Genomic DNA, 1,117,696 nt, shown 5'->3' with positions numbered 1-1,117,696 from the left:
AAGAGGTAAGTGGGTTTCATATGATCCAGACTGCCCAGTGGGTGATCTGGTCCCAGTCCTGAAGAAAACAACATTCCAGTTAAAAAGAATACCTTGCTCACCCTGGGGTGGTAGACTGGGATGTGGTAAGCGAGGCCATTGAAGGGGTCATTGTGGTAGCTCGGGGCACAGATACTAATGCATGACCCTGCCCTCACGGAACTGTCTCAGAGACAGATTTTGGAAGATTCGTTGATCAGATGATGGTGGTGGTATAGCAAAGTGAGGGAGGAAATGGCAGTGTCAGTTGGCAAGACAGGAGCGATAGAGGGAAACAGCATCTTCCTAGAAAGATCAACATTTCTGGTTGATGGTTGCATTTGCAGTGGCAAGTGCTACGCTGAGTCATTGGGAAATGCTTGACATAGGAACTGGGACTCTAAGGATGACATGGGACCATTCTTCTATAGCCCCAACATTATCAGCTCAATGGATGTTTCAACAACTTCATGAGCAACCAGGCAGATGTGCTTTTCCAATCTTCCCTGTGGCACTGTGGGAAGATGGATAGTTGTTTACCAAAAGGTCTTGCTTGCTTCGTCCCCTAAACTGATGCCAACATCAGCAACTTACCAGGGCTCAATGATTAGCCTCCTAAATTTAGTTTTCTGAATCTTGCTGTTCTCTGTTTGGATGCTTAGATGTAGAAGATGATGAATGTCTTGGCCAGTGTTTCTCAATCTTGGTGTTACTGGGCAGAAAAATCTTTAATATGGGAGTCTGTCTTGTGTATTGTATGAGAATTACACAGCCTTGCCTCAACCTTCTAGATGCCAAGAGTGGAAACTCAGCTTCAGACAATATCCAATGGCCCCCAGGGGTACCAGAGCATTCCAAGCTGAGAGCAGCCATCCCAGGATGGTGAGACCACACTTAGACCCCCGAATCACTGCAAGGTGGGACAACCGTCGTCATTTCCTATCAAGAAAACCATGTTCTCTCAAGTGACCGATGAATAAATACTCCCTGGGTTAAGCTACTGACATTAAGGGACTTAATAGTCTATTACTCTAATCCACAGTTTCTTAGTTTCTTCAATCTCCCTGGATGCTTGCATAACCGAGTGTGGGGTAGCAAAATAATTTGGCACGGGTAAAAGGTTTCCAAATGACCGAAAACTAAAGGAACTAAAGGCATCCTAATGACTCCCAGAGGATCCTGACAGCCTTCACCTGGTTGTGTCCCATGGCGTCACTGCAGCCTTTGTTCTGCAGACCGTGTCACATAAAGCAGCCAGCACCTGCCCGAGCCACCGCAGTAGAGAGGGGAGACTCTGTGTGTAGGGCTTTGGTGTTTTAGCTCTTAGTTCAAAGTTTTCTGGTCTTACAGAAATATCATTGTTTACTCATGACAACGGACTCTTTTCTATTTTCTGACCATTCTTCTCCAGCCTGTGAGTTTCAGATTGGTGTAGTTTTGGATTGCACCATGTTAAAATGTTTGCTTTTTAAGAGCTATTTCAGCTGTTAGGGTTTCATAAAAACCACGAGATGAATTCCAGTTTGGAATTAGGACAGAGCGTTTCAATTTCTGAAATTGCCCTAATCATATCTCTGCTGTTTTATACTATGTATTTACATGAGGCTGCATTTTCAGTAGTGACGGCTAAAAAAAAAAAAAAAAAAAAAAATGAAAAGTTTCAAAGATCCTTGGTGTCCTGAACTCTTGAGTATCCGTATCCAGCCAAGAGTTAGTTTTCCCTGTGATTTATGCACCCACACATAAGCACACACATACATGTACATACATGCACGTGCACAAACATACACACACATACATATACACAATTAGAAGTCATGCATATTTTGTGTGTGTATACACACACACACAACAACATATATACATGTTATGTGTGAGTGTGTGTTCGTACCCATGCATATGCTTATAAAGATTAAAAGGCAACTGGCGGGAGTCAGTCAATCCCCTCTTTACTCAATGTGAATTCCAGATTATTGAACTCAGATTGTCAGGTTCGGTTGAAAGTGGCTTTTACCCACTGACGCTACCCCACCAGTTCTTAAACTGCATTCATACTAAACAAATGATAACATTACATACACATACATTGTGATGGTTTGAATATGCTCGAGCCCAGGGAATGGCACTATTAGGAAGCACAGCCTTGTTGTTAGGTGTGTCACTGTGGGTATGGGCTTTAAGACCCTCATCCCTAGCTGCCTGGAAGTTAGTATTCTCTTAGCATCCCTCAGATAGAGATGTACAATTCTCAGCTCCTCCTGTACCATCCCTGCCTGGATGCTGACATCCTGCCTTGATGATACTGGGCTGAACCTCTGAACCTGAAAGCCAGCCCCAATTAAATGTTGTCCTTATAAGAGTTGCCTTGGCCATGGTGTCTGTCCACCATAGGATCATAAGATCCTAAGAATCATAGGATTTTTATGATTTGTTAGCAGTTAATGTTTGATTTGTATTTCTGTCTTATCTATCTATACACCAAGGTAATGTGAAAACATTTTGGGTAGAAATGGGCAGCAGGCAGGAAAGGTGTGACCTCTGCAGGGTCACTGTTGTCGTGTGACGAGTAAAAATCCAGTAACCCTGGAGACTGCGGCCTTCCTTCCTTTTCAGCACCGCTAATCAGCAGCAGCGCCCTGGAGAAGCCGCTCCACAGCCCTGAGCCTTGGTGTTTTTCCTCCTGCGAAAATAAGACCATGTTGGCTTGCAGTGTCTAGGGTTGGAGCTTTCAGGAAGAAGTGTACTGGGACCAAGGACATGTGTGGACCTCGGAGGACAGTGCCTACTGTTACTTGCGGGCATGTTATTTGACTGTCCACAGGATATATAGTACCAACTGCAGTTATGGGTGGAAAAGGTGGGAAAAATAAGACCCAGCCCATGGGAGGCTGAGGCAGGACAATTTAGAGTTCAAGGCCAGTCTGGGGTCTATAGTCTCTCTCTCTCTGTCTGTCTCTCTTTCTCTCCCTCCCTCCCTTTCCCCCTCTCTGTCTCTTTCTCCCTCTCCCTCCCTCCCTCCCTCCCTCCCTCCCTCCCTCCCTCCCTCCCTCCCTCCCCCTTTCTTTCTCTCTCTCTCTGTCTCTCTCTCTCTCTCTCTCTCTCTCTCTCACACACACACACACACTTGCACCAAACACCAGAAAACAATGACAGTATGGGAAGAAAGTGGATAAATTATCTTCTTATGTTGAAAAGTTTACTCAGCATGGTGTACTGTGACTATAATCCCAACACTCAAGAGACCAAGGCAGGAAGTTCAAGGCCAGCCAGGGTTACATAGCAAGACTCTCAAAAAAAAAAAATCAAATAAAAAAAAGAAAGTAAAAATGTATAAGAAAGAAAGGGGAAATCAGAAAGTCTGAGCTGAATTCTTTCTCATGGCAGTTACCCTGGACAGTATGAATAACCCCCCATTTCATCTCAGAAATGTTTACCTAATAGAAAGGAAACCTAAGACTGAATTTTTGATCCAAAGCAAAGGCAGGTTCTGGACTCCGCTGGCTTCTGACAGGCTGTGCAACCATAAAAGCTGAGAGAGGAGGATCTGCTGTTTTCCCGGGGAGTTCTGGAGGGAGAGAGCCCGTCGATATTTCCAGCACTTTCCAAGGGCCAGTTCTATGTAAACAGGAGGTATTATTCTGCTTGCTGCCCACAATTAGAAAGAAAATACATTATGAAACTTTAAAATAATAGAACTCTGAATTCTGGGCAATCGCTGTCACAGACTTCGCCAGAGTACGGGGGATACCTGCTTCCCTGAGCCAAACTTTTCCTTGACAATAAGCCTGAATCTAAATGTACACAGGTATTGGTCGCTGGCAGTGGGGATGGCAGTGGAGAAACCGTTCTCTCTTAGAGCACCCCAGTTTCTAGAACCCTCCATGGAAAGTTTCACCCAAGGCACGATCTAACAAAGGAAGTGAGGTGAAACAGGGTCTCCAGGACGACGTGGGATTTCTCCACAGGCCTTCCCGGAAGCTTTGCTTGACAGGCCATCTGGTGGGGCTGCACATCACCTTGTCTGTGGGTCCAGGAGTCGGTAAGCTTTTTTGATGGCTCTCTGAGGAGTTGGGTTTTGTTGCTCACAATACAGGCACCGTCTGAGACTGTGATTGTGTGGTCCTCAAATACCTGTGAAATATCTTTTGCACAGTTAAAGCAAGTGTCAAGAAAACATTATCTTGCTTTTTTTTTTTCCTACATGAATGTTTCGTGCCTCCATGGACGTGAAGGAGAATTCTGGGAGGTGGGAGAAAGAACAGAAGAAGTTTGTAGAGAGAGAAGGCCCACAGTAGATGTGTGGGGACCTTCTTGGTCCCCAAAGATGATAGAATGGAGCCACACCATCTTTACCACCCTTCCTAGAAATTTCCAGCCTTGAAATTAGTGGGCAGGCTAGTTAATATTAATAACTGTGATCACACCAATGAAAATAATATGCACACTGAAGACATAATGATCTTTAAGCGTTTAACACTTTAGCAAGCACTCTGTGTGTGCTGCTTCATTATCATTAATCCACATGATAGCTTAAAAGAAAGATCATATTTATCATTCCCATGTTGTAAACACAAAGACTTAGGCTTAAAGTTCAAGTACGAATGATGCAGCCATTGCTAAGATGCGCGTGGTCTGGTAAGTAATCTCTCACTTACTCTCTTGTAAGCAACCCAGTGAAACTCATTGGATCACAGAATCACATGGAAGACATGGAAGTTTAATGACTGGCAGTGAAGGAGGAGGGGCCAGTGGGAGTGAGTGAGGCACGGAAAAGGGAAAGAGATGGGTTAAATATGATCAATATATATGTGTGGCAGTCTCATAGTGGAATCTATTATTTATAATTAATAAATGCTGTGGTGGTTTGACTATGCTTGGTCCAGGAAGTGGCACTATAGGAGGCGTGGCCTTGTTGGAAGAAGTGTGTCACCGTGGGGGTGGCAGTGAGACTCTCCTCCTAGCCAAATGGGAGTCAGTCTTCTCCTAGCGGCCTTCAAATAAAGATGGAGAACTCTCAGCTCCTCCTGCACCATGCCTGCCTGGATGCTGCCATGCTCCCACCTTGATGATAATGGCCTGAACCTCTGAACCTGTAAACCAGCCCCAATTAAATGTTGTCCTTTATCAGAGTTGCCTCTGCCATGGTATCTGTTCATAGCAGTAAAACCCTAACTAAGACAAATGCTAACAAAAATATTTTAAAATGACCAAACACCACGTTTACCACACGACACTGCTAGGATTTGAACTTGAATCAGTTAAAATAGATTTCAAGCTTTTAGTCGTTATGGTGAGCTACCTTCACGATGCCCTTGAGGTGTCTGCAAAAGATGACTTCTGCTTTTGTTGGTATATTAGCTTGAAGAAAGAATGCTTTCTGTAGAATCTATGGTGCTAAATCTAAAATACTCTGAAAGCTTCCCTTTGTTAGTTCATAGTGCTCCCGCCCTGGTCACCCCCAACTACTTCTTCTTTGGAAATAAATTCAGTTTGCCTAGCAACATGTCACATAATGTAACTACGGTCCAGGTGCAGTGGTTGGCTCAGAGGCCAGCAAGTGGTTTAGCTGAGCCAATCACAGCTCTCCACCTTTGCAGCTGAAGGTGGCAGGGAAGTTTACATAAGCAATAAATCACTCTTTCAGTTTTTTATGTGCATGTATTGGCTTCAGTTATTTCGGGCTGGGTTTTGAGAAGGATCCAGGCTGATGCAAACGCATTTCTCAATTCTCTGTTTTTGTACCGTTGTAGTCCCCCAACAACTTCAGCTAGGGGAGGACTTGATTTTCTTCTTATGAAGACCAAGAAGCTCATTTCCAAGCAAACAAAAGAGCGAAATGGAGACGGGAAGGGGACCCACAGGCAACACCCTCAGTCAGTATTTGGGAACAGTCAAAAAAAGCTATCGTCTTCTTGCTCCAAATATTTGTTTAAATATGGCAAGAGAATTTCCCAGGCAGGGTTGTTGCAGAAGACACTGCCCTGCCCTGATGGAGAAGAGGCCAGAGGATTAAGGAGTCTTACTTTAGGCTTTGCAAGTTGTTACCTCTTGGGCATTTCTGTTTGCATATATTTTCTATATTGGTGTACATATTTTTTGAGAGAAAAGTTTCTTCTTTGTCAATGCCCCACTACCACCCTAGGGACCTCTAATCAAAATATAAGCTTGTTTTTCTAAGTGGGGGCTTGTGTTCAACACAAAAAATTGAGCTGCAAATAAATCATGCTCTGATCTTGAAGGATAAAATAAACACCGGGCAAATGCAAAGCTATGTTTTGTCGGAGCCAAATAGAACATGACGTTCAGAAGTTTCCAATGTGTTCCAAAATTAGAAGAAATCTTAGCCAAATGCACACTCGAGTCCCATTAGGAGTCTTATCATTTGAACTCCCTTCTGTCTATTTCCCTGCCTTACTCGTCCTGGTAGCTCCCAGGAGGCCACAGGGCCTTTCTCCATGTGTTTTGGAGCTGCCCCAGGCCCGATTGGTTTTCTTTAGCTATTGGCAAACCATGCCCCAGTTAGGATGGAAATAGAGCATCAAAACTGAGTCAGTGATCTCAGACTTGAAGGCCCACTTCCAGCCACGTTTCTTCTAGGAAGCCCAGCTGTTGCCACTGTATTCGTGCCTCGGGTAGCCAGCCCACGCTTCACGCTTACCCTCCTGAAGAATTTGGTTAGGTAGGTACCAGGTCAAATACATTTTGGTTAACCTAAGAGGGTCACAGGAAAGGCTCTCTGAATTAGGCATTCTATAAAATGCTCTGTTTCTGATTTGGAAGCCGTCTTTGGCAGGTACTTTGGTTCAATTATGTGCAGGGGTTTCTATCAGGAAGCTGTTAAAGGCACCAACATTCATGGTGGTGGTCAGCCAATCAGTGTCAAGCAAGGATAGGCGTGTACTTGCTCAGTTACCTTCTTGGTTACGGGTACCAAACTCAAAAAAACATGGATGTGAATTTTCTCCCTCTCTCTCTCATTCATTTCCTTCCTCCCTCCCTTTCTCTGACCATTCCTCCTGCCCTCCTTCCGTCCCTGCCTCCTTCCCTCCTTCTTTCCCTCCCACCCTCTTTCCTTTCCCCTTTCCTCTCTTCCTCCCTCTTAGTTTCTTTCTTTTCTATGTGCCTTTAAGCATAAGCCTTCATCTTATCTCTCTCCACTCATAAGTTAGAATGTAGACGCTAAAGCCAGCCAGGGCGGTCTTTATAGACTGCACACATTCTGACCCCTCCTCTTTGGCTCATGCCAGGTCTTCCCCTTGGACAGCTCTCCCCACTCTCCAAACGCCATTCATTTCATTTCTCAAGCCCACCTCAAATCTCTGGATCCTCTGTTAAGCATCACCCTGTCAACGATTTCAGCCCATTTTGGTCGCTTATCTCTTATCTTGATCTCTACCATCCCAGAATGAATACTACATGAATATTAATTCTTTCATTCCTTTCATTTATAATCCATTGGTCCCACCAAAGCATCTTGTAGCCGTGAAACATAGTTCAGATTCTTTCTCTTATTTTTTGTCTCTCTTGAGATTTGAGTGACAGATACTTGACATTGACTCAAAGTTCACTATAATTTAATAAACGACATACAAAATTCATATACTAATAATTAGAGAATCTTATTGAGGGAACTTGAACAAAACTGGAATTGATCCTAAGGATTCTTATCATGTCCTTAAAAAGTAACGCGATGTAAGGCCATGGGTATTAATTAGCCTGATGATAGCAATGCTTTCAACTGTATGTATATATCAAAACATCACACTGTACCACTTGAGTGTCTGTTGCTTATTTCTTTTTCTTTTTGGTTTGTGTGTGTGTGTATGTTTATACAGATTCACATGCCTGTGGAGACCAAATGTTAAGGTCATTGAACACCTTCCTCTATTGTTCCTTACAAACTTGGTCTCTTACTGAACCTGGAACTCACTGATTGGCTAGACTGTCTGCCAGGATCCTGCTGTATCCACCTCCCAGTGCTGGGATTATAGATACTGGCACGCGCTGGCTTTTTATAAGGGTGCTTGAGGTTCAAACTTAAGTCCTCTCGCTTACACGGCATAATTTACACACTAAGTCACCTCCTCAGCAGCTAATGTTTACAATTTTTGTTGTTGTTTATACCTCAGTATATCTGGTATAGATGAAAGGGGAGCTCATGCTCACAGATTTGACAACCATGTGTCAGGATAACAAAGTGGGAAAGGCAAAGATTTCATAAGCAGAATGTGTAATTACTGGACATTATTGTAGCTGATATTTAGTGTCGATTTTGCTAGACTGAGAGGTGTCCGGGAGATCTGTGAAGAGCACTCCTGGGTGTGTCCTGGGCTTTCTAGGGAAGGCGAACCAAGGGGTCAGGACCTCTCTTGCATACGGTGGTGCCATGCAGTGCAGCCGAAGTAGAAGGCGGAGGTTTGCCGGAGCAGACATGTTGGCTGTTGGCTTCTTGGCCCTTGGAAAGTGGAACTATCACTCCATTACGCCTTCTACAGTTTGGGTCTGCCTCACCACAGGCCTAGAAATATCAACTAGCCAGCCATGAATTGGAAAGCAAAGAGAAATCCTTCCTGCATTCAGTTGATTGTCTCAAACTAACACAAACATAAAAAAAATGAAAAATTAGGCTATTAAAAATTGAGAATCACGGGGCTGGAGAAATGGTCCAGTAGTGAAGGTCACAATCTAAATGTCCAACCTTGATCTGTTCACTGCAAGTGAGTGAACAAAATGTTGTTTCACGCAATATCCTGGAGAAATGATTCAGATTTATCAAGTGAAGGAAGCTGGACCCACAGAGTGTACATTATCACTTTACAAATCAAATGAAAGCAAAATGACTCTGTGGTAGTCTGTGAGAGCCACAGAGGCTGGAGGGTCACCAGGGGACAGTTTGGGAGATGCAAAACCGTCCTTAACCTGAGTGGCAATTGTAGAAGTTTGTTGGTTTTGTGACAATGCATTGAATTTTACACAGTATGGTCAATACGCCTTTTATGTAATAGAAAGCTCTGTGCTTAAGAAATAAAGGCACCATCCCGGGAGTTGTGGTAACTGTCTTCTCCACTGCTGGACTGATCATTAGCTTAGGAATCTGATTGAAACTAGGGAAGTCTGGTGAACATGGAGAGTCATAAACCAGATGTGAAACCTCATCTTGACCTTGGAAGCGTAAAACCCTGGTTTGACCTACTCTGCATCGCCTGTTCAGCAGACGGACTCAGGAAACTGCTTCGTAGGTGCCAGTTATCTTTGGACAAAGAGCATACCTTCATCAACAACATCCTCCTCGTTATCTCTAAACCATAGCTGATCTCCCACCTTAGGTACATCTCGTAAGTCTCTGGGTGATGATAGTCTTACCAGAACTTGCATTTTAATCACTGTTCTCCTTCTATTTCCCAATTACCACCTTCTAAGCACCATAGGACAAGGCAGCCTGGGATGCTAATTGAGTACACAAGAGGAGCTCCAGGCTAATTAATTAATTAATATTTATCATATTGCATTAATTACAAGATTCAGGAAAATAGGAGTAGCTGGCTGCAGCTGGATAGGCCTTTGACTATCCCCTCTGTCAGTGGAGTAGAAGACCACCCTATTAACCCAAACCCACCATGCCACAGTTTCCACAAATGCATCTCAGTGCCTTGGTTCCCATCAAAATCCACCTTAATACCACCATTCCCATGAAATCCAGGTGCCACACCTCTTCTTCGGCCTGTGAGATCTCTGGCTTTGATTTGCCTGGGATTTGATTTGTTCTTAGATACTCAAATTGGCTTAGGACAGTCCAGCAAGAACATTCTAGAACACTAAATATGGGCCAGAAAGCATACCTTCTTGTTTGTGTGTAAATTCTTTCTATGATACCCAAAGAAGGTGAGACAGTATGGGACTTGGAGTCTGAGGGTCTGATTAGAATGTTTCTTTTTAAGAACTCATTAGACCCTGAGGCCTGCATGGTGTTGGAGGCAGGTGGACATTCAACCCCTGCCTGCTAACCCCAGAATTATTGAGAGAATTCATTCATGTCTACATTCATCCAGCTTCAACATGAAGCCATCTCCAGAAAGCGCTTTAGGTGTGGGGTCACTTTATTGATTCGGAGGATGAATAAAAGCCTCACCGTCATCAGCTGTGAGAAAGATGCTCACTAATCTACTGTGTTTCTTAGTCTCTCTCATCAGCTTCCAGGGAACCTTTTCAGGAAGTTTCTTCAAACACCTCTTTATTTAGGTGTTTGTTTGTTTGTTTTTGAGACAGGACTGTCTCAAAATCTAGACTGATGTAGAGGTGAAAGTGTTTGGTTTTTGTCTTTTTTATTTTCTTGCCCAGTTTGAACTGCATCGTTCCGCAAGTGCTCGTTACCCCAGTGCTCCTTGCAGTGTTTCCCTTTCAAGGCATCCGGAGCACCCCAATGGCAGCCTCAGTGACAGCAGGCACCACAAGCCGATGAGACTCAACTCTAGCTCATTCTTTGACCGCCCTTCTCCGTGGATTCCCCCCCTCCCCCAGCTTCCCAGCTGCTTGTCTTGCTAACCCAAGTGGGAGTGACAACTGGGTCCCAGACTGTTTGACCTTGGCCCTGATGTGAGATTTTAAAACACAGCTTTTGAAACTTCCTTTCATGGATTTGCAGTGATAGTCGGACACAGCATTCTGGCCCAAAGCCTGCCCAGGGTGTGGGAGTTGGATTCAGCCAGGCCCCTGGAACCTTCTGCCTCTCTCTTATTTGTTCCGAGGAGGTGGGAGTCACTGAGCTAAAAACTGAAGATCATTAGCCAGCTTGCAAAGGAGCCACCAGATGTTCCCATGAAGCCCGAGCTAGCAAGTGAGCAAGTGAGGGAGCTTCTGACCTGGGGTTGCTTAGCTACAGAGAGGTTAAGGGTGCTGACTCATGAATTTCGTATCTGGCAGGAGACCTTCAGTGCTGCACAGCAGCTCCGGACTTATCTGGTGTCTAAAAATTAACTGGCTGAAGGGCTCTGGGGTTGCATCAGAAGAATAGCAAAGAATGCAGCCTGCTGGGAGAGGCCAGTCCACTTGACACTTAGCGCTCGAGGGCATGGAACAACGGGTAGCTTTCAGAGAAGTGAGGCCAATAGGGAAGTGTGAAGTTTTGTTTTTCTTTGGTTTGTTTTGTGTAAGAAAGGGTTGCTGCAGCGAGCCTTCATGACCTGGGAGAGTTTTCCAGACTTCAGGTGATGGTGAGATCAGGTTCCTAAGTCTAAGAGCCAGCACCACATATTTACATACGCACCCTAGTCTTAAGATTTGCACACACACACACACACACACACACACACACACACACACACACACACCAATCCTAACTTCTCCTGATTAGAGTTATTAGTCTTTCAGGATTTTATATTGTATGGTCTGGCCACAATCTGGCCAACTCTTCGATGAATGTTTGGCACATGATTCATTCTCTCGCTGATATTTTCTGATCACGTAGAAAGTACCATCCACCATGGCATGATGCACAGTAGTAACAACCCCCAGAGCTCTTTATCCAGTTATCAGAACCGCCACGTTCTCCACATACTATTCCAAAGGATACTATTCAGGAGGTTGATGGTTGATGAAAGTATAGGGTTTTAGAAAACAGAGTAGAGGGACCAGGCCTGGTTTGGGGAGGAATGTGCCTTGAGACAGTGACTTTGGCATTCATGAAAGAATATTTGGCTATGCTCTTTAATAGGGGTAGCTACCCACTCACCTCAGCTGCGTCCCAGCCTCCTGCAAGTAGCCACCAAATAAGGAGGTGCCCATCATGGCAGGAGTTTCTCTTGGGCAGGACTGGATTTAATGAGCTGGAAGGAGTCACTGTGAGCAAAATCAAAACCAAATCAAAGATTGCTCGTTTTAGAGAGGTGTAATTACCGCTTAAGAGAAATGAAGTGGGCGGTCAGAACTGATGGGGGGCCACGGGGGATGACCTCATCCCATTCTAAACCAGGTTCTTGACAGTTACCACATGGCCCGTCCGCAGAACTTACTCCCAGGTGATCTTCAGGTACTGAGTCCTTGCTTTGGTTCCTAAGTGTATAAAATGATTAGAGACTATGCCAAAGGCAGAAGACTGTTCTTGAATTGCTCATTAAAATATAAAATGGGTGACAGAGCATATAATTGACAATGGTTTCTAGTTGTTTGGTAAAAAAAAGTTACACATAATTAAACAGAGTCAGCCATATTGGATAATACAGAATGGATAAACAGTATCCCTGGGCTTCAACCAACCACAAACCAAAAATATTCAGAAAAAGATTATGTTTGTCCTGAACATGTGCAGACTTTGTCTTTGCTATTATCCAAATAGCACGATGTAATAGCATTGACAGAGAATTTCCATTACATATTGTAAGTACTCTAGAGGTAACTTAAGGCTGTGTATGTAGATCCTGCGAACACACCGTGCCATTCTATACAAGGCACCCCGGAGTATGCAAAGTTGGTATCTGAGGTAATTGAGGAACAAACACAAGGTATGCTAATAGCAGTCAGAACCCTGTGCCACTTGCCTTAGACCTTGTCTGTGTTCCCCACCCACACCCTACATACACACCTCCAGACTCAGTCTCCTCTCTTCTGCTGCAGAGCTCTGAATTCAAATGTCTACCCCATTTCCACCTGGCTAGCCAGGGGATGCTAGAAACCTCTCCCTTGGTGCTCACCAAAACTATATCATTTTCTCTTTCTACCTCAACATGGTGCAAATTAGAATCCAGATGCTTGGGACTCCTCCTCTTCTGTTCTCCACACATACAGCCCATCAATTACCAGGATCCCTTTGATTCTGTCTTTAAATAATCTCTCGAGTTCATCAACTTTCCACTTTACCTTCTGTCTTATTGCTTTGATGAGGCACCATGACCGCCACACCTCTTTTTTTTCTTCTGATTTTATAAAATTTAATTCACATTCATTATTTAATAGAAAAATAACTCTAAACTTAGAAATTGAGGAAAGTCATCTTAATAAATAACATTTACACAAAACCTGCAGATAAGGTCATACTTAATGGCAAAAGATTGTCTATTATAAAAGGATAGTAGGTTAATGAATAACCAGGGTTTAGGGCAGATGGGGTGTGAATTTGTTCTATGTATTGATGTTCTGTGCTTAATTATAGCAGCAGACCATGAAATTCCATTTCTGAAAACTTCACATGTGAACAAACCACATGCAAACAAAAATGAATTCAATTAAAATTGAGAAATAAGAACAAATTTGATAGATTGTATCAATGCGAATTCTCTTAACAGTGATAATGTCCTTTTACAATAGCACACTAAGGGAACTGGACAGAAGATGCTTTGCTTTTCTTAAATACATATGATGTTTGCCTCCATAAAAAAGTATTCTTATATCAGAGATTCTAAGATTTGATTTTAAAGACATGAGACCAGATATATACTTTGTATTTGAAATATATTTTAAAGATAAATACATAAATACATTAATAATAGAAGGAAAATTTTATATAAATACATTTATTTTCTTTCTTTTTTTATATCCTGACCACCATTTCACCTCCCTCCTTTCCAGCCCCTATTCCTCCCACCCCACCTTCCCGCCCACCTCATCTCCTCCTCCTCTGTTTCTCTTCAGAAAAGGGCAGATTTCCCATGGATATCAATCAATTATAGCTTATAAAGTTGCAGTAAGACTAAGCACTTCATCTAATCATACTGAGGCTGGATCGACAACTCAATAGGAGGAGAGGGTCCCTAAAGCAGACAAAAGAATCAGAGACAGCTTCTGCTCCTGTTGTTAGGAGTCCTCTGTTGATGCTAAAGGCAAAGGGAGCAAAGGAATTGAGGAAACCTTACTTGTAGTTTTCAGAGTGCTCTGTTCCAGGCCTCCAAATGTGCCTAAAGGGTTCCAGTCATCACCATAGTGCCCCAACCACAAAAAAAGAGTCCGCCAAGAAGACCAAGCTACACAACTGTATCGTATATGCAGAGGGACCATGACAACTCTTATAAAGGAAAACATTCAATCAGGGCTAGCTTACAGTTCAGAGATTTAGTCCACTGTCATCATGGCGGGGAAACATGGTAGCACCCAGGGCAAACATGGCGCTGGAGAAGAACTGAGAGTTCTATATTCCGATCCATAGGCAGCAGGAAGAGAGAATAAGCCACCGGGCCTGGCTGGAGCACCTAAAACCTCAAAGCCCGCCCCAGTGACACACTTCCTCCAGCAAGTTCACACTCCCTAATAGTGCCACTCCCTATGAACAAATGGGGGCCATTTTCCTTCAGAGCACCAACCCTTCCACTTTGTCTTACCTTACGGTGTTTGTAGATGATGGAACTCCTCCTTCACCAGTCTCCTCGGATGCCATCATGGTTCACCCCCACTGTTCTTGGCATTCCATGCAAACACTCTTCCTGAATCTGACAGTACTCTTCCATTTCTAAAAGGCCCTCGATTCTTTTCCATCACACTGGTCCATGATACTGTTTCTAAGGCTCTTTTTGGCTTTTGCCTGATTACTTTCCAAACTATTTCTATTATATGCCATTTTCTCCAGGCACAATGGACTTCTGTGAGTTTCAATAAGCCACACCCTTATCTCTATACTGAGAATTTTACATACGCTATTTTCAGAAACATTTCTACCCACAGCATCCTCTTTGCTGCCTAGTTTAAATGTTGTCTTATCTAAGACGACTTCCCCCAATCCCTCATTGTAGGTAGGTTTAGTTGTCGCTGCCATAAGTGGATATCTAAGTGGGTGTCTTAGGGTTTCACTGCTGTGAACTGACACCACGACCAAGGCAACTCTTCTAAAGACAACATTTAATGGGGCTGGCTTATAGGTTCAGCGGTTCAGTCCATTATCATTAAGGCAGGAGCATGGCAGCATCCAGGCAGGCGTGGTGTGGTAGGAGCTGAGAGTTCTATATCTTGTTCTGAAGGTGAACGTGAAGACTGTCTCGCACTAGGCTAGATGGAGTCTCAAGGCCCACCCCACAGTGAACACTTCCCCCAACAAGGCCACACCTCTAGCACTCCCTGGGCCAGGCATATTCAAACCACCACATTCCTCTCTCTGGCCCCCATAGGCCTGTTCAAACACATGAGTCTGCTGGGGCCATACCTAGCCACAGAATAATAACAAATACAGTTAGTCCAACTTCCAAAGTCCCCACAGTCTATAACAGCCTCGACAATGTTAAAAAGTCAAAGTTCAAAGTCTCTTCTGAGATTCATGCAGTTTCTTAATCCTGTATAAAGTTATAAATACTGGACCAAAGCAAGACGGAAAACCAGCAGGGCAAACTCCATTCTCCACGTCTCCATGCCTGATATCAAAGCAGGCTTTCACATCTCCAATTCCTTTCATCCTTGTTGACTGCTGTTGGCATTCAGCAGCAGCAGACTCCATTCTTTTGGGCTGGTTCCACTCCCTGTTGGCAGCTTTCATCGGCAGGTATCCCACAGCTCTGACATCTCCTACCTCTCGGGGTCTCCAGGGCAACTTCAACTTCACAGCTTTTTGTTCCAATGTCTTGGATCCACATATGATCTTCTGGGCTCCTCCAAAGGGCTTGGGTCACATCTCCAGCTTTGCCTTCTGTAGTACTTTAAGCTCTGGTTGACTCCACTCCACTGCTGTTGCTGTTCTTGGTGATCATCCCATGGTACTGGTATCTTTAATATGCTGGGGTCTTCTACTGCAACTAGGCATCACCAATAACCTCTCACAGGCTCTCTTCATGGTGTCAAGCTTCACCTTCTTTGCATGGCTCCTTCAGTCCTGGGCTGGCAACTGAAACTGAGGTTTCACCTTCACCAGTGGCCTTTCCTAGCCTTTCACACTGTCAAGCCTCAGCTGTTCTTCATGATCCCTTCATGCCTTCAAAATCAGTACTACCTGTGTGGTTCTTACATTTTACCAAGTCCAGTAGCAGCATGAGGTACAGCCTTGTCTATCTCTGGAATATAGCTTTTTTTGTGCTCTCAGAAAACACTTTTAGAAGATTTCACCTCAGTGATGCTGGTCTCTTCTTAGCTAATTTCTTAGCTCCAGCTAACCAGCATCAATTGTCCCAGTAGTCCTTTCTATCCTTGACTCTAAAGCCAGAGCCACATGGCTGAAGGCACGGAGTTCTGCTGCTTGCTGGAGCTGGAGCATGGCCCCCTTGTTCTACTACATCATCACCAGCTTTCCGCTTTCCACCTTCTTCACTGCCTAAGCCTGGCTGTCCTGGAGCTTGCTCTGTAGATTGACCTTGAACTCAGAGATCTGCATGACTGTCTCCTGAATGCTGGGAGTCAAGGCATGCACCACCATACCTGGATCTAAACTTAGCTGGGTGGTATCTTGCCCCAAGGTTACCACTCCTTTCTAAGCTTGCTATGCTTGTTCAAAAACGCTCTTCATGAGACTTAACCAGAGAACAAAGTCTATGCTGGGCATTTCTGAGACTTCCTTTGTTAACACAATTAATCTGAGTCTCTTCACCTTTGCCTCAGACAGACTCTTCAGACAAGGGCAAAAAACAGCCAAAGTTCTTCACAAAAATATCACAAGATCAGTCTTTAGGCCACATACTAACATTCTTCACCTTTGAAACCCCTCGGGCCAGGTCTGCATAGTTCAAATTTCTCTCAGAAACAGTCTTTTCCATATTCCTACCAGGATAGCCCATTAGGCCCCACTTTAAGGATTCTACTGTTTTCCAAATCCAAAGCCCCCAAATCCACATTCTTTCAAACAAAAGCATGGTCAGGCCTGTCACAGAAATACCCTAGTCCCTGGTACCGACTTCTGTCTTAGTTAGGGTTTTATTGATGTGAAGAGACACCATGACCAAGGCAGCTTGTATAAGGATGACATGTAATTGGAGCTGGCTTATGGGTTCAGAGGTTTAGTCCATTATCATCAAGGCAGGGAGCATGGCAGTGTCCCAGTAGGCATGGTACAGGAGGAGCTGAGAGTTTTATATCTTCATCTAAAGGCAGCTAGAAGAATACTACTGGCTTCCAGGCAGCTAGAACGAGGGTCTCAAAGGCCACACCCACATAGGGTGACACATAGGGACACACAGTGACCCAACAAGGCCACACCTACTCCAACCAGGTCACACCTAATAGTGCTGCTCTCTAGGGCAAGCATATACAAACCATCACAGGAGGTAAAGATGAAGATTGTAGAACTACCACAAGCACCAGAAGCCAGCAGAGCAAGCACGGATCCTTCCCCAAACCCAGGAGTGTGGCCCAGTTAACATCACGGTTTTAGAATTCTGTTCCTCAAAATTGCTGGAGGATAAACTTCTGCTCTCATCTGTAACCAAGCTTTTGCTAATTTGTTATACTTAGTACTCTCCTTTAAGCTCAATGACACCTCTCTCGGGACACCTTTAAGGTCCTCATGTTTGCGCTGTGAACTTCAGCAAGTACCAGGAAGTTGCATGTTTCTTACAGTTTTGTGCCTACATTGGCTCCACACCTGGTACAGACTAAATAATAGTTACTTGGTGTAAGAATGACATACTTTTAGCTGAAATGGGGTTGGGGGGGGCAAGTTTTGTGGAAGAGCTGGACTTGAGCAGGCCTGATAAAGTAGGCAGGACAGGCTGGCATTAAGAGGGGAAGTAACTGTTCCCAGCTGCAGGAGACACCCAGTGAAGGACTGCTAATGAGAACAGGCATGATCTGGGAGGTCAGCTCGACTGCAGAAGGCTCTAGACTAGAACTGTGGCACAGACTTGTCATCTTATCTCCAGCAGGCCAGATCTCTCCACTTGGCTGCACTCAGCAACTGTGGGCTCTACTTTCTCACGAATCCATTTCCTGAGCGTGGATAGCCCAGACCTGAGGCTTTGGAGGAGCCTACCAGAGCACGTAAACAAAATCCTGCTGACGTTAGGAGCTATTAAAACTTCTTGAATTAGAACATGAGTAAGATCCATTACATACTTCCTGGCCCCACTGAAAAATAAAAAAGATAGGTTCTTGCTTCGAAAATAGAGATTTTGAAGATGCAGTATCAGTGCACCGACCCAAATGAAGGTCCCTTTGAAACGGGGGTCCTATGTGATTTCATAGATCTCGAACTGGAAGCTGCCATTGACTATGGAGAAAGGTTTAGTGAAGATGACTATGAAGCTGTGTAAAAAGTGTTGGGCAGTTGTGGCCACATTAGAGGGGTAAGGTGGGAGCTAACCTCAGTTATCCTTGGATGGGAAGCTGAGGTAAGGTAGGGTGCGGGGGACAGCTCCCTCATGGGAGCATAGCATGAGACAGGGCAAGCCTAACTGATGATAGAGTCTCTGATTCAGGGATGTTTCTGGGGCTTTCCAGAGTTCTCAGCACAGGGGAAGCATCAGAACCCTGGAGGAATCCCACAGCGTTGGTCTAGTCTGGTCTGTTATGAACTGCTGCTGAGAGTTGCCGCAGGCAGAAATTACTAGAATTCAAGAGATGTAGTGGTAAACAAGGGAGTTTACTCAACAAAGGCAACATATCTGGATATCAGGTCATTGCTCAACAAACTCAACAACTCGGTGAGGGAGACAGATGGAAAGGCAATGGGAGAGAGGGCAGCGTCCCCTGTGTCAGGCTTCCCATGGAGACAAGAATGCATGCCTAGGAGGATTGACAGGGACCGCGTCAAACTCCGATCTGTACAAAGGTGTCAGCCGTGGCTAGCTGCAGCCATCATGGCCTTGTGAGAACACAGAGGCGCCCAGAATATCAGACTTGTTTGTAGAACCTAAAAGTTCAGCGTTGTGAAATCTCTCTTATTTTTTAAATGGTGAACACTAGGTAGAAATGTTTAAAAATTCTACGAGCCAGTGAGAGTCGCTTGAAACTTCCATCCAGCACACAGAGGGCAGCACAGAAGCCAGGTTCAAATCCTGTCTCTGCTTCTACCAGCTGGATCCTCATGGTGAACCAGACAGGGTTCAAGCTTCCATACTAATGCGAATATAACTTCAGCCTTCCAGGGAGTGGTACAGACTCAGCAATGTTGTTTAGACAACAGACTGCAGCCACTGCCTGCTACAGAGAAGCTAAATGCTATTGGCTATGTCTGTCCTTAGACATCTAACACCTGCCAGACTCTTTCCAATGCTCTTTGTGTATTTTTGTTCTTTTGTACTCCCAATCATCTTGGGAAGTAGGCTCAACGATACTTACTAAGCCATTTCCCAAAGGTTGGGTGGGTAGGAGGGCTCAGCCTTGTAAAACCACTTGCTTCAAATGAGTCTCCAAGAATGTGCAGCCATTTAAAATCTCATTATTTCTGCCTTCAAAGGTGTTGCTTTTTATATAATTTCTGTTCTCTATTATGGGCTTGAGTGTTTTCTTTTGGAAGTTTCTAGGTAGAATGTTCAGAGAAAAAAAATAATGAAACAAATTCCAAAAAGGAAAAAAAAAGAGATTCCTCTGATGTCATCAAGCTCACATGCACACATACGTGTGTGTCTATGCACATCTATGTCTTGAGACATCAAGCTCACATGCACAGGTATGCATGTGTACACATCTACGGCTCAAGACAAATGGAGGAAAGGTACTGGTGCATTCTTTGTATCCTATGGATTGTTAGAGAATGCTGTTTACCCGCATTTCTCTGTCCATATGAATCCGTGTTTTTTCAGTTCCATATGACAGTTATCACATTCCTATTCTGCATCATAGTGAAGAAGCAAAAACATCATGGTTAGGACAGTAGGCACAGGCCCTAATGCAAGGGCTTCATGGGAAAGGCCAAATACATTCCCTGAGTAGACTCCCTCCCCTGGGTCCATGAAGGAGTGGTGACAGACATCAGAGCCAGGCATGGGACTCCAGGGCCTCTGGGCCCCAAGAAGCAATTAGAGGCTTGCTCAGTGGCTGAGTGTCATGAACGTATCTTCTCTAGTCTTGCAGACCGACTACCCCTCTCTTCTGCTTGAGGGTGTCGGATGAAGCTGCTTGCTTAAGAGCTTCCAACAATCAGACTTTTCTTTATTAAACACAGTGACAAGGAAGGCTGGAGAGCTGGGTTAGTGGGCAACACCTTTGCCATGCAAATATGAGGACTTGAGTTCAAATCTCCAGAACCCAACTATCTTATCTATAGTTCTAGTGCTCCTAATAGAGAGATGGGAGGCAGAAACAGGACAATCCCCAAAGTTCACAGGTCAGCTAATCCAGAGTGTCTCAAACGATGTGAGGACTGATATCAAGGTTTTCTCTGACCTCCATATTCTCTATGTGCATGCATCATGCGTGCATACACACACACACACACACACACACACACACAGAGAGAGAGAGAGAGAGAGAGAGAGAGAGAGAGATTTAATAAAAAGGAAATGTAAACATCTGTAGCACTGCTAAGTCTAAAATGAGCAGGAATCATAGTTTGTCCTGGAACAAATTCTACAGCATTCTAATAGTGAGTAGAACTGGGGGCAAGGGTGTGTGTGTGAGGGGCCCAGCTGGGCAGGCCAGAGGGTGGGATTCACGGTAGGCAGCTCTCTTAGACTCTTTTGACAGCAGCCAAGCCAGTTAGGCTGAGAGCACAATGTTCTCAGGCCCAGCGTTGACAACAGAGTGCTTTGTTTCTCTCCCAAAGCTGAAAATGGCTTCTTAGCCTGCATAGGGGAGCTTTCTTCTGAACCTGAGAGATGGGAGGGCGATTTTGTCCCCCAGCCTTCAGCAGAACAGACTCAAATGGAAATGCCACCTGGCAAGGACACTCGCCTAAATGATCCACATTCTATTTGGGAGGAATGTCTGTCTTCCTAGGGGTACGCTTTCAGGCTCAGACGCCCCTCCTTCCCAATCGCCATAAAGAAACTGAAGCTATCTTCTGTCCAAGGGCCATAGGACCAGAGGAATTTCTCAGAAACTAACTATAGCTCCACCCAAGCTAGCTGATATTTTTCAGCCTGGGGCTGATGCCCAGATGGTCTGTTTTCCTTATGATTTTCTGGATCCTCTCAGCTCAGTAACAGTAATGATTGCATGTGACTGAAAAAAAAAATCTCTTGCACAGAAATAAATGATTCAGACAACAAGGGTTCCCTGGGTCAGCTTCCGGGATTAGCATGAAGCTTTAGCAAGCTCAGCCTGCCCACGTCGAACGAACGAACGAACGTGCAGTCTCGAGCAAGACAGAAGGGCACAGAGCCAGCCTCACGAGCTTACGGATAAGCACAGTCTCCAACGTGTGAATCATGCGAGTCCATTTCCAAGCCAATGGGTTGAACTCAAATTACATCTGCCAATATAAATTGTATTCCAAGGCTGAGCAGGTTTCTCTGCTGGCAAAGGACCACTCCTTTGCCTCTTCAGACAATGAAGAGTTTATCTATCTTACAGCACAGCATGTTGTTTCTACGGACAAATGTATGGATCCTCACAGTTGTCAGCAAATCCCAGTGGCTCCCTGGCACCATCCTGCTGGAGAGACTGTCCCCACCTCTCTTTTGTATGATCCATTTTCTTAGAGTTCCTGTGGAGATGAGAAGATGATCATGGGTGGGAGGAGAGACTGGAAGAAGTCTTTGCTGAAGACAGTACAAGGCAGGGGGTGGGGTGGGGTGGGGGCTCCAAGGCATTCTGGGAATGGTTCATGTTTAGAAAGGAACTTCTTAACTGTCATTAGTTATGGGGTCTTGGCAATAGTCTTTGGTGAGTTTCTTAGTCAATGGAGAGTTCTTGAAGTTTAGTTTCCTCATCTGGGACATTGTTATTTTACAACAATAGTAAATGACATTTCCCTCAGGGGATTACTGTTGAAGATAAGGACACAGGGTCCCGAGTTACAGGTACTTAATAAATCAGAATCTGAATAAGTTGAGACAGGAGCACGTACAAGCACATCAAAAGCAAACTGTGTGTGTAAAGAGAGGATTGTAGAGTTGGTTGCAGTTGGTTATGTATGGAGAACTTTGGGGGCTACACATATGGTAATGCAGGTCAGCTCTGGGAAACTTCCTTGTGGATAAGCCATCTTCCCAGGGGATGCCCTAGGCACAGATGGGTTCCGTGGGGCTTCCTGATGGGTTGATTTTCATCAGAGCTTCCTTACAGGGCCTGTGGTTCTGCTTCTATTTCCATTGGTAAGGATATGATCAGTTCCTACTTGTCCAGGAGTCCAAGATGTAGCAAGGACAGATACAGGATGCTCAGTTATCTTCCCCGTCTCAAATGAGCAATGAGTCACTCGGTTGGGTGTACCTGAGGTTTTTTTTATATATTACAAAATTCACTGGTATATGTAATTAAGCCTAAATCTGTGCCCTGTGTTGTATGTGGCAAGCCTTCTCCTGCCATGCCAGCATCTATGGGGACTAAAGGGAGAACTCAGCAGGATGATTCCCACCGCCATCTTGGGAAAGAGGAGTTAGCTATCGTGATGATTTGTATATGCTCGGCCCAGGGAGTGGCACTATTAGGAGGTGTGGTCTTGTTGGGGTACATGTGTCACTGTGGGTGGGCGGGGGTTTAAGACCCTCACCCTAGCTGTCTAGAAGTCAGAACTCTGCTAGCAGCCTTCAGATGAAGGAACTCTCAGCTCCTCCTCTGCCATGCCTGCCTAGATGCTGCCATGTTCCTGCTTTGATAATAATGGACTGAATCTCCAAACCTGTAAACCAGCCCCAATTAAATGTTGTCCATGTGAGTTGCCTTGATGCTGGTGTCTGTTCACAGCAGTAAAACCCTAACTAAGACAGCTGTGTTCTGCACAGCTGGATCAACTCAGACAAGTCAACAAAGACCACACAAGGATCCTCTTGTCAAGACTTACTTTCAGGTCTACTCCTTAATGGCCTCTTGGGATCAGGGACATCAGGATTGTTACCCTGGACTGAACCTCAAGGAAAGGAAAAGAGAAACTTTAAGATATAAGAATAATGGTGACCCTGGGACAGTTTGGAAGGAGATGACACTGGGAGAAACTTAAATAACTTATTTCTTAATCATGTGTAGTAGAGAAAAAATCAATACTACCTAAAATAATGGAAACCCATCTAAATATACAAGTTAGCATTAGACACAGAGCCAATAAAAATACCTTAAAAAGACTTAAAGTTTCCAAACTCAAGAAATGGCCAGTAGTATAAGAAAGTGTAAGGGCTATGGGCTCTTCTTTACCCCTTAGAACAGAAAGGAAAGACAACAGGGCCAGCGAGATGGCTCAGAGGGTAAAGGAGCTTGCTGCCAACCCTGACAATCGGAGCTGGATCCTAGAACACAAACATATGCTAAGAAAACAAACCTTTTCAAAGATGGATGCTTTATGAATGGTTAGAAAAATAAATACTTACAAACCAAACAAAATGAGAACAAGCAAAATGACAAAAATCTTTGAAAACTTACAAAGATATCTACACATGTCAATTACATGTTTTTGACAGTTTATTTTGATAAACAAGGCTAAAAACCATTGAAGTAATATGTATGTATTTGTTGTTGTTTAGATCTAACGTCAGTAGCTGTGTTAGTCCTGGCCAGGAGGGCTTCACTAACCTTCAGCTCTTGACATGCACACGTTGTGCTGTGTTCTCCCATCTGATGTCAGAATTTTTCTGAGTGACCATTGTAGTCTTACAGAAATGAAATGATATGTCGCCTCTGAGATTTAGGTCACACACGAAACTGTGGGGCTCCAGGGGTGCTCCACAGTAACAAGTGCTTACTGTTCTTCCAGAGGACCCGGCTTTTGTTCCCAGTATCCATGTTGGGTGCCTCTCAGTTAACTGTAGCTCCAGCTTTAGAGATCCAATGTTCTCTCTTGTCTCTGTGGGCACTGCATTTACACACACAAACCCACAAAAGACACACACACACACACACACACACATACACACACACAAACCCACAAAAGACACACACACACACACACACACACACACACACACAGAGTTTTAAGATAAAAATAAAGTTAAAAAGAAGATAGCATGGCTTCCATTTTGGGCCCATGCTGTTGCTGTCTCTGTTGGGTTTCTCACTAAGAAGGAAATCTATTGTCACCTTGAACAGCTGATCCACAGGGCTGCCACATCAGATGCTCTCAATACCCATGTAGAGCCATCACCTGTGACACTAGAGGTACCACTGTGATTAGTTGCAAATGAAGAACTTCATTCTTTTTTAAAGACATTCTCAGGAGAAAGAGAAAACAAGTTACATAATGGGAGAAACCATTTTCAAAATGCACATCTGAAAAAGGACTGATACCTGGACCTTTGTCATTTCTCAGGGCAATACCCATGGGTGAGTTGGTAAGCAAATGAAGCTACACTCAGGACATGTAACTGTGCTCAGTCATAAACAGACAAAGCTAACGATTCAGGCGGCAGCCAGCATTAGTCTCCAGTACTACACTGAGTAGGGGGGGAATCAAACCCCCAAATTACATACCATGCAATTTCATTTCCACAACATTGTCTTGAAATGACAAATGTACAGGAATTGAGGCTAGTGGTTTCCATGGTAACAGATTTGGGGGAGAGACAAATGAGAGTGTGTGGCTAGAGAAGAGAAACACCAGGGATCCCATTAGCAGCTCTGCTGGGAGGGGCCGTGACACAGTTTCGCAGGATGTTGTCATCAGAGGAAACTGGGTAAAGGGTCTGCGTGAGTTCTTACAACTGCACGTAAACAGGACGGTGGCTCTTTAAAGTTTAATCAAGATAGCCTAAATGCAGCAGTTCATTACAATTTCTACATTTATGTGCGTGTTTTCTGTGGGGGTGGGAGGGGGTGGAGGTGTGCTCCTGTGTCACCCTGTGCTTGTGACTGTTGGAGGACAGCTTGGAGGAGTCATTTCTGTCCTTCCACCATGGGGATCCAGGGCATGGAAATCAGAGCAGATCCTCATACCTGTCGAGCCATCTTGCTGGCTCTGTCTTATTTATCTTTTTAATTAAATATAAAAGGTGGACCTGGTATATATGTGTGATCTTGGCCCTTGGATAGTTGAAGCAGGAGGATTGCTAGTTCTAGATCAGCCTGGACTATACAAGTAATAAACTCCTAACCTTGTAAAAAATCTATTTAATATGTACTACAAAGGATAAGCTATGATATAATCATTGAGAAAAGAACAGACAACTCAGTTGATGAGTAAAACCTACTTATAAATCGGACTTAAACTAAGAAATGCAAATACCAATGTGTGATGCTAATAGGCATGTGACTGTGCTCGTAGCCTCAGTTTAGCCTCTTACAAACTACAGACATGCAAAACGTGTTTGCTCATCAGTAGGATAAATATCATATCTTTCTCAAGGTGTCTTTTATGAGAAGTGATTGAGATGGAGGGGCAATGAAGAAAACTACGTTTATTAAGCATCTGCCATATTCCAGACATGAACTACATACTTTACATGATAGTAATTAAACAAATGGTGGGCTCTATTCTCCCCTGCGCCTTCCACCCCTCTTCCTTTCTTTCACACCTAGGAATTGAACCTCACGCATGATAAGCTAGTGTCTCACCTATGGTAGATCCTCAGGCCTCTTTGACTTTCTGAGACAGGGTCTCACTGGCCACTCAGAACGGGCTTGAACTCCTGCTGAGGCCAGGGCAGGTCTCCGGCTCATGGTTGTCCCTATTTCCACCTCTAAAGAAGCTGGGATGACGCATTTGCCCCGCCAGGTCTGGCTGAACAATGTTTCTTACATTCTGGGTTATTTTATTTCTTAAGAGCGAAGTAACAATTGTAGGTAAAGCACACTAGGCTGAAGTAATGAAGAGGGCTGACCCGGAACACAGAGGCTGTTCCATGGAATCCTCCAGAATCCTGAAAACAAAGAGTCAGCATCGTAGCATGGACAGCCAGCATGGAAGGTTCTCAGTTGGTCACCGGCTTTGCAGAGGGGCATCTAGCATCATCGTGTTGTCCATGAGATTGTTTTTCTTTTTTTTTAAAAAGATGAAATGTGGGGAATGCAGGAAGGCTAGGAACATCACACAGGCTTCACTCTCCTCTACGAGCAAAGCATAAGAAGGCTGTGGAGTGAAGCCCACTGCCAGCCCTCGGGAATCCTCTCTCCCTTCTCAGGAGCGTCCATCCTGGTGGCACTCTGAGTGTGATAACTGCCCCAGCTCAAGTCTTTCCTACAGGCTGCTCCAGGGACCACCAGGGCCAAGGTGTGTCCATCCGGAAGTGCCGGTCAAGTCCAATGCCTATTTTCAATGCTTCTGTGCTAATTCATGTTTATATGTTCGATGGCCAGTTTAATAGTTTTGTTAGCACAGGGGAAGGAGGTTACTAACTCCTCATTTGACTCCAGAGTCACCAGAAGAACCTAGTAGTCTGATAGTTTCTGGATGCCCATATGTGGTTAAGAAGGCACAGCTTTCTCTCTCCCTCAGACTAGAATATTCTTTAGAGAATTTTTTTGTTGTTGTTCCTGTTGGCCTCTGTTGGGAACCAGAGAGCTTGGCTCAACACCCCCAGCTGAGCTTTTTGCACAGGTTTCTTGAGAGCAAAATATCCCGTGGCTTAGCTTGATTCCTACCTTCCTGCCCGGTGTGGTACGGACTTCCCAGGTGCCTGACCTATGACTATAATTGATTTTTCCTGTTCCCTTCCCTGGCCTCTAGTATATATATTGCTGGTCTCTCAGTAAAGCTTTGGCATCCTCCTTGCAGAATGGCCTGTGTCTGTGTTTTTTGTTAATCCCCCCAGGCCTACGCCCGATACTTGGTACCGTGGCAGCGCGGGCGCTGTCAGCCTCTTTCAGTTGCCTAGGACAGCTCTGGTATAAAAGTAAACACAAGAACATATGTTGAGTGACTCCACACCGCTAAAACTTGTGATGTCTTGGTTCTCGCATTCCTGAGAGTCCAGAAAAACTATACCTCACATTTTCTCTCTGTAAAATGGGAACAGAAACAACACTGCCCACTGCGTGGGACTCTGGTTCAGAGTAAGCTGGTAGGCCCTGAGACCGGTGTTTGTCTTGTCACATTTACTAGCCGTGCCTTGACTTCCTGGTGAAGAGTTAGTACAACCTCACCTCTCTCGGTCAACACCATTTAGGAGACTGATAGAAAGTTGCTAGGAACGTTTTCTGGAAAGTTCTATTTATAGAGACACACCTATAAATGGCCAAAGACAGTAACTATAAATAGCCTCCTTTGCATGTGAGGGTGAGACTGTGCTGGTACCTCTGTGACCTTCCCCCTCCCAAAGGACTTCATACTCCTGTTTGTTCTGGGACAGTACAAGCCACAGCCCATGTAAAGCATTTGATACAAACTGAATCCGGGAGCTTCCTGCTCAGCCGGGCCACGCATCTCCTGTTGCTTCCCGCCACTGGATGTTATTTACTCCAGTTGAGTAGGCGTAAACTACGTGCTATGTAAATTAATAGCAGTAGGTACAACAGTCTGGGAGTTGCACAAGACCTCAGTTCGTGAGAGAGATTATTGTGCAATCATTTCCCATAAATCTTCCTCTCCCACTTCCAAGTGTATGTCTGTCAACAAATCATCCCGCTCACCACACTAAGCCAGATCTGGCAGGGCCAAGGCAGCCACACGGCCCCATCTCTATCTCTGGATTTGGCAGCTTGACACTATCTGGCTGAATCCTCTGTGGAGGCTGCCTGGGATGCAGTTCCAGTCCTTCCTGGCCCTGCTTCCCCCCAACTCTGAGATCTTGCCACCAGGAGAGTTTTGGCGATTGGTAGGAGGTCTTCCTTGTTCCATGACGCCTCTTCCTCACTGCCTCGGCCGCCTTGCTTTTACAAGCTCTGTTCAGTGAGTGAGTTCTGAGGGCTAAAGCTGGCAAGCAAACAGCCTACGTTTCAACTTGTGGAAAATAGCAGCCTTTCCTCCCAGACCCATGTTTGGCAGTTGTTCTGTGGTTAGGCTAAGATGGAGTGCTTCCGTGGTTTGCAATACTACATGGGTTTCCACACACACACACACACACGACAGGGGTCCTAGCTTGGTACACTTACATTCACAAGTGTCTTCTATGTCCCAGAGCTTCCAAACATCCTGAAAAGACCCAGCTCAGGGAGGGGGCACCTCTTTCTCCAATGTTTGTTTCTCATTTGTTTTGAAGAACTGGTGTTCCCACCTTGATATTTACTCCTGTGCCCTAATTTGGCTCCTGCTCCACCATCCTGCCCCTTAGAAAGGCTCTTCTAAAAAGGTACAGGCAGAGTGTGGAAGTGTGTATTCACTGTGATGAGTCGATTGCTCAAAAAGCAGCATTGCAGGCCACACTGGAGTCTTTCTACTCATCCAGCCTTGGGAGACAAAGATGATGAAAGTCATAGACAAAGAACATTCTAGACTGAGCTCTGAGGGTCTGTCATGTTCTCAGGATTGGATACTTCATTTGCTGCTTCTCTCTAGAGATAATACCTCTCAGATTCTTAAGTGGTTTTTGTTTGTTTGTTTTTTGTTTTTTTCCCCCCAGGCAGGGTTTCTCTGTATAGCCCCTGGCTGTCCTGGAACTCACTCTGTAGACCAGTCTGGCCTCGAACTCAGAAATCTGCCTGCCTCTGCCTCCCAAGTGCTGGGATTACAGGCGTTGTGCCACCACACCCAGTCCAGATTCTTAAGTGTTAGAGATCTGCTTCCAGTTATTCTTTTTTTTAAAAAAGATTTATTTATTTTATATATGTGAATACACTGTCACTGTCTTCAGGCACACCAGAAGAGAGGGCATCAGATCCCATTACAGATGGTTGTGAGTTACCATGTGGTTGCTGGGATTTGAACTCAGGACATCCGGAAGAGCAGTCAGTGCTCTTAAGTGCTGAGCCATCTCTCCAGTCCCACTTCCAGTTATTCTTAACCCCGTTCAGCTGATCAGCAGCTCCCTGGACATGATTTGTATCAAACACTTTGTACCTGGCATTGTTAGTATTCTGTCTAAGCTCCACCCCACACTTACCTGGCAACAGCCAGGTATGCCCCGCCCCATAGACCTGGCCCACTATAAAAGGGGCTACTTGCCCCTCCTCTCTCTCTCATCACTCTCGCCTCTTGGCATTCTTACCTCTTTGCCGCTCTTGGGCTCTCTTCCCCTTCCTCCTCTCTCCACATGGTCATGGCTGGCCTCCACTCCTCCACTTCTCTACTCTCTCTCTCTCTCTCTCTCTCTCTCTCTCTCTCTCTCTCTCTGCCTTTCTAACTCCTGTCCTCATTGTCACAGAACAAGCAGGAATGTGAAGCCCCTTGTGGGGATGGTGGAAGGGGGCCACAGTGGTGACTAGGCAGGTCTTATCTGCACATGCTGAGGAGGCAATTTATACTTACTGTCTTTAGCCATTTAATTGTGTCATTATAAATAGAACTTTCCAGAAAAACCTTGCAAAAAAATTTTTTTTAAATCAGTCTCCTAAATGTCATTGACTGGCAGAAAGGTGAGTTTGTATTAACCTTTTACCAGAAGTCAAGCCGTGGCTGACAAATGAGACACGTGAGGTGTTAATGAGGTTGGGAGGTGAACGCCCATCTGACAGAAGGATAAACTAAACACTATTATATGGACGCTTTCACCAAATACCTGTCTCCTCCCCCACTCCCAGTGAGTGGCTTTGGCAAAGAGACTGGATAATTCAGGTGAGACGTGTTTGTATTCCGGTTGCTAAGGAGATGGAGAACCTGTTTGCTTAGCTCAAAGCATAGGCGTAATAGGTAAGTGTGCTGCCTTTTAGATCTGGGACCATTACCAAATCTCTGCATTTTTCTTCTCGAGGCATGCTGAGTCTATTTGTGGCGCGTTCCATTCTCTCAGATTTTCCTTATCTCCATCAGTTTTTACACCTGCAAAAATGTTAGCATTAAAAAAATATGAAATCCCATGGAGACTTCCCTGTGTTCGCTAGTCAAAGAATATCAGACAGCACCAGGGAAGGAGGAATTCATAGCTCGCTCCACTCCTAGCACTGGAACTGTGAGATGGGCAGAGACTGCCTCACCCAGGGGATTAGTGACCCCAAAGGACAAGGGACCAAAGAAGAGGGAAGCGGCTGCAGAAGGGTTATGTGAGAGGAGATTGGGAGCCCACGAGGAATACGCTCGCTCTGAGAGGAAAGAAAAACTGAAGCATGGATGTTGGTTTCGTTGGATGGTGGCCACTTATGTCCAAGATTGACAAATGCGAAAGTCGGGCCTGGGTGGGAGAGTAGGCAAGATGTTAAACACATCACTAAGGTTTCTTTAAAGCCACTCTCTGGATGGAAGATGTGACTGGCAGGATGGAAGGAAGCGGGGGGAACTTCCTTCCATCCTGCTCTGCGACTGCTCTGCATTTCCTGGGAGTGTACTTTATGTATTGGCCCTGCCAACTAATAAATCATTATAGAAGCTGGGTGGTGGCGGCGCACACCTTTAATACCAACCAGCACTTGGGAGGCAGAGGCAGGTGGATTTCTGAGTTCGAGTCCAGCCTGGTCTACAGAGTGAGTTCCAGGACAGCCAGGGCTACACACACACACACACACACAAAAAAAAAAAACCCAAAATAAACAAACAAACAAATAAATAAAATAAATAGATCATTATAGAGCTACAACTAGGTATAGGCACTGGGTGTCCAAACCCCAGTCCTCATGCCTGCATGGGAAGCACTTTACCAACTATACATGACTGTTCTCTGGGCTTCCTTACTTCAGTCATCTGGGTCACTCTCCTCTATCTGAGAATTCCTAGCCTGCATTACCTCAAGTTCTGTGGCCAATTTACCTGTTCGACTGTGGGACACAGCACCAATGTCAGCCGTCTGTTCTCTTAGGGTCCCGCAGAGGTAATGGCCAGATGAAAATTTATTAACAAATCAAGTTGTAAGCAACAGAACATTTTCTCTTTAGATTCCACATCAACCACAAAAATGAATAGGGATGAGTCCATGAAGACTATGCCCTGTTCTGTTCTCACATCGTCTTTGGTTTTAGACTATCATCTCCTGGAGAAGACATACTATCTTCCTCTGTGTGTGTGTGTTCCTCTGAGTGTGTGCATGTGTGGATGTGTCCAGAGCTCAATGCTGGCTGTCTTCCTTGTGTTATTTTCACCTTATGTGTTGAGACAGCGTCTCTCACTGAACCTTAAGCTCACCAAGTGTCTAGAGTACCTGACCAGTAAGCCCCAGGTCTCTTCCTGTCTCCACTCTCCAGGGCTGGGCTTGCAAGCATATGCCACCACACCCAGTGTCTTACATGGATGCCATGGGATGCTTAGGTCCCCACCTTGACAGGGCAAACATTTCCTCCATGGAACCATTTTCTTTGCCTCTTTGTCTGCAGTCTTTAATCTTGTTGCCCCTTGCACTTCAGCAGAGGAGGAGAAAATGTTCAAGGAAATGATATTATGCAGATGAATGGATCAAGAAGAGATAAATGTAGAACATTCTGATTGCATAAATGAGGTGCTGCCTAAAAGATGCAGATGAAGGGGCAGGCATCTCAATTCTCCTGAGAGAGAGAAATCAGGCTAGAAAGGGAGGAAGCCCAGGGGTGAGGCTATTGATGCAGAGGTGGACATCCTACGTGGCTCCACGGCAACCGAGGCTCTCCTCTAAGCCACCTGCCACAGGTGCCGTGCCTAGGAATGGCTGCTTCAGTCTTCCACTTAATTCATGAGCTTCACAAATGAATGCTCTAAGCTCATGTTCCCAGAACCCAGCTCAGCTCTTGATAGACAGGAGGTGTTCAAGTCTTTCTTGAAGTCCTCTATCAGCATCATGAGATACGATTTTAAATCCAACTCTTGCTTTTCCGGTGTGTTGGGAGAACTGGGTTCTGATGTTGCCATGTGGCCTTGGTGTCTGTTGGTAGAGTTCTTGTGCTTGCCTTTCGCCATCTGGTTATCTCTGGTGCTAATTGGTATTGCTGTCTCAGGCTAGAGTTTGTTCCTCCTGTGGGCCTGTAAGCCTATGTCCTTACTCCTCTGAGTTCAAAAGTGAAAGCACTGCTGGGAGATCTCTCTCTCTCTCTCTCTCTCTCTCTCTCTCTCTCTCTCTTTCTCCCCCCCCCCTCTTCTGGCAGGCTATACACAGAAGGTTGTGGAGTTTCCTGGCTCCCTGGTGCAAATGGCGGCAGGAGGACTTCTGTCCCAGCTGCTCCACTGATGTTATGCCCTGTGTGCTCCTAGCAGGTCCCCTCCAGAGAGAAGGTGGAGATCTCACCTCTGACAGAAGGTGTTCAATCACACAGCAGCTCGCTTAAAATCTGAAGGCAACAGGGGCCACTTGTGAGGCAGAGACAGCAGATAAAATAGCTTGACTTAGGATGATGGCTGCTCGTAGGGACATAGAGTCTCATAAGGATGAATGACATCCTGTCAGGTTCGAGCACTTAACCGTTACTGAACAGTGTGAATCAGAAGCCCAGAGTAGCCCCGGTTGGCTTGAGATCTAATTTTGAGAGGCCTTTGACAAGGAGTGGGAGAGAAAGAAGGTGGTCATGGGCTGAAGGACCATGTTACGGGTAGTCAGCATGAGATTAGGGATAGAGGATCTGAGGGAGCATCTATGAGAAGAAAGGATATGAACATAAACTAAGAGTGGTCTCAGTGAGGGGAAAAACAATGTTGCTTATTTTCATTGTTGTTTTTCCATTCTTTCATTCATAAGTCTGGAGGTCTTTATCTAGCATTGGGATGTGCAAGTGTCCATGCTAAATTCCGTTCCCCCTTAGCTGTAGGGCAGCAGACAGTGACCACATAACATAAACCTGCATGTGTTCACATTCCAACACTCTCTGTGTGCTTCTTGGAAATGTATTTAGCTTCCTAACACCCCAGTCTTTTCATTGGCTATTAACTGGCCGATCTCTTAGAGTTATTTTGAGAACTGCAGTAAGCTGATAAAGGCTGGATTTTGTAGAATAGAGATTTGTTCAGCAACTGCTTATGCACTGAGTCACAGGAGAATAGGAAACCAAGACAGAAGACCTATTCTCATCCTCCAGCATGACAAAGACAACTTAGGGAAGGCTTAGGGGTTTGAAAATAGGTCGTGATGTATTGTGGACTGGTGGAAGGGTGGTGTGAAAGATATAGCATTCAGACTTTAAGGGCATTTGGGAAATTCAAGGGAGATGTCATAAAGGAAATGGTAATCGAACTGGATTCTACAAGAGGTCGAAATTCAGATGAAAGGGGAAGACGGTGTATAATGGCACACCTGCATGCAGGGCTCTTATGCAGATGAACTGAGAACCCTAGGTATAGCTCCAGGGGCCAGTGCATACACGGTGAGGCACTCATCAGTGGTCTCCCTCCTGACTCCAGCTGTCCCCTGTAGATCACACGTAGCCCGAACCAGGAAATGAGGGCATATTTCAAAAAACATAAGGAGAAAGAGAAAACGGGGTCCCCGAGGACCTGGCATTTCAGACATGGTTGATGAGTGAGGGCAGAGAGCAAAGTGTCCACCCAGAGGCTGGTGAGGGTCACATGGGGTTACGGGGCAGAGACAAGAGGGTTCATTCCCCACATACTGAGGAAGGAAAGACTCGAGAATGAGTTTGGTCAGTTCAATCAAATATAACCAAAGCCACCAAATGGGAGAAGAGCAACAACAAAGCATCCTCCTCAGAGGTGCCCAAGGTGGCAGTGGTGGCTGCTGGACAAGGCCCAGGTCCCCCATGTCTGCCAAACTTTGTTCTCATTACATCTCCGTGTGCCATCTACATTAGAACATGCATGGGGAAAGCAGATCCTAGCGAGGTGGGAGGGCACAAATGCTTCCAAGCTCAAACCACCATGCCTTCTAAATACTTTGTGCCCTATCTGATGGGTCCCAGATTCACTCAGGAGAACCCCACTGCTGCAAAGTCCAGCTGTCCACCCCCAGAGTCAACCCCAGGGAGGAGCTTGGCAAGACATAAGAGAAGGCAAAACTGTAGCTAGGACTGGTCCTCACATTACCTGGTGGTACAATTTTCTTTAAAGATGACCTTAAACAACTCTGAATTCAAATATTTATAGGATTTGGATATATACTGGATATTGTTGTATTATATCCAGACAAATAGGTTCCGGTTTTAGAGTAAAGACCTTTGAGACCAGGTCATTTACAATTTCATAGGCATAGATCAGGAACACAGGAAAGCCTGCATGACCCATCTATGCCATTGCCTGAAATATTACGAGGATGCAGTCTTATACATGTGGAGGTCCAGCCAGCCTTTGATTACTTCCACTGCTCACACCTGTGCATCCAGACACTGGGTCTCTATGCTTGGTAACCAAGAGGTGGGGAGAGGTGTTTCGCTTGAAAGATCAACAGTCTGGAGGAGACAGACACAGAAGGCATTTCCTGTTTTCTTTTTGTGCCTCTTCTGTGCTTCCTAACTTAATGAATTTTCCAAAATCAAAAATTGAAATGGCGAATGGAATCTGAAGAACTACCCTAGCCAACAAAATGAGCTGACATGCCAACACCCTGTACCCTTTTGGCTGACCAGCAGACTCTGGGGGGCTTTGCTTACAGATGCTAGATGATTTCAATGTAATTTTGGTGGGAACAATAAAGGCAAAAGCCAGTGTTTGAAGAAGGAAAAGGAAGAGAAGAGGAAGAAAGGTTGAAAGAGAAGACACATTTTAGTTAACACAGCAAAGAGGGAGGAAAAGTTTTAGTTTATGTGTTGAGAGATTTGCTTGTCTTTTTGTTCGTTTTAATCATGGCCTGGGCCACATTCTTCATTTCTTGCTATTTGAACCTTCTGGTTGATCATCACATACCAGATTGGCATCATCTAACTACAGAGCAAAACATTTCACCCTTTACAGTTAAACAAAAACATCCTACTGTAAAATCCCCTTCAAGGTCACCACCTTGGATATCCTTTTGGATACCCTTTTTGAACCCCCAAGCTAAGGGCAAGTATCATCCTGTGATTAAGCAGCATCTCATGTGTCTCTTTCCCTGTAGACACCATGTTCTGTTTGTTCGGTAAATATGTAAACCCCCAGCTCCACCCCTTCTTTCCCCTATCACTGGCTTCAAGAGATCAGAGGCTGTTGGAGAGCTCATTCCCTGCACCCAGAGCACATCATACAACTTCATCCCTGTCTCAGAGAGAAGTAGGTCTTTAGAACATGGTAAGTAAAGGAATGCACGCACGAGTCAAGGAACAAATGATAGGAGAAAGCAGATCCTTCCGAGCCACTGAGTTATGGACTAATCACAGGCCAGCAAAGGTAGGACATCGTGCAAATACCACTTCACACCTTACTCCTCCCTTGCTCTTCCTTTTTGCTCCTTTTTTGCCTCTCTACCCATTCCTTCTACCTCTCTCTTGGGTATTAAACTAATATCATCAACAGCAGCCTAACACACATTGGATGTCCTCAAACCATGGGCAGCGGCATCTCTGTGGGCTGCACTGGGACAGCTCATGGTCCCTGCAGCATGTGGTTTTCATGTAATGGGAACATGTCGATTGGCAGGGTCTCAACTTGGAAGGCAAAGCCGTGCCTTGTTGTGTCTTCATATTCAGACCAATTTTTCATATACATCGAAGATAACAAGGCCTGTAAGTGGAGCCAGTTCAAGGGAGACCAACACTTCAGGCTGCCCTGGAGGCAGGAAGAATGCCCGGGTGGTGGGACTGTTTAGGAAAGAGCCTCTGTAATTGCTCTCCTGGAGAGCCACATTTGCACATCCCAGTTGTGTGGTGTCCGACTGAGCAAGTTAGCAAAACAAAGACAGATGGCAGATTAACTCCAACCCGCCCACCAGATGATGGCAGCCAATATGGAGGACTGAGGAAGAGCTTCCTGCAGTGTCTTTGCTAGATGCCACCTAGTGACTTTCCCAAGCACTGCAGTCTGGTTGCAGCATTCACTGGGTGTAAGACTACCAAGGATGGCCTGTTCTTGTTTGGAAAAAAAAAGGAGAGATACCAGGTTGGAGAAGCAGAAATTTACTTAGAAATGAAAATTAAACCTGTCTCTGTGTTGTAGACTTAGAGAAAAAGGATTTCTGTGTGTGTGTGTGTGTGTATGTGTGTGTGTGTTTGTTATGCTAGAATTCAATCTAGGCCCTTACACAAGCTAAAAATAAGGGAGTGTGGGAGAAAGAAAGTTAATCCTAAGAGACACCTTTCTCTCGGGAATACATGACTCAGAAGACTTCAGACAGCTTACACAACCCTAGAATGGAAAATATTGTCCTCTTAAGCATCACCTCCATAAGACTGTCAGAGACTCTTTGGACAATGGGAGATTGTAAAGTAGGCTCCAAGGCTCAGACCTGGGATCCTGTGGTCACTGCACATTGTTGGCTATAGCGTGAAGGAAAGAGAGGTAGTATTTGGGTTGTTATGAACAACATACATTAGGCTGTGAAATCTGCTAGTTTGTTTAATATCAGATATATAGTAAATTAAATGAGCTTCCTGTACTCCTAACAGATCTAAGCTGAAATGCACATAAAGTATATAGAAGAAATGGTGTTTTCTACCCAAAGGAGAGTGTCAGAATTGATTGCTGCTTTGCTGGGTTATGGCTTCCTTGTGTTAGTATTTCTCTCATGGGAGACACTGTATGACTAGACATTCACAATGCTATCATAGTAATTTAGGGCTTTGGAGGTCTGGAATATGTTGGAAGAACTTGGTGATAAGACCGTGACTATCCCTAACTGCAGATTTGATTAAAGTATTTTTATTTTCCCCTTTCTTGTTTGGAAAGTATTTATTTTGAGTACTCAATAATATGTCTGAAGCTAATCCTGTTCAGTGAATGAGCCCCAATCTCCCTGGGCTCACAGTCTCACGGGGGAATGACACATAGTGAACAAGATAAACAGTACAGGGAATAACGTGTACCAGGCGAGAAGCACCACTAGAAGCCATTGGCAGAGGAAGGGGAGGGGAGGAAGCACCTGACCCAGTGGAGCACAGAGCTGTGGGAGGACTGGAAGGGAGCTCCAGCAGGGACAGCAGCATGGTGACTCTGAGGAGAGAGAGGGCTTAACATGCTTGAGAATGAACAGAAGCACTGCTTGGAAGTTCATCTATCACTGTGTGTGCCCAATAGATTTAAGAAGCCTGGAAAGTCCTAAGGAGATTGCATCTGGTGATGTCTCCTGGAAGCCAGGCCCTAGTCTAGGATCAATGGACACAGATTAGTGATTAATTTTGGTGTCAAGCTGATTGGGTTTAGATGAACCGGGGATGTTAGTTAAGTATACTTCAATGTGTCTATGGGGTGTTTACAAGGAGGATTAAGTAAGGGGGAAGGGGAAGACCCTCCCTGAACGAGTGACCATACCCAGACTGGGGACCTTAAAGGGCCAGTCCAGGGAGGGCATCCTCTTTCTGTGCTTCCTGACCACCATGCAGTGAACTACTCCGCTGGACCCAAGCTCTTTACTGGTGATGGACTGGCACCTCTGAACCACAAGCCCAAACCACTCTAGATTCTTGATGTTCAGAAGATTTCCAGGTCCTCCTATGGTGCTGTAAACCCCTTCAGCTCCCCAGGCCCTTTCGCTAGCTCCCCCATTAGGGACCCTGTGCTCAGTTCAATGGCTGGCTGAGAGTGTCCCCCTCTGTATTTGTTATGCACTAGCAGAGCCTCCCAGGTGGCAGCTATATCCGGCTCCAGTCAGCAAGTTCTTGTGAGCATGGATAATAGTGTTGCCCCTCCAGTTAGAACAGTGCTTTGGGCATTAAGAAACAGAGGACTGACAGGCTTGGGTCATTAACAAAAAGAGTCAGAGCACACAGCAGAGGATAGAATGGACCCTCTAACTGGTTCAGAGCAGAGGGAGTGGGGACTTGGGAATGTGCAGAGATGGAGCTGGGAATGGGTCCTATGGACAGTCGGGGGTTAAAATCTCTCAGGTCTGAAGTGTGAGGACCGAGGTGTCAGGGTTAGGTCTTTGGTCCTATGATGAGTCAGAGGCCCTGTGACAGCAGAGATGAGCTGGGGAGGGAGGCAGGGTCAGGCATGCGGAAACTTTTTATCCCCCGGGGCTGCAGACATAACCGTCTCCAGTCATCTATTCCTTTCTGATGTAATCACCTGCTCCACCTACTTCCTAACAAAGAAAGGAAGTCTAAGTCTAAGTCTAAGTCACAGATGTGAAAGACAGAGACTGCATGGTTAGGGCAGAGCCTGGGGGGGGGAGCTTTAGACCCTCACAACCACCTTGGCTCTACTGCCTGTGCCATAGTCAGTGCCTGGGTCAAAGGACACGCACTGAGCACTGTCCTTTGTACCATGGCTATCGATGGAGATTCCTTCTCTTAGACACACTTTCTCTCATCAGGTTCTTTGTTCCTTCTAGAGTCTTTCTAGTTGTCTTTACTGACCTTTCCAATTCCTACCAACCATGCCAACCACCTTAAGCATCCAAGTGGTATTGCAACCAAATGCGCCCCGCCCTGTCTGCCTATTACTTGTTCTGAAAGTCTCCCATTGGACAGGGACTCATCTGTAGGCAGATCACACATTCTTAGCTCCTGGAAAGTGGGAAGGAATAGATCTTATCTGACCTCCCTTAATGAAAGGAGTTGTACTCTTCAAAAAGAGCCACCCTGTGTGTTGTATAGTACCACCCTCTAAGCCAAACAGCCAGCACCTTGATAAGAACAGTTGTGTCTGCTTGTAGAAGATCATCACAATTAGTTTTGTTGATTGTTGAGGATCCCACATAGAAGGAGGGGTGGGGACCCTAACCTGAGTATCCAGTTACTCCTCCCAATCAGTTACAAGTAAGTCATCCCCTAATTGTACTGTCCTAGGGAACTCCAGGGGGCCTAGAACAGTGGTTCTCAATCGGTAGGTCTTGACCTCTTGTGTGTATGGGGGTGGGGTGGGGAAGGGTGTTAAACAACTTTCACAGGAGTCACATATCAGATATTCACACTACAATTTGTAACCATTGCAAAAAACAGTTATGAAGTAGCAACAAAATAATTTTATGTTGGGGGGGGGTCACCAGGATTTGAGGAATTGTATTAAGAGTCTTAGCATTAGGAAGGCTGATAGCCACTGGCCTAGAGTATATAGACTGGGTGAAACTAGGGAAACTTTGGTGTAATTGGACTATGGCTTGTCACTGGGATTGTAGAGAGAGAGAGGGCTTGACATGGCTTAGTCCTCCCCTAGGAGAACATTCTTGTGACATCCTGTGAGCATCAGAAACTTCAGTGTCAAGTCAATTATGTTCCCTACTTAGTGGGTTTCTGCCAGCAGGATCTGCATGATAGATTATCTTGGAACTTTGTATAGACAATTAAAAATAAATAATGTGAAAGGATTGAGATCACACTCAGAAATACACTGTGTTTAGTTTCCTCAAAGTCTATTTTACCTTCTCACCATGATCAATAACACCTGCTTATGCCTATAGCATGGGGCCATTACGATGAATCGCAGAAGAGAGCAGCCTTGAATGTCAGGGAAGATGTGACTCTTGGACTCTAACTGCCTTTCAGAGCATCTTACAGGCTTTACCATCCTCAACCATAAGCCACAGATTGTCAGAGGCAAATGGCGGGGCTATTATAAGATTAACCTATGACATGCCGAACATCTGGTGCAGGACCTGCAAGGAGAGACACTTGGTCCTAACATCCAGCACTTTGATTGGCACATGTCCTCTCTTTAGATGTGTGGTGCCATACCTGAAGTGTTCTATTGTCCTTGTCATGTTCATGTGTCACCATTCTGATTTTGTAGCCCTCAGCTGTGCCTCCCTAAGGGAGAAAAGGGCTCTGTGGTTTTACCCAGTGCCTTCCTTGCGTGCTGCGATCCTGACCTACCAGGCAGGATGTGCTCACAGGTGCAAGAGTACTCCAAGTGTTGTGGGCTAGCGATTAGCTTTCTGATTGAATGAATTTCTTGCTTGTACTCCTTCCTGGTCAAAAGCCCGTGGCTGAGGAGGTCACAGGCCCTAGGGTAGAACTTGCTAATGTTATTTTGCTAAATGTTCATGCAGTCAAATCACCTTCTATATCTTTATGTTTATACCGGTAAACCTGGAGTGGTCCCAACCTTTGGTCATAGAAGTTTGTTTTTGTAGGCGACAGTAGTCAACAGAGAGTTGCCTGATAGGTCAAAGTGTTTGAGAATCAGAGACTGAACACTCAGCCATGAACATCTATATCAACCTTTCCTGCTGTGGCCAAAGCTCAGGAAACATCACGGGGGGAGGGGGGCGGGGGGGTGCAGAGGCTGTAGGAGCTGGAGGGTGGGGGGAGTGCTTCAAAATGCTGCCTTCTGGCTGTCGGCCTTGCGTACTCAGTACTCACGACAGCTCTCCTCACCGACACAAGACCCACAGACGTTCAAGGCAGCCCAAACCAGACCTCTGGCTGAGATGGGAAGATGATGTGCAAGTCCCACCCCTCACTCAGGAGCAGTTGGTAGTTGTGGGAGGAGGGAGGGTCACCCTTTTCAGAGGATGTAAGAGAAATAACTGTGATCTTTTTTTTTTTTTAAATTGTTATATGTAAGTACACTGTAGCTATTTTCAGACACACCAGAAGAGGGTGTCAGATCTCATTACAGATGGTTGTGAGCCACCATGTGGTTGCCGGGATTTGAACTCAGGACCTTCAGAAGAACAGTCACTGCTCTTAACCGCTGAGCCATCTCTCCAGCCAGAGGATGTAAGAAAGGCATTGGTAAGATTCCCATGCTCCAATGGGTGGCCCCAAATCCATGCATGTTTGGGCAGCACTAACCAGAATTAGTAGGTTATTAAAAGAAGAGAGAAAGAGAAAGAGAGAGAGAGAGAGAGAGAGAGAGAGACAGAGGAAGAGGAAGAGGAAAAGGAAGGAAGGAAGGAAGGAAGGAAGGAAGGAAGGAAAGAAGGAAGGAAAGACACAAGGCTGCTGAGGAAGGAGTAGAGATGATCATATTTTATTGTAGACATGTATGAAATTCTCAAGAAAATGTAAAAGCAACATTGAAACCTTAAGTGCAGACTGCAACTGCTTTTGTGTACACAGTCAGAGTGGCTTATATGTCCATTTGCTGCTCTCTGAGACTGTGTAAACACTGGAGGAAAGAGGTGCTTGCAGTTTTCCCCCGGCTCCCTGGGACTATGATGTCACAAAGCGGCATCAGCTGATGTTCCTTCTGCCAACGTTCAGCGGGAGACACGTATTCAGTGTGAAAGCTTGGGCTGTTCACAGATAAACCGTCGTAAGGCCCCGACTTACCATCAACTGTTGATGCTTGCTGCAAACGCTGGTGCTAAATGTGAGCAGGAGGCCTTGCTACATGGCTGCTGTGCAACCGATCCTTTCCTGTTTATAGTCGTGGTGATGGTGAATACAGGACTGTGTGCTGCGGGCAGCACTTCCATTTCTAAGAACATATGTCATATGCTCATTGAAGCATTCAAAGGTGCTTTTCATAACCTTCCAAGGCAAGGATCTGTAAAACTATACTAAATCAGGCTAGAAGATGGAGTAGGTAGTAAAATACTTTCTTTGCAAGCACGAGGAACTGAGTTCTGACCCTCAGTACCCATGTACAAAAGCCAGGCATGACTCTATGTACCTTATAGGCCCTGGGAGTCAGGATCCTTGTGAGGGAGCCTCGCTGGCCAGCCAGCGTAGCCTATTTGTAAGCTCTAAATTTGGTGAGAGACCTTGCCTCAAAAAGTAAGGTGGAGATAGACAGTAACCCAATGTTAACCTCTGGCCTCTGTACTTATATGGGTACACACACACACTCACACACACACACACACTCACACATACACACACAAGCACACACACAAACACACACACTTACACACACACACACACAAGCACACATGCACACAGATATACCATAAATAAAAACAAAATAGAGAGAGATGTGTCTTAACACAAAGAAACAAAGAAAAACATCAAGCACCATGCTTTCTACTGTTCCTATATACAATAATGTTGCACCCTTAGGATCTCTTAGTGTATTGGTTTCTTTCTCCTTCTTACATGGATACAGTCAAGAAAGTTACCGAGATGATTCAGAGGTAACCATGGTGAAGAAGACACAGCAATACCCGTCATGGTAAAGGCAGTTTTCTTGGTGGGTAACTGCAATAGGAAAGGGCCTGTGTGGAGAAGGAGGGGGCAGGTGTGCTCGTGGTGTCTGAACTGTGCCCCTCTTTCCTATTTTGAATCCTAACCCAAAAATATCTCAGAATGTGACTGCCTTTGGTGACAAAGCTTTACAGAGGTAACTGGGCTAAAATGATCTCAGTAAGGTGGTTTCTAATCCAGGAAGACTGGCATTCTTACAGGAATCCATTAGGACGCAGACCCACAGTAGGAAGGTATGCAGGCGCCAGGCAGAAGGGAGGTCTACAGAAGACACAGGCCTTCTTCTAGCTCTTCTGCTATCTCGGTTGCAAAGTCAGTCTTCAGAACAGCGGGAGAGCGTGAGACTCACAGCCACCCTCCCCACGCTTTGCTCCCGAAGCACACGCCCATCAGTAGAGTCGTGAGTGAGCATTTCAGAACCGACATCTCTACATCACGGAGAAAATTGTTACCTATCTCTAAAGCACTGTGTGCATGTATGTCGGTACTTTATATCATTTTTAAGCGCTCTGTACTTCTCTCCTACTGATTCACATTGAAGTTACTCAGGCACTTGGTGCCTGCATCCCTCAGAATCATACTTCATCACCCTTCTCTCAAAGGGAGGAGGCTTAAGGCAGGTGAAACTTAAGTTTGCCTTCCCAGACATTCCTAACAGCAGGTTAACAAAACAAAACAAAACAAAACAAAACAACAAAACAGGAAGCCATATTAATTTGCCTGCGGAGGAAGTCAGCAAAAGCCCGACTTTCCTTAAAATATATGGAGACAGGATTATATGAAACAAAATTCATTCGTGTTGCTTCTTCCACAGTTGGCTGCATTTGTTCAAGTGTGCTCAGCCGTGTAGACACCATTGCAATCAGGGTACAGATTATTCCTTACTTTCTCATATCTTTCTGCAGTTAGTTCCCCTGCCCCATCCAACCCTTGGTGAGCGCGGATCTGATTTTAATCCCCACGGTCAGAACACAAATGGATTCAGACAACCGTTTATGTTTGGCGGCTTTCGATCTGCGTTTTGATTCTAAAACCTCTGAATTTTTATATTTGGTGCCGACATATATGCTATTCGCACCGATTGCTGGCCGGTATATCCATGCTGGCTTTAATGTTGGGGTACACTTAAAGCTTATGAGTGAGTGAATCAATCCAGTTAAATTACTTAAATGTAACATAATAACTGGATAAAATAATAAAGATGGACCATTTTTCAAACTCTAATACGTTGCTGTTTGTTATAAAGGTATTAGTTGGAAGACACATCAAAAAAAAAAAGTCATTTTTAGGAGGTGGCCCAGCTGTTAAAAGCTTAGGCCCTACAAAGGACCCCAGTTTGGTTCATAGCGTCCAGGTCAGACAGCTCACCACTGCTTGTAAATGCAGCTCAAGTGAGTGCAGAGCCCTTTGGGTACCTGCATATACATTTTCACATCCATGCCAAATAATTAAAAAGGAAGTCAAAGTCAAAGAGACATTTACTATTGTCTTTGTTAGCGTTTCTAGTGCTGTGAAGAGACACCATAACCACAGCAACGCTTATAAAAGGGAAACATTGAACTGGAGTTATCATGGCAGGAAGGCGGAAGCATGGTGACACGCAGGCAGACATGGTGCTGGAGAAGGAGCTGAGAGCTCTACATCTTCATCCTAAGGCCAGAGGGGGAGGATAACTGTGAGCCGCTGATCCTGGACCTAAGTAAGCATCTGAGATGTCAAAGCCCGCCTCCACAGTGACGCACTTCCTCCTGTAAAGCCACGCCCACTCCAACCAGGCCACACTCCCTAGTAGCGCTACTCCTTATATGGGCCAAGCACTCAAACACTTGTGTCCACGGGGGCGGCCTTATCTATTCATAGCACCACAGCTAAGAGATAAGGAACAGGAAAGGATGAGCAGTAGCTCTGTCACTCCAACAGAGATGGGGGATTGCTTTCTTGGTAACCAAGACACAGCAACATTAGGTGCAAAATCAGTAGAAAACATTTGCGTATGTGGGTGAGCATACACAGGAGTGTGTGCAAGTGAAGCCGGAGGACAACCTTGGCTTTTGTTCCTCAGGATCTGTCTACCTTGTTTTTTAAGCAGGGTCCCTCAGCCGGTCTTGGAGCTTGCCAGTTAAGACTGCGCTGGATGTGCAATGTGTCTTAGAGAGCCACATTTCTCTGCCTTCCCGGTGTTGGGAGGACAAACACGAGCTGCCATACTGGTTTGGTTTGGTTTTTATTACACCGAGTACTGAGCCCAGGTCTGCATGCTTGTGTGGAAGGCGCTTTACCAATAGCTCTCACCCCAGCCCCTAGAAAGCATTTTTAATAACAGGCGTATCTAAATAGATCCTGTGACAGGCTCACTGGTGATGGATCTTTGAAATGTGCTGACTCTAAGGTTTAGCACGTTAAGGAGCAGGGCACTCTGAATAAGGAATATTAGCAGTAGTGGCTGTGGCCACTGACACTCAGACCCTGTGCCCAACAGTCGTTTTCAAGTGGAGTTATTTCTAGTTGCTTCTTTCCCTGGGCCATGACTCATCTTGGAATAGGTTTGATATAGAATAGGCCTGGTGTTCTTCTGCTAACCTGAAAAAAAATGTTCTGCATTTTCCACTAAAACCAGATTATGGAGAGATGATTGGAAGAGGAAGAGACCCCCCCTGGCTCCTCCCTCCTTCCTTACTGGGTCTTTTAATTTTTTGTTTAACTTCTGGACCCTATCCTGACTCATCCTGTATCGCTTTGCCTGAGACAGATCCAGCCGTTCCTCTCACAGTCCTCGGCCCACCTCTAACACTGCCCATATAATTATCACTTTATGACAATGTTTTTTTTTTATATATATCTATATGACCTTTGCTACATTTTCTTCTACACGAAGGCAGTTTCTTATCTCGTTATCCCTACATCCTAGTGTAAAGTAAACAACCATCAAGAAAGATATGCTAAAGCTAGTTGCCTCCTGCAAGTTACATTATGCCACGTGTCACAGAGCTACCCAATCAGAAGAGCGGAGACCTGATCTGTGCGGGCGAGGCTGGTCTGTTCTTACTTGCGTTCCAGGGCCTCAGGTTCCTATCCGTCTGCCAAGTTTGCAACCCCGATTCCTTCAGAGCCTTTTTGCTTGGTTTGACTGTAAACACCATCCCTGCTCTGACCCAGATCCGCTGCCTCTCCTTGTTCCTGCTTAGCTGGCAACCCTGGTGAAGAGCCAGGCGGGGCAAGCCGGCACTGCCGAGTCCCAGGGTGACACCCAATTCTCCTGGCTCTTCCGCTAGGCTCCTGGGAGGGGCAAGAAGAATCAGCACTCAGATGAGGGCCGGCTTGGGTATCTAAAGCATGGCTCCCAGAGAGCCTCGCAGAGGAGGAGGTGCAGACGCGGGGCAGAAAGGAGCCCAGGACGGAGCAGGTACTCTGGTTATGATGGCCGGCTGCCCCTATAGCTGTGTCCTCCATCTTGGTGGGATGGACAAGACTGGAAGCTGTACTGGCTGGTTGTGTGTGTCAACTTGACACAGGCTGGAGTTATCACAGAGAAAGGAGCTTCAGTTGGGGAAGTGCCTCCATGAGATCCAACTGTGGGACATTTTCTCAATTAGTGATCAAGGGGGGAGGGCCCCTTGTGGGTGGTGCCATCCCTGGGCTGGTAGTCTTGGGTTCTACAAGAGAGCAGGCTGAGCAAGCCAGGGGAAGCAAGCCAACATCCCTCCATGGCCTCTGCATCAGCTCCAGCTTCCTGACCTGCTTGAGTTCCAGTCCTGACTTCCTTTAGTGATGAACTGCAGCGTGGAAGTATAAGCAGAATAAACCCTTTCCTCCCAACTTGCTTCTTGGTCATGATGTTTGTACAGGAATAGACACCCTGAATAAGACAATTAAGGAAAGAGAAAAATAGGAAAGGTACATATAGGTAGCCTCTAAAAAGGTAAGATGATTTATACATACTTATACATATACACATACGTATACAAATACACATACACATACATATATCTCCAGTGAAGATTCTATTGCCTCCTGAGAATGGATCAAATAGTTGATCCCTTGCCTTAATCCCTAGCACCTGTGCATGTGAACTTATTTGTAAACAGTGTCCTTGATGGATTAATTAAATCAAAGGTATTTAAAGTATTTAGAATTTGCAATGAATTTTAAATCCAGGGACAGGTGTTCTTGTAAGAAAAGGGAAGGAGGGATTTTGGACAGGCATGCAGAGGCCAGAAGTTGTGGGAAGAGAAAACTGGAGCAAGGCATGACGCTGGCAGTCACCTTGTTTGTGGTACTTTTGTCATGGTAATGCTTGAAAAGTAAAGTAACTGCCCCACAATGATTTTTCAGACAAGTGGGAATGTAATGGACTGTTGGCTCCTAAAGAAGGTCATCAGAACCCTAGGGAATGACAGTAATGTTACCAGGGTTGGTAGAGTCAGACCCCAGGTCCTGGCAGCCCTGATAAGCAAGGCTTGACCATCCATCATCATTAGGCTAATGTGAGAGACAGAAAATTGGAAAATCAGAGAAAGGGGCTTTGATATTTGATATAGCCACATTAGAAAGAGAAATAAATAAGTAAAGCCAGTAACCCCAAGTCTATCCTCAGGATCCTCACACAGTTTCAGGCTTAAATGGAGGCCTAGAGGGATGCATAACAAAGCAGTCTTGGTCAAGGTGTAGTCCTGCACTGTCTCAGCTCCTGTCTCTCCTAAGTGATCTGGTATGTAGTCATCACTTTGTAAAGTGTTTTTCTGGGAGACAGCCCCTCTACCCAACACACACACACACACACACACACACACACACACACACCCTGAGCCCAGTGAAGCTGGCACTAGGGCCTTTTCCTTTTCCAGTAAGAAACTCCTGGGAAACTCCAATTCCTTTGGGTCCATGGTTGCAGTAAATCTGATTGCTGAAGTGGAGGTGGACACAAGTGTCTCTCTTAAAATCTCTCCATCCTTGTCAGTGGGATTACAATGAAGACATAAGGGAAGTGGTTGGTCCAGAGTCATGTAGAAATAGCTTTTGTTCTAAATGTCTGTTATTCAAGTAACTTTACCCCAAGGACATATCCACCATTTCCTGGAGAAGAAAGCATACAAAAATGGACAGAGCATTTCATCTGCAATGAAATGTTCACATGTGTATCATACCAGGTTCTCCATCAATCCTATTTCTTCATACATGGAGGCTCAGGGTGATTCAGAAGACCTCTGTGTAGTGCTTACCGTTGGCGAGGCTCTGTGGTAAGAATTTTTACAACGGATTCATTAAACTAGTAGCTCAGGGATCATAGCACTGAGGCTGACTTAAAGTCACCTAGTCAGGAAAATATCTGACCTTAACTTCTCCGTGGTTTTAGACTAAAGAATGTGGGTTTGAGTGATGCCCAGATCCCACCCTCACTCCGTAAGCTATACTCAAACTGATGAATTGCATTATGAACAGCAGGGACCCTGTGGCAATCCTGGCCAGCCCTGGCTCTTCTGTTTCATGCTAGCATGACAACGCTCCCTCAGCAGGCTTGATTCCTCCATGTTGCCAATGCCCCTTTGACAAGGACAGTCAATAGTGGTGTAGGCTTAGCTCTACCTTATCAGTCTCACATCTGTATATTTCCAGGCAGCTCCATCCACCCTCCCCCCTTCCCCCCTTCCCCAGGGTGTCCCACCTATGCTTGCTTGGTTATATAACTGGTTTTATTGTGTCAATAAATATTTGCCAAGCAGTTGTAGTATGCTTTTCAGTGTGTCTAGTCAGACCACAGACGGTGTCTAATTGAGAACAAGAAGCATTCTTATCCAGTAATAACATGATAATAACCCTCTTTTTCAAGAATTATTTTTTGTATGTCATTCATGGTGTAATCTTCCCCACACCTGCTACTCTGTGAGAAGACAAAGGGTCACTGATGTGGTTTGTATATGGCATCGATTATGAAACATCAAGTTAAATTTGATTCTGAATGTAACAGTGTTGGAAGGTAATGGACTCTTAACAGAGGTAGTGAGGTCTTGGGAACTCCAGCCTCATGAATAGGCGTGTGTCTGTTTTGAGAAGCTGAGTCAGGTCGCTGGAAAGTAGAATCGGTCTCTTTAGAGTCGTTGCACAGGGCTTGAGCAAGTTGGTATAAAGCAAGGTTGCTTCTGGCTTTCCTACCTCGTGCCTGCTCGCTTCCCCCCTGCTGTATCAGTGGTACCCGAGGCTCACACCAGAAGCAGGCGTGGATGTTTGGCTCATCTACTGTATGGTCCAGAACTGTGAGCCAATGTACACACTAATCGACACTGGTTGTCTCTGTGCAGGGTTTTCTCAATAGTACAGTGGCAAAATAGAGGATTAGAAAACATGCATAGCTTGGTTTTTAACATAGGTTGTATTACTAAGAGTGACCTGTGATCTTGGGTCAGTTACTTAGCTCTCTTATGCCTCAGTTTGCCCCATGAAACTCTCTCTCTCTCTCTCTCTCTCTCTCTCTCTCTCTCTCTCTCTCTTTCCCTTCCCTCCCTCATAGGATGTCACTGGGAATTAGAAAATGTGTGTAAAGAATTAGACACACGGGCAGGCCTGAAGTAAGAGCACTGTACAAGGAAGAGCAGAGAAGATGCTGGGGAGAACACTCAACTCCCCTTTGGGTCTCAGGCATTCATTCCCATGGCTTCAGAGAAGCTCACAGTAAAGATGGTTTGCTTAGACAAGGCGCACAAAGTCCTGAATGAGCTTAGATGCTTGCAGCCACTATAGGAGGCCCAGCTTCCCAGAGACTGTCCTCCACAGTAAAGGCCAGGAAGCCCACAGCATGCCCCTCTCAGTGTTGCCACGACTCAAGCTGTAATGACAAGGAGGATGCTGGGTTATACCTCAGGCCAACCCCCTCCCCCCAGCGGAGGTTGACAGGTTCAACGAGTAACAATTAGATTAATAATGTCACATTTACTGTTTGTTTCCAAATACGATATCCTTCAGTTTTGGTGGCAGTTCTCAGAAAGTTGATGATTCTTAGCAAACCATGAGTCTGGGTCAAAAAGTGTTTTATTTTTAAATAGCATAGCTGCAAACGGAATGACATTTGTGAATTATAGAGACTATCATTGTTTTATCTCAAATTATGAATATAAATATTTCTCATCTATAATCACATATATTTTATTGTGGGACTTAGAATATAAGATTATTGATGCAAATACACATTGTGATAAATAGTTATAACATTTCTATATACTTTTTTAAATCAATTTTTAATGACTGAAATAAAAATCTTTTTAACATTGAACGGACTTGGCATGAATCTCAATGGTACAGCGTTTTCTTAATATGAGCAGATCCTTGAGCTCCGTCTGGCATTAACAAGAAGTCTAACACATAAACATTTACTTTCATTTTTGGTAACTCCAAGACACTTGGCATTTAAGTGGCTCTTCATGCATTACAAACGTGCAGAAATGACATTACCAGAGAGTGACATATGAAGACAGTTTTTAATCTGTATGTATCTGTGATTGTATGTATGATGAATGTGAATATGTCCATGTTTTCATTCATTAATCTTATTGAATCTAAATGAGAGAATTGATACAAAATATAATTGAGTAGAGCTGCTCATGGGCATATCCTGGGACTCATTGATTAGATCTGGATTGGAGAGAAAAATAATGAAATTCAGATAAGATTACATACATCACGTGGAGATATTATAGATATTGAAAACTGCATATATTCTGATGAATGAAAATATTAAACTGACTTATTATATTCATAGTGATGCATTTCTCAGTCACCTCCAGGGAAGTTTCTATTTACAGAAGATAGATGGTGATTGATACAGAGGCCCACTACTAGCCAAGGTTCAGAGAATAAAACCCTGTGGAACGGAACACCTACACTGCAGCTCCTCCTCCCAAGGCTCAGGGATCACTGTGGAAGAGAGTGTGCAGACTCTTAAGGACCAGAGGAGGCATAGGGATACGAGGAAACTGTATCTGATGGACACAGCAAGACAGCTGCACATATGAACTCATAGTGGTAATGACACCATGCGCAAACACCATACAAGATCCAGCCGGCCCAAATCTCAGCGTGGACACACTACGGACAAGGACACAAACTAGCCGAGGTGCTGTTGGCCGCTGATAGCTGCTGGAAGAGGGAGATCTGAGGTTCTTAACGAGTGTGGTCCCTGGTGGGTAGACTGCTCCGGTGGAAGGCAGCATCCACCAATAAATGAGCATCCCAAATTGGACTGGATGGGGGGGGGCACAAGAAGGCAGTCACAGTGTTGGGTGGGTGAGGGGGTGGGTCTGGGAGGAGTTTGGGGAAAAGGTAAATATGATCAAACTCATTGTACAAAACTCTCCGAGATATAGTTAAAAAAAAAGGAAACTGTACATAGCTGTGTGCCTAGCACACTGTTCACGGCATAGACCATTTACAAAGCAGAGATTACATGGGACAAGGTCTTTGCGTATGTTTGGCCTGTGGACGGTGCTCAGCCCCTGAGCTCGAGGCTGCTGGGTCTTAGGGCAGCGGCACGCTCTCCTCATGGCCCCGTTCTTCTTCCCTGGCCACCCATTGCGCCTTCCCTCGGCTGATCCCAATATATACAGCTTTCATCAGATTCCACTGCTTTTGATTTTCTTGTTTGTTTGAGGTGCTAGACAGGCAAGTCAGGGCCTTGCACGCACCGGGCAAGTACTGTACCACATGGCTACCTCAGAATGTCTGCGCCACGGAGTCTGGCAGGAGGAGATTTCATTCGTTGTCATGTCTTTTCATCTTTTCCTTCCCAGGAATTTTGTTGGCTTTCCAGTCAAGTAACCCTTCCTTGGGGAACATACGTGGTGCTCAGACTTCTCTGCTTTCACCAGAAGCCTTCTAGAAACCTCTGTCCATGTCTCTCAGTGTTTTCCTGGTCAGGAGCAGTGAGCAAGGCATGCACCAAATCACATTTCTGGATGGAAACCTTGAAGCAACTCCAAACGGTGGTTTCCTGGCCATCAATACAAACTTATATGACCCGGTTTGTGTTGTAAGTTTGTGGTATCTTCCTTCTGCTGGAAGATTACAGTAGATTGAGGGAGAGATTTGTGTTTTGAAGCTTCGCAGGTGTTCACCCCAGTTGTGAGGCTACTTTTTATGAAGGCCACACAATGGGAAGGGACTCTGGTAGATCTGTGTGACATGCCTCTGGGCTTGAAGATAACTTTAAGAGATTAGGAGTAAAGAACAGACTGTGGTTCACTCCTTTGCTTTTTAGTGAGGCAGGATCTTATTCCTGTAGCCCACCCAGGTTGGCCTTGAACTCGCAATCCTCTTGTCTCAGCCTCTGAATAATGAAGGATTTTGTTTCCTTGTGGTGTTAGAGATCCAACTCAGGACCTCATATGGTCAGTACACTCTCCATCGAGTTATGCTTCTAAACTTTGCATCAATTCACTGTCTGTCTGTTTCTGTCTCTCTGTCTCTGTCTGTCTGTTTCTCTCTCTCTCTCTCTCTCTCTCTCTCTCTCTCTCTCTCTCTCTCTCTCTGTGTGTCTGTGTGTGTGTGTGTGAATGTGTGAACATCAGAGGATAGCTTGGAAGAAACAGTTCTTTCTTTCCACCCTGTAAGCCACAGGGATAAAACTCAGGTCTTCAGGCTTCTGGCAACTGTTACCTGCTGAGCCATCTGGTTTGCTCTGTGTTGGTATTTTAATCTTTTTTTAGTATAAAAATATATATTGATGCAAAGACTATAAGGAAAATATTGAATATTATTGGAAATCCCCCTCCTCCCTCAAAATGTTGCTTTGTGAAAATACCACTTTTCTTTACTAGGGGAAATACATATTTTGAGATTTAGGAAGTTACACCAAAGGGTTTCCCATCCTTTCATCAATGGGAGGCATAGCTTAGTGTGTTACATCTGGTGAATGGGACTGTGGAGTTGGCTTCATCCCTACTCTGCCTGCCCAGCCAAGCAGGAGTCAAGGACCATTGGAAATGGCCTCACTCTGCAGCTCTTCCCATTGGTTGGCTCACAGTTCACCCCATCTCCTTAGCAGAATGACTGTACCATGGGATCTGGCAGTTGCAACATCTACTTTGCCTCAAAAGCTCTTTCTTCCTTCTGGGGAGTTCCATTCTTCCTCCCTTAGTTTGGTGTCCGATCTTACCACAACTTTAATTACTAGTCTTCTACGGTGAACTAGGGAGATGGTCTCTCACACCATGACTCCATCCATTCAGTGATGGATGAACAATCCAGCTCTTCATAGCCAACTCCCCAAACAAGCATCGAACCTCAAAGCACGAGTAAAACGTGGCATGTCTCCCCTGTTTTGCTCCGTACACAATATTGTCCCTTCACTTGAAGCCTGAGAAAACTCTCTGATGCCTTCTTCTGACTCACAAAGCATTTACTTAGTCACCTAAAGACAGATCATAATTGTGGAAGAGGCATCATCAGGGTTGCTTAGCAACAAATATGTTTTATTAGGAACAAGCTTGTGTGGGGATGGTACCCTTCCTTGTTCTCTAAGGGTCTGTGATTTTGGGTTGATAGACTTACTAGCTAAATTGCAACACAAGATTTTCTTTTTATGCTTGTTGGAAGATTGGGAAGTAAAGAGAAGGGAATAAAAGAAAGAAAAGGGAGGGGAAGGAAGGGGAGGGGAGGGGAGGAGAGGGGAGGGGAGAGGAAGGGAAGGGAAGGGAAGGGAAGGGAAGGGAAGGGAAGGGAAGGGAAGGGAAGGGAAGGGAAGGGAAGGGAAGGGAAGGGAAGGGAAGGGAAGGGAAGGGAAGGGAAGGGAAGGGAAGGGAAGGGAAGGGAAGGGAAGGGACTCAAGACTCTCTGACAAGTATAGATAAGGCACTTATATGCATCCAGGGGACCTTGCTTCTTCTGTCACAAATGTTCTAATTAGGAAACCCGAGTCTCATCTTGGCTATATATTCTTTGCCCTGCAAAGGTTTCGTGATGCTCTTAATCAGGACATAGGAAATGCCCAGAGAAAGAGGTGGGGAGAAGGCCCAGTCATGTGAAATGCTTGCTGCACAGCATGAGGACTGAGTTTCATTCCCAGTAGTCATGTAAAAAGCCAGGCATAGCAGCACACGCTTGTAATTACAGCACTGGAGAGGCAGAGACAGGTGAATCCCTGGGCCTACTGGTCAGCCAATCTCAGTGAACTGCTGAGTTCCAGGGTCAGAACATCTCAAACACTGAGATGGAGAAACAACTTAGAAAGACACCTGGAATTGACCTCTGTTCTCTACTTACAGGCACAAGTACTTCCACATGTGAACACAGACACACATATAATAAAGGATATAGATTTGATCTGTTAGCTAAGGACTTAACATCTCATAGCGGCTAATCAACTCAGGAAGATGGGTATCTGAATTACCACTTCATGACTCAAGGCATTGCAGATTCCAAGGTCATATAAAGCATCTAGATTAGTATTTACGCTCATAGAATTATGAAGACAAATAGTAACACTACCTGTGTAAGGGGGAAAGAGATATCCATTGACATTTATTAAATGGTTGCTATGTGGTAGTCACCATTTCAAAGCATTTTGCACACAAAAATAACTTTGATTGCTTTAACTATCCATAAAGATGAGAAGCAAAGACAGATTCGGAAATAATGCTATCTAAAAATAGTGGGGAGTGCATTTGGATCTTGGCATTCACCACACACAATCTGTTATACTATCTAGGTTCCCACATGACCATGACCATGAGGGAATTATGGCCCCCAAGAATACCCCTTAGCAAAAGGAGAAAGCTTAGCTAACATTTGTAATGAAAATTTCCTAGGTTTTAAGTTGGTGCCAATAAAAAAGCAGGGGTGGGGTGGTGTGGGGTGGTGGTGGTGGTGGTGGTTTTGTTTTTCAGTTTGTTGTTTTTCAAAGAATCCAATAATTGTACGTGGGCCGAGTGCAGTGGAGGATGGCTTTCTTTTAGACTCAAGTCCTTAAGTCATTGTTTCACATGTGACTTGGTTCACGTGGGCTAAACCTGGACATAGGAAGTGAAAAATGTAAATAGGAACCCACATCAGTTCCACTTTGGGAGATGCCATTTAAGGAAACTTTATGATATTGCGTTCTAGGCTTAACTAATTTTGTCAAAAGCCTAGGGGTGATATGTAAAAGCATCTAGATTGGCAAGCTCAGGCCGGAGTACCACAGTCATAGAGATTTTCAGCCAGCTATGCTGTGTGTGATATGTGGTCAGTAGGCCTCCCGTGAGCTGTAATGCTCAGCCTCTCAGTCCTCAGTGGAGCAAGTAGTGTCTTAGCCCAAAGATGCATTTTCCTTTGGATAAGCTCCACGTGGTTTATTTTTATGTAATGTGGGTGGTTGTGACCTAATCTTTCTTCTTCTTTTTCTTCAACAATAGTGGTTTTAACTACTTTGAATGTGTGTGTGTGTGTGTGTGTGTGCATGCTCTTGAGTATGGTGTGACACAAATGTGGCAGTCCGAGGATTAGTTGTGGAGTCAGTTTAATCCCTCCATCACATGGGTCCTAGAGATCAACCTCAGGCCGTCTGGTTGGGTGGCATGTCTTCACATGAGTCCTTTGATAGAAAGATTATCTTTCCTTGTTGATCACCCGGTTTTCCCATCTTATTAATGTATCTTTCCATTTAAGACAAATTGCTTAATTTCATTCATCCACTCTAGTTATTTTCCCGATCTGATCAATTTGATTCTATTTTTGTTTCAATTCATGTGCTCTATGATTTGTTATTTGTGTGTAAAGGTCCTTAGTAAAGGGGCATGAAACCCAGGTGACCAACTCACCTGACTGCCTAGGAAATTTCTAGTTATGGCATCTACAATCCTGTTTCTCTGTAACCCTGTGGGGCCTGGTCAAACTGGGGTGGTTGTCACCAAAGGTCTAGTATAGGCAGGATTAATCCTTACACACAAAATGAAAACACTTCCTCATATGGATAGGCTATGTAGAGAATAATGAACCAGGAGAGACCTTTGGCTTCCTGTGCATAGGTAGATATGAAAGCAAGGAAGGGCTGGGTTCCCACATAAAATTATGTGGATCTAACAAAATTCAAGAAAATCTACTGAAAAGAGGTGAGTGGCTGGGAGAAGACTTATAACCCAGAAAAAAAAATCCCAGGTCCCTTTTGAGCATATTCCTCTAACAAAAGAACATCAGCTTCTACTAGGTACATAGGTTTCACATAACTGAAATCTGCCATTTTGAGGAGAATAAAAATTAATACAAACAATACAAGTGTAATTATATATTTGTTTCTCAAGACTAAAGAGCAAATTCCAAATTTATAATTCACTAAGTTGTAATGCTGTGATCACATGAGAGAGACTCTTGTTCCTTAACTGCCCTTCCTTAACAATCACACTTTCTGCTACTGTCCACCTTTATTCAGTTTTCTACTCCCACATTCTAAATAGCACATCTAGCTTAAATAACAGTGAGAGGACGTGGCTATAACTGAGGGGGATTTGTATTAGTCAGGATTCTTCTGACAGAACCAATAGGATACTCTATTTATCTATCTATCTATCTATCTATCTATCTATCTATCTATCTATCTATCTATCATTTATCTATTATCTATTTGTAATTCATCTCCCCAATTATTTGTTCATTTTTCGTTTATCTGCCTGTCAATCAATTGGTTAATCAGCTGATTGGTATATACAAGGGATTCACTCCAGGACTTGGCTCATGTAATTGTAAAGATTTTAAAAATCCCACTCACACCATCTTCAAGTTAGAGGAGCAAGGGAGCTGCTGGTGTAATTCACTCTAAGGCCCAAGGATCTGGGTAGCTTCTGGTATATTTGCTGCAAGTAGAGAATCTAGGGAGCTCCTGGTATGTGCACTGGAGGCTGAGAATCTGGGCCGCTTCTGGTGTGTGCTGAACTCCAAAGACCTGAGAGGTATGCTGTCTAGAAGACAGTGGTTCTCCAAGTTCCAGAAGGGTGGAATTTGAACTGGTGCCATAGGAAAATCACTGTCAAAATACTTCGAGGCTGTAAGAAGTCAGGGCAGGGTGGATGAAACTAAGCAGGTGCCCTTGGACAAGTATCTGGCCCTTCCTCTCTCTGGGTCTCCATCTTCAAAGGGAAAGGTTGAGACGACATGAGCCTGAAGGTTCCTCATGAATTCTAGAACGCCAGACCTTTCTAGGGATTGGATAGGAAGAGAAATAGTTACAGAATCCAACACTGGAAGTCTTTGGCATATAAATCTATGGAACTGGTCAGAAGTCATGACACAATCTAGGCTTATGTTTCAGGTGTAATGTACCAAAGATTAAAGCACTGATAGAAATTATCCTCAAAGTTTTCATCAAAGAAGTCCTACTTCTCACACCAGAAGCCTTTATAACTACAAGACACTGTTACATAGAAAGAGCTCAGAGACGGGGAAGAACATCATAGTATTGGTTGGATCCTCAGACAGTACAGATGCAGAAGCAGTTTTGATCGCTCCTGTCTGGCTGATCAGTTCTGAGTTTGCAAGAAGGTAAGGTCACAGAGCTGAGTGTCTGGGGCTGACCAGTTAGGATCCTATAATCTACCAGGGGTATATCAACTGGTGTCAGCTTGCTGGTCTTCTTTAGGCAACCACATCCAACACAACTTCTCAGTGGAGTCCTGTCTCAGAGCAGCCATGTCAGACATGGGAGGCCTGGGTTGGGAGGATTAGCAACCCATCCTGGGCTCACCAGGTTGGAATGGAGCCTGCAGAGTTGCTGCTGTGGTTTGCCTGCTCTAGAGAGACATCCCTTTAGCACCATCAGAAAGCTGCCACTATAGATTAGGGGGAGCCTGGTCAGTTTGTTTGCTGATTCTCCTAGGGCTGAATCCAAATCATGTTTGTTTCCCAAAGGATTCTAACTCTGAACTTTGGTAGTCTGGGTGGCTGAGATGGGCACTGAAACAGAATCTATGAAAACTACCATACGTTGTGACATGAATCTGAGTGCCATTGTACTATCTTTTTTATTGCTGTTTAATGTCCCCACATGCATATTATTATTCCAAAAACAAATCTGTTAGATAATATATTATCTAATAATATTCTCACATATTTGGTTTTAGCATGAACTTTCTTATTACTGACATGGGTGTGATTTCATTGTTTCTGGATAAGCCAGTTTAGAAGACCAACTTCTGAAGAACATTCTAGGCCAATTCCTCTGATCTGTTTAGTATTGTAATTGAGGGACCCAACTCTGAACTCATTTTGACATACTCATTTGGGCATTCTCTGGTTACTAGGGAGCATACAGAATCTCCCAGAAGCAGACAAAGTGAAGCCCATCATTCTGATCCTAGCAACTCAGACTAGATGGTCAGAGCTCTTGGGTCACTCCGACTTCACATATCATTTCAAGGCTTGAGCGAGCTGACATCAGGAGCAAATCCTTCATACCACATTGCCACATTTCTCACTGAGTCTCCAAGGACCTTGTGGGCTCTACTTTGGGGTATCCCAGCAAGACTAAGATCAAAAGATCATCCACTATTTTCTCTCATTTCAAGCAGAACTCATCATTGGAGGTGCTGTTGACATAAGATGGAGAGAAGGTTGGGGACGATAACAGTTATTACTGATCATGTATCACGTTCACTCTTCCCTCCCCACTGTGACAGACATCACTGGCACCTGGGTTGGAAGAACCAGGTCCCAGTAATCTCCAGTAGGTGCTCCCTCTGACTGTGCGATGGTATGAAGATCCAGCACAGGAGCATTGCCTCTTTGGTGAAGGGGAACTTCATTCCCTTTTGCCTCTGGTATGTTAGCTGTTGCCAAGATCCTGAAGGTGCTGGGGTGGGGGGTCTCATTATATTTGGGAGGCTCTGGATCCCCTCTGCCCTTGGAACCTGGCCTTAGATTGGCCCTGAATGACGAGCAAGGCCCTCCAAGGGCCACTGTCAGCACTCCCCCGGATGACTACTACACATGGGAGGAGTCAGGGTGTGGGGTCCTGTTCTGACTCTGTCATCCTGGGCCCCAGCCTCAGTGGTTTCATAACAGAAGAAAGCTAAGCTTCAAGCACGTTGCTAGGCTGTGGCTATTTATTTTTATAAACGAACCCAGGCTTAATTTAGAAAGCTGCTTTTGCTTTTGCTTTCTTCTTCCCAGCCTCGGCTGGCTGTCTGGCACTGTCAGAGAATCTCATTTCTGACCCAACAAGAGCTCGTGGGTGGATAGGGGCAGCAAAGAGCTTGGCAGAAGGCCGATGCCAGCCAGGCTGCATCGCAGGGAGACAGAGACACGTGGCTGTGCCACTAGTGTCCTATTCTGCTTCCCTGTGAGCTTCATTTGTGACACCTACATAGTCCTCGCTTGGAATAGCAGGGTAAAAAGCAGCCCTGACGCGCACGGCTCCTTTGATGAGCTACACACCAGCATACAGCAGAACAGAAGGCTTTGGGAAAGAGGGTCCCATCAGGCGCCAGAACAGGTGACACCAACGATCACCATTCTTTGGAGGTGGCTATTTTAATAGAGCCTATTTACAGTGGCTATTTAGATGTGCAAGTATTTTGATTTGGGTCAAACGTTTAGCTGATAGATGCCATTTTTTAAAAAAGCCAGTGAATAAAATGGACATTTTATATTCCATTTGTGCTTCTCACTGAAGCTTGGTCTCCACTAATTGTCAATCCCTATGTTCAGGAGTCAAGGGTATATATAGCCCAGGAACAGGGGGAGGGAATGTGTGGTAGAACTCCAAAATCAATGAATATCAAGAACCAGGTAATGGTTAAAACGATGTAAGTTGGAACAGGGGTAACGTGCCTGTTGGATCAGAGCATATCCGGCCCACGGGAAGACGGGAGCCTAGAAAGTAAAAGGAACAGAGCCAATCAGATCAGCCAGTGAGGGAAGAGATAGATGAAATGGTGAGAAAATGGTTACAAAAGAGTCAGTGAGTATATGTTTTGGCTTCACCTGTTCTGAGTTTGTGACATCAAAATACCGCATCATAAAAGTTTTGTAAAAATAACCAAGCAAAGAGGCTGTTTAGGAGTCAGAACTTGTTTTGGCTCTTCTAGCATGCCTGAGTCAGAAATGTCTACACATTTCACTTCAGGGCTTCTTGGAGCCTCAGTTTCCCCATAAAAAGTGACCTTCCTGTTTTCCAGCCTTTTGTTCTCCTTCCAAGTGACGTGACGGGGGGTGGGGGGGGTGAGCGAGCAGCTTGAAAAGCGCCCCAGGCCACCCTGAGAAAGATGCTTGCGTGAATGATGGATCTTCGAATAGATGAGTCCTCTCTGACTCAAGGATCACAACACTGAGGCAGTGGCTATGACTGCCTTGTGATTCATCCCGTGTTGCCATTGGCTGGAGTGGTGGTATGCCCTCTGACTTTGCTCTAGCAAGTGTGGCGCCTAAGTCTCTTTACGCAAGTTCTGTGGATCAAGGAGCTTGAGGGAATTAGTTTTGAAGCGCTAGGATAACCAGCGTTTCAAACTTATCTGGAGTTTTACCCTACAAGGAACAGTGGTGGCCTGGTTGTGGACAATTATTGGTGTCCTTTGCCAGATTATTCTGCAGTTTGTCAAACTTGGTGCCACACTTGATGCCCTGGAGGCAGTTTCAGTGTGATTAAAGGCGGAGCTAAGAGAATATTTTCTTTAGCCAATTTCTGCACGTCTAGACTAGGCTGTTCAAAAGAAGAGCCTTGCAAAATGAAGCCCTGCTGACTAGGGCGAAATCTTTAAGATTCAAGCAAGATGGCAGAAAGCTGAGGCCACCCTGGCTCCCACGGGGCAGGGACGGTCTTCTCCGTCTTGGAATGCTGTCAAAGACCCAGCCCCACTGGGGACATCCACTCATCCCTATTTCTATGAACAAAGGTGCCACCTACCCTGGTACATTTAGTCTTTGTTCCTGGCCCTGTTCCCTTTCTTTATTGTTGCCCTGTCTTCGCCTTTTGAAGTTCTTCTGGCTTCTTGCCTCTGGCATCCTGTTTGGATCTCCCTGCCCCGTATTGACGTATAAGAGCCAAGAACAGCCTTGTTGAACCTAGCATTTGGCTCGGAAGAAAGAGAGGGAAATGGCGTCTCTCCTTGACTGCTCTTTAGGTTGATGTGGGGATTTATTCTGTGAGCAGTTTGGCATTTCCTTCAAGCCCCTCCCCTACCAACAATGGGTTTATATCTACTTTGCCTTTATTTTTATCTATAAGGTGATGAGAGATTTTCTTTCTGATTCTGTACAGACAGGGCTCAGCATCCCCAACCACCTCGCCTGGGCCCACGCTGCACACTACAATGGCTGTTGGTACCACTGTGACAGCTTTGAGGATCATCTCCTCTGTCTGATTATTCCATAAACCTCGAGCCCTCTCCAGATCAGACAGTGTTTGAAGGCTTGGGCACTGTCTTTGGTCCTCCCTCATCATGAGAGTATGCCTGGTTTAGCTGCAGACAGATGCTAACCACCTGTATCTCTGGAGACACCTGTGACACATGCTAACCACATGGCTGGTACCCTTCTGGTTTCCTAGTAATAGTTCAGGGAAGGTGTGCTGTTCTTGTCACCACTGTGTGTGGCAAGTCCAGAAGCTGTTGCTTGTCAGAGTCCAGAGGGACCAGCACACACTGGGAAGTGGGAAAGCCTGCTCTGGGGGCAAATGGATTTCTTGTGAGCTTCAGAGTGGTCTGGTCCCCCCACTCATTCTGACCCGACTTATTGTTAACAGATGTCTGGTGTCTCTTAGGCTAGAGGATGTTCTGTGGACAGAGTGATGTGACAGGGTAACCCGATGCCTCCAGATATCAGCAAGAGCCAGTGAGGGATAAAAAGTGAAACTTTGAAAAGTGACCAGAAAGATTCCTGTCGTAGGACCTGAAACTAATGCCTGAGTCCAGGGGTGGGCAGGAGAAGGCTCTGTGAGGAACACCCCCTTAGGGGTGCAAGTGCTTCTGGGTATACAAACTCAGTCTGAGAGGTAAAGTACATTTCTTAGCATCATCTAAACAAAATGCTCCAATTTGACACCAGACACTTCTAAATTCCTGGATTCTGCCGCATAGCTTGCGATTGTCCTTGGTCCTCGTTATTCTACCTTAAGCAGGAGCAGCCAATGGGCAGGGTCAGAAGCTGGCAAGGATTTACACCAGAGTGGTTAGACACCCAGAGGCTCTTTCCACTTGTTCCTGTGGCAAAGCAAAGTTGCCTTGCCCAGAATGGCTGAAATCACCTGGGGGCTCAAGGTTTAAGGCTGTTGCTGGGGGGTACAAATGAGAGAAGTGTCTGAATTGTGTACCTGCGCCTGTACACACATACGTGCTGGAACACACACACACACACACACACACACAGATACACAGACACACACACACACACACACACACACACACACACACACACACGAGATGAAGCTGTCTCAGCTGTAATGGCTGGGACAGACTGCTCTATTGGAGCAGATCTCTCTGGATCTCATGAGCAGCTTCTGCACCCAGTCAGTCAGGTAGCTCTCTCTGGCCTGTCCAGGTGTTTGCTTGAGCCCCTTTCATGCAGGATGAACCCTGAGTTAATGATGTACCACTGAGGGATGGTACAGGTGAAATGTATTCTGCTTTCCTGATGATCAATACCTTAGAGATGTGTTTGACCTCTCTAAGGGGGTTTCTTCTGGGAGTGCTTTCACAGACAGTTCTCACCTTCACTGTCTTCTGTCTTGCTTTCTTTCCTCTTCTCTTGCCGTGTTGAGATCATTGCCTAACCCCCTCCCTGCCAGAGTCACATTTTAGAATTGAAACTAAGAGAAAGGCCCACTTCCCGATTTCCCGAGCACTTCACAAGGTCGTTCAGCCTTTTAGCGGGGTCTCTGAGATCTCGCTTGCACTGAGTGTGCCCGATGTTCTAACTGGCTCTTGATGCGGCAGTGGGAGACTCCTCCAGAGCCCAGGAAGGTGGCGGCAGAGTTCAGTAGGGCTGGGCGGGATCCAGCTCCTGTGTCCCCTGGCTTCCGGCAGCCTGGTAACAGGCAGACACAAGAACGCGCGGAACTTGTGTTTCTAGCATTTTGTAACCTACCTCCCACAAACCAAAGGCACCCTCCCCCTCCCCTTTCCTCCCAGTCTTGTTCTTGACATTTTAAACATGGTGAGTATTCAGCTGATTTCGCACTTCCGACACCTCCCCTCCCCCAGATCTGAGAATCCCAGTCGTCTGTCCCCACCCCCCCACCCCCCAGAGCCCACTGGGGCTTCCTTCTGAAGGCCATACTTGCTGCCCCGACTTTGAGCGCGTCTACCTTTTTCTCTTGTGCTCCAGTCCTCCGTAGTCCTTCCCCACTGCTGGAGCAGGGCTGGGAGAGCCGGGCTGAGGTTTTCCTGCCAACCCTAGGCAAACAAAACCAAACCCCCAAAACAGTATTGTTCCCCCCCCACCCCCATTCTGTTCTCTCTGAGACAGCGTGTAAGCGGCCCAGCAGCCATTCCCAAGACCTTCTGTGGGATCTGGTCAAAGCTGAATGTCTTGTTCAGGTTTTCTGCTTACAGTAAAAAACAAGCAACAATAATCTCTCTCTGCTGGGTCTTGATTATGGGCCACAACTGAAGTGCTGGTGCGACTCCCTGACTTCAGAGAGTCTGGGGTGGACTGCAGCAGTCCACACTCAGAGAAACACAGAGTCTGGGCCAGTCCGTCCACACTGGTTCCAGCCAGCCAGGGAGCAGAGGGGAAGCCAAGCTTTCTAGAGCCAGAGTGGCAGATGCGAAGCAGGGCCTGGAACTGTTTGCAGGGAGAGAGAAAAAGTCAACAGGAGGGAGAGGAAGAGAGGGGAAGCAAAGGGAGGGTAGGGGGGGTGGGGTGGGAGAGGAGGAAAAGACATGCATAGAAGGTAATTACACAGAGGGGTGGCCATTGCCACCTATAAATCTTTGAGAGGCACCAAAGCCATTTGTCACCCAATCCTGTTTGAATTGGAGGCAGCTTTAGTGGATGGGATTTGCTGGCTGAAATCCTTACGTGCAAACTGGGGGAATGTGTGGGTGATGCCTCCTCTCCCTAAGGCTCCTGACTGGGGAGAGGGAAAAAGATCTTTTATCTTCAAGCACTTGCCTGGTTTCTCATCTTTGTTTTCTGCTCAGCGCTAGCTTAGGGCAAAGCCTTCTGTTTCTTTGAGCAGAGCCAGTACCAGAGAACTTTACTGGATGTGCAGGTCCACGGGTGTTCAAAGTCCTTACCTAAAGCCCTTAAGCCTCACAGTTCTTGCCCAAGAAGTGGGGATTCACTTTTACGATGAATTTTAATTTGTTTATGTCACTTTTAAGTCATACACTGGATGGAGAGCCTGGGGGGGTAGAAGAGATCATCACAGAATATAAAGTCAAGGTTAGAGTTCTGGAAACATTTAGGGACAATGCCAACCAGAGCTATATGGGGAGATCAGCTACCCTAGGTCCAGACCAAGAGGCTCAGAGAATATCCAAGCATTTGCCCCTCTATGCACCAGACCTTAAGGGGTTCTGGTCCCCCCCTTTTTTTAGTTCAAATCATTCCACAGCAAGATGCTCTCAGGGCCAAGAGGTTTGAGAAAGATTGAACCAGAGGAGATAAAAGGTAGCCATGTCCCTGGGTCCTCCCTGGGGGTGTGCTTGTGACATCTGTATGCTTCCCTCACAAAGGTCTGGAGACAGAAAGCAGGCACTTGGCATCTAATTGTCAGCTCCACTGCCACTTTTGCTGGCCTCCTCCTGACACTTCTCCATCCCGACTGGAGCAATAATTATCCTCTAATTGGACAGGCGTCTTGCTCAGGGAATTACAGCAGCAATGAAAAGCTGTCGCCTGTTGTTCGTTCTGAATGCTGATTTGAGATGAACTGTGCCCCAGTTGTACCCATGGGTCCTTTCTGAAGACGGAGCCCATCCAAGTCTAGTCCCCACCCCCTCAATGAAGCCGAGGTTTTGGGGGGCCCGGGATGGGGTACTATAGCACATTCTTTGCTTTTTCTCTTGGTCGGACAGCTGCCTCTGACTTTGAGATGGTCTAATCCGCCTTTCCCCAAACAGAGCCTTGCACTGGGCTCCCCACACACTTGCCAGCAGTGCATGGAAACCGAGTGCAGCGCGGAATGAGTGCATCTAAGATTCTAACCTCTGACTGGAGATGTCATCAGCTCCCGTTCAAAGCACAGGTGTGAATGGTGGATAAATATCCCAAACCACTGACACGAGTACATAGTACTCCCTGTGGATCCGGGGCTCCATACTAGACGTTAGGCCAGCTTTGAGCAGCTTAATTCCTGCAGGGTGAGGATGAATACCAGTTTTGAGTGCAAGGCACAGCACATGCTCGGAGCTGTGGGGTAAGGTGTAGGGTGTGCTCCTGAGGGTCCGTTCAGATGGTATTAAATGAGGAACTTGTGAGCACAACATTTCAGTGTGAGCTGGGGGGTCAGGTTTGAAGGCGCAGAACCAAACTAATTGCACAGAGACTTTAATTTGTATTGTGTTTTATTGATTTTATCCCTCCTGTGTGTGTGTGTGTGTGTGTGTGTGTGAGAGAGAGAGAGAGAGAGAGAGAGAGATTGAAAAGAGATCGAAAAGGCCATTGTGATTGTGTGTGGTTCTAAATAGTATGTTCTTATGAGAATTAAAGTGCTGATATACAAAGATATGAACATACATTGGTCTCTAGGAAATAGAGAATATTGGAAATCATTACCTAAGGTGAGGAAACTCTAGCCAGCCCCAGTTCTGGCACGCCTTGGCCTTCTCCCCTTTTCCTACTGCCTTTCCCATTAGATCACATTCCTAAAGCTAGCCCCCAAGGTCCATTCCCTTATTTGACCACTTCCTCCTCCTGAGGCTGACTCCCAAGGTTCAGCTATCAAAGAAATGAAGTTCAGCAATCAAAAGGTCCCCCCTTGGCTTGCCTAACTAACATGCCCAATTAAAATTAGACACCTCATCCTGACCTGGGGTTTCCCTTTTTACCTTTGTAAACCACCATTTGCTGATGCTTCACATCTGCCCCCTCTCTATCCAGAGGAAGTCTTTTGATCCTCTGTTGGGACAACTACCTCTGCCCCCTTTGTTCCTTTCCCCTTCTCCCTCATCCTCTATCTCCCATCTTTGTCTCTTACTCCCTGCCCTCTGTCCCTCTGGGGCAAATAAATCTCTGTGCTGAGAACTTGGTGTTGGGTCCTGAGTTTTGATCCTCCCTTTTTGGGAGGAGGTGGGTACAGACATGCTTTGTGTCTGGAAAGGCTGATGAGGTTTAGAAAGTTTGCTGAATGCGTTTCTGGTTCGAGGTTGGAAGGACAAGTGTAAAGTGGTTCTATCTGATTAAAAAACACACAGGGTGTTGTGGGGGAAGGGTTGTGGCTAGAGATAGGCGGGGCTATGGCTAGAGAGGGGCGGGGCTGGTACTGTGAGGTTCTGAATATCCTTTAAAGCACTTAGGATTTTATATCAAAGGGCTTAGGTGAAGAGAAGGTGAAGGAAGAGTGGTCAAGGGGAGCTTTAGTGAAACTGGAGAAGATTCCAGAGTTTTGTTTTGTTTTGGTTTTTTGGATTTGGTTTTTTTCAAGACAGGGTTGCTCTATGTAGCCCTGGCTGTCCTGGAACTCACTCTGTAGACCAGGCTGGCCTCGAACTCAGAAATCCACATGCCTCTGCCTCCCAGAGTGCTGGGATTACAGGTGTGCGCCACCACCGCCCGGCAAGATTCCAGAGTTTTGTTGCAGATTCTTGATTTCTCTCTCATTGGTGAGTTTCAGGTTCTACTAAGAAAGTTAATTCTTTGATCTTATTCCAAAGCCTTTTTGTGTATGTTTCTTGTCTCTTGGATTCTGAACTCCATCCTATCTGAGATGTCTGGCCACATAGCCTCTATGCCATCGGCTGGGGATGAGTGTCAACTGGCTAAATCCAGTTGGAAGTTTTGCATTATAGACCAGAGACAACCTGAAACTTACTTTTTTTCTTTTCTTTTTTTTTTGTGGTCTTAGCATCCATTAATGTTTTCCATTTTTGAGCTTCTTACCTGAAGCTGGAGTGGTTTGATGAGGACAAGAACTGCCTCCCAGTTTCTCCATCAAAGGAATTAAAACCCCAGGGGTTGAGGATTAGCCTACTTGTCAACTCATTTGTTAGATTCCTGCTGTTTCCAAATCTCATAACAATTCCAAGTTGTGTTCAAGAAAGTCTAGACTCTTGAGAGTCAGCAAACCTCCCTTTCAGTCCCTCCTACCCATAGCAATTCTTGCTGCATGAACAGACTGCCTGCATGCTACAGTGAGAATGGATGCCACCTGCAAGGCCTGATGCACATCAGTAGTCTGGACTCCCAGCAACCTACAGAGGGGCACAAACAAGAAAAGGGCTTGTCTCTGGAATGTTTTCCAGATAATAAATCTCTGGCCACCCTGAGGAAGCAGCCTCTCCCTTGGTGATGGTAAACACATTTGCTAAAACCAATCAAGCCTACATTTCTTGAGAATGCTTCTAATTTCTCAATGATGAAATATTCTAGCTTTAAAATAAATGAATAAATAAATAAATAGATCAATTATGTACCCTCTGCAGATGGGTTCTCTCAGATGCCAAATTGTGCAGCCTCTTGTGTCCTTGGGTGGGAATAGAAGGCAGCAGTCATCATACTGACTACTGCAGAGTCATGGAGACCAAGACTTGGCCTTTGTGCTGGTTAGTTTTCTTCAATTTGACACAAACTAGACTTATCTGGTGAGAGGGGATCTCAACTGAGGAATTGTCTCCATCAAATTGGCCTGTGAGCATGTCTGTGTCTTTCTTTCTTTCTTTCTTTCTTCCTTCCTTCCTTCCTTCCTTCCTTTCTTTCTTTCTTTCTTTCTTTCTTTCTTTCTTTCTTTCTTTCTTTCTTTCTTTCTTTCTTTCTTTTCTTTTCTTTTCTTTTCTTTTCTTTCTCTCTTTCCTTTTCCCTTCCTTCCTTCCTCTCTTCCTTCCTTTCTTCCTTCCTTCCTTCCTTCCTTCCTTTTCTTTGTTTTTTAATTGAGAAAGATCCTTACTATGCAATCCTCACCAGTCTGAAACTCACTATGTAATGTAGACTAGCCTCAAACTCAGAGAGATAGGCCCACTTCTGCCTCTCTCCAGAGAGCTGGAATAAAAGGTATGCATCACCATGTCCAGCTTATTTTCTTAGTTGCTAATTCATGTAGAAGGGTCCAGCCTACTTCGGGTGGTGTCATTCCCTAGGCACTTGGATCTGGGATGCATAAAAAAGGAATGCTGAGAAAGTCAGAGGAACCAAACCAGCAAACAGTATCCTCCATGGCCTCTGCTTCAGTTCCCACATCCGGGTTCCTGCCTTGAGTTCCTGCCCTGACTTCCCTGGATGATAGACTCGAATCTCTACAGCGAAATAAACCCTTTCCTCCTCAAGTTGTTCTTACTTGTGCTGTTTTATAACAATAGAAGGAAAAGCAGGACAGCCTCTGACCTTGTGATGCTTACACTCTACCGCAGGTTAATGAGAGTTAGATTAGCTCCCACAGAAATTAGAGATTGGGATTAGAGTCCTTCCCATCCACACACAGATAACAAAACAACAACAACAACAACTACTACTACTACTACAAAAAGCAAAGTTGAGCTTAAGTGAATAGAAAGTTATATATTTCCTGACTGCAAACTTCTGGATGAATTTGTTGAGGGGATGAACTTTTCTCTGGTTTTATTTGGTGCTGTTAGACCTGGCTTCATCTGCCTGCCTGCATTCTAGACAGGTCTACAAACACTGAGGACAGCACAAGAAGAAAAGTTCACAGTGAGTCCTTTTCTCTCAGGGTCTCCCAGATACCCAGAACCAAGAAGTGACAGACATAGCTGTAGCTGCATCTTTATCTATAGAGATATATGTGTGTACATATGTATATACATATATCTGTACATATATACATATATACAAACCAAGAGATAGACTTGTCTATCTCTCTCTATTGATATCTTTACATATGTGTGCATATCTATATCTATATATCTATCTTAAGAAAGATGAGAGGTTTATTTCAAGAACTAGCTTGACTGACTGCGGGGGTGGCTGGCAAGTCTGAAATGAGGCAGGCGGGCTGTAAAGTCTGGAGCTGGAGCTAGAGCCATGTGACGGGGTAGATGCTCTGCTTCCCTGTAGAAACTTCAGTGTTGCTCCTAAAGTTTTGTTTCTCTGATTGAGTGAAGTCTACCCAGATAATTGAGGATAATTTCACTTTAGGTGATAAAGATATATCCAAGGTGAAACCTAGATGACTAGCAGAAGCAATGGCCAGAGCTTAGCCAGGTTGACACCCAAAACTGACACCCACAGTTATGACAAGGACATGTCCGTGAGCCCTGTGGGTGCACTGTCTGGGCTAGGAATTCCAAGATGTGAGCGCTACAAAGGAGTTTAGTGATCGCTAAGATCAATCTTCTCTTTGAACAAAGAGGAACCTGAAGGGCTGGGTCTGTGGCCTCAGCCCTGTGGCATATTCTATATGAATGATTGAAGAAGGTTTTGATAGGGATATAGAGTCTAGATTCTTTATTGATCAGGGACTGGTGATCAGACATAAATGGTAGGTGCAATATATATGTGTATATGTATATGTGTAATGTATATGTATAAAATTTTGTTCTGTGAATATGAGATCTTGATATAATCATAGAATATACTCTTGTCATGGCAATACATGCTCAGAAACATCAGGAGACTTCACTGAACAAATGCATGGGGCTCTGGTCAAATAGATAGCGTCCTGATTGTGTCCTAGAGCTGTAGATATAGAAGAAATAAGATGTCCTCAGTGCAAAACGTAGTGATCTCTGAGGTTTTTTTTTTTCACCCACCCAAAGATAATATATTACTTCTCTAAGTATCCTAAGGTATAGATGGCAAATGTACTTGCACAGATAAGATTGAGCACAGCACTTGGCTTAGGTTGTGCATTTAACTAGCTAGAAACTCTTCTAATAAACATTCCGCAATCTCAAGCTCAGTATAAGTTAGAGTTGCCATGTTGGTATATGTATGTATGTGTGCATGTGTGTGCACACAAGTACACACCCACCTGCATGGGCCACAGTGTATGTGTGGAGGACATAGGATGACTTGCAGGCACAAGTTCTCTCCTTTCACTCTGTTATTCCTGAAGATCAAGCAATGGCAAAGTGCCTCTACCCACTGAGCCATCCCAGTGACCCCTATTCAGAGCCCTTTTGCCAGCCACACACCCATCCCTTGATTCTTGGGGCTGAGTGCAAGCACCTTGCTCCCTGACCTTCACAGAGATTCTCCATCACTGCAATTAGTACTATGTGCTCTAGGAAGGTACGTTTTTCTTTCTGCCTCCGGAGAGAGCTCACAGCTACACGCGGGGAGACAAAGGACCAGCTTCCCTCCCATAATTGAGAGACCACTACTGCAGTTCATGGTGGTGGGCCGTAGCTGGCTCTAACTGTGCTCCCACCTGGCCTCTCTGCATTGCTCTTTTCCCTAGGAACACACCTTCCATAAATCATTTAAGAGTCGTTGTCTCAGGGTCTGCCTTTGACAGAGCCTAAGTTAGACACGGTTACTCGGAGAGAATTCTTCTTCTTTGCTTGAACAATACTGAGTCCTTTTGTTCAGTGTGTTTCTGCTGTTCTGTCCCTGAGCATATCTGCCACATGCCATCTCCAGATCCAGGAAGAAAACAGGTTCGTATCTGTAGCTGGCACTACACACCTGGGTCATCCAAAGCAAACCTCTTCCATCTTGTCTAATTCTTCCTGGCCAGGTCCATGCCACCTGGCTGGCCTATTCTTCAAACCAAACAATCACACTTTTAACAATCACACTTTTAATAATCACACTTTTAACAATCACACTTTTAACAATCAAGTCTTGAATGGCAGGAAAGCAGTCTCTCATCAGTCATTCAACCTGCAGTTATAGATCCCTGAACTTATAGCCTATGCTAGATACACAGGCTATGGTTACACACAGACAAGGCACAGCACCTACTCTCCAGAAACAGTCTAGGGGGTCCAAGGAGCAAGAGAATGGGTGATTGAAGTGGAATTTGTATTCTATGCTGCAATATGATGCTATGGGAACACGGAAGAGAGGCCCTTGAATCATAATAGAGGTCAAAATGACTTGTTCTTCATTGTGGCTGACCTAAGGCAGGAATAAATAGACTAGACATCCCCCAGCACACTATCAAACAGAGCTGTTGATTCAAGCAACCGCGGGTTACAGTGCACAAAGACGTGTACGTTTGGGCACAAAGAATGGTTGCTTAGCGATGGGCAAAAGAAAGAGAGAAAGGGGGGCGAAGGACGGTGCCGGGCTGCAGCTTTCTCCCACACATGTGCTCGCTTCCTGGGGCCTAAAGAAGGAACAGCTGAATTCAATGGTGTTTGGCTCGAGACTGGCTAGCTCAGCGGTAATCAAAATTGAGTTCTCCCCTAGCCTTCTCACACAAAATACATGGCTGATAGCTCATAAACACGGCCAGGAGGCGTCAGGATCCCTGCACAGTTGTTGCTTATTCCTGCAGGGCCGTGCATCAATCTACTCCTGCAAGACGTGCAGAGGTTATATATCTAGGCGTGAGTTTAGGAATGCTAATTGTTCTGTGATGCTATTAGTGTAGTTGGTGCTAATGGGAAAATAATTATCACCCCGTGCCTCTCTGAGCATGCTCATTGCCCTCTTGTGGTTATGGAGTTGCTTGGCTATGGATCATAATGACTTAAGACAGGAGGGCTATTATCACTCTGGCTACATAGTGGGGGGTGGGGTCAGAAAGGAGGAGGTGTCTGAGGGAGGATAGGGACTGAGGAACACTTGATTTATTTTTCCATAGTAGAGGGAGTGCCTTGGGTATCAGACTGTGACAACCTAAAGCATTAGTGACTTGGAGATTCAAGGTGACTCTTAGGTATCGGTCAGTTCTGTTGGTGATTGTGCAGCGAGTGCCGAGAGCATGTGTTCTCTGATACAGCCCGCGTCCTTGAATTTGAATCCCTGGGGTCAGTCCAGATTTCTCCATCCCGCGTATTCTCCTGGGCCCTGCCTCCATCACTCAGCCCATCAGCTGTATCTCCGGGCATCTCTCTTATGTCGCCCCCTCTCTGGCCGTGACCGTGTTGTGTGCATGCATCTCGCTATGGACTACTGATCTGAATCACATCTTGACTCGCTTCCTCTACCCTATTCTCAGAGTATCCTGACCCACTGATCTTGCGGGTTCCCGATATAAACTTCTCCACATAGGTATCACTGGATATTTACAGTTCCTAAATACATACTTTGCCACATGGTTAGAAAGATTACAGTCATGTTATCTCTTTCCGTAGACATGCTTTCTGGTGTGAAATTAAACCTCATCCAGTGGACTAATGGTGTGAAGGAGGTAGGGGCCGTTAAGTGTGGAGTTCACTTCAGCTTAACTCCACATCTACTGAGCACCTACTCTGTTCTTGCTACTGTCGTCCATGTGTATTGGCTGAACAAACATTGCATGGTCTCTGACTTTGAGATCCTCAAAACCTTTGACAGATTGCTTTTGTCAAAGCTTTCTGCAGCCTTAATTCATATACGATCACACTAAATACACCTTGACTTGTTAGTTCTCCTCTTTCTAATTCTCTCTGCAGCTTTTCTTCCTGCAGTCACCTACCCTTTGGTAAATTGTTACCTACCTTTCCAACATCAAACCTTTTTACCAACTAAGACTGTATGTGCCCATTGTCATCCTCCTAACAGCCCTCCCACAGTGCCCTCTCTGTACCTCTGTTCTGTTCTCCCTTCCCATAGCCTCCCACAGCACCATCTTTTTCAGTCTTATCCTGTGACATAGGGAGGCATGGTTTCTTCCAGTCTCTACCTCTAGTAACTTGTGGACATGTGAGAGATGGTCTTTTGCTGTTATTTCAGTGAATGAATAATTAAAGTTTTTAATGGAGTCCTTGAAAGAATTTTTGGTTGTTTTTTAATCTATCTATCTATCTATCTATCTATCATTTATCATCTCCTGAACCAGCTCTTACTATATAGCCAAGGCTGGTTTTGAACTTGTGGCCCTCCTTGCCTTTGCTGCAATCCCTGTTTAGAAATGTGTTTCTCCATGCCTAGCAGCCCCCAGATCTTTCCTTGTTTGTTTCATGCGGTCTTTGCTATACCGCCATATCTCATGTCACTAACCCTTAGTCTCCTTTGAACATCCCATTCTATAGCCAGAGACCTTGCTGCATCTCCGAAGAAAGAAGTGGCCCTGACTTTGTGGCTTCTAGCCTTTTCTGTCTCAGCATGCTCTTCCAGCCAACAAATGATTCCTATAGGCCAGCCCTAGATACCTCTCTGTACCAGAGACTGTCTTTCCTTGGTCACTCATCTTAGGTGTTGACTGAGCACTTGGGTCCATTCTCCAGTATTAGTGGCACTTGGTTAATGCTTCTCTTTACTCCCTACCAGTTCCAGAGGCACAGCAGACATAGTGAGCTCTAGGAGTAAGGGATGAGAGTCCAGGACTGTTCTCATAGACCTTCGGCTACTGCCATCTAAATGCCATATATGGTTAGTCAAAACTCAGCCCCCATTCAACTCCCGGTGCACATTCTATAGTTCTCAAGGCTACATGGAAAGGCAGAAAAAAACAGAAGGCAGAGGGAGAGATGAGGAATCTTTCCTCCATCGGGCCACTGTGAGAACCATTCATTATGTGTAGAAGGTATGTATCAGGGCTGCTACAGAGACCAACACATGCTACCTTAGCAGGTGTTCTCACCGTCACCCAGGGAGAGCTGCTTACAGCTTCCCCTGTATCTATCATCTCTCTCCTTTGTAGGAAAGAAATCCCTGACCTTTGACCTTCAGTTAAAGTCCTTGCTCTCTTCCAGTAGATCAGCAGCCTCCTGTCTCTTCCTCTTTGTCTTAGTCAGGGTTTCTATTCCTGCACAAACATCATGACCAAGAAGCAAGTTGGGGAGGAAAGGGTTTATTCAGCTTACACTTCCACGTTGCCGTTCATCACTAAAGGAAGTCAGGACTGGAACTCAAGCAGGTCAGGAAGCAGGAGCTGATGCAGAGGCCATGGAGGGATGTTTCTTACTGGCTTGCTTCCCCTGGCTTGCTCAGCCTGCTCTCTTATAGAACCCAAGAGCACCAGCACAAAGGTGGTACCACCCATAAGAGGCCCTCCCCACTTGATCACTAATTGAGAAAATGCCCCACAGCTGGATCTCATGGAGGCACTTCCCCAAGTGAAGCTCCTTTCTCCGTGATAACTCCAGCCTGTGTCAAGTTGACACACGAAACTAGCCAGTACACTCTTATTCTGTGACACCTGTTGACTGAGGGCCACAAGGTCCACAATCCCCTCACTCTTGTGATTATGAGGTAATTGAATATTATCACTTTCTCAGAATGTCTTTACAGTCATCGTGGGGAGCTGAGCCTTGCTGCCTCCTGGGAGCTGTCTGCACGGTGAGGTAAGATGACTACCACATTCCATTCCAGGCCCATCACTCAACCACTCTTTCACAGAGGCCAGCTTCGTGAAGCCTCTGAAGGGAGTAACAGTCTAAAGTGCTCAGCTCAAACAGAATTCCATGCATAACACCATGACCCGTGTTTCCAATAATCTGTCTGGGTATGTGGTGTGTCTACAGTGTAGGACCTCACTTCTTCCCTCTGCTGTCATTAGCAGCCTCCTTTGGAACTTTAAAAAAGAGGCATAGGCCTCTTGCAGGTGATGTTCAAACCTCATTACTGGAGATTTTTCTTGCACACAGTACGCTTTTGTTATAGTAGAAAGCATGTTTTGACGTGCGCTGCTTTATATTAGCTAGATTGCCTGGTACAACATCTCCTTTCACACATCTTTATCTGTTTAAATCTTAGGTAGATTACTCAACCTTTCTGTGCCTGAGAAATGGGGGTAACATGCTAGGATGCACACAGGATTTGTGAAGATTAAATGACTATGTTTCACATAGAATAGTTTCTAACAAATTATCGACACTACTGTTTATAGGTCGCCATAGAGGGGTATTTTGGCCTTTATTATTGCCATTTCTGTAGTCTCCTTAGAGTTTCTCCTATGTAAGAATGCATGGAAATCCTTGAAAATGTTCTCTGGCTCCCCAAAGTATTTGGACCTTTGAGAATTACTTGTTTCATGGAGTCCCACACCAGAAGTGGAAAGATCCCGGGGAATCTGCAGTTGTGCATAGAGAGACTCCCCTGAGAAAGGGGTAACGACTGAGTGGGGCCAACGGTCCAACAGCTAGGGTGGGCAGCTCCTGCAAAAGCTCACGGGGGTGGGTGGTTGGCTGAGTGGCAGGTGCTTTGGCCAACAGGCAACGGGGCAGGCCATGACAGGGACACCAGACCCTGAGCTAGGGAAGGAGAGGAAAGGTTCCTGGGAGAAATCCAGAAGGTGGGGGACTGGGAAGAATGACAATGATTTTCAGGACCCCTGAGAGAATCCTGTCACCTTGTTTCCCCTGGCTTCTGTTGTCTTTCAAGACTTTTATTCCTGAGCTGTTCTGAGCCCAGTCCAGTGGATTGCTGCATAGGCTCATTACCACATTCTTCTTCTTAAAGTGCTTACAGAATTTCCCACCACCTTGGGATAATGACCATGTTAAAGTTAACCTTCAAGATGCAGTGAATAGGGGACTCTGGCCTTCTGATTGCTGGTTCAGCGCTACCTCTGGCCACTGGCCACCTTCTAAAATCTGATGTAGTGTGGGTGACATCAACATGTGAACTGGGTCAAGGTGAGTTATTTCTAGAATTATCAGCAATATTCTGGAATATAAGAAGTCCTTCCTATCTAAATGGCAATTTAAAAAACAAAACAAAACCTTTTTTCTTCTCTGATTAGTAATCTACCTCAGATGGAAAAGGCGAGCACGCACACCCTGGGGTCTGAGAAACCTTTGGTGACCTACCACACGTCGCCTCCGGTCTTTTCATTTATGAAGTGGGTCCTGTTGTCTAACATCTTTATCTTTTCCAGGTAGTTATATTATATGGAAAATCATTTACAAATCAAAAACATTATTAACATTCCTATGCTAACATGCACACTGTGAATTTGCTTTGAAATAATATCCTGGACTATGCAGAACCTCTATTTTATATGCAATGTGTAACATCTGAGGTTAATATTATCAGGCTTTAAAGAACTTCACACACACACACACACACACACACACACATTTCTTTAAATGTCTGGATCCATGGTAATCCTTGCAATCCTTCTCCATTTCTCACCAAGTTTCTTAACCAGGAGTTGTGGAAAAAGAGAATGTGAGAGGGTCACACCCTAGAAAAGGCAAAGATGGTTCTGTCTTGAAGGAAATCTTAAGAATGAATACCGGCAAGGACTAGAGATACCATGTAAAAATATCGGAACATGGAGGCACACACTGTAGGTGTGTGGTCACACTATGTGCTTCACTGTCTCCTTTTCTCTTTGATTTAGAGTTCTTTTCCTATTTGGAGTGCCTCTCTTCATTTCTGCACTCTCTCTCTCTCTCTCTCTCTCTGTGTGTGTATGTATGCATCCATGTGCTATGTATGTCTGTGTGTATGTTTGTGTGTGTCTCTGTGTCTATGTGTCTGTGTGCATGTGTATGCATGTATGTGTCCATGTGCTGTGGATGACTGTGTGCATATCTGTGTGTATCTCTGTGTGTGTGTGTATGTGTCTCTGTGTGTCTATTTGTGTATTGTGTGTCTCTGTGTATATCTGTGTCTGTATGTCTGTGTCTCTGTATATATCTCTGTGTCTGTATGTCTGTGTCTCTGTATATATCTCTGTGTCTGTATGTCTGTGTTTCTGTGTATATCTCTGTGTCTGTATGTCTGTGTCTCTGTGTACCTCTCTGTGTGTGTCTGTATGTGTCATTGATTTTGTGTTTGTATGTGTGTGTCTCTGTGTCTGTATGCCTGTGTCTCTGTGTATGTCTCTGTGTGTGTCTGTATGTGTCTTTGATTTTGTGTTTGTATGTGTGTGTATCTGTGTGTATCTCTCTTTCTGTGTATGTGTACACTTTTCACAGCTAACCCTTAGATGAAAGAATATAGATTGAATGAATTACTGAGTGAACCGTGGATTTACAGATGGCTACCAAGGATGTGAAACTAGAAGTACAGAGCAAAAATGTGCAAGCTGTCATATCAGTAGGGCAACAAGTAATGTCCCCATTCCACAAATGAAAGGAACAAGGTTCAGAAGGTTGTTATTTGAGTGGAAGGCAGTTACAGAGTGGCAAAGGCAGCCTTTAGTGTTGAGGGTGTCTCCCCTAATAACATAATTCTCGAAACAAGAAAGATGTAATTGCCGAGCTTTAGACTGAGAACAAGTCTTAAGAGAAAAGAACACTTGCACGATCTCTCCTTCGCCTCCTCCTCCTCCTCCCTCAGGCAGTGACGTACGCACAGGCTAATTTTACCAACAGCTCTGGAAAGCTGCACTTGTTAAGAACACGGTCAGAAAGCAGTAGACGTCGTGAGACTTCATGTTTGCAGGCATCTAATAGAACAGGAGCTCAGCATCTGCTTATGGAAGCGTCCTGTCTCCATGGCTGGGGAGGAACTGGGGAAAGGCATCCTGGACCGTGCCTCCTCTGAGCGTTTCTCCAGCCGCACCAGGCAGTTCAGAGGCAATTCGTTTGGTGATGAGCACACAGCCGTGGATGAGCTCTCGGGGCCAGGACACGTGAGAAACGTGCACGGGCAAATGCCCTTGCACCTGGAGCCTGGCCCCATGCCCATCTTCTGGCTTGCGTCTCTCTATGTAAGCAGTGCAGCCAGGCTTCCCAGGTTCCTTCTTCTGCCATCTGTGACTCGTTGTGTCATGGTTCTTAGTCTATGTGTCCCTCCGCATTTCATGAACGGGGAATAATAATTAACACACCCCTTGTAGGATGCTGTAAGAATGAAATTGTTTAGGTGAACTTGTTTAGGTGAATACCCTTGGGTCGGTGTTCTGGCTTGTTGTATGTGCTCTTGTTACTATTATCATTACCAATCCTTTCTTGGTAATAGAAGGAGGGCATATATTTTGATTTTTTTCACTTGGGTTCTTAAAAGAGAGGGAAGAGTGTCCAAATTATCTGAGGTGCTTAACAAAATGTGCTTTTTCCATTTCCTATCACCAGCTTTCTGGAAATCAATATTCTATAAGTCCAGGGTTATATACATACATACATACATACAGATATACAGACAGACAGACATATATACATACACACATACATGCATAGATACACATGCATGCAAACTCACATACATATATATACATACACACATGCATGCATAGATACACATGCATGCAAACTCACATACATATATATACATACACACATACATGCATTGATACACATGCATGCAAACTCACATACATACAGATACACACACACATTTGTATGCTACTGCTTATTCTGACTCTTGACCTTTTCCTTCCCATTCATTCTCTAACTCTCAGAGATTTTTCTGCAGACTTAAGGATATTTTTGTGCTGGGAGGATTCCCAGGGTAGTGGAAGGTTGGGCAGGGCAGGACACATGTTTATTAGTTAATTTTTTATTGCTGTGATAAGACACCATGGCCAAAGCAACTTATAAAAGGAAAAGTTCGTTTTGGACTTACAGTGTCAGAGGTTTAGAGTCCATGATGGTGGCAAGGAGGTGGCAGGCAGAGGAGGTGGTGGGAAGCAAGTGCCTTGAACAGCATGGAGATCTTATGCAGAGCTTATGTCTTAAACCAGGCAGAGAGGGCTAACTAGAAGTGGGGCAGGTCTTTTGAAACTTCCAAGTCCCTCCAGCCCCCTTGCAGTGGTGTGCTTTATCCATCAGGGTCATTCCTCGAATCCTTCCCAAACCCACTTAGAGGATCGTATCTCTACGTAAGGTCATCGAATCCTTCCCAAACCCAAACAGCAACCGATTGGAGACTATGTATTCTAATTCTCGAGACTTATGGGGAACATCCCGTGCAAACAACCACAATATGATGCAAACATCATTTCCTGTCTCCAAAGAGTTAGATCAAAACCAACCTGGTATACAGTCCTGATGTCCTTTTGCTTTATATTCTATATCTACAGATGAATCGTCTGAAAGTCCCCGACGATATCATAAGGTTGGAATGCATTTGGGGCCATAAGCCCTTGCAACTTAAATTTTAATTACATAGTGTTGCATGTATTACTCTACAGCTGCCTTTCAACAGTTGTGTGGTTGTGTTTCCAGGTCCATACACAGAAGTGTAAGTCATTTTTATAGCTGCATACTGTTCCATGCTCTTAAAGAATACTTTTTGTTCCTGGATATGCAGACAGTTTCCTGGAAGCTTTTGTTATTTCTGTGGCACTCTGTAACAATAAAGACCTCATACACATTCCCCTCTGCTTAGCATGGCTTTCTTAGGATACGCTCCTCTAAGTGTGACCGTTTGGTTACAAGCTGAACATCTTAGTAATTTCAAGAAGCATTCCTGAAGTTGTAGCAACAGTTCTTCTCTTCCTATTCTCCACTTTCCCCTGGGCATATTACATGTTGTGATCATAAAAAGAAAAAGACACTAAGGGAATATGTTCTACGGAGGTGTGGGGAAAGGGGGGGGGCTCAGCACCCTGAGGGACCAGACACACAATGGTATAGCATAGAATAGAGTTTATGGGCATAGGATGGGAGTTAAGGAGGTAGTAGAGGCAGAGAAAGACAGAGAGAAGGAGAGAGTAGAGAAACAGAGGCCGGCCATGACCATGTGGAGAGAGGGAAGAGGGGAGGAGAGCCCAAGAGGGGCAAGAGAGAAGCTGAGAGTGAGAGAATAAGAGAGGCAGGAGAGTAAGAGAGAGAGGAGGGCCAAGCAGCCCCCTTTATAGTAGGCCAGGCCTACCTGGCTGTTGCCAGGTAACTGTGGTGAGGGGCATACTTGGCTGTTGCCAGGTAACTGTGGGGTGGAGCTTAGACAGAATCCTAACATTAAGTCAACTCTTAGATGCAGAAAAGCTGACCTAGGCCATCTTTCCAAGTGGATGCAGCTCTGAGCACAAGACGATGATTCACGGTTGGTGAGGCAGTTTCGATTTTACGAGTGAGCTGAACTTTGCTAGACAACATGTGACCACCTCTTTCCTAACAACTGTGTCCTTCCTATTAAATTAAGGACTCAACACTGCGCATCCTCAACATCGACCCGCTTTCTCCACCTGCCCCCTCTGTATGATCCCTGCTTGAAGGATTGTAAATGAGTTTTCGAGCCTGCAAAGGTGGTAAATAAGTGTGGGTGTGGGAACTCATGGAATTGGAAGAGAAGACCGAGAGAGAGAGAGAGAGAGAGAGAGAGAGAGAGAGAGAGAGAGAGAGAGAGCGCTCAGGGAGCAGGACAGAACCTCTTCCCACATTTTTCTGCTCTTTGCTTACAGTCATAATGCTGTAAGCATTATGCTTAGCTGCATAATGTAAGAGCTCACTCCTCCTCTCATCCTCCTGTAATCTCCTGCAATTCCATCTATGCCTGTGTTTTCACACTGTGTTGTCACACTTCATCAGCTGTGTTATAATTCCAATAAGTGGCACACAATGGATGTCCCATTCCCCCCAAAGCTGGCCCCCAAGTAAATGTCCTCGGAGGGCTTAATAATAAATGCGAGGCATTCCAAATGGATTCTGTAAGCATTCCAAGTCCCCGGAACCCAGTGTGACTGTTCATCCCTAGATCTATCTCTCAGATGCAGGAGGAAGATAAACAGCATTGTGATGATGCAGATGAGTTGGCCTTTGTGACCCAGTGGTTCCCATGAAGAGAGGAATGCATGTTGTTAGAACAGGAGGCGCAGACCAACCAGCAGCAGCAGAATTATAGGCTTCGCCTTCTGCAGGCCTCACTTGCCAGTTCATTACCATGGAGACAAAACCCTGTCTGTCCTCTCCATTTTCAAGTGGTTTATTAACCTTTGACTGTGCACAGAGATTGGTACATCTTCTCCACCAACTAAAAGCCACTTAAAGGAAGAAAGGAAGAGAGAGAGAGAGAGAGAGAGAGAGAGAGAGAGAGAGAGAGAGAGAGAACCATCAGACTTTTCTTACTGATTGAGACCAAGCTATACAGCAGGAAGTGGTAAACTGTGGGTTCTAGTGGTAAAATATGGTCTGAAGGGTGAATCCCAACAAGCGATTTCACCACTCTGTCCCTCAGTCTCATCTTCTGTGAAATGACTTTGCGAGGCATATTTGAAAGTAGCTCTAAAAAGTAAGAGATAACCAAATGGGAGAGGCTGTATGGGCAGAAAGGGAAAGTTTCATAAATACAGCTGCTCTTAATAATAATTAAGAACTTTTTGGTAACATTAATCTAAATGGAGAGAAGCTCAAAGCATTCCCATTCAAGCCAAGAACAAGACAAGGTTGTCTGTCTCCACACCTACTCAGTATAGTACTGGATGTCTTAGAGTTATAAGACAACTAAAGGAGGTCAAGGGGATGTAGATAGGAAGGGACCAGAGTCTCCTTATCTGAAGATTATATAACAGTGTATATAAGTAATTCCAAAAATTCCCCAGGAAACTCCCACAGCTGATAAACACTTCCATCAATGTAGCAGTTCACAAAATTAATACAGAAAATCAGTAGCCTTCCCATATACAGATGGCAGACTGAAAAAGAAATCAGGGTAACAATATCTTTTAGAGTTGCCTCAAAAAATAACTTAGGGAAACTCTAACCAATCATGAGGAAAACCTGTATGATAAATATTTTAAGACACACACACACAAAAAGAGACTGAAGAAAACATCAGAAGATGGAAATATCTTCCATGCTCATGGATTGGGTAGTATTAATAGAGCAAAAATGTCCATCCTACCAAATGCAATCTACAGATTCAATGCAACCACTGTTAAAATTTTCATACAATTATTTACAGAATTAGAAAGGATTTTCACTTTCATATGGAAGCACAAACACCAAGAGTATGGAAAACAATCACAAATAATAATAAAAAAAGAGTCTAGCAACATCACCAGCCCCAATCACAACTCGTCTTTCCATGTTTTCAAAAATGAAATCATGAAATTTGCAGGTAAATGGATGGAACCAGAAAAATGTCATCCTGAGGTCACCCAGAATGACAAATGTGCTTATGTGTGATGTCAGCTGTTAAGTGTTTGATAAGCAAGTTGAACTCCATAGAACAACAGAAGTTAGGTACAGAGTAAGGGACTTGGGGGAAGGACAGATCTGTTGAACAAGGAGAAACTGAATAGTTATGGCCGGATGAAGGGAGACTAGAATGGGAGGATCAGATGGCTAGGAGAAGGAAGAGGGGGCAAAGGAGGAACCATAGGAAGGGACAGCTAGAATTAAGGGACATTTGAGGGACTGTATGGAAATCTAATACAGTATATACTTCCTATGACATAGTCATATATGAAGGTGAGCTAAATGGGACCACCAAACATCAGGGTGGCAGACCCTCAGCTGATTTTCTGTCATCACCAAATGAAGCTTCCAGTGCCAGGATTGGGTTATATCTAATCGGTCTGTTGGCTAAAGGGGCCCTATGAGAATTCTCAAATAACCCAGGCTATTGCCAAGGCTACTGGTTGTTCTCTACAAACTGATGGTAAGGTCCTATTGCTGAAGACAACACTTATACAACTCATTTGAGAGTGAAGGAGTTACGCTGGCTACTCAAAGCCTTCACAGTACTGGGAGGTACTCTGCATGCTACTAGAGGAGAAAGGTAAACATCAACCCAGGTACAAAGCCTTTAATCTATAATGGTGACCTGCCTATAAGATGCCCTAGTCCAATAGGGGCAGAAAATTGTGGTAGCAACCAAGCAGTATCTGACTGGATTTAAGGCTCACTTCCTGACATTGCTTGGATGGTCAAGACCCTGAGACTACATACACCAGGGACCTCGGTGAAAACCAAATACACGACTGTTCTGCTAAAGGGATATAGTCATATAATGACTCCTAATGACATTCTGTTGTACTTATAGATCATTGCCTTGCTCAGACATCATCAGAGCAGCTTCCTCCTAGAGCAGATGGAACAAATACGGAGACTCAAGGCTGGACAATGTGCAGAGAGTGAAAGACCTGGGAACATTCAGTTCTAAATGGGACGGGGCCATCTAATTCCCTCACCTCCACCTCCACCCCCACCCAGGGCTCCAGTGACCCCATGTCAGAAAGATTGTAAAAGCCAGTAGGGATGGAGGGCACCAAGGAATCACAGCAGCACCAATGCACTTATGAACTCACAGAGACTGTCAGCACAGAGAGGGCTTGTGTGGGCCTCGCCAGATGAGGTCCCAGTTCCGAGAGAAGTGGACACGCCCCCATCCATAACCTGAAAGCTGTCTCCAATTGATAACCACTCACAAACAAAAACTTAGTTCTCTCTAATGGAATCTCACTGGGGACACAAAGCACTCTTTAGACCAGGCCCCATGCACAGCAGTAGATGGCCAACACAAAAAAAGCTTAATGCACCCTTGAAAGGTCTTTGTCTCATAAGATTTTGTCTTTGTTCATTTTGACTACTCTGACTTGTTGTTTTTGGTTTATCTTTTTTTCAATTCCCTTTGGGTGTCTGTTTCTTTTCTGTGAAGAGACAAAGAAGTGTGAACTGCATGGGAGGAGATATAGGTAGGATCTAGATGAAATTTGGGGAGGGGAAACCTTAGAATATATGGGATAAAAATATATATATTTTCAGCAAAAGAAAAATAGAAGTAAAAGCTTCTGTGTGGTGAAACATATGGGCTGAAACCTTCCTCCTGTGGTTCAGGGATCCTTGAGGAAAAAGGGATAAAAAGAGTATCAGAACCAGAGGTGGTGGATGATTGCAAGGAAACAGTGTCTTCTGGACAGAGCAGGGCAGCTGAACATATGAACTCACAATGGTTGTGGAAATGTGCATGAAGCCTGTGGAAGCCAAAGCGGATCTGGATCCCAGAATGCAGAGAGATGGGGCATGACAGCCCACCCCTAGCAGGGGAGAGCTGGCAGGTGGCAGCTTCTGGAGAGGGAAGGTCAGTTTTCTGTAAGACTGTGTAGCCAGCCCCTGGTAAGCTGATCACACTTCAGGCCATGCAAGAATATTTGGGCACTACAAATTGGCCTAAATTGGGTGGCAGGAGAGATTGGCCTCTGATCCAAGCAACCACTGTCTTGAGTTCTTCTCTGTCCCTTCTAAAGGATCATCCCATCTGGGCTGGTTGAGCATTTACACCTGCATAAAGAGGGCGGAGAAGGTCATGAGATGTTAACTTGAGTGTCTAGCTGCTCCTTAGCACCTGGCAACTCTGTACACAGCCTGAGGGAGGGAATAGAGTATAAGGGGCTGGAGAATGCTAGAGCAGGAGCTTCATCTCTGTGTCTAAAGGGAAGCCCTCAGACCTGCTGCTATGGCTTTCCAGGAGCAGCTGGTTGAGGGAGGAGCACCCACAGCCCTGTAACCCCTCACCTATGCTCTGTAAACCCTCACCTATGCCCTGTAATCCCTCACCTATGCCCTGTAACCCCTCACCTATGACCTGTAACCCCTCACCTATACCCTGTAACCCCTCACCTATGCCCTGTAAGGCAGTCCTTGGTTCCCCAGAGGGAACTCTGGTGGAATCATGTGTTGGTGTGTCTTTAGGACCTTAGGAGAAGGGATGGATGCTGTTAATGTTTCCTCCTGAGAAGAGATTTTTAGCAACATAGGGTATAAGATGGTGAATAGGATCAAGACATACATAAAATTCTCTAAGAATATTTACCACTAGAAATATTTAAAGTGAACTGCTGGGTTGTCTGTCATTTTAGGTTAACACATCTTGATGTAGAACAGTGCTGTGAGTACCGTGTAGTAGTTCTTTGATCGGCTATGGTGTTAGCCAGTTCTGAGTTTACATCCTTTCCCCGCCTATTAGACCACAGTGTATTCCAGGTACATTGCAAGAGTACAATAGATGAAAGCTAGCAATACATATTCTATACCTAAACTATGGGCCTCGGAGCATTAACCAGTGGATTCGTTCTTGGCGAACTGCCACAATTTTGACATTTGAAAACAACAGAAATGTCACACATTTCCAGAGACCACAAGTCTGAAGATAATGTCAACAGACCACACTCCCTGCAGAGGCTCGGGAAGAATCAGCTCCCACCAATTCTGGAAGCTTCCGGAAGCTTCCAGATTCCTTGGTGTTCCTTGGCTTGTGTCTGCAACCCTTCCATGGTCTGCCTCTGTCCTCACAGTGATGCCTTCTCTGGGATGTCTCACGCTCTTTCACCATTCTTTTGAGGTGTTTAGGGCCCACTTAGGTAACTCCAAGGGATCGCTTTATCTCGAGATCCTTAATGCTGTTAAATGCTCAGAAATTCTACTACATAAACCAATAGTCACAGGTTCTAGAGCTTTCCAATTGATTCCTTTGAGGGCATCACTTTATAAGTGATCTGGCACCAGGTATTTTGGTACTGCAACTCAACACAGACTAACACACTACCTGGCCCCTATGAGGTGACAGACTACCCTGGATTCCCAGGAATACCTCTTTCTTTCCTAGTTAGAAAAGAGAAAGCAAAGGCAAATAACTATGATTTCATTTACTAGAGTGTGAGAGCCAGAGGGAGGGAGGATTTGGCAACTTTACTTGTTTCTTAGAGCATTTTGCAATAAACCTATCTGGTTACTCAAGAATTACATTGATGAGGACACTCATGAATTGAGATTTTCTACATAATTACATACCAAAACCCCTACATGAATCCCTCTGTGGAGGGTGAAACATGTACAATATAAGGCCCCCCTTGGTTAAGAGGAATATATATAAAAAAATCTCTATTTCAAAACAGGTAGTGTGTTAGTCTCTATTTAGTTGCAGTACCAAAATACCTGATGCGAGATGATTTGTAAAGAAGAACGGTTTCTTTTGCTCACGGTTCTGGAGTCTCAAGAGCCTGGCAGCAGCCTCTGCTTGACTATGGTGAGGTGCCCACCGTGTATGGCATCCCGATGGTGGGAATGCATGGCAGCTAGGGGTCAGACAGCAGGGAGGGGCTGGCCTGACTCTTACCACAACCACTCTCTGCAGAGCATTCAGTTCTAAATGGGATGGTGCCATCTGATTCCTGAACCCCGACCCAGTGTCCCCAGGAATCTAATCTCCACCCTTATGATTCACCTCTTAAAGGTTCCATTATTCTCCAATATCACTGCACTGAGGCCCAGGCTCCCAGTATATGAGCCGGCAAGGGACAAGCTATATCAAATAATAGCGGATAGGAAAGTGAATATTTCCTTAGAAAGAAAAGACAACACAGTAAATCATTTGTCCAAGGTAGCCATAAAAGGTAATGAAGACGAACATTCCTGGGACCCTCCTGTCCATGGGCTATGTAGTAGGAACAACAACACCCCAAGTGCTTTTAACAGGATGCACATGATTGACCGTGCTATCCTGGGCCAGGGTCAGTGAAGTTACCCACTAATTAATAAAGATTAAGACCATGTTAACTAAAGCAACATAATTTATTTCTCTTTTTTAAAAGACTTCATACAGAAATACACGCACGTATCTGAGTCTCCGTTCTAATTCAGGATCAAGAAAATATAGTCCTGTGTTACCTTTGAAGTTTTCAGCCTTTATCTTGAGAAACGGTTTTCCTCAGATCCTAGGTCCTTCCCAGACAGAGGATGCAGTGTGACTAAGGCCTGGTGACATCAAGCTGAGACACAGCACGTCCCCTGTCCAGCACTCTGTGCTGTGACCTAATTCTTCTGCATCTCTCGTGCTCATGTGTGGCTAGGTGAGAAAGTGTGCTCGAGGACTGAAGAGTGGAGTTGGAAGGGTGGCTCAGTAGTGACGAGAGAACCTCCTGCTCCTCTAGGGGGCAGGGTTCGGTTCCCAGCACCCATACCTGGCGGCTCACAACCCCCTGTAACTCTAGTTCCAGGGGATCTGACACCTTCCCTTGTCTCCTCTCACACCTGCATGTGTGTGGTGCACATAGTCTGATGGAGACATACACAAGGATCAAATTTGGCCAATCCTAATCCTTGGGCTCCCAGTGCTGCTCAAGCAGTTTGGAAGGGCTAAAGGAATTCATTCTAGAAAGTGCAATCCTGAATGAGGAAGTATAAAACATGACTGTGTTCTCTCCTATTTTCTTGTATCTCTGTCCTCCTCACCTAAAGTTGCTCCTATCTCACAAGCTTCTATAGATACCAAACTAAAAGTTATTCATTAACTGAGAGCCACAATTCAAGACTCTGTATGAATAACCGAATATGGTAGAATTTTGGATGCTGTGACAGGAAACAGGAAGCTCAATGCGGGGGCTGTGGGGTCTGTCCTCAAGCTTTGAGACACTTGCCCAGTGACTCAGAGACCACACCTGCCCACTCTGCCTACTCACAGGGCCACCGCTGGGTATGACCAGCTCTGCCAAGTCCATGCCAGCCCGCACATACTTTTTCCTCTCCTGGCAGCTACAAGCCAAGGAGGATCTCTCAGAACCAATGTTTCCTGGCTGAAGTCCAGTCTTGGTCGAACGCCTAGGAGGTACAGCAAAGCAGGGACAAATCAAAAAACAATCCAGCTGAGGGGCTGGAGGGATGGCTCAGCGCTTTGGCAGAGGATCTGGGTTCAGTCGCCAGCACCTATTCTAGCACTCACACACATTCACAGAATGCAAAAATAAAAATAATGGCTTACTTTAATCTGAGATAAGTCTACCACCAATATTCAGTTTCTAATACAAGCAGCATGATATAATGTCTCCCTACATGAGATTCTTTATTTTAGTCTGGTACTCCAATATCATGGAAAACTGAAAACGATGTATTTTTAGGAAAATATCCTAGTGATGGGTGTTTTTGCTAGGCTCCCCGAAGAACCTTTGAGGATGCTGTTTCAAGCTTATACTTGATGTTCATTGCATATTGAATCTGCAAATCCTCACAGATGTGAAAAGAACTTTGGTAACAAAGTGACCACATCTCAAACCCTGGAAGACAAGAGGAGATGACTACAGCCCTGTGGAATTTGTCATATTTATATAACATAAATAGGATGAGGAAGACTTTCTCCACTCCTCATACACCAAGTCACCTGCTCCAGTTTGCCCAGTCCTGCAACCAAGTTGTCCTGATGGTTATACTACTGACTGAACAATCTAGCCACAAAACACAAGACAATACACCAGGAAATCTGTCTGGCCTACAGAGAGTAATGTGCTTGCCTGAACATGGTTCCTAAAGCGTGTGACTTCCCTGAATTCTTAATGACCTAACCAGTGTGGCTAGCACTTGCATCCACCTCACACAAAGATACTGTCCTGAACAAGGGATGGCAGGAAAAACTCCATCCTGGTGGCATACTGGCAGAAAGAAGTTCACTATGACCTGTGGGTGAACAACTATTCTCTTCAATGCTTCTGACTTTGACCCTGTGCAGAAGTGAAACTAATCACAACACATTGATGTTTCCCTAACATCACATTGCACAAAATCCATTATTTTATTTATATAAGTGTATTTTTAAACAAATTCATAGTTTCTTTAAAATTCTATTTTAATTGTACAGTAAAATTTGAAAATTTAAAAATTTTTCTATATTCTTTGTTTACATTCTAAATGATTCTCCCTTTCCCAGTTCCCCCCTCCCCAAAATCCCATAAGCCCTCTTCCCTCTGCCCATTCTCTGATCAACCCCCTCCTACTTCTCTGTCCTGGTACTTCCCTACAATGCTGGATCAAGTCAATCCAAAAACAAGGAAGTTTCTATTGAGTGAGAAAATTCTCTTTAGTCTTTAAAAATCCATTTCTCTCAGGGAAACACTCTGAGTAGATGATACATGTGGGCCGATGTCTGGGACCTTTGAGGTGTTTCTCTTCTGCAGTTGGTTAGTGAGTCTTGGAATTACAATCTGTCCCACATCCACCCTGTGGCAGGTGAGGCAGACCAGTTTTGGGCGTACTAAACCCTTACATACAAACTGGTTCATGGCCAAAAATATAGTTTTGACCTTTTAATAAATACGTTTTATAACAACAAAAAAAATGGCTTACATGACCCAGCTTCAGCGAGCTCACTCTGCTGATTCAGACTCCATCCTGTCTCAGGTAAGTGAAGCATCCCTTTGCTCACATTCAAAAGTGAGTTACTGAGGGGCAAGGTGGCTCTGTAGGGAAGGGGCTTGCCACTGAGCCTGACAACATGAGTTCAATCCCCGGGACTCACATGTAGAAGCAGACTCCTTCTGTCTGGCCTCCACATGTGGTGATGGCGTGCGCGCGTGCGTGCGCGCGCGCGCGCACACACACACACAGCGCACATGCACAGCGCACATGCACACGCGCGCACATACACGCACACAGGACACTACACATACACTCATACACAACACTACACACAGATTCATATACACATACAATGAAGTATAAAATATAAAAACAATAAAAATAAAAAGTTTTTAATGCACATACTTTATACAAAAATACCAAGAAGAAGGTTACAAGCATAATTCTAATTATGTATATCAAAAATAACGACAGCATAAGGTGACCATGCTACAATAGAATATAGGAAGATGAAACTCCAGGTTCCTGGGATGATTACATGCGTGTGCACTAGGAGTCAGGTCTGAGGCATCCAAGGGGAAAGAGCATTCTGGGATCCTAAGAACTGAAATGGGGGAAGGGTGGCATATGTAAGTTTTTACTAACGTTGATGGAAAATTTCAAGTTTTTCCACTATGTATAAACACAGTAGGCCTCAGGACTATTAACAGTGTCCTTGACTGCCACCAACAGAGAGGAGAATATTTAAACACTATATTCTTGCAGGATTAAGCACACATGTTCCTACCATAGCATGAATCTGTTTAATGCTCACAGTCTAGAGAACGAATGTGGTTGTGCTTATTTTCTTTGTAACCCTATGCATTTTATCTGGCACATTTGAATGTAATATTCTGGAAAGAATGTACAGGCTTTAGCAGACAGCTCGGGAGGGAGGCTAAGGGCTCCTAGAGTGGACGCAGCCTGACTCTGGTGAGACCCAGATAGCTTTCCTCCTGAGTCGGTGTGTGACAGACAGAGGCAAAAAGTGCTCTCTGACGAACTTGTCTGCTTCTTGAACATCTGGTTGGAGCCCCGGAAACTGAACATCCGAAGGCCCGTCATCTGCAAAGTGACTTTTCTCTGCATGCCAGCATGAGTCAGAGAGGATGCATAAAGTACTCCAGCGACAGGGGACGTGGAACACAGAAGGTATTAATAGAATCCCTCCCACCTCAGGGCTTCAGTTCCTCCCACAGCCTTCCTGGTCACATGTTGGGCATCCCAAGAGGCTGAGCCTGACTGTGCGAGGAAGACTGTGGCTGAGCTGAGCCCACATATTCTGTAGCGGTGACAGGGTCACAGCCCTGAATCCGGCCTGGGGGAGTGGAAGGGATCTTCTGAATTCTTTCTGAGGGAAAAACAAAGCTCTGCTGTTTGCCACCTGTCCTGCAGTTTGAAGTCCCCCAGCACAGCTTACATTAATCCCGGGAGTATCGCTTTGTTGTTTCCCAAGAAAAGTTAGCAAGCATTGCAAACAGCACAGGGTCAAATCAGCCAAATGTTTTGGGAGTCTCATGAACCCATCTTCTCCTCTCTCAGATCCATGCATCCCATTTCTCCACTGACTAGTGAGTTAGCTTTCTACCACCGATTGCAAGTAGTTCCCCACTGCGATATATCACCGGATTACACGACATCTTCACGTTTTCAGAGCAGGGAAAGAATGCCACTTTTGTTTCTCACAGGCCATGAAAATTTATTAGCCCCCGAATTCCACGTTCATATTTGGTACGGCCTGCGGCAGGAGCATGTTGAGAGCGAGCCAGCAACCCGGCGGCTATTCACGTCACCCAAATGGAAATGACCCAAATGTCCAGCAACAGAAGACGAAATAGGATGATTTGTGGTTCTACAATCTACAAGGCTCTCCTGAACAGTAATGAGTCTGAACTATTGCTACCTGCAAGAACATGGACCGGTCTCACGAAAAGAAGACTGAGAAGAGAGTGTCCACTTAAAGATTCCATTCATGCAGCATTCAGCTGCAGGCAAAGCAGAGGCAAAACAGGCCTCATCATTAGAAAGCAGAGGTGGGGCTACTTGGGCACAGGAACAGGGGCTGGAACAAGTCAGGAGGAAAGTGTATAAGTGTGTGTGTATGTGGGTAGGTGTTTGTGTGTGTGTGTGTGAGAGAGAGAGACAGAGAGAGGAAGGAGAGAGAGAGAATTATACAACTGTATATTTTGAATTTGTGCATTTTTCTGTGTTTATGCCATATGTCAAACAAAAATCTGGAGTTAAGCCTTAAGCTGTGGACATGATAGGTATCTCAGTCAGCCAAGTATTTGCTTTTCAAGTGAGGGGACCTGAGTTTGGCTCCAAGAGCTGACATTTTTAAAAAAAAGTTAAGCACAATAGTTTGCATTTACAGTGCTTGCATTGAGGTCGGGCGGGGTGGGGGGGGGGGCAGAGTTACAGAGCAAGGAACCCTGGGTTCTCCAGCCAGCAAGCCCAGCCAAGGTGAAAGAGAGGCCAGTGAGAGACCCTGTGCCAGACGATGAAAGAAAAGGAAAAGGGAGAGAAAGTGGATGATGTCTGAGGAATGAAAACCAAGGTTGTCAGTTGACCCAGACAGACAGACAGACAGACACACGCATGCATGCACACACTCGTGCATACACAAACACCATGAGCATGAAACAAATATATGTGGCCTTTGTGTTTGATTTTTAATACAGCCTTCTCCAGAGTACACATGTTCCTTGAGGACTGGTAATATATGAACTGGTATCATGACATCAGAAATTCTTAATTGGGATTTTTTTTTTTCCCTAATAAGGGTCACCAGGAAATAACCTATCTTGCCTGCTTTCTGTGACTGGTTATAGCACTGCTTGATTGACATTTTTGTTCATTTAAATGGCAGCTATCTTCAAACTAACTAGAATCTGTTCTAATGACTTGTTTAAATGACCTTAACGGAGAACGAGGCTGAGGCCTGCCCTTCGGAGAGCTTCTCTCCAGCAGGCGCGGTGACCAAGGTTGTTCTACTTTGACAAGGGCACCCGCTAATCCTCTACCATGGCTGCTAAACTCGGTCCCACATTTGCGTGCAATGTGTGTTCAGCATGAGGTCGAGCCAGCAGACCCTCCTTTTAAGTGCTCAGCCCATGGAGAACCCTCTCCCCCTAATTGGTAGCTCCAAGGGGGAGCGGGTTTTCTAAGCAGGGCTAGACAGTGCTGTGCAGTCTCTTCCAGGGCCCTCCTTCTGTTCCCCGAATCCTCGACTGGGTCTGCTAAAGTGCTTGCCGTCTATCCTGCCTTCTCTCTCTCCCCATCTTTGCGTAGACAGCTTCTGGGATCCCTTTTGCTTGTACTTCTGCCTCCCTGCCCACCCACTGCACAGCACAGTGCAGCAGATTAGCTCGTTGTTGGCAGTGTGAAAGGCAGGAAGCTTGTTAAAGAGTCGCCGGAGCTCAGCTCCTATGGCAAGCCCCCCTCCCGCATCCAGAAGAACAATGAAGAGCTTTCCAGTCTCCAAAGCTCTTTTGGGCTTCCACGTTTTGGGGGCTTTCTCTGGTGTAGGATCTCCATTCTTCTTAGTGTGGAGCACTAGAGAGACAGCAGGTGCTGGTTTTAGACAGAGCCTACGCCCGAATCTGGCAGGCTGCCTTCTAAGCCCTTGGCAAGTTATTTCCCTCTGGTTTCAGTAAATTCTTAACCGTGAAACTGGACCGATACCATCTTCCTTGCAAGGGACAAGGGAGGGTTAGATAAACAGAACGTATGTTGCTCAGAGAACAGTGTTTGTAGGTAGATGGTGCTCCAAATGCATTTACTCATTCAGTAAGCATCCCAATAGCTCGGAATAGATACCAGGAACCTGGGTGGCTGCGGTGACGCACCAAAAGGGCCCCACTCTCAGTGCAGACTCCTGAGGGAGAGGTTCTTATGACCACTAAGTGCAAAGATGCTGTTATAGTTATTTAAAGAGAAAAACATGCAGGATTCTCCACATGCTTATCATTTGCCTATGTCAGCAACAATTTGTCCTCTGTATGTGTATGTAACTCTTTTACCAGTATCTATACATACTAACTACAGTGTGTGTTGCTGATAAACTTTATACTCTTATAATTCTCTGTGCGAAGAGAACTCTGCAATAAAATTACAACTATATATGTGCATGGAGATAACTGCTTCTGAAACATGGGGTTTGAGATAGCCCTTTTAAGTTCCTACTTTAAAGTTGTCTATGTTGTTTGGCGTCTCTAACACTTGGGACCGTCTAAGGAACATTAACATAGTCAGGTTTCCATGAATTAAAAATTGTGGAAGTATAAACAAAATGCCAAAAATTGAGAATGCCAGAACTAGTGTGAGAAGTAGGGAGACTGCAAAGTGCAGTAAATCTTAAAACATAACAACCCTCCCCTTCCTCTTGCAAAATAAGTACAGGCCCAAGTGGGCTCACGGGTGAGCGCTTGGAACTCTAGAGGAAGAACGGATTCCTGGCCCTGTTCTAAGTTATCCAAAGAAGACAAAGAGAAAAAGCGGTCACGCTCATTTTATAGTGTCGCTGCAATCAGAAGCATTCAGTGTTAAAAGAAAACAGAAATTATAAGCAGCTTCTCCTTGCTCAAGTAAATGTGCAAAAAAGCTTTTAAAGTATTAGCTAATTAAATCTAACTGTCTAATGACGGTTTAGACGTCTTTAGAGGTTCTGCCAACACAATTCAGAGCATTAGTAAGTTAACTTTTTAAACTCATGTTAATTTCAATTAATGTAGAAAACATATTTGATGTATTCTTTGCTCGTTTGTGACTGAAAAACAAAGCAAACTTAACAAGTGAGTTGAAAGCATTGCTTCCCTCAATTTCCTTCAATGGAAGATGTTCTTTTCCATCTCCCTCTGCAAACATCCTTGGTGGAGAGACCTGGAGTGGGTTCTTAGGATGGGGAACAAGCAGGATCTCACCATCAGACACCACTGACAAGTATCATAAGTTCTGAAGTGCTGGATGGACAGAGAGGAACGTAAGATGCCCAGGAAAGAAATAAGCTGTTGGGTTTTGCCCCAGTATGGCCAAGGACCCAGAATAAACATTTAACATAAAATAGATGTAAAACATGAAAAGGTAAGATACGGTCCTTGATGGCAATAACAAGTTAAAATGTCTGGCATTTAACTCAGACAAGAACACAGAGGAGCTGGGCATGTCTGCAATCTTGGCACTCCAGGGACAGAGGTAGGAGGCCCTGGAACTGAAGAACAGTTAGGCTGTGATAGCCAAACACTGTCGAACACAAACCCACAGGGATAATTCCTTAAATGGTGATCTCTAGTTTCATCCATTGTTCTTTTCCAATGATAAGTAATGATTGGAGTGGGGGAGGGCTGTGGCTCAGTGGGTGGACCTGCCTGCCTGCACTGTAGAGCTGATACCCTGAGTCTCATCCCAGGAACCCTCAGTGGAAGGAGGAAACTTACTCTTTTTGTCCTCCTGTCTACACACATGTGCTGTGGTAAGTGTGTGCCCACCCTAAAATACACACACACACACACACACATACACACACACACAGATACACATACGCACACACATGCGTATATGCACACACACATGCATGGACAGGATGTGTGTTTGTGTACACATGGACACATACATGCACTTGTGCACACACACACATGCCTGTACATACAGAGAGAAATAATTTAAAAAAAAGTTAATTTTAAGGAATAGGTTACATTGCTCTTTCTGCGCATCACAACTTTTAAGCTACAGTTAGAATCCCAGGGAGTTGATAACCCTTTGTTTTCCAGGTGACTCGGTGTCACCAACCTGGGGGCAGGTAAGTTCTGCTTTTAGCACGCACCAAATGCAATGCACTCTGGGGCAGAATGGGACTAGTAATAATTACCTCTCAGAAATGTTATCGACATTCATTAAAAGCAAACAGTTAAGTGTGAGACATAGTAGACGTGTGATGTACAGGACAAACTGCCTCAGAGTCAAACTGCCATGTCTCTTATGAGGTCAGCCAGGCCCACTTTCAATGGATCCTCCCAGCTGCGATTGTTGACTGTTAACATTCCCTCAAGGAAGGAGGAGGGGCCAAGGAAGGTTGTCAGACCCTCACCTGAGTATCAGCCATGCCTCCCAAACAGCAACACCCAACTCTGCCCTAATTACACGTGGTCTTGAGGGAGGGGCTGAGGTATAACCTAGGCTGGAATACCCAGGGAGGAAGCTACCGCCATGGAAGGGTTCTCATCCATGCTGGGTACAGACCCTTTAGCACAGCTGTTCTAGGCCACCCTTTGTTCTTTAAATTAACTCTATAAACTCACTGGTTCCCTTGAGTGACTTTTGGTGAAATTTTACTTTGGTTTGTACTCTGGCCCTCAGGAGGAACGGTGGACTGTTGATAACTCCTCAGGGAATGGATTTTAGCAATACTTGGCCTAGCTGGCAGGATATGACCAGACTGAGGTTGAGTTTGGGAAGAGAAATATTGTCACTGAGACAAGCACCTGAAACTATGCTCCTAACAGCGGAACATTTTGACACAGCTTTCCCTCCCCATGTGGCATGTTCTTGTTTGTGCTTTTTGGGGACAGTGGGAGAGCCATGGGTAGTGAGATGCATAACTATGAAGGGACCTGTTCCCAGAATGGTAGTTTTCTGTGACGGATGAAGTGGTACCTCCTTAATGATTCGGGTCCACTCTGAATACAAAGTATCCCCGAGAGCAGCTTGAAGGGCTGAAGCAGATATTACAGTCTCGGAGACAAGAGTATTGATCGACAATCATCTGCAGAGGTTGCCTGGCCGTTGCTAGGGGTAACAAGAAGTGCTTCTGGGGCTGAAATGGCTTCCCAGAGTGAGATGGTGTTTAAGGATGGAATGGTAACAGAAAGATGATGCACGGCTCGTACCCTTCGTGTTAGTCTCTGTACTGGCAGAAAAAAATGAGTAAAAGGGAGAATGAGATGGAGTTGTTGGCCTGCTGCTTCTCACAGCCTGGAGACTGAAGAATAAAAACACAAATTGGGCCTGTAATGACAAGCTGTTGCAGGAACCCCATAGCCTGGAACTCACAGGAGGAGCTAGGAAGCAGAGTGAGAGAGAGAGAGGGAGGGAGAGAGAGAGAGAGAGAGAGAGAGAGAGAGAGAGAGAGAGAGAGAGAGAGAGAGAGATGAGGTGACAGAAGACACTCAGGTATGACCTTGGATAAGGGGAAAACCCACTCTCCACAACCAGATGGATGCCCTGACAATGGCATCAGACCACATTCAGTACCAGAGTGCTAGAACTGGGGAAAGGTTTCAAACAGGCGATAGAAGAATCTCTGTTGGCTTGTGAGGCTGTGGGATGCAGGGATGTGTGGGAGCCAGCTGAATGCTTTAGAAGCAGGGAAACTGAGCAATTTAACCACACATCCATCCTAGGGACACAGAATTACAAAACTCGAGGCATTACAGGGAATCAGTCCCTGACAGACAGGCTCATATGAGCCGATAGAGGTACTTGTTCGTCAGCAGTGAAAGTACCAGTAGATATTTGGGACTGGAGGACCACGAGGAAGGACAAGCACTGCTGAGGAACTAGGTATGAGGAAGGCCACACAAGGTGCCCAGTTCACTGGGCTGGATGTGACTGTGCTCACCAGAGACTTAAAGGGAACTGGTCTCATCAAGGATCTCAAGACTGGCACGGTGCTTTAATGGATTTGCCAAGCCCTTGGGTGGGGCAGGATCTCTATGAAGAATCAAAGACTTTGGAGGATGTATGTGACACGGACCAGCATGTACAGTGTGTCTGTAGAATGAGAGAGCAGCCTAGAGGCAGGTGAAACAGAACAGGTCTATCTCAGTTACTCAAAGGCAAATTGGCAAGATCTGTTTGAACCTATGTTTAAAAAAATAATAATAAAATGACATAAAGCCAGATCCTGAGCTGAGGAGCTTTTGGGAGGCCTTAAAGCCAGAGTTTACAGAAGGCTCACATGACAAAACAGTAAAGGTGCAGACCATCAAGTCTGTACCAGGGGTGAACAATTAACTCCTAAACCAAGTGAAGTTTTAGTCTCTCCTGAAAGAGGTTATGCTATGCGGTGGAGATGGTTTGCTGAGCCAGAGCCTATCCCAGAGGCCAGGTATAGAGCCACAGCTGCCGCTATAGCCAGTGCACTAACCTAGAGTCTCTCCAGCACAAATATAAGGTCAAAGCAGCAGGTGCAGCTCAGGAGAGCAGAGCCTCAATCCCCTTGGGTCTGAGCAGCAGGAGCCAGCCCCACCAAGTTCCGCAGGGGTGGGGAATCTCAGGGAGGATCCCTGGGAGAGCTGTAGAAAATGGAAGTAGAGTGGCCCAGAGAAAATGACTGAGGGCTGTGGAGGGTCATTTTAAGTTAGTGCCTCTTACTGTCCCGACACTGATAAGAAAACAACTAAGGGTAATGGACAAAATCTGGCCATACTGTGCTAAACCTTGCTTATGCTGGAGTCTGGTATTTTCTTGGCTGTAGACGTCTATAGACCTGATGCTTGGAGTGATGACAGCTGACTGTCAGAGAGCCCGGCTGAGGTTATCAGGATGACCCTGCTGTTAGTTTATGGAAGGGTGGCTTAGGACTTTGTGCTATTGTTCTGCCCATCTTTTGCCAACTTTCTTATCTAGACAGCCTAATGCTAACCTTTGAGTGTTTGGTGGATTTGGAAGCACATAAGAGAGACACGTGAATGGGCCTGAAAGAATGAGCCTGGGAAATTAGTTCATCACGGGTCCAAAGGCCATGTGTCGGGTGTCTTATGGGTTGGTCGGACAAGGTACAGTGAGTGATACCTACTAAGGTGATTGGGGAAATCTGCAACAGCCTGGACCTGTAAGTGCTAACGAGAGAACAAGAGTAGTTTCTTGGAGTGGAAACAGACTCCCAGAAGTCATAAGGATAAGAACCCCAACACTAGGGGTGGGGTACCTCCCTAGGAGTCATTAACTAGAGAGGCCTTAGGGGTTCCTATTGTCACTGCTGTTGCATGCAACACTGAATTAGATGGGAAGAGCCTACTGCTGAAGATGCTGTATGTTTAAATGGATGTGGAGAAATAAAGTTAGGACCGAAATGGAAGTGTCCCCTCCTGAGGACACTTTTGTTTTTTTAAAGATTTATTTATTATTATAAATAAGTACACTGTATCTGTCTTCAGACACACCAGAAGAGGGTGTCAGATCTCACGACGGATGGTTGTGGGCCACCATGTGGGTGCTGGGACTGAGTACACTTCTATACTGTCTATAGACGTGTCATCAGAGAAGATGTGTTCAAGACGAAGTCCCTCTGCACCATCCTCAGATCAGATGGGCTTGTGAGGGAGACAATGTGACATTTCCCGGCGCCGCCCCCCCCCCCCCCCCCGGGGATCGGTTGTTAGAAGTAGATTTCATAGGCACATTCATGGGGGGGGGGGTTTGCTGCTATCTGACAAGCTGTCTTTGCAAATGCTTCTCCTTTCTATTCCTTAGGAACATTTGGATTAGGCCTGAGAGTACTCTTCAGTCAGGAGCCCACAGAACGGATTTGGCTGCACCTGGAGGGGGTCTGCTGGCTTCCTGCATCTTCCTCTTGGGGCTTGCAATGCTTATTCTGAAGGAAAGCGTAACCCTCTGAAGCACCCAGAGGATGCCAACCACACCAGCCACCAGCAGCCTGAGAGAGAGAATTAGTTTCTCCATGTGACTCTGCTCATGCACAGCACTGACAGCCAGCAGCTGCCTATCACACCGGTCTCGGTCTCTTTGGGATTAGCTGGGAAAGAGGTGGAGAGGAAAAAAAAACACCACCAACATTTTATAAGGTATGGCAACCATATAACAGGAAAGACAAGTATGAAGAAGGCTTGAAACAAATATAAATATGACTGTGTCACCTTCCCCTGACATACCTTGTTAAGGGAAATACTAAAAAAAGGAACCTGCCAACTCTCTGTGGGCCAGACCACCCTCCTGAGCTCCTGCTGCTGCCATCATCTCTCTTCAGCTAGTCCCTGCAGCATCTGGCTCGCCTGTCCTGGGAGCCGCTAGTACTTCCTCAGCCATAAACCCATGTAGTCAGTGATCCCACATTCCAGTAACTAATGGAGATGCGGTTGCATATCAGAATACCCAGAAATCCGGTAGAATCAAGATTTGTAAAGCTTAATTAACCAGTCAGATTTATGTATCAATGAAATCACAATTTATAGATGCCAATACAATAATTTCAGAGCCAACTGATAATGATAAAGCTTTATCCCAATTATTCTAACCTTATGGTTTAACAACCTGTGGCTGGTCATAGCCACGCAGATTCATGTCTCCCTCCATCTTCCTTTCTCCCTTCTCCTCTCAGACACTCCCTCTCTCTGCAACTCTTAGCTCTGCCTCTCTTTTCCCTGTCCAATCACATTAGGGCAGTGGGAGGCCTGTGATTGGACAGGGAAAAATCCTGCGATATTCCTAATGCCCGGGAGACAAAGGATGTCTACTTTGGGTGGGCCTGTAGTCACCTAACATTTTCTGGGTCTACTGGAAGTTTATAGATCTGTTTTGAAGTTATTATTTAGGGAATATTTTTACAAGATGTTCATTTTTCAATTCAGTCTCAGGGATAACCATTTTAAAAGTATTTTGTCAGATTTTTTTTTTTTAAAGTAGGCAACAACTACATGCAAAATGCTCCCTGTGGGGCTGCCTGTTTTTATGTTGAGTTGGGAACTGTAAACTTCACTGTGCCTTCGGTTTACTGGGGTTCACAGTTAAAGAAAAGCCCGTGAGTTCAGGGCACAGTGGTGACTCCCTCCAGGCTCTTGGGCCTCAGTATGAGGTGTTTTCTCACTCTGCTGGAGGATGATCCATGCCTTCAAATTGTAAGAAATGCAGAGGAAATGAAGGCGGAGGGTGTGGCTGTATCTCATTAGTTTCCTCTTACACACTCAGGGACATGAACAGCTAATGGGAGTGTTTATTCGTAAAGTCCTTCACCACTGGACTCTGCACCCCCTGTACCCCCTTTTCTGATGCTTTGGGCATCTCTAGAGCAGCAGGGACTTCAGTCATGCCGTGTATCTCTCAGGTCAGAGGAAAGCACAAAGCTCCAATGTGTGATTCTCAGCCTGAAAGGGACCGAGTGTCTACTGATAAACAACACTCAAGATTTTGTTTTTTAAATGAAGGCATTAAACTGACCTTCTTTTGAAATGAGCTTTACAGGGTAAACAAGGAGAGATCTTGTTTTCTCTTCATCCTGGAAAAATAACTTTTTCCCCCCTTTTCCAGCTTAGTACAGTTGACTGAATTGGAAAGGAATCTTATTTTCTCTGGAAAGATTTATTTGCCCAACAGTTGTGTTTTTGTATGTGTTGGCAAGAGCTGATAGATTTTCCAGAACAAGGGTCGTCTTGTTCACAGTTTGGAGGTGTCTAAGAACTGACGAGGGGATTTAATGTTAGGCAAGCCTCTTGCAGACTTACCATTCTGTATGAATTTTGAAGCATGTCAGGTTTTCCTGGACTTAGGGACCAAAAGGTGAGTTTTCTGGGACCTTAGCCGTGCCATGTGTGACCCAACACATCAGCAGGCATGTTGACAAACTTGCTTTCTTCATTCTCTCCGTGTGACCCTCATGACCTATTGAGAAGCATCTGTATTTCTGTACCTAAACAGGCGAGTTCATCTTTCTCAGAGCCAAGTGTAGAATTTTCTTCTTGGTCTTCTCTGGGATCATGGGTCCCAGGATTTAGAAAAGAACAATGTGTTAATTCCTTTCTGGTTGAATTAGAAAAAAAAAAAACATAAAGAAATCACTATACTTCCCAATTTCCTGCCTCTTTCTCTATTCATTCAGCTTCTCAATGGATTTGAGAGAGTTTGGAATAAATATTTCCCTTCTTGACATAAAACAGTTTTTACAGCTTTCCATCCCCCCCACCACCCTGTCTTCCAGACATTCTTTTAATAAAAACTAAAACTCTATGCATTGGCATATTCTCATGAAAATTTCTTTGAACTTAGGGAACCTATGTCTTGTCAATTCAACCTATCTGTTTTAACACAAGGAACCAAACACATCTCCGAGCTGAGTTTCTTTTCCTTCGTTTTCCTAGCTTCCAAGTCATTGCCGCTAGGCTAACCCAAGGATAGCTTGTCTGGCTTTTGTACAAGTGACTCGTCACTCAGCTGGCCAGGCTCTGCCAGGTGTGTCTAGCCAACTTAAAGGGAAGGTGTTTTTCCTTTTAGCTCGACCGTTAAAGCGTTTACCACATTTTCCAGTGCCTATTGTCTGTTTTAAGGAAGCACAGACCCACAGAAAACAGAGGAATCTGGGAATTCTCCTTTGTTCATATTGGCTGCCAGCTTCTTTGTGCATTTAATTTAGTTTGTCTAAAAAAAAAAAAAACACCCTACATAATTAAAGGAGGGGAAATATAATTTTTCTTTGGCAACCCGGTTTCCATGAGGGGAGCCTGGAAAATGGCATCTCCTCTAAACTGGTTCTAGAAGGCTTGACAGCCCCTCCCCCTCAGCCTCAGGACCCTGCTGAGGGCAGCCTCTGGTCTGGCAGCTCTGAGGCCTCAGCCAGCTACACCAGAACATCTTTCTAGTTTGTGTGTCTCTTCCTAAGGCATGCTGAGCTTTTCCAGATTCATCCCTAGTGTGCACCAAAGCCTGTGTAGTTCTTGGAATTGCAAACTACACTGATTTCTTTTGTGTTATGCATTCCTCCACTTAAAAGTTTTTTTGAGACTGAATCTGAGCTAAATGGATTCATAAGTCCTTTAAAGTTAGCAAGTCCAGGAGAATCTAGGAACCTCTGTGAAAGAACCCCAGTACAGAGAGAGTTTGAGCCTTTTCTTCTTTGCCTGTGTGAGAGCAAGTGTGTGTGCTACTTGAGACTGAATCCTGGGCCTCGTGTATACTGAATATTTAACCCTGAGTTACTTTCCCAGTACTTTCACCCTATATTCTTCAAATACCTCCTCCATCCTTATTTTGGACAGTTAGTAATTGGAAATGGTGATCAAAAAGTAAAAAGAAGAAGAGAAACAAAATGTTGTTTGCATACCAGCAAAGACAAAAACAAACAAACAAACAAAAAAAAATCAAGCCAAAACCAAAAGCATGCAAAGAACAACAGAAAGTTGCCATCTCGTAGACCTGGGCCCAATCTTCAATGTTCATCACATCTCTGTTATCCTGAAGGGCTCCCAGCCCACTCAAGCGCCATGTTTTCCCAGGCCATGATGTCCTCTGGGTGGTGCTAGCTATTCTATGTCATTTGTTTTCTCTACCAACAGCGTTCCCACCTATCCCCAAGGTGCTAAGACCTGCCCAGGTCATTGCTGCTACACAGTTCCTGTGTCCTCGCCTCTAGCAAATGGCCTCAAGAGTTGGAAAAAATTTAAAAAACAGATTCTCTTACGAGAAGCAGGCAGGATTTGGAATGGAGTGTCAGTGAAGGATTAATGAATCTCGTCTTCTGGGTTTCTGAATGAAAGACCAGATGTAAGAGGAAAAATTAATATGAAGAGAACTTCTTACCAAGTTGTCAAGGCTGGCTACTCTTAGAGAGTTGCTATTGATTCTGTTCTGAATAATGTCAGTGTAACACAGTGGGTTGAAAATGAACCATAGATCAAAATAATCCTGAGATTCCACCTCACACCAGTTAGAATGGCTAAGAGCAAAAACTCAGGTGACAGCATTTGCTGGTGAGGATGTGGAGAAAGAGGAACACTCCTTCATTGTTGGTGGGGTTGCAAGCTGGTACAACCACTCTGGAAATCAGTCTGGCAGCTCCTCAGAAAATTGGACATAGTACTACCTGAGGACCCAGCTATACCACTCCTGGGCATATACCTAAAAGATACTCCAAAATATAACAAGGATACATACCCCACAATGTTCATAACAGCCTTATTTATAATAGCCAGAAGCTAGAAAGAACCTAGGTGTCCTTCAACAGAGGAATGGATACAGAAAATGTGGTACATTTACACAATGAAGTACTACTACTCAGCTATTAAAAATAATGACTTCATGAAATTCTTAGACAAATGGAGGGAACTGGAAAATATCATCCTGAGTGATGTAACCCAGTTACGCATGGTATGCACTCACTGATAAGTGGATATTAGCCCAGAAGCTCAGAATACCCAAGATACAATTCACAGAGCACATGAAGCTCAAGAAGAAGGAAGACCAAGTGTGAAGTCCTTCTTAGAAGTGGGAATAAAATACTCACAGGAGGTAGAGGTGGGAGGGATTTGGGAGGAAGAGAGCACAGGGAGGGAGAAAAAAGGGAGGCAGGATCAGATATGGAAGGGGATAGGATGATATGCAGAGGGTCAGGAATTTGAACAGAGGTATGTAGCAATGGGGGATGGGAAACTGGGCGTAACCACCAGCAAGTCCCAGATGCCAGGAAAGCAAGAGGATTCCAGGATCCAACAGGGGTGAGATTAGCTGAAATGCCCAACAAAATGAGGGAGAACCTGTAGAGACCATATCCAGAGGGTAGGCAAAGTCCCTAATTGGGGAAGGGATCACCTACTCATCTCCAAATTTTTAACCCAGAATGGGTCCTGTCTAAAGGAAATACAGGGACAAAGTGTGGAGCAGAGACTGAAGGAAAGGCCATCCAGAGACTGCCCCACCTGGGGATCCATCCCACATACAGATATCAAACCCAGACACTATAGAGGATGGCAAGAAGGGCTTGCTGACAGGAGCCTGATATAGCTGTCTCTTGAGAGGCTCTGCCAGAGCCTGACAAATACAGATGCAGATGCTGACAACTAACCATTTGACCGAGCATGGGGACCCCAATGGAGGAATTAGAGAAAGAACTGAAGGAGCTGAAGGGGTTTGCAACTCCATAGGAAGAACAATATCAACCAACCAGACGCCTACCCCTGAACTCCCAGGAACTAAACCACCAACCAAAGAGTAGACATGGAGGGACCCGGGGCTCCAGCCACATTTGTAGCAGAGAATGGCATTGTCTGGCATCAATGGGAGGAGAGGCTCTTGGTCCTGTGAAGGAAGAAGGCTCAATGCCCCAGTGTAGGGGAATGAGGTGGGATGGGGAGGGGGATGGGGTTGGGGGATGGGATAGCGGGATTGTGGAGGGGAAACCAGGAAAGGGGTTAACATTTGCAATGTAGATACATAAAATATACAATTAAAAAAGACTTAAAAAACAATCATAAGAGAGAAAGAAAGAGAGAGAGAAAAAGAGAGAAAGAAAGAAAGAGATAAAAAAAAAAGAAAGAAAATAGGCCATAGAAACAGCTAGCCTCAGAGTGTCTGAGAAGGCAGATAACATTTCTCTAGCCTGACATGAGGAGCACAGCAAGAGGCCCCCAGGGAAATTATGGAAGGAAATCAAGGGCAGGCCTGAAGTGTTGTTCTTCAACAGAAAATCGCAGTGTTCTTTTTCCGTATTGAGGATCTGAGTAGCTGGGCACCGAAGTGTTAAATTGTATGGCATAGGACCCACTTGAGAATGAACATAATTGTATGGCATCATCTTAATTTGTTGATGTTGATGTGATAAATCTCCAGTAAAGGACACAAAATTCATGCAAGTTAAAATACATTACACAGGAGACTATGTGTGTCTGCAGATTAAGAGGAGTAGTTTTTTGACGTTCACGTATACATGTTATAGGAAGTCTGCACTAAGCCATGAAGCATGACCCAAGATACCGCATGAAGTCATTCTTTTAGTAGAAAGTAGAGCATAGGAAACACCTCAGAAGGTGTGACTGCCTCCTCCACATGGAGTCCACGAGGCCAAGGGAGACTGGGCACATCCATGCAGGAGTACAGTGCAATTCATCTTAGACTTAAATGTTCTGCAATTCTCTGAGAACCTTGGTTAAGAGAATTAGCAAGAGGATGCTTGGATTTTTTGTTTTTTAAGAAATGTTCTATTTGATTTTCTTTATTATTTTTTTCTGTTTTTTTTTTTTTTTTTTTTATCCGAGACAGGGTTTCTCTGTGTAGACCTGGCTGTCATGGAACTCATTCTGTAGACCAGGCTGGCCTCGAACTCAGAAATCTACCTGCCTCTGTCTCCCAAGAGCCAGGATTAAAGGTGTGTGCCACCACTGCCCAGCTTTGGAAAACCTTTTATCTGATTTGTTTCAAACTAGTGTTATTAGCTGAGTAAAGAGACGAAAACTAAACAAGTCAGAGATGTCTGTCCTGCACTCTGACTGCATCGACAGTCTTCCTACACAAACATTTATGTGCCACAGATATACAGAATCAACCTACTTCCTGGACTTGAACCTTATTTCCATGTGAGCCATATTTTGCAAAGTCCTTATTTCTCTCTGCCTCAGTTTCCTCATGTGAAAAATGGAGATGATCACAGCTTATGACTCAGCAGGTCCTCAAGAAGATGGGTTTGGCATGCAAAAAGTGTGTTAGGGTCTGAACTGTTAACTGCTACTTCTGTATAGGATCTGAGAAGGGAATTCTGTGCTAATGAATCTGCACACACCATCCAATAATTCACTTTAATTGGTTAATTTACATATATTCCCAACAATTAGTTTTCATAATATTGGAGACACTATTAAACCTACTTTCTCAACTGATGATCAAGGAAAATCATTAATTTGCACAACTGACCAGAGGAAGCCAACGCCTTTGAGGGTCATTGCCTTAGTAAGTTTGTATAACTACCTTGTAAGGACTGTTGAGAGTGCTCACAGGAAATAGTAAAATATCTTAGGTCACATTCAAATAGGAATGGAAAACCAAACAGGAAGCCATCCTGCAAAGTGCATTAGCTCACAGTCCCACACCCCATTTTAAACAGGAAAGTGTGACATGAAATAAAGCGGTTGCAGTTAATCTCTGAGCAGAAAGTCCCTGGGGTGACTGAGGGGCCTCAGCCAGCATGGCAGCAGAAGTCAGCACTTTGCAATTTCTGTGCCATTTCTGTCAGAGTTTTTCTACAACTGTTCTAGAAGCCATTTAGCCAACATATCAAGAATTGAATATATTCACATTTATTTAAGTGAGAAGTGATTTTTCTCCTTAAAGCTGTTTCCAAAGTCAGTGTTCCATTTTTTTCCCCCTGTGAGGCGGTTTGGCAAGCCTGGCCTGCTGAAACTTGGCTCCTACATCTCAGTTATTGATTGCAGTTCTTGGGGGGTGGGGTGGGAGGTAGGAGGTAATTCCTGTGTTGAATGCCTCCACTCTAGAATCTTGGCCTTCATATCACATTTATATTTTTAAAATGAAGAAAGAGGGTTTCAGACAGGTCAGTTAATGTACATCTGTTCTCCAGTCTGCTAACTGGGACACCAACCTTCAAACCTAGGACTGTTTGGCTCCAAAGTCCATTTGTCCCAGAGTTGATTGAAAACAGACCAGATAAAATCAGATTCAAGGCCAGGGTAATTTGCTACAAGACTCCAATTATTCATTTATACTTGTGTCAAGAAGAGGTTGAAGTTCAGGCCCATCCAAACAGTTGTCAGACTGATGAATTAAGGCCTGAGCAAGGCATAGGGCAGAAGAGACCCTGCAAGATGGACCATTTCTCTCGAGTTCACTAAACACTTTGATGCTATCCAAAGCAATTTGCAGCCCTTAATCTTTTAAAGCACTGATCCTCCTGATGTTCACTTATGCAATAAAGAGCATGCTTTGTTCTCACATGTGATAGCCTCCCCAGGGTGTGCTCTGGGCTGTGCCAGATCCACTCCATCAGTACTCCCGCGTAATCTCTCTCCCTCTTACGATGTCCTGCCAGAATGCACGAAGACCGAGGGAGGTCACTAGAGCTGTAACCTTAGGTTCTCACCCTTTTGTATGAAATAGTCGAGTATTTGCTGCTGTCACCATTACCTACAGTTTGGCACTGCCCACCAACATCTACACTAAGCCATCTGTATGACGCCAGGCGAGAGTTGAAAATCCAGAGGAAACAGGCATGGGGGCAGATTCTCATGCACAGCAACAAAGTACAATTGTATTTCCACTTTGCCGTTTTGTCCTGCATCTCATGATGCTGCTTTCTGAACTCCATGTTTCTCACTAGAACAAGCTCACCTTGTGTTATCCACACCACACCCCCTCCTCTGCCCCTCGCTGTTTCATCTTTGCTCCATCCTCATGGCTGTCTTCCCAGAGAATTACCTGTCCATGGGTCTCCCTGACTCTTGTCTCTTTATAATCTTTACATTTGGTTCCTTCTGCTTGCCTCTCCCCCAGATATAGTTTATGGCAACACAGTCTTAAGCGGCTACTCAGACCCGATGCTAGCTCCTTATCCATGCCTTTAAGTCGACTTTGCCACCTGATCTCTGAACGTTCCAGCATTCTTCTCTGTTTGTTTTATGCTCCAGACAAGATATAATAATGGCGTGTGCTTGCAACAGCCTCTGCATACCCACTTTCATTCTCTGAGAATTTTATACATTCATACAATATATTTCGATCATATTTATCCATTACTCTTCCTGCCTCCCCAACCCATCTCAACTTTGCCCCCCCCCTTATCCCATTGATTATGGTTCATGCTGTCTATATACTCATGGGTAGTGGAACCACTCACTGAAACATGGCTGATCTGCCAGGGGCCGCACCCTATAAGGAAACAGTCTTCCTCTCTATAATACTATCAACTGTCAGTAGTTCTTCAGTTACTAGTGGGGTTTTCAATACCCTTCACCCTCCAGGCTGGAATATTGACTGTCTTGATTTCATGCAGATCTGAGGTAACCATAGATGCTATGCATTCATGAGCACAGTGGTCTTCTCCTAATCAAAAACAACTGGTTTGGGCCAATCCTCTCTAATCTCTGGCTCTTATAATATTTCTGCCTCTACTTCTATAAGAATCCCTGAGCCTTGAGTTGTGCGATTTAGATGTCCCATGATGGTTGAGAATACCACAGATGCCTTTTCTGTGTGCTTTGACCAGTTGTGAGTTTTTGCATTTGTTATTGTCCACTCCACAAAGAAATGTCTCTGATAAGGTCTGAGAGGTGTTCTAATCTATAAATATAGAGACACCAATTTAAAGGATACTTTGATACTATGCCCATTTAGCAACTTAATGGTAGCTTACCCATTGAGACTTATGAGTTCCCCAACTGTGGTTTCTTATCCACATTTACACTACCAGACATGCATTTCTTCTCGTGGAACAGGCCTCGAATCCATCCAGAAAATGGTTGGTTACCTCCATATCATCTGTGCCATTATTGCACCGATGGGAGCATCTTGCCCTGTAAGTCACAATTGTACCTCAGAGCATTTATGGCTGGATAGACTATTGATGACTTCTCTCTCAGCACTCTGCACAGCACCTCTGGTTCTATGAAAACTTCCAGCAGGGAGGAAGAATCCTGGTCCATAGCATCATATTATAGAGTTTCCCACTTGTCAGGTTCCTAGGCATCTGTCTACAAAGTCCCCTCTTGATTTTTTTCAGTTGGAGCTTCCGTTCTGCTTGATTGCTCTTGTTTTTACTCTAGTTTGTTTTATTCTTGTTTTCTAGTTTCTTACCACATCCATTATACACTCTTTATCTCTTTCTCTCCTTCTGTCTCCCCTCTCTTTCATTTAGATCTTTTCAACTTACAGTAAAATTATAACTTAATTAAAAAACAATAGCCAGATGTTGCCATTACTCTACTAATAAGAGTAGATTGAATGGCATATCTCCCAGTCAAGGAAAAGATCAAATTCAAAACATTCAAGAGTGGTTTCAGTTGAATGTGTACTGCTTCCATATCATTGTGAAGTCAGAAAATCTTAAGGGTAAAAACATTATAAGCTAGAAGCTATCATTCCCTTAGCAACTGGAATCATGTAACCTCTGTAATTATCACTATTATAAACTGATCATCTTGATTATGGTGTTGTTGTTGTTGATGATGATGATAATAATGATATTATGGTGGTGGTGGTGGTGAAGGAGGAGAAAAAGGTAACTTGAAATATTTTTTGGCTTCTCTCATCATTGAAGTTAGACAACAACCCTTGATGTTATAAAAATTTCCTTTGTATTCAACTGAAATATGATTCCTTGAACCTCAGCTCCATATGCAACTATTAAATGACTGCTATCACAAATTATATGAATTGAGATGCAGATTATATTGGCTGATCCAGGTATGGCCCAGGTGCTTCCCTTTCCTCCTGTATCCCCAGGAGTCACCTTTGTCTCACATTCTCATGTCATCAAGGCTTATCTGAGTGCCCTCACTCTTAGCTGCTTCTCTGGGTTTTTTCCAGTTCATGCTGAGCATTGCTACTTGGGCTAATTCCTGAGGAACATCTTCCTGTGGGATAAACTCAACCCTGGGCTATAATGCATGTGGAGGAAGGGTGTGGGAGGGCCACTGAGACTCACTGGCTTTATGACGATATTGTAGCAACCCTCCTGGGGAGGCAGAGGCAGAAAAGCTTGTTCTTCCATCCACACAAGGAATTGTAACTAAGCCTTGGGATTAAATTTTCTAATATTTGACCATTACTACCTTGTCTCCCAGTAATCTCTGGAAAGTTTTAGGTGCTTTGGAAACAAAGAGTGTGGTGAGGGAACTGGTAAAGGATCTTGCTTAAAATACAAGAGATGGGCTTCAAAGAGCATGCTTAGAGGATTTGCTTATTTCTTTAAGATTGAGTGGATAATAGCTTATTAATAGAGAGATGGAGGAAGAAGTTGTAATCAGTATACCATCTGAAATACATAAGTAATTAGACTACTTCTGTATACCAGTAGAGACATCGCCTTACATTTGGTATCCTAAGCTGGTTCTCTGAGTAAGAAATAGTTGTAAGCACGTACAAAGTTTTGTACTCATTACTGTCTTTGCACATGGAACACCTGAATCCACGTGCTTCTTGCCTCCTAATCTTTCTTCCCAACCCTCTCATCTTTTTTTCTCTCCTGGACCTGCAATAGCCTCTTCATTGGGTTTCTTGACTCCCTTTGCTCCATTACCCCAAATCAAAGCACATGGTACAGTGAGGGGGCAATCACAAAACAACAAACAAACAATCACCCCTAATCATGTTTCAGGTCCCCAAATCCTATTTCCTTAGAGCTTCAGCTCTCCAATCCTCCTTGTGCTCTCTGAGTCACCACAGAGTTGACCACACACGCTCACATTTTACCTATTTCTAATATGTCTCTGTGGTAGTACTTGGGACACTTTAAACACCTTCCACCACCACCACCCCCGCCCCCACTGTAGTCTTAAAACTGCATTATCCCCAGTGGTGACTATGCTGCTTAGCACTTGGTGTCAGTCTAAAGGCTAGGTTTAGGAACGAGTACTGAATAGAGTCCAATAGTCTGGAAGGTTCTGTGGTCTAGGCTGCCCAGGGTCTCCTCCTGTGGTCTAGGCTGCCCCGGGTCTCCTCCTGTGGTCTAGGCTGACCCGAGTCTCCAGCAAGCCTGGCCTGTTTTGGACAAGGTTGTTTGGAACAGGCAGACCTTCCCTTTCTTTGGTAAGCCTTGCCTTTTCCCACCTCAATGGCAGTGCCTACCTGAGTAGCACGTCCTTTTTTTCTATTTGGTGAATCCTAGTTATTGTTTAGAGAAAAGCAAATATCCTTTCTCCCTGGACTCTGCCCACACTTTGATTGCAGCTGTTTGATCTTTTCTCTCTGACAATATTGAATGTATATTTTATTCAATTTCATATCCTCTTGGGATGGGGACTTGGCTAAAGACATGCTAAGATAATTTTGTACGGTGAAGATAATCTTATTATCACAGCCGTCTTGTTGAACATACAGCTGCATTCAAGGCACAAGCCTTGATGGCAGGGAGTAGATAGATGTCTCTGTGGTTAAGAAGTGGTTGCTCTGGCAGAGGATGGGTTCTCAGCACCCACATGGTGGCTCATAATCATCTGCAAACCTAGTTCTGAGTGACCCAACACCCTCTTCTGGCTTCCCATCAGGTACACACATGGCACACGCATGTGCAGGTAACACACACACACACACACACAAAGAGAGAGAGAGAGAGAGAGAGAGAGAGAGAGAGAGAGAGAGAGAGAGAGAGAGAGAGAATATAAAGACTCATCAGTCTTAGATCTGGATCCCAAGCAGTATTAGAAAGTAAAAAGTTTCAGAGTTTCATTAGAAGATGATCAGACCAAAGTCTTTTCTTTTACCTCTGGAGAAGAATAAAGCCTAGGGGTTCTAGCCCAGGCTCCCTACCAGGATTTCTTACAATATAAAAAGTTTCCTGTCACCCCTCATGAGGTCTGGACCAAGCATGGAGCTACCCGAGTCTCAGGGACCAGTTGGTCCCTGGCTGTTATCCAGTGCTCCTTCCAGATGTTGTACATGGGCCCAGTTGTGGAGGACGGAGGGAAGCAATGAGCTTAGCAGAACCTATGCAGAGGCGCACAAGCAAGGTGTGCACGGTAATGGACAGGAAATGGCTCCATGTAGAATTAGCTGCACATCCGAGTAGTTAGAAAAGCAGGAGCTCGGAGTCCGAGGAGCTCTTGCCAGACCATGTCTAACATCTGTGTGCTGAGGAGCAAAGTCACTCGAACTTTCTGGGACTGTTTCTTTGCATACCCAGGCTTTTTTCAAAAGTTGGGTTCTTTCGGAGGCAGGCAAAAGCAGCCTCTCCTGTTCAAGGATTGGGGGTGTGAGTGAGGGTTGGGGTAGGGATGGAGTCAGAGGGGTGGGAATGTGGGTGAGGACTGGGGTGGGGGTAGGGATGGGAGTGCAATAGAAGTGGAGGGTGGGGACAGGAGTGTGGGTGAGAATGAGAATAGGGGTGGTAATGCTGGGGTGGGGTGGGGATGAAGGTGGGGGTGGGGCAGCGGTGGGGCGAGGGTTGGGATGAAGGTGAAGGTGGTGCAGGGCGAGGGTGGGCATGAGGGTGGGAGTGGGGCGGGGGGGGGTAGGGGTGGGGGTGGGGATGAGTGGGATAGAAGTGGGATGCTTAGCAGTTGGGGTGGGGGTGGGGATGGGAGGAATGACTGGAGCTCCTGGGAGAGAATTCTGTCACTGTCAAGTGTCTGGAGAACATCAGAAGCCATGACTATGTGACGTCCACACTCCATTTCAGAGTACCCAATCTAGGACAAGCTGTTTCCCATCACTTTTTGAAAAGCAAGGGAATTAGTACATTTGAAGCTGCTGCTATTTTTAAAATAGACCATTTTTTTTTCTGGCATGGTAACTTGATCATTTGGTTTTCTGAGGACTTGTAGAGGTCTGGGCAGGATGGGGGAGTGGAAGCTTTAAGGGTGTGGGAGCAGTGACAAGTGACCACTATGGAGTCAAAGCGCAAGGAACTTGACCATCTCTGAGGAAATCACAGTGCTTAGGTTTCTTTTGAAGGTTTATTCCTTTATTTCCAAGTTAATGGTGTGACTATGGGCTCTTCATAGAAAATACAGCAAATAATTGCTTGTGGTACCTGTGATACAACTGTCTGGGATAGACTTCATATTTTATGAAATAATCTGTACTAATTTTATAGTATTACATTTTTTTTTTCTTTTTGATAAAGGGTATCACTGTGTAGCCTAGGCTGGCCTGTCACTCACTGCTGGCCTTAAACAGAGAATCCATCCTTCTGCCTCTGTCTCCAGGGTCCTGAGTCTGTTTCAACATTGTCTTTCTCTTTGCATTGTAACTCCGTTTCCCACCAACACCTTGCCAGACAATGGAGTCAAAACACATCCTGAAGTCTGTTTTGAAGAAACCCTGATCAATGGAAGGTTCACAGAATAAATGAATGAATGAATGAATAAATAAATAAATAAATAAATACATACATACATAAGAAAGCAGGTGCAGCCCAAATGAACTTCAGGTTTCAGACTCATATTCCACAGCACAGCTCTGGTTCTAACCTAGAGGTTAACTTTTAGAACACTCTGAATTCATAGTTTCTTTCGCTGATTTTTGTGGAACTGTCTTCCAGTAGTTGGGTGTGCTATGTGCGGATCTTTGTCATTAGCCTGGATCACCGCCACCACTGCCGTGCAAATAAGAGACGGATCCTGGAGACAAAACTGTCCCTGGTGAATGAAGACTCCTTGTGTGCCCAGCCCCACTCTTTTGTTGCTTGCACGTGTGATTTATTTATTCAGCTGAATGCACACGAGGCAGCTTTCTGCTTCCATCCATGGGGTTGGAAGGGCCTTGTTATGTAAGGTGGCTATAAATGAGTCTGCCTCTACAAGGTCTCCTCCTGGGCCACAGGAAGAAGTCCAGGTGCGCTCTGCAGCACACACTCTTTCATTAGTACCTGGCAAACTATCTGTCTCTCTGCATTTTTATAGCTCTGCATTCCCTTCCCTCACTCCCTCCTTCATGGAAAGCCTTGGGCTTCCAGAGTCTTCTTTCTGTTAGCTCCAGCTGGGGCATGATAAGGTACTGTTTATCTGCGGCCGTTTCCAGAGCCTTCATGGACCCTTGGCCCATGAAGGAGTGTCCTCTGGTTCCCTTTTGCACTGAGGGCAGTCATCCATGACCTCTCTTGAGTTTTCACTTTGTAATACAGTGATTTGCATAGAGGAGTTAGTGCTGCTATTGCAAGCTGAACATTCGCAAGACAGCAAAGCAAAACAAAACAAAACAAAACAAAACAAAACAAAACAAAACAAAACAAAACAAAGCAGGAGACCTCCGGAAACTTGACGTGTTTTGATATCTGAAAAGTTTTTGTGTGCTGATAGGTAAAAGAAAAAAAAAAAACCTGGAAGGAGTAGACCGTAACCTCCAGGATCTGCACGAGTCTCAAATTCAACACCTGTAGACTCTTGTTCCTTCCTCCTGAGGACTGGGATTAGCTCATATGTTTCTCCCTGCTGATGTACAGAAACAATTTTTTTTCTTCTGTGCATTGGGGAGTGTCACGATCTTGTTTTGTGAACAGACTGATTTGGGAACTTGTATAAAATTAACTTCAAGCTGTGTGACTTAAAGTCACTGTATTATAAATCAATTTATAATTGTCTGGACTTGGACCCAATCCTTATGTAATTCTACTATGTATAGGTAAATAGTTCAATATCCAGAAAGAGTCAGTTCTAAGCACTCAACAGGAATTACCATAAATTGTCAGCGGACAAGATGTCCATAACCTCATAATGCAATTTAATAAATAATACTTAATATGACATTGAAAATGAAAATATATCTAAATAAGAAAATATTAATGTCTCAAAAGACAGGTGGCGTTTCCCCTTTTGCTTTCATTTTTTTTTCTTTTATTCAGAATTAAACTGGCCATAATATCATTCCTAGTTCTGTTCTCACTGGAAAATTCAATACTTTTTTTCGTACTTTTTTTGCATTAGTTTATGGATATGCATGTGTGTTGCATGCATATATGTGGATACATGTTTGCCTGTGTGCATGCCTGAGTACATAGGGATACCACCATGACATTCCCCAATGCCACAGGAAAAAGCATTTGTTTCTGTGCACCAGCAGGGAGAAACCTATGAGCGACTTCCAGTCCTCTGGGAGAAAGAACAGGATTCCACAGGTATTGTGTTTAAGACTCATACAGGCCCTAAAGGTTACACTCAATTCCTCTCGATGTGCCTCAACATTTATTTTCAGAAGACAAGAATGACTGTCCATAGAATCTTCTTATAAAATCCTCTGTAGAGGACTGAGCCTACAGTAACAAAAATATTCCTTTGCCTTGGTAGAGAGCCCATGAAAATAATGTTTTTGACTCAGTTACAGGAATTCTATTCAGCAACAATACTGTGGCAATGTTTTCTCTGCCTTTTGTCCACATAATAGTCACTGTCCTGGGGGAACAGATTTTATTCCATTATCATTATTATAGTTATGTCCTGTCAGCAAATTTTTGTAGTCTTTGCTTTTCATTCCTTTTGATTTTAAATAGATTTATCTTTGAAAAATCTTGTTAATTAACGTTAGCATCTAACTCAGTTACTGCCCACATCCAGTTTCTACACAAAGGGCAGTTTTATTGACTTGTATTGACTGCTGCCTCCTTGTGCATCTCTGACTTCTTTAAATCCCTTCCCTCCCCAGGTTGATTGTTTTGATGCTTCACTGAAACATCACCGAGACGTCTGTTCTGCTATTTTAGAAATCTGGGCATCTGGGGTCCGACAGTGTGCCTGTGACAACAAATTCTCTCACAGTTGTTTAGACCTTTCCAGAGTGTCTTTAAATTAGGCTCCTCTGGTCAGGGCCAGGTTCTACCTTTGGTGATCACCTCTACCCACAGTGTGCTTGTCACATACAGCTTTCCCACGGTGTTTTATTTACCCGGAAGAAGAATCTAGTTGGAGCAGGTATTGTTGAGCTCATTTTGAATAATAATAAAAAGCCCAACACCCCAAAAAACAAAAAAACAAAAAACCCAAAACACCAAAAACCAAAAAAGCCAAAAAACCAAACCAAAACCAAAACAAATATAAGTCAAAACAACTGGAAGAGCTTCTAACGCTGTACTAGGGTCATAAGAATAACAAGGACTGAGGTTGTATTAGGCCCAAGTTCTCTTGCTTCAAAGGCTTATAGATTAAGGCATAGAAAATAACTGCCTGACCATGGCCACAGCTGCCGTCTTAGACAGGAAATTTTGCACTATTTTTCTTCTCCAAGAGATGTAGGAGATGTGTTAACCTGACTTAAGGTTCCATGTAGTTGATGTCTAAGACAGAATCAAACCTGTCCAAAAAGATTGCAAATGTGATTTTAATGCAAGAGAAGGGACAAATACCACGTGACCAGCTGTCCAGATGCCCTCCAAATGCTGTGTTTGTCTGGGACATTGTTTTTCTATAAGTCTCCCTGGTTTCCAAAGACGCTTACGAGTAAATTGAGTCTAGAGCCCCGTGGAAGACTCTATAAGGTCACCGCATAAGGGAACAATTTGATCTTTTGAAATGGAAAAGACAAAATGCACCAGAATCCTCACATTAGAATTCAGTGTGTGTGTGTGTGTGTGTGTGTGTGTGTGTCTGTGTGAGCGTGCGCTGGGGTTGGGGAACGTGTGCAATGGAAACTGAAAAATGTAGAAAACTATATTCTAATTAATCAGTTGTTAATTATAATTTTGAGAAACAAGAAAAACCACACACAACAAACAAACAGAAAAAAAGAAACCAGGCATGGTTAGAAACATATCAAATATAATTCAGAATTAAGACAGTGCTGGGAAGCAGCACAGACCAGGTGAGCACACTGGCTTGGCAGGACACTGTTAAACTTAGCATTAGGACCCTGAGTAGAGCCTGAGTTTAGCTCAGTTCTATCAGCTTATCTCTAGGAAGCATTTTATAGTCTGAACACTTAAAAATGAGCCACTCTGGTATGCTTAGTTTTACTCCTGTAATCTGTAAAGTGGGTACAATAATAGTAAGTATGCTTAGGGATATTTGTGTGCACAAGAAGGACCTGAAACATCCAAAAAGCATGGTATTTTCCAAGGGTAGGAAATGCCTGTAGCAAATCCACATATTAAATGAGGTCCAAAAAAATGGAGGAGTGGCCCCTGGTTCTGGAAAGACTCAGTGCAACAGTATAGGGGAATACCAGAACAGGGAAGTGGGAAGGGGTAGATGGAGGAACAGGGGGAGGAAAGAGGGCTTATGGGACTTGCGGGGAGTGGGGACCCAGAAAAGGGGAAATCATTTGAAATGTAAATAAAAAATATATCAATAAGGAAAAAAAAAACCCTTAAAACAGGACGATCTACTTCTTAAGTCAAAAGATTGGGAAAGACTTTACCGCAATAGAATTGTTGCCATGTCTAGAGATAGAATACTTTTATAGCTGTCCCTGGCCAGGAGGCTGGTGTGGAAGCAGGCAGGCACGGTTGGCATCCTGGATCCGCTTGCCAAGAGAGCACACAGCTGTGCAATTGATATCAACCTCGGCCACAGAGCTGTTCCGGAACAGTACAGTTCTGAGTCGGGGAGGATGGGAAGCCACAGAGCCAGGGTCGTTTTAGGGAAGCTGAACACTGCACCGTCTGTAAGGAGAGAGCTTCTGCTGCCAGCCACAATTAAGTTCATGACTTAATAATCTCTTCAGAAATAATTGGTGGAAGCGAGAGGCCGAGTTCCACCCTGCCGTGCTGAGGCCTTAGCGGTGGCCTCACCTCTCCGGAGGGCACAGTAAAGCCTCCTGTGCCTCTTCAGCATGTACTTTTGGAGCTTGGAATTCCTTCATTTCCTAAACCTCTAGGTTCCCTTTTCCACAAAACAGGGTTGGTAACAGTATGAACCCTGCAGGGTTGCTGTGGCTGGCACATGCCGAAAGTGGTGCTCTAGAATGATCAGCTATTGTTCTCCTTCTGAGTTATTTACCTTTTCAATAGACTAGCCATACACACACACACACACACACACACACACACACATATATACATATACACACACACACACACACACACACACATATATATATATATATATATATATATATATATATATATATATATATATATAAAGAATTACCAGTGAAATGTGCATTTCATATTGACAAAATATATAACAATACTCTTCATAGTGTCACGGGGACTTGACCCATTATGGTGGACTTTCCTACGGATAACTGGATCTCTATTATTGTATGAAGTGGTGCAAGACCTGCTTCTCCACAGCTGATGGCCTTCTCCTTGGATAGAAATGTTGCTTTTACCTTGGTTTTGATGCATAGTTCTGGGTTCTTTTTAAATGTATTAGCCACCTTCGTGCAACGAGTGCTGATTTGTGGGCGTGGGTGAGCTCCCTCCACAGTGGATCTTAAAGCCTGCTGAGTCACAGAGAGCAACACTGAAGGAGGAGCAGTAGGTTCAGAGACTCCCAGCTTGTGGGACTCAGGAATCTGGAGCTGGAGGGTAGAGAAAAGGAAGGCTTCCTGAAGGGAGAGACATGAAAGCTGACAACTAAAGGCTCCCGAGAGGCAGCTATGTCAGCTACACTACACTGGAGAATAGTACCTGAGGCTTGTGGGACAACACTATCCCCAGAAGCCTGGAGCTGAGGTGCATCCCACCTACCCGTGGGGAGCATCAAGATGAGTTGGTAGGATGGAAGCTGCTAGGTCCAACATAGGCTTGGAGGCCACATGAAAGGGTGAGGAGGCAGTTACTAAAGGCTTTTAAGTCAGGCAGTGAAGTGACCTGATGTGATGTTAGACAGATCATTCCAGTTCAGTTACCTTTGATGGATCTTGGTAGTAGGTGGTGGTCGCAGGACATATTGTCATCAAATGATTCCGGCCCTTCTTTGGGAGGTGTATAGATTTGAGTGATGTGTAAGTCCCTGCCTTGGCGTCTCCTACATCATGATACATAGAAGGGCTACCGTCTGTCCAGTGGCTCCTCCTGCTGTCAGCATTCAGAGCACAGTTGGGGAAAAAGAAGGGCATGGCCATTTGAAGTAGAGCTGCGGAGCTGCCTATTGCTCTAATTACCTCGTTGCCTGGGATACCGAAGGGCTCTTCAGTCTCCTCTGACCTTAATTAAACTCATTGCACAGCCCAACCCAGTCCCTGCTATCAAGACATAAGCAAACTAAGACAGCGATAAAGAGTAATTTGCTCAACTTTATGACTCTCCCATTGGCACCAAGGGCATTGTCTCCATGGCCTAAGCCACCAGACACAATTGCTCAGGACTGCCTGTTAGCTGACCTGCTGGGACCAGCTCTGACTCATCTATTTACTGTAGAGCAAAGGTAACTTGGGATGCAAGAGCTGACAGCTGCCTCCCAGGAGGCCCTCAGTACTGGAAATGAAGACACTGAGCTTCAACTGGAAGTGTTTCCATTGGCACAAACCCAGGTTGCATGAACTGTGCCCGTAGAAGGTCATGCCCCACAGATGTGAGGGAGTACAGACACGCATGTAAGGAACTGGAGACCACAGCAATGGCGGCTGCCAGTCATTCCCTACATCCTTCCACTGAGCAGCTTCAGGGCTGCTGCCATCACTTGCATGTTCTGTGATATGCAGTTTGGGTGTTTCAACCCAGTAGTGTCCTCTCGGAAGAAGATTAATGTCATATAATACCAACAAGAATAGCATCAGTATCATTCATTAGTCAGGTTTTAGAATTTGAAAGCAGAATGTCTTCCAGATTGTATTGATTATCTCCAGACATGTGGCAAATGCACGTTCTAGAGTAAGCCTGTAGTTACCTGGAGAGCTTTAAAATGTTGGTGCCTGGACTCACTCTTCAAGACTTTGAATTAAATGATTCCTGGGTGGGGCCCAGGGATAAGTATTTTCAAACTCCTTGGATAATGCTGGTACGCAGCTTAGGTGGCTAACCATAGCTTTTGTCCCTACAACAGCCTGCAAGGTCCACACCCTTGCTCAAGTGGGGACAATGGGCATAGAGACAAAGAACCCACATCCAAGCAGAAGCCAGGACCTCAGCCATTAGCCTGCGCAGCCAGCAGCCCCAGCTCCTTCACACACTGCATAGTGTGTTCTCCAGTGAAGGGTAAACAGGAAGATGTCACCGAAAGGGGAGCCCAGGGTAGCGCACTCCATGGGGACCTGGGAGTTGTGAGCAGGAAGTTTCATCGCCACCCCTAACAGCATTGCAGTGTGGAGGTGACCTGCACATGAGAGCTTCCAAAGGTAATAGGCCAAATGCGAGAATACCATGATGATGGTTACAGTAGCTCCTGACTTAGCCTAAGCCCAGGAGTGGCACAGACCAGAAAGCTCAGCAGGACATGGGGGGGGGGGAGGGACAGCTCCACACACATCCCGTGACCCTCTGCACCGTCATACTGCTGCAGGGAGACTTCTGTCTTCGGTGTTTCTCATCTCCTGTGCTGTGTCTGCTCAGAGCTGGCACAGGTTTCCAAGGCTACCTCTAAACTTCTGAAAGAACTCAAGATCACACAAGTGAGCACATCATGGAATGTGTGGAAATGTCCTGAGCCCCAGTTCACCAACTGCATACACCCTTAGACACGATCTTCCTCCCTGCTGCAACCCGCCAGCTTAGCCTGAAGCGTGGGCAAAGACCCAGGAGGCGACTGCCTCTAAAGCTTCCCCCTTCAAAGAAAAAGATGTCTTTCCCAAGGTGTTTCTGGGTATCATTGTTGCAATTAGCTATGAAGAGATTCATCTTGGAGGCCTGAGGGGTTGTGGGAACATTCTAGAAACTGGGATGGGAGGTGCTTGATCCTCTCTGTGCTCCAGATGGAAACTCTGCTATTTAAACTCCTCAACAAAACCTAGACTGGCCATATCCATCAATTTATATACTCAACCCTTATTAAAACTTTATAGCATTGTTGGGGCTGGAGAGGAGGCTTGGTGCTAAAAAGCACTGGCTGTTCTCGCAGGAGACCTGGGTTTGGCTCCCAGCAGTCCTGTGATGTGTTTTAACCATCTTAACTCCAGTTTCAGGGGTTCAGCATCCTCTTCTGACCTCAGTGGGCACCAGGCAGGAAGACGGTACACACGCATGCATGAAAAATGCTAATACACATCTGGAAGTTCACAAGTTAGCCTAAGGAAGTGGCTTAAAGGGTAAGCATGCTGAAGGAGAAAATGTGTGTGGTAGGGACCCAGGCATGCCCCTGAGGCCACCAGGACCTGGAGGGTAGCTGTCCTGGAGGGATTGTTTCTAACTTGAGATTTACCAAATATCTCATAGGAGTTGCAGGGGTGGAGAGTGGGGGAGGTTTTTTTTTGTTGTTGTTGTTGTTCTTGTTTTATTTTTTGTTTTTTTCTTTTAAAGCAATTGGGCAGCTTCAGCCAAGAAGCAGTGGGCAGTCTCTCTGTCCCTTACATTCATAAAGGGGTGTTTCCTGATGAAAGGTCACCCTGGCTGAACTCCAGTACCTCTTCAGAGACTTGCACTTCCTTCTGGACATTCAGGACAAAGGGCTCAATCTGCGTGAACTAAGTTCCTAACTCGGATATTTTCGCCCCAGCAGAAACATCCAATTCCAGAGGCCTGCCAAGTTTTCCCAAGAAGGCATGAGCCAGAAAGAGGCAGCTGCAGGGTGGGAGGCAAGTGGTGTCAGAACCAAAAAAATAAGAGGAGTCAGATGAGGCCAGCAGAGCACAAAGCTCCTCATAAAGGTGTCCTCCCCGTCCCCTACCCCCCCTTAAGCATTCCATGTCGCGGCATTAACTATCGTGATAGGGTCAACAGACAGGTTCTGGAGCAGGCGGCTGCATTTCCACCCTTGCACCACAACCACCACCAAGTAGCAGATCTTTGAGCCTCATCTCCCCCCACCCGCACCCCCACCCCGTATGTGTGTGTGTGTGTATGTGTGTGTGTAGAACTCTATAGACTTTCTCCAGAAGAGATGTCAGCCAAATCTGCAGAGCTTCTGCCCTCCTTGAAAACTGGCATTTGACTGAAAGACCTCCATGTCAAAACTGGTCGCCCACATAGGCCGGTCAGGAAATGAGGCCCTCCATCCCCCTTCTCAGAAGTGTCTGTGATGAGCCTCAGCGCTGGCTGGTCCCCCACAGGCCGAGCGATGTAAACTCACCCCTCGGAACTGCTCCATCTTCTTCCTGCTGCTGCAGCCGCTTGCCCACTAAATCAGTTCTCTATCGTGACACCAGCCAGGGAACCATGGTGACAGTCTCTCTTCTTTCACAGTTTCTGTGAAGTGTAGAAACACAGGGAACAAATGAATACGTGAATGAATGAATGAGTGGATGAATAAGTAAATAATCAGCATGACCCATTGTGCAAGCCTCCTAATTTGGGGGTTCTCCCCTTCTCCCCTATCTTTCCATATGTTCCCAGAACTGTGAAAATCCAGCTTATAGTCACCTAACAAGTAGCATTTCTTCTCTCCTTAATTCCATCATCACTCTAAGTAAATTTTTGCGAAGCTTTTGAGATGGGCTTTGCCAAGGGTTCAAGGACCGTGAGGACTGGTTGGTAGTGTTGAAGGTTGGTTCACTAGACACTCACGGAGATCACAGAGGGAAGCCATCTCCACCTAGGACATGGAAGGTACCTACTTCATCCCACTGGAGCTCCGCTCTGTTGGACGGCAGGAGCCATCAGAAGGTCCGGGGTCTCGTCCGGAGTTCTCCTCCCTTCATTCTGGTGGATCTGTGGGGTGGAGGCGGAGTCTCAGGATATTAGCTCTCTACCTGCTCACACTTCCATCAGTCCATGAATCCTGTCACTGACGAAGTCTGAACCTTCGTTACCCCTTCTCTTTCCCCACAGCTGCACCCCTAAGTGTGGTCACCCTGGGGACCAATGACCTTTTAATGTAAGGTCATCTAAACCACCAAAGGTCCTTTCCTCCATCTGAAACATCCCAGCACATCCCTCCCAAAGCCCCTCAGTCAGAAACATACGGGCATCTCGCTCTTTAGCTTATATTACATGTGGCTGGAGAGGCTCGAGTGGAGTTCAGCTCTGAGAACAAAGGTGACAGCCCAGGCCTTCCAGGGCTATCTCTGTCTCCGCCTTCCCTAGCAGAGCCCGTGTCCTTAACATGGAGCTCCGTGCCATGCCCTCACCCATGCCGTCCCTCACCTATGCAGTCCCCTAACCCATTTCTGGAAGAGCATTCTTTCTGCCCAGGCTGAGCACCCGTTCTGTACAAGACGTGTCACACCCACTGTCACAACCATGCTCTCTGTTGGCTGAGTGAAACATCTCCGGTTTTGGTGTTATCTTACATTCTTTGTAAAGATCCCTCTAGGATGGTGTAGGGTGGAGCAAGTGTTCCAGTTAAATGCCTTATAGCGGTTCTCAAAAAAAATCCTTCAGAATCAATATAAGTTTATTGTCTTCTGTCACTTTTAAGTGAGGTTTTAAAGCACTAATCATGTTTAAGAGAAAAAAAAACATTTAAACACCTATACCTGCCATGTGATAGTATTAGGAAAGAACTCAAGCGGAGAGGTCACAGATGCGTCTGATACAAATCCTTCTGCCCCGTTCTGCCGCTGCCGTTGGCCTATCTTGCTCCTGCCAGGGCAACTGTAACAATTCTGGCCTTACTCTTCACCCTCCAGCCTCTTCCCCTGTGGTCTGTGCTGCTCAAACAGCCCAGCCGTCAGGTGATAGGCCGGCTCAAAGTTCTCTATTAGGTCCTCTTAGGTCGTGATAAGATGCATTCCACACTCCCACCAGATAGTTGGTGCGCCTTACTATCAGCCTCCTCCTCGGTCTCCAGACAGGATTACGTAGCGTCTCATCCGCCACTCTCGACAGCCCTGGGAAGGTCTTGTGCTCAGAGTTACGGCTCCCTCTGCACCCACTCTCTCAAGATCCATTCTCTTACCCCTCCCTTGGTATCTGTCCTAATGTAGCCCACAGTCTTGTTCTACTGCGGCTAGAAGCTTAGATAGGCACCTGCCCGTTCATGTTGCTAAGCAATGGTTTTGTATTCTATTTTCCTATATCCACAGTGACAGAGATAGAAATAACCCCTGGAGAGGCAGCACCCCATCACTCCATTTTCTTTCAGCTGACCTACTCCAGCAACATTTTTGCTCCGTTTCTTCAGAAGCCCAAGAAGGACTTGCTACCCCTGAGATGATTTCCCCTGCAATAATCCATGCCCTTATAAAAATGGTTTAATCTCTTACGCTGTATGTAATCTATCTTCCAAACACCCTTTGAGAGTAGGCAAGAAGGGAGGGTCCATTGTGACTGAGTATAAATCTGCTGTGTCTCTCGTGGACATATTTACACATATCTACAAAGCCATTCTAGAAATGTTTGGGTTCTTACTTGCAAATGCGGGAACTGAAACTTAGTGAGGGTTAATGGCTTTCTCTGAGATGCCAGTCTGATGCCAGATATGGTGCCAAAGAGGAGAAAATGTTTCAGGATGGTACTTGTCAGGGCTGGCTTCACAGATGCGGTGGCTGCAGGCCAGGCCTTGGCTGGGTGAGCAGGAGGGAAGCACACTTCGTGTGAGCAGCATCCCAAAGATTTCAGATGCGACGTGACAATGTGAGCATTTACATGTCCAGAGACAGAGACGTGTCCTCATTTCGCTTTCCAATGCAGGACTAAAGTTAATTACCTAGACGCAAGCAGGCAAACACTGAAATGTGCCAGACTGGTCAAAGTTCAGAGGTTAGTGAACTACGGAAGCTGATTAAGACCAAAATTAGTGCTGGATGAGAAGCAGAATCTTTATGTCTGAACTGCAGGCCAAAAGAGACTCCTAAAACAAAGTAGTCAAAACCATGTGAACACACTTTCCAGATGGTTCCCCACAGGGGGACACAAATGACAGGGGCAATGTGGCTTCATCCATAGTGACAAACAAGGCCATGTGGGAACCCCCGTGCTTTCTACAGCTCTGCAGCTACAAATGTTCTGAAATGTAAAATGTGAGTGAAATAAATGGAAGTTATTTAATGAATGAGCCCAGGGGCTGAGGCAAAGCAGCCCCCGTGAGCAAGGGGAGAGGAAGGCTTTTCCCCACGCGGTGGGTTGGAGTCTAGACAGCCCTGCCTGGTTAGCATGCCCCACTCTCTTTGACTTTCCCGTTCACTCCTTAATGAAATACTATGACATCACAAGCCCCAAAGGAGGGAAGAAAGAAGTCTAGGTGGAGTTTTACAAAGCCCTGGGTATGTGGCATCCTTGGGAGTTACTTGGCTCTCTCCACTTTTCCTCTCTAAAATGGGATGACTCACACCTACCGCACATGGTTATGACAAGGGTGAGAGTGTGTAAAGATACAATGTGGGTTAAATGCAGAGGACTCACTGGTGATAAAAAGAGATCTCTGCAGCCTGGTGAGCTTGCAGTCTAAGAAAGGTGGATGCCAAACAAAGAAATAGTAACGTTTTAAGAACTGGCGATTTCTGTAAGGAGTGCTATGAAAAAAATAGCAACAGTGCTAAATAAATAATAGTGCCCAGTCAAAGAAACATTTCTTATCAGTTGATTTATATGACACTCTCCCACCAAGAACACTTAGGAAAAGTGGAAAACGTGTTTTAAATAAGTCTATTTGAAGTAACGTAAAAGCTACCAGGCCACAAGGGCACCAGGAGACAAAATTCTAGAGAGGGGGTCAATATAGAGGGTTAAGGTAAAAATGTGCCTCTATTTTTCTCTTGAAGCATTTATGTTGAAGCCCATCATGGAAGGAGGAAGTTTCCAACCCTCATGGGATCCAGTTGGAATCCATGATTGACAACAGGAAGGAACACTAAGAAATGATCCTTTGCTTCCAAATTGACTGCTGAGAGGGTAACACTACACAATGGCAGGTAGGGTGTGGGTCAGCACTCCAGAGAGTTTAGAAGGAAAGTCTCAGGCTCAGCTGGATTAGTTTAGCTGCCCAACATTGCCTTTCATGTGGATTACAACATTATTCAGAGCCACATACCATCTCTATCATTTCACAGAATAAGACCCAATATTTGATGAGAAAAAAGTACTTATCTATCAAGAGGTGGACGGTACCTAATCTGTCAAATGGCCAAGAATCATTTTAAGACCATAGAAACAATCCCATAGTAGATACAGATAACATGTGTGTCTTGGTCGGGGGTTTCTATTCCCGCACAAACATTATGCAAGGAACAAGTTGGGGAGGAAAGGGTTTACTGAGCTTACACTTCCACACTGTTGTTCATCACCAAAGCAAGCCAGGACTGGAACTCAAGCAGGTCAGGAAGCAGGAGCTGAAGCAGAGGCCATGGAGGGATGTTTCTTACTGGCTTGCTTCCCCTGGCTTGCTCAGTTTGCTTTCTTATAGAAGATCTCAAGACTACCAGCCCAGAGATGGTACTACCCACAAAGGGCCCTTGATCACTAATTGAGAAAATGCTCCACAGCTGGATCTCATGGAGACACTTCGCCAACTGAGGTTCCTTTCTCTGTGATAACTCCAGCCTGTATCAAGTTGACACACAAAACCAGCCAGTACAATGTGCATGGTGATTAGAATAAGAATGAGTCCCCAAGCTCATATATTTGAATGCTAGGTCATCAGGGAGTAGCACTAGTTGAGAGGAATTAGGAGGTGTGGCCTTGTTGGAGGAAGTGTGCCATTGGAGGTGGGCTTTGGGGTTTCAAAAGCCCAATCTAGTTCTAATCTCTCTCTCTCTCTCTCTCTCTCTCTCTCTCTCTCTCTTCCTTCTGCCTGCAGATCCAGATGTGGAACTCTCCGTTCCTTCTTCAGCACCATGTCTGCCTGCATGCTGCCATGTTCTCCACCATGATGACAATGGGTCAAACTGATGAATTGTACGTCAGCCCCAATTAAATGCTCTCCTTCATCAGAGTTGTTGTGGTGATGGTATCTCTTCATAGCAATAGAACGTTGACTAAAACAATGTGAATATTGGAGTTATCAGACACTAATTTTAAGTACTTGTTAAATATATCAGTATTGATAACAAGATAGAGGATTTCAGTGGAAAATTGAAATCTATAAAAATAATAAGAAAGGAATTCCAGAACTAATGCATAGAACAAATGAAAGTTAAAACTCAACAAATGAATTAGAAGTTGGAGGTTGCACAAAGATGAAAAGAAAACCAATAAACCAAAATAAAGGTCAACAGAAATACCCAGACTGAGTGACAGCAGAAAAAAAAATCAGATAAAAAGGAGAGGATGAGATGTTTGGAACATTTTGAACATATTCATTCAAACAAAGTATCTTTTTGTCATACAAGAATTATCTCTATGATACAATAAGCATTAATGTCATATACACAGTTAATACGGAAGAGGAAAAGTTAGTGGCCCGAAACCATATTGATGAAGAATTTTCTAAAACTGATAAAAGATACCAAGTTGCAGCTACAGATGTTCTGTAAGTCAATGACAAATAAGAAATTATTGAAAACTAAAGCAAGAGAGGGCGAAAGAAAGAGGAGGAGGGGGAGGGGAAGGGAGAGGAGGGGGAGGGGGAGAGGAAGGGGGAGGGTGGGGAGAGGGAGGAGGAAGGAGAGGGAGAGGGAGGGGGAAGGAGAGGGAGAGGGAGGGGGAAGGAGAGGGAGAGGGAGAGGGAGGAGAGGGAGAGGGAGAGGGAGGAGAGGGAGAGGGAGAGGGAGAAGGAGAGAGATATTGGGTATAGGCCTGCATTCCCACTGATGAGAAGGCTGAGAAGAAGAATAAAGAATTGGAGACCAGCACGGGCAGTTGTAGCAAGAGCTTGTACCCACGGAAGCATAGCACAAAGAAGTCATTATTAAGAGTGACTATGGGAGAAACACATTCCTCTGCAGAGACTCGTAGAGCCCACATCAGAGTTCTTAGAAAGATTATGGGCATCGAAGATGATGATATGACCTTCTAAGATAAAAATATCCCTGCCAAACTGGGACTGTAATTACTATTTTCCAATTTGTGAATGAAATAAAATACAGATACAGAAACTACCTGAAGCAAATATGCAGTTACATTGTTTTAAGATAGCTTTTCTCAACCTTCTTAATGCTGTGACCTTCTCATGTTGTGGTGACCCCTCAACCATAAAATTATTTTTGTTGCTACTTCATAACTGTAATTTTGCTACTGTTATGAATCCTAATGTACCTCTCTGATAAGCAGATGATCTCAGGCATCCCCCGTGAAAGGGTTCATCCACTTCCAAAGGGGCTGCTTTGTTGCGTTAAGAACTTCCATTTTAAGACACACACAATGAAACTACCAATGCAAAGTAGCGTTTTCGGCTGCTCAGAAACCTTTTCTTGCATGCTGTCGCGATCATATTGCATTTCCCTTCCTACAGGCAGCCTTCACCCTTTTGTGGTGCTTTGACTGTAATCTCTTTTTTTTGTATTTATAGTTTTGTTATTTAAAATAGTACAGGCTTTCTAGCTCAAGAAACAGGACCCCAAGGCTATTTTGGTACTGGCCAGTAGGCCTCTAATAGATTAGTATCTGAACTCTAGAGCACTCCAGGTGTCACAAGGTTGAGGTCTTTATACAGTTTTTGCCATCTTTTTCTCCTGTGTATGGCTACATACATTCTGATTGGGTGTTTTAATACATCTAGACAGTCATGGCTTCCGTGATAGGGAAAGGAAGGGCCTGGGAGAGAGCATCAGTCCCCAAGTTCACATAAGGCCTGCACACTCTGCATTCGTGGACACGCACTAGCCCACATGGCCATTTTCTGTTTTCCTTTCTCTTAGCCTCCATGACCCCCTTCCTTCCCCTACCACATACATAGTCTACATAGAGTGACTACTAGGCTCCATAGTCTAGCCTATTGAGAACATGTTGACATGCTTTGAACACATGATATGCTCTGGGACCCTTTCAATGTTCTGCAGCGCTCTACGTTCCTTTTCCTTAGACCTTATCTGTTGAAGATCCTTGGCTAATTGACCTGAAGCATTCTCACCATCTGGACCATCTTAGTCACATAGCCATGACACGGTTAGGCCAGCCCATTCTTCACTGTGCCTCTTAAATCACCACTTATCCAGAACTTTAGATGGCTGTGTTTTCTGGCAGAATCTGAAATCAGCATGTACTAAGTGAAACTCATCAGGAAGGTCTTCAGACAGAAGGAAAATGATGGCTCATAAGAGTAAATAAATGTGGAAATAATGGGCTTCAAAGGAGGGATAACTGTGCAAGTCCATCTAAATTACTATCGATGGTGAAATCAATAGGAATCTGGATTTTATAGACATAGAATTAAAATGTGTGGTAATGGTGGTGTGAAGTCAGGAAGAAGGTTAATCAAGTGAAGATGCCCAAGGGTCCTTTTATTATACCAGAATTGACAAAAGTTATAACGTATTATACTGTAAGAAGTCCAATATACTCAGTGACTCTCTATAGTACCAATAAATTATGAAATTGATTAACATAAAAGGTAAGAAAAATGTGTTAATACTTTTAGCAATTTTATTATGTGTAAAACACTTTTTAAAATTTAAGATTGTCGGGCTTAAGATCACAAGATACAGCAATGCTGCACAATGCCTTCAAGGAAAGCAATGCTTATAAGAGAAATACCTTGAAAACAAGAATACAGAAAGAGTGAAAGCGAAAGATCAGCGAAAGTCTCAACCAAAGGAAAGCTGCCATGCCTACATCAGCATGTGTAGGTCCAAAGTGCTGAAAGGTCCAAAAGGACAAGTTGTCTTAAATTTGTACTGTTTGATGTTGTAAACCTTCAAAAATGTATATTATATTATATATACAATCATATGTAATATGTATATATATACAATTATATATAATATATATGATATATGTTGTATATATTATATATGTTATATATGTAATATATGAATAAATTTGTATATATAATATATAAACACAAATATATGTCATTCTATATATTATGTATATAATATATACAAATATATAATTGTATATATATATGTATATATATGTATATATATATAAAATTGTAAGAGAAACAGACAGACCTTCAATCCAAGTGGAAATATTTGTCACAGAAATAGGTAAATAGCAAACAGTATTATGGTAGCAAAGTCAAGAAGCCTGTAGCTAGACTAAAATTTATTAAAAGGCACAGGTACTAATTAAGCACATGAAAAGATATAAGTGACAAGTTTATTGTTTCTAAAGGAAAGGAAAACAGCTTTGTGACAGTCAATATGACCTAGGCTTAGGAAGCCAGAAGAGACTTTCCTGAGAAAGTGTGTTCTCATCTATAAAGGATGCATGGCGTTCATGAGGAGAGGAGAAGGGGACGAAGGACACTGGGTCATTGAGAGTCACAAGACTGACACAGGTGCCGTGATGAAAGAACATATGATTGGAGTATTGGAAGGGGCCCAAGGGATGGATGTGCATTGTGGGATGGATGTGCATTGTGGGATGGATGTGCACTGTGGGATGGATGTGCATTGTGGGATGGATGTGCATTGTGGGATGGATGTGCATTGTGGGATGGATGTGCATTGTAGGATGGATGTGCATTGTGGGATGGATGTGCATTGTGGGGTGGATGTGCATTGTGGGATGGATGTGCATTGTGGGATGGATGTGCATTGTGGGATGGATGTGCATTGTGAGATGGATGTGCACTGTGGGATGGATGTGCATTGTGGGATGGATGTGCATTGTGGGATGGATGTGCATTGTGGGATGGATGTGCACTTTGGGATGGATTGCATTATGGGATGGATGTATATTGTTGGAAAGAAAGTAGTTCACAAAATCTGAAGAACTGAGCAAGTTTAGATTGTGTAAGCCATGTTTGAGATCTTGGACTTTGTTCAGAAAGCAATGGAAAACCAGCAGAAGGTAATAAAGCAGGTTTATATTCCTGGAATTATGCTAGAGATTTTTCTCACAGTAGTGTGGGAATGTATTATAGAATGTTAGAGTCAAACAGGGAGAAGGCTAAACAATCATCAGGAGTGGATCTGAAATGGCTTCTAAATGTTGCGCACTGAAGACCTGTCATGCACCAGGCTGATGGGAGGTGGGACCTAGTTGGAGGCTGCTAGGTCATTGGAGTGTGTCCTTAAAGGAGACATTGGGACCTTGTCTTCTCCTGTTTTCTGTCCATCATGACATAAGTGACTTTTTAAGGTCACACATTTTGTAGAGATCTACTGCCTTGATGCAGATGTAAAGCAACCAGGCTAGGCTACCGCACACTGACACAACGAGCCTGCAAGCAAGCCTTTCCTGCTTTCTCTGGTGTTTTATCACAGCACTAGGTAATACATACACTAGCTGCAGTGGTTAATCTTGATTGTCACTTTGGTGGGATTTAGAATCGCCATGGGAACAATTCTTGATTATGTATCAGGATTGCCTGAAATGAGCGGATCTGCTGGAAATGTGGATGATACCTTTCCATGTCCTGTGGTCCTCGGTTGAACTCAAGGAGGGAAACTGAGCTGAGCACAAGCATCCGTTGCTCTCTGTGTCCTGACCAGGGACACAAGGTGAACAGCCTCTCTTTCTGCTGCCACGCCTCCAACAAGTTGGTGGGCAGTACGCTCAAAACCATGAGCTGGACATGTACCCTTCTCAAAGTTACTTTTTGTAGTTACTTTGTCACAGCAACAAGGCAAGTAACTAATACAATAGGGCAGAAGTGTTCGCTGGTGTTTAGAGATGAAGGCCAATGTGGTGGTGTGGGACTGGATAAAGGTTACACTTAAGATGTATTCAAAGTATGAAGCTATGCAGCAGATGTTAAATCATTGGAACTCGGGAAGCCTACATGTGACTGAATGCTAGAGTCACCAAGGGCGCCCCTCCAGTTCCTTCTCTGTACATCTGGCTCTGAAACAGGAAACAGACCACACTTGGGAGGAAAACAAATGCTTCATTTGCAGGCACGCCAAGCTGCCATTTTTCTGTGAGAGATTAAGTCAGACATCTTCTCTTCCTGGCCTTTCTTTGGCTTGCTTCTTCCACCTCTTTTACCCTGTGTGCTCTGGCATCTCAGAATCACAACTGTAAGCGCAGACTGTGGATGGTCATCAGGTCATCACATCAAAATATTGATGCTTGCCTGAACCAAGTCCTCCCAGGGTGCAGTGCAAACAGGAGAGAAGATGGAAAAATGTGTTGACATCCCTGGAGTGTTTTCAGGAAGCTGGACGCTGATCCCAGCCAGAGTCCGAATGTGTCAGGAACTTTCCTGGCTCAGGTTTTCAGAGGCCATCTGAGGTGGCAGGATTACTTTTCTGGATCACGCAGCTGAGTCCAGGAAAACTGCCTCCAAATACACAGTGTGATTCAGAGGCACGCTAACGAAGGAACCTTCTTTTATTGAAAATTGAAGCAGCTAGGGATATGAATTGGGTGTCTCACAGAGAGAGACGCCAGGAAAAAAAATCCTGTTAGGACTTCAGGACCTGTGATGTCATTTGCCTGTCCCAGGGTGTTTGCAACTCTGTTGGCAGAGGACTTAAAACACAGTGACAGTGACAGTGACAGTGACAGTGACAGCCTGTGAAATGGCAATTCACACCTAGGGGCGGGGGGAGGGGGAGATAATAGTCATGGCTATTTCTCTATTTCTAGGGTTACAGACCAATAATCTTGAGGGCTCCGCCTCTGGACACAGTCTCCCCTTTCTGTCTGATATTCTTTTAAGATTTAACTGAAGAAACCGACTTACAGTTGCTGAGGTCCGATGAGAAATTTGGCTACAGTGTAAGATTTGGATGAGGTATGTAAGGTTATTTGTGTTAAAATTCGTGCCTTTTGAGGTAAATGATTTTATACATTATATCTTACGAAAGAGTTTACAAAAGAGTAAACTAAGACTGTGCCTCAAATGACTAATGCCAGCAGATCTACAGATTCGTCCCTTGAAGAATGGAATAAAAGAGGAACTGGAATAGAATCCTGAGTGGGGTTGTCTGATTTTTTTTGGTTGTTTTTAAGTGTACATTTTTACTTTGCCACAGGCATCTTCCTATAGATATGTCCTGATGTGTCTTTGTGCATTCCCCTCCCCCTCCCCATTCTTCCATTTCCCCTCCCCTCCCCCATCACCCTCCCCCATCATCCTCTCCACTGTCCTCTCCTTCCTCCCTGCCACTCTTGCTGGTCCTCTCCGTCCCTTTGAGTAGACCCCATTGTGCATTTGCTTCACATAGTTTCTGTCACTCTCTCTTTCCCCCTCCCACTACTTCCTTAATTATTCTCCTTCTCTTTTATGGTCTGTAATGTTCCCGTGCAGCCTTTGTCCAAGTATGGCTTATTTCACGTAACGTCATGACCACCAGTTCCATCCATTTCCCTGCAAATGTCATGATTTTATTTTTCTTTCTGGCTGTGGACAATTCCACTGTCTATGCACACACCACGATTTCTCTGCCCATTCATTTGTTTATGGACACAGTTAATATTAGTTCAATTTTCTTGTCATGGAAAATTGTCTGTTCAAGTTACTAGTGTATTTTCCTGACTTAGTTTTGGTAGGTGGACGTGTGTAGGAATCTAGGATCTTTTTAAAGTTTTTAAAGCATTCCCTAAAGGTGCTCCAAATGTCATTAGACTCTATTGTAGCATCTTAAGTCTGTATTCCAGATCCCCCTTTTATCTCACACCCTCAGCTTTGATCTCCTGATTTTATCTCTGAGTCCTTATAAACTATGGACATGCTTGATTATTTTTTCCTTATTGCTATTGAATGTAGTAGTTAACTAATGTAGTATTTGATCCTAATCCTCCCTCCACGACATCCTTTCTTCTGCTTGGTCTAGTCTGGTGACGATGTTTATTTGGTTCTTTGAGTGTTTTATTTCTAAACTTCTTATTTTGTCTTTCTTTCAAATCTCAATTTCCTTGCTGAACTTTCTTTTGTGTTACTGATTTTTAAATCCATGTTGCTTTTCTTTTTTCCATTGATTTTGCTGACATTTGATGTTGCCAAATTGTGTCTCCAAGTCTTTATTTGAGTTCATTCTCTTGCTTATGTCATCAGCGTAACTGGAGATTATTTTTATTTTGGAATCTTCATCCAGATTTTAACCTATTTCAACATAAGAGAATCTAGTAGTTGGGGAGTCTTTTGGTGGAGTTTGATTGCCTTGTTTTATTCACGCTATTTGTGTTTCTATGATGCAGTTTGTGAATGTGCTGCTTTGGTCATATTCCAGTTTTATTTGCAAATATTATCAGCAGTCTATTCTCAGGGCCCAGTCTTCAATGTGACCCTGAGATGAGACAACAGATGCTGTTGCAGTAATACTGCACCATACAAACTCCGTTTCAAATAAGCTAGTGCCCACTAATATATAACTAGTGACAATAAACTAGAAAAAGGCCATGCTTGTAGTGATAATGTTGGTTTCTTCAAAACAAACAAACAAACAAACCCAAGTCATGGTATGCAACTGTGTTTTTGTTTTGATCCCAGGTATGAGGTATGGGCTGCTTCAGTTTGTCTACAGCTGCTAACTATGATTGTCTTATGCTCTGGGAGGGCGTGACTTTTGTCAGATGCAGAGAGTTTAGTTCATGGGACTCTGGAGAGGTAATAAATGCCAGAGTCCTGAGAGGGGCAGGAGGTTCTCTGAAGAAGGAGGAGGAGGAGGAAGAGGAGAAAAAGGAGGATGGGGGAAGAGGAGGAGGAGGAAGAGGAGGAGGAGGAGGAGGAGGAGGAGGAGGAGGAGGAGGAGGAGGAGGCAGCAGCGGCTGATGCTCCTGGTTGCTGTTGTTGCAGTTTGACAACAGGAAGTTGGAGAGATCTTGTCTATGAAGATTGGACCAGACCCAAGGAACCCCACAGCCCTAATCAGCAGGAAGCAGTCTAAAGAGATCTATGTTCCTTTCCCCTTTAACCTCCTTTCTCTCCTACCTAATCTTGGGGGTTGGAAGGGATTAGGGTAGACTAAAGGAAGGGAGGTAGAGGTATAAAAACTCAATAAAATAATAAAGCAAATACTCCAACAATTGCCATCGGAGAATGTGCTATGAAGCCAGAATATCTATCCAGAGTAAATGCAGAAATGGCAACTGGGTAAGGTAAAGGGATAAAGGGGGGAGGGAAAGTGGAGGAGAAGGAAGAGTAAATGAATGAGGCACATAAGAGAGGAGGAATGGAGATGAGTGGGAGGATGCAGGGAAGGGCCAGGGGTTCTCCATAGTGAGAGAGTTTAGGAACAAAAGTAGGTGAATGTAAGGTGAGCAACAAATTGAAAATATAAGCTGTTTTGTTTTAATAGACTGAAAGCAATACAATAAAATGTAAAAGCATCTTGGGGCTGGAGAGATGGCTCAGTTGCTAAGACTGAGTACTGTAGAGGCTTAGTACAGCTGTTGAGGCCTCATAACTGCTCTATAACCTCAACACTGCGGACTCTGGGTATCTTCTTCAGGACTTCACAGGCATCTGCATTCACAGATACCTACACACACACACACACACACACACACACACACACACACACACACACATACAAGAGAAAGAGAGAGAATTACACATATACATACATTAAATCTTTTTTAAACTATAAAATTTTCTCAGAGTATAATAGACCAAAGGAGAAAGGAAAAGAAAGAATAGAAAGAAAAAAAGGAGAAACAAAGGAACAACAAGAAAATGGACAAAGATAATAAAGATTCCCCAGTAACTGAAAACTTCATCTCCAAAATTTGATGAAAGTACAAGAAAAGAAAAAAACATGGAAGATTTAAAAAATAGAGTAAAGTGAAAATATTACCAAAAGTGCAGTGGAAAGAAAAGGCGCAAGGTGTAAAATGGTGAGTGAGAGTCAGGAGCAGAGGAGCAAAAAGTGGTGGGCTGGGAGTGAGGGCAGGGAGAGGGAGGTCAGCGGGAGGGAGGGAGGCAGAGTGGGAGTGAGGGCAGGGAGAGGGAGGGCAGTGGGAGGGAGGGAGGCAGAGTGGGAGGGAGGGCAGGGAGGGGGGAGGGCAGCGGGAGTGGAGCAGGAGCAAGGAGAGCTGCAGAGGAGCAAGCACCCAGTTCAGTCTCTTTCTGGATTCTTGAGTGATCTATATATGGGCTCCAGGCTTTCTGCTGGTGTTGAACTCTATGGAGCAAGACTTCTCACAGGGTATAGGAGACAAACAACTTCTTCCTCCTGTGAATGTGATCAGGTTAGGAACTTGCTTTCTGTTGGGGGGGGGAGGGGGGCGTCTGTACTGTTTGGATTAGTCTGAAGGCTGCCTGCCACATTAGAAATTTGTAGGACGACATCAAAGCTATAAGTCAGTCTGAACCTAGTGCCTCAGTGACTCATGACTTTGCTCAGTACCAGTACCACTCAGTGTAAACACCCACCACATTCTGAAGTGGGGAGGCTCTTAAACCTCCTCATAGTCAGCCACAGCTCTCTGGAAGGCTAGTGACTGGAGCCTGGCCTACTTTAACCCCCTCCCCCCATTATCTATAAGAAAACCAAACCTGGAGGGAAGTGTTCTGTTAAACACCATGCAGCTTATATTTCAGATTCATTTCTATGGGTTTTCATTTCAGATTCATTTTCATTGGAGGTGAAGAAAATGGGCTGATGGAGACTGTATTTTAACAATGGAGCTCCCCTCTCTCATTCCCTCTCTCTCCCTCTCCCCCTCCCTCCCCTGGTCCATGCTTGAAGCCCTTGAACTTGAAGAAGTTTTGGAGGTTTAGGCTTGATTGTTGTTTCAGGTTTGTATTTGTTTTATTTGCTCTGAGAAAATCCCTCCTCCTCCTCCTCCTCCTCCTTCTCCTCCTTCTCCTCCTTTTCTTCTTCTTCTTCTTCTTCTTCTTCTTCTTCTTCTTCTTCTTCTTCTTCTTCTTCTTCTTCTTCTTCTTCTTCTTCTTCTTCTTCTTCTTCTTCTCCTTTTCTTCTTCTTCTCCCTCTTCCTCTTCCTCCTCTTCCTCCTCTTCCTCCTCTTCCTCCTCTTCCTCTTCCTCCTCCTCCTCCTCTTCCTTCTTCTTCCACAGGGCCCCAAATGACCCATTGAGACACGTGGCCTGAAACTTCCTTTTAACAACTTATTATGTTTTTGCTTTTTCCAGATGTTGATAGATGAGATAAAGTGAGCTAGAGTTCATGACTAATAGAACCCTATTTCCATTCTGATCCCAACTCATTAGCCAATCACTTCTACATGTACTCATAGTGACATATATGAGAGAGGTCTTAATGTAAAGCTGCAACTGAACCAGGGACCTCGATTTCAATGCCCAGATTCATTCAACACAATCACTCAGTGTAATAGCCTTCACTTTCCCATCTGTAAAATGAGCTCGATGTTGGGAACAGTGTTCTTCATGCAAAATGGATGTAAGTAGATTGCCAAAGGCTGTGATACATGACTTAGTGGGTTATCATTTTATAATGGAAAATTTGAGAAACCTATGAGCTGCCCAAAGCATTGCTGATAATGTATTATTAATGAGTTCTAAAATCTCCAGCCCTGCAGGAAGCTTCAGGCATCATTACTGCATTACATTTTGCTTTTGGTTAATGGACAGCCATATTTCATTGTCATTTTCATGGCTAGCAAGATAGCACAGATGAATAATTTTAACAAAATATAGGACAGGCAAATGACACATTCCAGATGCTGTCACTTTTATTAATTAGATGACCAACTTCAGCATTGCAAAAACCAAGTTTCCTGAACACATCTAATGTCCCTTGCATGTCCTTGGCATCAATGCTCTCTCTATACAACTCTCAGAAGCAAGGATCAGGAAACATTGGACTTAGCACTTTCATGCTTAAAAAAAACTAAGACCCAGAATCAACCAGTAACTGAGAAGAAAAAAACCTCATAATAGGTGTTCAAGTAAAGGCTGGTCTTGATGGGACATCCATTTAACACAGCACTTGGGAAGCAGAGGCAGTAGGATCTCTGTGAGTTCAAGGCCAGGCAGGGCTACATGATGGGATTCTGAAAACAAAACAAAACAAACAAAAACAATAACAAAAGCATGACGGAGCTGTAGAGGCCAAGCACTAAAGAGTGTGTATGTTCTTGTAGCAGACCCGAGTTCAACTCTAAGGGCTTGGATCTGACAGATCATGACTAAATGTAACTCCAGCTCCTGGCATCCATGGAAACCTGCATTCAAGTGTACACATGCCTCTCCAACTCACATATACATATAATTTTTTAAATAAAGAAATAAAAATAAATCATTGAAAAGCTTAAGTAATCTCAGGGGCTTCTGTTCATGTGAGAACAGTGTCGTTAAGGATTAGGATGAGGAAGCTGGTTTGATATCATCAAAGAAGGCTTTTCTTCCAGGTTTTCATAAGAAGAAAATATGCCTCAGGGATGTCGTTTCACAGCTCTCAGTAAGAACCACCTGTTAGCCCCTGATCTAGACAAATCAAGACCAAGGCCAGTTAGACATGTGAGTGCATCTTGGCTGGTGATTGGGCTAACCCTTGTCCTTCTTTGTGTGAGGCAGGGTTTCTCTGTGTAATAAAGGCCTGGGTGTCCTGAACTCACTTAAGCCAGGCTGGCCTCAAACTCACAGCCATCCACCTGTCTCTGCTCCTGAGAACTGGGATTAAAAGCATGGGCCACTCACTGTGCCTGGCTTAATTCACAGCTTTTAATTGGAAACACTCTAAGTTGAAACTCATCTACTCCACCTGGCCAAGCTTCATATAGCTTGGTGCAGAATCCAAGCTCAGTATCAGCAGTCCGCCTTCGCCATCAAATGCCTGGCCGCAAACTACAGCTTTCTACGTCCGCCAAGTAGCACAAGAGAATATCAATATTCTATTGATCGTTGCTAGTCCGGGGAAATACTGAAACTCAAAATCTACAGTATAGTTTTTTGCTGTATGCCTACAACTCTTGCACCAGCAGAGTGTAACAAACTCAGAAGTCAAATCTTGCTGTAAGGCCTGGACTGTCTGTACTACAGAGGCAAAGTCACTGTACCCTGCAGTGTTGCAGCTAGAAGCCATTTCCTCCATCTCAACCACAAGGGAGCATTCCGAATCTCTAGCTTGTAAGTCTTCCTATTCTACAGAGCAGACACACTTGTGCCCGGAGAATGATCGTATTTAAGATACTAACCACAAGAATCTGGGCACCTAGAGCCGGTCGCATTAAGCTCTTATGTCATTTCCGCACCTGCTCTGGCTCGCCTGAGGTGGACAGCAAAAACTGCATTTTCAAGACTGAAGAATAAACAGCAAGACAACAGTTCTTTATACACACGGTGCAGCGGTTAGATGCAGAAGGTAAAGGAAGGAGATCTTCAGCGCGATGCATGACTCGTTATTTCACAGTTTGCACCTAGTGAATCACACGCTTTGTTCTGAGGTCTTCTGGTCTCACTGAGTTTTCCTTTGTGCAGGCCAAGCACGCATAACAAATGGTTTTCCATCCAATTACAGAAGGCAGTGCATGTTGCCTGACCAGCAGGCTCCTTGCTTGTGTGGTAACAATCAGCAGGAGCACGGACTTCAAGGCCTTTATTTTCTCGTTTGCTCTCATTTTCCATGGCTGCTCCTTGTTTGGTCTTAGGTTATTCCATGCCAGGAACCAGCTCTAGATGTATCATATTTTCCATCCATTCATCAGTTTTGACCCAGAGAAGGATCCTGTGTGCAGACACAGACAGGGAAGGTCTCTTGCCTTCTCTTACAAGAGAAGCCAGGGTTTAGACTTGGAATCCACTCTGGACTAACAAAAGAACAAGAAAGAATGTGTTCTCCATTAGACACCACAAAGGCCTGGCTATAGACACAACTTAATCAGCCTCAATAAATGGGTATTGTGGTGTGTGCTGTGGGTAGTATGATCTAGAATGTATTTCTTAAAAAGTCTTTCTCAGAAGGGAAGTCCCTGGAGAGACCCAAGAGAAAAGATTCTGAAGTCTACCAAGTCTGCCAAGAATTCTGTTCCAGAACTTTCTGTTGCAGGGCCACAGTGCACTATGGTACTGTACTGCTCTGATGACCCCAGCTGCTGAGAGCCAAGTTGGGGAAACATTACCGTGGTTGTGTAACCCGGGATGTCAAATTTTATTTGATCATAGGCTCTTTGTTTTAATTACCCCATCAAGATCTGAAGCAGCAAGTTTAACTAGTAGTCAGTTACAGTTTGGGACTAGATCAGTCAGTGCCTCTGATCAAAAGACAAAGTTTCGATCTGACATTTGCTACCAATCCATTGGCATCGCAGACACTATCGTACTAGACTGTACTCTACCACTTCTCAGTGACCTTCAAACAGTAATAGCAGTAAATTGTAAATCAGCAAGACTAATAAGCCTTTATGCCAGGCACAGCTTTATATAGCCTGTCTAATTGATGCTCTTAAACTTGTGAATAGTTTTAAATGAATTCAAATAAAGTTGTAATATATTTGTATTTTTAAAATAGAAAGTCTATACAAATAAAATTATTTTAAATTGAATACATGATTATCAAGTTGGAGAGCTGCTGCTCTTCCAGAGGACCCAAACTCAGCATCCAGCATCCTGGGTAGCTTCCAACCACTGAGACTCTACTCCAGGGGATCTGATTCCTTCTTTTGGCCTTTGAGGGTCCTTTCTCTCCCCTCCCTATCCTCCCTCCCTCCCCTCCCCTCCCCTCTCCTCCTCTCCCCTCCCTCCCCTCTCTTCTCCCTCCCCTATCTTTCCCCTCCCCTCCCCTCTCCCCTCTCCTCTCCTCCTCTCCCCTCCCCTTCCCTCCTTTCCTCTCCTCTACCCTCCCCCTCCCCTCCCCCTCCCCTCCCCTCTCCTCTCCTCTCCTTTCTCTTTCTCTATATATCCCTAATACAGAACATAAAAGTATACTTTACTATATTCCTATTCCATTTCATATATATCTGCTACATGTCTTTCCATGTCATGTCATTTTATAATATATTTAGATATTGTTAGGATTTTACTGGTAGATACTCAGCTTATTTTTAAATTTTCATCAGTGGGCCAAAAGCTTTTGCTTTTAGGCAATAAAGTTTATAGATAACTTCCAATGATATGCTAATGGAAGCAATCAGAATCTTGGAGACAACTTTTATCTGGCACATAAGGAGTTCTCAGAGACCAAAGCCAAGGTGTAAGCAGAGATCTTGAAGAGCCAAGGGGTCACTTGATAGTTTCTTTGTGAGAGTCAATGTTGAATTCTGCATGTTTTGAGCTAATGTTTGGTGCAATACAGGCTTCAGCAATTAAGTGTTAAGTTTCATCCAAAGCTTTGGGTGATGCCCAGCATGAAGCGGACCCCAGCAGGCTGCACCGTCAATGTACCAGAAACAAAACCATCATTCAGGAGAGACAAGAACAAGATTTGTCTGGCTTAGCTTAGGACCTGGATATCAGATGAGGCTCAGTTCTGAGAATCCAAACCCGTGAGCTGCTTCTGCTAGGTACGTTAATAAGGCAGCAGCATGAAGAGTGAGAATGTTCTCGAAAAGGCATCTTGGGCCACCAGAAAGTTGGATTCTAGGATAAGTAGCCATTTCCAAGCAGAGTTGGGGGGGGTCATAGAAATTCCAGTCCCAAAAGATATCATGGGATAGCCTCAGGCATGAAATAAGGCTTGGTCTCATGTGCTCTGTCTGAGCTTCTATAAAGGAATACCACACACAGCATGCCTTTTGTACGGAGACAGTGTCCTATAAAAATCCCTCAGGGCCTCATCATCTTTCTACAGCACCACAGCAGAGGACCTCTAAGTGCTGTCACACTGTGGGTTAGGTTTCACTATGCAAACTTTAGAGGGATGCAAGCAGTCAATCTATAGCATAGAACATGGCCGGAGACAGCCCCAGAGCAAGGCACAGGTTTTGAGGTAGAACAGCATGAGAGAGGATCCTGAAGAGGCAGAATGCCAGGCTAAGGATCTTTGATGCCATAAAAAAGTATTTTTAAACATAATTATGTAATAGAAAGATCTTTGTAATAGTTTGCATTGGATTTGACTCTGTTTCTGATTTCTTTGTTGTCATTTAAATGAACATTCCAGTAACTCAGAAATTGAGGCTAAGATAAAATGTAACCCCTGCATTCCCTGGTTCCGCTCAGAACAGTCCCCATGATACTTTCAGGCTCACCTGTGCTGGACATATAGTTATTGATACATTTGTTGGGTTGTATACTCAGTGTCAAGTGAAACTATAGAACTTGACACAGTTTTCATGAACTTGAGATTGTATAAGATAACTTGAAATCACTTCATGTAGGAGGCTATATTTCCTGAGGATAGATTGACAGAGAACGGCTATAATGTATCTCTTGAAATGACTATGACACACATACATACACACACACACACACACACACCTTTCCAATATGAATTTCTGTCTTGGTTATAGAATTCACTATTTAATTCAGTTACATCAAGTGCATAGAGGGAGTAGCAGAGGAAAAAGCAAACACTGGTCTTCTTTTTTTTATTGTTATTTTTTTTTATTCGATATAATTTATTTACATTTCAAATGATTTCCCCTTTTCTAGCCCCCCCCACTCCCCGAAAGTCCCGTAAGCCCCCTTCTCTTCCCCTGTCCTCCCTCCCACCCCTTCCCAGTTCCCCGTTCTGGTTTTGCCAAATACTGTTTCACGGAGTCTTTCCAGAACCAGGGACCACTCCTGCTTTCTTCTTGTATCTCATTTGATGTGTGGATTATGTTTTGGGTATTCCAGTTTTCTAGGTTAATAACCACTTATTAGTGAGTGCATACCATGATTCACCTTTGAGTCTGGGTTACCTCACTTAGTATGATGTTCTCTAGCTCCAATCATTTGCCTAAGAATTTCATGAATTCATTGTTTCTAATGGCTGAATAGTACTCCATTGTGTAGATATACCACATTTTTTGCATCCACTCTTCTGTTGAGGGATACCTGGGTTCTTTCCAGCTTCTGGCAATTATAAATAGGGCTGCTATGAACATAGTAGAGCATGTATCCTTATTACATGGTGGGGAATCCTCTGGGTATATGCCCAGGAGTGGTATAGCAGGATCTTCTGGAAGTAAGGTGCCCAGTTTTCGGAGGAACCGCCAGACTGCTTTCCAGAGTGGTTGTACCAATTTGCAACCCCACCAGCAGTGGAGGAGTGTTCCTCTTTCTCCGCACCCTCTCCAACACCTGCTGTTTCCTAAAATTTTAATCTTAGCCATTCTGACTGGTGTAAGATGAAATCTTAGGGTTGTTTTGATTTGCATTTCCCTAATAACTAATGAAGTTGAGCATTTTTTAAGATGCTTCTCCGCCATCCGAAGTTCTTCAGGTGAGAATTCTTTGTTTAACTCTGTACCCCATTTTTTAATAGGGTTGTTCGGTTTTCTGGAGTCTAACTTCTTGAGTTCTTTATATATATTGGATATTAGCCCTCTATCTGATGTAGGATTGGTGAAGATCTTTTCCCAATTTGTTGGTTGCCGATCTGTCCTCTTGATGGTGTCCTTTGCCTTACAGAAACTCTGTAACCTTATGAGGTCCCATTTGTCAATTCTTGCTCTTAGAGCATACGCTATTGGTGTTCTGTTCAGAAACTTTCTCCCTGTACCGATGTCCTCAAGGGTCTTCCCCAGTTTCTTTTCTATTAGCTTCAGAGTGTCTGGCTTTATGTGGAGGTCCTTGATCCATTTGGATTTGAGCTTAGTACAAGGAGACAAGGATGGATCAATTCGCCTTCTTCTGCATGCTGACCTCCAGTTGAACCAGCACCATTTGTTGAAAAGGCTATCTTTTTTCCATTGGATGTTTTCAGCCTCTTTGTCGAGGATCAAGTGGCCATAGGTGTGTGGGTTCATTTCTGGATCTTCAATCCTGTTCCATTGATCCTCCTGCCTGTCACTGTACCAATACCATGCAGTTTTTAACACTATTGCTCTGTAGTATTGCTTGAGGTCAGGGATACTGATTCCCCCAGATTTTCTTTTGTTGCTGAGAATAGTTTTAGCTATCCTGGGTTTTTTGTTGTTCCAGATGAATTTGATAATTGCTCTTTCTAACTCTGTGAAGAATTGAGTTGGGATTTTGATGGGTATTGCATTGAATCTGTATAGTGCTTTAGGCAAAATGGCCATTTTAACTATATTGATTCTACCGATCCATGAGCATGGGAGGTTTTCCCATTTTTTGAGGTCTTCTTCCATTTCATTCTTCAGAGTCTTGAAGTTCTTGTCATACAGATCTTTCGCATGTTTGGTAAGAGTCACCCCAAGATACTTTATACTGTTTGTGGCTATTGTGAAGGGGGTCATTTCCCTAATTTCTTTCTCAGCCTGCTTATCCTTTGAGTATAGGAAGGCCACTGATTTGCTTGAGTTGATTTTATAACCTGCCACTTTGCTGAAGTTGTTTATCAGCTGTAGGAGCTCTCTAGTGGAGTTTTTTGGGTCACTTAGGTAGACTATCATGTCGTCTGCAAATAATGATAGTTTGACTTCCTCCTTTCCAATTTGTATCCCTTTGACTTCCTTATGTTGTCGAATTGCCCGAGCTAGTACCTCAAGTACAATATTGAAAAGATAAGGAGAAAGGGGGCAGCCTTGTCTGGTCCCTGATTTCAGTGGGATTGCTTCAAGTTTCTCTCCATTTAGTTTGATGCTGGCTACCGGTTTGCTGTATATTGCTTTTACTATGTTTAGGTATGGGCCTTGAATTCCTGTTCTCTCCAAGACTTTAAGCATGAAAAGATGCTGAATTTTGTCAAATGCTTTTTCAGCATCCAATGAAATGACCATGTGGTTTTGTTCTTTGAGTTTGTTTATGTAGTGGATTGTATTGATGGATTTCCGTATATTGAACCAACCCTGCATTCCCGGGATAAAGCCTACTTGATCATGGTGGATGATCGTTTTGATGTGTTCTTGGATTCGGTTGGCAAGAATTTTATTGAGTATTTTTGCATCGATGTTCATAAGGGAAATTGGTCTGAAGTTCTCTTTCTTTGTTGGATCTTTGTGTGGCTTTGGTATCAGCATAATTGTGGCTTCGTAGAAGGAATTGGGTAGTGTTCCTTCTGTTTCTATTTTGTGGAATAGTTTGAAGAGTATTGGTGTTAACTCTTCTTTGAAGGTCTGGTAGAATTCTGCACTGAAACCATCTGGTCCTGTGCTTTTTTTGGTTGGAAGACTTTCTATGACTCCTTCTATTTCTTTAGGCTTTATGGGACTGTTCAGATGGTCTAATTGGTCCTGATTTAATTTTGGTATTTGGTATCTGTCAAGGAAATTGTCCATTTCCTCCAGATTCTCCAGTTGTGTTGAGTACAGGCTCTTGTAGTAGGATCTGATGATTTTTTGGATTTCCTCAGTTTCCGTTGTTATGTCTCCCTTTTCATTTCTAAGTTTGTTAATTTGGATACTTTCTCTGTGCCCTTTGGTCAGTCTGGCTAAGGGTTTATCTATCTTGTTGATTTTCTCAAAGAACCAGCTCCTGGTTTTGTTGATTTTTTTGTATGGTTCTCTTTGTTTCTACTTGATTGATTTCAGCCCTGAGTTTGATGATTTCCTGCCTTCTACTCCTCCTGGGTGAAATAGCTTCTTTTTGTTCTAGGGCTTTCAGGTGTGTCATTAAGTTGGTAATGTATGCTCTCTCCATTTTCTTTTTGGAGGCACTCAGGGCTATGAGTTTTCCTCTTATCACTGCTTTCATTGTGTCCCATAGATTTGGGTATGTTGTGTTTTCATTTTCATTGTGTTCTAAAAAGTCTTTAATTTCTTTCTTTATTTCTTCCTTGACCAAGGTATCATTGAGTAGAGTATTGTTCAATTTCCACGTGTATGTGGGTTTTCTGTTGTTTCTGTTGCTATTGAAGACCACTTTTATTCCATAGTGATCAGATAGGAGGCATGGGATTAGTTCGATCTTCTTATATTTGTTGAGGTCTGTCTTGTGACCAATTATATGGTCGATTTTGGAGAAGGTACCATGAGGTGCTGAAAAAAAGGTATATTCTTTTGTTTTAGGATAGAATGTTCTATATATATCAGTTAAATCTAATTGGTCCAAAGCTTCAATTAGTTTCATTGTGTCCTTGTTTAGTTTCTGTTTTCCTGATCGGTCCATTGAGGAAAGTGCAGTGTTGAAGTCACCCACAATTATTGTGTTAGGTGCAATGTGTGCTTTGAGTTTTAATAAAGTTTCTTTTATGAAAGAGGGTGCCCTTGCATTTGGAGCATAGATGTTCAGGATTGAGAGTTCTTCTTGTTGTATTTTTCCTTTGACCAGCAAGAAGTGTCCCTCAGAGTCTCTTTTGATGACTTTGGGTTGAAAGTCAATTTTATCTGATATTAAAATGGCTACTCCAGCTTGTTTCCTGAGACCATTTGCTTGTAAAATTGTCTTCCAGCCTTTTACTCTAAGGTAGTGTTTGTCTTTGACCCTGAGGTGTGTTTCCTGTAAGCAGCAAAATGTAGGGTCCTGTTTACGTATCCAGTCAGTTAGTCTGTGTCTTTTTATTGGGGCATTGAGTCCATTGATGTTAAGAGATATTAAGGAATAGTGATTGTTACTTCCTATCATTTTTGACGTTATTTTTTAAATTTGGTTGCTTAACTTCTTTTGGGTTTGATGAAAGGTTACTATCTTGCTTTTTTCAGGGTGAAGTTTCCCTCCTTGTATTGGTGTTGTCCTCCTATTATCCTTTTTAGGGCTGGGTTTGTGGATAGATATTGGGTAAACTTGGTTTTGTCGTGAAATATCTTAGTTTCTCCATCTATGGTGATTGAGAGTTTTGCTGGATATAGTAGTTTTGGTTGGCATTTGTGTTCTCTTAGAGTCTGCGTGAGATCTGCCCAGGACCTTCTAGCCTTCATAGTCTCAGGTGAAAAGTCTGCTGTGATTCTGATAGGTCTTCCCTTATATGTTACTTGGCCTTTTTCTCTTACTGCCTTTAATATTCTTTCTTTGTTTAGAACATTTGGTGTTTTGATTATTATGTGACGGGAAGTATTTCTGTTCTGGTCCAGTCTGTTTGGAGTTCTGTAGGCTTCTTGTATATTCATGGGCATCTCTCTCTTTAGGTTAGGGAAGTTTTCTTCCATAATTTTATTGAAGTTATTTGCTGGCCCTTTAAGTTGTAAATCTTCACTCTCATCTATGCCTATAATCCTTAGGTTTGGTCTTCTCATTGTGTCCTGGATTTCCTGGATATTTTGGGTTACAAGCTTTTTGCATTTTGCATTTTCTTTAACTGTTGAGTCCATGGTTTCTATGGAATCTTCAGCATCTGAGATTCTTTCTTCTATTTCTTGTATTCTGTTGTTGATATTTGCATCTCTGTCCCCTGATTTCTTCCCAAGGCTTTCTATCTCCAAAGTTGTCTCCTTTTGAGTTTTCTTAGTTGTTTCTACTTCTGATTTTAGATTCTGGATGGTTTTGTTTAGCTCCTTCACTTGCTTGTTTGTGCTTTCCTGTAATTCTTTAAGAGATTTTTGAGTTTTTTCTTTCATGACCTCAGCCTGTTGACCAAAGTTCTCCTGTATTTCTTTAAGAGATTTTTGTGTTTCGTCGTTCATGACCTCAGCCTGTTGACCAAAGTTCTCCTGTATTTCTTTAAGTGTTTTTTGCATTTCCTCCTTGTTGGCTTTTGTATTCTCCTGGATTTCTTTCAATGATTTTTGTGTTTCCCTTGCAAGGGCTTCTAACTTTTGATCCATTTTCTCCTGAATGTCCTTCATGTGTTCCTGTACCAGCATCATGACCAGTGATTTTAAATCCAAATCTTGTTTTACTGGTGTGATGGGGTATCCAGGACTTGCTGGTAGAGGAGAATTGGGTTCAGATGTTGCCATATTGCCTTGATTTCTGTTAGTGACGTTCCTGCGTTTGCCTTTTGCCATCTAGCTCTCACTGGTGTTACTTGGTCTTGTCGGTGCTGGACTCACCAGTGCAAGCTGCCCCTTCCCCGTTGGCCTCTGGTGCACAGCTTACACTCTGCACTGCCTGTAGACAGGGTGCTGTTGTCCAGGCTGTTCAGATCCCGAAGCAGGCACCTGAAGGCTCCCGCTGGGGCCCGCAGGATTTATTGGAGCACACCGACTTCTCCCAGCTGGCCGCCCGGAAGCCCCCACTAGCCTCTTGAGGGACCTGGAGATGTGGTGCGGCCACCCAGGCTGATCTGAAGAGGAGAGAGTTGACCTGAGGGCTTCTGCCTGAGGCCTTGCCCCAGATTGTGTCTGTGGACCAGATGGAACCCGTGTGCACCCCCAGGGAGCTCTGAAGGTGTATGCTGCTGTGACCTCCCCTGTGTTCCGCTCACTCCGCTGGGCAGCCCATTTCCCCAACCGTGTTGGCGCACACTAGGTTAGCCTTGTCGCCCAGGCCCTGAGTCCAGACAAAAGCCTGGGAGGCCAAGGTCCGAGCAAAGTTCCCCTAGGGCTATGACTGCTATTTGGGTCCGCCAGGTGACCCGGATGGCGGGCGTGCGCGTCTGCGCTCCCCGAAAGCACCGGGAGAGTCTGTTGTGCTAATAACCTCCTGGGCGGGTTGACACACAGATGGCCCACCAAGCCGCCCAGTTCTTGGGGTCAGTCCTGTGCCTTTTGGGGCCTAGACCCCCGTTTTGTTAGCCTCAGGCTACGCTTGTTAGCAGTCTCTGCCCTCCCGAGCACTCTGGGTCCTGTAGGCAAAATGGCGGCGCGTGCGCCGGCCAGGGCAAAAAAAAACTCCTGGCTGGGTTGGCGCCCCGATGGCCACTCGAACAGCCCAGGGCCTGGGTGCAGGCCAACGCCCGTCAGGCTCAGACCCCTGCGGTGTTGGGCCTAGGATTATGTTTGTGTACCTCAGTCTGTCCGATCTCTGGAGCCCGGAATCAAGATGGAGGTGAGTCTCTCCTGACTGGCGGGAAGCCGCAACACTGGTCTTCTTGACCAAACCCAGAAAATGGGATGTCGGTGTGTCTCAAATAGAAAGTTTTTCAATTAAGCCAACTCCCCGCGGCTCACTAAAGTCTATCTCAATCAAATTTGATGACAGTACTTCAAAGCTGGACTAAATCACTCTAAATAAACAATCTAATTTGTGATGCCAGCAACATGAAATATGATTACCATAGTATAACTTTCACTATGATATTCTGTCCCATCTGGAGTCAGGGTTGTTAAAGTGGCTGTTATTTAGAAGACACAGAAGCTGCTTCCTTACTGACATTTATTCTGCTCACATTCTGAAACCATAGTCTACCTCCTGTACAGACATCAGTAGAAAACTCAGTTAAGCAAAGTAAGATGTTACAGTTCTTCCGTGCTGTGTTAAAGGCTCTGGGAGACATTATACACGAGGGGAATCGAAGGAGAAGATGGACCAAGGACCCATTCATAATATTTGCTTATTATCCTCTCAAGCATCCTATTTGCACAAATCCCTTTCCTCAGGGGATTTTTCTATTTCAAGCAGTAAATCATGAATAAGAGAAGTAGATTTCCACGTGTATAAATGAAACATATTGTCTTGCTGTGTTAGTTTCTGTTGCTGAGACAAAACACCACAACCACGGCAACTTATAGAAGAAAGAAATTATTTGGCTTAAGGTTCCAGATGGGTAAGAGCCCATCTCAGCAGGGAAAGCTTAGCAGTGAGTAGCAGTTGAGAGCTCACATCTTGAACTGCAAACTGGAAGCAGAGAGCAGAGAGAAACTGGCCTCTGGCATCTGGCCTGTGATCTCTGCTTTCTGCCCTCTGCCCTCAATGACATACTTTCTTCAGCAAGGCCATAACTCCTAAATCTAACCAAACAGTGTCAACACCTGGGACCAAGTATTTAGATGCTTAGGGCTAGAGGGAACATCTCACTCAAACCAGCACACTCACTTTGTAAGCTTTTTTTTCCTTAAAAGAATGAAATCTACATGTTATACTTTTACTAACAGTCCATGGGTTGTGTACTAGGTATTCTGTTCTTTTTGGCTAATATCCACTTATTAGTGAGTACATACCATTCATGTCCTTTTGGGTCTGGGTTACTTCACTCAGGATGATATTTTCTAGTTCTATCCATTTGCCTGCAAAATTCATGATGTCCTCATTGTTAATAGCCAAATAGTATCCCACTGTGTAAATGAAACACATTTTCTGTATCCATTCTTTTCTGTATCTATTCTTTGGTTGAGGGACATCTGGATTGTTTCCAGCTTCTGGCTATTACAAATAAGGCTCCAGTGAACATTGTGGAGCATGTGTCCTTGTGGTATGGTGGGACATCTTTTGGGTATATGGTAAGAGTGCTACAGCTGAGCCTTCAGGTAGAACCATTTCCAGTCTTCTGAGAAACTGCACGACTGATTTCCAGAGTGGTTGTACCAGTTCATAATCCTACCAACAAAGAAGTGAAGAGGCTTCAATCCCACTTAGAAAAGGGAAGAAAATGATCACGGAGGCAGAGGGAGGGAGGGACCTGGGTGTAAGATGGTCAGGGGAGGGGAAATGGGGGACAGGGTCAGGTATGGGGGGAGGTGGACAGGAGATAAGCCCAGAGGGCCAGGAGAATGAATGGAAATATATAGCCCCAAGGGGTGAGAGGTGAGGGGACCTTCTAGAAAATACCAGAGACCTGGGAGGTAAAAGATTCTCAAGACAATGGGAGTGACCTTAGCTAAAATGCTCAACAACGGGGAGAGGGAAGAGTCAACCTGTAGTAGATACACAGGGCTTTAAGTGGAAGAACAGGGTTACTAACCCCCAGTCAAAATTTCTGACCCAGAATTGTTCCTGTCTAAAAGAACTGCAGGGACAAAATTGGAGAAGAGACTGAAGGAAAGACAGTCTAATGACTGGCCCAACCTGGAATCCATCTCATGGCTGGGCACCAAGGCCTGACACTATCACTGATTCTATGATGTGCTTACAGACAGGAGTCTAGTATGAGTGTCCTCTGAGAGGCCCTACCAGCAGCTGACTGAGACAGACTCAGATACTTACACCCAACTATTGGACTGAAGTTGGGGACCTCTATGGTTGAATTAGGGAAGGATTGCAGAAGCTGAAGGGGAAGGGGACTCCACAGGAAGACCAGCAGTCTCGACTAACCAGGACCCCAGGGAGCTCCCAGTGACTGAGCCACCAAGCAGGCCACATACACTGGCTGGTCTGAGCCCTGCCTTCCCACTGCCCCCTCCCAACATGTATAGCTTGGTCTGGCCTCAGTGGGAGAAGATGCACCTAGTCCTGGAGAGATTTGAGGCCCCAGGGAAGGGGGAGGTCTGGTGGGAGGGCAATCCCTGGGGACAGGGGTATGGGATAAGGAACTGTGGAAGGGGAGACTGAAGTGGGAGTGGAGTGGGCAATGGCTGGAATGTAAATCTAAAAAATGAAATCGACAAATGGATATTAGAAGTTGATTTTGTGATTTATTTAAATGGTAGCACCAGCTTTGCTTGTGCAAAGATTGATTATTTTTAATTCAAGTTTTCTAATGGAGGGGAAAGTAATAGCCATTCTTTAGAATAGTGAATGTCAACTGGATGTGGAAACTGGGGTCAGTCACTGGACACCAAAGCCTCTCAATGCTCTAGGGACTGAGTTGAGGATGCCACACGAGTTCTCACAGGGGATTAAACCCACGAACTCATGACAACAGCACACCATCAAACTCAGTTTTGCTATTTGTTTGTTTGGCTTTTCAGTTTGTTTATTTTGGGTTTTGAGACAATAGTTTGACTGTGTTCCAGGCTGCCCTGGAACTCACTACCTAATCCAGCTTGAACTTGCAGCAATGCTCCTGTTTCAGCTTTTTACATGCTGGGGTTTATAGGAGCATGCCCAGCTCAGGTTTAGATTGGTTTTGTTGTTGTTGTTGCTGTTGTTGTTTGTTTGTTTTTTTGAGATAGGGTCTTACTATATAGGTCTGGATGTCCTAGAACTCACTATGTAGACCAGGCTGGCCTCAAACTCACAGAGATCCACTTGGTAAAGGCATGTGCCTTGGGTTTTTAAATACAAATTTAAAGAGACATTTTTAGATTATTTTAGTTGAAGTTATGTTTGACACAAATTAAGTTCAAGCCTCCTGAATTATCCTCAGCTGTCTTATGTTGCTATAGTCCTGAGATATGCACCTATCTTATGTTGCTATAGTAAAGAAATGACTGGACAGTCAGAATCTCCAGTGGAAGACGTGATCATAGAATGTTTAGAGTCTCTTCCCTTATCTATAACATAGGGTATTCATTCAAATATTTTGATTGTTCACATATGTAAATTTATATTATGTACTGTGAATGCATATAACATGAATGTATAATGTCCAAAATACAATAACCTTAGAAAGATGGAAGCTAGCTAAATAAATAACAAGTTTATAATAAATGTTATCTAAAGGGAAACGAATCTGCTTGTTTTCAGTATAATCATCATTACTGAATACAGTTTCATGCCAGCCCTTGCTGTTTAACAAAAACACCCAAGAGTTAGTAATTAAGACAACTGTCGCGTGCTACTTCAGGGTTCTTGGAGTGAGAATGCGGAGGGCTCTTCCGTCAGCTATGGTGTTCCTGTTGCTCCACTTCCCTGCCAGCATTTGACATTGTCAGCTGTGTCTCAGCCACCCTTGTAAATACTATGTAAATTGAGTGAACAACTTTCAATCAGATCTATAAGCTTTAGCGTGATAGTCACTTCAGACAGTGACAGGGATGTGCTGCTCCCATTCATTAATAACTAGAACTTGGAACTGTGTCATAAAGGACAAAGCCAAGGTAAAAGTAAAAAAGTTACAAAGAAACAAAGCTATGCACTAGCTTTGTTTACACTAGCTTTGTGTACACTAGCTTCTGATTGTTGCTTGGATTTACCTCAGCATAGTCTCAAAGCTGATTGTATAATAATACCTGGTACTGATTCCTCATCCAAAGCAAGAATTCAGCCAAGCCCCACAACTCCAGTCTGGGAGAAAATGTGAAAGGCCTGGGTAGTTAGAGAGATTTGCGTAATCATTGTGGAAACCATCTTCTGCAGCTTTGGTTTTGTCTTATTTTACTTTGTTTCTTTGTAACATTTTTGCTTTTACCTTGGCTTTATCCTTTGTGACACAATTCCAAGTTCTAGTTATTAATGAATGGGAGCAGCACATCCCTGTCACTGTCTTAAGTGACTATCAAGCTAAAACATATAGATCTGATTGAAAGTTGTTCACTCAATTTACATTTTTCTGATTTTTTAAAGTAGTGGTTAGAATTACACAGAGATATTAATTTCATTGAAATTTGGCTGCTAAATTTCCACCTTCTCTGGTATCAATCAATTTTTCCTCACAAATACTTTGGAAACTTTTGCACTTTCTAAATTTAAAAATAGATATAAAAATTCACTAGAACTCTGAAATACTGTTTTTGTATATTTAAAACTTGTCTCTAGTTTTCATAATTATGATGGCAAGAGAGTTCTAGCAGGTTGCTTATGTTATTTTCAGCATAGTGATCACATAACAAAGGAGTATTTCAAACATCTTTTAAAAACTCTATAGCATAGGTTCATTTCAAAAGTAACTGATTTCACTCAACATTTAAGAAGAGATTTGTCTGAATTTTAAATATCATCTTTTGTGTTGGTAAATATGGTAAGTGATCTTGTGCCATTTGGTGTTTAATTTTTAAAGAAAACAAATAGTTTTAAGATAGCAGCTGTTTTAAATGCCTTGACATAAGATAACCAGGGAATTTCTGCATACTGTGAGGGAGTTTCATGGTCACAAAGTACAGACATAATTATCTAGAAAATGCTAGAAAGTGTTGAGCATTTTCTGATGCCACAAGGAGGGTGGGGTACCACTTATATCTGCCCTTTGCAGGACCTGTTGTCTGTGGGTTACACAAACCTCTGACTCCTGAACCAAGTGTCCATCAGGGCGTTTCATTCCTGGTCTATTATTTAAGATAAATAAGCCCAAGTCTGCTGTACTCACCTTATGCAATAACAGCTTTGGAGACCTTTGTACCACAGAGCCATTGACTTTAAGTTGAGTGTGGAGTGGATTGTTGAAGGGGGACCTTTAGCTTCTAGGATACAGTGGTTTTCCTTGGTTTCGGAGAATTTAGGACTGCTGTCATATTTGGCTTGGGATATACTTCACCTGTGCAATAATGATCAAGGAGCTATTTCTCAGGTTTACTTATATTTTAGAGAATATATTTTATTACACATGTGGGCCTGGGTATGTGCACATGAGTGCAGCTGCCCACAGAAGCCAGAAGGCAACAGAACAGATACCCTGGAGGTGTCATTACAGACCATCGTGAGCAGGTTGTTGTGGGTACTGGAAATCAAACTAAAGTTCTACACAAGAGCAGTACATGCCCGTAACCTCTGAGCCATCTCTCCTGCCGATGCCCCTCACCCTCACCCCAGATGTACTTTACACTTATGCTGTGGCTATTATTTTATAATCTTCAGTAATTACAATACTTTGGCCACAGGATCTAGCTTTCAAAATAAGCCTATATCAGGATCATTTTGAATGTCACAAAAGTAGGAAATTATTATCTTTTACTTCTTTTGTGCTATCATGAGCCCTATGTAGACATCTCCTAGATCCTAGGCAGGCTGAGACACAGAATGAGGCAATCAAGAAACAAAATCTATCTTCCAACTACTTGTTCTGATAACTATGCAAATAGACCTTCCTTTCCTGAGAGCATTTATCTTCCTTCCTATGAAAATGAGAATCAGGAGATGTGGAGAGATGTTGTGGCAGCTTTTCACGCAAGGGTTCAGCTGATGGGAAACCCTTCTTGACCATAGCCCTGCCCTGTGTGTTGTAATATAGTTGACTGTTGCATCTCTGGCCTCAACCACACAGCATATGGCCTCTTCCAGCTGTAACTACCAAATGCCCTGCCCACTAGGACCCACTCTCTGGAGATGAGAGGCTCAAGGGCTGGCTTGGATGCATTGCTGCCTATCCTCTTTGTGTACATTTGAGGGTGGTCTGGACTTTTAGGGATTTTCCATGTGAAATTTTCTCTGTCCCTTCCAATCCTCCAGTTCCCTCTTCCTGCTGTCTGTATTCATTGCTCTCCACTCCCTGGACACAAATTATTAGATTTTGTCTTAGTTTTTTTTTTTTTTTTATTCACCAACGTATTCAGTGTCTAAAAATGTCACCTTGCACCAAAGAAGGATTCAAAAGGTAATTTTAAGTAGCTTGGTAGGTGAAGGCTGAATTGTGGTCCTGTTGAAAAGAATGGGAGGGATCTATCTCCTTCATAGACTCTGACGTAGCCTCTCCCTGTGGTACTCCAGTCACGGAACTATTGATAATTACGGCCAGATAAATCTTCCTTGCAAAGAACTTGCAGTATGGATTCTTCCTAGAAGTGCGTTTTAATCTCTGCACAGACACAAAAGCATTTCCCCTCCCCACTCCACTATGTAGGCAGATCCTTGGGACTCAAACCTTTCTGGAGACAAGAGAGTTGGAAATCCCACTCACCCCCTGGTCAGCACACCTGAAAACATCATTGTCTTCATCCTACATAAATTAGACCTTGACTAGGTTCCAGATGTCAATTTTAACACAAAACCAAGAGTTTGTGAGTTGTTTAGCCTTTCCTAATAATTTCCACTAGAAAAATTCTGGTTTTCTTTCTAGGTATTAAAGTAAGTGTGATATAAAATAAAGTAAGTGCAAAATACAGTATAATGTATTAATTTTGCCTAAGAAATATTTAGTATTTCATTGGCTAAACCTTACCCAATGATTACTCATGTAGAAATAATTTACTGATTAAAAATATAAGAACTCAAATAAATTGGCAAAATATTTGTACAAAAAGGCATTTTCAATTATATCTCACTCCCTTTGAATTACTGATTTCACTCTCTACCCGGGGCAAGGAAATAATTTAATATTCTTTGTACTTCTAGATCTAGCCTTCCATACAGAACAGCAATACATACTAGTTGACTTGCAGCAGTATTTTTATGGGGGAGTTCTGCTCAGTCTTTCTCGTTTAACTCTCCAGTAGACAACACAGAGACATCAGAATTTATTAACAAGCTGATAAGCTGAACTGGGCAGGTTCTAAGACTATTATAACCCAGCTAGGTTATTGATACCCAGATAAATGCCCCATTACTTGCCAAGTGAGTCTTGCTCTGTTCATGCGTGTCCTTAATGTGAACCTCTTTTGGCCATGTGCTCATGGTTCAGTCTGCCTCATGGTGATATTCTTCCTGTCCTGTCCCCTTCCTGAGACCCACTTGCATCTTGGAGCACAGAACTCAGCATCTGAATGCATAGCACACAAGACTAACCCCGATACTGACTGAAAAAAAAATTCATATCCTAAAAATCATTGATGTAATAAAGTCCTCAAAGAATGTTTTGCTTGACAAGTTTGATACTGGTTTTTATTATTGCGTTCATCTGAAAGAAATGCAAATGCTTACCTTACCATTAAAAATATTGCCTAAACTATATGACAGTGTACTAATAATTACACTTCTGGTATTCATCCCTGAAAATACAATAATAATTGCTCACTTTACGTTAAAGCAATAAGATGTTCTAGGCAATCTACAGTGGCCAAGTAGAAGACACCTGAGAAGTCCCTGCCATGACCGCCAAAGCAGTAGGCCGATAATTAAGATTATATGTCAAAGCTTTTTCTAACATGGAATATTCTAGAATACATTATAAATCGACATTATAAATGAGACCAGGTCAAAACATATAGGTAGACAATTACTCGAAAGAAATCCAACTTGATGCTGCCTGCAGCTGTGTGTAGATGATGCAACCTTGAGACTTTCTTTCGGTGTTCTTGTCCCTCTGTGTTCATTTATTTGTTTGTTTGTTTTTATCACAGTATATTTTTCCAAATTACCACCACCTCGTGCTTGGGACATGACAAGCTCTCTGACAATGTCTCCACTTTCACTATCACTACGACTTCCACTACCTTAATAGCCACCACTGTGATCTCAGGTACGCTAGTTTCGTCGTAAATTGACTTCTAGTAGCAAATGATGATAAGACTCTTATCTCTTTAATTGGTTGGCAATGTCCACCATAGCATATTTGATCTGGTTTCCAACATAGGTGCTATGTTTATTAGAAACATTCAAAGAAGCATTTCTCACTTCTTCTGAAATTCATTATCTCATTGAAAAACGAACACACAAACCTTACTTATGTTCAAATTAACTAGATTTTACTTCAATCCTAAACCGTGAGTTACATTTCATGTTCATTTCAACAACTTTTACTAATCAGTCATGTGTGCATTTTGCCTTCCTTTCATATAAATACAGTGCCAATAAAAACCCATGAAAATGTTGATAGACACATCCTCGGTAGCATTGGGATGTGAATGAGTGTTTGGCCAAATGAGTTCTCGGGAAGCAGCCCTTTCCTTGCTGACTAGGGTTGTGCTTTGATAGCAAGGCCCTTATTGGTGTGAAAGATGACATCAATTGCCCTAGGTGAGGAGAATTTCATTAATGTTTGTGAAGTTCCTAATTGTGCAGTAGATCATTAATACTTGTTAGCTAGAAGTGTTAATAGGCCTGTGACAAAAATAAAATGAGAAAGATTGCCAAAGAGCAGCCTGAAATAAAGGTAAACGTTGTCTTAATTTCAGCTCTGTAATTTTTTTTCTGGGTGAGAAAGTCAAGGTGCTGGATCAGTACTGTCTGTTGTCAAGTAATTCAAGCTTCCTTGGTGATCTCAAGTTTCTAATGGACACACATAAAAGTTTAAAGTATAAAAATAAGAAGTAAAATTCAAATTTAATAACCTCATTTATTTAAACCATATCTAAAACATCACAATTTGGAAATCTATTCAATAGGAAACTCATTAATGGCATGGTTTGCACTTCCTTGTACCATCTTTGAAATCTACATTTTCTATGTAGAGTGCATCTCATTTCAAATTAGTCCTGCTTCAAGCTCCCACTGCAAGCCACACACGTGGGCATGGTACCAAACAGCACAGGCCTTGATAACAAGAAGAGGAAATGGCCAAACACGGGTCCGAGTTTGCTTCTCTTGGCTCGTTGGGTGACTTGTAAATGCTTTGGGAGAGATCAGTTGCTTTTAGATTTTGCAAAGCTAGAGCTGAGAAGTCTGTCTTAGAGATTTGCCCAAGACTCCAGCTGGCCAAGGAAAACCAGGGGCCCGGCTTAGTGGCACATGGATGAACATTGGCAAGATGCATCTTTGACATCCAAATGACAGTCCACCACGAAGTTTTCTATTGCTTCATCAGCTCGGCTGATGTTTAATTAGGATGGTCATAAAATCTACTCTAAAAGTAGCCAGAACTTTTGAGAGAGAAAGATCTGTTCATAATGAACCCAGACCCACAGGCTTACATAGCATAGGCCTGTCTTCCACTGGCTAACTAGGTCATAAGACCACCTATCTTTTAGTAGTTTTACCTCTTAGGATAATTTGGGTTACTGCCAGGGATCTCAGGACTCTCCAGGATGTATGTAAGTCAATGAAGAGTTTCCACAAGGCCATTTGGACAAAGCCCACAATTCTAGATTCTAGACTCATTTTAAAAGGCTGTGTCAGAAAAGGCTCTTTCTCCCATATTTAAGAATGCTGGTTTTGATGCGATTCCCAAGCTTCCTGTTTTGTAATTTTCCACTCCACGGGTGCTGTTAATATGGAGGGTTTAATGATATGTGGCTGGTGTCAGTGAATGGAGCTGCTCCATTGCAGGGTCTGTCAAGGCACTTGGAGGACCAGTAAACAAAGCCATGTGGGGGGATGACCAACAGGTGACTCATCTCCACACCTTTTCTATTTTCTACACTCTTTCTGTCTTCTGTGAAAAGAGGAGAGCAAGGACTAGTGACAGCGTGGGAAATGTTTCACTGGAAGTCACAGGAGGCCAGGAGCCATCCTCAAGGAAGAACTGGAGGCCTGGAAAATTGGAGGATTGGTAACTAATTTATTTTATTTAGCTCTTTAATCTTTTGCATTGACACCCTCCCCCACCCCCAGTGGAAGATTGAAGGGTTTTACTTTTGCTGCTTTCCAGCTGAGAAACTAAAAGCAGAGGAGACCAGACCTTGCTAGCCTGAGGGTGCCCTGGAAGGTCTCAGCTCAGAGACTTTGTGTAAAAGCTGCTGAGTTTTACCAGACCGAAAGACAGCACGTGGGGCTATGTGTCACGTAGAAATTACATATGTTAACTGTTACCTTGTTTTTCTGCTATCATAATCATTTTTAATTGATCCACCATTGCTTTGTTTTCCATTTCTTGCATTTTTGAAGTAGTCAAGCATTCTTATTATTTTAAATCTCCTATTAATATATTAGTTATTATATGAGTGATTTAGGAATCTCTATACTAGATATATTACTATTCATATAGTATAGTATTAGTATCTATATACTAGATGTGTTAGTGTTCCACCCCATCCATTCACTAGAGCCTTCTATGCTAGTGTAGATGTATTTAAAATCCACATGTATTTTACATTCTGTGTTATTTTCACATTATGACTTTATTATTGTCAATATGTTTACATACATGCTTATCCAGAACTGTTTGCTTCCTCTGTTGGCATTTTGTCTAGGTTCCGGGCCACAGTTACCTGGCAACAGGCAGGTGTGCCTGACTCACTATAAAAGGGGCTGCTTGGCCCCTCCTCTCTCTCCTGCTCTTGCCTTCTTGGTCCCACTCTGTCCTCTTCCCCTTCTTCCCTTCCCCCTCTCCCCTTCCCCTCTCTCCTTTCTCTCCACATTCTCATGGCCAGCTTCTCCTCCTCTCCCCCCTCTCTCTGCCTTTCTCTGTCTCTACTACCCTCTTAACTCCTGATTTCATTTAAAACAACATTTTTGCCTATTGAATTATTTTAAATATATTATTGTGTAGTTTTGTGGGTAGTTAATATTTTTTTGTTTCTGTGAAAACATCTTTATAGTTCTTTGATATTTGAAGAATATTCTCAACCAATATAGAATTCTATGTTGGCACTGATTTTACCCCAGCACTTTACAGATGCTACCATGTTATTTTTATAATTAATTGGTTCTTTGATGATTTCACACATATACATATTTGTATACAGATGACTCCCATTCCCCCACTCTTTTTTTTTTTAAAAAAACACATTTATTTTATGAATATGAGTACACTGTATCTGTCTTCAGACTCATCAGATCCCATTACAGATGGTTGTGAGCCACCATGTGGTTGTTGGCAATTGAACTCAGGACCTCTGGAAGAGCAGTCGGTGCTCTTAACCACTGAACCGTCTCTCCAGCCCCTCCCCCGCTCTTTTAACTCTCTTCAAGCCATTTCTGTTTATTCTCCCACCCCCCACTTCCCCACCCCCATCTCTACAAACATCTTTCTCACATTCCTCTCCATCTGCATCATGATGTTTTATATAGGTTTAAATAGGACAATCTCTGGGACCCTAGGGTTGGAGCTAACCATGGTAGCCTGGTGGACTTGGCATTGGATGCAGAACTAAAGACAGTAAGTTTCCCCATCCCATAGTCTACCAGCAGTCAATAGGTCAGGAGGAAGAGAGGGTGACAGGAGCCCTTCCTCCATTGCGAACTGTTGATAAGTCAGTCTTGTGCAAGTAACCAAAGCTGCTGTGGCTTGGTGCTTAGGAAATGGTATTTTGTAACTCCTTTCCCATCTTCCAGTCTTCAATTCCTAAGGATCTCTCTTCCACAATGTTCCCTGAGCCCTGGTGGTAAAAAAAAAAAAAAAAATGTCTGGTCTGTCCCCAACCGTCTCACCATTTTGGGTAGCTGTAAGTCTCTACATTCACCCATTCATTGAAAAGAGGCTTTTCTGACTAAAGCTGTTGCTATGGCAACTATAAACAGACACACTTAGAAGGCAGATGATACTCTATCACTTTAGTTAAGCAACAGTTTTCCCCTTGGGCCTGCAACCTCTCCAGATGTGGATTGTTGAACAGACTGAGAAGACACACTGCTTTATGTCACTGTCATCCTAGAACAGGGGTCATGCTAATCTTCTAGTTATGTCTTCAAAGTAAGGGATGGTGCTCCTGGAGAAGGAGAATGCATCTATGTGTGTGTGTGTGTGTGTGTGTGTGTGTGGTGGGGCATTGATTGGCTTTGGTTTCTGTTTCTGTTCTTTTGTTTTTACTCTGATTATTTATGTTGAGAAGCAATAGATTTGTGGTAGTTACTTTGAGAGTAATAGAGATTTGTTTCTTCTAGTTGTTGTTCAGTTAGTGCTTTTATCTTTGAGCAACATACTGCTTATTTTTTATTTGTATCAACTCTTCACTGAGTTCTTAAAGTTTCTCCAATGTGTGAGTTGACCAGTTTCATTGAATTTTGGAACTCCTCAGTTCTTCCATCTTCTGCCCGTGTCCTCGTGGTCTTTCCTCACCGCCGTACATCTGCACGCCCCGCCACGACCATGGCTCACACTTCGGGCCGCATCCTTTATGCTCTTCCGCCCCGAATGCCCAAGTCTGAATCTTCTCTCACGCTGCTTCCGTTGGTGTTCACTAATCCTCACTGCCGCTGTTTGATCTTTTGTTGAACTCATCCCTTAGTAGTCTAATCTATTCTATTATTCCATTCTAAAGGTTTCATTACAGACACAGGAGAGTTGGCTCAGTGGTTCAGGGGACCACATACTGCTTTTGCAGGGGAACAGACTGTGGATCAAGCCAGTGACATCAGGTTGCTCAGTAGTGCCTGTAATTCCAACTCCAGAGGCATCTGACCTCTCCAGTCCCTGAGGGCACCTGGACTCACAGGTGCAGACATCCAGACAGACAGACACATACACAGCACTTTGTTTGCCTTTGTACAAATTACATTATGTTCTTTAAAGATTCTGGAGTCCTGGCTCAATACTTCAGCTTGCCCTCACTTGTATCACGCAGGCCTTGGTGGTAACCCCAATATAAAGTCGCTTGTTTTTATTAGTTCTTGATTTTCAATTACTTGTTCTTGTCTTTGGGCATGCCTAGTAGTTTCCAATAGAAAGAGGGGCTGCTATCTATGTAGAATTATAGTGGTCTTGATGATATATCTTCTCCATAAGGAATCTGTTTTTCTTTTGGTTGGTGATGGGGTAAGAGCCTGCAGGCCTCCTTCCCTGGGGAACTGGGAGAAGTCAAGCTCATTTCTCTGTGATGATTTGCCAGTTTTTAGTTTGCTTCTGCCTCACGTAGGTCTTTGAGGATCCTGACTTACTGAGTAAAGTGCTCACTGTATTCTCTCTTATCTGGCTTGGACTTTGAAGGATCATTTACTTCTTTGAGCATCTCGATGGCATCAAAGGTTGACTAACTTCTGTGTGTCCGTCCTTCTGTCTGTTGTCTCCTTTCCCATCTTGGGTAGTTCATCAATAACAAATGTGTCAGAGGGGTGAGTGCCACATAATGCCAGCTTCCCTCCCAGCACTTGCTTGCTTCAAGATATTCTCCACCCCTTTTCTTTTTTTATTATATTATTATTAGAGTTGTCTTGATGATATATCTTCTTAATAAGGAATCTATTTTTATTTTAGTTGGATTGGAGTAGCCTTTACATTGCTGAATTTTCATATTCATCTAGATTTCAGTGTTGTTATTAGATAAGGAGATGACTTGATGAAAAGCCACTCTTTTTCATGGAAAAGTAGGCAAACTATTCCTTTACATCAAGTTTAACTCTAAGCACAACTTTCATAAAAAGATATTTAAGACTCAAATCGTCATGGTACTAATACCAAGTTAGCTGAAAACCTGAAGTCACTATGCCTATGACTTAATAATCACATTTTAAATAGATGATGACAGTATATTCATGTAAGAAATCAAATAGCATGAACAAACCAAAGGATCTTATCACCAGCAAGGTGTTAGCTGAAACCGACAGGAAGGTCCTGGAGGGAAAGTGCTAGAATATCAGTGTGGGCAGGCATAGGAGAAACAGAACCATTGCAAGGTCATTTATTTTTAGAAAAAGTCTTTGTCATTCTAAAACTATGATCAGTTACTGGTAACACCCAATGGTCTCCTGGTTCGGTGAAATGAGACGCTGTTGAAAAGTTCATTGACGACAGTCATTCTGTACGTGCTGACATTCAGAGACTGCAGTGGGAGAAATGAGCAACTCTCTTTTAGAGTAAAAAAAAAAAAAACTCCAAGCAACATCCGCTGTGGTGAACAACATGTGAGGTGTATTACTTATTTTCCTCATATATATGTGTACATGTATATATACATACATACATATATATATATACATATACACAAATGTAGACACACACACATATGTGTATATATAGTTTGGATCCTGGTTTGAGTGCATTTATCCTATCCTTGTAAGGAAAGCATGGTGGAAGATGCTGCTTGCTGTGGCAGATGATGTGGGAGATGATTTGCTTACATCTCAGTGGATCAGGGAACAGAGAGGCCTGCACTGGAGGCGGGATAGCGCTATAATCCTCAAAGCCCCATGACCTACTACCTACAGCGAGGCCAGACTCCCCAACGGCTCCACAGCACTCCAAGGTGGTGGTGCCAGCTGGGAACCAAGTGTTTTGAACCCATGAGCCTGCAGGGTTTACATTTTACATCCAAATCATAACAGGAACACCAGAGGGAAGTGTCCTTCTGGGCCCAAAATATAAGGGCAGTTGTAGGGAATAAGTGGATGAGGCTTCCCTTACCCTAAACATGACCTCTGGGATATTCACTGGGTTGTCCGTTTAGAGAAAACCACTAACGCATTCTACCACAACAAACCCATTGGTGAGAAGCAAGGCAATTCACAGAGTAAGTGCTGGGAAGAAATCGAGAGGAAGATCAGGAGAAGAGTGGGTCATGTGAGTGGAACTCCGGCACTTGTAATGGTGTGTTCCTAGTGATGTAATGGTGTGTTCCTAGTGATGTAATGGTGTGCTCTTAATGATATAATGGTGTGTTCCTAGTGATGTAATGGTGTGTTCCTAGTGATGTAATGGTGTGTTCCTAGTGATGTAATGGTGTGTTCCTAGTGATGTAATGGTGTGCTCCTAGTGATGTAATGGTGTGCTCCTAGTGATGTAATGGTGTGTTCCTAGTGATGTAATGGTGTGCTCTTAATGATATAATGGTGTGTTCCTAGTGATGTAATGGTGTGCTCTTAATGATATAATGGTGTGTTCCTAGTGATGTAATGGTGTGCTCTTAATGATATAATGGTGTGTTCCTAGTGATGTAATGGTGTGCTCTTAATGATATAATGGTGTGTTCCTAGTGATGTAATGGTGTGCTCTTAATGATATAATGGTGTGTTCCTAGTGATGTAATGGTGTGTTCCTAGTGATGTAATGGTGTGTTCCTAGTGATGTAATGGTGTGCTCCTAGTGATGTAATGGTGTGTTTCTAGTGATGTAATGGTGTGTTTCTAGTGATGTAATAGTGTGTTCCTGGTGACATGGGGGAAAGTTTTGCCTCATTTATAAAGTGATGTAATGCTGTCCCACAGATGAGGAATTACCTCACAAGATGGCAGACATGGATGCAGAATGAACAGATAGCTGGTTATCTTTGTCACTGATTCCTCAAAACCTTCAGGATAGTAAGGCATTTCTAGTTATTGGGTATTACATAATAATCACAGGAGGAAGTTTGCCTCATTCTAAAAGAACTTTCGATTTCTATATTAGAAAATTCACGTGAAACCAATGAAGAGTGAGATGATGATTCCATTAAAAGAGTTCATAATAATCACAGCAGAGTCAGTAGTGATTTCTTGTGGGGGAATGAAACAATTAAAAGGTGTAAGGCTGAGGAAAACAATCAAATTAACACAGGGAAGTCTCTACCAAGAGATTTGCATTCCATTCTCCATTTGAACAGTGAGGCTTTCATGTAGACTTAGAACTTAGTCTTTGTGATTGGCAGAAACACATAAATTCCTCTATGGCACAGGGACCTTGTTTCTTAGACGACACCTTTAATGTTTATTTGGAAGAACACTTGCTCAGTAAACTTCCCATGGAAACGCCTGCTTCTTCCTCTATGTCCTCAACTTACTCCTCACTGTGTGTCTCCCAGCCTGCTCTGCCCCCTCACCTTCCATCATGAAGCCCAGAAAAGCACCTCATCCTCCCCATCCATCTCTCCTTGTGGGGAAGGCTGATCCCTAGCCTCTCCACTCCCCCCATAAGCTTACTCCCATCAGGATGTGTGCACATTGCTTCTCCTCTTGAGTTGTCCTTTTGAAGGGCATCAGATCCTGTCCTGGCCTTTAAATCCTTAGCATACTGAGCAGGATTTGATGAAGGTAGCAATCACCATTCACTGGAGATTCTTTTCTGACTGTAGGAGACTCGAGTTACCTACATTGCCTCAGATTTCACGGGCCAGCACTCTGCAGTCTCTTTCCCTGGGTCGTCTCCCTTCATGGTTTCTGAATGTAAAAGCACCCCACTCATCACATCTCTACTCACCATGTCATGGCCTCTTCCAAAGGCTTTACTTGGCATTTGCTTATTTCACTGTGTGCGATGTGACAGAGTAATGAATCCCAAAGAGGCCCAAAGAGCAAGTGTCACTATGGATATAGGACAAACAACTTTTGTCAGCTTATGTTTATGATCTTAAGATGCTTAAGATATTCAAGTGGACAGTAAACCAAATCAGGATGGTGCTGCTATGAAGAAGGTAAAGAGTTATTTCATTACAGGGACAGAGGTGACATGATGGCTCAGGTTAGGTGCTGTGCGCTACCGGCTTCGAAGGTAGAGGATGCATCCATAGGTCAGAGGTGTAAGACCTGAAGTGTTAAGAGCTGGAAAAAGCAAGAAACTAAAGCAAAACTAAAACCCCAAATCTCTTAACAGAGTATGGCTCCAATCACTGGGCTTATCTCCAAATCATAAGAGAACTGTATGTTGTTTGAACTACCAAGCACGTGGCAATTTATTGTGTAGAAAAAGAGTAAGTGTGCATTTTCCTTCACATTTTAACATCTCTGGGATTCGGATGAGTTCAACAATGACAACATATTAGAATTTCTGTCAGCCAGGAGCAAGGTGGGACCTGGTTGTTTATTACCCATGACTTCTTAAAACTGGGGGTTCTATCGAATGCAGTAACTGCACAGGGCAGCGTCTGACACATCAGCAAACACTGCATTTAAAGACTGAGGAAGGAGCGAGAGTTCTAGTTGTTCTTTTCAAAAACCTGCCATTGGCATTGTGTGCTGAGATCCTAAACTACAATCCTGTAGAATGGGTGTCAACAACTGGAAACAAATCCTGGAGAAAGCAGGGAAGCAGAGTGTACCATTGTTGTTGATGGCTGCTGACTGGAACAACATAATCAAAGTGACTTTCTTTTAGGGACAGATGACCTTAATTGTTCCCTTCTACCCATAGTCCTCTCTGATCATCATGCCTGAAAGAGCCCTCTTCATCCCCCTCTTCAGCCACTGCACTGTCCACATCTCTGGAGTCTCCGCCGCCTGGCATTATTTCCTTCATTAGCAGTGTGCGTTTATCCATTCCTAGCTAGAAGAAAAATTCAGGGGCAGGGAGTGGGTGCAGACTCTTGAATCCTACAAGCCACAACTAAGGAATAACTGAATGAAGGGTAAGACTGAGTTTGGTGGTTAACTTTAGACTTTTTTCTTAATTGACAGACTGCATCTCTTCCAGCAGTTTTTAGGTTGCCAGAGAAGTCAGGGTTAGGGCAGCAAAGTCCCACCTTCCCTGTCTCCCCCTCGATCCCTGCGTCATTAGCAGTTTGTATTAGAGGGGTGGAATTCTTACCCTGGATGAACTGTTGTCGATACGCTTATTACCTAGAGTTTAAGGTTTACACTGGCTTTCATTATTTGTGTTTTATGGATGCATAACACGTGATCACCATTGCAGAACCACACAGAACCCTTTTAAGGCTTTAAATCCTGTCTCCACTTATTCGTAGCCCTCCCTGCAGCACCATTTTGATTTCCTGTAAATAGAGGGTTGTGCCTTCCCTCAAGACAAGGAACAAAGTCCAGGCTCCAGGTTTCTAGTGTGCCCCCACACGGGCTGCAGGTCCGATGTCCTGGCTTTCCCAAACTGTTAAGGAGGAGCAGTCAGTACACGAGGGGGGGGGAGGAGAGAGAGCGAGCTAGAAACCATTTCACCAACTGTTCCATCTTGTGTTGCTTTCAGAAAGATTGCTTGGAGCCTAGTTATCACTCAGCTGTGGTCTCTGGCGCCAGTGTCTGAAGCTGTGCTGAGTACAGGACTCACGGGGAGACCCTGTTTCACGATAGGTTGATTTCTGCTTTCTAGACTACACCCTGCTCCACCTTCTCTCTTCTTCATTTTCTGTCAATTGGCACTATTGAGTTGGTTACTTTTGTTTGTGTTTGTTTTTGTTTTTGTTTGGTTTTGTCTGTTTTTATGCAATCACACTTTAAGAAACAACCAAAGATTTTTTCCAACAACCAACTTGATTTTTCCAATCAGTCCTGGGGGAAGGCTAAGCTTGAGGGGATCTAAATGGCAGAGGCTCCAGGACTGGAGAGGGTGTGGGGCCAGGGAATGCTAGAGTTGCTGAAGGGCCAGTGTTTTTCTCTAAGTGGTTTGCCTCTGTTCTTCCTGTGACGTTTACAGAAGCATGGCCACTGGAAGCAAAGTTCTGTGGCCTTAAACTTGACTCCTGGAGGCTCCTGTTCTTCTCTTGATAGAATCATTAGATCATTTACAACAGCCTTTGGCACTGGAGGATCTCTCTCAAGAAACCCAGTGGTTAAAAATATCACAGCTGTTACCAAAAGTGGGAGTCCTCTTGTAGCCATGAAAGACCATGGTCCCCAGAAAGGATGCTGTTGGAGTTTCATGAGTAAACTAGTTCGTAAGTTCCCCCTCCTCCAAATGCTTGTCATCTCCAGACATGTGTTATTCTATCTCTTTTCTGCCTTCATCCCTTGGGGTGTCTCTGTGGTCCAAGGCAAGGCTAGTACCTCCTTATTAATTCTTGCTATCTTTCATAATACACATTTTTTTTTTCTGTAAGATTCTTCAAGATTCTGCAAGTGACAGGTGAAAACTAAGAAGCCTATCTGGCTCTGTGGTCCCTAACAAGGAGCTCTGGGGCTGAAAGAATGACCTAAGAGCGTTTAGACTCAGTAGCAATAGCTCTGGCTGGACTGCGTGGGCTGGGTTTGCTGTTGGCTACTCTAGCATGTTCGGACAAGCACTGAAACCAGCCCAATAACAGGAATTCCACAAGAACTGGGCTCTCCTGGGGAAGAATTAGTCCTATGGAAGTGGTTCCTGGAAAGTTCTATCCTCTCCTGCCCCAGGGCACCACACATATTCCACACATGTTCTGCCTGTAGTTCTCTAGTTCTCCCCTCCCTTTCCACTAAGCTAATTGCATTTGTATTTCAGAACAGGATTTTAAACGTTCCTTCTTTAGCAAAGCTTCAGTCACCACCAAGACTGTCAGCCCTCCCTCGTGCCTGATCAATCTTTCCTGAGATCCTTAGTTTCTCCTCATTCTCCTAGTATCCTAGTTCTTTGCCCAGGGTTTGTCCTACCTGAATGGCTGTAAATGTCATGAGATTGAGGCCCAGCTCTCTACTGTATACGCCACATTAGCTTCAGTTCAAAAAGTATTTAAATTAGTTAAGGAGCATGCATAAATGCTGATGCTCTACTCCAGGGCCTCTCCGGCACATTGGCCTTAATATGTTGCAAATGTGAGAGTTCCTCACCAAAATTTCTGTTTTCCATTCTCTTGATTTCATATAGGTATAGGTATAGGTATAGGTATAGGTATAGGTATAGGTATAGGTATAGGTACAGGTACAGGTACAGGTACAGGTACAGGTACAGGTACAGGTACAGGTACAGGTATAGGTATAGGTATAGATATAGATATAGACATAACCATCCTCCATTCAGCTGTCCCACCAGAATCTTGGTGATTAGTCTTCTTTTCCTTTACAGACTCACATATTGAATTTATTAACAAATTCTTTCTATGCTCCAATACACCTTCAATTTATTTTTTCTTTTATTTTACTGAAAATTAATTTTCATACAATATATTCTGATTACAGTTTCTCCTTCCCATGACTCTTCCTGGTTTCTCCCCGCCTACCTCCCATCTGGATCTAAAACTGTTCTGTTTCTCCTTTGAAAACAAACAAGAATCACTAATAGTTTTCTCAAAGAGTCAACTCTTTGTTTCACTGATTCTTTGTACTATTTTTGTTTGTTTTTATTTTGCAAATTTCAGCCCTTAGTTTGATTAAGTCTTGCTGCTTACTCCTTTTGAGTATTATTTCTTCTTTTGTTCTGAAGTTTCCAAGTGAGCTGGTAAGGTACTAATATGAGAATCAATCTCTCTCTCTCTCTCTCTCTCTCTCTCTCTCTCTCTCTCTCTCTCCTAATGTAAGCAGTTCATGCTGTGAACTGGAATCTTAGACCCACCTTTATCCTCTGTTCCATATTTTGGGGTATGTTGTATCTTCATTCAGTTTTAAAACATTTTTTTTTATTTCTTTCTTAATTTCTGTCCTGACCTATTTTTCATTTAGTAGCGAGTTGTTCAGTTTCTGTGAGTTTGTAAGATTTCTGTTGTTACTAATATCTAGCTTTAATCCATAGGATATGATTTCAATTTTGTTTCTTATGCCTGTTCAGATTTGCTTGTGACCAAGTATGGTCAATTTTGAAGAAAGTTCTATGAGGTGCTGAAAAGAAGTTATCTTCTTTTGTATTTAGGTGAAAATTCTGTAAATTATCTGCTAAGTCCATTTGGTTTATGACACCAGTCAGCTCTAGCATTTCTCTATTTAGTTTTTTTCTGGATGACTTGTCTATTGGTGAAAATTGGGTACTAAAGTCTCCCACTATCAATGTGTTGGGGTTAATACGTGATTTAAGCTGTAGTAGTGCTTCTTTTTTTTTTTCATTTTTTTATTCGATATATTTTTATTTACATTTCAAATGATTTCCCATTTTCTAGACCCCCACTCCCCGAAAGTCCCATCAGCCCCCTTCCCTCCCCCTGTTTTCCCACCCAACCCTTCTCACCTCCCTGTTCTGGTTTTGCCCTATACTGCTTCACTGAGTCTTTCCAGAACAAGGGGCCACTCCTCCGTTCTTCTTGTACCTCATTTGATGTGTGGATTATGTTTTGGGAATTCCAGTTTTCTAGGTTAACACCCACTTATTAGTGAGTGCATACCATGATTCATCTTTTGAGTCTGGGTTACCTCACTTAGTATGATGTTCTCCAGCTCCATCCATTTGCCTAAGAATTTCATGAATTCATTGTTTCTAATGGCTGAATAGTACTCCATTGTGTATATATACATTTTTTTGCATCCACTCTTCTGTTGAGGGATATCTGGGTTCTTTCCAGCATCTGGCAATTATAAATAGGGCTGTTATGAACATAGTGAAACATGTATCCTTATTACATGCTGGGGAATCTTCTGGGTATATGCCCAGGAGTGGTATAGCAGGATCTTCTGGAAGTGAGGTGCCCAGTTTTCAAAGGAATCGCCAGACTGATTTCCAGAGTGGTTGTACCAATTTGCAGCCCCACCAGCAGTGGAGGAGTGTTCCTCTTTCTCCACACCCTCGCCAACACCTGCTGTCTCCTGAATTTTTAATCTTAGCCATTCTGACTGGTGTAAGGTGAAATCTCAGGGTTGTTTTGATTTGCATTTCCCTAATGACTAATGAAGTTGAGCATTTTTAAAGATGCTTCTCCGCCATCCGAAGTTCTTCATGTGAAAATTCTTTGTTTAACTCTGTACTCCATTTTTTAATAGGGTTATTTGATTTTCTGGAGTCTAACTTCTTGAGTTCTTTATATATATTGGATATTAGCCCTCTATCTGATGTAGGATTGGTGAAGATCTTTTCCCAATTTGTTGGTTGCCGATTTGTCCTTTTGATGGTGTCCTTTGCCTTACAGAAACTTTGTAATTTTATGAGGTCCCATTTGTCAATTCTTGATCTTAGAGCATACGCTATTGGTGTTCTGTTCAGGAACTTTCCCTCTGTACCGATGTCCTCAAGGGTCTTCCCCACTTTCTTTTCTATTAGCTTCAGAGTGTCTGGCTTTATGTGGAGATCCTTGATCCATTTGGATTTGAGCTTAGTACAAGGAGACAAGGATGGATCAATTCGCATTCTTCTGCATGCTGACCTCCAGTTGAACCAGCACCATTTGTTGAAAAGGCTATCTTTTTTCCATTGGATGTTTTCAGTCCCTTTGTCGAGGATCAAGTGGCCATAGGTGTGTGGGTTCATTTCTGGATCTTCAATCCTGTTCCATTGATCCGCCTGCCTGTCATTGTACCAATACCATGCAGTTTTTAACACTATTGCACTGTAGTATTGCTTGAGGTCAGGGATACTGATACCCCCAGAATTTCTTTTATTGTTGAGAATAGTTTTAGCTATCCTGGGTTTTTTGTTATTCCAGATGAATTTGAGGATTGCTCTTTCTAACTCTGTGAAGAATTGAGGTGGGATTTTGATGGGTATTGCGTTGAATCTGTATATTGCTTTTGGCAAAATGGCCTTTTTAACTATATTAATCCTGCCGATCCATGAGCATGGGAGGTTTTTCCATTTTTTGAGGTCTTCTTCCATTTCCTTCTTCAGAGTCTTGAAGTTCTTGTCATACAGATCTTTCACATGTTTGGTAAAAGTCACCCCAAGATACTTTATACTGTTTGTGGCTATTGTGAAGGGGGTCATTTTCCTAATTTCTTTCTCAGCCTGCTCATCCTTTGCGTATAGGAAGGCTACTGATTTACTTGAGTTGATTTTATAACCTGCCACTTTGCTGAAGTTGTTTATCAGCTGTAGGAGTTCTTTAGTGGAGTTTTTTTGGGTCACTTAGGTAGACTATCATATCATCTGCAAATAATGATAGTTTGACTTCTTCCTTTCCAATTTGTATCCCTTTGACCTCCTTATGTTGTCGAATTGCCCGAGCTAGTACCTCAAGTACAATTTTGAAAAGATAGGGAGAAAGGGGGCAGTCCTGTCTAGTCCCTGATTTTAGTGGGATTGCTTCAAGTTTCTCTCCATTTAGTTTGATGCTGGCTACCGGTTTGCTGTATATTGCTTTTACTGTGTTTAGGTATGGGCCTTGAATTCCTGTTCTTTCCAAGACTTTAAGCATGAAAGGATGCTGAATTTTGTCAAATGCTTTTTCAGCATCCAATGAAATGACCATGTGGTTTTTTTCTTTGAGTTTATTTATGTAGTGGATTGCATTGATGGATTTCCGTATATTGAACCAACCCTGCATCCCTGGGATAAAGCCTACTTGATCATGGTGGATGATCGTTTTGATGTGTTCTTGGATTCGGTTGGCAAGAATTTTATTGAGTATTTTTGCATCGATGTTCATAAGGAAAATTGGTCTGAAGTTCTCTTTCTTTGTTGGATCTTTGTGTGGTTTTGGTATCAGTGTAATTGTGGCTTCGTAGAAGGAATTGGGTAGTGTTCCTTCTGTTTCTATTTTGTGGAATAGTTTGAAGAGTATTGGTGTTAGGTCTTCTTTGAAGATCTGATAGAATTCTGCACTGAAACCATCTGGTCCTGTGCTTTTTTGGGTTGGAAGACTTTCTATGACCCCTTCTATTTCTTTAGGTGTTATGGGACTGTTTAGATGATCTATTTGGTCCTGATTTAATTTTGGTATTTGGTATTTGTCTAGGAAATTTTCCATTTCCTCCAGATTCTCCAGTTGTGTTGAGTATAGGCGTTCGTAGTAGGATCTGATGATTTTTTGGATTTCCTCAGTTTCTGTTGTAATATCTCCCTTTTCATTTCTTTTTATTTTATTTTATTTTATTTTTATTTACATTGCAAATGATTTCCCTTTTTCTGGGTCCCCACTCCCCCCAAGTCCCATAAGTCCTTTTTCATCCCCCTATTCTTCCATCTACCCCTTCCCACTTCCCTGTTCTGGAATTCCCCTATACTCTTGCACTGAGTCTTTCCAGAACCAGGGGCCACTCCTCCATTCTTTTTGGAAATCATTTAATTTGTGGATTATGTCCTGGATATTCAATGTTTCTAGGCTAATATCCACTTATCAGTGAGTGCATCCCATGATTGATCTTTTGAGACTGGGTTACCTCACTTAGTATGATGTTCTCCAGTTCCATCCATTTGTCTAAGAATTTCATGAATTCATTGTTTCTAATGGCTGAATAGTACTCCATTGTATAAATATACCACATTTTTTGTATCCATTCCTCCGTTGAAGGACACCTAGGTTCTTTCCAGCTTCTGACTACTACAAATAGGGCTTCTATGAACATAGTTGAGCATGTGTCCTTATTGCATGCTGAAGAATCCTCTGGATATATGCCCAGTAGTGGTATAACAGGGTCCTCAGGAAGTGACATGCCCAGTTTTCTGAGGAACCGCCAGACTCATTTCCAAAGTGGTTGCACCATCTTGCAATCCCACCAGCAGTGGAGGAGTGTTCCTCTTTCTCCACATCCTCGCCAACACCTGCTGTCTCCTGAGTTTTTGACCTTAGCCATTCTGACTGGTGTGAGGTGAAATCTCAGGGTTGTTTTGATTTGCATTTCCCTAATGATTAATGATGTTGAACATTTCTTAAGGTGTTTCTCAGCTCTCCAAAGTTCTTCATGTGAAAATTCTTTGTTTAGCTCCGTACCCCACTTTGTAATGGGGTTATTTGGTTCTCTGGGTTCTACTTTCTTGAGTTCTTTGTATATATTAGATATTAGCCCTCTGTCGGATTTAGGGCTGGTGACGATCCTTTCCCAGTCTGTTGGTTGACGTTTTGCCCTTTTGACGGTGTCCTTTGCCTTACAGAAACTTTGTAGTTTTATGAAGTCCCATTGGTCAATTCTTGATCTTAGAGCATAAGCTATTGGTGTTCTATTCAGGAACTTTTCCCCTGTGCCCATGTCCTCCAGGGTCTTCCCCAGTTTCTTTTCGATTAGTTTCAGTGTGTCAGGTTTTATGTCGAGGTCCTTGATCCATTTGGAGTTGAGCTTGGTACAAGGAGATAAGAATGGATCGATGCACATTCTTCTGCATGCTGACCTCCAATTAAACCAGCACCATTTGTTGAAAAGGCTATCTTTTTTCCACTGGATGCTTTCAGCTCTTTTGTCGAAGACCAAGTGACCATAGGTGTGTTGGTTCACTTCTGGGTCTTCAATCCTATTCCATTCATCCGCTTGCCTGATATTGTACCAATACCATGCAGTTTTTATCACTATTGCTCTGTAGTAGAGTTTAAAGTCTGGGTTGTTGAATCCCCCTGAAGTTCTTTTACTGTTGAGAATAGTTTTAGCTATCCTGGGTTTTTTGTTATTCCAGATGAATTTGAGAATTGCTCTTTCTAGCTCTATGAAGAACTGGGTTGGGATTTTTATGGGAATAGCATTGAATCTGTAGATTGCCTTTGGCAAGATGGCCATTTTAACTATATTAATCCTGCCAATCCACGAGCATGGAAGGTTTTTCCATTTTCTGAGATCTTCTTCGTTTTACTTCTTCAGAGATCTGAAGTTCTTGTCATATAGGTCTTTCACTTGTTTGGTTAGAGTCACCCCAAGATACTTTATGCTATTTGTAGCTATTGTGAAGGGGGTCATTCCCCTAATTTCTTTCTCAGTCTGTTATCCTTTGAATATATAAAGGCTACTGATTTGCTTGCGTTGATTTTGTAGCCAGCCACTTTGCTGAAGTTGTTTATCAGCTGTAGGAGTTCTCTAGTAGAGTTTTTAGGGTCACTTAAGTATACGATCATATCGTCTGCAAATAGTGATAGTTTGACTTCTTCCTTTCCAATTTGTATCCCTTTGACTTCCTTCTGTTGTCTAACTGCTCTAGCTAGGACTTCAAGAACTATATTGAAAATATATGGAGAGAGGGGGCAGCCTTGTCTAGTCCCTGATTTTAGTGGGATTGCTTCAAGTTTCTCTCTTCTAGTTTGATGTTGACTACCGGTTTGCTGTATATTGCTTTAACTATGTTTAGATATGGGCCTTGAATTCCTGTCCTTTCCAAGACTTTTAGCATGAAAGGATGCTGAATTTTGTCAAATGCTTTTTCAGCATCTAATGAAATGATCATGTGGTTTTTTTTTCTTTGAGTTTGTTTATGTAGTGGATAGCATTTATGGATTTCCTTATATTGAACCATCCCTGCATCCCTGGGATGAAGCCTCCTTGAGAGACCATTGGCTTGTAAAATTGTCTTCCAGCCTTTTACTCTAAGGTAGTTTTTGTCTTTGACATTTAGGTGTGTTTCCTATATGCAGCAAAATGTATGGTCCTGTTCCCTTATCCAGTCATTTAGTCTATGTCTTTTTATTGGGGAATTGATCCATTGATGTTAAGAGATATTAAGGAATAGTGATTATTACTTCTTGTCATTTTTGATGTTATTTTTATATTTGAGTGGTTATCTTCTTTTGGGTTTGATGAAGGGAGGTTACTATCTTGCTTTTTCCAGGGTGCAGTTTCCCTCCTTGTATTGGAGTTTTCCTCCTATTATTCTTTGCAGAGCTGGGTTTGTGGAAAGATATTGTGTAAATTTGGTTTTCTCATGGAATGTCTTGGTTTCTCTCTATTGTGATTGAGAGTTTTGCTGGGTATAGTAGTCTTGGCTGACATTTGTGTTCTCTTAGAGTCTGCATGAGATCTGCCCAGGATCTTCTAGCTTTCATGGTCTCTGGTGAGAAGTCTGGTGTGATTCTGATAGGTCTTCATCTATATGTTACTTGGCCTTTTTCTCTTACTGCCTTTAATATTCTTTCTTTGTTTAGTGCATTTGGGGTTTTAATTATTATGTGGCGAGAGGTATTTCTGCTCAGATCCAGTCTGTTTGGAGTTCTGTAGGCTTCTTGTATATTCATAGGCTTCTCTCTCTTTAAGTTGGGAAAGTTTTCTTCCATAATTTTGTTGAAGATATTTGTTGGCCCTTTCAGTTGTAAATCTTCACTCTCGTCTATACCTATAATCCTTAGGTTTGGTCTTCTCATTTTTTCCTGGATTTCCTGGATGTTCTGGGATACACGCTTTTTGCATTTTGCATTTTCTTTGACTGTTGAGTCAATGGTTTCTATGGTATCTTCTGCATCTGAGATTCTTTCTTCCATCTCTTGTATTCTGTTGTTTATATTTGCATCTATGGCCCCTGATTTCTTCTCAAGGTTTTCTATCTCCAAAGTTGTCTCCCTTTGTGATTTCTTAGTTGTTTCTACTTCTGTTTTTAGATCCAGGATGGTTTTGCTCAGTTCCATTATTTGTTTGTTTGTGGTTTCCTGTAATTCTTTAAGAGATTTTGTGTTTCCTCTTTCATGACTTCTGCCTCTTGACACAAGTTCTCCTGCAGTTCTTTAAGTTTTTTTTGCGTTTCTTCTTTATTGGCTTCTATCTCTTGAGCCTTATTCTCCTGCATTTCTTTAAGTGATTTTTGTGTTTCCATTATACGGGTTTCTAGCTTATTCATGTTCACCTGTATTTCTTTAAGAGATTCATTTATGTCCTTTTTGTGTTCTTCTAGCAGCATCATGACCAGTGATTTTAAATCCAAATCTTGTTTCTCTGGTGTGTTGGCAGAACCAAGACTTGCTGATGTTGGAAAGTTTGGTTCAGATGCTGCCATATTGCCTAGATTTCTGTTAGTAGAGTTCCTGCATTTGCCCTTAGCCATCTTGTTCTCTGGAGTTAGTTGGTCTTGTCTCTGGCTGGTGTTTGGGCCTTCTAAGGTGCTCTGGGGCTATTTCTGCAACATTATATGGCTGGGTTTCCCCTGTAGCAGATTGCTGATGTGCTGTCCTCCTCTTGGGTGCCCTTGTAGCCCTAGTGTGCTTTGTCCCAGATTGTGTCTGTGAACCAGATGGTGCCCGTTTGCACTTTCAGGGAGTGCTGAAGGGTGTATGCTGCTGGGACCTTTTCTGTGTGCTGATCACTCTGCTGGGCAGAGTGATCTCAGCCGGGTTGGTGCACACAAGGCTAGCCTAGCTGCTCAGGTCCTGAGTCTAGGCAAAAGCCTAGGAGGCCAAGGTCCGGGCAAAGTTCCCCTTGGGCTATGACTGCTAATTGGGTCTGTCAGGTGGCCAGGATGGCGGGTGTGCGCTCCCTGAAAGAGCCGGGAGAGTCTGCTGGGCTAACAACCTCCTGGGCGGGTTGACACACAGATGGCCCACGGGGCAGCCCAGTTCTTGGGGTCAGTCCAGGGCCTGTTGGGGTCTAGACCCCTGTTATGTTAGCCTCAGGCTATGCCTGTTAGCTTACTTTGCCTGCTAGAACTCTCTGGAGTCCTGTAGGCAAAATGGCGGCACATGCCCCGGGCCGGGCAAAAAAACTCCTGGCTGGGTTGGCACCCCGATGGCCCCCTGAACAGCCCAAGGCCTGGGTGCAGGCCAACGCCCGTCGGGCTTAGAGCCCCATGATGTTGGCCTCGGGTTATATTTGTGTACCTCAGTCTGTCTGATCTCTCTGGAGTCCGAGAACCAAGATGGAGGCGAGTCTCTCGTGACTGGCAGGAGGCAGAGTTCTGATGTGGCTTCTGTGTGGTGAAAGGCACCGTAAATCTGCCGCTGCTTGCAGCCTGGCTGGTCAGCGATGGCCAGTGGTCATGGGCGCAGGGCCTAACTGGACCCTGTCACCTTGATTCCACTGCTGATGGCCCTTCAGCTGGACCAGCCACTGCTGTGCTGCCGCAGCCACCACCGCCTGAGCTTGTAGTAGTGTTTCTTTTATGAACTTGGCTGCCCTTGTGTTTGGTGCATAGGTGTTAAGAATTGAAATATCCCTGTAGTAGATTTTTCCTTTGCTGAACATGTAGTGCCTTTCCCTATCTCTTCTGATTAGTTTTAGTTTGAATGGCCACACCAGCTTCTTTCTTAGGTTCAATTGCTTGGAATATCTTTTCCCATCTTTCTACCCTGAGGTTAGGCTTGTCTTATGTTAAGGTGTGCTTCTTGGATGTAGCAGCAGGATAGATCTCATTGTCATTCTGATGGATCCATTCTGTCAGTCTGTGTCATTTTGTTAGGGAATTGAATCCACTGACCTTGAGCGTTATCAATGAGCAGTTGCACTGGATTGTTTTATGTCAACTTGACACAAGCTAAAGTCATCTGAGTGGAGGGAACCTTGACTAAGATCAGGCAAGCCTATAGGACATTTTCTTAAGTAGTGTAATCGCAGAGGGCCCAGCCCATTTTGGATGGTGCCATCCCTGGGCTGGAGGTCCTGGGCTCTACAAAAAAGCAAGCTGAACAAGTCAAGGAGTAAGCCCATAAGCAGCATCCCTCTATGGCTTCTGTACCAGCTCCTGCCTCTAGGTTCCTGTCCTGACTTCCTTCACTGATGATCAGTCATATGGAAGTGGAAGCCAAATAAACTCTTTCCTCCTCAAGTTGCTTTTGGTCATGGTGTTTTATCATAGGAATAGTAATCCTAACTAAGACAAATTGTATTGGCATGACAGACCTGGGCATGTTGTTTTGGGGAGGATTGTAGACGGACTTTGGAACTTTGGGCTAGAAAAGCTAACAAATGTTCAAAGAATGGTGAGCTGTTGGGTGGAAGATCAGAAGATAATGCTGAAAGCTAAGCAAACTGTGGAGACCTGGATCCTGAAGTTCCAGAGGGAGATTTGAGAGTCACTTTAAGACTCTATCAGGGCTGTTTGCTATTTTGAGTTGAGAATCTGTGGTTCTTGTTAGCTGGGACAGGAGGATAGGCTGTGATTAACAAGAAACAACCATCGGAGTGAGACTTTTGCTTTCTCGGGACTATTGATGCTGGAGCTAAAAAAAAACAAAACAAAGAAAGAAAAAAAACCCACAAAAAACTCTAGTGGTAATTAAGAAGTGAAGAGCATCACTGAGGTGAAATCTTTGAGCAAATGTTTCCTCAGAGTCGGCACACGGAAGCTGTGTTCCAGAGGTGGCCAAGGTGGCAACTCATACTTGTGTCTGAACTTGGTAGTGTTAAGAATCACCTAGGTGCTGCTGGTTTTGAAGGCATGGAGAGGTCCTGGAAAGCAGCTGAGGCTTGTGTACCTGAAAAGAACATAGGAGAGGCTATTAGTGAAAGTGCAGCCCAGTTGCACAAGAGACCTCATAATTCTGGAGATGCCAGTATCGTGGGACAACAGTGGGACAACCGCCAGGAGCAGGAGCAGGAGCAGGAGCAGGAGCAGGAGCAGGAGCAGGAGCAGGAGCAGGAGCAGGAGCAGGAGCAGGAGCAGGAATAGCAATGGGGTGGAGCCTGTCACAGCATGGAAGACAAGCTGTGTATACTGCAGAGGGTGGAACCAGAGAAGTGACCAAAGCCCCTTGCCCAGAAGATCATAAGTGAATCCCAGATACTGGATGTTGAGTGATTTACACTGTTGGCATTTGATTTTGCTTTGATTTGAGTGTGACTGTGCCCAGATATCACTTCCTGAAGTAAGTATTTAGCTTATTTTTTATTGTACACGTGAGAGACTAAACTTTTAAAAAGATTTTTGTAAAGAGACTTTATATTTTTAAAGAGGTTGAATTTTAAAGTGCTTAGCCTCTTTGGGTTGAAGTTTCCTTCTAGCATCTTATATGGGGTTGGATTTATAGAAAGATATTGCTTGGATCTAGTTTTATCATGAACTTATTTATATTTTTCTAGGACACTCTAATATTCATAAAGGCTATTGTGTAGTCCTTGCTGTGTGTATTTCTCAGAGCCTTCTGTAGTAGGTTTGCCGGGCTCTAGTGGAGACATGCCGTCCTGACTGTTACTGTAGTAGGTTTGCCGGGCTCTAGTGGAGACATGCCATCCTGACTGTTACTGTGGTAGGTGTGCCGGGCTCTAGTGGAGACATGCTGTCCTGACTGTTACTGATGGTGTTTTATGCTGGCATCTAGGCATCTGGGTTTGGGATCACTGTGATTCTAGGTGCAGATATCTGGTCTTGTCTTTGTTGTCTCTCCATTCATTGATTTCTGTTGCTCTCTCTGGTTCTTAGAGTGTGGTTGGTGTCTGTGCATTGTCTCATAAGAAATGTTTCTGAGATCCTGCCAGGTGTGGGACGCTGGGACTTCTAAGTACAATGTGTGGATAGCTATTGGAAGCTGACTCTTGGTAATGGGGATGGGCTAGGATGGGAGGGTGCTGGGGACGGACAGGAGGGAGGAAGCACTGCTGTCCCCATCAGGATTCACAGGGTCCCCTATGAAGGGCAGCAGAGAGGGCGGAGCGGCCTCATCAGGTGTCTGCTACAGGGCTGGGGATGAGATAAGGGATGGATTTGGAAGAGAGGAGGAAGACTGAAGATCACCTACCTGCTTCCCTGGCTAGCATGGGCAGAGGGTTCCCAGGAGTGCCTGCGGGATGGTGGCTGTGATGAAGGGACAGTGGTGAGGAAGGCCAGAGGAGAAGATCTGCCTGCACTGCTGCAGATGGGGGCAGAGAGAAGGGGAGGCCACAGCAGGTGGCCTGGGACCAAGCTGGGGGTGAAGCTAGGAGTAGGGTTGGACTTGGAGGGGCGGAGAGAGAATGAAGACTGAATAGCTTCTTCCCTATCCAGTAAGCAGCTCCTTTTACATTTAAATTTAAAATATGATGATTACACACACACACACACACACACACACACACACACAGTATGTTGTGAACACATTCACTCTACCTTTTTATCCTCTCAACTCCCCCCTACCCCTTATTTTCAACTGCTTTCCTCCTACTCTTATGGCTGTGTGTTTGTGTGTGTGTGTGTGTGTGTGTGTGTGTGTGTGTGTGTGTGTGCAGGTCTTGTGCAGGTAGCCATGACTGCTGTGTAGTGATTGATGATTACCTCATCCATGTCATATCCAGAAGACGGGTCCCCCCACTCCCCCAGCTCTTACGATCTGTTGGCTCTTTTCTGTGGTCTTCTGCAGACCTTTGAGAAAATGAGTTAGACGTCCCGTTAGGGCCGAGCAGCCAGCAGTAGTTCACTCCCAGCGCTTTGACGTGTTGAGTTTCTGTCTAACTGTCACTCCCTGGAAAAAGAAGCCCCCTGGTCAGAGCATATGTGGCCAGGGTGGGTGTGGCCAGGGTGGGTGTGGCCAGGGCGATGGCTGTGCTGGGCTTTGTTCTAGCAGTCTGTCACTTGGGCTACTACAGCTAATTTACTAAATGTTCCATTTCCCTTCTTCGTTCTCTCTCTTTTGTTTTACACAAGCAGCCCAAAGGTCTTCACAAAATGGTGGCGGGGGCGGGGGAGGGCGGGGACAACCAATGCTTTTCTTCTGCTCTTGAGTGTCTTTTCTATCACAGCCCACAAAACTCAAGTCAGAGCATGACTCCTTCCTCCTCTCGGCTCTCATCCTGTCTCCTACCATTCTGCCTGTCCTCCAGTCAGCTCTGGCTGTGCACACTCCAGCTTGGGTCAGGTCATTGAAAATGCCATGCTTTTTCTATTCCAAGTCTATTCCCTTTGCTGTAAGACTCGTCATGTAGTCCTTAAAGGATTGCTTCCCTTTTCTCTTCCCATCTAATTTACTGGTTGACTGATTGAATGAGGGTAGTGCTGAAAATTGAGCCGAGGGCCTCTTGTGCTAGGAAGTGGTCTTTTATGGAGCTATAAATCTAGCCCACAATCTCAATTTGAAAACACTTCCTGAAGGAGCTACCTGCTAACCCACACCCTTGGCAGTTACAACTGATCACAGCACCTTGACCATTTCCTTATCGTTAATTTCTTCCTCTTCCTCTTCCTCTTCCTCTTCCTCTTCCTCTTCTTCCTCTTCCTCCTCCTCCTCCTCCACCTCCTCTTTTTCTTCTTCCTCTTCTCTCTCTCCCCCTTTCTCTCTCTCTCTCTCTCTCTCTCTCTCTCTCTCTCTCTCTCTCTCTCTTTGTGTGTGTGTGTGTGTGTGTGTGTGTGTGTGTGTGAGAGAGAGAGAGAGAGAGAGAGAGAGAATGAATCAGGTGTGAAAGTGTAGTGCATGTACATACATGGGTATGAGTAAATATGAACAGGTGAGTGGCCGCTCATACCTGTGAACATGCAGAGGCCAGAGGAAGGCGTCATACTTCCTACCTTATTAGCTCCACCTTATTTCCCTTGAACTCGGAGCTAGGCTTGTGGCCAACAAGCCCCTACAGATCCTCTTGTCTCCAATCACCACCATGCTGGGGTTAGAAGTGTGTGTGGCCAAATTAGCTTTTTAGGTAGGTGCTGAGCTCTGAACGCAGGGCCCCCTGCTTGCGTAGTAAGCATTGTTATCCACTGAAACATCTTTCCAGCTATCATGGTGCGCCTTAGCCACGGAACTGTGTACAATGAGCCTACTTTAGTATTAGCACATATCAAATGCTTAGTAAACATTGTTCGACCAGGAACAGGATTGAGGGAAGTTCAAGGGGCACGGAAATGCAGACGGAATGCAGGCTGTGCAGTCTCCACCACACCTGCCTCAGAGTTACTCGAATGCTAGTTCCCTCTGCCTTGGTTGGCACAGCTTGGTGCCTCCAACAGCCTGTCTGGTGGGCTTGGGGTCAAGCTCACCTCAGTCTCAGCAAAAGCAGATGTGCTTGGTGGCTCACACATGCTATGGTCCCATCATGGGAGCTGCCTGCAACTTTGGGTACAATGTGAGAGAAACCTGGGGTTTGTTCAAATTCATCTGGGGAGAATTAGAAGGTTCTAAAGATTCTATGAGATGAGGATAGAGCCAGGGCTTAAAAAAAAAGTCATCTTATGAGAGTTGTGGCCAGGGACGTGTGGGCTTTGTCTAAGTCTTTCTAGCCTTTTCTCTGCATTGGTGGTTTGTCTCAATTTGCTCTTTACCTCCAAGACATGGAGAACAGCAGTGGCAATCAGTCAACAGTGGCAGATGACACTGTGGGGGGTGGGAGAGTGTGGCATATAGCCTCAGTGGGCCTCAGCTCCACTGGTGGTAGTGGTTGCAATTTTATTAAGTTGCTTTGGAAGTACATTAAAAAGCAGATACAAAGAAGCCTTGAGCTCATTCCAGCTGCTACAGAAACTCTTCAGGTATTTATGTCAATGGCTACATCGACAGCCTTTAATATGGCACAGGTGGCTGCCTTCTAGTTTTTAAAGCAGTCTCTCAAGGTAATTCAATTTAAGGATACATTTGGGCCAAATTCTAATCCTTTGTGGCTCTATGGGGGACGGGAATTCATTAGTGAGAAAGCACAGGGTTTTTGAGTGGAGGAATCGTCTACTAGTTAACCTAAGCCTCGATGAGTCTTATATCCTGCTTCTGCTCCGTTTGTCCCCGGGTTGTTTCTTTGCATGGAAGCTGGTTTCCTTCAATCCTGATGCTTCTTGTCAACAAGAGCTCTGGGTGAGGAGGAGAACAGGCACACAGAAAGCCTCATACTTGAGTCTTGCCCAACACATAGCCTCAGTAGGCTCCCATGGCTGCAATCATGGAGGCAGCTCAAGCTGGCTTCCAGGTAAGATGTTTCCCCCATTTAAGCCATAGTAAGATGTTTCTGGCACCTCCCTTCCATGACTGTATAGACTCTCGTGAGCCTGTTAGCCTAGTGTTTGCCTTCATCTCCACATTATACCCAGCCTGCTCTGACATACACCCACGGTGTGGTGCCCATCTCTCCTGTGCTGTCCGAGGTCAGGCCTCTGCTTTGTCCCTGATGTCTGAGTTTGCTTTATAACCATGATGTCTTGGTTCTTCTCAAGCATCTATGTCTTATCTCTTTTTCCTTTTTAAATTGGTAAAGCTCACGCCATTCGCCACCTCCACACTGGAACCCTGTACCCACGAGTCGGGAGCCCGGTTCCAGAAAGGCTTTGTGCTACTTTGTGCCCATTGGCATTTTTCTCTTAAAGTGAGCGTTAGCTTGCCCTTCTGCCCAGTGTTGTGTTGTCTGGCCACAAGAGAACGTCATAGATGACAATCTTAGTTTTGAGCCTCGATCTAGGAGGTGAAACCCAACTACCTGCTTTGTAATTGCTTCTATTTTCTGCCTGTCTGCCTCAGTTTCTGAGCTTAAATCATCTTCAGTCTTCACTACAGCTTCTTTCTTTGTGTGTGTGTGTGTGTGTATACAAGTATGACATATGTATAGTGTATACATATGGGTGCACTTGATCCCTCCTATGTGTGTATGACTGGGGGCCAGAGGAAGATACTGGGTTTTCTCCTATACAACTCTCTGCCTTGTTCCCTTCAGACAGATTCAGGAGCTCACTGCTTTTCTGCTAGGCCGGAAGGCAGCCATCATTAGTGATGATCCTCTTGTTTCTTCTCTTTTCCATCTCCTGTGCTGTACCACAGGAACACACAGTTACACTTAATTTTTTTCACTTTGATGTCAAGGATCTAGCTCGGGTCCTCAGACCTGTTCAGCAAATGCTCTTTCCTACTGAGCCATCTCCCCGGCCCTTGCCTGCCTTTTCCTGGCTCCTCCTTTCCCCGGCCCAGAGCTTCACCCTCTATGGAAAGCCGGCTTCTGATTGCCAGCCCTCTTCTCCTTCTTTGTGCCTCCTTTCCATACCGCGAGGTAGTGTTCCATTTGCCAGACAGTACTCTTTGTTTGGCTCCTGTAGCTGGAGATTTGTCTTTGCCGTCTTTTCTGGCCTCATTTCTCCAAACTGGCCCCATTTCATAGCTCTTTTTGGACTTTCTGGATCTCCCTTCAGGCACCTGGTGCAGTTAGGTGACTCTGCGACCTCTGGAAACCTACAGATTGTATTACATTTTTGTTGCTGTGATGAATAGCCTGACCAAGGCAACTTCTAGAAGAAGGTCTCAGAGAGATGAGTCCATCATAAGGTAGTCAAAAGCGTCAGCCATGGTGGCAGGAAGCTGAGGGCTTCATCTTTAGCAGGAACCAGGTAGCAGATCAAGAAAGAAGTAGGAAGAGGGTGAGGCTGTACCCTCTCAAAGCCACTGCCCCCAGGGAGCACATACCCTCCAGACCTCCCCAGCAGTACCCCATCGGGGACCAAATATTCACATTTATAGGGGGAACATTTCTTATTTTAACCACCACACAGATCTCAATCTGTTGAGTTAATATAGACTCAAACTCAGAATTATTATCAGAAGTGCATCAGAATTAGCAAAGTCTAAGAAAAATAGTTGTGTTCTGGGCCACACTGAATGAGGCAGGTCTCACTGGCTGAGTGACCCCCAAATGTAATCTTTTATATATAGGCTTAAAAACTAATTTCAAGTTATCAGAGCCACTTCCCATCCTACTGTATGAAATAGGAATCTCTCTTCAGCAACATCCCCAACTAGGGCAACCTGTCCAGTCTTTGGAACTCCATTTACGAAGAACTTAGAACATCTTGGTGTCTCACTGTTCCTTGGCTGGTTAGACTTTTCGAGCCTGAGGCTCTCTTCTGAAGGGACAGTTGTCCTACTGACTGATTTTTTTCTTTGCTGCTATTTAAGTCCAAACTGTATTTAAGAATGTATTTCTGTCTCATGTTAATAAGAGACAAATTTAGAGGTCAATGAAATAGTACTGTGAAATTGAATATCATGACCCAATTCCTCATTCAGTAGAAGTCACACATATTAAAACTTCCCTCAGAAAGGACAGGTAATAGAATTAGATATTTATAAGAACTCTGAATCTTCAAATATTCTGTGTTCTGGGTGAAACTTTAGAAAGATTGAAGGCGGTTCTATTTCTTAAATAGTTGAAGTTGTTCTGTATGTTGGCAGAGCTGGGCAGGATCAGGAAGCAGGGTTTCAGGGCAGGCCAATTGAGAGGCAGATGAAAGCTGAATTGCAGGGTAGAGTAGAATCAAGTGAGGTCTTTGAACATGGGGCAAGTGTGCTATAGTAAAGTTAGACCTTCCTAAAAGAAGTCTTAGAAAAAGCCAAAAAGAAAACTGAGTGTTTTGTGCCTCCAAAGGCACCACTGCTGGAGGAAGGAAGGCAGGAGAGGCTGTGTTTCCCTATGCAGGTCTGTTCAGGGGTTTTGTGCCATGTTTTGTCAGCTGCTAATAGTGGGAGTTCCTGCCAAATATGGATTAATAAGAACTCTAGCTCTAAACGTTTCCTGGCTGCCCTTTCAGCAGTAAGCAGAGTCTAACGCCATGTGTTCTTCTATGGCTTACCTTGTGGTTCCCAGTTCCATCTAGCAAACTGATCTATAGGTTTAAGAGAGGCTTCCCCTAGGGCCTGGGCATGATGGCTCACGCCTGTAATCCCAGCACTTGGGAGGCAGAGGCAGGCAGATTTCTGAGTTCGAGGCCAGCCTGCTCTACAGAGTGAGTTCCAGGACAGCTAGGGCTACACAGAGAAACCCTGTCTTGAAAAACCAAAAAAGAGAGAGAGAGGCTTCCCCTGATCTGTCATACGTTACTACAGAAGAGAGATCCTTTTCTTTTTCTGAAAAATGAGATTTATTTTTAGAACATTTACATTTACAAAAAATAACCTTATAAAGGCAGTTCATTGAGTTCTGATAGGCAGGGACCCCACTCTGAGCCTACATAGCGCATTAGTATTGCTCAGTGAGCAAACCAAGATACATTATTAGCAGTAAAGTTCCTATTTTATTTTGATTTCTTAACTTCCACCTTAATTCCCTATCCTGTTCCAAAGTCACATCTAGGAGCACATGGCACCATCCCCATTAGTTACATCCTTGTAGGCTGCTCTTAGTTGTGACAGATTCTGACTGATATGGCTTGAATGTGGTGTGTTCCCACAAGCTCGCATTTGAGAGCTTGGACTCCAGCTGCTGATGGTGCTTGGGATGCTGTGGGATCTGTGGGATGTAGAACCTCACTGGCAGACAGCTTGTGGGGCACAGGCAAGCTTCACTCATGGTCCCTCCCATGCTCTACCTCCTCCCGGGATACAAGCGTCCACTGCAAGCTCTCACCGTCACCATCTGACTACCACCAGCCACCATGCTTTCCTGGCCTCAATAAATTAATTATATGTACCCTCTAAACCTGTGAGCCAACATAAAGTTCTTCTCTCCTAAGTTGATCTGGTCAGGGATTTTTGTCACGAATGCCCTGAATCTCCTCACCTTGGACGACCTAGACCATCCCGAGACATTTTGTACGAGGCATCTTCACCTAGGATCTAGCTGATGTTTTCCTCATGGTTGCTGGGGATGTGGATTTTGGAGGTGAGGACAGTGGTAAGGAGCCTTTTTCATTGTGTGCTCCCAAGGTTCATGCTGTCGATGTGGCTTGCCACTGTTGGTAACTCTGTCTGAGGCAGTGCTTTCACGGAAGTGGGGTTCCTTGTAGTAAAGGTGTTCTGAGCTCCCATGCTGTGCTTTTCTGAAGGAAACCATTTGTGTGCAGACAGCAATGCCGCCTGTAAGGGAAGAAGGTAATGTTATGTTCAGTGCAGCCAGCAGAAGAGAGCCCACCAATTATTTAGAACTCTTCTGTATGGTAGTTTTGTCCCTTCCTTTTACCCATCCATCCATCCATCCATCCATCTTTCCTTCCTTCCTTCTTTTTCTCATTAAGATCCATTTACAACTATTATATATCTTAGATTGCCATCCAATTCTACTCTAAATTTTTTTTTTCAAATTCTTCCATCCTTGGGCATTGGATTCTCTTTCAGCTGGCTCTCTGTCCCTTTGTCACACCTGGTCTTCATGCATCCACAAACATACATGCATGATAAATACATGCAAACTAAAAGTCTGTTTATGGCCATGTGTACCTGTAACACCATACTAGAGTGAGGGCCAGGGATCGAGACAGGCAGATCTCAGGGTGTTTCTGGCTAGTGAGCCTAGCCAAAAAGAGGAAGCTTCAAATTCAGTGAGAGACTCTGTCTCAAAATCATAATGACGATAATTAGTATCAGTCTCTTGCCTCTACATATGCGCACAGGTCCATGCAAACCTCTGTGTGTGTGTATATATGCATGCACACACATACACACTACTACACACATGCCATAAAAACCACACACATATACTACACACACACACACACACACACACACACACACACACACACGCACACACACACGCAAAGATATTGAAAGATCATTTGAGTAATTCCTGCCCTAGTCTTAGAAGCAGCCATTTCTCTAGGAGCCCATGTTCCTTCTGTAGAAGGACAGTAACAGATCCATGATCTGAGCATAGGGGTTGCTTGGTGCTAGTGCTTCTGGTCTTTCTTTAGCTGTCAGAGCAAGAAAATATGCATGGGTATGATCACCCATGTACTTACACATAGCTGTTACTTCTTTGATAAATACCCACATCGTTTATATTAAGCTAAGCAGGGAAGAACTCTGATGTTTCCAATCCTAATTTATTACGCTGTCAGTTATTTTAGACTCCTCTGCATACCTAGATTTTTGTTCCGACAATGATAAACCTGCCTTTTACCATCTGTCATCGACTTAACTCATTGCTCAAGTCTAATATGCAAGTGCAGTGACTTCAGAAACAGTTACCCTCCCTGGAAACAGGCTTACCCGGACGAGTGCTTTACAAGCAGTGCCTCTTGGTCTTCTCTTTTGTGCCCCATTCACTTCCTACATCTCCATGCTTTATATATCATCATCTCATAGTTTACATTCCTATGTTCCGTCTTCTCCTCCTGCGTAAGCTTTTTTTTCCTCTCCCAAATTTACAATAAAGCAAACTACATTCTTTGTGTTATTTGAATGGTTAGTCTCTTTCACCAAGAGACTAACTCTCTCTGTCCATGATTTCAGATGACTTTATGTCATTAACCTAACATACTCAATGCTTTCCATGCTCAGCCATCCCTTGCCACATACCATGGATGCAAATTTTAACAACTTCTGATCCTTTCCTGTCAGTACAGCTTCGTCTTTTCCAGGCGATACTGTAATTAGAATCATACAGCACGAGACTCCTTCAGCCTGCCTTACACTCAGTCTGTTTCTACAGTAAGTATGCGATTAAGAGTTCTCTATGTCTTTTCTTTTGACCTGAATAGCACATTTCTCATTGCAGCTAGATGATGCCCAGCTGTGTGGATGTGCCCCTGACGATCCATTCACTCACTGAAGGACATCTTGGCTCTCTTCTGTGTGAGGCTATCATGGAAAAGGAAACTCTAAACATTAATAAAAGAATCGGCGTAGCACTGTTCTATGGACTGGAGAAACCCACTTTAACTCCTTGTGCTCAGCCCTACTCCCCTGCCTCACCCTGGCCAATTTTGACATTTGTATAAATTTTATGTACATATAATCCTCACAGTCCAGTGTGTGTGGCTCTTCTTTTACTCAGCCTTTTATGACGACCATCCATGTTGTTTTTATACATAGTTCCTTTTTACTGCTGTGTGGCATTTATAAGAACTTGGCACCAATCGTGCATTTACCCGTCAGTGGGCAATTGGATTGTTGCTTCCTTGGACTGTTAGTTTCTTGTCTCATTGCTGTGACTAAACAACCGACAAGAACAACTTAACAGAGGGAGGGTTTAATGTCTCATGTTCAAGGGTGCAGCCCATCACGGTGGGGAAGGCATGACAGCAGTTACCTGGAGAAGCTGGCCACTTTGCGGCCAGAGAGCAGAGAGCAAGAAATGTTAGTACCACTTTTCTTAATTTTTTTTGTCTATCAGTTAGAGTGGGTCTTCCCATATCAGTGAATCTGTGTCTATGCAGTCCTCATAGACACTCACAGAGGCAAACTTCATCCTGATAATCCCTCACAGATGTGCTGAGATGCTCATCTCCTATGTGATTTTCTGGACCCTGTGAAGTTGACAGTCAACACAAACCATCATAACTATCGTGACCAACACTAGTACAACCACTCACATGTCAGCTTTGGTGTGGACACGTCCTCGCATTCTCCTGTAGGTACCTACAGAACTGGCCTTGCTGGCCCAGGATAAACTTGCTCACAGTGGTTGATAACTGACTATAGGCTGCCACATAAAGACACAGCTGTAAGTGGTATTCGTATTACTAATGAAGAATATCTTTTGCATTGTTGGAAAGATCAAATAGGAAACAGAACCGGAAGACTGAGAAGAGAATCAGATTGTTAGCTTTAATGTGTTTGAATGTGTGTGTGTGTGTGTGTGTGTGTGTGTGTGTGTGTGGTGGGGGGTTATTAACGATAGTAACAGAGGTTGCCTATTTGTCCCTAATTAGATCTTTTGAAATAATCTAAGGATTCTTGCCTGTTCAGGCCAAGAAGAAACATCCCCTTTGGGTATGGATTAGCACCATCATCCATCATTTTTCAACAGTTTTCAGGAAGGGAGTTCAAACTGATGATAAAATCTAGAAAGAACTGGAGTTGGATGGGAAAAAAGTCCTTGTGTATGTAGCTAAGGAATATCCATGGGAAAGAGGAAGAGGAATTGTCCAAATGTGGATTAGTCTACCTGTCTGTCCATCCACATATATTCACGGCTACTTCTATGTATGTCTTCATATGGGTGGAACTGCCTTGCTCTGGGCCAAATGACAATTCCTTCTTCAGACTAAAGCTCCCCACTCAGCATTGATCCCACCAAAGAAACCAGACTTTGTTGCATCAGTAAAGAGTTTAAGAGCTATGCTGGCCTGGGCAGGAGTGAAAGAAACACACAAAAAGAAAAGGAAAAACTGAACTTTAAACATCACACTCTTGAGGCACTGGGTAGTTTGTAAATGTCACAAGTGACACAGTGTTATTTCACTCTAATGCGTTCCCAGAGACGCCATCCTCCTTTGAGTCTTCAAAGGGATTTAATTTTGATCTTTTAGAAATGTTCTTTTCTTCTGAAAAGAAAAATTTGTCATGGAAACAGAAGCAAATGTAAAATTGTGTGGGCATTAACAGTTCCCCAGACGAGTTAGAATTCTCAAGCTTCGTTCTTGCTTTCTATGCTGGTGCCAAGGAGACCAGAGGGCAGGAGCAAGATTGGAGGACCATTTAGGAATGTCTAGAACACCCCCCCCATCAGTAATTTCAGCAGGTTTGTACCTCATGGAGAAAGACTAAGAGTAAGACACAGACATATACCTTGCATAACGCCTGAGGTCTACATACTTGTACATATACATTCACCTACATACATGTACATATACACTCATCTATCTACACATGTGTTGTATGTCTATACTCATACATACAATCTTTTTATTGGAGAAATCTTGGAACTTAGATTCGAATAATCTAAATGGAGGCTTATTCTCCCCTTCTACTATAGTTTAGATGTGGCTTGTTTCCATCGAAATTTTAATTTACCTGTAGATGTTTCAAGATTGGCGGCGGCGGCGGTGGTGGTGGTGGTGGTGGTGGTGGTGGGATAAACCAGTGCTGGCAAAGTGCACATGCATTGGGAATGATAAACCTTCTATTCATAGCAGTGTGTGATTACAATGTGAGCAGAATTGGGAAGAAAACTACCCAGGACTGCCCTCTGAGAATGTTCTAGACTTATTTTACGAGCCAAAACTAAGCATCTTTACTTCATGGTGTATGCAGTCTTAGTATCTCATCTTAACAACAGAAATTGGACTAATACTGAAGAAATCATATTTATTATGGACCCTCAATTTTTTCTCTTTATTTTCTCCTCTCCCAGTGGTCAGAGCTGCCTTCAAGGATAGTTCAGCAGCTAGCCATCTGACTGGTTCAACTGGCCTGGGCGTACAGGGACAGAGGTGACATTTCTCCAAAGTAGTTGCCTCCTCCCTTCCCCACTTCCGGTCCATGTTCATAGTCATGCAAAATATATTGGATTTTACTCTAATTTCCCAAACTCAGCTGGAAAATATGATTATAAATGTTTTTCCCTTTCTTGAGATTATCTACAGGGCTATCTGAGAAAGTCAGAAGTTAAAGAGACCTCCTCAGGGGAGCGAAGACCTCTGAATTCCCAGTAGGGCAACAAAATGTATTAAATGGGAGGTAGTCCAGGCCAGCATCTTAATTTTGCAGACTGAACCCCGGCACAGCTGGGAAGTTCTCAGTCTCACAGCTGGCCCGCGCCCAGCTGGGGCATGATTTTGTTTCTTTCTCTTCGGCTATACTTCCTCCTTGAAGAGGTGGTGAAAAGTATCTGATACTTTTATGCCTGTTGCTGGCATTTCTTTGGGAACCGTGCAGTTGTAGGCGTTAGATGAAGGACAGACGTAGCAGCACTTGTTATCTACTTACTGTCACAGCCATTTTAGACAGCAGAGAACAGAAGGATGGAGTAATAACACCATGACCGTAGGTAGCAGCACTGCTTGGATGGGCATCTCACAGGGCAGGCTCTCAGTACAGGCAGGTATCTGAGGGATGAAAGGGACTCGCAGGACAGGAGCATCAGTCCCTTCCCTCAGTTGGCATGGCCGCTCACAGCGAGCATAGGGCATAGCATTTGCCCCCTCCAAGTCCCCCTACTAAAAAAAATTGCATACACTCAAACCAAAGCAAAGCAAGGCTCCTGCATGCTGTCATTTTTGTTTGTTTTGTTATTGTTGTTTTGGTTTTCTGGGTTTTGTTTTGTTGTTGTTTTTTGCCTAGTCTCTTTAAACTTCTCTGTATTTCTTCTGTGGTTCTTCATTCCTGCCCAAGGAATCTGCTTTATTCGCAGGATTCTTGTTTTCCTCACATTCTTTTTAAAGTTCCTCCCAGTATTATTCAGTGCATAGGACTGGACGCGAGGAATGGATGCAAAATTCCTTCCACATTCAACGTCTCCCTTACTTTCTGAGGATGCTGCGGGTGGACAGCCTTGGCCAGGAATCAGGACATAGCCATATCAGAGCCTGGCATCTTCTCTGGAAATGCAGAGTGAGCACACAGGATTTTAGCAGAGCCCGTTACAGCCAGTGACTGGAAATAATCAAGTGTTTTCAAGACCAGCATCTCGGATCACTCGTTTATGGTTGGCCTAGAAATGAATCATTTCTTTTAGGCTTGGGTCTTAAGAAAAATACGAAGCAAAAGCAACGCTTGGGTGCTTTGTTTTCACGGTTCTCGTGGTTCTCTTTACATCAGAGAAAAGAGAGGAGGGAGGGCACGGCGGGCCTTAGTGGGAACGGCAAGCCAACTCTATTTTCCTTTCCTTGTTGGTAACATTTTCCTAGCTGCATCCACTTGCATTTTATGACTCAATTTACTGTGTTTAAAATTACACCACATTCTTCCTGCAACACTTAGGTCAACTATACGTACTGTGTATACAGTGGGAAATTCTTCCTCACAGATCTGGAGAATGCTATGGACTTTGTATTTGTGTCCTTGTTGCCATGGTGACCAGAAAAGGTTAGAGCCAGGGCCTCAGAGAGTGGAGTGGCTAGGCAAATAGATATGACTTGGTGTGTGCCTCGAAGTGTGGATGAAAACGTCCCACAGCCACTGTCATAAAATTCACTTTCCATTTCTCTCCTGTGGGTTATTGCCTGATATTCATATTCTCTAAACAATCTCACTTCACTTGGTCCTTTCTCTGGAAAGTACAGCCTCGTGGCCATTTCTCTCTGACAAAGCTAGCCTCTGCAAATCCAGGAGGAAGGCTTTATATCCACATATGAAGAAGACATACCCATGAGAATATCAGCAAGCAGAGCTATCTCCTTGAAGCCGAGCTATCTCCTTGAAGCCCTCCACTTTAAATCCATCTAGATGAGAATAATAAAGTGTTCTCCCTGTTTGTTTAAGAGGTTGCTAAATAAACTCTGGCAATGCTTAACAACACCGATGTGTTAAACATTTACCAGTGGCGAGCATACAGACTCTTCTTTATGTTGGCGATGGTCCCCAGCTCCCCAACTCAATATTTCCTTATATCCTTTAGCTGCCCCTTGAGTTGAACTGAAAGGGCTTGTCTTCAAAATAACTGTGGATGCAGGTAGAGAATGTCACACTTGCTGGGTCCAGGACTGTCACAGCAAGGAGAAAAGAGAGCATTTCCTACCCTCAGCTTTTCTATTTCTAGTTTCAGGTTGAAAAGTAGGCTGGGAGAAGAACCTTTCTTAAGTACCTCTCTGTCCTCTCTGACCATTGCTCAGGAGGCCCTTTAATTCATGGTTGAACTTTTAACTTCCAACCTAGTGCCTAAGGTTTCCACAATCTTGTGTTTTTTCCAATATATTTCCATGTAGCCAATATAATGGTCATTAAGTCACAGGACTATATTTAAGTGTTTATTTCCTGCTCTTAATATAATTTCATACTTAATACATTAGTGAAGCAAAAAATATTTGTGTTTCTATCCTGGCCCCTGTGCTGCCATCTGGTGGAGAAATGAGGAAGTGGTGGGATTAAATAATAGACTAAGTAGTTTTATCTTTATGGAAGCCATATCAGCAAGTGTTTAGGGGGCATTATTCATTAAATGGTGCCCACAACGGCACACAATCAAATGTTGTACTTTAGGGAATAACCAAATCCAGTCGTTTCCTAGGAAAACTGACTATTACCTGCTTTGGATTTGAAAGCCTCTTGGCTGGGTTAACAGAACAGTCAGTAAAATGCTTGCCTTGCAAGGAGAGCCCCGACTCTAGTACCTAGAACCCATTAAAAAATAAGCTGGGCATAGTGTCTTAGAAGCCTAGCAGTTTGGGGACAGAGACAAGTGGCTCTCTGAGGCTCGGTGGCCAGCCAGCCTGGCATACGTGGTGCGTTCCAGGCCAGAAAGATGCCCTATATCAAAACCAAAAAATAAAAACCCCTTGTATTTGGTAAAGGTGGATGGTGCCTGGGAAACAACTCCCCAGATTGTCCTCTGGTTTCCACATATAACCCCGCACACACTCTGTCTGCACACACCTTAACACTAACAGAAAGAGAGAGAGAAAGAGAGAGAGAGAGAGAGAGAGAGAGAGAGAGAGAGAGAGAGAGAGAGCTACAAAAGGGTGACTTTCACTCATTTTAGTAGAGGGTCTAAAGACATTGCTTCCCTGACTACAGATGCTTTTCTAAGCAATAAGAGAGAGGGGGGAGGGGAGAGGGGAGAGGACAAGAACAAGGGGAGATAATATTTTGCATTACAAAGAGAAAAAAGTGAGCACATTAGTATTTCTTAACCATTGCAAAGTCAATCTCTCTCCCTCCCTCCCTCCCTCCCTCCCTCCCTCCCTCCCTCCCTCCCTCCCTCCCTCCCTCCCTCTCTCCCTCTCCCTCTCTCCATCTCTTCCCTTCCCCCTTCCCCTCCCCTCTCTCTTAGACTTGCTCAATGAGCATTCTACAACTGAAAGACCTCTTTATGAGAAAATTATCCCTGAGTACACCCACATTTTATCAATTTTATTATTGTGTGATTATATAATATCCAAACTGTTACCAGTTTGGGGAAAGTGGTAGTCCTTCTCAAGTGAGCTTGAATAAGCTTGATGAATACATGGGCAACCAAATCTGAATTCCCATCTCCTTCCCAAACTCATAAAACAGAGACAGCCAGAAGTTCATCCAGGCAATGTCATGGTTGCTAGCTATCCCTTATCTTCTGTGAGTGCTCTGTATGCAGAGTGAGTTTGCCTGAAAACACTACAGGGCAAAGGACATGCTGTTTGTGTTGAGAAGAACTTGAAACTCTTGGTTTGGCCCACTGCCACATGCCCTTTGATTTTACACAGATAATGAAATCTGATGAAGATGCATCGTCAAATTCCAGAATCTTTACTCATGGATAGTAAAAAGGAAAGTGGTGATGTAGCTGGTACACTCTGATGGGGCCCTGGAAATCCCACCCCTGCTTCCTGACTCCTCCACCTGGCATCCTCTTGGCCATTGCTGGAGTGCACATTCGGTCAGAAATAACCGAGGCTTAAAGTGGGGGTGGGAACTCCATGTTTAACATTGCTGATTACAATAATCAATGGGATATTTTGACTACCTTGATATGGGATGCTTTTCTAAACAACATGAAAATTTCTGTTGGCCAAAAATAGACTTTAAAATTATAGCCTCTGGGCTTTGTAGTGGTTTCTCTGCACCATTTCCCTCATCCCCCATGCCCTCCCCCAGATTCTCAGCCACTGTGGCAATGTGAAAAGCCAATGTGTTTTCTTAGTTGACTCCATAAAAACTGTGTTGTTTTGCTTTTTGTTTTTTTCTTTGTTGTTGTTGTTGTTGTTGTTGTTGAGTGTCCACAAGGGATCTCAAGCAGTATTTTGCCCATAAGTGATATGCTTTGATCTTGCATCAAAGTAGCCTGAAGCTACTAGGCATTTCTTAATATGGGATAAACTCTTTTCTTTTATTGAACTTGATAAATTAAAATATTCCTAAATAATAACATAACACTTGAGAGATGAAGAATTACGAATGAGTGGAATTCAAACCCATTTGTAGCAGCACACACTGAGAGATAGGAACCAAAACAAGAACTTTTGTAAAGGAAACAAAGTATCCTGTCCCTGTTTCCAGTTTTAATAAATAAAACATCAAAATCATTCCTTAGAAATCTGCTCAACAGCAAAATGGGACTGTGGGTCACAGCTGGTGACATAGGGTGTTTAGTGCCGGGGCTCAGGGATTATCCTGATGATAGACACAGGGGTAACAAAAGGCTGGACAACATTAACACAAGCAAAAAATAATGTGAACATTTACTGGGCCAAATTTACCAGCTTTAAACTAAGAATGAATGTATGTATAGATATATAGATATAGAGATATATAGAGATAGAGATATATAGATACATAGAGAGAGAGATAGATACACACATATATACATACACATACACACATCCCCTGAGTAAGCAGTGATTTCATTTGAAAGATGTAGTAGTTTGAGGTAAACAACAGAGGGAGTTATAATGTGTTATAGTTAAAAATACCTCTGAAAATTGGGGTACATTATACAGAGTTATGAATGTGGGATGATTAATCTTGATTGCAAACATAAAGAATTTTAGAACGAGGATGAGACAAACCTCTGGGTGTGCTTATAAGGGCATTTCCTGGGAGGCTTAACTGAGCTAGAAAGACTCGGCTGGAATGGAGAAGCACCCTTTCAGTAGCACTGGACTTGACTGTTTATAAAGGAGAAAGCCAGTTGGGTACCAGTCTGCATCATTCTCAGCTTCCTAGCTGCAGATGCAGTGTTAACCAGCCACCTAAATCCCTTGTCCCTTGACCCTGGGTCTCCTTAGACCATAATCTAAAATAAAACCTTCCTTCTCTAAGGTTCCTCTGTCAGATATTTTGTCACAACAATGGGAAGAGTAAACTTTCTCATGAATCCAGAACTAATAAGCAAGTGACCTTATATCCTATGATGGCTTTATGAATTGAAGTATTGCTTCCTCTGTTGGATGCTTTGCATTATTCAAGCCACAGACATAGTAGCACATTTGTAAGTAACCACTGAGAAGAGTAGAGGCTAGGACTCAGACACTTTCACCAAAAAATGTCTAGTGAAGGCTTACTTCATTTCAGAAACTGATTTAGGGGACAAATGATGGGCAAACAGAGTTCTGGCACATGGATCTATCAGATCAAGGAGGGGACAAAAGACATAAAAATCATTGGTGATTTTTCACACTAAGTAGTAGAAAGCCCCACATTCATGAGTCACATTGCAAAGGACTATTATTGTCATCTTTAGACTGGGAATCAGGGAGATGAAAGGAATATACAAATGTCTTAGTTAGATACAGGGAAAGATGATAGAAAGGGGAGACTAAATATATTCTGAAAGGGTCTGATAGAAGTCAGACCAGTTTGGCGGGGCATGGGGGAGTAGGGGGAAATTTAATATGCCACAGGATAACTAATGCAAATAAAATTGAGACTACTTTACAATAAAAGCCTACCAATCAACTGAGCAAAGCAGAAATAGCTTGACTGAGGGCTACGTGATGGTTAATTGTTAACTTGACCCAATGTATAATCAATCACCTGAGAATAGACTCTCAAGGAGGGATTTGTCTGGATCAGGGTGTCCTGTGGGCTGTCTGTGGGAGAATTACCTTGATTACAATTTCAATGATGTAGTAAGACCCAGACCACTGTGGGCATCACCATTCCCTAGGAAGGATTTCTTTGAGCTATATAAGACTAGAAGAAGCTGAGTCCTACTAGGCTTTCATGCACTTGGCCCCCTCTGCTCTTGACTGAGGATGTGATGGGACTAGTCGCTTCAAGTTCCTGCCTCTTTGACTTCCCCACAAAAATGGGCTGGAACCCAGAATTACAAGTTAACATCAAATCTTCTCCCTAAATTGTTTTTTTTTTTTTTAAATATCAGGGCATTTTATCTCAGCAATAGAAATAAAGCTGATAAGTCCAATCTCTATGTCTCCAGATGGGTAAGTTATCTATTGGCTCTTCTTGCTCAACCAATGAATCTGGAGTTAGACCTTCAGGAACATTCCAACTCTGAATCCATATAATATTTTCATTCTAGACAGCACATCGTACCATCAGGCGTTTAATAAATGTTCAATAGAGGAATTACAGTACCAGATGAGTCAGAGAAGACACAGAGCATGATGATCTCTAAGATGCTTTCTGGATGTTGCATGCATTTCAGGAATGAATTACAGGAAATATTAATTGCTGCTTGAAAATTCCAACTGGATATTCCATTACTGACTAAAAGCCAATACTTTTTAAATAACATGTTGAACATGGTGGTACACACTTGTGAACCCAACATTCAAGGGCTGAGTCATAGAGATTGGGAGATAGAGTTGAGAGCCAGTCTGAATGGCTAGTCAGTTCTACATGAGGGAATTCTAGATCAGCCTTGACTACGGAGCAGACTCTGTCTCAAATCTCACCCTCCAAACATTTTTCTTTAAAGGTGTTGGGAGTGGGTGGGTGGTGGTGGGTGCTCTTCTGATGTGCACTATGTGCAAACAATGTCTACAGAGGCCAGAAGAAGCTGGTGGCTCCTCTAGAAGTGGAGTGAGTAGTGGGTTCTGCGAACTGAACCCAGATCCTCTATAAGAGTAGTAAGTGTGTTTAACCCTTGAGCTATCTCTTCAGCTCCCCACAAAATATTTTTTGAAACACTCTTCCTCCAAAAATATTCAACATCTTATCAAGTGGAATCATTGCTGTATTAAATCAGGTACCTAGGCATCAGTGAGGTTGAAATTTTCCACCCACTCCATTGCATCTTTCTTTCCGATTCCTGAGTAGTTTCGTGAACATTCCTAAAACCACTTTCTGCATCCTCTCCTGACTCAGCTCAGCTCACATCAATTTCTGGTTTCTGAGTCAGGAAGCAGACACAAGTCAGAAACTAACTCATCCTTGCCAAACAAAAGGAATGCAAAACCTTCTGGTACATGACTTCAAAAGCAGGTCTGTGCTTTACAATGCAATGGCTCAAGCAATATTAATACAGCTTTGTGTCCCAACTCTTATTTTCTGCTATGTATTGGCCTAGGAATCAGAGAGCCTTCTCTTCTTAGGAAGGAAGGTTGCCTTTGAAAACTAAAAAGCTACACCTTTCATTTTTTGAAAAAAAGAAAAGAAGAATCAGGATTTATCTGATTGTCTCTGAATTTCATCAGAGAAACATTGTGCTGCTTGCAAACATGCTCATCTGGACCAATCACATGTAAATCAGGAGTAGGGGACTATAGTGTTGGTTGAGGTTATATGTCCATTCTCATATGGATGGATGGGCCAGGCACTAGAAAACTGATTCTTTTTCAAGAAACACACACACATATACACACACAAATATACACATATGCACATTCATATACAAAAACACACATACATACACACAAACACACATACATATAAATACATACACACAGAGTCACACATATGAAGACACACACACACATATACACACACCCACACATACATATACACATAGACACACACACACTATACACACACCCACACACATAGAGACACACAGACACACACAGAGAAACACACAGGCACACACACATATACACACACCTGCACATACATACACATAGAGACACACACAAAGACGCACTTGCACAAGTGCACACACATGCTGGTCATAAACCGATAGGCATTGTCTATGGTCAGACTCTTTCAGTGATGGCCCCACATCTCCTGTTGTCTCAGTTCATATTCTTACCCATGAGAATAATTTTCTTAAATATCTATCACCATTTTATTTCCCCACTTAAGAGACTTAGGTATCTCGCATTGGCTCACAAAACAAAATAAAATTTCATTCAGTCTGGCCCCAGCCTTCATCTTTTGTATTATCACAAGATAGCTAGAGAAGACTCCAGGGAGTCTGGATTACAGCTTCCTAAACATACAAGATCATCTCATGCTTCCAAACTATACACATTGACCCTTTCTCCCTCTCTCCTTCCCTCCCTCCTACCACGCCACCAATTCCTTCAAAGTCTAGCCTCTCTCCTCTAGACAGCCTTGCTGGTATCTGTTAAGAAAGATGTATCAAGACCCGGCTTATGCACAGCTACCAGATCTCATCTGGAATCCCAGTGGCTCCCAGAGAGGAGGCATGAAGCCTTATTCAACCTTCCACTCTGTGTTCTAGTAATGGCCTGCAGACAGGGAGTGCCTCTCTGAGAGGCTGAAAAGAAGAAATGAGTATGAAAAAGATAATCCTCAGGGTTGTCCCAGATAGTGAATGCATTTTGAAAAGTATGTTCTAAGCGAATGTTCTAGTTCCTCCACCCCAAGTTTGCTCCGTGTCAATCAAGTTGTGATTCGTGGTGAGAATTCCAGGCTCCATCCCAGTAGAAAGGGTTATGTGAGGGACACAGGAAGAAGGGACCGAAAGGTCACCTTCTTTGGTATGATCTCCCAATGCCAGGAAGAGCTGGGTAGCAGGTGTGGTGGAAGCACTGGGCATAGTGCTGCACTGTGGCCGGCAGGCTCTGGCTTCTTTCCAACTGGGCAGTCATGTGGAGCAAGGCGAGTGAACTGGGACCTTGGAAAGGTGACCTGAGTCTCTGCCTGGGGCACTTGCAGTCTAGCTCTGAGTATGTTTTAATTAGACCTGGACACAGGAGCCCCCAGTCAGACACAACTGAAGTCCCCAGTGGACTGTTGCCGCTGTTAAGATTTGTCTGAGCCTCTGGTTTTATCTCAAGAGCCTGACATCACACTGATCATTAAGCAAAGAGCCAAGGAGCAGCTGGACGTTACCATGGCAACCTGCTTGGGTTGCTGTTGGAGCTCGGGAACAAGAGCATTTTATCATGGGTCATTAAGGGCGAAAGGCTTCATTTACATTATTTCCTGTAAAAATCCTATTATTTCAGGTGTCACACTCCATCTCCCCTACATGGCTTTACTAGAAAAAGAAAGAAGGGAAAGGAAAAGAAAACCAGAGATGTGCATTCTTTGATGAAACAACTGTGTAACAGGCTTTAGGTAAATGGAGACACACAGTGTTCTGTAGATGAGAAAAGTATTCTGCCACAGGGAGATTGGGTTAAAAGCTGCCCAGGGTTCTCTGAAGGCAGAGAATTCTTGCTCTATGAAGTGAAGCCTTTTTTTTTTCTCACTGTTCATTCCCCTTGGCTGAGTCATGCCTTTTGACTGCTACTGATAAGACCTGACAGGCTCTTCAATCTGTTGAATAAGTGTGACAAGTCTGGCCTTTCCTGCTGGTCTCCCCCAGCACTGTCTCAGTTTCTTTTCCCTGAGCAGCCAAATGCAAGACATGGCAGATTCTGTGAACATTTAGGCACCCAAGCTCTGAGATGCTGTGAGCATTTCTTTGGTAAATTCATCCTTATGGGTAAAGAAACCAGAAGATCAACCCCAGCTTGTGTCTTACCAATAACATGGACTTCTGGCCAGCATCCCATATCACATAGAATGGATAAATGTTCACTGCTAAGGATATTTAAGAAAGGGACCAAGAAGGTCATCTATTCACTCCTGGCTCCATCAATAAAGGGTATACATTCCACAAGAACAATACCACAAAGGCCAGACAATGTGCCCAAACCTTCAAGCCCATGTGACCTAAGAGGAGTTATTTTCATCCTTTCTGAATGTTCATAAGCCTCATCATGATTGACCTGTTTTCTTGGGTGTTCTGTTCCTCTCAGTGACAGCTAAGAACTAGAGATAATGATGCCATGGCCTAATCCTTCAACTTCTGGAGTTAATTTAGTATTATTTGGAGAATGTGAAATGTTTCCAGGTGGAGAAGACCAATTGCTGACCCACAGTGGGACAATGGCCATACCCTCAAGTCAGTTCACAATTTCATGGCATTGGTACTATCTGCAGGGACAGATGACCCAAAGCAGAGCAGTGGTCACCCAGTGACGATTGTCAGTGCTCTGTGTAGAATGAAAATACTACAGACTTGCAGGATTGGATTCTTGGTTAAGCAAACAAAAATTTGATTTGACCTGCCTGTCACCAGAACTGCTGGAATTCAATGTAGATTTTTGGGTCAAAATCTAGTCTTTCATTATGGCATCATGGATATGAAATGTGACCTTATTTGTTAGAATTGAGGAAGAGGCAATCCTAATAGGAGACAGGGGGATTAAGGCACTCTGGACAATGTTCTTGGTTTCATGCTGTGACAGAGGGACAGAATGCGAAGTACAGATGTTTATGAGCTAACATTAGAATCATGCACCCTTTGTAGCCCACAGGATACATGATGGGTCATGACAGGTACTTTTACAAATCTCTTGTCTGGCCTCAGCAAAAGAGATCAGGGTGGGTTTGACTCAGAAAATGAGGCTATGCCTGAATTGCAAACGACTGGATATGTAGACACACACACTGCAGAGGGGAGTGTGCCTTTAACTGGTAGGTTTGTGATGCAGTTGCCTCTAGCTAAAAGAGGTGCTGCAATGGTCTATGTGTCAAATGCCGCCCCTGCATAGTATATTCCAAGCTGGGACGTCCTCTAGTTTAGGAGGCAAAACTTCCAGATGCCTAATTGAATGTACATATATCTAATTAGAGTTGAGGAGGCAAAGCTCTAAGGACTGGATTTTCTGGGCAATTCCCAATGGCAGGATTAAAAGCCAGAACATAATCACAAATGATGGTCCTACATGTTTCCCTTCGGCTTTCATGTGTGGATATTTAACTCTCAGAAGGTCTCATAAATAAAGTGCTGTTTCAGTTAAAGACAGTTGAGTACAAATGATGGAGATGGAATTAATCCTTTGTGACCTACATTCTACAGTTTGCTATCTAAAGTATGCTGAGATCGTTGGTATTTTAGCAGAAAGTCTGTGATCAAATGTGCATGTTAGGTGTTATAAACAGAACATACACCAATCAGCCTAAAGAATGGTTCTATATTGGATACAGTGCAGCTAATAAGAAAAGAAAAAAAAAATGAAAACAGCAGGAGACCCAAGTGAATGAAATGAAAGTAAATGTGATTTCTAAACATGCCTTTCCATTGTAAATAGTGAAATTATTATAGTGAGATGCATTACCAAATATAACAATGGATTAATTTTACAGTGGCTTTTGCAAAATGGACCATTTTAATCAACTTCTCTATTGTATTCTAAAAGAACTAGGGATGTGCCTAGTCTTGAAGGAAATTACTCTCTTTCACATTATTTCTCTTTGTTAATTATGGAGAAAGTCATCTAAAACTTCCCCAGCTCGGCCTGACTCATCCAAAAGTTTGAAAATTGCAGTTCTCTTTTAGTGCTGAGCTTACAAAAAAATGCTATTTGAACGAGAGAAGTTCAGTTATTCAATCTTTTTTGGAACAGACCCTTGCTTCTCTCGTTTAAAAGAAGGGGAGATTCAATGGTCCAGAGTCTGAGTCCCTAGAGCCCAAGGGAAAAGCTTGATGCAGCATCCTCTGTAATCCCATTGTTCCTGTGCTGAGATGGAGGCAGAGATGGAGAATTCCTGGAATCTCGTGGGCCAGCAAGCCTGGCATATATAGCCAGGGGCAAGGGAGAACACATCTCAAATGAGGAGGAAGGTGAGGACTGAATTTGAGGTTATCCACAGACCTCCACATGCATGCTGTGTTACTTGTATAAGCCTTCACATACACATGCACACACATCCAAACTCTTATACACATACAATCAATACACAGTGCACAGAATAAATAATAATCATAAAAGAAACTCTGTCTACTTGTAAGAGTAAATTTAAATGACCACAGAAGTCTTGTTTGACATGTCTTTCCACACTGCCTTACCTCAAAACTTCTGATACTATATCTCTGCTTAATACACGTGACCAAATACTGTGTCCAGAGACAATCTGCTTCCGGAATGGAAAGACCTTTTATTATTAGCCTGGATTAAATGGTGAGAAGCATCCGAAGGGTCCTTTTTATGTGAAATCTTTATAGGATAATTAAGACTTGCTATAGTCGAGCCTGGGGAGATGTTAAGTACAACATTCTCCAGAGATGATTGACAGAAAGAGCTGTAGTTAAAATTTCAAAGGCCATCAATGCAGAGGAGCAATGCACATTGTTCTTAGAGAGCCTGAGTCTTGGGGATGTTAAAGGTCATAATCTAAGGACTTTCTCCTGCACCTTTGGCAGGGCACTATGAAGCTAACACACTATCTGCAGAACCCAAAGGGAAACACTAAGGCAATGTACTGGATGTGGTATTAATACAAACTGTCTATCCTCTCTCCCTCTCCTTTCCCCTTTTCTCATCTCCCTCCCCCTCCTCTTTATTTTCCTTCATTTATTTTCTTTATTTTTTATTTTCCCAATGCTCACAAAAGGTGACATGTGTCCCCTAAGAGCTCAGTACTGAAAAGTGACAGAACCAGCCTATAAATGTGGAAAGACTGGACAAGTTAGGAAATCTTCCATCTCTGGGGAATGCACTTATCTTTGGCTATCTCACTGGGAATGCTCTCTTAGCCCACTTTCTCCATCACCCTTCTAGTCAGCTCTCAGCTGTTAACATCGTTGCTTCCTGGGTGTCTAGAATTTGGGAAAGATTAACAGTAATGGATTCTTTCTGCGTCCCAGAAATGTGCTTTTTCCAGCTTGAACATTAAGTATTTCATTAATTTTGTTGGCATGGGTCAATCTCTAAGCAACCAATAAACCTAGATAAATTGTCAAGATTTTACTTGTGGAGATGAAACAGTGACAAAATGGTTATATGTGTGGTGACTTCTTCACTAGGCTATCACTGAAAACCCAATAGAAAACCCAGTCCATGGACTGTTCTCAATAGATCACTGAGATTCCAAGAGGATGTGTTGTAATTTTTTTTTATAGAAAGTACAGTATGATCTTCAAAGTACTAAACATACTAATTAGAAATAATAATCAATTAAAATTCCTTCCTGGAAATTTTATGAGATGTGCCAATTTAATAGAGAACAAATTAACACTCATAAAATGTTTTAGATATAAATAAAGATAATGATTCTTTTAAAGGAAGGGTTTATGGTGCCAGTTCACACTCCTGCCAGTGAGTTGGCTCTTTTTCTGTAATTGCTTAATGGAAATAATTTTTAAAAAGGATAAATTATTTTATTTTCTACTTATGTGTTTGCATACATATCCATGTTGGGGCTTGGCACATGGGGATCGGCTAGAAGAGGGTGTTGGATCACCTGAAGCTGGAGTTCCAGGCAGCTGTGAGTCTGGGTATGGGTACTGGAAACAAAGTCAAGTCCTCTGCAAGAACAGTCAGCACTCTCAACTGCTCAGACATCGCTTTATCCCTTTATTCCCTTTTAGAGAGTTCTAAAAGGGAAGGCACGAAGCTGCTAGACACAGGTAAGGAGACCGCTGAGTGGAGCCACCCTGTTGAAATCACTGGATAAGAAATCTAATTGATATCTTTTATTTTTCTATTAAATATGCTCAGTTTGTGACCTAGAGAGGAGAAAGAAGTATGGCTTTCAATCAGGAGCTGTGATAAGAGTGTTATCTACTGATAATAGTATGTGAATCTTTGGAAGCTGGGAAAGGGATCTCCAGTGGGATGAGAGATAAGATATAATTTGTCAGAAATAGAAAAGGACTTGAATTGTAAGGGAGGGGAAGGGCACTCTTAATATTTTCTTTCCCTTGGAAATTGACTAGTGCCTGCTATAAAATAAATCTCTAGTTCCACTAAAATGAAGCTAATTAAAGCATTCTGCATGGAATCCCTTTCAAAACTTCTTTATGTTTGTGGGCTATAAATATCTCTAAAAATATCATTAAAGTCATGGGTTAGTCTTTTTCAAACTGCAATGTTTTGAACAGAAGTCAGAGAGCTTATCCAACCAAAGACCAACAACCAGATAAGAAAGATCAAATTGGTAGGGCATACGCAGATTCCATCTGCATTGTCCCTATTTGTCTAACAAAGATTTTGACATTTTCCTCTTTTGAACTTCCATATTAGATAGCCACTAATCAAGGTTCAATTTTGATGTAATTTGGATTTATTTAATGAGTAAGAGCTGTCATTGAGTTCTGCATATTGCTGACAAAGATAGTAATAGCCTTCCCAGGAACCAAAGGACAGAGCCAAAGGTCATAAACATATATGGTCACAAGGAAGAAATAGTGCTGCCTCATGCCGTGGGATAGAGGCAATATTAATCAGCTAACACACTGAGTGGTAGAGGGAAACAGAGCTCACTGACACTCCTCAGGCTCCGAAGAGGGTAAATCTAAGGAACACCCCAGTACTACAGATGACACTCAACTATAATATTCTCATCCAACCCTGTGACAGGTACACCATTAAAGTTTAATGCAATCATGTCTTGGCAGCAAATAGGATTCTATTTCCCAGGTGAACCGAATCAAATTGAGAACATTTATTAAGTGATACGATCAGTCCCTTGTTTTCTTGGGATGGTCTAATGAGACGCATTTATCCATTACAAAAAGCATTATGACTTTAAAGCTATTCACCGGAAGGTTTCTCAGCATGCCACCCAGCCAAGGTTACGGTGGAGACCTGAGATCAGCCTGGGGCTTCATTTGTCTAGCTCAGTTGCACATAATGAAGGATATTATTCTTCTAGTGGGTAACTTTTAGGTACCATGTGCAGATGGTATTATTGAAAACGTTAAGCTGAAAGCTAGTGAGAAGTCGGAGCTTATTGTGAGGAGGCCTGAGATAGGAAATCAACCTGGATCTAACCTGTGGCTCTACCTCTTAAAACTGTATCATTGGCAGTATCTGGGCATCATCTTCCTCCCATGTAAAAAGAAGATGAAATATTTATCTCTTAGATATTGTCTGAGTTCTCTCATGAACTACTACAGAGAGTGTGTTTTTCAGCTTTACAAATACTTACATTTAATTTTTATATTTTGCACAGTTATTTTGTAGATAAGTTAAAAACTCGAATATTACTACAAAGTCTCCAATGAAAGTGGAAACACTTAGCTTACCCATTTTCCTTCCTCATAGGCAACCATTTTCTGTTTTGTTGTTGTTGATGATGCTTATTTTGTATTCTATCTTACTTTTCATATTATGCCTGTATGATTTTTTTTCGAGTTGACATTTTAATTGCTTTTTTATTTTAATTTCTGTGGCTCAACACCTGACTTGGGAAAGTAAAGATTTCCTGACTTGTTAGCTGCAGAGTGTTTAATCTACAGTTGCTGGGGTGTGTGCTTGATCTCAGCAACCCAGCAAGGGAGGGGTATGACCGAGACAATCCTTCATTTGGGGCCAAGCAAGGGACAAATATATACACAATTATACGATATATATCATAAATACCATGTGATTTCTGGATGTAATGAGCGTTTTTTGCCTTCTCAAATGCTGCTACGCCTTAGAAGGGGCCTTTCATTTGAATTCTTATTTCTTTTGCCCTGAGAAACCTTTCTTGTATTATCCCTGTGGCTGTTTCTTGCTTTCTATTCCATTTTCTAAAACCATGTCAACAGTTCTCCTGTTTTCATTCTGACTCCCACACTGACCACTTAGGAGAACATAGTTCTTACTAGGTAACTTACAGGCAGCCCCAAATGTTCTATGTGGCTACAAGGACCCAGCCACTGCCCATGCTTACTTAGCTGGGCAGAAGAAGTGTCCTTAACCCACCCTGTTTTCTTCCACTCTCCTTCTTTTCTGTCTCTTTTTGTCCAGCATCTTTTTATCCGTTTGTGTCTACTGACCGTCTGGCCACTTTCTAAGTCTTCTCACCTTTCCCTTGGAGGTTCACTTGTCGGGTTAGAGACAGCTAGAGACCTAGGATCCTGCAGAGGGGCTGGGCTGGTTTGTTAGTGACCAGCTCCCGGCTCCAGTTCAGCTCTGCCAAGTTTGGAGTCTTTGTTCTTCCCATGACACAGGAGCTAAGAAGCTCTGGACACTAGGGCCATCAACTCTGAGCATTTTATCTAAACATTATGCAATATAAATTCTATTGAGAGGACAGGCTCGATTTTCCATGGCATTTACAAATGACTTTACTTTGAGTATGTGTATATATCTCTGTGTGAGCTTGTGCCCGTGGAGGACAGAATCAGGTGTTGGGTCCCCTGGAGCTAAGTCATGGGCAGTTGTGAGATGCTTGCCATGGTTGGCTCTCTATGGATGCAATGACGTGGAGAGATTAAGCTCTTTACTCATGGAGACATAAGGACCATAAGGACTCCTAAGTCTGTCTGGTTCTTAGGTCTGTACCGGGAAACTGATCTCCCCTGGTGCTTCTTCAGACACTTACTGAACAAACTCAAATGGCCCTGAAACTTGTAAGCTTTTCAAACAGTCTTCATACTTTTGGGAACCACCTGCTTTAGCATTGCTTCACCTGCCTTTAAATCAAGACATTTTCAAGAGGGCAAAGTTCTCCTAGAATTCCCTATGTGCCTTGAGTCTTCACACCTGTATAAGAGGGAGAGGGAGAGAGAGAGGAGAAAGGGGAGAAGAAGGGCAAGAGGGAGAGAGACAGAGGGAGAGGGGGAGAGGGAGGGGGGAGATGGAGAGAGGGAGAGAGGGAGAGATGGAGAGATGGAGAGATGGAGAGAGGGAGAGAGGGAGAGAGGGAGAGAGGGAGAGAAAGAGAAGAGTGTGTCAGGTTTTCCAGACATTTCTAGTCTAGCCTACGTTTGGGGAGTGCAAAGGACTCATGCAGTGCTCTCTGGAAGGCTATCCTAATGACTGGATCCAGCAGGCATCTCAGGGGTCACATAAACAGAGGTACTTGCTTCAGTCCTCCCTGGCTGCTTCTCAGCTATCGTGACTGCTATTTTGAGCTTGAAAAATCTGTCTTGGCCAAGGAAGGGATACTAAAAGTATTCTTGCTTTCTCTCCAATTCAGCTCAGCCATTATATACCACAGTAAAAAAAATAAATCTTGATTCCAAGTTGAGAAATGTATTGTCCAGCTTGCCAGACTTTCTGCTGGCATTTTTGTACGAGGGTGGGCGGCTCCGTTATAGTTTAGCTGCAACTGCATTTTCAAAAACTCTTTCTTTTAAGTCATCTCAATTCTTTGATTCATTTCAATTTGAGGGGAAAAATCAGTTTTATGACAGATTACAAGAGCTGTGTTTTGGCCAGCACTATTTACAATTCATGATTATTTTTGTGAAGGCAGTTTTTAGAAAGCTGTTTCTATCATCTCTGAGGCTGACGTGTTATTCTTTGACTGCCATACCAATTTTATGCTTTATTTTCAACATCTTTGGGTTATTTTTTCTATTGCGCTAAAGTATAATGAACTATACATCAGATTTTATAAACTGTGTTCTGCCCTTCCCAGCAAGTTAAGTCAAATACCTGTTTCACAGCAAGCAGGAACCTTAGAAAATGCTCCTTTGTCATCCCCACAGCAAGGCGCACATTTTATATCTGTGACTTTCAGGGTTGGAGGCGGTTTGGAATCAAGACAAACAGGAGGTTGCTGCTTTCAGTTCTGCCACCAGGACTAAACAGTGTGTTTTGGAAGAAAGAAAGTCAATAAGGTGATTTTATTCCTGCCTCTGACTCAAATCTTCTCAAATACTCACAGTCTGGCCCTATTTCGGAAACACGGGTCTTTGTAGATGTAGTTAGGGGTCATACCTGGCTAGCATATGCCTGCCTCAGATGACTGGACTCCTACAGGAAGAAAGACCAGGATGCAGAGAGGAAGGCTTGTGAGAAGAGGAAGAGACTAAAGCAATGGAGACTCAAAGAAAGCCAGAGCCACCAAAACCAGGAAGAAAGGGACGGGGGTTGCATCTAGAATCTTCAGGAGGAGCAATTGACTTTAGACTTCTTGGTCACAGAGCTCCGAGAGCACAGATTTACACTGTTTTAAGTCCCTCAGTTCAAGGCAGCTTGTTACAGCATCTCTAGGAAGCTCACACATGCTTGAATGTGACTATAGGAAAGTGAGCCCATTTAAAACTGTCCAAGCACTCAGGACGTCTGATCAAAGGAGTTTTAACCACTGAGCTCTAGTGATAAGTGTTGGGTTGGAGGAACTAGAGCACAGCCATCAGAGATGGACCAACTTGCTTCACGTGAACTACGATTGCTTTGAGGAATTTACAAACTTGGTGCGCTTGGTATAAGATTTGCAGTGGACAGCAGAAGTTCCAACTAAAGACCAGTCTTCAGATGGAAGCTGAAATGGAACTATCCCAGTACACCATTAATATTTTCAACTATTCTAGAGCGTGGAAACACAAGACCCCTATACCTAGCCAACAATTTTGAAAATTCTACAACCGTGGTAATAGGAATATTTGTGAGTGGAAATGGAAAGACATTTGGTATGAATTACAGAAAAATGTCCATTTGGGAAACTTCGGCTCTAAAGATGAACCAAGACTCTACTCTGCCTTGAGGAACACCATATTATTCTGGGAAATACATGTGCCCAAGACTTATTCTGGCTCAATTACTTTCTGGTCTTTGACTGTTGTTTCCATAAAATGCTGTGGGCTGGGTTGGTTTCATTTTAAAATACAGATTGAAATATCCATCTTATAAAGTAATTTTAATATTTTAAATATCAGCGTAGGAGGCTGCAAAGATGGCTCAGCCATTAATACCCCACATCAGGAAACTCAACAGCTTCCTATAACTTCAGGTCTAGGGGATCAGGTGTTTCTTCTGGCCTCCGTGACGCCCTAAAGGACATGCACATACTAACCTGAAGATACACACATACACATACATTTAAAAAGTTAAATCTTCTTTTAGTAGAACAACTCAGAGAAAATATACAAAGTACTTAGTGTGTACTAAATGTTAGGAAGTATTCATGATATGTTAGTTCCATCTTTTTCTTCCATTATTTCCAGGGAGTTACACAGTAACAGCTCTCTGCCTCTTTGCCACATTTATAGCCCTAAAAACATCAGGCAGAGTATGATTTTCTGAAACCCTGGAAGACTGTCTTTACTCATTGGTTTGATCTGAATTTTGATTATGAAATGTCCCTCATGGATTCATGCCCTAGCTAGTGATGCTATTTGGGGGAATGAGGGAAACTTAGGATGAAGTGCCTAGCTGGAGGAAATACATCACTGGGGTGTTCCTCAGATGGTTTATAGCTTGTCTCTAGTTCCTTATTCTCTTTCTGCTTCCATAGATAAGCATCCATATCCTTCACCACCATGGACATCTACTTCACCAATAAGAACAGAGTCAGTGAGCTAAGAACTATGAGCAGAAATTTCTGAAATCCTGAGCTACAATAGATCTTTCTCCTTTTAAGTTGTTCATATTGGGTATTTTTAAATGGCCAACTTTAATATTTATAAGTGATTTTCCTAAACAGAAGATATTTACTAAGACAGAGACCCCACATTTTGCTACCGTGAGGAGTTGCTTTGCCGCATGATAGCAAGAAAATGGCGTCTAGTGTCATTTTCAGCTATGTGCCTAAAGCATTCTAGTGTGGGCCCATGAGATTATTATAAACGACTCCTCTTACACATAGCCTAGCTGGCCTGAGACAAAGGAAAATGAAACAGTAGCTGTTATAACTTTTCTCTAGTTCTGAAAAACCAAAAAATTATTTCCAAGTTAATATCTCCTCACATAGAATCTTCCGGATTAAATCCCTTGAGGCTTTCAGAAAGAAATGACTTATGGACAGGACTCAAACTGAAATCTAAAGATGGCGGTGTCTACTCATCATGATGTTCCCTGTGCCACCATTGTACAGTGAAGGCTCTTTTCCCTCCCCTTCCCTTTCATTCTTAAGACTGATAAAAGTGGCCCAGAGACTTGTTTCAGAATTTTTTTATTTGTTTTTCCCCCAGAGAAATGTTATCTGGTTTCCCCAGAGAAATAGTCCTTTTCTGATCATTCAAGAATTCCATCCTGTTAAAAGATCCCAACAAATTTGGTATAGAAAGACCATGCTAAATCTTTGTCTGACAACCCACAATCAGTATGACACTGCAGAGGGAAGGGCTGACCTCTGAGACAGGGAGCAAGTCCCAGATGTCCCTGCCACAGTGGACATCCAAGACTGAAGGGAAGGATTCAAATTACCCATGTCTGCAGACCAAATGACCTCTAGAAAAAAAAAACCAGGGACTGTAAAACTAATGAATTCACTGTAAAAACTAATGAATTCACTGAAGTTATAAGATAGAAAATAAACCTATAGATAATGGTAACATTTTTTATATAATAACGAATTAATGACAAAGAAATTGAAAAAGCAATCGCATTATCAACAGCTACCAAAAAAGGCCAAAATTATTTTTAAAATTTTTATTTTAAATTATTCATGTGTATGTGTGTATATGTATGTTTGTGTATGTGTGTATGTGTATGTATGTGTGTGTGTGTGTGTGTGTGTGTGTGTGTGTGTGTGTTGGGGAGTATGAATGTGGATGCAGATGCCCTTGGAGACCAGTGGTGTCAGATCCTAGAGAGCTAGCATCGTGGGCTATTGTGAGCTGCCTATATGGGTATTGGGAACGACAGTCTTGTCCTCTGGAAGAGTAGCATGCACTATGAAGCACTGGGCCATCTCTCCAGACCCAAATCTAAAATATTTAAAGACAAAGTTAACTAGGAAACTAGAAATTTTGTATAATAAAAATTTTAAAAGACATTGAAAGACATTATAGATGACAGGGATACATTCTCTCCCTCCCTCCCTCCCTCCCTCCCTCCCTCCTTCTCTCCCTCTCTCCCTCCCTCCCTGTTCCCCTCTCTCATTCCCTCTCTTCCTCCTGTGCATGCATCAGAAGAATCACTGTTGTTAACCATACTACTGAAGTGATCTTCAAGTTCAACACAACAATCACCAAAATATTAATGGTTTTCTTGTAAGAACTAGAAAAATCAATCCTAAAACCCATGTGGACTCACAAAACAAGCAAATCCAAAACCCAGAACAGCTAAACTGTCTTCTTCTCTTGCTGTACTAAACATTCTGATAAAAATAGCCTAATGGAGAAAGGGCTTCTGTGGCTCACACATCATTGTGTGAAATCAAGGCAGCAGGAACTTGAAGCATCAACTCACATCCATGTCAACCCAGAGAGAGCAGACTCATGCCTCCCGGCGCTCAGTTCCATGTCTCCTTTGCAACCGGTCCAGGGCCCCTGTTCCTGAACAGATGCTGCCAACATTCAAAGTAGGTCTCCCGACCATTTATGAAAATCTCTCACAAGCCTGCCTTCAGGGCAGCTTAACTTAGTTCCTCATTGAAACTCCCCTCTCAAGTGATGGTGGATGTGCCAGGTTGACAATTAAAACTACCCAGTCCACCGCCCTAAACAAAAACCAAGTGGATCCAATACCATAAGGAACGGAGACACTACAATAGCTGACTTTTCAATATATCACAAATGGATTGTAACTAAAACAGTATGCTTCTGAAATTAAAACTGGCATGTACTGAAGGGGAACACAAGAAAGAACCCACAAAATGGATCACATTCATACAGGCATGAATATGAATATGTGCACATACATGCATCATGATTTTTGACAAAAGAATCCAGATGGCCCAGTAAGGAACAGAGAGCCTCTACAAATGCTATTGGTAGTGGTATTCACCCAAGTCATGTGACAGCTCTAGTGTTAGGTATTTTGAGGGCTCTGTCCTCTACAACATAATAATGGTTGTAAGCATCCCAATGCCCAGCAGAAGTGTATCAAGTGTATCAGGGTTCTTTCTCTGCCCCTTACCAACATTGACTTTTTGGTTGTTGTGTATTTAATTTTGTGATAATACTTATTTTAACTGAGCTAAAAAGAATCAAATAAATGGTTTGATTTTTGGGGTGTGTTTTTTTTTTTTCTCAGTGGTAGGGATCAAACTGAATGGAAAGGCCTGGTGGGCCAGGCAGGTGGGCAAACAGGCACAAAAAATACGTAAAGAAATCATAAAAGAAAGAATCAGGGACTTTTACTTTTCTGAACTAGGTAAGTTGAGTTGTCAGTTGTCCACCACTTCTGGAATGATGCCCGCCGGGGAAGGCAAAGGATTACATAGGAAGGGGGCAAACTGGGGAAAAAGATGAAGAAGAGGAGGAGGAAGAAGAAGGAAGAAAGAAGAGAGAAGGGAGAAGGGAGAAGGGAGAAGGGAGAAAGAAGAAGGAAAATAGAAGAGAGAAATACAAAAGGGAAGAGGACACAGGAGCACTGTCTGGCAGTGGGCGTACTCCAGGCGTGCTCCAGGCGTGTTCCAGGCATACTCCAGTCATGTTCCTTTGGCCCTGCATGTTGGTTTGCTGAGGCCTCCAAATTAAAGTACTGCAGCAAAAAGTCATTTTCTTAAACATTTTCAAGAAGATGCGAGCAGGATGGGTTTCCTCTGAGGATTCCTTACTCACAGATGCCTGCCTTTTTAGAGTGACTTCCCATGATCCCTCTCTGCATTCACCTCCCTTAGAGTTTCTTCCTGGTTTTACAGACCTCTAATATGATGGAGTAGGGGACACTCTATGACTTTATTTCACTAAGCCATTTTTAAGGACCCTATTTCTCAACAGTGCCATGCATTTGGGATTAAGACTTCAATATGTAAATTTGGTGAATATAATTCAGGCCTAATCGGTTTCCTTGGCAAATACAAGTCAAAGTTCCCTGATTTAAACTCTGCCTCAGTTCTCCTTGTCTTCCAGGTGGTAGGGCAGTGTGACCAATGCCTTCTCAGAGGTTAAACTGACATTGTGACTCTTGCTATGGTCATCGTGCTGTGTCAAGGACAACAGCTAATCAGTGGATCAAACACTAGTATTTGTCAGACGCTGTCCTGGTGACCACTCTCTCTCATCTGTGACTGAGAAAAATGAGTTCTAGAAAAATTAAGAAACTTGCTTATGGCCTTACAGCTCGTAGAGCCAACACTCAACACCATTTCTGGGATTCAAAGCTCCCTGAGTTTTAAGGGCCAAGCTTGCCATACCTAGAAAGTGGAAGAAACACTGGACCATCCTCCCTCGCCCATGCAGTTCTGCAGCTGCAATAATTTGCAGGCCCTGGAGGGCATGGTGAGTGTTTGCTTGGAGAACAGTATTCTATTATTCCTTAAGCTTCCTTAGTTGGTTCCTAAGCAGGGTGTGAAGAGAGCAGCACTCCTGCCTCACATTGGTCCCTCCCTTTGTTCCTCCGTCAAGGAAAGCAGGAAAGGTCCTGATGCAGCCCCTTGGTAGATCTGAGGATGCTTGGCTTCCTTCCTCTATTCCTCCAGCTACAGCTTGTGCCCCGTGTGTGTGTTCATTTTATCTTGCCTCCTTTGGTCAGTCTTCCCATGCTGTCTCTGTCCCTGCCTGTGCCCTGCAGTGTCCTGAGAACCTCCAAAGGCTTGGATTTCTAATTCCCTGTGTAAGGTAAGTTTGAGAACTCACCTTGAGCTATATTTTATAGTTATTTTTATAAGAAAACTACTGCTCTGGTTTTTATCTCTCTGTCTTTTTTCTGTTATTTCTCAGTTGAGTTCAAACTCACAAAGGGATACAGGAGATATTTGTAATTAGCCTCCCTCATATCTAGAAAGAATAAGAACGGATTTTGGAAACATAAATCTGGGTTTAAATCCTGGTTTCTTAAATTATGAGCTATATGTCTCTGATTCTCTTTCTCAGATTCTCTGAGCTCTGGTTTTCGTGACTTCAAAGTGAGAATAATAATAACCATTTAACACAATTTCTTTAACAGTTAAATGTGATAAATTATATAAATCTCCTTGCACCCAGTAAGTGCTTAAAAACTGTTAGCTTCTTCTCCTCTTGTCTATTTCTTACAACCCAAAAGTATGAAATATTTTATTAGCAAAATATATCTTTCCTACTTGTAATCCCTTGTTAAAAAGTTTTGCCCACACAGCAAATATCTCATAGGTATTGGCAATAAAAGAAAACTAGATCTATGTAAATAAGAAGTCTCATAGGATTGGTGCTGAATTCTTCACATACTGATTTGTCTCAGAGGAACAATGAATGCACCTGATATGACTTTCTAGAAGCATACAGCCCTTTTAATGGTATTATTTTACTTATAGGAATGAGGAGTCTTTTTTTTAATTAGATATTTTCTTTATTTACATTTCAAATGTTATCCCTTTTCCTTATTTCCCCTCCAAAAATCCCCTATCTCATCCCCCCTCCACCTGCTCACTTAACCCACCCATTTCTGCTTCCCTGTCCTGCCATTCCCCCACACTGGGGCATCAAGCTTTCACAGGAACAAGGGACTCTCATCTCATTGATGTCTTACAAGGACATCATATATGGCTGGAATCATGTGTCCCTCCATGTGTACTCTTTGGTTGGTGATTTAGTCTCTGGAGCTCTGGTAGTAATGGTTGGTTCATATTGTTGTTCCTCCTATGGTGCTGCAAACACCTTCAGCTCCTTGAAGGTCCTTTCTCTAGCTCCTTCATTGGCGACCCTGTGCTCAGTCCAATGGTTGGCTGAGAGCATCCACCTCTGTATTTGTCAGGTACTGGCAGGGCCTTTCAGGAGACAGCTATATATCAGGCTCCTGTCAGCCTTGTTGGCATCCACAATTGTGTCTGAGTTTAGTAACTGTATATGGTATGGATCCCCAGGTAGGACAGTCTTTGACTGGCCTTTCCTTCAGTTTCTGTTCCACACTTTGTCTCTGTATCGATTCCCATGGGTATTTTGTTCCCCCTTTTAAGGACTGAAGTATCCACACTTTGGTCTTCCTTCTTGAGCTTCATGTGGTCTGTGAATTGTATCTTGAGTATTCCAAGATTCTGGGCTAATATCCACTTATCGGTGAGTGCATACCATGTGTGTTCTTTTGTGATTGGGTTACCTCACTCAGGATGATATTTTCTAGGTCCATCCATTTGCCTAAGAATTCCATGAATTCATGGTCTTTAATGGCTGAGTAGTACTCCATTATGTAAACAAGCCACAAAAGAAAATCTTGAATCTGTAGAATAATTTAAATTTTGTAGCATTCAAAGTCATTGTTCTGGATTCTGTTTGGGGTAGCATATTAAAGAAATGAGAGAAAGGAGAAAGTATCTTGAGAGCTCAGGCAACTCTTGTTCCTATGAGAAAGCTGAAAGCCCAGTCTTCAGAGGCCACGTGATGCCATCTCACCATGGGGTCCATGAAAAATGCCTTCTCAAGAGAAGGAAGGCAAAACCAAAAAGCTGACAGGTGAGAGCCCAACAGTACATGCTATTCTGTGGAGTGACACATTTTAGAACCCAAAGTGATAAATCTGTGTTTGACGTTGCAATTGCTCTATAGGGAACCCAGAAAACAAACACTCTAACTTTGGGCTCTGTGCTTAAATGGCATTCCAGAGCAAGAGAGAAGGCTTTTCTGACAGGGGACCATGAACATAGAGGCCACAAAGGCACTGTCTTGGGTTGTGACAAGGTGTCAAGTTGAGCTTCTTGAAGAAATGCCAAAAGCTGGATGCACAGAGGTTTTCATTGATTCCCAGCTCAAAGCTCACACAGCAGTGTCCACAATGGTAGGGAACTGTGATGGTCCTAGCTGACATTTTGGTCCCTTCTCTTCCATATAAATGATAGTGAGGCCTTCCCTCAGTAGAGTGGGCCTACTCAATGTTGAGTTTCCTGTGCCTTCTTCAAAAAGCTTGAGTTTTCTTCTTGCATAGGCCTCAACTTAAAGAGAAAATAAAGGAAAACCAGTCCAGGTATTCCCATGAATCCTTGGGTTTTCTATATCCTGAGTCAATAAAGAAGAGTTGGCTAGTAGGAAGGCTTCACAAGCAAGTGACTTCTGCGCTTTTGGTTTGTTCACAGTCTTAGAAGTTTGTGTTTGTTTCCTTTTTTTAAAAAAAAAGATTTATTTATTCTTAAATGTTAAGTACACTGTAGCTGTCTTCAGACACACCAGAAGAGGGTGTCGGATCTCATTACAGATGGTTGTGAGCCACCAAGTGGTTGCTGGGATTTGAACTCAGAACCTTCAGAAGAACAGTCAGTGCTCTTAACCACTGAGCCATCTCACCAGCCCCTTATGTTTGTTTTCTAAACTCAACTCTGTCCTTTAGCTCAGAGCTCAGAAAAGGTAGAACAGAACAGAAACAAGGAACAGACATGAAATCCTGAATTTCACTTGCCTGTAGTTACACTCTTAGCTTTGAAAGTCACTTAATTGAGTATCAACCTATGTTCTGATTTGATTATTTTCCAAAGATATGTGTATTAAAGACTTGGTATTGAGCCAAGTACATTGTTGGAAGGTAGCTGAGTGTTGAGAGGTAGACTCAAGGATGACAGATCATTGGTATATGTGTGTGTTTGTGTGTGTGTGTGTCGTCAAGGAGGATTATGGGAGGCCAAGTTATTCTTACTCTCTGGCTCCTCTGAGATGAATGGCTACTTTTCCATGGGTTTTCTCCTGGGCTGTATTGTGTTGCCAAGGCCCAAAGCAATGAGGACAGTTCATCATGAACTGAAATCTTAGAAACTAAGTCAATACAAACCTTTTTCCTTTTTAATTTTATTTAGGTCAAGTATCTGTTATAGTAACAAAAAGGTGACTGATTACCTCATTATGATGCCACAGAGGTTATTGATATATCTCATAACTTTTAGACTGCTAAGGATTAGGGATTTGAAATGAAAGCACCATTTCTATATTTTAATTTTTTTAAGGAGTGTAATAAGCTCTGGGAAATTTTACTCTAGTGTTTGATGTATAATTTACCTTATTCAGCCAAAGGAAGTTTAATATTCATAATGTAAAATAACACAATACTATAGGAAGGTTATTTTATACACAGTTAACAAATACCTTTAGGATTGTTGATTGAACCAACTGGCTAGAACAAGTAATATACACCATTTTAATACCACTTAATGTTATCTGCATTAGCTTTCCAGATTCAGACACAAACACATATAAGATGTGTATTAGCATAGTATTAAAAATGCTATCTTTTTCCTTGTGAAGCTAAGTCTATCCAAGATTTCAATAGTACAAAAGCATTTCAATAGCACTTCTAATATATTAGTCACACAATGGAAACTTATGTGTTTTCGGCTGCAGCAGAAGTCAGCTACTCTCTCAAGAGCATTGGGGTCTCTCTTGCTCAGACTTAACAAGAACATGACTTGACCACTAGCACTTTGAGATGAGACAAAAAAAAGAGAGACCTTAAGTGAAGAAGCTGAGTTGATCAGGAAAGCTCTTAAGGAGACCTCACATTGGGATTTTGGCAAATCTGATGATATATACTTGTTATATTTTTATATACAAAAATCAAAGTGATTGAAAAGCAGTCAAGTCATAGCACCTCGACCACTTGCTAATAGTCTCACAACTACCTAGAACAGGGGCAACAACTAGAGGTTAATAACTACTTGCTTGTTGTCAACCATTTACATTCATCAGTAAGGTATTGTCCAGGTACTTCTTTTGGCTTTTTCCATGTCTGACATAAATGATGCCCTTCACTGAGAAAAATCTTAGGAGGTGCCGAGAAGTTTGTAGGAACAAGGTTTTACCATTAATGGGATGAAATAAATGTTTGTACAAACAATCCAATGTCTTGGAAATTTGAATATTCAGTCTTACATAGTGGTTACGTGTTATGCAGTTTCCTGGCTTCCTTTGTTTGGTAGTCAGAGAGTCTGTGAGGAAGAGATTTTGAGATTGTTTGATGAGCTAGAAGGGCACTAACTTAGAAGCTCCTGGGAGCTTCCTGTCAGAGGAATTGCCAGCCTAGCCTTATACTTCCTGCCCTAGTTCCAGTCTGGACTATATACTGCCTGACTAACGTCTTGCCAAAGCAGAGGAGCTGCTAAGTTTTCATCAGCATCAGTTTGCGTGATTCCACCCTTCCCTTAAAACTTAAGGATGAGGCAACTTCCTTCTCAAGCCAAACTATCCAGTGACTGTCATACTTTCTTTCTCATCCCTCATTCCTTGCACTCAGATCCCCATGACACAGAACTTGTAAGTTTTAATGACAGGGACAGTCTGACTAGAAAAATGTCCTAAAGAAATTAAGGCTGCTTAGTTAATACATTGCACCCACCCCCACCCCCAATCCTTTGTAGTAAGTAAAAACAAGAATCGTATTGCTGACCAATATACCTCCACTTTATTATGCCCAGTGCATCAAAGTCATGTGAAGAATTCATTGGAATGCACTTCTTGGCTCAGTCCCTAGAGTGTGTGACTCAGTTTGGCTGGGTTCCAAGAAATTGCATCGCTAACGAGTTTCCAGATATTGCTGCTGCTGCTGTTGCTGCTGCTAGCCTGAAGACCCCACCCTGGGAATCCCAGCTGATGTTAAGGTCCAGATACCCGTGAGGTGGAGCTACAATTAGGAACAGCCTGGTTTACCTGGGACTTTCCTGGTTCTAGGGCAGAAAAAAAGATCCCGTATTTTAAGAACTCTCCTACTATGGGCAAAGCTGAATATTTGATCACTCTATGTGAGACTAATACTTTTACTTTAAGCAGAAATTTGGCCACCATAATATTTCTGAAAACCATTTTCAAGCTGTATTATGACTCTATGTGTAGATTATCCATGGGATTTTAAACCAGTAGGTTTTAATAGTGAATGAACTTGTGGTGTCCTGTGTTCACAGGGATTAAGTTTTTTCTGGTATCCTGAAGCCCTGTGTGGCACTGTTGACATTTTGTATATCTCCTACCTCACTCCATTTCATCAAGAATTATAGTTAGTACTTACAGGAAGAGTAAACCCCAGAGCCTATGGGTGGCACAGAAGGTACTCACTCATTAGCACCTGAGTCCCCATTACCCTTCTACTGAATTTGCATGCTTCCCAGAAGCTCTGAGTGAGTGAGTGCTACCCTGGGGCCTGAGTAAATACAGTCAAGGCTTGTTTATAAAGGATGACTATTTAAAGTCACTAATTCCAAAATGGTAATGAGTATCACCATGTAAACACAAGTATCTACTGTAAGTTATTAGGATAATTTGGAAGAACCAGGAAAAGGCTTAGTTATGTTCTTGAAAATAAAGTGAAGTTATCAAAAAACAATTTCACATTTACATTAGACTGTTTTGCATGAATAAAAATTTGATATGGAATAAAGCTTGGAGGAATTCATTTAGCTATAATGTGATCTCGTTACGATATTTCGATGATTATCAATCATTATTCACTGAAAGAAGAGTCTGCCTTCCTTCTCCTGCAGCTATTCTGATGTATCATCTGTTCTTTCTAATTACAGGCAAGGTCCTGATCTTTTAGATGGATCAGCTGGTTCCTGGGACTAATGTTGTCTCTGCTGCTTCTTCCTACTGGTAATCTGTTGTGTCACCTGTTGAGCACTGGGAATGCTGTTCATCTCTTCCTGAAGGAGACCTATTTACTCATCCCTTGGGAAGCCTTATAGTAATATGTCCCTGGCTTGTGATTTTTCCTGTGAAGGCCAAACCACAGAGAGGAGAAAAGTTCTAGCCAAAATTTGTCTTTTTCCTCTTACTTTCTTTGTGTGTGTGTGTGTGTGTGTGTGTGTGTGTGTTTATTAGATATATTCTTTATTTACATTTCAAATGTTGTCCCCATTCCTGGTTCCCCCCTCCCCCAAAAATCCCATAAGCCATATCCCCGTCCCCAATCAACCCTTCCCCGCTTCCCTGTCCTGGTATCCCTCTACACTAAGGCATCAAGTCTTTCCAGGACCAAGGGCCTCTGACCATTGACACTTTCTTACTAGTCAGGAAAAATTACCCTCCCAAATCACCCAACTTAATCCAGTGGCTTCCTTCCCGCTCCTTTAAGCAATGGCTCACAGCAAGCATAGAACTGTACCTTTGTACATTTTTAAATGTCAGTTTATGACTCAAAGGACACTGTTCTTATTTTCATGGCTTTGAATATATTTAGAAGCAGCAGAAACATTTGAGGAGGCTTGCTTCAGTCTTTCCTGCAGGGTTGTTTTAAGTTCTTACTATCCCCACGTTCAGGTGAAGGTCACAGTCTATAAAATCTCAACAATCACCTTTAGCCTTCTGGTTTCTTTTTGGTACAATTACTGAAATGGTTTAGTTTTGTTTATTTTTGTTTGTTTTAAAAATTCATTTATTTGTTAATTTACATTTCAGTTGTACCAGCCAACACCCCAGTCCCTCTTCTTTTCCCCAATTCCACCCTCACAAATACCTCCTTCTGTTACCCTTCTCCTCAGAGAATGGGAAGCCCCACCAACTTTGGGACATCAAGTCAAAGCAGGACGAAGCACATCCTCTCCCACTGAAACCCAACCTGGGCAGTTCTTTTAGGGGAAGAGGGTCCAAAGGCAGGCAACAGAGTCAGGTAGAGCCTATGCTCTGTTATGGGCCCACATGAAGACCAAGCTGGACATCTGATTCAAATGGGTAGGGGGCCTAGGTCCAGCCCATGCATGATCTTTGGTTGGTGGTTCAGTTTCTATGAGCCTGCGTGGGCCCAGATTAGTTGACTCTAAGTCTTCTTGTGGCGTCCTTGACTCCTGCACCTCACCCAATCCTCTCTCCTACTCTTCCACAAGACTCCCTGAGCTCTGCTTCATGTTTGGCTGTGGGTCTCTACATCTGTTTTCACCTGCTGCTGGATGAACTTCTTAGGAGACAGTTATGCTAGGCTCTTATCTGTAAACATAGCAGAGTATCATTAGTAGAGTCAGGGGTTGGCTTTATTTCCTCGGATGTATCTTAAGTTGGGCAGTCATTAATTGGTTGTTCCCTCAATCTCTGCTCCATCTTTAACACTGAACATCTTGTAGGCAGGACAAATTTTGGGTCAAAGGTTTTTTTTAAGAGGGTTGATGTCCCTTTCCCTCCACTGGAAGTCCCACTTGGGTATAGGAGATGACCACCTCAGTCTCTATAACCCCCTCAGCTAGGGTTACCCCCAAAGATTTTCCACCATCTCCCCCATCTCAGGTCTCCACACATCTGATCCCCACCCCTCTTTGCTCTCTCCTCCAATGTTCCCTCCATCCACCTCCAATGGATGTTAAACAAGGGGAACACTCTTCCATTGAGAGTAGGAGTATAAAGTGGTACAACCACTTTGGAAATCAATTTGGTAGTTTCTCAGAAAATTAGAAATAGTTCTACCTCAAGACCCAGTTATACCACTCCTAGGCATGTACCCAAAAGATGCTCCCATCCCACAGGGACACTTGTTCAACCATGTTTATGGAAGCTTTATTTGTAATAGCCAGAAACTGGAAACAATCCATATGTCTCTCAACTAAAGAATGGATACAGAAAATGTGGTACATCTACACAATGGATACTACTCAGCCATTAAAAACAAAGAGATCATGAAATTTGCAGGCAAATGGATGGAACTAGAAAGTATCATCCTGAGTGAGATAACCCAGACCCACAAAGATACATATGGTAAGTACTCATTGATAAGGGGAATTCATCATAAAGTACAAGATAACTATACTTAAGTCATAACCCCAAAGAAACTAAGTAATAAGAAGGGCTCAAGGGGAGGATGCTCAAATCTCACTTAGTTTTGTTTTCCAACCATTAAGTTTATAAAGGAGCATGTCTTGACGGTCCGGTCCCTAGCATCCTTACCTTCTCCAGTCAGCAATGGAGCATTCCTTCATAAGCACCACGATTGCTCACCTGAAGTGAACCAGGCACACCTGTGTGTATAGAAGATCCCAAAAGAGGTCCTAGACTAAAAACAAACAAACAAACAAACAAACAATAAAGCAAAATGGAAAAACCAATCAAACACAAAACAGACATGAAGGCACACTTGTCATTCTAATACTGGATAGGTAGACAAGAGAGTCCCTTGGGCTTGCTGGCTTGTTGTGCTAACTGGTTAGCAAGCCCTGAGGCAAGGAAAAACCTTGTCTCAAAAATAAACAAAACCCAAAACCAAAAAACAAGGTTGATGTCTTCTAAGAAACAGGGTAGGTTGTCTTTTAGCTTCCATATGCATACTTGTGTGTGTGTGTGTGTGTGTGTGTGTGAGAGAGAGAGAGAGAGAGAGAGAGAGAGAGAGAGAGACAGAGAGAGAGAGAGAGAGAGAGATGGAGGGAGAGAGGGAGACAAAAGAAGGGGCCTTATGCATACTCGTGTGTGTGTGTGTGTGTGTGTGTGTGTGTGTGTGTGTGTGTGTTTGAGAGAAAGAGAGAGAGGGAGAGAGAGAGGGAGGGAGAGAGGGAACAAAGTCCCCTTTGTCCAAGCATGACACCCCCAGGGTATTACAGATGATTCGTGTCACCCCAGAAGACTGTGACCTGCTGGGTTTGTGACTTTGGTGGGCAGTACCTTAGCTTGATACATGGTTTGTGTCCCTGGACGTGATTGGTTAACATTTCAAAACTTCAAGATCTGAACTAGTAACTGAATGACTTTCATTTCACCTCAAGTGTTGTACAAGGGAAAGATGAAGCTATGCCTTGGTCATAACCTGACATTCGTAAGGAAGGTCCACATTGGTGAAAGTTTTAAGAACGACAATGGGATTTGGCCAGACAGTTGCTGGCAGAGAAGGCAGATGTATCAATAAGTTAAACAGAAAAAGCTTAGTTCCAAGCGCACAAATAACAATCACGTTCTCTTAGGTCAACACTTAAAAGTGGAATAGCTTGAACTAAAAACAACAGGCAAAACGAATCTGTTTACTTTTTTCTTTTTTAATAATCAAATAAGAATTACTAATAGAAAACAGATGGAGCATAACTGTCTGATATCATTAAAAAAGAGTCCTACTTAATAGCAGAAGCTAGGGAAAACAGTAGATTTGTGCATGCACGCGTGCATTTGTGTGAGTATGTGCACATTTATTATGCTAATGTGAAATGCTTTTTGCTCTTTGTTTCTAAGATCAGTTCTGACAGGCTATGCTACTTAAACTCTGAGCTGAACCAGATAGAAGTAGCTGCTGGTTGCTTCCTCTTTAGGGCGTAGACCAGTCAAACCCCTGCCAGGCCTTTGGGTCTCCCAAGGTCACTTCCTAACCACACAGCAGGCACTGTGGAGGGACACAGACTACTTTGACATCTTTGTTCTCTAGAGCATCAAGGACACAGAGCTCCACTTGAGGTTCTGTTTGGCAAGTTTCAAGCAATATGATATTCTCTCCAATAACACATCCCAATGTCATTCAAATAAGATTCTAAGAAATGAATCCTCAGACTGGATTGTCAAGGTGTCTGGGATCTTCCCTGGCTCCTTTTCCTGAACCATGACTCTTTCCAGTAGGCAGAAATGACTGCTGTTTATGTTGCTCTGGCAAGAACAGTGGAAGGACAGTGGGTGGATAAAGATGCTAGTTTGCCTTAACCAACCATGAGCATACCCACATTATATTTCCCAGGTTGAACAGCTGAAGGTTACTCTGCAGCCCAGGGAAGGAGAATTTGAACCAAAACACAGATTAGAGAACTTGTCTAATAGATGTTTTGATTTTCCAATATCATTCATAAAGTTTAGGATTATTTGGCCTCAATTGAAATTTGTCTTTCACAATCTGGGCACGAATGTTCTGCTAAGCAAGTAAGAGTGAACTAATTGACATAGCACAATTTAAACTAGTAAAAAAGACTAAGGTATAGTGATTTTCTCTTGTTCTATAGATCTTCAAGAGGTGATAGAGCATATATAATTTTACTTAATGGTGGAGTACGATTTATTCTCTTTCATGTACACCTGATAAGTGAGGAAGCACCTTTCTATCATGGCAAGAACAGGAAAGAATCCATATAGTAAGACTCCCATTGACTGACTAAAGTCCTTAGTAGCCTCTGCCCTTTCAATTTTTTTGTTATATATTTTTAAATTAACCTTTGTTGTATTTAATCAGCATTGCTGTGATTATATTATGGGTGTAGATAATCCAATGAAAACAAAACTACCAATCTAAAGGGACTCAGAATGACTTGATTGTGGAATGACTTGACTGTGGCATCTTATGTCCTTGAATCACCAGAACTAAATTAATTAACATTTTTCTCTATATTAGATAAACTTTTTGCCTCATAGACTAGTTGATATCCCCCCTTCTCTCTCTCTCTCTCTCTCTCTCTCTCTCTCTCTCTCTCTCTCTCTCTGTCTCTCTCTCTCAAAAAAAAAAAGCAAGACAGAATTATTTCTCATTCTCTGACCCAAGGTCAGAATCAGGTTAGATGGACCAGAAACTTGGTAGCATCTAAGACCCCAAGTAGCTTGACAGTAGGAACAGACAGCCCTGGTGTCCTCAAGTGCCTCACTGGAGTCCAGCTGTTAGGACTAGAGCAGATATCAATTAAGCATATAATAACTACAATTATTGTCCAAACGGGCATGTTTTGGAGGACAAAAGAAGGTATTTTGCAAAGTAATGCCAAGAAAACAATGTAAGTGAAGCTCACTCCACAGCATCACTGCTCTGAGGTCACCCGGTCAGGAACCAGAGAGCCACAAAGTTGTCATGTCAGAAACTTGGAGTCAAGAGAATCATTTACCAACAGCAGCATTCCACAGGTCACAGACAACAAAGGTGGAGTGCTGGAAAAGAACTTTCTGGAAGGCCCACAGCAACTTACTGGCAGAATTAGGAACTGGACCAGAGGTTCCTGTTCCCAGACTAGTGGTTTTCTAATGTGCCATGTGTAGCATTTCTTTCTCTTCAAGGCATGATTACAGCCTCACGGAGCCTCGAGTCACCCCAGGCCACATCATCCGGGAATGTAAACTAAAGCCCGAACAGCAATAACAGTCAGCTTTTTCCCATTTAATCTCTACCTGTGATTTCAGAAATTGAAGTTGTTACTTGAGATTCCCATAGAAGAGTTCCTAGGTATCTCCCAGTGTTAGTGTTGCTTTCCTCTCTCACATTCACAGAACAGCAGCATAAACATCAATAGAGATGCAGAGTGGCTGGGGGGCGGGGCAGGGCCTCCCATCCCAGGCCAGTACCTTGACCTTGACCACACTGTTTAGTCTTTCTAGTCCTAAAACCCCTCTAGGACCATGTGTGTGAAGTGGTTTAGAGTTAGTTTGGAGGGGAAACCAGGAAAGGGGATAACATTTGAAATGTAAATAAAGAAACTAGAGGGGCCCTGACTGAGCCTTACAAATACAGAGGCAGAAGCTAGCAACCAACTATTGGACTGGGTGTGGGGTCCCTAATGGAGGGATCTGGAGGATGGTCCAGAGGAGCTGAAGGGGTTTATGCCCCTTCATGTTCTCAGCCCCATGAGAAGAACAGTGATTTCAGCCACCCAGACACCCCAAGACTCCCAGGGACTGAACCATCAACCAAGGGGTACACATAGTTCCAGCCAAAAATGCAGAGGAAGGCCTTGTTGGGCATCAGTGGGAGGAGTGGTCCTTGGTCAGATAAAGGCTCAATAGAGGCCCCAACAAAGGGAAACCGAGGGGGGGATGTGGGAGTGTGTCAGGTGGAGAGGCATATATGTGGAGGCAGGGGGTGGGAAGAGGGGTTTGGGGGGTCTTTGGGGAGGGGGGAAATTGGGAAAGGTTTTACCATTGGCTATGTAAATGAAGACGATATTCAATTAAAAAAATTTCAAAAAAAGAAATAGAGTTAGTTTATGAACTGTGACTAGTCAGTGAACTAATAGTTCTTGGTTTGGGGAGTAGTCATGTTCCATATTGTCAACAGAAATGCTAAATTACCCAGTCCTGAGCCATCACTCCTTGGGAAATATGGGATTAGCCTCTGTGACACTGAGGTCACAAATTTGCCAGTTATTAATATAGTACCATATTATATGTGTGCTGCTAGGTAAAATATCTTAATATATTCCTGATTCACTAATAAGAACTTGTGGCCAAGAGCTCAACACACATACTGAAGGAAGCTTCTCTTGAACATTGTTCTCTGTAAGCAGCTCATAGCCTTCTAATGCTAGGCAGTTATATATAGTAATATACAGTTATATATATTATATTCAAGGTTTCATATAGGGAAACCACCTATAAAAGGAAGACAATGCAAAGCATGTGCCCAAAGGATCCTTGTTACTGAGATCTGAAGTAAGACAGCAAAATATGTCATCTCGTTCTACCCTATCTGGGACCACCCTCGTGCACCATGGGACTCAACATTTCTCGCGGTCTGTTTTTAGCCATTAAGGACCACTAATGTGCCCCAGAGTACTGATCTGGAGTAATTAAAAATAAACTTTCTGAATCTGAAAATGTGAGGGTGAACTGTTATGGGAGCATCAAGCTTCTTCTTTGGTTACTTGTCTCATTAATAGAAGCATTTGAGCGGTGGAGACAGGCCACCCCAGGTACTGAGCTATCCCAAGTATAAGACCTCCAGGGACTCAGACAACCGAGCTGCGGGCTGCTGCCTGCATCTAAGATCTGGGAGAACAGCGGTACCACCATGGGCCAGCTAGACGAGGGTACTCTGCCCGGCAGCGAAGGCGGAGTCGCCATCTTTGTCCCCAACCAGACAAGACAGGCCATCTCAGGTACTGAGCTATCCCGAGTGTAAGATCTCAGGGGACACGGGCAACTGAGCTGCTGGCTGCCGCCTGCGCCCAGGAACTGGGAGAGCAGTAGTTCCTCTGTGTGCCAGCCAGGCGAGGGGCCAGTGCCCTGAGGGATCCTTGCTGCCATCCTTGCTCTCTGACAGAGCAGATGAGCAGTACCAGGTTCAGTCCAAAGAGACAACCCAAGCATAACATTGCTTGGAGCAGGACACACCAGGGTTCCAACGGTACCCAAGAGGAGGGCAGCACATCAGCAATCTCTGACAGGGGAAACCCAGTCATCCAGTGATTAGCCTTATAGCCTCAAAGGAGGTTGAAGCGCCAGCCAGTGACTAGACCAACTAACACCAGTGAGAACTAGATGGCAAAAGGCAAACGTAGGAACATTACTAACAGAAATCAAGGCAATATGGCAGCATCTGAACCCAATTCTCCATTAACAGCAAGTCCAGGATACCCTAAAACACCAGAGAAACAAGATTTGGATGTAAAAGCACTGGTCATGATGCTGTTACAGGAACACATGAGGGACACAAATAAATCTCTTAGAGAAATACAGGAGGAAATGGATCAAAAGTTGGAAGCCCTTACAAGGGAAACACAAAAATTATTAAAAGAAATTCAGAAGAATATGGGTCTAAAGATAGAAGCCAATATGGAGGAAACGCAAAAATCATTTAAAGAAATACAGGAGAACTTTGGTCAACAGGCTGAAATCATGAAAGAGGAAACACAAAAATCTCTTAAAGAATTACAGGAAAACACAAACAAGCAAGTGAAGGAGCTGAGCAAAGCTATCCAGGATCTAAAATCAGAAGTAGAAATAACTAAGAAATCACAAAGGGAGACAACTATGGAGATAGAAAACCTTGGGAAGAAATCAGGGGCCATAGATGTAAATATCAACAACAGAATACAAGAGATAGAAGAAAGAATCTCAGATGCTGAAGATACCATAGAAACCATGGACTCAACAGTCAAAGATAATGCAAAATGCAAAAAGCTTGTAACCCAAAACTTCTGGGAAATCCAGGACACAATGAGAAGACAAAACCTGAGGACCATAGGCATAGATGAGAGTGAAGATTTACAACTTAAAGGGCCAGCAAATATCTTCAATAAAATTATGGAAGAAAACTTCCCTAACCTAAAGAGAGAGATGCCCATGAATATACAAGAAGCCTACAGAGCTCCAAACAGACTGGACCGAAACAGAAATACCTCCTGTAACATAATAATCAAAACCCAAAATATACTAAACAAAGAAAGAATATTAAAGGCAGTAAGAGAAAAAGGCCAAGTAACATATAAATGAAGACCTATCAGAATCACACCAGACTTCTCATGAGAGTCTATGAAAGTTAGAAGATCCTAGGCAGAACTCATGCAGACTCTAAGAGAACACAAATGCCAGCCAAAACTACTATATCCAGCAAAACTCTCAATCACCATAGATGGAGAAACCAAGATATTCCATGACAAAACCAAGTTTAACCAGTATCTATCCACAAACCCAGCCCTACAAAGGATAGTAGAAGGAAAACACCAATACAAGGAGGGAAACTTCACCCTGGAAAAAGCAAGATACTAACCTTCTTTCATCAAACCCAAAAGAAGATAGCCAATCAAATATAAAAAATAACATCAAAAATGACAGGAAGTAATAATCACTATTCCTTAATATCTCTTAACATTAATGGACTCAATTCCCCAATAAAAAGACATAGACTAACAGACTGGATACATAAACAGGACCCTACATTTTGCTGCATACAGGAAACACACCTCAGTGTCAAAGACAAACACTGTCTTAGAGTAAAAGGCTGGAAGACGATTTTACAAGCAAATGGTCTCAGGAAACAAGCCAGAGTAACCACTCTAATATCAGATAAAATTGGCTTTCAACCTAAAGTCATCAAAAGAGACACTGAGGGGCACTTCTTGCTGGTCAAAGGAAAAATACACCAAGAACTCTCAATCCTGAACATCTATGCTCCAAATGCAAAAGCACCCTCATTCATAAAAGAAACTTTACTAAAGCTCAAAGAACACATTGTGTCTAACACAATAATTGTGGGTGACTTCAGCACTGCACTTTCCTCAATTAGGAAAACAGAAACTGAACAGGGACACAGTGAAACTAGTTGAAGCTTTGGACTATATATATATAGTTTTATATATATATATAAATATATAGTTTTATATATATATATAAATGTTTTATATATATATATAAAACATTTCATCCTAAAGCAAAAGAATATACCTTTTTCTCAGCACCTCATGGGACCTTCTCCAAAATCGATCATATAATTGGTCAACAAATATAAGAAGGTCGAAATAATCCCAAGCCTCCTATCAGATCACTATGGAGTAAAAGTGGTCTTCAATACCAACAAAATCAACAGAAATCCCATGTACACAGGGAAACTGAACAATACTCTACTCAATGATACCTTCGTCAAGGAAGAAATACAGAAAGAAATCAAAAACTTATTAGAATGTAATGAAAATGAAGATACAACATACCCAAATCTATGGGGCACAATGAAAGCAGTGCTAAGAGGAAAACTCATAGCCCTGAGTGCCTCCAAAAAGAAAATGGAGAGAGCATACATTACCAGCTTAATGACACATCTGAAAGCCCTGGAACAAGAAGAAGCTATTTCACCCAGGAGGAGTAGAAGACAGGAAATCATCAAACTCAGGGCTGAAATCAATCAAGTAGAAACAAAGAGAACCATACAAAGCATCAACAAAACCAGGAGCTGGTTGAGAAAATCAACAAGATAGATAATCCGTTAGCCATACTAACCAAGGGGCACAGAGACAGTATCCAGATTAACAAACTTAGAACTGAAAAGGGAGATATAACAACAGCAACTGAGGAAATTCAAAAAATCATCAGATCCTACTACAAAAGCCTATACTCAACACCACTGGAGAATCTGGAGCAAATGGATCGTTTTCTGGACAGATATCAAACACCAAAATTAAATCAGGATCAAATAGACCATCTAAACAGTCCCATAACCCCTAAAGAGATAAAGGGGGTCATAGAAAGTCTCCCAACCAAAAAAAGCACAGGACCAGATGTTTTTAGTGCAGAATTCTATGAGACCTTCAAAGAAGACCTAACACCAATACTCTTCAAACTATTCCACAAAATAGAAACAGAAGGAACACTACCTAACTGGTTCTATGAAGGCACAATTACGCTGATACCAAAACCACACAAAGATCCAAGAAAGAAAGAGAACTTCAGGCCAATTTCCCTTGTGAATATCGATGCAAAAATACTCAATAAACTTCTTGCCAACCGAAGCCAAGAACACATCAAAACAATCATCCACCATGATCAAGTAGGCTTCATCACAGGGTTGCAGGGGTGGTTCAATATAAGGAAATCCATCAATGCAATCCACTACATAAACAGACTCAAAGGAAAAATACCACATGATCATTTCATTAGATGCTGAAAAAGCATTTGACAAAATTCAGCATCCTTTCATGCTTAAAGTCTTGGAAAGAACAGGAATTCAAGGCCCATTCCTAAACATAGTTAAAGCAATATACAGCAAATCGGTAGCCAACATCAAACTAAATGGAGAGAAACTTGAAGCAATCCCACTAAAATGAGGGACAAGGCTGCCCTCTCTCTCCATATCTTTTCAATATAGTACTTGAAGTTCTACCTAGAGCAATTAGACAATATAAGGAGGTCAAAGGGATACAAATTGGAAAGGAAGAAATCAAATTATCACTATTTTCAGATGATATGATAGTATACTTAAGTGACCCAAAAAACTCCACCAGAGAACTCCTACAGCTGATAAAAAACTTCAGCAAAGTGGCTGGTTATAAAATCAACTCAAGCGAATCAGTAGCCTTCCTATACTCAAAGGAAAACAGGCTGAGAAAGAAGTTAGGGAAATGACACCCTTCACAATAGCCACAAACAATATAAAGTATCTTGGTGTGAATCTAACCAAACATATAAAAGATCTGTATGAGAAGAACTTCATATCTCTGAAGAAGGAAATCGAAGAAGACCTCAGAAAGTGGACAAATCTGCCATGCTCTTGGATTGGCAGGATTAATATAGTTAAAATGGCCATCTTGCCAAAAGCAATATACAGATTCAACGCAATCTCTATCAAAATCCCAACTCAGTTCTTAGAGTTAGAAAAAGCAATTCTCAAATTTATCTGGAATAACAAAAAACCTAGGATAGCTAAAACTATTATCAACAGTAAAAGAGCTTCTGGGGGAATCAATATCCCAGACCTCAAGCAATACTACAGAGCAATAGTGTTAAAAACTGCATGGTATTGACACAGCATCAGACAAGTGGACCAATGGAATAGAATTGAAGACCCAAAAATGAATCCACACACCTATGGCCACTTGATCTTCAACAAAGGAGCAGAAAACATCCAGTGGAAAAAAGATAGCCTTTTCAACAAATGGTGCTGGTTCAACTGGAGGTCAGCATGCAGAAGATTGCGAATTGATCCATTCTTATCTCCTTGTACTAAGCTCAACTCCAAGTGGATCAAGGACCTCCACATAAAACCAGGCACACTGAAACTAATAGAAAAGAAACTGGGGAAAACCCTTGAGGACATGGGCACAGGGGAAAAGTTCCTGAACAGAACACCAATAGCTTATGCTCTAAGATCAAGAATTGGCAAATGGGACCTCATAAAATTACAAAGTTTCTGTAAGGCAAAGGACACTGTCAAAAGGACAAAACAGCAACCAACAAACTGGGAAAAGATCTTCACCAACCCTACATCTGATAGAGGGCTAATATCCAATATATACAAGGAACTCAAGAAGTTAGACCCCAGGGAATCAAATAACCCTTTTAAAAATGGGGTGCAGATCTAAACAAAGAATTTTCACCTGAAGAGATTCAGATGGCTGAGAAGCACCTTAAGAAATGCTCATTATCATTAGTCATTAGGGAAATGCAAATCAAAACAACCCTAAGATTTCACCTCACACCAGTCAGAATGGCTAAAGTTAAAAACTCAGGAGACAACAGGTGTTGGCAAGGATGTGGAGAAAGAGGAACACTCCTCCACTGCTGGTGGGGCTGTAAGATGGTACAACCACTCTGGAAATCGGTCTGGAGTTTCCTCAGAAAACTGACCATGACATTACCTGTAGGACCCTGCTATACCTCTCCTGGGCACATACCCAGAGGATTCCCTGGCATGTAATAAGGACACATGTTCCACTATGTTCATAGCAGCCTTATTTATAAAAGCCAGAAGCTGCAAAGAACCAAGATGTCCCTCAATGGAGGAATGGATACAGAAAACGTGGTATATTTACACAATGGAATACTACTCAGCAATTAAAAACAATGAATTCATGAAATTTGTAGGCAAATGGTTGGAACTGGAAAATATCATCCTAAGTGAGGTAACCCAATCACAAAAGAATACACATGGAATGCAATCACTGATAAGTGGATATTAACTAGCCCAGAAGCTCTGAATACGCAAGACACAGTTAGCATATCAAATGAGTCCCATGAAGAAGTAAGGAGAGGGCCCTGATCCTGGAAAGGCCTGATCCAGCATTGTAGGGGAGTACCAGGACAGAGAAAAAGGAGGGAGGTGATTGGAGTATGGGTGTAGAGAAGGCTTATGGGACATATGGGGAGGGGGTAACGGGGAAAGGGGCAAGCGTTTTGGAATGTAAACAAATAATTTAGAAAATAAAAAAAAATAGAAGCATTCAGGCAGCTTGGTAATGCATGCCTTTAATCTCAGCACTTGGGAGGCTGAGATGGATAGACCTTCGTGAGTTCTATAGAGTGAGTTCCAGGCCTGCCAGGACCGCGCTATGAGACTCTCTTGGTAAGGGGCTGGGGATTCAGGGATAGGGGTGGAGGCAGTGGGAGGGGGGACTCTGAAGGATACTCTTAGGAAATTTTGTTAGAGTTTGAGAGAGAAACAACAGAGCAAGATCTAAATCTCAGCAGCTGCTGGGAGGATGGAAGCAGGAAGAGGAAGAGGAAGAGAAAAAGTCATGACTCTGCTATGGCTGTCAGCAAGCAGTTACAGGTGGAGGCGGAGGGGAATTTCAGAGAAAGGGTAGAAGGCTCCTAGTGCATATGCATTCGGACAGTGTCTTCCTCCCCCTCAAAAAACAGGGAGATAGGAAGGATTGTTCAGAACTTAGTAACCAGTCTAATTTAGAGTGTTACATGGTAGACGAGGAAGGGATGGGCCTCAGAGGCAGGGTGGCCATGTCCAGAGTCAGGTGGAGAAGCTATTTCCTAATTCAGGAAAAGCATTCCCAAGAAGAGGGTACTAGCAAACAGAGCGCAGAGGCCAGCCCCAAAATCACTTGGTCACAAGAGCAGCGGCAGCCTTTATAAGACACTGGTTTCTACAGCACCACCTCCCTGCCTTTTGTATAACAGGAGCCTCCCTCCCCCACCCCACTGAGCATGCTCAGTTCAGATGAAGACTGCGAGAGGAAGGGCTTTTAAGCCTTCCCCTGAAAACTAGCCTCTTTCCTATGTTCACCTTAATGCAACAGTCTCCAGCTCCTTCTCTCCTGGTGTAAGACTGTATGTAAAGAGTTTGTAATGGCTTGAGTTGGTTCATATGTATGCATGTGTGTATGTATATGTGCATGTATATATAAAATATGAAAAAAAGGCTCAGGATGATTTATATTATGGAACTTGCCACTACATTATTAGCCAATGTTCTTGGTTATAGTTAAGGCTCCTGCCAAGACCTGAGAGTTAAGCAGGCTACTTCTCAGTACTTTTGGAGACCCTTGTTCTGCCTCATGCTGATGTCAACACCAAAGGGCATTTTCTTCAAGACAAGTATGCTGGTCTAGTCTAATGATTCAGTCTCAGATCCTGGGCAGAACAAAACCCGGAATCTTTCAGTCCCTGGCTTCTACATGGTGAGCCCTTAAAATTCTTAGTGCTCTTTCTGCTTCAACTCTCAGTCTTGTCTCTGTGTCTCACCTCTCTTTCTGTCTTTGTGTCTGTCTCTCTCCCTCCTCTCCTTATTCTCCCTCTCCCCCTCTCTCTCACACACACAGATACACACACACACACACACACACACACACACACACACCTTAATCTTTGCATGGCTCTAATCCAGAGGCCTCTCCCTGTGTCTGGTTCCACCTCCCCACATTTTGCCACCATGAGGTATCTCATTTCACATGGCAGGGCATAGCACAGCACAATGAGTTAATGACCCATCATCAAAGGAATTCCACACACACTCGAACGCTTCAGTGCTGCTCCCCCAAAAGATCTACAATTATTGACTTTCATTTTCTGTTGTTTCTTGGGTTCCTCCTTGAACTCCCACAGCTGGCATGGTTTCCTTTTCTTGGAGTGTGTTCTAGAGATGAATTTAATCCCACTTTCGACTGACCTCAGGCTGACCTCTTCCTCTCTCCTCTCTGACTTCTTGCTTTCTGGCTTGTCTCAGGACCCAGCTGTCCCCTCCTCCAGCAAGTGTCCTGTCCTTCTGGCAGATCTTTCTATAACTGAGCTTGTTTCTGGTCTTTGGCTGTCTTAGCTTCCATACAGCCTCCTACCTTTGCCCTTTCCTCCCCCACTGGGACTGTGGTGTTTTCTCTGGGTCAGGCCCAACCTGTGGCCTCTCCAGGGCAAGGGCCTAGTTTCCTCCTGCTGTCCCCTTCCTGTGCTTTTGCTTTAACTCGGTTTCCCGCTTCCCCTTGTCTCTTATCTCCGTCTGACACCTGGCACCCTTAACTCTCACAACTTACAGATTTGGAGTTTGTAAAAGAAATAATATCCCCTTAAAACAGAATGTCGCAAACACTGTGCCTCTTCTTTCAGAGCAGTGTGTCATCGTGTGAATTTGGATTCACTGCGGGTCACATCCTGTTCTTTAAGTTGCAGCTCTGTGTAGCCCATGAGGGTCACCCAAACATTGTCTTCTTATAGCAGCATGGTAAACATATGGTGCCTTTACTTCTAGGTCTAGACATTTAGAGATGATGTGCAAACATGGGTTTGTTCTCTGATGTAGGCAGGACAGTTCATGCTATTTCTATGCTTCCTCTAAGATCTTTCCCCCACCATTGCCCTCCCTTCACTCTGTAACTGCCTCCAGAGGGTCTCCCGGAAGCAGAAGGCCAGCCATCTTTCCTGGGCCCTGATTTCCTACTTTCGTTGCCTTCTCAGGACTGACCAGCATTGCTCATTCTTTCCTTTGGCAAAGCCATTGATCATTGTCGTCTCTTCACTAAGGGCTGTTTTAGGCAGAGCAGGAAGGTTCATAAAACAAACATGGTTGGCCTCATAAAGGGCATTTGCTACTGAAACATGGAGGTAGACATCAAACCGTATCCATGACGCAGTATGCAAAGCATTAGCAAGTGGTTGCGAGCTAACTGGATGCAAATTAAGAAATTGCCTAGTGTTGATATGGGCGCTATCAATAAAGGTATGGGATAAAACTGAAAAAGAGTAGGAAAAAGGGGTCAGGGAGGTGTGATGTAGTGGGGTGCCGTGGTGTTGGAAGGGGACTCAGGAAGACTTCACTGAGAACATAACGACTCAGCGGAAGCTTGAAGGTCAGAGAGGAGGCCACGGCCCAGGACTGTACTGGGGTATGCTAGGTCAAGGGGGAGCTGGCTCTAAGACCCAAAGGGCAGCCTGTCTGTTTATGGCATAGGAGACCGGCACCTCAGAAACAGCTGAGTGGAGGATTGGAGGGATCAGGAAACTGTGGCCTAGGTTATCTATGGCCTCATAAATACCTGTTCCCCACACTGTCCTGTGACTTCTGTCAGTATGCTCTGAGCTGTATGTCCTCCCTTCCTTCCTTCGTGTCCTCTCCAGCAGGCTTAGCCTTGTCCAGTCTCTTCTGAGTTGTCTTCAGGCACTGCTTTCTCATCCTGCCCCGCCTCCTCACCACCACACACCAAGGAGCACACCCTTCCCCTTGGGTTCTGCTATACAACCAAGTCCCAAAAGGTTTTCCAAGCCTCCACTTTCTCATCACTCCTTGTTAGCTGGTGTCTTACTAATACCTCATATCTAGTAGGTAATGCATCAGGAGAGTTTTCTACTTACATCAGTGGAGGCTCATGTCTTGGCCACTGTTAGGTCACAGGTCTGACACTTTTAGATGCATCAACCCCCATGGTCCTGAATAAGACTCTCTTTCACTTAAATAAAGCTTATAGTGAAGAACAATTGACACAGGCTTCCTTCTGCAGGAACCAACCAGTCAAACCTGCCAGTCTCGTTATGTATTATAGTAGCTGCTGGTATTTAAAATCAGCTCTTCCCATCACCCTTCCCATCTCTCTAGGATCTCTGCTTTACCTCTATCACAAAACAGGACTATAAGTTTAACTACAGTTTGCTAAGCCAATCTTAGAGAACTTTATTCCATCTTCATAGTAGTATAACTAAACTATATTTTCAAAATGAATCTACCAAACACATGACCTATTTTGGCCTGATATTAAAACCCCCTTAGAAGCTTGTGGCAAAGAGCAATTCCAAAGTATAGAATACTAGAGAAGGTCAATATGGTTTTGTTAAGACAGATTCCAGCAAGCTAAGATTTGGGTGATAAGCCCTCTTTTGGTGCCAGGGAGTTCTAGTTCTGCCCTTTGCCAGGTCTTCTCCACTTTGATGAGTTTGCAGCTCTTGCTTGGTATTGTAACTCAGTCTCTTATCACAGATTCACCCAGAAAAGAAGTCAAGTAATAACTGAAACCCCTGAAAGCAATTTATTTGGTGCTACCCGCCTACACCCCTACGTGTGCAAATATCATGTAACTTCCTGATCCATGCAATTCTTACAAATTTCTGCTACTTCAGATTCTCTCTCTCTGTTTCTCTTTCTCTCTCACACACATACATCCACATATATGTGTGCCTGTATGCATGTGTATATGCATGCACACTCTCATTTACTGTGTTTTTTTTAGCAGTAACAAGACATAGGTTATCCCCTCTGTTTATCTGTCTCCCTCTATCCATCCTTTCTCCCCCCTCTCCCTTTCCCTCTCCCTCTATCCATCTAGGAAGCTGTCATGTAACCTGTAATATATGGTGTTCCTCTCACAGGCACCATCCGCCCTAGAGAATGTAAGGATTTTCCCATTCTTCTTTCCACACCTGTTGAGTCCTCTTCTTTTGGGGAGGAGAATGACCCCATGGAGAAGCTTTTCTCACTATTTCATGAAGTTCAGGGACTGATATTGGGTCAGATGCAAAACCAGAATCAGCACAGCATGGTGACACAGGGCACTCATATAAGAGCTGATGAGAGCAGATGGGGGAAGGGTATCTCCAGCCCTAGCATGTGAACGGACAGGCTTACTTGCATGGGTCAGTCACTGGGCAAGCATATCAAAGGAGACCGCAGGTCTTCATGAGTTTTAGGTAAAGGATGATGATAGTCCCGAGGTTCCAATATAGAGAGGAGAGAAGTGGGAAGGAAGGAGAGAAGAGGACATTTGAATGGAAAGAAGAAGGCTTGAGGGGTTCCTTCTCTGAGGCTGCTGGATCACACAAAGATCCTCACAAAGGCTTTTTACGGCTCAAGGGCTTTGGTGTATCTACAAGAAGAAGTGATGTTGCCATTGATGTAACTGAAGCATTTTTACAGTACTTGGGTTCATTGAAAAGGCCTGCATATATGTGTATAGCATGTGTATTGATCTGGGAATCTATGGGCTGATATTTCTTCACAAAATTTTGTTAGGTGCTCTGATGCTGAATTCTGGTGCCACCAACCTACCGTGTCTGCTCTGTGCTGGCTCCAAGTATTCCTCCCACATCTACATCCAAAGTCTAATACCCTGATTTTCATACACAAGCTACCTAGCTCCTTCTTAAAAGGCTTCCCAATTTGATACCCTCCTGTGTGGTCCACACAGGATTGGTGACTGACTCCCAAGCAGGTTTGTTGACCCAAGATCCCTCCATCTGGTGGATATAATTTCAGGTTTCATTTTCACCTTTTGTGAGTGGGAAGGGGCCCACCACACCATCAGGATAAAGAACACCTTGTTTGAGTGTAATGGATCTGTAGTTGGCTATATGGTAACAGGGATGCCCAAGAAGAAAAAGAGGCTTGCTTGTAGGTTTCTATGGTTTGCATCTGCAATGTTATAGGAAATGCTGTGTTGATGGCTGAGTTCCAGTTTGTGGATACTGGGAAGCAGAGAAGCCTTTAAGAAGTGGGCCTTGTGGGAGACTTGGGATGTACCAACAAAGAGGAGATTGGAAGAGCTGGCCATTCCCGTTCTGCTTCATACTGGCCATAAAGTGCATGTCATTTCCCCCTGTGTGCTATACACATGATGTGTTCCTTTGTCCTTGGTCCCAAAACAATGAATCTACCTAACCATACACCAAAACCTCAAAATCTATGAGCCAAAATAATGCTTCATCTGGACTTGTCTCAGATATCTAGCACAAAACAGAAAAGCAAGAGAAAACATCTAGCAACAGTTTATCTGGATCCAAGGGGTAAACTTTTAGTTGGGCCCATCCCTTGAGAATGCAGCCCAGTCATCCTCTATTGGCCTGAAACATGGGCAGTACTGATTAAAATAAGGAAACCCGCATAAACCCATTGATTAGAAAACACTGACCTGTAAATTAAATAGAAAGCAACAATCACAACAACAGGAATTCACATGAGCAACATAGTTGTTTGATACTATAGGGCTTATCTTAAAGATTATCCCATCAATTAAGCTCACTTTTAAAAATTCACTATGTACATTGACACATCTCAGAGGGACACATTTGGCTCTTCAGCTTGTCATCTCCGCCACTGGCTATCCTGGGATTAGTTTATGTAGAATTCGTCAAGTCTTTTGCTTTTTAATCATGTCCATCTTGTAAAGAAGGAGAATAATGCAATTAGTACAAAAGAAAAGTTTCAGGAAATAGTATGGTCTTTGACATTTTCAAAAACATATTTTGGTTTATGGGTAACGTAGACTAAAGGGTGAAGGTTAGGTGCACATATGTGTTAGGAAGCCAGTCATGCCATGTGTGTACTGGCCATGGAAATGGAACTGTGAGTGTGCTAAACTCTACAGAGTCTGCAACAAAGCCCCCTTTTTACATAAAAGAAAAAATTGAACAAAGCTCCTACTCCCCATATTATGCCAGACAAACATAAAAAATCAAGTCTGACTCCAAAGCTCTATTTTTAGTGGACAGGATCAGCTCTTATTTAGCCCTTGCCCTGATGTCTAGCCCTGCTGGCCAGAGTTCCAGCCATTTGCTGATCAGTAATAGAGCAGGTGAGACATGACTTATTAACAAGGTTCTGTCAGACACTACGGATTACTGGCAGAGTGTGGTCACCCTTTCCTGACTAACGATCAAAGTGCAGTCACTGAGGGTTGTGACCAGGCATGGCTCCCTCCCACGGCTCTCCCATCTTGACTCTTCTAGAGACAGCAGAATTGTGTAACAGAGCTTTCTTGTCTGGTGCCTCTGTGCCAATGTAATTTGGGAAAAGGTAGTGTTTTAAAGGAGCTTTTGTTCAAATATAGAGCAAGGCTTCTCCCAGCAATGTGCTTAGGCCTAAGGATCTTAACTTGGCTTTCTGAGGCCCAGCGTTTGGCCATGTTCCCGGAACCTGTTTCTGTGGTTTATACCACTCCATTTCCCCAGGGCTATAGGGCAAGATCCTAGAACTTGGGGACCACGGAGTGACCAGAAAGGGGCCAGGCAGAATCCCCCTAGGATGCTGGGCTGGGCTTAGCTCTGACAGCCCTTGTGCCTGAGGTTATGATTAATATACTGTGCTGTCTGTGTTTTCTGCACCCACTGAGGTTGTGTTATGTTTACTTGGTGAGTTAAGACATTCTCTTGTTGGCACTCAGTGTTTTAGATCCCAGCACAACATCATACCTGCTGACTGACTGCCAGGCAATGGTACTCACCCAAGGCTGACCATTCAGGGCCATAACCACAGTCTGAGAAAGCTAACCTAAGTCTGAAGCAACTCTATTTTTCTTTGTACATTTTCACAATCAGTGGAAAATCCAGAGGCCAACTCTGCATTGCTCAGGAAATTCAAACCAGAGACAAAAACAACCAAATCTGCTTCTCAGCCCTGTGTCAGGTGATTGCCTCAGATTTTCCATCTTCTTCTGTGTTTCAACCAAAGGCTGAGCCTTGTGCTTTCTCAGTGCATCATCGCTGTATAAATGGAGTTACCAGGAAAAGCCAGTGTGACAGTGGATACCACTGTCCAAACATGCTCATCTTTGTACAAATGATTCCATTTCTGACATTGTTAGAATTTGTCTTAAAACATTGTACAAAATGTTTAGATGCATAAACTGTTGCCTTTTAAATAGATCAAATGTTCAGTATGAAGACAGTAGGATAAGCCATGTTTAAGCTGCGGCACAGAAAACTATGCATTCATTTTAAAGCCGGGGCTTTGAAGCGGAGTTAATCACACAGCCACTACTCCATCATGCACAAAGGAAAGAGGCAGGGAAGGGAGAAGGGAAGAGGATGAACCCCTTTGGAAAATGGAAGAGGAGAATGTGAGAACAGCAGGATTTTCACTGTTAGTGTCATGACACATGCTAATTAAGGTTGAAGTCCACCAGATAGCCTCTGAGCTCATTGCAAAATGGGAGACTCCCTCCATTAGCAGAGTTTCTCCTTCTCTGACCTTGTCCGGGGTATTCTAAGCCCCCCCACTTACCTCTACCTGAGGAATGTCACGCAGCCTCAATTATTTTATAGCATCAATTTCCTTTCTCCCAACAAGACTTGTTCAGCCCAGCACCTGAAATTTCTGAAATGCTAATGCCAGATACCCTAAACCCCCAGCCAATGATGCTTGCCCATCCTGGATGTCCCTGCCCTCAATCTCCCAAAACTTTATAAGACTTCAGTCACCCTACGTAAAGGCGAGCTGCCTGTTGACAGCAGTCCCGGTGTGGCGGTGTGGCCACTCACAGAATGTGCTCCTATGGCTTGTGAACCCCTCCCCCCACTTCTCTGCTCCTTCTGCTCTCATGGTAAGGGTGTCATAGTCCTTGGTGGCATAGCCACTAGTAAGATGCCCTTGCTCGAGTAAATAACTCCCTGCCTACATTTACACAGGCACCTTACTTTAGTGCAGTGGGACATACAAGGAAAACCAAGCAAAGGATGTTTAAAAATCACATTTAAAAGTAGGAGAGAGACTTATTGGGAAGGAGTTGGACAAGAGGGAAGGGGAATAAGAGAGAATTACAGGGAGAGCAGAATATGATCAAGATACAGTGCACATGTGCGTGTACGTCATTTTTATATGAAAAGGCGCTCAGAGATACTCAGTCACTATACATGGTGGAAAATGTAATGGTTTGTAGAGAGTACTTCTGTTATTTCCGTCCTGTCTTGAAATTTGTAATGCTTGAAAGTTAGTTGTCGGGGCTGGTGAGATGGCTCAGCAGTTAAAAGCACTGACTGTTCTTCTGAAGTTCCTGAGTTCAAATCCCAGCAACCACATGGATCGGATGCCCTCTTCTGGTGTGTCTGAAGACAGCTACAGTGTGCTTAAATATAATAAATAAGTAAATCTTTAAAAAAAAAAGCTAGTTGTCAGGCTTTTAGAATTTGAAATCTGTTGTAATTATCTCATGACAAATTCCCTCTCTCATCTTTAAGTTGTTATTTGTACTCTTACAATGCTGGTCAGTGAGTCTCTTGACATGAGGCACTTGAATGTCGGGCTTGACAAGCATGGGTCCCCTCTCTCCCTGCCCCACCCCTGGCCCCTGCTAACCTCCACCTCAGCCCCATAGCGCACACTGAACAAACATCAGTTTATTTGGGCAAGATTATCATCTCCAACACCTTACAATGCCACAGAGTGGGGTTGCTTTATCTTGAAGCAGCCAGAGGGTGAGAACTGAAGACACCTTAGGATACCAGTCACAGTTTAGCTCTGCCCACAGTGTGTTGGTACATACAGCGTTTTACCTGAGGCACATGGTCTCTACCACTTTAAACAACTGGGAATCAAAGGACAAAACGAAAGTATTCCTGTGGTAAGTGCTCCAGAGCATGGGGCCCAGCAAACTGGAAATCAACCCTGTAAAGCAGGAGCCCTTGAAACAGTGGGCTCCCCAACCCCTTCATCTGTAGAGACTAACTAGCTTCGAGGATCAGATCAGGGACTTTGAACCTCACCCTCAACTCCTCCCATCACCCTGCAGGCCTTGTTGTTTCAGATGACCAATTCTGCAGCAAGGTGGGTTAATCTAGCCTCGAGATGAGCTGAAGAGAATGCACCCATGTGTGGCCTTTCCCATTTCAAACTCTCTTGCTCATTTTCTCAGGCTGGTTTCCGAGGCACTCAGGTATACCCTTCTTAATTGATTTCTATTTCCAGAGCTTTGTTAACAAATTTGCAGGCTCTGAGTTTTACGACCGGAACCTTGTGATCCCACACGGTCCTTGAGATCTACTCCCATCCAGGGTCTTTATGCCTTCAGCAGTTCATGTTCTTGACTCTTGATTTTTCTAATAGAGATGGAACCGCATTCTTTTATTCTTTGAAGGAGTTTGTCTGTTATCTTCATAGTGCTCTTGATTTAGAGGGTACCTCTACCCTCCATAGACATCGTGAGACTGTTTCCTGGAAATTGTTCACAGATCTCTGGCATGTAGTTCAGCCTGCTTGCTCCCAGACTCTCATTCTGTTGATTGACTCAAATATAAAATATAACAAAAATACATAACATTTTAAATGTCTGTCTATAGGTAACTAAAGCCTATACGTCCTTGCTCTGCTTGTGGGGGAGAAGGAGGAAGGGAGGAAAGGAGAGAGAAAGAGACAGAAAAACAGAGACATAGCAACAGAGAGGCAGAGATGTCAAGGAGAAGGTTTATATGACCCAACTTATGAATCAATGAAAGTCAACTAAAGATTGTCAGGATTAATGAAAAGGGATGGGGAAAAACAAACTAGAAGGAACGAAAAGTCTCAATGTTCTAGGTTAAAAAGAATAGAGAGAATAAGCTATAAATTAACTTCTAACAGGAATCAGGAAATCTAATGTTTTGAAGCAAAGAAATAATACTTGAAATAATAGTTAAAATAAAGACAATTTAAAAGTTTGTGTTCTGGTGGCAAAAGAAATGTATGAGAAGAAAGGGCAGTTGAGCTGAGGATGAGATTTCTGAACCTTAGAGGCCAGGGCTGGAGCCCAGGGAAGAAGAAATCCAGCTCATCAGAACAGCAAGGGTGGTAGGCCACCCCTTTCATGGTTTCTTATAAGAGTAGGAGAAAGGGATAAGGGAGAAAGGGATGGACGGATGGAGGGAGGGAGGGAGGGAGGGAGGGAGAGAGAGAGAGAGAGAGAGAGAGAGAGAGAGAGAGAGAGAGAGAGACTTGCTTGCTCTTCCTAAGTGCTACATTTTTGAGATCTGATATTTAAGGGACTAGTTAAAAATGAAATGCACCAGGATGAAATTGTATAAAGTTAAAAGAAACCATTTAAACTCATGTGAGATTTATGCCGACCAATGCAAATTCATGTGTGAAGATATGGAACAATACATTTCAGAAGTAGTAGTATTTTGTTCTTTTGTGAATACATACTCCTAAGTATGACTCTTCCAGAATTGTTAATTGACAACTAATTAATAATAGTTTCAATTTGGACTTATTTCCAGTCCCCTTGAAAGGCTCCTTGCGGGTGTTTTCTGAGAAAGAACTGTAACAGGGCTGGCTGGTTCGACCTTGTCATGGGTTCTGACATTCTGCCACCACTGTACACGGAAGCAAAAAGTTTTCTCTATTAATGTTGGCACCATTTATGCTCAGAGGATAGAATGTCACAGGGGGAGAGGCAACCCAATAGAAGAGAAAATTTAAAAATGAAACCTTGGGGGTGGCAAGTCATACATACCCAGTGGGCCTCCTTGTGACCTGGAGTCTAGGGCAACTGTCTATCTTTGAAAACATGTCCAGCTCCTTGGGAAAAATATAGGTCACCGGATGGTACCCCTTCTTGGCCATAGACATCTTGATGTCTTGAGTGTACTCCAAGGCCAGTGACAATATCCATGCTGTTCTTTATCCACCTTCCCACCCCCGCAAGGATTGCAGAATTACAGGGACCGGATGTCAGGTGTTAATCAATCATGCTGAGCAACCCTTCTTCCTGTCCACTCACAGGGCTCCCACAGATATAACCCTAGAGCAGAAGAACAGCGAAGAGATTGAGAGGAAAATGGCACTTTCTCTTCCATTCTATCCTAGATCACACTGGATACCAAAAAGACTTTCCCAAATCCACTGTACAGCATCACATGGCTGAGAAGTTAAACTTTTCCGGTTGTTGCAAAGAAATACAGCCCTGTTCTTCCTGACCATTGCTTTGTTCTTAGATCTGTGTAAGACTCCCAACATTGGCATACTTCCCTAGCAGAGGAGACACAAATTACACGGTTTCTAAAGCCTTGCCTTGGAATAGGATCCAAACTTACATAAAGGATAATGTTTCCTGGGAAGGCAATGAATAGCTCTACTGTGTTCTCTGGAAGACACTGAGGTATTCCCTTTGTGCTTAGTCAGCCATGCCCACGAATAACTCAAGCAAAGAGGTACACCATAAAGACTTCACAGCAGAATCGCTTTGGAGAAATTGTTTGGCAAGGATTAAAGTATTTCCAGCTAGGGCCCAATTTTCACACAGCGGGGGGAGTTGGAAGCATTTGGCCAAGAAGTTTTAAACAAATTCTGCCCATATTCCTTTAGCTGTGGTGATGGGTTACAGGGTCTATGACACAGATTGTAGACCAACCAACCAATGGTCAGAGCTACTGGTTCTGTGAAGGTATGTTGATGTAGTCCCTACAAGAATTTACATATCTTAAGAATAATTTCATTGTATAATTTTAGTCAGAGTACTTCAATTTGAAGGAGATTGATGATGATGATGATGATTATGATGATGATGATGATGATGATAGAGCTACTTTTATGGTTTAACAATGTTGATGCTATTTTAATTCAATGTTTTAGTAAACTTCCATTTATAGAGGCAGGATTTAAGATTGAATCTCTGGAATTTTTAAATTAAGTTCAAGTGAACAGACAAAGTAATGGGTTTCATTTTGGAGTTTTCAGGCATATTTTATTCTTTTTTCTTTCCTCCCTGCCTTCCCCATCCTCCTGTCCCCTTGGCAACTGCCTTTCTTCCTACCCAATAATCTCCCTTCTTCTTTCAAGTCACAAGTACTCCATTACTTTTCTTACTCCACTCCTGTCCCCTTTAAGACCTGCATTCGTGGTCTCCTTTCAATGGCCTACACACACTAATACACACACATTCACATTCATATACACACATACATATATACATTCACACACAGAGAGAGACACCCACACAAGCACACACACTCTCACACACATTCACATCCTTACAGATTTAAATCTAGATTTCACTTAGGAGAGAACATGTGTTATGTGTCTTTGAGTCTGGTTTTATTTGCCTAACAAAAGAAATTCCTGGCATTTTAAAACACGGCCCTGGAACTCTTTGAGAGTCTTAAGGAGAGGCAGGTCTGTGTTCTCTCCTAAGTGTAGACTTTATAACTCCTTGACTAATCAAATCAGAGAAATACCATGCTGAACATCTTAAAGATTCTAGACTTTGGCTTCCTCAGTTGGCATGCCAAGCCCATGTTATAAGGAAGCACGTGGAAAGGATGTCAAACCCTGAGACTGTACCTCCTTGACTCCCCAGTTGTTTCCACCAATTTTCCAGGCATGTCTGAAGACCCAATTATGAGCATGGATTTAGAAACCCAAATCACGTTGAGTAGATCAGTTGATCTTGGTGAATCTGCAAGATTGCAGATTTATAAGTAAAATAATTTGTTGTTTTAAGTTTTAGGCTTCTAATTGGAGAGGCTTCATGCATTATATGGTCAGTGCAATTTGCCATGAGACATCTTCAGGCTATCCGATGGTTAATCATGATTATTCCTTAATCCAGTACCAGCTTTGAAATCTAAGGAAATGGGCTGAGTTTAAAAGAGGCAGCAAATGTACATTAGAGTTTGGTATTTTGGAGCAGATTGAAACAAATATCCTGATAATCTTACATCTTAATTTGATTATTAATAAAAATCGAACACTGGATGTACTGGCTGATTTTGTGTGTCAACTTGACACAAGCTGGAGCTAACACAGAGAAAGGAGCCTCCCTTGAGGAAATACCTCCATGAGGTCCAGCTGTAAGGCATTTTCTCAATTAGTGATCAAGGGGGAGGGCCTAGCCCATTATGGGTGGCACCATCCCTGGGCTGGTAATCTTGGGTACTATAAGAAAGCAAGCTGAGCAAGCCATGGGAAGCAAGCCAGTAAGCAGCACTCCTCCATGACCTCTGCATCAGTTCCTGTCTCTAAGTTCCTACCCTGTGTGAGTTCCTTTCCTGACTTCCTTTGGTGATGAACAGCAATATGGAAGTGTAAGCTGAATAAACTCTTTACTCCCCAACTTGCTTCTTGGACATGATGTTTTGTGCAGGAATAAAAACCCTGACTAAGACACTGCTGGCCAACTCCAATGGCAATGATCTCACTTACAAAGACTTGTGTTGTTGTTACCTTTGTGTTGAAGGCATTTACCTTCAATTGCATTTCACTGTGAGCTGGTTTTGTGGTTTCATGTCTCTAGAACATTAGACTACATTATGTGAGCATTATGACAATATAATCAATAAGATGTTAAGTCTGGAATGGAATGCATGAACACAAAGCCATCTTGTGTGTAAGGGACATACTGCAGTGCTTTTCAAGCTCGTATGACAAAGCTAGATTCACAGATTTCCCTGGTCAGTAAACAAGTGATGACTTCAACATCACACCAAGTATCTGCAGGTGGCCAAACTAATACTAAACAAGAAATACGGTGGATGCCAGCAAATGCCCCTGAGCATCTAGGTGTGCTTGGTGCAGCCATAACAGGATGCCTGAGGCTGGGCAACTTATAAAAAAACTGAACTTTATCCCTCCCAGGTGTAGAGGCTGGGGCACCCTAGAAGTTGGAGCACCAGCAAGTGGAACTGAAGAGATCTTCAGTCATCACAGAACGGGAACACTACCCTTCATTGCAGAAGGGCATGATGAAACCTCTTTAATAAAGAGGCTTTTAACAACAAAGGAGCCCTCATGGCACAGCCTCCCCTTAAAGTCCCACCTCTTAACCTTGTCACCTTTGATGACTCCTGTATGTTGGAGGAAACACATTCAGAGGTTAGCAACCTCTGAAGTAAGACCTTTTTCCTTTCCATCTCAGATGGGCTCAAATACCTACTATTTCCATCCACAAAGCATTTCTACCTGTATACTTGGGGAAACAAGGTTCATGGAGCATAAGCCATTGCCACTGTCGGTGTCTCTGGATGGAAGCTGCCCATGCACTTGTGGAGACTGAGGGGGCTAAGCTCCCTGATAAAAGCAATATACCAGTATATTGTTGACTGCTGTGGTGGACTCTGTTGTTTTGAGACTGCTTGCTTGGACTTCATGCCATCTGACAGAACTCAGATTCTCCTCACAGGAGGTGCTACTGTATGGGCATCTTTGCTGATACCCAAGCATCCTGAGGCAGCACCTTCCTCTCTGTCCTCCTCGGCTATGGCAACAGGTTTAGAGTTACCTAGGAGACATGTTCTGGGGTAGTGCAGCCATTCTTGGTAACTCCTATGAGTAAAAACCTCTCTTTCACCAGCGACTGCAAGACTAGGTCAAAGCTGGAACTTCTGGGGCAATCATGAGGGGAATGTCTGACCCTGAGTGACTGTAACACAAAGCAAGGTAGAGCAGAGACACAGAGAGAGTCCCGAGGTAAGGTGGGAGAGGGCAGGTCACAGCAGTTAAGGTCAAAAGTGCCTCTCATGCCAAAGTTCATTTGAATGGCTTTTTTTGTCATTTGTAAAAAAAAGGTTTCTCAAGCAGTTGATCTACCAGATGACTCTCTGTTGGGCTGAGAGAGGATATGTGGGAGAGTTTGGGGGAGCCTAAGTTGGAGACCTCCCTTTAATTCAAGCACCTTAGAGGCAGAGGCAGGTACATCTCCGTGAGTTCAAGACCAGCTAGGCCTACCGATCAAGTTCTAAGTATCCAAAGCTACAAAGTGAAACTCTATCTTAAGGAAGGAAGGAAGGAAGGAAGGAAGGAAGGAAGGAAGGAAGGAAGGAAGGAAGGAAGGAAGGAATACAATAGGCCATAGCAAAGCTCTGGCATTGAGCTCTTCTGTGATTCTGTTCAGGACATAGGAAGATGGCAGACAGATGGAAGCACTCCCTTGCATCTCATTAAGGTAACCCAGCAGTATTTGAAAAACTATTATTAGTTTGTTTTGCCTTTTCCAGCATAGGAATTTCTTTCCTCTTGAGGTAAGGTGGCCTGGCAGGGAGACAGGGGCTGTCAGGGGAATTAGAGGGAAGCTTGTGAGTTCCCTCTTCCAGTCTAGTTAAGACTTCCTTAGTAAACTAAGTTTGAGAGGTTGCAGTTGTCAAGAGAAAGGATGTGCTATGCTACGTTAGCTTTGTTTGCTCTTTTAACCAGAAGCTAGCCAGGAGAAGGGGTGATGGTTTATATAGCAAATGCCTGGGAACGGAGATAGAAGTCAAAGGTGATCCATGTGATGAGGTCCCTTGGCATTAGTGCAGAGCTGAATGGCTCCCTGACAGGCTGAGAATGTTGTGTACAGTGCTCCTTGGCTGCTTGGGCCTGGCACCGTTAGAGGAGTGGAGAGCAGGGCCAAGTAGGGAAAAGAATTCCATGTCATTTCTGCGAGTCGGTAAGGTGAGGAGTATAGGTCCTGAAAAGATGAAGACAGCACACGTAATCCTTGAGGATTATGGCCAGGGATTGGGCCAGGGACATGTGGCAGATGTGAAAAGACCCAGAGCAACTTAAATGTCAGGGAACCCCAAGACCAAGGGATCTGGAAGAGAAAGGTCCTGGGGCCAGGACAAGTAGAGGAAGAAAACTCATGAAGTCATCAGCTTCTGGAACGGAAAGAAAGCAAGCTCAGGTACCTCCAGTCAACAGCTTGAAGCTCAGTGAAGGTCTGGACCAAGCTAAAGGTCTCATCTCCACACATCCTGAGGTTAGGAGTTATTCTTGCCTTACCCAAGTATGAGAGTTTAAAGAACAACTTAAAATTCCAAGTGATTATCCAAAAACAATGTTTTAACTTAAACAAAACTAGGTATGAAGCCATACTGGGCAGGAATTAGTCTTTGGGGGTCTCCTGCCCACTAATTGATACTATCTAAGGAATTTATGTGTCCTCATCAAGTGTCTATACGAAATCCCTGTGTGGGCTTTGGAGTTTCCCTTTTTCTCCCTGACATTGAATGGTTCTCTTGTTTTCTTTACACCCGTGTTCTCCAGGCCTTAATAATCATAATTATAGTTCAATCTGCAAAATAGATTGAATATGTAGGTCACTGAAGCTTATATAGAGAGCCACAGTCCCACAGAATTAGAAATCTGTAAGAAGGGTCCAGGAATCTACTTTGAATGACCCCTGTGACCCAGCTGGCGAGCAGCACTCCATCTCTAAGCTGGGCATCAGCAATCTGAGTCTAATCACACGAGACTTCTATGTTATGCTTTGGGCCTGGCAGGCCAGCACAGGCGGTATCTGCAGTTACCATAGCAACGTATTCTTGTGCTTTATCAGCTGCAGTACTGCCCAATTATATCTCTTCTTCCCTGATTGCTTAGGGCCTAGGTGCCATCACTTCCTGATCTTGATCACACTAGACCAAACTAAAACCTGTCAATTTGGCTGAAGTTGCTAAGAAAGCCCCATGTTCTATGTCAAGCAGACAAATCAATACAACTCCATTGGATGGCTATGGGATTGGGTGGAAGGGCTAGAGGTACTGGGAAGGAAAAGCTAATTGCCCCACTTCTGGTAAGCAAGAGTTGTCCTTTCTCTACCCAGCTGTGAATAGGGACCTGTGTATCCATGTCTTCCTGGCTATTAATATCAATCTTTTAGGGGAAGACACAGTTCACCCAGAAAATATGTCAATCACTATCCCAAACAGAGCAAACACATGTCCAATCTAGATCCTGGAGTAAATATCAGCACAGTATGTAGAACAATGGTAGTTTCCAGTAAAGACAGACTGCAGCAGCCCAAAGTACAAGTCACGGACTGAACAATCTGATGCACATTGGTTGCAGGGTAACCAAGGCAAGCCGCGAGGATGGTGCAGCACTGGCCTAGATATAGCAGGGCCTCCACACACAGTGGAAATGGAAAGGAGAGGATGCTATCCCTGTCCTCCCATGGCAACAGCTCCTAAGCTACACAAGGAAAGTCTGTGTTCAGTCTAGACCTGCAAGATACCAGGAATGAACCACCGCCCTGCCGCCTGAGGACCAGTGTTCTGGAAATGAAATGCTTGAGCTCAATCATTGAATCGTGTGTGTGTGTGTGGGGGGGGGGTTATTTAAAAAACTGTTTGCATTTTATTTTTTTAAATCACTTTTCAAGAAAGAGTTGAGGCAAATCTGAGATAGGAAATTCAAGGTGGGGGGTTGCTTTAAGGCCAGACAAGATGGCCAATGCATTCTAAAACTTAGAACAGAAATAGACATACACACTAGGAGCCTGAGGATAAGGGATTGGAGTGGGCTTGGGGCTACAGACACATAAACCATCAGAAGGGAATTCTACTGGGCCTGGGGGAAAGTGAACTGGACAAGGACAGCATGAGTGGACATGAAACATGGACTCCCCAACCCACCAGAGTTATTTTTAAAGAAAATCTTATAAAGTCTGGCCTGGGATAAACAAAGGAAAAATCCTTCTGTGGTACAATATGTTCTAATTTTGATGTAGACTAGTTGGGAACATTACCTACCAAGACAGAAAAATACTAGGTGATGCTGGCAAAATCTCGCTCAGAACCAGTATGCTCAGAGATAACACATAAAGGTCACAAAAGACTAACAGCTGCATGTCAGAGCTGGGAGCTTAAGCGTCAGCTCCAGGAAGGAGCAGAACAAGGGCCCATGACTTTGTTCCCGACGTTAAATTCTTCCATGTGTAATTAGCAAAGATGGTGAGGTAATTGTGCCCATGACCCACTTTTGAATTGGGTAAGAAGGCACTCACCCGGAGAAAGCCCCTTTCTTCCAGAACCAACTTTCCTCTGATGCTCTGCCTTGCTCCAGTGGCTTCATTCTTCCTCAGCCCCCTCTCTGCCAAACCTAGACTTGTGACATTCAAATAAATCCAAAGGTCCTGTTGGAGGTTATGATGGTTCCATCAGCAGGATGGAGACAGTGTGGTAGCTCCGTTCTTCACATAATTAGACATGCAGGCTGCCGCTCCACCACACCAGTGCGTTCTTTGATCCTATGCTTCTGGGATTCTAGTGTGGTAATCATTTTGTTTATGATTAGCAGGGAATCCTGTGAGAAACAGGACAATGGACCAGGATGGATGATGGCAATATCAATATGGCCTCTTCCCTCCAAAAGAAGGACAGGGGAGGAGGCCAAGGGATTGGAACATCATGCACAAAGCAGCTAATCACTGTGACACAGAGTCATGTGCAGGACTGTGGGAATGCATGCAGTCTTCCTAAGCCTTAGAGCATTAAGCAGTGAAGAGACATGCCATGCATCTAGGCCACTGCACACAGCATAGACAGAACTCTATCCCAAAGGAAGGGATGCAAACAAACTGGCCACACCTAGGCCATATTGGAGGGCTTTGAGAGAAACACAGAAGTGTGTTTTTTTTTTTTTATAAGAAGCTTGTAAGGCTGATGGTGTTAACAATGTGCAAGAATAAGGTCATGTTGAGCCTCCCCACGACCTAACCTATTTGAGTTTTCAGTTCTTCCAAAGCCTGAGAATATAGATTGCAAAGGCCCATGACATTTCACAACATCATTCCCCTTTGTCTTTCTATAAACAGAGTAAACCCAACATCTGGCATACCTGTAATTAATTCGTTTGAAGCCAAGGTAAACATTTGGGTAAACACTGGAAACTTATTACAGCAATCCTTAGGGACTTAAAACCCAGCTCCAGCACCCATAGACTTAGGTTTCATTTCAGACTCTGTCTCCAAATCTCAAACAGCTTATAGTAGTCTAACCTTCAAGCTCATCTGTAAAGTGGGCACAATATGAGGGAAGGATTTAACTAATGCAGTGCATGACAGCTGTCGCCGATAAGCCTGAGATGCAGAGATGAGACCCTGGTCTCCACCTCACATAGTTCTCTTGGGGCTGTTTGAACTCACTGGTAAAATCTCAGCAGACAACAGTAAGACTGAACAACAAAATCCTCCTCCTTTTAGTAGTTCCAGTGGGGACTCTGGATTTGTTTGGAGGTCACGAGCTTAGGCATGACAGAGGGGAGGCTGAGGGAGAACAGAGCCACTGGTGTGAGACATATTATCAGAGGAGAGTCTCTGTTTGGGAAGGAAGGGGCATCTCTGGGTCAGTGGCTGCCCTCATGCCCACGGAGAACAGAGCCATTGGTTGAATCTGTGGGACACAATTACATCACCACCTTTGCTACACAGCAAAGAATTTTAAGCCTGGAGCAAACTCATGGAAGGGCACACAAATAAGGAAGGTAGAAAAAGAACATTCAGCAGGTTACTGGAAGACGGCTTGTTTCAGGATGAGAAGGGCCTTAAGGGAAAGAGACAGCTATGCAGGCTTTCTTGAGAAAGCAGCTCCGTGCGGGAAGAGCTTGGGGAGGGTCTGATCAAACAAGATTCCCACTGCTCCCCACCATCTTTGTCAGTGTAAAACTTTCACTGTTTAATGAAACCGGCCAGAGGGACATTTAAAATATCTGACAAATAAAATGGCAATGTCTGACCAGCTTACGGGTAGCTGAGGTTGCCTTCTTAGATATTATGCAATTTCTCTACCTCTTAACCCATTCTGGGAGGTCATTGGTTCTAGCAAATGAGAACAGGAAGATCAAAAACTAGAGGGCAGGGGAGTAGTTGAGGAAAGTCAGCTTCAAGTCCCTGTTATCTCCCCTTGTTTTCTTGCTTCAGACACAGCTTGATCCAGAAAGCAATTGGAACTAGGTACCTGGCTCTGTGCTTGAAGCAGAAGTATTGTCTGTTATTTGCGTGGTATAATTTCTGGATGAAACAACACCAAGGCAAGGTCAAGGTCAACACTGCTGGTATAGAACACACACTGTGCCCTCCTATAGTGGTATAGGACACACACTGTGCCCTCCTATAGCGTGTATTAAGTACTGTGAGGTTAAGGCCTGTATTCATTGGAATGCTAGAGCCTGAACTCAGGTAGTTTGTGTGTCCAGAACTCATTATGCTTCAGCCCATTGTTTAAGCAAGTTAGTTTGTGTTTTTATGGCAAAACATCTTTCTATAGCCAACACTGATCTAACTATAAACAATTTTGGTAAATATTTTTAGTATAATATGTATCTATAACAGGTTATATAAAGTGAGGAAAGAAAGAGAAATAGAAAAAAAAACAAGTTGAATTAGAAAAGAGAGAGAAGACAATGTATGAATTAAACATATGAATATGATGAAAAGGTAGGCTTTATCCACTGATCAGTGAGTACATATCATGTTTGTCTTTCTTGGTCTGGGTTTCCTCACTCAGGATGATTTTTTTCTACTTCCATCCATTTGCCAACAAATTTAGGGATATCATTTTGAATTGCTGAGTAGTATCCCATTCTGTAAATGAACAACATTTTTAAAGAAAAAGGATAATGTCCATTGTTGAGGGACATCTAGGTTAGTTCCGGTTTCTAGCCATTACAAATAAAGCTGCCATGAGCATAGTGGAGCAAGTGTCCTTGTGGGATGGTGGAGCATCTTTTGGGTATATGTCCTGGAGTGCTATAGCTGGGTCTTGAGGTAAAACTATTCCCAATTTTCTGAGAAACTTCCAAATTGATTTCTAAGGAAGTTGTACAAGTTTGCATTCCCACCAGAACTGGGAGACCTCCTCTTTTGTGAGGAGAAAGGGATCAGGGATAGAAGGAGGTGAGGTGACAGGGAGGGCTTGGGAGGAGAAGAGGGAGGGGAAGCTGCAGTTGAGGTGTAAAATAAATAAATAAATAAATTAATTAATTAATTAATAATAGGCTTTCTTGCCTAATTCTCTTTCCTTCCAAGTTCATAACATATACTTTTTTCTTAATATATACCTAATATTTAAGTGTGTTTAGTCCAAAACAAATCATCTGCCAGTTTTTTCCCTCCCTTCTTCCTCTCCTACCACTTTCTCCTTCCCTTCTTTCCTTTTCTCCCCCTCCCTTCTTTTTGAGACAGTTTCCTACATCCTAGACTGGTCTCAAGCTGACTCTGTGGGCAAGAGTGACCGTGAAGTTCCGATCATACCACTTCCTGAGCAGTGGGATCATGAATATGCACCATTATTCTGGTTTACAGGCAACCTTTGAGACAAATCACTTCACACGTGCCCCCCTTGCCCCTGTCCCCCTGTCCCCTCCTGTAGTGATGGGATAAGAAAAAGAACAAATGTCCAAGGAGCTGTTGCTCACCTGTGATGGTCAATCTTGGTTTTCAACTTGGCATACACAGGAAAATGGTTCTCAAGTGAAGACTTGCGTCCATCAGACTACCCTGTGGGCAAGCCCTGGTGGGGTGGGGGGGGGGGATTTTCTACTAATTGATGTAGGAGGGAGTGGCCAACTGTGTAGTGTCTTACCCAGGTAGGTAGGCCTGAGAGGTATCAGGAAGACAATTGATTGTGAGCCTGGGCCCAAGCCAGCAAGCTGCATCCCTGCATGTTCTCTCCTTCAGTTCTTGTCCTGACTTCCGGCAGTGATGGGTTGTATATAACCTGTAAGCCAAATAAACTCTTCCTTCTCTGAGTTGCTAAGCAACAGAAACCAAATTAGGACATCACCTAGGCTTCCTTACCTGTCTTGTTCAGTGGCAATTACCATTGTCAGAATCTGGATTTTTGTTTGTTTTGTTTTTATTGAGGTTGGGGGTTTCAGAGGTAGGTTGGCCCTGTTCACTACTTGCTTATGTTGAAGCAAAATGGTAAGAGAAAAACACAGTAGAGAAACCTTCTTGCCTCAAGCTAGCCTAGTGAGCAGATAGAGTCAGAATATGGGTTGTAGGCAGCATTGAGGGACCAGCTCCAACCAGGACCTACCTCCCAACTAGCCCAGTCCCCTATAGCTCATCAATAAGTCAAATCACTGAAGAAGTTGACACCTTTGTGATTCAGTCACAACTTAGAAGCCTGTCACCTGGCACCCAAGCCTTTAACATGAGTCTTTTTAGAATTAAACTGTAGCGCAGCCCAATGTCCAACACCTCAGAGAAGAAAGGGGCAGAGATATATACGAACCAAGTGAAACAAAAAGCGATAGAAAGAATCCTTGGGTTAAGCCTTTCCCTACTATGGTGAGGTCCGACATGCTCTACTTGTCTAAGAGAGTATTCATTTTAGGGGGGGAATGGCTACGTGTTGGAGGGCAAGCACACTAGAGGTGTTGTCATTTACCTCACTTCACTTCTGGTGTTGTCATTTACCTCCTTTGTCCCCCTGAAAACTCTTGTCAGAGGGCAGAGTTGCTTCACAGATGAGAAATAAAGAAGGGCTTACATTGGGGAGGGGGTGAGATAATTAGGTAAGAACACATCCTTATACATTTTATTCTCAAAATATGGAGCATGAATAATTAAGGGATGGAATGTGAGTAAATACAGACATTACAGGCTCCTTTGAAAATTAGATTCCTACTGTTTGAAGTCATTTTAATAATCTTGTGGTTTATTCTATAATGTATTTTCCAATTGCTCTTGAAGGCCCCAAGGCACAAATACAATCCAATCATTCAGCAAGGTTCTCTAAACAATAGAGAATAGTAATAAAATTGAAATTGGCTGAATGTAACTGTAAGTCACATTGAGGTAATTCTTTTCCCTTCTGTGGCATTTGCTTGAAGAGACTGGCCTCTGGGTGAGGATTAATTAAATCCCACAAGTGCAAGGAGGGGGGAAATTCCAGATGAATATAATTAAACTCTGTTATAAGCACCTCTTTATTCACAGTTGGCTTATACCTGGGTCAAGTTATGCCTTTGTATGCATGAGAGTGTAGGACATGCCCTCTGTCACTCTGAATGCTTATAACACAAGGCTCTCCTCTGCCCATGAAGACTCACTATTTGACTCTCTCCCATGATGCCTCTTGGTTCTCCAGTGGCAGGTGAGGTCTACCGAATACTACATGTAAAGTGTTACCGAATTTGACAAAATGATACAGTAGCTAAGTTCCCAAACCCAACTGGGTTTCAGTCCTCGCATCCATCTTTGATCAAAGAATTGAACAAAATGTTCCCTGTGCTGTGGGAACAGCAAAGCATGAAGAGAGTGACTTTTCTGCCTTCAGTACGGGATTTTACTTCATTGCGTTTTTGAAGACTTTATTTGTTTATAGATGAAATACCTCTTTAAGTGTGTTTTGAGGTCTGCTTGACATATGTTCTGAAGGAACTGCACTGAGAGCTCAAAGCAGGAAATGGCCAAATATCTGTCACATGATATTATCAAGGCTTTGAGCCACAGTAATTTGCTTTTGCATTTGAACAGGCACTTTCTTTTTTCTTTTTTCTTTTTTTTATTGAATATATTCATCATTTACATTTCAAATGTTAGACCCTTTCCTGGTTTTCCCCACTCCCAGAAAACCTCCAACCCATCCTCCCTCCCCCTGCCTCCAAGAAGATGCCCCTCTGCCCAACCCACTGCCACCTACCCCCTCCCCTCGATTTCCCCACACTGGGGCATCTATGGAGCCTTCACAGGACCAAGGACCTCTCCTCCCACTGATGCCTGACAAAGCATTCCTCTGCCATACTTGCAGCTGGAACCATGTCTACCCCTTGGTTGATGGCTTAGTGCCTGGGAGCCCTGGGGGTTCTGGGTGACTGACATCATTGTTCTTCCCATGGGACTGCAAACCCCTTCAGCTCCTACAGTGCTCCCACCAACTCCTCCATTGGGGATGCTACACTCAGTCCAATGGTTGGCTGCTAGCATAAGCCTCTGTATGTGTAAGGCTCTGGCAGGGCCCTTCAGGAGACAACCATGACAGGTTCCTTTCAGCATACACTTCTAGTCATCCATAATAGTGTTGGGGTTTGGTGACTGTTTATAGGATGAATCCCCAGGCAGGACAGTCTCTAGATGGCCTTTACTTTAGTCTCTGCCCCGCACTTTGACTCCATAATAACTTCTGTGAGTATTTTGTTCCCTTTCTCAGAAAACCCGAAGTACCCACACTTTAGTCTTCCTTCTTCTTGAGCTTTGTGTGGTCTGTGAGTGGTATCTTGTTTATTCTGAGATTTTGGGATAATATCCACTTATCAGTGAGTGCATACTATGTGTGTTCTTTCTGTGATTGGGTTGTGTTACTCAGAATGACACTTTCAAGTCCCATCCATTTGCCTAAGAATTTAATGAATTCATTGTTTTTAATAGATGAGTAGTACTCCGTTGTGCATATATACCACATTTTCTGTATCCATTCCTCTGTTGAGGGACATCTGGGTTCTTTCCAGATTCTGACTATTATAAATAAGTCTGCTATAAACATAGTGGAGCATGTGTCCTTATTACATGTTGGAGCATCTTCTGGGCACTTTCAATGGAATACAGCTTGGGAATGGAGCCCTATGGCCTTCGGTTTGTCCAGCAATCATGTCTCCTGTCTTCTCAGCCAACTTAAATCTGACCACCTACCCCAGTTCACCCATCAGTCTGTTAATATCATGAACTGCATGCAAAACTTGTGCTTCTCAACTTGACGATGATATCCCTACACTCTCTACCCACCTGGAATGTGTACGATACTTAGCTTATATATATATATATATAAAAGTAATGTGCAAACAAAAATCAAATTGAATGTATCAATTGTTCTAACAGGGCTTTAAACAAGCTTAGACTGGGCCAACTGAGCATGAAGAGATTTAGATTTTCTTTCTCCATGTGAATGTATTTTGTGTGTGTGTGTGTGTGTGTGTGTGTGTGTTCACAGGCATGTTCACAGGCATGGAGTGTGGAGGTCAGAGGACCATGTACAAGCAGTGGCTCTCTCCTTTCACCATGTGGGTCCTGGGGATCAAACTCAAGTTGTCAGGCTTGGTAGCAAGCGCCTTTACTTGCTGAGTTATCTTCACACCACACACAGATTTAGAGAGGAGTGATCTGCAAAGGTTTTGGGGAAGCCAGAAACATCAGGGGATGTTTTCAATGTGAACATTTGAAGGAGTAGAGATTCTGGATACCCAGGGGACAGGAAAATCTCCTCAGAATGACATAAGCCCACAAAGAGGACCTGTGGACATGTGACTGTTTGCTTGACTGAAGAAGGCATAGTAAATCCGAAGGTTCTCCAGAAAGCCGAAGAGCAAATTTATCCTTGTGAGAACTGACTCTGTTGCCTTCAGAGTCATATACTACAGACCCTTAGTCAGCCCCTTTGATTTGATTGATAACAATCGATAGAATTTCTACATCACCAATCTCTAAAGACCAGTGTATTGATAGTTGCTATATTTCTCACAGGAAGAAGGAGCCATAAAAGTGACATTGTAGAAGTTGTTACTGAGCAAGAAGCCACTACAGATGTGAAAGATGCCTACAGGTAGCTCTATCAGCAACAACACAGCAGGTCAGAAAAAGTCCAGATGTGACGTTCAAAGGTTAGGATGACAGGGAGCTATGTCCAGCTGCAGTGCCTGCCTCTGAGGGTGCTAGCAGTTCCAAAACCAGGGCAAGCCCACGTCCTCAGGTAGATAAAAACAGTCTTCACCATTGTAGTCACAGAACCCAGCAGCTCTAAAGATCATGGTGGGGATGAGGTCAGCTAAGTCTAAATGGAACTAGAATTTCTTCAGCTTTGCTACCTATGACACCACTATTCTGCTGCTCAAGGAGTTCTGAGCCAGTGGAGCAGAAAGCAGCAATGATGTCCCAGGGAGCCTCCTTTCCCTGGATCTGGTCCACTGAGCATCCCTCTCTCAGGACAAGTTGCCTGTGTTGTTTCAAGGCTTTGCCAGAGAGCTTCATCTCATATCCTTGCTTATTTCTCAGACCATAACAATGCTGGTTTGAATCTACTAACAGTGAATTCATATGTGTGTTTTCCTGGGTCATTTTCACCCAGACAAAAACCAGAGCAACATCAATAAATTAATTAAATTTTTCATTAACCCCAAGAGTGCTTTCCAGTTTTACCCTTTGCAGGAAATTGTTAGTTTTATTGCAGCGTGTTGGCTTGCGGGTGCTGAGGCTGCCTTCTTAGATACTATGCAATTCCTCTACCTCTTACCGTGCTCTGGGAGGTCATTGATTCTAGCAAATGAGAACAGGAAAATCAAAAACTAGAGGGGAGCTGAGAAGTCAGCTTAAGTCCCTTTTAATTATCTCCCATCAGCTTCTTGCTTCAGACATAGCTGAGTTTCCTCTAGGAATATCTCCTCCTCCAACTATATCCATTCATCCACCCATCCATACATACATACATTTATACATACATATATCATGCACACATATGTGTATATATTATATATAATGATAATGTACTTTCCTTTTTTTCAAGTTAATATTTTATTTACTTTACATCTTGATTGCATTTTCCCCTCCCTTCCCAACCCCCATCCTCCAGTCCTCCCTTTCTCCTCAGAAAAGGAGAGGCCTCCCATGGGTATCACCTGGCCTTGGCATATCAAGTTGCAGTAGGACAAGGTGAATCTTCTCCTATTGTAGCTAGGCAAGGCAGCTCAGTTAGGAAAGGGAGTCAAAGGCAGGCAACAGAGTCAAATACAACGTCTACTCCTGCTGTTAGGAGTCCCGCATCAGGACTGAGCTGCTCAACTGTTACATGTGTGCGGAGGACCCAGGCCCATCCCATGAAGGCTCCTTGACTGACAGTCCAGTCTGTGAGCCCCTGGGGACCCAGGTTAGTTGTGTATAGGTTTTCTTATGATCTCTTTGACCTCTCTGGTCCCTTCAATCTTTCTTCCCCCTCTTCCACAGGATTCCCCAAGCTCCTCCTTATGTTTGGCTCTGAGTCTTTGTATCTGTTTCCATCAGTTGCTAGGGGAAGCCTCACAGATGACAGTTATACTAGGCTGCTGTCTGCAAGCACAGCCGAATATCATTAATAGTGTCAGTGGTGGGCTCTCTCTCTCTCTTTCATAGGATGTGTCTCAAGCTGGGCCAGCCATTGGTTGTCCATTCCTTTAAATTGCACTCCATCGTTATCCCTGCATACCTTGTAGACAGGATAAATTGTGGGTCTCAGGTTTTGTGGCTGGATCGGTGTCCACTCTCTCTCTTGGAAGTCTTTTCTTGTTACAGGAAATAGCCATTTCATGCTCCATGCCCTCCATTGCTGGGAGTCTTAGTTAGGGCCACCCTCATAGATTCCTGGGAGTTTCCACTGTTTGAGGTTTCTAGCTTGTGCCAGAGAGTCTCCCTCTCCCCTCCTGCACCAATTCCCATCATTTTTTTTTAAAGAAAGGGAGAATACACAACTCTCTCCATTTTCTAAGACAATTAAGTCAAACCCAAACAGATAAATGGTTCCCTTTAAAAGATAGTGCTAGGCGGCAGCGGTGGCAGCAGCAGCAGCAGCAGCAGCAGCTGGTCCAGAGGAAGGGCCATCAGCAGTAGAACCAAGTGGACAGGATCCAGGCAGACCCTGCGCCCATGACTACTGGCCATCGCTGGCCAGCCAGGCTGCAAGCAGCAGAGGATTTACGGTGCCTTTCACCACACAGAAGCCACATCAGAACTCTGCCTCCCGCCAGTCAGTTACGAGGCCTCCATATTGGTTCTCGGTCGCCAGAGAAATCAGACTGAGGTACGCAAATATACCCCGAGACCAACATCACGGGGGTCTAAGCCTGACGGGCGTTGGCCTGCACCCAGGCCCTGGACTGATGGGGGGGGGGCATCGGGGTGCAAACCCGGCCAGGAGGTTTTTTTCCCCTGGGCCAGCGCGCGCACCACCGCCATTTTGCCTAAGGGAAGCCAGAGAGACCTAGCAGGCAAAACCAAACCGGCTAACAGGCATAGCCCGAGGCGGACATATCAGGGGTCTCAGACGGTCAGGCCCTGGACTGCCCCCAGGTCCTGGGCTGCTTGGTGGGCCATCTTTGTGCTGACCCAGCCAGGAGCTTGTTTGCCCGGGCCGGCGCACTCCACCGCCATTTTGCCTATGGGAAGCCAGAGAGACTAGCAGACAAAACCAAACCAGCTAACAGGCATAGCCTGAGGCGGACATAGCCGGGGTCTCAGACGGTCAGGCCCTGGACTGCCCCCACGCCCTGGGCTGCTCGGTGGGCCATCTGTGTGCCGACCCGGCCAGGAGGTTGTTTATCCGGGCCGGTTTGCGCACCACCGCCATTTTGCCTACTGGAAGCCAGAGAGACCTAGCAGACAAAACCAAACCAACTAACAGGCATAGCCCGAGGCGGACATAGCAGGGGTCTCAGACGGTCAGGCCCTGGACTGCCCCCACGCCCTGGGCTGCTCGGTGGGCCATCTGTGTGCTGACCCGGCAAGGAGGTTGTTAGCCCAGCAGACTCTCCCAGCACTCTCAGGGAGCGAGTGCACACCACCATCCTAGCCACCTGACAGACCCAATTAACACTCACAGCTGAGGGGAACTTTGCTCCGACATTGGCCTGCCAGGCTTTTGCCTAGACTCAGGGCCTGAGCAGCTAGGCTAGCCTTGTATGCACCAACCCGGTTGAGAGTTCTGCTGCCCAGCAGAGAGATCAGCACGCAGAAAAGGTCCCTGCAGCATACAGCCTCAGCACTCCCTGAAGGAGCAAACGGGCACCTTCTGGCTCACAGACACAATCTGGGGCGAAGAACACTAGGGCTGCAAGGGCACCCAAGAGGAGGAAAGCACATCAGCAATCTGCAACAGGGGAAACCCTGCCATCCAGTGTTGCAGAAATAGCCCTAGAGCCTCTCAGGAGGCTGAAACACCAGCCGGAGACAAGACCAATTAGCTCCAGAGAGCAAGATGGCAAAGGGCAAACGCAGGAACACTACTAACAGAAATCTAGGCAATATGGCAGCATCTGAACCAAACTCTCCAACATCAGCAAGTCCTGGTTATGCCAACACACCAGAAAAACAGGATTTGGATTTAAAATCACTGGTCATGATGCTAGTACAGGAACACATGAAGGACATACTTAAAGAAATTCAGGAGAAAATGGATCAAAAATTAGAAGCCCTTACAAGGGAAACACAAAAATCATTGAAAGAAATTCAGGAGAATACAAAAGCCAATAAGGAGGAAACGCAAAAATCACTTAAAGAAATACGGGAGAACTTGAGTCAACAGGCAGAAGTCATGAAAGAGGAAACACAAAAATCTCTTAAAAGAATTACAGGAAAACACAGACAAACAAATGATGGAACTGAGCAAAACCATCCTGGACCTAAAAACAGAAGTAGAAACAACTAAGAAATCACAAAGGGAGACAACTTTGGAGATAGAAAACCTTGAGAAGAAATCAGGGGCCATAGATGCAAATATAAACAACAGAATACAAGAGATGGAAGAAAGAATCTCAGATGCTGAAGATACCATAGAAACCATTGACTCAACTGTCAAAGAAAATGCAAAATGCAAAAAGCTTGTATCCCAGAACATCCAGGAAATCCAGGATACAGTGAGAAGACCAAACCTAAGGATTATAGGCATAGATGAGAGTGAAGATTTGCAACAGAAAGGGCCAGCAAATATCTTCAACAAAATTATGGAAGAAAACTTTCCTAACTTAAAGAGAGAGATGCCTATGAATATACAAGAAGCCTACAGAACTCCAAACAGACTGGACCTGAGCAGAAATACCTCCCGTCACATAATAATCAAAACCCCAAATGCACTAAACAAAGAAAGAATATTAAAGGCAGTAAGAGAGAAAGGCCAAGTAACATATAAAGGAAGAACTATCAGAATCACACCAGACTTCTCACCAGAGACCATGAAAGCTAGAAGATCCTGGGCAGATCTCATGCAGACTCTAAGAGAACACAAATGTCAGCCAAGACTACTATACCCAGCAAAACTCTCATTCACCATAGATGGGGAAACCAAGATATTCCATGACAAAACCAAATTCACACAATATCTTTCCACAAACCCAGCTCTGCAAAGAATAATAGGAGGAAAATTCCAATACAAGGAGGGAAACAACACCCTGGAAAAAGCAAGATAGTTAGTTACCTTCCTTCATCAAACCCAAAAGAAGATAACCACTCAAATATAAAAAGAACATCAAAAATGACAGGAAGTAATAATCAATATTCCCTAATATCTCTTAACATCAATGGTCTCAATTCCCCAATAAAAAGACATAGACTAACAGACTGGATAAGAAAACAGGACCCTACAATTTGCTGTATACAGGAGACACACCTCAGTGTCAAAGATAAAAACTACCTTAGAGTAAAAGGCTAGAAGACAATCTTACAAGCCAATGGTCACAGGAAACGAGCAGGAGTAGCCATTCTAATATCAGATAAACTTGACTTTCAACCTAAAGTCATCAAAAGAGATACAGAAGGACATTTCTTGCTGGTCAAAGGAAAAATCCACCAAGAAGAACTTTCAATTCTGAACATCTATGCACCAAATGCAAGGGCACCCTCATTCGTAAAAGAAACCTTACTAAAGCTCAAAGCACACATTGCACCTAACACAATAATTGTGGGGGACTTCAACACTCCACTTTCCTCAATGGACCGATCAGGAAAACAGAAACTAAACAGGGACACAGTAAAACTAATTGAAGCTTTGGACCAATTGGATTTGACTGATATTTACAGAACATTTCACCCTAAAGCAAAAGAATATACCTTTTTCTCAGCACCTCATGGTACCTTCTCCAAAATTGACCATATAATTGGACACAAGGCAGACCTCAACAAATATAAGAAGATCGAACTAATCCCATGCCTCCTATCAGATCACTATGGAGTAAAAGTGATCTTCAATAGCAACAAAAACAACAGAAAACCCACATACACGTGGAAACTGAACAATATTCTACTCAATGATACCTTGGTCAAGGAAGAAATAAAGAAAGAAATTAAAGACTTTTTAGAACACAATGAAAATGAAAACACAACATACCCAAATCTATGGGACACAATGAAAGCAGTGCTAAGAGGAAAACTGAGTGCCTCCAAAAAGAAAATGGAGAGAGCATACATTACCAGCTTAATGACACACCTGAAAGCCCTGGAACAAAAAGAAGCTATTTCACCCAGGAGGAGTAGAAGGCAGGAAATCATCAAACTCAGGGCTGAAATCAATCAAGTAGAAACAAAGAGAACCATACAAAAAATCAACAAAACCAGGAGCTGGTACTTTGAGAAAATCAACAAGATAGATAAACCCTTAGCCAGACTGACCAAAGGGCACAGAGAAAGTACCCAAATTAACAAACTTAGAACTGAAAAGGGAGATATAACAACGGAAACTGAGGAAATCCAAAAAATCATCAGATCCTACTACAAGAGACTGTACTCAACACAACTGGAGAATCTGGAGGAAATGGACAATTTCCTTGACAGATACCAAATACCAAAATTAAATCAGGAACAACTAGACCATCTAAACAGTCCCATAATGTCTAAAGAAATAGAAGGAGTAATAGAAAGTCTTCCAACCAAAAAAAGCACAGGACCAGATGGTTTCAGTGCAGAATTCTATCAGACCTTCAAAGAAGAGTTAACACCAATACTCTTCAAACTATTCCACAAAATAGAAACAGAAGGAACACTACCCAATTCCTTCTACGAAGCCACAATTACACTGATACCAAAGCCACACAAAGATCCAACAAAGAGAACTTCAGACGAATTTCCCTTATGAACATCGATGCAAAAATACTCAATAAAATTCTTGCCAACCGAATCCAAGAACACATCAAAACGATCATCCACCATGATCAAGTAGGCTTTATCCCGGGAATGCAGGGTTGGTTCAATATACGGAAATCCATCAATGCAATCCACTACATAAACAAACTCAAAGAACAAAACCACATGGTCATTTCACTGGATGCTGAAAAAGCATTTGACAAAATTCAGCATCCTTTCATGCTTAAAGTCTTGGAGAGAACAGGAATTCAAGGCCCATACCTAAACATAGTAAAAGCAATATACAGCAAACCGGTAGCCAGCATCAAACTAAATGGAGAGAAATTTGAAGCAATCCCACTGAAATCAGGGACCAGACAAGGCTGCCCCCTTTCTCCTTATCTTTGCAATATTGTACTTGAGGTACTAGCTCGGGCAATTCGACAACATAAGGAGGTCAAAGGGATACAAATTGGAAAGGAAGAAGTCAAACTTTCATTATTTGCAGACGACATGATAGTCTACCTAAGTGACCCAAAAAACTCCACTAGAGAGCTCCTACAGCTGATAAAAAACTTCAGCAAAGTGGCAGGTTATAAAATCAACTCAAGCAAATCAGTGGCCTTCCTATACTCAAAGGATAAACAGGCTGAGAAAGAAATTAGGGAAATGACCCCCTTCACAATAGCCACAAACAGTATAAAGTATCTTGGGGTGACTCTTACCAAACATGTGAAAGATCTGTATGACAAGAACTTCAAGACTCTGAAGAAGGAAATGGAAGAAGACCTCAAAAAATGGGGAAACCTCCCATGCTCATGGATCGGTAGAATCAATACAGTTAAAATGGCCATTTTGCCAAAAGCAATATACAGATTCAATGCAATACCCATCAAAATCCCAACTCAATTCTTCACAGAGTTACAAAGAGCAATTATCAAATTCATCTGGAACAACAAAAAACCCAGGATAGCTAAAACTATTCTCAGCAACAAAAGAAATTCTGGGGGAATCAGTATCCCTGACCTCAAGCAATACTACAGAGCAATAGTGTTAAAAACTGCATGGTATTGGTACAGTGACAGGCAGGAGGATCAATGGAACAGGATTGAAGATCCAGAAATGAACCCACACACCTATGGCCACTTGATCCTCGACAAAGAGGCTGAAAACATCCAATGGAAAAAAGATAGCCTTTTCAACAAATGGTGCTGGTTCAACTGGAGGTCAGCATGCAGAAGAATGCGAATTGATCCATCCTTCTCTCCTTGTACTAAGCTCAAATCCAAATGGATCAAGGACCTCCACATAAAGCCAGACACTCTGAAGCTAATAGAAAAGAAACTGGGGAAGACCCTTGAGGACATCGGTACAGGGAGAAAGTTTCTGAACAGAACACCAATAGCATATGCTCTAAGAGCAAGAATTGACAAATGGGACTTCATAAAATTACAACGTTTCTGTAAGGCAAAGGACACCATCAAGAGGACAAATCGGCAACCAACAAATTTGGAAAAGATCTTCACCAATCCTACATCAGATAGAGGGCTAATATCCAATATATATAAAGAACTCAAGAAGTTAGATGCCAGAAAACCAAACAACCCTATTAACAAATGGGGTACAGAGTTAAACAAAGAATTCTCACCCGAAGAACTTCAGATGGCGGAGAAGCATCTTAAAAAATGCTCAACTTCATTAGTCATTAGGGAAATGCAAATCAAAACACCCCTGAGATTTCATCTTACACCAGTCAGAATGGCTAAGATTAAAAATTCAGGAGACAGCAGGTGTTGGAGAGGGTGTGGAGAAAGAGGAACACTCCTCCACTGCTGGTGGGGCTGCAAATTGGTACAACCACTCTGGAAATCAGTCTGGCGGTTCCTCTGAAAACTGGGCACCTCACTTCCAGAAGATCCTGCTATACCACTCCTGGGCATATATCCAGAGGATTCCCCACCATGTAATAAGGATACATGCTCTACTATGTTCATAGCAGCCCAATTTATAATTGCCAGATGCTGGAAAGAACCCAGGTATCCCTCAACAGAAGAGTGGATGCAAAAAATGTGGTATATCTACACAATGGAGTACTATTCAGCCATTAGAAACAATGAATTCATGAAATTCTTAGGCAAATGGATGGAGCTAGAGAATATCATACTAAGTGAGGTAACCCAGACTCAAAAGGTGAATCATGGTATGCACTCACTAATAAGTGGATATTAACCTAGAAAACTGGAATACCCAAAACATAATCCACACATCAAATGAGGTACAAGAAGAAAGGAGGAGTGGCCCCTGGTTCTGGAAAGACTCAGTGAAACAGTATTCGGCAAAACCAGAACGGGGAAGTGGGAAGGGGTGGGTGGGAGGACAGGGGAAGAGAAGGGGGCTTACGGGACTTTCGGGAGGTGGGGGGGCTAGAAAAGGGAAATCATTTGAAATGTAAATAAATTATATCGAATAAAAAAAATGGGAAAAAAAAAGATAGTGCTAAACGAAAAACACATGAGCAAACAAACAAACCAAACGCCACATGGATCTTCTTTGAAACTTGGTTTCAAAGGCACACTGCTGTATCTAAACTCCAGACCAACACAATGTGAAATGAGATTTCTACATAGTATGTAGTGCCACCCAAAGTAAAACAACTTACATTAATAGATGTAGAACTTACCTGATGTGCAGTGGAGGGAGAGAGGGAGGGAGGGAGGGAAAAGGGGTAGAGAGGAAGAGAGAGAGGGAACCAGTCCCCTTTTCTTGGGCAATGTTAGTTTATTTTTAAGGATAGAGAAATGAATAAAGCTAATGAATCATATTAATATGCTTTATGTGGGAGATGACCTTAGAACAAGGGAAAAAATGGAGCATGCAAGTTCATTGTTGCCTTTTACTTATTCTTTCATTTGCACAGAAAGAAATTATGATGACACCAAGAAAAACTGCTTCGTCTGCTCATCAATTAACATGCGATAAAGTTCTCCCCATGCAAAGCCACTGCTACCCATGTTCCCTGACGCTCCCTGTTGCTTAGCTCCCACCCCCACCCCGCAGCCATTCCACTGGGTGATGCTGAGCATGTCTGGTGAGTCAGCCTAGCAAAGTGTCTGAGAGGCACGCTTCTCACAGGCACAGACACTCGCAACTCATTCCCACCCATCAGTCTGACAGGCAGCATGGAGATAGATGTCAGTATCTGTAGGACTGCTTCTCTGGACCCAAGCACACCCGCCAGACCCATAGCAAGGAAAAAAGAACACATGTTGTTTTGCTCACATAGTTTAGCAGGATAACATGTGTATTATCCTGCACACATGTGCACACTCTTGCCAAATAAAAAAGAAGCACTACAGGGCTCCATTGTGTTCTAGAAGATCTGAAGCTTGACTTGGCTTATGTCCAACATCCTCCCTTTCCTCCTCCCTCTCCCTCTCCCCTCCCCCCTGTCTCTCTCTCTCTCTGTCTCTCTCTCTCTTTCCCCACCTGCCATATACACATACACACACATACACACACACACACACACACACACACACACACACACACACACACACCATGCACAGGCATGTGTACATGAAACAGACTTAAAAACAATTTATTTTATATATCTTTGTCAACTTTTTAACATTATTTATTGTCCTGTGTGTGCGCACACGTGTGTTGGAGGTGCATATGTGGAGGAAACTTAAGTCTATTCTTTCCTTCCACCATGTGGATCTGGGGGTCAGAAGTGGGGTGGAGTGACCAAACTCAGGTCATCACAATTAGTGACAACTGCATTTACCTCTGGAGCCATCTCACTGGCCTATATTTTTTCTTATTTAAAAAAAAAAAGGCCTCAGAAAACAGAGAGACTTCTGTCATCCTTACGTGGCACAGTGCCCTGACACCCCACATACCTTCTTCCTTTGGTTACCAACACAGAAATGAAATCTATCCTTTGGACTCAGACTCTGTAAGATAGTACATTCTATTCCCGAAAAAGGTATTAGGAGAAATATTTGAAAAAGCAATGTTTTTTCCCCTCTAGGTTTAAGTTCAGTGAGTAGGAGAAAACACTACCCATGGGAGCTAACTGGTAGACCCCAATTGCTGCCCATACAAGCTCATAGTTTTATTTTTGTAAAAATCTAGATCCTACAGTTTGGAAGAACTGAGTTAAGGTGCAATTACAAATTGTGGTACTGTGCTGGAAGAATTACTGTTTGATGAAGTTATTTTAGTGGATAACTTTAAATTGGTTTTACTCGAGTTCCAAGAGATAGAAAACAAACTGATTGTCAGGGGGCAAACATTATCACTTACTGAAGAGACTGTTGCAAGGGGAAAAAAAATACCATTTGCGTTGCCCAGATGTTAACCACTGGAAGCAAAGTCACAATGTGACCTCTCCACACCCTGTCACTTTAGGATCAAAGAGCCCTTAAGAAAGTGAGTGCAGTCTTTAGAAGAGTTCAGTTGTCACATCCAGGGGGGTCCTTTGATGATCACAATCAGTCCAGTGTTCGTTACATACACAGATCACGGGTGCTGTTCACTACCATCTATCCAAACAGACTCGAAGCCAAAATTAACAATTGCCAGTAATAATCTGGAGGCAAATGCTGAGGACACTAGTGTCACCAGGCAGGCAAATGGAGAGGTCCTATGGGAGTGAGCTGAGGTCTGCAGATGGACTTGGCTAGGAGATAAATTGCTAGGGAAGTGGATCACCACTTACAGAGTGTCTGCAGCATCTGGCTGGAAAGGGGTCTAGACTGAGGCCAGCCAGCATCATTTGAGAGGAAAGGCAGGGCCAGGCAAACACAGGGTACCCCAGTGTTGGTAGGGGATCATGCACTCTGAATCATGTACCCTTTAGGCAGCCAATGCAGTTTATAGAGGGCAGAATAATGCTTCCACAGGAGGCAGAGATAAGGGAATCTAGGGAAGTTGTTGGGACAGCAAACTAGAGTGCCCATGAGCAAAAGTCAGATCACTAAGGTAGGAGACAAGAGATGATTCCTGAGCCATGGCTTCTGCCTACCCATGTGTGCCTTGCCATGATTAATCCTCACGTGAGTATCTTTGTAAAGACATAAAAGAAGGAAGCAGGTTCTCCAGGGGTGCTTTTAGAAAGAGTACAGTCCAGTGGGCATCTTAGTCTTATCCCTATAAGAACTCTGATTTCTAACTCAACAAAAGAGTAAGTGGCCCACATCTTTAATCCCAGCACTTGGGAGGCAGAGGCAGATAGATTTTTGTGAGTTCAAGGCCAGCCTGATTTACATAGTGAGATCTAGGACAATCAGGGCTGTATGGTCAGATCCTCTCTAAGGGGACGGGGAACAGAAAAAAAAAAACAAGATACTACTTTGTTTTAAAGATTCAATGTAAAAAATTTTAAAACCCTTTGAGAATCTTATAATATGTGCATACAATGTATTTTTCTTATATTCATATCCTCCTACCTCAACATTCCCTGGCACCTCCAAACCCATTCCCAACCTCATCCTTTTATATACATAATTTTATATATTCGTTGTTTACATTCCAATTAATTTCCCCTTTCCCAGTTCCCCCCTCCCCATATGTCCCGTAAACCTTCTTCTCTCTACCCATTCTCCAATCACCTCCCTCCTTTTTATCTGTCCTGGTACGCCCCTACAATGCTAGATCAAGCCTTTCTAGGATCAGAACCCTCTCCTTACTTCTTCATGGGAGTCATTTGTTATGCTAATTGTGTCTTGGGTATTCAGAGCTTCTGGGCTAATTAATATCCACTTACCAGAGATTGCATTCCATGTGTATTCTTTTGTGATTGGATTACCTCACTGAGGATGATATTTTCCAGTTCCAACCATTTGCCTAAAATTTCATGAATTCATTGTTTTTAATTGCTGAGTAGTATTCCATTGTGTAAATATACCACATTTTCTGTATCCATTCCTCCTTTGAGGGACATCTGGGTTCTTTCCAGCTTCTGGCTATTATAAATAAGAATGCTATGAACATAGCATGTGTCCTTATTGCATGCTGGGGAATCTTTGGGTATATGCCCAGGAGAGGTATAGCAAGGTCCTCCGGAAGTGTCATGTCCAGTTTTCTGAGGAACCGCCAGACTGATTACCATAGTGGTTGTACCATCTTGCAATCCTACCAGCAGTGGAGGAGTGTTCCTCTTTGTCCACATCGTCTCCAACACCTGCTGTCTCCTGAGTTTTTTTTTCTTTTTTTTTATTCGATATATTTTTTATTTACATTTCAAATGATTTCCCCTTTTCTAGCCCCCCACTCCCCGAAAGTCCCATAAGCCCCCTTTTCTCCCCCTGTCCTCCCACCCACCCCTTCCCACTTCCCCGTTCTGGTTTTGCCCTATACTTCTTCACTGAGTCTTTCTAGAACAAGGGGCCACTCCTCCTTTCTTCTTGTACCTCATTTGATGTATGGATTATGTTTGGGGTATTCCAGTTTTCTAGGTTAATATCCACTTATTAGTGAGTGCATACCATGAGTCACCTTTTGAGTCTGGGTTACCTCACTTAGTATGATGTTTTCTAGCTCCATCCATTTGCCTAAGAATTTCATGAATTCATTGTTTCTAATGGCTGAATAGTACTCCATTGTGTAGATATACCACATTTTTTGCATCCACTCTTCTGTTGAGGGATACCTGGGTTCTTTCCAGCATCTGGCAATTATAAATAGGGCTGCTATGAACATAGTAGAGCATGTATCCTTATTACATGGTGGGGAATCCTCTGGGTATATGCCCAGGAGTGGTATAGCAGGATCTTCTGGAAGTGAGGTGCCCAGTTTTCGGAGGAACCGCCAGACTGATTTCCAGAGTGGTTGTACCAATTTGCAACCCCACCAGCAATGGAGGAGTGTTCCTCTTTCTCCACATCCTCTCCAACACCTGCTGTCTTCTGAATTTTTAATCTTAGCCATTCTGACTGGTGTAAGGTGAAATCTCAGGGTTGTTTTGATTTGCATTTCCCTAATGACTAATGAGGTTGAGCATTTTTTAAGATGCTTCTCCGCCACCCGAAGTTCTTCAGGTGAGAATTCCCTGTTTAACTCTGTACCCCATTTTTTAATAGGGTTGTTTGGTTTTCTGGAGTCTAACTTCTTAAGTTCTTTATATATATTGGATATTAGCCCTCTATCTGATGTAGGATTGGTGAAGATCTTTTCCCAATTTGTTGGTTGCCGATTTGTCCTATTGATGGTGTCCTTTGCCGTACAGAAACTTTGTAATTTTATGAGGTCCCATTTGTCAATTCTTGCTCTTAGAGCATACGCTATTGGTGTTCTGTTCAGAAACTTTCTCCCTGTACCGATGTCCTCAAGGGTCTTCCCCAGTTTCTTTTCTATTAGCTTCAGAGTGTCTGGCTTTATGTGGAGGTCCTTGATCCATTTGGATTTGAGCTTAGTACAAGGCGATAAAGATGGATCAATTCGCATTCTTCTGCATGCTGACCTCCAGTTGAACCAGCACCATTTGTTTAAAAGGCTATCTTTTTTCCATTGGATGTTTTCAGCCCCTTTGTCGAGGATCACGTGGCCATAGGTGTGTGGGTTCATTTCTGGATCTTCAATTCTGTTCCATTGATCTGCCTGCCTGTCACTGTACCAATACCATGCAGTTTTTAACACTATTGCTCTGTAGTATTGCTTGAGGTCAGGGATACTGATTCCCCCAGAATTTCTTTTGTTGCTGAGAATAGTTTTAGCTATCCTGGGTTTTTTGTTATTCCAGATGAATTTGTTAATTGCTTTTTCTAACTCTGTGAAGAATTGAGTTGGGATTTTGATGGGTATTGCATTGAATCTGTATATTGCTTTTGGCAAAATGGCCATTTTAACTATATTGATTCTGGCGATCCATGAGCATGGGAGGTTTCCCCATTTTTTGAGGTCTTCTTCCATTTCCTTCTTCAGAGTCTTGAAGTTCTTGTCGTAAAGATCTTTCACATGTTTGGTAAGAGTCACCCCAAGATACTTTATACTGTTTGTGGCTATTGTGAAGGGGGTCATTTCCCTAATTTCTTTCTCAGCCTGCTTATCCTTTGAGTATAGGAAGGCCACTGATTTGCTTGAGTTGATTTTATAACCTGCCACTTTGCTGAAGTTGTTTATCAGCTGTAGGAGTTCTCTAGTGGAGTTTATTGGGTCACTTAGGTAGACTATCATGTCATCTGCAAATAATGATAGTTTGACTTCTTCCTTTCCAATTTGTATCCCTTTGACCTCCTTATGTTGTCGAATTGCCCGAGCTAGTACCTCAAGTACAATATTGAAAAGATAAGGAGAGCGAGTTTTTAACCTTAGCCATTCTGATTGGTGTGAGGTGAAATCTCAGGGTTGTTTTGATTTGTATTTCCCTGATGACTAAGGATATTGAACATTTCTTTAGGTGCTTCTCCACCATTTGTTATTCCTCAGGTAAAAATTCTTTGTTTAGTTCTGTACTCTGTTTTTTAATGGGGTTATTTGTGTCTCTGGAGTCTACTTTCTTGAGTTCTTTGGATATTACCCTCTATCAGATGTAGGGTTGGTGAAGATCTTTTCCCAGTTGGTTGCCATTTTGCCCTTTTGACAGTGTCCTTTGCCTTACAGAAACTTTGTAATTTTATGAGGTCCCATTTGTCAATTGTTGATCTTACAGCATAAGCTATTGGTGTTCTGTTCAGGAACTTTTCCCCTGTGCCCATGTCCTCAAGGGTTTTTCCCAGTTACTTTTCTATGAGTTTCAGTGTGTCTGGTATTACATGGAGGTCCTTGATCCACTTGGAGTTGAGCTTAGTACAAAGAGATAGGAATGGATCAATTTGCAATCTTCTGCAGGCTGACCTCCCGGTGAACCAGCACCATTTGTTGAAAAGGCTATCTTTTTTCCACTGGATGTTTTTAGCTCCTTTGTAGAAAATCAAGTGACCATAGGTGTGTGAATTTATTTCTGGGTCTTCAATTCTATTCCATTGGTCCACTTGCCTGTCACTGAGCCAATACCATGCAGTTTTTAACACTATTGAGGTCTGGGATACTGATTCCCCCAGAAGTTCTTTTACTGGTGAGAATAGTTTTAGTTATCCTGGATTTTTTGTTATTCCAGATGAATTTGAGAACTGCTTTTTCTAACTCTGTGAAGAACTGAGTTGGGATTTTAATGGGGATTGCATTGAATCTGTAGATTGCTTTTGGCAAGATGGCCATTTTAACTATATTAATCCTGCCAACCCACGAGCATGGAAGATTAATCCATTTTCTGAGGTCTCCTTTGATTTCCTTCTTCAGAGACCTGAAGTTCTTGTCATATAGATCTTTCACTTGTTTGGTTAGAGTCACACCAAGATACTTTATATTGTTTGTGGCTATTGTGAAGGGTGTCATTTCCCTAACTTCTTTCTCACCTGCTTAGCCTTTGAGTATAGGAAGGCAACTGATTTGCTTGAGTTGATTTTATTTTTTATTTTATTTTTTTATTTTATTTTTTGGTTTTTTTTTTTGAGACAGGGTTTCTCTGTGTAGCCCTGGCTGTCCGAGAACTCACCCTGTAGACCAGGCTGACCTCGAACTCAGAAATCCGCCTGTCTCTGCCTCCCAGAGTGCTGGGATTACAGGCGTGTGCCACCACCACCCGGCTCTGAGTTGATTTTATAACCAGCCACTTTGCTGAAGTTGTTTATTAGCTGTAGTTCTCTGGTGGAGTTTTTCAGATCACTTAAGTATACTATCATATCATCTGCAAATAATGATAATTTGACTACTTCCTTTCCAATTTGTATCCCTTTGACCTCCTTATGTTGTCTAATTGCTCTAGCTAGAACTTCAAGTACTATATTGAAAAGATATGGAGAGGGGGCAGCCTTGTCTAGTCCCTGATTTTAGTGGCATTGCTTCAAATTTCTCTCCATTTAGTTTGATGTTGGCTACTGGTTTGCTGTATATTGCTTTAACTATGTTTAGGTATGGGCTTTGAATTCCTGTTCTTTCCAAGACTTTCAGCATGAAAGAATGCTGTATTTTGTCAAATGCTTTTTCAGCATCTAATGAAATGATCATATGGTTTTTTTTTTTGAGTTTGTTTATGTAGTGGATTGTATTGATGGATTTCCTTATATTGAACCATCCCTGCATCCCTGGTATGAAGGCTACTTGATCATGGTGGATGATCCTTTTGATGTGTTCTTGGATTTGGTTGGCAAGAATTTTATTAAGTATTTTTGCATCAATATTCATAAGATAAATTGGCCTGAAGTTCTCTTTCTTTGTTGGATCTTTGTCTGGTTTTGGTATCAGCGTAATTGTGGCTTCATAGAACGAGTTGGGTAGAGTTCCTTCTGTTTCTATTTTGTGTAATAGTTTGAAGAGTGTTGGTGTTAGGTCTTCTTTGAAGGTGTGATAGAATTCTGCACTGAAGCCATCTGGTCCTGTGGTTTTTTTTTTTTTGTTTGTTTGTTTGTTTTTGGTTGGGAGACTTTCTATGACCCCTTTTATTTCTTTAGGAATTATGGGACTGTTTATATGATGTATTTGATCCTGATTTAATTTTGGTATTTGATATCTGTCTAGGAAACTGTTCATTTCCTCCAGATTCTCCAGTGGTGTTGAGTATAGGCTTTTGTAGTAAGATCTGATGATTTTGTGAATTTCCTCAGTTGCTGTTGTTATATCTCCCTTTTCATTTCTAATTTTGTTAATCTGGATACTGTCTCTGTGCCCTTTGGTTAGTCTGGCTAAGGGTTTATCTATCTTGCTGATTTTCTCAAAGATCCAGCTCCTGGTTTTGTTGATTCTTTCTATGGTTCTCTTTGTTTCTATTTGATTGATTTCAGCCCTGAGTTTGATAATTTCCTGCCTTCTACTCCTCCTAGGTGAATTAGCTTCTTTTTGTTCCAGGGCTTTCAGGTGTGTCATTAAGCTGCTAGTGTATGCTCTCTCCATTTTCTTTTTGGAGGCACTCAGAGCTATGAGTTTTCCTCTTAGCACTGCTTTCATTGTGTCCCATAGATTTGGATTCATTAAATTCTAAAAAGTCTTTGATTTCTTTCTGTATTTCTTCCTTGACCAAGGTATCATTGAGTAGAGTATTGTTCAATTTCCATTTGTATGTGGGCTTTCTGTTGTTTTTGTTGCTCTTGAAGACCACTTTTACTCCATAGTGATCTGATAGGAAGCATGGGATTATTTTGATCTTCTTATATTTGTTGAGGTCTGTCTTGTGAGCAATTATATAATCAATTTTGGAGAAGGTCCCATGAGGTGCTGAGAAAACGGTATATTCTTTTGCTTTAGGATGAAATGTTCTATATATATCTGTTAAATCTAATTGGTCCAAAGCTACAACTAGTTTCACTGTGTCCTGTTCAGTTTCTGTTTTCCTGATCGGTCCATTGAGGAAAGTGCAGTGTTGAAGTCACCCACAATTATTGTGTTGGATGCAATGTGTGCTTTGAGCTTTAGTAAAGTTTCATTTATGAATGAGGGTGCCCTTGCATTTAGAGCATAGATGTTCAGGATTGAGAGTTCTTCTTGGTGTATTTTTCCTTTGACCAGCAAGAAGTGTCCCTCAGTGTCTCTTTTGATGAATTTGGATTGAAAGTCAATTTTATCTGATATTAAAATGGCTACTCTCAGCTTGTTTCCTGAGACCATTTGCTTGTAAAATTGTTTTCCAGCCTTTTACGCTAAGGTAGTGTTTGTATTTGACACTCAGGCGTGTTTCCTGTACGCAGCAAAATGTAGGGTCCTGTTTATGTATCCAGTCTGTTAGTCTTTGTCTTTTTACTGGGGAATTGAATCCATTGATGTTAAGAGATATTAAGGAATAGTGATTATTACTTCCTGTCATTTTTGATGTTATTTTTATATTTGATTGGTTATCTTCTTTTGGGTTTGATGAAAGCAGGTTACTATCTTGCTTTTTCCAGGGTGAAGCTTCCCTCCTTGTATTGGTGTTTTCCTCCTATTATCCTTTGTAGGGCTGGGTTTGTGGATAGATGTTGGGTAAACTTGGTTTTGTCATGGAATATCTTGGTTTCTCCATCTATGGTGACTGAGAGTTTTGCTGGGTATAGTAGTCTTGGCTGACATTTGTGTTGTCTTAGAGTCTGCATGAGATCTGCCCAGGATCTTCTAGCTTTCATAGTCTCAGGTGAGAAGTCTGGTGTGATTCTGATAGGTCTTCCTTTATATGTTACCTGGTCTTTTTCTCTTGCTGCCTTTAATATTCTTTCTTTGTTTAGTACATTTGGGGTTTTGATTATTATGTGGTGAGAGGTATTTCTGCTCAGGTCCAGTCTGTTTGGAGTTCTGTAGGCTTCTTGTATATTCATGGGCATCTCTCTCTTTAGGTTAGGAAAGTTTTCTTCCATAATTTTGTTGAAGATATTTGCTGGCCCTCTAAGTTGTAAATCTTCACTCTCATCTATGCCTATAATCCTTAGGTTTGGTCTTCTCATTGTGTCCTGGATTTCCTGGATGTTTTGGGTTACAAGCTTTTTGAATTTTGCATTTTCTTTAACTATTGAGTCCATGGTTTCTATGGTATCTTCAGCATCTGAGATTCTTTCTTCTATCTCTTGTATTCTGTTGTTGATATTTACATCTATGGCCCCTAATTTCTTCCCAAGGTTTTCTATCTCCAAAGTTATCTCCCTTTACGATTTCTTAGTTGTTTCTACTTCTGTTTGTAGATCCTGGATGGATTTGCTCAGGTCCTTCACTTGCTTGTTTGTGTTTTCCTATAATTCTTTAAGAGATTTTTGTGTTTCCTCTTTCATGATCTCAGCCTGTTGACCAAAGTCTTCCTGTATTTCTTTAAGTGATTTTGTTGTTTCCTCCTTATTGGCTTTTGTATTCTCCTGAATTTCTTTCAATGATTTTTGTGTTTCCCTTGTAAAGGCTTCTAACTTTTGATCTATTTTCTCCTGAATTTCTCTAAGAGATTTATTTATGTCCTTCATGTGTTCCTGTACCAGCATCATGACCAGTTATTTTAAATCCAAATCTTGTTTTTCTGGTGTGTTGGGGTATTCAGGACATGCTGTTAATGGAGAATTGCACTCAGATGCTGCCATATTGCCTTGATTTCTGTTAGTAACTTTCCTATGTTTGCTTTTTGCCATCTAGTTCTCACTGGTGTTAGTTGGTCTTATTGTCAATGCTGGACTCACCAGTGCAAGCTGCCTCTTCCTAGCTGGCCTCTGGGTACACAGCTGGCCTCCTGCACTGCCTGGAGACTGGTCACTGTGGCCCAGGCTGTTCCAGATCCAGAGGTGGAGACCGGAAGGCTCCTCATCCTTTTTTTAAATGAGCCAGTTGGCGCTTCCCATATCTTCATGGATGCCGGACCAATGACAAGCAGAATTATAATTTGTAGTCTTAAGCCACTAAAACTTTAGCAATTTTTTTTTAATAACAAGAAGAGAAAGCCAGGCCAGAGTTTTCCTCAGAAAGTGTGTGGCACGCACATGAAAGCAGACACTGCAATAAAAAACAGCAAATGGAAGCACAGTTACCTGATTTTCCCTCTTATTGAAAATAGTTTTTCTCACATGATACATTCTCATTACAGTTCCCCTACCTCTGCTCCTCTCAGTTCCTCCCTACCTCCTCCCCCATCCAGATCTACCCATTGTCTCTCATTAGAAAACAAACAAGCATCTAAGGGATAATATTAAAATAAAATGAAATAAAATAAAATACAGTAAGATAAAACAGAAAACAAACAGGAAAAGGACAAAACAATCTAACAGAAGGAAAGGAGCTCCAAAAAAAGGCACGGGAAACATAGATGCACTCATTCATACACTGATGAAACTGAAAGCTTCGGTAAGGCAAAAGACTCCTTCAATAGGTCAAATTGGCAACTTACAGATTGGGGAAAAAAAATCTTCCTTAACCCTACTTCTGATAGAGGGCTACTATCCAAAATATATAAAGGACTCAAGAAATTAACCTCCAAAAAAACCAAATAACCCAATTAAAAAATGGGGTACAGACCTAAACAAAGAATTCACAATAGAAGAAATGTTCAAGGTCCTCAGTCATCAGAGAAATGTAAATCAAAGTGACCCCGAGATTCCATCTCACGCCAAGCAGAATGAATAGCTAAGATCAAAAACTCGAGTGACAGTGCATGCTGGCGAGGATGTGGAGAAAGACAAACACTCCTCCATTGCTGGTGGGCTCAGGTTCTTGGTCACACAAGCAGTGTTGGGGATGGGTTCTATCTCAGGCTGTGGTCCTTAAGTCCAATCAGATATTGGTTGGTTACTCCCACAAGCTTTGTGCCACCACTGTCTTGTGCTTCAGCTATCCTTCAGCAGTCCTCCAGCCCACTGTAGTAAGATTGTTGGACTCTAGTGGGAATATATCGTCCTGACTGATGGTGACTGTGTTTTTATACTGGCATGTAGGCGTCTGGAGTTGGGATGACTGTAATTCTAGGTTCTGATATCTGGTCTTGTCTTTGTTGGGTGGGTGTTTTCTTTTTGGTTTCTGTAACCTGACTTTTGTCTACTTTGTGGGTTCTTCTTTCTTCTACACTTCTCCACCCCTTTACATCCTTCAACCTTCTAACACTAGATAGTAGAGAGAAAAGGATAGAGTGGAAAAGCACCAAAATTATCATTAGATTACTTCCTGCTGATTAGGAGAGTCAAATATTTTTTAGTTAAGTTTGATCTTTGCTATCAGGGTATCTAATTTCTTCTTGTTTCTTCTTTTCTCACAACTGTTTATGAAATCACAACCAACAGCAACCAACCAACAGCCCAACAGCAACAACCCAACAATACCAACGGTACCCCTTGGGGTCCTAGTGTTTATATACCTTCTGAAAAGTCTCCAGAATCCCAAACATCATACAATTGCACAAACTATCTGCTGCTGGCAAAAATCATGCCTCTGCTAGAATATAAGGCAAATCAGACAGCTGTTTTGGACAACCCTAAACAGCCCCATATCTCAAACCTGGTATCAAAATGAAAGCAAATTCTCACTATAGATTTCTGTTGCCTTCTCTGTTTCTTAGGAGGGTGTGGTGGCTGTGTGTTGCCTGGTAGGGAATGCTTCTGGAATCTTATTTTCAGCAACCATGCACAGAAATGCTAGGTCTTTTACATCCTTGCCTGCGCTTGGTGCTAGCATTTTCTTTTTTAATTTTGACCATTCTCGAGCCCATGGAATGGCATCTCAGTGTGATTTAAACTTGAATTTAATTTAATTTGAAATTGATGCTGAGTACCATCTAAATGTCATTGCCACTACCTTCTTGATTTTGTCAGTATTTGAGGGAAGAAAATTTGGTTTCCTGGCAGATATTTTTGGATCGACTCAGAGTCCTGGAATTGGATTTCTAAGAATAAGGTTGTTAGACTATTTCCTGTCTGGTTGCCATCCTCACTCTTGTCTCCTTAGCCAAAATTGAATTTGGAAGCGGGGAGGTGAAGTAAGTTTTTCAGGGCTTCAGGGAGTCCATTGCTTTTTGCTAGCTCTACAGAAAAGTATGACTTTCTTTTTGCTACCATAGGAATAAAGGGATTTTATATACCTTCTGAATTGTAGCTACAAGGGCAACTGTTTCCTTTCCTTCTTCCTACCCTTTGAATTAATTGAAACAATACAAACTATTAGGGGGAAAAAGTACTATGTTGACATCCAACTTTTCTTAAAAGTCAGTCAGTTATCTTGAATCCCTGGGGTTGTTTTGTGCATGGAGGATGTTACACAATCCTCCATAATCTTATGTACAGGGTTAGTGGGAGCTAAGCAGGACTGCTCCTTTATTCTGGGGATACTCCCATGCCTGCTACCCAGTTCAAGTCACATTGTCTAAGTTCTAGCTCTTCTGGAGACCTAACATGGGATTTATCCATGTGATATGAGAGTCCCAAAACAGCATTCAGGGGTGGGGGTTGTTGATAATTTTACTGAGATGCCACAAACCATACAATTTATACCTTTTAAGAGTAAAATGTAATGTATTTTTAGATATTTATAGATAAATGTGACTATTAAGAAATCAGTTTTGAAGCATTCTACTACTTTAAAAATAATCTCTTACCCTTGGATTAGCATATTTTATTCCTTATTCTTCTAGCCCTAAGCAGCCACATGACTACTTTCTATATATGACTTGACTTATTCTGGACATCTCCTATGCATAACATACACCATGTGTTCTGTTGTGTCTCGCTCCCTTCACTCAACCTGATGATTTCAAGGTTCATACTCTATCCTTATATAATAATTTACAACACTTGGTTATCCTTTTGTTACTGGGCTCTGTCTCTGGACTCCACTTGGCTGCTGGTCCTCAGTATCATTGTCCAGAAGATTCTAAGAGTCACATAGGACATAACAAGAGGTGAAGTTTCTCACAAACTAAAGAACATCACTGTCAAAGGTAAGATCTGGTGATGGCCAATGGGGCCATTGGGGAGGAAATGTTCTCAATGCGAGAGTAAACAATGGCCAGAAAGACAATTGAGCCCACCTACATTCCTAAGCAGGCCTTATACTATTTCTAATGTCCCTAGAACAGATGGCTTCCCTGAAGGTCTTGTTCTTTCCAGGTGATTGACGGCTTTATTCTTTTGAATGCTAATTATTTAACAGAACACACTAAAAAGAATCAAAGAATTAAAAAGAGCTTACAAAATAGCTACCACTATGCAGGAGGAAACAGGCTTTCTTTAGTGGGCCTAATGAAGCCACACTACTGGAACCTCTCACCTTCTGTCAGATGTGCAGCAGTCCTCTCTGTGGTGTCATCAAGTTTGAGTTGGGCGTTTGAGATGCTCTCTCCTCTTTACCCATCTCAGTTTTTACTTATAAAATTACATGGGCATGGGAGATAAGAAGGGGAGGATAAAGCAAGAAAATATCTGCATGCAAAGAATCCCTTGAGATCCTTTCCTTTTGAAAAGTGGGGAACACTCGATGATTTTGAGACAATTCTGGCTCCCTTTTCTCAAAACCAGACTTAAAGAAAACTTTCTCTTCCTCCTATCTTGGTCTCTTCTCCATTGCTTTTATTTGTTTGTTTTGTTTTGTTTTTTCTGTTGCAGTCATGGGCAGTGGAACCTCCAAGTAACAGACTCAATTCTTAGTTTTACAAACTGCTGGTTATGAGGAAGAGGTCTGTCCATTCTCAATGGCCCTCAAGCCTGTTGATATCTGACTTAGCTATCAAGCACCTTCAACCACTGGTAGATATTAAGATTGTTAAATTTTGTTTTTTGGCTTTTATAAATAATGCTGCTATCTATATTTATGTCTGGGTTTGTGTTGATATGTTATAATTTCTCTTAGGAATATGCCTTACAATAGAATGCATGGCTCATATAATAATTGTATGATTAATTGCTAAGACCATTGTATGTTCTACCACCTGTAGGAGAGAGTAACAGTTTTGCTGCATCCTTATGGGTATCTGGGACAATCTGAATTTTTATTCTAGCCATCTCAAAGGGCTAGAATTCTAAAACTTCCCTGAGGTTTTCATTTGCATGGTGACTAGTGACATCAGTCATTTTATTGTTTACATGTATCCCATGGTGTGGCTTTAATAATGATTATTTTTCTGTATTGGGAACCCACCACAGGGTCGTGTGTATGCATGTGAAGTAAGCATTCTGCCACCTAGCTACATCCTCTGCTCTAACTGTGTCTCTCTTTTGTGAAGGAATATCTATTTGAATTCCTAAATACATATAACATACTCACATAATATGTGCCATTTTAGCCATCTTTGAGGATACAGTGCGGTAGTATTAAATATGTTTATAATATAAGCAATGACACAGCATTCACCTCCATAAGTCTTTCATCCTTTAATCTGATTCTATACCAGCTTCAACCCAGTGTTCTACTGCTCCATGATCTCTAAATCCCCGAAAATCCCATAAGCCCTCTTCCCTCCCCTTGTTCCCCAATCCACCCCTCCTGCTTCCCGGACCTGGTATTCCCCTATACTGCTGCACTGAGCATTTCCAGGACTAGGAACCTCTCCTTCCTTCTTCTTGGGCTTTATTTGATATGTGACTTGTGTCTTGGGTATTCCAAGCTTCTAAGCTAATATCCACTTATCAGTGAGTGCATACCATGAGTGTTCTTTTGTGAACTTTTGGGTTGCCTCACTTAGGATGATATTCTCCAGTTCCACCCATTTGTCTAAGAATTTCATGAGTTCATTGTTTTTAATGGCTGAACAGTATTCTATTGTGTATATAAACCACATTTTCTGAATCCATTCCTCCGTTGAGGGACACCTGGGCTCTTTCCAGCTTCTGGCTATTATAAATAAGGCTGCTATGAACATAGTGGAGCATGTATCCTTATTACATGCTGGGGAATCCTCTTGGTATATGCCCAGGAGTGGTATAGCAGGGTCTTCCAGTAGTATCATGCCCAGTTTTCTGAGGAACCACCAGAATGATTTCCAGGCAAGTAGATCAATGGAATAGAATTGAAGACCCAGAAAAGAACCCATACACCTATGGTCACTCGATCTTTGACAAAGGAGCTACAACCATCCAGTAGAAAACAGATTGCCTTTTCAACAAATGGTGTTTGTTCAACTGGAGGTCAGCATGTAGAAGAATGCATATTGTTCCATTCTTATCTCCTTGTACTAAGCTTAAATCCAAGTGGATCAAGGACATTCACATAAAACTAGACACACTGAAACTAATAGAAAAGAAACTGGGGAATACCGTTGAGGACATGAGTGCAGAGGAAAATTTCCTGAACAAAACTCCAATAGTTTATGCTCTAAGATCAAAAATTGACAAATGGGACCTCATAAAATTACTGAGTTTCTGTAAGGCAAAGGACATTGTCAGAAGAACAAAATGGCAACCAACAAATATTGAGCTATTTTCTCTAACAAAGAGCTATTTTCTCTTTGGGAAAAGATCTTTACCAACCCTACATCCGACAGAGGGCTTATATCCAAGATATACAAAGAACTCAAGAAGGTAGACTCCAGAGAGCCAAATAACCTCATTAAAAATGGGGTACAGAGCTAAACAAAGAATTTTTACCTGAGAAATAACAAATGGTGGAGAAGCATCTAAAGAAATGTTCAACATCCTTAGTCATCAGGGAAATGCAAATCAAAACAACCCTGAGATTTCACCTCACACCAGTCAGAATGGCTAAGATCAAAAACTCCAGAGAAAACAGGTGTTGCCGAGGATGTGGAAAAAGAGGAACACTCCTCCACTATTGGTGGAGCTGCAAGCATCTGTGTTCTTGTAACTGGTTTGCTTCTCTTATCATAGTGTCCATCCATGATAATATGATGCCGAGTTTTCTTCCTTCCTAAGGCAAAACAATATTCTATCATATGTATATAGCATATTTTTATCCATTTTGTGATTGTTTCTGTGTTTTAGCTTTTGAAAAATAGTGTCATGATCATAGGATCAGAGGTGAGGCGTACGCAACGTTGGTCCCAACACTGGGAGTTACTGAGACCTGTGGAACCCAGGCATGCAGGAACTCTGCTAGAGCAGTGTCATGGTTTCTTTCAGGTCTGTCTGGGCTGGTGCCCTGAGCAGACCTTCTGCAGCCAATGCTACAACATCCAGAGGAAGCTCCACTCCCAGGTGCTTTTACAAACCCAGCATCCCAGGACCCCAGGAGCTTGGTCACACCAGGATCACAGGGTCCCAGAGGCAGCTTGACTCCCAGGAGCTCAGATACACCCAGGAGCTCAGGATCACAGGATCACAGAATCACAGGATCACAGAGACAGCTTGACTCTGAGGAGTTCTGACACAACCAAGATCACAGGAAGAACAGGCTCCAGTCAGATAGAGAGAGGGCAGATAGCACTAGAGATAACCAGATGGTGGGAGGCAAGTGTAAGAACATAAACAACAGAAACCAAGGTAACTTGGCATCATCAGAACCCAATTCTTCCACCATATCAAGTCCTGGATACACCATAACACTGGAAAAGCTAAATTCGGACATAAATAACTCCCTTAAAGAAATACAGAAGAAACAGGCAAACAGAAGACCTTAAAGAGGAAACACAAACATCCCTTAATGAATTAAAGGAAAACATAATCAGACAGCAAAGGAAATGAACAAAACCATCCAAAATCTAAAAATGGAACTAGAAACAATAAAGAAATCACAAAGTGAGACAACCCTGGAGCTAGAAAACCTAACAAAGAGATCAGGAGTCATAGATGCAAGCATTACCAACAGAATACAAGAGATGGAAGAAAGAATCTCAGGTGCAGAAAATACCATGAAAAACATGGACACAACAGTCAAAGAAAACACAAAAAGCAAAAAGCCACTAACCCAAAACATCCAGGTAATCCAGGCCACAATGAGAAGATGAAACCTAAGGATAATAGGTAGAGAAGAGAATGAAGATTCCCAACTTAAAGGGCCAGTAAATGTCTTCAACAAAATTATAGATGAAAACCTCCCTAACCTAAAGAAAGAGATGCCCATGAACATACAAGAAGCCTACAGAACTCCAAATAGACTGGACCAGAAAAGAAATTCCTCCTGTCACATAATAATCAAAACACCAAATGCACAAAACAAAGAAAGGATATTAAAAGCAGTAATGGGAAAAGGTCAAGTAACATATAAAGGCAGACCTATCAGAATTACACCAGATTTCTCACTAGAGACTATGAAAGCTAGAAGATCCTGGGCAGATGTCATACCAAGAACATAAATGCTAAACCAGGCTAATATATCCAGCAAAACTCTCAATTACCATAGATGGAGAAAACAAGACGTTCCATGACAAAACCAAATTTACACAATATCTTTCCATAAATCCAGTCCTATATAGAAAAATAGATGGAAAACACCAACGCAGGGGGGAAAACTACACCCTAGGAAAAACAAGAAAGTAATCTTTCAACAAACCAACATAAATATAATCTCACCTTTAACCACAAAAATAACAGGAAGTAATGATCACTTTTCCTTAATATCTCTTAATATGAAAATTAATATTAAAACATATCCTAATTGATTGGAATTAAAAAATATGAGGAATTAAAATTTTGTTCGCTCTCACCCAGTGGTCTCTCTAATTTGGTAATTGGAGAAATATGTCCAATACTGTACAATCCATATATACTTTCTGCTTGTTCATACCTGACAGTGTCTTGCTGTGTACCATGTAATGGTCTTGAAATCATGCTTCTCCTATCTATTAGTAGGATTCTTCTTCTTTCTATTAGTAGGATTATTTATTTGATGGTTTACACTATACAATGTTTTTTTCAGAACAGCTTACATATTTCAAAATTATTTATACAGGCAAAAGAATCAAAGAAATTAATTTGGGTGGTAGCTTGTAAGAGAACAACAAAGAGTAAGACTGAATGTTTTGCTTAATATTTATAATTATTGTATCAGTTTTGAAGATGACCTTATAAGTTACTCTTTTTCTGAGATGAATGCTTTTCAAAATAATCACAGCCAACGTACCAGAATCTAACCCTCACTTAATGTCTGTGCCACCCTCCAAGCAAAACCATTGTTCATTGAAACAGTTGATAAATGACTTCATGATAGACCATCTTAACACACACACTCCAATTCTTAAATGAATGTAACCTGTTACCAGTGGGCTGAGAATGATGACAATCACTCAAGTCAAATAGCTTTGACTTAGATTTCCATAGCAGGAAATCTGTATCCAAATAATTGTGCTTACAATTCATTCCTTGGCACAGGAGAGCTGTCAACTCTTCGCTTAGCTACTATGGAGGTAAAATCCTTTGATGAGAGGGGCACTGAAATATAGCTTTATTACAATGAACTCCAATGTCTAAAAATTGTTCTTATTTTGGGTTTGTACCACAGTAAGAGGCAAGATTTTAAGTTCTTCTAAAAACAACCAATCAAAAAAGACTATATTTTTATATTCATTTAATAATTTGTCCATCATTTTTATTATTGGTATAATATATATAATATATATATATAGTATTGAATATAATAAAAAAGAAAAAAAGAAATAATGTCATGATGAACATGTGCACATATAACTATATCTTCAATATACCACTTTTCAGTTCAGTTCTTTGGAAAAATAAATGAAAAAGTAGAATCATACATGAATGCTATTTCCAATTTTTAAAGTAAGTGCTATTGTTTTTTCCACAACAAACATACATGTACATTCCCACAAGCTGTGCACAGGGCTCTAATTTCTACCTTTCCTACTTTAGATTTATGTGTATGTGTTTGTCCTAGTAACTCACTGTAACTCTGATGTGTTTTTCTCTAATGATGATAATGCTGGCCATCCAGTACTTGGCCATTTGTGTGCATTCTTTAAAGAAATGTCTACTAAAGTCCTCTGCACACTGTAAAACTATTTTGTTGTTGAGCTTAACAAGTTGCCTATATATTTTGCATATTAATCTCTTCTCAGACATGATTTACAAATATATCTTCCTACTCTGTGGGTCAACTTTCCACTCTGTTGATGGCTTCTTCCAGTGCACAGATTTAAATTTTCTTTTAAGATCTAATGTTACCCATGGGTCTTTTGTTACATATGCCTTTCATGTCATACTTAGAAACACATTGTGAAGGGCAGTGTTGTGAAAGTTTCAGACTATGTGTTTTTTTCTAAGACTTGCATTGGGTTGAAAAAAGTCTTTGACCTACTTTGAGTGAATTCATGTTTGTAAAGTCCAACTATATTTTCCCCTTTCTTTAGTGTGTGTATGTGTTAAGTTTTCCTAGTATATTTTTTTGAAATATAATTTTCCCCCTCCATTAGATTATCTTAGACTCCTTGTCAAAATTTCTTGATCGGGGTTTCTTTTGCAAGCCACTGTGCTATTCATTAGTCTCCATCATTTAGCCAGCACCATACTGTTTTGATTACCCGAGCTTTGTGGGAAATTCTGAGTTAGAAAGTACAAGCCTTCTGGCTTTGTTCTTTTTCAAGTGTATTTTGTCTATTCAGTGTCTCCTGAAATTCCACATATGGCACGGCTTCTAACCACACTCCACTCCATTTAAAACTATGGGCAACAAAACTTAGGTCAAAGACATTGTGAAGGACTGATCATGGGTTCATGTACAAATCTCTGGTCACACTTGGTGGATAATGTGTTCCCTGACAACAAGTCAGGAATAATTAAAAGCAGACATTTGTTCATATGAGATACAAGTATCCTGTTCTAGGAAGAAATAGAAAGCAGATACTCTGCCAATAGCTTCCTCTGCTTTGAGCTGTCTGCCTTGAAGTATTGTCAGATGACAGGGATGCGGAAGTTGAATACATTCAACATTATCCTTGGCACTTCTTTTCAACATAACAGCAGTAAGGCTCATAGAATTTCCTCAAACTTAGTTCAGTGGTAACCACTGTAGGAACCCATGGCTATAGAATTACCACACAGTCTCTCATCAGCATCCCACTCATGCCAAAGGTATCAGCCTACTTCCTAACTGCCAACTCTTATCATCAGAACCTGGGATGCTCCCAAACTATCCACAAGTTTGGTACAACTAAACAAAGTCAAGCTGGGTGAACATTCAACAGACTCATGTCTAAAATAGCAGTAAGCCTCCTATTGGAAGGTCAACAGTAGAGACCTTCAAGAAAACAAAATTTAAAACGTGTACTTAGGACTTAAATGATATGCTTTCGATGGTACAAAAATTCATTCCTGAAACCAAACCATTATTTTCTGTGACTGTTTTGTAACCAATCACAAACTTCGGGTGGACAGAGATTATCTTATTTATCATGTATCCTCAGCACATTGCCCACTTGCAAACATATAGTGGAATTAAAAAAAAAGTTGTTCCTTAGATAGGTAAAAGGTTGTCTGCTCAGTCTGCTTTCTGACATGGCAACAGAACACCTGAGGCTAGATAATTTATAAGAAAAGAGGTTCATTTGGAAGCAGAGTTCTGGAGTCTGGACAGCCAAGAACATAGCATCAGCATCTATTTGGTCTTGTGCTGCTTTAAGTCATGGTGAAAAGAGGAAGGGCTGGTGGGCATGCGCCATGAAGGCAAAATACAAGGCCACTGGAGAAGGCTGTAATACATTTACAAAGGTTCTGCTTCTGCTCACTGAACCTCCCTTCCTCACACTGCACAAGCCTCAATGGAACTCGTGGTAAGGACAAATCACATGCAAACCATAGCCTAGGCTTTCCTGAGTCATGCTGGGTGTAGATGCAGAAAGATCCAAGGAGCTTAAAATCACACTGTTTCTGACCTATAAATAGAATGGAGGAAAAGCCACATGGCAGTGGGGATAGGGTGTTATGACTTTGGGTCCTTGCAAAAATGAGGAGAAACAGGATGCATCCGTAGAAGGCATCTTGTTCCTTGTTCTTTGCCAAGTGTAAAATTTATCCTTCCTTGGGAAGTAGCTCTCCTTTAGTGGAACTCCCTGTTGTGCTGGGTTCACTTGGAGGACAATCACAGCCCAACCCATGCTGGAAAAGCATGGCAAGGCAGAGCTGGGTCAGCACAGCTCTAAAGAATTGCAAGTTCTTGGAATAACAAAAAACTCAGGATAGTGAAAACTATTCTCAACAACAAAAGAACTTCTGGGGGAATCACCTCAAGCAGTACTACAGAGTGTTAACAACTGCATGGTATTGGTACAGTGATAGGCAGGTAGATCAATGGAATAGAATTGAAGACCCAGAAATGAACTCACACACCTATGGTCACTTGATCTTTGACAAAGGAGCTAAAACCATCCAGCAGGAAAAAAGGCATTTTCAACAAATGGTGCTGTTTCAACTGGAGGTCATCATGCAGAAGAATGCAAATTAATCCATTCTTATCTCCCTGTACAAAGCTCAGGTCCAAGTGGATCAAGGACCTACACATAAAATCAGATACACTGAAACTAATAGAAAAGAAAGTGAGGAAGAGCCTCGAGCACATGGGCACAGGGGAAAATTTCCTGAACAGAACACCAATGGCTATACTCTAAGATCAAGAATTGACAAACAGGATCTCATAAAATTGCAAAGCTTCTGTAAGACAAAGGACACTGTCAATGGGAAAAGATCTTTATTGATCCTGATAGAGGGCTAAATTCAATATATACAAAGAACTCAAGAAATTAGACTCCAGAGAACCAAATAACCCTATTAAAAAATGGGGAACAGAGCTAAACAGAATTTTCAACTGAGGAAACTCAAATGGCAAAGAAGCACCTAAAGGAATGTTCAAAATCCTTAGTCATCAGGGAAATGCAAATCAAAACAACCCTGAGATTTCACCTCACACCAGTCAAAATGGCCAAGATCAAAAACTCAGGAGACAGCAGGTACTGTCGAGGATGTAGAGAAAGAGGAATACTCCTCCATTGCTGGTAGGGTTGCAAGCTGGTACAATCTCTCTGGAAATAATTCTGGCAGTTCCTCAGAAAATTAGACATAGTACTATCTTAGGACCCAGGTATACCACTCCTAAGTATATACCCAGAAGATTCTCCAACATGTAATAAGAACACATGCTCCACTATGTTCATAGCAGCCATATTTATAATATCCAGAAGCTGGAAAGAACCCAAATGTCCCTCAACAGAGGAATAGAAAATGTGGTACATTTACACAATGAAATACTACTCAGCTGTTAAAGGCAATGACCTCATGAAATTCGCAGACAAATGGATGGAACTTAAAAATATCATCCTGAGTGAGGTAACTTAGTCACAAAAGAACACATATGGTATGTATTCACTGATAAATGAATATTAGCCCAAAAGTTCAGAATACCCACAATACAATTCACAGACCATATGAAGCCCAAGAAGAAGGAAGCCCAAAGTGTGGACGCTTCAGTGCTTCTTAGAAACGGGAACAAAAAATATTCACAGAAGGAAATATGGAGACAAAGTGTAAAGCAGAGACTGAAGGAAAGGCCATCCAGAGACTGCCCCACTCAGATATCCATCCCATATCCAGCCACCAAACACAGACACTATTGTGGATGCCAGGAAGTGTTTGCTGATGGGAGCCTGATATGGCTGTCTCCTGAGGCTCTACCAGAGCCTGACAAATACAGAAGTGATGCTTGCAGGCAACCATTGGACTTAGCACAGGGTCCGAGATGGAGGAGTTGGAGAAGGAACTGAAAGAGCTGAGGGGATTTGCAGCCCCATGAAGGGATCAACAGTGTCAACTGGCCAGACCTCCTGGATCTCACAGGGACTGGATCAGCAACCAAAGAGTACACATGGAGGGACCCATGGCTCTGGCCACATATGTGGCAGAGGATGGCCTTGTTGGACATCGGTGGGAGGAGAGGCCCTTGGGCCTGACGGTGTTCGATGCCCCAGTGTAGGGGAATGCCAGGAGTGGGGGCGGGGGGGGGGGGGAGGAATACCCTCAAAGATGCTTGGGGAGTGGGGATAGAATGGGTGGTTTTTGAAGGGGAGTCCTGTAAATGGGAAAGTATTTGAAATATAAATAAAGAAAATATCCAAAAAACCCCCCAAACAAATGGAAAAAGAAACAAACAAAAAAAGAACTGTAAGTCCTAATGGGCGGTTCTGTAGGTGGGTCTCTGATAGCTGACGCCCTGGAACGCTGCCCAGTTAACCTTAGTATACATTTCTGACATGTACCCAATTCATCTTTCTTAGTGACGTTATAAACTTGGTCTTGTTGCTTGATTTAGAGGAATGTCTGGCAGCCACTGACGTGACAAAGAAGCTTCTAGGCTTCCTGCTCTAAATGCTAAACGTCTTGTTAATGATACCATGATCTTCCTATTATTGTTTTATTATTATCATTTTAGTTAGCATTGAAAACAATGGGTTTTGTGTGACATTTTCTTACATATGTATATCATTGCGCTATGATTATTTTCATCCTATACCACAATCCTCATAGCTCCTCTGTCTCACTTTTCATCCCTTCCTATGGCCCACTAGTAACCCTTTAGTTTTCATATAGAACACATAGAACACACACAAGCACACACACATACACACACATAAACACACACATACACACCACACACACAAACACACACATACATACACATAGATACACACATACACATGTATACATACACACATCTACACACATACACACACACACACACACATACACACTTTCATATTCTTGGTATATAGGACAACATTGGGGCTCGTTGCCTTATTCCTCCTCTATCTATCTTTTCATTCATTCCCCCTCTCCCTTTAGACCTCTTCCTCTGTCTTTGAAATCTCCCCTCTACTTTTGGTTTTACACACACACACACACACACACACACACACACACACACACACACTATTTATCTTTCTGACTTGGCTTAATTTGCTTAACATGATCACCCATTTCATCTCTTTTCCTGCAGACGACATTTCATTCTTCTCTCTAGTGAGATGGAATTTCATTGTGTACTTATACCATATTTTCATTACCTGCTCATGTGCAAATGGTCATCTAAGCTGTTTCCATTCAATGGTGATGTGAACAGTCCCACAGTAATTGTGTCTCTAAGATAATATAGGTTCCTTAGGACCATCTCTAGGAACGACACGGTGGCTTATAGGGCAGCTCTCTTTTTAGTTTTCTGAGGAACCTCAATACAATTTTTCATACTGGTTGTACCAGCTTACATTCCTGACAGCAATAATAGTTTCTTCCTCTACATCTGAACAGAATTTATCTTCTTGATACAGCCATTCTAACAGGGGCACATTCTCCTGATTGCTAAGGATGTTGAGTGATTTTTCAGATACTTACTAGCCATTTATACTTTTGTCCTTGAGAACTCTCTGATCAGTGCAGTCGCCCATTTACTGATTGGATGGTTTGGGAGATTGTTTTAATGTTTGAGATTTTGATTTCTTTCTTTGTTCTATGTAAGTACTTTCCCTTCTTTAGAAGCATCTGCTGGCCACTCAGTTTTGCAGTCTGTGGGCTGGTAAGGTTTTTCTGTTCTCTGATTATTCCCTACTTATGGACACCCTGGAGTGACTAATGTTCTAGCTTGGGGGCAGGGAGATTCTCCAAAATGTGTTGAAAATGGTCAGAGTTAAAAACAGCGTTGAGACCTGAGCCTGTAGAATCCTCTTTGAGTTTTTAAAACCCAGCAAACAATAATCAGAGTGTCAGAATGACGCAGTGGGGGTGCCAAGTGCCTTCTCAGACTCTGCTACTGTGAGCCTCAAGGCATAAAAGTGGCCCTGGAGGTTGAGCTTCCTGTGGTGCCCAGGCTCAGGCTTCCTACACTCCCACACTCCTCTCTGCTGAGCTCTGCCTCTGAGGGTAAGGAGCCATATCAATGCATTCAGTGGCCTAAGTTGAGCCTCCTTGCTAACTTCAAGTTTTGGTGCCAGTTTCCAGGTCTCTGCTCTCCATAACTGTCTCCTGGGGCTGTCTCTCACCTTGAAGCTGGAATGGAATCCAAGCCCCCTGACTTACAAATGCTCCTGATTTTCAGGACCTCTGGATTCAGGTTGTTGTTTAATAGAGGACTGAACTTGGGGCTCCCTACACGTTAAGCAAGCATGTTATCACTGAGCTGTATCTACACCCGTCCTTGTGCCTTTTTACTGGTGGTCCTCAACCTTCCTACTGCTGCGACCCCTTAATATAGTCTCTTAGGTTGTGGTGACACTCCAACCATAAAATTATTTCATTGCTACTTCATAACTGTAGCTTTGCTACTGTTATGAATTGTAATGTAAATATCTGGGTGTCTGATATGGGGCCCCCAAAGGGGTCAATACCTACAGGTTGAGAACTGCCGTTTTTTTTTGTTTGTTTTTTGTTTTTGTTTTTTTTTTTTTAATTGAAGTAGAATCCTACAAAGTTTCCTAGGCTAACCTTGAACTTAACTCTGCTAGCCTAGCAGGCCTCCAATTGGTAATCCCCCTGCCTCATTCTTCTCCACCTGGTGGCTTAAATGATTTAAAGTCCTAGTTTCTCTCTCAAGATGGTACCCAGGTCTAGTTCTCCAAGATGGTACCCAGGTCTAGTTCTCCAAGATGGTACCCAGGTCTAGTTCTCCAAGATGGTACCCAGGTCTAGTTCTCCAAGATGGTACCCAGCTATAGTTCTCCAAGTCACAGAGATGGACAGCGCAGACCTCCTTTCACTGATAAACCATTCTGCAGGGCAGTCAGCATCTCACCAAACCTGCATCAGTATTTGAGGCTTGTCCTGTAGTTATGTTCTTTTTTATTTTGCCTGGCTTCAGGCTTCTGTTTCCCTTCCTGCTGTCCAACAGGAGCCCTATAGTGCCCCCCTTAGGCAAACCAAACAACCCTATAAAAATGGGGTACAGAGTTAAACAAAGATTTCTCACCTGAAGAACTTCCGATGGCAGAGAAACACCTTAAAAAATGCTCAACTTCATTAGTCATTAGGGAAATGCAAATCAAAACAACCCTGAGATTTCATCTTACACCAGTCAGAATGGCTAAGATTAAAAAGTCAGGAGATAGCAGGTGTTGGCGAGGATGTGGAGAAAGAGGAACACTCCTCCACTGCTGGTGGGGTTGCAAATTGGTACAACCACTCTGGAAATCAATCTGGCGGTTCCTCCGAAAACTGGGCACCTCACTTCCAGAAGATCCTGCTATACCACTCCTGGGCATATACCCAGAGTATTCCCCACCATGTAATAAGGATACATGCTCTACTATGTTCATAGCAGCCCTATTTATAATTGCCAGATGTTGGAAAGAACGCAGGTATCCCTCAACAGAAGAGTGGATGCAAAAAATGTGGTATATCTACACAATGGAGTACTATTCAGCCATTAGAAACAATGAATTCATGAAATTCTTAGGCAAATGGATGGAGCTAGAGAACATCATACTAAGTGAGGTAACCCAGACTCAAAAGGTGAATCATTGTATGCACTCACTAATAAATGGATATTAACCTAGAAAACTGGAATACCCAAAACATAATCCACACATCAAATGAGATACAAGAAGAAAGGAGGAGTGGCCCCTGGTTCTGGAAAGACTCAGTGAAGCAGTATAGAGCAAAATCAGAACAGGGAAGTGGGAAGGGTTCGGTGGGAAAACAGGGGGAGGGAAGGGGACTGATGGGACTTTCGGGGAGTGGGGGTCCAGAAAAGGGGAAATCATTTGAAATGTAAATAAATATATCAATAAATTAAAAAAAAACTTAGCAAGACAAGTTAAAAAAAGACTTCTTTCAAAACCACAAGGCCCTTTTGTTTTGCAGCTTTTACAGGAAGTCTTTGTAGATAGACAGTTATGACCAGAATCACTGGACAGTCCCAAAGTTTAGAGCTATGTAAAAGTCATCATGGGGTCTCAGATGGAGAGAATCCCACCTAGCAGAAATAACTGCTCATCACCACCCTGTGCTGACTTCTTTTCCCACCTAGGCTTCTTGTCTTGTAAGCTACCCCTAACCTACCAGGGGAATTACAGGCAGCATGAGTTTTGCCTGTTTGCTTCGTGTGCATCTAAATATCCTGATAACCTACTCCCTGGAGAGGACCTTGTAACCAGGCAACGGAAGTCATGCTCCAATTGTGAAGCCCTCTATCCACTTTGACTGTGGTGAGCTTTTTCAAAACGAGAACACTAAAAGCAGAGCCGTAGCAATCTTGTCCAGCTCTGTCCTCTATGAGGAGCTAACATCCTGTCTTATGAGTGTTTAAAAATGATGATACAAATACCTTTTGTAAAAAAGTCTAAAGCAACGCATTTCACCTAAGAAGAAGACTTAAAACAAAACAGCAAACCCCTGTTTTAAACAGAAAAGAGGGAGATGGAAGGGAGCTATCTCCTGTCTGGTGACAGTTTATTTTAGGCCTGATGCTTTCTCCATTTATAATTTAGTGCCACTTGTGTTTTGAGAAACACTGCCAAGTCAGATGGGTCTCTTAGGCAGGGACTTAATCTACACTGTTAAACACAGCTGTTCTGGTGCCTGAAGTCCTTAAGAGTCCAGCAGGACCTGAGCTAGTAAAATAAACTCAGAAAGGGCCGTCTGGATTTGTGCTTTTACACACAAACCAAGCACATATGAGCTTGGAGCCAGCAGTCCTCCTGGGCCAAGGTCAGAGGCAGTCCAGGGACACGGACTTGGAAAGAGCGCTCCTCACAGCACATCTGCTGTGTGCAAACAGTTCAGAGTTGGGCATGCTGGCCTTTAATCTTCAGGGTTTTTTTTTTTTAATGAGGGAAAGGGATCCTGATTAGTAGTGCCCATGTCAGCACTTTTTGTAATAAATACTGCATTTATGAGGAATTCGGCCTTCCAGCTCTGCATGATTAAATGGCTCTCAAGCACGGGGTCTACCCTCCCCTGCCTCCACCCACACTTCTGTTGCTTAAAACACAGAGCCTAATTATCCAGGTGAAAGGAGGGTCTTCCTCTCTAGGGCCGACTGTTTCTATTCGGGTCATGGCATGGCAGTGGCCTGCAGGCCAGCACTGCACAGATGGATTCCACTGGAACTAGCTTCTTGGGCCAGCATGAAGCATCTTCCCCAGTGGGCTGCATTGGTTTGTGTGTAACTTCATAGACATGCTGTCATCTGACTTTTCAGCCCCACAGTTCCTCTAGAGCAGCCAGGATTCTTAGTTCTCACACCCTAGGCCAGAGTCTTTTCATCTTGCTGGATTTCACCTTCTTCAGATGCATGTTCTAGGTATGTTGTCAAAATTATGGGAATTACACCAACCAATGAGACACTGAGAATCTGGTTGTGTGGGGGTGGGGTTTCCGTCTACAATGCTAGTAATAGAAGAGCGTGGTTTAAAATTTAGAATGTATGTATTCAGTGAGCTCATCACAAATATTCAAAGAAAGGCAAAGATATTCAGGACAATTAGAAACAAAATACCTACCAGTGGGGGATTCATTTTCACAAAGGAGGTATTCATACAGGAGATTCAATGTGTCTACAGAAGCAGGCCTTGTGCCTTTGTATTTGTTGACTTGAGAGAAGTTCTATCATACCTCTATGACCAAAGGAATGACACAGTAGTGGAACTGAGAAATGCCCATGTATGCATGAATCAAAGAAGTTGCAGATGACGCTATGGTCCAATCTAATTGCATCACACAAACAGCCTGACAACTAAAAGTTAGCAAACATTCAGAAAACACCAGAGAAGGGATGTGTGGATCCTAACCTACAGCAGCTCATTTCAACATGTCCTGGTTCTCTATCATCAACATCATGAAAAGTTGTCTCTCCTCAATGTCCTTCTCTACTGTTAACCAAAACCTTCTATCTCATTTGCAGAAGTCAGCCCCCTCTGCTTCCCCCCTCTTCCTCCTTCCCTGAGCTCATTCTTCACTGAACCATCATCACTGAACCATCACCTGGAAGATAAAGAACACAGATGACATGCTAAATGAACAAGAAGAGTTCTTTGCTGTGTTCGAAAAGGAACAGAGGTTGTCTATGCGTACACACCACCATGACTCCATCTCACCTTGTAACATGTACAACGTTACTGACAGAGATTCCTGCAAGGACATGGCCGGCATCGTCAAGAACACTTACTTGGGTTAGAATTTCCCTGTGACCTTTACTCTTTCTTCCCTTCTGTTGCTTTCTAGCTTCTGAATTATTCATTAACATGTTTTGTTTGCATTACAAATAAAAAATAAATAAATCCGTCAAAGGGAACAAAGAAAAGTCACAATGATGTCACAGGAAACAGTATATGTGAGAAAAAAAAATTTCAGCATTCGTGTGTGTGTGTGTGTGTGTGTGTGTGTGTGTGTATGTGTGTGTGTGTGTGTGTGTGTTTAGGTAAATACAGTTAAACTTTCCCTTCTTTTTTTCAACATCCACCCACCCCACTAGTTTTTGGAATGGACATCAAGTTCTTAAGTTGATCATTTCATACGTTAATCTATTTGACAACTCATCAACACTGTTTAATGTGTGAGTGCACTGGGGTGTAACTCGGACTTCACTGACCAATTACAAGAAATGTTAAACAGTCTGAACTAAAGTTTGATCCTTATTCATTCTCCCTGGGAATAGGGATTCAGCATCTACACATTTGCTCCCATTTCCATCTCTGTACTCCAGGGGTTCTCAACTTGTGGGTTGAGATCCCTTTGGGGGTTGGATGACCTTTTCACAGGGCTCACTTAAGACCATTGGAAAACACAGATTTCTAACAATAACAATTATAGTTATGAAGTAGCAACAAGAATAATTTTATGTTTGGGGAGTCAACACAACATGAAGGACTGCATTAAAGGGTCACAGGATTAGAAAGGTTGGGAACCCCTCTCCTACACTCATACATCCCTATACCGCCTCCCCAATATATAGCTGCTTTTTATTTTCCTTTTATAATTCCCGAGACACACAAATTTCCCCTGAAGAAGAGAAGCCTGCTGGAGGAGTTTAACTTCTGACTCATGAGCTTCTCTTAGCTTGGGGAATTCTGTAGAGAGGCTTGTGACACATCCCTGCCAAGGTCCCTTTCAGAACTTCAGGAGCCAGTGCCAGGCAGCTGGCACTCCTTGTTCCCTAGAAAGGAGCTTGTTAATCAGACTCTCGAGCCACAAATGCCAAACGGCACCCTTGTTCACGGCTGTAAGTTCTATCCCGGGAGTTCCAGAAAGCAGGATTTGTCACCAGACAATTATACCTACACATCAGCATTCCTTTGGGACTGGAATTAAATAGCCAAGTCCATTCTAATTGTGGGCTAAAAGCAGATTTCTTTGTGAGGAGAAAGGAAATAGCTACTCTTTAAAGCCCCAAACAGCCTTGAATTCTTGGAGAAGTGATTGGAAGTAGGCTTTAGTAGAGAAGCTACAGAGAAGCCATCAGAGGAAAATGCTTAAAGAAAGGGGAAGTCACTGACAATTCTCTATGACAGGATGGGACTCCACAGTTCAGTGATATTATATAATTATCAAGCAGCATTTCATTAACCATCACAGTGTGCCTGCCTCTCTCTTTTTTGTCTAGTAAAACTTGCCTTTTATTCTCTAATAAAGAGGCCCTGTGTGACATGTGGGTAGATGAGCCTGTTGAACAAGAGGTTCATGTTGGGCAGGATCCGTGATTTCTCAGGTTCTAGTCTGACTTGGGAGGTATCATATTATGGCCTCATAAGGAAAAAGACCAATTTGCCAAGAATTCCAGGTTCTTCCACCCTTGAGAGCTCTGTAGAGTCATCATGTTCCCTGTGAAGCCTTTCTGTCTTTCCTCCTAGATGACTCTGTGGATGTAATGTCACTGTGTGCCTCTCTGCCACCTTCCCATCCCAGTTACAGCTCTGCATTTACACTGTGGATCTTTGTCTACCATCCGACACCACTCTAGGATTTAACTCGAATGGCAACACTGCACCATGAGCTTTTTGTTAACCATTATTTTTTCTCATGCTTCACATAGTGTTTGATCATCATTAGTGTTCACTGATTTCACTTCCTGTTGAGAAGATGGCTGACTGAGGTGGTTATCTTTAGAGGAATCTCAATAAAGGTGCCAAGGCAGAGAAGATAACAAAATGTTCAGACCAAAGTTATCATGAAGACAGAAAAAAGATGGGGACAGTAGATTCTTCCTGTTTAATTTAGAAATAGAAAATGACCCTTACCAGTAATGCAGGCATGATACTCTGGTGATCATGGTGTAATATGGTGTCAGGTGTCAGGGTGGAATATGGAACTTGTAATCGCGAATGGTGTACGTTATCCTCTGGGTCATTATGTTGCTTAACTTTAATACTGTGAACTAGTCTCGACATTGTAGAGTCCAATCAATATAGAAATGGTGCTTAGCCTTGTTACCTGCCTATTCTGTTACAAGGGGAACATAAGGAGTTTTTTAGTTATCTTACCCTGTATCATTTGCTTCAGATTCAGTGGATGGAATGACACTCAATCACAAAGCTATTTCCACCTGAACCCAGTAGGGAGATTGTACCCTGAAAGCCACCAGAAGGAAAAATTTTTTTCCTTATGACTCAGAGGACCCTGTTCAGGTGTCAAGAAGACAGTGCCACCAAGGACAAACAAAACCACCCTCAAACAACAACTTACAGAGTATTTCCTAACACCAGCTAAACAGCAAGGAGCCCTGGCCCTGGCCCTTCCCCCAATGCCAGACTCCTCAGGCATTTGCCTTTTCTCTTGACGCAGTTGCTTGCTTATGACTCAGAAGCAGACTTAGTTTCTACCTTGGAAGCTTAATGGACGCCAGGCCACACGAGGGAGATGACATCAGGGCTGAAAGGACAGACCAAGTGTCTGAACAGCTTGTTTCATAGCCGTAGAAGGTCTTGGATACCACTGCCAAGATACTTCCTTGCAGGTTATTTTCAACTGATGCTAGTCACAGTGAGAGACTCTTTATATGAACAGAGGCCAAATATCCAGCCCACAAACCCTCTCTACCTCACCAGTGTAAGCTCTAGCTATCAGGAGTTATCAGGCCATTCATTCTTCAGCTTAAAAGGCATAAAGTCAAAAACTCTCCTTGAGCTACTGCCTCATTCCCCAGAACGCATCGCTGACTGTTACCCACACCAATTTTTCCTAATTTCCCTTACTTTATGTACAAAATAATTCATACTTGAAAATTCAATCTATGTAAGTGGTACCAGGGAAAAACAGTATTTGCCTCTAGGGCATATCCATCTCGTTCCCACCAGAAATAAAGTGTTCATGATTGACAGGTGGCCTTTCAAAATGCTTTCTATATATAAATGGTTGTATCTTGGAGTGTATTATGACTCTGCAGCAACAAATGTATACTTTATTTTAATTACATGGAAACAGACATGGAGACACATACACACACAAGGGGAGACACACACATACATACACACACACACACACAGAGAGAGAGAGAGAGAGAGAGAGAAGAGAGAGAGAGAGAGAGAGAGAGAGAGAGGAGAGAGAGAGAGAGAGAGAGAGAGAGAGAGAGAGATTATTCCAGTATTCCAGTAAACTGGGAGTTTCTTGAAGCAGAAGAGCATACCTTGCGATTTGGTAAATCCCCAGAGCCTAGTATAGTTGCATGATAGGACCGCACTGCATGCTATTTGTACAACTGAAGGTAGGGCAGGGGAGAGGGGGACACTATGGATGGTGATTGATAGATGTTTTCTTAGTTTTAAAAGAAGCTTGAAAATATGTGATTTTTTGTGCTTCTTAATACCAATGATATTTGCTGGACATATGCTAAACATTGTGGTTCCTATGGTCAGGTATCAAGGCAAGTATATTAAAAATAACAATAATAAGTAGAGAAAGTGCTACCTAAACATCAGAAAAGAAGTGACATAGAATGAAAGGGAGCCTGGGGGCATTTCTACAGAAATGCTTTAATTAGGCAATGGGTGAGGATATAAAAGACATTTAATTTATAGCATATACCACATTCCATGGCCAATTTCAAGCTACCAATATATGTAATAACCTTCTCTATTCAGCCAATAGAAACCTTCCCCATCTTGCTGCTGAATCTGGTATAGACAACCTTTGAAAACCCTCTTTTGTCTTCCAACCATGCTGACTTCCCAACAAGGTGTTCTTTAAGAGGTTTAAGCCTAGGAGGGCTGGAACATCAGAGGATGATTTTTAGTCCTGTCTCAGTACACAGAAAACTGTGCTATCCACCTAAGCGGCCTCACATCTGTCTGGCTTGACCTTCCCTTCCCACCATCCTCTTTGCCTCTGGTGTTATATAAGCTGCTACAATATGTCCAGCCCAGCTGTGCTGAATGTGTCAGAAGGTGGTAGGAAACAAGAAATCAAAGTGAGGCTTTATATCGTTAAGTAAGACTCCACTCTCCCCAACTTTATCTCCCATGAAGCATGTGTGTGTTAGATATTGAATTTACAGCAGCAACAAGGTGCCTGCAATCGGGAGCTGAGACTGAGCACATTGTAATACGTACAAGACACATGCTACGATTATACTTTCTGTAGATCAAGAAAACAAAGTATAGCGGCCATGCCATGGAAGGGATCATGTCCAGATGCTGGTTTTCCTAAAAGTTAAAAAAAACGATAACAAACCAAAACCCTATACTTGTTTCTAGAAGTAGGACTTCATGATAATTAGTCAAGCTCAGATCATTTGCAGTCTAATTATTTGGCTTTGGATCCCAGTGTTTATCAGAAATAATGAGCTAGCCTGCTCCCCACCCCTCCCCCAAAAAATCATGTATAACATTTGGAGGCTCTAAAAAATATTTTTCTAAAGGCAAATTTCAAACTACAATATTCTCATTTATCAGATCCAGACTTGTAAGACATTCTAACATCTTAATTTTACCCTAAAAATAAACACAAAAACTAGTTTGTTGGGAGAGAGCCCTTGGAGAATTCAAAAGTGTCTTTGATGTTGAAAAAAAAAAGGAAGGGCTGGGGCGGGGATTGTGGTGACAAAATTTAACTCAGCTCAGATAAATATAAAACAGCATTTCATTCTTTAAACATATCAATATGCATTTATTTTGTTCACTCTGTGGAACATTTCCAAACAGGACCAGCTGCACAGATACAGCAGCAGGGGAGTCTCCCCGTGTACCGTGTGAACAAGGGTTGCATACACCAGTGATTTAAGGCTTGTTAGTAAACAATGAGTTTTACAGCCCCTGCACAAGGGAATTAATGTTCTCTAGCTGTCAACTTGAACTCTTCATGCTATTTCTTTTAATAAGTTTAGGGTGAGGATATGTGTGCACATGTGTGTTACTGTATATTGAACTGTGTGTGTTTCTCTGTGTCTGTCTGTGTCTGTGTGTCTGTGTGTCTGTGTGATATACTGATAGCTTATAGTCTCAGTTCCTACCAAGGCTGACTGTCCCACCAAATCCTTCTGGCCCTTCCTATGGATTTCCACTGCCTTCTCATTCTTACCAAGACAGAATTTGGGAAAGGTTGCAGGGATGTTAATGTGCCTCATATCATTTGAAGTTTGGACATGGTAATTCCCTATCCTGGGCACACAGTACTACATAGCACTAGGCAGATAAACTGCATGCTGCATCTCATGTGATGAACTACACGTGTAGGAATATACCAACCTTAGAAGATTTCCGAAGTCTTTTCAATCATTCTTTCACTTAATACTTATTATTAGGCAGGTAATTGGGTATTAATGGTAAGCCCCTTAAGCTACAACCTGAGGAAGTCCAATAGCAGAACAGGGAAAGAAAGATGGAGAAATGATGTCAGCATAGTGATATGATCAAGGAGTAAAGAGGAAGAAGTGCAGTGTAATCTCAAAGAGAAATGGAGTTCTTTCTGGGGACCAGAGAGGGCAGAGAATTACTCTCGATGGTGAAGAACAAATGGTTGTTTATCGCATGTGAGGGTAGGTGGCAACTTGGGTAACGGCATAAGGTAACAGGAAAGTCAGAAATACATGCCTGGAGGCCTTCCCAGAACCATGTGGTGCTTGTCTTCAGAGTGAAAAGAGACAAAGGAGGTGGGGGAGGGGCGAAGGAAGGAAGGAAGGAAGGAAGGAAGGAAGGAAGGAAGGAAGGAAGGAAGGAAGGAAGGAAGGAAGGAAGGAAGGAAGGAGCGAGCAAGAAAAGGATCCAAACGGAACTATGATCTGTACTGGTGAGAGCCAGGGTTGTGCTCCAGCCCTGAGAAAAGAGATTTTCATAAAATGGAATTATAAAATGCTAAGGGCCTTCCAGAATTCCCTGGTCTTTAGGATACATCCCAGAGTTTTCTTTGGCAAAGTGGACCCTGTTTGTTCTCTCTTCCCCCAGACCCTCCTTTTATGTTTTAGCATCTCACCAGCCTTCATTGGTACCCTCAATTGTTCAGATCCTTGGAAGAGTAAAATCAATAATGAAACTGTAGGTTTTCCTTTTCTTTTTTTAATCTTCTTGCTTTTTTAATATATATATATATATATATATATGTATGTATTTTATTTTCTATATTCTTTGTTTGCATTCCAAATGATTTCCCCTTTCCCAGTTCCCCCCTCCCCATATGTCCCATAAGCCTTCTTCTCTCCACCCATTCTCCAATCACCTCCCTCACTATCTCCCCAAGCTCACCTTTTCTGCCTTCCCAGTGATAGAAATACAGACAGACATATAACATGTTTTTACTTAACAAAGTCATTTTATTGACTCTTCAAAGTTCATACTGTTTGGCCAACATTGCTATTGCCCAGGGTGGATTTGTGAGCCACCCCAAACCTCTCCTCCTCATGAGACAGGAGCCAGCAGAGGTCTTCCATCATTGCATGACCCTCCTGAGAATATGTGTGCAAGGTGGAGAGGGGCGGGTCTTGTGTACACTTCTTTCTCTTCCTTGCCTCAGACACTCTTGTCATGATTCATGCTCTGCCTGTTTTCCTGAAACCACTTCAGAGAGAGGTTTCTGTGGGATCCACAGGCAACTGTGCTCATGACAAGCTCTTGTCTTCATTTGTCTGTCCCTGGAAAGAGCCCTGATATCCATCCCTGACATATGGAAAGATGTTATGATTGACAGCTTGCCTGGGTTGAGAAGGACTTAGGAGTTTAGTAAAGTACATGCCTACATGTGACTACTAGGATGTTAGAGATAATGTCAACCATGTGGGAAACATCTGCCATGAATATGGTGGCACCATCCCATGGGCTGTGTGCCCAGAAAGCACAGTAGGCAAAAAGAAGAAAGCCCAGTACTGCACGTGCACGCATACACTCTCTCTTTCCTTCCCCACCCTTCCCTTCTCTTCTTCCCTCCATCCCCCAACCCCCATCCTTCTTCCTGGCTTGTGTGCTCTGCCAGACTCTCCCTGCTGTGATGGACTGACACCAGAGTCCAGATAAATCTTCCCTCCCTTAGGTTGTTTTGTTTACATCTTTTGTCACTGGGAACAAAAACTGACCAACACACACAGTAAGCAACTAAATGAATTTTCCCCCTAAGCTCATGAGCACATCAATGCCCTCCTGGGTTGAGTACCAGTGAAACTCAAAAAGGAAGCATGTGTTCTTGAATCATAAGTGTGGAAACTCGAGCTGCGCAGCTGGTGCCCAGTTTCCCAGACATCTTGGCTGAGTCACGAATCAGTACAGTGCGCAGAAGGAGTGATGTCAGTTGCAGTTCCCACTTGTGTGACTTCAAATAGCCTTCAGCTTTAAGCTTCTCCACTCATATTGTGATGGTTCCAGTCACGATAAATCTATTCTATTGCTACGGGAATGTAGCATTCTCACTTCTTTTGTAACTATTCTGTGGTTGTCACCAAAGGGAAAGGCAAGGGTGGCACCAGAGCCTCTGCAGATGGTACCAAAGGAAAAAAAAATTGTTTTGGATTGTACCCTAGAGTCTAGCACATTCTCCAAACCAGTTGCATAGAGGGTAGTTTGGAGCATAGCTAGAAAGGCGTGAATCTGTTCTTGGTAAGAAGAAGAGACATCAATGGACCGGGAGTGGGGTGGAGATTTAGGAAGGGTCAGGCAAGGGACAAAAGGGTAATCACGGAGGACAAAGAGTCAGGCGATCAAGATCACAGACTTGAGAGAAGAAACATATATAGTGGCGATATTTACTAAGAGATTGGTGTAGGGTACAGTTCAGTTGATAGTGTTTGCTGGTGTCCTGTACACCCTGAGTTCATGCCCAGCATCACACAAACTGAATTGGTAGAATACACCTATGACCTAATCTCACAAGGAGAACAAGTAATTGTCTTTGATTAATTAGTGAGTTGGAGGCTACCTTGGGCTACATAAGACCTGTTTCTGCAGAAGAAAGTACCTTTCTCTATGTTTCCTTGAATCTCTCATCAAAACTCTTTAGTGAGTACCATATCATTTAATGGTCTTATCAAATAGAGCTCCTCTCCTTGGGTAAGGACAAAGTACAAGCATATAGAATGACATAGGTTGTATTAGAGACTTTCTTCCTGCACTGATAGCAAAAAAACCAAAAGTGTTTAGGCACCAGATTCATTCGAGAATTGGCTCAAAAGCACACTAATGTGTTCCCTGTCTGTGTGTGTCCATCGAACTCCATCCTTACAGTCACCATCATTGTGGAAACTCTCCTGGTACATGGCTGCATGACCTACAACGGTCACGCTATGCCTGGGTACTTCTGCCCCAGAAACCTGTTTATGCAGATATAAGGTATCTGTGGGAGGCTCTGTAAAAAGTCAGTGACATTCTGTAACAGGAGTGGGGAAGATGACACAGATGTTTGCTGTTTCTTCAAGTATATATGCAATGGTCACTTTGTTCCCCAACCTCTGATTCCCAGTGATTCATGGGAAATGTCCCTACTATGGCTGCTAGAAGGGTCTTTTCTCATCAACAATCTTCCTTCTTCCAATACAACTGCAAATATCTCTGTTTCGCAGGTCACCTGAAACCATCCTTGTGGATTCCTGCATTCTAAGCCCCTTCTCTGCCTTGCCTCACAATCTAGTATGTCACCTTTGTGACAGTTAATCTATATGTCCGCTTAGATGCATCCTGATACCTAGGCTTTGGGTTGAACTTTGTTCTCGATGCTTCTTTGGTATTGGATGTGGGGGTTAAGGTTAATATTTAAGTGGATAGACTTTGAGTAAAGCAGTTTACCCTTTATAGTGTTGGTAGATGTCATCTCATCAGCCAAAGGCCTTACCACAAAGACTCATGATCTTTCCAAACATTGTTAAGTAGACTGCTTTCATGCTTAAGGACAATTCCTTCCCTGGGTTTCCCTTCCAGAATAAATACTAGAATCAAGATCTCATTCTGTCTCCTTCTGTTTCTCTCTGCCCTTCCCCATTTCTGTCATTGGTTTTATTTCTTTGGAGAACCTTGGAAACTTGGATTGCTACCTTTCTCAACAGTAAACTGGGAGGGTTTACATTATAATAGGTCCCCAGACCTTAATACAACTGACACCATGATGGAAGTACTGTTCAGACCATAAAATTCAGCACATAGATAGCACCACCTCCCCAAACAAGAACAAAGACCTAATCTATCAAAGTCCAGGACAGTCCCTAAATGTACTAGCCTTGCTTTCTTGGCCTCTGCTTCTGGTTAACTGTTCTTGCTAGCTGAGGTCTATCAACCCAAGATGTGTTTTTGATATTTAAAAGCTCACTCTGAGAAAGGCTTGAGATAACACTCAGATTCTGAACATCCAGTATACGCACCAGCCTGCTAATATTAAAGACTTTCTATTGGCTTGAACCTATATACGAGTAGTTTTCACTGGTTGCCACTGTGTGTTAGCCACAGATAATGCCAGCACGTTCTCATTGTGAGTCTGTGTTACCTTACTTTTATCCAAATGGCTCCCTAAAGTAAGACCCTAATGTAAGTAACTATAAAACCTAATTTTCCTGGAGTTTTGGAACAGAGGAACTCAAATGATTGACTTCTTTCCTTGTATCTTGAACTCTGAGAGATTGTAGCAGCAATGGCTTGTGCAGATAAAGCTGAAAGAATGATACATAAGGCTCAGAAACTGAGTATAGGATGGGAAGGGGAGCCTTCAGGGACTTAATTCCAGATGTCATTTTCAATACCTTAGTTTCCATACCTCACATCTATTCCCACTGCTGATACTCCAGCATAGTGATGCAAGCTGACACTCTGTCAGTTGAAGTTAAAGGGATGCTAAATAACATAGGAGGAAACTCATGACCTCTGGGACCTAGCATTCTATACTGGTCTCAAGAAAGTCAGAGCTATTCTACCCCAACTAGTCTTCTCTTCTGATATACAGGTTGATACACCAGACTGAAATCACTCCCCAGGTAGTTTTTGTGGTAGCATATGACTCTAGAGAGCTAGGTTCTCATCCACAATCCAGGAAAGAATAGGATTCTTTCAGCTTGACTAGAAAAATACTATATATATATACATATATATGATCTTGTACACATCATAATCTTAAACATCTATCAATCATACAGACTTCAAAGTCAATGTGGCTAAAGTTGTAGAGGTGTTGTAGTTTAAAAGTTTAGAAGGATCAAAAAGGAACATGAAATCAGAAAATGCTTCAATGTTGATGATATTTCCACTACTTCTTACCTTCTCTGAAAATTTATTCATAGTGTGTGGAAGATTTGAGGGAACTTCTAGAATCTTCTTCTGAGTTTCTGCTTCAGTCAGCCTAAAAATATGTTTTCTTCTCTTAATCTGTTTGGACTGCAACAATAACTCTACCATTGATTGTGTGTCTAAGTAACCAATACTTATTTCTTACGGCTCTGGGGAGAGCAAGTTTGTCAGGAGTGGACCAGCAGGAACAGGATCTGAGGACCAGCTTCATGGTCTGCTTATGGCCATTTTTAAGTGGTTTCTTCATGCGATGAAGTATAAGGAAGAGGTGCCCTTTAAAAGACACTAATTCTATCCCTGAGGGTTCCACCCTCATCAACTGGTCATCTCTCATACACTCAGCCTCCACATGCAGGATTAAGATTTTCACCTGCATAACACTTCTGTTTTCTTTTCTCTAGAAATTTTTAGGAATTTAAGATACTGAAGAGATGCTATAAGTTTCTTACTCTGCTTTGTACTTCAACCTTTAATCTCTCACTATCCTAACTAAAATGCTATTCTGTGGTCAAAATCAAACCACCCATCCCCTTAAATGCACATTTCTGACCTTGGCTTTCAAAGCTCTGTATGATCTGGGCTTTCTATACCTCTCTAGCTCTGAGAAATATCATCTTTTCTGTCACCCATGTTCCTCCAGCTACCCCCCACTCCTATCAGTGTCCTATTGTCAGTGCTGTTGGAGCTGAAGGAGTTTGCAACTCCATAGGAAGAACAACAATATCAACCAACCAGAACCTCCCTCCCCTGGAGCTCCCAGGGACTAAACCACCAACCAAAGAGTACACATGGAGGGACCCATGGCTCCATCTGCATAGGATGGCCTTGTCAGACATCAATGAGAGGTGAGGTCCTGTGGAGGCTTGATGTCCTAGTGTAGGGGAATGCCAGAGTGGAGAGGCGGGAGTAGAGGAGTGGGTGAGTAGGTGGGTAGGGGAAGACCTTCATAGAAGCAGGGGGAGAGGATTGAATACGGGGATTCTGGAAACCTGGAAAGGGGATAACATTTGAAATATAAATACATAAAATATCCATTTAAAAAAAAGAAAAGGAAAAGTAAGAGAGAAAAGAGAAGATAGAAGGAAAGGAGAGGGGAGGGGAGGGAAGGGGAGGGGGGGAGGGGAGGGGAGAGGGGAGGGGAGGGGAGGGGAGGGGAGGGGAGGGAGGGGAGGGGAGGGGAGGGGAGGGGAGGGGAGAGGGAGAGGAGAGGAGAGGAGAGGAGAGGAGAGGAGAGGAGAGGAGAGGAGAGGAGAGGAGAGGTATAAATCAGCCATGTTCGCTTCCAGTGGAACCCCTACCTAAGCTAGGGTCGTGAAGAAACCTAAGATAAGCCCAGGCATGTCTGTCAATGAGGGAAGTTCTATCGTGGCAAACAGGGACCATAATGATAGTCACTCAGCATGTTATTCTACTGTCAAAATGTGAGAAGAAGGCGGCCGCTAATTTCTCCATCCTGTGAGTGCCACGGGACTGCAGTGGCCACTCATGTGCGATTGCAAGGCACACTTCCGGCTCCTGGCAGTAAACAGTGCCACGGTTAATCACAGAGGTCGGTTGAAAATATCGCTGGGCTGGGAACCTGGCTTTGGCTTCCTGGCTTGCTATTTAGGCAACTCACTGAGTCTTTCTATATTCTCAGTTCTATATAGTGGAAATGTGATTCGATGCTGACATTTAAGTTAGAAGATACCTGTTAAGCCGCCTCTTGGAACAAGCATGCAAGCGCTGAGAAATTCACACAGTGACTAGAAGCCCCAGAACTGGGTTTTAGTTTTGCTTCCTTACCCTTTGTGGGTACAGCATTTAAAAGAGCCATTAAGCAGGAAGGAGTCAGCCACCCAGCCAGCTGCCCGGTGACTGTGATTGTGTTAGACTCTGCAGGAAGGAAGCCTTGGGGCACCGGCTGCTCTGCTTGCTCTAGGAAGGCAGCGCTGCACCTGCAGGGACGCCTGTCACACCTCATGTCCCTGTGCTCCATCAAAGTCTCCTCCAGCAGAACATCTGGGGCCCGAGGAAAGGAATGGGCATTTAAAACAGTCTCTCTGGATGATTCTTAGCCCACAGACTTGGAGAGCACAGAACTGCCTCTCAAAACCAAACACGGACTGGAGGAACAGAAAAAATATAAAAACCTACAATTCTCTTCCCAAATGTGATGCCTCCTATTTAACTCTGTATCTCTCCGGGAGCTTTCTCTGAAACATAAGCGACATATCAGAATCTTTTTGAAATGAAATGCAGTAGGCTGAAGGCTGAGTTGCTGGAATGTTTATTTCAAAGCCCTGGAGAGCTGTTCTTTGACATTTTGAAGGTCCTCTGCCACCCAGGCCTTTAACATGAATATTCCATATCCTTGTGCTTATTCTAGACAGAAAAGTCTCCCGCCAATCAGAGGTCTAAGGCGGGACTTACTGTTCCCCTCACAGACCAGTGGACCTCCGCCGCAAACGCAGTGCTTTGCCACAATAGTCTTGCTCCCCTTCTGATTCTATGAGGTCATCAATCCATCTGAAAAGCAGTACTGACTAGGCATCCCCCTTGTAAATTTTGTTATATGTACTGTTTTTAAGTATTACTTGTTCATACTGGCAGTGGCCTCTTCCTCAGCTGTAGGCCACATTTCTCTACTCTGCACACAGCTGAAGGGATCCGCCAACGTGCATGTACCGCTCACTGTGAATTCTCCACTCAAGGTGAGAATTAAGACTCTTCTTAAACACGGAGCTTCAAAGCCTTAACTCAGTCTTAACTCAGCTTACCTTTCCAGGTCTCATGTCCCCACCCTTTACAAAGCCCTTTCCTTAGCCTGGGGTCTTACAATCCGCAGATGCTCTGCTCCCCAAAGAATGTTGGTGTGACTCATCCATCATGACCTCTACGGTATTCCTTATATTTTGTGGTATCAGTTAAACTTTTAGGTTATTTTTTTAAATTATTATACTTATTTGTGCCTTATTTAGTGTATTAGGGTTCTCAGAAGAAAGAACTGATAGAATGAATGTATGTGTCTTATAGGCTGGGAGCCAGCTATAGCTAGTACAACAAAGGCTGTCTACCAAAGCAAAGTCAAGAATCCCAAAGAAGTAGGCTCGGATTCCGTGAAGGAAGAGGAAGGTGAGGGTGAAGGCTAGGAGGCAAAGAGGAAACGCTACCTTCTGTCTTGTCTTTCACATAGCTGCCACTGGAAGGGATGGCCCAGATTTAAGGCGGATCTTCCCACCTCGAAAGATCAGGCTTGAAGGTGAGTCTTCCCACCTCAAATGGTTTAATGAAGAAAAATCCTAACAGGTATGCCCAGCCACTTGAATTTTTGTTAATTCCAAATGTAGGGAAGTTGCTGTGTGTGTGTGTGTGTGTGTGTGTGTGTATTGGGACCCAGGAATTGAACCCAGACCGTCAAGCATGCATGGGGACAGGTACCTTTATCCACTGAACTATCCCAACAACCCAACTTTCAGTACTCTGAATTTATTTTATCTCCAAGATCGTTTTTTTTTTTTTTTTTTTTTTTTGGATTTGGTTTTTTTTGAGACAGGATTTCTCTGTATAGCCCTGGCTGTCCTGGAACTCACTCTGTAGACCAGGCTGACCTCGAACTCAGAAATCTGCCTGCCTCTGCCTCCCAGAGTGCTGGGATTACAGGCATGTGCCACCACCACCTGGCTTATCTCCAAGATCTTAAGAACATCTTTGTTCTCCCTATAAGACTCCAGGCAAAGCATTACACATGCAAATGTTTACTGGGTGCTTATTCTTCCAATTTGATTTTATAAACAAGTCATAATCTGTTTCATGGTTTCTCAAGAGTAAGGCTTTTTCTTTGTAAGAACTCTTCTTTAGATGTGAGCTTTTTAGAAATCTTTGTTTTTATCATGTAAGACTATGGAATTGGGTTCCATAAAGAAAAATATTTTATTGAAATGGATAATTGATGGATTTTATTGAAATGAAAAATATAAAATTGAAATGGATCTGTCTTTCAGTATGTTAAGATAAATAAACATGAACTTTTCTCACATCCTTACTTAAGTTTTATTAGTTTTATACTTACCCATCTGACCACCATTTACTGTGGTCAGATGGATGCACAGTATGATTTTTAATCTTTTTTAATTTGTGAAGGTATCTTTTGTGTCCCAGAATATGGTTTAGTTTGGAAAGGCTTCCATGACTGCTGAGTAGAATATGTATTCTTTGGAGTTTGGAGCATTCTATAGATAGCTGTTCAGTCTATTTGATGTACGATGTCAGCTAATTCTAATGTTTCTCAGTTTCTTTTTGCCCACATGACATGTCTATTGGAGAGAGTGAGGTACTGAAATCACCTATTAATAGATTGTCGTTAATCTTTAACTCCAGTAGTAGAGTTTTTATGGAATTGGGCACCCCTGAGTTTGATGCATGTATGTTGGCATTGTAGCGTCATTTAACTGTTAATTGTTCCCTTGGTTAGAATGAAGTGTCTCTCTCTATCTCTTTTGATTAGTTTTATTTTAAAGTCTACTTTTCCAGATTCTAGAGTAGCAATGCCTGCTTGCTTCCTGATCCCTCCCATTTGATTGGAGTGTTTTGTTCACCCTTTTACTCTAAGGCAGTGCTTATCTTTAAAACTGAGACATCTTGTACGTCAGGAGTTAGATGGATTTATTGTCTTGCTCTACTCAGTCAGTCTGTGCCTTTTGATTGGAGAATTGAGACCATTTATATTTAAAGTTATTATTGAAATGTGAGTTAGTTGTGGTCATTGTGTTCTTGATTTCAGTGATGTTTTTTTATGTTCTCGCTGCTATTTTGCCTGTTTTTTAAATATAATTATGGCTTCATATTTTCTTCCACAGTTTTTGTGGAAATGGTACAAAATTGCCACAAGGTCAGCTGATATTCTAATACATTTGCTTTATGCGTTACTTGTGCTCTTCTACTGTGCTCTGTCTTCTCTTTAGCCCTAAATATTGCTTCTTCTATTTCCTTTAGCTTTGGTTTATTGGCTTAATTTTTTTTAGGCTGCTTATTTAGTGGAATTTTTTTCTCTCTCCTTCAGTCCTGGCAGATAGTTTTCTGGATATATTATCTTCCATTGGCTGCCCTAGTCTTTTAGGATTTAGAATGCATTGCTCTAGGCACTTTTGGCTTTCAAAGTTTCCACTGAGAAATTGGCTGTTATCCTAATACAGTTTCCTTTATATGTCACTTCCATTTTTCTCTTGCAGCTTTCACAACTACATTTACATGTAGCATTGATTAGAAGTAGAACGGAGGGCTGAAGCTATAACGCAACAGTTAAGAGCACATATTGTTCCTCTGGAGGACCAAACTCCATTTCCAGCATCCACACCAGGTGACTAACTAGCACCTAAAACTCCATGTCTAAGGAACCTGACACCTCTGGCCTCTGAAGGTGCTGGCATACACTCACACAGACATATAAAATCATGACTAACATTAAATATAAAGTAAAATTAAATCTAAAAGTTAATGTTCTACCAATGACCTAATCATATAAAATGTGAAGCAGAGTTTAATTGGAACTGCTTTGAAAATTAATATGAAGTGCAAACTATCTAGAATTATCAATATATAATTTTATGAAGCATTGTGGCTATGACAATATGTGCTCACGTGGATTACAGAGAATCAATACTGAGGCAAAGGGTGATGAGGAAAAGACCCATACATGAATGTTCATCTGAATTACATGAGTTTGATTTGGAGAGAAAATATTAGAAATTTCAGTAAATGTTCTGGATTGATTCACTGTGTATTTAGAGAGAAAATCAACCTTGATTCTTATCTCATACTATAAAACAAAAAGAATTAAACATAGATTATGAATTCAAAAGTAAAATATAAAAAGTCTAGAAGAAAAGTAATAATATATTTATGTGATTAGTATATGAAAAGGTCTAACAGTATAAAATGTATTAATTATAAAAGAAAAGTGGCACATTAAATTTCTTCAAAATTCAGAATGTCTCTCAACCAAAGGATGCCATTAAGAAAGTGAAAGGGGCCAACAAGATGGTATATAGGTGCTTGCTGCCAAGCTTAGAAACCTGAGTTCAATGCCCAGGACCCACATGGCAGAAGGACAGAACTGACTCACACAAGTGGTCCTGTACCTCCACACTCAAACTGTGGTGCTTGTGTAGCCCCAAATAAAGGGATGAGTGGATAGATGGATAGACGGATGGATGGATGGATGGATGGATGATTGTTCAATATAAAGAGTGAGAAAGTTTGTCACAATATTTGACAATAGTCTTACATTTAGATCATATAAAGCCCTCCTACATCATGAAAGGGAAAAGATCAGTGTGGGTAGCCTGCAAGTGGACTGACTTACTATCTTACAATATTTTTCTCAATTTCACTACTCATTAGATGAACATTAACAGCAAGACACCAATCTACACCCAGGAGAATGACCACAATAGAAGATGTGCAGTAATCTAGGCAGTTAGCTCTCTGGAGCAGCTGTAACTCTCGTGTGTTGCTTGTAGAAATGTAATTGTGTGACCACTTGAAGGTGGGGAATGAAGTACACAGCATTTCTACTCCTTGGAAAATACAAAAGAGAAATGGATACAAATGTTAACCAAAAGATGTGTGCCAGAATGTTTGTAGCAGGTGTATTAATTAAAGGCAAAACATTGGAAACACCAACAATTAAGTAGAAACAATGGTCTTTTCATGCAGTAAGATACCAGTGAATTTAAAAAGTGAATGAGCCACCATTATACCAAAGAATGTGGATGAACTTCTGGGTCTGTCTGTCTGTCTGTCTGTCTGTCTGTCTCTCTCTCTCTCTCTCTCTCTCTCTCTCTCTCTCTCTGTGTGTGTGTGTGTGTGTGCATTTTCATTTATATAAGACTTACAAGTAGTTTGATCATCTTTGCAGTACTGTCATAAAAGTCAGAAGCAGGAGTTCTCTGGTAGAAGTTTAGCATCACTATGTATACTATCATATCATCTGCAGATAAAAATACTTTGAATTCTTCCACATAACCTAAGAGTGTGTTTGGGAGCATCCTCTCTTCACCTTTGTATTCTCCTGTCTCCCTCTGAGAACGTTAACATTCTTCCTGACTTCCAAGATCCTAGTATGGCCTGTATACAAGATGTTCAGTCATGACAGACCTCTGATGTCACATGAAACCTCCTCCTCTGAGTCCCAGAAACTGTGCTCAATCTGTTTCCACTTATTCTTCTCATACACAGACAGACAGACAGACATACTCGGCAGTCACATTGGCCTCTACAAGCCTCCGAAGAATGCATGCTCTCAGAGAAACCATATAGAAGTCTGTGCTATAGTCCTCTCTTACAGAACTCCTCAACCTCAAGAAAAACAAATTTACTAACTTTTCATTTTTATCTGGTTGTCTTTTTTTTCTGGTTTTCCCTTTGCCTTGCTATTTTTACTATCTTTATTCTTTCTTTTCCCTCTAACAGTATCTGCTATAGTTAATAAGACAAATAATGAGTCAACTGTGATTTTTTATTAAAAAAAAGGTTTGCTTTTATGTGTATGGGTATTTTGCCTGTATGTATGTATGTCTCACCAACATGTGTAGTTCCTGTGAAATACAGAAAAGGGCAGTGGATCCTCTAGAACCAGAGCTACAACCAGCTACCATGTGGACACTGGGTACTGGGCCTATGTCATGTACAAGAGCAGCCAATGCTCTTAACCACTGTGCCACCTTCCCCTCCCTTTAACTGGTTATTCAATAAAATTGTTAGAGGAATTTTAGGTTTACAGGAAACTCAAGCAGAAAGGACACAGAGTTTGCATATCTACATTCTCTCACCCCCTTTCTCTTCTGCGTATGTTCTCCCTTATTGTTAGCATCTCATGTGCGTGGCACAACTTACAGGCTAACATTGATGTACTATTGTTATTATTAATGTCCATGGTTGATAGTAAGAATCACTCTGTATGCTATACAGTTCCGTGGGGATTGACATAGGTAACACCATTTGTCCACTATTAGAGAATCATGTGTAAACAAATGTGTTCTTTGCCCTAAAAATGTCCTATACACTACTTGCTTGCTTTTTTCCCCTTTCCAGTCCACATAAAACCCTTATCAACCTTAGATTGTTCTAGTCTAATCTTTCCAGAATGTCATGTAGTTAGAATCAGGTAACCCAGACTCAAAAGGTGAATCATGGTATGCACTCACTAATAAGTGGATATTAACCTAGAAAACTGGAATACCCAAAACATAATCCACACATCAAATGAGGTACAAGAAGAAAGGAGGAGTGGCCCCTGGTTCTGGAAAGACTCAGTGAAACAGTATTCGGCAAAACCAGAACGGGGAAGTGGGAAGGGGTGGGTGGGAGGACGGGGGAATAGAAGGGGGCTTACGGGACTTTCGGGGAGTGGGGGGGCAGAAAAGGGAAATCATTTGAAATGTAAATAAATTATATCGAATAAAAAAAAAGAATCATAGCCTTATATACTGTCTTTAACTTTCAATATGAACTAAGTTTTCCCCAAACCTTTTTATGACTTGATAGCCCATTTCCTTTTATCAACAAATATTTCATTGTTTGGATATACCACACCTTATGTATACATTCGGCTATTGGAAAACATCTGGATTGCTTATAACTTAAACATTCATGAATGAAACTATGTAGACAGAAAAGCAGTCATCTCTCATTTAGATTCTTTGACTTATCTGCAAAGTAGAATAAAAGATGAAGTAAAAAAGAAAAAGTTGCTCCTCAACACAAAACAGATCATATCTAAATATGTTATGAGTCGAAATATAAGTTGGAAATGCATTTAACATCAATATCACAACTAAGTCTAGCCTACCTTAAACATGCTTAGAACACTGATTTTAGCCTATAGGGGGCAGTGTCAGCTGACACAGAGCCTATTTTATAATGGCGTGGATTTCTCATCCAACCTTATTAGACACTATAATAAAAGGGGGAAATAGAAGGGTCAAAACGATTTTTCATCATTAATGTGCACCATTAAAAGTACCTTGAGTGTGCAGAATGTTTTTTTTTATTAGATATTTGCTTTATTTCCATTTCAAATGGTATCCCTTTTTCTCATTATCCCTCTGAATACCCCTATCCCATCCCGCCCAACTGCTTACCAACCCCCTACTCCCACTTTCCTGACCTGGCATTCTCCTACACTGGGGCATCATGCTTTCACCAGACCAATGGCCTCTCCTCTCACTGGTGTCCGAAAAGGCCATCCTCTGCTACATATGTAGCTGGAGCCATGGTTCCCTCCATGTGTACTCTTTCTTTGGTGGTTTAGATCCTGGGAGCTCTTGGGTACTGGTTAGTACATTTTATTGTTCCTCCTATGGGCTGCAAACCTCTTCAGCTCCTTGGGTCCTTTCTTTGGTTCCTCCATTGGGGACCCCAAACTCAGTCTGTTGGTTGGCTGTGAGCCATGGGTATTTTGATCCACTTTCTAAGAAGGATCAAAATAATCACGCTTTGGTCTTCCTTCATCTTGAGCTTCATGTGGTCTGTGAGTTTTGGGGCTAATATCCACTTATCAGTGAGTGCATACCATGTGTGTTCTTTTGTGATTGGGATACCTCATGCAGGATGATATTTTCTAGTTCAATCCATTATAGATTGTTTCTCTTTTTTTCAAAGATTTATTTATTTTATATATTTGAGTACACTGTAGCTGTCTTCAGACACACCAGAAGAGGGCATGAGATCCCATTACAGATGGTTGTGAGACACCATGTGGCTGATGGGAATTGAACTCAGGACCTCTGGAATCTGGAAGAGCAGTCAGTACTCTTAACCACTGAGCCATCTCTCCACCCCTGTGTGCAGAATGTTTAACACCTTAAGTTCAAATTATCCTGTGGACATTGTGATACCATGGGAACTTGTCAGCTATTTCTGACTGGGAGCTGGATTCACTACTGTGGCCCAGCACCAGAGAGTGCCATACTGCATATGCCTTGCCTGTGAAAAGATCGTAACTCAAACTATGATTTCTACTGAATATAACAGACACTGGGATGTAACTACTCATCACTTGGGCCTACAGGTGCCCAAGGCTTAATTAAAAGCAAGACACAAGCTTGGCATCTCTGCTTTCAGTTTTGAGCTGCCTCCTTTTCCACTCGAAGCTATGGGTCAGACTCCTATCCAGTTCTGCCCAGAGACATGCTAATCACTTAAACAGTGTTCACCTAGGGCTGGGAGGATGGCTCAGCAGGTAAAAGTGCTTGCTGCACAGGCTTGCTGAGCTGAGTTAGGATCTCCAGAACCCACATTAAAGCCAGACCCAGTAACACAAGTGTCTGTAGTGCCAGCAAGCCAATGGGAGGTGGAGACAGAATTTCTAGAAGCTAGAGAGCAAGCTGCCTCATGAATTAGAAAAGATATCCTGCCTCTCATACAGTGTAAAAAGGCAAGAATTGAATCCCTGAGATGGACTCTAACTTCCACATGTGTTCAGTCATATGTGAACCTTTGTCTATACATGTGAACACACACACACACACACACACACACACACACACACACACAGAGTGTTTATCTAAAGCAGATAATCTTCCCCTTCAAGACTTAATACACTAAAAATTCTCATGATTTATAGAGACACTAAATAGCAGATTACCAACTAATTGCTTTTATCATGTATTATTTCTGACCACTGGAACAGCACTTAGAAGACTCCATTCATTCTCTCAGGCCTGGGGAGGTTGCAGTCACTGCCTCAACTACTGCAACCAGTCCATCTCCCCTCTGTCCTGTTCTTGAGCCTGTTCTTCCCTGCTAGCTTCAAGTTTCACCAGCACTGAGCCTTGCAGGAAATCATCTCACCAGGTATCAGCTGAACCTGGAAGAACCAGAGAGACTAGGTAACCAGGCTACAGTTGACTCAGACTGACTCTGAGTGCTTTGCAACAACTCCCACTTTATCTTTTTCCTCTATAATCCCATGGATGTTCCCAGGGCTAAGGATGTGTCTTCTCCAGCTCCTTTCTACTATAACCAAACTGAATAAATTCCTTTGTTATTTAACACCTCCTCCCTCTGATTAGACTCTCAAGATAGTGAATGGTCAGACTGGTCTATTGGGTCCCCCAGAAGTAAGATCTCTGCTGTAGTAGATGGCAGGAGATAGAAACTGGCAGGATTAGGGTAGGGGACCCTGAAAGCAAACAATTTTATTTGCTAAAATAAAATTCTTGGACCTGTCCTTGTTGAAGGTCAGAGATGCCAGTAATGTTCAACCAAATGTCTTTGGTTCTGCCTTAGCCCAGGCTATGTAGAGGACATAAGCAAAAAGAGAGGAAGCATTTGGTCACCTGATATTGGGTCTACTGTACTGACCAGTTAATAATCTTCCCATGTCATGAATCTATAATTTATGGCCAGTTTCTCTCATAAATCCTATAAAATGCCCACAGCTTGACAGCTCAATGGCACCCATTTTGGGCACCCTCTCCTACTATCCCACGGTGTTCTGCTTTCTGTTTCCCAAGCTCCTACCTGCAGACCTACAGTAAACTCCTTTCTAAGCCCATTCTTCCATTATCCATGGATTTCATCCTTTAAATTTTTGAGGTCACTTCAGTGTGACCATGCCTCTAGCACTTTTAACTTCATAATTAAAACCCACCCAAAGCAAGAGAGAATACTTCCATCCAACCTAAAAATATCCTACTTTTTCTATCTCTAACAACACATATCACAGTCTAAGTCAGAACATGCGAAATAAACAAAGGGCAGTGTTTTGCCTGCACACAGGGCTTCATGGAAAAAAAGAAAACGAGTAAGGAACCAAAGAGATGGTTTAATCCAAGGCTTACATACCTTTTAACATGTGGCAATGTGACAAAACAAAAGAAGGCCTTTGGCTTCAGGAGCAGTAAATTATGGAAAGGTAAATATGTGTGGCAGACATAATTGAAGGGGAGTATTACTTTAGTAAAGTCTTTCTGCAGACTCGTCTGGGTGCCAACTCTCTGTCTCCTGTGATAAGGGTTTCTCTCCCTGTCCTGGCACAAGTGGAGTAGAGAAGACTTGCCTACAGGAAGCAAAGTCCAGGTCCTGCTTGCTTCACATCACCCTTAGATGAGAGGAACCCTATGTTAAGACCCCATTTGGGAGGTGGTGTATTCATTAGACCTTTGTGTAAAAGTTCTCAAAAGGCCATGTTTTTTGACTCATTTTATCAAATACCTGGGAGCACAAGTTTTCCACCATATGTTAATACCGTGTTTAACTTTGCCATAGTATAATCTTTTCACATGCTAGAAGTAAAAGAACAAGGCACATCTTCAAGATAAGAACATTCTGGAAATGGCCTTTATTCTGTGGTTACTTGGTTTTTCAGGTTTTTAACCTTTACCTGTACCTCATGAAGAACTCTCTGGATTCTTTTAACAAGTCTGCATCATGAAGACCTGAGCAAAACAAACCAAAATACTTCCACAGAGCCCTGTATGTTAGATTCCTTCTTCTCCTTGGGTTCATGAGCTTTGAACTGAGTGCCTCAAGTTTGGACATAACATCTTTTAATTTCTTTGACTTCTCTGCAACTGCTTTGGTGCCATTAACATCCCATCACCTCATTTTCCCATCAAGTAAGTCAGTGATAGCAGGGACAGATGAAGGCATTGAAGGGAGTACTTGAGGGGTGATATGTGCAAAAGATGCTGGCCAGAGCCTGGCACACAGAAAAAGATGGACAGAGTTGATGGTCCACCTATGTTTAAAACTACATAAATATCACATTACACTCTCTTTTCTACTCCAATGGGCACCATGAAGGGACAGGAAAACTCTGCAAGACTACAAATGAATTCCTGACAAGTCTTGAAAGGACTTTCAAGAGTCAATGATAATCTGTATAGTCATTAGGCCTAGGATGAAAATAACCCTCGCTTGTTACTCTCTGATGACATTAGACATTAATGTCCAATTAGACATTACTTTAATGGTCTCAGGGGCATTTTTTCTTCTTTTTAATGGATAAGAGTAAAAATAATTTTACCTGGAAATACATCTTTAGTAGTATTAGCCCTACCTAGTACAGGAAGCTTCCAATCAAAGTTAAGAGACTTCACATTGAGCAAATGTATTGAGATTTACTGATCATGTCTAGCATATGTCAGATATTTTACAGTGAGCCTTGGACGTTTTTTTAATATTTTTATTTTCTATATTCTTTGTTTACATTCCAAATGATTTCCCCTTTCCCAGATCCTCCCTCCCCATATGTCCCATAAATCTTCTTCTCTCCACCCATTCTCCAATCACTTCCCTCCTTTTTCTCTGTCCTTATATTCCCCTCCAGTGCTAGATCAATCCTTTCCAGGATCAGGACCCTCTCCATACTTCATTATGGGAGTCATTTGTTATGCGATTTGTGCCTTGGGTATTCAGGGCTTCTGGGCTAATTAATATCCACTTATCGGAGATTGCATTCCATATGCATTCTTTTGTGATTGGGTTACCTCACTTATAATGATATTTTCCAGATCAAACCATTTGCCTAAAAATTTTGTGAATCATTCATTGTTTCTAATTGCTGAGTAGTATTCCATTGTGTAAATATACCACATTTTCTGTATCCATTCCTCCTTTGAGGGACATCTGGGTTCTTTCCAGCTTCTGGCTATTATAAATAAGGCTGCTATGAACATAATGGAGCATGTGTCTTTAGTGCATGCCGGGGAATCCTTTGGGTATATGCCCAGGAGAGGTATAGCAGGGTCCTCCGGAAGTGTCATGTCCAGTTTTCTGAGGAACTGCCAGACTGATTTCCAAAGTGGTTGTACCATCTTACAGCCCCACCAGCAGTGGAGGAGTGTTCCTCTTTCTCCACATCCTTGCCAACACCTGCTGTCTCCTGAGTTTTTGACCTTAGCCATTCTGACTGGTGTAAGGTGAAATCTCAGGGTTGTTTTGATTTGCATTTCCCTAATGACTAATGATGTTGAGCACTTCTTAAGGTGCCTCTCGGCCATCTGAATTTCTTCAGGTGAAAATTCGTTGTTTAGATCTGTACCCCATTTTTTAATAGGGTTATTTGGTTCCCTGGGGTCTAACTTCTTGAGTTCTTTGTATATGTTGGATATTAGCCCTCTATCAGATGTAGGGTTGGTGAATATTCTTTCCCAATTTGATGGTTGCTGTTTTGTCCTTTTAACAGTGTCCTTTGCCTTACAGAAACTTTGTAATTTTATGAGGTTCCATTTGTCAATTCTTGATCTTAGAGCATAAGCTATTGGTGTTCTGTTCAGGAACTTTTCCCCTGTGCCCATGTCCTCAAGGGTCTTCCCCAATTTCTTTTCTATTAGTTTCAGTGTGTCTGATTTTACATGGAGGTCCTTGATGCACTTGGAGTGAAGTTTAGTACATGGAGATAAGAATGGATCAATTTGTATTCTTCTGCATGCTGACCTCCAACTGAACCAGAACCATTTGTTGAAAAGGCTATCTTTTTTCCACTGGATGTTTTCGGCTCCTTTGTTGAAGATCAAGTGACCATAGGTGTGTGGATTCATTTCTGGATCTTCAAATCTATTCCATTGGTCCACTTGTCTGTCACTGTGTCAATATCATGCAGTTTTTAACACTATTGCTCTGTAGTATTGCTTGAAGTCAGGGATACTGATTCCCCCAGAATTTCTTAGTTTCAAGTAAATGTCTCACTGGTTGACTACAAGGAGACAGGTAGGCATTTAAATGGGCCAGCAACAGGACCTTCTAACAGCCACAGAAAACAATATTCTTTCTTCAGGGGAATTTACCCTCTCCATTCTCAGAGTTTTTTTTTCAATATCAACACAAGAAACACAACTCTTGTCTCAAGAAGGATCAAGGGAGAGTTTCATTTGGAGCCAAATATGAGTGACCATGGCCTGGAGAACACAAATTTTAGTTATCCCAAATTTCAGGTCCCAGCATGCTAAAAATTTCATGATGTTTTTATAGTAATATAACAAAGAAAGGGTTCATTGTTGAGTAATAGAACAAAGGTAAGAGTTTATTGTTGTTGGTTTATTTTACTATTTATTTATTTATTTATTTATTTGTTTGTTTGTTTGTTTGTTTATTTGAGAAATGGCCCTTTCTCAGCTCTTGGTGCTTAAATCAGGGTGCAAGGATTCCCTGTAAAAACCTATCAAGTCATTCCAAACCAGTGGCTTATGAGTTTGTTGTCTCATGCCCCAAAGAATAAACAAACATGGACAAAGAATAGACAGAGAAAATGTATTTATTAATAAAGCTCAGCAGAGTCTCGCTGCTATAGAGGCAGCTGTATCCTGATGCAGTGCCAGCCTCATCCCTTAGACACAATGGTAAAGGTTGGAGTGAACGGTTTGGCTTTATTGGGCACCTGGTTACCAGGGCTTCCAGTTTATTTGGCAACATGGAGATTGTTCCATCAGTGATCCCTTCATTGATCTCAACTACATGGTCTACATGCTCCAGTGTGACTCAACCCATGGCAAGTTCCATAGCACAGTCAAGGCTGAGAATAAGAAGCTCGTCATCAATGGAAGCCCATTGCCATCTTCCAGGAGCAAGATCCCGCTAACATCAAATGAGCTGATGTTGGTTCTGAGTATGTTGTGGAGTCTCTTCACCACCATTGTAAAACCTGGGCCCTACTTGAAGGGTAGAACTAAAAGGGTTCTCATCCTTGCCTTTTTTGCCAATGCACACATTTGTGATGGGTATGAACCACCAGAAGTATGACAAGTCACTCATGATTATCAGCAATGTTTTCTGCTCTACCAACCACTTAGCCCCCTTGGCCAAGGTCATCTATGACAAGTTTGGCATCACTGAGGACTCATTACCACAATCCATGCTACTACTATTACAGAAGACTGTGGATGGCCTCTCTAGAAAGCTGTGGCGTGATGATTGTGGGACTGCCCAGAACATCACCGCTGCATCCACTGGTGTTGCCAAAGCTGTGGCCAAGGTCATCCTAGAGCTGAACAGAAAGGCATGGTCTCACATGTTCCTACCCGCAATGTATCCGTTGTGGATGTCACATGCTACCTGGAGAAACCTACCAACTATGATGACATCAAGAAGGTGGTGAAGCAGGCATTCAAGGGCCCACTAAAGAGCATTCTGGGCTACACTGAGGTCTAAGCTGTCTCCTGAGACTTTAACAGTGACTTCCACTCTTATGCCTTTGATGCTGGGCTAGAATTTCTGTCAATGAAAACTTTGTAAGGGGGCTATCATTGCTCTCAATGGCCATCTTGTAAAGCTCATTTTCTGGTATGACAATGAATACAGTTATAGCAAACCTTAAATATCATCAATACCTACAAAATAAATAAATAAATAAATAGATAGATAGATAAATAAATAAATGAATAAATGAATGAATGAATGAATAAATAACTCTATGCAGGGCCCAGCTTGAAAGCTAGAACGCTTTGAACAATGTAACATCAGAAGCAATAATCAAAAGTATGTCTCTGGTTATTAATGAGTCATGTAAGTGCAACTCAAACTTAATAACCCATGACTACACATGGTTTATCCTACATTTCCTAAGCATACCTCTTTTTAATAATGCCTATGCCTAAACCTACATTAAAATGTTTTCTTAATAAGTCTCAACTTGCTCTTTACTAAATCATCCTGAAATTCTTTTCTACAGCAAAGTGAGGAACCCGGGTTTCACCTGAGTAGAGGTCCCCAAAATGAAAGAAAGGCTGCTGCAGGCAGGACCCGTGCCTCCTCGATGGGGCCCATTGCCACTAACATTCTGACAATTGCTATAACCTCATTGTAAAACAAGAACTTAAAGAAGCAATTTTCCTCTCCCTACAGGAATACTTGCCCAATGGTCACAGTCTATATTTTATACTTTGCTGTTTTGTAGGAACTGTGTGGTGTTACAACAGAGCTTGGAATTCTTAAGAGATGGGTCCTGACACATTTGCAAATTCCCCAAATTCTAGACACCATTATGGCACAGAATTTCTCCCATAAAATGCAGTCAAGTATTACTAAAGCTTTAATTGACCCCCAAAGACCTTTATAATTCTATATATAGAGCAACAGACTCATTTATATAGCCAATAATACAAATTCTGTCTGGAAGTTTTATCGAAACAGTTCGTGAAGGGCCTTTCCTCACTGAGCATGTGGTAAATGCATTTGTGCCATAGATTCAAGCTGATGCAGCAGTCTGCCTTCATAATTTATCCCAAACTTGTCCTTTTCTAAATAGATGTATTTTTCTTGGGTTTTTGAAACTTTTTCCTTCTATATTAGTGCTATCTGCTGCTTGATTTCAGTGTTTTTTCACGTGTGTTCCTTTGCTTAGTAGGAAGTATTTGGCATAAAACATGGCTTATATTTCACAAAAGATGCAAGAATGAAAAAATGAGCTAAGAACCATGAAATCAGGCTGAACTCAGGAGAGCGAATAGTCTCCAGCATGGATGAATAACTCACCCTACAAACTAACCGCTTCTCAGTGTGTTTCTGCACAGTATTCAAACTACTTCATCTCGTGGCTCATTAGAGTCACTCAGAAGTTATCAATACCATTCATGGTATTGATGCTCTAAAGGCTCATTTTAGAGATCCTGGTATAATCTGCAAATGTAATGCTTTTTCAGAAAGGAAGGTTGGGAGACCAGATAGGCAGTCGTGGTCTGAGTAAGGAGCTGGGTTATTCGCTGTATGTTTTAAGAGCTGTGACATCAGTTAGTTCTCCCGGGAACCTCTGTCAGGGCTAGAGTGACAGGCTAAGTGTGCATTTTGTTGCTGAACCCCATGATCATCCCCCTCTCCATGTAACCTCACAAGTAGGTGTATTATTGTTTTTATGGGAAACCAAGGCCTGAGGAGAATCAATCGCACACGCTCATTATTACACAATGAATAATTGTCTGGGAAACAAGTCAGTGTTACCTAACCCAATGACATCCATCTTTCTTCCTGTCAATTTGTCTGTCTCTTTATGGCTATAAAGCAGAGTACACAGGTTGAAGCAGGCTCTGGTGTCTCTGTTATTTATTTTTTTGGATGACATTAGACTAGAGAATAATAAAATAAGGAGAGGGGTAAGAATGGGTGGGAGGGGAGGATTCAACTTTAGGAGTAGCTTGCCAGCATCTAGTAGTGGTTTGGGAGGTAATGCCATGGGTTAGACCATCTGAGTGGCACAGCCTTCTCCAGAAGCCCCATCCACTGAAGGCTTGACCACATCTCCTACTTTGGAGCCAGATAGGTTAGGCACTGTAAGAGTTCACCCTTGTAAGACAAAGCATGGAACAGTGTCGTCCTGGGAGGTGCTTGGGGATACATTCAATCTTTAGGCTGGACAAAGTTGCAAGACTGAGCTACAACCCTTTTGGGTTCTCTGAGACATAAAATGCAATGTAAGGATAAAGAGCAAAGCCTATGATTTTGGTGGCTGGAGTTTCTGGAGCACAGCACAGGGCTGTGGCTTCAGATCCCCAAGGCTTAGTGCACAGTAAACTAAGGAAAGAGTCTGCGTTCTTGCCTCCTCTGACATTTACTCTATTTTACTCAAATTTCAAATTACATTTTAACAAAAACAAAGGATAATTATGCTCTCTTAACTCGTCTTTAGATTATGTGAAAAATGAGATGCCAGGTTATTACTAAAAGCCAAGAGAAACTGAGGCCAATTTTCTCTAATTACCTAAAAGAATGCCACATGTAAGTATGGTTAATATTCTATGTTTTAAAATATGTATCATTTACATATATAGGCAGTTGGAAATACAGCAGAGGCCGGGCATTTGGCACGGTCTCTGATCTCAGTATTTAGGAGGCAGAAGTAGGAGAACTGAGTTCCAGGTAAGCCTGAGAGACAGACAAAAACAAAAACAAACAACCAAAAGGATTTAAAGGTCTAGGGACAAAACTCAGCAGTGGAGCTCTCTCTTGGCATACGCAGTGCCCTGGATTTGATCTTACCATTACAAGCAAATGAAAATAAAAAGTCATTTTAGATGCTACTTTACATATAGACAACTGTAATATAGAAAGGAAAGTATTCTACACAGGCACCGTTATTGTTTAATTGAATTGTGAGACCCCAGACATGATTACTTTTGTGAATAATGTATGAAAATGTAAGCAAGGAATGTCTGAGGAAATACCTAGTGCCAAAATCACCCTGAAGAGTCCAGAAGTGCAGAATCTAGGAGAGTGGTATACAAAAACACTGGTATTCAGTGGGGCAGCTGGCCAGCCTCAGGCATAGACCTGGGTCACTTGCAAGGTCCCCTGTAGGATTCTCTTGTATACCCATTTCTCTTTTCATTGGCTTTGGTGTGCACCTAAATGAAAATATTGTTTATCCAGAGGGGTGTGCCCACCACATGGAGAGGACCCAGCTATTGGCTTCAGGAAGGAACCACATATTGAAGTTGGCTGTAGACCTAGTGGTTTGCATTACCTTTAAGACACAGTGTTGTTTGCTTAGGGAGAGGAACTGGCTATGGGAGGAGGCATTTTCCTCCTCTCTGTCTGAAAATTAATGAGGGCTTCTTCTGTACGGAGGGAGACTGGGAATTTGAGCCTGACACAGAACTTGTTATTCTCAGTGTTGAAGAATCCTAAAGCAACAACCTGACCCCCATGAGGCCCTTTCCTGTTGTATTGTCTGATACATCTTAGAAATGAAAAGAACCGTGTTCTGCAGTTACATAGATAATGTGCAGTAGTTGTTATCATAATAACCGAAAAATGCTAGAAGCATTTTATACACACATGAATTTAGAATTTCCTTTTGTGTGCATTTGTACATTACATACACTTAGAATTCCATTTTATCCATTAGATGCTTTCTCTTCCTTGCAATTGGAAAGGCAAGGCATTCAGCAGCTCATATAAATTAACATGACATTCTGGAGGAGCTGGGGAGAAGTTGTTCTTTTGGTTCCCAGCTTCCAGAACCAGGGCTTTACCACAGAGCCTGCCCTGCATCACTTTTTAGCTCACTGTGTATTGAAAGGAAATATAAGTATTTCAGTATTAGGATAGCCCAGCTTAGGTGGCCTCTTGACCTAGTTCACTGACAAAAAGCATGTAGTCATCTATCTACCTCACTGAGATGACCAAGAAAAAGGAGAGCCCAAAAATATGTCTAGTCCTTGTGAATTATTAAAGCAAGTCTTCAGCCAACTGTAAGTCTGGATAACAGATGACAACCCGGAAAACAGAGGAATGCAACCCAAACTGTAGAGCCCTGTGGGAAAAAATAAGAGAGAAAATCATATCCAGATCTGAAAGGCCAGAGAGATCTTGGTTAGGTTGAAAATGGAGATTTTGGGCCTGCCTTTGTCGTCAGTCTCAATCAGAATCAAATGGTTTTACACAGTTCTTTTGATCATGTGTTTTCCTTGTCATCTCACCCACTTAAGATCAGAGTTGTGCAGAACGGCTTAAATGCTGGTCTCCAGAGAATCACTTGTGGGCACTCAAGTCAGACAGACAAATTGTGTAGAAGACCTGGAAACAAGCATATGTTGTATCCATTGTTTCTTATCCATATAGTATACTTTGTACATGTGTTACTGTCTCTATTAGATGAAACTAAAATAAAGAATACTGAGTACTGTGGTGGAGTTCATGCCAGTCCCTTCTCTCCACTGTGAGTTCTGACACCATCTATTCATTCGACAAGTCCTTGCAGAAACTTCCTGTCAGCTCTTTATGAAATGGCTCCTCTCGGGATGGTGCTTAGAATGTTCCGGCCAGGAAATGGATAAAAATAAATGTCTTTACTATGGTTTTGAGCAAAACTTTTGTTTCAGCTGGTTATGGTTATTTTTATCCATCCTATTATAGGAGATGCCAGAGAGTCTCTAAATATTAATGGGTAATTGGTTTCAAGGAGCACTACCAACCGCATAGCTTGCCAGCTCCAAGCACTCTTGCGTTTGTGCCCAGTGCTGCCTCAGCGGGAATGGCCTGTTGGCTCTCCAGGCCTCCAGGCCTCTGCCTCTTTAGTCCCTAGAAATGAACACCTGCTAAAAGTCTGCAACTTCAGTACTGCAGTTGCCTGCTCTGGGATAGGTCCTTCCTCAATATTATGTCTTTGGTAAGTGTTATGACTCCAGAAATATCTACATTGGCCTCTTACTAATCTGTCTTCTCCTAGAGCAAGATTGGCAAGGTTTTAGACAGCCTCCTGTAGCTCCATCCCTAGAGCCACGTATTAAAGAATACTTTCCAGAGAACTTCTCCATCATAGGGATAAGTGGGTACAACAGCACAGAGTACTCACTAGAGCCCCTTCTGGATGCTGACGCTGTGGGGAACCGGCACAGCGGCCAGTCTAAAATGGGCCTGGGCTGGTTGCCAAGTCACATCACTCAGCAACGCTCCCCCACGTTCCCCTTTAAGAGTCAGAGTCACGTATGCACTGGAGAAGTGCGCATGCGCCCTTTGACGTCATATCAAGCCACTCCCAGGCCATCGTCTCGATCCTATCACAAGCCTCTACGTAGTGGTCGCTGATTGGTACAGGCTGGGATATATAACTGGGGCAACGGGCTAGGATGGGGGCTTCCTGAAGTAACGTTCCTGAATAAACTGTGTTGAGAAGAGTCTCCCATGTCGTCTCCCTTATTCGGTTGGACAGATTTGGTAGCGACAAGACGCGGTGCTGCTCAGTCAGGTTCACTCTTTTGGTTCCTGTCTTGTTGCTTTGGCTATGAGCTTTGCTAACTATGTCCTTTGGCTCTGGCTCCTTTGGGGGCTTCTGCCTCCTGGCTTCTACCTGGCCTCAATGGTTGGATGTCCCACAAAGACCAAAAGGTGCGTCCCTGAGCTGAGTTACTATATGCATCCCCTTTAGGTGCCCTGTGCTCTTGTTCCCCCTTCTCCAACTTTTTCCCTCAGACTGTACTAAGATCCCAAGGCCACGCCAAAATTCATGATGGTGCTGGCCTGTGCCCTGGGATGCATAGAAAACCAAGAAAGATTGTTTTTCTAATGTTTTTCTCCTACCATATATATTTTAAAACAAAGCAAACACAAAAAGCCATCCTTTTGGATTGCAAAGGTGTATGGAGCAGACGAATGTCTGTAAAGCGTATGGATGGCTGTGGAGAGCAGCCATGCAGGAAATTGCTAAACTGTTGCCTCGGCAACCTCTTACACGTTGAGAAGAAAGCTAACAGAAGGTACAATTAGAAAGCAAGGTGGCCGGTTTTGTTTTTAGCTAGCGCTGTCCTTCCAGGTGCCTTTTATTCTCGTCAGTGTAACCACTGTGAACAACTGGAAGTCATTTCACTTATTTCTGAACGATTCTCTGGTCCCAAAGATTGCTTGGAATGCCCGGTTGGCATTTCCTTTTGGGCTAGTGCAGTTAGAAATAAACAAACAAACAAACAAAAAACACTTTGTTTTATTTTGTGGCCCAGAATTTTAACATATCCAATCTGTGGAAAAAGGGGAAGCTAATTATTAGTTCAGAAAATATTAGAGAAGAAGATACAAAGAGGTTTCTTCTGTATCTGTTAGGCCTGGTTTCATATATGCAAGTATGTGTGTGTGTGTGTGTGTGTGTGTGTGTGTGTGTGTGCGCGCGCATGCGCATATGCACATGGACAGGTATGGAGGAAGAATTAGTCATGTATATGAGAAAATGAGAGAATGTCCTTGAGATTTTGATGTCATATAGAGTGGTGACTTAGTTTCTCTTGGAACAAGGAGAGCAAATGGAGGCACATATGTTGCCATTCCCCGTTAGGAAAGTCTCTCAGCTGCAGCCTTGACTGGAAACTTTCTGGGACACGGAACACGGGTAAAGCTGTCAGCTGGAAGGCAGTGTGTCTTTCTTCCATCCAGTGTTCAAGAAGCTTCCGACCACCCATCTCTGCTGCTTAGGGAGAGGAAAAAAAGAAAGAAATCTGAAAGTTGATAGGGAAGGGATAAGGTGATACAGAAGGTAATTATGGGAGGAGCTGGGGAAGGGGTAAATTTGTTCAAAATACATTGAACAAAATTCTCAAGGAATTATAAACATATTGTTTAAAAATGGCCCAGGGATGGAGGGAGAGAGATAGTTCAGTGGTTAAGGGCATTAGCTGCTCTTGCAGAGAAACAGGGTTTGGCCCCCAGTACCCATCATATAGAAGAAAACTTCCCTAACCTAAAGAAAGATGCCCATGGACATACAAGAAGCCTACAGAACTCCAAATAAATTGGACTAGAAAAGAAATTCCTCTCATCACATAATAATCAAAACACCTAATGCACAAAACAAAGAATATTAAAAGCAGTAAGGGAAAAGGTCAAGTAACATATAAAGGCAGACCAATCAGAATTACACCAGACTTCTTACTAGAGACTATAAAAACCAGAAGATCCTGGGAGGATCTCATACAGACCCTAAGAGAACACAAATGCCAGCCCAGGGTACCACACCCTGCAGTTGCAGTTTGCAACCCCTGTAACTTCAGCTCCAGGTGATCCAGTGCTCTCTTCCAGCCTCCACAGACATCAAGGCACACATGAGATACATAGACACGTATGCAGGCTAGACACTCATACACATAAAAGACAAATGCATCTATATTTAAATGATCTGGAATAGTTTGAGGACTTTAATGACAACTAACTGCTTGGGGAACTGCAAGGCACTGAAGATAACCAGACCATCTATAGCTCAGTTCATTTGAGAGAAGAGTTAAGAAATGAGACAGGAGGCAGGATTGAACCAGGCATGGGCTCCTGAAAGAAGCACAAAGGAATGAGACCTTCACTGCATGCCTGATTTAGAGCTAACTTGGCCATTATGCAACTGGAAACCTTTTACCATTACCAGAGTTTTTGTTACCCTATATAAGTTCACAGCCCACAGCAGAGGAAGCAGGGCTGTGTAACTCTTTGATCATTTGCATCTTAACCCGTGGATTGTTTTTCAAAATTGCAGTCAATCCTTTCAAATCTTTACCCTGCTCAATCAAATTAAGTTAATATATTTCTTATTCCAGTCAGCTTCTCTTGCTCTAAAAGCACTCACTAAAAGAAACGTGTAGAGAAAGGGGCTTGTTCCCTTGAAGCTTTTAATAGTTGTTCCATGTTCTAAATATTTAGTCTTTCCATTATTGTGTGTCATGAGGAGTTTCTACTCTCGTCCTGTCTTGTGCTCTATATGTTCTTTAGATTGAAGAAATTTTTCTTCTATGATTTTGTTGTTTGTGTTTGTGTGTATTTGGAAACACACATGTACATATATATGCATATATATGATTATATTTGTATGTAACAAAAATAATAATAAAAAGCTTTAAAGTTGAGACTGTGTTAGAGGTTTCAGGGAGGTTACTGGGAAGGACTGGCAGGGGTCATGCTATAATTCTAATTCAATTAAATATTTTTTAAAAATATTTTCTGTTTCTTTTACCTGGGATTCCTCTCCTTCCTCTAAACCTATTATTTATTGGCTTTGTTTTTTTTTTTTACAGTGTCCTAGATTTTTTGAGTGTTTTGTGCCTGTTTTTTTTTTTTTTATTAATTTGACATTTTCTTTGATTGAGCTTCCATTTCTTCTACCTTGACTTCAAGATCTGAAATTCTCTCTTCTGTGTCTTTCAGTATGTTGGTGAGTCTTATCTCTGAGGTTTTTGTTTGACTTGCTTAGTTATTTCAGTTCTATATTTTTCTAAGTTTGGGTTTTCTTTGGTGATTCTATTTCTTTGTTAAATTCTACTTTCATGACTTTCAAGTCCTTGTCTTGTGCCTTTCTCAGAGCCTAACACAGTAGGGCTTCTGGCTTCTGGAGGAGGTACCATCTTGGTTGTTCATATTTGTTTTTTACACTGAGACCTAGGCCTCCATTTCTCCGTGTATATATCTGGTCTTGTCTTTGTTAGATGGGTGCTCTGTTCTTTGGTTGCTCTTCTCCACCCTGGGTCTCAGCCAAGCATGGCAGATGTGAGGTTTCTAGTACTGAGATGTCCTTCAGGTTGATGAGAAGTCACAAAAGAATGGAGATGGGCCAGAAGGAAAGGCGGATGGGTTGGCAGAGAAGATCCCTGGGTCCACATCATGAGGCTGAGTGTCAAAGGGATGGGGTACGCTAGGAGGAGGGGCTCAGTCAAGCAGGGTGCAGCAGGACCGAGAAGAAGTCTGAAGAGACTGGAAGAGAGGACAAGAAAGAGGATGTATTTCCACCATGTCCCAGCCTGGTATGGCACTTGGAATCTGCTATAGAAAGAGGTTCTGCAGAGCAATGGAGTTACAAAGGAACGGGCATGTGCTAGAAGGAAAGGCTGAAAAAGGAAGTTGGATAACATTTGTAAATTATTTTATTTACTTTTATTTATGTATGTGTGCCTAGTTGTCTATATATGTACCATGTATACCCAGGTGCCCACAAGGCTGGGTAAGGATATTAAATGCCCCAGAATTGGAGTTATCGGTGGTTGCAAGCTGCCTGATCTGTATCCTAGGAACAGAACATGGGTCTTCTGCAAGAACAGCAAGTGCTCTTAACTGCTGACCCATTTCTCCATTGCATGGAAGATAATGCAGGATTTCAAAGTCACTTCTGTAGACCATATTACAATAGTCATCATTATATGAAAGGGGTAAAGAATAGATGGCTAAGGGTAGATTCACGTGGTGGGTCCATTACTTCTCTTATTAATGTGGCAAACTTCCCAAAGCAAGGTAAGGAAAGGGTGGTTTATTGTGGCTCATAGTTCCTGGATGCCGTCCTGGAGGGAAAGCGTGGTGGTTGGGGTGTGAAAGGTTACATTGTTTCCAGTCAAGTAGCAGTGAGAGGTGAACGCTGGCCTGGTGCTCAGCTCACTGGTCTTGCTTTATGGAGTCCAGGCCCCCAGCCCATGGGTGGTGCTGCTGGAATTCAGAATGGGACTTCCCTTCTCAATTGACTTCCTAAAACCAACCTCAGAGACACACCCAGAAGTGCAGTTTCAGGGTGATTCTAACTCCAGTCAAGTGATAATGAAGATCAACCATTGTAGGTAATTATTTTATTTGGAAATTTAGTTTTCCTGAATTTCTTGATATGGACAGTACTAGTCAATTTCAGTAATATATGCTTTCTTATAATCTTACAATTTTAAACCTAAACAGTGCTTAAACTTCATAATACCATGTTATAGCTATTGATCTAGCTATATTGATTATAAACCAGAGCCTTTCAATACAGAGAACTCAAAAAAAAAAACAATTACATGATGTTTATGAGAAGCCTGCTTTAAATATGAAAATCAGGCTATCAAAGTACGTTTCAAAGAAAGTAATTAACATAGATAAAGCCATCTTATAACAACCACAGGACATAACAATTCTAAATGTTTTTGTATCTAATAACAGACTCAAAATCATTAAGCACAGCCTGATAATACTGGGGAAAGAAACAGAAAGTCTGTGAGCCCTGGGGATTTCAGCACCCATCTCTTAGTAATTGCCAGAAAATTATTATCTGTTTAGAAAATTCAAATAGTACCATTAATGTAGTAATTCTAGTATGGTGCTTTAAGGACCCTCCACACTGATTCCATACTGTACAGGCATCAGTAGGTATGGGCTTGTGTTTTTCAGTATTCTCACCAAAAAGAGTTGTTATTTTTGCTTGTCTGTTTGCATTTTTATTACTTATTTACATCTGATTGCAGTTTCCACTCCCTCCTCTCTTCTTAGTCCTCCCCACGCCCCCATTCACTCCTCCTTCTGATCTCCCATGGATATCAACCAGCCTTAGCACTTCAAGTTGAGGTAGAAACAGGCACAGCTTCTTTTGAGGCAAACAAGGCAGCCCAGTTAGGGGAAGGGGATCTAAAGGCAGACAACAGAATCAGTGACAGCCCCAGCTCTGGCTTTCTGAGTCCCACATGGAGGCCCAGACCCAACTGCACTACTGTCACATATGTGCCTAGGTTTATCCCAGGCATATGGTTGGCAGTTCAGTCTCTGTGAGCTCCTGTGGGTCTTTTAGTGGTAGCCATTCTGACTAGGCTGAGATGAAATTAAAAGGTAGTTTTATTTCCCTGAAATAAGGTTTGTGTGTGTGTGTGTGTGTGTGTGTGTTCTTTATCATGTCAGAGTGTTCATTTCTTTAACCTGATTGTTGTTTGGGTTGTTGGGAATTTTGGTTTATAGCATTTTAGTGCTCTGTGCATTATATATAGTAATCCTCTATCAGATGCGGAGCAGAGAGGTATCCTTCCATTCTATAGACTGCCTCCCCCACTCTCTCTCTCTCTCTCTCTCTCTCTCTCTCTCTCTCTCTCTCTCTCTCTCTCTTGCTTTTCAGAAGCTTTCTAATCTCATACAGTCCTGTTGGTCAGTCCTTGGTTTTAATTTCCTGTTCTACTGCATGCCTTTTCTTAGCCCTTGACTGTGTTTAACCCTTGACATGCTTTTATCTGACACTTTCAGGGTTTCAGATCTTACATGAAGATGTCTGATCTATTTATTATTGATTTGTCATTTGTTGAGTGACAGGACCTAGTCTTCTATAAGTGATTATCCAACTTTGGAGCATCATTTATTGAAGAGTCTGTCTTTTCTCCCATGTAGGTTTTATTGCCTCTTTATCAGAAACCAAGTGGCTGCAGCTGTGAGTCTTTTTTTTCCTGTCGAATCATGTTGTGTTTTGGTCACTATGGCTTTGTAGCATACTTTGACATTAGATATTGTGGTGATTCCAGCAGCGCCGCTTTTAATTGGGATCGCTTTGCCTACTCGGGGTCTTTTGTGTTTCTATGGGGATTTTCGGGTTTTTTTCTCTTTTAAAAAACAATTTCTTCTTAATTTTGTGCATATGTGTATGTGCATGAGCATGTGTGCCTGTGGAGGCCAGATTGTTCACCAGTTCATCATTTAATAACATGTTGTTCGATCTTCATGCATTTGCACATGTTCTGTGGTTTCTCTTGCTGTTGATTTCTAGTTTTATTCCACTGTGAGTAGAGAGAATACCAAAAATCATTTCAATTTTCTTGTATTTGTTATGATTTGATTTATGACCTAAAATATGGTCAATTTTAGAGAAAGAACGATCCCATGCATTGATGAGTATGAACATTCTGGAGTATGGTTTTTAGGTAGATGTTTTTTAAGTCCATTTATTCTAGAATGTTCGTTAACTCTAATGCTTATCTGTTGATTTTTTTTTTGTCTTGAGAGCTCATATATCGGAACAGATGGGTTACTGAAGTCACCCACTACAGCTATGTTAAGACCAATCTGTGTCTTAACATACAGTCCTCCTGCTGAGCTGTTGTATCATCTTAATGAAATGTTCCCTTGATCAATATGAAGGAGCTGTTATCTCTCTTCACTGTTGTTGACTTGGCACTTGCATTGTATGAAATTATGTATGAAGAAAACAAAAAGCAAAAGCAAAAACAAAAACTTTCAACCTAATTTTCTCGTTATTTCTGATTCTTTTTTATTTTTATTTTTTGTGTATTTCTAATTCTTGTTTGTTTGTTTGTTTTTTCAAGACAGGGTTTCTCTGTGTAGCCTTGGCTGTCCTGGAACTCACTCTGTAGACCGGGCTGGCCTCAAACTCAGAAAACCACCTGCCTCTGCCTCCAAAGTGCTGGGATTAAAGGCGTGCGCCACCACGCCCGGTGTATTTCTAATTCTTTATTGACTTTTTTTCATACCATGGGGACTCAGTGGGTAAAGGCACCTGTTGCTGAGCCTGATGACTGAATTTAGTCCCAAGACCTACAGAGTGGAAGGAAGAAAACTGACTCCACGATTGTCCTCCAGTAGACAGTCAGACCCACACAACAAAAATGTAACTTCAAAAATCTCTCATTTTACCTCTGGCTTCTGTATTGTGTGCTGGTTAGTTTTATGTCAGTTTGACACAAGCTTCTGTCAGAGGAGAGGAGGAAACTCCAAAAGAGAAAACACCTTCACATAATCATAAGACAGGGCTGTAGGCAAGGTACAGGGCATTTTCTTAACTAGGGATTCATAGAGGAGGGCTAGCCTGTGGTGGGTGGTGTTATCCCTGGGCTTGGGGTCAGGGCTCCATAAGAAAGTGGACTGAGTAATCCATGGGGAGCAAGTCAATGAGCAGCATCCTTCCCTGGGCTCTGAGTCACTTCCAGTGCCTGCCTCCAGGTTCCTGCCCTGCTGGAGTTCCTGTCCTGACTTCCTTCAGTGGTGGACTATAATGTGAAAGTATAATCCAAATAAAACCTTTTTTCTCCAAATTGGTTTTAGTCATGATGTTTTGTCACAGCAATACTAACCCTAACTGCAACAATTGAATCAGCTATGACTTTTAACTTTAAATGTTGAACATATAAACATTGTAGTTTTCTGTAATATTTTGGTTTAAGTTTGAAAATATGGTCTTTCAGAAATTTTACATTCTAGTGAAATCTTGCTTAACGAAATATGCTCACTGCGTTTTTGCACATTTTGAAAGATTTTGTTTTAGTTGATGTTCTATTGTTACGAAGAAACACCAGACCACAGCGAGTCTTATAAAGGACATTTAATTAGATCTGGCTTACAGTTCAGCCTATTATCATCATGACATGGCAACAATGGGCAGACTTAGCAGACATGGTGCAGGAAGGGTAGCTGAGAGTTCTGCCTCCATACTGGGAGGCAACAGGAAGAGAGAGGGAGAGGTTCCTGGCCTGGCTTGAGCATTTGAAACCCCAAAGCCCCCCCCTCCCCCCACACACACTTCTTCCAAAAAGGCCATACCTCCTGATCCCTGTAAGGTAGCACCATTCCCTAATGCCCATGCATTCACACATATGAATCTATGGGTGTGGCAGGAATAATAAGGGACCATTCTTATTCAAATCACCACAGGCTTCACAACACAATGGTTTGCTGCTTCAAAATCTAGACAGAGGTGGGTTTGGGGAACAAATACTTTGCTCAGTGTGAAAGGTTTTGTTCCTCCCCACCAGAAAATGAGTCTTTAGCTTGTCTTTGAGGGTGCATAGGTTGTTGATCTGGAAACAAAGGATGAAGAAAGAAATGACAGCTCTTTTGGAAGCTTGTCAGGTAAATATAGTAAATGTCTTCCTTTTTGTGGAGTGAGGGCAAAACTGTAAAATGGTCAGTGAAACCTCATCGGTTTCTATAAAATATTAAATCAAATGATTGGGACTAGAGAGAGCTGAGGAACATTGTAGCCTCTCCCACCCACTGAAATGATCAAAGCAGTCTTCTTCTGTGGATTTGAAATAATCAAATGAAATCCATAGTCAAAGTTCTATCCTGAATCAAGGTCACGTGAGATGCCTGCTTCAAATGCTCTTGCTACTTAAAATTTGATTCCTTAGAAAGCCAAATTGTCTAGTAGATGAAGCTATTTCATTGTTGCTTAAAAACTGACTATAATATGATTGTGGTGCTGAGATCTAAGGTTCTGATTCCTAACGCTATTGGATAGCACCCCCAAACAAAGTGAGGTTAACAGAACTTACAGCAACGCTTATTAATAGTCTTTCTTGAACAAATGCTTCTCACTTCAGTTATTTCCCAACTCTCCTTAAAGAGAATGCTAACATCCTATTCCATTGATCCGCCTGCCTGTCACTGTACCAATACCACACAGTTTTTACACTATTGCTCTGTAGTATTGCTTGAGGTCAGGGATACTGATTACCCCAGAATTTCTTTTGTTGTTGAGAATAGTTTTAGCTATCCTGGGTTTTTTGTTATTCCAGATGAATTTGAAAATTGCTCTTTCTAACTCTATGAAGAACTGAGTTGGGATTTTGATGGGTATTGCATTGAATCTGTAGATTGCTTTTGGCAAGATGGCCATTTTAACTATATTAATCCTGCCAATACACGAGCGTGGCAGATTTTTTCATTTTTTGAGGTCTTCTTCCACTTCCTTCTTCAGAGACTTGAAGTTCTTGTCATACAGAATTTTCACTTGTTTGTTCTTAAAAAATGTTCAACATCATTAATTAGTCATTAGGGAAATGCAAATCAAAACAACCCTGAGATTTCACCTCACATCAGTCAGAATGGCCAAGATCAAAAACTCAGGAGAAAACAGGTGCTGGTGAGGATGTGGAGAAAGAGGAACACTCCTCCACTGCTTGTGGGATTGCAAATTGATACAACCACTCTGGAAATCAGTCTGGTGGTTCCTCAGAAACCTGGGCTCGTCACTTCCGGAGGACCCTGCTATACCACTCCTAGGAATATACCCAGAGGATTCCCCAGCATGTAATAAGGACACATGCTCCACTATGTTCATAGCAGCCCTATTTATAATTGCCAGAAAGTAGAAAGAACCCAGATGTCCCTCAACAAAGGAATGGATACAAAAAAATGTAGTATATATACACAATGGAGTACTATTCAGCCGTTAGAAACAATAAATTCATGAAATTCTTAGACAAATGGATGGAGCTCATCATACTAAGTGAGGTAACCCAGTCTCAAAAGATCAATCATAGTATGCACTCACTGATAAGCAGATATTAGCCTAGAAACATGGATTACTCAAGTCATAATCCACACATCAAATGATGTCCAGGACGAACGGAGGTGGTTCTTGAAAGACTCAGTGCAGCAGTATAGGGCAATATCAGAACAGGGAAGTGGGAAGGGGTGGATGGGAGAACAGGGGGAGGGAAGGGGGCTTATGTGACTTTCGGGGAGTGGGGGGCCAGGAAAGAGAAAATCATTTGAAATGTAAATAAAAAATATATCGAATTAAAAAATGCTTTATCCTCTTTCACTGTCTGCAGCCCCCGGGAGAGCAGACCCGCACCTCTCCTGCCTGGGCAGCATGGAAGAGATGGCCGTGTTGGCATGGGTCAGGAGAGCAGCCCGATGTTATGAGAGGGGAAAAGAAAGCTGGCCCTGCCATCTCCTGAGAAAAGTGGGTGGAGTTGAACCTGATAGAGTAAGTGAAAGAGAGCAGGTGGGCAGATCAACTCAGATACCACCCAGGCCCAGATCCGGCGCTTTGAGTTACCCACCCCAGCATCTACCCCATCTCGAACTGCTGGAGTGCATCCTGCAGAACCAAAGCTGCAGGACCTGCATGACACAGGGGCACGGTAGGATGTCTGGGAGGAATCCTGTGAGGACCCAGTATTGATAGTGGAACAGAAGCCAGTTCTTGAACCAGACCCATGATGCATTGCAAGGAACATTTGCCAAGTAAAGCTGTTTGGGCAGAAGGGTGTACTGTGTGATACACAGTGACACACTACCACTTCCACAGCGGCAAGATGGTTTCCAATTTTATTTTCTTTGCTATGGGGGAGGTGGGAGGATGGAGTGGTAGTTTGCAAGGGTAGAGGACAGAAATGGAGGGATAGGAGATGAGTGGGATTGGCGTGCACGATGTGAAATTCACAAAGAATCAATAAAAAAATTTAAAATGCTTTATCCCACCCATAAAAACGGTGTTCCATTTAGAATCTACTTCCTCAGCATAGTAGCGGTCCCAACATTCCTTAGCCCCTTCCCTTCCTGCCCCCCAACCCAGTTCCCTTTTAAAGCCTTCAATTTGTGTGGCATGCTGTTCTACCAGAAAGACTCACTTTTTGTTCTTGTGACCTTTGTAGTGCTGTCTTCTCATGTTCTACTAGTTGCTTTTTAACACCTCCATCTTCCTTTCATCCTCAGTTCCAAAGCTTTCTCTGGGTCTCTGGGCCTAACTACCCTGCCCACTTCCTCAAGGGGTTTCAGGAGTGCAGTGTTCATATTTGTATCTGTCTTCACATCATATCAGTTACTTAGGCCATGACCAAAACTAACTTAAGGAATAAGGAGTTTGTTTGAGCCTGTGCTTCCAGCGAGGTAGGTGGGGATGGCATGGGAGCAGGAACAAGAACAGGAGGCAGAGAGGGTGACTAGGAAATAGGACTAAGCAATAAACCCTCAGAGCTCCCCCTCCCCCAATGACATACTTCCTCCCACAAGGCTGTACCTTCTAAAGATTCCATAAACCTCCCTAACAGCACCACCGATTAGATGTCTAGTGGTCAGTACTGAACATAGGAGGGACATTTCCCACTCAAATCACCATACACATCATTTACTGTTGTGTAGTTGTTTATAAACTTCTCTTCCTTAGTACTCTGTTAACTTTGAAAAATACCTTAGTACTCTGTTAACCTGGAGAAATAAAAGATGGCTAAAACACAGATTTATTGGGATGTAATACATGTACCATATGGCTCATCCTTTTAAAATTTGCAATTAGATGATATTTGATTTAGTTTCAGAGTTGTGCTGCCACTGTTACAACTGTAGATTTTTATTATCCTAAAAGTGTTAGGTCCAAATCAGACTCCAAAATGGCAGTGCTGCTGACAGTACCATAAAATAATGACTATTATCGGTTAAACAGAATCCAAACTGCAGCTTTCTGATGACTATAAAAATCACCACTTCCCCTCAAAGGTCATCTGCCTCAGTCAGGCAAGGGCACCGAGTTCCTGGTCAATTCAAACATCCTGTATCGGCTCAAAGACTCCCACTGAATCAAGTGAAATCTGCTTTCTTTTTTTCTTTTCTTTTTCTTTTTCTTTTCCATTTTGCTTCTTCCTGTGCCCCCCCTCCTTTGTGATAGCCTTGGCTGCTTGATCACCAATAAACCTTTCTTTCAACCCACAGAGCAGTTACTTTTGTGGTTTCACTATGTCTTTGCTTATAGAAAGGAAATGTGCCCATTCGCAGACACGACCTTTCTCTCTACCCTGGGTCTGAGCACTGCTAAGCTATTTTTTTGGTCCTACAGATTCATCTCTTCTAAGTGCTTCATAGAAATTTAGTCAGATAATATGTGACATTTTGGGCATATGCAAAGGAGTTACTGAGCAGGCTCTGTGATATGATAAAAATTAAATGAATTTGGAGTCATCTGAGTTATTGAGCATACGTATTTACTAGCTTTATGGCTTTGGGATGTTGTTTTGTTTCTGTGTCTCTTTGCTTGGTTGTAAAATGAGGTTAGCAGTTATTCTCTTAAAAGATAGCGAGAAATTAGGAGATATGGCAAGGTCCTAGACAAGGGTTTGCTTAGTAAATAGCAGTTGATATCTGCATCCGTATTTACCCATAGCAGTATATGTAATTAATGGATGATTGATAAAGATGGTAATACCATTCCTCTAGAATGCCAGTGGACTCTCAGTGACCCAGAGGAAGGGTACTATCTATACTGGAAGATCTTCCTTTGCCTTTTGTCTACCAGACACTGTTCTCCTTCAACCTAGAGACAACAGAACTCAGAACAAAAGAACCTGGGATCAGAGAGAAAGCTTTGGGGTCTGGTCCTGATACTGGCATACCGAAAGTTCTTAGAAAATTCAGGTTATTTCTCTCAGCCTCTGGCATTCATTTGCATAGACTTTTAATCTGATTGTTTTGATTTTCTCTACTGTAGGACAAAGGAAGCTGGAATTATATACCCGAACAATGTGTGAACTATCTTTAACTTAGATGAACAATAGCATGTGAATCATACGTAGGAAGAAAGAGAAAAGGAAAGGAACAAAACAAAGGAACTCATGCAAAGGAAAGATCAACCACCATTCATCAATGAAATTAAATCTAGAGATGTCCAAACAAAGCAGGAACTTTCACCATAAAAATAATAAGGCTGATTCACAGAAAAGAAATTTGTTAGCATGCTAATCCAATTCCCCAAAACAAAAGGAAGAAAGACATTATGATAAGTTTAGTTGAATCATACTTACAATGCACAGTGCAATGATTGAATCAACAGCTTGAAGGAAATTGGAAAGAGTACTCTAAAATAGGAAAGGTGCAAAACAATTCAATCTCTATGGGAGAAACATGGCCAAGTTTTGAAAAGAAAAGAAAGGATACAACATCTAAGAAAAAATCGTGTAAGTTACAAAAGTTTGCTGTAGGTCTCAATTTTTTAAAAATCTGTTATCCTAAAAACTATCAGAATAGTTAAGAAAATAGATATCATTGGAATTGGCTATTTAAGTAGTTTAGCTTTAACAAAGTAAAGAAGAGAAATAATCTTGGAAACTTCCTACATTTTGTCTTGTTGGATATTTTTTTAAATTAAGAAGCCAGGCAAATTATCTATCTTCTAGTCAGAAGCAATTATGGGAAGTTCAGATGGAGAAATATAAAGCTGGTGTCATGGAAATATTCAAATTGATAAATTCCAGCCTTTTCAAACAGGCTGAGGAATTTTTCAAAAATAGCCATGAGGTAGGATCCATTATTAGCATAGAAGTAGGCTGAAAATTCTCCTCTGAAATTATTCTGGTTCTTTATCTTTATCAAGTGATTTATGACATTACCAAAAAAAAATCTTTTGATGCAAAAGAACAGGGCCAATAAAAATTTCTATTTATTTACCTCTTTCAAAGAACATATAGAACAGTAAAACATATACCTGTGCATATATACATGTACATGCATTTATTTATATACCTAGATATTGGATACAGTTTTCTTTGAACCAGGTATGAGGGATTTGCAGGCAATCAGAGTGCTGCAGAGATCGCAGCAGAGAACAGACCTGTCACAGGAGATTTATTGGGGTGGGTGGTGGAGAGAATGAATGACCGCCTCAGAGTGAAGATGGAAAAGAGGGCAGGCTGTGAAGGCCCAGGCTTTATGAAGGCCGTGCAGCTCACAAGGACAGAGGAAATGTGTGGTGCTTGGCAGCTGGTGATGATGTGGCTGCTGGCTGAGCTGCTGAAGGCAGGCTGGTTCTAGAATGTGGGTAGTCCTCAGTTTACAAACACCAGGAGCTTTCTTTATAGCCAAGGTTATCCTGGAACTCACTATGTACCCCAAGATGACCTTGAATTTAAAGCCATGTTCCCGCCTTAGCCTTGCAATGCTTGGGATGATAGATATATGCCACCATGCTAAGCATGAAGTGTTCGATTCTAGTCCCAGAATCACACAGCTGGGCCTACTTACGGATTTATGGATATGCCGTTCTCAGATATGCTATTGCCTTGCCTCCTATTGTGAAAACAATGGCATTCTCAGAAGCCAGACAAACCTGAGACAACATTTCTGATTCTCATAGAATTCAACAATGCCACTTCTGGATAAACCTCTAAAGAGTGTAACTGCACCCCAGTGTTTACTGCAGCGGTACTCCAAATAGCCGAGATAGGAAATCGACACAGGTGTATCCACTAGCATATACTGAGTTTCTTAAGCACAACTGGATCTTATTCAATTACAAGAAAAAGAAGAAAATTATGTCATTTTCAAGAAAATGGATCAAACCACAAGATTTTATATTCAGTGATATAAACCAGGCACAGAAAGACAAATACTATGTATCTTGAAAGAAAGAGAGTTGGGCTTCAAGAAGAATAGACGGTGGTTACTAGAGCCTAGGAAAAGGGCAGGAATAAAGGATGTTAGATAACAGACACAAGCAGTTAGGTGGGAAGAGTAATTGGCAGTGTTCTACAGTACCAGAAGGCAATTTTGTTTTACATTGCTTCACGGTAACTATGAATATTGTTCATGAAAACTTACTTAAAACCTTATGAGAAGTTGCTTTTTTTAAAATTTTTTCTTCTTTTGTAATTCTATTGAATGGTTTTCAATCATGAGCTTTATAGATGACATCATTTGTGACACAGCATCAAAAGGCTAGACATCCCCTCAATCTAATGTGTGTTCTATGAAGAACTAGAAAAGGCAAGTTCAAACGCCTCAGGAAATGATAAGAGGAAAGTGGCAGTCACTGCTTTCATTTGATTATTATACATTCTATACATACCTGCAATAGCAAACTACAATCCATAAATATGTTCAACTATATGCCAGTATTAAGAAGCCAGGTCTAGTGGTGCAATCCCAGCACTTCCGAGGGCAAAGGCAAGAGGATTACCTCCTCCTGGGGGCCAGCCTGGGTTACATACCAAATTACAGATAGGCCAGAGCTATAAAGCAAGACCTTGCTTCAAAAATAAAATGAGTAACTAAAGTCAAAACAAAATAAAAATATAAAAATTAAAAGTAAATAAAAGACAACATTCTCCAAAGTACTCATCTCCTGTAAATTGTACAAATTGCTCTCTGAGCCATTACTGAAGCTGAGCTTGAGTCATGCACATTTTTTCCCTTGTCTTATTCTATCAGTGATCTACTGAAATGTTTATAACAGCTTCCACAGTGAAAGCAACTGGGAAATCAGGTCCAACCCATCTCCAGTACTCAGGTTCAAGGAAGGGAAGCAATAGCTTGGTTTAGCCTAGAGTTTAGCCTGGTCTTCTGGAATTCAGTACACCAAGGCAGACAGCCAATACTGAGTAATCTTGGGCATGGCCCTTTTGGGGACAGGGAAAGTAAAAGCGACGTGATACTGGCATGCAGTATTCTTACCCTAACCTTATGTGGAAAGAGCCAAAATCCAGACTCCAAGCAAGCAACATGAAACTCATTGTGAAAACCTAGTGCACAAACATCCGTTAGTAGAAAATGAAGGCACAGGGAGACAGTTATTGACTGCTAGTCATCAAGACTGAGCCCTTTCCAATGCTCACAACTATGAGGTTCTCATCCCAGCACTAAACATGTTCATTAAATCTCTCTGACAGGCCACATAAAGTTAATCCCTAGTTCTTGGCTTTGCTTTGTTGTCCTTAATGTTCCCTTAAGTGTATGCTCTTGTTGTTTTGTTTGCTGTCATTTTGTTTTGTTTTCCAAATAGCAAAATTAGCAACTATTAGCTGCCTGGCCTGACCCTGGCTTTCTCGGTGACTTGTCACTTGATCTAATTGATAGTGTGCTCCTCATTGTGTTCCTCTTTTCAGCTTTCTCTCCGTAGAGGAGTGATAGTACAGAATCTCTCCTTTCCTTAGCAGTTATGGCAGACACTGACACTCATGGCTACTCGTCCAAACAAATATGAAGATCTATTTCATATTGACACTGGTATAATACAATAAAATAGTTAAAAGGTTACAGTAATTGTTTCATAGAGTCTCACAGGGTTGAAAGTCATATTTATGTATATGCTTTTTTTAAACTGGCTATAACTTGTCTGATTTCTCAGTAACAGAGGATCCAGTGAAACTTTGATTCTTTATTACCAAAATAGTTTATATTAGCATAAATCAGAAGAGAAGGCCTGTGAGTCTCATACTTAAAAATTGACTAAAAAATCTGATAGTATCTAATATCTCCATTAGCCTAGGTATATAAATCTGACCCAGTACTTTTGATAAAGAGTAGTTTAGTAGGCAACATCAGTTTAAAAAAAACAGAATTATATTTATGAGGAAAGCACAAATGACTCTTTCTTCACCCCTTATCATGGTACCCAGTTCACCAGGATTAAGATAAGGATTCTCAGTATCTAATGAACGGTTGGGCTGGATCACCTCTCTGCTCACTGTCTAGGCAAGGTACATGGGACAACAGGAGAGTTGTATGTAATTTTTAACTCTCAACATCAAAGATAATAAGTTTCAGTTTTGTCTTTTGTACCAAAGTGGGCAAATTATTTGGTTAATCTAAGACTTGGTTTCTTAAATATAAAATGGTAACAATAATATTAAGAGTTATAAATGCTTTGGTAGCACTCACATCACATTTAATTGGTTTATAGCCATAATGGTCCCATGTCTGATTTTTTTTTTTTACTTTGAAGACAATGCCTATGTGTGATTTTGTCTTCAGTACCTAAAACAGTATATATAAAACAAATCACTATAGAAATATTTACTAAATTATGTTGAATAACTAGTTCATAGCATGGCAGCTCTTTAACATATAACTCATGTTACTTTTGCAAAGTCAAAAGCACCAGTCTTAAATCCACATTATTGTTCACTCTCTGTGCGCTCTCAATGAGAAATTTCCTTATTCCGTGAATTTAGATTCTCCTATGACTCTTAATTTGCCTAATGGAATGTTAATGGCCATGAGCAGATGTGTTAATTGGTCTTGCATAATTAGGCTTGCTTTCCTGAACCCTGTCTTTCACCCCGAGAAGAGTATGCCATGGGTAGCCACTAGTCCAAGGAAAATGAAATTCAATGGATGCTGAGCTCTCCTTGAAGGCAATCTAGGTCAGCCAAGTTTGAAGTGAATGGTGTGTGCCGACCAAGAATGTTTATTTCCCTACACTAGTTTTTTGAGTGGTGAGCTAGAGAATGTTTCTATACTACAGTTTGTTGATTAATACAGGAAGTGCTTTGTGAGAGCACATGCGTCATCTGTTATGGAATGAGTTGTAAATGTAGACTATACTTTCACAATAACCAGCCCATTTTTCAAATAGAACTCAATAGGTTACCTACTGATGTCAGTGTACCATTTGTGCCTCATAAGTCAAGTCATGCAGGGGGTAAAATTGAGGACTTAAGACCAATCTCTCCAATAAGATATTTTTCCTGGATTAGAGAGATTGCCAAGTTGTTACAATTGCTGATTTCTCTCCAGGGTCTCGGGTTCATTTCTTACTGTTTCTGGGCTATGTCTATTACTCCAGTCCCAGGAGATATGGCACCCTCTTCTGCCTCCTTTGTCATCAGGCACACATAAGGAGCACAGACAAACATTCAGGTAAAACACTTAATACACATTAAATAAATAAATAAATCTTAAAAAAAAACCACTGGTATGTTTCTCCTAAGCAAGTTTGTCATGACTTGTATTAAAGTTTTAGCTTTGGGATTGGAGAGATTACTCAGCAGTAAGGGCACTTAACTGTTTTTAGTGGGGCTCAGATTCTATTCTCAACATGGTAGTTTACAATCATCTGTAATTCCAGCTTCAAAAGACCCAATACCCTGTCTTAACCTCTACAGGCTTCTTCATATACATGGGTACATGGTGCACATAAACTCACCACACACACACACACACACACACACACACACCACAGACATACATGTAATAAATATTTGTCTTAAAATGTTTTAGCCCATATGAGGATTTCCCCTTTCTACTATTGCTCATGCTACCCCTTGTTATGATTTAGATATGAAATGTCTACCCAAAGGCTTATGTATTGAGGACTTGGTTCTCAGATGGTGAGCCTAACCACTGAGAAGCAAATGAGAACTCTGACTTAATTAATGGACTAACCCAGTGATGAACACATAATTTGATGGCATTGTTGGAAAGTGTTGGCAATGTTGGGAGGTGGGATCTAGTTGAATGAAGAAGGTCTCTAGAACCATTCCCTAGAGGGCAATATTTTGTCCCAGGGTTCAACTTTGTCTGCTGTTTCCTGGCTACCAGATGAGGGGCAACTCTCCTCCAGGATGCCCTTCAGCCAATGGCCCAGAAACAGTGAAGTCAGTTGACCTTGAACTGTGACCCCCAAAACCATAAGTCAAAATGATCCCTCCTTTTAAATTGTTTATATTGTTATAGCAACAACAACAACAACAACAAAACAATAACACTTTCCCAATGCCAATATTTTGGGACAAAAAAAATATCAATAAGGTATCATCAACACCATTTTTCTACTGGAGAAATGATATAGAGAAGTGTAGTTTGAAGATTCACATGGTCTGGGTCACCTCTGTGCTTATACATCTAAGGTAACATTAACACAACTCTGGTTAGTAAGAACATTATCATTTGAATCATCTGTGATTAGCTTTTGTTGACATTTTTAATTTTAAGTGTGCCAGGGTACTGATTTGAATCTGATGTAAAGCACTAAAGTCAAATTATGTTTGCTGCAAAATATAGCCTCTTTTATACTCAATCTGTTCCTTTAGATTTCAAAATTGATACTCCATTAAGGAACAATCATATTTAATGCTTGGCCTACCTGAAAATATCTCTTGATACACTGTACTGGTTATATATGGCTGCACAGTGATCCATGCTAAAATTATACACATAAAACAAGGAAACAACTTATTTTGCTGATGGATCTGCAATCTACTCAGTCTAAGAGTCCACTGGGGCAGGTTGGTTTAGAACGTGTTTGAGTTTGAGTGTGAAATGTTCTCAATATGCTCAAGTATTTGAACACTTGGTCCTCAGCTGGTGAGACTGTTTGGGAAGGCTGTAGAAACATTTAAGAGGTAGAGCCTTAGTATATGAAGTATACTTCATTTATCACTTGGGGAGGGCCTTGAGCTGTCATAACCTAGCCCTACCTCATGTTTGCATTCTACTTCCTGACCAAAAATGCAATGTGACCTCCTGTTCCTGTCCCAGAGCCTTTCCACAGTGATGGACTGTATTCCCCTGTTTTATAAGTCAAAACAAATCCTTTTTCCTGTAAGATATTTCATTTCAGGTGTTTAGTCACAAGAAAAGTCACTAATATGGAAATGAACTCCCTATGGGGCCATGAACACAAGTTGAAGGACAGAAGGCATTGAGTCTGTGTGTCTGTAGGATGAGTAATGTTATATGTTACTGTAGCGTTTAGGATCTGCTCATACTAGAAAGTTTGGGTCACAAAGTCATTTACCAACCGATGGCTGGATATTTATCCCTCTAAGAACTCAGTAGCTAGCAACGGACCTCTTTTTCAAAAGGAAAATGTGCCTTGCTTCAAAATTCTGGAGGATCACAGTTTTGATTCTTTTGTCTGTTTCTTGCCATGGATTCTATTCAAATTCTTCAACTACCCCAGACATTTAAAGAATCTGCCCAGTGTGGTGGCATACACATTTAATCCAGTACAATGGATTAATGAGTAAAGGGCTAGTAAATTTCTGTGAGTTCAAAGTTAGCTGGTATACATAGCCAGTACCAGGCCAGAGAAACAAAAATCAACCAACTAACCAACCAACCAACCAACCAGCCAAACAAACAAACAAACAAACAAAACAACCATATGTCCACTCATTTAAAAAAATCTTAAATTGCAGAAATTCTAACACTGGTGTCTGACAGACCATGGAATGGTTTTTATTGCTGTTCAGTTTGTTTATTTGTTTTGATCTAGGCTCCATTCAAGGCTAGAAGTATCTTTACACAGTTACTGAATGAGTCATAGCTGAACCAACAAATGTAGTTGCATTAATTTTATTGTTGGTCAATGGGGATTCACAGAGACCCTCCAAAACCGTATAGGCAAGTGTCATTGCTTTTAGTTTTCTACCAGACCTTAATGATTAAGACTTTATCACTAAAAACACCATACACTTTGCTCACAGGACATACAAAAACAAAAATTGTAACTGGCCTAGAAGTATCTTCCTTAGAGGCCAGTTTCCATAGTACTGGAAGGTGCTATGTAGATTTCTAAGGGGAAAAAAAATCCTCAATAGTTTTACCCAACTGTAAATTCTGTGAGCTAGAATAATGACCAACCCATCAAGATAGTCCATTGGTGCACTAGTGGCATGAAAGTTGTGAGGTAACCAATGACATTCCAGATGGATTTAAGGCCCTTTACCCAGCAAGAAACTCAAAATGTCTGTTACTGAAAACCTGGCAAAGAACTGATATCTGGGTAGGCCCTGGGTCATGGAGAAGCCCGTTGCTGTGATTTTACTAAATGGGCATAGTACCGAACTGCCTCTTGTGGACTTAATCTTACATCCATAGATGAGTGAGGCAGTCACCTTTAAACAGTGAAGCTTCTTTTTGCAGTGTGTAGAAGTTAATACAGAGTCCAACAATGGGCCAAAGTATAGCAAAGAACTGATTGTGGAGTAATAAGACCCAAATGAGACAGCTATATCCTATACATTCCCACAAGGCTCAGGGAACATTGCAAAAGAGGAGGTAGAAAGGTTGTTAGAATCAGAAGGGAGGACAGCTGTGATCTATTGTCTTCTGCAGACAACAAGGCTATTGCACACTAGCTGCAGTTGCCTTCAGAAGACCTGAAAAAGATTGAGCCAGTCAATGTTACAACCCCAGGGGGGTGTGTGTGTAGGGGGAGGGCTCAAGAGGCCTTAACCCTAACTAAGGAGTTATTAGCAGTTGGTGGCTGTAAGAGGGAACATACATTTTCTTCAGGGGTCTAGCCGCTGGTAGGTTGCTCACACTCCAATGAGTGACCAGACACCTTTGTACACATGGGAAGTACTAATTGAACTCTGTGGGCTATTAAATATAAAATAAAAATAGGACATAAAGTTGGTATAAATATTGAGGGAAGTGTTTGGGGTAGAAGGGAAGAATAGAAATGACCAAAAAATTCCTTAGATACTTGTGTGAAATTCTCAATAAATAAATACATTTCAAACATGCAAATATGTTACTCTTAAAAAAAACTCAAAATATGTCCTAGCATAACTTTTCTTTCCTAGTATTAGGAAATGGGGAGCACAGCAACTTCCTCTAAGAAGAAGATAAGCACTTGATGCAGACAGTTGACTCTAGAACGTTCTGAGATAATGACTACCTACATTTTCATGTATTTTATTTGCCCAGTACTACACAGTCTTAAGAGTATTTGGAGTATTTGTTATTTTTGCTATGTGTGTTTTACTAATATGATATTTTAGATGTGGTATACTAATATGTTGTCCTGTGAGAGATTATTAAAGCAATTAAGGCCCTTTGGGGAGTAGTTTTGACATAGAATCAGAGTTTACTTAAGCCTTGGCCACGTTCATTTTTTGAATATGGTAAAAGGGCCAGTTTAATGACTAGATATCAGGAACTGTTTGCTTTAATATAGAAGATCATGTAGCAGCTTCAGGTGAAGTGACTACTTAGTGAGTTTTACTAAATTATTATCACTCACTAAAAAATAAGGAAATGATGCCTTTCATGAAAATATGATGAATCACTATATCTTAGTTCATTTTGTGCTGCTATAAGAAGATACCAAAGGCTGGATTATAGCTTAAAAAGAAATTCATGTCTTAGTGAGAGGCTGGGAAGTCCAACATTAAGGCATAGCATCAATCAAGGACTGGTTTCTCTGTCATCCCATAGCAAAAGGTGAGAGGATAAGAGATTAGGAGACTGGAATTGAAGCTTTAAACCCTTTTCTAGTCTATGTTAATCCATTAATAAGGGTAACACTTCTCCTGTGGCAGATTCTCTAACGCTGTGTATTTAAGTCTTTGATGATGGCGATGATCCCTATGGTCTGAGGCAATGAACCCTGTGGTCGATATTAAGTGATGCAGTATGGCTTTGGCTTACAATTTTGATACCATGTAGAAAGTCTAGAAGCTTCTACTTTATGCCTATCAAAACACTTTGCTCTAAAGCAGTAGTTCACAAATCTTGGCATTTGTCAGAGGGTGGGTTTTAAAATGAAAGTTGTGAAGTCGACCATCTGTATGTGGATACTTATACTTGTTAAGTTCTCAGGTGACAGTGATGACCACAGAAGCATGCCTGTGTATGGACGGATGACATGCCTGTGTGTGGACAGATAACATGCCTGTGTGTAGACAGATAACATGTCTGTGTATGGACGGATGACATGCCTGTGTGTGGACAGATAACATGCCTGTGTGTGGACAGATAACACGCCTGTGTGTGGACAGATAACATGCCTGTGTATGGATGGATGACATGCCTGCGTGTGGACAGATAACATGCCTGTGTGTGGACAGATAACATGCCTGTGTGTGGATGGATAACATGTCTGTGTGTGGATGGATAACATGCCTGTGTGGATGGATAACATGCCTGTGTGTGGATGGATAACATGCCTGTGTGTGAACAGAAAACATGCCTGTGTGTGGATGGATAACATGCCTGTGTGGATGGATAACATGCCTGTGTGTGGATGGATAACATGCCTGTGTGTGAACAGAAAACATGCCTGTGTGTGGATGGATAACATGCCTGTGTGTGGACAGATAACATGCCTGTGTGTGCATGGATAACATGCCTGTGTGTGGATGGATAACATGCCTGTGTGTGAACAGAAAACATGCCTGTGTGTGGACAGATAACATGCCTGTGTGTGGACATATAACATGCCTGTGTGTGGATGGATAACATGCCTGTGTGTGGATGGATAACATGCCTGTGTGTGGACAGATAACATGCCTGTGTGTGGACGGATAACATGCCTGTGTGTGGACAGATAACATGCCTGTGTGTGGATGGATAACATGCCTGTGTGTGGACAGATAACATGCCTGTGTGTGGACTGATAACATGCCTGTGTGTGGACAGATAACATGCCTGTGTGTGGATGGATAACATGCCTGTGTGTGGACAGATAACATGCCTGTGTGTGGATGGATGACATGCCTGTGTGTGGATGGATAACATGCCTGTGTGTGGATGGATAACATGCCTGTGTGTGGACGGATAATATACCTGTGTGTGGATGGATAACATGCCTGTGTGTGGACAGATAACATGTCTGTGTGTGGATGGATAACATGCCTGTGTGTGGATGGATGACATGCCTGTGTGTGGATGGATAACATGCCTGTGTGTGGATGGATAACATGCCTGTGTGTGGACGGATAATATACCTGTGTGTGGATGGATAACATGCCTGTGTGTGGACAGATAACATGCCTGTATGTGGATGGATAACATGCCTGTGTATGGATGGATGACATGCCTGTGTGTGGATGGATACCATGCCTGTGTGTGAACAGATAACATGCCTGTGTGTGGATGGATAACATGCCTGTGTGTGGATGGATAACATGCCTGTGTGTGAACAAATAACATGCCTGTGTGTGGATGGATAACATGCCTGTGAGTGGATGGATAACATGCCTGTGTGTGGACAGGTAACATGCCTGTGTGTGGACAGATAACATGCCTGTGTGTGGATGGATAACATGTCTGTGTGTAGATGGATAACATACCTGTGTGGATGGATAACATGCCTGTGTGTGGATGGATAACATGCCTGTGTGTGAACAGATAACATGCCTGTGTGTGGATGGATAACATGCCTGTGTGTGGACAGATAACATACCTGTGTGTAGACGGATAACATGCCTGTGTGTGGACAGATAACATGCCTGTGTGTGGATGGATAACATGCCTGTGTGTGGACAGATAACATGTCTGTGTGTGGATGGATAACATACCTGTGTGGATGGATAACATGCCTGTGTGTGGATGGATAACATGCCTGTGTGTGAACAGATAACATGCCTGTGTGTGGATGGATAACATGCCTGTGTGTGGACAGATAACATACCTGTGTGTGGACGGATAACATGCCTGTGTGTGGACAAATAACATGCCTGTGTGTGGATGGATAACATGCCTGTGTGTGGACGGATAATATACCTGTGTGTGGATGGATAACATGCCTGTGTGTGGACAGATAACATGCCTGTATGTGGACAATAACATGCCTGTGTGTGGATGGATAACATGCCTGTATGTGGACAGATAACATGCCTGTGTGTGGATGGATAACATGCCTGTGTGTGGACAGATAACATTCCTGTGTGTGGACATATAACATGCCTGTGTGTGGATGGATAACATGCCTGTGTGTGGACAGATAACATGCCTGTGTGTGGATGGATAACATGCCTGTGTGTGGATGGATGACATGCCTGTGTGTGGATGGATAACATGCCTGTGTGTGGACAGATAACATGCCTGTGTGTGGACGGATAACATGCCTGTGTGTGGATAGATAACATGCCTGTGTGTGGATGGATAACATGACTGTGTGTGGACAGATAACATGCCTGTGTGTGGACAGATAACATGCCTATGTGTGGACAGATAACATGCCTGTGTGTGGACGGATAACATGTCTGTGTGTGGACAAATAACATGCCTGTGTGTATGGATAACATGCCTGTGTGTGGATGGATAACATGCCTGTGTGTGGACAGATAACTTGCCTGTGTGTGGACAAATAACATGCCTGTGTGTGGATGGATAACATGCCTGTGTGTGGACAGATAATATGCCTGTGTGTAGACAGATAATATACTTGTGTGTGGATGGATAACATGCCTGTGTGTGGACAATAACATGCCTGTGTGTGGATGGATAACATGCCTGTGTGTGGATGGATAACATGCCTGTGTGTGGATGGATAATATACCTGTGTGTGGATGGATAACATGCCTGTGTGTGGATGGATAACATGCCTGTGTGTGAACAGGTAACATGCCTGTGTGTGGATGGATAACATGCCTGTGTGTGGATGGATAACATGCCTGTGTGTGGACAGATAACATGCCTGTGTGTGGACAGATAACATGCCTGTGTATGGATGGATGACCTGCCTGCGTGTGGACAGATAACATGCCTGTGTGTAGACAGATAACATGCCTGTGTGTGGATGGATAACATGTCTGTGTGTAGATGGATAACATACCTGTGTGGATGGATAACATGCCTGTGTGTGGATGGATAACATGCCTGTGTGTGAACAGATAACATGCCTGTGTGTGGATGGATAACATGCCTGTGTGTGGACAGATAACATGCCTGTGTGTGGATGGATAACATGCCTGTGTGTGGACAGATAACATGCCTGTGTGTGGATGGATAACATGCCTGTGTGTGAACAGATAACATGCCTGTGTGTAGATGGATAACATGCCTGTGTGTGGACAGATAACATGCCTGTGTGTGGATGGATAACATGCCTGTGTGTGGATGGATAACATGCCTGTGTGTGGACGGATAACATGCCTGTGTGTGGACAAATAACTTGCCTGTGTGTGGAAAGACGATAACATGCCTGTGTGGATGGATAACATGCCTGTGTGTGGATGGATAACATGCCTGTGTGTGGACAGATAACATGCCTATGTGTGGACAAATAACATGCCTGTGTGTGGATGGATAACATGCCTGTGTGTGGACAGATAACATGCCTGTGTGTAGACAGATAATATACTTGTGTGTGGATGGATAACATGCCTGTGTGTGGACAATAACATGCCTGTGTGTGGATGGATAACATGCCTGTGTGTGGATGGATAACATGCCCTGAGCATCATCATGACATGGCCCCACCCATTTTATTGTATAAAACAGAAGTAGAGACAAGTGGTGAACTCAGTAAGTCAGTTGAATGGCTGTTGGTTGTAAGGTCCATCTTGTGCCAAGAAGATTATGAATTTAGAGTGACCAGCACTATGCTTGGAATCTGGAAATGGTAAATATTATCATGATGTTAGTTTTAATTAATTGTAGTAAAACTTTACAGTTCCAAGTCACTTCTGCACATTCATTTCTATTTTTAAAAGATTCATTTATTTTTATTTTATGTGCGTGTTTGCAAGCATGTATGTATGTGTACTAGGTATGTGCAATACACAGAGAGACCAAAACAGCATCACAACCCTTGTAACTGAAGTTACCGATGGTTGTGCGCTGTCCCGGGGTGCTGGGAACCAAACCCAGTCCTCTTCAAGAGCAGCAAGTGCTCTTAACCACTGAGCCATTCCTCTAGCACATCTCTGTATCTGTATAAGAACTATTTGTAAGAGCTTGGTCCTTTGTAAGATAAGTGGCTGGAAAGAAGAATCTCTAATGTCTTCCTTTTTAGATCCGGAAAGCTCTGTTTCCACATTAGTAAGAGGACATCACAGTGATGCTTAGGTAACAGGAGTGCTTGACCACAGCTGGCTTTCTGGGGTCTTGAACACCTTGTTTGTTATGACTGCTCTCTGGAGTTTTCATCCATACAGAAAAAGTAAAAGTAGATATGATGTTAGGTCAGTTCCTAACTCGGTTCCTGTGAACATACCTTTCCCTTATTGGTAGTGTTTTCCAATAGTTTTTTTCCCCCCTGGGAACAAAAGCTACATTTAACAGAAGAGTTACACAGAGAAAAGGAAGCCGCTGTTCTTTTAATTATATGGTGGTCTAATTACAATAATGGGACAAATTACTTTTCGCACATGGAGGATGGGGAATTTTAAATTGTGTTGGGATTAGGAGTTACAAATAATTCATTAAGATATCGCTGACTTCACTGAAGACCACTGTCTAAGCTCCTGTGTAATGACACGCTTATGACCAGTGCAATTTCTCTTTACAATGTAAAGAGAGGAAAGCACAGTGGAGCTGGACTGTGGCTAGTAAACAGCTACCGTCTGGGAACTCTGTCTGTCTTCTTTTGAATGTCCTGAGACTGTGATATGTTTACAGTAGGGAATACAGTCCATGTCTATTGTTCCCCACACAGTAAATAAATGCTTTCTTTTTTGCCTTACCAGTTTTCCCTCTTCATTGAATCTTTGGTATCTGTGCATCAAAATGTTCCCCTTTCTTAGAAAAATCAAAGCTGTGGCTAGGGTAGCAGTTGTCAGCTTATGGACTGTGACCCCTTTCACAGGGGTGGCCTAAGACCACTGTAAAACACAGATATTTACGTTATGATTCATAACTAGCAAAACTACAGTTATGAAGTAGCGATGAAAATGATTTTATGGTGGGGGGCATCATCACAACATGAGGAACTGTATTAAAGAGTCACAGCACTAGGCCAGGAAGATAGGTCAGTGTGTAAAGTGTTTGCCTTGCAAATCTGAGGACCTGAATGTGTTCCCAGAACTCGGGTGGAAGAGCTGGGCATGGTGTCTCATGCTTACAATCTCGGGGCTAGAACGGTAGAGACAAGTGTAGTGTTTAGGTCCACTGGTCAGGTAGCACAGCCTCGTCAGCAAGTTCCATGCTAATGAGTGACTCTGTCTCTGAAGAAATAAGGTAGAAGGTGCTGGGGGAACACTAACAAAGCTTGACCTCTGACCTCTGTGAGCATACACAGACACACAAACACATGCATGCATACATGCACACACAGACACACACACACATGCATGCATGTACACACATATGCACAAACAACCTGCCACACACACACACACACACATGCGCAGTTAAATAAGAAGTAAAAGCACTGGTTTTCTTGGCCGCACGGCCCTGTGCAGATGCTGCTCCTTTTCGGTTTTCTTTGCAGCAGTGCATCCCAAAGATGCTGTGTGCTTTCGTCTCTCCGTTTTCTCTTCTCTTCCGGTTTCTTTGATAGTTCTCTAGTTTGAATTACTGCCTCAGTTTTGCCTTTGATTATTTAACACTCCTGCTTATCTATCATTGGCTGTTCTTTCTCAGCCTACCTTCTGAGTCCTCCTCACCGTCTTCTGTCTCCAAATGCCCCAGAGCCAACAAGCTATTACACATCTCAGTAATGACTGCGTCGTTGTCCACGTGATCTCATTTGCTATATGTCTTTAGGAGCCACTTAGATGCAGAGGATTTTTCAAAATGTCTCTACCAAGGCCCTTTCTAGTCTTCCTCTCAAGGCTGCCATTTTATCCTTTGATTCTCTATGTCTTTTTCTTCCTTTCTTTCTTCACAGCATTTGCTCTTTGGTGGTGACTATCTAGTGCATATCTATTTACTCATGTGTCTACCTCATCTGTCCTTGACTTAAATGTACAGTCCGTGAAGGTACAACTTGGTTTTATTTCTTGCTTCATATCTTCACCAGCCAGAACAGATTCTCCTATGATACACAATAAGTAATCAATGACTATTTGTCAAATGAATCACTGATGTCTGAATTTGTAATAATTTAATCCCCCTCTTCCTTAGGCAAAAATATCAAGGAAGAAACAACTTTAGCTCTCGGTGTTGTTACTACAGACTGTCTGAGTTATTTGCCACAGAATACTAGGAGTCAAGAAAGTTGAACTGAGAGACACAAAGTCAAGTATGTTAGCTGGTGGCAGCAACTTGACCTGTGTCCCAAAGCAGAGAATGGAAAATCCAGCCTAGTTCAAAACGTTGTGGCTTGGGTTAGGGAAACAATAAAGTAGAAAGGCCCAGACACAGTAACTCATCTTTGTATCTCTCTGGTAAAGAAAGGGAGCACCAGGGCTCTAAGCAAGGCTAACCAGTGAAAACATAGAGGTCCTGTTTGCAGAAGGACAGTTCTCAGGACCATAGAGACCTGCATTTGGTGTCTGCTTCCTTCTGTTCAGTATATGATCAGTATATGCCTGCAGCTTGATGCCCAGTCCAGTCTTGACTAGTTTCGATAGCTGGGGAGGCTCCACGAAAATGGAAAGATAAACAAAGCACAGCTGTCTTCAGGGTGTCTGTTGACTCAAGTGCTAAGGGGTGCAGCAGCGTTACGTAACAAGCAGCGTGCTCAACAGAGCATGGAATCTCAGCAAATCATCTCTCCGAAGGAGACTGTGAGTTGTGTTGAAAACAGACCTAGTCTCTTGAGTAGAAGAAAAGGAAAGACTTGCCACTGGTTTGTTGCTTCTGCTGCACAGTGTAGGGTTTGTGCAGAATTACTGTTTGTTTTGTTTCGTTCTAACACAGGGTCTTATGTGTCTCAGGGTGACCTTGAACTTTTGACCTCTCTGCTTCCATTTCCCTAGTGCTGAATTGCATGCATGTATTATAATCCATGCTCATTTTATGTGGTGTAGGGGATTGACGCCAAGGCTCTATGCATGCTAAACAAACACTCTGCCAACTGAGTTACAACCACAGCCTGCCAAATTGTCTTTGTCTCCTTCTAGTACTAAATTGCAATGGTTCTCAGTTCATGCGCGTATACCACTAAGACATATGTCTACACAGATAATAAAATCGCATTAAGTAGACATTGCTAATTTATGATCAACTGTCAAAGTAAGGCTCGCTAAGTTTGAGTCTATATCAGTGACACTGGTAATTTATTCATGAGTAGTGTAAACAAATTATAAAGGGAATGCCTATCAGTTCTAAAGGACAAACTGTTTTGAAAGCATGGGGAGTTCTTCTAAACAAATAGCAGAAGGGAACGAACGTCAGCTGCTTGGAAAGCACAAAGCAAGGTCCTGAGCTGGGAGCCCCTGAGAGAAGGGTTGGCTCTTCCAGCTCCCTGACCCTCAGCTCACCTCCTAGTCCCAGGGAGCCAGAACTTGTTTGACTAAAGGGGAAGCAGAGGAAATTCTCTGTAGACTCATGGGGCCAGCAGACTGCTTCCCTCTGTCACCCCCTCTGGCTTTACTCCTTGCTCTGGTAGTAAAAAGCTTGTGTGTAAGACAGACAGCAAAGTCGCTGCAGCTGATATTATTCACAGGTCATTATGTAAAATTCCCTCATTCCATAAAATTTATTGAACACATTGTTACTCATTCTGATTCCATTATGGATTTTCAATATCAAGTTTATTTAATCTATAGAGACTCCTCAGAACATATTATAGAAGTATCTTGTTACTATACAGTTAGTTCTTTTGGGAATACTGCCTCACAAGGTTGCACAAGGACCTCCCAGGCAAATGGGATATGACCAAAATGGGAGCTGGGGAGATTTGGAAGCAGTAAAATCTACAAAGAGTTTTTAGGGGTAAGGTCAGAAAAGCTAAACTGAGAATAAGATACAAATTGCAAAAAGCCAGAGAAAGGATGACGAAAAACAATCTGGAAAAATTCCATCGTGGCATTTAAAATCCACCGCCAAATGGATGGTGAGAACAGGGTGGAGGTAAGAGGACCAGAATAAGAGTCATACATATGACCTGTCAAATAAACAGTCGTTCTGAGGAGAGCCCAAAGGCTGATCTGGATGGCTCAGAGCTGGCTGGACACAGTGGTATGTAGTAATTTGAAGGCTGAAACTGGACGATCACAAGTTCAAAGCTACTTGTGATCTGCAAGCCAGGAATAGAAAGGTCTCTCTAGACCTTGCCTCAGAAGGAAAGATTGTAAAGATGGGCCAAGGCCGACCACACAGAAGGAGGGCATTTCCTCTGTGTCTTTCCTAAAGCTGATCATTCACTCTTTATTTAGGTTTTCAGAACTGTCATCCTTTAGTGTTTTGTCCAGGCCTCTCCAACTCCTCCTACCCAAAAGGAGAGATTCCCATTGCCCAGATGCCCCATGAAAACACTGCGGTTCACCAGCCCACAGTTCTGCAATGGGCACCAAGCTCCTTTAGACTAAGTACAGACGCTTTGCTTGTAGAGTTTATATTGTAACCTGTACAATGACCAAGGAACTCACCGGTGAGAAAAGCTTCAAAAGATATACAAAATAAGTCACAGAAATTTCATATTGGGAAAACTGAGTTAAGAAAGAAGAAACCTGTGGGACAGAAACAGCATTGGGGACTTTTTAGGATAAATGCTCAATAATGCATGCATTGTAAGATATTAAAGGTCTTCATTTTTTATGACAAATTAATTTCTTGAAGCATGGTAATGTAAGTTTTATTTATTGATACCTTTCATCCTAACATATATATTCATGTATAAAGTTGATTGGCATAAATAAAATAAAAATGTCCCCCAAATGAATTTAAGCTTCTCATCTCACCTGTATAATCTTCTCAGCTGCCGTATCCTGTATCCTCTGTGCTAATGAGTGATATCTCCACTCATCCAGTGACCTTATCCAGGAACCTGGTGGCCACCTAGCCATTGTCCTCAATCAAACTTGAAAATTTGCTGAATTCCAAGTGCTGTTCTGCCCTTTCCTTACTTTGTTTCAGGTCTAAATATCCCCACCATCTGTCCAGGCTCTTGGATCATTTCCAACCTGGTTGCCACGTGGCAGATCTTACTTCTCTCTCATGAATCTTTATAAAACCATGGGGGAGCTTTCTGAAATGCAAGTCTATCTTTCTTATTATCCTTTCTAAATCCTACAGCAATGCCCAGAAGATAAAGTCCTAACTTCTTTGCATGTCATTAGCCACCCCCATAATGTGGTCCCTTTGCCCCTTTATTTCAGTGTCATCTCTAACCACTGCCCTATAGATCTATGTAATAGTGTCAGGCTTTGAAAGACCCTGCCATTTCCCCTCTCTCTGTAGAATAACCCACCTCTATGATCATTTCAACCATTTGACTTATCTTCAGACTCACTTAAGGGCCGATGTTTTCATGCCTTCCTCTGCAAGAAGCAGATCAATCTCTACTGTGCCTGGCCATTGCCTGTAATAGAGCAGAGCTGCCTTTTGTGACAGGGCATTTTCTACTGGGAGGGAAGAGAGAGGCTGGTATGAGAGTGGTATATGTAGTTTCATATTGCATACAATGTCTCTAACCCTGAACCATCAGAATAACTCCTATTTGCAGAGCATGGGTGAGGTGAAAGAAGGGTCTCAGAGAAAGAAAAAAAATCACAAGCAATGACTCAGACACGGGAACTTGCATTCAGTTTAAGATTGGTTTCTTTTCCCCTGGTATATCTGAATCAGAGGCTTTTGCGAACGAACCAAAGAAATAGGGAGGAGCCGGTCAGAACAGGCAGTAGCTCTCAATAAATAAAAGATCAGATGTAATAAAAATAACTCAAAGACTTCTGCTTGGGAACCTGAAAGATCGGTGGTGCCTTGATAGAAAATTATAAACCTCAATTGTACATTCAGACCTGTTCCTGTCATCTGAACCTGAAGCAGTGACTAAGAGGAAAAGCTGGATAATTACCTGCAAGTCCTTTAGGAGTGTCCTTGCCAATTCCAGTGCTTCTGCCACCTGGTGGCAGTCTACCCACTATTTTATTCAACTGTCAAACATGGCTCATTCTTATTCAACACAACCACTACCCCCACCCCATGACATCATGCAAACCAAGAGGGCCCAATCTCTGTGTTCATTTTAAGAGAGCCATGAGACACCTAGGTCCTCAATGTCACCTAGTTGTGCATTTCCAAAATCAGTACCAAGTAGCTACAAGATGTCATTTTTTAAAAAAGTAATCCGTGTTATTTTGTCACTACAGTCACACCCTCCTCTGAACTCCCAAAGTTCTGGTCTTTTGTTATGCATACTCAGAAATGCAGAAAATGAAGGGGACCTTAAGATTGTGTGCAGATTCTCTGGTTATGAACATAGGCAGGTGAATAAAGCACCCAAGCAGGGTCTTGCTGGTTTAAATCTTGAGTGAGCCCTCGTTGTCATGCTGGGATGATCCTTCACTGAAAAGGACACGCATGTTTCTAAATCTGAAGAGGTATGACAAGAGGTTTAAAAAATACTTCTAATCCAAGGCCCTGCATTCAATAGACAATCAACGCTTTTAAATGTTGAATTGAAATGATGCGTTAAAAAGTATCAGGTAATTCTAGTACCAGGGCTGGGATTGTAGATAAAATGATTCACAGCCCTGTAGCTCAAAAGGAATACAGATGGGATTACATCAAAGGTGCATGGGGATCCATCTACAGACATTCCAAATGGCCCATCAGAGCAACAAAAATAAACTAATATTAGTTTATGATCCAAACAGTACATACTCATGAGATCATATTATATAAATGATAAGAAAAACAATAAACTTCCCAGATAGGGTTTCACATGATTTGTGCAGATTCCACACCCCTCACTGAGGCTAAGTATAACTGAGTACATTCTACATTAAATCTCAGAGAAAGAGTTGATGAAGCCAAATTGAGAGATACTCACAAAATACCTGACCAACACAGCTCATTGCTGCAGTGATTATGCAAAATCATGGGATCATAAAACTGCTACAGCTGCTAAGAATGACACAAGGAGTTCTGATTAGATGCAATGAGGGATCCTGGATGGGGTCCCAAAAGAAAAGGCTGAGATATTAGGACATCAAAAATAAGACATCAGTGAAAAGATATTTAATTTTACTGAAGTATGGATTTTATTTGATAATAGTGCATTAACACCAGTTCATTAACTTCAAGAAGTAAATCAAACTAATGTAAGATGTTTGGAGACACTGGGAATGTGGTTACTATGACTTACTCTATTATCTTTGCAATTTTCGGTAAAAGTGGAAGCTATCCTAAGGTAATGTTTTAAGAAAATGAGCCATATCTCCCATTATAACCAGTGCCATGTGGCAAATCAAGGAAATAACAAAATATTATTAAATGACTCTTGGGAAATTATATAGCAAAACATACAGAAGAAACAGGAAACATTCACTTGAGAAATGAGAAAGATAAAACATGATTTAAGATTAGATATTATTTTTATTAAGTAAAACATAGGAAGAATCCACAACCAACCAAAAGAGAAAAATATGCACTTCTATAATTCCATGCTTATAGTGTCTCTCAGACCATGGCCGTGAGTCCTTTGGGAATTGTATATCAGATATGCTGCACCTCAGATATGATGATTCATAGCAGAGGCAAAATTACAGGTATGAAGTAGCATGAAATAATTTTATGATGGGGTAGGGGTCACCATAACACGAGGAACTGTATTAAAAGACTGAAGCATGAGGAAGGTGGAGAAACACTGTCTTAACTGAAGAGAAATTCTATACAGAACAAATTAATTGGTCTCATTCTGCTTTGGGGATATAATTAATTTAAGTGTATGAACATTCAACATCTGCTCCATGTATCATGCCTAGGATAAGGCACAAAATATCAGGAAGCTCACAGGTTGGTGCTAGGCTTTGATGGCTTAGTGCTTGATATCACTATGGCCTTATTTTGACATTCGGGAAACATCATGGAAGGAGAAAAACCCATCAACAGGCAACAGACACAGAGATAAAAGCTCCGGGATTGAAGACAATACCTACACAGCTTATCAAGCACAGAGAAGTTGAACTGGTGCCTACCCAGAGTTCTCACCTTTATAGACGAGTGTTCGTTGTCCTGGAAGGTACTCTGCGTGCTACCAAAGGAGAAACATAAACACCAACTCATCCACAAACCTTTCAATCTATAGTGGTGACCTGCATGCTACCAAAAGAGAAAGATAAATTCCAACCCAGCTACCAAGTCTGTGATCTATAATGTTGATTCTCCTGCAAGATGTGCCATGTAATTGTGGCAGAAAGCTTGTGTGAGTAACAAATGGATGTCTGATTTGACTTAAGACCTATGCAATGAGATGGAACCCATCCCTGACACTGCTTGAGTGGCCAAGAACTGGAGGCCAGAGAGGCCAACCGAATGCATTCTGCATATGTATATATATATACACACACACACACACACACATGTATAAACACGCATAGATAGATAGATATCTCTAATGACATTCTGCTGCACCCATAAATCAGCTTTCATTTAGCCATCATCAGAAAGCATTCCTCCGCAGCAGATGAGAACAAATACAGGGACCCACAGCGGGACAATGTGCCAAAGAATCTCCTTTGAGGTTCTCTCCACCTTCCCCACATCAGAATCCATACCCTTTCTGTCTCTTCTTAGAAAACAGGTATCTAAAGAATAATAATAAAATAAGATAAAACAAAAGCAGATATAGGACAACACAAAGACACAAACAGAAGAACCAAAGAATGAGCGTGAGTCACATGTAGGTGCAGAGTCACACATGTTTACACACACACACACACACACACACACACACACACACACACACGGGTTCCCTAAGGACACAAAACTGGATGCTGTAATGTATATGCAAAGGACCTGCAAGGAAAGAAACAAACAACGCCCCAGCCTTGTTAAAAACCTTACAAGACACTGAACCTACAAAGATGCCAGTTCATTTGTTTTGTGTTGGCCATCTACAGCTGGGCACGGCGGCTGGTCTGTGGGTGATTCCACTGAGACTGATTTCCCATTTTTGAGTGATTATCAATGAACATAAGATCTGAGCTAGGGATGTGCGTTTGTGTTGTGTGTGTGTGTGTGTGTGTGTGTGTGTGTGTCCTGTCAGTACTAGGACCTGGTGTCAGAAAACCACTCGCATGAGTTGGAGAAGATGCCTGGCGTTCTGATGGAATCTTATTTACAGACTTCCAAGTCTGCAGTAGAAGCATCTTAGAGAAGAGGACTACAAAGTTAGCTGGGCTCCAACATCTTGGATAGAAGCCAAGTGGATCATCACCACACAGTTTTAACTTATTGTGGAGATTTGAACGAGAATGACTTCCACAGGCACATACATTCAAATGTTTGGTCCCCACTAGGTAGAACTTTTTGGGAGGGATTAGGTTGTGTGTTCTTGTTGATGGAAGGGCATCAAAGGCCACCCCATTCCCAGTTAGTTCTCCCTGCCTAACGGTCTCCCACCATGGTGGTCACGAATTCAATCCTCTGAAACTATAAAACTCAAATTATTTTTTAAAGAAGTCTCTTTACTCATAAGTAGGCTGTTGCATTCAGAAAATACTTGTATTTCTTACATTGGGTTTGATACCATGGTTATTTTACAAGATTTAAAAGAACAAAAACATCCACTCCCCCCCCCCCCATGCGAGTTCTTAAATTCTGTCAAAGCAAGGAGGCAAACAGTAAGTATTCTCAAGCACATACTGCCACCCAGTGGCTGAGCATGCACAATGCACAAAGAATGGCAAAGGCAAAAACAAAGGCACTGTGAGGTTCTGCCTGAATGCCTGAAAGGCAGTGTGAGGTTCTGACTGGAACAGTGTGAGGTTCTGACCTGAATGCTACAGTGTGAGGTTCTGACCAGAATGCTACAGTGTGAGGTTCTGACCAGAATGCTACAGTGTGAGGTTCTGACCAGAATGCTACAGTGTGAGGTTCTGACAGGAATGCTACAGTGTGAGGTTCTGACAGGAATGCTACAGTGTGAGGTTCTGACAGGAATGCTACAGTGTGAGGTTCTGACAGGAATGCTACAGTGTGAGGTTCTGACAGGAATGCTACAGTGTGAGGTTCTGACAGGAATGCTACAGTGTGAGGTTCTGACCGGAATGCTACAGTGTGAGGTTCTGACAGGAATGCTACAGTGTGAGGTTCTGACTGGAATGCTACAGTGTAAGATTCTGACAGGAATGCTTCATGTGAGGTTCTGACCGTGGTGCTTTGAGTAAAGCTTTGTTTGTGTTCAAGGAAGACTGCCTGCTGTCTCTAGTCACAATCTGAATGGCATCACTCATTCATAATGTTAGGATAGATTTTAATATATTTATTTTTAATGTGGCCTGATAAACCTCATCAGGGCCTTTCAGCAATGAGAGAAAAATATGTGAGATATGTGCGCACCACCTCACTAAATAATAAAATCTCTTTAATACAAACGAAATTCGTGACCACAAATGTCTAAGAAGACAAACCAAGGGCACATTATTTACCACAAGTCAAAACAAAACAAAACAAGCTTTCAAGGCAAACTTTTGGGGGACTCAAATCTTGACTCCTCAAGGTGCTATGAGCTCTGACATGATATAAAGATGTATTTATTACATTCTTGACATAATAATTTGAATTTCCCTTTGTCTAAAAGTAAAGAAAGATTCTGTGTGTGAATATACAAAGACACTGGGTAGAAGTCAGATAATTTAAATACATGCTGAAGCCAGGTTTATATAGGAAATTCCTGGATGTTCAACTTAGAGAGGTACAGCAGTATTCTTCTTTTGAAGTAACCATTTACTGTGTTCTCTGAAGTCAGATACTGGAATGTGTGCGATTCGAATGGCACCAAAAGTCCACGGAAATGCTAAGTAAGAGGTGGTCCCACAGCTGTTACATACACAGTAACATATAACATACAACTGTCACACAGTGTGTTACCTGTCCTCTTGTAACACCACTAGACAGGGAAGCCATGCTGTACAGTGTTTCTCCCTCACTGTGTCTCCGATGTCTTGATCTTGCACTACCTTCAGGTTAACATAGCAGCCCATCACTACTTTATGGATATTGGTAGAAGGCATGAGATGCCTGGGATAGAGACAGAGGACTTCACTGTTCACTGTTAGCGGCCATTAGGAACATTGTTCCCTCTGTCCCCCAAGTCCTATGGAGGCAACCACTGAAAGACACAACTATCCCACAGTACATTTGTGTCCTCATTGAGAATGCTGATCTATGGAATCTAGTGTTCTTGTAATAAATAACAAGCAAGATGGCTCTCTGTCCAAAGTATATAATGTATCTGCCAAGGACCAGCCTCAGTGTGGAAAGGGGTTCTGAGAGAAGGGGTGTCTGGGAGCAGCGAAAAGAACGACTAGAAGTAAAATTGTGGATCCAAGCTGATGACCTGTGTTCTGCTTAATCCAGTTTTCCAGTCTGCTTTTCTCCATAGTCTGTTACTTTCTGGACATTTCTTTGTCTATATTCTGCTTGCTTGCTACTTTAAGAGATCTACCTCTCTGTCCACATCCTGTTTCCGTGTGTGTGTGTGTGTGTGTGTGTGTGTGTGTGTGTGTTCTCTGTGTGTCTGTGTCTGTCTGCCCAAGCAGTTCTCTCTTCTTATCCTAAAAAATTCTCTGGATAGCTCATCTCCTAACACAGGTCCAGTCTTTTATTTCATATATCAATCCAGCTATTTACACCATATTTCCTTTTTTAAGATTAAAGTATTCTATTTTATAATCTTTTGAGTTGAATATTTGATTTGATTATTTCCATTTGTTTGTTTGTTTTGGTTTTTTGGATTTGGTTTCTTCGAGACAGAGTTTCTCTGTTTAGCCCTGGCTGTCCTAGAACTCACTCTATAGACCAGGCTGGCCTCGAACTCAGAAATCTGTCTGCTTCTGCCTCCCAGAGTGCCAGGATTACAGGCATGCGCTTCCATTTGTTAATAAAGGTATTTAATTCATGTTCCTTCAGCTGAATCCCTGGACTTTGCTATTTTCTCATTATTGTTGTTTTCTAGAAACTTCAGATTCATTTTATTTAAAAATTTTTAAGATATTTTATATGTATGGGTGCTTTGTCTGCAAGTATGTCTGTGCACATATGCATGCAGTACTCTTGGAGGTCAGAAGAGAGCATCAGTTCCCCTAGAATGGGAGATGTAGGTGATTAGTAGACACCATGGGGATACTGGGACCCAAAACCCTGCCTCTCTGGAAGATTGGTCAGTGCTCATAAGTGCTGAGTCATCTCTCCATCATCTTATTTCATGATTTCAATGATTCTTACAGTATAGTTATCTTCATCCTAAGTCCTGCTCCTTTTGGACCCACCCATCCATGTTCTGCTTGGCCACACCCATTCATATTTTCAGATATATGAAGTATTATTAGTACTCTTTATTTTGCTGTATTTTTAGTCTGGTTTATAGTTGGAGCTCTGAAATGGTGATCTATAAACTCTTACAGGAAACCATTTAGTAAAATAACTTCAGGTGTGCAAGTGCTGTGATAGGTTCCTATTACTAAACATACTGATTATAAAATTTGGGTGCCAATTCTGTCAAGGATGAAGAGAAGCATTGTATTAGCATTGACATAGGAAAGAGGGCTGGGAAATTCAAGACTTACCAAAAGCAAAAGGTCAATGAGATTTTAAACGTGTGGATATGGGACCACATATTCCAGTGATCCTTTCAGCCCACAGATTTGGAGGGGAAATGTAAGGTAAGGAGGAAAGAAATAACCACAGGAGTCTTCAGATGAAAAGACTCTGCAATAAATGATTGAACATTATCAAAGCCAAGTTTTCCTCACATACTGCAAATTAATGCACTCAGTAAAAGGCTATGAGTGTGTATATACGTATATATGTATGTTATATATTTATATATGTATATGTGTATATGTGTATGTATGTGTGTATGTATGTATATATGTATGTATATATGTATATGGTAAAGAGAGTGATAAAGCAGGGATGGTCTCTACATAGAAATCTTTGTTTCATCATGTAGACATTAGAAAGTTTTGAAGTTATGCAACAGACTGTGACAAGGGGACTTTTTCTCCTACTATGCAGTTCCTTCTTAGGGCTCCAAACTAAAAGCAACGGCTTCATTCTCCGCAGAAGAACTTTACCTTAAACTTATTTCTAAGAGGTATACCCTTCTGTCTTAGTCAGGGTTTCTATTCCTGGCAAGTTGGGGAGGAAAGGGTTTATTGAGCTTACACTTCCACTTTGCAGTTCATCACTAAAGGAAGTCAGGACTGGAACTCAAGAACGTCAGGAAGCAGGAGCTGATGCAGAGGCCATGGAGGGATGTTTCTTACTGGCTTGCTTCCCCTGGCTTGCTCAGTCTGCTCTCTTATACAACCCAAGAGCACCAGCCCAAAAGTGTTACCACCCACAAGGGGCCCCCCCACTTGATCACTAATTGAGAAAATGCCCCACAGCTGGATCTCATGGAGGCACTTCACCAACTGAAGCTCCTTTCTCTGTGATAACTCCAGCCTGTGTCAAGTTGACATACAAAACTAGCCAGTACAATTGACCCCTTGTCAACTTGACACACAAACACATCACTATTAATCCTCAACCCTTACTTTCTTATTCATCCCCAAGATCTAAATTACTTTAAAAGTCCCACAGTCTTTACATATTAAAAGTTCAATCACCTTAAAATATCCAATATCTTTAAAATTCAAAGTCTTTTAAAAATTCAAAGTCTTTTAACTGTGGGCTCCACTAAAATACTTTCTTCCTTCAAGAGGGAAACATATCAGGGCACAGTCACAACCAAAAGCAAAACTCAAACTCCAATGGTTCAATGTCTGGGATCCAACTCACCATCTTCCGGGCTCCTCCAAGGACTTGGGTCACTTCTTCAGCTCTGCCCTTTGTAGCACACAACTTGTCTTCTAGGCTCCAGCTGCCTGTACTCCACTGTTGCTGCTCTTCTTGGTGGTCATCTCATGGCACTGGCATCTCCAAAACACTGCTGACTTCTACTGTAATTAGGCGTCACCAATAGCCTCTCATAGGCTCTCTTCATGGTGACAAGCCTCTGTTCCTATGCATGACCCCTTCAAGCCCTGGGCCATCAATTACAACTGAGGCTGCACCTTCACCAATTGGCCTCTCACTGTGCCAAGAGCCTTAGCTGCTCTTCATGACCCCATCATGCCTTCAAAACCAGAACCATCTGGGTGACTCTTACATAGTACCAAGTCCAGCCACAGAACAAAATACAACTGTGGCTATCTCTGGAATAAACTCTCTGTGCTCTCAGAAAATACTTCCCAGAAGATTTCATCTCAGTGATGCTGGTCTCTTCTTAATCACCACTAATTTCTTACCTCCAGCTAACTAGCATCAATAGTCTCAGTAACACAAAGGTTTGCTTTAGTGGTTCTGGTATCTTGTTACTCACAGCTGATTCTTCATCCCCAGCTAACCAAAACCACAGAATCTTCGCAATCAAAACATGGCCACTGTAAGAGTCTTTAATCTTCCCTCTGAAATTTCACAAGCCAGGCCTCCATCTTTTGCACCGTTCTTAACATTGTCTTCCAAGCTCCTACAGAACTTTTCACCAAGCTCTTAATATTCTAACGGCTTTTCTAGCTCAAAGTTCCAAAGTACTTCCACAGTCCTCCCCAAAACATGGTCAAGTTGTTACAGGAATACCCCACTCCTGGTACCAATTTGTCTTAGTCAGGGTTTCTATTCCTGCACAAACATCCTGACCAAGAAGCAAGTTGGGGAGGAAAGGGTTTATTGAGCTTACACTTCCACGTTGCAGTTCATCACTAAAGGAAATCAGGACTGGAACTCAAGAAGGTCAGGAAGCAGGAGCTGATGCAGAGGCCATGGAGGGATGTTTCTTACTGGCTTGCTTCCCCTAGCTTGCTCAGCCTGCTCTCTTATACAACCCAAGAGCACCAGCCCAAAGGTGTTACCACCCACAAGGGGCCCTCCCACCTTGATTACTAATTGAGAAAATTCCCCACAGCTGGATCTCATGGAGGCACTTCCCCAACTGAAGCTCCTTTCTCTGTGATAACTCCAGCCTGTGTCAAGTTGACACACAAAACCAGCCAGTACACCCTTCCCATCAGCATCCTTTATCTAAAGGGATTAAGGCCCCAGGGAAAGGAGTTGTGAGAATGTCTTTAAAGAACATCACTAGTCCCTTCCCACCTCCCCAGTGCTAAAGGGAAGGAAAGCTAATAATTTAAATATTTTACTATTATTTAAGCCTGGTGACCTCAGTTCAATTCCTGAAATGGAGACATTAGAATTTTGTGGGGGCAACAGCAACAATGGTTTCTTGTGGAATTAAGGGACTCAGCCAAGGTAAAATTGTCTTAATGTTGCTGTTAGAATGTAAAATTATACATCTGCTAGGAAAATCAGGGGTAGGTCTCCAAAACTCCTAATAGTAGAACAAACATATATCTAACTATAACACTCTTAGGATATATATACCCAAAGGATATCACACTTCCCTTAAAATGTACAATCTTATCTAAAATTTATTACACATTGGAATCTTCCAGAAAGCTTTTTTTTTTTAAATCTGTTGTTACTTTTCCTGTCCCAGGTTAGTCTTTATTTGGTCTAGGGAGTGGCTTAGATATCAGAGCTTTGGGTTTTTTTTGTTTTTGTTTTGTGTGTGTGTGTGTGTGGTTTTTTTTTTTTTTTTTTTTTTTTTTTTACATTTGCCAGGTTACTCTATTGTGCAGTGAAAGTCAAGAACTGCTCTAAAACTAGCATTCAAATTAAAAAAATTCTTATTCTTTACTATCTACTTAGAGAAAAGTGAGTACTAACACTAGTATTGCAGAGGCTTAGGCTGTTGGGAGTTCCTGAGTGATTCTATTTACACTACAATGTGTTCCTAAAGGAACACAAATATTTTCATTCATTTTAAATACCCTTCTTTTTTGCACAACTAAATAACAGAGATTAACACTTGTCTATCTTTCTAAGAAATCCGAGATCTACTTGTGAAATGCTGCATACTGCCTCCCAGGGGTGAAATAATTTCATTTGTTTTATTAAGCTCACCCTGTGGGTAGCAACAGACAAAAAGGCAACTATAGATGGAGGAGTCATGAAAACCTTGACAGTTTGCTGAAAGTTGCTTAGTGTAAAACAATAAAAAATGAATTAAAATGGAATATACAATGAATCCAAAAGCATAGGCAATAAGACATAATTTCATTTATTTTTGGAATGTCATAGCTAATGCACAGTATGTCTGCCTAAATGTATAAGCCTCAGACAAAACAACACACAGTGAAGAGTTAGAAACATACAGTCTTTCCAAAGGTGTAAGACCAATCTTTAATCTTTGTTTTCCTAAGCAATACTTTATATGAATTTGGCATTTCTATCTTATTTTTTTTATTTAATGCCTTCCTTAAATATGGAGAAATTAAGTATTCTATTTAAATTAAATGCTGAGCCATGTGGTTCCCAGAAGCTTACACTGAGCAAGGCTATCCAGCTGTAGCAGTCCCTTGCTGACTACTTTGCACTGGGTAGAGCATCTGGATGGCTACATAACTTTTTATCTTGCTGAGCACCAAATACATGAAAAGAATATTAACAGAAAGTTGAAGATAGAATTTACAGATCTTTGAGTAGGCATAAAGCCTGAAAGGAAATTACAAGTGGTAAAACACATCATACGATTCTATATGATTATACGATTCTAACCTTTACCTCAGTGACTCTCAGTTTCTCCTTGGACAGAAGGGTCAATCCCTGACCTATTGATTTTATAGAGACTATAAAGGCAAAGTAAGGTAATATATGAGAAAAATCCTTTGCAACCACCAAAAAAGTATAGTCCGAGTGCACAAATAGGAAATATTTAAGAAATTTAAAAATGTAATTGGTCACACCCATCCCTGCCAGAAGAACTACTTTCCCTGTGTAGTAGTGAATTTCCCACAGTGAATTCCCTGTTTTCTTTTCAGTTCTCACTTTTCCCTAAAGACTTCTGAGTACCTTCCACATATTTGTTGACTGTCTTAAACAATCATACTTTTAATTGCTATGACTGAGTTATATTTTACTGGTTTATCTTTTGTTCTTCACATGCATGTAGTGTGAGGGTCTGTCCTAGGACCTTGCACTCACTCCAGTTTTCACACAGACAATCCAGCTGGATGCAAGAGTTCCAAGTGTCATTGCTTCACAGGAAGCTTCCAAACTTCTTTGTCCCAGGCTCCATTGTAAGGTCCAGGTCGGTACTTTCAATCAATTGCTGACCTAACTGGTTTTCATGCAGATGCTGTTTATCCTGGATGAGGTGAAACTCTTGATCCCTCTTCTAATCCCACCTCCTCCCATGCTTGTGGTCAGCTCTCAGTGGTTGGTTAAGCAAAACTCAGAGGAAGAAGTACTTTCTCCATTCTTCTTCACCTCCCACTTCCATGACCTTGTAAAAGATCCTTTGAACTCATCTCTGAAATGTTGGGTTTATCTGTCCTCAGATCCATCTGAAATTCTACAGCCTCAACTGAGACTGTTAGATCTTTTTTTAAAAAAAATATTCTGATTCCATTCAACGTCTTTGGTCACTCACCCCTTAAATCCATTTCCTTAAGTAAGATGCTGTGGAGTGCGGGAATCCCGTTTTGGTGCCTACTCATTGCCAAAAGAATAAACTTCCCTTTTCTGCCATGTGACTTGGGATCCCTAGTCTAGTTCCATGCTGTCCCTCTCCTGACACTCTTCTCTGCCTTGGGTAGGTTATAAACGTTTAGTTTCATGTCCTGCTCCATGGTGTTCTCTCTCTGCTATGACCATACTTGGTCAAAAAGCCTGTACATGGAACTAGAGCAGCTGTTCTCAACCTGTGGGTCAGGACTCCTTGGGTTAAATGACCCTTCCACAGGGGTCACCTAAGATTATCAGAAAATCCAGATATTTATGACATAATAACAGTAGCAAAATTATAGTTATGAAGTAGCAACAAAATAATTTTATGGTTGGTGGTCACTACAACATGAGGAAATTTATTGAAGGGTCGCATCACAGCATTAGGAAGGATGACAACCAATGTGGCTACACTCTGCTGTTAAGAGTTGTTGCTACTCCTGTGGGTTCTTAGCACGCACATTTGGAGGTACTTACAGCTGCCCTGTAACTCCAGCCAGGAGATCTGATGCCTTCTTCTGCCCTCTGCAGGCATCTGCATACATCTGTGCATATAGGCACACTGAGATATATACATACACATATATTTAACCATCTGTTTTTAAAATTAAGTCTTAGTTGTAGACACAGTTTATCTCAAAATGAAGTTTTAAAACATGGAAGAAATGTCCAGCATGGATGCTGGAACAACAGAGAATGAGACAGAAATTCTGGGAATGAAAGAAACAATCAAGTCAAAATGCCTGAGAAAGCACCACTAACAGACAAGATGGATTAGAATGAATGAATGATTTCAAAGTGCAGTGTGGAGACTAAGGAGGCAATCCTACATTCTGAAACATGTAACAAAAAATTAAAAATCAACCAGTAATTCCAAAAAGTCTGGGGTACATTCAAAAGACAAAACCCAGAAGCCAATGAAGTAAAGGAGCTGAGATAATGTCATAAGGTGTAGGTAATTTATTAAATCAACTTACAGAAGAAATTTCCCTAAACTTAAAGAAATCAACATCTAAACACAAAAGGCATTAGAAACCCTAATAGATGTCATCAGAGAAATTCTCCACAACATACCACAGTCACAATGTCATGTACACAAAACAAAGACTAAAAACACAGGGAAAAAATTCCAGCTCATATACAAAGGAGGAAACATAACATCAAATCATTTATAAGAAACACGAAAACAGGAATGTATGGAATTACACATTTCAAGCTCTAGAAGAAAATGACTGTCAACAAAGGTTTGAGAGTCAACAAAAATATTTTAAACTGGTGGATAAATTAAAGCAATTATTAACAACCAAGACAGTATTGTAGAAAAATCTTAAAGGAATACTAAATATGTAGAAAAAACAAAGTCTCATCCACAGAGACACAGAAAAGAATACATTCCATGAGTAACCAAAAAAGTTGGGAAGAAAGTAGTCAGGCACAACCAGAAAACCTCTACTACTAACAGAGGAAGAATGCAGAAATATTAATAACTTAGCCAGTCAGAAAATTAACTAACAAAATCATTTGGAATGACCTTAAGTACAAATGATCTCAACTAACAATTAAAATACACAGAATAACTGGTGGATAATAAAACAAGGAACATCTATTGTCTTTAAGAAACACACTTAACCACCAAAGCCCAAACAAACAAAAAATGAAAACAAAAATAACAACAACAGCAACAAAACATAGTCAAAAGCTGAAAATCAGCATACTAAACAAATGGAGCTGTGTTCATGTTCTTGTACCTGTTCTTGTACCCGTTCTTGTACCCGTTAAGGTAGATGGCAAACCAAAATTAGAGATAAAGGGGGCCACTGCACATAACAAAAGAAACAATGCAGCAGGGAGACAGAACAACTGCAAATATCACACCCTGAATGTTAGGATTAGAAATTTCATAAGGCAAACACTGAAAGGAAAAATAACCAAACACACAAAAAACAAATCACACAGATTCTGACATAATCATGAAGGTAAATACGGACTTTTTCAATCTAAAAGAAACTTCAAAGACCCTTACCTGAAATTTGGACACTGTTAGAGAAAAATATTCCAAGAAGCCAGCAGATACTGGAAGTCTTAAAAATAGGACTCTAGTAACACAAGAATTTGCAAATGAATTACACGAAATAAAAAAAGCTGTTACACAGCAAAGGGAACTATCAGCAGGAGAACAAGCAGGCTACAGAGTACAGAATCTTTACCAGCCATACTTCAAACAGGCCTTAGCATTCATCCATAGCATATTAGAAAACCTTCAAAACTAAGAAAATAAAGCCGCCTGTTATGAAAGGAGCTCATGAAGTGAACAGATCCTTCTCAAGAGAATCACAAATGTCCAGGACTATACTGAAAACACACCCAGCACCTTTAGCCAGCAGACATAAAAGTTAAAACTATTTTAAGATTCTATGTAACCCATGTCAGCATGTCTACTACCAAGAGGAAAGCATGACCAAGCTGGAGAGGGGGCTCCAGGGATTAGAACACTGGCTGCTCTTCCTGATGATCCTGATGAGTCTGATTCCCTACACCAACATGATGGCTCAAAACCATCTGTAACTCCAGTCCCAGAGGATCTGACATTCTCTTCTCGCCTTTCTGGTCACTGCACACGTGTGGTGCACAGATACATATGCAGATAAAATACCTATACACATAAAAATAAGTAAATAGAAGAAAAAATGAGTGCTGACGAGGCTATGGGGAAAGTCGAATGTATTCACTGTTGGTGGGCGTGTATACTGTACAGCCATCATGGAAATCTGCACAGAGGGTTCACACACACTAAGCAGCGAGGACATGACATGGGGAGGGTGACATGACATGGGGAGGGTGACATACTGGGAAAATCTGGGGAAGAGTTGGAGGGGGAGTGAAGGATAGTCATGATCATATTTCATTGTAAACATGCATTAAATTCTCCTGAGAATACACACAAAGGAAATAAAATGCAGAACAGCTCTGTGACACACCTAGTTTGTTTCTGGGCATACACTCAGAAGACTCTATCCTGCCACAAAGACACAGAAACATGCACAGTTATTCATATTCTACTCACAACAGCAAGGACTTGGAACTAGCCTCGTTGTTTACTAACAAACGAATAGATGACAAAAATACGGTCCGTACACATAATATTTGATTCAGCCGTAATGAAATGATCAAACTTGTAGGAAAACTGATAGATCTGGAATTATTTTATGCTGACCAAAATAATCCAGACTCGGAATAACAAACACTGCATGTTTTTTCTTATATATAAATATAGATTCTAACTTTTGATGCTTATGCAAACATACATATATATGGATATGTAAATTTGAGGGCATAAGTGTGGATATAGGTGTTGAAACTAGAAAGGGAGTATAAAAAGAGAATTGAGCAAGGGAGAAGTAATAAAACACATGAGACAGGAAAGGGGGGCTCCTGGCAGTGAAAGGGTGCCCCGTGAGGGACAGGGAAAGGGAGGGGGAGGAGCAGCGCAAACTGATGCTTGCGAGTGCCATAAGGAAACCTAGAATTTTATAAGACAATTAAAAATACATATTTAGAAGAAAACACTTATCTCCCCTGCTGCATCTGATTCAAATGAGAAAGGAGTCTGCATTTCAATTCGCTGTGCTGAGCTCCATTCTTAAACAAAAGCTGGCATCTACCGAATACTGAACTGAACAGAGCTGGCCTTGATTTATAGAGAAATACAGAGAATAAACTTTAGGAATGACATCACATTGCTCTTTTTCATCAGTTGTCATAAGAATTAGACCAAGATCATTGGGCTTTTGGTAACAGTGAGAGCATACCCTAAAGATGAATTATCTTTTGTAATCCTCGTAGTTTTATATAAATCAAAAAGCTAAATATTTTCCTTTGCAGCCAGCGTGGAAGGATGCAGGAAACATGTATGTGAAATTCCAGTCAAGAACCTGTAAAATACACATAGAGATAAAACGTTAGCTCTTAACTAGTGGTTTTAGACTATCAAGGTAAAAATCATAAAGTCCATTAAAATGTTTTTGTACATTCAAAACTAAAAACATTCTAAAGAGTAAAAACCATACACCAATTGAGTTAAAGTATAGAAAAACTGAATGTGCTAAGGGTCAGTACTAAGTCATTGTCATGGAATTGCTTTGTAGAGGTCTGAAAGACTTTTTTTCTGTAAACAACATTGAATGGAGCACTGAGGCCTTCATTTCTGTTGTCAGCATCTGCCTTTGCTCTCCAGTGGCAGAGCTGACGGGAGGAGACAGAAACTACATGCTCTATATAAAAGATTTATTAAGGTTGGGGGCTCTTGCCCCCAACCTTAATAACCTGAGTCAGATCTCTGGAAGCCATACAGTGATGGAAGAGGACATACTCCTGAAAGTTGTCATCTACCTTCACATATGTATATACCATGGGTATGGATGCATGTGTATACACACACACACACACAGTGCAAAATATAAATTTAAAAGTAATTTATTATCTCCCCCTTTAAAGAAAAATTCCAACTTCACCATATATAGCAAGAGTTATTCAGTATATTGAAAACTTAGTTTATATATTCTTAATTTCTTATTCTATAGTTTAGAATTCTTATGTAAAATAAAAGTTTTATTATATTTGTCATTATTTAAAACAATTATAAATATATTTTGATCATATTATTCCCCTCCCTCAAGTTACTCTCCCCCTAACTACCCAAATTTAAATTCTTTGTCATAAAAGAAAAATATAAAATAATCCCCAAATACAAAAAAACAAAACTACATCTGAAAAAGAAAAACAGACAAACAAACAAAACCCAACATATTGTAACCAAATAAAACTACACAAAGATACCTATGAAGTCCAATTAATTATATGTCTATTAACTACTCCTGAACATGAGGCCTGTTCTGGAATAGTTGATAGACTCAGTGTCACTCCATTGGAGATAACTGATTTTCCCTTTCCCAGCAGGTATAAGAGACAGTTTAGTTGTTAAACTTTACCCTAGTGGCTAGGTTTTCACTCACTCACTCACTCACTCACTCACTCACTCACTCATTCACTCACTCATTCACTCTTTCATTCATTCATTAAAATCTATAACAAAATAAAATATAATAAGATAAAACAAAACCTATTACATCAAAGTCAAAGAAGACAGACCATCAGAAGGAATCTAAAAGAGAACACAAGAGTCAGAGGCTCACTCATTCATGTGCTCAGGAATCTCATAAAAACACTAAACTGGAAGCCATGACATACTTGTGCAGAAGACCTGCTTCAGATGTGTACAGGCCCTGTGCACGCTGCCTCAGTCTCGGAATTCATGTGAGCTTTGCCCATGTTGATTTAGAGGGCCTTATTTTCTTGGTGTCCTCCACCTCATGGCTTTTGCACAATTTCCATCTTCCCTTCCCTGGGGTTCTTCAAGCTCTGAGGGAGCTATGTAGTCTCAGGTTTTTAGTCACCCAAGCAGTTTCAGGTATTGGTTCCATCTTGAAGAGTGGGCCTTAAGTCAAAACTGGTTGGTTACTCCTCACAAAAGCTTTGTGCCACCACTGATTTCAAGTGTTTTGCAGGCAATATATCTTTATGGAGAAAGGTTTTGTGGCTGTCTTTGTGTTTGTTTCTTTTTGTGAGCATGCCGAGTATGTTCTTGTAATAAAAACTACTGAAACATAGGGGCGAACTCTCTCTCTCTCTCTCTCTCTCTCTCTCTCTCACTCTCTCTCTCTCTGTACTAATTTGACATCTCCATTCATTTTTTGCATGTGCCAAATAAGCCCTTTATTCTTTTCCTTTTTGCTTTCAAAGCATTTTATCACAGTAACAGGAAAAACAACTAAAACAGATAGGAGGATGTCAGCATATTACAAATGATAGCTATGAAGAACTTGGACTCAATTAATGGTTGGTCTTATGAATACATAAATACTGTGAATGCATAGGCACTTCTAAAATCAAAGTTCAATGGCATTTAGTCAATTCATGCAGGTTCTTCCATCTTTGCTTTTCTGCTCAGCAATGGTGTGGAAAGCAACACAGACAGCCAGGTATCTGCTTACCCGCCTTAACTCCAGGAACAGGCAGGAGTACTGGGTGTGGTTTTATGCCTCCATCACTGAAGACTCAGTGAATGCTCACCTGTCTGTGGGTTTGGCATTGCCCTGGACCTCTGACTGCTTCACAGTCTCGGACAAGTGAACACTCTTGGTTGACAACAGTCTCAGTCTGTCCTCTATCTGCTTATCAGGAAGGAGCCTCAGAATGTACAGTGAATGGGACAAATAAGTCCCAGGACAAAAAGACTCTAGGACCTCAGTGTCCAACTGCTTCTCCTTAGCTTTTGTAACATTTGTTCTGTATATTACATTCCCACTACTGACAGACCCTGCCCTATAGTGCCTATGAATTTGTAATGTTAATAAGACATAAGTAAAACTCAAGAAAATCACAGTTGAATGGAACTAGGATAGTATGGAGTCAAGAGAACAAGTCCCCAACTATGGACTGTGCCTGGAAAATAATGGCAATACCATTGTATAACAGCAATCCAGGCTAGGTGTGAGGGCTTGAAACTAATGAACGCAAGGTAATGGAGAAGGGAAACAAACAAACAGAAGCCATCTTGGGGAAATGTTCTACACTAGGTTTTAAAAGGAATGCAGGTTACAGATTCCTCTGTATAGAGAAGCATTGGCGTGGAATTGTGTTAGAAGTAAAGGCATGGCCTCAATGACACTCGGGCAGTGGACATGGGACATTACAAAGCATGGCTTTGCTTTGATCTGGGGGTCCGCATTAGGAAGTGTAAGACGAGGCTGGAGAATGCGGTGGATGAGCCGATGGGGAATGTAAATATCAGACTGAGGTGATTCTGCTGCAGTGCAGCTGACAGTGATGGGTGGGGAGTGGCACATCATAATGATAATCAAAGAGATTAATCATTTTCAACACAATCTGAGGGAAGAAAACCTCAAGATCTAACCTCTTGAGGATTGGTATGGTAATTTGTATGTTAGTGTCCAAATGAATTGTGTGGGTGTGATCTTCAACCATAGAGCTTTGCTGTCAGCTCATAGAGAGAAACCTAGTCTCGGCAATAGCCTGGGGTTGTTTGGGGATTCCTGTGGGGTTCCTTTAGCCAACAAGTCAATTAGATGTAACCCAATCCCAGTACTGGAAGCTTCATTTGGTGTCAAGAGATGGCCACTGGGACTCTGCCTTTCCCTTTATTGGGTAATTTCATTTAGATTGCGTTCACATATGTTCATATTTTATTAAGTTTTTATTGTATTAGGTTTCCACACTACCTCTCAAATGTCCCCCCTTATTTTAGCGGTCTCTTTCTGTATTCCCTGCCACAACCCCTTCTCCTCTCCCCTTCCTACTTTATCTTCACATTCTATACTCCCAATCCATCCATAGCTAACTATTCTACTGCCCTTTCCTAACAAGATCTTTTCTCTCTAGTCCCTTACTCTATGCCTACCCTCTGTGGTTCTATAGATTCTAGCTTGCTCATTATTGTCTTCACAGCTAATATAAACATATTAAGTGAATACACACCATATTTGTCTTTCTGAGTTTGAGATATACCACTCAGGATGATTTTTCTAACATCACCAATTTAATGATGTTATTTTTTTAAACAGCTAAGTAACACTCCATTATGTAAATGTACCACATTTTCCTTATTACATTCTTCTGTTGAGAGACATTTCAGTTGTTTCAAATTTCTGGCTATTATGAATGGAACAGCAATGACTATGGTTGAGGAAGTATCCCTGTGGTAGAAGGAAGCATTCTTTGGGTATATGCCCAAGAGTGGTATAGCTGGATCTTGAGGTGGACTGAGTCCCATCTTTCTGAGGAACCACCATATTGATTTCCATAGTGCTTATCCAAGTTTGCATTCCCACCAACAATGGAGGAGTATTTCCCTTGCTCCATGTCCCCATCAGCATGACCTATCACTTGTCACTTATTGATCTTAGCCATTCTGACAGGTATAGAATCTTAAAGTAGTTTTGATTTGTATTTTCCTGATGGCTAAGGAGGCTGAACATTTCTTTAAGTGTTTATCAGCCATCTGAGCTTCCTCTAATGGGAATTCTCTATTTATATTTGCACCCCATTTTAGTTAAGGTATTTGTTTTTTTATAACCAGTTTTTTGAGTTCTTTATATATTTTTGATATTAGCCCTTTATCAGATGTGGAGCTGGGAAATCTTTCTCATTCTGTAGGCTGCCACTTTGTCTAAATGACAGAGTCCTTTTCCATGTAGAAGTTTCTTAATTTTATGAGGTCCCATTATAAATTGTTGATCTTGGTGCCTGTATCAATGGCGTTCTGTTCAGAAAGTCTTTTCCGGGGCCACTGAGTCCAAGGCCAATGAGTCCAAGGCTATTTCCCCATTCTCTTTACCAGGTTCAGTGCACCTCATACTATGTTGAAGAATTTGGTCCATTTGCACTTAAATTTTGTGTGGGGTGGTAAGTGTGGATATATTTTGTTTCTTCTACATGCAGCTACCCCAGTTTGACCAGTACCATTTGCTGAAGATGCTCTCTTTTTTCCACAGTGTGTATTTCTGGCCTCTTTTCAAATATCAGATGTCCATAAGCATGCAGATTTATGCCTGCATCTTCAATTTGATTCCATTGATCAAGGTGTCTGTTTTTATGCCAAGACCATATGGATTTTATTACTAAAGCATTATAGTATAACTTGAAATCCAGAATGGTGACACCTCCAGTGTTCTTTTATTTAGGATTGGCTAAGCATTCCTGTTTTGGTGTGTGTGTCTGTGTGTGTGTGTGTGTGTGTTTCCACATGAAGCTGAACATTGTACTTTCAAGATCTGTGAAGAATTGTGTTTGAATTTTGATGGGGATCTCATGTAATCTGTAGGTTGCTTTTGATAGGACTGCCATTGTTTTATATTAGTATTAGTCCATTGTTTCATAAAACAAAAATAATGAAGGTATAAAGATGTTATAATAGAATATGCATAGTTCAAGTCAAGACAAAGACTTATTTATAGAGGACTTTAACAATGTAAATCACCTTATACCTTTAACATAAACCTTCCTAATTATTCTTCATGAACTAGGAAAAGAAATGAACATTACTCACCATGGAGTATGTGGTTGAAAATGAACTTTTCTATGCTATTTTTCCACTTAAAAATTAAAATTTGAGCTGGGTGTTGTGGTACAAGTCTTTAATCCCAGCACTCTGTAGGTAGAGGCAGGAGAGTTTGAGGTGAATCTAGTCTATAGAGCAGAATTCCAGAACAGCTACAACTATACAGAGAAACCCTGTTTCAAAATCAATCAATCAATCAATCAATCTGTCAGTCAATAAAATGAAGACTTGATATTCTTACAGGGAGAAAGGAATGTTCCTAAACTACTTTTTCTATGAAGGCAGAGGAAGGGAGGAGAGGGGAAGTGACGAGGGCCCCCCCGCCCCCCCCCCCTCGCCATGGATAGAGACAGCAGAGGGAGCCACTTCTGTGAGGCTCCCTCCAAGGTTGGTTCTGTACCTCATTCTCTAAGGGATATGAAGCCTATCTGTGTACCGAAGTTAAGGCCATCACGGACATGGGAGAAAAACTTCTCAGGGTGGCAGGATGTGCAGAGGTCAAGATCTTCCTTCTGGTCTTGAATATTCTGTGGAAGAATTCCTCCTCGCTCTAGAAGAATCCTTAGAAGGAAGATTTTTCAAAAGACAGCAAGAATTTATTTTACTGCTAGTGAAAGCACAGGGAAAAGATATTTGTACTTGTGTGGCCACATTCCAGGAAGACCTCAGAACAGTGGGAATAGCTATTCACTGCTCCAGGTCAGGGGCTAGTCAGGAAATGGCAGCTTTTGTCAGTAGCATCACCAAAGCTCAGATGTGAGCTGGTAGAGTTCCACACCACCATGCAGACATGTGCTAGCTCTGGGACAGTGTTAGGAACGTTAAACGCTTGTTTGGAAGAAACTTAACAAGTAACAGAGCATTTGTGTAGGAAACTCTTTTGGTTCATACATAGTATACTCTGTAATCATCTAATCTTTCTATCTTTCTTTTCTCCTATTTACTAGCTTCAGATAACAGTTTCTTAAATATTCTGATTTAATTAGGAATAAAAATTAGGTGATACTTATTTCACAAGTCACATTTAAGAATCAATGCCAATTTACTGAATTCTTTCTACTCATATGTTAAATGAGGCAGGGTCTGGTTGACAATTTTCAACAGAGACTAAAGAGCAACTTCATAAATCTAAAAAGCGCAGGACCACAAATACAAGTAGTTCCATATTTATACTTCCTAATATTTTACAAGAAGTGTTTTCTAGTTAATTAGACAATAAGAATACTTTCAAACTATCACCTTTCATATAGTTTCTATTCCTCAGGAGAGCTGACGTAAGCCACAGCTGTGAAGTAAAGTGTATATCAGCTATTCTGTACAAAGTTTACGTGTTTTCTGAAGAGATCAACTTGGAATTTACCTCAAAATCAATAAACTGTAACAATCATGAAACTATTTGCGATACAAATGTGAGAATAGACGCCTCATGTAAAATGGGTTTTTCCATGCGTGCATTTTAGCCCCTTAAATATTTAATTTGCTACACGAATTGTGTGGGGAGTTGCTTACTGTTCCCTACAGTCATTTTCACCTCAGAAACAACAAGCAATAATCAAGATTTCAGCACCATATTGAAATCAAACACACCTGGTGGCTTTTCGGATGTCAACATAGGGACTCGGTGAGTCAAACTGTCTCACACATGAAGGATGAAGATTGTGAAATGAGGTTGCTGATTCTTTGGGAAGAGTAAAGCAGCAAGATCCCACTGCAGGTCCCAGAACGACAATAATGTCTTCCAGATTACAGCCATATTCTGTTACCATAGCATTCACAGTGGCCATAGCTACACCCAACAGAGTACCTTTCCAGCCTGGTAAATGGGAAGAAAAGACAAGGGAAGTTAAAAATGTAGAACTTCAACTGCTTTTATGTCTTAGTGAAAAATTAACAGCTGTGGTTTATGTATTCTAAGTCCAGGTATAATAGATCAGCCACAAAAATAAAGACTCCATTACAGTACTGGCTTTAACATTAGACAAACTATACAGAGCACCTTACAGAATGGACAGCTAATGGGAGTTTCTCTGAAAAGTGGTATTGATGCTTAGTGTCTATAGGAATAATGTCCTCTCAGTCTTTTCCCTCGCTTTCCTACTGACTAGGGGAATGAAACACATGAAGTGTAATCCTTAAACCACCGAAAGTGCACAACTCAATATTAACATTGGCAGTGTTCAATTTCTAGAATTCTTTCATGTTGCAAATTTGAAACTATATTCACAAAATCATGTCTCCCTTCCTATAAATGTTTTTTGTTGTTTATGAATTTGATTATGTAAGGGTTATCAGATTGAATTTGTCTTTCTACGACTGCCTTATTGCACCAAGTATGAAAACTAGACCGTTCACCTATGCTGCAGCATGTGTCAGAATCTATTGTTCTTTTAATATAAAACATTGTATCATATATATCATATCACATTTTGCTACTTACTCATTTGTCACTGGGCATTCAAGTTGTTTCTACTTTGCAGACATTATGAATCAGGGTGCTGCACGTGTAGACATGAATTCTATTGGACACAGACCCAGAATCAGAACTGCTGTTCTAGTTTGAACTTTTTAAGGCTTTAACTTTTTTTTTTAGTTGAGGCAGGGTCTCACTAGGGTCTCACTATGTAGCCAGAACCCACTCCGTAGATCAGGCTGGCCTCACTCTGAGACCTACTTGCCTCTTCCCTCAGAGAGCTGAGACTGAAGTGTCACAATACCCAGAATGCCTTTCTACAGTGAGTGTCCACTTTGCTCACTCAACCTCCTGAGAGGGGTTTTGTCTGAAGTAGAGACCCCCTTAATGGATGAATGAGGACATGGTGGTTTTGACTTACATTTCTTAAATTATTAATGATATTGATTAACTTTTCTTATGCTTCTTAGTTACAGATTGCTGAATATCACAAGATGCCACCTACTTAGGCGATTCTAGTCTGATTCATCTAATTTGAGTTGTATACTCCTTAGATCTGTTTCTGTAGTAAGATTCTGCAGGCCTCATCCTACCACAAAGCAATGTAATGTACATCTATGCCCATGAGAAAAACAATAGTATGTCACCCTGTGCTACAAATTCAGAAAGTCTGCACTGATGGAACACACCTACCAGAGTGAGCAACCCCACATGCTTTTCTCACGGGATCTGCAAAGACTATGGGTATACAGTCCGCGCCGAGAGCCGTGATCGTGACTCCTCTCTGATCTGTGATTATTCCATCGTAAGAGTCAGGCTCCTCCTTCCCCATAACCCATACTTCGTTGGCATGATCAGTCTAACAAAAAAATGCAGGACAAAATGTTTTGAAAAATGGAACATCTTACATGGGAGCTTTTCTACAAGAACTGGTCACAAAATTAGGGAATCAGGGTATGATCATCTGCTTTCTTAAGTGATACAATGCTGAATATAACTCTCTGCAGATGTGGTTCCTAGGGAAGTAAACTCAGAAGTCTTGACCATCCCCCATCAGAGATAAGCAAATCTTCACTCTGAGTACTTCTCCCTAAAGGCAAGTTTCACTTTCTTGGCAGAAATGTGAAAGTACCAAATGAGTGATTTCCACCACCCACCCCTGCCCCTTTATCAGACTCAATTCTATCTAGAATTCTTACTTAACAGATGTTTCTCCTCACTTAGGCTCTAGTCCTCCCTGCTTTTCACTTAAAAAGTTAGGGCCCCAACTTTTTCCTGATCAGTCAGGGACCTTCCTTCTGTGTTGACAGGGTTGTAGTGGCTTTATACTCTCTCAGAAGTTAACTATACTTCTAGAATGAGGAGGTCTAGATGAACTACATACACACATGTATGTGAGCACACACTTCTAGAATGAGGAGGTCTAGATGAAATTCATACACACATGTATGTGAGCACACACATATAAAGTAGAGAAAAATAATTTCTGCATCATTGTAAAAGTTAGACAAAGCACCGGAAGCAAAAGTTAAATAGCTTAAGGGTTATATAAATATACTGAGAGTGAAAAATATGCCAATAATTTAGAAGACCAAAATAGATAACAAAAAAATTACCTTTATTCGGTAAAATTTCTCTGCATTAAATCCTGCAGCATTTGCCAACCTACGAACATTTTCTTGAACAACTACTTTGGGATCTCTCCGTTTGGAACTACTGAAAAGATTGAGTGAGCTGAGAGTGGGTATGTAAGATATGCCACCTGTCCTTGTAGTAAAGCCATGCAGAAAGATGTCTGTTGAAGATAAGTGGGAAAGAGTCAAAAGATGTTCTACAAAAGGTTAAACAGCGTACCGAAGACAGTCTCTCCATCAGGCCCTGCCTGGTCACTCCAGCTTGCAATAAGTGACCTGGTTTCTAACTCTGGCTGCCCTTTGTACCTCCATGTGATGTCACACACTACTGTGTGTTTTACTGCCCCATGGGACTGCTGCATTTCCCAGGATACTTTCATTCCATCTGGTATAAGTAACATACAGCTCAAGATTAATACTACTTAGCCAAGGAGGATTAGTTGAAATCTTACTCTTCTGTTAAAATGCCCAAAGGGTTGGGGTTTCAGCATTTCTACATAAAAGATTTTCCAGGTCAGAAAAAAAATTTTTTTTAGGAGCCTTGGGAGATTTGCCTTAAAGCTGAATTTGCATAGTGCAAATTTGTTTTTCAGAGACGGCTCTGATGAAGTCATCTCTTGATGCCACTGTCCCACATGTCATAAAACCCCCATGTTGCAAAAGATGAACACTTCACAAGAGTCAACAGAGAGGGGAAAAGGGGAAGTGAGGAACTTGTGAAGGAAGTCTGGGTTTCCACTGTAATACAAAGGACATGGAGGAAGGTACCTGGGATCAAAGGAGAAGTGACAATAGTCAGGTCCCCTTTCAGGGCTGGCAGGCTTCTCAAGTATGTTTCTATCTCACTCTGGATGTCTTCGAGTTCATGAGTTGTCATCTCGTTTAGTTCAGTGGATGGTTCCAAAAGGCTGTCCCTCCAAGCTACCTGTAAATCTTCAAACTCAAACTCATACACCTGGGTGAAGAGTTGGTCAACATAAGCCTTCATTAACCATTTCCTGTGCTCGGGTACAATCACCTTAATACGGCTCAGATTTTCTTCATCGATTTTTTGTTTAATTGTATACAAAGAGGCAGCCAGGCTGGGATTGCTAACAGTCTCGAATTTTCCCACGAGATGTGAAAAGCTGTTTCCTGCTTCCGGTTCCCAGAGGCCACACTGCTCATCCTTTTCCTTGGTGGAATCACTGCAGCATATTATGCAAAGGAACTTGGCCTTGGGAGCATGGTGGTCGTGAATACCACCCAGTGTCTTCAATAGCGTCTGATGACAGTTCTTCTGAGAGTTCGACTGTAAACCAGAGAGATCAATCAAGACTGCTTCGGCCATTCTTCAGTCTGGCACTTTTCCTCCCCCAAAGACTTTTAGGCCATATCAGCTGTAAAGAAAACTGATCACAAATAACAATAAATTCGATCTTCTTTTAGGTACAACTGGACTTTGTGGTGGACCAATAAATAAATAAATAAATAAATAAATAAATAAGGAAGTAAATTGTATCAATACAAAAAGTAACCAAAATAAATGTAGTGTGCAAACCGGAAAAGTCAGTGCACCATTTATCATGACAATTAAGGGCAGAGCCATCTTTTACTCTGTGAAAAGCTGGGTACATTTTTGTAGAGTAGAGATTATGCTTTGTTTTCTTTATAGTAGATTTTAAGTACAAAAATCCTTGTTGTCTAAGATTAAGTCTTTTTAATTATAGGATGTCAATCTATTTGCTATATCATCATCCCCATCATGTCTATAAGATTAGATCACATCTCATATGAAATACTTGAGGTCTCACCTTTAGGATATTAAGTTGAGCAGTATCAGTAAATCTTATTTGGGGATTGTGGTTGGGGCAGGAGTTCGAGGCAGGATTTCTTCTGTCCAACAGAGAAACTCTGTCTTAACAGCCCCAGCAGTCCTGGAACTAGCTCTGTATACCAGGCTGGCTTTGAACTCAGAAACCTGCCTGCATCTGCCTCCCAAAAGCCATCAATCAATCAATCAATCAATCAATTCTCATTTTCTAAAGATAAAAGCTGACCCTTAGGCAGGGCTCCCCCCCCCCCCCCCAGATTTACACAGTCCTCCACACTTGGGATAATCCCAACTGCCACTGCAATTTGGATGGGGTGGGGCACGATTTCTGACCACTTGCAGATGCTCTGTCCTCCCAGTCCGGGCTGGAGCTCCCCTGTGCCCTCCAATTCTGACCCCTACCACTGCTGACCCTTCACCCCTGCGGCCCACCCCACCTCCGCCGCAGGGAGGCAGCGGCGCCTCCATTCATTCTTTCCACCAGCGGTGCGGGCGCCCCCGGAGGAGCCCGACCGCTCAGCGTCCCGTCACCGCGCGGTCCTCCGCTCCGCCCGGGACTCACCGAGGGGCCGCTTCCCGCGCTCTCCTCGGCGGCCGCGAGCTGGGCTGTGAGCAGCAGGCTTCGCGAACAGAACCCCGGACTCGCCCGAAGTCGTCCCTCCCTCCGTCCGCCCGCCTCCCTGCGCGGCCTCAGTTGCCGCCGGCGTGCGCCCGGGTTCGGCTGTTCCCGCCACGGCCGCGGGGCGGCGCCCGGGAGACGCCGGGCCGAGCCCCTTGTGGGGGATTCCCGCGCCGCTCAGCAGTTCCGGGTCAGCGCCCGAGGGTCGCCGGAGAGGCTGGGGAAGGCCGCCTGAGGCCGGGGCGCGGAGGCCCGGGCGCGGAGGCGCGGAGGCGCGGAGGCTGCGGGCGAGCGCGTCCCGTGAGGCGCCCGGAAGGAGAGAGGCGTCCCCCCTCCCCGCGGGCCTCGGTGACAGAGAAGGATCTGCTGACCCAGCTGTGTGGTCAGCCTGTCACTTAGCGCCCTTCTGTCGGGGCTCAAGTAAGGGCACCCTGGGGACTTTTGTGGGGGCGTGGCCTTTTTTCCCCCACTTTTTGTTTAGTTTTTAAGTTTCTAGTTTGTTAGCTTTCATTTCTCCCCCTTTCTGTTGATTCTGTGCTTTCATTTGGGACCAACGTCCTTGAGGGTCTGTTCACCTGTGCTGGCACCATTGATTTCTGTTAAGCTCCTCAAAAAAACCAAAAAAAAAAAAAAAAAAAAAAAAAAAACAAAAACAAACAAAAAAAAACCAAAAAAAACAAACACAAAAACATGTGTCCCCTCACAGGACAGAATGCTTTCATTCTTACAGTAGCAATAAGATAAAAATTAAGGATCCTTTATCCCTCAGGGGTTTAATGTTATTTATTTAAAAACTACAATATGAAAATCAAGTACTATTGTAAACGGAAAAATACCCACTCTTCCAAATATATGAGGGGATAAGGGAAAGCCTATTTTCTGTAGGCTGGAGGAAGGAGAGAGCCCTTTCTTTTCCTTGGTCTTACTCCAAGTGCTGAAGTTTTTCCTGAATGAGAAGGCTCTAGGGAATCTGGGAGTTTAGAAGAATCTTGTAAATGTGCACCAACCTCAACTTGACTTGAGACCAAGGTAACCATTCCCACATAGAACCTATTCCTTTCAGAGGACACACATTGTATGTTCACTGGACACTTCCAGGAATCCTGAGGGATAGATGACACATATCTGATCAGACATACATGCATGTCTTGGCATGAACTTGCTTTCTGTTAAGGAAAACGGAATTTATTTTTTTAAACTTACAAAGCAGGATTAGAACATTTTTTTTTTGTTGTTGTTTTCATGCACAAGGGTGAGACCTTGGGTTCTTTCAGTACTGCAATGTTACTGGCAGTAACAAACAAAACTTTCAAAATAGCTAAGTTGTTAGGGAAGTTGTTATAATGTATTTTACATACCATTTCCTTCAGCCTCTGGTCTGTCTGGGCCGCAGTTCTTAGCACTCTCTCCCCTTTCTCGTGATCCTCCAGAGCCTCTCAATCCTGGTTGCACATGGGAACAAGTAGAACTTACTAGTAAAGTAGGTACCCCACACCCCGGCTGCAGATTGACTCAGAGTCTCTAGGACTCAGGCCTGGGCCTGTTTTGTTCTGCATTTTTATTTTCATCTCGCAGATGATTCAGATGCATAATTCATTCTGGAAAAAAGAAAACAAACTGCCTTATTCTCAAGCTATGCAAGTAAAGGCTGTTCTTTCATAGGTCATTACTACATTCTTTACATTTGTTGTTGTTGTACTTTGAACACACTTCTTCTGTGAGCTGAATTGCTCTCAGTTGCTCAATACTCTTCAAGCTTAAACGTAACCTTCCTGGAGGCCTGGCCGCCTCACGACGCAGAAGAGCTTCCTTGATATTTTCTGTACAAGAAGCCTTCACAGACACAGTCTGAACTCATAGCCAAGCAGTACACTGAGAAGGCTGGCTAAGCACTGAATCATACACTTTATAGGAGTGAAAGTTCTTATAGGTTATGGAGGTTTGGTCTATGTAAAGCTTTTTAAAAAGAAGACAAAGCTAAACAAGAAAATTTTCAACAAGTGTAGCATAGCATTGTAATTTTATTTTAATCTAGCAGATGCTCATGTGTCAATCAACTGAGAAAGTCCAGAGCCTTTTTGTATATGATCAATTTATTTTCCTCCACTGCATCTCTTGCATAAAGCATACACCTATCTCTAAACATAAAAGATTCCCCAATATTCTATTTCTTCAAGATGAAATAGTTTAAAGGCACCTTGAAGCCATCAGAATATAAGCTTACTCTTTGGAATCTTTTATAGTTATCTCATGCCCTTTACCGTGTCTTTAGAAATCATTAAACAGACTACAGAGAAGCAAAAAACTTTATTTCTATACTGTATAATTGGTTTATATCATATTTAATTAAGTTGTAAAGAGCATAGTATCAAGTAGAGCTGGCATGAACAGGTTTGACTACAAACATAATTTATGATATGGTTGTGTAGTTCAACTGGTAGAACCAAACCAGGACAACCACCTGAGAGTGGTTTCCTAACCATGCTCATCAGGCATGTTGTGGGAATTAACCACTTAGGACTTACAGAGGGAGCAGGAAAGGTGAGGTGGTTAGAAGCCAAGTGTCGGTAGGCTAAGAGTGTATACTCTATCTCTGTAGTTCAATTATTTGATGGTATGTCTTAGAGACAGTATTTAAGGGACTTTATTATTGAGGAAAACCCTTGGGAAATTTCTATATATTATACTATATTGTAAATCTTAAGAGATGGTAGAAATTTTGAAAGCTGTAATCAATTTTTAAAAATCTTTATTACCTTTATTTTGTGAATACTTTGTGTGTGTGTGTGTGTGTGTGTGTGTGAGAGAGAGAGAGAGAGAGAGAGAGAATTCATGCATGTGGCAATCAGATGACATCTTTCTTGAGTCAGTTCTCATCTCCACTGTGTGAATCTCAGAGACTGGATTCAGGCTATCAGGGTTAGCTTTATGCATCTTTATCCACTGAGCCACTTCACTGGCCTAAACAGCTATTTTTAAGCCATTTGAATAAAAGTTTTGTGTCTTTACAGAACAGACCATGTAACCTATACAAATCTCCATGTTAACAGCCTCTGTTAAGTTTGCTGGGGCTGCCAAAACAAATGACCACAAACTAAACAAAAATTTGATCTCCATCAAGTATAGAGACTAAATAGTAAATGAAGTGTTGCCACGACCTTGTATCATTTGAAGGTTTTTGTTCTTCTATCATTTCTTGTTCCCACCCCACCCCCACCCCAGACGGGGTTTCTCTGTGTAGCCCTGGCTGTCCTGGAACTCACTGGGTGGTCCAGGCTGGTCTCGAACTCAGAAATCCACCTGCCTCAGCCTCCCAAGTGCTGGGATTAAAGGCGTGCGCCGCCGCCACCACCACCTGGCCTATCATTTCTTAATTGAAAAAAATATTTTCATATATTTATATATGAAAAAAATATATATCAGATATAGTATGATAAACTTTTCCCCTTTCCTAACTCCTCCTAGATCTTCTCTTCCTACCCAACTCCAATTCCATATCCCTCTCTTTAAAAACAAGCACACACACACACACACACACACACACACATACACACACAAACACACTCACAAAAACTCAAAATTGAAAACCAAAGACCAGTAAGGGAAAAAAAAAAGCCACAAACGAAGCTATATGAGACCAAAGAAACCCTGAGTTTGTTTTATGTTGACATCTTCTGCTGGTCGTGGACCTGTCCTGAAGTGTGGTTGAAATGCCCAGTGAGACTCCATAGAAGACTGATTTTTCCTTTGCAAGCAGGTACCAATCTGAGACAGTTCTTGGTGAGACATAGAATCCCATGTCAACTTTCCATTCTCAGAGCTGAGCCCCTAGCTGTCTTGAAATCTTGCAGGGCTTGTGCCTGCTGCCAGAGTCTTCGTGAGTTTACGTGTGCATCACTCCTGTTGAGTCTGAAAGGCTTTGCTTCTTATGTGTCATTCATTCCCCCTGGCTCTCACGGTCTCTGCCTCCTCTTGCACATAGGCTCCTGAGCACTGAGGGAAGAGTTTGATCAAGACATCCCATTTGGGAGTGAGTGCTCCAATATTTCTTACCATGTACATTGTCTAGTTGTCGGTCTCTCTGTATTAGATCCCGTTTATTCTAAGAACCAGCTTCATAGCTAAGTACAGATCTATAGGTATGTCAGAAGATTATTAGAAGTCATTTTATTGCTATGCTCCTTTGGGTGAACAGTAGTATTTGGTTTTCCCCTAGATCATTGGCCTATCCAATCTCAGGTTCTTGGCCACCCTAGCTGTATCAGGCATAAATTCCATCTCACAAAGTGATTAGTTACTGCCACATTTCTGTCACTCTTGTAACAGCATAGGCAGGTCACCGTTGTAGGTTGCATAGTTCATAACTGGGTTGTGATTACCTTTCTCCTCTGGTAGGATGCAGATTACCGTCTAGTACTAGTCAGTGCCTTTAGTAGGCACCTGCTTGACCTTCTCTGTTTGCTGAGCTCAAAAGTGTTGACTGCACCCATAGTGTCTTCCCATCAGCTCGTGGGGACCAACCTGAGATGTTTGGGGTTCCTTTGGCCAGTGACTCAACTAATTGATGACACTAGAAGTTTCACTTGATAACATAAGACACCTAGTTGGGACATTCTCTTCCTCATTATTTGAAGATTCCGTTTATGTTTTTTCATATATGTATATAAAGCACATACATATTACATTATATGTACATATATAAAATGTATATGTATTACATAATACAGACATTCCTAAAATAGTTTCTTCAGTTACTTGTTTCAGTATTGACCTTCAAGTGGCCTTTAGTGTTAGTTGGTCCTCCCCATCTTCCATCAGTTACCCATCTCTTCCATACCTCTCTATTTAATCCTCTCATCCAGTCTCCCCTTCACATCTATCCTTAATAATAAATTCTATTTCTCCTTCCTTGGGATAACCTCTCTCCCAGTCCCTTGGCTTAGTAATTAACCTCTGCGGTTATATTAATTATAGCACACATATTGAAGGCTTAAAAGCTAAAGCTATTAAGAGAAAACATACAAGCAATATTTGGGTTGTGGCAAGTTACATGAAGTTTTGTTTGGTTTTTGGTTTGGTTTTGTCTTTATTTAGCTCCATCCATTTACCTGCAATTTTCTTAATTTTGTTTTGTTTTTCTGTTTTTTAAGTAACGTCTAAACATCCCATTGTGTAAATGTCCCACATTTCATTATCCATTCCTTATTTGATGGGCTTCTAGGCTGGTTGCAATGCCTGGCTGTTATGACTAGAGCAGCAGTGGACATGGAGGAGCAAGCATTTGTGTAGTAGGATGTAGAGTCCTTTGGGCATGTGCCCAAGAGCGCTGTAGCTAGGCATATATACACAGCATCGAAGCAGACTAATTTCCAGCTTTCTGAGAAAGTCATGCTGATTTCCATAGTGGCTGTGCGAGTTTACACTCCCGCAAACAATGACTAAGTGTTCCCCTTTCCCCACATCCTCCCAGCGTAAGCTGTCCTTTGCTTTATTGATCTTGGCCATTCTGACTTATATAAGATGAAATCACAAAGTAGCTTTAATTTACATTTTCCTGGTGGCTAAGGATATTGAACATTTGTTTAAGTGTTTCTTAGCTCTTTTATCATTTGAGAAGTTTCGGATTAGTTCTGAACCTCATTTTTAATTGGGTCATCTCTTTTCTTAATGCTGAGTTTTTTATTCTTTATATATTTTAGATGTTATCCCACTATCAGATATATGGCTGATAAAAATCTGTTTCCATTACATGGCCTGCCGCTTTGCCAGAATGATGGTGTCCTTTGGCAAAGAGAAGCTTCTCGGCTTCATGAGGTTCCATTCAATAATTGTTCCCACCGCCTGTCTGCACTGTCAGTTCCGTTCAGAAAGTCTGTCCTGTGCTGATGAGGTCAAACCTACTGCCCACTTTCTATTCTCAGATATTCAAGGTATCTGGTCTTATGTTGAGGTCCTTGATCAGTTTGGAGTTGAGTTTTGTGCAGGTGATAAATATGGGTCTATTAGGACTATTCTACATCTAGTTTGATCAACACCATTTGTTGAAGATGCTGTCTTTCTCCAGTTTATATTTTTGGGTTCTTTGTAAAAACTGGGGTGTCCATAAATGTATGTACTTATGTTTGGGTCTTCAATTCTATTCCATTGATCAACATGGATACATGTTTTTGTGTGCTGTTTTTATTGCTATAGAGCTTTGGTACAACTTAAAATCTGATATGGTGATACAATCAACAGTCCTTATATTATTCAGGACTGTTTTAGCTATCCTGGGCTTTTTTGTCTCTTTATGGAGGTAATTTTTTTCAGTTGATGTGAAGAATTATGATGGAATTTAGATGGGAATTTTGGTCAATCTGTAGATTGTTTTTGGTATTTTATAATTTTCTTTTTTTCTCCTTCCTTCCTTCCTTCCTTCCTTCCTTGCTTCCTTCCTTCCTTCCTTCCTTCCTTCCTTCCTTCCTTCCTTCCTTCCTTCTTTCTTTCTTTCTTTCTTTCTTTCTTTCTTTCTCTCGTGGTTCTTTGGTCAGTTATCAGGGTAATAGTGGCCATATAAAAAGAATTAGGAAACGTTCCTTCAATTTTTATTTTGTGAAATACTCTGAGGAGAAGTACTAGCAGTAATTCTTTCAAGTACTGGTAGAATTCTGAGCTGAATCCATCTTTATAGCCTTTCTTTCTTTGTCATTTTTTTTTTTTTGTGGTTTGGTTTTTTGTTTTGTTTTGGTTTTGGTTGAGAGGCTTTTAATTTCTGCTTCTACTTCAATGGGGATATGGATCTGTTTAAAATGCTTCATGATGTAACTTGGGTGGTTGCTGTATAACAAGAAATTCATTCGCCTAGTATATTTTTTTAGGTTTTCTGGTTTGGTAGAATACAGATTTTTATTTTTAGTATATCTTTATGATTATCTGGACTTCCTCAGTGTCTGTTGTAATGTCTCCTCTTGCATATTTAATTTGTATCTTTGGTCTGTGTCTTTCAGTTAATTTGGTTAAGGGGTTTCCAATTTTACATATTTTCTCAAAGAGCTAATTTTTTTTTGTTTTATTGATTGTGATTTTGTTGTGGTTATTTGTTTCTATTTCACTGATTTCAACCCTGAGTTTGGTTATTTCTTACTATCTATCTACTCTTTTCAAGGTGTTGTTTTCTCTTACTATTCTAGAGCTTTCAGGTGTGCTGGTAAGCTACTAATATTGGTCTCTTCAACGTTTTTGGAGTAAGCATTGAGGACTATGAACTTGTCTCCCAGACCTGCCTTCATTGTGCTCCATAGGTTCGAATGTGTAGTATTTTCATTAGCATTCAATTCTAAAGTGCTTTTAATTTCCTTCTTCATTTCTGTCTTTACCCATTTTTTTATTCAGTAGTGAGTTATATATGTTTCCTTTGATGAGTATATAGTATCCTTCCCTCTCCTGATCAGTTTGGGTTTGAAGTTTATTTTGTCAGATATTAAAAGGGTATGTCTACTTGATTTTTGGTCCATTTGTGTGGGATACCTTATTCCATCCTTTTATCCTAAGGTAATATCTGTCTTTGATGGCTAAGTGTTTCTTAAATACAATAGAAAGATCCTATTTTCTAATCCAGTTAGTCTGTGACTTTTTATTGAAGAATTTATACTATTAATATTGATTTATCAATAATCTGTGTTTGTTTTGTTGTTATGATGTGTGGTTTTTCTCCTCTCTTAGTGTTTTGATATTGGGTTTTTTTTGTGGTTTTAGATGTAATTAATATCTTTAGACTGAAGATTTCCTTCTAGTGCCTTCTATATGCTGTTGGTAAAAGTTGCTTAAATTTTGTTTTATCATGGAATGTTTTTCTTTCTCTGTTGATTGTGACTGACATTTTTGTTGGGTGTAGTAGTCTGGGACAGACTTACTATGATTCTTGGTATAGATTTATGTAATTCTAATGAAATATCAGTAGATGGCAGCAGATTGTTTGCTTTTCTTCTTTTTCTTTTTTTCTTTTTTATGTTCTACCATAGAGATCTAGGAGAAAAACAACAAAGAAAACAACAATAAAAAATCCAACTCAATCTTTTTCATTGTTTTTAAAAGAATAGTTAGTTATTAAATTTTATGTAAGAATTCCTCAACTGATGCTGATTTGGAAATAAAGATAAAAAATTACCAGTTATTTTCTTATCATATGAATCTAGTTTTCTGCCTTCTTTATATGTCACCAAATATTTGAGGGAGTACAAAACAAGTAGAATGCTATTTACCTCCATAGAATATCATCTAAGGGGAAATAGAGGAAAATGATGAAAAGCGTAAGAACAAAAGGTTGTTTTTGAATAACCTTTTTCAACTTGTTTTGAACTTGCTGAATGCTTTACCTAATAAGTTAGTGAATGGTACTACCTAGATTTCAAATGAGCTCCGTCTCACTGTAGACTTTAAAATGTTATCTAGCAGAGTACATAGAGAAACAATATATTAAAAAGAGAGAGTCATGTCTACCTAGATATGCCTTCTTTTTTAAGAAGATGGCATCTAAATTAGAGTTGAATTGAACAGTTGACTATATTATGGACATGATCAGAACTATCTCAAGAAACATTATTATGTCAAAATATGGTGAAGTAGAAACAGACAGACAGATTGATTGATTATGGGTCTGCACATATAATGTGCCAGGCATTTCTCAGTCTCTATGCTTTCAAAGTTTGTATTGGCTGAAGGATATAAAAACATGTACAAAAGATGCCAGTGGTGATCAGTGCTATATGAACAATAGAGTTGGAAAGATGGCTCAGTCAGTAAAGTGTTTGCATACATCAAGACCTAAGTCAGTTCCCCCAAAGCCCACATAGGAAAGCCAGGCAGAGTGGTACACACCTGTAATGTGACTCTAGGAAGGCAGAGATAGAACGTCCTGGAACGTGTTGGCAAGCCAGTCTAGCCTAACTAGATTCAGTGGGAGAGTTTATCTCCAAACAAAAAAAGATGTAGAAAGTTATTGAGAAAGACATTCACTCAAGGTCTACCTACCTCTGCCTCTACCTACATGTGCACACATACACACACACACACACACACAGAGAGAGAGGGGGGAGAGAGAGAGAGAGAGAGAGAGAGAGAGAGAGAGAGAGAGAGAGAGAGAGAGAGAGAGAGAGAAAATATGAGGAGACCAGAACAAGAAAACAAATGAAAGAATAAGATTCCCTGTTAACACAGTTAAGGGAAAATTGGATTCCAATATAACTTAAAGGTGAGCAGTAAGGTTTTGTTGTTGTTGTTTTAAAAGGTTTGTCTATTTATTTATTATATGTATATGAGTACACTGTATCTGTCTTCAGACAAACCAGAAGATGGCATTGGATCCCATTACAGATGGCTGTGAGTCACCATGTGGTTTCTGGGAATTGAACTCAGTACCTCTTCTCTGGAAGAGCAGCCAGTGCCTTTAATGACCGAGCCATCTCTTCAGCCCTAACCAATACATTTAAAAATAAGAACTGTATCATTTAAAGGAAGAAAAAATAAACAAGATTCTAGTTTGTCCGTTGGGTGAGACACAGCTCTGGCCTTGGATAGTCTACTTGTGGTTTATCTTTAAGGATTTCCCAAAGGGGCAATGAACTCCAACTCTGAACTTGCTTTTTCTTTCCAAATCCAGTTAAATTGCCCCAAGATCTCCATCTTTCTGGAGACTTCTGTGATAATTACCTAGTATTTGTGTCCTGAACAATAATGAACTTGTAATTTATTGAGATATGGAATGCTGGAGGGGACAAAGAGATGAGGAGCTTAAAAATAGAAATGCCTATTTAAAATTCAAATGGAGATATAAAGTAGGGAGTCTAATTGAGTTTATAGGATGTTCAGGGTAGAGATGTAGATTTAGGAATTTGCAGCCTTATACTAGGTGATCTTAGAGCATTGACCTGGAGGGCATCCTGTATTAGGAGGAACAGAAGAGGCAAGTTAAGATGAGTGCTAGGGCACTCTATAAGGAGTGTAAAAGATGAAAAGAATCAGCAAAAGAGGCAAGGTATTGTGTTTTAGAAGAGGAACTCACGATCAAATGTGTCAAATGTTGTCAATGGGTCAAATGAAGGAAGATTGAACTGGGTCTTTGAATGTAGAAACATGGATGGCCTAGATACCGTGCAGAAGTGCATTAAAGGTGGCATGGTAGATACTTGAGTGGGCTCAAGAAGGATTAACGTAATGAAGAGGATAGCAAGTATCTTGGCTATGATGGGATTAAAGAAAGGGATTGATCACTGAAGGAGATCATGGCGTGACTGTGTGGTGGCATTCCTGTTAGTCAGGTTTGGGCAATGTGTATAACCAGATAAAGAAGGAAAGTATTTTGAGACTAAGGTCAAAGTAATGTCTTTGAGGATATACTACACCTGATGAAGAGGCGGTGTTTCTGGGTTTCACTTAAAGCAGAAACGGTAAAGCAAGCTTGGAGATTCTGCTGAAGGTGGAGCTTGAGTTTCAGGGAGCAAATAAGGATGAGTTGGGGCCTGTGCTTGCATCCATTTACGGCTGTACCAAGCTCAGTGGGGTACACCCTTACAGTCAGGACTGCTGGGAAAGGCTAAAGACTGAGTTAGGGTAGGCATGATGTATAATGTCCAGCCTTAGGCAGATTGTGCAGTGGCACTGGTTTGGAGGAAGGAGATTGGAGCTACTAGGAAAATAATTCACCTAACAGAAACTTACAGCATGAAATCGGCTTTCCTAGTCAAACATGCAAAGTAGGGTGCTGCTGCCACTATCTTGAAATAGTTCCTCAAATAGAAAAGTGGTGATAGTAGTGTGAATGGAAAAGAAGATGCTCTGTGGTAGGATGGGTGTGTGATGCCCGCAAAGACAGTATTCCCGGGTTCAAGCCCCCAGCACTAGGGCAAAAAGATTAACAATTTAATTTGATTCTGAAGTGATAAATAAGTGAAGATTCTACCCTATCAAAAGTAGTACTCTAACACAGCATTAAGAATATGAACTTTGGTACTGGAGAGAGGGCTCAGCGGTTAAGAGCATTAACTGCTCTTCCAGTGGTCCTGAATTCAATTCCCAGCAGCCATATGATGGCTCACAACCATCTGTAATGGAATTCAATGCCCTCTTCTGGTGTGTCTGAAGACAGCTACAATGTACTCAAATAAAACAAACAAACAAACAAACAAATAAATAAATAAATAAATAAATCTTTTTTAAAAAAGAATATGAACTTTGGTACCAAAATAAATGAATTCAAGTAATATCATTATAGCTATCTGACTATATACATTCCTTGATTTATTTGTACCTCAGTGGGCTTTTCTATAAATATCTACCTTATAGAGTCAGATGAATTCATATAGATAAAGAACTTAGAACCAAGAGCTGAATAAATAGTATTATATATATACTATTATTAATACTGATATACTATTATAATACTGAATTAATAGTATTATATATATATATAAATAGTATTATATATAATACTTAAAAAATCTGAAGTATATATACTATTATAATACTGAATTAATAGTATTATATATATATAAATAGTGTTATATATAATACTTAAAAAATCTGAAGTACTTAGTGTCCAGCACAAGTAGGCATGGAAAAAGTTCAGCACTGTAGTGAATGAAAGCATTGGGCTAAGTATAAAGTCTGCATGTTCAAGTCAGGTAGATAAAATGTAAAGTCTTTGACCACAGAACCTAACAAATAAGCTGGAGAATGTAATTGGATCCACCAATATTAATCTGAGGCAGTTCTGTGTGCAATGCGGGGAGGATATAGAGCAGAAGCATGACTATGGAATGGACTCAGAGCCAGGAAGACATCAGGAAGAACTTCCAAGTGAGATTTGAAGGAAGTGATTTGAAGACAAGAAAATATACAGATTCTGACGACCTGCTAGCCAAACTTTCAGGGCTCCTTCTGCTTGGCGTAAGATATTTCTACATAGTTTTCAATCTCCTTAACTAGGAAGTGATTTTGGTATTCTTTCTTTTTGTTTATTGAATAAATCTTAGTCATTTAAGTTTTAGTTTAGAAGGCATGTGTAATGTTCGTGTGGGGGTGGGGTGTGTTTGTGTGCGCACATATATGTGTGTGTGCATATGGGTGTGTATGTGTGTGTATATTGTGTTGTGTTATGTTGCATTTAATCCTTAGGAAAGATGCTTGGTGATTGCTGGAACTTCTCTGTGGATGTTTCCTCAAATGTGCTGAGTTTTAGGATAATGTTTCCTGGTTTTTTGTTTTAGTTTTTGTTGTTCTTTTTGTTTTGTCAGGCAAAGTTTGGAATCACTTTAGTATAGGTAAGATTTATAGCATCTATAAAAATCTTGGGCTTTTGCTAACATAGTCAACTGGCTAGAAAATTCTTCATGTACAAATGTTAAATAAAAGGTGATAACTTCTAATCTCAATGTAATTTGTTGACATTGAATCCATTTATTTCATCATAAGAACCTGTATTATTTCCTCTGGACAGGCAAATTCTGTTGCTGTTTTTCCTGAGAACTGCAACATTCTTGACACCTTGCCACTATTGTGTTAGTGTGATTCTTTCTTTTCCTTTTTGATGGAATAAAATCTCTGCCTTCATCTTATCATTTGCTCCTAAATAAAAGATAGACAAATTAGCTTCCAAACCTGCTTAGGACCAGGACCTGCCATGGTCAAAATAATACTGGACATACATTTTTATATGTTCTTGGAATCATTTCTTACATGTGTGGTTAAATCTATTTCAACACAGTACACATTCCTACTGCCAATCCATAATAACTACCCAACATAACATGTCATGTGTTTTGTGTGTGTGTGTGTGTGCACATACATCACACTTAAGATTATATTATAATATCTTTAATTATTACCTTGGCCCTGTGGGGTTTGAAGACACTGAAGATAAACAAAATAACTTCCTCAAGGTCCTAACTGCTGAAAAGCAAAGCCAAAACTGAAATATAATTTTTCTTACCTTCCTAAATCTCACTTCATTGTTGATAGTAATGGTGAACACTCCTTAATTATCCTTGTAATGTATTTAACAACTGTCATGATTATGAATACATGACAGGAAAAAAACAAAAATTGAAATATTATCAATATAGATATATTGTTTTATAGGCGAAAAGAAAGCAAGCCAATCCAGGGGAAAAATTACCAGACAAAGAATGTCAGGAGACACAGAAAGGAAGAATGAAGTCATTCCTACAAAAGGTAAGGAGGCGTCTTAGCTGAACAGATAAGGAAGCAATCTCCGTTCCACAGCTGGGTGCGCAGGAGCAGTGATGGATGGGAATGAAGGATCCTAGGGATAAAATTTGTAGCAAGTGAGAGGACAAGGACACAGTCATAGCTCATCAGGGTAGCACATAGAGGGCTCATAAGTTTTATATAACACTCAAGAGTAGGACTACACAACTAAGGACTACTGATAGTATATGTGTGTGGGGGTAGGTCTTCCCCATGGTAGAGTTTGTTATCTAATACCAAGTAGTCAGGCTTGAAAACATATGGGAAAGTTACATTATATAGACTGAGAAGATCGTACTTATACATTTAGTAATATGTGTGTGTGTCTATGTGTGTGTGTGTGTGTAACAAAAATTAAGAGGAAAAGGCCATAAATTTGAGAAAAAGAGCAAGAGAGGAACATGGGAGGTCTTGGAGAATGTTTGAGTTGTAATTTCTAAAAGCAAATGATTTTGGAAGTCAGGACCAGACATATTGAAAAATAATAAACTACAAGTGTTTTTCACTTACCTTGGTAGTACTGTAATTATATGTGCAAGAGGTCTAGATTAAGAAGTTAAGAAGCTGGGCAGTGGTGGCACACACCTGTAATCGCAGCACTCTGGGAGACAGAGGCAGGTGGATTTCTGAGTTCGAGGCCAGCCTGGTCTACAGAGAGAATTCCAGGACAGTCAGGGCTACACAGAAAAACCCTGTCTCAAAAAAACCAAATCCAAAAAACAAAAAACAAACAAACAAACAAAAAGAAGTTAAGAAAATCCCATTCACTCTGTCCTATAGAGAACTGGTAGCGCACTGAGGTGAGCAACCTTGCAGTGCCATTACTATTGCCTTGTTCTTGAGTTTCTTTGAAGCTTAAAAAAGGAGACTGTCAATCCTAAATTGAGTTATTTATAAGAAAAAAATCAATTTGTAATGAATTTATAGAAAGAAATATACTTTCTTAAAGTGTTTTCATTGAATTTTTATTACATACCGTTTTCTATTGTCTAGCTGTGGTCAAAGAAGACGTATCTTCATTAACGGATGCTGTCGAGCAAGTCGCAAGACAACAACAGTCACAAACATCAGAAATAGAAAGACATAAAACAATTCTGTTCCATTTGCAGGTAATTAATTTCATATCTTTTAAATGCCTTTTTTAGTGAACTATAATGTATGAAGAAATTACAGATGACAGTTCAGTCAGTGATGTGCTTGACACACTGTCAGCGTCTAGTGCATTGGGGTCCTGGGTAGAATCGCAGTAATCAGGACACAGGGGATGCAGAGTAACTGTGAACCACTGCATACTTTATTGAATTCTCCACCATCCTTTATAGGCAAGCAGTTTAAAGATTTCTCATAGCTTTTAATTCTCAATAGCTTCTGTTTCTCAAACAGTAGTTTATCTAGGTTTAAGGTGACCTGAACCTCCTTGCAGACTGAGAAATATGCCTGTAGTCTAACTCTTTTAAATGTTGCTTAGTTTAATTAAAACAAAAGATTTTTCTCATGAAAAAATGATCATGAAGGCCACTTCCTCAGGCATGCAGCTTACTTCGCAGAACATCAGAATTCTCTGCTGAGAAAGTAAGCTTTCTAGGACTAGAGTCCTAGTATGCTGGGATTCAGAGAGCCTTCAGTCACGGAGGAGCTAGCAGGCTGGGAGCAGTCACCTCAGGCCATTTCTTTATAACACACAAGCACGAGAACCTGAGTTTGTTAGCCAGGACCGGGGGTGTTGATGTGTGCCTTGGGGTGTGGAGAAAGGCCCATCCCTGTGGCTTACCACTAGCCTACTTGACAAGCTCTGAGCCACTGAGAGGCCCTGTCTCATGAAGTAAATAAAGTAGATGGCGCTTGAGGAAGAACACTAGAGGTTGTCATGTGGTTTTCACATTTATGTACACGCATACATGCATGTTCACAGACACAGGAGACACACAGACACAAATACAGAGGCGCGCGCGCACACACACACACACACACACACACACCAGCACCACCACAGTAGTCTATATGGATGATTTGGGTTTTTAGAATATCTTACACTCCCATTGACTTACACAGTGCCATTGCAGCTATATTGTCATAATGGCTGTAGTGTAAGTACATAAAATCCAACACATCACATAGAATCATTTAAATTCATCCTTGTGGTGTTGCCTCCATAAAACCACACATTGAAGAAGCCAGTAAAACCATGTAAGCCAGGCAAGCCAGGCATTTGAACAATTAGTTGTCAGTGAATACTTCGAGTAGCTTTTCTCTATGTTCTTTCCTCTTCATGATGATCTCTCATTCTGCAAGGAACATGGGAGACATCTTGGGCTTGCATGAAGCAAAATTGAACATAACTACATTCTGTGAATGTGACTAGAAAAAGCAAAGCATGTTTGTAAAGACATTATTAATAGATCTTAGAAACAAAGAGCAGGCTCTGGAGTTGAGCTGCCCTGCTCTCAAGGTTAGATTTGCATATTTAGCTCTACAATTGAATTTGCCATTGCCTCTTCCTTTTCTTTTGTAAACCAGAGAGGATAACTAAGGGGTGACTGTAAGGGCTTGTCTTAAAGCAGACTTGTAATTCTATGAGAGGTGTCATTTGGGGGACACAGTGGACAGTAGGACTTGATTTTGACATTTACTTAAGTATTAACATATTCATAGATATACAATGGTAATGATTTTGTTAATGTAGTATAGATTGTTATAAATATTCTCCTTATTTTAGTCACTCCTAAAAATATATTTGAAAAATTAGGATATAATACAAAGCAATGTCTTAGATTTCTAGAAAGAATTTCTTAAAACAACTTTTTAAGATAAAATTTCAGACATTTTTTTATTTATGCCAAGAACCTATTTTTAAGTAAAAATTTTACAAAACATTGTGTTTTCTCTTGCACTGCTCATGCCCTATTGAGAGGAAGACAAAAAAAATCAAACAAATAATTGCATGACACATGGCTTCATCAACATTAGAAAACTAGAGAAGTGATCTTTCAAAGTCACATTGTAAAGGGCAGCTGGAGTATTGACTACCCAGGACAAGTTTATAGAGAGAGGGGTTGGGGGATAAGATTCCAGAGAGTCCATCCAGGCTTGACAGCACTGGGGCATTCACAGCACTCGAGGTACTTGGGAAATAGCATAGATAGCATAGAGAAGGTTTTGAGAAATGGTGGAAGCTATACACAGTAATAAGAGACTTATATTTTATTCTGAGTTGTTAAGATCCACATGGATTTTAAAGCAAAGATTCAACTAAAAGCTTTGTTATAGAAAGAGAATTTTAGATTCTATTAAAAAATACTTGTTTCAACATCTATTTGTGGAAAAAGCTTACAGCACATTAGGAATAAATGACAATTTCCTCAATCTAAAGGAAAAGAACATCTGTGTAGGAACAACCATATGCCTGAGGCTGAGATGCTGAGTGTTTCCCTCTAGTGATCAGGAACAAAGCGAGAAGTTTGCTTTTGTTTTATTCAAAGTGGTATCAGTATTCAAAGCAAGAATTGTAAGGAGAAGAAATAGAATGTATCCAGATAGGATGAAATAAACTTTTAAAAAAGTTATGCTTGGTATAGTTACATTCAGAAAAATGCTGAAGAATACTGAAAAGGCTATTAATATGAATAAATGGGCATTAAAAGTAATAGAATACTAAGATTAATATTTAAAAACTATATGTATATCTATTTATGGTCAAGAAATTATCAGGAATTAAGAAAAAATAAAACCACCATTTACAATGGTACCAAAACTGTGCTGTTAAGAAGAGATGAGCTTGGCAAATGGTCAAAACAAGCCACGCATAGATGAGAAAAGTTAAAGAATTAAAAAACATAAAGGTATACCATTTTCATAAATCATTAAAATGTTAGCTCTCGTATTTTATTTATTTTACCCATATCGTAAAAACAATCTCAAGCAAAAATTCTACTTTGGTTTTGTTTTGTAACCAGTTGATCCTAAAGTTGGGTAGAAAGACAAAGACCTTAAAAATGGCCAAACTGATAAAGAACAGTGTTAGAATTCTTATACTGTCTGGACTACTTTCTAGCACCGAGCCAATTTTCTAATTCTCCAAATGTTATCTAGATCTAAACAATCTGGTTTAATTCTGACTCTGCCTGATGTTAGCATCAGCCCTCACTTATACACATTAACCTTTACACATATAGTGATAATAGATGGTAGATAGATTTATACATAGATAGATAGATAGATAGATAGATAGATAGATAGATAGATAGATAAAAATTTAAAACACAAAATTTATTGAATTGCAAAATGTAAAGATTTGGAATTTACTGACCTTGTTTTATCTTAATGAAATAGGACAGAGGGAGAAAAGGAGAAGTAGTGGTAACAGTATATTTCTAGTTTAAGGGTGGAAATAGACCAAAGAAAATGCTAACACTAGTAAAAAATTGTACTCTATTACATTAGTTTAAGGAAGAAAAGAGGTGGCCTAACTGGGAGAAATGTGTCTTCATATACCAAGTTAACATGCTATTATCATTGATAACTTGATTGTGGCCAACAGCCATTTTATATCTATATCTATATCTATATCTATATCTATATCTATCTATATATATCTTATGTAAGTGTCTATATATGTATCTATCATTTTATAAACATTTATTGAGCTGCTGCTTTGTGACAGGCACTCTCTTAAGAGGAAGATGATGATCAATAAGATAGAGTTCTTGTAGTCACAATGCTTACTTTCTAGTTAGAGGAGGAAAACAGTTAAAGGAGAAATACAGCTGATGTGTTACAAAGGAAATTTGATAGGGTAATTAATACGTTGAGAGTAATGGGAAGACTATGAGTAGTTACTTCTTGTTTTGATTTAACCAAGGCCGTCCTGAGAAATAAGAATAGCTGAGTGTGAATAGTAAGGGGTGGAAGATTTTAAACAATTTTTGTTTATTATGATTGCATGTTTATATGACATGTGGATTCTGGCACACATATGCTACAGTGTAGGTACAGAGGTCAGAGAATAACTTGGTTGAAGTTGCCTGTCATCTTACAAATGAATTCATGTTGTCATGTAAAAAGTAAGCTTTTGCTGGCCTGGGGCAGAAAATTTTGTGGTAGATGGATCAACAGTTAAAAATGTCCTTCAGTGGGAAGGAACTGGGCATAATGAGTAAGTCAAAGGATGCCGGGAGACAAGTGTGCAGTGCATGGGTAGAGAGGCAGCACAGGGTGTAGGGCCAAGGCATACGTGGCTTTCTAAGGCATTTCAGGGATCTGAATTGTGCCATTAATATGACAGGACACCATGAGAGGAGCTCGAGCAGGGAGGCATGTCACATGCTTTATGTTTTAACAAATTTCTTCTTTCTACACATGGGACATAATTGATGAAGAAGGGCAAAGTGGAAATAAGGTGAGTTAGAAGGCAGAGTGCACCATATATGACAAAGATTTGTCAGAAATGCATGTGAGGTATCTATGTATCTGTTTGTTTGTTTGTTATTGGTGCTGGGGATGGAACCCAGAGCCTAACGTACATTATACAAATGGCCTACCACTCAGCTTCATCCTATCCCTAAAGTTTAGATTTATGTTAATGTGTCAGTCATGATCGTTTTTTGAAAATAGGTTGTGAAGGTAAAGAGAAAGACTGAGGAATGACCTCTCAGCTCTTGACTATCTGGGTACAAACTGTACTGGAGGACTGTGGGGTGGGCACTTGTGCTGTGTACTTGCTGAATATGGTGGCTCTGCCTGGGAAGCATCCAAGGAGTCTCACAGAGAAGACTTGGAGTTGGAGGTCACTGGCCCACTATAATGCCATCCTTCCAGTTGATTTAAAGGGAATAAGGGTAGATAGGGACAGCCAAGAAGGTTGATGAGTGTCCGGCAGTTGTTTAAATGTGACTTGATGTGGAATTCGATAAACAGTTAAATTCAGAAATAAACAAAAAGGATATAGATTAAGCAAAATAAAGATTGTGTCTCAAGGTGGGTCCTGTCACCTACGTTTGTGATATCAGGCTGTGCTAATGTGTACTTTTGGTCTCAACTCTTTGTCTATCTGTATAAATACACACTGTAAAATATAGACCCTCTAGTTATCTTTCTCTTTCAGAATTCAGATAATTGCGACCCACAGTTGATTAGCGTGGGCTGTGACCTCATGGATCTTAAAACTAATTCTTTTGTCTACCTCCCATTTGTAGCTGTGATGCCTGGGCCCCTGGGCCTGGATCCTGAGATGCAGGCCAACCTTGAATTACACCATTGTATTTATCAGTGTTTTCCTAACTTACAGCATGCAGGCCAGGACAAGTCAGACCAGGTCATATGGCGCAGGGCATTCCCATTTCCTACTCTCTACCTCTCCTTAAAAATCTTCCTTTGTTCTCGGGATCTGAAGGGAACTGGGTTCTCTGCAGGCTCCCACATGCTTTCAGAGCACTTCCATGGCTGTCTATGGGTGTGATGCTATAACTCTCCTGATGGTCTCCTACTTTAAGTCCCTCATCATGGCTGAAACTGCCCACAGTTACATTGAACGGGTTACCTAGAAGGGAAGCTGGGCTGTATGGGAAGGTGGCAAAAAGAGATGGAGACCAAGACGACACCTGCTAGTCAAGGTCTGAAAGTTTAATGGAGGACTCCAAATATATAGGCAGTGGTGGGGGTCGGGGGAAGGGGACCCTTTCCCCAAAGGCTGGAAGCTTCTCAGTCAGTTGCTCTGCAGGTGGCTAGTGTTTCTCAGGAAACTGCAGGTCCTTGAAGAACAATGGGCTTCACCTTGGTCTGAGCACTCCACCAGTGGAGGGGATTATGGCTAACACAGGAGTTCTCACTCAAAGGCTGGGAGAGGAACTTCACAATGATTGATGTCAAGTTCCTGTCAGGTGGCATGGCACCCCAATAAGGCTCTCTACTCATGGCTGTCTATGACCATGAACCTGTGACTCTCCTAATAAGGCTCATTCTAAAGAGCAAACTCATGTTAGCTTTTTTCAATGAACCTGTTTTCTTTTATAATTTATGATCGTTATTATGTATTCTCATTGTGTTGGACACATTTCCATCCCGTGAGCCTGGCTTTGGTCATATGACTAGAGTGTAGCCCAAGTGAGTCAAGCAAAGGCTTAGGAAAGTTCTTACATAGTCATACTTGCACTTTTCTGTATTTGTTGTTGTGAGAAGGACATATCTCTGCAGCTTAATGTATATAAGACAAAACTAAGACACCCCAGCCAGGCCAATGAAAACCAGCCTAAATGGTCTTCAACCAGCCAACACTCATTTAAAACAAAAATCAGTCATTTCCTTCACCCACTCCTCTGTACTCTACCTCTTCCCCCTCAAGTGGCTTCTTCTCTTCCCCAGTCAGTCTACATTTCTGCTTTCTCTTTACATGTATTTCATTTTCTTCTCTATTTCCCACCTCTCTTAGGATATCTTCTTCCTCTCTCATGATCCTCTTTCTGCTTTCATAACCCCCCAGGCTCCCCACAAACACGCATACACGCACGCAATGCACATACCCATTGCACATACATACTTTCTCCTCATATGAGAGAAAAATGTGTCTTGTCTTTCTGAAACTAGTTTATTTTACTCAATACAATGGTTTCCAGTTGCATACATTTTCCTGAAATGTCATGATTAACTTTTTCTGTGTTGCTGCATAAAATTCTCTTGTGTGTATGTATTTGTACTCTATGTTTCATCTAGTTACCTGATAGACATCTAGGCTGGTTCCATTTCATGACTATTGAGGTAAGTATAGCTCTAAACATGAATGTGTAATTTAGATTACTTCAGATATGGACAGAAGAGTGGTGTATCTGGTTCATGTCATAACTGTATTGGCAGTGACATTTCAGAACTACACACTGACTCTAGAGTGGCTGTACAAGTTGATATTTACCTTAGCAGAGAATAAACTTTCATCTTTCCCTGTGTCCTCCCCAGCATTTGTTTTTGTTTCACTGTTCAGAACAATTCTGACCGAGATGATATGGAAGTCAAAAGAAATACTCATTTGCACCTTGCTGATGACTAGTGATGGCCATCTGTATTTCTTGTTTAGAGAACTGTCTACTCATGTCATAGACCCATTTATTGATTTGGGTTTTTGATATTTAATGTTCTCAATTCTTTATATGTCTTCAACATTATCCTCGTCTGATGTCGAGTTGGAAAAGATTATTTTCCCCATTCTGTTTGTTGACAGCCATTTCCTATGCACTGCAGAAGCATTTTAATTTCATTCAGTCTCCTGTCAATTCCTAGAATTATTTCCTAGGTTACTAGAAACCTAGTCAGAAAAATCCTTGTCTATGCCTATATCCTTCTCTCTGTGTGTGTGTGTGTGTGTGTGTGTGTGTGTGTGTGTGTGTATGTGTGTGTGTGTGTGTATCAAGGGGTGTAGATGCATGTATAGATGCATATGTGCGAGTCCATGCATGTGTACACATATACACATGGTAACCAGAAGTCAACATCAGTTATCTTCCCACAATAATTTTTTTTCCTTATATTTTGAGGCAGGGTCCCTGTACTGGCTGGTTTTGTTTGTCAACTTGACATAGGCTGGAGTTATCATAGAGAAAGGAGTTTCAGTTGGGGAAGTGTCTCCATGAGATCCAACTGTGAGGCATTTTCTCAATTAGTGATCAGGGGGGAGGGCCCCTTGTGAGTGGTACCACTTTTGGGCTGGTAATCTTGGGTTCTATAAGAGAGCAGGCTGAGCAAGCCAGGAAAAGCAAGCCAGTAAGGAACATCTCTCCATGGCCTCTGCATCAGCTCTGCTTTCAACCCTGCTTGAATTCGAGTCCTGACTTCCTTTTGTGATGAACTGCAATGGAGAAGTGTAAGCTGAATAAACCCTTTCCTTCCCAACTTGCTTTTTGGTCATGATGCTTCTGCAGGAATAGAAACTCTGACTAAGACAAATTGGTACCAGCATAGTGGGGTATTCCTGTGATAACCTGACCATGTTTTGGGGAGGACCGTGGAAGGACTTTGGAATTTTGGGCTAGATGATCCATTCAATATTAAGAGCTCGGTGGAAAGTTCTGTAGGAGCTTGGAAGACAATGTTAAGAACAGTGCAAAAAATCAGTAGCTTTTATATATTCAAAGGATAAGCAGACTGAGAAAGAAATTAGGGAAATGACCCCCTTCACAATAGCTACAAACAACATAAAGTATCTTGGGGTGACTCTAACCAAACAAGTGAAAGACCTATATGACAAGAACTTCAGATCTCTGAAGAAGGAAATCGAAGAAGATCTCAGGAAATGGAAAAACCTTCCATGCTCGTGGATTGGCAGGATTAATATAGTTAAAATGGCCATCTTGCCAAAGGCAATCTACAAATTCAATGCTATTCCCATAAAAATCCCAACCCAGTTCTTCATAGAGCTAGAAAGAGCAATTCTCAAATTCATCTGGAATAACAAAAAACCCAGGATAGCTAAAACTATTCTCAACAGTAAAAGAACTTCAGGGGGATTCAATATCCCAGACTTTAAACTCTACTACAGAGCAATAGTGATAAAAACTGTATGGTATTGGCACAATATCAGGCAAGCGGATCAATGGAATAGGATTGAAGACCCAGAAATGAACCAACACACCTATGGTCACTTGGTCTTCGACAAAGGGGCTGAAAGCATCCAGTGGAAAAAAGATAGTCTTTTCAACAAATGGTGCTGGTTCAATTGGAGGTCAGCATGCAGAAGAATGCGCATCAATCCATTCTTATCTCCTTGTACCAAGCTTAACTCCAAATGGATCAAGGACCTCCACATAAAACCTGACACACTGAAACTAATTGAAAAAACTGGGGAAGACCCTGGAGGGCATGGGCACAGGGGGAAAGTTCCTGAATAGAACACCAATAGCTTATGCTCTAAGATCAAGAATTGACAAATGGGACCTCATAAAACTACAAAGTTTCTGTAAGGCAAAGGATACCGTCAAAAGGACAAAACGTCAACCAACAGACTGGGAAAGAATCTTCTCCAACCCTAAATCCGACAGAGGGCTAATATCTAATATATACAAAGAACTCAAGAAACTAGAACCCAGAGATCCAAATAACCCCATTAAAAAGTGGGGTATGGAGCTAAACAAAGAATTTTCACATGAAGAACTTCGGAGAGCTGAGAAACACCTTAAGAAATGTTCAACATCATTAATTATTAGGGAAATGCAAATCAAAACAACCCTGAGATTTCACCTCACACCAGTCAGAATGGCTAAGGTCAAAAATTCAGGAGACAGCAGGTGTTGGCGAGGATGTGGAGAAAGAGGAACACTCCTCCACTGCTGGTGGGATTGCAAGATGGTGCAACCACTTTGGAAATCAGTCTGGTGGTTCCTCAGAAAACTGGGCATGTCACTTCCTGAGGACCCTGTTATACTACTACTGGACATATATCCAGAGGATTCTTCAGCATGCAATAAGGACACATGCTCCACTATGTTCATAGCAGCCCTATTTGTAATAGCCAGAAGCTGGAAAGAACCTAGATGTCCTTCAACGGAGGAATGGATACAAAAAATGTGGTATATTTATACAATGGAGTACTATTCAGCCATTAGAAACAATGAATTCATGAAATTCTTTTTTTTTTATTCGATATAATTTATTTACATTTCAAATGATTTCCCCTTTTCTAGCCCCCCCCACTCCCCGAAAGTCCCGCAAACCCCCTTCTCTTCCCCTGTCCTCCCACCCACCCCTTCCCACTTCCCCGTTCTGGTTTTGCTGAATACTGTTTCACTGAGTCTTTCCAGAACCAGGGGCCACTCCTCCTTTCTTCTTGTACCTCATTTGATGTGTGGATTATGTTTTGGGTATTCCAGTTTTCTAGGTTAATATCCACTTATTAGTGAGTGCATACCATGATTCACCTTTTGAGTCTGGGTTATCTCACTTAGTATGATATTCTCTAGCTCCATCCATTTGCCTAAGAATTTCATAAATTCATTGTTTCTAATGGCTGAATAGTACTCCATTGTGTAGATATACCACATTTTTTGCATCCACTCTTCTGTTGAGGGATACCTGGGTTCTTTCCAGCATCTGGCAATTACAAATAGGGCTGCTATGAACATAGTAGAACATGTATCCTTATTACATGGTGGGGAGTCTTCTGGGTATATGCCCAGGAGTGGTATAGCAGGATCTTCTGGAAGTAAGGTACCCAGTTTTCGGAGGAACGGCCAGACTGATTTCCAGAGTGGTTGTACCAATTTGCAACCCCACCAGCAGTGGAGGAGTGTTCCTCTTTCTCCACACCCTCTCCAACACCTGCTGTCTCCTGAATTTTTAATCTTAGCCATTCTGACTGGTGTAAGATGAAATCTTAGGGTTGTTTTGATTTGCATTTCCCTAATGACTAATGAAGTTGAGCATTTTTTAAGATGTTTCTCCGCCATCCGAAGTTCTTCAGGTGAGAATTCTTTGTTTAACTCTGTACCCCATTTTTTAATAGGGTTGTTTGGTTTTCTGGAGTCTAACTTCTTGAGTTCTTTATATATATTGGATATTAGCCCTCTATCTGATGTAGGATTGGTGAAGATTTTTTCCCAATTTGTTGGTTGCCGATTTGTCCTCTTGATGGTGTCCTTTGCCTTACAGAAACTTTGTAATTTTATGAGGTCCCATTTGTCAATTCTTGCTCTTAGAGCATACGCTATTGGTGTTCTGTTCAGAAACTTTCTCCCTGTACCGATGTCCTCAAGGGTCTTCCCCAATTTCTTTTCTATTAGCTTCAGAGTGTCTGGCTTTATGTGGAGGTCCTTGATCCATTTGGATTTGAGCTTAGTACAAGGAGACAAGGATGGATCAATTCGCATTCTTCTGCATGCTGACCTCCAGTTTAACCAGCACCATTTGTTGAAAAGGCTATCTTTTTTCCATTGGATGTTTTCAGCCTCTTTGTCGAGGATCAAGTGGCCATAGGTGTGTGGGTTCATTTCTGGATCTTCAATCCTGTTCCATTGATCCTCCTGCCTGTCACTGTACCAATACCATGCAGTTTTTAACACTATTGCTCTGTAGTATTGCTTGAGGTCAGGGATACTGATTCCCCCAGATTTTCTTTTGTTGCTGAGAATAGTTTTAGCTATCCTGGGTTTTTTGTTGTTCCAGATGAATTTGATAATTGCTCTTTCTAACTCTGTGAAGAATTGAGTTGGGATTTTGATGGGTATTGCATTGAATTTGTATAGTGCTTTAGGCAAAATGGCCATTTTAACTATATTGATTCTACCGATCCAGGAGCATGGGAGGTTTTCCCATTTTTTGAGGTCTTCTTCCATTTCCTTCTTCAGAGTCTTGAAGTTCTTGTCATACAGATCTTTCGCATGTTTGGTAAGAGTCACCCCAAGATACTTTATACTGTTTGTGGCTATTGTGAAGGGGGTCATTTCCCTAATTTCTTTCTCAGCCTGCTTATCCTTTGAGTATAGGAAGGCCACTGATTTGCTTGAGTTGATTTTATAACCTGCCACTTTGCTGAAGTTGTTTATCAGCTGTAGGAGCTCTCTAGTGGAGTTCTTTGGGTCACTTAGGTAGACGATCATGTCGTCTGCAAATAATGATAGTTTGACTTCTTCCTTTCCAATTTGTATCCCTTTGACCTCCTTATGTTGTCGAATTGCCCGAGCTAGTACCTCAAGTACAATATTGAAAAGATAAGGAGAAAGGGGGCAGCCTTGTCTGGTCCCTGATTTCAGTGGGATTGCTTCAAGTTTCTCTCCATTTAGTTTGATGCTGGCTACCGGTTTGCTGTATATTGCTTTTACTATGTTTAGGTATGGGCCTTGAATTCCTGTTCTCTCCAAGACTTTAAGCATGAAGGGATGCTGAATTTTGTCAAATGCTTTTTCAGCATCCAATGAAATGACCATGTGGTTTTGTTCTTTGAGTTTGTTTATGTAGTGGATTGTATTGATGGATTTCCGTATATTGAACCAACCCTGCATTCCCGGGATAAAGCCTACTTGATCATGGTGGATGATCGTTTTGATGTGTTCTTGGATTCGGTTGGCAAGAATTTTATTGAGTATTTTTGCATCGATGTTCATAAGGGAAATTGGTCTGAAGTTCTCTTTCTTTGTTGGATCTTTGTGTGGCTTTGGTATCAGCGTAATTGTGGCTTCGTAGAAGGAATTGGGTAGTGTTCCTTCTGTTTCTATTTTGTGGAATAGTTTGAAGAGTATTGGTGTTAACTCTTCTTTGAAGGTCTGGTAGAATTCTGCACTGAAGCCATCTGGTCCTGTGCTTTTTTTGGTTGGAAGACTTTCTATGACTCCTTCTATTTCTTTAGGCATTATGGGACTGTTTAGATGGTCTAGTTGGTCCTGATTTAATTTTGGTATTTGGTATCTGTCAAGGAAATTGTCCATTTCCTCCAGACTCTCCAGTTGTGTTGAGTATAGGCTCTTGTAGTAGGATCTGATGATTTTTTGGATTTCCTCAGTTTCCGTTGTTATATCTCCCTTTTCATTTCTAAGTTTGTTAATTTGGATACTTTCTCTGTGCCCTTTGGTCATTCTGGCTAAGGGTTTATCTATCTTGTTGATTTTCTCAAAGAACCAGCTCCTGGTATTGTTGATTTTTTGTATGGTTCTCTTTGTTTCTACTTGATTGATTTCGGCCCTGAGTTTGATGATTTCCTGCCTTCTACTCCTCCTGGGCGAAATAGCTTCTTTTTGTTCTAAGGCTTTCAGGTGTGTCATTAAGCTGGTAATGTATGCTCTCTCCATTTTCTTTTTGGAGGCACTCAGGGCTATGAGTTTTCCTCTTAGCACTGCTTTCATTGTGTCCCATAGGTTTGGGTATGTTGTGTTTTCATTTTCATTGTGTTCTAAAAAGTCTTTAATTTCTTTCTTTATTTCTTCCTTGACCAAGGTATCATTGAGTAGAGTATTGTTCAGTTTCCACGTGTATGTGGGCTTTCTGTTGTTTCTGTTGCTATTGAAGACCACTTTTACTCCATAGTGATCAGATAGGAGGCATGGGATTAGTTCGATCTTCTTATATTTGTTGAGGTCTGTCTTGTGACCAATTATATGGTCGATTTTGGAGAAGGTACCATGAGGTGCTGAGAAAAAGGTATATTCCTTTGTTTTAGGATAGAATGTTCTATATATATCTGTTAAATCTAATTGGTCCAAAGCTTCAATTAGTTTCATTGTGTCCCTGTTTAGTTTCTGTTTTCCTGATCGGTCCATTGAGGAAAGTGCAGTGTTGAAGTCACCCACAATTATTGTGTTAGGTGCAATGTGTGCTTTTAGTTTTAATAAAGTTTCTTTTACGAAAGAGGGTGCCCTTGCATTTGGGGCATAGATGTTCAGGATTGACAGTTCTTCTTTTTGTATTTTTCCTTCGACCAGCAAGAAGTGTCCCTCAGGGTCTCTTTTGATGACTTTGGGTTGAAAGTCAATTTTATCTGATATTAAAATGGCTACTCCAGCTTGTTTCCTGAGACCATTTGCTTGTAAAATTGTCTTCCAGCCTTTTACTCTAAGGTAGTGTTTGTCTTTGACCCTGAGGTGTGTTTCCTGTAAGCAGCAAAATGTAGGGTCCTGTTTACGTATCCATTCAGTTAGTCTGTGTCTTTTTATTGGGGCATTAAGTCCATTGATGTTAAGAGATATTAAGGAATAGTGATTGTTACTTCCTATCATTTTTGACGTTATTTTTTAAATTTGAATGCTTAACTTCTTTTGGGTTTGATGAAAGGTTACTATCTTGCTTTTTCCAGGGTGAAGTTTCCCTCCTTGTATTGGTGTTGTCCTCCTATTATCCTTTTTAGGGCCGGGTTTGTGGATAGATATTGGGTAAACTTGGTTTTGTCATGAAATATCTTAGTTTCTCCATCTATGGTGATTGAGAGTTTTGCTGGATATAGTAGTTTTGGTTGGCATTTGTGTTCTCTTAGAGTCTGCATGAGATCTGCCCAGGACCTTCTAGCCTTCATAGTCTCAGGTGAAAAGTCTGCTGTGATTCTGATAGGTCTTCCTTTATATGTTACTTGGCCTTTTTCTCTTACTGCCTTTAGTATTCTTTCTTTGTTTAGAACATTTGGTGTTTTGATTATTATGTGACGGGAAGTATTTCTGCTCTGGTCCAGTCTGTTTGGAGTTCTGTAGGCTTCTTGTATATTCATGGGCATCTCTCTCTTTAGGTTAGGGAAGTTTTCTTCCATAATTTTATTGAAGATGTTTGCTGGCCCTTTAAGTTGTAAATCTTCACTCTCATCTATGCCTATAATCCTTAGGTTTGGTCTTCTCATTGTGTCCTGGATTTCCTGGATATTTTGGGTTACAAGCTTTTTGCATTTTGCATTTTCTTTAACTGTTGAGTCCATGGTTTCTATGGAATCTTCAGCATCTGAGATTCTTTCTTCTATCTCTTGTATTCTGTTGTTGATATTTGCATCTCTGTCCCCTGATTTCTTCCCAAGGCTTTCTATCTCCAAAGTTGTCTCCCTTTGAGTTTTCTTAGTTGTTTCTACTTCTGATTTTAGATCCTGGATGGTTTTGCTTAGCTCCTTCACTTGCATGTTTGTGTTTTCCTGTAATTCTTTAAGAGATTTTTGTGTTTCCTCTTTCATGAGCTCAGCCTGTTGACCAAAGTTCTCCTGTATTTCTTTAAGAGATTTTTGTGTTTCGTCTTTCATGACCTCAGCCTGTTGAGCAAAGTTCTCCTGTATTTCTTTAAGTGTTTTTTGCATTTCCTCCTTGTTGGCTTTTGTATTCTCCTGGATTTCTTTCAATGATTTTTGTGTTTCCCTTGCAAGGGCTTCTAACTTTTGATCCATTTTCTCCTGAATTTCTTTATGTATGACCTTCATGTGTTCCTGTACCAGCATCATGACCAGTGATTTTAAATCCAAATCTTGTTTTACTGGTGTGCTGGGGTATCCAGGACATGTTGGTAGAGGAGAATTGGGTTCAGATGTTGCCATATTGCCTTGATTTCTGTTAGTGACGTTCCTGCGTTTGCCTTTTGCCATCTAGTTCTCACTGGTGTTAGTTTATCTTCTCAGTGCTGGACTCACCAGTGCAAGCTGCCCCTTCCCAGTTGGCCTCTGGTGCACAGCTTACCTCCTGCACTGCTTGTAGACAGTGTGCTGCTGCCCAGGCTGTTCCGATCCCAAAGCAGGCACCCGAAGGCTCCCGCTGGGGCCCGCTGGATTCACTGGAGCACACTGACTTCTCCCAGCTGGCCGCCCGGAAGCCCAGCTAGCCACTTGCAGGACTTGGAGATGTAATGCTGCTGCCCAGACTGATCTGGATCCGGAAGCGGAGAGAGTAGAGCCAAGGGCTTCTGCCTAAGGCCTTGCCCCAGATTGTGTCTGTGGAGCAGATGGAGCCCGTGTGCACTCCCAGGGAGTGCAGACCGTGTATGCTACTGTGACCTCCCCTGTGTTCTGCTCACTCCGCTGGGCAGCCGATCCACCAACCGGGCTGTCGCACACAAGGTTAGCCTGGCCGCCCAGTCCCTGAGTCCAGGCAAAAGCCTGGGAGGCCAAGGTCCGAGCAAAGTTCCCCTAGGGCTATGACTGTTAATTGGGTCTGCCAGGTGACTAGGATGGCGGGCGTGCGCGCCCGCGCTCCCTGAAAGCGCCGGGAGAGTCTGCTTTGCTAACAATCACCTGGGCGGGTTGACTCACAGATGGCCCACCAAGCCGCCCAGTTCTTGGGGTCAGTCCTGTGCCTTTTGGGGCCTGGACCCCCGCTTTGTTAGCCTTAGGCTATGCCTGTTACAGGTCTGCCCGCCTGAGCTCTCTGTAGTCCTGCAGGCAAAATGGCGGCGGCGCGCTCGCAGGCCTGTGCAAAAAAACCTCCTGCCTGGGTTGGCACCCCGATGGCCCCCCGACCCGCCCAGGGCCTGGGTGCAGGCCAACGCCCGTCGGGCTCAGACCACCGCGGTGTTGGCCTCGGATTATGTTTGTGTACCTCAGTCCGATCCGTGGAGTACGGAACCAAGATGGATGCGCCTCTCCTGACTGGTGGGAGGCCGAGTTCTGAAGTGGCCTCCGTGCAGGAAAGGCACCGCACAACTGCAGCTGCTTGCTGCCCGGCTGGTCAGCGAAGGTCAGTGGTCGTGGGCGCAGGGCCTAACTGGTCCCTGTGACACCTTGGTTCCACTGCTGATGGCCCTTCAGCTGGAGCAGCCACTGCCGCCGCTGCCGCTGCCGCCGCCGCCGCTGCCGCTGCCGCCGCCGCCGCCGCCGCTGCCGAAAATGAATTCATGAAATTCTTAGACAAATGGATGGAGCTGGAGAACATCATACTAAGTGAGGTAACCCAGTCTCAAAAGATCAATCATGGTATGCACTCACTGATAAGTGGATATTAGCCTAGAAACTTTGAATACCCAGGACATAATCCACAAATTAAATGATGTCCAAAAAGAATGGAGGAGTGGGCCCCGGTTCTGGAAAGACTCAGTGCAACAGTATAGAGGAATTCCAGAACAGGGAAGTGGGAAGGGGTAGATGGAAGAATAGGGGGACAGAAGAGGGTTTATGGGACTTGCGGGGAGTGGGGACCCAGAAAAGGGGAAATCATTTGCAATGTAAAAAAAAAAAAAAAAAAAGAACAGTGCAAAAGATGGAGGCCTGGCTTGTGAAATTTCAAAGGAAAGATTAAAGACTCTTATCAGGGCCATGTTTCGATTGTGAAGATTCTGTGGTTTTGGTTAGCTGGGGCTGAAGAATCAGCTGTGAGGAACAAGATGCCAGGACCACTAAATCGAACCTTTGTGTTACTGGGACTATTGATGCCAGTTAGCTGGAGCTAAGAAATTAGCGGTGATTAAGAAGAGACCAGCATCACTGAGATGAAATCTTCTGAGAAGTGTTTTCTGAGAGCACCGAGGCTGTGTTTCAGAGATAGCCACAGTTGTATTTTGTGCTGTGGCTGGACTTGGTACTGTGTAAGAGTCACCCAGATGGTTCTGGTTTTGAAGGCATGAAGGGGTCATGAAGAGCAGTTGAGGCTCTTGGCACAGTAAGAGGCCACAGAAGGTCATTGGTGAAGGTGCAGCCTCAGTTGCAATTGATGGCCCAGGACTTGAAGGGGTCTTGCATAGGAGCAGAGGCTTGTCACCATGAAGAGAGCCTATGAGAGGCTATTGGTGAAGCCTAATTACAGTGGAAGGTAGCAGTGTTTTGGAGATGCTAGTACCATGCGATGACCACCAAGAACAGCAGCAACAGTGGAGTACAGGCAGCTGGAGCCTAGAAGACAAACTGTGTGCTACAAAGGGCAGAGCGGGAGAAGCGACCCACGCCCTTGGAGGAACCCAAAAGATCATGAGTTGGATCCCAGACATTGAACCATTGGAGTTTGAGTTTTGCTTTTGTTGTGACTGTGCCGTGATATGTTTCCCTCTTGAAGGAAGAAAGCATTTTAGTGGAGCCCACAGTTGAGAGACTTTGAATTTTTAAAAGACTTTGAATTTTAAAGATATTGGACATTTTGAAGTGATTGAACTTTTAATGTGTAAAGACTGTGGGACTTTTAAAGTAATTTAGATCTTGGGGATGAATAAGAAAGTAAGGGTTGAGGCTTAATAGTGATGTGTTTGTGTGTCAAGTTGACAAGGGGTAAATTGTACTGGCTGGTTTTGTGTGTCAACTTGACACAGGCTGGAGTCATCACAGAGACAGGAGCTTCAGTTGGGGAAGTGGCTCCATGAGATCCAACTGTGAGGCATTTTCTCAACTAGTGATCAAGTGGGGAGGGCCCCTTGTGGGTGGTTCCACCTTTGGGCTGGTGCTCTTGGGTTCTATAAGAGAGCAGGCTGAGCAAGCCAGGGGAAGCAAGCCAGTAAGAAACATCCCTCCATGGCCTCTGCATCAGCTCCTGCTTCCTGACCTGCTTGAGTTCCAGTCCTGACTTCCTTTTGTGATGAACAGCAATGCAGAAGTGTAAGCTGAATAAACCCTTTCCTCCCCAACTTGCTTCAGGTCATGATGCTTGTGCAGGAATAGAAACCCTGACTAAGACAGTCTCTCAAGAAATGTGGAGGTCACCAACTTGGCTAAGCTGTCTAGTTGGCCAGCTCCAGAGATTTGCCTGTCTTTGCCCCAATCCTATCCCAGGGCTGGGTTTTCACTGTAGGATTATTTTACTTTGTTTTCTAGGTTTATTTCTAGGTATTTAAATTTTTTAAACTTTTTATTGATTCTTTGTGAGTTTCACATCATGCACCCCAGGCCTGCTCATCTCAGTGTCCCCTCATATCTTCCCTATGCCCTTGCAATATCCTCCCCAAAATCACACACACACACACACACACATACACACCAAACCGAAGTATGGAAAACATGTCATCCTGGATGCTGGAGTGTATCACAGTGTGTCCCACAATATATCCCTCTGTCTTCGCTTGCAAATGTTCATTGTAGTGGGACATTGGTCTGGTTTGAAATTTCTGGCTTCTGTAACAGCATCAATACTGATTTCTCATGGGGACTCCTCCTAGTTATCCTGTTGTTGCTTCGTGTCATGGAGCTCCTGCAGCTTTGGAACAGTAGGACTGCTGTTCTGCTCTCATTTCCTTCACCTGTCCTGCCTGTTCACAGGTGCCTGGGTGAGCTGCCTCAGAGCCCTGGATCTGGGCCTGGGTGGTAGCTGAGCTGGTCAGCCTACGGGTTCTCCCTTCTCCACACTACTAGAGCAAGTTCTCCAGTACTGCTCTAGCTAGGCCACCCAGTGCAGTGCAGTCATCAGCAGGAGGCACGGTCGCCTTCCTGCTCTCTTTCCCTTGAGCCAGCTCACCCACACCCATGCCTCCAGAGCCAGCTTTTCTGTGCTGCCTGGTAAAAGCACAGGGCCCATTCTCCCAAGGACTGCAGCCTGTGAGGGTTAAGTCAGTTCATCCACTCTCACACTGCCTTCAGGGCCAGCTCCACTCTGTTGCTCAGGTGCGGTACAGGGCCTACTCTCCTGGGGGCGGCAGTTGGCAAGGGATAAGATTAGCTCACCTGCTCTCATTTCCCCGCTGCCAGAGGTGGTGTGGGGCAGTGGAGGGGAGGGCATCACCCACACCCCCATGCCTCCTCAAGGTAGATGAGTGGCAGGGCCAGCTCCTCCTTGTTCTTGTTCTCAGGGCTGACTCACCCACGTCTCCTCCCTTCAACCAGGGCCAGCACTACTCTACTATGTTGCCAAGAGAGATGCAGCACCCACACTTCTGATTGCTGTCAGCAGTGAGAGATGGGGCCAGGTCTCCTGAGTGTTGCATCTAGTGAGGTCCAGCACTAGTTCTACACAGTCCTGGACATCTGGTGGTTGCTGGTACGCAGACCAGGGCCATCCCCATGTTCTCTAATGGAAATATGAGCCATGGACATGGACGCTGACCCCTGTCATTGCATAGGCAAGGACTCAGACATATCCCTCAGAGTCAGCTGGAGCTGGGATCTCACCATGGCTACAGTGATAGGGCTGGCCACTTACAGCAGGCTACTTCTTCCCACCCTCAAGTCTCCAAGCCCATCTTTCTTCGCAATGTTCAAGCTGCTTTACTTACCTTTTTCTCACATCTGATCACCACGTACTCACATATTGTGGCAGCAGCTGCAGGCTAGCCGTGTGGCTGGTGGTGCCCTGGGCAGTATCCTCCAGTCACATTGCATGGCAAGTCAGCAAGCAGGTGTCTATGTCCTGCCTGTGCCATGCACAGGAGGGCAGGTCTGTGGGTGGCATGGCACCTGAATTCTGTTTATCTTCCTCCTTCTGCACTGCACTGCATGGGTTTGATTTGATTTGATTTTTATGAGTCCTAGGTATAAAACAGCTTTGGCCGCCAAGCCTGGCATCAAGCAAGGATGAACAAAGTACTGCCTCCTGCTCTGCCCCTGACTGACAATAAGAACACCACCACAAACACGGTGTTTCTTTGTCCATTGGCAAGAGGAATGTGTTCCTAGGTATTTTTAAGCTATTGTGAATAAAATTTTTGCCTTTGATATCTTTTTGGTGCATTTGTTATAGTTAAAAAGGTACTATTCATTGTATAATGATTTTTTTTTATTGCCTTGCTATTTTGCTGGAAGTACGTATCAGTTTTCTGATAGAATCTTTAGGTACTTTTAGATGTATTAGATCATGTTATTTACAAATAAGGATAATCTGACTTCTCCCTTTCCAGTTTCTCTTTTTCTCTTTCTCTCTCTCTCTCATTACTGTTGTAGCTAAGACTGAGCACTATGTAGAGCAGGTATGCGAACAAGAGGGACAGCTCTGCAGTTCACAGAGCATACTGCTCTTGCAGAGGACCAATGTGCAGGTCCCAGAACCCATGTCAGATAGCTCACAACTATTTGTAACTCTAGCTTCATGGAATCCATGCCTTTTGGATTTCATGAATAGTGTACCTACCTCCTGTCTGCACAAACTCACATATAGGTGTGTGTGTGTGTGTGTGTGTGTGTGTGTGTGTGATTAAAAATAAAAATATTTTAAAATTGAAAAGGATTTTAAAGAATGGAAAGAGTAGCCATTCTTGCTAGAGAGTTTAGAGTAAATGCTCTCAGTTTTTTTCTTACTTAATATAATGTTGACTATATGTTTATCTAATATAAATATATAGATTCATTATGCTGTTGTATATAGCTTCTATTACTAATTTTGTTGGAGATTTTATTATGAATTGTTGCTATTTATTTGAACTTTGATAAATCATTTTGTGCATTGACTGAGGTGAACTTGTGGTTTTCTTTCCTTAGATCTACTTATATGCTGAGTTATACTTAACAATTTGCATGTATTGTGCTATGTATTTGCATGTCCTTGCAGTGGAGTGAACTTGGTCATCACATATCATTTTAATGTGTTTTTTAATTCAGTTTGATAGAACTTTATTGAGAGTTTTGGTACCTATATTCCTCAGGGATCTTGGTCAGAAATTCTCTTTGTTCCTTGTTGACATCCTCATGATGCTGGCTTTCTAGAAAACAATTGGTAGCATTCTTTCTGTTTGTATTTTTGGAGCAGCTTGAGGAACCTTAGTGCTTTTGGTTGGTTGGTTATCATTGGTTGTATTTTGTTGTTGTTGCTTATTATTTTTATACATTCCATATTTTATTCCACACCCTGCTAACCCCTGTCCACTCTCCAACTGTTCCACATACCATACCTCCTCTCCTCCTCCAGTCTCCATGTGGATTTTCCTACCCCTGACCCCACCTCTAAACTCCCTGGTGCCTCCGGTCTCTTGAGAGTTAGGTGTGTCATCTTTGGATGAACACAGACCCAGCAGAAGTCCTCTATTATATGTGTGGAAAGTTTTCTTTATTGCTGCTTTAATCTTGGTGATGATTATGGATGTTTATACTTTATATCTGCCCTTACTTTAAATTTGATAGGTCATCTATATCTAGAAATTTATTTCTTTTAGATATTCCAGTTTCTTGGCATATGGATTTCAAAGTACTCCTTAATGATAACCCATATTTTATTGCTTTATGTAGTAATTTCCCCCTTTTTATTGTTGATTTATGTATCCTCTCATGGTTTTTATTTATTTGTGAAAGTGTATGTGTCTACACTGATCTCCCATTGTATAGGTCTGTAGAAAACTTACAAGAATCTACTCCCTCTTTTCACTATTCAATTTCTGAAGATTGAATTCAAGTTGTCATGTTCGGCAGGAAGCACCTTTACTTGTGAGCTATCTTGCTAGCCCATATCACTGTTGTTGTTGATGATGTTAATTTGGCTAAGAATCTGTCAATGTTATTTATTTTTTCAAAGAGCCAGTTTTGTAAGTAGTTTTGTAAGAGTTTTCTTTTCAACTTCATTTATGTCATGATCTTTATTATTTCCTGCCATCTGCTGCTTTTAAGTTTAGATTGTTCTTTATTTTTCAAGGACATTGAGATGCATCATTAATTTATTTATTTCAGATATTTTAAGTTGTTTTATGTAGCTATTCATTATAAATATTCCTCTTAGCTGCCTTAGCTGTACCCCAAAGGGTCTGGTAAGCTGTGCTTTTATTTTCACTTCTGTATTAGCTACTTTTCTATAATAAAATATCAGGACCCGAGGCAACTTACAGAAGAAGAGTTTATTTTGGATTACAGTTCCAGAGGGAGAGCCTGTAATAGCTATGAGGAGTGACACCAGGTAAGTAGGACAGGAAGCTGAGAAGTATCATCCTCAACCAAAAAGTAGAAGCAGAGAGTAAACTGTGGGGAGATGCTATTAGGTCTCAAATCCTGCCCTCAGTGACTTGCTTCCTCCAGCTTGGCCATACCTCCTCCCCTAAACTCCTGAATGGGGGGCAAGTGCATAAGTGCCTGAGCCTAGGGGCCCTTTATTATTCAAAACAGCACCGGTCAACTCAAGCAGTTTTCAGTCCTTCTCTGGTTTCTCTACCGACTCACTCATCATTCAGAGCTGCACAGTTTAATTTCCATGTATTTCTGTAATCTATATATATTTTATTATTTGTTAGCTCTTGATTACTTTGATTCTTTTGTATTTGGTAAGACTTAGTTTGTGTCTTAGGATATGGGCTGTTTTAGTGAAGATTTGATAAGTTGCTTAGAAGAATGTGTGTTCAGTATCTCTTGGATGGACTCTTCTCTATGGATCTGTTAAGTCCCTTTGATCTTTGATATAATTTAACTTATATTTACTCGAACTATGTTGATTTTTAGTTCAGATGACTTATATAGAAAGATTTAAATAATTCACAATGGCTGTAGCTGTACTTACCTGACATTTTATGCCCATTATAGAAGCCTCAATGTTTGACGTATATGTACCTATTTTGTCTTTATCATGTATTTTTCCTTCTGTTAATATGTTGTGGTCTTCTTCACATTTTCTTGATAATTTTGGCTTATCATGTATTTTTCCTTCTGTTAATATGTTGTGGTCTTCTTCACTTTTTCTTGATAATTTTGGCTCAAAGTCTACTTTATCATGTACCAGAATAGATATGCCAATATCTTTTCAGTTTCTGTTTGCTGGGTAGATCATCTTCTGTTTTTTGACCCTTAGTGTGGGTGTCCTTACCAGTAAAGTGTTTTTCTTGAAAACAGCAGAAAGCTGCGTCTGTTTTTTTAAATCAGGCAGATAGCCCATGTTCTTTTACTGGTAAATTGAGGTCGGTTATTATAGATAGTTGTTTACTAATTCCTATAATTTTGTTGGTTATTTTTTATGGCTAGTTGGATAATTGTCTGTACTTTCCCTCCGATTAGTACCAGATGGCTACTAGTTTATTGGGCTGACCATGATGGATTCCTTTGCTTAGCCATTCCTCCTTGGAAATTTATTCTTCTCTATGTTCTCATTATCAAGACTGCCTTTCTTCCTTTTCTTTACATAATACTCCTTTAAATATATTCTGGAATAGTGGGCTGGTGGTCTTGCTCTGCCTTAGTTTGTGCTTGTTTTGTGAGCCACCATGTGATTTCTGGGAATTGAACTCGGGACCTCTGGAAGAGTAGTCAGTGCCCTTAACCTCTGAGCCATCTCTCCAGCCCTCCACTTGTTTTGAAATATATTTATCTCTCAATTTGAAAAAAGGTTTTGCTAGATATAACATTCTTACCAACTTCTATTTTTATTGACTAAACCTTAGATCTATTTATATTATTAAAAAGATATACCTCATATGTTTATTGATCTAGCAAATAAAATGAAACTTGCAAACCACAGGATAAAATATTCATAAGTTCAGTTAGGATTCCACAGTTTGTTGCCTTTCCTATTTAATATCTCTGAACTTCAGTGTAACCCTTTGTACAGTAGGGATAATAATGGTAATTGTTGAGGGCTTTAGCAGCTCACCAGAGCCTTCCTTCTTTCCCTTTTACTGTTTACTTGGGTAGCCTGCATCAGAGTATGCTTAGCTTCACATAGGACAGTTTAGTTTTCCTTTTTCAGAAATGCTAAGACAAGGAACTCCATGAATACATATCCCTTGTTTAAGAGGACTTAAGAGTTTATTTCCCCCAAAAGCCATTTAACAAAGAAGTACAACCCCAAGTGTAAGAGCAAACCTAATAAAAATCAGCAGACCCATCAGGCAGACAGAGCTCCTGCTCCCAAGAATATGCATCACCTAGCAACACCAATGTTCCCCAGGCACGTCCATGATAAATACCACTGTCTTGTTTGTCACTGAGGTTTTATGGTAGTGGCAACTGATAACTGATACAGATAGAAATAGGTTAGTGAGGGAGGAAGGGGCCATTGTGATTTGGGTACATCGTGGATTTGAAGTGGCCCATGGCAGTTGAATACCGAACTTAATTACCACATATAGTCTGTGAGCCATCAGCAGAAAATACAATAAAATGAGGCCATTTACCTAATTGCTTAATACATATAGAGAGAATGATGAGAGAAAATATGGTGAGTAAACACTGAGGAAGTCCCATATTTGAGAAGGTTGCTGACACTGAGAAGAAATAGTAAGAGCTGAGTTAGAAGAGTCAAAGAAAACTAGTCATATGGAAACTAGGTTTTAATAAGGAGGCATGAGTAAGCCATGACTGATCCTGGAAGGCAAAGCAAAGACTTTGTATTTATTTTGCAAATGAAGAAAATGACATTTGGATGCGGTAATTAAGCTTGTTTTGTGTGATTATAGAGATTTGTAAAAATCAGTAAAGTTACTGGAAACTCTAGGTTACTTAACTCTGGACTATATAATTTTTTACCATACTGTCTTATTTGAACAAATAATTCTGGTGCCTATGAAAGCATTTTAAAGTAACCAAATATCTCCTTTACACATAAGATGCTAAAATTATATAATTTTAATCCTTTAGAATTAGATTAGCAAGTAAGAAATACACAATTCTGGGACCCTTCTATAATTCTAAAATAAGTGTATATTATGTTATTGTATGTCTTCTATTATGAATCATTTCTCTATATCTTATAAATGTATATTTTTATGTTGTGATTTCTTATGTGCATTATGATTTAAAATAATGATTTTCCTCTCAGCTTAAACAATCAATTAATCATTAATGATACTTATGAAATATATTACAGATTGAGCTTCATCATCTTGAAAAACAAATAGCAACTATTGCTGAAGAAGCTAAAGACACAGACAGGCAGATGCACCAGCAGGACGCTGCCGTGGAGCATTCCAGACGTCAGTGTGCGCTCTTGGAAGCTCAGACTGAGGCCTTGTATTCAGAAAGTTTAAAACTTAAATTTGATACAGAAGCAGCCCAAGAAAAATTTAAGGAACAAATGATAAAATATAATGCATATTATGTAAAAATAAAAGCTTATAAAGATAATTTAGGAGCGATAAAAAGCCAATGTTCATTTATGACTGAACTCTATGAAAAACGAGATCTCATCAAAAACCTAAAGACAATGAAAGAAGATCTTATGGAAAATCTCCAAAATTCACAGGGGAACTGCACAATACAATTACAGGTTTGAAGTGATATTTATCAAACCCTTTTCTGTTTTTTATAATTATACCAGTAAATAATTATCAAATTAATAAAATATATATATTTCCACATTCAGAAACAATTTTTAAAACTTAAGTACATATAGCAATCAGATGTATAAGTTAAGTAGCAATATCCTGAATATGTAGATGCTTAATGAAGATATTTATAGATCATATGTAGGTTTATAAATATAAATGATCAAAATCACAGTGAACAATTAATCTAAAAGGTTCAGCCTCTAGCTTCTAATCTGAAGAATGCTGACCAAATCAGTTCATGTGATTAATGCACACAAGCTGAATTCATAGTTGCATGTTGGATATCTTTGCATTCCTCTCACTATTCCTTGAGAAAGCAATTTAAAATACCTACCACTCCTTGCTAGAGCATTAAAAAGTGTCCTGTGCACTGTTGTCACAGGAACATCAGCACAACTGCTGCTCCTTTGTATTTTACTTTATTTTCAGTTTGTGTTTGAAGTCTAGGTTTGCTTTGTGCATACAGTGGTTCTTTATCTTATATAGTTATAGAAGCAATGCTCTAATCATATTTTCCAAATTTAAATTTGATTTTTCTAGTTTCCATAAATTAGGAAAGCACTGAAAAAGTCTTGGGTTCATTTTGACTTGTATTTTTTAAATTTTATAAATATCCAGGAAGACATTTCAGAGCTAAAGAATAAAATTATGACAGTAAAAGAGTCAATTATTGAGAAAACATCTTTTCTGGAAGAAGAAAAAAAGACACATGAAAAGTTAAGAAAAGAAATAGAGGTGAGTCTTAATTATCTATATTTAAATATCTCATGAAACTGTGTCTTAAATTCACGCCATCTTTGTATTTCTACAGTTTACTCTTGATTTTCAAAATAGCTAAGGAACAAAAAAGAACTTAATTAAATATAAGTCATTAAAATATAACAAGAGATAACACTGCATTAAAACATGTGAAAGAAAGTTCTCAAACAAAGCAAGTATTCACATTAAGTCTGAAATGAAACATGCCTACAATCCCAGCACTTGGAAGAATAAAGTTTGAAGCCACTCTATAAAGCAATACCTGGTCACAAAAAGATATCTGGCTTAGAATTCTCTCGATTTCTTTCAGGTCACATTCTGCCTACCACTTGGTACCTAATTAATGGCAAGAAAGCAGGTTAAAAAGGATGACCATTCTAGACAGCAGAATCTTGAAAATAGACTAAATAGCAGCAGCATTGCTCTTTAACACTTCTTGATTTGATATTTACAACTTTCAAGAGTCAAGTTTAAAAATAACTATAGATGAAATGAAAATGAGGTTGGGTTCTTGCCGATCATCCCAGCATTTGGGATACTAAGGCAGGATTGCCAGTCCAGGCCATAGAATCCCAAGTGCTCAGAGTAAAGCAGCACTGAAATCAAAAGGCACCATCTCCTAGCATCCAGGTGCCACCCAGGCCTTGTCACTACGGTTTGTAGGAATGAAGACCAACTATGGAAAAGAATGTGCTGTTAATGGCAAATAAAAAATATTTCTTACGTTTAACACAATTTAGACTTCAACTTGTTTGTAACCAGTTTGGCATGATAGGAAAACATCTAAATAATTTGAAGATTAAAAAGTCTTTACCTTTACATACTTTTAGCACATAAAACACCGATTTTATCTTATAGTTTAGTAGGTATTCAAATTAGATTGGGAATTCTGCTTATTTTTTGTTCTATTATATTCTTTTATCTATTATTTGTATAGTAATTTATTAAAATGTTATAAGTAGTAAGGTGGTACATAAGTGGTATGAAAATAGAAAAGTGATTAATGAAGCAGAGATGCAGGAGTCCCCACGCGTGAACGGCAGATGTAGAGTGAACTGGACTCCCAGTGAGATGGCTCAGCAGCGGAGGGTGCTTGCTTACTGAGGGTGACAAGCCTACAACCAGGATGCAGGTTACCCTCTGACCTCCTCACATGGGATGCTGTGGCATGCACTCGCCCACACATATGCATCATGGCACACCACACTGCACTGTGCCCCCCCCCACACACACACAATTAAACACAGCATTGGCTAACTATGTAGAGAGTGCTAGCCTGAATTCCCATCTCATACTACCTGTGCATACTCTCTTAAGAGCATTCAAGACATACAAGAAAAAAATTAACTGTTAATCATTTTAAAAGACAAAAACCTTCATAAACTGTTTGGTTAAGTTTTTTTACTTTTATAGCAACAAAGAAGACAAGACTCAGCTTTTAGAAATATTTATAAGATATAAATGAGAAGAAAAAGACAAGGACATATCAAACAAATGGAAACCCATGAGTATGTGACATGAAAATACTTAATTATTCAAGCATGTATATCTAAACAACCAAACAATAAATGAGCATTCACTTCAACAAGATTTTTTCTGTATTTTCTTTTTCAGCAATATTGCATTTTATTTTCAAATGACCTTACAGTTTAGGTTTCCAGTGTGATTTGCATATGCATTTCATTTGGATGCCCATCCTTCCTCTTCCTCCCCCTTCCCCATTAAAGGCTCTTCTCTCCTGGCTCACGCCCCTTTCTCGTTTCCTGGCTTTTATATTTGTCCCCACCTTGAGACATATAATTAACAGAGACTAGGATCTATATATGGGAGATAAAGTTCGGCTTTTGTTATTTGGAACGTGGTCTCCACATGTTTTCTCTTGCCACCCGTTCCTGTACCCATCTCTCCTTCCAAAGAACCTGCCATTAGAATGTAGCAGCTGGACTCTACAGGATTACACACTCTTGGTCCTATAGAAGTTCTGTTTTTAATACTTTGAGAAGCATACACTCTGTTCCCTAGAGTGCCTATACTAAGCAGTCTTCCTGCCAGCAATCAATAAAGGCTCCTCTTTCCCATAGCCTAGCTAGCATTTACGGTTGTTTCTTTTCTTGATGCCATTGACCAGAGTGAGATGAAATCTCAGAGTAATTTTAATTTGCATTTCTGTGATAGCTAAAGACAATGTGTTTAAAAATATTTATTGATCATTTGTTTTGTTTGTTTGTTTGTTGAGACAGGGTTTCTCTGTGTAGCCTTGGCTGCCCTGGACCTCCCTTCGTAGCCACCTGCCTCTGCCTCCCAGTGCTGGGAAAAAAAAAAGTGTGCACCACCACCACCAGGGTCTTTCTTCTTTTAAAAACTGTTCACTTGTTGGTAACAGGTTTTAGTTTTGGTGTTTAATTTTTACAGTTGTTGATATTTTACAGATATCAGTCATGTTTTGGCAGGATAGAGTGGCTAAGGATTTTACCCATTCTGAAACTATCTGATCAGTTTGTTGCTGGGTAGAAGTTTTAAATTCCATGTTGTCCTGTTTGTAAACCTTTGGGGCTATTTCTTCTGATATTGGGGTCATAGTCAGGATGCTCTTATCTATATGAACATCTTGAAATAAATTGTATTCTCTGTTTTCCTTTATCTGTCTTGCCATTCCTTTTTAATTAAGGCCTTTGATCCAGTTTGAATTGATTTTTGTGCAGGGTGAGAGCTATGGGTCTAAGCTCATTCTTCTCAAGTGGCTATCCAGTTTTTCCAGTACTATTTAACAATAAAATATTGATAATTAAAGCCATAATGAGATTTATCTAGCCATGATAATATGTATAATATAATATAATATAATATAATACAATGATATTATAGTTTCGAAGATATAAAGCCCCTGAATCTTAATATATCCTTTATATGATTATAATTTTATAGAAGCATCTTGGAGAGGAATTTGATGTTATGTTATAAATTTTTACAATAACATGTTCTTAGGTGCCACTGTTAAAGAGTAAGTACATATATTTTAAATGCTTGGCTTAATTAATTCTTATTAATATCTACACACATCAATATTGTTTCTTTAACAATATTGTTTCTTCATCAATGTTAAGACATTGAACTTCCCCTGCTTATTCAGAAAGTTAAATACTATAACTTAACATTAAAATCATCTAATTTAGAGGCTTCTCCATTTCATCCTTCCCTCCTTTCTGGGGGTTCTAATATTGTTTTGTTGCATAATTTCCTTTCTGTTTAGAAAACTTCTAAATTCACTCTCATAGGTTAGGTGTTCTGATGGCACATTCTTTTCCCGCCTCTTGTGACAATGTCTTTATCCCTGCCATTCTTCAGGAGTGTTTCTGCTGGATATAGAATTCTGAGTTGATGCTTCTTTCCACAGAGGACAAACAGGCTGCATCTTTTTGGTGCCTGTATTTCTAATGTGAAGTCAGCCATAATTGGATGTGTCCCTGCTGGTATGTTCCTTCTGATGAAGTGATTCTTTCTTGCTTGCTCAGGATAGTCTGGTTTTAGTTTTGTTCATGTTTGGACATTTATTTATTTATTTATTTATTTATTTATTTATTTATTTATTTATTTAGATTTACACATACCCTGTTTTGGGGTATACTAACTTTCTTAATTTTGTAGGTTTGTTAGATTTGGGATATTTTTACCCATTTATTTGAACACTGCTTCTATTTCTCTTTGTTATATGGGGTGAAAGGTTATATGGCATACACATTAGAGTTTTATTACCTTCTTGTGGGCCTTTGAAACTTTATTTCCTTTATTAATTTAATGTTATCTCTTGACCAAACAGTAATTTCTGGTGCTTTTCTTCCTAGTTTTGTATTTTTTCCTCTATTCTACCCAGCTGCTCTTAGGATCCATTGTGTTTTTTTCTTTTTGGATATTTAATCTTTTGGTCTTTCACTTCCATTAGATTTTTTAAGTTTTCTGTTTGAATCCTTTGCCAAGTATTTCATCTTCTGTTACGGCTTTTTGAGGCAGCATGTCTATTGTGACTGCTTCGAATTGCTTGTCAGAAAACTGTGATGTCTGTTACAGAGGTGCTGGTGCCTCTTGAATGTCATTTCTTACTTGGTCTAAAACCTTGGTTCTTCACTGATTCTCTGTTGACATTTCCATTTGTTGACTACTATGTTTTAAGACTCTGGATCTGGCCACCAAAACTACCATGTGCCAAACAGGTAGCTTCCATGCTCAAAATGTCCTATAGGTTTTCAAAACAATGTCATGATCTGGGAAAGAAATATTCAAATGCATGTGCCTGTGAGGACTTTACATTCAAATTTTAATATCCATAATGAAAACTGAGACAAAAATTGGTCTAAAGACCTAAACCTCAGGACAAAACAAATAAATACTCTACTGAGTATTAAAATCTTACAAATTCAGATGGTCACCAATAGTTTAATTGAATTTAGAACAGAACTCTACTTTGCAACATATGACTCCTATTTGTAGATATATGAAGAAAGAGGAAAAGGAACACTTGTAGATAGAGGAATATGTAAATGCTAAAAATAGAATTCTGCTTGTCTCAGAAGTTTCTAGAGAGTGAGAACTGCTGTTGAGCATTCTACAGCAAAAAAGTCAGTGACCTGATGGATATGATGAGGGGAGAGGAGATGTAGCAAGTAACAGAACCACGCAGACGTCAGCATGGACAAGAGAAATTATTGTAATGAAAACTACAGAGTGGAGTTAATAGTAGATTAGACACAATGAACACAAGCTTTTCTCCAATCTAGAACACAGTTCAAGTCACTGGTCAAAGCACTGAGAAAAGGAGGAGCACTAAAATAAAGAAATTGAAACAACCCAGAGGCCTTGGGACCAGATTAAACAGTTTGACATCTGTAACTTTTAGTTACAGAAATGAAAAGAGGGAAAGATGAAAACTGAAAAAAAAAAGGACCATCTTGGCTCCTGTGACCAAGCAGCCAGCTTAGCAAGGTATGCCGGGAACAACAGAGTGAAAGATCGCTTGGGACACCGTCTGCCTGGGTTCCTTCTGCACATAGGAGCTGGGCAGCTCTACAGCTCTCTGGGCACGTATCCTGCAAGGGAGCATTTGACCTGCACTTTAAGAGAATCTTGCTCTCAGAGACCTGTGCCACATCTGACAGGGAAGATTCCACTTCCTGATACTCTCTAGAGAACTGGCAGGAGCAGGTTATTTAACCTGCCCGGATGTGGTAGACCTGTGTCACATCTGACACGGGGAAGATCCTACTTCCTGATACTCTCTGGAGAACTGGCAGGAGCAGGTTATTTGATCTGTGCACCTTATGACACGGGGAAGAGCCTACTTCCTGATACTCTCTAGAGAACGGGCAGGAGCACAGAATTCAAGGCACGACAGGAGCAGGTGATTCAAGAACTGGCACCAGTAGGTGCATTCAAACTGGTAGAAGCAGGGCATTCGAGAACCAGCATCAACAGAGCATTTGAAATCCGGCAGCAGCAGAACATTTGAGAAATAGAAGCCTGCAGGGCATTTGACCCTTGCCAAGTCTGCCACAGAAAAGAACCCATCACCTGATACTTCCTGGAGAACCGGCTGTTTGCAGGGCATTGGAGAGAAAAGGAATCCCCGGAGTACAGAAACACAGGCCAGCAGGACAGAGAAGATAGAGACAGCAAGACCAGCTAACACCAGAGATAACGAGATAGCCAAAGGCAAACGCAAGATCATTACCAATAGTAACCAAGGCAACATGGCACCATCAGAACCCAGTTCTCCCACAACAGCAAATCCTGCATACTCCATCACATTAGAAAAGCAAGAGCTAGATTTAAAATCCTATCTCATATTGTTGATGGAGAACTTCAAGAAGGACATAAATAATTCCTTTAAAGAAATACAGGAGAACATGGGTCAACAGTAGAAACACAAAAATCCCTTAAAGAAAGACAAGAGAATATGGATCAAAAGGTAGAAGCCCTTAAAGAGGAAACACAAAAATCTCTTAAATACAGGAGAACATGGGTCATCAGGTTGAAACCCTTAAAGAGGCAATAAAAAAAATGCCATAGGGAATTATGGGAGAACATGCGTCAACATGCAGAAGCCCTTAAGAATAACAAAAACCCCTGAAATAAACACAGGGAACATGGGTCAACAGGTAGAAGCCCTTAAAGAGGAATGACAAAAATTCCTTAAAAGAATTTCAGGAAAAAATAAGTTAAAGAACTGAACAAAACTATCCAGGATCTGAAACTGGAAATAGAATCAATAAAGAAATCACAAAGTGAGACATCTCTGAAGATAGAAAACCTTGGAAAGAATTCAGGAGTCATAGCTGAAAGCATCAGCAACAGAATACAAGAGATAGAAGAAAGAATCTCATATGCTGAAGATTCCATAGAAAACATAGACTCAACAGTCAAAGAAAATGCAAAATGCAAAAAAGCTTGTAACCCAAAACATCCAGGAAATCCAGGGCACAATGAGAAGACCAAACCTAAGGATTAAAGGTATAGAAGAAAGCGAGGATTTACATCTTAAAGGCTCAGTAAATATCTTCAACAAAATTATAGATGAAAATTTCCCTAACCTAAAGAAAGAGATGCCCATACAAGAAGCCTACAGAACATACAAGAAGCCTACAGAACTCCAAACAGATTGGACCAGAGCAGAAATACCACCAGAAATATAATAATCAAAACACCAAATGCACTAAACAAAGAATATTAAAAGCAGTGAGAGAAAAAGGTCAAGTAACATAAAAGGCAGACCTATCAGAATTACACCAGACTTCTCACCAGAGTCTATGAAAGCCAGAAGAACCTGGGCAGATGTCATACAGACCCTAAGAGAACATAAATGTCAGCTCAGACTACTATACCCAGCAAAACTTTCAATTACCATAGATGGAGAAAACAAGACATTCCATGACAAAAGCAAATTTACACAATATCTTTCCACAAATCCAGCTCTGCAAAGGATAATGGGTGGAAAATACCAATACAAGGCACTAAACTACACCATAGAAAAATCAACAAGGTAATCTTTCAACAAACCCAAAAGAAGATAGATACAGAACCAGAATTTCACCTTTAACTAAGAAGATAACAGTAAGCAACAATCACTTTTCCTTAATATCTCTTAATATCAATGGTCTCAATTCCCCTATAAAAAGACATAGACTAACAGACTGGATTCGTAAACAGGACCCAACGTTTTGCTGCATACAAGAAACCCACCTCAGGGACAAAGTCAGTCACTATTTAAGAGTCAAAGGTTGGAAAACAATTTTCCAAGCAAATGGTCCCAAGAAACAAGCTGGAGTGGCCATTCTTATATCAGATAATATTGACTTTCAACCAAAAGTTGTCAAAAATATAAGGAGAGACACTTCATACTGGTCAAAGGAAAAGTCTACCGAGATGAACTCTCAATTCTGAATATCTATGCTCTGAACGCAAGGGCACCCACATTCATTAAAGAAATGTTAATGAAGCTCAAAGCACACATTGCACCCCACACAATAATAGTGGGACATTTCAACACCCCACTCTCAAAAATCGACAAATCATGGAACCAGAAGCTAAACAGTGATACAGTGAAACTAACTGAAGTTATAGACCAAATGGATCTAACAGATATTTATAGAACATTCTACCCTAAAGCAAAGGAATATACCTCCTTCTCAGCACCTCATGGTACCTTCTCAAAAATTGACCATATACTTGGTCACAAAACAGGCCTCAACAGATACAGAAATATTGAAATTATTCCATGTATTTTATCAGATCACCATGACCTAAGGCTGGTCTTAAGCTCAAACCAAACCAATGGAAAACACACATACACATGGACCTTGATCAATGCTCTCCTCAACAATAGCTTGGTCAAGGAAGAAATAAAGAAAGAAATTAAAGACTTTTTAGAATTTAATGAAAATAAAAACACATCATATGAGAATTTATGGGACCCAATGAAAGCAGTGCTAAGAGGAAAACTTATAGCTCTGAATGCCTCCAAAAAGAGAATGGAGAGAGCTTACACTAACAACTTGACAGTGCACTTGAAAGCTCTAGAACAAAAGGAAGCAAATACCCCCAATATACATAATCAAACTTAGGGCAGAAATCAACCAAACAGAAACAAAAAGAACTATACAAAGAATCAACAAAACAAGGAGCTGGTTCTTTGAAAAATTCAACAAGACAGATAAACCCTTAGCCAGACTAACCAGAGGGCACAGAGACAGGATCCAAATTAATAAAATCAGAAATGAAAAGGGAGACATAACAACAGAAACTGTGGATCAAAAAAAACATTAGATCCTACTACAAGAGATTATACTCAACAAGGTTTGAAAACCTGGATGAAATGGACAACTTTCTAGATACATACCAGGTGCCAACGTTAAAACAGGATCAGATAAATCATCTAAATAGTACCGTAAGTCCTGAGGAAATAGAAGCAGTCATTAATAGTCTCCCATCAAAAAAAAAAAATGCCCAGGACCAGATGGGTTTAATGGGGAATTCTATCAGATCTTCAAAGAAGAGTTAATACTGATGCTCTTCAAACTTTTCCACAAAATAGAAATTCAAGGAACACTACCTAACTCATTCTATGAAGCCACAATAACGCTTATACCTACACCAAACAAAGACCAAACAAGGAAGGAGAACTTCAGATTAATCTCCCTCATGAACATTGATGCAAAAATATTGAAAAATATCCTGGCCAACCGAATCCAAGAATGCATCAAAACTATAATTCACCACTATCAGGTAGACTTCATCCCAGGGATGCAGGGATGGTTCAATATACAGAAATCTGCCAATGTAATCCACTAAATTAACAAGGTAAAGGAAAACACCATCATTTCATTAGATGCTGAAAAGGCGTTTGACAAAACCAGCATCCCTTCATAATAAAAGTCTTGGAGATTTTGGGAATCCAAGGCCCATACCTAAACATAGTGAAAACAATATACTGCAAACCAGTAGCCAATATCAAGTTAAATGGAGAGAAACTTGAAGCAATCCCACTGAAATCGGGGACCAGACAAGGCTGCCCCACTCTCTCCCTATCTATTCAATATAGTACTTGAAGTCCTAGCCAGAGCGATCAGGCAGCAAAAGGAGGTCAAAGGTATACAAATTGGAAAGGAAGAAGTCAAAATATCACTTTGCAGATGATATGATAGTATACTTAAGCGACCCCAAGACTTCCACCAGAGAACTCCTAAAGATGATAAACAACTTCAGCAAAGTGGCTGGATATAAAATTAACTCAAGCAAATCAGTAGCCTTCCTCTACTCAAAGGATAAACAAGAGGAGAAAGAAATTAGGGAAATGACACCCTTCACAATAGTCCCAGGTATGAATAATATGTCATACCTAGGTGTGACCCTAACAAAGCAAGTGAAAGATCTATATGACAAGAACTTTAAGTCTCTGAAAAAAGAAATCAAAGTCTCAGAAGGTGAGACTCCCATGTTCATTGGTAGAATCAATATAGTAAAAATGGCCATCTTGCTTAAAGCAATCTACAGATTCAGTGCAATCCCCATCAAAATCCCAAATCAATTATTCATAGATATAGAAAGAGCAATTCTCAAATTCATCTGGAATAACAAAAAACTCAGAATAGCAAAAACTATTCTCCACAACAAAAGATTTTCTGGAATCACCATCCCTGTCCTCAAGCTCTACTACAGTAGTGATACAAACTATGCAGACAGGCAGGAAGATCAATGGAATGAACTCACACATGTACGGTCACTTGATATTTGACAAAGGAGCTAAAAACATCCAGTGGACAAAAGATAGCCTTTAATGGTGCTGGATCAACTGGAGATCTGCATGCAGAAAAATGCAAATCGACCCATTCTTATCTCCTTGTACAAAGCTCAAGTCCAAGTGGAACAAGGATCTACACATAAAACCAGACACACTGAAGCTTATAGAGGAGAAAGTGGGGAGACGAATCTTGAACACATGGGCACAGGGGAAAAGTTCCTGAACAGAACACAAATGGCTTATGCTCTAAGAACAAGAATTGACAAATGGGACCTCATAAAACTGCAAGGCTTCTGTAAAGCAAAGGACACAGTCAATAGGACAAAACGGCAACCAACAAATTGGGAAAGATCTTTACCAACCCTACATCCGATAGAGGGCTAATATCCAGTGTATACAAAGAACTCAAGAAGTTAGTCTCCAGAGAGTCAAATAACCCTATTTAAAAATGGGGTACAGAGCTAAACAGGGAATTCTCAACTGAGGAAACTCAAATGGCTCTAAAGCACCTAAAGAAATGTTCAGCATCCTTAGTTATCAGGGAAATGCAAATCAAAGCAACACTGAGATTCCACCTTATACCAGTCAGAATGGCTAAGATGAAAAACTCAGGGGGCAGCAGTTGCTGAAGAGGATGTGGGGAAAGAGGAACACTTCTCCATTGTTGGTGGGATTGCAAGCTGGTAAAACCACTCTGGAAATCAGTTTGGCGATTCCTCAGAAAATTAGACATAGTAATACCAGCGGACCCACTTATACCACTCCTGGGCATATACCCAGAAGATGTTCCTACATGTAATAAGGACACATGCTCCATTATGTTCATAGCTGCCTTATTTGTAATAGCCAGAAGATGGAAAGAACACAGATGTCCCTCAACAGAGGAATGGATACAGAAACTGTGGTATATACACACAATGGAGTTCTATTCAGCTATTAAAAACAATGAATTCATGAAATTCTTAGGCAAATGGATGGAACTAGAAGGTGTCCTCCTTAGCAAGGCAACCAATCACAAAAGAACGCACATGGTATGCACTCACTAATAAGCGGATGCTAGTCCAAAGGCTCAAAATAAACAAGTTACAATTCACCCAGCTCAAGAAGAAGGAGGACTTAAGTGAGGGTACTTTGGTTCCTCTAAGAAAGGGAACAAAATAGTCACAGGAGCAATAAGGGAGACAATGTGTGGAGCAGAGACTGAAGTAAAGGCCACCCAGAGACTGCCCTGCCTGGGTATTCATCCTATAAACCGTCAACAAACTCTGACACTACTATGGATGACAAGAAGTGTATACCAAAAGGAGCATGCCATGGTTGTCTGTGGAGGGGCCCTGCCAGAGCCTTACAAATACAGAGGCAGATGCTAACAACCAACTATTGGACTGGGCATGGGGTCCCCAATGGAGGAGCTGGAGGATGGTCCAGAGGAGCTGAAGGGGTTTACAGCCCCATGGGAAGAACAATGATTTCGGCCACCCAGATGCCCCAAGACTTCCAGGGACTGAACCATCAACCAAGGGACACACATGATTCCAGCCAAAAATGTGGCAGAGGAAGGCCTTATTGAGCATCAGTGGGAGGAATGATTCTTGGTCAGGAGAGGCATATAAGTGGAGGCATGGGGAAGGAGGAAGAGGACGGGTTGGGGGTCTTAGGGTAGGAGGGGGGATATTGGGAAAGATTTTACCATTGGCAATGTAAATGAAGATGATATTCAATAAAAAAATAAATTAAAAAATATTTGAAGAAATATTGGACAAGAATCTAAACATAAATAAAGTATATCTTGAAGATTTAAGAAACAGCACATTCTAAGCAGGTTAAATAGAGTAAAAAGTATCTGAGATCATTAAAGTATTAAAAGTAAATACAAAGAACAGGCTTTACAGCAGGAATAAAACCATTAACTAGACAAGAATGATGGTAATTGATTTTTTAAAGCAAAAACATTGATGGTTAGTAAACAACAGAAAGCATATTAAAGTGTTAAAATGAAAAAATCTTGATTAAGAATTTTATACTTTATGAAATATTTTTTAAGCAAAGGTGAAATAATGAAATTTTCAAATAAGCAAAAGCTGGTAAACCTTGTTTCTAGTATATTTTCACTAAGCAGTGCTAAGTAACATTTTCCTATTAATTAATTTATTTACTTTACATCCTGATTGCTGCCCCTTTCCCAGTGCCCCGCTTACCAACAGCCCCTCCCCCTCCACCCCCCTTCCCTTCTCCTCTGAGAGGGTGGACCCCCTCCCCCGGGTACCCTGGCACAGCACTTCTCTGCAGGGATAGATGCATCCTCTCCTGCTCAGCCTAGACAAGGCAGCTAGTTAGGGGAATGGGATCTACAGACAGGGCTCTATTCCATTTGTTCAGGACCCACATGGAGGCTGAGCTGTATGTATGGTACATATGTGTGTATGGGTGTGTGTGTGTAGGTCTAGCCCATGCTTGCTCTTTGATTGGTGGTTCAGTCTCTGAGAGCCCCAAATGTCCAGGTTAGTTGACTGTTGGCCTTCCTGTGGGGTTGCTATCTTCTCTGGGTCCCTCAGTCCTTCCCCCAGCTCTTCCCTGTGACTGACTCTGTGAGCTCCCTCCAATGTTCAGATGCTGGGCTCTCTATCTGTTTCAGTCAGCTGCTAGGTAGAGCCTCTCAGAGTTATGATAGGCTCCTGTCTACAAACAGAACAGAGTACCATTCATAGCGTCAGGGATTGGTGCTTGCCTTGGGTTGGGCTAGTTATTAGTTAGCCATTCCCTCAGTCTCTGCTCCATCTTTGTCCCTGCATTTTTTGTAGAGAGGACAAATTTTGGTCCAAGAGTTTTGTGGATGGGTTGGTGTTCTTATCCCTCCACTGGGAGTCCTGCCTGAGTACAGGTGGTGGCCACCTCAGGCTCCATATCCCCAGTCTTAGCTAAAGTCACTTCAGAGACTCTGAGAACCTCCCCCATCCCAGGTCTCTGGAATGTCCTAAAGATGCCCCCAACTCCAGCCACTGACTTCCATTCATTCTCCTGGCCCTTGGCCCTCTCTTCTATTTCTCCCCACACTTGATCCTGAACACACCCATGCCCATCCCCATCCTATTTCCTCTCTCACCCAGTTCCCTCTCTCCATCTGCCTCCTATAACTATTTAATTCTCCCTTCTAAGTGAGATTCAAGTATCCTTGCTTGGGTTGTCCTTCTTGTTTAGAGTCTTTGGGTCTGTGGAGTGTAGCATCGGTATTCTGTACTTTTTGGGTAATATCCACTTAGAAGTGAGTACATACTATGCATGTCTTTTTGGGTCTGGGTTATCTCATTCTGGATGATATTTTCTAGTTCCATCTACTTGCCTGCAAAACTCATGATGTCCTTGTTTTTAAAAGCTGAGTAATGCTTCATTGTGTAAATGAACCATATTGTTTTATATCTATTCTTCAGTTGAGGGGCATCTGGGTTGTTTCCAGTTTCTGGCTATTATGAATAAAGCTGCTATGAACATAGTAGAGCAAGTGTCCTTATGGGATGGTGGAGCATCTTTTAGGTATGTGCCGGGAGTGGTATAGCTGGGTCTTGAGGTAGGCCTATTCCCAATTTTCTGAGAAACTGACAAACTGATTTCCAGAGTGGTACAAATTTGCAAACCCAATAGAGGAGTGTTCCTCTTGCTCCACATCCTCGACAGTATGTGCTGTCTCTTGAGTTTATTTTTTCTTTTATATTAGCCATTCCGATGGGTATAAGATGGGATCTCAGGGTCATTTTGATTTGCATAAGAAATTATAAATAACATTTTTAATAAAAAAGGGGAAATGATCCTGCAAATGACTTGAAGTGGAAAATAGGTGGGTGAATAAAGGTGTACTTTTCTTGACTTGCTTAGAAGTTGATTGAAGGGCTTCTAGGTATCAGGGCATAGTCAGACCACTTCCGAACAAGTGGATGTTGTAATAAGTGAAACAGACACGCCTGGACCACTCTCCTGCTCAGACAGCAGCTCCTGCCATGCCTACTCACTCTTACACACCTGGTTGCAGCGGAGGGAGGGAGGGAAGGAGGGAGGGTTGACACACTGCAACTCAGCAGCTGCAGCGGGAGCCACAGTTTGGGGTATTCCCCATGCCCTCTGATCCTCTCTGAACCAACCTAGAAAGTGTGTGCATGCTGGCAGGCAGCCCACAGAAGCTGCACCACAGTGAGTTTCAGCTGTAAAAGGACTGTCCTTTCCCTATCACTGCTCCCAGAAAGAGCCTGGCATGCCCACCCCAGCCAATAGTGGGCAATGGATGCCACCTGTAGTCACCATGCCTGCCCCTGCCTTAGGAGGTCCAAAGCCAGGAGATGTACATTTACAGAAGTGTCTATCTGAAAGGCCACACCAGCTTCATTGGAGGAGTTGATCCCATCTCCTGTCAAACATGATACAAATGACCTTACTGGGAAAGGGAGGAATTTCATATTTCACTGAGTGAAAAAGTGGGGCCAATGTCTTCTATTGCAAGTTAATGTCACTTTCTCTGGTTTTGGTGGTTTTGGTATCTAAGTTTATAAGATTTAGATTTATGGTGTTTTTCTTGTTTTTGTCTTTTCCCCCTAGTGAGTTAGTAATTTAGTCACTCCTTCTAATTGTGTATGTTATAGTTATTTACAGTTCTGTACATTGTTAAGCCACTGTGGTTTTGCTTTTGTCTCATCAGAATATATATATCTTGCTAGTTCTCTCTCTCTCCCCACTTACTCATCTGCATTTATCAACTTATGTAGTCTCTCTGCCTCTCCTGCCTTCTTCTTCACACCTTGCCATTTTTCCTCTTTTCTCATCCTTTTCATTTTACTACTTAAGTACTAATACATCTTGTTCTAGAAAAGTCTGTAAACTACACATTCTCCAACCACTGTTTCTGAAGCAAAATAAGGAAAAACAGGTTTCCTACAGCTACTTATAAAGAACAGGAGTACTTATAAAGTAAGAAGTACCATCATATCCCCTTCCCCAACCCAGAAAAAAAAAAGGGATGCAGGAAAGGCAGCTTTGGGTTTATTTTGTGTGGGAGTTACTTTGGGATGTAACAGTGGTCATTCCTTGTCTTTATTCTTTGGTTCTCTGTTGTGTTTTGGGCCTCTATTGAGATGGGAATATCTCTGTTTTCTCTTTCCCTCTTCTCAAATGTTGTCTATGAATCCTCCAAGAGGGATGTCCTCATAAGAAATTGTTGCCTTTCCTGCATCCTTTTTATTTTTTCCATTAACTTATTTATTTGTTCACTTTACATCCTGAACCACAGCCCACCTGCTTCTTCTCCTCTCAGTTCCATCCTTCTACCTCTTTCCCTCATTCCCCCTCCACTTCTCCTCAGAGCACCAATCAAATTGCACCAGGACTAAGCACATCTTCTCTCCTAGAGGCAGCCCAGATAGGGAAAGGGATCCAAAGGTAGGAATTCGAGTCAGAGCCTGCCCACCCACTCCAGTTAGGGAACCTGTATGAAGACCTCGCCGTACATCTGCTGCATATGTATAAGGGGCCTAGAGTCCATGCCTGTTCTTTGGTCTCAGTGAGCACCCATGGGCCCAGGTTAGTCGGCCCTGTTGGTCTTCCTGTGGTGTTCTTGAGGCCTCCATCTCCCTCAGTCCTTCCCCAGACTGTTACACAAGACTCCCTGAGCTCTGCCTAATATTTGACTGTGGGTCTCTGTATCTGTTTCCAACACCTGCTGATGAAGCCTCTGAGATGCATGGTAACAATAAATAGATAAACAAACCAACATTTTTGTTGGTATAGGGAGTGAACAGGAGAAGGCTGGCTCTCACAGCAAATGAGAATGCTCTAAGATGGTTTCTGTGGAGAAGCTCTGGCAAAACCATGAAAATACATAAGGACTAGTCATGCACAAAACTGGGAAAGCTGTCCAGGCAAAGAAAGCACAACCAAGTGCAAAGATCTTAGGCTGTGAGTATGCTTGGGCTCCGGGGACAGGCGTGTAGTGTGTCTGGAGTGGAGGCAGGAAGACAAAAGTTGTAAGAGATGAGATCAAAGTGTGCCGATGTGAAGCCTTCCCCACTGTTTAGTGTGGTTTGGGTTCCACACCTAGTTCTTTTGTTTATATTTTGCCAGTTAGCTGTAGTAACTGAATAAGAAGAGCAGCTACACATTTCTTACAAGCAAACAAGTTTCATGCTCTATAGAATCATGACATTCTTGGTTACTTAATGGTATTCAAGTCTTAATATTAGGACATCTATCAGTCATAATGCCACCTGGAGGGGCTTTAAGAAGCTCACCAGGTGACCTTTCCTTCATGAAGTCACCCCTAGGCCAAAACTCCTTTTCAGCCTTCAAGCTTAGAAATTTAACATTGTTAGCATCTTAGAGTCAGGTATCCCATATTATTACAAAAAAAGCAAACTTTCAAGGAGACAGGTAATTTATGTGAGTCACTGCTTCTCTTTTATGGAAAACACCTTGCTAGAAGCCACATTATCACAGGATTGGTACATGCATGAAAATCAAGTCAATTGCATACACCTCAGTGTTCTTGACCCATAGGCAAGTGTGTGTGGGCATTTTCTTGATCACTGATTGATGTGGGTGGGTCTAGCTCATTGTGGGCAGTGCTATCCTTGGGTGGGTGGTTCTGGGAGGGATAAGAAAGCATGTTGAAAAAGTCATGAAGAGTAAGCCAGTAAGCAACAGGACCTGTATATATACCACATTTTGTGTATCCATTCCTCCATTGAGGGACATCTGGGTTCTTTCCAGCTTCTGGCTATTATAAATAGAGCTGCTATGAACCTAGTAGAACATGTGTCCTTATTACTTGCTGGAGAATCCTCTGGGTATATGTCCAGGAGTGATATAGCAGGGTCCTCCAGTAGTATTATGTGGAATAATATCCCCATTGGGAAGAAGCTTCCCCAATCAGAACTGTTTTCTGAGGAACTGCCAAACTATTTTTTCAGAGTGGTTGTATCAGCTTGCAATCCCACCAGAAGTGGAGGAGTGTTCCTTTTTCTCTACAACCTCTGACAGCACCTGCTGTCTCCTGAGTTTTTTATCTTAGTTATTCTGACCGGTGTGAGGCGAAATCTCAGGCTTGTTTCGATTTGCATTTCCCTGATGACTAAGGATGTTGAACATTTTTTAGGTGCTTCTCAGCCATTCAATATTCCTCTTTCTTTGTTTAACTCTGTACCCCATTTTTTAATAGGGTTATTTGGTTCTCTGGAATCTAACTTCTTGAGTTCTTTGTATATATTGTATATTTGCCCTCTGTCAGATGTAGGGTTGGTAAAGATCTTTTGCCAATTTGTTAGCCTAGGAGCTTGGAATACCCAAGACACATTTCACATATGGAATGATGCCCAAGAAGGAGGAAGAACAAAGTATGGATCCTTGGGTCCTTTGTAGAAAGGGGAAAAATACCCACAGAAAGAAGGAGATACAAAGACAAAAGGTTGATCAGAGTCTGAGAGAAAGACCATCCAGAGACTACTATACCCAGGGATTCATCCTATATACAGGCACAAAACCCAGACACTATTTTTTTTTTCAAGACAGGGTTTCTCTGTGTAGCCCTGGCTGTCCTGGAACTCACTCCATAGACCAGGCTGGCCTCGAACTCAGAAATCTGCCTGCCTCTGCCTCCCAAGTGCTGAGATTACAGGCATGCACCACCACATCCGGCCTAACCCAGACACTATTGTGGATGCCCACAAGTACTTGCTGACTGGAGCCAGATATTGCTATCACTTGGGAGGCTCTCCTAGTGCATGACAAATACAGAGGGGGACACACTCAGCCAGCCATTGAACTGAGCACAGGGTCCCCAATGGGAGAGCTAGACAAAGGACCCAAGGAGCTGAAAGGGTTTGCAGTGCCACAGGAGGAACAATATGAGTTACCCAGTATGCCCAGAGCTCCCCAGGACAAAACCATCAACCAAAGAGTACACATGGAGTTATCCATGGCTCCAGACACATCAGCAACAGAGGATGTCTTGTTACACACTAAAGGGAGGAGGGGCCCTTGGTCCTGGAAAGTCTTGATGCCATAGTGTAGAGGACAGGGAAACAGAGGAGGGTTGGTTCGGGAAGGGGAGATGGCTTATGGGATTTTCAGGGGAGGGAGGAACCAGGAAAGGGGACAACATTTGAAATGTAAATAAAGAATATACCCAATAATAAAAAAAAAAAGAAAAAAGAAAAGCTTATTTTAAATGTAGTTTCATCAGTATTCAGCAAAACCAGAACGGGGAAGTGGGAAGGGGCGGGTGGGAGGACAGGGGAAGAGAAGGGGGCTTGCGGGACTTTCGGGGAGTGGGGGGGCTAGAAAAGGGGAAATCATTTGAAATGTAAATAAATTATATCGAATAATAATAATAAAAAAAAAGATGAAAAAAAATGTAGTTTCATTATTTAATATATTTAATAAGTTGGGATTATGTCATTCCCATTATTTGTTGGTTTCACATAGAATTCCTTCATATATATTTTTTCAGGAAGTATATTAGGTTTCCATATTACTAAATAAGTGTCCCTTAATTTTAGCTGAGCAAGCTGAGCAATACTCTTCTTGTATTCTGTCCTTCATCCATCTCATTGATCCTCCCATTCAGCCTCTTCCTTCCATAACTATTCTATTATCCTTTCCTAACATGATCTGTATGCCCATATCGTCCCTTACTCTATACCTAAGCTCTGTGATGCTACAGATTGTGGCTTACTTATTATTGACTTATTCACATGTAATATTCAAATGTAAGCACTTTCCCTGCCATGTTAGTCTTTCTATGTCTGGGATACTTCACTCAGGAATATTTTTTCTAGTTCTTTTCATTTGCTTACAATTACATGATGCCATTTTAATAGCAGAATAATACTCCATTATGTAAATAGCCCACATTTTCTTTATCCATTGTCCTGTTGAGGGACATTTATATTGTTTCCAATTTCCAGGTATTATTAATAGAGCAGCAATAAACATGTTTGAGCAGGAAGAAGTGTCCTTTGGGGAGATGCTCAAGAGTGGCATAGCTGAATCTTGAGGCAGATTGATTCCCATCTTCCTGAGGAATTGCCACACTGATTCCCATAGTGGCTTTTTGCATTCCCACGAGCAATGGATGAATGCTTTCCTTGTTCCACATCCTCCACAGCGTAAGTTGTTGCTTGTTTAGTCACTTTGGTGTTTGATGAAATCTCAAAATGGTTTTGATTTGCATTTCCCTGATGACTCAGTATCTTGAGCATTTCTTTAAGGGCTTCCCAGCTACTTGAGTTTTCTCTTTTGAGAATTCTCTGGTTAGATCTGTACCCCATTTTTAATTGTTTTTTGTTTGTGTGATTTGATATCTAGCCTTTTGAGTTCTTTTTATATTAGCCCTCTTTCAGATGTGTAAAATCTTTTTCCATTTTACAGCTGCATCTTTGTCCTAATGAGCCTGTCCTTTGCTGTGCAGCTTCTCAGTTCCATGAGGTTCCATTGATTAATTGTTGATCTTAGTCCCTGCACTATCAGTGCATGTCCAGGAAGTTGTCTCCTATACCAGGAAGTTCAAGGCCATTCCCAGTTTCTCACCCATCTGGTTCAGTGTGTCTGGTTTTATGTTGAAGTCTTTGGTCTATTTAGAGTTGAGTGTTGTCAAGTGATAAGTATGGATCTATTTGGATTCTTCTACATGTAGCTATTCAGTTTTATAAGCACTATTTGTCAAATAGTTGCCTTTATTTCTACTGTGTGTTTCTGGCTTCTTTATAAAAAATTATATACCTTGCATTTATAGATTTATGTCTGAGTCTTCATTTCAACTGTAGGGATCAAATTGTCTGTTTTGTACCAATAACAGGATGGTTTTAATACTGTAGGTTTGTAGTACAGCTTGAAATTGGGGATAGTGATACTTCCTTCAGTTCTTTTATTATTCTAGACTGTTTTTTAGCTGCCCTGTGTTTTTTGTGTTTCATTTTTCTTGTATCTGTTGAGACTTGCTTTGAGTCTGAGTATATATTCAATTTTGGAGAAAGTTCCATGAGGTGCTGAGAAGGTATATTCTTTTGTGTTTGGATGAAATATTCTGTAAATATATGTTAGGTTATTTGATTTATAACATCAGTTAACTCCAAGCATTTCTTTGTTTAGTTTTCTCTGGGCTATCTGTCTATTGTCAAGAATAAGGAAATGGAGTCTCCCACTAAGAGTCTTGTGAGAGTCAGTATGTGATTTAAGTTGTAGTAATACTTCTTTTATGAACTTTGGTACCCTTGTGTTTGGTGCATAGATGTCAAGAATTGAAATGTCCTCTTGGTGCAAGCCTGTAATCCCAGCACTCTGGGAGGCAGAGGCAGGTGGATTTCTGAGTTGGAGGCCATCCTGGTCTACAGAATGAGTTTCAGGGCAGCCAGGGCTATACAGAGAAACCTTTTCTTGAAAAAACCAAAATCCAACAAAAGAAAAAAGAAAGAAATGTCCTCTTCAGGGGGAAAGAAGGGGGCTTATGGGACTTTCGGGGAATGGGGGGGCTAGAAAAGGGGAAATCATTTGAAATGTAAATAAATTATGTCAAATAAAAAAAATAAAAAAGAAAAAGAAATGTCCTCTTGGGTGTTGTTTGATGAGCATGTAGTTTCCTTTCCCATTGTTTCTGATTAGTTTTTGTTTGAGGTCTATTATGTCAGGTATTGAAATGGTTACATAGGCTTGCTTTTTAAGTCCATTGTTTGGAATATCTTAGGTGATGTCTATCCTTGATGTTAAAGTATGTTTCTTGGATGTAACAGACAAATGGAGCTTATTTTCACCTTCATTCTGTTAGTCTATCATTTTATTGGGAAAATGAGATGGTGATGTTGAGACATATCAATGAGCAGTGTTTGTTGGGATCTGTTAATTTGTTGTTACTTGTAGTAGTGGTAGTTATGGAGGTAGTATTGGTGTTGGTGGTCAGGATGGTGGTGGTGGTGGTGGGTATGCGTGGGTGTGTGCAAACATGTGTGTGTGTGTGTGTGTGTGTGTGTGTGCGCGCGCGCGCGCGCATGCGTGCATGTGTGTTTGCTTCCCTTCTTTTGATTTGCTGGTCTAAGATTATTTATTCTCTGGGTTTTCTTGGAAGTAGTTAACTTCTTTTGGTCAGAGTTTTCCTTTTAGCACTTTCTTTAGAACTGGATTTGTAGATAGATACTGGTTATATTTTGGATTAGAGCAAGTGGGTGTCTTACTTTCTTGATCTATTGTGAGGGAAATTTTGCTGGATATAATAGCCTAGAATGGTATCTATGGTCTCTTAAGAGCCTGCAGAATACCTTTACAGTCTCTTGTTACAGACCTAACAAATCCGGTGTCGGTCTCATATATGTTACATATATATGAGTCAGTAACATATGTCTTTAGATGTTATTTGGTCTTTTTCTCTTGAAGCCTTTGTTATTTTGTTCTATACATTTAGTGTTTTGATTATTATGTGTAGAGGAGATTTTCTTTTCTGGTCCATTCCTTCTGGTGTTTTGTATACTTCTTGTACTTTGACAGACATTTTTTTTTTAGGTTGGAGAAATTTTTTCTATAACTTTGCTAAAGCTTTTTTTCTGGGCCTTTTGACTTGGGTTTCTCCCAACTCTATTCCTATAACTCTTAGATTTCTTCTTTTCATAATGCCCCAGATTTCCTGGATGTTTTTTTTTTTGCATTTATTTTTTTTATTCGATATAATTTATTTACATTTCAAATGATTTCCCCTTTTCTAGCCCCCCACTCCGCGAAAGTCCCATAAGCCCCCTTCTCTTCCCCTGTCTCCCACCCACCCCTTCCCACTTCCCCGTTCTGGTTTTGCTGAATACTGCTTCACTGAGTCTTTTCCTGGATATTTTATACTAGGAGATTTGTAGATTTAACATTTACCTTGACCAAAATATCCATTTTATCTATAGCATCTTCAATGTCCTTTATGATTTCTATTCATTATGTGAGGTTTGCCTCTGAGGTACTTATATGGCTACATAAGATTTTAATTTCCATATTTTACTTAGTTTGGGTTTTCTTGGTTGATTTTATTCTCACTATCAGATCTTTTATTCATTTCCTTCCACTGTTTGTATTTTCATTGATTTCTTTAAAGGATTTATTTGTTTACTCTTTAAGGACCTCTGTTACCATCATAAAGGGTATTCTTTTTTTTTATTCGATATAATTTTTTATTTACATTTCAAATGATTTCCCCTTTTCTAGCCCCCTACTCCCCGAAAATCCCATAAGCCCCCTTCTCTTCCCCTGTCCTCCCACCCACCCCTTCCCACTTCCCCGTTCTGGTTTTGCCGAATACTGCTTCACTGAGTCTTTCCAGAACAAGGGGCCACTCTTCCTTTCTTCTTGTACCTCATTTGATGTGTGGATTATGTTTTGGGTATTCCAGTTTTCTAGGTTAATATCCACTTATTATGGTGAGTGCATACCATGATTCACCTTTTGAGTCTGGGTTACCTCACTTAGTATGATGTTCTCTAGCTCCATCCATTTGCTTAAGAATTTCATGAATTCATTGTTTCTAATGGCTGAATAGTACTCCATTGTGTAGATATACCACATTTTTTGCATCCACTCTTCTGTTGAGGGATACCTGGGTTCTTTCCAGCATCTGGCAATTATAAATAGGGCTGCTTTGAACATAGTAGAGCATGTATCCTTATTACATGGTGGGGAATCCTCTGGGTATATGCCCAGGAGTGGTATAGTAGGATCTTCTGGAAGTGAGGTGCCCAGTTTTCGGAGGTACCGCCAGACTGATTTCCAGAGTGGTTGTACCAATTTGCAACCCCACCAGCAGTGGAGGAGTGTTCCTCTTTCTCCACACCCTCTCCAACACCTGCTGTCTCCTGAATTTTTTTTCTTTTCTTTTTTTTTTATTTGATATAATTTATTTACATTTCAAATGATTTCCCCTTTTCTAGCCCCCCCACTCCCCGAAAGTCCCGTAAGCCTCCTTCTCTTCCCCTGTCCTCCCTCCTACCCTGTCTCCTGAATTTTTAATCTTAGCCATTCTGACTGGTGTAAGATGAAATCTCAGGGTTGTTTTGATTTGCATTTCCCTAATGACGAATATAAAGTTGAGCATTTTTTAAGATGCTTCTCCGCCATCTGAAGTTCTTTAGGTGAGAATTCTTTGTTTAACTCTGTACCCCATTTTTTAATAGGGTTGTTTGGTTTTCTGGAGTCTAACTTCTTGAGTTCTTTATATATATTGGATATTAGCCCTCTGTCTGATGTAGGATTGGTGAAGATCTTTTCCCAATTTGTTGGTTGCCAATTTGTCCTCTTGATGGTGTCCTTTGCCTTATAGAAACTTTGTAATTTTATGAGGTCCCATTTGTCAATTCTTGATCTTAGAGCATACGCTATTGGTGTTCTGTTCAGAAACTTTCTCCTGTACCGATGATGTCCTCAAGGGTCTTCCCCAGTTTCTTTTCTATTAGCTTCAGAGTGTCTGGCTTTATGTGGAGGTCCTTGATCCATTTGGATTTGAGCTTAGTACAAGGAGACAAGGATGGATCAATTCACATTCTTCTGCATGCTGACCTCCAGTGGAACCAGCACCATTTGTTGAAAAGGCTATCTTTTTTCCATTGGATGTTTTCAGCCTCTTTGTCGAGGATCAAGTGGCCATAGGTGTGTGGGTTCACTTCTGGATCTTCAATCCTGTTCCATTGATCCTCCTGCCTGTCACTGTACCAATACCATGCAGTTTTTAACACTATTGCTCTGTAGTATTGCTTGAGGTCAGGGATACTGATTCCCCCAGACTTTCTTTTGTTGCTGAGAATAGTTTTAGCTATCCTGGGTTTTTTGTTGTTCCAGATGAATTTGATAATTGCTCTTTCTAACTCTGTGAAGAATTGAGTTGGGATTTTGATGGGTATTGCATTGAATCTGTATATTGCTTTTGGCAAAATGGCCATTTTAACTATATTGATTCTACCGATCCATGAGCATGGGAGGTTTTCCCATTTTTTGAGGCTATTCTAATGTCTTTCTCTTTGCTTCAGCAATCTTGGAATACTCAAAGGCTGCCATCATAGGTTTGCTGGGCTGTCGTGGAGACATTAAGTTTCTTGGTTCTGGTTGTGTTTTTATGCTGGCATCTAGGCATGTGGGATTAGAAAAATCATAATTCTAGGTGCTATTATCAGGTACGTTTGTTGGGTGAGTGTTCTGTTCCTTGGTTTCTGTTTCCTCTCCAGTTCTTATAAGATTGTGCTGGCTGTGTTTTGCCTGGTAGGCAATTTGTCTGGAGCTCTGATAGGTGTGGCCAGTGAAGGTTCCATCTAAAATGTGTTTCTAGGTGGTAGAAACTAAACTTAAGAATAGAGTTGGGCAAGGTAGAGGAGGGAGGAAAGTGGGTTTCCTGGAAATGGGGCAGAGAGTGAGGACAGGCTACACAACCGTTAACAGCAAGTCCTAGATACCCCAACACACCAAAAAAGCAAGATTTGGATTTAAAATCACTTGCCATGATGCTGTTACAAGAACATATGAAGGACATAAATGAATCTCTTAAAGAAATTTAGGAGAAAAATGATCAAAAGCTAGAAGCCCTTACAAGAGAAACACAAAAATCACTTAAAGAAATTCAGGAGAATAAGAGTAAAAAGATAGTAGCCATTAAGGAGGAAATGCAAAAATCACTTAAAGAAGTACAGGAGAACTTTGATCAACAGACAGAAATCATGAAAGAGGAAACACAAAAATCTCTTAAAGAATTACAGGAAAACACAAACAAGCAAGTGAAGAAACTGAGCAAAAACATCCAGGATCTAAAAATAGAAGTAGAAACAACTAAGAAATCACAAAGGGAGACAACTTTGGAGATAGAAAACCTTGGGAATAAATCAGGGACCATAGATGCAAATATCAACAACAGAATACAAGAGATAGAAGAATCTCAGATGCCGAAGATACCATAGAAACTATGGACTCAATGGTCAAAGTAAATGCAAAATGCAAAAAGCTTGTAACCCAAAACATCCAGGAAATCCAGGACACAATGAGAAGGCCAAACCTAAGGATTATAGGCATAGATGAAAGCGAAGATTTACAACTTAAAGGGCCAGCAAATATCTTCAATAAAATTATGGAAGAAAACTTCCCTAACCTAAAGAGAGAGATGCCCATGAATATACAAGAAGCCTATAGAACTCCAAACAGACTGGACCAGAACAGAAATACTTCCCGTCACATAATAATCAAAACACCAAATGTACTAAACAAAGAAAGAATATTAAAGGCAATAAGAGAAAGAGGCTAAGTAACATGTAAAGGAAGACCTATCAGAATCACAACAGACTTCTCACCAGAGACTATGAAAGCTAGAAGATCCTGGGCAGATCTCATGCAGACTCTAAGAGAACACAAATGCCAGCCAAAACTACTATACCCAACAAAACTCTCAATCACCATAGATGGAGAAACCAAGATATTCCATGACAAAACCAAGTTCACCCAATATCTTTCCACAAACCCAGCCCTACAAAGGATAATAGGAGGAAAACACCAATACAAGGAGGGAAACTTCACCCTGGAAAATGCAAGATAGTAACCTTCTTTCATAAATCCCCAAAGAAGTTAACCAATCAAATATAAAAGATAACATCAAAAATGATAGGAAGTAATAATCATTATTCCTTAATATCTCTTAACATCAATGGACTCAATTCCCCAATAAAAAGACATAGACTAATGGACTGGATACATAAACAGGATCCTACATTTTACTGCATACATGAAACAAACCTCAGTGTCAAAGACAAACACTATCTTAGACAATTATTTGTCTGGAAGACAATTTTACAAGCAAATGGTCTGAGGAAACAAGCTGGAGTAGCCATTCTAATATCAGATAAAATTGACTTTCAACCTAAAGTCAGCAAAAGAGACACTGAGGGACACTTCTTGCTGGTCAAAGGAAAAACACACCAAGAAGAACTCTCAATCCTGAACATCTATGCTCCAAATGCAAAGGTACCTTCATTCATAAAAGAAACTTTACTAAAGCTCAAAGCACACATTGCACCTAACACAATAATTGTGGGTGACTTCAACACTGCACTTTCCTCAATGGACCAATCAGGAAAACAGAAACTAAACAGGGACACAATGAAACTAATTGAAGCTTTGGACCAATTAGTGTTAACAGATATATATATAAAACATTTCACCCTAAAGCAAAAGAATATACCCTTTTCTCATCACCTCATGGTGCCTTCTCCAAAATTGACCATATAATTGGTCACAAGACAGACCTCAACAAATATAAGAAGATCGAAATAATCTCATGCCTCCTATCAGATCACTATGGAGTAAAAGTGGTCTTTAATAACAATAAAAACAACAGAAAGCCCACATACACATGGAAACTGAACAATACTCTACTCAATGATACCTTGGTCAAGGAGGACCCTGCTATACCTCTCCTGGGCACATACCCAGAGGATTCCCCAGCATGCAATAAGGACACATGCTCCACTATGTTCATAGCAGCCTTATTTATAATAGCCAAAAGTTGGAAGGAACCCAGATATCCCTCAATGGAGGAATGAATACAGAAAATGTGGTATATATACACAATGGAGTACTATTCAGCAATTAAAAACAATGAATTCATGAATTTTTTAGGCAAATGGAACTGGATAATATCATCCTAAGCGAGGTAACGCAATCACAAAAGAATACACATGGAATGCAATCATTGATAAGTGGATATTAATTAGCCCTGAAGCTCTGAATACTGAAGATACAATTAGCATATCAAATGATTCCCATGAAGAAGGAAGAAGAGGGCACTAATCCTGGAAAGGCTTGATCCAACATTGTAGGGGAGTACCAGGACAGAGAAAAGGGAGGGGGAAAGATAGGAGAATGGATGAAGAGAAGAGGACTTATGGGACGTATGGGGAGGGGGGGAACTGGGAAAGAGGAAAGCTTTTGGATTGTAAACAAAGAATATAGAAAATAAAAATATATATTTAAAAAAAGAAATAGGCATAGCAAATCAGTTATTGTCACATACCAGACAAATTCATTTTTGACAACTTGATACTTTGAGTTTATTTAAGCTGTCACATTCTGACTTGTTGTAGTATTCACCTGTATGTTTCTACATATATAATGTAATTATAATTACATCTAATTATATATGCGTTTATAATTATACATAATATATATAGTAGGTATCTATCTCATCCCTATTATTACATAATTGTATTGCTTTATTTAAGATAAACATTGGGTTGATGAGGAAGCTCAGTGAGAAAAGGCACTTGTTGTCAAGCTTATTTCCCAGAATCCACAAGGTGGAGTGTGAGAACCAACTTAGGGCTCATATTTGTGTAGTTCTGTGAACATGCTAAAAGTAATTTGTCTTGATTCTGTGTGAATTGTTTAGCTACCACAACCTGTTTCTTGAGTATTGACCCACGTGGTTTGCATCCTGGAATCCTGACCAGGGACATTAGCACATGTGCAGTAAAGCCAGGATCAAGTTGGGAAGTATGCTTCTTCCAGTGGAGGGTACCTACTATCACCATAATCAGAACCTTAATATGTCTAATAGGTACATGGAGAGGGGTTAGCTCGTCTTGGTAGGGGTCTCTGTGGACAGCAGTCTCTGGCTATAAGCATCCAGGAGGGAAGAGCAGCAGTTGTTAGTCTTTGAATACTCTAGTCGGTTGTTCATAAGCATTCAAACACTATGGTAGCCCTCTTCAGACTGGCCATATGGAGAACTGATGTCTGTGACAGGGCTATGCCCATTTCAACAAGATACATTCACTCAGTACCTCATTTACTGATGCTTCCTCTGCCTTTAATAAGTGTTTTTGTATTGTCAGTTCTAATATAGAAATTTTTTTGTTTTGGTTTTTACCTTTCTATTATTGGGGGGGGTTATGCTATTACTATTTTTAAAGAATCCTTATACATGAATACTGTAATTACATGCTTTCTACCCCATACTCTCCCCACTCTAAGCCCTCCCATGACTCCTCACTCCCTCTTAATTTCATGACCAGCTCTTCTGTAATTATTAATATATGTTTGTTTAGGGATGGCTGCTTGGGATTGGATAACATATGTGGGGCGCTTGTCCCTGGAGAAGGCCAATTCTCCCTCTTAGTGATCATTCATTGTCTATAGCGCTTCATTTAGGAGTGAGGCCCTATGAGATGTCGCCCATCAATACTGAGTTGTCGGCTGCTGTTTTCACTGTGTAGCTCTTGTTTAGGGGATCATATTGTTAAGAACTGGTGAATGTGACTGTCATATGTAGGGAACACTATCTTGTAGACACACCCTGGTCCTCTGGCTCTTAGAATCTTTCTTCTCCCTCTTTGACCTTGTTTTCTGAGCATAGGTGTAGGCATTGTATTTAGATGTATCAGCTGGGGATAGGTACCTCATATTCTCTTGTTCCCTACACAATTATCAGTTGTGTATTTCTGAAATATTCATTTTGCTGCAAAATGAAGCTTTTTGAGGGATAAGAGTTATACTTATCTGTGGATACAGATATCTATTCAGAATGCTGTTGGGAATTACACGGACTTAGGAAAGACGCATTGGCAAGTTGTCCTCTTGGGTCCTTAACCTCACCAGCTATAAGTAGTTGGTTAGGTTTACAGTGACAGGTGTGAATCTCTGAATTCTCTCCAAGCCTTGAGTGGGCATTAAGTCCAATTAGGTGGCTGTTGATTACCCCTGAGATAAAAGTGTTACTTTTGTACCATAGATTATGTCTTACTATGCTGGTCACTGTTGTGGTTCATAGACTTTACAGATGGGAAAGATTTCTAGTTTCTTTACTCTCTTGGCACATTTGGATGCCATGATAGCTAGGCCTCGGGAGAAGGCTTCCAGGTGAGTTTCATCTTGTTTCCTTCAAGCCTTGTATCTGAAGTGTGTGGTGTCTTCAAATTCTCACACACAAAGTAGGAGAGAATCCTTGCCAACTATATATCTAATAAATGATTGCTAATCAGAATATACAAAGAACTAAAGAAAAAACATAACAGTAAAACCCAATTGCCCAATTAAAACTAGGGTATGGATCTGAACACAGAGTTCTCAAATGAAGACATAAAATTTGTTAAGAATTGTCTTTAAAGTGTTCAGTATCCTTAGCAATTAAGAAAATGCAAATTAAAAGTACTTTGAGATTTCATCTTACCCCAGTCAGAATGGCTGAAATCAAGTAAAAAACTAACAGTAAGGGCAGGGGAGGATGCGGGAAAGGGAGGCCTCACAGGGAAAATTGCACACTGGTGTGCCACTCTAGAAGTCAGGGCGGAAAAGCCTCCAAACAGCTAAGGTAGATGTACCATGTGACCTAGGTCTAACCCCTGGCAAGTGCCCCAGAGGGCCTCAGCATGCTACTTCCCAGACACAGTCTCAGCCATGGTCGTTGCTGCTCTATTCACAATAACTAGCTAGGATAGACAAAAAACCAAATATCCTTTTACTGATAAATGGGTAATGATGATGCAGTACACTGTGAAATTCTATTCAGTTGTTAAAAGAAGAAAATTGCAGATAAGTGCCTTTTTTTTCTTTGCCTTCTTATGGCCACCACATCATGACACCACATCACTTGTCATTTTCACTGCTTCTTCACCTTGCAGTGTGTCACTGTATGGCTCAGAATCAGGTTTCTCAGTCACTTAATGGCAAAGAAACAACAGACCCGCATCACCTCTTAGACCAGCATTCGGCCTTTATGCTGCTACTGCTTTGGGGGTTGAATGACCCTTTCACAGGGGGTGCCTAAGACCATCAGAAAACACATATTTACATTACAATTCAAACAGTAGCAACAATACAGTTTTGTAGTAGCAATGAAAGTAATTTTATGGTTGAGGGTTACAACAACATGAGGAGCTGTAGTAAATGGTCTTAGCATTAGGAAGGGTGAGAACCACTGTCTTAGATCTTTTAAGCTAGATAGAAAAAACAGAACCATTTCTCTCAACTAGTGATAAGACAGACATTAGAACAATTTCAATGGAGTGTAATAGGACAGTGGGTGATTCGTGAACTGCCAAGAGGAGTTGCAGAAAGCTGGGAGAGGTATGGGCAGCACTGCTGGCCATGCACGGACATAGTGAGATGTCGGAACAGCTGCACTGCTCAAGGCTCCGAATGGGCATGGGCTTACGAGCAGGCAGCTGAGAATTACTGCAGCAGTCACATTTACTTAACGCTGGACAACAACCTTGACAAGGAGCAGGTGCAGGTATTCATCACCATGCTGAATTCGGGTTCAAATCCCAAACATTGCTACTTGTTAGCATTGAAATTATGTTCAAATTACTCTGATTTTTCAGTTTCTTCACACACACACACACACACACAGTGAGGGGGGGCACCGAGGAAGTAGGAATAGTACACATGACATATGGTATTATGGCCATTTTATGTAGAAAACTTTTACTATTGGTAATATGCTGACTGTTAACATAATTCTTGTTGATTCTTTACAGTGAATTATTTTTGATTGAGTGCTTTTCTCTAGAGGAGTCAGTGTCTGTTATGACCATTGATTCATGCTCACAAGCACTGTTTATGTGTACTGTTTTCCAACAGGTACAACACAAGAGATACGATGCAATTCTTAAGCGTTTGCATTGTCAGGTGAACAAGATTCAATTAAATAGGAGGAAATGGCAATGGAACATCCAACAACTGGAAAAAACTGCGGCTGAGTTAAAAAGGCAGATCAGAGAGAAGGAAGCCAGTGAAATGCAGAGCAGGCCCGCAGCACTGTGGGAGAGGGGACTGTGAAGACCCTCCCGACTCTTCACAGCCAGCGCACAGCCTCAGAGGACCGTCTCAGTGACAGACAGTTTCTTCTTCTTTTTCCTCCTCCTCTTCCTGCTTTTTCTGTTTTGAATCTGGTATCTGTTGGTTAAAGTGCCTTCCTGTCTATGGTGCGTAGCACAAGGTAGACAATAGTAGTGTTTACAGGAGGCTAGCAGGAGAGTAGATGTGCATGCTTCAAATGTGCATTCCTGAATGCTTGTTTATAACTGTTGAATTCACTATCTTACAAATTAAAAATTTAGAAGAAACAATTAGATTTTCAATGACTTAAGTTTCTGAGATAAATAGTTGTCTGTTTAAGAATTTTTTACAACTGTCTTCAAAGTAGCCCTTAAATATTAATATTCATGATAATGTCATAATCTGTTTTATTGTTTCCTCTTTTCTCCAGAAAAAAAATCATTTTCCTTTGTTATTAAATAACATATATTAGAGTGCTACACTACATAAGAATTGTGTTTACTCTTCAGTCTATAAATTCTTTATTCTTATATTGTGACTAAAAGTTATAGCATCACATGAGGCAGGCATACAATAAAGCTCTTCAAAGAGGCATTTTTCCACATTGAAAGGCAATTTTTTTTTGTCAATGGCAATAAATTGAATGTAAAAACACGTCTGAAGATAAGATTGCTCTCTTTCATGCTCTGTTGATCATAACTACAGAGAAGCAAAACTAAAATATTAATTACTATAGATAGATACAGTTTAAAAATTTTCCTTGTAGGATTAAAGACTTTCAAAGAAGCACCATTGAGAAGATGTTCTGAATTTATCATCGCACTTTCCTAACATTTAGTATGCGTGTAGCTGATAGAAAGCCTGATTCTAGGAATCTCATTCTGTTTGGTGTTAACAGTCTTAGCCTAGGTGAGTGTGGCTGACCCTGGGGAACAGTTCAGATGGCTGCTCCTGTAACACAGTCAGCTTTGTTCCAGCACTCAGAAGGGCAGGCTACGACAGACAGAGAGGGTTAAGGGTTAAGCTTACAGACTGGGAGCGCTCACTGTGCTCAGCTGGAGACAAGGCTGAACCAGATGCTGCCTGTCTAGATGTGTGTTAGCATAATATGCACTTAAAAGTTATAGTTTACTCATCTTCTTTTGAGTTTTTAATTGTGATTGCTTGAGTTATTGTTTAAGGAAAATTCACTGTGAAAGGACAGATACAGGCAGGAGATGCTAAGAAAGCCAGAGTCAAGTCCATCCACGGTTGCAAAGTATGCTTTAGTGGGGATTGTTGGAGGCTCTTATCCTATTGATCTGTTAAAATATTCTGACAAAAGCAGCTTAAGAGGAGAAAATGCTAATTTTAGTTATAGTTCCAGGTTACAGTTCATCATGGCTGGGAAGCCAGAGCATCAGGAACTTAATGTAGCTGATTGTATTACTTCCGCAGTCAGAACATTGAACATATGCATTTTTTTACTTTCTTCCAAGCCACAGTGGACCTAGTTTTATGCTAGCATCAGCATCAAGCACACCCATACTGCTTCTGGTGCCTTATCTAGTCTTAGAACTCCACATAACACATTTGTATTTTTGTTTATCTCTGAACGAAAACTGTGCTAGGAAATTCTGCGGCAGTGGGGATAGGAGGGCATGCCAGGGCTTCTTGGAGACAACCATAGTAATTATAATTCAAGACCTGAACTGACAGCTAGTCAAAATGAACCTTCCAGTTATGTGTTTGAAACTCGATTTTTAAATAAAGATATAAACCAAATAAATTAATGCTACTTGAGATGAGGTAACATTTGAGAAAACAATGATCAGCATATTTTTATAATGATGCATCCACTTAATTTCAATTTATAACAGTTAAATTATGTAAAAGACATTGTTCTTTTTAATCATGAGAACTATTTCAGATAATGGAGGCCTTTCACAGTAATCAAGAAGAAATAGGAACTGGGTATTATAGCTCAGGCCTGTAGACCAAGCACTAAGCAAGGCTTTTGATGGCATAGTACAGAAGTTTTAGGACATTGTGGACCACATCATATAGTTCAGGCCAGCCTGTGCTTCAGTGTGGATCATAGTCTCAAACGGAAGGACAAACAAATAAACTAAAGAACAAAATGTGCTGGTTGGTTTTTTTTTCTGTTTTTGTTTTTGTTTTTGTTTTGTTTTTGGTCAACTTGTGAAACAAGCTAGGAGCATCTGGAAAGAGGAAATTGCAATTGAGGAAATGCCTCCATTAGATTGATCTGTAGGCAAATCTGTGCATAGATATTTTCTTGATTAATAATTGGTATAGGAGAGCTGAGCCCACTGTGAGCAGTTCTACCCTTGAGTATAAGAGGTATAAGAAAACAGGTTGGGCAAGCCATGGATGGACAACAAGCCAGTAAGCAGTACTCCTCTATGGCCTCTCCCCCAGTTTCTGTCTCCACGTGTCCATCTTGAGTTTCTGCCCTAACTTTCCTTCATGATATAAGATGAAATAAACCCTTTCTTTTATAAGTTTTACAAGCTTTTGGTTTGCTTTTAATTATGGCAATAAGTCACAAACTAGAATACCAACCAAACTAAAATATCCCTAAAATTTGAAGTGTATTAAAAGTGATATTTCAACACATCAATAAAGCCTATAGACTTTATAGAAATTGTATTACTATTATTCCTATATAACACATAGAACTGATGTTTTATATCAGACTGTTTTCTGTTAGTGTAACAAAATGACAGTGTTTTCTACAGAAAAAAATTCATTTAGGTCTCAATATTGATAGCTAAAAGTCAAAACAGCATAACTGCTGCTCTGGACAAGGATTCCTTCCTCTCATGGTGGGTAGCCTCATGGTGGGAACATATACAGAAAGGCAGATTACATTGTCAAGTACCAAGTCGAGGAGCCACTGGGGGTGAATTGGGCTTCCGGGAGAACTGTATTGATTCTTCTCAGGGCATATCACTGAAGAGGTAAGGACCTGCCACTAGGCCTTGTCTCTTAAAGGCTATATGACCTCAGCATTACCATAGCAAGGACTGAGCTGCTGGGGGACACATTTAAGTGCTACCCAAACTATGACCATGTCTTTCTCATGCAGACTACAGTTTCAAACTCTTTTGGGTATGCACTCCTTTTATAATTATGTTTTCCTTACTTTCTTAAGTTCCTGGGCAACCTAAGTTGCTTTGTCGGCAGGGGTGAGGCTCTTGGGTCAAGTGCCATTGTGTAAACCTTGGTGACCTCTGCAAAAGTGTACTCCAACTGGTCTTGAAGATCATCTGGTTGTACTATACCTGCAGTAACTTGCTGTAGTCATGGACAAGATAAATGTTACATTTTCTATCACGCCTCTTTACATCCAGTCACTTGTCTGGTTTGATTTTTTCCAAAACACTACATATATGCACAAGCACACACGCTCTTCTTACCCATTCCATTCTGGTTTCGGGCGTGCTTGTCAACTTCCATCTGACTGAAAACTGTTATACTATCCTTGTCTACTCTGATCTCTGCTATAAACTGACTCTTTTGTAGTTCTTTTTGCTTTGAGTGACTCAGCAAATGTTCTTTCTCCAAAGCTACAATCTTCCAAAGCTATGATTTCAGATATTATTTCTGTTGTGGACTTTAAATTCCTAACATGAAGCTCAGCACCAGCAAGGGAGTTCTTTGCTTTCAGTAGTGTCTGCCCTGAGAGTGCTAGGAGCTCCTACCTAAGTAACCAGAACCATGTAATAGATGCAAGAACACAATGGGAAGAAAAGAAACCTGCAATTACTACCTTACAATATTAACTTTCAAAATATGTACTCCTTGGGCAAATTAGAGTTAACCATTGTGAAGAGACTGGTATTTTCTTGAAACCCCAATTTTAGTAACAATAGAGGTTCCATATTGTATGTATTAAAGGCAGTCATGACAGATGCCTTTATGGCTTATATAAATGACTCCTACATATTATCTTTAGACCAGATCTCTTCCAGGCAATTGACAACTGGTGCTATTTTCCACTACACTGCCTATCTGAAATAACACAAACAATAGCAAGATGCTGAGTGAATTTAGTATTAACTCTGATTTATAGGTGGGCCAACACAGGCTTACCCAAGACTTGCCTAAGGTATCAGTTCAATAGGGACAGAATGAAGCTTAAAGTCCCAGTATATATACATGGTACTATAAGGAAATGATTATAAAATTAAACTTCAACTTAATTGTAATAGGCAATAATATTTTTGTCTATATCATTTGATAGACTATAGGCATAAAACAAATTTAGCCAAAGAAAATTTTATAGTTAAAACTGAGCAGAACTGAAAACACAAGTAATGCTGCATGAGGGTCAGCATCTTGAAACCATCTGGGTTAAGGAAAATGGCATTCAGTTTATAGATGTTGCTTTACAACCTTTTAAAATTCACTCAGGAGATGCCACTCATACCAAATACAGAGTTGACTGTTCATCCATATGTCTTACTGAAGGCCCGTTCTGATGTGCTTTGGGACTGTCATATTTATTAGTAGTCTATTGATTTGGGACTGTGTGTTAGTTTGATTTGCTATATACTTATTCAGTTGCTCATTCAGTATTGTTAATATTTTAATTTTCATTAATCAAGCTAATGATTGCCAACTAAATGTCATGTGTCCGTCACAAATAACTCCTCTTATCTGAATATATAATGCATTTCTAACAGCATCATTTTTGTCTTTTGCTGATAAATTTGGCAATGTCAAATGAAAACAGGTTTTCTAAATCATATTAGCCACTTTCTCTTTAGTATTACTGAACCCCAACCAAAGCCAAGGGAAAGAAGAATAGAACCATCTGACATGCAGTTAAGAACAAGATGCTACACATTACTTTTCAGTTTTTGTAATAGTACCTTTAAGTGGTAGCTATGAGCTCTAGCTCTTTAGAAAACGAAAAATAGCATATGATTTGGTAATGACAGGGTTGCTGTTTACATAATCCTGGAAAGACAGACACAAAGTAACGAGACTTCAACCTCCTAATTAATGAGATGATATATTTTAAAAGCAAAGCCAGAGTTTGTGTGATAAATACTTTTTAAAAGGTTTTTTCCCTAGTATACTCAGGCAAAAAGATCATGTCAAAATTTGAATAAAACCCTTAAATTACAGAACTTTGCCAGCACTGCTCATTCACACAGAACAAGATAGTTAAGAGGGAGTGATAAGACACTGGCAATCTGAGATAAATGTCCAAATACATTTCTGAAAGTAAATTAAACACAGCATCTACTTCATCTGCATCATGTCTTCTCTCTCTTGGCATTGTTTCCCACAGGATAGACACTCGATCCTTGAAGAGCTTCTGTGTGATATTTTCAGAGTATTTGCTACCTTGTATCTATATTTCTTTGTCTATTTTACATAGAAAAACAAAGCAGCCTACAACTTGTTAAGTTATTTTATCTTTTAGGACAACAGATTTAAGTTTTTCATGCACAAATGTAGCCAGCTCTCAGCACTTGGCTGAAAATATTTTCTCTTCAGGTTATAATGGTACAACCATTCTTAAGAGTCTTCCTTTAGGGGAGTGTTTTCTGAGGACACTTCTATCCCTTATATGTAATTTTTGTACTTTGCCAGACCATTAGATCACTTTCATTTTAGTTTATGGGCCACACATTTCTTTCTCAGAAATGTTCTCACACACATTCTCAGAAAACATAACAAAACAAAACAAAAACAAAAAAACAAAAAACAAAAATCCAGGCTTTCATTAGATTATTTGTCCTAGTCTCAATATAATCTATGCAGGTTCTTAATGATTAGTTTAATTCTTCCACATCTTTTTGTTTCCTTGGATCTAAAACACCACTTCTACATTCAGACCTTTCGTGTTTCTGCCCAACAGCCATAACTTGCACAGTCTTCAGGTTAAGTTCTCCTTTGGTACTCTGAGGCTTCACAGGGAGTTAGATCTCAAACACTGCACACATTGTCTTCATTTCAGCTGGTGTGGACAATGGCAGGCACCTTGGCTTGAAATGCTTCTCATTTGGACTGAGACCCTGGAATAGGCTCAGTGCTCTTCCCAGATCCCAGCATCGCTCTGCTCCTCTCTGAGCAGCCCCCTCCCAGCCAGGCGCTTTTGTTGCTATTTTCTCCTGCCTGAGACTTTCTTAGGAAGGATTTTACCCCAAGAAGCACTCTCCTGCAGCTTTGACTCTTCCTTCCTTCCCAGTCTTGCTTCCCCCAATGATTCCTCCTGGGAAGACCTCAAGAACAAAATCACTTACTCAAGAATTTTCATCTCAGGGTTGACTGTGGGGAATCCCAAGCTAAGTCACCGTGCAAAAATAATACCACACTGAAATCTGTTTTTTCAAAGAAATGACTTGTTCTGTTCCTATTTATCCCTCCCCTAGGTCAGCTTCATTCACAATAGGAAAAAAAAAAAGATGGAGAACCGAGAAAAACCCATAGAATCCTGGAAATCTAATCACTGGCCTTCTGTTATCTGGTGTGATTTTAATGATTTATTTAAGTAAAAAGGCAAGCTGATAGGTATTAACAGTATTATATGTAATTAGTGTATCAATGGAAGTACACTATTAGCTTTCAAAATAATCACTATTTCATTTTTTAATATTAATGTCCTAAAGAAGTATCATGTTGTGACTAACAATAAATGAAATAGATGAATCTTGTCCCTGAAACTTTAAGGTAAAAGCTTTTGTGTAGTTCTCAACTGTGACGAGGTCACATAACTATAGATAGATTTGTTAGAAAAAATATACAAGCAGTTTTACAAAAAGGCAATATTTAGGGAAATTGTTCCAACTACTTTCATTCCATCTAGATAACAAAATAAACTGTGCACACTCTCCAACACTGAATCCTCATGTTAGCTTACTGGTTTCCTCACACCACTTCCTATCTTTCCTACCATGTAAAGTTAGCATTAGTCTCTCGCAATACTTGGTTATTCCATCCATAGCTCAGGAATGCTAGAGTAATGACCCGGTGCCTATCAAGAACAATGGACTCAGCAAGACAAGGAAATGTGGATCTGTAGAGCAGAACTTCAAAACATACTAAAGCCAGGACAGCCAGGATCATAGCACCAGACTGAGGATGCAATGTTTCTTTAATAAAGAAAGCAAAATCTATTTTATAAGCAAATAGTAAACACTTACAAATCTGTAAGTAGCCTGCCTTGCCAATCTCATTGTATCCTGTTCTACCCAACAACTAAACCCTATAATTCAGCCAAAACAATATTCTAGCTCTTGCATAGCCATGTTTTCACAAACCATTCTCTGCCTGAAATTGCTCTCCCCACCACCTAGGGGCCAACATGAACTCAGCCTTTAGGACCAAGTCCAATGATTACATCTACTCTAAAGCTGATACCATTTTGCAAGGCTCAATTTTTCTACAATCTCACAGTTTAGATTACCTAGAAATCTATATTGTGATTTCTGGGATAAAAATAACTGGATTTCAGCCTAGAGAATTGATGTAGCACTTCTTGTTTAGAGTGGGTTGAAATAATTTAAACCCTAAAATATTGTGCTTCATTAAAGATATTCTGGACCTTGTAGTGCAATGCCAAATAAAGGGCGGCACCCAAGTCTGTGGACACTTAGCTTAATGTATCTCATTAGTGTGGTATAGACGAGACTCTGGCTTCCATCCTTAGTACCACGCACACGCGCATGCACACACACGTACACACAGCACGAGGCACTCTAAAAAATGTGAAAACTAATCTACTTCCAAAATCTACTTTTATATTTTCAGACCAAATTGTATGAACATTTACCAGTATAAAATGTCTCAGCGGAATGCCTCTTAGGAAAGTGAAGTGACCCTTGCTGGCAGCTCTAGTGGGATAGGTGTGCTTGGTAAACCAGGGGATACACATTTTACATTTCTTCATTGTGAACACTTTGAAGCATTCTTTGAAGGAATTTATCTAGGGAAAACATAGGCACAGTGTTCCATCCTTTCAATCAGAAAACTGAAATGAACTCTGAAAATACTGGGAGCAAGTAGGATATTAAGGGAGTAAAAAGGAAGCTATTAAAAGTGGAAGCTGTGAAATTTCTCTGAATATAATTATAGTCATCATATTATAATTCATCAATAGTTATTATTCATCAATAATATTAATCATAAAGTAATGACTATTTCAGATAATTCCATAAAGCATCACTGTGTTTTACTGTGTTTCTACATGCTTAGGAATAATATGGAATTTAACTATAATTCTAATATAGTTTTTCCATGTGACATAACTTATATATTTTCTAATTACATCTGTAGCAAAAACATTAAGAAATTAGCCTTCTGTGCCAATTGCATTATTTTTTACACCCTGAAAATAACTCATTCTATTACTTTTAAATATGCATAATCCCTTTTGCAAATAGCAATATACCATTAGCTAATGGTTTGCGGGTTCGGGGTACTTTTTCTGAGTTTAGACTTTAGCAAGAGCCTTAACGACCCTCATTGAGCCTTGGAGACTAATTGTCTTGTACAAAGGGATTGCGAGGCTTTCATTAGGATGTTTCCCAGATGTGTTAATTTTCAGATGCACTTTAGTATAATTATAGCTGCTATAATCAAGGATATTTGAGAAATAATATGCACAGCAAAATGGGGAAGCAATGACTAACCAATCAGGAACATACATTATACAGACTGTGTACTAACTATATACTTACTATATACCATATATCATATGTTAATTATATACTAACATATTATCTTATATATTAATATAAATAAAAATATATATTGTATGCTGTTACCTATATAATTGCTAATATATGTGAATCTGAATTTAAAATAATAACACTATTAATACGGTGGGCACAAATAAAATCCAAATATTATATGTAAATAAAGAGTTATAAATATTGACAAAATATAAAGTCATTAGTGACAAGAAAAAGTAGATTATAAAACATCCTGGATATATTATGAATAATATATATTCTATTTATTTTTAGTAAAAACATGATTATAAATTGTATTTTAAAGAGCTGGGAATTTAGGCCATTTGCAGGGTTTTTCTCTTGGTTAAATTTTCCCAAGTTTTCTCCCAAGCTATGTGTGGTATAACTTCTAGTATTTCTACCATACAAACCATGCCATCTTTGTGAGCATGACCCAGGGTCTCATTGTAGTCCTGATTTATATTTCCTAAGTCTCTTCCTCAGCTTCCCACATGCACGTGGGTATCTGCATTTGATAGACGCTGTGCTGCATCTATGCTTTACCCACTGAGCATAATGCTTCTGTGGACATGGATGTACAAAGTTGCTGGAGTTGTGGCCATCAACAGAGAAGCTTTGACATATACTGTTTGTTGTATTCTATTTTGAAGAACTGTCTGTTCAAATTCTTTGCCTATTTAAAAAATCAGGATGCTTTGCCACTGTTACTGTGTCCTTACTAAGGAAAGTGAGTTTTTCAAATGTTTTCTCTCATTCTATAGTTGCCTTTCGCTTTGCTCACTGAGTCCTTCGACATACCAAACTTTGAAATATTTCTAATGTTCAGTTCACCTATTTCTTATTTCTGTGCTTAGGCGTTATATCCAAGAAATCATTTCCAATACTTTTGAACAAAGCTAAGTTTGTATTAGTTATTTTTTTTCTGACACAAGGTTTCTCTATGTAGCCCTGGCTATTCTTAAACTAGCTCTGTAGACCAGGCTGGCCTTGAACTCACAGAGATCCTCCTTCCTCTGCCTCCAGAATGCTGGGATTAAAGGAATATGCCACCGAAACGCAGCTATTTTAGTTACTCTTGTATTACGGTAATAAGACACCATAAGCAAGATAACATTAGAAGAGCATATTGTGGGCGGAAGTGCTCAGGTTAAAGTTTATGGAGACGAAACTGAGGTAGCAGGCAGCAGCTCACAGCTCACACCATGAGCCACAAGCAGGAGGCAAAGAGCACTTACTCGAAATGGTGCACATCTTTTGAAACCTCAAAGCTGCCCCCCAATTGGCATCCTTCCTACTTCCCTCGGCAAGGCCACATTACCCCATCCTCTTCAAATGGCCACCAACTGGGGACCAAGCCCTCAAATGTCCAAGACTTATGGGGACCTTCTCATTCTAACCATCCCAGACTTTGCCCGTCTTATATTTAGACCTTTCATTCATTAGGAATTTATTTTTATATGAAGTCTAAGGTAGGGCCCAACTTCAATTTCATCTACGTATCTGTCTATGTCATTTCCTCAGCACCATTTATGAAACAGCTGTCTTTTCTTTAGTAAGTGTTCTTGGCACCCTTACATCATTATATGTGTGAGGGCTTCTTATGAGAGCTCTTTTGCAATGGAAGGTGACTGTTTTAGTACTATAAATTGTTTTATTTGTGACAGAAGTAATGCTATTTTTCAGGCATCTTTGCCTTTTTGCCTTGTTTATATTACTTACTTTTTTCCATACAATGTTTGTTTAATTTATGCAGTTTGATTACACAATGACTTTACTCATGTACCTGGATTATAAAGAAATGTGGTAATATTTCCTTCTAGCATATAAATAATACCATGTCAACTCATCCAGCAATTACTGTTTTCAATTCTATTATAAAGTATTAGGAGGAAAAGATGTCATCTTTTAGTAAATCCAGGTGTCTTAACTTATTGCTGAAGAGACACCATGACTTCGATAACTCCTATAAAGGGAAACATTACATTTGTAATGCTAATTGAAACTTTAATGCTAATCACTAATGTTGCCCACCACTAATCTACAACTTGTAAATGAAATGATAAAAGTAATGAGAAGCCAAGTCACATAACTAGTATGTGTCAGAATAGGAATTAAAACCTGAGCTACAATCTATTTTTATTTCAAAATTCCTACCTTTCCATTTCATTAGTAGAAAGCAAGGTTTACTAGATGCTGACCTTAGAAATGTCTAGAGCAGACTTGTGTGTTCGTGGAGTACTTTCACGACTAGGAGCAGTGGTATTTAAACAAGGACTTCTGTGTACAAAACAATGTGCATGGCCTTCTTCCTAGAATCATTTGGAATAATTTAGAGCTGAGGAGTCAGATAAGGCAAAGCTTCAGAAGGGGCCATTGCATGGCTCACCAGGGTCTTGTGCCTGGTAGTGGAGCAGAAGCACTATGTGTGATCTAGTAGTGAGTGTATTCCGACAGCACCAAGAGTGGCACAGCTGGTCAGGGGTAGACAAGACAAGGCAGGCCTCTGACAGGATAGGAGCTGGAGGCCCAGCCAAGGGGAGTGGGTGGGGTGGATTGTGGGAGCACGGATCCCTCAGGCCTTACATTTCTATAACAGGAAGAGAATGTCCACACTTCTCCCCAGGAATGGAAACTATGAGAGGCATGCTGCCAGCTTATCTCTCATCTGTCTTTTTATCTCAAGTAGAAGCGTGATTTATTTTTTGTAGGGTTGTAAGAAGGCTTAGCTTAGAAGGTACCCCGTGCACCAAGTGCATTCTGGGCTGCTATTGTCAGAGAAAATTCAATAGAACAAGGCTTTCGATCAAATATCTAACAACATGTTTCCCGATCAACCTCATCAGTAACAGAGTTAACAATCTGATTTCTATTTGTTAATTTTTAAAAAAAATGATACAGTAAACAAAAGGCTAGAAATAAAGCAATTATTTATGGGGTAGCAAGACAGATCAAGGAAAGGACTTCCTAGAGCATGGGAGATCTGACCACAGAGGTGCTATCTAAATACGTACTCAGAGGAATATTTATGGTAGTCTCTTCTTTCTTTGCACAATTGAGCTCCAGAAACTCAATCAGATCATCAGTCTGAGCAGCAATCACCTTTACCCTCTGAGCCATCTCTCTGCAGCTAGTTTGCCAATTTATTTTAAAAACCAAATTTTGTGTCTCAGATTTCAAGTAGACTCTGAATGTTTACTGAGTACCTAAGATATTGCAGAAATATTCAAGAACACCACACAAATATGTAGCCTGATTGGCTAAGTTGTATAGTTCGTGGTCATTTATGCATCAGTTTTTCATCCACTAAGTACATATCCCTACAACATAACATGGTGTCCAGTGTTAGTCCTCTCTCTGTGTGTTATCTTGTGCCCTGGTGTGTTAGCAAGACGTGAAACAGTACCGCAACACAGAAAAGATGAATACAGCGAAGTTCCCAGTGTGTCCTGAATTTTCTGAAAAATTAACATTGGCTATGGTTGACAATATCTGGATGAAAAAGAAAACACAGATTGTGTCAAGCCAGAGCTGCTGTGTGTTGGAATAGTCGTAGTAGGCCATGCTGGGTAGAGTTGGGGTTGGGAGGTAGATGCTGGGTAAGATGTAATGGGGAAGGAGGAAGAAAGAATCTTTGAGTCAGAGATTCAGTGAGGAAAGAGAGGGCAAGGGGACAAGCCTCTGAGGAAGCACACCATTGCCGCGTCTGCTACTAGCTAGAAGTAAGTTTAGCCATTAGGTAGTTTCAGGCGAGAAGTCATCTACAGCATCTCTTTTTATACAGTGGTCTATGAATATTACTACCTACAATAATTCTGTCAGACTGTTCTTCCAACATGAAGTCTTAAAAGGTTGCTGTACTCTGCATCATTAAGCTTATCCCGTCCATAAGGCAACCCTCTGCTGAGCAAGCTATTGCCTCAAGTTAAAGGGGAACTCACTAACTTTGGAGCAGGGAAGGAGACCTGTAACAGACCCAAACTTCTTCCATTTTAAAGTCTTAAGACACGCAAAATAAGCATTATGAAATGGCATGATAAAAAATGTGAAGTTTTCATGTACTGTCAAGTGGCAGCCAATGGCTTTCCACCACCTCTAGAATACAAAACGAAGTGGCCTGGGGAGTTTTGCTTTTCATAAATGATTGAACAAAAGCTGCCAGGATACATCCTCTTTCTCCAGATCTGCAGCAGGTTACACATAATGACAGAGCAACTCTGAATCACAAAGCCTCCGATAGTTGGTAGGTTGTAAGAGACCTCAGTAATTCACTCAGGAATCTATTCAGCATCTAAATCTCCAGATGTCCGTACAGAGGAGATGGGCTAGTTTGGCTCAGGTTGCTACACTCCTGGCCTACACCCCCACCCTTCCTATCACTTTAACAGTTTCACTAACAGAGTTAGCAAACGTGTCTAAAGAGAAGCTACTTTTTAAGAGCTACAAGCACCCAGAGTGAAAAGCGTTTTGCAGCTTGGGAAGCTCATAGTTGATTAGAGACAGCACATGTAAAAGGGAACCAGGAGGCTAATCATTTAATTACAAACATACAATATTCCCCTCTGCCTCTCTAACTCCACCCATAGGAAGTGTGGCTAGAAAGTAAACATACTAGTATATAAAATATATTCGTGATTAAGTTGTATTTCTTTATTACAGTCAAGAGCAAAATCCAATCAGAGTAAGAAATAAAAAAGCATTAAGTTCTACCGAAGATCAAAGTGGAGCTGGATAATATTTTGATATAAAATCTACAGAGAGTGGGGAGGGAGGCATAGAAGGGAGGCTTTCCTCAGGAAGGAAGGTCCTGAAGCACGGAGCTGTCAGAGGCAACATTCTTGAAATAGCCACACATCCAGGGAAGCAGCAAAAGCCCAGTGCAGAATGGCTTCAGATGATGGTTGTGATGCGGGCAGAAAGAGGATCCATCCGGAGGCACCCAGGGCAGCATCTGTAGCACAGAGGAACAATGCAAATGAAAAGAGGCCACACTCTCTGCAGACAAAACCAACGAGCTGCCACTGTCTCATCTGTGTGCAGTGACTATTTCCTCCCTATTACTTGGACACATTTCAAATGACTCTTTGAGCACTGCTGATCATTTTGAATCACAGTTCTGGTATATCTTTATAGAACTCCAAATATAACTCTTGATTTCCTATGTGGACTAAAGATTTTCCATTTCTTTCCATTATGGTTTGACTCCATGATTTGTCAGTGTGTTAAGAGTGGGGACTACAACTATTCCCATTGCTGTCTTCTAAATTCCAGCTTCAGACTCACCATGCTCTTCTCACCGTGCTGGAGGGTGAAGGCTGGAATTTAGGAAGCAAGGCCCACTCACCCTAGGTCTGTTTTTTATAGATCTGTCTGGAAGGTAATAAGAATGTTGTCTCTCCTCCCCTCTGCATGTTTAGGTGTCTTCCAAATGACCATTTCCCATCTCCCTTGGCCTGGTAACGCTGCACAGATTTCCAGCTCAAGTCTTTTCACGTCAACAGACAGGCCCCTCTGATACATACTTGGTACTAGAAGGGTCTAAATCAGTGACAAATTCTCTGGCCTACATTGCCATAGTTGTAGAACATATTGATTTCTACTCTCCACCAAGAAGCTGAAAGAATGGTTTTTTCTTTTTTCTCCTCCTTCTTTCTTTCCTTTACAAGTATATGTATCTAAGGCTAGCCTGGGACTCTATGTTTCAGAGGATGACCTTAACTCTGAAGTCTCTTAACCCTACCTCCTGAGTGCTGGGATTGCAGGCATGTACAATCAATTTCTTAAAGCCAGGGATTGATCCCTGCTGTGTTTTGCACGTGAGTGAATACCAAACCAGGTGAGCATTGTCCCTAGCCTTGAAAGGATGTCCTTGACCAGTTTGTAACCTTAAATTTGTGAGAAAAATAAACGAAGAAGATCTAGTTTTTCATTCAGGTGCTTAAGAATAAATACTTTTTTGTTCGTTTCTTTTTTTGTGGTACTAGGGACTGAACACATGCTAATCAATAGCTCTGTCACTAAGCTATGTCTAAGTCCTTCTGTATTTTTAGATTAGGGGACAGGGTCTGGGTTGCCTGAACTGCCCTTGTACCTCTCCTGCGGCTGATGCAGTCAGCCTCCTGAACAGTTGGAATTACAGGGCAACCCCACTGGGCCCATCTCAGACGTTTCTCCGTGGGGTAGAGAAAAATGGCTTCTTCTTCTCTTTTGTCCTTGGCTTTATTCTTTTCTCCTCCCTTCCTGCACGCCCCTCCCCCATTTATTTCCAGTCACCTCATCAGTAGTCTGAAAACTTCCAGTCACTGTTACTAATTGTCACAAAGCTGGCTCTGCTCAGCACATATATTCTAGGCTTTCTCTTGTCCTTGTAACGGCTGTAGAGGAACATCATGCTTTGACAGCTACTTCCCATTCTCTTGATCTTCTATGTTAATTTAGAAGCTAGCAAGGAAGCCTTTTGTTCGGCTTGCGGGGTTGGGGACCTGGGCATCTATCCAGTATTAATAACAGTGGTAAAGGAGCAGGACACACACCTGAAGGCATCTGATGCCGCTGTGTCACTGCCTTCTATTTCACCTCTCAAGAGCTATCAAGTGCCGCTGGGTCCAAGGCGAAGAGCATCTAGAAGGAACCTATGCAAAGAGCCTGTGAATGAAAAGAAAGCAGAATGGTTGAGGGCCTCCCAACCACACCTGTGCCTCCGGTCTCTCCCTCTTTCTGACTTATCAAATCCTTTTGATATTTTTTTTTTCAGTTACATACTTCTGAATCCTTAGAACAGCAACAAAATCTAAACCTAGCAAATTCTGATAAAATTATTTAAAAAATAGAAAGAAAGGGATAAAAAATAAAGCAGATGAAAGAAATGGCTGTCGTTAGCTTGCACCAGTATACCTTAGGAGGGTGAAATGTTTTCCTATCACTTTAGACACCTTTCCAAGGCACATCCTTCAGTTAGGAATTCTTTTACAACTGTTTACAAAGTTCCCTGTGTGCTTATAAAGGCCTAGTCAGTGAAATTGGCAAATAAAAATGTTCATTATTTAAATGGTTCAAAACACATTTTATAAACAAATTATGCCTTCCATACTAGCTAATTTTTCCTGATAAACTAGATGTTAGACATGTAGATTTTATGTTATTATCATTCCCATTGATTACCAACCAAAGTATTAGTGTTCTAGTAGTGTTGAATGCAATTAAGCGATTTCAAATTATATAGGAGGGTACTCTTTCTTAATGTGAGTCATTTTATCCTAATGAAGTCCATTATACACACATTTATTTGCCATTCACATATACCCCAGACACTTTGTGTGTACCAAGCAAGATAGAGCGGTGGGCTGAGAGCTATGTCACGCTATTGTACTAGATAGAAATTCACATCTAAACTCCTGGCAACAGCGCAAAGTGGGCAGTGACCCAGTTTAACACCATCACTAGCCTCATCATGGGCTGAGCAGGATGTCTGAGGGGGGAGAAAGGCTCTAAATTCTGTCCAAGTTACATTCCCCTAAAAGAAAAATCATGTCTCTTGACTTTCATTCTACCAGCAGTAGATGTTGACTGAAATGCTTTGGAAGACAGGGAACGTTGGCAGAAAGTCTCAAGGTTGTGTTTTAGCAGAACTTTTTATTTCACATCAGTTTATAATTTATACATTAACTAGGCAAGTTCGTTAACTTGTTTTGGGAATCTCAAACCTTGAAACTTTAAAGTAGCCCAAGGACTCTAGTTATTTCGAGAAGATCAGAAGTAGGTCAGAGTCTAAGTGTATTGTACATTGTGTTCATATAATTTATTTTATTTCAGGTAGTCTATGTCCCTGTTTGCTTGCTTTTTGTAAATAAGTGAACTCACATATATTAATTTTTAACATGCAAACCTCAGCTGGGATTGTGGGCCAAGTGTGAGGAGAAAGGCAAAGTAGAATCCCTTAGCAGAGCACAATATAAATCAGAAAGTAGAGTGTTCTCCATTTTCACTGACATTAGGATTACCCAGGAACATGTTTAAAACATTAAGTCCTTGGCAGTGTTACAGACCAAATGACTCAAACTTGCTTCGGGAATCTGAACATGGCCATTTTACAAAGTTATGTTTCTAATGCAAAGCTAGAGAGATCCACTGGACCAGATCCGCTGGCCATGCAGCAGAAGGCGTGGCTGTGACTTTGAGACACCCGGAAGAATGGGCAGAACATGTTCAGAGAATGAGATTGACTGACTCGGCTCTATAAGGGAAAGCTTGCTGGGATCTCCAAGTCAGAACGGCTTGGTCTGGGGGACTGACTGCACCTGCTACCTAAGACATTTCCTCTCTGTGACTCTGCAGTGACAAATCTTCAGAAGATAGAAAAATCCCAATACCATGCAGTTTTTATCACTATTGCTCTGTAGTAAAGTTTAAAGTCTGGGATACTGAATCCCCCTGAAGTTCTTTTACTGTTGAGAATAGTTTTAGCTATCCTGGGTTTTTTGTTATTCCAATTTGAGAATTGCTCTTTCTAGCTCTATGAAGAACTGGGTTGGGATTTTTATGGGGATTGCGTTGAATCTGTAGATTGTCTTTGGCAAGATGGCCATTTTAACTATATTAATCCTGCCAATCCACGAGCATGGAAGATTTTTCCATTTTCTGAGATCTTCTTCGATTTCCTTCTTCAGAGATCTGAAGTTCTTGTCATATAGGTCTTTCACTTGTTTGGTTAGAGTCACCCCAAGATACTTTATGCTGTTTGTAGCTATTGTGAAGGGAGTCATTTCCCTAATTTCTTTCTCAGTCTGCTTATCCTTTGAATATATAAAGGCTACTGATTTGCTTGCGTTGATTTTGTAGCCAGCCACTTTGCTGAAGTTGTTTATCAGCTGTAGGAGTTCTCTAGTAGAGTTTTTAGGGTCACTTAAGTATACGATCATATCATCTGCAAATAGTGATAGTTTGACATCTTCCTTTCCAATTTGTATCCCTTTGACTTCCTTATCAGGCAAGCGGATCAATGGAATAGGATTGAAGGCCCAGAAATGAACCAACACACCTATGGTCACTTGATCTTCGACAAAGGAGCTGAAAGCATCCAGTGGAAAACAGATAGTCTTTTCAACAAATGGTGCTGGTTCAATTGGAGGTCAGCATGCAGAAGAATGCGAATCGATCCATTCTTATCTCCTTGTACTAAGCTCAACTCCAAATGCATCAAGGACCTCCACATAAAACCTGACACACTGAAACTAATCGAAAAGAAACTGGGGAAGACCCTGGAGGACATGGGCACAGGGGAAAAGTTCCTGAATAGAACACCAATAGCTTACTCTCTAAGATCAAGAATTGACAAATGGGACCTCATAAAACTACAAAGTTTCTGTAAGGCAAAGGACACTGTCAAAAGGACAAAACATCAACCAACAGATTGGGAAAGTATCTTCACCAACCCTAAATCCGACAGAGGGCTAATATCTAATATATACAAAGAACTCAAGAAAGTAGAACCCAGAGAACCAAATAACCCCATTAAAAAGTGGGGTACGGACCTAAACAAAGAATTTTCACATGAAGAACTTTGGAGAGCTGAGAAACACCTTAAGAAAATTTCAACATCATTAATCATTAGGGAAATGCAAATCAAAACAACCCTGAGATTTCACCTCACACCAGTCAGAATGGCTAAGGTCAAAAACTCAGGAGACAGCAGGTATTGGCAAGTATGTGGAGAAAGAGGAACACTCCTCCACTGCTGGTGGGATTGCAAGATGGTGCAACCACTTTGGAAATGAGTCTGGCGGTTCCTCAGAAAACTGGGCATGACACTTCCTGAGGACCCTGTTATACCACTCCTGGACATATATCCAGAGGATTCTTCAGCATTCAATAAGGACACATGCTCCACTATGTTCATAGCAGCCCTATTTGTAGTAGCCAGAAGCTGGAAAGAACCTAGGTGTCCTTCAACGGAGGAATGGATACAAAAAATGTGGTATATTTATACAATGGAGTACTATTCAGCCATTAGAAACAATGAATTCGTGAAATTCTTAGAAAAATGGATGGAGCTGGACAACATCATACTAAGTGAGGTAACCTAGTCTCAAAAGATCAATCATGGTATGCACTCACTGATAAGTGGATATTAGCCTAGAAACTTTGAATACCCAAGACATAATCCACAAATTAAATGATGTCCAAAAAGAAAAAGAAAAAAAAAAAGAAAAGTCCTGCATGTTTCTAACTCATTACTTTGCACTGCATCCCTGACTTTCCTTGTGCATTGGCATTGAGTACGGTAGCAGGGGCTAGCTGTCAGCCTGTCATTCTGTCCTGCCTACTACAGTGTCTGGAGTATATATGAATGGCTAATCAACAGTAGTGAGCATGCTCACAAATTGTTGTTAATATATTATGTCTGAGAGGAGATGTGAGGGATAAAGTTGCATCAAATGAGCTAATATTTACTGTGTACTTCTATGTAAGTTATTGGGAGATACAAATAGAAGACACTATTCTAATAAGAATATGTCCATTGTGAAACATGTGTGAAGGTTAGATGACAATCTCAGGGGACAATTATGTGGGCCTTTTTTTTTTGTCAGCCTGAACCTTTGCCTCCCCAATGTTGGGACTACAAATTCCCACACAGCTTAAGAGCTACTTCAAAGTGGTCTATGACTAATTATGTCCTAGTTCAGAAGATATGTGCTATGACTTTGGAAAAAGGAGGTCAGTACCGATACGCTTGATAGTGTTTACATTGGGCAAGGTTTCATGGATGAACTAGCTGTGTATAAATGTGCCCTTGGCCCTGGGGATGAACATCTTTGCTACCATAAGGAGGAGAGGCCAGAGATACAGCTGTATTGCTGTCTTTCAATGCTTGCCCCTACAACTCCTGGGATAGTAGAAGTGGCTGGTCAGTTCCAAGGATTCAACAGCCACAATAGGCTCAATAACCAAACCACTGTCCAAACGGGCTTTCTGTTCAGAGTGTGCTTTGCCCAAGCACACAGGAGTCTCTCTGTCACAAAGGAGCTTTTATGAGGCAGGGGACATTTGATCTGAAGAAGTACTCATAAGTTTGAAAACAAAACATTGGATGCAGAATGACTTGTCTACTGGTACATAGCAATGCATGAGAATGTAACTCGGTACCCTGTAGGCTCGAGCTGATTAAAAGCTGGCATTCTGGAAGAGATTAGTTGCCACAAAAATCCCATCAAAATTGGGATAATGAAAGGGATCGGCTGACTGGGAATGAAAGGAATCAGTGGATGGAGGAGCCTGCAATGGCTATACCTGGCCATGAAGAAGGAAAGGCCCTCAATGGGGAGTCAGTCAACATACCTTGCCATGCTTCCTGGTCCAAGGACTGCCTTTGTGGGTGCATCCTGAAGATTCCTTAGAGCTGCATCTGACCATGATGGAGACACACCAGGGTGGCCTGGAAGGTGCCCACTGGTTCAGACTCACTGACATGGAGCCTGGCGATGCTTTAGAGGATAGGGGGACACTGAAGCACCAAGAGGGGCTTGGAAACTTCAAATTCCTCATTTCAGTAAACTCCAAGTGAAGTTGGCGCTGTGGTCCAAAGGCCACAGCTTGCTGTATGGGGTTGTCAATTGAGTCCTCATGAGCATGAGTGTGACAATGACTATGATGACGGCAGGTAGAGACAGTCAGGTGAGCCGGCACATGGGATTCTTCCATGAAGAGAGCTAGTGATGATACAGCCAGTTCTGCTATGGTGCAGATATGGTTTTAATACATCTCTCAGGGGTCACGTGTTATGAACTTGATCCCCTATGTGATCTTTAACTGATGAGCAACGTAAGTTGCCACTGGTCTCTAAATTAGGTCTCTAGAATGGATTGATACTGCTCTTCAAAAATGGTCCAACTGATCTTGTTGAAAGCAACATACAAGAAAAGAATGACATCCGTCTACTCTCTGACGCCCCCGCAATGATGACACCTGCTACCGTGTGGCCTAGCCGAGGGGGGTTAACAAGAGACCAAACCAATGGAGTTGACTGATCTTGAGCCATCAGCTCACAACACTGTGAGCTCAGTGGACACCTTTTCTTCGTGAACTCCCCCAGCTAAGGTGTTTTATAGTACAAGGAAGAAACACAAAAAACCAACAACTAGACTGATAGAAACTGCTTTTCTACCAGGTGGGTGGTGCAGACTGAGACTTTGTGCATATCGTGTGACTTCCTCACCAGGAAAAGTACTTCTCTTTCCTATATTCCTTGAAAAGACAGGGTTTGGGGGCGGGGGTCAGGGGGCTGAGTGTGGGTCAAACTAAGACCAGAGAGGAGACTCTTCAGCTCGGCAGGTGGGATGAAGTACTCCATAAACCTGTTGGGGTTTCTCTTAAGTTTTACCTGCTGATGGCTCTAGATAGGACAATGGAGTTTCCTTTTAGAAAGGGTTTCTAAAAGATCATAGCAGACTTCCTTGGAAGTAATTGGTCCACTTTTATTCGTGATTTCTTTTAGAATGTATTCATAAGAAACAAACACAGGTAAAAATTATCTTTTAGTGGTTTGAAATCTTCATGGATGGTAACATGTGTTTTCCTGTATATATAGTTGACACATGCACGTGACACATTGGGATCATCTGCAAAGGTAGAAGTTACAGGCCAGTAGATGGCACTGTTTACTTCCTTTTACAAAGTCATGGAGTCATCTGATTGTCCCTAAACTATTTGTTTTCAAAAATGGTACAGACCCACCCAACCATTCTTTTTAAGAAGCATTATTTACAAGAAGCCCAATCATTATGTCTTTTCTGGATCCAGACTGGGTGACTGTCACAGTTTATTAACTAGGGATGTACTTAAGAGTTATTAATCTTGTCTGAGGCAGAAAGCATTTAACTTGATCATTTCTCTTTCACTGTTTCTAGAACAGCTGTCTTCTCCTCCTCCACCAACTCACCCCCACACTGCAGATGCTAGCTGGTCGAGATAGAAGCCAAACAAGAATTTCAGGCCAGAACTGAACTGAGTTTAAATAAAATAGTTTGCCCTGGAATCACGCCTAGCTGCTCTTGAACATTATCTTTGTAACTTTAGAACATGCTTATGAATAAAATCCCTGAAAGTATCATATCCCATAAAAAACAATGTCCATAATAGTTGTAGGCAGGGCCTTGAGATCAGAAGGAACCAGGGATGTGCTTTGGAGTTTGAGTCTCAGCTCTAGTGAGGTAGTCCAGGTTATGGTAGTTAACTTCTCTGGATAACAGTTGTATCATGTTTATAATTGTTACAGTACCCATGAAATCAGAGCAATTTGGTATGTAACATAATGCATATATCCAGAAGATACTCAGTAAGTGGCACTTGCCATTTTATTTTGTTATACAAGTCTTGTCTTCAATTGTCAGATTTATCTTATACAGAACATCCCTCCAGAACTTCATAGAGTAAATTCCATTACCTCCATTAATACATTTACTTCTAACTCTCCTCCAAGCTAAGTGTTGCTATTTCTCCGGTTTTTCTCTTCATTAGCATCAAACCTATATTTTTAAGCTTCCTGGGCTTTGGAGGTATAGGGAGGCATTCAGTAAGCATCACTCACTGCTGAAAGTTAAAGCAACTGTAGCCTGTGATCTCCCACTTAGCCGCCAATACTAACTTACTAGAGAGGCAGGCGCATGGCTAAAATGTTGAGTACACTGTCTATTTCTTCATCTTGGTTAGAGATTCTGAAAATTAAGTGTTGTCTACAGAGGCTTGTATTCCTAGTTACTGATAGTTTCCCAACATGAGTACTAAATACATCAAACCGCCAACATATTCTATGAATTAAAATTTTATTGTCTATCAGTATTCAACTCCATTAAAATTCAGAAGCCAAGCAGAAAGATTAATACAATGAGCTGGAATATCCAGAAGCAAGAGAATAAGTACTGCATAGTGAAAAAAAAATCACCCTAACAACAACTTGAATTTTCTATATTTATCCATGTGTATTTGCTTCACTTGGCTGTCAATTTTAATTGGTCTGCAACACACCGTGGTTCTAATATATTCAGAATTTCAATTGTTATCTCTTCCATTTATTATAGTATCCCCAAATGCAGTCTATTCTTCACGAATAATAAAGGTTTCTCTTATTATAGGAATAAATAGCTTATTAAATCAACTGCTAGTTTTTATACACAATGACACCATTCTTCAGAGGTGCAAAAAGAGGGAACCTGTCTCCTTTACAAATTATGTTTACTTTCTAAGAGCAACAATGATTTATAAAGGTTAGCCCACAGCTAATTAAGATGCTGTAAAGGTTAAAACAAAGACAGGTATACACCAAAATGTCAGGAGCTTGCCACTGGTACTCCTCTCTCCTCAGTGCCGCTGGTTTCGGACAGCAAGACTGGTTTTAAAAAGAAAGATGCTGGAGCTGGGTATTTGGGGGCGTGGTCACTGGGTCTCTTTGTTCTTCTTTCCAGTATGGTTCCATTGGATAAATCCCTTCCTGTTTTCTGCTATGAGAGACAAAAAAGAATGAATGGAAGGAAAAAAAGGAAGGAAGGAAAAAAAGGAAGGAAGGAAGGAAGGAAGGAAGGAAGGAAGGAAGGAAGGTTCCTCCCCAACCCTCTGCCACACACAAGTATTTGTCTGTAAAATGTTGATGGTTCTATAATTTCAGAATAGACTAGATAGCACACAGCCTTCAATGACAGCTAGATCTGGATACCAAGCAGATTTTAATAGTATTACTTTTCTTATTTTAGCGTCGTATTCCACCTTTCCAAATCAGCGCTTTGTCATCAGTAAAACAATTAGATTAATAATGCATGCCCTAGAGGAAGTGATTGGTGTATTTTATCATAATGATTAAAATATTGGAGAAGTTTGATACGTGATTAAAAATTAACTAAAAGCAAAAATGGGCCTTAACCCATTCAAGGCAAAATCTGCATGTTAACAACAAACTAGTTGATAACCATTATTTCTTAAAGACTTCTTGAAGAAAAATAAAAACAGAATCATTTGACAAAACATGTATCTGTGCTCTTAAAGTTTAACAAAAGCAACATTGTTAAAAACATAAAGTATAGTGAAACGTCTCAGTAGAACAAGCACCAGTGCACATTGCTATATGGCACTGCTTGCAAGATAGTCACTTGTTCAACCCTACTAATAAAAATGAGCTCAGACACACCACGGGTACGCCTAGCAAGTACTCTTCCATGCTTTATTTTAATACAATTGGCTGATATTAATGAATTCAGATTTATTTATGGGACTATACATTTATGCACATACGTTACCTGTATGTCTTATGTGTGTATATGCTCATATATGCCTATGTCTATTGTTACTCTTCCCTATCTAGAAAGTTTAACTGACATGGAGCTAATCAGCGTATGGAGATTAATGGGAAAGAAAGAATGAAAAGCGTTTAAGGTCGGAGAGCAAAGAGTTGAAAGTTTCAGGCTATTTCCCCTGCATGTTCCCCCCAGACGTGATCTGATATGGGAAACTACCAGAATTCTCAGATGACTTTATTAAAGGAATAATGAACTTGAACTACCACACATTGGCACTGGCTGAATTAGCAAATTTGGGGCTGTATAGCTTATAGTTTTTTAAATCATTATTGGGGCATATCCTAAAACCTTTGTTTTAGTAAGATATTTGCCAGAGAGAAAAGCTTTGACAGATGACCTGTCAGTTTTCCTGGGAAGTAAAGAGCAGTACAGAGCATAGGAATGCCATAGAACAATCATGTATGCTTGTGGGAGGGGCTTGGAGTGGCTAGTGGGAGGGGCTTTCAGTGACTTGTGGGAGGGGCTTTGAGTGGCTAGTGGGAGAGGCTTTAAGTGACTTGTTGGAGGGGCTTTGAGTGGCTTGTGGGAGGGGTTTTGAGTGGCTTGGGAGGGGCTTTGAGGGGCTTGTGGGAGGGGCTTTGAGGGGCTTGTGGGAGGGACTTTGAGGGGCTTGAGGGAGGGACTTTGAGGGGCTTGTGGGAGGGGCTGTGAGTGGCAGCGGGTGGGCAGCCTCTCAAGTTCTAAGAAATGGAACAGTGAGTTCAGTTTCCTCAATGCACTATTTTGAGAAAAAGCGCTTATCTGAAATACTACCAAAATGCAGCTCAAAAAAGATGGCATGTACAGAAAGGATGTACAGAGTGTGGGCTTGGTCCCCACATGGCTGTACATATAAAATATACATGCAGTTATTTGATTTGGGGACAATCAAGGGCTGTATAGCATTCAGCTAATACCTCAACCTCAGCTATATCTAATATAGCTAACAAGGCTCCTGACGGTTTTCTGACTCATCAGTGAAAGTGGCCACTGGGAATGCTGGGGGGGGGGGTCATACCCTAAACTATTCATAACTTTCCTATTGCAAAATCCAACGTGTCTGTCCAACACCCTTTGAGGTTCACTGCAATACACAGCTGTCTCTCAGTGCTTTTGTAGTGCAGAAGCAGGGGGCATGGACAAGTACAGCAGGCTCCTTACTGTAGAACACATGTGTTCTGAGATTGGCATCTGGGGTTTTCTGGGTAATGGAGAAGATTCAATAGTAAAGGCTTAAGCTATAACGTAATAGCTCTTGCATTTATTGCATGCATTTTGCAAGTTAAGGTTAAGTCTGTTAGGACAGTGGCCATGGACTTAAGCCAGCAGTTCTCAGCCTGTGGGTACAAGGGTTGCCTACGGCCATCGGAGAAAACAGATATTTACATTACAGTTCATAATAGCAGCAAAATTACAGTTATGAAGGAGCAGTGGAAGTGATTTCATGGCTGGAGGTCACCACAACATGAGGAACTGTATTAAGGCTGTAGCACTGAGAAGGTCAAGAATCACCAGCCTAAACTATCAGCTACAGGCAGCATTAGGTTGGGAGGCTAACAGAACTAGAAAGCAGTATTGAAAACTGACATTGCAAGTTTCGCTAGCTGCAACAGAAAGTGCCTGGTGTGGGCCAGGGTCAGTTAGATGATGTCACCCAAAAGCATATAATGTATCTGCTTCTTGGCATGTTCAAGACCCACAAATACTGAGATTTCTGCCATACCGGTTAAGAGGAGTTACAGTTTTCTGTCTCCTCTACCCATGGTGCCAGCTTGCCACAGGTCCTTGGGCATGGTATTAATCTTTACTCTCAGTTTTTGCTTTGGTTAAGGGAGGATAACAACAAAACTGTCCACTCTATCTAGCTTTTTTAAATATAGTGTCACTGTGATACAGAAATGAGAAAACTGATGAGAAAATTACACAGTATCCACTTTTTTTCTCCTTACAATAGATAGAAATTTATTTCCACCTATTCACCTCAACACGGATACTGGTGTTTCTGGGCATTTGTTGAACAGTGCTCCCTCCCTGATTTACAAATAGAATCAGACAGAGTTCCTGCCCTGTGGTTTAAACTGGGAAAACATGCATGATAAGAACATTCAAAGAGACAAAAGCTGGCAGTGCTGCCTGAGACATTTATAGACGGTCTAGATATTCTTCAGAGGCAACGCTATATGCATCTCTCCCAGTGTGTAGGCTATTTGCTTGTTGCGCATAAATACTCACACACATGATGTAGAACCAGAGGAAATTAAAATAGAAGAGGATTAAGAGGAAATAAAGCTGAGTAGAGCGGAGGAGGTGAGACATGGACTAGGAGAGTCCCGCTGATGTGTGGACGCCTTATTATCTGTCTTACATTTTAGTGAGTATGAAATATGGGTACACTGATGGAGGTGTGAGATGGATAGAAACTCACCTTGCAAGTGGTCTCATTTCCTCAGAAACTGTCCAGGAGATCAGCTTGTAATCACCTGTTATTTAGCATTAAACATACTAATATTCAATATTCTATTAACCAAAGCAACATTCCCAGATATGCCCATATCTATATAGTATCTTGGCTTTTATAAAATGCTTTATGATAGCAATTTAATTATCATAATAACATTTTGGGATGGGTATTGCCATCATCTCTATTCCGAAACTATAAATGTTGGGGTAGGCACTGGAAAATAATTCAAAAGTAAGGTGGAGAGGGAAGGGATCTTGGCTGAACCTCAACTTGTGCATTTTCCCTTTCAGGTTGCATAACTCTATCAGAGTCTAAAATAAAACCTTATCATAAAAGAGAAAAATCTGGAAGTTAAATGTAAAAGTGCATTTAGCACTTTGGTTGAATTTTGGAGTGTTTACAAGGCCAGTCCATTGGCTTGCACGAGATGGTCTAGTGAAATGGTTTCCCAGGTCTCCACAGGCATCTCTGTGAAACTTGATTGGTGGATTGTGACTCTGGGCACGTACACTACATGCTTTTCTCACACCATTATTGGGATGCCTGGAAGAGTGCCTTGTACACCCTAAAAATGCTAAGGCATTTATTGTTTGTTTAGTGGTAATGCTGTAATTGGAGATGATAGGAATGACTTTAGAGAAAAATGAGACAAAGTTATAACTGATATTTCAAGAATTACATAGGATTCTTAGAAATTTAATAATGATAGGCTAGCTGAATATGGCACATCCAATTAATTAAGCCTTGCTATCAACAAACTGTCAGTAGCTCCTTTTGATTTTAATCTTCTAGTTTAAACTAGATTCCTGCAGATCCCCTTCACCAGATTCTGAGAGAAAGGCAATGACAACTACTGTAGAAAACCAACCCCCCCCAAAAAAACCCTGGGTGTAGGCTAGCATTCCCAGCTACATTTAGTTTCTCTTTCTTTACAGTAAGAACAAAATCTCTAACAAATGGGAGATCTTATACTACAATAAGAATGAAATCTGTTTCTCCTATTCTGGACTAGTGCTGCTATTCTGGAAATCTAAAATGTAAATTGCTCCACAAAGCAGCTGCTAAGGGCTAATTTCCATTTATGTTTCAGTTTTTTTTCCTTCTATAATTGTCATAGGAGGAAACTACTGAAATGCTTGTGGATTAATACTACCAAAATATATCCTAATTGCATCACCGTCTGGAGTTTCTATTCTATAGCATCAGAAAATCATCTGTCTAGAAGAGGTCACGAATAATAATTGCACACTGCACACACACATACACACACTCACACACACACACAAAGATTAGATTCCTTTATGTGGTGCTTCACAGAATGTAATGGTACTTCTTTTATGTCTAAAACATTATGGTTCCTGTAATATGAAACTCTCTGAGTGTCTGGGGCTGGGCCATACAAGACACAGCCCTTCATTTATCTTCACTGTCATGGCTTAGTCTAGAGTTTTGCAGTTTCAATACACTGAAGAATTGTGTATTGGATTCCCACTGAAGGGATCGATTCCTAGTAGTTGACATCTTAGGAGACTTACGGTGTGATCAAGCGATAGAGAGTCAGGCGCTGGACAGAAGGCAGAGGGAAGAGGTGTCCCTTCTCTGCTTGGCTGTTCTCTTCCAGATCTTGATATATCTGAAAAATTAAATCCAATAATATTTTCATTCTACAGATTGCAATCTATACATGGGATGTATGCAAAGGGAGATCACTGTGATAAATAGAAGGTTTTAGGTTCATACTATAGAATTTTTATCTTTCTTTTTTTTTTTTTTTTTGGTATGCACTCATGGTATGCACTCACTGATACATGGAATACCCAAGTCACAATTCACATATCAAATGATGTCCAAGAAGAAGGAAGGAGTAGTCCCTGGTTCTGGAAAGGCTCAGTGTGATAGTGTAGGGGAATACCAGGACAGAGAAGCGGGAAGGGGTGGATGGGGGAACAGGGTGAGGGAAGAGGGCTTATGGGACTTTCTGGGAGGGGGAATCCAGGAAAGGGGAAATCATTTGAAATGTAAATAAAGAATATATCGAATAAAAAAAAGAAAACAAAAGAATTTTTTGTTGTTGTTGTTTTCAAAACAGGGTTTCTCTGTATAGCCCTGGCTGTCCTGGAACTCACTCTGTAGACCAGGCTGGCTTTGAACTCAGAAATCCACCTGCCTCTGCCTCCCAGAGTGCTGGGATTAAAGGCGTGCGCCACCACTGCCCAGCGTATTTATTTATTTATTTATTTATTTATTTATAGTAGAGATGCAGCTAGTCAGGCTGATGAAATGAGTGAGAGAGACGACATATTGGAGAAATACAGAAACCAGGCAAGTGAAAAGAGAGGTAGACACCAATACCCTCAAATACTTTAGATTCTTGCCAACACTAGAAAATGAAGACTATGCTGAGGACCGTCTCATATCTTCACAGAACACTAAGTTATTTCCATTTTCAGTTGAGAAAACTGAGGATTGGTGAGGTTCAGAAACTTGCTCAAGTTCACACCCTGCGATACCAATTCAGTCCAGACTAACGGCTGATATTTCCCCCTTTCACGCCTAATTTAGCACTAAATATAAACGTCCATTCTGGTGGCTGTGAAGATTAAGGTGAAGTGTATACAGGGGACTTTAGAACAATCACCAAAGTAGTTAAATAATAAAAAAACATATTTTTATAACTTTCAAAGTTTACTTGATTTACTGCATGAGTATTTGTGTTCTTACCCCCTTCCAACTCCTTTGTTTTCCTACTCTTTCTCGAATTCATGACTTTTAAAATTATTATTGTGAGATATTATATATGTAATTACATGTCATCTTCTGAGTCCACTTAATTTTGCTTCTATGAATATGTTTAAGGCTGACCATTTGAGAGAATACTATTACAGGACTTGTTCCTGGAAAAGACTGAATCTCTCTCTCTCTCTCTCTCTCTCTCTCTCTCAAGCCACTAATTATTTTTATTTTTATCATTATAGTCAAATATGGTTTCATTATATTAAACCCTGATTTTTTTTAAAAAAATGTAATCAAAGGAAATTGAAGAAAGTGGGCTCTGTGTGCTTTCTGTTACCCAGGTATCACAGGAAGGGCTTGCCATGGCTTCTCCCTGCTCGTGAACCTGGTTCTGAATCACTGACCTGATTACTACTCAGCTTCAATGACACGTGTTTATTGTCACGCTGAGACCTTTTTCACTCTGACATGGATCCGTGCAAACCAACATGGGGCACTCAACACAAGAACGAATAAAGATACTCAGGTTTCTGCCAGGAGAACCTACTGTCCTAGATGCTGAAATTCTTTGATTCAGTAAACATGACTAGTTCATTTGAAGTAGGCACAGCTGTGCCACCAATTCTTTGATTTTTTTTGTTTGTTTACTTTCTTTTGTTTTTTGCAATTTAGCATCCACTAAAACTTTTCTGTGCATATTGTTATCCCTTGTATACAATTTCCAAGATACATTGTATTTCACCACTTTTATATTGTATTCATCTTTTTTTCCTTTGTATGGACTGTAATTCAGGATGGTAACTTACTTGCTAAAAACTTTCATCATTTACAATATAGTGTGAATTGTCAGTTGACAGATTACATTCCTGTAGTAGTTTGAATGGGATTTTCCCCTATATTTATTTGAATACTTGTTCCTGTTTGTGGCAGTGTTTTGGGAGGATTAGGAGGTGTGGCCTAGATGGAGGGAGTTTCACTGGGGGTCGGCTTTCACCTTTCAAGAGCCACGAATAACTTCCAGTATACTCTTTCTGCTTCCTGTTTGTAGTTTGAGATGTTGATCTCTCTCAGGTGTCATTTTGGCCACCAGCTCCCTGCTCCCCCGTTTCTCCATCATGGACTGTTATCCCTCTCATAAAGCCAAAAGAACTTTTCTACGAGGTGCCTCAGCCACAGTATGTTATAGGAAGGTGACCAAGACAACTCCTATAGGCAATCCCACCTGGTTTTTCTTCCTCCCCCTCCCTCGTTTTTCTTCCTGTGGTTGTTTAGCTTTCATTTTCAGAAAGGCAACCAGATTTGCAAAGTGGGAGGCTATGGCTTGAGGTGTTTTTACTTTGGGGACTTCTTGCCATCTATGCAATGAGCAAATTGCCAAAAATTATAAACCTTTCTGCACTTTTTGCTGTTGTTGTTGTTTTTTTGTTTTTCGAGACAGGGTTTCTCTGTGTAGCCCTGGCTGTCCTGGAACTCACTCTATAGACCAGGCTGGCCTCGAACTCAGAAATCTGCCTGCTTCTGCCTCCCAGAATACTGGGATTGCAGGCATGTGCCACCACCGCCCGGCCCTTGCTGCACTTTTTATTAAATAAAATATCTTTCTGGGAAAACCAGAACAGATCAACTGCAAAAGAAGGCAAGTCCGTTGGAATTTTAGCTGCCATTTGCATTAATTATTAAGGACTTTTTGCTGCCTCTCTCCTTTTTGCCTGTAGCCACTGACATAATACATGTATTTAAGTAATTCACCACCCCTGAGCCAAATGTCTGCAGACCTAATAGATGGTGATTCCAGTGAGCACTCTGGTTACTTATTCAAATTAAGACTCTTTCTCTCTCATTCAGGGAATGCAACACCAAGTCCAAGGTTAGAGCTGCACCTGCTTTGTGGGGTGGAGGTTAAGTAATGCAAAGTATCCACAGAATGGCCAGAGGCCAAGGGGCACAGCTTGTGATTCCAGAACACGTCATCAAGGTAAAGTTAAACTTGGAAAGAACCATTAAGAAGGACTCATTGTTAGAAATGGTAAAAGCAGAGGCATAAAGAGGTGAGGTTTTAAGGATACCCAATTAAAATCACGTTTCCAAGGATTTGTTTGGGTAAGAAGCCCATCTTGAAAAAGAGAAAATAAGTGGGAATTTTTTAGCTTTTTATTAATGCGTTTAACTTTTTCCTTTCTTTATTTTATTTTTTAATTTTTTTAAAACTTTTTCCTTTCTAAAATGATAACATTTAATGACTGCTGTTTTATTTAAATGACATTTAAAGAAAACAAATATAAACACATGTCCGTAGGTTATGGTAAACGTTAAAATATGAATCATGATCGGCCCCTAAGGGTAATGCTTTTACATATTTTTCCTTATATATTTTTGTAGTGAACAGTTTTTTTTTTAAGAAAGGAACTTTAAACATTGATATTAATCTGGAAAATTAATGTTTATATAGTTAAATCTGGGGCTAAAACATCACCTGGGAACTAGAATCTGTATAATAGAGGGAAAAACCACAGTAATTAAAAACAGATGAACAGAAAGTCTTGGACTTTTGCAATAGGAGCATTATTTACAGAGTGACAGCACCTCTGAATTATGGAATCTGCAAGTTCCTGCATGTGTCACTTTCTGCCAACTTTTGGTTGTGGTAGTTTTCTTAAAATATCCTTGGAAAGGACCCCCAGGAATCATCACCCCCATTCAGTGACAGTCTTGCAAAAGGTGCCACACCTGCTTCAGGAGCTTCTCAGTCATGTCTGTCTTCCAAGTTTCTGCCACGCACTTGATGTGGAGCCAGTGTTCTACAATGCCAAGGAATCCATCTCATGTTGCTTCACATAATTTTCTTAACAAACCAAAGAGGAAGGTGCTAGCCAGCTTGTGCAGGCTTGGCGGCATCATTATAATAGGGGAAGAGTCCAAGGTCACATGGCAGGTCCCTGGGATTTGAATTTAGGTCCTGTGGCAGAGAATCCTGTGTCATGTTCATGTTACACCAAGACTGCCTCTAAAACAGTCAGAGGACTCTCATGACAGTCCCCACTCTTCCACACTCAACCTCTGAGGCCTATAGGAAGGCAGAATATGTAAACGTTCAATACATGCATGGACAGTTGGGCTTCCAACAGCTTTGACTGTGTAACTTTGTCAATGCTATCGCTATACTAAGTGTGAGAGGCATTCCTCATTATACTGCTTTCCTCTGCTGTGGATTACTGCTTTTCTTTGAATTAGGTGAAAATTCTATTTTTAAACGTTATATTAACTCAAAACATTTCTGTGTTACTAAGTGAAAATAAACTGGGCAGGTGAAGCATTTGGTTTCTTAAGGACATCGTAATACCGTCTAGACGAAAATCATCCAAGAATGGATTTTTGGGTCTTCAGAGATAGATTCTAAAAAGTGTTTGATGACACTATAAATTCTGCGATGGGTTAATGAAGCTGTATCATATTCTCATTTATTCCACTCCGCCGAGGGGTCCTCAGAGATGGCCCATCCAGAGTTGTCCCGGAGTGGTGATCACTTAAATCGTACTATAAGGGGTGTGCATGTGAAAATATGAGTGTAGACCTGGCCACTAATATTCAATCATTAACCAAATGGTCTACTCAACAACAGCGTCATTAGTTCTCATTGGTAATTCAGCTAGAAGTTTGTTTGCTGTGCGTGGTCTAAGTGATAGATTTTGCATATGTTCACTTACTGTTTTTATTATTCTTATTCTTAAGACTAATTCGAGTTGAACCAGAGACGCCTTAAAGGAAAAGCACCTCCTTTTTCTTGCTAACAAAGTGAGAAGAGCAGAAATGATTATATAGTACTCAATAAGCATTGATCTGTTTATGCATCTTCATATGGACAAATAAGTCATTAGAATGAAGTAAATCTAAAACAGAGCTGAAAATTGAGAGGAGATGAGAGGATCAGTTCAAAGTCCTCAAGGAAAGTCAAGGCTTTGTTGGAAAGGTTTTTAAAGTGAGGTTTATTGAATTATAAGTATATAATTCTATATACAAATGTAATACCTGCATACATTATATTTATGCATAATAAAATCTACCCTTTTGGTGTAAGAAGAAAGGATGAGAGACTGGTCAGGAAAGCACCAACTTGCTTTCCTTTAACCATAAACTGACGCTATGCAAAAGGACCCACGTTAAGCCTGGCTTTTCACCCCACCTTCAGAAAGGGTTTCCAGAACTCCCTGAAATTCAAATGTTAATTTTCTTGGAGAGAGAGACTCCTGGTAGCTTCAGGGAGTCTGTAACTCCATAAAGTTGGTCAGCACATAGCAAGCCAACTGTATCGAAGAGCGGCATTATTGGCCGAAACAGATACTTGTCCACTTTAGCTGAGAATAAGCTGTGAGTTCTTTCTTTGGGTTTTGCTTTTTTTTTTTTTTTTTTTTTTTGGTGTTTCTGTTGTTGCTGTTTAACTTTCCTCATGATGTCTAACATCTGGCCAGAGTTAAGTTCCCATGAGTAGTTTCTGTAATAAGACTAGGCAAATAATAACAGTGTGAGTATAAACTAGGTAACCTGAGCCTGCTCCTTGTTCAAGCCTCCACACTGTACCGAGCTGGCACCTTGATTTTAGGTGCTGTCCTTTTGTTTTTTTTTTTTTTTTAAATCATTTGAAACTCAAGTGGACTAAGTGGTCTGGGACCTAATTATGAGGGAAATTACCTGTATCCTTATGCAAGCTCACAGACACTAAAACCACAGCAGCACTTCAGCTAACAGCTCCTGGCTTCTCACTAAGGAGAATTGGGGCTCTGTGATCCTAGCAAGAGGAGCTGACTTTGAGGTGGAATCTGTGTGTTTTTTGTATATATATATATATATATATATATATATATATATGTTTTATTATATATATTATATATAATATATAATAAAAATTATATTATATATAATATATAATTTGTATATATAAATATATATGTACATATAATATATATATATATATATATATACATACATACATATGATCAGTCTGTAAGTATCTGTCCTCAGGTGTTCTGTCAAAGCCCTGAATTTCTAAAGTTAATGTTTAACTTTAAAGTCCTGAATTTCTAAAGTTCAGTAAAAATCTAAAAATATATAATATAAATATATAATATAAAAATATACATACATACATACATACATACATACATACATACATATGATCAGTCTGTAAGTATCTGTGCTCAGGTGCTCTGACAAAGTCCTGAATTTCTGAAGTTAATGTCTGAAGACTTTACAGCAACTATAGCAAAATGAGAAGACCCATTACATTAACATTACATTAAGGATTCTTTTCCTTTTTTGAATGAGTCTCTTTGCTATACATTCTATTATTGCCTACTATCTAAATAGTATGGAGCTCTAGAGATCAATTTTTAAATCATCATTAGATCTCCAAACTTTTATTTTTTTAACCATATTACTATGACTTTTAATTATGCGTATGTCTGTGTCTTCCATGTAGGTTTGTGACCATGAACGTGGGTGCCCGAGGAGGCCAGAAGATGGCAAAGGTACTGACTGGACCTCCTTAGAGTCGGAGTCACAGTGGGCTGTGACTGCCTACAGCAACAGTGGGTGCTGGGAACCTCTTGGGCCCTAAGAGCAGTAAATGCTCTTAAAAGCTGAGCCGTCTCTCCAGCCCTGAAACTATTATCTGTAAGTCAGTCAGACATATTAAATGTCTTTAACTGCTGTTTCTCCTTTCCACTGTTTATCTTTCCATCTGTATGGTGTGTCTTTTAAGTGGGAGGTGAAGTGTCAAGGCTGTGTGCCTGCTTCTCTTTAAAGACATTGGCCTCCTACCTCTTGGGTTGGTAGTGACAGGATAGTGGAAGAAGTCAAAGCTTTGAGAGTATTCTTCCACTCTGGTAGATAAGATATGCATGTGGCAAATGAACAGAACTTTATAAACACTTGAAAATTGTCTTGGAAGACTTTGCCTTACATTTGTGGTCTAGTTTGGCTGTCCAGCATCCAGTCTGCATATCTGTTCTCAAGTTTTAAAAATCCTTTTCAAGGCAACATTTTAGATATCTAAGTTTCTCATTTAACAAAACAATGAGAGGTCCAAGATGACAGTCAATGTCTCTTGTGAAGACTGTAAACGGAATGGCAGTGAAGTCATTGGAAGGGACCCCTAAAAGAAAACATAACATGGATTGATTTGGAGGCACCAGATAAATCCTTTTGAAATTTCACTTTATTTCAGTTTTAGTTCACAGCTGTGGAATCATGACTGGCAAGAGAGGCAGCTCGTGTAAGCGCCTGAGTTCAAAGGAACTGAAATTGAGCGTGGAATGTGAAATCACGGACTCCTGCTTCTAAGAAGATGACTGGAATCCTGAGATTGAAGGAATGGATCCTGAAGTAGCAGCAGAATTAGCAGTCCCTAGTGACCTTGTAACCTATGGACCGGTGTCTAGCACCTAGTTTTCCTGACAAGAGAAAAGCTTGCTTCTGACCAGCTTCTAGAGGCAGACAATCATTTAACATCTCCTTTCCTGTCCTTTTCTGCAGAAGGGAGTGTGTACACTGCTAAGTACCTATGACTTGGGTGGTTTTTGAGAGGTTAGGTGTCCCCAGGACCCTTCTCTCAGGCAGACTATGCCACCAAGTTCCTTTCCGAGTGTTCCTTTCGTGAATCTTTTGGTAAATTCGCTCAGTGGGTCAGTATTCTCGTATGTTCCTTCTTTGCACTGGGGCCCTGGCAGCCAGAGGGGAAAATAACCGTTCACACAGGGAACTGCATAAGTTTAAATCAAGCAAGCCTAGTAGGATGGTAATGACATTCCCAGCATCCAAGTTCCTGCCTTCAGGATATGTGAAGCTAGAAAACAATGTCATTCATTCAACATTTATAGAGAACACACACCGTACAGTGGCGCTGTGCAAGCACTGGAGGGCAGGCAGAAGTGCAAACCCTAACCCGGCTCTTGAGGATTCCTGCCAGGAAGAGCATGTCTGCTGCAACACGGACCTTATACTCCTGGAGGGAATTCTTGGGTGAATGCAGTCTGTTTATTGAGAATAAGCATGGAAAACTATACCAACAGCTAGATGTACCTTTTAGGAATAGGACAGATAAGCGGGATTTAGCCATAATCTCTAAAATGTTAGAGTGCTCGGCGATTAAGGTGTTCTCAGCTTACTTTGCATTACTTGTGTATCTGGACAGTCGGCAGAATTCTAACACAGAGAAGAACAACACTTCTATGTGGAAGTGGTTAACTCTGAGGGAAAGTGGCTTCCAAGGAGAACAAAAAGGTAACATTTTCGTCTGGAGTGATCCCAACCACTCCTGAGGCATCCTAACACCCTGGGTACACCCTCTATGCCCAGGCTCAACCTTAGGCAGCGCTGGATTGAGCAGTACACCTCAGGATCCTAGCGTTCACCGCAGGCACCAAGTTCCCCTGCACCCCGGGTCGCCTGCCTGGCGCCTTCAAGGTCGCCATGGCAACCAAGGGGTACCAAGACCAGTCCCTGAACGTCCAGCCTAGAAATCCAAACTGGCAGCAGCGGCACGAGGGAGTTGCCTCAGCTCCTCCCCCGAGGGGATAGCGCGATCCTGTGTTGTGGACGCCACTTGTGCAGCATCAGTGGCCTGAGCGCTCTTTGGGCCCCAGACCGGCCGGGATCACGAGCTCCACACTGCCTTCTCATCTGGTTTCTCCGCCTGGCTCGCAGCTCCTCCGGGCCAGACAGGCCGCCCATCCTTTCTCCGCTTTACGGATTTCCGGGGGCGACGAATTTTGCCTCGGTCCCTACGAGCATCTCTCCGCTTCGCTCCCCCGCCCCTCGCGACTCCCCCCACCCCTGGGCGCGCGCGCGCACACTCACTCACACTCGCAGGCGCGCGTGCGCACGCCCGCGCGCCCCGAGCCGCGGAGTCTCCAGCGCCCCTGAGCAGATCCCACTCTCCCGGGCGCTGCTACTCACACAGGCTTCCAGCCGCCACGGGGCGTCCTCTGTCTGCGGCAGCGGCGGCGGCGCGAGCGGAGGCTGCAGTCTAGCCGGGTCTGGCTGCTCTGCGCCCTGGACAGAGTCCGGCAGAAGCGCGATCGGGAGGAGACGCCGAGGCAAGGAGGAGCCGCGCCGCGCCCGGCGCTCGCTTGCCTCGAATCCTCGCACCGCGGCCCCAGGTAAGCGACTCCGCGGCCCGCAGCATCCCCGGGGCGTAGGGACTCGCCGCCCAGGGGGTTTCCCGGTCCCGCCCCCGCCACGGCCAGGGAACAAGGCACCGAGGGGAGTGGGCGAGGGGGGAGGGGAGCGGAGCTGGAGGTGAGGCTGGAAGGCAGCGGTGTGGGGAGCCCCCTGCGCCCTTCCCTACCGCTCCCCAGGCTCCCGCACTTTTACGAGCTAGGGGTGCCCGGCGCCCCACACAGATGTTCTCCGCTCTTTTTATCGCTGGCCGGCCAGTGTCTGCTTGGGCTCCGCGCCTACCACGCACCAACAGCCTCCCCTGCACCTTGGACAGCGCACCCCGCCACTTGCCTCCCCGGACCGCACCCGGGACCCTGTCCTGCCCGGGCAGCCTTTCCGTTGTTCCCTTCTTTCCACAGTGTCCTCCTCCTGTCTTGCATAGCATCTCCCCCTTGGCGTTCTCCACTCTGGCGCGGGCCAGAAACTTTCCTCTCTGCCCAATCTACGCGAGGTACTATTGTTGTTATTTGTGTCTTTCCCTCTCGCCGGGAACTGGACACAAGGACAGGTCTTCCTCTGCGGGCGATCGCCTGCCTTGCCCAGTCCAAGACCGCACTGGGCAAGCGGACTTGGACACCGGGCCGGCGCCTCGGCAGCTGGACGCCCGCGGGTTCCCCGCCTCTCTGGACACGTGCACTCCTCCCACGGACGCGGCCCCTCCCGGACTACCCTATGTCCTCCCCCTGCATGGCCACGGGCACCCCATAGGTTGGACACCCGGGATCGCGGGCTCTGATTGGCTGATCGCGTAACCCCGCCTCCTTGGAGGGGGTGGTTCTGGAGTGTTGTGGTTGTCATCCTGCAGCGAGCACATGGGGGAAGTGGGGTCGACAGGTGGGGAAGCCCAGCTCTATGGCATGGGCATCCCAGTGTATGTAACCCGGCCACTATAATTCCTTCAGGTTTCACCTTTCGCTTTACTCCTCTTTCTGCAGTTTTCCACTGCTATAACATTTAAAAATTTTTAAATTTTGCTGAGATTATGTTTGTTCAGTGATAGTGATTTTTGAAAGTAGCCTTGGGAGAATGCAGGAAAGGAAAGCACAAGAGGAGATTCATGGCGAACTGGGCTGGAGATTTGAGTTTGTTCCTTTGGGGACAGTAATGAAGGGTCATTAAAGGATCTGAAGAAGGTGGAGAAAGGACAAGGGAAATGGATGGATGGCAGAGACCCTGGTGCTTAGGTGAGTAGGAGGTGGTGGGTCATTTGTCGGTTGCAATGTGAAGAAGTCCCTGGGAGCTCTAGTGGGAGGCAGCTACATTCTGCTGAAGACTGCTCTCTGGAAAAGTAGTAATTTTGTCTAGGACTTAGGTTGTGACTAACACACTTTGCTTTTGTTTTGCTAGCGTTGCAATCTTGATAGGAGACTTATAGTAATAATGTCCGCGCACATAATGGATATTGATTATTCTGCTTTCTTGTAATATGCAGATTTGCAAATGGTAATGAATTTCATTCCTCTAGAGGGAAGCATTAGTTAAAGTGCTTTTGAAATATCGTGAGACAAGACGGATGGGCACTGTGTGAAATCTACAGACTGTCCTGACATTGCGCAGTGCCATTCCAGAAATACGTATAAATGACTTTTATTTCTCCCCATTTCAGAGCGGGATTGCCTCTGGCATTTTCGAGCTTTAATTCCTTCAGGCTGTTTTGATGTTGTGTCTGAACATCTTAAGAATATTGTAATTCTTATCTTTGTAACCTTGTCAATTCAAAGCAAGCAGCGCGGCAAGGGATGCAAGATAATGTTGACAACTTTATATTGCACACACTGTGTGTTATTTTATTTGTAAGCTGGTGAAATAGGCAAAAGGAACATAGCATGACTATAATTATCCAGGGACCCATATCCAAACAAAGTAGAGAGTCTTGTGAGACTATTCCAGGGAGGGCAATTCAATTATTTTTAAGACAAATAAAATTTAAGATTCCTATGTGTAAATGGTAACACTAGTTGAATGGTCTTTTAACACACTTATGGTTAGAAGCATAATATATAGCACGTATTAAGTAAAATGGCTTATTTAATATGCAAGACGGTTCAAAGGAGATGACAAAGCTTCCCAATTTTCTATTATATAAGTAGGAAGAAGAGCCTTGCTCTTTGGAAGGCTTCATAATCAAGGAACAGGGTTTGACACAGGGTTTGACACATCTGACACATCTGAAGTCATTGCTGTTGCTAAGAAAATGATTCTGTGTTTTTATTTCTCTAGTTCATGTTCTGATTTTCCCCCATGCATTTAGATGCTGGTTGCAGGCCTACAAAATTTATATGTGTGTAGACTGGAAAAGAATGTGTGTGTAATAGCACAAACATATATGGGTATGTGCAAAATATATATTTATGTCTGCACACAGTTATAAACTGATACATATAATTTTAGGGTACAGGCAGTGTGTTTATATTCATATATACATTATTGTTGGCCTCAGAAATTTTGCTCATCTCTTCTTGTCCGAAAGGTGGCCCTGTTTTAAACTGTAAAAGCATTATCACCAGTAGAATTGGCCAATAGATCACAGAAACAGACAATAGTATTTTGTTGCCTGGCAACCACCTACTGTGAATGAAAAACAGAGCAGTGACAGATGCTTGCACATCCTGATCCTTAGCCCGTGGTCCTCAGCCCGTGGCTCAGCCACCGAAGCCCTCCACTTGACACACATCTGCAAGTTTCACTCCAGACAGGTGAACCCATCTCTTTAAAAAAAATGTTAGTACCCCAATCTTTGAATTTTTTTTGTTGTATTAAGAATTATGTAGTGATTGTCGATGAAATGAAGCTGCTCATTTCTATTGCCCTTTTTAAGCCCAGTGTAAACAGAAAAAACCAAAGTGGGAGGAAGGTTTAGACCTTCAAATTCTTCCCTTTAGAAGCATTAAACATCACGAGAGCGCATGTTCACCACCGTCAGGTGCACTCAGGATGTTCTAAAACCTTGAGTTAGGTCTGTGATACCTAAGTAGATGGCAGCCTTTTACTGTTAAAAGCCGAGTAGAGAGCAATGATGCTCTCTAGCTTAACCATTTAATTCTAAGCATTCCTGAGGCCCAGGAGGGCTGCAGCAGCCTGGGGATGAAATTCCTTGATGATTTTCTCCTACTTTCTCCTCCAAATTATTCTTTCTTCATTTCTTTTTTCCCATTGGAATTTGTAGCTGGGATTAAGCCAGGATACTTTGAAAGCACACAGTAATTGCAAGTGAAGATCAGTACGGGCACGCCCCGCTAGACTGTGAGCTGACCCGCACTGCACACAGTCTATCCTGCATTGGGCTGGGCCGTGCTGCACATAGTCTATCCTGCACTCAGCCCCGTGAACACACCTCCTTCCCACCACCCACAAGCTCCGTGCCTTGCTAGTTGTTCATAGTTTAGAACAATCTTTAATACTCTCTTATTCTGTTTGAGCATCTTTGTGTGTTCATGCATGTATATGTGTGTGTGTGTGTGTGTGTGTGTGTGTGTAGGGTGCACCTTTGTGTACAGGGTCATTCTCATGCAGAAATTATTGAGCATAGTTGGATGTTGGTCCATTTACCTAAGTCCTCTCCACTTTATTTTCTGAGACACAGTCTCTTGCTGGACTCAGGCTTGTTAGGTTACCTAGGCTGGCCAGAGAGCCAGAGTCCCAGGGGTATGCTTGTCTCTACATCCCCAGTGTTAGGATTACAAAGACACGCCATTTTAAAAAATTTTAAATTATGTGTGTGTGTTGACAACAAATTCAGGACTTTATGCTTGTTCAGCAAGCAAAGTACCAACTGTATTATCTCGACAGTGACATTTTGACAGTGGTGAGATTCAAGATTGTGTTGGTCGGTTTGTCTTTCTACAAGAGTTCAGATATTACAGGCAGCTGATGGATGACAGTAGCTTCTTTTCCTGCATTGTAAGTGATCTAGGGTCTTTGGTGAAGGTGGAACTGTTTGCAGTATGTCATATTCATGTCACGGTTCTAGCAAAGCCATCTTTTCAGGCGTTACACGTGTCGGTAGAAGGTAAGACTCTGTAGCTGTAACCCAGGTGGTTCCTGAACTCAAAACTGATCGTGAACATAGCATCGGCGCAAACTTAGTCCGCTTATGCATTTCTAGCATTGCTACTAACTTAGGAAATGTCTGGTACACATGACACGCTTTGCGCTTCTTCATCCTAGTAAAGAATCTGTACCCCCTTTGCCTGATGCTGGTGAGGACAGTAAGCCTTTATAACACAACATCTCCGGCCAGGGACCAAAGTCGGCTGCTTGGGGGAGCGATGAAGTGACAGTATTAACTGAAGAGGCATTTTCACCAGAAAAGATGCACTTTCGCAGATTTGTAGGGGGATAAATTGATTTGCAGCATGTTTAACCTAGCTTTAGAAGCCTGCTATTAATTTGTTCTAGGCAGGAAGATTTTCAAACAGAATAATGGCTTGGCAGATCTCAAGTGAACTTCACCGACACAAAGCATTTTCCATTGTCTGAGCATCGTTTGTCCAGGGCGCATACATGTTCTGAAACTTCGGAGATTAACCTAAATTTCAAGGTTATTTAAGGGGAAAAAAATATTCCGAACCATTTCTAAATGCATTTGCATAGTGTGATGTTAAATATTCGATAGCCACACATTTAATCTGCTGGAATCTTGGGATTTTGTTTCCTTCACCTGTTTTCTCATATAAGATAATGTGTTTATAGGTTCAAAGAGATCCTATATGATACTTTACACATCTTTCTTTTATTGTTTCTATCCTTGTGATAGAATACAGTTAGAGTCAGTGTGCTATTTTTTTTTAATGTGGTGAAGAGATGGTTTAAATAAAAGATGTTTACAGTTTCAATTTCTTTTTGTCACCTTCTGCTCATAGAACCCATAAACTCTCACCGACCCAGATAGGCTTATTACCAAAAAGCAAACAAGAAAATGCATAACCTGCAAGCCATTGCCACCCCCAGGCTAGGCAGCCAAGCATCTCTTCCCATTCTCAGGAATGTGTCGAAGTGTGTATGGACTTGAAAGGTCTATTGACTCTTGTGGACAGATCTAGTATTTGGAAGATATGTGTGTGGTCATATTTGAAGTGTAGATGAAATATTCATATTTTTTCAAAAGTTGGATAGCATAGAAAGGGTCAGAATTATTCTTTTTGCAAAGTTGTTTCAGCTATTTTGATCATATGACCAACTCTAGCACCTTGAACAGTATTCAGGGCGTGCAGCAGAGGCTGGCATGTGGGAGACGGGTTAGTACGCCTTCCTTTCTTCTCTGTGTAACAATGCGAATGTCTCAGTCTTCCTCCTTGGGATCTGGAGCAGACATGTCTATCATTTACTAGTAGTATTTCTATTAAAAACTCTGAAATCACTAACTTTGCCAGTGCTGTTTTGGAATATACCTCTGGCTCCTGCCAGTGTTAAGAGCCACACCAGAATTATTGATTTCTCACACATACAGCTATCCCTAGTGTGGAACGGCCCTTTAAGAGCCCACAGCAGCATAACAAAGGTTATGGCTGTAAGTCTGAAGGAATACCTTATTTAGTTGGCACTGGAGGGTGAAGTTTGCGAGCTCCAGTGTAATTATCCAGACTGGAATGTGGCCAAGGGCTGGTGGCTAACATCTCAAATGGTGGGGAAATAGCCATGGATGGGGTCTTTAGTGACTACAAGTGATTCAAGCCTCTGCTTGGGTCTCGTTTGCAAGGAGACACTTTGTGCATCTCTGAAGCCTCAGAAGCCATTGTGCATACTGTGGATAGAGCCCAGAGTCTGGATAGAGCCTATCCAGATGCCCAGGTTTTATATCCTTTGAGAAAGACCTTTATCCTGATTCAGTTAGATTGCTCATCCTTTTCTTTCCCACTATGTAGGATTTTACTCCTGGTCTGCATACTAGCAAGTCTCTGTTAACATGTAAGCTGGTGGTTAAAATAGAGGTTGAGTAACCCTAGTCGGAGAGTCTGTAGTCCACAAGTAGAAAATTCCACACCTGACATCATGGGGCTGGGGGTGGGTGTACTAAAAGTATAGGGCAAAGTTTCCTCCCAGCTACATGGATATAAAATATCACTAAATGATTATATTTGGGTCTCACCCTTAAGATATCTTTTTATATGCATGTAAATAGTCACAAATAAAATTCAAAACTTCTGGTCCTAATCAGTTTGGATGGTGGATTTCAACCTAAGCCTTCTAGGCATAAGATTGTTATCGTATGTATATTAGTGATCAATATACGTTTGTCTAGTTCTAATAGTGAAATTGTACTTGCTATTTTATTAGGTGAGTACCAATTTTTCTTTTTTGTCTAAGGGTACTTTCAACATCTATGAGATTATTTCTTCAACAGACATTTACTGAGCATTTACTACATGAACGGTACTGTATTTGGCCCTAGGGTTTATAAAGACTCATCATTCCAGCTGTTTGGAGAGAACATTTTTACTTCTAGAAAACTGTGCAAATTCATTGCGGTCTTAAAAGGAGTTGACAGGATCCGTCAAAGGTTTTGAAATTCACTGAGATTGGTCGGCCCATCTCAAACCTGCCTGTTCAGAGGACTCTTGTGATGTGCTTGTCACAGCATCAATTTGTAGATCCTACCAAGACCTTATGGGAATATGCAGGGACATGTTCAGGGAGAGATGGCAGAGTCAGCTTCACATTCAGTGTCATACGCTGCATGCTCCCATACTAGTTTATGGAATTCTGCGAAGTTCTCCTATTTTTTCCCCTGAGGCCATTTCCTCTTAGGTATAGGATAGCTTCCTGGTGTAGTATAGTAAATGGCCTCCAGAGACAAAGCCGAGCTTTGTTGTACCCTGGGGCATGGTGACCATGATGGTCATAATGGATGCTCTGTCCTGTGTCCCAGAGTTCCACTGTGAAACTGCTCCTCAGTAACCCAGGGAAGCTGCCTGTTAACCTAGGGACTAACGGCTTTGTCGCTTCTACCAGTTCTTCTTTGGATTCCTTCCTAGATAAGTAGCTTGCATTTCAGTTCCAAGGTCTACTTCTGTGGAGACCCACACAAGACATAGAAGAACCTGCATTATTCTCCATGTGCTTATTTTTTACCTTGATGCAAGTTTGGGAGACCTGGTGTTGGGTGATAGAGAGCTACCGGGGGCTGTGGACGAGGGCATTGCACTTTGGATCTGGAGTGTGGAAAGATCACTCAGCAGATGTGTGGGGAATAGACTAATGGGAGAAGGACTGGGGGTGTGGAGAGCAGCTGGGAAGTAGTCCTGCACAGGCAATCAGTGGTAAGTCGTTGTACAAAGTAAGGAGCGCCTAGTCTGCTGGTGGGGATGCGGGAAAGGGCAGGAGATGCGGTTTTAATGGAGCGCTGCCCAGAAACGTCAGCACAACACAGACACCTGAGCGTGCGGTGAGTTAGCTCATGCCAGGCCTGAGGGGAGCTTCAGTCTTCCACTCTGCCCTGTCCCCATGCTCTGCCCATCAGACTCGACAGCCCAGAAATGGCTGGGATTCTTTCTGTCTAGCTTAGAATCACACTCAGGCTCTCAGGAGTTAAATTGTACAATTCAGGCCTAAATACAAGAAGACAAAAAGATAAATTGCTGAGTATAAATAATTCACCATTAGGTCATTAAAGGAAGAACATTAGATTTTACAGGAAGGCTTCGGAGAGTCGTAGAGAACCGCCGGAGAGATCTTTGATGCATGTTCACGCTGTGGTGAACAGTGACTGTCTTTCTCCCTTGCTTGTGGCCAAGAAGCAATGCTCCTCCTGCCTCAGGTTCTGGGAGAGGAGAGGGGCTCACTGTCCTGTGCCTACTGTTCTCTCGGTCTGACAGCAGCTACTTAGCTAAGTGAATGAGCAGTAGCTGAGCTGGGGCTGGCTTTCCCGTTTGTTCTGTGTAATGTGCAGCTCTTGACTGCAGTTTCTCCTGCCAGTTTTGAGTCCACAAGCTCCCAGTGGAGATCAAGGACTACTGAGACCAAGGGAGAGAAAGCGTACATCCATAAAGAGAACTGTTTTGAATTAAATGCTTAATTATGAAGCGGGCGAGTTAGAGCTTGTTAGATGATATGAAATAAGATAAGGTAGGCTTTTAATTAGTATTGTGTGAATACTAATATTCTGGCTCCGTCTGAGGTAGGACTGTGAAGCTGAATGATCAGACAAGGGCAGCCGATCACCACCCTTCTTATTTTTTTCTAAAATGCTATTGAGTCAGAGACAAACAGAGACCAAATTATGAAATGCTAAAGAATGGGTCTGCAAAGAGCTTACTGGTATATGAATATCAGGGAGGACAAAGATGACTTATGACAGCAAAACCACTGTGCACATGGGCATTGTAGAGGCCAGGAGCACTATGGGAGAAAGAACGAAATAATACAAGAGGCCTTGCTGATGGAGGGTATTGTGCATATGTGGATGGATGGCCTTTGAAGTCAATTATACTTTTCACTTTTAGGTAATGGGTTCACTACAGAGATCTTAGGTGTCTCTCAGCCAGATCCTACCAGGACAGAATCTATTAAAGCAGAGCATAGAGTGTAGTCTTACAGCCAGGATGCTGTGTTAGTATAATCCTCTTGTACAGAGACTTCACAAGGTTTCCTTATTTACATGTGCTTGTATGACTTTCATTTCTTTGTCATTGGGTTGAGCCAGCGTCTGGAAGTTGCTATGTAGACAGGGCTAGCTCGCCTCAGTAGTCAAGACCCTTCTGTCTCTGCCTCTGTAAGTGTTGCAATAATAGGTGGGCACTGCTACATGCAACTCAACATTTATTTTGAAAAGTCAGATCTTTTTTCATTCTAGAAATTTTAGTCACTTGTCTGGACTAAAGGAAGTGTAACCAAAGGAAGGATAATATAGAGTAAGATTCCTTGGGCATGTCAACTTCAGTTGCCTGTTTTGCCCCTGTGACCAGTGCATGGACTTAAGAAGGATTCGAACGTGTTTTGTAATAGAAGTTTGCTCATGGAAACCCATCAGGATGCCTTTTCCTTTACTAGTAAGAGTATCCTTCCCTCTCTAGCTGGGTACCATACTCCATGTCTTTTCCTCCTCTTCTCTGTTTAAGAAGGAGCACACTCCTGCAGGCTACCTCTTCCAACTTCCAAGCCAGCAGGTGCGAAACAGCAGTGAGATTAGCAAATCCATGCTTATTTTTGCTTTGGGCAGCATCCCTGATGGCAGTATCCCCAATGGCAGCCTCCCTGGTGGCAGCATACCTCCTCTGCGGATTCAGTCATGCTTCCACATGCCTTCTCTCATTCTCACTGCTCACTAGTGGTGTAGGCCAAGGCTGTAGGACCCTCGTGTGCTCTCTACAGCTTCCTGCTCTTAACCTCTGGACCAGGTCCCATGACTGAATTCAACACCTACACAACTCATCGAAGGTGGAGGTGTTGAGCTGGTGACTACAGAGCCTTTTCCTCTACATTCCCTTGCCTTTGGTCTAACAAGATACTTTGTGTGCTACCGAAAGTGAAATGGAGACATCAAGCCAGGCACAGCCTTCGATATACAATGACTACAGTGACAATCACAATGACACCTGACTGCCTGCAAGATATCTGTGCTAGTGCAATGGTGGCTTAAAACTTATGGAAGTAACCAACCAATAAATGATTTGACTCAAGGCCCACTCCATGAGCTGGAGTTGACACTTAGTCTTGGGTGACTAAGATCCTACGGCTAGACAGCCTAGCGACGTAGGTAAAACCAAATAATGCAAGTCTAAAGAAAAAGAAATGTAGTGCTAATCAAGTCCCAATGATATTCTGCTCTTCTCATAGTTCAGCATATTGTTCAGTCACCATGAGAGAAGCTTCCTCCTGCAGCAGATGGGAACAAATACAGAGACCCACAGTAGGGCATTACTCAGAGACTGAGAGACCTTGGAACTCTCAGCCCTGAATGGGATGACTCCACCATATTCCTCCCCTGAGAGTCCAGGGAACTCTGCAGGAAAGGAAGCAGAAAGAATGTAAGAGCCAGGAGGGATGGAGGACACCAAGAAAACAAGGCTCTCTGAATCTACATGTGCAAAGCTCATGAACTCACAGAGACCAAAGCAGCGTGCACAGGCCTGCACCAGGTCCTCTGTGTTTATATTATAGCTTCCGGCTTAGTGTCTTTATGGATTCCTGAGTGCAAATGAATAGGTCTCAGATTCATGTGTCTTCTCTTGGACTCTCTTCCTTCCGTTGAGTTGTCTTGTTCAACTTTGATGAGATTTTTTAAAAATGATATTTTTTAAATGAATGAATGAATGAATGAATGAATGAATGAATATATAGCCACTAGGGTAAAGGTTAACAACTAAGCTTTCATTTATACATGTTGGAAGAGGGAAAATTTGTTTTCTCAATGGAGTGACATTGGATATATCAACCACTACAGGGCAGGCCTTATGTTCAGGAGTAGCTGACCAACATACAATGGACTTCACCAGTTGTTTGAATGTTTGTTTTGTCTTGTTTTTTGTTTGTTTGTTTGATTGATTTTATGTGCCTTTATTTGGTTAAAAATTTCTTTTCTTTTTGTGTTCTCTTCTTGGTTATAGGAGATTTCATTGTTCCATTGGATTTTTGTTTTTTGAGAAAGTACTAAGAGTTGTGTGGTTAGGGAGGGGAGAGGGTTTGGAGGGACTTGGGATGGGAAGACAATGATCAAAATTCAAATATTGTCTTAAATCATAAACAACTAATTAAAATAGCCTCTAGACCATCTGATGGCTTGAAGTGTCCTACTCCTGTCATCTGAATAAGCAGCTTTCTCTTGTTTCTTCAGTGGGAATGTTTTGAAGCAATTTTTTCCCCCTTAGGTAGACATCCCTCAGTTCTGTAAAGCATGGAGACAACGTGAATCTGATAATCTTGTTCCCCACAGTTTCCACCCCTTTCCTGACCCCTCAGTACTTAGTTTCAAAGTTCCATGTTCTCAAGTGACTTGGCATTCTGGCAGTTTCTTTCAGTGTCCCTGTTACTGTCTGTCCGCACTACCCCTACCTTCTGCCAAGATTCTTTCCTGCAGCATGTCTGTGAAATACCCTTGGCGTATTAACATGCTGGCTCATGACTCACTCATGTGCCTATCCCGGGCTTATGGTCATACCTCTGCCGCATCTGGGCTCACATTTGCTGCCATTGCACTTCTCTGTACAAAATGTTTTTTATTTGTTTCTGCCAAATTCTTCCATGTCCCTCCTCTAGAAGTATATGTGTTTCTATAACGAATACAGAGGGAAAGTATGTAGATTAGAATGCTTTGGAAAGAAGGGAACTAGAAACAAGTAGACTCCAACTCTAAAGCAAGTTACAAAGGCACATGAGGGGCCACCAAAGCTGGGACTGTCATGTACTCACGGTACCTTAGGTCTTGGCGTCCTGGTAGATGGCCTGCCGCCATACTGGTTCTTGAGCCTTGTCCATTTTCCAGGGCTCCAAGTTAAAGACAGACTTAGGTGTTGCAGCCTCCTTTATATAAAAAGATTGGAGATACCTTCAACTACGATGGTCACCAGGGCACAAGAATTGTCTGACGTGCTCTGTCCTTAGGTGCCAGAAGCAGCTCACAGACCACTGCAGCCTGCATGGTGGATATGTTTAGAGTTAACGGCTCTCTACATTGTCAACAGCCTTACAGATGTGAGACCTAGAAAAATGCAAAGCTATCCTAAAATAACTTAAGTATCGAAGGTTGGCTTTTGGACTGGGAGCTAAATGTGGTCTCCTTGCCCCATGGTGGGCATGGGGGCTTGGGGATGTTTTGCGGGATGGTGCATGTGGTTATGAAAATGTGGATGGTTCTAGAACCTGCCTGAAAGGCTACTTGCTTGCTTCTTCTCTCCATAATAAGAAGTGGTGAGCGCTGGGCGGTAGGTTGTGGATTAGGCGGCTCTGGGTGAGCCGACAGTGGAAAAGAAATAAGCTTGTTTCAGATGAGCATAAGCTTCAAGGCAAGTAATTAAGACACACTTCAGCTTCATGGGAAAATTAGGATTCTAGTTAATACAAGTGCTGGGCTGGGAAGAGGCGAGTCACCCGCTCACCTGTAATCAGTGAAGAACTGTTTAGTAACAAAACATCAATTATGCTTGCGCTGGTGTGACTTTCTCCTCATTCTCTTTCTCTTTTATCTCTGACATGACTGAGTTCAGACTCCCTTTTCCTCTGGTGACACTCTACGCTCCGTTCTTCAAGAGAGCCCATGCCTATGTGAGAGAAGATGATGGCTTCTTGCGCCATCCCCCGGAAGGTCCATCTTTTCCCCCATTTCACTTGTGTCTTTCTACAGAAACACATACTCGTTTTCGTGGCTATACAGTTATGTGCAGTGGTGTGAGGACAGAGATTTAAAGCAGCCATTTCTACATTTTTTGAGGCTCAGCTCCAACCCATAACAGACAGTATGTATTTATAAGTCAGAGTTCGCCATTACTGTTTATTGGTCAATGTACTTGCTGCTGTTGGGTGCTTAGTGGACCCTAAGTAGTTTCTGATTCTTAACATCTGCTCACCAAAGTATTATTTTTGACCCATACATTTTAAATCTCACACAGCATCATGACCTAGCTTGATACTCCTTTTGTGGTAGAGATTTAATGCTTTTGGAGAAAAGCACACTAGATAATCATGGTGCCACATGAATAGGTAGCTATTGTGCCAAGTTCACAGTAGATGCTGAGACCACAGTAGTGAACAAAATAATCATTATTCCTTGCTTCCTGGGAGTCCATGTCTTACTCTAAATGATGTTAAATAAACAAACACAAAATAATTATGTTATTGGAACCCACGACAATACTTGGAAAAGACCAGGTTTCTCCACAAGAGTAATAAAGAGAGTGCACCGGTCAGGAGAACGTCTCTGGGAGAGTAATTTATAAATGAGTGCCTGGAGTGTAGTTACCATTATCAAGGTAGGGAGTCCTATGTGTGGTGTGCAGAAAGAGTTTAGTTTTGGGAAACTAAAAAAAAAAAATGACCAGTCAACATTGCTGGGCATCAGATAGTGAGGGTGGACTGTGCCTAATGAGACTGACAGTGCCTTCTGCTCTGTGGCCTGAACTTAAATGTTACTTTAAGTGTGCTGGGGAGACATTCAGAGGATGTTGCCTTCCTTTGTTTTTAGATGGAAGTAAAACTCATATTACAGAGAATGGATTATTTGGAAATGAACAACGTGGTTGTCTTTAGTACACTTCGACGGTTGTGAAAGTATCCCATATACTTCTTCTAAAGCCTTTCATCTTTGACAGGGGAACCCTCTATTCAAGCAGTGACCAGTGGGGTTCAAGGGAAGTGCTGAGGACCGGGATTAGTCCACACGACCTCTCTGGCGTGTTTATAGAGGGGTCAGAAACAAAAAGACTGGAAGCAAGAGAACCAAGTTGGAGATGATTTATCAAGTCCAGGGGCAAATGATTACCTGCTCCAGAACAAGGCATGGGGATAGTGAGTGTAGCTAGAGACAAACAATGATCTAAGATAGGGTCACACAATCAAGTCTGATTATCTGTAAGGGATTGAACTGTTGTAATGATGTATGTCACTTTCCCAGAGGATGCTCTCCAGCCCTCCTCAGGCCTGCCTGGAATAGCTGGTGAAAGACTGCAGCCGGCTGAGTCCACCTCAGATTCCTAATGCAGAAATTGGGAAGATGGCCCCAGAAGGGGTCTTACTGCAGTGAAGACTTGGGGCCAGCGACTGTCTTCTTCCTTACTTAAGATTAAAAGTGGCCAACTGCCTCTCTAAATGGGATTGAGCTAGCACTGGGTATAAACTAGACAAATGCACAATCACACCTGTACTTAGAATTTTGTGTGGGGTGGGGGAATGCACTTTAACTTGACCCCAAAGCTAAATATGCAATACAAATTCATGGTTAGGTAGAATTTACTTTTGAACCCTTCCCCGCCAGACCACTTTGACTCTCCCAGAATGCAGTGGTTACTGAATGGATAAATACAGTATAGCAATTTATTATAGAAGAAACACATTAGTGGTGGGAATTAACTTGTTAAACTTTTACCTTATCCTTGTAAAATTCCTATTACTTTAAAGAAATGTTCACACCAATAAACTGATTTTAGAAGCCGGGGCTCTCGAGACTATCTCTTGGAGATCTTAGAAGCTATAGTAAAATTCACCAATAAACAAATACCAGTCGTTATCTTGCCTTCTGTTTTCTGTTTGATCTCAGTGTATTTTTCCCAGTCCAGATCAAGCCTGGGCATACAGATGTCTCTAGACTAATGGTGTTCAGAAATCTTTGAAATAATCATTCCCCAACAATTTATACCAAATATGCCCAATGGTAACTTTAGAAGTGAAACTCAGAGAGAGCATGTAGTCTCTTGGTTTGCTTGAAACCATTACCATGGAAGGCGTAAGTGACAGAAATAAAGATTTGCATCTTATGAACACCTTAGGAGTTTGTCCAAGGAAGAGTAAGGCTATCCATCCTCCTTCAGGGATAAGCTGACCTTCTCTGCCCAGGATATTGACCTGCAAGCAGCTACCCTTTGTAGCTTTGAGTGACCTCCATAGTCCCTGGTCTTCCTGACCTGGCATCTCATTGTTCCGTGTATACCACTGTCTTTCTGTGTGAGGCTTCTTATGTAAGATGAAGCTACATTTCTGAAAGAGGATACTTCCCTTTGATCAGTGTTATTTCCAGTCTCCCAAAAAGATGGAGAGGCACTTGGAAACCTGGTTATGTCTCCTTTTTCAACATGTGTACATTCACCTCTGAAAGAGGTTCCATTGCTTCGTCATAGACGTTTATAATGGAATAATATTTTGAGTGCCTGGCTAGTTTCTTTGTTATTTTTTGCCGCCTGGAACATTTAAGTTTAGAGGGATTTTGGAGGCAAAGCTCTCCATTTATTTTGTCATACAGACAGAATCAGTAAATACCCAGGTTATTTTTAAGTTTAATTTTCTCCTCACAAAATGCATGCCTTTATCAAATAAAATACTATAGAAGATGCAGGAAGAATAGACCATTCCCCAGCAACCCCAGAGACAACCATTGTTGACACTTCAGAAAAAATTTTCCCTGAGTGCCTCTGACTCTGCTGTGTGGAGGTGTGTGGGAGTGGGCGGGATGTGTGGGATGTGTTCCCATATAGACACTACATACAAATAACATTGTAAACAAGTGGGATTTTGACTTACATGTCAGTCTACAGTCTGCTGGTTTTCTCCTAATAAACTGTAGGCATTGTTTCATTTCAGATGTTGCGTATGACATGTATAATATAATATTTATATTTTTAATGATTGAATACTGGGTACTTTTTGTGCTGGCTAGTTTTATGTCAACTTGACACAAGAAAGAGTAACTGGAGAGGAGGGAACTGCAACTGAGAAAACACCACCATAAGATCGGGCTGTAGGTAAGCCTTAGGGTATTTTCATAATTAATGATTAATGGGGTGTGGCCCAACTCATTGTGCATGAAGCCATCCCTGAGCAGGTGATCCTGGGTTCTATAAGAAATCAGGCTGACTTAAGACATGAGGAGCAAGCCAGTAAGCAGCACCCCTCCATGGCCTCTGCATCAGCTCTTGCTTCCAGGTTCCTCCTACCCAGCTTGATTTCCTGTCCTGATTTACTTCGATGAACAGTGGTGCAGAAGTGTAAGCCAAATAAACCCTATCCTTTCTGACTTTGTTTTGGTCATGGTGTTTCACTGCAGCAAAAGTAACCTGTTAACTAAGATACTTTTCCTGGTAAGAGACAATTCTTGTGCCAAACTGGCCTAATAATGATAATCTACTGAAAAATTCTACAGCGGTAATTTGGATTTCGTGTGTTCCTCGAAGGTCCAGCATGTGTTGACACATGGCTGCGCTCACTGCTGGTTAGTGGAGGAAGCGGGACTGTGAGTTCTCTCTTCTACTGTGCTGTGTTCCGTGGTGCCCCCTTTAACTTGAAAATTGAAGCTACTAATCACACCCCGCTTTCTTGCATTCTAACTGATAATAGAGAGAGGAACGCAATATTGAGTTTCAAACTAAAAATGCAGCAGTGAAACGATCCCCCTGAGAATTGCCATTGAAATGTTTGGTATTGCAAAGTTTGGCTTCAATAAGTACGACCGTAGTCGGGGGACAAGGAAGTCAGCTCAACAGCAGAGAAGGGAACAGGCTCGCCTGCAGACAGCGACTCTGAACTGTGACTTTCCATGGGCACGAATATGGAAAGAGGCCAGGGAATACAAATAGACAATATACGGGGATACGATAGATGCACGGGTGTTTTAAATCTATAAATATGCTAAAGGAATACTAATAGTTGCCAAACTATTTTGTTTGTCACCAGAGCATGCTCACCTCTGTGACAGAAAATTTGATTACAAGGTAGAGAATGGTAGAGTTTGAAAGGTGTTTGCACTTGTCTGCTGTTATTAATTGGATCAAGTATATTAGAATGACTGGGATTAGGTTATCAAACAGCTCAATCAAAATGAGACAGAAGAACAGCATGGCTTCTACATAAAGGACACCTTAAAAAAGGCAAAAGTGTGTACAAAGGAAAAGGGAAGTGTTTCGTGAAGAAGAATGGCTTCAGGCAGTTTCACAACACACCCAGGCCCTCTGACATTTAGAACACGGAAGAGTTCTTTGCCAGCTTGCGCCGAGAGCCGTGCTCCAGTTCTCCTGGCCTTCCTTGCCCACTCCTTCCCTAATCGCTGGATGCCAGGTGGAGCTGGAGGGCACTGACAGATTGAGTGGTCCTGGTGAGTCTCGGATTGCATCTGGCAGCAAGCGCATCGTTCTCCACAGGCGCCTGCTGGCTGCTACCCACTGCCTGTGTAGTGGTCTCGGCCAGCGGACAGCTGATTCTGAGCCATGGGGCAGAGCGCAGAGCTTTGGCACGTGCTGTATGTGGCAGACCCTGATCTCGGCTAAGTGCTTCAGGGGGACGCTGAGTGCATTCTTTCCCACTGACGCCCTAATGAACCCATTACTGAGTGCTTGTAGTGTCTTGTAGTCTCCTCTATTGAGAATGGACGGACTCCCTTGGCCAACTGCACTGATCCTTAGAAACTTCCCTTTAATGCTCTGCACTCTTGCCTCCGAGGCTTGGGGCAGCTGCTCCCTGTCCCTTTATCCAGTTGCTGGGAATAGCAGCGAGTAAAGATGATGCTGTTGACTTTAACAAAAGGCATTGAAATGGACGCAGAATAAAGTTGAGCTTCCCGCATGCTTCAGGGCAGCGCCTCTAGTCCCAGGGTCTAAAGCATCATGGGAGCAGCCGCAGAGCTTGTCACTGAGCATGCGTGCATGAGTGGTCTTTGGTGTCCAATGGGCACATCCTCATCTCGTTATCAAAGATGCCGTTGCAAGCCCCCAAAGCTCCAAGTTTGCGCCCACATCTATTTAGTCTCCAAATCTTAGCGTGAAATCTTTAGTACCCCAGGAAAACTAAATTAATGGTGAGTCAGAGTAATTAAGGCAAAGTAAATAATCTCCAAGGTTCTCACTCCCCCGTGAAACTAATTTCAAATCGCATCCTTCATGTGTTAAAAATAGTTCTCTGCTAATTCAAGATGCCCATGCACTGTGCTGGTGAAGTGCACTTCAGCTCTGTTGAAAGGATGCAGATTAGAGAGTTATTTTCAATTGGGTGCTTTTTTTTTTTTTCTCCAAGAGAGGCATTCGTTTTGGCACCAGGAAAGCGTGAACTGCGAGTTCTACGGGTGAACTGAGAGTTGAACACAGCTGATGGGCCGATGGGCTTACCATGACTGTCACTGGAACCTCCTCTTCCTCCTTTTAGTGAGGACTTAAGGTAGTAAGAACAGCTCTCTGTCCAGTGAGGAGGTTCATTAGACTTCTGTAGGGCTTTTGATTAGCTTCCGCCTGACCTTGCCTGTGTCTACTCAGTTAGGAAATAAGTATCCATGGCTTCCTGGGCATGGCTCTGTCAGTAAGGAACCCACTGAACAAGCATGAGATACTGAGTTTGGTCCATAGAAGTCTCATAAAAGTTGGGCTCGGAAACACGGTTGTAACCTCAGCACGGGATGTAAAGACACACACACACACACACACACACACACACACACATATAGATCCCTACTGCCTATTGACCAGCCAGCCTGGCCAAATCACTGATCTCCATGTTTAATGAGAAACCCTGCCTCAAAAAAATAAGGTGGGCAGCAATTGAGGAAGAGATTAGACATCCATCTCTGGCCTCCACATGCATACTGCATGCACAAATGCTCACATCCATATAAATATGTGTACACACACACACCACAAAAACCAAGTAAGTCTATTTTGCTCCAGCGAGCAATGGGAACATTGGTAATGGAACATGATTTTCGTAGGTGCCTGAAAATCCTCCGGAACTACAAGTCCCCCACTGCTCCCTCGTGCGGTTTAGAGGTCAGTGCATGGGAGCACATCTCATTGATGCATGAGATGTGTGCATTGCTGGGTGTCCTGGGACCTGATGGGCTGGGTGAAGGCTGGCATGATGTGCTTCTTCCAGTGGGTGGAACTCTTCAGAGCGTGAGACTGTGGACTTGATCAAATGAGAGAACTATCTCTTTCTTTGTTACAAGAGAGTCTCAGTTGAGAAAGAACTGCCTTTGGGGAAAATGTCTAATACTGGTCTTCCTTGCCTACACCTGAACTATGAGGCCTTAGAAATGGCTGTTGTATGCCTGCAAATCCCTCCCTGCCCTCTTTCTCTTGGAAGAAGCCTGGGCTGTGTATTGCAACCTGGGCCCATTATTCCAGAGGGAATGCTACTGTGCTGTGGAAATGTTTTGAGGCATTGACACAGGAATTGAAGTCCCCCAATGCCACACACATCACACAGTGTCGACTGCTCATGGCCTTGGATTCAAGGCAGAAATCTGGCAAAGCAATGTCGAGGCTTTAATGAATTTCGTATCCATACAGATTCCTAGTTTCAGCACCAGTTCACCTTGGAGAAGGCAAAGTGCCTCCTCTTTAATGCCTCTTTCTAACAGTGTAGATATGTGACATGTGCAGGGGATAATAACTTCTGTAAAGCATGTGAAGACAGTAGACAGTTTGTAAGTTACAGGTCTTTAACATCTCTATTGACATCACAACCCTTATGTGCATCTGTACAGTGCCAGGACGTGGGGAAAGTCCAGTCTCAGTCTTTTATCTTCACCGATGACGCGGGCAGTATCCCTTCTGTTTTAAGAGAGATGACGATGCACTCTAGTCATTGACTAATCTGTTTATATCATATCTACTCACCGTGGCTGCTCGCTCATGTTATAGAAGGTTGGACTGTACAAAGATGACTTTGTCCTCTGGGAGTCTGTGCTCACCGGGAGGAGATGGACAGCAGTGGGGAACAGCAATAGGAAGCTGTCAGTAACAGAATGCCAGAAGTGTTCACACAAGAGCGGGAGACAGACGCTCAACTGGGAAGGAGGACTGCCATTCCCAGAAGTTAAGCCTGACTCCAAAGGCGCTCTCCGTGTAAACAAGGTGCGGGGCAAGGGGTATGGTGTGGGCAGAGTTGTATGAAGTAGCCAGGACACCGAGGACCTGTAGAAAGGTCAGGGTGGGTAAATTTGGAAAGGTCATGAAGCTTATAAGGGACAGAACCTGAAAGGGACCGCATTTTCTGCACCCCAGTTGATGATTCTCCTCTATACTAGGGTCTTCATTTAGCCCCACCCCCCACACACACATCCTGAGTCCATTCTCTACGGACGCACTGATGCATGTGACACGTAGGGATTTCTCCTGACACACTTATCCCATTTAGCCAGAGGCATGAGCTTGTAGTTTGGTCAGTGTAAGCCTTTGGGTGTCTCTACGGATTAGTTCAGGTACTGTGAGGAGGGCCAGACCCGGGTATGCTCAGCTGACTGGGGGTTTTGGCAGGTAAAGCAGGCGTTACCATAGCCAGCCATAAATAGATGGCTTGTTTTTGCCTGCCCCGCCCTGATGTAGAGGTCTCATATGTTTTATGGATTTGGTGCCGAGAAACACAAACACTTGAGTAATTAATTTGAAGGTGATGTGTTCTGAGCTGATTCTGCTGGTTAAAAATAAGGTTTGCCTCACAGAGATGAGGAAGTGCTAGAGATAAGTGAAAACAACTTAAAGAAATTGTGGGGAGGGGAGGTCCAGCACGCTAGCTGTTAGCCAAGACCCTGGCTTAAAAGCAGGTGCTTTTCCTTGGGTCTTGTACACTGTATGTGGTGTAAAGAACAAACCTTTCCATTTTTTTCCCCACTGAGAGCCATGATGTTATCTCTGTAATTGAAAATAATCTTCTAAGGTTACTCTTTAACTGGGTTTACACAATCCTCTTTCAAATCAGCTGTTATCTGCCCTTACATTTCACAGTAAATGCTGCTGTCTGTACAGCCCCTGCTAACAAGAAGATCAAGTGTAAGTCTTCTTGTTTGGAAGCCAGTATTGCTTTTATAATTATCCCGGCTGGCTCTTGGCTGTGTTGTGGGGAGGTGGCTCCTTTCTCAGTGTCTGTGACAGGGCTTCTGTATCGAGTGGACGGCAGGGTGGGCTCTCTGGGCTGTCCTGAGGATTTCTGTAACTCCCAAGCCCTTTAACTGTTTTATGGTTAGAAATATTTTCATAGCCGCTTCAAGGTTGTTACCGGAGTTAGGGCGAGGTAGATTTGGGGAAATTTTTGCTTTAACTGTACCAATGGACACATAGAAGAGAGCACCATGTTCCTTGTTTATGTCTTCGCTGACCTCATTTCAGCCAAGTTAGAAGAAACACTGTGCTTATTAAGCTGCACTAGGCAGGCTTTGAATACACGGTGGTGAAGGAGATAGCCATTAAGGTGTGGTACCAGGAAAACTGTGCAAAGAGGTGCAAATTTCTTTGAAATTCTTCAAGAGCAAGACATCTCTTCCTGACTGCTTAGGATTCAAATTCTCCAAGAATCTTACATGTCTTCGTAATAATTGTAAATCTTCCTAGACGGCATTCACATGTTGCATTATTAATTTTAGGAAGGACTTTAATTCCAGCTCAGCAGCATATTCAGTGGCATTTTCTTCAAACTGTAGCTACCAGTTGCTCACTTCCGTAAGGAAGATGCCAATCAACGGCCACATAAAGATAAGGGTGCATCAAATCCTGCTCAAATTAGAGTGCCAAATTAGGCTGGAGTGTCACAGGAAGTTCCCAGCAGGTGTTTGCTAATGATACTTTGGGACGTGGTTTGAAGATGGAGGGGAGGACAGGATGGGAGGGAAGACACTGAGGGAACCAAGTGGGTTCTCAGGTTTCTTTTAAATAGAACTCTGGGTCCTACCTCATGGTTCAGTTGGGACGTTTGGCTAGGCACAGTCATAGAGTATTCGGCTCCTCCACAATGTCATGGGTGAATAGCAATGATGCCATAGGGGGTTGATGGAAAGTTTGGAAGTGATTAGGTTATAAGGACAGAACCTTCATGGGTGAGGTTAGAACCCTTATCAATGAGATCCAGGAGAAAACCCTCATCTGTCCCATCCTGTGAGGATCCAACGCAAAGGTGACATTTGGGATCCAGGAAGTAGGCCTTCGCCAGACAGTGGCCATGTTGGTACCTTCTCCTTTGACTTCTTAGTCTATTGAAGTGTCAGACACTAATTGCTCATGTCTATAACTTATCTGTATACTATTCTCTTGTAGCAGCACAAACAGAGAGAGCCCAGCTTTCCCACTTGACACCTGTGTGACTCCCTTCAGCAGCCAACTCTAAATATCCTTAGTTTATTTAGGTTCAAATAACAGGTTCAAATCAAAAGCAAATGGCCCGAAATGAATTTTGTACAAATCTGAGAAGAGATTCTTCTACTATATATGCATCACTAGTAAACAATGGATTTACGAGCCACCTTAAAACTAAACACTTCGCCATTTTAGGCGATCTATTACCTTGATTAATGCCATTAGTGGGGATAATGGAGAATTGATTGGCTCACTTAGACACCTTCCTAATCACATTCACCAAAATATGATTATTCCACAAATACTTCATTTTGCATACCCCAAGCTACTTATCAGGATGTGTTTTTAAGAGAAAAACTGATGTATGTTCCAACTCTGTGGAATAAATAGCCTTGTTCTGAACAGTGAACACTAAGAGAGTTCACTCCTGCCCGATTCCCACAGCTGGCTGCCAACAGGGCCCCTTCAGGGCTGTAGGACTCCACTGGAGTATTTACTTCCATCTGGGGAAGTGCACGCTGCCAGCTCACATCTGTGGGAGGCAGAGACCCACACTGCGCCAGAGTCTCTCCTTCTGTGTCTCGCACAGGCCAGCTCAGTGCTTCCATGTGTCTCCACTTTAAAGACTTACAGGAGCAATCTTAGCTAAGTTCCAGATTTTACACCCTGGTTAATGTAACTCCCAGGAACTCAGATCTGACTGTTAAAGGGCAGTTTCTTTCACTCGCCTTCCAGATACCTCAGAAAAACGAGACTTGGCGGGTGCTTTAGAATCCCTGTAACCTGCATATTCCTCTGTTGAAGACAGGGAGGCACTGAAGGGTCCTCCTTTTGTACTTGTCCCAAATTGCTGAACAGAGAGAGTATCCTGTCAGAGAAGAGGTAGATGACTTGGTACTCAAGTTTAAATTGTCCCGGCGCTGCTTTAATTTAGAACTTTCTCACTCGAGGGGGATGTGGCCAGCTGAGTATGTGGATGACATAGCTTGGCAGCCATCTCGGTCTCAAACACACCCATGCACATTAAGTGTTCTTCTTCAACTCGTGCCAAGGAGTCCAGCTTTTATTAGACATTTGGTGGGGGAAAAAGTGCAAAGGGAGGATGCGCATGCAGCAGCTTTGCCAGAATTGTCACTCTGACCCAGAGAGGGGCGGAAATGCACGCCCGGACTTCCCAGATGTGCGCCTGGCTTGTCTCTAGTTGTCTCATCTCTCCCCGTTTCCCGACTGCTTGGAATGCCATTCTCCATTCCTTCCCTATAGAATTTGTAGTACGTCACCTCCGGAGGGTGGGAAGCGACAGAGGCTTTGCTTGAAGTATGGAGAACATTGTGGTCACCGGCGTCCCTGGCAATGCAACTGATACAAACTGATTTGGGGGTGGGGGTCGGGCTTGGGACTGTGACTGAGTGGCCCGTAGAGGAAGGCAGTCCTAGCAGAACTGAATCCACGGAGAAACAGTTCACTTGATGGCACCTTTGTAGGGAAAAAGCCACAGTGAGTGTGCAGGAGGGGTCCTTGGAACAGGCGGCGCCATTTCTGGGCAGGTGCGCAGGATGTGTGTTGTGCTGTCGGGGAACAGTGCACTCTCCCCACAGAATGAGAAGCACGGAGTTATTACATCGCTATTGCAAGGTGTTGGAGGGGGAGGGGTGAAAACTCCATCTGGTGATGTCGACAGATGGGAAGACTTCCTTTATAAAGTTTTAAATACTTTCTACACATTTTTGTACAGAGTAAAGATAGTTTCCTTCAGAATAAAAACATCTTTAAAAATTCCTAGTGAGCTTATTTCTGTAGAATTTGCTTTTCTTGCCTCAATTTCTCATCTGAGGGAAAAAAAAATTAGGTATCTAATCTGCAAGTTTTGCTCTTGGAAAGAAACCCTAGGATAGCGGGAAGAAGACCCCCAGGCTCTTTCTGTGACTTGCAGCATTTGGGTGCCCAGGGTCTCCGTATTGATAGTTGTACCTGTCTTTTTCTTTATCTCAGTGACACAGGGAAGTGACACGATTGGACACCTGTCTGAGCTCTTTCCATCCTAGAAAGTGTGCATTAGCATAATCATAATTGGCATAGCTCACTGCCAGACAGGTGGTTCTTCTTGTCTCTGCTCTGTGATATTTGTAATCCCCACCCCAGAACCCAATATCCCTTTTCTACTGAGGATGTTATCCAGAAATCGCACATACTTGAACTTTGTTTTAGACAAAGGGTCTCTTAATGTTAAGCTTGTATATCGTAATGCCTGTTGGTTGGGTCCCCTTGGAAAAACTTATTTTTATCCTAGCTCATGGAGCACAAGGTAGAGAACATTGCTGAGGAGAGAAGCTCTGACTAGGGGAATGCCAGCTGTATGAGGTAGTGAGGACCGTGCCAGTGGGGAGCATGGGCCCTAAGGGCGACAGAGCCTCACTGAGCTACGGGCGTTTCATGTTGGGGCAAACATGCTGGTATGCACCCTGGGCAACATGGACTGGTGCAGAGGATGTGACAGATGGCAATATGGGACATCAGAGAGAGCTCTGCTCCTCTGCATACATCAGGTTGGTTCAAAGCCCTCTCAGCATGGATATATAGTGTTAACATTCATAGTGAATATCAGGGATACTGGGATCAGTGCAAGTTATAATCATTTATCTATTGTGGTGGTACATGACGGCGTATAGTAGGTTGCATTTCAGATGGATTTGAATTTTACAAGTGTAAAATAAAATTCCAGCCAAAGGTGTATACTCTAGCTTGGTAGAAAATGCACTTCACCAGGTCAGGCCACTTGTTCATGGTAGCAGAGAAAAAAGGGGTTGTTTTTCAGTTTCTAAAATGGCTAAAAAGTAGAGATCAAATGTAAGAATAGATCAGTCCAATTCTGTGCATGTTCCTGATGTACATTTTCAGGGAAGAGTCATATTTTGAGTATATGTCTCCATGTCACGGGAGTTCAACATAGCATCTCTGTAATAAAACCTGCTTATTCTACACGTTGTGATAATTAAACAACTATGTTTGTCCTGATTGAATTCAAGGCTTATGAAGTCAAGGTTATCTCCCTCTTGCTTTCAGTGATAGCGTGTTGACAAGTGCCTAAGCATCTAAGATAGTGCCTGACACATAGAAGATGCTTAGTAATTTTCTGTTGAGTGATTGGTGGGTGGGTGGATGGATGGATAGATGGATGGACGGATGGATGGATGGATGGATGGATGCAACTAAATATGAAGCAGCTGCATCGTGTTCACCTTGGATAGATGAAGACAGCATCCAGGAGAGGTAAATCGTAAAGCTTGCTTATGTCTTCACATTGAGGAGATGTCACTCATTGTCATAAGGTAGCAGTCATACCAATGGAACCCCCTCTATTTTTAATAATCATATTATATGACTGTGATGTACCTTGAAGTGTTAGCCTTTCATATAAAGTTTAACAGTTGTATGTTATTCTGTAAGATAGTGGTACCACCATCATGATGAGTTTAAAATAAAAGACATTTGTCTTATTTTTATTTTTTGACATAGGGTTTCTTTGTGTCCGCCGGGCTGTCTTGGAACTCTTTGTAAAGTAGGCTGGCCTCGAACTCTTAAGATCTGCCTGCTTCTACCTCCTGAGTGCTGGGATTAAAGGTGTACATCACCACCATCCAGTCCAACCAAAGACAATTTTGAAGTGCTGAGATTGTTTTATTAGCAGGAAGGGTTGAAAAGTTTAATGGAGTTATTAAGTTGTGTGACTCCGAGATTCTGTGGCTTAAATATGCATTTAACAATCTATCATTGTCACATTAGAGTCTGATCAGCCCCAAGCTCAAGTGTCCATTACTTCCCGACACGTGACTTTGTTTCATTCTGTACCTTCTTGAAAGGCAGAGTGGGTTTTTCCAGTGCTCTGGTCCTTGAGCAAACAGGCCCCTTTCCTTCCCTTTCCTCATGTTTCCCAGTTAGCAGCCTGCAGCACAAGCTGCTCCTGCCTCTTTTGCTGATAGGCCCCACCTGTTCTTAAATAGATCTTAAAATTTTAATTAGGCTATGCCAATTTGCTACTCACGATGTCTATACTAATACCTATTTATTATCCAATAATGTGATAAATATGTCATTTAGACATCTAATCTTTGTCCTGTTAAAAGTACTATTTATTTTATGAATGAGAAAGCCAGGGTGGGTCGGTAACTTTCTTAAAGCCATCCAGGTATAGTTTTGAATTAACTTTTCTTTAAGATGACTATACAATCATGATCAGTTTTAAAAAGGCAGTAATATCCTGTATCCTTTTCTTACTGTCTTTAAAGATACAGTGTGAAATCACAGTCAGGTACTGATGCAGCTCTGTCAGAAGGCTCTCTCCTGTTACCTTCCATGGCCACACCCACCTCTTCATCTTCCTGCCCTTCCTGAGCCATGTGATCCTTGCAACCCCATTTCCCTAATTTTCTCTAGTCCAGAATGTCACATAAATGTGCTTTGTGATCTTTTGAGATTGGCCTTTCCAAAAAAACCAAACTCAGCATCACTCTCTGATTACTCCTGAAAATTGTTGTGTGCATCCATAATTTATTTCATTTTATTGTTGAGTGGTCCAGAGATGATGATGATGATGGTAGTGGTGGCAGTCTTCTTCTATTGTTTAGTAGTCCGGGGATGATGATGATAATGATGATGATGATGATGATGATGATGATGATGATCTTTCTTCTTTTTTGTAGTACTTAGGATCTGGTTTATCCCAGGCAAGTGCTCTACCACGGAGCTAGTACCCCTGACTCAGTCATTTTTAACTCATTTATCTACTGAAAAATTTCTCCTCTTCCCCCTCCACTTTACTACTCTAAATAAAGTCTTAATGGACATTCCCCATACAGGTTTTTGTGTGAACCTGTGTTTTGTTTGTTTTCTTCTCCCCAGTATAAATTTTCAAAAGTGCAGTTGTAGGTAGTTGCATGTTCTCAACACAGAATTTTAATAGGAAAGTTTTGAAATCCTTTCTACAGTATTTATGTCATTTTACAGTCTCAACAACCATGTGTGAACACCTCGTTTCTCTGCCTTCCCTGACTCTTTGGCAGTACCATGTGTCTATAGCTACTCCGATGGCTACACCATGATACCTTGTGGTTTTAACTTTGTGCTTCCCTAATGTCATGCCCCCAGTGTTCACACAACAGAGGTGCTCAGGGCTGGATGGTCTGGGGGACCTCACTCCTGTGTCTGATGGCTGGTCATCCCCTGCAGTGATGAGGGTGGTGATGTCGTCTGTCATCCACCAGCGGGCTTGGGGCTCAGTCGGGGCTCTAAATCAGTGTACTAGCTGGCAGGCCCGTCTCAGCCCTCATGTAAGTCTGACTCCTTCACTTACCTCACATGATGTCTCTCCAACTATGTCCCAAGGTCAGTCTAGGTTCAAGAGATGGGGAGCCAGATTCTGCCATTCCAGGAAGACGCTGTAGAGTGAGATGCTGGGGGACAAGGACATGACAAGGAACAGAACCGTGAGCCATTTCGCCATCAGCCCAGCACATCAGACGCCTAGATCAAGTGCCTTGTGCTTCTTTTTCTTCAAAATCCAGATTAGTCCTGGAAGTAGGTTTCTTAGTCAAAGACTCATTCAACTCACAGCTGGGAACCGTGGTGTGTGGTACAACCCTGGTTGGTTGGGAGGCTGAAGCAGGAGGACTGAAGGCATGGGGCTAGCTCGGGCAACTTAGCAAGACCTCAAACAAATTCAACTGGAAGTCAGAAGGTGTATGTGTGCCTGTGTGCCTGTGCGTGTGTGTGCCCGTGTGTGCCCGTGTGTGTGTGTGTGTGTGTGTGTGTGTGCGTGTGTGCCTGTGCGTGTGTGTGTGTGTGTGCCCGTGTGTGTGTGTGTGCCCATCTGTGTGTGTGTGTGTGCCTGTGTGTATGTGTGCCCGTGTGTGCGTGTGTGTGTGTGTGTGTGTGTGTGACTGTGCGTGTGTGTGTGTGTGTGTGTGTGTGTGTGTGTGTGTGATTTGGTGTGCCTGTGGGGAAATAAGGGGGGAGAGCCTTGTCCAGTCAGACAGTCAGAGCTCGGGAGCACTGGCTGGTTTCTGCATGGGCGAGTCCTTGGTCTGGTCTGGTGGTTGATGGTAGCTTGGCTTGGTGGAAGCCATGGCTGGAACTCTGTGAGGTATCCTCGGGCTCGTTGGAGGGAAACTTGCCACAGAGGGTCCAGATGAGAAGAGAGGCAGTCCATGCTTTTAGAGCTTCTATTGTAGAAAAGGAGAGTGAGAGAGAGAGGGGGGGAGGGAAAGGAAGGAGGGGAGGGAGGGAGAGAGAGGAGAGGAGAGGAGAGAGGACAGAAGGGGGGCAAGCACCCCCTTTTATAGTGGGCTGGGCTACCTGAATGTTGCCAGGTAACCTTGGGGAGAAGCATACCTGTCTGTTGCCAGGTGAGTGTGGGAGTGGAGTCCAGGCAGAATACTAGGGGCTTGGGGCATAGTCCTACTTGATTGATTGCCACAGGATTATGGAATTGAGGGCCTCCTGTCAGAAGCCTCCTGTCAGAAGTCTGGGAGCATGGCCAACTGGTCCATCCCTTCTAGAGTATCTACGGGGTCTCCGGAGGTTAAGCCTTGCTCAACCAGAACACAGACTGCCTTTCATGGCCCTAATTGTATCTGTGTCTGTTCACGTATGATTGAATTAAAGAGGCTAACATCCTCCAAATTAGTCAGTTCACTGCAGAACTTCTACCTTAGAATGGCTTCTGCCTAAATCATAATGGGACATTAATAGTTCAAGAAGATTCTTTTTCATTATTCTTACAATATAAACTACTTTCTGATTATCCATCTTTAGCTAAACTGCTTCTTGGACAGTCCTTCAAGTAAACAAGAGCCTTGCTTTGCACCAGGCATATGAGATGACAAGTGACATGGTACCTGCCTAGATGTGTGATGCGGGCCACCATGTGCATCAAAGTCACAAGTGCCTTGTGGAATCTTCTACCCCGAGTTTATCCCTGGATGTCTGGCACACTATCCTCTTACCAGGAACCACATGACCTTGACCCTTTAGTTTCTTTGCCCCGAGTACATAGACCACATGTATCTGTGGGCTTCTTACAGCCTCACGTGTGGTCTGGGCTGAGTGACAGGGTCCTTGATGTGGGTATATAATCAGTCAGGGATTTCTTCATTTGCTTGTTAATTCTGCACATTTCAGTAATAAGCCATGTGCAGGATGCAGGCGGTTAGGTGCACGCCATAAATAACTTAGGATTCTGTTGGAAATCCCATTCTCTCTGTCATCTTTTACTTATTTGACTAAGATCACAACTCAAAGTCATCCATAGCTTCCCACTGTTCTACTTGTTTGGTGACTTAGTGATTAGGAATAATACTTAATTTCTGTTTTGCTAAATAATGTAAAAGAGGAGAAACACACATCTACCAAATGTTAGGAGTAGTGGTTTCCTGATAATAGATTTAAAGGTGATTTTAGTTGTGACTGAGTTGTGTTTTAAAATTTCATTCTGTAAAATATATTATGGGTATAAAACAATCAAAATATTCACGAGACAGACATGTAGGACCTACAGGTAAAGATTTATGACCCCGGGAGCAGGCAAATGTGAGAGGGTTTGAAGTTCCCTGCAGTGCCAAGGCCTTCCAAGTTATTAACAGCAACCTGGAAAGAGGAGGCAGGCTTGGGAGACTTTGACAACATTACAGTCTCTGATGCTAATTTGGTATGTTTTCCCTGGCATCTGTCTGTCTCTGTCTTTCATATGCCAAGGTGATGTGTCTTTTAGTGATAATCATCTGGCGACAAGAATCCCACTAAAAATGCTCATACCCTACCCAAATTCCTCCCAGTTAAGGAAGAGCCTTGCAGTTCCTGGGCAATATGAGAGAGAGAGGTGACTTTTGCTCTGGGGTTTTCAACCATAGTTTTCTTTCTTTTGTGGCCTGAACAGATAGGACCCTAGTTATGTGATTAGGGGAGGATCACATGACCCCCAGATTTGCTTTTGTGGGGAACAAATGCAGCAGAGAGGGGTGTGTTGAATAGTTGAGCGAGCATCTTCCATAGAGGTAACCTGATCAGCAGTGCATGCGGGTATGCAGGCAGTCAGCATGGGCTGCTATGGAGACTTGTGAGCCTGGGACCAACCACTCAGAATGAAATGGTCAGAGAATATACTCAGAGCCTTAGTCCTGTTTTTGAAATGTCAGGTCTACATTCCTATGCAGGAAATATGGTCATAACAAAATGAGGAAAATAAGCAGAACCTAACTTCCAACAAAGCACAGGCATGCTGGTCTGAAAGCTCAAGGCATGCTGGTCTTAAAGCTCAAGGCTTGCTGGTTTCAAACAAAGAGCAAGGCCTGCTGGACCTCCTAGAGTGCCTCAGTTGTGATGAGGGATTGCATTACTGTACATTTCAGAAACCATTACCGGAGGGACCATGCACAATAAATCTTTAAAATCTCTGCGGATCACTTGGTTGATGGGCTTAAAGGCTCACTCAGATCATCAAAGGTGCAGACATAGGAACATGGACGTGGTCTCTCTGCTCATCTCTCCTCCAGCAATGTGTTTCCACAGCATACCCTTTCCTGAGAGTCATTGTGATCAGCTTTCTTTGTCTCCCAAGGCACTGAGATGTTAATCTTAATTCTTATTTCCAGTGTCCTCTGGCTGGGTTGCAGGATACAATATCAATATATAAAAATCAATTGTGTTACTATATACTAGCAGTGAACAATCAGACACTGAAATAAAAATGCCATTTTACAATAGCACCAAGACTATGAAATACTTAGTGATAAATCTAATAAAAGATTGCAGCTGGGGTTTGTACCTCAGCAGGAGGATTCAGCCAAGCACCCAGAGGCTCTGCTTCCCTTCCCTGGCAGTGCCCAAGGAAAGAGTGGGAAATCTGTACACAGAACCACAGAGTATTTACCTTTGGGAGAAGTTAATGAAACTCTAAATTAATGCTACAATGTGTGCATGGTAAGAAGGCACAACATTGTTATGATACCTGGTTTCCTCAAATGGATATACAGAGTCTGTACATCCCAGGAGGGTTTGCTCCTGAAAATATGAATTTGAAAGGCCATTTAGAAATAGAAAGAATCCAGAGTACCCTGAACAGCTTTAGAGAGGATACATAAGGATGAAGGATGGAGTCTTTGACCTTAAGTCTTCTGAAGCACTAGTAATCAAAAGAACATGGTACTGGTGTCTTAATAGACGGATAGGCCAGTGGAACAGAAGAGAGAACCAGAAGTAGACCCACAGCTTTATTTTTTTTTATTAGACATATTCTTTATTTACATTTCAAATGATTTCCTCTTTCCTGGCTCCCCACTCTCTGAAAGTCCCATAAGCCCTCTTCCCTCCCCCTGTTCCCCATCCACCCCTTCCCACTTCCCTGTTCTGGTATTGCCCTACACTGCTGCACTCCTTCCTTCTTGGACATCATTTGATGTGTGGATTATGTTTTGGGTATTCCAGTTTTCTAGGCTAATATCCACTTATTAGTGAGTGCATATCATGATTGATCTTTTGAGACTGGGTTACCTCACTTAGTATGATGTTCTCCAGCTCCATCCATTTGTCTAAGAATTTCATGAATTCATTGTTTCTAATGGCTGAATAGTACTCCATTGTATATAATATATACCACATTTTTTGTATCCATTCCTCTGTTGAGGGACAACTGGGTTCTTTCCAGCTTCTGGCTATTATAAACAGGGCTGCTATGAACATAGTGGAGCACGTATCCTTATTACCTGCTGGGGAATCCTCTGGGTATATGCCCAGGAGTGGTATAGCAGGATCCTCCGGAAGTGATGTGCCCAGTTTTCTGAGGAACCGCCAGACTGATTTCCAGAGTGGTTGTACCATCTTACAGCTCCACCAGCAGTGGAGGAGTGTTCCTCTTTCTCCACATCCTCTCCAACACCTGCTGTCTCCTGAGTTTTTAATCTTAGCCATTCTGACTGGTGTGAGGTGAAATCTCAGGGTTGTTTTGATTTGCATTTCCCTAATGACTCACAACTTTATAAACTGAGTTTAGACTAAAGATGTAGAGACTGTTTGGAAAGTTTTATTTAACTAACAAAATGAGCACAGAACTATTCCTTATGTAAGATTAAAACTCTGAGCATAAAAATGGATTAAGACATGATTATAACACTTAAAACTATAATTCTAATAGAAGACAGCATATGCTTGGCTGGGTTGGACAAAGATTTCTTAGATATAATCCAACTGAACAATCAATTATAAAACAATTCAATATATCGAAACATCACCAAATATATTCAGATTGGGGGGGGGAGTGGAGCTCATGTGTCTGATTTTGCAATTCAGAATATAAACTACTCTCAGATTTTAAAAAGAAAACAACCACGAAAATGGGCAAATGATTTGAATAGATACATCACTAAGGAAGAAATATGGGTGTCAAAGAAGCACATGAGAAGATGATGAATAGGGTTAGTTATTAGGGAAATGCAAATTAAAACTCCGGTGAAATCATACAATAGATGTATTTGAGAGGCTGTAATTAAAACAAACCCTACTAAATGTTGACAGGTCTATAAAGGAAATGGTACTTTCTCTCATGTACCATTAGTAGTCATGTAGATTACTGTGTTCACTTTGGAACATAGTTTAGCAGTTTTCTGCAAAGGAAACATGTACCTGTCAAGTGATCTGCATCCTCCCGTTTCTACATATGTACTTCAGAGGAAAGAAAACTTGCCTGTATGAACACTTACATGTGAATCTTCACAGCAGAGTCTTTGATAATATCTACAGATCCCAATTAGCCCCATTGCCCACCAGCAGTTGAAACGGTAGGTACAGGCACAGCAGCAGATTCACATCCACGCCAGAAGCCCTGGGCAATGAAATGTACTGAGCTATTGATTCCATGCAACCATGTGGATGAAGCTAAAAAAAGTACCTAAAATATGAAGGCTACCTACAGTATGACTTCATATTCTCTGAAAAGATGATAACCTGTAATATTAGAAAGGAAATCGGTGGCCTGTGTGGGTGGGGAAAGGCAGAGGGGACTGGGTGTCAAAGAGAACTGACGACTTCCGGTGGTGGCTGTGTTCATTATCTTGGTTGTTGTGATGGTTTCACAGGAAAATACACTTGGGATATTTTAGGAAAACCTACACTTTAATGTGGGAGTTTTGTTGTATTTGCGCTATTTTCCAAAGAGCTGTTAAAATTGGAACTGCCAAACGCTGTGGCAGCCAGAAGACCACAAGTGCACTGGGGCTTTGTGTGGGAGCTCCACCCACCTTACAAGGGCCACGAGTCCGTCTTTTGAGTGGAACTGGCCATGGCTCAGCAGAGGGGGTTGAATGAGCATTGTTGATACTAGTACAAAGATAAGATATTGTAGGCACAGAGGCAGTGGGTAAAGGCTGAGGCAGTTATGGAGGTCGGTGAGGCTAGAGAAGTGGAGAGGGGCCAGACTACACAGTTCAGCCTGTCACCCTGTCCTGTGAGGGTATCAGCCCACAGGCCCAGGAGAGCTGCTAAAGGTGTTTTATCAGAAAAGCGTCCGGTTATGTATATGTCCAAGGAAGATTATTCTCACACAATATTCATGATGATTAAATAAGCACAAGATTTTGATTATGGATATTTCCATTTATAAAGATTTTATTTGAATGCTTCTTATGTAATTATTTTGTTTGAGTGGTCCTCCAAAGAAGACCTCATGGAGAATGATACCCGAATACCAGCCACATAGCTGCCCGCATGTGCATCTACAGTCTTGGTTCTCCCGGCTTTCTCTGTCCTTGGTGACATAGAGGACACATTTGTCAGTCCTCCTCCAGTAGCCCTTTGTGACAAGTTTTCAGATCAGAGATCTTACCTAAATCTGAATTATAATGGTGCTCTGTGCAGACTCGCATCAGAATGGAGCTGAGGACCAAGCTTGGCAGCCTGCAAGTTTGGAAACTGTCTCAATGTGGTTAGATTCCAGTGCTGCAAGCTCTGTCCCTAAGGTGCCATGCAAAGTGCCCTGTAGTTTTGGAAGCCAGCATTACAAAAGCAAGCACTTCATCCCCAAGCTTGGCAGATGCTGGCATTACAGTGCAAGCATGACCACTGAAGAATGGAACACTCTGATGGGTCACATCTGCCTATCTCCACCCTGAATACTTTACTGCCTGCTAATCCTTGTGCACTAAATCTCTACTGTGCCAAGTTTTCCATTTAATTTCCTTTCAAGATACAAAGCTTCATGTATTTCTCTCTCTTGGGATTGGTCTTTTAGCCATGTGTGTTGTAAAAACAGTATCTGTAAGGTATACCTCTCTACACCTGGAAGAAACATGAAAACTTCTTAAGGTTAATCACTTTTTAATTATTGCATTTTTTTTTAAAAAAAATCAGATCTAGCGTGTGGATGTTTGGTGATTTCTGGACATGACAATGAGTATAATGGAATTTTACAGTGTAATGGGATTATTGAGGTATGTGTCATATAAATTTTTGAATATTTGTTATGTTATATATTGGGAGAGTTGAGGTCACAAACAGCAAACAGGTTTGCATTTGTAAAGCTATAAAGCAACGAAATGACAAGAGCTAAGATCTGTAAACCTGTGAAATATCACTGAGAATGTCTTCACGCCATGATTTTGCCATGACAATGTATTTATTCAAATACCTGAAAACTTGGAGAAACAAAGAGGGCCTTACCACCATTTTTAATGTTATTTTCACCTCAGAAAAATCAACATCATCAGACTCATTCCCAGAGATCAGTGGTTAGCACAGTTTTAAATTAAGTCACATCTACTAATTGCCAGTTGAGGGGCAGGACTTGTCCCCTGCTGGGAACCAGCTGAGGTTTTGCTGGAGTTGTTTTGGCACACAGAACCTTGCTGTTGTCTGGAAGTCTAACATCTCCATGGTTCCTTTCTTCAAGGTGAATTCCAGCAAAGGAACTCATCAACATCAAGTGTTTTCATGGAAACAGTATCATTTAAACCAACTGACTCCACTTCCTGTATGCTAAATATCCAGTAACATTCTAGTAAAAGAAAGGTGAAGAAGTTGTTTGTAACTTGATGGGATAATAACTGCTATAACCACTCCCACTGCAATAATAATAATACCCAATAATTATAAAGTGCTGTGTACCAGGCACTTTTCCATGTGCTTTGTATATGGTTACTAATTTGAACATCATAACAGCCCTGGGAGGAAAAGTCTCCTGGTTTCCTGATACTTGTCTGAATAATAACCTCAGAGAAATTAAGTCACAGAGCTTGGGAGTGAAAGAGTTAAATTCAAACTCAAGACGTCTGTTGTTAAGACTTGATGTTCAGAAGCAATCTGCTGATTGCCTCTTATTAGTAGACTCTGCTAAAGAAAAAATATTGAAAACACTGTACATGAAGACTTAAATGGCATTAGCAACTAGGACAGTGGTACTGCTATGAGAATTGAGTATTCCCAACATGGAATACTATGCCAGCCAGGTACTTTGCAGGTATTATATAGTGCTCTGTGTGCATTGTCTCATCCGCTTGTTGGCTTATCACAAACGCAGACACATTTGCGAAGCAGAATCTTAATGGAAGAAACACCTCCATAAGATTGGCCCACAGGCAAGTGTGTGCAGTATTTTTTGATTAATGACTGATTTGGGAGATCCCAGTGCCTGGTGTGGTGGTGACACCTCTGGGCAGGTGGTCCTGGCTTATTATAAGGAAGCCAGTTGAGCAAGCCATGGAGAACAAGCCAGGAAACAGGATTTCCTCATGGCCTGTGCCTCAGGTCCTGCCTCCAGTTTACAACCTCGCGTTCCAGCTCTGATGTCAGTGATGGAGTCTTGCCTGAGAGCTGGAAGGTGAAATAAAGCCTTTCTTCCCCAGGACGCTTTTGCTCATGGTAGTTTTTTTTTTTTTTTAAATCACAACAATATTTATTTGACCAAGCAAATTACTGTCCATCGTGGAGAGAAGTCAGAGAGCCTGTGACGGAGCACTGCCTCCTGGTTTGCTTTTAATGGCTTGCTCAACCCCCTTTTAATACAACTCAAGACTATCACCCTGCTTCTGAGGGCTGGGCTGGGCCCACCCACATCTATCATTAATTAAGAAAACGCACTTACAGGTATGTGTACAGGCAATCTGATGGAGATAATTCCTCAATTGAGCTTCCTCTCCCCAAATAACTCTAGCTTATGTCAAGTTGATAAAAAAACCAACCAGGACAGGGGTATATTATCATTCTCATTGTATCAAGGAGAAAGCAAGGTTTATAGCAGTGAGTCAGGAGGTTTGATTTAGGGCTCAACCCCAAATCCTCAACAAAAATGTTTCTTTTAAACCCTATGGTAAAAAGAAATAAAAATAACTCAAGTCAGACCATTGTATGAGCAAGCTGCCTGTTTTAAAATATAAATTGTTCAATTAGGTTTGAACTTTATAAATATGCATATAATACATACTATAGTTCTATATACATAAATTCTATATATACTATATATAAATCCTATATATATCAGAGTGTTTTGAATTCATAAGCAGTGTTTTATTTTCACATTTTAAATGTTATAAGAAATGGCCTTGGTGACTACATAATGGTGTCTATGCTTGTACTGTACTGTCAAGAGTTAGGGTTCTTAGCTTCCTGTACCATGGCTTCTGGAATAATGTGTGGCCTCTTCCTATAAATGTGTTGAATAGGGAGACATAATGAAATAGTTAACAAAGTATTAAAACATGTGCATCATAGAAATGCATATTACTTTTTGTCATCATATGCTAGATCTTGTAGCAACTGTAATAACCACTATAATGGTGCTGAACATAGACGATTCTGACACACTTACAAGGACTGCAGTGAGATATGAAGACATGCATGGCTTCCGTTAGTGACCAGTGGACATGCGCTGGTAGTACCGCCATGGCTGCTCTCGCTGTATGGAATCGGAACTGGGATTCCAACCCGAGATCGAATACTTCCGTGAACTCCATCCATGGATCTCCTGAAGCTTAGAGGACAAGTTGACAAGCCCTGGCTGGCACTGCCTAATCTTACATGTTTCAGGGTGAGCTGTGCAGCCTGGTGTGCAGCTCTTCACATCTGCATCTTCATAACATTCGTCTCAACCTCATGAATGGATTTGGAGTTCCTTACTCATCCATGTCGATCTTGAGCCTGAAGGGTTCTCCCAGGACCGATGGTAAAAAAGTATTTTCTTCTGTCTGGGTTGATGGTTACTTGCCTGCTCATGAACTTAAAAAAGTGCAGCCAGCCTCATCACGACTTAGAGACGGCAACGGGTACAGAGATGTATGCTTAAGGATAGGGCGGGATGCAGGTGACAGGGAGGCTTGCTCAGGGTAGCAGGAACAACGGTCGCAGTTTGGCAGAGGTGTTGATGATAAAAAGAAATTACAAATTAAGCTACAGATTAATTACAAATGAAAAGTGGGGAATAGATGTCATGCTTCACCCCGGGCCTCTTTGTACATTTGCAGTTTCATATGATTTCCATAGCATGCTGGTTCATCTATCCAGGAGCATTATGGAGTATCTACTTCATGTCACAAATTAAGCTATCATTGGTCTGTCACTGGACTCTCACAGTTCTTTGAAACTCTACCTGCTTTTCCAGAGGAGGAACTTAGGGCCTGGTGTGATGATGCGGCTGCCAGGGGAAGCAGCAGTCATTTGCATTTTATACCACTGGTACCCATTACTTTGGCCACCATTTCCAATCTACTGTCCTGGAGGGGCAGAGATAGTCACTGAATGGTTTAGCTGCTCCATTCCCAGGCAGCATCTGGGACACCGACTTGGACTAACATGATATATAAAAATGGTAATTTTTCAGCAGAAATTTGATAAACTTGTTAAGAGTGGATTAAGTGCATTCTGGAGGTTGGGTTGCTGTCTGGAAGGAAGAAAGTGGATTTCAGGTTAATGCATTTGGAGGCAGATTTCTTTGTGCTTGACTGGCTTTCGATGACTTGGTCATATGGTAAGAGCCTCTCAGAAAGTCTCTGTCCCCCGCACTCCCTGTCTTTCTGCTGTGCTCTTTTAGTCACTGTTGTTCATTAATTTTCAGGCTCACTTCTTTTTTAAATATCTATATCCTTTTTCAGAAATCCTTTGTCAAATTTCCTCACATCGTTATGCTTTTGTGCATCATGAAATATTTTCTCTTGTGTTTAGGGTCAGACAGTGTTCATATGTGTGCTTCCTATTAGTGCGATTGGCTAATTACTACCTTGCTTAGAGCCTACCCTTTTATTATTACAAACATTGCTACGAGTACATATCCTCTAAACTCTTATAATCATTAAAATATGTATATGTGTGCATGCTTGTATGTGCATGGTGTGCATGTGTGTGTGTGTGTATGTTTATGGTAAGGTTAAAGGAAAATCCAAAAGAAAACAAATATGACCATAATTCTGTTATTTACACCCAATGGCTTTGATTTCTAAATACTATCTGCCACACTCTACCCTTTTGTATGCCCAGCCTTATGTCTATATCATTTGTATCTTGCTGTCCACATTTACTATGTTGTAAGCACTTTCCCCCATTGATACATTTTCTGATGTCTTTAACGAGGATGTACTGATGCTTTGGCTGATTCTGTTGCCGGCTACTGTTGGCTGTTTTCCTGTTGCTTGTCTCACAGTGCCTTTCCACTTCAGGTGCTCAGTTTTACCTCGCCTCTTAGTACAGCATCTCTCCTGAGAAGCTTTCTTTCCCTTTGCTCTTGGAAAAATCTGCCCGGATGCTTGTGAGCCCCTCTGCACGGGTTCAAGACCCTGTGCACCCTACTGCTCATAAGCACTTGATGTCCATTTGTGAGTGTGAACGTGTGGGGAGTTCTTGTACTCCGAACTGTCTTCACATCGCAGTTCCTCTGCAAATACTGCCTTCTGTAGAAAGCTCAGGCAATCTATAACGTTAAGACGGGCATTGTAGATGGAATTTATATCCGCAGCCACTCAGGCAGCCTGTTAGGCAGTTCAGCACCAAGGAGAGTGACTGTTGCTTTAGCATGGGTTCAAGGTCAGTGGAGGATTTACTGTTTAGTCCTCTGTGGTGCTGTTGGCAAGATGTAATCTTCCCATAATGGATGAAAAGCCAAACCCTGAGTAAGCATGCTTTAATAATGGTGAGAGCGCTCTCAGAGCTGTACACTGAGGAAATATTAAAGTTCACACTCCTGTAGCTTAGGCCTAATTGAAGCAAACAACGCTCATATTTACCTTCGGGTTGTTTGTTTTAATATCAATTCCTGAGCGCTTCATCCCATGTGAACCAGACCCCTACACACAACTGCTTAGCAGTCCATTCCAGTGTCCTGCCGGCTTTGTGTCTTTCTTCCAGGCCAGAGGACAGATTTACAGCTTCCTTTGTGTGCCTTGGAGATCCTCGACGTGGTGTCCTAGCCCCGTTTCCCATGCACATCCCAGTGCTGGAGGGCACGACTTCCTCATTAGCTATTGGTTCACTGGGGAAGAAATAACTGACTTCAGGGACTTATTAGGGTGAGCTAAACTCTTTTTGTCTGTTTCTATAACAGGTTCTTAGAACCATGACAACGGTGCCCAGAACCTGTTTTCCGAGAAGCCCTGGAGTTTCAGGCTTTTACTGGAAGGGAACATTAGCGCGTGCCCTTCCTCATGCCCCATGGACTGAGATTTTCACTGAAATGGAAACATTTCTCAGGGATAGAAAGGAGTGGAGAGAGCTTTGTTCAGGAAAAACAAAAAACAAACAAACGAAAAAAGCCTTATACAGTAAAAAGGGAGCCACAGTTCCGGGACTCATTTATTTCCTTCCTGTCTGTGGCAGCCCCTGTCTAGCACCCCTATCCTGCCCCGAGCCAGGAGACGACATTAATTCTCTTCAAGGGACACTAGAGCTGCGGGGGCTTCTTCCAGTGTCATGGGATGAGCTCCTTGGGTTGTGCCCTGACCATCTTCTCAAGGGCTTTTATAGAGCTTGAGGATTTATGCTTGAGAGCCCCCTGGGATGGACTCATTAGAAAATGTAGCACCAAGGATGCTTAGAGAGTTTCTGAGTTAATAGAAAACACAAGACTCTAGCTTCCATTAAACCTTCCAGTGGAGCATGATAGGAGATGCCTACATCCCATTTGCCCTCTGGTGTCTTCTCCATGCACCTGCAGTGAAACTTACTGTTCTACAGTAACGTGTTTGCTGTTCATTTTGTTTCTAAGGAACAACGTTAGCATTGAAGGATATTTCTCAAGTGAGGGTATCAAGGTGGCCTCCTGGTTCCCTTTCCAGCTTTCCCGTCTTTCTCCCCAAGCTGTTTATCATCCAGCAACCAAAGAGAGCGTGTCACAGCCTTTCCCAGACAGAAAGAAATTACAGGGGGTCGTACCTCAAAACCCCAGACGTCAGCTTCAAATTCTTTCTGACACACGTATTAGTTACTTCTCTGTTGCTGTGACAAAACATCACAGCCAAGGCATCAGTAGAGGGAAGAATTCATTTGCGGATTATACTTTCAGAGAGGCAAGAGTTTTCCAGGGCAGCAAGTGGCGGATGTGGCGGCTGGAACAGAAGCTGGGAGCTCTCATATCTTCAGATGCAAGTGAAGCAGAGAAAGCAAACTAGAATGCTTCTCAGGTGACAGCCTTTTACTCTCAATTCCTTCTTCTAGCAAGGCCACACCAAAGCCTTCCTAAATCGTACCACCAGCTTGGGACCAAGGGTTCAAATGCCTGAGACTATGGGAGACATTCTCATTCAAACCACCACACACATTCACATCCTGCTTCTGAGATGAACCTCTCAGTTCAACTTGTGGAACCTTTTGAACCTTGGTCCCTCCCATCACTCCCTCCTTCTCCCAAGGGAACCAGTATTGTCATCATGCCTCTGTGGGAGTGGTGGTTAATTGTCTGTGCTAATAACCAGGCCTTGGGTGCCCAATTAGCTGCCAAGGTATTTACCAGGAAGAATGCTCTCTGCCTGATATTTATTATCTCCTACCCTGGACCATTGGCACTTCATCCACTCTTAGATTCTTTTGTTCTCAGGGCCTTTGGGTTTTAACTGAGCCTGTATCACTGGCTTTTCTCGGGGGAGGGGGGATTAGCAACTTAACTAGAATGTTAGAGTATTATCCTGCCACAAAGGAAAGAATTTTTGTCTGTTGTTGATTATTAACATATCCCTACCACAGTGAAGAATCCTGGCACAGAAAAGACACAGGGAGAATATTTGTTGAATGAATGGATCATGTAAGATGGCAGTGAACAGCTGGTGTCAATTAATCTACTTAGTTGGAACTGGGAAAACTCTGACAGAAGTGGAAAACAATATAGACTCCAAAATGTGCCCTTGTAGACTGGTGGGCACAGTCCATAAAGGGGCAGCCCTATCTAACCGTGAAGATGGAGAGTGGCATCCTGGGAGCTAGCTGAAAAACAGTGTCGGACAGAAGTGCAGTAGAAGAAGCACTTAAGCAGAGGCAGGCAGGATTTAAGACAGCGATTCTTTGCGGTATTAATTGAAGCGAGTGCTAAGCTGAGTCGCTGATCCTCGAAACTCCTATGAAGAGATGAGATAGTTTCAGAACTCTTGGGACAAAATATCATCCACATATGCTTGCTCTAATGAGTTACCGCCAAAAGGAATTGTTCACACAGAACCCAGGGAGATTGGGCTGCCATGTTGCTATCTCTTCCGCATTCACTTCCTTTGTTTTTGTTTTTGTTTTCCTAAAACATCTCTAATACACAATTTAAAAGGTATTAGTTGTAAAACAATTCTGTCTGAAAAGCAGTTAATAAAAATGTTTCTTTTCAAATGTGTATGAGACTTGGGGTATATAATAGAGATGACATGAGCTCCACCTATTAACCTTTGGAATTAAGAACTAGTTCTGTTGTCTACACAGCATGAGAGAAGGGCTGTTTGCCTTAGGGTAGATACTTTTAGAATAAGATATCTTTCTTCATTTAATGTTAAAGAGATTTTCTATGAATTATTATATGGTCTATATAACTGGCTATATTACTGCCTGTTATGTTGAAAAAACTACTTAAAGACTTGTACATGTAACAGACTAAGGCTGGATTTAGAAAATCGCTCTCTTCTAGGTGGTATCCTATATTGTGTACTCTTGGGGAATAGGTAAAAAGGCTTTTCACAAGAAATGGTGTGACATTTTTAATGCTTTATGATTATATTTGGAAAAATGACATCTTTGAAATAGCATTTCCCCTGTCATTTCACCCAAAATACACAGAATTTGTAAAGAAACTAATTTTGATGATCAGTTTAGGCCTAAAGTCGGAATCCTTGAAAAGGAACAGAACGCTGATTTAAAAGCATAGTCCCCATTTTCTTTCTGGATCAAGTGAAGCAGAGTGCCTGGCCTACGTGCGGTGTGGGAAAGAATAAGAAACAGGCCTCATATCTGCCTGTGTTTGCTGTGTAAGAGTCTACTGTGTATTCAGTGGTATTGGAAAATTAGATATATATGGACTTTAAATAATAAAAGTCAAATAGATTAAAGATATCCTCCCATAACCTCTTTTGTGATGACATATATGTTTACTTAGATGGTTCATTCCAGAAAGCCTAGATTAGTTTCCATCCTTATTGAATGTGTTATTACATGCACCTATGGTAAGTATACATTCTAAGTAAAGACTGTGACTTGTGCCAGTGAGTGGTGTCCTTGGCTGGAGAGACTCGTCCTGAAGAAGTCTTCCTCTCTATCTGGAGTAGTTCTGCAAAGGGCTCCTCTACTAGTCTCAGGTCCTTGCCCTTAATGCTTGAGATGTGTGAGCCTCTATTAACGTTCAGAGCCATTGGGTGCAGAAATGGTATATATTCCCATTATCATCCAGGAAAGAGCACACATGGAGGACCTTGGAAAGCAGAAATACCAATTTAAGTTATTATTCCAAGCTGATCCCTGATCCTGGAGGTGTCTCGACTTTATTACACACATCGTTGCCTTGATATTGGAAAGCACAAGATGCAACAGCGAATGCATTTGCTGGTCAGTATTTTTTTAAGTGTAAAACTGACTTCCACTAGAAGTCTGAAGTCTACAGAGTGGATTAGATCTAAGTTTAGGAATATACCTTTTAGTTCACTTGATTCATCTGAGTTCAAGTTGGCGGTATTTAAGGCTCACCAAAGTGGTATTTCAGGAGTGAGTTGCAGGAAGACTTTTTGGATGGGAAGTTAACAGCCTCCTTCATCTCTTTTCATCTTCAATTTGTTGTCCTTGTCCCTTTGTTCTTAATAAAGACTGAATATTACAATGTTCACTTCTGTTAAAGTTGGAGAGGCGAGGTGTGGGGTGAGGTGGTGGTGGTGGTGGTGGTGGTGGTAGTGATTATGATCAACATGAGTTGTATACATGTATGAAATACTCAAAGAATAAATACATTTTAAAAGTATTAATTTAAGTGGTGCAAAGGATTTCTCCAGATACTATGTGGCACTTGAGTTTGTCCACAACTGTTTGAACAGGAACTTAACTCATGACAATTTTCCCAGAAAGCTTGCTCACCAAGTGTGTGTCTGCAGCCACACTGAGATGGAACATTTTTATTGATGGCATCAAGTTAGGGCATGTGTATCATAGTGTTTCTGAAAATTAGTAAAAGTTTTTTCCTCCAGTGAATTGTTTAGGCTCAGATCAGGCTAACTCAACAAAGAATTCTTAGTTCCAGCACACTAGACACATAACCTGTTGCGAAGCCTTTTAGAGGGACTAACTAAGCAAGGTACCATGCTTCCTGTGCTGACACATTTTGATAAGTTTCTTTGCCATAATATGGGAAAATACAAGAAGTTTTACAATAAAGTTCTTCGTGTCTTGTGGCCTACATTAATAATTAAAAGATCAATAAATGCACCATAGCAAAAGTTTCTACACAAGTATAAATGTGTACAATTGAATCAATAAGGTTCATCAAACGATGTTCCCGGCAACCCAGCTGACTGAGAGCACACAGAGTGGATTTTGTTTTTAAATCAATAAAAGGAGGGAAATGGAAGAAGTTAATCCTGAAAATGGGTTTTGATCATCCTTCTCCACTGCTCGGCCTACCTTCTCTAATGCTGCACTCTTCTGAGAAGTCAGGAAGCACTGGCCTTCCCAGCACCCTGCTGTGGTCAGAGCAAAATGGAGGCAGTCCACTGTTGTAAGCTTCAACTTTCAGTGACCTTTCTGTGTGATTGTGTGCATGTAGGGTGTGTGCCAGTGTGTCTGCCTGTGCATATGTGCGAGCGTGCGTGAGATTGTGTGTGTGTATGTTTGTGTGTGTGTGTTGGGGTTGGGGCTGACTTTTTTTCACCTTGGGCATGTGGACTTGGTTTTGTCCAATTCCACATTGTCTTCTGTCACTTACATTTGATTTTACTTCACGTGTTGCCCTTCCTTTTATAATTCCTGATTTTACAAGTAGTTACATTGTTTAAAGTAAGTGATAACTAATTTTGTTGCCTTTTTTTCAGTTTGGTAGTAACATATATTGGTTAAATTAGTGATTTGTCATATAAATTAAAGAAATTAGTGCATGTATATGTGTGCATGTGCATCTGGGTCTGAGTCTGTTTGTCTACAACATCCCAAGTTGTATTCATGGCCTTAAGGACCTCTGTTACACTTCAGCAACGTGGCTGGATATAAAATTAACTCAAAGGATAAAGAGACTGAGAAAGAAATTAAGGAAAATATACCCTTCACAATAGTCACAAATAATATAAAATACCTTGGTGTGACTCTAACCAAACAAGTGAAAGATCTGTATGACAAGAACTTCAAGGCTCTGAAGAATGAAATTGAAGAAGATCTCAGAAGATGGAAAGACATTTCATGCTTATGGATTGGCAGGGTTAATATAGTAAAAAATGGCCATCTTGTTGAAAGCAATGTATAGATTCAATGCAATCCCCATCAAAATTCCAACTCAATTCTTCATAGAGTTTGAAAGAGCAATTTCCAAATTTATCTGGAATAACAAAAAACACAGGATAGTGAAAACTATTATCAACAATAAAAGAATCTCTGGCAGAATCACCAATCCTGACCTCAAGGTATACTACAGAGCAATAGTGATAAAAAATCTGCATGGTATTGGTACAATGACAGGTACGTAGATCAATGGAATAGAATTTAGGACCTAGAAATGAACCCTCACACCTATGGTCACTTGATTTTTGACAAAGGAACTAAAACCATCCAGTGGAAAAGAGATGTAATTTTCAACAAATGGTGCTGGTTCAACTGGCAATCAACATGTATAAGGATGCAAATTGATCCATTCTTATCTCCCTGTACAAAGCTCAAGTCCAGGTAGATTAAGGACCTCCACATAAAACCAGATACACTGAATCTAATAGAAGAGAAAGTAGGGAAGAATCTGGAGCACATAGGCACAGGGGACATTTTCCTGAACAGAACATTAATAACTTATGCTCTAAGATCAAGAATTGACAAATGGGACCTCATAAAATTGCAAAGCTTCTGTAAGGCAAAGGATACTGTCAATAGGACAAAATGGCAACCAACAGATTGGGAAAAGATCTTTGCCATTCCTACATCTGATAGAGGGCTAATATCCAGTATATACAAAGAAGTGAAGAAGTTAGACTCCAGAGAACCAGATAACCCCATTAAAAATTGGGTACAGAGCTAAACAAAGAATTCTCAACTGAGGAATACCAGATGGCTGAGAAACACCTAAAGAAATGTTCAACATCCTTAATCATCAGGGAATTGCAAATCAAAACAACCCTGAGATTCCACCTCACACCTGTCAGAATGGGTAAGATCATGAGATGAGATCACAATGACTCAGGGGACAGCAGATGTTGGAGAGGATGTGGAGAAAGAGGAACACTCCTCCATTGCGGGTGGGATTGCAAGCTGGTACAACCACTTTGGAAATCAGTTTGGAGGTACCTCAGAAAATTGGTTATAGTACTACCAGAGGACCCAGCTATACCACTCCTGGGCATATACCCAGAAGATGCTCCAACATGTAATAAGAACACATGCTCCACTATGTTCATAACAGCCTTATTTATAATAGCCAGAACCTGGAAAGAACCCAGATGTCTCTCAACAGTGGAACAGATACAGAAAATGTGGTACATTTACACAATGGAGTACTACTCGGCTATTAAAAACAACGAATTCATGAAATTCTTAATCAAATGGATGGAACTAGAAAATATCATCCTGAGTGAGGCAACCCAATCACAAAAGACACGATATGCACTCCATATAAAACCAGAACATATGTGGATATTAGCCCAAAAGCTTGGAATACCCAAGATACAACTCACAGACCACATGAAGCCCAAGAAGAAGGAAGACCAAAGTGGGGATAGAAGGGGGAACAAAATACCCATGGCTCACAGCCAACCAACAGACTGAGCATAGGATCCCCAATGGAGGATCTAGAGAAAGAACCCAAGGAGCTGAAGAGGTTTGCAGCCCCATAGGAAGAATAATAATATGCACCAACCAGTAACCCCAGAGCTCCCAGACACTAAACCACCAACCAAAGAGTACACATGGATGGACCCATGGCTCCAGCTTCATATGTAGTGGAGGATGGCCTTTTCAGACATCAGTGAGAGGAGAGGCCATTGGTCCTGTGAATGCTTGATGCCCCAGTGTAGGAGAATGCCAGGTCAGGAAAGTGGGTGGGGGTTGGTAAGCAGAGGGAGGGGGGGTTGGAGTTTTTTAGAGGGGTAATGAGGAAAGGGGATACCATTTGAAATGTAAAAACGGAAATAATAATAATAATAATAAAGGGCCTCTGTTACTGGATTTTTCCCATTGAATGTCATGCCTTTGATGCATTTAAATGTTGGTTATTTTGATAATTTTTCCATGTATTTTATATGTGTGTGTGCATGTGCACACATGTGTATGCCATAGCAGGCACAAAGAAGTCAAAGTAAGACTTCTACATGTCAGTTCTGTCCTTCTTTCATTGGGATCTCAAGGACTGAACTTGGGTATTGCTTAGTTGCAAGTGCTATTTGTTACCCACCGAACCATCCTGACCCATGTTGAGTATTTTGACTTAAAGACTAGAACTATGCTTATTCTTATTTAAATGACAAATTTCTTCCTCCCGCCCTTTTTTTCTCTCTTTCCTCTGAAACAAGTCTGGTTTTATCTGAGCTGTTTGAAGAATATTACAATCAAGAACTCCTATCCCCCCCCTTTAAGACTGGGCATCATGTGAATTGTAGTTTTATGGAAATGCTGCCCAGGCCATGGTTGGCAGTGGTGTCTCACAGGTGTATTGTGAGAATAACAATTTTCTCATCTGTAAAATTAAGCTTCAGAGATCTTTAAAAATATAAATAACAGAAAATTGTCAGATCTCATCATCTAGAACAGTCCCCCATTCTTGTGAACATATCACACGCATGTTCCAAATCAAGCAAACGAGAACGTCCCTCATGCCAGAGTTTTTAATTGCCTTTTTCTTTTTTCTCTCTCCATTTTCTCACTTGTTGGTGACTTCATTGAACGACAGAGTTACTATCTATGCACTCATACCCACAGAGTTAGAAACAAGCTCCCGTGGGTTCTGTGGGTCTTAGTGGTCTAAAACCCTCACAGCAAGCGTCTGAGGTTGACCTCTAGTACTGTTGGATTTGTCTCACTGCTTCCTGTATGACTGTTCCCTTAGGAGGGGAGGTAGGGTGACTTCCTAAATCCCAACCCCACTTTCAGGCTTGAAAAAGTTGAATGGCATTAGATCTTTTCGTCTTTCATTTGATGGCGGATAACAAAGTCTACTATGGAAGACCTTGGGCACTGGGAGAGTCCATCCATCTGGAGTAATTTCCATGGTGTTCTGCTTGAACAAAAACAACATGGGAGAGTCAGTTCCTGAACTGATTTTCTGAGGGCTCCTATTAAATGAGGTGGCTTCAAACAACAAAGAACGGTCCTTATAGTCCTGGAGGCTCTAGGTCTGAAATCAGGTTTGCAGGGTTATTCTCCTTTTCTCACTTGAATGAGAGAATCCTTGCTCCCTTTGCCTCCTGCTGGCTTACTGAACACCAACACCGCTGACCATCCTTGGCTGCACTACAACCCGCCAGCCCCTGCCTCCATCACTGCAAGACATTCTGTCTACTGTCTTTTCTCATAATGACATCACCCATATTAGGACCTGCCTAATGACCTCATCCCAACTATATCTTAAAAGACTATTTCCAAATACAGTCAGATCCAAAGGGGCTGGATGTCAGGGGTCAACATATTTTAGGGGGAAGACAGTTCAACTGATAAATTTTTCTGACTTTTTTCTTCCACGTTGAAGATGTAGGATGTCTTTGTGTGAGAGGGTCAGCTGCAGGATCAGCAATCCCAGCAGTATATTTGGCAAACAATTTGTCTGTACACGATAAAACGAGAAAGCTTTTTACGAGAGTGCTTTTGGTGCTTTGAAAAACTGGGTATTCGTTTTTCTTTGGAGCATCTGGACAAAGTCAAGGCTAAATCGCCACACCGGGAAGGGCTTACTCTAATGCCTTTTGATGCTTCTGACATGTTTGTAAAGCCCGAGATTCGTTTGTGCATAGAGGTTATTATCTTTTAGTTCTTTGTGTGGAAAATGACTGAGACGACGACGGTGCCTTCCGATAGCACAGTCACTCGGCCTGCCTTGAAGCGCTATTAGGACCCGGCACTGCTTCTGCAGCAGAAGGCATTTTATATACAATTTGCTGTGCTTTTTGTTATTGTTATTTCCCCATGTGGTTGGTACACAATTATCTGAAGTATATGAAATCTTTTATATTTTTGTTTTGCAATCCCAAAGTACTTAAGACTGGTGGGGTGGATATGTGGACGTGTATCTTCCAGTCATGAATTAAGAATACCAGGGAGGGATAAAAATCCAGGGACTCTTCTTTTCTCCAAGAGACTGTGCAATTAGGTATAATTTATGTCAGTGATATGAGCTGTGGCTGTCTGCAGTGTGACCCTGGCTTTTCTACATCTGTAGCGGGCAGACAGGTAGGGAACCTGTTTACTCCTGCTTTCCTGGGGCAGAGCGAGGGCAGAGAATATTCAGTGGTTGCTAACAGCCAAAGATCAGAAACTTTATCAGCAGGCACCACTGCCTGGTACGCTTCCCACTCTGAACCTTCTGAGTCTATCCTACCAATTCTTGGGATTCATGTTTGAGAAAAATCTTGCAGCAAGATTTAACAGGGAACACATTTCAGTCCCCATTCACTTTAATAGTAAGTATATTGTCTTGTTCTTAAGGCCAGTTCTTGTTACTGGTTCCTCAGTGTTAAAAATGAATTCAGCTTTACATTTAAAAACATCATAGGTGGCTGATTGGTTAGTCACTTTTTCGATACATATATTTTAATGACTTAGTATAAAAAATGAAGCTAATTGCATGAGGATGCAGTTATAGAGGCTTAAATTGTTTATATGTCATTTCAAATAGTCATCTTTGGTAAATAAGGATTTGAGGCTACATCCCTATGAATAAACTGAGTGGGATAACCACACGTTCAGTGTCACTGCGTCCTTAGTCACAGAGAGTGTGGGAAGACAAGTCTCTGAGTCTGTGAGTCATGAAGCAGAGGTGCGCCCCCGAGTTCACCTTGTCCCTCTCCTGATCTCAGGCAGCGCTGTCCTGTGGCCATGTGAGGCTGCATAAGGCAAGCTGAAAATGGACATTTTGGAGACTGCCCAGTAGATACAACTGCAAGGGGCATCAAGGGGGCCTGGCAGTGTTACAAGCTTTTAAAATGATCTTCAGATTACAAATGACTCCTGTAATGTTTGAAGTGAATTCTGATGCCGCCAATATTGATTTTAATTTTCTCTCCCCTTTCCTTCTCTGCTTGGGATGAAATGTTAATTAACTCTCACCTGTGAAACCCGCATGACTTGCGTTGCTTGTTTAATTTAGATTACAAACCCACGGGGCAGGCTTCCTTTCTTTCCTCTGCAGTCCTAATGGCCCTGGTGGCAGGAGTGCTTGTGTTCTCCTGCACTGCACTGTAACAGCCCGGCTGCTCTGCCAGGGTGCTGTGCTCATGATGCTTACAAAGAAGTGAACAGCTCAGGATGGTGTCTTGTTTTATTTTATTTATTTTTTTTATTTTAAGCTGGAAAATATTTTATTTTGCCTCAGGTCGGTTAGACAGTGGCTTTATAAGGAACACCAAGCGAGATACTAAACCCAAGTGGAGTTTGAATGCATTTTGAATTATGTTGGTTATTCTGAGCCAAAAGCTGTTACATCTTTCAGATAAAGTTTATTTTAATCATTTCCAATCTGCAGAATAGTTAGGTGCCTCCCCACACTGGACCCCTACATTATTCCCAAAGGAAGGGAGACAACCAGGAGTGGTATCAAACTTAAAATGATTTCACAATGAAGGAATACAGGTGGCTATAATATTTTGCTTAGAACTATCTCTATCAGAATATTTTTAAATTAAAAACTCAGTCATTTAGTATAGAAATTTCAATACATGGGACATGACCCAGAAGTAAGGCACGTACTAAGATAATTCAGTCTGGGGAGGGGGACTACTCTTTTTAAAATATCTCAACAGAGAAAAACCTCTTTATTTAAGACAGACTTGGAAAGGCCAGCCAAATTAATGAGGTTGAAATTAGAGTAATTTAGAGTGTATAGTAATTTGATGTGATTATCCAGGGCCATTACCTAGAACTTGGCTGAGTTCAGTGGCATGGAGAGGAACCCAGAGAGAATGGCCTTGTCATCCCCACGGCTCCTTCTGTTCACCCAGGAGGCATACTGCGTTAAAGCACTGTGCTAGGAGCTGGGCAGACAGGTGAGTCACGGCCCCGAGGATGAGATACACCAGACAGAATGACCTTGAAGCGCACTGAAGATCAATAGGAGATCCAGAGGCAGGGGAGCACTGACTGAGGAAACAGGGAAAACTCCCAAACAGGCATTGCCAAGGCGAGGTCTACAGGATGTTGGGAGAAGGAAGAGCAGTCACTCGGTGACTGAGGAAGAGACTAGAAGATGGAGAGACCTACCATGCTCATGGACTAGAAAAATTAATCATTGAAAATGGCCCTTCTACAAAAAGCAATCTGCAGATTTGATGCCATCCCAATACAGATCGCAAGGTCACCCTTCAGGGACAGAAAAGCAATCTAAAAATGCATGTGGGTTGGTTTTTCTCTCTTTTTGTTTCTTCAGTTGGCTCCTCAATTTGAGAGGACACCTTGACATTGTAATTCTGTTTCCTTTGCCTTAACATTAATTTTGAAAACTTGAATCCACTTTGAATGAAATGTGGATTCCACGTTTTCATGGAATCAAATGAAAACTTGATTCCATACTTGAATGAAATATGCTTTGTAGCAGTGATGGGAAGACACATGACAGTGAATACTCAGTGTGTCTTAAGCTTTTCTTGTTTCTCTTTCGTACTGGGAATTGAATCTAGGACCTAGAGTCTACTAAGCATTTGCTCGGCCTCTAAGTTACTGCTCCATACCGCCAAGATTCTTTGGTTAAAGGCATTTTTGTTTTAATGCCAGTTTATTTTTAAGATATACTTTCTACACAATGCTACAGAAATGACTTAATAAATAGTTGAAAAATATGAGATTTTTGCTGTTTACTATTAGGGTATTTGAACATCTTTATTTTTGCACATTTTATAAGAGTTAAATACATTGGGCATGTTTCTTCTTTATAAAAAAATGCAAGGGAAATGTTAGCCTAGACCTTGTTAAATTTTCTGAAATGCCAAATTTTCAGAGTAGGAGTACCTAGGTTTTCTATAATTTAATCAGAAGATTGGTATTTTAATCTGTGTTAAATAGATACTTGTTCAGATTCATAGGTTACCTTAGCATATATAATCGTATACAGAATATATATTAGGTGAATATGATTTCGGTTATATGAATATAGAATATAAATGGTGGATTTCTTGTTCTTCATTTAAATATTTCTTGATGGAAAGCCTTATGCAAAGCAGGTGACCTCTCTGGGCCTTAGTTCTCTCGTGTAAATTCAGAGAAAGAGAGAGAGAGAGAGAGAGAGAGAGAGAGAGAGAGAGAGAGAGGCAGAGACAGAGACAGAGAGATTAAACTAAGTCACAGAATTTGTGGTTATTTTTCTTTTTTATACTGAGGCATTTGAGGCATGGCACTTAATAGAATCTCACTGTGGTAATGCAATACATATAGATGGTGTGTAAGGTTAAGTTAGAGTAGACAATCATGTAGCTGTTTTAGTACTGATTATTTTTATGTCTTGTGAATTTCACCTTCTAGCCCAGCAGTTCTCAACTTGTGAGTCAGGACCCCTTTGCAGGTCATATACAGATACCCTGCATATCAGACATTTACATTACAATTTATCACAGTAGCAAAAATTACAGATATGGAGTATCAATGAAAATAATTTGTGGTTAGGGGTTACCACAACATGAAGAATTATATTAAAAGGTCACAGCATTAGGAAGGTTGAAAACCAGTGTTCTAGCAATTTAGAAATGAGCTACCACCTCACCTTAGTTAGAAAAGTTATAATAAAAAAGATACAATAACAAATGCTGGTGAGGATGCATAGACACGCCCATGCAGCATTGCTAGGGATGTAAATTAGCCTCGTGGTCATTGTATAAAGTATAGGGATAACTCAAGTAACCAAACATCAGGCCACCACATGATCAAGAAGTTCTACTACTGGATATACATCCAAAGAAGCAAAACCATTATACCAAAGAGATACTTGTAGCCTCATGTCTATTGCGCTATCACCATCGATAAAGTAGGGAATCAGTCCAGATGTCCATCCATGGATGTGTGTATAGAGAAGATATATATACATAGAATATTATTCTGCCAGAAAGAATCAAAGCCTGTTATTTGCCACAATTTCCAAATTGGAAGGAGGGTCAGTTATTTTCAGCATAGTAAGTCATAGTCATAAATAGTTCATGTTCTAGAACTAATTTTTGGAAACCAAAAACGTTTATTTTATAAGAACAGAGTGGATTAGTGGTCGGTAAATCCTGGTGAGAGCTGGGAAAACACAGAAGGGAAGACCTCTTTCTGGTTCTGAAGCATAGTAGGGAATCTATTGATAAAAAAAAATGGTGTATTATATTCAACCAAATGAATGAACCTCAGGAGGAACAATCAGGAGCTTAGCTAGCTAAAGAAAGGACAGACTCTTGTCTCTTCCTTCCCATTCGCTCAGATTCTCTGTGTGTGTATGTGTGTATGTGTGTTTTCACACATGCCCACGCATGTGTGTGTATGTATGTAAGTTTTGTGTTTTCATGAAGTCAGCCAGAGGTCAACTTCAGGTGTGGAGCCTCAGGAGCTGTCTGCCTTGTCTGTTTTGAGGCAGTTTCTCACTGGAACCTGGAGCTTGACAATCAGGAGAGGTTGGTTGGCAGGCCAGTAAGTCAAGTCTCTGCCTCCCTGCAACCCCAGGAAGGAGATGGCTGTTGGTGTCATAGTACACTGTCCCACGCACAGGACACATACAGGCCTTGTGCCCTCAGAGGCCAGAAGAGGGCATTGCATCCCCAGAAACTGGAGATTCAGACAGTTGCCAGCTGCTGTGTGGGTGCTCAGAATCAAACCTGGATCCTTGGGAAAAGCAGCCAGTGTTCCTTACCTGCCCAGCCATCTCTCTAGCCCTAAACTGAGTTCCTCAAAGACACTACATACCTTCCATTTCCCATTTGAGAGAACACAGGCTGCTGCTTCTCTGCCTTTTGGCTAAGATCAAGAATAAAGTGATTTTTCACAAATAGGCATGATGGAATTGTAAATGTGGTTCATTTTTTCCCTGACTTATTTTGTAGAACAAGTGTTAGTGACACATTACCCTAGAGGAATTAATAGTCAGATAAGTACTGAGAAGTTCTTCGTGCTCTGTTAGACTTTCTCAAACCATGAACATGCTCCAAAAACTTCGATTGTAAACATTTCTTTCAATAGCTCACAAATAAAGCCAGGCAGCGACAGCACACGCCTTTAATCCCAGAACTTGGGAGGCAAAGGCAGGTGGATCTCTGAGGCCAGCCTGGTCTATAGAGTTTGTTTGAAGACAGGAAGGGCTACATAGAGAAAGCCTGACTTAAAAATAAAAAACAAAACAAATAAACCATAAACAGAAAGTTCACAAGTGAATTCATGTGATTCTTATTTTTCCCCCGAATCTATTACCATCCCAAAGAGTTCATAGTTTACATGTTTGAAAACACATCCCAGAGTATGAGCTGCTCAAGTGCTCTCTGAGATCTGGGAGGGATTAAATGCCAGGAGGAGTTCACAGCAGTGACTCATGCCTGTACCAGTCCTGGTGGATGCTTTCATTCAAGGCCTGGAACACAAATGGAAAGTAAAAACCACCACCACCACCACCACCATCACCACCACCACCACCACCACCACCACCACCACCATCACCACCACCATCACCACCACCACCACCACCACCACCACCACCATCACCACCACCACCACCATCACCACCACCACCACCACCACCACCACCATCACCACCACCATCACCACCATCACCACCACCACCACCACCACCACCACCATCACCACCACCACCATCACCACCACCACCACCACCACCACCACCACCACCACCACCACCACGACCTCCGCCACTCAGTTTTTATATGCCTGCAAAGTCTTTTCCCTGGTGTATATGCTGTCAAATTTGTCCTCTCTCTCAGTCTGCTGAAAGTACTTTCTGATAAACTGAACAAGCTGGAATCAATCAGTAGGATCCCCATGGTAGAGGAGAGAACCATCTCCCACGTATGTGCTGCCAAGAACACACATGGATACACACACTCTAAATAAACGTGATAAATAAAAACCCGGTGAGTCAGACTTTCTCCGATTTTATTTTGTTATGAGATGAAGCTCAGAAGAAGCCGGCTCTGATTCACAGGCCCCTTGTCACCTCGTGTCTCCTGTCTTTTCTCTAGGGACAAAACGGTAAAGAAAGACCAAAGAAGAGCGACACTGGGAGAAACTGGGTTTATTAAAGCCCAGAGGGCATTAAATTCCAGCATCTGGCACTGTGGTCTTTAGTACATTAGAAAACCGTACATTTTTCTATAGTTGAAAATGCTGCATAGAGTTTTGGGTTTAAATGTAAAATGGTTTCTTGTTAGGAACTGCTTATTTTGTATATTCATCTCTCCTCTAAAATTGATTTATTTGACATCAGGGACTCAATGGGCAAACATTACACACACACACACACACACGTATGTGTATATATAATAACTTCAACAGGTAAATTCATATTTAAAACTTTCAAAGTTGATAGTATTTTATGTGGTTTCTGATATTTAATTAATGATGGCAACATTAAGGAGAGTGGGGAGGAGAGTACAGAGAGACAACCTAATGCTTTTCTTTTATACAGTCATCACTTAATTGAAAGTTCCTTTCTTCAAGTTTCTGCCAGCCTTTCTTCTCCACTGTGTGCTTCCGCAGGTAGCTTCAGGGTCACAGAGAGGTTTCAGAGAGGTCACAGGGTCGCAGAGAGGTTGCAGGGAAGCAGGGAAGCAGAGAGCTTCAGGGTTGCCTTTGCTGTGCTTCCTGTACTGGCCTTTGGTTCTGCTGATCTCAGGGAAGCCCACATTTAAGCAAACTTGTTAGAACAAGGTTGTAATGACTTTCAAGTTGGCTGTGTTGTCTGCCTGCCACTAGAGAACATAATCGTATCCAGCTTTTTTGAGGTCTACTATATGTCCAGGATGAAGACCAGTCCCATCTGGGATACCCCTTCCAAAGGCATGTTCAGACGGATAAGAGTTAACTTTAATTGCTGGATTCAGAGGAAGGCATTGTTCTTCAATTCCCAACTTTTTTAATAGATGTGATGAGGAATTTGCTCTAGAATGGTTACAAAGAGTATGTGATTTAAATCCATTAGTAGGGTTTGGGGGCATTTGCCACTAGTGTGCAGTCTGAGGTAGGGTGAAGTGTTCCCAGCAGTAGCTTGAAGGCAGATAGCACTGACATGTATGACAGGGAGGAGACAGCCTAGAAGGGCAGAGAGCTTGTTTCTGTAAGACTTTGGCTGATAGACAAATGTCAACCTCTTCTACCTAAAGAAAGACATTTCCTGTTGGTAAGATGGCTCAGTGGCAAGATTCCACCTTATACCAGTCAAGTGACTAAGATGAAAAACTCAGGGGATGTGGGGAAAGAGGAACACTTCTCCATTGTTGGTGGGATTGCAAGCTGGTAAAATCACTCTGGAAATCAGTTTGGCGATTCCTCAGAAAATTAGACATAGTACTACCTGTGGACCTAGCTATACCACTCCTGGGCATATACCCAGAAGATGCTCCTATATGTAATAAGGACACATGCTCCACTATGTTCATAGCCACCTTATTTATAATAGCCAGAAACTGGAAAGAACTCAGATGTCCCTCAACAGAGGAATGGGTACAGAAGATGTGGTATATATACACAATGGAGTACTATTCAGCTATTAAAAACAATGAATTCACGAAATTCTTAGGCAAATGGATGGAACTAGAAAGTGTCATCCTAAGCGAGGTAACCCAGTCACAAAAGAACACACATGGTATGCACTCACTAATAAGCGGATGCTAGTCCAAAAGCTCAAAATAAACAAGTTACAATTCACCCAGCACAGGAAGCTCAAGAAGAAGGAGGACTTAAATGAGGGTGCTACGGTTCCTCTGAGAAAGGGAACATAATACTCACAGGAGCAATAAGGGAGGCAATGTGTAGAGCAGAGACTGAAGTAAAGGCCACCCAGAGACTGCCCTACCTGGGGATTCATCCTATAAACAGTCATCAAACCCCGACACTACGACAAGAAGCGTGTACCAAAAGGAGCATGCCATGGTTGTCTCCAGAGGCGCCCTGCCAGAGCCTTACCAATACAGAGGCAGAAACTAGCAACCAACTATTGGACTGGGCTTGGGGTCCCCAATGGAGGATCTGGACGGTGGTCCAGAGGAGCTGAAGGGGTTTACAGCCCCATGGGAAGAACAATGACTTCGGACACCCAGACACCCCAAGACTCCCAGGGACTGAACCATCAACCAAGGGGTACACATGGTTCCAGCCAAAAATGTGGCAGAGAAATGCCTTGTTGGGCATCAGTGGGAGGACTGGTCTTTGGTCAGGTAAAGGTTCAATAGAGGCCCCAACAAAGGGAAACGGATGGGGGTGGAGTTGCGGGGGAGGTGGGAGTGTGTCAGGTAGAGGGGCATATACATGGAGGCAGGGGGTGGGAGGAGGGGTTGGGAATGTTTGGGGAGGGGGGCTTTTGGGAGGGGGAAATTGGGAAAGGTTTTACTATTGGCAATGTAAATGAAGAAGATACTCAATAAAAAATAAATTAAAAAATTAAAAAAATGTAAAAAAAGATGACTCAGTGGCAAAAGCGGGGGGGGGGGGGGGGGGGGGGGAGGGTCCCATATTGTAGAAGGAAAGAGCCAACTTCCGTAAGTTATTTGCACTCACACAGTCAGGGACACATAGGTACATTCATATGCACACATGTGTATTTACACACCAAATAAAAAGGTATAAAATTTCCTGTATTTAATACACACATGTATCCATATCTGACCCTGGTTGCATTTCTGCCTCTCCCACTGAGGTCAGTTATCCCTGCCCTTGCACATTTGCTGAGTGAGGAGCTGGGTGAGTTTAGCAGTTTGTTAAAGCTCATGTGTGTGATAGACATGACATGGAAAGGAAACATTAACAACTTTCAAAACAGTTTTAAATCTTAGTGTTCTTTGTCTTCTCATTGTGTGCTGCTTCTGTTGCATTTTGCTTTTTTCCTTTCAGCTTTAGGCCACACTTTGACCCTTTTTGCACCCATATATATGGTTTACTCCTATAATTGTAGTGGGGGCATCTTGGAAGGCTAGACCATCGAAGTTGCTTTCTCTCACTGAGGACTGGTGATGAGAACCACGTGATGAGAACTACGTGATGAGAACCACGTGATGAGAACCACGTGATGAGAACCACGGAGCTGAGGAGGAACAGCAGAGAGCTGTAGCCACCTTCCTTTGTGGAAAGCTCTTGTGAAACATAAATGCGTCACAGGAGACAAAAGATACGTCCTTATTTATACAGTTCTGGTGGCCTAGCTTCTACCTTTGTCTGGGAGAGGAGCATGGTGCTGGCTGAGGCCTGGCAAGCTCTTTTGAGCTTTATATTTGGACCTCCTCCCTGCCGGAGAATAGCACTGCTACCTGTAGGCTCTGGAATTCCGTGTTGTATCCATGGGTGATGGTTAGCAGAAATGATGAGTTAGCCATTGTCTGTCCCTTGCAGTCATACATTTCAGGGAACCAGGGTCCTTAAACGTGTCCATGTCAGGCTCTTATTGATTGGCTTGAGGCTGCTCCATCAGCGGGATGGATACCTTATTCCATTTCCTAGAAGATGGAGTTGAAAATAAACTCCTCTGGTTGGGGGAGGGCTCCGTGAGTTAAGTGCTTGCAGTGCAAACATGAGGACCTGAGTTGAAGTCTCCAAGAACAATGTGGAAAGTGTGGAAGGCTGCATGAATCTGTGACGCCAGTGCCAGGCGGGTAGAGACATGCAGATCTCAGACAATCAGCAGCCAGCCAGCCCAGCTAAGATGGTAAGTTCAAGTGCAGTGTGAGATTCTTTCTCAAAAAAATTATGGTTGAGAAGAGTAGAGGAAGACCACCAGCATCGACAACATAGGGAACACACACACACACACACACACACACACACACACTTGTACACATACCACACACACATATACACACACTTAAACCACACACTCATACATATATACCAACAGGCAGACACACACACATTCACACATGTATACACACACTCATACCACACACACATCACACACTCATACACACCCAGACCATAGACACATAAATACACACCACACACACATCACTACACACATATACACACTTAGTCATCCACCACACACACACCACACACATTCATATATATATATATATATATATATATATATATATATATATATATATATATATATATATATATATATATATATACTACACACACTCATACATATACACTCTCTCTTTCACACACACCATACACTCATATACACACAGAGACCACACATACACATATACACACTACACAAACATATCACTCCACACATACACATATATACACTCAAGTCACACACCACACCCTCATATATATATATATATATATATATATATATATATATATATACTACACACACACATATATATATACTCTCTTTTTCTCTTTCACACACACACACACACACACACCTGCACTGAGGAGATGCCTCATCTGGTAAAGTGCTTGCTGTGTAATCCTTAGTACTTGAGCTTGACTCACAGGGCCCGCATGCAAAGCCATGCACAGTGTCACATACTTACAATCTCAGTGCCGGGGAGCGGGAGACGGATGGGTCACTGGACTCACTGGCCTGCCAACCTGGCCTAAGTAGCAAGCTCCAGGTACCAGAGCAAGACCCTATCTCAGTAACAAGGCGGCTAGCTCCTGCAGTATGATACCCAAGGATAACTTCTGAGTTCCTTATGCATGTACACATGTGCATCCTCGTGTATACAAGCACACATTCATATACAATATGTAAATAAAATGACATGCTTCTATACTGCCTTTTAAACTTAAGTCATGGCGCTGGAGATATGGCTTAGTGATTAAGAAGACCTGGTGCTCTTCTCCAGGATCTGCCCTGGGCATCCATGTCTGGTAGCTAGCTGGCAACTACATGTAACCCCCATCTCCAAAGGGTCGATGTGCTCTTCTGGACTCCATGGGCACTTAAATTTATATGTGTGCATACCCACGTACAGACCTGTGTGTGTGTGTGAGTGTGTGTGTGTGTGTGTGTGTGTGTGTGCGAGCGCATGCATGTTTAAAAATAATAAAGTGTTCAGTGGTTTGGAGGCAAGAACCTAATGCCCTTTTCTGGCCTTGTGAGGCAAACACACATGACATACCCACATACAGACAACAAACACATATTCATAAATACAAATTAAAAAAACTACTCTTTAAAGAGGGGGTCAGGGAGATGACTCAGTGGTTCAGAGTGTAGTGTGTTCTTGCAGTAGTCTCGGGCTCAGTTTCCAGAATCCACATCAGGATCTCATATTTCTAGGTACAGATGATCTAACACCTCCTTCTGATCTTTGTACTATGTAGTATGCATACATAGATAGATGGAGGTACTCAAAAATACACATAAAAATCAAAATGTGTATAAGTAACTAAATGAAGTCTTAAATGCCAGTCATAAAACCAATAGTTTATTCTTTCATTCAAAAGTCAGGATAGTCTATATGTGCTATGTGATAATTTAGAGAGATGAACAGTTCATCCCTATGATAATATTTGAATTTTGCTCTAAGCAAGATAATTTTTCTCACCTTTGTTTTCCTGTCCCTTGTCCAATCTACCCGTGCTCCCATGATGAGGCCAACAGGTCCACTTCTACCTACCTTTCTATAAATGTCATGAAGTCCTTCACCCCTGAGTAAGATTCTGACAGCACCATCTATACCTTCTTTAGACATTCATCCATGAATAGAAATTTAGCCTTGTCCAGTTTCTTAGCTCTTGTCAATAGTGTAGCAATAAACATGACCATGCAAGAGACAGTCTGTTGTTTTTCCTTAAAATTCCTCAGGTGTGAAACCCAGAGTGGAATACTGAGTCATAGGGGAGTCCGAGTTTGAGTTTGTTGAGGAGCATCCACATTGTCCTTTGTGGTTGGCTACTCCTGCTTACACTCCCATCACAGTGCATGAGGGTGCGCGCGCACGCCCACACAATGCACACACACACTCACACACACTCACACACACACACACACACACAAACACACACACATGCCACAAACACTACCATTCCCTAGCATTTGCTGCTTATTTCTTTGATGCTACCCATTCAGACAGGGGTGACATAGAAAAAAAACCATTTGTAATCCGCACCTTCTTCGTGACTAAGGATGCTGAACACTTTCTTAAACACTTACTGCCCATTTATGTTTCACCTTTTTAAAAAAAGACTCATGTTCACTTTTTAAAATTATATATGTGTGTGTGTGTGTGTGTGTACGCACGCATGGGTATGTACACATGTGTAGTTGCTTGCAGAGACTAGAAGAAGGCATCAGATCCTGGGAGCTGGAGTTGAATTAGGAGCTGCCTGGCATTGGCGCTGGGAACTGAACTCTGGTCCCTGCAGGGGCAATATCTTCTCTTTCTTATCCATGGAGCCATCTCTCCAGCCTCTTTGCTTTTTCTTTTGAGAGCTGTCCATTCAATTTGTTAATGCATTTATCAGTGGGATGGTTTCAGGGTTTTGTACTTAATATTTAGAATTTTAAAAATAGAATCTAGAAATTTATCTCTCGTTGGATTTATAGTTGGCAAAGATTTTCTCCTATTCCTGATGCTGGATCTTTACCTTGCCGATGGTCTCCTTTGCTGCACAGGAGACTTTTAATTCACTGCCATCCCTTTTGTCAATTCTGAGAATTATTTTCTATGCTGTTTGAGTCCTTTGCAGAACATTATTTTTGCCTCTGCCCAAATCTTCAATTGATTTACTTTGAGATATTAGCACAGGCAGTGTCTTTGACTGGAACTGGAAGTCAGTATATCAAGTTAAGTAACCTAGACTCAGTAAAAAATAGCATATTGTTTTTTCTTATTTTTGCAATATAGATTGTGTGTCTGTGTGTGTGTGTGTGTGTGTGTGTGTGTGTGTGTGTGTGTGACACTATAGTTGAAAGGGGAAGAAGACATCTTAAGAAAGATGACGAAGAGAAGGGGGGGTCCTAATGCAGATGACATGAGGGCAGGAGGGATGCCTTTTGCGTTTTGAAAAAGGAAAAGGACCAACAAGTCAGGGAAGAGGGGAATCAGGCGGAGTAGCTGAGATTAATAATAACTAAGTTTAATGAGGTGTGTGAAATTATCCCAATGAACCCGTTATTTTGTCTACCATCTTAATAAAACTGAGACCAGTAGTGTCAGTTTTCTGTAGGCATGCCATGTGCTGCCCCACTTGCAGCAAGCTGAAGCACTTATGCTGACTGAGCAGTGAAGGAATGCTTCTTGCATGGGGTTAAGGAGAAGCTAAGTGTGTGCAAGTTGCACGTGTGGCGTGGGGAGAGCTCTCTTGAGAGCAAAGGTGATACTGAGCTGTTGAAGGACAGACAGACAGAAGGAAGAAAGAAAGAAAGGGTGAATTAGTTAAATATAAATTGGAAAGATTCCACATTCTTTAGGTTGGTTTTCATCTGTAGTTGAATCCCCTCCAAATTCTCTTGCTGGAATCCATTCCGGAGGCATCCCTTACCCCTTCTCATCCGATCTGCGGTTCTTTCTTTGTGTCTCTTGTGTTTCCCCTGTGGTGCTTGTCTGGGCAATGCAGAAAGACACAAAGAGGTCCTTGTGTGAGCGAGGTGCACATCCATTGAGTGCTTCATCTTTGCGGTATGATCCCGCTGCCAGGGAGAGAGGAATGCCCAGGGGTTCAGGAACTCCCTCCCTTCCTGTCAGTGCTGGAAGCATCAATGGAACAGATGCCAAGGAGCAGGCAAGGCAGCAGGCTAATCAGAGGTGGGGCACGTGGAGGAGGCCAGGCCTGCTGCAGCAAGCACTCCTGGCCGCCCATGGGCGCCAACAGGGGCCATTCCTGTTTGTTGGCTGCATGCGCTTCCTTCCATGCATGAAAGCCTTTTGCACACATTTGATTTATTTAATTGAAAGGAGCTGATGGAGAGGCAAAGTAGACAGTTCCATCTGGGCAGTAACAAAAGGAACATGAAAAATGGACCCCAGGAATATTCTCCTGGTGTTCACAACATTATTTAAAAGATCTAAACGTGATGTCATGTATGATTTATGTGGTGTGGGTGTTTTCCGACTGCGTTTGAAGCAGATAGGTATTAGAGTGTAATATATTACGTTGCTTCAAGTATCAAAACTGCTCTGGTGATGGGAAGAGATAAGGTGTTGTAGTGCTGATCAGATAGCCCAGAATAACTGTCTTCAGTAGTAGAGCCTAGAGTGGGACATTTTTATCCTAATGAAATATTCAAGATTCTCACTTTCTTCCTCTTGTGGCTTGAGGGTTTCGTCTAACTCTCTCTTATTCATCTCTCTCTCTCCCTCTCCCCCTTCTGTCTCTTTCATACTCTGTCTCTGTCTCTCTCTCTTGTGTGTGTCTGTGTGTGATTCTCAAGGCATCTGTATAGGTTCTTTAATACCATCACCAATATGAAGGAGAGGCACAGCCAGACATTCTGGGGTCCCATTTGTAGCTATGATGTCATTTCCTTTTTAATTTTAAGTATCCTCAGTGCCTCACCTTCGCTCTGGATTCCCATTATTTGGGGAAAAAAAGTGTTTCCAAGGCACCTGTGCTCATGGAGTACTTTGTCAAAGATTAAGAGTTTAAAGCACTTTTAGAATTTGTGGTGATATCATCTTGGAGCAATTCTGACAGAAGTATGCACCACACTTCCACAGCTCCCCAGTAAGCTTTAGAGACTGAAAACCCTTAAATGATTATACCAGCTTCGCTTGCTGAGATCTTGCTCTGAGTTTTGCTCTGGGCTTTGGTGCTAGAGAAGTGAACCGTAGCCCACCAAGAGGTGCTCACACACCTGCTACACTTCACAGCGCCCAAATGTGGCTTTCCTAGATGGAGCATCAAGGTGTTTCTATATAAAAAAACCACACAACATGTCCTCCTACAGGACAGAGATGCTGCCTGATGGGCCAGTCTCCCCTATGGCCTGCCACGGTAGGGGCTGCGGTCCAGGATCAGTGATCCTTGCTGGAGACTGAGTTCAGGAACCTGGATTCCTCTCTTTAGAGGAGCAGATGGGGGAAAGCTGTTGGTTCATACACTAGGGGAAAAAATCCCAACCAAATACCTTCCCCTCCTTGCCTTTTTAAAGGTTCACTTTTATAGTGATGTCATCGTCCTGGACAGACACAGCGTGTCTTTTAGGTTTCCTTGTGGTCCAGATGGATGCTGCCGTGTTTGTGTGACAAGGAGGATGCTATTTGGGGAATGTTTCACATTCAGACTGGGAATCATAGTCATTCTTGTTTCTTTTTAGCATTTGGGTGAAATGTGCCCAGTTTCTCTGAGTCTTGGAATTTGAACTGAATTCAGCAGAAGGGATGTGCTTTTGCGATCATGGACAAATGATATTCTTCAACCCCTCAGTAGCTAGAACAATGAGGACTGCTCCCTACCCTGGTGGATTTGTTGTATGTGTACGTGTGTACAAGATAGTGTACATGAAGTGCCTCTCATAGTGTCTAGAACTTAAGAAGCACAAAATAACCTCTACTACCCATGTTAGTTACTATTGCTACTTCAGGTTCAGTCTTTATCTGGTGTTACATGTTCCTTCAAGCTACGTTTTTAGTATATTTTCATTATCCCCAGGGACAGACAATTTATTGTATTCCTAGACAGGTCTGTATTTGCCTCTTTGGAAATTCTTATTCATGATGGTTTTTCTTCCTTATTATTACTTTCCTCCATTAGTCACTATGGTTTTTAAGAATTTGAGACAAGGTCTCACTACGTGGTTCCGGGTGGCTTGGAAATTCTAGTGGCCTTCACTGCCTCTGCAGTGCTGGGATGATAATACCTATTGCAACACATTATATTGCCATGCCCAGGTCCTCGCTGTGCCCTCACAGAGCACCACTGAGCACTCCCTAGCTCAACATTGCATTCCATGTGTGTATGTGTGCACATGTGAGTACATGTGAGCACATTGTGCACATGTGTCTATAGGTGTGGACAGAGGCTGACCTGGATGTTTTCCGCATTCATTCCTCATTGTATCTGTTGAGACAGTCTCTCACTAGGCCCAGAGGTCAATGACTAGGCTAGCCTGGCTAGCCTGTAACTCCCAGACAGCTCCTCCTGTCTCCACCTCTCCGCACTGGTACCGGAGCTATGTGTTGCCACTATGCCTAGCATAGGGTGCTGGGTATTGAACTTCAGTCCTCACGCTTGTACAGCAAGCACTTTCCCACGTGAGCTATCGCCCCAGCCTATCCTACACTCATCTTAAACTTACTTCTGCCCTGTCTGTGTCAGCAATTGAACTCCTAGTCCTTGTCCTCTGTGTTTCTCTTGGGATTTTCTTAGCTCCCCCAGGTCATGCCACAGATGAGGTCATCCATCACCTAGCTAATCTTCTGGAGATACCTGGTTAGCGGTTTCAAACATTAACGCTTACATAGAGCAAGCATATTTCCAAATTGGCCTTTACCCCCACCGTATTTTATATTTCATCGTCCATATTTACCGAAAGTAAAAACTGAGACTCACCAGTGCTAATTCCCTCCTGTTTGATCACATAGCTAACAAGTTGCTCGCCCAGTTTGAAGCAGCTACCTTGTGATGGACTCTTGTCTGTGTCCCCATCTAAATGCAGCCCTAGAGCCATGGAACATCCACCGTGGAGCAGAAAAAAGGGACAGTTGTTTTCTTGGCTTCTAAATCTTTTGGTATTTATTGTATCTTTCTGTAGCTAGCACTTACTGAAAATTGAGCAAGCACAAAATGGTACCATGTGCTACAGTCTACACAGATCTGTTCTTGAACTGGCAACAGGCTCCCTGGTGCGTTTGCCGGGCCCGGAACTATGGGACCCTTCATTCCAAACGCAGGACACAGTGCCTTCATTTCTGCAGACACTTCATTTGTGATAGGCTTCATTTCTTTACCTATTTCATTGTTCAGTACAGTTCAAGCTAGAGAAGAATTTAAATCTTGAGTAATGACTTTGAAATTATTTTAAATCAATGGATGGGGGCTCTAAGCCTGCAGATGAAATCCCTAAGATTATGCAATGAAAACAGTACACCATATAATCAGTTGTTTTTATTTCACTTAATGGGATGTCCACACTCTACCTGCCTCTTTGTGCTTTGATTAAACAACAAAAAAAGTGGTAGGGGCCCCACCTTTCTGCTGTGCTATCTGGGACAAGCAGTTAGCTACTATTTAGCATGCAGTTGTCCTTTTCTCGGTATGTAGATCAAGTTCTAGCTCCAATGGAAGGCACCCTCTCAGGCTCTGCTTACTCTGCTCAGTCACATCTCCCATGTGTTTTAGAACTCTGTTGTCATGGGACACCGAGAAACCCACATGCAAACGAGGTAGAAAGGAGTGGTGGCGCAGGAGCTCCGTAGCCCTGTGTTCTCCGCATGTTCCTGCGTCCTGACAGACCACAGCCTGTACAGCACACATTCAACAGGATGATGGCAGAGTGGACCACTGGAGGGTGGGGCTCTGCGTGGCCGCATAAGTCACATAAGTCACATCCCTGCCTCATGCAAAACCAGCATTTCAGGTTGAGCATCCCTAACTCGAAAATCAGAAATGCGAAGTGTCCTGAAATAGAAAACATTTTCAGGCCTGACATGAGGCCACAAGTGGAAAGACCATATACCTGACTTGATGTGACAGGCCGTAGTCAAAATACAAGCACGCTAAAAATATCATAAACCATTTCAGGAATGCGTATGTGATACGTAAATGAATTTCATGTTTAGACTTGGTTTTCATCGTGGGATGTCTCATTATGTGACTGCAAATGTTACATCTGAGAGAGTGCAACATCCAAAGTGCTCCCCTGTAGCATTTCAGTGGGGATACCCAAGTTGTCCCAGGAAGATGGAACTGAGACACAACAAAGGGTTTGAACACATGGGAGAGTTTTGAGGCAAGGGTGATGTTTGAGTAGGCAATATGGGAGATTGTTCATGAAGAGGGGCCATTGAAAGGGCTTCCATGTGACAGACAACCTGTGCTATCCCTCCCGAGGGATGCCAGGACAGACCTGGTAGGTTCAGAGAGCAGCTGCAGTTCAGGGCAAAGAGAACGAATGTGGTGCGGATATCGATCATGTACTGTGTGCAGCACGAGGATATTGAGTAAGGTCCTTGCTTCCGCCTTCTCATTTATATTGCATAGGGTCTATAAATCTATGCACACAATCCTGAGAGAAACATCAGGCTTGCATAGGTGATTTTTCAGTAATAGCCTAAGTAATTTATATTAACTTTAGACAATTTCCCCCCCAAAACGAAACACGATTAATTCTGTCTCGCTTTTTGAATGCTTACAGTTAGAGAGATAAATCTTGATTTCTGTATTCAAGTGTGTTGCCCCGAGGAAATTAGGCATACCTGCCGCACATTCTGTTCTTTATGTCTGAACTTGGGAATGTTGCCCTCTGGTCTCAGAAGCAGGATGTGAGTTCTGATATGTTCTCCGTCAGCCTGACACGAGGCCACAGTGAACTCACTCACCTGGAGAGGCTCCAAAGTGAGGAGTGGGGTCTGTGAGCTGGTTAAGTTCTGTGGCCAAAGGAGGCGAGGACTTTAGGACTTTGACTGGTCTCTAGGGTGCTTGCTTTGTTTATGCGGTACGTGATCATCCATACTTAGTAAGCTACGTTAGGTTCTGATAGCTGCTCCTCTGTATTTCTGTGGCAGCGTGGGGACTTACTATCATTAGGCTTGTCTGGGGGTGTCTTATGACTTGGCATTTTTACGATGTCCCCCTTTTTACCTGGGAACTTCATATGTCTCAGCCCTGTACCTATACCCCAATTCTCTGGAACTCATTTATGCTGTGACAGGAAATGTCTAGCTTTGAGGAATTTCTAAGGAGGAAACACTGCTCACAAGTGTAGAGGCTGGGGCCTGAAAAGGTGTCTGTGGCCTGTGGGGAGGGCTGACATGGCAGATGGAGGAAGGACACACTGGGAGGGTGAACGTGCAAGCTCTCTGAATAGTGGTATTAGTCCAGTAAAAGTGCCTTCCGCGCCCTCACTTCCCAGGACTGCTGTAATGGGTAGTATGATCTAAACACGGGAATTGTACATTTCTTTGTTACCATAGATTTTGGCTAAGCTGTGAACTCTATAAAACAGCCCTGAGCTTTGCTCTTTTTAAAGATTTGATAACTAGATTATTCATATTTTCATATAACACCAAGTTTAGAGTCATGTCAGTTTTTATGGAAACCATGTCTCGAGTTTCCCTGGGGAAGCTGCCACCTTTAAATTTATTAATACTACTTCATCCACATGTGTGAGACACAGCCTACATCTTTATTTTTCTATAGTGTTTTATAGCTTTAAATACAGGGGTCTTTCATGTTCCTCACCCTTTTCCCTACTTAACATCTGAAAATGCTGTTGCAAGTGGTGTTATTTCAGATGTGTATACAGCTGTTGACTGGTGGTATATAGGCACAGATGTGACTTTTCTGTACAGAAGCCTGCGTACTTATGCCGTGTCTTCATAAATGTTATAAGTGGACAATATGTGAACATGCATTTAAACGTCCTCACCTTCAGAGAACATCACAGCTTAGGGAAAGACTCTGTAGGGCATTGTTTGTTTTTTTGTTTTTTTGTTTTTTTGTTGTTGTTTGTTTTGCTTTGGTGGGTTTTGTTTGTTTGTTTGTTTGTTTTTTGTCCTTGCAGTCACATGGTTGATTGAATAGCTTGCTATCCCTGCCCAGCCTCATAAGGAACTTGGGGAAAAAGACAAAAATCCAAAGTACTGTTTTCCCTGAGCTCTGACTGTTGCTGTATCATATTAGAGTTGGAAAACTGTAAGGTGAGCTATCTGTCTGTATTTACTTTTATATCATCTAGCATTGTTAAATAAATTGTGTGTGTGTGTGCGTGCGTGTGTGAGTGTGTGTGCGTGTATGTACGTGCATGTACATGTGTGTGTGTGTGTGTATTCCATAAATTTCCCTCTCTCAGGCAACCTTGGAGGTTTGCTGGCAGAGAAAAGGAACAACCAAAACTAGGTTTACTTTTTCCTGTGTTCTCTTCCACTGTCTGGGATGACTGTATCATCAAGAAGAAGTGGGGGAGGGGTCCTTTCTGACTGGATGGGGAGTGCCTGGAAGATAGCAGTGTCTACAATGACCTAGGCTCACACGTAGTCATTGGGTCCCATGTCCTTCCCACATTTCCAGTGTTCTTTGTAGTTTTTCCTTCATGACTTTGCTAATATTTGTTTACCTAATATTTTAAGTATGGAACGTTGAAATGACTTTGCATTTTGGGTTAGACACTACCCGTCTGTGGGAACCTATTTGTTATCCGTTTTGCTAGTCTTGGGTTGCAGATGCTTTGTTAGGAAGTCTCATGCCGCTGTCTGTGAGGTTGTCTGTGAGGTTGTCTGTGAGGTTGTCTGTGAGGTCTGTTGCTTTGCCGTTCTCCTTTCTCCCAGTGCCGCTGCCGTGCTGGAGGACTGGGGTAATACTAGAGTTGCTGGATCGTGCCTTTTCTTCCTTTTTGATTTATTTCCAAGAAGCAAGATTGGGTTTGCTGACATTTATTATTGTTTGTCTTTTTTCTATTTCACCTTTTCTGCTTCACCTTATTGCTTCCTTTTTCCTTAACTTGACAGTGTAAATCAGTGACAATAAACCTTTTTATTATTTCTTAATATAAGTCTTAAGAACATCTTCTAGTCATTACTTTAGGTATTTTGACAAATTTTAATATATTATTAGTATTCAGTTCTGTATTCAACTTTGGTTTACGATTTCTTTTTTAACCCGTGGGTGACTTGGAAAGATAGCGCTCAATTTCCTGATATTTGTCATATTGCATTTATTAAATTTCTAAGGTATGTTACTAATTTATTTAAAAGATTTATGAACAGATAATATATTTTATATAATTTGAATTTCTCTTTGACTGTTTGACTGTTTTATGATCACATATATGATCTATTAAATTTTCTTTAAAATAAGATATTTATTGTAAAAGCTCTTTTGTGGTGGTGCTGGAGAGAAGCCTGGGGGCTCAAGACCCAAGTGTGGTTCCCATCCCCCGTGGCATATGGTTTCCAACTGCCTGTAACCCCAGTTTCAGGAGGTCCCATGCCATCTTTTGACTTTCACAGGTACCCACAGATCTCTCTCTCTCTCTCTCTCTCTCTCTCTCTCTCTCTCTCACACACACACACACACACACATTTTATTCATTTAAAACTGCACACATGTATATAATATCCTTTGATCCAAGCCTTCTGCCTCCATTATCTTCTACATATTCCTCCTATCTTGTCTTAACTAACATTCATTTTTCAGACTATGCAGTTGGCTTGATTATATAGTTCCTAGGTATAGTTACTATAACTATTGAAGTTTTTTTTAATTTTTATTTTTAAAAAGATCTACTATTTAATATATATGAATGCTCTATATTCATGAATATCTGTATGCTAGGAGAGAGAATCATATCTAATTATAAATGGTTGTGAGCCACCATGTGGTTGCTGGGAATTGAACTCTGACCTCTGGAAGAGTAGCCAGTGCTCCTAACTGCTGAGCCAACTCTCTAGCCCCTTGACATTTTCCTCTAAGTGTGGCTTAAAGTCAACCTATTGACTTGGTTTCTGGGGATCCCCTTTGTTCTTATTTAGAATGATGATATCTTAGGACCACTTTCTGTTTCCTGCCTTCCCGCCTTTGTTTCTCTTTCCACAAGATTTACTTTTCCTTAAGAGCATTCATTCATTCCATATTAATATTCTACATGATCCTCCCCCATTTAAGATACTCTTATCTTTTAACATGTCTCCATTAGTAGCTTCATTCAATTATTATCTAGAATCTTCCTTATTCCAAAAATAAAAAAATAAAAAACCCACGTACTCTTTGATGTCTCACCATCCTTGTCATCTTGGCATTTTAGAATGTTTGTTCTTTGTTACAGAAGACAATTCCATAAAGGTAAGCATGGGTCACTGAGCTTATTTTACTTACTATTTTGTTAAATATTGGATAATGCTTATTTGAAAATGTTTCACTAGACTCAGACTTGCTGTTAAAAATAAAAAAATAAATAAATAAAAGGTGTGACCCTAATAAAGAAATCACTGTACGCAGGGTGGCTAAAAAGTAGTGAACAGTGTTTTGTTGTTGGTGGGTTGTTTTGCAGTAAGTGTGTGTGTGTGTGTGTGTGTGTGTGTGTGTGTACACGCGTGCACGCGCACGTGCATGTGAGCATTATGGGAAAATAAATCTAAGTTCTTAACTCTCAATATCTCATCTCTTTGTTATTTTGCATTAAGCTTGGTCAAAGTATCTATCAGGAAAGACGATTTAGATTTGCTATAGAACTGAGGAACGGGTCCATTCTGGACCTTCTGCCAACAGGAAGAGAGATAGATAATGCAGTACTCTCCAAGAATCCTAGATAAATAGCCAAGAAATTCTGAAGCTGCTGTGTTTATGGCTTTAGAAGTAATGTCCACTCAAGGGGTTGGCCATTCTCCTGATTACCTAGAATTGGATGGACAAGCAATGATGAAGGTCACTGTAAAGGAGGAATGTCTGGGGGTGGATGAAGGGGTTATCTCACTTGTGCTCCTGTAGAAGAGGGGTTCTGGACGCCACACCCAAGGATAGGAGGCATATGAAAAGAACACTCCACACTTCTCTCTGCCCACCACATATCCCTCCTCGGGGCTTAGGTTACCTGTTGTTGGCAGTTTCTTTCTACTGTTATAGCAAAATACCTTGGCCCTGGTGGTTTATGCAACAGAAATTTGTTGCTAACTGTCAGAGGCTAGCCCTCCTATGACTGACAGCAGTACCTTTACTGTCCGTGGAGAACCCGTTTCTCCTAGATGGTTTCACACACAGAAGTGGTCAAGGAGCCTTGCTGATCTCTACTTCTCAATACTAAGTTCCAACATATGAAGTTGGCAGGGGTGGGCCTCAGACAGACCGAAGCGCCGTGTGAGATCTCATTCTAGATCTCCAGGTCAGTAGTGTCCTGTCTATGCCAGTGAGTAGGCTTAACCTGAAGAACAGCGTGAACCAACTATTTTAGCAGCAGATAAAAAGCCCCGGTTTGATTTCCTTCCCACAGCAACGGAGAGGGACCTAAGAGCTGTAAGCTTAAATAAACAATTTCATCTACAAAAAAGAAAAGAAGAGGAAAGAAACAAGCTCTCTTCTCTTTGGAGCCGGAGTGATAAAGCGCTCATAATTCAATTCCCTGATGGTTGGCTCTGTCTGTGCTCTAAATTGGTTTGCAACTTATAAAGAATATTATTATGAATCCTTTAAGACTCCTATATACTCTTGTATTATGGTGATCTTGTATTATGATAGCAATATTTTGATAGCAACATCAGTGAGAAGAACATAATTGAGTGAGTGATAGCTTACGTCTATATCCACCTACCTGGCTAGGTATATAGATATCTCTCTATTCATATTGCAACTTAGACCTAAGGAGAGTTAGGCTGAGTGAAAAAAAATCTAGTCCTAGGAAGTTTCATAGCAAATCAAACATAGAGTGACACTGATGATTTCAAGTAAGAGCCAGGGGATGGACTGAAGCCAGAAAGCTGGCATGCTGGAGGATCCTTTCTAGGAATCAAGTTGATCTCTGTTTAAGTCATACAAATACTGTCCATTCAATAATACCAAAGTTCCACTGGTTTCTTCTAGAAGATCGTTCATGCAATTCAAAACCTTTTCGTTCTTCTGTGGCTAATGAGATGGGCTTGTTACCTGCCTTGTCATCTGCCTTAAAAATCTAAGACTTAAGAAACTAAAATTCATCTGTGACTATATAACACATTCTCATGTAGTAGTGGCTCTAATAAATATCAAGATTCCTTTAGTAAACAACTTGGCAGAAAGGAGTTCAGACATACAAAGAGTGGATGCAGTCTGCAATTACTGGTCTCTGTGAGGGAATGCATCTGCCTGCCTGTCTTCACTCCCTAGCAACATTGTAGACTCCTAAACCTTAAATATTCAAGATATGAACTGGGGTTTTCATTCTTGAAATCTCTATATGCAAATCCAATAGCATTTGAAAGCTAATCTCTCTGTGTGCACAGTAATTACAGCAGAGTAAATAATCCCCAGTGTTCGGATTCCCTTTGGAAATGGTCTAATATCTTATCTTTCAAAACTAGTTTTCAGTGCATCCAAAAGGCCTAAGAAATTTCCTTAGTATTCAGCAAAGGAGTAACTTGAAGAATACTCTGGAGCCTCTCTCCAGCCACTGCTGGTGTCTGCGGATATTTTCCTCAACCTCTGAAAAATCAGTTCTCTGCTCCGTTTACCCAGACTGGGCAGAGACAAAGCCACACAGAGATAGAGGCAGAGAGAGGCAGAAAGCAAGGAAAGAGGAAAGAGAAACAGAGACATAGAGAGGAGTGAAGCAGAGAGAAACAGAGAACCAGAGAACCAGAAACATACAGAGATATAGAGACACAGAGAGAAATAGAGTCAGAGACAGAGAGACAGGGAAAGACAGGGATAGAAATATAGACACACAGAGAGATGGGGGAGGGAGGGGGAGGGAGAGACGGAGAGACAGAGACAGAGATGGAGACGGAGACCGAGACAGTTCTTTGTATAGTCCACACTCCAATTCAGACTATGTTATGTGAATTGAATCAGAAGTTGCTGTGGGCACAGGAAATGATCTTTGTGGCTTGTGAATCATTCTATGGAGAACATTTCTTTCTATCCAATCATTTCTATAACAAAACTCCAATATTATATTAGGGGGTCACCCAGCTTCCCACAGCATGTCATGTAGAAGCCTGAATGACCCCAAAGATGATTATGTCCTAGGATTTGTGTGCATGTGGGAGGGGTTAGGGTACACACTGCACACATGCACTAGTGGGCCAGAGGGCAATCACTGGGTGTCGTTCTTCAGGGCATGTCTGCTTTGCTTTTTGTTTGTTTGCTTTTTGAAATTTTTTTTTAACCAAGCCCTTTCACTGGGACAAGAAGTTTACCAATTATACTCAACGGATTGTCCATGAGCCCAGGAGATCTACTTGTGTCCATCTCCCAGGTCCAGGCTTTACAAACATGTGGTATCCTGCCTAGCTTTGTACACGGGTTCTGGGGATCAAACACAAGGCCCTGTGCTTCCACAATATCTTATTCACTAAGCCATCTTCTCGGCCACTTTACTGGAACTTAAAAAAGCACATATATTGGTTGGTTATCTGTATGTGTTCACATATATGATTGTTGTTGATTAATTATATGTATGTATATATGTTCACATGTATGCTTGCCGTGGTACTCATGTTGAGGTTAGAGGACAGCTTGTGGGAGTAGGTTCTCTCCTTTGATCATGTGGGTCCCTTGGATCAAACCCAGAGAGTCAGATTTGGTGATAAATGCCTTCATTGGCTGAACCATCTTGCCGGGCCCCTTGCAGGGGTTTTCCAGCCCCCACAGGCTCTGTGAAGTTTGTCTCAGTGTTCATACAGGTTGCAGGAGGAGTGGTTTTGATGTTGCTACCCACATTCTATGGCAGCCAGCGCCCAGGCTGAATTCTTTGCTTATTTATCTGAGATGTCGGATGCCAGGCCTCAAAGTACCAAAGCAGTCCTTGGCTGTCTCAGCTCTCAGGTTGTTTTTCTCACGGGCTCTGTACAAGTGTATGGCTGAAAGCTGTGCACTTCGCCTCACATTGGAACTAGGAGAGCCTCTCAGCCTCTGTGACTCATGTTCTTTCCATAGCAGGATTGTCAGGAGACATGTTGTTTGGAACAAATACATCTTTCATGAAATGTGCAGAAGGCTAGACATGCGCTGCTCACAGTTTTCAGCCTGTTGCAGATCAAGATGGGAAGAGTGAACAGTGTAGACCGCAGTGTTCTATCTTTGATCATGGTGTTAAGATTTTTTTTTTGCTCTGACTTTTCCCTCAATAAAATAGAAGTAGAAAACAACTATTCATACCTACAGTGTTTTATTTCTGTTAAATCTTAGCATTTGGGGATTTTAAAAGACATCTTTTTGAAAGCCTTGTACAGTTTGCACACTTCTGTAATCCCAGAATTCTCTAAGTGGAGGCAAGGGGATTGCGAACCTGTGCTGCACAGTAAGTTCAAGACCAGGCAGGGCTATAAATACTCTGAGTATTTCAGACCCCCTTCCAGAAAAATGATTCCTTTAAATAACTTGATTTAAATTGTGTGAATTTGAGGTCATGGTGTTTCACAACCACCGATTCTTGTGCTTTTAATTTGCTGTGATGTTTTTTGATTTTTTTTTTTCTGATTGCACAAAGAACTAGAGTTTTTGGAAACCCATGCTTCCACTTTCATATTATTAGTGTGATTAATAAAAGATTTTAGATCTAGGATAACTGTTGCTTTTAGATGTTATTTGTGTAGAATGTGTCACTCACAATGGTTGCACCCAAGAACCTCAGACTAACAAGCAAAGCCTTCTTTGTGACTGCACACCATGTTAGATACAGTTAACTGAACGGTAGTATAAACAGTGAGGTCTGAGGGAGCCTGGTGGTTTCTCCTGTTTTGTCCTGAACTTCTCCTGTGCTCCAATTATTCCACCTGATGCTCTGTGCTGTTTATATACTTGCTCTTCCCTCCCTCCTTCCCTCCCTTTCTTTCCCTCCCTCCTTTCTTCCTTCCCTTCCTCCTTCCCTCCCTCCTCCCTCCCTCCTTCCTTCCTTCCTTCCCTTCCTTCCTTCCTTCCTTCCTTCCTTCCTTCCTTCCTTCCTTCCTTCCTTCCTTCCTTCCTTCCTCCTTTCCTCCCTCCCTTCCCCTCCCTCTTTCTTTCTTTCCTCTCTTCTTTCTTACCCTTCCAGGTATGTCTTAGAGACCCATCTTTGCCTTTCTCCACTCCACAGGTACAATTCCTCTCAGTCCTGAGTTTCCTGAGAGGACAGGAAGAAATGCCTTCATCATCACGTCATCTACAGTCTTATGTGGGAGTCCACACCAGCCTGCCTTCCTCTGGGGGATACAGAGAAAGGGTTGGCTGGGTGAGCCATGCCCAGTCATGACAGTTCCTCAGAGCCCAGTTCATCTTGATGTCAATTAGATCCCTCCCGAAACCGCATTCCTTTGCCCTACTTGGCCCTTGTTCTGGGGTAGGTGCTACTCAGTTTCTGAATGAGTAGCAGGTGATTTGCTCTGAGCTGCTTCACCTCTTTCCTTATGTCATATGTCACAGGCAAATTAAAACTGTTGCATGTCAGCACTAGGTAGGTAGGTTAAGTCTAAGTTTATGATGCCCCGTAGAACCTTGTAGCTGGACAGTCGCCAGTGATCACAAAGCTAACTCCTAATTTTTGATCAGTTTTCCTAAATTCTGACCCTGCCTCACTTGTTTTCCTTTGCAGCCCCAGGGGCCCTGTCCTGATGGGACAGGTCTTAAAACAAGCACGTTTTCTTCTCTCCCCTCACCATTCTGAAGGCGTCAGCAAAGGCCTCCATTGGGAAATATGTTTCTTAAGCTCCCTTTGGTTTTGTTGGCCTCGTGGGTCCCAATTGCAAGTCCCTGATATATTAAACATAATATACGAGTGACATTGACCCATCTCTCTTATCAACCTCTCCTCTGGAGTTTACTTTGATTCTGTTAATGGTGCAGCCATCGTTCTCATCTTCTGCACCTAAATTGGAGTCATGTTTTATTCTGTCAACTTCTTCACTTTTCATAGTCAGCCATTGGTTGAAGGTTGGTTCATCTCAGGATCTTTGGTAGCTTTTGAAAGTCCTCATTCTCGTTTATTTAGTTTCTTTTTTGTTTAAATGGTTCCCTAGGTGGGACATAATTCTTCCTTAATTTTCCCTCTAATACTTTGTTATCCATTAAGGGCCAATAACATTGTTTTCTGCTCCCACAAAAATTTTTCCCTGAGATGTGCCTGGCTGAAAATACTCTTTTTTTTTTGAAAGAACAAAACAAACCCACAATGTATTCTCCAATTATGTTTGTTTCTGTTGAATTGCCCTGTTATTAGAAAGAACTTGGGCTCCGGATAGTAGAGTCCTGCCCATGACTGACAGGGAATCCCACTCAGATGGTCCTCATTGTTTCCTAAATGCCGGACGTTGTTGCTGCCTAGGAATGGACAACCCTGATCTAAGCATTACAGAAAGGCCTTGTGTGCTTCTTTAACGCATGCAAACTATTTCCTTGTGTTTACATTAACACACAATGACAAAGTTTCTCGTTCTTTATAATGTGCTTTCATATGCATTTAGTTTTCCCCCAATTCAACCTCACAACCAGGAAGAAGAAACACAATGAGTTCAAAATTGCAAAGAAAATGATATGTCACTTTAGAAAACAGATTGACATTTACACAAAAGTTCTTCAGGTATGTTCTAAAGATAGCTGAAAATCCATGTCCATATAAATACCTGATCACAAATATTAGTAGCAGTGCTCATTATTCCATACCAGAGAACAGTAGGAACACCCACATATTCATTACGTGATGAAAGAATCAGCAAACTGGCATATCCATAACAGTAGAATTTTATTTGAACATCAAAAAGGAAATGCTTAGGTATTGCATTATGGGTTGTCCTTAAAGACAATAGGCTAAGCAGAAGAAGCTGGCAGCAAGAGACAGTATGCTATATTATTCCATTTCTGTGAATTGTCTATAATATCTAAATCTGTGAAAAATAGTTTGGCTATTTGTGAGTTGTAGAGCTGGCATTAAGATGATGAGATTTTAATGGGATTATGTGGTGCTTTAGTTAGGTTTCTATTGTTCTGAAAAAGATCTATGACCAAAATTAATTTGGGGAGCAAAGGGTTTTTTTGTTTGTTTGTTTCTTTTGTTTTTTGTTTTTTGTTTTTTTCCCACTATCATTTGACAGTCCATATTTCAGTCCATCACTGAGGGAACTCAGGGCAGGAACTCAAACAGGACAGGAACCTGGAGGCAGGAGCTGATGCAGAGGCCATGGAGGGGGTGCTGTTACTGGCTTTCTGTCAAGGCTTTACACCCTGAATCACTAGCCCAGGGATGTCGCCATCTCCAATGGGTTGGGCCCTCCTACATTAATTACACACATACACACACACACACACACACACACAAACACAAACACACACGCACACATACTGAATTACAGATTTTCTTAAAAGACAATCTTACGGAGGTGTTTTTTTTCAATTTAGATCCCCTGTTTTAAAATTACTAGAGCTTTTGTCAAGTTGACATAAAAGTAGTCAACAGAGTAAGATAACATCACTGTCTCTTGAAAGCTATGAAAGCTACAAAGCGTTGACTCATCTCTTGAGCCCTCAAGATAATTTAGAGTAGAGTGAAAACTTGGTGCCTCTGCCTTCCCTTTGTCTGTCTGTCTCCCTTTGTCTGTCTGTCTCCTCTAGTCTGGGTCATGTCTATACCAGCTAAGAAATGTCCCTCTCTGCTGTTTAGATATGAAATGTGTCAGACAGCTCTTCTCAAGTGTTTGGACGTTGTTCTCCAGTTGGTGGAGCGTTGTGGAAATGGTTTGGAACCTTTTGGAGCAAAGGCCTAGAGGGGAGACATAGATCTTTTGGAAACAAGCCTTGGTAAAGCTTGGCCTTACTTCCTGTCCTGTATCTGCTTCTTGGTCCGTAAAGATATAACAAATAACCTTATGTTTGTGCTACCATGACCTCTCATTATGATGGACTGAACCAAAAACCCAAATCAAGCCCTTTCCTGCTTAGGTGGTTTCTTGTCAGGCATCCTGTCAATTCAATAAGAATTGAACACACACACACACACACACACACACACACACACACACACACACCAGCTCTGAGAGCATGGAAATATATTTTTATTCTAAGCATGCTATGTTCTTGGCTTTTGTGGACAGGAAAAGCTCAGAGGACCATGCCCACCCTCTGTAGGCTGAAGGGTACATACCCCGGAGCAGAGGTAATAATTTTGTGGGAACCAGATTCATCATTTAGGTAAAGGCAAAGGCTCCTGAGACCCCTCTGAAGAAGCATCACTGAGACACTGATTCGCCAGCTCTCACCTTGACCAGGGTTGTTCATTGTGCAGACCTCTTTCCCTGCCCCCGTTCCTACTTTCTAAGCCCACGCCCCAACCCTAAAGATGGATTTCAAGTCCCTGGGCCTTCTACCTCCCAGTACAATGATTCAACTCATCCCCAGTCTTCACTGTTTACAATCTATATCATTTTCACATGGGGAAAGGTAGCTGAGCGTAGCAGGTTTAGGGGGCTGGAATGGGTGCTGCTGCCTCCATGCTGTGGCCCTTGCCAACTTTGTGAATAGAGTAAACAAAGTCAAGGCAGTGGTGGCACACGCCTGTAATCCCAGCACTTGGGAGGCAGAGGCAGAGGCAGGCAGATTTCTGAGTTTGAGGCCAGCCTGGTCTACAGAGTGAGTTCCAGGACAACCAGGGCTATACAGAGAAACCCTGTCTTGAAAAAACAAACAAACAAACAAACAAACAAACAAACAAAAAACCAAAAACAAAAAAAAAACAAAAAACAAAAAAAACCCCAACCAACCAACCTAACAAACAAAAACCCTTCTGAACTGTACACATGAAAGGGCAGATGTTCACTGTATGCAGATTATATCCAAATCCTTTATCAAAGAGTCAAATGAATAAAACTTAGTGCACTGAACCATAAACAGAAAGTTCTGGAATATACTTTGTCTAGTTATGGAGTGCCGCCTTTCCGAGGTCAGGTCGGTTTAAGCATTTCACAAGGGAGGAATGTCACATGAGTTAGGTGGTCCTACTCAGGTCCCTTCTGTGTGAGGTAGGGATAAGGGGCATTTTGGAAAAGGCAAGCTTCTTCCACTAATGATCTTGCCTTTCAAGGGAGCACACACCTCCTATCAGATGCGTCTTTGTGAACATTGCACTCTGCAGGTGTGAACTCAAACTCCCAGGAGAGAAACCTGACCTGTCTGAAAGGTTTTCCAAGGCAGATGAGAACTAGGTCTGGCCTTTTGTTTCTATCTGTCACTGCCAGTATGTGGTCATAGGAAAGGGCAATTTTGTTAGAAAGGAAGTTAAGCTAACACTATTTCATCATCCCATTACTTCTGTAACTTGACTGACTATTAAAATCCCCAAACTACAGTCTGATATAATTGCTAGGGAGTGCCTGCCCCTTTAAGACAGTGGTTACTCTAAGCAACCAGATTCCTGCACTGTGAAGAAACTGCAATTCCCACAGCAACTCTCTCCGTGCAGTACAGAGCTCAGAAGCTATCTGTGCAAGGGCAGCAGCAGCTGTCCCTAACTTATCCACCTAGGCAGCACCCAGGGCCTCCATGTCCTTTGTCCTGTATGATGTTCATAGGACAGTCACCTGTTGTGAGTTAGTCAGGTATCCCTTGCTTCAGGCATTTCTTTGAAAGTGTGCCTCTGCCCATTCCCGTCTCTTTCTGGCCAGCTCCCTTCCTCTCCAAGCTTGAAGGGAAGACACTCTGATCCTTTAAGGCCCTGTTGTGCCATCCTTTTTTTTTTTTAACTTTTTATTGATTCTATATTTCACATCATACCCACTCATCTCCCTGTCCCTTCTTATCTGCCCTTTGCCCTTACAACATCTCCCCTCGAAATAAAAATGATAAAATGGAAATAAAATCTTGTCATGGAAGCTATAGTGTGTGTCACAGTGTGTCCCACAGTATACCCTTGTGCTGTCCACACGTCTTTGGTCTGGCTCAAGGCCTCTGGCTTCTGCTACATTATCCATACTGGATCTCTCCAGGGACACCTCTTGGATATTCTGTTCTTGGAGTTGTGGAGATCCTGCAGCTTTAGATCTACAGGACCAGCACTTTCGTAAGTACCAGCAGATCCTCTACAGGGTAGATGTTGGGGTGAGCCAAGTCAAAGCCCTGGACCTGGACTTGGGTGGTAGCTGAGTTGGTCAGCCCGCCAGCTTTCCCAAGCCCAAACCACCACGGCAAGTTCTCAAATACCAGCCCAGCTGGCTCACTCGATGCCTTAGTCAACAAAGGGTAGGGTTAGCTCTCCTGCTTTCATGTCCCCATGGCTTCAGGTGGCGACTCAGGACACTCAGATCAGCGTGTTCCCCTTCAGCAGTAAGGACCTCAGATATCCATGTGGTCTCTGGTGGCCACCCAGACTAGGGGCATCCACTTGACCTTTGGCGGTAACTCAGGCCACAGACACTACCCAGACACTAGCTGCAGCAGGACCATAGAAACAACTTGGTCTTTGGCAGCAGCCTGGGCCAGAACCTCACCATGACCTCCTTGTATCTGCCTGTTCATCACTGCTGTCACGTCTCCAGTGTGCTTTGCATTCTCTCCATCTGTCTACAGCATGCTCACTCCATCGTTCCCATCCCTCCATTGCACATTTGCCCATCATAGTGGTGCCTGCAGCAGGTGCTTGAGTGTCTTTCTTTGGGTACCCTCGCTGGGGTGGGTGCATGGGCATCACGCTGTTCTGAATGTGTCGTTTCTTTCTAAGCGCTCCCAGTCAAGCTAGACCACAGGCCCTAGGATCTAATAACTTCATTCTTGATGGATAATTATGTCTCATACACTTGCCTGAACCAACTGCTGCCGATCCATTATTATATTTAACAGTGATACTGAATAATACAGCAAATGAAATTATTTGTTGCAAACAAAAAAGTAAAACATTGAATATTAAAACCAAACATTTCTTAAAATTACAACTAGTTATAGTGGTACTATCAAACTGGCCAAAAGAAAAAAAAAACAGAATTTAAGGATAAATTATCTCCAATACTCTAAACATCAATTACAAAACTTTAAGAAGCACATGTAACTATAGACACAGGATTAAAAATACAATCAATCTCGTTAAAAATATATAATTTTTGGTTTTGCCTATTTCTCTCATCTACTATTGCTACTTGTTTAAGCCACACCTCAACAATGTTCTTTATTGTTTTAATTTTGGGTTCAATACTCCTATATATTTATATGTTACATATAACTGCTATATCAGATATATAGAGTTGGGTGGATCAGTCCTGGATCATGATGGCTGATGGATGTGAGGGGATCCACAGATTTATTTGTTAGTGGATTTACCAGTCACTCCTAAAGACTGTTTACCTGCTCAGTTTGCCTCATCTTTATTAGATCCTAAGGATAAACCTCCCAGGCATCATGGGAGGCCTCCCCATGCTCAAAATGTGATTCATAGTCACCAGGGGTGCATCTGTTACTTTTACATTGCCATGATAAAATCCCATGGCCAAGGGACATGAAGGAAAAGGGTTCTTAGGCTTGTGTTTTCAGAAGGCCATGAGTCCAGGATGGCAGAAGGAAGGCATGGCAGGTGGAGCAGTATGTGAGGAGCAGAGACCTCAAAACGGTGGGAGTCTTTGAACTCTCAAAGCCACACCTACCAAACCTACCCAAATAGCATCACCAACTGAGTATTCAAGTGCCCAAGGCTGTCGGGGGACTTCTCATTCAAACCACTCCAAGGGGGAACTGTGGATGCTTAGGTTAGAAATCCCACAAGGATGATGGACTTACCGGAATTTCATGAGAATTAGAGAATGTCGTTGTTGAATCAAATCATCCTAGGCTATTTGTAACCCTTTAATGCCCTGTGTTAAACAGCTCTGTGACCTAATATCTGGACTTGTAACTGCTAGATAAATCCTTCTGAAGTGTACTAACAGACCATGGGCTTCCACCAGCCCAAAGGCTAAAAATGTCATCTGCTCCTAAACCCTATACCCTGCTGTAAACCTGTCCAATGTTCTGCCAATGTGTTTGAAAGAACCTTGGTTTATAGCTTTTGTTTGTTCTTTAACTGTAAAAGTGTCTTGTAACTTCCCTTGTTGGAATGTGGTATTTGATGTAGTGTGAATCTTTGTTCCTGGGTCCTAGTCATATTTGGCTCCAGAGTAAGCAATCTCTGACTCCCTTTAGGGTGACAGCTTGTTGACAGGTGCCTTGGGATAGTATGAGTTTGAAGTCTGGACTTGTTCAGGATGAAGCTGCAGCAATTCTTCTAGTGCCAAGAAGAATGCTGTGGATTTGTACTCTTTAGTGTTTATATTCCCCTCTGTGTTTTCTGATCTCTAGATACAGAATGCTTGCTGGCCATGCCTATGCTTAAGGGTGGCTTCCATTTCTTACCTGCAACATGTTAAAAGTCAAAATTCACCAAAGTAAAGGGGAGGAGGCTTATGATGAGCCTGATTTAAGAGGAAGGATGTTCATCCACATTTGAAGACTGTCTCAAAGATGAAAGAGAAATTCCATCTTTCATAAAACAAGGTATTTGTGAAGGAAGCTACATCTACAAAGGCTGTGATTAGAACCTGAATGACACTGGAGAAGTTGGTGTTAGGATAAAGAGGCAAGGGATGGTACCTTTGGTGGGCCTGTGCCAACGTGTGCTGCTAAGAGATCATTCCATAGGGCAAGAGGTTTGTTGGGAGAGGGAGGAGAGGCAAAGGCCATCACAGAGGGGAGACATGAGAGAGAGAGAGAGAGAGAGAGAGAGAGAGAGAGAGAGAGAGAGAGAGAGATGACAGACAGACAGACAGACAGAATGGAAGGCAGAGAAGGACTAAGATGGGCAGTGGGGAGGAGAGAAGTAGAGTTAGTGATAGAGATAGAGATAAAGACAGAGATAAAGTCATGGACAGGGACAGGGACAGGGACAGGGACAGGGACAGAGACAGAGACAGAGACAGAGACAGAGATAGAGATAGAGATAGAGATAGAGATAGAGATGAAATATCTGGTGTGTCCCAGGCCTTTTATAGGCTGTACCTGGTGGCAGTGGATGATGACATAGACTGCTGCTGCTGCTGAGTCCCTGAAAGGCAGGTTGGGGTGGAGTGCCTAATTTAGAACAGTTGGAACATTGCAAGTCCAGAAATTAATTACTAATTCTCTTGGGATATCTTTAACCCCCTTATTATATGACCATTTATTGGCCCCCTGCATGTGACCTAATATCCTTGTTTGTGGCTATAGGTAAATCTTGATATATATGAACAGACACCTCCATAGCTTCCATCATTCCCCACGATCAAAATCATCTGTCACCTGAGCAGAGGTTTACCCCTCTGCTCTGACCCATCTTCCTGCATAGGAATCAAGGGATTTGGGAAGTTTGTTCATTTATGACATTCTGGATTTTTCTGTTGTTATAAAAATGTCATGAAATTGTTCATTCATCAGAGCGTGGAATTTAGGCTAGAATTTAAACCTGTGTTCCTGAGCACGATCATTTATATTTGACTCCAGAATAAACTATTTTGTAGTCCCCTTGAGCTGATAGTTGTTTTCTCTGCACTGACAGTCATCGAGGAAAGGTACAAATGGGTCCTGTCTTAGACCGAGAGCGGGCAGAGTAGGCTTGCTCAGTGTCTGTTTCTACCCCCTCTTCTAAAATTAACTATAAATTAAAAGTCGTTCCTGCGCTGGTGTCTGGGTTTATAACGACAATGGCCATCTGGAAATATCACTTGAGGGAATTTGTTATCCTCATTTTATGGCTCATTGACCCTCTGGTGGTCAGTTTTAAGGAAAAATCAAAAGACCAAGTAAGAGTTCATCAGAGGACAGAGGACAGAAACTAGCCAGACAGTTTAGACCAGGGGTGGAGGAAGCAGTAGATTTTAGGCTATCTGTCCCAGAAGGGAGTTCTGGTTCCCAGTTCCTAATTACAGATCACAAATGAGCGCCTTATTTAGATTCTTCATATGAGAGTGTCACAGACACTAACCCCCTTTGATGAATGGCTTTGGAACTGGACCTCCAGATTCTCATGGCAGATATGGATCATAGCTGATCTTCAGTTTCAGCCCAACTCCTAAATAATCTTAGGGTTCCCATTCTTGAGAGGAGGCTGTTAAAAAACCCTTGAAGATCACTGATGGCAGGCCCCTCCCTAGTGGAATCTATTTCTGCCCCTGGGTGTAGACATGGCATTCTAATCTGCTTCAAAGGTTACAACATTACATATGGCTGTCTCCTCACTTACCGGTTAATCCATCTGGGCCTGTCAATCACCTGGCCAGGAGCTCAACCCTCAGGAAAGATGCCAGACTACAGAGATGGGAAGAATAATTACCCTCTTAATGAGGTAATGTACTTCTCCTTCCTAGGAACACACCATCCCTGTGAGGCTTCTGTCAAGTAGCACAGCAGAACCTCCCCACCTTTCCATATCCCAAATCAGAAAGGTGTTAACTTTCTTTGTCTTTCCCTTCTTTCTATTGCTTTCCTAAGCACACTTTGGGTTTCCTCGTTTACCTGAGCCCTGTACCCAGTGTGGCTGCCTACAAAATATACGGCTTCCTCTCTTAGAAGACTTACATCCTGCTCTGTTATTTTTCTCTTAAATACTAATAAAAATGTCTGTGTACTTCCTGCTAAGTCTATTTCTAAACTAATTTGTGAAAGAGAAGATCCCAAAGAGGGGACTGTACGATTCCCACTATGGGGCTCCCCAAGGTTTCTGCACAGAGGAAGACTGGCTTGAAGGGACCACAGTGACTGAGGGGCATAGGCAGGGACTGCTTAGCTAGAGTCACCATGCCTGGGGCAAGTAGGCTCAGCCAGCAGGAAGTGTGGAGGCAGGAAGTAGAATGAGGGGGTTAATTTTGAACATAGGAAGTGTTCAAATATCCTGAATTTGGGGTTATTAGACTGCAACGTTCTGCTATTGTTTGGCTTTCCCACATAGGCTATCGCCATAACAAATTAGTCTTTCTTTCTTCATTTTTTTAAGCCTAATTTCCATGATTTCACCATATGGAAACTGACTTTTTGAAAAGAACTTGCTCCATTGAGCAAGCTTGGTACATTTTTCAAATGTTTCCTGACATTAACAACTCTATTTCTCAATTAGCAAAGGGAATAAAGTTGATTATGCATATCCATGGGGTGACAATTTACATCTGATTAGCAGCTCTAAGGTAAACATTAAAAGGTCACTATAAATAACTTTTACTTCTTTTGTTCTCAGAAAGACCAGTTAGTCACTGAGGTCCCAGATTCCCTCTGCTCACCGTGGTTGATAAAATCCTATTTTTAATATGGCACCTCACATTACATAATCAAACCTGTGGAACTCGAAGCTTAGTCAGTTGCCATTTTGGTTGGTTCGATTTTCCCCCCTGTTCTTCTGATACCCATCTGCTTCAGAGAGAACTATTAATGAATCACAGACATAAAACAAGAGGTAGGCACAGACTTGCAACACATCCTGGATTTTTTTCTGAAGCCTGAAAGGCCATCTCACCTCCTATGTTATGAAACTGATCAGCCACTGAATACAAATCATTTCACTTTGTGCTCTATGGAATTAGAATAGAAGCTAACTTTTGTGGGGAGCAAAGAAAAGTGAATGAAGGAAATCCTGAGTGAATGTGGGTCCTTGACGTGGGCATGGGCATGGCCATGTCAGGAATCCCATAGCCTCAAACTCAGAGGGGTAGCAACACTGTCCTCCAGGGACCAAATGTGACGACAGTGAGTCCACATAATGTCCACCATCACTCCGCTCTCCCAGATAGTACAGCCTGAAGATCATTTCTTTGCAAAGCCTACTTCTGAGATTAGCTAAGCCTGTCTTCTTAACCCAGCTGTATTCTTGTTTACCTGTCTCCTTGTTTATCTGTCTGTAATAACCTTGGCTTCCTTTTTCAGCTGTATATAGTAACTCTGCCTCTCTGTATAATAAGCACACTGAGCTTGTGAAGGCTGAGATTTCTCCAGTACCCAGACCACTCAGTCCCAGCTTTCTATGCGTGCATCTGTCTGTCTTTTCTTCATTCTCTCCTTGCCTCAGTGATTTTGTTTTGGAGCCATGCAAAATGCAGTAAACTGTCTTGTGCATGAGAATGATTCAGATAAGAACATTTATAGTGTTAGTTTAGAGGGGCATATAGGTAGTCTTAGGATGGGCTTCTTTGCAGTTGCTATAATTAAATTAAAATAATAATAACCCTTCCAGTCATATGGTCTCTTTCAATCTGTGCATATGTAGACAGATTTCTGGTATGTGTGTGTGTGTGTGTATGTGTGTGTGTGTGTGTGTGTGTTTTAAATAGCAGCAATCATTGATAGTGACTTTTGATATAAATATTAGAATTCTGAGGCAGCATAGAGGCAGAAGGCAGAAGAGAGTAGAGTCTGGCCTTCAACAGTTTATTAGTTGATAATAGCTTATTAGCCCACACAGTGATGGGCAGCCTCTCTCTCCTGTGGGAAATTGGGTAGTCTGTCAGAGGATCATGTTTGCTGGGACCTTTTATGGGGTGGGGCTCAGGGCTCAGGAATAATGAAACTATTAGGAGGCTATAAGTCCCTCTGTCCATCTTTCCTGCCTGATATTATTTGCTAAAGGCGATACAGGGTATGATGGGAGAGAGGCTGTCACAACATGTTTTTCTTTTTGTAGTGACCTATAACCAGATAACTGGTCCTCTGCACTCTCATAGGAATCCTGTCTTATAATCAAGGCACTTTGTAATTACATATGCTATGGTTTGACTGTGGTTGGTGAAGTGAGTGGCACTATTAGGAGGTATGGCCTTGTTGGAGGAAGTGTATCACTGTAGGGGTGGGCTTTGAGTCCCTCTGCCTAGCTGTCTGGAAGCCAGTGTTCTGTTTGCCTTGAGAGCAAGATGCAGAACTCTCAGCTCCTCCAGCACCATGTCTGCCTGCTCACAGCCATGCTTCTCACCATGATGATAATGGACTGAACCTTAGAACCAGTAAGCCAGCCCCAATTAAATGTCCTTTGTAAGAATTGCCTTGGTCGATTGTCTCTTCACAGCAATGAAAACCGAAACTAAGCTACATGCTTTTTGTGAAAACAATCATACAACTTCAAGTGTGTAGTGAAAGAAAGGTTTGGAGAAAGAATTCTCATGCCTGCTTCTTAGAGATAATAATATACATTTTGCTAAATATCCTCCTAAGACTTTTTGCCTTGGTTTTCTTATTCTTCAGAGCATATAAACATACTTATTTTAAAATAGAACTGTATTATTTTAACCCAAATTTTGAAAAAATTGTAATGTACATTGTTGACTTATGGGTATATGATATTACTATTAAATAACATGATTAGGTTTACCGTTCAAAGGGCTACTGTAATTTATTGGACCCCTGTAGATTTAAGTTGTTTACTAGGTTGAATTAGGAGGAGAAGTCCTTGTATTGGTAAACTCTTTTTGTGAGATTTTTATCCGTTCATTTTCTTACCAGTGGGGTTAGCAGTGCTCACTTCGCCTTGCCTTTTTGTTTTGCTTTGTTTTTGTTTTTGTTTTGATAGTGATTCTTTTTTATTAGATATATTCTTTATTTACATTTCAAATGATTTACCCTTTCCTGGTTCCCACCCCCCAATGTCCCATAAGCCATCTCCGCTCCCCCTGTTCCCCAATCAACCCCCTCTTACTTCCCTGTCCTGGTATTCCCCTACACTGCTGCATCAAGCCTTTCCAGGACTAGGGGCCTCTCCTCCCTCTGATGTCCAACAAGGCCATCCTCTGCTGCCTATGCGTCTGGAGCCATGGATAACACCATGTGTACTATCTGGTTAAGTGAGGTAACCCAATCACAAAAGAACACACATGGTATGCACGCATTGATGAGTGGATATTAGCCCAGAAGCTCAAGACACACACACACACATACACACACACATACACACACACACACAAGACAACTCTTATTTCTAAGACTTCATGGATCGCACGTCCTCATCACCCATCCCTAATTCACTTTCATTCTCTCTCTCTCTCTCTCTCTCTCTCTCTCTCTGCACTCTGACCTGCTACATTCACCAAGAGTTCATTCATATATCCATTCACATATCAAATGATGCCCAAGAAGGAAGAACAAAGTATGGATACTCTCTGGTCCTTCTTAAGAAGGGGGAACAAAATACCCACAGAAGAAGATACAGAGACAAAGTGTGGAGCAGAGACTGAGGGAAAAACCATCCAGAGATTACCCCACCCAGTGGTCCATCCCATATATAGTTACAAAACCCAGACACGATTATTGATGCCCACAAGTACTTGCTGCTGGAGTTGGATATAGCTGCCACCTGGGAGGCTCTGCTAGGGCATGCCAAATACAGAGGGGGACACTCTCAGCCAGCCATTGGACTGAGCACAGGGCCCCCAATGGGGGAGGTAGAGAAAGGATCTAAGGAGCTGAAGGGGTTTGCAGGCCATAGCAGGAACAATGACATGAGCTACCCAGTACTCCCAGAGCTCCCAGGGACTAAACGTCACCTCGCCTTCTTTAACCCCCCAGTGCTTCCCAATCCCTATTTTCCTGTCCAATTATCACTGAAAATTTGAATTTATTTTATTTCGAAGTTTAAATTGACTTTGTGTCAATTTGGAGACATTTGTGTGCTTTTCTTGTTTTTGGGTTTGTCTTTTTATCAGCAAGTTTGGGAATTTTATAGGAGCTCTTTACATATTAGAGAGATTAACCCTCCACCAAGTAACTCAATATAAATTAGGCATTAGGCAATGTGCCAAATATGTATTACCTATTGATTATTGTCTTTTCACTTGGACTTCAAAATTTCCTCCATTGAAGAGATTCTTAATCAAATATATCAATTTATAGCATCGGACTGAAAAATCATTCCTGGGAAGAAGAATCTTACTATTCAACGGTTATAGAAATTGTCCCTTAAATTTTATTTCAGTTCTGCAATTATTTAACTTGGGAGGGTAAGGATCTTTAATTAATTTCTATATTCTTATCCTAACACTATCATTTTAATCCACAGTTTCTTGACTTTCATCATACACAAGGTTCCCATGGGTCCTTGGATCTAATCCTGTCTCCTCTATTTCATTCCGTAGCTCTCTATCATCATAAGTTTATTCAGAGATACAAAGATACATAATCAAACAGAAATATTAGTATTGGCAGGTGCAAAGATAAACTATCAAACAGAAATGTTAGCATTGGCTTGTGTAGTTACTCAACTTGTGGAGTGGCTTGTGGAGAATCCTGAAAGTAAGGCTTGCCTCCAGGAGGTAACTATGAATGAAATGAACTCTTGGTGAATGTAGCAGGTCAGAGTGCTGAGAGAGAGCGAGAGAGAGAGAGAGAGAGAGAGAGAGAGAGAGAGAGAGAGAGAGAGAGACAGAGAGAGAGAGAGAGAGAGAGAGAGAGAGAGAGAGTTAGGGATGGATGATGAGGAAGTGTGATCCATGAAGTCTTAGAAATAAGAGTTATCGTGTGTGTGTGTGTGTGTGTGTGTGTGTGTGTGTTGCAATTATATGAGGCACAACAAAAAATTGCACTGAATTTGCTCATATGGTATTTGAAGGATTCTTCCTATTACATAATTAATGTACATTTAGTCTGAGACAGTATTGTGTGTTTTAAACAGATGTGAGATACCACCTGATTTGTGATATAGATAGGATTTGGACTTTTCTCATTGAAGATGAATTGAAAGGATTTTTAGAAGAATGACCTACTCATGGACTCTAAGGATTAGAAGTTTCTGTAGTAACATTATAGGAAGCTGGACTAAGGCGGAAATAACAAAAGAACAGCAGCAGATGAGAGATGTCTGGTGATCATTTATAAAGACTGATGAAGAATGCAGAGGCGACAGTAAAGTGGTTAATGTCTTCAGTTCCCTAGACGGGAGATGGAAATGTCTTGTGAAGAGCAAGTCACGGTCAGCTTGACTCCTGTACTTCAGGGGAATGGCAGCTCTGAAAGACGTGACTAAACAAAGTTGATGGGTTTTCAGCCCAGGTGCCAATCATGACATTAGATTCAATGTTCAAATAGAGAATGCCACACTCACTCCTTCACTTGACCAAATCCCCAGGCACTGTGCACAGCACCTTGCCCAACTCCTGCCCTGTTTTAACACTAGCTGACAAATTCCAGACTGTTCCTCAGATTATTTACCATAGGAGGAGGAAAAAGCTATGGCTTTCCTGTTCCATACATTATCTGTATCATCGACAGGCTTCTTGATGTACTTTGCAGATGAGATTTGAAGCTTGCAGACTTTGAATAATGAAAACCCTGTAAAAGTTGTAATAAGAAAGAGCTCTTGGATAGAGCTGATGGGAAATCCTCATTTCAGAAGCCAAGGCACAAATGTAACTTTCCAAAGGTTTTCTTTGGTTACACGTATTGCCTCTCAAATAGAACAGAGAGTTAATTTTGCTAACTGAGATGCTATCTCAAGTTGCTAAATCCATACCTGATATGAGTTATGACTTGGAGAGGAGCAAAAGAATAATCCAGTAGGTGTGACTTGTGCTACTGAATTGCGATGGAGTGTCATTTAGAAAGGAAATGTGAGTAGTATCGATGCTCTCTTCAATTTATATTTATTGAATTTCTTGGTTGCTTGAAATCAGGCTTATCAATACACACACGGTCAGATTTCATACATTAATAGTTTAAGCTTGGCAACAGTTTACCAGTTTAATTCTCCTTACAATCTGTGTACCTTTTGGACTGGATTCTTTTTTAGAATCTGCTTGCCTTTTTTCTCAATCTTATTTATAAGCAAGAGTGACTATTATTCTGACAAAATGAATATTCCTAATGTAGAATTTTCAGAATCACCTTTGTACCTCAAAATCCTTGTGCCCTCAAGAGAGAGCAGAGGGTGGAAAGATGTATGCTGCTCTCATGTTTGATGGTCCGATGCACCAAGGAGATAGATCATGGGTTCTTACCTTTCTCGCTGAGGCCTGTTGTGTATAGGAGCTGAAAGAAGATCATGGATGCCCTTATATGTCACCCGGGCTACAGACTCATATCTATTTTGCAAAAATGCAGTAGGCTTTGAAATGCCACAGGAACTGGATGCTAGCTCTTCAATCTTCTCACTCCAAATAGGTTTAGGTTGAAAGGTAGAAACAACGGCAGAGAGAAGAGCATGGAGAGCCACTTAAGAATGGAAGCAAAACAGAATTGTGTTTAGGTAAAGAATTCTGTAGGGCCTAAGTCATGGTTATATAGAGACGACACACATTCACCATCTAGTTAATATGTTTATGTCTGTGAGGTCATAGAAAATTTTGATTATATATATATATATATATATATATATATATATATATATATATATAATCTCTGTAGCTTGATTTATGGACATAAAACTGAATAGAAAAGATGAATACAATGAGACATAGCCCTGAAGCAGTCCATTTGCATGAGAATGAAAAGCTGCTTTTTGGAACAGCTGATTCTGCCATTTTCTCTTAAATGAAATTTGTCTCATTTTTCATCTAAATATTACAAGTACCCAACTTGTGTCAGCTTGTCAGAGAAGGACTGGATGCTTAATGATTAAATTTGTACTCATTCCTACATCAACCAACTAAGCATCTTGGACAACCTTCTGGTATTCTATTAATTATTATTCTGATTTTCTGCATCCTCTTTTTAATCTCAGTTTATTTCTCAACTTTCAAGTTCGAAACTGGGTCTCATAAACTTGGTCTTTTGAATTCCTCACTGTCGTCTGAATTGTTTTTATTCCTTGTCTTAGTTAATTTTACACTGCTTTGACAAAACACTGTGACTAAGACAAATTATAAAAGAAAGTGTTTAATTTGGGCTTACAATTTCAAAGGGTTAGAGTCCATGGTGGTAAAACAAGAGCTTGGCAGCAGGAACAACTGAGAAACGCAAATTTTAATCATCGAGTGGGAGGCAGAAAGATAGTGGTAATGGCTTTGAAAGATCAAAGCCTACCTCCAGTGACACACATCCCCAATAAGGCCACACCTCCAAATCCTTCCCAAACAGTTCCACTAACTGGAGACTAAGTATTCAAACACATGAGCCTATGCCAGCCATTCTCATTCAAACTATCACATTTATTCATGCCTTCCTGGTTTTTGAATGTATTTTTTACTCATATTCTAAGCAGTACCAGCTGCCTATCCAGATATACTCTACTCTTTATTTCAGAAGCACGGCTATGCTACTGTTGTTCCCTAGCTCCCTGTGCAATGGGGTGTGGCCATATGTATAAAAGCTCTTTGTAAAATTCTTGTACAGCTGCTTGTGGCTCGCTTTCCTCCTTTTCTGAATGGAATGGATGCTCCTATTTAACAAGCTCCTGAAACCATTGCCCTCCTTTTCCTTATCTGAATTCTTTGAATAACTGTGTAGCAATAGATTTAAAGGCATTACTAAAGTCATGGAGTCTTGTTAATTTGCTAATATAACCTAAAACTATTGTGCTAGCTAATTTCTTGTCAAACTTGACACAAGCAAGCTAGGGTCAACCCAACAACAAAACCTCAGTTGAGACAATGCTTGCATCAGATTGTCATGTAGACAAAGTTTTCGGGAGGATTTATTGATTAATGTAGATTTGGGGGCTCAGCCTACTGTGGGCCATGGTACCCCTAGTCAGGTGATTATGGTCTGTGTAAGAGAGCAGATTGAGCAAGCCATGTAGAACAAGACAGTAAGCAGTACTACTCCACAGCTTCTGCTTCAGTTCCTGCCTCCACATTCCTACCGTGACTTCCTTTCATGATAGGCTATGATCAGGAAAGACTTGGAATTCACAGTCTTGCAATCTGCTCTCAATTTGGTGGCCAAAATAATCCTGCCCCAAGGAAAACTTTGAGAATCTTCTTATTACAATAATTATAGAACACCCAATACCACATATTTTTATACACAAACTAAATGTCTCATGTCTCTCTGAAAATCGTGAAAAATATAACTGTTACCCCAATGCCTTTTCTTTGCCCTTAGAAATAAGCTCACTCTTTACTTAACCTCTCCCTCTTCTTAGCTGTCTACCATTAGGTTTATTATATTTTGTGTTCTGTGGGTCTTCTCTAGCCTCTCTCTCATATTTTGATTATTATTGTTATTATTACTAGTTTATTTATTCCATTTTTTTTTTTTTTGGTTTTTTGAGACAGGGTTTCTCTGTGTAGCTCTGGCTGTCCTAGAACTCACTCTGCAGACCAGGCTGGCCTTGAACTCAGAAATCCATCTGCCTCTGTCTCCCAAGTGCTGGGATTAAAGGCATGTGTCACCACTGCCCGGTGTCTATTTGTTTTTTAAGACAAGGTTTCTTGTGTATCCCTGGGTGTCTTGGAACTTGGTCTATGGACCAGGCTGGCCTTGAACTCAGAGATCCACCTGCCTCTGCCTCCTGAGTGCTGGGACTAAGGACAAGTGCCACCACATCTGGCTTCTCTCTCTCATATTCTTAACTGGGAAGCCTCACACACCCTTCTAAACTGAAATGTAACTCCCACTTTGTCTAGGAGGCCCTTCCCTCCCTCTGTTCAGATTGTCTCCTCCTTCCTCTGTGCCCTTTAGCTTCCTGGTTTACTGTAGCTACTATTCTTCATTCATCTTATTATTTATCTCTTCTTCTCCCTTCCTGCCAACCATAACTTCCACAGTAACCAGAACTATGTCTGGACAGGGTCTTTCCGGGTCTCCAGTATCCATCATACTTGAAATACCACAGGTCATGGGCCTTACTATGGAGGGCATAGCTAGTCACATTTCCTGCCCCATTTGCCAAATCTTGTTAAAGTAAATCCCATTATTCAAATGACTTAAATCTAAGGAAGACAAGTCATAAATCAAGCTGGCTAGATGGGTAAATCAGATGTATAAAATAAGAAGCAAAGCAAAGTGTAGTGTGTGTGTGTGTGTGTGTGTGTGTGTGTTTGTGTGTGTGTGTAGGTATAACTATCCATGAAACTTACCCATTAAGTACCCCAACATCCTGAATATGTAGTCTTCCAGACAGTAATGCTCCCCAAGTTTAGTGGTATCAAACAATCTCCAGTCACAGAGCACAGAGGAAAAAGACCTCTTCTTTGCCATAAAGAGAGCCTTTACCCACACTTCTGTGCAGTCTTTCATTTGTTTGTTTAACAAATATTTGTTAAGTGTGATCCAGATGCTTGGAATAGAAATGTGAAGGGGAAAGGAGCGATTATATTAGTTGGAAAGCAGACACCTAAAATCTAATTATAGGACAATATAGTAAGCACTGTAATTAGCAATTTGTACAAAATACTCTGGGAGCACACAGGAGGAAGCAAATTCTGTCCTCACCTGCTTCTGGCAAGATGAAAATGGAAATGTACACACATGTTTTTGTGGCAAGCACAGGAGATGGGTAAAGGGCACCCCTGCTGTGCGTCTGTTTTTGGCTAAATAATTTCTCATAGATGGTATGTTGTTTTCCATATGAATTTGCTTTGGCAGATGGAGTAACTTATTGCTTTTGGGACAGAAGCAGCAGAATTTCTTAGACATTCTTGGATGAGTCATAAGAGAGAAGAGAGATATCGTTCTCATGATGTCATTCCTCCTTCCCAAACTTCCCAGGAGACACACAAGAGAACTCAGTTCCTGGGCATGGACCCTTTGAAACAGCTAAATGCAGATGAATCTCACTTGAATAAGCGTGGTACCATATGAGTGTGGCACAAGTCTGTAGTGGAACTTTATTAATCAGAAAAGTCGCATGGCTGAGGACTAAGCCCAAATATTTATATGGTTCAACATTGGAGCCTCCTTTTCCCTCATAAGCAAAATAACAGAAATGACCTAACTGACTTTAGAGAGACATATGTCTTATTTTAAACTTCCATTTCTTTTTTTTTTCTATTCAGCTGTGTGTGTGTACATGCCTTTGTGGTTGTGCTCACATGTGTACGTGTGGATGTACACATGCAGAACATGTGGAGGCCAGAGTGTATCTCACTGTACCCTGAACTTGCAGATTCAACTAGTCTCTGGAGCCAGCTTGCACCAGAGGTCTCCTGTTTCTGCTTCTTGAACGCTGGGATTATAAGGGAGCCACTGTCCTTCTCACTTTTTAAGTGGATTCTGGGAACTGAACTCAGATCTCCACTCTTGCAGTCCAAGTCTTTTATCTGCTGAGCCTTTCTGCAGCTCCTACTTCTTTGGTCTTTCACCTCTTTCCTCCTCCAAGAATTTAAATTTCTTGGAAGTAGCTTAATCCTGATTGAAAATTTCTTTGGATACGGATAAGACAAAATAATTGGTAGTTTGCGTTTATATCCTATCTCTGCCACTTACCTGGAGAAACTAGAGTGAACTACTAAAGTTCACTAAGCTTTGATTTCCTCAGCTTAAAACTAATCAACTATTGTATTAGTTACTTTTCTGGTCCTTGTGACACAACAGCTTAGCAAAGCTGTTAATTTGGGCTCACATTTTCACAGGAAACAGTCATGGTGGGAAGGGAATGGTGACTAGTGAATTCTGTCCACTGCAGGATCTGGAGTGCATTCTATGCAAGTCTTGGTGGGTTAGGAAGGAGAACACTCTGGATTGCAGTTTCAGGTGTGTGTGACTCTCAAAGACCAGCTAGGCACCATATCCCAAAGGCTCTACAACCTCTCCAAGAAGCTTCCAGGTAAGTTCTCAAAACATGAGCAGTAGGGGGCATTTCCCACTCAAACCATTTATCTAATGAATTCATTGCTTTTAATAGCTGAATGGTACTCCATTGTGTATATATACCATAGTTTTTGTGTCCATTCCTCTGTTGAGGGACATCTGGGTTCTTTCCAGCTTCTGGCTATTATAAATAAGGCAGCTATGAACATAGTGGAGCACATGTTTCTTAGTTTATGTTGCCTGAGACTTCATTTCTGTTATTGTTGTTGTTGCTCCTGCTGCTGGTGTGTGTGTGTGTGTGTGTGTGTGTTTAAGACAGGACTTTGTTTTGTAGTCAGTCTGTATTAAAATTCATTGTATAGCTCAGATTAAACTTGAGCTCATACAATCCTGGGATTTCAGGGATGAGCCACCGTGCTCATTTTATAATTGGAAATTTAAAAATATGTATATTTTATACATATATTTTATAATTGGGAATTTAAAAGCATTGTGTGTGTGTGTGTACATGTGTATATATGGATTTTCTAAAGGATTAGGACAACTGTCTTGGCTCTTGAGCAAGGCCTCTCTGATAGGTGATGGACCAGACCAGTGCTTGAAGAACATATCTCCCCCTCTTCAAAGTGTGCTGGAGGCAACCATGGGTGAGCTCGCTCAGAGTGAAGCTCACAATCTTAAAGTCAGGTGGAAACAGCTAGAATTATAGATGTCCGCGATGGATGTGTTAATGTGTACCCAACCACCAGCACCTTAGTAAATAACTATACATCTGCCATCACCTAGTACTTTTCTTCCAGAATTTCCTTTCGAATTAAAGCCTTCCAGAGAGTCCCAGCCAGCAGGTAGAGTGACTCATTCTCCATTATGTAAGCCATTAGCAGATTACTGCTCTGGATCTAGAAAGCCTTGCTCTAGGGGTAGCAGCAGGTGTTCAAATGACTCTCAGCCTAGTGACATTGGCTCACCTGGGCTCCCCGGAGAACCCACACTTAGCTCTTAGTTCTGACTGAGTCCTGCAGGGAGACCTCATTAGCATCACAAAGCTTCTCCCTTCCTCTGCCTTCCTGGCAGTCCACCTACCCAAGGGAGAAGGGAACTGTGGAAGAGGAGGTGATTTGCAATTACCAGGAAGTCAAACTTCTTGCAAAAAATGCAGATTGACTAGATCTGGACATCAGGAAATATGCAGAGACACAGGGTGGGAAATGTCATCTGAGTGAACTTGAAATTTGAGGCAGGCTCCTTGGCACCAATTCCTGTTTAAAGTAAACGTGGTAGAAAATGACCTTGGGGATTCTGGGAACTTGAAGAACAACATGATTTACACAATGAGGTTGGAAAGGAGAGAAATGCTTAAAGAACAGACATTTCTAAAACGCAGTACAGGGACATCCTGGATGCTGTTTCTTTGAAAACTATTTCAAAACTCAAATACTTATATATGTATTATTTAAATGTGATCATGAATTTTTGTTGTTGGGCTGTGAACAACGTATGCATTGTAATTAGGCAAAACATATCGTTTCCCCCCAACCCACTGTGACTGAATGGAGCCACGGTGCATGGAGGAGTATTGACTTATTTAGCTCTTAATCCTTTCTCTCTGAGGAGGTCATATTTGGTGTGCCAGATGCAAACCTGGGACTTCAGTTGCTTCTAAAGACTGCCTGTTCTCTGTAGGATGGCAGTCCTCAGAGGAGGTCCAGGGCCTCAATCACAGATATAATTACTATCTCCCAACGATTGCTACCGCTAGAGTGGATTAGCAGTACTAGTGGGACCGAGGATGCTGGTTTAAAGGCCGTTTTGCTCACCATTCCTGACTACTCAGAAGGTCATCAAGATTTGCTGTGCATCAGATATTTGTGTGAGAGGGGGCTTCCTGGGAATCCATTTTTAATCAGTCTTCATTTGTACACATTCTTCTTTTCCTGATTCTTTCATGTTTGTGTCCTCTATCAGGTAGAACTGGAGAAGGACTTTCTCTCTGGTCACTTTCATTTCTCAGTGTTAAGTCTCAAAGAAATCCAGGACAATGGCTCTAACATACCACAGCAGCTGCTGGCCAGTCTCTGGGCATCACCAATCACTGTTAGAGTCCGGGCTCTTCTCGGCACTTCTTACCCTGCCCCCTACCCGCAGCTTTTCCACACCCTGAGCTTCATTGCCCTTCCTGCAAATTCTCTGATTCCTATATAACTTCAGCCATGGTCGGTGGCTCCTCTTTCAGCTCTCCTCTCTTCTCTCCCCACTCTGCCTTTCCCCTCTCTGCAAGGCATCCTTCATTCGGGGCCCTTCCAGATGCCTTTGGCTCAGATCTACAATAAACCTTCTTACCCACACCTGCGAGCAGCCATGTCCTCATTTTCATTCACTCAGTAACAGAGATACAAGTCATCAAACACACACGAGTCAAGAACCCTACATTTCCTGACAGCTCTTATCAGTCATTAAAGCATCGTTTCTCAAAGAACTTCGGGCGCAAGAAGACAGCTGCATCAATAACTAGAACTTAAGATACAAAAAGATAGACATGGTCAGGTGAGAGAAATATGGTCCCTGGTAGGACTTTATGGAGTAGGTGACATTTAAGTGCCCCCCCCACACACACACACTCCCCCACCCCACTACAATCATTCAAGTTTTTGCAAGTGAGGTTGTTTCCTGCCTAGATATGCATCTTCATCATTGGCTTGAGGGTCATCTCTGGAGAGACAAAAGAAGAGCTCTTGGTCCTCAGTGTTTTGTGACAGGGTTTGATGATTAATGCAAAGTGGGAATCTCATACTTATTCATTGATTTGGTTTTGTGCCAGAAGCAAGACATTGACTGTGTTTTCTAATAGGAAGAGAAAAGTGAGATGGTCCAGTCAAAAGGTTCAATTCTGTAGAAAAGTAAAAGGTTGTCTTTGTCTAGTAGCCCTGGGTAATGATCTTTGAGGAAGTTACAGTTGGCTATTTCATCTTGGGATGAAGGGAAATCTCTCAGGAAACCAAGGGAAGTTGTTCTGTTTTGCAATCCCAATGACTTTTCCTTGGTTCTGTTGTCTTTGACTATTGGTTTTGCATCTAATTATGAAGGGCTGAACTGAACTCAAAAATAACCTGCACCATTAGTGTAGTGAGCCCAGGTGAGACCTAGTAGTCAGGGGATTCCAGAGCCTCTCTCTCTACAGCTGGGTTTTACCCATGCCTGCTTCTGTCACCAGGGAAACACAGTAGGATAGTCCCTTCTGCATTCTCCCCTTCCTTCCCACCCCAGGCTCCCCAGCTATAGATCATTCCAAGGCCACTGTAAATCTGGTGGGGCTCAGAGGTCTTCTGGCCTTGCACAGCATCCCTGAGACGAGACACCTACAAGAACTTCCAAGTTTACAGAGCAGCCAGTTATCAGAGGAAGCTCTCCCCCAAAGTGTCTGCCACTGGCATTGGCCTTGTTTGCTTATTTATTGCTAATAATTCCAAAGATGAAGGCTGAGGTACCTATTTGATTTGATGTCCCACATTCTCTCTCTGAAATTAAGTTGGTTTTACTAGCTAATAATTCTATTCTATTAAAAGTCCAGGCTTTGTTTTATAAGCATGGCAACTAGCCATTACCTGAAAAGTTCTCCACGGCCCAAAGCAGATGCCATTTCAAGTGCCAAGTTCTTTTATAATTCTTCTTGTTTTCTTTTAGAATTTTGGAAGTAGCTTAAATCTAATTGGTTCCCTCAGGATCTTAACCCCTTTTACATTTACAGAACATTTTTTTCCTATAGGCAACTGAAGAGAATGAGTTGCTGCTTCTGCTTATTATATTATTTTTTATCATCATCATCATTATTAATTATTATCATTATTAATAATTTGCTAGGAACTATAGAAGGTTGGCTGAATGCTTCAAACTTCAAGCTCCTGCTTGGGTTTCTTCCCTGGCTTCCCTCAGCAATGAAATATAGCCTGGAAGTGTCGGGCTGTCCTCTCTTTCCCTAAGTTGCTTTTTTGGTCATGGTGTTTGTCTCATGAAACTAGAACAATCTATAGTTGCAACTCCCCCAGGTAGCTGGACTGTGTCAACTTTGAAAGAAAGATCAGATCCATAATAGTAAAGGATAGAGCTGTCAGGAAAATGCACACCAAGTGTGGCTTCAATAAGCCAGCTTCAAGTATGTTCAGACTATGCAAAGCGTTCACCTATTTAGACCTAGATCATGGAGCTAAGGTATTTCTAGTGGCCCAGATTCATATGTTCCTGCTGTGTAAGCTAGTATAGGAATGTAGCCAGGGGCTCTCCCTTCATTATAGCCAGTTTGTATGTTTTATGCCTCACATGGAGAAGCAAATATACCATCCATGGTCCCAGGGAAAAGGAACAGGGAGGGTTGGAGGAAGCAGAGTTTTTTTTTTTTTGCTTATTTTTTTGCTTCCAAATGTTTGCTTTAGATTCTTATCTTTAGGGCTCTAATATAACAACAGAAAAGCAGAGCTACAGGGTCTGTTTTGCATACATGACTGAAAGGCTCTGGCTTCAGAGCTTTATTTTTCCATGTGGCACGGAAAGCTCAGCAGAAGGAAACATGCCTACACAGGCAGCCATGCACTGGTTTGCAAAGCATGCTGGGGAGGGACCTTTAGGAACCAGATATGAAGCTGACTGACCAACTCGGTGGGCTCTTGTTGGCTGCTAGGGTAGGAACAGCTTTAGCAACAATGGGAAGCTCATTTCTCCTTTGGAAGAATCATGCTTTGAAGTCTGTTTTAGGAGAGCTGTATCTTAAAATATTGAATACTTCCTGTCCTAAGCGTAGGCTGAAAGAGTGACAATGAGTTCCAAAGCTATCTTTTTTATTAAAGGTCTCCTGATGTGTGTGTGTGTGTGTATGCACATTATAATCCAAGTAGAAAGTCTGCTTATAATTGCAATCTGGTGTCCTATTATTGGGTGGGCAGTACTTGTCCAAGCATAGAAAAACTTAATTTCAGGCTTAGCCAGCAATGAAGTTAATAATAAAACATATTTATTGAATTTAAAACAGCAAGATTCTTGCTAATTCATTTAGAACTATTTCCCAACATTTTCTTCCCCAGAGAAAAATTTATGTATCTGCCAAATAGGAGAAGGTCCAGGCAGACTGATGCATTCCCCTCATCCTGCTAGAGGCTGCGCAGACCAGACAGGTCCAGCAACAGCTTGATTTGTTCCGTTGTACAAACGGTTGGACCAGGGCAGGTCTGTTTTAATTTTTTCATGGATAAAGTAAGGGAATTAGATTAGGTGAGTTCTGAGGTCTTTCTATATCTAACATCTCATTAATGCTGAACATGTAAACAGCAGGAAGATAAACACAGAGCTAGGAAAGAAGTAAGCATGGGAACCTGAAGCTAGAGGAAAGGCATTTTCTGAGAGAAGATGTTGAGTCTTCTTTCTTGCAGGTCTTCCCCAGGCTATCTTATGGTAGAGAAGCTTACAAGTCTCTCTTCTGTGCCCCTACTCTCTCGTGTCTACAGTGTTTGTTTACAATTCTCTCCCACTTTCACCTTATGGTCCTTCCCTGTTTCTAAGGTGTAGTTGGGATTTTTCAGGTTCATGCAGGAATTATTGGTGAAACCTGGAATATACTTATTTGGGTTATTTTTTATTCTATTTCCTAGGATTTGTTTTTGCTATTGTTTCAGTCTTACTAACTATGAAGATGATTTATTTTAGCTTCTCGGTTATATGTTTGTGATGAAGATAATCACAATGGTGATACTGAGGCTGAAGACTTCTCCCTAATATTCTCAGCTGTTCTTAATGTGGCGAGTCAGTTAATCCTCGTGACAATACTGTAAGAAATCTATTCTACTCATAACCATATTCCTGCAAGGACACTGATTCAGGAAGGGTAAGTAACTTGCCCAGGTGTTACACATAAGCATAGGAAAGCTAAGATTCAATCCTAGGTAACAATTCTCAAATGGCAATGGTTCTTAGACACTGGGTTTTATCATATGTCCTCTAATGCAAACATGATGTATTTTATAACCTTTGCAATTGGTGTAGCATTCAAGGAAATCATACTTTGTGTAGAATTGAATTAAAGAAGTACCACCTAATCTGAATGCTATAGTTGAACATGGCTTCCTGACTCCGGGTCTCCAGTTTCTTGGGAGAGAGACTCTCTACCCATAGCACCCTCAGCTGTGCATGCTTACGATCTGGATCTGAAGGGGCCTACTTCCTTTATGTGAATAAATTTCATCTGGCAGTTTCTAGTTTAACAAAACAAGGTTGGAGTTCAGGAGGTCCCATTGAGATTTGGTGCAAAGACTTCCTTACCATTTGCACAGAAGTACAGATGAGTTAATATGCGTGCCAAGTGGGGATTGGCAGAACAGATGGCACAGAAGGTCACTGAGAACTGTACTCAGTTATTAGAACAAAAGGAGCCTGCAATGATCTGTTTGCCTGAGTACAACTGACTTATTTTGGGATACAGGAGGCTTTTCAATTATTAAGAGCATATGACACAGGAAAGAAAGATCAATATGTTTATACTAGCTCAATATTTCTATTTTATTGGAGGGGTGTGTGTGTGTGTGTGTGTGTGTGTGTGAGAGAGAGAGAGAGAGAGAGAGAGAGAGAGAGAGAGAAGAGAGATAATTCTTTTTATCTTTGTTGCCACAGTACAAAGTTAATATCTTCCTGATGGGATCCCATTTAGTGCATATTTGTTCATTTTACTTTCTCATACCATACCTATCTGATAGTCATATTCCCAGAATTTCAACCCTCCAGAAAACACACACACACACATACACACTTTTAGCGATAATTGGGCCCAGTTGCCTTACTTAGCAGATGAAGAAATACAACCTTAAGCGAATAAGGGGCCTAACTAGGATTAGGTAAAACTCCACAAATAGGAAACAGCAATTACACAATTTGTAGATTGTTTACTCTGTCCACACACTTTGTGACTATTTTTGAGAACTGTTTTTCTTTTTTTTTCTTTTAATGAGAGGCTTCATCGAGAAGACAGACTTGGCCTAGAGGGCTTTGTGGTGCTCTTAGGAAAAGCATGTCTACCACGAGGCCGCAGCTGAGACTCACCTGGCAAATGTTCTTAGGTAATTCTTTGAAGATAGCAGTGGCAGTGGTGTGAACTTCCTTCCTGGGTCTTCCGCTTCCAGGGTAGAAGCTGTTGGCCATGGAAGGAAGTAATATAGGAGAACATAGCACAGGAATCTGGTAGCATTCGTGTGAATGAAACTAGTGATTTTTTTTTTAATTTCAAGGAGTGCTTACTTTTATTCCAGCTTCAGATCTAAGGTGATATTGATAGCCATAAATCAGAGAAGGATCTTCTTTCTTCCTGTTGTTTTAATATAGTACTCAGGTGAACAAAAGAACATCTTGAATGCTTTCAGATATAAAGAACATTGGTGCCTAAAAAAGTGAGCTTCAGTTCTCTGAGGTGTTTACACCACAGTCCTTGCCATTCCCTAGACACCTACTGTGAGTGACAGCAGATCTCTGGACCATGAACAGACACAGTTGACGCTAGTGGGGGAGGCGGGGAACTGTCGTTGTGAATCACCTTGATGCTCGGCCATTAATTTTGAAACAGTGTTTTGTATATAGGAAATGCCAGGATCAAGGGGGTTGTTTCTGCACGGGGTCATGGGAAATGTGAGAAAATGGGGGAAGATAAGCAGATTACATGAAATTCGGTCATCTAGACAGTATGTCAAGTCTAGGACTTCATTTTTATCAGGCATAGTATTCAATATCATCCTCATTGCTTATGGGGACACTTGCAATCAGGAAGTGAGGTCATTTAGCCCTGATGACAGAACTGGCAAGCAGCCAGGCCTCAGTCTAGATCTGAGATTTTTCAGCTCAGGATAGATTTTATACCTGATGCCAGCGGCCATTCATCCTCCAGTTGACAGAGTGTACGGAGTCATTACTTTTCCCATGGGCATGACAAAACACCAACAAAGGCAAGGAAGAAGAGTTTGTTTTGGCTCAAGTTTGAGGGTACGGCTAATCATCTTAGCAGAAATCCTGTTTTATTGCCTCCTCAGTTCTGAATGAGAGAAATGCAGATGAGTGAAAGTCATAGGATGGATTCTCCAAAATGGTGACGGGATTATGCCATGCAATACCTACAGCGAGTTGACAAAGATCTGAAGCCAAAAAGCATTTCACGTACCTACCCACTAAATATCCTAGCTTAGTGATGGCGCTCCTCAGTGGATGAGCTTTTCACTCTGGCGGTCTCCTCCCTGGTTGGGAGCCATGATGTTCAACCGATGCTCTACCCATACATTACTAGCCCCATAGGACATCAAAATGCACTCAACATTCAGATGCAACAATGTATATTATTTGACACCATCATAAAGTGAACAACTATACAACGAAAGATCATCTATTTACAAAGCAAGAACAAAACAGGTGAACGGTGCACCCAGGAACGCACAGACCCTCAAAAGGATCATGGTTTTGAATGCAGTTTCTTCCCTCCATGGGGCACTGTATAATTTGTGCACAGGGATTCTCTTTGTCTCTATGTGTATCTAATAGTACTTGTGCCTGATCTAATAGAATGGAAAGATGAAGGAGGGAAACAGTGCTTTAAAGGCAAGAGAGTTAGTTAGTGTTTGTGGCTTTACAGATGCTTCACACTAGGTACTCGTGGCTTCACAGTATCATGTGTCGTGGAGAGATAACGGGACATTCAATGTGTGCTCCAACTGAAGGGAAGAGAGAGAGTGCTAGAGGGTGGTGGCTTTCATTGTAAAGGGTGAGAGGAGTAAACATTTTCCCTATTTATGACCACGCAGCTCTTTCCACTGCCAGTTGATGGTGACTTTGCACCCTGAATCCTTTTGTTCACAACAAAACCCTGAAGTCACTTTGAGACACCCATGGCGGTCATCCACTTCCATCGCAGATCCTCCTTTTTTTGGTATCTGCTCTGCTTTCTTTCCACCATTCCTGTTCGCGTGCTTGTTTGCTCTCCAGGTCTCTCGGCCACACCCTCTCTGACCTTGCTCTAATACTTCCCAAGGATCAGGCTCTGTAGGTCAGGCTGGTCTGGGTTAGTTCCAGTTAACCCTCTCACCAGCACTGCCTTTGCTGGTCTACTACTCTACTGAAGGAAGAAAGAACGACTTAATGTTGGAAGAAGGTAGGATTAGAAACACTATGTGCCCAAGAAGTGCAGCAGTTTCTACAGGGCAGAATACAGGGAAATAATGACCTGGATACAGACTCTTGGCTTGAAACCCTAAGAGCAGTTTCAGAGGGTTGGCCACCTGATGGTTTCTCTCATGTCAAGGCAAACACCGAGTCTCATAAAAGCTTTCGGTTAAGACCATCGGTGATAGAGGAGATTGAATAACTCTTCTCATTTACATCAGTGTTCCATGTTTAGCCCTGAAGAATGACTTTTCTAATCTAGACTAGAGGTCAGTGTGTAACTGGCTAGGCTTTTCACATTCCTGTCCCCTGGGTCCTCTTCTTGGAATCTTCTCAGTCCAGTTCTTGTGGGAACCAGTATCTGTTGTTGTCCTTCCATGGGGCTGTGATTATAATGAGGAGTTAACTGGAAAATATGGGCGAAAGTTGCAGAGAGAATCTTACAAATCAACAGGAAAACAAACAACCCCCCATACAGAGGGACAAAATATATGACTCACAGGGCAGAGGTACACATCCCCTCCGCGTTTCCTTCACAATGCCACAAGGTAGGCGTCCTCAGAGCTTCTGAGGAACACCTGGCAGGTGAGAGATGCAAGGTTTTATTTAAAACCTGTCCATGTGTGTAGACAAGACAGTAGACTCTCCAGGCTCCCCAGGCCTACCCCCTTCCCCAATGTTTGCTTTCTTTAAAATGAACGGAGCAAGCCTACACTATTAGCGTGTTCCAAGTTAAATTTGTCTTTCCTATAAATATGACAGAGACCTTTGTTCTTTTCCTACAATCTGTTCAAGTGGTTTTGGTTTTGGTTTTGATTTCTGAGACAAGGTCTATATGTGTAGCCCTGCTGTCTCAAACCTCACCATGTAGGGCAGCCTGGCCTGGCCTGGCACTCTCAGATCGGCTCCTGTCCATCTCCCAGATGCTGGGATTAAAGGTTTGTGCCGCAATGCCCAGCTTGTGTTCAGTGTGTTTTCTCCTCTGTCTCTCTGTCTCTCTCTCAGTCTGTCTCTCTCTCTCTGTCTCTGTCTCTCTCTCTGTCTGTCTGTCTGTCTCTGTCTCTCTCTGTGGTGTGTGTGTGTGTGTGTGTGTGTGTGTAAGCTTCAGAAATTCACTTTTCCTTTTGAGACAGTCTCTCAGAGGCCTGGAACTCACCAAGTAGACTGACTGGTTGGCCACTGAACTCCGAGCATTACTCAGAGCTCTAATTCCCAGATACCAAGTGCATGCCAACACACCAGCCTTTCCACTCGGGCTCAGGGGATCCCCGGCAACAAAGGAAGTGTTTTAATGACTGCACCATCTTCCCAATCCTGTTTTTATATCTCTTTCTGAGACAGAGTCTTGCCATGTAGCCCTGGCTTGACTGGAACTCTCAATGAGGACCAAGCTTGCCTGGAATTCGGGGCGATCCCCCTGCCTCAGCTTCCACAGTGCTTCCATGAAAGGAGTGAGCTAATAGCACAGGCTTGTTCAGTTCTTCTAGTGTTCTCTGAGAAAATAATTGCTAAGAGTTCCAGGTGAGGGTGTGTATTCAGATCCCATGAGGCCACTGACTCCCGGTGTGTGTCCTTCTCCACGTGGATTTCCCATCCACGCGGTCCCCAGGAGCACTTTGCATGACCATGAGCAGTAGGGACCTGTTGTTGATAATTAAAATGTCTATTTAGAAATCTGTGTCACACTGTACCTTAATATTTGAGTTTTCTCTCCGTGAGGCTGGCTTTGGTGTTAATGATTTTTTCATTTTTCTCAACCACATTTTATGGATTATTTAACTGGCATCTGTGGCAGGCTGAGACAAAGGACAGTGGCAGAGGAAGGTGGCAGCGCCGCCCTCCCCAGCCCTCACCTCCTGCTGGAATGTCCTCACACCAGCAGCAGTGCCTGCAGGGCACCCTGAAAGAAATGCAGAGGTGTGTGGTGCACACACAGTGTGCTTGGTGAGGAAGCCAGGCCTTTGCCCTCTGACTGCCTGTGAGACCTCAGCAAGACTCTTCTCTTTCACCTCAGCCTCTCCAAGTCCCCAGAGACCGCGAGGAAGACAGCAGTCCTTTCTCTCTACTCCTCGGAAAGCTGGGGAAATTATTTACAGTTTCCTTTGAATTATGTGTGGGGCTGCATTTCTTTAATTTCAGCACTTGGGAGGCAGAGGCAGGTGGATCCCTGAGTTCGAGGCCAGTATGGTCTAGGGAGGGAGTTAGCCAGGGCTACACAGAGAAACCTCGCCTAGAAAAGCTAAGAACAAAACAAGACAAAAACCACAAAATCACTATATTGAAATTATGTACATATGATCTTAATATATGTGTATATGTACATATGTATGTATATACACTATATATGTGTATATGTATGTACACACACACACACACACACACCAAGGAAGTGTGCTAGTTAGTTTTTGTCATCGTGACACAAGCTAGGGCCATCTGGGAAGAGGGATCTTTAGTCTAGAATACGTCTCCTTCACGCTGGTTATTGCTCGCTCAGTGTGTGAGGGTGTGTCCCTTTGTGGGCAGGGCCACCCCTCAGCAGGTCCTGTGTTACAGAGCGACTTTTGGCAACTGGTCACTGTCACATAGCTTACGTAGTCTTCTGCACTGATTTCTTTTGGTTGTGAGTATGAATTCAGCCTCTTTAAATGACCTTCAGAATTCTGCTGTGGTTTTCTTTTCTCCCCCCGCTTGGCTTGACTTTAAATTTACATTGTATTCAGCTAACATCTCTGGTCTCGACCCTATGTTGTGTCTTCTACGTACCACCTACTGCCCTTGGATGTTCTCGCCTCCTTTGTTACCTGGCTTTCCCACCAGGGATCTGTTCTAGTTCTCACCATAACTAAAACAGTGCTTCTGCATAGTAGGTGCTCAGGGCTGTAAAAGCTGCACGCAGTGTGACCTGAGCATTAATTCCCTTTGGCTCTCGTCTTCTCTCCTGCTTGGTTTTAAAGGTGACAAACTCTTTTATTCATTTTGCTCCAGATTTCCCGGATTTTGTTCAGGGGATGAAGCAGAAATTCATGTTAAGTCACCGAGTCTGGGAATTATTTCTTGTTCACCTTTGGCTTCTGAAGCTCCGTGGGTTGTCCTCTGAATTTAATGGGCCCCAGGTGAAAGGCAGTTTGACGCTTCGGTGGGAATCAGTCACACGGCGGCGAGAGAGAAAGAAGGCAGCAGAACATGATGAAGGGAAAGTAGCAGAAAAGTATGTTCTAACATTTATTGAGTCTCGCATTGTATTCAACACTGTGTATAATATAAAAAGTGAATTAGGGGACAAATCTGATATAAAATGGGCGAGCACACACAGCACACAGCACCACAGGGATGAGGGCTTTTCTATGGATGTTCGACTCATTTACCAAACTGTCGTTGTCTGATCAAAATACAGGCTTGTTCTGGAGAGAAATAATACAGTCGCTGTTTGTGGCTCAGTGGTGCCCCTGGGGGCACAGAAAGGCCTGCAATTTCATTATTGGTTTTGTAAGTAACTTTCTTTAATGCTAACAGACTTTCTGGGAAGGCCAAAGCAAGTGAAGCTGAGTTAATGTTCTCATTAAAATGTTAAAGAGGCCTTCTTCATGAACGACTGGAGCTGGACTTGCCTTATCCTTGTAAACTATGAAAATGTGTGCTGCTCTCTTACAGAGGGGTCCCCTGGGTCCTCTGTCACCAAAAGCTTTGCTTAAGCAGGGCTTGGAGGCTCTTGGGCATGGAGGAGCTGATTCCCCTGGACCGGACTTGGTACTAGGAGATACTGGTGATGGAGGTGTTTCCCCCGGCACTTTATTCTCTTCCAGTAGAACCTGCTTAAATTGGGATGAGGGCGGAAGACGTCTAGAGATGCTGAAGGACTGACGGACAGATCTTCCTGACTCTCTGCAGCACCTCTCAGCATCGAGGTTTAAACATCGAGGTTAGGACTTCGTAGACAATGAGTGTAGATGCCAGGCATACTGCAGATTTTATTTCCGGAAGAAAAAAAACCAGTGTTTCCCAGAGTGTTTATTGGTCGGAGTCTTTAGTAGTCAGAGCTTCTTGAGGGGAGGAGCAGGGAGGAGCCGGTGGTGGAGATGTCTGTCGCCCAGGCAGCAGCCGATCATCTCTGCTTTGATTTCCACCTGGTTGAAGGTCTCGCTGTTGTTCGTACCCGCCACGCTGCCTACCATCTCCGGCAGGATTATCATGTCCCTCGGGTACGTCTTTGCCACCTAGGGCTTTTCCATGGGCAGGGCCTCCTTCGTGGCCTCTCTTGGCACTTGAGTGCTTCTTCCTCCGCAGGCCATGGTTCCTGCGCAGCCTCTGTCTCAAGCTGTAGAACTGCATCATCACCTGCTTGTAAGACACGCCCAGCAGTTGGTCCAGGACCACACTGCGATAGGTGAACTTGCAGAAGTTCCGCATCTTCTTTTCCTCCGCTTCAGCCGTCCTGGCGGGTGCTCGAGGAAACTGTTTTATAATGATATCTATATAAGACTAAAATTGTAGAATGGTGTTTTATATTTTTTTTTAGGATTTATTTATTTATTATATGTAAGTACACTGTAGCTATCCTCAGAAACAACAGAAGAGGGAGTCAGATCTCATTACGGATGGTGGTGAGCCACCATGTGGTTGCCGGGATTTGAACTCAGGACCTTTGGAAGAGCAGACGGTGCTTTTAACCACTGAGCTATCTCTCCAGCCTGTAGAATGGTGTTTTACATACACTACTAGAAAACACAAAATGAAATTTAAGGAGAATCAGTTCAGACATCCCACTTTTGCTCTAAATCCATGCTGTTAGAAAGCGTCACCCGTTTGATAATTACGAATGTGGGTCTCGTGGTTTGCACCTGCGATGGTAAATGTAGTTTCTAGGGAACAGTCTAGAGTAGCAATGGAGGAGACAAGTCCAGCCTAGGTTCGTGGCTGATGTTCCCCCAAACAAAAGACACAAAAGAAAGAAATACATTTTTTTTTTTAAATTTGTATGTCATAGTGGAGACTTCATACAACAACGACCTAAAACAGTTCTTAAGCGGGTGGGTTTTCATGTTCCCTGTTAAAGAAGTGGGTAGTTGTGGCAAAAGTAACGTTGGGCAAAGGAGTGTGATCTCCTGGCAATCAGTGGCAGGAGGTGTACACCCACATAAGCGGCTCAGAGGACACACCCAAAGTCTTCTTGGTGCCCCATTTCTCTGGTTCCTTTCATTTGCATGCAAAGGGTTTGCTTCTCATGTGAGGGTCTCCTGTTCTGCTTCAATAGGTCAGAAAATCCCAAGTTCTAGTGACCAGATTCGGATAAGAAGGGCAGGAGGGATGATGGCAGAGACCTTCCTGCCCCCACTGTTTTCTCAAATGCAGTCAATGTGTTTGGGGGGGGGGGACCTGTGCCCTCAACCTATTAATTGTAAATACAACTGGTGAGCTTTAAATATTAAATTGCACCTAGGTGAGACTTGTGTTGAAATGTGTGTGTCCTAGGAGCTTCCAAAGCATTTTCTTTTTTTTTAAAAAAATGAACTTATTGTCCATGTGAGTACTGGGCATTTGTAAACCGGTGTGAGAGCCAGAGACATTGTGGGTTATGACAGATGATCCCAGAGGGTGGTTGGCTCTCAGCTTCTGCATTGCTTTGGTGTAGGGGTTCTATGCTTCCAGCCCAGTAATGATGTGGATGTTAGCATTAAGAAGAACCTCCAACAATTGCTGTGAAACACCGATGCTGCAAAATGAGAAACATGCTTTTAATTACAAAGCAATTCAGAGTACCATGTGCCAAACTTGGAGGTTGGGTTCTTTGACTCTTGGTTGATTGACAGGAAGTATGTCTTGCGATCACTGGGGTTCTGCTCGCCTGGCCCCTGCATTCAGAGTGTGATCTCTCACAGTGCTGTCTGGCATGGCTCCCTTGTTACATACTTATTATCCACATCTCCTCTGGTTAGCCAGAGTAGGGCTAACGGCATCCAAAGTAGGGCATCTAGTCGTCGATGTGGTCTGTGGAGCAAGTGCATTCTGAAGAGTTTTCTCTGTTGATTAGAAAATGCCTGTGTGTGGTGTTCAGTGTGTGGTTATCCCCCAGCCCCCTTTGAAGAAATGTAGCTGTGTGACGAGGAAATCATCATGGAAACTTACAGGATTTAGTAATGTACCACAGGATGTTGTATTATTGGATAACGTTTGTCTGCTTTTTAGATTTTTTTCCCATTTTCACATTTGTCGTTTGAATGTTCCCTGTCACATTTACCTGCTTAATGACCCCACCCAAAGCAATATTTCCCACTCTAGTGCAAGTTCTATGCCTGATCCTATATTGTGTTTATTTTTATTTTTTTTTTAGATGAGAGAGCCAAAAACCCAAGGGAGTTTTCCAAGACCATCAGGGTGAATTAATATTTTCCTCAACTAGGCTACCTTGAAATTTATGCTGACCAGTGTGTTGACTGCTTGGTTTCTAACCCATTTATCATTGGATATTTAGAGATCATACATAACCCGTGCCTGGGGTATGTGCTGTGTCCAGGGACTGAGATACAAAAGGTCAGCAAACCAGATTTTGTCTGAGTTTTACTGATAGTTCATGGGTTGAATATAAAAGTATGAACTACTTAAAGAAAACCAAAATTGCTTCTTAGCAGTTTAAAGACTACATGTGAGACTGCCCAGTCGCAGCCTGTGCTATGGACTTCTCGTTAAGTGCACTTGATATGAGATGTAGTGCCAGGCATTTCTGTATCACATACAACCTTTGTCTATTTATTAAGCTGTACCTTGCAAGGCTTCCTGGTGAGTTCTTGTGTGCTCCATTGTGCCTTTATCAAGCAGCACTTCTTGAGTTCCTGCCAGGGTCATCAGGCTCCCTTGTACAGGGGATGGGGCAAGCGTCCCTCATCCCAGGAGAGTCTGGGGCCTACCCAAAGAGAGATGAGATAAAAGACAGGATTGCTTTCATGGTGCACGTAGGCAAAGGCAGAGAGTCACTGAAACCCTTTGCTTAATATATGTTACCTTCTTCCTGCTTTTAAGCACAATAGCTAACTATTCTAGATTTGTCCCATAGTTTTAAATGCCAAGAAAATGCTAAGCTGTCGCATTTTTCTAAAGTCTCCCTGGCCCAACTGTTGACCTGGCACTGGTTAGGAGGATCTGAGAAGTCCAGGTATTATGGTTGACACAATAGAAGAGGCCAGCATTGTCCTTGTCGCTGCTGGGCTCTGTGTTCTGCTGGGCCGGCTGCCTGCTAATAACAGAGACTCAGCTCTGTGAGAGGCAAAGAGGCATAGAAGAACGGAACAAAAAAATCAGGGAGAGCAGGAGAAAAGGAGAAAGTGGAAAGGAGGCACAAAGGATGTCTGATGTTCCTACTTTCTCCCTCCCTGTTCACAGAAGAGACATGGTAACCAAGCAGCCAATTGAATGGGGGTAAAGGGAGACCAAGGCAGGGACAGGGGGGCAGCTGGAGGTGGGAAGGGAACCAGAGAAGCCACAAGAATAAGTGAGGGGGAGGGAGAGATAAGAATTATTTAAATGCAGGAAGCAGAGATGGGCACAGAGAGGGGGGTACACGCTTTGGTCAGACTGAGAGCCCTCAATTGCTCCCAGTGGTGCATCTAGCAAATAGCCAGTGTCCCTTGCGGAGGACATTTTCCTGACTTTTGTATTAACTTTAATGCGATTCCCTTTATGGCTCCTGTATGACTGGTTGAGGTTTCGCTGACACTCTCTGTGATCAAATGGCACGGAGGCACAGTTCTGTTCTCCCTTGCCGGGTGCTGCAGACTTCTGAGTCGGTGCTTCCTGCATTTGATGTTTGTGATTCCTCCTTGTCTACTGGTAGGGGAGTTAAAAGGGGGGAAAAGCATACCCCAGGGCTGCCACGGGTATGGCTCATGCATACAGATATTCAAAGAAGCTGAAAGAAACAGAATATCACAGTCCAACATTTTCTCCAAGGAAGGTAGTTGACTCTTTCCTTTCTGGTTTGGTTACATGTCCCGATGCCACCATACATTGTCCCTTCTGGAGGATCTAACTTTTGTTATAGGATCTACTGCAGCATGCCTTCCACACAGCCGACACTGGGCAAGGCACTTTTCCAGTCAACAATGCATTCCTTCCTGCTAGAACAACCATGCCACTTTATAGTTTTTCTGTTTTCCATCTTTTGACTCTTTGGATGCCATTGTTTATAGTCCAACAGCTTTGATGCTGCTCACACTTAATCTGTGTGTCCTGGGAAAGGAAGGGGGCTTAGGCAGCAGCAAAAGGTTTTGGAGGGGTTAGGAAGTTATTTGTCCTCAGATTTATACACTTCCCTGTAATGAAATTGTTTGCTTCGAATCTGGGACACTCCATACTGTGGTCCAAGGAACCACAAGCATGATGTTTGAGGGAGTTTAGAACCAAGCTTCTCAGATTTCAGTGTGCTTGGGGACCTTCCAAAGGCCTCATGAAACTGCAGATCTTAGCGCTGTGTGTCTCTCAGGGGGCCCCTTCCAGGCTGATGTTACTGCGTGCAGACCATGCTCAGAAAAAGAGGGCTTTGAAACCCTTTCTGGGAAATTGAGTTTTAGTCCCTATCTATCTATCTATCTCTCCATCTATCATCTATCATCTATCTATCTATCTATCTATCTATCTATCTATCTATCTATCTATCTATCTATCTATCCATCCATCTTTCTTATCTACAGGTAGGAATCATCATCATTATCATTATTATTATTATTATTAATTATCTGCCTCACCCAGTTTAGGTCCTACTGATACCCTGGCCCTAATACCAGACTCAATGTGGCAAACTTTAACCACAAGGGCTACTTTAAGGCAGAAATATTCTGAGAAAGATTGACAGCTTACAGGCTATGTTTACGGTGAACCCTTCGCAGATATTGATTGTTCCCAGGTTAGCACAGCGCAGAGCCGTTCCGCACGGGCATTGAGTTGGAATGGACCAGGGATAGAAAGGGCAACATTCAGCTCAAATTCCTCATGAGAAACCTTGCATCTGCTTACACATGTTCAGTCAGCTTGGAAATTGAAGTTTGAAGTCTCGTGTCTAACAAGATGGCCTTTGTTTTACAGGTCCTTGACAGCCAGCATGATAATGTATTGACACAACAAGAGGAAGAGAGTGAGACTCACAGCACTCAGGTAAAGGCCTGGTCTGTGGGGCACAAACGATGAGCAGGACTTATGTCAGGATGTCACTGTTTCGGAACTGACTTAATCCCACGGCTGTATGTCTTTCTCTTAGGAGTATGTTGCACAGTGGTGTTTCTTTCAGGGGTCAGTGATATACCTGACTCACAGGGCGAATCTGTAGGAGGAGGCACTGCAAACCAAACGTGCTGAAACACCATAGCCATGGGAGACCATGGACCATTTTCTACGGAGTAAATGTAGAATTTTTGCGATTCTCCCTCCTTTTTACTTTATCAGAAATCTATCTTTTCAGCATTAATGTAAATATGTAAATACTAAAGACTTCAAATTAAGTTCTTTGCCTCATTATCTGAAGTTGTACTTCTTAATTTCCTTTGACTTTTTTTTTTTTTTTTTTTTTTTTTTTTTTTTTTTTTTTTTAAGGCATGCCTCACAACTTTGATTTGCCCAAACAGGACACTAAGATTAGTTTTCCATTAACTTTGGCTTGCCTTCTTTTCTTTCTAATCATCTTTTCAGAGGATTAAACGTCCCCTCTGGAGACAGACCATCTCTTTCTCATATGGCCTTTGCAACTCCAACGTAGATATAGAGATCTGGTTAACTGAACCGAGGCACCAGTTAGAAACGACCCCCATTTGGAGCCCTACTGACCATGGCTGTTTTGGTTGCTGGGTTTGTTCTTTGGTAATTTAATCTGTATCATTCATTGTCTCAGATCTTGATGCTATGTCCACAATCAAGGTGTGCTCAGGGTTTCTTTTGGTATTGTGAGGAAGAGTAGGTTCCTCCTGGAGATTCCAGTGTGTCAGGCATTTCTTGGAGTATAGATGGCACCTTCTGCCCACTTCTTTCCCTACCATATTCCTTCTGTGCCTGCCTGGCTGTCTCGGGGTGATTCTAATGGCCCACTCTTAAGCTCATGTTCATTAGGGGATGCAGAAATAAATTCAGGGTCTTTTCTACCTGGTGTAGCTCCCAAATAAAGATGCGGGGACCTTAAGCTTTAGGACTATAGGTGGGCAGATATTCTAACCCTCATCTATCCCAACCCTCTATGGCTGCCTACTACCCAGACATGTGGCCCTTTATCTGTCATCTAAGTCTTTCTGTGGCACTGCTCCCTCAGTGGGCTCACAGCGGCAATTCCCCCTGGCAACCTCCTCATGACGACTAACAGAGCACCCTCACCGTGATCTCTTCTCCCTCTGGTTGCACACCAGGGACCCCCCTCTCACTAGGACTGGAAGTCCTGCCTCCTCTTTCCTCTGCCAAACTATTGGCTGATCAGCTCTTTATTAACCAATCAGAGGTGATGGAAAACAATTCTTACACAACAGACAGAAGATGCAGGCCAATGTCAATATCCGGATTGCAACTAGATCTCTGGTCACGGTAATCAGTGTCTGAATACACAGTGCACAAAACTGTCCCGACAAACAGCGCCACTTCTAAGGCAAGTTACATTCATATGTGTGGGACCTCTAATTGTTTTAGAGGGACACAATTCAACTTCTGTACTGTTCAAGGGGTACTTCTCTTGGTATTCCCAAACAAGTTTAATACTATGATTGCCGCTTACTATTTCTGGAAGGAGTGAAAGACCACATTGATCATAACCAAACTGAATCAGGAAGAGCAAAGTGCACTTGTACAAGAGGTCTGCAGGCTTCATACCCACTGTCTTAGTCAGGGTTTCTATTCCTACACAAACATCATGACCAAGAAGCAAGTTGGGGAGGAAAGGGTTTATTCAGCTTACAGTTCTGCATTGCTGTTTATCACAAAAGGAAGTCAGGACTGGAACTCAAGCAGGTCAGGAAGCAGGAGCTGATGCAGAAACCATGGAGGGATATTCCTTACTGTTTTGCTTCCCCTGGCTTGCTCAGCCTGCTCTCTTATAGAAGCCAAGAGCACCAGCCCAGAGATGGTACCACCCACAAGGGGCCCTCCTGCCTTGATCACTAATTGAGAAAATGCCCCACAGCTGGATCTCATGGAGGCACTTCCCCAATTGAAGCTCCTTTCTCTGTGATAACTCTAGCCTGTGTCAAGTTAACACACAAAACCAGCCAGTACAATTGACCCCTTGTCAACTTGACACACAAACACATCACTATTAAGCCTCAACCCTTACTTTCTTATTCATCCCCAAGATCTAAATAACTTTAAAAGTCCCACAGTCTTTACATATTAAAAGTTCAATCCCTTTAAAATGTCCAATATCTTTTAAAATTCAAAGTCTTTTAAAAATCCAAAGTTCTCTTAACTATGGGCTCCACTAAAATACTTTCTTCCATCCAGAGGGAAAAATATCAGGGCACAATCCAAAGCAAAACTCAAACTCCAATGGTTCAATGTCTGGGATCCAACTCATGACCTTCTGGGCTCCTCCAAGGGCTTGGGTCACTTCTCTAGCTCTGCCCTTTGTAGCACACAACTTGTCTTCTAGGCTCCAGCTGCCTGTACTCCACTGTTGCTGCTGTTTTTGGTGGTCATTGCATGGTACTGGCATCTCCAAAACAGTGTTATCTTCCACTGTAATTAGGCTTCACCAATAGCCTCTCATAGACTCTCTTCATGATGACAAGCCTCTGCTCCTATGCATGACCCCTTCAAGTCCTGGGCCATCAATTGCAACTGAGGCTGCACCTTCACCAATGGCCTTCCGTGGCCTCTCACTGTGCCAAGAGCCTCAGCTGCTCATCATGACCCCTTCATGCCTTCAAAACCAGAACCATCTGGGTGACTCTTATACAGTACCAAGTCCAGCCACAGCACAAAATACAACTGTGGCTATCTCTGGAGCACAGCCTCTGTGCTCTCAGAAAACACTTCCCAGAAGATTTCATCTCAGTAATGCTGGTCTCTTCTTAATCACCGCTAATTTCTTAGCTCCAGCTAACCATCATCAATAGTCCCAGTAACACAAAGGTTTGCTTTAGTGGTTCTGGTATTTTGTTAATCACAGCTGATTCTTCAGCCCCAGCTAACCAAAACCACAGAATATTCACAATCGAAACATGGCCCTGATAAGAGTCTTTAATCTTCCCTCTGAAATTTCACAAGTCAGGCCACTGTCTTCTGCAATGTTCTCAACATTATCTTCCAAGCTCCCACAGAACATTCCACAGCGCTCTTAACACCGAATGGATCATCTAGCCCAAAGTTCCAAAGTCCTTCCACAATCCTCCTCAAAACATGGTCAGGTTGTCACAGGAATACTCCATTACACTGGTACCAATTTGTCTTAGTCGGGGTTTCTACTCCTGCACAAACATCATGACCAAGAAGCAAGTTGGGGAGGAAAGGGTTTATTCAGCATACAGTTCTGCAATGGTGTTTATCACAAAAGGAAGTCAGGACTGGAACTCAAGCAGGTCAGGAAGCAGGAGCTGATGCAGAGGCCATGGAGGGATGTTCCTTACTGTCTTGCTTCCCCTGGCTTGCTCAGCCTGCTCTCTTATAGAACCCAAGACTACCAGCTCAGAGATGGCACCACCAACAAGGGGCCCTCCCCCCTTGATCACCAACTGAGAAAATGTCCCACAGCTGGATCTCATGGAGGCACTGCCCCAACTGAAGCTCCTTTCTCTGTGATAACTCCAGCCTGTGTCAAGTTGACAAACAAAACCAGCCAGTACACCCACTCTTATCTAAGGCGAACTCTGTTAAACAACCCAACAATCCAACAAGATGCCTGTTGGAAAAAGTTACATAGAAAGTGAGTTTTACGATGCACGTCTAGATCCTGGCATGAGTGGTCCTTGCTTCTCTGCTGGCATCCAGGCTGTGCCATCATTTGCATACTCCCTCCACCAGCCCCTCAAGGTATCTTTGCAGTCAATCCAGTGCAGTTTAAATCATAGCTGGGCTGTTCTTCCTTCGCAGATGTTTCACTTTGCACTCATTAAGTCTAATGTGCTGTTTCCCAGCTCTAATCCATAAACACTATCCTGAAGTGGAGCTGCCCTCACAGCATCTTCTCCCATTTCTATGCTTCTTCAGCTCAAATTATGAGAAGTCACCCTTTAGGCATTCAGATACGGGCATTGGTCAGACATTAAGACACTGATCCTCTGGTAGAAAGTACTGGCTTTGTTTATTCTTAGGGCTGTTTGTTTGTGAAATCTTCACATCCTCTTAGCTCAGTCTACTGCCCAAGTCTACTGGTGTAGAAAAACATTAACTACAAGAACTAAGAGGAAGCCTCCTACCGAGAAGAGTGAAAGACTGGGGGCAGAGTTTTCTCTCTGGAATAGTGGACAGGTTGGGAGACCTGTGAGTTCCCTTATGCTCAGCATGAGTGCTGTATGGAGCTGTTTTAAGATGGTAGGCCATATCCAGATATGAAAGGTTGGATCCAGGCTCAGGGTTCCTGAGTGCCTACCCTGCAGGTCCATTGGAACCCCTTCTGTGCAGGCATTGCCAGCCCACAGGAGTTTCCACATTCCTCGGCATGAGGATGAATTCGTCCCATGGTGGAGTTGAGAACCTCAGTTCCAACAGAATTGGATTTCTAAGCTGGTGGCAGGCAGCGCGGTGTGAAGTGCATGTTAGCCTCTTCCCTACCAAAGTTTGTCTTTAGGAAGTTGGTAAATCATACGGCAGTTATTTATGGCGCATGTGATATGTGCAGGCATGGTCCCACCAAACGACACCGAGGAATGCGCAGCTGTGCTTTCCTCAAGACTTTGCTGCAGCTGATTTAAGGGCTCCATAGCTTTCCGTGTGCGCTTACTTCCCTTGGGTTGAAATGTCTAGAGTGCTTCCTTAAAGTGAAAACAGTCAAATGCTTTAGTCCCGCAATGATGGGTGATAGTGGGATTGCCCAGTGTGACTGGGTGCAGGGCCCGGTGAGCAGTTACATGCTGGTTATTAAACTCTGCTGAGCTGGGTGGTGAAGGACCACACTGTGCACCTCTGGAGCAGCAATGTTCTAGTAGTTCTCCTTTCAATAACTAAGCCATTTCCTGTGGACCTTGGCACTGCTCTGTTATGGAATTCAGCCCGGCAGCAAAACTCCAGGCCCCTCTAGCATTTAAACCCCAGGTATCTTGGCTGCCCAGTCTTTTCTCTCCTAGTGTTTGGCATCCTTCAGTCTCCCTGATCTAAGATTCAAGAACATGAACATAGGACTTTAATGGGATACTAATATTTGTTGATAGCTCAGATTTTTAAAACAGAGGTTTTATATATATATATAATTTACTTAGTTAATGGTTAATTTGGTGGAGTTTAAAACACGAACCTCTTAACGGCTACTTATTGTTTTACAGGAAGTATCCCAATTTAAACAGGTGTTTTGTTTTGGAGGTAGGATCTCACAGGCAGCCCTGGCCAGTCTGGCACTTGCTGCGTAGGTCAGGCTGGCCTCGAACTCAGAGAGAACAAGTGCTTTGGCTTCCCAACTTCTGACATTCAAGGACTGTGCTAGCATGTCAGGCACAAATCATGTTTTGAGTTAAGTTTTTATCAAAGCTATTTATGAAAATGTTTGCACATAAATAAGTGAAAACTGGGAACCTAAGTACGTGCTTTCTGTGGGTTCCTCTCTCCCCGGGAAGAAGAGCGGAGGGCTTCGCGACGGGAGGTCAGGAAGCTGAGTTCCGCAGTCTCCTCCGTCTCTTGCTGTTTCTTGCATGGAGCTAGCACAAGGGTTTGTCCAGTTCCGTAATTCATGTTTTACCTTCTCCCTTGCCACTCCTCCCTTCCTCTTCCCTCCCTCCCTTTCCACATCCCTCCCTCTTCTTCTTAACTCGTTCTAGGTTTTTCTCACTTCCCCCTTTCTCTGCTTATTAGTTCATTCATTCTCTTATGCATTGCCTTCCTGTCATGTACTGAAAATTGCTCCTGGAGGAAATGCTAAGCATGTTATCATTCAGCCGATGGCGGACAGTCACGCCAAAGCCACCGGTGTCGTGCAGCCATACACAACACAGGTTTTCCAAACAGGACGTAGGCCAGTGACATTGGCTCCAGGGAGCGAGAGGGAATGTTTTTATAGAGAAGATCATAAAGGAGCAGAGGCTGGAGAAGAGAAAGACGCTGCCATGTAGATGGGCGTCGTGGAATATAAAACATTCCAGAGGAGAGGAGATGGATCTGCAGGGAGCTGGGGACGCTGCGTACTACACGTTCTTAGGATATCCCTGGAGCCGATAGAGGGAAGGGGAGTGGATGGGGCGATGGTGGGAATCAGACCTAGCAGGTCCTTTAACACACAGAGGCACCTGCCTGTCTACATCATGATGCGCATGGCGGTTGATTTCCACACATCCTGCACATTGCAGGAGACTGACAGTTTATAAGGGCATATGTCCTCTCTCTTTCTAATCCCCAGTTCACTATTTCTAAAGGAGACTCAGGCCGCATCTCACTGTTAGTCCTTCCAGTAAGTCAGTGCTCAGGTTGACTTCTGTTTTCCATAGGGCACTTCCTACTTTAAACCCTCTGCATCCATTTCCAAAAATCTCCGTCCTTCAAGACTTCCCATTACTTGTAATCTTTTTAATGGGAACTTTTTTCCTGAGTGATTTTTTTTTTTTTACCCATTTTGAATTCCAGGATAACTTTCAATGACATCTCCATCAAAATTTTTATACGCTTCTTTGAGTCACAAGCTATTTTTACAAATGCACAGTACGATAAACCCACAAGCCGAAGGGGAGGGCTTGATGCCTTCCGTGGAGCCTGTCTATGTTGAAACAGCAGCTTCCGGTTTTTTACAGACAGTGCACTGATGCTTGCCCAGAGAACGGAGGGAAACGGAGTCCCTGTAATTTGTGAGGCTGTTACCGTGATTGATTAGTTGTCATGGGGAAGACGCAGCAGTTAATGCACTATCCATATGCAGCCCTTGCAGGAAGAATAACTGTCAGCGGAGGCAGAAGGGCTGCACTGAACAAAAGGCAGGCGTAAGTGCAGAAAGGATTGCAAGTTTAAGTGGAAATGAGATGAACTTCCCTAAGGTTTAGACACGGGAAGAAGATGCTCAGGTATTAAGCCATGTGTAATTGTCTCTGACACCAAGTAACAAATGACTCTACAGGTAAAAGCGCCTATATTGTATTAAAAGTATAATATGAAATGATCTCTGGAAAACTTGATTCAATTTCAGCCTTCTCAGTTACAGACCTGGAGACAATCACAAACTCAAGAATGTATTTATGATGCTGTGTTGCCCCTGAGCTCAAAAGACCATAATCCTATTACGTGAGATTTTTGAGAAAGGGTAAACATGAATAACTGCAGAGAGATATTGATTAGAGAAGTAATATGAACAGGACTAATGGAATTAAAGTAATTGAGGCAATATTGGGCCTAATGGACCTTGCTCCTTTAGTGCCTTTCTTCCACTTTCGCATTGAGTTGGCTCTAAGGTCGATGGGACTGTGCGCATCGGAAAAAGACATGATGGGAGAATGAATGTTGCTGTCTATAAAAAAGATCAATGTGTTGTTCTTAGGAAGAGCATCGGCCACTCTGAAATCAACTAGCTGGGATTTTTTTTTTTTTTGCATTAGTTTATAACATAACGATACAAAGGACTAGATGAGACTATGGCTTAAACATGATAGGTCTCAGCAGATACTTCTTTAGTTGATGGAAGACTCTAAGGGACTTAGTTTAAAAATGAGTTGGTTCAAGGCCCATGGTAGTGCCAATTCCCCATGTCCCTTTGTCACGACAGCCTGTGTCTGCAGTACTGTAAATGTAGATCACTCAGTTTCATTGATTCTTGATCTGAAATGACCCCTCTCCTATTTCTGATGTCAGCAGGCCAGGCCAGCTTCAGTGACCTTGCATCTCTGGGTCATTGAGTGGCTTTTTGAAAATATTGTCTATCTGTCATAACTATGCTGCACTAAGAGATTTTTTTTTTACATTTTGAAATATCGCTTTAATGACCAAGCTCCCTGTTTAGGAAACACCAGTGCTTTCTCCTTGTCTCCAAGGCTCTGGGCTTGCTGTACTTTAGAATGAATTTTCTACTGCCTTTCACTAAGAACTCTGCCACTCCTTACACTTCAATTAACCTCCACCAATCCCTACCCCTAGAAGGTTTACAGATTTTTTTTTTTTATTGTAGCACTGAAGTTTGGGTATGTCCATTGTTCTACTTAGAAGTCTTCTGCATGTATGCATGCATGCATGCATACTTACGAACATGTACCTCTATATACATCCGTACATACAATTAAAGCCAGTTGTCCTTCAGACAATAGTGATTTGGTTGCTGTTTGTTTGATTTTTGCGTTTTTGTATTTTTGTTGTTGTTGTCAACAAGGTTACAAGGAGTTATTTAAATAGTCACAGGTGCTTAATACCAAAGTTGATTTTCCTGCAGTAATTTAATGGTGTTTTCAACCTCCTTAAGAGTATAACTTCAACACCTGAACATCATTCAAGTATGAAGTTTTCTACCTCCTAAGATGGTACGGAACTAAAGTATTAAAAAAAAAAAACCTCAAGGTCTTGATGATCCACTTTGGTGAGAGATGGAGAATCTTAAGACACTCAACACAGCTGTGTTTTATGCAGAGGAGTTTTTCTTGCTTAAGTGAAGACGTCTGGTGCATATAGTCCACAATCATTGTGTCATACTCTGCTTTTTGTGCTGCATCCTCTGCAGAGAAATGTCTGAAACCCTGAGTTCTCAAAACAGAATTGGAAGGAGGAAAGCCTTCTTTCCTCCTTTGCGTTGGCTCTTACCATCCTATTGTTTTGTCTGATAGAGTTGCCTCTGAATGTCTTCTTTTTCTTCAGTTATCAATACAAAGAACTCTTTTCCCTTTGAGAATATGTTCTTATTTCCCACAATGTGCAGCACATTGTTTGGGCAATGAGATGTACTATTGTATAAGAAGAACATGCAGTTTCCAAATTGAGCTTCACCCAAATGCCCCAGCTCTTCCTTCTAAACATCGGGTCTTATCTTCATGTTGAAAACAAAATTGTGTAATCTCAATGTTAAAGGGTTCTCAATGCCCAAGGCTCAACAGTGATCTAGAAGTTTAAAGTTAAAGCTAAATACAGATGAGACCCAGGAATCTATATACAGTGAATTTCATCTTTTAGTAAAAGCCAAATGAGAAGTGGAAATTAAGGAGAACCGTAGCTTGCATTTTTTTTATTTTCTAAATTCTTTGGTTATATTCCAAATGCTTTCCCCTTTCCCAGTTCCCCCCTCCCCATATGTCCCATAGGCCCTCTTCTCTCTACCCATTCTCCAATCACCCCCTCCCTTTTCTCTGTCCTGGTACTCCCCTATAATGCTGGATCAAGCCTATCCAGGATCAGGGCCCTCTCCTTACTTCTTCATGGGAAACATTTGATATACTGTGCCTTGGGTATTCAGGGGTTCTGGCTAATTAATATCTACTTATCAGTGAATGCATTCCTTATGTATTCTTTTGTGATTGGGTTACCTCACTTAGGATGATATTTTCCATTTCCAACCATTTGCTTAAAAATTTCATGAATTCATTGTTTTTAATTACTGAGTAGTATTCCATTGTGTAAACAAACCACATTTTCTGTATCCATTCCTCCATTGAGGGACATCTGGGTTCTTTCCAGCTTCTGGCTATTATAAATAAGGTTGCAATGAACATAGTGGAGCATGTGTCCTTATTGCATGCAGGGAATCCTCTGGGTATATACCCAGGAGTGGTATAGCCGGGTCCTCCCGAAGTGTCATGCCCAGTTTTCTGGGGAATTGCCAGACTGATTTCCAGAGTGGTTGTACCATCTTACGCTCCCACCAGTAGTGGAGCGGTGTTTCTCTTTCCCCACATCCCCGCCAACACCAGCTGTCTCTTGAGTTTTTAAACCTAGCCATTCTGACTGGTGTGAGGTGAAATCTCAGGGTTGTTTTGATTTGCATTTCTCTAGTGACTAATGATGTTGAACATTTCTTAAGGTGCTTCTAGGCCATCTGAATTTCTTCAGGTGAAATTATTTGTTTAGCTATGTACCCCATTTTAAAAATAGGGTTATTTGGTTCCTTGGGGTCTAACTTCTTGAGTTCTTTGTATATATTGGATATTAGCCCTCTGTTGGATGTAGGGTTGGTGAAGATCTTTCCCCAATTTGTTGGATGCCGTTTTGTCCTTTTGATCGTGTTCTTTGCCTTACAGAAACTTTGTAATTTTATGAGGTCCCATTTGTCAATTCTTAGAGCATAAGCTATTGGTGTTCTTTTCAGAACTTTTTCCCTGTGCCCATGTCCTCAAGGATCTTCCCCAGTCTTTTCTATTAGTTTCAGTGTGTCTAGTTTTATGTGGAGGTCCTTGATCCACTTGGAGTTGAGCTTAGTACAAGGAGATAAGAATGGATCAATCCGCATTCTTCTGCATGCTGACCTCCAGTTGGGCTAGCACCATTTGTTGAAAAGGCTATCTTTTTTCCACTGGATGTTTTCAGTTCCTTTGTCAAAGATCAAGTGGCCATAGGTGTGTGAATGCATTTCTGGGTCTTCAATTCTATTCCATTGGTCCACTTGCCTGTCACTATGCCAATACCATGCAGTTTTTAACACTATTGCTCTGTAGTATTGCTTGAGGTCTGGGATATTGATTCCTCCAGAAGTTCTTTTACTGTTGAGAATAGTTTTAGCTATCCTGGGATTTTTGTTATTCTAGATGAATTTGAGAATTGCTTTTTCTAACTCTATGAAGAACTGAGTTGGGATTTTGATGGGGATTGCATTGAATCTGTAGATTGCTTTTGGCAAGATGGCCATTTTAACTATGTTAATCCTGCCAATCCAGAGCATGGAAGATTTTTCCATTTTCTGAGGTCTTCTTTGATTTCCTTCTTCAGAGACTTGAAGTTCTTCTCATACAGATCTTTTATATGTTTGGTTAGAGTCACACCAAGATACTTTATATTGTTTGTGGCTATTGTGAAGGGTGCCATTTCCCTAACCTGCACGCCTGTAGTCCCAGCTGCTCGGGAGGTTAAGACAGGAGGATCGCTTGAGTCCAGGAGTTCTGGGCTGTAGTGCGCTATGCCAATCCGGTGTCCGCACTAAGTTCGGCATCAATATGGTGACCTCCCGGGAGTGGGGGACCACCAGGTTGCCTAAGAAGGGGTGAACCGGCCCAGGTCGGAAAAGGAGCAGGTCAAAACTCCCATGCTGATATGTAGCTTGCATTTTATGACTTCACTTAATTCTTTTCTGGTGTCTCCATAGTGTCCTCTGAGGAAAGTTAGTAAGAGCACTGCGTGTGAGAGCAAATGGGTCTGTTTCTTTCGCCTTCCTTTGGCTTCTTTTCTTCTGTTGGTTTGTTATGTGGTATCCCAGTGTTAGGTTTTGTTTTATCTTTACTATATTTATTATTGTCCCTAGAAGCCTTTTGTTTTCTAGTGAAAGACAAAAAGAGGATGGTCCAGATGGGGGTGGGGAGGTGGGAGGAGTAGAGGGAAGGGAAAACAGAATCAATGTATTCTGTAGGGGGAAAATCTGTTTTCAATAAAAGGAATATCAGTTTGAGCATTTATCCCTCCGCCCCAAAAAGATGAATATATGTGCATACATTATTCTAGACCCTTCTAAAGCATCGCAGAAATAACATTTTAGGTGTTTTTCTTAAGGGAGTACATCTAGGAAAACAAAGGAGTCAGTAGTTACAGCATTTTGGAAGTTGGAATGTAGATGGATGTGTGGTGACTTAAGGGCTGAGAAAGTAGAGTTTTAATCTGGCAGAGGAGGACAGAAGAAAGTATCCCAGTTTCAGAGTAAAAACATAAAAAAGGTCAAATCTAAGAATCAAGAATCCCTGAATGTGAAGGTGGAGAGAGGACTTTGTCAGGAGTATTGTTTGAAGAATAACAGTACTTAAGCAGCTGTCTCTCTGATGTTGTGAGAGAGGAGGAGGATATCTCCATGCCTTTTGTAGAGATGCTAAAGCAGAAGATTCTGGATTGCATGGTATCAAGGGAAGCTAAAGATAGTGTTTAATACAGTCTTAAAACCCAGGAAATGAGAGCTGATCCTGTGCCACAGGGCTCTATGCCCAAATAGCACCAGGAGAGAGCTAGCCTAACAGGAGTTTATACAAACCTGTGAGCACAGGTAAGACCACCACCACTTCTGCTCAAAGGGACCTGCCTAGAACCTTCAGGACACAGGAACTAAGGAGCAGCCTGGGACAGAAGCCTTCTGGTTTCCATCTGCACCCAGAGCTGATCCTGTGCCACAGTGCTACATACACAAATACCACCAGCTGAGAGCTGGTCTCCCAGGAAAGCCAATACAATCTGCAAGCACAGGTAAGACCACCACATCTCTTCAAATTCTTGGCCCAAGAGGAACCCTTCCAGAGCCATCAGGACACAGGAACCAAGAAACAGCTGGGGACAGGATCCTTCTGGTTCCTGTCTGCACCCCAGGGCTGACCTTGTATTACAACTCTTCATACCTAAATACTTCCCTGAAAGAACTGGTCTCCCAGAAGTACTGGTTGCAGGGGGACAAGACACAGTCAGAGACAGCAAGACTAGCTAACACCAGAGATAATCAGATAGAGAAAGGCAAGGGAAAGAACACAAGAAACAGAAACCAAGGCTACTTGACACCATCAGAACACAGTTCTCCCACCACAGCCAGCACTGGATAACCCAACACACCATAAAAGCAAGACTCTGATTTAAAATCACACCTCATGATGATGATGATAGAGGACTTTAAGACGGACATAAGTAACTCCCTTAAAGAAATACAAGAGGTAAACAGATAGAAACCCTTAAAAGAGGAAACACAAAAATCCCGTAAAGAATTACAGGAAAAAAAAAAAAAAAAAACAACCAAACAGGTAAAGGAACTGAACAAAACCATCCAGGATCTAAAAATGGAACTAAAAACAACAACAAAAAAATCACAAAGGGAGACAACCCTGGAGATAGAAAACCTAGAAAAGATATCAGCACTCATAGATACAAGCATCACTAACAGAATACAAGAGATATAAGACAGAATCTCAGGTTCAGAAGATAACACAAAAAACATTGACAACACTGAAAGAAAATGTAAAATGCAAAAAGCTCCTAACCGAAAACATCCAAGAAATCCAGGACACAATGAGAAGACCAAACCTAAGAATAATAGGTATAGAATAGAGTGAAGTTTCCCAACTTAAAGGGCCAGTAAATATCTTCAACAAAATTATAGAAGGAAACTTCCCTAACCTAATGAAAGAGATGCACATAAACATACAAGAAGCCTACAGGATTCCAAATAGATTGGACCAGAAAAGGAATAATAGTATAAACACCAAATGTGCAAAACAAAGAAAGATAATTAAAAGCAGTAAGGGAAAAAGATCACGTAACATATAAAGGCAGACGTATCAGAATTACATCAGACTTCTCACCAGAGACTATGAGAACTAGACAATTCTGGGCAGATCTCATATAGATCCTGAGAGAACACAAATGCCAGCCCAGACTACTATGCCCAGCAAAACTCTCAATCACCATAGATGGAGAAGCCAAGATACTCCATGACAAAACCAAATTTATACACTATCTTTTCAAAAATCCAGCCCTACAAAGGATAATAGATGGAAAACACCAACACAAGGAGGGAAACTACACCCTAGAAAAAGCAAGAAAGTAATCTTTCAACAAATTGAATAGAAAATGGCCACACAAAAGTACAAATAGCATAAAAAATGACATGGAGCAACAATCACTATTTCTTAATATTGCTTAACATCAATGGACTCAATTCCCCAATAAAAAGACATAGACTAACAGACTGGATACATAAACAACATTTTGCTGCAATCAGGATACTCACCTCAGGGACAAAGACAGATACTACCTCATAGTAAAAGGCTGGAAAATAATTTTCCAAGAAAATGGTCCCAAGAAACAAGTTGGAGTAGCCATTCTAATATCAGATAAAATCGACTAAAAGCAAAAGTCATCAAAAAAGATAAGGAAGAACACTTCATACTCATCAAAATAAAAATTTACCAAGAAGAACTTTCAATTCTGAGCATCTATGTTCCAAATTCAAGGGCACCCACATCCATAAGAGAAACCTTACTAATGTTCAAAGCACACATTGCACCTCACACAATAATAGTGGGAGACTTCAACACCCCATTCTCATCAATAAACAGATGAGGGAGGCACAAACTAAGCAGAGGCACAGTGAAGCTGACAGAAGTTATGGACCAAATGGATTTAACAGATATCTGTAGAATATTTCATCCTAAATCAAAAGAATATACTTTCTCATCAGCACCTCATGTTACCTTCTTCAAAATTGACCATATAATTGGTCACAAAATAGACAACAACTGATGTAAGAAGATTGAAATAATCCCATGCCTCCTATCAGATCACTATGGAGTAAGGCTGGTCTTCAACAGCAACAAAAACAACAGAAAGCCCACATATACATGGAAGCTGAACAGCGCTCTACTCAATGATAACTTGGTCAAAGAAGAAATAAAAAAAGAAGTTAAAGACTTTTAAGAATTTAATGAAAATGAAGGTATAACATACCCAAACTTATGGGACACAATGAAAGTAGTGGTAAGAGGAAAACTCAAAGCTCTGAGTGCCTCCAAAAAGAAACTGGAGAGAGTATACACTTGACAGCACACCTGAAAGCTCTAAAACAAAAAGAACCAAATACATGCAAGAGGAATAGAAGGCAAGAAATAATGAAACTCATAGCTGAAATCAACCAAGTACAAACAAAAAGAACTATACAAAAAATCAACAAAACCAGGAGCCGGTTCTTTGAGAAAATCAACAAGAGAGATAAACACTTAGACTAACCATAGAGCACAGAGACAGTATCCGAATTAACAAAATCAGAAATGAAAAGGAACATATATCGACAGACACTGAGGAAATTCAAAAAAAAAAAAATCAGATCCTACTACAAAAGCCTATACTCAACACAACTGGAAAATCTGGATGAAATAGACAATTTTCTAGACAGATACCAAATACCAAAGTTTAATCAGGATCAGATAAACCATCTAAACAGTCCCATAACCCCTAAAGAAATAGAAGCAGTCACTGAAAGTCTTCCAACCAAAAAAGGCACAGGACCAGATGGGTTTAGTGCAGAATTCTGTCAGACCTTCAAAGAAGACCTAATATCAGTATTGTTCAAGATAGTCCACAAAATAGAAACAGAAAGAACACTACCTAAATAGTTCTATGAAGCCACAGTTACACTGATACCAAAACCTCAGAGAAAAGGAAGAGGACTTCAGACCAATTTCCCTTATGAATATCGATGCAAAAATATTAAAATTCTCGCAAACCAAATCCATGAACACATCAAAAGGACCACTCACCATGATCAAGTAGGCTTCATCCCAGGGATGCAGGGATGGTTCAATATAAGGAAATCCTTCAATGTAATCCACTATATAAACAAACTCAAAGAAAAAAAAAACACATGATCATTTCATTAGATGCTGAAAAAGCATTTTCAACCAATGGTGCCGGTGCCTGTTCAACTGATGGTCAACTTGTAGAAGAATGCAAATTGATCTATTCTTATCAAAATTCAACATCCCTTCATGTTAAAAGTCTTGGAAAGATCAGGAATTCAAGGCCCATACCTAAACATAGTAAAAGTAATATATACAAACCTGTAGCCGACATCAAAGTAAATGGAGAGAAACTTGAAGCAATCCCACTAAAGTCAGGGACTAGACAAAGTTGCCCTCTTTCTCCACATTTATTCAATATAGTACTTCAAGTTCTAGCAAGCAAATAGACAACAAAAGGAGGTCAAAGGGATAGAATTTGGAAAGGAAGAAGTCAAAATATCACTATTTGCAGATGATATAACTGTATACTTATGTGACCCCAAAAACTCCACAAGAGAACTCCTACAGCTGATGAACAACTTTAGCAATGTGGCTGGATATAAAATTAACTCAAACAAATCAGTAGCCTTCCTATAATCAAAAGATAAACAAACAGGCTGAGAAAGAAATTAGGGAAATGACACCCTTCACAATAGTCACAAACAATATAAAGTATCTTGGTGTGACTCTAACCCAACAAGTGAAAGCGCTGTATGACAAGAATTTCAAGTCTCTGAAGGAAGAAATGGAAGAAGACCTCAGAAGATGGAAAGATGCCCCATGCTCCTGGATTGGCAGGATTAATATAATAAAAATGGCCATCTTGCCTAAAGCAATCTACAGATACAATGTGATCCACATCAGAATTCCTATTCAATTCTTTGTAGAGTTAGAAAGAGCAATTCTCAAATTTATTTGGAATAACAAAAAAGCTCAGGATAGGGAAAACTATTCTCAACAATAAAAGAACTTCTCAGGGAATCCGCATCCCTGACCTGAAGCTATACTACAGAGCAATAGTGATAAAAACTGCATGATATTGGTACAGAGACAGGCGGGTAGATCAATGGAATAGAATTGAAGACCTAGAAATAAACCCTCACACCTATGGTCACTTGATCTTTGACAAAGGAGCTAAAACCGTCCAGTGGAAAAAAGACAGCATTTTCAACCAATGGTACAGGTACCTGTTCAACTTGTGGTAAACTTGTAGAAGAATGCAAATTGATCTATTCTTATCTTCTTGTACAAAGCTCAAGTGCAGGTAGATCAAGGACCTCCACATAAAACCAGACACAGTGAATCTAATACAAGAGAAAGTGGGGAAGAGCCTCGAACACATGGGCACATGGGAAAAGTTCTTGAATAGAACACCAATAGCTTATGCTGTAGAATGAAGAATTGACAAATGGGACCACCTAAAAGTTCAAACCTTCTGTAAAGGAAAGGACACTGTCAATAGGACAAAATGGCAACTCACAGATTGGGAGATCTTTTTCAATCCCACACGTTATAGAGGGCTAATATCCAATTGTACAAAAAATTCAAGAAGTTAGAGTCCAGAAACTCTATTAAAAATGGGGCACAGAGCTAAACAAAGAATTCTCAACTGAGGTATATTGAATGGCTGAGAAGCACCTAAAGAAATGTTCAGCATTCTTAGTCATCAGGGAAATGCAAATCAAAACAACCCTGAGATTCTACCTTACAGCAGTCAGAATGGCTAAGATCAAAAGCTCAGGTGTCACCAGATTCTGGTGAGGATGTGGAGAAAGAGGACCACTCCTCCATTGCTGGTGGAATTGCAACCTGGAAATCAGTTTGGTCGTTCCTCAGAAAATTGGACATAGTACTACTACCTGAGTACCCAGCTATACAATTCCTGTACCTATACCCAGAAGATGATCCAACATGTAATAAGGACACATACTCCACTGTGTTAATAGTGGCGATATTTATAATAGCCAGAAAAGGGGAAACAACCCAAATGTCCCTCAGCAAAGGAATGGATACAGAAAATGTTGTACATTTGCACAGTGGAATACTACTGAGCTATTAAAAACGACTTCATGAAATTCGCAGGCAAGTGGATGGAACTTGAGAATATCATCCTGAGTGAGGTGACTCAGTTACAAAGGAATACGTACTCACTGATAAGTGGATATTAGCCCCAAAGTTTGGAATACCCATGATTCAATTCACAGACCATATGAAGCCTAAGAAGGAAGACCAAAATGTGGGTGCTTCAGTGCTTTTTAGAAGGGTGAGCAAAACACTCGCAGGAGGAAATATAGAGACAAAATGTGGAGTAGAGACTGAAGAAAAGGCCATCCAAAGACTGTCCCACCTGGGGATCATCCCATATACATTCACCAAACCTGGATATTATGGTGGATGATGACAAGTGCTTGCTGATGGAAGCCTGATATGGCTGTCTCCTGAGAGGCTCTGCCAGAGCCTGAGAAATACAGATTGAAGCCAACAATTGGTCTGAGCTCAGGGGGTGGAGATCCCTGATGAAGGAGTTCAAGAAGGGATTGAAGGAGCTGAGGGGGGTTGCAGCCCTGTGGAGGGAGCAACAGTATCAATAGGCCAGACTCCCTGGAGCTCCCAGGAACTGGACCACCAACCAAAGAGTACACATGGAGGGAGCCATGGTGCTGGCCACATGTGTGGCAGAGGATGGCCTTGTTGGACATCAGTGGGAGGAGAGGCCCTTGGGTCTAAGGGTGTTCAATGTCCCAGTGTAGGGGATACCAGGGCAGTAGGAAAGGATTGGGTAGGTGAGGAAGCATGAAGCACCCTCATAGAGGCAGCGGAAATAGAATGGGATAGGGAGTTTCTGAAGCACAGACCTGGAAAGGGGAAAACATTTGAAATGTAAATAAAGAAAATATCCAATCCAAAAAGAAAAAAGAAAAGAAAAGAAAAAGGAAAAGAAAAGAAAAGAAAAGAAAAGAAAAGAAAAGAAAAGAAAAGAACTACTTCTACTTCTAAACAGGTCCACAGCCACTTGTACTATTTACCATCTTTTCTCTCCTTCCTTTGGACAGTTGGCTAGAAGGGGGGTGAACCCTCACTGAACCCTAGTAGTATTGAGAACCCTCATTAAAAGTAGGGTTTTTTTGAAAAATCAAAACCTAAAATCCACAAAATATCTTGAAGAGAACCAACACCCATGAAATTGTGCTGAAGCAAACAAAACAAAACACAAAACAAAACAAACCTTAGGAAATAATATTGACTTCCAAAGTCCTAAAACCATAACACCTCCTTATTTCTCCTTCTCAGCCTGTGTTCCCTGAGGATAAAATCAATCCCCTGTAGCAGAATGTAGATTTCCCTAGCATCTGCCTTGAAAATAACAAGATTCTAATGTTAGGGTTTCTTAAAGGAAAGTCCATGCCCTAACAATCTGAAATTCTCTAACAACAGTTCTCTTGAGTCTTCCTGTTTAAGTTCTGATTCTTCACTCTTAAAAATCAGCCTTAAATTATCACCCTTAAATACCAGGGATCATCAGACTTTAAGGAAAACTTCTGTCCTAAAAGGCAAAAACTAAGGCATGCACTCAAATCAAGCAAACTTGGAGAATGTAGGAAATAGTCATCTTGAGAAAAAAATTTCCAGGAAGATAAAAGAAGATTTCACAGCCACGGAACACACAGAATTAATAAAGATTAGAATATAATGCTAGGAGAATTGCCTAGAGAGCTAAATATAGAAGACAGCACACACACACACACACACACACACCACACACACACACACACACACACATACACATACACACACACACTAGGATAAGTTCATGTGGTTGAGTATCCAAAAATAGCAACATCAAAGGGAGAGGCCTTGGGGTGAAGCACTGAAAACTATCTAGGGGGAATTTAACATTTCCTATAACCAACGTAAGAGTTTGGGGATCAAAAGAGAAAACTACACAATCTTAAAACTTTTTAAATCTAGATGGTGTTCCAGTGAGTGGCAGGATCAATTAATATGAAAAACCTGTCTCAAAATTGGTACCAGATGAACAAAATACCCAAGGCGAAGGCAGAAGGCCCCAGCCAAGCAGCTGGGCTTGCTTGGGGTCAACTGATCTGATTAGTGGGTAGAAAGGTTTGGGGAGATGTCGGTGATGGTGATGCTAAACCTGTAATGCCCGTGTTTGTCCACACCAAGAGAGGAGGTCCAAAGAGCTGGGGAGGCCTTGGAGGAAACATAACAAATTCACAGGAAGTTACTCTAACTAGATAAATTAATGACTCATTCCAGGGAACACCCCACCTAATACAGGAAAGGATTTGTAATCATGAGATACTGTCTGGCCAGATACCAGTGTCCTCTCTAGAGCCCTGAGACTTCAAGTGTGGGCATATAATGCAGTTATGGTGCTGTCCATAAGACTTACAGAAATAATTTATTCATATTTTAAAAAATTTAATTACATTTAAACCCTCATGTTGTACTTGTGCACAAATATGCACATTTGGGTGTGGCATGTAGTTCTTATGCTGTGCATGTAAAAGGAGTCAGGCCTTCCCTAGGGATCAAACTCACTCAGACTTGGTGACAATCGCCTTTATATAGTGGCTCATATCACCAGCCCTCTTTTCAGAATTTTACCCTGAGCTTGTTTTCATGAATATACATTTTTTTCAAAGATCGTTTTGTCTCAAATAGTAAAACCCAATGTTTTGATCAAGATTTTAGTGATTCTCTCTTCAGATTTGTTAGTCACTGTTGTGGCTTGGATTGTAAATATTCTCTGAGGGTCCATGTGGAAGTTGGCATCCTAAGCCTGTGGCTTTAATGGAGATGATAGAACCTTTAAGATATCGGGAATATTTGGTGGGCAGAAATTGGGAGTTTAACTGTAAGGGATGTTGGGACCCTGCGCATTAATCTTTTCTTTCTGCCTTCTGGCCACTATGAAGTAAAAATCTCTCTGCCACCTGTTCTCACCGTGGAGTACCATGACACAAGGACCCAAGGTGACAGGGACAACTGTCCATTGACTGAAACCTGTAGTCTGATCAATCAACCTAAATTCTCCTTTTTAACTGGATAATGACAGGTGTTTTGTTACAGTATCAGAATCCTGACCAGCCCCGTGAGTGTTAGTGAAATACCGTACAAGCAATAGTTCAGAAACAGAAATCAACCTATCTCACTGTTGTTCCACACTCTTCAACAGTTAAAATTATAATACAAATGTGATAGGCTTGCCCCTTTCTTTGCTCACCAAATATGACCCAGGATTATAACTAATAAGATAACAGTAAACCTATAGATAGCAAACGTCATCTTTTAACCAAAGCCAACCGAGAAGCTGGAATTAAAGAGAACTGTAGCTTCCAGTCTTATGAGTTCACTTAATGATTTCCTGTTGTCCCCGTGGTGTCCTCTGTGGGAAGGGAGTGGGGACAGGCTGTCACTCAGGCAGTTTATTAGCTGTGAAAGGAGAAAGGCCTGCTTGTGGGGATCACTGTGGGAGGGGCCTGTGAACACAGCCCATTTGGTGCCCTCTGTATTCAGCATGGGAGAACCAAAACAATGGTGCTTTAATTTGCACTCAGGTAATTGCCTCTAACTGATTGGTTCTCATTTTTCCAGCTTCTAATATGTCCTCAGAGCCCTCACAGGGGTGCTGTGCTTTTAGCCCTAGGTCTCTGTGCCTCATCTTTCTCTTTGTTCTCCAAACCCTTGCTTTGTCTCACCCTCTTTCATTTCCCCAGAGGCCCAGAATAATGCACAGTAAGACCCAAATAATTTAGAGAAATCTCTGACATGTCTTGATGGTGTTAAACCACTCAGAATCCTGGGAGACAGCCTCAGCTTACATTAGCAGAAGACTAAGTCAGGTGAACGTTAACGTCTTAATTTTTAAAAAAATTTACATTTTTACCAGTGATGATTGAGCAGCATTGATATTCTTCCTGCCTGCATTGCTGATTACAATTGCAAATGCTTACTAAAAATTCTAGAGTGGCGTCTTCCTGCTCCATATGGGCCAGGGCATTATTTTCTTTATTTAATGGCTATTAAATATTAAAAACACTCCACCAAAAGTATCTCCATGACCATATATGTAACAAGTGCACATACATACCCTAATGAGAAGTATATTCGAATATGTGTGCCTAATACCTGCTCACTTGGAGTTATATTCTAAGAGAATTTGCCAAGAAGTCTGAAAGTTGATGGGGTTTCTCCTTTGAGGCATCACTATGAGAAAAGGTAATCCTGGAGAGTGTTTTCAGATGGGGTCAGGGGAGCTATTTTCCAGCTAGTTAATATCATTTGGCATCAGGATTTGCTGGATATGAGCCCAATGGGATCTGAATCAGGAAAGGTGCAAAACCACGGTAAGCTAAGGATTCAGAGGTGGGATTGAGGACACTCACCAACCCTTGACCTTTCCCAGTGACCATGAAAGGGTGTCATTTGTAATCTTACAGGAGATCAGTACCAGGCGGAGACTTAAAAGGGAACATGAGCCTATAGCTACAGAACAGGAGCTGGGGTTTCCACACTGTGTGGTGTGTAGAATAGGAACAAGAGGCAGTGGGGTGGGGTTGGGGGTGGGGTGGGGTGGGGTTACTTGGAAAGAAGAGGGTGGAGTTGCATGTCTTGGGTGGAAATTAATTTAAAGAGAAATATTTGGAACATTTGAGGGTAAATGACATGATCAAAATGGCATTGGGGGTAACGCTGTGGACTGTAAACAGCTTAGAGGAGGAGGAGATAGCTGATGAAGTACAAGATGGGCTGTGGGAGGAGGTGGCAGGCTCATCTAGGTGACAGGGGTGACACAACTGTTGATAAAGACAAACTGTAGATAAGTTAAGGCTGCCTTGCAGAAAAACCCTCCTACCAGTCTAGGATGATCTAATTAACTGATTTTAAAACCAGAAAGAAAATTAAGATGTCCAAAGGGTTATCTAGGAAACATCCAAATGCCTTCTAGCATAGACCACTTCTCTTTCTGTCTTGAATTGTAAAAAGAAGCCAGTTTGCAGAAGACAGAGAACTGACAAAACCAGTTCTCTTTGGAATGCAATCCTAATCTTTCATCTCCTTCGAAGGCTCCCGGAAGATACCCCTGACAGCAAAAAATAAACGCATGTGATAAGGTCAGAGGTCAGGGAAGGAAGGATCTGGGAAGCACTTTGTGTACACAGGTAATCAGATGCAGCTGGTTAGATCAGCATTCCCTCCCTGCAGCCCTGCAGAAGGAGAGAGGCAGAGCTGCCTAGGCAAAGATTGTGAACTGCTCCATGGGGAGTCCAAGAACAAAAGGCAGGAGTGGTGGACCTAGCATTAAACCACAACCACGAGCTTGCTTGCCTAAGCTATAAGTGGATATTTACTTCCTTCGAGTAGGTGGTCTCATTTGTAATTAATTATAGGCTCTAGATGATGGAGCAATGCCATTTGTTAAGTATAGCATCCATAGAAAATTCACAGCTTAAACACAGAAAAAAATAAGGCCCCAGAGCAGCATGTGTGAGCATGTGTTTGATTACCAGAAAAATTTCCATGAGCCTGTCACATGGAAGCCAGAGGTTTCATCTCCCCTGGAGACAGAGTCACAGAAGGTTTTTAGATGTCCGATATAAGTGCTGGGGACCAAATTCTATTTCGAAGAGCAGAAAGGATCCATAAATTAACTGCTGAGCCATCTCTCTATGCTGTTATTTATCTTTATAATCTCCATGCCATTATTTATTTTTAAAGATCTTTTTGTATATATTTTGTTTCTCTATGTGTGTATATGTGCCTGCACTGCAAAGGCTGGCAGAAGTTGTCCGATCTCCTGAAGCTGGAGTGACAGGCTTTGTTAGCCTCCCAGTGTGGGTACTGGGACGTGTCCTCAGGTCCTCTAGAAGAGCAACGAGCATTCTCAGCCACAGATCCCAGAACTGACTGAATTTATTTAATTTGAGTTCCAGGTAGGAAGCTTTCAATCCAGAGTGAAAGAATTACTTAAACCAAGAAAGCAATAATTTTCACATTGCGATTAAAATCACTCAGCCCTGACCCACCTATCAGCATGGATTATAATCCCTTGTGTTAAAAAAAATCCAGATAAGAGACCCCAGAGAAGGCTTAATCAATATGTGATTTTCAGTACTTGAGCTTAATCCCCAGAACCAATATAAAAACAAAAAGCAAAACGAATGTAGAGGTATGTGCTTTTAATCCCAGCTGTGCAGAGAGAGCATGACAGATCCTGGGGGCTGGCTGGTGGGTCAACAAGCCTCACCAGAAAGAGGCCCTGTTTCAAACAACAAGGTGAATGGCTCCCAGGACCAGTTTTCTTGTAGCTTCTGCACATAGCAAACAACAACAATGAAAACTTTAAGGCCCTTTGCATTTTATATCAGTAACTGTTCTTTGTTAAAAAAAAAAAAAAGAATCTCCTAATTGTCTGTTCTTCCATCTATCGATATATCTATACACTGCCTGGCAGGTATATATAAATTATGTGTGCGTGTCCACACCTATACACATAAGATTGAATTTTATGGAATTAGTAAGGCCAATCCTGTCTAGACCATTGTCAGGAAACTTTGGTGGAATTTCGTGTTGCATCCTACAGAGGATGGAGGCACGTTGGGAGCCTGTCCTGGTTTTCCAGGTTTCAATCCTGGGGCACAATTTCTTTGCCTCCTGGAAGCCCAGGTCTTGCATTTACTACTTTCACTTGCTTTGACAGGGCTCCTTCACATAGCCAGAGTTGGTTCTTCTACCTAACTAACCTCAACTGATTGCAGATGTTCGTAACATCAACAAAACAGTCAGCGCCAAAGGGATGACTTGGCAGTTAGCAGTTCCTGCTACTCTTGCAGAGGACCAGGGTTCTATTCTCAGCACCCACACAGAAGCTCACAAACTCCAGATCCAGGGAGTCTGACACTCTTTTGGTTCCTGTCTCTACTATATGCACAGAAAATGCAGGCTATATACCCATACACATAAAACAAATGAACAAACAAACAAAACCCCACAGTAACATGTAGCTTCTTGAGAGCCCACAATGCCCATAGAGCCTCCTTAAATCACTGCACAACCTTTGCAACCACACAGCTCGTAATTTCATTGTATGGACAGAGCAGAGCTGATTGTACTTTGGTTCCTCAGTGTTGTCACCTTTACAGCAGAATTCTGATTCTTTCATTGATACAGGAGTGGCAGTTTTATTGACATTTTAATTTTTCTATCAGATCTTAACTAATGGAATAATATTTTTTAAAAACCTGGACATGATAGCCTCTTTTCTCTGTCCCATGCAATGCCAATGGCTTCATCTGCCTCGTCTTATGAGTTGATATGTGCATGGAATATGTAAAAATTGGGTTTTTGTTTTGTGACAGGGTCTTATGTGGCCCAGTCTGCCTTTGAATTCAGCATGCAGCCAGGAATGACCTTGAGCTTTTAATGTTCCTGGGATACAGTGTACACACTGTGAGGGATGGAACCCAGGGATTTGTGTGTGCTGGGTGGGCACTTTGCCAGCTGGGCTGTTATCCATTCTCAGCCTGGGTGATATGACTTTTCACAGATTCTAGGTTATTGACTTCTGGAACTCTGCAGTGAGACCACTCAGCGGACTTTGTGACAGTCACATGGGGTATAGGAGTTAATATTTTCTGGGAAGAATTTTAATGTTAGAATTTACTGTCTTTTGCACATATAAATTTGAAACCTTAATGTTATGCTCGTCTGGTTATTTGCATTTAATATGCATGCAAATTCACAATGTATACTATATGCTGAGAACATAATTTATAAATCGGTACTTTCCCTGGTTGTTAGCAATTTTGGCCGCTTTAAAAATTAATGCTTTGAAGAAATATATGTTTGCAAATTTATTTGTAGTATCTTTAGTTTCCTGAGGTGGAAGGGGATACAACGTATGTTCTCTACAAGCAAGGCAGACCTCTGCTGTAATGTTCCCCGTGTTTAAAAAGTTATGCACAAAGGGAGATGTTGAAAACGCTTTTATTTACCTTTCCTGTAAATGGGTTTGGATTCGGTGTTATCCGAGGGTTGTCTCCACCACCAGTGCTGAATGATATGTGCCCCTGAAGCATGACTGCAGTGAACAGTACCCTCCTATAATTGGGGTGAGTCGAGTCGCTTCAATGCTCAACACATTTTGAGTAAGAGAGGTCATATTCTACTTCTAAGTGGGAGAAGATACATTCCCAACATCATAGAGAGCAAGAGCCTCCCAGAGAGGGCTCTGGGGCCTCTCAGTCTGCCTCTTAGCCGTGTTGTCTTGGCAACTAAAACACCACCATCCATCCTTTCCCCAGGCAGGGAGCTCCAGTCATCCTTGGTTCCGCAGTGACCTTTTCTCCGCCCCCTTCCAATCTGTTTTGAGGATCTGCCACGTATCTCCAAGGCGACTTCAGATTATTCTCTTCCCTGGACATCTTCAACCAGTCACCCAGTTCTTTTCTTTCCCTTCCTGACCATCGGGGCCTCATCCCTGGATGCTGCCTCCTCAGCTTCTTGCCTCTTCCATCAGTTCACAGTAAGGTTTCCCAAGACCTTCCTGTCAAGGATGGAAGTCAGGTCATTTCAGACCATGGGGTCACTTTGTCTGCAAGGAACAGATGCTCACCCTCACAGGCAGCAGTCTGTTCTGCCATCGTAGGAAGGAAGTTGTAAGCATCTTCTTTCTCTCAGACACTGCGTCTTCATGACTCAGTTCCCTTTGGTTTCTTTATTTGCCAAAAGACTTCCAACTCCGTATCTCTAAGCTACCTCCTCCTTTTCTCAAAATCACCACTCTTTATGTGGTAACAAACAAAGGCTCTCAGCTGGCACAGTCTGTTGATGGCAGTATCACTGCCACTATACGATCCTGAACTTGGTCTCTGTGTGATCCGAGTACCAGTGGCTGCATGGGATGAGCTAGATACAGCTACCCTGTGGGCAATGACTCAAAGTGTAGATGAGAGGTTCGTAGTCAAGCAGGCTGGCAAAGGGCAAAAGTCCTGAATTCATGCCCCTCTTCATCTTGTGAATGAGTACAGAACAGAGATAATGAACCATGAGGGCAAGATGTCTTAATTTTTCTTATTCATTTATGAGCCTTGGAGGTTTATCAATGATTCTCCAGCTAGGTATTCTACAGGCCTTGACCTAGAGATGATTGACAGTCAAGACACATCAAAGTTAAGTATCCTGCTGATAAAGGAAAACATCAAAAGGGAGAGAGCCCCTGCACTTGTTTAGAAACTGAGAATGATGTGGAATTCTGCTTTAGAATTATAGGGCAGCTTGGGATGAGTTTGATATTAAATACTAAGAGAAAATAACCAAATTATGTGATAACGACATTTAGACAAACTGTTCTGTGACGGTTTCTCTTCTGCTTTTCCCCCTGGCATGCATGTTCCCTTCCTTCTGCCTCTTTTCTTCTCTTGGTTTTCCTTTCTCCCTTCACCTCACCTCTTCTTTATAAAAACAGAATCAGCCAAATAGTAGCTAATAAATGTAATGTATTGTGGCTGGCCCAGAGATGTATTTCTTTCCTGCCTGGTAGAATGGTGGGTAAATCCAATCCAATCAACCCATATGTTGAGAGCATAGTACCCTCCTAATTATCATAGAAAGTTTAGGGGTATGAAAGTCACATCCAGAGTCCAAAACCTTGAACCTAATTTATTTGTGGACATATTCTGATCACTCCCATGGCTTAGCAGTAGCAAAGATGTTTGATCAAGGAGGACGGACGTGTTGGGTATTTGGCAGAATTCCTGGAGTGAGACAATCTTCTGGTGGCCCAACCGAGTTACAGGGTCTGGATGATAAGGAATCAGTGGGTCCTGATATCTCAATAACCCTAGAACCAACAATAAACACCCCTGCATTAAACACAACAACTGGCGATGGACATGCTGTGGCCCTAGGAAATATTCAGCCACTTCTTTAAGGCTTAAGGGCCAGGAAACATTGTTGTTGTTGTTGTTTGTTTGTTTGTTTGTTTTGTGACAGGGTTTCTTTGTGTAGCCCTTGTTGTCAATCTGTAGAATAGGCTAACCTAGAATTTAGAGCTCTGTCTGCCTCTGCCTTCTGAGTGCTGGGATTAAAGGTGTGTGCTGCTTCACCCAGCTCTAGGGTTAGGAGGTTATAAAAAAATATTTTCAAGGAGTTGTTCATAAAGACTATGCTACAGAGAAATTTGTGGCCTGAAATTTGTGACCAGAAAACTAACAATATTATTATCTGACCCTTTATAAACAATGATGGCTGATTCCCATAAAGAACTTATCAGCAGTACCCATAAGTTGTTTTGTTGGAAAAGCAAGGGCCAAGGGCAGAACTGGGTTTCCTGGTGGCTGGGCCTTGAGGTTGGTGTCCTGGAGGACATTATTTGCCAGAGAATGTTGTGGTTGTACTGATGTAGCTTGTATGTGGCACATTGATCTAGGTCTGTGAAATAAAGGGCATTGGTGGGCGAGCTGGGGAGGAGGGTTAAGACCTGCTGCCCATCTGTGGATGGTGGTCAGAGAATCCTCCCAGTCGCCACACATGTGAGCACCATATGCAGACAGGGTGGTGGCTTTCAGTTCACACTGTGTTCTGTCGTTTACAAAGTGTTCCTCATTCTGTAAATGTGCGAACCCTTTGAGGCAGGAAGAATGCGTGTTACTGTTGACCTCAATTTATAGGGAAAAAACTATTGATCTCCAGTCTGACAAGTGTCTTCTTCAAGGTCATACAGTTATTATATAGTGGAGCCGGAAATCAAATCTAGATACCTTAGCTCCAAGACCTCAGAGGCAATGACTTCTCCCTGCTCAAAGTGTCAACACCACGCACTCAGCACGGAAGCATTCCTGCTCAGGATCGATTCAATGTGCTGGGAAATTCATTGCTGTTAAATTGGGGAACTGGGAATGGGTAGCAGAGCTTAAGAGCTGGCACGAACTGGTTTACCTCAGCTCAGAATGCTTATCATGCAGGATGATGAATATTCTGGGAGCCTTCACCAGATACAGGAGGCAGTCTGCACTGTGCTAGGTTGTCCTGGAAAGTCTAGGAATGCTGGGGTCAACCTGAGGATTCTCTCTTGCATAAAGAACCTGTGAAAGGGGAAACTGAGAAGTTGCAGAGGCTGATACTCCAATCTTCTACTAAACGGAAGCTGTTCTTACTGTCTTACTATATATGTTGGACCAAAGCAAATAAGTAAACAAGTGGAGTGGCCTCTTTTGTGCATTTGTGATCACTTATCAAAGACTGTAGTCCTATGTGATATGACAGAAGATAGGACTCTATGCCCTGACTTGCCACTTGCAAACTTGGGTCTGTTTTGGTGTCAGGATTCAATGTGAAGTGGAGCCAGCTGAGGCCCACAGAGACAGTATTGTTCCGGGTCTGATCTCAAGCATTAGATGCGATCCTACAGACTGTGTCACCCGTAAGTGCTAATGCAGCACAGCGAAGATTCATCACAGGAAAGGCAAGCAGCCTTCACAGGGACTCTGACTCCATCCATATTCAGCTAAGAAGAAGAGCAGCCCTGCTGAAAATGATGGCCAGTGGCTCTGGGACAGTGCTGCTTCTACACTGGTCATAAAATATGTTAAAAAATAAAGTCTTAAAAGCCATGTTTGGGAAGAGTCCGGACAGGAAAATGGGAGTTCGCAGAGTACTTACCCTTGCAGCCAGAAGTGATATCAACTTTGAAACATGGTGCATCTTGTCTCTCTTGCACGTTCTTAGGGAGGCCAGGCTGGTGTCTTACAAACTGTCCTGGAGCTTTACCCGTCTGGTTCCTTACGCCTTTCAGATATTAGCCCATGTGTCACTTCTCGGGAGCCTTATATGCACCCAGTCTGGGAATTCTGCCTCCTGAGCTCTTGCCTTGGTGTTTCTGACCTCATGACCCTGTTTTATTCTCTTCATGGTACTGATCACTGTCAGCTGTATTTATTGATGGTTTGTTCAGTGTCTGTTTCATTCCTCTGGACTGTGAGCTCCACGTGAGTGTAGACCAACTGTAGTTCTCTGATAGACTGTGGCTCTGTGGAGCGCATAAGCAGTGCCTGGCCTTTGAGTGGTACTCAAAAAAACCCACTGGGTGAGTGGATGAATGTGTGAATGAATGAATGAATGAATGAACGAATGAGCAAATTCATGGGTTTTTTGTTTTCATCTCTTAGTGTGTTCCTAGCATTGGGGTCTTTCTCTAATGGGAGACTCAAAAGAGACTATTAGTTATCCTCCATGCTATGACAAAATAACCTCAAGAGAAGCTACTTTAGAGTGAAAATTTTTATTTTGGTTCACAGTTTGAGGAATGCGTTCATTCCATCATAGCAGGGAGGTATGACATTGACAGCAGTTCGGACTGGGGCAGTCGGAGTGTGAGGCAGCTGGTTTATGTAGCTGTGTCTACATCTTTTGAGACCTCGTGGGGGAAACTGTCGGAAGCTTCAGGAATTCTGTCTGCCATAAACTTAATAATTAACAAACTTCTGACAGGATTGAGGGCTATGCTTATAACTAAATAGAATTTAATGGAATCATCATCTATAAGTAGCTTTGTGAGGTTGTATAGCTAGAGAAATGCACATTGGTGTATTTGCAAAGAGATATGGCTAGGACCAGAATAAGAAAGAGGGCAGCAGTGGCATAAGATCACGATGACAGAAAATGAGTTTGTCTAGGCAGGTTCAGGCCTGTGTCACAAACTGAGCAGGCAGGCCATGAGAGCAGGCCAGAGGGGTGGGAGGTAAACGCTTGGGAAAGAGAGAGGGAGAGAGAGAGAGAGAGAGAGGGAGAGAGGGAGAGAGCAGAGCAGTAGAGAGCAGCCATGGTCATGAGCATGTGGAGAGAGGGGGAAGGAAAGGCGGAAGGGCCCACGAGGGCAAGAGAGAAGCAGGAGAGAAGCAAGAGGGAGGAGGAGGCAGGCAGCCCCTTTTATAGTGGGTCAGGCCTACCTGGCTGTTGAGGTAGCCAGGTACCTGTGGAGTGGCGTTTAGACAGAATGCTAGCAGTTTACATCTTGAGGGATCATGAAAAATGACGTCTGCAGAACTAAGGCTGAACTATAAGTCTCAGGTTCATCCCACCAGTGACCTGTCTCCTAAAGTTTCTACAACTTCCCTAAGCCATGCCGCTAACTGAGGGCCGAGTCATGAGGCGAAGGAGCCGTGGAGGACTATTCCACAGTTAACCAGAATAGAGGCTATACTCGTTTTCCAGTGTTGTTTCAAGTCAGGACAGCCCAAAGGCTTGAACAACACACTCTTATTTTCTGTGTATTTTCTAAAGGTCAAGTTAAGCACAGGTAAAAATATAAGTGTCTATGGTGCCATATTTCTTAACAGAGACTCCGAGGGAAAGAATCTGTTCTGCAAATGGTAGAGGCCACCCATGTTCTTTAGTTTGTGGAACTCATTCTTCTTCAAGGCCAGCAGTCATTGGTCAGGTCTTACATGAGTCTCTGGTCACCCAAACAGATCTCTGTTTTTAAGGGCTCGGGGGTTAGATTGAGTTTTTTTGTGGGTAAGTCTGGGTAATCTTCAAGGTCTTTAACTTTAATTACATCTACCAAGTCATTTTTGGCCATGTAAGATATCGTGTAGTCTCAGGGGAAAGATTCTGGTCATGTTGTGTGGGTGTGTGTGGCATTCTTCTTCCACATGGAACAACAACAACAACAACAAACAAACAAAAACCCACTACCACAACAACACAAACCAGTGTAAGAGTGCGCAAGCCATGGTCTCCTTTCTCTTTCAGGACATTTACTTGCTGTAAGAGTGAGTCTTTCTAAGCTAATATTCACTCAGTAAGAACTAATTCTGAATCGTGTCATACTCCTCTTGATGATTTTGTTCCTAATGGCAAAATAGGCCTAGGTTGTGGTAATATGTAAGTGGACATTGAGCCCACATTGCTAAACAAAATGACACCAGTGGCCAATGTATCCAGAGAAGGACTCAATGGCAACTGTAGTGATAAAACGATTTTGAAAGATACTGTGTGTTTGTTTAACACTGTTTGGGGAATTTTGTATAAGGTAGTGTTTACAATCACCTTGCAATTAGAGGTACTGTTTTGTTCTCATTTCATCGACGATGGAACTATGACACTGGTGAGTGCCTAGGGAGCAGAGCGGTCGGGCCAAGATTAAAACCTCCAGGCATCCTGGCTCTTGGTCCTGCTCCCTATCCACAGTGCCGCTCTGCTTCTCATGAGGAAATCAGTCAGCAGCCAGGGGAAGCTCTGAGAGGGTCAGCATCATCTTTGAAGAACAGAGCCTCAATTTTTATGCACATATGTACATTGTTAGGGCTTCATGGTTTCTATCTCAGGGATTCTCAGAACTCTGAAGAGACCCCACTATTATCAGAGATAACCCCTTGACCCCAGAACCTGAGATGTAGAAGATGTCTTTACCTGGGATGCTTGGGGAGGGGAGTAGCCACTGAACCACCCAGCCCAGAGACATTCCCTCTGAAAGGCTGACATGGGTGAGCTTCTGTACCATGAACCTTGCTAAGGTTTACTTAGATTTCTGTGTCCTGTGACATAGAGAGAAGTCCTGACCTACTTTGCTAAGCCTCAGCCTGGTCAGCCACTTCAATATATCGAGAGCAACCCTCCCTTCCATGCTCCTCCGTGAAGAGGGAATCTAAACAGTGCTTGTCTGTATCTCTCACGCAAGAAAGGATCAAGTGAATGCCGAGAACTGCCCTGTTAGTTATAAGTACTCACTGGGTAAATGGGGTGAAGAGGGAGGCAAACGTCCTAACCTCAGAGTCCTGCAGCTGTCTGGCTTTGATCGTCCTGAGCTGGGCTGGACAGCATGATTGAGATAGGAAGTCATCTCCTCACAGCTTCCCAGAGACTGACTGATTGCAGGCATTTTACAGGTCAGCCCATCAAAGCATGTAATCCATCAGGATGTAGGAAGGACAGTTTGTTTTGCCTGTATATACCAGAACTTTAATAATCCAACTGTGGTTATTTTGGGGGCATAGGGTAGCTGGGCAATACCATTTCTACGTTTCCTTTTCTTTCTTTCTTTTTTTAAATTTTCCTTCATTTTAAAAGCTGTTTATCAGTTTCATACATTTATACAATGGATTTTGCTCATGTCCACCTCCTTCTCCCATTGGTATTCTCTTCCGTGAGTACCTCTCATAGTTTGATGTCTTTTTCCACCTGTGGCCCACTGAGTTTAGGTATTTGCATGAGTGTGAGTGGAAGTTATTCAGTACAGCAAGGGCAATCTGTGTATGTACCACCGAAGAAAGTGACACCCTTCCCCCAACAGACTTTGTCAGCAGTCCCTCCAGGGAAGGTGGAGCCTCATAGGCCCCCTCCCTCATCCATGATGGAATAGCGACAGGGACAATTTTGTGCAAGTCTTGTGCAAATAACCACAGCTCCAGTGAATTCATAAGTATAGTGGCTATGTCCTATTCCGAATCCATTCATTTGTTACACACCCATCACCTCCCATTCTTCCCATCTCCTTGACTGAGATACTCTTGGAAACTTTGAGGACATGCCGTCCTTGCTGGGGCCAGCATTGCACCACCTTATTCTTGGCACTTTGTTCAGTTATGGGTCTCTGTATTAGCTACCAACTGCTACCGTGTTATGTTTCCTTCATGAGGGCAATGCCGATCTATTGTGTAAATACGATATTTTGATAACAAATGATGTTTAGCAAAATCATAGTAGTAGATTTATTCCTGGAGCCTGTGACTTCCCAAGGCAAGGGCTGCTGACAATATTTACAGAACCAAGCATGAGCTATCTCCTGTGGAATGGGCCTCAAATCTGATAGGGTGAAGGTTGGTTGCCCGCATAACCGCTGTGCCACTGTTACACTTGAAGCCACATCTTTCCTGATAGATCATTTATTGTCACTTATAGAGTTCAGACTTGAGTCACACTATTTATGACTTACTTGTCTTTCCCAGTAGCATGCATAGTACCTTCTGGAATGGTGACATCTAGCCAACATGAAGGAAGCTTCCAGCTCAGCTGCAGCTTGATTTCTCCAGGGTGTCCAATGAAACTGTTTAGTACTTTCAACAATAAGATCTTATCAAGTTCTACTACCAAGACATTTATTGATATGATGCTGTACTCAAATGTGTTTGTAGCTAATTATTTAAGCATAAATGGCACTATACTGTTAAAAATCTCACATTGAGCTAGTGAACTTTCAGATAATTATTTCAGTAGTTATACTATAGGTGTGTCTGTTGGTGTCAGTTTGGGGTATTACCTTGCCTTTGGAGGTTTAAATGGAAATGGTCCCTGTAGGCTCATTGGGAGTTGAACTATTTAGGAGGTATGGCCTTATTTGAGTAGGTGTAGCCTTGTTGGAGGAGATATGCCACTGGGGTGGGGTGGGATTTGAGGTTTCAGATGCTAAAGCCAGACCCAGTGGCTTACTCTCTCTTCCTGCTACCTCCCAATCCAGATGCAGAATTCTAAGCACCATGCTTGCCTGGGTGCTGTCGTGCTTCCCACCATGATGCTAACAGACTAAATTTCTGAACTGTAAGTCAGCACCAATTAAATGTTTTCCTTTATAAAAGTAGCCATAGTCATAGTGGCTCTTCACAGCAATAAAACACTAACTGTATGTTAACAAGCCTGTAGGTCAACAGATCCACAGCGTCACATGTAATAGTATGAGTCACAGAACTCCTGGACCAAACACAAAGGATGCTACTATTCCTGGGACAATAGGCAGTATGAGCTTCCGTACTTTCGTTTGGTCCCTTTGTTGCCTAGCTCTATTAGGGTAGGGCACAGTAGTCCAGACCTGGCAGATCTGTGTTACAGCTGAAGATAACAAAACAGCCTTTGGAAAATTACCAGTCATGTAAAAAGGAACTGGCAAATGCCAGCATTTACCCCTGAGAGGCATCTGCCCAAGAAACAACCATTTTCTTGCCTGGAGGGAGATAGGAGCACTACCCTTATGGATTCTTTGCCTTATAAACATTCTTAAAATGGACCATTGGGACAAATAATGTTACAAAATGAGAATTACTTCCCAATAATAACTAATACACAATTAGCTGTATTTCTAATAATTATCAACAAACTATTTTTTTAATATAAAGTTGTACCAGTGAGTTGATAAAATCTGAACACTGAGTATGGTGATTTGAGTATGCCTAGCCCAGGGAGTGGTACTATTTGGAGGTGTGGCCTTGTTGGAGTAGGTGTGGCCATGTTGGAGTAGGAGTGCCACTCTTGGCTTGGGCTTTAAAATCCTCATCCTAGCTGCCTGGAAGCCAGTCTTCTGTCAGCTGCCTTCAGATGAAGAGGTGGAGCTCTCAGCTAATCTTGCATTATGCCTGCCTGTATGCTGCCATACTCCCACCTTGATGACAATGAACTGAACCTCTGAACCTGTAAGTCAGCCACAATTAAATAGTGTCCTTTATAAGAGTTGCCTTGGTCATGGTATCTCTTTGCAACTGTAAAACCCTAGCCACAACACTGTGAATGGAAAAAAACAATCCTTCTGTTTATCTAGAATTCAGCTTAATAATTTGGGATTAGGATCCAATCAAACTTGTTTAAACAAAAACCAGTTTCTATAGCACTCAGAACTTCCAAAGAATTGGCCATTAAATGTCATTTTAATGAAAAGTTACTTTCATGGAATGTGTGGAGGGCATGCTATTGTCTCTCATCAAATGAGAGCAAATGAAAGCACGAGTCGTGTGCTCTAACAATGAAGGATACTGATTGGTGTTATGTGAAGATTTCTGTTTATGAAAACATAACCTTTCCTTTGATTCCCATGGTAATGTTCTAAGCAAATCCTTAATGGGAAAATTATTATTTGGTGTGCAAATTCCTTTACATTTGGCTCTTCAATTAAGTCTTGAAATGAACTGCCTTGTAAAATAGTCACCATTAAAACTAAAAGAGCATTACTGCCTACTCGGTGAGGAGAATGTAATAAACTGGCCCCAAATGAATTGCATAATCCATAAGACAGTTAAGCTCAGAGTTTACTTTTTAGGTTCAAGGACCCATATTCTGTCAGTAGGGCTGGTCCTGTGAACCTGGCTTTCCATGCAGCTGGCTCTGTATTGAATAGCAGCTTTCTAATTCCTTAGTGCAGTGAGCAATTCAGCTGAAATATCTGAGTATCAGCTTTTGCATCTATAAATTGTAGATAATGATTACTACATCATGGAGTAGTTGTGCATCCGGCATGAAATAAGTTATTTGAGGCTGATGTATTCCTTTAATAATGTAAAAAGAATATTGAATTCAGTTCAGGACCATTATAAGATTTTTTTGATTACTTTCAGCTTGGGTGAAGCTTTAAATTCTTAGTTAAATTCCTTTTCTAAAGCACTCATTTATTGTCTATTATTTTTCTAGTTATCTAGGTGCATTGGGGAATTAAAATCATCATTTAAAAATCATCCCATGGATATCAAAAGCTCATAAATTGTTAGATGCTAATGGGAAAGTCAAGAATCTGCTTCAACTTATTATTGTAGGCGTGCACAGAGTTATCTGGGGAAAAGCAAGGGCTGGTTTGAATTCCCACAGTAAAATGCTTTGCAGAATTTAAAATATGTCACTCATATAAAATTAATTCAATTATTTACCAACCACATACATACTAATCAGAGTTGAAGCTATGAATGACCACAGGGAAGAATGTCTGGTCACCTCTCTGTACAAGTGTTTTCACTGAGAAATGATGACAGCATGTGTGTCTGAGTGCATGCATGGTGTGTGTGTGTGTGTACATGTGTTTGTGTGACATACTCTCAGCTTTATGGGAAATCAGGATCTGAATATTTAAAAACTCATTACAATTAATTAAGATGACTAAAAGATCTCTGACAGGGTGGGATTCTATTTTTATCACTTTAATCAATCACTCCAATGAAAAGTAGGAGAGAGGCTTCTTTATCTGACATGTGGCTTTAAAGCTTTGCAGTGGGGAAGAGCAGCCACAGCAAGAGGAAGGAAGAGAAGTTAGATTCTTAAAAGAGTAGGAAAGTCTGTGCCCTCTAAACCAAGAGACTGCAGAACTCTGAATATCAAGGCAGATATGGCTGACAAGGCGAGGAACACAGGAAATGGAACCTGACAGAGGATGAATATAAGGCGCCCACTTCCCATGGGTGGTTGCAATTTGCTGCATCATATTGTCATGCTAACTCTTGTCATGTGTGTATATGTGTACACCCATAAGGATATACTTATTTACACATGCATACACCAATATAATTGATTTGTTTGTTTACATGTGTGTATGTATATACTTAAAATGTCTTCATACTGTATACAAAAGGTTAAGTAACTTAACTTAGTAGATGTTGAGCTAAATATTTCCTACTTGTTAAGTATTGCTTTATGCCAAAATATTTAAAATATTAGCTAGTCCAAAGGAAGAGAACAATTTGGAAGCTATGTCATTGTTATCCCCAACTTCTAGTTCATGGTCCCCACTGGATTCTGCTTGCCTCTATTTATGTTTGGTCCTACTCACATTGAATGGGCATCTGCCTCCCATGGGTAGGATGCCATGCTGGATCTGTGGTACTTAGGCTGATCATGGTCATTATCAAGGTCTCTGAGTTCACTCACAGAGTGTGCAGCAGGGATGCAGAGATTACCTGCCCATCCTAGTCCATGCTAGCCCATGAGAGAGGAGTTCAGAATCAAACCCTTGCCCATAAGAACCTTGTTATGCAATGGGGAAGCCCCCATAGTGTTGAGGGAAGACGTTTCGAACATCACAGAATTGTAATCGTTTACTATGAAAGATGGTGAAATGAGTTCTTCCTCCTCTTTTTTCTTATTGTATTTTTCTTCTTCTTAGATTCTGTGTGCCTTCTCAGACAAACACAGCTATATATAAAGGAGAATATTGGGCACATGTATGAAGTTCCAACCCTGGCCTCTGTTAGACAGGAAAATGGATATTCCAATAAGTAGAGTTGTGGAGGCCAGAGCAAGTCATCCACACATGGCTTTAGGGTCAGCATTTTTAGATAGTATCTTGGATGAGTAGTTAATTAAGTAAAGGAATCCAATCCCTTCAGAATCTTGGGGAGAGTATGCCTATGCTTTCTTCCCTGAAAACAGGGAGGCAAATTGGACTGTATTCTGTTGTGGCCATCTCTTGCACTTCTGCTGACTTCGGCTTCTATTTGAAAATGTTTTATGTCTCAGTGACCTTAGTGTCAGTGATGCCCATTGGCGAAATTTAATTGCCTTTCTAAAAAATATCAACTTTCCCCCAAATAATTACTTCAGTTTACTAGTAATTAAAGGGTAATGTGTTGGGAATATTTTTATTTAAATTCTCCCTGATTCTCACCTTATCCATGTACTTGTTTATCAACAAATGACTGACTCAATTAGACAGGTACTTCTGCCAGTGATTCAGTCTGGGCATATTCAGGGCAGGCAGTCTAGTGCTTTTAGGTGTGTGTTGGGGGGAAGGAGTGGGGTATGTGTTGGGATGGAGTGGGGTGTGTGTTGGGGGATGGAGTGGGGTGTGTGTTGGGGGGGTGGAGTGGGGTGTGTGTTGGGGGGATGGAGTGGGGTGTGTGTTGGGGGAATGGAGTGGGGTGTGTGTTTGTATAGTCTTTCAAAAAGAGGTTCAATTATTTCAATGGTTGTCTCATATATATATATATATATATATATATATATATATATATATATACACATACATACATACACACACACACACACACACACACGCATGCACGCACACATGCACACACACACACACACACTTCTTGAGGAGTTGTTGAGCAAGTCTCCAAAATTTTGATTTAGATATATTTATTTTGTGTGTAGAAGTGTTTGCCTGTTTGTATGTATGCGTGCCATGTGCATGCTTGGTACACATGGAGATCAGAGGAGGTCATAGAACCCATGGAACTGGAAGAATGATTCATCGCTATGAACCACCATGTGAGTCCTGGAAACTGAAGCTGGGTCTTCTGCAAGAAGAGTAAGGGCCTTTAACTGAGCCATCACTCCATCCTTGAGCAAGTCTTCCTTTGTAAAATAGGATAATGTCTAATGACCTTACTGTGGTCTACATAATGCAACGCACCACACAAAGCACCTAATATGTAGTAAACATTCAGTTCATGTTACCACGGAAACTCATCATCATGGCCTTTGCAAATTTTGAGTGTATTTTAGAATTTTGTTAAACTGGAAAGCATCTTTCGATTTGAAGTCCTCTGGAATGCACAGTGGACTTCTTTTTAAAATTTCTGTGTGTATGTTCTGTGTTCCCTCCATCCATCTATGTGATTGAAATCCCACAGTCATTACCGAGACCCACAGGCTTTGAGCGTGGGACCATGTCTTACTTCTCCAGTATCACGTTGGAATCATGTTCCAGCTAGAGAAGGAGGTACTTAGTGAATTGGAACAGAAGTATGCAGTATGGTGTCATGAAGCTTGGGTTTATTTATTTATTATTTGCTGGAAGATGTTTCAGGTCACCTACCTGGATCCAGTAGTTTTGAGGACCCTATTGCCACATTTTTAGACAGGGAAGACCAGGTTCTAAATTCTGCTGGTGACTGGTCCAATATTTATTTTTAATTTTAAAATATGTATATTCCTTAACTTTTTTTGATCAACTTGTATTTAGTGGAGACATAATAACAGACATGATTTTAAGTTAATATATACACTAGTGGACTAAATTACTCATTTGCTGTCTCTGGCCAGGGCAGGATCAGTGACATTGTTGATTTCGCTGTGGGTTGTTCATGTCTGTGTGTTTTCTACATCAGTGATTATGGGGCTTACTTAAGGCTCTAAGTCTTTAAGGGTGACAGTGTATCTCACTTGCTTCCTTAAGAGCTGTGCTCATCTGGTCCCAAGGTTTCAGCAAGCAGTGACTGGCACTGCAGCTAGAGGGATACATTACACCCACAGGCTTTAATCGACTAGGTGGGTGGGGCACTGGCTCTGCTCCATTGGAGAGGGCTGCATTTGCATCTTGCAGGTTATATAAAGCATCGCATAATCAATTTGTACTCTATAGTTGACATTCTGAAAACTGGCTCTCTAGGAATTGGCCCAATTCTCTGAGCCTATGGGTGAAGGATTATTGTGTATCAAGCATCTAAGAGAATCTGTTAAATAGTAGTCATGAAGAAAATGTAAATTTTCTCATGTCTAATTTACCATGGATAGCTGGATTCAATAACTGTTGGGGAGAAGAAAAGAATGTAGCCATAGTTAACGCAGATACTGTGTCTAAAGATCGTTCATTTCTAAAATGTTAAAATATGAAAAAAAATGAAAGCAGCATCCTAGAATTACATGGACATAGACAGGACAGTGGCTGACCTGACATTTATATTTTCCTTAGATAACAGTTTTAGTATACTCTAAACTTTTAAAAGGCTATATACATTTTATTACATGTATTAAAACCAGATTTTCTTTTTAGAGGGCCTATACTTTAATGTAATAAATTTAGACAATATATGAAGATAAATTTGGTCAGAATATATTTTTGGATAGTCATGTTAAATTTAACAATAGATGATACTTTTACTTGAAACTATATCGAAAAGTCTAAATCAATCACTTAAAGATATACAGCATGCTTGGTTTTCTTCATGGTTATGGTTTTGAGACAGTCTTAATCTATGTAGTTAATGTTGCTCACAAACTCTCAGTTCTGTTCTCTCTACCCTCATGGTGCTGGCACCATATTCCAACAGACCAGGGCATGAGGGTACCATTAAAATGTGAAACTGTACTAGGCTCAGGTTGCCATGGTTACAGTGAAGGCTGCTGGGGATGATGTGGTGCTGGCCCCAACTCAGATCGTCCAGTCAGTGGACTTTGACATGTCAGGTATCTTGGTTAGTATCATTGCATTGGTTAGTACCAATGCAAAAATTTTGAAAGGAAATTTGCTTTCTCAAGTTTTGAGCAATAGCCAGAAACAAAATTACAGATGTTTAGAAAGTTTAAAATTTGAGTCCCAGCCATCCATGGCTTAATTATACAATGTCACTAACATCAATGATGCTTTCTCTCTCTCTCTTCTTAAGCCTGCTATTTGGATGCATTTCACCTGCAAAGCATCCTTTATTAAACTTGAGTCATCATATTCTAAATATAGATTCACCTCTCCACCTATCCCTCCCCCTCTAGAACAAGCTATATATAGAATGCAAACAGATTGTGCAAGAACCTTGGAGAATAAAGTACAGTGCCATAAATAAATGAAGACTCAGTGATGTTGCGGGGAGATGGATGGATTAAAAAGAAGACACCGACTGCAACCATTTGCTTCTGTCTTCACTTACTATGTACTGCACAGATATCAACATTTGGGTTTAAGCTGCCCAGAAAGTTTATTAAATTAGAAACCAGTTCCTCAAATTATGGTCTTTGCTAAACCTTGTTGCATTTAAAGAATCTCTGTGGATTAAAGGGTCAAATATTACAGTTTTCTTTCAAAGACCCTAGACACTAGTGATGACAGTGTGAGTTAATTCCATTTCCTGGAGTGATTTCTCACTGTGTGGACACAATGTACCACTTTGGCTGAGATGCTATTTTCAATAAATATGGAAATGATGGCTTCCAGTGCAGTGGCCCAGTAGGAAGTCTCATGGGAAATAGCATGAAACTGTGTGATAGATTTAGAATTAATTCTTACTCCCTTTCTGAAGTAGCCAACCCATATGTACAAGATATATCATTATTTCCTGGTCATCTAGAAGGAGGATAAAATGTAGTCCTATTTTGTAAAATGAGTCTGCAGCAATACAATTCTGGTATACATATTTTCCTCCGAGGGCAAGTGGAACAAAGCAGGCTCTGACATCACAAGGCAGCCCAAGCTGGTGGCAGTCCTGAGTGCCACTTGCTCTTGACTGGCCCTTGTCATTACTGCTGCTGTCTTGGCTTTTCCTGACAACTCAGCAGAAAATGACAGTCTGTGTGTGTGTGTGTGTGTGTGTGTGTGTGTGTGTGTGTGTGTGTGTGTGTTAGGGTTTTATTGCTGCGAAGAGACACCATGACCAAAGCAACTCTCATAATTGGGACCTGCTTATAGTTTCAGAGAACTGGTCTATTTTCATCATGGTGGAAAGCATGACAGCATGCAGGCAGACATATTCCTGGAGAAATAGCTCAGAGTTTACATCTTCATCCAAAGGCAGTGGAAAGGAACTGAATGTGTTTCACTCTGGGTATAGCTTGAGCATTTAAGACCTCAAAGTCTTGACTCTACTGTGACACACTTCCTCTAACACCTCCTCCAATAAAGCCACACATCCTAATAGTGTCACTCCCTATGGCCAAGCATTCAAACATATCAATCTATGGAGGTCATGCCTATCCAAACCACCATATTCCTCTTCCTGGCCCCCATAAGCTTACAGATATAACATAATGCAAAATACACCTAGTTCAACTTTAAAAGTCCATATAGTCTATCAGTGTTTAAAAGGCCAAAGTTACAAGTCTCTTCTGAGCTTTATGCAATCTCTTAACCATAGTCCGCTACAATATCAAAATGAAAAACTTTCAACATACTTTCAACATATCATGGTACAGGATATATATTACTGTTCCACAATGTAGGGAAGAGAGCAATATTGAGGAAATATTGGAGCAAAGTAAGACCAAATGTGAGATGGGCAAACTCCAAATTCTATATCCATTTCTGATGTCAAAATGCTCTTTCAAGCTCCAACTCCTTTCATCTTTGTTGACGGCAGCACACTTCTCTTGGTCTTGTTCCTCCCTGTATGCAGCTCTCCTGGGCAGGCATCCCATGGCTCTGGCATCTCTAACATCCTGGAATCTCCAAGGCAACCCAGGCTTCGCCTTCACAACTTCATGGCTTCCCTGGGTCCCCATGCATGGGTATCCCTGCTACCTGTCTGGCCTCAGCCGCTTTAATTCCAGAGCGATATTTCTTGAATCTCAAGTGAGATCATATGGCTGAAGCTGCCAAGTTCTGCTACTTGCTAGGGCTGGAACTTGGCCCCTTTGTTCAATTACATCTTGACCAGCTTTCTGTTTTTTGATGATTTTCTGGCTGTCGTGGAATTTGCTCTTTAAACCAGGTTGGCCTTGAACTCAGAAATCTGCATGCCTCTGCCTCTTAAGTGATGGGATTAAAGGTCCACATCTGTACTTAAGCTTTTCTTTGTAAATGTAGATGTTTCTTTTATTTCTTCAGATGAAGTGACGAGATGGGAGCCACATCTAAGCCGTATGAATACACAGCTTGGGCTGAGACCAGGCATTTGCTTCTCGGTTCTAACTACACCTAGGCCTAGGCTTGTAAGCTTCTAGGCCCCATACAATCTAATCTTCCAAGCTGACTGATTCAATCAGGCTTCATTAGCCTTCTGACTGAATCGCTCTGTGTGACCTCAAAGTAACTTTGGCACTATGTTCTAATCTTCTGGCTTTTCTTCTTCTTCTTCTTCTTCTTCTTCTTCTTCTTCTTCTTCTTCTTCTTCTTCTTCTTCTTCTTCTTCTTCTTCTTCTTCTTCCTCTTCCTCTTCTTCCTCTTCTTCCTCTTCTTCTTCCTCCCCCTTCTCTTCCGTATCTTCTTCTTCCTCCTCTTCTTCCTCCTCTTCTTCTTCCTCCTCCTTCTCCTCTCCCCCTCCTCCTTCTTCTTCTAATTCTGTCTTTACCTATGTCTTGCTTGTTCTCTCTGTAACCTGTCTCTATAGAACTGTCTCGGTAAAACTGACACACACACACACACATCATCCAATACATACCACGCCATATACACACATTGATATACCACCTTTTTCTTTCTTCTGCTGCTCTTAAGTATCCTATCTTTCCTGTGCTGTTCTGTTAGTTAGGTATATCCTATGTCTCACTCATTCGGTCAAATTGTCTTCTAATTGATTACTTTACCTGCCCTTCACTTTCTAACATGGCAACTTCCTTTTACAAACTAATTTTATCTTCATTGATAGGGATTTAAAGTGTGTACTAAAGGTGTGCCTATATTTCTGTCAGATCATACTGTAATCCAGGGCATATCTATATTCCTGCCAGATCATATATTTGGATGTGATCCCTTGCCAAAGCAACAGTTTTGCTGCATTAAAACTCCTCTACATTTCTTTAACTGTATTCATTATAGATCTTTATAAGCATGGCTACTATGCCTCATGATTAGGATTAAAGGCATGTGCCATTCCAGATCAAACCCCTATGTCATTCCACCTCAAACAAAAACATGGTCAGGCCTATCACAGCAATACCCAGTTCCTGGTAACAACTTCTGTCTTGGTTTGAGTTTCATTGCTATGAAGAGACACCATGACCAAGGCAATTCTTATAAAGGAGAGCATTTAATTGGGACTGGTTTATAGTTTCAGAGGATTAGTTCATTATCATCATGGTAGGAAGTATGGTAGCATCCAGGCAGACATAGTGTTGGAGAAGGAGCTGAGGATTCTACATCTTGATCCAAAGGCAGCAGAAGTGGGCTGGATATGTTTTATACTGGACATAGTTTGAGCATTTAAGATCTGAAAGTCCTAATTCCACAGTGGCTTACTTTCTTCAACAAGGCCACACCTCCTCCAATAAGGCTACACCTTTTTTTAAATTAAATATAATCTTTATTTACATTTCAAATGATTTTCCCTTTCCTGGTTCCCCCTCCCCCGAAAGTCCCATAAGCCATCCTCCCCCCCCCCCCCCCCCCCCGTTCCCCAATCAACCTCCTCCTGCTTCCCTGTCCTAGTATTCCCTTACAGTGCTGGATAATGCAGAGACAATCTATAAGCATTTACTACAGTGCCAATACTACAACTGCTGGTCGCTTCCCACCAAAGTCAGAGAGACTCAGCCTATCCATGTCCTGATCTCACCCACTGTTCTGTCAGTTCCTGAGAATACAGGGCTACACAGAGCCATTCCCACACATGGCAATACATGGCTACACAGAGCCATACCCACACATGACAATACAGGGTTACACAGAGCCATTCCCACACATGACAATACAGGGCTACACAGAGCCATACCCACACATGACAATACAGGGTTACACAGAGCCATTCCCACACATGACAATACAGGGCTACACAGAGCCATTCCCACACATGGCAATACATGGCTACACAGAGCCATACCCACACATGACAATACAGGGTTACACAGAGCCATACCCACACATGGCAATACAGGGCTACACAGAGCCATTCCCACACATGACAATACAGGGCTACACAGAGCCATTCCCACACATGACAATACAGGGCTACACAGAGCCATACCCACACATGGCAATACAGGGCTACACAGAGCCATTCCTACTGGGTCCTGGGTGCAAAGGCACCTGAATGTGACATTAACTTTCCCTCTCTAAGAACCATAGTTTCTGGCTGTCCACTGCTCTTTTATTATCATCTGTGGACAATACGTCTTGCTTTTAATCCTTAGTTCACAAGTCTGCAAAATATGCAAGACTCATCCTGCTTTGTTCATTTCTAACCACAGGTGAGATAATTTCATTCAGAGTTCATAGACTTAATAGATTAATAAAAGAAGTACTCCCGAGGGCCCTTGACCATGGATAAACTTTGTGCTATGATTGCTTGAATTCTGAGAGGAATGGGGAGCCTGAGCCATGCTCACCAGGCTTTCATACGCAGTGCCTTTTGAAGGGCAGCACCTAACTGCATGCAGTTAAGATCCTTGTGGTAGCTGGCTCGCTTCCGCTTGTTCCAGTGTACGAGACTGGTCCCTCTGAGGTTGGAAGGTGGCGGAGTTCCTGGCCTGAGCCATCACTCACTGCCCCCTCCCTTGCTGGGCATCATTGGCATGCTTGCTTGCTCTTTCTTTGTTTTTTGCTGCCTGTTTCGTTTCCCCTAATGATGGAAGGCAGTGTCTGCTTTTCTCCAGTGATGGTCTCCCCTCCCCTGAGCGCTTTCCAGACTTGTCAGCTTGGCAATCTGCCCCCGGGGCTTCGGTTTGCTGTTGACCAGTCTGTTTTACAAAGGCCTCTTGCAGAGCAAGCTGGAAATTTTGAACATCTCTTTTGGATGTGAATAATTCCCTTCACGTTTGTTAAATAGCTCGAGTATGAAAGTATAGGATAATTTTTATTGAAATAGTTTTTTCTTGGGGATGAATCTCCAGATTGGTTATCCAACACCAAGTGGTCATATACATACAATAATGAAATCATATATATACAATAATGTTATATGAACTGAGCAGTTTTATTTATTTAGGAATAAATACTCATATCTATGTAACGACAGCTAAAGAAGTTGAGGCCATGAATTTGTGAGAGATCAAGGAAATGATGTAATTACATTTTAATTCCAGAAAAGAGAGAGAAGATACAAACTATCTCCAATAAAAAAATTCAAGGAAATTCATGCTGACATTATGACCCACATAGAGAATTCCAACCTTAATCTAATGTAATAAGTTCTAGGCAAAGACACATGTAGTAATTAAAATATGTAATATATAATATACATATTTAATTATATCCAGGCTTTATATATAAGGTGAGTGTGTGTGTATTTGTATGTATGTATTTCAGTCTGTTTGTCCATCTGTGTATATTTATATATGGACATATGTTTATATGTATATACACACACACATACATACATACATACAAATGCATACAGTTTCCCCAAGTCTGAGAAAAATAAATATAAAGCAAGTCTGGTCCCAAGCACGAGGTATGAGGGATAGCCAGCCAGTGTTTCAGAGGAGTCATAGAGTGTTGTGATGGGGAAACTGAGGTCAGGATACTTAAATGATGATGGTGAAACCTGCTGGTCTGGATCTGGGCTAACCAGGAAGTCCAGTCCCGGGACAGTGCCTCTGCTCCTCCATGGCCACAGGACTTCTAAGACCTCACTGGCTGCCTCCTTCAGGTTGCTCTGGCCCTTGGAACTCTTGCTTTCTGTCCCCAGGATTGCGGTCAGAGTGAGAATTTTATTGGCTACTGTTGAGACACACACAAGTGTGTATACACATATGCACAGTCCACAAACGGGGCAAAGCCAAGCATTTTGCTTCTCCCCACCCCTGTTGTGTCTTACTACAAGCAGCTGGCAAAGTTCACCAGAATCCTGACATGAAATATATTTTACTGATACTGAAAATTCTAAGCATTATTTTTTACATCTCATGTGTGGACACTGCAGAAAAATAGTAACTGAACGTATATTTCCATATTTAAACTAAAGAGTGGAAAATACTATTCCGTCAATGTATCTTTTTCAAAAGACCACAAATGTCATTATTTGTTCTTTCCACACCCCCTGCCCCTTTTCGAGGAGTCTGGGAAGAAGCTGGGTTTGTTGTTACAATTGCAGTCTTGTTTCCTATAATGGGCACTTGTTTAAACAAAGAAATACTTATCAGGGGGAAATGATAACTGTGATAAATTGCCATGGCTTTCATGTTTCCTTGCTGTTTTCTGCTGCTGCTAAATCAGTCTGAACAAAACGGAGCTGCATGTCCCTCCCGGCAGAGCCTCTTTCCCCACTGGTTATTTGTATGTTTCCCCTCTTCTTGGACCCTGTTCATTTGTTCCACGTCCCAGGTATTAATCCACCATTTGTTCCTTACCATTTACACATATTTCCACGCAGATTCTGCTCCACGTTCTGCAATGCTTCACTCCATTTCCCGTTCTTCCTTTGCATCTGGCACTGAAAACAGCTGCCATAGAAATGTGTCCCTGTTCAGCCATGGGAGAATTAACACCCCCGGGAGCTGCCACACTTGATTGGCAAGCAACAAGTGTGCGCACCACCACGGCGCAACAAGGTGCCGTAGAGTTCTGTGTACACGCACACACCTTTTGTGTTTACAGCCCATTGTTACAGTGTCTTGGTCTTTACTTCCAGTGACAACAGGACATGTTTACAGTGTCTTCTGGCTGTCAGGCCCTGGCTCAGCCTCTCCTAATTTTCCACTTAAATGCCAGTGATGATACGGGAAAAGACAAAGCATTCTAAGGGAAGAATAAGACTGAGACGCTTTTGTGGTATTCCTGGAGGAATTTACTTGATTACAAGGCTGGTAGAGCTGAATTGACAATGGCTGTCAGCTAACACTGGTTTTCTATATAGTCAAGAGGCCAGCCAGCTCCTGTGGCTGGTGCTATCGAGAAATGCTTGGGACCTGTAGTCTGTCTTCTGCCTGGTAACTTTCATTTTCCTATCTTTATAGAATTTGATGATCTTGTTTGGTGATTGGCTGTGGAAGAACATACCTCATGTGAGTAAGTAATTGAATGTTGGTGAATCTTTTAGTCTTGGATTCTGGCTTTTCTTTGTTTTTTGTTTTGTTTTGATTCATTATTTATTTATTTATTTATTACTTGATTTACTTGATTTATTTATTTATTTTATTTACTTGATGAAGGTTTGGGATAGACAGATAGGTAATGGCAGGTGGTGGCAGGAATCCCTCACTTCTGTAACTTACTTTATCTAAGATGAGTGACAGCTAACCACAAAGCACAGTGACCTCATGGAAGCGAGCAGAAGGACACACATGCCACTTAGCCACCCACACGTGTCATTCACTTCCAGGTCAAGAATAAAACACAGACTCCCGGAATGGTGGCCCGGGGAAAGGTAGTATGATGAGTGTTCATTGATAACATTTAACTCAAAATAAAGAATCTGAATGTGAAAACAAGCCCAGTGTATATAATAATAAAACATAATATATAAATACTGAACTGGCTTTATTTTGAAGATAATACCTGGCTCCAGTGTGGGTGTGGTTCTATTTCCCTGGATAATCTGCAGATAGCACTTTGTACAAAATGCTTTTCCATCTTTCTACAGACTCATGCTTTCGTGAGTTCCCAATATTCTCATAGTTTGTGACCTAGGGAAGGCATACACAAGTGCCAGGGAGGCAAGTAGATCTTTGTTCCAGATGGGAAAGGTGCTGGGCTCATCTCACTTCCTCTATCCCGGAAGGAAGTGTTCTGACGCTCACTAGTTGGTTGCCGAGGGTTTGTAAGTTTGCCTTACAGGTTTACCCACGGTGGCATTTCCCCCTCTGAAAGATAGCATTGTGTTGCCAAGAGCTGACATCTAGTAATCTGGATTTTAGCAGTATACTCTAAGAAAATAAAGTAAACTCTATGTGTAAGAGGATATGCATTATGTGTTAATGAAACTGGCAACAATGTAGAAACTCAAATATCCTCACATAAAGGAATGTTTAAATAAATTACGGCCCCTTCTAAAGTACAGTGTTGTTAAAGCCATTAAAGACAAGCTTTTTGGGGCGATTTATCAGAATGGGAAAACAGAATTATCTAAGTGAATAACGCAAAGGTTTCCCAATTATATTTATGATATGAACACATTTTATAAAGAGAAATAAATTACTGAGGAAGAGATTAGAGCTAAGTACTGCTTTCATAGGACCGATGGGGATTCTTGAATGAAACCTGAAGTAACATTTTTGGATGACATGTGAAGTAATGTGTGTGTGTGTGTGTGTGTGTGTGTGTGTGTGTGTGTGTTATTTTTTCTGCAAATACTGTACAGGGAACAAATATTAGGAGATTTTACACATGTAGTGACACAGGTCTTTAGCATTCCAACGAAAGTTCACAGCTGAGTGATCCACGCACATGTGTTTTCTTGTAAAGCTGGACCTTCAGGTTTTTAATTAAACAAAAATGAAAGTGTCCGAGGAGGCTGGATGAACAGCAGGATGCTTTATCTGGGAGAGTATGTTTCCTTCACACATCCTAACACAGTAGAACATCCTACTGTCACTAGTGTTGGTCCCGTCTTGTTCACTGAATGCTTTCTTTAAACCAGTGCTGAGCGTCTCATTGAAGGACCAGACAGACAACCCCGGGGGCTAAGACATGATCTAGTGAAGGGTGAGGGCCACGCAGAGGCCAGTAGACTCTGCTTACTCTTGACTGTCCAGTGTCTCAAACTGACTTCCTGGGGCCTCCGCAGATGGCGCCCATGGTAGGAGGACGCTTACAGCTTCTTTGAGCTAATATTAGCACTGCACCATCCACCCTTCAATTCCAATACAAAACAGACAAAAAGAAGCATACGCTGAGAGGAAAGTAGGGAGGCTTGGGAGTGATCCCGGTGAAACATGACAAGAGGAAAGAATTCCTTAAAACTCTAATGCAGCCTGACGTCGGTAGCGTTAATTAAAAGAAGATAGCAGGAGTCAGAATCAAATTCTCCTCTTAAACGAACAGTTGGTATCGTAGTTTTTTGTGAGTGAAGGTGACTTCGAAAAGCTCACTAGCAGCTTTCAAATTAAATAAATGGGGCAACTAATCAAAGAAGGAGGCATCTACTAGACACTCACTTATACACTCAATTACTTTTTATTTATGCTTCAGTTTCCTGTAAGAATTTCTTAAATTGGCTGTGAAGTAGCTGATGTGCAGCCTTTATAGCCTGGACAGATCTGGTGTGAAGGGAAAAAAATGAGTGGCGTCGTGCAATGTTTTAGAGTGGAAACTGTTAGCATGTCATGATGTCGAGTCTGCGGACCTGAACTGGTTCAGTGGAAATGTAAAGGCCAATTAGAGCGTCTATGAAAATCAATTACTTAACAACTATCAAAATTAAAAACACATATTTCCAGGTTTTTATAGATGGGCTTTGCCAATTTTTCTCACTGGGGGCCATTAAAAACCCTTACACACCAAACAAATGAGCGTTCATATGCTGGAGAACAGAAGGAATGCTTAGGGGCACTGGACGATAACCTGATGGCGCGTTCCCAGTGATCTACCGGCTCTGGCGTTGATGCTGAAGACCTTTGCTTCATCTGGGGTCACAGCTCTCCACGTGAGAAAGCCAGTTAACCTGAACCGAATCAACACAGGAAAACCTACACTAAGGAGTTATAGTCAGAAAAAAACAAAAACAAAAACAAAAAACCCAAAAAAACAAAAGCAAAAACAAAAGCAAAAAGCAAGAAGGTGAGCAAAACAGACCTGGCCTAAACACAGTGTAAGAAAGTTCTCTCTCTGAACAGGAAAGAAACAATCAAAGAAAGGACACTGGGAACCCAGGAATGAAGACAGAAGAGTCACCAGGAACAGGGCCCAGTGCTATAGGCGCCCCCTTCCTTCTGAGCCCTATAAATTATGTGTGGTGTTGAGATGATGGTGATGGCGGTATGCCACCATGTCTGGCTAAGCCGACGTAGAAAGCTGTGGAGTATATTTTACATGAGAATGCAGAAATACCAAGACGAATAAATTTTCTGGACTTCACCGAGCTTGGCAAAATGCCAGCAATAAGACTATATCTGTTATGTACACATGTGCATAATGCCCAGAGAAAGCACTAGATAGACATTGTGCCAAGAAAAACATTAAGGCAACGTGGAATTCTACATTTCTACCCCACTTGGAAAACATACAATAGAAAAACAAAACAAAAAAAAAACGAGAGTTGGAAAAAATAAGATGGTAAATGTATAACTGAACAACAGCAATCAGTAGAGTAAATTCAAGTAAAGACATCAAGTGTCAGGGTAGGCTGTAAAACTGGCAAATGTGTGTGTTGTGGGAAACGAACCCCAGGGCTAGAGAGATGGTCCACAACCGAGAGCCCTGGCTGCTCTTGCAGAGGACCTGGCTGCAGACACCGTATGGCAGCTTACTACTCTCTGTGACTCTAGCTCCAGGGAGCTGATCTGAAAGCCTTCCACTGGCTCTCAGGGGAATGAGCCATGCATCCAGTGAAAGTACATACATGTAAAGTACATACATGTAAAGTACATACATGTAAAGTACATGCAGGAAAAGTCCTATGCATAACAGTGAATTAATTCTTAAAAATAAATACACTTTAGATATATGTACTGTGCAGGGAACTGTTGTAGATCAAAGGATTCGTAGCCAGGTTCATGTTTATGTATCTCTTTTAGTAGCATGAAAAGTGTTTTTCTAAGCTAGCCTGTAGGGGTGAAGGATCTGTGTAGGCACCAGCTCCTAGGGGGACTCCTGGGGGGACCGCTTTACCCAACAACTTAATTAGATGTAACCCATTCCAGGTCCTCGAAAGTTACTTAGTGACAAGAATTTCCAGGTGGGGGTTCTGTCTCTCCATTATTTGGTGATTTCATTTAGTATACGTAAGTGACTTTAAAAGTTCCTGGGTCTTTCTTTGTTGAGAAGGTTTGGATGACTGATTTCACCTCACTTGCTAGTTTTCTGTTTAGAATTTTCTCTCTCTTTAAAACAATTATTACATTTTAACATACTGGTGTGTGTATGGGGGGGTACATGCACTACATTGCAGATGTGAGTCAGAGGATAGTATTCAAAAGTCAGGACTCTTCTTTGACCACATGAGTCCTGGGACTCAAGCTCACATTTCAGGTGCTCTTAACTGCCGAGCCATCTCACTGCCCCTCGCCCCTTCTTCTGAGTAATTACTTTTCTAGATTATGAACTTCTTGGAATTTACCTTTTACTTTTTCTAACATTGCCTTCTTCATTTGTGTATAATAGCCTCTTGACATTTTAATTTTTGTAGCTTTCCTTATAATGGCTTTCTTTTTGACGTTGCTTGTTCTTTTATTTATTTTTTTTTCAGTTCAGCTAGGTTGTTGGTTCTTAACTTGTGGCTCACAATTCCTTTGGGTGGGGGAACATATCATATATCCTGCAAGTCAGATATTTACATTATGATTCATAATAGTAGCAAAATTTTAGTTACAAAATAATTTTTATGCTTGGGGGTCATCACAACCTGTGGAACTGTATTAAAGGGTCACATCATTAGGAAGATTAAGAAGCACTGATCTAAGTTAAGATTTGTTAGTTCTGTTGGACTTCTCAAAAAGTACTTTTACTTTATGTTTTAAAAAATAGTATCATTGGGAGAAAATTTGCATACTAGAAAATTTCATCAAAGTTCATAAGCATGTCTGTGCAAAATTGTGCAACAATTATAATAATCTAATTTTAGAACATCTTCAGCAACAGGATGGCACTGGTCTACTGATCTACTGACCTACTGGCTACTTTCATAGTGTTCGGAGGTGCTACCAAAGAAGAAAAATAATTATCAGTCTACCCAGTTGTGAGTCCTGCTAGCCATAATAACAACTGGCACAGTAAAATGTGTCCACTGGTGTAATAGTGGCATGATCCTGAGGAGAGGGACCAACTACCTTCTGATGGGTTTAAGGCCTGCTCTCCAAGGTGAAACCCATATCTGAGCCAAGAACTTGTGACTAGACAGGCCACGGGCTCTAATGGAGAATGTATACTATTCTGATACCTATATATCTTTTAAAACAGAATCCTAATGACTCATTATTCCCATAGACTAATGCCCCTCTCAGCTTGCATTAGCCAAGCTTCTATTTGCAGTAGATGGTGCTTAACACAGACCTGCAATTCTCTGACCAGACTTCAGAGAATAAGAGACTGCAGAATGTTCAGCTCTAAATGGAACGTCTATGTCACACCCTTCCTCTGAAGGTTCAGAGATCATTGTGGGAGAGGGAACAGAAAGAGTTTTGGAGGCAACAGATAAATATTAGGAGACAGTATTTTCTAGACACTGCAGGGTAGCCAATGTGAACTTACAGTGATTGTTACCACATGCGCAAGCCCTTTGTAAGCTCAGGCCAGACCAAAGCCTAGTATGGAGAAGGAAAGTGGGCATGGAGTCCCAGACCTAGCTGAGGAAGTCTTAGCAATTGATAGCTGCTGGAAGCAGGAGAGTCAGTTTTCTTTAAGAGCGGCGCCTTGGTAATTCAGCCATACTCCAGAGAATGTCATACATCCAAGGATATGTGAGCAGCACAAATTGAACTTGATAGATGAAGCAAAACAAAACAAAACAACACAGAAGTTAGGGAGCTGGGGAGGAGATGGAGGGACTTGATTAAAGCACAATCACTACAAATTTTTAACATACTTACCTTAGCTTTGTTTGTAAGTCTCTTTGACAATGTGTGCATGCAAATGTGTGTGGATACCCAACGAGGCCAGACGAGGGCGTCAGAGCCTCTGGAGCTGTAGTCTTTACAGGTAGTTGTAAGCTACCAGTCATAGGTCCTAGGAGACTAACTCTAGTCCTGTGCAAGGACAGCTAACACTCTTAGCTATCTCTTCAGAACCAAAACCAATTTTTAATTGCTTAGATATATAGGTTCAGATAAGGTACCTTTATTGATGGTGCTGTAGAGTTTAGCATAAGGACATTGTAAGTGAAAGACATGAGTGTTTCTTGCATCCTGTTTATGAAACCTACTTCTGAAGTGTGGTAGACAGCACAGTCAGTCAATGTTGCTAATTTATTTCAAGAATCACAGCATTAATATCTCATTGAGAAAAACACCGAGAAGATGGTATCTACAATAGCTTCAATAAAGCTACCTTATACTGATTCTGTATATCTAAACGATTAAAAAATAGGTTTTGGTTCTGAGGAGATGGCTAAGTGGTTAAAGGTGTCTGCTCCTCTTGCTCTGATAACTAATTAGTTAGCAGCCCAAAGCTCTTATTTAAATTTCATCCAAGGAAATGGATTAATTTTAAAGTATATATTATAATCAGTCCTTGGATAACAACTTCCTCAGGAGACATACAATCTGACTTCACCTTGTTTTTTTTTAATTCTCAAAATTGTATTTCTAAACCTTTTTGAAAAAAGCCATTACCACTTTCTCCTTGTGATTAATATCCTGTGTATAGTTAGTAGCAGTTGTTTAAGCTATCAATTATGTTATTTATGTTCACTTAAATCTGCGTGTCGCTGTGTCTATGAGTAACAGTCCAATTCCACTCCTAATTCTCTATTTTCATGTGTGTGATCTTAGAAATTGTGTCCAGGACATCATGCATAGTATAAAAACACAAGCCTCTGCCGCTGAAGTACATCTGCAGCTATCCCAGGTCCTCAGCCAGGGGGAAAAAAGCTTTTGGTGTAAATCTGTGACTTCATTGCTAAAATTCTTACCTGTCAGATGGTCTGGTCTCTGTGACATCTGCTCCTCCACCTACTTGTTAAGGACATGTTTTCAAAGGAACTCTGCCTGCCCCTCCCCCCCCACATGCACGATGTCTACAGGCCAGGTTCTACACATATACACGATGCTTCTACACACACACACACACACACACACACACACACGATGTCTACAGGCCAGCTTCTAGAGCAGTCGAAATGACTTTCATCTGGCTTCCTTCCCAGTGTTCACCCCACATCAGCTCTGCTCATGAAGTACATTTCTGAGAACTCTTTCATATCATGGCACTAGTAATCATGTGTACAGATGACCGTGATTGCTCAGATGTGAAAGAGTTAAAAAAAAAAAAAACCTGCAGAGTTAGCAAAGCGGGGAGGAAAACATTCTGAATGGGCTACTAGACACTTGGGTAGCATGGAAAGCACGGGCAGAATGTGTGTGCATGAGCCCAGTGGTGGTGGGTTGGAAGACAACATAACATTGCAAGAACTCATGAAGAAGCATGAGGTGCCGTGCCAGGCGCAAGTCTAAGGCTTCAGGCACGGCTTCCAGCCATGGGGTGGCTTGCAAGGTTCCCAAACTGTACACGTCATTGATTGTTAAGTCACACCCTGTAGTTGCCAACACCACTGCGTATGTGGCTTTGCCCAAAAAGCATTGCTGAATACATTGGAACAACTTACTCTGCTGAAAGAAATTGAATTACGTAGTGTGATGTGTTTTATCTGAAGTGGCAAAAAATGCTGACTTAAGATATTTAAAATATAAGAAAAGTGTTTCTAATAAGGCTGAGGAGATAGCTGTACTTCAGGGAGTAATAAAGCCCTTGGGGGGAGGGGGAGAGGAAGAGGGAGAGGGAGAGGGAGAGAGAGAGAGAGAGAGAGAGAGAGAGAGAGAGAGAGAGAGAGAGAGAGAGAGAGAACGGATTTCTGATTCTGTGTGTGTGTGTGTGTGTGTGTGTGTACCCAAGCAAAGGTGGGGCATGAGATATTTCATGGGTATCCTGTACTAGAGTATTAGTGGTCAAAATGTGGAAACAGAGTACCTTCTAACCTGGCTTCCCATATATTTTACCCCAACATTTGTAAATCAAAATTTAGTAAAGTTCTCTCCAGGGGGAGCAGGAGATACCGGCCTTGCCACACTTACTGTTTCTGGAGGACATTTCTATGCTGAATTTAAGGTCGCTGGTAGCATGGAACTCTGTCGAGTGTTTTGCTCAGTGCCACCACAGCGTTGCTGTCATCCTGCTTTAAAATGTCTCAAGTTGACCGCTCACTCTCTGCTGAAATCCACGTGCTCACCAGTGTTTTCTCCAGCATTGGTTTCTTGGCAATGAAGGATTTACCTTGAATATCTACACTGGGAAATTGTTACTTTGTTTTCTAAGAATTTGCCTATTCTTGTAAATACTAACTGAAATTTGAATAATAAGACTATGGACTTGTGGAAAATATTTTAATTGGAAAAGCTAAGAGGAGAAAACCTTTGGTGTCTGTTTCCTAACTTTGCAGTTTCATCTGTGTGAGCGGCCTGCATACTCCTATGATTAGCTAATGCTGCCCCACAGTGAGAAACCTAAAAAAAAAAAAGTGAAATGAAGAAGACCTAAGCAAGTAAATGTAGATAATTCATCACTGTGTGAATACCTCTGTGTTCTTAAAGGAAAATAAAAGTCCTCTAAATTCACTTCGTGTAGAATGTATCAGTGTCAGCTGAAATAGTACCAAATCTTTATCTTCTATGCGTGTTGGGATTCAAGCTCCCTCAGACGAATTTATTTGTCTGTGGGACGTGTGTGTATGAGAGGGATGCATGCATTTGAGGAGAGATGGGAGCAGGGAGGGATGGTAAATGGACAGATATAAACATACACAGTTGAATATCAAGGAAAAGTCCCACATGCATGTAATCAGAAGGTTCCTCATTTGGAAGAGCTGTAGCCCCATTCATCATGTGCAAAATGCTGGGAAAACATTACACAAATGCCAGGAGCGCTTTGACTGATAATAACGCATCGGAAGTGATGTCTGACCCTTTCCCGGGTGGTCAGAGCAGACGGTTGATCCCATGTGCTGAGAACAGGTACTTTGCAATTCCCAATATTTGGAAATCTGCCATGTTAATTTGAAGTAGATGAAAATGTTAACAGAATGTTTCACAAACTCATGAGAGGCTAAAGCAATTCAACACCATGGAAGATTGGAAATTATTTTCTGATAAAACAGCTCTACAAATAATATTTGAGATTCTGACAAATTGACTTAAGTCTTCCCTGAATGTATAGGCAATATGCATGAGGAAGCGTCTAAGAGTAGAGGGCACTGATGCTTTTCCTACTTTAGCAGTGGCTACTTTCAGAATTTGTGTTGTGGTCCCTTATGTTAATTCTTATGCAATAACAAAATAATAGTCATCCCTTTTCAATGCAATTATAGTTGTGTTCAAGTGTAAATAATTAAAAGAAATCTATGTTTCTATGTTTCTATGAATCTAAGTCTGTGTTAGAAATAAGAGTGGTTACTTTTTCAATTGCAGTTGTGAGGCTGTGTGTAGCAGGTCATCAGATGTGACCTGTGCTATACTCCACAACTGCTTTGCTTTCCGTCTGAGTCTTAGTCTATGAGCTGTTGACAGGAGCCAAGGGGACAGCATCAGAATGGTGGTGATGCAGTCTCTGGAAGGACAAAGCCATGTATCCATGACAGTGAAACTCAGACTCGGCTTTGTTCATTATGCTCAGAAGAAAACTATCTATAAAGATATAAATGAAGATCTAATATCTATTTTATTACATTTGAACCAGTGGATAGAATTTATGAAAACAATACAAAATACATTAAAGGTATTTTTTTTCTGGTTGTGTGTGTGTGTGTGTGTATGTGTTTATATGTGTGTTTTACTTGCAGGCATGTGTGTACATATGGAGCCAGAGGTTGTTGTTAAGAATAATCCTTCATTCCTATACCTTATTTATTGAGGTAGATTCTTATGGTCAAGCCCAGAACTCGCTGACATAGCTAGTCCACACCGATCCAGCTTGCTCTGAGCTTCCTTGGGCTCTGCTTTTAGAAGCTAGAATTATTTCCCCCATACACTCTGCATTTGCATGAGCTCTGGGAGTCCACACTCTGGCCCTCATGCTTGCACAGGAAGCACTTTAACCAGTGAGTGATCTCCCCAACCAATAAAGAACTTTTAAGATAACATCCCGCACAGTTACAAACGAGTCACTTAGGCAAAGAAAAGTCTAAGGAATATCTCATGCAGAAGTGCAAGGGAGGGAAAAAAAGCCTTTCCACGGCGAATCACAAATAGAAAGTAGCCAATTGTGATCTGTGGGTTTGCTGGCCATGAAGATGAGCAGTATCTATATGTACCATCATGATCATAACAAGGCGCAGAGGTTGGGGAAAATGTCGGGTGAAAGGATGGCCTATAGCTTTCAGGGGCTGGACCTCCTGCATTGATTGCCTGTCCATGGGACATTTTATAGACATTGTGGAAGGGGAGCAAAGAAAGATAGCAGGAGCTGGGCAGTGGTGGTGCACGCCTGTAATCCCAGTACTCTGGGAGGCAGAGGCAGGTGGATTTCTGAGTTCTAGGCCAGCCTGGTCTACAGAGTGAGTTCCAGGACAGCCAGGGCTATACAGAGAAACCCTGTCTTGAAAAAAGCCAAAATCCAAAAACAAAACAAAACCAACCCCCTCCCCCAAAAAAAAGATAGCAGGGTTATGGGCAGGGTTATAGGCAGAGAGGAGATCAGGACGGAAATGCAAGTGATGCTGAGATACTGAGATACGTGTGATGAAGAGGAGGTTGGTGCTCAAACCCAGGTTAGGAAAGAGACCATCTCCAGGATTGGCTGTTCCCTGGGGTGTCAGGAGAGGAGAGCTTCTGTGGCTGCTGCCTGTCACGCAGTGCTGGCTTGAGCCACTTTTGTGCTTGGGCACAGTACATGAGAGTCCTGAGGGGGGGTCTTAGTTCATGTGTTCCCAGGATGAGGGAGGATAAGAAGAAGGGATGGACGTTAGGAGTGCGAGTGTTTATTCATCAGTCTGCCTATCCAGTCTGCCTAATTCAAGAAGCACACAGTGGCTCTCAGCTAGCTCTTCCTGTGATCAGCAGCCCCGGCCCCTGTGAGGCACCCACTTCCAACTACAGCTGTGTTCAGTGCTGGACCTCAGAACAGCATGTTCATAATGATGCCTCCAAGTCACCAAAACTTGATAGCAGCCATGATATCCCTTAGTCAAGATATACACTGGCAAAATACACTCTAGAAAGATTTTCATCCCACCATTAATTTGGTGGTAGGCTGGGAAAATAAATTGTATGTTAGTCATCATTGTATCTTTGACATCTAAGACAATTTTATATCATATATCATATATCTATATGAATGATATAAAATGTATGTCTCTCTCTCTCTCTCTCTGTGTGTGTGTGTGTGTGTGTGTGTGTGATATTTGGCATATAGATTGTAACAGGGATGATATAAATTTCCAGTTGCTGTGCTATCCAGAATCCTCTTTTTCAGAAATGGCACATTACTTTGTCCATGCTTTTACTCATCCTCTACCCTCAAAACGAGATGGCCCTTCCGTGTATTGCACTAGGGAATCCGATGCTGAGGCTGAAGTAGTAGCTTAATAATAGAGCCCGTTACTTAGTGTGCAGGACCCTGGGTTCTATCCACAGCAACACACACACACACACACACACACACACACATGCTGCTTGCAGTGAGATTTGGCAAATTGACCCATGAGATGGACCCTCCATAGGCCTTCTTTACCTGGGACCTCCTCACATCAACCATGGCCCCTGGAAGGGACCAAATGTTTCTCCAGTAGAATGAACACCGTTTGCTTGCTGAAGGGGCCGTGGGGTCTCGAGTCTGAGGATTGTAATGTTAGAGACTGGCAACTGTGTGAGCTTTGCTTTCCAGAGTGGTAGTCTGGGTAGGATAATGTTTGCTCTACAGGATTATTTGGCTGAGGCATTTGAAACACTGTTTGGTGTCCAGGGAATTTTTGAGCATGATGTTCCCAAGGGGCCAGGGCTATCTATGCTCACCTGTCACCTGTAACAGTGTTGCTACAGGGCACATGTTAAATTGACACCATCGGTGATAGTTTAAAACTATAAGGAACTATTTTGCAAATGAAACTCTGGTTTTGTACACTGACTGCTCCAGGGTAGAGAGCAGCACATTTGGGAAGGAGCCTGTGGATAGAATAAGTGCAAACTGCATCTTCTTGGCCCACTTAGTCCAGTGCTTTGACACCATCGTTTTCCTCAGAAACCCCCCTCCCTTCCCCATGGAATCCTCACCCCCTCCACGGTGTTCCCCAAGCTCACAACACCCCCAGATTTCCATCTAAAGCTCATTAAAGTGCCATTAAGACTTGTAAGTGGGCCAGCTATGTCCTCTCAGAAACAGGTATCTGGCTCAGCAGAGGTGACTGTTCTGCACCAAAAGGATAACAAAAGTCCTCTGCAGGTCCTTGTCAGCTAGCTGCCTGTCGCCTCTACAGTCTCTCAGACTGCCTGTGAGCCCTTAAGAAGCATATTTTAGAGGAATCCTGTTGGACATTTCCCTCAGTTTAAGCAAACATTTCCCAACTTCACATAGCCGTACCATAGCAACTTCGGTTTAGTGTTTGGTCTGGGAAGTTACGGTGAGAGGCCAGATTTCTTGTCATTTTCCCAGGCTACTCTTTTGCTGTTTTTTGGTTCAAGGGATGCACAGAAGCTGGAGCAACATGGAAATTCATAGATCTATACATGATCCATGCAGGTAGAGGAGGCCCAAGGATATGTCTGTGTTTCTTAACCCAAGAACATACTTGGTTCAACCCTAAGAGCAAAGTTTTGGTATCTTAATGCTCTTTTAATTTGATTGAGTGCAAGAGATAGAAGAAAAGAAAAAAAACTAATTTAGCCAGTGCTACTCTTACTCCTCCTATGTGCCCAGCATCATTAGTAAAAGCACTGAACTTGGCCTTCATAAAGCATATTTTCTTGTCAGAGAGAAACCAGGCAGATCATGGTCTAGCCAGGCATTCTTAGGAAAAAAAATCATAATATTAGCAATTTGGCTCTGAGATCAAACAAAACCTAATGTGTAATGTTTTTTGATCATAGCCAACTCTGGGAAATGATTGTGACACCAGTGATCAAGAACTAAGAAGAAATGGGTCCAATCAAGTTGTGGAACGGGAGAGAGATGGGCAAAGCAGCCAGTAAATAGAACAAGAGCGTGGGAAGTGTGTTAACATAACTTGTAGGGAAAGGATAAGAGGGCGTGCAGGGGCCGCGGGGTGCCATCTAAAAGAAACTGGATACGTTCCAGAAGGAGTGAAGGAGCCAGCATGCACATGCCTGGGCATAAAAGAGGTCAGTGCATCAGGAAGAGGAAGTATGAGGTGTCCGGGGCCCATCCTGGGAAGTGCTCACAGGGCCCTTGCTGATGGGGCGAGCTGGGAGGCTGAGCAGAAGAGCAACAAGGTCTGAGCAGACTTCTAAAGCAAATCCCACATCCTGAGAGTCAGTGATGAGTTAGAAGCTGATGGAGGTGATACAGGTGGTAATCCAAAGCCGCGATTTTCCAAAGCCGCGATTTGGTCCAGAATGGGGAGGTGTATTCGGAGCCTGGGTTTATGTTGTGTAAGAGCCAATGTGATGTAGAGGTTTGTCACAGGTAGAGGCCAGTCAAGGAGGGCACTGACACTTTGGTGTAGAGTTAGACAGACCTAAGTTTTTATTCTCTATCCGGAGGCCCGGCTCACACTTCTGTCTTGTCCACGGGAATGGTCAGTGAAGCCCACGGCGGCAGGTCCATGTCCTCGTGCTTGCTCGCCTGCTGCTCACGCCTGGCACAGTGCCTGCTGTACCGCTGGTTCTCAGCCCACCCTTGTGGAATGTATGTCCTTCCCCTCTTCATGATTCCTGATCTCAATAAACCTCTAGGATCTCAGTAGTACCTCCCACTTGGTGTGTAGAAAAGTGAGACATGGGGTTTCTGAAGTTTGGTATAACCAACATTCAGAGGATATCCCCATATTGAATGCATATCACAACTGCCTATATCGCGTGTTATGTAGCGTGCTGCTGAAGTTTGGCATGCCCGGGAAGGGCACGGATTTGTAGCAAACATACTGGATTATTTCCGCCATTTTCATAAAGACTTTGTCATTAAGAGTCACTTCTTGGGTGACATCAAAGTAAAGGAAGGACTTCTAAGTCTAGAAGTAAATTCCAGCTAGTTCCTACTGCATCACTGCAAATGGAAAGGCTCTGTCTCCAAGGAGCTTCCCTTCTGCCAGTGTTATTTACCATGATGATTGCTGCTCTAAAATTCTGAAAGGACTGTGGTGGTGCGGAAAGCAAATGAGCCTTGACTGAGTTGTGTGGGAATCAGACATGTAATGAAGACTCCAGCTCCCCCAATAGATCCTTTGTTCCTCTGCCCCAGATTTCCATGTCTGGACTAACATGACCCAAATGCAGACTAAGCTAGATACGTTGTGGCATCTCTCTCTCTCTCTCTCTCTCTCTCTCTCTCTCTCTCTCTCTCTCTCTCTCTCTCTCTTAACAATTTAAAAATCTTTTTGAAGGCCAGTGACTGAGTTTAGTTGAGAGTGAATAAGAATTTGGTAGAGAACATCTACAGTTCTGAGGTTTGTAGTTTATAGCTGACTAGGGAAACCCAGGGACCTTTCCAGGCAAATGTGGAAATCCCACACATTCTGCAGAGGGATCCATAGGACCAGTTGGTGATAGTGTGTCAGGGGATGGAGACTATGGGACAAACACTAGTGTACAGAGGTTCTTTATCATCTGTCACAGCATGGGTCTCCATCTTGGCCAATGAGTGGCATAGAAAAGAACAGATGCTGATTTGTTGGTGGTTTTTACAGTTGATTGTTTAAAAAATATGTTCTTGCTTAATTATAGTAATTGTTACATATATATATATATGTGTGTGTGTGTATATATATGTATATATATATATGTAAGTATTGTATATATATGTAAGTATTGTCCAGGGCCAAGTCCCTAGGGGATCTGATCTTGAAGCATCCTGCTGATCTGAGAGCAGGAGGCCTGCAGTGCTCCCCTTCTCCACATCTGTGAGAGGAGAGCAGGTCACAGTATGCACACCTTCCATCAAGTGCTAGTGAGGCTGAGTGTGACACAGAATCAGGCATAGATCTGACAATTGCTCAGGCTGATGTAGCCACCTGTAAACTGGAGACCATGTTTCCTTCTTGGGGTTATCATAGAAATTATTGAGTTAACAGAGTAGAGGCCAAACTAAGGCCTGAATATCATAACTACCTTCTATGTACGCTGACAGTCAGATGTTGTGTTCCCTATGTCAGTTCCCATGCACTCTTCACACGACCTAATATACTAATTAACCTTCTGAACCAAAGCGTGTAATAAAAAAGAACAATTCAGAAACTGCTAGTTATTTGTCTTTTTCAGTGGGTTTTTGTTTTTGTTTTGTTTTGTTTTACAAATCTAACTCCCCTTATATGAAGTTGCTATTTTTGACATCTCTTTTGTTCACAGACTAATCTTTCATAGTGTCCTACAGGGCAGCCACAGTGCAGTTAACCTCTGACATTTACAATCGAGAACAGTGCAAACCCTCTGTGGAAAGAGTTGCTCTACTCCCCTGAACCTCAAATCCCAGGCTTCAGAAGGAGCAGGCATGTCTGAATCTTAGACATGGGCGTACTTCTGCATCTTGGAAGACTTTCATCTGCCTTCTTTCCTTGCATTCCACATCCCTCCCTCAACCCACCCAAAAGCAATTGGAGCTTGTATTCCGAGGGTCAGTCAGTAAGAAAGGATTGCATCCACCTGCCCACTCTCCGGCCGCCACTCTGCTGGCTGGCCTTAAAGCTTTAGAATGTTTCAGACTTCAGTCCTTTAACTTGGGACCGACTGCCTCAGACAGGTCACAGATTTGATATCAGGAACAGTAGCATCTTTAGTGTGATATGGGTTTTTAATAATCCAAGACCTTCTAGTGAGGGTGGCCTAATGGATTGTTTCAGATGGTGCATGTGTGCACGAAACAAGAACTGAATAACAATAGATGACAAATTTCAAATGGTCCTTCAGAAAAATCCTGCTGTTTTCTGACCCTTGCTGAGTGAGGAACCCGCTGTGTAGTTCATCCTAAATTCCCCTCTTAAGTGACCTAGGAAAGGCTTGTTGGCTTCATTTCATTTTAAGGTCACATTTGCAGACAAAGTGACCAGGATGCTGAGAATATTGTCACTGCCTCGAAGACCCAGAGGGCCCAGAAATTCTCTCCTGGCTCACGCTCATCTCCTGAATATTGCATTTCTAAGCCTATCAGTAGATAAGAGAGTGTGATGGTTTCCTCGCTTTGGACCTTCTCCCTAGGGGACATATTTCAGAGAAAGGAGTAGGATCTCTTTCTTGCCACCAGTGAACCTACAGGTAGGAAAGTTACACAGTCACCTCTGGCAGCAGTTCCTAGCAGACTCTAGGCCACTGGTCTCTAGGGCAGCAATTATTAGCAAACATTGTAATCCAATTATAAATTCAGTTTTGGGGCTTAGCTCTCATTTCTCCTGTCAATAGATTAACAAAACATTGCAGCTAAGTTTCATGATGGTTACTGATTTATTTTGTGATTGTCAAGTATGTAAAAATACTTATTAAACCAATTTCTGAAAGCATATGGAGGTCTGACAAAAGGATAATTATGAGGCAAACTTTTATTAGAGTGAGATCAGTTGTGTGCTAGAGGATTGATGACTTTATCAGATTTAGATCTGACAATTAGAAAGTTTGTAATAAATATTACCATTCTCAGGGCTCTGGCTCTGCAGAAGAGAGAAGCAACCTGGAAGATGTCAGCACATTGCCTTAAACTGGCTTAGCCTCATCCTGGAGGCTATGTTTAGGAAAATCTTAATCTACTCACTCATCGGTCCCCTCCCTCCATGTTGTGGTGAGTTTTTACTACATTGCTTTGGCTCAGGGTGGACACACGTGCATACCCGCCCAGAAACTATCTTTGGATCCTAGAGTGAAAGACACACACACATTCACATTAGCTTATTTTTAAATGCCTTGGCTACCTCAAAGGCTGGGCACTCCTAAATCTTCCCCTGCTTCCCCAGGCCCAATCGGGAAAGTAACCAGTCTCACATGGCCAGTTTGCTTTCTCTTCTGCCACTTCTGTGTCCCATCCTTCTTCCCCAAGTCATGGCGACTCTCTTCCTCTCTGTGTCCTCTAAGTGTCCTGCCTTGTGCCCAGCCATTGGCCATGGGCATCTTTATTGATCTATCAAAAAACAGTTCGGGACAAGGAGTTTCAGTGTCTGGACACTGAAATTCCCGATTGAACAAAACATTAGAACCAATCTCTGACATCTCCATCCCTAATATACTTCATTATAGTCACATTTTTAGCATAGAAAAATCTCTATCAATATGTTTTGCATAGTGATGTAAAACATACTGAAAATCCAATCAAACTAGCTTTAACAAATTAACTTTAATCACATAAGAATAGATATTAGCATTTCCTAATTGATGAGCAGATAAAGCTGTTATTTTTCCCCCTGCAGTTTTGTTTCTTCTCTGTTTTATACTAAAAATGTGATAATGGCATTTTAAATCATCTATGAATCAAACTGCTGGAATGTTCCCTTGAGTCATTCAATCATGTATTTTTTACTTGTCACAGATGGCCAACATTTTAAATGACTGTACTATAGACTAAGAAGAACTGATTGCCTCAGTAAACATATCGATTAGCTGGCATACATGAATACGATTCTTGAATCCAGAAGTCATATTTAAGCTATCTCTATACCTTGTATACATTGTTGGATTCCTTCCCCATCTCATGAATGGTGATTTGTTCAAGTGGGTCATTTCTCAGCAGAGATGGATAATTAGGAACTTGCTGATTAGACACCATAAAAATACAAGCAGAGCTTTTTCATCTCTGTCTTTCCAGACTTTATTATTTTGTCTACTGCAGTCTGTTTGCATGAGACCTCCCCACACCTACCTCCATTCCGTGGGAATTCTAACTCTTGGTTCTGAGCCGGGATCTCCTTAGGTATCTTCCACTGACTCTCATCCTTCCCTTCTAGCCTGTCTTCATTCCTTTGTGCCAGACACATTGATCAGCAAGAAACACTTACTATGTAGGACTCCCCCACTGGCCACAGTAGACTAGGATTCAGATAAGCAGCCTTTACCATTCTTCCTGCCTTCCATTCTGTTTTTTCCAGAATTAGTTTTAGTCCTTGTCTGTATGCCCTATATGTAAGGATCCTTCTTCCTACCCTGACTCCACTCTTTGAGGACTTCAATTCTTCATGTAAACCCAGGCCCTAGCTCTTTCCATTGCTTCTCTCAGCCTTTCTCTTGGCCCATCTTCATTCTGTTCTGTTCTCCAATGAAGCTCTCTACTAGGGACCACACACCTACCACACTTGCCAAGGATCCAAAGTAGGTTACAGCAACCAAAGAACAGACAATAAAAAGAAGACCAGATACAAACACCAAGAAATACTTCAAACATCATAACTCAAGATTTCTAGATCCCAGGGCAAACGCACAAACATGGATAGCCTAGACAATTTTCCTCTTCCAGAAGCCAGTAAGCATTGTAATCATCTCTGAGAATGCAGATTAGGTGAAGAAAAACACAAAGGCTTCAAGAAGGCAATTACAAATATGTCCAAGGACATTAAAGAGTATACAAACATGTGTTAATGAAGACCATAAACAAAACAGTTGAATGGAATAATGAAAACATTTCAAGACATAAATGTAGAAATAGAATAATCAAAGAAAAGCAAAACTGGCATTAAAAATAAAAAGGAAGAATTTAGAAAGTCAAATAAAATCCTCAGAGGAAAGCTCTACCTACACATTGCAAGGCATAGAAGGGAGAATATAGAGTCATGAAATTAAGATAGAAGAAGCTTCTGTCTCAGTCAAAGAAAATGTTAAATAAAAAAAAATAAATCAAGACACAATATATCCAGGGCATCTGGGATAGATCAACATCTGGCCATCTGGAAAAGATCAAACCTATGGATAATAGGGATAGAAGAAGAAGAAACCCAGGTCAAAGATACAGAAATTATTTTTGGCAAAATCATAGAGAAAAATTTCTCCCAGTCTAAAGGAAGTTTCCTACCAAGGTACAAGAAGCATACAGAACACCAAATAATTAGGACCAAAAAGAAGAAATTCCACATATCACATAACAATGAAAACACTAAACAAATAAAATAATGAAATGATATAAAAATCTGCAAGGGAAAAAGAACCAGCAATATATAAAGGCAGAACCATCACAATATCATCTGACTTCTCAAAATGAAGACTGAAAACCAGAAGGTGATGAAGGATGTTCTCCAAACTCTTAGAAACCATAGATGCCAACTTAGACCCAGAAAACCCTCAATCACAGTTGAAAGAAAAATAAAAATGTTGCATAATAAAATCATATTTAAGCAATTTTTACCTACCATCTAGCTCTACAGAATTCTAGAAGAAAAACTTAGTCTGAATATGTTAACTTCACCCAACAAGACACAAAGCATAAGTAATTCTAGAGGAGTAAATAAAAAGGATGGTGTAGCAACAAAATGCCAGTAATCAATAAACACAACATATTGATAACTTTCAATATTAATGGTCTTGATTCTCCATTAAAAAGATACATAATAACAGAACAGATAAGAAAACAGGATCTATCTGCTGCATCCAAGAAACACACCTCAACATCAAGTATAGACATTACCTCAGGGTAAAGGATGGAAAAAGGTAGTCTAAGTAAACAGACCCAAGAAGCAAGCAGATTTAATTATTTTAATGTCAGATAAAACTAGAACTAATCAGAAGAGATTCACATCAAAGATAAAAATCTGTCATAGGATATTACAACTGCAAATATTTATGCCCCATACACAAGCACATCCAAATACATAAAAGACACAATATTAGGGCTGGAGGGATGGCTCAGTGGTTAAGAGCACTGACTGCAGTTCTGAAGGTCCTGAGTTCAAACCCCAGCAACCACATGGTGGTTTTCAACCATCCGTAATGAGATCTGGCACCCTCTTCTGGTATATCTGAAGACAGCTACAGTGTACTTAACATATAAACAATAAATAAATCTTTAAAAAAAAAAGACACAATATTAGTGGGTCACTTCAATATTCCATTCTTGCCCATAGACAGGTCATCCAGACAAAAATTCAACAAAGAAATGCTAGAGTTAAATAACAGCACACATTGATTGGTCTTAACAGTTTTCTACAGAAAAATTCAATCAAACACGAAAGAATATACCTCCTCTTAGCGCTTCATGAAACTGTATCAAAAACTGAGCACATATGCAGGCACAAAGAAAGTCTCAACAGATGCAAAAATATTGAAAGAACTGCATTCTGTTTGCTCATCATTGATTAAAGCTGGATATCAACAATGATGGACACAACCGAATGTACACAACGTGAACAAATCACTATTGAATGAAAAATGAGTCAAGAATGAAGTCAGGAAAGAAAGAAGAAATATTGAAATTGAATGAAAATGAAACACAACCTACCCAAGTCTATGGTGCATAAAGAAGGTGATTATAGCAGTTAAGTCCACTGAGCACCTGTGTTATTAAACTGGAGGGATCTCATATTAATGCTTTAAAAGTACATCTAAAAGATCTAGAACATCAAGAATAAATAGTACTTCAAAAGACTAGAAGAGAAGAAATAAACTTTTGGCTGGAATACATAGTATAAAAACAAACAATTAAACAAAAAAACAATAGAAATAATTAATGAAGGAAAGAGTTCGGTCAATTCTTGGAGAAAATCAGCAAGTTTGACAGACCTTTAGCTAAATTAAGAGGAGACATAAAAATCAAAGCATTTCTATTCAAATCAATACCAAGACAAGGTTGTCTCCATATCTCCATATACTTGAGGTCTTAAATAGGGAAGTAAGAAACAGTAGGAGATAAGAGAGCTACAGATAGTAAAGGGTGAAGTCTAAGTATCTTTATTTGAAGATTGTATGATTTTTATACATAAAGTATTTGAAAAACTCCACCAGGAAACTTCTACAAATTATAAACCTTGTCAGCCATGTAGCAGGACACAAAATTAACACACATACATAAACCAATTTCCTCCATATGTACAGTTGACAAGTATATGAGAATTATATCAGAGAACCAGTACCTTTCATAGTAGTCTTAAAGATAATAAAATATCTTTGGACAGCTTGACCCAAACAAAGAAAAATTAAAGACACTTCAAAATAGAAAAATATTATATGCTTGTGATGGTTCATATGTGCTTGGCCCAGGCAGTGGCACTATTTGGAGGTGTGGTCTTGTTGAAGTAGGTGAGTCACTATGAACATGGACTTTAAGTACCTCTTCCTAGCTGCCTTCAGAACAAGAGGTGAAACTCTCAACTCCTCCAACCCCATGCCTGCCTGGATGCTGCCATGCTCCCACTTTGATAAACAACTGAACCTGTAAGCCAGCCACAATTAAATGTTGTCCTTTGTAAGAATTACCTTGGTCATGGTGTCTGTTCCTAGCAATAAAACTCTAATTAAGACTGCTCATGGATTAGTAGGATTAATATAGTGAAATGGCCATCCTACCAAAAGAAATCTACTGATTCTATATAATACCCATCAAACTCCCAACATAATAATTCACAAAAAATTGAAAAACTAGTTTTCAAATTCATATGAAAGCACAAAAGTTCTAAGATAGCTAAAAGAATACTGAATAATAAAAGAACTGCTAGAAGTATCACCATTCCAGATTTAATGTTGCATTTTAGAGCCATCGTTGTTAAAACAGCTTGGTTTCTGCAGTGATAGATGTAGTGGTCAATGGACTCAAATTGAAGATCCACACATAAGTCCACATATTTATAGACACCTGATTTTGCCATAGAATTAGAAATACACTTTAAAAAAAGACAGAATATTCAACAATTGATCCTGGTCAAACTGCATCATTTTGGCTGCATGTAGAAGAGTAAAGATAAATTTATATCTATCACCCTGCACAAAATTGATCTCTAAGTGGATGGAGAACCTTAACATAAGATCAGATTTCCTGAAAGGAAGAGAAATATGTTCATAGCCTTGGTATGATTAGGTGCCATTAGCCAGCTAGCAGGGGCCCTAAAGAGGCCTATAAAGCAGTCTCGAGGCCAATCATTCAGGGTCTTCCATTGTGGAACTATAGTTGGACACTTGGTTAAAGGTGATATCTGGTGGATAGATGGACATATGGGGAACATCAAAGTCAAATCTTGTTTTTGTACTTTGAAATTTCCATGGACAGAACAACCTTTAATTTTTATACTTAAACCCTGAGCAAACCCTAAGCCTTTGGCAGCATTTTGCAAGTGTATTGATGTTTTTAGGCCAAGAAAAGACACAAGTAGGAAGGAGACAAAGACAAGTCAGGCTTAGGACCCAGTCCTGACCACTGTTGCTCAGTTGACTGCTTCCCTTTCCTCCCTCCCTCATTGTCTCTCACTGTGGTGATAATGTACTGCCATGAGTGTAGACAAAATGTTACTTAATATTTGAAGTTTTTTAAGTGTACTGTATCTTATTTGTTTATTAAGTAACAATAATTTATTAAGTTTATTAAGTAACATTAATTTATCAAGTTTATTAAGTAAGCATCATTATTTTCTGAGATTTATCCTCATTGATTTGTTTAGTAATATTTTATGTTGGGTGTCTGAGTCTAGCCTAATACTATTTTCTATTAAAATTTAGCATTTCCCTCGTGTTGCACCTTGTAGGAGGCATGGAGATATTTTGCCTGGGAAGGACCTTATCTAAATACCATCCATTGGTCTCAAAATCTGATTTTCTGGACCTAGGACTGAACCTGTGCAATAGTAGATTAGAAAGTTCCTAATATCTTCAACATCCATGTGACTAGAGACACTCTGTTTCTCTTGTGTGTCTATGGGTGCCAAGTAGATCGTTACCTCCAAGAACAAGAACTTAAACTTAAAACAGTCAGTCTCGTGCATTTAAGAGGAGACAGCTACTCAGAAGTGACATTTTTTAGGAGTTACAGGGGCTGAAGCTTCAAATCACTGTCTTATTTTCTCATATTGGTGTACCAGGCCATGTTTTATAAAATTACTGATTCATCATACAAGCTCGTGTTTTGACTTTATTATTTTATTCTTTTAAATATATTTTTATTTTTAATTATGTATATGCAAGTGTGTTTCTTTGTGTGTATATGTGCACATGATTGCAGCTGCCTGTGGAGGCCAGAAGATGACATCGGATCTCCTAGAGGTAGAATTCCAAGCTGTTGTGAGTGCCAGTGTGAAGAACAAAATTTAGTTTCTCTTCCAGAGTAGGATGCTCTCTTAACCCCTGAGCCATCTCTCCAGCCATGCTTTAAAGAGTGATTATCTTAGCTATACTCTCAACACAAGAACGGAATAGAATGTAGACTTGAAACCTATAGATGTAATCTTACTGACCTGATTATGAGTGCTTAAACTAATGCTGTGATCCATGTTTTTCTTACTCCAAAACCACTTGTTTATGTGTTTTGGTGAATGCAATTGAGTTCATCTCTAGCATACCTAAAGATTGTAACTGTATTTATATGATATAATTTTACCAGGTCAATCTGAGAAAGTAAAATTAAGAAATTTGCATAAATTAATTCGAACAAAATTTGAGTTGAGATATTTTTCCTCCAAGAGCCATTTAGAGATATTTTCTTGTTCAGTTTGTACCAGTGTTTGGATTGCCCTGGAGTTGTTTGTATTTTTATGCTAATTCCGCTCTCTTGGGGGGGGGGACTGTGAATGATGAACCAGTCATGTACTCAGATGACTCCTAGTGAACCATTCCCTAATAAATAAAGGAGCCAATCACTGGGCAAGTAGGCAGGACTTCCAGGTTGGGCAGAGGAAGAGAGGAAGCAGGAGAGAATGAGGTCCTTTTGGATAGGGATAGCTTGAAGACAAGATGTAGCCATGAGTGTCTCCCATTTTCATTGTTGGGTCCGTCAAGATTTGCCACTGGGGGATTTAGATTTAATAAGGCTTATATGATTAGGATGTTGTTGTTGCACCCAGCGATTGAGTTACTGTTGTTTCTGAACTAAGCTTGTGTTGTGTTTTTCCTCCATGCAGTGGCTCATCTGGGTTCAAGAGAGAAAGGTACCGGTGGCAAAGTGTGGGTTTGCCTGATGTGCACCACAAAGGTCGTGGGGGATTTGAAACATGGGGTTGGCAGTAGTGACCTGCCAGTGGGGACTTAGCAAGCTGGGTGGAGAGATTGTGGAGTTCTGAGTCTCCACAGGATAAATCAGGTCGGCCATTGCCCTCCAGTGCATAGCTGGCCTGGCTGCCAGGGCAAAGGCACAGCATGGGAACATGCTGGTTTAATTTTTTGATATTTCCCTCAAAATACCATTTCACTTCAGAATTAGTATTTATTTTGTATTTCTATTGCTCTTTCAGAAAGGACAATAACTTACAAGGCCCTGTCGCCTACAGATGGACTTTTCATATTACCATCTTTAAATACTAGGAAGTTAAAAGAATCAAAGTAAAAACCCTGTGACTATAGCCACATGGTCTCGAGCATTATTTCTGGAGCTTATGACTTCTCAGAAGTTTTATCAATGATAGTAGAAGATTGATTATTTTTATAAAGAATTAAATTATTATGCACCCATATATATTTGTAACAAGTTTAAAAATGAAGACACCTGCTGGAGAACATTGTGGAAACTTGAGTCTAATGCTTCTAATTATAGATTAGGAACATCAAGTCAAGTTGAGCTCTGCTGTCAGTACATGAGACAGCTCTTTGTAAAAGCCTGAGGTTTTTATCAGTTCAGGAAAAGCTGATAGACTATCCTAGCCATCATAAAGGGTAGAATTGACATGTAGGTATTTTGCAGGTATAAAACCATTCTCACCTGCCACTCAGGGATATATATCACCAATATAGGGCTGTTATCCAAAAGGCAGACATGACCTGGAATTACATTAACCAAAATGCAGGACATGAGAGCCATGAAATAAGTCATGCATTGTGCTCAACATTGATAAGACACATATTAGAGTCTAATTTTCAGCTCCATATTTTAAATACACTATTAGGAAACTGGAGATGGTCCAGAGAAGAGGAATGAAAATTATTTTAATGTACGAAAATTTGTCCATGCTGAAAACTGAGATTAGCATTCTATATAACCAAGAAAATGAAGCTGATAGGATAGCATGGAATTACGGTTGAATGGATCTCCATCTTTGGAATAACTGGGAGTCACTTACACCCATGGCCTTAAGTGTATCTTTAAGGTAAATTTTAGGATTAGAAAAAGGGGTCACAATGCAAGATTCAGTTCTTCTATTTCTCAGATCTTATCCTAGCTTACTGTACATAAGAGAGTTAATGGAAGCATGACATCAAACTATGAAAGACTTTTTTGTGAGGGGGAGAAAGAAGCATAATTATAATCTTGCTGTTCGCTATGAGTCAGAGTCTTCAGACATTGTCATATTTATGTCTTGGAAAACTTAACAGTGATCTAGAAGTACAGCATTGCCCAGGCCAAGTTTAGAGAGAAGAGTGGTCTGGGGCGAAGGACTAGGGATGAAGCAAAAGTGGGGACCAGCCTCTGGGGCACTGAAAGAGAAAGATACTGAATGTCAGATGCAGGCTGCATGGGCATTCATGAGTCATGTGGCAGGGTATGAGTGGCGGTGATAGACTAGTCAGGGTTTTGTGAGGTGGTACCACAGATGGAGATAGTCAGGGTTTTGTGAGGTGGTACCACAGATGGGGAAGAGCCTCAGATGGTCTGTTTCCCATCTCTGCTCTTAGAAATTACCACAAATGTAAGGACTTTAAAACTGAATAGCTGTAATTCTAGAGGTCAGCAGTCTGAAGTAGACTTCTGTGACCTAGTGTCAGGGTGAGCTGGACTTCATGGGCAGGAGTCCTTCCACGCCTCTTCTCAGCTCTGGGAGACTCTTCACACTTATTTTCTACATGATTGCCTTCTATCTTCAAAACTAACAATGACAAGAACACATGCTTTTCACACCGACTCCATCCCCAACTGCCCTTTCTAACTCTGTTGGGATAGTGTGATTATATTGGACCCACCGATGTAATCCAGTATACATACACTCCTGAGCTGGGATTCTGGGAGTTAAGTTGTTATTCAGTTCACTTTGGTTGGGAATGGGACAGTAAAGCTCATGCACACAATCTTGTCACTAAACCGTGCCAGCTGCTCATCTGGTTCCTGTCTGAAGATAATGACTTGGGGGTTGGAAACTTGGATTGACTGGAGTGAAGCCATGTTGAACTGTTTCGGCGAGAGAAGATGGAATGAAGAAATAGCCGTGAGAGTTCCTTACTAGTAAACTTTTAAGTTTGTCACCTCGGTCCAAGAACCCTAAGTACAACTATAGTATTACACATAAAGCATAACTTTGTCATTTCATTGACCTTTGTTGCTTTTAGATAGTACCTAAAATAATGGAGCACTGAGGATATTCCACTTTCTGAGAACTGTATGTAGGATACCGCCTTAGGGGTGTTATTCCACCCAATGTCTGTGTCTCATGTTATGCCCTATACTTCCTACTCTTGAATTTTCTGCTTCTAGAATACCTTGGGTATAGTTCTTACAGGACAGTCATTTCTAGTACACAGTGCACTTTGAGAGGTGACACTGTGACTGCATCACAAGCTTATACACATTTACTACAGTATTGGGACACAGGTCAGTATTTGGTGTTGATGAATATGTCAAGAGAATGAGTGTAGTTTGATGGGAGTTTATATGAAGTATTCCTTCCACACCAGCAGTGTAGGGAGGCCAGCAGTCCCAGCCGGGTTCTTCTCCTCACCCTTATACACATTCTCCCACCCCTGCTCTCTGTCCAGAAGTAAGTGGTGGTAGGAACTCTTTCTGGGCTTCTGCAGCGGCTGTTGCTGCCAGCTCCTCCCTAGCTGGAGGTAATTAGCGTTTCTCAGTCTGGGATTGGAGCGGGCACCATGCTGCCATAACTCTACCTGCAGGAGGAGAGCAGAACAGGCAGTGCCCGAGCCACGCGGTCACCCTGTGCACCTGCAGGAGGAGAGCAGAACAGGCAGTGCCCGAGCCACGCGGTCACCCTGTGCACCTGCAGGAGGAGAGCAGAACAGGCAGTGCCCGAGCCACGCTGTCACCCTGTGCACCTGCAGGAGGAGAGCAGAACAGGCAGTGCCCGAGCCACGCGGTCACCCTGTGCACCTGCAGGAGGAGAGCAGAACAGGCAGTGCCCGAGCCACGCGGTCACCCTGTGCACCTGCAGGAACATTGCAAGGAAGACCCACCATTCACAGATGTTTGCAACACTTTGAGTTTTATAATCTGAATTTTTATGTGTTCAATAAACCAAATGTCCATGCATGTGGACTTGGAGTGCATCAGATGAGAACACAGAAGGCCTGGCCCTTACTCTCAGCATGAGCATCTTGACTTAGAGGAGAGACAGAGCCTTTATGTAAATATCAAGGAAAGTGTGAGGTGCCAGCAGGAGAGAGGCTCCTGATTTGGGGGAGAATCCATCATGGGACTTTGTTCAAGAGTTAATATTTAAATAGGGGTTTTATTCAAGTGGCAGATTTTCTTCTAGCTAACTAGCTTTGATAGTGCTGGAGGTTGCTATGTAGGCAACTGAGGTAGAAAAATATATCAGTGGCCTTCCCCAATGCTGGACCCTCCATGCTTCTAACTGACCTAGAGGAAAGACATGTATTGATGGAGTAGTGACATGACTGTTTTGGTACCTAACAACCTTCACAACTGGATTTGAGGCTTACATCTTATGAGAGAATTTCATGCCTTGGTTAAAAGCCCCTGACTAGAGATGTCATAAGCCCCAGGGTAGAACCTGTTACTGTTATTTTGATAGTCATCTCGTCAAACTGGCTTCTACAGAGAGGCCTCCTTTGCAGTGGTGTACATCCATTCAAGAGATGTAAAACCGAGACATCTTACACACACACACACACACACATACACATACACATACACATACACACACACACACACACACACACATACACACACACACACAGAGAGAGAGAGACAGAGAGAGAGAGAGACAGAGAGACACAGAGAGACAGAGACAGAGAACACACCATTACTACCATCACTGAGTCTTAGGGAATATTGAGAAAGAAGATGCAGAAAGAATGTCATCTCTGGAGGAGTGCTATGGAATGCTGTCTTCAGATAAGGAAGCACTCTCCAGACCGTATCCCATATTGAGGCATTATTAGCAGTTGCAGGATGCCAAGGAAGGGAGAATCATTCTTCTTTGAGGGCGTGGCCACTGTTAGGAATTGTATGTTCCAATGGATGGTTCCATACACAAGCACATGGTCAGTGCTAATTGGACTTAGTTGGGTATCAAAAGAAAAAAAAAAGAAAGAAAAGAAAGGAAAAGGAAGGGAGAGGGAAAAGAAGGGATGGAGACAGAGGGAAAAGGTAGGAGGGGAAAAGAGATATATAGATAAGAAGTTGGGAGAACATTATTAGGAGGTGTCTAGCAAGGTGGTAGAGGAGAAAATAGAGACAGATGACATTTCATTGTATATCAGTATCATATTTTATCATATATCGTATATTTAATTCTCAAGGATTAAAATAAGAATTTTGTGAGTACCAAGGATGCTCGAAGACACATGTATGGATGAAGTTCTGAACCTAGTTACAGAATTATCAGGAGTCTGTGGTGAGCAGTGGGGATGAGCATGATCACCCCCAAATTATGAGGAAATGTAAAATTTTCAGAAGGTTTAATGTTTTGAAACTTGTTAATAACAGTTTCATGTCTTCCTCCTTTCCAATTTGTATCCCTTTGACCTCCTTATGTTGTCGAATTGCCCGAGCTAGTACCTCAAGTACAATATTGAAAAGATAAGGAGAAAGGGGGCAGCCTTGTCTGGTCCCTGATTTCAGTGGGATTGCTTCAAGTTTCTCTCCGTTTAGTTTGATGCTGGCTACCGGTTTGCTGTATATTGCTTTTACTATGTTTAGGTATGGGCCTTGAATTCCTGTTCTCTCCAAGACTTTAAGCATGAAAGGATGCTGAATTTTGTCAAATGCTTTTTCAGCATCCAATGAAATGACCATGTGGTTTTGTTCTTTGAGTTTGTTTATGTAGTGGATTGTATTGATGGATTTCCGTATATTGAACCAACCCCGCATTCCCGGGATAAAGCCTACTTGATCATGGTGGATGATCATTTTGATGTGTTCTTGGATTCGGTTGGCAAGAATTTTATTGAGTATTTTTGCATCGATGTTCATAAGGGAAATTGGTCTGAAGTTCTCTTTCTTTGTTGGATCTTTGTGTGGCTTTGGTATCAGCGTAATTGTGGCTTCGTAGAAGGAATTGGGTAGTGTTCCTTCTGTTTCTATTTTGTGGAATAGTTTGAAGAGTATTGGTGTTAACTCTTCTTTGAAGGTCTGGTAGAATTCTGCACTGAAACCATCTGGTCCTGTGCTTTTTTTGGTTGGAAGACTTTCTATGACTCCTTCTATTTCTTTAGGCTTTATGGGACTGTTCAGATGGTCTAGTTGGTCCTGATTTAATTTTGGTATTTGGTATCTGTCAAGGAAATTGTCCATTTCCTCCAGATTCTCCAGTTGTGTTGAGTACAGTCTCTTGTAGTAGGATCTGATGATTTTTTGGATTTCCTCAGTTTCCGTTGTTATGTCTCCCTTTTCATTTCTAAGTTTGTTAATTTGGATACTTTCTCTGTGCCCTTTGGTCAGTCTGGCTAAGGGTTTATCTATCTTGTTGATTTTCTCAAAGAACCAGCTCCTGGTTTTGTTGATTTTTTGTATGGTTCTCTTTGTTTCTACTTGATTGATTTCGGCCCTGAGTTTGATGATTTCCTGCCTTCTACTCCTCCTGGGTGAAATAGCTTCTTTTTGTTCTAGGGCTTTCAGGTGTGTCATTAAGTTGGTAATGTATGCTCTCTCCATTTTCTTTTTGGAGGCACTCAGGGCTATGAGTTTTCCTCTTAGCACTGCTTTCATTGTGTCCCATAGATTTGGGTATGTTGTGTTTCATTTTCATTGTGTTCTAAAAAGTCTTTAATTTTTTTCTTTATTTCTTCCTTGACCAAGGTATCATTGAGTAGAGTATTGTTCAATTTCCACGTGTATGTGGGTTTTCTGTTGTTTCTGTTGCTATTGAAGACCACTTTTATTCCATAGTGATCAGATAGGAGGCATGGGATTAGTTCTATCTTCTTATATTTGTTGAGGTCTGTCTTGTGACCAATTATATGGTCGATTTTGGAGAAGGTACCATGAGGTGCTGAAAAAAAGGTATATTTTTTTGTTTTAGGATAGAATGTTCTATATATATCAGTTAAATCTAATTGGTCCAAAGCTTCAATTAGTTTCATTGTGTCCTTGTTTAGTTTCTGTTTTCCTGATCGGTCCATTGAGGAAAGTGCAGTGTTGAAGTCACCCACAATTATTGTGTTAGGTGCAATGTGTGCTTTGAGTTTTAATAAAGTTTCTTTTATGAAAGAGGGTGCCCTTGCATTTGGAGCATAGATGTTCAGGATTGAGAGTTCTTCTTGTTGTTATTTTTCCTTTGACCAGCAAGAAGTGTCCCTCAGAGTCTCTTTTGATGACTTTGGGTTGAAAGTCAATTTTATCTGATATTAAAATGGCTACTCCAGCTTGTTTCCTGAGACCATTTGCTTGTAAAATTGTCTTCCAGCCTTTTACTCTAAGGTAGTGTTTGTCTTTGACCCTTAGGTGTGTTTCCTGTAAGCAGCAAAATGTAGGGTCCTGTTTACGTATCCAGTCAGTTAGTCTGTGTCTTTTTATTGAGGCATTGAGTCCATTGATGTTAAGAGATATTAAGGAATAGTGATTGTTACTTCCTATCATTTTTGACGTTATTTTTTAAATTTGATTGCTTAACTTCTTTTGGGTTTGATCGTCTACCTAAGTGACCCAAAGAACTCCACTAGAGAGCTCCTACAGCTGATAAACAACTTCAGCAAAGTGGCAGGTTACAAAATCAACTCAAGCAAATCAGTGGCCTTCCTATACTCAAAGGATAAGCAGGCTGAGAAAGAAATTAGGGAAATGACCCCCTTCACAATAGCCACAAACAGTATAAAGTATCTTGGGGTGACTCTTACCAAACATGCGAAAGATCTGTATGACAAGAACTTCAAGACTCTGAAGAAGGAAATGGAAGAAGACCTCAAAAAATGGGAAAACCTCCCATGCTCATGGATCGGTAGAATCAATATAGTTAAAATGGCCATTTTGCCAAAAGCAATATACAGATTCAATGCAATACCCATCAAAATCCCAACTCAATTCTTCACAGAGTTAGAAAGAGCAATTATCAAATTCATCTGGAACAACAAAAAACCCAGGATAGCTAAAACTATTCTCAGCAACAAAAGAAAATCTGGGGGAATCAGTATCCCTGACCTCAAGCAATACTACAAAGCAATAGTGTTAAAAACTGCATGGTATTGGTACAGTGACAGGCAGGAGGATCAATGGAACAGGATTGAAGATCCAGAAATGAACCCACACACCTATGGCCACTTGATCCTCGACAAAGAGGCTGAAAACATCCAATGGAAAAAAGATAGCCTTTTCAACAAATGGTGCTGGTTCAACTGGAGGTCAGCATGCAGAAGAATGCGAATTGATCCATCCTTGTCTCCTTGTACTAAGCTCAAATCCAAATGGATCAAGGACCTCCACATAAAGCCAGACACTCTGAAGCTAATAGAAAAGAAACTGGGGAAGACCCTTGAGGACATCGGTACAGGGAGAAAGTTTCTGAACAGAACACCAATAGCATATGCTCTAAGAGCAAGAATTGACAAATGGGACCTCATAAGGTTACAGAGTTTCTGTAAGGCAAAGGACACCATCAAGAGGACAGATCGGCAACCAACAAATTGGGAAAAGATCTTCACCAATCCTACATCAGATAGAGGGCTAATATCCAATATATATAAAGAACTCAAGAAGTTAGACTCCAGAAAACCGAACAACCCTATTAAAAAATGGGGTACAGAGTTAAACAAAGAATTCTCACCTGAAGAACTTCGGATGGCGGAGAAGCATCTTAAAAAATGCTCAACTTCATTAGTCATTAGGGAAATGCAAATCAAAACAACCCTAAGATTTCATCTTACACCAGTCAGAATGGCTAAGATTAAAAATTCAGGAGACAGCAGGTGTTGGAGAGGGTGCGGAGAAAGAGGAACACTCCTCCACTGCTGGTGGGGTTGCAAATTGGTACAACCACTCTGGAAAGCAGTCTGGCGGTTCCTCCAAAAACTGGGCACCTCACTTCCAGAAGATCCTGCTATACCACTCCTGGGCATATACCCAGAGGATTCCCCACCATGTAATAAGGATACATGCTCTACTATGTTCATAGCAGCCCTATTTATAATTGCCAGATGCTGGAAAGAACCCAGGTATCCCTCAACAGAAGAGTGGATACAAAAAATGTGGTATATCTACACAATGGAGTACTATTCAGCCATTAGAAACAATGAATTCATGAAATTCTTAGGCAAATGGATGGAGCTAGAGAACATCATACTAAGTGAGGTAACCCAGACTCAAAAGGTGAATCATGGTATGCACTCACTAATAAGTGGTTATTAACCTAGAAAACTGGAATACCCAAAACATAATCCACACATCAAATGAGATACAAGAAGAAAGCAGGAGTGGTCCCTGGTTCTGGAAAGACTCAGTGAAACAGTATTTGGCAAAACCAGAACGGGGAACTGGGAAGGGGTGGGAGGGAGGACAGGGGAAGAGAAGGGGGCTTACGGGACTTTCGGGGAGTGGGGGGGGGCTAGAAAAGGGGAAATCATTTGAAATGTAAATAAATTATATCGAATAAAAAAAAAGAATGAAAAAAAAACAGTTTCATGTCATAACAATAAGAGAATGTTTACTATGGGGGATCTATTTTTATATGTGACATAATGTAGATTAAATTTTATACTCATTTGATAGCTACTAAAAAAAGAAGGCATTTTCTGTTTATAGTGGGCAGATTTGATATAAATTACCTGCATGTATGTATGTATCATACATGTGCATTTAGGAGAAAATGGGGATAGAAATGACATATTTCATTGTATATCAGTATCATATTTCATCATATAGCGTATATTTAATTCTCCATGATTAAAATAAGAATTTTGTGAGTGCTGAGAATGCTAGAAGACATGTGTATGGATGAAGCTCTACAAGAATATGTAGGTGGAAGTCACACTAGGTATGGCCCATCATTTTACTAGTGTGACCAGTAATGTGTGAACGGAAAGAGAGGCCTTGTGCCCTGGCAGTCATGGCCTCTGTGTTCCCTCCACAATCCCTAGCAGCTTTGACTTCACAGGTTGGAAGGTTCTGCGTTCTGCATGGCTGCTGCCCCTTACACTGCAGGCAGCTGGGCATCTGTCGCTTCTGGTACAGACCAGATGAGTCTTCCTGCTTAGTGTGATCACGTAAAGCTTCGACACTGGTGGGCAAGGACCACACCTTGGTTGGATTGCTAAGTTATATGTCTCTCTTATTTTCTATTTACCCCTTACTAGTATGTCAAGACTCTCCAGATGGATTTGGGGGGGGGGGCGTCACAAGATCTATTTGTTCTTCCTCCCAATGTATTGAATAAGTCTTCTTTTTCATATCTTTTACTATTAAAACAAGAACAAGAAAAAAAAAACTCTTCCACCAGAATATTAGGGAAAAAATAACATGTAATCAAGAACCACTGGTGTTTGGAAAATATGTTTTTAAAAACCTTTTCCTTAGCAATTGATAATTCTGTATGTCAATGATAAATTTTTAAATTAAATATTAGTACAGGGCTGGAGAGTTGGCTCAGTGGTTAAGAGTGCTTGTTGTACCTGCAGAGGACCCAGATTCGATTTCAAGCACCCATACAGCAGCTCACAACATATGTAACTCTAATTCCAGGGCTTTCGGGTCGTCTTCTGATCTCTGCAGGCCCTAGGCACACATGTGGTGCCGACATACATGTAAGCAAAACACTCCCGTGCAGAGAGAATAAAAGAAAGTCAAAATGTTTTTAAATTCTGCATAGAAAATTCAGTTTTTGCCCCAGTGATAGCAGAAGGAACCGTCCAGCCTCACAGAGTGATAGAACTGCTTATGTCTGGTTCCCCACCTCCACATTCTGCCTTATGCTAAGGTACATGATACTGTAAGGTATACTGAGTAAACCTTACTCATCTAGGAACTTAAAATAAGTTCATACCTCATCCTTCAGCACGGACTCCCAACTTTTCTCACCACCTGCTACAATTAATCTCTCGAAGGGCAAGCCATATTAAATTGGCAAGCCCCTGAATGCCAATAAAGCTTACTAGAGAATGGTGTATATGTGAAAATTTAAAACTTTTCAAGGTTCCAGATTAAACACCTACAAACTCATGTAAATATGCATCCACGTAGGGCAGGGAAGCGGAATATGTGCCCCCTTTCCCTCTAAAAATAAGCCCTCTAGTTCCTTGAGTTCTAAATGAGCTTACTAAGACTGTGCAGACCGTCCAGGAGGATGGCAGCACTGAGGAGTGTTTGGCTAGCTCATCAGAATTTGAACGAACACCCCACCCCCAACTCCCAAATGCAGGGATAGGATTTGAAACAGCTTAACTGAGGCTAACACACACTGACATCCCGTCTTTTGTAGGGTGGTTGAAAATGACTTTCACTGCTATAGAAAGGAGAAGACGTGTGTATTTTTAGGAATTCACCTGAGCATACAGAACTGTTCAGAAAGCAGCTATTCTGTTCTGGTCAGCTCCTGAAAATACCCCACAGAACAGCTGCTCCAGATCCACTATGTTGAGAATTAAGTCTTACTGCTCTGTTAATACCATGTCACATTATTTGTTGGTGATATAAGAGCTTTTGGTTATTTCAGTTGAGAGAGAGAGAGAGAGAGAGAGAGAGAGAGAGAGAGAGAGAGGCAGGAGATGAGGGGTGACTGACCCTGGACACATAGATCACTAAGAAGTAGACCAGGATAAAATCCCAGTGCATAGGAAAGTTAATGAAGACTGCCAGGTATTAATCTTTCCTATAGGCAGATGGGCAGATGGTTTCAGACTGTGGTTTATCTCACAGATGTAAGTATCTTAGCTTATGTCTTAAGACTGTAGCTCTAGAAGCCCACTGACTCCTCAGTCTACAGCTGCAACTGGGCTTTCCCAGATTGCCTTGCTTTGCAGGAGGGATCTTTCCCAGTTCCCGGTTGGGTATCCCTGCACACACAGTCATCCCTGCCCAACCCCCAGCCCCCTTGTTTGTCATATTGCTTGTCTTGAGACAGGCCTTGAGAGTCTACTTTAGAATGTCTAGGGAGAGGTTGACTCTTTCCTCTTGGATGTTGCAACCTGCAGTGGGATAAAGGCTTCTTGGGGTTTGTATAAATTCAGTTTCTTCCTTTCCAGTTAAGAGCCATAGCTCTGTTTGTTCAGATTTGCCCTGTATTATTTTAGTCTCATGTAAGGACCTCGGGGTCTTTGAGTTTTTTTCTCCTTTAGCCTTATGCTGGTTGTTTGAATATTCAAAGCAAGCTTAACTCTGATTTCTCTGTTTCTAAGAACACCCTTGCTCCAGGTCTCATTCATTTTCTTTCTTTCTTTAAAAAATTTTATCCATTTTATTTCACATGCTTTGGTGTTTTGCCTGCTTGTATGTCTGAATGAGGGTGTCAGGTCCCCTAGAACTGGAGTTACAGACAGCTGTGATCTGTCATGTGGTGCTGGGAATTGAACCTGGGTCCTCTGGAAGAGCAGCCAGTGCTCTTAATGAGATATCTCTCCAGCACCTTTCTTCCTTTCTTTCCTTCCTTCCTTCCTTCCTTCCTTCCTTCCTTCCTTCCTTCCTTCCTTCCTTCCTTCCTTCCTTCTTTCCTTCCTTCCTTTCTTCTTTCTTTTTTAATTTAATTAAGAAAGCACATACTTAGAAGCATTCAGAATGTCAACAAAACAGCTGCTTTTTTCCTATTTTATGTTTTGTTTTTTGCAAATACAGTTGAACCAGCACCATTTGTTGAAAAGGCTATCTTTTTTCCATTGGATGTTTTCAGCCTCTTTGTCGAGGATCAAGTGGCCATAGGTGTGTGGGTTCATTTCTGGATCTTCAATCCTGTTCCATTGATTCTCCTGCCTGTCACTGTACCAATACCATGCAGTTTTTAACACTATTGCTCTGTAGTATTGCTTGAGGTCAGGGATACTGATTCCCCCAGATTTTCTTTTGTTGCTGAGAATAGTTTTAGCTATCCTGGGTTTTTTGTTGTTCCAGATGAATTTGATAATTGCTCTTTCTAACTCTGTGAAGAATTGAGTTGGGATTTTGATGGGTATTGCATTGAATCTGTATATTGCTTTTGGCAAAATGGCCATTTTAATTATATTGATTCTACCGATCCATGAGCATGGGAGGTTTTCCCATTTTTTGAGGTCTTCTTCCATTTCCTTCTTCAGAGTCTTGAAGTTCTTGTCATACAGATCTTTCACATGTTTGGTAAGAGTCACCCCAAGATACTTTATACTGTTTGTGGCTATTGTGAAGGGGGTCATTTCCCTAATTTCTTTCTCAGCCTGCTTATCCTTTGAGTATAGGAAGGCCACTGATTTGCTTGAGTTGATTTTATAATCTGCCACTTTGCTGAAGTTGTTTATCAGCTGTAGGAGCTCTCTAGTGGAGTTCTTTGGGTCACTTAGGTAGACGATCATGTCGTCTGCAAATAATGATAGTTTGACTTCTTCCTTTCCAATTTGTATCCCTTTGACCTCCTTATGTTGTCAAATTGCCCGAGCTAGTACCTCAAGTACAATATTGAAAAGATAAGGAGAAAGGGGGCAGCCTTGTCTGGTCCCTGATTTCAGTGGGATTGCTTCAAGTTTCTCTCCATTTAGTTTGATGCTGGCTACCGGTTTGCTGTATATTGCTTTTACTATGTTTAGGTATGGGCCTTGAATTCCTGTTCTCTCCAAGACTTTAAGCATGAAAGGATGCTGAATTTTGTCAAATGCTTTTTCAGCATCCAATGAAATGACTATGCATTTTGTTAGCAGAACTGTGGTTATTTTTATATAAGGCACATCAGAAACAACTGAAGGTTAAAATACAAAATCAAAACTAGTGTTCCCATGTATAACGAAATTGTGTGCTGTGCACCAACAAGAACCTGCTTTAAATTTCTAGACCGATTTACAACCCCAAGACAGTCCTAGGCAACTTTAGTTGCTACAGAAACACCACCAGGACAGGGCCAGATAAAGACACATTCCATAGTTTATTTACTACGCTAGGAGGAGGGGGCAGAAGAGGAGCAGGAGGAGGAAGAGGATGACGATAATGTAGAGTTTTAAAACAAATCTTGCACACCCTCACATTTCAATGGTTCTTCTTTAAAAGGATAAAGGAGTGAATTGTGTACAGGGGGCTGAAATGCCTTATAGACAAGAAGAACCCTGCGCTAGAACCAAATTATCCATCCCCTCCCTCATCCTCCTCATCCTCCTCATCCTCCTCATCCTCCTCTTCCTTCTTTGTTTGGTTTTCTTGCTCTTCCAGCCCTGAAGACCCGCTTTTTTTTTTCTGCATCTGGTTTCCCTCTGGTTCTCTGGGCAGCAAACCCTTTCCTCTTTCTTTCAACTCAGCAGTCTCCTCACAGGGCTGCTTGTCCTCTGCACAAGAGCTGCCCCACATCTCTCCCAGAATCTTTGCAACGCAACATCACCAATGGATACTCAAGGATGTTCGCTTTTGATCTGGGGGCATGACTCAGAACAGAGCAGGAAGAGAGCACACCTCTCTGTGCTTTGGGGCCCTTGCGCTTCTCTTTTGGTCTCCCCTTTGGGAGATGTAGGTTTTATTGCCCTTTCATAAGGAGCCTTGTCAGCTTTTTCTGTGTCTTCACATTTCCCCTGTCTTCTGCAGACAGGTCATCTGCCTCTCAGCGCGCTTCTTAGAAACCCCTGAGAAGCTGACTTGCTTCTCGTGCTCCTCCCGGCGAGTTTGCACAGAGAATTCACATGATGACATTGTTGCCTCACTGCTTGGTAGGATCTGGGCTCCGTTGACATGGAGTTGCTTTCCTCTGCAATGTACGGAGTAGCCCAGTGGCTGTCTGGCTCTTGCTTGCCCCAGTACTGTCTCAGTGGAGCTCAGTGTGCGACAGTGGCTGTCTAGTTCCCATTTTCATCTACCAGTGATTTACTCTGTTCTCATTGGGTGACAGAAACATAGGTCCCTGTGGTGAAGGCCCTCAGAAATACTTTGGCCCTGTGATGAAAGCAGTAAACACATATCTGCTGGGTATTGGAGGCTAAATGTCTCTTGGTTTACATATGACTGAGTTTGTGTATGTGTTCTGGCCTCAGTATATAGTATTTTCATGGTCATAGGAGCTTAGGGTTGGAAGAGTTGGAAGAGGGATATTAAAGGTCAGAAAATAAAGTGGTTTTCTGATGCATGAATCTTCTTTGTAATATCTCCAGGAAGATATAAAATTGTCTCCATTGAGCTTCTCTGGGTACAGATAACTTATCCCCAAAGCCAGTTGTTTCCCTTCAAGATAGACATTATTATAACCTGTTAAGTCGCTACTCCTTGTCTATAAGTTTAACTAGACTAGATATAAAACAGTGAAATTAGAATTCCTATCTTCCAGTGCCTCTGGCCTCCTGTGCTTACTTAACTCTATGGAATCTGGAAAAATTTTGGAATCAAAAAAAGGAGGAAATGAGAACCAAAATGAAGCCAGATTCAATTCCTGAATTCCTTGTGCATCATTAACTTAACAAAGGTACCTACTAAGGCATGGCACACATAGACATCACATATAAAGCTGTGGCCAGAGCATGCCAGATGTGTTCCCTCACCCCCAGAGAGAGAAGGAACCAGAAAAGGTACCCAGATAAGGGAGAGGGCACAGGTGGGCAATGACCAGAAGGCAGAAAAACAAGTTGACTGGATTGTACCATTTTGGTGGTCCTTACAAGAGGATGCCATTCTGAACAGGTGACATTTGGCCACTGTGACCACTGTGGCTGTGTGCCACTATTTGGTAGTTGTGAAGAACTGGGTTGCTGGTGACAGAGCTGCTCAGTGGCAGAGCACATAAGTCTTCGGCATGTGCTCAGCTCTGAGATCAATCTCTAGCACAGCGTCATCAGGTACCGTGAACATTGTTCCTCCCTCAACTTATTTTATTGGCTATGTGTTAAGTTGGAAGCATCTCTTGATTGAGATAAATTTTGTTGAGATTTGCAGATCTTAAGCGAGGCCAACTTGTCTTCAACTTGATGGGCCACCCTCTGTCAACCTCTTACTCATCTGAAATTGAGTTTTCGCCTCCGTATCTTGCTTGTATTAGAAACCTAATGGTTTAAAATGGCCATCTTATGCATTACTTCTCTCTCCCTGTTCCTCTCTGTGATAACACACCACAGAGGTCTGATTATTGTATTGCCTGTAGAACTTATTGATTCTCTGCTTCCCCTCCTCCCCTTTCTTTAGCCTCACAATTTAAGCTGTCTTTGTGGCCATGGCTTCTTTAACCGTGGAGGTGACCTGAAGGATTCTGGTTTTACTTTGTAAGAACTATTCATTAGAGTATGGACAAGGGAACAGACAGTCACCAGCTAACAGAGGATGAAGTCAACCCATGATAATGGAAATGAGCTTTGGGTCTAGAATATTCCTTGTAAGAGTTGCATGGTTAAAACAAAAACAAAACTCTACTTACCTGCTGACAGACTGTCAGAACGTTCAAAGCCATCTTGCTGTCATTTTGTCCTTTCAGACTTTTCTGGACACTCAGTTTGTTACCTGAACACTTCCCACCTGGCTCTCCACCTGCTTCCTGAGCAGCTGTAGCCCAAATCCCGTCCTGTGGCACAAGGCTCCCCACGTGTCATGACAAACCTAAATCTGTCTCTCTGTTCTAAGCTCTTTGAGGTTTGGGACAGGGACCATGCCACCCCCCTCTTTGTTTTACTATTATTTGTTATCAGGTTAAGAGTCATGCCACATAGAAGTAGCTGGTTGACAGTGACTGACTCAGCGACATTCAGTACTTGACAGCCCTGTACAATCACTACTCCCAAATACTCTCACAATCCCAGAAGGAAACTCTAGCCTTGCTTGGCAGCTGCTTCCTGTTCCCTTCCTCCCCAGCCTCTGGCAAACACTAGTTGTTACATTTATATCCTTGGTGGTTTGCAAAGTACCTTGCCAGAATACGTGCTTAACCACTTTTTACTGGAATAATATAAATGGATTAAAAATTCCAGAGAGAGAGCTGTCTTGATTTCAATTGCTTTACTCATCCAGACAATGTTGGGCTGATCATAAGCCAGGCCACGTGCTGGGGGCAGGGCACAGGAAGTGAACAATGTAGCTACATCCTTGCTGTCATGGAGACTATATATAGTCTGGCTCAGGGTTGGATAGTAGAAATGTGCTTCACTCAGGATATTTAAATTTTCTAGTAGCCAAACACATTCATTAAATGTAGCTGCTGTTGAAGGTTCTGCAAACTAGTAACTGAAATCAACCCAAATGTACTTTTCAATGGTACTGAAGAGCAGAAGGCTGATAATGTTTGGTCCCAATGCTAATTCAGAGCACCAGCAGGCTGCATTCCTAGTGGAGCAATGCATGCTAATTCTGCCAAATTCCTGGTGAATTTTGCATCGAGGCACATTTCAGTTTGAACAAGGCTCGTGTATTCGTTTCCTTCCCCAGGGATGTGAGAAGATACCTCTCAAAATCACTGGAGGAAGGCTTTGTTTAGGCTTACAGTTTGAGGGTGTAATTTGGAATGCTGGGAAACTTTTATCAGACAGAGACTGAGGCAGAGAGTCGCATGCCACCCATAGTCGGAAAGCAGGACCTACTGTCTACCAATTACTCACTCACTGTACAGCCTGCTTCTTATGCAGTCCAGGAACCCCCACTCTGGATTGGTACTGCCTATACTCATGAGGTTTCCCACCTCAATTAACTTAGTCTAGAAATTCCTACAGAGACGTGGCCAGAGGCAAATCTGGATCTTGCCAAGTTGGCAACTGGCGGGAACCACCCATTTTGTGGTTTCAGTTGCTGCATGTGGCTCACGTTCTCCCCGTTGCTCCATTCAGTTCTTGGGAGTTGGTGGGGCACTGAAAATGTAGTTTCAAGTGTGGTATGTGTCAAGTAAAAATACAGGATCCCACAAGACCATACTCTAGAGAATCCAGTATCATTGTGAGTCGTGGGAAGTCCCTGAAAGTAAGCAGAAAACTGTGGGACAAACTGTGATGGTTTGTGTATGCTTGGCCCAGGGAGTGGCACTATTTGGAGGTGTGGTCTTGTTGGAGTAGGTGTTTCACTGTGGGCGTGGGCTTTAAGACCCTCATCCCAGCTCCCTAGAACCCAGTCTTCTCCTGTTTGCCTTCAGAACAAGATGTAGAACTCTCAGCTCCTCCTGTACCATGCCTGCCTGGATGTTGCCATGCTCCCACCTTAATGATAATGGACTGAACCTCTGAATCTGTAAGCCAGCCCCAATTAAATGTTGTCCTTATAAAGAGTTGCCTTGATCATGGTGTCTGTTTCCAACAGTAAAACCCTAACTAAGACAGAAGTGCATTGGGTCTTAAGAGTAGAGGGTGAATTTACATATACCCCACCTCTGTCTTAGTTTTCTGTTACTGTGACAAAACTGTGACCATTGTGGGTGGTACCATCCCTAGGCTGGTAGTCTTGGGTTCTATAAGAAAGCAGGCTGATTAGGCAGAGGAAGCAAGCCAGTAAGAAACATCCCTCCATGGCCTCTGTATCAGTTCCTGCTTTTTGGCCTACTTGAGCTCAGTCCTGACTTCCTTTGGTGATAAACAGCAGTGTGGAAATGTAAGGTGGATAAATCCTTTCCTCCCCAACTTGCCTCTTTGTCATGATGTTTGTGCAGGAATAGAAACCCGACTAAGAGAGCAACTTAGAAAGGGAAATGTTTAATTGGGCTTACAGTCTCAGAGAGTTAGAGGCCTGCATGGTGGAGCAAGGCGTGACAGCAGGAACAGCAGAGACCTGCAAGTAGGAGGCAGAGAGGCACACGGAGAAGGGAGCCAATCTTTGAAACCTCAAAGCCTGTCCGGAGTGACCTTCTCCCGAGGAGTGGCCTTCTCCTCTAACAAGGCCAAATGTCCTAACTCTTCCCAAACAGTTCCACCAAGTATTCAAACATATGAGTCTATGGCATTCTCAAGTGTACCGTGGTCATACTGTGACCTTTTAATGTAGTTCATCATGCTGTGGTGCTCCCCAACCATAAAATTACTTTCATTACTATTTCTGTAACTTTGCTACTGTTTTGAATCATAATGTAAATATCTGTATTTTCCAATGGTCTTGGGACGACCCCTGTGACAGGGTTGTTGGACTCACAAAGGGGTCACAAACCACAGGCTTGAGAACCCCTGGCTTACGGGGTCATTCTCCTTCAATCTGCTATACTGCCCCTCTGCCTTCAGCATCCCTAGACTGAGCTGTACCTATCTCAGTAGGATAGAGATGAGGTTGCATTTGCATTTGCTTAGACATTTGCTGTTCACGAATTCCTATTGTTTTTGTTCTTAACCCTTTCTAAGGATTGTGTTATGTTGGAGAACACATGTTCTGCATTTTCTGCCACAATCTGTCCCATTAGCCCAAGTCAGTTCACTTGAAGAGACTATGAACGCTAATGAATCCTTAGGGATTTTTGTTGTCATTTATTTTTGTGGCTTCAAAAGCACTACTAAAAAACATAATGCACTTCTGGCCACTGTTTTCGGGACCTTGCCTGAGCTTCAGCACCGGAGCCACAGTCATGCTGGATGATTTTACAGAGAGGAACTAGAGTAAAGTTGGCTCTGATCGTCAGGGGTTCTGTCGAGAGAGGAGAGCCACATGTGGCATTTTCTAAGTGACTGAGGCACCCATGTGTCATTCCTCTGGTGGCAGTCCTCTTCCTGCTGCTCTGAGCCTCTGGGACACACGGTTTCCTCTTAATAACCGCTACATAAGAGCGTCTTGTAATGAAATGCTCTCAAGAAGAGTGTTCAGACAGAGGGGCCACCAAAGGCAGAGCTGCATCTTAGGGACCATTAATAAAACAGATCCCAGGTGGCAGGAAGGTGTCCGGAAGGATGCTCATGATATTGTCAGAGTCACCTTCTACTTCCATGGGTGCCTGGTTCCCCTGTCCTCACAGCCTGGCTTCCTCACATCTCTCCTTTTGGTTTTCTGAGAAACAGGTACTTTGGGGTACCTTCTTTCTCAACTTTACCAGGTTAGCAGCTAGTGCTGCTTGCTTTCCCAAGAACCACTTAAAGATCAAAGAGATGAGACCAGACTATTCATCCCGCAGAGATCCTGAGCAAGCCTTAGTCCCCTTCAGGGCATCTTCAAGGTGGTTCTTTCTCAGAGACACTTAATATTTAAAGACAGGTGATTCACTCCATTCCCAATATATTTTTAAATTACAGCCATTTTAACGTTTAGCCGTATGTGAGCTTTAGTCTAATCAGCAGTTTTGAATGATTGCCTCCTACCATGTACCTGGTCTCTTCCTCCTGATCACTTCCCAGGATCCATTGCTGCTTCCCTGGCTGCCCTCCTTGCCCCAGCCCCCACCTCTCGCCAAACTGGCTGAGTCCTTCTACCTTTCATCCTCTTACATGGTCTATGTTCTTAGTCTGATCTTATGCCCAACTATGAAGAAATTCCCACAAAGGAAGGAAACAAAACATACATTTCTCTGATAGGCCCATTTCCATCCCTTTCACATTTCCCCATGACACCCAGTTTCTAGGATGATAAGAGGAACAGGCAGAGTGTTTTTGGTGTCTCACCACAGATGCCAAACTAAATGGCCCAGTCCTCCTCAGCCAGTGTCTCTGCCCCGAATCCAGTCTGTGTGCGTGTTCACACAGCTCTTCTTGCCAGGACACACTGTGATGCAGATATTGGTCTCTGCAGATCCCTCAGGCTTGATGGGTGTTTAGAGAACACGATGCTCAGCTTCAGTTCAACAGGCAAATGAAAACGCACGCTTTAATCAGCCGTGGGAGTTTCAGAATTCTGAATGTTCTTCCATCTCTCATAATGTCAGTTTATAGTGAATTGCAGTGTGGAAGTGTGGCGTGCACATGAAGTCATTCCCATTACCACCCTCTAGGCATTGATTTTAGTGGAATGAGTGTGTCACACACTGGAGGTCAGTTAACTGAGTGTGTGTTGTGAAGGCTCAGGCTGGAAGGATCATCCCGTCTGTGGATCCTGCTGACAGCGACGCACTTTCACTAATTGGATGTGGGAAGCTGCTTGGCATTTCACATTCCTGAGTGTCACTTTCATAACCTCTCCCGACCCCTACCCACTTGCAGAGTGTGTCACGTGGCCTCTCCCAACCCGCCCCCACCCTACCAGTTTGACATATGTATTATTACTTTCTAAATAGCACTTAGTCTGTCAGATGGAGCATTAGCCTTGAAGATTTGCAGTCCATGTTGTAATTTTTTGAGGATGAAAATTGGTTAAATGACAGGAGAAATGTGGTAGTTCGCAAAGGAATTTCTTTGTGAGTTTCATTTTCTGTTCTAGTCATTCATACCCTTGTCAGTAACCTCATTAGGTCAAGGGCTCTGAGGCATTTCTTACAGTACTGGTGTGTGTTCCGGTGACTGTGGCACACATTTTTAGAATTTGAGCAGTGCCTTTCCTTCCTGTTTGGGAGAATAGTCATTTTCAAATGCCTCTAATTTTTAACTTGGAAAATTGATGTTGCACAATGAGGTTTGCCTCAGGAGCCCGTCGAAGCTAGAGTCTGAAGCGCCTCTCACATTTACCCCAAGTCTGAGAATTCCACAAACAGCCAGCAGGTTCGAAGGTCAGGCGGATGGATTAACTTCCCCATCAGGCAGAGAGTTGTAGGATGTTGCTCTTTTACTGTTATTCCTTTGATTTGGCTGATTGTTCCCAGACATCTGAGGCAATGTGCCTGTGCCGTGGATTTGAGTATTAAAGGATTCCTTCCTTCCTGATATAATAATGAGAAGAACAGCCACATTGATGTTGATTGTGGATGCAGAGAGAGTCTCCATATTGCTGTGGCTAACAGCCTTGTGGTGCCATGTTGCCAGCTCACTTCAGAGCAGTTGGTCTGCACGGAACAGATGCTGGTGGGAACTGGGTCATCAGAGCAGCAGAGCATACACAGGACTCTCTCTCTTCTTGCAGTGACAGCCATCACACTTGCTCCATGCTAATTTTGACAATGACATCTTGCTCTGAAACATGAATACGTTTGTAAAAAATCAAACTAGCTCCCGAGGACTTATAAAATGCCACCTCCTCCTTCCCATAATCCTCTTGCTATTAAGGTGTGGGGGTAGGGAAAAGAAAGGAGTAGGCATTGTAGAGGCTTCTTGGTTGTAGATGCCAGAAAGGGTGCTAATTCATAGGGATCACCCATCCTCTGGAAGAAGTCACTCTCCTAAGAGAAATGGCCAGCAGGAGGACCTAGAACGGTGACATTCAATGAGTCCTTGTCACCAGCAGTCATTAGCATGCAAGCCAGCTGCTTGTTCTCTGGGTTTGATGTTATAGTCTTGACCAAGGAGGAGCTCCTGGAACAAAAGAAGCCGTTAATATCACACGAGTTATTATTTCTTTCTGGAATGCTTTGTATTTTTAGCACCAATGAGATCCTTCTCTGTCCCAGCGTGCCTCTAAAAATTTAAAGAGAATCAAAGAATGCATAATTTATATCTGTCCCAGAGGCAACAGTGTGACTCACTGGTGTCCATGAAGGAATGACTTTAAATTTCATGTCTTATGCAAGAGGTGATTTTTATGTGAAAACTGCAAGAACTGGCCTCAGGGGTCTCTAGGTAATTATCCCTATAACAGCAGAGAGAGGTTCCAGTGGGATTATTGCTGAGAGCAATGGTGGATCAGCTATGCCCTGGTGAATCATGGCGAATCACGGTTGCCACAACAGAACACATAGCAACGGTTTCCCTGCACAGAGCATACCTCACTTTAACCCCCAAGAGCTTGTGTGTCTCAAAGGGCAGCTGGGTCTAGATTTCCTGTGAAAGAATTCAGGGCAAGAATGGGTGTGACATCCGTTTATCACAACAGCCCTTCAAACTTGATTTCTTCACTTTGGTCCCCAGGGCACTCTGGTGACGAAGCCAATGAGTCCATTAGTCCCCGACCCCCCTCTGCTGTTTGCATTGTGCCAGACTCCTCACCCAAACCCTGGGCAGATGGAACGCTGGATTTGGAAAGGTCTTGGTGGCTTCTAAGAGATGTCAGAATTATATTCTTCCGTCCTCTGCTTTGTACAAATCTGTCTTATTCTTTGAGCCAATGTAGCTTTAGCATTTTATGGCAATTGTTTTGTTCTCTGGGAAAATTCCAATGCCAAGGAAGAAAATCATACAGGCTACCTAGTAAGGGAAGGGACTTCTGTAAGCAGCCAAAGGCTAGAAGACCTGTGAAGACCTACATTTGAGCCTGATTTCTCCATTGCCTCTTGTTCACCAGTGTCTACTATATATATGTGGATACATACACTTTTGTTTCTGAATGGCAATGTTTACTTTTCATCAGAGAATTGTCTTGATTAGCCCAGGATCTCTTAATATGTGAAATGCTTTCTGGTTATCAGAGTGCCCTATCCCCCTGGATCCTGTGTTCTTTTTGTCTCTGGGGTGAGTCTAGTTCCTGGCCCCTCCCACTTTGCCATATGCAAATATGCAGAAAGCAAGAGTGTGTTAAAAGATTAGCCATTGTGACCCCTTCCTTCATCTCTTAAACAAAGACTGACTGGAGGTCTTGGGGTTCCTAAGTGCCGAGCGGTGGACGGTGGTGGCATGCCTTTAATCCCAGCACTTGGGAGGCAGAGGCAGGCGGATTTCTGAGTTCGAGGCCAGCCTGGTCTACAAAGTGAGTTCCAGGACAGCCAGGGCTACACAGAGAAACCCTGTCTCAAAAAAACCAAAACCAAAAACAAACAAACAAACAAACAAAAACAAGAAAAAAGAAAAAAAGAAAAAAGAAAAAAAGAAAAAAAAGATTTTAAGTAATAATTCAGCACAGCTTCTCTCACGAGTTCAGATGACGTTAAGCAAAAACAAGAGTCAGACAGTCTATTGGTGTCCATGATGATATTGTTACCAATATGACTGAACTGGAGGATGTGACACACATGCACACTGGAGTCACTCAGAGACTGAAGACTCCTCAGCCATCCACCAAGCTGAGCTGCTTAGCCCCAGGCCTGTATCTGGACAGCTTGTGCAAGGCAGAAGAGAACAGTGGGTCAATCCTGCGCAACTGAGGTGTCTATAGGAGAAATGGACACACTCCATTCTTTCTCCTAAATGAACGAGGCATGCAAATCACTATTCCTCAAGGAGAAGTGAAAGCCGAGACTGTACACTTTACAGAGCATACTTTGTCTTCCTTCCCTGGAATTAGGAAGGATGGGGCACAGGTATCAGTACTGTCAGGGAGAGTGGAGCAGCCTTCCTAGTTTCTGTAGGAGGCACAAGATCACCTTCCGTTGGTCGTTTGTGAATGCATCTTTACCCGTTGCTCATTGATCTTCCCATCCACTGCCCATCTTGGCAGGCACAGAAGGCATCCTTCAAAGTCTCTATGCTGAGTCTGGATGAAACCTAGCCATTTGCCCTGACTGCAGCTGTTTCACCTGGTCCTTTGCCTCCACAGATACAGCTGTGAGCCAGGGTCTGCTCTCCCCTGAACACTCTTCCCTATTTTAGAGGGTTGCCATGTCTGTTTAGATTTTGGTCCCCATGACCACCATGAGAGCCTGGTTGATGCTCATTCTCATTCTAAATTCCTCATGCCTTTGCTATCCCAGGATTCTAGGCTCTTCTTTATTATTCCCCTCTGTCATTCTCTCTAGTTTCTTCACGACTCCTCACATTTTAGACTAAATGTCAGATAAGCTATGGGGTTCTTTCCCCACCATCTTTTGTTGTCATCCCCTTCCAGCCATTGGCTGTCAACCCTGCCTGTGTAAGGATGAATCTGTCTTCAGCTGAAAGCCCTGGGTTCAGCTCTTGTTTGAGGTTTCCAGCTTTATGCTTTCTTCTGTGGCATATCTAACTGGGAGTTTTAAATTTAAATGTTTTCAAGTGAAACAAATTATATTTTACGTTATAATCCTTTCCTATTTTTCATTTCCTTTCTTGGTTAAATTCATCAATATTCCATTTGCTTCCTGAATAGAAAAGTCTTAAACACATCCTCAGCTATTTTTAGTATCTTGAACAATGTTGGATATTAAAGAAACCAACACCTAAAAGGGGAGCCATGAGGATCAGGAGTTCAAGGTCATGTCCCAGCTGTATGTCCAGTTCAGTACTCTCTTAGGCTACACATCCAATCACTCAACCAATAAATAAATAATAAGAAAGGAAACAAAGGTTTCCTGAGAAACAATGCTAAGGTTTTTATTTTTATTTTTTTTTTTTTTTGCTCATCATAAGTTTATAGACATTAGTTTGAACTGATTTTAAAAGAATATAGTTATTTGTGACCATAGGGCAAGGCATAGACTACCTGAATTAGTCAGCGTTCTCTAGAATCACAGAACTTATGGGATGTCTCTCTATATTAAGAGAATTTATTGTAATGACTTAAAGTCGTTAGTCTAGCTAACCCAATGATGGGCAACTGTGAATGGGAAATCCAAGAATCTAGTAGTTTCTTGGTCCCACGAGGCTAGTTGTTTCAGCTGGTCTTCTGTATAAGCTGGAATCCTGAAGAAGTAGGTTCCAACAGATGCACTGGCAAGTAAGTGCAAGCAGGAGAAGAAAAGTAAGTCTTCCTTCTTTCCATGTCCTTATGTAGGCTTCCAGTAGAAGGTGTGGCCCAGATTAACGGAGTTACCAGCATGCCTGGATTCTTTAGCTCTGTTCCCCATTTTTTAATTGGATTATTTGGTTTTCTGGAGTCTAACTTCTTGGATTCTCCGTATATTTTGGATATTAGCCCTCTATCAGATGTAGGGTTGGTAAAGATTTTTCCTAATCTGTTGGTTGCCATTTTGTCCTATTGATAGTGTCCTTTGTCTACAGAAACTTTTCAGTTTCATGAGGTCCTATTTGTCTCTAGTTGATTCTAGAGCCTGAGCCATTGGTGTTCTTTTCAGGAAAATTTCCCCTGTGCTGATGTGTTCAAGGCTCTTTCCCACTTTCTCTTCTATTAGATTCAGTGTATCTGGTTTTATGTGGATATCCTTGATCCACGTGGACTTGAACTTTGTACAAGAAAATAAAAATGGATTAACTTGCTTTCTTCTATATGTAGACCTTTAAGTTAGACCAGCACCATTTATTAGAAATGCTCTTTTCCACTGTATGGTTTTGGCTTCTTTGCCAAAGATCAATTGACCAGAGGTGTGTGGATTTATTTCTAGGTTTTCAGTTCTATTCCATTGATTTATCTGTCTGTCTTTGTATGGATACCATGCAGTTTTTTTTTTTTAATCACTATTGCTCCATAGTATAGCTTGAGGTCAGGATTGGTGATTCCCCCAGAACTTCTTTTATTGTTTAGAATGGATTTTGCTGTCCTGGGATTTTGTTAATCCAGATGAAGTTGAGAGTTGCTCTTTTTATATCAGTGAAGAAGTGAGTTGGAATTTTGATGGGGATTGCATTGAATCTATAGATTTGTATCCCTTTGGTATCCTTTTGTTGTCTAATAGTTCTAACTAAAACTTTGAGTACTATACTGAATAAATAGGGAGAGAGTGGGCAGCCTTGTCTTGTCCCTGATTTTAATGGGATTGCTTCAGGTTTGTCCCCATTTAATTTAATGTTGACTGTTAGTTTGTTGTATATTGGTTTTTTTATGTTTAGGTATGTGCTTTGAATTCCTGATCTTTCCAAGTCTTTTAGCATGAAGATGTATTGTATTTTGTCAAAGCCTTTTTCAACATCTAATGATATGATCATGTGATTTTTTTTTCTTTTGAGCTTTTTATATATAATGGATTAAGTTGATGGATTTCTGTATATTGAACTATCCCTGCATCCCTAGGATGAAGCCTATTTGATCTTGGTCAATAATTCTGTTGATGTATTCTTGGATTCAGTTTGTGAGAATTTTATTGAGTAGTTTTGCATTGATGTTCATAAGCAATATTGGTTTAAAGTTTTCTTTTTTGTTGGGTCTTTGTGTAGTTTAGGTATCAGCATAACTGTGGCTTCATCAAATGAATTAGGTAGTATTCCTTCTGTTGCAATTTTGTGGAATAGTTTGAAAAGTATTGGTATTAGGTCTTCTTTGAAAGTCTGATAGAATTGTGCACTAAAAGCATCTGGCCATAGGCTTTTTTTTTTTTTTTTTTTTTTTTTTTTGGTTGGATGAATTGTAACTCCCTATTTCTTTAGGGGTTATGAGACTGTTTAGATAGTTTATATGGTCCCGATTTCACTTTGGAACCTGGTATTTGTCTAGAAAATCATCCATTTCATCTAGATTTTCCAGTTTTGTTGAATAGAGGCTTTTGTAGTATGATCTGATGATATTTTTAATTTCCTCAGTTTCTTTTATGTCTCCCTTTTCATTTCTGACTTTGTTAATTTGAACGTTGTCTCTGTGTGCTTTAGTTAATTTAGCTAAGGGTTTATCTATCTTGATCATTTTCTTAAAGAACTAGCTCTTAGTTTTGTTGGTTCTTGGTTCTCTTTGTTTCTAATTGGTTGATTTCAGCTCTGAGTTTGATGATTTCCTGCCATCTACTCCTCTTGGGTGTATTTGCTTCTTTTTGTTATTGAGCTTCCAGATATGTTGTTAAGTCGCTAGTTTAGGATGCAATTTCTTTCCAATTTCTTTTTTTTTTTATTCGATATAATTTATTTACATTTCAAATGATTTCCCCTTTTCTAGCCCCCCCACTCCCCGAAAGTCCCGTAAGTCCCCTTCTCTTCCCCTGTCCTCCCACCCACCCCTTCCCACTTCCTCGTTCTGGTTTTGCCGAATACTGTTTCACTGAGTCTTTCCAGAACCAGGGGCCACTCCTCCTTTCTTCTTGTACCTCATTTGATGTATGGATTATGTTTTGGGTATTCCAGTTTTCTAGGTTAATATCCACTTATTAGTGAGTGCATACCATGATTCACCTTTTGAGTCTGGGTTACCTCACTTAGTATGATGTTCTCTAGCTCCATCCATTTGCCTAAGAATTTCATGAATTCATTGTTTCTAATGGCTGAATAGTACTCCATTGTGTAGATATACCACATTTTTTGCATCCACTCTTCTGTTGAGGGATACCTGGGTTCTTTCCAGCATCTGGCAATTATAAACAAGGCTGCTATGAACATAGTAGAGCATGTATCCTTATTACATGGTGGGGAGTCTTCTGGGTATATGCCCAGGAGTGGTATAGCAGGATCTTCTGGAAGTGAGGTGCCCAGTTTTCGGAGGAACCGCCAGACTGCTTTCCAGAGTGGTAGTACCAATTTGCAACCCCACTCCAATTTCTTTATGAAGGTACTCAGTGCTATGAATTTTTCTCTTAGCACAGCTTGCATTGTGTCTCGTAAGTTTGGGCATGGTATGCCTTCACTTTCATTAAATTCCAGAAGTTTTTAAATTTCTTTCTTTATTTCTTCCCTGACCAAATTATCATTGAGTAGTTATTCAATTTCTGTGCATATGTGGGATTTCTATTGTTTTTGTCATTATTGAAGACCAGCCTTAGCCTGTGGTGATCTGATAGAATGCATGGAATTATTTCAATCTTCTTGTATCTGTTGAGGCTTGTTTTGTGTCTGATTATATGGTCAGTTTTGGAGAAGGTACCATGAGGGTCTGAGAAGAAGGTATATTCTTTTGCTTTAGGGTGAAATGTTTTATAGATATCTGTTAAATCCATTTGGTTCATAACTTGTTAGCTTCACTGTGTCTCTGTTTAGTTTCTGTTTCCATGATTTCTCTGTTGGTGAGAGTGGAGTGTTGAAGTCTCTCACTATCATTGTGTGAGGATCAATGTGTTCTTTGAGCTTTAAGTAATGTTTCTTTTACAAATATGGTTGCCCTTGCATATGAGCCATTGATGTTCAGAATTGAGAGTTCATCTTGGTGGATTTTTTTCTTAGGTGAGTATGAGGGTGTCTGATGATTCATTTTTCATTTTTCTTGGCTGTAGTTTCCCTCCTTGTGTTGGAGTTTTCCTTCTATTATCCACTGTAGGGCTGGATTAGTGGAAAGATATTGTGGAAATTTGTTTTTGTCATGGAGTATCTTGGTTTCTCCATCTATGGTGATTGAGAGTTTTGCTGGGTATAGTAGCCTGGGCTGGCATGTTTGTTCTCTTGGAGTCTGTCTAAGATCTTCTGGCTTTTAGAGTCTCTGTGTGAAGTCTGGTATAATTCTCTGATAGGTCTTCCTTAATATGTTACTTGGCCTTTTCCCCTTACAGCTTTTAATTTCTTTTTTTTTCTGTGTATTTAGTGTTTTGATTATAATGTAATTGGAGGAATTTCTTTTCTGGTCCAATCTATTTGGTGTTCTGTAGGCTTCTCGTATGTTTATGACTATCTCTTTCTTTAGGTTTGGGAAATTTTCTTCTATGATTTTGTTGAAGATATTTCCTGGTCCTTTGCATCGAGAATCTTCTCTCACTTTTATTCCGATTATTCTTAGATTTGTTTTTTTCATTGTGTCCTGAATTTCCTGGTTGTTTTGAGTTAGGAGCTTTTTGCACTTTGTATTTTCTTTGACTGTTATGTCAATATCTTCTATGGTATCTTCTATGCCTGAAATTCTCACTTCTGATTTTTGTATTCTATTGGTTATGCTTGCATCTGTAACTCCTGATCTCTTGTCTAGAGTTTTCATCTTCAAGGCTGTCTCCCTTTGTGATTTCTTTATTATTTCTATTTCCATTTTTAGATCTTGGACAGTTTTGTTCAATTCCTTAACCTGTTTAATTGTGTTTTCCTGTATTTCTCAAAGGATTTATGTGTTTCCTCTTTATCTGTGTTCTCCTGTATTTCTTTAAGGGAGTTATTTATGTCCCCCTTAAGGTTCTCTATCATCTTCATGAGATGGGATTTTAGGTCAGAATTTTGCTTTTCAGATGTATTAGGATATCCAAGGCTTGATGTGGTGAGAGAACTGGGCTCTTATGGTACTATGTATGGTTTCTGTTGATTATATTCTTATGCTTGCCTCTTGCCATCTGGTTATCTCAGATATTAACTGACCTTGCTGTCTCTGACTGGATCCTGTCCCCCGCTGTGAGCGTGGTTGTCATGGACCTCCTGGGAGTCCAGCTGTCTTTGGGTGTGGGCATGGGGGCTAGGAGCTGGAGCACCTGATCTGTTCCCAGGTAACTATGTGGACTGGAAGCATGATATGTCTCCAGCATGGCAGATAAGTCCTGAGTCAGATGGGCCCATGGGAGTCCCAGTTAGGCAAGATATTGGGGCAGGAAGTGTCTCACTGTGAGCCTGGTTGTGATGGACCTCCTGGAAGTCAAGGTGCCTCTGGGTGTGGGAGGGTGTCTGTAGTGCCTGCTGTGTCCCAGGCTGAGTTGGAGGCTGGAAGTAAGATGTGTCTTTGGCAGGACAATGTGGATCTTGAATTTTCTTATGTAGTTAGCAAATGAATGTACAATGGAAGAAAGGAAACCACCATAGCATTTGAAGTGCCAAGGCATGCCCAGGTTCATGTGGGGTGCGTGTGATGGTGGAGCGCCATGGCATGAAGCTGAGCTAGGCAGCTGCACCAGTGTGGAAAGATTGATCCTATTCTGCTAGAGAGGTTTCTGTCCATGCCCTAAGTAGAAGTTTTAATGAAAGAATGTCTTTGTTCCTGCATGCAGTAATTTAAGGGGAAGGATCCCTTTCTTAGAATCTTACTGGAGTATCATCTGGATAGAACCATGATAAAATCAAGAGTTTCAAGGTGGAAATCACTGGGGCCAGCAAGACAGCTCAGCAGGTAAAGGGTTTGCTATAAAAGCTGATAACCTTAGTTCAATACCCATAATCCACAGGTATAAAAGAGAGAGAGCCAGTTTGTTCATGTTGCCCTATGACCTCCACACACAATGATGTGGTACATGTACACATACACACACACACACACACACACACACACACGCACACGCACACGCACACGCACGCACACACATGCACACGCACGCACGCACACACACACACACACACGCACATGCACACACACACTGTCTGTCTGTCTGTCTCTTTCTCACACACATGCACACACACATACACAAATAAATATTAACTAGTGAATTGAATAGTGAAGACAATTTGGATGAGTATTGAAGGTCTGTTTGTCTGTCTGTCTGCTGACTTAACAGTCACTCATCAATCTATTTGTTTGTATTGCCATGGGTGCTTCTGGTTTTTTGTTTGATTGCTTGTTTTTGCTTTATATGATTCTAGTTTTTCTTTCTTACTTGGAAAAGTATAACATTCTTCTAGTGATTTATTGATATAATTTTATATGGCACTTAATTTTTTCTCTCAGTTATTTTAAAAAATATCCTCCACTTTATCAAACGGAAATAGTTTCTTTCCCCAGACAATATATTCTTAATACTGCTTTCCTCCCCTTCTACTCCTCCCAGTTCCTCCCTCCCCTTCCCTTCCCCTCCTGTGTCCTCCCCTCCCCTCCCCTATCCTCTGGATTCACTCCCTTTCTGTCTCTCATCAGAAAATATCAGGCTGAGGAACCACCAGACTGATTTCCAGAGTGGTTTTACCAGTTTGCAATCCCACCAGCAGTGGAGGAGTGTTCCTCTTTCTCCACAACTGCTCCAGCACCTGCCATCTCCTGAGTTCTTTATCTTAGCCACTTTGACCTGTGTGAGGTGAAATCTTAGGTTGTTTTGTTTTGCATTTCTCTGATGACTAAGGATGTTGAACATTTCTTTAGGTGCTTTTCAGCCATTTGATATTCCTCAGGTGAAAATTCTTTGTTTAGCTCTGTACCCCATTTTTAATAAGGTTATTTGGTTCTCTGGAGTCTAACTTCTTAGGTTCTTTGTATATATTGGATATTAGCCCTCTGTTGTATATAGGGTTGACATCTTGTCCCTCACTGAATGCTTTAGATTTAGTTTCCCTGTGGGATATTTAGAGTACTGTAAGTATAATATCATGCCATCTGCTGCCTGATTCTTCTCTTTCTCCTTGCATCCCATTGGTTTCTTCCCCTTACTGTTCTAGGTATGACATCAAGCACATATTGAAGGATGGGAATATTTTCTCATTCCAGACTTCATGCTTGATTTCCCTTCCTTTACTAGAATGATCACTGTATTTATTTTAAATATGGCTCCCACTGTGTTCAGATATATTTCTTCTATACTAGTGTTTTCAAATCTGTACATGGACTGTCATTAAATGTCTTTTCTGTTTCTACTGAGATGCTTGTGTGATTCTGTCTTTATGTCGCTTTATACAGCTTATTAGATTTATTGGCTCAAAGAGAGAGAACCAACCTCATGTCCCTGAGATGAAACCAACTTGGTTATAATGTAGCATATCTGTGATGTATTCTTAACGTCAGTTTGCAAGTATTTTGTTGAGTATTTTTATGTCCATGGTCATCAGAGAAATTTCTCTGGGTTTTTTTCCTTGTTATGCCTTTATCTGGTTTGGGGCTATAGTTTAATATTAACTTTGCAGAATGAATTTGGTAGTGTTCCTTCCTGCTGTATTTTTCAAAAACAGTTAAAGAAGTCTTAGTTCCTTCTTCAAAAGTTAGTGTGATCCACCCATCTAGATTGTCCTGGACTTTTCTGTGTGGGGAGACTGTTAAAATATAGCATTTTCATTGCTTGTTCTTACCGTCTGCTTAAATTGTTTATAATTTCCTGATCTTATTTCATAGGTCATATTTGTTTAGGAGTTTTTCTAACTCTTTTAGATTTTTTGACTTTGGAGAATGTAAGGTTCCAAAGAACTGCCCAGTGAATCTTTGGATTTCACTAGAAGTCTGTTGGAGCAACCCCCAAGTTCTGCATAATTTTATTACTGGGTGTCTTCACTCTGGGTGTCTTTGGTTAGCTTTACTAGGGATTTGAGAACCTTGTTTATCTTTTCAAAAGGCCAACTCTTTATTTGGCTGAATCTCTGCATTGTTCTTTTAGTTTCTGTTTTATTTATTTCTGCCTAAGTCTATTACTGATTGCCACCTCCTACATTTGAGCCTGGCTTCTTTTCTTTTTCTAGAATCTTAAATTGCATCCTTATATTATTTATTCAACATATCTCTGATTTTTTTAAATGAAAGTTTGCATAGCTATGAACTTTCCACTTAGAACTACCTTATCTGAGAAGTTGCTATCATTTTTATTTGGTTTTAGGCATTTTAAATTTTTTCCCCTCTCTCATTGGTGATCTTGTATTCTGGGGTTGAGCATGGAGGCAAAGGCCTTTAATTCTAGCACTTGGGAGGCAGAGGCAGATGGATCTCTCTGGGTTTGAGGTCAGCCTGGTCTATGTAGTTCCAGGACAGCCAGGACTACATAGTAAGATCTTGTTTGAAAAAACAAACAAAAAAATGGAAGAGGTGGTGCATTCTACTACAAGTATTATGGTTTTGTTGCTGCTGCTTCTCTTGCAGATAAGAAAGGGGTTACCTTTCTCATTTTTTATATTGCTCTATGCTTTTTTTTTGTGCCCTAGAATATGATCAGCTTTAGAGAGTCGATACTGAGAACAAAGTGCCCTCTCTGTTGGATGGACTGTTCTGCAAATATGTGTTGCATCCAGATGACCTTTGGTATAACTTGGCTTTCGATAATTTTAAGTGGTGATTTTCCTGGATAATGAAGTCTTTGTTGACAGGACATAACATATATCATTCCATGCTTTCCTGGCTCTTAGGGGCGGCTGATGAGAGATATTATTATTGTGATGATTTTTCTCTAGCAGGTGAGTTGGTGTTTTTCCCCTTTAGTTTTGAGTATTGTTTCTTTTGTTGTTCTAAATTTGTTTGTTGGATTTTTTTTTAAAAGATGTTTTTCCTATACTAGGTCATAGAGAGGGTCTTCTCTAGTCATGACTATTTAGATGCCTGTTTTTTTCTCTGCTTTTGGGAAATTTTCTTCTCTCATTTCATTTAGTGAATTTCCGGTCTGTAGACTTTACCTCAGCTCCTTCTTGGTGCTATGGGTGGTTTTTATGTGTTCAAACAAGATCCTAATTAGATCAAGGAAGTAGGGATCTAGAAAGGGCCAACATGAACTAACAGTGTGTGCAGAAAGACTGTTTGAACAGCTGCAGGGCTTAGGAAGGGGGAAGGTAGCCGGGAAGGGGAACCTTTTAAGAGGCTATTGAAGTACTTTAGATGTGAGCGATGGATGGATTATAGAGGAATACACTCGTGTTTAAGGACACGGAGCTCATCGGTGTCCATTAACTGTTTCTTAAAGCTTTGCTTTATGGCATAACTCCATTCACTCAACGGCTTTTTGAAATATAAATGTTTACTATCCAGACACGCTGTAAGCACAGCGGATTTGACAGACTTATACCTGTGGGTAATGGATGTCATAAAAATCATCACGTTATCCTGTCTACCTGCCCAGCCTTGCCATTCTCCAGTCGGACCTTTGGGTAGCCAGCACTGACAGATACAACTTGGCTTTTGAATGAAATATGTCTGGTCTCATCAGCGGAATGAGTTTTAAAAATCCGATGATTGTGGACGTGAAAATAACAGCGATAATAGTTACAAGCGCGCAGGTCAGTCCAGGAGCTTGACTGACAGCGTATGGAGAAAGATAGGACCCGCCCCCACCTCCGAACAGGTACAGAGTCAGTGTCTGTGACGGGGACGCACAGTTTTAGGAACTTGGTTCTTTCTTGCTTGTGCATTTTGTCTTTCTTAACTTATAATTGCTTTGACTCTTAGACGGTCAAAGAGTTGGCCCATCTAAGGAGAATGTTTCTGGGTGGAGACTGTCAGACAGACACACTGGTTCGGTTAAAGTCTGACTGCCACAGTAGTTTGGTTGAACTCTGACTTCCTCCCATGTGGTGACTGGAGTGACTGGTCCCTACCTTCTTGTGGGAACTGTCTGACTTGGTTGCTGATCAACTTCCTTGACACAGCTAGAATTTTCAGCCAGGTTTGGTGTGTTCTTAACGTATGTCATTCTCCATAGATAGTGTATGTGTTCTGGTCTTGTGTCTACTCTAGAAGGTACCATGTACAGAAGGCTAAGAGAAAATGGCTTTTGAATTAGCTTTTCTAAGGCAAAACATTTATCTGACAGTTTTTACCAAAATATGTGGCTATACTTATATGCCATCCTATCTAAGTCAACTGTATAAATAACAGTGCCACTTGTCAAAGAAGTGAGAAAGGAGTGCTAGTCTACCACAAAGGAAGATTCATTGCCAAGGGATTTTTCATATTATGTTTTTCAAATACAATAGATCAACCTTTTTTTTTTAATAGCTTGGGGAACATTTCTGTGGTTTTTTTTTTTTTTTTTTTTTTTTTTTAAAGAGGCCCAAAGTAAACATGTTAAAATGTCAGGATGCTTTAAAACCCAAACAGGCTGTATTCTCATTAGAGAGCAGGCTGGCTGGAATTCATAAATTGAAATATTCTGCCATGAAGTTTATTGTAAACAAGATCCCAGAAAAGGCATGTGTGCTGTTACATAAATATCAAGCTTTGGGTTTTACATGCAAAGATGCGGGAAGTTATGTAATCAGAGGCTGATGCTTGCTATCATGATTTACAAGTATCCTTTTTAATGCTGTTGCTTCTCGTTGTGGACTGTGGGAGGTGGCGTACAGATTCAACCCTGACCCCTTCCTTGGAGTGGATGCTTTCGCTCTTCAGTTCTGTCTTTAAATCCTGATCGTTCATGACTCTTCATGCTCCTTCTTTTTACAAAATTAATTAATTATTAGGGCACAGCTAGACAGAGGTAAAATGATCTTTGAGAATTACATTAATCATTTCAAGTAATTAAAAAAATTTTAACAAAGCGCTTTAGGCAAGCAGTTTATTAGATACAATTTTGTTCATTTTAAAACATTAAATATTTAAAAGTACGCTAGAATGCTAGATAAAAGAGAGAATGATAGAACTCATTGGGCCGAAGTTCTCATTATTTTTGAAACAAAATGAGATTTTTACAAAAGGATTGTTAGGCTGGGGAGAGGGCTTACTGGGCCATGCAAGCCTGAGGGAATGTCTGAGAGACCCTACCACACACACAGAGCTCGGTGAGATGCTCACATCTGTAACCATAAGGCTCCCAAGGGAGCTGAAGTCGGGGAAAATCCTCAGCATCTCAAAGGCCAGATGGCCTTTGGGATGCAGTGGGCATCAACCAAGAGACCCTGCTTTAAACAAGATGAAAGGTGAGGACCAAGATGAAAGGTGAGGACTGCCTTCTGGTCTCTACAGAAGTACCCCGGCACACCCATACTCACACAGATATATGCAACAGACACACACAGAGACAGACACATACACAGGCACACACAGACACACAGACACACACACACACACACACACACACACACACACGAATTAAAAGATGAGTGCTGGAGGAGTTCTCTCAGTGGTACAGCACTTAGCAAGCCAGTTCAAGGTGCTGAATTTAGTCCCTGGAATTGGGAAACCAACAGCACTCTCAGTGCTGTCTATAACACACGTCGCTCAGTAGCAATTCTAAGGGCACCTTAGATCAATAGGCATGCAGTACTCTGTTTAGATTATGAATAAGCAAATTGATATCTTGGTTAGAAAGACACCTTTGCTTGGCTCTGTCTGCTACTGGAAAAGGATGTTGTTCCGCTTAGTCTTATTTTAGACAGTCTGGATGAGGTCACTGAAAAGAAAACAGGTAGGGTTTAGTCACAGAAATTCGGAATAACCTAACTCATAAAATAATAATGACCCACCCTTTCATTTTACAGGGGTTTATACTTTGCGAATCCTTTTGCGTAAACATGAACATTGAAGCTCATCCCATGTAAACACTAGGCACATTTCAGCAAGCTACTGAACTGGTGAAAGACCTAGTCTGTGTCTGCGTTCCATCCTGATAATGACAGGCCTGAGACAAGTTAACTTGTTGAGGAGGGGGAAAAAAATTTCTTTTGGATCACAGTTGTGGAGAGTTTTAAGCCTCGACTTGTTGCACCTGTTATTTGGCACCTCTGGTGGGGCAGAGCATCTGGCAGAACTGCAAGACATGACAGTCTCATATCTGAGGCCAAGGAAACAAACAAACAAACAAACAAACAAATATAAGGAGCCAGTCCCCAGGGATCCAACATCCTCCCCTAGGGCCCCACCTCTCAATCATGGAGGCCTGGAGGCCACAGTCTGCCCAGGTGAGCCTCCGAGGAACATCCAGCATCCTCACTGCAGCCCGTGCGTGTCTCTGAGGGTGGACACAACACAAGACCTTCTAAACGTTCTCCTCTCAGGTGATACCAGTCCAGAAGTGTGAACTTGGGACGCAAATTTATTCCACAAATATCCAGTTTTCTTAGTAGCGCTTCAGCTGCCAGGATTTTTTTTCCCAGTTACATTCCAACCAAACATAGACATGACATTGACACCGAAAATAACAATTTGTATATTCTAAAACCACAAATAAGATCTATTTACCCTCGATAAATCTTTCTTGATTTAGATCTTTCTCGAAGATCAAGTAGAATAAAACCCATGTAATAAAATAACTACAAAATTCACTCGCCTCTTGGCTGGTGGTTCTCTTTAAGAAACTGCTGTGTTTGAAATCTTGAAAATATCTAAAATTGGTAAGAAGTGGAATTTTGTTCCTTGTGACTGGAACAACCAACCTTTTTGAGAAAGCAGTGTGGTGGCTGGAGAGACGGCTCAGTGACGACCAAGAGGACCAAGAGGACTGCTCTTACAGAGGATCCAGGTCCGTTCCCCAGTGCCCACACAGGACAGTTCCCAACCGCCTGTGACTCCCCTTCCAGGCGTGTCAGATGCTCTCTCTGCCTTCTGTAGGCAACTGTATTCACATTTTCACATACATAATACAAATGAAAATAAAATCTTTTTCTTTTAAAAGAGAAAGCAGTATGAACTCATAGGAAAGTTGATTTTATTAGTTTTAAGAAGTTTTTTAAAATATGTTGTCAAATTCCAACTGGCATATTAATTCACGGTAATAAATAACAAACGAAGAAGGCACGTAAATGCTGACATGCCCAGAGCAACTCATTTACATTCAGCATTTGTATTAGAAAGTATAACTTTAGCAGCAAAAATGTGTGGCTGAAACTCAAGAAGACAGGCAGCCCTTAAATTTTCTAATCTCAGTGACCATCAGTCAGAAGTTCGTTGCTACTGTAATATTCCTGGTAGTAACAAACACTTAAAAACAAGACCAACTACTGAAAGGGAAACAAACAAACAGGGTAAAGTGTCAGTTTTTGTCCACCAGTGGTTTTATTTTCAGAGAGACCACAAGGGCTCTTACTGGGGTTGCAGTTCACAGGTTTAAACATCAGTCCTGAAAGGCAGGTAGGTGCAGGTCCAGACACTCATTGTCTAGGTTCCTCCCTTCCCTGCCCCTCCCCACCACCACCTTGTTCTGATGGAAGCTCACTCTTTGATTTGCTTTTGTCCCAAGTGATTTTGTCCACTCTGCCAACTTGGAAATTCAAACAAAGTAAGGAAACCAAAGGTAGATCTTTTCTTTTCTTTTCTTTTCTTTTCTTTTCTTTTCTTTTCTTTTCTTTTCTTTTCTTTTCTTTTCTTTTCTTTCCTTTTCTTTTCTTTTCTTTTCTTTTTCTTTTTTTGTCTCCCTTTAGCAATAGATTCTGTTGACAAGGGTGGACATTTCTCAGCCCCAGGTCCCTGAGTGTTATTCTTGTTGATGCTAAAGCTAGGAGCCCCTAGGGACTCTCTAGTTATATATGGGGCGCTTCCTCTTTCTGTTGAGTGAGCACTGGAATCCAGAGAGAGAGAGAGAGAGAGAGAGAGAGAGAGAGAGAGAGAGAGAGAGAGAGAGAGAGAGAATGAGAGAGAGAGAGGCAGAGACACAGAGACACAGAGAGGGAGGGAGGGAAGGAGGGAGACAGAGAAGGAGGAGGAGGAGGAGGGAGGGAGGAAGGGAAGGAGGGAGGGAAGGAGGGAGACAGAGAGAGAGTATGAGAATGAGGAGCCTGGAAACTTGAGGTATCAGTAAATTGTTCAGGTTGTACCTGGAGAGAGAGAGAGAGAGAGAGAGAGAGAGAGAGAGAGAGAGAGAGAGAGAGAGAGAGAGAGAATCTCTAGGCTATAGAGCCCGGAGCCAGGGACAGGGGACTCACCAAGCCTCTCTCAGCACATCTCAAGAAGGGCTCACAATTCACAATTAAAACTGGAATGATTTTAGTGGGGAGGGAATTTACCTTCACTTGCTCTGCTCCAGCTTGGAAAGGTCTCCTTTTTGTTCCCTTTCCAGCCTCAGCCTTCTTCGGCTCTTGTGTGTTTCTCTGTTGGGTGAGTTTCTCATCTAAACCACCAGTCCAGGTTCCTCAGAGACCTCCTGACCTAGGACAATGACCTCTCCTGTTTTCTTGCCTGCACCCACTGAAGCAATCTTAGTCACCCATTCAGAACTCTGGGCGGTGTCCCAGCGCCTCATCTCTTCCCCTAAGCCTCTTGGCCCTGCTGAAGTGGAAGCTCTGGGGGAGTGGAGAGGATGGAGACCTTGCTGCTCCTGTCGCCCCACCCCCACCCCACCCACAGCAGAGCCTCTGGTAGCAGCCATAGGATGCCTGTGTGAAGCAGTCTGTAACAGCATCAGGACCACCTTCCTGGTGTGACGAGGGCCTGCAGTGAGCAGCCTGCAGGGTTCTCCAACCTGTGCAGAACTGTTTCTGTGAGACAGGCTTTTCAAACATTTCATGGATAAACTTCAGGGAGCAGCATTCCTTTATAAGTTCAGGATTAGCTGTTCTTCTGAGAGCAGCTGATTCCATTGCCTCCTTGAGAAGCAGGAAAAGCACTGTCTTATTTAAAGGAACAGAAAGCCTCTGAGGTTAACTTCTTGGCCATATACACCTCTAAGGAAAGCTCCTCCTGTCCTGAGGTACTCAGGGACGCTTATAGGTCCCACGGTGTTACTGTTGATGTTCTTCTGTCTTTAAGAGCCTGAGATCTTTGTTTATTTAAAGCCTCTTTTTCCTACCCTGTCAACTCCTTCCTGTGTCTCTTGACTGCTTCTTCAGGGCCCCTGTCCATGGCTTGTAGTAAATCCTTGTCTGCGATAAGGACTGTTAGACAACATCACATTCTAATCCATGTTGTTGTTTGTACCTGTGATTGTTATGCTAATGGTCTACATTTATTGGAGACTCATACATCTTCCTTGGGGGTTTTTCTCTATGTAACTTTTATTACCTACAGCAGACCGACCACACTGCTGCTTTTTGTTCTCTGACACCTGAACCTAGCACCACCCTGTGGGTGAGGAACATGAGGCCACAGAGGAAACACTGACCAGTTAGAGTCAGCATCTGAAGCTTGCGGCCTTTCTGTGAGACCTGCTACACATCTCATCTGCCCTCATGCACAGGGCAGGAGACTTCCATGCTGCCTGGGCTGGTTCCTTGGCATCCTTTGCATGCTGGTGGCAGACATGATGAGGGTCCTGCACGCAGCACAACCAGTAGGTGACAGCGCTAGCACACTGAACACCGGAAATAGAAGGCCTGGCTAGTCGCCAGTGAAGATGCAAAGGTAATCCTAGGGACTTGCTGGACTCTTTTCCAATAAAACAGTAATTGCTAGATCTGCCCTCTGCTCACACGCTTAGAAGGGAAGCAGGGAAATAAATAAGAACAAGATAGGGCTTGGTAACTTCTGAGTGACTTACAGATAGGCTGCACCAAGTGGGAATGGGGTGGTGTCCCTGTACAGAGGGTGTGGTGACTCTATAAAATGTAAGAACATTCAGTACTGAGTTCTGCTGACCATAGTGTAATAGATATACATAGTACCTGGTCAGAGCACACAGGGCTGGGTCCAGGCTCGTGTGTTTTATAGGAATTGATGCATTGTTTAAAATGCCTTTAAGAGGCTGAGGAAGTAGCTCAGTGGGTAAGCATGAAGACCTGGGTTTGCAGCCACATAATGGAGCTGGATGTGGCCATGTTTCAGTCCTAAGCCCAGCACTGTAGACGGCAGAAGCAGGAGCCCCTGCAGCTGCTCACGATCAACCAGGCTCCATACGCAGCAGGAACCCTGTCTCACGGGAACGAAGTTGACAGTTGTAGAGCAGAATGTCAGAAATCTTCCTCTGGTCTCAGCTTGTATTCATCGGTGTGCACCTACACCACACACATGTATTGAACACAAACATGTGTTCACACAAATAAAATGCCTTTCATTCTAGACGACTGCCTCTACTCCCAACCAAACCAAAGCTGTAGTCACATTGAAATTAAGAAAATCACTCTGTAGTACCTGAAACGGATGATGGCTAGATTTATTTTGAAAGAGTTCCTAGATGAATCAACTGACAAAATCCATCAGCCCAACAGAAGAAAATAAGAGGATCAATGCATAATTCAAAGGAAAAGCTAGTATCAGACAAACAGTGCCTTACTAATGATGTAAAAAAAAAATTGAAATGTAAAAGGGATTTCTTCAGGTGAAAATTCTTTGTTTAGATCTGTACCCCATTTTTTAATAGGGTTATTTGAATCGCTGGGGTCTAACTTCTTGAGTTCTTTGTATATATTGGATATTAGGCCTCTATCAGATGTAGGGTTGGTGAATATCCTTTCCCAATTTGATGGTTGCCGTTTTGTCCTTTTAACAGTGTCCTTTGCCTTACAGAAACTTTGTAATTTTATGAGGTCCCATTTGTCAATTCTTGATCTTAGAGCATAAGCTATTGGTGATCTGTTCAGGAACTTTTCCCCCATGCCCATGTCCTCTAGGGTCTTCCCCAGTTTCTTTTCTATTAGTTTCAGTGTGTCTGGTTTTACATGGAGGTCCTTGATCCACTTGGAGTGAAGTTTAGTACATGGAGATAAAAATGGATCAATTCGCATTCTTCTGCATGCTAACCTCCAATTGAACCAGCACCATTTGTTGAAAAGGCTATCTTTTTTCCACTGGATGTTTTTGGCTCCTTTGTTGAAGATCAAGTGACCATAGGTGTGTGGGTTCATTTCTGGATCTTCAATCCTGTTCCATTGGTCCACTTGTCTGTCACTGTGCCAATACCATGCAGTTTTTAACACTATTGCTCTGAAGTATTGCTTGAAGTCAGGGATACTGATTCCCCCAGAATTTCTTTTGTTGTTGAGAATAGTTTTAGCTATCTTGGGTTTTTTGTTATTCCAGATGAATTTGAGAATTGCTTTTTCTAACTCTGTGAAGAACTGAGTTGGGATTTTGATGGGGATTGCATTGAATCTGTAGATTGCTTTTGGCAAGATGGCCATTTTAACTATATTAATCCTGCTGATCCACAAGCATGGCAGATTTTTCCATTTTCTGAGGTCTTCTATTTCCTTCTTCAGAGACCTGAAGTTCTTGTCATATAGATCTTTCACTTGTTTGGTTAGAGTCACACCAAGATACTTTATATAGTGCTCAACATCATTAGTCATTAGGGAAATGCAAATCAAAACAATCCTGAGATTTCACCTTACACCAGTCAGAATGGCTAAGGTCAAAAACTCAGGAGACAGCAGGTGTTGACGAGGATGCGGAGAAAGAGGAACACTCCTACACTGCTGGTGGGGCTGTAAGATGGTACAACCACTTTGGAAATCAGTCTGGCGGTTCCTCAGAAAACTGGACATGACACTTCAGGAAGACCCTGCTATACCTCTCCTGGGCATATACCCAAAGGATTCCCCAGCATGCAATCAAGACACATGCTCCATTATATTCATAGCAGCTTATTTATAATAGCCAGAAGCTGGAAAGAACCCAGATGTCCCTCAAAGGAGGAATGGATACAGAAAATGTGGTATATTTACACAATGGAATACTACTCAGCAATTAGAAACAATGAATTCACAAAATTTTTAGGCAAATGGTTTGATCTGGAAAATATCATCCTAAGTGAGGTGACCCAGTCACAAATGAATACACATGGAATGCAATCTCTGATAAGTGGATATTAATTAGCCCAGAAGCCCTGAATACCCAAGGCACAGATCAATCGCATAACAAATGACTCCCATGAAGAAGTATGGAGAAGGTCCTGATCCTGGAAAGGATTGATCTAGCATTGGAGGGGAATATAAGGATGGAGAAAAAAGGAAGGAAGTGATTGGAGAATGGATGGAGAGAAGAAGGTTAATGGGACATATGGGGAGAGGGGGGTCCGGGAAAGGGGAAATCATTTGGAATATAAACAAAGAATATAGAAAATAAAAATATTAAAAAAAAATATAAAAGGGAGCATATTCAATCATCATCTGATGACAGTTTAAACTGTTGGTGTAATCGCAGTGATTGAGAGCCTCCTGCTGTTCTTGTGGGGGACCTTGGTTCCATCACCAGCACCCAGATGGCTCACAACCATATGTAACTTCCATTCCAAAAGATGCAGCGCCCTCTTCTGGCCTCCAATGGCACTGCACTCACGTTATAGTTAACACATACTCAAGGAAAACACTTGAACACATATTTTTTATGTCACCTAAAATTAATCTGCCACAATTTTGAAAGGAGTGAATTTTGGGAAAATATTTTTGAAGGCACTTTAGTTGCATGTATCCCATTCACTAAAGCACTAATTAACTGCATTAAAGTGTTTTGCACATATTTTGTAATAGTCAAGACTTGGAAGTCTCGAAACTCATAGTGTACCAGTGGGGCTACAGATGGCAACGTATCTGTTCAGCATGATGTGGTGCAGCATTGTATTAGTGATACTTTCCCTGCTATGATACATTTTTAAGAAATAACTTAAAAGGAAGAGTGGTTTATGTTGACTCAGGTTTTGGATGTTTTGGTCCATGGTTGCTTGAACCCATCCCAGTGGGCCTTTGACAAGGCAGATCTTTACGGTGGAGGATGGAGCATGAGATGGAGAAGCAGACATCTCGTGGTATTTGGGAAGGAGAGAGAAGAGAAAAGACAGGGGTCAAGATGTAGCTTTTCAGGGTGTGCGCCCAGGGACCTATTTCCTTCCCCTCCACCCACTTCTTACTCTACACTACCCCTGATAATGGCATCATCTGAGTCCATGGTTCCAGGGATCCACTGGTTAAATCACAGCCATGGCATGCAGACACTTCCCTGAAGTCCATCATCTGTGATCCAAGCCTTCAAGTCAAGAATCTGCCGAAGACATTTCATATTTAAACTCAGCAGCCAGCCACTAAGCAAAACAAGCTGGTCTGTGCCAGTCATAAAGAGCAATGGTACAGAAATATTCTATGTAGTATAAGAATTATTTAAATAGCATAACAAACGCTTCCAAAGAGCTTTAAAAGGTACCAGCAGATAGGCACGCTCCCAAGTATACATTTATGTATGCTTGTACGGACATGGGCTGAACCTGCATGTTTGCATGTATGTGGCTGAGCATAATATTGTTTGTGTTGATTATTTGGAAAGTGGAGCTGGTGAGAATGAAGCTGGAATATCTTGGCAGGTTTTAATTTTTTTCAGATTAATTAAAATTTCTGGTTCTGTCATGTAGCACTTCTAAGAAAAGCCCTAGGGTATGGTTGACAGTCTTACAATGGAGACTTTATGCTACTGTTTCTAAAAAGCTAGTTAAAATAATCCTGTTCCTACTCATAGGATGTTATGATTTCTATTAGATATCAAACTTCTTGATTAAAGCCTGCATCCAGTCTGCATTGTGCTAGGCTCGTCCACACAGGACGATGCTCCCTCCGGTGTTGCTCTGCCGGGTAGGTAGGTGTGGTCCTTTTCTACTGTTTTTCCCCTGCCAACCTCACGTGAGGCTGCGGTGCCAACCCTTTATGTTCTCTGCAATTAGGATCCATGCTGTGTTGTTCATGGTTAGTTACTTGGGATTGGAGTTAATTCATACCCCCTCCCCCACCCCAAACAACAGCAGCAGCCTGTTTAAGTACGTGCTCATTTCCATGAGGTCCATCCACTGAGTTTGGTTTGCCTGTGAACTGCATACTGCCAGAACTGTCCTGCTGTGGTGTGTGTGCGTGTGTGTGGTGTGTGTGTGTGTGTGTGTGTGTGTGTGTGTGTGTGTGTGTGTGTAGCTCTGTGTAGAATACTGGGTTCCAGCCCTGTTTGTAAAGAACCAAGGTTAAAAAACAGAAAACAAAACAAAACCCTACCAGAAGAGACCTAGCCCTGAAAATCAAAGTATGTGTGGCATTGGCGGGCGGGGAGGCATAGGGGTTTGGGGAGAACTTAAGGATACATGCTCTACTATGTTCATAGCAGCCCTATTTATAATTGCCAGATGCTGGAAAGAACCCAGGTATCCCTCAACAGAAGAGTGGATACAAAAAATGTGGTATATCTACACAATGGAGTACTATTCAGCCATTAGAAACAATGAATTCATGAAATTCTTAGGCAAATGGATGGAGCTAGAGAACATCATACTAAGTGAGGTAACCCAGACTCAAAAGGTGAATCATGGTATGCACTCACTAATAAGTGGTTATTAACCTAGAAAACTGGAATACCCAAAACATAATCCACACATCAAATGAGGTACAAGGAGAAAGGAGGACTGGCCCCTGGTTCTGGAGAGACTCAGTGAAACATTATTCGGCAAAACCAGAACAGGGAAGTGGGAAGGGGTGGGTGGGAGGACAGGGAAAGAGAAGGGGACTTAAGGGACTTCCGGGGAGTGGGGGGCTAGAAAAGGGGAAATCATTTGAAATGTAAATAAATTATATCGAATAATAAAAAAAAAGAGTGCTTGTGTTTGGAGGGGGTATTTTGTGATCCATGTCCTTTGCACATTGGAGGGGTCAGCAGGCCAGAGGGCATGTCTCATTGAGAGCCATTGACTGTGCCCTTGTTCTGGCCCAGCTGTGTTCTGCAGGAGCTGGCCAGCACACTCGATGTGAGTGAGTTCCAGACTTAGCTGAGAGGGAAGCGCATTGCACTGGCAGAGCCCCTAGTATCTGATTTTTACCCCACATGTGGCACCCTTCGGTTATAGAAGCCAAGTGGTTTATAGAGATAAGAGCCTAAGTCAGAAGGGTGAAAGAAAGAAGAGCTTTCTCATGTTGTGGAGAGGATATAAGTGGTTTTTAAAAAAGGAAAAAAAAAACTTATCTGAAGAAATGTCAATCCTAAAGACCCTGTAGGCTGGCTACTGAAAAGAAGTGGGCTAGTTTAAATAAAAAATAGGAGCTTTCATATAAAAATATTGCTCATTAATCACTGTATCTTTTGTTTGACTTCCTATCTAAATTATGCTACCACCACTAATTTAACACTTTTATAAGCATGCGTGTAGAGAGAAAAGTAATGAATGGTCCCATTCATGTCAGATAAAAAGTTAGGAGTGTCTCCCTGTCACAGAGGCAACAATGAGTCGAGGAAAGTCTGCAGAAGCAACTAGGGCAGTGGGTGGGTGGCTGATTCACCGTGGTCTGGCAGTAAGTCAGTGAGCTGTCCCCAATACCAGCACAAACCTTGATCCTTTCCAGAAACATCCTGGCTCCCTCTGAGCACAGGGCTGAGACGCTGGGCCAGCCTCTCCGTACCTCAAGGAGGCGAGCAGCCTGCTAATCGTTTTCAAATTAACTGCTGCTCGAACAAGGACACCCAGAGGAATCGTTGAGACTGAAGGATTCTTCTTGCCGGCCAAACAGCGACATCAGTCCATTGGTCGGTGGTCTTTATGCTGAAAGTCTCACGGTTTTCAGAAAGGCACGTACGGAGGACGATGTCAGAGCAAACTTTATACTGAGCTGATAACCTGGCAAAAGATACCTTGTGGGCTGCTTGAGTGAGGTCTTCTGGGCAGTTCAGCTCCAGGCTGGTTTCCCAGCACCCAAAATGGACCACAGGGACAACCATCCAATCAACGTGGCACATATGAAGTTCTCACGCGGGTTGGGGAGTCTCCTCCCACCACCTCCAGCCTAACTTTTCATGATATGCTGCAGTGGGGTAACCAGACCTCAACTGTCCTGCACTTTAAAAGGCAGGAGATAGAGAGAATGACCACGGATGCCAGTGCAGACTAGTTTAGGCCTGTCGCCATGGATTCTTCTCACCATTCCTGTCTTCCCACCTCTAGACGCAAAACAAGACTTCAGCTTTAAGCCCTGCCCTTAAGGCTGCCAATGGCAGCAGGTGCTTGGCTGCGGAGTGCCTTGGGATGCAGCCATTTCCGGTGATGGATGAGGCAGACTGGGCGCTGCAGCTGGAAAGGAGCAATGCGCCCTTCTCCTCCACATGTCTCCTCCCACGCAAGAGCTTGTCTGCATAGTCAGTCATCTCTGCTCTTGCTGGGGGAGTTCTTTGCCCAAAATAAGCCTCCTGCGGGAACCCTTCCCTGAAGGTGTGACTTGCTTCTTGCTCTTCTGAAGACCAGTTCCTATGACAAGCAGACGTCCTGTGAACAGAAGGAAGACTCACCCCGACCCCAATCCCAAATCTTTTCTTGGTCACAGGTGAAAACTCATTTGACTACACTGCCTGTTCCAGGGCATGGGGCTGGAATAAGCGTTCCTATGACTCCATGTTGCTTCCCTCCTAAGAAGAGGTTTGAGGCTCCAGGCTCAGAAGGTCCCGCCCCTGACCTGGCTGCTGGGGGAAGCTCCACCCATCACCTGTGGTGTCCAGTCTCTCTCATTTGGGCTGTGTGCTTCTACAAGCTTCTTGTTCTGATTGGAGTATATGTCCTTTTGTCTCCTTATCTCCTCAAATCACAAGCAGCCAGTTCTCTGACCACCTCCCTCCCATGAGTCCTACCCAGACAGCTAGTAATAGAGATGCCTTTTGTAAATCTACCATGTCCACCCCCAGCCCCCGTTGACATGTAAACATAGGTGGCCCTTCCCTCAGTCACCCTTTTTATCAAAAGCCAGATCTTCAGCTAGTTAACGTTTGATGTGTATTTATTTGCCTTTCCTAAGATTGTCGGGCTTTTCTGAAGTTAGACACTTCTGGACACTTTTAAAAACATATAATTATCATCAAGCTTGCCTAATATTTAAGTGCTTGAAAATATTTGTTCAACTAAAAAAATGCCTTAATTAATCACAAATGAACACTGCAAGTTTTTAAGAAGCTGAGAGTCTTCTAAACCCACCTTAGGACCAGAGCTCTTACTTCCCAAGGTGTGCGAGGGCCACAGTAAATTGAACTCCCAAGAAAAGCTATTCTAATTAAACACCGCAAGTACAAAGCAAAAGGGAATCAAAATATTGTGTGTCTGCCCCATGCCATCTCAATAACGAAGGATGTACAGCACCCCAAGGGATTGGCTGATTTCTGTGGTAACACTCTGCCAAATGGTAGTTTGGTTTTTGCTCCGTGTAAGAAAAGACAAATAGAAAACCAGACGGGCAAGCCAAGAAACTTGTTTTAATTGTTAGCATCTTTTCCTGGGACCATCAGAGAGTACGGTCATGATTAAAGGGTTAGAGAAATTTATCATCCTTCACCTCTCCTGATACGGCGCGGACTCGCTTCTGGGCACTTAGTGCCACACAATGAGTGTCCACCGCTGCCAAAGTGCTTGTCATCTTAGGAAATGGTACCCCGCAGGCAGTAACTCAAGAAATGTAAGTGGAGGGTGGTAGAGATATTGAGAACTGTTAGTTGGGTGAGGAAGCCAATGGTGACGCCAGACCATCCTCTCCTTGGCTTTCCCTGCTCTGTGCCATCTCCAGAAAGCAGTATGTCATCCAGAGCTGCAGTGGAGCAGATTCATACATATTTACCAGTTGCAAATTAGGAAGTGCACCCCAGAGAAGAGCCACTCTCTTTGTCTTCCTGCTTTTCTCCCCTCGCTGAGGATGCACTGCACTTTAAACACCCGGGACTCACAGACTGCTCCAGGAACTTGTCATATTCCGTGTATACCAATAAGGTCTTTGTAATTTAAATGGAGTCTTATTTTCCAATTTAGAAACTTGTAGGGGAGACAGACTGGGTTTCTCCTCCGTCCTGCGTCAAGGCTTTGATGCAATGATTTATTAAGGTACTAGTGGAGATATTGATCCTGCTAATAGCTTCTGCCTGGCCTCACAATGTTTTACATTTTCTTCGTCTAAAAGACCATATTCCCTTTCTCCTCATCTGATTGACCATAAATGCTTTGGCCTTTTCCTCAGTAATTATCTCACTCACCAAGGCAGTGGGTAAAAGTCAAGTATTTATAGACTAATTAGTGAAGTCAACTCGTCTAAATAGAATGTTTTGCATAATATAAGGAAGTGCCAGAGAGTACTGTGAAATTGGCAAAAGTTTGGTATGCAGAAGTGGGGGTGAAAAGGCACAGTTAGGGACAGACGTGTGCTCCAGGTGGCAGTTGTCTCTTGTGTCACTAAGAGGACACAGCCAAAGCCATCCTTTCTTAAAGCACTGTTTGTTGTAGCATCTCACCTAAGGCTATTCTCCTTGTTTTATTTTGTTGATGTTGTTATTGTTTTATTTTGTTGTTGTTGATTTTTCATTTTTTAAAACTTATCAGTTATGAAAGTTTTAGAATATCATCAGGTTCTGAATTTATTTCAGGTTTATTCAGGTTTCAGATCTTATTTTGTGTGTGTGTGTATGCACACTCATGCATGTGTATGTGCACAAGTGCCCGAGTTATATATGTACATAGTGTTTATGCATGCAGGAGCTTATGGAAGCCAGGGTGGGTATCTGATCTCCTAGAACTGGAGTGATAGACACTTGCAAACTGCCATGTGGGTGCTAGGAATACCCCTTCCCACAACACACACACACACACACACACACACACAATCCTGTTCAAAAACATTAATCCCTCTTAACCTCTGGCCTATTTCCTCAGCCCCAAGATTTACATTTTCAGACTTTATTATCTCCAGATAAGGATGGCATCTTTAATACCATATAACTCTTGACCAGATAGAATGCAAGGAAGAGCCGTTTCCTTACAGGTAAAGCTCCTCTGTGCTTGCTGTCTTAAAAAAGTAGTAATTCTCACAGAATGGAAAATGAGCTTGGCTCTGAAACCCAAGTGCCACTGGTGTAGTAAAAAGTGCCCGGGCCAGGAGTCAGGAAATCTGGCTGAAGATGCAGAGAATGCGGCTCAGCGCAGATGAAGCACTCACTGCTCAAGCCGGGAGACCGGAGTTCAATCCTTCGGACCCATGGAACGGTGGGAGGAGCGAATTAACTCCAGAAAATTGTCCTCGGACTTTTACATGTGTCCCATGACACATGCTCACCAGCACATCAAACACATGATGCACGTCATACATACGCACATTACACACCCATGTACAATAATAAAGAAACAAACAAACAAATAACCAAACTTTTTAAGGTTAAAAAAAAAAACCACACCAAAGAACCCTGGTTTTCATCCTTCCTTTGTAACCAACTTCATATGTTCTTGCATGGGCCACGTGTGTCTTTTGGATACCAATTTCTTTGTTTTGAAACTATACGTACAAAAAGCCCATTATAGAAATCAAAGGTGATAATGAATGCTAAATTACTGTATAAAGTGTATGGAAATCTAAAGAAGTCACTTTACAAAAAAAAAAAAAAGTCTGGAGAGATGGCTCAGTGGTTAAGAGCATTGAATGTCCTTCCAGGGGACTTGGGTTCCATTCCCAGCACCCAGGTGGTGGCAGTTCACAACTGTCTATAACTCCAGTCCCAGGGAGTCAAACACCCTCACACAGACACACATGCAGGCAGAACAGCAATGGGCATAAGATAAAAGTAAATCATTAAAGAAAAATTTACTCCTTAAGAAAATAAAATAAAAAGGCATCTCCAGTGGAAGGGAAGTCTGCTTAAGGTTTAATTTCAAGGTAGATGTAGGCAGCTTGCAGCCCAGAATGCTATTAAGTCAGTAGCCGTGCTCTCTCTTCGTACGTGTGCTCCCTCTGATCAAGGGGATGCCTGTGCACCCTGTGTGCATTTTGGGAGAGGTGAAAAACCTCTAAAGTCACAATGGTAACTGTGCAAATATGCAGGAGTGTCTCACTACATAGACAAGTGCAATTGCTTCTGTGTCCCTCCCCCACACGTGGCATTGTACACTTAGATAGGTACTGTGTGCTTTCTTGCAGTGCGCCAGGTCTAGAATGAGAAACAGGATCAGTAATGAAAGCCCGTGCCCACCTTCAGTGAAGATGATTGGTCAATGTCCAGCACATCTTTAAATCCCCCTCTTTCTCATTCTTCTCAGGAACTAACGATCTGCAAAACCAGAAGCCAAAGCAGGACTGAATCCCACAGGAGGGAACAAGACAGGAGTGGCCAGCCACTGTAAGTGAGCTGGCTCCCAAGAAGCCGGTGAGTATTCCAAGCTACGGAGACCAGAGCTTCGGCCAAAGGTCCAGCCCAGGCCACCTTAAGAACACAGCTTCCCTGTTCCCACCTTCCTGTATGTCCCTTAGAAGAGTAGAGGGGGCCCTGCATTCACTCCACCTGCATTGTTATTACATAAACTACTCAGTATGCTTCCCAGCTCAGCATGGTTGAGGAGCCAACCAGTCCCAAATCAAACAGTACCGCGTGCATTCAGTTGTGGTGCCTTCCTTTGAGTCTTCCTTCCCACTGGCTGTGCCTCGCACTCATGCTTGAGTTCCGGTGGTGGCGTTAGGCTGCCTGTGACTACTCCCGTTATCCCATTTATTTCAGCGTCATCCAGTCCCCCTCTCTGCCCCCATTCTGCCGTCTACAGAAAAGCCTCCAGAATCAACTCGTCTTCCTGGGTATTCCAAGATGCGTAGTTTTGTTTTGTTTTCTTTTGTTTTGTTTATGATGATGGTGGTGGCAGTGGTGACGTCGAATGATTAAATCAGGGCAAAACCACATCCCTAAACTAGTTTACGATAAAGTTCCTATGGCTGACAGAGCTCCACCCTTAACCAAGGGCGCGTGTCTCTCTACTCTAAAGCTGAGGGTCTTCAAAATCATCTGGCGGAGACATGATTTGTCTAATCATTTTCTCAGCAGAGGTCTGGATCTCTACTCTTACCCTGATGTGTGTGAGGTCAGGCGGGTCTTATGCGTGGGTGGCTCCTTCCTCACATAATTGGAAGGTTGAAGCCTTCCAGTTATGACCTAGCCGGAATGTATTATATCGACTTTGTCATGTGTATACTATTTATTCTCAGAAGTGGCCAAGATCTTACTTGGGCTGTAGGCATCGAAGATCTCAGTAACTGGGTGGGGGAGGGGAGCGAAGAGATGAAAGAAAGACAGGAGGGTGAAGGGCAGCCAGACCTTAACCCAACCCACAAAGTCTCTGCTGGCCTGGGAGTCTGTGTAAGGAGAAAGGAAGGGGCTGGAAGGAGGGCACAGGAAAAGGGGCGAAGGCTCTTTGACTACAGCAAACGCCTCCAGGCTGATGAATATGTTATGATGTCTTGTTTATCTCCTAGACTAGAGGTGAGCCCTTTTCCGTGGCTTCTAGGATTTTCAAAACTGAATCAGCTGGTGGCCTCCCTTATATGCCCCCCTTCAGGACATCAGAGAAGTCTCCCTCAGCAAGATTGAGGCTGTCAGTAAATACTAAAGCACTTTCTTTTTAAGCATTTGCCTGCCTGAGGCTAAGCCCTCAAAGAGGGTTGTTGAGGGTTGAGGGGCCTTGGTCCATTGGAGAGAGGGTGGGGACAGATTCAGGCATCAGGATCTGGGGTAGGACAGGGGCAGGCCACCCAGGCAGGCCAGAAAGACGCTGAAACACATGGAGGTTCCAATTTCTGAGTCTCTCTCTCTCTCTCTCTCTCTCTCTCTCTCTCTGTGTGTGTGTGTGTGTGTGTGTGTGTGTAAAACTGAAATGCTCCAGCTTATTGAGTGTCCTCTAACTGGAAATGCCTTCATCCTATAGCTCAGGGGCATCTGTGCTGGTCGCGCTTCCCTGCACTGCCTGAGGTATCCATGGAAGGATCCAGCTTAGGGAATCCCCAGGAGCCTAGAGCAGCAACTGTGGCATCCGGACATCGGTGTAATTGAGTGAAGGTGCAGTGTGCTCTTCTGCTTTACCGTCCTGGTATCATCAAATGCAGTCATCAGGAATCGCAGCTTCTTAAAGCTGACTGCATTGCAATGTTCCTTTTTAGATAAAAGTGGTTTGGGTATATAAAAATGCTTCATAGCTCAGAGATATCTGTAGCATTATGAAACAAACACACCGTGTAACTGTAAGAAGACAAGCCCCCAAACCTAGTTTAATAGTTCCATCCTGGACTCTCATTTTTGGCCACTGCCAGCTCTGTTCTGTTAGGTGAGGGTACTTGGAGCAGGGCTTAAGAAAGCATTCCTTGGAGAGATAAAAGTCTCTAATTTTACCTTAATTAAACCTCACATGTAAAGTCTATGAGATGGCTCAGTAGGTAGCGGTGCCTACCGCTAAGCCTGACAGCCAAGTTTGATTCTCGGTGCATACACGGTAGAAGGAGAGAACCAATGTTTGATATTTAATCCCCTTATGTCTACCATGCTGCACACACCCAACAAACATCACACATGCGCGCGCGTGTGCGCGCGCGCGCACGCGCGCGCGCGCACACACACACACACACACACACACAGTAATAATAATTGAAGAAGTTATATAAAGGCTCTCTTGTCTGTGGAAATTCAGGGGACCCAGAGATTTACTGCAGTGCCACCGAATTGTGCCAGGAGCTTACTCTAACCATTGTGGGTTACTTATGATCTACTAACAACAACAACAAAAAAAATCAGTAGCCATATTTTGTGATATAGAAGCCCTGCCTATAATAGCACAGGCCGAAGGCTTAAATTACTGTTGTGATATCGCAGGTTTATTGAACCAATATAATTAACTCTCTTAAGGCAACACAAAGCACAAATTCTGTGCGATATATACCCTGAAAAAAACTGTTAGGGCAAAAGTTCTCATGGTATTCATGGAGCATGTGATTGTGGGGAAGTCACTTGACACCCAGGAGGTTCTATTTCCTCCTGTACTTGTGGTGGCTGAATGCTGCACCAAGCTACCTTGAGTTGCACATACAATCCCATTCAATCTCAGGAGTTAGGTGGACTTTGTCTGTACTAGGGTATAGGGTAAGAAAGTCATGTTAGCAGAACACTTGAAATTCCTCACAAGGCACACCAGCACACTTGACTCTGTCTCCTTGTACTGTCTGGTGTCCAACTTCTCCCAGAGCTAGCTAGCATTGGGTACTTAGCTGCATTTGGACGATTCTTATTTGTGGACAACAAATTCAATATTACACCTTATACCCTGAGCCTCCCACTTCAGTGTTAGTCTCTCTTGAAACTGGAAGACATGGCTGTGGGCTTCAAAACAGCCTGAAGGGTAAGCTCCCACATTGGTCCTGAAACCTGCAATTCTAGAACAGGATTACTATAGAAAGACATCATTATGTTGGAGACCTGAGAGGCTCGGAACACACGTGCATACAAAAGCCTTTTGAGAGGCTTAGAACATATACACACATATGCAAAAGCCTTCTATAGATCCTACTTGGATCTATAAATTTCAGCTATGTTAAAAATAAAACATCATCCAGAAGTCAAGCATCACCGTCCCCAGGCTGTTTTTGCACAAATTGTCTTTGATCATAGCAGAAGCAAAACTTCTGTTTTGCTGAAGTAGGGAGATGGACTGGAGATAGATGAAGCCGGTAGCAATAATCAGTTATTTTACTAGCTTTGGGGTTAAACACAAGAACCAGTCCTTTGCCTTTACCAAAGGTTAGCATTCAGTAGGCTGCTCTTCTAAGGTTAGGGCTTCATGGCTAGCTTGAAATGTGTTACCACCAGCCCACCGTTGGCAGGATTGCTCTCTGCAGATCACTGGGAGGCCCTGGAAACCTTGGGCAAAGACCGTCTTTGTTGAATGATCAGAGATTTGCTTTTTTGGTTGTTGACATTTTAATTTAAATCACTGATATTTTGGTGTGATATAACTGATATAAATTCTACAGTCATTCTGTTTTCTCTTAACTTGATTATAAAAGGCTGACTGGGTATGGTGGTTCAGGCTTGTAATCCCAGCACTTGAGAGACGGATGCAGGAGGATCAGCTATTTAAGAATCATCTTTGACAGCTGGACAGTGGTGGCGCACGCCTGTAATCCCAGCACATGGGAGGCAGAGGCAGGCGGATTTCTGAGTTCAAGACCAGCCTGAGTGAGTTCCAGGACAGCCAGGGCTACACAGAGAAACCCTGTCTTGAAAAAACCAAACCCAAAAAACAAAAACAAAAGAATCATCTTTGACTACATAGAGTTCAAGGCAAGCCTGGGCCACATGAGACACTGTCTCAAAATAAAAACAAACAAGTCCACCTCAGAGTAGAGGGGAATACAGAGATCCAGAATGGGCCTCATAAGTTAAGTTACCTCAGCCCACCCACACCCTAGGCCCTGAGCCCTCGGATGTCTGAGTTAAGTCTGCCCACAAGTCCCCCCTCATCTTCTGTCACTTAGAATTGGAATTCTCTGACTTGAAACTCAAATAATTCTAAAGCTTGGGAGGGGGGATCCGGAAGAGCCTAGGGATCATTTTACTTGTAAGAAATTTTGTTATTTTTTTTAATTTAAGAAGAAATGATATTTTCTTCATAGTTTGTTTCCTCTGAAAGGCTTCCTCCAAAGGCCTTGGCCTTTCTGCCATGGGTATATTTGGTCTTTGTGATCCCCTGGCCAGTCTATTGGAGAACACACAGCCATACACAAGCAGAGCAGGGAGTAATCACAATTAGAGGATTCACCTGCCTCGGACAACAGAACTGAGGGTAAGGGCTGACCTGTGTCTTCTGGGGTTCATGGCCATGCCTTGTTATTAGCAAAGTCCCCCACTTTCTGAGCTACCTTTCTGGAGGTTCGCTCTCGTTGGGCCCTAGGATAGGTTTTGTGAGTGTCTTAAACTACAGGGATGTAGTTCAACAGCTATGGTTTGTAGTAGTTGATCACAGTTGTTAGCTCAAAGGAGTCAATTCAGATAGTAAAACTTCTGAGTTTCTTTTTTATGTTTTGTTTTGTTTTTTGAGACAGGGTTTCTCTGCATAGCCCTGGCTGTCCTAGAACTCACTCTGTAGTACAGCCTGGCCCCTAACTCAGAAATCTGCCTGCCTCTGCCTCCCAAGTGCTGGGATTAAAAGTGTGCGCCACCACTGCCCGGCTAACTTCCCAGTTTCTTACAGGCCAGATTTCTGGACAGAAGCATTCCCCTTGGGCCCGTGTGACGGAAATGAACCACAACTGTACCTGCGCTGATCTTATCCAGTGACTATATAGCAGGTTCACTTTCTGCTCCTTCTCTGTGATATCTTCATCACTTCCGCTTTTCAATCAGAAGCGACGTTTTATCTTCACACCATTCCCGAATATATTTAAAGTTTTCTTTTTTCCCACAGGTATCTTGTCATTTGCTGACTACATGTAGTAGGTTACTATGTCCTACAGGGCTCTCTGGCTTTGGTGAAATCATTTTGTTTCCATGCTCTTGTCTTCAGTTTGTTTTCTATTAAGGAAACCAAAGAAGATAGAATCTTAAGAAAATGAACTTGACAAAAACAAACACAAAAGCAGGTGGTGGTGATGGTGGTGGTGGTGGTGCTAGTGGTGATAAACCTTTCTCTTCTAGAAGCAAAATTCAGACTCCATTGCCTCTTACCTCCCAGTCAGTGGATGGGCTTAGGCCTACGTTCTCTGAGAAATCAGTTGTCTGTTGCCAGCCATGAGGCCAGAAGATTCACCAAGCTGCTTCTTCTATGATTTTAAGGTTCTTTTCTTTGGAATAAGCAAACACATCTTTCCCGGCCTGGGCTCCCACTGACCAGCAGGCGCTTTCAATTATTAGTTTCTTCCCAGAGTCAAGTAACACACATTACAGTCCTGCCTGATAAGGTGACACTTTCTTGAGGAAGCTTGACTTTTGTCCCAGTGGTAGCTTATTGTTCCTGGTGGTTCTTGTTGTGCTTGTATCTCTGCCCCCAAGGTTTAGCAAGGCCTTCAAAGCATAATGAGCAGGCTTACTGTCATTGGGCAATAGGCTCATTGTGTTGACGGCTGTCTGCTTTTATCAAGCCACATCTGTGGAGATGACCATGCACTGGCCCCAAGGGGAAGAGAATAGAGGGGCTGTGGTCTTCACATCAGGGGAAAGCAGGATGCTTGTTTAGATTACAAGAGGCCAAGAAGCAGTTGCATACCCAGCCTCGCATTTTATCAGAGTTTTAAAAATTAAATGCCTAACTTTTTTCTCAATCTGGCAGTAATCATCTCTTTGTGATAAATTAAACAGTGCTAACATGAATTTTCAGCCAAAGAAACTAAGGCTCAGAGCAGGCAAATGTCTCTCTGGGTCTGCAGTGCTGGGGAATTGGCCTTACTGGCTGTGCTCTTGCTTTTCAGTTGAACAGTAATTTAGATGAGGATGTGTTTCCAAGTTGAGCCACTGCAGTCACTAATTGGTGAGGTCATCTATGGAAGAGATGAAGGGAGCGATGACCAAGACAGTCTTTAAAGCCTGTGGCTAAGGGATCTGAAGGCTGTTAAGCAGAATCATCGTGAGGTGTAGGAGATAACTGGGGATTTCTGGACAGTCAAAATCCACATTTTCTTCATTTTTAGTAACAGAAAAATGAAAAGAAAAAAAAAACATGCCTTATAATGAAGATAAAAATACAAGCAAAAAGATGACCGAAAGATCTTTACTGTAACAGTCCTTTCTGTTGGAAGGAGGGCGCAGGAAGACTAGATACTGTACTTTGATGATTCTGGACCAAGAGCCATGGTGTGTAAAGCATTGTCTAAGAGAATTCAATGCCCGCACTGACATATTCCTATATGATATACTAATGTTTTGTAATTAGTATATTGTCCCCATGTATCTTGTCTGTTCTTCTCCTACCCAGGAGAACTATCTTGAGGGCTGGCCTTGTAACCCTGCCTCTCTCTCAGTGCCCTTCATCCTCCCACATGCCCATGTCTGACAAATGTACACCTTCTTCTCTGCTGGAGACTGAATCAGTCTCTCCAAAGAGGACCTTGATCTTAGACTTCACAGCCTGTTGTTTATAAGTCGGTGGCCTTGTGCCACAGCAACCAGAATGCATTGCGACATCTCCCAACCACACCCCTGTGCCTGAAACCCCAAAAGCCTTTGGTATCCCTACTATTGCATTTTGTCGCTGAGAGATATATGCCCTGGTCATTGGTGCTGTGCATTTTTGGTGCTGAGGGAGTTTCCACAGGCAAAGGACGTCTTTTTTTAAAGACTTTTTGACATAATTTTCATAACTAGAAAGAAAAACATTCACTGTAACTCCATAGTCTTCTTATCCTATCAGAAAAATTTCCTTTACATTTTGGAGCTCAAAATTTGAAAGCCTGAGTGCAGTGTAAGTCCTGTAAGTGCTTTGTGGGTTATATTCCCCAACTGTACATTTGGTTTTTATCACAGGAAGGCCTCTTTTGAAAGCGGTGGTGCTGGGATGTTCTATTAAAGACAGACACAGAAATTGTCTTTCTCCGGGATTATCTCTTTCGATTTTCTGTGTGTGTGTGTGTGTGTGTGTGTGTGTGTGTGTGTGTGTGTGTGTGTAAAAAATGCAATAGCACAAAATTCCTGGCTTTACTTTTTTTGGAGGCAATGTCACCCTGGTCTGAGCCATGGGGTTTTCTGACTGAACTGTGTCATGTTTTTTTTTGTGAGAATAGTCTGTGGTACACTGTTTAGTTACACTCCGAAATAGTTTTCATTAAAATTACAGAGAAAAATATTAAGGACATTTTGAAGAAGTTGGAACTATGAGAGATTTTTCAAAAACTCACATTTTTTCAAGTGTGTTAAGTGAATGGAAATAAGACAGAAGAATAAACAATAGATGTGACACGTGTTCTGCAAGCGCTGGGTTCACCTGTAGCTAGCTATACATTCCCCACTGGGCACTTATGCTAAGGCTCTGGATTGCTAAAACTCACAGCTTTCCTCCCAGAACCCATCTTCTCCCCTAGGCAGGCATTTCAAGGGGCTCTCCCTCAGAGGCCAGTCTTTCCTTCTGGGGAGATAGGATAGGCAGTTATTGGAATACTTTCTTATTATCTGTTCCACTCTCTTCTTGCTTTTTCTAGTCCATTCTCATTACAGCAATTTCAATTTAATGAAAGGACTAGTGATGTAGGTTGGGGGTAGATAGAGCGCTTGCCTACTAACAAAACATGGGTTTAGATGCCAGCCATGGAAGAAGGTTAGAGGCAAATCTGAGTAGGACTGTGCCCTGTGCACTGGGAAGTATGTTTCTAATGGAGTCCACAATTTCTGGAAGCACTACAAGGACGCAGCTCCTTTTCTCCTTGCTTCCTGGTGTCTTTTCCATTCCTTCAATTATCATGAGCATCTCTCATCCCCAGCAGGACCTTCCATATGCCTTTGTGTGATGAATACCACAAGTTTTGTTTCTTTAAAGGGATCGCCTTGAGAGAATGAGTATATGTGTATTATTTATTTTGTACAGAAGCCAAAATTCTTTTCTGACACTAAGTTTAAGAGTTTTATATCGGGGGTTGGGGATTTAGCTCAGTGGTAGAGCGCTTGCCTAGCAAGCACAAGGCCCTGAGTTTGGTCCTCAGCTCTGTTAAAAAAAAAGAAAAAAAAAGAGTTTTATATCATGTGATTTGGGGATGATCTTCAATGGAAACATGTCTTATAACATGTTTTTACTAAAACCAGCGTTGACTGAGAACATTATAATTTCCAGAGTACTTACACGAATTTCATTTAAATTTGGTTAATCCTTCTTTGGAGACAGGAAGATGATAGACTTAAAGCCAAATATGTTAGCAATCATATAAATTGTAAATATAGGCAATACTCCAGTTAGACAACACTATCAGATTACATAATTAGTTTAACCCTAATTTCAAGAACTACATCTAGAACTAAGTAAACTTCAAGAGTTATATCTAGAAATAAGCAAATAATACAAAAATGCAAGCACCAAGTCCTCACATATAAAAGTCATAATAAGATTGTTAACACCAACAAGCCTTGAAAAAAAATTACCTGCCATAAAATTACATTTTCTAACTCTAAAAGCTTGACTTCACATGGAAGTTAAAATAATCCAGGAGCTTTACTCAATGATTTCCAAACTCATTAAAGCACAGAATAATAGAACCCAAGGAAGAAATAGAGAGCAGTAAAGATAGGAAGAAGTCCTGATTTCTTTTACTAATTGAGCACTTTGTAAAGTAAGAATTTTGAAAGTTGGCTCAACGTGATAAACTTTACTTAGGGACACAGAGACATCGAATATACACATACAGACGATCATATCTTCTCTAGTATCACATGGGACATCTTTTCTTAAACATAACTAGCTAGTGAATGAAAATAACAAAGCCCAAAGTACTGGATTTAAGGATGAGGAGGGTTAAGTTTGACAGTGATTCTCTCAAGCTGTAAATCAGCAACACTACTTCTGAGAAAAGATAGCTTCTTTAACAAATGATGCTGGGTAAACTTGATTTCCCATGTAGGAAAATAAAGATAAAGTCTTGGTTTCTACCTTATACAAAAATCAATTCAAAATTGATCAAAGAGCTTAATATAAGACCTGAAAGTTTGAAATTACCGGAGGAAAACATAAGAAAAGAATACAGAAGCAAAGGCAAGAACTTTCTGAAACAAACACCAGTGGCCAGGAAGTAATCCTAAGGATTTACAAATGGGATTGTGTTACACTTAAAAGATTCTAGGAAACTGAACAATCAAAAACATACAAAAGGGTCTGGAGACTTAGCACAGCAGTGAAGAGAACTGGCTGCTTTTCTGTGGAACCTGATTCTGCTCCCAGCATCCACTAAGATGCCTTCTTCTGGCTTCTGTGGGTACCCCCATACATGTGGCAGATCTGCCACACATATTAAAATTAAATTGTCTTTTTTTTTTTTAGATTAAAAGTCTTCTGCATAGACTCAGACACAACAGGGCCAATGCACATATGAATTCACCTGCAGAAGCTCAAGCCACACACAATCCCAGCATGGAAGAAAGGATGTAGGCACAGACGCCCATCCCTGACTGAGGAGTTATTAGTATTGGATAGCTGCTGGGAGAGGGAAAGTCATTCTTTAATGGAGCAACAACTTGTATGTCATCTACAGGCAAGGACTATCTGATCAATACAAATTGGACTCATTAGGTTTAAAGAGAGATAGAGATAGAGAGACAGAGAAAGGGAGAGAGAGCAGAAACATGAAATTCCATGGGTAAGATGGCAGGGGAGTGTTTGGAAGAGTTAGGGGAGAAGGATGAATGTGACTAAAATATGTCGTGGGATATTCTCAAAGAACTAGTAAAAAAAAGTTATTCTGAGGGAATAGAGAGGTGATTCAGCAGTTAAGAGCACCAGTTGCTCTTCCATTGCCCTGGGATCAGCTCCCAGCACACACCTGGTGGCTCACAAACATCTGTCACTAGAGTTCCAGGAAATTTGATACCCTCTTCAGACATCCAAGGGCATCAGGTACACTCCTGGTACACACATGCAGGCAGGCAAAACAGTCATACAGATAAGCCAAAAACATCTCTTGCAAACAGAAAGGCTATACCAATAAAACAAATGACAGCTATATTGGGGAGCAACTGGGGAACAATTTACATAGAGGGATTCTGCTGACTGATGATAAAAATATAAACTTGTGTAGGGCCTGTGGAAAACAGTACAAAACGTCTCCAAAACACTGGAAATAGAACTAGTATGTAGCCTACCTACACCACTCTTGACTATATCCTAGGGACCTTTAAGTCGCCACAGAGGTACTTGTACATCCTTGTTAATTGCTACCCTGTCCACAGAAGCCAAGACAGGGAATCAGCCTAGATGTCCATTAACAGATAAGAAGAGTAATATGATAAATACACAATGGAATTGTATATAACCATAAAGAAAAATAAAACCATTATATATATATATATATATATATATATATATATATATATACGTATATATGAAAATGGGTGCAATTGGAAATCATGTTAAGCAAAACAATCCATATTCAGAAAAATAAATGCCATATTTTCTCCTATATGCAGGGAAATGGGGATGACAGAGTTCTTTGCATGTTTTGAAATTATATAAGGTGCCATTTTAAAAATCATTGTCAAATAAGTATGGTCATTATGAAAATAGTCACCAGAGATAGTGGGGCCTTGGACAATAGAGCTGATAAATGAGGCAGAGCAAAGTCTCATGCAACAACCAACTTTATTCAGAGCATCAGACAATTTATACTCTGAGTGTTAAGAGTCACATGAGTAAAGTGTCCAATCACAAGGACAAGCACAGTCACTGGAAGTTAGAAGCTAAATATATACCTGGTAGTTGGGTTCTGACTCCAGGTACATTTGAGGAATGAGCTGAGAGATACCCCCACGTTGACCTCAGAGTTCAGGCAAACTAACTGCCTGGTTCCAGTTAGTGATAAGCATGACCCGGAAATACAATTTGACTGTGGCTTGCCATCTTGAGAAGTTAGATAAAACATTTACTTTTTTCAGCAGCTTACTCCATCTAGTTTAATTCTGAGGTTCCGTGTCTCATCCCACAGAGTCTTTGATAATTTAACTTGAGAACTTATTAATTTTCAGGGAAGTATTTTGATAGAGTTGTCCAACCTCACAGCAGCAACACCAAGAGCTACAGGGGGAACAAAAACAGTTATTATCACAGCCACCATCCTCATGGTACACTGTCTCAGTATTCCCATGCTACCTTATCTCAGAGGTAAAAAACGCATCTTCATAGCAGTTCCCAGGCAGGATGTCTCTGGCTCCAGCTAACTCTCCAGATTTCTCCCACACAGCTCTCAAGTAAATGTCTCCTGTGAATAGTTCTACTTGGTGAATGCTATTCACCAGCAAGAGGAGCTCTTTCCACTCCAGGGAAGGTCACTAGTGGCCACACCTCTACCTGTGGGCCCTGTGGGAATTATGACCGCTGACACCTTGATTGCCAATCTTGGTTGCCATATTGATTAGATGGAGAAATGCCTAGGAGATCATTAAGTTCCCCTCTTGTGTCTGCAACGATGCCTCCAGGCATGATCAGATCCAGCTCAGATTAGCACAGTGATGGTTTGGAGAGGCAACTTTCAGAGAGGTACAGTCTATTTGAAAGATGGTCACTTGGCATGTGCCATCTCCCTGCTTTCTGGATGTCACTTCCTCACTTCAGGCCAAAACAATCGGCCCACCTGGACATGGACTGACAAGTCTGTGAACCACAATACACCCTTTCCCCTTCATTAGCTTTGCTCAGGCATTTAGTCACTATGACAAGAGTAATACGGATACCTGTCCTTGGGAAAGAAGTCCCACCTCTGAAGCACATGGGTGGTAGCCCAGGGGTAGGGTAACGCTACCTCCATCACCTTGACAGATGCCACTGAACAAATGTTCCTCACATGGTCAGCTTCTGGTGATCAATCAGACTGAATAAATCACTCTACTAGCTTAGCTTAGTTGTGCACTTACTATAGGATCTCTCCTTAGGAATCAGGCACCCTGACCACACCCAATTCCCCAAACCTCTCCACACTCACAGTAGACACCACATTGTGTTCACATCGGCTGCCTTCTTGTGGAAACTTGCCCACATGTCTTTGTCACTTCTTTCCCTCCTACTGAGTCCAAGCACAAAAGTGGTCCAAAGAGAAGCTACCTCCTCTCCCCAGACCACACATGCCCACATCTAAGAGAGCCTCCAGTCAGGTGCAAGGACACTGACCTCGACTGAAGGGGAGCACATAACAGTGTCTACAGTTCTATTCAAATATTCTTTGTGGGCGTATGCGCTTGTGAGTGGCCAAATTAATCCTGCAGACATACTGCAGATAGCATTGTGTTCGTTTGAAGGGGAAGATGGCCATGCAGACATTTCTGTGTCTCTTTGATCATTGTGCTTAAGAAGAGGCATATTTTTTTTTTTTGCAGATGAGATGGACTTTAAAAAAGCCTGCTTTTTAGATACTCCAAAAACTAATTATCTCATACCCTCCCATGGTTTGAAGGCTGTAGGCGAAATATGGGATTTTTATATTAGATGCAAGTAAATCGGCAGTACCTTTCTCTCAAACAAATGGTGTAAACTTTCTTTGCAAAAGGCCAGATTTCTTAAATTCCAGGCTAGTTACCTGCTTCATTAAGAAACATGAGTGCAAATAAATTTTATGAAAAAATTATGGAAAGCAGTTGGCTAGAGAGTGATTACAGAGGTTAATGTGTGTAGTAATTGGCTTGTTTAGGATGTACCCTCAAACAAGATTCACCAATCATTTCAAGTTTAAGTAAATGATACAGCATTATAGCAATTAAAATATGATTCATTTTCCACAGTGTTTTTACATTAACTTAAAAAAATAATCATTTGGGCTTAATCCAAATCAACAAAAAAATATACAGCATCTAAATGGAACATTTACCTTCCCAGTGCCCTTTTTTTCTCCCGCTGCTGAATTTGTACAACAGTGAAAGCCGGAACCTCGTCCTGTACCGAAGAACTTAAAGGATATTCTCCTAAGGTGCACACCTTCCTCCTTTATTTATGCTACAAGTCATAATTCTGGTGAATGTGACACTGCAGTCATCCTTACAGTCACAAATTATAATGTGTAGGTGCAAATTATACCTTTCCTACACAGAGCAAGGAGCAGAGCTCTGTGAGGTGATATGAGAAGGATAAGTAAAAGTCACTTGATACAGTAAGAAAAATAAATTATGATGACTCTTTTCTAATGGGGTGGGGGGAATCTTGTTATTTTCTCTTTGCATGATGCTTAGTTCTGCTCTGTGGGGAGCTTCTGTCAAAACATCACACTGAGCAGGCAGCCCAAAGGATGCGCTGACCAGCCTGTGGCCGAAATGCTGGCCCTGAATCTTGGGGTGGGGTGACCTCTTACTCCTGTCCCCTCTGAGGCTGATGGGAAGTCATTTACACTGGCATAGCTTCTGTTGTTGATGATGTTTTGAGAAGAGGTGTCCTACAAATGCCTCAGGCACCAAAGTAGCACAGGACAGAGCAGAAGCGGGAGAGTCGAGTATGAGAGAACCCAGACAAGACCAGAGCCACTTCCTGGGACCCTAGCAGAAAAAAAAAAATCTGCATCTCATTAACATGGGGCCAGTCTTCTGATAGGATATTCACTTAGTTTGGAATAACAAACTCCACATCGTGTTCTTGTGGGTTTAGGTCCCAATGCAAGGCTAATGAATATATTTGGTGGTAATGGTGGTGGTGACATGGACAGGAACAGCTAGCCTTTAGTCGCTCTGCATTTCCTGTGTGTCAGGGAGCGAGTGCTCTGATGACTTTGTGGAAGGGTTTGTTCCTCTGTTCCTAGACTTGAGGGAGAGGATTTGAGTTCCTTAAAGGGAGCTCTGCATCTAATAAAGAAAACCTGCACCCTTGCAGGAAGCCCAGGGCTTCCATTTCTGTTCATGAACTAGATTCATGTATTTCACGTTAGATGAGCGCGAGGCTTCCCAATCTTGATGAGAGCGAGGCTTCCCAACCTTCTGTCACTTTAGACTCCCTGAGCACTGCAGGGTTCTGGGCACCAGCTCAATCTGAGTTCCCCACAAGCTTTTAATGGCAGTACTAGGCCACAGATGTCTGCCACAATTTCCAGATGTCTCTAAGAGGAGGACTGTACTGTCTGTTGGGTAGCACTGGCCTAGAAGACCCTTTTGTGGCAACTGCACTTAAGGAGCATCAATGCCTATCAGGGCCACCTGCAAACACTTGTATTCGGCAAGAGGTTAAAAGCATCATTTCCAGCAAGCTCTGAAAAACAGAGACTGACCTTCCTCCACTGTCCTCATCCTCAGTGGATCTGTTCCTCAGTGGATCCATCAGAGGAGCACTGTGTCCTTCTTTCCCCCTCTCCTGTTTGGTTCTCTGTTACTGAACTGAAAGAAAGTTTAAACAACAACAACAACAACAAAAAAAAAAAAAAAAAAAAAAAAAAAAAAAAAAAACAAGCTACTCTAAAAATTTTCCAGAATCTGTGTGCATTGTAGATATCATCATTGTCATCGTTGTCGCCATCAGCATCATCATTATTGGAATGAAATACAGTAACTTATTAGACATAGGGCAGTAAACAGAATGTGTTGCATTAGCAGGAAGAGTTTTAACCAACAGTGCCAAAGGAGAACAGGCCTCCTCTTGACACAACCCTGGACTCAACGAGCTCAGGTGAGGGCTGGGTAGAACTCTCCGTACGTCTTCCCGCTCTCAGCTTTCCTGAGAATCTGTTTTGCTGCGGATCCAAACTTTCTGTGGTTAGTGCATCGAACACTGAAGATGAGTTAGATCAAGAGTTACGGCTTGATTTACAATAAGGGCCGATATAAGGTTCGGGAAGACAAATTCAGTTCATAGCCGTGAAAAGCCATTAATGAAGTCTCCCATGCTCATTCTACATTAAACTAAAAGCTCTGTCACTGGAGCTCGTGGCTTTAGGAACTTTGATGGCCACACTGCCCTTTAGTTCTGCTCCGTTGCGTTCTGCTGCGGATTCCCTGGACTGTTTAAAAGAGTGTAAGTGCCTATATAAACCGGGAAATTTCTACTTTAGAATCCATTTTAGGAAAATAGTGTGGTTTAAAATTACTTAGGTAGGATCCCCAGAGATCACTTGAGCGTAATGAGGCTAACCATGTATATATTAATGTATTAAAAGTTAATATTAAAGAATGAGAGAGCATCTTATAGGATTTGTATATTTTAGAACCCCCTGAAGACTTTTAAAATTCTGATTAATCAAAAGTCAAGCAATCAGACATAAGGGAATCTATATTTACAGATCATAGACTGGACTACAAGCTCTTAATACAATTAATCTATTTTAACCTTGTGAAGGAAAAAAGAAAAAGAAACGGCTATTGAGAACAGCATCTTGAGCTGGTAGAGGCCAGCGCAGGTAGCCAGGCGATAAAAATATCAGAGGAACAGAAACAAGGTGCCAGCCCTGTGCCTGACTATGACCCAGAGGTACACCAAAGAAAACTGTTATTGAACTAAATAAAAGGAATCTGTATTTAATGATCCTTCGACATATTGGTAAAAATCCTAGAAAGATGAGACACATTATTAAGGAGAGAAGTGAAGTAAAAGTAGGGATGTGGTCAGACGGTGGAGGGACCTTCCCTGCTCTACGCGCTCCTGGTGAGATCATTGTGCCCAGGGCTGCAGCAAAGGCTCATGGGATTGGGAACCTCTCAATAGACCCTTGAGGCTGCTCACAGTATGTTTTGTTACTGAGAAATGTACATGCTGGAGTTAAACAAATGAAGACCTGCCAGTGAGCAAAGCTCACTGTCATCCCGTCCTCCTCCTCTTCCTCCTCTTCCTCCTCTCTCTTTCTCCCAGCCCCTCTCTCCCTCTTTCCCCTTCCCCTCCCCCTCCCTCTATATAACAAAAGTTCTCATTCTCCAGCTCTAGGTGGCTTGGGATTCACTCTGTAGCCCAGGCTGCCCTCAAAATGGCAGTAGTTCTCTGGCTTCAGCGTCCCTGCTGCTGGGATTATAGCGTGAGTCACCATGCTAAGAAAGAAAACTGTTTCTTATAAAATAAAATTATGAGAGAATATTTGCCTAAACGTTTTAGTTTCAGAATTTCTTTACTTTAAAAAATTATCGGGACCCTCTAAGAGCTTTCGTTCGTATCACTTACATATACTGACATTAAATGTATCAGAAATTAAAATTGATAATTAAACATATTTTTGTATTTATGTATTTTTGTTGTGATGAGCACAACCTGTTAACATAAAGAAGACACCATAACTGGTGTTTGAGTGTTTGTTTTTTGAAACAAAATAATATGAACAGGGTGATTAGTGCTTTTTTACATTTTCCAGATCTCCTTCATGTCAAACTGGACTGGACTGACTGAAGCTTCTCTTTATCCATCTACCTTGTCGACCGTGACAGTACATTTCTGTTTAGGAATATAGGGAAAGTCCAGCCTCACAAATGAACATGGCTATAACGGGGGAGCGACCTTTGCCAGCCTTTTCAGATAGTTATAGGTATTCTTATTTGACATTGCACATAGAACTCAAACACTGCGTCGATCCTTTTAAGCCTGCTGCAGTCGGATCCACCTTACTTTCCCATGTCAACTCAAATGTCAGCACAGTCCGAAAGGAAGATAATGCTTTATTACTATTAGGAAAACGGATTCAGTTTCCTGGACACTAAGAATAGATCTTAGGAACTACTAGGTCTTAGGAACACCCAGGTGTCTGCAGGCTATAGTTTGAGAACTTGAGGTATAGGGTAACATTTTAAAGTGCAGACAACCACATGGTGTACGGCAAAGCTCTAAAGACACCGAGGGACGATTGTCATCATTTCTAAAATCATGTATTTAAAATAAAATGCATGTAATAAAGAGAAATACAGAAAACAAAAGGTTAAACTATATAAAAAATCCTTTTCCCCTTTAATTTTCCTTTTCTTTTAAAAATATATTAAAGTATTTCATAACAGAGTAGAATTGTCAAATTTTCAGCCATTAACATATAAAACATATGCTATAAAACATTAACATATGAAATGTTTTGAAAATCTGAGGGAAATCTAATCCTGTTACCCTAAAATCATGTGTTTGTGGCCATTTTTGTACTTATTCCTTTTTGTTGATTTTGCTGAGTCTTTTTCATGTCGTGAAACAATTTGTTTTTTCCCCTTATTGTTTCAGAAGAGTCTATATGGCCTGGGAGCTTTTTTTTTCTCTATTATATATAAAATATTCAAAACTCTCAAGTTCTGGGTTAAATTGAGATGAACTGGCTAATCTAACTGATGCCCAGTGATATTAGTTACTGCACTGCTGCTTTCCCGTATGGGAGCAACAGTGATTTTTCACTAACTGAGTTTAAAGAAATGTAGTCCTCACATTAATACTCTAACAATACTAGATCCTTAATTATGCTAATTTGATTTTAATGATTTAGCAAATTTCTGTTTGTTCTTAATGATGATTTAAAAATAGCCAGAGGAACTTTCAGCTGAGGCGCAGTTTTGTTTAATTGTATTGTGGCTGTAACTACAGTCTCTTAACTTTTAATCACCCCCAGCCTGCCTTGTTCCACACATAACTTGGGGCTGATATGTAAGGGTGACTTCTTATATCTGGGCAGTGTGTTGGGCGTGCGGGTGTGCAAGCCCTACTTCCTGTCATTCAGACATCTAGTCCATGCAAATTTTATTTCTCAGCACTGTTTGCATGATGAGCTGCATTCCAGGGAACTTGAACAAAGATGTATCTCAGTGGACTCACTCCCAGATGGATTCCCATCCAAAGTCATAAACAGAAAGTCATCAGATGACAGCATCTTTCTTTTCTACAGTTTTGGTTCCTTTGAAGGAATTTTTCTCCATCCATCACAAATGAAATCCCCTAAACGTCTTGTCTACTCTGATTATATACTTCAATTCTCCACGATATCTGGGTCAAGCGTGTTATCACCATAGCATCGGATGATATATGACAACTGATACCTATTGTCAAAGTGCTATGAACATGGGATGTTTTGTTTAGCAGCTTCCTGTCTGGCCCAAGATAGTCTGTGCTCACCTCCTGTATGAAGTGGTTGGAGGGACACAGAAGCATTGCACATCCACAAGGGAGCCATCTCCGCTTCAATTACTGATACAGATGGATCCGGAATCTTAGCATCTGAACTCAGCTTGCCCTGTGCTGGACAGCTTAGTGTAGCAGCTGCAGATGCTGTTTTGGGTTTCATAGCTGTACAAACATTAGTCCATTGGCTTTTTAACCTGATTGGGCTCCTGAGACAGTTGGCCTGGGGTTGATCCCAGATCATCTCCTTCCAGCACCCGTCATTTGGGGAAGTCACTTAACCTTGTTCTGTCAGTCTTTGTCTGGAAAACAGGAATACTACTTAAAAGAGTTAAGTGAGTTATTGATGTTAATTCTCTGGGAAAGCAATAAATACACAATATTAATTATACAATGGCCCGCATTCCTACATTAACAACCAAGGCTGAAATGTTCCATTAGAGTGCATGCAGGCTGGGAATTGAGTGTTACACACACTAGGCTCATAAAATTATACTCCAACTACAATATTTGACTGCCAGTTTCAAGAAAGAAAGATACAGAACTTTGGAGTCAGAGAGGAAGAAGAAGATATGTTAAACGTGAACTGTTCTTTACTTTAAAAAAATCAATGCAGCAACTAAATAATAGAACAATAAAAAAAATACTAAATGTCAAAATGGGCATTTGGGGAATTGGGGTGCCCTTTCCCCCCAAATACAAAGCAAGGTAGAAAGCTGGCATGGAGAATGGAAATTCAATCCAAGGGTTTGGATATTATGACTAGCAGTTTAAGAAGGAAAAACAAAAACAGGGAAAGTAGATAATCATCAAAGAAATTATCAGAGAAATGATGGAAGATGTCTTTATCTGAAGATAGACAATGTTCAACTTGTTTCTCAGTTCAATAAAAGAAAACCCACCTGTTCCTAAGCACAACTTGGTGAGTTTTCGGAGCTCCTGAGATAAAAAATCCTGAGTGTTTGCAAGGTCAGGGCTGGAGACTGAGAGGTGTCATATAAGGAAGGAAGAGCGTACGCACAGCATGCGCACAGAGTCTTGTTTGTTTGTTTGGCTGCCCTGGATCCTGAAATACAGAGAATCATCTGGACATTTCTACAGAGTTCTCATGGAAAATAATTATGAACCTAAATTCTCAAAATAAAACAAAATATTTTTGCAAGTTCAAAGTGTACTATAAAAGAATTAACCACAGATCTAATAGAGAAAGCTGAAATATAAAGTCAAGATAAGAATATGTATGTATGTATATGTATAGATGTAGATATATAGATGTATATATATATAGATATATATGCATGTATATATATATATATATACACATATGTATATATGCTTGTGCGAGAATACACCCTTGTGAGAATGTGTGTGGAGGCCAGATGTGGACAACACGTGTCTTTCTCAATAGTTTTCCACCATATTTTTTTGACACAGAATTTCTGACTGAACTTAAATTTCACTGATTCAGCTAAAGTAGTTGACCAGTAAGCCACGCCCCCAAGGAGCCACCTGCCTGTCTCCCCTTCCCCATTGCTGAGATGGGGGGGGAACCATTACACATGGGTTTTTACATAGGTTCTCAGAATCCTAACTGAGGCCTTCCTGTTTGGATGGTAAGCACTTTACCAACTGATCTGACTTCCTATCCCTCAAGTAAGTCTCCTTTTTAATGGGCAAGGTACTCAATTCTTATTGAATATTGAACTATAGAAATTTTACATATATTAAAACCACAAGAATGGAATATGCTGACGCAGGCCTTTAATCCTATCATTTGAGAAGGCCAAAGCAGGGAGATTACTGTGAGCTGATGGACATCCAGGGCTACCAAAGAAGGCTGTCTTTGAAAAAAAATGACAAAGGACAACTTCTCACTAGTAACATTTAGTACTAGTGAATCCAGATGCACACTCATGCACACATTAAATTGTAACAATTCTGTGAATTATTTTTAGAAGGAAATGTTTACAATGCGCATCCCACAGGATCCAGCAGTTCTAGTTGTAGGTTTCAATACCAAGCCAATATGTGTACTGATTGTGTACAAATGGTGTGGCCAAGGTGCTTTATTTCACGACTTGGGATACTAGACTAAGAATTACCATCTTTAGATTCTCCAAACCACTTACATCATTTAAATAATTAGCCTTTTTTTGTTTTCTAATAATCAATCAACATCATCATCATCATTTACATCTTGACCACAGTTCCCCCTCCTTCCCAGACCTTCCCCTGACTTCCCCTCTGGTCCCCTTCTCTCCACTCTTCCTCCTTTTCTATACAAAAATGGGCCAGTCTCCATCAACCAAACATGACACATCAATTCACAATAGGACTGGGCACCTTCCTTCATATTAGGTCCGGACAAAGCAACCCAGCATGAAGAATGTGATTGCAGAAGGCAGCAAAAGAATCAGAGATAGCCCCCACTGTTAAGAGTCCTACAAGAAGACCAAGCTAGCCAACTCTAATATATAAAGGGAGAACTTAGGCAGGCTCTCTGGTTAGTGGTTTAGTCTCCGCGAGCCCTTATGAGTTCAAGTTAGTTGATTTTGTACATTTTCCTGTGTGACTTTGACCCCTCTCCTACAATCATTCTTCCCCCTCTTCCACAGGATTCCCCAAGCTCTGCCTAATGTTTAGCTGTGTCTCTCTGCATCTGTTTCCATCCAGTTGATAGATGAAGTCTCTTTGGTGACAACTAGGCTAGGCTCCAATCTATGACTATAGCAGAATATCATTAGAAATCATTTCACTGGCTTTTGTGTTTGGCTCTCTCCTAGGGCTCTGGTCTATCCAGCCCCTGGATCCTGGGCCTCCAGGCAGTGTTGGGGATGGGTTTCCTCCTTACACATGGGTCTCAAGCTCGATCAGCCATTGGTTGGTCTCTCCCACATTCTCTGTACCACCTTTACCCCAGCACATCTTGTAGGCACAACATGTCGTAGGTCAAAGGTTTTCTGGCTGAGTTGCATTGCAGTCCCTCCACTGGAAAGTCTTGCCTAGTTACAGGAGATGTCAGGTTCAGGCTCTGTGCCTCCCTCATTGCTTGTAGTCTTAGATGGGTTCACTCTCACAGACTCCCGAGAGTTTCCATTGCTCCAGCTCAAGGGTCTTTTGTAACCCACAGTGATGTGAAACTGCTACAAAGTGCTAAGTGCTGGTGCGTCTTGACTCCTGGACTGGAAACTGATCTAGGTCTAGGTCAAATTGAGAGAGAGAGAGAGAGAGAGAGAGAGAGAGAGAGAGAGAGAGAGAGAGAGAGATCTGCTGGAGTCTTCCATGGGAAGCACCCATATATTCAGCAGAGAAGTTGACTTGAATCCTCTCCAAATTCAAGTGAATCAAATCATTTGGTTTTGAGCTGAAATGAAGCTTAGAAAATTTCAACCCCAAAGGAAACCCTTTCGGGAAATTTTGACAAAGTGAAAATTGGTTCATAATGGAAGTCTCTGTAGTCTGTAATTTCATGGTTTTCCAAAGAGTGTATCACCTCACTTTGCATTGTGCTCACCTAATTAGATGTTTGAAATATGGAAAACAATATTTAGAAGAAGGCAGAAACATAGTCTTAATGAGACTCAACAAGCACAAACAGAAAGAATAAATTCAGGTGTCTTTACATTATAAACATACAAATAATAATTTGGTGTAGGAAGAGAGCTGACTCTCTTATTATTTTCCATCAGCCAGTCTTTGTCACATATATAATGCAGTTTTTTTTAATTTTAAAGATGCATGTCTAAATTCACTGACAGATGATGAAATCTTTTAAAGTATATTTAGATTTCTTCCCAGCCAGACTTAAATTAGATATGTTATGAACCATGGTTGTTTAAAAGTACTTGGAAATGTAGGCCTCAGAACCAACATATAAAAGAAAAACAAGTTTTCCATCTATAGCACACACTAGGATTTTCAAGGGAGAGAAAAATCTGTAACTTTGATGGCTAGGTGGGAGTCAGAAGAAAAAATGCAGATTAGAGCAGAAGATAGTGACAGGCAATGACCATTGCGGCCTCTGAGGTTGCTGTGACACTCTGTAAGTATGCAGCTTGTAGTAAAAGGCATTGTGTGCTGTGTCCAAGTCCCGCTTCTACATCAATGGGTAAACTGAGGCAAGATGTAGAGTTGGCGATTGATCTTTAAACAGACTTTTCTCTGAAGGAACAAAACTTGATTCTCTCTGGCTGGCAAAAAAGGGTGAAGGAGACAAACTTGATTCTCTGGGTCCAGCGAAAAGGACGAGACAACACACACACACACACATACACACACACACACACACAAATACACACACACACTCACACACACAGACACACAAATGCACAGACACACAGACACACACACACACACACACACACACACACAGAACAAGCTTGAACAACTTCACTCTTTTTTCCCACAGCTTACATATCCCAGCAGAATCTTAGAAGCAGTACAAAAGTCACGACGTGGTTATACTCAATTTTTCTTTAAGTGAATGAGTACAATGAGTATACATAGGAAAATACCTCCTCAATACCTTCACATGATCCAATGTTTGACATATTGTGTATTAAAAAAAATAAACCTATTTCCAAGAACCCATACACATCCATAACTAGGGAACATGAATTAGATTAACAAAGTGTAAGCAAGCAAAGTAATTTTCTCAGCCAGTTTGTCTTATTGGCAGCCTGCAATTTGCAGTTACAAAAAAAATAAGATTAATTATTTTATTATTTATCCTAAAAAAGTAATCTTATAAAAACCTTAAGAGAATCACAAATCTAAACTTTTATATAAAAGGCAACCAATCATTTCTATTTTAAATCCTCAGGGTGTGCATCTCTGCATTCACAATTTTTTTTTATTAAATTATATTGGGAAGCTGAGGGAAAAAAATGGGCCCAAGAAATTAATCATCACCTTGCTCAGAGCCCAGGTCTAGCAGGAGAGTCATGCATGCCACCCAGGGCTGGTCGGGCTGTGATTGTTCTTGTTCCCTGGCCTTAAAAACAGCCTCCACGTTCTTAGTAATCAAAGGTGTGCCTTTGTGAACTCTAAATTGTTCCCTACGATTTTCTTCATCAAACTCACAAGCAAAAACATTTTAACCTAACTTTACCTACCTCTACCTCTCCAAATTCTTTCTAAGGGTGGTGGTCAGGGCTAGCATCTTCATCTCTACTAAATTCTTTCCTGGGGTGGCAATGGAATCCTCAGCCTGCTCCAGCAGCAGTGCCTGAAAAAGATCCAGCACTATTACAGAGCCATTGACACTGCCCAGTGAGGGCTGGAAGCCCCCTTAGAGTTCTCACAGGACTCGTGGATGAGGAGGGTGTGAAGGGCCCAGGGAGAGAAGGCAGAGGGGTTGCTCCATACAGCATGAAGTCCTCAGGACACATAATCCTTGGCTCTGCCTCTCTGAGGTGCACCCACCATGATTGTGCTAACCGGTGGGTGTGGGCCATGAGAATTCCATGAGTTCTACAGCCGTCTGTTGTTTCTCTTGCACAGCCCCCAAGGATGCCGTATCCAATACATCCTAGATGATATCTCATTATTCATTTCTCACACTCCTACTCCACGAGTTAGTCTGTGTCTGCTATGTCTGCGAGAAGGCGTTCCTTGTTTTATTGCTCTATGTTTTGAAACCTATTTTTCTTATGTTTTTGAGATAGTAATATGATTACATCATTTCCCTCTTCCCTTCCCTCCATCCAAATTCTTGTGTATATCCATTATTGCTCTCCTTCAAATTCATGGCCTTTTTTATTATATGCATATATGTGTATGTATGTATGTATATATGTGTGTGTGTGTGTGTATGTGTGTGTGTATGTATGTATGTATATATTCCTAAACATGACCTGCTCAGTCTGTATAATGTCATTTGTATATCTTTCTTTCCACGGGTGACTGTTTGGTATCAGGTAAGTATTTGGTGTGCTCTTTCCTGGAAAGATTTCCTGGTGTGCTTCTTTTCTGGAAAATTATTTTTTCCACAGTTGAAACTGAGGAAGGTTTTTTTTCTTTCCTGGCAATTTCCTACTGAACAAGTATCTATGGTAGGCTAAGAGAAAAACACTACGTCATTACCCAAGGGCTTTCCAAGTAGGGACTTGAAGTTGGTGCCCTTGAAGTATGAAATCTTCCAATCAGTAGAATGGTGGAGAGAAATTATATCTTAAATTCATTTTAGAATATAAAAGGCACTTTAAGTTCAAATATTTTTCTAAACACCCTGGTTATTTCCCCTCATGGTCTTCTAGTTCAAATAATTTATTTATTTATTTATTTATTTTTAGCGGTTTAGAAAGCTCTGCTTTGCTGTTAGGATAGCGAGGACCATGCTTGTGGAGAGGTCTGTGCTTCCTCTCACTGCTTCTCATCCTCGTTCAAGGCCAGAATAAAGTAAGAAAATAATGAGCACGAGACAAAGGCTTTCAAGTGCAAGATGGAGAGGTTTTAATTAAAGGATGATGGAAAGGTGATTAGTCCCCCAGATCTTTAATAAAGCTAGCCAGTTCTCCACTGACACTGTAGGAATTATGCTCCAGTGAGCTGGGCCATTTTATTCCTAGGCAGGCAACACTATATGTTTTTAATTAACAGTTATACTTCGATTTCTTGGCCACCATTGAAAGAAAAGCAATAGCAAACAATATACTACATTGTTTCATAACCATATTCAAATCCCCTTTCATCATCTGTGTAGAGAGCCTAACTCATTAAGCACTGTATGGTGCAAATCAGCAGGCAACACCTCCTTCTCTTTAAGTCCTAAGCAGAACTATCAGGCAGAGAACAAAAGGACAATAGCCAATTCCAGAGTTAAAATACAAGTATTACCATTGGTAGCCACAGAATAGAGAAAGTATTTGTAAATCATGTATCCGATAAGGCTAATACTTTGACTTCTCAATAACAGCCGTGAAGTAGACCACATTATTAAAAACTACACAAAGCACCTGGACAGAGAATTCCTAAGGAAGATGTGCAACTGATCAATAAAACTATAAAAGATGCTGCGGCTTTCTTGGAGAAATGTACCTCAAATCCGCAGGAAATGCCACTTTATACTTTTCTTAGCGTGACCAGTCAAAACAAAATTAAGCAAATCCAGGAGTAAGTGTTGAACTAGAACCCTCTTGTGTGCCACAGTGGCAATTGTAACACCACACAGCTGATATGGGGGTTCCTTGAAAAAGTCAAACAGAACCACCATGGGTGGCCCAGAAATTCCACCTGTAGACCGATGTCCGCAAGATCTGAAAGCAGGGCACATCCAAGTCTGTAGAAGCCATGTCCACTATGTGCATCAGCAGCCCAAGTGCTCGCTGATAGAGGGCCGAGCAAAGCAGTCAAGCTGTGAACAGTAATGCACTGCGGTCCATCCCTGAGAAGGAAGGGAAAGTCTAACACATTCTGCAACATGGGTGGGGCCTCAGGACAATTACAAAATATCACGTAGCGTCGACAAGCTCAGCACTCGTCAGGAAGTAAATTGATAGTTGCCATAGTCTGGGGAGAGAGGAACTATGGAGCTACTGTGTAAACAGTTATGGATTTCAAGTTGTGGAAAATGAAGAGTTCTGGGAATGGACAAGTGGAGTTAAGCAACCCTGGATGCCTTGAACATCTGTCTAAACATGACGAAAGCTGTAATATCCATGTTACATGCATTTTGCCACAATAAAAAAACCCTGAAGATATACATGTGTGTATCCAGACGCATTCACCTTAAATGTGAAGGTGTGGCTGTGGACTTGAATGCCTCAACTGCACAATTTGTGGGATTTCATTTTCTTATAGCATTTATTAAGCAGCCCCTTGTGGCGTGCGTTATTATGGACACTGGGAATGTAAGATGGAAATGATTTCACGCTGCTAGGGAACTGATGGGGGCAACACCACAAAGAGAGACAAATGGTCAGCATGTGTGCAACATAAAAGAAATGAACAGGCTAACGACAGGGATGGGAGGACTGTTGAAGAAGGTGGTCAGGAAAGCCCTCTGTGGGTGACTCACATCTAAGGAGGAACATTAATGCGAGGGGGTGAGTCATCTCAGATATCTTGGGGAACATATTGCAGGGGCGAAGATACCTGTTTAGCGATTTTAAGGCTAGACATTACAAGTAGTGTCTTCTTCCTTCACATGCTAGCGGTGAGCTGGGCTGTGTGATGTATGAATCACTGGCCTGCAGGGATTTGGTGCGTGGCTGCCTGCACCTTAGTGCTGACTCTAAAGTGTTGCTTGATGAGCAGTGTTGGAATTGCATTCTCCAGAGCCAGAGTGACACCTCAGTCATCAGCTGGTTCTCCCATCTTCTAGCACAGGGGCTCCAAAGCTATGTGGAGAATGGAGGGGAGAGGAGACGGGACAGGTCTCCCCAACGATGTGTTTAGTGCACCTCAACTCCTGTCAGAAGACGTTAGTCCTTGCTTTAGAGTTTACTTCCTTCAAAGGGTTTGCTAGAACAGAGTTTGGCTACTGACAGAGACTGGGAAGACACGCACACATCCTTGTTTGTCGAATGAGAAAACTGTTAAGAAAATGGGAGCCTAATTCCCTTAAGTGTTCCCATTTGTCCCGCCCAGTCCTTGGGTCTCATCTTGCTCCTCTGTGGTCCATTTTTATACTTATTGAACTTAGGTCACTTAGAACCACATTAGTTCCTGGGAACCCCATTGGGGTGTGGCTGGGGCTCGTGACCATAGTTGATTCTGATAAAAGTAGTCCTGAGGTCACACTTTGAGAAAAACCAAACTCAAGGTATTCGTGCAGGGTTAAGCCTTTTAATGGATGGGATGGAAGTGTATCAGCAATCATTACTGGCCTTGATGGATTTAAAATAAAAGACTTAGAGACGGGCGTAACTGATCCACTGAGGCACAGTTATTAACTACATCATGGCCAAGACACAAATTCTATGCTCCTGCCTCCAAACCACTGTTCCCCAAACAAAGGCCTCTGGAACCATGACTCTCCCTGTTGAGGTGTCACAGAAAAGTGGTGTTTTATAAATAGTCTCCATTTACTCTGGCTTCTGCCCTTCTAAACTTGAGTATTACACTTTCACCAGGCTCTGATGGTAATTGTATGTCGTAGTGTATATATTTTTTAAAGTCCAGTCTCAGTGCAGTAGAGGACGGTGCCCTGCCTGAGAAGATACTGTGGTGCCGACAGTGAAAGCCTGCTCTCCTTACTTCCCAGCCTTCCCCCGGATGCTAAAGCAGCTCTATAGGTGTGGTGTGGTGGACAGTGTACACACACATACACACACACAGATGAAGTGTAGAGTATGGTGTGGTAGAAAGTGCACACACACAGAGACGTGAGACCCCTGCGCCGATGGTAGCTCCTTCCCTGATTTGCTTCCTAACTTTGGCAAATCCCTTCATTTCTCTGAGTATGCATCATCATCTATGATTTTGTGTGCTTAAGGATAAATTTTTATATTTTGAAATACAGAGATCATTAAAATGGATTAGAGGTGATTTTCCCTCATTAGGAGTAATTCATCAGCTCTGCCATATTTGTATGAAATGACTAATACAATTTTTTTTATTAAACCCTGTACACAAAAAACTCATTAAGCCAATACTGGCTTACCCAAAGTAGTATTTTATTTAAGGCAATTGCTATTCCCTAGTAATCTAGATTTCTGTGGTTTAGTTGTAAAATTATTGAATTATATGAATATATTTAATATAGACTCGTTTTTTTTCCCCCATCATGAGGCATACTTTTGCCTCATGTTTCGGGGAATGGATATGACTGAGAAGGGTTGGCAAGGATCAGATGCTGACCTCTGGAGAAGAAAGGCCACCTGCCTGTCAGAAGTGCTGCTCCTGTGATCTTGTTCATAAATGTATGATCATGAGCTTAGGACTCGCTTAGATTCCTAATGCTGTGCACATCCAAGGATGGCTTTTGAATACTCAGATGCCCTGTCAGCTTTAAATCTCAAGTTTCCTGCAGCTCCCCTCTCCTGCCTTATGGTTTTTACATTTCCCCTCATGTATTAAGGCCTGTTCTCTGCTGAGTCCTGAGCCAGGTGCAAAAGACAGCATTCATATTCCAAGGACCTCTGGACTTAGCCTTAAAGCAAGTCATTATGCTGTAATATATATAGTATATTATATAATATACTATATATAATGTATATAATACACTAGATATAATATATAATATACTATATATAATATACTATATAATATAAATAATATACTATATATAATATATAATATACGATACATACATACACACACACACACACACACATATATATAATATAAAGTATAGGAACGTATCTTCCACTCAGTCTTTACACTCGGACTTTTGTTTACATCTGGACTTAGCCTTAAAGCAAGTCATTATGCTGTAATATATATAGTATATTATATAATATACTATATATAATGTATATAATACACTAGATATAATATATAATACACTATATATAATATACTATATACTATAAATAATATACTATATATAATATATAATATACTATATATACATACACACACACATATATATATAATATAAAGTATAGGAACATATCTTCCACTCAGTCTTTACACTCAGACTTTTGTTTACATTTAGACTGGGTGAGGAGATGTGGCTCTGGGGAGCTCAGGAACAAGCAAGTACTTGGCAGAAAGAATCCCTTTCTGTGTAGACTGTACAAGCTGTAGGGAGACAATGCTGTCCTCCAGGAGATGGGGACAGTCGCTTGTCACAGAAGAGAATGCAAGCCCCTCCTGCCCCTGCTGATGGGAGCTTGAAGCCCCAGGCCTGATGGGTCCTTGCACTCCAATGTGGGAGAGCACCACGGCACCACGGCTCCACGAACAGTCCTGCGTGCGCCTCTCTGGTTCCCATTGTCCCCTGCACAAGAGATGAGCAAGAGCCTGGGCTTGGAATGCCCTGCAAGCACTTTGTAGAGGGGTCCTTTCTCTGTTCTAAAGTTATTTTATTGATCTGTGTCTGTTGTAACGTATCTAAAAAGAAAACTTGATTGGTCTCTTATGGTGACTGGCCTATTTCTAGACACGAAGAGTCATTGTCTAGACAAGAGTCAAGTTTCTTTTGCATAGTGACACAGTAGGATAGTGGATCCAAGGTTGCTCTTTGGCTTCTTTTGGAATCTGAGGCTGTGGCCTCTTGTATCCATCTCTATGTAAATGAAACTTGTGTTCCTGGTAACGTGTCCAGACATCATTGCTATGCCTATTACTGTGAGCCCCGCCCCACTTGCCCTTCCTCCCTTTTGCTGAGTTTGAGGAACACTCACTTGGATGTGGCAGAAGACGCATTAAAACATCATCACACTGGTCTTTATGTGGGCAGGTGATGGGCACGAAGCAGCACAGGAAGGATCCTAGTTCCCGGGAGGCTGGGTCCTCTTCCTCTGAACTCCTAAGGCTATTCTTGGCCGAGCGTACTCCACATTTGACCATACGTAGGCGTGGGTATTGGAGTGATTCTTTGAGGACGGAAATCCACTCATATATGAATCAGCACGACGGTGTCCGTTCAGTGGGTGGGTGAGAGGATGAGTGGGTGAATCTTCTGACGGAGGTCCTTATCACTCCATCTGCCAGCCCAGGGTGACTTCAGATACGCACATCTAGAGAGCTGTCTTGCCCTGCAGCGAGGTATTTGATGTGAGAACTTAGCACCTGGAAGATACAAAGGAATGTTCAGAGCTGCCATCTTTGCTAATCGCTGCCTTGGCTTATTTAGACCCAAGAACAAGGGCCAATAGAAGTGGAACTTGATTTTCCTCTCCTGACTCTTCTAAAGGGCAGAGGCATCCATTCCACAATTCTTGCTGCTTGGTGGTGCAGCCAAGGAGGCCATGGGATGCAACAGTCCCTGGGGATACAGCAATCCCTCCTGATTCTCTCCTGTGCCTCTGTTCACCACAACCACATCTTTGACTCCCAGTGTCTTAGGAACAAGGACACAAGTGCCTGGGTCAAGGTTGAGTCTCACTGCATCATCATGGCCTAGGACAAACTAGTGCTTGAAATGCTAAAGTTGGCCTGTGAGGACTGTTATAGAAATTAAATAAGACATCTAATAAATGGTGATTTCCTCTTCTTTTCTTCCTTTGTTGGAGGAAAGTGAGTAGCTGGAACATTCCTTCTTTGGTCTGATTAGTACATGCTTTATATTTCAAACCTCTGCAACAATATCACATTTTTTTAAAGCACAAAATATCTCTTTTTTTAATTAGGTATATTCTTTATTTACATTTCAAATGTTGTCCCCTTTTCTGGTTCATCCCTACCCCGAAAATCCCATAAGCCATCTCCCCTTCCCCGATCAACCCTCCCTGGCTTCCCTGTCCTGGTATTCCTCTACATTACGGCATCAAGTCTTCCCAGGACCGAGGGCCTCTCCTCCCTTTGGTGTCTAACAAGACCATCTTCTGCTACCAATGTGTCTGGAGCCATATGTAACTCCATGTATACTCTTTGTTTGGTTGATGGTTTTGTCCCTGGGAGCTTTGGGAGTACTGGGTGACGACTCATATTATTGTTCCTCCTGTGGCACTGCAAACCCCTTCAGCTCCTTGGGTCCTTTCTCTAGCTCCTCCATTGGGGACGGGACTTTGTGCTCAGTTCACTATTGTGGATGTCCACAAGTGCTGGCTGACTGGAGCCGGATATAGTTATCACCTGGGAGGCTCTCCTAGTGCATTACAAATACAGAGAGGGACACTCTCAACCAGCCATTGAACTGAGCACAAAAGATCTCTTGATAAAACAACAACAACAACAACAACAAAAACCTCAGCAGATAATTAACATGAGAATCCTTTTCTGTAGTGGTGGTAGAAAATCACATTAGCTTTATTTCTCGATTGTGGACCACACTAGAACACAGACGCCTTTAAATACGCCATAGGATAGATTACAGCAGATTAGGACTTCTGGTCTGGAGCCTTTCTGGGATTAGGAAGTTCAGCCTGGTAAGCATGCAACTCTGCCAGGAAATGTGCGAGTACTCTTCGCCTTTCCATAGGACCCATTTCAGTGGCTGAGGTTCTGCCAGAGCCCCCCTCCCAACCCCCAGCAGCTCTGTTTTTGCCAGACTCCTTTCTTATCCAGTACAAATGTGTCACAAGATGAAGTCTCCAACAGAGCTCAGAGCTGACTGTTTATTAGCTATCTTGGTTTATTAGTTTTTAAGTCCTGGTTGTCCAGAGAGAAAAGAGAGAATTGTCAGGAAATGCTTTAAGCAGTGATGGTCACTGCAGGTGATAGCTAATAGTTGGGCTGAGTGTGCTGTGTGGTCTCTGTGGCTCAAAAAAAAAAAAAAAAAAAAAAAAAAAAAAAAAAAAAAACCTGTTTCATCCCTGCCTCCCATGGGACCTGACCAGCCTCTTCCTGGTCACAGGTGGCATCATTGCATTTCAAGGCCTGACACTCTGACCCTTTTTTCTGACCCTTAAGCATTTCAGTGTGTCTTTTATCTAACCGTCCCCTTCTCTTCAAATCTATAAACAGTCTATTTCATTTGACCAATGGCCACCTTGAAGAACCAGTGTGGCTCATGTGACAATAGTTCTGTGAGTGGGTATACATCCTCTACTACAGAAAATTTCCTGAAAAAAGCAGCAATATTTTACTATATCCCAGATCCCACCCAGCTATTTGTGACACTAGAGCGTTTTTAACAAAATTTGAATAAGCATATTCACAAAATTATAAAAAATAGTTTGTCTCTTTTGTGGCTAATTTAGAAAACTTGAACAAGGGGGCATGTGTGAATATAATACTTAAGGGAATACAGTGAGCTGGCAGTGAAGAAGACTCTCTAGTGAAGCTTGCTGTGGACAGCCTCTAGAGCCTGCTCTGGGTACACTGTTGAGGAATTAAGGAAGGGTATTATCCGGAGCCTTTTGATGGAAACCTAGAGCACCAAGCAGGAAGCCCTGTCACACTGTGAAACTGCAGTGCCTTTGTTTATTCAGTTATTTAGTAAACATCCTTAAAAGCATTTACTGTAAATTAAGCAGCTAGCAGGTTCTGGGAGCATTAGATGAGTGAGAGCCAGGGCCCTTGGGCAAGCTTATACCACAGTGGGGAGCCAGACACATTAGTAGACGTTTAAAAAGCAATCTAAGTGTTCAGGGATGAGGGAGACATTATCCAGATCCCCAGGGCTCAGAGGGGCACTACACTCATAAGAAGTCCAGCCCTAGTTCCTTAGTTGGCCACAGGAGCACGAAGAGCAGAGGCAGTTTGTATGGAAAACAAGGTCATAGAATCTGAGCCTGGGACAGCCGAGACGCTACAGCATCCAAAATCCCAGCTATCACAAGGGACAAAGTGTTCTTTGGGTTTTCTGGCTTCAGTTCCACTTTCTCTTGCTACCTCTTCCTCCTTGCAATTTGCACTGCAACTGGATTCTCAGTCTTTGGAAGTGCAGCTTCCCGCCAGGTGTGGGAAGAGGCTACAGTGTTCTTTTTATTTAGTGAAGGTCTGGAGAAGTCGGTTGTGGAGACAGCTTGAATGACATGTAAAGACAAAGGGCTGAGAGCGGTCCCAGTGGCCAATCGGACTGTAAAAATATGTTAGGGTTTGGTACTTGTAAAGTAGATTTTATTAGTAAGCAGATAAAGCCTTTTAGATTAGCATGTGATTAAAAGGTAGAAGGAAGGGTGGTGGCTGAGAGTGGGAGATGCCTGGCTTCAACAGTGTTACCTCACAGAACTGTATTCACTCTGTGTCTGAGTGTGAACAGTGATGTATCTCAGATGCCCTACCCATATATATCTTGGATGAAATCTTACCCAAAAAACATTCAAGGGACAGGATGGTAATGTATATGCTTGGAAATATCACCCATGCTGTTGTCCTCCACCCATGTTCTTTTGAGACCCTCAAACTTTTTGAAAAAAAATAAAAATTTACCAGGGGTTCTTGGCTTGGACAGGGGAGAGTTCTGTCAAGGGTGTCGTGTCTCTTATTTCAGTGCTATAGTTAAGGGAAATGGTGACCCTAATTGAAGGTGTACTTGTTTGTATTTTCTACAATCTAAATTTAAGTTATCTTGCATAGATCCAGGGAAATATGTATATTACATGTGAATTAATTTGATTCAAGATGTTTGGCTGGCACAGGAATGAATCATAAAGTAGTTCTATAACTTGTTCAATTATCATTATATCTGATCAACAAAGACATTGAATTTTTTTTTCCTGCAGTGTTAAAAGGAATGAGGTTTGATATTTGTACATTTTGTCCTGCTGTGTGTATAATTACTTAAGAACCTAGGAAACCGAATTTCAAAATATGGTCACCTTTAGAATACCACTATGGCTTTATGATTCTTGACTGTTTTATACAAAAAAAAATGACTACTGCATAATAACTGAACCAATGCTGAGTCGTACACTAGTGTGTCCCTCCTCCTTGGTTACTGTGGAAACCACATCCACCCTCAACACACTAGAAGCCATAATAGAAAACTAGGGTGGTCTTTCATGGACTGAATCACCTAGCTCTTCCTGCATCTTCCTGCCAATTGATGTCTTTTGTTTGTTTGTTTTGGTATGTCTGTGTATGTTTCTGTGTGTGTGTGTGTGTGTGTGTGTGTGTGTGCGTGCGCAAGCGGTCCTGTGTGTTGGTATGGGATTAGAATAGGATGATGGGAGAAGATTCTTATATGTCTCAACTACCAGAAGGAACCTGATGCCAATGAATGATGAATTGGTTAGGCCTGTACTCACAGCATGCCTACCGAGCATGACTGAATGAAGTGGGGGAGGGGGAAAGGAGGAGTTTCCAAGAGAGGAAAACACAAAACCCATTAGTGTGGTTCTTAGGCTCTTTATGCCGAGCAATGCATTCCTCGGATGGAATTTCCTTCAGAGGATGCTCATCCTCACTGATTGTAGGTTTGTTTCCTTACTTATGGTCCCATCAGATCCATGCTGACAGGAAATAACCATGCACTATCCATTAACACTGGATATGCAGAGTAGACTTCTCGTCCATTACACTTTAAGCTGGTGCCTTAGACACAACAGACGTTCATTTCTCACAGTTCCAGAAGCTGTACAGTCCACAACCATGTCACCATCAGAGTGAGCAGGGCTCAGGAGCCCCTTTTTATTATTCCCAGCTCTGTCTTTACAAGTTATGAAGGACAAGACGTTGTTTTAGGCTTCTTTTCTAAAGACACTTGTCTTATTCTCATGATATAGTGCTTCCTACTCCCAAAAGTCCCCTTCTAATCATATTTTCTTGAAGGTCAAGACTTCATCATAAGAACTTGGTGAGGGTAGGTGGCACTTTTAAACTATAGCATCGGATACCAATGACTCAGACCACAGTCAGTTAAGACCTATGACCTTAATGACCCTGGGAAAGGGCAGTCACTACTGAGTTCTGCGGAAAGACCTTAATTGGGACTTGCTAGGAGAAATACAGACTTCACTGTACTATATTCAGCACAGAATTTAGCGACCAGCAAACTATAGACTCCATTCCTCGAGTGACAACAAAACCCAAAGCCTTTAAACATTTTCAGCTGTGAAATTGTAGTCTGCAGTGTCTAGGGCACAGCTGGGTTACTTGGTGGCAATCTAAGCTCACTGTCACTGGATTAGCCCAGCCCAATGATTTCATCTTGTTTTCATCTGAGGGAGTTGTTGAAAGTGAAAGATTCATACAGTGTGTTTCTGCTAACCCCAAATTCTGTTTTGTATTTCTTTAATACAGATTCTTTGATGTAAGGGCAAACTCTAAATCTCTTTTAAAAGAAGAAAAATGCCCCCGAGACTGTAACATGCCGGCAATCTCAAGAATGTAGGAGAGTGCGCAAACAGAGGAGCCTTTTAAGGGTTTGTGTTTGGGGCTGGCTGCATCATTAGTGGAATTTAATTACAACTCAAGTTGGCTTTTTGCTCATTTGAGAAATTTGCCACTAAGACCAAAAAACATTTTGCAACTATACTATATAATTTACTAGACCACTTAGAGAGCAAGCTAGAGAAACACTAACTAGAGTTTTAGGCAAAGCACTAACTAGTACATAGACCAAGACCCCAGAGTCTCTGTTTTTTTTCTCCCACTCTCTTTGTACAAAGGAACATAGTCTTTCCAGTCTTGCCATTACAGTCAAGAAAACATGATCTTTGAGTAGCCAAGACAACAGAACTGAAAGTTCTTCCCGCTACTACTAAGAGAAAAGGAGACTGAGTCCACAAGCCAACAACCTTCATTCTTCAGTCTGGTTGCACGTTTATATAGCTCCAAGGCGGAGGAGCCCAGAGAGCACACACTCCCTCAGATACAGCAGGTATACACTTGAAAGCCTGCATTGAGCCACATGTTTATAGACCCTAGAGAAGGGATCCTCCGATGCTCAGTACAATCTCATCGTACCTGGAATTAGCTGAATACCAGGCAGTTACCCATGGCTCCGACTTCCTGGCCTCCGGGCTTTTGGTCAGAAGTCAGTGACATGCCAGTGATCACAGGGATTTAGAAACCTCTGGTAAGATCTGTTGTGAAAGGGATCTATTCCTTATGGCATATTTATGTGGCTCCCCATAAACTTCCTTTTCATTGCTAGAAATGTAGAGTAGAAAATAAATGGGACTCAATATCTATCTGTCCAGAGGATGGGAAGGCTTCTGCCTCATCTTGCACCTTGAGGGGAAGTGTTGAGGTTTTGCCCAGGAGGAATTTACCACATGAAGGAAGAGAAGCCCAGCTGGGTAAACTTGCATAATATATGCTCCTGTGAGTTGAATTTCCAGCACTTATCAGATGCCTCTAGAGATTGCTTGAAGGTACAGGACTAGCCTCTGTGCTGCTGGTGTGTAGCCTCTGCAGCTGCAGAATGGAGAACACACTGGTCACCATCCCTCAGCCTTTCTGTGGCTTTGTATGTAGGTATTGTGATGGTGTCATGCTGGTAAGGCTGTGAGATTTAGTCAAGTGACAAGATATAGATGTAATGAGAACTGTATAAACAAGTATCTTGTTCATAAGATAATCAAATACTGAGTATCAAAGTCTTAGAAATGTTTTTGAGGAAAACTTAAAGACCCAGCTGAACAGCGGAAGAATCAGCAGTTCTCTGTCTCATTCTGTGAATGAGACTGCAGATTCTTAGCACCACCCTCAGATATAATTCTTAGGTCTTGCCTATAATCCGGGAATGTGCATTATTCAAAAACCACCTACAATGCTTGGTTACCATGTGGATTGTCTCAGAATCTTTGAGGCCTTCCTTGGGGACATGCAGAGCTCCTGGCCTTATAAGACCAGTTTGAATCCTTGCTCTGCCATATTGGCTGTGAGACCTTTGACATGTCAAGGCTCTGAATCTCTCTCTCTCTCTCCCTCTCTCTCTCACTGGTTTTTCCAAGACAGGGTTTCTCTGTATAATAGCCCTGGTTGTCCTAGAACTCACTCTGTAGACCAGGCTGGACTCGAACTCAGAAATCCAACTGCCTCTGCCTCCCAAGTGCTGGGATTAAAGGTGTGCCCCATCACTGCCCAGTCAGTGTATCTCTTTATCTAAAAAAAAAACTATTATAAAACTGAAGCACATAGATATAGGGAAGCTACCAGTGAGGTAAACACTGCTGGGTGGTTTTGTTATTGAATTTGAATGTGCCCCATGCTTCAGTCTAGCACAGAGAAGCCAGATTAATCACGATGACACGGTTCCTTCATGAAGGAGAGGTGTGTTCAACTACAGCTTTCCTGGGAACTGCCAGTCTCATGTATCCGAGCGGCTCCAGCTGAAACTCCTATGGTTGGTGCACTAGGCGATGGAATTTTTCCTTTTAAGACAATCATTAATGCAATTTAAGTCAAGGCAATTATTAAAACTTTGTTTTGAGAAAGTCTTGCAAATTTAGCCCAAAATGGGGTCCTCAGTAGGTTTTCCTATATCAGCTCAAACAACTAAGCATGTGTGTTAATTAGAAGAAGTTGGCTTGGCTTAGGCCCAGGATCTAGAACATGACTGTGGAGTGCCCAGAGGAGAGCTGGCTGGCTGGTGGCGAAGCGCCTCCATTGTTCCTCTCTCTACTCATGTGTCTGGCTCTAATGCCAAGGGAAGAGTAAAAGAAGAGGAAGGAAAAGTAGATATCAGAAGGGAAGGAAGGAAAGAACACCTTTTAAACTTTATTTAGATAAAAATATATTTACTGCTAAATCTGAACATTGAAAAAATATTGTTTTCTTGAACTATAGTTGCTTCTGATTTAAAAATTTAGTCACTGCCCACAGGGATTTATTGTGAAGGAGCCAAATGTTTAGGGCTAAAAATGAAAATAGCTCTGAATTGGAAATTCAGGACATACAGTACTGGTTCAAATTGCATCTTATTCTACATCTGTTTTAATAGAAGCTTACAGGACAAAGAACCAAACTCTAAAATTGCCTCCATCTCTAGAGTTGAATGCGAAGCAGATACTACAGCTCTCCTTAATTCACAAAGATAAATGCCAATTATGAAATGCTAATTATGGCTGCTTCTATAACTGACTGCTAAAAGAGACTCCCACATATATGTAAATGCAAAAGTAAATAATCATACATGACTATTCACAAGCTACTCATTCGCATATGCATTTCATGATTTTTTTTGACAATGTTTGTTTATACAGTTAATAAAAACTCAGGGGTAGATATTGGGATGGGCCAAGTCAAAGCCCTGGATCTGGGCCTGAGTGGTACCTGAGTTGGTCACATGGCCAGCTCTCCTGCTTTGCCCAGGCGAGGGACAGGGCTAGCTCTCCCATGCTGCCCAGGCAGAGGGAGGGACCAGCTCTCCCTCTTGCTGCAAGGGGCCAGGGGTAGGGCCATCTCTCCAGTGCTCATCTATGGACTGCTGGGGCACAGGAAGGGACAGGCACTGCAGAATCAAAGTGGCAGGATTTCCATGGCACAAGGCAACAGCAGGATGTCTGAGAGGAGTCCCAGTGAGGATCCAGGATTAATAAGTGTACCAGAAGCCAGAGGCCTTGAACCAGACCAATGAGTCACGGCAATGAACATTTGCAAGTAAAGATGTGTGAACAAAAGGGTAGACTATATTCCATGGTGTAATATTTTCCTTTTTTGTTATCTTTTGTGGGGAGAGGTTGCAAGGGTGGAGGGGAGATAGAGAGGGATGGAGAGATGAATGGGATTGGGTGCATGATGTGAAGTTCATGAAGAATTGATAAAAGGTTTTTTAAAAGAAAATAAATAAAAACAGTTGCTGTGGGTGTCATTTAGCCAAGAGCAAGTCTCCCCCCACCTCCAAAATAAGTTCCTCAGTTTTAGGTTATTTAACTTTCACTTTCATGCTATAATTAATAACCAAGAGTTAATAGTTTCCTAACAGAGTGGTTTTGTTGTTTTAAATTTATTGATTTTAAGTGCATTAATTAGTTTTGTGTTATTTGCCCCATTTCTGTTTTCCTCCTATATTATTTTCCCTCCTCTAATAAATTTCATAAAGGAACCATAAGCCGCAGTGCAGATGTGGTTACAGCACCGACCCATGGTTCTCAGAGCTCTGCACAGTGCTCCAGGTGGAGGAGGGAGGGCGGCTGCTTTGCTTTGCTGCGGATGGCTCCTGGGCTGCAGGAGGGGTCTGGGGTAAGACCAAGAGAACAGTACTTACATGGCTTATTTCCTTCGTCAGGATGTGTGGCTAGGTCCCCTCTCCAGCACATCGAAACTGCAAATGGTCATAGCAGAGGAATCTAAGGCAGAACGTGGATCACAAAAGTAGCACAAAAGAAGCCCTTGCCTTCATCGCTCTCTCTGCCCACCCTCCCCACACCAGCCGTCCCTCTCTGAATGTCCTTTTTAATGTCTCCTTCTTACTTGTCCTGATCAGTCAGTTGTTCTGTACTCTGTGGCCCTCATCTCCCTTCATTTTGTCCTGAGCTCCTCCTGTTTATCCTTAAAGTCTCAGGATAAATATTCTTTAGGGAAGCCATTGGGACCCTTCTGTAAAGCCAACCCCTTGGCAGTGCTGTGCTTGCTGTTCCCCTCCAGCCCCCAGCTCCCACCCCCCCCCACCCTCCACCCCACCCCACCCCACCCCTGCCCTCGCCGCCCCCAGCCCTTGACACAAAAATCACAGTCTTCATCCCTTTAACTTTGATTCTCAATATCTAGGCAAGAAACTCCCTGTTATCACTGACTCTGCCTTGTCTGATCCCCGCCCCCGTGTGTGTGTGTGTGTGTGTGTGTGTGTGTGTGTGTGTGTTCACTCACACACGTGTGCATCTGTATGTCTGTCTGTCTGTCTGTCTGTTGTTAATCCCAGTGCTTCACATTTAGGTTACATGATAGTACTTTTTGAACGATAGATAAATGAAAAATTTTAATGTTCACAAAAACAGATGCTGACCTCATGAAGCAATTTAGCCAGGGATTTAGCCTATTGTTCATGTTATAGTTTGAAAAGTAAGTAAAGGTCGATGGGCTGGTTTATTAATGATCATGTAAAAGCATAAGGGATAGATGACAAGTAAGTACAAAGTCAACACATGATAGCTGACGAGATCACGTGATTCAGATCACTTTGGGGCAGAAATGAAGGAAGAACAAAATGCCAATAACAATGAAAATAACCCCCAGCACCCACATCGGCTCTTCGGAAAGGATCATAGGCACATTGTTTCATCTGTACGCTTCTGCAAATGCATTGCTGACACTGACTTTCTTTGAAAATGGCTTTGTTACTGTGAAATCCATTAGATATCTCTAGCATGGAGCTAGCAAGACTTTCCGTCAATTATATGCTCATTGGCACAGTGTTCCAGAATATTATGCTAAACTTTGAAGCTGCGTGCTACTCAGTAGCCTGTATGAGGCTTCCAGGTTGGTGGGTTGTGTTTTTTTGTTTATTTGGTTGATTTTGCATTTTTACCCCACCCATCACTTGAGTGCTTCTTGTTAGCTTTGCTCAGGATGGAGTAGATTTGAGTTCTCAGGACAGAGTAGAATGGATACAAATATGCAAAATGGAGACCAGCAAGATGGCTCAGGGGAAAAGGTGTCTGCCTCCGCGCCTGATGGTTAGGTTGAGGGAGCCCCATCCCTCAACCTAACTATAGAAGGAGAGAACTAAAGCCTTAGAGTTCTCCTCTCTGTAACTTCCACACGTGCTACATTGTGCAGCGCCCCCCAATACATAAATAAATGGTACTTACAATTTTTAAAAAGAAAATAATCTATACAGATTGGGATGAGTGTGTTCTGTTAGAAGTCTCCAGGTCAATAAGAGCAAGGAAAGTGGACTGGAAATAACACTGCAGTGTGTGACTGCGAGGACCTTTGGGTAACTGCAGGGATAGGAGAGCTCAATCTGAACTTATCAGACCATCAGTACAGATAATAACATGGGTGTAATATACACAGCAAGTGGCCATATGCATGTGATAGGTGTAAATTATGCATATAGAAAATACCATATCATGTATTCTGTTATGTATCCATTCTCTCATACATGAGGTACCTCAGTAATACCTCTGCTGCTCTGGGCGCTGAACTGATCACTTATGGAGAGGAAATGTCAGCGCTGTCCTCTGGGATCTCCTAAAGTGAATCTAGGAGATGATTCCAGTTTGAAGCAGTAGCTTCAGGCGACGGTATTTCCCCTACCAGGAGGTGAGATGACGCAGCCCAGTGGTCCAGCATTTCCCAAAGCTCTCTAAAAGACTGAATCAGAACCAGCGGACTGGCTTACTGCTCCATGTCTTAGTTTGGGAATTTTAGAATCTCTTGGCAAACTCCCATTCCTAAGGAGAACTCCCTGCCCTAATTTAGCCAGTTCTAAATGAAGTGAATTGCTCACAGCACAGCACAGAGGACAGGGTTCAGACGGGGCCGGCTCTTTCCTTTTCCCTTTCTCTTTTAAAGTTCCAGAACAGCTCAGGTCAGTGTGATTCACTTGTGTTGAACTCAACTGATGATTTAGAATTCAGTGCTCATGGAAAAGACACAATACAAATACAAAGGCACAAATTCTGTCACATCGACCCATAAACTGCCCTCTTCTGAGTGAAATTAACTATCTAAAACCATACCAGCTCTCAGCTCTGAGAATGTTTCTGAAGCCACTCTTAATCAAAAAGGAAATAATTGTTTTTCCTGGTCAGGCAGCTTCCCATACCCAAGTAACTTTGAAAGGACTTCCTGAAAGAGAAAATACATTTCCCAGAGTGCTATGCAAAATAGGCAGAGGAGGCCCAGGGACCCCGAGGCTGCTGCTGTGATTGAAGGCCTCAGCTCATATTCTTATTTTATCCAAACACATACTTACTGAGCTGGAGCCCCTTTATGGAGCTAAACAGAGAGGAAAATACGTACATCAAGGTGAAAACATCAGAGGAATTCAGGAATATAAAATACAGCCTTAGACACCAGTCACAAAAATTCACAGTGCGAACGTTGCTAGATTTTTTTTTTTTTGTATTTTCTTCCATGCCTGTGACAGTAGGCACAGTAGCAGCCAATCTATTGGATATAGTCAGTGTTTACATTGTGCCAGGCCTGTTTTCAGTGACTTATATAGAGCAATCCACTTAAACCCCGCAACAGTCCAGTGAGTTAGACACTGTTAGCTTTTCTTAATTTTCAGAAAGCTAAGTGTGAAGGTTAAACAATGTTATTCAGCCAGCAAGCCAGTTGTTGGGATGGGATTAGAACCCCTAGGCATGTGAATTCTAGAGCTTATACCCTGAACAAGTCTAGCATTTCACATCTCATCTGGATGTGCCTGTGATTAAGATCCAGTGTCTGGATTGAAATGGCTGTCAAAGTTTGTAGAAGCTGGCCCCAACAGGGATTCAGAAGACCAAAGAGAACTCTGAGGTCAAAAGGTTTTAGATGTGCAAAGTACTTTCACCTGGACTTGATTGTCGCAATAAAATGATGAGGTTTTGTTACCTCACTTTTAAAGAAATGACAGGATAATAATGAATCCCACTGTTCCAGTTTTAGATGAAATGTGGATTTAGTCATAAAAAAAAACTCAGTATCCAGCTCTCATGGAGCCTATAATGCTTAGACAGAATGGCATAGGAACTATAAAGCCAGTATCCATGATTACTGCATCTGAGTTCGGTATGGAGAGAGAAGCAAAACCCTGTCTTGCACCAGTCCCCGAAGGCCCGAGGGGGGCCATGCAGGGTGACACTGGATGCTATAAGCTCTGATTTCAAGCTTGACGGCCAACCCTGCACCATTCAGAGGCCACTGGTTCTCCTTCCCTTAGTCTCTTGTGACTGGTAGTCTGGTGATGTCCTCCTCCTCACGGGCTCTACACGAGCTTGGATGATGACTTTCGACAGAGGTCTGAAGTCATTGCTATGGGTGGAATTTATTAAGGCTGAGTTTTTGCAAACAAACAACACCCCTCACCCCCCAAAAAGAACAAAAAACAAAGGAGAGGCTACATAGTTGTAGGCCTGCCCATCCTTGCAAACATATTCGGCAGACTTGAAAGTTGCTATGGAGTTCTAATTCAGGAAAGGATGGTGTAAGGGAAATACCCAGATATTTTTTTCTCTTTATTCAAGACAAGCAAGCCAGCATCCGTCTTTGAAACCGCTATGGGATATAGAGTATTAAATTGTATGTTTATTTCCCATGTCAAATGACAGTGGAGGACATTGTCATCTAAACTTTAAATGCACCTGAAAGGGAGGTAGAGAATGATTGAGAATACCACCCAGGGACTCTACTGTCCTCATACGCTGACATCTGTCTTTTTTTTTTTTTTTAAGGTTTCCCATTTCGTTTGAACTTTCCTTAAGTCTGGACTAAGTAGTCATTGCCAAGCCAGAAAGCCCAGTGCAAATTAGAGCAGCTGTACCACAACTTAGAGTAGCATCATTCTGTGGCATCCTGCCCTGCCTGAGGCCGTTGGAACTACATCACATTCAGTGGTGAGGTCCTGGGCACTCATGATGAAACCAGGGTGTGACTCACCAGGCAGTTCCTGATAGTTCGTCCTCTCATTCGTTGGAATCACACAGGAAGTGAATTACAGGCTCAGGCCTTTTCAGGCCGGCCCTAATTAATAAGCAAGGGGATCTTTGTCATTTGCTCTCTCCCGTCAGGACAGACAGTATTACTCACTTCCTACAGGTTTTACAAATACCTTACCATTTCTTTGTTCTTGATAATAACCCTGAAGCAGACCATTTCCTTATATATCCTAAAGTGTTGATGTAACACTCCTGAAGCAGGGGAGACTATATAGATACCTATGTGTGAGGCTTAAAATATTGTGCTTTCATTTTTTTAATTACCAGCGGGACTTTATGTAAATGCTGAGAGCCACAATATGAAGTGTAAATCTAGCTGGAAGATTGCCTGGTAGATTCATGTTCATATGAATAAATGTTTTGTGTCTATCTATATCAATAGCACATGTCAATGCTTTTAGAAATTAAAAAAGGGGGCTTACAATAAAAACTATACTAGCTCACACCACCAGATTTATTTGCCCAGGTAAAAACCTATAATTATTTTAATTATTTCTATAAAATTATTTTCATATATTTCTATATAAAGCTACTTATACCTTTCAAAGTCGTGATAGTATTGGCTCATCATATATGCCTGCATATGCATATGTATGTTTCTGTTTTATCATAGTCTCCTACTTTATCAAGGTTGAATATTACATGTTGCCTTCAAAATACATGGATAGATAAGGATCTAGCTTCTTTGCAATATACTGTGACTTTTAATTCTAATTATCTCTGTATCTTTAGATAATAGACATTGCTATCGTTCAAACCTGGAATGTTTTTCAAAGGCTCAGATGTTGAAGCTAGGTCTTCAACTTGGCATTTTTGGTAGGCTATAGAAGTTTTGAGAGGCATGTCCTAGTGGTAGGAGGTTTGGTTATATACACCATATACATATACATGTACATATACATATATGCTATTCCCAATGAATTGGGCATATATTCATTGGAAGAAAATATTGGGATCTCAGTCACTTCCTCAGTGCTCTGCCCAGATGAGATGCTTACCTCAGTCTACCACAGTCTTCTCCCCCATAAGACAAAATATGCCCTTCCTCCCAAAATAGTAATGGTGCCAAGTGACTGTGGATTGAAATTTCACATCCTTATTATATGTTGATTATGTTTTCATAACACTTTTTTATTATGAACAAAAACAACCATTTTCCTTGTTATAAATTGATTATTTTAGGTATTTTTGATAGCTAACAACTTACTATTTCATTTCTTCAACTAGAAAATAGTCGTCTGATCATAAGATGAAAATATTGCCATCCTAGTCTTCTTGTGCTGTGGTAGCAAAATGTCTGATGCAGAGTTATCTGTAAAACACAGACATTTAATAGATAATTCTGAAGCCCGAAGAAGATCAAGATGACAGCAGATTCGGTATCTGGTGAGGCTTTTTCCATGGGTGGTCATATATCAGAACTTTTATATAAATAGCAAAGGAAAAAGGAGATGAACTTGTATTTGTCCATGCCTGGGGAGCAACATGGGCCTATGAGAGCTTCCTCTAGATTTGATTGAAGGCACCTACGCCCTGGTTAATGGCAACACTCTTCTGAGATGTTCCCGGAAAGGTTCTACTTTTGAAATCTATCTCATGGGTTTCAGTCTCAATACATGGATTCTGAAGGGAACATTCTAACTCTATCAATTATCTTTTCTCCTTTTGGCTAGCCTCCAGTTGTACTTTACAGTAAGAAGGTTAACATAATTTACACTATATTTTTATCTTTTATATTGATAGTTTATGTTCTATTGATAGGTTTATTCTGGAGATTAAATTATATAAATAAATCACTACTGTACTGTTTTGGTGCATCAACCCATTTATCACTGTGTGGCAATCTTTATTTCTCACAATATTTATTTAACCTTAAATCACCTTTTTGATTTAATGAACAGAGGCTGTCCACCCCTGTTTATCCCAAGTACTATTTCCCTAGGCCATTTGTGCCATCTTTATACTTTCACCCCGTGTGTCCTTGCACCTAAGTGTTTGTTGGAGATTCGGTTGGATTGTGTTTGTATGTGCTCAGCTTCTACAGATTTTATGGCTAAATCAAATCTACTTATATTTAAAGTAATTATTGCTATTACTTGTTACTAAATAAAAATTTTATTTTTATTTTTATTTTTCTGTTTTCTGATTGTTCTGTGGTCCTTTTCTTTCTCTTTTGAGATCTTCCTCTGTTGAGTTTTTTATTTTGATACAGTTTAATCTTCCATACTTTTTTCTCTTTGTGATTAAACTAAGGTTGGCATAAGCCCTCACAAGAATCTTCTTTATGGTAAACATTTTAAAACACATAACAAGTTATACGTTAATTCAGCAAACACACATGGTTATTAATATGTATTTCCTTCTTTTTTCAATATTTTTATTTTCTATATTCTTTGTTTACATTCCAAATGATTTCCCCTTTCCCGGATCCCCCCTCCCCATATGTCCCATAAACCTTCTTCTCTCCATCCCTTCTCCAATCACCTCCCTCCTTTTTCTCTGTCTTTATATTCCCTGCCAATGCTAGATCAATCCTTTCCGGGATAGGTATTCAATAACAGACCTTTGTGTTTATTCTTAGACCTTAGCTGCACACACTTGTGTGTGTGTGTGTTGTTAAGGGTTCCTGTACTGCCATCACAGGACACATTGTTTCATATTCATCTGTATTTGAGCTCACCAGATAAGGGAGGTCTGATATCCACAAAGTCCCTTTCTTTATCTGCCTTGAGCTGTTTCTCCCTTTCATTCAGCTTTAAAGGTTTTCCCCAGAGCAGGATTCCTGGGTGGCACACTTCTTTCTTTCTTTTCCTTAATCACATAGAATCTATTGTCTTATTTTTTTTCCAGCCAGCAACATTGCTTGTCAGGCATAAGAAAATACTGAAGACTATGTGATAAGCTGATTTTCTTTCACAGCTTTTAAAAGTCTTTGCTTGACTTTCGACAGTATAATTACCTTTGTTCTGTGTTTCATAAGTGTGAACGCTTTTCTCCATATCCAAATTTGAGTGGCTTTCAACTATTTTCTTAAGCATTCTCTCCTTTCTTTTCTCTGTTCTGAATTTCCCATAATGCATGTCCATCTCCTTGGTAATGCCTCACATCCGACTGAACAACTTCAACTGATTGACGTGGCTGAAAACGTATTTATGCTTCTGCTTGGTTTAATTGTGGTTAAAGATCTCCATTTAACTTTTAAAGTTTGTTCACTATCGTTAAAATCGCCACATCTCTATTTCGATATTTTCAAAAGTGTTGACTCTCGCTGCTGTTTAATCTTTAATCTTGTCCACCTATTGCTTCTTTGATTTCATTTAACTCCTCTGTAGCTCACTAAGGTTCTTTAAGATGAATAGCATTAATTCCTTTCCCAGATGATCATATATCTCCAGTTATTTGGGGTTAGCTGCTAACATCTTATTTATTTCTTTGGTGCTGTGCTGGTTAATTTCAATTGTCAGCTTGACACAATCTAGAAATCCTTTATAAGGAAGTCTAAGTAAGAGATTGTCTAGCTTGGGGTTGCCCTGTGGGCATACCTGCAAGCATGGTTTTGGTTACAGTAATTGAGATGAGACACCCTGCCCACTGTGGGTAGCAGCACTATCTAGGCAGGGCTTCCTGGAGCCTGTAAGAGTGGAGAGAGTGAGCTATTGATTAGAATACATGTGCTAATTCTTTGTTTTCTGCTCTTTACTGTTGCTAAACTGTGACCTGTTTCTCTCAAGCTCCTGACTTCTCTGTTATGACTGCCTAATTTTAAGTTAAATTGTTTCTCTTCTAAGCTTTTGTCAGGGTATGTTGTCACGGCAACAGAAACAAAATTAAGACAGATACCATGTAGCCGTATCTTGATATTTGTGTATTGACGCTGTCACTAGCTGCTTCTGGAAATCCCATTGGTGATCAGCTCAGCGAGTAGTTCTGGCCTGCCAGGTTGCTATGATGTGCCTTTTGGCCGGTTGGTAGAGATCTATGAAGAGTCTGTGGCCTGCTGGAGCTGCTGCAGGGGTTGTACGTGTAGCTATTAATCTTCATTTATAATGACACAGGCAGCCTGTGTCTTTTAAAAAATAATTGTTGTGCCTATTACTGGTAATGATACTACTTGTACCCACTCGTGCCGTATTTATCAAAACTAAGAACTGAATGCAATCGAATTACTACAGTCACATGTTACTCTATTGACATTATCATTTTTCAACTGTGTAATTTTTCTGTTCAAGGTACCAAAGTATCACATACATTTGGTCTTCATCAATATGTGTTAAATAGTTTTCCTTTTACCTTCAGGACCTTGACAGTTTGGGGGGAATAACAGTTAAATATCTCAGAGAATGTCCTATGTTTTCCTTCTGATTCTGTGTCACATTAGTCTAGGACTAATGGTCCCTGGGAAGCCTGCCACAGAGCTGAAGTTTACTCTTATATCCTTATATAAGGGTACCTTATATCCATGGTACATGATACATAGTGTCTATGTGACTTTAAGTAGTGGTGTAAAGTGTGAGCACTTGGTTGAGGTAATGTCTGCTGTGTCTCTCCAGATGCTCTACAGTTACAAGTTTCTTTTTCCACAATGTTTATTTCAAGTAAGCTAGTATCCAATTAAGAAAAAAGAAGTTAAGTTCTGTCTCCTGGACTAGGGAGGTTAAAAGGGGGTATGTTAAAGCCTCTGTAGAGTGATTATGAAATAGTTTGGGGGGAATGCTTTCATGCTGTTTAATGGTGCTGTTTCTGGTTAAAAGTTTTTCTCATTTATTATTCACCACTTAACTTTGTCTATGGCCATTACTATTGATTTCTAAATACTACTTTAAATTCCTTTTTATTTTAAATTAGACTTTTTATTTTCTGTATATGAGTGTTTTGCCTTTATCTATATAAGTGTGTTGCATGTATGCCTGGTGTCAGTGAAGGCAAGAAGAGGGTAGTCAGAGCTGCTGATGGTTTTAAGTTGCTATATGAGTGCTGAGAGCTAAAACCAGGGTCCACTGCAAGAGCAGCAAGTGATCTTTTCTACAAAGCCGCATTTTCAGGTCCTCCTTCATTAAAAAGAGAATTCTCCAAGGGAGTCACTTGTCCCTTTTCTCCTGTCTGTCCATATGTCCTCACATCTATCTATCTATCCATCCATCTACCTATCTATATATCCATCTATCTATCTGTCTGTCTGTCTGATCAAGCTATTGATCAAGCTATCTAGCTATCGATCAAGCTATCTCCTTATCTAGTCATTTGCATCATTTTAGCTTATTTTATTATTGGTTATATTCTCTCATAATATTTCCATTTGAATCTCAAATTGTTCCAGTTTGTCCACTGGATGATCGTTGAGCTCAGTTCCTGTGACTTTTGATATACTCACCCTTCATTTCTATTGTCTCTATTTTTTTTTAACACTACCATGCTTCCATTCACTGTAGGTTTCCTCGAGCTAATGCATAATTAATGTTGCTAATCTATAATTAATGTTAAACTAACCCACAGAGTAGGCAAATCAATAATCCCATAAATATTTATTGAGTGTTAAAAGACTGTGTTCGATGCAATGGAGAACAATGAAGTTTAAGATATAATTTCTGCCTTCAAAGATCCTGTTAGGACTTTTTAAAAGATAAAATAAACTAAGGAAAGATAATAAAAAATACATGGTAGAAAAAGATTAAATCATAAAGGCTGGAGTTCTTAGTAAAGAACAAAGCAATACATGACTTATACTACCTAACAAAGCAAGTCCAGAAAAAATGGGTGTTCAGTCAATTGAAGTGACAACGAGAAGACACTAGAAAGATTACTTCTATTTCATGTAGAAAGCCATGAGAGAAGGAAAAGTGTCTTATTGATGCAATAGAAAAATTTCTTTTTTAGTGAGTTAAAATTAACTAAAATTGAGAGATGTAGAAAATGAGAATAATTTTGTATTTTTAAATTTAGTTTAATTAATAATGAAAATTAATTATTCTTATAGAAAGCATTCCAGGTCCAGGTGCATTGCTGTTAAGATTCTTACATTATTTATAAAGTAAATAATATTAACTTTCAGCAAATTCAGATATAAATAGAGATAATACTTTTAAGACTTTTTTTTTAGGATGAAGTATATATTCAGAGTACAGAACTAGGGAACATGAAATACAATGGGACCATTTCTAGGATGTGAATAGGCATATATGAATTAAATACAATATATTTTAGACCATCACAACTCTTTTACACAGTCCTGTTTGTACATGATTATAACAAAAAAAATCAATATTCCTCATGACTACAGATATAAAATTTCTTCACCACATATATGTAACTCCAAATCACTATAGTGACCTTAGATACTCATGATTAGTTTAATTTATTTCAAGTATATGAGCATACTTTAATATTTGAATATTAAATATTGAATAATAAATATTAACTTGTATTGGTGTGGTGACGTTCAAATCATCTGATTAGCATTAAGTAAAATCAAAGACAACTCTTAAATTTACATAATTTTGATTAAAAACTCTGTGAAACTTAAAGGGACCTACCTTAGTCTTACTAGAACAAGTTTGTAAAAATAATTTATAATAATAACACAGGGTTACCTGTATCATTATAAATACAAGGCATACATACTATTCTGACTGTGTTTAAGCAGCACTGTCTTGGAGGTCTGAGCCTATGTAATAAGGCAAGGAAAAGAAATAAAAAAGCATAAAGAATAAGAAGGAAAATTCTTTTAACTTAGCAAGACCTCATGATGCTTGATTACAACACCAACACTAACTGTACACAATCAAAAATTATAAAGTAAAATTACAAGTAATACTACAGAGTTTCAAAAACATATGCATCTAATACTCTTAAAAAGTGTAAAACAAAATAAAAATTATTTTTATGTATGAAAAATTTAAGGCAAATAAATGGAGAATTAATGATATTGTACCATGAAGACTCTGTTTCAACAAGTTGATTGGTTTTTTAATATTTATTTGTTTGTTTGTCTGTTTGTTTGTTTTAAATTTATTTAAATTTCAAGTGTTATTTCCTTGCCAGTTTTTTTAAAGGATGTACTATTGAAAACAGTTCCTACCCAGCATTTTATGTGGAAATTAATAAATTTGGTGCTGAATTTTGTATAAAAATACAAAGGCTTGGAAATATATATATATATATATACTATAAAAAATAGTTCTAAGTTTATAACAAACCTTTATATCAAAGTTAGAACTATAAACCTTTAAAAGTTAGTAGAATATCTTTGAATAATAGCAATTACTTATTAGGATACAATATATAAAAAAGAATAATTAAATTTAGCAAATATGCAAAGCTCCTCATTGAAAACAATTTTTTGCAATACAGAGTGGAAAGTTAATTTGCTATATATAAATAAGGCTCAAAATGTATAAAAAAGCTTTGCATCTCAAACAAATGAAGTAGCTAGACCTGGTGGTACAAATCTGTAATCCTAGATGCTTGTAAGCTCCTGAGGCAGGAGCATCATGAGTTCAAGACCTACCTAAGCTATAGAGAAAATTCAAGGCCTGCTGGTTTAAAAAAAAAAGTTATGTGTATATGTTAGTGAGAGAGGCCTTGGTTTCAGTCCCTAATACCACAAAAATAGCTTTTAAAAATACAAAGAAAACCTCTTCTTCAATGTGCAAATTACTTAAGGAAATCCTTCATAATGGAAGGTGTAAGAAAGTTTAGTAAAAATTTGCAACTATAGTAATGATATTATTAACCAACAGAGAATACTAAATTCAAGTAGGCATTAACTCTCTTTAGGATCACTAAAGCACCAAATATTGTTAATGATGAAGTCCTAAAACAGAGTTTTATTTTGGTTTATTTGTTTTTTTATTTATTTGGTGGTTAGGGGTATGAAATATTATAGCACTTTAATTTTTTTTTCTAATTCTTTATGAACTTAAACGTGAACGTTCACCATGGCCAAGCATTCTCAAACTTAGTAACTTACTTTAAAAAACAAAAATGAATCAATAAAAAATGCAACAGTAAAAAAATAAAATGACTTTTAGAAAGGAAAAAAAGAAAAAGAAAATAAGCATAGTCCTTGTTTTAGTCACAGTTCTGTTGCTGTGAAAAGACACCATGACCAAGACAGCTTATAGAAGAAAGCATTCATTTGGGGGCTTGGTTACAGTTTCAGAGGTTTGTCCATGGTCAACATGGCAGGAAGGCGTGCTGCTGGAGAAGTAGCTGAGAGCTACCCAGTGATCCAAAAGAAGCGGACAGAAACAGAGAGACTGGGCCTGGCTTGGCCTTTTAAAACCTCAAAAGCCCAGTCCCAATGACACACCTCCTCCAAGGCCACACCTTCTAATCCTTTCCAAACAGCTCCATTAACTGGTGACTTAAGGACTCAAAAGCATGAGCCTCAGGGGCTCATTCAAACCACATGAGTTCTGTATAGAAATATAAATCCTGATACTGGAGAGATCAATCGGCCAGTAAGCATCCTCGCTGCTCTTCAAGACATACCAGGTTGAGTTCTAAGCATGAGTATTGAAGTATGTACTATCTATGACTCTAGTCCCATGAGATCTGACACCCTCTGTTTACCTCCTTGGGCACTGCACACATGTGGTGCACAGACATGCATACAGACAGCATGTCCACATGAAAACAAAGGAGAACATAGAGCATCTTGAATGAGAATGTTCATAGTTGCTGTCTTTATTAGTAACTACATAGAGGACCAACATAAATGCCAATAATAAAAAATAGAAATGAACACGAGAACATAAAAGGAATTATGGTAAGTTAGTACAGCGGACGTGTGTGTGTGTGTGTGTGTGTGTGTGTGTGTGTGTGTGTACACGTGTGTGTGTGTGTGTGTGTGTGCATGCACATGCACACATGTCTGCCTGTGTGCACACTTTTACGGATAAAGTACAGACATAACCATTTGTGGAGACCAAAGACAGAGTTTCATGCTTGACTGGAACGTGATGATCAGAAGTGATGAAGATGCTCTTGGTCTCAGCCACATGAACATCACTCGGGTCATACACTTAACAAAACTCATGGACTCTGTGCTTAGGATAGTGTATTTGATTGTGCATCATTTACATACCAGTTAAAGAATGTGGTGATGTGGTCTTTGAGATTCTTGATTGATTGAAGAACTATTTATCAACCCTTGGGTTTTCATTACTGCTAAGCTTACGAGAGACTACTTCTCAGCCAGCAATGCCCAGTGCACTTTCACTCTTGCTTTCCCTTCCCTGGAATTAGAGACTCACCCAAAATCTTGGTCTCTCATTTGTGGATATTCTTAGCCACGACCCAAACCTCCGCTCAAAGTACTATGAAATTTATTCTCTGGATTTTACTGTCTCTTACTCCCTGCCCCCATATATTCTTACTGCTGTTTCTTAATTCACTGAAGAGTCTCTTCCTGATTATTCACAATATTGATGTAACAATTGTCCTCTTTTCCTATTCACAATCTGTGTGATAGAAAAGAAAAGTACTTCTAATTTATCTCAGTCCACTCTACAAAATTTTCAACTTTATTATGCTAAAATTTATATTAATCATGTTCTCCAAGTGCAAAGAAATGTTTCCACTCTAGTCTGCAGTGTGTCATCTTGTTATCTCAGCCGCATTGCTACTCAGATGTAACATTTGTACCATCTGACATTTTTGACATTTATTTGTACCCTTACTGAAGAGATTTGAAATTACATATGAAGTAAATTTGGAAAACTGACTTTTATAGGTTATATGAAGACAATGCCACTAAAGTTTTATCATTTACTCAGTATTTTAATCTAACTAAACAGATAGACATGGAGCCCCTAGTCTGTGCCTGACACTACACTGAGAACTATAGATGTGTTTGCAACCATGACATACATATTCTCTGTTTTAAAAGAGTTTGAAACCTCGCACATTAAGAAGTTAATAAGTAGATATATCTCACTATGTTAAACAATGGCGTGTTTGTGTGTGTGTGTGTGTGTGTGTGTCTATGTCTGAGCCTGTCTGTGTGTATATACATGTGGGAGTACTAATTTCAATGGGCTTGTGGTCAATATACTAAATTTTGATGATTATGAGTTGCTTCAGAGTGTTAATTATGGTTGCATTATACATTATGTAGGTAACTTTTAAAACAAAGTTAATGTCCCAATAGAAATTGAGCATTTACCTCTTCTACTGAAAGAATAACCTAGTTTGTTTGACATGTAATTGAAATTATTAGGCTAACATAGGTGTCTGTGAAAATATTCCTGGAAAGGCATAGTGTTGCAGTCAATGGGCTGAGAAGACAGGTCTATCCAGTGTGAGTAGACACCTATCACAGGGAACCTCGGTAGAATGCAGATGCAGTGGAAGGGCCAATTCTTGTTTTCTTCCTTGGAGCTAAGATACACTTTTCTTTTGGCATAGGGATCTTATAGCATCTATGTTCTATCAGAACCATTTCATGGCCCTAGAATCACTGACCATTATTCATCCTGGGTCACAAAATATATCATCCCATGGCTCTAAGAATTCTAACATGAACTGAACCACACTCAGGCTTCTTTAATCATCTAACCTATTTCTCAGTCTAAACTACTCTCTTAATAAACTCTGCCTATATAGAAGGATAAAGATCCTATCTCTTCTGTCTCACTGGGGACCTTGTCTAAAACAGTAAGCATCCTCCAGAAAAACAGAAAATAGCATAAAGGGTATGTGTACAAACACACACATACATGTGCACACATACAAGCATACAGATACATGAGTACACATGTGCACATACATACAAGTAAAGACAAAGTTCTATTGTGAAACTTTAGCTAACATGATCTTGGGAACTGACAAGTTCGAAGTCCTCCAGGTAGACCAGTAAGCTGGAATCCAAGGAAGAGTTTAGCATTATAGATTGCATCTGGAGACAAATGAATCTTCTTCATGCAATATCAGGCTGTTTTCTCTGTAGGAATTTCTACATTATGGAATACAAATTCCTTATTTAGAATCTATTGACGACTACATTATTTTTATCCAAAAAATACATTTACAGGATCTAAAGATGTGTGTCCAAATTCCTCAGCACTATGATCTTTATAATTATCACAGAAATCTGGTCCTGTTTTGGCTCAGCCTTCTGGCTTCTGGTCTCTTACAGGCTTAAATCAAGTCATTGATTGCCAAAAACCATAGTCTTTTCTTCTGAGGAAGCTGGCTGTTGGCTTAGAAACATCCCTCAATTCTTTCCAAAGGGGCCTCTCTGTAAGGTCATTCACAACACGGACACCAAGATGAGCAGACCAAGAGTGATGTCATCTCTTCTCATTTTTCTAATTCTACTTAATAATTAATAATTTCTGATTCTAATTCTGAGGCAGCCATAAGCCTGGTCCACAGTTAAGGTGGTAGTAAGCCACCCAAAATTGTAAATACAAGTATAGCTTTATACAAATGAAAAATGAAAGTCCTGGACTTCTTGTGTGGCTCACTTTAAGCTTCCAGCCAGAGGGAAAAGCGAAGGGTCATTTCCTAGTATGAACAACAGCAACAGTATGAACATAAAGCAATCATGCATGCTTTATGGTAAGGGCACAGGCCTAGAAGGACCTGGGATTACACATCTGAAGGAAATGTCATCATAATGTGATGGTTTGGAGCAGTGGTTCTCAACCCATGGGCTGTGACCCATTTGGAGGTTGAATGATCCTTTCACAGGGGTCGAATGTCAGATATCCTGCATATCAGATATTTATATGAAGATTCATAACATTAGCAGAATTACAGTTATGAAGTAACAATAAAATAATTTTATGGTTGGGGAGGTCACCACTACCCGATGGACTGTATTAATGTGCCATAGCATATAGAAAGCTAAGAAACACTGGACTAGCTTGAATTAACTGTCTTGATTGGAAACAGGAAAGCAATGATGAAGTTAAGACCAGGTTTCTTGCTCTTTCATTTACAGTTGATTGTGGATTGACATTAAACATTTAATTAAATATTTAACAAGAGAAAAGATAATCAAAGTTTGGTTATGAATCAGAAGTCAAAAGCCCTGTGTCTAACTTTAGAACCTTAAGTAATACTTCCAACATAGTCTGTAAAGTAAGACTGAGAAAAATCATTTGGCACTCAAATGCTGATGCTGCTGTCTGTGATTGGCAGGTTGAGCAATACATCTCAAATGCAGGTTTGTACGAACCAGCTTATGACCTCACTGAGAAACAAGGTAGGTAGTGGTGGGTGGTAAGGCAACTGGAGAATCCAGGCCTCTGTCTGCTCTCCTACCTCCGGCCTTACCAGCCTTTGACATGAAGGGATACATTCCATTGTTACAAGATCTTGCTGTTCCATTTCTAAAGTGTCTATGAACCCAAGTGCCTTGTAACTGGGTAATCCAAACAGCCACTTCTATAGCTGTGTGCTCTAAACACCTCAAGAATCACTTGAAGTTCCCTGCTAGGTACAGAGAAGACTGCACATAGCTCATTAAGAAGGACTATGGCCTGTCTGCCCAAATGGCCAGATGCACCCGCAGGGAGAATAGAAGTAGGAGGATTCTTGACATGTGGTGTCCTCTGGACCACCTTAATCCCACTATGAGGGCCCATATTCTCTGGGTCAGCTAACTCTAGGTTTGAAGGCTCGCTCTCCTATAACTAGTAGTGTTTATATTAGATCGAGAGATTTGGCTCAGAATACTCTTCTTTGAGGCTGAAGATGAGAGAAGACATATTTCCAACAAGGATGTTTTTCAGATCCTTCAGAAAATAGGACACCCTCATGGGTTCTTGAGTAGTAGAATATACATAATTAGAGTGACCTTAAAAGTTATTTATGCATTCATTTTTATTGCATATGTGTATATATATGTATATATATATATATGCATATACGCAAAGAAGATGGTTAAAGTGCTGTCCTCAGGTTTAGCAGGCAGAGATGGTGAGAGAGAACTGAAACCACTCTGCCTTTTACTCTTCTGCTCAGTATGGTCTTGATGTGTGGACACAGTGGTGTGGCTTAGATGAATCCTTGAGAATGGGTGTATGTAAAATACAACAGTGAGGTTGAATTTTAAATCTAGAACTAATAAGAGTCTTTGTAGGGTTCTTTGGAATCCAAGTCCAGCCAGAGAAGGAATAGGAATATTCATCGGTGCAATAGATAAGGCAAATGAGTTTTTTTTTAATGAATTTAAATTCATTTCTTAAATGAGTGATACGGAAGCGAATAGTCTTTGTTTTCCTTGCTTCTGGTGAGTGGCGGCTACTATGCTTGTTTAAATAGAGTACATTTTATACTTCTCAGAGTAAGCTTGTGCTTTCTCTCCACAGTGACAACCACATTTTCTGGAACAATACTTGATAAAGGTCACATTGAAGATCTGAGTCACAAACCCTATGATTTAAATTTGAGCCTAAGTTTAAAAATGGCGAGTCTAGAGCTTGCCAATTTCCACTAAGAAGCACGGTGTCATTTTGCATTAGTGCCAAGTTATCCTGCAGGATATTGTATCTCTAAGCAGCAAGACATACATGTTCTCCTGGTTCCGTTCTGGACCTCTCTTGGGGCAAAAAAAATCTAGGTCAGACTTGATGGACCTGCGTTCATGTAGAGTCCCTGATTTTCCGACAACGTCTGAGATACTAAACTTTATCATGGTAAAATCCATTTAGCCATTTAGCCTGGCTCGTAATGGCTCATCATGCATGCTGCTTTCTCTACTGACCCTTTCTGGCTCCCCTTATTCCTGACAGGAGGAACCTCAAACCCACTGAGGGATCCAGGCAGGTACACCCTCAGTGATGTCTCTATACCGTCCAGCAGCAGGGCCATGACTGTGAGTTAGCCTTCAGCGATGAGTTCACACCTCTCCGTGTATGTGATGATCTTACATAGTGTTCAAATTGACCTTGCAGAAAAAGGTTGTGTAGGGGGAAGTGATGAGACAGAGTTTGAGTTCCATGGCTGTGATGGAGCTTCCCTGAAAGTTGAACTCCGCATCTCAATCTCATTCGTACCGACTAGTATGCATCTGTTTTCAGGGGGTGGGAGAAGGACAGTCTTACTGTTCCCATAGTTCTTGAATTTTATGACTTACTAGTTGATTCATTCTTATCTAGTGTGTAGTGACTAAATGAGTACTGCTGGGATTTTCTTTTTCTTTTATTTTCTTTTTCTGGGTAAGCACAACCATGCATTTTACATTGATTTTTGAATGCTAGATTGTATTCGAATGGTAATAAGAAAGAAAAAGTAGGTCAGCTGCTATGGTCTGTTTATTTTATTTTTCCAGAACTTAGATCCTCTGTTCCCTCGCTCCCTCTCTCCGTCAAGTTCTTCCTTCTTTCTTGCACAGTTGAACTCACTCTCTTCTCTTTTCTTCCCCACGCAATAGCCCCCAACCTTCTGACCTCCAAAACACTATAAACCATTTCCTGCTTGTCCTCCATTTGTGGATTATGTTTCACTGCCAGATTTAAAATAAAAAAAAAATTTTTTTAAAGTTCTGTACAGCGATCCTGGCTCCATCGTCTTCTAGCCTGTCTGGGGCGCCTCCCAATCTCATTGGGGCTGCCAATGAGATTAATGTCCCAAGGCTCCGACAACAGTACATGACATTGAGGACTTGCACAATGAGTGAAGTTTGAAGTGTTCAGTTCCTGGGTGCCGTTCCTGAGGGTGGTGGGGACAGCTGCTGGGGAGCAAATCGTAAGGGTGCATGGCTTTCAGAACCATGTTGTTAACTGACTGAGGATGAAAATAGAAAGCCAGAAGGAGCCCTGTCCAACCTTACTTAGCCTCTCAGTCACTCGGGTCGCAGTAGCCTCTTCCTTCCTGCAATCAGACAGCCTCCGAGGACGTAGGCTCTGTCCCCATCTGTGTCCAGAGAAGTAAACCATGAGTCACATAATGGGACCTGCGGAAGCAAGAAGCCTGCACTGACATTGTTGGCATAGTAGAGCACACAAACTGCACCGTCACGCCAGGGAGCCGCTTGGTTTCCAAGGAACTCTCTTTGTTTGCTTTGGGAAAGAGAGTTGGAAGGGAAAAAACAGCATTGCTGAAGCCTGGTTGTCTGCTTTCCACAGGGCCTAACAGAATAAGACAATATTTGATATAAACCTAAAGCAAATTAGGAAACAAAACTTCATAATTAATTTAGTAATATTTGAATTTGGTATCTTGGGAGGTCATGTGCCTCTCATTGGTTGTGTTTATGAAATAGTTTTCTAAATCTCATAGGCTACAAAGTGAAATTTGAGCAAGCGCCGGCCCAGAGTCCTTGGGTTTTAGTAGAAACAGGACTTAGCCCAAAGCTCCATAAGATGTTTGTCTGCTTTTCTCCTCCTTGGTGTAGAGCGGATGTCCCCCAATCCTCCCCTCATATGAAGGCCCTGCCCAGACCCGTCCTATAGACATGGGGAGGGTAGACGCACAGCCTGCCCAAGGCTCTTCAGTCTGAGCCCAATGAGATGAGGGGAAATGAAGATTATAAAATATTCTTGGGTATTTGAAGTTTCTAAATACAATGTTGAAAGCTCTGTGTCTCACGACACCATCTATGAATAAAATGGTTTGGGTACAAAATTAATAGAAATTAAGGAAAAGCATACTGAATGTACTTTGAGAGCCTGGACACTGGGACTGGCAGTTTGTCCTGGAATTATTCCCTAACAGTGTTCCTTTCTTTGCTTTCAGAAGCATCTGGCATGTCGGAGCCATCCTGTCTTCTGTGGGACTTCCTTTGAACAGCTTCCATAAAACACTTTTATGCATACATTGTTTCAATCAAGACCCTGAAAGGACAGATATCCATCTTCTTCTCCACAGGCTGTTTTAAGGTTTGTGTTATTTATTTCCATTTTTATTACAAAAGATATTGTTAATTTCAAGGGATTTTTTTCTTTAAAAAAATACACTGGTAATACATTTCAAAAACAGCCCTGCAAGTAGATAATGCGGGAACTGTGAATCTTTTATTTGACTGGGCGATAGACATGAATAAAGGGACGTGTACAGTGGTACACGGCATTCTCATCATCACACGTTCTATGTGATGCTGTGAGGGGGTTAGAGATAACACAGGTTCCATGTCGACTGTAACAAATGTTGTTTCTAGGTTTACAAACTCTTAACTGAGTATATTCCATTATCTTATATTTAGTGTGACCATATATCAGATTTTGCTAAGTATTTTTAATACTTTGAAATATCAGAAATCAAAACTGCATTAGTTAGTATAAACTAGTGTCATCAGTGGGGAATTTTTCAAAGTGGAATCTCAGTGGACCAAAATGTCTTCATTCTATTCTACCAGGAGATACTCACCTTATGTTTCTTGAATGATAAGGACCGCTTGTGTGTGTGTGTGTGTGTGTGTGTGTGTGTGTGTGTGAGAGAGAGAGAGAGAGAGAGAGAGAGAGAGAGAGAGAGAGAGAGAGAGAGTTAGCATTTTTGAAAAGCTAGCAATATTTTGCCCACTTGAAGTGAGGTGCAAGGTTGTTAGCCGGGCACAGCTTTCATCTGGAACTATGTATGCCTCTGAGATAAGCACCACATAAAATACTTTTATTTTGAGGACACTCTTGGAAAGCACTAGATTCGTTCATGCATCTTTCATAGCCAGATGAAGCCACAGAGTATATATGGTGAGTCCCAGAACATGGAGTGGACTGAAACTAAATAAAGAACAACCAAGAAGCCACACAACAGTTCCTAACATAACACATCTTTTTCCCAGAGGCATTTATTTCATTTGCTGGGACTTTTATTCTGTCTAAGGTGACAAATGTCTTCTCCCTAATAGACCTTTACTGTGTTTTATTTTTTTTATTTCTTCTATTTCTATTGAGAAATCAGAGCCAATTTCACTGCAATCCTAGGCTCAACTCCAGTTTCCCAGCTCGTCGCCCCGTTGCTGGGTGTCTCCATTAGGTTGCCTTGTGGAGCACAGCTGTAGGTATTGATTAAGGAGTTGGTGTTGATGGGAAGTTGCACCCCCATTTCCCACTCCATCCCAGTCTGTGATCCGGTAGCTTGCTGGACCTTGATGACTGTATCCACAGAAACACACTGGGGCAGACATGAGGGCTCAGGGTCACCTGAATGCATCTCCCCTCCTCCACAAGCCAGGTTCTCCTTCACCTGTCTGGTTTTAAGCCTCCATACCAAAAGATGTGGTTTCCTTTTATGAAGCTGTGATTTTAAAAGACACAGAAAATGTGGAGTCTATCCTTTAGTACAATTTTAAGTACATGGATATCGTGAATATGTCCTTTGAGAGTTATAGCAGTTTGTCATCTTAACTTAAATTCTGAACCTACTAAAAAAGCAACTCTGAATATATACATAGCTCCAGCCCTAACCACAACTCAATCATTCGTGAGTCTGACCCCTTCAGGTCCTGCTGTGGTCCATACTGTGGCCACTTGTCCTTCTAGGGCCAACTTGTTTCACTTAGCAACATTTCTTCTTTTGTAAGCAGAATAATACTGTCACACTGCGAAAAATGTATTGATAATTATTGTGTTTATGCATGTATCCACAATGGGTGTGAGTCTTGTACACCATTTCACGAGTATGGAAATCAGAGGACAACTCTTTAGAGCCGGTTCTCTTCTTTCTCCTTTATGCAGAACTCAGCCCACTGAGTGTTACCCACTAAGACACCTAACCAGCCCCCCCTCTTTAATTTTTCTGTTGCTAGTTTGTGGGTCTAGATGTTTATTATTATGAATAATGTTATTATGAACAATAACTAAGCTCTGAAAAGCTCTACAAAGCTCTTTTCTCAATTCTTTGGACACATATTTAGAAGTAGGATTGTATGGTGCTTACATACATAAATGGTATAGTATTTAGAAGTAGGATCACATGGTAACTCAATTGTTAATTTTTGGAAAAGGTTTCTGTGCTGTTTTCCTCCATGATTATTAACATTTGAACTTATAACAATGGAGGGGGAGCAGGGAAGCATCTGCATGTTAGCAACACCTGTTCTTTTTGCTGTTTTAATGACATCCCTTTTGATAGGTATGAGGTGACAGATTTCTGTCATTTTGGCCTGATTGATGACTTTGACATGTTGACTATTACATATCTGGGGGATAGCTGTTCTAGTTCTTTTTTTCCTGGTGTTCAGCTTTTTCTGGCTAAAGATCATTTACCTTTGGCTTTTGAGTGGACAGGGTAATTCTTATATGGGTAATGAATTAACCCCTAGATAGATGGGTGGTAAGCAGGTGCCTTCTCATAGCATGGGTGGCGTCTTCACTCTGCCTGTGGCTTCTGCCCCTACACAGAGTTTTACTTTGATGTAACCTCACAAGTCCATTTTGCTTTGATCCTCAGTCTATTTTTGGTGTTGAAAATTAATTATAGCTAGGGACAATGCTGTGACACTATTTGCACATGTATGCGACTCAAGAGTTTTTCTGGAGATGGCCTCAGGTTTAAGTTTTCCATCAGTCAAGGGTTGATTTTAGTGTATACTTAAACATAAAAGACTATCTCATTCTTTTCCAGGGTTTCTAACACATGATGGTTGCCCTTATTGTGTAGCCACCAGAACTCAAAACACCAGAGACCATTTGATTGGATATACATAGGTCCATTTGTGACTCCGCGTTCTTTTCATCTCCTTGCCTGTCTGGATCACGCCATCTTCTTTTGGTTGCCATGGCTTTGTTGTCTGTTTTCATGTGAAGAAGTATATTACAGGGCCAGAAATGCAGTTCTTGCTTCTCAAGGTGACTTGACTATTATTATTCTTTGGAGTTTCATATGAATTTAAGGATTATTTTTCTTATTTCTGTAGCAAATTCCACTGGGGTTTTGAAGAGATTGCATTGATATTTTTGTGAGTCACTTCAGTTAGAACAGACATTAGAGCGAAATTAAAGCTGTTAATCTATAAACACGAGGACTTCCATTTGTTTATATATATTCCCTTGGGGTTTTTCAGGCATATTTGGTAGTTTTCAATATTCTTTTACTTTTTTTGCTTGGTTAAATTTGTTGCTAAGTATTTCCTAATTTTATATATTTATTGATTAATTTTGTTGTTTGACAGTTCTATGCATATATCTAATATATCCCGATTACTCTCTGTCCCTGCACTCTCAAACCTCCCGCCATCTTTACCAGTCACTCCCCCAGGTTCACAACTTTTGGTTGTGTTTTGTGTATCATTTAGTTTAACTGGGGCAATCTGTGTGACCATTGAATTGGAAGTGTTCACTGGAGCCTGATATAGACAATTGAAAACGATGATTCCTGTGCTTTCTCAATCTATCAGTCACAAACAGTTTAGCAGTGAGAGAGATCCCCTGAGTCCCTGATCCAGTGGTGCCTGGCTGTAGACATGATCATTCAATGCAGACTCAGTGTAGGCATGCATCCAGAGATGCTTTATGCTTACGTAGTTGTCTCTTAACCATAGAATGACATTTATAGTCTTCTGGTCTCCTGACTCTTACATTCTTCTTATTCCATCTTCTAGAATGTTCCCCAGGACTCAGGGGGTTTAGGACAAGTGTCTAGTGTAGGACTGGGCTGCTACGTTGTTCCCGGTCTCTTGAGCATCCAGGAGTTTATATATTTTCCACCGTCCCCTGGAAAGGCAATAGCTCTCCTATTGTGGCTGAGAATAGCAGTTGTCTACAGGTATAAACATGAATATTTAGAAGGCAGCTTGACACTGTGCCAATTTAGCTAAACCACCTGTTTGTAACCATTTTTATGTCTCATTGTAAATGAGATTGCTCTCGTAATTTCCTTTTCCACTGTTAGTTGTTATTATGGAGAAACAAACTATTTTGATGTTTGTTTTCTCTCCTGACACGGTTGGCTTTATTAGTTCTGATGGTTCTATCTGAGATCCTCAGAGCTCTTTATGAAGATGGTATCGTTCTCAAACAGGTGATTTTACGTCTTCCTTCCCAATAATGATGCTTTCAATTTCTTTTACTAGCCAAATTGGTTTAAGTAGGACTTTTAATGCTATGCAGATAGAAATGTGCCAAAAATGGCACGTTTGCTTTGCTACTCATCGTAAAGGGAAAATTTTAGGTTTTCATAATTGAGCATGGCACCTAGATGGGTGTTTTATTCATGACTCCTATTATGTTGATGTAATTTCTTTCTATACCTAAAGTGCTGAGATTTTTGTTTTTAAATCATGGAAAGGCATTAAATTTTGACAAGTATATTTCTATATCTAGTGAGATAAACCTGTGGCTTTTATACCTTCTAATTGTTAACACAGTGTGTCTTGTAGAATGACTTTTGGATATTGAACCATCCTTGCAGCCCAGAGATACCACTTGTTAAGGTCCTGCCTTTCACTTAACTTTATGAGCACATAGAAATAGAAGGGACGTTAAATGTTATCTACTGGCGTTTCTCAGTCACCACTTTGGGTGGGGCCATTCTTTGTGGCATAAGATTGATTGAACTATGCATTTCAGAATTTTACAAATTTCTGGATTTCACGAACCAAATGCCAACACCTCCTCATAATTTCAGCCACTGTGATAGATTTGCACCTCCCTCCCAGCACAGAGGAGGTCTGCTGCTACCTGTCTTCCTCTCTCTGTATAGATCACATAGTTGCTGAGCTGATACAGAGTAGAGCTGGGACCTTTTCTTCTTTATCATACTCTTCAAACCTTCTGGTTTTCCAGCCATCTAGAAGCACATCTACTGCCTCCGGGTATGCTTGATTTTTTTGTTTGTTGTTGTTGTTGTTGTTTTGTAAGATTAGTGCCTTTAGTTTGGTATTTAAAGGAGATCATGTTTGTTTGATTCAAGAATGTGATTAAGGGGAAGATAATATTAGAGCTTAATTGAGGAAAATAGTGGGAAAGGCCATCACTGGGGATGGAGAGAGAGCTGCCTGGGCCTGGACCTTAGCAGTGTTTGTACAGATATCACAGTGGTACTTGGCCAGCTACCAGGAGTGCAAAAGTGGGAAACAAAACCCAATACCTGAAATCTGAGGAAAGTTTACAAAAGAACGTATTCTTTTCGGCATAAAACCTTAGTTTCAGCTCCCTCCCTTGCAGGCCACAGGCCTTGTCAAAAACTAGAAGCTCAGTTGTGAGGAGCTGGCAGGGCCCTGGATTCTGACTGAACCTCTCGAGATTTGCCAGGCCTCCCTGCTAAGTCCACCCTCCTCTCTCTTCCTCATACTTCTGGCTAGCTCATCTCCATTCTTCATGCACTCTCAGCCTGGAGAAATTACTTGACCAGTTCTATTAACCCTGATTCTGCCAAGAGCTGGAGCCAAGTTTTAAATTAAAAACAAAGGACAAGCAACCCTTGACCTTCATGAATTTACCCTCCCTCGGGCCTTTGGCTTCATCTCTTTAAGACCTATGATGTAGGTGTAGGACCTCCCCAGGGAGAAGTAACTTGTTGCTACCTACTATTGTTTTTTGAGTTTTATGTAAAAAGAAAAGAAAAGAAAAGAAAAGAAAAGAAAAGAAATCACAGACTTCAGCAATCCAGAGGTTACTTCATAGTCTAGTAGAAAGCCATCATAGTTTAAGGAAGCACAGCTGTAGGTGGGAGCATCTGACTTCATATAGCGGGATTAATTCTGGGATCTCAGCTTCTACAAGAAGACACAGAAAGCATGGAGATGAGCAGATGTAGTTCTTGTTTCCTAATAAAATGAGAAATCCTGTGCGATAAGATTCCTCATCTGAAAATGCTGCATTTATGAAAAGGTAAAAATAATAATGAAGAGCTTCCATTACCATGTATTAGTTATGTACGCCCCCCCCCCCTGCCTCGGCTCCTGGGTAGGGTTTTTTAAAACAGTCTTCTCTTGTCCTGGTGTCTTTTGTACATAGGACACGGAGTTATATTTGACTTCACAGAGTTTCTCATTTCCTGAAATAGACTGCCAGCTCTATAAACACTGAAGAATAAATATTAGCTTTATGAAAACACGTTTCTTCACTAGTTGAAAAATAGCATGTAATAAAAAAATACAAGGATGTAATATTGAAAATTATAGATCAATATGCCTTCTTATTGTGGATGTATATCTAATCCATGCACGTGGAGTCTGAATTTTCAGAAAAAAAGATGCCTGCTGTGTAATACTACTTGTGTCTGTGATAAATTTCCCTCCCTCCTGCTACACAGTATATCTCAAGCGACTCTTGCCTCACTCTGAAATGCTTGGGTTTATTTTACAGCATGAGTTGAAAATGCTGTGCTTCATTGTTCTTCATGCTAAGAATTTAACATGATTCAAAAATAGTAGAATGCTTGTAGGTTCCTTCCCTGGCACATCACACACACACACACACACACACACACACACACACACACACACACACAATTGTTGCCTGGGAATTATATTAGAAAATACTTATTGGAAACTTTGGAAGAAAATGAAGTTTTTGTAAGGGATGTTTTAAAAAGTAAGTTGTGACCTTGGACAGCTAGTTAACACTTCTAACTGTTCAAGCTGGTAGTCCAAAATCTGAGCCCTAGACACATGCCAGTAGCAACAACAGGACCGTGTCATTCATCAAGTATGGCCCTGAAGCCTCCCATTCACACACCAAAAGAAGGACGAGTAACCCTCGTGAAGACTGTGTGTTATGAAGGCTCTTAAAGAGAAATGCAACCTAATTATGTTCCAGTAATTCACTTGCGTCTGAAAATGGCCATCAGTTTCCAAAAGGGTCACCAACTTCTTACATCACAGACAGTCTGTCCTCTGCCTTGACTCCGCATTGTTCTTCTCTCTGCAGACGGGAAGCGATCAGACTTGTGTATTTTAGCTCAGGAATAAGACAAGTAGGCTAACTTAGTTTGTATAATATTGATGTGAAGAGACACCATGACCAAGGCAACTCTTATTAAAGGCAAACATTTAATTGGGGCTGGCTTACAGCTGGAAAAGGAACTGAGAGTTCTGCATCTTGATCCTAAGGCAGCCAAGAGGGAAGGGACTCTTCTGCACTGGGTGGAGCCTAAGCCTCAGAGCCTACCTTGACAGTGACACACTTCCTCCAACAAGGCCACACCTACTCCAGCATGTTCACACCTCCTACCTGGGCCAAGCGTATTGAAACCGCCACACAGGCTTAATAGGAAAATCTTTGTCTAATCATCTGTCTTGCTACACTTTTCTCCAAAACTTTCACAAAGTATATCGACTGTTAACATGAAGTAGTGTAAGCCTTAGGGAAGGCATATAGCCTATGTTTACCCCCCCCACACACACACACACACTTTACAGTGCTGATGTCACAGCTCTGATTTTGAAAGTTAAAGAGAAAAATTGTCGTTCTCCCCTCCACTAACATAATGTTTCTTACAGATATGTGTCTGTCATTAAATGTGTTTGTCATTAAATATGTATCACAGGATACTGGCTTTCAGTTTACAAAGCTGTAATCTTGATAACTATCTCATCTTGGCAACTTGTTTTCTTCCAAACACTATTTTAAAGCATTATCTCCATTATTAACCAGTTTTCTACACAAAACGTGCCATATGTCCAATGTCCAATTTCAGAGGACAGTACTTATCATCCTTTTGTATTTTGTAGATGGCCACCTGCCTGTCCCAGTCTCTTCTTGACAGTCAATGTACAAATGAGCTTTTGATGGGAATCAGCCTTATGCCGCTGTCAGAGAATCAGCAACCAGGAACTCCCTGTGCATAGGATATATATATATATATATCATCTCCTATTCACAAACTTTTGTTTTATTTTGCTATTTGTGCAAAATGAGCAAGTCTTCTTTTTTGTTGATTTTTAATTTTATGAGCAGTTCTGAAGGTGGCTTACCAGCTCCACCTCAATCAAGTCTAATTGTATCAGAAGGTGAACAGTGCCATCAACGGCAGGACAAGGACAAGGCAAACCAGAAAGAGTAGAAGAAGGCGGGCAGTTTCCCCGTCTCGCACGCCTGGCGTTCAGGTGGCGTCCACAGGGGACGCTTTTGGAAGCACATTCGCACATTCGTTCACACTCCATTATCTCAGAGGTCAGCTCATGCAGAGGCCTTTTTCCATTAGAACAAGAAATTTTTTTTCTTTTGTGTTCTTGGATTTCATAACATTAGAAACAAATGCACATGATTCATAAAAACTTCAGTACCTTGTTAAATATTTCAGACTGATCTCATTGTAAACATTTTAGTGTGCCTAGTTCCTTCACAAAATAAGAGCTATCAAAAAGTCTCAGGTGGGGGACTTCGGTGGTGGCTTATCTGTGAAGAACACATACTGATCTTGCACAAGACCCAAGTTCAGTCCCCGGCACCCTTGTACATGTCTCTCCTTTTAGGGCAGACATCATCCTTTTCTTGCCTCCAAGGGCAACTGTGGTTAGGTGCTCTTGCCCTAAATAGACACACAGCCATATATATAATTAAAAATAAAATTCAGACAGGCAGCAAGCCTGAGACAACCACCAGAATGGCACCCCAGGGCTGTACTAGACGGGACAGAAAGCTAGCCTGAGATGACCACAAGTCCATGTTGCACAGTCCTGGGTGGGCAGACCACACCCCAGAAAACCTCCACCAGATGCCACACTGCTAGAGTGGAGAGCAAGCCCAAGATGACCCCTGCCTGATGCCACACTGCATGGGTAGGAAATCGCACTCCTGAGATGACCCTAGACACCCAGACATCCTGGGTGCCACTAAGAGGAGGAAGTATGTGGTGGAGCAATGGAAGACAAAGAGAAGCAGAAGGATGTGAGCACAGTGAAGAGAGGCAGAACTGGAGACTGAAAGGCAGTGAACAACAGCCTGGTATGAGCACCCCGTGATGCCACCCAAGGCCATGGTGAGGTCCTGGCCTGTGCTGATGTCTTGGCCTGTGGCCCTGCAGCAACAGGGACCTATTACCACCAAAGACCAGGGGCTTGACCCTAGACTGGCCTGCCTCCCAGGGTCACGTTGATATGTGAGGGCTGTGCAGAACTGGCCTCACCTGTCTCCTGAGGGCCTGAGAACAGGAGAGCTGACCCTGTCCTTCACCAGCTGCTGTACTTGGGAGGGTATCTTGCTCATCGCCTAGACAGCACAGTGGACCTGGTCCTGGTTGCAGGAGTGGCAAGCCAGACACCCCAAGGGCATGAGCATGGGAAAGCTGGCTCTGCCACTTGTCTACCCTGCGGTGCCACGGGTGAGGGAGAGATGCCAACTCTGCCACTTCCTTCCTCTCAGCCTGCTGCAGGCTGAAGAGCTGACCCTAAGGTCAGGAGAGCAGGAGAGCTGGCCTCATGGGTCATTAGCTATAGCACTGGAGAGAGCAGTCCCCACGCCTTGCCTCAGCGGCACTGTAGAGCTGGCCCTGGTAGCAAAGACTCAGGTGAGCCTGTCCTGGACATGAGAGCAGGAAAATTGACCCTGCTGCCCCCCAGGCCCACCTCAATGATATCTACCACATTGATGAACTGTTGGAGCATATGAAAGGGCCGGTCCTACAGATCCAAAGCTATAGGAACTCCATGACACAGGGCAACAACAGGATATCTGAGAGGAGTCCTGGTGAGGATCTAGTATTTGAAACATAGCAGAAGCCAGAGAAAGACTTCAAACCGGACCAATGAATTATTGCAATGAACGTTTGCAAGCAAAATATGTGTGGACAGAAGGGTGTACTGTGGGGCACACTGTGAAACACTAGGGTTTCCACAGTGAGAGTTTTTTGTTTCTAGTTTTTTGTTTGTTTTTTGTTGTTGTTGTTGTTTTGGGGGTTTTTTTGTTTTTGTTTTTTTTTTGCTTTGGGGAGGGAAGTTGCGAGGGAGGAGGGCTGTACAGGAGGACAGGAAGATGAGTGGGCCTGGGGAACATGATATAAAATTCACAATAAATTAAATAAAACTGGATGCTGTAGCACTGTCCACCAGGCACCCAGGAGGCAGAGGTGGGCTCTTCCTCTATGAGTTTGAGAGCAGTCAGGTCTCCATTCCCAGGCCAGCCAGAGATATATAGTGAGACCCTGTCTAAAATTAGAAAATTAAACACTGCCTCTTTTAAACTCTTTTTCTTAGATGATAAATATCAGTGGATCTGGGTATTGTTTAATGAAGAATTTTTCCTAGCCTATGCTACATCTTGTTTAACTAATCAAATTAGTATATTAATAAGTATTTTTAGATGCTATAAGATCATTTGAACTAATGGTATTTCAGAATTCTTATTAAATGTCTTTTATCTCTTAGAACAGTAAACTTCAACACTTAGGTTGAATTTCAGCCTCTATGATTCAAAACAAGTCTAATAAGTAAATTCTTTGACCTTATTGAGGGCATCAATTTCCAAGAGATCAAAATTAAAGTGTAGAGTTCCTGGTTTTTTTAGTTGATGCTCTGAAGAAGTGTCCTCCACATTAACTGTTTGTGAGTCACATACCTTAAGAACAATCCTGTTTTGTTTTGCCACTCTTAAGAAAGTACAACATTTTTTGAATTGACTATTTTTTTATACAAAAACATGTGTTGAGCCAATCCCTGCCACTAAAACAAAACAAAAGAAAAAAATCTGACAATTTTAAAAACTGAGAAGTTAGAGCTGAGGAGATGTTTCCCTGGTAAAGTTCTTGGGCATAAGCAGGAGGATGGGCATTTTGATCCCAGCAAGTAGGTTAAAGGTAAGGAAGTGCATGACTTCAACCCAAGAGCTAGAGAGGCAGAGACTGGCCAGTCCTTGGAACAGCCTGGTCAGACAGCTTAGCTAAATGGGTAAGTTCTATGAGCTAACACAATGACAGGCCCTAAGTCAAATGATAGGACAAAAAAGAAACTGAGAAAAACTGAAGAAACTAGGCCTCAACCTCTGGCTTACACACACACACACACACACACACACACATGTTTGTGTGCACCTGTGCACACACAAATTTCAAGAATAGATGCAATTATTTCTAGACTAGACATGACCTTTCCTGATTCAGTTACTGATTTTTAAATTATTGACTCCTTCTTGTATACTGCCATTCAAGTGTAAATGATCTTACCACCTTCCAAACGGTTTTCTATCTAAGAGCAATTAAGAAATTAAGTTCCTGAACACTGCCTCTGATCTCCCTCAGCAGTGTACTGGTCATTCCTGAAAGTCCAGTTCAAAGGGCTTTTATCCCCCACCCCCAACTTTATTTTTTGTTGTACTTGATGGGATTCTGCTAAGCTAAGATTTATGCCAAGTTTAGTTTTCACTAGACTTTTGTAGCTGAGCATAAGTCCTCAGAAAATAGAGTTTCTGTCAGAGATTTTGACACGCAGTCTGTATCGCTGCTCTGCTGCCTGTCACTGCGCCGCTTAGCCTGGTGTAGATGTGTGCAATCAGCAGGGAAATGATCCTTTCCAGCCTTGCCTCCTGGTTTTAAGTAGGACTTTTCTGTAGCAGCGTTGATATCCGTGGGGTAAGATAATTAGTGCTGTTCTATTACAAATAACTTGATCATGTTTACCAACACCAGCATCATTGGGCTCATGGTCATGATGCTTCTTAATAAATGTGATGTGTTCTCAAGGGTTGTGAATTCACTTTCTGATCCCTTCAGAAAACCAAATGAATAGCCACACTGTGTGTTCATCCATTTGCATTGCCATTCAACTCAAATTATCACCTTGCCTTGCAGGTGGCCCTGATTTCCTGCCCATTCTCTTTCAGGGGTTGGAGAAGAGTGACTGATATTTATTTATTCTTCATTTATTCTTTGATAATTGCATGCATGTATAAAATGAAATACGGCCAGATCCATCCCTCATTCCCCTCTCCCAATCTCTCCCATCTCCCTCAACATGTCTGCTCACAACTCCATCATCTCCTCTTTACATTTTTCTTTAAAACAAAAATAACTCACAAAGTCTAATTAGTGTTTGCCCAAGTCTGCATGAGTGAAGGGACCGTGCCTTTGAGTATGGGCAACCTACCAGTGTCTGGGAAAGATGACTGATACTCCTTCCCTCATCATTAGCTCCACAGTGGTACTGCTGCCTTGTGAACACCTTCCCAGTCTATGCTGGGGATCAAGTTACAGAAGAGGAAACAGGTCTGTAACTTCCCTGCTGTGGTCCCACTATTTGTCTACAGCTTCGTTGCATGGCCCAGATAAAATTTATATAAGTTGCAATTACTACCAAGTAGCTTCTATGTTGAGTTATGAGTTTTTTCAGTCAAGCCTTGGGAAAGTATCTGTCACAATCTGAAGTGGCCCTGAGAAGAGTAAAAAATCTAAGTGCAGATTGGAAAATTATTATCTTCATTTTGAGTAAATCGAAACCTGAATTTAGATCTTCTTGTATAGAAATGGCTATGTAAAATTCAAAGATAATGCATCCTTACCAAAGGTGTTGAACAGACAAAATTAGATGAACAGATCTAAGCAGAAAACATTGCTGGTGTTAGGAACAGAGGGAAGTCATTACGTCCTGTGTGTTCTTAGTACTTGCAACATAGAGATAAATGCTTAGAGATACTGAGTCTCAAGGTTGCTTGGGAAGGAAAAAAAAAATCACTCCCGGGAAACCTGCTCACATGGTGAGCACGGCAAGCATGTTTTCAGAAGCAGGGGATGCTCCTTGTTGAGGGCTGGAGCATTCCTTCGGGTAGCTGCTGCAATATTAGCTTATAGCTGATAGAAATCTTCACTACGGTACCAAACACCTTATCCTCCTCATGAATCTTTAATTCCCCCTCAATATTTTGACTCTAAGATGATCCACTCTGAGAAGAGCTATGGAAGTTTGGACTTAGGCCAGCATAAGGAGATTATGTTAATTGATCCTGCAGTGAATTTACCTAAAGTCAACTGTAAACTCCATTTGTCTACAGGTCTCCTATGCACTTCTTTTTAAGGTGAAGTACAGTTACATTAAAGAGGTGCTTTAAGACTATGGGCGTCTTGCTGGTCTGACCCAGAGAGTGAGTGATTGTTTTCATTTACATGCAACCTTCTATTTCCTCTTCAAACTAAGATTTGGGTCTAGGAGAATAATAAGACATTGATGAACAAGGAGAAAGGGGTGATAGAGTTCAGATATTTGGGCTCCCCTATCCCGAGAGATAAGGGAGGAGAAGATAAAGGGTAATTGCCCACCGACTTTCTCTGCCCTGTCATCCCAGGGTTTGGCGCACAGCCAGTGTTTCTACAATGTAATTACTTCTCCTGATAGCACATGGTGACTGGAGTTTGGGAAGGGGGTTTTTTAAATCAACACAAGAAACCATGTTTGTTTTTATGGAAAAGACATGTAGTTCGCCATATTTTTGTGATGATATGGGGGACACTAGAATAAGTAGCAGAGGTGAAAATTTTCCAGACAATTTCCACAAGACTGTTTCTGTTTATTTGGAATTTTCCGCAAGCGTGCACATGCACACACAGAGAGAGGCAGGGGGAGGGAGGGAAAGAAATAGTGAGAGAGAGAGAGAGAGAGAGAGAGAGAGAGAGAGAGAGAGAGAGAGAGAGAGAGAGAGAGACTATTTACTAAATGGTGAAATCTGTTAGAAATTCCATCCTAGAGTTGGAGCTGATGGCACACGTATCTCAGCAGTCCAGAGACAAAGGCAGAGAATGTCTGTGAGTTCTGGGCCAGCCTAGGTGACACATTGAGACCCTGTCTCCAAAAAGGGAAGAAAAAATCTATCCCTAAAGTTCAACAGTATGTGATTGTATGTCAGCTCAGAGGCTGAACTAAATGAAATTTTGTTTCATGAGACAGAATTTTATGACTTAAATTTTTGGAATAAAAATCCACTAGTTCCACTTTTACAGAATCATATATATATGTATATGTTGGTGGGAATTATATGTATATATATATATATATACACATATATATTATGTATGTATATAAATCAGCTTACAGGACTACAGTTGTAAGAGAAACAGAGCTGTCAACACTTGCAGCTCAATTTGATCACCAGAAACATTACTTTGCAAGAAATGGATATATGTTGAGATACTCTATTTGCAAGGAAAATATCTACTAAAATCTGGTAATGTGTATAAATTCTATAGCTAATACATTTTACTTGTTTTCACTCCTGCTAGTCTTAGAAAAGTAAGGCAGTGCCCATAGGAAGTTCTTGGGCTCATTAATGAGAACGTGTTGTCTCAACTGCAGACTGAAGGAGCCAATGCCGCATTCTTATATGAACGGGAGGTGATGAGACACTCGTGCCATTAGCCTTTTGTTTTACTGCCTATGTGCATTTTCCCCCCTGAATTGCCTAGCAGAGCCTCGGTTTGCTGAGGTCTTGGAAGGCACATGTGGAAGCTGACTCATAGCAGGCTGTGATTTAAATGGTTGCTGAACAAATAAATAAGACAATTAATTAAAGGTGGTCACGAAAGGTGACTTTGCCAAAATCCAGTACCTTCCATGGGCTGGATGCCAGCTGGGAAGGGTTCTCCTTCCACGTTCTGACTGCAAAGCCCCAGTCTATTTCTTGCTGTGGCTTTTGGCAGGCTCCTTTCCCTCGGCCTGTATGCTCCGTGCCCAGTGTTAGCATATTTTCCTGGAACAAAAATCAAGGAAATACTGTTTCTAAAAATATGCTTTATGAGGTTTTCAGACTACAGTCCTTCTTTCTACTAGTTCATTCACTAAGGGATAATAAGATATGAAATTCATAACCACCCCCATAAAAGGGAAAAAAGAAGAAAAGAGAGGAGAGAGAGAGAGAGAGGGAGAGAGAGAGAGAGAGAGAGAGAGAGAGAGAGAGAGAGAGAGAGAGAGGGGGGAGAAAGGGAGAGAGAGAGAAAGGGTGAAAAATAAATAGCAAATCTGATTTCATCTGTGCAGCACATCTAACAATTATTTTCCCAAAATAGGTAAATTCTTCTATCTGGAAAATTGTATTTTTGTGGGCTTATGGCCACAGGCTCCCTGTTCTTACTAAAATTAATAACTAAAACATTTTCTTACTGACTACTCATACCAGCAACTTCTGGTTTCCACATATTACTAACTATAACATGGTAGGTATTATTTGTTGATTAGAGTTTATAAATGAGAAAATTGAACCTTTGACCTTTGAAGAAACATGACTAGCAATGTGTTACTTTGGGATGTCTCTTTCCTTCCCACTCTCCTCTCCTTTCTCTCTACCTCCCTCCTATTCCCCTTTCCCCCTTTTATTGAAAAATACAAAATTCTTGAGGTATATTATTTTTATTTTCTAATATGGTATTGTGAAAACTTACTAATCACAGAAGAAAGTGAGAAGACATTTACAGTGACAGTTGTATATTACCAGGATACATTGTTGTAGCCCTCTCATACATACATACATACATACATGAATTTATTTATTTGAGGACATAGTTCAGGCTAAGGTGTAGGCCTCACTATGTTTCTGTGCATACCCTCTCGCATGTGTGTAATGGTTAGAACTGAATTTTAGCATATAATGAAAAAATGCACATTTCTTAATTCTTTCTTCAGTTCTGTCAAGCTGACATGCCTATGTCACCAAAATCTATATAGAACCCTAAAACATACCCTGTGGCTCGTCCCCTGTCTTCTCAACTTCAGGAATAAACCAGTCCTTTTTCTAGAACATCATTCAGGCAGAAAGCACACGCAACATACTCTTTTGTGTCTTGCTTCCTTCTTAGAGCACATTTCTCAGATTAATCTGTTCCTCCGTCTAGTGGTCATTTCCTACTTCTTGCTGCTTCTGTTTTTCTATCCATCTCTTTAGTGATGAACACCTGGACCCTTTAACAAGTGTAAATGAGCTTCCCAAAGCATTCACGTACAAGTCCTCCAGTGAGCACTGGCTTTAGTCTCTGTTCAGGCAACAACTTAAAGCACAGCTGACGCAGGTGTGGACTTGGTTTAAGAGGTCGTTTACATTCTCTCAACAGCACACAGTCGCTTTGGTTAGCCCACACCCTCCATAGCACTTGGCTCTGTCTGGCCTTATTTCATTCTGGCCATTGCGGAGGCTTCATAGCAGTATTACATTATATTCTGAAGTGCATTTTCCTTGACCAATATGTTGAAATCATTTTCATGTGTTTACTGGTCATTCATACATCTTCCTCTGTAAAGTGCCCATTAAAGTCGTTTTCTCATTTTTATACTGGTCATTTGTATTTTTATTGTTGAGGTATAAGCATCCTTCATACATATACGATGTTGTATTCATCAAATTCGTGTTTCCTGTATGTGGATTTCAGAATACGGCTTTGCTACCAATTCTCTCAACAATGCCTTCTGGTAAGTACAGGTTTTCAATTTTGAGGCCTATTCTATCAGCGTTTTTCTTTTGTTGTTTTTCTTACTGTTCTCAATGTTAAAAGTTCTTTAACCCGAAATCAAAGTAATTTCTATGAATAAAGCCTTATAGTTTTAATCTTTATGTTTTGATTTATGCTTTAAATTCAACTAATTTTTATTTATTATATAAGGTTGGTATGGGATTAATTGGTCCTCTGTGGGCATTTAAATTCTCAGCACAATTTGTTAAACAGATTTCCCTTCCTTATAGAAATTCCTGGGTGCTGTTCCCCAAAATCAAATGAGTGTGTGTGTGTGTGTGTGTGTGTGTACACAAAGGCTCTACTACACCCCTTTTGCCAGTACTACATTGGATGAGTTACTTTTCTGTTGATGGAATGAAACACCATGACAAGACAACCTACAATAGGAAAGGTGTAGTTGCCTTACAAGTTCAGAAGGATGAGACTCCACCCTAGAGCCTAAGCACTAAAAAGTGCCAGCAGCAGAAGCAGCAGTCTTCACATCTTCAACCTCAAGCGTGATTCTGAAAAGACAAACTAGAAGCAGAATGAAGATTTAAACTCTCAAAGCCTATCTCCAGGCCTCTCCTCCAGGAAGGCTACATCCCTAAACCTCCCTCAATAGCACCATCAGCTGCAGAACAAATGTTCAAATATCTGAGTTCATGGAGGAGACTCATTCAAACTACGTGGATTGTACTGATTATAGCAGATTAATAGTTAGTTTTCAAGTAAGGTGTCATAAGCCATCTGTTTCTTCCTTCTCAAAACGCTGGTTTGTGTGTCCTGCTTCTTGTAACCTTTAATATACATTTAAGAATTAGATTGTTGGTTACTAAGTATAAAAATAAAATCAGTCAACCTAGCAGGATCATAATTGAAAATATGTTGATATTCAGCTTCAAATTGGGAACAATTGATGTCTAATACTGAGTCTTCCAATCCATAAACTTGAATGATCGTTCACTCATGGATCTTCTTTAATATCTTCCATGATATTTTGTTGTTTATGTTACAAAAGTCTTAATGCTTATTATTTACTGTTAAGGATTTTTAAATATTATAGAGGGAAAACTCAATGGCTTTAATGTATTTCTTGGCTGAGTTTATAGAAAAGGCCTGGGAGTAGTGTCACCATGGTAACATCAAGCATACTTGGTACCCAAGATCTTGGTCTCCGTATATTATCAGCCAATTGTGGGAACTGAGGTCTCTGGAAAATGGCCATTCTAATGGGTGTGATGGTAAAAACACAAGATGATCTCAGGGCATCTGAGTTGAAGTGACAGAAAAAAAAAAGGATACAGGATGCCAAGAGGATAGGAGCTGACCTGAAAGATCCTCCCGTGACCAACCATGGAATCATCATTGCAAGGGACAAAAGAATGCAGGACTTGAGTGCCTTTGCAGAAGGTGAGACAAATATCCATGACTTCATCTTGATACAAATGAACTGCAGAAGGAAGCTCTTCCTTATAAAAGAATTGCACACAGGCAGATATACCTGTCTTGAACCTCTTAAAAGTGTAGATGCTACTAGTCAATGACTTCCATGGGAGGCATAGCAATGCTATCGTACAGAGAGCTGCTAAAGATTGTATCCATCAACTAAGTGGCCAAGGTCAACGGAATGTGCTGAAGTTGCAACATTTCTATAAGTCTAAAATTATTATGAAGTAAAAATTAAAATACTCCTACTACGAATGACATAAAGACCTGGTATATAAAACAGATGTCATCAAGTCTGCCATGGCTGAAGTCCAGTCTCAAGTCCAGTCTCTCCTTCTTTTCCTGTGACCCCCTTCCCTCCCTCCAGAACTCTAGCTGCTCCTGAATGTATTTGGCGAAGTATGATACCCCTGGGATGAAATCCACATGCCTTGACATCGTTTCTAGCACAATCATATTCTTGGCCTTGGCTGGATTCTAGTTTCATCATCTGTTGGCCCCTTGCTCTCCCCCCCCCCCCCCGCCCCATGCTTATTCCCTTCATATATTCAGAAGGCTTCACTTTAGGATGCCTATGACTTTCTTGTTGATGCTGCGCATGCTTGCCATTAAACTTGAAGATCATTCTCAAGCTGATGCTCCCCCAGAATGTCTTCAAACTAATCCCGGAGAACTGGACCAAGGACTCGTGGGTAAGAACACTTGCTCTTGCAGAAGGCCTTGCTTCTGCCCCCAAAGGCCTCACAACCATCTGTAACTCCTGTTCCCAGCCCGTCCAGTGCCCTCCTTGGACCTCTGTAGATAACAGTCATACACATGGTACACAGAAGTACAGGCAGGCAAAGCACTTATATGTATAAAATAAATCTAATCTAATCTAATCTTCAAAAGTCTTCTTAGAACACAGCACAAGAGTGCATCTTCTCTAGATGGACCCTCAGAAAGGAAGCACACCTTTAGATAGTTTTCCCAGTAGGCACATGGTCCATCCTACTTGCCTGCACACACACTTACTCTGTGCACCTCTTCTAAAGTGAAAATTACTTTGTTGTTCATGTCCCTTGGCCAGATATTTACACACAGTGCATGGCATATATATAATATATGGATGTGTGCATATATAAAGGGAAGACAGCAGATTACTAAAACCAGGTTGCTTCCTTTTTGTCTCTAAATTTATTTGACTCTTGACTAGCACAAATAATGAATTCAGTCTGGCAGCTAGTAAAATTATTTCAGTTGTCATCTTTAAAGGAATAATGGCTTGGGAGAGGTCTACAGAGCCCTCCCCTGTTCTGATGACATATTGGCTACCAATGGCCTCTGGGGGATGCATAGTCATTGTCCCCTTTACTTGGGGACCTAGTGTATGCCCCACGGGGCTCTAACGGAAAGTTCCAAGCCATGGCTTCACAGTTGATCCTGGTTATGCCCTGTAGATATAAACAATAAATAAAATTTCAGAGACGCAAAGGTTTAAAAGGCAAGTAGAGACGAGGTTGGGGTATTAGTTGTGGTGAGAGAGTATGGAGGGAGGGTTGAGATTTATAGTAATCAGGATGTGGTTTCTACGTGTACAAACGTTTTTAAAACCTAGGGGTTTTGTTTGTTTCCTTTCAAGACAGGGCCTGTCACCCTGACAATCCTGGTACTCACTCTTTAGACCAGGCTGGCCTAGAACTCACAGAGATCCACCTGCTTCTGCCTCCCGAGTGGTGGGATTTAAAGGCCTGTGTCAACACTGCCTGACTATGAAATACTTATTAAAAAAAACATTAGCTTTCCAGAAATCACAGTCACAGTTCAACCAAGATATGTGCACAAGACAGAAGGAGTAGCTTTTTGACCCTAAAAATAAGAGAAAGTCTGTTGATGAGCAATGTACCCTACATGAGCTAGGATCTGTGCTGTTGCTGGTTAGTCTGTTGGCATTTGAAGGTGTTGTCCCCGTGCACACTCCACATGCATCTTCAGTAGACATTCCAAGGAGATGCTTTCTGATGCCCGTGGGCGAGCTACTCGCAGGCACTTGCATTAGCCCATTATTGCACCCATGGCTGAGAGCAGACAGGGATTAGCTTCACATTTTACTCACTGGGCACCTTAATGTTCTTGTCACCTTATATTGGGTTTTAAGTGTCAGAAGCACAAAGAATGTCAAACATGCTTCTCAGGCTTACTGGGGTGGGGTCATTCCTGGTAACTTGGTTTTTTTTTTTTTTTCAAGATATAGAAATTAAAGGATTTGGTGATTCCGTCGTGCATGACGGGAGGTAACATGGCATGAGTGGTAACATGACATGAATACATGGGGGCAATTATAAAGTCTTAGATGCTTGTTTTAATTTCCTTTCACAAAAGCCCCACTACTACTATGTGGGATCTGACTCTTGGCCTGCTAGTTTGGATTACCACCATTCAAAGAAAGAGCCAGCCCATGGTGTGATCCGATTTATAAAATACCCTTTGCTTGAATCCTTCCCTTGTTTGAATATTCTGAAGTTCCAGGGGTTACCCAAAACAGAACAAGATGCATTGATTGTTAGCACGATGAATATCTACTACCTTGCTTTTTTTTTTATTCGATATATTTTTTATTTACATTTCAAATGATTTCCCCTTTTCTAGCCCCCCACTCCCCGAAAGTCCCGTAAGCCCCCTTCTCTCCCCCTGTCCTCCCACCCACCCCTTCCCACTTCCCCGTTCTGGTTTTGCCGAATACTGCTTCACTGAGTCTTTCCAGAACAAGGGGTCACTCCTCCTTTCTTCTTGTACCTCATTTGATGTATGGATTATGTTTGGGGCCTTTTCTCCTTGTACTAAGCTCAAATCCAAATGGATCAAGGACCTCCACCTAAAGCCAGACACTCTGAAGCTAATAGAAAAGAAACTGGGGAAGACCCTTGAGGACATCGGTACAGGGAGAAAGTTTCTGAACAGAACACCAATAGCGTATGCTCTAAGATCAAGAATTGACAAATGGGACCTCATAAAATTACAAAGTTTCTGTAAGGCAAAGGACACCATCAAAAGGACAAATCGGCAACCAACAAATTGGGAAAAGATCTTCACCAATCCTACATCAGATAGAGGGCTAATATCCAATATATATAAAGAACTCAAGAAGTTAGACTCCAGAAAACCAAACAACCCTATTAAAAATGGGGTACAGAGTTAAACAAAGAGTTCTCACCTGAAGAACTTCGGATGGCGGAGAAGCATCTGAAAAAATGCTCAACTTCATTAGTCATTAGGGAAATGCAAATCAAAACAACCCTGAGATTTCACCTTACACCAGTCAGAATGGCTAAGACTAAAAATTCAGGAGACAGCAGGTGTTGGAGAGGGTGTGGAGAAAGAGGAACACTTCTCCACTGCTGGTGGGGTTGCAAATTGGTACAACCACTCTGAAAATCAGTCTGGCGGTTCCTCCGAAAACTGGGCACCTCACTTCCAGAAGATCCTGCTATACCACTCCTGGGCATATACCCAGAGGATTCCCCACCATGTAATAAGGATACATGCTCTACTATGTTCATAGCAGCCCTATTTATAATTGTCAGATGCTGGAAAGAACCCAAGTATCCCTCAACAGAAGAGTGGATGCAAAAAAAATGTGGTATATCTACACAATGGAGTACTATTCAGCCATTAGAAACAATGAATTCATGAAATTCTTAGGCAAATGGATGGAGCTAGAGAACATCATACTAAGTGAGGTAACCCAGAAAGGTGAATCATGGTATCTACTACCTTGCTTAATGTGCAATTTTGCTCTAACCATTTCTCACTGGTGTGATATCTATCTATCTATCTATCTATCTATCTATCATCTATCTATCTATCTATCTATCTACCTATCTATCTATCTATTTTTACTGAACCTGCATGGTAGAAGAGTTCGCATTGGAAAAGCCCAGAACATGTAGGAGTTTTGTTGCTGTTCTCTTGCCTAATTGCCTGGAAATCAAGTTGGCTCATTTCTGGGGACTTAACCTAGTGCCATTATTAGCAGAAAAGATTATTTATCATCTCAAGCGGGCATGCGGAAATGTCAAGCACACAGCATCCAAATACAAACTTTATTTGCTAGTCTCTTAAAGAATGTGTTTGCATACAATGTTGTGTTCACACCACTGATAAGAGAAATGTATTTAATAACTACTCAGAATTAATATGCTGCAGTATGCATGGCTGCCTAATTTAATTTATCTCTGATTAAGCCTATTATGTTTGAGATCACTTTACAGAAGAGACTTTTTTTGCCAGCTGTAAGCTTATTTGAATTGTAATATAAGTTAATAATGTGTGAAATAACCAGTGGTGCCTACTTCTAAATGTTAATTGTGCCAACTGACTCCCTGAGTTGGTGCATGCCCAGATCATTCATTGGTATCACCTAATATCTTACATTAAAACATGTACTGGAAAAAATGTGAAAGTTAACTTATTAAAGACAAATGGAATCATGCTGCCTTTGTTCAAAACCCAGAGAAAAGGCTGTTGCATTATAGAATTGGAATTTGGAGGGAAAATCAATGATTAATTAATCATATAACATGGCACTGAGGACCACATGTACTTACCTCTTGTGTGATTTCTGCTCGAAATCATCATTGAATCAATTAAGCAGTAACCTTGGAACCCAGGCCATGGCTTCCCCTTGCATCTGCCTTGGGATCAGGCCATCCAGTGTCTTCAGGAGATGCAGTGTGAGAGAGAAGGGCCTTTACTACTACTGCTTTGTGACTTATCTCTATATTGGAGACCAAATTGTTCATTATGCTTACTGTATGCCAACTGAATCACTGGCCGCAGTGATTCACCTTTCAGTGGATTAAGAGGTCGTCTCCAGAACAATGATTATTCTTTTTTCTCTTCTTAGTAATCACTGGCCTGGTACCTAGTTCCATGCGTCTTCTAAGATGTATTGCTTCAAATGTAAATTTAATTATCTATAAATAAATTTAAGTTTGATGATCGTATAGTTTCATTCCCTGCCCTTTTTTTCCTCCCCATTTGGAATTCCATCCAGCACAGTTCCACCCAGCCGTCTCCGTCCTCTTGAAACCTTGCACGCCTGCGGCAGGCTTTCTAACCAGCTGGGGCCTTTGGCCGCTTCCCCTGTATGCTTGTCTTGAGGGCAGTTGCTCCAATCATTTTGTTTTTAAAAATAGTGAATGTCAATAGCTGGTGATGATTGGTGACCAGAATGCAGACATGACGGGAGTCGGGGTGGGGGAATGACACATGAGTGACATGTATAATCACAAGGACGAGCCACAGGTGGTAGAAACGTGATTTTCCACAGAGGCGTATGAAGAAATGACAATAGTCAACTGTAATGTCTAATCCAAAGCGAACTCACTCCTTCTGCTACGACTGGGAGGGGCACAAAAGCAGATACCAAGCACTAGTCCATGTTCCTGAAGAATCTGAGGTCACAAGATATTCTTGTGAAAATTGTTTTCTTGTTTTTTTTTTTCTCACAAGCACTCAGAATTCCCCTCACATGACCCAGTCTTGGACCATGTCCCAATACATACATACATACATACATACATACATACATACATACAAGCAAATAAATATAGTTCATATGCTCTGTTTTTACTAATGAAGTAGATGTTGGCATGCTGCATTTTAAAGGCAAAACTCATAAAGGTTGTTGCTGTTGTTGTTGTTGTTGTTGTTAGAAGAGGCTGTTTGTAAACCTGTAATTTGAATCTTGGTAAACATAGAATATTCTTTCCAAGGCATCCTCACAGTCCTGCTGGGGTCATTAGAACCCTGTTCCTCAGGTTCGTTACATCAGAAAGGCATTTTATGCTTAAAAAGCTAACAAGATGATTCCTGTAAGCAGCCAGAACTGAGACCTCCTGGTATCAAGGAAACTTAAAGGGCATTAATCCCGTTCATCCATCTGGTGTTTCATCGCCTTCCGCATCTGTTTCGTGATGACAGACACGCACTTCTGATACACAGATTGAAACCGCAACTCTGTAATGGTGGCATCCACGTCACACTCGGTCCTCCTCTCAAGCTGCCACTCAAGGTGACCCAATTTGGGGGCTGTTGGGAGAGCACTCTTATATCAAAGCCCAACATAGTGGGACATCCGTAAGTCCTGGGCAAAGCAAAACTGTTGTTTGCCCTACTGCCAACTGACTATGTGTTTGGATGGCACAGAATTGAGATGTGATATGTCCTCTTTTAGAAGGGAAAATTGTGCTGCTTTAGGTAGACTTTCTAAATAGAAAGGTAGGAACACTTACAAACATTAAAACCTTAGCAGTCTGGAGAGAAAAGATGGGCTCAGGAACAAGGCAAAGGAAATAGTGTAACAGAGTCTCAGGGATTTTCTGAAGTTAACAGGACACAGAACAGCACCAAAGTATTCATTGGCTTTTTATATCTGGTAGGTAGATAAACTAAGAAAGATTCTGTAAGGAAGCAAGAGTAAAGAGAAAAGCCGAAAAGTGTGTTTATAATCAACTATAAATCCATAAACTCCTTGAGGATTACTGTTCTTGTTTTGTTGTTGTTGTTGTTGTTTTGTTTTGTTTTTTTAATGAGAGGAGACTTCCAGCAACTCCATGGCAACTTGCTGATGGCCGATCCCTGGTTCCTGTTAGGAACGCAGAAACATCTTGCTCTGCTGCAGGTCCTTTTCTTCCTTGCGACACTCAGCACAGTCTCTTCCTTTGAGATAAAAGTAAAGGTCAGTGAGAGACTAAAAAGGGGAAAGTGTTTTGACTTTTAATGGTTTAGTTTATATGATGGCACTGAGATGATCATGAGAATCCCTTCGGGTAGCATCTTGCTGTCCTAATATAGTCCTGCAGCCTAAGAATAAACCTCCCCCCACACTCTTGCCTCCTACACTGATCACTGAGCAGTCAGTCAGAGTGCTTCATGGTTGATTCATTTCATTCATTGATGGCCAAAATGGCCAGATGTGTTTCCAGCAATCTGACTGTCTTCATAACCAAATCAAATCAACTATGCAGCGATTCAGCCAATGGTTGAGTGTCCAGCTGTCCTAGATGCAGCCAGAGTTGAGATATTAAGCTACGCTTGGAAAAAGTCTAGTTTCATTGAAATCATCATAGCTTTTTCTGCCACTCTGTAATTTATATGCTGCTATAGGAGGAAACATCAATAAATAAAAATGTTAGCAGATTGTGCTCTGACTTCTTACTTGATGAAAATCTCTAGATGGATTTGTAAAATGCAGGGAAATGAGTTAGAATCAGACATTGAACATCAACTCATTGTATCTTTCTGTAGTCCGTTAGTAGACATGACCTGAAAGAAGTAAAAAGAGGTTCCATAGGCATGTATGTTCACATAACACCGGGTAAAACAGGATCAAACAGGAGCTGGGTTAGGGAAGAAAGTGTAGTCTAGAACTTCTAGGCAGAGAGGAGGCCAAGAGATGGTGGCCTGTTTCTACATGATGTAATCTCAGAACTGTCCCGTGAATATTTACGGCGACACCCTCTGCCCTCCTAACTTTGCAGTTACACAAACTCCATCCAAAAATATGAAGACACAGAGTGAGACATCCCTGCTCTTACATGTGTCTATATTTCAGTATATACTACACATAAGAGCGTCTTAAATATAAATTAATTGTGAAAAGTCACTAGTCCATTAAATATTACTTTCAATATAAAATAAAGAATAAAATGTAAAGACCCAGATAAAAAGAAAGTTGGAGAGGAGAGGAGAGGAGAGGAGAGGAGAGGAGAGGAGAGGAGAGGAGAGGAGAGGAGAGGAGAGGAGAGGAGAGATGATATTAAGGGGACTTGGAGGAGATACTTAATGAAGCCAATGGAGAGCTTTCAAAATCCATAACATCTTTCCAAAAGATGAAAAACACTATTACAGTCATCAAATGAAAATTAGCATTCTATAGACAAAGGGAAAAATCAGAAAATAAGTATATATGAAATAAAGATGATTATGCACGATATAGTCATGTAATCATGATCTACATTAGATATATGTACTATATATTAATGTATACCAATATATTATATCTAGACTTAGTTTTACATATATGTGTGTAAGTTTTATATATGTGTGTACATATTCATACATACATTTATATGTATGTATATGTACACACACACACATATATATATGTATATATACACACACACACATACACACACTTATATTTTACTATAGAAACTAAAGTCAAGTAGATTTCCTAGAAAGCAATTTTGCAACGAGCGATGGAGGATGGTTTGGGGTTAAAGTAAAAACTATAAAATAAAATTAATAGATTCATGCATAAGGTTCAGATTTTTTTTTCCCAAAGGAGTTCCAGAAAGAGGGAAAAGCAACTCTGTGGGATTCAGGATAAAAGATTATATAGCACATTTAAAGAGAGAACCACAGGTGTCTCCAGATGTAAAGGGACAAGAAAGTGCCCAGACCACTGGATAAATGAGGTCCTAATGGTGCTTAGTGTGACACTTCAGAGCAGCAAGATTAAAAAGAAGTTTCCAGATCCTTCGGAGAAATCAGAAGTCACACACGACAGGGCAGGGACAGCAATGGTGTGAGCCTTCTCGACAGCAGGCGCTGGACTGCAGCTTAAATCTCCCTAGAGAAATTTCCTCCTTACTTAGAGTGCATTTTACCAAGTGAACTAGCAAATAAGCCTGTGTCAAGTTAAGACATTTTCAGATATATATGGTCTCAGCAAACATGTCTCCCACAGACTTTCTTAGGAAACAACTAGGGGACGTGTTGTATAAACACAAAGATGTAAAGAGAGGACACTGAGGCAGCCAGGAAAGGCATCACCCAATGCTGACCAGCACAGAGAAATCACAAGACAGTGTCAAAAGAAGCTCCTGGTCAACCCTCCCTTAGCCAAACAGACTGATGAGGACTCTTGGCTAGGAAATAGATCTGACAGATGCACCTGCTGGTTTGACATTATTTTAATACAGGTTTTGTAATTCTTTTGGATGGCTTAAAAAAAACATTATAATAAGCCCCAAAGAGTAAAAGATAATATCTACATATCTGAAGTGAATCCTTCTGCTTCTTGACTTTATAGTGCACAGACTACACGGTCATAAGAGTGTAAATAGAATATTCATATAATGCCAAATTGCCTGAGGCATGGGAAAATGAGGGGAGAAAGCTAGTAATGGGGTAAGAATAGTCCATTTTTCTTCATTCTATATACTAATATGTTATTGGATAATGTCTAGATGGCATAATATTTAAAAGGTCAATGTGTATGCTACTTAAATAGAAGACAGCAAGCATGAGCCACAAGTACTGTCCTCTGTGATGGGATTAAATCTTGTGCAGGGTGTGGCCAGGTTGGAGTCATTTATAACAAGCCTTCCTGTGCTCAGGCAAGACTGTGGATGAGCCAAACTGAGAACAGTGAGGGGAGGCAAACTCACTACAGTGTAAGGCTGCTCAATGTAGCAAATGAATACTTTTCCTAATTAAAAACAGGGGAGCAAGGAAGAAAGGAAGAAGGGAGGGGAAGAAAAACTAACAAAGAATGAGAGTGGTTTCCTCTGAGAGCAGGAAGGGTGTGGGAGAGAGGGAAGGGGCCGTTACTGGCACACTGCAGTTATGAGTCTTGCAGTATTGCTGTAGGGCATAGTACGGTGATAAATGTTAAAGTTAATTCTTAAAGTTTAAGAATTAAAAGTTAGGGCTCAGCAGCTGACAGCACTCACTGCTCTCCCAGAGGTCCTGAGTTCAATTCCCAGCAACCACATGGTGGCTCACAACCATCTGTAATGGAATCTGACCCCCTCTTCTGGTGTGTCTGAAGACAGTGACAGTGTGCTTACATAAAAACAAATGAATAAATCTTAAAAAAAGGAATTAAATGTTAGTTGAATTACAAATAAAAGTTATATACACACATACTATATATACACACTACATACATACTCACACCATACACACATATACACATACCACACACACCACACATAAGCACATTAGACTGAGAAAATGGTGTTCTTCTCGTTGTCTTTCAGCTCCTTTGGCTCATGTCTAGTGACAAACTAAGCACCCAGGACCCTCTGCTGCTCTTATTACAGCCCACATTTCCTGTCATCTGTACCAAGTCTCCACATTCTATAGCTGAACTATAGCTGACTAACCGGTGATCTCCTGTGAGACGTATACAATGTCTCCATTTTCCTTGCACATGGTGTCTACTTGTAGTGCAGTTATAGCTCATACTCTTCTCCCCTCCATAATGCTGACACTCAAATACATCACTGGTCATTACTTTTCAGACTCTCTGACCTGTTCCATCCCTTGGATACTGTACTGGCTGGTTTTGTGTCAACTTGACACAGGCTGGAGTTATCACAGAGAAAGGAGTTTCAGTTGGGGAAGTGCCTCCATGAGATCCAGCTGTGGGGCATTTTCTCAATTAGTGATCAAAGTGGGAGGGCCCCTTGTGGGTGGTTCCACCTTTGGGCTGGTGTTCTTGGGTTCTATAAGAGAGCAGGCTGAGCAAGCCAGTGGGAGCAAGCCAGTAAGAAACATCCCTCCATGGCCTCTGCATCAGCTCCTGCTTCCTGACCTGCTTGAGTTCCCAGTTCTGACTTCCTTTAGTGATGAACTACAACATGGAAGTGTAAGCTCAATAAACCCTTTCCTCCCCAACTTGCTTCTTGGTCATGATGTTTGTGCAGGAATAGAAACCCTGACTAAGACAGATACTTTAGCTCACTTGTTCTCAGCCTTCCAAATACAGGGACTTTAATACAGTCCCTTATGTTGTGGTGGCTCCCAACCATTATTTTCCTTGCTACTTCCTAACTGTAATTTTGCTACTGTTATGAATTGTAATATAAATATTATGTGTTTTCTGGTGGCCTTAGATGACCCCCATGGAAAGGTTGTTCAACCCCAACAGGGTCACGATCCACAGGTTGAGAACCACTGAATTTACCGCTCTATCTAGGCTCTGATTCTTCCCTGTGAGGCCTTCCAAGGATGGCCCTGTCTTTGGCACCACTGCCCACACAGTGCTTTGGATCATGGGTGTCTCTTCCTTCTCCTGTCTTTGTAAAGGACCTAGAAGGTCATTAGAACAGGCACCTTTCTGAGCAGATTTTTTTCTCCCTCTTTTGTACTGCCTGGAAGAATACTGATCGAAACCTAGATATTGTCTCAAATACTAATTAAATGAGTAAACTAATCTTTTATTAAATGTGAAATCTGTTCAATCATATGGCCCAGCACTAAACATCTGCATCTTCATAAATAAATATTACCAGTCAGTAAAAAGCTTTTCTTTTGGTTTTAGGGAGGCTCACATGTGTTCTCTCCAAGGAGGGAGCTCATGCAATGAGCCTGCAGGAAAAACTGTTACTGGAGACTTCTGTTTATGTTGCCTTCATGGGGCATGTGGAAAAATTGTCAACTTGAAGGTTCATGGTTTTCGTGATAGTGTAGGAGTTGCAGAAAGCAGAGGGGCTGGAGGACACCTAGGCCTCCAGGCAAAGAAGCCTGCAGACATCGCCTTGGCCTGGATACACAGCAGTGCTGGCTGGGATGGACCAGGAGAGGCAGGAATGCTCATATAAGAAAGAAAATCTACAAACTCTCAAGACTGTGTCAGAGTCTCCTGAAGTTAGAGCTGGTCAGTGGTTCCCAGCCTTTAAGACAGTTTCTCATGTTACGGTAACCCTAATCATAAAATTATTTTCATTGCTACTTCATAGCTAATTTTGCTACTGTGATGAATCAAAATGTAAGTATCTGATATACAATATAGCTAATATGTGACTCCCTCCCTATGTGAGGGTTTTTTGATCCCCAAAAGGTCTGAGAACCACTGGGGTAGAGCCTTGTGAATATGACTCCTCACCGAATACATCTTGTTTAGGTCTCTTCATGTTCAATCAGGTTTTATTCTATGAACCCAAATTTATCTCTAAATAACCACTCAGATGATCATCTAACAAATAAACCTCAAATATCCATTACAAAAAAAACATAATGCCCAGCACTATTTTGATACAAATGAGTCGTGGAAGGCCCCGGAGCCTTCAGAAGGAAGGCAGTAGATCTGTTAACTCCTGCTATGGTGAGGCCTTTAGCACAGATTGCTGCAAGAAAAGATTAGTATGGAGCAGAAAGTCCTCAGCTCCACCCTTCCCATGAGGACTTCCCCACAGCTGTGCCAATAATCTCTTGCAGTCCACCCCCACCCCACCACTGTTTCTCCACAAGCATCCATCCCTTTCTGATATTTTGCTTGTCTGTGATTTTGTCTCTTTAATGGAGAGCGAGATAATAAAGTATTTCCCCCATTTACTGCTTTTCTTTCCATTTTTTTGGAATGACAGGCTGAAGTAATTTGCATGAAGACAGTTTCTTTGTGTAGGCCAGTTTTGGAAGGCCAGACACATCTAAGGAAATTGTCTCTGAGATCATGACATGCCAGAAAAGTATATTTGTTCCTTTTTATTTTCTTTTATTGTTGTGTATACATCTGTGATCTCTTTGTGTGTGTGTGTGTGTGTGTGTATGTGTGTGTATGTGTGTGTGTGTGTGTATTCCTGTCTGTGTATGTGGTCTTATATACATACCACGGCACACAAGTGGGGGTCAAAAGGCAGCCTTGAGTAGCTGGTCCCTCTGCTCACCTTGTTTCGGCCAGGATCACTCATTATTCATTGGTGTATACAGCCTTGCTGGCCCACAGCTTCCTGGGGATTCTCACAGCTCTGCCTCCCATGTCACCACAGAAGCAGTGGGATTATTCCACACATGCACTCCCATGGCCTCCTCCACTCACCTCTTCCATCCCCAGGAGAACACCTTCAACTCCCTCCCTCTGACTCCTGACCAGCCTGGCACCTCCCCATGTTCCTCTTCTTAGCCTGGAAGATACGCCCACCCCAACACCCATGTTGGATACTGTAGTATGCTGGCATTATCATGGGCCTCATTTGCTGAGATGTTGACTTCACCATACAGGATAAGGCCTGTAATCACAGACATGTTACAATAAAGCCACCCTTTCAAGCTTTTCTAGTGGCTACTTCTTGGGTCATTCAGAGCAGCGAGGATGGCCAGCAGAGCTGGTTATCCTAGCAGGGTGCAAGCAACCAGCTGAAACCTCAGGAGAACACTTAGCTTCCTTCCGCATCAGTCTACACTAGCTCTAAGTGGCGATGACCAAGGATAGCCATGTACAAGGCTGTAAATCTGCCGCCCAGTGTGCCGTGGATGTGTTGAATGCCTGTGGTACTCTTAGCAGGCTTTGAAGGCTGCAGACCTGCTCTTGTAAATGACTCAGCCCTCCAAGACAAAGGAACCATTTGAATCAAAGCACACAAACTTATATGCCATATTCGAAAATGTCAGGGTAACAAATAAACCCATTTCTTTCCCCCGTAGTTTCTCAATATGATGTATATACTTCCGCTAGCACCACCTCCTTCCCAGGAACAGCTGTTGGTGGTAAGCGGCCTCTGGTTCCACCTTTTTACTTCCCTCTTCTATTCTGAGGAGAATCTGAGTGGGCGGAAGTGAGCTTGTCAAAGCTGAGGTTAATGCTAGCAGACATTAAAAAATGTAAATAAGCTTTATCTCTGAGATCCAATGGCGGGGTAGGGGGAGCACCCCTCTCAGAAATGTTCCATGTTTGCTCGAAGCAATCAAATTCTTTTATGATAATTTTAGTAAGACTGTAGAATTTGGTTGGCAGCTTGTGTTAGGACTACAACTAGAAGAGGAAAAAAATCCCATGAATTGTCTTGTGACCATCAGAATAATTTTTATTTAAAAAAATAACTTCATTTGTCATGGTCATGATGTAGAGTCAGCTCCAGTCCCTGCCCATATCATACCCAACAGAACACTACTGCCAAGTGGAATCTACAAATAACTTGTTTGCTTGCGTGTCCGACAATGTCACCTGAAACCAGGGCCTTGTTCCTTGAAGGGTTTTGTTTGATGGCTCCTTGACCCTTTTCCAAGAGACCTAATTTGCCCAAGGGAACTTGGCCTTGGAAAGGGGTGTTTGCAACTGCTTAGGAAAATGAGCCCGAAATAGTGACTTATTTGGAACCGTGAACAGAATGGAATGGGAAGGACAGATGAGCCAGTTTGAGCAGGCGGAGAACAACCTGGGCCTTGCGACTCTTATAAAAGGGACTCTAAGCAAAGAACTGTGTGGCGCCTGAATCCAGCAAGATCCCATCTCCGGTCCGCAGACCTTGTCTCTGCACGAAATCCCTTCTCTAACAGCGCCTTGAGACAGCCATGGCACCTTAAGTTGCACTTAAACTCCTAAGATGGTGCGGGTCTCCCGGTTCAGCCCTGCAGACACCACTGCAGAGATGGCTCTTCAAGGTATGTCACCCACTCAGTCATGTTCTGTGGATGGCTGCGAATGCTCATAGGTGGAGACAGGATCCAAATTCAAGTGCTTTTTCTCTGCTGCCAGGAGAGTTGACAAGTGTGGGTGCAGGGCTAGACTCTGCTGCTCTCACTATACTGAGAACAAACGGAGGTGGGGGGTGGGGGGTGGGGAGCGGTGTGTGGTAGTGGGGGGCTCGCTTCACATTGAAAGGAAGGCAGAATGAACCAGAGGACTATTACAAAAATAGTAAACTTCTGCCACTATGTGGCCTTCTGGTACCGTGCCTTTTCTGTTTTCTTCTGCTTTATCTTCCAGTCTTCTGACCCCTCTACCTAAGGAAATTGAGTTCATTTGTTTATTTTCATAGCCTGATGCCTTGTAACTCCGAGATGGCAAAGATGATGAGAGAGGCTCTTAAAATAAATCTTACAGTCCTGAAGTTAGATTAATTTATATTAATTTCTTTCTCTTGTGTTGAATAAGAAACAGATGCATTGACAACTTTTAAACTGGCAGAGTTAAGTTCAGATTGAGGCTTACTTAGATGCAATAGTAATGAGAATCGTACCTTTTAGAAATTTTAAATCCATCTTTGCACAATTAGCAACTTATTAAATGACCTTTCCTTCAACGTCTTCAAGCAATTGCCTGTTCCCACTAATAAGAGAGCATGTTTTACAAGGTACACGTTGATTAATTGACAAATGCTGATAAAATCAAAGCAGTGTTAAAACTCAGTGCACCAACAGCAACATAAATTACATTTGTTCAATAATGTTCCAAGTGGCTATGCATTTATGCTTTACCTTTCAATAAATATCACTGTCTTAATTGAAACATCCATTGTGAAAATTTACCTCTGCGGAGGACTGACAGGATGCACAGCCTGGGACAAACATTCCTATAACTGTACATGGTTTGTAGCTCAATTAAAACCGTTGATTGCTGTGACTGTCTTCAGAATGACACTTTATATTTTGTATGAAGATGACCTAAACACAGTTTCACTTGTACTGTGAAAATCTCATACCCTCAAGTGACTTTCATTTGCCTTTCTTTTATTATTATTACCTTCAACTACCCAAATAAATAAATAAATATTCTAAACAAATTGCCTATGTCCCTCATAAAGAGCATTGCATTACTGACCCGCTGCCAGGAAGCTTCTGGGCTCCACCTCATGGCTTATAGCTGGCTGGCGCTTGTGTATTCTCGAGACATGGGGTTGCTTGCCAAACCCAGACTCCTGCATTCAACAGGAATGGATTGCTTTCTGCAAGGGTCTCGGAACCCTGGGTCAAATCCAGAAGACTAAATAATTCCAGGAGGAGAAAGAAGACAGTAGACCAGAGAGTCGGTCCTAGTGGGTGCTAATTCTCTCCTGTTGTTTTCCTTATGCCTGAGGTAAGACTTTCACACTCTGAGGAAATGTGGCCTTTAGAAATGCCCAGTTTTCCCAGCCGGGTTACTGGAAACACAAGCATCACCAATGGCTGCTCTCGTGATGACTGCTCTCTAAGCCCCACAATCCTAATCGTTCCTCACCCTGCTCTCCTGGGCCACGTCCTCCATTTTGACACTAGTTGGGGCATGGTTGTTACAACTCTAAACAACAAAAAATTAGCAAAACTCTGGAGTAAATCACTTCCTTCAAACAAAATTTCCTTTTCTAGAAACAAAGAATGTTTTAGTAAACATCCTGGCAGTATCTAATGCAAACATTGTTTTCAGTTGTGACCTGAAAATGCTGTGACCAGCCAGAGGTCACACAGTGAATCAGGGACTGACCAGGAACTAGGAGGCTGGTCCAAATCCCTCAAGCTTGTGAAAGTCCTTCAAACCTGCCTCAGGACCACACACATAGGGAAGACAAGCAGCAGGCCCATATCTAACGATTATCATCTTTAATATGAAGGAGAAAGACGTTAAGCCATCAAGTCACCATTAATCCATTCCTCCTATAGTTTCTCTTAGTGTGGATTATATAAGGGAAGTAAATAACCGACCCAATCCAGACATGCCTTACATCTCTCTGCCTTGTGTCCGCAACCCTTTAAGTACGATGAGGAATGAGCTGACTTCATTTTGTGGGCTGTGAATGAGGCAAACTTCTATTCTTCTATGAATTGCTCTTCAGTTCTAATTCGGCTCGGACACTTTGGTTTGGGCTGTGTGCTCCCAATGGCTGGACCACATCCATTTTCAGTAGAGCAGGAGGACCCCAGGGCCACTGTCACCCCTGCCTTTGTCTAGAACTCCAGATGGAATACCTCATCCTTCTTGGTCTCTGACAGGAGAGGTTCAGGATACAGACGTGAGGTCAGCAGCCAGACTTCCTTCCCACACATAAGTTTGGTGGGTAAGGTGCTGAACAAAAAGATGGTCGTTTCCTTCTCTTTCTTCTAGAGATCCAGATACTGATCTCTAGATGCAGCCTTTGAGGTTCCTAGAGCTGATTGCCCCTGTGGACCTCCTCCCTGCCCTTCCCACAGCACATGTGTCTTCTTAAGAAGACTGAGGAAAGATGCAGTTGCATCATGCCCTTCTCGGTAGCCCTCCTTACTCACAGGTCCCCTGTCTGGGCTGACGTCCTCCTCGATTTCTGTTTTGACAGCATGGAGGATCTCTGTCCTTTGATCCTTCACACCAGGTGTCCTAAACATCCTAAGTTCTTTCAGCTGAAGAGGCTGGGCAGAAAGAATTCATCTAGCCAGAGATTTTTGCCCATGGTTAAACAAGGCAAACCTAAACATTTCGAAAGAAGGTAAAACATTTTGTGGGCATGGGCATACCATGTGTGTGTGTGTGTGTGTGTGTGTGTGTGTGTGTGTGTGTGTGTGTGTCTGTGCTCATGTGTGGCACATATGTGTACCTGTGTGCTGAAACTACTTCAATTCTCTACACACTACTTATTTTTTGAGGCAAGGTCTCTCCCTGAACCCAGAGCTTACCAGTTCAGCTACACTAGCTGGCCACAGAGCCCTCAAGGCTCTTCCTGTCTTCTCTCTCCAGTGATTACAGAGATTACAGATTGTGTAGTTTAATCCCATCCGTCCTTTAAGCCTGGCTTCACTTGTCCACTCTGCTGAGCTCCTACCCTTCCTATGCCATACCTCTCTCTTTGTCTTGTGCTTGGAGAGTGACTTATTCAGAGTTCCAGGAGGTAGCATTTATCTCCAGGATATTACACCTGTCCTCCAGCCCAATAGGTCCACAGGGGAAGTGGTCGGTGCCTGGGTCATCTCACACCATCTGCACAGGGCCTAGCAGAGGCTGAAGCTGGGAGTTCTGTACAGACTGCTGGGCTGAACTGAATTGTGTCAGCACCAGTTCTGTTCATTACAAAGGCTCCGAGCTTCCAGAAGGCACGTCAATAAAAGTGTTTTCTGAAAATTCCCGAAGATTTAAAGTTTTATATTCTTATTTTTAATATGAAAATATAATATAAAACTAGGCATATATTTCCAAATATGTATATATAATACATTTGAGCAAGGAAGAATTTATCACAGATTTACTTTGCTTTGTGTGAAAGAGGTAAATGTGTAAATTTGATATCTAGAACCAAGCATGTACCAAAACAGCCACCTTGGTTTCTTCTGTAAGTGACAAAGTTATCAGAAAATTTGCCTTTTGTAGAGAAGAATTTTCTCTAAATGATAAAGGTACTTCTATATTCCAGTCAAAATTTTCTTGACATGTGAAGTATGTTTACAAGGCTGGACAGACATACTCCTAAGAAAATGTTTGCTTTACACAACAGGTATCATCAGCTTACTAAAATTAATAACTCTTCTCACTGTCATGAAATCTGAATGTGTTCTATATTATTTCTGGTATAGTTAATACTAAAATCACTCATATAAACATGTAATGATTTCACCACAAATCTTATTTGAAGGAACCTACATGAGGTACCTTTGACTTGCAAGAACTTAGCACTGCTGAGAATGTTATGGACATTCAAGAACTAAAAAAAGATGTCAGACACAAATCTCAGAGACATACTGTCCAAAAAAGCCAAAAATATTCTATATGGGCAGGAAACTTTATATGACCTTTATTTAAATATATCTGTTTTCCCTTTTACCTAGAGTGACTAAAAGAGGCTTGCAGGGAGACATGGGTTGTGTGGGGGTTGGGATTTTGTTTACAAGGAGCATGCCAGCCCTTGAGCACACCACTTAATCCAGACAGAATGCAAGGTCGCCATTGCCTCTTCTCTCTGGCAATGGTGAGTACGTGACATTCCTTTAGTAATTCATTCATGGAAAGACAGTGTTCCTGACTATGGAATTGTGTCTTTAATGTGCCCTCAGTGTACATCATGTGGTAATCCTAGTACTTTTAGACTAGGCTCTTCAATGTATAAACTATAGTGTGTACCTTTTTCAGTAGACAATCTGGGAAATATTGAGTGTCTTCAAAATTCAAATGCGGCTTTTGAAATGTGTTTTCATTTTCATGGACAGCTGAGACCCGATTTGTGCTAATACCCAGCTAATCTGAGGTCTGGGAAGAGCCTGAGACTTAATCAGACTCTGGCTTCTCAGCTCGCCTTAGCCCCAAGGGCAGAGACTCCGAGGTCCCATTTGGTTCAGTTCTTTCCCTATATTGGCATTTTGATTTCCCCAAAGATCTTGCTCTCACGTCTAAGGATTTGTATCATAAGCATCTCATTTGGACAAATAAACATGCCTCACCCAATTTTAATTAAGAAGTAATGCTGATGTTTATTTATTAGAAATTTATTTTAAACATAAGCATTCCTCCTCCTTTTCTATCTTTTAAAATGCCCTTGCTTGTCCGTCGCATCTCATCTTAAAAAAGAATATATCTAAGGGGAACGCCCCACTTCATTATCCAATGTCATTCTGCTCTTATGCCTGGTCCCTAGGATGTCAATATGTACAGCCTCATTCCATATTGCTGACCAGGAGCAGCAAATTCATAGTCTTGCCCTGGGGCAGGCAGGTGTTGGGACGGGCCTCCAGGTGGAAAAGCTTCATGAGACCAGTTCCATTGCATTAAAAATTAAAACCTGGTCAGAAGCAGGCTGCTCACCCTAGCCTGGAGCGTGGAGCAGTCACCCTGTGGCTGGAGGCCACCTTGCTTCTGTTCTCAACATCTTTTTCCTCTGTGTGCATCTCATGACCAGCATCATGTCAGATTGAACAATGGACGCAATTGTGATAATTCTAACAACAACAACAACAAATCCTGAATAAAATACTGACTTGGGGAAACATAAAACCACTGTAAAAAAAAAAACATGACATACATAAATTAAAGTTGAGTACAACATAATTTCTAGTATGTTCATTGGAGCCTCTAGTTAACAGAGAATTCCTTGGTGATTATAACTACCACAGACAATTTGCAAATGATAGGAACACAAGTTTGCATTATAGACTTTAGTGATTATTTTTTTTGGATGGGATATGGAGTCATTTCTGTTTCGTAAGCCTATAATTTATATGCCCAGTATGAATACATCAAAATTAGCATGACGCCAACAGCTCAGCTCTCAGTCTGGCTTTGTCCTTCCTGACTGAGATAGATTTTAAGAGTACTGGTTGGTTAATTTTGTAAAAAAAAAAAAAAAATACACACACACACACACACAAAAAAAAACATGCCTTTGATTTAGCCAATGCTCTCTGATGATTAAATTAAGAATATGCAATTTTGGGAAAAATATCACTGAGCATGTGTGTAACCTTCTCGGTATGTCTGACCAAAGCACACATCCTACCACTGTGTCTTCCTACAGGTTTCAACATCTGTTTGGAAACATCAGTTGAAGCAGTTTTTTCCCTCTTTAGCAAAATTATACCTCAAACAGAACATAGTATCATGTCATTCCAATAGTTTAAGTTCATATTTAATATCTATATTATTTTATACCCATAATAATCATTTTCACCCAGATGAAATGATACGTAGTGACTTTGATTATAATTAACACTTTTTGAAGGTTTGTCCAGTCTTTTAGCATCACGACAGGACATTGATATTTCTCTCTTTCCATGTAGTTCACACTTGAGAAACATACAGTCTAGTTATAAGAATAAATATTATAAGTAATATGTCATAATGTTTCAAATATATTTACAATTTTGTGTTCGGAAATACTGAGAAAAATTTTCATGAAGAAAAAGATGCATGTGTGAGAATACAAAGAGAATCATGGAACTTAAAAAAAGGATTAAGAGCCCACATGGCGGCTTACAAATTAACAATAATTAAAACAACAACAACAACAAAAGAATAACTTGCTATAGAGAGCCCCAACAGAGTAAGACACACAAGGAAGTGTTCATCAGGTCTAGCCAGGGATTTCAATCAACACTATGTATACAAGGCACAAACCCAGGAATGTCACGTCATACTTGTAGACCCAGGAGGCCCAGAGATACAAAGGCCATTTTACAGAACATCTTACCCAATAGTATACCTGAGTGGTGGTTTAAAAAAAAAAAAAAGGCGCGCCTTTTTCTTTTCTTCTTTTAATTGATTTTTTTGAAGTTCTCCATGGGCTTATTTTGAAGTAACCGATGGTCGTCCTGGCTGTCAAATTCTGATGCCCACCACCAGACTTCAGGAGCTGGTGTTTATGATTCCTTCATCCTTACCTGAGAATCAGAGAGGCCTAATCTTCTGAGGTGGGAACCAGGTCTGATTGTGTGTGGAATGCTGCCTGGGAGGATGCATGCCCACCATAGGTTGAACACCACTGTGTGGCAAACGGCTTGCCAGAGGAGCAGAGCAAGTGACCGCCAACCCACCCACCCTCACCTCAGTACAGATGCACCTGTAGAGTGCTCACGTATGTCTTCTGGATTGAATGAATCCTTTCACAGTTCCAGGCCTTAAATGTGCTGTTTCTACCACAACTCCCCTGAGCCAGAAGCCAGGGAAGAATTTCTGACCACTGCCTTCTTTCGGCCTCACACCGCGGCCATTTGCTCACTGGCTTCCTCTGCCTCAGCCCCAGAAACCTCTCCAGAGCTTCCTCTCTCTCCACCTCTCCTGCTTCAGCCTCATCTGCTTTTGTTTCAAGTAATTTCCACTGAGTGAGAGCCCACCATGGGTTTCTCTCCCCTCAGGGAGCTTACCTTCCACTCTGATACAGAAATTATTGTTTTGAAAGGGTCAGCTCAGGAACTTTGGAAAGGTCATGGAACACTTGCCCTTCCCAGAAGGGAGAAGCTAAATCACATTCCTCAGACCACAGGGAGATCCCTGCGGCTAGGGGAGGCCCAGAGTTATTCTGAGACCACTGACCACCTACCTCATCCCCTAACAACCAATTAGTTTAAAGGTAACACTGTTCTGCCAATCACATGGTGCCTAATGGCGGCTGCCCTGAGGACTGTATAAAGGCCTGTTCGTGCATGGTCGTTCTCTCCCCATGTGCAGGGTGACCCCAGCATGCTGGAGTAAATAAAATTCCTCTTGCTTTTTGCATTGATTCCCATCTCTATGTTGTTGTTCACTCAGAGGGTCTCCAGTAATTTAAGACTCCCCAAGTCTTACAGTTTTAAGTTACAAATTATATCCTGTCGCTCCAGATTTAAAATACTCCCTTAGGCACCATGTTAGCTGAAGAGATGGTGCTTCCTAGCCTGGTCTCTGTGGTCAACATGATAACTCACCATCCCATCACTAATTTGCTTTGTATACTCCAGACAAACAAAAGTGTTCATTTTCTAAATGACACCCTGTACTTTTCACACCCAGTACTTTTGATCTCCATGGTGCCCATGTCTGAAACCTCATTTTATTCTTTCTGAACACCCTGCCCTGCAAATGTTCACTCCTGTGCATCCTTCACCTCTGCAAATCCTTCAAGAAAATCTAAACTTGCCATCACTGGCCAATTAATTGGTCCTCCCTGGATTGTTTCTGTTAACCAGCATTTTAATTGGTTTACATACTCAACCTTCAACCAAGCTAATGGCACCTCCCTTCTCTAGAGGAAGCGCTTGCTGGTACAGAACTTCAAATGGCGCTGCATAGTGTAGGTGTTTCCTCAGTGGGAGCTGGATGCATGGTGGGGACAGAATGAGTGAACAGGACCTGTGATTCCTGGATGGTCCTCCATCCCCTTTAGAGTAATGCTTAACTGAAGTGGTCCATCACTTGATCCCATTCTCCTTCTGATGCGTGGAGCTCACTCTCATAATTGATCATTTTCCACAACAAGTAAGTGGTCCCTCTAAAACTGGCACCAACACTTTGGAATTCTATTAGTCCATGTAGTTCAGCTTATGCTACTGTTCAAATTGAAATCTATATTTTCACTGGGGAGACACTTAAAGTATTTAACCTATGAGTTGCACTGGTGTAGGGGCAGGCAGGCTCAAGCACTTTTTTTTCCTGAGAGTAACTTCTATAAATGAGCCCCTTAGGGCTTTCACTGTACCTCAGGCTGAACTCCATACTTACTCTGTTTACTGTACCTTCCTAATGGAATGGTGATTTCACTGCAGGGGACATTCACAAAAACACAGTGAAACTGACAATATAGTAGTTTCAACCAAAAATGTTGCTGTTTTCCCCTTATTCTCCCTCTTAAAATGTGTGTGTGTGTGTATGCTTGTGCATGTATGCGCGTGTGCACGGGTGTGTGTTCTTCCTCTTAAAGTGTGTGTGTGATACATACATTTGCATATATGCCATGGATGTATGGGTATCCACAGAGGCTGGAAGAAATCATAGCCTCTACAGCTGAAGCTGCATGTAGTTTGAACCTCCTGGTGGGGGTGCTGGGAACCGAACTCTAGTCCTCTGGGAGAGCAGAAAGTGTTCTTAACCAGTGAACCATGTCCCCAGCACTTAAAATATTTTTAAAATGTTATATCTACCCATACTGCCTGCAATGTTCATGTCAGGATTTTAGAGCAACACCCCTACTGGGCTTAGGTGTGTCTCAACTAAGATGTTCCTCTAAGAACTGTGTCCACACATCTATCTGCGACTGCATTTACTACCCTGCTCCCATCATTTCCTTCCACCACGCATGCTTTTGGGGGTCAGAATGCTCCAGAAGAACTCCTGTGAGACAGTGACTTCTGTCTGGACTCACACATTCTCTTGTATTCTGTATATGGTTACTTCGTTCTGTAATTAAATGTTTATTTTCCATCCTCTCCTAAACTTAGTAGAGCTGGTTTGTGTTTCCATCACTCGTGCTACTCTCAAATGCATTTCATTAGGCTGTGCCCCGGGTCTGACTAGGAGCAATGCTGTCTGTCTTCTCTGTCAGTAACTCGAGGTTGCAGAGTACCTTTTCTCCAGGAGCCCTGTCAGTGATGGGTTTTGCAACTAGTCAATACGAAGTCTAGTAATATACTTTCTTTCCTGTCACCAAAGATCATGAACACCCCTACCATTGCTGTCCTGATTTAATGAGAATGCTATAAATCTGTCCCCCGTGACTTTATTTAGAGCTCTCTTAAAATATACCACAATATTTTGTGTATTGTTTTGGTCTCTTGGTTAATGAAATCTGAGATTCCTTTTCATGCTGTAAAGCTTGCTTTATTTTCCTTCTACAGTGATCTCTATGCTGTGAACAGTAAACCCTAGGTTTAGCATTTCATGAGCTGGTAAGAGCATGTTTATGTTGCCAAGACTCCCCTTATCTTTTCTGAGCCATCTTCTTTAAAGAGGTTTATTTCCATTTTCCAGTTGATAAACCACCATTTTTATATAGGAAAACATTGTATTTAGCATGCATGGATTAAAATCCCTTGACATTTTTCTGAAAGCAACATTTTGAAGAGGAAAATAACATTTTAAAGAATAAAAGTACCATTGTCGTTAGATACATACAGAGAAAGCAGTCTCTGAATAAACTTGCTAAAATGTAAATCAGCAGGAAAATCCTCTCCCACCTCCAGTGTGCTCTGCCAGGTCCACACACCCTGGTCCCTGGTCCCTGCCTGGGCTCTGGTCCATGTCCTCTGTCTCTTCCCACTAAGGACATTTGCATCCCTTCAGAATTTGCCAGATTTTCCTGCTCTTGGCATCTTCCTTGTGCCTCACATAAAAATAATGTTGTCCTGCTCTTACGGCCATACACTTCTACAACAGATACTTCTCTTTCATATTAGGTATCTTAAAATCCATGGATGACCATCTGTGTTTTAAGACCCATCATTCTGTGCATGGAAGACAAATATGCAGGATTTAATTTCTTGGGGTTTTTTTTGGAGGGGTGGGGGGTTGTTGTTTGTTTGTTTTTGTTTTTTCTCAAGACAGGGTTTCCCTGTGTAGCTCTGGCTGTCCTGGAACAGTCTGTAGACCAGGCTGGCCTCAAACTTAGAAATCCACTTGCCTCTGCCTCCTAAGTACTGGGATTAAAGGCATGTGCCAGCACTGTGTAGCTAGGACTTAATTTCTTAATGACCACTTTTTAATCTGACAAAAGCCCTCGACGTGCCAATAGCATGAGTTTCTTATGTTTTTCTAAAAAGAATAAAATATGCAGGAAGTCAATTTAGTTTAGTTCCTAATGAATTGGAATATACTTTCAAAGTCCTGGTATTAAAAGGAGCTTAAAGTTGGTTGCGATGGGGGCAGAAAGGACAATCATCACAGGATGTCACCAGAGGACATGGCTTTCCACGGCCTCCTTTCTCACATGTCAGTGGCCTTGTCAGTTGGGCCTGGGAAGCTGGGAGTTGTGTAGATTGTGCTACAGAACAGAAGGAGCCCAGATCGCCAGCCCCTATGGCGCATGTCTCTGTCATTCAGAGCCCTGGTAAGATGGGCTCCCAGCTGTGCCACCAGGGACTCCTGGGTTCTACTCTGCTCCACACTGCAGGCTTTTGGGCAGAACAGCACAGTCGGTTGCAGGCTCCATCACATATTCACATGACCATGAAGGAAAGTGAATGATATTCTCTGGTAAGATAACACCACCCCTACCCACCAGGCAAATCCTTACAGCTAGCCAGGCAGCTACCTGGTAGGGATTATGCCGAGGTTGAGTTGCTTCTTGCCTCTTGATGCTTTGAGAAGCAGCTGAAGAAAGACACAAATACAGAGATCTTCCCAGCCCAGATGACCACGACTCCAAAATGGAACATGTAAGGAACACAGAACAGTGGTTGTCAGGACGCCATTGTTCACTTTCAGTAGGGGATACAAGCTTAATAATTTTACTACGGCTGTATCGTCAAGAAATCTGCTTACTTATTTATTAGTACATGTGTCTATAAAGTACCCATTTTTGTCTCACCGTATAAAATAATACTGGTGCAGTCCTTCTTTTCAACACATATTTCTTTCTGTCACATACTATGTTGAACTACATGAAAGCGCTAATATTTGGCTAGTTTCTAAACCCACAGAAAGAGCAATTTCACATGGCTCAGAGCAAATTTAACTATTAAAAATTAAAATAATGGTTTTCTCTTCCCCTGTTAAGTCCCACACCTTAGGGGATGCTGGAGTTAAGGAGGCAAGAATTGATCATGTAAGGCGCCTCAGAGAAGGTGGGCCTTGATGTGAGCCCGAAAGGAGGGAGGCGTGGAGACGTAGCAGGCACACACGAATGCCAGCAGCCTGAAGAGAAGCTGTAGGGCCACGACAAGCACTCCTGCCCCTTTGATAAAAATTTTTCAACTTTTCTATTAATTTCTGAAAAGCATGTTTCCACAGCCTGTGAGCAGTTTCAAATCTCTCTCATGGCAGCTGAAAAATTAACTCTTGTATCGTTACTAATGCCTTGAGTCGGCGGGCGCTCGTATTTCTATTACAGAATATGTGGTTGTCACAGAGTGGCCATCTTGGCAGTGACTCTGTAGCCTGAGTCAGCAGGCACGCATCCAACTTCATGAAGACAGCTGCCTGGGCTGTCAAGTCCCTATGAAGGTTCTAGTGCCAAGGCTAGCAGTGGATGGGCTGAGACTCCCCCAGTGCCTTCTGGAAGCTGCCCTGGCCATTCCCATGGACATCTTCGTGTCTTTCTGGCCAAATCTTACCTTCCTAAGACTTCAGCCTCCGGCCTTTGTCCTCACCGGTTACTTGTAATGGGTAACCACCCAGCACATTCCTCAGAGTTGACTTAGGAGAGTCTACCAAAGGTCATTTCCCCAGCTTCAGTTTGTATGCCTGCCGTGCCCTAGCAGGCCTGGCTTAGCCCAGCTGGAGGTGTGTTCCAACAGAAAACAGTGCGGCATCTGGCCAGTGGGCCAGGGAACAACGTGAACCACTGCTTTGGAATGAACGAAAGGGGAACACCTGTTTTATTCTGTGTTGAGAAGTGCACTGAGTGCTCGAGGCAGGGAACCGTGCCATCTAAGCTATAATTTAGGAAAGCAGGGGCAGGATTTATTATCTCCTTGTATTTAAAAGGAATGCGTAAATACGGGTATGATTATATTTACTTATTTTCCCTTTGAAAGATCTTATTTTTCTAGACCACTTTTAAGTTCATAGTGATATTGAACAGAAAGTAAGGAAATGTCCCATGTTCTCCTGTATTCACATATGCATTGACACACCCCTCTCGCCATTACTAATACTCCCAGCAAAGTAGTTGTACGTTTCCTACAATTGACAAATCTACATGGTTGCTTCATTCAAACCCCATAACGTGTTTGTTATATGAGATTAATTATCCCTAGTGGCAGAATAAAAGAATCACCTTGAGTTAATGATACCCTTTAAAAAGTCAACAGTAATAGGCACACACACACACACACACAGAGGAAAAAATAAAACAAAACAGCAACAACAGAACAGGTCATAAGTTAATCTCAGGGCTGAGTAGGATAGAGGCTAAATTACAAATCTTTTAAAATGTCAGAATCACCTTATTTCTTCTGGATGCAGCAAGCTGTAACTTCTGGTGATTATATTTCCCTTCATTTTCCTTGAAGATATAGAGAATTATATTTATTTAAGTGAACCGCCCAATATGTTTATATATCTGCATTTCTAAATTTAGTTTTTGTTATTAATATATTATAACCATGTAAGACTAGGAAGGCCAGGTGGTGTGGAGCCTGACTCCTGAAGATGGCTAGCTACTCACAAGTCCCCAAATGAGGGGGTACATCACGCCACAGCAAGGGGTGGGATGCACTGTATTTGTCTCAAGAGAGGAACACTAGGCAAGGACCCTTATTGTGCTTTCCCAGGAAAGAAAACAGGTATAAGATTGGCTGGGCCAAATAATTTAAACAAATTTAGGGGTGAGGAACTATCTACAGTCATAATGACTATTCAGTGAATTTGAGTATATAGGAGAGGCAGGATTTATATATATACTATTATGCACTATTAGGCAATGTTTTGGCTTGTGGCAATTTAGCAGAAAGAAACATTTTTTTAATGATTAAAAATAAGCCTATCCCTGTGGAAGGCTAATTTGTCAAGGGAGTCTCTATGCGATATAAATTCAGATTCTAAGAAATCTATAGCGAAAACTAAGGCTTATAGAAAGAAGCTCACCGGGGTTGCAGTTACAGATAGAGGCCAGTGAAAGGCCAAGAGCAAGGACTTGGGTGGTGTCAGCAGAACTGGGCTAAGGGGAGGGAGAGGGCTGGTATGCAGGGACCTTGGGGACACCAAATGCAGCATCTCGGAGCCAAGATCGTGCCTGGCAGCCTCGCAGGAGATTAACAGTGCCCGTGCTTCCTGAGAGGAAGAGGTCTCAGAGCCTGAGCTCTCAGAGGATACTGACAGCCAGACACTGAGGGGCCTTGGAGACCAGGTAAACATGGTAGGAGGCTGCTTGGATGTGTGACCGTAGTCGGAACTGAAGCCATCTGAACATGAGAGTCAAGCTTCAGCCGAGGAGGGCAAATCAAGCACCCGCTGCTTGTGTTCTTCTGTCTAATGTTCTCAGCTATCAAATTATCTCCTAGTCGTTCGAGACGCCTAGGTTTACAAATGGCAAAGTTTAAGCTCTCTCTTCCCAGAGGTCTACATTTACAAACTATTTTATAGTTTCAAACATATCAGACAAATAAAACCTTCCCCCTGCCACCGGAAAAGACAGCTTCGGGTCATGACTGAAGTCGAATTCTGTACCACCGAATGGGTTAGCATCTACGCAGCATTTAAATAAAATGGAAAACAATTTTAAAAACTACCACACTTCTGGTAAATGTGGAGGGGGGGAAGCTGTAAACAATCAACAATTTGCTTTTATTTTCTATTAAACTGGAGTGGTTTCTGCATTGATACCGTTTACAGAATATAAAGTAAAATCCACCCACAGTCCACTTACTGTAAGAGCACCCACAAAGAAAACCTCATTCCAAATCTAATTGTGGACATTGTTCCTTCATTAAAAATTCATAGGGTTTGTGAATGTGTCCCATAAGTACTGGCATCTCCATTATTCCGCAACTCCTTCCCCCTTCCCTCCCCCTCCAGTTCTGATCAGAATTTCAAAACACTCGTGTCTAGGAAGGTGTTCTCTGAAGAGCAACCAACGAAAAATAAAATAAGGAAAGAAAGACGTAATGGAATATAAAGAAAAGCACTCACCAAGTGAATAGACTGGAATCTCCTCTTGCTTAGACTTATACAAGGGAAATCTACAGGGGCGCCCGTCCGTACCTCTTGCCACTCACTCACTCTCTCACACCACTGTATTTCAGCAGCTCATACGTGTGCTGTTAGCAGCCAGCAGAGAGGCCGCCTTGCCTTGTGGAGAGCCCACAGAAGAGGCTGGAGCAGAGTCTTCTTCAGACTGTTCTTCTTTGCTCCTCTCTCCAGGCTCTCCCTTTCTCCACTCAAACGGCCAGACTTGAGTGTCAGGTCATGGACCATACTGCGCACGGTATTTGTTAGACACAGATGGGGCAGGGAGAGCTTTGCAGCCAGACATTTTGGCAAGGAGGACCAAATGGTGAGCCTCTCTTGTTTATGCTTTATATGTTTCTAGACATTTGCACCAGGAATATTTGTAATGTTGCCCTGTACCCTTAACAATGCTTCTTTCGACGGTAGGCTCCACGGTAGGATGTTAGCATAAAAATAGAACAGCGCTAAAATGTTCCTCTAAGTAGTAATGGCTGCAGTGCAAGACATGATGTGCTCTCTACCTGCACTGCCAGTCCTACAGTCAGCCCACACACAATTATGTATAGCGTGGAAGGCTGTACTCTGCTCATCTTTGAGGAGAATCCTTCTACTTACCTAAGTTGCAGTAAAGCAACGTGCTTGTCATGTGTGCTCGAAGCTAAGTACAAAACATGGACTCTCCATGGCCCTTCCACTTGTACCATAAAGAAGAGCTATAGAACCACAGACTAGGGTATACTATGGAGTCATAAGCTAAAGGAAACAGAAAACACATCATCTAATTCCTGTTCCCAAGGGGCTTACCACCACCTTCCAGGCACCTCATGCTTGCTTTGTCCGTTGGTTGCTCGAAGTGGCCATACAGGATGATTGCCCTAGTCTGGCTAGGTCTGTGAAATCTACCTCACGGAATGGTGCGGTGGTACATTCCCCAGAACACATCCCTGAAGTTAAACCAGTTCCGACTGTACAGGAAAACTGGAGACTATTATAAACTAAGATCATAACCGAGTCTTCTGATGCTGTGAGCGCGTGGATGGAGGATCGTGCTTCTCTGAGCTTCATATATAACCTGACAGTGGTTGTACTATGGCTAATAAATTTCAGAGATCACCTCTTCTCCTCATGTAAACCTTTACATTTGAGCTCAGCAGGGAGCTTACAGACTCAAAACCAATTTCAGCTCAGCACAACTTGGATTGGGAAGACACAGCTCCAACTAGGCCATTATATTTTGCAGGACGCTTTTGCTATTAAGTCACGTATCCTCCGAGTTGCTGCCCTTTCTTTGGGTCCTGATCAACTCGAGTGTATGATGTATCCTAAAGGCCCCTGCTCTGCAAAAGCCATCGTTCTAAGTTCTGGGTGGTGGATTGAGACGTCAAGAGCATAAGGCCATGCTTCCCCTTGTATGATCTTCTGCACCAAAATGATTACGCACCAAATGAGCAGGGCAGACTCCAAACCCCTGCCACACACAGGCTCAGAGAGCCTCATCCATCACCCTGCCAATAGTGAGTCAACACAATGTGGACAGGAAAGCTGTAAATACCAGAACACAGACTTTCTGGAGGGTGGGAGAGGGTGTGTGGCAGTAAAGGCGACTCGGGGAGCCTCCCTTTGTAGGAGTCATATAGCCAAGTGATGATCAAGAGTTACTCTGGGAAGACTGTCTTAGGAAGAGCTGGATTTTAGCTGTCAAATCATCTAACAGTTCTCCAAGTCACGCTTCCTTCTTTCAGCCCCCACAGAAGGAATTGTTTGTTAAACTCCCCTCCAGTGCCTCCTGAGATGAGAATTGTGACCATTAAGTGGAAGTGCTCAGGAAGGGGCCCACATGGCCCCTGTGACAGAAGCCCTCTGACCTGCACATTGTACTCCCAAGCTGATTTGCACACTTCACAGGAGAGGCAGAATGATGTCCCAAGACCAGTTTCTTTCCACCGGGACTGAAGAAGTATCTTCAGTAATAGGTAATGGAAGATCTCTACTTCAAGTTTGCCCCTCGGTAACCAACACAGACTTGTGTTTCCAGAGTCTTTGTCACTGTGTGGTGATCCCTTAGGATGGTAATTATTATAAAAATCTGGCTTTTCTACTGTATTCTGCTTGTGAATCCATAGTACCCTCCCCTCTAATGCCTGTTTCTGTAGGTCTTGTTTATGGTTTATGTTGAAAGGGAAAATAAATTCCAGGCCTTTGCAGCCAGCTGCCAGTGTAATGAGATTGCTTGTGCTGGAGACACTGTATTGAGTACAAGAGAGAGAAAACAGATTGAAAGGGAAAGGTCTGTGATGGTCTGACTTCTCTTCCCAGGCGGTCCCAGATGACCACAGATTTACTCCCCATCTCTCCTTCTCTGTCTCTCCCTATATACATAGATTTTATACATTCTGCACACCAACCTGTCTACCCAGCCTTTCCCCGATGCCCGGACTCTCTTGAATGAAGGTCTGTCATCAGCCCTGCTGTCAGCGGACTGCCCTCATGCAGCACTTGCTGCTCTGAACACTCCGCAGACACGCTGCTGAAGCTGCACAATCATAATTCTTGCTTCACAGCACAACTCTGGCTCTAGAAGGCACTAACTTAGCCACAACTGTTTCAAAACAGCATTTACGGGACCTTTAGCCATCATCAGCCTCGATGAACTCTAGATGACCCTAAAGCCCTTTCCATACTGGACAGAGTGGAAGACTTCCTTAGGTGGCCTAGGAGAAGACCCATAGCTGGTACCAGTACAGACTCTCACGTTCAGAAAGGACAGCCATGATTGACAGAAGCATCCGTACCACATCCCCTTGCTTGACCACATTATGTAGGCTGTTCAGCCTGCATTTTTGAGCCAGCTAAGAGATACCCTCTTGCCGGTCCCTTGTAGACCTAATAACTGGCAGGCCTTACTAACCTTTTTAGTAGCATGGGCTGAGCTAGTCACACAAAAAGGTCTCTAGAAGCAGCCATAGAGTGGTAACAGTAGCCAAATTATCAGAAGTCACTACCCAAAGACCAGCAGTGTAGACAGTCACAGGAGCAGTAGCAGCAAGATGGTGGCTGCAAATGTCCTGAACGTGGCTGGGTCGGAAAATGACAGAAAAAAAAGGCTGAGGAAACAGGAAGAGTTTGAAAGAGTCTTAGCTGAGAAAGTAGAGACCCAGGTGGCAGGGACTGTTCCAGGAAGGAACAGGTCTTAGGGGCCAGCCTTCTCAGGCATCCTAGATCTAAGAACAGTAAAACTTGCTGCTGTTAGGCTATAGCTCCTGCAGTCAAGGCCTGTTTACAAGCAAGTAGTGGCTTCCTGCTGACTGCTGCTACCAAACACTACTGCTTACTACAGCTAAGAGACAGAGATCTCAAAAGCTGCTCCTCTGCATAGAGGCTGAGATATTTAAAGTTCAGAGCAATAACCCTCCATCCCTAGCACCTAGAGCTGTGTCTTTAGCTTCTAAACCCAGGAGCAGTAGGCTCCTAGTCAGTACACAAATAGAGTTATCAAGGGCCTTTGGGTCATCAGCTGTGATAGTTAAACTTGATTGTCATGTTGATGAAATTTAGAATCACCATAAAAACAGACCTCTGGGCACATCTGTGAGGGAGTTTCTAATTATGTTAATTGAGGTGGGAATTTCCACCCTTAATGTAGGCAAAACTGTGAGAGCCACGGGCTGGGATCCTGGACTGCATAAAAAGGAGAGAGTGAGGCCAGCTGCAGCCAACTCTTTCTGAGGAGGAGACAGTGTAGCCAGTTGCCTCAAGCTGCTGCCGCTATGACTTTCCTGCCGTGATGAGGTACCCACTCCACCATAAGCCAGAATAACCCCTGCCTTCTTCGGTTGCTTTTTTCAAAGTATTTTTGTCACAGAAGTAAAAAAAAAAAAGTCACTGATCCACCTGGTCCTGGGGTAGCATCTAATCACCTGCTTAGCTTCTAGGCTGAACAAAAGGTCAGTTCAGCAGGTTAAGCTATGCTCTAACATCAAACAAAGTCTAGTCTAGGATACAGGTCAACCATAGGCTGACATCATACATGCTTGGTTCTTCTGATTTCTGTTGTTTTGTTTTGTTTTCTAAATGGATAAGTATTACTCTGACATCAGGAAACCCGTGCCCCTTTGGGTGTTTCCAGCAGTAACGTCTGCTGATTGGCCCAGACCCTTTCACTTAGGCACATCTGTGGTGGCAGCAGAGGGTTTGAGAGGGCCAAGAAGGGTCATGACAGAGCCAGGCTTCCGGTCCCCATCAGACAGACTATAATATAGCTGTGTCTGCTGCAGATGGTGCCTCGTTGCTGATGGTGGTATTTCCAGGCTCAAACCTTGGCTTCTTTTGAGATACTGCTCAGGACTCCTCCCTCTGGCTTCATGCTGCTTTTCTTGCCTCGTCCCACCCCTGTCTGTGTCCCCCACCGCCTTGTTATTTCCTTTTTTGGAAGGAGGAAGGCATCCTCAAATATTTCCTATACGAGCCCAGCAGGAGGTATAGCGGTAAGTGGTGACTTTTCCAGAAGCTACATATGGGTTTGCTGTTTATTTGTTTCGATAGGAAGGCTCCTAACAGAATCTAGTTTGCCATAGTGCAGGCACCTCCAGTCGGCGAGTGCTTTTGGACCTTTGGACCTGTTCTGTATAACTGCAAACTCTCTGAGGACAGAGTCTATATCTTGTTTGCCATTCTACTGTTGGTATTTACCACGGTGTCCCGCATACCGTAGTCACTTAGTGGAGAACTCTCAAGTGGATGTATCATTAGAGGGTTCAAGTAACCTTCTACCCCAGACTGTTCCATCCTTGGGCCAGTAAAACTCACAGGAACTTAGCCTATATTTTTGGTGGAAGAAACCTGAGTGCAATGATTCTATAGCAACTGAGGAGGAGGCTAGGGACTCAATCCAGGGGTATGTCTTTGTTTCCGATCTAGAGGAAATGATCCAAGTCTTAGTCTTCAGAATTGTCTTTTCTTTTCCTTTCTTTTCTTTTCTTTTCTTTTCTTTCTAACAAGGCTGCAAACATTAGCGTCATAGATGGTTGTGTCTTGTAGAATATTTTCCCCAAGAGATCCAGAATGTATACCATATGCTGATTACTCAAATGGTATCGTATAGTAATGGTCTTCTCAGTGAGCATCTCCTGAGAACGAGGCCAGCTGGAGGGAGGGTGTGGAGGGGGCAGTACTCTTTGAGTGTTGGAACTCGCTTTATTTGAGCTCATCACATGGAGTAGCTTAAAATAAAAATGTCCTCATGAAAGTATCAGCTCCCATCTCCCTTCCGATCGAAGAGGACTGTGTCACTGCATTTTTATGCAAGTGTCACAGCCAGAGAAGGGACAGTGCATCACTAGTGGCTGGGAACTGAAGCTCAGGCCTCGGTGTGGCTGGATGATGACAGTAATCCCTACTGACATGGGGCACCGTGTCAGGAGATGATATTTTTAGCAAATCCAGAAATCATGAGTTTTGTTTCACGCTGTGTCTTAACTGTTTCTGTTTACCTTAATTTTACCTGCTAGTAAAACCCTTTTGCTGTCCAGCCCGCTAAGTTGGTAAGTTGGATAAGTCCAAGCTCCAGTCTCTCTTGTGGGGCATACTAGTGAAATAGTTCTCATAATCAGCGCAGTATTCAGGGGGTGGGAGGGGCTGGCAAGCGTTTGGATTTGACCGACACCACCACTTCCTGCACTGCAGTGTTCAGCCACCACTAGTTATTTTCTCAAGTCATTATTTTGCAATAAACATTATCTCATAATAAACTGTAACATTTAGAATTGCTCAAGAATAAGAATATCAGAGGACTGGAAGAACAGAAGATCTTTTTCATTAAGCCTAGAGAGGGAAAAATGTGATAATGCTAGTGGGAATTCCTTTAGAATATTTGTTTAGGTTGGGTTTAAGCCATCTAGCTGTGAAAATAAACCGTGGTAACAGTAGCAATATACTGTAATTCCCACAAAGCACATTCAGCATAATTTCTTTTTTTTATAAATAATAAAACCATAAATAAATATGATTACGCTAAGCTAACATGAAATTATATTCAGGACCCTGGGCTTGATGTTTTTCTCTCCTATCTGCGTTTTTTCAAACTTAGTGTTGGCCTGCTCCCGGCTCTGCTCTCTCTTCTCCGTCTCTCCTGCATATGTTGAAACAGTTTATAGACACATAACTGGAGGCGGCTGGGGGATGGTATTTGACCTCGCACTGAGTTTGGTGAGTGGAAGAAAGTAGAACTTTATCTCACTGGTTGCCCGTAGGCAGGAGACTGACAGTACCTTCATACCTTGCACAGCCCAGCAGCCTCCCAACCACAGGTCTCACCCCATATCTTACTTACCATGGGTTTGAATGGCATTCACATCTGACAATATAATTTCCCTATAGGAGTTCTGCATGAGATTTTTGATAATTTTGCTTTTGAAATTATTCTAAAAACCAGCTCTGATTTCTCCATAATTGTGCAGACTCAGGAATTCTGCAGAGCGAGAGGGCGTGCTGACATATGATTTCAAATGGTAATGACTTTCGTCTGAATGCTAAATTTGACAAGAATTGTCCTAATACAAAAGTTATAAGTATTTAATGAAATAATTCTTTATTTTAGATAATAGACTTTCCAATGTATGCTAGCATAAAACATTTTTAGGCCTCCAACATTACTGTGGATATCTTATGCATCAAGTACCCAACTGATAATGTAGCCACAGTAAAGAGAATAGTCAGGGGTCCCTTTTTTATAATGTAAGTAGGTAAAGGGTTCTCCTTGAGAAACCTAGTCATCCAAATGCCAGTACTACATAGAAGTTCTGTCTTTGTTTAGATAGTGTTACTCTCTTTCCTTTCTGTTTTCCTATCTTCCTTCCTTCCTTCCTTCCTTCCTTCCTTCCTTCCTTCCTTCCTTCCTTCCTTCCTTCCTTCCTTTCAGTTTTATCAAGACAAGGTTTCTCTGTGTAACCTGGCTCTCCTAGAACTCACTCCATAGGCCAGGCTGACCTTGAACTCAGAGATCCATCTGCCTCTGTCTCCTGAGTGCTGGGACTAAAGGTGTGCATCATCACTGCCCAGCTTCTTTTGCTTTTTTTCTCTTTTATTCCTTGACAGTTGCATGATGTATGCAATGAATTTTTGCCTCCTTCACCCTGTATTACCCTGTCTCTTTCTCTTGCCTCCTGCTGAATCCCTTCTGCCTCCCATGAAGTCTCCCTCCTAACTTCACATCTTTTGTGTGTATATCTCCCACTGTGGTTAGACATACCTCCCTCATAAACATGGGTGGGAGGTATTTATTGAAACATGGGTAACTTAGCAGTGACTATAGCACTGGAGAAAGTCACACCCCTTCTAGCAGCCACCAGGAACTGTCCATTGTTCCCGAGGGAAGGGTGGGGCCTCGGGACAAAATGTTGAATGGCTAGATCTTGTATAGGTCTTATGCATGCAACTGCAGCTACTGTGAGATCAAGAGTCCATTGATCACATCGTGTCCAGAAGACAGTGTTTTGCAGTAGTCCTGCCCAACCTCTGCCTTTTACAATCTTTCTGCCCCCCTTTGGTGTTCCCTGGTGGAGCTAAGTATGGTATAGACATCCCACTTAAGGCCAAACGCCCCATAAATATTTATCTCTGCACTATGAGTTGTAAGTCTTTATAGTGATTGTTGTCTACTCCAAGAAGAAGAAGAGGAGGAGGAGGAGGAGGAGGGAGGAGGAGGAGGAGGAAGAGGAAGAGGAAGAAGAAGAGGAAGAGGAAAAGGAAGAAGAAGAGGAGGAGGAGGAGGAAGAGGAGGAAGAGGAGGAGGAGGAAGAATAGGATCAGGAGGAGGAAGAGGAGGAAGAAGAAGAGGAGGAAGAGGAGGAGGAAGAGGAAGAATAGGATCAGGAGGAGAAATAGGAAGAAGAAGAGGAGGAGGAGGAAGAGGAGGAAGAGGAAGAATAGGATCAGGAGGAGGAAGAGGAAGAAGAAGAAGAAGAGGAGGAGGAGGAGAAGGAAGAAGAAGAAGAGGAGGAGGAAGAAGAGAAGGAGGAGGAGGAAGAGGAGGAGGAGGAGGAGGAGGAGGAGGAAGAAGAAGAAGAAGAAGAAGAAGAAGAAGAAGAAGAAGAAGAAGAAGAAGAAGAAGAAGAAGAAATAATAATTCTCTGACAAGGACTAAGAGGCACACTAATTGATAGGTACCGAGATTTAAAAGGCAGTTTGTTATTATGCCCAGTTAGCAAACTAATACTAGTAAGCTCTTTCCTGGGGCTTATGACCTTCCTAGCTATGGATTGTTGCATAGGTTTTATAGTACTAGGCATGACTTTGCCCTAAGGAGTTGGTCTCTAATTCACTCAGAAAACAATTGATTGTCCCCAATCAATTGCACCAATGGGCCTATCTTCCCAGGCTGCTTGTTGTTATAGCTGGCAGAGTTCACAGCCCTAAGACTGTAATGGATCTTTCTCCCCCAGGCAGTCTGCACAGCCCCTTCCAGCACTGTAAAAGCTAGCCAGCAGGGAGACCATGTCCAGGTCAGGTTTCAGCTTCATTCTGAAACCTATAGATTCTCCATGTCCTGTAACCAACTTCTGTGGAACCTGCAACAGAGTCTTACTATCAAGTTCTGTTGAACAACCAAAAGCAGTAGCTATAGCCTCTGTTGTCTCGGGGACCTTGGGGATCACACTGAGAAATTTGTAGGAAGGTATTCCATAGTTGATACTGGGATTTTTGTTTCATAATGTATGCTCTGGAAGGAGCATTATCCCCCTGTGTAAAGTACATCCATGAAGCCCCTTTCAAAGCTACACTTTTACTAAGCACCCTTAATATTAGCTATCCTTGCCCCCATCCCTTTCTTTGCTCTACCTTCCCAATCCTCTCGCCACTCAAACCTCCCTCCCCAGTTCCTTGACAGTGATTAAGGGAACTGTCTGTCTGGTTTCATCAGAGGCAAATGGCTCCTCTTCTAGATTCAGAGGAAGAGTCTTACTTGAGAAGATCAGGGCAAAGGGCCCTTCATCTACTGTCTTTATGGAATCCTAGGCAAGATAGAAAGGGCAGCCCTGTCCGAACTTTAGCAGCAGAGTGGGACAGTGACCTTCAGCCCTGCCTCAATGCCAGAGCTGCCCCTCAGTATGTGCCAAGGATGCCCTTGCACTTCTGATTCTGCTGCCTCCTGATCTTAGATGGTAGGGACACAGGCTTCATGGTGCTAGGGATCAGGATTGAACCTATACATTCAATAGGTTTGTACACTCTGGGCAAGCATGCTGCCCACAGAGCTCCATCCAGCTCCAGCTCCAGCTCCAGGGCTTAAGCCACTCCAGCCTTCTTCTCCCCCAAGACTTCTCCATGGAGTCCTGTTTAACATAACCACCACCATGACCAGAGGCGTAACCCATTTAATCCATTTGCTTTCTGCCAAACTAGAACCTTCTAGCAAATGCCCACCTACATTTGCAACAGGCTTGGTGTCCTGTTCATTTCCCTGAGAATGCTGGGAAGCATTCTGTATAGCCTACCATGAAGTAAGGACACTGATTGGGGCCTGCGAAGGTCACGGTCCTTACCCACTTGTTACTCACCAGAACAAGGGCCATATGTGGCCATTTGAAGAACAGAAAGCTAGCGATTTAGAGGAAGAGAAAGCTAGACTTCTGGCCTGGGGCAGTGCATTGGAAAGGTGTGAGCAGCTGTGTCTATAAGTTCCCGGGGCATCTTGGCTGCGGGGCTAATGCTTTATTCATTGGGCTGCAATGGCATCATTAAGAACCCATTAGCTTAAAGAGTAACTAACTTGTTCTCTGTGACTCTACTAAAGGAAATGTTAAGCAGGATGAGCCACTGGTTCAGGCTGGTCAGGGTCTGATCTGGATTTTATTGCAGGTAGATTTCCATAGACTAAAGGCTATGCCCAAGGCTTTTTGGAAATAGATAACTCATTTACCAGGGTTTGCAGCTATTTAATAGCCAGGTATTTACCCAGGACAATTAAAATGTTTCACTTGATGTCTTAATTAGTTTTCCACCCATGGGTCGGGTATAAAATGAACACATAATGAAAACACTAAGCCACCCACAGCAAATGTAGGATCTACTTTTTTTAAAAGAAGTTATTAATGTTTGCCGAAAATGTTTTCTGTGTATCAGTGTGACCAAGAAGTATGTAACAGATACTATCTTTTCATAGTATATATGTATAAAATTATTGTTTAATGTGCTTGCCTATGTGTTCTGTATGATGAATGCATGTCTCTTGATAGCTTTATCCTCAAAGCCTAGAAACCACCTGAAATCTTGCTCAGGAGTCTTTCCCTGGTCTCTCTTGCTCGATTCCAACAGTCCGTGGCTTTGTTGTTGCAGGTAAAGCTTGCATTTACCAATAGCTTTATGTTTGGTTGGCTCCATGGAGTCCCCCCCCCCATGTGAATGTAAAAAGAAAAGAATGAGAATTCAGAAAGGGTTTAGCCCTGGTGGGGAGTTCGCTCTGTCCTTGTTGATGTTCATAAATGTATCTATGACTTGTTAGATGGCAGTGGGAAGCCAATAACCTTCTTCCAGGGATAGACGGCTCATTTGTTTCCTAAGGCTGCATGTGAAGCTGGCCTGAAGTCAGATTTAGATCTCTTCCCCAGGTGAGGGGATGGGTAGAGGGGGATAATCCCAGAACTGTCTGAAATGGTAGACAGTTACTCATCTCCGGCTATGAATGGAAGTGCCTGTCAAGAACATTTTGGAGACTTCTGTACTGGGAGAAACTGGAACTGATGAATTTCAAGTACCATATAATTCTGCACACCTCAGTGCTCTGTGAACCGAGGTTTGTTCATCAGGAATCCCAGGAGCTCTGAGGTAATGAGGGCTCATCAATTCAGGCTTAGGTTTCTGGGTAATGGTGCTTCTTTTAATAACTCACTCACCGTCAGGGTAGAGCAATGGTAATTGTTTTAATATCGATATATTTAGAAGATAGAAAGCAACTCAAGAGAACAGATAGTGTGTGAAGGTGGCTGACTGACACCTGTCCATGAGCGGACTGGTTGAGCTGTTGTATTTTCCACAAACAGTCTTCACATATAACGTTGCCCTTTCTTGGAAACCTGAAGTAGTCTCCATGTGGAAGGTCATGGATTTTAAAAACTGTCTCCAGAGACTTAAAAGTTACAAATGGTCAAAAGAGCATACAGGCCCTCTCTCCTTTATGTTTTTAATGGAAAGAGCAGAGCTTTTTTCCCCTGAAGGTCTCAAGATTGCTCTCTGAGTATTTGTTCAATCTAGAAGCATGAATGCAGGCTTTTTGAAAAGCAGAGGCTTCCTGAGAAAAATATTTGTGCCTGTCATTTCTCTCCACACAAATATACAGAGAGAGAGGGGGAGGGAGGAAGGGAGGAAGAAGAGAAATGGAGGAAGAAGAGAAATGGAGGGAGGGAGGGAGGGAGGGAGGGAGGGAGGGAGGGAGAGAGGGAGGGAAACAGAGACAGAGACCGGCTGGGGGAAGAGAGAATGTGTGTGGCGTTGAACAGTATCTTTCCTGCATCAAAAGTAACTGAATGTGCTCTTCTACCCATGCTTGCTCACTTACGTGGGCCCGTCTCTGCTGGTCATGTTATTAGGCTGTGTAATTTCAGAGGAGCCCTGCCCCCTTGCCTGCTCATCTCTGTATGCCCTTACCCTGAAGACAAGGCAACATGGCGAGGGTGAGGTAATGCCTCACCCATTGTGTGGTCATTACTTCCCTAAGATAAAAGGAAGATGATTTGCCTCTTAAAATTGGCTGCTTGACAAAGTAGAAAAATGGAGAATATAATAATCACAGTCCCCATAATGGAATTTAGTGTTTGAGAACTGGCCAGATCTGCTTTTCATCTTCTGTGGTCCATGCCAAATTGAAACTCTCCTTTCTTCCAATGATTTCACCTCCTTTCTACCATACATTTATGCCTCTGTCATGTTAATGTACTGCTGAGTGGGCCTGGAGATGCAGTTATTTATAGATCTGAGCTCATTCAAATAGCAGCTGAAAGAAACCTCACAAAGGGAATGTGCTGTGGTACCTGCCCTTGACCCTGCTCTGGTCGCCAAGGTCATGTGAGACCTGAAATCTCCATTGATGACTTTTTGAGGGCACCAAAACTTGCTTTCGAACTGATTTTTTTTTTTTACACTAGTCCATCTGCATTCTAGTTTTCAGGAGACATCCTCCCTAATGTGTCCTTAGCTTTCGCAGCCCCAGCTTTGGGGTCGAACCCTCTCACTGAGCTCTTTGGTGTTTGCCGTCCCCTCTTTCTCTACTTTCTCTTTCCTTTCCTCTTCTCATGCACATACATATCTTAAAGTTTATAGATATATAGTATTTATGTGAAGGGAGGTGATTGGGGACAGCCCTCCATGTTTTATGTCCTTGCTGGTCATTGACAAGTTCATTTCGTCATCCTAAGTCTAGTGTCACCTACTACTAGCAGGGAAGGGGAGAGGTAGCTATGCACAGACTTAGATCCTTCCTCAGGGAAGGGGTCAGGTAGGGGGGGAGCTAAGAAGCCTGTGAAGTGAGAAGTCCCAGGAATACACAGAATGGGAGCAGAGAAGAACCATTGTGTAACCCCTTCGTCTCTTCCCCTTAAAGAGAAAACTGAAGGGAATAAAATACACAGAATAGATATGGCACCTCTTCCCAGGTACACTGTGATGGGAATATCTAACCTGGCCGATTTGAAAGTCTGCAGTGGTCCTATAACTGTACAAGTAAAAGGGGGAGATTAAAGAAGGGTGTTTGAGTTTGTGACCTCGATAGGAGCTGTTACCCTATCAAATGCCCTCCTGGATTCATCTCTGTTCAGCAATGACCTCTGCCTCCTCCCTTTTCCTAAGAACGATCCTCCTGGCTTTGTTTAATAGAGTATTACTTCTCGAGGCAGAGCAGGGGAGCTGGAGAGCTGACTCAGCAGTTAAGAGACCATGTCGCTCTTGGGCAAGTCCCTGGTTTGTTTCCCAGTACCTGTGTGGTAGCCCACAACCAACCATCCATAGCGCCAGTTGCAGAGGCTCTGCTGCTGCCCTTTCGCTCTTCCTGCACCAGACACGCACATGGTAAATGTACATGTGTATGCAGGCAAACACTCGGGCACGTGAAACAAGTCAATGTAAAAAGTTTCAAGAATATTACTGCTTAACAAATCTTCCCATTAATTTGTTCTTTCTCAAACTCTCTACTAAAACCTTAGTTTTATTCTTTACCATGAATTAGCAGATAGTGATCATTAATAAGCAGTCAGAATCCCATATATTTACCAGACTTAAGAACTTTATATTTTTTTTTCATCTAGGATCTTAGGGTATCTCTATTGTCATCCGTCTCCTCATTACCACCTTTAAGCTTCTCAAAGTGTTCCCAATACACAAAAGAATCAAGAAGCAATATAGAGTTAGCAGATATTTCTGCATGTATTGCGCTTGCTACCTTCAGAGCAGGCAAACACGATGAATCTTCTTCATCCTCCTGGACTGAGAGTTAACTAGAGAGTGGTTCTAAAGCAGAGCGCCGTGGACAGAGGGAGAGTCCACATCTCCTGTCTTCTCCTGCTAGGATACCAATGGCATCTTACTTCAAGGTCATTGTATTCTTGCCTGTGAACCACCTGATAGTCTGTGGCCCGGTACAGTGACTTATCCCTAAATCTGTCCCACTCTGATGTCAACCACCACTGATCCCTTCCTTATTCCTTCCTTATTCCTCTAAAGGTGTCAGCTTTTGTGTGTTCTTATCATGGTTTTGGTTGTTGCTGTTTGTCATGTTTTTGAGTGTTTACATGTGTAAATGTGTTTTTTTCCTTCTTCCCTCCCTCTCTCCCTCTTTTCCGTCCTTTCTTGTTATACGTATGGGTGTCTTGTGTATGTATGGGTGTCTTCATTTATGTATCTCTGTGCACCGTATGCATACAGTGCCCATAGAGACCAGAAAGGGCATCACAGTTCCTGGGACTGGAATTACAGATGGTTGTGAGATACCATGTGGGTGTTGAGAATCAAACCTGGATCCTCTTGAAGAGGGTCAGCCGGTGCTGAGCCATCTCTACACCCTCTCCACCACTTACCCCCCCCACCCCCCACCCCCGCCCCTTTAAGCCATGTTTTGAAGAGCAGTTTCATTCTGTCCCCAGATTTTCAAACTCCTCTCATCTCCTGAGCAGTAAAACACTCAGTAGTAAAGGTAAATTGCTCTCCTAGGAAACTAAGGGAGAAATGTTCTGTAGAGCTTGTCTTTGTGGTCTGTGTTTGTGAAAAGAAAACAGAATTTTGCAAAAAACAAATGTAAAACACACAGCTTTCCACTGTTCTTCAATGGGAGGCAGCTCTGGGGTTCCCTGCTTCACCACTAGAAGAAGAAAAGCTCCTCCCTTGTTATCATAGAAAGTTGTTTTAAAAGTATCAACATATAAGTAGCATATGTCTTGTTTAATACCCCACCATTTTAATCTATGAACTGTGTCTATAACCTGAAGATGGTGTCCTCCTGCTGAACACCAATATTAGATATATTCTAGGTGATAGGAAAAACTGATGTGGAGATGAAAATGCTGGTTTTTACCACATACATAAACAATAACTAATAAAGAGCATCTAACAAATAAGGCTTTGGCAATCATGTGATGTACGTTTGTTTGATCTCATTTCTTTTAAAGGCATTAATAAAATGGATTCTCAGATTGTATTGATTTTTCTATTAAAGTAGATATGGGCCTAAGGAAGTAGATCAAACAGATCTATATTTTGATCTAATATTTTCAAAACCTAACTGATTTTTGCCCCATCTAACAGGAAACTTTTTTTGTGGACAAGCACAGGTGAATTTTCTCCTTTATAATATTTGGTCTTGATCCATATAGAGTTCGAAAGGTCTACCAAGTGGGGGTGACCTGTGCTTCTCTCAAACTCGAGTACTTTTGCAGCCTTGATGAGAATAAAAATATTTTTGCTTGCTTGATATAACCGAACGAAATACTGAACGAAAATATACCTTGTTAAAGATTTGGGAAATTAGGTGTAAGATTTTGGCCTGCGATGTATTTCACTAAAGAACAGGTTGGAGGTCCATTAAGCCTGGGCAGAGTTTCCCTGATACCCTTGACATTCTGTACCTCTGATTGCTTTGTAATAATAATCTCTCAGTGAAACCTGTAAGCAGAAACCACCAATTTCATAATTTGTCAGGAAGCTCTTAAAAGCTTTTGTATTTGCATAGAAAGAAAAAAGCTGGAGAGGGAGAAAAATACATCTTTTATATGATGTTATTTTACAGGGGAATTGTGGGAAACGAAATAGTCTGCTACAATTTAGGTATAGTACAGAAAACTGGGGCAACACTTACTTTTAGAAATATCAAGTGTTATTCACTGTTTTATAATTAATTACATAATTATACACCAGAACACAAAGATCCCTGGATACCTTAATAGAAACACTGCACTTCCAAATAAAATAACAATAATTATCACCTACTGTATTCAGAGTACTTTATTAGCTGTAAATCTTAACTCCCCATATCTGTGCGTAAATAAACATCATTAAGAATATTAATCTTTCCTATAGTTTAGAAATAAGAAAACCAAGCCAAAGAAGTTAATTTGAATGATCAATTAAGCATCCTGGTTTGAATGATTTGGAGAGGCCAGAGTCACCAAAAACAATAGGTGGTTAACAAAGAACAAAAGTCACTCCTCCTCCCATTTATAAGTTACCAGACAGTAATGAACACTTCCAGTATTCCTTTCTCTTCAAACCATGTGACTAAATCAGTTTAAAATGTAAAAGGAGTATCCTGGCGGGCCTCATAATTTGAAATACCTGGTAGGGATGAACTTACTTCAGGACACCATTCTAGGTACCTGATAGCTACATGAAGCTGTAGGCAATCAAAACCATTGGGTTGCGATTACTGGAGAGCTATAATGAGCCGAAAGTCACAGAGTTCAAGATACGGATAAGTGAAAGTTTACAAGCCACATCCTGCTAATATAGCAATCTTTTTGAGATAGTAGCAGTTTGTTAAGGTGGCCGTGTAAGATGCAGATCACGGCTGTGGGGCCCCCAGGGCCTTCGGCGCACCTCTGCAGAGCCATAAGCACCACAGTGAATATTACCACTAAACCGGACAGTGTGGAGCCAAGACAAGCTAATGGCGTCCCTGCAACGCTGTAGGAAAAAGTCAAGGTTGAGCGTCATCACTACCCGTGGCACTAGCCATGAAGCCGATAGAGTAAGGAGATACTCTATGATAGAGTGTTTCAGAACTGCAAGCTCATTAGAGGAGAGAAAAACGTGTGATTGATGTCCATTTGTAGACATCTGAGCCGGATGGGAGCCAACCACACTTCGTTTAGGGAGCCAAGTAAGACAGAGCGTGACCTTGTGAAGATCCAAGGCTGCTCTCCACTGCAGGGCCATTGGGGAGGAGAATGAGACAGGCTTATCTGGCCCTGCCTCGGGGGCCTGAAAAGGTTGGGGCCCAGAGAAAAGCACTCTGCGGCTTCACCGTAGTGCCAACAAGCAGGCGGCTGCAGGGCACACACTCGGGCTTGCTATAGGATTTGCTGAACTTGGTTTATCTGAAAGGGTCTGCCCTGTCGTATTCATTGCCCACGGTAACTGGTGAACAAAGCACACAGGAGCACATTCCACATTCATTAGGAAGCAGCGTTTAAAAGAAAGGTTTGACGTATATGTTCTGAATACAGTTTGCACCCCAAATTGTAATCATCCACTGCTAGGTGATAGGTAATTGGGAGAAAAATTCCCCAGCTTCTCACTGGGCCACTTAATGATGGCTAGAGGTTAGTCGAACCACCGAAACCGTGTGTTCCTTGTATGCCGATCCATGAGATGCTGAGACCAGAGCTTGCATTTGAATTGAACTGGCAAGAAGCTGTCTGGCATCATTAAAAAGTAGAGCGGCCCTTAGAGTCAAAGAAGTTGAAATATTCAAGCTTCACACTCTACTAAAAACACTACAACATTTACTTCTAAAAGTATGAGCACAAAGTGACTGGGTGGGGCAGTACATTTATATGTAAACAAACTTCAAATGCCATCTCAGAAAGAGATGGATGGGTCAAATGGTCATCAGGCTGCTCATCTGGGTTTGCAACTGGCAGACAAGCACTTAGACTGTGAATCTGTGCGTGGTTAGCCTTTGCATTTGTAAGGTGGGGGGAAAAGGAATAGAATTTAACAATTACTGTCACGGAGAGACCTCTTGTAACTTTGCTATACGTTGTATTCTCATTTATATTTACTACAAAACACTTTGAGTGTAATAAAATACTTATCTCTCTATAAATGTAGACATATGAACATATCATGCATATATATGCATACACATATATGTGTGCATGTGTGTGCATTTGTGTGTGTGTATGTGTGTGTGTGTGTGTGTGTGTGTGTGTGTGCACAAGCACGTGCCTGTGTGTGCCATGTAATGCTCAGGAAAATTTGGACCAAATAAATTTGGGTGAGTCAAATTCATCATCTTACAGAACTGAAAAACAAATACTTTGCTCCTGCAGCGCTGTAGATTTCTTCCTGGACAGGCCCTGCCATTCTTTTCGGCTTGCCTTCTCTAACGATTTAACAGCCTTACAGAAAAAGGGTGCCTGCTTTTTTGCATTCTCCCTCCCCAGTTTTTTTGTCCTCTTTGAATACATTTCACAGACGGCCGTCTTCCAAAATAACAACATCAATTAATTTTTTTTAACTTGAAAAGAAATCGCGTTCACCCTCGCCTGCCCTGGCTATTGGTGTGCAGTGTGTGGACGAGGCTGTGCTGGCCCTGATAAGGCCCAGAGGCAAAGAGCCTGCGGTAGGAGACCAAGCCCTAACACACTCAGACACTGCTGTTTCCTGAGGCAGCCCAGGGCCAGGTGAGGCCATACATCTTCTGACCAAAGAGAGACCATGCCATACCACTGCAGGTCAGGACGGAAGCACCTCCAGGTTTATACCCAGTCCCTGGAAGTGGATCTTTGTGGTTTGTTTGGTGTTTAAATAGACAGCTGTCTTCTCCTTCAAGAAGTAGGCTCCCTTCTGTCTGACCTCCCTCACCGCAGTCTTCTCCTCTTTTGCAGAGTCCGATGATCTCCGAAGGGACCCTCCACTCAGCTGTCAGAGCACCCCGGTGCCCCAGGGTGCATGCGGCTCAATGGTAGATGCAGCTGGCTTTAAAAGCACTGCCCAGTGTCCTCAGGAGCTCCGTCAGATGATGGCTGCAGGTAAGCATCGGTGGCCAGTGGAAGACACAAACAAGATTTCTCACATTTACACCAGAAAAGCTTGCTCAGCAATAACAAGCCACACTGAATCAGGGGCCAGAGACTGGGGAAAGGAGGGGACTACAAAACTCAAGGGGGAAAAGATATAAAATCCAATTTAAAACAATTCTCTGGTTTTCTTTTTTTCTGTTTAATTTCTGCCATTTGTTTTCTAATTTTATCTACCGATTTTATTAGCCAGTATTTATAAGACTTATTCTAAAAAAAGAGTCCCTGAATTTGAAAAAAAGAGGGGAGGGAGTTTATGAGAGGGGCTAGAAGGAAGAAAGGGAAGGGGGTAAATTAAAAAAAAAAATATAGTCTTAAAAAACAATAGAAATAATAAAATAATAGAAATAATAAAAAAGGAATATGCTTAAAAAGTCATTTTGAATAGATATATACATTGCCTTTAAGTATGGTTCTGAACCTTCCTAATGCTGCCGCCCTTTAATACAGTTCCTCCCCTTGCGGTGACCCCCAACCATAAAATTACTTTTGCTGCTGCTTTATAAGTCTAATTTTGCTACTGTTATGAATTGTAATGTAAATATCTGTGTTCTTTGATGTTCTTAGGCGACCGACCCCTATGTGAGGGTCATTCAGCCCCCAAAGGGGCCACGACCCACAGTTTGAGAACTGTTGCCTCAGAGGGCCCTGCTTCAGGGAACACCTCACCTGTTTGGCTAAGACGTGTTCTATTCCTTGACAACTGTCATGCCCAGCATAATCCTCAGAAACAGACACAGTAACCATCTTGTTCCACTAGGCAGTTAGCTTGCCAGCACTTAGTTCTAGGCCCCGTCTAGAACAAGCATTACCTCACAGGGAGGAGGAAAGTGACTCTTCACTTTTTTCCAAAGGTGTCTCTTTAATGGCACGCTGCAAACAATATAGAGTCCATGCCACTAAGTTTCTTTCTAGAAAGTTCCTAGGAAGCAGTTCTTCATGCTTCCGTCTCTATGCTTCTGCCCAGATGTGTTTACATCTGGAGAAATTATTGGTGTAGTCTAGATTACAGTGATTTAAAAAAAAATGTCTTAGCAATGTGCTAAAATGAAGCCTCGTGTCTTTAGGAACATGATTTCCTTTAAAGGGAGGAACGTTGCCTGCCAACACTAAGCTGGGTTTGTTTCTCCTGCAGCAGCTGATGGTTTGGGGAGCATAGCCCTAGATACCACCCAGCTCAACATGTCCGTCACCGATCCCACTGCCTGGGCCACAGCTATGAATAACTTGGGCATGGTTCCCGTGGGGTTGCCTGGACAGCCGCTCGTGTCTGGTAAGCTCTCTCCCGGTCTCAAAGATGATTTGCAAAACTGCCAAACACTGTGGGTGACAGGTGTTCTGTGGTAATCTCTACACCAGTGTTGGATGTGGCCTTTGGTTGTTTTTGACCTGGCCGAGTCTGGCTGGCTGCATTAGAGATTGTTTTCTCCTGCACTCTGCTTCTGGCAGACTCAGCAGCCCTGACCCTCATGGCTCTTGACACACAGCCCATCCTTTCTCCAGCTTCAGCAGCTGCACTTTCAAACTGGTAGGTGGGATGGCTGATACCTGCTTTCCAGTTTGTGAAACTTGGCCTTGTACAGCGCCCTATTCCATCGCCATGGCCTTTGTGATAGCTCTGAAGTGGCTCCCACGTTTGGCTGCTGCTTTTGCGCATGCTCCCACGTTTCAAACCTGGAAGCTGAAGATGAGTGTTGAAGGTCACTCTTCCAGCCCTGAAGTGACATGTGTAGAAACTCATTTCAACCGACACTACATCCAGACTCCACTGCCTGTCACACTTTGAAGCAGTATTTCAGAACAGCCGACAGATGGCATATTTAGAAACATCATGAAGTCAAAGGTCATTGACAGGTTTTACTTCTTAATTCTACATGTATTTATTGGGGGTCTTAGGTGGGTTTTGTAAAATAGGCTTTGAAAAATAAAATTTTATATATACATGTATGCACATTTGTAAGTATCAGCAAAAAACATGTCTTGACAAATTGAAGTAGACAGACATGACTGGTGATGGGGCAAGGCAGATGCGCAGATCGGGGTACAGTGGTGGGTGGTAAGGTGTAATGTGTCAGTTTGCTGACCCGTCCCTGGGTGTCTGAAGGAACCAGCGATAGATGAGAGCAGCGTCTGTAGAGACAGACTCCCGTCTGAGTCTGGAGGAACTTGAACACTCACGGAGGCTCTACTGGGTACACAGGCCTCGACAGTCAGCAGATGGGCCCGTCCCCATCCTCTTGGGATGAGCACTGGAAGCTATACTGCAGGGTGTGTCTAAAAGCACAATAACCGTCTTTGTCCACCAAGTCCACACACGCTGGATGGTATGTACCAAAGAGGAACTGAGTGTCACTGGAACGTTGAATTCTGTCCACAATGAGAAGTTCCATCTGTCCTTCATTCTTTTCTTTCTTCCTCTGTCGCACTGTTCCTTAATCTCTCTCTTCCTCCTTCATCCACGCCTCCAGCTCTCCTTCCCTTTTGTTTTGTCAACAATGTTCATTAAAAACTAAATTAGCTATATTAAGTTATATGTAGCATATATATGTATATATACATATATGTGTGTATAAATATTTATTTACATATACACAGTTTCTTTTTTACATGTTTAAAAGTCATTTTGTGTGTATCAGTGCTTTGCCTGCATATAATTCTGTATACTGCATGTATGCCCAAGGCCCATGGAGGCCGGAAGAAGGAGTTGGGTCCCCTGGAACTGGAGTCACAAACAGTTATGAACCAATGTGTGAGCTCTGAGAATAGACTCCAGGTCCTCCGCAAGAGCAGACAACTGTTTCTAACCACCGAGTCACGTCTCCATCCTCACAGTTCCTGTTTACCATAGCAAGAAGGAGCCTGAGAGGAGAGGAGATTTAGGAAAGCTGAGACAAGGAAGAAAATCAAAGGAAAGAAAGAGACTAGAGTGTAGCAGTTCAGATGGCGCACACCTGTAATTCCAGCACTAGAGTGTAGATGGTGCACACCTGTAATTCCAGCACTAGAGTGTAGATGGTGCACACCTGTAATTCCAGCACTAGAGTGTAGATGGCGCACACCTGTAATTCCAGCACTAGGGCAGCTGAGCGATTATGATTTTTTTAGCTTGCTTGGTTACTTGGCTAGTAAATCACATCTTTAAAAATTCTGTAGGGTTAATCTAATCGACAGCGGTTCTCCCATACAGGTGGGCGTGCCCACACACAGAGCGCTATCTATGAGCTGCTGAGGAGTGTATCCAGGCCTCTTCTCAGAAGCCCATCCAGGCAGATCCTTCCTTTTGATAACATGCGGGTTCCGATTCGGATTTCTCCACTTATCTCTTCCCAGCTCTCTAATTGAAATATGCAGACAGCAGAAATTACCTCACTCCTAGCTCCCATGTCTCTCAGAAAAACATGTGACTTCCAGAATAAGCCCAAACCTCAATAATTCATTATTTTTCCTCACAATTTTGAGTCTTCTGACATTTTAACCATGACCAATTTATGATTTTCCTAGCAACCTACCATGAAAAGAATTACAGCCCTACTCGTTATAGAAGATTTACCGTATCTGCCCCGGACTGCGTTCTCTATCTCCCGCATTAGCCAGACTGCTTAAGCGGGTTTCTAGCCTTTCCTTGTCTCTCCCCCGTTCTCTGGCTCACCTCTGCAGCCTGGCTAGGTGAGCCGCGCATTGCTGTGTTCTCAGGGGCAGCTAGCTTCGCTTACTGACTGAGCATCAAGTCCGGTCCTGTTGAGACTTTCTGGCATTTGTGCATTTTCCTTCCGTCTTTTTTTTTCTTTTTCCTGTGAAAATATTTCAGTCATTGTGAATATGGAATATACTCTTATGTTCTTTTTTTGTGAACATATTATTGTCAGCTGTTTTCCATTGTATGCTTTCAGGTTAAGGTGACTAATCCATTAAGTCGTAGACTCACGTTCCAAGCCTTTCATCCACTTCTCCTTTCTCTGCTGTTGTCCTGAATGTGTTCCTTTAGAGAACTTAGTTTTCGTCGTGTAACGGCATCCTGAACCTTTCTGTAGCGTTATCATAGCTGTTAAGACCTTCCATAGCACTTAATGCGACAGCTTATACAAAATGTGGATCTGTATGTAGAATATTAACTAAATGCTGGTCTTTTATCCTTTTTTTTTCTTTTTAAATTTTTTCGACAGTTCTATACACATAATAATGAACTTCAGTCATTTTCACCCCACAGTTCCCTTTCTCCCTCCCTCCCTCTTCCTCTGAAACTCTGGAGAAGGTTATGGCACTGAAGAAAATGACCCTCTCTCCCCCAGTAACCAGGAGTTACTCAGGAGGGAGGGGGGGGCTCATGAACCAAACCACCACGTGACAAATGTTGACATGCCCAGCTGTGCATAGGTTTTATGCTGGCACTCGCTGCTGCAACAGGGTCATGACCAAGGCTTGGGCTCTAACTCAGGTGACACAAATGTCCCACTTAGGGCCGCCCACTCCTCCATTGCCTATATAGTCGGCATTTGAGACAGGTAAGAGACTGTTTAACTGTGTCACACACTACAATAAGTGTCTGTGATAAAGATCAAGGACAGCCCTACTTTAAGGATATAAACCTGAGCATTTGGAAGGTAGTTTGACAGGCCATAGAACCAGCTAACCTGGACTGAGGCTGAACCAACAGTCAGGGAGTGGTATGGCTCTAACCTAGACCTGCACATCTGTTATGCTTGTGTTTCTGTGGATGTCCTAACAGTACAGGGCTGCTATGACCCTTTTGCCTGCCTCTGGGACCCTTTTCCTCCTTCTGGGTTGCTTCATCCAGCCTTAATATAAAGGGATGTACCTAGTTTTATTGAAATGTGATATGCCATGCTTGGTTGAGATCCCTAGGAGGCCTGAAGAGAAGGGGAGGGAATGGAGGAGGGGGGGACCGGGAAGACAGGAAGGAGGGACACTGTGGTCAGGGTGTAATAGATGTGAAAGGAATAAAATGGAAATGTAAAAACAAAAAATTAAAGGCAGTTTGAGGGAACTTGAAATTTGACTCAGCAATTAAGAGCGCTGTTCTTAGAGAGGATATGGGTTTGGTTCCCAGCACCTATATGGTGGCTTGCAACCCTCTGTAACTCCAGTTCCAGGGTATTTGGCCACTTCTTCTGGTTTTGGTGGGCACCAGGCATGCATACAATACACATACATGCATGTAGGCAAAACATTCACATTTATAAAAAATACAAATATTAAAAAGAAAGCAGCTTTATATCATGACCACATAGCAAAACAATAGCATCGGCTTCACCATAAGGACCCTCAACCTCCCTAACCAGGTCTACAAATCAGTCCATTCCTGAGAAAGGGGCCCCCAGCCAGGCCTACAGAGCCACAGACCAGTTCTCTCCTGTCAAAGGGGCCCCCAGCCAGGCCTACAGAGCCACAGACCAGTTCTCTCCTATGAAGCACCCTTTTAATTAGTTTTTGTTTTGAAAAATATAAATATATTACTGTGAACTTTGTAAAGCTCAGTCAGGATTTTTCATCTATTATTTTGCCTGGTTGGTTCTTATATGTAGAACTAGTAGGTCAAAGAAGACAATATTTCAATGTTTCTTACCCTACAATAGGCAATTAATTTCCATAAAACTCAGTTACATTTCATTTATTAATTTTATTTGTGAATACGGTGTGCTCTTCCTTCACTTCGTATTTTCTCAGCATATGAATTCTGTACGAAAACTCCCGTGAAGGTCCACGCACTGAAGGCGTGGTCTGCAGAGTGCGGCGGGACAGGAGGTGGTGGGACCTTGAGGAGGTGAGGCCCAGTGGGAAGAAGCCAGGTCTTGGGGTACGGCCTTAGACAGGATATTCGACTCCAAGCCCCGCCCGTTTCCCTCTTCACGGCCTCAGTTCACACCATGATTTTCAGCTTTGCCAAGACAGATGTCTTCAAATCCAGGAGCAAGGGTGAACCTTTTCTCCCTGTCAGCTTATCTTCCTCAGGTTCTTCATCATGGTGGCAGGAAGCTGGCAAAGACACCTTGGTTTCACGCCCTACCCCCCCCCCCCCGTTTTTATTTTTATTTATGGTTTCTTTTTATAAACAGGTTATATCTCATTCTGAACTTATTTTACCAAATGTGGTCACGAGTCACTTTTCGTTGGTTTATGCTAGCTTCCGTTTTAAATTCTATTTTAACAGTCGGACTACATACTTCCTAAAATATTTATCTAGCCTGTTTTATTTTCCTTCTTAATGTTAGTTCCCTTAAGAAACATTTCCTTTATGAATTCTTTATTCTAGTTCTAAGCGTAGGATAGTTTGCACACTCCGGAGGCTGATCCATGTGTTTTCAGTTATACGCTCTCATGAACTCTCCTCTCTTTTACCAGAAATCAGATTTCTGTAAATGTTTCTCAGTTTTTAAAATATCTCTTGCATATTAGTTATCTATTTTCCAGCACCACACTGGTTGATTCATGCAGCTCTATACTTTGTTTAATGAGAAGCTGTCATCTCTTTCCTAAACTTCATGTTAAGGTCTCGTTGTCCTTCTCAGCAGAACCACAGCGTCACAGGAGGCTCGGGGTCCACACTGGCCACCTCAGGAGCTCTTCAGTGTGACTGTAGAATGCCTAAGACCGGCTTTAATGTTTCAAGAGGGACTTAAAGATTATTTAGTGTAGCATCCCTTCCGAGAAATCCTCTCTGCAATATCTCTGACAGGATTATGGAGAGGCTTGGTTTATGAGCACTTGGCTTGCCCCCAAAGTTTCTGATATTTCTAAATGACCAAGTACTCTTCCTGTCTTTGTTAAAATTAAACTGATACTAAATCCTGTTCCTAGGTGCTTCTTCAGTTTATTGAGAGATTAAAAATTATCAGCAAAGCGAAGTACACATTTTTCATATCCTTTGATTTTATCAGAAGGATTTCCCAAGAAATCTCAGCCCTCGTTACTGTCGCATTGTACCTTTGTGAGGCTCTGCCTTTTGTTGCGGTAGATAGGCCTCTTCCCCGGGTTCTCCGGATCCCACCCCTGCTTTCAGGAACGCCCACTCACCTCCTGGTGAAGTTCTGCTTGCGATTATTGCAATGTACCTGCTTTCTCTTGTCCAAAAAGCAGCATTATAGTGTTATGCGCATCCACCCTACATCTTCTGCTACAGGGGGATGCCGCTTCCCTACGCTTAATGTCTCCTGTTTGTTTAATCCCCATCATTGTTTTAGGGCTTCGTGGAGTTTTGTGAGTTTATTTGTTTTGCTGCCAGTGTTTTGTGCATTATTGTAGAGCCCTGCTCTCTAAATTGGTTAGAATATTCATTTATCACAAGGTGGCGTGAACACGGCATTAGTATATAGGTGGCCTGACAACCGTGCCCAACCCTGGGTTAACCACAGGCAAATTACGTTCTTTGTGGAATTTCTCCATGTCTTTACTATGTTAATTCACAATGTGCAGTTTTTCACAGTGTAGGAGCTAGTGTCTAGGGTTCTCAAACTTAATCTAACCTTCGGGAATACCCACCAGTATTTATTTCCTGAGCCACCATCTGCACCAGGCATTTCCTGTCAGCAGAGGGAAACCTTCTCTAGTGTGTCCCTATTTCTCGTCTCCCTGGTCACTCACATGACCTAGTCTGTGACTGCAGTAGTATGTGCCATAGCTGAATGGTGTCACTATCCAATTCTACCTTCCCTAACAACTGTTCCCTGCTCGAGTCTCTCCTGAAACCTGTTCACAGTTTTCTGTGACACACATTGTTCCTCTATTAGAGACCCCGAACCTCTGTTGTCACAAGCCAGAATCTAGGTGTCACATCCTGCGCTCTGACCATCTGTGCAGTCGGGCACTCTCTTCTCCGTGTCCAAGTCTCTCCAACCCTGTCTTGGATTTTGTAAAATTTATTCTTTGAGACTTTAATACTGGCACAAAATATATCCTGATCATATTTCCCTGCCCCAGCACCTCTTATCATGTCGCCTCCCTCCCAACATCATGTCCTTTTTAATAATTTAATTCATATTTTTATTGCTTAATAATTTTATACATGCATGTAATATGTTTTGATAAAAATTTACCCCCCCCATTCCCTCCTACCAATTCTTGCCCCCACTACCTACTAGCCTCTTCCAATTTCAGGCATTTTTTTTTTTTATAAAAAAGCACTGTGTCCACTTATGTGCATTGGTACCATGCTCTGTAGTGAATCTTGAGTAGCCTCTGAGGGCCCACATCCTTAAAAGAGACTGACTGACTCCTCCTCTATCAGTTACCTGTAACTCTTCAGCTAGGGGTAGGATTCGTGACTACCTCCCTCCTCTGTGCTGGGACTTTATTTATTTATTTATTTATTTATTTATTTATTTATTATGGTCTGGCTTGAGCTTGCACAGATCTTATCTTGTTCATGGTGTCACATTGCTGTGATGTCATGCGAGCAAAGGTGTGTCATGTCCAGGAAACACTGTTTCTTTCAGTCATCAACTGCCTCTGGCTATTTCTATTTCTTCTTCCACATTGATCCCAGAGCTTCAGGAGAGAGTGAAATATCGATGACCCATTTAGAGCTGAGCACTCCATGATCTTTTATATTTGCATTTTGACCAGCCGTGGGTCTCGGTGATTAATCACCACCTACTGCAAGAAGGACCTTCTATGATGATGGTTGAGAGATGTGCTATTCCTTGGGTATAATGATAAGGCACCAGGGGTCAGTTTAATACTGCATGCATTTAGTTGAGTTAGAGCAGTAGTTGTCCCCTAGGCCACAGGTTCTGGGCACCATTAATGCTGACAGGCATGACTTTTATCTTGAGGAACTGGCCTTAAATCCAATGAAGTGTGGTTAATGGAACCCGACTGACTTTAATTCAAGGGTTGAGTTACTCCCATAATGCTGTTACCACTATGGCACTAGTGAGCATATCTTATTAGGCCCGCCATTACTACAGCTTCACAGATTGGTAAGACTGGTGAGGGGGTGAGGGTCTTTCTTTCTTGGTAGCATACACAGCACCACAGAGCACAATGAAAGGTAGCCATCTAGGACCAAGTTTCCAGGTCAGTGTTCAATGTTCTACTCCATGTTCTATGACTCAAGTATGCAATGCCTTCAGTGATAAAGTCTTACCGTTAGATTCTGGAGAGTAACCAAAAGCAATGGCATACCCATTGTTTGGTTTGCAGGAGGTCTCTGGATCCCAGTGACTAACAATTCCAGAAGAAGTTACCCATTCCTGGCATCAGACTTGTTATTGGGTAGCCTAAGGTATCTAGAGGTGTTACCACTGTTATGAGATAATTCCCATTTAAACTCTCAGGTGGCAGGGGAGGGGGGTGATAATGGAGAGTCTGGGTGGAGATGGCAGGCCCCTACCTAGGAAAGTGTCACAGGACTTGAGGTCTTCATGCTGCAGGGTGGAGTCATATCAGAGGTAGGAGTGCCTACCAGGGAGTGATGCACCGGAAAGGAGATCCTCATGCCACGCACGAGCGCGCATGTGCAGCTGTAATGGAGTCTGTCCTAGTTTATTTTCCAAAGCCATGAGAGTCAACTAGGAGGAGATTTGGAGAACAGGAGGCTTTGTGGATGTCTTCTGGTCATAAGGCTATCCCTTCCTCTCTTCTGCTTTGTGGCATCTCCTTTCTTAATATCAACAGTCTTTCTTTAGCTGTTACTGGTTTAAGTCACTGTGACTCTTTCACACTAAGTTCCTTAGCATGCCCTCTGTCTGTCATATCTGGAAAAGGTATCATACTCCCTCTTAGCTGTGAGGATAGCCACAGACAAAGGAGTGGCACATCCTCACTGGGGATTACCTTGAAAGCAGGAGAGACTTCTCTGCACCTTGAGTAGGTATTAACACCCTCCATTGCCCTGTGTTCACTCCTCTCTCTCCTTTTTACACATTCCTAGCTCCCCATCCTCGCAAGCTCCTGCCACTCTGAAAGTTCCACTCTCTAACTCATGGGAGGCTACACTGCCTTCTTCATTATACATTCCCCTTCCCTGTGGTTTTCATTCATTTTCATTCTTCTCTGCTTCCTCAGACTATATATATATATATATATTTTAATAATTCCCTTCTTGGGTTGGTTAATCCTCCAAGAAACACCTTTTATCCTCTTTAATGTGCCCAGATATGAAGAGGCATTTGCTAAATCCTTTCATCTCCTCAAGCATCACCCCTTTAACTGGGATTTACTGAGCCAGATGTTGTGCTGTATGCTGGGATTACAAGACATAGTCCTCACCGTCATGTGGTGGAGCCAGCAGAGAGGTGGGAATAAGGAAATAAGCCAAGATTAATCAACAGGGCGAGGGGAGATGTTTCTAACAACTATGGATGCCATGGAATGACATCACAGAGTAGCAAGCATGGCAGTGGTGACGTACAGAGAGAGTCACTGTACTTCTGCAAAGTGTGAAAAAAATGTGGGAAGTTAGCAACAGGTGGTTGGATACAAGGCTGTAACCGCTGCACAGACAAGAGACAGTAATGACATAATGATAGTCATAGCCTTGGAGTTAGAGATGCAGCCGTGTGAAGGGCCTGGAGAGACATTTGTTCTGATTATTGGAACGTTAGGGATGCTCATCTGAGTCCGTGTGGAGTATATGGAGCGTGAAGAATAACCAGGAGTCCTAAGAGTCTAGCCTTGGAATTCAATCAGATAGTGCCAAAGGCAAGAGGAAACGAAGCAGAAGAGAAGATGTTGATTCTTTTTTTGCCATGACAAGTTTGGGCCCTCTTTGGAAGGACATTCAGTGAGCATAAGGTCTACGTTATGGGCCCTCAGCTCAGGTAGGGTGGAATCATGGAGAAGTATCTTTGGCAGCCATGATGCACAATGGTCTTGCCTCCCATGGGGACTTTTCTGCTGTGAAATTGGAGGAATCCTTTTCTTGCCTATGCAGTTGTCACTCTGACCTCTGACCCCAATCCCTCCCTCATGTATTTCTCCTGTGGCCTGCTGGAATCTGTGCACTGCTGGGCTCCAAGGCTTGAAATGAGCGGTGGGGTCTAAGGTAATGAATGCCTTCTGGGAACCTTGCCATACACCACCTCCTCGGCTCACAGATATTCAGGGTACTCTGTTGATAAACTGTGCACAGGCGCTCATTTCATAAGAAAAGAATGCTCCCAGCACCCACTTTTGTCTCTGATTTCTCATGTGGTGATGGTGATATTCCTGACCCAGCCAGGCATGATTCAGTGCAGGTAGGGAGCATGGTGTACAGTAGTGGGACTCTGACTCACTCTCTCTCTCTCTCTCTCTCTCTCTCTCTCTCTCTCTCTCTCTCTCATTTTCATTTTCTAACTAATTGAAACATTTTTCAGTATCCAGATTCAAAAACCAGACAGGCCCATGTTCAGGTTTGTGTGCCAGATTTCATACACTTGTGTAACTTCTCGAGAACACTAGGACAGTGTGCTGGTATAGTTATCCATACACCACAATATTACGAGAGGCTCAAAATGCATATTGTATTATACAATACAACACAATACAATACAATACAATACAATATAATACAATGAACCAGAGAAACAGGAACTTACATGACAGGTGATATGCTTAGATTTCTATATATCCAAAGTAGATACTGTAGTGGTTTGAAGGAGGATTGTCCTCCTTGGGTTCGGGTATTTTAATACCAGGTAACCAGTTGGCGGTCTGTTTGGGGAGGTTATAAGAGGTTATAAATGATACAGCTTCACTGAATGAAGTGTATCATTGAGGGTTGGCTTTGAGTGTTATTGCCTCAACCCACTTCCTGTTTGCCCTCTCTACTTTCTGTGCAGATGGAAATAGAATAGGCAGTTCCCTGCTCCTACCAGGACTTGCTAGACCTCCAGAACTATAAGCCAAAACCAGAACAAAAACAAACAAAAAGCACACCTCAGTCTCGCCACTCAAGAGATAGAGTCAAGACTGTCTCCAGTAAATTTGAGGACAGACTCATTTACATAATGAGTTCTAGGTCTTCCAGGGCCAAAGAGCCTGTCCTGTCTCAGCATGGCCTCAGTGGGAACAGTTCTTGCCCCTGGGATAGGGCGGGGCCTCCACAAGTCAATGGCTGCCGAGGGCGTAAGGCTTGTTTGTATAATAATGTATATATTTTACATTGCTCCTTTAAAGAATGTCCTCCCTGTTAATGGTAATGACTCCATGATAATCACATAGCAGGAGTCCAGGAGGCAAAGATGTGGCTAATGTCTCAGCAAAAAATGATAAAAACTTCATTCAGGACAGCCTGTAGCAAAGAACTCTAAAACCATACGTTCAAAAATATATAATTTCTCAAATATGCAAGAAATATAAAGATGCAATAGGAATTATATGAGAGGCTTCACCGAGTCTAAAGGAACAGAGTTACATTAATGAGCCAGCTTGTCAGAAAGGTTCAAAGACAGACATATGCAAGTGCAGGCCGAATCCTGAGTTCAAGGTCAGCCTGGGATGAATCTGCTTGGTAGAAATGGTAATTTTAGAACTGGGTCCCACCCAGCTTAACTGAGGTAGGCAGATCTCTGAATTCTTTTGCAAGGTTAAGAGAAAATGTGTTTGCTATTTCTTATGGGTTAAGGAGCTGGGGTCTAGGGATGCTAATTTATAGGCTAACAATTAATATGTAAAATAAAAGACTAAGTTTATGATCCCCAGGAGATGAGCTATCCAGGGAAAGTTTGTAAGGTAACTAGAGAGACCTGGAGAGACTGCAGGCCGGAAATCTGTCTCCAGTAGAACAAGACCACCAGCTTGGACCCATGATTTGACTTTAAGTTGTTTGTTTTCACTGCTCCCAGACACCCCTTCTCCCAGAACCCCTCTCCAAGCCGAGGCTGGTCCTTGGCAGTTGGCACCCAAGACAGAGTCTGAGACAAGGGTTGGTAAGTATATTGAGCAAATTCAGTTTGGGACAGATTTCATTCTTGGAGTGAGATAGAGCTAGAAAAATGGGTGAAGATTTGGTGAATTAAAATGGGTCAAGCAAATCCAAAAAGCAGAGGAATGTATATTAAGTTCTTGAAACAAGTGGTTAGTAAGAAATATGTCAAGGTTCACACAAGTCATGCAAGATGTCCTTGAGTTCATACAGAAAGTTAGAAGTAGAGTCACTGAGTTTTAATACATGGTGCAAAGTTGGTAAAGACATTCACAAGTGGCTACAGACCCATGGGGTGAAGAAATGCCCCAGCTTGCTCTTTTTTGTTGGAGCATAATTAGCAAGCCTGAAGAACAGAAATGGCTGAAGCTCTGCTGCGCTCCAGCTGGGCCACAAGGAGTCAGCTTGCTCCGATTTGATTAGGCAAACTATGCCTTTACTAGGGCCACCCTCATGGTGAAGGCTTTAAAGGCAAATCTTGCTCTTTCTGAAAGTGAAACTAAATTGAAAAAACCTCCCTCTAGAGATAATCTCTCAGAAGTACTTCCTCTGTGGAAGAGGAAGCTCTTGTTAAGTATTACAATGAGAAATGGCCTCATCCCTAGACAAGCACTACTCAAACAATCAAACAACCAATCAATCAAACAATCAATCAAGGTTATAGAGAAAAGGAAACCTAGGAAACAATCTCATACAAGTCTGAGAGCCCGCAGCACAAGAGGCTGCCCAATGGGGGCCATCCTCTGTTGCACCTTGTTACAGATTTTTCTGCCTCCTTGCAACTTAACAAGCGCTTGCAATGGCAGCAGCTTTCCGGGTGCTTTCCCCACTTCAAAAAACGGGAACGTAAAAATAAAGTTCCAAGCTCTGGACTTTGTTTTAACCGTGGGTAGCAGGGGCACATAAGTCGCCAATGCCATCGAGGGCAAAGCGGCAAAGCACCAGGGTGTGTGCTGCGAGCAGAGCAGGGGCTGCCACTCCGGCAACATTGTGTGGATGCTGCCAGAAAGGTTTCCTCTGGTAGAAAGAATGTAGATCCAAATTGCACAAAAATGATAAGCCGCCTCCCGCTAAAAAGCAATTGTCCTCAGCAAGGAAACTTTCAGGGGACCCAGCCACAGGCCCCTCAAATAATGGGGGCCAGCGTGAATCCTTTTGTTCCAGAGTTGGTCCACCCTAGGGAGCACAGGACAGGACCTCAGTTCCACTACCTCAGTTCTATTAACTCCTGATTCTCCCCCAGTGACAGTACCCACTGGGGTACATGGTCTATTGCCCATGGGCACGGCGGGACTAATTTTAGGCAGAAGCTATACCTCCCTACAAGAGATACATCTAATTCCAGGAGTTATTGATTCTGACTACACAGGAGAAATAAAAATCATGTTGCAGCCGCCCAACAAAAACAGTACAGATTCCTGCAGGACAGAGGGTTGCTCAAATCTTGTTGTTACCATTATGCGTTGGAGTTCAGTCGATACACAACAGAGAGAGAAGCTTTGGTTCAAGCCATCTAGTGTTTTGGGTGGAAGAAGTAAAGAAAAACAGGCCTTTTAAGGAGATAACAATAAATGGAGAAGTTATCAAGGGTCTTTTGAATACCGGAGCAGATGTCTCCTGCATAGCTGGCAATGATTGGCTAGCTATGGGTGGGTGCAAACTGGCTCACTGCCTCTTCTCTCTTCACTCGATGGTGTGGGACCTGCCTCTCATGCTGCTCAGAGCACAGCCATTTTGTATTGGGAGGAACAAGAGATTTAAAGGAATAGAGAGATTTTTTTTTCCAGCCTTATCTGCTACCCTCTTTACCCTTCACACTGTGGGGGCTTTTCTGTTGACTCCTTCAGATCCTGTTGTCATGCAGGGGATGTTAAAGATGGGCTTTGAACCACATAGAGGCCTTGGCCAAAGGCAACAGGGTACGCTAACGCCCACTGAGAAAAGCTAGGGAAGGACTGGAGGGACCTTAGGGTCACTGGCATGGTGCCACCAGGCACAGAGGTGGTCTCACCCCACCTACTGACACCACCAAGCTCTGGTGACACACAGCCAAGGGGACCCATATCTGGGGAGGAGGAACCCAGCAAAAAACGATGGAAGGAAGGAAGGAAAGAAGGAAGGAAGGCAGGAAAAGAAAGAAAGAAAAAAGGAAGGAAGGAAGGAAGGAAGTTACTTTTGATAATGATATTTTATCACAGAAACAGAAAAGTAACTGCTTATCTAATGCATATGCTATATAAATTGCAAAAATGATTGTCAATTATAAGTCATAATAGATGTGATAAGCATGCGTTTACCTAGAGGATTCTGGGAAGAGATTAAGAAAGGCTTCTCTAGAAAAGTAATAATTGATTAAGCCCTCAGGAAAATCATATATATTTTCCCACTCAGAAGATATTCTAATTCCCCAAAGAACGGGAAGAAAATCAATACTTAAGTTCACATACTGAGATTGATTTGAGTGTTTTTAACCTGTCAAGTATATGTGTACATGAATGCACACTAACGTGTATCAAATCTTTGTTTTAATGTCAAAGTCTCATTTGTTAATATGCAAGATTGCATAGTGAATTTTGTATCTTTTTTTCCATTTTGCTCACATAATTATTCTGCACGCAGCCTTATTTATGTGTTCATGCTATGATCATAAGTTGTGGAAATATCACATTATGCATTTCTATGACTATCATTTATCTAATAGATGGTGCTGGTTTCTGTGGGCAAGAATTTAATTCATACTTAATCTATCTTTGTATCTTCTCTATTATCAAACATAGATCTTGGGGTTCAGTAGTCATATAATTGAATAGATTACCATTGTATTCATTTATATGACCAATTGTACGAAACTTGAAAAAAAGAAAGTTTTATCCTTGCCCCTTAGACATTTCTGAGGCATAGTCTTTGTAGCTTTAATCATGGGGCAGTATCCAAGGCGACTACACCCACTGCCCCTGACTGACAGCTCTGATGTATTTTTCTCATCTTTGAGCATGATGTTTCCAGATTTTGTCTTGTCTAGGAATGTGTCTTTCCTGTCATTCCCCATCATATTTATGCGTTCTTCCACCTTTGTGTGCATCTGGCATGTGTTTATGGCAAGTTGCTTGATTGGGCTTATCTACTAATTCTATTACCTGTGACATTTCTGAGTCTCCTTCACCTGACCGATGTCTCTCCAGGCAATGCAGTCCTCTTATTTCTTTGCATGCCCAACTAAGTCTTTGTGTCTCCCATACACTTTGAATTTTACATTGCCACGGGTTAGGTTTTTGTTTTTTTGTTTTTTGTTTTTTTAATTTCTTCAAGTATTTTTGGGATTTGCTCAGAGCTCAGGTCAAGTTCATTGGAAACAGCTTTGACTCCTTCAAGGTTACCAGTAGACTTGGGTAAGTATGTCCAGGAACCCTCTAGACTACACAGAATTTTAACTAATTCAAGGTGAAATCCTTTGGGGAACTTTCCTCCATGTGTTGCAATGCACGCTGAGCTTCAGATTGGCCCTGGCACTGGTATTTTCCTCATAAGCATCTTGATCCTATAAACCCACCTGAAAATGTGTAGACCTCACTGTCTGGGAGGGCTTACTCATTGTCCTCCTCCCACAGCTTAGTAGGTGTTGTACCCGGCTAGAATATAAACTCTGGATTTCTCTTCCTTACATTAAGTCCTGGACATGTTCCAGAGAGAGGGCAGAGGTCTTCCTAGGCTTGCTTTCAAACGTTTCTTGATCTTCGTCATCCCACATGTCCTGTTGTTCTATCTCTGAAAGCTGTCACTCCATGTCTACTCCTCATTTTCTACTTGAGGTAGCAGATAAAGTCCATCCCTGTTATTCCCTCATGGCTGGGAGAAGAGCGTTCAAAGTCTTTCCAGACATTTGTATGTGTTCCTTGGAGATGTGAGCAGCATGAATCTGAGGTGTGACATGATTAGCCAATCATGCTAAAGGAATGCTAAAGGGGACAGGAAAAAAATACCTGTCATGACAGTAGAAGAGGAGGCATTTGTGAAGGGGAAGGGGGTGAGTGGTCAGGGGAGGGGTGGTAAACAAGGCAGTATGGGAGCATGACCCAAGTGCATGAAGTGTGTGTATAAAAACACACTGAAACATACTGGCCTGCATAACTCACATATGCTAATGGAAACCCAAAGCAGGGCATACAACACATTTCCATATTCTAAGGACTATAGATGGCTAAAACTTTAATATATGCTAAAGTCTCTAAATACACTTCTTTGTTTACTATTCTGCTAAGCAATATTAGTAATTTTAAAACATAGATAGGGAACTAAAACCTGGTGATACCTAACTTTCCCACATTTGCTGATAGAAGAAAGTAATGTCAGGATTGAACCAGCTCTGCTGCCTATGCCTTTCCTACTCTATGAAGATTTGTAGGGAAATAACTAAAGAAAAGCCTCTTACATGCTTTCCTCATGCTGGTCCTATCTTCATATTTTTTATAGAAACCCTTAGGTCAACACACTGGTGGTAAAGAAGGAGAGGCATCATGAAGAACGTTTTATTATTATTACATTGGAATTCAAGAGATTTCAATGATCTCATTTATATGCGTGTCACTTTCTCTCATGCTTGAAATCCGAAGGTCCCTAGGATCCCTTTAGGGGCTGAGTTCCAGGGATCTGGAATTTGTCCTAGTACTTTACAGGAAATGACTCAGTGATAGAAAATAGACTAACATGAATGAGACCGTGAATGAGACCACGGTGGCCAAGCCACGGTCCATAACAGTCAAAAAAGTATGCGTACAGGGATAATACACACAAACTGTATGAAAAGAAGAAAGTTCTGTCAAAGAAATAAGACACTTTGAATATTTTAAGATCAACACAGTTAAGAGGGTCTTAGGTCAAGTCAACTTAAGCCTTTACTGCATGGAAGATGCAGGGGGCAAACAGAGGGTTCTGTTGCTCTGGTAACAGGTACTGGGAGCTCCTGCTGATGGAGTTCTTCCAGGAAAAAAGAAGAGGCAGGTACACCTGCTGATTGCAGGAGGGCAGCAGAGGTCTGGAAACTGTCGAGAGGGGGAGAGTGCCTTTAAGGTCCTCACCAAGGTGGACCAAGGAACAACAACAAGATTGCTGGCTGGAATTTGAGAGCCTCACACAGCTTTCCCTGAAGAGTGGCTCTTCGCAGGGGTGGGTACAGAGAGTGTGGGTTTCCCATGGGGCTAGACTGAACAGCTAATTTAAATCAAAGGCCAGACACAAGGGTGGGACCACACATTCCTACATGAGTGTAGAGGAAACAGTGAGGAAAGGGGAGGGTTGACTGTGGGAAAGAGGAGAAAGGAAGGAAATAGCAACAAACAGGAAGACAGGAGAAAAATCATTTTGTCATAGACCATGAAAAATCATCTGTAGAAGATGCAGATAGTAGCTTTTGAAGCTTCCATCTTAGGTTTGAGCCCTTGTTCTCTCCCTCAGCTGTATAACCCCAAGCAAAGGATTTAACCTGGATTGGCTGTATAGCTGCATAGAAGATTTTTTTCTTTTATTGAAAATGGACCTTTTCTCTCACATAGTATATCCTGATTATGGTCTCCTGTTCCTCTACTCCTCTGAGTTCCTCTCTAACTCTCCCCACCAATCCACATCCATTCACTCCATTTCTATCTCAACAAACAGAATTCTAAGGGACAATGATAAAATAACATATAATAGGATAAAATGAAAACCCACACATTGGAATCTGACAAAACAAACAAACAGTAGGAAAAGAGCCCAAGAAAGGGCACAAAAAATAGATACCCACTTGCTTGCACACCCAGAAATTTCATAAAAGGACTGAACTAGAAGCCATCATATATCTGCAGAGGGCCCGGGGCAGGCCTGTGCAAGCCCTGTGCACGCTGACTTAGTCTCTGTGAGTTCATACGTGCTTTGATAGTGTTGGTTAGAAGGCTTTGTTTTCTTGGTGTTCTCCATCCCCACTGGCCATTATATTCTTTCTGCCTCCTCTTCTGCAGGGTTCCCTAATAGGAGGGATTTGATGGAGACAGCCAGTTTAGGGCTAAGGGTTCTAAGGTCTCTCACTGTTTGTATAATGTCAGACTATGGTCTATGTATTTGTTACCATCTGCTGCAAGAGGAAACTTCTGATATAATGGCTGAGGAAGACACAATCTATGAATTTAGTAGAATGTCATTAGTAGTATTTGGTTTTACCCTAGACCCTGGCCAAATCTTGTCTTGGGTTCTTGATTGCCCACGCAGTGTCTGGTATTGATCCCATCTCGTGGAGTGGGCCTTGAGTCAAAACAGATATTGGTTGATTACCCCCACTAGCTTTGTGCCACCATGGCCTAAATATATCTTGCAGTCAGGACTCCATTGTCAATCCAAGGGTTTGTGGCTGGGTTGGTGTTTACATCTTGCATAGAAGGAGATGTCAGTATTAATGTCATGAGATTGTCGTGGGTTGGTAATGGAGGGTATTGGTGATATATGGGGGAGCTGTACATGTTTTCTTTACCTCAGTAGATAGCATTAGAGAAAGGAGTAGGGAAGGAAAAATCATGATCTTGGGAGATTTCCTATGAAATGGATAAAAAGAGAAAACTTGGCCTCTTTCTATGAAAAATGTCCTTGTCCCTTCTCATGATTTCTCCTAATCCATGATCAGTAACCACTATTGTCCTCCACAAGCCATGTGAAGGTAACAAGTGTGTCTTCAGTGCACACATACAACTAAAAAGTATCTCTCATAGTTGACTTGTGTTGACACTCCTGTCCATTCTTGGACCTGCGTTAGATCTTTTGAAACACTGAGTCCTTGAGGCACTCCTTAGGGCCTAGCCACGTCTAAGGAAGTTTGTTGGATGCTCAACTCCTATTGTCTTCACTACAACACAATTCTATAATTGTACCTGATTTTAGTAAAAGTAGCTGAGTCCAAAAGTGCCTGAGAGGTGGTTGTCGATACAAACCTAAAACTCTGAGCCATGAGCCGGGCGGTGGTGGCTCACGCCTGTAATCCCAGCACTCTGGGAGGCAGAGGCAGGTGGATTTCTGAGTTCGAGGCCAGCCTGGTCTACAGAGTGAGTTCCAGGACAGCCAGGACTACACAGAGAAACTGTCTCGGGGGGGGGGGGGGGGGGGGAAACAAAAAACCAAAACTCTGAGCCATGATCAGGATGTATGATGTGTCTTGTAAAAACTCAGGTTGAAATTCTAGCCACTAAGATATTTGGAAGTGGGGCCAATAGCCGGCCATGCCATGAAGCTAGAGACCTCATGGCTGGGATTTATGTCGCTATAAAACAGATCTAGGAGGCTCCTTGTAAGGATGCAATGAGGAGAGGTGACCACGGAGCATTAAGCAGGTCTTAGCAGAGCCTTGACACTGAACTTTCTTATCCCCACTGACGTGAAAAATTAACTTTGTTGTTGTTGATAAGCTCTCCAGTCTTCTGTTAGTTCCTTGCAGCAGCCCCTAAAAAACTAAAGCACAGGGTGTATACTTGTCTAATTAACTTTTACCTTAAAAAAAAAATGTCTCAGGCAGTAAGCGGAAGTCATTGAGGTACACTGGGGTAGCTGATGCACTGTTTTCCTCTTCATCCAGGGCGTTTTCTATTATCATAAAAGATACAATTTTGACCTTGAGACGTTCCTTCTGAAAAGTTCCTGTCTACAGAACAAAAGAAGACTTTCTCCTTAAGGGGAGGGAGAAATAGCATTGACTTCAAGTCCACTAAGTCTTTCAAAGCACAAGGGCAGCTTTAAAGAAAACTCCCTCACTTCAGTGGCTTGGACGCCTGTGACCTCCATCAGTTAATGCATACTGGCCATTTATTCCATCTCAGCAGGAAAAATAGGCCTCAGTGCCCTAATGTGAGCTGACTAAAGGCGCCGCAGGGGAGCCCTTGCCCGGAGTGAATCGTCACTGATGAGGTTCTAGCCAGAGACATTTCTGTGAGCTGTGCAATCACTCAAAATGCTCGGTTTTATATTTGCAAGACTTCCTGGCCTCTTTTGGAAACCATGAATTTGAGAGCGTCTTTTTGAATTTGTTCATCCCCAGCTGTGTGAAAATACTGCCTAGTCATGGGTAGGAAAAAGGCAATTTAGAAAAATAATAGAAGGAAAGATGGTTTCATCTGGCCAGGGATGGGGGCAGATGAGAGATTCTACAGAACATGGAGGATCTCAGTGTTGCACGGCCCTGGCCGGCCAGTCAAGATGGACAAGGGCATAGAAGTTCAGAAAAGGCATGAATACAGCACAGAATAAAAGAAAGGCAGAGTGCTCCAGGCCCTGGGTACAAGACTTTGACTCCTGTGCTGCCATCAAACAACGGTGGGCAAGTTGTAAGACCGAGTCACCTTTACTAGGGAAGATCTGAGCATTCGCTCACCCCAGATAGGATGCCAACAACAGACAGCATAACAATCAATGAAAAATGAACCAGGGGTTCATTGGGGTTATTTATTTACAGGAGAGAGAGTAACTCTAAGCATCCACATCACCAAAATGCTCCACTCTATGGTTTCCCCATAGCTCCGGATGGAGGGTTGGAGAAGAGAACTCTCTTTTTTTTTTTTTTTTTTTTTTTTTAATTTATGCAGCTGTGAGGAAGCCATAATCCGTGGTGGGTTGGGATGTTTTAGAAATGCTTTGGGATCACCCACTTCCTGTATGTTATTCCTCACCTACATGCTTTAACTAAGTGTAAACCATCTGTTCACAAAGCTAGACTTGTTAGTGCCTGATCTAGACTAAATAGACATTTGCTCATATCTCCCCCAGGAAAAGCCCTGTGATTAGCAAGTCACACAGCTTCCCAGAGCCTCACTAGGCGCCCTATCAAAAGAGGATGCTCAGCTCCCCGAAAGCTCTGTTATTTGGTTACTTAGAGAGAATCCCAACCCCAAATCAAGAACATAAGACACTAATACTCCTGATGCTAAAACAACTTGCATCCAGTTAATTACCTTCAGGAAATAAAGCAACATAGCAGCACAGTACCCACAAGCACAGTGTGTCTGTAATTAAGATAATCTTTCTGGTGATGATGGTGTCTCTTGTTTGTTTGTGCATTTACTCTCTGATGGATCCAGAGAGCCCCTGCTGAGTTAATCACACCTGTAAGCGTGTGAGGGATGTGGGAGAATTACTCTAAGGAACTCTAATCTCTTGAGGCTTTGAAGGACCAAGTACAAGAGCAAGAAAGAGGCTTGCCAGCTTCAGGGCCTTGAACTTCGCAGCGGCATATGCAGGGTTTCAATGTGAAAGCAATGCCGGAGTGTAAATGTGAAAAATGCACCACCAGGAACATACATAGTAACTTAAATGCTTGATGTGCCGTGGTCTCGGTTCAGACAGCTGTAAGGAAAGTATATAATGCTTGGTCTTTTCTTTAAAAGATAACGGAGGACTCTGCTAAGATCTCTCACATCACTGGCCTTGTTTGCTCTTACGATTAATTTTTGTGACGATCAAATCTGATTTCTTTCCTCTTCTTTTGGTGCTAGGGATATTTTTAGAACCCAGAGCCTCTTACGGGCTAAGAACTCTGCTACTGAGAACACACTCCAGCCTTGTATTTTGACTTCTGAATGTCTACGTAAAGAAAAGTAGGGACCTCATGGAATAAGCAGGAAGAACCAGGGATGTACATTTTCTCTTACATTCCTTGACAAAAACCTTTCATTTATTATGCTGGCACTCAGAAGGGAGCTGCTGTGCGTGTACAGTTTGCATGTGATGGCTCCACTCTAAGTGGCTTGATGCAGGATCACGTGATTAGGCCTGAACAGTCAGGAAGGCCATGATTCTTCTCATGAAAATGGGCACCCAAAAGCAAGATTTGGCAACAGTAATGGAAATATGATAGAAGAATTTGTATCGGCTTCCGACTTCATTAAGAAAAAGAATGCCAACTTTGGTAGGGTATCTGCCAGGAGTACGGATGACAGCTCTGTCTCAGTGCTCAGACAGAGCTGGGGGGACTTCTGATAGGAACAGCTCGCCCTGGTACTCGGTACTTCAATTATTTTCAGAGACATTTGAGAGGCAGCATGTCATTTAAACATTAATGAGCTGTCTCAAAGTGGGAGTGTCTCGCATTATTCCTGTGCTCCCAGCAGAGTCTGTTAATTTGTCAGAGGGCCCCTTTACCACCGAGATGGCATGCATCCTCATGTCTCAGTGTTATACGCCAAGCAGCAAACAGACTCATGTGAAGAGGGCTTTCTGTTAACCCGGGTCCAGTCAAGACCTTTCCTTCTTTGCGTTGTTTCCTACACACACACACACACACATGCACATATTAATGTATGGAGGCTGTGAGTTCATTCTCAGCTACACTTCCCCTCTGATGACTGGGGTGGTAACTAGTGTTTGTCTCCTTCTTTGGATGAGTGATATGTTGGCATTCTTTTTCTTAATGAAGTCGGAAGCCTATTTGTCCTTGATGACCGTCAGTGGCTCCATGGGAAACTCCACAGAGCAAAGGCGCATGCCTTTAAATAATCTCCCACGAGGCTGGAAGGTTTGGTGAGCTGTTGGTGGCAATGGCTGTGCCTGGGCTTTCTTAGTCACAATCACATGGTGGCCTTTTGAGACCCAGGGCACCTAGTAGCCCAGCTCTGTGGCTACTGCTCTCTTATTCCCTGTCTCACCCTTTCATTTCCTGAGGACATCTGCAGAGGGTGTGGGTAAGTCCTACAGAGCAATGTCTTGACACTTTATATAAGTTTTGGTGAGTAGTAGAGAAATTCCCAGGAATTCTTGCTTCCTCCTGGTTCCAGATGAAGGGCAGGCCAGGCATTTTATCTTTTTTTGAATGACCAGACATAAAGAGACAACTAAACGTTAGCCTTGGTTGCTTAATGCAAAGACTGGATGACCAAGAGGAAGCTACATTTTATTCATGCATTCACTGTAAGCATTTTATAGATCTAATACACAGGAAAAGACCGTTACCATTTCACAAAGCTTCTGAGATAGGGATCAAGTCAATGAGCCATGCTCGTTTCTTGCATCTGTAATCAATCTCCTTACGTCTGCCTTGTGTCATTTTGCATTCTCACTACTTTTCTTGTAATGACACCATGCCCAGTTATGTCTATCTCATCCTATCTTTATTATATTTGACCATCCATCCACACAGGGGAAAAAAGGAGAATAAATTGTAAGTAGGTGAGGCTATACACTCTCCAAGCTTGCCCCTAGTGACTTGCTTCCTTTGTAGGCTCTCCCTCCTAAAAGTTGCATAGCCTGGGACCTAGTGCTCAAATACATAAAGCACTGGGACAGCATTTCTCATTCTCACCACCACAGCCCTGTAGGAGGAAGTAGGTCCCTGGAGAGTAGGCCTTTGTAAAGGATATCCTGTCCTGTTCCCCTTCCTGGTGTGTTTTTCTCTACTTCCTGGTTACCAGGAAGTAAGTCTTCTCCTCTACATCATCCTCACCTCAGACCCAAAGTAAAGGCAGCCAGCTCACCATGACTGGACACCACTCAAACTGTGAGATGGAGCGATCCTTCCTTCCACCTCCTGCTTTCTCTAAGTATTTGTCATGATGAAGAAAATGAAAATCTAGCGCAATTTGTATTCAACAGGTATGCATTGAGGAAAAGAATCTTTCGCCTGTGGGATGTTTTTGTTTGTTTTGTTTTACCTTTTTGTACTGTGTCTTTTTTGTCAGAACCCTACAAACCATTTTCTCCTTTCCTTTGCAAAAAAAAAAAAAAAAAAAAAAAAAAAAAGAAAAGAAAAGAAATTGGAATGTGCCTTCCCTGAAGGCACACGGGTATCTTTTATCAGGTTTTAGGCCTGAGTGCCCACAGCAGGTAGCTCTGAGAATTTATACATCAGCTTCTTGGAAGCAGTTACTGGTGCTTGCAGCCAAGTACATGTCAAAGGGGTGAAGCAGTATTGTGTTTTAGCTGCAAATGAACTTCTTTCCTGCAGTAATTCAAAAAACATACAGTGCGTCACATTATTTTCTCTTATTATTTGTGTTTCGTCTTCTTTATGTGAATTATTTATAATGGCCAGTGTACAGTAGCAGGAATGCCTGCAGAGCCGTGTCCAATTCTGCCTCGGCCTCTTTGGCATCAACCTAACAGTGATCACAGTAAGGGATCTCTCACCTCAGCATCCTTGGACCGTGCTTTTTCTATTTTTATTTTTTCATGGGGCTGCTCAGGATGCAGGTAAAAGCACCAAGAAAAGATTTACCTAATATATATCTAAGTAGGATCATGCATGTCATAGTTGGAATGAAAAACAAGATTTTTAAAGAACTCAATAGCTCTTAATGAAAAACAGCAGGATTTTTAAATGTGTACATAAAACTAAGACACAATATTTAGGAAATATTAAAACAAATTCTGTTCTCCCTAGAAATAGTTTTCATATGTGTATATGGTACGTGTGCATATTTGTATGCATATTGGAATGTGTGCTTGCATGCATATGTATACGTACACACATATGTGTGCATGTGTGTGATAGGCCATGGATTAGGACCATGTTTCTCCCTCAGTTGCTCTCCTCTGTATTAACTGAGGCAGGGTCTCTCGCTCGCTGACTGTGGAGATCACGGATGTTGGCTATTGTGACTAGCACCCTTACCTGGCAATCCTCTGTCTCTGCCTCCTAATTGCTGGTATTACGGGCAGCATCCACAATTACAAGCTCAGCTTTGCGTGTGGATGCTGTATATGTGAGAGGCAGCCCTCATGCTCACTCGCAGACGCTTGATCCACTGATCCATCTTCCCAAGTCTTAACAAATAGGTTTTTAAAATTAATATTATATTCCTTCAACTTCAGTGATTCCTATTTGAGTTTGGGATTTTGTTTTTTCCTTGAGTCTCATGCAGCCCAGGCTGGCTGACCTAGAACTCTGAATGTAGTCAACGATTTCTGGTACCCTTGCTTTTACCCCTCGTGTGTTAGGATTACAAGAATATGCCATCAAACCCGATTTTATAGAGATCAAACTCAGGCCTTTCACAGCAGTGAAGCATTGGTGGCTGGAGCAGGACGCTGCTAGTCAATTGCATCTGCAGGCAGGAAGCATAGCATAGCACCAGGGCTGCTGCTGCTTGCCTTGCTCTCTTATGTTCATGTAGTCTATAGGATGGTGCCCCCTTATTTAGAGTAGGTCATCCCATCTTAATCAACCCAATCTACAGAATCCTTTATGTACATTTCCAGGGACTTGTTTCCATAGTGATTCTAGATCCTGGCAAGCTGATTGATGATCATGGCTCACTGTCGCACTAAGTAAACACTCAACTAGCTGAGTTACATCCCCAGTCCCCAGATTCATAACATCATAGAATCCTTTCCCTCTACCTTCCCTGTATCACTCCTACATTTCTTCAACTATTCACTACGAAGAACTCAAGTTCATGCTCCCTTTATGGAGACCTTAGCCTGATAGTAGAGACATATAACAAACAGCTGGAAATAGCTTCTATGATGAAAACGATCCAATGGTGCACTAATAGAACACACAGAGAGGAAGCCACATAGATCTCTTCATGGTCAGGCCGGGTTTCTCCATAGAGAAAAGTCCTAGGCAGTGACTCAGTGAATGAGAAGAGCCAGCTCTAGAGGGAATGGAAACAAAGAACATGAGAGGACACCAAAGGTGGGAGAGCTCTGCATACCTGAAGAAGTCCTAGAGGGCCAGCTTGATGGGTGAGGTAGGAACATTGGGGAGCAGAGTATGCATGGATTGACAGAAGCCCTGTGAGTCCTGATAAAGAACCTAGACTCAATTCTAAGGTAAGTTGATATGGTTTGTTTATCCATCCGTTTCATCATAAATAGATTCTGTGATAGACTTAAATTTTGAAAGGAGAGAGGATTCAAGGTAGAGGAGGGTGGGCGCTGGGCTCAGCTAAGAGGCTGTGTGTGCTCACGAAGGGCTGAGAACAGTGGTGGCCTGGGGAGGTGGTGGTGTGAGTTGGAGAGATGAGGATGAATTTGAGATACATCTCCGAAGTAGAGAGAGGACTTCTGTGATGGATTACAAGAAAAGGAAATCGGAAGGACCGGAAGCAAGATGAATCCTAGATTTGTGACTCAAGAAACTGGGTAGGTGATGGCATTTCATGAAATAAGAAACATGGAAAATCAAAGGGAAATCACGCATTCAGATTTGTGCAGCTAAGGACTGGCCCTCTGTGAGAAGTCTGAATTGTGCTATTAAGAGGGCAAAAGACACATGGCTGTGGAAGTAGGTGCAAGGAGGCTGAAGCAGTGTGTATAACGGCATCTGTTGATTGGAGTGAGACTGTATGGGTGCTGTGGACAGGATAAATTGCCTACACGCAGCAGAGGAAGAGCAGGCAGCTGAAGGAGTTGACTCTGAAAGTCTTACAGTTAAAGCTTCAGAAATTGACAACCCGTGAAGGGGGTTGAGAAGAAGCAGGCACCCAGAAAGCAGAAATATGCAGAAATATGGAAGGCAAGTCACAACTTTCAGCTGGGGAGCAGCTAGCAGAATGGACTTTTTTTTTTTTTTTTATCCATGTGATGGGCCAAATTCCAAACAAATCAAAAATTGCAGGAAGTGGTTCTGAAGTCCTTGGTGACTGTTGAATTGTGTGGCTGGAAGCCAGGATGGTGGGCCAAAGGTTGAACCATGTCAGCAATGTCAAGGAAGATGATGGTACTCAGGGAGGCCCCGTGACGAGACAGAAATGGTCACAGAGAAGATAGGTGACTGAAAGCACCTCCTAGGAGACATATGATCCACGTTTTCCTCTCTGCTTCCTGATTAAGTTTGGACCAATTATTTTTAAAACTTCTTTTTTTAAAAAAAAGGAATGCAAATAATGAGAAGTGAGAACTCAGAACTCCTTAAGCAGACAACTCTTAAAAGACACCTGTCCAAAAGACAGGCAGCTATGAAATCAAGAAAAAGTGAAGACCAGATTCAGATGATAGACTTTTGGAAATGAATCCATACACGAGAAAAAAGATATCAACTGAGGATGGGGAGGCAGGGGTGTAAAGTAAAGGCCCTGAGAAGACAGAGACCAAAACATGCTGGATTAGGCGAAGCTTTTCCAGCCAATAGTGGGCACAGTGAAACCAAGATGCAGGAAGAACCAACAACCCCTGAGTCATCATTCCAGGATCAAATACTCAGGAATACAAGTTCAAGGCCTGAACATGCCAGAATCCTATAGACCTACTGTAGATATTATACATGATAAATAATTGAACAGGTATGATGGGTGCCCAGTGAATAATGATCATTGAGCACAGCCATGGTCACAATGCCACGCCCTTCACTTGTACAACCTCTTTTTCTAAAGAGTAAGGTTACATGTGTGATATTCGGTTACGTGTGACATTTTCATAGCCTTATATAGTAACTCATTCTAAATATTAACTTTGGTTAATTACCTGATTATTGTGAAATCCACATAGCTTTTCGAAATTAGAATCGTGACTGCTCCTGCTGTGAATATTAATGCTTCCCCTTCCTGCTTGACCTACTGCGCAGGTAGCAATCCATTAGATAATAGACCTTTCCATCCACACCTTTCTTTGAGTAGTCACATTGTGTTTAATATTTGAATGTATGTTATTTTTATTTATTCTTCCACACAAGCTAGGCCAGAGTATCCACACTGATGTGTTTGTAAAAAGATAAAGAGAAGGGAGATATGTTCTATGGAGGTGTGGTGAGGTATGGGAGTAGGGGGTTGTTTCAGTGGACCTATTCCGAAGCATCCCTTCCCCCTGAAGGACCAGCCACACCATGGTATAGTATAGAATGGAGTTTATTCAGGGCATGGGGAGGGAGTCAAGAGGGTAGAAGAGGCAGAGAAAGGCAGAGAGAGTAGAGAAGCAGACAGTAGAGGTCAGCCATGGGCATGCAGAGGGGGTTGGGGGAAGGGAATAAGGAGAGAGGTGGGAAGGGGTGAGGGGACAGAGAGGGAGCAAGAAGGCAGGAAACCAAGAGGGTAAGAGAGAGGGGGGGAGGGGACAAGCAGTCCCTTTTATAGTGAGTCAGGCCTACCTGGCTGTTTTCCAGGTAACTGTGGGGAGGAGCATACCCAGCTATGGCCAGGTAACTATGGGGTAGAGTTTAGACAGAATGCTAGCACACACTCCACCTCTTTCTCCATGGTTTACTAGAAATAATACTATCCTCAGAATAATAGGCCATCCATTGTTTCTCCAGGACTCGAGTGGCACGCTTTCATGAAATGGCAGTCTATGCCTAAGCAAGAGGTATTTCTGCATAAACAAAATGACTGCATTTTCACTTTATGAAGTTCTTGCCAGCGGGCTAACGGAACAATTTTTACTAACTAGACACATGACCTTAAGGCTAGTAAGGACTCGATTTGTACCTATCTGACTCTCAAGGTCCTTATTAGAAAGTAGGCTAATTCTAAGACAACTTCAAATTTTCTTGTTTTAAAATAAGTAGGTTGTCCATAATATACGTGATTCTTGAAAGAATCAGGTATGTTATAGACAACCTATTTATTTTTTTTTAAAAAGTGAAATAAAATTTGAATATATTTTAGAATTGACAAAAGCCTTGTATACTTTCAAACACGGTATTATATTAGTCGCTGGTACCAAATATCTTACAGAAAAGTTGAAGAGCAAAAAGAAATAGTATGGCTCATGGTCTCGGAAGTCTTAGTCTGTCTGGAAAGAAGGGATCGAGGAAGCAGCACACGTCATGATAGAAGGAAGCAAAGAGAAGCAGGCTAGTGCTTAGCTGACTTTTTTTCCATTCCTTTTATACCTGGTGTCCATTATACTTAAACCATGAGATGTTCCAAGTGAGTCTTCCTCCTCCTTTAAACATGTCCGGAAAGTCTCCCACAGACACACTAAGAGGCATGCCTTACCAGCCTTCTAGGTGATTCTGAATCCACTCAAATGGCCCATTTAAAAAAAAACAAAAAACACCACAAAAAAAACAACCTGTCACAAGTCTACCCCTTAGGAACTTGACAGCAAAGCACAGCACTTTGAACCATAGCATGCCAACCTCGGGCCTCTCAAAACACTCATGTCCATATCCGGGAATTCCCAATCTTTCACAACTCCAGCCTTGTTCAGAAGCCCACATTCAATATCTCCACTGAAACTAAAGCAGGCTTGTACTTGTGAATACTTCGGAGAAAGCACAGAGTGCAGATACTTCAAAGGTGAATAAAAGAATAGTCAGGAAGAGCCCAACCCAAGCAGAATCAGATCCCAGCGAGTCACTGAATCCTGCAGCTCCATGTCCAGCATGAGGGCTTGCTATGCTGTCCTGATGTGAGCTACAAGAGGCTAAGGGAGTCGCACTTCTTCAGCCTTGCTGGCTGTAGCTTACATGGCCTCCCTGTCTGTTCAACTGACTGACCGTACCTTCTGGACTAATTTAGCTTTCTGAAGTCTCCACTGAAGCTAAAACTGTACCCATTCAGCTTCATGTTTAGTCCTCTTGAGTGTTTTCCTGCAAAGAAGTTGAGCCTGCTAAACACCGACTAGACTCCCAGGCATCCTTTTTAACATCTAACTAGACAAACTTATGAGCCTATGACACTTGCATGTTACATGCTTATAAAAGACAATACCATGTGAATGATACAAAGACAACTATCAGATCAAGCAGTATCTAGTCTACCTTAGATCATCTGAATACCTCCACGCTGAATAGTAGAAAAGTTTTCTTAGGCATTCCTTCATGAATTCCTTGACTCTGCATTTTCAAGGGAAATTCTTTCAAACTTTATACCATGAAACCTGAGTGCTATAAATATTCCCTTTTGTCCCAGGAAAAAAATATTAGCTTCATTTTACTAAGACTCTTCTCTTTAACAACTACAAGAAAACAAAACAGAAGAACAGCTTGCCAAGAATGCTCACTATAGCCTTTTTTTCTGGCCAGACTTCATGTTTGTCAAATGCTTTTTGGCTCTGCTGTTTGCTTCCTGTCCACCTGACTAAGAGCAGCCAGCCATACCCATGCCACAGCCTCAGTGCTTACCGTGTTTTTGCTTACGGTGTTTTGACATGTCTTCTGCCAGATTAATTAGCTGGTCACTCTTCAGTTCTGCCTTCCACAAAGTTCTGGATGTGGACAGGATCAAAACAGTTCCCTTGACAGAGTGTAACAGGAAAGACCCCTTGTCTACAGTCTCATCCTTGACAGAATGCAACATAAAAGACCCCTTGTCTACAGCCCCACCTGAAGCTCCGTGAGCACCGCCTTGCTTCATGTCCGCATGTTTTGTGCACGGTCTCATCCTCCTCTTCTGTTGAGCTCCTGCCAGCATTGCACATTAAGCTCTGCATTCAGTATTCAGTGGCTTCGCTAACTTCCAAATCCTTCAAAACTCCGGCTGCAAACCAGTTCCAGAGGCCTAAGAACCACAGTGCTGGTCACTGCAGCAAGGCAATCCCTGGGTCCAGGTGAGAGGTTACTGGCTGACTGTTGCACTGTCATAATCACACAGTGACAGGACAACTTAAAGTGATACAACATTCATTGTTCCTCCTAGAGGATGCAGTCCACCCATCACGGCAGGGGGAAAGTCTTGGCGGAAGCAGCTCACACAAAGGAGGGGAACCATTACTGCTGCCACCCACAGTCAGGGTGTATCCTCTCCCCCCCTTACCCCTCACTGGTAATGCCCCCACAGCTTCACCAATCTCCAGGGTGATTCTAAATGCAGTCTAACAGGCAATGAGGATCATCAGTCCCAAAGACGTATTGAAGCTTCTGGATCTGACCCAGAGGACTGTACACTTTCAGGTTTGTTACTGCCTAATTGCCTGTAATTGCCTATAAGTTCAACCTGCTTACACACATACCAATAGTGGCTCTTTATGATCCTCTTAAGCCTTGAAATCTCCACTGTAAACGTTCACATTTGTCTCCTCCCCTTCACCTCACTCCTCTCTCTTGGAGCTACTCCCAATTCGCAAATAGTCTGAATAGCCACAATGAGTGCATTTGGCCTTTTGTTTCCCATTTGAACCATTTCTTTAAGATCTATTTCAGGTCAACCAAAGATGAGGTTATCTCAGTTCATCTTGAGGCATTCCCCAAATTACCTCCACGAAGACTTTTCCTACCTATACTCATTAGAGGTGCATGCATTCTTGCAAAATTTATGCATCATTAAACGATCTTGCTAGTTATATAAGAATTTTTTTTTAAGTACCTTCTTTGTAACTCTCAGGAACCACTGTGTAAAGAACATCCTGACGATGTGTTCCAGATGGAAACCTGGCCACGTCACATGTGGTTTGTCATCTGTTCTCTCACCTGCTAGTTAATAATTAGGCAGGCTTGCACTTGGGTCAGTTTCAACTACTCTTGATCAGCTGTTGCTGATCCAAAAATACCTTCCCTTCCCTCTCCCCATATCTGTATTCTACCCGCACCTCTAAGGACACCATAAGTTCCATTGAGTGTGAGCAGCCTACCCTGATAATTCTGCCCACTTTAACCGAGCTGTTTCCTAGTCACCTCCAGGCAATTTTGCTCTTACCATGGGGTTTGACCTGGATCGTAGTCAATTTGCTCCCATTATTTGTTCTGTTGATGGGATTCTGTAAAGCGAAGTCTCTCCACACGCCACGAGGCATTAACATCAAGCAGCTCCTTTTCACTTGATTTTGCTCTTTACAAGCAGAAATACATCCTAGCACAGTGCCAGCCATACAGACAGACAATCTCCGTGGTCTCATTACATCCCTCCAACAGATTTTATCCCGAAGGATAATGAGGAAAGTGGACACCACACTCTTCCTCTAACAAGTTATTTCTACATCTCTCAGCAAGGAGGCAAAATGGTTTATTAAACTCAGGTGTCACATGTTGTTATTTTCATATTATTCCAATTTGCTTTGTTAGAAGTCTTCCCTAATGATGCTTTTCCCCCACTAATGGCATTTTTCTGTCTAGTGTTCTGTCTTATTTCAGCAAGTAAGCTTAGATTCTGTTCAAACAAGACACCTTTTCTGCATTCTCACACATTGGGTTGGGTTTCTATTTAGATCATGTTTCGTAAGTGACACCAATCCACTTAACTCCATCAGCCTTCATTGTTGTTACTGACTCTGTCTCTAATGCTGGCCTTTCCCCACTCTGCAGCTTTCAGGATTTAACTGTGCACATTATTTGTGTCTTTTGTTAGTAACTGCTGGTGTCCTTGACCTTCGGGGCTTCTGCATCTGGGGAGAAGCTCCCATCTACCTGTGCCTGATGTTGCCTCTGCACCCGGAAGTTCTTGCAAATCACTCACGCTCATTTTCATTATGTACCACAGTTTTCAAGGCACTAATTGGCCAGTATAAATCTTCAACATGTGTTCAAAATCTCTATGTGTGCATCTCCTTGTGCACGTGATCTTACATGTTACATATGTAAATATTTTCTTTTTAGCTTTTTAAGATTTCTTTACTTTATCTATGTGAGCACACTGTCACTCTCTCAGACACACCAGGAGAGGGGATAAGATCCCATCACAAATGGTTGTGAGCCACCATGTGGTTGCTGGGAATTGAACTCAGGACCTCTGGAAGAGGACTCAATGCTCTTAACCTCTGAGCCATCTCTCCAGCTCAATGTAACTATTTTCTATGCAATATATGTTTAAATGCATGTAAATGTATATTCACATCAATATCATGTTTGTAGCTGTATATCCTCTAACAACTGGAATAAAGTATAAACAACGTACAGCTATTATCTTTGGGACCTTACAAATGAATGACTGTCCCAGCAGAAAGTCAATAAATATACAAGATAGTAGTTATCGGCTCTGTAGTGGGAATGAAGGTGCTCTGTTGCATCTCACATCTCCACGCTGAACCCTGACTCTCCAGGGGGCATGCCCATGGACTTCCTCTCAACCCTGAAGCTTGTTCAGGTCTTTTCTGGATTCATACACCTGCCGGGAATCACGTCATCCTGATCTTTCTGTCACAGATGAACTCCTTGTTCATAGTTCAACTCAGAATCCATGTTTCCAGACAGACTGTCCTCATGCAACCAAACGTTTCCTTCTTCCTCCTGTTCCACCCCAGGGAACTGCATGTAGCAAGCACCTGTGATTGTGCAAAACCAAAGTCTCCATGTTTTACTTCTGTTCTGTCTTTTCCTATTGAAAAGTTAGCTTCCAAAGAGTAAGCAAATTCAGCCTGTTCCTCGTCCCAGCTGTAGTTCACAGCCACTGCCTGGCTTAGAGAGAATTCTGGCTAAGACTTGCTGGGCAAAAGAAAAATAGAACTATTTTCATATGAGATTGTTTGATTGTAAATTCTCTGGTGTGTACATTTTTAGGATTTCAGTCTTAAAGATGCTTCACAAGTCAGTGTAATTAAGTTGTGCCTTGATATTTGAACTCAGTTCCTAGCAGGAATCTGAAAGCATGTGTCAGAGGTCACTGCAAACAATAAACTAGAATAGTTTTGAAATTGGTTTTAAATATTTAAAAGGAAAACCTAGGGTGCAATTCTCTGTTTATGAAATAAATAACACTTCAGAGTTAATTTCTCAAAGGGAAGCCCCCATGATGCCATGTTCTTGGGTCTCTTAACTTCTAATATCACAAAGCAATTGTATTTCTAGTTTTTAATTGTTCAAACAAAGCTAAACATTTTACATCCATGTCCACAAAGAGTGGTTTCAAAACCCCAGCCATAGGGAGCATTGGTTTTGATTGGCATTTCCCTCTTACATACATTCTGAATGGGAAGCAGCTATCAAACACAAGAGTTGCTTTGGACAAACCGTAATGTCTACGGTGTTGTGGTCTATGCTTTTTCCTCTTATCATGGAAGACTATGTGCATGCTAAACTAGACTCTTGCATCTGAAAACTATATTATGTAAAGTTACATGCTCTAATACATTTAACTATCTTCAAAAATCTCCATGGGGAAGCAATGATAAAATTATTATGTAGAGAGTTTAAGCATCAGTGCCAGCATGTCTTGATGACATCAGGATGACACCATGGATCTTGCCTCATTCATGCCCCACCCCCAAAGGCAATGTTCTTTAAAGAACTTGGGATTTTCCAAGGAAATTCTCAGTAGCACAATGGTATTTGTCAAACTCTTGGACACGTGAACGTGCTCAGTATGGCAATAGTGTAATTTTGTGACTTAAAAATCGGTTTCATATGAGTCTTGGTATATTGCCTTCCGTTTGCCTTGTCTACAAATATACAAGCTGATGCAATTAATTAGACAAGCTTACTGCTATTTCAGAGGTCTAGGAGTACCCCCCCTATGAATTCGTGATTTTTCTTGTCAATGTGTATTTTACTACACATCATGGTGATCTGTTCTTCAAATCTCTGCAAAAATGTTACTACAAAAATATTTGCTAGTGATAATCTGTGCAGACTATCTTGATCTGGTGTGAAACTTCAAATCTTAAATGGCCACACCGATTTCTTCTTTTATAAATACTCTCTCAGGTATGGTGGCTCACACCTGTAGTCCTGGCTTCCAGGAGGCTGGGGAAAGGGCACAGCCCAAGGCCTACTTGGGCAACAGAGAGCTTTTCGGTTGCCTAACAGGCGCCTATCTCAGGAAACAACAGCAATGGAATCTCTGTCTTACTCATCATCTGAAGAAATATTTGTCAGTTGTGGATTTTTTCCAAGTTTTTCTGTAGCTTGGGGATTTCAGCGTTTTACAATATCTAACAGATGTGCTAACAAGAGGTTCAAGTTTGGTTTAGTCTACTAAGCTTTTAGAGAATTGCTACTTAATATGCAAGTCAATTTCATTTTCCTCCTTCCCTGAGAGTTTTCTGGTAGACACGAATTTGTTAATATTATGAAATAAAACTTTCTCTTGCTTCTCAATTCTTTGCACTTTTAATCATTAATTTGTCGAAATGTAAATGAAAGGAGACTCATTTAGGCATTCTACCAGAGAGCCCCCCCCTCCCATCTGAGAAGCAGGGAACCTCGCTCAGGGTATTGATGCCACAGTGCCCCTAGAGAAAGTAACCATGATACCACCAGGATGTTGTTGTTGTTGTTGTTATAGGTTTTCACCAAGATTTCTGAAGCATATTCTCTTCAAAGAAGTTAGCACCAAGTAGGGTAGTTTGAGTTCTGGTACCATGTCAAGCCAAGGAAGCATCAGACAGTAAGTGACTTCACATACTATCCAGGAATGTTATTCTGCTGCACCCAGAGAAGCCCGCAATGTGACTGTCCCTCCATGTTCAGATGTCACGAAGAAACTGTTTCACCCAGCAGCATTTAATACTATCCCTCTCTTAATGTCTTCAAAGTCTGTGTGTTGTTGGAAGTTCTGCCTCCTGACAGATTTGTTTTCCTCCTAAATGTCTTTGCTCAGAAAATACCACTTCCTTTTTGGACTGAAAAGCCACACGACATAGCAGGAAGCCCGTGGGCTGAGAGCCAGGCACTTCCATCCAGAAATGCACTTCTCACCCACGAGAGCTGAGACAAGTAATTTGCCTTTAATCTTCTCTGGTCTAAGTTTCCTTGTTTCAAAAATGTGAGGTCTCATATGCTCCACATAAAGTTGTAATAGGAATTAATAAGATAATGTACATAGTACATGATATATTCCATGCAGAAAGGACCCGATCCTTTTTCCTGTGACTATAGTAGGTCTTGATATTTGCGAAGCTGGCCATGTCCAGTTCTTCTTTCTGGAAGGTTTTGTGGCATCATTAAAGGAGGTGCTTCTTCATTTTATTGCTTGTGTGCTTGCCGTAGGGAAGTGTCTTAGCAGTGTGGTGGTCGGACTCTACTGCAGGACCATAGAGCTGGGTTAACAAGAAGCATTGATTTCATACGCTGTTCACAAATCAGGCTTTTCGCCAAGCATCTTATAGTAATAACCCTGCGAAATCCTCACCCAGTAAAATAGGTGCTATGCTTATACCCTCTACAAATAACCTCATGGTGGCACAGAGGTGGTGTCGAATCTACAGTGAGTAATATGACTGACCGGGATGTGAATGTGAGCGCTCTGCAGCTGGCAGCCCTGGGCATTTTCTCCTCCTGTGTTCCTTTAGTAGAAGCCTGGAAGCCTCATCCTTCTGAGACATCGACTTTAGAAAGATGTCAAAATGCCTGCTGGAATGAGGCAAGAGAGGGGGTACACTCTCGGTTGAAAGCCATTAACCTGCAGGGGGTTTCCAGAAGGAGCAAAGCCACTGACAAACAAATCCATGAGATCTGCCAACAACAGACTGGCTCCCCCGTGTCGGGAGAATGGCTGTCCACAGGAATGGTGTCGTTTCTTGTCTGGCCCAGAACCCTACCTGTAATTGCAATCCTAGCAAGAGCGGCCGCAGGAAATTGAGGGACGCCTTTGTGGATAAGGCCATGGGAACTGTTTCTTTGTAATGCCTAAATAGACCCTATTTATTAAGCATGTAGAAATGGTTTAAAATGCTGCTTCTAAAGGAGACAGCAGGGTAACAAATGGCTTCCAATGGGTTGTCACCCAACAATGGTAATATTAAAATATTAATGCTCTCTAAAGCAGTGCTGGTCTCACACTGTCCTCTGTGCCTAGGATAGAGCGGCTTCTCAGCTCAACTGTATTTCAATCACAAATACGCTTTAAGGTTTGCTCGCCTTGAATCTTTATGACTGTGAGCTTCAGCCATCTGCGCCTTCTCATTCTGCTCAGGGCTCCAAGAAAGTCTTGAAATTTAGCACATTGGGAGAAAAATTTCTATGGAATAAATTCAGATGTACAGTGACATCTAAAGTCTTGCAAGTTTTTATGTTACTTGAGAGACATTTTCTCTGTAGGATTGAGTTGAAGGTGAGAATTAATCTAGCCCTCCCAAATCATCTTTTGAGGTCCGGGGGGCCATCTTTCATGCCAGATTGCCTTCAGCTCATTTCTGACCAACTTGCAAGATTGTAGAATTGGCATGTGGCAGACTGTATTTCTGTCAAGATCTATTAAGTGTCCCTTACTGTACACTAATAAGCTTTATGTATGCACATCTGATATTGTTTTTAGTCTGTGTTAGAACAGCAGTGCCTACCTATCAATAAAGACCCTGAGACCTATGCGGGCTTTAGTTGGTCACTGTGGCAGGCTGTGATTTCAGTTTTACAGATGTCACTGTTTATAGTTTAATGAAGTATAACTGAAATCTAATGAGGACAGCAGATCTACGCTGTACCAATGTGAGACTGTAGCATACATTCGTGTACCTGTGAATGTATCAGTCATGCCAAAAAAAAGTTATAGTTCCCTCTGTAATATTCCCTCCTCACAGTCTTTCTCCAGTCTATTATATTCCTTAAAACCCATTGATCTTCTGTTTGTCTATAAATTATCTTTTATGACAAAATTTTTATGAATGAACTATATAGGATTCATTCAATGCTTGGCTTCTTTCATTCATTAGTTATTCTGAGAGTGATTCCTGATGTCGTTTAGGCACTAGTTGAATAGCAGTGTTAAGAGATATCCTTACTTGGTTTCTCATCTTTTGAGGAAACACAGGGTGGTATGTGCATACTGATAAGTAATGAAGCTGTTGCCTTTATCAGACTGAGGAAGTTTCCCTTGGGCTCTAGGTAGGTAAGAAAAAGAGCTCTGTATTCTGCCAGATGTTCCCCAGCACCTATTGAGATGATTTACATCTTTTCTTATTAGTCCACTGTGGTGTAAACTTCATTTGGTTTTGTTGTGGTGATTCTTGGGTTTAATATGAAACTAGCTTTGTATTTTCTAGTTGTTCATGATACATTATCATTTATATAGATCATTAAATTCAATTTGCCAGAAGCTTAGATGCAAATTTTGCATAAAAGTTCATGAAGGATGTTGCCCATAATTTCCTTTACTTCTGTTTTTGCCTGTTTTTGGTATCAGAGGAATGATGAATCCTAAAATCAGTTTCAAGTAACACACACACACACACACACACACACACACGTACATACATACACACATATACACACATGTACATATACACATATACATACACATACATACACACACATATACATACACAGACTCATATATACCACATATATCTGGAAAAGTTTGTGTGTAATCCATATTTGTTTTTACTTAATATTTAATTTTCCCAACATTAATTGCCTACCAGGGTGATCTAAGTTATACTTGCTTTATATGAACAATTATATATAGAAATTGAACTTCCTTCATAGGTAACTGGCTACATAAATGATTACTTCCAATAGCTTTAGTGCTTCATGTATTTGAAGGACTCACTTTACTGTCATATTTATTGGCCTAAGCATTCTGTAATAATCCTTTATACTTACTATACATAGGGTCTCTAACTGTACTGCCCTTCTCCCATCTAGTGTTGTCAGTATATAGTATCATGCCTAATATCCTCCCTTTCCTTCCATGACTTACCTAGAAGTTTGTTAATTTCACCCACACAAAGCCTAGCACCAGGCTCGGTTTTCCTCTTAGTATTTATTCTTGTAGTCTGTTGACTCCTGCCAGCTTCATTCTCTCCTGGTTCTCCGGAGCCAGGTTTGGTTCTTTCCCTGGCTTGCTGGGGAGGAGCCACTGTCGGTGCTGGGCAGCCTTTCCGCTTTTCTCATGGTGCTACTGCTTGCCAGGAGCTTCTCTGCTAATGCTCCCCGAGCTGCCTCCCGGGGGGCTTGTGTGTTGTATTTTTCATTTAGTTTGAGATGCTTTTTTAATTTCCCTCCTGGTTTCTGTCTGACCTACAGGTTAGTTGGAGATGTGTTGTTTAGCTTCCAATTAGTTGGTGATTCTCTAGGTGTCTTCTTATCATTAATTTCTAATTTGATTCCATTGTGAACCAATAATATACATTATGTGGCTTGTGTCTATATTATCAAGATTTGATTTATGCCTACAATGTGGCATATCTTGATAACTCTACCATGTGTACTTGAAAAAAAGAAAGAGGCCAGAGATAATGTTTTCTGCTGTTATTGCATGAGCATTTTATAAACGTCAATTATGTTCAATTAGTTGCCAATGTTATTTAAATTTTCTGTCTATGCATCCTAGCAATTGTTAAGAGAGGGTTGTTGATATTTATAGAACATTGATTTGTTTCACTTTTCTGTTGTATTAGCTTTTTACTGCAGTTCTGATACTCAGTGCAGAATGGTAGAGATACTTACGTTTACATCTACTAATTATTTTTTTTTACTTGAAATCAGCTTTGCTGGTTATTAACCTGTGTTATCATGGTAGAGTTTTTTTTAGTTCTTTTGTTTTTTACACTATTTATGAAGTCATATTCAAAATGCTTTTTTTTTAGGAAGCATATAACTGGCTCTCATTGTTTTAAATTCAATCTGATGAGTCTTGCTTTTTAATGGAGATTTTTAAAAAAACATTTACTTTTACCATGATCATCTCTATGATTGAGCTACAATTTTATTTTACTAAATGATTTCATTTGTCTGTCCCATGCTTGATTCCAGTGTTTCTTTCTTTTTTGTTTTGTGGATGACAACTTTGTTCTTGACTACTTCATGTATGAGCCATACTCTTATCCTATATGTGACTTCCACATATAGTGTAAACCAGAAATAAATATCAGTTATATTATAGTCAATTATCTTTTACTTATTTATTTTGTGTGTGTGCATGCACATATGTGCACACATATGCAAATGAACATGTATTACATGGTGCATCATAGAGATGAGCAGACCAACTTTGGGAGTCATTTCTCTCCTTTTGCATGAGTCCCAGCAATCAAATTTAGGCTGTCAACAATGAGAGCAAGCGCCTCTACCCACTGGGCCCTCTCACCAGCTCTCAACCATCTTGTAAAGAAGATAAAAACAGGGGGTTAAGTTTTATATAATTAACCGCACACAAATTTACCATTTCAGTTACTTACGACTTTGGTGGCTCATGACATATTTTATATTTCTTGACTTATCTCTTCTATAATTTTTTCTCAGGAGTTCCTACTCAATGCTCTTTATAGATTTGATGATTGATTCTTTTGAACTTAACACTTCTGACAACAACTTTCTGTTGCTTTCACTCCTGACACTTTTTCCCTAGGGCTGAGAGTGTTTTGTTTCTCCTGCACATCTTCAAAAGTGCTGCTCCGGTGCTAGCTCTGGCTAGCGCTGTTTGCATGAAGACATGTGTTCTCATTGTATTTTGTCTCTCTGAATATGCATGCGTGTCTTCTTGCTACAGGTGCTGTCATGAATTGCACTTGATTGCTGTCTGCCTCTGTGTCGTGCTCATGTTTCTTATGTCGTATGTTCTAGAACTTCCCTGATGTGGGAATCTATGATTCTATCAAATATGAATCATCTGCCGTTATTTCTTCAGATACGTTTCTGAACGAATACTTTAGGCCGCAGGAAGTTTTCCCTTCACTCATGAATGTTTTCATTGATGTGTTTTTATCTTATTGCTTCCTTTTTGATCAAATCATTAGCTGTGACTCAGGTTCACTGACCTGTTAATAACATCTGCTCTCCATTTAAATTCAGCATTTCATTTCCCTCTGCCTCTTATCCCATCATCTGCACATTTTCCTTGGATTTATCTTTATCTATTTAGCATTTTCAGTCTGCCTTCTACCTTCTTAAACATACAGAAAACCACCACTATCATTTAATATCTTTGTGCACAAGTTCCATTTAATGTGTTGTTTAATAGTTCAGTCATTTATTTTCCCCTTTATCATAGGTCATGTTTTCCTGCTTCTTTGTGTATCTGCTTTCTTTTAAACCGTCGATACTGTAACTAAACACAAACATGGTAGCTTAAAACAACACAGATTTGTCTCTACAGTTCTATAGGTTAGAAGCCTGTGGAATCCTGTGGCTAGAATCAAGGCTGAGTCCCTTTCTGATGGCCCCAAGAGAAAATCGGCCTCTGTGCCTTGTGCAACATCTCCATATTCTTTGGTTCCTGGCCCCTCCCACTTTGGGGTCAGCACGGGCTCTTTGTTGGATCAAATCGTTCAGCTCCTCTCTTCTCTCTCCTCCTTTTGGGGACATCTGTAATATGAAGTCAGCCGAGATTCTCCAGAATTAATCTATCAGAAGGCCAGCTGGTTAGTGCCATCTGCAGACTAATTCTCTTTGACATATAAAAGAAGACATTCAGAGATCCAGGGCTTAGTTTGTCACATCTGGCAAGGTTTCATTGGTTGCCAGGTGCTGTAAATTTTTACCATGTTGGGTGCTAGATCTTTCTGTATCCCTGTGAATATAGTGAGGTCTGTTCCAGAGCACGTTTACACACTGAAGTTAGTACAGAGCAGTATGACAATTTGGAACTTTATTAGGAGAGGCGAGGGCAGTGTCTGTCAGGGCCTTACTACTCAGGGGATGCCATTCTCAGTACTGTGCCTGATAACCAGGGATTACAAGGCTCTGTGCTGTAGCCAATAGAGATAATGGAGCTACAAGCTCCTCTTAACCTTTCATTGTCTCTGAATTGTTTCCTCTAATCGTGTGTGTGTGTGTGTGTGTGTGTGTGTGTGTGTGTGTGTGTTCTTTTGTCTCTGATAGTTTGTCCCTTAAAGTACAGTGGCTACACAAAGATGAGTTTCCCGATACCTGTATATGGGGAAACTACTGAGCTCTTCTTTGGACCGTGTCTCCCTGTGTTCTGGGGAGAGCAGTCCCCTGCAGTGAGCTGGCACAGTCACATGGTTCTTGTTGTTTGTTCTTCTTCTCTCACTAATCGTTATCTTACACCGTCTGGTGCCCAATATCTGAAACCCACAGGGCATGTATTTTATCTGGGTTCTCAGTGGGCTCAGGTGGGAGAGCTTACCCAAGCACAGTTTACTCTACCCTTGCCAGAAGTAGAACTCAAACATCTGTTGTTTGCCACATACTCCATTTTGATAAGGGCAACAGTGATACCCAAATATTTAAAAACTGATAGGTCTTGGGAACTGACCAAACAGAACAGATGCTGGCCTCAGAACAATGATATGGTCATACCTGTGTTTACCAGGTAAAGATCACTCCTGTCCCAGGTGGTGGCCAAAGCCCATAATCCCTGCACTTCAGGGTTTTGTCATTGACAGCCCTGGTGAGACACAGAGCATTGTGAAGGGAATGGCCTAGGTTGGGTTCTGACTCTGCCAATTCTTTTTTTTTTCTTTTTAATTTTAGGATTTATTTTATTTTAATTATGTGCGTGTATGGCAGGTCTATGTGTAGATAATGTACAAGGGTGTGGGTGCCCTTGAAGCATCAGATCCCCTGGAGCTGGAGCAGAAGGAGGAGCTGGAGGGACAGGCAGTTGCTAACTACCCAATAGGCGATGGAAACCATACTCAGATCTTCTGCAAGACCAGCTCATGCTTTTACCCGCTGAGCTGTGTCTCCAGCCCTCCAGCTCCGCCTCGCCTCTTCTAGCTTATTAGGGCTTTCAACTTCTCCATTCCTGAACTTCTGCAAGGACTTCATGAACCTCATGCGGGCTGGGGTTTGGAAATTCTCCTTACATCTTGCCTGGCACCTGAAACACTTAGTAGAAATGAAGACTCCCTTCTCCATTCACCTTTCTCAGTGATCCATCCGTACCCATTCAGGCCAGCCACAGTGTTGTGCCAGTGGAAGATTGGTACCTAGAGAACAATTCACCGCAAAGTCAGAAGGGCATATAATCTAAAAGAATCACAAATGTGCAGTGGGAGGGGAGAGAAAGCCTGAGGAGTGAGCCTATGGCTAAGAGCTGGCCTCCTGGCCAGGCTGAAGTGAAATCTATGCAGGAGGAAACCCCCAGAGAGGCTGCAGGAAGGCGGGGCAGCTCTGGAGAGGAGGCAAAGGAAGAGTAGTAGTCAGGATGTGGTTGATCAAGCTTAGCAGAAGTAGTCTGACTTACATGCTCCCCATTCAGGCCTGCTTGTTCCTGGGGTGTTAGCATTCCAGTGCTGGCCTCATCCTGCCTGACAGATAATGTTTGTGATAGAGACTTTGTAGTACTTGATTTCTCTGACATTGACCTCTGGGATTACAACCCGGGCCTTCCAATGGGATTTTCTTCTAGCTCTGGAAATGTCACCATATATTAGTCAGGGTTATCTATTTAGAGTAGCAGAACTGATAGACTGAATCTGTAATTCATGATAATATATAATACAGTATAATCAAATATATAGAGAGATACATAGATACATATATACCTACCTACATACATATAAAGGAGATATGTTAGAATGACTTACAGGCTGTGGGCCAGCTAATCCAACAATGACCATGTACAGAGGGATCCAGTAGTTGTTCTGTCCATGGGGTTGGATGTTACTGACCTTCAGTATATGCAGCAGGAATCCTGAAGAAGTAGACTTTAATGCCAGTGAATGAATAGATGTGGTAGTGAGAGAAAGCAAGCAGGCTAAGTAAGAGAGCTTCCTTCCTCCACATATAACCTAACCTCCTATAGGCTGCCAGCAGAAGGTGTGGCCTAGATGAGAGTTGGGTCTTCCCACCAGAAAGATCAGGGATGAAAGGTGTATCTTCACACCTCCAGATTAGATCCAGATTAGAAGTGGATCTTCCCAGTTCAAATAATTTTTAAAAAATTTTTCCTCACAGGTGTTTCCCACCATTCTTTGGGTTTAGTTAGATTCAGATGTAGTCAACCAAGACTAGCCATTTTGTTTTGTTTTAGGATTTTGCTATTAATTTTTTTCAACAATGTGGATACTGATAGTCTCCTAGTCACCTGTTTGTGTTTCAAGCCCTGACGAGTCTTGAACACAAGTGTCCCTTGAAGGCCATAAACAATGAGTGCTTTAGGGTTTCTTAGCTAGGAAAACAGGAAAGAGACAGAATGGAGATAGATGGGGCAGACGCCAGGGCACATCCAGTTTACCTCACCAGTGGAACCGCTTCTACTTCTGCTTAACTAGGCTCTGTCTAACAAAAGCCCAATGCAGGAGGATTTCACTTCTCTTATCTGTCCCTTCACTCTGTAGAAGAAAGTTAAAAACATATGTGGTTTTCAACATTTTTTGATTGACTGACCAAATGTATCTGAAAAAATATGAAAAGATCTATTTTTGTTACAGTCAAGAAAACATAATTGAATAAAGGCATGAATGCCCAAGCTAACATTTCTATTCTGGCAAATGGAAATCCCCATTCAGTTGCAACAGCAGATAAAGATTAGCTAGCCTATCTTCTCTATTTTTAACAAGAAGGAAAAAAAACTACAATCTATTCTTGGCAACCTCTGTCCTATACCCATGGGCATGTCTGATGTATACTCAGTCTAAGGAGGGCCTCTGATCCAGGATGCCCCTGTGTTGAGAAGAAGAGAAAGGCGTATAATAATTCAGAAAAGAAAGATAAATAACAAGGGGCTGGGCAGTTGTCCTCTTTGTCAAAAGGACATTCAATAAATGCTGTGAAAATGGCTGCTCTGAACGGATGGCTCCAACCCAGCAGGCAGCTGCCTCCTGACCTACATATGTATCTACAGAATGCTCTGTGCTTGGATACAGACACGGTGGCTTTGTCACCCAGATAATGTGCATCAAGATAGGCCCCTTGTAACTCAGGATTGTCATGCTTTCTTCTCAGTGGTGGTGTGGGCGTTCGTTCACCTGTCAGATTCTGTCACCACTTTCTGACAAAGCACTGGGCTGTGTTTGCATCACAGTGGACCAGGAACACCTTGGACTGTGGACTTTGATCTGCCTCTGTACCCCTAACACAGGGCCTTCCCTACCACATTTTAGGTTCTAAATGACTGATTAATGAACAAGTATTTCAGAAAGACCTAGGAGCAATAAAATAGAAGGAAAAAGATATACTCTCAGTTTCTCGGTTATTCATATAAGACTTTCTGGTGAGATCTAACACAGACAATGGTGTAGTGATGCTGAGAACCACAGATTCTCAGTGTGAAGGAGAATCACTCTTCTCTCTTCCTCATCCTCACCATCCTCACTTATCACGTTTCTATATACTCTTTCAATCTCCCTGACATACTGAATACGGTATTGAATTCTGCTTCTGCTCAAGACAGCCATTCACTTAACAGCACTGTGGTGCCCCAAAGGACATTGAAATAGAAAAAAAAAATCCAAACTATAATACACATTTGTTTATTGATTAACTGTTTGTAAATAGCTGGCACATAAAGATCTATCACACAAATCTTACACTTACATAAATACGATGAAGTAGGCAGGGCAGGGTTTGTACCTCCTGTCTGAGCCCAGCAGCCTGAGGGGGTCATGGCCTGAAGCTTCCTGCTTCTCTCCCCTCTGCTCACTGCCTCCTCTTCCATGGAAGCTACAGGCAGGTAGACATTCAGTGTGGTCAGCTCAGAGTGGACTGAACGTTGTCCCTCCTGTGTGTGATTCCAGGTTGCTGGGGAAATGCCTTCAGTCTTGCCAGTCTTCGTCTATTTACAGACGAAGGAAGGATCTGGGACAAATGCAATCCAGACCAGCACATATGACTGTGTATGAATTCTGAAAATGCAGTCATTTTTTATTCGATATATTTTTTATTTACATTTCAAATGATTTCCCCTTTTCTAGCCCCCCACTCCCCGAAAGTCCCATAAGCCCCCTTCCCTCCCCCTGATCTCCTACCCACCCCTTCCCACTTCCCTGTTCTGGTTTTGCCCTATACTGCTTCACTGAGTCTTTCCAGAACAAGGGGCCACTCCTCCGTTCTTCTTGTACCTCATTTGATGTATGGATTATGTTTTGGGTATTCCAGTTTTCTAGGTTAATATCCATTTATTAGTGAGTGCATACCATGATTGATCTTTTGAGAGTGGGTTACCTCACTTAGTATGATGCTCTCAACTCCATCCATTTGCCTAAGAATTTCATGAATTCATTATTTCTAATGGCTGAATAGTACTCCATTGTGTATATATACCACATTTTTTGCATCCATTCTTCTGTTGAGGGATACCTGGGTTCTTTCCAGCTTCTGGCTATTATAAATAGGGCTGCTATGAACATAGTAGAACATGTATCCTTATTACATGCTGGGGAATCCTCTGGGTATATGCCCAGGAGTGGTATAGCAGGATCTTCTGGAAGTGAGGTGCCCAGTTTTCTGAGGAACTGCCAGACTGATTTCCAGAGTGGTTGTACCAATTTGCAACCCCACCAGCAGTGGAGGAGTGTTCCTCTTTCTCCACATCCTCACCAACACCTGCTGTCTCCTGAATTTTTAATATTAGCCATTCTGACTGGTGTAAGGTGAAATCTCAGGGTTGTTTTGATTTGCATTTCCCTAATGACTAATGAAGTTGAGCATTTTTTAAGATGCTTCTCCACCATCTGAAGTTCTTCAGGTGAAAATTCTTTGTTTAATTGTACCCCATTTTTTAATAGGGTTATTTGGTTTTCTAGAGTCTAACTTCTTGAGCCATTTATATACATTGGATATTAGCCCTCTATCTGATGTAGGGTTGGTGAAGATCTTTTCCCAGTGTGTTGCATCAAACTAAATGGAGAGAAACTTGAAGCAATCCCACTAAAATCAGGGACTAGACAGGGCTGCCCCCTTTCTCCTTATCTTTTCAATATTGTACTTGAGGTACTAGCTCAGGCAATTAGACAACATAAGGAAGTCAAAGGGATACAAATTGGAAAGGGAAGAAGTCAAACTATCATTATTTGCAGATGATATGATAGTCTACCTAAGTGACCCCAAAAAACTCCACTGGAGAACTCCTACAGCTGATAAACAACTTCAGCAAATTGGCAGGTTATAAAATCAACTCAAGCAAATCAGTAGCCCTCCTATACTCAAAGGATAAGCAGGCTGAGAAAGAAATTAGGGAAATGACCCCCTTCACAATAGCCACAAACAGTATAAAGTACCTTGGGGTGACTCTTACCAAACATGTGAAAGATATGTATGACAAGAATTTCAAGACTCTGAAGAAGGAAATGGAAGAAGACCTCAAAAAATGGAAAAACCTCCCATGCTCATGGATTGGCAGGATTAATATAGTTAAAATGGCCATTTTGCCAAAAGCAATATACAGATTCAACGTAATACCCATCATAATCCCAACTCAATTCTTCACAGAGTTAGAAAGAGCAATTCTCAAATTCATCTGGAATAACAAAAAACCCAGGATAGCTAAAACTATTCTCAACAACAAAAGAAATTCTGGGGGAATCAGTATCCCTGACCTCAAGCAATACTACAGAGCAATAGTGTTAAAAACTGCATGGTATTGGTACAGTGACAGGCAGGTGGATCAATGGAACAGGATTGAAGATCCAGAAATGAACCCACACACCTATGGCCACTTGATCCTTGACAAAGGGGCCGAAAACATCCAATGGGAAAAAGATAGCCTTTTCAACAAATGGTGCTGGTTCAACTGGAGGTCAGTATGCAGAAGAATGCGAATTGATCCATCCTTGTCTCCTTGTACTAAGCTCAACTCCAAATGGATCAAGGACCTCCACATAAAGCCAGACACTCTGAAGCTAATAGAAAAGAAACTGGAGAAGACCCTTGAGGACATCGGTACCGCGGGAAAGTTTCTGAAGAGATCACCAATAGAGTATGCGCTAAGATCAAGAATTGACAAATGGGACCTCATAAAATTACAAAGTTTCTGTAAGGCAAAGGATACCATCAAAAGAAAATGCAGACTTATATACAGGGTTAAGAACAACTCGAAACTAAATGGGCCTGAGAACCAGATGAAAATCGAAAGCAAAATGATTCCCTGCAACGACCACTGGGGAGAAAATAATTAGTTTAAAACGGACATCTGAGTGATAATCTTTGCTTCTAACCTTGAAATGCCCAGAAAAAAAATATGTTTGGAGTTTGACTTTCAAGTGCAAGATTAGATCTCCAATTTCTAATGTTGAGTAATGATTGACCCATGCTCTGATAGAAAGGGCCATCAACCAGGTCGCTAAGGAACACTCCCCCCCTCCCCCAGCTCCAATGGTGAATTGTATTAGTTACATTATTCCAACTTATTTTATTTCTCCAAAGATTTAGCCCCTGGGAATATTCAGGATGTTGGCAGAAATAACTAGTTACAGGAGAGAGGCGTCGGCCCTGGTGCCGAACACAATAAGAGGCACACTAGGTATGTATTAAACCCATGCAGCCTCAGAGGTATGGCGGAATGTTTTCTCTGTGTGGTGCTGCTCAATTTCAATTTATTAGAAAGACATGCATATGCACCTCTGTGTAAGACAGACATTCATTTAGAAGAATAAACTAGGATTACAAAGGAAATCCCAAGTTTATTGGGAAACTGAAATGCTGAATGCAGGAAGCAGCACAGCTGGAATGTGTGGTTGTAACTTCTAATCTTTCTGACAGAGGAGACATGCAGCAAATCTAGAGGAAAAAAGCACATCCCATTCCAGGTACAGAGAGACAGCCAGCGTGGGTTGTGGGAAGAGGAAATGTTTAATATTCAACCCTGGGAGAGATTTTTGCTTTAGGGATATTTAATGACGGTGGCTCTTCAGTTGTTTTCCTACAAGACCTTCAGTCTTCCTCCCAATTACCCCTTAAAGTTAGGATACCTAGTAAAATATGAGCACACACTGAAACAATTTGTAGCATACATCCACACACTACAACACACACACACACACACACACACACACACACACACACCACTGGGATTACAGAGGAAACCCCAAGTTTATTAGGATAACAAATGCAGAACGTGGGAGAGAGCCCAGCTGGAGTGTCTGGTTGTAACTTCCGATCTTTCTGACAGTGTGCAGCTCATGTGGTGTGCACTACAGATACATATACACCATTCAGTATCAAAATGATAGCCAACCTTTATCCAGTGCTTACTGTGTACCAGGCATGCTTTGAAACGCTTTGCTATTTTAAGTCATTTAACCCTCAAAACAACTCTGTCTGCTAAGCATTCTTTCTGTTAGTTTTGCAGATTGAGGGGTAAGGCAGGGGAGTCACAGAGTCAGTGAGACAGGAGAACCTGTCCTTGAACTTGGACTTGGGAGTTGTCTCTCTGATGACTCTCTGAGACCCCCTACCCTCTGATTTTATCTTTTTTCTTTCCATACTTAACTCTCATCAAGATTTTAACACAGGGCACTGGAGAGAAGGCTCAGTGCTTAAGAGCACTAACTGTTCTTCCAAAGGTCCTGAGTTCAGTTCCCAGAGACCACATGGTGGCTCTCAACCATCTGTAATGGGATCTGATGGCCTCTTCTGGTGTGTCTGAGGGGAGTGATATGAACTCTGTGAATTTGTAAATGTCACCATCTCTTTCATTCCCTTAAGCAATTAGCTATAGAAAATAATACCACATGGGAAGGATGGTATTGGACCTTGGGATAGGGTGATACTTAAGTTTCCCTGCACTGCTTTTTCCCCCACTGAATAAAACTCAAAGCAGCATGATACTTAATCTATACTTTAAAGCCTGTCCATTGTTTACATTTTCTCTTCAAGTCCACCGCCATATGATGATCTTATGTAAAAAGGTCAATTCTCTGTTGTTTTAACCCTTCTGACAGGAAGTTGACATTGAAGCCTATATAAGTTACCTAGACAATGTTATGAATGGTTTTTAAGTTAAATATTAAACAAATTTTCCTTTGTCCTTTTATTTTAATTTAATTTATGAAATGTTATCTATCTGGAAGCTGTTTCTATATACTGAAACTGAGGTTGATAAGTAAAATCACAAAGTTAACCCATGCACACTGCCTAGGAAAGACTCAGACGTCAAAAGGGAGATCCTCCCATCCCCCACAGAGGCCTATGTGCTACAGAAGCCTACCTCTTGGCCTAGTTAGCTAATTAAAAAGGATGTGTCAGGCTTCTCCCCTGATTTCAATTAAAGGAAGGAACTTCATAGAGTAAAGCCGTGTTGTACACCAGAAAGAAACGTCCTATCATGGGTTATTTTGTCCTTCAGTGTCTTCATCTGAAGTGTCTTTACCCTTTAGGTTAGTGGTTCTCCATTGTCCTAATGCTGTGAGCCTTTAATACAGTCCCTCATGCTGTGGTGGTCCCACCTATAAAATTAATTAATTGCTATTCATAACTCTAATCTTAAGAGTTAAGAATTGTAAAGTAAACCTCTGATATGCAGATCTGTTATGTAACCCCAATTGGGGGTGTCACAACCCACACATTGAGAAGCTCTGCCCTAGAACAACAAACTAATACAAAAGACAGATACATAATAATTTTAAAAGTATATTTTAGGTGTTTGACTATGTGTTTGAACATAGTTCTCAACCCGATATTTGGGTTTTGTTGTTGCTGTTGATATTGCTATTGATTTCTTTATCTTTTTTCTGTTTTTTTTTTCTCTCTACTATCTGGTCTGGCACCAAAAGCTTATTAGTTTGGACAAAGCAGAGAACACGTCAAGGGATTATTTAGGTTTTCTTTTTTCTTCCCACCCCCTATCATTATATAACAGCCCTACTGCACAAAGTCACACAACATCATACAGAGAGAAAATTAATCATCAGCTAATGAGATAGAGATGTAGAAAGAAGTTTGGAAAAAGTAATTTAGAGGCCCCAATTAGGCCCTATTCTGGTGGGTCCCTCATGGCCATTGCTAGCTGCTGAGCCCAGCTCCAGGAAGGAGCCTGAGGAGGATGTGGAGGACGGGAGGGGGAGGGAGGGAAGGTGGAGAAAGAGACAGAAACTACAAAGAGGACTTTACAGTGCTTCAGATGTGGGCTGATGAGAAGCCAAATTAGGAAGGAGAGTGAATAGAATGATCCAGAAACCCTTCGGGGGCAGGTGGTTACAGGGCCATCTATGCTTACAACGTCCAGCATCTGCAGAGCTTCCGTCCAGGAACTAAGAGGAAGGGCAGTGACCTTACAAGAGATAGGAAATGTGACGTTCTGTAACCTGCTCAGTGTTATTCAGGGGCAGAGGAGGACAGATGTCTGGACCTTGTGGGAGGAGCTTACAGACTAAGGAGAGGAGATGCAGAACCAAGGGTAAAGGCCCAGGACCTCAGAAATCCCACGTGTGTCTCTGACACTTGGCGACTGTCCTCCAAACTAGACGTCATCAGCAAAGGGTTTGGAGGAAATAAATGTGTGGGAGAAGTTCAAGTGGACTTGCTAAGAAGGTATTTCTACAGACTAGGAGCCTGTCAGAAGAACAGACATTTTCCCTCTCAAACAGGGCAGTGATTGGACCTCCTCTGCCACTAAGTGTGGCCTGGTCTGCCTCTGTGACTGAGTGTGGCCTGGTCCGCCTCTGTGACTGAGCGTGGCCTGGTCTGCCTCTGTGACTGAGCGTGGCCTGCAAGTGGTCCATGAAAAAGGAGGGGTGGGAATGCTCATTTTATACACAGTGAGGACTGGGAAGGGGAAAACCAAGAGAAGAACAGAATGAGAAATAAGATGTGACCATTGCAGGATAGGACCAGTGTCAGGAAAGAACATCAGACCTGTTCCCAGGAGTCCAGAGCTCAGAGTAATGGATGTGACCAGAGGTCGCCAGGTCCTGAGCCGATGTGTGAAGAGCTGTTTCACATGTGAAGCCCTTCCAGAACTGGAAAGTTCACTACTGGGGAACGGAATGCATGGGCAGCTGGAAAGCCCACGCAACGTGAAGACGCCACCCCACGGTCACCTGGATTCGTAACTTTAGAAAAATCACTGTACATCTCTGGGAATTAATTTCTTCAGCACTCAGTCTAGAATAGAGCGGTGACCACCATTTCAGCTCTGAACTGCCACATTCCATAGAGCCAGAATCTCAACTTCACCGCCAGCTCTACTGCTCCTGCTGGTATGGTTGGTGAGTCTTAGACTGCGCCTCTCAAGCACCTGTCTTTCACTTCTACCCTCTGGGTACCTTATTTTTCTGTTTAATAAACTGCATCTATGTCTATCACTTAAAATCGAAAATAATGACTGAGGTCCAACAGGCAGAGGCAAGGCAGTCCGGCTGCGTCTGACGACGGCGGCCCAGGTCTGTGCACACACACCGAACTGCACAGGTACTATGTTCTCCCAGCCCCGCCCCCAGTACAAACACATTTTACATAGCACTGATAAGCCCCTTTTCTCCTGTTCCCCCAGAACACATGTGGTTTTTTTTCAGATGCAGGCTCCTCATGCTGGTTGCTAGAAGGGTCTGTCCGACATCTTTGAACAGTCGGTTTTCTGTATTTGTGAGAAGTTTTGAAGTAACGTTCATTTCCTGTCATATCACCTTCTCAAACATGGGCGCAAATCTCCCCCGGTCAGTACCGGTCAACGGTACCGAGAATAGCTGCTGACAGCTGCAGTCCGGTTTCACCAGCACCGCATCCACAACCAAGGAGCCGGAGCGGTTTACTGATGGAATGAGGTCTTTGCTATGAAGTGTAGACAGCAAGCCTGGAGGAGCGCACGCTGGATATGCATCTTGGGTTTAAACGGAAAACATACCTCTCCACCTTTGGATCCCTTCAGAAAGATCATAGGCGAATTTTCAATTTCACTTCCCCAGAGATCCCGCTTGTAGGCGTTCACTTATCTTGCAAAGTACACTATTAGGTTAACGTGGAATCTGTGTAGCTTATTTTTCTCAACGACTGCAGAGCAATCTTCAGGGTTTGTTTCTTCAGGAAGGGAAAGTCGAAGAGTGGTTCTGCCTCTGGGGAGCTAGTCTGAGTGTCTCTGTCTCAGAGAATATTTAGAAGCACCTCTGCCCTGCCATTTCAATAAATATATTTTGAAAATAACTTTTCCTTTTACATTCCCATTATTTAACTAGAAGTCGTTCGTTGTAAAGAAATAAGGTTGAGCCCACAATCCCAGAACATAGCTGGCTGCCTGAGATAGGAAGATTATAAATTCCGTGCCTGCCTGGATTACATAGAAAGCTCTAGGCAAGCCTGAGCTATGTATCTATGTAACAAGACTGTCTCAAAATAAACAGTCAGGGAAGCTGTCTGTTAACCCCCTCAGGATCCCTTCCTTCATGGCCTCCTTGTACTGGTTTCATAGGGTTATGATGACAAATCAGATAGATTTAAACAACAGAAATGTATTCTCCGTTCTGTAGGCCAGAGAGCTGAGATTGGGTATCTACAGCTGGATGGGTCTCATGCCTTGATCTTGTTTTTGGTGTCTGGTGACTGTCCTTGGGATCCTGCACATGCAGCTGCACGTCCTCAGTCACCACCTCTGTCACCACAAGACATTCTTTTGGGTGTCTACTTGTGTTTATTGTCCTCATCTGAGTTCACAAGCTGCTTAGATAGGACTGACTCTAATCCATTATGATCTCGTCTCAACCAAAAAGAGCAAGCATCCTCTTTTTAAAATTAGATTATAGTCTAACACGGAAGCCCATATAAGTTACTTAGACAGCTCTTTGGGAGTGCTGTAATTTGCCATTTATAACATCTCCTCTCCCACACAGTGTGGACACCCCAATTCTCTGTGTCCTATTGCATCCCTTATCTTAACAGGTGTCGTGCAGTATTGTCATTTCCCATATCTTGTTTTTAGTCACTGGTCTGTCACATCCATGAAAAAAAGAACTCATAGTTTACAACATCTTGCTTGCAGTGTCTCACAAAACATTTTAACACTTAGTAGTCACTAGGTTTGCCAAAAGAAACAATTAACATCACTGTGAACTCTGATGTATATTCATGTCTAATATTATATTTATACAAGGTTACATAAGCAGTATACTTTATAATGTTTTTGTAATTATGATCCCTGATTGATTACTTGCCATTTGCATGTAAACTGGGTTTCTCCCCCATTTATTCCTCCTATGAACACTGGAAGATAAATATAAAGTATTGTAAATGAAGCTTAGAAAGATGTGCAGCCAGTGCATGGCAGACCCGGGACTGGTCCTCAGGTCTGTTTGACTACACACGTGAGCTTTGTATATTTTGATGCATTTTTCTACCAGGGTATTCTTGACTGCCCCTTTCTGTAACAATAATATGTCTGATGTTTGTATTTAGGGTAATTTTAAAGCTCAGATTGGCTAAGGAACAAATTAGCACTATATCACCCAGCTGAACCTATGACTTCAAGATCACTTTTTGAAAAATGATTTTCCCCTGCTTTTCATAGAGTTGTTTAAGAATGTTTGAGGAAAGGAAAAAAATGAATACTCACGTATGTCTTAATTACCTTTCAATTGCTGTGACAAAACATCACAACCAAGGCAATATATAAAAGTAACATTTAATGTGGGGTTCACAGTTCTAGACTTAGAGTCCACCGCTGTCACCATGGAGAGCGTGGCAGCAGGCATAGTGGTAGAGCGGTAACTGAGAGCTCACATATTGATCCACAAACATGAGGCATCATGGGAGTGATGTCAGCTTTGCAACCTTCAAAGCTCATGCCAGTGACTCACCTCCTCCAACAAGGCCACACCCCTAATTCTTCCCAAGCAGTCTTCCCAACTGGGGATGAAATATTAAAATACACGAACCTTTGAAGACCATTCTCATTCAGACCACTATCGTATCCTTCCTGACATTATAGACAAGCAACATTTATCAGTTGAAAATGAAGACTTTACTGAGAAAAGCTCTTAATTCTAAGCTCCCAGGAGACAGGATGCCTTGTGTATCAACAGGCTCCCCCGTAGCCTGATAATGAGTCTTATTTAAGTCATCTTAGACAAGACAGGCAGGGCTGCCTGTCTTTCAGGAGCCCCCCTCCCACCGCATTTCTCTGCCCCTCTTCCAGTCCTGGGCCCTGGCATAAGCCAGCCCCTCCCAGGACCTAAAGATACCTCTGGCCTCAGGCAGGAGAAAGAGCCCAGAACCCCACCCTTTGACCTGTGCTGCCTGCCTGAGAAGTAGGGCATCAGTTCCTTTGCCAAATCCCAGGCTTTGGCTCTGACATCTAAACCCTATCTTGCTTCTCCAGCCTGAAGCTCAGCAGAGTAACCTGCCAGATGCTTAGCAGTTCTTAACCTCTGGCCCTGAGCTCTTCTTGCTAAGCCCACTGAGAGCCAGGGACCGAGTAACCTGTGCCCTGTAACATGTGAACAGGGCCCCGGTGTGCTTGCCCTCCCTAGGCCCTTATTATGGACTGCTGGCAGTCTGTGGCCTTAGTCATCTATCAGAACATCCCAGGCTTAGGAGGAAGCCGGCCATGTTCCCATTCCTGATCGCCCTCTCCTTCCTCTTACTCTCTTGGAACACCGTGTTCTGTGTCCTGGGTCAGACTTGGTTTTGGCACTGACAGCTTGTCTCTGTCCCCCTCAGCCCCAGCCCCAGCTTCTCTTCTCTGTTCAGACCTGACCTAGTTATATGCAGCTTTGATCTCCCAGAGGCCCAGCTGCCTTTTTTTCTTTTTCCCCCCAATGAGGTCATTTTCTCACCTTAAATAGGACTGTCTTTACTAAGGTGTCCACTGGAAACGACTGGGCAAGAGCAAGTTACTACTTGGGAACAATCTGCAAAGAACCAGGGAGGGTGGGGGCGACTCACACAGCATAGGGACCAGCCAGCAGATACACATCTGGCATGCAAGGAACTGCCACTCCTGCAAGAAGACAGGGCACTCACCAGCTCGTGTAGCACCATCCCTTCTGGTCTACAAGATGCCTTGTGCTTTCTCAGTCTGTCATGGCCACCTGTCCTGTGCACCTCATGGTAGATCCTGAGAAATTGCTTGGAATTCCTCCTACTTTATAAGACTATCTGCTGGCAGTCCCCTTCCTCAATAACTCTTAGATTTGGCTCATGTATTCAACTTTTTTTTTCTGGGCTTGGGGACCATCAAACCTTGTGATTTCCCAAGTAAGGAATTTGTATAGTTATCCTCAGTAGCTCTCAGCAGTAGTAAGTGCTCAAGAAATGTTGAATGAATGAATGAATGAATGAATGTAATTAGTTCAGCTCTCATCCCATTAAAATCCTAAATGCAAAATCTTTTAACCACAGCCTGAAAAGCACCCATCTTGTCAAGTCTGTATCACCAACTATACAGGAAGAAGCTTTGGCAAGTTTGAGGGCTACAAAATGAGTTCAAGGCTAGCCTGGGGGTGGGCTTAGTGAGTTTCAAAACAAAAAGGGAAAAGAAAGCTGAAGGCTGAGCTCAGGTATTGAGTGCTTGCCTGGCACATGCAAAGCTTGGTTCAATCCCCAGTACCAAAAATAGAGAAACTCACCTCAGCTGTAAAAGTCTGGACTGTGATATGAACCAACAAGCCAGACTTCTTTCTGCTTTAGCCTTTCATCCTCCCATATGAAACAAGAAACACTGCTAAGTTTCTGCCTCCTGATGCCCATGTCTTTGGAGACAGAGACAAGAAGAACTGCACAAGGCCAAGGTATTAAAAAAAAAACCCTTTGGATGGCCTATGAGTAGTGTTTTGAAAGGGTACTCCTCTTATGTCCTTGATGGGACATTTCTATGCTGCAATGTGAACTGGCTGCCTCTTTCCCCAGGGTAGAAACTGTAGCTCATTGTCCAAGGACTCCTCAATGGTTGCTCTCAGCTATGAGGCATTTACATTGCCATTACCTGTGTCTGCTGTGTATTTCCTGAGCTTCTACTTTGCCTTTCTTGAGCTAACATGATATGCTTTTATGCTATGAGAAATATTTTACATTTATGCAAACTGTGGTGGTCTGAACATGCTTGGCCCAGGGAGTGGTACTATGAGGAGCATAACCTTGTTGAAGTAGATGTTGCCTTGTTGGAGAAAGTGTGTCACTGTGGGAGTGGGCTTTGAGACCCTCCTCCTGGAAGATAGTTTCTCCTGGTTATCTTTAAATCAAGATGCAGAACTCTCAGCTCCTTTTCCAGCACCACCATGTCTACCTGAATAATGTTACGCTTCCTGCTATAATAATAATGTACTAAATCTGAAACTGTAAGCCAGCCCCCAATTAAATATTTGCATTTATAGGAGTTGGCTATGGTGTCTCTTCACAGAAATGGAAACCCTAACTAAGACAGAAGTTGGTACCAGGAGTGGGGTATTGCTGTGACAGGTCTGACCATCTTTTTGTTTGGAGGAATGTGGATTTGGGGACTGTGGCCATGGAAAGCCATGGAATGCTTTAAGAGGGACTTAATGGGCCATCCTTGTAAGAACATAGAAGACATTGGTGCTAAGGATGACTTTGTAGACCTGGCCCAAGAGGTTTCACTGAAAAAAGAATTTTAGTATGTGGCTTAAAGACTGTTCTTCTAATATTTTGGTGAACAATGTGACTGCTTTTTGCCCTCATCTGAGGAGTCTACCTGAGGCTAAGGTAAAGAGATTTCAATGAATTACATTGACAAAGGAAGTCTCAGAAAAGCTAAGCAGAGACTTTGTTTTCCGGTTTACTCTCATGAAGAATGTTTTGATTAAGCATAGCAAGCTTAGAAAGGAAAAACACAAAATGTATGGTTCAAGGGACACCAGGAAGTGAAATGGAGCTAAATCCTATGTTCAAGGATATTAAATGGAATTAAGGGAGTGGTGACCTTGGGGCAAGATCCCACCCAGGTAAGCTTATTGTTTATGCATTTGCAGTTGAACAAAGGAATAATTGCATCAGCATGAACTACAATCCAGAAATGGAGGATACACCTGTGATCCAGAGCTTGAGGCCTAATGGCCAAGAAAAGCTTAGGCCCAGACATGGTGGTACACACCTTTAATCCCAGAAGACAGAGGCAAGTGGATATTTGAGCTCAAGGCCAGCCTGGGCCACAGAAAGTACCAAGAAGAGAAAAATTTAGGTCCAGGCATAGTGATACATACATTTAATCCCAGAAATCAAGAGACATAGGCATTAATATCTCTGAGTTCAGGGTCAGTCTACAGAGCAAGTTCTAAGACAGCCAAGCTTAGGCAGTGGAGGAATTGGAAACCAGAAAGCTGGTAATGACATAATAGAATAGGGGCGGGGTGGGATGTTTCAGTCCCAGCAAGCAGCAGAATATGGCAGTTTTGGCCATGTGGTGCTGGCTTTAGAGTCAAGAATAGAAAGGGTTACTGGGACAGCTGATGCTGATTCACTAGAGCCCCAACCAATGGACAGAAGCTTCCAAGCCCTGTGGTTGAATTAGGGGAAAGCTGGAAGAAGCTGAGGAGGAAGGCCACCCTGTAGGAGGACCAACAGTCTCAATTAAGCTGGACACCTGAGATGTCTCAGATACTAGAACACCAACCAGGCAGCATATACCAGCTGATATGAGGTCCCCAACACATCAGCAGAGGACTTCCAGGTCTGGGTTTAGTCAGAGAAGATGCACCTAACCCTCAAAAGACTGGAGGCCCAGGGAGTTTAGAGGTCTAGTGGGGTAAGAATCGGGGGTGGGGGCATCCTCGTGGAGACGGGCTGGCAGGGAGGAAGTATGGGATGTGGAACAATTGGAGGGTGGACTGAGAGGGGAATAAAATATGGAGTTTTAAATACATAAATAAATAAATAGTCTAGCATCACTGAGGTGAACTCTCCTGGGGAGTGTTTCTGAGAACACAAAAAAGAAGCTGTATTCTAGAGATAATGAAAATTTACCTCATGCTACAGATGTACTTAGTATTATGTAAGAATTACCCAGGCTGTACTGATTTTGAAGCCATGAAGGGGTCTGAAGAGCAGCTGAGGCTTGACACTGTGAGAGGCCAGGAAAGGCCATTGGTGAAGGTTCCACCTCAGTTATAACTAATGGCCCAGGACTGCAAAGAAGCTGAGGCTCAGCATCATGAAGAGAGTCGATGAGAGATTATTGGTAAAGCCTAATTGCAGTGGAAGACCCTAGTGCATTGGAGATGCCAGTACCATGGGATGACCACCACAAACTGCAGCGACTGTAGAGTCAGCCAGAGCCCAGAGGAGCCCAGATCATGTGTTCCAAGATCCCAGATGCTGGAAGAAGAAGCTGTAAGTTGAAGTTGCCTTGGATACCCCAAGATGTTAGGGATGCCAGAACCATGAATTACCTACTCAGGAAGCAGCTGACAGGGAGTGGAACCAGCCCAAAAGAAAAAAAGTTGTTGTTGCAGTCAACAAAGATGAAAAAGGAGTTGGAGATCTGAAGAACACATTGATATCAGACATGGAGGTGCAGAGTTTAGAGTCTGGCCAGCAGGTTTTTGGTCTTGCCAATATATCTTGCCAATAGATAAAATTTCCAGTATTGTCCTGTATTTCCTCACTATGACATTTTGGGATGGTAATAAATACCCTGTGATGTTGAAAGTATGTGATCTGTTTTTTATTTCAATTTTAGAGGGGATTAACAGTTAAGAAATTGGATGAATTACAGAGGAGACTTTGAACATTGGACTTTTAACACTGTTGAGACTGGTATAGACTATGGGTACTGTAGTGGCTATTCCTGGTTGTCAACTTGACTATATCTGGAATGAACTACAATCTAGAATTGGAAGGCTCACCTATGATCCTAATCTGGAGGCACAGAGATATGTTTCTGACCTGGATCTTGGCATGGAGATCTTGAAGCATAGTGGCTATGAATTCCAGAAGATTAAGACAAGGAGATCTCCAAGTTCAAGATCATCTGGGATTAAAGGCATGGAGGCACATGCCTTTAATCTGGGCCACACCCTCTGTTGGAGACCTACAGCCTTTAATCTGGGCTATACCCTCTGCTGGAGATCTATAAGGACATTGGAAGAAGGTAGATTTACTCACTCTTCCTTGCCTGCTTGCCCTGTGGGACTGAGCAACTGCTAGATCCTTGGACTTTCATCCACAGTTGCTTCTGCCCATTTTGGGGGAGTTGGACTATAGACTGTAAGTCATCGACAAATTCCCTAATTATATAGAGACTGCCCATACATTCTGTGACTCTAGAGAACCCAAACTAATACAGGTACCTTTAAAGTTGCACTAAATGTATTTTCATTGTGATGTGGCTGGGTATGGTCCCCACAGACTCATGAGTTTGAACACACCTATGGGGCCAGGGAGTAGAATGTGGTGGTTTGAATATGCTTGGCTCAGAGACTGGCACTGTTAGGAAGTGTAGTCTTGTTGGAATAGGTGTGGCCTTGTTGGAGGAAGTGTGTCACCGTGGTGGACTTTGAGACCCTTCTTCTGTCTCTCTGGGAGACAGTCTCTCCTGATTGCCTTCAAATCGAGATGCAGAACTCTCAGCTCATTCTCCAGCAACATACCTGCCTGGACGCTGCCACACTTCAGGCCTTGATGATACTGAACTGAACCCTGAACCTCTGAACCTGTAAGGCAGCCCTAATTAAATGTTGTCCTCTGTAAGAGTTTCCTTGGTCATGGTGTCTATTTATAGCAATGGGAACCCTAACTAAAACAGATATTCTTATAAATAATTTTTTTTCAAGAAAGAAAGAAAGAAAGAAAGAGAGAGATGGGGGGGAGGGAGGCAGGGAGGGAGGAAGGAAGGAAGGAACAAAGAAAGACTAATCCTTTCCTTCTTTCCCACTCATACACTGAATATTAGATCCTTTGAGGTCCAGCATAATTTAAGTGTTAATTCCTTTCTAAGCCCCTCCAAGCACTCTCCATGCAGATCTCATTAGACCTCATAGTCTCTTCCTCTTGATGCCTCAGAAAAGGCAAAGTAACTCCTGTTACATACTAAACATTCTGCTCAGGAATATACTGCCTTTTGTCTCCATTTCTGAGTATTTTATCTATTTGGCCTCGAGATAGAAAGCAGACAGACGTCTGTTCTGTTCAAACTGAAGGCAAGCGCCAGCACCAGGCTCCCATCTCATTTGTGGGAAACATCTGTTTATTATAATGCACGGGGCTTGGGTTTCAGGGTTTGCAGTCCTGAGAGCTTTGAGCCTTAAATCATCCCCAGTTGGCAAACAATAGTGAGGACCAGGCCAGGAGAGAAACAGATAAACAGAGGTAGCCTGCTTAAGGGATGAGATTAAGCAAAGAGCAAGGCAGGGCCAGCACCCCTCCCCCTCCCACCTCTCCTTCCCTGTTGGCTAATGTACTTACTTATGGAGGCACTGAAGTCAGTGACTGTGGCTTCGAGACCCTTTCTGCTCTGGCTCTTCTTGATGGCTGCCATCTACGTTAGAAGTGTTAGAAGTAAGTGTGTGTGTGTGTGTGTGTGTGTGTGTGTGTGTGTGTATGTATACAAAGATTAAAGCCTGTTGTTATTCCAAGGGATATGCCAGTCAAAGCAGCCATGTCACAGTTTAGGAAATTAAGAACCAGGATCATAAAGGAACTTCCATGACAGCTTTGTAAGAAAGTGTTTATTTAGTATTTGCATTCAGGTCTGGTTTTAAAACCACAAGTGCCAAACACTCAAAATGTGTACACACCACACACACACACACACACACACACACACACACACACACACACACACACTTTTACCAGTATATTTTTAGAACTAGGATCCTGTCTCCGATGACTGAAGACTAAAGCTGCACCTTGCACTGGCAGTCGAAGTTGGTCAAGTGTGAGGATTTTCCCAGTGATGCTTGTTTTGAAGGCGTGAAGGGGCTCATGGAGAGCTGAGGCTCGGCACCTTGAGAAGCCAGAAGAGGCCCTTCGTGAATGTGCTGCATCCATTAAAACAGGAGCAAGCCATTAAGCAGTGCTGGTCCGTGATCTCTGCATCAGTTCCTGCCACGGGATTCCTGCTTTGCGTTCTCGCTCTTATCTGCCTGTGTTGTGCACTATAAGCTGTAAGATGAAATAAATCTTTTCCTCCTCACATCGCTTTTGATCGTGGTGTTTTATGTCAGTAATAGAAAAGTAGATAATACAGCAATGAATGACATTGGGTCATTTTAAGAGAGAACATTGAAATCATCATATTTACACATTTTTAAATATGGAGCCAGACCTGGCCCTTTCCCCAACTCTGTTGTTTGTCTGTTTTACGACGTAGGATATTTTACTTAAAATTATCTTACGAGGATATTATCTTATGAGGAATTTATGGATAACTATTTCGGGTTCTCATCCTTGTCCATTCTACACTTCTGTGTCTTTTCAGTATCACTGTTCTGAGCTCTGGTGTCACAGAATTCTGTAGTCTGGAATCCTCTTGTTATTTCAAGGGATATGCCAGTCAAAGCAGCTGTGCCACAGTTTAGGAAATTGAGAACCAGGGTCATAAAGGGACTTTGTAGAAGGCCTGCAGGACAGCTTTGTAAGAAAGTGTTTATTTAGCATTTGCACTCAGGCCTGGCTTTAAAAACACTCTGCCGATGACCAGACTGGGACACTGGGATATAGATCAGGGTCACACGGCTTAGGCTGTTGCACCGAGGAAGAAATGGACATGTCTGTGGCAGCTACAAGACTCCTGTGGCCTCCCGTGTATTCAAGTTTGTTTATGAACTCCATCTTTGCTTCTGTTGGGCTTGTCTAACCACTCAGCTCAGCTAAGCAAAGATTAAAGCCATACAGAGAGACAAGGCATCTCTGTACATGAGAACCCAACAGGAGAAGGGCAAGGATAGGTCAAAGGACAAATGCCTAAGAAGAGGTGGGGAAAGACAGGAAATAGAGAGATAGTTTATCTACCATTTTTTTTCTTTGCAGAGTAGTCGAGGGTCTCCAGGTCCTTCCTCCATGTGACTTGTCTTCTTTATCTTACTAGAGATTGTATTGTTTTCTACAGAGAGAAAAATCCCCAAGAGAAGGATCCCCTTTCTTTGTACACAGTTTTGAAAATACACCTGTGGTTAGAGAGGGATTATACTTTATTTGTTTCTAATGATAGATAGATCATATTCATTTGTCACACACTACCTGATGGTTTAAAGTTTTAAAGTACGTATAGGATTCTATCCTGTACTTCTATGAATTCAGGTTTTATTGTTGCTGGGGTTTTTTTGTTTGTTTTTATTTGTTTAGATTTTGCCCTAAAACAGTTGGACATATCTGTAAGCCTGGCGTATTGCACATAACCAACACCTATGACATAACAGATGTCAAAAGTCCCTTGTTTTTATTTCTGGCTGGTGCTCCTCTGTCCACGTGGCACATATTCTAGTACATCAATCTGCTCAGACATCTGTGTTGATTCCCCGTCCTGGCTATTGTGATTCCTGCTGTGGTGTGCACAGGGGTGCAGGTGTCTCGATATAGCCTGTGGATATATACCTACTAACGGGATCACTGGGCCCATGAAAGTTCTGGTATTTGCTGACGTGATTTATAATGGCTGCACTCGTTTACACGGGGACTCTCTTTCTCTGTTCTCGCCAGCACTTATTATCTTTTTAAAATCCCAGTATATCACCTTTGACATTATTTGCTTCGTTGTCACACTTGGAAATCAATTCAGCGTTTTATATGGAAAATCTATCCTCTTGTGGTTGTTTTCGATACAAGGCATGAAAGTTTTAGAAGGGTGGGCCAAATGTTTATTGATAGAGTAAAAGGAAGAAAGTGTGATTATACAATAGGATTCAGAAACATATACGGCTAATTTTATACCCGCATGCCTCTAACCCAGCCACAGCAATTAGGCTCACTCTGTTGTGTCAGGCTACTCCCTAGGAGAAGCAGGCTGGGTGGGACCCAGGTGATCATTACCAAGAGTGTACATATACATCCAACTTCCCCAAACATAGGTCACTTGAGCCAGAAGGGACTTTTGATAAAAGTAGGTTGACAATTCAATTCCTGGGGCACTTCAATGTCAAATGCTCTTTCCACATTCTAAATCATAAGGCAGTGTAAACAATGCCCTAACATTGAGAAACAGAAAATTGCATTCCCAGTAATAACAGGGCTTCATGGCATATGGTTTCACGCTTTAATATCTGTTTTCTGTTCTGTGGCGTTAATATTATAAGTAATATAACTTCCTTCCTGTAGAGTTGTAGCTTCTATATTGTACGCTTTCTCTCCTTTACCCTTCTAGAATAGCTCTCTGTAATACTACATCGTATGCCCAGAGAAACTCCTGAGGAAGAGGAAATGTAAAGTCAACCCATCCAAGGGAGATGGTAACACAAGCAGAACCAACGATGGGGTGAACAATGTCTAGCCAACATGTTGTCTTGTGTGCTTTTGCAGACTCAATCTGCGTGCCAGGCTTCGATCCAGGCCTCAACATGATGACTGGAATCACCCCCATTAACCCGATGATACCCGGCCTAGGGCTGGTACCACCCCCACCCCCAACGGAAGTGGCCGTCGTCAAGGAAATAATCCACTGCAAAAGCTGTACTCTTTTCCCCCAAAATCCAAGTAAGTAGAATTGAGAAGCTGATCATATTACTTTTTCTTTTGAAATAGTATTGTGTTCTGATCATATTACTTTTTCTTTTGAAATAGTATTGTGTTGATTTTCAGATGTGCAGCGTTCTCCCCAAGGCTCTGTCTCTCCATTAGGACAAGGACACTAGGGTATGTCCATGCCCCTGTCCAGCCACTGAAGAAATACCATGAAGTCAGTAGGCTCTTGAGAGTTTCTATGTAACGCTAAGAATCTTTCCTGTGTGCAGCGAACTAGCATTTTCTGGAAAGCATCATGTGAAATCTATCAGCTTCTTTCTCCACCTCCACAAATGGGAGACAAAGTCTCAAGTGTGTTTTACTAGATAGAAATGTGAATTAATCTGGCAGGTGGCAATTTGGGGGAAAGGTGAGAAGCAGAAGGGCTATGCATCTCAAGAATTTCTGGACCAAATCACGTTCACTTGAAGGACCTATATATTTGATTAATTTAGCTTCTGATACTAAGTGCATAGGCTTAAATAGCTGGACATTTTTTAAAAGAAAAAAACATTAGTATTAATCAGTGTTGCCTATTCGAACTGGACTTCTCAGGAGATAGCTATAGTAATCTACATACAAACTAGGCAGAATGTTGTGACAGCATACACTATCTTTTCATACAGCCTCCTCAAAACTTAATAGTGTGCTCATTTAAATGTGAATAATAACCAGGGCTTTTTCCAGACTCAGCATCTTTGCAGCCAGGTAAGTATTGTTGCACGCTCTCGTGGGCTGTGACTCCCTCTTTCCGCGGTGCTGCCCCTTTATCTGGCAAGAAGACAAAGCAGCAGCAAGCCGGGCTTTCATCACGTGTCATTCCGTCGTGCTCTGTACTTGTGACACTCCCTCTCCCTCCTCTTTTTCTTCTTCTGGGTGTCTGTGTATGAAAGAGAAATGAAATTATGCTAGCATGTGTTATCTTTTTCTCAGACAAGCACAGCCACCCTGTGCAGAAATGAACATGAGAAATAAAGGCTGGGAAGAGGGAGGGGAAAAGATCAGGAAACATGATGGGGGGAGGACCGGGGAGGGAATAGGAGTGGGCAGGGGTGTGGGGCATAAGTTGTAAAAATTGACTATGCCTCAGTCTGGAGAAAACTCACCAAGTTTAAACTTTTGCCCTGTGAACCTGATAAAGAGCCCAATCGATAAAAGACAAAACTCTGTTTTGTTGTGATATTAGATCTTCCACCTCCTTCCACAAGAGAACGACCTCCAGGGTGTAAGACTGTGTTTGTCGGAGGATTACCAGAAAATGCTACGGAAGAAATTATTCAAGAAGTCTTTGAGCAGTGCGGAGATATCACAGCCATCCGAAAGAGCAAGAAGAATTTCTGTCACATTCGCTTTGCAGAAGAATTCATGGTTGACAAAGCCATTTACCTCTCTGGTACCTCGCTTTAGAAAGGGGCTTTGCCCGGCATTCTGTCCTGTTGGGGGACGTTACCATGAGCTCCATCCTTTTGGCCTTAATGCACAATAAGTCCTGGTCGTTTGGGGGCTGGGGAAGGGGGCATTCACCTTTCAGGTGGCCTGGCTCTTGCTCTTTGTTAAGCCCGTGCCTCTCCACAGGCAGGCTTTGCCTACCATCCAGTCTCGAGGAATTCCACAGAGTTTCTAATTAATGTTCTCAAGTGCGTATTAGATGAAAAGCAATATTTTGAGTACTGAGGACCATTATTATTATTGGATGTAATCCTCTGGGGGAGTAAAGTGCTCTCTCGGAATAATTTCAGTTTCTTAAAAGTGCATTTACAATCTTCACCCCAAGGATAGTGAAGCAAGATCCCTCCTGGCAGGGAATGTGGCCCCGGGGCCTGCCACAGGCCCACTGTCCTCACACACTTGGTAGTTCAGCTGCCAGCTCCACCATCATTATCCTTAGGACCAGGCTTCAGGGGAGGTTTACAGATGTGAAAAGGAAGCCTAGTGCTGCCTTCAGCTCTGTGGGTATCTATCAGGGAAAGTGTGCCAGCCAGGACACAGGACCTCAAGCCAGAGTACACTGAGGCTAACATTGACATGGTACTTTAGAAATACTTCTTTTTAGATTACCATCACTGCCTCTTGCTCCTCCTCCAGCTACATTTGTATCTGTCTGCTACCCTGCAGACCGCCTACCTACCTCAGAGCAAAAGTAACCTGGGCTGGGAAAGAATCAAGTAAAACAGGTGAACTCCACCCCCACCAGGTTTCCCTGATGTCTGCAGCCAGTCTCCACTGCCTTTCTTCTGCGTGAACTCCTGACAGGTTGAGGTTATGTCAATACCTCAGAGACCTTCTTGCCCAAGATGGGGGGATCCAGAGAATGTTAAATCCCTTACTTTACTTACACGCTCTCAATGAGGAGACATAAAGTCTGACCATTCCACAGTGGAAATAAATAGATACGTTACCACAGGCACACAGCCAATTGTGGGCTCCAGGACCTCTGGGGATCCCGGAGAGCATAGGGCATGGCTTTCCTTCTCCCTAACCCAGATAATCTGCCATACTGCTTCCACCTGTGGGTAAAATAGTCCATTTACCATCACGACTCCTGGGTAAGGTTAATCAGATTGGGTAGCACTGTGGGAACCTCTGGGTGTCAGACTGTTCTTAAGAAAGCAAGCCCTGTCAAGGATAAAGGACAGGTGCTTCTTTCCCATCGGTGACTGTCTGGAAATGTGGGTTCTTACTCACTATATTCAATCAAACTATTACTCATCCATAAGACAGTAACTTCTTCCTGTGTGCTTGTAGAAGTGGGTAGGTGAATGTCCTTTTCAACACTAGCAGCAGTCAACTTTTAGACCAAAACACTCAGAAGATGCTAATAAAGATGAACAGTGCCAAATATAGACATAGAGAGGGAAATATAACACTCTGACACTTCTTGGTAGCTTCTTAGAAGCAGGAGAAAACACACACACACATACACATACACCGCCCCATTTCAAACCTTCACTGCCTGGGTGCAGAGACATGTCCAGCTTTGCTGGGGTGATCTCTGTAGCTGAGGAGGCCTGAAATCCTAGCAGTTGGGGGAAAGGGCAGGAAAGAGAGAAGGTTGCCCCCACCCCACCCACCTTGTGTAATCTCCTGCAAGCCCAGCTGGAAAGCCTAATTTTAGGAGCACTTTCACATTTGAGGGCCAGGCTAAGTTTAGCCTCCTCCGCCTCATCAGAGTCTTTTAAGGCTGTAATGATGATGCTCTGAGGAAAGCACCAGAAATGTCTCAGAGAGTGATTGTCTGGAATATGAGCAGAGAAAGTTGTCTTGACCAACTCAGACAGCTGGCCAGGACACGACCCGCTGATTTCACTTTCCTCAGCCCACCACCAAGACAGTCAGGCGTCACCATTAATTCCGCTCACGTGTGGGTGGTTTTTGCATCCGGGATGGGTATGGTTCTGTTTCCACCATCCTGTTGAAACCTGGGAGAGAGTTCAGTCTGATTAGATCTGAAGCGAGCACATTTGTAACTTTTCAAAAGTGTGAAGCGTTCTGCGGAGGGAGGGGAAAGCCAGCAGCTTCCTCAGGGGATTTGTGGCTAAGGTTTAACCCGAATCCCACCGGTAGCCATTGAAATGTACAGGTGCAGGCCACACCGCTCCTCACAGCCTAGCTCTTCCCAGTCGCATCTCTTTTGCAAATCCCTTGCAAGGCAAAGGTGCTTAGATTTTCCTCCCTTCCTCTAGCAGCCGCTGCCAGAGCCGCTCCTGCTAAGACCTGAATTGATGTGAAAATCTGAGTATTCCAAACTGAAGAACCACCTTCTAAATTTGAAGTTAGGCTGACTGGCAGCAGCAGCCAGTCCTGTGTTGACCTCTCACGACCTTTCTCACCCCTCATGCCCAGTCAGAAGATGGGTAGCTCACAGTAAATTCTCCTTCCCCCTAAAGATTTCCCCCCTCCCCGCTTTTCTTTCCGGCCTAGCTTTGGGCTCTTGCACAAGCCTCCTATGGCCTTCAAAGACTGAATGGACAATTTGTGTGGCCCATCAGGCTGGATAAGGTGCTATGGGGGCCTCTAGATTGAAGGTAACATATTCTCCTGCATGCCCCAGAGGATAAGTCGAAATAAAACAGCATTGCAAAATTGCCCAGGTAATTGTGGCTTTGGTAGCGGCAGAGAGCACGTGGGTGGCAGTGTTTGCTAGGGGGATGAAGCGGTAGGCTCCGAGTAAAGTTCTGAAATTTACTTTGCAGGCTCCTTCAAATATCATAGATGCTCTTTATTTACTCATAGCCCGTCTCTTTAAAAAAGAATTTAAGAGTGCGTATGCAATAGAGTTATAGAACACTGAAAACAAAAAGCAAGACCCCGGGAAGCCAAAGGGAGGAAGGAGTGGGCAGGAGTGAAGCACTGTGAGGGTCGCTCTAGGAAAGTAACTGAGGATGGGGGTGGAGGTGGGGGGTATATGTACCCCCACATCTGTGCCTCATGATTAACTTTTTAGAAGGATACCTGCTTCTCCATCCACTAGAGGCAAACGCATCTTCTCTCTGGAGGCGTAGTTGCTCAGCTTGTGGGAAATGTGTGGCCCCTGACCTGAGGTGACCTGGTTTTTCACTGCTTTTAGGCTACCGAATGCGATTAGGGTCGAGCACGGATAAAAAGGATTCCGGCCGCCTGCACGTGGATTTTGCTCAGGCCAGGGATGACTTTTACGAGTGGGAATGCAAGCAAAGGATGCGCGCCCGGGAGGAGCGGCATCGGCGCAAACTGGAAGAGGACAGGCTGCGGCCTCCCTCGCCGCCGGCCATCATGCATTACTCAGAGCACGAAGCTGCCCTGCTAGCTGAAAAACTGAAAGGTAAAGAGGGGGTTGTGGGGGCATGGTGGGATAGGGGACTCTCACTGGAGCCCTCAACTTCCCCTTAGCCACCAATTGACAGGGAGAAAAGAGATGTTCTGATGCCAGATCCTTGTGTGTAGTCTCTGCTGCAGACACTTTGTGAGTGGTAGTGAGCTAGAATCTGCAGACCCCCCAGGCTCCGTGATCATGCCAGGGACAGAGCCTTGCTGCATCAGACTCTCTGTAAGAAGCTTGGAAGGGCGGGCATCCCCTATCCCGCAGCAGCCTGTGGTCCAGGACAGTGGGCTCACTGATAAGCTGACATTTTCTAGTGCTCTCTGAGTTCTGTGGACCTTGCCGCTCCACTAGACACAGAAAGCTTTTCCAAGACATCGTACACACCAAGTCTAGGGTTTGAGGAAAAGAATAGAGGAATGTAGACAGGTCCCCTGTCTTAGAGGTGGAGTCGAAGGATCCTTCTCACACCGACAGATGAGTAGCAATAGAGAAGTAAGTCTTTCATTTCTGTCAGGGCCTTCCCTGGATTTGAGGGTGAGGAAAATAAGGATCCAAAGAAATAAGGACCTGCTGAACTTCAGTGATGACCCGGAAGCCAGGTTTTGAAGTTAGCGTGTGTCTGAGGGTGGGGAGATGCACATGTTTGTCTGTGTTGGGCTCTAGGGCTATTATTGACCAAAATGAATGAACTGAATGGCATCTTTTATACGATTTTCTTGCTGACAGGGTCATAGTGGGTCACAATTGCCACAGGCAGGTGTCTACAAGTAAATGAGTGACTTCGAGCAAAGCTGATAGCCTCAGTGTCAAGCAAGGCATGCACAACGCACTTTGTAACCAGAGCAGGGAAAGGGGTCGAGAATACCTTCACAGAGCAGGCAGGATTTGAGCTTCCTGGGATAAACAAGAGATCTTTCTCCCAAGTTAGGAAGATTCACAGGGATGTTCTAACCAGAGCCTGGAGCTCTAAGAACAAAGATGCACAGGAAACAAAGAAGGTTTGGTGTGGGCACTGCGTTCCAAAAGTGAAGTGCAGCTGGAGAGTGTCTCAGCCAGCGGGCAAAGCCCAAGGCTATTGCTAGGTTTGGTTGTGCCCTGCAAATAGTGAAGAGATGGCTTCAAGGACTCCTGATGAAAGGAGAGATGTGAATTTGTTCTTGATGGGAGTTGGGGGTATGGGGAGTGTTAGAGCCTACCTCATGTATGACTGAAGAAAGTCACGAATTTTAGGAAGATCAGAAGTGGCATCCTATGCTTTATCTAAAAGGCAGCAGCATCCCTATCAGATCTGAGGGCTCCTAATTAGCTACAGTTGCCACTGAATTGCTTCTCTCCAGACACTGAGTACTACCTGCTGGCTTTCTTGGTACCTGTCCAGACACTCCAAGAACAACCATGATATAGGCATAACTATACAGACAGAGGCTACCCCTTCAATGAGAAAGCATATGCAATGTAAATTCAGCTTAGGAACTATTATGAGAGTCCAGAATGAGAAAGAACAAGATTTATATCCAGGAACGCTCATTGGAATAAATCCCTTTTTTTTTCTTTTTTTTTTTTTTGCAAACATCAAGTGAATTTGGTGGTACCACACTGTGGTCTCCTTAGCCTGAATGTTTTCCAGCCCCGGTAGCTCTGTCCCTAGAGCGTGAGACTCTTAAGCTGGATTCAGTCTCGGCTACACCTTAGTTCTATATTGCCTGGATGAATTTCATGAAGGTTTGGCATCTAGCATTATGCTATTTCTATGAAGCCAACATCAGAAGTGCCAATCGCATGTATGAGGTACATGGCATTTCCCTCTACTTTTGGAGGGCAGCAGATTGGGATGTCAATTTGCTGGAGTAATTTGTGAGCCTTGCCATTTCAAAAATGTATATTTATATAGATGAGTATAATTTGCAGAATTCGGAAGCCATGCCTTTGCCAAGTACTGTGTGATCCCTTGAGGAGAGAACAGATTGGAAATTTTAATAGATGGCTCTTACAGTGGAATGAACTAGCTGCAGATATCTTAGGCAAGAGTCAGGTAATATCAAGCTTGACAATTTCAACCCAAGCACAGAGTTTGGAATATAAACAGCATTTAATTGCTTAGGAAATTGGCTGCCTCCAAGAGGAAATCCACTCTCTGCTCCTTATAACACTGTAAAGCCAGGCAGGAGGAGCCAGGAAACTGTTTCCCTGAAGATGATTTCATTGATGCGGGGATATAAAATTCAGTCAAGTCAGAGGGTACAAAAACCTGTGTCAGAAAGAATCTGAAAAGACCTAATTGGATTTGATTTTTTTTCCTCCTGTGAGAAACCTTGCTATCCTAGGTTTATTAGATATTTTTCTCCTCTTTTACACCATACGTGTTCATTCTTGTAATTTTGTTTTGAAGATCATCCACATTCAGCAAAATCTGTATCAATCAAATCTTAATATGACCTGCAAGGCTTCCCAACACAGTTAGTTGCACACAGTAGGAGTTGGGCACATTAATTCCTCTCTTCTCCAAGTATCTGAATCTGGGGCATATTGCATTTCTGGCCACTAGAGCTACCATACATGGCTGGAAGTGAGAGAAGTGATTGTGTTCAGCCTGCTGCCAATCAAGGAAGAAGTATTTGCTTAAGTGTTTTACAAATAGGTGACACCGGGTACTAGTGCTAGGTACTGAGGGAAGAGAAGACACCATGTCAGACCCTGCCTCATAGAATCTAGGCAATTTTTTTGGGTAATGAAAGAAATGACAAATCACCCTGCCCTTGCTACTTGGAACAGTGAAACGTACAAATACTATTAGCAGTAGAGTGCAGTATGGTGGGTGGAAACTGCAGGCTGCTTTCCCTAGAGAGGTAGCCAAACCAGTGATGTCACAAGCATGAAAGAAGGGGGTAATTTGGGGGGACCACATCTCCCCGTTCGCCAGCTGCCTGGCTTCCCGGAGCCAGAGGAAACAGCAGAGTTGTTACTGTCTAAGTTATAACTGAGTCTAAGGCAGAGAGTCGCCAGCCATTGGTTTCATTAATACAAATTCTAAAACAGAAAATCAGTGGGCACCCTGCTGATTAAATAGACATTGTTGTGAGACAATTCAACGTAATGAAGACTGACTGGGACGTAACTGTGCAGGGACCTGAAGTTTATGGCATGGCTTCAGGAAAGCGAGATGGAGCTCAATAGCACCATAATTACACTTTATTGGAAACAGTGGCACCAGACAGATGAGATAATGAATTCTAGTGTTTCTAACACAGACCGAGCAGCCCTGAAGGGGCCCAGGGTCTGGGCTGCATGAGGAAGAGATTGATTTGACCACGAGGAAGCATTATATCTTCATCCACTGGAGATTTCGTTGGGCAAGAACATTTTAAAAGTTTTTCAGTACTTTCTCCCACTTGGAAAGATTCACACAATGTTTCATTAGGAAGATTCTCTCTTTGCATCATGGGAACCTCTGTCCAATTTCTCTCACCAATGCCCTTGGGACTCCACTCGTAATGTCACTGAGAACTGAGTCTCCCTGGAATTGTGCTCATAATTTTCAAAGGACTAGGCTCATATTTGCATAGAATGTGCCTGGCATCCTTTGGTAGGGGTGGAAGATGTGGCTGGCATTCTGGAGATGCTAGTCAATATTTATGGTTCTATGAAAGTAAAAATCAATAATGCTGTGAGCCAGGTGGACATTCCATTAGCTAACAGCCAGACCTCCTTCTTCAGGCAAGGGAAATATAAAGCACAGGGAGTCTTCCCGAGAAGCACATTTTTTTTTGGGGGGGGGGGGGTGTTATTGACCTTCACGGAAGCAAGAGAGGCCATTTAGAAACATTTTCCTTGGCCCTACAGGGGGAAATAACCAGTACGCTTTTTGTATTTCCCTCTTAATTTGCACATTTTAGGAACGCTGAGTAATTGAGGAGATTGTGTTGGGGCAGAGGGGAGCAATAACCACTTGTGTAGCCTTTATATGCTTTCCTGGTTAACTGGTGCACAGACAGTTTAGCAGTCAAAAAAACCCAAAGACTTCTGTGGGCCAAATTCTCCATTGAACCATTTTAACATCTTACCAAGTCTTCATTAATTAACGAGCTAAGTGACATCACTGGAACACACCCCAGTTTGTATTTGCAAGGTGGTCCTGATTTCTTTGCCACAGATTCTTAACCCCAGAAATGTACCTTTTTGGAGGCGTGGTAGACACTATCATCACTTCTGAGATTCCCAGCCTGCAGAAGGTAGGGGCGATGGCAAATTTTAACCAGACCGGTATGTGGATAATGGCGCCAGGGGTTGGGGAGAGGCACCAGACTGATGGGTAGTTTTCCTTGCCCCTGTGTGCTAAGGGAAGATTTATCCCTGGATGTAGGAACAACAGGCAGATTAAAGCCAGGCTATGGGCATGAGATAAGAAACTTAGGTGGGCTTTTTGCCTTTATTTATGTCTGAGTTTATAAAAGAACAGTAAGAGAGTTCCATGATTGAACAAAAAGAAAAAGATTCAAAAGACATTCCATAACACTTCCCCGCCCCCCTAAGAAGTAATCACATACTGATTTCTAACTATGATGGTAGCTGGAAATTCCTCATGTAATTTACTTTATGAAGATTTAAATTTCTACTGAACAAAAATCCCTTGCATTGTTACAGAGAATTATTTGCACTGTTCATATCCACAATTTATGCTCTCGCTTCAGAGCTGTAAAATAGTCTAGTCAAAGACAAACCAAAGTACACACCCCAGTGAAGGCGAAAGTGGGGCGGGCTTGGGGTGGCTGCGCCACACCCAGCATCCCTCTGAGGGGATCTGCGTTGATCTCCATGCCCCGTTCCAGTTCTTAGGTGACTTTCCTCTTTCCTGCTCGCAGTGACAATTATTCTTTTATTGAAAATGGGGATTTAGAGACAGACACTTGCAAAGCTCATAAAAATCACATCAAATCCTTTCAAAATTCACTTAAATTTTAGTTACTACTTTCCATTTCAGGTTCGTGTTATCTCTTAACTTAGCTTAGCATCTAACCATGTTACCTGGCTTTCCCCGAATCATTTCCTGCAGTGTGTCTGAGACTTCCAATTGTATCTAAGGTGTGAGCACAGCCACAGTTGGGGGATTCTGAGAAAAGCTGAGTCTGTGTTTTTAACAAGCTGTCAAGGATGCGTTGACTTGCAGACCTCGAATAGCAGGCTATCCTGTTGGCAATTTTAATGTCAACTGTGGAGCAGGTGTTCACCAAACATGAAGACGAGGTTGAGCAAAGTCGGAAATGACCAGACGTAGAACAAGATGGCATAGATTCAGCTGGGGTCACTGAGAGACAAAAGATGGGAATTATAATTACTCATTTAGCCTTCCAAAGCTAACAAATTGGCATCACCTCCCCCGAAATTACACATGCTTTCCAAAACATTTTTAAGCAACTGAGAATCCAGTTAGATATTTGGCTGACCTGGGTACTTTACAGTTCTCCTAGAGTGTCCAACATCACTTGTAACTTTTTTTTAAATTTCTCTTCTCTTTTCTTCTCTCTCTCTTTCTCCCTCCCTTCCTTTCTTTTTTAAAGATTTATTTTATGTGACTTCTCTGTCTGCATGTACATCTACATCCCAGAAGAGGACACCAGATCCCATTATAGATGGTTGTGAACAACCATGTGGTTGCTGGGAATTGAACTCAGAATCTCAGGAAGAACAGCCTGTGCTCTTAACCCCTAGCTACCTTTCTAGCCCCATCTTGACTTTTACGCCCAATGTTCACAACCTCAGAGGTCTGTTTCTTTGTCTTGAGAGCATGACAATGAAGTATGTATAAATGCTCTTGAACACAAAATTAAACGTCCTTAGTATCAATTTCCACATTTCAGTGATTGAGTTTGTGCTTTGTCCAACATTAATCACTACATATCTTTGAAAAATAGATAAAATATGGCACAAACAGAAAGTGACCAGAGGGTAGCAGGGTGTTTGGGAAGTTTCATTGTAATAAAAGCCCCTCAGCCCCTCAGCCCCTCAGCCCCTCAGCCCCTCAGCCCCTCAGCCCCTCAGCCCCTCAGCCCCTCAGCCCCTCAGCCCCTCAGCGAGAGGTAACAGAAAGAAGACCATCACTGCCCAGGGTGGCTATGCCAGTAGATGTGCTCACTTCACACCCAGTAGCCAGGGAGTTCTCCTTCATAAAGATGACATAAGCTGACTCTCGTGGGATGGAGATATGAAGGTCCCTGAGACAGAAGCATAGAGGCCATGGCCAGGGCGCTTGTCCGAATGGGCTCGGCAAACAGATATGCTGGAAGAAAAATGTCAGGGGGGGAGGGATCCTGGCATGCACATTTCCCGTAGCCCCGCCAGAGGGGTTCGATGTGGTAAGGACCCATCTCAATAACACTTGAGTAATCTAAAATGGGCAAATGGTCCACACTCCTCCACAGCACAGCCGTCTCCCCGTTCTTGCTGTAGAAAGGCACATCTGCACACTCCAGTTCCTAAACTTCACTCTGCTCAGAGTCACACCCAAGCGGGGACAAGGAGAGCATTCGGAAGTTTTATAAGTGCGTCTTTGATGTGATTTTATGAGCAGCGTTAATTTCCTTCCACATGAATAGCTTTAATAACGCCGCAATCTAAATCCTGCTTAAATTAGTTTATATTGTTTTCTGCTTTCTCAGTGATCTTTCCACTGAATACCAAATTGAATTTACAGTCGTGAATTGAAAATGACCATCCTCAGTATGCTCCAGTAGCCGTCCAATAGGAGTCACTGAGTTGGTGTTAATAAGTATAAATTGAAGTCACTTCTAATATGGCAACAAATGTTGACTGGCATTTCTAAGTGAGCCTCAACTAACATGTTTTAAATTTAACGTGAGTGGTAGCACATCAGCCATCATCAGCCCACCGGTCCCAAAGGGTCCAGAAACCAAGGAAAACTTGGGAGTTCTCAAAACTACACCCTTCACTTACATTGGTTGGATTCTGCATGCCATACTCACCAATGGGCAGAATGCCTCTCTGGCTGCCTATGTCTTCAGTACTGGGCTCAGTCCTCGTGATGTTATTTTCTGTCAGACAGCTAACTACCCACTAACTGCTCCTAGTCACTAAAGATCAACTCTAAGTCCCAGTCCTAGCAGTGAGGAGCAAGAAGACGTGCTTTTCAAGCTGAGCAAACACAATTGTTTTGTTGTTGTTGTTGTTGTTGCTGCTGCTGCTGCTGCTGCTGCTGGTTTTGTTTTGTTTCGTTTTGTTCTTTAACCATTTCAATGTGTTCTTTCTGGTAGAAGCTCATTATACCCAGGAACTAGCAACCAGGCGTGAGAGAAGAGAGTACCAGGAGAGGAAGACTGAGTTAAATGAGTGATCTTACGTTTTCTCTTTTTTCTTTCTGAACCAAAAAAAAAAAAAAAAGTCGAAGATGTCCCCCTTTCTTGGTGCTGTGTGGAGACTTAAGTCATAGCAAGGGTTAAAAAAAAATAGCTCATGAAGTCAATCGTCTTTCCTGTTGTGATTTTCTTTTTAAGGGGGAAAAAAGATTTCTAAAAAGTATCCGGTTTACTCCTGCTGTCTGTCCCGCGGTCCATTCTCCTAACATATATTGGCAGGGAGAGAGGGAAAGTGTGTAGGGAGGCAGAATTTATTCTGACTCTTAAGAGTCACAGTGGGCCTCTCACAAACATAATGCTAAATTATGGGCCTCTCCGTGGGCTGAGTGTAATGTTAAGTTGTATGATGGATTTTATCTTAACACAAGCCGATTCGGTCCATGAAATGAGATAAGAAACCACAGCCGCTGGAGTTCACAGAGGGCTGAACTCAGACTGAAATCCCAGAGTTAACACAATTGTGTGAGTCGGCTTGGGTATTAAGTCTGTGCTCTGTGCTCAAGAAAGAAATTTTGCAAGGAGACTGGAGTCTCGCCTGTGGTTGTGTCTCTGCCAGGGCTCCTCTGGGTCAGAGGTGAGCACAGGTTTGAGCAGTGGGCTGCTGGGGTGTTTGATTCCTTAAGTCCAGAAGGAAACAGTATATTATGGCCCGTTTTACATCAGCAATAGCAGCTTTGACTCTGGAGACTAGAGACTGCAGGTCTCCACGGGATCCTAAGCGGAGGGGGGTCCTGCCCTGCTGTACCAAACACATCTCTGGGCAAGTAACAGCCTTATGAAGAAAATGGTACCCGGCTAGGGAGGACTCAGAAAAAGAAGGCTGGAGATAACTTAGGCAACATGCCACTGGATTCACAAAGCACTCGGGAAATAGAGTCCTGACAACCAGGAGGCAATGGTTGATTTCGGGGGGGAAAAAATAATCGTGCTAAATAAAAGCAAAATTTCCTTCTGAGTCTCCATCTGTCCACCAGAGAGTGTATTTGTTTATAAAGCTAAACAATACAGGGAGTGTCTCTGAAAGTCCTCTATAGAGCAGACAGGACCTGGAGAGAAGAAAGTGGGTAAGCATCTGGTTATTAAGGTCTGGTTTTGCTGCTTATTTTGAGAACTAAGAGTCTATCATCCTTACTTGATAAAAAAAGGTGGCTTTTCCTATATCACATCGGCCAGAAGTAGAAACATACAAATGAAAGTTTTCTCCCCCTCGATTTCGCTTGGGGAGTGCCCAAGGAGCCAGCAGCAGCAGCCGATCGATTAATGCTGTAATAGGCGCACACACCTTCCAGGTGTAATTAACTTAATCACCTGCGCACCTGCCTTCCTCCACCTCGCCATGCAGTGATCCCCAAACAAGCAGACCTATTTGTTTTCTTTGAAATTAACTTTATCATTTATTTACAGATCCTCCACTTCCTACTCTCACCTGAGGCTCAAAGCAAGCTCAAAGGGCTTTGCACTGGCCACCCAAAGCCAAGGCTGACCGCCGCAGGGATCACACCCCCTTGTGTGGAAAACCAGCAAACACTCGATTTTTCATTGTAATGAAATCTATTATATTAAACTGAACGTGAAATTACTTTTGAATTTCAGTAGAACAATAAATGACTTTATTTCTCTTGCCTGCTTTGGGAACAGTGTATCCTACTACAAGAAGTTTTAAGATAATTTTTCTTCTGGTCTACATGTTGACGCCAACTCAGCTATCTGTATAAATACCAAAAGTAATTATATCATCATATAGCATTTCTGATAAAGAAATACAGTGAAGGCCAAATAGGCCCGTAAGGTTTTGGAGTCGACCTTAAAGCACAGTCTAGGTTTAATGTGAGAATGGGGTGGCAGGTGATAGCTAAGACCTCCCAGCACAGCTCCTGGAGAGAAAGCTGGGCAAGCAGTTCTAGGTGGTCCCATGGAAGCCGAGGAGGAAGAGAAAGATAAGACAGCCGCCTTCCGAGGAAAGCTAATATGCCGAGTTCCGAGAAAGCGCTGCGTGGGGAGACCTCCCATGCTTTGAGAACAGCCTGATAAAATTGGCTCTTTCTCACGGTCACCTTCCATTCTAGATGACGGCAAGTTCTCCGAGGCTATTACAGTTCTGCTGTCCTGGATCGAGCGCGGGGAGGTGAATCGGCGCTCAGCAAACCAGTTCTACTCCATGGTTCAGTCGGCCAACAGCCACGTGCGCAGGCTCATGAACGAAAAGGCCACTCACGAGCAGGAAATGGAGGAAGCCAAGGAGAATTTTAAAAACGCCTTAACGGGGATCCTCACTCAATGTAAGTAACGCTTTGGGGGCCATCTCTTTTGTCACGCTTCGGCCTTTTCTTTTGTGCCCATTTTATGTTCTCATGTGGGGGTAAGTAGCTCAGAAGTCTCCCATTTTACTCCATACTGAATGGCACACCTCATAACCGGTTCATGTTCTGTGGCATGTGGAAGAGTACGGACCTGCCCTGAGAGCTTACTTCTCAAGGTGAGCAACGTTTCTGTAGCTTTTCCTCAGAACATCACGCCTGGCCCTCCAGGACAGGGCAGCCAGGCGCATCTGGGCTTACTGGACCCACCTCAGTTCACACCACACCCCTGCGGGGCAGCCACTGTCCACCTGCAGGCTGCCCACCCACACCTGTGTATCCTCTTGGGACTGATGACAGGGAACAGGCCTTGAACATGTCCTGGGGCTCCGTTTAGGAAGAAGGTACCACTAGCAACCCCCCTCCTCAGGCTCCTCAGGAGGTGAGCTTTGGCCATCTGCACTGCACGGATGACTCAAGAATAGACTTTTGTCCTTTCTTCATTTGGAAAGCAAATTGCCTTAAACACTTAATGCCTGCGATTTTTCATGTCGAGATCCCGAATTGATGAAGGCACATAAATGGGGCTTTCTAATAGAACAATAGTCTCGGTAATTACCCCCGGGCTCTATTCAAAAAATGGGGCGTCAACTTTTTCTGTGGCACGCTGTGTCTGCAGTTAATGTCACAGCAACACAATGCAGCTCAGCTGCTGATGGTCTTGTCACTTGGTAAAAGCTGTTGAGTGACACCGCCCCAGGGCCTCTGCTCCCTTCCATTCCAGGTGCGGGGACCCACACATGACAGCAACAAGTGCAATTTACATATTTATTCCTAAGATGACTATTATTTGCAGTGATCTAGTGTGCCAAATGCCTGCCACCCCTTCATCAGCACAAACCTAAGGGATAATGTGTCTGTTAGGATAGGAAGGCAGAGAGGTATTAACGGAGCCAGGATCTTAAATATGAAAGCATCTCGCACAACTTTGTTGCCAGCTAGACAGTTTTGGTAGCAGCACAGCCATGCAATGAATCCCCAAACAGAAACTGGTGGGTGACCAAAATGCCCAGTACAGGAGCATGGGGCCTTGAAAGAAAAGGACTGTGGGAAACGGGCGTGTTCCATCGCATACGGCTCGGTACCATACTAGGAAAACTCATGGGCACTGAACAAGGGCCTTTGACCCAGCTGTGGAGGTCCAGCCGCCGCACTAGAGTTAGGACTGCTAGGTAGAGAATAAAGGAAGTTAACACTGACTCTAGCTTTGAAAGGAGGAACAACAGCAGTGGATGAGTGGCCAGAGAGAAGGTAAGAGTGGGTTGGCAGAGAAAAAAAGAAACGCCAAACAGTATGGGAAGAACAGTTCCTGGGGGGTGGGGGGAGGGGATACGGTTGGAAGGCATGTGCCCAAGCAGTAGCGTGGTTACTGTCCACTTACTCTCCGCTCAGGGGACTTGATTCTAACCACCTCTCCATCTGCATCCGTGTGCCAGTTATTGTCCCCTTTTGTGAGGACTCAGCCCTTGGCAGCAGCTGTGAAGCCATAGTGGGCAGCCACTGGTTAGAACAGAAGAGAATCGTGCTCTCCTTGGCAGTGATAGCATAGGGACTCTTGGAAATAAGGCTAGGAGAGTAGAACATGCCTGCCTGCCCTGGCTGCAGATGTGAAACAACTAGGTAGACAGATGGGACACAAAGTTCACCATCAACAGGCCTCACAGTGGGAATGTTCAGGGTGGGCCATCCAGCCTTGCTGCCTGAGCTGAGAGGAACACGCTGAGACAGGCGCTCACCCCTGAGGTATCAGAGAAGCACTCTGGGAAGCACTTGCTAAGTGGAAATGGCTGTCAGAGACGGCTCTCTGGTGTCTGAGCTGTGGCCTTCAATCTCCCAACTTTTTACTTTTCCTGGCTTGCCTTTCCCATTTGAATAAATTCTTTGACTAACATCCTGTCAGCACTTTTTATGCCCCTCCTCCCACCCACACACCCCATCTCAAAGTCTACTGTTCCTACCCGAAGAAGGCTCCCCACCACGTTTCTACCTGCAAGCCTCGCCCCGTGTAGTGCAAGTGTCTCATTTTGATGACCACTGCTCACATTCATGGTACCTAGGCGCTTGGCATTGCCTAACGTGTTGGTCAGACGTAGTGTCCACTTTGGAGCAACACCAATCTCTGCCAACCTGGTTAGCTTCACACACAGAATGCAGGCATTGATGTTTGCAGACGAGTCCAGGGGTTCGAGGTTTCCGTGCGTGCCTCACCGGGCCCAACAGGCCACATGTGGCCAAGCCTAGCAACAAGGCAAGTGGGAGACAGACGTCCCAGCTGGTTGCTGACCTCCAGGATAAGCTTGAGTTGCTCACACTATGGAAGAGGAAGGGGCCTCTGGGAAGAGCTATTGGCTTTCCTTTCCAATTCCCCATTCACAGACCATCTGGCAGACATCTGAGCGCCCCACCCACGCCTCTACCTTTAGGTAGCTTCTCCTTCTACCTTAAGCCCTCAGCGTCACAGCTCTGCAGTCCCAGCCTCAGCATCAGTTTGTCCGGGACTCAATGGTCATCCTCACGAGCCTTATCCTTCCTGAGGACAACAAAGCCCCTTCCCACCTCTGGGCTTCACACATCTGGTTCCCCGCTGACCTTGCTCTTCCCCTAGGCATGCCAGACTCTTTCTCACCCTTTAGGTCTTAGTTGAAAGGCGTCTCCTGGGAGGTCTTCTGATGGACTTTCCACGATAGTACCTTTGCGGCACTTATCCGGGCATGTGATGAGATCCTGGGGTATGAGTGGACTGAGCAGAGACATGGGTTAGAAGAGACAGAAGTATTCTGGACTGGGGAGGTGGGGAGGGAATTAGTAAGCAATGGGTGAGCTGCATAGCAGGTGAGAGGAAAGCCCAAAGCAGTTCATTCAAACCCTGTGTGTGTGTGTGTGTGTGCGTGTGCGTGTGCGTGTGCGTGTGCGTGTGTGTGTGTGTGTGTTACAATGTGATCCCAACACGAGGGAGGCTAGACTAGACTAGATAAATAAGACCCTGTCTCAAAACAGAAAAGAAGAGGGAATTGAGAGGGGGACATTTTTCATGGGGAACAAGGTTTCAGCCTGCATATATAATGAATCAAATGAATCAAATAACACTTGCCGACTGTGCTCGCATTGAAAAGCACTGTGCCAGGCTAGAGGCTGTTAGCAGGGTTGTGTGCAGGTCAGCAGAGACACTGGTGCTGGACTCTTCCCCCTTATAACCTTCCAACAACCTTTAGGTTTATCACCTACCCATCACGCTTTGGGAGGCTCTCCTTAGCTCTGTAATTGGGATCTCAGTAGTATTTCAGTAATGGGCGGTTATCAGCCGACTGTGAAAACCCCAGCTGATGTCGCCATCTCTGTGCTGGCTGAGGAGTGCATGCCCCAGCTGTGGCACGGAGGGGTTCAGGCATATCTGTGAAAGCCAAACTCTTCCAGGATGATGTGAAGGTAGCATCGTGTGCAGCCTGAGCTGGAATTAAACAGACCAGGTTGCATGGCTCCATCAACAACATCAACTTCCCATTCTCCTGTGTGTGCTTTTGTACAATGATGACCACTCCCTAAATGCTAAGGGAACAAAATCCTCACATCCACTATGAAAATATTAACAGTGGCCTCACTGACCTGGTAGGCAGCGTGCCTGTCTCCTCACTCTGTTGATGCGCTGTGCATGGTTTCAGGATCGATCGAACTGAAGTAGGAAGGGAACGAAGAAAAGACAAGACGCATAGACAGGACAAAACCAAAAGTGGGTGTGCATGGCTCTCTGATGAAACCCCAGCACCAGGAAGTTCAGCATGCTTATGATATATAGTTGAACAGTAAGCATGGCCATGGTACACAGCTGAACAGGTGGCGGGTTTAGCTAATCTCAGAAGGAATGTGCTATAGAGAACAGTCTTCAGCCTGTAAATATGGAGGATGAGCTACAGGGGACGTTTTCTGCACACTCATCATTTCCACATGGACCAAAGAAAGCTTTGCTGCTCTCATGGGGCACTGGAGCACTGGGGCCCTTAGCCAAGCCTTGCCTATGTCAAGGACATACTCAGGACTTCAGTAGCTCCCTGCTCCCTGTGAATTAGTCTGACACATCTCCTAACCTGAGCTTGTCCTCTTCCTTACGGGGTTTTGTTGGTATATCTAGTTACCCAGGCTTGGCCCAGTTATGGGGAATTTGGTTCTGGAATTAATAGCACATGTCTGCTTTGAACACAGTAACTGCTAATTAGTGAATTTGTTGAAATTTACAAAAATCAGACTCAGTCAAACCCCATTCTTCTATATTAATATTCCCAGAAAACTCCACACGAATTACACTTGGCTTTCTCACATAAAATGAGGTTGGGGGTATGTAGTATTGATATCCAGGAGCTAATATCTCAGCTTACTTTCTCCTACACGGTCTCCTCATTAGGCAGTAGTACTGTCTTAGTTAGGGTTTTACTGCTGTGAACAGAGACCATGACCAATGCAAGTCTTATAAAGGACAAAATTTAATTGGGGCTGGCTTACAGGTTCAGAGGTTCAGTCTATCATCATTAAGACAGGAGTATGGCAGTGTCCAGGCAGTCCTGGTGCAGGCAGAGCTGAGAGTTCTGCATCTTCATCTGAAGGTTGCTAATGGAAGACTCTTCCAGGCAAGCTAGGAAGAGGGCCTTAAAGCCCACACCCACAGTGACACACCTACTCTAAAAGGGTCACACCTTCTAATAGTGCCACTCCCTTGGCTGAGCATCTACAAACCATCACAAGTACCAAGTGTTCCCCCAGGTACAAGGTCCCCAGTGCCTTTCTTCCTAGCACCCCACTGCAGCCCATTCAATAAGCAGCCAAGTAGGTTGGGGAATTGTTCTGAGACATCATGAACAGGGCAGAAGAAACTTCATACGAGAATCCACAAAGCTGGACATGATGAACACAGCCATCTGATTGGTTTCTTTGCCATTGTCTTGTCTTCATAACCAAAGCAAACATTCAAAGGGTTGACTCTGTTGCCAGATAGCCAGTGAGAAGAAAGGAACCAGCAGTGCTCTTGACATCTTGTGTACTTCCAACACCAGCTAGCTTTGCTGGTGTGCTCTTCAGCCAACATCTGCACATGTTCTGGAGACAGCTTCATAGTGAATGAGTCCAGCGGGCACTGTTTTCACGCGAGCTTTGCCTTAAAGTGTCAAGGAGCAGTAGCTATATTCAGCAATAGAAAAGAGCCTATTAATTTTAAATACAGCAAGATGCATAAATATAGTAAGTATGAATGAAAAATAAAAACCATGTCAGAGCGAAGGCTAAGGTTCTTGCTTCTAATTGTCCTTCACTCACTCTGACCCTTGGCCATCTGAATAGTTTGTTGTTGTTTTCTAGCACTAATGTCTGGTTTGTTTGTTTGTTTGTTTGTTTGTTTTAATAAGACCAGAAAATGTTCAGGGTAAGGATACCATTAAAACTGCAAACTTCAGTTTACAGGAAGAGATTCAGAAGTCAGGGGCAGCATACCAAACAAAAACTTGGCTATGTGGTTAGACACTGAAATGCATACTTCCAGCATGCCCTCTAACTACCCACACCCACCCACACCCACCCACACCCACCCACACCCACCCAAACCTACACCCACCCTACACCCACCCACACCCACCCTCACCCATATCCACCCTCACCCACCCACACCCACCCAAACCCACACCCACTATCCACCTACCCACACCCATCCTCACCCACCCACACTCACCCACACTGTTCCACTATTTCCTAGCCTGGAAGACTTCATTCGAACGCTACTCACTGCCCATCATGCTTCCTCCCTGAAGCCTGTCCCTTCTGTCTGCACCCCATCATCATACTCTCTTCCTGAGTCCCTAACAACCGGTAAGGTTTATTTATGTTCTTCCAGACAGATTTTATGCCAGAGACACGAGCCATGTGCCCTGTTCACTCTTCTTACCTCATCTAACACTCCTGATCTTGGCGGTGTTTGTAAAAGCTCACACAAGTCTGGACTAGAAATATCCATCACTTAGCAGGCATGGAGGAAAGCAAAACTGGAGTTGGAAATTGGGCTGGAAAGCAGCAAGTTCAGAACACATTCTAAAGCTTTTCTAGTTTGGAGGTGGGTGAGTGTGTGCACGTGTGTGCATGCGAATATGCCTCTGTGTGTGTGTGGTACTGTGACCTCAACAGACTCAGCACTAATATGAATTCTGTTCAAGCTAGACCACACAGAATATATGTATGTTATGAGATCGTAGGATTCCCTTATTCTTGCTGCTCTGGTTGTAGTGTAGAGACTGTAACCGTTTCAACCAACATGTAGCCTGGCTTGTGCATTCATATGAGAGGAAGTGGCACTAGTCTCATCTTCAGTCTTCAAAACAGCAAATGATGCAGATGCTTTTGACTGGGTTTGAAGAGATTCCGGCTCTAATCTCAGCTCAAGCAGTAATTAGCCACATCCCCTCAGGAAAGTCTTCTTAGCTCTTGAATCTCCATGTCCTCCTTTCTGTGATGAGAAGGTTTGCCCAGATAATCCCCACCCCCAGACATACCATAACAGCCCCACAGTCCTTGCCTGCTGCTCGGACAACTTAGATCCTTGAGTGTTTCTGGATACCTAAAGGCAAGAGAGTAGGCAAGGCCCACGTGATGTCTAGTTCGTGTCAGGCAATGAGAGAACAGAGGAGCAGCTAGTTGTCCCTGCATGTATGCCAGCTGCCTCTGGAGCTGCTGTGAGTATCAGGAGCCACAACATTTCCACCATGAGAACATGTGCCCAGAGCCCTGCAGGTGCCTAAGCTGGTCAGAGTTATTGTCAGAGGCGGCTCTGCAATGCTCTGACATCCCTCCCTGTCACGCCCTCATCTGTCTTCTCCACTGAAATCGTAAAAGCCTCTGCTGTTGGAATGAATGATTAAAATCATCCCACAAATATTTACTAGGGCCCTGCTAAGTGCCAGGTCATATGCTAAGTGCTGAAATGAAATACGAGGGCTTCTGACCCCCACGCACCCCACCCCCTCCTATAGGCAGACTGCTGTCCTCCTCCACACTTCTTCTGCCTAAAAGGCTTTCTCTGAAATCATTTACTTCCCAGGAACATCTCAGCTAAATGTTTTTTATTTCCACCAAGGGAAATTTGGTTCCTGTGTCCCCTGCTGTCGAAAAAAGAATTTTATGAAGTGTTAAAATGTTTTCCCATGCCTGTAGAAGTCACTGCCACAGCTCATCCAAGGGATGGGGTAAAAAAAAAAAAATCTTGAGATGCTTCTTAGAAACTTGAACTTGACAGCTTTTCTTTTTCTCCTCAATATCATTATTGATAGTTATTATTTACTAAGCCATTAAATGCTTAAAATATGATTTCCGCTAGAGAGGGGGAGGGAGAGAGAAAATGAAAGAAAAGGAATGGGAAGGAAAGGAAAGGAAAGGAAAAAACAAGACAAGACAACACATTCTTTGGTCTCAGGGAATAAATATCTAAAGAAAATATTGTTATATGAAGGCTCCAAATGAAGGGTGAGCACTGAATATTCTATTCAGTACCCAAACTGACACTAAAAGCTTACCACAACCCAATGGACCCTTTTTAGTATCTTCCCTTTCAATTTTACCAAAAAATACAATTCTAAGTTTAAAAAGAACATTTTAAGCACACCAAAATGTGTGAGAGGAAAATTAAGACTTACCCTCTAGAACAAACAACCGTGGAAGGCTCCATCTCAAGATTCAATGTGTACCGTGCTCATTAATGAATTATCTCAGAAAAGACACAGCTTTATCTTGTACTAAAACCCTCCGGTGCCTTGCACAGCTGCCAGGCCTGGGGACTAAACAAAAGATTTCTAGGAAATGCAGGGGTAGAGGGCAGGGGAGCAAGTGTCTGTTGGGGGGTTAGAGGATAGAATCCACTCAAAAGATTTTTTTCACAAAACTTAGTTTAAAAGGAAGGCATTCCAAGTGAGAGCAAATCACTCTGAGGCAGAGAAGATGTGTCCTTGAGGCAGAATGTGTATATTCGCCTCATTTTGCCAAAAGAAGAAGTCGTCCCAGGAGAAGTGTGGGAGGAGCTAGAAAGTGAGTGGATTTCTTCCCAGATCTAAACAGAAAACACACACAGCCCAGGCAGCAGAGTTGCTGCCCCCTGGCCCAGAGATACCCAGCACCCAAGAGCAGATTAGCAATGCCTAGTGCAGTGGCTCTCGACCTGTGGCTCTCAACCCCTTTGGGGATCAAACAACCCTTTCACAGGAGCAGCATATCAGATATATACATTATGACTCATAACAGTCACAAAATTATAGTTATGAAAATAAGTTCATGTCTGGGGATCACCACAACCTGAGAAACTATTAAGAGTCACATCATTAGGAAGGCTGAGGACCACTGACCTAGTGCAGTGCTCTTTGCCTTGTAGAGCCGAGAAGGCCAAAGGCTGGGCCCAGACCCAGCCAGTGATCCAGAGTACAAGAAGCTGGCTAGCCCAGGTTCCCTAGCCCTGTTTTTCTCTCCCATAACCACCCCCAGTGTCACAGCCTAATAGCAATCCTTTAACACTGTTGTGTAACAAAACTTTTCCTGCGTCTTACTCCAGATAGTAAACTCAACCGACCACAGTACCACCAAAGTCTAACTCAATGAACCATGAGTTAACCCGGGGTTTTCTTCCATTATGGGTGAGCAGTTACAGAAGCAGAAATGGCTCAAAGACAGCAGCTCACACAGCTGGGAACCTGCAGGCAGCTCAGCAGGCTGGGAAATGTCCTCTCCTGGAGCCTCAGTTGGTCTCAGCTCTTCTAGGCAGCTGGGTGGTCTCTGCTTCTTCCAGGCATTCAGTCTGGCTTCAGATTCTTTGCTGCTGCCTCCTCTGAGAGGGACTCCACTTTTACCATTTCCTAGAACAGGCAGGGACCCAGTGAATCCGCTCAGTTTCAGGGACTTCCTGATGTTAGTTCCACTTGTTTACCTTTTTGCTTAAGGAACTCCCATTAGGATGGAATGTCCTTGTCTCAGAGGAAACTGTTACCTATGCCCTGCTCAGTTTCTCACTGAGGCTTATTGTTCTAGCTTTATTATTTTAGCACTATTGTTATTTCAGTGTTATAAAAAATGAATTTCAGTCAAAACTGGAGAGCTCAGGACATAAAACTGAGAGAAGCAGAAGCCAGCTTAGTAGAGATAAAGGAAGTAGGGGCCCTTCGTCCAGACACTGATTCTTTTGCCCTATGGTTTCCTCAATAACATTTTGTAGAAAGGCAAACAGCTTCCTACATGGTCACAACCTTGAAGGTTTGACTTCTTTGTCCTAGAAAATTTTATTTGCCTTCAAGTCACAGCCCATTCCTGGTTACTGAGACCTTTCCAGACTCCCTTGGCACCCTGCCTTGGAAATCCTTACAGCCTTTCCCATTTCATTTAGTAACTCACCTTTGAGTTACCTTTAGTAACTCACAATCATAGTAACTCTCCCTTTGTCTGAAATCAGTGAAGAGCTGGCCAGATCTTAGGCTCTTTCTTACCCCAAACATCTAGTACAGTGTTGGTACATTAAATAACTTGGTGGCCTATGTGGGTATATATGGATAGATGAGATTCTGTTCTGACACAAAGGTAATTTTTATCATGCATCAGAGCTACCTAAATAGCACCAACAAGTTAGTTACCCCCACACCCCAGTTACTGATTCCCCACTGGTCTGAACTTTAGCATGTTCCCTTGAGTGCCAAAATTGTGCTTGTCCAAGAAACAGACATTGCAAACTATAACTTTATGATCATCTAACATAGTGTTAAGTAGCCAGAGCTAGCCTATTGCCACTAAACAATTCTCTTGGGATCATTTGGAGCTAGTGGAGGCCCAGAAGGAAACTGAGTCACTATGTGAGGGTCACAAGGACAAACAGACTCTCAGAATCTAGCTTCCCTGCGAGAGACTATTCTCCACAGTGTTCTCTGGCTATTGAGAAAAGGGCCAGTTTCCCAACCCTGGACTTGTTTTGGTTTATAAGGGAAATTTCAAATGTCAATGTTGCTGGAATGGAGACTTGTTTGATAGGTGAGTCTTTCCTTCTTTCTTCTGTCTGTCAGGGAAAGCTTGTGGATATCTTCCTGTAACTTCAAATAACTATGGCGAGGTGGAGGGAGATAATATGATATGAGAACAAGCCACACTAACCAACCAAACCAAACATTCAGGGAGCATACATTGGAGAACAATTTAACATTGACTCTCAATATTAATAATTTAGATACTCCTTTTTTCTTAGCCACTGCCAGGAATGTTTAATAAAGGTGCTTCTAGAAGGAGGTCAGGAGCTATGTCTGAACATCCTTATTAAGGGTAGACATGAACAGTTTCCAAGACCTGGGTTAAGCGAAACAAAGCAAGGTGCAGGAATAGTGTAAGCACACAAGGCACAGCATAGAAAGTCACACCTGTGCACTGTGTGCACACCTGCCCGACTATGCCAGGATCTGTTAACATTCTTTGTTGTTAAAGAGAAAAGCTGGTGAAAAGGCCTGGGCTCAGAAGATGGTCTTCACTCTCACTTTGTTTCCTTTGTGTAGTGTACAGATATGTATGTTACTTTTGGTAAGTATAGCGGAGATCTAGTCAGGACACTTGTCGAATTCAGAAAGCCTTGGAAATTCTGGACTTTGGAAGGAACCATTGCAATTATAATTGTGTGCATTTTTCTTTTGGTGCGTTTGGACCAGAAACATCTGGACCCACGCATCAGCAAGGGTGCTGCACCCTCGCACAGCCCCTGGGATTGACCTTACTGGACTGAAGAAGGGACAAGCACAGAGACACAGAGAGGAGCTGGGATCCGATGGGCTAGGCTCTCTGATGGAGAAGGTGCAGCACCTGCAAAGCTCAGTGGATTTATGCAGCTGAACAGGGACGCGTGGTGGTGTGCACCACTGACCAGAAGGCAGAGTCACTACATACTGATAAACAAGGCGGCATCTCCTTGCTTATACACAGCTGACCGAGGAGGCAGGTTTAGCTAATCTCAGTAAGGAGCAGGCTCTTTAAGGGAGCAATCTAAAGGGAGGAGAAAGCTATGGTTAGTTAGTGTACAATGACACAACACTGGCACTCATACCTAAAGAAGTCTTTGTCATCCCTCCAAGTCCACCCAGAGGTGGCTTTGCAACTCCCCTGATGCTGAGTGCAGGGGTCTTCAGCATGGCCACACTTGTATTAGTGGTACACCTGTGCTCAGAGCTGCACCTGCTCTCTACAAGCAGATCCGCAGTTCACCCTAATGGACTAGGATTTCGATGAACTAGATATGCCATTGTCTGCCTAATGTCCTTTGAGCTGTTTGACTGTTTCCTGCTTACCTGGAATTTGTCACCAAAAGAAAAATCCTCTTTAAAAAAAATTTTTTTTCCAGAATCCCATTCCCTAAAAGAATCAGTTGTTTTGCCTCATCTGACCAAGAAGCTGAGAAATCGAGTTTGAGTCTGGCATTTGGGGATTAAGTTTAGCAGGCCCATTATGAATGATGCTCTTTTGACTCATCTCCAGACAAAGCTCCTAACTGCCCCGTTCCTCTTCAACTTGTAAGTTTAGTGCAGGCCTCTCTTCAAGCATTGCTGTCACCATAGTCTGCTCCCTTGACTCTCCTCCAGGCAGCTCCTCTCAGTCATGGGACCGCACAGGAGTCAGGCGGTCCAGCATCTGAGGTGGCCGCCTCCTCCACAGGAGCCAGTGCTCCCCTCGGATATCTGTTCTAGCACTGTGTGTTAGTCCTGAGACTGCAATCACTGATGGTTCCCTCTCCCTCTCCCTCTCCCTCTCCCTCTCCCTCTCCCTCTCCCTCTCCCTCTCCCTCTCCCTCTCCCTCTCCCTCTCCCTCTCCCTCTCCCTCCCCTTCTCCCCCTCCCTCTCCCTCTCCCTCCCCTTCTCCCCCTCCCTCTCCCTCTCCCTCTCCCCCTCCCCCTCCCTCCCCTCCCCCTCCCTCCCCCTCCCCTCCCCTCCCCCTCCCCTCCCCTCCCCCTCCCCCTCTCCCTCCCCCTCCCCCTCTCCCTCTCCTTCTCCCTCTCCATCTCCTTCCGTCCCTCCCTCCCTCTCTCCCTGTCTCCCTCCCTCTATCCCTCCCTCTCTTGCTCTCTCCTTTCCCTCTCTCTCTCTCTTCCTCCCTCCCTCCTTCCCTCTCCTCTCTCTCCCTCCTTCCCCCTTTCTCTCTTTCTCTCTCTCTCTGCAAAGTCTCCCACCTATGCTTAATACATATCAGCTCCACCACTCCACCTAAAGTGATTCTCTTCTCTTGTCCCTCCTTCACTGAAGGATTCCCCACCCCGAGCTTTTAGTATTTAAAGACTCAGTAACAGGCTAGGGGAGGGGAGGTCAACTATTTCATTTGATATATGCTTTTGAAAATCCTTTCTGAGCTATTTGCAGAGGATTTGGAAATATGTTATCCCACAAAAGCAAAAAAAAAAAAAAAAAAAAAATAGGGGGAGGGACAGGGAGGATTCTTCTGAACCCCATAGGGTTAAAGCTCTATCACGAGCCTGATAGCATTAAAAACAAAAATTAGGCTCGCAAGATTTGTCTGAGGCGCTTTATGTAGGAAAGCCTGCTGCTTGGGAGAATGTAGTCAGTTGCTCCAGATATTTGGGACACTAAATGGATTTAAGGTTCTTTTTACACCGTGTAGCTGGAACACGGGGTATTGGAGGTCCTGGGGCCATAGGGGAAAGCAGCAATGGAGAAAGGACTATGTTCTCTTGAGGTGCTTGTCTTTGTATTGCGTGACTTCCAAAACTTCTTCGCTCCGTGCTAAAAATTCAAAGCTCTTATACTGTCTCAGAATCTGGACTTGCGCTTTCCCCCCAGAGAGCTTGTTCAAACGTTACCTGTGTCTATGGTTGTCCTGTTCTAAGCTCCTCTTCCTCTGGAGGACTAAAGACAAATGCTTCTCACAATAGTCCATACGAAATTATTGAGCTTTTCTTGGCCATGCTCTGCTCCTGCTGAGGAGGCCCGGAGGCTACCACTATCCATGTCCAGCGCCCCTGCCCTGGCTGGGAGATCCCTTGCAAGGAAGGATGCTAGATGGTCAAGACACTGGATATGGATTCCTATACCAGCCAGGCCCCATGGAACACAGAGTGAAGCCAGAGGAATCCCAAGAGGCACAGAGTGAAACGGGCATGGTACAGGGATCCTGAGACCTGCCGATAAACAGCAAGCCCCTTGTAGGGCCACCGGCCGCTCTAGAAGGACAGTGAACTGGGAAGAGATAAAAATGACGTGGACTATGGACAGCTCACTTGATGGCAGGAAGCTTCTACTGGGCCCAGCCAGGTTCAGGCACCACAAGCCTGATTTCCAAACCATGTACCCTTTTCGCCACTCGGTATGTCGGCTCCATCGGTGTCCTGTAATAACGACCATTACATCACAACAGGAGAGATGGCCCAGAGCAGCCTCCAAAGTTAAAGACACTTTCACTTGGGGGAAATTATACTCTGCTTGGTGGTATCACCTAAAATTGACCCACAGCAGGTCACAGACTCTGATTTGCAACCAAATGGTCATACCTCGAGAGTGGCCACCATAAGGATAGACGTAGAGCCATGCTGCGAGCTTGGTAGCCAGTGACCCAATGCGGAGGAGATCTCAACTGAAGCTCAATAGCATTGAAACTAAATGTTTAAAGGCTTTGGGTCAAATTTCTGATGCCGTTTTCTTGGAAGCCACCTGCTGAGATGCACACATAGCCGTCCACCAGGCTCCTTCAAGTCAACAAGTTTCACTGCCTTCCCCTTAGACTTACAGTCCCCACCATGGCCAGGTAAAGAACATCATCATCTTCTTAAACAATTAATATATTGTCTTCATAGCTCTCACATCTCTAGGTGATAGCTCCCATATCCTTCTCCCAAACCAGGGACAAGCATCTACCTTCTATGTTGTTCCTTCTTCTGGACATTTATATGGAAGGAATTGTCATCTATGGTCTTGACGACCAACCAGACATAGTTTTCTCAAGGAACATCTGTCCTGTAATAGGCATTACTACTTCATGGTTTCCCATGAATTTCTATTCTATACTATGGTATGTCTAAATTTGCAATTAATACATTAGTTTGTATCCATTTATAGCCTCTTTGGGTATTCTGGGTAAAGTTGCTATCAGATTTTTTAAAGTAATTAATTGAATTATCAAGAAAGAAATTTGCTCTACACCCAGATGTCCAAACATCTAGAGACAGGGAAAAGCACAAAAGAAGGTTTGTAAAGTAGTTCGTTTTTAAGAAATGTTCTTGTTTATACATATATATGTATGTATTTTTGCCTATATATATATCTGTGTACCACCCACATATCTGGTACCCATGGAAACCAGAAGAGGGTGTCACATCCTCTGGGAGTGGTGTTGCAGACAGTTGTGAGCCACCATGTGGATTCTGGGAATAGAATCTTGTTCTCTGGAAGAAGAACCAGAGGACTTGGTGCCAACTCTCCAGGCCCAAGAAGTATTTTTTTAACATTAAAGTACCCGTATGTCTGTGTGCGTGTTGTGTCAGAATGTGTCTGCACATGTGTACATGCCTAGCTTAAGGGATAATAATTACAAGTAGGGATTTAGAGCCACCAAGGGTAATTGGCAGAGTCATGAAGTCAACATGCCCTTTTCTCATGTTTGCTCAAGCCTGCAGGGCATAGTAGACATCCTAGGATGGCATCTACTGAAGACTGGCATCCCTGCAAGCTTCTAAAGAGTTGATCGCTTTGACTTTTCTCATGGTCCTCAGAAAACCCATAGAACACAGAGGAGGGCATAAGCAAGCGGTGCACAGTGGGCCTGGCAAGTCTACATTTTCTGATTGAAAGTCGTATGGACGATAACTCCAAATTATCAGGGCAATGGTTTTGGCTTTTTAAATTAATAATAGTAAAAAAAAAAAAAGGTAGCGCTCTTTTCTTGGTGCAAGACTTAAGTTCTTCTCTGATACAGAGTTCTGGCATCCATCTTACCTTACAGACTGCTAATATGGTATAGGCACTGTATAGTGTGTTCATCTGAACGTGTTCTCCAGCACAACTGTCTGAGAGCTGCTGGCTTGAATAAGGGTCAGCCGTCCTATCCTCTCTGTATCCCTTTCTCTGAGAAGGGAAGTTGTGGGTCCCCTTTGGTTAGTAATTATGTGTACTTGCACTGCACACATAGTGAGCAATGGGGACAATGCCAGGGAAGCAGTGCACACAGAGTTCACCACGGGCTTCTCGAATCTTCCACAGACACAGCGGACAGCGTAAGGTCTATCAGTGACATCATGACTGCACCATCTTGATTGGTGGCTTTTAAGCCCCACACTCATTGTACCACATTCCCTGGGACATTGTCTTTGAAGTGGCTTTCCCCTAAGAATCACCCCAGCTCTTTCATAAGCCCGAAGGAACACTGACTCACAAGACAAATGTCTTGAACTGTGCAGTGTGAATGATGCGAGAATACGTTTCAAACCTAGACTGAGTTGTACCATTTTTACTTTTCTCAGTGTTTTGTGTGTGGGACAGGGGATGGGGTGGGGGGTGTGGCAATGAGGTAGGAAGTATAAAAACATCATAAGAAAGGACATAACGCTATAGAGAAGTCTGCGGAGAACTCTATAAGAGATTGAGATGACACCCTGAGAGTCTGAGGCATATCTTTAGAGTTCTGATGCTTGATTTATCTTTCAGCTCCATCATCACATCCGCGCTCAGTGTGTCTCAGAGCCTCCATCTGTGCCTGTTCTCTGCACCCTGAGGCTCTTTCCAAGCTCGAGTCATCCCGGCCTCCCTCCCGCCTCCCCACATCCTCTTAGCGAGTCACCCCCTAGCTGCTTCCTGTCAGATGGCTGCTCATTCTGCCTTCCATTCAGAGCTTCTGCTTCCATCCATGCCTTCTTCGGGTCTTCCACACTTGCACGGGCACGTGTTCCCTAACTACACAGCCTGGATCAACACATGGCGGTCCTTCTGCATGTCATCTCTCATGGTCTTAGCCCCCCTCCCTTCCAGTTACATCCATGTGAAGCCCTCCCACAGCTCCAGCCTTGCAAAGAGCCACCCTGACTCCCTTGATGAGCAAGCAGTGAGTCACCAAGGCCTGGCAAAATCTGACCTTCTTCCTGGCAGGATCCCTTATTCCACGATCCTGACTCAGCCACTGTGTACTCTGTTTTCCACCAAGTGGTCCAACATGCCTCTCCTGTACAGAATAATTATCTGCTTTCATTTCTTTATCATCTCCAAGACTTAGAGCTCATCAAAAGCAAGAACTAATATCCAATGTATACATTTCTAGTAATCGGCTGCCTGGTATTTGACCAGATCCCCAGCTGTTTGTTGAATGAAGGAAGGAAGGAATTTACTTTATGACCTCAAATAAAGTACTCAAGTCCTCTAACTAGCTGAGGCACAGGCCTTCAATCAGCAAGCATCCCTTAATAGGTGTTCACACTCTTAACCTCTACCAAGGTGAGCCAGGGTCTCGCTTGTTTTCCCTCTCGTTTTCCTCCATGTTTGTTAGTGGGATCTCTTCCCTTCATTCCCTTCTCCATTTATCTTTGCCGTATCATCTTCCCATAAGAGTCTTCTCTAGAAGGCAGCAGAGCTTTGATTATCACCACACGAATACTCACCCTGGCCCCCACTGCTTTTCCTCTTCTAAGTGATGCCAAAGAGTTTTGCTATTTAAGCCATGGAACCTCAGGATCACCAGCCCTACCAATCGGCTTTATGTGAGCTGACTGCTGGCTCTTCCTGGATGATCCTGCGAGGGGCCATCAAAATAACCCGTGATTCTAGCAGGCAGAATCTGCAGCAGAAAACCTGAGTGGCCACACCTTGGGCACTCACGGCAGCTCACGGTGACTAATCTGAAGACTTTACTCCTCTAGCTGAGGCAAAGAAGGGACACCACAGGAGCATAGGGAGAAAGTAAGCCACACCTGTGGAAAAGACTCTTGTTAAAATCAAGTGAAACAGATTCATAGTATAACCTGGGGGTGGAGTTTTCTAAGTAAGGAAGTTTATAATTGAGGTCCCCCTTGGGTATGAAATAGCAAAGACATGTTCTATGTGTAAATATCTGAAGACCAAGGCCAAGAAGTATTTATAGGATGTGTCCCCCACTGTTGTGAGGAATGAAGCCTGCTTCACATCCCTCTAGCACTGTGGCTCTCAGCCTTCCTAACCCTGCGACCCTTTCATACAGATCCTCATGTTGTGGTGACTCCCAGCCATAACTACATTTTCATCACTATTTCATAGTGTGTAATGTTGACTGATGTTACGAACCATTACATAAATATCTGTTTTCCAGGTGGTCTTAGGTGATCTCTGTGAAGGGTTGTTCGACTCCCAAGGAGGTTGTGACCCCCTGGGTGGAAAAGCACTGCTCTAGCACATCATGTACATAGTCATTCTGTGTGCTAATATTTATGTGCTGATAATTGCATGTCACTCTTTGGGGGCTGTGCTATCATGACTTTTTGTTTTAACGTTAGAAGATCTGAAGGAGAATTCAAGTTCTCTTTTATAACAGAGCCCTGGGAATCACTTAGGAAAGACTTGTGAGATACAGTGTTAGCAGCCGTAAGAATTAAACTCACTATTTTGAAGTTTAGATTTGGTCATGTGACTGATTCAAAGCGCTAATCTTTTTAATCCTTTTGTAACCAGATCAAGAACTGTTCAACAAGGCTGAGTCTATAGTTGGTTGGCCCCATACCTAACAATCCATAAGACCCCATCCCTTTCTCTCTATTGTGATTTTTCAGTCCCTCAACATTTACTGTCCAAACTTCACTGTGCCTGGAGGTTACAGAATTGATCAATGAGATCAAAGTAATAGGATTAAGATCTCAAGTGGTATAAGATCCAGAAGGGGATGCTCATGAAAGTGATTGTGGAACAGCAGAAAATAGGGGATGAACTCAATAAAGAATAAAATACCTCATGTGGTACTAAAGCCAGACCCACAAGCTAGAGCTGTTGGTCTGTCTTCACAAGGAATAGGGGGCTCCTGTTACCAGCCAATGGGCAGGAAGATTCCCTTCAGTCCTTAAAGAAGAAAGGAACAGGGAGGGGCCAAAACACCTCCCGAGCCTCAGGAAGCTATAACAAAACTACTCCTGGCCCCAGGTTAGACCTTGGACACAGAAGTGTCTTGAGCAGGTTGTGCTTAAGCCCCTGAGATGGTGGCAAAAGAAAATCCATACAGATTTGGTCCTTGGGCTTCAGCCACTCCACCTCCACCCTGATTTCACTTTGAAGCCTCTAGCCAGGTAGAGCTTTATATAACTTTCTTTGTATGACAATGTCAGGGTCTGTAGGGCTATAGATCTAGGTCTATAATCTGCCATATTAAATGTACAAACAAAAGCTAAAGTGTTCTTGGAGGAAGAGATCCATGATCCTTTCCCCAGTCATCTAGAGAATCTGTTTTAACCTAAAGCTATGGAGACAGACTTGAAGGGAGACATCCCCAACCTTGCTAAAATGTAAGTACAAAAAAAAAAAAAAAGGCACAAACTGGATGGATATTGATGATGTTGTTTCTATCGTGACATCATCCATAGACTCCTAGTGTCTTTGCTTTGCTTCCCTAGAGTGATCACAACATAAATTACTTGTCTTGTTTGACTTCCTTGTTCACCAAAGTTGAGCAGATTGTGGCCGTTTTCAACGCTTCTACCAGACAAAAAGCTTGGGACCATTTCTCGAAAGCTCAGCGCAAGAACATAGACATTTGGCGAAAGCACTCTGAGGTTGGTGATTTTACTGTTACTTTCTAACCACCGTCACACAAGCTGGATTGGCAGAGAATAGTGTGGCTGTAGCCGTTAATGGTGTTGTCGCAGTGGCCGGTCCTTCCACCATTGTCCTGTGTCATTGTCCCCTCCACATCCAGCTCCACGTCATTTCTTGTCCAGAGAAGCAGCTGGCTTCACACTTAGAACAACCTTTTTCCTCCTTTCCAAGGGAGAAAGAATCATTCTCACTCATAATAAAGAGCTCACTCAGAAACAAACCAAGATGTTTTATCTACAATGAGACTGAATGTATATGTATATGTATATGTATATGTACATATATATATGCACCAATTAAATTACTGAGTACTAAGTTTTTCTTCGATGATCTATGTGGTGATGACAGTTGGCTCTTTGGGCTTGAAATGGCAAGTATGCAGTCCTTTCCATAACTTCTCGTCACTAGCCATGCCTAGTCTACTGGGCTAGCCAGGAGGTTCTGTCACATGTCTCCCCAGAGCAAATCTCATGATGGGGACAAATGTCCATGCTAGCTGATTTCACAGCATCAATGCATGTGTGAGTATCTACCACCAAGGACAGAGGCCACAACTTGACTTTGCTTGCCACCTCAACAGACCACACCGTGCCATTAGTCATTGGTCATCCAGATGTTATTTTTTGACTCTACCTGTAGTGTACGCTTTGAACCTGTAATGTAAAAGTAAGTATCCCGTCTTCCTTTGCTTCTTCTCTGAGAGTGTTGCCCATGTGGATGCTTCTTTACTTCCAGCATGCTAATATCAAAGTTCTCTAAAAGACACCCCCCTCTTTCAAAAATCACAAAGTTATAGAAGGTAAGATTTATTTATGTAATGGGTTTGGCTCACACTTGTAAATTAAGTGTTTTATGAAGAGTTTGAGGAACCACAATGTCCTATGACATCCATCATCTGGGTAGCATTTTAAGTGCCCATTAACTAATGCTAAATTGCTATTGAATACCAATGGTACTACATGTAATATCCACATGAATACTAAATAGATTTTTATTGTCACTGTGATGATGGCACATGCTGAGTGATGGGTTCCTGAAAACACTAACGCAGTTGTTGCTAAGGGCATTATTTCTTTTAAAGTTGTGCTCACTAGTGCCTAGGAAGGTGTCTGATGACATATACAGCTCTTCCACTTTTGAAGACTGTAAGGAGGAGGTAGGATTTCTTTTTAATTTCTCAAGGGCTCCCAAGCAAAGCTGATATTCTCCCTGACCCTGAAATAAGACCCAAGTCAAAGTCGATTGTTAAGAACAGGGACCGTGAAAACTCAGATTGAAGTCCACAGACTGTAAGTCAACAATGATTCAGGTTTGAGAATGGCAAACTTTTGGATTCTTTTAAAACTCATATATTTAAAATGCAACTAAGAGACATTTTAACAGACACCCGGCAAGCCACAGGATGCTGAAAACACTTGAGCACAGAAAGGCCACTGTCCACAGGTGTCTGTGGCTGCCAGCAGACATCAGACACTGGACTCGGCTTTGCTTCTGGCCTGGCCCCACTCCATTTCCCAGTTGCCCTATCCCACGTCTGGAGCTGTTTGGAGAAGCACATGTCAGGCTCTCTGCCTGGGTCTGAGGACTCCTGCTTGATTTCTTGGACCTGGTGGATAGGATGGAGACTCCAGAGGGCTGGCGTGTCACTCACAGAAGTCCCTCCTGCCATCCCACCTTATCTTTTGGAAAACATTAGAAAACAGAGTTCTAAATTGCCTTTTTTTCCCCTCCTACGTGTTGCTTAATTGATTAAATACCAGTTGTAATTTAGCATTGTGGATGATTTCTCAGTTGCATCTAAGCTTGCTAATTGGCTTGATTTTTCCGCATTCCCATGTACAGCATCTGTTAATTACCTGCAACACCTCTACAGATTTATTAGAGTGTGCTAGTGATTTACTGATGAACCTGGGGCACTCCGTGGAAACACCCTAGGTCCCCCTCCCTCCAGTGCTTTCCCTTTCCACTCTGCCACCTTCCCCACAAAACAACTGTCATATGACAGTTTGTTGTTAATTGCAGAACCAAGCAACCAACTGCTCTTTCAGCCTTGTTTATTCTTTCCACCCAGTTTTTCCTTGTTTGGGTGTTTTCCATCCACCTCTTCGGGAATTGGGCTCTTTACCAATAGAAAAATTAGCTGAACAACACCCAGAAAATTCCCCGCTAATCACACATGATTATCTACCTCCAAAACCTGGTAGCCTTATCTGAGCCATAAGCAGCCTCCCTTTCTTCTAGGTGGCATGGTCACAAAAGGTGGTGGTGTTTATTGTCCCAGGGCTGTCCTGTGGCTGTCTACAGTTTTGTTTTCCTGTTCCCTACAAGGGCAATTTCCCTGGGCACAGAGCTGTCCCTTGGGATAATGGTAGCGGTGGGGATGTCCTTCCCATCCTGCTACAGTTCAGATTTGCGAGCTAAGGAAAGATGACCCAAGCCAGGGCCGCAAGTGCACATTTGCTGAATGGGTGATAACCATGCCCATGATGAACTGGTGAAATCATTGAATTTTATCATAAGCATTGGGTTTTTAATTAGAGGCCTTAAAAAAAGAAAGAAAGAAAGAAAGAAAGAAAGAAAGAAAGAAAGAAAGAAAGAAAGAAAGAAAGAAAGAAAGAAAGAAAGAAAGAGGAGCCATTGAGGCCTTTCTCTGTTCTGGGTCTTTTTGAAAATGGTACATGCTGGAGAACAGCATGTCTAAGGCCTCACAATTCAATAATACATAGCTGGGCATAAAATAACAATATAGTCAATTGTAAATGTAAACAATTGCAATGTTCTGCTTCCAGGAACATTAGTAAGGATTTTATGTGTGATTCGGTTCCTTTCCAATGGATTTTCTGATATACTATGTCAGCCGAATAGTCTTGTCTTAATATTATCCCCTTTTATGGATAAGTAGACAGAAACTCAATGAAATTTTCTGACTTAATTATAGCCACCTCCCTAGTCACTGGACACAGCAGACCGTCAGATCTGTGGTCATAAACATCATATCTAAGCCCTTACTCCCACAGTACCACAGCTCTGTGGACCTGGTAATGGGCTGTGAAAGAGAAGGCCTCTCTGTAATTGTTGACACAACATCTTTTGAAGTTTACTCTCGGACATGGCATGCGGGCCTGGATAAACCATGTACAGGCACATGTGTAGCATTGAGCAGGAGAGCAAGAGTCTTACATGCGGGGCCTGAGAAATGGCTCAGTCTGCAAGCAAACACAAGGGCGTAAGTTCAGATCCCTAGTATAAATAATGAATAATAATAAATAAAAATAATTGACATGCACTTGTGATCCAGACCTGGAGAAGTGAACACAGGTTTCTGGGACTTTATGGCCATGTGGTATAACTGATCCAGTGAACTCCAAGTTCAGTGAGAGACCCTGGTTCAAAAATTTAAGGTGGAGAATGGAGGAACACACAATGTCAGTCTCTGGACACACACACACACACACACACACACACGCACACACAAGTACACACACATACAAATGCATGCCACACGGGTACACGTATATACCCTCAAGTTTTTTGCATATATTAATTCATCTCATCCCCCAGAGCGTTATTAGCACAATGTTCCAGTAAGCAATGTGAGCAAATAGGTACACAGTAGTGTTCTTAAGTTACAATAGGACCAATGCCAAAATTGGCCTCCTGAAAACACCACCAGCACATAGTTACTAGCAGATAATGTCACTTCTATATGCCCACTGTGTAACAGCTATTTCTCCCTAACCTCTCTGCAGCCCTGCTAGAGGAAGATATTAGTATCCCCTTTTTTATAAATCAAGAAACTGAGACTACAGCGAGATTAACTAACTTACCAAAGATCATTCACAGTCCTTGGTAAGCAAGGATTTCTCCCAAGACCCATTTCCCTCACGCCATTATTCTAGATCTTGGGAGGCGATCTTGGAAGCTTTGAACTCAAAATGTTGACATGTGAATCACAATTGACCAGAGGCCATGGGAAGGTGGCACAATGAGGGATGGGCGTGTTTCTGATGTCCATGTGTCCTGTGCTTTCAGGAGCTCCGGAATGCTCAAAGCGAGCAGCTCATGGGCATCCGCCGCGAGGAGGAAATGGAAATGTCTGATGATGAGAACTGCGACAGCCCAACTAAAAAAATGAGAGTCGATGAATCAGGTAATGCCAGGAACTGCCCAGTCCCCAGGAGGCATCGTCACAAGCACCAGATCTTACAGGGGAATAAGTACGGGGAAACGACCACATAATTCACTTTTATTTGAGTTACACTAAACTTTCATCTTTTGAGTGACTACATTTTATTAATAGAACGTTAAACTCCTCCTTGGGAACATAGTGATTTAAATTGCTCCAGTTGTTTCTCCATATGCAGATCTGAGGCTATTATGCAGGGATATTTGCCTTTTCCCATAAAACCCCATTTCCAGAGTGTGGCAGCCACAGCTGATGTTGAATTACAGATGAAATTTGGTTTCAGTCCATGTACTTCCTCCTTAGGAGTTGTTTAATCCCTAAAGAAGCTTTCTAATGTCCGAGCCAGCATGCTGGAAAATTAAACATCCTTCCTCAATATAGTTCGTCTAACCTCTCATCAAGATGGGGGCCATACCGGGTACCAAGTGAGGGGTGTCTACTCCTTGAGTTAAGGAAGCCTGCCTTGTGCACTTTGTCTCCTAGATTCATGAATAAGTTCTTTCTTAGTGTTTATAGGTGCAGTTAGACTGGAGGCACCAAGGAAAGATAGTTTGTTCTCGGGCAGGGATATTGTCTAATGGACTCAGAAAGACCCACAGTCACCATGACTGCCAGCAAAACAATCAGAGAAATGTAATAGATTCATCTTCTTATATGTATCATGGAATAAAGTGTACACCTGTCTCCAGCTTCTAACTGAAAGGTTGCAGGCGACTAAAATAAAGGATCTGGGCTAATTTGTTGGTAGAAGTATAGAGGTAAAACCGCAATTGCCTCTGAAGTTTCCCTGAGATGAAATGGCAGTGGGCAGCATGCACAGAAGAGATCATTCACGTATGGCATGCATGACTAAACACATATGACCACTCACCAGCCCGGCGTGATGGAGGGTTTATGTACCATTTTTCCTAGGGATGGGACAGGGTAAGGATTGTCAGCAGTTCTGGGTAATAGTGATTTTTAGTAGTACTTCCTGAGCCTGGAGCACACAGGACATGAACCTCAGGCAAAATCAGATGGATGTCAGGACAGAAAACAGACAATCAATGGTTATCTGTGGAATGTTAAATGTCCCCCAAAGCAGTGGTGACAGACATTAGTCTCTCTCCTGACATTATCAGGACCCAGTGACTTTGAAACTTTTAGGACGGGGAAATGAGAACCCAGCATTCTGTCATCCGAGTTCTTTGGGGACGCCCACTTGACATTTTCTGACACTGGAGAGTCATTGCCCTAGAAAACCTGACTTTCCTCTAGATTCCATCCTCAGAGTTATTTAGAAGCTTGGCTTACCAGCAAACATTGCACTTCAATGGCTTGCAAAAGCCATATCCATTGTCTGAACACCAGCCCAGCATGTCCGTCTCTCCTTAGACGGACTTCTCAGGACTGAAGACAATTCTGTCCTCACTGGTACTTCTGTAAGTCTTCATATATGAAAAGAAGAGATAGTCATGGGATTTTCTGAGATTGCATGTGATCTTGGTATAAAACGTTTCTCTTTAAATTAGTTTTATCCTTTTTAAAGGTGAAAGTTGGAGTCTTAATATCTTTATATTAGGTATACAAGAATTGAGTCTATCTGAAATTTGAATTGAACCTGGGCCTCTTTTTTTTTTCTGTGTATGTAAAATTTCTTTGTAAATGACCTGTCAGTTTTCCTAAAGAGAAATGCATGTGACATCACAGTTTGTTTTAGATAAGGTAGCATAATGATAAATAAACAGTAGGCTCACCGAAGAGATCATGGAAGCCACAGCAGCAGTCACACATCCACAGGACCGATGTCCAAACTGATCTTTAGTCATGGCCAGGGATGTGGCAAGGACCTGTGCCGTCCTGGGGGACCAGCAGGTCTCCCCAGAGGTCTATGGGAGAGCAATCCCCCAGACCTCTCTTGGTTCACTCGCCAGGCATCCAGTGAGAGCATGAAGTATAACCTACGCTTTAAAGACTTTCCCCGGGCGTGTAACTTGGTCAGCAGAATTAATGGGCAAATGCAGCGCATGCTGTCTGCCTCGTACCAGGGGAAGAGATGAAAGGGCTGGAGTTCAAATGCCAAGGCCCCGGCGGTTCAAAGTCCTTTTCGTGTTTCTTCAAATGAGCTGGGCCAGAGGATGTGGCGGGCGGTTTCAGCAGAGGGCATGGGACTGATTAAAGGGAAGAGAAAGCAGCTGACCATTTTTATTCCACTGGGCCCTGGAGATCCTGCCAGCAAGCAGACTGCTGTTTGCCTTCCAGCCCTGAGTATTCAGGGACATTGCCTGATGGGCAAGAATTCCCATCTGGTCTTTGGATTCAACCTTGCTAATCATGGCTTGAAGCAGAGGAGGGACAGAGACCCTGTTGCTAGAGGAGACACCTTTTCCCATTGCTCATTTTTTAGGCACAAGTATGTGGCTGCTTGTCACCCGCATGGGAGCTGTTTCCCCAAAATGTAGTGCACTGATGCGCTTGACAGGAACTGCCCAACACAGACATGAAAAGGAGAGTCTTTCTCCTCTGTGGGCTCCGTCCCTGGCCTGCCCCTCTCAGCTGAAACACGTTTCCGTTTGCCTCAAATGCCCTAAGGAACTAGCCAGCCCCCAAATTCTTGGAAATCCCACAGAAGAACATCCTTTAGGGGAACCCTCTACCTGTGGTAGGAGGACATGGCAAGGTCGTATTCCTCAGGGTGGTCAGGCTAGGCTCCTGATGCCAGTCCTACATGCTGTCTCCCTGCAGGCAGGGGCATTGTCCAGTGAGATGGAGAGTGAAATGACTTTGTGTCTAGAAGTAATAAGTTTGTGTGTATGTGTGTGTGTGTGATACCCCAGGTTTTATTTTTCAAGGGCCAAAATATTTTAATATGTCTCTGCTTTTCTGGCTGTAAAGACCATTTCATTCTATTTTTACTTTTTATTTTTTTCTGTGTAAAATGATTTGCAGTGTTTCTTTGGCTAGAGTTCCCTGCTTCTGCATTAACCATAATATACTTCTTGGCAGTCTCCTCACACTCCCTCATTGGTCAGTCTTAAGCGGGAAGGGCTTCTGTTGGAATGAAGCCAAGCTAGTGACAAAAATGGAGATGATTCTGCCAATACACTGAAAACCATGACATACTTACCAAAGCGTCCATTGTGGAAGATCAGCCTCCTCTCTGGGAGCCTGCAATGGTAGCTTGTGGTAGAAATGTAACTGTGTCGCTACTTGGTTTGCCTCCTGCTGAAATCAAGCCAAATCTTCAAGGCCACACCCAGTTGTCCTTTCCTCCCCTCCTCCCTTTCCTACTTTTGTCCTCCCAACTTCTTCACTGCGGTGGACAGCACAAATGGGGCAGCAGAGAGAAAGAAGAGTTTACAAAGAGAGCAGCCGGACCTGGATGTCTTAGCGTGGATGAACCCAGTCTTAGAATCATCAGAGTTAAACGACCAGCGTGGGTTAGGTGCTTTCGATCTCGTGAATAATGCCAGTACAAAATCAGTACCTGGTAGTGCTCCCTCTGCTCACCGGCTCTGCTGTTCCCCAGCACCTGGCCCTGGGCCTTTCTCCAGCCAGTCAAGTGTGCCGACCTTCACACACACCCTTCCCTGCATCTTCCCCTTCATCTGACCGTAAGGTGTGTGATGGCTGTCTTCCTCGAGGAAGATAGCGCTGAAACCGTCTGCTCTGATTCAATTCAAAAGGCACCTGTTAAGATGCATATTCAATGAGGATGCTTCCTTTTGCCAAGATGTTTAGAACTTTGTAAAACTCAGTGTCTCTGGCTGAATAGGCATCTCTCTAATTACCACAATGGCATACCGAAGGCATCTGGGCTCCAAGGGGAGAGAGTTAGACCTGATGCCCTTGCCCTCCAGGGGAACATGATGGATGCCTTTTGAGGAACTAAAGCATGCCCTGTTAATTGATATACTAGGCCCCCAAACAGGTATGTCCTAAAGTCAGGAAGTTAAGTGTAGTATCGTCCCAACTGAGCATCATCACCGTCCACCAATATTTCATGTGGGTTCAGTGAACAAGAATTTCAGAAAAGTGAAATGAAAAGAAAAAAATCCTTGCTTAATAGATAGCCATAAACCATTCTACAGGTTATAACAAGTGCTTTTCGATTCTAAGTCAACCTCATTTAAAGTCTGGGTTCTTTATATGAACATGTGTCTATGTGTGTGTGTGTATCTATCTGCATGCATGCTTGTGCCACAGTGTAAGTACACAGACAGGAGATGACTTCCACCTCAGTTGTCTCACCGTGCCGTATATTCTAGACTAGCTGCGCCCCAAGCTTCCCCCCTCGCCTCCAACCCTATCTTAGGAGCGCTAGTATTACTTATATTTTATGGTTGTGAGCCAAGCCTTTAACGGCTGAGCCATCTCTCCAGCCCTGCACTAGTATTACTGATGGGAATGGCTACTCATAGTCCTTTTCCTCCTATTTCTGTTTAATATGGGTTTTCAGGACCCCAAATCAGGTTTTCAGGCTTGTACGGTAAGCATTTTTACCCACCAAGCCTCTCCCTACCCACAAATACTTTTTGAACAATGAAGTCTTCTCTGGATTATCAATCCACCATAGAAATTTACAATGCCATTTTGTTTTATTATTTGCTGCTTTTAATCTCACTAAGAAGTTGAACAGTGATTTCCGGCAGCCGAGTGAAATTAGTGGCTCAGTTTTAATTGGAATAGCAGCATTTGATCTGAATATATAGTTTTATCCATAGCAAGATACTTTGTGTTTAAATATATAAACTTTGTGTTGAGGTTTTCAGCTGTCCCCTTAATTTCTTTGAGCTCCAAGACTGTATCTAGATTTCCTGGTACTGAATACCCCCCCACCCCCGCCACCCATGGTTTCCTTCTGAAAGGCCAATGAGATGTCCCACAGGAAGTCCCTAATGAAGTCACAAGCCTGAGAAAAGACACAGTGCAGGCCCCACACCAGCCAGGCACAGGTTGCTAAATACCAAGCCAGTCTTGCAGCTGACTAAAGATGGTGTTGTTGATGGCAGTTTGCCTGAGGCTCCCTTTGGAGAAGAAGGCCCAGACTGTGCTCTAGGTCAGCTGACCACAGAGTTTAGAGCTCAGCGGAGGAGCAAGAGTTGTCCAGTATGGGAAATGGAAGGACTCGGTTGGTAACGACATGCCAGGGCTCATGTCCACTAGGCAGGGGCATCATTAAGCAGAGGCCTAGAACGACAGGGACCAGCTGCTTTCCCATATCCTGTTGGCCTGGGACATCTGAAAGAGTGGTGCCACCTGTGCAGCAGGGACCCTTGAATCAAAGATAAGCACCTGCTTCCAGGCCTCAGCTTAGTGTCCTCCTGGAACCTAGGTTCATCAAGGGAATAATAGTTTTGTTTTGTTTTGTTTTTATAAACCATGAACATCTTACCAACAGACATCAAATAAAGGTTTATTTTTAGGTCGATTTTTCAGTTTCCTGATTTTATGTACAGTTACAGTTCCCACCCATAATGGACAAGCTTCTTTAAAAAAAAATACAAAAACTATCTCTGCTTGAAAACTGATTTACCTTTTAAATACTTGGAGACAGATGCTATTAACTGGATCCTGTCACTGAGGGGCCTTTTCTAATGGAAGTCTTCCTCCTGCGCAGATGGACCCTATGTATCTGGGTTGTAAACTCTTGATCTTACTGTTAAGTTTATGCCCTTCCTGTGATGTGGCACCCAGCGATGCCACAGTTGGCCCCTGACCTCTTTCATAATGAGCAAACTTTCCATCATTGAGTCCTTCCCTGTGCGTGAAATTGCCCTGCGTTTTTGAGATTGCCTTGTCTCCAGGAGACCCAAGCATCCCCAGGACTCCCCTATTTAGGTTCTAACAACCACACCTGTGCTCTGTGTGGAGCAAGGTCGGCTCCCCAAAAGGTTCCCCATGTGTCCTTCAGCCAGACTCCCTCATGTACTTACAAAGCACACTGGGGCTCTGAGAGGCTCCGGCCTCCTGCCCAAGTCTGGGGGGAAGGTTGGAGCTCCTGGGCAGCTGCCAGCCAAAAGAAAGGACTGGGGAAAGTTAAATCATTGTCTGAAATGGAGAACCAAGGCTGCTCCACTATGTAGGACTCAGACAATGGGGTCTCAGCCTCACCCCCTGCCTACAGCCTGCAGAACCCCAATGCTTTTCGACTTCCCAGAACACCATCATCTTCATTATGGCTTACTGTGATTTGGGGGCACTTCACTGAGTTAAGCAAGGCTCAGAAGAGAACTGTCACATGAGAGAGACTTCACCCGCTTCCTTAGCAGGCTCTGAGGACACTGAGGGAATATTTATGTAATAAGATGCAAAGTTGCTATGGAAAATACTATAGCAACCTAACACCTCCTGGAGCCAGGCAGGGGCTTGTAACAGCAGTCTAAATTTACATTTACTGGAGTGTCATTTTATCGACACTTAGTATCTCATTCTGACAGGATGTTAAAATATGTTTTCAGCTCAAGTTTGGGCAAAATTAACACAGGGTGCCTTTGGAGTTTAAGGGTAGTCTTCACGACTTCTGGGAAAAACTATCAGAATAACTCTGGAAGGGGTTAGATGGCTGAGTCTTGGTGAGTTTGTAGATTCTCTCAAATTAGCCGCTGATCTCAGCCCTTCCTCTGTAAGCAGGAAGTAGGAAAGCCTGATTATGAAAAGGAGGCACGTTCTTAGCTGTGCCAGCAAGGGCTCGCTCACCTGGGATTTTAGTAGATGCTCAAAGAAGATGCAGTCAGCAGGTTAGCTCACCGCTCTCACCTTGAGAAGTGTCTAGTAGTGTTTAAATGCAAAACTATTTTTCATGTAAAAACAAAATATAGCCAAAATATAAGGAAGGCAAGTGGCTAAGGATGACAGATAAGGGAGAAAATACAGTTGTTACGGTGCTATGGAAAAAAATCTAATTTTTTTTTTTTTTTGTCCTATGTAGCATAGCTGGCTGTATATTGTATTTTGTAAAGCCCAATAGATTCAATTTTACACTGTTTGGGGTTTAGACAGGCCTGCTTACATAATTGTCCTTTTTAAAACCTCCATATATGTTAATGACGTAAAAAATACAGAGCAAGTATATGTTCCCCATTGACTCATGAGTCATTGGGAGGTGAGGCTACCATGATTCTTTGGTCACAGTAAACCCCTGGAGGTTCTTGAAGCCTGAGTACTGGGACAAGATAACTCCCAAGACCATGTTTCAGATCCATTAAATGTTAAAGAGGCTGAGAAGCCATGGATATGTAGGCCAGTTAGTAATAAAAAGTTCATATCCATTGGTTTTCTTCTGTGTCTCTCCATTGAAAATCTTAAAAGTGTGGCTTCAAGACTGTCAAAGTGGGACACGGGCCAGGAACCAATACCAGACCGTATTTAAACATACAGTCACTAACAGCTTAGCACTGTCCTCGTCCCTCTCTGCTTTTAGATCCCATTGTTCATCTAAGCACAGTTGGTGGCATCAAGTTATTAGACCCAGACCAAACACCATCCTGACCAGGTAGCCACCTATGAATAAAAAAGGAATTTGAAAGAAGTAACTATTTTCTTCCCCCTTTTTAGAAACTCCTTTTGCCATTGCATATCTACCTTGTACTTAAAAGCCCTGGCAATTGATGTTTAATGCAAACCACAAATTGTTGTTACCTGAAGCATTCCATGGCTTTGAGACACTTCTCTTGTACACCACTGAGTAGTTTTGATTCTTGGAACAGACACATGTTCAGCAGCTGTGCTGCCCAGTTTTTGGACACAATGTGTCAAACCTCCTGAGAAGTTTTTGAGGAGGAAAACTTTTTATTTAAACTCCAATCACTAGCAGAGTAGTAGAAAGAAACATATCTAAATCAACAGTTGCAAGGCAGAGTGTTAACCACAGTGCTTCCGGCAGGACTTTGTAAATCGCACAGTGAGTCCTTCCTGGTTCTACAGCTACTGTGTTCCAAAACCCTGGATTTCTACCTGGGGCATCTTCAGTCAGCACAGCTTAAGGCAGTTGTATACATTTCCATTGCCCAGAATTACTTTAAAAGTTTTAAATATCTCATTATATTATTATATACATTGCACTAGACTATTGTTTAATGCTACATCAGATCAGACCTGGGGAAAGAATCTTGATTGTGAGATTTTAAATGGCACAATAGAAAGTTCTTAGAATAGCTGCTAAGTGATAAAAACACAAAATAGCATATGTGAACAACTCCAAATATATGCTTATGTATGCGCTATATTCACAATTTATATGCTATGAGGAAATCTGCAAGGAAATAGGTGAAAATATTTAGTATCTGAAAAGAATATAATTTGGTTTTTTTTTATAAATTATTTTTGTTATTTCCTCTTTGTGTACTTCCAAAATGTCTATGAGAGGTGTGCGTGTGTTATCTTATTAATACTATGATGAACATTGACTTAAACATTATGAGTCAAGAAAAGTTAGTCAGGTATCAGGCTCAGGTCTAGACCCAGCAAACTATTTTTAAGTCCATTCTAACAAAAATAACAATTCAGGAAGTTGGCACAATCTCTCTTCTGCTTGAGTGATTTTTTTTTTAGACAGTCTACTATCTGGGTATAGACAGAAAGAAGAAATGATTTGAAGAAATGCTATGATACGCCACACACACAGTCACCGCCAGTGTTCTCTGTCACCTAAGTCTCCAGAGTGATAATGGGAGAAAGAAGGCCACTCTGATGCTCTGAGGAGGAGCACAGGCTGAATGGTGGACGTAAGCCTGCACCCTCATCCTCTTCGCCGCCCTTTGATTTCTCATCACATTCCCCCCCCACCCCCCAGGGCTCAGGAGAGCCCACAAGGCCATCAGTGTATTGATTCAACATCTAATTTCAGGGCTTATTGAAGTGCCTCTCCCTGTCTCCCTGCTCCCAGGGCTTTTCTTTATGAGATATGTCTCTAAATATATCTTAAAAATAAAAGTCTGAGGGAGAACACACATGGCAATATCAATCTTACTGCAGTTCCCACACCCAGGGAAGGCTGGCTCTGGAGGAGGTCTTGAAAGCAATATGTTTCCCCTCTCCCCAATATTCTGAATCTAATAAGGACCAAAAATTGAGTTTTTTGTGCCCCCAATAATAAGTTGAATTGTTTAATAAATATAAAAAGTCAATAGTGGATGTTGTTGAGTTACTATAATTATGAGTTGCGAGGAAAAATCTGTAATTTATTTGGCCTAGTCTTTGGGGGTGTGAGATAAAAGCTTTCTTTCTTGTCTTAGTGACTTACCGACCAGTTTCTATCGCTATTTTCATACTGGACTCTTCTGATATAGTTTGTGTAATTCCTGAAACCATGCCTTTCCTTGGCCTTCGCTTGCCTTTGTGAATTATCTTATGCATTGTCGCAATACAAAGCAGTGACAGATTTAACAACATTCACTGAATCCTTACAGTGTGTCTGGGACCAGAGCTTTTGTCTGGAAGTGCCAGATTAAAGGGGAAATTACTAACCCATTATAAGACTAATTAAGACTTGGTCCCCAAAGTAAAAGTATTGCTCATAAATTCTAGAAAATCTTGACAGCCTGTTGTCAGTCCTCCCTTTCCTAGAAGAGCATCGGGTCCACACAGTTGTGCCTTGATGTGCACTCACAGTTACTGCCAAAATCCAGCAGAGAAACCTTGATATAAAGGATGGGAAGAGACGAGGGAGTCTAAATATGTCCGCTCATCTCAACTCTGGGAGCCCCAGAGAAACCTTTGTGTGTGATAAGCTGCGACAGGGCGGGCCCTCCTGAGAGGGGAGAGAATCTCACCCTTGTGCCCCCCTTTTCTCTGCAGGTGCTCCAGCTTTGTTCACAGTAGGCTTATTGGACAGATAAGAAACTACAACTAAGAACTAATTTCTCATCTCCCAGGAGGACATTTTCCATCCCAAGATCTTCATCTTGAGCCAAAGATGATAAAAGCAAAGACTGTGATTTTTTCACTTCACAATGCTTTTATATTTTTCAGATAAGGACCCTGAGATCTCAGGGACATTTCATGATTTGTCCCAAGTCTGAGAATTGGCATCCAGCTTCCAAGCCCCCTCCCCCAACTCTGTCCGTATAAGTGTACGCACGGAGGCCTTGGCTGTTGGTCCTCAGGTATCATCCATTGTGATGCATCCATTGTGCCTCCTACCCCCACCCTCCGCTGGCATAAAACTCACCCAGGAGGCTGGGCTTGTTGGCCAGCCAGAGAGATCCAAGGATTCTACGCTCTGTGTCTCTCCCAGTGTGGGGTCACAGGCGTGCAGTGATACACCTCGCTGTTTGTTTTAACATAGGTTCTCAGAGATCAAATTCAGGGCCTCGTGTTCACGAGGCAAGCCCTTTCTTTACCCACTGAGGTCCCTCCTGCTCCCCCCTTCTCCGTCTCTGACCCACCAATGCCTCTCTCTCCTTCGTAGAGTCCATGTCAACTGGGCTCCAGTATCACTAGGGACTGCAGTGTAGGTGTGGCATGACATGGTATGTCATTTCTCTCATGTCCACTGCTCCTCAGAAGTACCAGGTGGCCCCCCAGACTGCTTCCCCTCTTCTCTGTGGAATTCTACTTTCCTAAGTGTGTATCAGAGACTCCATATGTTACTCTGTGGGGCCGAATGAATGAGCTGTCCTTTCAGGTCTTTAAAATCCTGAGGAAACTCGGGAAGGTAAAGGACAGAGCTGACAAAGAACAAACCCTGAAGGGGGAAATGAGAGGTAGGGTGAAATTACTGCAGATGAAAAAATACATCTGGAGTTGATGTGTGTGTGTGTGTGTGTGTGTGTGTGTGTGTGTGAAAGTTGCTAGGTCCTTGGACTTCTCAAATAAAAATTAACATTTAAATTAGACTCTTTCTTTCAGCCCCTGCTACGTAACATTTAGGCTCCTAAGGAATATTATAATTGATGCCAGATCATCGGCACTGTGTTAACAAAGCACTTTATAGAAGCTCTCCACAATCCTTTTTCTCTCGTTCAATAAGAAGCAAAGTAACAAGAGAGGACCTCCCCCAAGGAATTCTTTTAACCTCTCAGAAACAAAATATTTCATGCTAATTCCTGCTTAATTGGAAGGAAGTCATTTATTTAAAAAAAATACCATTGACTATGAGTTTGAAGCCTGTTCCATTTCTGACCTCTTTAATTTAATCAAGGTCACCTAATAAACTTGCCCAAACAGCTCTATTTCTCAATTATAAAAAAGGTAGCACAGTTTTAAAGCATTTAGAGTGTGATTAATCGTGCTTTAACTGGAGACTCAGCAGTTGCAAGGGCCTTTGTGGGGAGAATAAAACATGAGTACCTGAAAAATTATACCCATCAGAAACTCAAAACAAATCACTTTAGTGAGCAAAAGACGGAAAAAAAAAACCCCACCTATCTGGGTGAGGATGTGAGGAAGGTTATCATGCTCAGTATGAAAAGGGTTTTAATGCCTGAAGTTCTCTCTTCAGTGGGAGAAAGGCGGCTGTTATTTGGCCATGTAGATAGTTTATAAAATTCATGCTGCTCTTCCTGCCCAAGGACTTGGAGAAGATGGGCTTGTCCAGACCAGGGTCCTCGGGAGCTCACGCTCCGGCATTGGAAAGCAGCGACGCATGTTGTTGGACAACTGAACTAGAGCCGTCTGTGTGGGAGAAACACCCAGCATTCCAACAGCCAGCCCGTGACCTTCTGCATTGGCACTCCCTGAGCAGAGGAGGGCCAGACTCACCTCGATGCTGTTTTGAAGAGAATGCCGTTCAGGTTCAGGTGACACACGCTTTAGAGCAGCTGAGAAAGGAACATGCAGGACCAAGCAAGAACTGGTGTCCCCAGCAAAGTGCTGACCAGCGTGGAGAAATGACTGAGTCAGAGCAAGTCCGACTCCTTGGTGCAGTTTAGCGTTGTCTCTGGGATAGCTTGACCCTTCTCCAGCCATGAACTTTTTCAAAGGCAACGTGAGCTTACTCTTAGTTTCCTTCTTCTCCTCTTCCTCTTCCTCCTTTTCCTCATCTTCCTCCTCCTCCTCCTCTTCTTTTTCTTCTTCTAAATAAGATTATGGGGAAAGATTCAATAAAAGGATTTATGTATGGCAAGTTGAAACTCCCTTGCGCTGTGGTAGCAGACAGTATTAACAGGAGGTTTATATAACTAGGTATAAATGAACTACCTAGGCAGGCTGCACACAGCCCTGGGGTTCACCTTGGGAACCTGGAACACAAAGCCACGCTCTGGGTTAATGCCCAGTGTCTGTTATTAAACCATTCTCCCGGGACTCTGAGGTACAAAGGACAGAGAGGGACTTTACCATGAGGGCTGATGGCTCTTTGTAGTAGGTAGGAAGGGAAGACCAAGATAAGACAAGGTAACAGAATATGAGAGAGGGAGTAAAGCCATAGTCAAAGATCAAAACGTGTGATGGACAGGAAGTGACTGGGACAAAGGCAAGAGAAGCGAGGAAGTGGCGTTGGTTCCTAGTTGGGCTTAGCGTGCAAGGCCTAGGTGAAGAGCTCCCTGCACCAAGCACATTTGGAGTCTGCCCCAATCGGTGCTGGGAAGGCCGCTTGAATTGGGAAGACTCATACAGGCCAGGGCCACATTTCTTACCTCTCCTCTGTTCTGGAACAGCCAAGACTGTTCCCCTGTGTTGGTAGTCAGAGAAGAAAGCAAGTAAGCCACACTTTTATGGGGAGTCTGGGAGGAGCTTGCCAGTGGGAGGGGCCTCCTCTCCTGTGGCCTTCACCAGGCCAAAGGCTGGGATTCAAAGGTGCTTAGTTCTAGAAGTTCAATCTGACCTCCTCACAGTGAGAACCAGAAGCCAGCCGCGGTGGGAAAGGTGGCCCTTAAGAAAAGTATTGCGAGATGGGGCGCAGGGATCAGAAGAGTGGAGGCTTAGCCTGGAGGACTTCTGAAATCCCTCATCACAGCAGCTTTGCCAGAGAGGAAGCCGTAGCATCCAGAGTAGATCAGAAAGGAAATTAAGGAAATACGGGAGCACAGCACAGAAGACAGAGATGCCATGGCCGGTGGCTGAAGCTGAGACAGGGTGCTCTCCCTGACAGATGCCATTAGAAGGGACGAATGGAAATCAGGTGCCCCAAACTAATGAACGACAGGGCTGGCATTAGACATCTGCTTCCCGACCCTGTTACACCGAGGTGATAGTTCTTACAGCGGGCAGGGTGGGGAGTGGGGTGTGGGAGTAGGAGGGTGAGGTAAGGTAAGAGGCGAGAGGCTGCTCAGAACCAAGTTGGGATGTGACTGCACTGGAAGGAGCAATCTCTCAAAGTAGGTGCAGCTGGGTTGGGCGGGGCCAGAGATCAGTTTCTAAAGCCCAAGGAGAGGCATAGAGGACTGGTGGACAGCTGGCTGTGCTTCTTGAGAAAACGGAATCATTATCATTTCTGTGTGCACATGTGCGTACATGCATGTGATAGAGCATGCATCCAGAAAAGGAAAATAATGCCTTTTAGTGGGGAAGATTCCTAAGGAAAAGTCAGCCACTAGTTGCTAGGGGAGGCAGTTGTGGATTGGAGGAGTGGCTGCTTGTGTGCATGAAGCCTTGGGAAGGCCCATCCCTTCCTCCACCGACCACGCCCATCCACCTGGGCGCCCACTCCCAGAGTCCACTGAGTCCTTATTAAACCAGGCACGGTCTGCTCCTGTGTCCCTCCTACCTTCTCTCCAGCTCTCTCCCTGGAGCCAAGGCCTTTCCCCTTCATCGGCCGCCACCCGTTGCGGAGAGAGCCAGGCTCACTCGGTCCTCAGCCTCTCCTTCCTGCGAGCTGCTGAGGTCAGGACAACTGTGGTAAGAGCCTGCTCCCTCAGCCAGCCCTGCCACAGCTTAGCCTTAGAGTGGCACTTGGCTGGGCTTCTCCTGCCCCGAGGACTCCAAAGTTTGCTCAGACCAGTCAGCACACCCTTTAGCAATGTTGACAACAGACTTCTCCAGTTCTGGGAAGTGGGCATCCTGCATGCTTCTTTTGCTTCAGTTCCTCTGAGGAGAAAGGGGGGTGGGCTGGGAGAGGTATCACAGGATAACAGTATAATTGGAAAAGCAAAAACCCAATGTGAGTCTCAATAGTGTCAGGAGCCCAGCCACACCCCACCGACCTGCGACCCCCCCCCCCCCCCCCCCGCAGCCTTCTCTTTAGGAAGAGCTAAGACAGGGAGGGACAGAGGATTTCTTTTTTTTTTTTCTGAGCCGCCTGCTGCCACTTGCACCCCCAGGCTCACGTTTAAGCCACCGTAATACCAGGCTCTGGTTTACCTGCACTCCTCAAATTACCCTTATTCCACCGGCCTCTCACAAAGACGGAAATAGACACTGCCTTGTGCGTCTGTTTAGCTCTCCCTAATAATAGCTAATGTGCAGACGATAATACTCACTGCAAACATAAAATGTTATGTCAATGCTAAGTCGTAATAATAATAATCCTGCGAAAATGTAGCATAAGGAATTTCCATGAGCAATTTGAGGAAGATTGGTGCTTCAGTGGGGATACAAGTGTTACCGAGAAACAGGCCCGTTGTACTTCGCCGCCTCCACAAGAGGCTCAGTAGAAGATTGGTTTTATTGGCAGAAATCCCACTATGCCCCTCCCAGGTCTGTGCCTGACCACCAGGAGGCCTGGGCAGGGAACAGCCCCAGGGCCCAGTCCTTCATCGAAGTGCTTGTCTCTGGTCCTTATCCACCACTAACAGTACACCAGATCTTTGGGAGGTCAGAGCCTCAGGAAGAGGCCACTTCTTTTCTAACTGGAGAGGCACAGACCCAAAGGCTGAAGATGGGTGAATTCCCACAGATTCACCCCAGTGTTTATCACCTTCAGGTTCTTTAAGGAGCCGGGATTTAGCATTGGTCTCTGGAGCTGACGAAACTAAGGAAGCCACGTTAGCAATAATGCTCTGTGAGCTCAGAGACCAAATATGAGCATCCCCAGTGCCCTCCTAGAGGACAGGGGCATAAAGCAGTGTCCCCATGAAGATCATGTCAGGGCTCTGGGTTGCAGAGGGGTGGGGTTAATTTCTACATGCTCACCATCAGACTAGTCCTCTGGAAGAAGCTGTGTTTATTTTAGACTAGGCTCATCCCCTCTGTTTTCATAGCTGAACCTCTGCAGCGTAACTCTCCCCAAACTGCTGGTATGAACTACTCTACAAACGAGCCACGCCTTTCGAGCGCCCATTCCCACCTCCTCAGACTGCAGCGTGTAGCTGGCTCTTTGCCACCCGTAGGGCCACTCTGCACTCTTAACCAGCTGTGTGCCACCTCAGCGTCACTGAAACCTGGTCCCAATAACCTCTAAAATAGAATTGATAATCCTCCCCACTGTACCACAGTCTTTCAAGGGTAAATGGAATTGAAGGCGGCGTGGAGGACAGGGTTTGGTTTGGGAGTTTGGATTTAAGTGTTTTCTTCTGATATTGTCATGACAGAGACATTGGCAGTCCTCAACACGGTCTCATGGGTAGGCTATGAGGTAGGCCATGAGGTACCCCATGAGGGTAGGAGGCAAGGGCTCTATCACCAAGCTACAGCTGCAGTCCTGAAAATCGCATTTACCGCACTTAACTATGACCTTAGTGGGCAGGCAAACAAAATGGTGACTGTAGCCTTTGTACAGGTTGCCCCTAAGTCCTAGAAAGGTGCTGAGGGCGTTGGGAGGGGCTGAGCTTTCACAGGTGTGAGATGAAGATCCTGAGATGCAGGGAATAAACCAAGGAATCAAACCAGAATGGGAAGCCAGGCATGTGATTCCTTCAAAAGGAGCTGCCCAAACACAGTAGCCCAGGATAGTTCAGGAGATGCGGGACAGGCCTTGGCATATGGTGTTAGCACCACCTGGTGCCCCGGAACACTCCACCTTCAGCCCTGAAACTATAAACCTGGGAGAGGACCCAGAATCAGGTGTGTCAAACTGCAGGGAGACTCTAATAGAAACTAAGATTTGAGGAGCACCAAGTTAGGGTAACACTGGAGGCCATAGAAGTCTCCAATTGCCCTGATCTAGCAACAACAACATCAACAACATCAAAAGGTTGATTTTTTTTTGGTCACAGAACAGCCTATTCAATTTAGAGACAGACGCTGAAGACTGCAGGAGACATGGCGGATCTGTGCAGTGGCTTGCATTCTGCTGCTGGGAACCAGTCTAACGCACCTCCTAGAGTGGTCACCTTGGGGGCAACGCTACACTGTAAAAAGAGAAACATGGGTTTGGGTTCATTGCACAGCATGGCGGTCTCTACCACACACTAGCCAGTGGGCACCTTAGCTACCCCACAAGGAGATTTATACAGAGAAGCATACAGACCTATAAAAGAATCCCCAGGTCCCTGGATCATAGCTCCAGCCCTTTCTTAAGACATCAGGAGTCGAAGTTGTGGCAGAGGGGGAGCCCCTGAAGGCTCGGGGATAGTGTAGTATTATCGCCCAGGCCTTCTGCCCGCCCCTGCCTCCTTGTATATAAGGGCAATTGCCTACCTGGACAGCAGCCAGTGAATCCACTTTCTTTGTTCATGGGAAAGAAATAGAGTTTAGTTACATCCCCGCATGCAGGACCACAACTGGCAAAGCAGAGAGAGAATGTTAGACACAGCATCCCCCAAAGACACAAAGATGAACAGTCCTGGAGAAGTACAGATATTGCTAGCAACAATATGTTAAAGCATTTTATTATTTAGTTACATCTTGCCTGAGCATGAAAAAGATATTAACACACTGTCAGCTTACTGGGACATAACCCAAAATAACTTACATTTTTCATATATTGCTAATTATTTTTCTGAGGCTGGCTCAGACTGGTAAGAGAGAGATTTCAAGGCTTTCACCAGATTATTTACTTAAAGGAGTTAAGCATAGCATTATCTGTTCCCATGGAAACCCAGTAAGTAATATAGGCAATGCAGGAGGAGGTCACTTTGACCATAATTAATATAGAAAATAATGGCTTATAGAGGATCCGGTAAAGGATACAAAGAGACACCACATAATACCTTGAGACTTTTTTTTTTTTTTTTTTTCTCAGCAACGCAATTTAATCTCTGGATCAATTTTCACATACCACTGTCGCTTCAGAAGTTCTTCTAGTTCAATGCTGATTTTCCAAATGTAACAGAATTTTGGTTAACAGGAACCTCCCAATGTTTATAACTATTCTTTCGCTTTAGACAATCCCAGTACCCAGAATTCTCTAAAGTCTACAGCAAGTTTGAATACGTGCGTGGATCAGCTTTACCGGCTTGTACTGGGCATGGCATGGCTCCTTGCCTTGATCTCTCAGTCAGTTGGAGGTTGGAGAACTAACTGATAATAACACGGGCATCACTAGGCTCAGTGGTACTTTTAAAATTGCCAGCATTTGGTTCAGTTGCGTTCGTTACAGTTTACAAGTAGGGCATTGTGTTGGACTCCTTTTATGCATGAAATCTGGTAATCTACGTGGATGATACTCCCTAAATATTTCAAATTTATTGGAACACAGAACACTCTATGGATGTTCTTATTCAAAGGTAGACAGTAATTCATTTTAACCCTTACATTTATTTGAATAGTGGCTTTCTTGCACAGTCTCTTAAGGGTACATTTTACTGTAGAAGTTTGGTGACACATTTATCAAGACTGTTTAATTTAGTACAGTAACCCAGAAAAAAAAAAAAAGAAGAAAAAGGAGTTGACCTTTCAAGTTTCTGGGTTTCTAACACACCAAAACCTGACAGGCATTATTAGGATTTGTTTTTTTTTTTTCCTCAGAGTTCTAATCCAAGAAATATAACACAGCACCTTCCAGGCAACCTTCACAGAGGGGTACATTTGGGGACACTATATGACTCCACATAACCTTTTCAAGCAGGAAACAGGCGGCCTAAAGTTAAGTGAAGTCCAAGCACAATTTCTCATCCTTTAGAAAACAACTATCTTTGCCACCACAGGAATGACCAAATGTGTATTTTTGCTTTGTTTTCTGAGTGTTAATATTAATGCTGCCATTATTTAATCAGGAGCGAAAATCGGTCATGTGCCCTAATTATAAAGATAATAATGGGATTGGTTATGGTATGGATTTTTGAGGGGTGGGAAGAATCACAGCTGTTTCTTCCCCTTTCCATTTTTTTTTTTATAAACAAAATGATATCACACTCCCATTCCAGGAGTCCTCCTTGTCAGGGATAGGAGTCATGACTTAGCCAAGACCCTCACCTGGACCATTCCATAGGCTTATAAGACAATCTTTAAAATAATGGGTGGCACCTTCCCTGTATGTATTTATGTTCAGATGATTTATTTAAATAATGCTGCTGGCACATGCTTTATAGCTGCTTGCATTTCGTTACTCAGATTTCAACATATCTTGCAGACTATGCAATTCATTTGGAAAATGTAATTTTTATCCTCACATACTAATCGATTTCTTCACAAACACCTGCTATCAGTTATGATAATAAAAATGTCACTCCGAATTGAAAGGGGGGGCAAATGGAGCTTCCTAAGGAAATGACTTAAGTGTTTTTGAATGTCCCTAAATGCAGCAACGTACTTGTGTAGTGTCAACACTTTTTCTGTCGTTTGCCTCTTTGGTGATTCTGCCCTGTTAGAGCACCCCTCTTGCCAGTGATGCCTCACAGACATCACCCCTTGGGATGGTGAGCTGACTTCTCGGGAGCCTGTCTATGTCTCGGGCTACGGGCAAGATGTGGGGTTGGGCAGCCCAATGTAAGAAGACGCCGGCCCATGCTCCTCGGCGAGCCCTGGGTCCTGTCTGATTTTGTAAGTCCATGGAGAGCATCCAGGTGCCTGCTTCTTGGCTTTGCACACCCATATACACCAAAGCAGACTTCTCTTGTTCTCTTCTGCCTCCCGTTTATTCCTCGCAGCATCACCAAACTAATCTTCCTGAATCACCAATCCTACAGTACCCTTTGGTCAAGACCAATACTCTTCTCCCCCTGTTGGGTCTAAACTTGCCCATTCTCCCAAGTTCTACCTCCTGCTCCCTGCTTCCAGGCAGATAATTGGTTTGGGAGAAAACCAATTAAGTGTCTTTCATTACTATCTCCTTCTAGTTGTGACTTCCGGGCCTTTGTTTAAGGTCTTGCTCCTGACTGAGTGATACCTCCCACAGGCAGGGTTTTCATCTTCCAAAGCATAATTTTAGTCTCAGTCTATGATCTCCTTTCTTCAAAACCCTTCTAGATATAGTCCCCTTGATACTAAGTTGCTTGTTTACTCAACCAACATTTGTTGTGTACCTACTTTATCCAAAGCATCCTCTACCCTTTTTCCCTTTGGATATATTAGTTTAGGTGTGTCGGTCTTTATTGTACTTCAATAGAACTTGCAAAAAGTGACATATTCTGTGTTTTCTTTTGTGATCTAAGATCCCCAGACAGACAAGGGTATAAGGAAGTATTCAGTAAATGCTTGTTGACTAATTGATCCCTAATGGCTTGACGCTGGGAGTTTGCTGGGTAATTGCATGTTCTGTTTGATTAGTATTTCAATGTGTACTATACATAGATAATCATTTTTGCAAAGTGGAATACTGTAAAACACTTAACTGTGAAACTATTATTAACATAGTTTGATGTCTGCTATTTGGCGAGGGAATTGGCTGGGGTCTCAGAATGTCATCAGATGTGCAGCGGAGCCTACAGAGTGGGTCATGGTAAGCAGCAGGCAAAACATGGGCACTACCACTGCTCTGCGCTATACCTTTGCCTAGCATCAGTCAAGCCCATGAAGGCATTTCTATCAATGGCCTTTCAAGTGTTACTTGACTCTTCTCTTCCTTTTGAGAGTGAAGAATGGCTTTTCCATAAGGGGAGAGAGACTGGAGGCCAGGACTTGGACAATATGGGGAGACAGTGTTTTTGAACAATTGTTATGAACTGACCTCACATAAACAGACATAGCAGTGACCATTAGAACTAGACTAACTGACAGGAGGCTGGGTTTGCAGTCCATTTCGTGGTCTGCTTCTTTGCATCCCATGGCCCTCGTCTCTTGAAATGGGGAACTGCAGACTTATCTAGGTTGCTGGAATGGCTCGGTGGACTAGCTTATATGAAGAAGCCCCTGATCCAGGGACCTTTCCTGTGGGAATGCCCAGCAAGTCCTGTTATATTGCAGAGCCCACCAACGGTGAAGACAGAAGCAGGGCAAGAGGGTTCCTCTCCTTTATCTCAGACCACCCTATCACTCGGGATTAGATGTTTCTGGAGCTTTAAGGCATATAAGACCCTGAGTGAACCGCCTTGATTTCTCAGTGAGAAAGAGATGGGGTATTATACAAATTAAGTCCGCATCAACACATTGAGACTTTCAGGTTTGGGGGGGGGGGGGAGCAGAGTAACCACTCAGCCTTGTAGGGAACAGAAGAATTTTAATCTGTTGGTGAAGCAGGTGGAACTAGGTTTCCATTCTGATGGCAGCTAGAGAAAACAATTTGTGCAATTTGTCCCAGCAATAGAGCGAGGAGGAGCATTGTGCGTCTCAGTCCCTCCCTCCCCTGGGGGCTGCTCCATGCATTAGCCGCCAGGGCTTTCTGCTGCATGCATGCCTCGACCTGTGAAACAGCTGCTTCTCTGAAAGAAAGAAGCATTCCAAGAAATGGAGCAGTCATAGAGCCTGAGAGAGGTCAGTCATGTGGCAGACGCGATGGTTTCCAAGAATTCAGATTATTCTCATCACCGAGCATGGCAGATCAGCTTGTGTGAAGGCATCCAGCTTTGGGGTGGGCGGGGCTTGGTTGGGAGGAGAAGTCAAGAGGTAGGAATTCTGTGGGATAAAACCTATGCTCAGCCGAACCATTCATAATATAAGCTAGAACAAGTTAAATAGATTAAAGAGATCCTGAGGCTTTTGTTTGCAGCATTCATTTAGCATGTGAGAGGTGCCATCCTTACAAAATCAGTCCTAAAGTGGGCCACACCAACTGTTAAAACCAAGAGCCCTGAGGTTTGGCTCTAAGGGTGTAACTTTTGAGTTGATGTGAATCCCATTTCAAATGAGACTTCCTTTCCCACCAAAGGACCCCACAATGTTGGCAGGAAGGTAACTAACTTCCCGAACTCTTGTGTGTTTCTCCTTCAGCCCTGGCTGCTCAGGCGTATGCCCTCAAAGAGGAGAACGACAGTCTCCGGTGGCAACTGGATGCCTACAGGAATGAGGTGGAGCTGCTGAAGCAAGAGAAAGAACAGCTCTTCCGGACAGAAGAAAACCTCACCAAGGACCAGCAGCTACAGTTCCTGCAGCAAACCATGCAGGGCATGCAGCAGGTACTGGGCACGCGTTGGCAGAGAGAATGGGGCTGTGTGCGCTTTGCAGGGGGGTACGTAAGACAGACACTGGTTGGAAAGGGTGAAGGAAGAGAACAGGTGACCAAGAAAAGCCACAGAAAGCACTGAAGGCTATCGCGACATCTAGGCTGGAGAAAAGTCAGGCGAATAAAATCTGTTGTGAATCACCCTGAGGATAAGAAATGAAGGGCAAGAATTGGGAAGTTTAAAAAGTGGTATATGAATACGAGTGTGTCTGTGTGTGTGTATGTGTGTGTGTGTGCATATTTATTTTATATGGTCAAATTCTTGTGGATTGTAACAACATGCTTTACAGTTAGAAATGTTTTACATTCAAAGCTGGACAAAGCCATGCACTAGCTTTTGGTTCATGTCCAAGATCTTCATCAATACAAACTAACTATATTCTTTCCATCTCTGGATTATACTTAGGGTCTAGTCAGGTTTCAGAATTGATTGATGGCTCAGTCTGGGAATGCTTACCAGGCAAGCCAGATGACCTGAATTCAATCCCCAGAACCTAGGTGCAAAACCTGAGCGTACTGGCAGGATTACTCTTAGAAGCCCAGCGCTGGGGAGACACAGACAGGTGCAGCCCTGGGGCTCGCTTCTCGCCAGCCCAGCCAAGTTGGCTAGGTCCTGTCTTCAAAAACGAGGTGTACAGTGCCTGAAGAATGGTAGCAAAAATAGATCTCCCTCCCTCCCTCCCTCTCTCCCTTCCTCCCTCTCTCTCTCTCTCCCCCTCTCTCTCTCTCTCTCTCTCTCTCTCTCATACACAAGAGGAAGTAGCAGTTGATTGCTGTTGGAATACATGAGTCCTGAGTTGGGCCTACATAGCTTTAGGAATGAAAAGCTTCACTTTTGTTGAAGATTCTCAGACTAAAGTCTGAACTACTCTTTTCAAAGCTCTATGGACTTTGTAGAATTTGCAGCTGTCATTGGAAAGGGGGCAGCTGTGATCTGGGGATTAAGAAAAGGGAGCATGTGGCATGAGAAATACTATGGAGAGAGGAAATCCCAAGTACAGACAGTAAGGGAAATAGAATTATATATTATATATATATATATATATATATATATACATATATATATATATATCATAGATGGATGTGTGTCTAAACACATCAGTCGATGAATAATGTTCTTCAGGTACTTCAGGTAAAATAATAAAGCATAAATTATTACCATTGCACATGGGTATCCTTTAATTACTCGTTTAAATACACAAACCCAAACAATGCTTTCTGGGTGAAAAAAAAAAAGGATTGCTTTTGTCTAAACCAGAGAAAGTTGTTTAAATGGTTGGAAACTGGATTGTTGGGTGAACTGAGTGCTTTCTGAGTCCCCTAAATTCGTATTGGTTGCTGTCTTAAACCAGGAGCATGACTTGCCTACAAATATGCTTTCATGACTAAGGGTGACTACCTCAAAAGACAAGCTACCCAGGAAAAAAATACACACACACACACACACACACACACACATATATATACATACACACATACAGTATATACACATACATACATATAGTATGTATACACACGTATACACATACATATATAGAGTATATATACACTCATACAGTGTGCATGTACACACACATATATACAGTGTACACATACAGTGTGTATGTACACACACATATATACACACACATACAGTGTACACACACATACACATATATATGAGATAACATATTGGGAAGTGATCAATGGCTTTGTCGTAGAGATCCAGTCTTAACATCTCTTGCCATTTTAAAGTGATTTTTTTGAATCCTGGCTCTGAGTCCTAACTGGTTGATGTTCACAGTGTGTGCTAGACTAATCAGTGAGATTTGGAGGTCAGAGCCAGCCAGGAAAATGTCACTGCAGTCATCGCTCAGGTTCCTGCACTTGGAAAGCCGATACAACAGCTGCTGTGCGAGGCTCCTGGGGTTGTCCATATGCCCCAACAAGGGGTGCAGGGATGGGGCTTGCCAGCATGATAATCTTTCCATTTCCCCAAAGACCAGGATGGCAGCCACAGCCTGCGTGCCACTGTCACACTTCAGGCAGCAGGCCCTCTTTCCCTCCAGAAAAGATGTCTCTAATTCCTTTAAAAGCAGCTAAAACCTCGAGGCTCGTTGCGGCTCGAGAGATTGTTCTGCTGTATCAGGGAGACACATGCTGGGGTCTCAGCACGGGAACACGAGCCATGCATCTGTTGCACAAGGAGCTGTGGTGAGATCCTCAGTCATTCGAAGGAACAGTTGCTGGTTCTATTTGCACACTTGCTGGGCTGCTAGGACTTTAACACTTTAACACAAAGGTTGGTTTGCTTTTATAGCGTGGTTTGAATTCACCATGAGACATGGCCCCTCACATTCTGGAGGTTACAAGTTCAAGGTCTAGGCATCAATAAGGTTGGCTCCTTCCAAGGCTCTAAGAAAGAAGCTCTTCTTCCAGGTTCCTGGTAATTGTAGGCAGCTGGGTCTGTCCTTAGTTTGCAAACACATTTCTCTCCTCTCTGCTTTGGTTTTCATGAGATGCTCTTCTTGTATGTGTGTCCAGATTTCTGCTTTTCATAAGAAAAGAAAAACCTTGCTCATGCAAGGTTAGGAATCCAGCCTGCTCTTCATTGTAGCTAATCACGTTTGCAGTGCCCTGCCCCTCCCTTTCCAAATAGTTCAGAAGGCTGGGACTTCAGTTTACAGATGGGACAATCTGAAGAATGACAACAGGCACGTGGTAATCCAAAGTATGTATTGAGTAGAGGATGAAAGGACCAGAGCCAAGAGGCAGAGCACATGGCACCCATGGGGCTCTGGGTTGCGTGGCATTCGCGCCATCATGCCATCATACAGAATAAAGCAGGAGAGGCCAGAGCTGTATCAGTATGATGTGCACGTGGTATCTCCTTAGTACACAGAAGCACCGTGCCCATGGCCTTTGTAATGCTTTTGATTTATTGGCTGCTAAGCAGGCACGTGGCTATTCTGCGAGGACACATGCTTAAAATGGAGGTGCTTTTTAAAGCTCATATTTCTACCATGTTCTGTCATATAGGAATAAATCACCACAGCTAGCTCATTTGAATATCACCACTAAGAATCCTCACGGCCACGAAACATGAAGTCCGTTCATCATTGTAATGCATACCTGAGATAAACACACTTGCAGCCTTACGTATTTTGCCCCACGGCTTCGGATAATTTGGGGCGTGGACAGTTGCAGGTGTTGTTTCTGGGCCTGTGGCCACGTAGAATGTCATGGTGAAAGGGGTGTGGGGAAACAGAACCGACCATCTTTAGGTAGCCAGGGAACGAAGGGGAGAGTAGTGAGTACAGATCCCACAATTCAAGGGCTCATCTCAATGACCTGAATTCTTTCCACCAGGCTTCAGTTAAGGGTTCCTCCACCTTCCACCATCAGGCCTTGATAGTTTCTAAGCCTTCAGCATTATCAGCAATTGGAGGACATTCAAGATCAAACCAGAACAACTCTGATATATGATCATTTCTGTAATTTACATTTGAGGGTATTGCTACACATACACACACACACACACACACACACACACACACACACACACCATAATAAAGTACCTTAAATGGCTTTAGAAGTAGCAGATGATTTTTAGAATTGCCCTCGGGTTTAGCCAGAAGTTTCTGATTTGTTTCCTCCTTTATTTCCTTGCCAGTATGTTCGCAAGCGTCATTCCATTTCTTATGTGTCTGTTGGAAAAGCAAAAAACAACAGTACCGATCAGAGTTCTTAAAAATGAAAAGCCTTAGGGTGACTTTGTCCTGGTGTTTGTTTCTAAGTTTGACCCTACACTGCACATGAGTCATAATTTAATGATATTAGACATTTCATACAAGAGGAAATAACAGCTTGTAGCCATGGTAACACCTTTACCAAGCCATACAACAGAAATTAAGTCAGCCTCCCTCTGCTGGGAGGCTAAGGGGGTTAGGGCCATTTTTTACTTTGATTTGTACCTTTAGGTATACAAATAGGAAACAAATATTGTAAGCTCAGCTCATCTTCAGACGGCCACACTGAGCATGTCTTAGGGTTTCTGTTGCTCTAAAGAGACACCATGACCAAGGCAACTCTTATAAAGGCAAGCATTTAATTCAGTCTGGCTTACAATTTCAGAGGATTGGTCCATTATCATCATAGCAGGAAGCATGGCAGCTTACAGACAGACATGGTGCTGGGAAAGAGCTGAGAGTTCTGCATCTTCAATGGCGACCAGGAGAGACCAGCATCCTCAGGCAGCTAGGAGGCAGACTCTCTCTTATCCAGTGGGTGGAGCCTGGACATAGGAGGAGACCTCTAAAGCCCACCCCCACAGTGACACACTTCCTCTAACAAGGCCATACCTCCTAATAGTCCCTCTTCCTGTGGGCCAAACATACTCAAACCACCACAGAGTGGTTTTATTAGATTTAATAAAGTAATTTGTTCTTTAGACATATTTAATTCTATGAATTCTGACAAATGCATTCAACCACGTGAGACCTCCACTATGGTAATAATCTGAAAGTCATTTCCACGGCCACACCCTCAGCTCCCTGGTTCACACAACCCCACTTCCAGCATTCACTGACCTGAAATCTACCCCTACAGCTCGCCACTTCTAGGACTTCCGTTCTCCCACCTGTTTAGGGGTGCTGCTTTTGCTTAACATGCATTTGAGGTCCCCCTGTGTGGCTGTGTGCTTCATTCCCTTCCCAGTCTATTGAGTGGAATTCTATTGTAAGGAAAAGCTGCAGATCATTCATCTAGCCACTGGTTCACAGACGTCTAATGTTGTTTGCGCTTTGGGATAAACATGCACAAATTTGCTGTGAATATTCATTTGCAGGCCTTCTGTTTAGATGCATCTCTTCATCTGCACATAGATAACTGCCTATGATTGGGACACACAGAAAGCATCCTTCTTAAATCACTGTCACGGCGTTTCCCAGAGTACCTGAACCTGATGAGTTCCCACGAGACTGCAGGAGTATTCCAGGTGTCTCGGGCCCTCGGTTAGGCAAAGTTAAGTTTAGCCAGGCACTGTAGTAAATGGAGGGTCTTGTTATGACTCATTCATATCTAAATTTAAATAATACTTTCGTTTTCATTCATAAGCATAGCCCAAAATACCATATTCTTAAGCATAATCTTAAAAATTAGATGCTTATTGTTATTATTATTTAACAATTTCATAACATGTAATTCAGTTAACTGTAACTCTGTCCCTCACCCTCTCTTATTTCCTTCCCATCCCTGTTAGCCTCCCACCCCATTAAAAACAAACAAACAAACAAAAAAACAAAACCTCTTCCTCATACTTAATTTGGTTTGGTTTTGTACCCCCAAAGAGTTTAATTGTGTCAATCTGTATTATCCTGGATTTTAGAATTAATCAAACCTGGAAAGATGGCCAGTGGATATACAACTAGTTCCTATACCTCCCCAACTCCCAGAATCAGTTCGATGTCAATCAATGAGCATAACTGGTAGGGCCCCATGCGCCCCTTCTCCATCTATAGCCAACTCCTGTGCCAGCAGACTTGTGTAGGCCCAGGGCCAGTGGGCACAATTGCTATGAGCTCCTGATTGCAATGCCTACGTCAAGCTTAGGAGATAGAACTACACAGCCCTTTCCCTGCCTTCTGATGCCTGTGTCATCTGCTCCCTCTTCTGCAGTGATCCCTGAGTTCTAAGGGGGGGGGTCTCTAAATGACTTATATCTGAGCCCTCAGCTGTCCTTAATCTCAGCACCTGTGTAATTACAAGTCTTTGTATTAACCTGTTTGTTCCAACCATGGAGAAACTTCCCTGACTAAGGCTTTTTGAAAGTAGTCTTTGTCTGTGGATATAAATATATGTAGAAGGTGTTTTGATGCTAAGTCAGTTCAGCTAATCATAAGTTATAGGTTTACCGCTAGGGGTTAAACCCTCTTGAGTGACAAGTTTCAGACGGAGTTAGTAGAACTACACATAGACCACTTTTTATAGAGTGGATGGACCTCAAATCCAATCAGGGCTGTGGTTACTCCCCAAATAGTTTTGCCATTATTGTACCAGTGGTTACATCTTGCCTGGCATGTTGGTATTATAGCTCATAGAGTTGTCACATGGGTAAGACTATTGATGTCTTTACCCCTACCACTCCCTCACAGCCAGCAGGAGCCTGCACAGCACCACCTGGCACAGTAAATATCCACCAGGCAGGGAGGAAGCTCAGTTTCATGGAGATGTCTTTTTATATTGCATTCAAACGGTGCAGTGTCGTCAGCCAAAGGGTCCTGTCGACTTCGGACTTGGGTTTTCCGACAGCAAGTTTCCTCGTGCTTCTTTTGAGTTAAAAAAGTCAGACGTTGTACTGAAATCTCCATGAGACAACCGTGAGACTGATAAATATTCAAAAACCAACAGGATGCCATTTAAACTGCTGATCACAAAACTGCGTATGATTAATGGTGATTATTAGAGCTCCTTCATAAATCCTTTAAGAGGGTGCTTTTTAATAGCATTATCACAGACGGTCTGAAAATCAGCTCCCTCAGGCCAGTGAACCATTGTCCTGGGTGCCTGGGTGGAGCAATGGCTCCCCAATGTTCTCGCTTGACATTAGTGAAGCCCAGGGCTTTTAGCCCTCTTGATAACATTTAGCAAGGATAGATCAGGAAAAGCAACATGAGGAAAAGAGGATTATTATGATGAATCCCACTTTAGAAATCAACTAGATATTTTTCTCTCGGTAAACAAAATAGAAGATACATATGGCCTTCTCTCTTTGTTGTGGCACATGGATAAATGTTACTACTTTATAAAAATATAATGTTCGCAGCAAAGTAAGATTAATCCCAGTTAGTCCTGCTAAATGTCGGTGGGAGTTCAACTTTGGAATACATATAGAATAAATTCTAGCTGGGCGGTAGTGGCACACGCCTGTAATCCCAGCACTCTGGGAGGCAGAAGCAGGTGGATTTCTGAGTTTGAGGCCAGCCTGGTCTACAGAGTGAGCTCCAGGATAGCCAGGGCTACACAGAGAAACCCTATCTGGAAAAAAACAAATTAAAAAAAAACCAGAATAAATTCTAGCATTTTGAAATAGGAACATAAGTAAACATATTTGTCCACTTGGAGATGTTAAGCCTGCCCTCTGTGTGCCTATTTAAACCGCTCAGTTGCTCAGTAAGCACTGTCTTGTAGATATAGAGAAAAACTTATAGTACGTCCCTCTACCTAGGCACACATAATGAAGCCTATGTATGTGTTAAAAATCAAAACAAAATAATGACAGCAGGTATGGAGGTGCTGGTGACTGCAGTGGTAGTGGTTTTGTACTACTGAAGATATTTGTGGTGGAGGTAGTAGTACCATGGTAACAATGTTGGCTGTGATGATAATGCTGGTCACCATGGTGACGTTGCCTCTTGTGTTAGTGGCTTTGATATTGAAGGGTGTCTATGGTAAGACTGTGAAGAGAATGTTGTCTGTGCTGATGTTGGCTGTGGTGATGCTGGCTATGGTGAGGATGCTGGCTGTGGTGAGGATGTTGGCTGTGGTGAGGATGCTGGCTGTGGTGAGGATGCTGGCTGTGGTGAGGATGTTGGCTGTGGTGAGGATGTTGGCTATGGTAAGGATGTTGATTGGAGATGAGAACGTTGACTACAGTGAGAATGTCAATCCTGGGAACTATGTTGGCTCTGGTGAGAAGGCCATTGTGGTGATGACATTGGGCGTGGTGAGTATTGTTACGAGGATGTTGGTTGTGGTGTTAATGGTGTCTGTCATGACGATATTGGCTGTAGAGGTAACATTAGTTGTAGTGAGAATGTTGGTTGTGGCGAGAGTATCGCATGTGCCTTGGTGAGATGTGGTAGAGATTTTAGTGTTTCCAAAACAGAGAAACATGGGAAAGGAAATCATTTCTTTGTAAAATGGAAATTCTTGAAGGTATAGCAATCTTGGTTCTGCCAGCCAGCTTTTGAAAACTGCACTGCAGGGAGCCAGGAGACCAGCACCCGTAGGTGAGAAAACAGAGGATAATCAGAGGAGTTCTAACAGTAGACTCTGATTTCTTCATTATTTTCTATTTTTATTCCTAGAGCTGAATCTCTTTTGGAAATGCTTGCCAGTCAGATATGGGTGTGACATATGTATGAGTCATTAGCCTCTGTTGACTATTTCTGTTTTAACATTATCTGTTACCTATTCCACTGAGATTTTGGCTTGCTGATCACATTATTTGATTTCTGAAAGTTTACTTTCTACTCTGGTCATTGCCTTTTTATGTTGTCTTACTTTTATCTTGCTGTTGAATTATCTTCTATTATCTTTTTGAGGATCAGAAATTTGAAAGGTTTTTTTTGCTCTTAAATATCTACTAAATAATTCCAGAATTGTTTGGGTTTTGTTTTGTTTTGGCACACACATGTATATACGTGTGTGTGTGTGTAGAGTATTCTTGTGTTTTGTTTGTATATATGTGGTATGTGTGTATGATATATGGAGGTATATGGGGGTTATGGGTGTGTTTTGCTTGTATGTGTGTACATGTAATTGTGTGTGTGTGTGTGTGTGTGTGTGTTTAAGCCTCTCTTTCATATAGATGCTTGTTCTAAGCAAGGTGATGGTTGGTCATCCATTCAAGTTTAGTATGAGAACTTGGTTTGCTTTCTTGGAATCTGCAGGGAGGTTCCTTGCTGTAGGTAAGGCTCCATACAACTCAGGCCTTCCAGATATTAATTACCTGAGTGTTTGTTGACCACACACTTCGTCTGAAGGAAAGTTTGGGAATCTCACAAGTGCCCAAATCTATCATCTACTGTAATTTCCCAGAATCCCCTTTTTGTTCTCATTGCTCATATAATGTATTCATTGGCAGACATTGCAGTTGAGTCTCTGGAGGAAGGAACACACACACACACACCATCCGTTATCTTATTAAGCAGGAGCCTATTTCAAAGGTTTTAACTTTAATCACATCCTTGCCTGAATACTCAGCTAGCACACAGCCATGATAGAGGAAGAGGAGGTGGGAAGATATTAAAAATTGTGTGTCTATCCAGAAACACAGGAGAGGAAGAACACCAAGAAAGTTTTATGAGTGTCTAAAAGTCTAGACCACTATATTTTGAAATAAAATATAGCTGACTTTCTTAGGGTTTCCATTGCTGTGAAGAGACACCATGACGATGGCAACCCTAATAAAGGAAAACATATAATTGGGGTTGGCTCACAGTTTAGAGGTTTAGTTCATTATCGCCACAGTGGGAAGCATGGTGGCTTACAAATAGGCATGGTGCGGGAGAGGTGGCTGAGAGTTCTACATTGGGATCAGCAGACAAGAAGGGAGTGAGACATTGGGCCTGGCTTGAGCATCTGAGACCTCAAAGCCACACCCAACAGTGACACACTTCCTCCTACAAGGCCACACCTCCTGACAGTCCCACACCCTATGGGCTTGTGGGGGCCATTTTGACTCAGACCACCACAGTGGCCCAGTTGAAACCGCGTAGGTAAAGGAGAACAGTCCGCAGGAAAGTGAAAGCCGAAGGAGCTGTAATATGCAAAAAAAAGAAATGGCTCACTCTGGCCGCCATGCCCTGGAACAGAGAAAAGGGGACAACCAACAAAAGGGGAGGAGAAGAAGTAGAGGAAAAGGAGAAATGGAGGAAGACCATAAACACCTGGTGATTCTGAGAAGCCTCAGTTCCAGGGATTGTGTGAAGCTAAGGAGTGTGGGGCAGTCTCCACGGAGGCAAAGGACCGCCATGGAAGATGTCTGCAGAGGCCAGCCTACCTCTACTGCAGCTGCTTAGTCAAGGGTGCTGGCACAAACACAGAACAGGAAGAAAAGGAAAGGAGAAATTGCCTGAACCTCGGTTGTCCCACTGTAAGGAAGACGCGTCAGGTGCACAGTGATCTGCCTGACAGTTCACTCAGGAAGAAGTTTGTTAACAATATTACCACACTAATTTCAATACAGGAAAACACATGCCAGTATAGAATTCAGCACCACCGTGCAAGGGATGCTACAACAATGCACCAAAGGCAAGCTGCGAGTGCAGAGACACAGGCCTTAGCCCATTCTATTTCATCCACCCAGATGCGGGACCTTTCTCTCTACTCTGAGAGTTACTCCCACATTTGTATTAAAAGTTATTAGCATTTCACTAGAGACAGAAGGCCTCACACACAGGACAACTTAAAGGCACCTTTAAAAGGGTTCAGTCACTAAACACCACGTGTACCAGAGCCACCTCATACGGAGTCTGCCACCTTTTCCCTTCCTTTTCCTTTGACTACCTCAGAGTCCGCCCTTTGGTTTCTCCCCATCTCGATGCCCTAACTTCAGCTTGAGGCATTGCAACAGCAGCCTGAGTCCTGGAAGCTCATTAGCAGCCTCAAGGTCATCTGTGGAGTGCACCAACAGCCCCCTGTGTCTTCTGACATTTGCAGATGGCCTTCTCCCAAACTCCTGAAGGAGGTGGCATCTCACTTCAGAAGGAGGCTCTTGAAGACATCTTGAGCTCTATTTGGAGCCAGAAACCCAGACCAAGCTTCTCCATGGCCTGTGTGGAATGCTCACCCCTGATGTCCGTCCGTTAAGAATTTGAGCGTTTTCACAGCACGTTCCTGGTGGGCTGTGGAGGAGACAAAGGGACTGTGCCTGACGGCAGCACAAAAGAAATCCCCTCGGAGTTTTCTTGGCTCCTGCCGAGGACTGGCCACTGGATGTCTTGCTCTCTTCCTAGAACAGGAATCATATGTGGAAAGAAGAGACTTTCTGCACCTGCACTGCCAAGGGCACAGAGATGATGAAGACACTGAGGGAGGGGAGGGCTGGACCAACCCACTTGACTGTTCTCTATCCTGCTTTGGGAACAGAGGCCCGTCAGAGCCTCAGGTTCTCCACCTGGCCAGTGGGCCCTGCCAACCCCACTGATGTCAGAAAATGAGGTCATTCCTGTGAACACTCAGAAAGGCAGTTCTGCAGTGCAGACAGTTCCACTGTGTCCTCGGTAAAAATATAATGGGCCCCAAACTTAAAGTAACTAATACCCAGGTTTCAAAAAGTTAAGTCCAGGCAAGCCCTGGGCCATGGTCCTGGGCCCTATGTGGCCGGTGCTGATACATCCGCCCTCGCATGAGGAATTTCCTCCCTCCCTCCACCTCCCCCAAAGCCTCTTTGTATGTTTCTCTATCCCAGGACCCACATCCAGAATTCCAGGCAAGAACGTTAAGTCCTGTAAGTGTCAAGTGACTGACTGAAGGCAGTGTGGAAACTCCAGCCCAGGTTTCTCTGACCACAGTCTCTATCCCATCCCTGATACCATCGCTTTCTGAGCCATGTTTGCCTGGACATCAGTGCATCCGTACTATATCCATGGTAGCAGAAGCCTGGTGGAACATTCTAGGCCCGGTGTCAGGGCACGGAATCACTTTAGCAGCCTGTTTGCTGCCTCTCTGTCACAGGCCCCAATTTGGCCTTCACATTAGCAGAGTAAGAGCCAGCAAAAGGAGGCTTTCATTTATTGAATTTAAACCAGGAAAATAAATCTCTTCACTTCTGGGAGGGAAAAGAAAAAGCCCTAATGAAACCTAACTATTGGAGGCGCATCGCATCCTGATTTTTCTCACGCCTCCATTAATTAATCTGATCATCAAATGTTTCCTCATTAGTAATCATTGCTCTGAAAAATAACAAGGCCCACAGATGAATCAGTGCTAGAGCCGGGGTAGAAACAACCGTACCGCCCCGAGGACCATTCAAACCATTCTCCTTCTCTGCCCTTTCCGACTTCTGCAATGAGGAATCTCAATTGTCCGGTAGCCTTGTAGCCATTGCCGGGATTGTCGGGAATCAGGATCTTTGTCTGTGCCACTCTGCAGGCAGCATGGAGACCTTTGAACGACCTTCCCTTGCACCACCTCCTTGGGAAATTGCCTCCTGACTTATGTGCACTATTATGCCATGAGCACCAGATTTATGGTGGAAAGGATCTTTTCTGGAACGTAGTAAATCAAAATGGAGTTTTGCCACAGACACAGTCTGGCCCCTTCCGCTTGACCATTGTCATCTCTCTCCTTCCAGCCAGAGCTGCTAAAGTAAACCCTTGTGAACCCTTGTGGTCTGGCCTTGGCCTCAGCTCTTCATTGTCTGCCAGTGCACAGCACCTCTGCTCCCTCACCATAAAGCCCCGAGCCCAGCGGCACCGAGGGCTGTCTGCACATAGAGGTGCTCCATCCCAGCCATCCTGATGCCACCCTCCTCCCCCAGATCCAGGATACAGTGGGGGGGGGGGGCGCATCCTGCTCCAGGCTTCCTCTCTGCAGCTGCTTAAAGGGCGGCAGGGAGATTGGAGCAACTGTCCAATTCCCTTCTCATCTGAAAAGAATACCATGAAGAGGAAGGAAGGCAAGGGGACAGTGAATGCAAGAGTAGGCCGAAGAGGGGAAGTGTTTATCTGAACATGCAGAAGAAAACAGAGACGGTACCGTGGAGTGTCCTGGATCTTTGGCATTTTGGTTTTTACTTTTCCATTCTGTGCAAAAATATAAGCTCAGCTGACAAAAAAACTTAGAAACACTATATAAATATAGAGATACATTGTTCATAGTATCTCTACCCTGCTAGCTGACTGGTTAACATCTGCCTTTACTCTTCCAAAGTCGTCTTTCTTTATGCACATATAAGGATCTAGCACTAATTGCCTTGAAATATTGACCAATGGGATAGCCAAACTTAGTCGGTTTAAAATGTCTGCAAACTGTAACCAAAGTGTAGAACTGGGAATTCAATTCCAAGATGTTAGACAGTTAGTTAAAGACTATGTTTTCTCCTCTGTTTAACAAAGCACCCTCAATAGTCATCCAGGGGAACGTAAACAGAGTTACTGCCCGATCTGGCCCTTCCCTCATGGACACCCACTTCAGGCGGTTGATGAGGGGAAACACCGGCAGCAGCCTGATGTTCTCATCTGGATGCTGCTTCTGCAGTCTGGCAATTTCCTAACTAGTTTTTCTGTCTGTCTGTCTTTTTCTCCCTTCATCTAAGGGAACCAGGGATCGTCTTAGCCACAGCATTCCTATTCTTTTCGAAGTCCTATGGAAGATTAGGATGAAAATACACGCAAGCTTTTATAGTCGATTTAGGAAGGGAAGGCCAGCGCTTCAGTGAACAGCTTTCTGTCCTCATGATGCATTCTGTTGGCCTCCCATCTTCACTACCATACAGCCACTGTCCCTGTCTTAGGTCTGTCACCGTCTCTTTATTCAAAGGCAGGTGTCACTTAGGTGTTCAGTGAATGGGTCTCACTGGTCAGTGCGGGCGCTCTCACTGGAAACAGTGACAAGAACATGTTCCTCTTGTTAAAAAATGAATTGAGCACAAAGGAAGACAGATAAGAATTGGGAGAGGTCACAATACAGTAGAGATCAACACAGCCAAGTTCTGATCCTTTGAAAAATTAAAGGAGATTTTAGGAAAATTATAGGAAAGAAAAGGTCTGCAGGAAATGAGAACTGGTAAACAACAATATTAAAAAGGCAAACAAGGTTAAACCCACAAACCCAACAGCCTGAATGCACGACGGCAGCAAGGACACCTTGGGACACGTTTTTAAGCCCAGACGATAAGACTTGTAAGTCAAGTATCTTATCAATATTGAGTCAGATGAAATTGAGAGTCTGGCTAAACGAATCCTTAAAAATCAAGGTAGCAGCCTAAGTTTTGTATTCCAGGAAGAGATACAGATGGCTTAATGAGACAAGTTCTGCATACATCCCAGAGCAGGTGCTGCTGGTCTCTTAGAAGTCATGAAGAGAAAGGGGCAGGAGGGAGGTGCTTCTCAGCTAGCTGTCAAGGCTAGCATGCTCTCTCCATAGGAACCAGAGAGCTGTGTGAGGCGGGAGGGCTTCCAGGCCAGGGTTCTTTATGGATATAGTTACAATCGCTGTGCTTACTGAGACTTTCTGTTCTGGTTGTCAGTATTTCTCCTGTGTCTGTGGTTCAGCTACAAGTGGTGGTGCTCAGAGACAGAGATGGGAAGATCCAACATTTGCGGCCAGACTAGGCTATGTAGGGAGGCAAGGCCATCATGGGCTACACAGTAAGACCCTGGCTCATTAAAAGAAAGTAAATAACAACAACAACAACAACAACAGCAATAACAACAACAACAACAACAACAACAACAATAATAATAATAATAATTGAACCAAAAAGGGTCCATAGCTTAAAGCAGGCAAATCTGGAATAGTTCAGAGGCTAGTCCGGTGTACTAGGACAACCGGTCCCCCAGAAAAATGGCTTTTCTCTGCCTCTGTTCTCTCCTGGCCAAGGAGAAGTGATCCAGAAGGAGGGCCATGGGATCCACAGTTACTGTGAGATTGCTAAGGGGTAGTGTTCTAAACTGGCCTAAGTAAATCCAAATAACTGGGAAGATTTAGGGAAATTAAAAGACTTCCTCTGCTCCTGCTTCCTTAATTGGAAGGAAACATGGCTATCTATTTATAAACTTTCTTCTGGAGCTACCTAAAGATTCAAAACACCAAATGTGTGTGCTGTTCTTCTCTTCAGGGCCTGATTGGGCTACAGAACAAGTTCAAGGCCAGTTTGAACAATTTAAAAAAAAAAAACTGTCTCAAAATGCAAAGTTAATAAAGGGCTAGAAAGACAGCTTGGAGTTAGAAAGCTTATAGAATATGTACAAGGCTGTAGATTAATCCCCAGAACTAGGGTGGAGGTCGTAGAGGGATGAGTTAAAGTTCTCCCCAACCTATGTGCCATTGTACCAAAGAGGCCTGTAGCCGTAGTAACAGCCATTGCTGATGAGGTAAGAACGAACTCTGTGTGGGTTGACTATGAAAGTAGATGGTACCCAAGAACCCACAAAAGCCCTCTCCAAAAGGAGGTCACAGGGTTTGTCTTCTAGTTACCATACACGGCTTTCTCACTGGCCCCTCTCACCATGACTGTGTTAGAAACACTACAAAGAAGGAACTTAGCCCTGGCCTTTGCAGCCAGTTGCAAGACCCATCTGTTCAATCAGGACTTCATTTAATTGAAGTGAACCGGCCAACCTGGCTGGAAAGTAGGTTAATATTGTAAATTTCTGTACATGTGTCCAGAGGTTAGGGTGATAACCAACTCATATAACAGGGGGAAAAGAGAGATAGGAATAAACACACGCCAGCAAATTGAATTAGCATCTGCAGAAGAATTGCTAGCGCAGGCAAAGGAGAAAATAGCGCTATCCATCCCTACTTCAACGGGGCATTTGACACCCTCTCGTGCAGATTGCCTGAATGGTGTTAATTCATGTTGGGCAGGCTGTCTGGTTTGGAAATCAGCAGAAGGGAGACAACCAGCCTGAGTAGGGTGGGGGCAGACAGCAGACCTTTCTGTCCAAGTATCAATCTGCAATCCAAGTACCCAGCACCGCCCACTCATGTTTGTTAAAAGCCACTCGACCTGGCTGGGTCAGACACTGGCATTTTTACAAAGAGGATAATGACAGCATTTTATGGAACTCAGTATCTTTGGCCACTCAAGAAACCTCACATTACTTAGGGGATGTTCCTTAGACTCATAACGTCCCACTGGTAAATACTGTTTATTTAACTTCCGAAGAAAGTGAAAAACAGGAAACTGAGCTGACCCTGCAAATTACACCTCCAGGGGGAAAAAAAAAGCAAGTGAAGAAGAGGAAATAGGTTTGAAAGCCTTCCCAACCATGTATCTCTTTTGCCTTTGCTCAGTATTGAAGAAATTAATTAGTATGTTGCTTTGCAAAGCTGCCTCAGGACTGAGGCAGTTGTGATGGTAGAATGGCTAGCAGAAAAAGGGGAGATCAGAGATGCAGAGTGCCTTATTCATGGCTGCACAGCACATTCCTCTGATGTGTGGTTTATTTGCCCTTCTACCAACCCTGAGCTGTATTTCAGAATAGCGTTGCCTTATAGGAACATGGGGTCTAATGACTAAAACCTCCAGTGGGTTATGTGAATGCCAAAAACGACCTGTCTTTCCCATAAACTACTCCCTAGTGAAATGGTATTTAAAACATCAGATGAAACAGTTCCTACCAACTCCCAGCCAATGAACCAAGGTCACAATTGACCTCTCTTAGGGGACGGATTGTCCGGAATAGGCAATATCTATGCGTACTAGACATACCCTTTGCAAGCCTTTCCCTCCCTGAATGGCATTGTTTTCTGTGCTAATCTTGAAATGAAATTGGTAATAGTAATGATGACAGTATGTGTACAAGCTTGAGATTGTCTTAGAGTGAACTTCAGCTGTATTTATATGCATTTATATCTATAAACATGAGATACAGCGTAACAAACAGAAAACACAGCAACAGTTTTATGAACCTGCCAGCTTGAACTTTGACCCTCTGGTGGCAAAGTTTGTAAACCATTATCTCATAAATAAAAGTAGATTGCAATAAAAACCAAACAAATGCAAAAGCACTGTGCAGACAACTACTAATTATGTCGTGGATGTAACACATACACTCCTCTCTTAGTTTCAAAGCAAGCAACCCAAAAAGAACACACTACAATTTTCAAAATAGCAACATTAGATACAAATCAAATTAGAAATTAAAATGTGGACTTCCCATCAAAAACCAAACAGGTTTTCATGGTTCCCTGTCCCACTTTTGAATTTCAAGCAAAGATTCTTGAGTCGTCCTGTGTGATGGTTAGATGTACTGAAGCTTTGGAGTGACTGTACTGTAGCATTTTGAGTCTATTGTTAAAATGCAAAGTGTAGCCAGGCAGTGATGGTGCACGCCTTTAATTCCAGCACTTGGGAGGCAGAGGCAGACGGATTTCTGAGTTTGAGGCCAGCCTGCTCCACAGAGTAAGTTCCAGGACAGCCAGGGCTACACAGAGAAACCCTGTCTCAAAAAAAACCAATAAATAAATAAATAAATACATACATACAAATAAATAAATAAATAAATAAATAAATAAATAAATAAATACAAAGTGTATTCAGTACCAAAGCAAGAATAAATGATTCTGAGTTTCAAGAAAACGAAAAGGGTTTGTGTTGGAGTAGAGAAATGGCTCAGGAGTTTAGAGAGCTTAATACTCTTGGGAAGGACCTAGGTTCCGTTCCCAGCACTCCCGAGGTGGCTCCCGCCCACCTGTAACTCCAATTCCAGGGGATCTGCTGCCCTCTTCTGCAGCTTCCAGCACACACATCGTGCACATAATTTCAAGCAAGCCCACATGCACATTAAACTGCTAAATGAATCTTTTTAGAGATGTGTGCAGATGAGTGTGTCTGTATTTGCCACTGTGAGCCTGTGTGTGAAGGTAGACTGGGGAGGGACTGAGAGATGAGCACATGGTGCTGTGTAAACTTCTCTGTGAAACAGAGGAGTGGACCAATCTAAAGACCATACGTGTCTCATCAAATGTCTGCAGCACTGGGAATAATCCTTTAGCATTTAGATCAATAGATTTTGTGGGGGAGGTTATCACTGGTTTATCACTGATTTTGCACAGATTTGCTGGCACACTATGGTCACGAATGGACCTTTGATAGGTTTAGTCACTGCATTAAAATTCAGTGTCACCATGCCTATCTCCTGCACCTTAGTCAGGCAACTTGGAGGTGGGGACCCCCACCACATCCTGTGAGCTTAGACCCTCAATGTCTTGCAACTTAGTGGTTTCCTATGGTTTCCCATTCTCCCTGTGGCTCTAGAAGTTTTAGAAAACTTATATTACCCCTTGGAAAATTTGCTTTATTCAAAAGATTCTTGGACACCTCTCCCTCCCCCACCAACACGCATACAGACATACCTCTCTACGGCAGGAGAAATCCTATTTTATTAAAGGCCAATCCCAGAGCATTTGGACTGCTTCAGCTCAGAGATGCCATTTTCTAAGGGCTTTTCTCTCTTCTCCTGACCCAAACACCTTGGACTATCTCTCACGGAGGTACACAGACGTCTTTCAAGTCATGTGCTTTCTCAGACTTGGGGAACAGAATCCCTGCCAGCAGACTGCCTTTGGGGGAGACAAGTTGCTTTATGTTTCAGAACTTTAATGAGGACCTAAACCCCTTTTCTGCTTTCTTACTAATATCCCCAGGGTCCCAAGCAGCCATGGTATCTACCCATAGGCCTGCACTAGGCTCATCCCCAGGAGGCCTGCACCTGGGGCCTTTCAGCTCTGCCATTAGGTTTTTAACAGGAGGGTCAGAGGCTAGGACCATGCCCCAGGCATCCCTGGGCTTTAAATGAAGCCTGATCCCATCAAAAACAAGAGATCGCCTTTCTGCCTAGCAATGAGAATGGCATTTAAAATTCAATATCAGGAAAGATATTGACGAGATTAAGGGCCTGGAGGAATTGATTTATGAGGAAAGACCCAAGGAATTAAATATGTATAGCCTGGTGTAATAGGATATTAGCTCTGAACACAATTTCATTTCTAAGATCCGGGGCTCCTGTTATCAGTCATCTGAATGAGGAGTGCTCTCCAGGAGATGTCCCTCCCCCAGGGGTCACCCTGCCCTAGGCAGAGAAAAGGAGGTGCCAGGATTGATACAAGGGCCACAGCTTGGTTTCCCCCTCATCCCAACATAAAATCGAAGTGCATTTTCATCCCCGGGCGGGAGCAGATGACATTTTCAGCTAGAATAGCTCTTTGGTAGTCTCACTGCCTCTTGCAATGAGAAAATTCCAGCTAGTACCGTCTCTCCCTTTGCAGGTACGGGACGGTAAATGCCAACCGTTCCCTTGAGCCATGCTTCCCTCAGTCGTCAGAGACACCACTGCACATGCTCGCACTTAGGGGTAGTCTTGCTCTCAGGCTGTGAGCACGCTCACTAGATTTCTACACCTCAACCTTCCCTCCCAACTGGAGACTGGCTCAGGATTTTCAGGCTTCAAGTAAAACAGGCACAGATGAACTGGCCTCCCTAGCAGGAACCCCAAGTTGACATCCCTCATGGCTTAGCATCAGGGGAGAACCAAAGCAGAATGGAGAGGTAGAAAGAGGGAAGAAGCCTGGAAGATGTGTCCTGGTGAAATATCACCCTAGCATGAAAGGGTTAAGGAGTGTGTGTCCCCACCTCAGAGCTACAGCAGGCCATCAAGTTGACAAAGCTGACCCCATGTGAAGTCATGTTGCAGGCCCGAAATAATTGACAAAATCCGTTTAGAGGCAAGGCATATAGACACTGCAAGGATGCTCAAGGGCGTTGCCATAGAGACCAGCCATTCAGAGTGCTGGTCCATGGACCATCCAGTCACACCCACCATGGCCTGGGGTGGAAATTGTTTCAGGACATTTCTGGCCTCACTTCCTTAGGTGATAGATACTCTACTGTCCTTCAAGACTTGTCCCAATGATGGGAGCATCTGATGTATAACAAATTTATGAAAGTAGAAATAACTGTTACACCCACGTCAAAATGACTGAACACATTGAGTTTAAATTTATGATGTTCCATGGATTGAAAGATTCAGTGGGTAGGCTCTCCAGTGGAACAAGTGATCCAAAGGACAGCCCCCAATCCTGTTCTTCTGAGCTAGGATCCTGTCACCCCAAAGTTCTGGGTCTGTTTTGTAAAGTACACAGGCCATCGTCATTATCAGAGCATGGTCTGTTGTCCGGTTAGTTACTGTGCTTATATTAATATCTTCATGACCAAGCACTTTGAAGACAAGGTCCCTGGATTTGTTTTCCTCCTGTATCTTCCATAGTATCCAGCCGAGTGGGACACTCAGAGCTGATTGAAGGAATAGATTGTTTTAGGGCTGAATGTAGAGCTAATCCCTGTGATAGCCTGGAGCAAAGCCAAGAGGGAGGGAGATTGGGCGAGCGAGTCAGTGGGTCGGTCACTATCATTAGAGCTCGGGTTGAATCAAAGTGTCTCCAATTTAAATCAGCCTAAATTTAGAAAGGATGCTCATGTCTGCCACCATGGAAGGCACAAAACCAGCACTGTATTTCAAGGTCTTCTCCATTTGTGACATCCACCACCTCTGTCCCCCTGCCATGCTCCAGGCTGCAAAAAAGCCCTGAGTTCTCACCACTGCACAAGCCACATGCACAGTCAGCTCCAGCTTCTGCAGAATCTGGCCTTACATCATCTACTAATGTAACTCTGGTAGCAAAATTACAAGATTTAGGAAACAAAACCACAAGGAAGGTTTCATTTTGGTTTTCAAAGGAAACCTTAGCCCACCATACATAGCAGTGATCACATCAAATCTTCCTCAGGGGCCTGCTCCTAAGAGGGAATGAAGAAGGCCCAAGTTCAGGCCCTTACTAGGAGGACTGTTCTGATTTCCATTTAAAATTGATGGTGCACTATGGTTACCAAGGTAGAAATTGCAGTTTGAAGTAAGAAAATTGAACTGAGCACGCAGCAGCTCTCTCTCAGACGGTGCGACCCCAGGTCCATGACAGTCCATGAGCCCATGATTCTCCCAGTCTGTAAAAATGGAAATGGGACCTCACTTATTCTAGAGCTCCAAATGACATTCGAAATGCTCTGTGAATTTGTTAGAAAGGAAGACCCACTACACACCAAAGTCTTCATCTCCAAAGAGCATTGCAAATGATCTCATTAAACCCATAGCCTAGAAATATCAAGCCATGTCAGGTGTAGCATTTATTCACCTGCCTGTTGTCCGCTGGAGTGTTTCCACTTGATTGGCATATGGATAATTGTCTAATTGGAACACACTCAGTTGTAACCACCCAAGAATGTAATAGTGCATCTGTTTAATGCCGTACTCTCAAATGTTAAATTAAAATTATGCTGCAGTCAGCCAATCCAACCGGGAGACACTTCTGATTAAGTTCTAGCTGTCTGTGAACGTCTGTAATTGAGGCACGTTGGTACTTAAAAATTCAAACTAGAAAGAATATTATACAGTCTCATAAATTTCGATGAAAAGGACCAGAAAAGCTAACTTAAATTGTCTAGTTGTAAACTGTCTCTCTGTTTTTATAGGGTGCCTAGTCAAATGAAGGATAGCAGTTTGAATCACCACTGTTTTTGAATACATAAATATTAGATTCTTCAGTTTATACTTTGTAAACCAAATAAAGCATTAATTTTAGAGAATGCACAGAATAAGAGTATTGGAAGTTTCTTTGGGGGTCAGGAGAAAGTGGACATGGGGAATAAATAACACAATTATAAATCCATTGATTGGAATTATTTAACCTTTTAGGAAATATTCTTCGGATTTTAAGGATAGTTAGAACTGCCAGGATAATGAATCAAATGTGTCAAATGGAGCCATAATTTTCCTCTGAATGTTCTTTTTTAAATATCTGTATGCCTAGAACAATAAATTATCCAGTGAGGGAGCCTCAGTTTTTTTCCTTCTCTTTTCAGAATCATAGTTTGATTACATACAAGAAGGAAAATTAGGGCAAGCATCAATTCCTCTCTCCAACATTCACTCATTTACTGCCTACTATATATATTATATAAGCAAAATTATTAACTATTATTGATAAAATTCATCTAGTTGACATACATATAAAATGTGACACAGGAGCAAATGCTTTGGAAACAGAGAAAGTAGATCAACTACTGTTATTTGGGAGATTGAAAGATGTCTTCATGAAGAACCCAATGTGTGCTGCTAGACTTATCTAAAAGGAGGGAACCTCGGTTAAGAAAATGCCTCCTTAAGAAAAGGCTGGAAGGTGTTTTCTTAGTGATTGATGGGGCAAGGACCAGCCCATTGTGGGCGAGGTCATCCCCGGGCCTGGTGGTCCTTGGCTGGATAAGAAAGCAGGCTGAGCAAGCCTTGGGGAGCAAGTCAGTCAGCAGCACAGCATGCCTCAGTGGTCTCTGCATCAGCACCTACCTCCAGGTTCCTACCCTGTTTGAGTTCCTGCCCTGCCTTCCTTTAGTGATGCACGTGAGCCAAATAGACCCTTTCCTCTCAGGCTGTTTTTGGTCATGGTGTTTTGCATAGCACTCATAACCCTAAGTAAGACACAAGGCTGTTGGACATAATTGTGTTGATTGCCCTGAATTCACATCATCCTTTAGCCAGGGAGCCCTTTAACTCTTGTGGAGTTCAGGATAGATATCAGTGGGACAGGCAGCAGTCAGAGAAAAGCTGGTGGCATTGGTGACAGCAAGGCATAGCTAAGAGAACAGGGAGCACTGTAAGGAGTATACCAACAGAGGGGGAGAGAGGTAGTCAGCAGGCAGAACATGAGTTAACAGGCAGAGATTGAAGCACAGCTAGTTAAGGGCCTGGTGCCTACTGAGAGAAAGTAAGGGCCTAAAAGACCAATGTTGTAAACAGCCAGCACATGGAGTGTGCGAGCTAAAGCTGACATAACGTCACTGCAGAGAGCATGCTGGGAGAAGAAAAGAAGCTGGTGTAAGAGCTGATGAAGTCAGAAAAGTCAAAGTGGAGTGATAGGGCCACATTGTGTCAGTGAGAGTTACATAAGAACCGAAGGAAATAGTGACCTCCAGCTCCAGTTACTTATTAGGATTATTATCTGTGGAGGTTTAGGAAAGTAATCAATGCCTGGATGCCACCTCTAGTGATTAGGAGAATATTGGACTTCTGTGGGCGTCCAAAAGCAGGCAGTAATAGTATCCAGGGGAATGGAGAACCACTTGCCCTTGAGTGCTCTTTTAAGAAATGTAAATAAAACTCAGGACTTGCAAGCATCTGATGAGCTGCTGGTAGTCACGGAGGGGGAGGATAGATAATGGGCACTTTGCAAAATGAAGAATCACATCCTGAGTGGTCCAAGGACTAGCCAGACTGGGAGAGTGGGTAAATTAACAGAAATCCAACACAAAGACACAGAAAAGCTGGGATCATGTGGGTCAGGCTTTCGGATAGAGAGGCTGGAGCACCCCACCCAGAAGCTCAGGGTGTTTGTTATGGACAGTCGAACTGGCGGGAAGGGATGGGAGGGCGGTCTGCTGCTCACTGCTGAACAAGGAGGTGGGAGGGGATTTCCTATACAGCCAAACAAGGAGGTGGGGTTATTAAATACAGTCAAACAAGGAAGCAGGGTTATTATATACAGATGAACAGGGAGGAAGGATTATTATATACAGATGAACAGGGAGGAAGGATTATTATGTACAGATGAACATGGAACAGGTTCTGTAGGGGAGCAGTCTTCAGTCTGTAAACATCTAAAGGGGAGAAAGCTATAGGGGATGTTTTCTGCAAATACTATGCGCATATCTACATAGGGATCCATGCAAGACTCCGCCCTCCCTCTGGGCCTCAGGTAGGCAGCCTCACCAATCCTGTGGTTCTGAGGCACTGGGGTCCTTGATATGCCAGTACCCAGGCAAACAGTACATATCCACTCAGGCCTTCTCTCCCTCGCTCTCTACAATGAGGACTCTTTATGTCCTAACTGACAAAGGGGAGATGCCTGACTGGTGTTTTCCTTCTGCATGCGGGGAGGGTGATTGGCTCTGCAGGGACATCTTGTGGGTCAGCTTCAACACAGACCTTTTAAACACTCCCATGCCCTTGAGGTAGTTTGGCAAGAAGAGTGGCTTAGGGAAAGCCTTCCACAAGACAATAAGGGATCATGTGCTGGTGTGTCCACTGCTGGTGTGTCCACTGTGGTCTCGTGTGGACTGGGGGAACAGCAGGTGCCGATTCTCCACTGGAAGGGCAGATTGGGTCCATGAACTCCACAGAGGTAGTACAAAATGTTAACACAGGCCTATCCTAAAAATATAAATCACGTTGAAAATATAGTAAATGGTAAGGAACATGGCAGTATTCCAGAAAAATACATGCAAAATATCAGCAATATCTGTGTTTCAGGGGGAAAAAAGCTCAAATAAAAGTCCAGACGTAACAATCATTAAAGAGAGTATCTGTACGCAGGAAGAAGGGGAAGTGAGGATCACTTTAACACAAGATCTTTGTTTAAAGATAGAATTCAAAGGAAGATGAGAGCAAATGGAAACTTAAATGTGAAGTAAGGTCAGGGGAAGGGTGTATGTGTGAGCGAGAGAGAGAGAGAGTGTGTGTGTGTGTGTGTGTGTGAGAGAGAGAGAGAGAGAGAGAGAGACAGAGACAGAGACAGAGACAGAGACAGATAGACAGACAGAGACAGAAGGTTCTACCAAGCTTCTCATTTTTTCACTGGTGATAGTAACAGCTAGGAGTTGTATCCAAGTCTTTTCCCTAATCTTAAGCTCATTTGATTTTTACCCCCTCATTACTAAAACAGTATGTTCATCACAGATACAGCAGAAGTTAACAAGCAGGACTTACAGCTCACAGACCTGCTCTGTGGAGACGGTGTCCATATCCTTCCTGTGAATGTGGCTAGATTAAACAAAAGCTCCGTGTAACCTGGCTCTCTGGCCAAGCTGCACATTATTACCTACTTCTCCAGTATCTAGGGTGTGCACAGCTTCACAGTGTAGGGCTATGCACATAGATGACCACCCTTGACATAACAACAAACCCTCCACTGCTGGGCAGGGAGCAGAGAAACGTCCCTTACCTTTGAAGACAATTTTCTATTCATTTTGTTCTCTTGAATTAAAAGTTAGGTTTGAAATGTTTTAAAAATACTCCCTCTGTGTGTGTGTGTGTCTGTGTATGTCTGTGTGTGTATCTATGTGTGTGTGTGTGTGTGTCTGTGTGTGTGTCCATTCATCTCTTTATTTGTGAGTGTAGGTGTGTATATGCAACACGGCATTGTGTAAGTTAGAGGACAGTCTTTGGTTTCAGTCTTTGCCTTCTACCTTGTTAGAGGTGGGAGTCTCATGTCTCCCCAGTGCGTCCATCAAGCTAGCTGGCTCTCATTTTTCTCAGATTTGTTTCTACCGCCCACCTCACTTTACAAGTCCTGGAATTATAAACACAACCACTGAACTCAGGGGTATATGGATTCTGGAGATTTCTATTCAGGTCTTCATGCTTGTATGGGAAGTCCTTTTACCTGAGATTTGTAATTTTCTAGTAAGGAAAAACATCACCTCCATCAGAGTATCAGACAACCTCGGGCTGTCCTCTGGCCAATGGTGAACGAGAGTAAGCAGAGCATAGCCCACTGCTGCTATGTCTTTTACCTGCTACTCTGTAGGCTGCGGGACCTGCAGGGCCCCCATGTTTCTGTGCTCTAGGCTACTGATACATAGTTCATGCTCATGAGTTGTCAGAAGAAGCCACGATCACAGACTAGGAGGAAGTGAGCTGTGAGAGAAATCACTGTTGATATAGAGAAACCAAGGGAGATTTTACAATCTATACACAGTTTCAAAATAGGCAATTGTACTACCAAGCCCAGAAGAAGGCATGGTGTGTGTATGTGTGTGTGTGTGTTGGGTTGGGAGGGTTTTTTTTGTTTCCTTTTGGTTTAATTTTTGTGAGTACTTCCCATACCCAGTTGCACTAAAACCCATTTGAGATTCTGTGAAGTCCTTCTGAGTCCTGGCAATGAGCATGAGAAATGCAGTGGGAAGGTGCCTTGGATTCTGTGGTTAGCAGCTGCCCATCTGCTCTGTGCCCTGATGCTGGAGTTGCCCCCTTCCCCGCAGGAACACACTCCTCTTCCACATCCATAGAGAGGCATTCATTACGTGCCCCAGCAGGAAAACATGCTCTTCTGTGTTTTCACACTGCTCCTTTGTTGTCAAGAGGCTTTGGATAGACATTGCTGTTTCCAGGGCCTGATTTGCAGCTCTTGAACATACTCTCAACCCCACATGCATGTTAACCTCAGACAGCCAGTGCAGGGCAGCCCTGGGCTTTGGGCAGACAGGCTAAGCCTCCAGATGAGTTACAATTGATAGAGCAAGGAGAGCTCAAGGCTCACAAAATCCCTTCAGTGGCCCTGCCTGAAAATTGTGGCGTAGGCCGTAGCTTAGTGTTTTGACAGCTTATATCAGCAGTTTTCTCAGCTGATATATGTATTGCAGTTGGACTTCTGTCCTGCTGCTCCAATAAAACATCTCCGTCATAACAGAGAAAGCAGAAAGATCTTTCTTGGCTCCTGCCACTTGGGGAAAATAGCTGCACAGGATTGCTATAAAACTAGCTTTACTTTAATATGGAAATCAAGGAAAACCGAGCAAAGAAGCTGTGGCTTAATATTTAGCTTTTATAAAAGAAGATTTTTTTTTATGTATGTGTGCATGCCCAGATACTCATGGAAGCTAGAAAAAAGGATTGGATTCCCTGGACCCAGAATTAAACTGTTGTCCACTGCCCTGTGGGTACTTGGAACCAAACATGGGTTTTAACTTCTGAAGCATCTCTCCCGCCCCTTATTCTTCATCTGTCAGTATGTTTTTATAAACACGATCCTATATACTTTTACAAATACTTATTGACCAGAGGAATATAATGGTGACTTCACAAATATTACATGTCAGTATCATAAACACCCTACTTATGTGTCCAAAACTGCAATGTTCCTCCTTACCATATGTAGGGAAACCTATCACAGAAATTAGCTGATGTTTCTATGAAGCCTTTGTGTTTAGAAACAAACCCCTTGATGTTGTTTGGAGACTATCGCAAACATCTTACATTCCCCAGGCCTTTGGCCCTCCTCACACCAACTGTCCCTTGGTTTCACAGCAATTGCTGGCCATCCAGGAGGAGCTGAACAACAAGAAGTCAGAACTGGAGCAGGCGAAGGAAGAGCAGTCTCACACTCAAGCATTGCTGAAAGTCCTCCAGGAGCAGGTAAGCGAGCAGAGTCTGCTCTGATCTCTCAGTTGCTTCACACACTGCAGACACACAAACAGACCTGAAGGAAGCCTGCAGGAGACTTACCCTGCATCCGTTCCCAGCTCCCAGCAATTCTGCTGCGTGGGATTTATAATGGCCTCTGCATCCTCCCTGTGCTCACACCTTGTGTCTACTCTAATGATCTGAGCGCCCACCCGAGTTATGTTATTGTTTCTTCCAGAAAACAAATAATTTTTGATAATGTTTTACACCATTGAAGCCACGTTTCAAAGTAAGCAGGTAGTTTCTCTTACGTCTAAGAGTAAGGAAAGTGAGTTTAGCACAATCCACGATGCTCCCACAGACATGTGGATAAAAGGCGCTGATGTAGAAAGACATTTAAAACTTATCTTTCCCCGTGTATTGGGGCCACTGACCTGATCTGTGTGAGCCACGGACTTTTCATTTGCAGTCTGGGGAACCGATGGCTTGTTCTGGCTCTGAAATGGAAGTGGAGTCTGACGTTGACAAGTACAGGAAAGAATTGTCTTACGGTAGGGTAGAATGATGAGCAGAGTGAAGTCCAACCCCTGTTGTCTCTCCTGGAGAAGCCTGCGTGCCCTGCAGGCACTTTCCAAGCCAATATGTGAGGAATGCTAATTAGATGTGTCAAGGGAACAAAGACAGGGATCCCAAACTCTATCACCAAAACAGATATTGTGTAAATTTTTCTACTCAGATATAGTTATGAGAACTTTATACCATATAAATACCTTCAAAGGAGATGTTTTAGTCAGCTATGACTCAGTCACTTCAAAATTAACTTGTAATTGTACAAACGTAGTTACCTTCCATAGAGCACTGAAGAACCTCCTGGGGAGAAAGTAATGTTAGGTGGTTCAGAAATATTCATGGATGTGGAGGAAAATGCTTTATAAATATAACTATTAACAACACACGGAGGCTGGCTATGCATGGGTTAGGATATGTTAGTTGAAGGTGAAAACTGAGGCAGATAAAATTCACAGTGGCCTCTTCCTACAATGCATAGCAGTGCCCGCCACCCTCACCTTGACATTATTAAAGCAAAGTCCGCATTTGATCTGGACCACACAGATACAGCCTTGTGATTGGGCTCTTTTCCTTGGTGCTTTAGGCTTTTTTGGTTTTTTTTTTGGGGGGGGGGAGGCGGGTATTGTCTTGTTGTTCTTTTGTGTTTTAGGTAGCTTTCAGGGGTTTGCTTGTCATGAATTTCTTATTTTTTCTTGATGACTCAAATCCTGTATTCTGATTTAAGCTTTAAGCCCACTTATCAAAAGTTGTGAGTTGTGCAGAATATATTAGGGGAGGCTTGTGGGTATGTGGTCTTAAGAAGCAAGGCACAGGCACTGAGGGAGCATCGCTCTCTACTCGCTATCACTTAAGAGAGGGGCCGGGGGAGAGAGACTGTGAAAAGAACACAGAACATCCAAAATGGCTAAAGACCTATAAAATATGACTGATGGAAAAAAAAAAGTGTTTTCTCCATCCACAATGGTAATGTGAAATGAATGGCTTTTTTCACACAAAGACACAAAGATACTTGAGCCCAAGGCAGCCAGTGACACGGAACAACCAGATGTGTATCTACCATTGCTACTACTGAGCAGTTAGCCTGAAAACCCCTCCCCTGCTGTCCCTACCAGCCATGCAGAAGGCAGCACGCATGCAGTGGGCATGTTACTTCTACCTCTGAGCAACATATGTCCCTCCCACTTACTGGAGCATGGCCTCATGGGCCTTTCTCTGGATTTGTATAGAGTAGTACCATCAAAGAGAGCACTCTAGCAAGCACCCACCACAGGAAAACATAGGTCCCCTCTGGAATTTTGCTACCAAGATCAACTGCCTCTGGCTGGAAGTCCTGACGAGTCTAGGTCTTGAGAGTGGCTCCTCAGAGGCCTTGCTCCTGCTCTTCAGCTCTGTTCCATGGCTTTCTGGTTCCTAGGTCCACCAGTTCCACAGGCTCCTGCCTTTCATCTCCTACACTTAGAGTATAGTTCATAACCCATATCTCCCAGGCCTGGGGAGATGTCATCTCTACCTGGGCAAAAGGAACAACAGGTCAAAGGCATAGAGAGTGGCTCTGGGAGCAAAGAGCAAGACCAGGAGCCTTCCCTGCAAGGAGAAGGAGTTCCCTGGGTGGAAGGGAAGTGGGGAAAGAGCAGCTATGGGGCAGACTGTGCACTGAGGAGCTTGGAATACATTTACCATTGTAGGACATCGCCTGCCATATGTGTGCTGGTAAACACGGAAGACACTGGCCTCATGCAGCTAGTTATTTCCTTCTGCTGCAGAAGAACAAAACTTCCTGAGCTAATACACACATGAATACACATGCATATGCTCAGAGCCATGCACACACATACACAGAGACTATGCACACATACACATGCACGCAAACACTTGCATGCACACATACACATGCATGCAAACACTTGCATGCACACACACATGCATGGGCATACATATGCACACAGACACATGCATGCACACAGAGAGACATGTACACAGGCATACAGAGAGACATCACACACACACACACACACACACACACACACGTGCACTTGTGCATGTACACACACAGATGCACATAGACACATACTCTCACATACAGAGACATGTGCACATGCACAGGTGGAGTTTCCAGACAGAGGGAGATGAGCATCAAAGAGACTGAAAAGGAAGACGAGGAGTTCCATCATAAGAAATTTTAAACCCAGAAAGGATACTATTTACAAACTATGCTTATTTGCTCAGATAGCATTCCTATCGCTGTGGCAAGTGCCTGTTCGCACTTTTCTGTATCTTGCATTACCACCACACCCTTGTATTTGTGCATGCAACCACCAGTGATGCAGCCCTAAGACAGAACAAGTTTTTGTTGTGCCTAATTGGGTTAATGTGGCAATGAGCCAAACCACTTTAGCTCCATGACCAGCTGGCTCACCCTCAAATCCTCATGTCCCCGTCCCTATAGCAAAACCCCTCTCTTGACATGGCTTTCTTGTAAAAGTTGAGGACAGCCTTAAGAACTCAGTTCTTTCATTTTAGGATGCACAAATAGGCATAAGGAGCCAATGTTCTGAATCTAGCCTGGTGGCATATATGATTTTATTCTCCTCCAGATTTTACCGAAGTCTTTCCCATAGTAAGTATTTTCCATTGGGCAGGGAAAAGAAAACAGTCACTGGCTGACTTTGCTGCCCGAGCATCACAAACTAAGAGAAAGGCCGGGCCAGCTCTCCCTTATCCACTGCCTGTTGTCACCGCAGGTCTGCCCTGAGTCAGGACAAGATGAATGTCAGCTCCAAAGCTTTCCTGAAGCCTTCGGTAGCTAGGTAGTCTCCAGCAGGGTGAGGGTGCTGCTAAAAATCTCATTTGCCAAAGAATTTTATTTCTAAAGCTTCCATGATGGGGGAGATGTTCTTCTCTTTAAAGACACAACACATCTCCTCCTGTTACACAGTGTCAGTTACTCAGCCCAGCCCTCAAGGAGGATGCATAAGGCAGTCAGTCCTGCAGCATGCTTTGCGGCTCAGTCAGTCCTGCAGCATGCTTTGCGGCTTGACGCCCTCATTCACCAGTGATCATTAGCATAACAACCATTAGCTGATGGCGACCCACAAACACTGCAGGGTTTAAATTAATGGTGATCCCACCAGGAAATGAAACCATTTAGTGTTCCAAAGAAACAATCTTATATACCTCATGTCTATAGAACTGCTTTCTAATCTTGCTTAAGAAATAATGACCAAGATCCTGTTTTATTTGTTTATTTATTTATTTTCGCCAGCCCCTGAGCTTTGTAAAATATTGCTCTCAAAGCGGTTTCAATGAGATTCATTGTAATTATCTGCTCCATCTGTTTGTCCTCGGAAGTTTTGTAAAATGCAACCTCAGATGAAACAGAGTTAACGAGATGATGTATGCTTAGTGGATATGCCTGCTTATTCCTTTCTGTTGTTGTTTTCCCTTAAATGTTGCAGTTAAAAGGCACCAAGGACTTGGTGGAGACGAACGGCCACAGCCACGAGGATGGAAATGTAGGTACCACAGCCTGGTGTTTGCACTTCTTGTTGGATGTTGCTTGAATCCCAGGGGCATGGCACTTTGTAACATCAGAAGCCCTGTTTTCATTGGCTTGAGATTATTTAATGGATTTTTAATATCCATTGGTAATATTAAAGATAGGTAATATTGGATTGGTAATATTATATTATATATCATATGATAGATGCTCGCCATTATTATTACCTTTGTTTACAACAAAAATCAGCTTAAACATCCATCAAAAATTCCAGTTGGAGTGAGTTTCCTCAAGACCTTTGCTTTTCCAAAACAACGTGTGTTGGGAGGCCAAATGGGGCAGGAGTCAGCATGCTAAGCATTCGTGTCTTGCATTCGTGTGTATTACATTTGCTTGTCGGTGCAGATGACAAATGGTAGTCATGCTAAAGAGGACTCTGACACCTTTTCATGCCTAGCCCAGCCATTAGAAGCACTCTGACTTTGCTTTCTGCCCAACCAGTAGCATGGTGTGCTTGCTTGCTTCATGTAAGGAATAATGGTGCCAGACCTCGGTTAGCACCATGGCTTCTTCTCTTACTTAGAATATCTGTTCTGTTTGTTCTGTATCTGTGTGGATATCTGTTCCTTTGATATCCAAATTCCAGAAAGTAGCGCCTTGGAAGTTTCATGCTCTCGGATGGAGTAACACACCTTGCTGAGAACTGTCCCTCTCGGTGCTTTGGTGGCTTTGTTCTTGGCCTTTCCAAACTCTTCCCGATATCTGTTTTGTATTTGATTAGCTTCCTCACAGGAAATGCCTACTAAGCAGTTCTTTTCATAAAACACCGAATCAGACATGGTAATGAATGCTTGATTAAGCCAGCACTAGAAGAAATTATATATTTCATGTTCACTCTTGTTTTAATTATATGCAGAACAACGCCTAATAATCATAGCACCCAAGTCTCCCTCATTGAGATGCCTACCCAATGGCTTTTAAACATAGGGCATTTAATGGAGGACTCAGTGTGTTGGTGTGTTCTCCTGAGTTCTAGGGGGGATGGGAAGGGATTCCAGAGGGACATAAGACCTGCTGTCTGCTCTCAGGCTGAGGACACAGGAACACAGGCTAGAACAAGTCTGGAAGAATGAGGCAGCTGGTGGGAGACACAGTTCAAACCCCAGATTTCTGGGACTTATTTCCTCACAGCTCAGTTGCATGACCTTTGTGATCTCCATTGCCTTCCTCCGTGTGCAAATTGAGGCCTCGCCCTGCTTAAAACCCTTCATGCGGAAGGGGAGGTGATCCAGTGGGTAAGACTACGTGAGGACCAGAATTCAGGTCGCCCGCACCCAAATGACAACAAAACCAAAATCTGGGCATGGCTATGTGTGCCCATGACCCCAGCATTAGAGAATGAAGACAAGAAAACCCGGAGGGAACAAGGGAAATCAACCAGTCAGCCTAAGGGAACTTGAAGTCTTCAGCTTTAGTGAGAGACTAAGTCAGCAGATGAAGAGAGTGGAGCTGGGTAAGAGAAGGTACTTTCTCTGCCCTGTGTACTTGAATGCAGAGGACATAAGTAGATTCACATTGCATATGGATCCACCCCACCCCCCCTGCGGTACCATTGTACTGAGTTAAGGCTCCAGGCAGCCTTAAGGCATAGATGTTGAGACTTGCAGCTTTGTTTGCTTGCTTGCTTTTTAAGCTAGCTAATGAGAGCAGGCTCTGCATGTGTGGGGTTTGGCTGGCTTTGGGGAATGGATCGGATAGATAGTTGGTAAGCAAAGCTGTCACACAGCCCTGCGCCCACTGGCAAAATCAGGATACACATACCATTTGTCTCCCCATCCCTGCAGTGCCTCACCCACATTTGTAACCCCAATACCTCTCTTTAGAATCCTGTCTTCCAGGATTCCACATTCTCACCCCAACCTTCGACATCCATTGCTCTTAGAGCCAGGTCTTCTGTGCCTTCCAAAGAAGTTGCTGTCTAGTTTAAGAAGCTAGAAAAAAGAGCAGTGGCCTCAATTTTCTGGTCTGCAATCCCTTCCCGTTGGGATTCCTCTGAGAAAGAAATAAAATAATGGATGTGGAGATGCCTTGAAATCCTGAGATTCTGAGTAAGAAGTCTCACACTCAGGGGCTGACTGGATTGAACTGGATGATACACAAAAACACAGGCCTATCAAGCCATTCAAGGCCATCTTGAGAAATCTCACTTACCATTCACTGTGCCTCATAAACAGGGCAGGTTTGAGGTCATAGGTTCTTTTGGAGGCAGGTTTTTTGGCTTTATAGTTACGTGTGTAGGCCTCATGAGGCAGACTTTGCAATCAGCTTAGAAGCAACCACTGAACGTGGAGTACCAGCCAAGTAGGAGACGAGACACAGCTCCTACCCAGAGCGAGTGACCAGTGCCAGTCACTGCCCTGGCACCTCCCTGCCTGGCAGACTGGGCTCTTTCCATATCTACCAGGGCGTTGCCAGCTAGTGAGCTATCTGCCCCTCCTTCTCTTTTCCTGTCTGCAGTTTTGCCTCCTCTGTGTGGCTTCCCCGGATGTTCATCTGTTCCAGCTGTGTAAAAACAAAGACTCCTGTCAATTGTTTGGGTCTCGCATTAGAGAGGAGAGCTGAACACCTCGTAGCAATACTTCTACTGTCTGAAAGAAGTCTCCCACTCACCTGTGTGTTAGCCCTATGTGCTTGAAACAGACCAGGCGTTTAAACCACCATGAAAGAATTTATTTCTGAGCTGATTACCCAGAGCCATATGCCTGGGGCAGGCTGTTTGACCCTGGTGAACCTCACCTCTCTCATTTGCACTAACAGTCAGGGGACCACCAAATACATCAGTGGTTCTCAACCTTCCTAATGCTGTGACCCTTTAGTACAGTTCCTCCTGTTGTGGTGACTCTCAACCATAAAATTACTTAAATTGCTACTTTATAGCTGTAACTTTTGCTACTAATATGAATTGTAATATAAATATTTGATATTCGTGGTATTTGGTATACGATCCCTGTGAACAGGTGGCTTGACCCCCAAGGAGTCATGGTGGCGCACAGGTTGAGAGACACTGAAACACATGAACACCTGTCCTAGCACATGTACTCAGCAGATGCGAGGCCCTTCTCCCCTGCCCTGATGGTGAGCGATGCGGAAGGCAGGACTTTGGCTGAGTGGGGCTTAGCGCAGAGTGGAAGGTTCAGAGCTGTGAGCCAGAGGCAGTTCGTTAAGGTGTACAGATTGTTTTCACTGTAATTATTTATATCTGGGGTCAGGGTTTCATACATTATCATTCATTAACAATGATTCTACGGCGAACTGATGCAGGCTTTAATCGGTATTCTGGTGAGAAGTGACAGCTGCTTTTGTAAAAAAAGACAGTGAATTTGGCCCGAGAGATAATTCAGCAGTTAAAAGGACTCGCTCCTCCTGCAAAAGACCTGGGCTCTGTCTACAGAACATACGAGGTGGCTCACAGATATCTCTAACTCCAGTTCCAGGGCATCTGATATCCTCTCTTGGCTTCCACAGGCACCAGGCATATCTAAGGTGCAGACACATGCCGTTAGATACTTGCACATATAATAAAGTATATATGCTACATGCCTGCGCTGGGTCTTTACCTTCCTACATTTGGCTAATTGTGCTCTGATTAACAGGCACTTGAACCTGGATTCCCTCCCCTGTTTGCTGTGTTAGTTGGTAGCTGTGTCACACAATGGGAGCTTTAAACTGTGACCCTGTTTGTCCTCGAGGGGTCAGTGTGAGGGCTGCACTCCCTTCAGCCAGATGAGGGGATCCACTCAAAGGCTCCTCAAGCCTTGTTTTTCACTGAGCATCACCACCCCACTCTTGAGAAGCATGTGACTTTTTCACAATATTTGCATTTTATGGGACACCAACCGAATCTGGCCTGGCATTTTTGATGTCCCAAAGTAGATATTCCCTTAAAAAGACAGACCTATGCCCATATCAGCAGCTCTTATAGCATGTTCCCAAGATAATGTAGAACCACTTCAGCCCCATACAGATCAGTCTTTAAAGCCTTGCTGTCTGAGAGAACTTAATAGTACTAGCACACTCGCTAATATTCTATAGTCTTTGTATTTGGATCTGGATATGTTGGTGGCAGATGGGCAGGCCGGTTTTTCATGTGCACCCAATTTAACACCAGCCATACTTCTTATGTCTTTGGGCATCTCGTTATTCCAGACCTCATTTTCCCTCCTACAAAGCAAAGCTAAGAATTTCCCTTTGATTCCCACTCTTCAAGCTTTCAGATCCTTTGGCCTGCTGGGTGCCTGGCCTGCCTGGTCCCTGGCAATTACGTGTAACAGATACCAAAATCTTGAATTTAAAAGAAGGTATCTGTTCGCATCCTGCATCTTCTTCACGACTCGTCCACCGCTGCATCCCTGCCCACGAGTGTCTGTGTTGGGGCCATGAGTGGGAGGGAGACACACAGGGGCAGTCAGGAGATAGGACACACAACGGCAGCAGAACTCTGCAGGGCCCAGAGGGACTGGGTCTGTGTGCTTCCCATGCACACATATTCTCTTGATCCTTGTCTCTGTTCCAGGAAAGCCGTCACCCGCATCCCTCCATTTACACAGTTCAGTTCCCTCCCACGTGGAGGTTAAAGAAATCATTGGCAATCTATACGGAGGTTTAATGGGCGGTGCTGAAGGTTACTGCTGCCAAGCACAACACCATTCCCACCCAACTATAAAACAAAACACAAAAGGAAAAGGACCGCTCCGTTCCTCACACTGTCTCCTTAAGGAAGTAAATCCTTGGCGCTGTCTTTAAACCTGTCGGAGCTAAGATGTGAGGAGCCTGTGGAAGAAAGACAGCACCAAGACCCTTCCTCAGGGTTAGCACAGGGCGGCAGAGCACCACCATTAACCATGTGTTTTAATGGTGTATATGGGGAAGAGCCTGAAAGTATCCAGTCCCTTGCCTAGTGTCAAAGTGTCTTGATTCGGGTAAAATCCTGATGAGTGTGTGTACATACTGTACCTTGAACAATTAAGAATTAATAGCTCCTTTGAAAGATGGGGTGATTATCTCAAGGGAAAGAACAACTCAGGTTTGATCCCACCCTTTCAGAGTGACCCAGACTCTGGGGAACTTGATCTTAAACCGGGAAGAGAATAGTGGTATAGAAAGACTTCTCGCCTACCCGCCCATCCCATCCCATGAGTTCTGTTCTATCCCAGGGTGGACTATGACCCTTGGAAAACACTGTGGCTCTTCTATACTCTCCCTTGTTTTTCTCCTTGCATCTGCTCTCTGGCCATCTGCTGTTGCCCTTGGCCTGTGGAGCCCCCAGTTTGTGTGCCCACACATCCACTCTTGCTCGGTAAAGCCACAGATATTCATGAGGAAGAAGCAGAGTACACGAGCTAGCACGCACGAGGTCTAGGTGCTAAGCCATTCCAACACTGGCTGGCTCTGCCACTGATGGCCCCAGCTCCACCAAGTGCTTCCCTGAGCCCATTTTTCTTGCCTCTGAAATGGAATTAACATCTTACTGCTACTGTGCTTTCTTGCCCAGTACTGACAGACTCATTATATGTTGGGTACCAACAACAGCTTCACATGCCATGTGCTGGGCCAGGTTCTGGAGTATATAATGAAGATACACACATGCATATATGTGCAATGCACACACACACACATACACACACACATATATATATATATTTGTTTGTGTATATATATATTTGTTTGTATATATATATATGTATATATATATATATACACACACACACATACATGTGCACACTCACACACACAGAGATATAGATAGATAGATAGATAGATAGATAGATAGATAGATAGATAGATAGATAGAAACTGAATCCCTGTGCATGTGCCAGTTCCTTCCAAACTTGCTTGTCTCATTTTACTCTATCAGACCTCTTCAGACCCTTTGGCAATGGTGGGCCCAGGTAACTATGGAAGACCTCACAGCCCAATGTAAAGAATGATGCACAGCTCTAAGACCCTAGAGAAGCTTCCACTGTATTCCCCCGATGGACCCATGTCTGTTGTGCCTAGATTACCCTTGCTCTTTAGATGATTGAAGTGGAAGTGGGGGATGGAATTATCACATGCCACTGTTACCTGTATATCTGACCCTGTTTACAGGTCACACATTCACACTCATGACCTGGCTTCTTCTTCCACTGTCCTTCTGATGATATTCCTTCACTTCCTGTCCATCCCTCACCTACCTGAAATCCTCTTCTGGCTGCTTCACATTGTCTGCAGACAGTAAACTGTGGGGCTTGCTGTTTGCTAGGAAACCCACAATCCTCCCAAAACATACACATCTTGCTCCAGCATCCTTGAGGTTGGCAAGAGAAGGGAGTCTGTTGATATACCACCCCTCCAAGCCACAGTGAACAGGCCCTAAGAAGGATTGCACTGGGTGCTAATGTTGAGGGTGGGCAAATCCAACTGCTCAGCAATGGTCCTTTTCTACACAGAATGGCTTCCTGCCCACGCCTGTCAGCTCCCCAGCTGGAGCCAGAAGCTAGGGTTAATATAGGTGGATCCCCGGGGCCAGGTAGAATCACTTCTTCTCAACAAGGCATGTTTCTCAGGAGCCCTGCTTCTCTGGGGAAGTTTGCTTTCATGACTTAGGATATTAAGTATTCAGAATGATTTCCATAGCCCTTAGTTTTCTGAGAGCCATGAGATCAGTGAGGGAGAGGTGGGGGATCTCACCTTGCTGTTGTGGGCCATGCACTAGATCCAGAACGCAGCCAGATTTAGTGTTGTCGGCAGGCTGAGGAAAGAGCTCTCAAAGTACCTTCTTCTCCTTGACTGGGTTGGAGAAAGCAGAGATGGAAATAAACTTCACACGTATGAAATGGTCAGACTTGCCGTACATGCCTGTGTGTGTAAAACAGAGAACAGAGCACAGGCCTCTTTGAAGACAGAATGTGCTTCCCGAAAAAGGGCTGCTGCCCTCCTTACTCATTGTAAAAGCAAATGTGACAACTGAAGACATAACTTTTATTGTCCTCACACATATAAACAAACATAAACATGGAGGCTTCTATCATAGAGTGTCATCTTCCTAACGAACCGTCGGGAATGCCAGAAACTCTAAGGCAGAAGATAATCATCTGCCTCCATGACACTCAAGAGCGAGTGTTTCCACTTTGTGTATTTTCTCCATGGGCACCACATTTGTATTCATTTTAACAGGATTTACAGTATATCATGTAGATAATTTTTAAAGGTTTTTCTACATCAATCACAGGCATTTCTCCTATGTTATTAAATGTGGTTTCTTGATATGATTTTTAATGACGACATAATATTTCATACTACCAATGTACTCTGGTTTATTTTATCATCTCTGCTGTGGGACTTTAAAAGTCTTATTTGTCTTTGCTGTCACAGATAGTATGCAGTGAATGTCCTGGAACAATGTATTTGTTAATTCAGCCATCATCTAAGCAATTTATAAATGGAGGCTTTGGTGCGGGGTTGGGATTTAAGGATAAAAGGAGATCCACTGAGTCTTTAAAAAGATTAAAGATCACCCTTTTCTTGGCAAGTGATTAAATAAACAGCCCAAATGCTATCTAGATATTACCTCGTAGAGGGCCTGCTGAGCTCCTCAATGGGAAAGGAAGACTTCTGAAGGGAGAATATTTGCACTTTGAAGAGAAAGGCAATCACATATAAGACATAAATAATTCAGAAGAACAATGCTTAGCTATGCTATTTGGAGTTGTGTACTGTAGGCTGGCCTTCTTCGTGGCCTGAAAGTGCAGGGCCCACGTTCCGTGTGGATTGCAGACCAAGGCTAATGGAATTGGGCCACCACCCCAGCAAAGTTTGTCCATCCCATCAAGAGAGGAAATAGAGCTGAGCAGTCTGATTCATTGAAAGAATACCGAGTTCTAACCTCAAATAGAAAATGTAAGCATTTATTTACAGCTATGGCCAAGCCTTCTCTGTAGGGGCTAAAACACAAAGAGGAGATGCATATACATTCCATATAGCCATGATTCGGATGCAGGTAATAGATTCTGAAACCACACAAACCTAGAGGACTCAAGTCATAGCCCTCTTCCCTCCCATGCATAGTGACACAGGTCCAGATGGACAGAAGCAGAGAGTTGCTCTAGGGTCTCATGGAGACTCTCGGGAGTTTCCAGCATCGGTGGTCTGAACAGGAAGGAGTAGGACACAGCAGCGGGCAAGTAGGGTCACTTTCTCCAGCTCTGTATGTTGCTCTGTAGTTGTGTGGCTTTCCGGGTGTTGACATTGATTACTTAGAATTTTAAATGCTCTAGAATGAAGTCCATGGCTCTCAGTTTCTGTGGACCACTTGAGACCAGGAAGGGGAAGGTATGAAGCATGGCCACCATGATGGACTGGAGTGGACTCCTACCCTTGAAGTTGGTCTTCATGTGGACTTCGTGCTCAGCACTGACTTTCCCCAGATGGGTCTATAACACCATAATGGGCGAATAGCAGCTATATCTCTCCGCTCATCTCTGACCTCATTCTCTGTATCACTAAATGACTCAGTGGATTGTGACTTTTCATCAGGAAATGTGTCTTTCCACCCCACCCCCACCCTATTCTTCTAAATCCTAATGCCTCAGCCCCTCCCATCTCTGAAATTGCCCTTGTAGTGAGGTCCGTGGCCTGAGCAGCATCACGTCATTCCTATTATGTCAGCCTCTCTGGAGGATTACAGAGTGGCTTTTTCTGTCTGGACAGCTTCCAGACTGTTCCATGTATGCTGATGAGCTACTTATGTTTATGAGGCTCGCAGAATCTAATTTGCACAGGCAATTCCTTACCACGCCGGCTTTCAGAATGATTTGAAACTATGAGAAAGGTCTGTGAGTGCAAATTTTAAAATCTGAAGTCCACGTAGGCCTAACGCCCTGCCTCCCCCGCCCCACCACCATTTGCCCACGTACATGTCAGTCCTGAGCCTTTTTATGTGGCAATATTCGAATTGGTTCCCTGCTAAAAGCAGAATTACCGATGGCCTGCTAGCCTGAATAAATGGCTTTAATCAACAGGTCAAATTCGGCTAGGTGAACCGTTCATTAAAAATTCTAAATAATTAGATTTTTTTATTGATAATTCAGCTTGCTCCATCTGTCATGTCATCCCTTTTGCTTGCTTTGCAAATCCCACCTGCTTTTGGAGCCCAGCTCAATACCCTTTGCTTGCGGCCTTACCCTACACGATCATCCCAAATCAATGACAGGTTCTCAGAGTCTTCCCACAGTATCCCACCACCACGCCAATCATTTTGAATAGGCCAGATGTGATAGGCTGATCCCCAAGTCAGGGGCCAGTTCCTCAAGGCATCTGCATGTATCCTCGTCAGAAAAAGCTCAACAGGGAGCTGCGGAGGCTCGTGTGTCTGTAATACCCATTGCCTGGTGAGGGAACTGATGTGTCCGCAGCCTCAGCACTGTTGTGTCCACTCAGCCTAGCTCGATGAGAGGGGCAAACCCTTCTTTCCGTGGATTTCCTGCAGGTGATTATAAAGATGTCCTTAGAGAGTTAACTTGAAGGCACATACAGAAGGGCCATGCGGGCTATGAAAATCAGAGTTGAGGTGGTAAGGATCACCCCATTCACACATCTTATTCTCAGGATCTTTAACCCAGTCTCCTTTCTTCTCTAATCGCCGTTTGCATGTGACTATTGCTGGGGCTGCTTTTGTTGTCTCGTTTGGTTTCTGTGATAGGAACAGAACTCGGGTTAGCAAGCTCTTCCCCATTCACTACTCCTGAACCCTGCTGAGTGAAAGTTACCTTCGCAACCACTAGAAAAACATTAGAGCCAGAGAGCTGTCTAAAGCAGAGGCTGCTGGGCCGCCAGGGCATAGTTTCTGATCAGGTAGGTTCAGATCAGGGCCTGAGAAACTACATTATTTTGTTGGTGGTGTTGTTTTCTTGTTTGTTTGGGGTGTGTGTTTTTGTTTGGTTTGGTTTGGTTTTTTTAGTGCCAGGAATTGGACATAGGGCCCTACAGATGCTAAGCAAGTTCTGCCAGGCTGCAGGCCATGCTTTGCATAACAGTGCCACCTCCTATCCAGCGAAGGCGGGATGGAGTCAACTCTAGGCTTCTTTTTATCACGCTGTGTTTTGACATATTTTACATGCCTGGCCCTCTTCTCCATTCTCACACTGTGAGAGAGCAGGAACCACTCAATCATCTTTACACCTTGTTGTCTAAGTCAAAACCTGCCATTATAATAGATTCCCAATAAATACCTGGTAAATAAAGAGTCGTGGAAGCTCAGTACATTCAATCCAATGAAACGGAGGGCTCCACATGTCTCAGCAATACCCATGTTTAGCCCAAAGATTCAGCTTTGCTGCTGCACAACTCCAAAAAGGAAGCATACAGTTAGGAATTATCAGAATCTGCTTCAAAAGAAAGCAGCATTCATTGGGGTAATGCAAATTGTTGGCATACTCAAAACTGGCCCCACCAAAATAACTCCATCTAGGTCTCTGGGTCAAGCACTGGAGCACAGTAGACAGACATTGACCTCTGGCAGAACACATCCCAGTATCAAGACAGCAAGAGATGGAAGAGAGACTGTGACACCCTCCTCCCCCCAACCCCCACACCAGAACATTGCACTCAGCCAAGGGTATTAACATACAGAAAAGCTCCAAATCTCAGGGAAGGGGCAGACAGGACAAGTAGATTAATAACCCCAGGGTCTGAGTATCTGGGCTGCATCTTGGCACCATAACTTTCTAGGTATGTAAATACCAACTACTTATCTAATGTGTACCTCAGTTTCTCATGTGAAATGGAGATCTACCAGTCACGGCACCTGTCATCAGTCAAGCAACCTGTAAGGGCAATTAGTAATATGCATTACCAGTATTTGCACTACTTAATCAAGTCCTGCATCCTTCCCGTACCAGACAGTGGCAACCCCAAATACTGAGTGCTGGAAACATCCTCATGTCTGACATCAGCAAGCAGGATGTGAGGAGAGAGACTTGGGTTTGGGCATATTGGGAGGTAGGGTATCTAATGTTGCCTGATCTTTCACAGCATTCCAAGGTAGACAGGTCGAACTTTGATTTACTTTCAGAACAATCAAATGTTTTTCCTTCCCACCCATCAAATTGTATCTCGTCTTTTCTCGTGACCTAATTTACCATGATAAAGGTCAAAAAAAAAAGTCTAAATTTTAATAATATCATTAGTAATGTAAACTTAGCAGGTGAAAATTATGATAGTGAGTGCATTGTCGCAGGGAAAAATAAGAAATGTCATACTGAGAAATGAACTGAGAAAATAACATGCCAGCAGCACCGTAATACGATTAATCTTTACCAGCAATAGAGTCAGTATCACGCAAGATAAATCAACCCGACTAATTCTGGTTGCACATACATACATTTAAAAAAATGCATTTCACTTTAGTTTCTTCCTATTGCTGCTCCATTTTTATGAGGAAGGAGATTTTTCATGCCAGTGCCTATTCAGACTATGAAGTAAATGGACCCGTGTAAATCCAGCAGCGAGGGTCACGCTTCTCACGCACTGGAGAGGAAGGCACACCTGATTTTCAGAAGGAGTGTATTTTTACCTGGTATCATCTACCATGTGACATAATAGTAAAAACTAAATAAAGTGCTATAGTATAATCTAAAGAATCTGTGGAGTTGTTGGAATAAAAAAAGTAAGGATTTTTGTTTTGTTGGCTTTGTTTTATCTTTTTTTTTTCTTTTAAGAAAGTCATTTAACTGACTGGCGACACCACTTACATATGTTGTGAACTGTGGTGGCCATAATTAAGCTCTGGCCCAAGCGGCAGTGATGCTTGTAGTATTTAATGAGAAATGTTAAGAGATGGAAATTGTCTCTTCCCTATCAAAGTGTGTGTTCTTTGTCGGGGATACTCTATTTCCGAGGCATGCGCGAAGGGCTCTTTCTTCCACATGAGAGCTAGTCAGCAATAACGTCTGTCCGGCTACCGTGGGCCATGTTTTTCTAGAGCACAGTACCTGCACTGTGACTCCCCGTGCTCCCAGCAGCCAGCTGCATGCCTCCTACACGCTACTCCCCATCCCTAGGGCTTGGAAGGACCGGGCTAGGCAGGGCCAATGATGGGTATGCCCACCTCTTACTTTTTCTCCAAATTGGTATGGTTTCTTTCCAATCGATCACCATCTGTCAATTCCTAACTGTATTTTTGTCTAAATGGCAACAAAATTCAACAACATTTGGACTAAACACAGCACTGGACATTTGAACCCCTTCATTCAATTTCCTTGGGCTGGGGATTGATTTTACTTATATAATGCTTTCATTCCTCCACTGTTTATTAAATATTCACCATCACAGCAGGCTTTGTGTTAGACAGCAAGGAATCAAGATGGAAAACGACGGGTCCTCCTTTCAGAGTGTGAGTTGGGGAAATGGTCAATGTAGGAAGAGGGTTATATGTAAAATAGAAAGAACATTCTTCCAGTTAATAGTGTTTTTATCTCAGTAGTGAAATTTCACTTACTTTTACTCTCTTCTAATTTGCATTTTATAAACTTTACTCTGTCATATTCATAAGGAGAACGCTAATAGCTGTTATAAAGAGTAAAACTGAAGAAGCCTCTTCTGTCTTATATTTTTAAAAGCTTTATCTTGGTCCCCATAATATAAGTTAATATTTAAAATCACTGAAAACATTAATAATGGATACTAGCTAAAAATTAGCTTCTTTATATCTGTCGAAAAAAGGAAAGAAATTTTGTTACTTCGAAATGATGGAGCACTGGGTCTAAAGGATGAACAGGATTCAAAGTGCTTGCCTCTGACAGAGCTTTGACACTGTCCTCTCTCCCAGCTCCCTGTTGACTTCACGTAGCTCATCTTGGCCCAGGAAATGCTGACTGAATGTCTATAATGGCTGGTCTGTATCTCCCACAGTTTATCCTCTCTGTGTATAAGGTATCACATTCAGTCAGTGTGATTCAACAAATATCAGCAAAGGACCAGGCTTTATTCTTTCCCTGAAAACAATCATCATGGCTGTGGAGACAGCACTGGGTTTTATAACTAGATTGTTGCTGAAGTGAAGAGAAAGGACTAGAAGCAGAGATTGCAACCTGGATCCTGGGAGTTCTGTGTCTGAGGCTGCTACTGTAGTCTGTTTCTGCCTCTGCCAGATATCAAGTGTGTTTTGGAATCCTGAGGGAGGTGGAGTAGGCAAGCAACATGAAAATTATCTAGGAGGAGACATTTGCAACCCAAATGCTTCCCACAGGCATCTTCCACGTTCCCGTGTCCATGGTCTCAAGTCTACCTTTCCAAAGGGTGCTGGTTTATCTGCCGCTCTTTGATTTCACATCCTGGGGATGTTCTCTGCTAGCCATCAAGATTCCCTCCTCAGATTCCTGATTCCTGCAGAGCCCCTGCCTGTTCTTGCTTCATAGCAGCTTTCGCGTCCTCCTTCCCTCCCTTTGCCATCAGAGATCCTGCTGTACTATATAATGCTTGGAGCAAGGCTGACCTTGTGCTTCCTCAGCTACCCAACCAATCCTGCACAGGGCTCTTTCCCTTGTTCTCCTAAGAGTTCACCCTGACGTCAGCTTTCCTCTGGCCATTGTCCAGAGTATATGGAGAGTACATGTGGCTGACTCCCCATCAGTGTTCACTGCCACACACACTGGAGTTAGAAGTCACATAGATCCACTGAAAGTCCTTCACTACCAAAGAACAGCAGGCAAGCCAGTCTGCTAAGCCTGCTTCCTGGCCACCCTCCTGGTGGCCTCCTGCCTTGTGGCCTTTTTGCCCCAGGACTATTCAGTATTTACCATTTGCTGAGCTCAGCTGATGACCCTGCTGGTTCCCCAGTCATCCAGGACAGGATGGCTGCCCTCAGGAGGGGCCTGTCTCAATGTTTCACCAGCACACTACATTTGTATCATAGAGAATTTTTCAGTTGGAAAAGATAGTAATGTGTGCCTGGAGGGCTTTTTGTAAAAGGCAGCAGCCCATGGCACTGCAGTTCCGACCTGAATTGGGACAGTGCTGGTTCAAGTTCTAAGTCAGTTTCTTACTGACCATGACACCTCGGTCACGTCATTAGCTCTGTCATGTCTGATTTTCCTCCTCTGTGATAAGGAAATGTAGCCCCTGACCTCATATGTTAGGTTTGTTCTGTGTTAAGTAAAGTTCAAGTCCCCAGACTTGAACTAGTGTTCCTCTTGTCTCAGCTGTTCACAGGGTTTTCATGAGATATGGTATATTAGAGTTCTTATCACATTACCTCCCTCTAATAAGTCTCATGTAGTATTGATTGAACAAGTACAACTTGAGGTGGTCTCAAAGGGGAACTGCTGTGTGTGGGTCTCACTGACTCCTCAGCCTCTACCTTCATGTCTCTAGATGGTGCTTCTCATGCTGTAAGGCCAGTTCTCCCCACTGTCATCTGTGCTATGGGAGATTGTAGAGAACATGGCTCCTAGAGCTATCCCCAGACATAATGTCTATGCCATGGATCCAACCAACCCCCTGAGGTAGAATGTCTCAGAATATTAAATACAGTCATACTGTGATGCATTATCGACACCTTTTGGGCCTCTAGGGCTTCCCCTGAGCTGACCCAGCACATCAAAGGCTTCTAGAGAAGGTAAGAGAGAAGAAGCCTTGACCTTCAGGACTGGTGGATGCTAATATCGAGAAACCAATGAAGCATCAGAATTTTTTTCCCTTTCTTTTTAAATGACTATGCAAGTGATTTTATTTTGTGCTTTCTAGAATTTAATGTATAAATACTTGTATTTATATCATGTTCAGTCTCCCTCTCACCCCTTAAACTCTTCCCACTGGGCCTGCCTCCAATTCTGTCTTAAGTTCATAGTCTTTTATTCTTTAATTATCATTGTTACATATATACTCACATGTATAAATACACTATGCTAATTTCATTTTATGTTGTTCATATTAATGTGTTTAGGGATGACTGCTGACTTACGACTAGATAACCCATCAAGGGGCTCTTCCCCAGAGAAGACCAATAAAGAGCTACCATCAGTTAATAACTCCTGGGAGAGGAAGAGTCTGGTTTTTCAGTATGACATTTTTATTCACTGAGAATTTCATACAATGAATTTTGACCCTACTCGTTCCTTACTCTTTCATCTACCTCCTCCCAATCTTCCCCACCTCCCTACTCCTTCCCAATGTCATGAGTCCCATCTGCCCTGCCTGTATACTCCTGAGTATGGGGCCCTCCACTGTAGCATGGTTGACCTATCTGGGGACATACCCTTAAAGAATACCGCATCTCCTTCCAGAAGCCATTGACTCACAATAACACTCCTCATCTGGGAGTTGACTGTGAGCCCCTCCATGTTAGAATGTCAGCTGGCCTGATCTTCTACAGGCAGGTTTTTGTTTTTTGGGGTTTTTTTTGGTTTTTTGGGTTTTTTTGTTTGTTTGTTTGTTTTTTGTTTTTTTTGTTTTGTTTTGTTTTGTTTTTGTTTTTGTTTTTGTTTGTTTTTTTTTTCAGGGAACAAACTGTTATAAGTCCCCAAGAACACCAGTCCTGACATGTCGAGAAGATATGGTCCACTCCAACCCTCTCCATCCTCTGGCTCTTAGAATTTTCTGCCATCTATTTCTTGATAGTCTTAGCTTTCGTATTTCTAAGCCATGAGAGTCCCATACAATCCTTCTCACTCTTTGGGGTGGATACATTCTTGCCTTTCCTGGAATCATGGGAAATAACCGTTTCATTGCTTGTCCGCAGTAGACAATGTTGCCCATCTGGCTGTTTGCTTTTCTCCTTTCTTTCCTCTCTCCTCCTCAATAGTATCAGAAATGCAACATGCTGGCTGCTTGGTTTGTGAAGTTTTGGAACTGTCTTTGACGATCATTCCCATCTATTCTCCTTTTCTATGAGGAGAAAGTTGAGAACAGGTACCCAGCAGGTCAGTGCCAACTGCCTAGTGACTGGACCCAGAGGAAGATGTGAAGGGTGTGTCTCTACTCTCCTTCCTCCCCCAATGACAGCCCTAATCCTAGGAAGAGTGGGTTTAAAGGGGTTAACTGAAACAGACTCGCACTTGTCAGATTGCTTGTCCTACTTCCCACAGTTTGGAGGAAAAGATAAAGAAGTAGCTGATTAGCTTCCTAACTCTTGTCCACAGGGCCTCTGACTTCATGAACTGTGATGTTTATGAGTGGGGCATACAAGTAAACCACACAAGGCCATAGGACAAGTAAGCCATAGAAGGGGGTGAACCTTGTGCAGCGATGCTGGCAGAGTCAGTAGCAACCATGAATTCCTCCCATATAGACCTTGTTGACTGGCCCGTTCATCTTGCACAAGCAGCCATTGAAGCAGTTGTCCTAGAGGGCCATAGGAGAAGTCACACAACAGTGGTCTCTATTTTAAAGGTGTGGGTATGTAGAGTGTGACTCAGTATACTTAATAAACTATGTAGCTACTGGAGATGCTTACATAGAGTTCTTCAGAGTGAAATTTGCATGTCTTTGCTTTCTTTTCATTCCCTCTTAAATAATAAGGATAAAAGTGTAACAAAATTGCCATAGAAATTTGAAAACCATTCACACTTCAAACTCAACACAGTTAACAGGTTTGTATATCTATTTTGTAAGATTGCAGTAAAGGTCTAACACTGCATTTTTGCATGGATTTAGATTAAATGCCTATTCTATATTGTGTCAGTTCCATAAGTAATAAAAGTAAATAATGATACATTACAATGTACTCAGAGGTGGAGGGTTCTCAAATTTGGTTCTCACAGCAACGCTGGGGTTAGACAAATTGTTCTTGTTTTGCATAAGGGAATGTTAAGGTTTCAAGCAATGCTCTGCCTGAAGCTATCCAGTGTGTAGATCACGGTGACAGAATTAGAACACAGCTCCACTCAACCAAGTGGGCTCGCTTGCTTAGATATGGGAACTGCACTAAAAGCTTTATTGGAGAAACAAATTGAGATGGAAGCCAATTCTCCGCAAATGTTCAAGTGGTCAATTGTCACATCAATGGCATGAAAATAGTTGCTAGATAATGAAAGTTTGCAAGAAACAAGTTCCTTTGGGAGATATGGGATTTGTGCTTTGTAGAAAAGGGTTTAAGTTAGAAGGAGTAGGGCAAGGAGAAGAGACCATTCTAAGAACCATAGGAAATGGAAAAATACCAAGCTGTTAACAACCTAAAAACTTAACGTCTACTAGCTAGCTTTCATAATGCTGGAATGTTCTGTCAATGGTACTGAGTGGGAAAAGTCATCAACAGTTTTCCCAGCTGTGCACTACAATAATGACCAGCCTAACAAGATATAGCCACTGGTGTAATAGTAACACAAAAGTTATGGGATTGACCAACCACTTTCTGATCGGCTCCACAAGATGAAACCCATGGCTGGCACCACTAACTGGGCCAGGAAGCCATGGCTGGCTAGGCCATAGACTCTAAGGGAGAAACTTGTGCATAATAAACAGAATAAACTCACCCTGAGTCCTTATCTTTATACTTCTATATTAGTACATCTCTCAACCTTCATCAGAGAAGTTTCTCTTTGCAGTAGATGGTAGTACCTCAAGTTCACACTCTCACCCACAGAAGAGGGGATGGAAGGTTGTAAGAACCAGAGCAAATAGATATCTTTTTCAAAACAATGTCGCCAGCCGTGACAGAACAGTTGCACACGTGAACTCGCAGTGGCTAGGGCTGCATGAACGAGGCTTGCACAAGATCAAGCAAACCAAAATGAGCGCATGGATGAGTGAAGGGCTCAGATAGTCCTGCCCCTATTGAGCAACTGGAAGCTTCTGTGGGGAGGGAGGGTCACTTTTCTTCTGGAATTATAGGATGTTTACAGGAGCACAAAGAAGGGCTTAAGTTCAGTTTTGGTTTGTTTTTTATTAAGCACATGGTCAGATTCCATGGAGTCACAAAGACACCAGTTGTACCCAGAACCCACATTTTAGTTGATTTAGCCATTGCTTGGTCCTTTTTTTTTTTTTAAGAGACAAGCTGTATAGCCCTGGCTGTCCTGGAACTCACTGTGTAGACCAGGCTGGCCTCGAACTCAGAAGTCTGCCTGCCTCTGTCTCCCAAGTGCTGGGATTAAAGGCATGCACCACCATTTCCCAGCTCAGAATCTACATTCTAGACAAGTAGCTTTCTATATTGAGACTTTCTGATGATCAGCAATCTTCTAAGCATTAGTGAAAGAGCTAAGGTGTAAGCCTGAGTATGTCGTAACTTTCCCACCTCTTTATGGCTACCTCTCATTTAAAATTTATTTGGTTGTTTGGTTGTTTGCTTGGATGTTTGTTTTTGAGGCAGGGTCTTGCATGGGTCTGTCCTGGAGCTTCCTATCTGGACCAGGCTGAACTCACAGAGATCTGCCTACCTTTGCCTCCTAAGTGCTAGGATTAAAGTCATGTGCCGCCATACCCAGCTCATTTTAAATCTGAACAAGGCCGTGATTGGTTCAATCAGACAAGCACAGTGGTTAGTTGACAAGGAGGAACAGAGGCTTAAGAGGATGAAATGGAAGAACCTTGATGACAGGGAATGGAGAAGAAAAGAAATGAAGATGGAACCACTTTGGCATTGACCAGTATTAGGATGTCAGAAGGAGAATGGGGGCAATAGACCAGCAGAGGAAAAGAATAAGCCAGTGAAGATGAAGTAAAAATTAGGACAACGGCCGGGGCTTTGCATGTAATAGAAGTGAAGCAAGTATCTTGGTGTTGCTAATGTCTAATATGCCAGGATAAGAGGAATGAGAAAATAGCCAGCAGAAAGGTGGCTAGAAACCCATCAGGTGTGTCTTATGGGGTACCAGTGAGCAAGTTCCGACTCGGTACTAAGGCAGTCTATGCAGTTGGTGGACACCACATATACAGGAAGTTATGCAGGACAAAGAAAATAGAAATAAAAGCACAGAGGCCACTGGACTGATGAAATGAAATACTCACAGAGTTCATGTGCCGGTTTCTCCACCGGTTTCTATGTCTGGGAGGCTAGAATACATGGGAGGGAACTGGAACAAAGGAAGGGAAAAGCGTGGTTCTAGCTCTGCTACTGTTGTATCCATTCCTCCATTGATGATCACCAAGACTGCTTCTGTAACTTAGCTATGATGCATAGTGTCTCCATAAATGTGAATGAGCCAGTCTCTGTGGTTTAGTAACTCCGATTCCTTTGGGTTCCTTACCAGGAGTTACAGTACAGGTGGATCATATAGTAGTGCATCACTGTACATTACCGAGAGTTACAGTACCCTGGCTTATAATGGTTGTTCTATTTTGAGTTTTTTGAGGACCCTTAATGCTGAATTTTTATAGTTTTTATATTAATTTACACGCCCACCAGCACTGTAAGAGGCTTTCACTGACTTGGTGTTTTTATTTCATTGTTGGCCATTATAACTGTAACCTGGATTTGCATTTCCCTGATGGCTAAGGATAATGGTCATTTTATGTGTCTTTTCTCTCGTTCTTTTCATACGTCCATTTGTTGGTTATATTATTTAGATTTTCCCCCATTGGTGTTTAATTTTTGAGTTCTTTATATATTCTAGATTGTATTCAGCAGATCACATTCTATAATCTGTTTCTTTACTCTGTTAATTTTTCCTTTGGTCTGCAGACATTTTGTCATATTACATACTCCTAGCTGTTAATTCCTATTATCTTGTCCTTAGTTGTAAGAACCCTTTTCAGAAAGTACTTGTTACCTATATCTAAAGTTGTTTTGTTTGTTTATTTTTGTTTTGTTTTTCTTTAGAAATTTTAGATTTTCAGAGCTAACATCAAGGTCTTTGATACATTTCAAATTGATATTTCTATAGGGTGAAAGATGTAGATCTAGTTTCATGTAAATATCTGCAGTGGTTTGAATAGATTTGGCACCCAGAGATTCATGTCCGGCCATAGGAAGTGGCGCTATTAGGAGTGGTGGCTTTGTTGGAGGAAAAGTATCATTGTATAGGTAAGCTTTCACACCCTATGCCTCGTTTGCTTGAGACACACCTTCTCGCTGACTGTGGATGAAAGTCTCATTTCTGCCTTTGGATCAGGATGTAGAACTCTTGACTCCTTCAGCACCATGTCTGCCTGCACACTGCCATGCTTCCCACTATGATGATAATGGACTGAACCTCTGAAACTGTAAGCCAGCTCCAGTTAAATGTTTACCTTTGTAAGAGTTGCATTGGTCTCTTCACAGCAATGGTAACCCTAAGTCAGTCAATATCCAGTTTTCCCAGTACTATCTGGAGAAGGGGCTGTCTTTTCTCCAATGTATGTTTTTGACACTTTTGTCAAAAAGTAGATGGGAGTTTAGTTCTAAGTCATCAATTCAGTATTATTGATCTCTCTCTCTCTCTCTATTTTAGAGCCAGTAGCGTGCTATGGCTCTGCAGGAAAATTTGAAACCAAGTGTAGCCTCCAAGTGTAGAATTTTTCTGTTTGCTCAAAATTGCTTTGAGTGTTTGGGATACATTGTGCTTTCATATGAGAGCTGAGACTTCTATGAATGGAGTTATTGGGATATTAATAGTTGTCTTAGTTAGGGTTTTACTGCTGTGAATAAGTGACCATGACCAAGGCAACTCTTATAAAGGCAAACGTTTAATTGGGGCTGGCTTACAGTTTCAGAGGTTTAGTCAGTTATCGGCATGGCAGGAACCATGGCGGTGTGCGGATGAACATGTTCTGGAGAAGGAGCTGACAGTTCTACATCTTGATCCACAGGCAGCAGGAGGACTGTCTTTTGCAGGTAGCCAGGAGGAGACTAGAATTCCATACTTAGTGGAGCTTAAACCTAGGAGACCTTGAAACCTGCCCCACAGTGACACACCCCCTCCCACAAGGTCACACCTACTTCAGCAAGGTCACACCTCCTAATAGTGCCATTTCCTGTGGGCCATGCATGCAAGCACATGAGTTGATTGTGACCAAACCTATTCAAACCACTGCAGTGGTGAATGAATTGAACCTGTACGTCACCTATAGCAGCAGAACATTTACTTTTAAGTGTGAGCATAGGATGTCTTTCTACCTTCTAGTATCTTCTATAGTTTTTTGTTTTGGTTTGGTTTTTTACTTAGGTCTTTTACATTTTTCATTGTATAAGCTTCCTTGGGTTTATTCCTGTGTGGCTTTTGAAACAATTATGAATGGGATTGCTTTTCTGTTGTTGTTTTTTTTTTTTCTCAAAATGTTTGTCATAGCTATGCATGATTTTTACATGTTGATTGTGTGTCCTGCTGCTTTTATTCAATATGTTTATCAGATCTAAGCTAAGACTTCTAGTGGATTCTTAGAGGTCTTTTAAATATCAGATTATAACATCCACAAATAGGACCACTGTGACATCTTCCTTTCCTGTTTATTTCCTTTTCGTTTATTTCTCTTAGTCTGGTTAAAGCTTTAATATTAAGATCTACCTACTTCTCTAGTTTGTCAACCAACATAACTGCCTCATAGACTTTTTATAACAGTTGCTTGTTGTATCCTGAGTTTCATGTCCCTTTGTGTGCCTAGTGCCCCTAAAATCTTAGAATTCCCTGGCACATAGAGTAAGCCTTTTATATATATATGGCCCAGATAATATTTTTTGAAGTGGTTGAAAGTGAAAAAACTGAGTTCAATTGAGTTAAGAATAGAAAGAACACCCTTGTCTGGTTCCTTATTTTAGAACACATACTCTATTTCTGTAACATGGGATATAGTTGAGTGGCACACAGCCTACCTTCTGTCTATTCCTTTGAGGCTTATAATACTTTGTCCACCATTAACCGTCTTTTCCCATTAGTCTCCTGCACTCTCTTGCCACCATTCATGATTCTCAACTTTGACCCCCTAGCTCTAAAATGTCCAGGATCTAGAGTATCATTTCTAGAATGCCTAGTAGACACATCCTTCTTCATACTGCTTCTATGGAGCAAAGGGTTAGGATAAAGACTCTTCATTATTTTATGTTTCTAATATTAATTTCCTTCATTTGATAAGACCTTTTCCATTGACTAGAGATTTATACTAGTAATAAGGACAGTGATGTTTTTAAGGAAAGATAACCATGTGTAATTTGTGATTCAGTGCCCTTGAAAAAAATGAATCCTCCCCCCAAAATTACCCTAAGTAGACAGCATAGACCTTATTGTATCTGTTAGAGCTATTAGATAGCTTCTATCTCTGTTGAAGTTCTTGAAGGAAATTATTTAATTCATCCAAAAAATAAAGAGATCTTTGTAGCACAAATCAAGTCTGGGTCCCACCTTAAGAGGCTTTGCAGACTTAGAGATTTCAATTTTACATTATCTGATACCCTTGGAAATGGTCACCTTTAATGTTCAACATTTGGTTTGTCTCTGTGGAATTGTTCCCATAGTGTTTTGGCATGTGTCCACTTGAGATTAATCATGTGAAATCTGTCAACCTAGCTACACCAGACTTTTGACCTCAGAAAGAGTTTCCCACTTCCCACAGTAGAGCTGAAGGGCTAGTTGCCATATGTTATAATGTGCTGGATAACACTGAGAGTATGTGTGTTATGGTGTGGGAGGTGATAAACCTTGTTTTTTGGAAAATGTGAACTGGCCAGCTCTTTGTCTCAGTGAGTCAAGGTTCTTGCTGTAAACTCCTGAGAAATGTCCCCTAGAAAGAAAGATGAGAGCTTTGTGTTTCTCAGATAAAAGCTTGCACATACCATTTCCTTTCAAGTATTTCAACAAGATGCCACACAAACCTTAAATTCAGAATTTCTGAAACTGGATACATCATCTCCTGTTCACCAGGCACCTAACTCATTCCCAGAATTTATCTATTTAATTTCACCCCATAAATATTACATTTCCTGCATTCTACACATTATTAACTTAGATTTGACCCTTGTTATTAAGAAATAAAAATGATGACACTATTACTCACCCACTTTATGTCCCTGCATCCCCTTTCGTTTGCCTCCAACCCAATGTCCTAGAGTGCAGTTCTGTTCCTGTAAAACCCTTCACTGGTTAAGGCTTCCAGATAACATAAATTCTTTAAGATCTATCTGCTTCTTCAGTTCCTTTTACCAACATGCCTGCTTCACAGTCCTTTGTAACACAGCCCTTTTGTATGGCTTGTCATACTCCAAGTGTCACTTCTCTGTCACTTTGTGCTCAGTTTCCCTAAAAGCTTAGAATTCCTAGGTATAGAGTAGGTATTTTATCTACATGTCACAGATGATGATTTTGAGTTGTTGAAAATAGAAAGTTCAACTGCAACAAGGTTTTAGTTTGGGGGGATTACCTGGTTTCTTACTGTTTCTGTGTATTTAATTTACTTTAACCTTCTTGATGGAAGAAGTTTATGTTTTTTGTATTGATGTGTTTTTAGAAACATCAGATCTATATGTTTAGAAACTAAAAGTCACATGAGACTAAAATATTGCCTACGTTTACTTTATATTTTGTAGACTACCACCATCTTGCAGACTACCACTAATTGTAATTATCTTTTTCAATTAGGCAGTAGTGTTATAAACACAGATTAATCAGATTATATTTATTTTCCTCAGGAACCAATAATTTGTGAGTCACTAACACAAAACAACACCTTTCTAATAGGTGGAAAAAGGTAGAACCATAGCACATAAAATAGCTACCTACTATCATCATGCTGTCTTTTAGTACTTAAACATATTAATACGAACTTTAAGGATACCATTAGCAAAATATGTGACATAAATGCTCACCAGTCTAGAAAACAATATGACCTTGAATTATACCTGTGGCAGGCTTAAGTGTAGAGGCTCAGACAGGGGTAATTTTTGAGTGGTCACAAGTCTGTGTAATTCACTAAATGATAGTATAGACCTGTGTAGCTAGTTATTAGGTCAGATACACTTTTGACTATAACAGAAAAGGTCATGCTCACTTTCAGAGCGTCTAAAGACAATTCATCATAGGTGACAAGTGCTCCTCAGAGCCCATGGAGTCAATGGGTCCTGTCCCACTTTCCAGCAAAGTTTGTCTCCCTTCTTGAAGACTTAAAAAACAAACCAACAAAGAAAAACAAAACAAAGCAAAAAACCAGGAGCACCTCAAAGCTGAAGAATTTGCCAACCCCTAGCTCTCTGGCAGGCCCGGGTCCTCTGGACAGGTGTGGGTACTACGTGGGGAGTTAGTTCTACCCTACAGCCGCTGCCAGTGAGGACAGGGCATGTTTCCACAGGAGGATGGTCCTGTCTTTTATCTTCACTGGTCTACTGCTATGGCTTTATCAGAACAAGTCACAGCTCTATCTGGGTTCTAGCCAGCGCTATTCTGTAGCATTTGTTGGGGCCCTGTTCAAAGTCTGTTTCTTAATGGCTCAAGCACTGGAGATGGGGACAGGTACTGAACAATACCCGTGGGTAGCATCGTCTGTGTGCATTTGCCATTCCCCACCAACTCCTGACATGTTGGCTTCCTCCATCATCCACTTCTCATACTTAAACTCAATCTTCCACTGTGTGCTGGCCTCAGGACACATCTCAGTCTTAGCAATTAATGTGGGCCTGTTGTCTGCTAAACTCTTGTGTGTAATTTCATTTGTCTGCAATTATTATTCAGGCTGTGAACAGATCACTCTCTCTCTCTGAAAGATATTTCCACTTAGCTCTGAGGTTCATTACTGGTATTTTTTTTTTTTTTTGATGATGTAACCATCATCTTGGTTAATGTTCTTTCTCCTTCCTAATCCTCTCCTGGGAGACTTCATAGAAACTTAGCCTGCAATCTGCTTACTGTCCTTCTATTACAGGCATGGAAGCCCAGTGCACACCTGTTTATCTTTAATGTAAACCATGCACAAAACTCAGCAGACTCCTTGACGCCATTAACCCAGAAAGATGAAATCTACATAGGCCTTATCTGCTCTAATTGTGAAAGCTTGATCTGGAAATGCCATACATTACTTCTCATAAGGAATTCCTGTTCCTATCCCGATTACTCTGCAAAATTCTCCATTTCTACACAAACCTTAAGGTTTGTTGTATTTTAAAGTTCATTGTGTGTAAATGAAAAAATATTAATATTTTGTATATACTAATGCTGGAAACAAATACAGTAGCAATTATTCCTTAACCAGCTAGTTTCCCAAATAACCACCCAGAAACCTTTTAATATTTCAAAACTTGGGTCTTAGCTGGACAGACTCTCAGCTAGTTCATCTAAGTTCATCCAGCCATGTAGCTAGCTAAACCTTCCAGGCCCATAGTCACACCTGTCTCCTCTCATGTCTCCCAGTGAAAGGCCTCTTCCTCTTTCTTTTTCCTAGTGTTCCTTTCTCCCTCTCAGGAAGTCCTGCCTTCCACTTTCTGCCCAGCTAATTGGCCATCAGATTTATTATTGACAGGTGCATAGAACACCCACCCACCCCCCAAAAAAAACCTGCCATCCAAGATTACTGTACCTAGTAATCAGTTAGGGAAAACCATAGAATTTATTGCTAGGAGACCAGCCTAACAGGATACTTACAGGAATACTAGAGACAAAAGGATAATAGCTTTTCCATCCTTCAGACACAAGATATTCTCTCTACAGTTCCTCTTTTTAGTCCAATAAAAGTCTCTTTTCTTTCAAATATAAACTGAATACAATAACAATTATGAAAAACATCAACTATGGCTTACATTATAACATCTAGTACATAAACATTTGTCAGTTCAGAGACAGTATTCTATTATCTATCCTATCTTACTGAGTTAGAGTTTTGTCTCCAAAATCATTTTCTTTCCTAACTTGTATTACCATACTAAAAAGATTATCTTAGCATAAAACATCTCAAATCCTAAAGAACTTAAGCTTAATTGTAATATTATAACTTTCTAGTATTCAATACCATCAGAGATTTGAGAAGGAACAAATATTACCTGTGTATTGAGGAAGTGCAGGACACAGCTTTAAAATTCATAGAAGTGACAGAGATAGCTGATTGCCTAGTCTCCAATATCCTCTAAAACACTGGAGCATCATCTTCAGCCTTCTGGCCCAGAATGTCTGGATGTCTGGCACACCTTTTTTTGTAAAGCATGATCTATCTTAGGGAATTTTTGACATGGTGATAAGAGCAGCACACACTGTGATTGCTGAATGGAATGTTCTCGCTTGCCCTTTAGGCCCATTTGTTCTGTAGTGTGGCTCAAATCGGGTATTTCTTTGTTCCTTTCCTGTCCAGATGATTGGGAAAATTTGATATTGAAGACCCCCTATTGTATGTAGGCTGTTCTTTATCCCTTCAGGTGTTCCTGTGGTGGGTGCAGGTATGTGTAATTGTTATGTCATCCATTGTTAATATATGATGGCTTTTTTGTGTGTCTTTGATCTTTTTATTTAAATTCTTCCCTTTCTGGTGTGAGTATCACGGTCCCTCCTTGCTTTTAGTTTCCATCTGTGAGCACCGTCTTTGTCCAGCCTTTCACATTGAGTCTATAAGCAGTAGCATGAGAGTCTTTTTGGATGTTTTTGTTCAGGGCAGCATATAGTTAGATCTTGATTTTTTGCTTTCGTTTTGTTACTGTTGTTTGATTTGGCCAGTCTGCATATTTCAGTCCATGAAATTAATCCATTTGCCCTCGACATATTGATAATTATGAACTCCCCCTCTTTTGTTAGTCACTTCCTGATTATTGTGTGTGTTGTTTGGGTTTCCTTTCCAGCATGCTAACGTGAGTTCCCTTTCTCTTTTATACAACTATTCTTTCTGTGCCTGTGTGTTTCATGGTGGTAGCTACCATCCTTTTGTTCCTAGTATTCCCTTAAGTATCCTGTTAGGCTGGTCTCCTAGTGATAATTCTGTGGTTTTCCCTAACTGATTACTGGGTATAGTAATCTTGGATGGAGGGTTTTGGGGGTATATGGGGAGTGCTCTATTGTTGCTTTTTCTTCTTTCATGACTTTGGTTATATCTGCATTCTTCTAACCTGTGAGGTCTCTGCAAAGAAACCTTTTAAAAATCTAATGGGAATTCCCTATTATGTGACCTGAAGCTTTTCACTTGCTGCTTTTGGAATCTTTAATTGTATTGTACTTTTACCATCTTGTCTATAACATTTTAGTGAAGTGTTTCATTTTGTTTGTTAAATCTTGTTGAGTCCATTGAGTTTTTTTTTTTTTTAGTTTGTTATATCTTTTTTCTTTTTTTTTTAATTTTTTTTGAATATCATCTTCATTTACATTTCCAATGGTAAAAACCTTTCCCGATTTCCCCCCTCCCCAAAGACCTCCAACCCCTCCTCCCACCTCCTGCCTCCAAGTATATGCCTCTCCACTTGACCCACTCCCATCTCCCCCCAACCCTGATTTCCCTTTGTTGGGGCCGCTATTGAGCCTTTACCTGACCAAAGACCACTTCTCCCACTGGTGCTCAACAAGGCATTCCTCAGCCACATTTTTGGCTGGAACCATGTGTACCCCTTGGTTAATAGTTTAGTCCCTGGGAGTCTTGGGGTGTCTGGGTGGCCGGCATCCTTGTTCTTCCCATGGGGCTGTAACCCCTTCAGCTCCTCCAGATCACCCTCCAGCTCCTCCATTGGGGACCCCATGCCCAGACTAATGGTTGGCTGCTAGCATCTGCCTCTGTATTTGTAAGGCTCTGACAGAGCCCCTCCAGAGACAACCATGGCATGCTCCTTTTGGTATACATTTCTTGTTGTCCATAGTAGTGTTGGGGTTTGGTGACTGTTTATAGGATGAATCCCCAGGTAGGGCAGTCTCTGGGTAGCCTTTACTTCAGTCTCTGCTCCACACTTTGTCTCCTTTATTGCTCCTGTGAGTATTTTGTTCCCTTTCTCAGAGGAACCAAAGCACCCTCACTTAAATCCTCCTTCTTCTTGAACTTCCTTGCTGGTTGAATTGTAACTTGTTTATTTTGAGCTTTTGGGCTAACATCCATTTATCAGTGAGTGCATACCATGTGTGTTCTTTCGTGATTGAGTTTCTTATAGCAGAATATCGCTGCCTCTTTGAGAATTCAAGAATGTTTCTGCTATTATTTCATGAAGTAGGTTTCTAATGTTCTTTTCCTTCTGGAAGATCTGCTTTCTCATTTCTTTAGGTTACCTATCTTGTGCCTTGTGAAATTTCCTTAGCAAAATTATTTTGTATTCCTTTCATAGATTTTGTTTCATAGATCTATTTCTGGAAAATTCCTGAGTTCCTTTGGAAGCTCTGTGCTTCTTTTTTTGTTTCTTATATCCCTATACCAATATCTGTGCATCTTGTGAAAAAGTTGCCTCTTCTAATTTTCTGAAGTAGTTTGTGTAGAAAAGTATTTTGTTTTTTATTTACAATGGATATGTGCTGCTGGTTAGGTAGATCTCTTGGCTTTCTTATGGGTGTTCTCAAAAGTTTAACCTGTGGGAAATTTGTTTGGCCATGGTGATATCAGCAATGTGTATTGGATCTCAGTGGCCTAGATTAAAGTGATTCATGAAAATAGTATTATGACCTTGCAGTTCATATAGATTTCTAAAGGTATATATATCCTTGGGTGTCACCATGTAGAACTCCTATGGCACTGGGACCTGTGATGGCCGCTGCCACAGTCTTGGTGATACAAGATGTAGCTTGGACAGTTTGTTCTAGATCCTAGAATAAGTACAAGTGACACCAAGGATGTAGGGAAAAGTCCCTGACCATAAAACATGAAGATCCTTCCCTCTAGGGCCCTTGGGATGAATATAGTCTCTCCCTGAGCCTATAGAAATGACTCTCACAGGTTTTGAATCACTGGATGGGAAAGGACCTTCCATGCTTTCCAAAGAATGAGCGCAGTGATGCGGGGGGAACACCGCACTGGTCACCACAGTGTCTCAGGGTGTAATTGCTAGTTGGTCTTGGGCTTGTGGTGCAGTAGCTACTCCTCTGAAACAGTAGAGGATAGGTGGCCTTTTACAGTCCAAGGACAAGTAGAGATGATATCAGGGCTTTGTCCTTAGCGCCTGTGGACCACAGACCAGGGCCTGTGGTAAATACTACATTTCCTGGGGTGTATTCAGATGGCATCTGTGTGCAGCATGCTGTTTTCCGTGTTCCTGGTGATATATAATGTGGAGATCATCCCTAGATCTGTGGATACTGATAGAGCATTTTTATCTGTGGTTCTGTGGCTGTACAACTTGGATGAATAGACAAGTGTGGTTGATGCAGAACCTGTCCTTACTAGCAACTGAAATCCCGAGAAGGAGACCACCCAAATTCTGTGGGACCAACACCTGAGGCTCTGATAGGCTGCTTATCCTGAGGCTGTAAGAGTTTTCAGGAACTGCCTGATACCTTGTGAAGATGCACAGGTTTCAAGGCTTGTAAGGTAGGATGGCATCTAGCAGTAACTTAGACTCTGGTAACTTCAACTTACCTTTCCCTTACAATGCATAACATCCCTGCCTCCCTCGCAGCCAGAGACCTAATGTTAAAGATGCCGTTTGCCCCATCCTCTTGGGCACCATCCTGACACTGCACTTTATTTGGGGGTCCAGTCACCTTCCTTGCTGATTTCCAACTACTCGCCTCAAGTTACAGTTGTCTCTTTGTTGCCCTGGTATCTATCCCTGGCGAGGTTGAGTACAACGTGCATTTATCCAACCATGTTGGATCTCTCTCAAAGGGAGGAAGCTGCGTTCCAGTTAGGAGTTTCGCTCCCACAAGACTCAACTTCCCTGGTGATTACACATCTGTACAAGCTATTAAGTTTCTATCAAATCACATTCTATTTCACGTTATAAATCAATAACGGGAGGACATGAGTTAGATCTTTATCTCTAACTTTAACTTTTAGAAGCTAAAATAATTCCAAACAGCTGAGCCTTGGCATGCCATGGGAAGCTCTTGTTCAATTCCTCATTGTTTACTTAAGAAAATAAACAAACAAAAAATAAAATAAAACCATCTCCTAGGTGTGCCTTCCCTTCCCTACTTTCTTCATAAGAATCCACTCCTACTCAAATACTCCACTGTCAGCTCTACCTCAGCTTCTCAGCCCATCCTGAAGTCTATGTTCATTCAGTTATTACATAATCCATCTTTTATAAGCTTTGACACATTCCCCAAAATTCTATGTTTAGATTAAAACATATTATCATGGCTACAGTCAAATACAGCCTTTGTGAATAGAGGTGTTTGGTTTGGTTTAATTGACAAAAATCTAAGATAGTTTTGTCAAATTTGTTACTCTTAAATCGTATCTTGGATGTGTGAGAGCGAAATTAGGAGCCTATTATTGTAAAAATAACCTTAAGATTTTATCTGCACTTCTAAGAGGAAGCGATGGCCTGTTTTATAGAGTTTAAGGGTGGGGTCTGAAATGCATGGGATCTACATAAATACCTACATGGCTTTTGTGTTTTAACTTTATAGGAAATCAATGTGTTGACAGTTGCATTGGTTAACCAAGACCGAGAGAACAACACGGAGAGAAGAAGCCAGGGCTTAAAATCTGAGAAGGAGGCCCTGCTGATAGGTGAGAGAAATCGCTTCTTATCATTTATTTATAGAAATCATCCCCAGAGATCAGCTTGGACAATAGTTTAGTAACTCACTTCCACTGAGACAACAATCTAAATAGCCACGCCTCCCAGTCGGAGGCCAGACTTAATTCATCAAGACTATGCAATGCGCACCTCAAATGCGTGTCACAGACTGACAAGCGGTTCCTTCTCACCTGGAACTGGAAACATTAGGTAGTTGTCAGTCAGAAAATAGGTTAATTCACATCTCATGTGTCATAACTCTGAAAATTTTAAAATTTAAAAAGAGGTCCTGTTGGTTCTTGTTCAAACGTTCACAAGCCAAGTCAGGAGTTTAGGCAGTTTTGAACCTGGAGATGAGTCTCTAAGCCCCTTAGCAGAGGCTCCATTCCAAGGCCAGACCTGTGGTGCTGCTTATTAATCACTGTACCCAGAATAGTGTTGTCAGGATAACTGGGAATGTCTAAACCAGATTCCCACATCACGTGGGTTCATTTAGTAGAGATGAACAAGAGATGCTGGTCCCTAAGGAAGAGAAAGAGAAAATAAGTTACTCTTCACCTACTACATCCACTTGCTCCAAAAGATATAGCCAGTGGTCCTGGCTGCACCTTGGTAGAGACCCCAGCATGGGGGTTCCAGTCTCCTGGTGCCACCCCCCCCTCCTCTGGCGAGGATCAAGACCACAGTACACAGGAGGCAGGCTGTTCCCACCCCTCCCCCCAGGTCATTATCTGGCAGAAGCAACATCTTCTAAATATTGCATCCGCTCTCACCTTTAAAATGACAGGTTCACTGGGGCCTGCAGAAGCTGGCACGGGAGAAATTAAATTCAAAAGATAGTCCAAACTTCATCCATCACACATAGATTTTTCAACTACAGGGTTATTGAATGTGACACCGACTTAGAGATACTCCAAGGAAAACCGATTGTTTTTTTCTCTCTCTGATGATATACAGCTGTAATAATATGCCATGAACATGTCTCAAAAGACATGCTGATATATGCAACGAGCCCATAGGTAGCTGCTAACTGGCTGTTTCTCCCCTCAGAAAATATTTCCAATTCTGAAAGCTGTTTTTTTTTATTCAGTGTGACTAAGATATGAATACTGCCCCTAAAATGCTTTTGGGTATATAACAAAATTCATAATGATCTGGAGAAAACTTTCCAGAAGTGTGAATAATACTGACCACGTACAAGCTTTTACAATTTAGAACAGGTCCCTATGTTGTTTTCCTTTTCATTGGAGAGTACCTCCTATTTAATTTTGCATTCTCCTTAGAGAATACAGTTCATTAATGATGTCTTTTAAATAGTTCTGTGCCTATATAGTATAAAATGTGTGTAGATTATAAATGTATTTATATATACACATTTAGTCAATTTCTACAAAATTTTAAGTATGTACTTGATTATTGTAAATTCTGAATTATTCGTGTGTGTGTGTGTGTGTGTGTGTATGTGTGTGTATGTGTGTGTATGTGAGAGACCATGTGTGCAAGTGCCCACAGAACCCAGAGGGATCAGATGCCTCTGAAGCTGGAGTCGAGGCCATCGGAAGCTACCTGACATGGATGCTGGAAGCCAAACTTAAATCCTAATAAACACTGTTACCTGCTGAGCCCTCCCTCCAGCCCCTAATCATTATCCATTAAGGAGAGGAGATGTGGCGGGGGAGGGGTGTTGTTTACAACTCTCTACCTCTACTAATGCCTTTATTATCAGAGAAAAGAAATTAGCTATTTCAGCATACTAGAAAGACAACTCTGAGGACATCCAAATCTTCAATAACAGCGCAGCCGACTGAATGTTCCCCTCACAGTTCACCTTCAGAGCCAGCCTACCTGTAAACAGTCTATTGGAATAAAAGAAAACAAGGAATATACTCATCTTGAGTCGGTACATGAAAACCTTCTACTACAAAGGAGACTTTAGTGTTGATCAACATAAACCAAGGAACAATCTTTCCTTTCAGTTCTGTTATATTTTTACCTGCCTCTAGTAATGGCTTAACAAAAGATAGGACTTCCTCCCACAAATCCGCCCACTAAATAGTCATATTCTTCTAAAAGAGAGCAATCCTTTTGACTCCCGAAAGGATTCTGTGATGGAGACGTATCTCCAAGCTGGGCAGTGGATCCTGTGGAAGGCTGCCATTGCCTCTGTCATTAAGGCCCCACCATCCCAGTTACCATCCACATTGCGGTGAAGTGTCCATGGTCCACTGTGGTTTTCCCCATTTCCCCTTTATAGTAACTGCGTCCCACCCTCTCTAGGGCCCCTCACCCCACCCAAATCCTATCACCATGGTCCCATCTTGGATTCCAGGTTTCTGCGTTTACTCCAGGTTATATTATTAGCTGGCAAACATCTGGGACTATGTGAGAGTATATTCAAGTGCCCCAACACCCTCTCAGGACACATTAATTTTATATGAAAAATGACACAAATTTGAGTTGCCTGGAAGACAAAGGGAGTGAAAAACAAACTACTTTAGATGCATTCGAATGAATATGGGAATGGTGTTAGAACTTCCGGAGTAAGGAAGTTAGTGACCTGTGGTCATTTGTTTGGCAAGGTCTTCAACCAAAGCAGGTTTTGTCCATTCTCAGGACCACATATAAAATACAAGGCTTTGTTTCATTTATTTATTTTATTGTGACACGTTAACAACAACAACAAAAAAAATCAGGACACTGCTCCTCATTGTGAATCCCACACAGATGCAGTCAAACCCCTTCTTAGTTTGAGCTGGGTACTGAGTAACTTCCCTCCAGCACACACACACACACACACACACACACACACCTTCCCACCCCAGGTTCTGAGAACCATGAGGTTCTTCATGGTCAGGCAGAACGTATGATCCCACCATCCTCACTCCTCTTCCGGCCAGGATCTATACATGCTTTGGTTACTTGTCCTCTCCTCACATCTCCGTTCCCACTGCTGTGTCACCGGCTCATGCATGTCCCCTGTGTTAGAACTGGAATGCTGTGCATAATGCATAATAGTTGACCATAAAGACACTACACTTACAGAAAGTTGAATGGTAACTTTTCGGTATTTTTGTTGAGTGGAAGTGAGGCTACAATCCTCCCATCCAAGCATGGTCTCTCCAGAGCACCGTGGCTCCCCTGACCACCTCTGTGCCTGTCTGCCCAGCTTCCCAGCCCCCTCTGAAACCGTTTATTTTCCCAGTTTCTTAATCCAGCCCATCAGCAGCACTCAGGATGGCTGGATTAAGATGGTAATCTTTCTCCTTCAATCACCTCCTCTCATAGTCCTTCCCTTGCTGGGGTTTCCTTGGTCTCTAAATCTAAGAATCCTTGGGTTCTGTCTCAAGCTCCAATTTTTGTTTCCTGCACCATTTAGAACTTATTCCAAGGGCCCTGCTGGCAAATAAGGCTCTGCCTCCCACACATGCCTCTGGCTGTGAGCCACAGTCCTCTTAAGCTAGCGCTAGTCTTGCCTGACTGTCCCCAAGGCAGGGCCCATGCCCCCCAAGGGGTGCACACTGCAGACTTTGTAAGGTCAGCTCCTTCACATCTCCCACTTGGAAGACTGTCTCAGAGTCTCACTGCCTCAGCGAAGCCTGCGTTTGACCCCTCAGTGTAAAATAGCTCCGCCCAACCTCCAGGGTGCCCTGCGCTCTGCTGTTGGTTTTCTCTCTGTTGTGCTTATCACCATCTGAAAATATTTCCTTCAGTCTTAGTGTTTGCATTTACCATTTATGCTGTTCCTCTAGACTGAGAATCCACATAAACGCCCCCCCCCTTTTTTCTGGCTTTCACTATGCCGTACCCAGGACCTTGGCATCACATTGCCACGGAGTGCTTTAAAGTAAAAACCTAACAGAACTGGATGATGGTGAGGGGAAGCTAGCACTATTTGGTTAATTCCAACACTAGCAATTTGGTCTTAGGTTCAAAACAAGGATGAAATAGATGGCCCTGACGGAATGCTTTTATATAGCCTGCCAGAATGGGCCTTCCGGTGAGAGCAGCAGCTCCTCACGCAGAGCTGGTTTGCATTTTTTCTCAAGTAGCTTTTAGGGCTCTGGGACCCGTAACAAGCCCAGTAGGACACAGTAGGACAACGTCTGCTCCTTTTATCCCACTTAGACTGTTGGCTTACAAATACATTGCGCACTATTGGGGATGCGTTCTTAAATAGGGAGGCCTATTGCTGCTCCACAGGAACAGGCAGAGCGTCAGAGCCCTTCCATTTGCAGCCCACCTGTTCAGCATCGGCGTAGCCTCGGTTCCAAGCTCGGAAGCTGCTCCCACAGTGCCAGAAACGAGCCTCCATTTGGGGTCGTGTTGACGTTAGTTATTCATTAACACTATCAGCTCCCCACCTTTTTTTCTCCATTAAGAAATGTTTTCAAAAAAGATGTTTTCTTTATTTTGCTTTATCCTTGAGAATTCCAAATATATATACACAATGAAATATGATTATTTCCACCATGGCCCAATCTCTAACCTCCCCCCCCCCCCCCCGCCCCGTCACCATATATTCTCAATACATCCTCCTCTTAATTTCATGTGTTGGGTTTTGTTTTGCATGCATGCATATAAGTACCCTTCCATGTTTATCAAGTTTGTGCTGCATGCATATGTGGGCAGTGGGGCCATCCACTGGAGCATGGGAAACCTATCCGTGGTCATGACATCAAAAATCAGCATCCTCTCCTCCCCAACGGTTCCTCAGTAAGGGGCGGGACCTAGCAACCGTCCACCCCATCTTTGCCAGGATTTGGGCTAGTGTCTGCCCATAGACCTGAGCTGTACTCAACCTTGATCAGACAAGTTTCTTTTTGCAGTGATCAGCAGTCAGTGGAGAGATGCATAACTGGTCAGAGCTTTGAGAGTGAGAGACTGAGTTCTGGGCCTAAATGGGACATCGATATCAAACCTTCTCCCAAGGTTCAGGGACGCCATAGAAGGCAGAGGGTATGTGGAGAGGGTGCAAGGGCCAGAGGATAGGGAGAAATCTCGTGAAATGCTGTCTTCTAGATAGGCCATGGCTATCCTGTGCAAGAATCCACAGCAGCTATAGCTACCTCCACACCGCCTCCATAGATGTCCATCCCAGAAAAAACCTGGTTCCTTTCAAGAAGCCATAGAGACTTAATCTACAAAGTCGAATCTGAGTTTTAAAATGAGAGAAAAAAAAAAAAACAAGCATACAGAACAGAGAAACTACATTTTCTCAAGTGGTCACTTAAAGATGTTAAAATTACCATCATCACCTATACATGGTCCCCTATTATGCCATCAAACTGTAGATCAGAAAAAGATCTGCATAGACTCAGAATAAAAGGCGAGCTCTCTGTGCCGCAAACAATCTCAGAATACAGATATTCCAGCTTGATGGAGATGTAACTGTTCCCACCACCCTCACGCAAACCTCCTATGAACAAACCTCAAAAGACAGTCATCAAGAGAACTCATCCAGACCCTCATTCTCTATCCTTGTCTTAAGATAAGCTGGGAACTTGTCTTGGAAACATGGCTGGCACTCATCCGTGGGCATCCCACACATCACAGAGGAGGACAGGGGGCAAACGCCATCCCTAATCATTTCAAGAGCCCTGCAGATGTAGGCTGACCTGCTGCTTGCCTGGTGCCTGCCCTGACTGCATTTTAGGCAGGTGATCTTTGACTCACCAGAATCGGTTCTCACGGTACACAGTGCGGGAGATGTAATATACCTCACAGCTGAATAAAGACTTCAGTCTCCGTCTAAGCTTGCCCTTTTCACCAAGAACAGCACACGGTCTGTGGAGCTGACTCCCTCCCTCACAATTTTGCTTTTGGACCCGGGAGCAGGGAGAATGGGAAGGAAGATCATGCTTTTCACTGACGCTGATAATCCAGCCATTTGTCAGTACAACCAAGATGGAAAGGACCGGTCTCCAGACCTTTATGAATGATAGCCGTGTGAGTTAGAGCAGAGGCGAGGAGAGCACCTGGATCCCTTTCTCCGGCAGCCACAGCCTGTGGAAGTGGCACGAGTTGTGTGGAGCTGGTGTTGGGAAGTGGATTACACGTGCTTCATAACCAGAGACTGTAATTATCAAGGACACTCGAGGCAACGTGATCTCTGACACAGCTGTCTAAGCTATTTTCGTACTACAAAGTCCATAGAGAGAAAATAGATCATTTTAGCCTTCCAAAAACTACAATTCAGATCAGGAAATCGACCATACACTTGGTAGTTGAGCTGCTTCCAGCTTCCCAGAGCCTTGGTTTAGAAATACTTCTATCCATCTATACATCTTCCCAGCGTCTAGCCAGGCTAACCTCCAGACATCCCCATTCCAGACAGCGTATTTATTCTCTTCCGTCTCTTCCACCGTATCACTGTTAACTGCCTGCAAAGTGCGCTGTTGGTGGATACTGGTTGAGAGGTGTTGGAAATGGTCAGACCACGTGACTCAGTCACACGAAAGTTGGTGAGGTGAGGTGGCATTAGTTAACGACCACGTGACTCAGTCACACGAAAGTTGGTAAGGTCAGGTGGCATTTGTTAACGAAGACAAATCCCCAATCTCCTCCAAAGAACTTGCAATGTTTATCTTTTTGTTTCCTCTGTTTTAATGCAGGCATCATATCAACGTTTCTTCATGTTCACCCCTTTGGAGCTAATATAGAGTATCTGTGGTCATACATGCAGCAGCTGGACTCTAAGGTAAAGTGGCTTTTTAATTGAACTTTCATTGTTGGAATTCAGCGTGTTGCTTGCTGGTTGCAGGTGGATGCCGCGTGAGCTGCATTAAGATAGATCCCCATAGCAGCCCCCCCTCAAAGGCCCCGGGGCTTTGGCAGACAGTTGTCATCCACTTGCTTTTCTTTATATGAAGAAAAATCAGTTATTTAAAGTGACAGTGACTTGTCACGGTCTACAGATGCCAGGGCGCTTTAAAAAGCCCGTGAGAGATTGGAAATTTCGCTGGCCTGAGAGCTTCAGCGATGAGGAGGAAGACACTGTGAGGGTGGCTAATGAGGCAGGTTCCTCAGGTCACGTTCACACAAGATTCCATGCTCGAGATGTCACATGGAGGGACCATTGCCATCAACAGCCTAACGATCTGATATGATGCTGGAGAATGTCTGTCCATAGCTGGTTTTAACATGATTTCCTGAGTGTTAAAAATGACAGCTGAGTTACCCTCAGCTGTGTTCCTTATGGGTCATACCCGGAGTCAGACCTTGGGACATTTTTCTGAAGTATGGCTCTCCCATCTGAAAATTAGCAATGTTTTTGCCAAATACAAAGAGACAGGGTGGGAAAGGTGAGTTCAGGTGAACAGTTGAGAGGGGCTGCAGCTGGTAAAGCCATGTCCTTTACAAGCGCCCTCTGTAAGAGACAAGAGAGGGCTGATGGCTACAGAGAAATCTCACAAACCAGAAAACAAACAAAAATGCCTTAAAGGCAGCGGAAGTAAACAGAAGCGCCATCTTCAGGCAGAAAAAGGTACTGCGCCTTGTGCTACCAGATGCTCCACCTTCACCTGTGACCCTGCATATCTCCTCGTATCTCAGGCATCCTCTGTATTTGGTGGTTAGCATGGATTACAGGATTCCATTACCACACCGCATTATCATTTGATACCAAGGATTTTACCAACTCAGGATCACAATGCTGCCCGCCTGAGCTTTATTAAGTAGACCTGACACTTCCCAGAGTTCCATGGTTCCCATGGTTCCCAGAGGAACTGCAAGTGGTTTTTAGTCATAGATTTTTAATGAAGGATAAAAGTGGCTTTTAAATTTTTTTCTATCGATACACATTAATTGTACATATTAGGGGAGTGTAGTGTGGTCTCTTTTCTTGTCACCCACCTCCCAAGGGCGCATTTCCAAATATGAGTGAGGGCATATAACACCTGCCTTTCTGTGCTGGATTTATGTCATTTCACATAATGTCAAGATTTAACTCTTTATAGATGAGTAATTCTTTAATACAGACCTATTAGTCTGTTGACCAAGGCTGACTATATAATATGGCTATTATAGGTATTATAATAGGGTACTTGGGTAGGTAGATATCTCTATATGCTAATTGAGATTTCTTCAGGTAAATACCCAGAGTGGTATAGTTGAATCATATGATATTGCCGCTTCTAATTTTTTTAAACTTGGTTTTATTATATATATACATTTTTTTGAACTGCATGTATGGACACCATGAGTGTGCAGTGCCTGCAGAGTCCAGAAGAGAATGGGTGGTTTGTTAGCTACCCTGCAGGTGCTGGGAAACAAAGACAATCCTCTGAAAGAACAGGTAGTGCTCTCAGTCACTAGGGCATCCCCAGTCCATACGTCTATTTTTTTTTTTTTTTTGTGGAAACTACATTTTTTTCTATCGATACACATTAATTGTACATATTAGGGGAGTGTAGTGTGGTCTCTTTTCTTGTCACCCACCTCCCAAGGGCGCATTTCCAAATATGAGTGAGGGCATATAACACCTGCCTTTCTGTGCTGGATTTATGTCATTTCACATAATGTCAAGATTTAACTCTTTATAGATGAGTAATTCTTTAATACAGACCTATTAGTCTGTTGACCAAGGCTGACTATATAATATGGCTATTATAGGTATTATAATAGGGTACTTGGGTAGGTAGATATCTCTATATGCTAATTGAGATTTCTTCAGGTAAATACCCAGAGTGGTATAGTTGAATCATATGATATTGCCGCTTCTAATTTTTTTAAACTTGGTTTTATTATATATATACATTTTTTTGAACTGCATGTATGGACACCATGAGTGTGCAGTGCCTGCAGAGTCCAGAAGAGAATGGGTGGTTTGTTAGCTACCCTGCAGGTGCTGGGAAACAAAGACATTTCTACGATGGATGAACCAAATTACAGACCCACCAAACTACAGTATATAAGGGTTCCTTTTCCCTGCTTCCTAAGGGTTCTCTGTTACTTGTTTTCCAAATAGGGGGAGGTAGAGTCTCAGTGGAATTCTCATTTGCATTTCCATGGTGTCCAAGGAAGTTAAACACTTTATATACTGACCATTCATACTTCTTCTTTTGACAGAGTTCTTTAGTTCAGTTCATCTGCCTATTTATCAATTGAATTATTTCTCTTTATTGTTGTTAATATAGATACATAAATATAAATATAATAGTCCGAGTCCATTTAGTGTTGCACCCACGAATATGTTTTTAGAAATGGCCACTGGTGTCAGATAATCACTTAGGGGCTCATCCTTGGGGAAGACTAATTATTTCTTTCTCGAAGTCATTAATTGCCCGTGGTTCTTCATCTAGGGGGCAGACCCTTGTTCATTGTCCCCCACCCTCCTCGGCATGGCATGTTGTGCCAACTGGTCCTATCATTATTCAGGATTTGTTTAGGCTACCATGTTGTTGAGATGCCATGGGTGAAGGTTCTGTGTCATATATAGAAGACACAGTCTCACAGCAGGTGTCATCTGGTTCATAAAATACTTCCATCCCTCTTCTGCATGTTCCATGAGCCTTGGGTAGAAGGGGTTGTGTTGTAGATGTTCCCCTTGGGGCTGGGCATGGGCAGTTTTTCTTTGCATTTTGACCCTTGGTGGTGGTCTGTAATGGTCTCTGCCGTAAAAAGAAGTTCCTTAATGAGAAGCAGGAGCTGTGCTGATGTGTGGGTAGAAGGATAGCATTTAGAAATTGCAATGGTTTAGGGAAGTTGCAGTAATGTGTTGTCCTCTAGGTCCCATGGCCTCAGCAATGGATAGCTGACTACGTTTACAGCAGCAGGCATGGATTCCCTCCTACTGGGCAGGTTTTAATCCAGTGAGAGCTGTTGCTTATTCCCAAGATACAAGTGCCACGCCGGGCAGTGGTGGTGCATGCCTTTAATCCCAGCACTTGGGAGGCAGAGGCAGGTGGATTTCTGAGTTCGAGGCCAGCCTGGTCTACAGAGTGAGTTCCAGGACAGCCAGGGCTATACAGAGAAACCCTGTCTCAAAAAACCAAAATCAAAAAAAAAAAAAAAAAAAAAAGATACAAGTGCCACTTTGTAGGCACCTTATGCCAAGTCTTATTCCTAGACTTGCTATCTGAGTAGGCTCTCAGCTGCTCCACCTTCATATACCATGGAGAGCTAGTCTTCAGGGAGGAGGTGACCAGGTCAGTTCAGCCTTGATTCCTCCATGTCCTTTGCTCAAAGTCTACGGCATCTTCAGCAATATGGACTTACCTTCAAGTTCCTGGAGCAACCAGGAGCAAGGGCGATGACCTATAATTGTTTTTGATTGGGTTGGTTTTTGTTTTTTAAGGTGGGTCTCTATTGAACTCCCCTGACCAACAACTCAAAAGGAGGTTTCCCCCCATGCCTGATACTGGGATTTTTGTTAGATAGTTTATGGCTCTTGGGGTAGCATTAACACCCCAAATGGTATAACTACATATCCACATACACTTTGTGTGTATTATATGTAATTATAGGTAAGCATAAACTATAATCCCATATGACTTTCTCAAAAATCCTTAGTGCTATTTATCCCTGTCCCCTATCTCTTCCTCTATATTGCCTTCCTTCCCTAGTTAAGCTCTTCCCCCATTTTTCTAACATCATAGCACCCGTATCAACTATCCCCTTCCTGGATGTGTGTGACAATTTATGGGGAAACGTGAATAAACATCTATTTACCTATTCGCCCCAGATAGGGAACAGATGACAGATTGAAGTAAAGATGCCACCAGGATCCAAATCGGTGCATCAATAAGTTTTATTGGCATTACTTAACAGAGCGGAAACGACACAATGACAGCTGCATCCCCCAGAAGCCCACCACAGCGTGGGAGACCCCTTCAGAAAGGCTGAAAACATGAAGCACTCTGCAAACCTTTCAGGCTGCTCAGCAGGTTGGAGAGCTTCCTTTCTGGAAGCCCAGTGGCCTGAGCCTTTCCCAGGCTGCTGGGCTGGTCTCGGCAACTTCTTCTATACAGTGCATGGGCCTGGCTTCCTTCCAGACGGCTCAGCTGGCCCGAGCATACCATACCTCACAGCAGATCTTACTGCCCACATACACTTGGGGAGGAAGGAAGCCAGTGTATCTGGTTGGTTTCTGGGACATCCTGATTTTAGTGTTTACTGCAGGAGCTTATCTTGTTCTCAATCTTAGATGCTCTCAGCATTTCCCTATTTTGTGTGATATTAGCTGTGGGTTTCTCAGGTAGAGCCTTTTTTTTTTTTTTTGTGATAAGCAGTGGTAATTCACCTATCAGGACTTTTAATGTGAAGAGATGTTGACTTTTATCAAGTGTGTTTTCTGCTTACCGGGAATTTATCGTTTGTTATAGTAGTGTGATAAATTGCCTTTATTGATTTGCATATGCAGAATTGCTCTCCATCACCATCTTGGTGCTGATCTTTTTCATGTGCTGCTAAATTCAATGTCATTGAGAATTTTTGCATTAGTATTTATCAGGGATATGTTCCATGTAGTTTTCTTTTCCTTTCCCTTGTGTCCTTGGGAGGGTTTGGTGACTGGAGGATGCTGGCTACATAGAATGAGTTTGGCAAGGCCCTTGAATTTCAGGTCTTCAGCGCAGTTCAGGATGAATTGGCATTAGCACCTCAGAAGTTTTGTAAGATCACCTGTGAAACCAAGTGATCCCCAGCTTTCTTCTTCTTAGACATTTTAGTAAGGATCCTATCTCATTATCTGTTACTCGGTTAGTGAGGTTAATGTCTTTGTGGTGCAATTTTGGTGGGCCATTTGTGACCATTTTCTTCTGAATTTTATTTAAACTATCACTATTGTCTTCAACTTAATGATTTTTTTTTGGTATAATCATTTTTTGAGTTCTTTAGTGGACATTCTGTTTATTTTAATTGCTTTTGAATGTGCTCCTAGAGAAATTGACTTTTCCATAGGTTTTGTGCTCCTCCGCTGAGATTCCTGCATGTGGTGAATCAGCCACTCCTGTCATGGGGAGGCCTTCTCAGAATGTGGCTTTCCCTGATGGTGGTATCAGCATGTCAGTTTGTTCTGGGGTATCAATTCTGATTTTTGTCTGGGTACGTTAGAATAGTCTGCTAAAGGTTCTTTAGCTGTTTTGGAGACTTTGGCCAGTTGTATTCTGGTAAGTGAAGAGACTCGCTTGTCTCTGCCGGGCACACAACACTTTAGTTGGGTGTGTTGGAGATTGGAGCAGTCAATAACAGCTTGATAGTGTCCCTTATCAAGCTCCAAGGTTTATTGGGTAGCATCAGAAGTGATAAAAGGTCTTAAGCTGTTTCCCTCTGACCCTATATGAGGAGAGACAGAGACAGGAGCCCCAGCTCCCTCAATGGGATGGCCATACCAGTCCTGACTATAGTGGGAACCATTTAAATTAAGTAACAGTAGGAACTGCCGTTCCTTCTGCTACCATTCGGATTGCCCACCAGAAGTGGGACCTGGAAGGTCTCTACCTGTGTAAGGCTATGGAGAGGATGTTTCTCCCTCTTCTCCTTCTACTGTAATTCACCCCAGGTAACAGAGAAGCTAGGCCTCTGCCAGAGTCTTCTCCAGACATCCTTTATCCTGCGTCGGGTTGGAAAACAGCCTGGCTACAGTGCAAGGCCGCGTCAGACAGCCTGAGAGCCAGGTCTGAGAGATGGCTGAAGGAGCCATGTGGACACCAGCTATCAGTGGTGAGACGGGCCTTAATCTACAGCTAGCCATGGGGAATTCCCTGATGCTCTAAGGGCAGTTCCAGCTGAGAAGACAACAGGGTACTTCCCTCAGAACGGAAACACACAGAGCTCTCTCCACTTCCATTTCTGCCCACACAGTCCTCCGTCTCCTCAGGGAAATGTCCGGTAGTGCTGCCAAGTTTTGTCCTCATTCCTGAGGTGAATGTATCACAAAGGACTCTAAAACTGCTGTGTGCCAGGGACTGGACCACGTATTCTTTCTAGCCCAGAAAGGCTAGGAAGATATTTATGCTTTGTAATCCAGAGAGGAAATTCTTGCTGAATCCTGGAATTCCCTATCTTCAGGGCTTTACAAAAAAAAAAAAAAAAAAAAAAAAAAAAAAAAAAAAACCCAAAAACAAAACAATAAGAGGTTTACCTTCTTTAAGCGATTTCACCAGGGCCTTGTCCCCACATCAGCTGCCAAAAGGCTCATAGTCCTGGACCTTCAGGCAGGAGGCAGAGGATGCTGTCTCCAAGGCAACAGTCACGCCCAGGCCTCTGGTTAATCAGAATTAATGGGGAGTTGTGGCCCTATGCAGAGTTTTGGTCACTATTGCATTCAGGCAACATGATTCTTTCCCACCAACCACAGCACAGTGAGGTCGCTGCTTCTAATAATAAAAGTAATATGTGAAATTTCCTCTCAGAACAACACAGTTTTCCTTGAGATTCGACACTACCACCACTGGCACAATTGTTAAGCCAGCAAGCATTTAGGTTCCGCTCACCCCTGCAATGATGTAAGCAAGAAAAGCAGGCCCTGTCCGGCCCTGTGATGTCACTGTTTGTTCCTAGCATTTCCACGAAGGCTGCACTTGGGAGTAGAAGTGAGAGCAAGAATTAATTTCAATTACGCTGGGCATGTAAATTGTTCATGTCTCCTAGAACCATGCAGCCCCATAAGAGGCCATTTTCCAGCTAAACGTTATTCTTGTTCCTGATAATGACATTTGCATTTTGCCCTTTTCCCTTCTTGGCTTGTTCCCGGCTGCCCACTTGTCTTAGTCAGGGTTTCTATTCCTGCACAAACATCATGACCAAGAAGCAAGTTGGGGAGGAAAGGGTTTATTAAGCTTATACTTCCATGTTGCAGTTCATCACTAAAGGAAGTCAGGACTGGAACTCAAGCAGGTCAGGAAGCAGGAGCTGTTGCAGAGGCCATGGAGGGATGTTTCTTACTGGCTTGCTTCCCCTGGCTTGCTCAGCCTGCTCTCTTATAGAACCCAAGAGCACCAGCCCAGGGATGGCACCACCCACAAGGGGCCCTCCCCACTTGGTCACTAATTGAGAAAATGCCCCACAGCTGGATCTCATGGAGGCACTTCCCCAACTGAAGCTCCTTTCTGTGATAACTCCAGCCTGTGTCAGGTTGACACACAACCAGCCAGTACACCACTCTTCTTTCCTCATCCACCTGCCTTCTATCCGAGATGTGAGGCAGGCGGGCAGGGTGGTTCTTTCAGAGAGACAGGGCAAGGGGCTTCAGGAGGCTTTGCTGAATCTTCAAAGCAGACAACACCAAGTCTCCACTCGCCTTGGGTCGGAATCCCAGCCGTAAGCTGAGCGCCTCCACCCTCCCCACTGATGCTAAGCCCCACTGACACCGGGGTGGAGCTGTGGCAACTGATTACTTCCTGTCTGCCTTCCTTTGCTCAGTCTTAACTGCTCATACAGCCTAGGGCAACCGTTCTCAACCTCCCTAAGTCTGCGACCTCTTAACACAGTTCCTCATGGTGTGGTGACCTCAACCATTAAATTATTTTCATTGCTAAGTTCATAACTATAATTTTGTTACTGTTATGAATCATAATGTAAGTATCTGTGTTTCCCGGTGGTCTTAGGCAAACCCCATGAAAGGGTTGCTCTGCTCCCAAAGGGGTCACGTGTCCTAGGGTAAGAACTGCTGGTCTAGAGGCTCTTCTCTAATGTACGTGTACTTGTGTGTACACACACACACACACACAAGTATGTGTATATTTTCTTTTGAAATAGAGTTTCCTCTCTGACTGGCCCAGAACCCTATGTAGACCAACTAGACACACCAAGCTGGCCTCAAACCTTTACCTGCCTCTGACTCCCATGTGCAGGAATTAAAGGAAGGAAAATTTACCTCTTCAGAGGACTGTAATTCAGTCCCGTGTGTGGCAGGCTGCCCTGCCCACCTCTGCAGAACCTGCAGCCTCTACTCAAAGCTCCCAAAACAACAGACCCAGTATGATCTGACAACAGATGCTGCCGGACGCAGGCAGACCTGCCTCTGTGGCAGGACACAGGCAGACATCTCTCCTTCTCCTCCTCTGTGTGTGGCAGGACACCACAACTTGGGTGCTCAGAGGTAGATGAGCATTTCCTAAGGGAAAAAAATCATCTACGTTTTTAAAACATTTCTCTGACCAGGCAAAATTTCAGCATCTTTTCAGTTTCCAAGAGATTCTGGCTTTGTCTTGATGGCCCAGCCTTCTTTCCTGGGCTGCCGTGGATGGAGACAGTGGGTGAAGTGTTCCTAGTGGAATGTTTAAATTTCCCACATGAATAATCCTCACTGTGATATATGTGCTGGCGTTAACAGCCATCTGTCAGTGAGCATTAATGAACGATTGCTTAGACAGACCATAATGAATGTGCTTTTTAGGTATCAAAGCACCTCCAGAAGGGAACAGACTTTCCACTTGACTGCAGAAAAGAATATGATCGCTCACAGTAAGGGAAGCCAAGAAGGCTACGTGACATCCAAGGAATACTAGACTATGTGTCAGTCCTTTTCATGTGCCCAGGTTAGCCCTCTGGCCCAGAGGGGAACAGGACAGATGGCCAGCACACATGGAAGCGAGAGTGAGAGACAGAGACAGGAGAGGAGAGGAGGAGGAGAAGGGGAGAGAGAGAGAGAGAGAGAGAGAGAGAGAGAGAGAGAGAGAGAGAGCCTGACAGAAAGACAGACATAGAGAGAGGAAGAGAAATAGACTCACATGGACAAGGTCCTGGGTTCAGTTCCTAACAACACTTTCCCTCCCCACTCCACCCAAAACGAACGAATTACATAAACTTGAAAACCAGCCATAAATGGGTAAAGTACCAGATTGAGCAGGGTGGGGTCACAGGCAGAAGCATCCCTGCGGGCGTGTGAGCCAGTGTGGCCTCTCAACCCTCAACGTTTCTTCCCTTCCTCCCTTCTACATTTTTCCACCATGAAATCCTCTTAATCCTCCCGCGTTTATCTTTTCTTCCTCTGCCCCTCCCTTCCTCTTCCAATTTCTCCTTCTCTTCTGAATCCTCCCTTCGCCTTTCTTCCTTCCCCGCCTACACCTGAGCACCCATCCTGTGGCATCTGTGTGCCAGTGAATCACGTGGGAAAATATGGCTTTGCGCTTGGCCTCGCTGGCACCTCGGCCTGTGACTTTACAGTGTCCCAACTGTTCAGTGCCCCCTTACCTGACAGTATGGGACACGGTGGCTCCATCACCTCCCATCTGTCTGCAGGCCTGGTGAGGAGGATGTGGGCTAAAACCAGCAGAGCAGGAAACAAACACAGCAGGTCTCCCACGCTTCCCCAGGGATGTCAACATCACAGAAGTCCCGGGGTTATTATGGGGCCTTTTCTCCTGTTTCCTTTTATAAGGCTCATCACAGCTCAGTTCTTCCTAAAGGACTAAGTATTAGAAGCCCTAGCCCAGTGGTGCACACCTTTAATCCTAGTGCTAGGGAGGCAGAAGCAGGCTGATCTCTTGAGTCCAAGGCCAGTCTGGATCTACAGAGAGGGTTCCAGGACAGTCAGGGCTACACAGAGAAACTCTGTCTGTTTGGGGGGTTTGGGGTTTTGTTGTTGTTTTCTGGATAATTTAAAACAAGCAAAAACAGGTAAAGAAGCAGCCCGAGAATATAATGGTAGGAAGGGAAGCTGTGAAAGGGAAAGGGCAAGAGGTAGCGCCTAGTCAGGAAGATGAGGCAGATGAAAATACCTGTAAAGCAAAACTGCTTTGGAGACAGTGGAGGGCAGAAAGCATGAACACCGTAAATGCATCAGGAGATGGGAAAGGCAAAACCAAAACCAAACAAAAAACAACAACAACAACAAAAGAAAACATCGACTGGCCTAGAAGCAGTCTCGGCCTCTTCCCCAGGGTGCCATGGAGACCACCCCCAGGAAGGTTTCTAGGTTAGCTGTAATCCCCTAATGGGTACATATGCTGGGCGGGATGGCATGTGAAATGCTCCAACCCCATCACACAGCAGAACGCGGTCCTTGGGAAGCCTAGGAACTTTAGAACTTGGGTTCCTTCCTCCTGGGCTCACTCACCTCCCATCCCCCACCTCCGTCTAGCTGTTTGTAGCTATCTGTGTTCTGTGTATTGAATACGTGGCCCTGTAGGAGGAGGGTGCAGTGGGTAAAGACACCTGCCGTGCTAGCCTGATGACCGAGCTCAATCCCTTGAACTCACGTAAGGCGGAAGGAGAGAGGAGAAGATGTAAAGATGTCTCACTTCTACACGCACACTGGTTGTTTGCACATGCACACTGGTTGTTTGTGTACCCACATACATACACACATGTGAAAGAAAAACATATAGTTAAATAATACTTAAATCTACTTGCCGTTAGCATGCTTTTAAAAGGGGCACAGAAGCTGTCTCAGTTTGAGCCCTGTGCCACAGCCTAGCTGATAAGTACTGTTTAAATGCCTCATCCTAAAACTCACATTAACACGAGAACCCAGCACTAGCAGATCAAGACCTTGAAGCATTTAGTAAGTTTCTTCCCGGTTAATCCCCTAGTCTTGAGAATGAGGGAGAGAACAGATCGAAAGAGATGACAGTACCCTGCAGTGATTGCTGGCCATGGCCACCCAGCCCACTGTCTGCTGCTGCTCTGGAAATGATGTCAGGGTGCTTATCAGAGGCAGCATGGAAGTGTGTGTGTATGAGCCCCGTCCATTTGGAGTCCTCGGGGTTTGGCTGCTGGTGTGTACGTGGTCACTCTGCCAGTGTTCACCACAGGAAGGCCCAGCCCTCCTTCACAGCTGACGAGTACAGAGGCCTGACCACATGGTTGCTAACTCCCTCTTGCAGCCTCCTAATAAGACCATGGCATTCCGACTATAGTGCCAAGAGCCAGGCCAGCCCTACCTGACCCCCTCAGTTTCTATAACTGTAAATGCTTCCCTATCTCATGAGTGATTAGAATGACAGAACCTTCGGGTATTTTGTTTTGCTTTTAAAAAGCTGTCTCAGTGGTTAGACCTTCCCAGCCAGCTGCAAGCAGGCATCACGTATTTGCTACCCCAGCCCCACCGCCTCCAGGATAGATGGCTGCCCTTAGTCTACCCTAAAAAGGTAGCTGTTTCCCTCCTTCCTAAAGCTTCTTCCTGTGTTTCCCAGGGAGGGAATAGTTACCCCAGACACTACCCCTACTTTACCATCCTCATAGCCATGACCTCTGCTTGATCTGAGGGGAGACAGCTCAGCCCAAGTGTAACACCCAAGTTTGACTGGCAAATTCTTCTAGAAGTAAAAGGAAGGTTCTGGGAGGGGCCAACGCGCCCTCTACAGCCTCATGGAATAAGGAGAAAAGATTTAGAGGTGGAGAAGAGAAGAACTTGAAGAGGTCTAGCCTGGCCTCATAAAGCATAAAGAAAAGGTCTCCTGCAGAAACTGAGGAAAAGGATGTAGAAAAGTCTACTGGAAAGAAATAGCCAGGGCTGGAGAGAGGGCTCAGCCGTCAGGAGGACCTGCTGCTCTTGCAGAGGACCGGGGTGCAATTCCCAGCACCCACATGATGGCCACAGCCATCTGTGGCTCCAGTTCCAGAGAACCTGATGCCCTCTTCTGGCCTCTATGGGCACTGCATGCCATCTAGTGCAGACTTAGAAGCAGGCAAAACACTTATACACATAAAACTTGTTTGTCTATTTGCTTTTTTAAAAGGAAGAACTGATTGTGTGAGGATATAGACCTACTTGACCTATCTAAACACTACTCAAGCTGTACATCTGTAGAAACAACATAGATTCCTCTGCTAAAATGTACAACCTTCATATTTTTAGATGTCAGTTAAGAAAATTCCTTCTGGGCCTAACACAGATTGAGTTTGACTACATACCTCCTGTACTCATCTCATGTGACCTTTGACCACAGATCTTGACCCTTCTGCCCCAAACCTTTTACTGAGACCATTGTTGTCTGTCTGTGTACTACTGTACAGAGACAGAAAGACAAAGGGGACATTGCTTGTGCTATACAATGAATTACTCCTCCCAACTGCACAGGGAGATGATACTTCCCTGATTACACATGGAAGAATGGAACATCCCGGGTATTAAAATGAGAGCTGCCCAAGACCACACTGCTGAGGCTTAGCCCAGAGTTGAATCCTCAACTGTCTGACTGAAGCCTCAATTCTTAACCCATATGGACCTCTCAGAAGAGTTGCTGGGAGCCTGTTAAAAATAGATTATCTGGGCTACATTCCCAGACTGCTAACCAAGGTCTCCAGAGAGGCAGCTAGGGAAGCTGCACTCTCCACAGGAGCCCTGGTGCCTGGTGTTTCCTAACAATGCCCTTCTTGCCTGGCTAGCCACTCCAGCTGGAGAGCCAGCATATAAAGCTCATCAGTCCCCAGGCCACATGCACAGTTCTTTCCCAAGCTCTGTCTTCCCCATCGGCCACACATCTCATGGATAGAAATGAGGATTTTAGAGAAGATAATCTTACAGTGTCCCATGGAAAGAGGGGGCACATTGTAAGGTCACTATGAAAACTTCAACAGTCTGCTTACTAACATTTTGTGGGCTGACTTGGAACTTTAATAATCCTTCTAACATAGTTTTATGGTACAATGCATTCAGATTTCAAATTATGCGCGCGCGCGCACGCACACACACACACGCACACACGCACACGCGCACAGCAGAATACAGTCTATTAGGGGATAGAGAAATGGATCAATGGTTAATGAGAGCTTACTGTTCTTCCAAAAGACCCAAGTTCACTTTCTAGTCCCCACATCAGGTGACTCCCAGCTACCTGTGGTTCAAGCTCTAAGATTAGGTTCCATCCTCTGGCATTCTTACACACACACACACACACACACACACACACATGGCATACACACACACACACACACATGGCATACACATCTAACTAATGCATATAAATAAATGCATATAAATAAAAGTTAATATTTTTCAAAAGAATATCGTCTATTTTACCTTTCAGGAATGCTTCTTTTCAACTAAAATTTTATGCTATAGATCTAGGAATATTGAATCTATATGGAATGTCTCCTCTCCCCAACCCACCATGAACATTAACTACAGTTGATTTGACTTTCTATTGAAGTACAAACCAAAAAGACAATATTAAGTGGGAAGGGTAGGGTAGCCTCTACAGTGGCCTCTCTGTGGCAATTACACCATGAAAAAATGATAATCGCCCTGCTTCATATAGCATCTGTCTGTGCCAAAATCTGTGCTAAGCCGCAGCTCTGACCCCATCCTTATTAAATGTTACTCCCATTTGCTAAGGCTTAAAGAGACTAATTACCTCTGTAAGGTTCATTTAACTCTTAACAATAGCAATTGGGGTTTCAACCAGAATATCTGCCCCCACATTGGCCGTTTTATTGTATTGGTTCTTGCAATGCACCCAGATTGGGATGCAAACCTGATTAAAACAAGGGTAGTGGCTGTGGTAGGAAAGATCAACGTTAATTTTGTTTTAAATGAAGAACAAATAAATTATTAATGTAAGAAGTTCCTGGGGGTTTTTAAGGAAAAAAATTTAACTGAAACATCTGTCTAGACACTGTGGCTTTTTTTATGACTGCCTATCAAGACTTTTTACTGCTCTGCATCTGAGGTTTAGCCTTCATTCCTAAACCTTTATCATCTCTAAGAAGAGAAAGTGGTTGAATGGCAAAAAATCCAACCTTAAGGGCTTTCTTATGAGCTACAGGAAGTTTCTGCCCTAGGCAGGTGAGACTGAGCACTGCAGTGGTGGGGAATTGAGCTGAGCCTTTTATGTCGGGAAGGCTGTTAAGACGAGGTTCTGCCCAAGAGGCATCTCTCTATCCACTGGAGGGGCAAGCTCAGAACCTTCTAGTCCCTCATCCCACACCCACCCTGCCAGCTGCTTCCAGACAGGGTGGTCCAGGGCAGTACGTCCCCCTGTTGCCTGACAGCCACGGAGAAAACTAAATGTCTCTGTGGAAAGCAGAACTTACCCAGGTCTGCCCGTTTCTGGTTTTCTGTTGGGCTGCTTTCCCAAAATTGACATCTCTCTCTTCCTAACAGATATCTGCCAGTGAAATTGAAATGCTTCTGATGAGGCTGCCACGGATGTTCAAACAGGAATTCACTGGCGTAGGAGCAACGCTAGAGAAGAGATGGAAGTTGTGTGCCTTTGAAGGAATTAAAACGACCTAACTGCCAGCCAGGAAAGCTGGAAGCGAAACCGCCTGAAGCCAGCCAGGGCTGTACAGTGTAGGAGGAGCAGGGGGGCTGGGGTCTGCCAGCGTGGGACCTGTGCGGAGCCACCAAAGCTTTGTTCAGTGACATCTGTGGCGTTTTCATGTGCGTGGAAATGTAATTGTGTACCAGTTCCTTAAACTAGACCAAGCCTCATACTATGCCAGACCTGTCCCTTGAATACCAAGCAATGATTCCACAGTCAGTGACCACAAAATCTCAAACTAGGCCTTGTTGCAGAGTAGAGCAAACGCTTACAGCTAATGGAGTTGTAGCAATGGCGGGTGCCAGGCTACAGAATTGTGTACGTAATGTATAGCTGAAAACATTAAATGACATTTTCCTGATGGTCTTTCTGTTTTCGTTAATAAAACAACAACAAAACAACTACAAAAAAAAAGTGATTTTACAGTGGGGAAAAAATCATACCAAAAGAAAACTTGAATATGTGTTTGAACAGTTATTGTATTTTGTAAATTAAGTTATATGCTGTTCCAGGGACTTTTGCCTTATTGAAGAGGCAGAAAACTATGATTGGACTCCTTGAGAATGCTTTATCAAGGATATTATTTTTCTAATGTAACGGTTCTCCATTGCGTGTTCTTTTCACATGGACTACATAGCAATTTTCATAAAATGTAAATAAAGAAGGAACAACTGCTGCTGTCCTGTGCTTGGTATGTAACATTCAGGTTTATGCATTGAAAAACATTCGGAAAATATTCCTGTTACAAATTTTATAGCAAAGATATTAATTTTTTTCAATAAATCTTGACTTCTACCATATCGGTTTTGTGTAATATTTTTGTTCACACATTTTCATTCCTTCCTACGAAGCCTTTTTCTCATTTCTCAGATGCGTGTATGAGACTACCACTTTAAATGTATTCAATAGGAGGCGAATGGCATTAAGAGGGAAAAGGCATTGCTAATATTAGGAAATAGACAGTCGGTGGCTTGGGAAGCACGGTGTGGGATATGATGGCTCAGGTCTGGGGTGGACACAGCTATAGTACCCAGAAGAAATCATCTAAATCCAGTCAACAGCAGATTTTCTCTATCCTCGTTGCGGGTACTGAGTACCCAGTCATCTCATCATGTCACAGTGGGATTTTTACATTTATTTATTTCCTATAAACCATGTGTCAAAAAAGGAATGGGGTCATTCATATAAAAGCCATCGATTTAAACAACTCAGTCTTCCCTCTTCCTTTTACCATCATGTAGAGAAGAACGTGTCTTTAACTTTCCTACCTGCTTTATTACATAAAATCCCCCCCCCCAAAATACAAGTACTCAAGATAAATACTTTTCAGAAAGACAACACAACAGTGAGTGTTCTTGGAAACTATGAAAAGGCAGTCATAATTTCCTATTGGATGTTAGCCTCGGGTTCTTTTTGTTGAACCCTGGAAAATGAAAGCTTGTAGTTATAACTCCCATGGCATCTCCATGTGTGTTTGGTTCAGGCTCAGAGGCAATGCTGCGTGTGTGGAGATGAATGAGGAAGACCCTCTCTCTCCTTAATACATTCAGGGCTCAGTCTGAAAGAGACGTTTTCCCCCAAGTTTGTGTATGTGAGCTTTAAGGCAAGGGAGGTGTAATAGGAATATGACAGGCATCAAAGTGAGTGCTAGTGTCAACTGGGCATGGTGGCACACACCTGTGATCCCAGCGCTCAGGGGTCTGAAACAGTAGGATTAAAAATGTGAGGCCAGCCTATATTACATAGTGAGACCCCAATATATTAGATAGTGAGATCTCAAGAGAGCAAACAAAAGCAGCCCCACTTTCCCATTAAACACTGGCAGCATTTGCCCCTGCATTTACTGATACCCATTCTGACAGATTCCTAGACTATGACAGAAAGCAGAAGATATTATTTATAGGTAACACTGTTACAAAGCAGACTAAGGTTCATATGAAAATGGGGGGAGTAAAGATTTGAAGATTCCATAGAAATTCTACTCACAGTGATAAAACATTGGGTAGGGGTGAGGAGGAGGGACCACAAGTTTACTGGTTCTGCCTGCAAACACAGGGGTGTTTTGTGTATGTTGCTCACTTCCGGGTATTGCTAGGAATTGAATCATACAATGAGACTATGCCGGCTGGAAACTATAACTCCAGGTCTGACTCACAAATCAGTCCAAACGAAGGACAGCAGAACCTGAAACCTGACAAAAACAGTGCCACTTCCCAAACAGAATGGCCACAGTAGCAACTTGCAGGAATGGACAGCCAGTTGGACTTTCAAAACTTCTTACATGATTCCTAGAGATGATGAGCTTTGGTGCCAGGATAATGTTTACTTGAAATGAATTTTACCATTACTACTCATCCTATTGTGTTTCAATTGTGAACTATGATGGGATATATGATATCTCCATCCCACCCCATCCTACCCCACCCCAGTGCCTGTATCACTTCAAACTGATTAGATCATAAGCGTTTCTGAACAAGTCATTGAACCATTCCACTAATAGGGTTATAAGTTCATAGTTACAAAAGGTTGACTAATAACAATATGAATAACTTGGCTTTGGAGAGAATAATCTTTAAATTATTGTACAGGCTCTCAGATTCGGATAGGGAATGCACTCACACTGGCCCTGCAGGTAGTCTGGAGTTTCCATATTTCTGTCATCCCAACCTCTTTAATCCTCATGGTAACACTATATGAAGAGATTATTTCTTTTGTCATACTTGGATAATGAAAGCTCAGACATTTATATAACTTCACCTTCTTTGCAGTTTGCAATGTTAGTCTGATGTTTAAAGCCAAGGAAGACTCCACCACATTCTTATTTTTAATCATACTTCTAGCTCTGTCTGTTCCCAGACCACCTACGACACCCATGCTTACCTGTTGCCTTTTGATTGTAGCTTTCACTCTTCACCATCATCTCTTGTTGTATGTGGGTTGGAGATGAACCCACCTAAAAAAAGATGAACTATTTTTGAGGTCTTTCCCTCCTAAATCTCCCAGTGGAAAATCAGGGTTCTTGTTTTCAAAAATAAATAAACATAAGAGATTTGAGATCCTCTTGACCTGGCTCAGAAGGCCCTCTGATTGGCCCGTCTATCATTCCCTGAATAGAATCTGTTTTGCCTTCCTACTTCTGTTCATTGCTATGTTCTGTGATGTTATGGTTTGTGATCTGACTCATGTTGTTCTATCACAGTTCTAAGTAAGTACATGCCAAGAGCTGCCCTCACTGAAACTTCTCTTCATGCCCTAGAGAAGTCACTCCCCTGCCTCTGCACAGCCATCCCACACCGACTGCCTCCAAGGCACTTTCCATCTATCTTCTCTGACTTTATCTCTCTATTATGCTGCAAGCTCTCTGAGGGACGCAGGCAGTCTTAGACACTGAATTTTGTCTCAAACTCTCTTCATGGATAACTTCAGAAAACAGGACAGAATGAGCAGAGGTCTTCTCTGCCTTCCAGACCCCCTTTGCTCACGAATACCCAATGGCAGAAACTTAGAAAAGGCTTCAAAACACCTTTAATCCAAAATTCCAAGGCCCCCAAATGTGAACAATATGTATTTGTATTTGTTATAATGCAAAACAGTCAACACAATTCGTACTCACACTGAGGTCAATCACCAACTTCTCTGTGAGGCTGCATCTTGGGAGCCACTCACCTCTGATGCTCAGGTCTCTGCTGAAAGCTTTTATAGAATAGTTTCATAGATTGTGAATGTGGCCATTTCTCTCAGTCTAGGACAGGAAACCACTCTTGCCTCTTTGAGTCAGACATGATAGATAATTATTATAAATAATTATCAGGGGGAAAAGGAGTCAAATAAATGAAAGAAAGGTCTACACAAGACATTTCTGGTGACTGAGTAAGAATATGTTCAGGCTTTGGGTTCAACAAAAGAAGCTAAAACTTTGTCCTTCTTTTCCTCTCAAAGGCAATGTCTTCTTAAAATCTTATTTTTCTTTTTATTTACATTTCTCTTGTGATAAAAAGTCTATACTATGCTTATTTACTTATTTACATATATTATATATGCTTATATACTTATTTTGAACATTCATAAGTATACAATTTGGTAACATTAAACACATTCACAATATTAATGAATCATACCCAAAACTTCTAATCTCCAACATGAACAGTTTTAGCCACACCCCTCAAGCCCTTCACTTCCCTCTGTCTCTCCAAGTCTGCCTATTGCAACAACATGTGTCTTCTATCTACCTACCATTCAGCTTTTTGCCTTAAGGATTCACTCAGTGTAGTGGGCATCACGAACTAACTCCATGAGGCTAAATAATGCTTTGCTTTGAGAAATCTTGCTGCTTTGGTTTGCCTTTATTTACTTCTACTACAGCAAAGAAAAGCAACAAGATGTATTTCAAACTAATCAAAATCAGCTTTTGAATGTGTAGAAAAGCGTGGTTTCATGGATTTGATCAAAATAACATGAATTCATGTATGGGAAAAAATGAAAGAGGAACAGAAGGCTTAGAAAGGGGAGATAAGGACTGGAGAGATGGCTCAATGTTTAAGAGCACTGTTCATCTTAAGGTCCCGAGTTCAAATCCCAGCAACCACATGATGGCTCACAACCATCTATAATGAGATCTGATGCCCTCTTCTGGTGTGCATGAAGACAGCAACAGTATACTCATATACATAAAATAAATAATTAAAAAAAAAAAAGGAAGGAAAGGGGAGACAGAAAATCCAGGTTAAACAGCGTCAGACTGCTTTGTTTACTTATTTAAAAAGCTCCAAATCTTCAGATGTGAATATAAATCTTGGAATAACCACAGAAACTAGAAAAGCAAAGAGGACTATGGTATGGGGAAGGGGAGACCCAGAGGGAGAAATAGCAGGAAATGGGGAAATGATGGGGATAAATATGGAAGAGGTTGAGAGGGAGGGAGAAGGATAAATAACACTAAGGATATTTGCATAGGTCTTAAGTAATCATATCTTTATATTTGCATAAAATGACATGTAGCACATGTAAGTTTGTGTATGCGCGTGCGCACACACACACACACACACACACACACACACCACACCTTATTCCATTTGGGCTTACAGTGCTACTTTCAAGAGCCATTTAACAAAAACCTCAGTACCAGACATGAGAAACTTCCTTGTGAGGTTTTGGTCAGGAGGATATAAGAGATGCCCTAAGCAGGATAAAGCACTGTAGTTGCTCTTGGCTGCCTCCCAGGAATTAAAGATAAGATCCTATGGCTCCAGATACTATGTACTTTAGACACAAGACTCAGAAGATTTGAGCCAGATCTGACCCTGAAAGTCTGAGGTCTAGCTTTCATAGTACCAGGAAATTATATACGAGTTTCCAGAGGAGAAAAGCAAGCATACACCTATTTATCTGTGATCAGCCTATGAACCAAAAGAGTGACCAGCATAGCAAGATATACCTATAGGTAGAGTAATGACACTCATATCTTGGCAGTAGCCAACAACTGTATATTTTTTTAAATGTTTTTTTATTCGATATAATTTATTTACATTTCAAATGATTTCCCCTTTTCTAGCCCCCCCACTCCCCGAAAGTCCCGTAAGCCCCCTTCTCTTCTCCTGTCCTCCCACCCACCCCTTCCCACTTCCCCGTTCTGGTTTTGCCGAATACTGTTTCACTGAGTCTTTCCAGAACCAGAGGCCACTCCTCCTTTCTTCTTGTACCTCATTTGATGTGTGGATTATGTTTTGGGTATTCCAGTTTTCTAGGTTAATAACCACTTATTAGTGAGTGCATACCATGATTCACCTTTTGAGTCTGGGTTACCTCACTTAGTATGATGTTCTCTAGCTCCATCCATTTGCCTAAGAATTTCATGAATTCATTGTTTCTAATGGCTGAATAGCACTCCATTGTGTAGATATACCACATTTTTTGCATCCACTCTTCTGTTGAGGGATACCTGGGTTCTTTCCAGCATCTGGCAATTATAAATAGGGCTGCTATGAACATAGTAGAGCATGTATCCTTATTACATGGTGGTGAATCCTCTGGGTATATGCCCAGGAGTGGTATAGCAGGATCTTCTGGAAGTGAGGTGCCCAGTTTTCGGAGGAACCACCAGACTGATTTCCAGAGTGGTTGTACCAATTTGCAACCCCACCAGCAGTGGAGGAATGTTCCTCTTTCTCCACACCCTCTCCAACACCTACTATCTCCTGAATTTTTAATCTTAGCCATTCTGACTGGTGTAAGATGAAATCTTAGGGTTGTTTTGATTTGCATTTCCCTAATGACTAATGAAGTTGAGCATTTTTTAAGATGTTTCTCCACCATCCGAAGTTCTTCAGGTGAGAATTCTTTGTTTAACTCTGTACCCCAATTTTTAATAGGGTTGTTCGGTTTTCTAGAGTCTAACTTCTTGAGTTCTTTATATATATTGGATATTAGCCCTCTATCTGATGTAGGATTGGTGAAGATCTTTTCCCAATTTGTTGGTTGCCGATCTGTCCTCTTGATGGTGTCCTTTGCCTTACAGAAACTCTGTAACCTTATGAGGTCCCATTTGTCAATTCTTACTCTTAGAGCATACGCTATTGGTGTTCTGTTCAGAAACTTTCTCCCTGTACCGATGTCCTCAAGGGTCTTCCCCAGTTTCTTTTCTATTAGCTTCAGAGTGTCTGGCTTTATGTGGAGGTCCTTGATCCATTTGGATTTGAGCTTAGTACAAGGAGACAAGGATGGATCAATTCGCATTCTTCTTCATGCTGACCTCCAGTTGAACCAGCACAATTTGTTGAAAAGGCTATCTTTTTTCCATTGGATGTTTTCAGCCTCTTTGTCGAGGATCAAGTGGCCATAGGTGTGTGGGTTCATTTCTGGATCTTCAATCCTGTTCCATTGATCCTCCTGCCTGTCACTGTACCAATACCATGCAGTTTTTAACACTATTGCTCTGTAGTATTGCTTGAGGTCAGGGATACTGATTTCCCCCAGATTTTCTTTTGTTTCTGAGAATAGTTTTAGCTATCCTGGGTTTTTTGTTGTTCCAGATGAATTTGATAATTGCTCTTTCTAACTCTGTGAAGAATCGAGTTGGGATTTTGATGGGTATTGCATTGAATCTGTATATTGCTTTTGGCAAAATGGCCATTTTAACTATATTGATTCTACCGATCCATGAGCATGGGAGGTTTTCCCATTTTTTGAGATCTTCTTCCATTTCCTTCTTCAGAGTCTTGAAGTTCTTGTCATACAGATCTTTCACATGTTTGGTAAGAGTTACCCCAAGATTCTTTATACTGTTTGTGGCTATTGTGAAGGGGGTCATTTCCCTAATTTCTTTCTCAGCCTGCTTATCCTTTGAGTATAGGAAGGCCACTGATTTGCTTGTGTTGATTTTATAACCTGCCACTTTGCTGAAGTTGTTTATCAGCTGTAGGAGCTCTCTAGTGGAGTTTTTGGGACACTTAGGTAGACTATCATGTCATCTGCAAATAATGATAGTTTGACTTCTTCCTTTCCAATTTGTATCCCTTTGACCTCCTTATGTTGTCGAATTGCCCGAGCTAGTACCTCAAGTACAATATTGAAAAGATAAGGAGAAAGGGGGCAGCCTTGTCTGGTCCCCGATTTCAGTGGGATTGCTTCAAGTTTCTCTCCATTTAGTTTGATGCTGGCTACCGGTTTGCTGTATATTGCTTTTACTATGTTTAGGTATGGGCCTTGAATTCCTGTTCTCTCCAAGACTTTAAGCATGAAAGGATGCTGTATTTTGTCAAATGCTTTTTCAGCATCCAATGAAATGACCATGTGGTTTTGTTCTTTGAGTTTGTTTATGTAGTGGATTGTATTGATGGATTTCCATATATTGAACCAACCCTGCATTCCCGGGATAAAGCCTACTTGATCATGGTGGATGATCGTTTTGATGTGTTCTTGGATTCGGTTGGCAAGAATTTTATTGAGTATTTTTGCATCGATGTTCATAAGGGAAATTGGTCTGAAGTTCTCTTTCTTTGTTGGATCTTTGTGTGGCTTTGGTATCAGCGTAATTGTGGCTTCGTAGAAGGAATTGGGTAGTGTTCCTTCTGTTTCTATTTTGTGGAATAGTTTGAAGAGTATTGGTGTTAACTCTTCTTTGAAGGTCTGGTAGAATTCTACACTGAAACCATCTGGTCCTGTGCTTTTTTTGGTTGGAAGACTTTCTATGACTCCTTCTATTTCTTTAGGCATTATGGGACTGTTTAGATGGTCTAGTTGGTCCTGATTTAATTTTGGTATTTGGTATCTGTCAAGGAAATTGTCCATTTCCTCCAGATTCTCCAGTTGTGTTGAGTACAGGCTCTTGTAGTAGGATCTGATGATTTTTTGGATTTCCTCAGTTTCCGTTGTTATATCTCCCTTTTCATTTCTAAGTTTGTTAATTTGGATACTTTCTCTGTGCCCTTTGGTCAGTCTGGCTAAGGGTTTATGTATCTTGTTGATTTTCTCAAAGAACCAGCTCCTGGTTTTGTTGATTTTTTGTATGGTTCTCTTTGTTTCTACTTGATTGATTTCGGCCCTGAGTTTGATGATTTCCTGCCTTCTACTCCTCCTGGGTGAAATAGCTTCTTTTTTTTCCAGGGCTTTCAGTTGTGTCATTAAGCTGGTAATGTATGCTCTCTCCATTTTCGTTTTGGAGGCACTCAAGGCTATGAGTTTTCCTCTTAGCACTGCTTTCATTGTGTCCCATAGATTTGGGTATGTTGTGTTTTCATTTTCATTGTGTTCTAAAAAGTCTTTAATTTCTTTCTTTATTTCTTCCTTGACCAAGGTATCATTGAGTAGAGTATTGTTCAGTTTCCACGTTTATGTGGGTTTTCTGTTGTTTCTGTTGCTATTGAAGACCACTTTTACTCCATAGTGATCAGATAGGAGGCATGGGATTAGTTCGATCTTCTTATATTTGTTGAGGTCTGTCTTGTGACCAATTATATGGTCGATTTTGGAGAAGGTACCATGAGGTGCTGAGAAAAAGGTATATTCTTTTGTTTTAGGATAGAATGTTCTATATATATCTGTTAAATCTAATTGGTCCAAAGCTTCAATTAGTTTCATTGTGTCCCTGTTTAGTTTCTGTTTTCCTGATCGGTCCATTGAGGAAAGTGCAGTGTTGAAGTCACCCACAATTATTGTGTTAGGTGCAATGTGTGCTTTGAGTTTTAATAAAGTTTCTTTTACGAAAGAGGGTGCCCTTGCATTTGGAGCATAGATGTTCAGGATTGAGAGTTGTTCTTCTTGTATTTTTCCTTTGACCAGCAAGAAGTGTCCCTCAGAGTCTCTTTTGATGACTTTGGGTTGAAAGTCAATTTTATCTGATATTAAAATGGCTACTCCAGCTTGTTTCCTGAGACCATTTGCTTGTAAAATTGTCTTCCAGCCTTTTACTCTAAGGTAGTGTTTGTCTTTGACCCTGAGGTGTGTTTCCTGTAAGCAGCAAAATGTAGGGTCCTGTTTATGTATCCAGTCAGTTAGTCTGGGTCTTTTTATTGTGGCATTAAGTCCATTGATGTTAAGAGATATTAAGGAATAGTGATTGTTACTTCCTATCATTTTTGACGTTATTTTCTAAATTTGATTGCTTAACTTTTTTTGGGTTTGATGAAAGGTTACTATCTTGCTTTTTCCAGGGTGAAGTTTCCCTCCTTGTATTGGTGTTGTCCTCCTATTATCCTTTTCAGGGCTGGGGTTGTGGATAGATATTGGGTAAACTTGGTCAGTGGTCGTGGGCGCAGGGCCTAACTGGACCCTGTGTCGCCTTGGTTCCACTGCTGATGGCCCTTCAGCTGGACCAGCCACTGCTGCACTGCCACCTCCACCGCCACCGCCGCCGCCCGACCCAACAACTGTATATTTGAACATAATGTCCACTCAACAGGAGGGACTCATGCCTGGTACTAGAAATCTAGCCAACACTGCACAAGAGTGAGGTTGTGAATCTGAAAAATAGAAGCTACTGCCACCACTTTACTGGATCAGTGTAATTCCTAATTGAATTTGAAACCAAGTTTACATCCAAATGTTTTAGTTGCTTTTCTGTATGAACCACGAATGCAAAGCAGAGAAAACATACTGGGAATGATTCATGGTTTTGAAACATCAATGTCTGCCCCTAGTGACATACTTCAGCAAGGCAATACCTGCCAATCTTACTCAAACAGTGCCACCAACTGAGGACCAAGTAGTCAACCATCTGAACCTATTGGGGGGGAGGCATTCTCATTCAAATTGACACACCACAGATAAGTGTAGATCTCACCCCTCATCAAAGAAGCTTCTCTTTGCAGCACACAGAGTCCACTATAGTCAATCATACTTGGTCAAAATAAAGAGAACAACTGATTGCAGATACCCAGTGCCAACAGACACATCTACAACACAAGTCCTGCACTTAAGGCTCAGAGAACATTTCAGAAGTAAGGGCAGGGATACCACAAGAGCTCAAAGACCCAGGAAATCTTCTGTGAGATTGTGTCTTCTTGAAATGTCAGGGAAACTTCACCCATGAAAACACAACAATATGGCTGCCCAAAGAAGAACTGAACAAATACCACACCAAATATCATGCTAACTTGGAAGGGAGAAACCTCTGGTAAACAGTCAGTGATGCTTCTAAATACAGCAGAACAACAATGTGACAGGCACAGTACCACTGCACATGGTAATCAAGGCCAAATACATTCAATAGAAAAGAAAGTGTGACTTTGTCACCTACCATTCTCAATGAAGGTCAACAAAGTATATAAACTTCAAAGTTTAAAAAAAAAACTATTAACTATGCATTTTTAACTTCAAGGAAACATTACTGGAAAAAATGATAGTAGTAACTGTAATATATAATATTGTTAGTTTATAAACATGCATGTTTATTATCATTGCTTAGACTTTCATAGTCAAGGACCCCAGTAAATCTAGGAATAACAGACTGACTATGTTAATCAAATTAGCTGATCTGTCCAAGATGCTAACTGTTGCTTACTCTGTAAAGATGCACAGAGAAGCATAGATGTTCACACCGTGTCAGTCATTTTTTAAATAATGTATATTCATAGGGACCAGATATCAATGGGATAGTCTTACTCTGTAGAGGAAAAAAAAAAGAGGCCTACAAAAATAAATTGCATACAGTTTACAGTAGAAAATAGTGTTTTGCTATACAAAGCAGAAAAAGTGGTTAATGTACAATAGAAAGTGCATCACATGTAATGAAATGTATTTTTTGTCTAGCAAATATATTTATTGTACAATGAAAATTCTAGTATCTTCTCCTGCACAAAGAAATTTCTATTAGAAAGCTCATTTGCTATGTGAGCAGGAAAACTCTTTTTCTTGTTTACTGTAGCAGTCTATCTTCATATCAGCCCACAACACTTGTCAAGTTCACTTAAGAAGAGCTATGCGTAGATAAGAAGGGGATGGAACCAGGGACCAGAATATTCTGTCTCATCTGCTTTTACGTCTGAGGGAGTGCCATGTAATACACAGATTCTAGCGGCAATCTCATTTTTGAAAGCATTTTTCTTTACAGATGAAAAGTCAAAAATTGACCAATTTAAGGCTTTTACCAATAAATAAATCTTTTACCTTTGAGTATATTTACACATAAGTGAGAGTTTCTTCCTCTTGTGTGCTTTGAGATAGAATGTGACGTATGGGATTGGAAGTCAAACACCATCTTTGAAAGGAGATGACAGATGAAAACTACTGCGGGCCATTTGTTAAGCAGACATTGATTGTTATGTCAAACCAACATATCACAGATTACTTTTATAATTTACAATCACAGGAAGTCAAGTTTCAAGAACAGAGTACTATGAATTCTTACCGAGAATAATTGCTACTCCCTAGGGCTAAGCAGAAACTGGTTAGAATTTTGTATCCTGCGACCTATTCCTCGAGCACATGATAGAAGTATAGTTCAATGCATGCCAATGAAATGCTGGGCCTGGTTATGTCATTAGCCTGATAGATAGCAAACAGCAAAGACTGAGCCAGCCTGTAGTGAACATTTTGTATTGATAGTCTGTGACTTAGGACAAGTAAACGAACCATATGGCCTCTGAGTCTAGATGCGTAAATCTCAAATATCAAGTAGTCACGAGCACCCTTCTAGAATAAGCCTATCCATCTGATGATGGGGATTTGATTAAGTCCCTGAGTTTCTTCCCTGAAATGGGAAGATACCAATCTTACCCATTGTCATATTACAATGTTTTCTATTCACTGGGTCTTCCTAGGTCATCAGAGATGGTGGCCTGTCGCCTAGCCTCAAAGTTTACTGCTTGACAAGATTTCCCCTCCCTGGTCCCTACCAACACATATAGGAAAATCTGCCTCCTGTTCTCTCACTGGACAACAGATGCTTAAATTCAAAATAACAGGAAACTCTTCTCAAGTCCAAATGATTTCAAGGTGTGTTTGAAATGAAAATTCTAACTTCACAAGTAATCCAGATTTCCACAGCCTTACTGGGAGGTGTCAAGTACTTATGAAATACATGAGAAATGGGTCAAGTTTCTAACTCAAACCAGGTCTCTTTGGAGAGAATCTTGGCAAAGGGAAACCTGGTGTGTTTTTTTTTCAAGCATAAAGTATTTCCAAGAAAATAGAATATCTCATATTTGAGACAATAGGGTCAGATACCTTCCCAGTCCTTGTGCTGGATAGATTTATGTCAACTTGACACAAACTATAGTCCTCTAAGAGGAGGAAACCTCAACTGAGAAAATGAATCCATATGATTGGGCTTTAGGCCAGCTGGTAGAACAGTGGCTCTCAACCTGTGCATTGTGACTCTTTTCACAGGGGTCACCTAAGACCATCAGAAAACACAGATGTTTACACTATGATTCATAAGAGTAGCAAAATTACAGTTATGAATCAACAATAAAAATTTTATGACACGGGGTCACCACAATATGAGGAACTGACTGTATTAAAGGGTCTCAGCATTAGGAAGGTTGAGAACCGCGGCTGTAGAGCATTTTCCTAATTGGTAATTAATGGGGGCAGGAGCCCGCCTATTGCAGGTGGTGCTGCCTCTGGGCTGGTTTGCCTGGGTTCTATAAGAAATTAGGCTGAGCAAGCCATAGAGAGCAAGCCAGTATGCAACAGCCTTTCATGACCTCTGCATCAGCTCCTGCCTCAAGGTCCCTGCCCTGTCAGAGTTCTGTCCTGGCTTCCTTCAGTGACTACAATGTGGAAGTGTAAGCCAAATAAACCCTTTCCTCCACAACTTGTGTTTTGCTCATGGTGCTTCATATTGGCAATAGAAACCCTGACTGACCAAGACAGTTCTCCATCTCAAATAAAAACAAGAGGGACTCCCATTTTGGTGGGAAAATTGGTAAGAGAAAATTGTCATGCACTTCTTTGAATCATGCTAATTTGGATGTTTTACCTTATAAAGACAACTAATACCAGCAGGCTAAAGAGATATAGGGAAGAAGGTGAAGAGATACTGGTCAGTACCTTTTCATATTCGTCAAACTTGGCTGTCCAGGATCAGAGCCCCACGACTACTTCTTTATTCTTATGAACCTTTTGATTCCCATATATAGTCTTTTCCCATAGGACCTTCCTCCATGAGCATTCATTAAACTGGATCAGTGATTGGAGTGGGTTTGGCCTAATGCTGCTTGTCTTATAATGTTAATTTTGGTCACCAAAACTGCTTACACCAGTGTCTGCATGTAAGACACTGAGGGACTCTGCCCCCAGATGGCTCTGATTGATAAATAAAGATGCCGGCAGTCAATGACTGGGCAGGACAGACAGAAGCAAGACTGATAGGATCCCTGGGCTTGGGAGAGAGAGGAAGGAAGAAGCAGAATTGCCATGAGAAAAGTGTAAGATAGACCAGCCATGTAAGAATTCAGGTAAGTGGCTGTAGTGGCTACTTCCCCATTGGACCTGGGGTAACAGAAATGAAATCTAGATTTTAAAAGATGTTAAATCAGGAGTATCAGAAGGCAGCGTTATTTAGCAGGGGAAGGTTTAGAAGTGCCTAACCACTAAGCTAGTCATGGCATATCAAAACTAACTGGTGTGTGTGTGTGTGTGTGTGTGTGTGTGTGTGTGTGTGTTTCATTCATGAATCCAGAGGCTCTGGCAGGGGGCTGGGAGCACAGATTGGTTAACTACCACAACTGATTAATCAGTTCAAGTACAATGGTGTTCTTTTAAAATGACATAGGAAGTAGTACTTACTCGTGGACATTCACTTGTGGATATTGAGATGGGAACAATAGCATCTCCAGGCAGAATGTTGGGAGTGTCAGTGGTTCTTGCCAGCCACATGTTTATCGGGTTCTAACAGGAAGAAAAATGGTTATAAAAAATAACCACCAAGGGCATAAGAAAATATGGAGGGACTATTGAGGGGCCCGACTATTTAGTAAGAAAAGTATTTCTCATCTGTACACTCATCTGTAGTGTCTCCTGCCAACAAGAGATTCTGAAAGTAAACTATAGCTATAACAGAAAAACCAATCAAGTGTCTGCCTCTAAGATGCTCTGTTATGACATGCAGGCATGGAGGTCAAGATATGGGAGGTCAAGATCCTGATTCAGGGTTGAGATCCAGCTGTGCCTTGCTCTAACACCTCCATCGTGTGCGAAGCAAAGGTTTTCAGGCTTTTCTGGCTTTACCAGGTTTCATTGTATACAGCAGCTTTTGACTCCATTTTGAGCCAAAGGATGATTGGGTGGACTCACAAACTATGCCCACTGTCAGACACCTCCTAGGCAACAGAAACTGACAAATGACTTATTCATAAATATAGAAGATGCTATATAAACTTCTCAAGGTGAATTGAGTCTGTAAGGGAAACTGGATATATTAAAAATCAAGTCAAGGAAACCAAGTCTAAGTGCATATCAGACAAACTAGATCAAGGAAAGGGTGTAACTCTGTTCTTGGACCCAATAAGATAATGACACCTACCTCTGTGATAACGTTGTTCCACATTAGTTTATTGTCTGATGCGTGGTGTATGTGTGCCGAAGACTGACAAGAGGCAGACTCTTGACTGTGCCAGAGATAGCTCAGCTTGGTCTCTGTAGATAAAGCTCAATCAACGCCCTGCCTATCTATCTCTTCACCCATCCAGACTTCAACCTGAACCCTCCATTTCCTCCTCTTGGACCTCAGTTCACCTTATAGATGCTCAAGTTGTGACTTCAGCAGTCACTCCCTCTCAACACCTGTCTGGTTCATTATCAGCACAGACTCATTTGCAGCTCACTTCTGAACCCCGCTATAACCTCTTTAACTCATATTTATTCTGTAAACCAGAGAGGCATGTTCAATATGTACTGTGGGATATATGTTATGAGAGCGAATATTAGTCATCAAAGTTAGAATCAATAATCCTGCATTCTCCCTACTCATATTACCAAGGTATGTAGGATTATTTGGCCAATTGCTGTCATGGAAGACTCTAAACTTTGTGAATTACTTTGTTATTCAATGAATTATGACATTGTAGAAAGGCATAAATGTGCTCATCTAAGTTTCTGGCATAACATGCTTATGATGTACAACCACAGTGAAAATCAGTATAGAGGTTGCTCAAAAGTAAAATAATAAGAAGACTACCATAGAATCCAGCAATAGCCCTACTATCTGAGAACGTTTAAGTAAACATATCATCATATCATGGAGATCTTAGCATGCTCATGTTTATTACTGTACCATCCAGAAAACCTAGGAAATAAAACCAATCTAGGTATCTATCAATGCCTGGATAGGCAACAAAAGTGTGGTACATATTCACAGGGGATTTTTCTTCATCATAAACAAAAATGAAATCATGACATGTTCAGAAAAACAGGTGAGAAAAGAAGTCACTATGTTCAGCCAAATACAAAAGACAGACGCTATATGTTTTCTCTCATGTGCATGACAAGGATTTAAGTGGCCATGAAGGGGCAATAAGAGTAGAGAGGGGACCATGAGAAGGAAGTGATGTTGCGTGGGAGGAGGGGAAAGAGAGGATAATGGAATACAGAATGAAAGCAGAAGGGAGATCTATATGAGGAGAAGGAGGGACAGCAAATGTTGGCCAAGAGGACAGGAGAGTGAAGTGGGAAGGGGATGGATCAGAACAAATGATGAGTGTGATAGTACACATACAGAAGTACCGTGCAAATTACTTCATATTCTAACAACAACAACTACTACTACTACTACACATGAGTGTGCACACACACATATACAAGGCCAATGAGGATATTTAAGTGAAAACATTACAGATGTTAGGAAACAGTGGTCTGAAAATCACTTTCAAGGAGCAAATAGAGCAAAACGAAGGACCTTTTCTTCTGAAATAGCAATTTCTGACATTTTATTTGTTAAGACAAGGATACTATGAATCTCAGGCTGTCCTCAAATGCCCAGTTCCCTGACCTCTGGCCTCAAATGCTGAAATTACAGATATGAGCCACAAGACTTGGCTTTTTTTCCCCAGAATGAATATATGTATGTATGTATGTATGTATGTATGTATGTATGTATGTATCGTGGTTACATATATAGCAAGTGTGTGGTGGCCTGAGATTGATGTAAGATACCCTTCTGATTTTCTCTCCAGCATATGTAAGGAAGCAAGGATCCTCAGCAAATCTGGGGTTCACCATTTTCTTAGTCTAGTAAGCCAGCTTGCTCTGGGAATCGCCATCATTGTCTGATTACTACCCTCTGGGGTTACAGGCAGGCCACCAGGCCTGTTCAGCTTTAAATGGCTTCTGGAAATCTAAGCCCTGGTCTTCACAGTTGTTCAGTGAGTGCTTTACCCATTGAGCATCACCTCAGCCCTGACTCTTCCTTTCTGAATAAGATTATCTATCTAAGCTACTCTGTCCTTTATTACCTATTGTATTTTTTGGGTGCCAAGTAAGTTGTCTTTTTTTCCCCTCATTCAAACCCCTACATCTGGGAAGCCTTATTAGAACCTGAGGTCCTAGCCCTTAAGCCTGGTGCTGTGATTAGATGAATCTTTTTTAACAGGGTGTGTCTAAGGAGGAGGAGTGTCTTAGGAGGAGGGGGTAATATATGTTTCAAGCGATCACTAACATGAATAGTTGGGAGATACTCAGTTTCTATATCAGTTTCTTATCAAATTTCTTATCAAATATCTATTGCTATACATAATGCTATATAGCCCAGGCCATCTAAAAATCAGTGGCTTATGACCATTATAATTTATGTCTCCTGAACTTAGAAGTTGGTGATTTAATTTGGGGACACTTTTGATCTGTCTGGTCTCCCCTGCATGTAGTCTAGGCCAATTGGTCACTGGCTGAGACTTACATTTCTAGTGGTCCTTTGCTGGTGGTTGGCACGGGCCAGGCTTAGCTGTGCCAATTCCACTGTCTTCCATGTGTGTTCTGCAGGCCAGCTCCTACATCATGCATTCATAATCATTATGAAGGAGCAATAGAAGATAATAATTGAGATTTGTGACTATAAAAAGAATCAAGAACTAAACCTCAAAATGTAAGGACTTTGTAAGCCAAGGCCAGCTGTATCATCACTGAAAGTCTTGCATATGTTCCTAGGTGTAGGTCTATAAATATCATCAACAGACCAAAATCCTTTTGACAGTTTGAATAAAATGGCACCGGTAGGCCTATAAATAGTGACACTATTAGGAGGCGTGGCTTTGTTGGAGGAGCAGTGGCCTTGTTGGAGTAGGTGCAGCCATGATCGAAGAAGTAAGTCAATTTACTTCCTGCCGCCTTCTGATCAAGATGTAGAACTCTCCACACCATGTCTACTTACATGCCACCATGCTTCTTGCCATGATTATGAACTAAATCTTCTGAAACTGTAAGTCAGCCTCAATTAAATGTTCTTGAGTTGTTGTGGTCTGTTCATTACATCTGAAACCCTAACTAAGATGATCCCCAAATTATGTTCTATGGAAACTAGTAGTAATAAGATAAGTGATTATATATATATGTGTGCATGTGCATGCATGTGTGTGTGTATTTAAAGTTCTTTGATCATACAAATAAGCAAAATACTCCTAGTAAGCAACAGGACGAGTTAGCGTGTTTCAAGCTCCAGATTCTGGACTTCTTTACCTGGATTTAATTGGTATCTCCTGTACTTATTTGTGCATAAAACACATTAATTATAGAAAATTATGAAGACATCTTAGGAACAAGTGTTCCTTAAATCACGGTCTGAAAAACACCAGTCTAAATTATAAAAACATGTAATAACTGCGTAAGAATAAGAAAAGAGCTCACAGAGACCTGGAAGCCTTCATAGCACAGATAAAGAAAACACTCACAGTAATTATTGCCTTGAGTTCCAGATGAGAACCCCAAGAGGCAGAAAAGTTCCAAGCGCCTGCAGAACAGGAGCAGCAGTGCTGGCGCGCACCTGCCTGCTTCCACGCATCTGTCTCCCTCCCCGCTGGAGTGCAAGGCCAGAGAGGTGATGAGGAAAGGAGAGTCTGGTGGTTGGAAACTGGCGTTGGCTCTGGCTTATCCACCAGCTACATCTCAAGATGGTTGAAGCTTCATTCAACAGTGGATTGGAAATACCATTCTCCCCAAAGTTCAGAGAAGCAGGAAAAGATTTTAGGGACAGCTTTGGGACACAGGAATCCCCCAACACTTCCCCATGTAACATAACAATGACATAAAACTTACTCCCTTGTCATAAATCTGGTCCTTTAAAAAAATATGCTTATTTCTTTTTTTTTTCAAATTTTCCCTTTTTATTTTGAAACTGTGTAGCCCAGGAACTCACGCTGTAGATTAAGCTGGCCTCAAACTCAGAAATTCACCTGCGTCTGCCTCCCGAGTGCTGGGATTAAAGTAGTGTGCCACCACCGTCGGGGTGCTTATTTCAATTGCTTAATATTTTCAAGATCATCTTCCTCTTGCTCTTTCCTAATTTTCCAGTGAAATTTCAGTGATATATTCCGGCACCAGTGTATTAATATTCTAAGGAAATATAACACAGGCCCTTACAGTCTAATTTTGGAACACTCATCACAGAAATAGTTTGCTTCCTCCTGCCCTATTTTTCTTTCCGATTGTCAGCCTGTTGGACTACATTAAGCTAGGTGACGACTTTTCTCTGTGAAATATTTCTTTCTTAAGGGCCTTTCCTTTGTTAGGGATGGTGGGAGGTCTCAGAAATGGGGAAGCCACAGCCCTCCACCTTGGTTAAACCACAGAGATGAAACACAGAGCCATAGAGGCTACAGGAGAAAGCACCAGCAGGAAAGAAGGGACAAAGGTACTTTGTTAGGGAATCTATTCACTGTCACAGTAGCCGCCCCTCCGGCTTTATATCTCATCATGGTAAGGCACTGAGATGGACCGGATTCAGAACGGCTTTCAAGCCACAGCTCCACATTCAAGGAAATCACTCTCTTGGAGAAAACATATTAAATACCTTTGTGCTCCTACAATTAAAAAAAAAAAAAATGGTGCGGCTCCTGTGTTTCTAGGGACATCAGCAAATGCCAAGCATACTTGATTACTTATCCTTTCCAAGTGCAGCGTGGCTCCAGCATGTCAGACTTCAGCATAGTTGGCATTCTGAGCTATGCCCTTTGCTACGATGCAGTCATTCATACCAGAGGATGCTCTGGGGCTCCAGTTGCCCATGGGATGATGATGGTGTTCCTTCCTTCCATCATGACTATCCAAAATGACCCCTATATAGTACCAAGTGTCTGAAGGAGGTCAACACAGTCTCCACTAACTCAGAATTGCTGTCCAAGGGTATTAGAAAGTCATCCCCCAAGTCTCCTCAATCTTTTTGTTCAAAATCAATCCCACGGAATTACTACCAATTAATTTCTGTGTGTACCCAGCTTCCAGGTCCCTGCCTCTGTGTACATTTGGGATTTCCCGTTATTGTTTACATTAAAGCTCTTTTAGCAACTCTTCTTTTTCACCCTTCCTAGACCACTACCTTTTGTTGTCCTGCTCATCAGCTTCTAGAGCTTTCCATTAAGCTTCCAACCATGAGCACATTCTCCCAAGATTGTAAAACCATTATTCTGGAGAACTTGGAATCAACTTAGTATCAAGTTAAGCAGAATCTCCAGTCATGTGACCTTGAGCTCATTCAAAGTCGTTTTCTTGTTGAAATCAATTCATCTATCACACTGTGGGATGTTTCCTCATCTCTTCTCTCTTCAGGCTGAAGTCTCTGCCTGTTTCCCCAGACTCCAAGCCTTCCAGAACCAGAAGCAGATCAAATGAATTAAAATGTTTAAAAGTCCACAGCAATATCATTGATTTTAAATCATAAAGTGGTAAGATGAAAACAAGATTTTTTTTTTCTGGGAAAGGATTTCTTCGTGTAACCCTGCCTGTCCTGGAACAGCTTCTTGCTTAAGAACAACAGGTCTTACTCTGTAGACCAAGCTGGCACTGAAAAAGAGTCACCTCACAAAGATCCACCTGCCATTGCCTCCCAAGGGCTGGAATTAAAGGCATGTGCCCCACACCACCCAATGAGAATAAGAATTTTTGAAAACATTTTACTTAAAATTTTTATACAATATATATTAATCATTACTTTACCTCCACCAACTCCTCCTAGATCCTTCCCATCTCCCTTCTATACATCTTCAGAGTCTCTTTCTCTCTGTCTCTGTCTCTCATTATCTCTGTCTCTCTTTCTCTCTGTCTCTGTCTCTGTCTCTCTCTTTCTCTCTCTCTCTCAAACAAAACAAAACAAAACAAAATAAAACACACATAAAAAACAACCATGAAATCTGTTTTGTGCTGACCAACCATTGCTAGGCATGTGACCTGCCCTGGAGTATGGTTGTCTTAATGACAGAAGAAGGATTTGAAGGTGGATTCGGCTACTGTTAGCATCCATGTGCCTCCCCTTCATCTCCATCCCATGATTCTTCAGAAAAACTAGAAACTTTGGAACATTGTCAAGCAAGGGCTTTCCAGTTTTCCCACCAACTCCATTCCTACACATACACTATAGCAGCATATGGAAATCCCAAGTCAATAGTCTATACTTAATAGCTTAATAGTTATGCTAGATGTGGTGACACCTGCCTATAATTCCAGCACGTAGGATGTATAGGCAGGAGGGTCCAGGAGTTCTACCTTGTACTGCCTTGTACTACCTTGGTTGACATGAGAGCTTGCTTTGGACAAACTAACAATCAAAAACCATGTTGTTTACTCTGTTAAGCATACTCTTACTTAAGTAACAACCCAAAGTGAAGGCTCCATTTATTCCTATTTAGCAGTTGAGTAAGTAAGGACACATGTAAACTTGTTCTAGGTAACATACTAAGGCTACAAAAATGGTTCCATGTCTACAGTGCTTGTTAGATGCTCAGATCCCCAGGCCCCACATAAACATAGAGCAGGTATAGTGGCTCACCTATAATTCTAACCTCCAAAGATGAAGATGCAGACAGGGGTTAGGAAAACTAGCTGCCTTGGCAAACACTGGGTATAATTGAGAGGCCCTGTCTCAAAGGAGATAAAAAAAGCTATCTAGGAAAATTCCTGAAATCAACCTCACACATGTAAATAGGCAAGTATTTGGACTCACATATATACAAACCACATATACATGAAAGAAAGCAGAAAGACCACATAAGATCTAGGGCTGGGATAGCTTTAAAATTCTTTAATTACCTTCCAATAAGCTAGAGAGAAGATAATATTTACAATTAACAAATGTATGAGTCAGGGTTCCCTGGGGGAAAAGAACAATTAGATGGCTGAATATTATGAGATAGATAATAAAAAAAATCTACAGAGACATTCTAAAGTATGGCTCATGGCATTATCAGGGCTGGCAAGACTGGAATCTGTCAGACGATCAGCAAGGGAAGAGTTGGCGCTGCCTTGCAGAATCAAAGAAAAATAGCAAGCTAGAACCAATGTGGAGATCTGGAGGTCAAATTTCACTTCCTTTGGGAAATGCATCTTTGTTCTGCAGCCCTTCAACAGATTATATGGTAGCCTATTTATATTATAGAGGGTGATCTACTTTATCCAGTCTTCTTTTTTAATGTAAATAAAATATTTTAAAATACTTAAACAGCCACATCTAGACATTATTTGACCTTATACAATAGCGTCATCACCTACCATGAAGTTGCTGCAAGAAATGAACCATCATTGTAGCCAAGTGCAGAGGGGTCTACCTATAGTCTCTGCTATTCAGAGGAAGCCTGGGAGGCGGAGGGCAGTCTGGAGACAGCAAAACACTCCAGCACAAGAGAAGGAAACTTAAAGCAATCATCCATAACCCAGAGGAATAAGAACAAGGCGGACATCATCCTAAGCATCCACTGGTCCCTTTCTCTACCAGTGAGAAGGAAGTGTGGTACTCAATCCACCAGAACAAGAACAGAGCAGTGGCCGACCACAAAGGGCAAGAAAAGCCTTCTAGATGAGCTCTTTCCTCAAAGGAAGGAAGAAGTGAATATTACAGGCTGGGACAACCTGTCTCTAGACACTATCTACCTACAAATCAGAGCAAACTCTTTATGGGGGTAGGTGGAGGGGGGAGATGTCTCCAGGTTAACAGATAGACTACATAGTGATTGGCAAAAGCGAATTCTAAAGAACTTCAAAAACTCCCTTTTACCCAGATTCTCCACCTACCATCTAAAGGAGTGTTCATGGCATTTGCTGGCACCAGAAAACATGCTTTGAATTCTGACAAATAGCTTAATCCAGACACAAGCATACGGACATGGCTTCCTTTGCAATGAGTCATTTCTATTACCTATGGTGTCTTTTGAGTGATGTCTGCATCCCTGGCTTACTTGCAGAGGTTTTGTGTAATTGAAGCTTTTGGTTTGACTGTGTCTCCCTCCTAATAAAAAGTGATTAGTTGGAAGAAGTTCACACTGGAAGATGTTTGTATTAAAAGCTGGCATGGGGTCCAAAAGACAGTCTCTTCTCCTGACTTGGCTCACAGCTGGCTATGGTTCCTTCTTCTGTGCCTTTAGCCTCGGGAGAGAAAGGGCCTTGTGTGTAGACAGCTTGTGAAATGATTACAAGATATAAAAGATATTTGAGGGTTAGCAATGTAACTCAGTTAAGTGCTCTCAGAGTACGGACAGAGTCTTGGGATCAGTCCCCCAGACAGAGTCTTGGATGGGGTCCCCACAAGCTGGGCACGGTGCCACACACCAGCAATCCCAACCCTCAGAAGGTAGAGGCAAGAATATAAGGAGTTCAAAGTTATCCTTAGCTACATAGCAAGCTCAAGGTCAGCTTGCTATAAGATAATAAGAGATATAAGAGATCTTGCCTCTACCCCCAATCCCAAAATTGAATAAAGATGACTCGGTCCCTGAAGAGAGAGACCATGGCTCTATAAGTCCTTTCATCACTACTCTTTGCTCTCAGACCTTCAGTGCTTATTCTGTGCCTCAATTTACCCATCAGCAACACTTAAATAGTTTTAAAGAACTGGCCTGCCCTCTTCCGACCAAATACGTAATAAATCAGGATGTCGGAACATTCTGTAATTTCAGAGTCTATAAATCAAGCAGAGCAAAATATAGAAACCATCAATATCATCACCTTAGGTCAAAAACAAGAATTCAATTCCAGGCTCTGATGCCAGACTAGTGGGTGTAAATGCCGATGACTCTTGTCACCGTATGCAATGTATTCGACATCAGATCAAGGAGTCATTAGAGAAAGACAGCCTCACTGTACAGCGACACAGTCATAATAGCAGACTGACAAACATGGAGACAGCTGGCTGCTCAGCAGCAGATTTTAAAATGAATTTACGGTTTATGAAATGTGCAAGATTGATGACATCAGTGACAGAGCCCTTGCTTAAAGGGACAGATCAAGAGGGACAAGGACAGTGACCTGGATATCCTTTCCTCGCTGCTCCCCTCCTGCCGATACCCAGGCAGGAGACTAGGGCTGCCTGCCAAGTCCCCAAAAGGGAATCAGAGTCTGAACCCATGGCGACATGCTCAGAACAGATTCGGCTCATTGGTTCTTCGTGTTAGCAGAGAATGCGCCAGCTGTGGGTAGACCCGAGAAAGGGCAAGGCTTCCTTCCTGGCCACTGTCTTTGACACTGTGTGAGCATGTGGAAAGGTGCTACCCATGGAACCGACGGCACCCAGCACAGGAGTGAGGCACGTGGTAACTGTGACACAATTATAGAAAGGGTGCTGATCCTCATCAAATCTCACATTTGACAGGCTAAGTCATTATCTCTTCCAGTTTTCTGCACTCATCAGACAGACGGCCAATCAGGACTGCACAGAGTTTTACGCGGTTCTTCTTTCACAGTGCCAAGGGGTTTCGGTCCACCTCTGCTGGCCTGTTTCCTTGACATTTACTCTAAGACATCTCAAACTTTGATTTAAATAAAATCAAAAACTACTTGGTGTGACATACTCTTTGGTACTTTGAGACTATCTCTAATGACTTTCTCAACAAGTGAATGACACTGAAAGAAACACAGCTGAGTCCAGCACCCAGGATCTGGGTGAGTGCCATGATGACGTGCCCTCTCCCTAGCCCATCTGGTCCCTTTTCTGTCATGTGTTTCAGAGTCATGACGTATTTGTTTGTAGAATAAAGCCCTTATTCCCAGGGCTAGGTAAAGGGCATGCTGTAGAGGCCTGAAGACCTGAGTTCAATGCCCAGCACCAACAGACAAAAGCACTACATACATGCAATGCCAGTGATGAGGAGACAGAAGGGTTCCTGGCACACACGCCAAAGTCCTGAGTTCAAGATTCAGTGAGAGACTGTCTTAAAACACAATATGGAGATTGACTGAGGAAGATGCCTCATGTTAACCTCTAGCTTCTGCTTAACAATTCCAATTGGATAAAAAAAAACAGAAGCGAGCAAATCATGGATTCTGACCACTTCTAGCAAGTTTCAGATGCCTGTTCCTTTTGGCCCCAGTCTGAGGAGCTGACTATATAGAAAGCTTGCTGGGCCTGATGTCGCTGACACTAGGACTCTGCCATTGGTGAGAGGCCACTGATAGACATAGCCAGCCCATCCAGTTTTAGCCTGCTTGAAAGCCACAGAGAAAACCACCAGTTATCTACACTGAGAGAATCCCTATGACCAGGTACCACCCAGAGGTATGAGGTAGGAGGAGAGTAAGAAGTCAGCCCATCAACCAGAGAGGCAGACCGAAGGTGCTGCGACCATGATGCTAGAATAGCAGGGGATTCTACCTACCTCTTCTACCTTCCTGATCACCAGATCTCTCTTCCCAGTGCTGCTCTGTGTTTCAGCCTCTCTGGTTCCCCGTTGTTCTTCATGCTTTGTGTCTTGGTTATCCTTAGGAGTGTTCCTGGTTTTTGTAGCTCACAAGAGCCTATCATAGATAAGGCATGTCTGCAACCTGGGTTAGCTGAATATACAACAGTTGGTGCTTGTCTTGAGCAGATGCAATAGCTACTTTTAGCACTAAGTAGAGTTTCCTGAATAGCCTTATTCACTTACCTATTTATTTAGGGATTTGATACTCTTAAAATTTATCTTTAAAAAAAATACATATATGGCATCACGATTTTTTGCATGTAATAAATATATATTATATATAATAATAATACATTATATAATATGTGCTAAAAATGGGGTGTCACTGATGCAGTGGAAAATCAGAAATGGTTCTCAATTTCAAAAGCATTCCTGGAGTTTGAACATCCCAGTCTACCATTCTCTGCCCGACAGCTGGCAGATGCAGAGTTCTTTCCCCTCAGTATTCCCAGGCAGAGATTAATAGACAAACACCAATGTTGGGTAATTCATTCACTACTAACGGATCAACAAGCTTAGGGGAATTTAGTTGTTTAGACAACTGAGAAGAGAACATTCGATTAAACATCTGAGAGCAATGTCTGAAAGGTTCGCTTTCCTATTCAAAAGAGGCACAGCCGAAGAATACAATCATCAGAAATGAGAACCATAGAATCCCACAGCAATCCATTTTAAAATGGTGTTCTACTGATACTGTTGCCTATGTGATTCCAGCCTACACAGACTGGTCAGTACGTAAAGTGGGTTCCAACAGAGTTTCAGGAGAAACATGTGACAAGGAAAAAAAACTAAAAATGATTGTTTATCCTGAGAACTGGATTTTAGGGAGGGTACCCCTAAAAGGTTTCTGTGGGAGTTAGAAAAAGATGCCTCCTCTGGAAAGATGAACCCCCGCAGCAGCACACACAGCTCCTATCACAAAGCCCAGGCAGGACGCCCTCAGGGCCCTCTGGGCAAGGTGTCTGTGTGTGGCTAACTACCCAGAACTCCTTGCTCACTGAAGGGAGAGAGGGGAGAGAGAAGAGGGAAATAGACAAACCAGGGGCAGGCAAAGAAATGAAGGAGTCATGATTAGAAAAAGAAACCTTGAGGTAGCAATAGAGGAAGAAGAAGGAGAAAACTTAAAATAAAATAAAATAAAATAAAATAAAATAAAATAAAATAAAATAAAATAAAAGGAGGGGGCAAGAAGCAAAAAGAAAGGGCTGTGCCGTGTGCTTGTTTCCCATCGCCTGCCACGCTTGGCCGTGATGGTGAAGCCAGGCCAGGTGACACGTGCCAGCATCCAGCTGAATTTAAATGAGTTCATCTGTGTAAGGACTGGCTCTCAGGAGGCTTCACGACTAAACTGGATGAAGATCTGGGAGATCTTACGTTAAGGCACACATTCCTGGGAAAGCCTACAATGAAATGAACTAAAATGTAGATTAGACGCTGTCCTGGGAGCATCATATCTGTGTGATTTTATTACGGCCCCAAATAAGACCTTTCAGGCAAGAAACATACATTTTGTTGGACATTTCGAAAGTCAAAATAAAATAGAAAGAAACAACCGGTCAACCAACCAACCACAAGCCAACCCTGCAAGGCCCTTGGTTGCACAACACATATTTTTGAGATATGTACTGGAAGGCCTCATTATTCACCATTTTTCTATTAAAAAAAAATCTCTGGTCCACCATTTCTCTACTCACAGTACAGCAAAAATTTCCTTTCCACCCACCCACCCCCATCTTGCATGTGACCCAGTTTTGGAGGTTCCTAGATAGAAAGTCCCTGTAGACTGTGTCATTTCCAATATCAGCCTCCAACTACTCTTCTAAATACCTGGAGCTTGGACACAATCATCCAGGAGTAACTCAGAAGAGCCCAGTTATTGTTAGGCCAGTTGCTTGACTGAGGAGATAACTAACGGCCTACTGAGAACTAAACCTCATGCACATGACCCAGGATGTGTGAAGACCCAGGATGGGAGAAGACATGAGCCAAGAGGGAGGAGGTTTGCTAAGACTAAAGCAGACCCATACACTCTTATCACAGTCAGGCCAAGTAAAGAGGTCCTAGATTCCTGTTTCTTTCAGTCTTTCAGCCAACACACATTTGCTGTTTGGGGCAGCAGGTACTGAGCCAGGTTCTGCAAATATAGGAAGAAAACACAGTCATATTGCCCTAGAGGACTTTACAATCCCATTTAAAAATAAATGATGGTATAATTAACTATTTAATCGATCATGAAGAGGAGTGAGCCACTCAAAGGTACAGGGAGCATGAGCCCAGGCTGACCCTCTTGAGGTCAGCGTTTCCACTCAGATCATAAGAAATGATGAAGGTGCAAGACAATGGCAGGTCCCTGGACTCTGTAAGGCCAACTACAGTGTCATCTCTATTTCTGCATGTTAGAGTGAGTCATGGTTTCTCCCCAGAGCTGTCTGACAAGACATACCTGATCTTTCCTGTGAACTGGCTGCAACAGGAGTCTATGCTAGAGAATACGACAAGAGGCAGCTACCCTTGATTCATTCAATATGATTATCTCAGAAAGACCGATGGAATGTCTCTCATTTGTGGCTCCTTGATTTTATGGAAACACAGAAGATCATGTATGGCTTGAACATAGAAATAAAACTGTCTGGGGACAAAGAGTACTATGGGAAGAAGCATATGAGGAGGGGACAGAAGGGGGTGAAGGGGCATCGATACAATACAACAGACAGGTTTAAAACTTTAAAGTAATTAGCTGATGAATTTAAAATGAAAAAGATGCTACACTTAGCTTTTCAAATCATAAGACCACCCCAGGCTCCAGCAGTCCCCTTTCTAACTTCCTAGTTCCAATCAGAGGTGCTGAGCCACTTGAGAAACCTCTTACCCTCCCTTGGCAACGGATTATGAAGCATCTAGTTATTTCCATCAGCTCTGGATTCCTGATAGCTTGCCTAAGGCTGCCCTGTTCCTTTGTGGGAACAGAGTACAGCTTCTTAATGTTAACACTGTCAGTTCTTTTTAAAGATGGTTAAATAGCTCAAATGACTTTATTATATCTTCTTTGAATACATATGTAGGTCTCCCATTTAACCATTTTAACTTTTTTCCTATTCATCTTAATCAATGAAACATGTGGGGGGGATGGGTGGGTATTTGAAGAGGAAAATCCCAGAATTATATTTGAGTAATAACCCTAGAAGAAAATGCACAAAAATTCCAATCCTTTTTCACTTCCTTTTCTTGACTGCTGGCTGCTACAGAGTTGAGGGAGTGAGGTGTTCCTCTGAAAATGCAGTATAGAGTGTCATAGTGAGCATAAGACATGGATAGAAACCACCGCATTTCTGGGATTGCTGGAATTCAGGCTACAGAGTTATCTCTAGGGATGGAAGGGAGTTGTCTTAGTCAGGGTTTCTATTCCTGCACAAACATCATGACCAAGAAGCAACTTGGGGAGGAAAGGGTTTATTGAGCTTACACTTCCATGCTGCTGTTCATCATTAAAGGAACTCAGGACTGGAACTCAAGCAGGTCAGGAAGCAGGAGCTGATGCAGAGGCCATGGAGGGATGTTTCTTACTGGCTTGCTTCCCCTGTCTTGCTCAGCCTGCTCTCTTATAGAACCCAAGAACACCAGCCCGGGGATGGCACCACCCACAAGGGGCCCTCCCCACTTGATCACTAATTAAGAAAGTGCCCCACAGCTGAATCTCATTGAGGCACTTCCTCAACTGAAGCTCCTTTCTCTGTGATAACTCCAGCCTGTGTCAAGTTGACACACAAAACCAGCCAGTGCAATTGACCCCTTTTCAACTTGACACACAAACACATCACTATTAAGCCTCAACCCTTACTTTCTTATTCATCCCCAAGATCTAAATTACTTTAAAAGTCCCAGAGTCTTTACATATTAAAAGTTCAATCACCTTAAAATTCAAACTTTTAAATTAACTTTTAAAATTCAAAGTGTGCAGGAATAGAAATCCTGACTAAGACAACTCCCTTCCATCCCTAGAGATAACTCTGTAGCCTGAATTCCAGCAATCCCAGAAATGTGGTGGTTTCTATCCATGTCTGGAACTCAAGCAGGTCAGGAAGCAGGAGCTGATGCAGAGGCCATGGAGGGATGTTTCTTACTGGCTTGCTTCCCCTGGCTTGCTCAGCCTGCTCTCTTTTAGAACCCAAGAGCACCAGCCCAGGGATGGTACCACCCACAAGGGGCCCTCCCCCTTGATCACTTTTCAACTTGACACACAAACACATCACTATTAAGCCTCAACCCTTACTTTCTTATTCATCCCCAAGATCTAAATTACTTTAAAAGTCCCAGAGTCTTTACATATTAAAAGTTCAATCACCTTAAAATTCAAACTTTCAAATTAACTTTTAAAATTCAAAGTGTTTTAAAAGTTCAAAGTTTCTTAACTGTGGGCTCCACTAAAATACTTTCTTCCATCAAGAGGGAAACATAACAGGGCACAGTCACAACCAAAAGCAAAACTCAAACTCCAATGGTTCAATGTCTGGGATCCAACTCATGATCTTCTGGGCTCCTCCAAGGGCTTGGGTCACTTCTCCAGCTCTGCCCTTTGTAGCACACAGCTTGTCTTCTAGGCTCCAGCTGCCTGTACTCCACTGCTGCGGCTGTTCTTGGTGGTCATTGCATAGTACTGGCATCTCCACTGCTACCTTCCACTGTAATTAGGCTTCACCAATAGCCTCTCATAGGCTCTCTTCATGGTGACAAGCCTCTGCTCCTATGCATGACCCCTTCAAGTCCTGGGCCATCAATTGCAACTGAGACTGCACCTTCAGCAATGGCCTTCCATGGCCTCTCACTGTGCCAAGAACCTCAGCTGCTCTTCATGACCCCTTCATGCCTTCAAAACCAGAACCATCTGGGTGACTCTTACACAGTACCAAGTCTAGTCACAGCACAAAATACAACTGTGGCTATCTCTGGAACACAGCTTCTGTGCTCTCAGAAAACACTTCCCAGAAGATTTCATCTCAGTGATGCTGGTCTCTTCCTAATCACCGCTAATTTCTTAGCTCCAGCTAACCAGCATCAATAGTCCCAGTAACACAAATGTTTGCTTTAGTGGTTCTGGTATCTTGTTAATCACAGCTGATTCTTCAGTCCCAGCTAACCAAAATCACAGAATCTTCACAATCAAAACATGGCCCCTTTAAGAGTCTTTAATCTTCCCTCTGAAATTTCACAAGCCAGGCCTCCATTTTCTGCACTGTTCTCAACATTTTCTTCCAAGCTCCTACAGAACATTCCACAGAGCTCTTAAAATCCTATGGCTCTTCTAGCTCAAAGTTCCAAAGTCCTTCCACAGTCCTCCCCAAAACATGGTCATGTTGTCACATGAATACCATACTCCTGGTACCAATTTGTCTTAGTCAGGGTTTCTATTCCTACACAAACATCATGACCAAGAAGCAACTTGGGGAGGAAAGGGTTTATTGAGCTTACACCTCCATGCTGCTGTTCATCATTAAAGGAACTCAGGACTGGAACTCAAGCAGGTCAGGAAGCAGGAGCTGATGCAGAAGCCATGGAGGGATGTTTCTTACTGGCTTGCTTCCCCTGGCTTGCTCAACCTGCTCTCTTTTAGAACCCAAGAACACTAGCCCAAAGGTGGTGCCACCCACAAGGGGCCCTCCCCACTTGATCACTAATTGAGAAAATGCCCCACAGCTGGATCTCATGGAGGCACTTCCCCAACTGAAGCTCCTTTCTGTGATAACTCCAGCCTGAGTCAAGTTGACACACAAAACCATCCAGTACAGGAGTTCTGCCCTGGTACAATGATTAATCTTCATTGTCAAAATTAGAGTTAGAGCCATGGGGGAGATTGGTGAAGCCCATCTCCAAGTGTGTCTATAAGAAGGATTAACGGGGACAAAAAGACTGACTCTGGATGTGGGCAGGGCTGTCCTGTGAGCAGTCAGAACAAAAGGAAAGGGGAGGGAGGGAAAAGCATCTGAGTGGTGACAGTCTCTGGGTCTGCTTTCTATCCACCATGGTAAGAACTACTCTGCCTGCTCACAGTCTCTCTACCGTGATGGACAAACACTATGAGGCATCACAGATCCTCCCTTCTTTAGGTTGCCACAGCATGGTGCTAAGAGCTGTAATGATACAGCTGGGTTTCAGCTCTGCATCATGGGGGAGTTTCAGATCTGAGGGGGAGGAGTGATACGGTCCTGCAGTGATGGTCAGTAGTTCAGGGAGGCACAGCAATGTCCTGTGCCCTTGGCAGAGTTCATGTAAGTCTATAGGGGTTTGAGCCTGACAATAAGGGATTGAAACCAGAGCTTTTTACCTGGTTTATAATCTTAAAACTGAAAAAATAAATAAGGCTGTAGAAAAGTTATAAAAGGAATCTTCAAGATCTCACCTGATTCAGTGAATGGTGTTTACCACAAGGTTTGAGGTATTTCCACAAGGTATGAGGGATTTCCCTGATCATGACTATCCTATAGCATGAACATAGTCATTGGAATCATAAATAAGAACTTATATTGCATGTTTTTACGGTCCCCATAGGTTGCTGCAGGATCATCTGCCCTTAGGAAGTTCTTCTCCTTCACTCCCTTCCTTCTGCAGAACTATGGACTCAGAATAAAGAAGTCTATCCCTGTAAGTACCACTGGCCCATCAGGCTTAACAGACTCTGCACATCTAGGAATGCATTACCTTTTCCCAGTATTTCTAGAGCAAAACAGTCCTTCCCAGTTCTAGTCCTGGTCCCCCAGATACAGTGGGACCGCTCTGTTGTGTACTACTTGTGATGTAAGCCTCTTCTTAGTGCCAAGGTGTGCTGCAGTATACGGTAAGGAGACTTCAGCCACTTGAGTATGGGTTGAATCTGTGGATATGGCAACAGGCAGACCCGGTGACAATGTTACTTTATTTGGCAAAAGGAAGAGAATATGGATATCTGTAACCTAAACTGTGAGGAGGGTGTGTAGAAACAGAGAGTTTTTCCATCCCATGACAGAGAGAAAAGTCAAAGATATTCAAAATACAAGCGTCATCTAAGGCACTGTTAATGGCTTGAAGAAAAAGGGGCAAGCTGGCGAGAGATGTGGCCACTAAGAGTGGAAGGCAGCCCCCAGATGAAGACAGAAGAAAGGTGGAGATCACAGTCCTGTCATTGCAATGCACAGAATTCTAACTTGGGTAAGATTGGAAGTAGAATCTTTCCCAGAACTTCAGATAGACGTCCCATGTAAATGACACTTTGATGACAGCTTCATAACACCCTAAATATGGCCCCTTCCCCACAGACTTCTGACAACAGACTGGGAGATTATGAGGGTGTGTATTGACCTGCTAGCTTCTTATATTCTGTTGTACTGAACAGCAAATCAGTCAGTGGTGAAAGTAGAGAAACTACGTTCGCTTCCGTTCAACATTGGGCCTGCCCCTGTACTACACTGTTCAGGCAAATGGATCTGATTTTATTTATAATGCCACCATTTTCCAAGGGTCCCCCAAAGATCAGATATTTCTTCAGTTGATTTTAGGGCTAAAGATGGTCATTACTTGATCTTCAGATGGAAAACTTTTGCTGGGCCTTATTTCTTTCTGATGAGTTTTATAGGAAGTTCTATGAGTCCAGTTTGAAGAGATGAGTGGACTTATGGCTGTTCATTCATTCACTCATTCACTCACTCACTTAACATGCTCATCACAGGCTAAGTTTTGTTCTGGTTCTGGCAATCTAGAATGAATCTATCAAAATTCCAATTCTCACAGAGCTTACCTTTACAGAAGGATAAAAAGGCAAATGTTTGCTAGGTGACAGCAAGCTCTATGGAGTTAAATAGGACAGGTCAGGGAGCTAAGAGAAATTCAGAGAGTGCTTCATATAGAGTAATCAATAGTGACTTGTCCATTAAGTTTCCATGTGAACAGAATGAGGGTGAGCTGTGCAGTTATGGGGGAAAGATCAGTACGGGAAGGGTGGTCCATAGGTGAGAACATTGGAGGCACTGAGATGGAGAGTCCTTAGTGTAACATTAGAGCTCACACTACTCCAGAGAGTGAGCAAAGAAGAGAGAAGCCACACATGAGGTCAGTCAAGCCCTAGGCTAGATCACACAGGACTCCATAGGGTACTGAGGAACTTTGAAGTTGGCCCTGACGGACATGGAAAATACTAGAGGACTTAATGCAAAAGTTTCTCATTATCATTTGGATATTTTGGCAGAGGAACTAGGGAAGGGCATGGGGAAGGGAGCATCTAGTTGGCCAGGGAAATTGTCTACCATCAGTGACTTTTTGGAAAGGTGGTAATGGATGCTAATGAGAGGATGTTGGGTTCTGACTAAATTAGAAGGTGTGTGATAGTTTAGATGACAATGTCCCCCGTGGGCTCATATATCAGAACACTTGTTCCCTATTGATGGTACTGTCTACAAAGGTTATAGAACTTTAGGAGGTGGCATCTCAATGGAGAAAGTACATTATTGGAAGTACTTTGGGTCTTATAGCATGGGCCCACTTCCTGCTTTCTCTCTCATTTCCCTACGTGTGTGTGTGTGTGTGTGTGTGTGTGTGTGTGTGTGTGTGTGTGAAATTTGATCTCCCTGCCTCCTGACTCACCTCATGCTCCCATTGCTACACTTTCATTGCTATGATTGACTGCATTCCCTCTGGGATGATAAACTCAAATAAATCTTTTTCTTCTCTAATAAGCTCATGTTCTTGTTTTCCTTTCTTTTTAACCATAGAATCAGAAAATTTATAAAGACAAGGTGGTATTGAGATTCATCTATGGCTTAGATCTAAACTGTTTAACAATCCACACATCTGTCTGAACTGCACACGGCTTGAGTTCTTCCTCCAGAGATACCCTGGACTGACAGGTCTGATTCTTCCAGCTCTCTAGAGCAACCTGACATTCTCCAAGCCCAGCAGTGAGGTCCAAGCTTAGCCTGAGGCCTGAAGTGACGCATCAGATTCTGAACACAGCCAAGTTTCTACCTGGAACCTTTTCTGGTAAGAGCAAAAGTATTCTGAATGACAAGGTCCCTGAGTCCATAATTAGTCTGCCTCAATGTTGAGGCTCAAAGGGAATAATAAAGCTTGCCGTCATTCCCAGAGTAGGGTGCCCCAGCTCCGAAAGACTTATACATCTTTATCTAATATGAGAATCACGGTAAAGTCTGAGTATGAACATAATGCCTTGAACTGAGTCATCAGAGCGCCGACTGGGAAACTCATGCAGACAGTACTTCACAGGTGCTGTAGCATCTTAATCCAATTGTTGCTTTTCTACTATATGAGCAGAGAACAAATCTTGGAATTTTTCTGGCGTGAACATTACATATGGCTTCTGAATGTAAGGTGTCATTTTATAAATAAGAAGAAAAGTTTAAAAAGATGTTTCATGCTGTGTAGCTAAAAAGGGCCAGTGTGAGTAGGATGGAGCCAATGCACTGTGCTAAGCTGGTGGAAACCCAGGAACGAACAGCATAAACTAATGAACAGAGGGTGTTAGGGAGGCCAGTTGGTATGCTAGTCCAGAATTGGAAGGACAACACAAAAGATATATCTTCTCTCCTTACCCAACAGAGGGGCATCCAGATTTAGAACAAACTAATCTTTAAGCTAGTAGTAGTAGTAGTAGTAGTAGTAGTAGTAGTAGGCTGGTTTCTCTGGGCTGTTCTTCCCCCAGAGAGACCATGGGACTTATACAAGGGGGAACCAGTCAAGAGTCCCTCCAGAAACTGCCTAGCAGATGTGCACAAAAAAGCTTAGACATAATTATATTAAAACAGTTTCCAAAGTGTATGTCACCTCTTCCATAAAGATGAGTTCTATAAATAGTCTACATGAGGCATCTTAAGGGCCAAGGGGAAGATCTGATGTGGTTTTGGTGCTAAGGTCACAAGGCTATAATTACCTCTCGTCCTGTTTGTAAGAGTCTGAAGGAGCCAGATATACCCTGACCCTACAGATAATACAAAAGTCACCACAATATTAGCTATATTCGATCCCAGCCTTCTGGGTGGAAAAGAGGTTATACAACTCTTCCTTTGAAGAGACAGCTTTGTGTGGTTATCATTCCTGATTGCCCTAGTGTTTATCTGTGAGCTCAAGGAGCTTGCGCCCTCTGCATTCACCCCTCGCCTTTTCCTCGGAGACACAGGTAGTGAGGTAGACTGAAGCCCCAAGAAGCAGGAGGCAGCGGCTCCAAGCACCTGTTCCTAAATGCTCTTGGTCTCTATGGTTCTGAGATACTGGAGCAGGGAGGAATCTCCAAAGCCAAGTCAACCCAAATAATTCCACAAAGGCTCAGAAAATTTAAAAATCCAGAGCATAAATGATTCTCAAATATGTCTTCAGCGTGGGATTAGTAGAATAAACTGGTATATAAGGCAGCGGTAAGCAATGGGGCCAATAAAACATTCTCTGTAAAAGGTTTTATCTAGAAATTGAGATGTCTAGGTAGGGTTGCTATCAGCAAAAGGCCTTAACCTTTGCTTTATGCTTTAAACACAGGCAGATTGAGGTTAAATCAAAATACATGATTTTATTGGTATACTGGAAGCAGGAGACATAGGACTGTACATAAAACTCTAAGGTGGAACGTGGTTTCAGTTAAGGTGCTTTGGGGGAATACACATAAAAAGAGCTTTCAACTAAAATTGAAATATGCTTTGAAGCAGCATTTCAGGGTATCAAACACCTCCCTCCCCAGCTGTATTAAGAAGGTTTTGCAGGTCAATGCTTAAATATGAAAACAGACCATTTTACTGCATTGCAGTAGAATTTAGGATTCCAGGGATAAGAGGAGAAGGGGTAGCCAAGAGGAACAATGAAAAACTCCGCAAAGGTCCCAGAACATCCATCTCTAAAGCAATAAACAAAATAAGCTCGCAGCTTTTAGAAACGAAGCTCAGGAAGAAAGAAGAAAGCAGAAGGACGGGGTGGGTACAGCTGGGGTAGCAAGATGACTTCATCGGCATTTCAGAGACAATGTACCTTATGTAGGACAAGGTTACAATCAGTTCAAGGTGAATAAGACATCCCATGTGGCAATGCTACCTCAGTAACATACTCCTAATTGCCACCTTTTATACAGTAGGTGGAAAATACTGTGTCTTATGAAAGTCAATTTGAAATTCAAGAAGAGAATTTTCCTAATATTGCCCAGATCTTTTTTCTCAAAATGAATTGTTAATTAATAAAATCTGGTTGTAGGCATTCCTTCTACTATGATAAATTATATATATGCATATATAATTATATATAGTATATAAGCTTATATATTATATATATTACATATATAATATTATATATATATAATTATATAGAGATTGATTTAAAGCATGAAATCAAACTCCATGTCCATCAGTGAATGAATGTACAAATAAACAAATAAAATGTAGTGTTGATGCACAAAAGAGAATTCTTCAACACTAAAGAAAATGAAAGTCTGTCATTTGCAACAAAATGAATGGCTCAGGGGGTATTGTGTAGTGTGAAATTTTACATGTACAGAAAGACTCATGTTGTATGTCCTCCTTCACACAGAGAACCTCAAAACCATATAACTGAATGTGACCTAGTGATTGCTGGGGGTGGAAGGGAGGAAGCACAGGATGGAAATGAAGGATGGATTTAGTTAGGTCGTGCGTGCTATGTATGCGTTAACATATCACACTGAACACTGTCAGTGCAAACAGTTTATGTATGTCAATCAAAGACTTATACATTAAAATAAATTATTTAAGCATAGAAAGGATTGGAAGTAGGGCCCCAAGCATGAAGGGCAAGCCCTCTACCATTGAGCTATATCCCAACCTTCAAATAAAATAATTGGTTTTTAGGGAAAGTATTGTTGCAATCAGTAAATATCTGAAGACCACAAAATGTGCAATGTTTGAAGCCTTTGCCAACCATGCAAGAGAACAGGAATAATGCAGATGACTGCTCCTTAGAAAACAATGAAGATGTAAAGATTGCTGAGGAATTTTCTATCCTTTAGGTTCTGTGTAGTTTCCTACATTCATTCATGTCTTACTCTTTAATGTAAAATATAAAAAGTTAGTCTTCCATAAGTAGACTTCTGTTTCCCATACTGGCTCATTAGATTGTTTCAGAGAGACCTTCCAACAGAGAAGAACCAAAAAAAAAAAAAAAAAAAAATCTGTATGAATACATTAAACAAAGTAGTTTTAAAGGCATAAAACCTTGTAAGAAAATATTTGGTGGATTCAAAGATTCAGAAAAAAACAAAAATATATAAATGTAGCATTTAGAGCCTTATATTTTATGATGTATATCTTTGGTTATTTCAGGTGTTAAAATGAACATGGAAGTGAAGAGTTTGAAATGCCAGGAGAAATATCAGCAAGTTTGTGAGAGGTCAAAGCTAGGAGGGGGTACCCTGGGAACTGCCCTAGGCTTTCAGAACTGGGAGCCAAGGGTATAGTAAAACAGAAACATACCACACATTAACAATACCTTCAAATACTTTTAGACAGCCTGGCTGGGTTAATAAGATCAGCTCCTTTAGTCTAAATGCCTCCCAGAAGCAAAGGATCATCTTTGCAAGAAGATAACTCAACCCAGAGTCACAAATTATGTCCACCATTTTTAATACAAAACATTTGACACTAGAGCCAGTGTGATGGTTCAGTGGGTACTTCCTACACCAGCCTGACAGCTGGAGTATAGTCCCTAGAACACAGAGAAGAAGAAAACTGACTCCTGAAGGCTGTCTCTTGACTTCCACATGCACCCAATAATGTGTATCTGCATGCATGCACACACACTCAAATAAAATATAAAAATTTTTTAAAAAGCAACAAATGCTGGAAAGGATATAGAGAAAATGCAACTTTTATTCACTTCAAGTGGAAGTGTAAACTGCTGTATCCACAGTGGATACCAGTGTGGATGTCACTCAAGAAAGTAAAAATAGAACAAGCATATGTCCTAGCTGTGCCACTCCTGGCCGTATACCCAGAAGATTCTAAATGAGCATACCACAGAGATACTTAAGGACAGGAAATGATTTGCCAATGTGCACCAAGCCTTCTGCTAAATAAAACAGACACTAGGCCATAAGAAATCAATCTCAATACATTTAGAAGGACTGAAATCAGACAAAGTGCGTTCTCTGACCACAATAGAGGAAAACTAGAAATCTATAGGAAAATTCAGGATATCCACAAGCATGCAGAGATGAAACACCATTGCTGGCAAATAACCAATGGGACAATGAAAAGAGCATTTAAAAAATTCAAAAATATTTAGAGTTGTCTGAAAATAAGACAAGATAAAACCCAAGGTATTAAAACATAGAGAAGTCCCTGTGAGCCATGCTTAAAGGAAAAATCACAAAATTGTAAAAAGAAGAAAGATTGCAGCTCAATAGCCAAAACATTCTCTTTAAGAAAATGGACAAAGAAAACCAAATTAATCCCAAAGCAAACACAAGGCAGGACACAATACATCAGACTGTACGTAAACGACATGAAATCATTCAGCGGGAAAATGGTCTTTTCAGCAAATGGCAAGACGAAGATACACAGGCACAAAGGGAAATGTGGACCCCCACGCCATGTTCTGACTCAGAATAGGTTTGTTCAAAAGAAAGCAAAAGCCGGTGTGCTCCGCAATGAAAAGCTTTTTTAATTAACTCATCATGACCTTGCACTGGAGACTTAGAACATAGGAACCCAAGAACATTTTGTCAAAATTAAAAATGTTTGCAAATCCAAAGACATTGCTGTGTGTTGCGTGTAGTTTGTCCTTTAAGGTTTGCGTGTTGGAAGCTCAGCCTACAGGTGTCTATGTGAGAGGAGATGGAGTGGGAGGTAATCAGGTCATTGAAATATTGCCCTCTGAAGAGATCATGGCCAGTCACGGGAACTTACTTCTCACAGAAGTGGACTGTATAGATCGAGGCTGCCCGGCATGCGTGGCTCCTTTGGTACAGGCCCACTTCCCTTTGACTCCTCTAACATGTTGTAAGTGGAAACAATCTACCAGATAGTTCTCCATTAAAGAAGACACTCAGATGGCCAGTAGGCACATCAAAAGACATTCAACATCATTAATCACTAAAGTAATGAAAATTACGTCAGAATGAAATCCCGATTTGTCTTCCCTGAAAGGGTATGAGCAAAGTCAAAAACAGCAACAACTCCAGGCCAGTCTGTGGGGAAACTGGAACCTTTGCCACTATTGGTGAGAATGTAAAAAGTGCATCTTGGCAGCCCCTTACGAAGTTAGATGGAGTCACCACATGACCCCACACCTCCGTTTCAAAGCAGAAAACCAAAACATCAGCAACAAACAAACAAAAACCTAAGAATAAATGTCACTCAAAATGTTGTACAGAAATATTAGTTCTAATAACCAAGAATTAGACCCAAATGTCCCTCACCTAGTGAGTGGACAAAGTACACTTTATACTTTAATGTTATCCATCTGTAAGAGGAATGGCAGACTGATATATCATAGGAAATGGATGACCATGGGAAGTGTGCAGAAATAAGTCAGACACATGTCATGTGCTAGATAATTCCATTTCAATGAAACATTAGAGTTTAATAAACACACGATACATAAAGACTTGGTGATTGCCAGGGATTTTGGGAGGGGGAAGTAAGAAGTTAATGTGTGTGTCGGGGGGGGGGGTCTTCTTGAGCAAAGTAGAATAATCCTCACTTCTTAAATAGTGAGGATTATTACCATAACTTGTGAGTACACTAAAAATCAAATTACATAATTTGTGTAATTTTTAAAGTGAATTTTATGGCATCTCAACTATGTCTGCTGCTCGTGTGTGTGTGTGTGTGTGTGTGTGTGTGTGTGTGTGTGTGTGATTGCAAGGACCCTGTAAGTTTTCACTAGAGCAAGTATAGCCAGTGCTTTCAATCATTCCTCAGATCATTAATCCAAAGCTCTACACAGCGGTGACTATTTTTCTATTTGACATACATAACATTAAAGCTGAAGCAAATAGAGAGTATAGCATTGGTGTAATCGGTATAGGATGGAATGGGGCTGATGTCTACAGCTTCAGACTCTGTTTCTATTAACAAGCAGAAGGCAGAGTCTTATGAATGTAGCAGGCTAACACAGTAATTTTACTACCATGCTAAACTTTGAAGACATCTTTCATATCTCATTGATCCTGAACCTGTAAATATTGGATTTTGACATATACATGCAGGAGTTTTCATTAGCCCTACAGAAGTTTACACCTTTGCTTTTAGTGCACAATTTCAAGTTTTCTTGTTTTTCTTAGATTTCCATGTGAACCAGTTCAGCCTGACAAGCCTGCACCCATTTCGAGTTATAATCACCATGGGTTCCCCAAAGTAACTTTAGCCTTATGTGCAGTGCATATGTGTATGGACATGTTTGTGGGTATGTACACATATATGCTCGTACACAAGCATGTGTCACCATTTGAGTGTGGAGATCAGAGGTCAACATTGGGTGTCTTGTCAATCACTCTCCACTTTATTCCTTGAAACTAGTTCTCATGTTGAACCCAGAGCTGCACTGATTTAGCCAGGCAAGCTGGTTTCCAAAATCCTCTTGTCCCTAGCTCCCCAGTACTGGGATTATAGGCACATGGAGTCATGCCCAGATTTTTTTACATGGGTGCTGGAGAGCTGAACTCAGATCTCGCGCTTGTGCAGGAAACACATTATGGATGGAGCATCTCTCCAGACCCTTTGGTGAGTTTTTCCTGCACATTTACCCAGCAATGTTTAAAGAGAGAAGACAAGAGAAGAGCATGTGAAGCTCTACAGCCATTTATATCCCTGTCTCCAGGGATGCACCCAACTCTTGAATATTACCTTAAGATAAACCAAGTAGCCAGGATGGAGTCACCTTTGCCATAATTTATACATATGCTGTACACTCTTCTTTCTGGCCTAAATTGCAAGATGATTGGTCTTTCTCATTCCTAGGACTACACTTCCATCCATAAGTCCCTCAGTGAATTCCAACTCTGGACAATCCTAGATTGGGTTTCCCTTTGGCCTCATGACTTGGCTAATCTTTATAATCTAGACCTGCATTGTCCTGGAGCACAGTTAGCAGGCACATGGGCTAAGTCCTTTGTTTCCAATTTGATAACACTACTACCAGTGTCTACATCAGGTCATTAAGAGGCCAACAGAACCTGGCCAGAAACCACTGCAGTTCTTTCTTCAGGTAATCAGTCACCTTACTAATTAGCCCCTTTTCATAGTTCCTGGCTATGAGCATGGAGGAAGGGGATTAGGGGCAAAGCCACTCCCAACCAAAGACCTATTGGCAAATAATGCCTGCTGGGGGAGGGAACATCAGTTTTCTCTAATAGGCTATATCAGCCACACTCCGGGGCAGACCCTGTGTCTTATGAGAACAGGCTAGCACAATGGACTCTGTGTGTGTGTGTGTGTGTGTGTGTGTGTGTGTTGTTTTGTTCTTTTACTTTATGTTGTTTTTAGAAGGAGAAAAAGAACCTGAAGATGGGTGTGTAGGGAAGTGTAGAGCATCTGGGAGATGCTAAAGGAGGGAAAGAATGCAGTCAAAATATATTGCATAAAAATATTTAAAAATTTTTCGTGACTCTAGCAGGATGAACAAATTTATCACGTGTCCTGCTGACATCTATCTGCACTGCATGGCATTCTCTTCAGTTCGCTCATACATGAACGTTTCCCAAGAACAATCAAACGAATGTTGTATCACAGAATCTTAGAGCTCCTTCAAATGCAGATATGCACAGGAAAGAACAATAGCTTCCAACTGATCTTGAAAAGACTTCATAGTCACATATCACTAAGTGAGTGGGGCACCATAAGAAATGTACCAATAGGTGATTTCAATATTGTGCAAAAATTATAGAGTGCATTTGCAGAAACCTAGATGGTTTAAGAAGCCTGTCATATCTAGGATACATGGCAGATAAACTGCTAGATGAAAGGCAGTCAGGTAGATAAGAGAAAGACAGACAGACAGCTATGTCATATCATATAGCTTCTTGTTCCTAGAGCTATAATGAGCAAAGCAACTTGGAATTAAGTTAAGTTCAAGAGACCCAGGAAATAGGTCTGCAACTGTAAAGGCTGCAACTGGCATGGTAGAGTGTGTTGCTTTATAGAAAAAAATTAAGTAGAGGGAAGATGCTGTAATACAAAGTAAAATACATGTGATGCATTAACTAGTACCATGTGTTAGTAACCAATAGCCAGTACTAAATCCTGTATATAACTTCATGTGCTAGAATTATACATGTGCTGGTAGCTGTGTTTCAACATCATCACCACAAACACATGAATAATAAGTTACACTGTGATGTCACTAGGCAATAAACATTTGTCCTGCTCCAGTTTAATCTATGAACCCACCATAGTATATGTGGTTCCATGCCGAGCAAAATGCTATTATGTGGCACACAACTGAAACACATTTTTATTACTACTATCTCTCTGAAAGTGCAAAACAGCCCAGCTTTGGAGTCAAGAGACAGCTGTGGACTCTGTCTCTTATCATTGGTTGACCTTGGCAAAGTTATTTAACTGTCTCCTTATCTCTAAAATGGCTAAGAATAAAGCCTCCATTCTGCTTAGGTTCTAAGTAGAAAAATATAATCCCCTTAAATGATCACTACAACATGGACCTTAATACAAAAGATTATTCACTGGGGCGATGGAGACTCTGAGTCAAAAGGGACGGAGGCAAATCAGCAACCTAAAGCCATACTGCCCCTCAGAAAGAAAGCAAAAAGGAGATGGAGACCTGGAGTCCAGACATGACCTGTCTGGTGGGAGGGGAAGCACCTTCTCCCTGCTGTGCATGCGTGTACACACACATACACACACACACACACACACACACACGTAGGCATAGGGTCTACAGGCTCACTAGGTTGGCAGTATGTGATGGCTGCACTTGGGTTTTAACTTGACTATATCTGGAGTTAACAAACCCGAGTGGCTGGGAACACCTGTGAGAGGTTTTTCTTAATTAAATCTTTTGAAGTAGAAAGATCCACCTTTAATCTGTTTGACATCCTCTGGTGGCAGCCTACATAAAGGACATGGAAGAAGGGGGCTTTTGTTCTGTGTCCACTTACCTTACTCTTGCTGGTATTAGAGGCTACTTTTTCAGTATATACTGAAGACCAGAGGAGACATTTAAGCCTTGTGGACTGAAAAACTACTGAATTCTTGGACTGAACAACCACTATATTCTTGGACTTTCTATTGATAGAGCCATTGTTGGACTAGCTAGACTACAGCCTGTAAGCCACTCTAATAAATTTCCTTTATGTATGTGTATGTATACATATATATGGGACTTACCATTAATAATTATATATTATTACATATAATGGGTATTTATTAAATTTATTTCTATTTTATTAATATATATTAGATATAAATATATATAAGGAGAGAGATGGGGAGGGAGAGTCATTCTATCATTTCTGTTCCTCTAGAGAATTCTAATACACAATACAATGCAGAAAACCAGTAAGGAACAAAGCTGAGAACACAAAGTTACTTCCGAAGGGCTACTATAAAGATTAATATAAACCACAACATACATGGGAACAGCCTTTGTAGACTTCAGAGCTCTCACAAACATCAGCAGGTACTAACTTATAAGGTGTATTTTGTCAGAAACACCAGGGACTCTCCCTCACCCTCAGACCTGATGCTGTAACTTCCTTCTTCATGTTGTACTTCCTGTCTGTTCTCTAGTGTTTAAGCACGGGCCAGAGGTTTCCCTGTGTAGCTTTGTTCCCCGAGGTCAAGTCCATCTCTGATTCATCTTCTTCATCCCCATCCATTCTGTATCACTGGTACCCAATTAACCTCGGGTAGAGGGAGGGAGGCAAGCAAGGAAAGGAAGGCAGAAGGGAAAGAGAAAGAATGAAAGAGGTGGGGGGAAAGGTGTGAACCCTCTTGCACTTTAACCAACAGGTCATATAAAATGTGGCTCCAGTCTTAGGCAGTAAAGGCAATTGAAAAGAAAACTCTTTTCCCTACATGGTGAATTCACGTGCTCCATAATGCGGAGAGGCCCTGAACCTCATTTTTTATGGACACCAGTTTCCTCTGGTAGGTAGGATACAGCAGTCCACATTCAAATTGCCATGGCGGTGGCTGGCTTTCCCTGAGGATGCTCAGATACTCCACTCCATTAAGCTGCTCTAGGAAAGGCATAGGCATCCCTTTCCCAGGTTCCACTCATAACAGTTTCTTTTGTTTTATGTGATTTTATGATGAACATTTTTGTCATGTCTATTTAGGAAAAGAATGGCTAAATGAAGTGTAAATGCCCTCAATATTCATCACTGACATGCAGTTCAAGAGACATAAATTGGTCCAAAGGAAATGAGAGGAGATGAACATTGTCATGAGAGAGCCATTCATCTTCAACTTAAAAACAAAAAATTCCTTATTTCTACCAAGACAGGGCTCTCATAGATTCAATCAACAAATAGGCTAGTTACCACGGTGTTCATGTGGCTCTACCTTTGCAGAGTTTGTGTTATAATGGGGGAATTGTGAGAAGTCTAATGGGGATGGGGACACACTATCCCACGATATGTTAAGCTGGAAATTAAGAAAAGCTCGGAGCTGGAGAGGTGACTGCTAGTGGAAGCACTGGACTGTACAGAGCCATATTGGGGCAGTCATGCACTTGGTCGGAGTTTGACCTTGGTCAAGGACAATCCCTGGCTTCGGGCAGGAATCTGCCTTTTGGACATAATCTGGGAAGTAGGTTAAAGCAGGAATTTTTATCCTTGGGTGGAGTGCTAAGAGTGTACTTGACTATGGTCAAGGTTAACTTCTCCCAGATAGCCAGGATCCTGCTCCACCTAGGGTGGAAAGCTCGAAGTAAAGGTTAAGTTCATTGTTCCTCCAGGTCTAGGAATTCCAGAATTAAGCAGGTAACCCACCCAGCTGCCGGAGCAGTCAAGAAGAGGACCTCCAAGAGAAGCTAGACAACTTCCACAGGAACTCAGCCCGTAGTCTAGGGGGAAGGGTTTGCCCAAACTGTTAAAAGGTCTGGCGCCATTAAACTTTCCGGCTTTGATCAGTGAATATTGTCTTAGCCCTTCTTCTTTTCGCCCCTTCCCTATCCATCCCTCAGCTTCTGTTCCAGCAACCCACTTCATAATAGCTGTAGGCAGCTAAGGAATCCAACACTGGACATCAAGTCTGAGGACCTTAGATTCTTTGGACCCATGTAATGGATGATGAGAACCAACTCCCACCAGTTTGCTTCCGACTTCTCTTACATATTGAGGCATGAGTAAGTATATGTGTGCATATGCACGTGCACGCACACAGACACACACACACACACACACAGAGGGGTGGGAGGATGTCTGCTATGAGTTAGTGTCTCCTAGAAATGTTAGTGAAGCTACCACACACCTATGAAGTTGCACCAACATGGCTGCCTAGACAATATCTGAACAATGCCAAAAAAAACCCATAATAACATGGGAGGGAGGAATCTCACAGTGCTGAAATCCTAGAACAGAACTACAGGCAACAAAGGAAACATCAGAGAGGGAGAAAAATAGTCTTCCCATTATCCAATGCCAAGTTGTCAGCCCTGAAATGACATACATACAAGTAACATTATATGGACTGAGCCTACTGTAATTACAACTGAAGAAAAAAAGGCCAAAGGACAGGAATTTGAGAGAGAGCACATAATGGTGGTGGTTACCTGAGAGAGGTTGGAGGGAGAAAAGGGGAAACAATGTAATATATAACTTCAAAAATATAAAACTTCAGAATCAGAATGGTCCCTGCTACCTTCCCCTACCTTTTTTTCCCCTAAATCAGGTCAGCTGACCAGTAAGGATTTCCTAGCCTTCCTGTGAAAGTTGTCACAAGAACCTCCTGAGAGACGGTGACATTCTTAACCCCCAAGAAAATGACGTTTGAACCTTCAAAGACATAGAGACTTGAATACCTTAGACACACGGATCTTGCTAACCTCCCCTATAGTGTGTTACCATGTCTCCATGACTCTCCACTCCACATCAAGCCTGCCATAAAAAAAACAAACAAAAACCATTTAGGTTCAAGCAATTCTTTGAGTCCCTGTTTCCTTAGAGAAGCTCCTATGTCATATTACACTTCTAAATATGCTTCCTGGTCTTTTGTTAATCTGTCTTTCATTACAGGGGCCTCAGTCATGAGTCCAATCGACAAGAAAATATATTTTCTTTCTCTGTAGATCAGGGAGCTTGGCATGTGGCTCAGTGAGACAGCAGTTGCCTAGCATGTGCAAGGCCCCAAGTTTAACCTTCAGCACTGAAACACCAAGCAAGGACACTGGAGTGTTGACAGTTGACAGCAGTGATGCGCTTGAGGACATTCCTGAGTGTGCTCCCTTTCAATAACTAATTCTAGGACAGTCTGAAAAGTGTGGCTGATAACCAGCCCATGACCTGGGCTTCTGGTGACTTCCCACCGCAGTTAAGGCAGGATTCCCCAGAAGGTGAAGATCCTCGCAATGGTGAGTTGGTGATGCTCTGAAAGATAATCATAGACTTAGCTCAAGCCCTAAACCTGAGATGCCTGCAGCTGCAGGCAGCTGCTGCCAAGGTAAGTAAAATCCATTTAATGACTTCACAAGATGGTCCTCCTTTGTCTTCCTCACTAGGCCAGCTGACCCATTAGCCTCAGCATGGCTCTAGTCGTGCTGTTGTTATTTGTTGGTTTGCAATATCAAATGGATATACAGGCATGTATGCATAAAATATAAATGGCTTCTCCTGGTGACGTGGGTGAAGCAAGCTCTTCCACTGAATGCATTTACTGTCACTGGATATGCATACTCATGTCACTGGACCCCTGATTTACTAAGATCCAGGTCCAGGAAGGAAACCTGAGCCTCAGAAGGTGTATGGAAATGTGTACCATGTATTAGTTCCTCAAAAAGGAAAAGGCGGGGCTGGAGAGATGGCTCACAGGTTAAGAGCACTGTCTGCTCTTCCAGAGGTCCTGAGTTCAATTCCCAGCAACCACATGGTGGCTCACAACCATCCATAATAAGATCTGATGGCCTCTTCTGGTGTGTCTGAAGACACCTACAGTGTAGTCATATGCATAAAATAAGTAAATAAATCTTTAAAAGAAAAAAAAAAGGAAAAGGCTGTGTGCTTGGAAGTAGTGAATTCTTTGTTTAGATTTCCTCCTGCTTGAGCTGCGGATGTTCAGTGGGATTCATCAGAGCCTCGATTCCGCTTGGGCTGTGGACATGCTGAGAAATTACCCTCCCAGAGGAAGACGAGCCTATCCTTTCTCTAAATTTTCAAAAATCCAATATGTGTCTTCACTGAGACAAGACAACTGTAATATCTTGTCACGGTGTCCCCATGTCAGGAGCTCCCAGCCCAGGGCTCAGGATCAATACACGCTATGCCAATGACCTTGTCTACAAATTGATCCTGGCCTTGTCTCTTGTGGAGCCTTGGGGAGCGTCACAGTGCCACATAAAGCAGAGCCACATGTACACATTGCAAAGCTTCTGAGTGTAAACAGGAAAAGGAACTGCCTTTTAATGGAAGAAGAAGAAGAACTTTGAAAACACCTTGTAAACTATAAATAAAACAGGCCAACGGCAGTTGTTAACCATTTTGTTATTAGCATCCATTTTAATACTTTGATTGGGTCTAGAGAGATGGCTCTGTGGTTCAGAGTGCTTGCTGCTTTTGCAGAGGACCTGGGTTTGATTCCCAACACCCACATGATGGCTCACAACCATTCATAAGTCCAGTTTCAATGGCTCTGATGACCTCTTCTGACCTCTAGAGTCACCAGGCATACACATAGTATACAGACATACATGTAGTCAAAACATACATATATAGTTAAAGTAAAACAAAAGAAATTATGAATCGTTGCTGATGGTGACCACCTCTAATCCAGTGTGAGGAGGCAGAGGCCAGTGGAGCAGCAGAAGTTCAAGTTCAGCCTGAGTGACACAGTGAGGGCCAGGCCAGCTAGGGCAATGCAGAGATCCTTTCTCAGATAGTTGGAAAACAAAATTTCTGATTGTTGTAATTGGTTATCATCAACATATAAATAGGAGAGACTTCACTACAGAAAGCTGCAAACTGAGTTCATTTTAGGACTATGTTTTTAACACACCTGTATTTAGGTGCTGGGGGATGGCTTAGTGATTAGGAGCACTTGTTGCACTTGCCACAAGTTGGGTTTGATTCCCAGTACACACACATGGTAGTTCATGGCCATCTCTAACTCCAGTTTCAAAGGACCCAACACCCTTTTATGACTTTCTTTAGTACCTACCAGTCACTCATGTGGTACACATACATACATCCAGGCAAAACATTCAAACAAATGAAATAAATTAATCTAATATGTATAAATGCTATACTTGAGATTTTTAATGCAGAAAAGAACTCCAAAGACTAGCATGGTGGTGCACATTTATAATCCCAATTCTCGGGAGGCAGAGGTAAGAAGATCAGTGTAAGTTTGAGACTAGTCTGGTCTGTGTAGTAAGTTCTGGGCCAGTCAGGACTGTATAGCAAGATTCTGACTCAAAACAATAAGTGTAACAATAACATCATCCAAGGACTTTTCCCTAAAGGGACAGAGAAAAGATAAAGAACCTGGCAGTTAGGGAGAGGTTGCCAGAGTAGGAACTCTGGATTCCAAAGATGAGATGTCTTGAATGTAAAGCGTCATTGTATAACACCAAATTATAAACTCCCCTTATCGATGCAAAGATGGTTCAGTGTATAGAAATCAAAAAATGTAATCTAGCATATAAGGAGACTCAGAGACAAAAATCACATGATCAGCTCAATAGAAAGAAAAGATCTATGACAAATCTCAATATCTGTTCATGATAAAATCTCTGAGGAAACAAAGAACAGCACAATCCATATAGACTCAGCATCTAAAATCAATAATTTTTATATTCGATTAAAAAGTCATACTGAGAAAGAAATCAAGAAAATAATCTTGAGTAATAAAATGAGTAGGGAAATCTTAACCAGGAGGGAAATGGCCCACAGTGAAAATGTTATAGTACAGAAGAAAAGTGAAGATTCTAAAAGATGGAAAGATCTCTGTGCTCATGCATTGGTAATGGTTTGAATAGGAATGACCACCACAGACTCCTGTGTTTAAATGCTTGGCCCACAGTGGGTGGCACTATTAGGAGATGTGGACTTGTTAGAGTAGGTTTGGCCTTGTTGAAGGAAGTCTGTCACAGTGGAGGCAGCCTTTGAGGTTTCCTATGTTCAAGCTACACCAGTGTGGTTCACAATCTCCTTCTGCTGCCTGAGGATCAAGATGTAGAACTCTCAGCATTTTGCCTGCCTTCATGCTGCCATGCTTCCCACCATGATGATAACGAACTAAACCTCTGAACTGTAGGCCAGCCCCAATTAAATATTTTCTTTTATAAGAATTGCCATGGTCATAGTGTCTCTGTACAGCAACAAAGCCCTAAGATAATTGGCAAAAGTAACAATGTAAAAATGGCTTTTATACCAAAAATATATCTATATAGTCAATGTAATCCCCACCCAAATTCCATAAAATTATAGAAAGAAATAAGGAAAAATTCTGAATTTTATATAGACACAAAAAGACCACAAATAGACAAAGCTAAAGGGACAGAACAATGCTGGTAGAATCAGAAAACCTGTCTTCAAACCTCATTACAGAAACCTGGTAACAAATAGGCAACAATTTGGTAAGTTGGCAAATATATAGCAGATAGTTCTCAAAAGGAAAAGTACAAATGGTCAAAAGATATCTACATATATGCATACATATACACATACATATACATGCATATGCATATACATATACATGCATATGTATATACATACATGTTCAGCATACTTAGCTATCAGGGAGATACAAATCAAAACTAAATTAAGATTCTATCTCACCCCAATTAGAAGGGCCATCATTAGAAAATCAAACAACAACAAATGCTGGTACAGCCCATTTGGAGATTTCTAAGTAAGTAAGTAAATAAATAAATAAATAAATAAATAAATAAATAGCAGAAGAACTAGGATTCCATTTACTATGGCAAAATCTAGAGTGACTGAAGATTGCAGAAAATGTAAAGACATCTTACTGTTAGGTACAAGGTAGTGTCCCCCAAAATAGTAGTTCTGGGTACAATGCCCAAAAGAGGAGGATTTGGTTATGTAAACAGAAGCCTAAAGATGGCTTTATGTTTACCAAGAACTACCTTTAATCTTCCTCCAAATGTCAACTACAACCCAGCAAAGGTACCTAAGTCTAGATAGCCAGTATCAGCTCAAAGATAGCCCCCTTCTCCCATCCACACACACACCCTGCAAACTGTTGTATAAAATCTGCCCACTTGTCTACCATTGTGGTGGTTTGTATATTCTTGGTTCAAGGAGTGGCACTATTAGGAGGTGCGGTCTTGTTGGAGTAAGTGTGTCACTGTGGGTGTGTGCTTAATATTCTCATCCCAGATGCCTGGAGGCCAGTATTCTGCTAGCACCCTTCAGATGAAGATGTTGAACTCTTAGCTCTGTCTGCACCATGCATGCTTGGACGCTGCCACGCTCCTGCCTTGATGATAATGGACTGAACCTCTGAACCTGTAAGCCAGTCCCAAATAAATGCTTTCCTTTCTAAGACTTGCATTGGTCATGGTGTCTGTTCACAGCAGTAAAACCCTAAGACAACCATTTTGCTTCTTCTCCCTGCTACCCCCATCCCCAGAAGAGAAAAAACTTTGGTAGTTTGATACCCAATAGATCTCTCTATCCACCAAGTGGTTTCACTGAACACTGGTTTACACTTAACAAAGTTTCTCCTTACAGGACAAAACTAATGGTGACGCTACATGCTCAGCACTATTCATATGGTTCTACTTGCTTCCCCCTTATTTCTCAAGGTGTTGTGCTTATTTTGCTAGAAAAGAAACCTAAAGGTTAAGTCACCTGCAGAAGATAAAATAATAAGTGAGAAGATGCCCTAAAACTTACAGTCTATAATTGCGCCCATTTGGTATGACGCCAATTGGTTATTTTAATCTAAAACTATAAAGAACCCAGCTGACATGTAAGTTACAAATATGTTGTGATTAACAGGTTTCAAACTAAAGGAACTGAGGCTGAGCTGAGCTCTGGAGGCACTGTGAGGCCATATGACTGCATGGAAATCAGACAGTGGGTCAGTGCTCACACAGCAGACCCCAGGAGTTTACAGAGCTAAGAACCCATTGCCATGGCCCTGTGAAGAGCAAAAATCATGTTCCCATCTCTGAGGACTCCACCAGCACTGGCCAGACCTTAGAAATCTGACAGGAAGTACGAGAATTGGCCCTGCGTCATAAAAAGGTAAGAGCCACATCCAGATCACTCAAGAAGCTAGGCCAAGTTTAGGGAGTATCTTTCAATGATGGACTTGGCTTCCAGGAACTGGGAATGGCAGTGAGGGCCTCTGTGTATATCTCAAGCATCAGGAAGCAAAGCAAGAAACTATTTCAGAGAGAGTGGAATAGTGGACCCATGATGGCAAAGGAGAACCTGAGGAAGGAAGATGGAAGCAAGAATTGTGGGTAGGATTGCTGGAGGAGGCAGGACTGACAGAGGAGGCAGGATTGACGGAGGAGGCAGACGTCCAAATTGCTGCTTCCATTTGTATGCCTACCCACTCTACTACAAGGCTCAGAGCAGGATGGAAACCATAGCCCTTGGTCGTCAATGTACTCTGATAAGATTTCTGATTAAACCAGTCAGTCAAAACTCAGACCTGCTTCTGAGACACATCGAATTAGACAGACTCCCTCATAGACAGACAGGGAGATGGGTCATGGCTAAGCAATACAAGTAGTGATTTTCCAAGATGGCCAACTTTTTCCTATCTTTTTAAAGAGAAAAGCCAGCTTAAAACAAGGGCCTTGTAGATTTTTGTCTCCTGCCAACAGACCCCCTGGTGAACTGGCTTATCAGGGTCAAGGCTGGATCAGGATGCACTACACAACAGTTGTGGGCCAATCAGCTATCCTATCCTTCTTCAAGTTGACCAACCCTCAATTAGTGGAGGAAACCTCTGTAGAGACTTAAAAACACCAGTCCTCAAGAAGAGACTAGATTTGTTTTCATTGTTCATTCCCCTTCTGCTTTTCAGAGGGTCTTTTTCTCCATGTGTCTGCTGCATAGGTGTTTCCTCACCTCCAACAAACACCTCTCTTCAGTTGCTGATTCTGTGTGTTCCTCTTTGTGGTGTTTTTCCACTGCTAGCTGTTGTGCTTGAGATTTTTTTTCCTGCGTTTTAATTCTTCAACTGGCAGAGAAAACAAAGCCAATGAAGACCTCCTATCACTTCCAGAGAAGGGGCTTCAGTAAACAAAAGAATATTTTCTTAAAACTTTAAGAAAACTATAAGTTTGAACAGTAGTTCTGTAGTAGGAACTCTTGCTTAGCA

At 42.4% G+C, this 1,117,696-nt stretch overlaps 4 protein-coding genes, 1 non-coding gene and 1 pseudogene across 12 annotated transcripts; 3 read left to right on the top strand and 3 right to left on the bottom strand.

The window, feature by feature from the left end:
• Positions 1–58,246: 58,246 nt before the first annotated feature.
• Positions 58,247–59,619, top strand: Smim2 (small integral membrane protein 2). Its single transcript, XM_052190255.1, has 2 exons — positions 58,247–58,471; positions 59,557–59,619. Exons 1-2 carry the CDS (start codon positions 58,247–58,249, stop codon positions 59,617–59,619), a joined length of 288 nt encoding a protein of 95 aa, XP_052046215.1.
• A 312,873-nt stretch (positions 59,620–372,492) lies between these two features.
• Positions 372,493–389,612, bottom strand: Lacc1 (laccase domain containing 1). Of its 5 annotated transcripts, none has more exons than XM_052190904.1 (8): positions 389,516–389,592; positions 388,934–389,015; positions 387,909–388,531; positions 387,123–387,301; positions 386,200–386,365; positions 384,684–384,909; positions 383,497–383,657; positions 372,493–377,892 (listed from the first exon to the last, which is right to left on the bottom strand). In XM_052190904.1, the coding sequence occupies exons 3-7, from the start codon at positions 388,468–388,470 to the stop codon at positions 383,498–383,500; spliced, it is 1,293 nt and encodes a 430-aa protein (XP_052046864.1). In that variant the 5' UTR covers positions 388,471–388,531; positions 388,934–389,015; positions 389,516–389,592; the 3' UTR covers positions 372,493–377,892; position 383,497. The 5 variants fall into 5 exon arrangements, with proteins under 5 accessions (XP_052046864.1, XP_052046867.1, XP_052046863.1 ...); XM_052190907.1 differs by having other exon boundaries at positions 387,909–388,431; positions 389,516–389,586; XM_052190903.1 differs by lacking the exon at positions 388,934–389,015 and having other exon boundaries at positions 389,516–389,612.
• Positions 389,613–389,914: 302 nt separating this feature from the next.
• Positions 389,915–461,058, top strand: Ccdc122 (coiled-coil domain containing 122). 2 transcript variants are annotated; one of them, XM_052190908.1, is made up of 6 exons: positions 389,915–389,992; positions 402,686–402,778; positions 403,808–403,923; positions 428,851–429,249; positions 429,929–430,045; positions 460,461–461,058. In XM_052190908.1, the coding sequence occupies exons 2-6, from the start codon at positions 402,733–402,735 to the stop codon at positions 460,656–460,658; spliced, it is 876 nt and encodes a 291-aa protein (XP_052046868.1). In that variant the 5' UTR covers positions 389,915–389,992; positions 402,686–402,732; the 3' UTR covers positions 460,659–461,058. The 2 variants fall into 2 exon arrangements, with proteins under 2 accessions (XP_052046868.1, XP_052046869.1); XM_052190909.1 differs by lacking the exons at positions 428,851–429,249; positions 429,929–430,045.
• LOC127691740 (small nucleolar RNA SNORA48) lies at positions 423,602–423,746 on the bottom strand. Its single transcript, XR_007979337.1, has one exon. It is a non-coding gene; the product is annotated as a small nucleolar RNA SNORA48 (small nucleolar RNA).
• A 36,727-nt stretch (positions 461,059–497,785) lies between the features above and the next one.
• Positions 497,786–1,065,722, top strand: Enox1 (ecto-NOX disulfide-thiol exchanger 1). Of its 3 annotated transcripts, none has more exons than XM_052190902.1 (19): positions 497,786–498,036; positions 612,373–612,441; positions 660,057–660,104; positions 734,417–734,523; positions 793,558–793,700; positions 858,577–858,720; positions 859,904–860,041; positions 923,559–923,732; positions 924,946–925,152; positions 928,327–928,560; positions 937,994–938,206; positions 956,930–957,036; positions 961,112–961,229; positions 982,311–982,495; positions 1,009,107–1,009,214; positions 1,013,228–1,013,284; positions 1,043,661–1,043,763; positions 1,050,385–1,050,470; positions 1,064,763–1,065,722. In XM_052190902.1, the coding sequence occupies exons 6-19, from the start codon at positions 858,651–858,653 to the stop codon at positions 1,064,892–1,064,894; spliced, it is 1,932 nt and encodes a 643-aa protein (XP_052046862.1). In that variant the 5' UTR covers positions 497,786–498,036; positions 612,373–612,441; positions 660,057–660,104; positions 734,417–734,523; positions 793,558–793,700; positions 858,577–858,650; the 3' UTR covers positions 1,064,895–1,065,722. The 3 variants fall into 3 exon arrangements, with proteins under 3 accessions (XP_052046862.1, XP_052046859.1, XP_052046860.1); XM_052190899.1 differs by lacking the exon at positions 497,786–498,036 and adding an exon at positions 585,336–585,455; XM_052190900.1 differs by lacking the exon at positions 497,786–498,036 and adding an exon at positions 585,336–585,455 and having other exon boundaries at positions 660,057–660,108.
• On the bottom strand, positions 607,332–616,933 carry LOC127690674 (40S ribosomal protein S15-like; annotated as a pseudogene).
• Positions 1,065,723–1,117,696: the final 51,974 nt, after the last annotated feature.

This window comes from Apodemus sylvaticus, chromosome 8, assembly GCF_947179515.1.
Source record: "Apodemus sylvaticus chromosome 8, mApoSyl1.1, whole genome shotgun sequence".
NCBI lineage: Eukaryota > Metazoa > Chordata > Mammalia > Rodentia > Muridae > Apodemus > Apodemus sylvaticus.
This window is presented reverse-complemented; position numbering and strand designations above follow the sequence as displayed.

What these genes read in the sequence shown, in the direction of transcription:
- Smim2 (XM_052190255.1), top strand. Translation starts at nt 58,247, where the DNA reads ATGCCAGCCAGGCTGCATCGCAGGGAGACAGAGACACGTGGCTGTGCC. An exon ending in CCCATCAGGCGCCAGAACAG is followed by an intron (nt 58,472 to 59,556) that starts GTGACACCAACG and finishes GTCCTTTGCCAG; the next exon opens with ATTATTCTGCAGTTTGTCAA.
- Lacc1 (XM_052190903.1), bottom strand. Translation starts at nt 388,470, where the DNA reads ATGGCCGAAGCAGTCTTGATTGATCTCTCTGGTTTACAGTCGAACTCT. An exon ending in AGAAATTTTACCGAATAAAG is followed by an intron (nt 386,366 to 387,122) that starts GTAATTTTTTTG and finishes TTTTTTTGTTAG; the next exon opens with ACTGATCATGCCAACGAAGT. An exon ending in GACATCCGAAAAGCCACCAG is followed by an intron (nt 383,658 to 384,683) that starts GTGTGTTTGATT and finishes CTTCCTTCTAAG; the next exon opens with GATTCTTCTAGAGCGAGGAG.
- Ccdc122 (XM_052190908.1), top strand. Translation starts at nt 402,733, where the DNA reads ATGTCAGGAGACACAGAAAGGAAGAATGAAGTCATTCCTACAAAAG. An exon ending in TGAAGTCATTCCTACAAAAG is followed by an intron (nt 402,779 to 403,807) that starts GTAAGGAGGCGT and finishes TCTATTGTCTAG; the next exon opens with CTGTGGTCAAAGAAGACGTA. An exon ending in AGTTAAGAAAAGAAATAGAG is followed by an intron (nt 430,046 to 460,460) that starts GTGAGTCTTAAT and finishes GTTTTCCAACAG; the next exon opens with GTACAACACAAGAGATACGA.
- Enox1 (XM_052190902.1), top strand. Translation starts at nt 858,651, where the DNA reads ATGGTAGATGCAGCTGGCTTTAAAAGCACTGCCCAGTGTCCTCAGGAG. An exon ending in AACGGGGATCCTCACTCAAT is followed by an intron (nt 938,207 to 956,929) that starts GTAAGTAACGCT and finishes TGTTCACCAAAG; the next exon opens with TTGAGCAGATTGTGGCCGTT. An exon ending in TTTGGCGAAAGCACTCTGAG is followed by an intron (nt 957,037 to 961,111) that starts GTTGGTGATTTT and finishes CTGTGCTTTCAG; the next exon opens with GAGCTCCGGAATGCTCAAAG.